This window comes from Amyelois transitella, chromosome 4 (genome assembly GCF_032362555.1).
Source record: "Amyelois transitella isolate CPQ chromosome 4, ilAmyTran1.1, whole genome shotgun sequence".
NCBI lineage: Eukaryota > Metazoa > Arthropoda > Insecta > Lepidoptera > Pyralidae > Amyelois > Amyelois transitella.
In genome coordinates this window covers 1,324,648-2,430,794 of record NC_083507.1, presented here as the reverse complement: position 1 = coordinate 2,430,794, position 1,106,147 = coordinate 1,324,648, and the positions used below count along the sequence as shown (strand labels likewise).

At 36.5% G+C, this 1,106,147-nt stretch overlaps 55 protein-coding genes, 2 long non-coding RNA genes and 4 other non-coding genes across 98 annotated transcripts; 26 read left to right on the top strand and 35 right to left on the bottom strand.

Moving 5' to 3' along the window:
• Positions 1-11,358: 11,358 nt before the first annotated feature.
• LOC106129350 (uncharacterized) lies at positions 11,359-101,569 on the bottom strand. The gene is made up of 4 exons (XM_013327883.2): positions 101,249-101,569; positions 34,775-34,814; positions 14,368-14,478; positions 11,359-14,106 (listed from the first exon to the last, which is right to left on the bottom strand). The coding sequence occupies exons 2-4, from the start codon at positions 34,786-34,788 to the stop codon at positions 13,029-13,031; spliced, it is 1,203 nt and encodes a 400-aa protein (XP_013183337.1). The 5' UTR covers positions 34,789-34,814; positions 101,249-101,569; the 3' UTR covers positions 11,359-13,028.
• Positions 101,570-104,349: 2,780 nt separating this feature from the next.
• Positions 104,350-106,880, bottom strand: LOC106129402 (zinc finger protein 595). Its single transcript, XM_013327955.2, has one exon. The coding sequence runs from the start codon at positions 106,713-106,715 to the stop codon at positions 105,288-105,290; it is 1,428 nt and encodes a 475-aa protein (XP_013183409.2). The 5' UTR covers positions 106,716-106,880; the 3' UTR covers positions 104,350-105,287.
• Positions 106,881-107,880: 1,000 nt separating this feature from the next.
• On the bottom strand, positions 107,881-165,238 carry LOC106129400 (uncharacterized). Its single transcript, XM_013327954.2, has 7 exons — positions 164,922-165,238; positions 149,844-150,025; positions 113,606-113,764; positions 112,263-112,446; positions 111,728-111,964; positions 111,170-111,307; positions 107,881-110,236 (listed from the first exon to the last, which is right to left on the bottom strand). Exons 1-7 carry the CDS (start codon positions 164,974-164,976, stop codon positions 110,001-110,003), a joined length of 1,191 nt encoding a protein of 396 aa, XP_013183408.2. The 5' UTR covers positions 164,977-165,238; the 3' UTR covers positions 107,881-110,000.
• Positions 165,239-168,338: 3,100 nt separating this feature from the next.
• Positions 168,339-171,244, top strand: LOC106129434 (UDP-xylose and UDP-N-acetylglucosamine transporter). Its single transcript, XM_013327994.2, has 4 exons — positions 168,339-168,658; positions 168,857-168,978; positions 169,324-169,588; positions 170,036-171,244. The coding sequence occupies exons 1-4, from the start codon at positions 168,491-168,493 to the stop codon at positions 170,393-170,395; spliced, it is 915 nt and encodes a 304-aa protein (XP_013183448.2). The 5' UTR covers positions 168,339-168,490; the 3' UTR covers positions 170,396-171,244.
• A 253-nt stretch (positions 171,245-171,497) lies between these two features.
• On the bottom strand, positions 171,498-175,091 carry LOC106129433 (RNA-binding protein 1). 3 transcript variants are annotated; one of them, XM_013327993.2, is made up of 5 exons: positions 174,902-175,089; positions 174,565-174,773; positions 173,599-173,661; positions 172,212-172,358; positions 171,498-171,768 (listed from the first exon to the last, which is right to left on the bottom strand). In XM_013327993.2, the coding sequence occupies exons 2-5, from the start codon at positions 174,771-174,773 to the stop codon at positions 171,762-171,764; spliced, it is 426 nt and encodes a 141-aa protein (XP_013183447.1). In that variant the 5' UTR covers positions 174,902-175,089; the 3' UTR covers positions 171,498-171,761. The 3 variants fall into 3 exon arrangements, 2 of the variants coding, with proteins under 2 accessions (XP_013183447.1, XP_013183446.1); XR_001228467.2 differs by lacking the exon at positions 171,498-171,768 and adding an exon at positions 172,618-173,077 and having other exon boundaries at positions 172,219-172,358; positions 174,902-175,091; XM_013327992.2 differs by lacking the exon at positions 171,498-171,768 and having other exon boundaries at positions 172,219-173,077; positions 174,902-175,091.
• LOC132904406 (small nucleolar RNA SNORA53) lies at positions 174,091-174,225 on the bottom strand. Its single transcript, XR_009657574.1, has one exon. It is a non-coding gene; the product is annotated as a small nucleolar RNA SNORA53 (small nucleolar RNA).
• Positions 175,092-176,412: 1,321 nt separating the features above from the next.
• On the top strand, positions 176,413-222,954 carry LOC106129386 (neuropathy target esterase sws). 8 transcript variants are annotated; one of them, XM_060954653.1, is made up of 29 exons: positions 176,413-176,629; positions 180,505-180,586; positions 182,624-182,835; positions 183,361-183,547; positions 183,950-184,095; positions 184,473-184,601; positions 184,988-185,068; positions 185,398-185,526; positions 186,474-186,575; positions 187,505-187,597; positions 188,262-188,393; positions 189,601-189,697; positions 190,330-190,538; positions 191,015-191,170; positions 199,167-199,323; positions 200,702-200,857; positions 201,623-201,741; positions 202,511-202,624; positions 203,289-203,471; positions 203,773-203,928; positions 204,688-204,807; positions 205,467-205,653; positions 210,316-210,432; positions 211,829-211,949; positions 212,378-212,468; positions 213,055-213,263; positions 213,633-213,777; positions 214,978-215,028; positions 221,167-222,954. In XM_060954653.1, exons 1-29 carry the CDS (start codon positions 176,528-176,530, stop codon positions 221,272-221,274), a joined length of 3,891 nt encoding a protein of 1,296 aa, XP_060810636.1. In that variant the 5' UTR covers positions 176,413-176,527; the 3' UTR covers positions 221,275-222,954. The 8 variants fall into 8 exon arrangements, with proteins under 8 accessions (XP_060810636.1, XP_060810635.1, XP_060810634.1 ...); XM_060954652.1 differs by lacking the exon at positions 210,316-210,432 and adding an exon at positions 211,317-211,433 and having other exon boundaries at positions 187,502-187,597; XM_060954651.1 differs by having other exon boundaries at positions 187,502-187,597.
• LOC132904357 (uncharacterized) lies at positions 192,245-198,080 on the bottom strand. The gene has a single exon (XM_060954439.1). It carries the CDS (start codon positions 197,669-197,671, stop codon positions 192,347-192,349), a length of 5,325 nt encoding a protein of 1,774 aa, XP_060810422.1. The 5' UTR covers positions 197,672-198,080; the 3' UTR covers positions 192,245-192,346.
• A 197-nt stretch (positions 222,955-223,151) lies between the features above and the next one.
• Positions 223,152-224,958, bottom strand: LOC106129308 (uncharacterized). The gene is made up of 3 exons (XM_013327833.2): positions 224,844-224,958; positions 224,286-224,461; positions 223,152-224,183 (listed from the first exon to the last, which is right to left on the bottom strand). The coding sequence occupies exons 1-3, from the start codon at positions 224,956-224,958 to the stop codon at positions 223,152-223,154; spliced, it is 1,323 nt and encodes a 440-aa protein (XP_013183287.2).
• A 485-nt stretch (positions 224,959-225,443) lies between these two features.
• LOC106129307 (protamine) lies at positions 225,444-225,998 on the top strand. Its single transcript, XM_013327832.2, has one exon. The coding sequence runs from the start codon at positions 225,480-225,482 to the stop codon at positions 225,996-225,998; it is 519 nt and encodes a 172-aa protein (XP_013183286.2). The 5' UTR covers positions 225,444-225,479.
• Positions 225,999-226,919: 921 nt separating this feature from the next.
• LOC106129306 (CAP-Gly domain-containing linker protein 1) lies at positions 226,920-231,884 on the bottom strand. The gene is made up of 12 exons (XM_013327831.2): positions 231,779-231,884; positions 231,120-231,319; positions 230,577-230,756; positions 230,231-230,319; positions 230,055-230,151; positions 229,404-229,584; positions 228,959-229,072; positions 228,506-228,683; positions 228,184-228,328; positions 227,890-228,051; positions 227,317-227,440; positions 226,920-227,032 (listed from the first exon to the last, which is right to left on the bottom strand). The coding sequence occupies exons 1-12, from the start codon at positions 231,882-231,884 to the stop codon at positions 226,920-226,922; spliced, it is 1,689 nt and encodes a 562-aa protein (XP_013183285.2).
• A 1,632-nt stretch (positions 231,885-233,516) lies between these two features.
• On the top strand, positions 233,517-360,345 carry LOC106130950 (neurogenic locus Notch protein). The gene is made up of 33 exons (XM_060954060.1): positions 233,517-233,840; positions 272,945-273,023; positions 308,611-308,888; positions 312,649-312,993; positions 321,645-321,807; positions 331,647-331,840; positions 332,169-332,324; positions 333,463-333,645; positions 339,081-339,195; positions 339,745-339,866; positions 340,886-341,053; positions 341,415-341,553; positions 342,177-342,329; positions 342,817-342,923; positions 343,201-343,314; positions 343,684-343,840; positions 344,214-344,446; positions 344,866-345,011; positions 345,358-345,506; positions 345,895-346,044; positions 346,363-346,502; positions 346,789-349,064; positions 349,279-349,487; positions 349,763-349,963; positions 350,348-350,516; positions 350,906-351,110; positions 351,721-351,871; positions 352,339-352,450; positions 354,427-354,543; positions 355,425-355,545; positions 356,460-356,582; positions 356,708-356,803; positions 356,958-360,345. Exons 1-33 carry the CDS (start codon positions 233,729-233,731, stop codon positions 357,149-357,151), a joined length of 7,377 nt encoding a protein of 2,458 aa, XP_060810043.1. The 5' UTR covers positions 233,517-233,728; the 3' UTR covers positions 357,152-360,345.
• Positions 360,346-362,084: 1,739 nt separating this feature from the next.
• On the top strand, positions 362,085-368,903 carry LOC106130934 (5-hydroxytryptamine receptor 2B-like). The gene is made up of 7 exons (XM_060954691.1): positions 362,085-362,262; positions 362,976-363,243; positions 363,702-363,831; positions 364,809-364,888; positions 366,630-366,725; positions 367,528-367,631; positions 368,716-368,903. The coding sequence occupies exons 1-7, from the start codon at positions 362,085-362,087 to the stop codon at positions 368,901-368,903; spliced, it is 1,044 nt and encodes a 347-aa protein (XP_060810674.1).
• A 316-nt stretch (positions 368,904-369,219) lies between these two features.
• LOC106130940 (tenascin) lies at positions 369,220-406,296 on the bottom strand. Of its 2 annotated transcripts, none has more exons than XM_060954562.1 (8): positions 406,145-406,296; positions 385,952-386,066; positions 375,678-375,812; positions 375,196-375,333; positions 374,301-374,436; positions 372,925-373,061; positions 371,063-371,259; positions 369,220-370,220 (listed from the first exon to the last, which is right to left on the bottom strand). In XM_060954562.1, exons 2-8 carry the CDS (start codon positions 386,016-386,018, stop codon positions 370,056-370,058), a joined length of 975 nt encoding a protein of 324 aa, XP_060810545.1. In that variant the 5' UTR covers positions 386,019-386,066; positions 406,145-406,296; the 3' UTR covers positions 369,220-370,055. The 2 variants fall into 2 exon arrangements, with proteins under 2 accessions (XP_060810545.1, XP_060810544.1); XM_060954561.1 differs by lacking the exon at positions 406,145-406,296 and adding an exon at positions 399,502-399,615.
• Trnar-ucu (transfer RNA arginine (anticodon UCU)) lies at positions 404,339-404,411 on the bottom strand. The gene has a single exon. It is a non-coding gene; the product is annotated as a tRNA-Arg (tRNA).
• Positions 406,297-428,992: 22,696 nt separating the features above from the next.
• Trnaa-cgc (transfer RNA alanine (anticodon CGC)) lies at positions 428,993-429,064 on the bottom strand. Its single transcript has one exon. It is a non-coding gene; the product is annotated as a tRNA-Ala (tRNA).
• A 21,027-nt stretch (positions 429,065-450,091) lies between these two features.
• LOC106130949 (uncharacterized) lies at positions 450,092-509,347 on the top strand. The gene is made up of 32 exons (XM_060954347.1): positions 450,092-450,328; positions 464,562-466,924; positions 467,012-467,076; positions 467,214-467,401; positions 482,980-483,188; positions 483,551-483,737; positions 484,181-484,366; positions 484,583-484,838; positions 487,878-488,054; positions 488,974-489,132; positions 489,985-490,203; positions 491,127-491,240; positions 491,773-491,983; positions 492,456-492,609; positions 492,817-492,922; positions 495,297-495,455; positions 495,936-496,094; positions 496,201-497,385; positions 497,467-497,537; positions 497,680-497,783; positions 498,110-498,248; positions 499,199-499,358; positions 499,604-499,722; positions 499,849-499,948; positions 500,513-500,585; positions 501,894-502,019; positions 503,037-503,165; positions 504,031-504,170; positions 504,395-504,548; positions 506,103-506,202; positions 507,988-508,093; positions 509,270-509,347. The coding sequence occupies exons 2-32, from the start codon at positions 464,569-464,571 to the stop codon at positions 509,345-509,347; spliced, it is 7,689 nt and encodes a 2,562-aa protein (XP_060810330.1). The 5' UTR covers positions 450,092-450,328; positions 464,562-464,568.
• A 1,626-nt stretch (positions 509,348-510,973) lies between these two features.
• On the bottom strand, positions 510,974-592,540 carry LOC106130957 (uncharacterized). Of its 3 annotated transcripts, XM_013329916.2 has the most exons (20): positions 592,352-592,540; positions 566,583-566,649; positions 555,359-555,428; positions 533,024-533,162; positions 530,810-530,893; positions 529,061-529,198; positions 528,538-528,680; positions 527,936-528,138; positions 527,503-527,670; positions 526,528-526,687; positions 525,881-526,013; positions 525,138-525,248; positions 524,343-524,452; positions 523,528-523,802; positions 522,438-522,670; positions 521,481-521,705; positions 516,745-516,893; positions 515,855-515,986; positions 513,136-513,266; positions 510,974-512,664 (listed from the first exon to the last, which is right to left on the bottom strand). In XM_013329916.2, exons 4-20 carry the CDS (start codon positions 533,153-533,155, stop codon positions 512,591-512,593), a joined length of 2,601 nt encoding a protein of 866 aa, XP_013185370.2. In that variant the 5' UTR covers positions 533,156-533,162; positions 555,359-555,428; positions 566,583-566,649; positions 592,352-592,540; the 3' UTR covers positions 510,974-512,590. The 3 variants fall into 3 exon arrangements, with proteins under 3 accessions (XP_013185370.2, XP_060810332.1, XP_060810331.1); XM_060954349.1 differs by lacking the exon at positions 525,138-525,248; XM_060954348.1 differs by lacking the exon at positions 566,583-566,649.
• On the bottom strand, positions 519,328-520,992 carry LOC132904344 (uncharacterized). Of its 2 annotated transcripts, XM_060954350.1 has the most exons (5): positions 520,758-520,992; positions 520,502-520,572; positions 520,224-520,362; positions 519,704-519,886; positions 519,328-519,491 (listed from the first exon to the last, which is right to left on the bottom strand). In XM_060954350.1, the coding sequence occupies exons 2-5, from the start codon at positions 520,561-520,563 to the stop codon at positions 519,387-519,389; spliced, it is 489 nt and encodes a 162-aa protein (XP_060810333.1). In that variant the 5' UTR covers positions 520,564-520,572; positions 520,758-520,992; the 3' UTR covers positions 519,328-519,386. The 2 variants fall into 2 exon arrangements, with proteins under 2 accessions (XP_060810333.1, XP_060810334.1); XM_060954351.1 differs by lacking the exon at positions 520,758-520,992 and having other exon boundaries at positions 520,502-520,615.
• On the bottom strand, positions 573,117-578,227 carry LOC106130958 (cysteine-rich with EGF-like domain protein 2). Of its 4 annotated transcripts, none has more exons than XM_060954543.1 (4): positions 578,140-578,227; positions 576,882-577,860; positions 576,323-576,380; positions 573,117-575,830 (listed from the first exon to the last, which is right to left on the bottom strand). In XM_060954543.1, the coding sequence occupies exons 2-3, from the start codon at positions 577,847-577,849 to the stop codon at positions 576,365-576,367; spliced, it is 984 nt and encodes a 327-aa protein (XP_060810526.1). In that variant the 5' UTR covers positions 577,850-577,860; positions 578,140-578,227; the 3' UTR covers positions 573,117-575,830; positions 576,323-576,364. The 4 variants fall into 4 exon arrangements, with proteins under 4 accessions (XP_060810526.1, XP_013185372.2, XP_013185371.2 ...); XM_013329918.2 differs by having other exon boundaries at positions 578,102-578,185; XM_013329917.2 differs by having other exon boundaries at positions 577,994-578,180.
• A 2,298-nt stretch (positions 592,541-594,838) lies between the features above and the next one.
• On the top strand, positions 594,839-608,855 carry LOC106130944 (xaa-Pro aminopeptidase 3). 2 transcript variants are annotated; one of them, XM_013329894.2, is made up of 11 exons: positions 594,839-595,006; positions 595,084-595,349; positions 595,990-596,139; positions 596,484-596,620; positions 597,169-597,274; positions 597,933-598,068; positions 598,548-598,718; positions 600,253-600,359; positions 600,949-601,086; positions 602,448-602,568; positions 607,617-608,855. In XM_013329894.2, exons 1-11 carry the CDS (start codon positions 594,973-594,975, stop codon positions 607,784-607,786), a joined length of 1,536 nt encoding a protein of 511 aa, XP_013185348.2. In that variant the 5' UTR covers positions 594,839-594,972; the 3' UTR covers positions 607,787-608,855. The 2 variants fall into 2 exon arrangements, 1 of the variants encoding a protein (XP_013185348.2); XR_009657563.1 differs by lacking the exons at positions 594,839-595,006; positions 595,084-595,349; positions 595,990-596,139; ... (5 more) ...; positions 600,949-601,086; positions 602,448-602,568 and adding an exon at positions 603,426-607,165 and having other exon boundaries at positions 607,617-607,751.
• Positions 608,856-609,512: 657 nt separating this feature from the next.
• Positions 609,513-636,459, bottom strand: LOC106130961 (amidophosphoribosyltransferase). 5 transcript variants are annotated; one of them, XM_060954260.1, is made up of 14 exons: positions 636,323-636,459; positions 629,097-629,260; positions 627,003-627,111; positions 625,955-626,101; positions 624,059-624,182; positions 623,265-623,395; positions 622,539-622,657; positions 621,427-621,462; positions 620,283-620,372; positions 619,042-619,200; positions 618,271-618,398; positions 615,607-615,828; positions 614,484-614,604; positions 609,513-613,993 (listed from the first exon to the last, which is right to left on the bottom strand). In XM_060954260.1, the coding sequence occupies exons 2-14, from the start codon at positions 629,251-629,253 to the stop codon at positions 613,839-613,841; spliced, it is 1,698 nt and encodes a 565-aa protein (XP_060810243.1). In that variant the 5' UTR covers positions 629,254-629,260; positions 636,323-636,459; the 3' UTR covers positions 609,513-613,838. The 5 variants fall into 5 exon arrangements, with proteins under 5 accessions (XP_060810243.1, XP_060810244.1, XP_060810245.1 ...); XM_060954261.1 differs by lacking the exon at positions 636,323-636,459 and adding an exon at positions 635,992-636,129; XM_060954262.1 differs by lacking the exon at positions 636,323-636,459 and adding an exon at positions 635,831-635,955.
• Positions 636,460-637,121: 662 nt separating this feature from the next.
• Positions 637,122-647,267, top strand: LOC106130953 (bifunctional phosphoribosylaminoimidazole carboxylase/phosphoribosylaminoimidazole succinocarboxamide synthetase). Of its 2 annotated transcripts, XM_060954546.1 has the most exons (9): positions 637,122-637,305; positions 639,900-640,103; positions 641,823-642,080; positions 642,488-642,613; positions 643,080-643,165; positions 644,205-644,373; positions 645,103-645,194; positions 645,438-645,563; positions 646,465-647,267. In XM_060954546.1, exons 1-9 carry the CDS (start codon positions 637,287-637,289, stop codon positions 646,660-646,662), a joined length of 1,278 nt encoding a protein of 425 aa, XP_060810529.1. In that variant the 5' UTR covers positions 637,122-637,286; the 3' UTR covers positions 646,663-647,267. The 2 variants fall into 2 exon arrangements, with proteins under 2 accessions (XP_060810529.1, XP_060810530.1); XM_060954547.1 differs by lacking the exons at positions 637,122-637,305; positions 639,900-640,103 and adding an exon at positions 641,141-641,278.
• A 315-nt stretch (positions 647,268-647,582) lies between these two features.
• On the top strand, positions 647,583-658,571 carry LOC106130954 (uridine-cytidine kinase). Of its 2 annotated transcripts, XM_060954575.1 has the most exons (7): positions 647,583-647,807; positions 648,401-648,660; positions 649,804-649,946; positions 650,671-650,768; positions 651,129-651,177; positions 656,342-656,488; positions 656,944-658,571. In XM_060954575.1, exons 1-6 carry the CDS (start codon positions 647,619-647,621, stop codon positions 656,482-656,484), a joined length of 882 nt encoding a protein of 293 aa, XP_060810558.1. In that variant the 5' UTR covers positions 647,583-647,618; the 3' UTR covers positions 656,485-656,488; positions 656,944-658,571. The 2 variants fall into 2 exon arrangements, with proteins under 2 accessions (XP_060810558.1, XP_060810557.1); XM_060954574.1 differs by lacking the exons at positions 656,342-656,488; positions 656,944-658,571 and adding an exon at positions 651,556-652,674.
• A 3,705-nt stretch (positions 658,572-662,276) lies between these two features.
• Positions 662,277-701,946, bottom strand: LOC106130966 (GTPase-activating protein and VPS9 domain-containing protein 1). The gene is made up of 34 exons (XM_060954265.1): positions 701,641-701,946; positions 699,273-699,496; positions 696,104-696,271; positions 695,078-695,290; positions 694,031-694,214; positions 693,341-693,448; positions 692,221-692,313; positions 691,546-691,652; positions 690,544-690,693; positions 689,620-689,837; positions 688,890-688,992; positions 688,134-688,275; positions 687,608-687,714; positions 686,409-686,514; positions 685,509-685,632; positions 684,452-684,552; positions 683,806-683,904; positions 682,803-682,870; positions 681,631-681,757; positions 680,468-680,565; positions 678,840-679,076; positions 677,203-677,553; positions 676,006-676,139; positions 674,921-675,095; positions 673,666-673,777; positions 673,216-673,358; positions 670,240-670,344; positions 669,499-669,641; positions 668,074-668,163; positions 667,397-667,511; positions 666,290-666,437; positions 665,189-665,302; positions 664,142-664,324; positions 662,277-663,073 (listed from the first exon to the last, which is right to left on the bottom strand). The coding sequence occupies exons 1-33, from the start codon at positions 701,932-701,934 to the stop codon at positions 664,166-664,168; spliced, it is 4,860 nt and encodes a 1,619-aa protein (XP_060810248.1). The 5' UTR covers positions 701,935-701,946; the 3' UTR covers positions 662,277-663,073; positions 664,142-664,165.
• A 978-nt stretch (positions 701,947-702,924) lies between these two features.
• LOC106130960 (dual specificity mitogen-activated protein kinase kinase 7) lies at positions 702,925-726,903 on the top strand. 3 transcript variants are annotated; one of them, XM_060954257.1, is made up of 16 exons: positions 702,925-703,217; positions 704,616-704,713; positions 705,087-705,230; positions 706,030-706,257; positions 707,316-707,495; positions 708,820-708,966; positions 711,514-711,590; positions 712,245-712,565; positions 712,971-713,069; positions 713,661-713,715; positions 714,638-714,738; positions 715,194-715,273; positions 715,863-715,944; positions 718,681-718,796; positions 722,451-722,481; positions 724,158-726,903. In XM_060954257.1, the coding sequence occupies exons 1-16, from the start codon at positions 703,085-703,087 to the stop codon at positions 724,237-724,239; spliced, it is 1,974 nt and encodes a 657-aa protein (XP_060810240.1). In that variant the 5' UTR covers positions 702,925-703,084; the 3' UTR covers positions 724,240-726,903. The 3 variants fall into 3 exon arrangements, with proteins under 3 accessions (XP_060810240.1, XP_060810233.1, XP_060810236.1); XM_060954250.1 differs by having other exon boundaries at positions 722,379-722,481; XM_060954253.1 differs by lacking the exon at positions 722,451-722,481.
• A 1,133-nt stretch (positions 726,904-728,036) lies between these two features.
• On the bottom strand, positions 728,037-730,586 carry LOC106130939 (small ribosomal subunit protein uS12). The gene is made up of 5 exons (XM_013329889.2): positions 730,438-730,586; positions 729,936-730,095; positions 729,017-729,215; positions 728,445-728,530; positions 728,037-728,119 (listed from the first exon to the last, which is right to left on the bottom strand). The coding sequence occupies exons 1-4, from the start codon at positions 730,439-730,441 to the stop codon at positions 728,462-728,464; spliced, it is 432 nt and encodes a 143-aa protein (XP_013185343.1). The 5' UTR covers positions 730,442-730,586; the 3' UTR covers positions 728,037-728,119; positions 728,445-728,461.
• Positions 730,587-731,893: 1,307 nt separating this feature from the next.
• Positions 731,894-732,499, top strand: LOC106130947 (DNA-directed RNA polymerase II subunit RPB9). Its single transcript, XM_013329899.2, has one exon. It carries the CDS (start codon positions 732,063-732,065, stop codon positions 732,441-732,443), a length of 381 nt encoding a protein of 126 aa, XP_013185353.1. The 5' UTR covers positions 731,894-732,062; the 3' UTR covers positions 732,444-732,499.
• A 932-nt stretch (positions 732,500-733,431) lies between these two features.
• Positions 733,432-758,143, bottom strand: LOC106130948 (ectin). Its single transcript, XM_013329900.2, has 8 exons — positions 757,540-758,143; positions 756,845-757,043; positions 756,230-756,373; positions 754,339-754,408; positions 739,675-739,824; positions 738,423-738,552; positions 737,844-737,933; positions 733,432-737,266 (listed from the first exon to the last, which is right to left on the bottom strand). Exons 2-8 carry the CDS (start codon positions 757,000-757,002, stop codon positions 737,076-737,078), a joined length of 933 nt encoding a protein of 310 aa, XP_013185354.1. The 5' UTR covers positions 757,003-757,043; positions 757,540-758,143; the 3' UTR covers positions 733,432-737,075.
• A 242-nt stretch (positions 758,144-758,385) lies between these two features.
• On the bottom strand, positions 758,386-761,162 carry LOC106130941 (TD and POZ domain-containing protein 5). Its single transcript, XM_013329892.2, has 3 exons — positions 760,947-761,162; positions 760,175-760,720; positions 758,386-759,751 (listed from the first exon to the last, which is right to left on the bottom strand). Exons 1-3 carry the CDS (start codon positions 760,989-760,991, stop codon positions 759,317-759,319), a joined length of 1,026 nt encoding a protein of 341 aa, XP_013185346.1. The 5' UTR covers positions 760,992-761,162; the 3' UTR covers positions 758,386-759,316.
• A 341-nt stretch (positions 761,163-761,503) lies between these two features.
• On the top strand, positions 761,504-785,102 carry LOC106130936 (nonsense-mediated mRNA decay factor SMG7). Its single transcript, XM_060954266.1, has 20 exons — positions 761,504-761,678; positions 761,867-761,966; positions 762,504-762,629; positions 763,118-763,236; positions 763,599-763,760; positions 764,478-764,666; positions 765,601-765,738; positions 766,325-766,418; positions 767,141-767,324; positions 769,127-769,261; positions 772,911-773,058; positions 774,098-774,223; positions 774,593-774,753; positions 775,826-775,917; positions 777,195-777,308; positions 778,220-778,616; positions 779,347-779,841; positions 780,309-780,574; positions 781,722-781,817; positions 783,112-785,102. The coding sequence occupies exons 1-20, from the start codon at positions 761,647-761,649 to the stop codon at positions 783,193-783,195; spliced, it is 3,258 nt and encodes a 1,085-aa protein (XP_060810249.1). The 5' UTR covers positions 761,504-761,646; the 3' UTR covers positions 783,196-785,102.
• A 144-nt stretch (positions 785,103-785,246) lies between these two features.
• Positions 785,247-804,046, bottom strand: LOC106130937 (uncharacterized). 2 transcript variants are annotated; one of them, XM_060954448.1, is made up of 7 exons: positions 803,790-804,046; positions 795,591-795,729; positions 794,415-794,528; positions 792,636-792,843; positions 791,522-791,644; positions 789,972-790,302; positions 785,247-789,325 (listed from the first exon to the last, which is right to left on the bottom strand). In XM_060954448.1, the coding sequence occupies exons 2-7, from the start codon at positions 795,685-795,687 to the stop codon at positions 789,239-789,241; spliced, it is 960 nt and encodes a 319-aa protein (XP_060810431.1). In that variant the 5' UTR covers positions 795,688-795,729; positions 803,790-804,046; the 3' UTR covers positions 785,247-789,238. The 2 variants fall into 2 exon arrangements, with proteins under 2 accessions (XP_060810431.1, XP_060810432.1); XM_060954449.1 differs by lacking the exon at positions 803,790-804,046 and adding an exon at positions 803,399-803,711.
• Positions 804,047-804,372: 326 nt separating this feature from the next.
• On the bottom strand, positions 804,373-809,526 carry LOC106130942 (uncharacterized). Its single transcript, XM_013329893.2, has 8 exons — positions 809,288-809,526; positions 808,084-808,377; positions 807,268-807,426; positions 807,029-807,117; positions 806,566-806,685; positions 806,244-806,345; positions 805,362-805,431; positions 804,373-805,056 (listed from the first exon to the last, which is right to left on the bottom strand). Exons 1-8 carry the CDS (start codon positions 809,408-809,410, stop codon positions 804,880-804,882), a joined length of 1,134 nt encoding a protein of 377 aa, XP_013185347.2. The 5' UTR covers positions 809,411-809,526; the 3' UTR covers positions 804,373-804,879.
• A 317-nt stretch (positions 809,527-809,843) lies between these two features.
• LOC106130968 (iron-sulfur protein NUBPL) lies at positions 809,844-814,094 on the top strand. The gene is made up of 5 exons (XM_013329930.2): positions 809,844-810,090; positions 810,628-810,796; positions 811,496-811,661; positions 812,668-812,852; positions 813,660-814,094. Exons 1-5 carry the CDS (start codon positions 810,028-810,030, stop codon positions 814,028-814,030), a joined length of 954 nt encoding a protein of 317 aa, XP_013185384.1. The 5' UTR covers positions 809,844-810,027; the 3' UTR covers positions 814,031-814,094.
• Positions 814,095-815,879: 1,785 nt separating this feature from the next.
• Positions 815,880-831,220, bottom strand: LOC106130969 (surfeit locus protein 4 homolog). The gene is made up of 6 exons (XM_013329931.2): positions 831,063-831,220; positions 822,925-823,086; positions 821,051-821,152; positions 820,133-820,366; positions 819,364-819,543; positions 815,880-816,426 (listed from the first exon to the last, which is right to left on the bottom strand). Exons 1-6 carry the CDS (start codon positions 831,111-831,113, stop codon positions 816,340-816,342), a joined length of 816 nt encoding a protein of 271 aa, XP_013185385.1. The 5' UTR covers positions 831,114-831,220; the 3' UTR covers positions 815,880-816,339.
• A 390-nt stretch (positions 831,221-831,610) lies between these two features.
• LOC106130946 (ubiquitin-like protein 5) lies at positions 831,611-832,880 on the top strand. Its single transcript, XM_013329898.2, has 3 exons — positions 831,611-831,672; positions 831,752-831,932; positions 832,792-832,880. The coding sequence occupies exons 2-3, from the start codon at positions 831,755-831,757 to the stop codon at positions 832,833-832,835; spliced, it is 222 nt and encodes a 73-aa protein (XP_013185352.1). The 5' UTR covers positions 831,611-831,672; positions 831,752-831,754; the 3' UTR covers positions 832,836-832,880.
• Positions 832,881-837,431: 4,551 nt separating this feature from the next.
• LOC106130945 (pre-mRNA-splicing factor 38B) lies at positions 837,432-841,649 on the top strand. Its single transcript, XM_013329896.2, has 7 exons — positions 837,432-837,624; positions 837,696-837,824; positions 837,952-838,076; positions 838,429-838,564; positions 838,962-839,175; positions 839,806-839,976; positions 841,441-841,649. The coding sequence occupies exons 1-7, from the start codon at positions 837,609-837,611 to the stop codon at positions 841,613-841,615; spliced, it is 966 nt and encodes a 321-aa protein (XP_013185350.1). The 5' UTR covers positions 837,432-837,608; the 3' UTR covers positions 841,616-841,649.
• A 1,242-nt stretch (positions 841,650-842,891) lies between these two features.
• Positions 842,892-845,386, bottom strand: LOC106130955 (glycine--tRNA ligase). Its single transcript, XM_013329911.2, has one exon. It carries the CDS (start codon positions 845,255-845,257, stop codon positions 843,047-843,049), a length of 2,211 nt encoding a protein of 736 aa, XP_013185365.2. The 5' UTR covers positions 845,258-845,386; the 3' UTR covers positions 842,892-843,046.
• Positions 845,387-845,671: 285 nt separating this feature from the next.
• LOC106130956 (homeobox protein extradenticle) lies at positions 845,672-854,995 on the top strand. Of its 4 annotated transcripts, none has more exons than XM_060954083.1 (9): positions 845,672-846,211; positions 846,336-846,488; positions 847,970-848,130; positions 848,470-848,570; positions 849,130-849,280; positions 850,163-850,259; positions 851,159-851,227; positions 852,327-852,522; positions 853,162-854,995. In XM_060954083.1, the coding sequence occupies exons 1-8, from the start codon at positions 845,953-845,955 to the stop codon at positions 852,500-852,502; spliced, it is 1,167 nt and encodes a 388-aa protein (XP_060810066.1). In that variant the 5' UTR covers positions 845,672-845,952; the 3' UTR covers positions 852,503-852,522; positions 853,162-854,995. The 4 variants fall into 4 exon arrangements, with proteins under 4 accessions (XP_060810066.1, XP_013185366.1, XP_013185368.1 ...); XM_013329912.2 differs by having other exon boundaries at positions 852,321-852,522; XM_013329914.2 differs by lacking the exon at positions 851,159-851,227 and having other exon boundaries at positions 845,675-846,211.
• A 4,726-nt stretch (positions 854,996-859,721) lies between these two features.
• Positions 859,722-865,233, top strand: LOC106130962 (sulfiredoxin-1). The gene is made up of 3 exons (XM_013329927.2): positions 859,722-859,881; positions 860,632-860,768; positions 864,879-865,233. Exons 1-3 carry the CDS (start codon positions 859,824-859,826, stop codon positions 865,086-865,088), a joined length of 405 nt encoding a protein of 134 aa, XP_013185381.2. The 5' UTR covers positions 859,722-859,823; the 3' UTR covers positions 865,089-865,233.
• Positions 862,799-864,453, bottom strand: LOC106130965 (uncharacterized). The gene is made up of 3 exons (XR_001228508.2): positions 864,241-864,453; positions 863,654-863,774; positions 862,799-862,939 (listed from the first exon to the last, which is right to left on the bottom strand). It is a non-coding gene; the product is annotated as an uncharacterized LOC106130965 (long non-coding RNA).
• A 3,273-nt stretch (positions 865,234-868,506) lies between the features above and the next one.
• LOC106130951 (protein vav) lies at positions 868,507-900,268 on the bottom strand. Its single transcript, XM_060953730.1, has 16 exons — positions 899,896-900,268; positions 897,955-898,130; positions 896,977-897,036; positions 896,372-896,543; positions 882,323-882,493; positions 881,776-881,991; positions 881,547-881,666; positions 880,917-881,033; positions 880,327-880,503; positions 879,792-879,991; positions 877,617-877,734; positions 876,166-876,317; positions 874,856-874,990; positions 874,354-874,503; positions 873,414-873,582; positions 868,507-872,510 (listed from the first exon to the last, which is right to left on the bottom strand). The coding sequence occupies exons 1-16, from the start codon at positions 900,121-900,123 to the stop codon at positions 872,436-872,438; spliced, it is 2,436 nt and encodes an 811-aa protein (XP_060809713.1). The 5' UTR covers positions 900,124-900,268; the 3' UTR covers positions 868,507-872,435.
• On the top strand, positions 896,368-898,248 carry LOC132903967 (uncharacterized). The gene is made up of 2 exons (XR_009657542.1): positions 896,368-896,509; positions 897,968-898,248. It is a non-coding gene; the product is annotated as an uncharacterized LOC132903967 (long non-coding RNA).
• A 745-nt stretch (positions 900,269-901,013) lies between the features above and the next one.
• Positions 901,014-953,969, top strand: LOC106130938 (spectrin alpha chain). Its single transcript, XM_060954585.1, has 46 exons — positions 901,014-901,152; positions 904,213-904,312; positions 904,822-904,995; positions 907,071-907,337; positions 907,726-907,914; positions 908,243-908,431; positions 908,791-908,961; positions 909,825-909,992; positions 910,512-910,751; positions 911,241-911,429; positions 911,703-911,811; positions 912,792-912,971; positions 913,543-913,727; positions 915,112-915,264; positions 915,591-915,750; positions 916,774-916,979; positions 919,417-919,644; positions 920,218-920,352; positions 924,658-924,792; positions 925,374-925,499; positions 926,280-926,471; positions 927,031-927,220; positions 927,630-927,840; positions 928,428-928,545; positions 930,988-931,136; positions 931,739-931,952; positions 932,414-932,559; positions 933,278-933,380; positions 934,027-934,176; positions 934,548-934,685; positions 937,644-937,761; positions 938,771-938,966; positions 939,592-939,799; positions 941,637-941,746; positions 942,321-942,525; positions 942,984-943,188; positions 943,553-943,779; positions 944,643-944,756; positions 945,643-945,790; positions 946,860-946,974; positions 948,442-948,465; positions 949,873-949,985; positions 950,462-950,611; positions 951,811-951,981; positions 952,454-952,623; positions 953,218-953,969. The coding sequence occupies exons 2-46, from the start codon at positions 904,238-904,240 to the stop codon at positions 953,344-953,346; spliced, it is 7,293 nt and encodes a 2,430-aa protein (XP_060810568.1). The 5' UTR covers positions 901,014-901,152; positions 904,213-904,237; the 3' UTR covers positions 953,347-953,969.
• Positions 953,970-957,607: 3,638 nt separating this feature from the next.
• On the bottom strand, positions 957,608-968,589 carry LOC106139890 (dual specificity protein kinase TTK). The gene is made up of 7 exons (XM_060954493.1): positions 967,531-968,589; positions 965,973-966,118; positions 965,422-965,582; positions 960,508-960,629; positions 959,680-959,775; positions 959,106-959,253; positions 957,608-957,831 (listed from the first exon to the last, which is right to left on the bottom strand). The coding sequence occupies exons 1-7, from the start codon at positions 968,497-968,499 to the stop codon at positions 957,635-957,637; spliced, it is 1,839 nt and encodes a 612-aa protein (XP_060810476.1). The 5' UTR covers positions 968,500-968,589; the 3' UTR covers positions 957,608-957,634.
• A 378-nt stretch (positions 968,590-968,967) lies between these two features.
• On the bottom strand, positions 968,968-986,519 carry LOC106141956 (histone-lysine N-methyltransferase EHMT2). The gene is made up of 19 exons (XM_060954690.1): positions 985,558-986,519; positions 984,797-985,042; positions 984,326-984,400; positions 983,990-984,064; positions 983,453-983,571; positions 982,805-983,013; positions 982,443-982,648; positions 981,784-981,995; positions 980,833-981,000; positions 980,280-980,740; positions 976,846-977,015; positions 976,341-976,502; positions 975,025-975,088; positions 974,340-974,473; positions 973,888-974,032; positions 973,191-973,346; positions 972,556-972,789; positions 969,606-969,790; positions 968,968-969,172 (listed from the first exon to the last, which is right to left on the bottom strand). The coding sequence occupies exons 1-19, from the start codon at positions 986,310-986,312 to the stop codon at positions 969,064-969,066; spliced, it is 3,885 nt and encodes a 1,294-aa protein (XP_060810673.1). The 5' UTR covers positions 986,313-986,519; the 3' UTR covers positions 968,968-969,063.
• A 2,307-nt stretch (positions 986,520-988,826) lies between these two features.
• On the top strand, positions 988,827-994,562 carry LOC106140056 (delta-aminolevulinic acid dehydratase). Its single transcript, XM_060954601.1, has 9 exons — positions 988,827-989,001; positions 989,183-989,334; positions 989,786-989,933; positions 990,562-990,781; positions 991,555-991,643; positions 992,478-992,621; positions 993,066-993,182; positions 994,018-994,111; positions 994,370-994,562. Exons 2-9 carry the CDS (start codon positions 989,210-989,212, stop codon positions 994,441-994,443), a joined length of 1,011 nt encoding a protein of 336 aa, XP_060810584.1. The 5' UTR covers positions 988,827-989,001; positions 989,183-989,209; the 3' UTR covers positions 994,444-994,562.
• A 1,612-nt stretch (positions 994,563-996,174) lies between these two features.
• LOC106141736 (endoplasmic reticulum chaperone BiP) lies at positions 996,175-1,000,070 on the top strand. Its single transcript, XM_060954596.1, has 3 exons — positions 996,175-996,330; positions 996,939-997,087; positions 997,690-1,000,070. Exons 2-3 carry the CDS (start codon positions 996,957-996,959, stop codon positions 999,536-999,538), a joined length of 1,980 nt encoding a protein of 659 aa, XP_060810579.1. The 5' UTR covers positions 996,175-996,330; positions 996,939-996,956; the 3' UTR covers positions 999,539-1,000,070.
• A 12-nt stretch (positions 1,000,071-1,000,082) lies between these two features.
• Positions 1,000,083-1,007,854, bottom strand: LOC106140053 (adenylate kinase 8). Of its 4 annotated transcripts, none has more exons than XM_060954597.1 (11): positions 1,007,575-1,007,854; positions 1,005,944-1,006,079; positions 1,005,345-1,005,430; positions 1,004,683-1,004,788; positions 1,004,070-1,004,254; positions 1,003,489-1,003,702; positions 1,002,317-1,002,441; positions 1,002,001-1,002,092; positions 1,001,546-1,001,696; positions 1,000,592-1,000,679; positions 1,000,083-1,000,238 (listed from the first exon to the last, which is right to left on the bottom strand). In XM_060954597.1, exons 1-11 carry the CDS (start codon positions 1,007,665-1,007,667, stop codon positions 1,000,144-1,000,146), a joined length of 1,371 nt encoding a protein of 456 aa, XP_060810580.1. In that variant the 5' UTR covers positions 1,007,668-1,007,854; the 3' UTR covers positions 1,000,083-1,000,143. The 4 variants fall into 4 exon arrangements, with proteins under 4 accessions (XP_060810580.1, XP_060810582.1, XP_060810581.1 ...); XM_060954599.1 differs by lacking the exon at positions 1,007,575-1,007,854 and adding an exon at positions 1,006,967-1,007,079; XM_060954598.1 differs by lacking the exon at positions 1,007,575-1,007,854 and adding an exon at positions 1,006,602-1,007,071.
• A 788-nt stretch (positions 1,007,855-1,008,642) lies between these two features.
• LOC106140724 (folylpolyglutamate synthase, mitochondrial-like) lies at positions 1,008,643-1,016,371 on the top strand. Of its 2 annotated transcripts, none has more exons than XM_013342354.2 (8): positions 1,008,643-1,009,015; positions 1,009,406-1,009,480; positions 1,009,828-1,009,938; positions 1,010,305-1,010,484; positions 1,012,993-1,013,129; positions 1,013,616-1,013,796; positions 1,014,410-1,014,873; positions 1,015,248-1,016,371. In XM_013342354.2, the coding sequence occupies exons 1-8, from the start codon at positions 1,008,941-1,008,943 to the stop codon at positions 1,015,618-1,015,620; spliced, it is 1,596 nt and encodes a 531-aa protein (XP_013197808.2). In that variant the 5' UTR covers positions 1,008,643-1,008,940; the 3' UTR covers positions 1,015,621-1,016,371. The 2 variants fall into 2 exon arrangements, with proteins under 2 accessions (XP_013197808.2, XP_013197809.2); XM_013342355.2 differs by lacking the exon at positions 1,008,643-1,009,015 and adding an exon at positions 1,009,178-1,009,257.
• Positions 1,016,372-1,016,410: 39 nt separating this feature from the next.
• Positions 1,016,411-1,026,672, bottom strand: LOC106140552 (casein kinase II subunit beta). Of its 2 annotated transcripts, none has more exons than XM_060954177.1 (8): positions 1,026,601-1,026,672; positions 1,026,279-1,026,354; positions 1,026,101-1,026,203; positions 1,025,513-1,025,612; positions 1,025,039-1,025,130; positions 1,021,749-1,021,938; positions 1,021,106-1,021,203; positions 1,016,411-1,016,612 (listed from the first exon to the last, which is right to left on the bottom strand). In XM_060954177.1, exons 2-8 carry the CDS (start codon positions 1,026,348-1,026,350, stop codon positions 1,016,581-1,016,583), a joined length of 687 nt encoding a protein of 228 aa, XP_060810160.1. In that variant the 5' UTR covers positions 1,026,351-1,026,354; positions 1,026,601-1,026,672; the 3' UTR covers positions 1,016,411-1,016,580. The 2 variants fall into 2 exon arrangements, with proteins under 2 accessions (XP_060810160.1, XP_060810164.1); XM_060954181.1 differs by having other exon boundaries at positions 1,026,499-1,026,631.
• Positions 1,026,673-1,028,474: 1,802 nt separating this feature from the next.
• LOC132904245 (uncharacterized) lies at positions 1,028,475-1,030,404 on the bottom strand. The gene is made up of 3 exons (XM_060954171.1): positions 1,030,265-1,030,404; positions 1,029,738-1,029,773; positions 1,028,475-1,029,660 (listed from the first exon to the last, which is right to left on the bottom strand). The coding sequence occupies exons 2-3, from the start codon at positions 1,029,753-1,029,755 to the stop codon at positions 1,028,734-1,028,736; spliced, it is 945 nt and encodes a 314-aa protein (XP_060810154.1). The 5' UTR covers positions 1,029,756-1,029,773; positions 1,030,265-1,030,404; the 3' UTR covers positions 1,028,475-1,028,733.
• On the bottom strand, positions 1,030,266-1,037,836 carry LOC132904226 (putative RNA polymerase II subunit B1 CTD phosphatase RPAP2). 3 transcript variants are annotated; one of them, XM_060954150.1, is made up of 3 exons: positions 1,035,844-1,037,836; positions 1,035,482-1,035,586; positions 1,030,284-1,030,405 (listed from the first exon to the last, which is right to left on the bottom strand). In XM_060954150.1, the coding sequence occupies exon 1, from the start codon at positions 1,037,685-1,037,687 to the stop codon at positions 1,036,254-1,036,256; it is 1,434 nt and encodes a 477-aa protein (XP_060810133.1). In that variant the 5' UTR covers positions 1,037,688-1,037,836; the 3' UTR covers positions 1,030,284-1,030,405; positions 1,035,482-1,035,586; positions 1,035,844-1,036,253. The 3 variants fall into 3 exon arrangements, with proteins under 3 accessions (XP_060810130.1, XP_060810133.1, XP_060810127.1); XM_060954147.1 differs by lacking the exon at positions 1,035,482-1,035,586 and having other exon boundaries at positions 1,030,266-1,030,405; XM_060954144.1 differs by having other exon boundaries at positions 1,035,482-1,037,836.
• Positions 1,030,784-1,032,893, bottom strand: LOC106140726 (putative RNA polymerase II subunit B1 CTD phosphatase RPAP2). The gene has a single exon (XM_013342357.2). It carries the CDS (start codon positions 1,032,742-1,032,744, stop codon positions 1,031,002-1,031,004), a length of 1,743 nt encoding a protein of 580 aa, XP_013197811.2. The 5' UTR covers positions 1,032,745-1,032,893; the 3' UTR covers positions 1,030,784-1,031,001.
• A 2,120-nt stretch (positions 1,037,837-1,039,956) lies between the features above and the next one.
• LOC132904391 (putative RNA polymerase II subunit B1 CTD phosphatase RPAP2) lies at positions 1,039,957-1,048,808 on the bottom strand. The gene is made up of 2 exons (XM_060954689.1): positions 1,047,958-1,048,808; positions 1,039,957-1,041,992 (listed from the first exon to the last, which is right to left on the bottom strand). The coding sequence occupies exons 1-2, from the start codon at positions 1,048,650-1,048,652 to the stop codon at positions 1,041,197-1,041,199; spliced, it is 1,491 nt and encodes a 496-aa protein (XP_060810672.1). The 5' UTR covers positions 1,048,653-1,048,808; the 3' UTR covers positions 1,039,957-1,041,196.
• Positions 1,040,083-1,048,293, top strand: LOC106135933 (uncharacterized). The gene is made up of 2 exons (XM_060954125.1): positions 1,040,083-1,040,137; positions 1,042,122-1,048,293. The coding sequence occupies exon 2, from the start codon at positions 1,042,636-1,042,638 to the stop codon at positions 1,045,741-1,045,743; it is 3,108 nt and encodes a 1,035-aa protein (XP_060810108.1). The 5' UTR covers positions 1,040,083-1,040,137; positions 1,042,122-1,042,635; the 3' UTR covers positions 1,045,744-1,048,293.
• Positions 1,048,809-1,049,465: 657 nt separating the features above from the next.
• Positions 1,049,466-1,058,778, top strand: LOC106140553 (uncharacterized). 2 transcript variants are annotated; one of them, XM_060954164.1, is made up of 7 exons: positions 1,049,466-1,049,848; positions 1,052,016-1,052,168; positions 1,052,694-1,052,779; positions 1,054,351-1,054,434; positions 1,055,327-1,055,454; positions 1,055,820-1,055,915; positions 1,057,059-1,058,778. In XM_060954164.1, the coding sequence occupies exons 2-7, from the start codon at positions 1,052,031-1,052,033 to the stop codon at positions 1,057,520-1,057,522; spliced, it is 996 nt and encodes a 331-aa protein (XP_060810147.1). In that variant the 5' UTR covers positions 1,049,466-1,049,848; positions 1,052,016-1,052,030; the 3' UTR covers positions 1,057,523-1,058,778. The 2 variants fall into 2 exon arrangements, with proteins under 2 accessions (XP_060810147.1, XP_013197611.2); XM_013342157.2 differs by having other exon boundaries at positions 1,057,056-1,058,778.
• Positions 1,058,779-1,058,994: 216 nt separating this feature from the next.
• LOC106141676 (nucleolar complex protein 4 homolog B) lies at positions 1,058,995-1,079,641 on the bottom strand. The gene is made up of 10 exons (XM_060953693.1): positions 1,079,494-1,079,641; positions 1,079,292-1,079,400; positions 1,075,832-1,076,034; positions 1,074,876-1,075,006; positions 1,074,319-1,074,458; positions 1,072,385-1,072,582; positions 1,071,183-1,071,354; positions 1,070,049-1,070,215; positions 1,068,612-1,068,802; positions 1,058,995-1,067,278 (listed from the first exon to the last, which is right to left on the bottom strand). The coding sequence occupies exons 1-10, from the start codon at positions 1,079,614-1,079,616 to the stop codon at positions 1,067,165-1,067,167; spliced, it is 1,548 nt and encodes a 515-aa protein (XP_060809676.1). The 5' UTR covers positions 1,079,617-1,079,641; the 3' UTR covers positions 1,058,995-1,067,164.
• Trnah-gug (transfer RNA histidin (anticodon GUG)) lies at positions 1,071,545-1,071,616 on the bottom strand. The gene has a single exon. It is a non-coding gene; the product is annotated as a tRNA-His (tRNA).
• Positions 1,079,642-1,079,922: 281 nt separating the features above from the next.
• LOC106132936 (116 kDa U5 small nuclear ribonucleoprotein component) lies at positions 1,079,923-1,101,756 on the top strand. The gene is made up of 16 exons (XM_060954510.1): positions 1,079,923-1,080,225; positions 1,080,398-1,080,627; positions 1,080,911-1,081,162; positions 1,081,774-1,082,031; positions 1,083,121-1,083,362; positions 1,084,884-1,085,017; positions 1,086,000-1,086,186; positions 1,089,660-1,089,800; positions 1,090,957-1,091,169; positions 1,092,163-1,092,298; positions 1,093,591-1,093,789; positions 1,094,618-1,094,760; positions 1,095,441-1,095,577; positions 1,097,880-1,098,000; positions 1,099,333-1,099,525; positions 1,101,574-1,101,756. The coding sequence occupies exons 1-16, from the start codon at positions 1,080,035-1,080,037 to the stop codon at positions 1,101,725-1,101,727; spliced, it is 2,931 nt and encodes a 976-aa protein (XP_060810493.1). The 5' UTR covers positions 1,079,923-1,080,034; the 3' UTR covers positions 1,101,728-1,101,756.
• A 443-nt stretch (positions 1,101,757-1,102,199) lies between these two features.
• Positions 1,102,200-1,105,919, top strand: LOC106132938 (probable ribosome production factor 1). Its single transcript, XM_060954429.1, has 6 exons — positions 1,102,200-1,102,377; positions 1,102,449-1,102,572; positions 1,103,078-1,103,241; positions 1,103,763-1,103,967; positions 1,104,460-1,104,605; positions 1,105,717-1,105,919. Exons 1-6 carry the CDS (start codon positions 1,102,352-1,102,354, stop codon positions 1,105,892-1,105,894), a joined length of 843 nt encoding a protein of 280 aa, XP_060810412.1. The 5' UTR covers positions 1,102,200-1,102,351; the 3' UTR covers positions 1,105,895-1,105,919.
• The last annotated feature ends 228 nt before the right edge of the window (positions 1,105,920-1,106,147 follow it).

Genomic DNA, 1,106,147 nt, shown 5'->3' with positions numbered 1-1,106,147 from the left:
ACACCAGACATCCTGTGACCACGGTCGGCGCAACCCGCTCGAAACTTCAGGAAGAAACAGGATGTTTTCATGTTAATTCCCGTTTGCATACATTCAAATTCAAAATTTTTATTCATTATTATAGGATACTTACTTCATATCGCGTAATAATTGTCAAAACGTATGGTTTAACAACATTGGTTGACGTCAAATAAATTTCTTAAAACTAAGTTTACTGCCGCTTCCAAGGCGTCAGTGCAGAAGAAGCGGTAACAAACTGCACTGCATCATTTTCTTCAACAACGTCAACTTCACAATATCAATTAAACTTAGAATAGAATGTGGTGAATGGAATATCCTTACATCATACATACATATCATCACGTCTATATCCCTTACCGGGGTAGACAGAGCCAACGGTCTTGAAAAGACTGAAAGGCCACGTTCAGCTGTTTGGCTTTTTGATAGAATTGAGATTCAAATAGTGACAGGTTGCTCTCCTATCGCCTAAAAGAAGTATCCCAAGTTTATAAGACTATCACTTATGACAAAAATGCCGGTTGCTGAAAAAAATAAAAAAAAACCTTAATTGAAATAAAAAAAAACCTTCATTGCCTACAAGTTTGCCAACTACTTTTGCCTGATAACTAATCGAAATGAGACCATAATTTCAATTCCGATTACTCCAGACCCACAATTTAAACGATTTATTGTAGACTGAATGTGGCGTCGGTCACAGTCAAAGGTCGTATTGAATTTTACGGTTTGCCAACCGGAAATTTACGATAACTACCGGACCGTAAATTGCGGTTCTCGTATTCAGTACCGGTATCGGATATTATATAATTTATTCAAGCTTGCCTACCACCGTGCCGCGTGGTTCCCGGCACCAATATAAAAAGGACTCACTACATCTCGTTCCCATGGGTGTCGTAAAAGGCGACTAAGGTATAGGCTTATAAACTTGGGATTCTTCTCTTAGGCGATAGGCTAGCAACCCGTCACTATTTGAATCTCAATTCTATCATTAAGCCAAACAGCTGAACGTGGCCTTTCAGTCTTTTCAAGACTGTTAGCTCTGTCTACCCCGTAAGGGATAAAGACGTGATCATCTGACACTGACGAAAGTGATTAACTTAATTATGGTATTAAATATAAGATCTGACGGACAAAACTTTTATTGACAAAATTTTTAAAATATTATTTTTGTTGTTTTTAATTTATGTGTATAAATTAAATTTCATTATTCAAATTTTTAATATGATTTAATATGGTTAACTTAATATGATATACCTGTGTTTCAAATTGTAAAGTGTGATAATTGTAATAGGTGTAAACCGTTTTTGTCACAATAAATAAATAAATGAAATAAAATAAAAAATAAAATAAAATCATATGTACGTATGTATTGCTTACCACCACACCGACATGGGGATTTTGATTCAGTTGTGCTTTGTACTAAGATGACTTTTAGCGTTCCATTAAAACCGTTGTCGCTTTCCACCGTTTTTCACAAAACCTCGAATGATTCGGAAACAAAAACCTGCCCAGTGGTACACTGGAACGCCACAATCATCATCTGAATCCCAAACACAATTTGTGTAATTTGTTCCGTATATATTCACTAGCTGTTGCCCGCGACTTCGTCCGCGTAAATTTCGAGTTGAATGTTGATCATACAGTCAGATACAGTCATACAGACTAGAAATGTACAAAAAAATTTCTCTATCCATTTCAGTCAAAAATACTAAATGTACAGACAAAATATTTTTACTGTTTTATTATATGTATAGATTGCCAAATGCATCCTCACCTCTCCGGAGCCCGGGGTATGTCTGTGATCACACCTAATAACTTCAAATTGCTTAATAATTCAACATCGATTGTTTAAAAACTAATAGTAATTTATTATTAAATAGCTAAAGCTATACGGCGACGAAAACCATCGCGATAACCTGCACATTCAGCCAACTAGATGTTTAAACATATGTGCCTGGTTTTTGGAAAAAAAATAATTTATTTATCGATCCAAGACGGGTTAGGTTTCCCTGCAAAGGTGCGGAGGTCAGACGGGAGTCGCTTCGTGCAAAATTTGAGTCACCTAATCCAGGGTCCATGGTCAAAGGCATACCCCGGGCTCCTTTCCAGAGTGGTGAGTGATGCAACAGAGACTTAAGCCAGTGAGAAGAAGCTTGAGCCTCTCTTTATTTTTCCCAAAAAATTCACTCTCCACGTAATACAGTCGCGGGGATTCCTAATTTTCCACAGTTATCTCGACTTTATCTGTCGCTAACTTTTATTTCACATAATCCAAGAACGATGCTTTGAATAAAATCTGATTGCACACACGACTTACCAAGGTCTATTAGAAAAATACTTTTCTCATTCTATTAGAAAAAGGGCAAAAGCAAATTGTATTTACTCAGAAATATCTACGTTATGACAAGTTGTAGCATTCTCAAGGGCCTGACTTGAACTCAAGTAGAGAAAAGAAAACAAGACGCCGTGTCACGAAAAATAATTTATACTTCTACATTATAATTTGATTGATATCCCGCTTTATACCATCATTTTTAAAAGACCCCTTGACTAATAATTACCAAAATGTATGACAACTAAATATGTATAAGAAAGAAAATGTTTATGTGACCTGTATAGCTATAGTTCATATTCGTCCAAGTTGATATCCACTCATTCACTGTCTAGTCTTTTGTCATGATTTATGATCGTTACCGGTCGTCTTATTTTAGGGCGTGTGTAATTTGGCCCAGATTGCAAGTCTATAAACATAAATAAAGCTTAGTAATTTCTTTTATACTTATATGAATTCAACAAACCTCCTGAAATATTGCGATAGTTTGAGTACCAAATTTCTTAACACGCGCGATCGTTCTTATTGCTTAAAACCGTCAGTGATTCCTATATTTAAATACGAGTTTAATTATGAACCAAAAACTTATCAGGTTTTTAATTGTATTAAAATACCTACATGTAAAGTACACTTTTCGGCGCTCAGTCTTAACTTTTTGGAAGATCTTAATTCTTCAAACAATGGCTGATGACAGATTGTCTCGGAGGCTTGCAGAAAATTATTCCATCCAAGAACGGAAACTGGCGGAAATGGAAATAGTTTTATCTCAAAGGCAAGGCAAACGGTATTAAAAGTTTAATAAAATTATGGTCTCTCTAAGATCATAAGGTAGAAGAGACCCGTTGTAATTTGTTCGTATATAAAATGAATACGTAGCATAAGAGTTATTCATCAATTTTATACGTGTATGTTGATCGAAAGATGATGATTCTTTAAAAAAACGTGTGCGTTCATATCCTGTCTCTAAATGTATGATCTAGTATGAATAATCATTATCTCTAGTATCAATACTCTGACACTAGTATCAATACTCAATTAATAAGCTCTTTGAAGATAACAACAGTTATCAATGCAAACGTAGACAGACAGGCTATGCTAAACGTTAAATAAAACAAAAATTAAAATTCAAACATTTCACATAGGTAATCTTACAATTAAACTAAGAATAGAAACACGTTGTAAAGAAGAACGGGTTCATCTCCAAGATGCTAATCGGATAGTCCACTTCAGGGAAATAGACAAACGACTTCTTGGTCTCACAGTTGCAGCCTAAGTCTAGATTCTTCAGGCACGAGCACATAGGAGACTGCGGTTGGCAGGTGCCGCAGACCTGGGCTGTGTCTTTGAAGCAGGTGCAAGGGGGGGCTCCGCAGCTGCATAGAGTGCTGGTTCCAGTGCATGAGCAAAGGTTTGGACAGGAGTTGGGGCATGTGACTGAGCCGCTGATGACGTCAGAGAAGCCGCAGGTGGGGATGTAGACGCTGGGCTCGCGGTAAGGGGCGAGGCAGGCCGCGTTCAGCATCTAGAATTTGTTTTTCCAATATTTATTTCTACTTTCACAAGTAAGTACCTAATGTGTTACGTTGTCGGGATAAATTAATCGGTGTTTCATGTAAAATATGTTTATATATTTTTTTATAAATAGATAATAAACATTCAGTTGAATCGGAAGAAGTAGTAGTGGTGAAAATATAAGTTTAAAAAAACTATGAGTCTCACCAATTTGATATAAAACAAGTAAACATTTAGCCAAAAATTATGTTGGTGTGAAATTTTTCTCATACATACATACATACATAAAATCACGCCTCTTTCCCGGAGGGGTAGGCAGAGACTACCTCTTTCCACTAAACAATTATTAACTTTAAAACATTAATAATCGCGCAAAATGTATCAAGTGTTGACGGTTAAAATGAACCTACTGCGATGATATTTACGAGTCATATCAGTTGATTAAAAATGAAATCGCCCATAAATAATGATCAAAGATTATAAAGATTTTATATCGGCATTAACTCTCAATATCGACACTGTCCGCCGGTTGTCGCGATATTTATTAGGGCCATTAAATTGCTACTTTTCTGGAACAGAACCCTCTAATCGAAATAAATCATGACTTTTTTGTGCAAATTTTCTCAACTGGCAATATTTTTTGACTGAAGTTTTATAACTTTATAAAAGACTTGTTTTTAATTGGTTAGGTATATATTTGATCAGGTGTCTGCCTTAACCAACCGGCCCTTTTGAAGGTTTTCATGCCTAACATGTCTTGTTCTTTAGTCGCCTACTACAGCATCCACCTAAAGAAATGGGCTAAATAATAAAAAATATCATATCCAAACTAAGTATATTGAGTTTACTACTAATATTATGAGTATGAAAGTCTGGCTGTTACGCTTTCATGAAGTCGCTAGATCAATTTTGATATTATATTGTATGAAGACTATTAGGCGAATATAGACCACTTTTTGGACATTCCCAACGGACCAAAGCCCCGAAATAAGCGAGTATAACACAGTTGTTCGTTGCCATACTAAAAAAAGAAAATAATAAAAATATATCTCACCTCAAACAGACACAGAGCGAGAACAATCAAACTTAATTTGTACATCGTAAAAATATTCACTTTACAAAATGTCAGAAATGTAACAATATTCTTTCACAAATAATACTCAAAATGTTATTCCTTGTTAATTTATAGTTGAAAAGATATAAAAATCAATGAAAGTTACGAAAGAAAGTTTTGAAATTTTCTAATTCGGTCAAACGATAGCTTATGTTTGAAGAAGGCACGTTTGTTTAATGACTCATTCATTTTTGTTTTACGATTTTTATCACCCAATTGCACCATACAAATAAGTTGTATGGTGCAATTTACAAACGTGTTTGTTAAACATTAATTTATAGTAAGTAACCTACTATCGTCTGTCATACTATGTCTGGCGGTTCTAACCGTGTAGAAATTGCATGATTAAATAAATTAAAGTCTTCTTCCTCCTGGCTTTAGTCCCGGTTACATCCTCACCACTCTGGAGAGAAGCCCCGGGTAAGCCCTTGACCGTGGATCCTGGATTGGATGAGTCAGGTTTTTACCCGACACGACTCCCGTCTGACCTCCGCAAACTTTGCAGGGGAATCTTAACCGTATTGGTTACACATCCAGTTTCCACACGATGTTTTCCCTCACCGTAAGAGCATCAGTTAGTACTTCCAACTAATGTACATAGGTAACTTCGAAAATGGTCGTTGTAACATGGCAACTGGTGTGATTCGAAACGCTGTCTTTATGCGTTAAATTTAATAAATTTTAATAAATAAAAGTATTAATAAATAAATAGGGCCAAATGAATCATCGAGCTTGCTAATATAACATACGAAAATTTAACCAATCTGGAGAAAACTTAGACGGGAAAATTTGTCTTAATTTCTTTCAGTACATAAGTACAGAATATAAAAATATTGCTAGTGTTGCCGCTTGATAACCTACTACTACCTTTCGATAGTATAGCTCCTCTTTAATTAAAAGTATCGATTATAAAACTCTAAAGTTCGGCAACACTAAGTGACATGTATGGACATAAACGTAAATAATTGTCTCTGCATAATTATGTTGTTGACTGCAATATTGCACTAACTTTTTATAAATGGCTCTTCTCTCTCACCATTTTTATGTGATAGAAAAAGAGGGAAGATGTGTTCGACGACGTATGCCTTATCAACGTTAACTGAATTTTGAACCCGAATTTAATTTCCATCACAAAGAAAATATGGTTATTATAACGGCTTTCACCAACAACAATGGCGCTTGTTTATTTAATCGCTGGCTATAAGATTTTTTTAAATTGCCTCATGTTTTAGAGAGGATCTGGCCATGACCATAGATTTTAAGCATTTTTCATAAATGTTTGTAATATTTCAAGCAACTCTTCAAGTAGGTACCAAATATTCAAAAAACGCCTTAAACGTTTATAATAATTATATATTTGATGATGATGATAGAATTGAGATTCAAATAGTGACAGGTTGCTAGCCTATCGCCTAAAAGAAGAATCCCAAGCATATTCCTTATTCGCCTTTTACGACCACCACTTTTACACCATCCACGGGGAAAGAGATGGAGTGGTCCTATTCTTTTTTCTATTAGTGCCAAACGACACTTTCTTCTTTTATGCGATAGGTTATCTGAATCTCGGTTCCATCACTCGCCGATCCTGTTTTGCAGGCTTTGGAGACTTAGCACTGCCTACCCCGGTAGACATTAATCCTACTAATATTAAAAATGCGAAAATTTGTGAGTATGTCAGGATGTCAGTATGGATGAAAAATATAGATGGTCAGGATGGAAATTTGGTATGTGGGTAGCTAAAGACCCAGAATAACACATAGGCTACTTTTAATCCCAGAGTTCCCGCGTGATTGATAGGGTTTCCATGCGGACGAGGTCGCGGGCGGGCTCTAGTTAAGTATATGTTTGGACAAGCGTCGAAATAAATATTTTTCATTTAAAGTCTAGAACACGGAGACTTTCAAAGTATTTTAAACTGAGTTACTTAGTTCCTTTTCGCGAAGAAAAAAATAAATAATAGTTTTAAAAGAAACTAAAAAACTACGCTTTTATTGCTTATCGAACTAAAAAAATAGAAAATAAAAATTCATGACAAAGGAATTATAAAACAGTAGTAGCAAGTCGAACAATCAGTTATAGTCAATTACCTCCGATTAAAATTATAACAAAATTAAATTTATAAACAAAACAATTTAAATCGGAGTAAAAAGCGTGGGGTGCATTTTACTTCATTTTCATAACTCTCTTGTCATAAATATATGCTAATAGAATGATTTTAATATTTACTACATCAAGCACCCCACGCTTTTTACTCCGATTTAAATTGTTTTGTTTATAAATTTAATTTTGTTATAATTTTAATCGGAGGTAATTGACTATAACTGATTGTTCGACTTGCTACTACTGTTTTATAATTCCTTTGTCATGAATTTTTATTTTCTATTTTTTTAGTTCGATAAGCAATAAAAGCGTAGTTTTTTAGTTTTTTTTAAAACTATTATTTATTTTCTATTTTTTAGTTCGATTAGCAATAAAAGAGTAGTTTTTTAGTTTTTTTATACGATTATTTTTTGGAAGTTAACACTTCTAGTATAACTATCTTACTAGAAAAGACTTTCGCAACCATCTAAGATAAAGAGATAACAACATAATATACTGACATAATTAACATGCAACAGACTTTTTCCAATATAGGTCATTGTATGAAGGTCGAGCCTTGTTTTTCTGAATGAAAATTATTTTCGTTTTAGTCAGTGATTTATGGTTCGATATATTTGTATAATATTTAATTCCTTCTTTATCGACTGTAAGTCCAAAGCTAGGCCAGGACTGACCTTGACACAAAATCAATCAGAATAGATATAACGGGCAGAGAGAAAAGAAACCGAGGGATATATTAACACAATCAAAACGAGATGCAAAGTTCCAGTTTGGTTTTTTATATTCATTTTTGTTAATTATAATCTACTCGATAATTGATGATTAAAATTATTTTGATGACGATAAATTCCCTCTTTACTTCCGAAAGTTTTGTTTCGTAAAATAATTTCAAAATTTATGTTCTGATTAATTTATTGTAATTATAATCTATGAAAAGCGTTAATAAATCGAGGTTGTGATCAAACATCTTATATAAATGTCAAATAGAGTAAATCTACGTGTATGAGGCTTATTAGTATTCACGCAAGTTCGAAAGAGTAAGTCGTAAACTCCAGAAATCGCTATGAGTAACTAGGAGAGTAAGAGAGACAGAGCTATCTAAAAATGAATTTATTAATCCTGGCAGTTTTAATAAGTATAATGAGAAACTCTTATCAAAATATTGCATTGTCATCGGTCTTTGATACGTGTGCAAAGTTCCAAGTTGATCAGACGTTTAGAAACCAGTGAAAATTAAGCTCAAAGATTCCGTTACATACATAGATACAACCCAAGCTAATAAAAGCGTAGTAAAAAAGACGAAGTTCTTTGTTACCTAATGGTGGATTGTGTTCAACAATTGGATTACGTTTGAGCACTTGTTACTTTGTGCTGAATTACTTTCTTATACTTTCTTTCGTTTTAAATAGTGTGTGTTTTGTCTATAAGTCAGTTGGATTTGCAAATAAATACATACTTAAGTACATAGACACAAAGTACAAGGCGGAACGAACTACACTGTATCATTTTAGTAGTCTATTAATTTTAGTAATTCTTAATATCTATGCCCAGTAATTTCGGTCGTACGTTGTCAGTCAGTCACTCATTAGCGTAAGAATTTTATATAAGTAGGTATACTTACATTGAATATAGATTCATACACGTGTGAACAATTCGTTCATTAGTTAGTTTCGGCTTTGCGATGATGATGTCTCAGTATTTTCCTTTGAAAATGTATATTTTTGTTAAACATTATTTGTTTTTTGTCACGGCTGATGAAAACGTCTTGGCTATGTCGGATTTATCGTGTCAAGTGATGGAGATGTAAATTTGACATGAGCCGATTTATCACCCAAAAAAAAGTAATAGTCCAAGATCCCAGAGCCGTAAGACACAACTTATTTTCTAAAGAATGGATCTTTCGATTCTCAGTAGTCTTTCATGTACTTTTAATACCTGCATGTTTGTGAGACTTGCCCGGTGACACCTGCGCAGGTACCAGGCGAGAAAGGTAACTAAAAATCACAGTTACTTAACTTAAATTTTTATGACTGATTTTTATATATATTTTATAGAATATTACTCTGAAGTCATATCAGAGAAGTCAGACGCTTTCCATGCGCCAAAACTTTTGTCAGACGCTTTAAAACTCTATCAAAAAAAAATTAACTTAATTTATTTTTAAATGTCTGACTTTTATATATGTTATTCAGATAACTATTACAAAGTTGTATTAAATCAGTCAGACAGTTTGTAATGACCAAACACCCCTTAAACACAAGAATTACTCGGCCTCGAGTATGAGCGCGATAGCACAATGCGCATGCGCGTCAGAGTAAAATATCTAATATTTGAAAAGTACTTACTGTTTTCAATTTCATATTTTTGCATATCTATTCAAATACGATGAAATTTATAATTAAAATAATAATTAATCATTTTTAAAATAATATAATATATTGCATATAAATAGGGGAAAATGAATTTTTTTGTAGCAATAGCCTTTCAAAAAGAATGATTTTTATTTTATTTAAAAAAATATATCTATTATAATAATTTCAATAAAAAAATAATTAATTATGATTAATCAATTGAATAATTATTTTATTGTCTCTTTATCATCTTCATCATCAAAATAATCATTTGAATTTTCATCATTTATTAAATCTCTATACTGTCCACTCAAGTCATCGTCCTCATCATCAGTTAGATTGTCGTTGCTGGCAGAATTTTCCGTAAAAATAAAATCATAAACAATTAAAAAATAGTATAGTAATAGTAAACCTATAACATATAAATATAAGTGAAAGGCGACTAAGGGATAGGCTTACAAACTTGGGATTCTTTTTTAGGTGATGGGCGAGCAACCTATCACTATTTGAATCTCAATTCTATCATTAAGCCAAATAGCTGAACGTGGCCATTTAGTCTTTTCAAGACTGTTGGCTCTGTCTACCCCGCAAAGGATATATACGTGACCATATGTATGTAGTCTACTTTAATTTCGATACCACCCCAACGGCTTCGATGGTCCAGTGGTTAGCGCGTGAGACTGTGAAGTTGGCGGTCCGAGTTCGAGTCCCAACAATAACAAGATATATATTAATTTTTATTAAAAATGTTTTTTTTTGTGTTGTTTGAGTATTTATTAAAAAAACTGAAAATCAAAATACTACATATAATCATACGGTAAAAATATTTTGTCTGTACATTTAATATTTTGACTGAAACAAATAGCGAATTTTTTTTTACATTTTTTGTCTGTCTGTCTGTATCAGACTGTATGATTAAGATTCAACTCGATCTTTACGCGGACGACGTCGCGGGCAACAGCTAGTATGCAATATATTATATTATTTTAAAAATGATTAATTATTATTTTAATTATAAATTTCATCGTATTTGAATAGATATGCAAAAATATGAAATTGAAAACAGTAAGTACTTTTCAAATATTAGATATTTTACTCTGACGCGCATGCGCATTGTGCTATCGCGCTCATACTCGAGGCCGAGTAATTCTTGTGTTTAAGGGGTGTTTGGTCATTACAAACTGTCTGACTGATTTAATACAACTTTGTAATAGTTATCTGAATAACATATATAAAAGTCAGACATTTAAAAATAAATTAAGTTAATTTTTTTTGATAGAGCTTTAAAGCGTCTGACAAAAGTTTTGGCGCATGGAAAGCGTCTGACTTCTCTGATATGACTTCAGAGTAATATTCTATAAAATATATATAAAAATCAGTCATAAAAATTTAAGTTAAGTAACTGTGATTTTTAGTTACCTTTCTCGCCTGGTACCTGCGCAGGTGTCACCGGGCAAGTCTCACAAACATGCAGGTATTAAAAGTACATGAAAGACTACTGAGAATCGAAAGATCCATTCTTTAGAAAATAAGTTGTGTCTTACGGCTCTGGGATCTTGCTCTATAAGTTCATGTTAGAAAAAAAATTAAGTACAATTTTATTGTCTTTACCTATATGCATAGGTACATAAAATCAATTCTCTCTCTCAGAGGGGTAGGCAGAGAATACATTTTCCTATTAGCCACAATCATATTCATTATTATATAATAGAAAAAAAGTTTCCACTCTTTTATATTATCTGTGATCATTTAAATTAACTTGCACCAGCAGCAATTCTAAATTTCGTAATACATTTAAATTACACTCTTTTGAGAATAAAATTTTTTTTTACCATACAATGTAAAAAAGTTAACTAAGCGAATTCGAAGGATAATGAATAAATATACTTTCATTTCATCATGTAATTGTTTATTTTCAATGTGATATCGGCATTGACTATGATAAGGAATGAACAAACAGCATATACAATTTTAGATACTTATTAAAATATAGTTCTCGAAGCCTTTTTTCATATACAGCTGGAAATGATATGTCAAACATATAATACAGGAGGCAGGTAGCATTTAATTGTTTATATCTAAGATTATATGTTATTTTATTGCCATAAAATAAATAAAAATATATAAGTGTAGTTATTTATGTGTGAATATATTCGAATCATCAAACAAACCGATAATTATGCATGCAATAAAGAATTGCTTAGTTTTATTTTTGTTGCCTTTTTAATTATGCTAATAATCCAAAATTCTAAAATATGTAATATACATAAAACATAAACAACAGACATAAAATTATAAAAAAGTGTAAAGATACTTTTGACTGAAAAATATGGAAATTAATATTAATTTAAGCAATCACAACACAATAATACCATCTACCATCCTGTATAATTTGAAAGGATACTATTTACTTATTACTTAAATATATTAATTGAAAGAATATTACTTTAATAATTGGCACCGAGACAAGAATACAATATTTCTGTAACAGTTATCTATTCCCAAACAAATATTGGTCATTATAATAACGTCTTATAGAAAAGATGTTGTATTCTTTACAATTTTTTTTTTATTAATTTTAAACATCCACACACAAAAGCTGTAAACGTAGCGAAGGCTTTGCATTAATATATATGTTTTTATGGAACAATACACACCGCGATACAAATCACTGCAATTATAGACCTGAGTACACCAAAAGCAAGTCAAAAGTAATGCGATTCGAAAGCGAGTCCGCACTAACTTGTAATACAAAGAACTCTACAAACACGTCAAACTGCGGCGCAGCGGCCGAGTTACACAAGCGAGTGAGCTTTTAATGCCTTCGCTACTCCTCTGTCGTCCGTGTGTTCTGAACTTTAAAAGTTTATCGGGAGCTTTCAAGCCATCACAAGGAAAGTTTCAATTCCAAGAATGCTGTCCTAACATTCGTTAAAAGTTTTGCAAATTAAATATTGTAATCAGTCGTGCAACAAAAATAGTTTTCGAAGCTTCTTTATAGTTTTCTGTTGAAATATTTATCCTTATCGCTGATATTTCTGTTCCGTTTTCAGACTATCATATTCCTAAATGTTTATCAAAAAATAGATGTGATTTGTGGGTAATTGAAGTGTTAGGCCGTTTCCATTTGTTGGTTTTCTTAGTCATTTTAATGTCCAACAAAAAACTGTAAAGTCGTAAATTTGCTCATTATAGATTAACTTTAATACACATTAAAACTTAAGTCATTAACATACGAATGTACTTTTTAGAAATATATTTACAATAGTTAGTATCAAGAATAGTGTATCAATATAATTTGCCTTATTCAGTAAAGCTGATAGGTACCACCCTATAAGTAAAAGGTACGTCGATTTTGCATTCATCTAATCAACTCAGTTTCATGAAAATTCATACAAACATTACTCCCTTGTCAAACTTCCATGAAATTGGAGTCTCGCATTATATTAATTAGAACTCTAATAACGTGTGAAGTAACGTCGCGATGCTTTAATGTTTGCCAAGCTATCGTTACATAAACAAGCTCTGAAGATCGCAAACTTTCGTCTGTCGAGAATTCCACACGAATATTGAACTTAATTAGAGGAACTTCGAAAGTCATTCAAGCATAACTCTGAGCGTGCTCCAGTGGTATGTTTGACAATTTATTCCCTTTATCTACCCAGTTCTTTAACCTGCCCCTTAATTCTTCTAAACTTTTTGATTTCGCCTTATTTATCCTTTTGTATTTCACGTCTTTGGGCTTTGTGACGTTTCTATGATTGGACATCACTCGATTGTATGTCACTACTTGTGTTGACTTCGCCTCTTGATCCCCTTCTTCGCTCTCCGCGTTTGAAGTAGCTTCTTCCTCAGAATCATTAGCAGGAGTCATCCTCTTTGGCACAAAACTGTACGACCAAATGTCCTTCGCGGTTTTAGATTTGAGATCTTTATCATTGTCTATACTTTTCACCTCAGCAGTTAGCACAACGCTTCTCATTCGGAAATTGTCTCGTCGTTGAGCTAAGAGACTGGTTTCTTTATATTTCTCCTCGTCAGTTTTGTTGGCATCTTTTAATTCCTTCTCAGTACTGTTCTGAGCACTCAGACCTTTAGTGGAATCGCCGTCAGCTTCCTCTTCAACGCTGTATACTGTTTCCAGGATCTCTGGTCTACGCAGGAAACCGTTCGACCGTCTGACAATACTGTACTTTAGGTTTGGGTCAATCGCATCTGATATTGACCTGACTATAGTGACACTGTCAGGATTGGCCGATCTAAACCGTGGTATATGAGTCAAATTGCTGCAATCCGAGTCAACGTCTTCCATAATAACGGCGGAATCAGAATCATTCAGGGAATCAAAGTCGCCTGATATGTGAGTATCTTGTAGCATATCGCGGAAATCAGGAACGGTTTGTGATGTATCGACGCCATGTTCAAGTAGTTTAGCTTGAAGAGACTCGATGACTTTCTGTTGTTTCAATATGATGGTTTCTCGAAAGGCCAGCATGTTGGTTATTTCTTTTTGTTTGCGAACAAGACGAGATTCGAAGAGTAGGAGTTGACTGGAGAGAGACTTGAGTTGCTCGGCTTTTTCTCGTTGCAGACGACCGACCATTTCTTCCTGGCTGCGGTGTGCTCGACGCCATGTTAGTAGTTGATGCGCTTGCGCACGATACTTCATGCGAAGATCCCTGTAAAGAATCATTGGCTTTATTTAGAAACCGAGATATATTTATAAATAATTAAATTTTTATACATAAATAAATTGGCCCGCGTAAGAACTGAACTACTCGTAATCCTAAATAAACACGCCTTACTAAGGAAATGAAGGTATTGAAGGGTTCAACATTTCTCTTTCAATCATCTTCATCTAAACTTCATTAAATTATGCATACTGTATAGATTTCTATGACCAAAACTAAATACGATTTTAAGAAAATATACATAAATACCTTATAGTCCTCCTAGCCTCTTCAAGAGTGTGGGCCTCCAGTGGGTCAGTGAGGGAGGCTGCGAGTGACACGTCGGGCTCCGTAGGGCTGTTCAGAGCCGACTCGCTTCGGCTGGAACAAAAACACAAAAACTTGGTAAATAAGTTATTCGGTCGTATCCCTACCCAACGCGACTTGTGATTCGCCATTTTTTATTATGGAACTGTGGATTTAGAATACCCTCCCCGCCACTCTGTTTCCCGATACAATCTTTGGGACCATCAAGGCAAGAGTGGAAAATAAGCTTGCGTCAACCACCACTCTTTTTAAATGAAAAATTTGAGTGCAATTGACGTCAATGTGCCTGATGGTAAGCAAGATGAGATCTAATTTAAATAGTTATATTATATATATCTAATTTAAATTATTATATATATTTTTTAAGAAATTATAGAAATAGTTAGATCTACTTGTATATTTATTTGAAAGGTAAATATGTTGTTATGTACATATAAACCGACTTAGACAAAAATTCTTAATTTTTAAGCTTCTTATTAATTAAATCAAACCTAAATTATTTAACGAAAATACATCACAAGAACTCTAAGTAGAATTTACTTCAGCAACATGTGCCGCATCTTCTAAAGTTTTCATTACGTTAACAGGTCATTGACTCCCACCGACTCTTAAACTTTTAGCTCTTAGGAGTTCATACTCTTGACTTTATGTGCTTGACATGACAAGTATTTCTAGAAAAGTAATTTGATTCTCCTGTACGTAAGTAAACTGTAAGTTGATTCAGAGTTAAAGACAGGTGGCTATTCCATCATCTAACTAAAAGAAATCCCAAAAAGTATAAAAAACTTAGCTTGTAAAAATATTCATAATAATTTTTAAACTCTCTTATTCTATACAGTTTCATTTTAAAACAATTTTCAATACCTTCACCACTTTTTTTTTTACAGGGAAAATAACGATTTTATATTTCCTAAGACTACTAGCGATCCGCTCCGGCTTCGCACGGGTAACATTTATAGATAGATATAAATCTTCTTTAGAAAATCCTCTTTCTAACATTTCAAACAGGAACGAAATCCGTCCACAACTTTCCGAGATTAGCGCATACATACAAACTGAGAAAATAAGGGGACTTTACAATATGTAGTGGTAGAAAGACAGCAAGAATATCGTACAGTTTCTCTTTCCGCTACACGTAATCATTGACCACAAAACTTAGTTCTCCCGCTGATAGCCTAGCAACAAGTTCCTGTAAGTATCGACGTGTAGGGAGATAAAAAAGCACCCGTCGACTTAGAATTACGGACAAAATCGTGGCCGTAAACGCCACGGTACAGCGGTTAAGTATACACGTGGTATTCGGAGTAAGTTATAAGTGGCAGCGGGTGGATTTTGTTAAAAGCATTCATGAGTCAAAAGTCTATAGACTCATAGGCAAGCCTGACTTACAATAAAGTAATCACGCATGGAATCTACATAAAGGTCCTGCTATTTGTTTTATTTCATTGATTAATCAACACCATGCTGGTATAATTTAACACGCCATTCATTTTCTGCTAACAATGCCGCTGGCTCAAATGCGTTGACACAATTAACATTTGCTTATCAAAAATACCACTGAAAACTTATATTAAATTGACATTATTTTTATGGTCACAAAATAAACCGATTTTCATCACCAAGAAATAAATGTATTGATCATTAAACAATTTTTATTCCACCATGGCTTAGTCAATCAAAAACCGCTGTCGCTTATGCCTTCTCCCGTAGCTCATAAGCTCGTATGTAACGCACCCGTTATTCAATGCCCAAAGGCTGTAATTTCGCAACTAGGTTCCTGGTTCAGAGCGGGGTTATCGTGTGATTACAGCTGTAATCTCTTGTCAGTCGTAGGACCAGATAAACGGATATTCGAATATAATTGTGGGTTAGGTTATGTGGTGAGAAATATATATGGCCTTTACTGATGTAACAATTCGTCTCTGTGACTAATCCACCGACGCTATGTTGCCAACGAGGTTTAGTCGTCAAATTCAGTACATTGCAATGCTAAAAGTGAAATTATTAGGGCATTTTTAAAACATACTAGAGGCCGCCCGCGACTTCGTCCGCGTGGAATCAATCCCGCGGGAACTCCGGGATAAAAAGTAGCCTATATGTTATTCTGGGTCTTCAGCTACCTACATACCAAATTTAATTGCAATCGGTTCAGTAGTTTTTGCGTGAAAGAGTAACAAACATCCATACTGACATCCTGACACACATCCCACAAACTTTCGCGTTTATAATATTAGTAGGATTTCTACTTAAACTGTCTCATTTTTATTAGTCGTCATTTGAAGTGGTAATACTTGAGTGTGTGTATGTAATGCTTATAAAATCACTGGTAAACCAAATTAAAGAAAGAGTTAAAATAATCATGGTAAGTAAAGATCTGAGGTTAGACAAATACTTATGGCTTTCGCAAGTTCATCCTGCTAGAATCATAAGTTTGTAAGTTCACCTCGAAGTAATATATCATTCCCATGATCCGTTTTAAAGACAAAAGCAGAAAAGTCCACTCACCATACAAAATCGGCCATTATTTATTCAATCTCTATGGTCGCCACTATGAACACTACTTTTGAATTAATTTTACATGAAACAGGTTCCTATTCATTTTGTTTCAACCATTTTTTTACCAAATCCGTTAAAAGCCATAATATTTATCTATGTATTTTACAATATATTTCCTTTATTTCGAGGTTTATTTTACATAATTTCAACAACTGATTGTCAAGTTAAAAATCACGTTTTTACACCATTTCACAACTTAGTTATCGACCGTTGCAGTCTGGGAGCGGACTAAGGAAGTGTGGTTGGACACGGGCGCTCCTTAGGGCTCCCCCAACCGGCGCTCCGGTCCAATGCGCACGGGCCGGCCTTTCGTTGGACGTCGGAGCAGCTGGCCAGCGGTTCCTATGGCATTTGGTTGAAAGGTGAAAGTACGTGAAATAATATAAACAAATGTCTATTTTCTTAGTAATGTATATGAGTTTTATTGATTATTGTAGCACTTGCGGAGAGCTGGTTGCTCTGATATCTTCAGGTGAAGTCTCTAATCTTGACGAAGAGCCTTTGGCTCGCCCGTGGTTACGATTCTAGTTAAAGTAACTCAGTCGCGAATTGACTCCTATCTGGCCTCCGCAGCCTTTATAGTTAAACTTAACCCAGCTTGGATCATTTTGTTTTCACTCATCAAACGGCCATCGGTTATCATCAAAACTAATGTAAGCAACGTAGCATAGATTCATTGGTACATGGCCGCGGTAGAATTTGAACCAGTGTGACCCTATGTGACACATTTTATTCAGGCACCTTAAACTACGAACGCTCAGTTACGTATGACAATTATGGTTACTACAGTAAATGAAGCCACAAGCTAACGCTTGTCAAAGCGACACATATGAATATTTAAGATGCGGTTTTGAAAGGGCCGTGAAGGTAACCTCTTCTTTGGCATGGGAATATGAGGACAGTATATGAACGTTAATAAGGTAGGAATTATGTATAAAAGGGCTGCACAGAATTCGACCGCCAGAGAATGAGTCTTTTTTCGTGACGTAAATTTAGAAAGATATTTGTCTTTGAAGATGCGAAAAATCTAGCTTTCAATAAAATAAGTACACCACTATAAGAAGATACAGAAATATTAGCAATTTTTTAAAATCTTGGTTTAGTAGTGTTCGAAAATACACAATTTGTCATACAACCTCTTTTAACTTATTGTTATATATGGATACACACCAAGTTGTTATACATATATGGAGCTTTTGTTGTAGTTTATTGTAGTCACTAGCGAACCGCACGGCTCAGATTTATACATATAAACCTTCCTTTTGAATCACTGTATTTATTAAAAATTGCATCAAAACAAACAAACGGTTGTTTGAAATATCTTTATTGCATAGAAATATACACAGTAACAAAAAATAGTACATAGTTATAAAAGAAACAAATCACTTGCAATCGCGGACTTATCCCATGAAGGGATCTCTTCCAGTCAACCGGCAAACAATAAAGGAACTAGATAATTCAGTAAAAAGCGGCAAGTCACTGTATTTTAGCAACAATATAATAATATACCTACTAACACAAATACAGATAATAGACATATACCTATCCACTAAATATACATTCAGTCAGAAAAGTATCGGGAATGGATTATTTATTTATGGTTCCAAATTCAAATTTTTGTTTTTTTTGTTGTTGTTAGATTGGCACAACTGTTTTCCATTTTGGCGCGGAGTTTGAGTTGCATCTGTTGTTTACATTAAATACAGTGCTATTTTTAGTTATATCATATCTAGTGTGTATTGCTAATTTCATAATGGATAAAAACATCGAACAAAGAGTTTGTCTTAAATTTTGCATTGCCAATGGAATATCGTGTTCGGAGTCACTGAAAATGTTACAGAAGGCTTACGGTGAATCGACTTTAATAAAAACTCGTGCTTATGAGTGGTACAAAGCGTTCAAAAGCGGTCGAGATGTGATGGAAGATTTGCCTCGCTCTGGTAGGCCATCAACGTCTGCAACTGAAGTTAACATCGCAAAAGTGAAGGAAATAGTGACTGAAAATCCTCATTCAACTTTGAGAGAGATAGCCACCGAACTTTCTGTATCTCACGAGTCGATCCGTACCATTTTAACTAATAATTTGGGTATGAAACATGTTGCCGCTCGGCTAGTCCCAAAAGACCTGAATTTTTTTCAAAAACTCAATCGCATGATAGTCGCTGAGGACATGCTAGAACGAGTCAATTCCGACCCAACATTCATGAAACGCATTGTTACTGGTGACGAGACGTGGGTTTACGAGTTTGACATGCAAACTAGTCAACAAGCTTCGGAGTGGCGCCTTCCAACTGAACCGAAACCGAAAAAACCACGCCAAAGTCGTTCAAAAGTCAAAGTCATGTTGACTGTTTTCTTTGACTATCGCGGTGTTGTGCACTCGGAATTCTTGCCGGAAGGTCAAACGGTAAATAGGGAATATTATTTGAGTGTTATGCGGCGTTTAAGAGAGCAAATCCGACGAAAAAGGCCAGATTTGTGGAAAGAAAATTCTTGGATTTTGCACCATGATAATGCACCTTCGCACAAGGCCATCATTGTGAACGAATTTTTAACCAAACACTCAACAAATACCATCGAGCAACCACCATATTCACCAGATATGGCTCCAGCCGACTTTTTTCTTTTTCCTAAACTCAAACTACCACTTCGTGGCACCCGTTTTCAATCGGTAGAAGACATAAAAGAGAATTCGCGGCGAGAACTGACCTCAATTCCGGAAACAGCGTTTAAAAAATGTTTTGATGATTGGATTATTCGTTGGCGTAAGTGTATCGTTTCTAAAGGAGCATATTTTGAAGGTGATAAAATAAATTTGGATGAATAACAAACAGTTTGTGTATTATTGATCTTTTCCTGCTACTTTCTTGACACAGTAGTATATGTATAAACTATTAACCGTTGTGTAGTTTTAAAGATCTAGCCATACATAAAGACTTGGGACAGACGCGGGAAGCGACGTTGTTTTATACTACTAAGTGACTACAAATTGAATGAATGAATAATTCTTTATTGCACTTAAAAAAAGAACAATGTTGCGGATAAAGCAAATACCCAGATGTAGTGTAATGGGCGGTCTTATCGCTTATAGCATTTTTGTCTAGACAGCCAGTACCTAAATAGAGAGGAAAAAAACACAATATACAGACAGCGATACAACTTAATGCGGTGAGGGCCCGCTTTTAAAATGCCTTCTGACCTGTGAATGGTGTGCTCGGGCCTCAGATGACATATTCCTGAAGTGTTTTTTATCTTCATCAAGGAATCTGTATCAGATAATCCCGGTTTACAATAGGCTATTTTACACCATGTAAAAAAAAATATAAAAATGCACGTATCTTATAGATTTTGTAAAAAATAAAAGAAAAACATCGATCATTATTCATAAAAGTGCAATATGGATTTTATAATTCAATTTAAAAAATCCTCTTTTTTAATCTGTTCTTCAAAAGTCGAAAACGCTATCCGCCATGTTGGGTACTGACGTGACGTCATACTTTTAGTAAACAAATATCGAATCGAAAACATATTGATGATGTCAGGCTCTGTTTATTTTGAAATTTTAAAATTTCTATCACGTTTTTGGGTTTTTACTCTTTAATAATTTAATAGAATCATGGAAGACGGTTTTGTGAAAGCAGACAATATAAATCTACCGAGGATTAATACGTTGATGGTGGCGAAATTTTTTGCGTCCAATCCCAAATCTAGATGGTATGCAGTTTGGTTTCATCCGAATTTGTTTAACAGAACCCATTATCTTATATTCTGTATAATTCTTCATATCGTTTTCGAGCTAAAACATGAAATAAGTATATAATATGAAATCAACTCGCATCATAGGTTCATAACATAACCTAAAAGTACTCAAAGGTTGTTGGTGTTATATTAACATGACTTGTGGTTACTTTACTATTTACAATGAATGCTAACTTACATCAAAGTGGTCTTCACAGAAATACAATCTTGATTTTGTAGACAATGCCTTTGGATCTCTTCTTGCTAATTTCAACCAAGTGTTTCTCATCAACAAAATGTTTCGTTTTTCACAAAGAAAATATAATACCTATGATAAATGCACATAAATTTTCAAGCAAACATTGCAGCCTGGAAAATCTGCGTAAACTTTTGTCGCTGCATCTTTGAATATGTCATGAGGCGGATAAAATGAGATTTATGTTTGTTTATTTCTTTGTTCATTTCACTCGTAGTTTTGTCCGTGCACAGGCATGATCTGTGAAATATGATACACGTATATTGGGTTTAAAAATATTCTAGTATTCTTTTAACTTTTATAAAATGTTGCTTATATTTCATATTTTGTACGCCGATGTTGATAAAACATGTGTGACAAATGCATTTGAATGTATGATATGTTACATACATACATATAACGATGTATATTTTCTTTGGGGGATAAACGGATCCAATAATATTGATAGGACTGAAAGGCCACTTTCAGCTGTATGGCTAAATGATTAACGCAGCGGTAATACGCTTGTCTGTGACACCGGAGGTCCCGGGTTCGAATACCGATCATGGCATGATGAGAAACGAACTTTCTCTGATTGGTCTGGGTCTTGGATGTTTTTCCATATGCTAACTCGATCTGTGTAATTTGTCCCGTATATATATTTATTTATTAATAGAATTGAAGTTCAAATGATGATAAGTTGCCTATTATTGCTTTCAAGGAAAATCCCAATTCATTCCTTTGTTGCCTTTTAAATTTTATAAACCTTAACCCCTACAGTTTAAAGAGCGAGTTAGGTTTATCTGGCCTCGACTGTACACAAGGTTATAATTAAAACAAATGAGCATTTGTTAATTCAAGCGCAGCTCAGGTTCATTGTAATGCATATAAAATGTACTTAGTTTAATGCACTCCGTTAGTTATCACGAACAACGTTAATTATTTTTGCATTTTTTATGCAACTATATTCATACTATATAAAATAACACCTTTTCCTAGAGGGGTAGGCAGAGACTACATCTTTCCACTCGCCACGATCCCTGCATACTTCATGCAAGCTCGTCGGTTTCGGGTACTCTAAGTAACTTTAATTAACAGGAGGAAATTAGTTTCATTTCATAATGGTTGAAACATGGCAAGTGAAAACTAGTCCCTGCCTACCCCTCTGGGAAAGGGCAGTGATTGTAGTGATTATTCGGACTCGCGGCACGAAGGGATGTCGGGAATACTAACTAGACTAAGCAGGCCTATCAAATGCAGCATGGCGGCCGCACATTATCGCTGTCCCGTTGCACGTCATAAGAAAAAGCGAAACAGGGATAGTTTTTCGCGCGATAAAAAAAGAATAACGCGTGCCATGGGTCGGGAGCTGGAATTCTGTTTATACCTAAGTACTAGCGGCCCGCCCCGGCTTCGCACGGGTGGACATATTTTTGTGTTTTATATTTTGAAATAAATTTATTTCAAAACAAATTTATGCCTATGTCAATTTTGAAGGTCTATTCTATATCTGTGCCAAATTTTATCAAAATCGGACCAGTAGTTTTTGAGTTTATTCCACACAAACATACAAAAATACAAATCTTTCCTCTTTATTATTAGTGTGGATATAGTTCCGTGTGGTACCCGGCATTAATACAAAAAAGAATAGGACCACTCCATCTCTTTCCAATGGATGTCGTAAAAGGCCACTAATGGATATGCTTATAAATTTGGTATTCTTTTTTCAGGCGATGCGCTAGCAACCCGTCACTATTTGAATTTCAATTCTATCATTAAACCAAATAGCTCAATGTGGCCTTTTAGTCTTTCTAAGTTTGTTGACTCTGTCTACCCCGCAAGGGATATAGACGTGACTATATGTATGTATGTAAGTATATAGTCCAATCCGTAGGTAAATTCAGTTTTTTACCGTGGTACCAATTCGCACACTGACTTCTTTACTCCCAAGACTGACCTTGGTCATACAAAATGTCCACGTCCCATAACTAACCCGGCAGTAGGTACTACGATAGGATTTATAAGAAAATCCACTTTCACTTGCTCTTCACCCGAGCAAAATTAAAGTTCACTTTCCCTTAAGAAATATTAATAAAAGTGAAAACTGCATCTAATTTGTTACAATTATCGCGCCACATTCTTTGCATATGCAAAACTGTATTCGAATTAATTATCTAGAACTTTGTTCAACTTGTCAGGTTTTTATCCAACTTTGCGGAAGTGAAGGTTATGTTTTTTTTAGCTATGATAGATTTCATTATTTGATTACAGTTTAGATTCAATGTTTAATTTCAAAATGTTATTTTCAAAGTTAATAGTGAAAAAAAAATCAGGTCACATTACACACATATACGTCTTCTATACGGTGTAGACAGAGCCAAAATACACAATTTTCAAAGTCTTTCAGCTTGATGGCTTAGTGATAGTTGTGAAGTGTTCTTGAAATGAATGAAAGAAAATTCAAAAAGTACATTTAACCCTTAACCACCTACCATACGTCCTGTTGATATTATTATTGTGAATATTTTTGCGCCGGAGTGTTGTATCGACTCGTACATTCCTGTACCTTTTCCCTGCGCCCCTGAGTACCGCATAACGGCTCGTCAAGTTTAGAAGTGTGCGCGTTTGTCTCAGGTGAGTAGTTAAATACCAGAGTAGGTCTGACAGACCCCTGTTAGGAGGTTACGTGATTTTTTTTTGTTATGTATATTTGTTTTTAGTTTTAGTTATAGTTTCTGTAATTGAGCGGTAGTTGGAAAATTATTTATCAGACGATGAAAAAATACCAAATGACGAATGCAGCGATGTAGAGCCGGTCGAAATTAGTCACGTCCCAGAAGAAAGTTGTGCATCTGATTCCGAGTGTCATATGTGCCAAAACAAAATAAGGCAGTCATCACTGTTTCAAGCATGCACCATTCTCCAGGTGTCAACGAAGTGACGAAGAAACCGGAGATCATATTATTTTATAACCAAACCAAAATGGGAGTGTATCTACTAGACCAAAGGTGCTCGAATTTGTCGTCGCTTTCGCAGGTGGCCATTGGCAATATTGTACAGATTACTTGACATTTCTTGCCTCAAATTGCTATGTTTGGGACCTGTCTGTGCAGACACTAGGACAAAAGATTGAAAGCAGGTTCAAGTTTTTGAAGAAACTTGCTGAACAGCTAATAAGACCGCATATGGCACGTGAAATTGCAACGAGATATACGTGTTAGCATACAATGCATACTCCAGATCAGCGTGACCCCTCCAGCAGCTGTTCCATGCATCAGCACTGCTGAAGAGAGATTATCAGGTCGTTAGAATTGTTCTACTTGTGAATGCAAAAAGAAACGCAAAACACAATACATGTGTTTCGAATGCAAAACGTCCATTTGCCTTGAATGCTCAAATAAAATTTGTTCTAATTGTCGCGAAAAGCTCTTAGGCGTCTGCAATTTTGTTAAATTAATTATTTTATTGAGAGTTTTTTTTTTTAATTCCTTGTTAATTGAATTATGAAAAAAAATTTAAGAATAATTGCCTATTACTTAAAATATTTTTTGTGGATGTAATTTTCTAGAACAGTTAGAAAGTTAACCGTAAATAAGAGATAATGCCAATTATTGAAGTTAAAAAAAAAATATATTGTTGATTTTCATGTTCTTATTTTTTTAATGAAGAGAATAATAATGCACCAAACATAATTATTATTCAAGTTTATATATTTACTTAATATTTAACAAAAAAAAAAATTTTTTGTTCTGGGGTCCCTCAGACTTATGGTAGGTGGTCGTGTGACAAAAATATATGCTAGGTAGTTAAGGGTTAAGATGAGCTTTGTAGGAAAGGCTATTACAGTACGGAGGATTACATTAATGATAAACATGTGTGGCCCGAGCTTGACATAATGGCCTCTTAAATGCTTGTGCATTATTGACATGGTGTGGTCATAATTTGTACAGGGTGTACATATTTTATTTTTATTTTTTGACGAAATATTCCTATCCTTTCTAAGACTGTTGGCTCTGTCCACCCCGCAAGCGATATAGACGTGATTTTATGCATGTTAATGTGATAAGTACAATGCGGCATTTCAATTAAATAGGTTAAATTACTTCCAGTTAAATTATAAAACTTATTTTTAAAAATATATTATTTTTCACTAGCTGTGCCCGCGACTTCGTCCGCGTGGAATAGTTATTTTGAGCATTATTGAAGCCCTCAAGGATGTATAATCTTCCCCTTTTTTTCACATTTTCCATTATTTCTTTGCTCCGTATAGTTGCAGCGTGATGTTATATAGCCTAAAGCCTTTCTCGATAAATGGTCAACACAAAAAGAATTTTTTAATATAAGCCAGTAGTTCCTGAGATTAGCATGTTCAAACAAGTAATGTTTATGTAAGAGTTATGAATGTGGATGAAGCAAGGGAAATATGCAGAGATCGTGGCAAGTGGAAAGAGGTAGTCTCTGCCTACCCCTCCGGGGAAGAGGCGTGATTTTATGTATGTATGTATTTAAGTGTACCGACCTCAGCTTATTCTGTTGGAAGAAGTAGATTCATCGTGTAGTTCAAAAGAAGTAAGTTACTGCACACGCCGCCGTATTACATATGCATTAATAATGATAACATCTACATATAGCCTACACGTAGTTCTTGTATTCGGTACACTTTCATCGATAGCAAATGAACTAGTGCACAGAAATGGTGCTGTAACGACAAGTTAACCGCGTATAGGTACATATGTACTCAAAATATTTCGCACCCATTCTAGCCATTTAGAAGACCACGAATTTTTAAACTTGAAGATTCAATGGCGAATACCAAATATAATTATTATTAACAAAGACAATACGTTTCCTGTGTGGTTCCCGGCACTAATGGAAAAAAGAATAGGATCACTTTATCTATTTCTCATGAATGTCGTAAAAGGCGACTGAGGGATAGGCTTGTAAACTTGAGATTCTTCTTTTAGGCGATGGGCTAGCAACCTGTCGCTATTTGAATCTCAATTCTATCATTAAGCCAAACAAAAACTGACCGTGGCCTATCATTTTTTAAAGACTACTGGCTCTGTCTACCCCTGTATAGGGGATATGACGTAATTATATGTATGTATGTAGGTATGTATATTCTTCATCTTTAATAGTTCCTTATTCCTATTCAATTTTATGTCCACGGCTTGATGTAAGGCGGCTAACAAATAATTTGAAACTGACACATTATGATTAAAGCAATAAATTAATTTATTTTATTTTAAATATGAGACAACTTATTAAAAAAAAATGTTCAATTGTCAGATGCTGGATGATTTCCTACAATGGAAAATGTCATACACATTTTGAACAACGATTTCGGAAAATATTTATCCATAGAACTTCTAACCAAATTCCTAGAAAAACACGTAAAAATTTTCACTAAATTCTATCTTCCTACACGATTAAGTTACTAATTTAGACAAGTGAAACAGTTTAGAGCGTCACATCTGTAATTTATTTAATTTTAAATGTCGTGCGAATTATGTATGCCGGGAAGGTAGCAAGTAGCGTCGGCAACGTACTCACCACACTTACATGAAAAGCCCATCTGTCAGCTTGTAAAGTGTTACTTGGTGACTTACATTCTTTGCTGATTTACTGAATTTTCTCCTTCTCGGAGGTCAGACAGGAGTCGCTTAATGTAAAGTGATTTACCCACTCCAGGAACTTAGCCAAAGGTATCTCAGCAAAATATAATAATTAACTTTGTACTTTTATTTCACGAAACTATTATTAGTGCCGTGTGGTTCCCGGCACCAGTAGAAAAAAGAATAGGACCACTCCATCTCTTTCCCATGGATGTCGTAAAAGGCGACTAAGGGATAGGCTTACAAACTTGGGATTCTTTTTTAGGCGATGGGCCAGCAACCTGTCACTAGTTGAATCTCAATTCTGTCATTAAGCCAAATAGCTGAACGTGGCCATTTAGTCTTTCAAGACTGTTGGCTATGTCTACCCCGCAAGGGATATAAACGTGGCCATATGTATGTATGTATGTAAATGTAAGGTTACGAGGTAATAAATTTTGACGGCCTCTGTGCCGCAGCGGTAGTACGCTTGTCTGTGACACCAGATGTCCCGGGTTCTAATCCCGGCTAGGGCATGATGAGAAAAGAACTTTTGCTGATTGGCCTGGGTCTTGGATGTTTATCTATATAAGTATTTATTATAAAATATAGTATCGTTGAGTTAGTATCTCGTAACACAAGTCTCGAACTTACTTCGAGGCTAACTCAATCAGTGTAATTTGTCCCGTATATATTTATATTTATAATGAGCGATAGTCGATAATGGTTAAAGTATCCAGACTCAAATAAAAGGGGGGGTTTGTCGCGAATGTCACATTAAGATTCACCGTTGATTGCTGGCAAGTAAAAAAACCCATTGCATCACACGGGGATACTCCAGGCCGGAATTGGACTGTGAGGGTCAGGAATAAGGTCCCATCTTCCACAGCCCTGGATGAGGTCTCGGGGAAAGAGGAGTATCGGTAATCTCTTTCTCCTTCTCGAAGGTCAGACAGGAGTCGCTTAATGTAAAGTGATTTACCCACTCCAGGATCTTGGCTAAAGGTATCTCAGCAAAATATAATAATTAACTTTGTATTTTATTTTTTACCAAATAATTATTTATTTAATTTGTACACAAAATTATATACAGGAGCTTTTAATACAGTAGTACAAAGGTGTTACTTATTTCAATAGAAATAACCTCTTCCAGTAGAGGAGAGATGAATATTGGAGCGCTATGGTATGTAAAACTTTATTGCAAAATTATATATGTTGAAAAATAACATTATTTTCAGGTATTTTCGGGACGGGGAGAAGTAAATACATTTGGTATAAGTCCATGAATAAAAACGTAATTCTTACGCAAAAATAGATTTAGAAACTACTCGTACATATTTATTTGAAATACAAGCTGAGATATTCAATTTGTCAACAAGACATGAATATAAAAGGAAATATGTTATTTTATCTTCCTTGAAATAACAATAATACTACTTAACCGCAATAATATCTTTTTTCTCGTGGAAATTTTTTATTTTGATTATTTTGGTCTTCCCTACTCTTCCTGAAGAACATATCATACCTGATTTAATTTATCTGACAGTCAGTCAACTCATATAGTAATTGTATACAATTACGTCTTTATTCCTTACAAGTAAATTTCAGGGGTAGACAGAGCCTACAGTTTATAAAGACTTAAAAGCCACGTCAAATGTGTCCTTAAAATAAACTGTAGGCTATATGGCTTCATGCCAGACTCACTAAGATAAAACTTTTACTTTCATAATATTTTTTACTCTATACGGGCCACGACTAGCAAAAAGAGATTTATATCATCTTACTAAAGAAACACGCTAGAAAAATAATATTTGAGGCTGGACAAGTCACTTCTATAAGCGGGAAACTTCGCAACATTGATTAATGATCTCTTTGACATTATTTCTGTGGTCAGTAGTTTTGTTACTAGAATTGGACTTAGATTAATTTAAAAAAAGACTGGAAATAAAATAATATTATGAAAAAGGAAGAGGCACATTTAAGCTTATTTAATTCCAAATAACTTGCAGCGAAAATACATTTATTGTATGTACTTATGTGTGCGTTTGTTACACCATAACTCTGGAACCGTTGGTTCAAATTCATCAAAATCAAATTTGATGAATTTGAAAATGGTATGTTGAATCTGTAAGTTCGCGAGGCAAAAAAATCGGTTATGTCGTTTTTGACATATTCACAATTTCTTTTTTTAATTAAAAGTCTATGTTCGCTAATAATAAATCTGAACCTCTATACCGACACAACTATACACGCATACCAGTGGCCATATTAGACTGTAACGTATTTGTATCGGGTATTGTGTGAGATGCGTCATACATAAAGTGACCATGCGTCCCGTTTTCGGTGGGATTGTCCCGCTTTCAGGCTGTCTGTCCCGCTGTCCCCAGCGAGAGCAAAAATGTCCCGCTTTTGCAAACAAACCAAATTTTTATTCTTATTTTATATCAACATTGCACTCAAATCTCACAGTCAGTCAGAAATACTAAATGTACAGACAAAATATTTTTACTGTTTAATTATATGTATAGATAATTATTTATAATTGACTTATATATTAAGTATATAATATATTTTTTTATTTACGTATATACAAAATTCCGTAAGCGTCCCGCTCTGACGCAAAAAAAAATGGTCACGTTAGTCATACATCATCACTGCACGGTGACATCGCTTTCCTCGATAAGGATAAGGCGATGTCGTGATATATATGTTACTGCACTTTAAATACAAAACAATAAGATTCATTCATTCATTCAAATAATCACGTCTATATCCCTTGTGGGGTAGACAGAGCCATCAGTCTTGAAAAGACTGATAGGCCAATTGGCTTAATGATAGAATTAAGATTCAAATTGTGACAGGTTGCTAGCCCATCGCCTAAAAGTTTATAAGCATAGTCACACACCCTTAGTCGCCTGTTACGACATCCATGGGAATGAGACGGAGTGGTCCTATTCTTTTTTTTATGGTGCCACACGGACAGACTATTGTAATAGCGAGCAGTCTAGTTAGACTCTCGGAGTCTCAATATAGCTTGCTGAATAACGAATAGTGTAATAGGGGTCTTAAGTTAACAAGTAAATGCTATTAGAAGTCCAAACTTCTAACAAAGGGTTATCCTTTGTTACAACTTTTGTTTTGGCGGTTTATACCACAAGACCGCAAACCGCATAAGTTTTGTTACAATTTATAAACAATTTCAGAAATAATTCTACCTTGACCCCAATTTAATGATAGTTTAGAGTTTAAAATATGCTGATGAATGGCCCAAGTTACACAAAGGATTATAGTTCCCTGAGTTAAATGAAAGGAATGGACATTAAAGTTCAAAACATAAAGCGTAAGACAAAAATACTAGTTGTTTAAAAATACGTACATACATACATGCATATGGTCACGTCTATATCCCCACAATAGTCTTGAAAAGACTGAATGGCCACGTTCAGCTATTTGGCTTAATGATACAATTGAGATTCAAATAGTGACAGGTTGCTAGCCCATCGCCTAAAAATACGTTCCCTTACATAATGATGGATATTAAAACATTTGGGAGTCCATAATTCTGTAATAAAAAACAAATATTTTATCTTTTCAGCGTAATTTAATGAGTTTTAATGCCTACCTTGGCATGTAAAAATATAAGTGGACATACCTTACAAAGAACTATCACACCGTCAGAAGGAAAGTCAAACACACTTCAAAGTGTACTCGATTCGACATACACTTCTTCCTCCTGGATTTAGTCCCGGTTGCATCCTCACCACTCTGGAGAGGAGCCTGAGGTATGCCTTTGACCATTGATCCTAGATTGGGAGTTTTACACGAAGCGACTCCCATCTGACCTACGCAACCTTTGCCTAACCAAACCCGTATTGGATCGATCATCAAGTTGCCTGAATGTCCTGCACATTCAGGCAACTTGATGATCGAATGATGAACGAATTCCTAAGGTTTATACCATCTAAAAAAAAAGCACCGAAATTGGCACCACCTGAAAAGCGACGAATTTGGCGCCACTTACAAAAGATTACAAGTTTTTTTGCAAATCCCACCGGAACTACAGTTTTTACCGGTATGAAAGGTACCCAATGCCCATCTTCAGACTCTTAATTATACATTACATGAAGAGGTAACAAACAAACAAAAAATTAAACTTACTTTCGCATTTATTAGTTGAGATTCAACTACACGTTGCCTGCCTGCAGCAGTTGTCCTAATTCTTCTATCGAAAACTCGAAATCTTCCGGATAATGCCGTCTCCATGCCTTTATAACTCTATGCATAACCAGTGATTAATAGCATATACGACGCCGTGAGGTTACTGACAATGGCTTATCTGAAGCAAATTAATTTAGGGCCCGTTCAAATGGGTGATTATAACGTCAAGCGATCGGCTTTAACACTAAAGAAAGGAAAGATGATAGCTAGAGGAAATATCTTGTTGTGAAAGTTCTTATTGGTGTTTCGATAAATGAATTTTGAATTTAGCTAGCCAAATTTACGTCATCTAACCAATATAATTAAACGTATTATTTTTTCAGTGTAGATACAGTCAGCTGCATATTAACCTATCCAAACTCACTGCCTCTTTAACGGCGTCATATTCCATGCTGGGTAACTTTGATATGCGTCTGTCTGTTTTAGCATCGTCAATGTTGAGTTTATAGATAAGTACTCTTTTCCATACAATCGTTTGATGGCTGGCTGAGTTAATTGCATGAGCGTTGGTGGTCGAATAGAAAGGCACTACTTTTGAAGTTACGAACATTAGTTTGAATACTAACTGATGCTCTTACGGTGAGGGAAAACATAGTGAGAAAATCTGCATAATCATCGAATACGATTTAGGTTCTCCTGCAAAGGTTGTGGAGGTCAGACGGGAGTAGCTTCGTGTAAAAAACCTGACTCACCCAACCCAGGATCCATGGTCAAAAGGCATACCCCGGGGTCCTCACCAGAGTGGTGAGGATGCAACCGGGACTAAAGCCAGGAGGAAGAAAGAGTCTGCTGACTTCTGCTCTCACGGTGAAGGAAAACACCGTGAGGAAACCTTCAAATTCGGGAAACTGAAACATACATATGACGTCACAGAATCACGTCTTCATCCCTTACAGGGTAGACAGACCCAACAATCTCGCAATTCTCATCCAACAATCTCGCAATTCTCATTTAGTTAACCGTGTCCTTACAACTACTGGCTCTGTATACCTCGTTGCGTGATTTGATGTTGATTTTTATAGTCCGCGAATTGTTTAAGGCATTGCGTAACATCTAAGCACTACAATGTCACAGAATGTACGTACAGGAATCTCTGTATTCTGTGCATACGAGTATTATGTATTCAAAACGAATATCATCTGTAGATTGTTCGTCTGGTTTTACTTTATTTATGTGCTTTCAACCAGGAAGCTTTTAGATTGCGAAGCGCATAAATATACCGTAACATTTCGATTGACCTACATTACGTGAAATATCTCATTTGTGAAGGCTTTATATTGTAGCCAATGTACTCGCAAAATCTTTGTTGTTTATCAATTCACATGAGTTCTTTTTGTGTTTGGTATTTTAAATTTTTCTGAATAAGTTTACCACTCCATCTTTTTGCCTTGAATGTGGTAAAAGGCGACTAAGGTAGCGATGAAAAAACATAGTGTGTGCATGAATGTCGCCTTTTACAACATCCATGGGGAATTTTTTTTTTTCATTATTATAGGATACATATCGCTTTATAATAGTCAAATCTTTTGGTTTCACAACATTGGTTGACGTCAAATAAATTACTTAAAACTAATTTTACTGCCGCTTCCAAGGCGTCAGTGCAGAAGAAGCGATAACAAATAGCGGTCCTATTCTTAAGTGCCAGTGACAACAGATTATTAAAAACAAATTAAAAAAAAAATCAGAAAATACTGTAGAAGCACTGTTTTATTAAACGACACGCCACAATACCAAATAGTTTAACTAACACGTTGCAGCCTAACATCAATTCTTATCAAATCAACCTTGGAATAGGTAAATTTATTTATAATGTGGATTCCCTTAGGTCGACCCGGCCGGGTACAAATGTGGACCCTCGGAAAAACGGCAAGAAGCGCCTATACAAATATTTGATGAATACTGATGTGAGGCTATTTGGCGTTTAAATGTAGCATATGTTTATTTTAAGTGAAATAAATGTATTAGATTTTCATCATAGTGTATTTTGTCTAAAGGTGTTCATAAAAATCAACCAATTCAACCCTTCCTAGGGGCCAAAATTTAAATAATAATGTTTTTAGTTTGTAAATTTTGAAAAGTTTTTTTTTGTTATTAAATAATAAATATTAGTTTATATTATTAAATTATGTATATTTATTATTAGTACAGTTCAGAAATTGTAATAGTCACATTTTATTTAAATAAATTATCTAATTCAGCCTCAGTTAAATAAATTTCTAAACCATCTAAAAGAGTTTTGATTTGACATTTTTGTATCATAATTTTTTCCCCTATTATCTCTGTCTGTATGTATGCGCTAATATCGGAAAATAGTGGACGGATTTTGTTCCTGTTTGAAATGTTGGAAAGAGGATTTTTTGAGGAAGGTTTCTCTACCTATCAATGCTACCCGTGCGAAGCCGAAGCGTGTCGCTAGTATGTGATTAATTACATTGAAATTTTTGATTCACTGTTAGTTTTACTTAATATGGAAAACACAATCTTCGAATGAGAAATTGACTGAATTTAAGAAGAAAGAGGTAACAAAATCATTTGATATTTACTTCCTTGAAAATTTAATTTGTGATATAACTTATACACGAAGTTTCGTACACACAATTTTAACGCCACTAACAAACGCAAAAGGAGTTGCGGCGTTAATGAATCTCAATTTTTATTATAAACATATAATAAAAATTGGGATTCATATAAAAAAATATACGCCATACCGCTCTAAAATTCATCTTTCCTCTCATGGGTCTACTGGAAGAGATTTCTTTTGAAATAAGTGGCACCTTTGTACTAGAATTATTGTAATAAATGCTCCTGTATATAATTTTGTGTACATAAATAAATAAATTAAATCAGAACAGTAAAGCAAAGGTTACACTTGCACGATTTGCGCAAACTAAATGTTTGGCGACGCTGATTGCCTCCAGTCCAAATCTAATTTCCTCTATCTATACGGAATATTCACGACGTACGGAGCAGAAATCTTATGATTTATGAGATTTACTTATATACAGTCACGCTTACATCTCTTGCGGGGTAGACAGAGGCAGCAGTCTTGAAAAGACTGAAAGGCCACGTTCAGCTGTATGGCTTTGGTAATGATGGAATTGAGATTCAAATAGTGACACATTGTTAGCCTATCGCAAGCCCCTACAAGAGGAATTCCAAGTTTATAAGCTAATCCCTTAGTCGCCTTTTACGGCATCCATGAGTAAGATATGGAATGGTTATTTTCTAGAATGCCGGAAACCACACGGCACGCTCACATTTTGAAATTTATTTAAATATTAGTTATTGCCCGCGACTTTGTTTAAGATGTCTATAAAACCTTATTATGTTGTTCCAATGACACGATATTAGGTACATATGTAAAACGGTACCTCGGAAAATTGTAATGTTGTAATAGCAGTCTCAATTTGCTCTTTTTTCATTTAGTATTGGATTAGGCGACTAAGGGATAGGCTAATAAACTTGGGATTCTTCTTTCAGGCGATAGGCTAGCAACCTGTCACTTGAATTGAATCTCAATTCTATCATTAAGCCAAACAGCTGAACATGGGCTATCAGTCATTTTAAGACTGTTGGCTCTGTCTAACCCGCAAGGGATAAAGACGTGATTATATGTATGTACATATGTTGGATTAGGCATTTGTCTTCCATCTCTCCTGATGGTAAGTGACGATGAAGTCAAAGATTTTACATGCCTATCCAAGAGATACCCATTTATTCTGATTTTGAATGATCGTGTTAACAGTTTGACGGCCTCTGTGGCGCAGCGGTAGTACGCTTGTCTGAGACATTGGAGGTCCCGGGTTCAAATCCCGGTCAGGGCATGATGAGAAAAGAACTTTTTCTGATTGGTCTGAGTCTTGGATGTTTATCTATATAAGTATTTATTATATAATATAGTATCGTTGGGTTAGTATCTCGCAACACAAGTCTCGAACTTACTTCGAGGCTAACTCAATCAGTAATTTGTACCGTATATATTTATTTTATTTATTAGTAATTTACTTACCTCTCAGAGTCCATGGCGGCCAACCCAGCTTGAAAACCAACTGAAACAAAGACAAAAAATATATTTTTAATGTGTTGTTTATGTATTGAAATTGTGCTGTGTGGTTCCCGGCACCAAAAGAAAAAAAGTATAGAACCACTCCAACTCGTTTCCCATGGATGTCGTAAAAGGCGACTAAGGGATTGGCTTATCAAATTGGGATTCTTCTTGTACGCGGTGGGCTGGCAACCTGTTACTGATTCTCAATCCATCATAATGCCAAACAGCTAAACGGGGCGTATCAGACTCTTCAAGACTGTTGGCTCTGTATACCCCGCAAGCGATGTAGATGTATGCATGTATTTAAAATATGTACATCATGAAGACATGGTTAAATATTTCCTAAATTAATTTCCGTTAAGCATATGGTAACGTCATAAAATCTCCAATTAACTCCGGTAATAGGTCTGAGACTCAAACAACCGCCCTCGGTGACCAAAGAATAACACATACATACATAAAATCACGCCTTTTTCCCGGAGTGGTAGGCAGAGACTACATCTTTCCACTTGCCACGATCTCTGCATACTTCATATGCTTCTACTTCATAACTCTCTTCATGCAAGCTCGGCGGTTTCGGGTACTCTTGACCTGACCCTTAATTAAGGACATCCCAAAGAATAAACACGCGAAATTCCAGCTTCACAGCCCAATAGTTTTGGCCAAACGTTGTTCTTCAGTCAGTTAGTCAATCAACAACGCAAGAGTTTAATAATGAAATTTGAAACTTGTCAAACTTAGAAGTTTCTAAACTCAATGTTCTTAATTAAGCTCATCACATCAAAAAAAATGTCAAAAGTACCAAGTGGACTTAGAGCTGGGTTAGGACTACATGAAATAATACTGGACTTCTAAACTTGGTAACACTTCCTCAAAATTGCGGAAAGTTTAACGCTTAGTTTTAAGAGTATTAACAAGTAAGTACTTGTAATAGCTATGTAAATTTTCTGAACTGTAACAGACGATAAAGTCGGTAGAACTGAGTATTTCCGATTAGAGTCAAGTCCGATACTACTAGATTGTATGTGTTGTGTATACGTATGTTGCTATGTAACGATAGAATTTTCTAAACAATGCACGCTACTACTAACAAAGCCTTGCGAAGAACCGATTTTGCGCTCGATTGAAACAGTTTGACTTACTGGTCTGAGTCACAGAATATAGCGGAAACGTAATTTATGTAAACTAAATTAGTTGTAAGTGGCTTATCAATCTTTTCAAGACTATTGGCTCTGTCTACCCCGTAATGGGATATAGACGTGACTATATGTATGTAAATTAGCTAGATACCACAAATGATAATCAAGAATGGTAATATCTTATTAAAAATAAATTAAAGAAACGTCAGCCGACACCATAGGCCAAGTTGTTTATTATTTTATACATTTGTTGCTTGAAAACCGTATGAACATCGGTTAGCAATCAAACTAACGTACGGTTTTGGTTTGTATAAAAAGTGGGTCATGATTCTCTATAGACGTTCTGTAACTAACTCAGAAATTATAATTAGTGCTTGACCATGATTTTATCAAAACACTAGCTGTGCCCGCGACTTCGTTCGCGTGGAATAGTTATTTTGTAGTTCTTGAGACTAGCGCGTTCAAAAAAAAAAAACTCTTCAGCTTTATAATATTAGTATAGATTTGCCTTTCGAAGCATTGTGCTTTTTTTATTCGTGCATCATAACTGCTTTGCAGATTAAGAATTTGGTCAAAAATTCGACATAAGTGAGTACTTATGTTCACGCGGTAGTGCACGCTCGTAACTTGGGCCATCTCTAACCGCGGAAAACAGATAAAACAAAGTGGCATGAAAGAAACGAGTTAGGAATAGTGGAACAAGTTGGCAATAAGAGTCTTTCTATGTTCCTTGAATAGGGATGGTTTGGACGATTTTATTTTTGCTGCAAATTGAATGGTATTTTACTGGTTTTACGAACTTTTTAAATTGAAATAAATATTTTGCTAATAAAATTTATATTTATAACAAAATAAAATTTGTTTATATCCACTCCCAAAGGCTTAGATGATAAAGGTAGGTATAGATAGGACGGTACTATGATATGTATTGAAATCAATGCGTTGCAATTAAAAGGCGAGACGCTAAAAAATTACTTTAAACCAACAAAAATATCACAACGTAACCTTATCAGTCAAATGATGTATTTAAATTGATTTCGAACTTTTCTTCTTCTTGAAGGAGAATGAAATTCACAACTAAGAAAATCATTTCACTTACACTTGTTTTTAGCGTAGAAACGAATTTTCTAAAAAGGTTGTAATGCGAACTGCTAGATTAGAATACTCACACCCTCCTTCTGTCAAAGCATAAATCACACTATATAATTAAAACATCAAAACGTTTTCCCACAATCGTAAAAACCGATCGCAATTGAAACCCGTTCCCATGACAGCTATTGTGAAATTGATTAACTACTGAACTATTTAGGTTAACTAGAATAGAGGTTTCATCTAAAATGAATGGAAATAGAAGTTAGAATTATTGCTTTACACTTCAATTGAAACAATAATATTACAGGCCAAATATTTGTGACTAGCTTTTGCCCACAACTCCGCCCGGATTAATTTATAATTAAAAACCGAAGCAGAATCTGCAAATCTGTAAAACCCGGCGAAATTAGCACCACCTATTTTTTTTATTTTACGCAAATCTTACGAAAACTATAGTTTTTATCGCGATGAAACGTACCATTTATCTGTCTCCAGATTCTTAATTATATATATACGCTAAAGAAGGACGTCAAGAATATTAATTCAGTAGATAACCCGTGAATTGGTTGCAAACAAACAAATAAAACTTAACATTTATAATATTAATTGGGACAAGCGAGCGCCCGTGGCTACGCCCGCAGAAAACAAATAAATCCGCTACTTATAGTTCCTGTTTGAATTTCGTGAAATCCTCTCTGAGTGCACCACATTTTAAGATTCTAGACCCAGCGGTTTGGGCTGTGCATTGTATGGAAAGTAAGCCCAAATGAAGCCCAAATTCACCTCCTGATCCTCTTTAGAAAAAAACCTAAACAAACAAATTTTCATCTTCAAAATATTACTTCGACTAAACCATGAGATTTAATATGAATAAAATAATATTAGAAATAGGTACCAAAGACTTTAATAAAACGGAACGCTACAAGAATTTACATAATATTTGCCCGGTTCCATTAAAATTCTGATTGAAACCATTTTTCTCGAACAACGGTTGGCCTTTATAGAACTTTTGCAGGCGTCTTCAAACCTAAATTGAATTAATTTTGAAAGTGCTCGATAAATTGCATCTATTCAATGTTACGACAAATGGAATGTCTTGCCGTTTGAGAAATGTATTCTTTATCGAAATATCTGAAGATGATGGATATGTTTTGATGAGCGTGAGAGTAGGGAAAGAGGAAATTATATTTGACCCATTAAGTTTTTATAACCCATGTTGAACTGTTGATGCAGTCATCATTTGGTGGACTAACATACATACATATGGATATCCCTTGCGGGGTAGACAGAGCCAATAGTCTTGAAAAGACTGAATGTCCACGTTCAGCTATTTGGCGATTGGAGATTCAAATAGTGACAGGTTGCTAGCCCATCGCCTAAAAAAGAATCCCAAGTTTGTAAGCCTATCCCTTAGTCGCCTTTTATGACATCCATGGGAAAGAGATGGAGTGGTCCTATTCTTTTTGTATTGGTGCCGGGAACCACACGCCACCATGGTGGACTTACATTGGAAAGCAACAAGTAAATATGCAACTATAGTTGATTCATGAATACTAGTTTTGTTAAAATTTTACTTAGCTTGAGCAAAGAAGAATACGAGTTAGCACCAAAGGCGTTATGAAGACCTGATAGTGTGTTACTAATCCTTCTGTGAGTTTAGCTATGTCGATTAAAACTTTATTATGTTGAAATTACATTTTGGGATTTAAATAATAACCATAAAGATTCCCGAAGAAAACCATTTCAATATTTATTCGACTGAGAGAAGGTCCAACGGGAAATCTAATACAGATTAAATAGGAAAATTCAGTCTGATAATCCTAGCTTTGCTAAAGCATAGTCGCGCGTTATTCTAAAGAAATTTTTATTTCTTAAGTCATAAGGTTCATATTGTAAGGTATAATCTAATCACACTGATATAAATATCAGATTCCTGATAGGTATTGACCTTTCGCCTTTATTTACTGTTAGTATTGTGCACGTTGTGGCAACTATGGTGCTCTCTGTCGTTTGCCGTGTGGTCAAAGTTAAAAACGAAAACGTGTTCCGTATTCATTATTGTCAGAGCCAAGAGACTCGAGACTCTAAGACCACATTCAGTTATATTTCACTATTAAAGTAAGATCTAGAGATGTGCTAAATCATCGACTAAATAAATTCCATAAGTATATAAGTCATACGCTGGCTGACCTGTTGACACGCACATATTACCTAGGTTTTTTCTCCGCTATTAGTTCAGAACGGAATCATTCGGTAGATTAATCCGACAATTCTTTAAGCCGCCTTCCACGAGAATGAAAGATAAGTGGTCTTATTCTACATGTAATCTTTCCTTAATATATTTTTACTTAAACCTTGTGAACCCGTTTGTAAGTTTATGCCTTGGACCACGCGACAACAGCAACATCTCTGGCAGAACCGCGGTCGCGTTGGGTTCCGGCGGCGTGTCTAACTCGGCTTATCTCATTATATCGCTTATGCCGCCTCTGTTTATTGTTAGAGTTATAGTTCTATGGATAAACATGACAGACTAGCTTGATCAAATAAAGGCTTGCTTTTACCAAGAAGTTTAGGTGCTATCCGCCGTATAGCCAATCCAAATTTATATTAAATTATATATGCCTTGAAACAAAATAATGGAAAATTATGTCTGAACAGGCTACAGGAAAATGCAGGAGAGCCACCTGCGCTGGTACGGCCATGTCTTGCAGACTACTTGGGGAACAGATGTCGGGCCAAGCCGCTACCGCCGGCCCAGGTGGAAGGGGCAGACCGGAAAGATCATGGCTGGACGTCGCAAAAGATGATATGCGAGCCAATGGACCGAAATCCGGGGACGCCGAAAACCGGACCAAGTGGAAAGAGAAATAAAATAAATAAATATATACGGGACAAATTACACAGATTGAGTTAGCCTCGAAGTAAGTTCGAAACTTGTGTTACGAGATACTTACTCAACGATACTATATTTTATAATAAATACTTATATAAATTAACATCCAAGACCCAGGCCAATCAGAGAAAGTTCGTTTCTTATCATGCCCTGACCAGGATTCGAACCCGGGACCTCCGGTGCACCGGCAAGTGTATTACCGCTGCGCCACAGAGGCCGGCAGAGAAATGTCGGAAGGCGGACCCCGGGCCCCAGAACATTTTTGTGGGAGGTGCAACCGGACGCAGAGAGATGCTATTGACACGTTGCTAGCACATCGCCTAAAAGAAGCATCCCATGTTTATAAGACTTTCCCTTGATTCCTTCAATCCTTTTACAACCTGCAGCTGTTTGGAAAGAGTAGCAGCTAGCACTAATTTGCAATAACCACATCCACAAAGAAGAAATGATATGAGACGCCATTCTAAAGTACCGGTAACCACACGGCATTAGTTTTCTATCAAACTTAATTGATAAACTGAACAGTGGAAGTAAAACCCGTGGGTGGGTTCACAATCACAATTAATTGTCCCGATTTTCCAACCCTTTATTCAGTGACGCGTGGGCACGTAAACTTTGTATACCAATATTGGTTCAATTTCAAATCATAATAGATTTTAATTAGTTTAATATTCTCTATGATCTAACGGCCATTGTGGTCACAATGACACGGAAAATATCGGAATACTGTGTCAATTGTGTTGAGGTTTGGACAATCATATTGGTTGATTGAGGATTCATAGAATCAGGGATATACGGTATATGGCAATTTACAGAAGTCAAAATGAGAAATATAATGGGTCGAATAACTATGAGATAGGATTATAAAGATCCTTCTTCTAAGCGATGGGCTAGAAACCTGTCATTATTTAAATCTCAATTCCATTATAAAGAAATTTTGCGTAGATATAATTGTTTAAAGTTGTATAGCGCACTGGAAAATCTGGACAAGGACAAAGATATCAATTCTATCATTACGCCATTTAGCTGAACGGAGACGTTCAGTTTTTTCTGTATCATTGGCTCTGTCTATCCAATTAAGTTATAAAAAAGTGTATATTAAAAAAATATAGTCGCGATGTAGTAGTCTTTTGTCAGTTTTACGAGGCGGCGTTCAAATGCTTAATGCAATATCGTAAGGTCTTAAGACTGACGTGGTTCTAGCATAGTAAAGGCATCGTTTGAGCTCGCGGTGGGTCACGATTCTTATTAAATAGGACCCAGGGCATCTGTGAAAGTCTAGGTTGTAAATCAGCTTGATCCTGTAATAACAGCTTCAAGCTAAGCGCGCTTTAGTCTAATTTAAAACTGGATTTCCGTCCGTCTATGGAATATATTACTTGTAGGTATAAGACTATTGTCTGCCTGTGAAAGGTTTTGAGAGGTAGCTTTTATGTTAGAGATATGGAATTAGTTGTATTCCTCTTTTATTTTTATTTCTTGTCTTTTTTCTTGTTTGTGAGTTAATAAAATATTATTTATAACTTGGGGAGTTGTAAAAATTTAAATTTTTTTTTTTAGTGTTAATAGGATGATTTCCAAAATTTTCATTTTATATTGAATTAGCTTTGACCGCATCCGCAGCAGTAAAAGGCCACTAAAGGATAGGCTTATAAACTCAGGATTCCTCTTGTAGGCCTTTGCCTAGCTCTGGCTAGCAACCTGTCACTATTTGAATCTCAATTCCGTCATAAAGCCATATAGTTGAACGTAGCCTTTTAGTCTTTTCAAGAGTGTTGGCCCTGTCTACTCCACAAGGCACATAGACGTGACTATTTGGCATGTCGAAATTTTGTGTATTTATAAAAAAATATGTAAGTGCACACGTAATTTTTGATATGCAACACAAAGAAAAAATATTTTTGAAAAGAATATACGAGACAAAATCTTAATCTCATTCGAAAACAATACATAATCATAATCAAATTTCACCGCATCTTATCAAACTATTTCATCAAAATTGCGTTGCATTATATTCAAATAAGAATATGAGTTTCAACATCGGTTCGGTAAAACATTTTAAGATGAATATAGATTCAGACAGTGCCGTGTGGTTCCCGGCACCAATAGAAAAAAGTATAGGACCACTCCATGTCGACAAAAGTATAGGCGTATACTTGGGATTCCTCTTTTAGGCAATGGGCTAGCAACCTGTCACTATTTAAATCTCAATTCTATCATTTAGATTCAGTCTTTTCATGACTGTTGGTGATATGATATATGTTCAACGGCACAGATACCTTACCACATTGTATATTGGTTTGTATGATGTTATGGCGACAGCTCTAACGTCACTCGCCATCAACCAATCACAGCACAGAATACTACATCAGCAAATAGAAGCGAAGAGTCTGAATCACGCTAACAAAAAAATTTCATTCTAGGATTTGGATTGGAGCTTGAATACAACCTCCAACTCATATCGTCTGAGCCGCGGTTCCTAGGCATAAAATCTAGCCTGGCGGAAGCCTTTGGCGGTCGTCGAGCCCGAAACATCGCTCCCGCTACAATGCCATATTTTTATGTTAATTAAATGTCTTCTTTTAATAGCTTTGTACGCATAATCTTTAATAGTAGTACTATAGTATAACTAATAGTACTTAATACTATAATTTACACGTGAACTGAGTTGGCGGTACCAAGTTTCAGATTGTTTTGAAATTACTGTGGCCCCGTATCTTTCTCTTGGGGCAGTAACATCCACGTGTCTCTGGATTGAACCCCGGGTGCAACTGTTCATGGATTGGGTAAGGATTATACACGAAGCGATTCCTGTCTGACTAAGTACCTATTGTGACACCCTGTGTTTGTAACATCTATACTAATATTATAAAGCTAAAGAGTTTGTTTGTTTGTTTGAACGTGCTAATCTCAGGAACTACTGTTTCGACTTGAAATTTTGTTTTTGTATTTTTTATTTTGTATTGAATAGACCATTTACCGAGGAAGGCTTTAGGCTATATAACATCACGCTGCAACTATTAGGAGCGAAGAAATAATGGAAAATGTAAAAAAACGGGGGAAATTATTCATCCTTGAGGTCTTCAATGATGCCCAAAATAACTATTCTACGCGGACGAAGTCGCGGGCACAGCTAGTTTCTGAAATAAAGTGACACCAAAAAAGTTATATATCGATCGAACCGCCACTGTTATATATCGATCACCAACAAATTCTTTACAAAAACAATTTGCATCAAAAATTCAAATAAAACGTTTTATTCGCTACGTAACATCCCACTCTACACCATATAGACCGGGAGCCCATTGCAATATTTATATGAATACTTTTTAACATTGTAAAAATAATTGACATTCCATATAAGATGATAACTACCAGATGTAAATGTTTATAAAGCTTTAAATAGACATCATTTCTTAAACGATCACTATGTGCAAACGATAGAAGTGTTCCCTCGAGTACAAGTTTCCAACAACAGATACTTATTTCCGTGTTGAATATGAGACCACACAAAAATAAACATAATTGTTCCATTGGTTTTGTCTAATATTCTAATATTCTAATAACAAATACACAAAAACTTTCAGTACCTATTTATTAAACCACTAATAGGTAATCATAATCTTTGTTACAAATGCCAATACCAAAAAAAATCAGAACGTCAAGTATCGTTGCTGAACTATCCATAATTTTAAAACTATCGATAGTTGACGTCGAAAATAAAATTTTGTATAATAAAGTTAAAAATAAAATGAAATTAATAAATAAATAAATAAAATCATCACAACACCGACATTGGACTATCGATCGGTAACTCTAACGTCAAAGTTTATTTACCGAGCCAACGTAACTAGCATCGAGATCTTAGTCTAGAATTTTACACACATGTTATGTCGTGAAAGGATAAGCAATTTTCGCTTGGGAATTGTACAAACAACGTGCTTCAGCATTCATGGCTTTTGAATGTTTAAAAGTAATGTGCAATTATCTGGCTGATGACTCGACGTTTACTTCTAAGGCCCGCATTGCATTATCTATCTATACATCCATATAATAACGTCTATATCTCTTGCGGGGTAGACAGAGCCAACAGTCGGCATGGCATTATGATGGAATTGAGATTTTAATAGTAATTTATACCCTAAACCTAAGAAGAATCCCAAGTTCAGTAGCGTTTCCCTTAGTCACTTTTAATGTCCTATATTAAAGTGCAGGAAACTACACGGCATGGCATTATCTATTTATAAGTTTTTGTGATTCTTTATTACGTACCTTCATACATAAATTCACGCCTCTGCGCAGGAGATGTAGGCGGAGACATCTTTCTACTTGCCAAGTATGAACAAACATACAAATTATTTAATCACACCGAATGTTTATTTAACCGCCCATAAAACTGAAGATGATGAAGTATAAACACTACAATAATATACCACCGGATTCGAACCAAAAGCCCCGAAACAGGTTGCGGTGAAGACAGGTGAACAAACATGTCGGAACTGCATTCAAACACAGTACAGTCATGAAGGAAAATGTATCGTGAAATGAAAAAAAATATATTTTTTTGTTTTCTCATGACGTAGAAGACATACACATATAACCGTCTTATCCCTCACGTGGTAGACAAAAACAATAGTCAAAAGACTTAATGGATGTAATTGGGATTCTGATATAATATAATAATTATTACAGAGCCTTCAGCGATATCCAATATACATACATACATAAAATTACGCCTTTTTCCCGGAGGGGTAGGCAGAGACTACCTCTTTCCACTTGCCACGATCTCTGCATACTTCCTTCGCTTCATCCACATTCATAACTCTCTTCACGCAAGCTCGACGGTTTCGTGTACTTTTGACCTGACCCTTTACCAGGACGTCCTTAATTTGATCAAGATACGTTCGTTTAGGTCTTCCCACTCCGACCTTTCCCTCCACACTCTATATCCAATATATTTTTATTTGTTAAGGATTAAGTAAAACTCACTAAAGAAAATACAAGCACAAAAATATTTCTAACGTGAAACAGTCCTAATCAAAACAAATTATACAAATTTATTCGCAATAAAAATTACCCTCAAGAGACGTTTACTGGGTGTCGCAGAATTTGTACACACAATAAGGTAAATTGGCGTAAATTTAAAAGCCCTTGGGATTTGTCCAGCGTTTTTTTTAAATATTTTAACGGCCCTGGATACAAAAACTTGAGCCCTGATTAAATATAATTTGCTTTAGGGTTTCATATCAAAAATGTAAAAACGGGACTCAATACTAACCGCGATGGCCAGAAAGTAAAAAAATTCACAAATTAGGTATACTTATGTATATGTAACGGAAGTTCCGTTGCCGGTTTATGAAATACAGTCTGGTTACAGACAGACAGTGGAGGCTTAGTAATAGGGTTCCGTTTTTAACTTTTACGTTAGGAACCCTAAAAATTAAAAATAAAATAAAATTTACTTTAATAGGCAACCAATAACAAATAACAAATAGCTACTTTTCACGTAGCCGAAACACGCACTTGACTGCTTTTTATTTTTAGCTATAATTACAAGTTAATATCATAATTAGTGTACATCAATGAGATAACGTTATAATTATGAATGAATTTGGTTTTATAGACTTGTGACCTCGACTGTACAAAAAACTAATCGCCCAGAAGACAGGTGGACGTGAATGAACCAAAGATTGCTTTGCGGAAGGTCAATGCCCTCATATCACTACAGCTGGACATGCAAAAGCAAAGATACAAATCTAGCTAGACCCAAAACGCGGGGCGAAACCGTGTCCAATGAACCTATTAACTCTTCCTCCAGGCTTCAGTTCCGGTTGCATTCTCACCTCTCTGGAGTGGAGCCCAGGGTATACCTTTGACCATAAATCCTAGATTTTTTTGTATCGAGCATCAGTTTCTATTTGAAACTTACAACTGGAAAAAAATTGAACTGCAAAAAAGAATGAGAAAAAAATATATAGCAAAAGAAGTTTGGGTACACGGCATGAAGTTCTTTTACTATCCAAGAAGAGCACGTTGAAAAGAAGAATTACGGGTGATTATACACGGAAAGGCAACACTATTTAAATTGAATCAAACCTTTTGACCTTCATAACTTATGACTATATGCTCTGTATACCCCATACTGCAACTGTGAACTTTGAATGTTTTGATAAAATTTCTATTTCGACATAGATTCTTGAAACTGTATTAATTAAATATGAATACCAACAGTAGTGAAAATTGTTAGTGACCTACATATTTATTATTAGTGAAGTGAATTTACTTACATATTTAATAAACAATGTTCCTTGTAATAGGATGTTTGTGCTTCGTTAGCTTCATAGATAATTAGCATTCGGTGTTTATTTTAAATTTTATTTGAAATAATAATTAATTTATTACATTCACACCACTTCATAACCACATTTTATCGTAAACTAGCTGTGCCCGTGATTTCGTCCGCGTGGAATAGTTATTTTGGGCATCAATGAAGCCCTCAAGGATGAATAAATATATTGTCCCAGTTTCTTTTACATTTTCCATTATTTCTTTGCTTTTTATAGTTGCAGCGTGATGTTATATAGCCTAGCCTTCCTCGATAAATGGTCTACTCAACGCAAAAATAAGTTTTCTATTCGAACCAGTAGTTCCTGAGATTAGCGTGTTCAAACAAACAAACTCTTCAGCTTTATAATATTAGTATAGATTACTGTCTGCTTAAATAGTAGGCATAGGACCCAGGGTCCAAGGTGCACTCGGTAATACCGCCACGAAGATGATGAATCTTATTAAAAGAAAATAGTACTATAACCTACAAAAAAGAACAACACTCAGAGATTACATAATTATATGTAGTTTTAAACACACATCGTCTAAATATATACAAATATTTTTTTAAATTAAATTGTACCAATTTAATTCAGATTAAAAAAATTAGAACATATATTATTTTTACTTTTTTATTTAACATACATATATTAATACTTTTGCATTCACCGTAAGTGCCGTGTACATCAACCGCAATGTACAATTCTGTACAAAATGACCCCTGTCTCCAATCAAATTCAAAATAACGCCAACCACAGGTGCGTAATCGGAAATTGGTTTCATTAGAGCCATCGCCTCACCTCTGACTTGAAGTTTAATTTGAAAATTCTTCAAGAAACCATTACGATGGTACAGTCAACAAAATAACTTAATATACCAACATCACATAATATATTTAGACATAGGGTGTTATATGTACTAAACGACATAATGTAAAAATTTCGTAAAAACAATTCCGTGTTCCGAGACTTATAATTAAACTGCTACAACTGCTAAGAAGACAGACATACCAGAACAAAATAAAGAAAGATTTAATATATATAAGTTTAGAATATTAATCTATACTAATATTAAAAAACTTAAGAGTTTGTTTGTTTGTATGTTTGGACGCGCTTATCTCAGGAACTACTAGTTCGAATTGAATAATTATTTTTGTGTTAAATAGACCATTTATCGAAGAAGGCTTTAGGCTCTAAAACATTACGCTGCAACTTTTAGGAGCGAAGAAAAAATGGAAAATTTGAAAAAATTACGAGGAACATTATTCATCCTTGAGGGTTTCAATGATGCCCAAAATAACTATTGCACACGGACGAAGTCGCGGGCACAGCTTGTGTTACATATGTCTTGCAATCGCACCTATTTGATTTTATTCTATTATATCCTGTGTTACTCAAAAATCCAGGCAGATCTTTTCACACAAGTCTTATCTGTTCTTAAATTTCTGTGATTGTATTACTCATATGTATGCAATGTCGCATTTACCAGAGTAGCCGTCGTACTGAATGGAAGCCTTCATAAAGGTAGCCTGATAGAAATCTGATCCGGACTTATATGAACCCACTTTAGTAATGTAATACATTGCCTATTAGTTATTAACTCCAAAAATAATGCAACATTTTTTTTATTATTGTTATATTCAACAACATAATAGCCGACATAAATCTGCCCGCCGTTCCATATTATTTTAAAATTGTGATGCCTGTTGGGTTCATATTGTACCTATTTATAAGCAGTAACTGTAATTCAACTGATGTACTTTATGCAATAAAGATTTTGAATAAACTGTTTTTAAAGAGAGTAATATTATTATGTTGCGGGTATGTTTACATAACATACTAATAACCCTTTAGGTAGTTTGTCGATACCATACATAAATCGTTTTACATAATAATTGCATTGTTGGCACGTTATGCAATTATATATGGTGGAACATACATACAACTCACGTCTATATCCCTCGTGGGGGAGGCAGAGCCAACAGTCATGAATACACTGAAAGGCCACGTTCAGCTGTATGGCTTTATCATGGAATTGAGATTAAAATAGTGACAGTTTGCTAGCCCGCTGACTACAAGCTCCCAAGTTTATAAGCCTAGTCGCCTTTTGCGACATCCATGCGAAAGATATGAATTGTTTGTTTATATTCTAAAATGCCGGAAACCATAGAATAGAATAGAATAGATTTATTTTCAAAATTGAATACAAGGTATCACTTATTGACGTCGACTACTTATAACTACTACCGTTTCCAAAGCGCATGTGTAGAAGAAACGGCGGAACAAACTACACTGCAGCATTTTCATCGGACGTCAATTTACAAATGTAGAATGATGGAATATATAATAGTGCCCGCGACTTCGTCCGCGTGTAATAGTTATTTTGGACATCACTGAAGCACTCAAGGATGAATAATTTTCCCCGTTTTTTTACACTTTCCTTTATTTTTTTGCTCCTTATAGTTGCAGCGTGATGTTATATAGACTAAAGCCTTCCTTGATAAATGGTCTATTCAACGCAAAACAAATTTTTCAATTCGAACAAGTAGTTTCTGAGATAAGCGCGTTCAAACAAACAAACAAACTCTTTAGCTTTATAATATAAATATACTAATATATAGATTATTCTTTGACTATATTACGTATGCATATGTAATGTCACATTTACCAGAGTGCCCGTCTGTACTGAATGGAGACCTACATAAAAGCAGCCTCAATGCTGATGGAAATGCGTATTCAGGGCATTCTAAAGGGACTCAGGTGACTTTTGTTCGGAATATTTTCTACATACATATGTACATATGGTCACGTCTATATCCCTTGCGGGGTAGACAGAGCCAACAGTCTTGAAAAGACTGAATGGCCACATTCAGCTATTTGGCTCAATGATAGAATTGAGATTCAAGTGTGACAGATTGCTAGCCCATCGCCCTTATTTTTGATTCCTACCCAAGCGACACTTCATTTCCCTTGTAATTTGTCACTTATTTTTCTCCATTAGACCCTTGAATAGTTATTAACGTTAATTTTAAAATATAATTAACGTTGAGAAAATTGCACCACATTTTATAATTAAAAAATTCAGGCTTTATTATTGAAGTTCTTTCTAAAGGTCTAATATTTGATCTGTTAAACAATTTTATTGAAATAAGTCCAGTTATTCGTTGCAAACAAAATTTTAAGGTTTATCTTTATACCAACATAGCGATGAATTTCATCCTACAACAACTTCCTTGCAACGTTAAAGGTAAATGAAATTCTTTTAAAAAGAAAGCTTTAAAACGCGCCGTCGGGCTCTTTGTGATACGACTTTGTTACAATTTTCATAAAAAAAATCCCTTTAACCGTTCGGAAGGTAATTAAAACGTTTCTTTATATTAATACATTTTAGCTTTAAATGTGTTTTATGGAGTAATTATTAGCATTGTGAAGGGTTATTGGAGCGTCGATGATCGATAAGGTTCAAATCCCACCTCGGCCAAAGTTCCAATGACTTATTTTCTGAGTACAATTGTTTGAGTGTTAACCGATACTCTTACGATGAGAAAAAATATCATTAGAAAAGCTCCACATTCAGGCAACTTGATGTTTAATCACGATTCAATACGTGTTAGATTCCCTTGCAATGGTTGCAGAGGTCAGAGACGTTTCGTGTATAAACGTGATTCGTCCAATCCTGGTGAAAAAGACGCGCCCCGGGCTCCTCCCGAGAGGTCAGGTTATAACCGGGACTAACTCTAGTAGGAAGAAGACAATCATATGTCACCATCAACTAATTTCAGACGAAACATAAGCAAAATGGGCCGTGTGGTTCCCGGCACCAATACAAAAAAGAATAGAACCACTCCATCTCTTTCCCATGGATGTCGTAAAAGGCGACTAAGGGGTAGGCTTACAAACTTGGTATTCTTTTTTAAGGCGATGGGCTAGCAACCTGTCACTATTTGAATCTCAATTCTATCATTAAGCCAAATAGCTGAGCGTGGCCTATCAGTCTTTTCAAGACTGTTGGCTCTGTCTACCCCACAAGGGATATAGACGTGACCATATGTATATAGGTATGCCTAAGCAAAATATTGCGATAGTTACAACTACGCAGTACGACCTAAATGGCTCTAATGCAACAGCTCGGCTGCCATTTGCGGATTATGGAGATCAGCATCCATTCAGCTTTGTTTGTGTACGTGCCTGTTGCCTTTTGTTCCATAAATACTGCAGGTTTTTTCCTCGTTTCATTATCGATTAAGGGGAATAAGCTTTCTGTTTGCAAAAACTAATCTAAGCCGGGTTTAGGGCAGAAATGTTTGAATTATCTGAATTACGTATACTTACGTCACATTATCAAAGAAATATTTTTTATCATATGCTGAACTTACAGGCCAAGCTTGGTTTAGGTTCCAGGGGAGTCATTAGTGTTATTAGCTCATTTTTATTATTAATTTACCTATTCCTAACTCATCAGACTCAAAAGAGCGTGTTCGTTCCAAGGTGCACAGTTTTGAATTATCCTCTTGGGCATCCTGATTGCGTCGTCCCTAAGAAGAACACCAGGATCCGACTAAGACCAGGTACCGACTAAGACCAGGTACCGACTAAGACCAGGTTCCGACTAAGACCAGGTACCGACTAAGACCAGGTTCCGACTAAGACCAGGTACCGACTAAGACCAGGTTCCGACTAAGACCAGGTACCGACAAAGACCAGGTTCCGACTAAGACCAGGTTCTGACTAAGACCAGGTTTCGACTAAGACCAGGTTCCGACTAAGACCAAGTTCCGACTAAGACCACGTTTCTTCTAAGAAAATGCATCCATGTAGACCTATTTTGCAACGCGGCCAACAGACGTCCAGGCGAAACCGATAAGCTTGCATGAAGAGAGTGATGAATTTGGATGAAGTGAGAGAAGTGTGCAATAATTATGGCCAAGTGTAAGAAGTAGTCACTTTCTTAAAAATCTACTTAATTTTTATTAAAAACGGAAGAGGCTTCTAAGCCTGCGAGAATTTCAGGCGATCGATTATTATCTATACTCCACCAGACGTGACCTTCGACTCTGATTACTGACCCTGTCTACCCCGTAAGGGAAAAAACGACCTGTACATGAAACCTATTATGTCATACTGTCAGACAGACCGACCAACATTAATACTGACACGAAACATACGGTGTTGCTATGCGCCAATGTGGTCGAGTGACAAGTATTGACCGGTCGGAATGGGGCTGTCAGAAACACTTTATGTCAGGGTTGACACGTGAGCGAAAATAAATTAAAAAGTAAGTTGTCCCATCTACTTACATAATAATATAATGACGTCTATATCCCTTGCGGAGGTAAACAGAGCTGTTTGGCTTAATGACGTCGCCTAAAAGAAGAATCCTAAGTTTATAAGCCTATCCCTTAGTCGCCTTTTACGACATCCATGGGAAAGAGATCGAGTGGTCCTATTCTTTTTTCTATTGGTGCCGGAAACCAGACGGCGAAATTTACTTTATGGCTAACTCTAATGTTTTACGTATTTCCTACTTATTAAATCCCTTATATAATCCCTTATTAAACTGAATTGACAACCCTACATAACTGCAGTATATCGACAGTTGAACAGAATGGTTCTCAAGTAATACACTTTTGTCTTAAAAATCAGGAGATAATCAATTGAATGTTGAATATGTCGGTATATGTTATGTTTCAGAGTGTCGGTGGTAGAATCGGTAAGGTGCGGTCAAAACGCGATTGCGCATAAAGGCACCGGTTCGAATCCCACCGCGGCCATGTACCGATGACTGTTTTCGAAGATACATATATACATACATAAATTCACGCCTCTTTCCCGGAGGGGTAGGCAGAGACTACCTCTTTCCACTTGCCACGACCTCTGCATACTTCCTTCGCTTCATCCACATTCATAACTCTCTTCATGCAAGCTCGGCGGTTTCGGGTACTTTTGACCTGACCCTTTACCAGGACGTCCTTAATTTGATCAAGATACGATCGTTTTCGAAGATATGCAAATTAATTTAATAAGTAACCGTTGCTTTTACAGTGAGGGAAAACATCGTAAGGAAACTTGCACATTCAAGCAACTGGATGTGTAACCATATGATAGGTATGATACGAGTTAGTTTCCCCTGCCAAGTTTACGGAGGTCAGATGGGAGTAGCTTCGTGTAAAAACCTGACTCACCCAATAAGTGGATCAGAGGTCAAAGGTCTTACCCCAGGCTCCTCTCCAGGTTGGTGAGGATGCAACCGGGACAAATCCAAGAAGAAGAATCAATTGAATGTCTAATATGACAGTATATGTTACGTTTAATGGAATTTTTTCAACCTATTTGTATGGCAATAAGCAGTGTTTTTTATTTACTGAATCAAAATGCAAACGTCAACAACAATTAACTACAATTTGTATGAACTATGAAACTATGATAAAGTCAGTAATCCGGACATATATATATGTATATATAAAAGGTTTACAAGAGGCATCTGTCATTCAACCTGAATCCAAAGCTGATTAAATGGATTTTTCCTTAATCCATTATCCGCTATCAGAGATTTTAGAAATTTTAATTAAAGGCAGTAGGCAAAGTACAAACATAAAAATCACGTCTTTCCGAGAGAGGTAGGCAGACACTACATCTTTCCACTTGCCACGATCCCTGCATACTTCATTCGCATCATTCACTTTGACACTGAGCACAAATAAATTGCGATAAGTGCTAGCGATCGCTGGCTCTTACTACTTGTGCCGTTTTTCTTGGAAACAGAAAAGACATAAAATCGATAATTCGGATCGCCGATAAAAAACTTCACTAGTGTATTGTTTTGCTATCTTTATTTGCTCATTTTACCAATTTTTGACAACGGTTTTTTCTTCGTGGTTACAAGTTCTACAGGTATTAGGCACTAGCTGAAAGTAGGCTTCCAGAGTAATAAGCAGTCTGAACGTGGGCTGTCAGTCTTTCAAGACGGCTGGCACTGTCTACTCCGCAAGGGATGTGTAGACGTGAGTTTATGAATGAATGAATAAAGAAACACATCAACTATTTTCCAAGAACTATCTATCTATTATTATTCTGAAAATCTTTTCTCGAATTTTTTTCGTTCACGAAAGCTATCACTGAAACAAATTTACATAGAATAATAGTTTAAAAAAAACTAAAAAACTACGCTTTATTGCTAATCAAACTAAAAAATAGAAAATAAAATTAAAAGACAAAGGAATTATAAAACAGTAGTAGCAAGTCGAACAATCGGTTATAGTCAATTACCTCCGATTAAAATTATAACAAAATTAAATTTATAAACAAAACAATTTAAATCTGAGTAAAAAGCGTGGGGTGCCTGATGTAGTAAATATTAAAATCATTCTATTAGCATATATTTATGACAAGAGAGTTATGAAAATGAAGTAAAATGCACCCCACGCTTTTTACTCTGATTTAAATTGTTTTGTTTATAAATTTAATTTTGTTATAATTTTAATCGGAGGTAATTGACTATAACCGATTGTTCGACTTGCTACTACTGTTTTATAATTCCTTTGTCTTTTAATTTTATTTTCTATTTTTTAGTTTGATTAGCAATAAAGCGTAGTTTTTTAGTTTTTTTTAAACTATTATTTATTTTCTATTTTTTAGTTTGATTAGCAATAAAACGCCTAGTTTTTTAGTTTTTTTATACAATTATTTTTTGGTAGAAGTGTTAACTTCCTACTACTTCTACTACGCTGTATAACTATCTTACTAGAAATGACTTTCGCAACCATGCGCCCATCGCCAGAGGTTTTCACAACTAACTTTCTTAAAGTTATATGTGGCCTGATTGGATTAAATCTCATAATATTCTCATCATCATGATTCTTTTTTAGGCGATGGGCTAGCAACCTGTCACTATTTGAATCTCAATTCTATCTTAAAGCCCAATAGCTGAAGGTGGCCTATCAGTCTTTACAAGACTGTTGGCTCTGTCTACCCCGCAAGGGATATAGACGTGATTATATGTATGCATGTATGTATGATGATTGTTAAACCCAGTTGAAAAGAATTTTATAGTGATAAATCACTGTTAATAATATTTTTGACTATCCAGCAAACATAACAATTTTCGATTGTGGCCTTGCCAGGAATCAAACCACAAGATTAAGAGGCAGATTGATACAGGAACAAAAATATTTCAAACATACCTCCACTGCCTTTACAACCAGGAACGCAACAATGTTTATCTGAAGACATCGTGGCACTTTTGTAGTAAAATCTGTCTTTCACAAAAACAAACACAAACTTGGGACTCCTATCTCAAATAATCAGGTACTTTTTACAGGAGTCCTATCTCAAAATATCTGCACAACACAGTGAACACAGTCAGAGTCCAATCTCAGATGATAAAATCACACGAATATCCGGAAGAACAAAGCTCGACTCAACGGAAGATTCCAAACTCCAAATAACGACAAGTTATCAGCACAAAACAAAGTGCAAATAGGTAAATACACAGGCACCGGTAAAAAAACAGAAAGAAAGTTTACAGGTGTTAGAATCGAATTCAAAACTTACTGCAAAACTTATTTTACATAAATAAACAAACTGTCACTCATTTTCCAAGCGAGTATTACAGTGTTGCTATTATAAATATGCAAAAGTTACATAATGTTAATTCAAGAATCGCATTAATATGTTAAATACGTATTAAATATCGCAAAGTTCTGTAGGTAGTAACTTTATTCTTGTATTGTTGTAAATTTAGTTGTTCAATTTTCATTTATTACTTTTGTTTTTTTACTTATATATTTTTTATTGTTTTAAAATATTCTACTAATTCTACTATTGTTTCTAATGGTAATTCTAAATGGAGCGATGCGATGAAATAAAAAAGCCTCAGGTTAATAGTAACATTATATGGAAATATATTACATCTCTTTTTGGACTCCTTATACGTCAGAACTTCTTGGTTTCTTGTATGGAGATTACTGGCACTGGTGCTATCTCTGTCTCTCTTACTCTCATACGAAGGATCTAAAAATGAATTTATTAATCCTGGCAGTTTTAATAAGGATAATGAGAAACTCTTATCAAAATATTGCATTGTCATCGGTCCTTGATACGTGTGCAAAGTTTCAAGTTGATCAGACGTTTAGAAATCAGTGAAAATTAAGCTCAAAGATTCCGTTACATACATACATACATACATACATACATACATACATACAACCCAAGCTAATAAAAGCGTAGTAAAAAACAGTATCAACTTTATATCCAACAAAACAAATATTTTCACAAAGGCTCTCTCATAATACGAGCAACTGAATAGCATTCGTGTGTAGTTTATTTGTACCTAGATTTTTCTATTAGCTACGATTCCAGTACATTTTCTAGGAAAATTCTTGCGAAATATTTTATAAGAATTTATGGGTGAGCTTTCAAAAGAAACTTAATGTTGTTGAGTTATTAAGATGGGTGGAAACTACTAAGTTATTTCCTTATATATCTGTTACCCGTGACTTCTAACACAAATATATTATAATAATATTGGCCTGTAGCAAAGACAAAACATTGCCTGTCCTAACTGTCTGCAATCTCTCTCTCTCTCCGAAATCTTGTGCTGTAGTAGTGTAGGCTTAGTGAATTACCTGAAGCCAAATTTTGGTTATGTTTTGAAAATTCCCACGGATGCGAAGCCCCGGTCAAAAGCTAATAATTATACTACTCTGTCAAGAAAGAAGCAGGAAAAGATCAATAATACACAAACTGTTTGTTATTCATCCAAATTTATTTTATCACCTTCAAAATATGCTCCTTTAGAAACGATACACTTACGCCAACGAATAATCCAATCATCAAAACATTTTTTAAACGCTGTTTCCGGAATTGAGGTCAGTTCTCGCCGCGAATTCTCTTTTATGTCTTCTACCGATTGAAAACGGGTGCCACGAAGTGGTAATTTGAGTTTAGGAAAAAGAAAAAAGTCGGCTGGAGCCATATCTGGTGAATATGGTGGTTGCTCGATGGTATTTGTTGAGTGTTTGGTTAAAAATTCGTTCACAATGATGGCCTTGTGCGAAGGTGCATTATCATGGTGCAAAATCCAAGAATTTTCTTTCCACAAATCTGGCCTTTTTCGTCGGATTTGCTCTCTTAAACGCCGCATAACACTCAAATAATATTCCTTATTTACCGTTTGACCTTCCGGCAAGAATTCCGAGTGCACAACACCGCGATAGTCAAAGAAAACAGTCAACATGACTTTGACTTTTGAACGACTTTGGCGTGGTTTTTTCGGTTTCGGTTCAGTTGGAAGGCGCCACTCCGAAGCTTGTTGACTAGTTTGCATGTCAAACTCGTAAACCCACGTCTCGTCACCAGTAACAATGCGTTTCATGAATGTTGGGTCGGAATTGACTCGTTCTAGCATGTCCTCAGCGACTCTCATGCGATTGAGTTTTTGAAAAAAATTCAGGTCTTTTGGGACTAGCCGAGCGGCAACATGTTTCATACCCAAATTATTAGTTAAAATGGTACGGATCGACTCGTGAGATACAGAAAGTTCGGTGGCTATCTCTCTCAAAGTGTCTCTCAGAGCGAGGCAAATCTTCCATCACATCTCGACCGCTTTTGAACGCTTTGTACCACTCATAAGCACGAGTTTTTGATAAAGTCGATTAACCGTAAGCCTTCTGTAACATTTTCAGTGACTCCGAACACGATATTCCATTGGCAATGCAAAATTTAAGACAAACTCTTTGTTCGATGTTTTTATCCATTATGAAATTAGCAATACACACTAGATATGATATAACTAAAAATAGCACTGTATTTAATGTAAACAACAGATGCAACTCAAACTCCGCGCCAAAATGGAAAACAGTTGTGCCAATCTAACAACAACAAAAAAAACAAAAATTTGAATTTGGAACCATAAATAAATAATCCATTCCCGATACTTTCTTGACAGAGAGTATACATAATAAACAATGTGATCATTATCGTTTGATCTAAAAGATCAATAAAGTCCAATATTAAAACAATTTTCACAAATAATTTTAAAAGTCTCAAAAAGAACCGATTGTCAAGTTCTTTGTAATTTGAGAAAAAAAATGTTTTCCAACAATTTAGAATTTCCAGTTAATTATCAAAGGCTTTGAAGTTTCTCTACCTGAACAAAGTTAAAAGTTTTGATGTTTTATATTTAATTGGCTGTCACGAGCTAAGGGAGATGAAACGAAGGTAGAAACAGTGGAAATTGAAAATTATTTTTGCAATTTTTCTTTGCTGTAAATGAAAAAGTTTTTTGTTTTTATAAACTATAGGTAATTTTTATTCTCGTGGCGTCTATCCGTTTTCCCTAGGGATGATGTTCGGTTCGTATTCCCTAGGGATGATCGTCTTTTGCGTTTACCTTTGACCATCCGGTAGTCCTCTGTCATTCTTCAACTTTTTTTCTGTTTGAGTTTTTTTTATCTATATAAGTGTTAAATTTGTACAATAACCTATAAAGGATAAGTTTCACATAACACAAACCTAATTTTGGCTAGCTAAATCTACCTATGTTTTTTGTTCCAATAATATTTATTATTTTCTTAATTAAAAAATAAATATGCTTGAAGACTACTTGACACACAATTAACACGAACTCTTTTATTGTCTTTCGTGAAAGAATCTATCCAAATTCCAATTCACAGTTTCTAGGTATTAAATGAAATGAAACCCTCAAGACTGTTGGGTGCGAAGCCCAATCCACGATGAAACCCTAACGGCTATTGGGTGCGAGACCTTGTTTGCACACGTTTGATTTCATTACGATGTGCGTGTAGAAAAGGTATACAATCAAATAAATTGATTCACCGCGGTTTCTATTGCTCGGGAGATTACCTAATTTAATCTTGGTTCTTCGAACAATGTAAGCAAGAATATTTTTTTTTATATTTGTTTTTGTGTGCCCGTATGGCAAACATTACTAACACAGGTAATTTTGTTATGAATTGGGCGTTGGTATGTTTTATGTGAGAGACTACGCATGCGCGCACGTGCAGAGATAGGGCAAAAAATATGTATGTACAAAACATAGGTATATCTCAAAATAATAATAGTTTTACCTATTTTTATTCATTTAATCTATTCAATTCTACCATTAAGCCAAACAGCTAAACGGGGCATTCATTTTCATGAGATTATTTTTAGCTTTTGTTCTTAAAACTACACCTACGCAAAAGTTCTTCTTAGATCTAAACAATATCCTAAAACAACAGGTTGCGCTGCGGGACTGCAGGCAGAAGTGACACTTTTGCCGGGAGCAAGACTTAGCCGCTTTGCGGGCGGTCCTTTAGTTAGTTCTAATAGAGATACATATATTTAGTTTTGGCTGTGCATCCGTGCGAAGCCGGGGCGGGTCGCTAGTTTAAAATAAAATAAAATTTTCATTCTTTTTGAAAGGCTATTGCTACAAAAAAATTCATTTTCCCCTATTTATATGCAATACATTATATTATTTTAAAAATGATCAATTATTATTTTAATTATAAATTTCATCGTATTTGAATAGATTTGCAAAAATATGAAATTGAAAACAGTAAGTACTTTTCAAATATTAGATATTTTACTCTGACGCGCATGCGCATTGTGCTATCGCGCTCATACTCGAGGCTGAGTAATTCTTGTGTTTAAGGGGTGTTTGGTCATTACAAACTGTCTGACTGATTTAATACAACTTTGTAATAGTTATCTGAATAACATATATAGAAGTTTAAAAATAAATTAAGTTAATTTTTTTTTTGATAGAGCTTTAAAGCGTCTGACTAAAGTTCTGGCGCATGGAAAGCGTCTGACTTCTCTGATATGACTTCAGAGTAATATTCTATAAAATATATATAAAAATCAGTCATAAAAATGTAAGTTAAGTAACTGTGATTTTTAGTTACCTTTCTCGCCTGGTACCTGCGCAGGTGTCACCGGGCAAGTCTCACAAACATGCAGGTATTAAAAGTACATGAAAGACTACTGAGAATCGAAAGATCCATTCTTTAGAAAATAAGTTGTGTCTTACGGCTCTGGGATCTTGGACTAATATGTATATGTCCGTAAAGAGGTTAAAGGGTAATTATATTTACAGCTAAAATTGAGATTTATTTAGTGACAGGTTGCTAGCCCGTCACCTTAAAGAAGAATCCCAAGTTTTTATATATAATGGTGCCACACGGAAAATGATATTAACAGCACAAAAATAATTAAACACATTCACGCGTCTGAAATCCAACAAAGTAAGGAGACTTACTCATACAGCCTTCAAGACATTGAGAGCCACATGCGCCCCACTCAGATAAATTAGGGATAAGACAGGACAAAAGGGATACAATTTAAGAAAACAAGAACATGTGTGTATCATCCCGAATTCCCGACATGATATTGTGTTACTGAATTAGGTACGTTACGTCAATTGAATTACATACATACATACATATACATAAAATCACGCCTCTTTCCCGGAGAGGTAAGCAGAGACTACCTCTTTCCACTTGCCACGATCTCTGCATACTTCCTTCGCTTCATCCACATTCATAACTCTCTTCATGCAAGCTCGGGGGTTTCGGGTACTTTTGACCTGACCCTTAACCAGGACGTCCTTAATTTGATCAAGATACGTTCGTCTAGGTCTTCGCACTCCGACCTTTCCCTCCACACTCTCCATATTCTCAAATTGAATTACGAACGTTAAATTGATACTTGCTTATAAATTCTTTTTAACGTTAAATTACGTGCTTATAAATTCTTCTTGTTGTAGATGGGCTAGCAACCTGCCACTATTTGAATCTCAATTCTATCATTAAGCTAAACAGCTAAACGTGGCCTATTAGTCTTTTTAAGACTGTTGGCTCTATCTACCCCGCAAGGGATATGGACGTGATTATATGTATGTATCTACTAAACCAATCTTCTTGAAATTTTTTGTATGTATATTAAAAAGTCTGGAGAAGGACATAGGGTTTTTTTGTTCTGGTAAAAACAATACTGTGGTTTCCGATATTTTCAAATAGAACCACTCCATACCTTTCCCATGGATGTTGCAAGAGCCGACTAAGGGATATGCTTATAAACTTGGCGTTTCGCTTGCAGGCGATGGGCTAGCAACCTGTCACTATTTGAATCTCTAAAACCCTACAAGGGATATATCCCTTGTGGGATAGACAGAGTCGATTCGACCGGATTCTTCGATGAGGCGATGGGTTTGAAACTTGTCACTATCTCCGAATCTCATTTCATTATTAAGTCATCCAGCTAAACGCAATCGTCTAGTTTCATAACTATTGGCTCTGTCTACCCCGTTAAGATGTGATGTGTATGTGTCCATATAAATAAATAATAATTATAAGTACCTATTGGAAACGCAGTGACGTGCATAAACATTGTTCATTGGTCAGGCAAATTCACAACTGATAACTTAAACTTAATACTGCTTATAATCTATACTAATATTATAAAGCTGAATAGTTTGTTTGTTTGAACGCGCGAATCTCAGGAACAACTGGTTCGAATTGAAAAATTATTTTTGCGTTGAATTGACCATTCATCGAGGAAGACTTAAGGCTATATAACATCACGCTGTAACTATAAGGAGCAAAGAAATAATGGAATATGTGAAAAAAACGGGGAAAATTATTCATCCTCGCAGGCTTCAATGATGCCCAAAATAACTTTTCCACGCGGACGAAGTCGCAGGCGCAGCTAGTATGAACTAATGAGTGTCTGTCAGTTCGTGCTTTGTGCTCACCATCTTCTAACAAGATAACTTTTGTAAAAAGAGAATACCGCCTCCAATCTATTACTCCCTTTTTTTAAGTCAGTTACATTTCTAAAACCTTCCCCTAAGTGCATTAAACACTAACCTGAAAACTGCATCAAGATCGGTTTAGCGAAACTCAAGATAACCGCGAACAAACATATGTACAAGGCGCGACAATTCCAAGTTTTATATTATTTATATTGTTTTCGTGTGGTTCCTGACACCAATAAAAAAAAATCCCGGCGCGATATATAAATAAGAAAAGGACCACTCCATCTCTTTCCCATGGATGTCGTAAAAGGTGTCTAAGGGCTTATAAACTTGGTATTCTTCCTTTAGGCGATGGGCTAGCAACCTGTCACTATTTGAACCTCAATTAGGTATATCCTTAAGATGTGGTCTCTGCCTACTCTCCGGAAAAGAGGCGTGATTTATGTATGTCTGTATGAAAATACATAAAGGTAATACAAACTTCTGTGACCGGAGGGCTGGAAATTATCTGGTTCAGAGAATCAGCATTGCCATTCAAGTGGGCAATACTGCCAGCCTTCTGGGCACACTCCCGCATGTTAATGCTATGCAGGGACTGTACAATTTGTAAATTAAATTTTAGTTTGTAATCATTTTTTTTTTCTTTCTTTTTTATAAATAGTTATAGCTTTAGTTTTAATTTGAGTTCATTTTAATTATTATTTGTTAAGCCTATATAAAACTTTGCATTGCTTTTATCTGCCATCTACTTGCCACTAATATATAACATTTTTTAAGTCGAATGAAGTCGTAAGATAATACAAACTATATTCTGGGAGAGGAAGGCCTCCAATTGTACCGTTATCCAGCTTGGAGTGCTGTTACACCCACCTGCAACAAATAAAACACTATATTATACATATATGTAGAGATACATAAATTGTGAGGCTTGCAATCGAAGACGATTGAATCGATTTAATTGGAGCTATTAACATTAATCGATTTATTAATATATATTTTTTTTTATTAGCTTGGCTGGTTTGGGTCGGACCGTTAGCTTTGGCAATACTTTTTAATTATTTTTTTAATGCATTCCACAATAACTTTGAGTTAGGGAAGTGATTGAGATTTATAGATAGATTACCCATAGGTATGTTCTACAAGAAAGATATTAGATTAGTGTTTAGAATACTTAGGCCTGACCACACCAAACGCAGAGCTAAGAAACTCTTGTAGCTGTTACACTGGCGTGGGGGTAGGGCAATTCAATAAATAGGGCAAAAAAACTCGCATTTCCATTTGATGTGACGAGTTCGAAGAGTTCCTTAAATTACAAATTGATGCGGGCCCGCTATCAAACTGTGCTGTTTCAGAGCTGCTATCGATGTGCTCGACCCAATTAAACCAAAAGTCAAAAGTCAGATAAACATACTTTTAGGGTATTGTATCTCAAAAACTATAAAGTAACCGATATAATCCGAGAATAGTATTCAATATATATTGCGGAGTCAGTATGGAAATCTGGAAAAGCCGAAAGGTTCGCACGTCGAGAGAAATCCTGCGAAATACTCCACATAAATGTCAGACTTTTAAATCCGAACCGTCGCTATAAATAACTCGGAAACTTATCGAGACGCAATGTTTTATTATTTAAATGTAACCAGAAGTTACGAAGAAGATATTATAGCTTTTACCAAAACATCAGCCATTTTTTTATGATAAAGATCAACTTATCAAAAAATTTGAAACAACAAATAAAAATATTTCTTTTCATCCCATATAAAAATTAAACGATCAACTTATGATACTTTGAATGGGTAGTCGAAATGTGGGATCCAAATCTTGTTGATTTTGATCACCCTGGTGATGCCATCAGATGATCACTCAGGTCTCTCTGATAACAACAGCTCATAGTTGTTGTATTTTTCCGTCCATCTAGGGTATAAACCCCGTGTATCAGCTTTTTAATATAAAAAAAATACAACTACCCCATTTTAATCGCATTTGCATACTATCACTTTCCACCGGCAAATAAAAATTAATGTTTACCATTTCAATCCTATCTTAAAGGAAAATCTTTGTTCCCTTTTTGTACCTTATGTAATATGCAGGGCCTCGAAAGGATAGCCTCGAGTAGAAAGACAAATTTGACAAGGATCTCGCGTGACAGCATCAACCGTTATCAAGTTCGATATTCACAAAAATAATCTATTATTGATATAATTTTACAGAATTAATATTACATTTGCTTACGCTAAAAGCTATCGCAAGCATTTTCTCCAGTTTAGTTCGCGTTAATATTCACAATTTATTTATTTATAATATATACGGGACAAATTACACAGATTGAGTTAGCCTCGAAATAAGTTAGAAACTTGTATTACTAGTACTATTATTAGTACGGTAATAACTCAACGATACTATATTTTATAAAAAATACTTATATAGAAAAACATCTAAGACCCAGATCAATCAGAGAAAGTTCGTTTCCCATCATAAAATGAAGGTAATAACAATTTGCCTTTGTACCTCATAGCCTGTTTTTTTACCTAGCCTTAAAATGTGTAACCACGACCCATACAAGGTTAGCTTCCGCTTGTAATTCCCTAATTTTCTCACCCTTGTCGTTGGTCACAGGCGGCAGACGCATCCGGGAAAGACATTATAAATAAGATAAAAATAATAACGTATAATTAATGATAATACATACATACATAAAATCTAAGAAAACTAAAGAGACTACCTCTTTCCACTTGCCACGATCTTTGCATACTTCCTTCGCTTCATCCACATTCATATCTCTCTTCATGCAAGCTCGGCGGTTTCGGATACTCTAATTAATGATAAGCGCAGAACAATAAGCGGTATAACATCTCGTAAAGCTTCTTGCATTGTGAGATGCGACAGCTCAAAGTTCAGGAGTATATTATGAACATTAACTATCCTTTCATACAAGCTTGAAGCTTGCTCGGTATACCGTCGCGCTCGTGTGAACTTAACGGGCTTCGTAAAAAGGGCCGGCCCTACCATCACCCGAGCAGAGGTGCGGCGGCTTCAAGTTCCAAGTTTTAGCGGGCGCCGCCACATTCAAGCTTGGAATTTGCTTGGAATATCGTCGCGTTCGTGTGAACTTAACGGGCTTCGTAAAGGGGCCGGCCCTACCATCACCCGAAAAGCGGTGTGGACCAAACTTGGGCAGAACAAGCATAATCTTGACAACGACTTCAAATTTATCGACAGGGAAGAAAGCAGTTCCAAATTGAGGCAGTCACCATTCCTGACGCCTATGACGCTTCCAAAAAGATGTCCTGTCCTACTAGAGTTCAGAGGCGAAACGGATAAGTCAATCTTGCTAACGATGCTTTTTGACGAAGTTGGTATAGTGTGACTAAGAAGAATATGACTGTTCCGTGCACTTAAGGGGCACCATTTTTGGATGTATCTCCATTCTTAAACTTTCCTTGTGCCGGCACTGCTCATAAGCCCCCCAAGAATAATTTCATTTGAATGTATGTACAAAATGGTTGAATACAAACTTGAGAAGCACTTAGTAATAATAGTACCGAGGCACAAAGCATGTTATCATCTAGGTAAACTAAAGTGGAAAAAATTTAGAACTTTCAAATTTTGTTAACGTTTCGTTGATTACATACATACATTTAGTCACGTCTATATCGCTTACAGGGGTAGCCGGAGCCAGCAGTCTTGAAAATACTGATAGTCCACGTTCAGCTGATATCTTTAATGATAGAATTGCGATTCAAATAGTGACAGGTTGCTAGCCCGTCGCTTAAAAGAAGAATCCCAAGTTTATAAACCAATCCCTTAATCGCCTTTTACGACATCCATGGGAAAGAGATGGAATGGTTCTTCTCTTTTTTATATTGGTGTGGTGGAACCACACGAGTTAGTTCACCTAATTAATACTGTTACTATTAGATAGATTTAATACACCTCTTCTCAATACAAAAATTAGCAAGCAAAAAAAGTAAGTGTGGTTCCCGGCACCAATACAAAAAAGAATAGGACCACTCCATCTCTTTCCCATGTATGTCGTAAAAGGCGACTAAGGGATAGCATACAAACTTGGGATTCTTTTTTTAGGCGATGGGCTCGCAACCTGTCACTATTCGAATCTCAATTCTATCATTAAGCCAAATAGCTGAACGTGGCCTATCAGTATTTTCAAGACTGTTGGCTCTGTCTACCCCACAAGGGACAGACGTTGTTGACTGTTGTTCAAAACTGAACGTACTAAGTTCTTACATTTTATATACTCTCCGCGCACAGGCTTAAATATCGAATCCGACCCAGAAACTCACTCATTTGTTTTAAATCATTTGAAAACTGTGGAAAACCTCCTTCTTTTATAAAGTCGGTATCGAAACAACATTAAGATAAGTTAGTTCTTAGAGGTGAACACTACTAAGGTTTCGCAAGACAACGCGACGACAGCTAAGTAAAATTGATGATGGAACACTAACCGATCTTTGATTTCAAATTTCGAAAACAACGTGACACAACTGTTGATGTTACAATCGCAATTCGATTTGAATTTGAAATTGGAATTTCTATATCACCATCGCAGCCGCATGAATTTTATTATTGGGTACTAGCTGTTGCCCGTGATTTCGTTCGTCGTAAAATGAAATATGTGTGACTAATAAATATTTCACTGACAATCTCAATACAAAACAGAGGACATCCTGTATTGCCTGTATTGCTTTTAAGATGGGTGGCGGATTTTTTTTTTTAATACCTGTTTCTAAATTGAACCAACCCTAACACATCCGAGAAAACCGCATTCAACTCGGAACAATAATATTCACGTGATGAGGTTACAAACATACAGACAGACACAGACAGGCAGAGAACTACGACTATTTTATTATATCTATGGACATGGATGAATAAATTTCACGGTTGTACTAAGAACAAAAATTTTGGAAACTTAACATTTTATTAACAACCTGTTTATTGTATGTTTTTCCAACCATAATTACAATAAAGGCATGCTTAACACAGCGACTAAAGAGGAATAGAGAGAATTATCACACGTCTTAATCCCTGAGCGGGTAGACAAAGCCAATAATTGCATTACTAGTGGCTATAATAACTTAACTTAAATATGCCTCATAGTATGAATATAAGTTAAAGGTAACGACGAAGAAGAAGTATGAATATAAGTTACTCTTATTTCTGGGAATTGGCTAGAGTTTTTGTTGTATTTAAAACTAACTTTCCGTATTATATCACCCTGATATGTCACCTTTCAAGGACCAAATTCCAAATGTCGAGATGTTAGGAGTGCCCGTGGAAGAAGAGAGGTCTATAAGTATCGTAGCAAGTGGAAATCCATAGTCTTTACCTACCCCAATGTGAGATAGGCGTGATGTTATGTACGTATATATCACCTACGGATTCCCACGTGGAAACATTTCGTAATACGCAAAATACGTACAGAGAAGCGATGGACCAAAGTTAGCGGCAATTACTGAGGTCTAGTTGTGAAACGGAACGTACATACTTCGAGTAAAAACAAATAACCCGGTAATTTTCTCGTTACCACATCAAATGTCAGCAAACAGATAATGTGATACTGTGTTTCAAATTATGGGCCATCAAATAAAAGACATATACATATTTATGCATGATTGTAGAAGGCCTCTGTGGCGCAGCGGTAATATGCTTGTCTGTGACACCGGAGTTCCCAGGGCCGAATCCCAGTCAGCATCCCAGCATGATGAGAAACGAACTTTCTCTGAGAAAGTCATAGGATACCTTTCATGTCATCAGAAATTTCACGATCAAACAGTTTTATTAAAACTACTTATATATAAACTTCTAAGACTCAGTCTAATCAGAAAAAGATTCTCATCATACCTTCGCCGAACCCGGGACTTTTTGTAGCACATATAAGAAGCTAGACCACAGATGCCGTCATGCAAATTGTAATTTTATTCTTATTATTCCGAGAGACGCAGCTTCAACACAATATTTACCTACATTTTTACTCTAAGGACGAACATGTACTTACATATTTAATTGACAATGATAAAATACATCATTAAAACATAACCATACCAAAAATAAAGCCTTTCGAATAACATCAATGATTTATTATCTACATTCAATCGCCGATAAATCTTGATAGCAATATAATTGATCGCTTTGTCGCAACGCTATAATAATACTTTATAGAAAAGCAAGTCATTTATAGAGTGCCCATCACTATTTATCGATGATAGAACACAACTTTAAAATGTTAATACTGGAAGGCAAATAAAAAATTAAAATAAGAAACAAATAGAAAAGCCCTAGAAAGTGTACATTTTCTAGTTTTGCTCAGATCCTTTAGATAAAGATAAACGCGAAAAACATGGCGGAAGTCGATCAGCTGACCGTAGTGTCTAACTAAAATCAATGACATCTGTATTCCCGCCAAAAAAGCAATGCAGAACGCCTGCTTTATGGGCAATAAATTAAAGAATTCAGTATATTTTCCTGATTATTTCCAACAAAAGATGTTGCTGTCGTAAACCTGACAAAGTTGACTGACAGAGAAGCTGGAAAGCGATTGTGGATACAACCGGGAACACACAAAAATTAGAGACTATTACTACATGCCACATTGAAAATTACAGTTTAGCCAAATAAACTGTAATTATTTTAGATGAAAAAATCTATAACATCATAGTTTTAGTTCAACATCCAAATCTGTAGATTTCCGCATTTACATTTACAAGCTTTAAAATTTTTCTTCGCTTTTTTTTTAACTTGACACGGAACAGGCGTACATTTCTCGAAGTAGAATATTCAACCATCAGCAGCTACCATTCAAGCTGAGCTGTTACAACTAAGGTTATAAAAAAACAGGCATCCATTGATTGATAGCCATCGTAAACATTTTGACGGATGACAAATTAATTTTGAGTTATGCTTATTGGTTTATTATAAAAAAGATTCGTAATTAAGTACCTAATTATATTTTAATACTCTATAGATAATATTTAACGTGCGGTGTGATTCCCGATACCAATAGAAAAAAGAATGGGACTTTTCCATCTCTTTCCCATGGATGTTGTAAAAGGCGACTAAGGGTTAGGCTTATATGTAAACTTGGAATTCTTTATTTGAATCTCAATTCTACCATTAATCCAAACAGGTGAACGTGGCCAATCTGTCTTTTTTTAAGACTGTTGGCTCTGTCTACCCCGCAAAGGATATAGACGATATGTTTGTATGTATGTATGAAGCGGCCAAATGCTGCACAAATAAGTCAAGACACACATAATTTCGCTGACCCGCAAATACAAACCGTGCCATCCCTTTTGCCCCAATTTCGTAAATCACTACAAATTGGAGCTATTAAAAAGCAATTGAGTAACTTCGCCGATACGCACTCTTCATAATTGCTAGTTCGATGCTGTCTCACTGTTTTATAAACTATTAAGTTTATGATACTATATTGTGTTTAAGGTCCATATCGCAAGAATACTCCCGCGACTTCGTCTGCGTGAAACAAATAATCCCGAAAATTTTCGTTACTGCTGAAATTTTGAAAAATAGATCGAGTTAGCGTCGAAGTTACTCGTGTTACGAGGTACTAACTCAACGATACTATATTTTATAATAAATACTAATATATAGATAAACTTCCAATATACAGTCCGATCGGAGCAAGTTCGTTTCTCATCATGCTCTGGCCGGGATTAGAACCCGGGACCTCCGGTGTCACAGACAAGCGGTACTCTTATTTGTACCTCTTGACCCAACCTCTTAAACAAACCTACATACCAAATTCCAACTTTCCCAGTCCCAAAAATTTTTGCAAAGCGTGGTAAGTCCACCAATCTGTCAGACACTCTCCCAATCTATACTAATATTATAAATGCGAAAGTTTGTATGTCAGGATGTCAGTATGGATGTTTGTTACTCTTTCACGCAAAAACTACTGAACCGATTACGATGAAACTTGGTATGTAGGTAGCTGAAGACCCAGAATAACATATAGGCTTATACTTTTTATTCCGGAGTTCCCGCGAGATTGATTCCACGCGGACGAAGTAGCGGGCGGCCTCTAGTCGTTAGTTCTTTTAAGAATTTTCGTTACCCTCTCTGGTACACTGGTAAACCTAAGTTTATAGAGTTTACTCGTAAAAGTAAGTAAGTGTAATAAAAGTACTTAAAATGTATATAAAAATACAACTTTTCCCAACGACCTTGTCGCAATTTTATTTTATTTGCCTCCTAATTAATGCAATAATAATCCGGCATTTCTTAATTATAATTTATGTAAGGCCGCTTACGGTACTCTAAAACTGGTATTTAAGAAAGCCTTTTTGGTATATTATCTGGTAAATATTTTTATTTTATTTACTCTGTCGCCAACCTGATACAAACCGAATTGGTATTTCATAAATGGTCTATTTCTATCAATAAATAAATATCTATCATGCTGAAATTAAAGCGAAGAAAAACATAAGAGTTTGGGGAGCTTCGTTTTAGTCCAAGATCCCAGAGCCGTAAGACACAACTTATTTTCTAAAGAATGGATCTTTCGATTCTCAGTAGTCTTTCATGTACTTTTAATACCTGCATGTTTGTGAGACTTGCCCAGTGACACCTGCGCAGGTACCAGGCGAGAAAGGTAACTAAAAATCACAGTTACTTAACTTAAATTTTTATGACTGATTTTTATATATATTTTATAGACTATTACTCTGAAGTCATATCAGAGAAGTCAGACGCTTTCCATGCGCCAGAACTTTTGTCAGACGCTTTAAAGCTCTATCAAAAAAAAATTAACTTAATTTATTTTTAAATGTCTGACTTTTATATATGTTATTCAGATAACTATTACAAAGTTGTATTAAATCAGTCAGACAGTTTGTAATGACCAAACACCCCTTAAACACAAGAATTACTCAGCCTCGAGTATGAGCGCGATAGCACAATGCGCATGCGTGTCAGAGTAAAATATCTAATATTTGAAAAGTACTTACTGTTTTCAATTTCATATTTTTGCATATCTATTCAAATACGATGAAATTTATAATTAAAATAATAATTAATCATTTTTAAAATAATATAATATATTGCATACTGTATATAAAAATAAAAATGTAAAAAAAAATCTCTATTTGTTTCAGTCAAAATATTAAATGTACAGACAAAATATTTTTACCGTATGATTATATGTAGTATTTTGATTTTCAGTTTTTTTAATAAATACTCAAACAACACAAAAAAAAATATTTTTAATAAAAATTAATATATATCTTGTTATTGTTGGGACTCGAACTCAGACCGCCAACTTCACAGTCTCACGCGGTAACCACTGGACCATCGAAGCCGTTGCGGTGGTGTCGAAATTAAAGTAGACTACATACATATGGTCACGTCTATATCCCTTGCGGAGAAGACAGAGCCAACAGTCTTGAAAAGACTAAATGGCCACGTTCAGCTATTTGGCTTAATGATAGAATTGAGATTCAAATAGTGATAGGTTGCTCGCCCATCGCCTAAAAAAGAATCCCAAGTTTGTAAGCCTATCCCTTAGTCGCCTTTCACTTATATTTATATGTTATAGGTTTACTATTACTATACTATTTTTTAATTGTTTATGATTTTATTTTTACGGAATATTCTGCCAGCAACGACAATCTAACTGATGATGAGGACGATGACTTGAGTGGACAGTATTGAGATTTAATAAATGATGAAAATTCAAATGATTATTTTGATGATGAAGATGATAAAGAGACTATTGTCTGAAATAATTATTCAATTTATTAATCATAATTAATTATTTTTTTATTGAAATTATTATAATAGATATATTTTTTTAAATAAATTAAAAATCATTCTTTTTGAAAGGCTATTGCTACAAAAAAATTCATTTTCCCCTATTTATATGCAATATATTATATTATTTTAAAAATGATTAATTATTATTTAAATTATAAATTTCATCGTATTTGAATAGATATGCAAAAATATGAAATTGAAAACAGTAAGTACTTTTCAAATATTAGATATTTTACTCTGAAACGCATGCGCATTGTGCTATCGCGCTCATACTCGAGGCTGAGTAATTCTTGTGTTTAAGGGGTGTTTGGTCATTACAAACTGTCTGACTGATTTAATACAACTTTGTAATAGTTATCTGAATAACATATATAAAAGTCAGACATTTAAAAATAAATTAAGTTAATTTTTTTTTGATAGAGCTTTAAAGCGTCTGACAAAAGTTCTGGCGCATGGAAAGCGTCTGACTTCTCTGATATGACTTCAGAGTAATAGTCTATAAAATATATATAAAAATCAGTCATACAAATTTAAGTTAAGTAACTGTGATTTTTAGTTACCTTTCTCGCCTGGTACCTGCGCAGGTGTCACTGGGCAAGTCTCACAAACATGCAGGTATTAAAAGTACATGAAAGACTACTGAGAATCGAAAGATCCATTCTTTAGAAAATAAGTTGTGTCTTACGGCTCTGGGATCTTACTCTATTTCTCAAATATGATTAAAATTAATTAAAAAGAAGACTTAATTTGGGAATATTCTTTGATTCGGGTATCATTAGGCTAGTTTTTCTTATTCATAAATTTAATTTTTTTTTTTAACTTTATTGCACAAAATACAATTGTATAGCACAATAGACGGACTTAATGCTAGAAGCATTATACTACTCTGTCAAGAAAGTAGCAGGAAAAGATCAATAATACACAAACTGTTTGTTATTCATCCAAATTTATTTTATCACCTTCAAAATATGCTCCTTTAGAAACGATACACTTACGCCAACGAATAATCCAATCATCAAAACATTTTTTAAACGCTGTTTCCGGAATTGAGGTCAGTTCTCGCCGCGAATTCTCTTTTATGTCTTCTACCGATTGAAAACGGGTGCCACGAAGTGGTAATTTGAGTTTAGGAAAAAGAAAAAAGTCGGCTGGAGCCATATCTGGTGAATATGGTGGTTGCTCGATGGTATTTGTTGAGTGTTTGGTTAAAAATTCGTTCACAATGATGGCCTTGTGCGAAGGTGCATTATCATGGTGCAAAATCCAAGAATTTTCTTTCCACAAATCTGGCCTTTTTCGTCGGATTTGCTCTCTTAAACGCCGCATAACACTCAAATAATATTCCTTATTTACCGTTTGACCTTCCGGCAAGAATTCCGAGTGCACAACACCGCGATAGTCAAAGAAAACAGTCAACATGACTTTGACTTTTGAACGACTTTGGCGTGGTTTTTTCGGTTTCGGTTCAGTTGGAAGGCGCCACTCCGAAGCTTGTTGACTAGTTTGCATGTCAAACTCGTAAACCCACGTCTCGTCACCAGTAACAATGCGTTTCATGAATGTTGGGTCGGAATTGACTCGTTCTAGCATGTCCTCAGCGACTCTCATGCGATTGAGTTTTTTGGGACTAGCCGAGCGGCAACATGTTTCATACCCAAATTATTAGTTAAAATGGTACGGATCGACTCGTGAGATACAGAAAGTTCGGTGGCTATCTCTCTCAAAGTTGAATGAGGATTTTCAGTCACTATTTCCTTCACTTTTGCGATGTTAACTTCAGTTGCAGACGTTGATGGCCTACCAGAGCGAGGCAAATCTTCCATCACATCTCGACCGCTTTTGAACGCTTTGTACCACTCATAAGCACGAGTTTTTGATAAAGTCGATTCACCGTAAGCCTTCTGTAACATTTTCAGTGACTCCGAACACGATATTCCATTGGCAATGCAAAATTTAAGACAAACTCTTTGTTCGATGTTTTATCCATTATGAAATTAGCAATACACACTAGATATGATATAACTAAAAATAGCACTGTATTTAATGTAAACAACAGATGCAACTCAAACTCCGCGCCAAAATGGAAAACAGTTGTGCCAATCTAACAACAACAAAAAAAAACAAAAATTTGAATTTGGAACCATAAATAAATAATCCATTCCCGATACTTTTCTGACTGAATGTAAACCTATTATGTTGTTGATGTTAAGGTATTGTACTTAAGGTGGTACTTTATATTTAGTTAAATTACTAATTAAAACGTACAAACAGTTAAAGTGCGATATACCTTTATAATTTACACTTTTCTTTAAAAATACATTGTATTTTCACAATAAAGATGTAAGTTAATATCACTGGCACAACTATTATTTCGTATGAAATTAAAGAGTCGTTTAGATTACAACATAAACACAAACAAATTGAGAGCCAAAAGGTCAGTTTAGTACCGGTAATTAGCCATCAAATCACCGTTGTAATCGTGTAATTAAGTTATGTAATCTAGGTTACCGTGTTATCGGATGGGTACAATTGCATTAAATGCATGGGAAATGTCGGAAGCACATATTGTGATAGTTGCATACAATATGTAGGTATTGTTTGTCAGTCATGGAGGTTTCTAATATGTGTATCAGAGGCCAGTGGCAACCGGAACTTCGCAAATTTATAAAAAAAATTTTTTTGAGAATAATGCTACTACTAGGCAAATTCTTGCTTACCGTTAGGTAGGTTGAGTTAAAAAGCCCTCAAATTTTTAATTAAAAAAAACATAACGCCTTTTGACGGATATACCTAGGTGCAGATTTAATGTTTATCATATAATAATAATACTTATAACACATAATCTTTATCTTAATCACAAGTAAAATTGTCTAACAATTTTGTCCTAAACATATTTGGATATACAAGTAAAAATTCGTACTTGATAAAATTGTAACATATAAATACTAATTACCATTCATTTACATACCACGATCCCGTTCTTAATTTACATCATCAACATTCATCAATGTATAAAATAACAATAGGCTCTAAACTGTTCCCTATTCCATGTTTATTAACTACCCACTAATGAGTCTGTCCTTATATAAGGCCACATTATCCACTGTCGTCGAACCGGGGCCTTTTAATAAGCCGTAAAGCCCGGGGCTGTCAATCTGATGAATAATGCAAGCTCCAAATAGGGTTAAAACTAGGCCTATTTAGTTCAGTCTTTATACATACATTAGATGCCAGCTATTTATAGAATAATATATTTTGCGCAAGGTTTTCGCTTTAATTGCGATTTGACCAAGTGCATGACAAAAAAATCCATGGGATAAGACACCAATAACAAGCACAATTTCAATTCGAATCTTTAGTTCCTGAGATTAGCGCGTTTAAACAAAAAAACTCTTCAGCTTTATAATATTAGTATAAATTCTTTAGTCTATCGCGCCTCACGCGAATGAAAATTTTGTCTCCAAAACTAGCTATAAATCTTTTCCAATCGACTCATCGGATAACAACATGGCTCTGGGGGCATTTAAACTTCTCAATAAACCGAGAAGTCGATACGGGATTTAGTGCTACAAATTCACTCATACTTTTGTTCGCCATTTAAATTTTTAGGAGTATTAACTTCTTTAAGATACTTACCTCAATCATCATATTCGGAAGGACTCTGGTGAGGAATTCGGTTGCTGGCCCGTCGTGCTGTGTAGTTTGATACATACTAATAATGAAATCATGCGATGTCCAAGTCGATCTTTTTGTTTAACACGTAAAATATTTTTAATATTGGCATGATAATAACTTATGTAATAACTTAAGACAGAAGGTCATTTAAGTAGAGACTAAATACATTAACCGAATTGGTATTACATGGATCTCACAACTTTTTACGGTAGAAAGACTGAGCTGCGAGACTTGGGTTTTTTTACAGGATGTTTTTGATGGCATAATTTTTACGTTATTCCTTACGTGGTAGACTAAGCCAACAGTCCTAAAAAGACTGAAAGGCCGTTCAGCTGTATTGCATAATGATGAATTGAGATTCCAATAGTAACAGGTTGCTAGCCCACCGCCTTAATGAAATATACCTAGTTTTATATATAGTCTTTTAAAGCCTTTCCCTTAGTCTACACCTACCAGTTGTACTTTTTTAGTTTGAAATGATTGAAATATATTTTTCTGAGGTAGGTTTAAATTTATAAATGCGACCCGGTCGTCCCGGCTTCACACGGGTGGGGTGGGTAGCTTTGTAATTGTATTACCAATTTTTTTTTCTTTATTATTTCAAGTAGTAAGACACGAAAGAAGAACAATTAAAAAAACTACAAATTTATTTTCCCAATGAGACGCCATGTTCTTCTACAAATGTAAAGTTGTTATAAATTTTTAAACAGCTCTAACACAAGTTACGACCTTGGAGTCTCGCACCAATGCAGCCTTAGCAGTTAGCCTTTATTGTCTCTGGGACTCTGGGATGATATAAAAAGTTTTCCAGGCCAGGGTTACAGCAGATAACTAGAAAATGATATTAGTTAAGCGACTTTACCCTTGCCTCGGAGGCTGGGTCAATATTAAATGTAATGGAACGTACAGTTTTTACAGCACCTCTATTGTGTGCCTTTAATGATATTTAGGAATTAGGCTTTTGTCCATGTTTTGAGAAATTCGAGAATTTGAGGAGATATTTTGAGTGTTTTGCCTTGTAAACCAAGGCAAAAAACAATCACAGATTCGAACCTATGCACTTAGAACCCGCTCGCTACTTTAAGTCTGCTACCTAAACCGCTCTGCCATCGGCGCCCATAATTTCTAAATATTCCTATCAATCTACATTTCAATACACGCAAAAGCCACTAAAAAGCGTTTCCAAAACCATTCACCCAATTATCTTGTCACACTATTTTCTAAAATCATTTAAAGTGAAAGAGGAAATGACATATGAAGAAATAACTCCACTGATTTTCACGGTCATCCAACAGTCGGTCACTGAGCATGTTAGGATGGTGACACACATGCAGCGAAGCGATAAAACACTTTTCCAGGCTACACATTAGGTACCGTAGAAAAGAACATTGTGAAGGTAGGAAGAGATTGCAGCATTTGGAAGCATTTTGTCTATCGACAGCGCCATCTAATTAATTTCTCTGAACTTAGGAGTGTACATGCATCGTGGTATGTATTGACCGTGTTATAGTTCTACCGATTTGCGCTAAATGGCGTTGTTATAAAAACCCAACAAGATATGCCAAATTGCATGGCATTTGGCATTTCTTCATATTTTTAAGCAATTTTTTGGTAGATTTCAATGAACAGGTAGAAACATGTACGAGTATATTACAAATTTAAGTAATATTGTGTTGATCAATTTAAAAAATACTGCTCTTAAAAAGTTACTTAATATTATTTTCGCCGTCATTAACTGATAAATTGTATTCCACTTTAAAAATTAATATTTAACTATGCTACCGGTTGCTAACCAAAAGATATTTAGTACTCATACTTTGTCACAATCCTAACCAAACTAGATGAAAGTAAAAGCGAGTCGCGTGATACATGCAACATATAGGTACCACCATAAGTCGATAATACACCGGTTTCGATGAGGAAGGGGAATTATTAATTTACAATGATTAATGTATTTTTATAAACATACATACACACATATAAACATGTCTATATCCCTTGCGGGGTAGACAGACCTTACAGTCTTGAAAAGATGAAAGGCCACGTTCAGCTGTATGGCTTAATGATAGAATTGAGATTCAAATAGTGACAGATTGCTAGCCCATCGCCTAAAAGAAGAATCCCAAGTTTATAAGCCTATCTCTTAGTCGTATCATGCCGTATGGTTCCCGGCACCAATAAAAAAAAGAAAAAGATCACTCCATCTCGTTCCCACGGACGTCGTAAAGGGCGGCGACGGTATAGGCTTATAAACTTGGGATTCTTCTAAAAGGCGATAGGCTAGCTAAAGCCATAAAGCTATATATTTCTGTGTGTATAAAATAAGTAAAGGAAGGATGAACGAAGGAAGTATGCAGAGATCGTGGCAAGTGGAAAGAAGTCTCTGAATACCCCTCCAAGAAAAGGCGTGATTTTATGTTTGTATTTATTTATATTTATTTATAAAATAACATGAATGACTTGCTGACTAATCAGCTGATTTTACTCTAGTATACCATAATACCTAGATGTTATTTTTCACAGGAAACCGAGGGTGAAAACTAGTAATAAGACTAACTAAGACTAACCAGACTAGGTTCAGTAAATACCAACTATTGGGTAGGTAGTTAGTGTGGGCAGGCACTTAGTTATCTTAAACCGGTTTCTCGATTTGCGACAGTTAAATGCACTTTCTGCACTCTGTTCCGCATTTTTATGCAAAATTTCAGCTCGTTCGTGCTTTGAATACACGTGAATTGTTTTGTTGAAGACCACCCTTTAGATTTTAATGGAATCGACGAAGTGGAGGTTAAAATCTAGTCCGTCTTACCAATGGCAATAAATATATTCCTTGCGGGGTAGTCAGAATCCACAGTTCTAATGATGGCTTCGTCAGACTTTATGATGGAATTGAGATTCAAATAGTGACGTTGTTAGCCCATGACCTACAAGAGGAATCCCAAGTTTATGCGTCTACCTCTAAGTCGCTTTTTACGACATCCATGGGAAAGAAGTGGTTTTATCCTTAAGTGCCGGAAACCACACGGCAATAAATATGAGATCGGTCATATTAAAGATTGTGTATTTGTTTCATATTAAAGATTATGTTTGTACAATATAACCGAATAGGGTTTCCATAAAATTATATACATATACTAGCTATCCCAGCAAACGTTATTTTGCATTTTGTGCATATGAAAATAGATGTTGACTGATTCTGAGACCTAATCAATATGCTCACAAAATTCCATGAGAATCGGTGAAGCCGTTTCGGAAGAGTACGGGAACGAACATTGTAACACGAGAATTCTGTCCTCTACAAAAATCAGGCGATCTATCATTCTGTAAGGGAGAGTAAAAATATTTTTGATTTTTTTTCTATATAAATCTACTCAGTCTCCTCATCCAAACATTCTGTGATAATTTCCTCATCAAATGAAAAGTATTTAATTTTAACTAATATTTGCATCCGCTTATGACTGTTGTGAATATTTTAAACAATAATTTATATTTCCAATCAAATAGTTATCTAAATTATATGAATAGAACACTGACAGAAGTGACTGACTGAAATATATCTACTAAACTATTAAAGTTTGGTAGATATATATCAAAAGACACCAGAAACCGCTGCGTCCACTCAAGGCAAGGGTTTCATTTGGGGTCTCACAGTGGATTTCCCAAAATTCCCGCGGTTATTCGTTTTACACGGCAGATTCCCGGGAGTACTCTAGCAAAAATAAATTTTAAGTATCAGCAGGCAGCTTTTTATATAATAAATACTCAAAAATGTTAGATAATTTAACAAAGGTAAATAATTTAATAAACATATATATATATATATAACACGGTCTACAAGGCCAAAAGCACTTGTCATATCGCTCTGTTCGAAATATTTTTTCTTATCAACAATTACAACGCGAAAACAGTAGCACTGTTGACACTTTCTATGTTGAAATTTGCAATTTAGTCACGTATGTGCGGGTACACACGACACTACATCAACAGCATCGTTGGTAGAACGGTTATGGTGCAAGAATTAACGCACACCGTAGCACAGGTTCAAATCCTTACGCGGTCATGTGCCAATAACTCTATCTGCGTAACCCTAACATTAGTCTGATTACTCTTGCGGTGACAGTAGACATCGTGAGTCCTGCACATTTAGGCAGTTGCCTAGATTTGTGTGATACATCTTTTAAAAACCTGACTGACAAAAGATTTGACGGCCTCTGTGGCGCAGCGGTAATACGCTTGTCTGTGACATCGGAGGTCTCGGGTTCGAATCCCGGCCAGGGCATGATGAGAAAAGAACTTTTTCTGATTGGCCTGGGTCTTGGATGTTTATCTATACTAAGTATTTATTATAAAATATAGTATCGTTGAGTTAGTATCTCGTAACACAAGTCTCAAAGAACTTACTTCGAGGCTAACTCAATCAGTGTAATTTGTAAAAAAAAAATAGATAATTCATTTATTTAATTTTCTACGCACAATTTACACTTACATATGGAATACAAATTAATTAGGGTGTGAGTTGCAGCAATACAAAAAGGTCACAACTTAACGAATTTATTGCTATAGAGCAATACGAATACACTGATTTTCAGTTATGACCTAGGTGCTAGTGCAGGTCAATCTCTGAAGACTCAAGAGTCGTGTCGTGACTTATGTGAAATACAGGATCATGATCAAAGGCGCATCGCTGGTGATATGAAGTCAAGACTACTTAAAACCGACGAGCATGCATGAAGAACGTTATAAATGTACGAATGTGTGAACGATATAAATGGATGAAGCGATAGTTGGGGCGACATCAGTAACGTCACACGCCATTAGCCAATCACAGCAATAAACGATGCGCTCAGCCAATAGGGCGAAGAGTCTGTGGCGACATCTGAAAACGTCCCATGTCACCAGCCATTCACAGCGCGAAAGCTAAATAACGATATCAAAGATTTCACAGATTGGGAGTATAAATAAAAAATCGAAAAAAATTAATTCTAAATTGCATAAGGTATTGTGTTGTTGCCTGTACTTGTTTACGTTTTAAAGAGCAAGCACGTTTACGTATTTCGGCAGCTCATGTCTGTTAGTTTGTATTGTATTGTAAAATAATAGAAAACACTACGCAAGAACCTCTTACTTTTAAAGAACTTGTTAAATCTTTCCACAATAAGATAAACTCAATATTTAGTACGCAAATAGAATGAAAAACATGTTCAAACATAATAAATAAATACATACGACACTAACGATTCTATATTTTATAATAAATACTTATATAGATAAACTTCCACGAGCCAGGCCAATCAGAAAAAGTTCGTTTCTCATCATGCCCTGGCCGGGATTCGAACAAGGGACCTCCAATGTCACAGACAAGCGTACTACCGCTGCGCCACAGAGGCCGTCAGAGTAGTTACATTACATTTTAGTAAGTATTTATAAGAATAGCATTAATCTTTAATAATTATGTTACTAACAAAAAAGTTATAGAAAATTTCTATAACCCTTGGATCCCACAACCAAAAACCGTCAGCCGTAACAAAACTCATTGTTTCAGTTAGGAAGGAGAAAGTCTTCTTCGGAATGGGCTATTGTTCGTAGCAGATTCACTTTCTATTCGATCTAGACTTGTTTGAGCCTATATGATTTTTTATACAACTCATAGTGTACCATTTTAACCGACATCAAAAAAGGAGAAGGTTCTCAATTTCACCGTACATTACTTTCGTTAAAGTTTTATTAAATGTTATTATGTATTATTGGATAATTATTTGTTTTTTGTTTTCATATTATGTTCTATGTCGGTCATTCTTCTATGGAGAGGTACATTTTATTATTCACTAACAAACATTTTTATTTTTCTCCATTTAATCATTTGGTTTCTAAAAACGTTAGTGATGGAAAAAAATACTTATCATCGAAAGAAGATTCTTCAAAGCTTTCTGACAGAACTTATGTAGGTAGTACGTACATATATTATCCAAATGGTAAGTACCTACTCCTATTTCAGTCAGAGTTAATCATAAAAAAATATATAATTACAAAAAAAAATTCAGGTTCAATATTCTTACAACTCGCTAGGTTTTTATGAGATTATTAATTTTCAGCGGGATACCTGCAACAAAGAAAAAATATTGTATAAAATACAGTGTAGTTAACAAAAATAATTCGCGCAGGAATTCCAGGAAACCGTCTATAAGTGCACCTATAGAAAGCTGGTAATTTCTTACATTCTTCAAGTCTCTATAGGACCCAGTGGTATGGCCTGTAGGTTGTCTGTCAGTCAGTCACTCAATAACAGATAATTTTTATATAAATAAATCTAATTTTGCCATGGGGAACCACATAAAAATCATGAAAGAATTGTACCACTCCATCTCTTTCCCATGGATGTCGTAAAAGGCGACTACGGGATTGGGATTCTATTTTTAGGCGATGGGCTAGCAACCTGTCACTATTTGAATCACAATTCTATCATTAAGCCAAATAGCTGAACGTGGCCTATCAGTCTTTTCAAGACTGTTGGCTCTAACTACCCCACAAGGGATATAGATGTGACCATATGTATATATCTAATATTGATTGATTGATTAATAGCTATAACAAAAAGGTGAGCAACAGGTTTCAAGACATAACAATTGAAAGCACTTAAGCAATATGTAATCGGTAGTAATGTGCCACCCTTCGAATTGTCTTGCTTAATGGTGACATAATAATACTTGCTACTGTTATACAATGCAGGTTGAAATTCAATCCAGGTCGTGTCCATCCGGTTTTCGACTAGAATTCTTAATTTTAAGGTCACAATTAAAATTTGTTAATTTTGATTTATGAAGATTACGAGTAGATTTGTCCGTCGTATTTTTTTTTTAATTTTGATACTTCTTCCAGGCCAGCAATCTGTCACTATTTGAATCTCAATTCCATCATTAAGCAAATACAGCTGAACATGGTCTTTCATTCTTTTTTGTAACTGTCGGCTCTGTCTACCCCACAAGGGATATAGACGTGACTATATGTATTCACGATTGTCCGTAGTTAAGCTCGTGTACTTTGTAGTTCATCATTAATCCAATAGAAATAGTATTTTTTCTTTGTTTTTGAGTTTTTTATTAGCCTCTTCCTACTAATATCCTACTTCCTTATTAATCCTGTTATGCTATTTTATTCGCGTTGCATTATACTATTTATTTCAAAATCTGTTAAGTTTAACATCTGCCATTTATCCCAAAAATGCCTGAAAAGTAAGAAGCTTATCTGTTAATTGAAGGACAAAAAAACCACTTCATCTAACTTAAACTTCCGTTGAAGACTTATTCGTTTGTAAGTTCGTAATTCTCAAAATCAATTTTTACGGCACGGTGACCTTTTGAATTACCTTGGAAACCGTATATGCTTTGAGAAAATTCTATCTTTTCTATTGTAAAAGAAAAACTAGACTCGCCACAAGCCGATGAAGGAACAAAGAACAAGATTGTTTTCGCAGGAAATTAATTGTTGTGTACTCAGGTTGAAGAGACTCGCTTTTGTCTGTCGTTTCATCTCGTGATAGTTTAACCGACTGAAAACACCTCTGTTGCTCGGTACTATTGTCTGTATTGTTTTTTCATCAATAGAGTGATGAACGTTGATGAAGCGAAAGAAGTATGTAGGGATCGTGGCAATAGACGGAAGAAGTCTCTGCTTAACCTAGAGGAAAGAAGCGTGATTTTATGCTATGTAGTTTAAAAACGTGAGTTTGTGTGTAAGTTACCTTCCCTTTTCCAAACTCTTAATTATACCTACCTACAAACGCAAAATTTCAAGAAGATTGCTTCAGTAGATAACGCGTGAAGAGACAACAAACAAACGAACGAACAAATAAATATGCTTATTATAAGCTTTAGTAATGAACAAATTTTAAAGATATATAATATAATCTGTGCAATTTGTCCAAAAAAAAACTGCGTTTTTAATGGTAATAAAACAAGAAAACAGTCTTTATTCTAAGATAACCACATCTTAACGATTAAGATATGATGGTGACAAATCGATTTGTAGGTTAAGAAGGCCTAATAAAAAAGTGTTAATTAAGTACTCTTTATGTCTGGGTAGTACACTAACCACATTTTATCGATTATGATATAAATAACAGTGATAAATGGAGTCGTGGTTATACGGTTAAGTCACCCGAATTAAAAACGTGTGATACGTAAAAAGGTTCAAATAGCCGAATTTAAATTTTTCTTTTAAAGACTATTAGGCTTTGTCTTCCCAGCAGGGTATATAGACGTGATAATATGTATCACATCGCATCGCACATTAACACATCGCTTAGAATCGCAAATATATTCATCAGGCTTAAGAACATTCCTCTTTGACGCTATAACGTTACACGTTATGCAAATACTTTGCAGGTTTACACCGTCACTTACGTGGTTCTACTAATTTCATTATCGCTCCCTACTTTAATGAATAGAGTATTCAGTTACGTACTTGAGAGGCAAAATAGTGTCGTGTGAGGACGTGGGGTTCCTAGCACTTTAGAATAGGAATTGGAGCACTTCGGATTGTCATTTGCAGAGCTGAAGGACTACAGGCACATCGCGACAGGTGATATCCTGAAATTTATGGAACATATTCGGAAAATCCAATGCTAGTACATAAATAACGATTGGAATTACTATGGATCTTATAATTTATATTACTCCGTACACCAATAAGCATAAAGATATCAAAATAATTAGTTTAGAAGTCATAAGGGAACATTTATTAACATCCATACAACATACACATTGAATCTGAATCTGATGGTTTAAATTCATTGATTGCAAGTCACAAGTTTCGTGATGTTACAAAGGTAAAGATTAATTCAAGTGACGAACTCCAGCCCTGTAGCATACATGCCACGCGAGGCGCCGTATATATCTCGCAAAAAACTATTGTTGTCCCGTTTTACGTTATAATAAAAAGCGAAACAGCGATAGTTTTTCGCGTGATATTTACAGCGTCGCGCGTGTCATGCTCGGGGGGCTGCAAGGGTCCAGCAAACAATGGGGTAAAATTATACCCTCCTTTTTTCTTCACCGCACCATGTCTGCGGCACCAATGGTCCCGGGTTCAAATCCCGGCCAGGGCATGATAAGAAACGAACTTTCTCTGCCTTTCCTGAGTCTTGGATGTATATTTATATAAGTATTTATTATAAAATGTAGTATCGTTGAGTTAGTATCTCGTAAAATAAGTCTCGAACTTACTTCGAGGCTAACTCAATCTGTGTTATTTGTCCTGTATATATTTATTTATTTATTTTATGTGTTTGCCTACTTAAAAATAAAAACATCGAAAATCAAACTGAAAGAATTCAAATATCATCGTATTCAATCCTACATAGTACAGCAGCCATTAGTAACAATAAACCGCAGGCTTCCTTATTACAAAACCACAAGGTTCCAACTCAAAAGGCATTGATATCAATACATTGGAAGCCCAATAGCATCTGACATTGTAATTCAGACCTTAATACCCACACAACAATGCCTATCCATCCTTTGAGAGTGATAAATTGCTAGTGTTGCATTGACAAAACTATTTCTATTCAATTTTTAATTTCAACACAATTTTATTTCATTACTTATTGAAGTGAACATTCTCATTCATCGTCTTCCTTTTCAGCGTTATTCCCAATTGCATCACTATGAACTATCCTCGATTTGATGTCAAGTTTTTACTCGAAGCGTCTCTCGTCAGACCACTGCTACCTTGGCTTGTTTGCACGTTATGTACATACATTAGTTTGAATGCTAATCGATGCCTCTACGGTGAGTAAAAACATCAGGAAACCTACACATTCAGGCAACTGGATGTGTAACTATGATCTATAAAGGTTTAGGTTCCCTGCAACAATTGCGGAGGTCAGATCATGGCCAATACATGCGCCCTGAACTCTTCTTCAGAGAGGTGAGGATGTAACCGGAGAAGAAGATAGATAGATAAAACCTTTATTCACTATCACAATACGTTTGTGGTAACATACATAATTCACAGCAATAACAAAGGTGAATGTGCAATGCGTAAGTATGAACCGCGAACAAAGATGGACAGTGAAAAGATCCTGACTCAGCATGATGTCGCAGGTGTAGACACTATGACGCTGATGATTCTGAACCATAGGTGAGCTTAGCGAAGCCATGCGAAGTGGAGATAATAGTACTGGATACTCTTGAAGCTGTTGTCTTCTGACCATCGCACCTTTGCTGGAGTACCTAACCCATAGGATCATGATCACACATCCAGTTGCCTGAATGTGCAATTGTCCATGTTATTTACTATCACCGCAAGAGCATCGATTAGCACTCAAATTAATATTTATTCATTCATATAATCACGTCTTTATTCCTTGCAGGGTATACAGAGCCAGCAGTCTTGAAAGACAGATAAGCTACGTAAAGCAGTTACTGAGATTCAAATAGCCGCAGGTTGCTTGCCCATCGCCTAAAAGAAGAATCCCAATTTATACGAGTATGGCTATCCCTTAGTCTTGATGAGATGAAGTGGTCCTATTCTATTCTATTAATAAACATAACTCAAAAATAGCAATAAGAACATCGCTGCTGTAGAATTTGTCAAACATTTTTTTATTATTTGGGCATGATGAACGACCACCTTGCACAGATTTTGTTTATAAACTCTCACGCAATGGAAAGTACGACGTACAGTGTCAAACAAAACTTTCTTCCGAACTGTGCGGTAGTTGTTTAGTACCTTCAACTAATGTTAAATTCTCATATTTCACCAAATAGCTGACATTAGATTAAACCTACACTTTCACTGATGCTGGACCAAAAAACTATAATTACGCGGTATGCCATCATCATCTTTTGAACTTTACGTGTGGTCTAAAACACTAGATATTTATTTATATTTTTTTAAAACTATAGTGAAAAAAAAAGTGTACAAATGGCGGACCTAATGCCGTTTGCGGTAGCATTCTCTACCAGTATATTTTATATATGTGTCGTAATTAATGTAAAATTTAAAGTAACATCTTTCTTAAGTAAATACAAAAAAATATAATAAAATCGTTTTTTCTTTCAAACCGTCAATGCACGTAACGATCTTGATTCGTAATGACTTCTTAGTCCCCTTCATCACAGCTACAGATAATCGTTGAAAGGCGTTCGTGATGCTAAGTACATATTGTTTCCTCCATTTAGTCTTTAAGTTAATTTAATGAAATTGTAATGCTAAACAATAGTCAAACTTCTATAACTTGTACCACACATTCCGCCCATGAAAGGTCATTGCGTCACTCACGACGAACCTGTGAATTTGACATTAAACGCGAAATAACTGCAGGTAAGGTTAGCGACGATCTCCTGGGCCCAAGGCTGGTGTAGAACGAATTTCTAGGACGTAGGTAAGCGTTTGAACAGGTTTTGTACTTGCTGTATTGTTTTGTGAAGTAACAATCACGAAGGAAAAGATTTAAGCGCGTGTGATTCGATTCTTATGATTATTCAGTATTTACTCAAAAAGTGGGCAACGTCCCTTATTAGGTAGACAGAAGCAATATTCTTGAAAAGACCGGAAGAAGAAAGGAAACTGGTCTAAGCTACATACATACATATAATACTTTTTCCCGAGGGAGAATGCAGAGACCATATCTTTCCACTTGCCACGATCCCTGCACACCTTTTTTCGCTTCATCCACATTCATAACTCTCTTCATGCAAGTCTAACTGGTCTTAGCTGTTTCGTTTTTCGCCTTCTACACCACCATGGAAGCGAAAAGTTAACTTATCAAAATGATTAAATCAAGGTCTCTAGTTGTGTTGTGTTTTACCGACAAACATTCGGTACCTACGTGCTAATTTCTAGTCTATTTTAAACTAGTGAGGTCAGACCCCGACCGATTTGGATTTCAAGGCTCTTTATTCGAAGATCTGAATATTTGGGTCAATCTTGTTATTTATTTAAAATACATTAGGTAGGTCAGGTTTTACATAAAGCTACTCCCGTCTGACCTCTGCAGCCTTTGGAACAAATATTGGATCGTTGTTTAGGTTTCGATATTTACACTTCCCAGTAAGAACTTCGGTACAAACTAATGTACATAACTCGGAAGCGAATCATTAGTACACAAGACTCAGATGAAACCTGGGTTACCTCCCATACACCAATCAAGGCGAGAAGACACAGTTACCTCCAGAGCCCACCGTACTTGTTCGAATTTGGAACTGAGGTGTATCACACTATAATTCTGACCTAACCTTAATCTGTGATTTGTCCCTCCATTTTTATACTAACTTATTTATTAACTTCTGCGAGTTAATTAGTTCAAAACTCCCACGTACGCTAAAGTTATGGAATTAGCTGAGTAAACTTTTTCCACGTGACGTAATTAAAATTTACCCAGTTGGGGTTATAGTGTGTGTTGTTTTCAACCATGGGTTATTAAGTTTTGTTAAATAAGGTAAAGCATACAGGTATGTATATGTTTAGTATAGGTTTTTGGTATAAATATTGAATTAGCTGTGTCTGCGATTGCGACGAAACATTATTTATTATCACCCACACAAAGGTCCTCTACTTAACCCAATGGTAGACTGATCCGCCTATTGTATTTAACAAATTATAATTGTTATCTACAATAAAGAATAAATAAATAAATTTACTGGATAATCATATATATCACGTTTATTTCCCATACGGGGTAAACATAGCAACAGTCACGAATCGATTTAAAGGCCACGTTCAGATGAATGGCCTAATGATGAAATTTCAATTCTAAAGGTATTTTCTCCTTTACCAAATCAAAGAGGATCCAGTCGGATGCTCTACAGTCGCATTGTGGAGATTCCATTAATACCCGTTTACTAGAAAATCGCCAGTAAACGAATGGACCCTCTTTATGTTTGTCTTTACCTTAATGGTTCAATTAAGCATAAGAAAAATCATAAAAAGAAACTACTTATACAACAGATTTAAAAAAAAACCTCCATCTATTTTAGTAGCAAAAATTCAATAAGAAAAACTTTAAACTGTTCAATTTTTTTTTATTTATTTATATATTTATGTACATCAAGGAAAAAGTAATATTAGAACTTAAACTCAATAAACATTTAGTACAAGGGCTTATTATTATGACTTAAAAAAATATTTCGTTACATTATTTTTTAAACACACGTGTGTAAATTGAGCCTTGCTCCAACATCGCGTGATCAAAACCGCACAGCGGGCAGTTAATCACGGTTTAGGAGACAGTCACAATGATGAGCATGTTAGGGAAGGGTTAAATGAGTTATAAAAAGTTATGACTACGTAGTGTTATTAAAAATTGGGCGGTATGACGTAGGTTGATGACTAGACTTACTGGCAGATGGACAAAATTTACAAATTACATTTCTATATTAATATAATTTCTGCAGCTATTCTATTGCTTTTATTCTAATCCAAGAACTTTGAAAAGGTAATTATCGTGTCTAACATTCAGTCTTCTACTATAACTTCCTTAGACGTATAAAATGAAGAAATTGTAACAGCGCGCCCAAAACACCGCCCTGTCTTTAGTAACGGGTTAAACACTAAAACGTGAATGAAAAATGAAATTTTGCAATTTCTTAGACCAACTTATGTACCTGTTACTTTACTACGGAATTAAATATTTTGATTGGATTGTACTATACTGCTATTAAACTCGATGGGATCTCGCCAAGAAAATTTTCATGGAATATGTATATGAAGTTCAGTCTCATCATTCATCTAAGTTAGTTTTACAGAAATTTCGGGTACTCTTGACCTGACTCTTTACCAGGACGTCTTTAATTTGATCAAGATACGTTCGTCTAGGTCCCACTCCGATCTTTCCCTCCACACTCTACTTGTATATCTGCTTAGTCAAACTTTCTGCTTTCATTCATCCTCTCCACATGACCAAACCATCTTAACATACCCTTTTCTATTCCTGTAACTACATCTTCCTTCAAATCACAACATTCCCTTATCACGCTGTTCGTATTGTAAAAGGCTACTAAATAGGTCAAAAAACTTGAGATTCTTTTTTTAGATGGGCTAGTTTCTATTCCTGTAACTACATCTTCCTTCAAATCACAACATTCCCTTATCACGCTGTTCGTATTGTAAAAGGCTACTAAATAGGTCAAAAAACTTGAGATTCTTTTTTTAGATGGGCTAGTCACCTGTCACAGGTATGCCTGGCCTTACAGTGTTTGCGAGACTATTGGCTCTGTCAACGCCCTACGGATAAAGACGTGATTCTATGTGTATAAAAAAGAAAATTGCAATTTTCATAGGACAAGGAGAAAAATTAATACAACAATTTCAATAGTAGGCGCCTCACAATACTCGTACTTATCTTAAAGAGAGGCTACAGGGAGACCTGTTGCTACGACTGAACCTGGAAATGACTGCGATAAAAATAAATATAAGAAGTGCTGAAGTTACAATTTAAGCTTTCGACCTTATATCGTTGGGATAAAGTGGAATATCGAGGCGATAAAGGTGTTTAAACGTAGTACCTTTTTGATGTTACCTCTTGTTGTCAGATGGTGGGAAAGGAAATAGCGGTTTCCTCGTCCTTTCTTTTTACGAGTCGGGAATGAGAATTTTTGATAGGTACTTATTTTTTAAAACCTATACTAGGTGGATGTTCATTGTTCGTACGAATTTCATATAATATTATAGGTGTGAAATTGACACACTGACCACGCAGAGATGAGAAAAGGTAATGTAGGCAAGTTGTCTTGTGCTTGTGATGATTTTCTTTTCCGTAATATACTGTTAATGAAATAAATGAAAATTATTTATTTTCCACCAATCAATTTTGGGCCAATTTTTTTTTTATTTTTTGTACGTATGTCGCCATTCTTTGTAACGCAACAATTTTTAAAACGTTGTTGGTCTGATTTTAATGAAATATATATTTATATATATAATACTAGGTAGAACTTTTAATTTCGTGGGGCATTCTTTCATTCATTTTAAGATATTTACAATTAAGTATGTAAAAAATAACAACTGGTATTTTAAATTCCTGATTCCATAAACAATATTATTAATATATTCAATACATAGGTATGTATGCTATGTAGTAGTATGTAGGGTTTTAATTCACGTATGACCGAAAGAGGATTCAAAGACAGTGCCAATTGTTAAAAGACTAGGTCACTATTAGCTTAATGGCTTGCTGAATAAAAAAATGTTATTGTGTTTCTTATAGTGACAGGTTATTACTTTTGTGGCCACATAGTGAAACGAAGAACCTCAAACAATCATGATCAATACAAGTTAATCTTTCTTTTAGTATCTCATCGCATCCTAACTTCGTGATCATTTCTTGACGGCCCGGTGGGCAACGCGGACATTCGTCATTACCAGGTCATTGTCATTGCTAATTGTGCAATACTTGCCCGAGAACTGCTTCGCATCGGCCATTACTGAGGAACGTCAATACTAAACGGGTAAAAAAGTTACTATGTTACGGCCGGAACACGTTTTTCAACGGCCTTTTACAGACACGCTTCGATAATGAAGTTCTAGATTTAATTTTATTTTATTATGTATTATAGTGTTATGTTATAAAGAAAAAGCTTTAGTAAGATTTTCCAGAAAAAAAAAGCTTAATTATGCTAAGAGTATTTTTATAAAAAAGGTCATAATAACCGCAAAAACCTCTTTATTACGTTTGAATGGAGTTGGAAAAAAAATATCTTAAAAAAATTTGCACGCAATTCTCAGATTTTTTTCATGCGTCGCCCATACAGTATTGATACAATTTCCTCTAATTATTTATAATCGATTTGTAGTCCTTTGAAATCAATTATGAAAGATATTCAGTTGACATTTTCCCATTAAAACCCGAGGACACTCGATGTAGACGTATAATTATATTAATACAGCTCAGCCGGGTATTTCCCGCCATTTTTCTTTCCCGAGGGTGATTCATCGTTCCCGTCTTGGTGATATCGTCTTATTGCACAATTTATATGATGCTATGAGTGTTTGCTACTGAGGGAAGTGAAGATGGGATGAGATGGAATAGGATGGGAAAAGAGATGAGACAAGACTGACGTTATAAAAATATAAATTAAAAACTTAAAACCAAAATAATAAAAACAATCTTTCATATTGTTCATGAATTAGGGGAGACTTTCGATAAAATAAAAATTAACTTAATACACGAGCCCGACACGTACTTATTGTTATAAATAGTTTGTTTAAACAATCTTTTTAACTCGCCACTATATGAGCGTAACTGTTCGAAATTCTGTAGTATTTTTTTTTTATTTAACTATACCGTCAACAGCATAACAACGTGATTTTGCTTAAACCAAATTGCGTTACGGAGTTTTTGTTCGTTATCAAATTATCCGAGTCGAGCCCTTGAATCGATTCCGTTCGATTCATTACGATGACTTTTTACTTTTTTTTCATTGCGGTTCACTTCCGCCATTTTTTTTGTTTTTTTTTTAATGAGTTCGGACTAATCTCACACAATTTTGTACTTACATGAACTAATTACTGTATCCATGATGAAAAACGTGAAATCTTACACAAACATATCACGTAGCTAACTCAATAGACCTGAGCGTCATTTAGCCGGCTGGATTTGTGTTGAAATTGATTCAGAGATTATCTATAAGAAAAATAATAAGTTTATAAGCGGTAGGTATATTTATGTTCAAGTATCAGAGGCCGATGTCGATACATACCTAATCTGACATACTTATTAATACATCTATATATAACCGTGTGGTTTTCGACACTTTGGAATAGAACTAATTCATATCTTTCCATGGATGTCGTAAAAGGTGCGCAACTTGTTACTATTTGAATATCAATTCCATCATTAATATACACATTAACGTAGCTTTTGTCTTTTCAAGACTTTTGTTGGCCCGCAAGGGATACAGACGTAACTATATGTATGAATATATTGATACATATGTATGGATGGATGGTTTATACAAGAACCTGTAATGACCTTTTATAGAAGTTTTCGCCTCGTGACAAAAAAAATGGATAAGCAGAACAAAAACAATTCCATTGCGAATCCTCTTAAACTGATGTATGAACGATTTTATTAAACTCCACTCATTCATCATACGGTTGGCAAAATAAGTATGTAACAATATATATCGATACCTCAGTTTAGATCCAAAAATATGACTAGTAGAGAATGCCATATTATTATTCTATTCAGGTCCATTAAATTGTAGGTGAATTTACACACTTTACACTTTATAAGTGCAATAAAGTTTAAAACATAAATTTGAATTCGTCATAATGAGCGAATTCTCCTTTTGCTTCATCCACTTTCATCAATCGCGCAATCTCATTTCAGGGTACCTTGACTGACTGACTGAATGCCTGACTTGACCATCAGAACGTCTCCGTTTAAATCAAGAAACGTACGTCTTTGGCTACCAACATTCTGATTTATACTCACTCGCCTATTGTATATTTGCTTAGTTAATTATTGGTAAATAATTTTTAAAAATACATACTCTTTTGCTGCTAACCGTACTACTCCCAGAATATGAAACATTCAACTTTTTCAATATACCTTAATATAACCGTGATAAGAGTTTTCAACTCACACATTTAATATTTAAAGAAAAACTCCGTATGTTTATCTTCCTGAAAGTTTCCAAATATGATCGATTTTTGGTAAGGTCATGTCAGTAAACATGGCGTTTATAAGTAAACTAGCTGTTGCCAGCGAATTCTTCCGCGTTCAATCTCTTTAAATCATAAGTTATTCCAATGTCTTAGCTTCGTCGTTACCTTTTCCCACTTTTTACGTGGGGTCGGCACAGAATGTTAGTTTTTTCCAATTACTTCTGTCAATTGCGATCTCACTGGTTACTCCCTTTCTCCATCCATCCTTTTTCGGTCTTCCCCTATTTCTTAAACCTTTCACTTCCACATTTAAGGCTCTTTTAGTAACATGACCTTATTATTCCAATGTCTTAGCTAATTCACTGCAAAGTTAAATAAAAATCCTTACCCTAGTTTTTGCGTGAAAATGTGACAAACACACACACACAACCCTACAAACTTTCGCATTTTTAATATTTGTGGGAAGGAAAGGATTTTAAATTATATTTCACCCGCACCTTTATACAAATTACAAACTGTTAATAAATTTATAAGTTAGACCTCCAACTATAACTATATAGGTATACAAATTTACTTTAAGCGAACAATTTGCATAAACTAACACAGAGACGAAAAATAATTATAAATATAGTAGTTCATCAATCTATTGGTATTATAAATCCCTAACAGGTTTAACATCCAAAGAAAAACCTGGTTAGTAATCAGAAACAGGATGCATTTAAAACCAGCCATCCGTAATCTATATCACGTTATCATTTCCCATATAAGATATTTTAATATATGATGAGCTTAGATAGTCTCTCAATATTTATAACTAGTTCTTGTCCTAGACTGCCTGGGAATTTTAGCATTTAAAAAATATGTTAAGGAAGACGTAAAAATTTTAAAGAGGTTAAGGAGATATAACGTGACTTGTCTGCAATTCGCATTAAAATACATACATACATACATTTTATAATTTATGTTATCACGTCTATATCCTTTTCAGGCTATTCAGAGCCAATAGTTTTGATATATTAAAATTTAGAAAATCTCGTAAAGATTGTAGTAGTAAAAATTCGATAAACTCCTGTACATCAATTTTAATTAAATTTGACATTTTATTTAAAATTTAATTACTTTTATTGCAATAAAATCGAAACAATGTATTCTCTCGTCCACTTTTTTTATTCTAAGTTTAGATTATTGTAAAGTTGACGTCCATGAGCAAAATATTGCAGTGCAGTTTTTTCCCGCTTCTTCTGCTTTGGAAGCGGCACTAAGCTTAGCTTCAAGTAATTTATTCGACAACCAACGTTCTTAAAACAAATGATGTGACCAATATACACTGATGTTTAAAATGTTTATAAATGAATGAGAAATTGTTTTTTGAGAATGCTTCTGTTTATTGTTTAACTATGTACCTATATGCGAATGTATTCTTATCAAAAGCCGGTAAAACTCAGCTCAACGACCTTAAGGCACGACTCCGTGGGAACTGAACGCTCGTACCGTGAGAATAGCAACACTTAATGTTAGACATTTTTCGATAGAAAATAAATATTTCTTAATTTTTCATACATACATACATATGATCACTATATCCCTTGCGGGGTAGACTGAGCCAATTATACATAACACTAAAAGGCCACGTTGAACTGTATGGTTTATTGATGGAATTGAATCCCTCAAATATTGACAGGTCGCTAGCCCATCGCCTACAATAAAAATATCAAATTTATTAGAATTATTTATTATTGAATTTAAAAGGGAAAAGAAGATTGATTGGTTATTGATTAAAGAGCACGTTGTAGCAACGAGCGGCTCGTTTTTGTCAAGTTTGTCTACCACGTAAATTATAAAGACGTGACAATATTTATTTATTTAATCTTTATTATACAAAATACAAATGTAAAGCCCAATTGGCGAACTTAATGCTAGAAGCATTTATCTATCAGTCAACCATTTTTATAGACAGAGAACTTTATGTGGGGTCAAACTTAACAAATATACGATAATGTATTAATGTATCTTCATATACATATAATAGGTATGCATTTACTAATGAATTTCAATCCATTGATATCAATAACAATCCTAAATACCTTTTTCTTGCAATCGCCGTGGGCGCAATAAACCTACAGGGTGTTGCAATGATGCTAAAAACAGTTACCTTATTAATCCTCTTTGTGCAAAAGACGTTTCGTGGGAGTCGGCAGTTGCTTAAGAATTATATTATTATCTGGCCGAAGTACTTCCAAATGCTATGAGGTTTCATGTGGTACAAAGGGACTGAATTTATGAGTTCGCTTTGCAAATTTATTGCTTAGTGGGTCAAGTTAAGGAATTCAATTTGAAGACAAGCTACCATGTAAGGTCTGGGAGGGAAGAAAGGACACAGTGTGTGGCAGCTGCTTCTCAGCCCGCGCAGATCGTAAAAGTCATCAGGGGAAAAGGTTGTACATACTTGGACTTAGAATTCAGCATACAAGTTAATACTTAGTTCACGTACATACAAATAATAGTAACAACAACATCGTGTGGTTCTCGGCACCAATATAAATAAATATAGGACCATTCCATCTCATTCCAATGGATGTCGTAAAAGGCGACTAAGGGATAGGCTATTACCTTGAGATTCTTCTTTTAGGCGATGGGCTAGCAACCTGTCACTATTTGAATCTCAATTCTATCAATAAACTTGTCAGATGAACGTGACCTATCAATCTTTCAAGACTGCTGGCTCTGTCTACCCCGCAAGGAATATAGACGTGATTATATGAATGAATCAATGAAAACAACATCACATTGCATTACCGAACAACCCATAGCGTTCGATCGAGCTTAAACACACCAATTTGTTTGTTGTTACGGTTAAATCAATATAAACACCAAATTTATCTACGCCATTGTTGTTGTTAAACGTTTAAACAGATAGTTATTGGTCGTATGTTTTCCGGCAGAGCAGAATTTTCCCGAGACGATTTAGAAAGGCTACCAAAGGACACACTATCTTATTCTTTCTGTCGTTTGTCCCGCTAACTCCTCACCTCTCTGGAGAAGAGCCCAGGGCACAGGCGGGCCTGTGACTATGATCCCATAATACACCAAACGATACCAAAGAACACACCATATGGCACAGAATTTACCTTAAAGAAGCATGCACGCACAAGGACATGAAGTAAAATGTACACTTCGCAAAATAAGCACTCACCCAAAATTGCGCATTTTGCAGAATTTGACATAACTATTACTGATTTTGCGAAGTCCACATTCTGCATCAGACCCATTCGCAAATTAAACTTCTATGTTTATGGCGTTTTCATACACGTTATTAAACTAGTAAATAATCATTTTCGTCAATCGTACCTCAGCTTAAATAAAACCAACTTCATTGTTAAATTGAAAATGCCCACAAAAACTCAGACAATACGCTTCAAACAAATATTAAAGCGTGGCTCAAGGCAAAATCTGACATTGTGTAATTACCAGTTAACGAGTGACCGAGATGAGAACAAATCGAATGAATCGAGTTATCAGATTTCCATTTGGACAAGTTTATTCGAGTCGGGCGGCGGTTGTGCAATCGGTTATATCAAGATGATTAGATCTTATTGATTTCTGTACTCTTTTTGTTGTGGTTTGGATAAGATCATAATTGCTCTGGCGATATGGTTCCGACCGATGGAGCATACGCGCAAAAATATCACGGGACTGTTTTTACCGGAACCTAATTAATATATATATTTTTTTCATTTTAAACTAGCGATTCATTAATTCAGCTACCATTAAGGGGGAATGGTTCTGGAGCGTAAATTATTGATAACAGTATACTAAAAGGTGAAAAAAATTTCATATTATCAAGAGGCATAATGTTTGGACCTTCCAACTCCTGAATGGTCTTTGGTGAGTTCAGAGACCACCAGGAAAGGATTAGAGACTGCTGCATTTATAAATATTAAAATTACCATACGCAGTACAATTGATTGGATGTCTACCCAATTCGACTATCGATTTATTGGTAAATTACTGACAATAGTATCTACTTTGAGACACTAATTATGCATAATGCGGTAACGGTACTTACATGTGACGACGACATACAATAATATTAAGTAGGGTGACCATTAAATTTAAATGCTAGTACTCGTTTAGATCAAGTACTCGCCATATAATTTATCACTATGTATAAGTCTAGAAGTTGGGATTGCGTTTAAGGTGTCCAATGTGCAAGGTGTGGAATCTTTGTCAACGTTTCTCCGGATTGCTAAAACAAAATATTAATAAGTACCTTTAATATATCTTTATTGTACGAGTCATGCATTTTTTAATTGTACATAATTCCGAAGGCAATAAACTGCGTCCTAATAGATTATACATTTCATGAAACTACCTAAATGTGTGTGAAAAAATTGAATTCACAAAAGAATGAATTAATCCGGATCAACTGAGGATCGGCTGATGGAAAAAGAATTGCGGCCGATGGTTGTGGTAGTCACGTCTCAGACATCAGAAAACGACAACAAGATTTTTTCAGTTATTTTCGTAGATATTTCTCGTCAAGTCAAAGGTTGTCTGGAATAGATCGCATAATGCGATTAGGTCGCGTATGTGCATCATCTTATTTATATAATTTATTGTATTTCAAAATTTTATGCACATTATTTTTATTGTTTTTCCCCATATTTCTTCGTATCGCATGGCGAGCCTACACGTGACACACTTTTAATATGGCGGCTATAGATCAAGCAATATTAAGTGCACTTTTAAACATCTTAAAAGTGTCACATAAAATACAGAACTTGTAACCAAAATGGGTGTTACGACATAATTTATTGAACTTCATTGTTGTAACTTAAATAATAAGTTTAAAAGTTATTTTAACGACAAATAACAACTGTAAATCTTACGACAAATAACTTAACGGTACGGTGAGGGAAAACATCGTGAGGAAACCTGCACAATCAGGCAACTGGATCCAATACGGATTAGGTTAGGTTAGCATTCTTTGATAGAGTTACAAACACACTCGCAGTTCCTCACTCACTCTACCTACTCCGCAAGAGATGTAGAGGTGATATAAATGTAGGTATTATTGCTACAGTGAAAGAAAACATCATAAAGGATGAAGCATTAATCAATTTATCTAATTTACTACATTCATCGACTATTATCTTCAAACCCCAGAGACTAATGAACTAAGGCTCTGACAGGAAAGTTATGGCGACCATTTAAGGATAATTCTATTCACAGTATTAATCGGACAAGACTGTGCTATTGACAGGGAAGAATTGTTCTTTTCTTTGCTCGGCTTCCTTCACAACTGACAAAAACAAATAATCGAATTTAAAGGTAAAAACTCAGGCCGAGATAAATAGGTAAATACTTATTTATTATTACATCTTTATCCCTCTTGTGGTAGGCCTCGGTGGCAGACGGAGCCTACAGTTTTAAAAAAGACTGAAGAACCAAGAAGAGAAGAGGCCACGCTCATATAAATAATAATGGAACTAAGATTCACATAATGAGGTTGCTAGCCCATCGCCTAAAAGAAGAACATACATACATATAGTCACGTCTATATCCCTTACGGGGTAGACAGAGCCAATAGTCCCGAAAAGACTGAATGGCCACGTTCAGCTGCTCGGCTTAATGATGGAATTGAGATCCAAATAGTGACAGGTTGCTAGCCCATCGCCTAAAAAAAGAATCACAAGTATGTAAGCCTATCCCTTAGTCGCCTTTTATGACATCCATGGGAAAGAAATGGAGTGGTCCTATTCTTTTTTGTATTGGTGCCGGGAACCACACGGCACTGCAAATCGCTTCATCTGAGCCAAGTGTTTTCTTCTGTTTAAAGTGAAAATAAAACGGAACGCAACAGAATGCATCATCATACGTAATGGGTAATGCAATGCGCGCGCGCAGGTATCACGTAATAGTGCACGCTATTATTGGCATTGCAGTAGTGGACGCGATTGTCCGACTTCTTGTTCCTGCAATAATTTGTGAAGATAAAAAATCATTATATCTGTAGCGGGAGCGATAGTTCGTGTTCGACCGCCACAAAGGGCCACAAACCGCCACAATCTTCCGCCAGGCCAGATTTCATGTCTGGGGAACGGCGGCTCCGACGATGTTAAGTCGGAGGTTGTAGTTATATATACTAATATACTTTGCTTGCGCGATTTAGACTCTTCGTTGCTAATACTTCAGCGCACATTCTTTACTATGATTAACAGATGGCGGTGTGACGTTACTGATATCGCTATATACTATATTATCTGATTTGTAAAAAAAAATATAGAATACAAAAGTTTCCGAGACTACATAACGGAGTATCTGTCACATTAACCTTACTGGTTTTGGTCAAACCCGGTTGAGACCATGTTGTCCTTATTGGGCTGACGAGTGAGCTTGGATCTGAATTTATTCCTTACTGGTTTCCTAAACTGGCATTTTATGCACTAATGGAACGAACACTTGATTATTTTAGGAACGAAAATTACTTTAAATAAAATTATTAAAATGATTGAAAAGAAAATTTATACATTTGTGTTTATCAACAAGACCACACTAACAATAAAGAGAAAAGATTTTTTATTTTTGTAACCAATAAACTTAACAACACAGATATACAATTCGGGAGTGACATAGGCTAATTTTTCTGAAATTTCCTCCGGGAGCGAAACTAGGCGAGGCTCATAAATAATCATTATAATAATTATCACAATCATTTTAATATTTAATAATACAATTTCTAACTTCATTTTCATCGTTATTCGTAAACTGAACACTAATGTAACGATAACTGCAATCTAGTTTCTATGTCTGTTACGAGTATAACAAAATGTCTACAAGTCTACTAACAAGAACTAAGCCAACATTTCATATCATCTGAAGAGGAACAGGTAAACAAACACTCAACAAGTATCCAAGTTGTTTCAAGGAACTTATTGCTTCGGCAAGAAATATCGTGTTACGGTATTACGCTGTAAACTTCATTGAAATTTGAATAGTAATAGGTAGTTCTACTTTAGAAACTTTTGCGTCAGGTAACACCTAGTAGTTATAAAGAAAGTTTCAGGTGGAAAATTGTCTGAAAGTCAGATTTATTATAGTTCTGCCCCTGAGGTACGACGATGTCTACATATCTGAATCACCAGGTGTACAACGGATTTGGAATAAAAATAATAAAATAAACTTAGCTTTTGCAAGCTAATTAATGGTTAGGAGTAAGACAAGGAACCAGCTGATAAATAGAGAAGATTATTTGAATAACTAGTTAAATAAAGCCACTTCAAGACACAAATCTTACTACGCATCCACTGGTTTCATACAGGTTTTTGTTAGAACAATTCAGAACATTTTCAAACAATATACCATTAGGTATTTTTAGGTACTTTATTTTAAATATTTTCATGTAATCAACAAATAAAAGTCTAATAAAAAAACGGGCCGATATAAATGCCCTGCGGGACACCAAACTTATCAGATACGAAAGACGAACAATGACCTTTAATTGCAACAGCTTGACAACAATCACGAAGATGTGATGTGATCTAACGAATGAGGTCATTGTGTATCTATCTGACGCCTCAAAACGAGTAAAATGTATGTGGGATTTAATCAAACGCTTTATTATAATCGATATTAATTAAACAATATCCACCTGTCGAGATTTTTCGTGTCATTGTGGTATTTGTGATACTAAAACGATAAAAAAAATCGTCTTGGTATTCTTCAGGGAGACGATCCCAGTTTTCTATTAAAGGAACCAACCTTAACGAAGGCAAGGTAGTAAAATAATGTCTGTTCTTGATTGCCAACAGACGCCCTTTCGGTAAGAGCAAACCTGCATAATCCGACATCTGAATGCGTAGCTATTATTTCAATATGGTTTAGGTTCCTTCGCGAAGATTTCACAGCAGATGTTAGGCGAGGGTCGCTTCGAGTAAAATCCTGACTTACTACCAGGATTGCCGCCAAAGTTGAATCTCAAACTTCTCTCCAGAGAGATAAAAACGCAACCAGGACGGAGGTTGACCGTGATCATGTTTGTTCATCTGAATAACCTTCTGATATATGACAGCAAGCTATGTTTTTAGAATTATCGCCAAATAAAAATAGTGTCGTGTGGTTTCCGGCACTTTAGAATAGAAACACTCCAATCTTTCCCATGCATGTCGTAACAAGCGATTAAGGGATAGGCTTATAAACTCAGGATTTCTCTTGTAGGCGATGGGCTAGCAACATGTTACTACATATTTGAATCTCCATTCCATAAGGCCATACTGAACTTGGCCTTTCAGTATTTTCAAGACTGTTAGCTATGTCTACCCCGCAAGGGATATAGACGTAACTTTATGTACGTATGTAAAATAGTTGTTGATAAAAAGAGACGATGAATTTTATCGTTACTTTAATCTTCGAGGTGTTTACGGCAAATTAACATATTTCTTAATCAATTGCAGTGACCTTTTAACAAACAATATTTTATCTTTATGTAGATAACGTTTGGTAACTGTGGTTTCTTGTGACGACCTTTAGTGCAAAACGCATAATTTCTTAATTGTTTCATGGTTATTCTGATAAAATTGATTAGGTAACATACATACATATAATCACGTCTATATCCCTTGCGGGGTAGACAGAGCCAACAATCTTGAAAAGATTGATAGGCCACGTTCAGCTGTTTGGCTTAACGATAGAATTGAGATACAAATAGTGATAATAAGAATAATATAAATAAGGCTATACCTACTTTAGTCACCTTTTACAAAATTCATGGGAACGAGATAGAGGTCCTATTCTTTTTTTTATTGGTGCCAGGAACCACACTGCACCTAAGGTATCAATTAAATAAACATTTCAAGACAAATAACATTAATAAAGCTAGCCCCAACCCAAACTAAATTTCTTGATTAACGATGAACAAATGCCGAATTACTTTATTCACCATAACTTAAAAACTTCTATGACATTATGCCATTCTATGCAGATCCGACATGTATGGTTTGGTAAAGCTTTTCTCAATTTAAAAATCATTGTTAAAGTTTTACCCTTTACTGTTAAATTTGAATATGTAATCCATTCGTATAAATTACGTTATTCGATTAAAAATTATCACGGGTAGGCAATACTACTTACGTCGTAATATAATAGTAAATTCTTTACCTGATAAATTCTGAAGCTTCACAAACTTGGATGCAGAAAACCAGTCCAATAGTTCCAATTAGAATCCAAATCGATGCAAAATAAACGAAAACACAGTTCACAAATCGTTTCTATTAGCTGTAGCGGCGAAACTTTGTAATGTCAACACAACTTTTTTCTATGAAATTCCAAATTTGAACGACGTTGAGCACTTTTAATTTTTTTAAATCACTCTCTTGCCATTATTAGGTCTGGTTTAATATTCGATTTGGAAAGGATTAAGATTATTTTTCATCGCGATTAATACGGGTTTCGTCGCCATATTGACACGTCTGTCCGCCGTGGCGGCATAACTGGACTGGCGCAAACATGGCCGAATGCTAGGTGAGCGCTGCCGGGCGGGCAAAGATCATACAAGCAGATTGTTCAGGTGAGAAAGGTACCTACAGAACAGAATCTAAATTCTATAAAACTTTGTTCTTGTGTCCCTATTCAATTTTTATTCTCGGTCTTCTTTGCTTGTTTTCGATAGAATAATAATACAAGATAGATCATATGTCACGTTTTTATCCCTTACGGGACATACAGGGACAATAAGCCACGTTCAGCTAGATGGCTTAATTATGGATTTGAGATTCAGAAAGTGACGGATTGAAAGTTCATACCATAGTATAAAAGAATCCCAAATCCGTAAGCATTTCCCTTGATTGGCTTATACGATCTCCAGGAAAGATAAGCAGCTATATATCGACGCTTAACCATTCCTCCTTCGATTTGAGATCATTTACATACATACATACATATGTTCACGCCTATATCCCTTGCGGGGTAGACAGAGCCAACAGTCTTGAAAGGACTGAATGGCCACGTTCAGCTATTTGGCTTAATGATAGAATTGAGATTCAAATAGTGACAGGTTGCTAGCCCATCGCCTAAAAAAGAATGATCAGAAGATGAAAAAGATGAGAAGAAGAAAAATTGAGATCATTTCCGTGGGCGTTTCCTGGCGGAAAATCTTTCGCTTTCGTGGCGGTTGATCTTCAAACACCATTCCCGCTACAGTTTAAATATACCCATCAGCATACTGCAATATGCCTACTTAAGGATGGGTAAGATTATCTAACCCAGATATCTAACTTAGATATGTACCAAAATTAGGTAGAGTGGGCCCAGAAGATACCTGGGTCATCTCCCTTAGACATCTCAAGGCGAGATGGCACAGGTACCTATCTGCTGGTCCCACTGTACAATTAAGGTAATGGAAAACATCGACCTTTTCAGCGCCAAAGTCTGATATATCAGACGTTTAAGTTTCGTGCCCTCGCCGCCAAAGTCTGATATATCAGTCAAATAAATCTTACCAATTTAGCTGTATTTTTTCTTATCTTTATAGTACCTGACGACATATGCATAACATTTTTAGACAGTTCATACTTTAGTTAATCAAAAATAACAATTTCACGATTTATTATAATGTTATTTGAATAATAAATTATCAAAAACAAAACCATGTTTATCAGAGATTCTGACTTTTTTTTTATTTGAACCCTCAGCGCCAATGTCTTATATATCAGACATTAGTGATGTTACATTACAATGTTACTACTTAAACCAGAAATCTGGAACTCTCAAAAGAAACGTCTAAGAAATTAAAAATATTACAGGTTTTTGTTTTGGCCATAAAACTTTTTAGTGTGTCGTAATTTTACCAAGTTTTAGCACAGAAAATGCATTTATTTTCAAATGATGTTTTGCATCGAACTCAGTAAATTGCATGGTATGTCACAACACTATAGCGACACGATCATGCATCTGTCTCGTACGCCAACGACTGATATATAAGACGCGGAAGTGACGTCAGAGGCGTTAGATGTTTCTAGAACTATTTATTTCGTGCTGTACAATGAGGGTAGGAGGTATCGATAAATTATGGAAGTACCCTGTCATGTTATTTTCTGGGTTATCATCTCTGCGTTGCTGTGTAGATTTATTATAATTGCAAATTAATATTTATTGAAATATGACCACTGCAAAGGAGTTGATTAGGATTTACCTTTTAGCCATGGCAATTGTAAGTAAAACAAAATTGAGACGACGAAACGAAAAATTACACTTTCAGATGATTCAAGTTAGTCATGTAGGGTAGGTAAAATTTTTACAACATTCAATCGGTTTTTGTCTTTAAAATAAAAATAACCTGATTGAAGGATTTTTAAATAATAATAATACGATCATCAATATTAGTAAAATAATAATTGTCTCCATCATTTAATTAATTAAATCAATAAGTTAAATGTATATCTTTCGTAAGGTATCGAAGTTTATGACCGGAAGTTGACACATCACTAACACTCGTTAAAAATTCATATTAAGCGTACGCCACTGTCTGATTTATCAGACACGTAGTGATGCAATTAATTATCATGATTACTTGTGCGTTTTTTCGCTGTATTAATACGCCACTGAGATTTCAATACATTTTAAAATGTTTCAAGGAGTAACAATAATAAAATAAAACCCATGAACTTAAAATATAACTGTTTTATAATGATTTATTTAATACAAATTAATAATATCGATACTCAATATTGTCAACACTAGTAAATCAACCACGTTTATTGCCGTGGCGTGTGGTGAACGTTTTTGACGAAAACTCTTGGCGTGGAAAGGGTTAAGCAGCTTATTCATTTAAGCACCTGGTTGTTGAAAAAGAATCATGGGTTAAGTCCCCAAATGTAGCGGAGGTGAGAAGGGTGCCGCTTTGTGTTAAAACTTGACTTTCCCCATCCAGGATAGACGTCCTGGTCAGGTCCTCACCTCGTGAACTAAGGCCACGAATATAATGGTTGCACAATCTATTATTTAAGTGAAAGATCTCTTCCTTCAAACCGGGTTTTTAAAACAAGCATATAATCACGTCTTTATCGGGTAAACAGAGCCAATAGTCCCGAAAAGAATGAAAGGCCACGTTTAGGAATCGTGGTTCAAATAGTGACAGCTATTAAAACAAGTAATATTTATAAAAGGCGATACAAAATAACAACAAATAAATTAATATTGTTTATTTATATGATAAATATTATAATACAATAAAGAAGTTTCTTTAAAAATTAATACTCACAATATTGCACGATATTGCACAATTTTCAATGAAAATTTTACCTACACTTCCATGTACTACAGAATCTACTGTTCTCTTCTCATTGCGACTGTAAAGTCAATCAAGGAAAGGGTCTCTTCGTTCAGGCAATTGGCTAGCAACCTGTCATCTGCTGTGACTATTGGCTCTGTCTACCACACAAGGGGTAAATATGCGAGAAGCGTGTGTGTGTGATGAGGAAACATATATCAATTAAACATCAAATACATACATATATCACATCTTTATCTCATAAATTGGAAGACAGAGTCAATAAATCTTATAAATTACGATCAAAATAAATAGGTATATCTCGGAATGACAGCATCATTACGCATTATTTGAATGCTAACCGATGCTCTTACGGTGAGGCAAAATATCGTGAAGAAATCTGCACATTCAAGCAACTTTATCATGAAACAATACATGTTTCCCTGCAAAGGTTGCGGTGATCAGATGTGAGTCCCGTCGCATAAATATATCTCACTTTCATCTTTGGGGGATCCCGGTTGCACCCTCCACATGAGTGTTTCGGGGCCCGGGGTTCGCCTTCCGACTTTTCTCACTCCACTTGATTCGGTTTCAATTCGAGCCAATGGACTGAAATCCGAGGACGCTGAAAACCGAATTTCATCTTTTGCGACGTCCAGCCATGATCTTTTCGGTCTGCCCCTTTTACCTGGGCCCGGCGGTAGAGGCTTGACCCGACATCTGTTCCCCAAGTAGTCTGCCGTAGGTGGCTCTCCTGCATTTTGTCAGCTACGTCACAGACATAAAGGCTGCCGCGGATATATGAGTAACCTGACTCACCCAATCTGAGATCATAGTCCTTAAGGCATGTCATGGGCTCCTCTCCAGAAAGGTGAGGTTACATACCTGGACTAAAACCAGGTGGTTCAATGCTGCCAGGTAAACATATTTCTATTTCTCTTTAATTTTGGTTGAAGTCCCATCATCTTTATTCAATTCATTTTTGACTAAAACCGGTTTATGAGGTAACAGTTCTTTGTGTTTGATCTTCATGTGTTTAGAAAGAGAGTCCTTCTTGAAATATTTTTTATCACAAAATAGGCAATGAAATTTCTTCTCTGTTTCTGTATGCTTCAGGACATGCTGTGCTAATGGAAGAGTATTATCAAAAAACCTTCGGCATATACTGCAGTAAATATTTAAGCCCGAGTGTTTTACTTGGTGTTTGTTTACCACTCCGATGCTGTGAGATCGATAATCACATAATTTACATTTGTACCAATTTTGCTTTAAACTGTGTTTATGGCGTTTGTGGTTACACAATTCAGATAAAGTGAAGAAAGATATAGCACATTTCTCGCAGGTGTACGACTTTACTCCGGTGTGGCGAACCATATGCATTATTAAACTCTTCTTGGACCTAAACATCTTTTTGCAAATATCGCACTGACATTTTTGGGCAGTGTGCCTTTGCAAATGCTTATACACTCTGTTTCGTCCCCGCACTATTTTACCGCAATACTGACATGTTATTTCTACTTTGTAAATCCCATGAGCGTTTTCCATGTGGCCTTCCATGGAACTTAATTGAGTGTACTTCTTGTCACACAAACGACACTTAACTGGTCTCTCACCACTGTGTGTTAGGTAATGACAATTTACATCTTTGAATCTCCGTGAACTGTATGGGCATTCTTTGCATAAGAACAGTCTTGATTTACCTGTTCCTTGTACAGTTACATTTTTCGTCGCCAAGCATGATTTCAATTTAGCTTTGACATGACGATTTAATGCTTTGTAACTTTTGAATGTGCGTTTACAAATTTGACATATCAGTGCTTCATATAGATGGACTTTCTTCCAATGCACACGTAATTTACACTTCGTTCGAAAGGAACCGCCACAATCGTGGCATATTAATTTTAAATCTATTGATTTACTTGGCTTTGGTGGAATGTCGACTTCAATACAAGTATTATCAAAACTTTCGTCTAAATATTCTGTGTCTAAGCATTCTTCTTCGCATTCCCCATTCTTCAAATCTTCAGTTTTCAATTCTAATTTCACATCATCGGCGTCCAATTCTCCTTTCACATCATTATTTTCTTCATTAATATTATTTGTGTGTAACAAAAGTAAATTCGAAGTTTCACATTTTCGTTTAAAATTGATGACAGTATCCAGTTCCAGTAAACATTCCGGACAAATTTTCTCAGGTAAACCATCGTTTTGCTTGATACCTACGGTGGTTATTGTGTTTATGTGTTCTGAGATGAGAGAATCTCTGTATGTTTGGAAGAGAGACAAACCTTTTTGGTCTTCGAATAGATCAGTTCTCAAACAAACTCTACAAACATTTTTATGCCCTTGCTGAGCCATTGTGTTCACCGCATTATTAAGACACGCAAATTAGCTTAGAACATTCTTAGCCAGCTCGACCTTAAATAAGATTTTATGTAAAGTTTTTGAAGTTTTGTCATTGTTTTTAGTAAACAAAAATGAAACGATAGTGAAGTTAATGTACCTAATTTTTTTATCCCTTCCTACGACGGCATCAGTCAGCTTGCATTGACGTTGGCGTATAATGTTTGATTTGACATTGACATAGTTACCTTACTTTCTACTCATTGCTTTCTACTGACATCTGACAGCTTCCCGTGGGATTACCATATCGAGACCATTTTTCCCAATGTTATTTTAAATCGTGCTGGTGAAAATAGTCTTCCGATCATAAACAACATGAACTATTAAAATGGTTCGCCTCGAACGTAGACCTCACGAACACTTTTAACGTAATTGTGTAAAATCTCAAAGACTACTTTACTAATTTTGAAAAAACTTCGTTCGATTTCTAAAAGTTATATACCTACATACATATATCGTGTAACTAACATACATAAATGTATTTTCTACCCAAGTTGATTGGTAGGTATATATCTAGTCCATTTATTTAGGTACTTTTGTAGGTGGATAAACAATCTTGAAAGACTTTGTAGCGGGAGCGATGTTTTGGCTCGACTGTCACCAAAGGGAAGATCTTCCGCGAGGCTAAGTGTTATGTCTAGGAAACCGCGACTCCGACGATTTTGAGTCGGAGGTTGTATATACATCTCTTCATTTATATCAATCTTTAAAATCTTTGTAATCGCGATTTAGATTTTTTGCTGCTATTGGCTGAGCGCGTCAATTTCTTCGCGATGATTGACAGTTGTTGTCTGATTGGCTGTTGTGACATGTGGCGTATAGATGCCGCCACAACTTCATCAAAATATACATTTAGAAATAAAATATAGATAATCCCAAAAGTAATTCAATAAGACATCTGTAATTTAATTTTGTTTTCCCTTCTCGTCGTTATGAAATAATTCAGAAATGTATTTTTCAATAAAAACTTACCTACCTTGAGAAATAAAAATCGTACCTTGACGGTATATAAATTTGATAACTAAATCCTTTGCATAGGAGGAATTCCTAAGATGCAAATAATAAAGCAGCTTTTATGCGGGCTTAGCTACCGTTTACCTATTAAAATAAAACGCAGATATTAGAAATAAATACCTATTTAATTTTCAATATTTTCACTATAAATATCACTTTTATCATGTTACAATTAGGTATTAAATGGAATTATTTTATAGCAAGCTAGTGATATACTTAGCAGTAAAATTATTATAATTACAACAGATCCTAAGAGACTAGTCAATACTTATGAGTTGTTTTATTATTTACAATATATAATAATCGCAATCTTTATGGACATTTTCAAAACTAAATTGATTTTTGGAGAAACAATTTAATAAATAACAATCTCAAATTGATGAAAATATTGTCAAACTTTTTATCAGGTTTCCGTACATATACAGTGTAAAACATTAGACGAAGAAAATACACAAACGGGTTGCTATACAAGAAAATGAAAAAGTTATAACAATTCTTGTCGATAAGTGAATACTTATTTTTATATACAATATGTCAATAAAATTACAGTTATGATATGCACGTCATGATATAATTTTATGTTATGACTTAAAACAACACACTTATATCTCCAAATTTAAATTTCAGGAATTTGGGGCAGTGTCATATAAGAATAAAAATATATTTTAAAAGGACTCACTCGTGACATTAAGTAGGTTGTACACTATCGATGAGCAAGCATATTATCAAAATTCCACAGATAAAATCCGCATTTGCAAGGCACAATAACATCACATTACACAAAAAGTTCTACTTTGGTCCCCAAGATTTCATGAGATTTTTCTTCAAATACAAAGCAATACCATCACGCTCACACCCTTCAAAATTTGATGCTCAACTGAAACTTCTTAAGTTATTTCTCATTTAAAATTTGGTGCTATCATTCTTAGCAAGAGGTCATTCGTTATAAATACACACACCTTATATCGTTTTATACTTTTGGCTGTTATACTAGCCCCTCATCTTAAAATAGTATCCCCCGTGTTCATAAACCTTCCTTCACAAGTATGTTAATGTTACTTCATAAAAATTAAAAGCTTAAAAGCATTTGATATAGGATAGGTATTCTAATATTGTAAATAAAAAAGCTTGTAACTCTGTTTGTTTGTAAGGGGTAATGTTGGGAAATACTGAACCAATCACAAAAATTCTTTCACCGTTAAGAATGTACATCATTTACGGCTATGTACGTACCACGGGCAAAGCTGTGGTGGGCCGCTTGTATACTTAACATACAAGTAATGAGGTCAACTCCATATCATTTACAAGTACAATGATTGCCATACATTTTTTTTTTATATTGCCCGTACATTGCATACATACTTTATAACACTCTTACTTAAATACCGGTAAAGATTCCAGTAAAGGCACGATTATTCTTGAACCTCTCAAATTTCAAACGCTAATAAAATCTACCTACCTACAATCTGTAACTGTGTTTAATACAAATTGTACGATCAATAAAATCTCAATTTAGATCTCATTAAGTGTTTTTTTTTTTGCGAAAACCAGTTTTATTAACTATGTTTAATACCATCGCCTGTTTTTATTAATTCATTAATTAAATACTATATCTGTGAGAAGCGTAGTGGTAAGTCCGAATCAAAAACTACACAATCATTGACACAACATCGAAAAAAATAAGAACGCAATTTTATAGTTTAAAGCCATCTTTGTTATGATAAACTTAATGAAATTAGATACATACACTAAGGTACCTACTTGAATGAAAATATATGACTTTAAATATTTAAGACGTTATAATTTAACTGTATTTGACATAAGTTGCACCCATTCAACATTTTAAGGGCCGTAATGTATAAAGATATGATCTAGTCGCCTTACTATTTATGCCGTAATTGCAGGCGTAAACCATAGACGTTGAAGAAAATACTCCCAAATTTTTTGGAAGTTAAAATACATTAAATATGGCAACACAGTAATTTACAGGAGAAACCCTATTCCCACAGAATTCGGAATAAATCACATTGCTAACAGAAACAAAATGCGACAAAAAGATTTATTATAATTTTAATTCCCTAATGAATAATGGTTAGTCTGTACTTAAGTTTGGTCTATAAAATACTGTCCTACATAAAATTCATAATAGTCAATAATCACACAAAAAAATAACACTACACTTCTCAAAGACGAAAATTGAAATATACTACCTAACTAAACATTCACTCAGTCCGGCTCCTGGTGGGAGCAGTGTGGTACTGGCGTTGGTGATGATTTGAATGCTCGCGGGAACAGTGAGGAGTAGGAGGGGGGCGGTTCGTACTCTGGTGGGGATGGGGGGAGGGGGGACTGGAAGAGTTGCTGCGAGGCTGCTGTGACGGTCACTGTGGGGGAGAGGTCGATGCACGCTGGCGGTATGTTGAGCGGCGTGTCTGATGGCTTGGAGCGTTTACAGCAGCATTCTGTTGAGGAAAATATGTTGTGATAACGTAAGTAATATCTAGATAGTTATTTTTCCAGCCTTCCTAGATCAAAACCTGGTCTCCGGGACAGCCGCCTGAAGACCAGGGTTTTCATCTAGGAGACTGGTTCGTGCAAGTAATTCACTGAAAATCAGCGCATTGTGTAACCTCATCATACACATGCATATGCTGAGTGGAAACCCTTTTGGTCGCATCATGTATTCTTTTTTTTATTTCTATGTTTATGAATGAAAATGTAATGTTACATCTTGCGCCAAATAAACATTTTTCTTTCTTTCTTTCTTTCTTCTTTCTAATTACCTCTCTTGCAACAACTACAACAACCATTAAATTGTGGTCATCCGAATCCATACCTTCTCCGCAAGGAAGTAAGCGTGATAAACACCAGGATAAGGTTAGTAACCTCATGATCAATAAAATCAATTATGGACAGGTATTTAAGTAACTGGTAGTCCAGCTTTTAGCATTATCCAATATAGGCTAGGTTCCCCTGCATAGCTTGCAAAGGTTAGACGAGAGAGTCTTCACGTTAAAACCTGAGTCTCTAGAAAACTCTCCAGAGAGGTGAGGATGTAACCCAGTTTAGCGTGAGATCATACATACATACATACATATGGTCACGTCTATTCTATATCCCTTGCGGGGTAGACAGAGCCAACAGTCTTGAAAAGACCGAATGGCCCCGTTCAGCTATTTGGCTTAACGATAGAATTGAGATTCAACTAGTGACAGGTTGCTAGCCCATCGCCTAAAAAAGAATCCCAAGTTTGTAAGCCTTTCCCTTAGTCGCTTTTTACGACATCCATGAGAAAGAGATGGAGTGGTCCTATTCTTTTTTGTATTGGTGCCGGGAGCCAAACGGCACGTTTAGCGTGAGAAGTAAGACAATATAGTAAAAAATAGATATCTTACCCCAAGCTAAGCAGAACATAAGGATGGTGGCACAGACTAACATGCCAACAACCAGATAGCTCCAGGGTCCATATGGCTTCAGGGCCGCAGCGAACTCCATGAAAGCGTTGGACTTCTGCTCGCCTTCGGTGATTTTCACTGGAATTAAAAGAAGTTAAATTAATTTTCCTCCTCTTTTATTAAGACTAGAATTAGCCCTTAAAATGGACGGTTGACGACTATTTGCATCTCCAAAAATCCTTATCTAGTCAATGATAACTGACTGCTTACCAAAAAAAAGTTCTTTCGGGATATAGTAAACATTGCCATAAGTAGTTGGTGGCTGTGGTTGGCCCACTGCAAGGCATCTTTCGGACACACATTCTCAGTGATAAAGACCACCAGATAAAATTTAGAAAGTTTTTATCCTAATGAAGATAAATAATGAATGAATTTTCCTACGTCATATTCTCAAGAGTACGAATAAATAGAAACCTGTTTTAATGTAACCTGATTTTTAATGAATAAAAATCAGGTTACATTAAAACAGGTTACACTGTCAGTTATAATACCACTTACTTATCACAGAAGGCTTCGTCATCCCATCGGACTGGTCCAGTCCCAACAGCTCTTGGTTCCTCGCGGCGAACCTCCTCAGCAGCTCCAAGAGCGGGGGCTCCCGGCGGTGGGAACACGCGCTGGGTTCCTCATCTTCACCGCCAGGGCAGTGCCGGACGCCATCGCAGACCAGGTCCGAGGATATGCACAGGCCGGTGGCACCACATGTGTATTGGGAGTCGTTGTTGCAGATTGCTCCTGGAATGACAAATTTTGCATTAGTCAAAAATAACTTGGCATTTAAGAAAGTGAACCTTATGTTTTACGTTAGATACTAAATTTAAAATGATTGGTAGTTAATGAATCTCATTCTGTTCGGTCTTCATCTCAAACTATCGATTTACATACCATTTTGACATCAAACACTCTTTTTCTGCTTAATAGGAGATAGAAACGAAGATACCAAACAAATCTAATCTCATACAATCAATTAATGATTTAATGCTATTCTGAAATGGTTCTACACTTTTTTACTGATGTGCTTCTTCTTACTTACCGCTATTTACGGCTGTGACGACCAGTCTCAGTTTCTCCGTGTGCTGATAAGGAGAAGTGGGGGGGTTCCACACGATCCTGATCTTCTGCGGCAGCAGTTTCGGACCAGCCCGCGCTGCAATGGCGGCCGCGTTCCCGCCACACAGCTGTAGCCGCCATATTGGTGTCTTTGAGTCACCAATAAACTGGAATTACCATAAATTACAGACTTTATAACCTGACAGACAAGATAATATTCAATTAATTAAACAGGCTGTTGGGATTCGTTTATTAATGTAACTCGTTTTACTTCTGTGACTTCACTACAATAGATACATAATGTTATAATTTGAGTTAATCAGTTTGGATTATAGATAAATATAATGAATATGGGTAAGGCTCCCCTGTAAGTTCACGGAGATCAGCCGAGGGTCGCTTCTTACAAAACCTGACTTCCCCAAACCTGGATCTTGGTCATATGCGACCCCGGGCTCTTCTCTAAAGAGGCGAAGACTAACCCCAGAAGAATGAAGACTAACACCCGAAGGGTGATACAGTGAACGTCCTATAGAAATGTTTAAGAACATTGAGAAGGTATGTCTTAAGTTCTAATAAGAAACCTAATTCTCTCTATAAGATTAGACATAATTGTACCTTTCTTTTCTGAATTGGATTACATATCTGTAGCTGAAACTAATCATTATAATATCCGATGACCTTAATAAAGTGTTGCTGATACGAGTATACTTATGTTTATTGACCATTGTAGCCGAAGTTTTAAATAAGAAAAGCTGCGTAAATACACTGAGGCACGCTAAGGCTAAAATTCCCCTTGACCCAAATGTCGCAGAACTAATTGACCCGGACCAAAAACACCTGCTTGAGACTTGACTCATCTTACATGCTAAAGTTGGGAAACTTTTTGCGAAATATGAGCAGAGAATTGTTCGTATTACTAATGATATGAGGTAAACCATATATCTATTCTGTACACTAGATAATTATTTATTAACGCCCTACACACAATTAGGAACTAAGCTTGGAAACCAATAAGGCTAGACTATCAACACTCAAATCAACTAGATCTACTTATAATAGCCTAAATTTGGACAAAACTTCAGGACGTATAGGTAAACTGCTTTGCTTTCAAATACTAACTTAATGTGGGTTGCACCATATAATTATAACGATAACCAAACCATTACGAGCTTGCTTGGTGTTGCACCACTTAAGGATTCGATTATTTATAGCCAAACCAAGGCTATGATGCAATTCAAGCTCAGAGCTCGAAAATTAAACGAAACATCGTCTACCTCGATGACTTTGTCACTTACTAAAGCAAGTTTAGGAACTTCAAATACTTACAATCAACAGCTTGCAAGCGTCAGTACTATTAGCGACCGGGGCCGCCTGATCACTAGAAGTGTCCTGGGCGTGGGTTCCGCTCCTAGCGCTCCATTTCCGACCGGACCCTGGGAGAGGCGCCTCGAAGTCGTTGAACGTCCGCTCCCAGTCAAATGATTCCTGGAATTAAAGAAGAACGTTTTTAATTTATGTTGATAACTGCAATTGGTGCATTGGTTGAGGTGATATTTGAACCTGTGACTTTCTACACATCACGCATTTTAACCTTACCCATTCGACCACCGACGCTTATTTTATAGAAAAGCGTTCTTAGAACAATAATACCTACGACAGGCATTCTATATTTGGTTAAGTCATAACGCCTAATTAGTTTAGAATTTCTCTAATATTTCATAACAATAACCAAGTGTTTTGCCTGTAATTGACAACTCGTTAGCGGACATTTTAAGATCACCTTTTTAGTTAACAGACGTCAAGAGGTTTTTATTCTTTATTCGGTGTTAATGTTAGATAATCATGCAATGATGTTTCCTAGTTAAGAACTACGACTTCCGAAATCGTTAAAATTATATTATTATCTTAATGGAACCTGAAAAGATTATAATAGTTCCTAGTTTGTTAAAATCGATAGTTAAACGTTCAAATTATGTAGCTGCGGTCCGGTGCTACGCTTCCGAGGTTTGGGGATAAAAACTTTTATTCTTGTGCATTGAATCTCATCTAAATTCATCTAGATTTTGCGTGATGGAGTAACACACACACACAACCCTACAAACTTTATGATATTAGTAGGATAGGGGTTTTATAATAATGGTCTTTTCTTCTTCTTTGTGTAAAAACTGTCTTACCAAATCTAGGATTATGATCAAAGGCACACCTTGGCTCCTCATCAGAGAGCTGAAGATGTAACCAGGACTAACGCTAGGTGGAAAAAAGACTTGCGTCCCAAATCTCTTCAATGCCTACATCATAGTCATTGACATTTATAAACACTTTTTTTTTATACGAAACACAATAGAACACAGTGCCAAATGGAGAACGCGGACACGACGCCATATAAATAAAATCTTGAATTATTTATACGTACGTACAATTTACGTACTGCGTACGAAAGATGCATTTTTAACCAGTCTATTGTTCCAAGATTTTGTTATTTACAGATTTTCTGCACGCCCTGACTTCGTCCGCGTGGAATCATTCCCCAGGGGACTCCGGGAAGCCTATATGTTATTCTGGGTTTTCAGTTAACTTCATACCAATTCATCGTAATCGGTTGAGTAGTTTTTGCGTGAAAAAGTAACAAACATCTGATATTACTACTACTACGTACTGACAATATTTGCATTTATAATATTAGTAGGATTCAATCATTCAAGATTGAAATATGGCTTGGAAACTGTTCTTGGTACCTTGGTAGGAAGTAGTGTTCATATTTTAATATGTGCATTCGTCCACGATTTAGATTGAAGATATATATATATTTGTAAATTGCCGTCCGGTGAAAAAAAGGTGCGAACCTAGCTGACAGATAAAGTTGACTTATTCGAGAATTTTATAAATTTAAATAATTTGCTACCCTGAAGATGAAAATTTATTTTACAGATCACATTTCCCACAAATCAATACAAAATAAGCCATAAATATAAATCAGAAAAACTACGGCAACATACATACATAAAATCACGCCTCTTTCCCGGAGGGGTAGGCAGAGACTACTTCTTTCTACTTGCTACGATCTCTGCATACTTCCTTCGCTTCATCCACATTCATAACTCACTTCATGCAAGTTCGGCGGTTTCGGGTAAAACTACGGCAAATAAACGATAATTACTAGATATTACGTAAATTAGGTAGACGTACGAGTTACACATACAATGAGGTTTATTTTCGTATCATTTGTGTCAACACAATACCCATTTTTTGTATTCTTCACGATGACATTCTAAGGTCGAATAGATTTTTTTGGTAAATGAAAATTTTGAAAGGAAATTTCTGCCATGATTTCACCTTCATCGATATTAATCTTTGATTATTTTTTATTTAAATGTCATTAAACTTAGGTTGTAGATATATTTATAATTAAGTTAACGTCTACAAGATACCATGAATCCTATTTTATATATAAATCACTTTCTTATAAACTTGGTAGTTGAAAATCTATTCATCATTAAACCATTTAGCTGAACCTTACCACGTAGGTAAGGGATAAAGACGTGATAAGGTGTAAAAGGAAATGTGTTTGATAATTTTTAAATAAGTCGTAATAATCGACTCGAAGAACAAGATCACACAGTATTTTGATCACATTACAATACAAAGATTAATAAAAGCAATTTTTTCTTTAAAAAATATATCTTACTCTATTTTGGCAATCAGTTCTTAATACATAGTTTCAAGAAGAGTAGAATACTAAGGACGACTCCGCTTTTGCCTGCCATTTACTTAAATAGAGAAAAAAGTGACAAACACAAACATTGCATTTGAAAATTTTAGAGGTTTTCAAATATCGTTTGCTGAGCGCCTTGTGAAGCCCCCGTGCGCCCCTGTCCCACGAACCAAGTGTCTCGACACCAAAAGGTATTAAGTCATACTGGGTATCGAGTGAATGGCATATACAGACTTTCTTCTCTCTCCTCTTTTTAACAAGAAAAAGAAGTTTCCTTGTTATTCTCACCCATAGAAATTTAGATGGCAATGAACTAAAGAATAGTATGAATGCAACATTTCGCATACAACAGTGCATTGTTCCACACCTTAGGTAAGATATCGCATTGTTTTCATAACTCTATTGTTAGAATTTCCATTTTTTATCGGGTCTCACTTAATTAGCACGAGTTTTGTAAAGTTAACGAGAAAGGGCAAAATTTTCATACACACATACGTACGTAACCCCTTACAGAATAGACAGAGCCAACAGTCTAAAAAAGGTAGTAATGCCTTATTCAGCTATACATATATTGAGATTCAAATAGTTCAAGTTCAATGCGTATGAAAATTTTTGAAAATTTCACACACACGTCACTCTTACACCCTTACAAGACTCATATCATATTCATATAATCACGTCTATATCCCTTGCGGGGTAGATAGAGCAGTCTTGAAAGACTGACAGGCCACATTCAGCTGTATGGCATTATAATGGAATTGAGATTCGAGTGAGAGTGCCGGCAACCAAACGACACTTGAAATATTCTTCTATAAATTATCCTTTGACTTTTTCCTACATTTGTTATTGATCCTCCGAGGGATAGGCTTAATAGTAAACTAGGGATTCTGTAGGCGATGGGCTGGCGACCTGTCACTATTTGAATTTCAATTCTATCATTTAACCAAACAGCTGAACGTGGCCTATAAGTCTTTTCAATATTTATCGGCTCTGTTTACCCTGCAAGAGAATATGATAATTTATAGAAAGAATAATTTTTTTTACGCAATCCACATAATAATATTTAAAAATAATTTATATTATTACTCAGTCCACAGGATAATTAAAAAAAAATTTTTTTTGTTTTAATGCAGTCCATAAAGTTATATCGCAAAATGTCACATACATTTTTATCGTCATTCATCACAAGACATACAAACATACATAGAACATAAAACAAGCCCTTTACTGAACCAGGTGGCCTAAGACCTTGTTATCGCCTTGGACCTAGGTAATAGCACATATTGTGTGCACTTACCACAGATTACGTAGCTATGACTATGTTTATAGTCACACAAGGTTAGTGTTTGTTGAGATATGCGCTATGATAATGTAATATGATAGGATGGGTAAGACTGTAAATCAAGGTTCCCATTGATTCAATGCCGTTCCACCTATCCATCCATACATATAATAGAATTGTAACTGACAGATGTCTGTACTTAAAAATACATACATATGTAGGTACATACAAATATCACGCCTCTCTCCCAGAGTGGTAAGCGGAGCCTCTGTAATTTTTGAATAGGACCAGTTCGTCTATTTCCCATGGATGTCGTAAAATGCGATAAAGGGTATATTTCTACTAGTCACGATTTGAATCTTATTACATAATTAAGCCATTAAGCTGAACGTTGCTTTTAAGTCTTTGCGAGACTGTTGGGTCTGTCTACCCCGTGAGGTATAAAGAAATATGTATGCATCGAAAAAAGTATGCAGTGATTTTGGCAAGTGGAAAAATATAGTCTCCGTCTACCCGGGAAGAGGGCGTGATTATTTTTATATATGTTAATAAAAGTCATCTCGTATAATAAAAACATTAGTATATGTGACTCTTCTGGTATTTACTTATGTAACAGCGTCGTAACCAGCTCACTATCATATCATAACAGATTTAATTGATCCATATAACTTTATAATTATAAAATTTATTGTGTAATGTTTGTTTATTAATTAAATACCTGATGTAAAGCAATAATATATGTCACAAAGATTTTATGTTTGATCGTTCTCAGAAAAAATCACATATATTATATACATACTTATATGACATATATTATATATAATTATATATATTTGAATTACATGGTTGACTGGAAGAAATCCCTCATAGGGGTAAGTACCTACTACAAAATAATTGTTATGTACAATAAAGTAGGTATTTACAAACAAGTAGATATTCTCAAAATCCTAACAGCTGAACGTGGCCTGTCAAGTCTTTCAAGACTGCTGGTTCTGTCTTCCCCGCAAAGGATATAGACGTGATTATATTAATGAATGAATAAATAACACATAAACGTGAAGAACAAAGGTGCCACTTATTTCAATAGAATTTAAATTGATTTTTTATTTCTGATTTTTATGCCTTTCCAGTTATAATGTACAAGAATTAGCGCTGATCAGCAAAAACCAGCGTACGTGATCGGCAGAAGGTTGTCTGGTGGTTGTAACTTGTAAGATCATTCCGTATGTACTTGCATAATGGCCGATCATTCAGTTGCAAGGTCGTGAATGGTGACAGGATAATTTTTATGTCATAATTTTTCACTTCATAGCAAATATAAGAAGAAATCTATTTCAAATAAGTACTCTCCCCATTTTTTTTAAACGTTGGAAGAAATTTCATACGAATCAGCTTCGTGCATTCTTATTTCGAGTATTCCTCTAACTGTATGTATGTAAATACCTAAAATAAATATATACGAGACAAATTACACAGATTGAGTTAACTTCGAATCTCAAATTCGGGGCTTGTGTTACCCGTGTGTTATATTAACTCAACGATACTTTACTTTAAAATAAATACTTATATACAAAAACATCCAAGAACCAATATAAAAATGACATACATATAAGACAATAAAAATGTCCAACTTTTAGATTTTTCATCTTTTGATATTTTCATAAAGAATTGTCTGGGTTTAATGAGTCATTTCTCTACAATCTTGATCTTCACCATCTTGTTTTTTAAAAAATGCTGCACAATTTTAATGAAGACATCTTCGGGCTTCGGTGTGCGAGAACCGTTAACGTACGTGATGTCAAGAAGGTTGCATCGGGGCTGCATTTCTTTGTAAAATCTTTTAACATACAGTTAGTTATAAGAAACGGTAAAATATAACGTTTACATTTAAGGTAACGATGATTTCCTTATGTTCCAGAAACAGATCGGAGTTAAATTGAATCAAATAAACTAGTAGGTAATTTATCGAAGTGTTTAAGAAAATAAAGTTCTTTTACAAACGCATCATTTAAATACTACAGTAGTAGTAAGTAAACAATTATTAATGAGCAACAGTCACACAAAAAAAAACCCTAATTCGGTATAGTTGTTACCATCAGAATATTATACTACCCAGATAAAAAGCGGAGATTAATAAAACTAACGATACTTATAAAAAAACCCGGTAAACACAAATTACTGATATTTCACATTTTCAAACCGTAAACATGCGATCGATTTGTTAAAGGCGCAGTCGAACAGTGAAACTTCCTTTTTCGTCAAGCAGAGTGAGACCGGTCAGTCAGTTTTCTCTCTTATAAAATAACAGGTTGCTGCTAAAAATAGCATGCACGTCGTTCAATATTCCTGTCATGTCGAGGCGGCGGACATTTACCATATCGAACATATGCTAAGTCGATATTTGCTAAATTATTCTACGTCTTTATGCGCAAAGGAAACGTTTTATTTCATTTAAGCTATGCTTTTCTGTGTCTTTGTGTAATAGCTCTTATTACTGGTACATGTAGTGTAGAACTTTAAAAAGTCTTGGAACTAATAAAACGGAACTAATAAACAAACTATTGCTTTTTTTAAAAAAAATATTGCACACCTTTATTGAAATACACACATACAATATTTGAAAAGAAATATATATATATAAATATTTAAGCTTGACCGCCTTCTATGACTATAAAACGACACTCCTTTATTCACAGACAAAATAACCTACAAATAAAAAAAAAATAACTTCATATTTTTCCTCTCAAATGTGATTAAAAGCTGCCTCTTAAACCGGCGAAATCTTTCATAATCCCGCCAATATTCGAAAGGCTCGTTTTCAAAATGGCGGAGTACAAAAAAAAACTCTGTCGAAGCGTGCATAGTTGTCGTTGGAATGAGGAGAAAAAAAATGCCTGTACTGAGTATAATTGAAAATGTCTAAAATAGCGCGCAAGTACAGAATTTTTTACATTCAAACTTTCAGCTAACAATTTGCGATCTTGCACGTCAAAGGATTTGTTCAAGATGAGTTTTAATTTCAATAAGTTGATGGTAACATGATGATGTTATAAAGTTTCAAAGTTTAGTATGTTTATGGGCCGTGTGGTTCCCGTTTGTTTAGAATCCGACTACTAGATCTCTTTCCTACGTCGATGTCGTATGAGGCGATCAAGGCGCAAATCCGATAAAAGCTAGCTTCCAAGCTGGTCTGCTTGTAAAGAAAAACATATTTTATGCCAGCCGCTTCTCATCCCTTGAAAACTGTAAAAGTCAACAAAGGGAAAAGCTAATGAACTTGGGATTCTCTTTTTAGGCCATGGGCCAGCAACCTGTCACTTTTTGAATCTCAATTCCATCAATGAGCTATACAACTGAACGTGACCTTTCAGTTTTTGCAAGAACTTTCCTTCCTCCCATACCTTCTCCCGTAAGGAACCAAGAAGTAATCATATACTTTTACTTTTCCAGGAAATTTCAAAAAAGGAGGAAGCCTCATCTGTTGAGATTAAAATCCAGTCGAATTGAGTGGTTTTACATCAATCACCTATGAAGTTTAAAATATGTATGAATATTGAAATTATAAATGTTCTTCAAAAAATTTTCATGACAGATTGGCTAATTTTTCACATTCAGTCACACACATAATTTCATTACTTGTCTTTTAATTATTTTTGGTTGTTAAAATACTAAAAATTGTCTCGCAACAATTTTTTCACTATATGTATTTGCAAAGATGTATTGTGAATTACGACACAGAATTACACCAATTGTTTCAATATTTGCTTTTCGCTAATGTAATAGTGTAGACGCAAAGGTGTTGAATTAAATATTGTCCACTGATGGGGACCATTGTGCCTGGGCACATATTGAATGGGACTTATAAATATTTGTCTAACAGAGAACAAAAGAAATAATCGTAATGAGATTGTTTTAATAAAAGTAGTTTAAAAAATAGGTAAGTCGACTTAATCACCGTATCATATTTAATTTTACCGTAGCATTCTCGTCCAATCAACCTATAATAAAATAGCAAACAAATTATATAACAATTCTTATACATAAATAAGTAATTCTATTTCAATTATATCTTCATCTATTTTTGGTGTGTTTACAACAAAAACTTAGATCAAGATAATGACTTTAGCAGCTTTTTTTAGGAACCTACTGGCCCAAAGATCAACGTTGTTATACCTAAAAGAAATACATATCTAAATATTATATTGAAAATCAACGACACAACAATGATGATCATTGAACAAACAAAACAGATTTTACGGGGCCATAAAATCATATAGCAAAAATAAGAACCAAAGTTGTTATTCTACAACAAGAACCTTACGTAAATGATTCATTAGCAATTATTACTACGCACAATCTGTGGCACAATCGTGTTGACACACCCACCTATGCCCAGCCGCCTTGAAGACAAACTGACATAACTATACGGTCATGTGATACAAATGAACATACGACATAAACTATTAACATAGCTATTAACCAAGTATTTCCTGTTTAAAAAGTGACAGCAGAATTGATTTGTCTTGAGTTTGAACCTGAAGACAGTGTATAAAAGTAGATAATGATGTTATAGATGATATCATTACTTCAGTTGAAGAGGTCCATGATGTAAAAGAGGAAGGGCCAGCAAATAAATTTAATATATTTAACAAAACTCGTACAGTGTAACACAAGAACCATAGAATTATTGGTAATACTTCATACGCAAGTGTAAACGTTGGAATCACAAATTAAATATTAAGTTTAAGCTCCAAGTGGGTATTTTTACTTGCATATTCAATAGTTCTACGAGTAGGTTAGAAGCATTAGGAAAAACCCGGACATCAACGTGACCCGGACACAACTTAAAGGACCACTCCCTTAAGATAACTACCATGCCAGTACCCAATACTGAGATCTGAAAATTTTATGATAAAGCAAGTTTTTATGTTTATTATTTAAACAAAAAAGTATTAAACATTGAAATTAGATGAAGAAAAATGCCTTTGGTTAGATAATGAAAAGCACATTGTATTTGTTGATATCCTGCATCCACACCAAAAATGACAACTTGTAAGTAAAATTCTGTTCTTCTCCCCTAGCCTTTCTACATGTCTACTCCGAGTCGGCTCTCCTAATATGGCGTGGCTATATTCTGTCCTGAGCCGTCTAGGTGGTTACTGGGCGTCCTTTAATATATAATTATTATAAATTTATTACTAATTTTTTACATTGCATTAAAATAAATATAAATGAAATAAGAAAAAATAAGGCTATAAACTTAAGCCAATTAGAGTATAATTTGCCTGCGTATTAATCCTTTTGTACTGAGTCAACAAGAAACCAGTTTTATACGTAACACGCCAACGCCTAGCCAACGGTCAATACACGACAATACGGCAGATTTAAATCGACATCCCGATTAATACTTTTCCTACATCGATGATATTTTTCATCTTAGCAGGATTATGTGACTTATAAGGAATTTTATCACGCCACTGCTGGTCTGTTTGTTCGTTGATTTGCATAGATAATATGATATAAATCGTATATTTACATGAAACTACTTATACAGTCTCACAAAACAGAATGTTTATCGCTTCGGTAGAGAAACATTCTCATTTAGATATAAAAACAAAGTAATCGAAGGTCACAAATAGATCATTAACCCTTAGTACTATGTTATCGTTATTTTTGAAATTGTTCTTCGTTTTTCTAAAACAATAATTAAGCCTCAGGTACTGTATGCGTCTGTCTTATCTTTTGCCTTATACTAAGATGTCGTCTAGGTATATAAATCATACCCATTTTTAACTTTATGATTTTCTATTGTCTTATGACTTAATCATTCACAAACTACAATAGAGAAGACCGATGACATCAATTTACCGATATGACAAAAAGGGCGTCCGAACAAAGGCAGTGAAAGTAACAATTTCACTGCTCGAAGGCATGTTCTTCTGGTCTTTGTGTGGGTTGAAAACAAGTATGTTAAAATTAAGATAAGGAACATTAAACATAATTAGGAGATAATCATACCCATTAACTCAGGTAGCGAGAGTGTTACTAATATGAATAGTAATAGAAATGTACCAAACGGTGTTAACAAGGAAGAAGACATCGGTAAAAGTAATACACGCATTAAAGTGAATATATTTATTTGACCATCAAGTAAGTAAAGTTGGACCTTTATCGGAACGAAGCTTTAATCAAGGAACTTTGAAAACACACTAACAATATGAAATTAGACATACATTAAGTGGTGATGGTAATGAAATACCTAAGAGTCTTACATTAAATACACAATGCAATGACACATACCAATATATAAGTACCTTAACGTGACAAGTTGCGAGACTGCTGGCTCTGTCTACCCCGAAAGGATAAAGACGTAATAGGCTATTTTACACCATGTAAAAAAAAATATAAAAATGCACGTATCTTATAGATTTTGTAAAAAATAAAAGAAAAACATCGATCATTATTCATAAAAGTGCAATATGGATTTTATAATTCAATTTAAAAAATCCTCTTTTTTAATCTGTTCTTCAAAAGTCGAAAACGCTATCCGCCATGTTGGGTACTGACGTGACGTCATACTTTTAGTAAACAAATATCGAATCGAAAACATATTGATGATGTCAGGCTCTGTTTATTTTGAAATTTTAAAATTTCTATCACGTTTTTGGGTTTTTACTCTTTAATAATTTAATAGAATCATGGAAGACGGTTTTGTGAAAGCAGACAATATAAATCAACCGAGGATTAATACGTTGATGGTGGCGAAATTTTTTGCGTCCAATCCCGATTTCTGTTCTGCTGAGTTAAGAAATGTTAAAACAGCGATGTAAGTATTTATTGTATTAAACATTCTCTTACAATACACAATTATAATAGGTAAATTATTACACAATCAATCCAACATAACCTATTTTTTGTATTGTTTACTAAAAGTATGACGTCACGAGTCAAAACAGCATGGCGGATGGCGTTTTCGCGCGAAAATACAAAATCATAAATAATAAATCGTTTTTAGAGCACTTTTCGGCTTCAAAAAATTTTAATAAAAATTCTATAGGTATAACACAGTCTCAGGATTGATTTAAAAGAGTTTTCAAAAAAGAGTGTAATAGCCTATTACATGAATGTATCGTGACAAATGATAAGCAAAGCATACATAGTTCCAATAGACCACGCCGGTCTACGTGACGTGACATAAGTTAACGATCCTTTGCAAAATCCTATTCGTTTTAGTAATAACTTGATAATTTTTATGGAGCCATTTCCATCTATGTTCGACCATCATTTGTTTTACCATTAGCACGGTATTGTTCAAATATTTGCGACACGATTTTAAATAACATAAGCAGTAATATTTTTCGACGACATTATGAGGAAAAATATTTATGTAAAAATTATTGAATAAGTGTTCTCCTAGCATTATCAACACAGTATGCAATCAAATATATATAATTACCATTTCAGCGATTCTTTGAAGATTTCAGATGAAGTCTCTCAATGGAGGAACTCTGAATACAAAAAATTCCAACATTTTATATAAAAGGATTCAACATTTTCCCACGACCGTCATCCGAATATTTACTTTAATACTTCGGTTATATTGCAAGGAAAGATGGGAACAACATGGAAAGACTCATTATGACCGGAAAATTGGATGGGGAAAAGCTCGGTGGCGGAATCGGAGCCCAATAAGTTGGTCCGATCAGATCCGCACCACTCTAGATTTCAATATCCACAACGCCCTGCGCACCGCCATAGAGATAGATAGAGGAATATCATACATCTATTACATAATATATTACATTTATATCAACATCATACGAGAGACAGTGATGAAGAGGGTGGTCACGACCCTCAGCTCAGCATTGAGGTAAGCAACGTAAGGAGATGTTATTTGAAAGAGACGCGTTCAGAATAACCAACCATAGATTTTTGCGAAGCAAGACATTTACTATCAATAAATTTACATAGACTAGACTTGAACAAATATTGGTAATGCCAAGAATATCCTATGATCTTTTACAAGTTTACTTGCGTCGTATATCAAGTAAATATTTGCGAATGCAATAATCATCTATGACTTTGGACGAATCTGATAATCTTATCAAAATTTCAAGGTCCGAAAACCATAAATTGTGTCTTTTAATGTTTAATCAGTTTCAGGATTAAAAGCTTGGGTTAGATTGAAGCTTGTCTCTTTTGCGCCATTTTCTTTTGTTCTAATGCTAGTCGTATTTCAATTTGATTATATATATATGGATTTGGATAAAAGGTGGTCAGTTTATCACTACATATTCCATGTGCAAGTATATGCGTACAAAAGGAGTGATTCAAGGTTCATTCAATTTGCCGCATTGTGCAAAGAAGCCGGCGACTGCACAAACCCAATAAGTTGGATAAACACATCCACTCCATTCAGCGAAGTCGGTCAAGTTCATAAATCCAATGTTATTTATATGGACTGTTATTGTTGGTTCATTTGTAAAACAATTAAAAATTTGTTTGAAAACTTCACCATGTTAAAGTAACTTTACTATGTCGTGCGATCCGAACCCAGATTTTAATATGGTTGGTACTGTGCATCATTTGGGCAATAAAGTCCCTATTATTTTTATTTAGAGTGACTTCTTCTTATAAGTATCTTTTATTCGAACAGCATCGACTATTTTGCATTCAACACTACAACGTGATTTATGGGTAGATATGAATATAGCTATAACAGTCTGCCAAGCATCCGTACGACACCAGATTTCTCTGTGACCTCAAAAAGTAGGCGCCACTTCGGGCTCGCACCCACTTAACCTGTGAAAGACTAGTTTAGACAACCAGGGCACGAATTCGATAGTCGATCACGTCAAAATGTACTCGTACCATCGAAAAGTTACAGAAAGAAAAGTGTATTAATCCAACAAGTATCGACAGTATATGGCGACTGCTTGATTTGATTAATTTGAACTCGTGAACAGTGCATGTTCACGAGTTCAAATTAATCAAATCAACAATTTTTTTAAAATATATTTTAAGGCATGATTGGTGGGCATTTATCAAAGGAGTTAGTTTCATAAAAGTAAGTTATACACACTTAATTTTATTCTATGGGGAATATGTATACGAGGACATGCCAGGATGGTTATCTTTATGTTTATTACACAGAATTACAAATATATTTTTATCACTTATACTTGAGACGCCTTTTACGAGTGGGTGCGATACCGCAACTTTCTATTGATAATGATGTATGATCTACATATGTTTTGAATTATAATTATTTTCATATCTGAGTTTGTTTAGATTAGAAATTGTGGCACTAAGATTTTTAAGATCAAACATAAAAAAATGATATCATGAAAACCCAATTAATAAAAAGAGGTCTTCTCTTAGATGGCCTTAGTATCATGCACACTTGAATTCAGTTTTTTTGTTTTTTTTTTATCAACCACGTTCTTTTTAAGCCTAACTCTTATCAATTTTAAAACTACAAGTGTGTATTGTATATGGATCATGGCTTATCGCTGCTTACATTCTTATAACATTGGAACGTATTACGACGTGTTACGAGTCATTATTCTGTAAACAATATATTACGCCATGCTTGTGTTGTTTTATGTAATGGGGGCTTGAAATAGCATTGTTCCTTTTCTCGGTATGATATTTAAGTATTCATATTATGTGTAACATAAAATTTGGACCGCAAACCTTTGTAAGGATAAAATAAGTCAGAGGACCGTTAAATCTTTGAAAAATCAGTTAAAAGGTTCTAAAATTTCCATACTTTTTAGTTAAGTAGACCCCGGGTATAAACAAATAGCCGAAAATGAAAGTACAGTCACGTTTGCGGAATACCTAAGTTATTTGGGGAAGGAATACTGTCTCTAACTAGTCTAAGTAGGAGAACGTACAAATACCGGCCGACGTCAGAGATAATATGTGCGCTAATGGATTTAAAACCAAGACGGGACAAAGAAGAATAAATAAAAAGTAATCTATATTTTATGTTGTGTATTTTATAATAAATACTTATACAGAAAAACATCCACGACCCAAGCTTATCTTTTTTCTTTCATCATAATCTGACCGCGGATCCGACAACTAAGCCAAACAAGCCGTCGAGGACATAATTTCGGCATGAGGAAGACGTTCTTGGGATATTTAGGAACCTTACGCGAGACCAGCTCAACACCATTGGCGGTGCTTCCTGAGGGAACTGGGATGGTTCGACTGAAAGGAATCCAGGTCCTCTAGAAAGAAGTAGAAGGCTCTGTACTCCGAAGCTATGCGCCATGACATTAAATTAGAAAGAGTGGGGGATGCAAAGGGGTGGACAATTGATAGCATCGCAAGACTGGAACACCACCGCTCCATACAAGTTTAATGTAGGGCCAAGGGACTTGAAAGGTGCGTGACTGTACTCGCGTGTTGGTATCTACTCAAGCGTGGCTTGTCAGCCTTCCTTCAGTAGACACGCACCCAAATCTAGTCAAGTCATCTGAATCACCTTAAATCACCACTTTTAACTAACGAAGTTGTGAAGTTTTACGTTTTACGAATACGAAAAAAGTTTTACGAATCGTCCATTTATTAGAGACTTCGTTTCTCGTTTCGTTCTCGTTTTTTTTTTAATGCACAGCGAACGATGATTATAATATTTTTAATTCAAAAAGTACGGTTATATCTCCTTGTCAAATTTTAGGTACTTACATGATATTTAAGTTATCGTTCTGGCGCAGTGACAACGTCCTTGTCTGAAGTTTTGAGGGATCTCGGGGTTTAATCAAGTATAAATAGAAAATGATCTTTGCTGATTAACCTGGGTTTTATATATATAGGAACTAACAGCGAACATCTGATTAACTATTTTTTTTTTAATTTTGCTACCTAATTGTTTTCATTAAACCCTACTCAGTCATCGTCTAAACGGTCTAAACATGATTAGAAAGTTTTCTTAAGGAACAATTCACCCTGCATAATTTATGTTCGAATATAACTTACAAGGAAATTTACTTAGAATGTGGTTTATGTGTGATTTCTCGAATATATTAAATAATGTATCTCCGATATACGCTACGGTTAATGATTGATCTACAAGCTTTATAGTTTTATTTCAGTCGAATCAATCCAAGTCACGCTTGTTTTCCTGGTCCAATATGGTCTTGACATAATTACCATGTGGCCATTAAAAGCCCTCATTATGTAACGCGTGCGCACTGCGAATATCAAGCGAAACCTGCTCCGAATAAATTTCGTAATTGTATCGTAATTGTTCTTTGTTTATTGCTTGTTCGATTAGAAAAACATATAATCACACCTTTTTCCCCTAGGTGTAGGCAGAGCTTACCTAAATATTTTCACTTGATACCAAAAGTTAGCCTAAAAGTAGACACAAAACTTGTGTTATGGGATACTCAAGGACATGATTAAGAATAATAGCGACCTGCCCCGGCTGCGACTTTTCTTTAGGTAAACTATGTAATGATGTCCGGCCCCAAGTTCGTTTTGCATCATAACTGCCTGATATCGGGAATCGAATCCGGTGTACCAAACAGGCCGTCATTTATTCATTTAGTCACTAATGAGTGAAGCAAATCATGTAAGAAGGAAAGACGTAATCTCTGCCTACCTTCAATACAAAGAAGCTGGAGTTTACGTGAATAAGATTGATTCAAAAAGAATTCTGCACCAAAAGTGTCAAAGAAACTTCCAGTTACCAAGTATAAGTCTACATCTAACACTTTAAGTCTAGGGCCTTGAAAAGGCGGCGAACGGAGTGCATTCAAAAGTCTATCAAAGTGTCTGTCTATCATTGTATCTACCTTTTACTTGGTATACTTGTAATGTATATATCTATAATTCTGGACCAAAAGTGTCAAAGAAACTTCGAGTTACAAAGTATAAGTCTACATCTAACACTTTTAGTCTAGGGCCTTGAAAAGGCGGCGAACGGAGTGCATTCAAGAGTCTATCAAAGTGTCTGTCTATCATTGTATCTACCTATTACTTGGTATACTTGTAATGTTTATATCTATAATTCTGGACCAAAAGTGTCAAAGAAACTTCCAGTTACAAAGTATAAGTCTACATCTAACACTTTAAGTCTAGGGCCTTGAAAAGGCGGCGAACGGAGTGCATTCAAGAGTCTATCAAAGTGTCCGTCTATCATTGTATCTACCTATTAGTTGGTATAGTTGTGGGTTGAACTTGTAAATATATCTATAGATCTGATTCATAGAATTCTGAATAAAAAACCTTATTAGAACGTCGGTGGGCGAATCTGTAAGGTGCCCGTTTAAAATGCGTGATGCACATAAAGGCAGGTTCATTTTCCACCTTGGTTATATACCAATGACTATTTTCGAAGTAATGTACAATTAGACCTAGACGAACGTATTTTGATCAAATAAGGGACGTCCTGGTAAAGGGTCAGCTCAAAAGTACCCGAAACCGACGAGCTTGTATAAAGAGAGTTATGAATGTGGATGAAGCATGCAGAGATCGTGGCAAGTGGAAAGAGGTAGTCTCTGCCTACCCCTCCGGGAAAGAGGCGTGATTTTATGTATGTATGAACAATTAGTTGATACTAACCGATGCTGTGGTGAGGGAAAAACATCGTGAGGAAACCTGCATATTCAGGGAATTGGATGTGTAACCATGATCGATGAAATTCAAGACAGATATGGACTAGACCTAAAGAAAACACAGGTTAAAAGTTGTATCGCTTAAAAGAAGTGAGTGAGAATCTTTGGAAGCAATGTATTAACTATTATACCTACCAGTGATGAATTATTGGAGAAATCGAATACTGTTTCATTTACCTGCAACAATGAAATTAACGTTTCGTTTAAATCTTATATATCATATATCAACAATAAATCAGACAAACGGTTCGAAAGTTACCGCGTTACAAACATACCTACATACAAAAAAGTTGATTTGGCTAAAAGGCTTCTAAAGTAAAGTCAACAAACCGTGTACTAGGGTGCAAATACCACGTACAGTGAAAGGAGAAATGGGTATTTCTGCTCACCGTTAGCAGGCTATTTCTGGACTTGTACGAACTGGTTTGACCAGTGTCGGGTACTGAGAAGCCTTCTCGCGCCTATTTTAGACGTTGCCAAGCTGCGAATGCAGTTGCTAGGCGCTTTGCAGCGGAGCTTTTTACGATCGGATATGTTAATAGATATATAGATAAATACAATAACAAATCTTTAAATCATATTTAGATACCTCAGGTTTGAGTGCCACGTTGTTCCCGGCAACAATGGAAAAAAGATTAGGACCACTCCATCTCTTCCCCACGGATGTCGTAAAAGGCGACTAAGGGATAGGCTTATAATCAAACTTGGGATTCTTCTTTTAAGCGATGTGCTAGCAGCTTGTCACTATTTGAATCTCAATTCTATCTTAAAGCCAAATAGCTGAACGTGGCCTATAAGTGTTTACAAGACTGTTGGCTCTGTCTACCCCGCTAGAGATATAGACGTGATTATATGTATGTATGTATGTATACCTCAGGTTTTGTGAGATAGAGATAAAAATATGTCAATATATTTATACCCCAACTTTTACGCAAATTGAAAAATGTAGTAAGTCTCTATGGAACGCTGTAAAAGGCTTAATAATATACGTATTAACTAGGTATTTACCTATGAATTCCCATTTTCCAAATTTTTATTGCAAAATTGATTTGTTTCCTGCGTCGAATGGGTCAAAGTACATAAGTCTAATCATAATCATCACGTCACGATTCCAACTACAAAGTAACCTACGATTAATAGTACGTCATTCTTAAATTCACACACAGATCTCTGTATTATGTGTAAAAAACCACATTAAATTATTGGTTTCAAAGTCCATAACAGAAAAAGGTACCTAGATTTTTTTCCCATATAGATAGATTTGCTATTATATTAGGGTTGCGTTATTTTCGCAAATAAAATAAAATCACTATCAAACCCTTACAAATCCGAATAGCTGCATCCCTTCTTTGGTTCATCCCTTGGCTTCATCCACATTTATAACTCTTCCCATGCAAACTCACCGGTTCAGGATACTCTTGACTTTTCGTGACATTTCCCCATATTAAAAAACAAACGGCCTCTGTGACGCAGCGGTAGTACGCTTGTCTGTGACACCGGAGGTCCCGGGTTCGAATCCCGGTCAGGGCATGATGAGAAAAGAACTTTTTCTGATTGGCCTGGGTCTTGGATGTTTATCTATATAAGTATTTATTATAAAGTATAGTATCGTTGAGTTAGTATCTCGTAACACAAGTCTCGAACTTACTTCGAGGCTAACTCAATCTGTGTAATTTGCCCGTATATATTTATAAAAAAAAATGACAAATAACAATTTGTTTAGAAACCTTTTCCTTTATTGACTTTTACATTCTGCACGAGAAATGAAGCAGTTGGCATACGCTCTTTTTTCTTAGCTACCAGACCAACATGAAAGCTTGCAAAAGATGAATGCGCGCCTATCCCCTTACTCGCCTTTTACGACATCCATGGGAAAGAGATTGAATGGACCTATTCATATAGTGCCGGTAACAACAATGCATCTATTGCAAATATTGGGATTTATCATATGATATAATAATATAATAATAATGAAGAATTTTTACCGTTTTGCTATAATCATTAAACCATTCAGGTCTCAAACATTTCTGTAAGTAGAAAGTGTAGATAAACATTCATTCACTTTCTTTTATTTTAACAACAGACTGATTCATAATTTGGCAGCCGCATGACCCGTAAACGTAATGGACATTGAATTCTTATCTGCTACATTGCCGTTGGCAAACTCTGATATTTTTAAGCTAACGACAGCTCTGAATCACAATTTCTGTCATTAAGCTATTAGGTTAAACGGTGTTACTGCTCCCGCCATTTTTAATGAGAATGGCGCGAAAAATATCGCTGTTCCGTTTTACGTCATAATAAAAGGTTTACGCGCTAAAAAAACGGCGTCGCTCGTGTCATACTACGGAGGCTAAACTAAACCTTGTGACGACCTATTATATGTTCTCTCCCCGTACAGATTGTAAAGTCTATCAAAGGAAGAGAATAAGGAGCTGCAAGGGAAGAGACGTAGCTGGCGACTAAAATTACATCGGATTTTGATTTGAAAATCATTAAAATACAAACATACATATGGTCATGTCTATATTCCTTGTGGTGTGGACAGAGCCAACAGTCTTGAAGAGACTGATAGGCCACGCTCAGCTATTTGGCTTAATGATAGAATTGAGATTCAAATAATGACAGGTTACTAGCCCATGGCCTAAAAAAAGAATCCCAAGTTTGTAAGCCTACCCTTATCATTAAAATATATTAATCAATTTTATTGACTCGAGAGCCAAACAGACAAACACGTAACTGCACTCCCAACCCCGTAGCGTGGCACGTGCCTATCGTTGTCCCTTTTCGCGTCATAATAAAAAGCGAAACAGCGATAGTTTTTCGCGCGATAAAAACAGCGTCTAACGGCTGAAGGTTCCAACGCTTTTTCTTAAAGACTGAAAATATTAAAATTACTGTATTAACTTGAAAATTTCTCATGAATGAAATAGAAGCGGTTATTAGTCATCTCACTTCGAGGACAATTGGATGTTTCATTAATTACGAATTAGCTTACACCCGTTGTCACCACGTGACCGCACGCGTTTGCGCATAATGTGTTGCAGTTTAGATAATAATATTACGACTTTTTTACATCACATGATGTAGTTTTGATGATTAACAATATGGACAGAACCACAAATAGAACGCATCACGTGAGCAGTAATGATGATAATAATGAAAAGTTTAATACAATTAATTTTTCATTATTCTCTTAAGTTCCGATTACGTCTTTCTGGGAAGTAGCCTGATTGGTTCAAGCTGTTTAAATAAAATTATAAATTATATTATCGAAATAGTCAACCGCTTTTCTCTTTTGTTAAAAAAAAGACTAGTTGTAAAAAAGAAAAGAAAGTGTTAGCGCTCATTGAATTATTTGCTTACGACTAATTTATTTATAAGTACACTAGCGACCCGCTTTGGCTTCGTGCGGGTAGCATTTATAAATGTTAACCTTTCTCCGAAAATATAGATTTTCTTGCATTTTAAGTTCTAACACCGCCTTCAACCATGATCCTACTCCGGATCCTAAACCGAACAGAGATACTTTTGCGCGCTATGAAAACGACGTCGCGCGTGTTTTACTACTGGAGGGGGTAAGCCAGGTTTTAACACGAAGCTTCTCCTGTATTTGTATATTTTAATTTATTTTATTTATTGAGCATAAAGCTACAACTTTAGAAAATAGCAAACAGAAGGTGTCTATTTGAATCTCAACCCAACTAAACATAGCCTATAGTCCAAGATCCCAGAGCCGTAAGACACAACTTATTTTCTAAAGAATGGATCTTTCGATTCTCAGTAGTCTTTCATGTACTTTTAATACCTGCATGTTTGTGAGACTTGCCCGGTGACACCTGCGCAGGTACCAGGCGAGAAAGGTAACTAAAAATCACAGTTACTTAACTTAAATTTTTATGACTGATTTTAATATATATTTTATAGACTATTACTCTGAAGTCATATCAGAGAAGTCAGACGCTTTCCATGCGCCAAAACTTTTGTCAGACGCTTTAAAGCTCTATCAAAAAAAAATTAACTTAATTTATTTTTAAATGTCTGACTTTTATATATGTAATTCAGATAACTATTACAAAGTTGTATTAAATCAGTCAGACAGTTTGTAATGACCAAACACCCCTTAAACACAAGAATTACTCAGCCTCGAGTATGAGCGCAATAGCACAATGCGCATGCGCGTCAGAGTAAAATATCTAATATTTGAAAAGTACTTACTGTTTTCAATTTCATATTTTTGCATATCTATTCAAATACGATGAAATTTATAATTAAAATAATAATTAATCATTTTTAAAATAATATAATATATTGCATACTAGCTGTTGCCCACAACGTCGTCCGCGTAAAGTTCGAGTTGAATCTTAATCATACAGTCTGATACAGACAGACAGACAAAAAATGTAAAAAAAAATTCTCTATTTGTTTCAGTCAAAATATTAAATGTACAGACAAAATATTTTTACCGTATGATTATATGTAGTATTTTGATTTTCAGTTTTTTTAATAAATACTCAAACAACACAAAAAAAAACCTATTTTAATAAAAATTTATATATATACTTCACAGTCTCACGCGCTAACCACTGGACCATCGAAGCCGTTGCGGTGGTGTCGAAATTAAAGTAGACTACATACATATGGTCACGTCTATATCCCTTGCGGGGTAGACAGAGCCAACAGTCTTGAAAAGACTAAATGGCCACGTTCAGCTATTTGGCTTAATGATAGAATTGAGATTCAAATATTGATAGGTTGCTCGCCCATCGCCTAAAAAAGAATCCCAAGTTTGTAAGCCTTTAGTCGCCTTTCACTTATATTTATATGTTATAGGTTTACTATTACTATACTATTTTTTAATTGTTTATGATTTTATTTTTACGGAAAATTCTGCCAGCAACGACAATCTAACTGATGATGAGGACGATGACTTGAGTGGACAGTATAGAGATTTAATAAATGATGAAAATTGATGAATGAATTCAAATGATTATTTTGATGATGAAGATGATAAAGAGACAATAAAATAATTATTCAATTGATTAATCATAATTATTTATTTTTTTATTGAAATTATTATAATAGATATATTTTTTTAAATAAAATAAAAATCATTCTTTTTGAAAGGCTATTGCTACAAAAAAATTCATTTTCCCCTATTTATATGCAATATATTATATTATTTTAAAAATGATTAATTATTATTTTAATTATAAATTTTATCGTATTTGAATAGATATGCAAAAATATGAAATTGAAAACAGTAAGTACTTTTCAAATATTAGATATTTTACTCTGACGCGCATGCGCATTGTGCTATCGCGCTCATACTCGAGGCTGAGTAATTCTTGTGTTTAAGGGGTGTTTGGTCATTACAAACTGTCTGACTGATTTAATACAACTTTGTAATAGTTATCTGAATAACATATATAAAAGTCAGACATTTAAAAATAAATTAAGTTAATTTTTTTTTGATAGAGCTTTAAAGCGTCTGACAAAAGTTCTGGCGCATGGAAAGCGTCTGACTTCTCTGATATGACTTCAGAGTAATAGTCTATAAAATATATATTAAAATCAGTCATAAAAATTTAAGTTAAGTAACTGTGATTTTTAGTTACCTTTCTCGCCTGGTACCTGCGCAGGTGTCACCGGGCAAGTCTCACAAACATGCAGGTATTAAAAGTACATGAAAGACTACTGAGAATCGAAAGATCCATTCTTTAGAAAATAAGTTGTGTCTTACGGCTCTGGGATCTTGCTCTACTACCTAGTTTTGTGACTTTTGGCTTTGTCTTCTCTTTATGGGATAGAAATGTGATAAGAGTATGATGTAATATTTTTCAGTGTATTTTCACGCTCGTGGTCTTACAACGTGACTCGAATTGCATATTTGATTTATACAGGTTTTACTAATGAAATAATGGCTTTTACTTGACCGCAGTTATTTATTTTTAACGACACACTCAATAAATTTCTCTGATTTTGGTATGATCAATCAAATTTTACATTTCACGTCATTAGACTTATGCATACATCCATAAATCATACCTCTTTTGGAATTTTTTTACAACATTTCAGTGTCTATTTACAAAAAAATACTTGAAAAAAAAATACATTTTTATACCACCTTTAGCGCGTCAGAATTTTATTTTTCCTTATTTTACTTATTATAAGTACCCAATTCCAGCATAGGCCATAATGGCCTTTCAGTTTTTTTGAGTCTCTGTGTGGAGTACACAAGTAAAGGTTAAACACGTTATTATATGTATATACATATATAATTGACTAACTAACTAACCGGCCTGGGCAATTCCGTAGTTGACTGAACTACCAAAGACAACAATAGCGTGACTGTGTGACCCATAATCAAGTTAATGGTAATAGCGTCTATTGCAGTCTCAGCTCGAATAGTGTGGGGAATTGATTAGATTGTGTTATGATGAGATGAGGAAAACTACTGGCGACTAAATCAATTGAAATCGATTGTAGATTCGTATCTATCGTAGTTGAACTTAATTTGCTACATTGTTGTCAGTTGCTGTCTAGACAAAAGCTAGCTTCTGTGCTGGTCTGGTATGGAGGAAAAATATAGTGTGCGCAAGCTGCTTTTCCTCTCGCTAAAGAACATACAAACATATAGTTAGCCTATATCACTTGCGGGGAAGACGGAGCCAACAGTTTTGAAAAGACATCCATGAAAAAGAAAAGGAGTGGTCAATTCCATCTTTAAGCCATACAGCTGAATGTGGCCTTTCAGTCTTTAGAGACTGATGGCTCTGTCTACTCATGAGGAGGAGGCTAGGTTGATCACTTAGGTACTCTCATTAATTAAGAAGCCATTCATCAAAATTATCACTGTCCCATCAATTATATCTACTAACTTAATTTGTAATAGTGCACAAGTGAATGAATATTTACTGTCAAATGCATCACAAACTTATTATTCTTCTTCTTCTTAGTCGTGTCACTCTTGACAGAGTGGTCGTGGTCATCATGTAGTGTTGGAGGCGGGCGCCAATGTGCGCCTTACGATGTCCCGCCATTTCTCCCTGCTGGAAGTCATCCTGCTGCACTCGTTAAGTGAACCGCCAATCACAGACTTTATTTGGTCGGTCCATCGCATGGGTGACCTCCCGCGCGGTCGAGAGCCTTCCACTTTACCCTGGACAACAAGCCGTTCTATGGATCGGTTGCCTCTCCTTGTAACGTGTCCAAAGAATGACAAAATGCGAGATTGTACTAAGGGAAATAGTCGCTGCTTAATACCGAGTTCTTGGAGTATCGAGACGTTAGTGCGGAACTCTTTCCAAGACACACCAAGCATTCTCCTCCAGCACCACATCTCTAGGGCGTCTATCTTTTTTCTTTCCACTTCTCGCAATGTCCACGTTTCAGCAGCGTACAAAAATATGGGGAAAATAAGCGTGCGCACCAGTCTGGTCTTTGTGGTCTTAGTGATGCTACGATTCCTCCATACTTTTCTCATTCTGTCCATTGCCGATCTTGTGATTGCCATTCGTCGCTTTATCTCGTCGATACATCCACCGTTATTCGAAATCAGAGCGCCAAGGTAAGTGTACGATTGGACCACGTCACAGTTCGCGATTCTAGTTACTCCTGGCGAATTACTGTTAGCGCGATCCACAACCATCATCTTCGTCTTGCTGCGATTTATTTTCAGACCGAACTCGAGGCCAACACGTTCCATTTTCTGAAGTAGATCTTCCATGTGTTGGGTACTAGTTGCAAAGAGAGTGGTGTCATCAGCATAACGTAGATTGGCAATTTTGTATCCACCAATTTTCACACCGTCTGTCCAATCCTCTAGAGTGATGCGCATTATTAACTCAGTGTATACATTGAACAAGAGCGGTGATATTATGCATCCTGGCGTACTCCGGCACTAGGGCGAAAGTTTCCTGACAAGACGTCTTCTGTGCGCACAGAGGCTGTTCCATCCTCGTATAGCCGTCTTAAAAGGTGGACTAGATGTAAAGGCGTGCCCATTTGCAATAGTGTGTCCCATAACACAGGCCATTTCACCGAGTCAAATGCTTTTGAGAAGTCCACAAAGCAAATATACACCGATTTGTTGAATTCTCGCGCTTTTTCGATGATCTGGCGAACAATCAAAATCTGTTCCCGAGTGCCCTTCCCTTTCACAAAGCCGGCTTGTTCTGGAGCTATCTCCTTAGATAGGTATGTTTTGAGACGCTCGTTAAGGATATGTAACAAAATTTTGCTGGCGTGTGGTATCAAAGCAATAAGGCGGTAGTTGTTACATTTCTTTGTGGAACCTTTCTTGTGTAAGGGGGTAAATATGGTGTGAGTCCATTCATCGGGCCAATTTCCCGTCCGAAATACTTCATTACAGATGGCGTGAAAAATTTCTTCACCATACTCTCCTAGAGCTTTTATGGTTTCTATGGGAATGGCATCTCTTCCAGTGGCTTTCCCGTTTTTGAGATGTTTTATTGCAGCTCTAACCTCAGACAGGAGAATGTCCGGTTCCAGATCCTCAGTATTAGGGACAGTACTCGGGAAATCGCGGCAGTGCGGGTCCTGGAATAACGACTGACAGTAGCCTTTCCATGTTTCGGAGATTTCAACCAGTTCTGTTACCACACGATTATCGCTGTCTTCTATAGCCCAGGTTTTAGATGGTAAGGTTTTAGTGATAACCCGAATTTTGTGGTACATGTCTTTCGATTCGTGTCTTCCAGCATGAGACTCGATTTCGTGACAGATGGCATGAAGGTAGTTGTTGTGGTCTCGTCTACATGCTGCTTGGACTTCAGCAGACAGTTTGTTAATAGTCCTCATGTCTGCTCCCTGAGCTTTCTTCCGACGTCTCTCTTCAACAAGAGCAAGAGTACCTTCGGTCATCCAGTGTTGCCGCTTGTGCGCCTTTGATTGCGTTTTAGACTCTGTTGTTGCCTGCTGGATAAGCTGTTTGGCTTTTTCCCACATGACGTTTGGGTTTGGCGTACCGCGCTTTGTTTCTAGCCATTCCGTCCACTTATTCTCGATGGTGAAAGTGAATTTCTCTATATCTGTGACTTCAATCCTTTTTTGTTTACAAGGAGTTCTGGCAGATTTGAGTTTTAATCGCATTTTCATCATCAAAAGTTCATGATCCGAGCCGCAGCAGGCACCGGGCATTGTGTGCGCATTGAGGACGGATGTGCGCCAACGCGATTGGATAAGGATGTAGTCTGTGTGCGATGTCCAGTAGGCGATGTCCAAGTATACAATCTACGAGGATGGTGCTGGAATAGACTGTTGGCCACTACCAGGTTGTTTTCATCTGCGAACTGCATAAATCTCTCACCTCTCTCATTTCTCATACCAAGTCCAAAATTCCGTACTGAGTCACTGTGTTGTCGGGCGTTAGTACCAATTTTTGCATTAAAATCACCCAAAATAATAAGTAGCTCTCTGTTGGGTATTTTTTCAATGGTAATCTGCAACTGAGTATAGAACCTCTCAATATCTTGCTCTGTAGATCGGCTAGTAGGGGCATATATTTGCACGATGTTCAAGTTGACAGGTAGAGCTTTGAGTTTCATAGAGACTATGCGATCGCTTACCGGTTCGTAACCAAGTACGCAATTATTTAGATGTTTTGGAATAAGCAAAGCAACTCCATTTTGGCTCTCACTTTCATTTCCAGAGCAGTAGACGGTGTGGGTACCAGTAACGAAGTGACCGTTGTTCTTCCAGTGAGTTTCGCTCAATCCGCAAATGCTCAAGCCACACCGGGTCACCTCTCGTCTCACAATGTCCAATTTTCCTGGTTGTAGCAAGCCTCGAACGTTCCAGGTTCCTATCTTTTGGATTTTACGAAGCTTAACTGATGTTCCAGTAACAGATTTTCCATGAGAAGCCTGGTTTCCTACTTCTGCAAGGCCGGTAGTCCATTTCTCACCGCGCGCCCCGGACGCAGCACGGCGCCGGTTGCTAAGCGGGTTGCATGGCAAAAGCACCTCTTGTGTATTTACTTCCATGACAATTTTCTCGGGAAAATAGTTGCAGTGGTTTCCCCTTGCCTTCTGCACCAGTCTTTTGAGGTTATTTAATCCCGCAGGCTCCTGCAGCCTCTTCCAACCATTGGTTGGGTGTGTGGTTATACCGCCACTGCTCGGTCGCCATTGCCTCGTCCGTTGTCTAGCAGGGAGTACCGCGGTCTTCCGAGAAAAACCGCCGCGGATGAAAAGTATTTTTGTCCGCGCGAGCAGGTGAGGTTGACTGTTGGGGCCGGAAAGATGTTAATTCCGTTCTCCCCCTTACTCCTTATTATTAGGTAGATGTTTATTGCATTGAGAAAGTTGCAGCAAAAATAAATAATAAAAATGAAAAAGAGATTATGACACAGCGTCTTCACGATGAAAAGGTGAAAGACAAAAAGTAAATCCTGGAAGTAAGGTAAATCGAATACCAAGCGCATGATGATAGAAAGTCTCCAAAAATATAGTCTGATAATCATGTGATTTCTGGAGCTTGTATCCTTCTATTCAATTTTACTGAACATACATACATGAACTATTGTAACATCCGTGTCAAATGCAATTCATCTTACTTGTAGTCACATGCAATCAGCCACGGGATGGACCCATGTAAATTATGAGACATTGAGTGTTCTTGTGTTAGAACTTCAAATTTACATGTCCTGATAACACGACTGATATAGAACCAGTAAAAAAATTTCACGAATATTGTCCAAATTTCTACCAATGAAATGTTAATAGAACTGGGCTTTGTTACAGAATTTATTATTCCTCTAGATTCAACTGATGAAGAATTAATAATCAGATAAAAGAGCCATAACGATCCTATTAAAGTTATTATTCCGACAAAGAATGTTCAATTTGATCTCTTAATAATTCCAGAATAGTCTACAGCGAACTGCACATAATTGGTGTAGACTACAGACAGACACCGGTAAAGCCAGTCCTTGCTATTTTTTATAACGAAACTGGTTTTTCGTCTCTTTTTTTCCCCACTTTGAATGACGAGACAGAATTAGACGTTGGACATTTAATTAACTAGTCAACTACCTCACTTAAAGTATTCAGAGGTGGACAAAATATAAGTTTCTGCAAAAGACCATTAAATAATTGAATAGTCACAAAACTTTCAAAGTGACCCAGAATATTGCAAGGTAACCAAGGAAACCTCGCATATGTTAATTCCGTCCGGTGTTTTGAAGTAAAGATTAAATATATAGGTAAGGCGAAACACGTGAAGTTCTTCTTCAAAATTGAGACGAAATGTAGAGAAACTGGAACATTCGTGCATCCACCTTGAAAACTAATAAATAAAAAATTACGAACAAATCACACTGATCGACTTTGGCGCAAGTAAAGTTTCATTCCGAAAATGAAACCTTTCATAAATACAATTTTTAGATACATAAAGTAATACAAAAATATACCAACAAACCTACCTTTGCATATAGCTATTATATACTATATTATTGTTATGCAAGGTCGCTCAACAGTAACAAATCACATTAAACCGTAAGTACTTTAAGTACAATGTTTATAGCACCCGTCCAAATCGAATTACTTAGATCAACGTTAAAGTTACGTGATTACGTGACTCATTCAATTTTATGGCCATAATAATATTGTAGCCAAAGAAAAACAAATCTGGCGTAGAACTTTACGGTTTTGGCGTCGAAGGTCTAAAATTAACAATGGCTTCAGGGTCTCTCAGGGTCTCAAGGAATAATTCGCAAAATAAAGTCTTAATCGTGACATGGTGGAGTCGAGCTTAACAACAAAAAAGGTGTTACTAACATGAAGTATAATGTTAGAGATTAAATAATTTTCTTAAATAAGGATTCATAAAAAAATCATTTTAACTTTTGATACCGATATGATATTATTCTGAGTTGTAAACAAATCTTCAAACTGTAATTAAATTCCATTACCTACATCAGATTAATTTCCTCAAGTTGGTCTACAATACACGTGTTATTCAATTAATTCTATGTACGTTTTATTTAACAAATGTAATGACTTACAGCAAATAATTATATTTGCAAACAATCTCACAAAATCCGTTGCAAATGTTCCTCCTGACATCCTACAAGGTCAACTTCTTATCACCGATTAAAAAATTCATGAATTTAGTGAAACCCAACAAACCGATGAAAGCATTTCGAAATCTTTTAACGCTATGTATGTATGTCATGAAAAGTTTCAAGCACAGATATTTCAGTCTTTACTTAAACTTTGAAGCCAATAACTGACCCAGTATAATCCTGCGCAACTGTAAAGCAACTCAAGGGTCGTTCACCCACAACCTTCACACCGTTAAACTGATAGCTTCTTTTTTAGAGTCTTCCTATAGCTAATTATTTCCATCATTACCCCTAACCACTGTTATGTCAAAGACCTCACGGACAATGTTATACTTTTTGAGAATACTATGTGCGGTGCAACTTGTTGCAGGGCATGCAAATGATATCAACCTCGGCATTATACAACCAGTCTGCAGTCCGCATGGAACTTTTAGGAAGATATTCGATGCAATTTAATAGATTGGCAACAAATTGAAGGAACAAGCGATGTGATCAGTAAACAATTAAGGCAATCCTTTCTCTCTTTCTATCTGTTTGGTTCTGAAGGAGAGCTCTGATGATACAAATGCCGAAGTCCGCGAATGGTCCCACAGGGCGTTTTAACAAGACCAAATTAGCGATTGTCAGCTGATGCCAAGTGCCTTTCCATTGTTATGTACGGTCGCGTTCATAATTGCAGTCATAGTTCGCAAAACTTTATAGCTTGCAGTCACCGCTATCACTCACACATTCACACAAATAACACAATAAACAACAAGCGGTGAACCGTTGGGAATCGCGCCATCAAGAAGAGGGTAGTGTAAAAAGTCGACCGCGCAGCGACCGTCGTCCGCTTTAACAACACAGCGACACGCCACACAGCGGAGATCCATGGTGGAACAGTACGAAAATAATGGCTTCATACCGACCTGAACATTTGCGGAACAGTTGGCGCTGGATGAGTGCTGCTGGACCTAGGGAACATTAAATTTACCGCGATTGGCCCCCAGGTGTGGATAGCAGGACGCGCTACAGCTGCTCATTATGTGCAAGTGCTAGAAGAAACCATGTTACCAACTGTGCGGTGTATTTATCCGATTGATGATATGCCAACAATATCATTTGTGCAAGACAACTGCCCTGTGCATCGAGTCCATATAGTGCGTGAAAGGTTCTGCCAGTTTATATTAAAATTACTAATTACTTAGATAGTATTTTAAGGACAGCTTCAATATCTTTTCTTTATGAAAACGAATAATTAAGCTGTAACCTTAATAACAGGAGATAAGTAGATGATACAATTAGTGTAATATGCTGTATGTATAGCTTTATATAATCAACAATATGTAAACAAAACTATAGGTAAACTGTTTCAATAAAATTTACTAATTTTAATTATTGAATGTTTTATTTTGCTCCCTCTTGTTTAATATTTCTTGCTGATTTCCGTGTTTGAAGACCCGTTATTGTAATTCTTAGATATCAGTTAGTTAGTCAGTCAGTTACTTAGTTCAAATGGCACCTTGAAACATTAAAAATTGTAAGTAACAGTAAATTTTTTTTAATTGACAAAAAAATATTCCTTGAATAACTTCGGAATCCAAGTAACGCTTGTAACTAGAATAACCGAGTGAGCAAGCGAGATTATCTAATATATCTTAGATCTCACTTGCTCACACGAAGTAATAAAATTGCTACCCAATAACTTTCAAAGGAACCACTACCTATGTTAGGGTCGTGTGCAGACAAACTTTCAACCTTATTGAAATGACATAAGTCTGGCAGTCGCAGGCTTCCCTCTATAGGCAAATCTTTTGCAAATAATGAGAGACGACGATATCTCGATCGACAATTATCGGGCCCAGTTCGGCCATCGTTGATTACCGTCTCTTTCTGTTTTGTTATGTTATATGTCATAGAATAATAAACTGTTTTACTTAGTAATCATTGGTATTAAAGACCGTATTCATTTGATGGAATATTTATTCTTTTTAATTATGCATGTGTGTGTGTATCTTGTGGAACCACAGTGCACGCTATTTTAACCCGTAAGAATTTTAAAACTATGACTGCAGATATGAACGCGATCGTACATAAAAGTAACTAGTTGTACGGTATGTATGTTCGGAAGATTGCGTATCATAAACGAGTTATTGTTATTCCACATTGTTTACGGCTCGAATGCATTTATAATGACACTTCCTTATTGCATCAAATGGGTTGCAGTAATCTCGTGGTGCTTTGTCCTAAGGGGAACCCTAGATTATTTGTATGAACTTTGAAATAGAGCTAACATCAACACACAAATTTCTTTTGATATTTTGTAACGTAATTTCGACATGCATACACTTGTACTGATTTCCATTTTTTTTTTGTCAAATAAGTACATGCAAAGGTAATAATTAAATTTTGGCACTATGTAGCCGAAAATCACTTTTCTGAAGGTTGAACGACCTCAAATGCGTCTTGACTTAACTATTGAAAACTTTCAAAAAACTTAAAATTTCATTTTCATCATTTTATGGCCTGAAAATGATTTAATTTGAAAGAGGAAATATTTGAGTGCCGATACGGATAATCCGCTTAAAATCGCAATGAAAATACGAAACATGACTCACAATAACATCATGTGATAAGAGCTCAAACAAATTAAATGTATCCAATCGATTCGATTTGGTCTTGGGCTTTGTAACGTAATAATAACAGTCATAATTCAACACATTTTTCCGTCAGATGCACCAACAGATGCTTAAGATGTTGATTTAGTCAAGATTGCTTTATGGTCCGCAGAAAATATATTTATGAAAGTTGGGATATTCTCCAAAGACATGAGATCCGTGGAATCATAACCTCTCTTTAAGATTTTTAACCTAACTTAGGATTAGTTCTGATCTTCTGCAGACGACACACAACAGTAGCTCAATGATCATAGTGTGAACACAACTCATCACATTTTGTGGAGCAAAACTATATCAGACAAATGTGGAATAAATCTTCGTAATCGTGACTATGCCTTATGACTTTGAAGTCATGCATTCGGTAAGTTAGTAAGAAAATGTTTTTCTCAGAATCTTTCCTGTATTTTTGTATGCAAAAAATTAATTATCTAACTAATGCCGTTTAAAATATTGAACAAGGGACAGAATAAACATTACTTGATTTGAAAAAGACTTTACAATACATTGAAGAATCTATTTTCAAACAGTTTAAAGATTAGTAAAGTACCTAATTGATAACGCAGTGGATTTTCTCGTTCCTCCCAATACAAGAATATAAACTTTTAACTTCTTTTTATAAAAAATCTTAAAGCAAGCGCAGTCTCGACAACGTAAAAGTTTAGCCAATTCAGTTCAGAAAATGTATAATAATTAACATGTTGTCTTTTCTTAACTCCGACCTTGCGGCTAGCAACCAATTTAAAATTATGATACAAGTACTATGTGGATCAAAAGATATTTCTTTAAGATAAAGCAATCTAATTTTTCCCACGACTCATTACTTATTAGAGGAAAAACTGCAGCTATTCGTGATCATAATAACAACGAACGCATAAAGAGGTTAATGTCACCTTACCATATATCTATGTTTCAGTGTCTAAAATAGGCAGGCGCATCGTCTTCCTCTTGGGATAGACAGAGCCAAGAGTCTTAGAAGGCCACGATTAGTTTGGCTTAATGATAGAATTGAGATTTAAATGTTAACTGCTTGCTAAGCCTATCGCCTAAATCACAAGAAGCCTGGACAGAAATTGTGAAAACAAATCAATTAGGATCTGAAGTCTTTTCATTTTCTAACGATTATTTGAACAAAGTTAATAAGTTGCCGTGTGGTTCCCGGCACCAATACAAAAAAGAATAGGACCACTCCATCTTTTTCCCATGGATGTCGTAAAAGGCGACTAAGGGATTGGCTTGCAAACTTGAGATTATTTATTTTAGGCGATGGGCTAGCAACCTGTCACTATTTGAATCTCAATTCTATCATTTAGCCAAATAACTGAACGTGGCCTATCAGTCTTTTCAAGACTGTTGGCTCTGTCTAACCCGCAAGGGATATAGACGTGATAATATGTATGTATGTATGTATTAATCAATAAGCATGTTATCAAATTAAATGAAAAACACACGACCTTGCCGTCCTGTAAAATGCAACTGACGCAACGGAAATTTTGCAAATGTGACGAAAACGTGTTCCTTAACTAGTTTTACTCGGTGCGCCTAATGGATTTTATGCAATTTTGTTTGGTAAATTAATGACTGATAACGCTAATTTGATAGTCAATGCATCTCACATTTCTGTGAGTGTTGTAGAAGGCAAATAAATGACACGAATACTAACTAAGTAATTAATTTAACAAATGTGGTTGCCATTCGCAAGTTTTTTTTTAAATGCTGTCTTTGTGAATACGCGGACATTGAAGGTAAAACATGAATGCTAAAATAAATAATACCTACTTTTATGTGAGAGAAAAGAAACAGCAAATCAATAGTAATTTGTATTCACAGAAGTGTGAATAATTCAAATTACTGTTTATAATATTTATGTCAAGCACGATCTCAAACCACAGCGTCGATTGAGTGTTTTACCCTCAAACCACAAGAATGCTGATACTGAATGAAACGTTTACAATTAAAATATTTAAGTCATGTAGACACTCTTGCCATAACCGTTATTCTCGCGTCAATAAAACACTAAAATTGAGACAACAGAATCAAGAAAGGTAAAAACTCAAAAGTGAAAAATGCATTCAATAAAAACAATCTACCGATGGCCGGGTTCGATCTTCCAGACAATATTATATCACTGGCTGAACTAGCTGCTGTAGTGGCTCAGAAATTAGTACGCACACAATCCAGACACAAATACATAGTTTCAATTCAGACAGTACCTATCTAAATCTATCTATACTTATAATAAATCTGTAGAGAGGTCAATTCTGTACATGGAATATATTTTCAAAATAACTATCAGGGGGTGATTAGTGATCGATACTGATGCCAAAAATGCAATCAGTAAAATTTTTGTCTGTCTGTCTGTCTGTCTGTATGTTCTTTATAGAAACGAAAACTACTTGACGGATTTTAACAAAACTTAATACAGTTATTCTTCGTACTCCTGAGCAGGTTATAGTACATTTTTCATTACGATACAATCAGTAGGAGCAGAGCAGTGAAAGGAAATGTTGGGAAAACAGGAGAAGTTACTTGATTTTTTAAGCTTCCGTCGCGTGTGCAGCCTTAATGGTTAAAGCTACAGCGAAATCATATATTACGAAAATATTCTTCATAAAATTATTAAAAAAATATCCCAAGACAGCATAAGTCTATCTTTTATGGTTCACTCACAATAACTCCTAATAGCATAGCAGTTCGGAGATTTCTGATTATATTTCTTTACTCTGACGTTTATAATACCAATAACACAACCAACAACAACACTCATTCGTAATTCTTAAAAGTTAATAAGTATAAGTACCTATTCAATAAAAAAAGAATCATCGAAATCGGTATAGAAACACTAAACTTATACATGAAATTAAAAACGCTAGCAAGCCATCGCGTAAATGTCAATGCTGAATCATGCTATAAGGATTATTTTTGCGCAACGGTTGCCGCGCTCGACGCGGCTCGCGGCGGCAGGGTAGAAAAGAGGCGGGAGGCGAGCGCAAGCTTCACCCATGCGCTCGCTGTACGCCGTTAAGAGGCTGCAGCTCACACTGGATGCTCTCCCGGGCTGGCTCTCCAAATGGAGGCTCTCGGTAAACGTCGGAAAGACTCAAGCAATCGTGACGGGGACAAGACCCCAGCCGCCTCCACTGCGACTGCTCGGCGAATCGGTGCCGTGGCGGCCGCACGTCAAATACCTGGGAGTGACCATCGACCGGCGTCTCACTTTCAAGCAACATGTTGGAGACGTCTTGGCGTATTCCAAGGCAGCCAGGGGGAGACTTTACGCAGTTCTCTCCTCCAGCCTCCCCCTGAGGACGAAGCTCGGGATCTACCAAACGTACGTCAGAACCTGCCTCACGTGCGCGGCCCCGGCGTGGTACGCATACTGCTCTGAGACCAACAGGAGAAGACTCAGAGCCCAAGAAAACCAAAGTCTCAGAGCAGTCGTCGGAGCCCCGCGCTACGTGAGGAACTCGACGATCCTCAGGGACCTGAAGTGGGAGAGCCTAGACGACTTCGTGGCCCGGCTGGCCACGAAGATGTTTGAGAGGGCAAGGTCATCATACAGCCACGTACCGTACCCACCGCCGCCGATGGGAACTCCCAGTGAAGTCGTGAAGACCCAGGCCGCGCCGCCCCATCGACCTGCCTACAGTCGTAGGCAGCGATGATGCCATTGAAGAGCCCTGACCAATCTACTCCGACTCCCCTCAGGTATGGGAAGACCCGAAGATGATGCAAGCTTCATTTAATATTTGGCTGTTTCATGCGTTCAGTGTTCGACTTTATTGACAGATAATAATTGATATCATCACTACATAGTATAAAACAAAGTCGCCCATTTTGTCTGTAGTCCCTTCGTATGCATAAAACTTTAAAACTACGCAACGGATTTTGATGCGGTTTTCACTAATAGAAAGAGTATTTTCTCCGACAGGTTTTTATATATAATTGAAATACATTGAAACTATATTAGCTGAGTTATAGCGATTTATGTCCAAGAAGTCAGAAAAAAAATCTAATTGAAGATTGCATTTGTGCGTGCGCCGCTTATACCGTTGGATACAAGTAAGAACAATGTATAGCAAAAACATTGGTCTTTATTAGTTCTACAAAAAAGTCCGCGATGACATATATCCAGCTTTTTTATTTAAGTCACAAAAACTACTTTTCTGTATTAAAAAAACATTTAATTCGTTGGGTGATGTTTAACTGGTGATATAACCAATAATACATATATCCTTATCAAAATAAGTAAGTTCATCATCACGAGCATTTAATTTAGATTATTTTTGCAGTTTACAGTGTGTTATTTAGACATATAGTTTAGGAGATATCACGATATTAGTATTGCGGCGGGGGCAGCGTCCCTATAAAAACGGTACATAAAAAATAAATAATATTAAAAAGTAGGTACTACGACTTTGATCTATACATATAAGACAAAAAAAAATCTGTACATTACTTAAATATTTTTTCCAAAAACTGATAGGGGGGGCGATCAAAGAAGAGTCACAGAAACCAAAAAACATTTTAATATTTTAAACGCGGTTAAGGGAAAGAGAAGTTATTGTGAATTGAAAATTAGTATCCAATATGTGTTGGTGCGTTGACTGTATTTGTCGAAGTAGCGGGATACACGCAAACGAAGTTGCGCGGGTCAGCTAGTAATAAAATAATTGAGATCGTACTTATAACATACATACATATAACCACGTCTATATCCCTCATGGGGTAGCAGAGCCAAAAATCTCGAAAAGACTGAAAGGCTACGCTCAGCTGTATGGCTCCAATATGGAATTAAGATTCAAATAGTGAGAGTTTGCTAGCTAATGACCTACAAGATGAATCCCAAGTTTGCCTACCCAATGCAACTAAAACTATAGCAATGGATTTTTTCGAAGAATAGAATTGATACAACATACATACATACAATCACGTCTATATCCCTTGCGGGGTAGACAGAGCCTACAGTCTTGTAAAGACTGATAGGCCACGTTCAGCTATTTGGCTTTAAGATAGGATTGAGATTCAAATAGTGACAGGTTGCTAGCCCATCGCCTAAAAGCAGAATCCCAAGTTTATAAGCCTACTCCTTAGTCGGCTTTTACGACATCCATGGGAAAGAGATGGAGTGGTCCTATTCTTTTTTGTATTGGTGCCGGAAACCACACGGCACAATTGATACAATTAATTAATTACCTTGACGTCAATGAGTCTGACGGTGAAGGCGGTAGCGTCAGGAGCAGTCAGCACGAGCTGGCAGGGCTGCTGTGGGGCGGAGGGGGGCCTGACCAGCGCCAGCGCCAATGCTGTGTTGGAGCCGAAGCTGCCCCCCACTTCCACCTCTTTGGTGCGTCCGCATAGTAGACTAGAGCACAACCCTGGGGACAAGAATGGACACATTTTAGAAGTTCCGATTGGCGTTTTAAAACTCGATGAAGAAGGCAGTGTAGTAGTAGTAACTAACACGAAAATAATATTTGAAACATTTGTCCTAACGCGTCGAAATACAAAAGCTTTTTAGTAAACTCATTGAGCAGACGGCCTCTGTGGCGCAGCGGTAGTGCGCTTGTCTGTGACACCGGAGGTCCCGGGTTCGAATCCCGGCCAGGGCATGATGAGAAACGAACTTTCTCTGATTGGCCTGGGTCTTGGATGTTTATCTGTATAAGTATTTATTATAAAATATAGTACCGTTGAGTTAGTATCTCGTAACACAAGTCTCGAACTTACTTCGAGGCTAACTCAATCTGTGTAATTTGTCATGTATATATTTATTTTATTTATTTATATTTATTGAGATCGCATTGATCAGATTTATTTGGGTGATTATTAGTATTTTAACAAACATTTACGATGCCCGATACTAGACTAAAGTCATGTATTACAAAAAAATTAACAAAAATCCCTTCATTTGCAACATGCGTTTAAAAGTTAAAAATGGTTGGAGTAGGTATTGAATTTTGGGCACAATAAAACTTGGACAATTTAATGAAATTAAGTACACAAAAAATAGATTAGGTACTCCTACGTCACTCTAACAGGTAGAAAAGACTGTATCAAACCAAACAAAGGTCTTTTCTACGCATACGACCAGTATTTCAATCACAGTGGCTGTTAGTATATCAGCAAAAAATGCCGCTTATCGTTTCAGTCTATCGACCTTCAGGCGGATTCCGCTGCTTACCTATTCTATTGTTGTCCCAGCAACGTCATGTGACGGAGGGATAAAAACAGTAACCACCTTTTGCAGACAGGCAAAAACCGTGACATTTTTCGCGAAAAACAACCAAGTGGCATCATCATGACCAGAGTATGTTGTATCTGGTACAGCCGGTTGGTAACTTTTTGGAAATCGGGGCTCTTCACCAAAGCATTGAGTTCCTAATAAAAGGAGGTTTCGGGCTTTGAATTATATCAAACGATATCACTTACTGGTTTCGTTATAAAGTGATGTTCAGCTGTAGATTCAGCGGTTGGGGCTTTGCATTGTTCACTGTGTTGCCAGTGTCCTCTTATATAAAACTTCGAAGATATATTTGAATAGATAATTATAGTAAGACCAACTGATAAAATCTTTGTTTATAACCTAATTAGTGCCTGTTTTTTGTAGTTTTTCAATTTTATATCAACAAAGACGAAAATCATGCCTCGCGCAACTGACAACTCGTAATGACACTTTATGATGATTTAAGCGAGTAACGAGTGTCAATAGAAATGCCACACTTTCTCCAATATACAAATACACTTCACTTTCAATGACCATTAACTTTAATGACGCGCAATTAAATATAGCATCTCATTTCTATTTTTAACCACTTGAGATAAACTATGCAGTCTGGTAACGTCAATTACTTTTGTCTATCTCTATGTTTTCAATTAATTTTGTTCTTTTATCAGTTTCTTTTTCTTTTTTATTACGACTTGGTGCCTCAAATCAAATATTGGCAATCGCATTTCTTATTATTATGTTAACATTTACCCTAAGGGATTCGTGTTCTGGTCGTATATCAGGAAAAATGTCTCATTATATAGGTACATTGTTGATTAGCAAGTTGATGTAAACGAAATCCTTAAGTGTTAATATATGTAGGTTTAACAAGTCGTTAAGTTTTCGTCCTAATGAAGTTAAGCGTCCTATGAGTCGGGTTTTATTTTTGTACATAGCCGCTTTTGGCTATACAACTTAAGGTACAAACAAAAGTGTACATTAGATTGAGTTTAGTGTTTTGATAACTAATATGATTATTTTTTTTTTGATATGCATTTCGCAGCTATTATCTTTTTATTATTATACAAAATACTTATTGCGTTGTAGGAAGCACACTGCTCATATAAGTAGTTTTAATTTTCTTTTATACGTTTTCACATATATAGCGTTAGTTGTCTTATTCCTTTATTTTAATATCTTTTCAGTTCTTTTTTAATTTAAGAGCAAACCCTTCATTAATCTCTCTGTTATTTTTTTGTTAGTAGGTATGTTGTAACGTTTCAGGTATCACCTGAAAATATTTAATTCCAAAAGGTAGATGTCTCTGCATTCACGACTCATAAATGACTTGTAAGCCTCAGACAAAACCTAATTTTCTTAATGTTATAGTCATATACGATAGTACTTATCATACACATGACGTACTTAAAAATAATACAATAAAATAGACAGTAAAATAACCCTTCAAGTTAAGATAAATAGATAAAAATCTTTATTGCACCATAAGAGTAAAACATACAAAACAGTACAAAACAGACAGAGATGGTACAAAGGCGGACTTATCGCTAATGCAATCTCTTCCAGTCAACCTTTGGGTGGAAGGAAACCAAACAGGGGATTGGCGTTGGCGCAGAGCCTTAAGTAGAAGCACTAACGTCTATTTTTAGCGATTCTAATAGGAGCTAAGCTCCTTAACTAGAGTCCTTAAGTCTATTTTAAGCGATGTACTCGTAAGTAACTACAGCCTTGCGTAAGAATTGCTGATGGTAAACATAGTTCGAATGTACAATTACCAAGAAAATTCTAAGCATTGCACAGATTCAAGAACTTTGACTAAAATGGTGAATACTGAAAAGGGTTTATTGTTTAATTCAATTGTAGTTACTTCATACACAGACAAGCTTTTTAGTGTCATAATGAAAATAACTGGATATTTTTAAATTTATAGTCTATTTTTTAATGTAAGTTAGGTATTAATTTTAAAATAAAATGGAATTCCCCGTCTGAAACAAAATTAAAAACTGAAAATTCAAGGTTTGTTTAATTAGCTAATTATTAGTGCTAATTCTTTGCCTTATATAACATTTGCGATTTACATTGTGACAAAGTAATGGAAGCCTAGAAAATTTATCACCTTTTATTTTCAATAGTACTACATGACAAGAACATAAAATACGTTACATGTAACTGTAACATTTATATGATAAATCATCAGGTCATGTGAAGTCATTGCACCAGGGAGGTCATAAAGAACGTGTGTAAACATAAACTGAACAGTTTACTGTCTGTCTGTCTGTATCTCACTCATATTTGCTTATTTAGTACCTATTGTTTCGGTCATGGTTCTCATTAAGCATTTATTATTATTTAGTGTTTGTTTACAATCAATTTTAAATTGAATTAAATTGTGAATTGTACATCGTAATTTGAATTTAACGGTAACAATGATGTTGGTCACAGATTAAATAAAATTAATGAGGGAAGGTAGTACACAGATTTTTTTTCAACGGATATTTTGACAAATTTTACAGCTCGGTATTTTAATATAGTACAACCAACACTAACGTTACATTTAAACTTTTGAATTTATCTTGGAATCAGCAGATAAATTCTATATTACCCGTACTACCCACCAACCCTCTGACCTGTCAAATCTGTAAAATATAAATTTACCTACCAAAAATATATTGTTTGATTGTTTCTATAACGGAAGTGTAATTGACTCACACTGGGCAATCAAATCAGACTATCAGGCCTTTAATTGGTGATTTTTTTTATAATTGTATGCACAACTAGTGTTTTCTACCTTAGTTACCTCCCGAAAGTAAATGTTTCTTTACTCTTCCGGTAAGAAACTGCACTGCTATATAAATACGATAATAACGGATATAAAAACTAACCTTGCCGCTATCATTTGCTGTCATACTTTAATCAAACACAAAGAAAGGACATCATTAAAACAATCAGTTAGATATATTATTGACAGCTAAGCCGACCCGTAGCGATAAGTAATGGGTTTATTATTTGATGTTTAAAAATTCAGTAGCAAATTATCTTCTTTGTAAATATTATTCAACAGTAAATAAATCAAAACAATATAAAGAAAAGAACAAAGGGTTTCCGTGTTAAGAATCTGATATTTTCCAGGTTTGAGAAAAATAGCTACCTCATACCATATTCGTAGCAACGGTTATTCTATTTGTATTTTTAAACCTTACTCAGAAAACTCTCTTTCCAACATTCAAACAGGAATAAAATCTGTCCAAAACTTTCAGATACCGCCTGTCCAATGGTGTCCATATTAAAATATACGAAACCATGCATGTCACTTTTTAACACATTTCGCATACAAAATTACCATCAAATTACTGAGATCTACATTTGCATCTAGTTTTTGCTATTTATTTCCAAAACATCAAATAACAATGGCGCTATGATTGTTAAACCTAAATAATATTATTAAACAGTAAATAATTTGGCAAACGAAACTCGTTGAGAAATTTCTATTCATGTCGACTGCATAAAATATATTATCTACACAATCGCAAGTCTGCCAAGCGAATCTGCATGCAACAAGTGTGTCATCAAACGGTCCCGTTGAACTGTGGGACCTGGGAACTATCACATGGGAATGTACCGTCTAAGAGACCTACATGCCTGGATTGCACAGTCAAGACCCAGAATGCAGCACTAATTGCACAAGTGGAGAATTGGTATCTCCATGGAGCTCGTGAGATTCTTCTTTAGTTGCAGTTGATTTGACATGCCTTGTGGTTTCCGACAAAGAAATTTACACAGTTACAAGAAATAGTACAAAGATAGAAAAGTAATAAATCTGCACTTGCAATGGCGGAATATCGATTAACATTTATCATATATTAACTAAGCTATTACTAAACTTTGATACGGACATTGTATTATCTTTTTTAACTGAAATCAAGGCAAAAACTATGCCTTACTATGTCCCAGTGACCCCTTGTCTCAGAGTACTCCGGAGCACGTAATTACTTGAAACAATGAAACATTGTACCAGTTATTTCTTCAAACGCATGTATTTTATTGCCTATGACCTGCCACTTACCAAACTTACTTTGGAAACCATTCAAGAACTATGGAATTAATATTCTGTTCAGAAATGCACGTAGAATCGATTCGTAACGCAGTTCTGTTAAGTGTTTCAAAATAATTTATTCCTACGCCAAGTTATGAAATTTTAACGTTGGTCCTTTGAAATAACCTAGATAGAATGGAGAAAAATATTTGGCAAAGTTTTTACGGACGGCCGCCTGCGTGGCACCGACACGCTTATAATTTTTTTTTACTGATATAGAACTAGTTTCATTAAAGACAACTGTTGTTTTTGGAAGCAATAAAATGGGTCTATTCTAATAAGCTGGCTGCTCTCTGAATCGGTGACAAATCCTATCAAAATCAAGTAATTAATCAATGTTTGGCTAGTACCTCGCTGATTGCTCCTTAAAAATAGTCCAAATGATTGAATGCTGACCTCCAAATTAAGGAGTCAAGTAGACAGAGCGACAAAAATCGACACGTCGTAAACAGAGGTCGACTTATTTGATCCAATTGGCGTTGAAGGTTAAAAAATATTTTAATTACAACATTTTATTACGTAATTTATACTCGGAACTGATCTAAGAAGCATCTGGTAAATTCGATATTATATTTATATACGGGAAAACCCCGATCAAATATAAAAATAAAACGATAATTTTAAGTTCAGCTTATTGTGATATTACAAGAACCAAACTTGGACATTGTTTTTGAAAATTTTACTACTCTTATAGTAAAATAAAAAAAAACAGTTTAAAAAAACTAACAGGAAAACACAAACAAGTTATAAATAAACCGTTAAATTCTTTAAATATGACAACAACGTTCCAATAACAAAGTATTCAGAGCACATAAAACTGTTTACATTGCATTACTACATGGGTTTTAAATGTTTTCGGACCGCAAAAGATCCCTTTCAAATTGTTTCAAGATAACCAGTTCTAAATGTGACATTTTGGCGAAAAGCTCAAGGTTGATAGTACTCACAAGTCACAACCGGTTGTCCGACGCCCCAAATCTGTGTATTTCATACAATCGAATCATCTCGCACATGATAATTGGGAGACGGATGTTATCCTTATGTAAATTCTTTGAATTGTTAAACACTCACGTCTTTTTGTCACTGTGATAATAAATATTTGGGACAACACTTCTCGGAACATCCTTTCACTGGATAATTTCTTCTGATGTCAATCAAAAATATTTTCAATATCTAGGCCAAGTACAGAAGAAACACTGAAAATGTTTCAAGCAGATGTCTAGAGGACGATTAGTGTAAAGATGTTGATTTAAAATTCATTTAAAATAGTATATGTATAATGGCAAAAAGATAAAATAACTAAGTATCTAAAATTAGTACTTAGCAGTCACATCAACATGTTGTTATAGAAGTAATCTCGAGAAGAAACAAAATATTATGACTAAGACTGTTTCAGTATTTGAAATGTTAATGGTTCTGAATGCAGAAAAATCTATTTTAATGGCTGTTCCAAGCGTCTTGCCAAAATCTAATAATAAACACGGCATAAATAAAATTGACATAAGAACATTTACTATACCTGTGTCAATATTTAACAATATGAAAGAAATACAAAAAAAATGTAGGTGATTGAAAGCAAATTCGGATACGTTGCCAGACTGTCTGCGGAACACGTGGTCTTATCGTTAGGGAAAACTCACACGATCAACATTCAGAGATCAAGATTTTTATTTTAAAGTTACACGTTATATGAACTTAATTCTACAGTAAAAATACTAAGAACAAAATAAAATGTTAGATAGTACACAGGACATACTATCTGTATGTCTCCTTATGTCTATCTCACAGATTTTTTTTTATATTTCGCATAAGTACACCCACATACCATTGGAGCGAGAAAGTGGACCGCAAAATTCACTTTCACAATGCATTTATTAAATTGACTGCTATAAAAGATAAAAGTGACTATACACTAACGAATACTAATGTAGCTGTCTCAAAGTAGCATGAAAAAACTATAGATCATGCATGATTTAATAAAACAAACTTTATGACAATGTGGCATACACATTAAGACAAACAGATAAGTATGTTGGAAATAATAAAGTTTTTGTTATAAATAGTAACCATGTTACCATTACGTTAAATAAAAAGCAAAATACGTTACCTGATAAACTAAATGGGCAAAGTCTTTGTGCCCTTGCCGAAACTGTTTGTGCACTGAGTGTGTCCAAAGCATTCGTATTAAGATCTTTTTGAACCACTTGTTTGACTGTTCATAAAAGCAAGCAACGCCCCTCCATCTTACCTAAAATTTTTAATAACTAGCCGCGTCACGGAGTTATCTCCCATGGTAATTCCAGGTAAAAAGTACTCGTTATGTTAAGCCTGGTTATATCTGTCAGTGTATAATTTCATTAAAATCCGCCCACTATATTTTGCGTAAAAACGTTACAAACACACATCCACACACCGATAAAAATATTCACATTTACGAGTATAAGTTAACTAGAGGCCGCCCGCGAATTAGTCCGCGTGGAATCAATCCCGCGGGAACTCCGGGATAAAAAGTAGCCTACATGTTATTCTGGGTCTTCAACTACCTACATACCAAATTTCATCGTAAACGGTTAAGCTGTTTTTGCGTGAAAGAGTAACAAACATCCATCCTGACATACACACAAACTTTCGCATTTATAATATTAGTAGGATGAATTCGTGGTGCATGTGAGTACATCCCCAGCAATTTGGAACAGGAGCCACATCTCAACGCCCTATAAATAACATTTATGACGTACAGCCAAAACAACCAGTGTTTGGCTGCGTGACAGTTCGTCCACTGTGAACTCCACAAGGTCTTGGTCGTGGCCACTTTTCTCGAAGGTTAGGAAACGGATACTTGACAACTGGTAAATAAATCCTTATCACAACAAATCTGTTTAATCCTACTAATATTATAAATGCGAAAGTTTGTGAGTATGTCAGTATGGATGTTTGTTAATCTTTCACGCAAAAACAACTGAACCGATTACGATGAAATTTGGTATGTAAGTAGCTGAAGACCTAGAATAACATATAGGCTACTTTATCCCGGAGTTCCCGCGAGATTGGGTTTCCATGCGGATGAAGTCGCGGGCGGCGTCTAGTATTAACATATCTGTGAGCTGTGGAATCGGAATAACATAACTGACGAGTATGCTGAACATTTTCAAGCAACTAAATATGTAACCATGATCCATTCAACTTTTTTTTACATTTGTTATTTATAGGACATCATTCAAACATCACACAATTATTGTCATATCATATCTTTTTGTTTCACAACATTGGTTGACATCGAATATATTACTTAAACCTAAGTTTACTGCCACTGACAAAGCGTCAGTGCAGAAGAAGCGGTCACAAACATTGTGGATTAGGTTCCCTTTATAGGTTTGTGGATATAGCCCAAGAGCCCGTGAACGCCAGACATACCTTATTTTGTAAAAGCTGAAAGTTTCTGTAAATATGCCTCTAGTACAGGTAGGAACGATCCCCACCTATGGTACTCAGGCAGTGGTTGCTTTGGCAGGTAGCAGGTAATAAAGGTATACTTTTTTCAACCTGAAATTCGTTAATTTGTAAAGCTCAATTTTTTGATATTTTATCCGTAATAATACACAAACTCGCGTTACTCATTGCCAGACACGTACTATGGTTGCAACCCCTTGCCAGACACCCCTAAACTATAATATTTTGTAACTCTACTTACGTCATTTTGTAAAATCTGAATTTAATACATATTTTTTGGGGAATTATTCAAACAAAGTTTCTGAAGTAGCCAGACAGTTTTGAAGGTTCTATTATCCTGCCAGACGCATTGGAGTGAGCAAAAGATGCAAGAGTGCGGAGTATATGTAGTAACTGGAGCGAGTGGGACAGAGTTTAAGTCAAATTATCTTATTGTTTTTGATTAAAAAAGATTTGAAAATAAATGTTTTGTTTTCTACCTGATCTGATACATTGATGATAATAGTAATAAAAATAATTGTTAAAAGAATTTGATAAAAAGATCGTTAATTCTAACATTTGTCTTGTTTTTTATGAATTTGATTTATACTTACAGTGTAAAAAACATTTTGGAAAAAGATCGATTTTTTGAGGATTGATTCATCAGGTCACATCCCTAAAATAAACGACAGCTGATGCGCAATGAAACGTCGCAAGAAACCGAACACTCTGTCCCACTCGCTCCAGTTACTACATATACTCCGAACTCTTGCATAGTACGTGTCTGGCAATGAGTAACGCGAGTTTGTGTATTATTACGGATAAAATATCAAAAAATTGAGCTTTACAAATTAACGAATTTCAGGTTGAAAAAAGTATACCTTTATTACCTGCTACCTGCCAAAGCAACCACTGCCTGAGTACCATAGGTGGGGATCGTTCCTACCTGTACTAGAGGCAAATTTACAGAAACTTTCAGCTTTTACAAAATAAGGTATGTCTGGCGTTCACGGGCTCTTGCTCTAATAGATTTGTACCGTCGATAAAACAAAAATAAATCCTCATCTATGTTTATAGCTTGTTTTCCAGTTCGTAATAACATATTCATGAACGTAGCTTCCTAATGCAATGGCGCGATCGAAAGACGAGAGTATTTTCTTAACCGACTCAAAGTCCAAACTATATTTTCTATATTTACAACCGAGAATAGACGTTTCCTGTTCTTTCAACGATTATTTTCTGCACATTGTGTTACGATTAGGGGTTTATACCAAAGTAACTATAACTTCTGCTCTCTATATTATATATAGAGAGAGAGATACATATATTTGTTGTAAGAGTACCTATGTCGTGAATGTACCCCACACGTTGCTACACAATGACGCAAGAAGTTTGGCATTGATGACACGACACCTTTCCACCAATTTGTAATGAGTGTTATTAATAATATTTAAGTCAAAAACCTTGCCAAATCGTTGAGGAACGTAAAACAGAAAATGGCTTATAAACATGGGATTCTTCTTTTAGGCGATGGGCAAGCTACCTGTCACTATTTGAATCTCAATTCTATCATTAAGCCAAACAGCTGAACGTAGCCCTTCACTCTTTTGAAGACTGTGGCTCTATCTACCCCGCAAGAGATATAAACGTGATGATATGTATGTATGTTAAATAATCTATTAATAGAATATCCCCGATTGATCAAGGACCGTTCGTCCTAAGCCCTTCTTTTCCGAAAGTCTTGTTAATATTATGTGCAACAATATATGCAATTCCTCGTTTAGTTATTTAATAATATTAATCTGTATTGCAGTTCAACGCAATTAGTAATCGTGGGAATAAGCGATAAAAAATGGCACGTTGGTGACCGCATGACCATTGTTTTGACTGACTGACTGGCATGACCCGGTTAATGGCTTTGTTTATAAGGGAAATATTCTTGCAAGTGTAATATTTTATATCTTACTTATCCGAAATCGACGAGCTTGCTTACATGAAAAGACTTAAAAATGTAGATGAAGCGTAATAGTCCAAGATCCCAGAGCCGTAAGACACAACTTATTTTCTAAAGAATGGATCTTTCGATTCTCAGTAGTCTTTCATGTACTTTGAATACCTGCATGTTTGTGAGACTTGCCCGGTGACACCTGCGCAGGTACCAGGCGAGAAAGGTAACTAAAAATCACAGTTACTTAACTTAAATTTTTATGACTGATTTTTATATATATTTTATAGAATATTACTCTGAAGTCATATCAGAGAAGTCAGACGCTTTCCATGCGCCAGAATTTTTGTCAGACGCTTTAAAGTTCTATAAAAAAAAAATTAACTTAATTTATTTTTAAATGTCTGACTTTTATATATATTATTCAGATAACTATTACAAAGTTGTATTAAATCAGTCAGACAGTTTGTAATGACCAAACACCCCTTAAACACAAGAATTACTCAGCCTCGAGTATGAGCGCGATAGCACAATGCGCATACGCGTCAGAGTAAAATATCTAATATTTGAAAAGTACTTACTGTTTTCAATTTCATATTTTTGCATATCTATTCAAATACGATGAAATTTATAATTAATATAATAATTAATCATTTTTAAAATAATATAATATATTGCATACTGTATATATAAATAAAAATGTAAAAAAAATTCTCTATTTGTTTCAGTCAAAATATTAAATGTACAGACAAAATATTTTTACCGTATGATTATATGTAGTATTTTGATTTTCAGTTTTTTTAATAAATACTCAAACAACACAAAAAAAAATATTTTTAATAAAAATTAATATATGTATATCTTGTTATTGTTGGGACTCGAACTCGGACCCCCAACTTCACAGTCTCACGCGCTAACCACTGGACCATCGAAGCCGTTGCGGTGGTGTCGAAATTAAAGTAGACTACATACATATGGTCACGTCTATATCCCTTGCGGAGAAGACAGAGCCAACAGTCTTGTAAAGACTAAATGGCCACGTTCAGCTATTTGGCTTAATGATAGAATTGAGATTCAAATAGTGATAGGTTGCTCGCCCATCGCCTAAAAAAGAATCCCAAGTTTGTAAGCCTATCCCTTAGTCGCCTTTCACTTATATTTATATGTTATAGGTTTACTATTACAATACTATTTTTTAATTGTTTATGATTTTATTTTTACGGAATATTCTGCCAGCAACGACAATCTAACTGATGATGAGGACGATGACTTGAGTAGACAGTATTGAGATTTAATAAATGATGAAAATTCAAATGATTATTTTGATGATGAAGATGATAAAGAGACAATAAAATAATTATTCAATTGATTAATCATAGTTAATTATTTTTTTATTGAAATTATTATAATAGATATATTTTTTTTAAATAAATTAAAAATCATTCTTTTTGAAAGGCTATTGCTACAAAAAAATTCATTTTCCCCTATTTATATGCAATATATTATATTATTTTAAAAATGATTATTTTAATTATAAATTTCATCGTATTTGAATAGATATGCAAAAATATGAAATTGAAAACAGTAAGTACTTTTTAAATATTAGATATTTTACTCTGACACGCATGCGCATTGTGCTATCGCGCTCATACTCGAGGCTGAGTAATTCTTGTGTTTAAGGGGTGATTGGTCATTACAAACTGTCTGACTGATTTAATACAACTTTGTAATAGTTATCTGAATAACATATATAAAAGTCAGACATTTAAAAATAAATTAAGTTAATTTTTTTTTGATAGAACTTTAAAGCGTCTGACAAAAGTTCTGGCGCATGGAAAGCGTCTGACTTCTCTGATATGACTTCAGAGTAATAGTCTATAAAATATATATAAAAATCAGTCATCAAAATTTAAGTTAAGTAACTGTGATTTTTAGTTACCTTTCTCGCCTGGTACCTGCGCAGGTGTCACCGGGCAAGTCTCACAAACATGCAGGTATTAAAAGTACATGAAAGACTACTGAGAATCGAAAGATCCATTCTTTAGAAAATAAGTTGTGTCTTACGGCTCTGGGATCTTACTCTATAAGAAGTATGCAGGGATCGTGGCAAAATGTAGTCTTTGCCTATCCCTCGTAATAATGAACCCAGTACCCTAAGGCAACTAAATATATATATTTTTTGGAATGATTTTTTTTATTAGATTTTTGTGTGTTTGTTTATAGACCGTTTCACCTCAAACCTGCCTGATCACTCAGGCATAAAGGGAAATTCTATATATCTAAATGTCCATCTCGACGAGGCTAAAAAGTACTATGACTAATTTTATATCTGTGATGACTGCAGATTAAGTAATAATTATGTAATATTTGTGATTATCTAAGTATGAAGTTGTAAATTAAACAAATGACCAAAAATCATTTACGTTAAATACCGTTATTTATTTGGAAATTATGATAAAATTCCGGATTAATCTGACACATAACTATCAAGTCTTTATTAGTTTTTAATTATATCCACCTCGCTTTTGTATATCTACTTAACGAGTACTTAAACGTAATTGAAGTCTAAGTTGTGTTAATTAGTGTAATGTCGTTCCCAAATGATATCGAAGAGTCATGTTGAATTAATAAAAATCATATGATTAAGGAATTACACTGTCTTAAATGAATTGTGACCTGCATTTAAGAGACATAAAAGTTGATGAAATTAACTCGCTAAATCATGAGCCCTGTCTACCCTTTAAGGAATAAAGATGTAACTATGTGTATGTATGTACTAGCTCGCTAGATCTAACTACTAGTATCAATAAGGGAGAGACAAAAGTATTTAAAAAGAAGCCCTCTAGAAAATACTTAATGGAGAAGATTTCTTCTTCTTCCTGGCGTTGGTCCTGGTTTCATCCTCCCCTCTCTGGAGAAGAGCCCAGGGTGTGCCTTTTGATTATGATACAGGATTGGACAGTCAGATTTTTACACAAAGCGACTTCCTTGACTCGTGATTATTGTATTGTATCATGGAAACATTTCCAGCTGCCTGTAGATAAAGGTTTCCTCACGATGTTTTCCCTTATCGTAAGAGCATCGGTTAGTAATCGAATTATTGTAGGATAAGTCATTGGTAGGTACATAATTAAGGCCGCTGGATTGGAACTTTTGCAACTGTGCTATGGGATACATTTGAACCTGTGCCCCTTTGAGTGTGGCACATTAAACTGCTCAACCACCAACGCTTTTAAAATTTTCTCTCTATTACCGTTTTGTGGTGAACATTGAAATACCTAACGTAATATTGATATTATTTTATCATTCCCACTAATAACTAAGATTATTAGTTATCTATCAGCTGATGAGGTAAATCATCCTAAATACCACACGAATCCAGTAGTTCCGGAAATTTGTGGTTACGGTGATTTACAGAGCTTTACCATAGAGTTAGACACTTCCTGTAAATAGGTATGTGACTAAACCAACTCCTAGTTCTGTTTATAGGCGGAACCGGGATTCCTTCTTTGGGGTCTATTCGAACGTTGATAAGGTATGAAGGTATCAACCTACTATCAACCATTTATGCAATGAAAAAAATTCTGAAAGTGTTGAAGTGATTTAATGAAACTTTTTTGCCAAAAACTGTAATTTATTTGGATGTGAAAACAAAATTAAGTTGAAGGTTGGTAGGTAGCACCTAACTAGATATAAAATAATAATTTAACCCTGCAAACGACTGGCAAAAGTTAATCATCAGTATAATATTGAACCTACTTAAGTATATGCATATAGTTTATATAGGTAACTACGTTATAATCCAGTAGATGTAACTAGTTATTATATTTACCATTTATTAATTTTATATGTAAAAAAACTTTCTTTCTCCTTCGCACAAACTTTTTTAGGTAACTAACTAGGTACTTACTATAGGTACATAAGGGAAGTGTTATTGGTAGGTAGGTTGTGGCATTGTACCCATCGCTCCAAGCAAATAAGTTTAAGTTAATGTAAACAATTCAATTAACGAATCATATTTTTTTAAGAGATGTTAATAATATATCTGTGATCTCATACATACACGACTAAAAAATGCGTTTTACTATATAGGTAGGTATTCTTAACACGCAAAATACTAAGTAGGTACCTATCTACCCAAGTATGGATCAGAAAATGACATTTGAAAAATACTTACCTACTCAGATAGGTATAGGTACGTATAAACTTACTACTTACCTACCTAGGTAGGTTGCCCTGGGTAGGTTGTAGGTACTTATGAGAGCCAAAAATCTTGAAAAGAAAGGCTACCTACGTTCATCTGTATGGCTTCATGGAATTGAGAAACAAACAAATAGATTGCACTCGTCAGGGCTGCATGCAATGCGAATTAAAAAAATTCAAAAACAATAAACGGATTTTAATTATAATTTAGCATACAGAGATAGATTGACGTAGAAATTTGCCGAAAATGTATTTTAGCAGGTACCTATCATGGCAAAAGTTTATTCATTGATCCAAGCAAGACATGTATATTTCTACGTATATGTACAAAAAAATATTGCAATCAAATTAATTTAAAATTACCCACAAAAAACTTACCTGACGGGATGGCGTGAAAAACTAGAAGAGAAACCACAATAAATCCTGTTAACATTTTTTTAACAGTACCAATTCGCACACACTATAAGTTGAAATAAAATTCAAAATCGTTTGCATTGTGTAGTCGATTGTAAAGAAAAATCATATTTTTCGTAACAAAACACACCACAATGTTGTAACACTCACGTAACACACAATTTTTATTTATTGAATAAGTTTCACACAAACTCGTTGAAAAAACGTCGCGTATTCGGAATTCGGTACATTTTTAGAGTCGCGCGCACGTCCATACGCCTCTACGCGGCAAAGCGGTCTCACTCGAGTTTTGTTGGAATGAATGAGGCGAATATCGATTCAAAACTCGATTGCGGCTCGTGTCTTGACTGGGCTCGCTTCTGTTGCGACCCGGTAGTGGGTCCCTTATTCTATTCACCTTAAAACCAGTTTACGAAGAACTCGTATCAAATGAGTTTATATAACTTTCCCAGATCAACAGACTGAAGTTTAATTTAATACTCACGCGCCGTCTCGGTTAGGTACTATATTTTCCGGGTGAATTAGAATTTGTATTCAAAACATGAACCAAATTATATGATGTCTAGCCAATAATGTCACAAACAGTCAATATATTGCATAATCTTTGTATGTAAGTGTTATGTTAGTTAAAAAATTAATAGACGGAACGAGTTTCCTCAACTTTAGCTTATTTAACTTAATTTCATAGGTATATGTACTTCTTTGGGCCACAAAAATCATAATTGCGTCTGCACCTGTCTAAAAAGGAGCCCGGGGTTTATCTATGACCATAATCCATGGTTTGGTAAGTCCGATGGGTACACGAAGTGATTTCCGCCTGACCTCCGTGACCCTATTATGAGATAAATCTATCCCAGTTTGGATTATTGTTGTTGAACTTACCAGATGAGCTCATTCCTTTAGTCGCCTCTTGCAGCATTCACATTATATACGAACATTCATGTTATATACCGAATTTTTAAAAAAGTCGACCCGAATAATAAAAAGATCGATTTTTCATTAATAAGTGCCTATGTTTATTTATTTTACGTGTTTTGTAAAAATAAAATAAAAACATAAACATACATACATACATAAAATCACGCCTCTTTCCCGGAGGGGTAGGCAGAGACTACCTCTTTCCACTTGCCACGATCTCTGCATACTTCTTTCGCTTCGTCCACATTCATAACTCTCTTCATACAAGCTCGGCGGTTTCGGGTACTTTTGACCTGACCCTTTACCAGGACGTCCTTAATTTGATCAAGATACGTTCGTCTAGGTCTTCCCACTCCGACCTTTCCCTCCACACTCTCCTTGTATATCTGCTTAGTCAACCTGCTTTCATTCATCCTCTCCACATGACCGAACCATCTTAACATACCCTTTTCTATTCCTGTAACTACATCTTCTTTCACATCACAACATTCCCTTATCACGCTGTTCCTTATCCTGTCACTCAATTTCACACCCATCATACTCCTTAACGCTCTCATTTCCACTGCATTTATTCTGCTTTCATGCTTCTTTTGCCATACCCAACTTTCACTCCCATACATCACCCTTACAGTCGGGACCAACACGCCCCTGTGCACAGCCAGTCGAGCCTTTTTGGATAGTTTCTGACTGCTCATAAAGGCATGCAAAGCTCCATTCACCATGTTCCCCGCGTTCACTCTCCTTTCAATATCACTATCATACTTGCCATCTGATGTAAACTTTGATCCTAGATATACAAACTCTTTCACTTGCTCCACTTTTTCTCCTCCAATCAAAATATTACATGCTGTCATTTCTTTCTCCATTTCAAAAACCAGTGTTTTAGTTTTACTTACGTTCACTTTCATTCCTTTCTCTTTTAAAGCTTCATGCATACAGTTTACCATCTCCTGTAACTCCTCCGCTGATGACGCCAGTATAACCTGATCGTCGGCATAGAGCAGACATTTGACGAGTAACTCATTCATCCTTAATCCACTTTTAGACTCTTTCAAATCTGTCAAACAGCTATCCATAAATAGGTTGAACAGCCACGGTGACGCAACACATCCTTGCCTAACGCCTTTCTCAATCTTAAACCACTCAGTGTGCGCTCCGTTTATCCTGACACAAGCACTCGAATCCTCATATAAGGATTTCAGTGCTCGTATTAAGAGACTGCTCACCCCATGCATAGAAAGTGCTGACCACAATTCATTCCTCTCAACTCTGTCATAGGCCTTTTCCAGATCTACGAATGTGCAATAGACTTTTTGACTCTTGGCCAAAAACTTTTCGGCTATGCACCGCAAGGAAAAGACCTGATCAGTACATCCCATTCCCTTTCGAAATCCCGCTTGAGCATCCCATATTTTGTCATCAGTTTCATTCCTGACTCTATTAATCAATACCTTAGCATACAATTTGCCGACGACGCTAAGCAGGCTTATACCACGATAATTTTTGCAGTCCAGCTGTGACCCTTTTCCTTTGTAAAGTGGCACGATAAAAACATAAAATATAAATAAATACAGTAGGTAGGTACATAGATTGTTTTTGAATTATTCGTTTCTCTCATTCGTTATTTAATTTTAACATACCTTTCTAAATTTTGTACCCAGTAAATTTTGTTTGTAGTTTGTATTTGAATAGGGTTTTTCAGTGTAATACATTCTGCCGGTGGAAGGTCAAGGGAATGTGGCTGTGGATGACCTCGTGATTCATCAGAATATTTAATGTACTAGAGAGATGCGGGTGCAAGGAACGCGTTTTCGCCAGAAGTTGGGTTTGGATTTATTCGAAACCATATTTGGAGCTGAAATACCTCCTAAGTGGATATGAAATATCATCATCTGATTGCCTAGGCACGGCAAGATGAACGGCTAAATTTGAGTCAGTATCCTTAACAACGGTGTCATGTAGACCAAGGAACGGACCACAACCGGAACTTGTTTTGCTCCCTATAGTTAAAAGAAAACGAGGTCCCATTACAAAAAGATCAAAAAAAGATGCGTCTCCTGTGCCTGCGTTTTCTTCGTGGTTATTTATGCCGAATCAGCATTTTGAAGCATAATAAACCTTAAATTAATCCTAAGGGTGGACTCATATTTTGTACTTGGAATGCCAATGCCACAAACTTAAGTAAATAAAAAATAATAATTTGTATTGCCAACATTTCAACAGCCTTTCAACGTTTGTGAATAAGGGGCAGGTAACCGTCAATGGAAAAATAATTTTGTAATTTCGGTCTAGCAGATTACAAATCACAGGTACCAAAGCAATCTAAAAAAGGCACAAAAGTTTTCTTTGTCATAATTTTCTATTTTTTCCCAAAATTTATGTTGGTAAAATCAGGCAAAATAAACCGCTCCGTGGCAACTTTATGACAATGACACTTGCTTGTCAGATACATCTGATCTGACGTCAACAGAAAAAGTTTGTAATTTATTTCCGCAAGTGATAAACTATAATTATTTTTGATATTTATGTAATTTCGATTAAATAATAATTTGATAAAATTTAAGTCATCTCTAAACCACTTTATAAATAAAGTGCACATATTTTTTTACGGTGCCATGCGTTCCTTACAACTTATTTTACAAGTTTTTATTGGATGTTGTACGAGCGCTTTTCTTATGGAAATTTTAATGGCATGGGTTCCTCACAGTGCTAATTTGATTACATTTCTACAGTTTTTCTTTATCTCTTTACATGGTTTAATAGTAACTGTAAAATGGGGAACGGTAAGTCGAGTTACAACTTAATATAACAATTTGATTTTGCTGTATATTTGGCTTTTTCTAGTCAATAAAAGTAATAAGACCGCAAAAATTGATGACATGAGATAAAGACGAATCTCTTGTAAATTACTAATTATGTTAGAAATAAAAGTGAAAATATGCAGAGTAATGTGTTTCTAAATTCAAAATTTATTTTTACAGATAAAACCTCATATTCCTCTAAAGCAATATATAATATTAATTGCATTGTTTTTTGTTACAAGTGTTGCCAATAATTATGTTTATGCTTTGCATGTTCCGTCTACATTGCATATGATAATACGGTAAATATTGTTTATTAAATTTAATCCTTTAGTATATAGATGCTAATATACTAGTTTGGGTATGAAGTAAGAATTTAATCCCAACCAAGAGTATTGGGTTTTAAATCTTACTACATGGCCAAACTATATCTAATAGAGCCAATGTGAAGTTGTGGCTGACCTTACATATACATATGTGAACTTGCTTTATTGAAAGTGGGTATGGAAAGCAGAAATTAGGATATTATAATGTGTGTGTGCATGTATGAAAAAATTAATGTACAGAGGCAGTGACAGTTTTCAAAGATAGCAAGTGGAGCTGTATATTCTATGCCAAAATTATTTTTTCCTTTTAAATTGTTTCAGATCAGCTTCATCTCCAGCCAGCATGTTCGTTTATTGCTGTGTGAAAAAACAAAAGCCAAAACTTAATAATGCAATAGGATCTCTTTTGATAAGTATTGGTGTGGGGCTGGCCATGTATGGAGGTGCACCCACTGAAGAAAATAAAGGGAAGTTCCTGTACTGGTCTATTGGAGTCTTCATTCTGTTGATAACTTTGTTTACTGGTGCCTTTACTGGGTTGCAACAGGAGTTGCTTTATTCAAAGTATGGCAAACATCCAGATGAGGTAAGTATATGTTTAGGACTACATAATTATCATCCTGGTGTTAATTCAATTTGCGTCCGCATTTCTTAGTTGAAGAGCTGTGGTGCACATATGACCATGATCATGAATTGGGCTAGTCAGGTTAAGAGGAGCTTAAATTTTCTTCTTAACAAGTAAGATATTAATAGGATCGAAGGTATGTTATTAAACAGCGCAATGCAGCGTGCCACCGACCGACGGCTAGCGACTTTTACTCGCTAGTCGTGCACGGGCCCTAACTGCTGTTTGAGGCATGATGAAATGTAAATTTTTGAACCTTTTATTTATTCAGTTATTACTTGTAAACTGTAGTTGTTTTTGTTTTTAACTAAATACTGGATGCAAAACAAGTAAGTGAGCATCTTGTTAACCATTCATGTTGTAACCCTACCAATTCATAGAAATAATGATCTAAATTTGTATTTCCAGATGCTATTCTACACCCACTGTCTACCTCTTCCATTCTTCCTGACGATTACACCACAACTTCACAGCACCACAATAAGTCTGCCAAAAGAAATATGGTGCCTAATAGCTTTAAATATCATATCCCAATTTTACTGCACACATTCTGTACATGAATTGGCAACTAAGGAGACTTCTGTGACTGTCACCTTCATATTGACTGTTAGAAAATTTATCTCACTACTTATCTCATCTGTAGTTTTTAAAAATAATGTAACGGTACTTCATGTTTTTGGGTCCGCGTTTGTTGCTGTCGGTACATATGTTTATTTTGACTTCTTTAGACGTAGAAAGCAAAGGCCGGTTAGTTTGAAAGATCAATGACGTAGATGCAAAACTTTTGATTTTAAAAATAATAATCCAGCCCCTGTAGCGTGGCACGCGCGGATGCGAATCCGATTTTATCGTGCGAAAAACTATCGCTGTTTCGTTTTATTATGACGTAAAAATTATTTAATTTTTTTTACGTTTTATAAATAATACAGGTATTAAAGGCGCACGTAACGTACCTCTTTTACATATATTAGACGTTTCGAATCATGTTCCAATGATCCTTGGTCACCAACCGACTGAAGAGCGACATTGTAACATAATTTGAAACGTCCGCGAAAATTAAAAACCTCTACAGTTTGTTTATCACATGTGGGCCGTATGCTTGTTTGTCTACTTGGTATAAAATTAAACAGAATGTCAACTGTTTAGAATACCTCGTAAATTACGATGTTTATCTCTGAGATGGTACATTATGTATGCAGTTTTTTTTTTGTTATTTAAGGTAAGATCTGTAAGTTTTGTTGGCAAGTTAAGTCCGTCCATTATATAGCTACTGAAAAGTAACAATATAGATTTAAAATGATCTGAATGCACACAAAATAGCAAAGCAAGAGACACCTAATAAATAAAAAATGTATGTATCTTTATAGTATAATATCGACACATTGTATAATATTAAGAACATTTTATCAAATAAATATAAAATATAAAAAGTCTTCCTTTTGTAGTCGAATGAAAAAGAGATCCATTTAATTATAAAGATTTTATTTTCGACAACTTTACTGGTATTAACTTTAATTTATACTATTCATTTTTCACTTTTTATACACTTTATTGTATCAAATATTGTTATACCAACATCATTTGTTTTTTATTAATAACATAATAAAACGTATAATTGACGTTGAAATCATGGTTTCATTTCTGATGAAAAGCAATTGTTTTTAAACAATGTTATACAAATATATATGTACAATATTATTTTGAAATCATTGATATAAATGGCACAGATTCAAAAATAAATGAGAACTGAGTTAGAAATTAATTAACAGATGATAATTATTAGTATTCTTTTTTTAAAATTTAGTCACATTCCAAGTAAAAGTTTTTTTTTCTCTTGTTTAAGATTTAGATCAGAAAGAAAACAATTAAATTACATAAGTAGGCTTTATTTATTTACGTAGACCATTTATCTTAAAATAGGTACAACAATTTGACATTGGTGCATATTACTAGGCTGACTTTATACAATGCATAAATTAAAAAAAAATTACAACGTAATTTTAAAAGCATATATCTCGCTAGTTTTGTCCTGGCAATAAATCTATTCTTAATTAATACAAACACAACACATTCATACTTTATCACGCACTATATTACAGTTTGTCCGATTGTACATTGTTCTTCCACCAATGATTTAATATCTGAAAAGAAAATTAAATACATATTAGCTCAGTGTGTACCACGAGTTTTCTTTGCCGTGTGATTTCGTTAAAATTCCTGTGGACATTGGAGGCGACTAAAATGAGCACTAAAAATTTTAAGGATCTGACTTGTGTCTGACCAACCTTTCTTAGATATTTTGGTAATCAATCTCAAGATCAGTTCAGCATGAAAATTTGTTTTTGTACAGAGGCCCTCAAAAATAAAGAGAACGGTACCTATGATGAGAAAGGAAAAATTTTCTGTCTACATTGGATGAACACAAAACCTTTAACCTCCTCCAAATAAGTTCCTATCCAAGGCGAAATTTTGCAACTGACTGGAGTTAGTTTCAGTTACATTCTCACTTGTGAGCAACCTGGTATCCATCCATGATTACGATCCTGGAGTTAACGTCAGTCATCAAACAACAAATTAAAATTACCTGCTCTTGCTGTCAGATCGGCTGCGCCGGTCACGGGACCGCGAGCGTCTGATGGAAGGTGACCGGCGACGGATTGACGGCGAGCGACGCGGCGACACTGAGCGGCCGCGCGAGTACGAGCGGCGGCGCGGACTGCGGCTACGCGACCTGGACAAAAACAAACGTCAACCACGAACCAAAAACACAACCCAAAAAAAACTGAAACAATACAAAACTTTCTAACTTTTCACCTTTTCTTGAACAGACAGCTCGTTACTATCATTGCGGTCATTAACTTCATGGGAGTAATTAAAATACAATGTTCGTTACTCTACGGTACAAGTACCTAATTACACGTAATACGCCAACAGTCACTAATGCTATATAGGTAGGTTAGGTAGTGCTAAGTATAGGATTTAAAAAGTACCGAGACTTGGTGAGCCTGAAGAAGGTCGTTGTTCGATGTTGGGCTGCTGTGAGGCCGAAGGGATTTTTGTATTGAGGCTTTGTAATCTTCCGTGGAGCGGTGGCTAATCGGGAGGTCGCGAGTTATTGTTGGGAGAGTAGACCGCTGTTGTATGCTGGCTGTGCCTTGTTGACGGTGTGTGCAGTCGGTGAAGCATCAGGAGGTCATGTCGGGATGATAAGGGTCCTAAATGGCTCTTTAAGAACATACTTTCTCCGGGACAGGATGTTGGGACTAGGTAATGGCTGTCATGAGGATTTGTAGGCATGTTGAGGCTTCAGTTGCGCGTAGTAGTTTGGAGAGCCGGCCGCTGAGCGGGCTGTGGTGGCGAGCGGCGTTAGCGGATGTCATTATATACGAGCCGTAGTTGTGAAGAGATGTGGTGAGGTCGGTGTGTTGGTGGTTGGTTGATAAAATGGACCTGTAAACGTTCCAACACCCACCACTTTTAATATCTCCTTTCCAAGCTTACATTAACAATGGTTTGGTAAATAAATGACAATGCAAACATGCATTTCTCTCAGCAATTAATATAATATATACTACTACTGTATCACATTTGTGAACACATCTATAATAATTTTAGAAAAGAAAAGCAATAGAAATCTGTCATGAAAATAAAACATCATTGCAACCACATATAAAAAAGCACAGTAATCCTGGAATGCACACATTTTTTAGTTGGAAAGAAAATTCATTGATAGTTTGAAGTGGTTGAATTCTACATAAATAATAAATCAGACCAACAAGAGGGATTAATCTTTTTTGATATGACACATTGTCAACAAAAGTATAATAAAAAAATCTATGTTGTAAATAAACCATTTGCAAAACTCTGTGTGTATACACAGGAGTTGGAATTATATTTTGAAGACTAAGGATAAATAAAAAAAATGAATTTTTGTATAGTAGAGCAGAGCTAATATAATAAGCCAGACATACCTTCTGTCTCTTCTGGTGCGCCCATTAGACATTTCCACACGAATGCGGGTGCCGCAACATCGTCTGTCAAAATAAATTTTGCAAATTCATATCTGAGCAATAGATATAAATAGAGCAAGACAAGAATATGTTTTCTTCAATTAAATTGAGATCTGCCTACCTACTTAAGAATAGTTGATATTGTTTTTATTACTTTTGTAATACTACATTTTTATTGAGAATTTAATGACAGAAAAATTTATGTTTTTGCTTAAAATACTGCCACACACACTGCTTGCAGTGAGGGACCACTTTTTCCCGTGGTTGTCATAAAAGACGACCAAAGGAAAGGGCTGTAAACATGGGATTTTCCTTGTAGGCAATGGCTAGCAACCTATCACTATCTGAATCTTAATTCCATTATAAAGCCATACAGCTGATTGATGCCTGAAAGGATTCCTTCTCGAAATTGTGAAATAATTTCAAAGAATAATGTATCATGTGTAGAAAAAAATGTTCCCCTCTCTAAGACAAGTGATATCCAAAGAAAACACCACATATCAGTCTCAGAATGGAGGTGTCGTGCTCTGGCACACTTATGACTCAAGCGTTTCACATCAAAAATGAAACGGATCTAAGGAGTGTGCTGATTGGATGGTGTACATATTTTGCTGAATTTCGTTACATTTCATTTCGACTAAGTATAATTTTAATATTTACGTATGTGTTATGACACATATTATTATTAATGTATTTCATTCACCGGTTTGTATGAACAAGGGGCAAATCTCTACGCAGGCGACCGTACTAAAAAATCGGAGATCTAGAAAAAAATTGGTCTAATTGGGAACCTCTTTTTTTAAAGTCCGTTAAAAAATAGGTCAACAGTGGCATGGCAAGATGGCGGTCACGATATGGCGCCACCTAACATTCTTATCCGATCAATACTACGGTTGAAATAAATGAAACTGTAAAATCTAGACTTACGTTCCATCTAAACCACGAACAGAATCCTCAGCATCACGGGGGTCTTCAAACTCGACAAAAGCGAAGCCAGGCGGGTTTCTTGCCACCCACACATTTCGGATATTTCCGTACTTCGAGAACACTTTCTCTATTTCATATTTAGAAGCGTTTGTTCCAAGATTTCCAACATAGACTTTGCATGAGAGATCCCATTCCCGATAACGCGACATCTGTAAATACAAATACAAGTTGATAGTAGGTATTCTAGTAACGATCTAAAAGTAGCCATGTTGGCGTGCGGTGGATGGAGGGCATGTGGAATCGCATGGCATATAGACTGCAATTAGTTTTGACTTACCTTTGAAACACAATTCACTTAGTACTGTTCGAAATTCTCACACTACAATATAATTGGATAGGTATGCAAGTTATTGACAAATTTTACAAAACGTGGAATCAAAAAAATCCTCTGCTCGTTAGTTGATTTCTTTGCTTGCGCAGCACGACATACGATTCAACGAATGAATGAAGATGAACTGTGGATAGTCAGCTTTCCTTAGGGATGTGACATTGCGGATAAAAAATCGATTTTTATCTAATCGGTCTATTTCTTAAGCAGGAAAAATCGATTAATAAGTAATCGATTTTTTTAAAGAAAATAATCGATTTTATTATATTGATAAATTTTTCCTAATTTTTCAATTAATATCATAATAAACGTCATATACATTATATCAATAGATTTATTTATTTAAAATAAACAACAGAAACAGTAAGTTCTTATATAATCAACACAAATTAAGTTTCAGCAATGAATAATGAATTACATATCAACCGAATGTCGGTAAAATACAGTTCATTGTCTAACTCCATCTAGTGAATGTTTGATTAAATAAATCATCTAAACTGTTTTAAAAGCACAGAAAGAATGCACAGATGGTTTTAATGTAATATTATGGAGCTATGATAATATCTTTGGCAGTTCGCGTTCCTGGCTCCAAGCTAGAAGACCAAACGTAATGTCGGAGTGCATTTATTGCATGATTTTAAGAAATCTATTATTAATTAAAAAAAATCAGGTATTAAAATCAATTTATACTTTTAAAAAAATCGATTTTTAATCGATTATTTTTTCACATTCCTAGCTTTCCTCGGACCAAGTATCACAGTGGACGTAGTCTTGTGACGTAAACGTTAAAAGTTTTAATATTTTTTTAAATAATGGATATCGGACACATTCAAACGTTTGACCTCAAACTGCCTGGTGTACGCAAGCTCAGATAATTCCTTTTCACACTGTCTATATGATTAGATACTCGGTCTGACTGAGACTCAGACTCTGAGCATCTACCATTTAAATGAATGATATCACTATCTACTTCTTTCAACAAACTTCAAAAAGAATTACCTACTCTTGAACGACCTCGCGAAGGCTTAAAAAAATAATACATAATAATCATTAAATTATTTTTAAAATTAGCTAGCTTTAGCTTTTCTTAACTTCTTATCTGCTGAATTGCTTATTATTTTCTTTCTTGAAAATGTTGGTAAAATGAAAATCTTGTGTTAATAATAGTTTTTAACTTATTACATTTTTTTCTGAAAAATGTTGCTAAATTATTGGTAACATTCTTTTAATTTCTGATAATTTTAACTTGCTTTTTTATTTGATTGGATTTGGATTTAATTAAAGCAAAATATACCACCTTTTTCGTTTGATACACATTTGGTCGGTCGATATAATTGATTTGATTGGTTTAATTTTCACAGTCTATCGAATTAAATTGCCAAAGTGTTACAACTAATCTAATTTTGTTTTAAAATTAAATAATAGTAATATCTTATCGTATTAACGTCCACCTCTACTTGTCATTTGGCTGACATGTCAAGTCAAATCAACAGCTGATTAATAAACCGTGGAACGCGATGGAAATGCGGGTTTTCTCTCGAAAATTGTTTTGGTTTTAATGTTATATCATAAAAAATGGATGTGGTTGGACTTTTGAATAATATCAATGATAAGTCAGATATGTTTGCAGTGAAAACTTGGACTTCAGAATGGTCCGACAATTTTCAAGAGAATCAGGTATTGATTTTTGTTTGATATTTCTTTGTTTGCCGCAAAACTTAAAATAAATCCAGAGGTAATAATCAAAATACAATCTCTAGGTGTTATTTGCTTATAAGAACCAATATTTATTGTGTTGTTGTTATTTATTAGGTAATAAGCACTTCGTTAAATATAGCAAGAAATACCCTTGAATTCAATGTCCAAAAAAATAGATAAGACATACTGTAGGATATCTTTTAAATCTTCGTACCTGTGTCGCGTAAGTCTCCTCACAAGACTCAAAGCCCGTGTTTAGTCTGATAACTTATTCTTAAGCATCACTTGATATAACCCCAAGAATACTAATACTAAAGTGTAATATAATTAACCAGTTATAACAAATTATGGTGCTACCAAAATTCCCACGTAAGCAAATCCTTTAGGGTGCAGCTAGTATCACAGTAAGTAGCAGCAGTAGGTCTTGTTTTAAGCTTACAAGTCTGTGATTTGACACTCCTCTCTTCTATTAGGTAGCCAATTAAATTTTTATTGCCTTTCTACCCATGCAAATTGTAAAAGTTTTTTAAGGGATAAGCTAATAAAAGTGGGAATCTTTTGGGTGATGGGCTAACAACCTGTTACTATTTGAATGTCAATACTATCCTTAAAATATACAGCTGAATATGGTTTTTTAATCTTACTGTTGGCTCTGTCTACTTTGTAAGGGAGTAACCATATTAAGTATGTATGTTCATTTCTATGTCATTCTACGTAGGTATGCTGTCCTAGTTCTCTATTTTATTGTTTCTGTGGTTATAACTTATCCTTAGGTTCTTGCGGAAAACCAGTGCTAAACAAAACAAATTCTTTCTTGATGTCTGATAGGCCATGTTGAGTTGTTAGGCTTTTATGTTTTATTTATTTCTCTTTTCTTTTTGCCTAATCTGTGTTTATCATACTCAGTATTAATGTTTAAAAAAATATGCGCTCATAACAATGTACAGATATCATTCAGCTGATGTTCTGATAAGAAAAGTATGCCATGGTACATAGATAATATTTAAAAAATCATGATGAATATCTGTAACTTCTAAGAATTAAAGTAAATTAGCATGTATGTAAATGTATGATGGGTGTATAAAAATGTTCTGTAGTGGATTTGTAAAAAATACTAGGGGGAAGAGTTAGATGGGAACTGAGCTGCAAGCAAAATACATGTTACCTTTTTGTGTGTAGGAATATTTTTTCTTTGTTTACCATTTTTATACATTTAATACTCTTTGTGCACTATAGAGTTTAGAAACTATCTCTTAAAACACTAATTGATCATTTAATGTATGTATTTTGCTGATTAGGAACAACAATCTTTTTCAACAAGGTCATTGCCCCATGGCTTGTCAACAAAGAGCAATAACCCAACACACATACACACACCCTGCATGGGATATAGATGTGATAATATGTATGTATGTAATTTTTTGGGGTTTTCGCTTTATGCACCTAGGCAATATAACCTAAATATTTTGACTTAGCCACCTGGTATATTTTGTATCCAATAGCAAAAGAACCAGCAGGCTAGAGAACTAACATTTACACATCTGGTGTATGCCTGAATGTGCAGGTTTTCTCACAATGTTTTTCTTACTGTAAGAGCATCGGTTAGTATTATCAGACCAGAATTAAATCTGCAAATATTATACCTAAATGAAATACCATAGATGGTTATTTTTGCGACAACAGGTTCTAAAGTAGTCCAAATGTAAATAAGTTATTTAGGTAGTTATTCACGACTTTAGATCTAGACAAATCTTTTGTTTCAATTAAGTACATAGTTTATTTTTTGTGTTGAAAGTGGGCCAGGTTATAAATTACATACATACATACATACATATGGTCACGTCTATATCCCTTGCGGGGCAGACAGAGCCAACAGTCTCGAAAAGACTGAATGGCCACGTTCAGCTATTTGGCTTAATGATAGAACCAAGATCCAAACAGTGACAGGTTGCTAGCCCATCGCCTAAAAGAGGAATCCTAAGTTTATAAGCCTATCCCTTAGTCGCCTTTTACGACATCCATGGGAAAGAGATGGAGTGGTCCTATTCTTTTTTGTAATAGTGCCGGGAACCACACGGCACGGCAGTTATAAATTAATAATAATAAAATTGAAAATAAGTACTTCATTTCTTTTCATTTGGTATTTACATGCTGTTAATCAGGGCTATAAATAATGATAAATTATAATGGGGGTAAAATACACCTGTCTTATACATCTGCAACCCAACCTTCAATGTTTTGCAATATGTTTCCACATTCTGATGTGCCCAAAGTATTACATTATTTTTTTAATAATAATGCAACAAAAAATTTATGAAAGCATGTTTTGTGTCTACTTAACGTTATATTTTTAAGTCCTTCTTATTATAGAATTTGTGAAAAATAAACTATCCTGATGGTTTCTTACAGATTTCGGTTTAAAAAAACTATAATTTTGCGTAAAAATGTTATAGGTACTTAATCGTTCTTATGATTATAGTCCGCAGCTCCGTCCCCTTTTAACTTAAATTACCGTTTTTCTAGTCAATATTGCATTGCTATATGCCCGCATAGATGTGAATATATGTAACATGTTACAAAGGAATAGTCTCTAAATTAATTTTTATTAAGAATTAATTAATTGACTTAAGTGACTTGTGTATAATTTTATAATATTTGCATGCTATAATTCATGGCTGACCAGGAGGAAATATGTTTTGTTTTATACCTTTTGTAAACCCTAGTCAAAAGCAAATAAATATTCTATTCTATTCTATTCTTCTATTCTCGGTTGTTTTAGTTTGATGTAAATAAAATTGTACAATAAATACGAGACGATTTATTCAAATGTAGGATCTAAACAAGGCTTATTGATATAATTGATGTTATGTTTGAGAAAAACGTTTCAATTTTGCGCAATTTCTATGCGCTTGCGACAGTAAAACGAAAAGTGCTGGCAAGGACTTCGCGCGGATCAGTGCACCGTGACATTTAACTGTAAGCAGTTGTGTGTTGGTTCTGCGTGCCGGTGCCAGTATTATCGATGTTGTTTGTGGTATGTTTCGAACGTTCCATTCGATTAGTTTTAAAAATATAAGAACTTGGATGATTCTATGCAGTCTGATTCTTTTTATAAACATATATTTTTACAGACGCTCTTAGGTAAACAGAAGTTATGGTGAAATAAATTCTTATCATCACACAGTCCCTTAAATGATGACACTGCTTTTATACTAATAGTGTTGAGAATTTTTTTTTGCTATGTGCAATAATCATCCACGTCTGATCTTTTCTATATCTGGTAGATTGGACTATCAATACTATCTGTTATTCCTATTCGGGTCTTGTACAGCCATCAAATTCATATAATAACTAACCAATCTCTTCAACACAATAGCTCAATAGCGATTATCACGTGATTTGCACGATATGGGGACACAATAGTTTGGGACCTAGGTCGTGGAAATCATCGATTTTATTTTGAACTAAAGCTTTTATGCGCGGCTCCGCCCGCGTGAAAAGAATATCTTTCTCCGTTCTCCACACTTTATTTAGGTATGCGGATCGGTTAACTGCTTAGAACGTGAAGAGGTGACGACAAACATACAAACTCACTTGAAGATTCTTATAATATTAATATGGTTCATTTTTGAAGAGTGAAGATTCGTTTATTTATTTGATATACATATATTTATTCGAAGAAGAAAAATCTTAGTAAAACAAACCTTTTATGATTATTTCGACTTTATTAAAAAAAAATCTATCTCTGTCAATTTCTGATTTACTCTTCAAATTCACGGATTACTATTGAATTTCTTATAGATAATAGATATTAAATATTCGTTATTGTATTCGTAATATTGTTTTTTTTTCAGTTACTATATTCATTCTGCGGATGTCTCCTGGTGTCAGTTCTAGTCGTGTGTTTCTACTACTATAGAAGATGGCGTGCCAAAGGTGAGCGATTTCAATGTTATAAAATGATGTACAATATGTGTGTATATTATATGTTTATTGTATGAAATTTACCAAGTAGAAATAAATTTAGAATAGGCTCTTTAGAATTGAACCACTGCATATCTTTTCTATGGACGTCGTAAAAGGCGATTAAGGGATAGGCTTATAAACTTGGGATTACTTTTGTAGGCTAGAAACTCTCAATCTCAATTTAATCATGAAGTCTTTTCGAGAGTTTTGGCTCTGTCTGCGCGCAAGGAATATAGACGTGACTGTATGAATGTTGAAATAAATTGGCACTCAGTTCAACTTAACATTAAATTTGTCTTAGATGAGTGGAGGAGAGAGGGAAAGAGATAATTAAGATCACATTGAAATTCATATCATTTATTTTTATCATTGACATTGAATACAATGGCTAGAGTTGTTATTATCTCAATTAATCAAGTTGAAGGCCGTGACCGACATTAAGCCGCTTAAGAACGGATTGCCTAATTAAATGAATGACAATTGAATAAGATCACTTGTTCGGCACTGCAGGTGATTTTGGCATTAAAATCTAAAAAATCGTTAAACTGAAATAACAAAAAAAAAAACATTTATTAATCAATGTCAATATAATTTTATATATGTAATAAACAAATCATATAATAAACTTAAAAATTTGCATTTTAATTTAAAACCTGTTATGTACTTTTATTAAATAAGAAATAAATAAATATATATGGGACAAATTACATAGTAACACAGAATAAATAAATAAAAAGACTTTAATAATTAATTCAATTGAATTGGAATAGGTATATGATTATGATCAGTTTACAAAAAAAAAAAACATTAATCTGTCAGATAACATCAGATGGATTATAAAATCAGCGATAATTCACAAGCAGGAACTGCATCAAAGAAGTATTAGAAGGTCCTATAATCATCGATATTGGAAGATTCCTTATAAGTATCCTTATCAGTTATTCCGAGGTTTTGTAGACGAATAATCTCTCAAGAATACGGTTAAAAAAAGTATTTTTTGATTGTGTGATTTGGGCATAATTTATTTATTTATACGTTTAAAAATGTAAAGACAACATTATTACAGAAACAAATCTCGTGCATTTTTATGCCTTGGTCGAGTATTAGTAACAATACCATATAAGTATTTTACATGTTAGGTACTGTGACTAATTATCCTCAGACAGCATTGTGGTTCGGTGAGTCAAAGATAACAAAGAGAATTTAATAGGAATTAATTGGAATGCTGGCGGTTTAAAGTCCGTACATTGACCAAGGGTCATAAACTCTCGATAGTTTAAATCTTATCAGTTCTGCACATTAAAATCTGATCGACCAAAAACCAGTCCAGCCAGGAAAGAGTCATTGGCCAAATTAAAATACTGGTTTTAATAAAAGTTATATGTTAATAATTTTTTATTTTTTCTGGAAGAAAGGAAACAAGCGACATGATAATTCTATATTTCAGTCATATAAATCATTTGTGTAAGTTTGTATACGTGGTGGCACTTATAAATTCAAATCGATATATTATTCGTCTGATTATTGGGTTTTGAGTACCTATAAAAAGTTTCATCATTATGTATGACCGGAGAAGCCAACTTATTATTTATGTTCTTCATTTGACTTAGCATACAATTAAAGGTCACTTATGACTTACTTATTATCACGTACATTTTTTTAATGACAAATATTGTTTGTTTTTTCGTGATCGTCGTTATCAGTAACTATAGTTTATTGATAAGAAATACTGTTATAAGAAATATCAATATTACTACAAAGCAACAAATTATTTGTTAAGATAAATAATTACTTTGCATATATATACTATATGCAGATTTATTAAATTAAATAGAAAATTATTTTTTATTGACAGCATTGTTAATCATGTATTTATGAGATACTGTTCTCAAACTCTTCTGCATATCAACTTAGATTACTTGCGAAACATACATTGCAATAAATTTTCTTCTGCCTATTTTATTTTAGAAAAAATAATAATAACAAAACATTATCCATATTCCACAGAAATGCTACTAGGCGCTGGTGCAGTTGGCGGTGCGGGCGAACCAGCGAAACGTTTCAGAAAACGGGACAAGATGTTGTTCTACGGCAGGCGGATGCTACGCAAAGTCAAGTCTATATCCAATTCGGGCCAGGGTCGAAAACGAAGGGCCGTAATGCGGTTCGCAAGGAAATTGCTACAGTTGAAGAAGGAGGCGGCTCCTGAACAGCTTAAAGTATGAATGAATGATAACCCTTTATTACATACATACACAAAATCACTTCTATATCCCTTGCGGGGTAGACAGGGCCTCACCCTCTCGATATAAATGACCAAAAAAATAATTATCTATGTAAATTACACATAACAATAGATATTTCCGTATCTACACTCGCCACCGCTGTTGCTTATCGCCTGTTTTCATAATCGTATTACCCGATTATGACACTCGATAGCTTCTATTGTGATTGCGGTGTATATTGATGACGTTGTAATTGTGTGACGGTTTAATATTAGATTTTTCTGCGTATTGCAGTTGAATCAATTAAGTTGAACAACAAGCAGAAGAAAACAGAAAGTAAACTTTTATCTATTAATCATGTTATTAACTGATTTATATTGTTTTAAGATCTTGTCATATCCCTATTGTAAACATCTTCTTCATGGCTTTAGTCCCAGGTTAATCCTCAGCATTTGAGAGGACCCTGGGGTAATTAGTAATTGTATAACTCAATAAACATTGTTTTTTCATTTATTTTAGGTCTTAGAGCCACCGGCGGAGTACCTTGAGGAAGACCTGACGAGCGACGACAGGGTGCCTCCTGATGCTCTGTATATGTTACACAGCATACGAGTGTTCGGACATTTCGAGAAACCAGTGTTTCTCATGCTGTGTAAGCATACGGAGATTCTGAATCTACCGGCTGGCGCTTTTCTTTTCAAAGTTGGTGAGTAAGCTGTTTATTTTATTTGCTTTATACTACCTTTGGTGGTGGATTGCATGGCGACCCTTTCGTGTTGGTTTGATTATATTGATAAGGGTTTATCTTCTCTTTCTGAATAAATATGTATTATAATCTCTCTCTCTCTATGGATTTTTGGAATTATCCGCTTTAAATCATTTTACGCTGATTTTTTTAAGTAAACGTTGAGTGTAGATTTCCTCCCAGAACAGAAGCTCAAGGCTAAACCTTCCAAAACATAGAAATTTGCCAGCTGTTTTCCTTTTCCTAAACTGAAATTTTTGACTGTGACTCGGAAAGCTATAACTGACTTTTAATATCTGTTAGCTCTCAAAAACTAATTAGGACAAGATCTTTATTTAAATTTTTTTTTGTTTTTTTTTTCAGGTGACACTGACGAAAACGTTTACGTCGTACAGACTGGTCGCGTTAACGTATACATCACTAACCAGGACGGTAGTAGTCTGTCACTGAAGGTGGTGCGAGCGGGCGAGAGTGTGACGTCACTGCTCAGCTTCACTGACGTGCTAACGGTGTGTTATTCAAATCTTAAGTCAGCCAGCCAATGATAACGAAGTATGCTAAGCCGTCAGCCAATCACAGCGAAGTATGCTACGCCGTTAGCCAATCACAGACTAGTATCACTCCATATCTTTTCTAGGCTACTAAGGGATAGTTTATAAACTTGGGATTTCTCTTGTAGGCGATGGGCTAGTAACCTGTCACTATTTGAATCTCAGTTCCGTCATAAAGTCATACACAGCTGAACGTGGTCTACGTGATTATATATATGTATGCCATACAAATTACTTCAAGACACATTGTCAGGTGTCTCTATGAACAAAACAATCTGTTTCACATAAATATAAATGCATTAAATTTACGTCTTCAAGATTCTTTTTTTACGCAGGGTCACTCACAACCATACAAAACGGTCAATGCCAAAGCGTTGGAAGACTCCCAAGTGATCAAGCTACCAATGAGGGCGTTTCAAGAAGTTTTCAAGGAGTACCCCGACATATTCGTCAGGGTAATTCAGGTAAGTTGTTTCTTAATTTCGGGAAATCCACATTAAAAAACCTACCCGTCAAATTTCAAGTCTCTAGGCTTTGATATGTCAGTCATTCACTTCTTGTACCTACATATATATTTAGGTTCCTCGTAAATCCAGACAAGTACTGTCCGCGAACTTAAAAAGAAGAATAAATGGGTATCTCTTGGTTAGTCATGTAACATCTTCGACTTCATCGTCACTTACCATCAGGTGAGATGGAAGACAAATGCCTAATCCAATATCGAATAAAAAACTAATCTGTATTCACTATTGTAAGTAATCTTTTAGTCGCCCGCTTCGATAAGACGTTATTAAATATACTTGTTTAAACTTTGTTGTTTTTCTGTGAATGCAATTACTTTTTTTTTCAGATTATAATGGTGCGTTTACAACGGGTCACGTTCACAGCACTGCATCAGTACTTGGGACTTAGCGCCGAGTTGGTTAATCCAGTGAGTAATACCTTAAATATTTTATATAGTAGTAATGTTAAGATATTGCCTAGTGTTTTATTCAAAAAGATTCCATTTATGTCGTTTAATTACCTGTATGTTACTGATATGCTCATGAACTTGGGATTCTTCTTTTAGGCGATGGGCTAGCAACCTGTCACTATTAGCATCTAAAAACAAAAAGCTGAACGTGGCCCATCAGTCATTTCAAAACTGTTAGCTCTGTCCACTCCGTAAGAGATAAAGACGTGACTATGTGTATGTATGTATTAAAGTTGTAGATGAAATTAAATTAAAAATGGTGTTATATTTTATTCTATTTTATACAGGGACGTGAGAAACGTCGTCCGACCACAGTGGCGTCATCTCCCGGCAAAATGCCGAGAACTGCAACAGTCGACAGCAGCACCACGATGCATTCGCCTCACCACGCCGAGAGAACTGTGCCTGAACATGTGGTGAGTCATTATTATAATCATGCAGAACAATACTTACAGTTATATACTCGTAATAATTTCCTTGCCTTTTCGATACTATGTTTTAGTAAACAGAGAAAACTATTATTAGTATATTATTAACTAGCGACCCGCCCCGGCTTCGCACGGGTGCAAAATTATAAATGTTATTATACATAAAAACCTTCCTCTTGAATCACTCTACCTGTTACAAAAAACCGCATCAAAATCCGTTGCGTAATTTTAAAGATTTAAGCATACAGACAAACAGACTAAAATAGCGACTTTGTTTTATATTATGTAGTGATAGACAACTATGTAACTGTTTGTTTCCCTAATAAAGATAAATAAATACCAGGTCTCTAGTTACAGTATTCCCATTCATTATTTTATGGGACACTATGTCGTAATAATTGTCATATCCTTCGGTTTCACAACATTGGTTGACGTGGAATTATTTATTTTAAACTTGATTTCGTGCCGCTTCCAAATGCCGTTGCTATCGCGCGAAAATTATCGCTGTCCCGTTTCACGACATAATAAAAAGCGAGACAGCGATAGTTTTTCGTTCGATAAAAAAGCCGTCTCGCGTGCCATATTACGGGGCTGGTCTTTGTACCACAGAAATTATCATAAGACTATCATTTTCTTTTTATGAAATTGTAGCGTTTCAAGAGGTAATGTGCGGGCCTAGAATAACACAAAATGTTTGTGGCGACCCATAACCAAGGATGCATTAGAAATTTATTTGCCATAATTTTTTTCATTTATGAATTAGCTGCATGTTCAGTTATATTAATTAAATATTAAGCCATCTGAACTAATCAATAAATTTATTTACTAATATAAACACAAACGACCAATGACATGGTTGGCGGTATTGTACAATATATCGTTTGAGTGTACCATAATCTGAGTTTGCTCTAGAATAGTCGTGTGTTATGTAACAGCATGCGTCAGAGACTGGCCACCAAGTGTCATCGCCCATTAACATCCAGGGGAGGCGGCAGAGGCCCGATATGGTGCCGGACATAACGTCTAATACACCTCAGGTGAGTCGTCTGTACTTAGTAAAAAGTTACATACATACATACATATATATGGTCATGTCTATATCCCTTGCGGAGTAGACAGAGCCAACGTTCAGCTATTTGGCTTAATGATAGATTGAAATTCAAATAGTGACAGGTTGCTAGCCCATCGCCTAAAAAAGAATCCCAAGTTAGTTAGCCGATCCCTTAGTCGCCTTTTACGACATTCATGGGAAAGAGATGGAGTGGTCCTACTCTTTTTCTATTGGTGCCGGGAACCACTCGGCACAGTAAAAAGAAAAGAATTAATTCACAAAACACCATAACAAAAAGACAAAAAAGGTAAAACTAATATGTACAAAAATAGACATGTAGTAGTATGGTGCTCCCGAAAGGGCACTTCTTCTCCGTGGCTTTAGTCCCGGTTGCGTCCGTAACCAGAATCATCAGAACATATTACGTCATACAACGTCGTTGTTAGTGACGTTAGCCAGTCTTAAGAGGTCTTTATGTATGCGAAGTAACCCTGTACATATACTCGTTGATGACTTGTGTCGTGTAGTTCCCGGCACTGAAGAGTAGGACATGTTTTTCATATGGATGTCGTAAAAGGCTACTGAGGGATATTCTTATAAACTGGGGATTCCCCTTTTAGGCGATGAGCTAGCAACTTGTCATTATTTGAATCGCATTTCTACTACTAAGCCTAATTGCTGAACGTGGCCTATCAGTCTTTCTAGACTTCTGGCTCTGTCTACCCCGCAATATAAACGTGATTTTATGAATTTTGTAAAAATTGTGTGAAAGTAAAAATTAACAATTACATTTCTCTTATATCTCTAGCGACTCTTTGCATATTTTTATAAGCAGAAAGAAATCCAATGTCTTGTCTGGTTATCAAAGATTATCTACCTACGAACGTGGACTTAATAATAAATCAATTGCAGCAGCAGCCTGATGTTCAGCCAACGTCGTCTCTTCAAAGGTCTAAGGAAGGATCTTCGTTCAAGAAACGAGACGCCAATGAGAATCTTGACGAACAGGTATTGGTTAATTTATTTCTTCATATCGAGTTGAACCATTAATCTTTAGTTGAGTCCAATGGTTCCCTAAGTACTTATTTACGGGATCTAATAGAAAAATATTGAACCCGTCTTTCTTATATCATAAACAATTGTAGTTTAAAGCTTAGTCCGCTTAAGACAGTATGTTCTTTTAATTCTATGAAAAAAGGTGGCAATCTTTTTCGGCGGTCAGCTGCCTGCCTTTTGTTTTTTTTTTTTAAGTTTGTTTGTACAACTTTCACAAAAGAAATTTTCTTTTAAAAAACACATATATATTTTAATTATTTTAAATAGTGATGGCCAACAGGGTTCATATTTTACAATTTATGAGCAGTAACTGTAATTCAACTGAAATACTTGATGATGCGCAATAAAGATTTTGAATTGAAATGAATTAATGTTTTTTTTTATCATACTACTAGCGACCCGCCCCAGCTTCGCACGGGTGCATAATTATAAATGTTATTATACATAAAAACCTTCCTCTTGAATCACTCTACCTGTTACAAAAAACCGCATCAAAATCCGTTGCGTAATTTTAAAGATTTAAGCATACAGACAAACAGACTAAAATAGCGACTTTGTTTTATACTATGTAGTGATGTATTTGTGTAGTAAGACTAAACAATTTGAATATTCACAGGCTCTAATACAAATTGCAACGGAGGCGTTTGTCAAAGAATTGGGTCTGGAGAGTGACAATTTACTCTGTGGACACGTACAAGTGAGAGATTTGCCCGCTGGGACCTACATCATGAAGGAAGAGAGTCACAAGGTGAGAGACAAGACATTTTTCACGGAATACCCTCATATGTAGAAGAAACCTTCACATCCAGGCACATGGATGTATAAGCATGATCGATTCAATACTGGTTAGGTTTACCTGCAATGTTGCGGAGGTCAGATGGGAGTCGCTTCGTGCAAAAACCTGACTCACCCAATCCAGGATCCATGGTCAAGGGCTTACCCTGGGCTCCTCTCCCGAGTGGTGAGGATGCAACCGGGACTAAAGCCAGGTGGAAGAAGAAAACCCTCGTATGTTAAAAGTGTCGGTGTTCAACTTTAAACTGACTTTGATTGTCCCCATACAAGTGTTGACATCACATCTGATACGGGGTTTATTTTTAAAGTATTTTATTTTATACTCTATCTCATCAGATTAATTAATAGAGTTAATTTATTTTAATAATTTTTTTTTTAAATTAATTTCAATGACTTTATTTATTCCTTACATACGAGTACCATTCCCATTTAGATCAGTCACATACATTGCAACTTATTAATGCTATATATATTTTCCCAGCTATTTTATAGTATCGCTGGTGAACCGGAAATAAAGCAGGTACACACGGTGTCTGTTTGTTTGATTGTGTGTCTCATTCTTTAGTCATATTCAAGATTTTCATGAACACATTGAGTAGCGCCACCATTTTTATAGATTCATGACCATAATGCGAGACCATAATTGTAAACAATCACCATGTGTCTATCATGAGGATGCGTTCGTTTTATATTGCTATCACTTATTAATGCTATTCGGAAGAAAGGGATGACGGATTCATAATGCTGTTATCCTTTTTTTCAGGTTGTGAACCAGTCAGGCATTTTTACTTGTCCTTGTATGTAGTGAAATAATTTGCAGTGATTTTTGTTTTGGATTCAATTTTTCATTTTGTTTATATCAGCGATCGTGTAAAACATGTTTATACCGTCTTTCAAAAAAAAAAAAAAAACAACAAGTGATAGTCTAATAAGTTAAAGCATTCTAGGTATTGTATGCAGAAAAAAACTGAGATTTGTAACGTCGAATTAGGTTTTTTTAATACTAGCGGACCCGAAAGACTTCGAGCTGTCAAAAAGATTTGTAAAAAAAAAATTGACGTAAAACTTTAAAAAAAAAATTGCCGAATTTGTCCAGGCGTTGTCGAGTCCATTTTTATATTATTAATTTATATTATTTACTTCTTAAATGATACTTTCAGGACGTGGCATTGGTGTACCTTCTATCTGGAGCATTGTTGGTGTCGCAGAAAGTGGCCGAAGGTGACGGCGAGGTACACATGTTCACAGCCTATCCCGGTAAGGATATATTTCTAGACTAGTGTTTGTTTAAGGTGTTTTTTTTTATATTTCCCATGTTTTACGGGAGTATCTGATTTCCGATGCGCTTGAGTCATCATCATCAAATCAATAATTTTTTTTTACATAGGTTTCTATCAAATGTTGTTGTGATACAATTAGCATCGTCAGTGCCTTTATTGTTGGTCCCAATATTTCCACTCAATATGTGTGTATCAGTGTATGAAGACTGAATAAGAATTATAATACATACAAACATATAATCACGTCTATATCCCTTGCGGGGTAGACAGAGCCAACAGTCTTGAAAATACTAATAGGCCACGTTCAGCTGTTTGGCTAGAATTGAGATTCAAAAAGTGACAGGTTGCTAGCCCATCGCCTAAAAGAAGAATCTCAAGTTTATATGCCTATCCTTTAGTCGCCTTTTACGACAAACGAAACACGCGAAATTCTTGTATGAAAAATAATATTAACAAAAAAATTGTTTTTTTTTGTTTAATTCATATCGTATCGTTGCCGAGAAAAAAATAAAGCGCATATTTGACAGCTGTCAAAACTGAAGTTTTTTTATTTCTCAACGAAAAATGGCTTATAAAATTAATAAAAATAAAATATTATCAACATTGCAGGCGAAGTGGAAGGAGGTTTAGCTGTGATAACCGGCGAGCCAAGTTTCTTCTCAATACGCGCTAAACATTTCTCGCGCATCGGTCTCCTTTCAAAAACTACAGTGTACAGCATAATGAGAGACCGTCCCTCGGTGGTGCTGCACATCGCCAATACCGTGGTGAGGAGGTTGTCGCCGTTCGTGAGACAGGTCGACTTCGCTTTGGACTGGGTAAGTGTTAACGAAACAAGATATACTTTTTTTTTTTAATTCAAGTATCCACACTAGATTTTCATTATGAATACTTCCAAGTTCAAAATACTGTACGTAGGGTTTCTATTTTTATTGCATCGAACAAGTGCTAACTAGAGTCGAAAAGATATGTTTGTATTCAAATTTTTTAGGTATTCTTTAGGTTTTTGTGATAGATAGATCGTGCTAAAAATACTATTAGTAAGATTTCAAACATGTTTCTCATATTGAGTTTGTGTACAGAATAATGTGAGACCGGCCATCGGTACTTCTTGCGAGTAAAATGGCTATATTATTTTGAAAATATCATGAGAGTACCTACACATTTTCGAGCTGATTATGTTATAATTTAAGTGTTTAGTAAGTCTGATCAATTATTTATTGATTTAAATTATGATTATTATTTATTATTAACAATTGGTTATATGTCTATTAATTTATCTATATTTTCCAAGGTGTTCCTCGAATCCGGTCGAGCCGTTTACCGTCAGGACGAGGAGTCCGGATCCACATTTATAGTTCTGAGCGGCCGGCTGCGGTCGGTCATCACGCATCCCAACGGGAAGAAGGAGCTGGTCGGCGAGTACGGGAAAGGTGATCTTGTTGGAATCGTGAGTAACTACTTACATACGTACATATGGTCACGTCTATATCCCTTGCGGGGTAGACAGAGACAACAGTCTTGAAAAGACTGAATGGCCACGTTCAGCTATTTTGGCTTATTGATAGAATTGAGATTCAAATAGTGACAAGTTGCTAGCCCATCGCCTAAATAAGAATACCAAGTTTGTAAGCCTATCCCCTAGTCGCCTTTTACGACATCCATGGGAAAGAGATGGAGTGGTCCTATTCTTTTTAGTATTGGTGCCGGGAACCAGACGGTACACGGTACTTACTTGTTTATTTATACCAATGTCATAATAGGCGTTAATTTACCAAATAAAAAATAATTTTTCTTTTCGTTGTTATGGGACATTTTAAACGTCAAATAAATTACGTATAACTTAGTTTACTGCCGCTTCCAAAGCATCAGTGCAGAAGAAGCGGTAACAAACAGCACTGTAGCGTTTTGCTTCAGTATGGTCAACTTCACAACTAGAATAGAAATGTTGACAAGAGAATCTAATTATTAGACCAGATATAATCATCGTTAAGCACAAAGCTGCAAACTGAAATAAATATCTATAATATAAAAATGAATCGCTAAATGTGTTGGTAAGCGCATAACTCAAGAACGCCAAGACCAATTTGGCCAATTCTTTTTTTTTTAATATTTATCGAAGCTCAAGGATGGTTTTAACATACATACATATGATCACGTCTATATCCCTAGTGGGGTAGACAGAGCCACCAGTCTTGAAAAGACTGATAGGCCACGCTCAGCTGTTTGGCTTAGTGATAGAATTGAGATTCAAATAGTGACAGGTTGCTAGCCCATCGCCTAAAAGAGGAATCCCAAGTTTATAAGCCTGTTGGCGCTTGGGTCTTGAAATGAATGATTCCTTTGGTTCAAATGCCTGTGTAATTCCGTTTATTTCTTTTGATGACAATATTTTTGCGAAATGAGGTTATGGCGAGCACAAGATCTAGCGTGATTTTTTTTGAATTAAGGAAACGGATATAAATGCAATAGACAACCGCCGCGTTGTCGTTCAGAAACTAATCTTACAAAGTTAAACATTGTCTATGAAATGGTGTAAAAATATTAAATTAATATTCTTTATTTATGTATATATGCTCCAACATGCCCCCGGCCTTGGAAGCTCGTGCTTTCAATGTGTTCTCTGCTACTCGAGCAAAGGACATATCTTGCTGTACGATCGTTTGACAATGCCCGTCGAAGTCCGTATGTCTGCCACTCTTGCAACGCCATCCTTTCCTGGGAAGATGTCGATGATTCGTCCAAGATGCCACTTCAAAGGCGGCAAATTATCATCCTTGATAACGACGAGCATTCCGGGCTTCAACGGAGTATCATCCTTTGTTCTCTTGGTCCTTGCTTGTAGTTCAGAAACATATTCTTTAGCCCATCTGGACCAGAAATGCTGGCGAATCTGTTCCACACGTTGATAGCGAGTAAGACGATTCGTCGAAATTTCAGTCACGTCTTCACAAGCAGGCGCAGTAAGTGGACGGCCAAGCAAAAAGTGAGCTGGGCTCAAAGGAGTGAAGTCTTGCGGATCTGTGGACATAGGACTAAGGGGACGGGAATTCAAAACGGCTTCAATCTGAACCAAAACCGTGCTAAACTCCTCAAAGGTTAAGAGTGCATTTCCTACGACACGTCGTAAATGATACTTACAGGATTTCACTCCAGCCTCCCACAAACCACCAAAATTAGGAGAATATGGAGGAAGAAAAGTAAACTTGATATTTTGACTTATTGCGTAATCTATTATCTCCGATGAGCAATTATTTATAAACTTTTTAAATTCATTCATAAGCCCAACAAAATTTCTACCGTTGTCGGAGAATATTTCTAAAGGTTTGCCACGTCTGGATATAAATCTTTTTAATGCAAGTAAATACCCTTCAGTGGACAAGTCACTGACTAGCTCCAAGTGAATGGCACGAGTCACGAAACAAATAAAAATACAAATATAACATTTTGTAGTCCTCGAACCTTTACCCCTACGATTTAGCATGAGCATTGGCCCGGCGTAATCGACACCACAACGCATAAAAGGAAAAGTAGCGTCCAAACGTTCCATTGGTAAATTCCCCATTAAAGGAGTTGGAGTTTTTCCCCTTAACCGCTTGCAAACAATACAATTATGTACCACTTTCCTAGCAAGATTCCTACCACTAATAGGCCACCAGGTCTCTCGCAAATTGTATAAAAGCGCTTGTGGAGCTGCATGTAACAAACGGGTGTGCTCATACCGAAATAGCAAAGTAGCAAAAGGATGGCTACCAGATATGAGTATTGGATGTTTTTTATCCAACGAGAAAATTTGTGAATTGGAAATACGACCACCTACACGTATTAATTTATTGTGATCAATAAATAAACTTAGCTTTGCTAAATTGTGTTTATGTCCTAAACAATTATTTTTAGTAAGCGACATGTATTCAACTGGAAAAGATTCCAATTGAGACAGCCTAGCTAAAGTTATATCAGACTCTCTCAATTCATCGACACATAGGACGCCTGATCGCGGGTTATTAGTATTGCGTGAATTATAAATAAACCGATTTACGTATGCGACAGCGCGTCTCATGCGATTAAATTGAGAAAATCTATAGAAGGGAAACAAGGAAGACTCGGAAACTTTATCAGGCACAGCAGAAAGCGTCACGCCCGATTTTAACTCTGGTAACTCATCAGGCAAACCATTTATAAATGAAGGCACCAGATCGCATCTAAAATCGGGCTGGCGAAGATAGGCCGGGCCTTCCCACCATAACGTAGAAGTTGAGAGATCTTCTAGCGACATACCGCGGGACACTAAATCAGCTGGATTATTTTTTCCACTTACATGACGCCAAGGAAGTTCCCTCGTCAACTCATGTATTTCTGATGTCCTATTTTGTACAAAAGTTTTTTGTAAGTTAGGTGGCATGTGTAACCAGCCTAGTACAATTGTTGAGTCAGTCCAAAACATAATATTTTTAAATTGTAAATGAAGTGCCTTATTCACTTTGTCGTATAGCCTTGCACCTAATAAAGCTCCGCATAATTCTAGCCGCGGAATACTAACGGGCTTCAAAGGAGCAACCTTGCTTTTTGAGCACAACAGTCTCACCAATGAATTATTGTCACTGCTGACTGAGCGTACGTAAATACAAGCGCCGTACGCTACTTGCGATGCATCGGTAAAAATGTGTAACTCCGAATGTGTAGCAGTAGTGTTAATAACATGACGAGGCACACGAATGGTGTTAAGTTCCGATAGGGCGTTCGCAAACTTAGTCCATGTAAGTAGAACATCGCTTGGCACCACATCGTCCCAACCTAATTGCAATAACCAAAGTCGCTGTAATAATATTTTCACTATTATTATAATTGGACTAACTAAACCAAGGGGGTCAAAAATTTGAGATATGTGTGATAAAATACTACGTTTTGTTATCTTGTTAGTGTCACTCTTAAATTGCGTATTAAAATAAAATTCATCACTAGTGTTGTACCATCCTAAACCCAAAGTCTTGCACTGAACAGTATCACCTAATGTTAACTCCTTACCTGCGCTGAACGGACCTGATGACTGATCACATTGAAAGTTAAATGTCCATTTTCTCAATGGAAAACAACCGGACTGTAAACACTTTGAAGTCTTGTTACAAAATGATAATAATTCATGTTTATCATCCCAACCTGTGATCATATCATCAACGTAAAAGTCCTCAGATATGATTCTCTTTACATCAGGGTCAGTACACTCAAGTGCCAGCTGTTTGAGGCATCTAACAGCAAGATAGGGTGACGCTGCCATGCCGTAGGTCACGGTGTTGAGCTGGTACACACTTAAAGGCTCAGAAGGATTATCCCGCCAGACAATCAGTTGCATGTCGCGTTGTGACTCATGTAATAGGCACTGCCTGTACATTTTTTGTATGTCTGCACACGCAGTAAACCTATATCGTCTAAACCGCAATAAAATATCAAATAGTTCACTTTGTAGTGGCGGCCCGACAAGCTGAATGTCATTTAAGGATACTCCATTACTAGTAGCAGCACTTCCGTCAAAGACTACTCTCAATCGGGTTGAAGAGCTATGCTCCCGATATACACCATGGTGTGGTAAAAAATAATGTGGTGTTCCATATGAACTTACCTTTTTCATATGACCCAAATCAAGGTATTCATGTATGAAATCAGTGTATAATTTTTTATAAGTAATATTACGTTCGAGGCGTCTTTCTAAAACTAAAAAACGAATTTTAGCCTGAGTGTACGACTCGCCAAGGCTAGCTGGTGACTTCTGAAGCGGCAGATGTACGCAGAACCTTCCATCACTTGTGCGCGTTGTAGTGTTAATAAAATGTTCTTCGCAAGCACGCTCGTCGTCCGTGTGTGTGAGACTAGCCTTAGGCAGTTCCTCTAGTTCCCAAAACTGCCGTAATTGTGTTTCAATAGCGTGCGAAAAATTACATTGGAAAGACCTATCAATATTGTGCGTATTACTGTGTATAGGCCCTGAAATTATCCAACCTAATTTTGTGTTTTGTAAAACTGGGCCATTTGGTAACCTTATTTTACCTTCGCATAATAAATCCCAAAATATTTCTGCGCCAATCAAAATGTCAATATTGTGGGACTCGTAAAATAATGGATCGGCTAGCTGTATATGTTCAGGGATGAATAGTTCGTTTTGATCATATGCAACCGCCGGCAATGTACATGAAATGTAAGGCAACACAAAACATTTTAAACTCGTAGAATAGGCACCGGTGCGCGATCTTATTTTAACATCACAGATCTGTGTTGAGTTTGTAACCGAGTTACCTATTCCTCGTATTTCACAAGTGGACTGTATTAAAGTAACATTAAGTTTTGTACATAAATCCTTAGACAAAAAACAAAGTTGACTTCCTGAATCGAGAAGACAGCGTGCAATATGATAATTATTGTGATTATCCGCTATTTCAATCATAGCAGTCGATAATAAAACAGAATTTATACTTTTAACTGATTGATTATTGAACGTATAGCGAGTGTTATCTATGTGCGGCTTGTTTACCTGTGCCGTGCTAGACCGATGCATGGGGACGTCGACCGCGGGGACCGCGGGGGTCGCGGGCGCGGTCGGTACATCTCTCGGCTCACGATTATTGCAATTTGAATGAAGCGTCATTACTTGAGCGTCATTAGACGTGTCACTATGAATTAGCGTATTATGTTTTCTATTACATTTTCGACACGGACCAAACTTACATGTTTCTAACGTATGTCCAGAGCGTAAACAGTTCTCACACAACTTGTTGGTAGCTATAAAGTGTAGTTTAGTGTCTATATTAGCATCCAAAAACTTTGGACAGGAATACAGTGCATGATCATTGTAACACATTAAACATGGCTTCTTATAGGTAGTGCGACTTTGTTGTGACTTGGTGGAGACATTGCATTGAGCCTTATGTGTAGTTTGTTTTTTGGAATCAAGATTAATCTTACTATGAGAGGCTTGCAATGTTTCCAACATCTCAGCACGGTCCCTGAGAAAGGTGAGTAGATCATCTACCTTTAGTGATGATTTAGTTTCATTGTGTTTACGAATAGTACACTTATATTGCTCCCACTCGCGTTCAGTAGTTTCATCTAATTTAGAAGTGACTATGAATATGACCAGTGTATCCCAGTGCTCAGTGGGTTCACCAAGCATTTTTAAAGCTCTTAAATTCTTAAGTATTGTATCAATTAGGCGCCTGAGCATGTGGTACGACTCCTTAGTTAATTTCTGAATGGTAAATAAGGCCTTAACATGGTTGTGTATTAACATACTGCTATTATTGTATCTATTGAGAAGTAATTCCCATGCTATAGTATAATTGCTGGCTGAGAACTCCACAGAATCTATAACCAACTCCGCACTGCCCTTTAATGAGGATTTTAGGTAATGAAATTTTTGAATATCGCTAATTTCATTAGAATTATGAACTAAAGACATAAATGTATCTCGAAACTCGAGCCAATGCTCATATGAACCATCGAATGTAGGCATAGATATGACAGGTAATTTAATTGATTTTATTTTACTATGACACACACTGGAGCCATCAGAGACTTCGGCTCGGTTAAGTAAGTATTCAGCTCGTGACAAGGCACTATAATAGCTATCCTCAAATAAATCTCGTTGATTTAATTGGCAATCTAAATCAGAGTCTATCACTATCTTCTCAATCATTGTTTGAATATTATTAAATTCAGTAAGTAAGCTGGCTGCGCCTTGCATACGCAGTTTTAAATCAATGCATTTTTGACTATTTAATTGATCTCGAGTTATGCTATTAATAAAGGTTGTTAGTCTTGTGAGGCGACCTTTGATTATGCCTCTGCCTTTTACTAAATCAGTCAACTTCTCACTATCTTTGTCACAGAAGGCGGTAGGGGGCCTACTGTACGGAGACCTATCGCGAGATTTAGGCTTAGCTTCATCATTAACTAGGCTCATTTTGGTTGTTTGTGAAAGGACTTACGGTTTGTGAATATTCCTGTTCGTACTGTGGCGTCAGCCGATGCTAGCAACGGCAGAAAGCTGACTATAGCGATGCACAAGAACTGAAATATGAACAAAGCACGGTATTAGCACAGATTGAACTCACAGGGACGAGGTTAGGAAGGATGGCTGGCCGTACCGAATGTATGCAGCAGTTCCTCCGACGTCTTAACCTCGCTGGTTCTATGTCTTCATGCGGCGACGAAGGTCCACAACGTATGTTGGCGCTTGGGTCTTGAAATGAATGATTCCTTTGGTTCAAATGCCTGTGTAATTCCGTTTATTTCTTTTGATGACAATATTTTTGCGAAATGAGGTTATGGCGAGCACAAGATCTAGCGTGATTTTTTTTGAATTAAGGAAACGGATATAAATGCAATAGACAACCGCCGCGTTGTCGTTCAGAAACTAATTTTACAAAGTTAAACATTGTCTATGAAATGGTGTAAAAATATTAAATTAATATTCTTTATTTATGTATATATGCTCCAACAAAGCCTATCCCTTAGTCGCCTTTTACGACATCCGTGGGAAAGAGATGGAGTGGTCCTATTCTTTTTTGTAATGGTGCCGGGAACCACACGGCACGGCATGGTTTTAACGGCGAAAAAATACCAAATAATTGCCTGAAAAACCTTAAAAACAGTCCTTTTCTTTATCCCATACAAACGTTTTCTAACCAATACGTACAATCAATTTGAGCTTTATTGCTAATATATAAAGTTCACTGTTGTCTAACCAATGTAGGTCTAATAGATAGGAACAAAAAACTGTCATATTACAAATCTTTTTGACAGAACGAAGTCTATCGGGTCCGCTAGTAAATATAAATAAATAAATATATGTAAAAATCAACTTCATTCCCGTATAGTTAGGCTAAGATTAGGTAAATATTTTCACTTACTCATCTAGTTTTCTCTAGAAAGTGCGCCTATTCCATGAAAATCCTCTTCCTCCTGGCTTTACTACCGGTTGCTTCCTCACCACTCTGGAGAGGAGCCCAGGGTATGCTTTTGACCATGGATCCTGGATTTGGTTTTTCAGGGTTTTTACACGAAGCTACTCCCATCTGACCTCCGCATCCATCTAACCCATATTGGATCGATCATGGTTACACATCCTGAATGTGCAAGTTTCCTCACAATGATTTCCCTCACCGTAAGAGCATCGGTTAGCAATAAAACTAATGTACATAACTCGGAAACGAATCGTTTGTACACGCATTATTTGCGCATTTTTGGCCGGCTTATCTTAAACGTACGGCCACCGTCTCTCATATTAGGATGTTTAAGTTGAAAAAAAAATAATAATACATACATACATACATATCACGTCTATATCCCTTGCGGGGTAGACAGAGCCAACAGTCTAAAATAGACTGAATGGCCACCAAAAAAAAAAAATCATTGCAATCTATGAAATAAATAAATAAGTTAATATTTCTCCCTAGGTCGAGATGGTGACCCAGACTCGTCGCAGCACAACAGTAATGGCGGTCAGAGATTCAGAGCTGGCGAAGCTTCCAGAAGGGTTGTTCAACGCGATCAAACTGCGGTTCCCCGTCGTCGTCACGAGGCTTATCAACTTGCTGGGACATAGGATTTTAGGTAATTTTATGTTTTGTCTATGGCAGCGTTGAGACGATGGATAATTGTCAATCTGTTACTCGTATTTCTTAGACGATTTATTTGTGGCTTTTGATTTAACGGTAGTTATAGCTTTCTGTGCTTAAAATATATAGACGACTAGCTGTGGCCGCAACTTCGCCTGCGTGGAATAGTTATTTTGGGCATTATTGAAGCCCTCGAGGATAAATAATTTTCCCCGTTTTTTTTCACATTTTCCATTATTTCTTTGCTACTTATAGTTGCAGCGTGATGTTATATAGCCTAAAGCCTTCCTTGATAAATGGTCTATTCAACGCAAAAATAATTTTTAAATTCGAACCAGTACTTCCTGAGATTAGCGCGTTCAAACAAACAAACTGTTCAGCTTTATAATATTAGTATAGTAGCCTAAAGCCTTCCTTGATAAATGGTCTATTCAACGCAAAAATAATTTTTAAATTCGAACCAGTACTTCCTGAGATTAGCGCGTTCAAACAAACAAACTGTTCAGCTTTATAATATTAGTATAGATAATGAGAGAAGAAGGTTTTTATGTTTATATAACAGATTCATAAATACAGTCTTTTGAGTCACAAGTCCGCTATAAATAGCTAATAATAATATTGTAAATGACAACATAAAAGCTGTGAAAAGATTAATTTAGCATTGGTTTGAGCCAAACCCGTAACAGGACAACTGTAATGGCGGCTAAAGATTCAGAACTGTCGAAGCTTCCAGAAGGATTCTTCAACGCGAACAAAACTACGGTTCCCTCTTGTCGTCACGAGGCTTATCAACTTGCTGTTTGTCGTTGGGATTTTGGGTATTATCCATTTCCAATATAGTGCACAATTTAATGACAGGTGCATGGTAAATGACTAATTACATGCTGAGTGGGTATAGATTTAACAGTGATTTTACCGTCGGCGGCATGATGTGAAACGAACCTTCTCTGATTGGTCTGGGTCTTGGATGATTATCTATTTATGTATTTATTATAAAATATAGTATCGCTGAGTTAGTATCTCGTAACACAATTCTCGAACTTACTTCGAGGCTAACTCAATCTGTGTAATTTGTCCCGTACTTATATATTTATTTACATTACATACATATATACATATGGTTCCATTGCAGGGTAGACAGAGTCTGGAAAAGACTGAATGGCCACGTTCAGCTATTTAGCTTAATGATAGAATTGAGATTCGAATAGTGACAGGTTGCTAGCCTATCGCCTAAAAAAGCATCCCAAGTTTGTGAGCCTATCCCTTAGTCGCCTTTTACGACATCCATGGAAAAGAAATGGAGTGGTTCTATTCTTTTTTGTATTGGTGCCGGGAGCCACACGGCACTTATTTACATTTATTTATTTATTTAGGTTCCTGGCAAAAGCCCACAGCTGGGCTAGGCGCGGCGACCATAGAGTCTAGACCTTCGCAGCACAACTTCTCCACGGTGGCCGTGGTGCCTGTGAGCGACGATGTTCCCTTGACCGCCTTTACGTATGAGCTGTACCATTCGCTGTGTGCCATCGGTAAGTTTTTTTTTTTACTTAGTTAATTAATTATCGTCATTATTTCAGTGTTTTCCCTTTGTCATTAGTACTTGATGAGATTATAAAAGTTTTTTTATTTATAACTTCCGACTATTATTACAGAAAATTTACTCATACACTGTGTCCAAAAGCAAAACTACTCCCTTTGTAATTAGTATTTAATGAGCTTATAAAACTAAAAAATAAAAAATAAATTAAAGGGTGTATAAATGTATCTAACACTTTGACAACGTGACGTCATACATTTGCTCCGAGTTTATTCACGAACGTTGATGAGACGTATTTTGTTCCCTCTCTTTCTAGCTCTTAAAATTGTTAGCAGACAAAAAAGAGAGGTAAGTTAAGACACGACTTGTCAAAGTTTGCAAATAACCTCTCTGATCCAGATGATATAAGCGCGAGTTCTATAATAAATAAGTAAGTAAGTAAATGCTTTATTGTTCACTAAAGGAGTACATTACAAATAAAAACAGTACAGTACAAAGGCGGGCTTATCCCTAAGTGGGATCTCTTCCTGCCAACCTGACAATAAGAGGATCATATACAAAACTGGGGCAAGGGTGAACAACAGTTCTTTTACGAGTATTATCATTAAGACACAACAATTATATACGTACAATATAATAAATTCTACAATAAAAGGTTCTTAATTCTACAATAAAACGTCCATATAGTCAAATTATTATTAACGGTCAAACTATGTTGTGAGTGACGTCACCAATATCTTTATTTTTTTATTCGCAGGTCCGACAGTGCGTCTTACTTCGGACGTGATTCGGAAGTTACTCGGTTTGACTATAATGGACCCGAACAACGAATATAGGCTCAGTTCGTGGCTTGCACAACAAGAGGATAAGCACAAGGTACATCTATACTTACTAATATTATAAAGCTAAAAAGTTTGTTTGTTTGATTGAACGCGGTAATCTCAGGAACGACTGGTTCGAATTGAAAAATTCTTTTTGTGTTCAATAGATCACTTCTCGGGGAAGGCTTTAGGCTATATAACATCACGCTGTAACTATAAGGAGCAAAGAAATAATGGAGAATGTGAATAAAACGGGGGTAAATTATTCATCCTTGAGGGCTTCAATGATTCCCAAAATAACCATTCCACGCGGACGAAGTCGCGGGCACAGCTAGTACATACATATATAGTCACGTCTATATACCTTGCGGGGTAGACAGAGCCAAGAGGGGTAGGTAAGGTGTACAGGTTAAAATGCGTGTGGCGCTAATAATAAAATTGGTATTTAAATAGTGCAGGTTGCTGGCCCATCGCCTAAAAGAAGAATCCCAAGTTTGTTAGCCTTTTGCTTAATCTCCTTTTACGATATCCATTGGGATGCTATAATAAACCCACCCCTTGGGCTTATTATAAACTGCCGAAAACCACATGGCTAAAATGTATCGCAAAACCCGCAATATTGACGGTTACTTCTTTTAACCGCTGCAGTGTAGTTCGTTTCGCCGCTTTTTCTACACATGCGCTTTGGAAGCGGTTATAGTAGTTATAATTAGATTTAAGTGATGTGATGTCAATAAGTGAGGTATCCCTTGTATACAATTTTGAAAATAAATCTATTCAATTCTATTTAATAAAAATTGTTTTTGTAACCTATTTATTACCAGGTGGCTCTCTACCAGTGCGACCCGAGTTTGACTCAGTGGACTCAGCGTTGTATTCGGCAAGCTGACTGCATATTGATAGTCGCTTTGGGCGACAAGCAGCCCAGCATTGGCAAAGTGAGTACCTGAACATACATACAACATACATATGGTCACGTCTATATCCTTAGCGGGGTAGACAGAGCGAACAGTCTTGAAAATACGGAATGGTCACGTTCAGCTATTTGGCTTAATGATAGAATTGAGATTCAAATAGTGACAGGTTGCTAGCCCGTCGCCTAAAAAAGAATTTACTACATCCATGGGAAAGAGATGGAGTGTTCCTATTCTTTGATTCTCGCTGAATAAATCACATACAAATTCGCGTCCACTTGCTCCGACTCGTTTGGTCAAGTAGAACGCGTCATAGCGACGGTGGTCGAACGGTTGAGGTGCCCGGATAAAATGCCCAAGTAATACGTGTCGGTACACATGTTCAAGTTCTACCCCGGCCATGACTCTTTTTTTAATTATTTACATTAGTTTGAGTGCTAACCAACATTAGTTTAATTGTTAACCTAACGGATGCTCTTACGGTGTGTGAAACCTGCACATTCAAGCATTTGAATGTGTAACCATGAAAGCAATGGGTTCATTCCGAGAAATTTATCGGATATCGGAATACTGTAACTTTTATTGCACGTTATCTGACGCACCTTTGATCAATAATCTTGATCACTTAAAATTGTCTTGTATATAAAGTAAGTAAATTTTTTTTTAAATTCTCATACCTTATTTTCAGATAGAGAAAGAAATCGAACGACTAGCCATTCGTACCCAGAAGGAACTGGTGTTACTCCATCGGGAAGGCGGCCCGAACCCCTCGGGAACTGTCCACTGGCTGAACATGAGGAGCTGGGTCAGCCAGCACCATCACGTGAGGTGTCCACATCGGATGTTTACGAGGAAGAGTCAGTACAGGATTGTGAGTAAATTTTGCCTCCTTCTACTACCTCCTGGCCTCAGTCTTGGTTGTATCCTCACCACTCTGGAGAGGAACCCGGGGGATTCTTCTGACCATGGATCTTAGATTGGGTGAAACAGGTTTTTACACGAAGCGACTCTCATTTGCATGGGAACCCGTATTGGATCGATCATGGTAACAGATCCAGTTGCCTGAATGTGCAGGTTTCCTCACTATGGTTTCGCCTCTCTGTAAGAGCATCGGTTTGTATTCAAACAAATGTACGTAACTTGTGAAAATGATCAAATTTTTCAAATTCCAGAGCGAACTATACAGCAAAGTGTTGATGTCGGAAGCGAACGTCCATTCAGACTTCTCTCGCCTCGCTCGCTGGCTCACCGGCACCTCCGTGGGGCTCGTGCTCGGCGGCGGGGGAGCACGCGGCGCCGCGCACGTGGGAATGATACGCGCCATACAGGTACTACGCGGCGGCCACTCTACTTGGCGCGGTGACCAGTGTCGCGGTCACAGCGGCTACGCATGTAAGAATGTTACGCGCTATACAGTTACTATGCGGCGGCCACTCTACTTGGCGCGGTGACCAGTGTCGCGGTCACAGCGGCCGCGCACGTGGGAATGATACGCGCCATACAGGTACTACGCGGCGGCCACTCTACTTGGCGCGGTGACCAGTGTCGCGGTCACAGCGGCCGCGCACGTGGGAATGATACGCGCCATACAGGTACTACGCGGCGGCCACTCTACTTGGCGCGGTGACCAGTGTCGCGGTCACAGCGGCCGCGCACGTGGGAATGATACGCGCCATACAGGTACTACGCGGCGGCCACTCTACTTGGCGCGGTGACCAGTGTCGCGGTCACAGCGGCCGCGCACGTGGGAATGATACGCGCCATACAGGTACTACGCGGCGGCCACTCTACTTGGCGCGGTGACTAAAACTCCGCGAACCAAACAGCCTTCCATTCCAATAATCGCAAGTATGCCGAAACTGCAGCTTCAAGACCGAAGTGCACAAAAAAAATTGTCCTCATTATGAGCTGCCGTGACTGGCATGAAACTCTTCGAATTTACTTCCATAAAAAATGTGGTCGAATTGAGTATCTCCTTACTAAGTACATTGGATGTTGGTTTGTTTCTTGTGATGTTTGTTCTCTCGTGTACCTACTTCCGATTACAAATCAATATCTCGAATATATATTTTTTAACTTTCTTTCAGGAGGCAGGCATACCAATAGACATGGTGGGTGGTGTTAGCATTGGAGCATTCATGGGGGCGCTGTGGTGTATGGAGAGGAACATCACTACGGTCACGCAGAAAGCTAGGGAATGGTCGCAGGTTTGTTTATTTTTGATACAAAATTAAGTAGCGAAGTGCCGCCCGCTACCTTGTTTTTTTTAGTAGAATACAATTAAAATTAAGGTAAAATATTGCATTGATATAATTTTGACATAGGAATCATCAATTCTTAGCATTTGTCTCAATTGCGGATTACGATACTAAAATGAAAATTGTAACTACACGAAAGGATTCTCGTCTTATCATAAATACATACATACATACATATGGACACGTCTCTACCCCTCGCGGCGTAGACAGAGCCGACAATCTTGAAAAGACTGACTTGAGGCCACGTTCGACTGTATCGCTTAGTGATAAAATTGAGATTCAAATAGTGACAGCCCATCGCCTAAAGAAGAATCCCAAGTTAAAAAGCCTATTCCCTAGACGTTTTTTACTACATCGTAAAAAATGAAGTGGTTCTATTCTTTTATTTATTTATATATTCATGTACATCAAGGAAAAAAATAAGAATATAACTTAAACTAAACATAAATTCAGTACTACTTATTTCTAGAGAAACAATTACTATTTTTTTCTTTTTTAATAGGGAAACCCTATTCGAGAATTAGATCATGGTCATTGAATGTGTTTCTAACGATATTTTCCCTCATCATAATGACATTTAAACATAAATGAGCAACACATGTTTCCAGAAAATGACACAATGGGGCAAACAACTTCTAGACCTGACATACCCGGCGACGTCAATGTTCTCCGGCCGCCATTTCAATGCGACCATTCACTCTACATTCGGCGACGTACACATTGAAGATCTATGGCTGCCATACTTTACGGTCACCACTGATATCAGTTCCAGTTGTATGAGAATACACCGACACGGTAAGTGAGATTCGTGTGAAGCTACGTCGATATAGTGATATATCAGAGGTGGTATGTTATTGTGGGATCCGTTTTTCGTGAGAAAGTGTACGATATTATCTCTTTTTAAGGCGGTAGGCACATTTAAATAACTTTATTTTTGACACAAAAGTTTTTGATTTTTTTTTTATAAATTATATAGAGTTTCCTTACGAATGATACAATATTTTCGCGGAAGAAACGCTACAGCCTTAAAAAGTATTTTAATAAATCATTCGTGTTAAATAACATAATGAAAGAACACATTTTTGTGGTTGTGGGTTAAATAATGGACTTAAGATTTATCGAGTTGCTATCACTTGATGTGGGACACCTGATAGCAAATTTGTACAGTAAGGTTAGTTTTAACAGAGCCCTAACTCCGAAATGATATCATATTTATTGTTGACTCTATTGCATCGTCGCGTCGTCTAAGTAATTTTACGATTGAATATTTTAGTTCAACATTACCATGTTCAGCCTTAAATTTTAATTGGTAAAATGTCGTAGTTTCAGAGTTAGAGTTCTGAAGTCACGTGTATCCATCGGCAGTAGAAGAAGCCAATCAAATTATCGTTTTAAGTATTTCAAATTACATTTTTAAAACGACGATGGTGTGAGCCAACACTCTCGTCTGTAAAATAAAATTGACTTTTTCTAAATATGATGTGTATTAAGGTTATTGGATATTTATCCCCGCAAATTGCTTCCATAAAAAGTTAATTGACTATGACATCATAAAATTTGTGCATTGTGGTTTAAATAGATTTGGCAACACACGCCGTACTTTTCGTTATATGTCCCTTGTGTGAAATAGCACATTAATTTTTTATTTAGAAGCCACGTTGCGCCATCTATGTGACAGTAGTTGTGATGTGGCGACATCTGTGTACAACGCCACAAAACTACTTAAACGCTGTCAAAAGCAACAAGTTTCTCACTAGATAATTGGTCAGACAGATGTCGCTGTTCAAGCTTTAGCAATTTGCGGGTATCACAAAATATTTCACGTTAACACAACACATTCATGGACAGGATTTTAAATGTGTTTATTATGTTAACCGCTTACTTTGCACTTTTACTAACCCAAAAGAGTTAATTAAAATAATTCCGTGTTGTGTTATATCCATGCTGTGGTCGGAAAATTTTAATGGAAGTATAGAAAAATGCATGGTAAATAGAATTATGTGGTGTTTAAGGCAGTGCAATATATTTAACTGGGTGATTCTAACACAAAATATCCAGTTATAATATGACATTCTCATCATTCTCCTTTTTTTCACAAAAAAAAAAATAAAACTTTCCGAGTTTCTTATATTTAAAATTATCCATTTAGTTGTTACCTTAGTTAGTCAAATGTGTCCAAAGGACCCATGGATCAAGTTTATTCCTGAAACTGTTCTAATTTCACATCGCCAAACATTTTGTAGACAAGGCGAAATTAAACATAAATATTTAAGAATCTCCTATTTAAATATGCACTTTGCCATTTTAACACCCAAAATATGACTTAAAATAAGTACATATTACAATATTTAATCTGTAGTTTTCCACCTCAGTCTGCCGACCAGATGTAAAGAGGTTTTTATACGATTTATTGTTACTTATCATGGCTTCACACGACATCGTTGAAGCTAGTTTTTTTTAAATTTATTTTATCTGCGGATTCGTCGATGCCATCATATGATTCAAATTTCTATGGTGACGGAGACTTTGTTAGGTTGGTACAATGCGTCTGGTATTTCTGTCGGAAATCTGTTGAATAGATACAGTAATTCTTGTCCTTTTGTGCGTTTGCACGTTTCAAATATTTTGATAATAAGGCGTGACCACGCCATATTATAAAAAATATTTAAAAAAACAGTATAATTCTGTTTCAGCATCTTAAAACAGTATAGAGGTTCAAGTAATCAATGGTCAATTTCTCTTTTCTATAAAAAAAATATATTCATGTCACTGGGTTGTGATATTTGCATCTTATTTTGTGTTACTAATAGCCTACGTAATCAAATTCACCGCTAAAATTCATAACAATAAATAAAAATCATAAGTTATGAGTTTATGATTATTTCTTCCGACGTGAGTGCCTTCGTCATTGTACCATGGTTAGGTTGAGACGTGATGTTAAGTTTTCAACAACACAATCTCATATCTCAGTTTTTTTTTAATTTAATTTTGTCCGCTACAGTGTTTTGTTTTTGACAACCACACTCACTTGCATTTATGTGTTTGATGTCCAAATTCCAATTGTATGTCCTGTTGATAAAATATATGTTTAATTTAGATATATGTTTTGGTGTCCTCACAGTATTGCTATAATGAAAAAAATAAAAGTATTATTTTTTAACTGTACGAATCCGACATTTGCTTCTGGGGTTGCCATTACGAAAAAAAATAATAATGAGAACGCTTGTGATTGGTTTACCGAATAACGCTATTTCTTTTGAGAATATATTCTTTAACGGTGCGTTTCACAATGTCGGGTTGGATGTGTTTTTTTTTTAATGAAATGGTTGTATGTATTGTGTATCATCAATAATATCATTTTCATGTATATGCATGAGTGTGGTTTTTAGTTCATCTCATTATATTCCTCTTTGTCATCCCGTCATTGTAGTTTGCCGTTTTTAGTTGAGAATGCTTCACTGATGTTGGTCGTATAGTTTTAAATTATATTTACGTGGTTATTAAAAAACATAAAAAATGCGTCACACACATATTATATTACGTGATTTCGTTTTATAAAAAAAATGATTGTAGCTATTTTGTTCACTAGCGCGAATTTGCTACAGTGGGTGTAGGTAATATAAATAATTTATTGAAATTAATTTCACATTTGAGGTATTGCTTAGAAAATTGAGAAGCAACACAGTTTGCGATTTTGATCAAACCTTTTCTGAGGAGGTAGATACATTTTTATATGATTACTACAATGTTATGATTTGTTTGACATAATAAGCACACGGATTCTCGCCGGAGTTAAAATTAAATTTCCGTTTTTCTCGACCTTCTTACGACGTAGGATTCACAAAAAATAAGTTTTTTCCAAGGATAAATTATAGTTGTGTGACTGCGAAGTGGTAACAAACATTTTGACGCATTTAAATTATAGGTGGGATTGGAATAATCCTAAAATCTGGGGTTCGGTCTTTAGGGTAATTACATTTAATTATTAGTTATAGGGAATTAATAATTAAAAATTATTACATTTAGATGGCTTGGTCATGTGGAGACGATGAATGAAAGCTTGCATGAATGTGGATGAAGCGAAGGAAATATGCAGAGATCGTGGCAAGTGGAAAGATGTAGACTCTGCCTATCCCTCCGGGAAAAAGGCGTGATTTTATGTATGTATGTATTTAATTATTAGTTATAGGATTCTGACAAATAGCACCGATAACGTGTTTCTCGTCGAATTGTCACTCTCTAGTCTCATAACTATCTCACAAGTACAACACATTTATGTAAGTTAGTAAGTAAATGCTTTATTGTTCACTAAAGGAGAACATTACAAATATAAAAACAGCAGTACAGTACAAAGGCACATGACAGATGACTTATGTGTAAGTAATAATGAATATTCGTTTGCTCTTCACAAAAATGTCCTTACTAACTAGTTAACAGTAATGTGTTTAATCTATAAATGACATGGAAGTCCTGCGAAGAGCCTAGTTCCTGAAAAAGGTCCAGGTGGACCTGTGTTACAGGTAACTAGACGCCTCCCTTGGCATTTTTGGTGTTAGGTATTACACATTAAGTTATATTTAGTTTAACAACCTATATTTTTCTACTAACACAATCGTAGATTCTATCCTATTACCATGTTGATATATTATATTATATGGGCTGTCAGGCTGATGTCCAGGGCGTATGTGATGTATGTGTGTTGGTGAGTGTACTAAGTATGGTGGTAGGTATAATTACGGTCGGAAATAGCATTTGTGTGGCGGGTAGCATTAGAAACTAAGTCTTTGTTTTGATCGGAATGGAAGACAAATATATAAATTAAAATTTGAAACACTATCTGTTAATCAATTTATCTACGTATTGATAAAAACACCACTTAAAATGCATCTGTGAAGCATTTCTTACAGAATCATTATTTCATCGGTAAATAATTACACATTTCATGTTTTAAACATTTAGTTTGTATCATCTTCGCTCTCAATACGGACGTTGAATCTCCCTTCTGTCCACTAGCATGCGATGCATGTCCAAAACTGTAGCAAGGACTGTTTATCACTGTATTCCACTCTCACTTGTTTTTATTATGGTATGGTGTCAATGATTCACAGGTAAAAAATGAACTGTGGCAAATTTTGGGTTGGTAAAATTTATTTTCATATCGCAGTGTTGAAATTACATGTTTAGAAATGTCTCGCTTTTCAATGTTCATACTTTCCTCTCCATGGAGTGTGTTTTCTTGTTTCGCATACACAAAATGTCATAAGACTTTCAGCAACCATTCATAAATAAAAAAAAAAATGAATATGTTGTATACATAATTTTTGTCTAATTTCGGCTCGAATCAATGGAAAATAACTGGCCGATAAGTATGTCTCGCGTATAAGACATTTAAAAAAAGTTAAAGACATTTAAAGTTTTGAATTAAGAACGTTAGTTAACGCATTACGCGCACCGCAGGTTCTCTATGGCGCTACATACGCGCTTCCATGTCCCTGAGCGGGTATATGCCGCCGCTGTGCGACCCCCTAGACGGCCACCTCCTATTGGACGGCGGTTACGTCAACAACCTGCCAGGTAAACCAATCACAATGCACTATTCTATGTGTGCGTCACGCGTACGCCGTAAACAACCAATCAGCAGTTGAGGGTAGATTTGAGTGTAAATGTTTTGATAATAGACTCGCACACTAATAAACACGCAAATATATCTTCCTACATTCTCTTCTTTGCTGCTTCTTTACACAAATCTAATAAAAAGGAGTAATTAGGGTTTATATTGTATTAAATATCACAAACTAATGAATCTGTTTGCATGTCCATAATATCAGTAGATGAACCTAAATTAGTAGATATTAGAGGATTATTTTTTTAAACGAGCATTTTTATTATGTTTTTTTGACAACTTTCAAAACATTTGTTCTATGCAGCCAAAAAGACTAAAAATTAGTTTTAGAAAATGACAAAAAAAGTCCAACTGTTTTTATTTCTGTTAATATTGACTAAGGGTTGAACCAAGTCGAAAAAACATTTGAGTCGAATAAGTTGTAACGAGTAATGAGATTAAAAAATAGCGGGTTGCACTCCGACAGTGCCGACAGAAATAAAAACTTGAATATTAAATAAAACAAATTATTTTGTGTATGCTGACATCGGAAGAAAATCTTACGAATTTTAGATCAGGTCACGTTTCCTGGCGCGAGTTAAACATTTTTAACCATCACAAATAGCGCACAACGCCGCTAAAGAAAATTCGATTTCAGTAAATTGTAGTGTTTTGTACATTAACTAGAAGTATCCCCAAAAGCATTAGCAGCATCAATCAAATAATTCTTCTCCTTCTATCGTGACCAAGAACTGAATCACAATCATTCAAAACATTTACACTCACAACGGTAAGTGATGGCAACCTGCGGAGCTCGAACCCTAGACCTCGGTTCTACGCTATCGCACCCCATCAGGTCGCCTGTGGCGCTACTGCAGGGCGTCAATGAGCATCGCCGGCATTTTCCCGCCAATTTGCGACCCGCAAGATGGCCACCTGCTGTTGGACGGGTGTTATGTTAATAATGTGCCAGGTATGTTATAACTCGCTGTAAAATATAGCTTGATTACTGTGGCAGTAGGATAGAACGATAACTTTAATGTAATTATTAAAAAAAAAATTGACATCTGTCACAGAGGTCAAGATTTATCTTACAGGTTTCAGTTCTATGATTACTGGATTACTTAGTTCTTGTCGGTATAAATGAAATAAAAATGTCATTTCCTAGGTTTTCGAGAAATTGAGACCATTTTTAAAAAGAAATTAGAGGACGTTACCTTTTTCCAGAAGCATTGCAACATTTTCAAAAATAGATTATAATTTGCTTCAAGTAATTTACTGCTAATCAGCCATTTTGAATTAAGAAATAAATATTAAAATTCACTCATAACTTTTTCTATTGCTACAATGACATTTCACACATTTCAGCTGATGTGATGAGATCGTTAGGCGCTAAACATATCCTGGCGATCGACGTTGGCTCCCAAGACGATGTGGACTTGACCAATTATGGTGACGACCTGTCCGGCTGGTGGCTCCTATGGAAAAGGTAAATCTGTTTCTGCCTAATCTTTCTATTGGTAAGCCCCTCCGTTATAGACATACGCATACATACATATAGTCACGTCTATATCCTTCGCGGGGTATACAGAGCCGACCAGGCCAGGTTCGGCAATTGGCTTAATGATAGGATTGAGATTAAAATAGTGACAGGTTGCTAGCCCATCGCCTAAAATAAGAATCACAAGTTTAAAAGCCTATCGCTTAGTCGCCTTCTACGACATCCATGGGAACGAGATGGAGTGGTCCTATTCTTTTTTTTCCGGGAACCACACGGCACGTCAGAGATAATAAGGCTTATTACCTTTTTCCCTATCCGTTCTTTTCATCTCTTAGAAAAAGATAGGAGATATCAACGTTCCATTACCATCGGAGCTACGATAATAATAATCGGTTACATAACGTTGTTTGTTTCAGATGGAACCCCTTCACGACTCCTGTCAAAGTACCCAATTTGCCTGATATACAGAGTCGACTGGCCTACGTGTCCTGTAATAGGCAGTTAGAGGTACGAACTTGACTATTTTTCTTATTTTCTCCTTTTTGTACTAGATACTTGTAGTCTAAGAGCGTCGATGGTCGAATCGGTAACGTGCCCGTTTGTATACTAACTGATGCTCTTACGGCGAGGGCAAACATCGTGAGGAAACCTCCACATTCAGGCAGCGGAATGTGTAATCATGATCGATCCAATACGGGTTAGGTTCCCCTGCAAAGGTGGCGGAGGACAGACGTGTTTCGTTTTGTTTAAAAACCTGAATCACCCAATCCAGGGTCCATGGTCAAAGGCATACCCCGGGGTTCTCTCCAGAGTGGTGAGGATGCAACGGGAACTTAAGCCAGGAGGAAGAAGACATGTAGTCAAATGTATAACAAGACTTCGCCCTCCTGCTGGGAATTTTGGAAAGGAGCTCGGAGTTTGCTTTATGACCACGATGTTGTAATGGGTAACTAAGGTAAATACGAAGTGACTTCCATGACCTGCAACCGTCATAATCTAACCTTTATGAAGTCCCTTTGAAAGTAACCTCGCTCGAATTATGGTAGTGCCTTTATTTTTTTTTTAATTGAAGTCTAATATAAATTATTCGCAGGAAGTGAAAAACTCGGACTATTGCGAGTACATCCGCCCGCCAATCGACGCGTACAAGACTTTACAATTCGGCTCGTTCGACGAGATACGTGAAGTTGGCTACAGACACGGCGCTGCCTACTTCGAGGGGCAACGTCGCGGCGGCGGCGGGGGCGTCAGTGGCGCCGCTACTGAGGGAAGGAAACCTGACGCTCAGCCGTCATTGACTGAGTGAGTAGACTGACTTTGTTGAACCTTACTGAAGTTAGGTACGGGTCATTCGAGAAGATACCTAAAGTACAGTTACGGCGTCGGATATTTCTAGGAACAACGTCGGGACAGTTGGCGGGAGGTCAGTGACCGAGTGAGTGAACGAAAGTTAAACCAATCTGATTTGGTACCATTCAAAGCATATCATGCTTAAGAGTTAGTAAAATGCGAGAAATGTGTGTTTCTCAGAGCTTAGTGCAAATACTGCGTGATAAAAATCTGAGAGCACGATCATCTGATTCCACCGAGAAATCTTGTTCAAGCTATGTTTCTCACTTATGTGGCGAGTCTTATATTAATTTTTATGAATTTAATGTAATGCCTTCACAGTTACACATTCACGGACCTAGCTCAGATGGTCTGTTCGGTCCGCACCGGTCACGATATGGACGATTCTCCTTCATCTTCCGACTATGAGGAGGACCAGAGACACTTCGAGGGGTACGCCTCGGAGCCCAGTGCTGGGATACTAGAGGTTAGTTAATGAGTCAATGAAATAATAAAAAAAAAATAACTTTTTCCTTAGGATGGAGAGCTGGTAGTTAGAAAGACAGGCTTATTTTTTACCTTATAAATTATAAGAAATGCTACTGACTGACTGACTGAGCAGCCAAAGTACGAGTAGTTACTAAGGGAGCTAAAATTATCACTATCTTCTTCCTCCTGGCTTTCAGTCCCGGTTGCATCCTCACCACTCAGGAGCCCGGGGTACGCCTTCTACCATGGACCCTAGATTGGGTGAGTCAGGTTTTTACACGAAGCGACTCCCATCTGACCTCCGCAACCTTTGCAGGGGATACTTACCCGTATTGGATTTGGCTTCCAGTTACCTGAAGGTGCAGTTTTCCTCACGATGTTTTCTCTTACCGTAAGATGAACTAGTGATGATCTTACGGTAAAGAAAACATAGTTGACCAGAGTTTAAATTCTCCCCGGAATGGAGATATACGTTTTTGTTTTGTTTCACGCGATCGTGTCGCGACTATTTTGCAAACTGGACTTTTCTGACTTCAGTAATCCTTAATTTTTATCTACACTTTTAATGGCCATTTTCTGTTGTCTATGCGAAGTAGTTTCGCTCGTGCTTTGTCAGTTTGTCACAAATAGCATGTAACATTCGCGAGTCTTTTTACCTTGTATATATATTATCGTGATGATTTCATTGAGTGATATTTGGCTTTGACCTATGTATATATAGTTTGTAGTTTATTATGGTAGTACTGCAGTGAGGTTTTGGTAGATTAAAGATGTACGCTATTCCGCTTTTTTAAGGGTATTAGTAGGTTTTAAGGGTAATATATCATAATAATTTACATCTATGATCTCAAGAAAATTTTATATAAAAAAAAAGAAGCAAAAATTTCTATGCTTTTGGAAAACTTCATCAAATCATTCAAAAATGGAACTGAAATTACGTTTGTATTAATACAAACAATAATTCTTGATTTCTTGAAAACCATAAAAGAAAGCGTATCTTGTGAACTATCCTTTAAAGAAAAGTAAAACTTTACAAGCAGATTGTGTTTACATACATATAATCACGTCTATATCCCTTGCGGTTTAGCCAGAGCCCCAACCGTCTTAAAAAAGACTGATAGGCCACTTTCAACCGTTTGGCATATAACAGAATACAAGTAGATAGTATTGGTGATTTTTAGCATGTGTTGGTTTATAGATGTCTTCCAGCGTTGAGGACGGCGCGGCGTGGATCAGCGACACAGAACTGGTGCGGAACACGTACTGAGTGCACGAGTAGTTTGGGTTTCTCACGGTTTTTTTTTTCTAATTTTTTTTTTTTTTGGTTGTGCCGTCTTTGGGTGGAGGGTTTTTATTAACTGATCTGTGAGTTTAGAATGATTTTCTATTAGGTATGCATCTCAGTTTTGGATACGTTAGTGTGAGAGTGGTTAATTAAGGTGTTAAACATATGAATTAATTAATCAGTTTTATTATTATGCGAGTTGCGAGATGACTGACGCGTAAACACGCATTGGCACCTTATTTAACTGTTACGAATATTCAAATGAGTTCGGTTTTACTATTAGATAAGGTCGTATGGCCTTTGTGTTTATCTACTAAATTATATAAATTAATAAGTTGACATAAAAAGCAACCAACCATGTTCAATCCATATTGAGTCACGAAATGATCTCATCGAAAATTCGCAATACAGGAATGAGAAAATGGTTCATGGCATCATATTTACATTTTGAAAATGAATAAGAAAACACCATTTTTATTTAATTTTGTAATATATCTAAATCTAATGGTTTCTTAAAATTTTTTAGATACCAATTTTGTTTTTTACATAGCCCACAGATCAGTTAATAAATATAAAAATTAAACAAAATTTTAAGGGCGAACTGCATGCTCCGTGGTTTCCACAATACTTTAACATTATTCACAAAATTATCGTTTCTAACACCAGATGTCGTTGTCTATAGGCTTAACATTAAACTATTTATTTAATTTCTTGCCTCACTTTTAAGAGCTTGGGTGGTTTAAATATTCGACACTTCTTTCCACAAAAAAAAAAACCAACTGTTATTTTGTTTAATTCTTTCTTGCTTCATTTTAAAAGGCTTTGGTGGTTTAAATGTTCGACACTTCTTTCCACAAAAAAAAAACAAACTGTTATACGACTTAGCAATGTACAATCAACATTTAACAACATAAATAAATATAACCTATTATCTTGTCTTAATGTTCTACCGGCTAAACAGATTTTTATGGTGATTAAGATAGTTGAACTCATAACTAACATAAGAGGAAGAATTCGTGAGTAACAGCTGGTTATTATCTTTACTTTAATTTCAGTTGTTATTTAGTCTTAAGTTTGATGTGTGTCAGAATGGCGGGTGTACCTCACGGATTTTAATATCTGTTTTGGATTAAAAACGTGCCTGATGTGTACTTCAGTGTACCTATCCTAAAAATCTGTGTACCTCCTTTTATGTAAAGATTTTTAATAAAATAGGTACACCCGCGGTCCTGACGTCAGGACCGCGGGTGTACTTCTAGTTAGCATATGTAGGTAAGTTAACTGTATTTGTAGATTTGGTACCTCTTGTGTACCTGCAGAAACAAATATTAAATAAATAAAAAATATTAAGGGTGCTGAGAAAATGTAAAAAAACATTTTTTTTTCATGTTAAAATTTTTATTCTTAGGAATCATATCATTGATCTGAAAATATTAAAGTAATTAGGAGTAATTGACTGATAAGACAATTTAAAACATTGTCAAGTAATGTATACCTTTGTGTGATTATTAATCTGTGTGTTATGTAAGACATATAATCTTTATATAATAATAATCTAACTGCCGTGTGGTTCCCGGCACCATTACAAAAGAATAGGACCACTCCATCTCTTTCCCACGGATGTCGTAAGAGCCGACTAAGGGATAGACTTGGGATTCCTCTTTAATGTAAATCCCTGCCAATCTAAGGTCTGCCGCGCCGATGGATGCATGGCTAGGGGCGAGCCTAGTCTCGAGCGTGCCACTTCCGCCATGGGGTTGGGCGACCCCCAGGTAATGGCTAGCCTTACCCTGGCATGCGGGGCTCTGCTGGGGCGGACAAAATTTTTCCCTAGCGTCTCGTGGGAATCGCATGGATGCAAATTTTTTGAAAGAGCACCTAGATGGCGGCGATGGTGTCCGCACCCCATCACGTCTCGTTCCCGGCGGGAGCGGTATGCGGTCTGCTGAAAGCCGCTTTGCGACGATGAATGTAAGAGGAGGAATGAAGGATAAGATTGAGGAAGTATGCCAGATGATGGATGAAAGACGTTTGGATGTGTTGTGCGTGAATGAAACGAAGCGGAAAGGATGCGACGCGACGCAGCACGGCCCTTACACGGCGTATTGGTCTGGAATTTCCAGTACCAGCCGAGGCTGTCAAGGGGTCGGTCTAATTCTTTCTGCACGAATGGCTGAGTGCGTGAATGAGTATGAGTGTGTCAGCCCTCGTCTTCTATGGATTAGGCTGAAAGTTGGAATCACTCGGATCTTCGTTCTAGGTGTTTATGCACCTTGGGATGTGGGTTCGAGGGGTACAACATCAGCAAAAAGCGAAAACGAGGAGTTCTGGAATAGTGTAAGAGAAGTATTGAAAGTTACCAAGCCAAATGAGAAGATTATTATGTTAGGTGATTTTAATGGATGGGTGGGTGTAAAGCGTGATGGATATGAAAAGGTGCTTGGTGCGTTTGGTGACGAAAAGGTGAATGATAATGGAAGAAGTGTATTAGAAATTTGTCTAGAGTGGGATCTTTTTGTGTCGAACTCAATGTTTCAACATAAAGAGATCCACACCTACACAAGAGTGGAAGGTATTTTAAAAAGTATGATAGACTTTGTGATTGTAGATGAAAGATTGAAGAACAAAGTGCTGGATACCCGTGCATATCGCGGTGCTGGCATTGACTCGGACCATTTACTGGTGATATCCCGGATAAGGGGTATCTTCAATCGCTGGCGGCACAGGGTAAGGGAGCAAACCAGCGCTTTGGAAAGAGTAAAAGTAGAAAATTTGCAAGATATGGATGTAGGTAAGAAGTATATTAATAGACTGAAGGATGAATTTGGAGATTTAGAGGAAATGAGCGATATTGAAGATGGATGGAAGGAATTTAAAGAAAGAATTGTGAGAGTAGCTGTTGAAGTGTGTGGTGTAAGTAGAAGAAGGAAAGGAAAAAATCACAAAAATGCGTGGATGAGTAAAGATGTGCAAGAACTTGTGCGATTAAAGAAGAAAGCATGGCTGGATTTGTTAGCAGCAAAAGCTAACTTAAGAATGCAAGAGGTTATAGATGAAGATGTGAATGAAGCACGTAAGGAATATAAGAAAATGAAAGATTTGGTTAAGAAAGCTGTGATTAGAAAGAAAGAAGAGTATAAAGAGGATTTTGATAAAAGGCTATCAGAAGACTTTCAGTCAAATCTGAAAGTATTCTGGAAATCCGTAAGGTCAGCCCGAGGAAATACTATAACCAGAGAGCTGACTAGGATCAGATGCCAGGATGGTAGCGTTGTGAAAGGAGAAGAATGTGTACTAAAGATATGGAAGGACTATTTTGAAAGTTTATTTGAAAAAAAGGAAGGAAATAAGAAAGATTTCTGCTATAGCGAAGAAAAAGAGAATGAGATGGAAGGCGAAATTGAAATGTTCGAAATTGTGGAAGCACTTAAGAGTATGAAAGCGGGAAAGGCTGCTGGGTGTGATAGAGTGTCGGTCGAGATGCTTAAAGCAGGAAAAGGCGTAGTAGCTAGTCAGTTGTACTGCCTTTTCAATTTGTGTTGGAGAAGCGGCCGAGTACCAAAAGATTGGTGTAAGGCTGTTATCGTGCCACTTTACAAAGGAAAAGGGTCACAGCTGGACTGCAAAAATTATCGTGGTATAAGCCTGCTTAGCGTCGTCGGCAAATTGTATGCTAAGGTATTGATTAATAGAGTCAGGAATGAAACTGATGACAAAATATGGGATGCTCAAGCGGGATTTCGAAAGGGAATGGGATGTACTGATCAGGTCTTTTCCTTGCGGTGCATAGCCGAAAAGTTTTTGGCCAAGAGTCAAAAAGTCTATTGCACATTCGTAGATCTGGAAAAGGCCTATGACAGAGTTGAGAGGAATGAATTGTGGTCAGCACTTTCTATGCATGGGGTGAGCAGTCTCTTAATACGAGCACTGAAATCCTTATATGAGGATTCGAGTGCTTGTGTCAGGATAAACGGAGCGCACACTGAGTGGTTTAAGATTGAGAAAGGCGTTAGGCAAGGATGTGTTGCGTCACCGTGGCTGTTCAACCTATTTATGGATAGCTGTTTGACAGATTTGAAAGAGTCTAAAAGTGGATTAAGGATGAATGAGTTACTCGTCAAATGTCTGCTCTATGCCGACGATCAGGTTATACTGGCGTCATCAGCGGAGGAGTTACAGGAGATGGTAAACTGTATGCATGAAGCTTTAAAAGAGAAAGGAATGAAAGTGAACGTAAGTAAAACTAAAACACTGGTTTTTGAAATGGAGAAAGAAATGACAGCATGTAATATTTTGATTGGAGGAGAAAAAGTGGAGCAAGTGAAAGAGTTTGTATATCTAGGATCAAAGTTTACATCAGATGGCAAGTATGATAGTGATATTGAAAGGAGAGTGAACGCGGGGAACATGGTGAATGGAGCTTTGCATGCCTTTATGAGCAGTCAGAAACTATCCAAAAAGGCTCGACTGGCTGTGCACAGGGGCGTGTTGGTCCCGACATTAATGTATGGGAGTGAAAGTTGGGTATGGCAAAAGAAGCATGAAAGCAGAATAAATGCAGTGGAAATGAGAGCGTTAAGGAGTATGATGGGTGTGAAATTGAGTGACAGGATAAGGAACAGCGTGATAAGGGAATGTTGTGATGTGAAAGAAGATGTAGTTACAGGAATAGAAAAGGGTATGTTAAGATGGTTCGGTCATGTGGAGAGGATGAATGAATGCAGGTTGACTAAGCAGATATACAAGGAGAGTGTGGAGGGAAAGGTCGGAGTGGGAAGACCTAGACGAACGTATCTTGATCAAATTAAGGACGTCCTGGTAAAGGGTCAGGTCAAAAGTACCCGAAACCGCCGAGCTTGTATGAAGAGAGTTATGAATGTGGACGAAGCGAAAGAAGTATGCAGAGATCGTGGCAAGTGGAAAGAGGTAGTCTCTGCCTACCCCTCCGGGAAAGAGGCGTGATTTTATGTATGTATGTATGTATGTATGTTAAAATTTTATTTTTCTTTTTTTTGTAACTGGTCAGTTATGACACATTCTGAACAAAACAGAAAAGAAGTTGCACAATACAAATTATAATTAACATATATCAACAACAAAATGTTTATGTATAAATGATCTAGTTCTAGTTCATTACTACAGTATATAGTTTTATGTAGGTATCCTTCCGAGGCAAGCGATGGGAGTGTTATGACGATCTTCGTAATAATGTAAGAAAAAGCTAAATGTATGATTTCAGAATGTGACCTTTATAGATTGAAATATTTTTACATAGAAGGAGGTACACAGATTTTTAGGATAGGTACACTGAAGTACACATCAGGTACGTTTTTAATCCAAAACAGATATTAAAATCCGTGAGGTACACCCGCCATTCTGACACACATTAAGTTTGGTCTAAAGGTTTGACTGGTAGAGAATGCCTTATGGCATAAAGTTTTAAAACAATAAAAAAAGTATTAATTTTATTTTAATTTTTTATATTTCATATCGCACTGAACAGCACAATAGGTCGACTTAATTCTGAAAGCGTTACTTTCAAACAAATTTGGTCAGTTTTTCACGGCAGTTCTTTTTTTTTAAAAAATCCATTTGTTAGCTGTAGCTGTGCTTTACACGCCGAACAATTTATCAATTTATTTCTTCACAAAAAAAATTGTATCTCTTAGACTTAAAGTTCTAGTCGCAGGTCACTTCGCATATTCTTAATTTTTACCTCTCAGATTATGTATTCTTATGCAAAGGTTATTTTAATTAATCGTTATAAAACACCGATAGCGGCTTAAAATGTTTCATGATGTTCTATATAATTTTTATGACGCAAGCGGCCCATGATAGTCAAATACAAATTATTATTTATCTCCTGGATAAAAAATTTCCTGTATTCTAAATTATCCTGGCTCATTTGGTTTATGTTACTATAAATATTTTACAATGTGGTATGTGAAAGTCCATCGAGTGACGAGGCCTCTGATTGGCTTTGACTTGCCTACGTAATTTTTATTACAATATGATAAAAAAAATGTGTAGATCTGTCAAAAACGGTGTTAATTCTAATGTGATGCAACGTATTAACAAAATAAATTAAAATTTCAATTACAGGAAGGCCTGCGCACACGCCGCGTAGGTGGCTCCCTCTCGTTGTCCGAAGACGAAATCGACTCTGAAGCGGAGCTTTACGACCCGTTAAACAAGAGGGGCGGCAGGTGAGACCCAACTTTGCACGACCTGTGCAAAGCCCTGTACGAGTACGTACTTACTGAGAGTTGCAGCGATTAATGTATATATATATATAGTTTAAAAGAGAATGTTGATAGTCATTTGGTGGAAAAAAACGCAACTTCGCCAAATTATCTAGGTTAGGTAGTAAGATCATGAGCTCTGACTAACTGCAAACGGGAACACATTAGGATGATGAATATTTGTAATCTGGAGCACAAAAATATGAACAGGATAAAAGGTAACAAGGTCATAGGGGTGTCAGGTTTATCTGTTAACTTTTTACAAGTAAAAGAAAGACAATGTTAAAATGTACTGCCAAAGATTACCCGGTGGTGTTAGAACAATCTTTTTACAATTGAAAAATAGGCTTCGAGTCAAAAGTACTAGGAAAGAGTAAATGTTAGTGCAATTCCAACTTTGGCATAATATGTGTATTTGGCATAGTGGTACATTGGTATTTTGTACCTTTTGAATCTCAAACAAACAGTTCAACATGTTGATTGAACTAATTTTTAAATAGCAAAAAATATTGGAATAACCCTTATCTTAATAGGATTCTAACAAATTATGACAAAGGCGGTCAGTTTTTGTAAATTTTATAGTCAGTATATAATTAATTATACGTAGTAATTAAAGTAAAGGAGACTAATATTTCCATTATTATTTCATGCCAACTATTATTTATATTTTATTTCATCTAGATAGCGAACACAATGCAAAATAATTTTAATAATGTCATTCACAAATATTATTCGTTAGTTTTTTTATTGTATTTTCTATGTGTGTGTGTAGTGTATATTCAATATGCTGTGATTAAAGTGAAATTAATATTGTACAAGTATAATTATAACTGAAAACAATTCATACATTCAAGTTAATATTTTGAGCGTGGAAAGTTGCGGGAATGAACAGCACAGAAAACTATAACAATTCAGGCAAAAATCGAGATTATTTTTATTACAGTTGGTGCTTTTCCCTCCTTTGTTTATTTCTACCAACATGCGATAATATTGAAAGTCATTTCTGATAGAAATCAAACTACAATGGCACATTGAACGGGATACCGTAAAGGTATGGGATTATTTACATAAAAAAATATGTGTGTGTAAAATTTACAGTGAATTCAAATAAGTAATTAAGCTTTGTTTAGATTCAGTCGAAAATAGGTGATATTAGCCAATAAATATATATAATTCTACATTATATTACACATTATATTCGTCATTGTGTGTACTTACTATAGGTAATTAGATTTAGAAAACATCAATGCAACTATTTTAATAATATTATTTTTAAGAGTTATTTAAATGCCTTATTTGTATGTATGGAATGTTCTAGTACGTCAGACATTATGTATAGCCAGCCTTATTTAATTCATACTTTTAAGAAGGGATGTGAATAAAAATGTTAATTTTAATGAATGAAACAAGATGTTACAGTTAGAGAAAATTACTGAGTCGAGTTTTTCATATTTTTGACCTCTATGTTGAAATGATCGTTTTTTTTTGTGTTGGCAAAGAAAACATATGTACTTTTTATATGAGAATGTGTATGCACGACTGATTATATAGCTTTAATCTAAGGCTGCCAATAAGGCACAAAATGTAAACCAAACGTTAGCTCAATTAGTATAATGTATTTTGATTAATTTCAACCAATAAAATATATGCTTACATAAATAATTTTCATTATAAAACCCCTCAATCACCTCTTGTTTCCAACCACTTAAAAAGTTATAAATAATAGATTTTGGCAACACCAATAATTACTTTCGATCGAAGACCCTTATAGTGTTTTTTTTATCGTGCTATCTCTGATATTGCAGTCAGTGCACAAGCGAGATAGAAATAGTTTTGATAAATTCTTTAATGTCTATAGGACTTTTTATGGATCGCAAATATCAGACGCGCCTTCAGCTCATGCAGCCTCTTCAAGTAACTGTGCACGTTTACTGCCAATGCATTATCACCGAAGTCGCTCTTAATAGTTTCCACCTGCTCAATGCTCATGGTCCTGTAATTATGTCCAGTTTCAAGCCCATAACTGCTCGTCTCAGTTGTACCGTCCCAGTCTTCATGATCCCTGATTTTTATCGCCTTTACATTCTTGTCCATGTTCATCTTGATATGATTGCGGATGTCTGGCATGTCGCACAGATTCATGAGGACTTGCATAGCTCCGAGCTGTAGAACGGGCTTGTTCGGAGTGTGACATAAATCCACCAACCTCTTTGGCAGTCTCATGCATTCCTTAGCACGCCATTTTGACCGTGTCGTCAATGTGGTATAAGCCATCAGGTTTATCGCGCTGATGATGACTTCCACACTAGTACTCATGAGGTACGGTCGTAAAAAAAACGTAATATCGTATTCGTCTGCAAGGATCTTTCCTATATCGTCCTTACATAATTGAGTCATACAGTCCATAGCGGCACTGATGATTTTTGTATCTCTATCCGTGAATAGAGTCAGCATGATTTGGAAGGCGTTAGCTTTGAGCAACCTCGCAGGATCCCATTCACCGAAGCAAGTCAACGTTTGAAGATGTATCAGTACGATGCCAGAGTGCTCGTTTTTGACCACTTTCAGTAGGTCTTCTACGATCTTCTCATGTTTCATGATAATTTCGCAGGAGCACCTGTCTCGCGCTAAAGTTTTGAGGGTTGTTGCCGCTACGAACCTTATCTCTTTCCTGTCTCTTAAGATCAGCCACAGAAGGTTGTCAATAATGATAGCCCGTGACATGATTTGCTTCCGCCCTTGGTAGTAGGTGGCTAAGTGCGTCAGGATCAGGCAAATTTTCTCTCTGATTATAGGATTCCGATGTTCCATCAGATCTATAATGCGATACACGACGTGGAGATCTATTAAAAATAATGCGCTTTCAGATATTTGTACCTGCCGGAAGAACAGAATTTTGATGAATACAGGTTCTTGTGTTTAATTATTCATGTAACACCGCTGTTATACCAACTTTTTATACCAGAGGCACTAAAATACCTGATCGAGGACAGTATGTATGGCCTGTAATTGCACCAAGTCGTCCTCGGAATGCAGTTCCCTGTTGATGATCCTGAGACCAACGCGACCAAACCCCATTCTAGCTCGGGTTATGTCTACGTGGGGCGCATATAATGATGGTTGCATAGACGTCGGCCGCTGGGCGGCTGGTTGGTCTGTAATTAGAAACATAATATAAGTCAAGTCACTCGTATGTATGCGCTTATATCTAAAAATTGTGGACGGATTTTGTTCTTGTTTGAAATTTTGGATTTAGGGTTGTCTAAGTCAGGTTTATATCTAACCGTGCGAAGCCGGGGCCGGTCGCTAGTTTAGTGTAGTTGCGTGGTGGTGATGAGAGTGTTGGGAATGATGATGATGAAAAGGTTAAAAGTTTAACTAAACGAATATATCTCAAGGAGAGTGTGAATAGAAAGGCGAAGGTCTAGACGAACATCATCAAAAGAACGCGTGTGCCAAATGTTCTGGTCTTCGTTGGTACCGTGTGTACACCAATCTTGAAGTTTAACGCTATTTTGTCGTAGAGATTAAACTAACCACAATGAGGGTCGAATTCTGATTTCTCCATAGCCTGATCAACAGCCTTGTTGATCACTCGCGGGTTCATGGCGCATACTAGCTGGAGGTAAGAGTTCTTGTGCGGGCAAAACATGATTTCTGATTTATCGTAACTACAATATCATAATACTAATATCCAAAACTATAGTAAAATTTAATTACAAACATTCATAAAACTAATTTGCTTTGACAATATTTGACAAAACTATTTTTTTTTAAACTTTTCAGCTTTAAGTTTTTCAATTTTCAGGTTTAAGGGAATTTTAAACCTTTTTTGACTAAAAGAAAGGGATATGTTTAAAGAATTTTCTCATCTTTACTTCCATATCATGAGCAGTCGGTGCAAGGAATTTATAAACTAAGATAAAGAGAAAGATTATAGAGGGGCTGAACAATGTGATCAAATTTTGTTTAACTATTTTCATAGAGTGAAATTTAGACGTAGAAAATAGAAACAACTGGCTTTCACTAATAAAAGTAAAACTATCATCTATCACAGTTGACGTTCTGTTTCTGAAACAGAAAATTTTAAGGCGACATGTCGCGTATGGCTGTGTGAATTTGTTAATAAACCCAAAATTTTGCGTTTTCGCTGACGGCGATGTACGAGAGCTGATGGCGTCCAGCGGCGGCATGGACGACGAGGAGAAGAAGAAGAAAAAGCTGAATGATGACGTCGTCGTGTTTCTCAGGAAGCGTAGTGAGACAGAGACGTCGCCGCGGTACACGGCGAGGTTGAAGGGGTACGTGAACGTGCAGCAGAAGAGGCGGCGAGCGGCCGAGGCGCGCCGGCACGCGACGCGGTCCGAACAGGCCGTGCAGGGCACGAAGAAGCCAGAGTCGAAGGATAAGATCGCGAACAACGAGAATGGAGAGAACCGAATGCGAAGTCGGTCGTTCTCGCGATCCGCCGAGCCTGTGGATAGGTGCAGGCGACGGAGACGCTGTGGCCGCCGCCGTAGAAGCCGTCGACGCCGTCGCCGCCGCCGTCGACGCCGCAGCTGCCGCCGTCGCCGTCGCCGACGCCGCAGCTGCCGTCGCCGCCGTCGTCGAAGCTGCAGCCGCCGCCGTCGCCGGCGCAGCCGCCGCCGAAGACGCCGCCGTAGTCGCCGTCGCAGACGTCGCTGTCGTTGAATTATAAGTTTTGTAAGAGTTTTCTAAATTTGAGTGTTACCGTCTTTTTTATATGGGTTTACAATATAAATTTTATTTCTTAAATACAATCTATTTTTACTGTTTAACATATTAACTCTGCACGATACCTGAATGCCGAAATAACAGCCCGTTTACGACTTTGCCGTACCAAGCGTCGGGTCTGGTCAACGGGTGGTATAATCAAAAGTAGACAGATCCATGGAGCAAGCTAAGTAGGTAATAGCTGTGCCTTACGGTAAAACGCCCGCGGTTTTCACTCAGTTGATCACTACAGCGATATGCTAGGGTAGGGAAATTATTTTTCTTTTATTACAAAAGGATCGAGCAGGATCGTAATTTGACAACATTTTAAACCAGTCAGACGTCTTGGTTTACGCTCGACCACAACACAAAATTAATAACTGCTGATCCGAGTACTTTGACGACGATGACAAAATCTGGTTAGGGGTAAGTCATTCTTAGATGAACTAATCAGAGGAGTCATTTTAGTCGCTCCTAAAGTTATTAGCTTAACAACGACAACATAGATAACTTGGGGACGTATAAACAATCAAACCAAATTTCCCCCTTGTCGTGTCAAAAACAATCATATCGTCTATGTCTGCAGATTTTTGGTGCTACCTCCAATTGAGATGTGTAAGGTGTTATTATATCAACGATATCACTATGATTTGTGGTTATGACGTGACATAAACTATCATTTGTTTTATTAAACTTATCTATTCAATAATTTTGTTGAGGGCTGTTGAAGCGGCGAATAAAAAACTAAATTGAAAAATTACGTCTATTTATTAAACAACAATATTGGGTTAATATTGCTCCTTGTAGTTTCTTCTCTCTCAGTCCACCTTAAAATTTCATCTGTGGGTGGACTAAATGAACTTTTTCACATATATTCAGTTACTTCCTGGGAAAGGCCCTGAATCCCTTTCTTCTGCATTTGGTGTCAATGATGAGTTGAGCCTGCCGTTTTAAGTAGCATCTTGAGGGTATATCTTCTTCTTCGTCAGAGGCTGTGGGACAAAGTAAAGAAGGTACAGAATAAATCAGAGACGGAACGTTATAAAACTAAACTCCTTGCTGTGTTATTGTTGAGAAATTCGCATACAGTTGTATTATTAACAGTTTTTAATTATTTTATTAATGGAAAAGAAGTTTCCCCCGAATTAAAACCCCTTATCTTTCGTTTCCTGTCGGAATTCCGGGTAGCCATGAGTAGCACGGTCAGTCACCGCTTACTACCAGGATAGCCATAAGCCTATATTAAAGTTCAAATAAAAAATGCAGTAATTCTTACGTGGGGCTTTGACCGGTTCCTTAGTGACTAGTTCTTTATAAGTTGGCACGATCTTCTCAGTCTCTTTGGGCGTGCTTTGGCTGGTACTCAACCCGGCTACCGAGGATTGCGGACGGCTTGTTGGCTGAAATATTAAAAAGTCTGCACAATCTGGTTCAATCAAATCTGGTTGTCCAATAAGAGTATAGAGGCGTACCATAAAAGACGCGTGAGGTGATATAGCCAAGGCATTTCTTTGGCACAAATAATTGAGGGGCCTTTGTACCAAGAATTCTGTTTTATAAGGTTATTACTTATAATGAAATGCAACCGATCGCCACGACGCATCTTGCATTCAGTGGTGACTAAAAACTTCCTTGGTTCAAAACTGGTCGTTATGTCAATTTCAAAATATTTGGGTTTAAATATAATAGGAAATCGTATTGTATCTTACGGAATCCTGATGACGGATTTATCCCACTTTCGTATGTTCAAAATTTCTGTTAATCAATAGTATGTCATTGATCAAGACTCCGATGTAGTGGCATGCAAACCGCACATAGATTTGCACCTATAATATTTTAATGTTCTCACGTTCGAAGGTATGACGATGGTGGTAGACTCCCCCCCCTGTTTGTCTCGGATCTCGCCTGCCCTGGTGACCGCTTTCTCATAACGCACGGTTAGTACCACTATCAACTCTTGCACATCCCTGGCTTCTGCTGTCCACTCTGGTATTGGAGGATCTGGTATCACCTGGAAGTTTAGAAGCCGGTCTCTAGTTTAAATTTCATTGTAAAGTTTCAAATTTGTTTAGATGATATTGGCTAATGACAATATTCTCGTGAAAACAAGGCATTTGCAACTAAATAGAGAGAGAAAACTTACATCTAAAAGTTTGCAGAGATCATACAACAGACGTTTGATCTCCAGTAGTAATGTTTCTAGTTCATCCAGCTGCTTCTGCAGCTCTTCGTGAATCTCGTTCTCTTGTTTTATCTCTTCCTTCAAATCGTTTATTTGCTCTTGTCCTCTGAAATGAAAGCAACAATATATCGGTCTTTAATACAAAATTTTCCATGCTGGCCTCTGAAAGATAAATTACGTAGATTGGCAAGTCATGAAAAAAAAATGGCATTTCTCTTACGTAAATCTTAAAATTTGAATTTGAATGAAGAAATCTTAAAAATTCTAAATTATGATCCCGTACTCATCCTTATCTTTGACTGAAGCGAATTTGAACGCCTCTAGTTCCGATAGGAGTGTGGTCTGCGTTTCTTCTAATTGTAACTTTTCTTCCTCGATGGTCTGCTGGAGGTAGTTCAGCCTTTTGCTCGTTTCGCGTTGACCTTGAAACCTTTCGAATACTTCTTCAGCTTCGTTTGCTCCTAAAATATGTTGTTTCATCAGTTGGAGTCTTGTTGTCGGTTATAATAACATAATAACACACGTTCATTCTTTGGGAGATAAAATTAATAAAGTCATAGGTGGTTATTGTTTTGGCATTTGAATAATCTAATAATTGCATTACTTCCTATACAAAATTAAATACTATTTAAAGCACTATTTTATTTACTTATGTACAAAAGGAAAAGGCATGTTTATCTTGTGGCACAAATTAAGCTTTTTTACGGGTGAAATATTGAAATTATTTATAACTAACCTGTTAGTTTCATGAGTCTTTGGAAAATTTGTTCCATTTGAACAGCAGCTGTTTCTTCTTCAGTTACAATTTCACCTTCATCAGACTTTATAGATTCTTGTCGAACCACACGAGCTGTAAAAATTATTATAAGCCTTAACATTTTTTTTGAATATTTTTTTTTTTTTTTGGGAACCGGTTTAGGCAAGTGGGTTCTTAAGTCAGTTCCTAAAAAAATATCTCAGTATATGTTTATAGGTTTACTCATTTATCAGTAAAATTAAGTCTAGAAAAATCTTATAAAATTCTTCGTCTTTGAAGCAATGGGCTGGCAATTTATTACCATATCTGAATCTCATTTCTAACATTAAGCCATTCAGCTGAACATGGCAAATTGACTCTTGTGAAAAATTTATTGTACCCCAAAAATTGTTGAAAAATGTTTGTGTTTTAGTGTCGTTATCACCTTGTGGAGGAAATATCCTCTTCTCCAGTTTCTCGAGTTCCCGTTTCCTCTCTGCGAACCTCTGCGCGAAGTACGCCTTCTCCTGAGTCCTGTTATGCTCTGCATCATGAGCGCGCTCAGCTTCTACTGACGTGGCAGCTGTAGCGCGCACGCGCATCTCCGCTGCTTCTTCTCGGATTTTCTTAATTAAATATTAATATTTATTGCTTCAACCATATAATATTTCGTATTCATCTCCTACGGCGGAACAAGGCCGAAAGACCACGTTCAGTAGGATTGCAATTCATCCGTCGTGGGATACTTTTACACTTTTAATGCACACTCTTATCTGATCTTTAGAAACTAGATAGGAACATTTTTTTTTTCATTTTTTTTTGTCGATTTTCCATATTTCAAAACCAGTTACGAAAAAAATATACGCGGAAATAAAATCATGCAAACTTGCATTTGATAATGTGCTTATTCGTTTAATCGCCATTTACGACATCTATGAATAAAAGATAAAGTTGTCCTACTATCCTAAAGTTCCGGAAACCAAATGGAACCTACTTAAATTATTGTAAGGAATGTTTGATGAAAGTCTATCAGCTGACAATTGTAGTACCTATTTACCTTTCTATTGCAGTTTTATGATGTTGATGTAAAACTTACCTCAAGTTTACCTATCTCCTCCTTCTGTTTTTTCAATGCGTCTTCTATAAGCGTGAGTGAGCTTTCAAACTTGACCGAATCGTCTATGAGAGCTTGTCTGTAAGAAGTCACAATTTCGATATTATAATTTTCAAGCCAAGTAATCAAGTTAGTGTCCACAAAAAATCATAACTTACCTGATGGAGAAATATTTTTTCTTCACGAGTTCAGCTTCAGTCCATTGAATGAGAACTTTGTGAATTTCATTTTCCAAGTGGGAAGTTTTCTAAAAAAGATTTTTGTGATTACTTATAATGTACCAACTATTTGTAAATTCTGTCTGGCAAAAATTTATGAATTATGAATCTTAACTTCGAGGGCTTTAAGGAATCCAATATATTTTTTTTTAAATATTGTCATGAACAAATTATAATTACGATTTTCGCTGTTATCCCATGTGAATTTTCGATGGAATACAAGTCGTGCTTTAAGCTATCTAATATATCTATGCTATCATATATACTTATATATATATATATATACCTTTCTGGCTCTGGTGCTAGATTTCGACTTCACGAGTTCACCTTTCGTATTTTCTACGAGTAAATGTTCGTATTCTTTCTCCAAATTATGCAATTTATTCTTCTTGCTACGTTTCTCGTACTTGAGTAGGTCCAACAGCTTCCTCTGTTCTATTACTTTTAGATCCAGATTATGTATTATCTATAAAAATAATGACGTTAAAGAATCTTTTATCAGGTAAACTTGTACAGTAAATGACAGAGAAAATTTAACACCTGTTAATGGAAACCTAAACAGTAGTGGCCTCTTACAGTTGACTGTACTTCACAGAAGCAGTAATATGTAAACCCTTTGTAATGATGTCAACGAATGCGTTTTCATACATGGAGTAGGCGGTAATCTAACGTTCATGTTTAATCAGGACGGTTTTGCTTCTTCAGTGTTCCAGTCGCCTCCTATGACATCCACTATAATAGTTAGTATTTTCTCTGTTAGAAATCAGATGGTTTTTTACGTAACTAAATTAAACATATCAGCAACATGCTTATTAAATGGTAGCATTACCTGATCACTAGTCTTATTTCCTACAGGACATACATCATTTAAGTACTTTTTCACTTGTATCTCTTCTTCTCCAATCACAACTTTGGCTTTTGTTAACTCATCAAGCCTCAGTTTAATTTCCTTCTTAAGGGTTTCTATGAGGTCATTGTTTTGCTGCTTTTCTTGCTCGTTCTCTTCATAACACGACTTCCTTTGACCCTCTGAAAGTTATTATGTGTTTTCATATGGATAGTTATTATTGCTCTCTCTCAAATCTTCTTTACATCTCGTACGAGTAATTAGGTTGGAAAGAATGCCGTGTGGTTCCCGGCACCAATACAATATTCTATTAATAATATATAGGCACTCCATCTCTTTCCTATCCCTAATCGCCTTTTATGACACCTGGGTTATCGTAAAAGACGACTAAGGGATATGCTTATAAACCCCTGCATAAGGTTGTGGAGGTCAGACAAGAGTATTTTCGTGTAAATAAAATATCTAATATACCCAATTCTGGATTGTGGTTACCTCTATGTAGTGGCTTCGGACTAATCCCAGGAGTAGGAGGATGATGAGGCACATCATAAATTCTCAAGAGAAAGTCACTAGTCACCCAGGGCCAAAGTATTAAAATTATTAAAGCAATGAAAATATTTTGAGTCCACCATTTTACTCACCTGACAATTGTATTTTCTTTTTGATTTCAAATATTTTCGTGTTTATAGTTGTGAGACGATCTTCGTGCTCGATCTCAAATGGATGTTTTTGGTAACAAGTGGCCATTGTTTTAATGTTACTGGGACTGTTTATAATAATTTTAAGGCGTCTTCCGAGGCGTCTTGAGTCGCCAGGGAGTTATTGATCCAACATATTTTTGTTGGCAACATTTTCGTGTGTTTTTCGCATGAGAAATGAAAATTCGGGCCAGCACACACGCTGTATGGGACACAATCGCTAGCAAACTTAATTGTAAATATTCGGTACTTATCTTATGATGAATGAACATGACATGACAAGAAAATTAATTTGTTTCCCGGCTATTATAACACATTGTACCTAAGTTACCTTAATAAGACTAAAATAAATCTAAAATAAATTAATTATTAAAAACTAAAAGATAAAACTACAAATAAGCCTAAATAAAAAACTTACACTTATTAACAAAAATGCAAGTCCCAGCAGATCGGAGTCTTGAGGTAAAGTGCCCAGAAGGCTGGCAGCATTGCCACGTTGAATGGCAATGCTTATCTTTTGAGCATACCTCTATAAATTGTATGTTTATTTCTCTGCTACATACACACAATCGCTCGTCCGATTTCGAGGTGTTGTTTTTTTTGAATTATATATAGTTTAATATCCGAGGTTACAGGTTAGGAAAGGCAGGAATTTTAAAAAAAATGTACTTTGTAATTACTTTAGTACATAAAGTTTACTAATTTAATTAGATATCTTTTGGATCGGGCTTTCAAATAATTAAATGTTATATTTTTTTTATCTGTTCTGTTATCTGTTTTCTACATTCCTGGCGTGCATAAGTCACTGAATAGGTAACAAAATCTGAATATAGCATGACATTGGAGTCTTGCGACTATTTGCTCCGTCTACCTCGTAAGGGTTGAGACGTGATATGTGTGTTTACTTTTCACACCACTTATGAAAATTATAGGCCAGTGTATTTTAATTTTTTACTTCACCTATCAGCTAAATCTTAAAGCCACATCGTACCTATTTAGTTCATCTGTTGTACATTTTACGTGCAGATATTTTCATAAGTAATCGGAAATAGTCTTGTTTTATTGCCTTTTTATTGACATTTGTAACTATTAAATAATTAATCGACACACTAATATTTTAACTTATCTACAGTCATCTAGCAAATATACAAATCATTAGAGTACTTATTGTGTTTAAGTTTACCTATTAAGAGTTTAAACACTAAACATTATTACATAAATAACGATAACTTGATGCAAAATAATCGTCACTACCGTTGCAATGATAATTACCGATGTCTAGGAAACGAAAACATTAATTCACCCCTCCGTAAAGTAGGTAATAATAATCGTAGCGCCATCTGTCTGGCGCACGAGAAACGATAAAGTTCAAAAGCTCGCCATTGGCTGCAGGCGCAGTTGAATCGCTTGATTTCTCCATTGAATCAACATTCCTTCGCGTATATTTCAATGTGTGAGTGATTGTGTTCTCACGGTGTTTAAGACAAAATTCTGTATAGTAATGACATAAATATTAACTAAACATAGGTAAAATACAAAAATCTATTACTATAAACAATGAAAAAGCTTTAGATCGCAAATATTGTCGAGTAACAAGCTGCGCGCACGCACACAGGCGCGCCCGCCGCCATTTTGATTTACCGTACGCTGTGTATTTACGAACAAAGCCGTCAGATGCGAGCAAGCCGCGGCTGCGCATGTTCCTACCGGGCTTTACGTTATTTTCGAACAATGTTTTACCGCTAAAATGACAAATTCCGCAATGTTTTCGACGTAACAACAGTTCAAAAACAAAATGAAGTGTCAGTTCTTACATTTAGTTCCGTGAGTGTTGATTTATTGAGTGGTTTAACGACAGCAGAAGTAAAACAAATGTGTGTGATCCATGTGTGAATGTTGTGCTACAAAATGTGGTCGAGAAACTTTATACCGGATTATGGGATTAGACTGCTGGCCACAGCTGTGCTGCTGTCGACGGTAGCAGCCAGGATCCAAGGAGTCGAAGGTGAGTGATAGTTAAGACTAGTGGCAGCGCCAAGCTTATGAAAGCGCGGCTGGGCAGGTAACGCTGACGCGGGAAAAAGCACCTTGTGTCAGCGAGCTTGCGTGTATCGGTGTCATATCGCAACCGGTCGGTTTATACCAAGTTCTACCTTGGTTCTCACAGTACGAACTTGTGAAACGAGTCGTTTTAAAAACTGGAGTGAAGTCAACGCATCGCATTTTTAATGTTTTTTAATTGTACCGCGTTTGTTGACGTTGGACTCGAATGTGCAACCTGAGACCGTTGTTTTACGGCTATGACATCGACTCACCTTTCCCCCAAGTAGATTAGCGTATAATCGTTATGCGTTTCTAGGAATTGGAGCATTTGCATGTATATAACTACTGTTACTATGTTAGGTTTTGATAATTAGTGTATCATTTCACCTGGCTATTCTTCATCGCTTTAGCATTAAAACATTCTCAATGGGTATTAAACTTCAAACAATTTTCATAGTTTTATCATTTAAAACATTGTAACTTATGAATGTAGATTTGATTTGCAGACTATTCACATTGAAAGAAAACACAACATTGCGTTAACCATGATTTGTAACGCTTTAAAACTGTCATCTGCTTGCTTTAGATTAATACCAATAACTGCTTAAATAGATATTGCTAATCCTCTTCAAATTGCTAACAATACTACCACATAATTAATAAATTCCATATCAATTAGCTTATAAAGACAAAAGAAACGTAGATTGCATTAGAATAGAATATATTTATTTTCAAAATTTGATACAAGGTATCACTTATTGACGTCACATCACTTCAACTGTAAGTAATTATATTTACTACCTACTACATTGTCTCCACGGGTTATTTTTGCAAGGAAACTGAACATCATCAGCAAATCAAGAAATTTCGCTTATAAAAAAATTGTTTGTTATCTGAAAATACCGGACTTTGTAGATAAAACCTCTCAAATTCTATCCGAAACATCCACGAAGCCAGTCGGCGTGAAGCTTGTTGAATACCAATTGTCCATAGAAGAATTAGTATTCGAAGCTTATCCACACGATTTCTGTGCTGGAACCTTTGAATTTTAATCATAGACGGTTATATCTGCGTTAAGATATTCCATCCTAAAGCCAAGTGATTGAGAGAAAGTTATGCGTTATTGTTGGAAATTCAGAAATTTGTATGCTTTTTGACTTAGATACCCTTTTCTATATAAAATAGTTTATATGTGTCCAGTACCAGGTCTAAATCTAAAGTTTATCTTACCAAAAAGCAATACGACGCGATAATCTCAGTTCAACGATGAATTTATTTTAACTGATGTTTGATTTAAGTAGTTTTTGTTTTGTGCTTTTTCCTGTAACTACACCAAGATTTAACAATGGCCGAATAAAATTTAAGCCCTTGATAATAGTAAAGTGAAACTTAATGCGCACAGATAAAAAATTGTTTGGCTTCGTAAGTAATTTTTTTTTAAGAAAAGGGTTTTGCTTTGTTTTTTGTTCGTTTCTACAAAATTTCAATGTAATGTATAAAAAAGATTATTTTTTTTTACCATTGGATATAAATCTAATTTTGTGGATAAAAATCTTTTGGTACAGCATGTCAATAGTTATTTTAAGACCTTGTTACTTTAACATCCGTTTTAACGCCTGAGTTTATTAATTACCTTCTTTTTAAAAATCTTAAAATAACAATCTATGAGACTGACTTCAAAATCACTTAAGCGATCCGTGACAATCACACAACGATTTCATTAAGCTATCGAATTGCTTATTTCTCGATGTTTGAACAACATCGTCGTCCCAATTTTATGAACAGGCCCAATTAATGGTCAATTGCCTCAGCAATTGTCCAGCATGAGGTCACTATACTTGTCATGAATAAATCTCAACTAAAACTCGGCAATTTCTCACTTGATTCTGTGGTCATGTGCTTACCGTATCATAAATTGTGTTTTCTCCTCTTATGGTCCTTATTTGGAAGGTAAAAGTGGCAATATTTGCATGAGCTGGCTCCTGATATGCCTTGTTTTCAACCAATCGAGTTGCAACTGGGAATTGTTCTCGGTAACGCCATAATAGTGTTTGAGAATCGTTGAATGTTTTTATGGTTTCGTAATGAATTTGTTTTTAACATGTTGACAGGGGGATATTTTTGTTATTTACATTATTATATACATAAGGCATGGTTAACGTAAAGGGAGTCGTGATATGTGTATGTTCTTTTAAGTAAAGACATAAAATTATAAAAGAACTGTTCATATAACTACCATATTTTAATACTGCTTCTAACAAAATAACAAATTTAAAAGGGTTTTTGCAATCATTAATACATACATAAATATAGTCACGTCTATATCCCTTGCGGGGCAGACACAGTCTTGAAAAACTGAAAGGCCACGTTCAGCTGTTTGGTTTAATGATAGAATTGAGATTAAATATCATTAATGTCTAGTTATAGATACATTACCATTTTTGGCTAAAGTATCCGGACCACACGCAACCGAGTTTGTCTATGGCTATCGGTCTAAAGCGTTCTCTACAATTTGCCGGCCATATAGCCTTTTTTGGCAGTAAGACGTCCATGAAACACTTTTGAACAGACTATTTCCAATAGTGATTTACTAGAAGCAATAACATTCCTCAAAATGTTATATTGTACCTCCGTTACTATAAGAGTTTTCTTAAATAAATGGTTTACTACTTACTCGATAGTTTGAGGAACATAAAAGACAAAGTTTAATTACAGACTTTTCACAAAATAATTTTTTAACTGTTCTCGGGCAATAAAATAATTTGAAAACAAAGGTAGGTAAGAAGCGAAAAATTATCATAATTGGATTAGTCGTAAAGCCTTACCACAATCGCTCTTCATACCGATTAAATCGTATAAATGCAATTACCATTGCTTCCTTTCAAATCTGCGATTAAATTGTAAACTTTTACAGGTTTCATAAAAATCTTATGTTCTTAACTATGCCGGCTTAACAAAGCAAAGGATGCTTTCTGTTTTTTTTTTAATTTTCAACACAGCAAAACCATTTAAAAACATGCGCTTCGCATGTAAGTAATTGATTGCAACTGTGACGTATTATATAACCTAAGCTTAATCTTAACAAATTAATTTCTACTAACCTCCTAATTATTCTTAGTGTAACAAAAGCAAAGGGCATTTCCACTAATGATACAATAAATATAATAATGTTCATAGCGAAAGATTGACTTGACAAACACTACGGCATGTTACAATCATTGCGCGCGGCTGTTACGCGAAGCAAATGTTTGTAGAATTGTCATGTGCCATGCATGTTTACTGTCTATCCTTACTTCGAAACGAAGACCATTTAAAATGACAGCGCTTACAATGTCATTGCCTTTCTTAACTTCAGTTGCATAAAGCACAGGTTCGGTAGTTGCAACAACAACACACATATGATCACGTCTTTATCCCTTACGGGGTAGACAGAGCCAACAGTGTTGAAAAGACTGATAGGCCACGTTCAGCTGTTTGGCATAATGATAGAATTGAGATTCAAATAGTGACGGGTTGCTAGCCCATTGCCTAAAAGAAGAATCCCAAGTTTATAAGCCTATCCCTTAGTCGCCTTTTACGACATCCATGGGAACGAGATGGAGTGGTCCTATTCTTTTTTTGTATTGGTGCCGGGAACCACACAGCACTGCCGGGAACCACACGGCACTAGTAGTTGCAACAACCGTTATAAATTTTTCTAGGCTCCTAACCGCAGTTTCGTATTGCAAGTAAAACCAAAATAAGATCTTCGTTTAGACGATGCCGCGGCTCAGCTCGGGGACAAAAATAATAGAGTTGTCGCCACTAAGCATGCGGGTGTATTATGTAAAATAATTGTTTTTGAGGCTTTTTACATCACCGCGGGCTGAGACAAACGCGCACTTTTTATTACGCATTCGCTACAGTATTGTATGGGAAATGTTAGTTTCTCATGCGAAAGTTGTCTATTGTTTTGTTTTCGTACACGAATGCGCATTAACAAGTGTGCCTAATGAAGATTTACTGCGAATTTTGTTTGCTTAATACGTTATTAGTAATTTTACATGGCCATCTTTGTAACGTATATTTAACGAAATCAGTTGTCAAATTGTGTGGAGGGAGAAAGGGGAGGCCTTTGCCTATCTGTGGGACACATGGGATGTCGTGTCTCCCCTGTGCCCCTCTTCACGGCCCGGGAGCCCTATAAAAGTACCCGCGCGCGCCCCAGGCCTTTGGTTTTTGGCCTTTGGACTACTACAGCGCTCACTAAGTAGCTTGCTTTCCTCTGGTGGCTACTCGTGTCTAGCTAAACCCACGCCCTCTTAATATTGTTAAACTAGTCCACTAATAAAGGTTGAAGGTATTTCATGGATCTGTAAATTATTTCTCATCTGTCTTACCTGCCGTTTGACCTTAACGCCACACACAAAATAGGCTAAATAAAAATGTCAATTTATTTGAAAGAGGAGATAACCTTTTATCAAATCAATTCACAACTATAAATGTAACGAGCCAATCAGTGAAAAGAGTGTAGTTAAAAGTTTTTTCATAGAATCTCAATACCTAATATATCATAACTTATCTTTCTAAAACAACCCTTCTAGCTCTTGTGAAAACTTTCTGCCAATAAATAACTCCGATTACACCCGTTCCATATTCAGCTTATCTAAAACTTGAAGTTGAGACTCGTAAATCTAACGTGTAACCAGTCTCTCATCCGTGGGGTCCGTGTTTGAACAAGGGCAGGCCTGTACAAACAACGGAATAACCAAGGATCTCCTGGCTGAATATTTGACACTACATAAGATGGCTGGGGTGCTGCATTGTCGAGGTTTATATCTCCTGAACGTATGATATTTGCATTGAGAATGCTTGTCTTAATGTTGTTTTCATCTAACTGTTGATGTTTCTAGAACTGTATGCATATTTGCAATCTAAGTTCCATCTATAGAGTGGTAAATGGAAGATTAACATGATTACCTACATCCATACGTGTAATAATACCTTTTTCGGGATCAAGATATGGACAAATGTATTTACAGTTGCCACGATTCCTATTTACTTCTTTTGCTTTATCGACATGTTTTAAATGTTTCTATGCAAGTTTATCGATTTCTTGGAGAAAAAGAAACTAAATTAATTCTTACTTCTCTTCAAACTTCGAATGTTCAAAACGACACATTTCATCGATTCACACAACTGTTGCTAGATGCACTTTCAAAGTTAAAATTTTGAACCGAAACCGGTCACATTTTTGGCCCCAATGCGTTTTAAGCCCTATTGCTTCGTATTAGGGATTTGTGTTTAGTTATGACTGTACACGAACTTGAGAGTAATGTTTACACAGTATCGTATGAATATGCGCAAGTGGTTATCGGTCCGTCCGTTCATTCGTTTGCTTTAATAATAAGCCAGTCACCGCGCCGGTGTCACGAACACCAAACAGAGCCTCAGGCAAGCGTGTTGGGGATACAAAAATGAAGAATGGATAAATACACGGCATCTGGATTGCATCCGAAGCTATTTCGAGTGCAAAATGGTTTTGAAGATACCAATTTATTTTATGATGATTGCATTGAATACGGTATGGTAATCTTTCAAAGATGTTAGTTGCGTCGGTGACTGCATCAAAATACAGCGAAAATTGTAGATTTAAGATATTTATTTGATAATTGATTTATAAATAATACAGATATTAAACGCGCACGCATGTTCCCTTTATTTTATCTCGTACGTTTCGAATCATGTTACAATGATCCGTGGTCACTTGTAATATTCATAAACAGTTTAAATGCAACGCTAAAAATTAAAATCAAAGAGTGATTACTATAACTTACTGTATGTAGATCTTGGATAAAATCACTGAATAATAACATATTACTAATTCCCACGGCAACAAAAGCCGCTAGTTAAATTATAATATCACTAGCCACACTTAAATAACTACAAGAAAAATAATATTTACTGAGGTTTGAGAAGTAAAACCAATACCATATTGAAATTTGATGATACTTATTTGAATAGAAATAGGTCAGTACTATGGTCTATCTTTTAAGCTGAACAGTTTGTGGGTAACATATCAAATGTCTGGAAAGTCTCCCACACCATAATGATTTCATCTCCATATCTTATATTAAACCTTATAGCTAGCACTTAAAGTCCATATTGCTCTTTTTGACTTAGTAAAATTTTAATAAGTATTCTGTCTACAAAATTTTCATCACAGTACTTACCTCTGCTATCTATTGTGAATCTTAACTTGATATCAAAACGATGGTCTATTATTCCTTTAATTAGCCATACGTGTGATGAATGCGCATTGGAATTATTTATTATTCTCATATGACCTTCTTTCGGCGCGCCTTTGTTTTCTACGAGCTTTTTAATTGAAGTTTTAAAACGGGTGTAAGTCATTAATTTATCTATTGACTATCTTTAAAGAATTTTACAAATCCCATTTGAACATTTCTGAAATAGAATTAATTACGAACACGACGCTTTTTTTAGCGTGACCGAAGCGCTTACCTTTCTATTACATTTACTTTACCTACTATTATTATTATTATTTAAATGGCAATGGCATGTTATTACATTTACATAACTTTACCTTAATAAAATAAACGATTTTAATAATTGTAATTGTGATAGATCTCTTCAAATGACAGACTTAAGTAACGATTCGGCAAGATGCTGTAAATAGTACTTAAAACAAAACCTGTGTAGCTAATAAATTATAGCTGTGCCGTGTGGTTCCCGGCACCAATACAAAAAAGAATTGGACCACACCATGGATGTCGTAAAAGGCGACTAAGGGATAGGCTTACAAACTTGGGATTATTTTTTAAGGCGATGGGCTAGCAACCTGTCACTATTTAAATCTCAATTCTATCATTAAGCCAAATAGCTGAACGTGGCCTATCAGTCTTTTCAAGACTATTCTCTCTCTGTCTAGCCCACAAGGGATATAGACGTGACCATATGTATGTATGTATGTAACAAACCTGTCCAGTGAACACCGATCCCCCCTTATTGCAAAAGCGGAAGGACTACGGCCTTCCCAAACCGTGAAAGCCACTTAGCTCTTTGTCGATTTATGACGATCAGCGTCTATGATCTGTCTAGTCTGGAAAGTGGTCGGCTATTCATCGCACTTCATGTCATATCCAACTTTAAATTCCCATATCAAATTTAAACTTTACAACTACTGCATTAAGATCCGCTTTACCATTTTCTACTTCTTCATTGTCTGCCTGATTAATATCTAGATTTTAGTTCACTTCATTATCGCCGGTCTCATGTTAGAATTAAATATTAAATTCAGTTAATCAATAGGTAAGTTACAGTTCTGACCTTTGGTCTGGTTTCTATTTGAGTTTTGATATCTATCTTAGAAAAAAGGTCGAGTACTGCACGTTTCTTGAGCTCAAAATGTCGGAATATTTTGCGTAGATGACATTTTTAACTCTTTTAAACTAACCCCTAATCAAGTAAATGTGTATCAATAATGGAAAATTTAGAATAATTAAATAAGGTGTGGGTGTTACCATTACTTTCTCAACATTTTCATTAACATTATCCAAATCATCCACATATTTCTTTTACACATTAGCCTCTAAAAGCTTAAGTTGATAAAAGTCTAAACAAAGCAATCCTCTCCGAATGTCGATTTCATGCTAATTGACACAAAATTGGTTTTAACACACGTGTGCAGGCGATATCCGTGGAAAGTGCTCGGATGACCTTAGATAAACCAGTCTATGGGTGTTATGGGTTGGGCCCGAAGCGTCGGTACCAGTGACCGCCTATCGGAAAACTATAGTTGTGTAGTTTAATACTAGTTTCTCTTATAATGATCTAGCTAACTGTATTGCCCGTTTTATCGTGAGACCTAGACTAAATGAGATCAAATTATAAATCAGAGGGTTCTGTCTCTCATGTACGATTTAATTTCTTTATTGGCATCCATCTCAATCTCTCAAAATACCTCAAAGTTCGAAGCTTATTGAGCTGAATTTGTGATTTCACAATTACAAACGCCTTGCATATTTAACGAAAATATATTATATAGGTTCTTATATTTATTCAAATCCTGCAAAAATGATATTCGCTACATTCTTTCCCTTTTTGCGATATTTGATACATTATGCGCGTGGGCAATTACATGTTCATAACAGGTTTTAGATATCTAGTGTCAGTATTTATAACATACAATACTTTTCATTATGTAAGTACCTTAATAATAAGAGTTGCAAAATTAATGCGGAACGCGAAAGGCATCAAAAGAAATTAAGATTTGATCGTTGATAATTCTTTTGTTCGGAATCATTGGCATTTGAAGATGAAGATGATAATTCAACAAAAATCAATAATAATTGGCAGGATACTTCAGATATCCAAACAATTACAGATCTTCAGGATATAAAGGTATTTTTCGACGATGTGGTATTTTATCCTCGGTTGACTTCCGATTTGGAATGTACGATCTTATCAATTATAAGGAAAATATTAATTACAACACAAGAAACAACACTTTCTTCTCGTTGGATAGCCATTGATGAACTGATAGATGATGTCTGTCCTTAATTAATCAATTCTATTAAATTTAATCTACAGTAAAGCTCAGTGTGTTTGCGATAGAATTACAAGAAGATAATGATCAGTTATCTATTGTGCATGATGGATTATTATACGATGCTCATTGTTCTATGCTGGCCGTCGAAAACTGGAGATATAGTATAACGGTTCTCAAAGCCAGAAGCGAATGTAATCAAGAATAGATTATGAAACTAGCCTCCGGGTCAAATTTTAAAGGAATTACTTGATGATCTACCTACATTTTCGGAGATGTAAAAGTATTTAAAGGCAAGTAAGTATTAGTAGACAAGTCTCAGAAAGAAAAAGATGAAGAATATGCGAATAGTAAGTGTATTTCAAATGTCCATTTAAACTTCGAAGGGCCTTAGGCAAGAAACCGTAAGCTGTATCCTGACCAATAAATACTTCAAAGTAACCTTTGTTAATTGGGAATAACTATTCATGAGAATAGAGCAGAGCAATCAAGCTGTCCGTCTGTTGGTGCATAAATAATTTGCATGTCATAAGTGCAATGAGACTGTCCAGACACCTATAATTGGATTATTAAAAGTTTACTAGTGCGTAATGTTTGATACCTAGATTTTCGACAGACAGAAATGCTAATTTAGATATTAAAAATGTGATTGACTTTTTGAATAAGAAATACTTATGTAGCTTTGGTTTCTCTTATAAATCATTTATCTAAAGCATTGATCAAAGATTTATCGAAAAAAAAGACAAGGACAAACCTGTTATTAATTGCCGTTATTTTTTACTGACTAGTAATCTAAACAATATCGAAAATAGGTACTTAAGAGAAATATAGCTGTGTTCAAACGTAAGTGTCGTGTGAGTTTTAAAGCGACAATTCTAATCCGTTTTCGTAACTGGCTTACGTTTCCACAATAATGGGAGTTATGCGCGAGCGCAGCGACAGACTTCCACAAGTATGGCGCGATGTGAGAACTAAACCTATTGTCTTTATTGCGGTAATCTGATAAATAGGTAATGAGATTAAATTTGTGGTCCTAAACAACTTCTGCTTTATTACAGTCGAAGACATTATGAATAAATAGTTATAGGGTAAATTGTCTTATAGGGTAGACAGATCTTAGGGCCATAAACTGAAAAGGCCACTTTTAACAGATGGAATTGGGATGCCGAGATTGCTAACCTATCACCAAAAAGAAGAATCCCAAGCGTGGAACAAGACGCAGCGGGTAAATACTTTGTTTTCGTAAATACTTTGTGTTCGATAACGTTGGCAAAGAATTGGAATAAAATGCCTAAAACCGAACTTGTTTATAATAAAAGAAAGCCAAAAACTAGGCTCCATTATCAAACTGTTGAAGAACAATCACACGAGTTTGCGGTGTCCGGCGGAAGTGGGTGCCGATAGCGGGTGTTCAGGTCTCGACAAGTTGACGGAACTGGCGGAAACCCGGGCTATCGGACCGTGTGAATGTTGGTTATCACTACATGTGACCTCGGCCTAAGGTCTGATTACAAGTTTGTACTATAATATAATGCGAGCGTGAGTCATGTTCGATTCTGCAACGAGATCTTGTTTATCCGAATGTTTATCTTATATTCGATTATTTTTATCATTAGCTGGTTTTTATTCTACATCAGTGATGGTCTTTGATGTCAGATGGTCATGGTTTAAATTAAAAGAAATGTCCGCAAGGAGTTTAGCTGATTTTACGTTGTATATTATCAGGTTTATGATATGATTTGTGTTTTCCTCGTTTAATTGATATGTTAGTTAAAGTTCTTGTAGTAATAAAAACAAAAGTTAATCAAAAAAATGTAATTACTGTCTTGTCTACATAATTTTTCCTGTCCAGGAATGTGCAGGTGAACAAAGCCAGTGAAAATAAACACTCTAGAAGAGGATCTTTTCACCTGTCACTCACTCAATTTTATTTTGACCTCAGTCTCTGTTCTTTCTTCATCCCGCAAATGAATATTACTCTTGGACAGTACAATGAGTGTTATTATTAACAGCCTTTGATGTTCCCGATCAGTCCCATTGAGTAACAAACATAAATAAGTCAACATCAGTGTACTGAAGACATGTCAGAATTTGGGATTGATTAACATGCGTGGTGGAGGAAGACAAAAGTACGTTTTTTATTTATGATTGTTTTTGATGAATTCCTTTTTTTTAATTAAAAAGAAGCATAAAAATCAATTTATGTATTTATTGTATTAAAGAAGTGAGCATCAATATGTATAATTTCTTCTCATTAAGTCAAAAGGCGACTAAGGAATAGGATTATAAACTTGGGATTCTTCTTTTAAGCGATGGGCTAACAACCTGTCGCTATTTGAATCTCAATTCTATCATTAAGCCAAACAGCTGAACGTGGCCTATCAGTCTTTCCAAGACTATTGGCTCTGTCTACCCCATAAGGGATAAAGACGTGATCATATGTATGTATGTATGTAAATCGACATTAACATACAGTATTTCTCAGTTTATACCGAAATAAAATCTAGAAATTTGTATGATATAAAACTCGACATGAGTTGAAATAAACAAGTCACATCTGACAGTACTTCAAACCGAACTGCTGTTTCCCATACCAACCAAACCACACACGTTTTTGGTAATCAATGGAAATAGTACAACTGCTGGACCCTTCAATTGATTGTTACTCTTAATTTACGATGGTTATAAAGCGGTTTGTCAACCACACTTGGAAACAAAGCGATGAAGTGCGGAAGACTCTTGAATCCGGCAAAATGTTGCACGTCAAGCGGCCGTTTCCGACGATTCATTCACGACGCCTGTAAACAATGCGGCGGTGTCATAAAACACTGCACTTGTTCCCACTTGTCACTTTTCGCTTACTTTGACGACATTGTCTGCGTACCTCTTCTTTAAACAGCAATTAGACATTTTTTTTTGTTAATTCTTAAAAGACATGAATGACGCTTCGACAACCGTTAAAATTGAACTAAGAAGTTTGCAAGATAACATTTATGAAATTGTATACTTCATTTTAGATACATCTTCGCAAATGCAGTTTAATTTTAAACAGTAACTAGATGACGAGGTGCAATCTTGTCATGTTAATGACTACAATGAAACTACAAGGCCTGTAGAGCGCAGACCATCTGGTTTGCGGGCAAACTTCGCTTGTAATTGCTTAAGTATTATTTATAAAGCTACTGAATCCAGAAGTTCAGCTTAATTGCTCGGTTAAATACCTTAGCGTTAATCGTGAGAGCAGTCAAAAGGATGTTATTTTGAATGATTTGTAAAAGGCAATTTCATGATTTCCATTATCTTTAGTAGAAATGTAAGAGATAAATGAGCTGTTTAGCTTTAAATTTAAGAAATGTCCAACTTAAAAATTGTAGTATATCACAATCTATTATCTTTAATTTGTCACTTCTAAATTACTCTGCTTCGATATCATCTGTATATAATAAACTTTCTTCATCATTGACGCAAATTTGAAACTAAAATATATCATTTCTATGACAAGTTAATGAATAAAATAGCTGCCAACTATTATTCTGAGGCTGGAGTAATGGTTAATTACATAATACACGAGTACAACCGAGACTGGACTGTAATTAATACCTCGAATGTATTCGGCGCTTATTTTTTGTATCTCTTAGTTGCGGTTTGAACCAAAGCCCGAGATGCAATTGATGGTACCGCTTATGAACGTGCCCGACACATGGATGTTGCGCAAGAGGTGAGACCCGAATTGCTTTTCTTACTACACACAGCAATTACTAACTCAAAATCGACATTAACATACAGTATTTCTCCAGTTGCAAACTAATCTAACAGATTATTTTTAAAACCAGTTTCGTTTGGATTGGAAACAGTCTGTCGCCCGCAGGGATGGCTTGGGGACCGTTTACCTGCTCGATCCCTTCGCCCTGGAGCACCCTCCGAGATTTGCGCCGGGTGCGCGAGCGCAGGTGTTCGGCGCACGACCACTAACCGTCTATTCGACAAAAACAACAAAATCGTACTCGGCAACCATGGTAACCGTGTCATGTTTAACTTAGCCGGTTTATAACATAAAAAGAACGGAGAATTTGTCGTTTCCGTTTTCTCAGAACTGTGATTCACCTCGCGTGTGAGTGGAATTATGGCTCTATGATTTATACAAAGATTATTGTTTGCGGTCGAATATTAATGTTTTAGCCGGAATAAATTTAGGTGGAGCATTATTTTTAATATTCTTCTTTTATGAATCTATAGTTTAAGTTGCGGCGGCACCTAAAGACCTCTTATGAGCGTTATTTGAAGGAGCTTTTGGAGCTTTCACTGAGATAAGTCACGCAATGTCTGGACTATTTATTACACCAGTTGAAATTAAAACATGCGCCGTGACGTTAACTGCTGCATTTTAAGATAAATTAAAATTTTATACGTTAAATTAAGAAGGTTTATGTTGAGTTAGTTAAATCATACAATGTTTTATTTTAACATTAACTGTGGTGGTATTACGAAATACAAATGGAAAATTACAAACGTTGCGGTCAATATTACCCAATTAAATGGCCACATAAATATCGCACATAACATATGTCACATAAAAATGATATTGCACTTTTGGCCTTAATAAATTGATTTAAATAAGATGTCAACTTAAACTCCTCAAACTGTCGAATAACCAAATTTCTCAAAATTAGAAAATATTCTGCGATGTTCACATTGTGATTAAACACTGGTTGAAGAAAATATATTGACTTCCAAAGCTTGTTAGATGTAAGAACACCAAGATAATGTTACCTCTAGTGATCCCTGTAAAACGCCCAGGGTGTTTTCCAACGGTTAAGAAATGGAGTTCAATAGTACCGTTGGTTACTCGTTCAGGGGTCTAAATTACGTGCATTAACTGAGCAGATCTGGCTTATTGTGAGCTAGACTTATATGGGATATTAACAGGGCCGGATTATGCATAAGGGCCATACAGGGCCTTCGCTAGAGATACTGAGGAATAAAGTACTACTTACCTTTTTAATAAAGTTTATTTTCAAACTAAAGTAGGCTAGGGCTTCTTTGGGCTACCAACTCTGTCACTATTGAAATCTCAATTTTATCATAGACACAAAACTGTTGGCCCTTTCTACCCCGCAAGGGTTATAGACATATGTTTGTATGTCTGTCATACAGATGAACATGACCTTCCAGTCTTTAAGATTGTTTGCTCCTATAGTAAGGGATAAAGACTATATGTATGTATGTCTTCAAGTATCAAGGCTTAACGACAAATATAACTAATATGAAAATTTTTATGACTGCGCTAGAGTAAATCAATTAGTTACTTACTTTTAATTATCATCTTAATTTATGGCATCATTGTTTGTATATTTCATTAAATTCCCATTAAGGTTTCAACCCTCAAATGTCGCCTGCATTTTTGTATGTCAAAAATGTCAAAAAAAATTGACATTCGTACATATTACCTACCTAAGTCCGGTCCAGAATATAAAGTCGGTTCTCCTGGGATGTTAACCTGCAGGTCGACCATACCGCAAAATTGCACGTGACTATTGAATCTAATTAGATGATGCTTTTGTTCCTCCCATAGAAGATCTGGCAGACGTATATGGATTAATAGCTGCGAAAGTGATTGAATTACCCAGTCGGTATACCATTTAGAAAGTTATTGATAGATTCATGACCTGTCTTCACCTGATGGAACTTATTTTATGACAGGTATTTAAAATTGTCAGTAATTGAATTATTTCTACCATTTTGTTTGGAACATAAAGTCACGTCTATATCTCTTGCTGGGTAGACAGAGTCAACGGTCTTGAAAAGATTAAAAGGAGATGTTCAGCTGAATGGGTTTACTTTGTATGGCTATCAGTATAAAAACGTAATTATAAAATTCAGAAAATAAAAAATCTTTGAACTTTCATCAATTTTTGATGATTCATGATGGTTTTTCATTAATTATACCATAATAATGAAAATTTTTGCAAAAATGGATAGATCTTACAAAAAAGTTATTATCGAAAAAAAAACAAAAGAAATGGTCAACAATTTACTATATTTTTTGTTGACTTGATCAGAATATTCCTTTTTAACCATTCAGTACTTCAAAAATAATAAGGCAATTATCCCCTAACTATTTTCGAGTCCACATCGGCTCAGAGTTAGTGAAATGACGCAACACATTGCATGGTCAAAAATGGTTTATTATTGAGCAATGTTATTGAAGCAAAGTTCAGAGTTTAACTTCACCCTGATGGATGGTAACTAGTAGTCAGTCATTTGTCAGCTGAACAGCGTCTGTCGTTAGCTCTGAACGATGATCACATATCAGTCAAGCGTCTCTTATTGAGCTGGATAGACGGATTGTATGTAATTTTTAGTATTGGAATCATATGCCGTGTGGTTCCCGGCACCAATAGAAAAAAAAGAATAGGACCACTATATCTCATTTCCAATGGATGTCGTAAAAGGCGACTAAGGGATAGGCTTATAAACTTGGTATTCTTATTTTAGGCGATCGGCCAGCAAGTTTTAACTATTTGAATCTCAATTCTGTCATTAAGCCAAACAGCTGAACGTGGCCTATCAGTATTTTTAAGACTGTTGGCTCTGTTACCCTGCAAGGGATAAAGACGTGATTATATGTATGTATAATTTCTAGATTAAGAACCTTCAGCCACTCAAACTTACTTTATGCTATCTCTTTGTCAATCAATTTCCAAAATACTTTCTTAGTTCGTAATAGGTTCCTTCTTATCAACATGGTGTTCTGTTTTCTTTATTATTTTTCCAATATTTGACTAATTTACTTATATGTATGCTAAATTGAACTTCTGTTTTAATAATTACTTATTTTAGATGACATACATACATAAAATCTCGCCTTTTTTCCGGAGAGGTAGGCAGAGACTACATGTTTCCAATACATAGATGATATTTTAGCTTATTGGGTTTAACTCCAAAACTTATGACGAAAAACTTGTTGATATTGTTATTATAAAAATGTAAATGACACAATTTTGTAACATTTGAATGTTAATACAGTCTCATTATAAGTATAAGTGAGTGGGTTGGCCATATTTCATTTGTCGGCTCAAATTTGAAGTGCCGAAGGCTTTATAAAGATTATTTTAATGTCCATTAATGCATTTTCATTCCGATAATGCTTTGGAAACAGACCAGTTTCAAAGCTGGTAGCTAATTAGGAGTGTTGGAACAGATAACAATTGTTGATTACCTATTTTATTTTACATTAAGGTGTTTGCTTTTGAAAGTAATGGGAAAGATGCATTATTTCTTTTTATTTATTTGAGTGACGTGTGGTTCCCGGCCCCAATATAAATAAGAATAGGACCATTCCATCTCATTTCCCATGGATGTCGTAAGAGGCGACTAAGGGGTAGGATTATAAACTTGAGATTCTTATTTTAGGCGATGGGCTAGCTAGCTGTCACTATTTGAATCTCGATTCTATCATTAAGCCAAACAGCTGAACGTGGCCTTTCAGTCTCTTCAAGACTGTTGGCTTTGTCTACCCAGAAATGGATATAGACGTGACGATATGTGTGTATGTTATTTGAACTAAAACGAAGTATAACTTGGCCACTTATTGTCTGTCCCCTTAGCATGACAATACTATAAAAGCTAAACAGCTTTTTATTATGACGTGAAATGTGTAAAAGGTTTATCTAAATTTGAATCCCATTTTTTTCAGTTTTTTAGATAAACATTTATATCCTACAAGATATGTATTTCGGGGCGCTGAGTTCGCGATTCAAAATAATCTTTACACACTGTCCAGTCCTCCATATTGATTTAACAAGTTATCCTTTCCAAATATTGCAATTACTTTTTCACATATTTCTTCTTATCAAAATTTATTAAATTTTAAGTTAACGTTATTTAAAAAATCTTGAAAAATAACATCACCATTAAAGTGGCGGTGCCACAATAGCTTTAGATGTTAGACAAATTATGGTCGTAAAATACAGTTTAGAATCCGCCGGTACCCAGCATCACTGGGCCTATTAATCCGATTTGCCCAGCATTTGGGTTCATGATTAATTAGACTGCCTATAAATATTACATTAGACAAGTTAGAGAGGCGAGTTTAGTGGCATGAATACAACAAACACTTTTTTTTCTAAAATTTTACGTTACTTTATAAATGGACAGTGTTTTCATATAATACATACTATTATATAAAAAAAATTATTAAGTGTGCCGTGTGGTTCCCGGCACCAATACAAAAAAGAATTGGACCACTCCATGGATGTCGTAAAAGGGGACTAAGGGATAGGCTTTCAAACTTGGGATTCTTCTTTTAGGCGATGGGCTAGCAACCTGTCACTATTTGAACCTAAATTCTATCATTAACCCAAATAGCTGAACGTGGCCTATCAGTCTTTTCAAGACTCTTGGCTGTGTCTACCCCGCAAGGGATATAGACGTGATTATATGTGAAATATTAAGTCTTAAACAAACAAGTGATAATATTATCTTTGTAACAAACCCTTCAAATATCTATTTTCTTTAGCAAGCTAAAGAGTTGGAAAGGCATTTCCAGGCCGTTTTTTATTGTATCTTTTTTTAGTAATTGTCGATTCAAAATGATGTTCCTTCCAATTTCTCTCAAATTATTTTTATTATTGATGAAATTGGTTCTTTATTCTTTATATAAATATCCAGCATGCCTCACATCTATTCGCCCAATGTGAAACATATGTATATGTAACTCTGACATAGCATTATACGCCCGAAATTTATTGAATCCACCTGCTGACTATTTTTATATGCACAAAAGAGTTATTGATTTGATGAAAAATGTTAAGTTATTGATATTATTTATTTGAAAATTATTTTATGTAAATGATAAATTGATAAAGAAACTCGTTAAGTGGAAACAATTTTATACACTTGTAAGTTCGAAATTAATTTTAGGATTAGTGACTACATGCAATTTAATAACATGATTGATGTTAAAATTGTAGAAGTTAATTTTCTTTCATCCAAAAATTGTTGAGCACTGAATTTCAATCCCTAGGTATTATTTGTGAAGTTCACTGGCATAGCATTTATCTAGTACATACAATACAAAATACAAAAATAACTAAATCTAATTAACAGAATCTTATATTACTAGGTTGAACTCATAGTAGGTACCCATCCGAAATATTATTACTTTTTATATTTTATCATTAGAATATTCATAATTTATAACTAAAGTAAAGTACGATAGGTCACGGTAAGATATTGATAACGAACAGGATAAAATATCACGATAATTGTTCTTGCTTATCTAGCAACATCGTTGCAAGTGTTGCCAGTAGGGATTCCCATTTTATCAATGATACGGAGAAAGCAAGTATTGTGCTAATTAGACCTTGTGTTTTGCATTATCTGATTAGTACGTGCTTTCTGGAGAAAACATGGCTGTAATTGTTTTGAGATTAGAACTGGAAGCCGTTATTTTGGTCTGTTTTTCTATTCATAATAGTATGAATGTATAATCTTTATCCATACATATATAGTGCCGTGTGGTTCCTGGCACCAATACAAAAAATAATAGGACCACGCCATCTCTTTCCCATGGATGTCGTAAAAGGCTTCTTTTTTAGGCAACTCATTGTACTTACACTTTAGGCAGTATTTGACAAATATGATACCTCATTGATCTAATCTAAAATTACATTAAAATTTCAATACAAATTAATAATTTCTTCTATTTTTTCATGCATTTATTTACTAGATCAACAACATTACAATCATTGTTATTAGTGCCCAAAATTGACGTGACTGCAAGAACGTTTTCTTGTGTGTATTTGATTTTTTTTTATATTTTGTCCAGGAATTGTAATCGTCCGTTCAAATTATTCGTGGTATTTTCTGTCATTGGATCTCAATATCATCGTTAAGCCATCTGTTACGACCAATAATTAATAATAATCTAGATTTCCGTAATCAATGTTTTACGTCAGTCGTTTTGCCATACCTAAATCTCATTCAAATTCTCCTCATGATATTCTCAGAACTTTTAAAACCACGTGCACGTAGAAACATGACCCAAGTCTAGTTATAATGCTATTCTTTCCACTACGCCTCAGCGCATCCGACTATGCTGAGCCCTTGTGACGTCACCGGCAGCTGCATGGCACGCCTCCCTTTCTCTCATTAGCGTGACTATCCTCTATCTCTCTCTTGCAACGCATATCTGTCATCCGGTCAACTTGTTGATGTTCGTTGGTGCTATCGATTTTTGTTTTGTATGAAGCGACCCTTTTTTTTTGTAAGTACTTCGGTTTTGAAATTATACGTTTTTATAATGGATATAAGATTGTCATTGTTATTGTTGAGTCGTTCTTTCAGAATCAATGAAGTAGTGTACTTTTTTGATGAAGTACAAACATTTACATTTACAAAAAATGTCCAGTCGGATTTAGTTATATTTTTATTTTTATTACCTATTTAATTGATAACAAATGGTTACCTCTACCGTTGTTAAAATCAATTATTTTCTCGTACAAGTACTTGTGCGAGTAAATAAAGTAGTATAGGTATAGAATAAGTAAAATAATTGATTTTTTCATAGTACTATGAAAGAAAAATATGTCTAGGTAATTAAAATTAATTCTTTAAAAAATACCGGTACATACCAAACCCGGAATAAAAGATGAACCAAAAAACCGCGTCTACGCAGCTGCTATAGGTAGTCCCTAGTCCCAGACAAGTTAGTCAGCATCAGTAAAGAAATTCAGTAAATTCTTTTTTTTTATGGAACCCTAACCATAAAGTTTGTACCTGAGTGAGTCAAACTTTAGTCCGTTAGTTGATCTATCTATTAAACCCTTAAACCATGGAGGTAAGAAGATTCAATGCGCAAATCAGTAAGTTGTATCATAAATATCGTCTTTAATTTACTGTTGAATGCAAATTATTTATGAGTATATTGCTAACCTTATTACAAGTTCATAAATTCAATGGGAGGAACGTGAGTAATTCACATTGGTCAAGCAAGCGCTATTAAAGAAAATTATCCCAATGGATTAATGGCGAAAAAAACATGGCGTCATACAGTTATGACGGGGTCCAGAAAGTGAAAAAAAATACAATGGTACAAAGCAGTCTTTTCCAGTAAACTTTAGGGTGGAAGGAAACCAAACAGAATTCTTCACTTACCATCGTCAATGCATTGTAAAGAAACCGTTGGACTAACAAACAACAAAACTTTTCTGCATTTAGAGATTAGTGTGGTTCTTAATGAAGGGTTGTGATTTCAATTGGTGCCTTTAAAGCTCAATTATTACCTGTGATTAGCCTTCTAAGTATTCTTAAGTATGTCCGGTTATTTCAGCGCGAGTTTTGAATATTGTATATACGTAATATTTATAGGTATACAAGTAGATCGACTCGCCCGTCGACTCGCAACTTAACTGGACTGAATCTGAACTAAATTTAACGGAAGCTGAAACCTATAACGCGTTTTTAATGTGCAAGTGAGACAGAAATATTGTGCAAGGCGATGAAAGATGATAGATGTATTAAGACTGGTTAACGGTATAAATAAACATAATAATAATTTGATGATGAAAGATTTATCTTTAAAGACATTGATATGAGGCAAGCATAGAATGCTGCGTCTATGGCATGGTGGTAAAGTGCTTGCTCTGGGTCACAAGGTCTCGGTTTTGATCTCTGGCCAAGATGAAAAAATATATTTTATTATTTATACAAGTTTTGGATATTAACTGAGTTCCGGTTCAATAAAAAAGAAAAAGCATACCAATAAATGTTTCATAGCAAATGTTTGTAAATGTTAAATTGTGAAACAACATATTTATTATAGAGTAACTTTGCTTAATACAAAAATAAAGATTTTAATTTTGTATTTAGAAATGTCACTTACCATCAATAAGAAGGATACTTATTAAGACAAAACATATAATGAAACAGCATGTCATCATAATCCTGACGTAAGTCCTGGTACTGTTCTCACTGGAGAAGACGCATTTGAGGAAATAAAACAGCTCGAATTAAATCAATTAAAAAAATCGGTTAACTCTACGTCGTGTACTTAGCGGGGTACTTTTCCTTAGAACATATCACAGAATACAGTTAGTATAGAAATAACGCTAAAAGTTGTTCCATTAATAATTTAAGTTTTTGTTTACAGCCTGATTGTGAACTTTTATATTAACGACGGAGAAAACATTTTTGTAGCTTTTTCGCGGAACTTTTCTCTCGAACTTCAAATTTTTTGACATTTTTATATAACCTAGAAATACTAAAGGACGCAGTTTCACAGCTGTCACTATCATAAGAAAGTACTTACCTTTAGATCTGTTCCTTCCATGTTCTATGTCCATATGATGAGCAACGAAGTAATAAGGCATTAACCACTTATATTAATACAAACTTTTAATTCCTCGCATGTTAATTAGTTATTTTTAATGTCTCCGTGAGAATTTACGTCTCGGACGGCCAATAACAATTACAGATTTTGGATTTTTATGTCCGATTATTAATGTAAATTGTTATTAATTTATTATTTTAAGAATTTATGTGTGATTTACGATTGTTGTTAGCAACAGCCCTCCTGCTGGTTGGATTTTGTAGTAAGTTTCTTTCTGGCTCTAGAGTTGGATCAATGTCATCAAATTAACTGAAGGAGGCTTTGGGTGTTAGCAGGGTCATGCCAGGTAAGATAGCCGACTGTAAAATCTTTAACATTATGAGATTTGTAAGTCTTTGAAGTCAGCTAAATGCAAATTCAGTGCAGTTTATTGAAACAGAAATTTATCTATATTTGTAAATTGACGTCCGGTGCAAAATGCTGCAGTGTACGAGTACTTTGTTCGGCCGCTTCTTCTACACATGCGCTTTGAAAGCGATAGTAGTTATAATTAGATATACGTGATGTAACTTCAATAAGTGATACGTTGCATCCAATTTTGAAAATAAATCTATTCTATTCTATTATAATGTACTGTGACAATATCTGGCCAGAGAAATGATACTCGTATATACCGATGACCAATGCGAGCGAAAGAATATTCAAAATGTTTCAAAATCCCATTGCGTGTCCAGTACAACAATAGACATTGTTAAATGTTTTATTCATGACTCGTATGACATGAGCCAAGTTTTTTATCTCCATTCAATAACTCACACAGTCCTTTAGGCTAGAATTACGACCTCGGAACTCAAAAGACAATACAAATAATACCTATGATTATTAATATCATAAAAAAGCCTTAATTGTTGCTGCCATTACTAAGCAAAATCATTCGGGTTTGATCGTATTTTTTTTAACTTCGTGACATCATTTAGATCTTATTCAACGATTTGTGTTAGGTATAAGAAATAAGAGCTAAGAAAAAAACGCGTGCACGCTGTATGATTAAGGTGTAAAATTGATTGTAGAATAAAGTAACTAACCAGACGAACATACAACAATAAAATAAATCTAATTTTTATCGATGACATAGATCAAGAAATACAAAGAACCTATATAAAACTTGACATTCCTCCTAAATACAACAAAATAAAATTGCTACTACTACTTATATCGTTAACGTCTATAAATGTACAACCAAATAAATTGCGTCTCCCAAAATAAACTACTACAAATCAAAATTGAATTCATTGAGGAGCCACACATTTGCGTATCACTCTCACCCTCTTCCCTGCGCCGGCGCATGTGTTGTCGCCAGATGCGCGCCACTTGAGCACGCCGCGGTGGGAACTGGGAACGCGGGTTCAATCCGGTCAATGCCACTAATTGCCCGAACCTGTTGTTATTTTAACTCGCATGTTACTTATTTTTTAATGTTCGTACGAATTGCCGACTTTGCTTTTCGTAAATCATCTTTAAGTTCATTATTCTTTTATTCTATTCTATGATCGGTTTGAAGTCTTCGCATGCAGGAGCATTGTCAATAAATGATTAGGAAACTTCTATTTTTTACTGTCTATAAATGTATATTGAGTTATTCGGGAAGCAGACCCATATAAAACAGGATTCATTTTTATTTCGTGATTAAAATTAAAATGACGTATACATTTAGTCGATGAATATAATTTTTGTAACAGCATCAACTTATTGTTTACGATTCGGTCACAAAAGTTCACTGATTAGAATTGGAAGCAAAATGAGAAGTGTCATAAAAATTTACTAAAATGCGATGAGTTTTAATCCAAACAAGATGATTTAGTTCATAAACATTGTGACAAACATCCCATTCGGAAACTTACACAAATTGGAAAGTATATTCAATTATTTGAATAGTTTCTCATAAGCGGCTTGATGGACCGTAAACTGAATTTTATACGTCGTAAAATATGTCCAGCGGTTAAGGCCGTCGCTTTTGGAGGAGGGTTAAGCTATAGGGAATTTGAGATTTCATAATAATGCTTTTATGTTGATATTTGGAAATTATCTTGTCGTAATAACATTCTCATACATACCTTAGTTCATATGTCCACATTTTGCTAAGAACTTTAAAGCAATGCACATACATTTTTAATTATTTTTTTTGAAAACTTTTTGAAATTTCATTAACAAAGCTTTATATTTCAATCTCTAGGTAATTATTACTGTTATTTATTTACATCATTTATAACAGTTTTCATGCATGTATTTGATACACACTATTGTGACAAATTAAAAATATGTATATTTAGTTGTCTGAGTGTACAAATACTGTTGTCACAAATTTCAACAATTATTTTAAAGCTTTGCTGCAGTCTTACCTCATTAGCCTCATTCATATGCAATATTATTCAATAAACTTTTTTTTATTGCATTCGACCACACCCACGGTTGCGTTTCATTTGAGACGTAAGCAGCTATATTTAGATATAGGCGGTGCAAGCACAATTTCTGATACCTAAATGTAACTTGTTTGTTGTAAGGAACATCAATATACCTTAATTCAAATTATATAATAGTTTTAAATTGACGAAACTTAAAAGAAAGTAACTAAACGATGATTTGCAGCAACATAAAAGTTAGACAACAATTATCTCCAAAGAATTTAAAAAGTGACTGACATTTACAGAAGCACATTATGCATTGAAAACTTATGACTGCGGCGTCGCAGGCTCCCGAATTGTATACACGATACCTTCTCACACTCATAATGAATATTAAAAATTATAAACAAACACACTGTACGGCTCCCGTAGCATTTTTTCACTAGATAAACACGATTTTTAATTTCATGCTTTGGAAACTGTTAGTTGTTTTAGTTACGGCTTGGACGTTCAATATTTTAATGATGTATGTTTAATCATGAAATTTATATACATTATAACCTAATGAGTTGAATAAACTTAAACGTATTTTGGATAGTTAGGTACACGATCATGGACCATATTATGCAATTTTGATGCTGTAGTCGTAAACCAAATGTAGCTCATTTAATTCTTCAGATCAATCTTTTATCTCAAACTTTAAGCTGCCTGAGCCCCGAAGCATAGCGATATAGTGTGCAACCTAACACACAAATTTGAGATAGCTCAAAATAACAATAAATATCAGCACATGCAATTTTATTTTTGTGTAAAACAGCGTGATCACATGAACATTTTAAAGCATCGTTGTCCCGGAATCACTCAGCCTTGTGGACAGACCGATTATTATCTACTGGGTAATAACAATGTGGAGCTTGGTCACTGTGGCCTTCAGTTGATCACTAATAGTGCTACAGTTTCTGTCTGTCCCACAGTAGGTACTGGTTTAATAGGACAATAATTTGCTTATGATAGATGGTTGTGCTATTAATCTCGGAAAGGCAAGGTTAAGCGCTTGACACTGATGACGATATTGGGAAATATGTACACGTGTAATTAAAAAAGTAAAAATATAACACAATAATAAATATTGTTGATTTAGAGACACACTTATTATAGGTGGTTTTGAAACAATAGCTGAAGTAACTCTTTTGTTTGTTAGTTTTTATTTATCGAATTCGTAGCTTTTTCTTCGAATACTTTTCCGTTTTCAATTTGTACAATCCAGTCTGAAGAATTCTGTGGCGATAACGTTTCTTAATAGCGCAAATCGAATCTTTATAACCACTCCGTTTTGTATGGAATGGTGGAATCATTTGCGGCTCTTTTGAAGGCTTCTGAATATGCTTAATTGCGATTGAGAAGTTTGATTGCTTCTACCTCTAGTAGAGCATTTAATTTGCTGTTGTAATTACAAGTACTGCCAGAAAGCGTTTTTGATCCACTTGATTGTTATGTATCGAGGCTTTTAAAATTACGCCCTGGTACTCTTACCAATCTTTACGTCATGTTAAACGTTCACATGATTTTGAGGCAATTAAATTAGCGGTGTGCATCTGAATGGGATTAAATATCTATATAATTGTCTGGGATATGATGAAATCTATATTTGTTTGATATATTGACAAACGTTGTATAAAATATTGGCAATTTTTCAAATTTCGCTGTGTATCTTGATTGGGTTAAAGTTCAAAATTTATTCTACTATCATGAAGTTTCCTACTTATTAACTGAATCAAACTCAAGAGCGCGTCATCAACATTGCTTGGGCAGATTAATCGGTCTATTCTGTTAGATCGATTTATGCATCGATTTAATGGGCCCCATTAGAGGTTGTTATGGCAATAACGCGTGTTGGCCGCGACTCCAGACAGTCCGTTGCATTCATACGTCCGCCGCCCAATTGCTTTGATTTTAGCCGGTCCCTTGTTAATTGAACACGGAAGCATTATGTTTATCAAATATAATTAGCTATTCATCCTAATTCTGTAAGCTAATGACGATAGCGATTCAAATATTGACTTGAATTTCTGTGTAAAATCGTCTTTTAGACTTTTTAACTTGCACATAAATTAAAACATGTTTGTTGAAGAATCAAAATTATCTAATGTATGGTAAATATAATTTTCTAATTCAATTTTATTATCTTAGTTAGTTTATATACATACTTCTTATCAATATGTTAAATTAAACTGTTTCTGTTCACCATTACTTATAGAATCTAGCCCAAGGTAAATCAGGCCTAGGATTAGTCTGCTTCATGTTCTAGATAGCTTTACGTTAGCTACGGGCTCGCTGTTTTCTAGATGCAGGAAGCGGTTTATCACAAGTGCGTTATTTGCATTTTGCATTGACCGCGTATCAGCCCTTTATCCGAGATTCCATAACTGGCCTCTTGTTACATTGAAATATGATAATGTCTCCATATTTTGTTAAAGATGAGGACGATTTTTTACGGATTTATAAACATATCTTATGTAAAATTATCATTTTGTGCAAACCACGAATTTTGACATTCATAAGCAATATTTAGACGAAGTTTTACAGAAGCAATCGAAATTTGGAACCGAGAAGAAAATTTTATTGGGTTTTGATCAAATACATTTCAACATACACATAAATCACATTTGACATCCAACTCAGTCCTCCGGATGCGTTGTTGTTTAGAAAATGATATATTATAAGGTGAAGCATTTTAAGTTTATACGTTATCCCGCGTGTGTTGGGCTACAAGGGTCCATTACAAGCCCCGGCCGGCCCACCAGGCCCCATGTAGCTGTAATCGCGTTGTCGTGTTTCGCCCCAGGAGCTATCTCCCAATACTTTACGTCGGGCAGCCTGACCGCCATAACGATTTGTCACAGGTATCAAGCTATCCGATAAATTGACTGTAGGATCTCCGTAAGTACGGTTAGTATTAGCATTTTCTTCAATGTTTTTTGGATTCATATCAGTTTAGAATCCTTATTAATTGAATAGTGGATCTGTATCTGGTCTGTTGAAAATTCATTATTTTAACATAACGCATTCTTTTATAGACATATCTAAGTGATGCTATTTTATCTTGATTTTTTTTTGTTCAATGAATCGTTATATTATTCCAATTTTATGGATTAAATCTTAAGTTTTTAATGAGATCATTTCATCTGATTCACTTTGATACATGTAACTGTACAAACTGTATTTGCTTAGTTTAAAATCTTTTTACCGAAACTTCTCCTACATAATCGATTCAGTTTGTAAGCACATCATACCTACCTTAGCACCTACCATAAACAATATATCTACCCTAACACCTTTCTTATCTGCAAACAAATCCCACATTCCTGGATAACTCCCATCCAGTTCAAGAGCGTTTGTAAGTGTCACCAGTTCATTAGACCAATATTAGTCACCAAGGTGTGTAAATTGTATGAACCATTTGAAGAAACCCACGCGTAGTTGGCGATCCCTAACGCAAATTATGTAATTAGGCGAAAATAATGTCCTCTCACGTATCCTGATTGGTTGGTCAGCTGATAGCTGTATAAGTTACGATGTGAATGGATTGAAGTTTTATATATAAGGAAGAAAATTGCTTTCGTAAAGTTAATTTTAATTATTAACTTGATAATGTAACAGTGTTTCGGTGCCAGGTGGTCCCCGGTACCAATAACAATAAGTACCACTCCTTCTCTCTCCCAAGGATGTCGTAAAAGGCGACTAAGGAATAGGGTTATAAGCTAAGGATTCTTCTTTTAAGCGATGGGCTAGCAACCCGTCGCTATTTGTATCTCACTTCTATCACCAGGTAAAAAAGCTGAACTGGCCTATCAGTCTTTTCAAGACTGTTTGTTGGCTCTGTCTACCCCGCAGAGGATATAGGCGGGACTATGTGTATATTTAATTCCATATATTTCTTAATCTACAATTCTAGGTTCACTAATTCAACAAATCGTTGGTTTCAAATGAATCAAAACTGGTTATTACTTAGTACATACAAAATAATATCCCCTATTCCTGAACTAGCACATTGCCATATTTATTTAAATTAAATATATAAATATCACAAAGATATGGTTGGGAATGTTATTAGCCCAACGTCAAAACGTAAACGCTTTTAGATACACTTAATGTAGGCAAACGGTATAATAATTGTAAGTATATAGATACTAACTTTCTTGATAACAGCCATTTTGAGATTAAACTGGTTTTAGTTATAAGGTGTCCGAGGAAAAAGTTGCGTGTACTCTTGATTGGGGCAATTTATATAATTGACTCGCTTTAGTTGCTCTAGGAAGATGTACAGGGTGTGAACAAAACGTATAACGATACACGTTATTAAGACCTGAAAATTAAAAAAATATTTTTTAAATGCCGATGAATCTTGTGTTGCTTTGTATTTTTATTATACACTAGCTTTGCCCGCGACTTCGTCCGCGTGGAATAGTTATTTTGGTCATCATTGAAGCTCTCAAGGATTTCCCCGATTTTTTTCACATTCTCCATTATTTCTTCGCTCCTTATAGTTACAGCGTGATGTTATATAGCCCAAAACCTTCCTCGATAAATGGTCTTTGATTAGCACGTTCAAACAAACAAACAAACTCTTCAGCTTTATGATATTAGTATAGAAAACGATCATATCCGTTATTACGTTACTTTTTTATTTTTTGCCGTTTATTAAGTTGCATTATAAAGATGACTTTTTATTTAGAACGTTTCAGCTACCTTTATGAATTAACCTTTAGAACTAATAGAATAGAAGGTATTTTAATTCACTCAAGCAAACCAGTTGGTCAAGAGACTTATGGACGGGCAGGATTCTTCTTATCTGTGCGTAATCGTTGTTCTTTGGTTTATCTCGTATTTTCTTGCGAAGAAAAAGTTTACCGTTACTTGAAAGCTTGTTTACTTTGTATTGTGCCAGGATCTTACGGTACTTCTTATTTAGTAGTTTTATATTGCAGATTGATTAATTTACAAAAAATAAAGGTGAGAAGGAAACGTACTAAAAGTTTTATAAGTTATCAGTGGTCCAATTGTATTTTTTTTATGTAACAGCAAGAACACTTAATTCATTTGGATAAATCTACATCATTTTATGAATTCAATTGTTTTTGTGTCATGTTTCAAATCATAAAATAGAATTTATAGCATATATAAAAGGATTTCAATTAATTGGAATACAAAATAATCAAATACATTTTCAGATAAAAGATAGTAATTACGAGTTTATACCTCGCCGATTTCTCATCAGGGCTAACTTTCTTTTACATGGCGCCGTATTCGGACACTTATTACGTGGTTTTCGCTCAGCAATTAAAAATAAAATTAATACAGCTGGTTTTGGAGACTGGTCACAAGACATTTAATGTGTGGAAAGTGGTCAAAATGCTTGCACAGATATGGAATTCAATTGTTTATTGCGTTGCGTAGCGTTCCTCATCATTCCACTAAGCGTATTAGTATGATGTGATGTAAAAATAAAAACATTAGCTTTATCACCATATTATTATAAAACTAAATTCATGCACACTCATTTTATACTTAATCTGACCAAGATTAGTACTATGCTCTGCCTTTTTTCAACTTTTGGATTTAATAATTTGTGCCTTTATTTTTATCATTGTACCCAATAACTGTATTTCTTGTAATTGAAACCCGTATTTGGTGATTTTAGTGGGCCGCTTTTATCTGGATGACTTCTTACTTGCTTGTGAAGTTTTACCGGTTTCGCCTGTGGTAAAAAAAATGCGGTGAAACGTTTTAATTGAATTTGCATAAGAATTAAATGTGATAATTAAATGGTTGGTGTAATTACTATTGCAAAAGGAGTTGTGTGAAAGTTTAACCTTGTTTTAGCAGATCGATCGTATGTCCAATCTTCCAATCTCATAATGAGTGATGTCGACATAACTAGAGAAAGAAATCAAATTATTAATGACGCAGGCAACAAACTCTTTGAAGTTTCGACATCCATTGTGTGTTCTTTCGCTATTAATGATACGTTCGGCTCCTCAGACAATAGAGAGCAGACTGTCACACGTGAACTTAGCCATAATTAAGTTAACAAAGTGCCAAGATTGATGGACTAGAACGGTTTGAAGCTATGGGAAGAATTTGACAAAGAAGACATGAAGAACGTTCGGTCATTTAGCTGTCTGGCGAAACATATTCTAGGTTTCTTTATGATGTTTGTTCTTTTCTCGCACAATGCGTTAGATTTTTCTACAGTTATGTGTAAGCAGTAATTTACCATAGTAATGGATGCTTAAATTCCTAATTTAACCGAGATGCTAGGAAGATGATTATAAACATTATCATGCGCTATCGAGGATTTCTGAAACGAAATTTCACATGTCATATTTTCGGAGTCTATGTAACTAAGTACTTAAAAGAAGTTTAAGTTCGAAATTTCAAACTGAAATAGCTATTTTCTTTGCATACTTCCAAACACATTATTAAATTCTGAACAAATCTTGATAATATTAGGACAGAAACATGTGATAATAATGCTTGTTAATGTGAGGTTCTTAAATTAATGGGCTTATGTTCGCAACAACTATTAAATTATGACTGAATATTCTACGACTATGAAGCTAGGCACATGATTCATGCGTGGTTCTGCTAAGGAATAACGGGGCTTCATTGCAGTAGATTGGCCACGTGCACTTAAAATCCAAGAGGAGTTTTTTTTAATAACTATCGAGTAGTAATAATTAATGTAATTTTTTATTAATCTATTTGAAATAATACCTGGAATAAGTAAAGTCCGGTCTTAAATTGATATTTTTTTCAATTTGAATATTAATTTTTATAAGCAAATAATTAACATAAATGTTTTATATATATAGAAGAAACAATGGAACATAGTTTGAACAATGACCTGTCTGTTCTAGAGGTAATAACCATCTAGCATATCAAGTAGACATACCAAAAGAAAGTACGACCTAAGGCGTTTCCCGAGATCAAAGCAATCACCGCTGCTTTCCTTAATGAGGCTTTTTGTAGAATCTGCTATTCTCTTTTAAATATCTTCGTCAGTTGATGACAGAATGTGTAATAAGGTGTCTGAAGATGAACCCTGTAAAAATAAAAGGTCTTTTTCCCTTTATAATAAGACTCAAAATGCAGATAGCGAATTTCGGGTCGAGATGTGGCCTAAGATCAAATTAATCATGGACAATGAAGACATTATGGCGTTCATATTGGCAGGTAATTAGGAAATTTGATGAGCTGATGGTTTTGATGCAGTTTGCGGTATTGGAAGTTGATGTGTTTTTTGTATTTATTTATGCAAAGTTATATTTTTACCTTTATGCAGCCACATGTTTGGAAAAAGTAATTTTCGATGAGAAGTTTAAAAAGAGTATTAATGTGTTACCAGTTAAAGGAATGAATAATTTCACAAAATAATTGAATCACAATATACAGATGGATCTTATCATATAATCTTATACATTATTGAATAAAGGGCAACTTGTAAGATAAAATAAACTTTAGAAGTACGACTCGATTGCGTTGATACATTTTTAAAACATTAGAATAGTCAAAACTACAAAACTAAGTCCCAGTCTAGCTGCAGACCCTAAAACTCTTTCAGAAGATGACAACAATAACAATCGGTCAGGATCGAGTGAAATCAATGAATCGAGATCAAAGCCACACAGTACAGCGGATGTGACAATAGAGGAGCGAGCGTATCCGCAATTACGTTGATTTGAGGCCCCAGTTACCCAACAAGGTACGGCCTGTTATTTAATCGTGTGGAGAGGTATAGATAAAAGGTTACTAAGTCATGGAAATACGGAGATGGATATATTTAGTGCTGATACTAAAACAAAAGTGCAAACGTATTCAAATGTTTTAAATAAACATCATTAATGATGAATGACACTGTCATCTGGAATACAAACATTATTTTTATCTAATCAACAAAGCTTATATCCGAATGGACTAATATCAACAAATACGAGTGATTTTAGCAGTTATAATACGCTACTTCAAAAACTCAAATAAATAGTAAAAAAATACAATGAAAATCGATAGAACGATACAAAAATGTTAACAGTTGTTCTTTTATGATAGCTTGAAAAGTTAATACAATCGCGAAAGTTCCATGCGCGTGCGACGGTCAAGTCACGGGGGGTGATCACCCCACACTATCAACGGAATAATAATAATCGATAATAGTATTTTTTTCTTCAAATGACTCTGCCATTCGCTCACCTAGTAGACCTCATGTTGAAAACATTCTGTGGTGTTCAAATATTTTTATTAAAATCAATCGCATTATTTCTTTCACTATTATCTATTTTGTATACTTTTGCTATTTTTGTAACGTATAATACACACCTGCAGTTTAGTTAAAGCAAAGGTGTGTAAAATAATCTTCAATTTTTTTTACCTAGTGGCTGCCTGTTGAATGATAACAGCCACCTATTTCTAATTACTCGTAATAATGTAGATATTCATTCTTATGAAACTTCTTCTTCGTCTTCTACAGTCAGGGTTCGTCACTACTCTCATAGTCCGGGGTGTAACATTGCCTTAAAACATTTCTTATGAAACATCATGGCAACAATAATACAAATAAATTTTTGAAAGTAGTAAGTACTATCGGAAGTGAATAAATAAAACAATTGATGTCTGACCTAGAATCGTCAGTACTGCAGTTATCAAAGTAAACAACAAAGTTATGAATGAAATGTGTGCACTCTTATCGAACGTTGATAACAGAAACAGTAACTGAGTTGTGAATGAACTTATTTATGTTAAACAATAAGATAATGATAGTGACATAACCAATAGTGCTTACATTTACCATAATGGAGAGAGTTATAAATAAGTAAAATCAAAAAAATAATATTAAATTCATGTATTTGAATTAACAGTTTTACTAGCCTTTGAGACTTTCAAGAGTTGAACTTATGGGATAGGTTTATTGTTCACTTATAATCATAAGTTACTGAAATGAATGCATGTTTCTCTAGAAATTTAGGGGAGCAAGCAATTTCCACCACCAAATTTTTATTTTGCCCTTATACAACGAGTTATTATAATGTAACGTTATCTTGAAGCTTCAAAAGGTTATAAAACTGACACGTATACCCTTATAAAAGAAAAGATATTGACACACAAGCTATTCTGAAACTGCATAATTTCTTTATGACCTCTTCTCGCTCGCGATGAGATATTAAAATCCAAACAGCTTTATTTATTGCTATGAGTTTAACTACTGTTACTGCTGTGGGCGTTCGAGAATTTGACCCAAAGACCATCGCATTCGTGTAATATTTTCTAAACTGTTTAAACTTAATTTTCTCAAAAACATTAACCTAATTGGTTTATTTGTATTTCGTCATTATGCTACACATACATATGTATCACGTTTGTCTCCTTAAGGGGTAAACAGAGACTAACAATTATGAGATTCGAATGACACATGTAGTAAAAATTCTAAGTTTGTTTTTGTGTTTATCCTTTTAAACTTAGTTCCAGCACAAATTGTAAAATGAAGGTTTAGTTTGAGGATGTATCTTACAAGGACTTTTATAAGAACTGATGCGCTTGTAAGAATTTTATTTCTAAAACCGTTTGAACATGTTGATCAAATTTTACAATCGATTTCGAGAGTATTTTTACCGGTATTAGTTTTGTTCGCATCGATTCCGATTATAATCGCGTGACCATCGATAATTGGAATCTATATTTGGGCGATTAAATGTAATAATTAGCGTTTATCGATTTCACAGTGGTTCTGTGCGATTTGACAGAAGAGTGTAAGTGGTTATTACTTTGGTATTTCGATAGATTGATGAAGACACAATTTTTCCCTTTCATAGATATTTCTTTTAGAAATTCTGAGCTATTGTTCCATTATACAGATAAAATATATCTTACTTAACTCACTATATTTTTGACAAATTTCATGTGGTAGGTTGAGCTTTCGGCATGTTTGTTACTCTTTAGAGCAAATTCTACCGGACATAATTTGAAAACTCGTCTGCTCAATTTACACACAAGCAAAGCCGCAGACGAAAGCTACTTGCCTAATAAAGTTCAAGGGTTTCCAAATCTTCGGGTCAGTTCAGTAGGTGTTGACTGGTTATCAGTTCGTTCCCACGGACCTGATAACCTTATCATATCCGGAATGACTGGTGATTTGCATAAATACTATTTGCGTTGTATTAAGTGATTGATTGATTCATATTTTTTTTCAATTTGACAGATTTATTTGGAGCAGTGGTAAAGTTTTTGCCTTTGATTTTGGTATACCGAGTTTGATATAAGAATATAAAATTGGGCCATCATGATGGTTTCATTATGTTGAATGTCATTATTCCTTAGTCGCTTTTGATACCCATGATAAACTGCGACTTCGTTTTTACACTTATCTCGATTCCTACCTTCTTTTGCTTCATCAACATTTATCACTCTCTTCATGCAAGCTCGTTACCCTAAACTGTTAGGGTAAGTTATTCCTGACCTAAAGTTTTGCCAAGTCATGAACTTCTTTCTAACGTTATCAATGTAAGATATTATAGGTATAATACAGCTAGTATAGTTATTTTATTATATCTTGTTAAGTTACTTGACTGCACCTACACAATTCTTATCAATGAAACCGAATCAAGTTACATACAAACAGACACAGTCGATTCATTGTATAATAACAAAAATTCGCTTACGACCAATTTCTGAGTATCGCGTGAGAGTAAATCATATCTTTATTTGCATACCAACGTAAAATGATACCGGATAGGATAGGATACATATAACATAACTAGCTGTGCCCGCGACTTCGTCTGCGAGGAAAAGTTATTTTGGGCATTATTGAAGGCCCTCAAGGATGAATAATTTTCCATTATTTCTTTGCTCCTTATATAGCCTAAAGCCTTCCTCACTAAATGGTCTATTCAACGCAAAAATAATTTTTCAATTCGAACCAGTAGTTCCTGAGATTAGCGCGTTCAAACAAACAAACAAACAAATATTAGTAAAAATCAATTTGAATAAAGAAATATATCAATACGAAAACTAAGAAGCGAAGGAAGTATGCAGAGATCGTGGCAAGTGGAAAGAGGTAGTCTCTGCCTACCCCTCCGGGAAAGAGGCATGATTTTATGTATGTATGTATGTATGAAAACTAAGATTTGAAGATTACAAGAAATCAGAAATATTTTCGACAGAAAAACAGACGTACGATCGCGTTCATATCTGCAGTCATAGTTTTAAAATTCTTACGGGTTAAAATAGCGTGCACTGAGGTTCCACTAGATACACACACACATGCATATTTAAAAAGAATAAATATTCCATCAAATGAATACGGTCTTTAATACCAATGATTACTAAGTAAAACAGTTTATTATTCTATGACATATAACATAACAAAACAGAAAGAGACGGTAATCAACGATGGCCGAACTGGGCCCGATTATTGTCGATCGAGATATCGTCGTGTCTCATTATTTGCATAAGATTTGCCTATAGAGGGAAGCCTGCGACTGCCAGATTTATGTCATTTCAATAAAGTTGAAAGTTTGTCTGCACACGACCCTAACATAGGTAGTGGTTCCTTTGAAAGTTATTGGGTAGCAATTTTATTACTTCGTGTGTGCAAGTGAGATCTAAGATATATTAGATAATCTCGCTTGCTCACACTCGTTTGTTCTAGTTACTAGCGTTACTTGGATTCCGAAGTTATTCAAGGAATTTTTGTCTATTTAAAAAAAAAATATTGTTACTGACAATTTTTAATGTTTCAAGGTGCCATTTGAACTAAATAACTGACTGACTAACTAACTAACTGATATCTAAGAATTACAATACCCGTGTCTTCAAACACGGAAATCAGCAAGAAATATTAAACAAGAGGGAGCAAAATAAAACATTCAATAATTAAAATTAGTAAATTTTATTGAAACAGTTTACCTATAGTTTTGTTTACATATTGATGATTATATAAAGGTATACATAAAGCATATTACAATAATTTACTTCTCATTTACTTATCTCCTGTTATTAAGGTTACAGCTTAATTATTCGTTTTCATAAAGAAAAGATATTGAAGCTGTCCTTAAAATACTATCTAAGTAGTAGTTTTAATATAAACTGGCAGAACCTTTCACGCACTATATGGACTCGATGCACAGGGTAGTTGTCTTGCACAAATGATATTGTTGGCATATCATCAATCGGATAAATACACCGCACAGTTGGTAACATGGTTTCTTCCAGCACTTGCACATAATGAGCAGCTGTAGGGCGTCCTGCTATCCACATCTGTTCTCCAGGTCCAGCAGCACTCATCCAGCCCCACATATTTACAGATATGCGTCCAGACTCCATATTTGGCACAATATTTTTTTCTTCATACCGAGTTGCATTTCTTCGCCATAAATGAAGCCTACCGTGTTGCTATGACGTAAACGAACTTTTCGTCTGTAAATATCGCTTTGTTCCAGTAAAAATCCAAATACTGCCGAGCAAAATGTTTTTGCTTATTTATTTCGGATAAATACGGCTTTCTTGCTGGCTGTCTGTGGAATAGTCCCTCACGGTGCAAACTCGACGAACAGTAACCACTGATGTGTCGAACTGTTCCGCAAATATTCTGGTCGGTATGAAGCCATTATTTTCGTACTGTTCCACCATGGATCTCCGCTGTGTGGCGTGTCGCTGTGTTGATAAGCGGACGACGGCCGCTGCGCGGTCGACTTTTTACACTACCCTCTTCTTGATGGCGCGTTACCCAACGTTTCAACGCTTGTTGTTTATTGTGTTATTTGTGTGAATGTGTGAGTGACAGCGGTGACTGCAAGCTATAAAGTTTTGCGAACTATGACTGCAATTATGAACGCGACCGTACAAACGTTCAGATTAAAACCATATTTACGACAAAAAGTCACAATTAATTGATAAGAGAGTTATTTAACACACAAGGTGTGAGTTAACGTATGGAATAGCTAAATTATCTATAGCGATATATTCCGTGGGATAGCTATGTGCCATCTGCTCAAATTATGACTGGTCAGTCAACTTTACCGGTTTTCGGCGTCTTTTGAGTGAGTTGTTTTGCTAAAATTTGATCTATCAAATGTCGTGTCTCACCATCATTGTTTAGTGTCAAAGGACGATCGGAATTTGGAAAAATGTATTTCATGAAAATACGTCTTTGCTCTATCTGTAGTTGTTTTCTATCTAATATTAAATTTTATTTAATTTGATTGATTTAATTAGAGTAATTTTTCATGTACTTCAAATCCAGAAGCGTAATGATGTATGATTAATAACAATTTTGACATAACCTATCCGTTTCAAAAACGGGCCACATTAAGTATTTTTTTATCAAGACTGTACAATTTTAATTGTCGACTTAATTCGTCACCCCGGGAGCTGGTCCCACAATCTGCAGCGTCAGAAAAACAATGGCTGACCTTAAAAGGTGGCAGTCGTCCGGCCGGTTTTTGCTGGCGGTACCCCAAATTGGGGAGTTGCGGAAAAACAAATGAGAAATGCGCCTTTTGTTTTCTGGAGTTCATAAAATTCTGGTAAATAAGGTGGAAGTCACTGGGCAAGAATAAGTTAAAGAACAGGCAAGGTTCGCTTCAGAACAACAAGTTCGGATTCAGATAGCTGTAGTACGGTGTTTAATAATGTAAGGTACTGTTAAAATCTGTACCTCATAGCTTATTTTTTGGGAAAACCAATTATATCAAGGAATGTATCAAATTATTTATTATTTAATATCGGGATTGTATCGTAATAGTACTGTAATAGCTCGGACTATCACCACTAAAAACTAAACGACAACTTTTCGATATCAAGAATTAAACAGAAAATTTTGGTCTTTAGATAATGGAGCTCACATAGTTTCGATTTGATAAAATCAGTTACGTTTTGAATAAAATTAATATTGTTTACACAAAATGGTTCTTAAAGTAACAATCTTACGAATGGAGTGGTCCGGTCACTAGTGAAAATTTAAAGCGGCGTTGAATTTGACAAAACAAGATATACTATCGTGTAAATAAACAGTTGTGCGCGTGGGAAAGCTATATTTTGACGAATGTAAACACAGATAAGGAATGAGACGTTATTCTTATTTATTTGGTTTGTAGATTTAGACTTTTCGGCATTAAAAAATAAATATTTGAGAACCTTTAAATTTATGATGCAATATTTATTTGGAAGAAAAGGCCTCTAAAAATCAAGTTTACAGCAAATGCTGTAAACTTTTATTTAGGCTAAATAGTCTAAATGAGTTCGCAACTATGCCAAAAATAACAATTTTTGAGGTGTTCAACATCTGATGCAGATAAAATTATTGCGAGATGGCATGTTAGTAGCCTGAATAGCAGAATAGAATGGATATGAATTTAAAAGAGATGAAAGAATTGACAGAATATTCCTTGCTAAGTTGTTTTTCTTCTAATGTTTGTTTCAATAATTTTACTTTCAAACCAAGGTATTAATTTTTGGATGAAATCTTTGTTGTATCCCTACTTACATGTTTTATTTTATGTTTTTCTTCTTACATCTTCCTTTTCGCCATTTTATAAATATAATTTTACTATTTGTAGTTTTATTGCATGTTATTATACAAAAAAATGTTACAACTGAGCCATTGATAAACGCCTAATCAGTAACTACTCGTACAAATCAAACTTTCAAATTGTTTACCTTTCACAAGTGTTAAGCAAACTTGTCCGAAATACGTTAAATTTTCCCATTTATATTTACTTTTTTATGTAAATTCAGTAATCTGCGTAATAACATTCGCTGATCATTTTTTTCATTATTCGATTCAAATCGGACAATCAGCATTTCCTCCCAACATTTGGGTGGTCTGGATGTCGAGTGATCGATACATCCAGATCTCATCTCACGTCTTCATGAGATATCGATTAAATTTATGTTTTTATTCCTTATTCAGTTGTTTTAATAGATTCAGCACTATTTCCTTTCAACGTTCTATGTGTTGGTCCTATCTGATCATCAAAAATATGCTGTAATTTTAAAAACTTTTTAATCAGATTCGAATTACCTTTATCTAGAATCGTTTTTCATTAGTGAATTAAAAACATGAAATGGGTAAATAGATGTTAATGAATAAAGAAAAAAAGAAAAACGTTCTAGTATTGTTTCGACCTCTTATTACAACCTGCATGGTTGCTATAGTTCTGGTGCTTCAAGGCCGACCACAAATCAATTTTATATTTTCAACATATAATGCGATATCAATGTTAAAATTGCTGATCAGTTAAACGTATTAACATTTACGTTATGCTATTTGTAAAAGTATATGTAATAGTTTATAATTTACAAAACTATAATTTATTTGTATGAAAAAAATTGTACCACTTTGTTCTTATGTTGTGGTTTTAAGATATTTTTCATTTCTCCATATTTATTTGAACTTTTTATTACTTTTTGAATTATCATTGTTTCCAATGCTATACTAGTTTCTCAATCTGTGTGGCAATGCATATCAGATGAATCTATGCTAATTCATATAAAGTTATTGCTGATAAAGATCTCGCAATACCAAAAGACGGGATGCATCAGATTGTTATCAATTCAGATTTCGCGCCAACAATCGATCAGTATTTTATTTTGTTTTTGGTACGATGTCGACACTGCCTGCATTTGCATTATATTTTTCTTCGGCATCTTAAAATTCTACATTTTTAACAGCAATGTTTTTATTATTGCAACCATATTTACAATGTTCTTGAAATATGTTTCCTTTTTTTCAGGTTTCGTTTCCTGCTCGCCCTCTCCTTGTAAGAATGGCGGGACCTGTCTCTCGTCGCCCCGGGGAGAATACTTCTGCAAGTGAGTCTCTTTTTTTTATATCCAAAAATTTCAGCGATGATCATGTTTTTTAATTAAAATTGTCAATCGATAATTTCGACAATTTTTTTAAGTAAGAATAATAAACAATATCACTTACATGTATCATGGCTAAAAGTTATTTCGTGTGCTTTATTTAGAATTCTTTATCATTTCATTTCATAGAATTCTGCTTGGCGGTTATTTTCATCGTTTTAATATATGTCCAAAAATTTATGCTTGATTCATTTCATCTTGAGTTCTATATCGTAACTCGTATGATACATATTTCCCTGGCAGGTTTCTGTAACGTCCGCTGATGTAGTATCAATTGAGGGTTCCGATGTGCCCCCATAAGACCCGGTGTGTCGAATGTTGGACAGATGTGCAAGCCCTTCTGTTGAAATGGGCCCTAATTGCAATAAAAAAACGGTTGAAAGCTTATGGTTCTTGAAACATTAATCGATATTTTTGGCGGCTTTCGGGTTAAACTTTAATGGACTTATTACTTTATACATAAATTTGATACAACCGTTTAGTGATAAGTTTTTAATGATAACTTTACAGAATAATGCGAAATATCGTTGTAATGGTTTCTGGTATTTTTAGAATGTTTGAGATTTATTTAAGCTTAATTTTTTATTTGTCAATATCAATCAATTACAATTCACTGTCAAGATTATCAAAACTGTCATCTCGCTCAAAGGCGCTACTCTCAATCGTTGTGTTAATGCACTTGCCGCTTTTGATACGGTCTCAATTTACATCGAATGGATTTATATTAAATGTATTTGTATCAAGTTATATGAGTGGTTCGTGATCTTGCAGTTTCACAATGCGAATACTTAACGTTATCATGTTAGGACGATGGCCGTTCAGAAATGTCAGCCAAATGACCTTCTTTAGGCTTAAAGTTGGCGGATGCAAGTTGTGTGCTGCGTTCATTTTGTACATTTGTATTTACAAAACTAGCTTTTGTTATTAAAAAAGAAATTTTGTTGAATTCGTTCCCAGCCAATTTCTTCCAGCAAATTTTTACAATCACTCCAAAATTTGCAACAAATATGGATAAATCCTGTTAAAATTTTATTTCCTAGATTGCTTCGAATACAAAATTTGTTTCACATATAATATCTTCTGTATTGTATATGTCAGATATATGATTGATAATTTCTATATGTCTTATGAACCATAACCACTGTGAAGCTTCAACAATAAAAATAATATGAATAATATCACCAACAAATGCAGCTTCCCCATCATCAATCGTGCTGAACGAAACACAACGCCCACAGCTAGTTGCATACAATAATGCATTTCCAGACATCCAGCCAGGCCCTATCTGATAGCCTTAGCGGAACAATTCACACATACACTATCCTTTAGTGGAATTATATATCATGTTGAATATAGAACTACTCTTAATTCTCAAAATGTATTAAATTCAACAGTTACTATCACTGCTTTAAAAGAAAGAAATACACCAGTTTTTTTTGTTTATTGAAAAATTCGACCAATGTTTCCTTTTTTTAAAATATGCACTATTTCTTCATAATACGTTCATTTTACGAAAGTTTTTATACAAATAAGTGTGAGGTACGATAAAGTACATCTCTTTATTTTATAGTTGACGGCCTATGTGGTGTAGCGCTTGTCTGTGACCTCAGAGGTCCCGGGTTCGAGTCGCGGCTAGGGCATGATGAGAAACGAACTTTTTCTGATTGGCCTGGGTCTTGGATGTTTTTCTATATAATTATTTATTATAAAATATAGTATTTTTGAGTTAGTATCTCGTTACACAAGTCCCGTATTTATTTATTTATTTATATTTTCCATCATTGGACGATTATTTCAAATTTATAGTCAAATTATCAAAGAGCCATGGAGAGTGAACAGATTCTCACCCATTCGCCACTTTGACCTCACCTCCTCTTTACACCTGGACTCGTTCCAGTTCGGCGCCCTTTGTTCCCTCATTGGAGATGCTCATTAAAACGATACCCTCATATGGTTGTACATAACCTTTTAAGGATATTGTACGCTACACATATTTACTTTGACTCGGAATGGAGCGCATCCGTTTGTGAGTTTGATCAGTATTGTTTGGCCGATAATGGATCGTTATTTGGTTTATTTAGTCTTTTCGCATGGTCGTAAATTTATATTTACTGATAGTATAGTGCAAATGGTTGATAAGTTTTACGAAAGGAAAAGTTTTATGAAAGGTTCAAAAATATTCAAAAGATGAAAGAACACATACATACATATAATCACGTCTATACCCCTTGTCTAGAGAGAGCCTTCACAGTCTTGAAAAGACTGAAAGGCCACGTTCAGCTATATAGCTTAATGATGGAATTGAGCTTCAAATAGTGACAGTTTGCTAGCCTCTACAAGAAGAATCCCAAGTTAATTAGCCTTCCCCTAAGTCACCTTTTACGACATCCATGGGAAAGACGTGGAGTGGCCTTATTCTAAAGTGCCGAAAACCACACGGCACGTGAAAGAACACTTAGAAAAGATTCGGGTTAGAAATAAATTTTTGAATCAGATGCATTGATAAAAGATAACGGCCTCTGTGGCTCAGCGGTAGTACGCTTGTCTGTGACACCGGAGGTCCCGGGTTCGAATCCCGGTCAAGGCATGATGAGAAAAGAACTTTTTCTGATTGTCCTGGGTCTTGGATGTTTATCTATATAAGTATTTATTATAAAATATAGTATCGTTGAGTTAGTATCTCGTAACACAAGTTTCGAACTTACTTCGAGGCTAACTCAATCAGTGTAATTTGTCCCGTATATATTTATATTATTTATTTATAACAATTGTCCGGTGTCTAGCCGTGTCGGTGAACTGTTGTGGGCGGCGGCCCCATTCCGGTTGATGTCATGCTGCCCAGAGATGTGATAGAGAATATATAACAGCATTCCTAGATATGCCGTGTAGTTCCGGGCACCAATACAAAAAAGAATAGGACCACTCCATCTCTTTCCCATGGATGTCGTAAAAGGCGACTTAGGAATAGGCTTACAAACTTGGGATTCTTTTTTAGGCGATGTCACTATTTGAATCTCAATTCTATCATCAAGCCAAATAGCTGAACGTGGCCATTCAGTCTTTTCAAGACTGTTGGCTCTGTCTACCCCGCAAGGGATATAGACGTGACCATATGTATCTATGTATGTATGTATTCCTAGATCCACTTGCAATTCTGGCTAAGTTCCAAGATTATGTCAGTCATAAGTTTGGTTTTGTTGCTTAAAATTTTGAAGGTTTTTCTTTTCTACTCTTATCACTCAACTCATCATCAGGTGCTAGTCTCGTTTGCATCCTCACGAGATGTGCGAGGTGTGAGCATGATGCTGGATTATGTAAGTGAGGATTTTACAAGAAGCGACTCCAGACTGACCTCTTTAACTTTTGAAGTGAGCATAACATGATGTTAGTCATCTTATTTTTGACATGATATTGCAAAATTGTGACGAGGGTTCAAAAGTTTCACTTTTAGCATTTATTGATGGCAGCCTGCAAAACGAAACACAATCAATCCTTAATCTTTGACATTCCGAAGTAAATTTATAACTGAAATAATACTAAGGTAAATTTCCACATAAATTTCCCCAAATAGATTAAATTCGATATTATCAATAATTCACACGTTTGATGTTCTCACAAATCTATCCATCCGTTAAATAATAAAAGGGATGGAGGATTTGTGATTGGATCGAATAGAAATAACAATTAGATACCCTTCTCCACCGCACGTGACCAAAACATTATATCATGTTCAAAATTTGTTGTCCGTAACATTTCTAAATTATAGGCGGATAATGCATAACGTTTATAGAATATTGCTTCTAATTCAAAGATAATATTTGGTAAATGATCGGAGGATTCGTGTGCATCAAAATCATTTCTGCTCTCATACAAAACAATAGAACGGGCTTTTATTGAAATCAATTTGGATGGCAGGCTTCTAAAGAGGTATCCGCCCACTTGGGATAAAATGTTGAAAAAGAAAAAATGATCACGATAAAAGGCCATTGCTCAATTCTTGTAGTTAGTTTAATCTTATTTTTCTTCTTAAAGTTAAATAATGCTGTTAGAGCATAAATTTGAATAATATTAATAATGTTTTAAGTTTTTTCTTATTCTGCAACTTATTATGAGGTAATTGTGCCAAAAACACTTACAATATTATTATGTTTGGTTTTAGTAACTGTTTTACGTGTGCTCTATTTATTTGCTTACATTGTTGCTAAATGTTTAAAATTCACACGGTACCATAGACCACTACTTTTTCATATAAATTTAGCTAACCATAAAATCGTGTAACATAATGTTACATATACACAATGTACCGTTTCTAATAAAACAAGCAATTTCACATAAACACCGATACTTGTACCAAAACTGCTTCAATTTCCAAGAATAGTGCGCGGGAAGTGAACCTGTGACCCTTGGACAGCGCACACGTCGAGTCACTCACGAAATTGTTATTTGTTTGTTGATTGTTATGCTCAAACGACGTAATCTCTCCATCTTACCTCACATTACTGATGTTTTCAACCATATAATTATCAGAAGTAATATTAATGCGAACCATGAGTAAGATAATTAAGGAATCAAGTGAAGAAGTTTTACTTGTATCTGTTTATTGGCTTGGTTTTACTTACTTTCTCCTCTTGTAAGTATATTCCTATCTTTATTTTATATGCATTGCTAACATCAAAGTACAAAGTAACTAAAAAAAAATGGTTTACTTCAAATGTGCCTCTTATTTTATAAATAGTACCATCAGCTATACGACCAGTTACATATCGAACTTACCATGACTTCACTAGTTGTATTTTTTTACTTAAGTCACCTTCTGTGACCTAAATGGAGTGGTCCTTATTCTGTCTTACCGGAAACCACACGGCCACCAGAGACTTCAAATGTATGAAGTCAGAACTACGACACTTGATCAAATTTCATTTGACGGTAAAAATTTCAACGACCGGTACCAATTGTCTAATGAGACGTATAATGATTGATATAATCGTGATAAAGTTAATACCAGATAGAGTTTCGTAGTAAAATGTAAATCAGGGCCCAAATTGCCGTACTAAAGTTTTACGGGGCTCGATTACAAAACGTTATAATAGATGGTGACTGTGGTTTTATGCGAGAAACATTACCAATAAAACAAACGCAAAGGACATTAGACGCTAAACCGACTTCACACGGAACGTTACGTAATTGAGCCGAAAACCCGAAACTTACCAAGGACAGTTGTGCAATAGTGAATTCTAATCTAAATAGAATAGGCTGTATAGTTGTTAAATCTATTTCATTTCTAGGTATATATATCGCTAGTCTACTTGTTTATTATGTACTTGTATTATTAAGTATCACACTAATTGTTGTCTTGGGTCTGTATCTAATGTTCCTTCCACAAAACTTTCCTTTCCTTTATCAACAAAAATAAATAGGTTCTTACGTATGTATTTCTTTAATTTCTCTTCAAACGACACAAGGAGTTTTGTTTGTAACCTCAATTTATGTTAATTAACAAACAATAGGCTGCTTGTTACACTTAAATTTCACAAATGAATACTGCCTTTATGTCCTCTTCATATACAGCATATACAGGGCATTAGACTAATAATTTGATTATCATAGATACCTTTAATTTCATTCAAATTCTCTTGATTTTTTCTCTTTTTTCTTTCAACACCTTCGAAATGATCTAAGCCGTGTTGCGCAACCTTTTAGAGGCAAATGCATTTATAATAAAGGAGATGGTTCGTAAGAAGTGCATTAAGTGTAATCGTAGGCTGGCTACCTCGTTACACCCAGAGTGCAACGGAAAGGTCCACTTTTTCTTTGTTTGATTTACTTTAGAACATAATAGTAGCACTTCCTCAAGTTTCGAAATTGTCGAGACCGTGGGAATTTAAATTATAGTTTTGGGAACTGTTATGTCATGAATCAAGAAAAAAATGTGACAATATATTTTATTTTCCGGAAACGTTTATTTCTACTGTTGTCATGTGTGATAATTATGACACAGTATTTTTTTTGGTAAAGTATTACTTACGACATTTAATTTTAATAGACGTATAATTAGTTCAACTCAGTCGATTACCTATATATTGTGTTTGCTAGTAACTAAAGTCATTGCTTTTAAATCTTGAACGTTTCAATTAACAACTAAGTACAACTTTCTTAGCCATATTTTTCCCCAACCGGTCAGCCTGTCCGTTCATCTCGAGAATATTTACAACGATCTTAAAATAAACAGGGACATTAAGCTACTGGTTTTGCAAATCAGCGCTTCGGCAGGCAATAAAAAGGCCACGTAACGCGTATGCGCAAGTCTTTGAGAAGGAGAAACCTCATACTGTTTGTTATTTTTTTTTATAAATGAAGCAATATTAACCTCAATATTAGATCGAAATTTGATTGTGGGATGTTATTAAGTATATCAATTATACATATATTAAGACGAACAACCAAACTTCACATTGCTCATCTTGAACTGACTTTATAATCCTGATTACCTAGAAAAGATGAAGTTACTAGCCTGTAAGATCTAATATTAAATTTATGGATGATCTTATGCCAGCCTTTAGGCCTAAGCTGGGCATTGACCTTTACGTTTTTGCACATCGACGATGGTAAGATTACATTGACTATATTTAAACTTACATAAGAGTCGTCGTATATAGCATAACTATTTTATCTGATTTCGTTACTGCTACTGGCATAGCTATTAAAATCGTAAGAAGTGAGAGCAGGTAGAATATTAACCGGTTTATTTATCTGCAACTGCATTTTCATACAAATTATTTATTTTTTATAGATTAGGTGTGTCTAATACTAGAAATAGTTAAAGAGACAGTGGACTAGGAAGAAAAAGAGGAACACTATGATAACAGTGAGCTACATGAGAGATCGTGCGTAAAAGATAGTTAGAACGCCGAATCACAACACAAGATCTTAATCCACATCAACTGATATGAACAAAGAGAGATTTGTAATGATACATATAATGTGGAATTGAACATAAAACGCTTTCAATTTAAATGAAAGAGGACAACAACTAATGGTTAATCGGAATTAACGAAGCAATGTACCAATAAAACATTACTGAAAAGCAATAAAAGGTCCTTTTTGCGTTGAATTAATGCCATTAAGCCATGATCGATAACTTTTCTCATTCCTTTAATCGCACTATGTGGTTACTTAAAAAACAGCCAAGGATACAAGACTCAGCCCAATGTAATGGTAATTGCGTACGTGTATTAACTCTGTATCGACTATGATTGAAATGTAATACACACAATTATAGCATCAATTGCTCGGTAATACGGCATAATACGGCTTAAAGTCGGAAAAGACAGTTCACGATTTACGTGCCGGTAGTATCTGTTAAGATATTAACGTTTTTTGTCCCTTTTTAGGGTGATGTACCTGACAGAGAAGAAGAAATCCCTATAAGATCAGGATTGCTTATTCATCTATTTATTTTCACGTTGAAGGTTTTATTCGTAGGCACATAATTATGGATAGTAGAATTGCTTGGTGGCATCAAGTTTAAAGTTATTGTCAGTCGGTTTATTGCAACAATACAAGAGAGGCTGGAGTCGGCTGACTCATCCTCAATCGCGACCAATTAAGAGAAATATATATGGAAAGATTTATTGGCCAAATAGCTGAACGTGGCCATTCAGTCCTTTCAAGACTGTTGGCTCTGTCTACCCCGCAAGGGATATAGACGTGAACATATGTATCTAAATCTTAACTGGGCTATCAAAACCTTAACTTCTGATATATTTACTTTTAATTTCGTCGTTAATAGTATCACGGAACCGACGAGTCCGTCTTGCAATAGCTGATTTTCGGCCTCTTATTACTTTTGGTAATACATTTTGCTCAAAATTGCGAGGCCTGCGTTTAAATCAGTGTCCGTTTTGGCCGGCGAAACATTTTTGGACCCACCAACAGCGTTGCTTACTTTGTTAATTTGCTTAAATTGCGAATACCTAAGTTCCTTACATAGTTTTTAAAATGACTGTTAATTACAAAATTGACCATTCTTGGTTCCAAGTATTTACACAATTAGAGTAAAGACTTTAGTTATGATTTGTCCTTTTTGTGTATTTTATTCATGTTTAGCAGTCTTAGATTTAAAAACAGTTGGCCTACATGTAATTTTAATAATAAATAAATAAAACTTATTGACCATATAATTTGTGACAGAGTGAAGGGTTATATTTGGTGGTTTATAAGCACATTAGTACAATTATTAATTTTGTTAATGTGCTTTTGTCTAAGTATAGATAAAAAAGAATACGCTATATATATCAAATCCTTTAAATAAGTGTGATTTTTTTGCGCATTCAATCTGCGTTTGCAATGCATATATACGATTTTACGTCCACTGTATGTATGTATATGCGTCAATGAATCAGAGTTGTCCAAAACTGTGATTCAGATAAAGCTTCGATGGCAAAGTTTCCGACGAATTCTATCAAAATTCATCGGACCATAAATAAGGCGACGTCTATACTTTTTCTAAGGATGGCCATTCTTGGAACAAAATAAGAATAAGATATGGAATTTCTCCTCGAGACGGCATGCGTGGACGATCATTTTCATGCCATTATCTGCGGAACCGGTTTGTTTGCGAATTTGAAACAATGGCTGAACCATGCGCTTGCCCATTCGGTCCGCCGCCGAAGTGATATTCCGAAAATCGTGGTGATCATTAAATAGAAAGATATGATTTACATATTGTATTCGTACGGTTCTGATTATATTCTCGTAATGCAAACAAGTTTTAAAAGACATAGACTTAAACATTTAAGTTTTAACAATGGTTTTGAATGTCAAAACAACTTTACTAAAACCTATAGCTATAAAAACTAACCCAATTGAGAGCAGATCGATCAACTCAAAAGACATAATTTTATATTGTAATACAAGAGAAGCTGAAGCCGGCTGACTCATCCTCAATCGCGACCAATTAAGAGAAATATATGGAAAGATTTATTGGCCAACTAATTACATATCTCGGTACAAACATACATTGCAATGAATAACAATCAGCCTGGAGGTATCCAAGCGTTGCTGTGCAAAACGTGATACTATTTGTTCTTATATTCTGTAAAGGGTCGTAGGTAATCATATAAATACAAAATCTTATGGCAAAGACAGAATATCTATATTTACTTCAAAGTTTTGAGATTCCACAACTTGTTTAAACTAAGCATTTATTGAATACACACTATTAGTATAATCTTATTAGCTTGCTTTCTAATTTCGTTTAAATAAGGTATAAACTGTCGTAAACAGTAAGGTTTCTCAGCGATATTGTCTTTTCCCGAGATTCAAATGAGTACATGTAACCAAATATGCAACAATATACAATCAACCCGGACCGTTCCCATTCTAGGCTTCTGCTGAAAATATTTGCGGCACAGAAGAGTCATTCTTATTTTTTTTTTTTAGTATTTCGTACCCTTTTATCACTTATTTATGTACATATACAGTGCCTATAATTGGCTTGACTATGTTTCTTGTAATTTATTTTATTACGGTTTTTCATAAATTATTATATTAATGATATTTTAATTGTTTTGTAAGATATTACTGGCAAGGGTTATAGTACCTTTCATCTATTATCACTATTCTAGAAATTTACAGTACAACAATGATTTTCGTGTTCTTAATATTCCCTGTGATTTCATTAATTTATGATTTTGTACAATCTTAGCTGTCTCTAGCTTCAATTGCTCGTCTAGCCTCTAAATCGCCTGGATTTATAAGACCATATATAAATCTATCTAGATTAAGTGCATCTGGTACTGCAGTTTCGCAAGGATGAATACATTTGATTACAATCTTTAAACATTATCTCGATTTCAAAATTTATCTCTATGAATAATTTAAATAATACTTGTCAGACTTATTCATAATTTTAATCTATTGTTTTGTAACTGCGAGTTGTGTACGAATTTTTTTTTAAAGGGTTATATAGAGGTAAAGTCTATACTTAATGTGGATTTAACAAACGTTTTGTTTGTCACATACAATGGATGAAAATATATGTTAGTGAGGTTGGGTTAAAAAAGTAAAGTTTAATTTTGTTTATAATGATTTTCTATCAACATTAAAATTTCCAAAATATCTGATCACAGTTTTTGTCAAACTTTAAATCTATGGATCAGCAGATGCATTCCGATGGTCGTTTATCTCGCACAAGCTGAGGATTTTGTAGTTTTTGCAACGTCGTCCTTTTGGCCTGGGGCTCTTTGTATCGAGAGGTTTTGGCAGCTGAGATCATTCTAAAGGTGACTTTTTTTAAAGTATAACTAGGTAAGCAGTATAAACTATAAATACCGGTTTAGCGCGTTCTTGCTCGTAAGGTCCCTACGTGATAATATACTGAGTTGAGACCTATTTATTGAAATTGAAATGATTTACACAAATTTTAGTTATATTCTTTTACAATCTATATCTGTTTTGTTTTTTTAAAAAAAATTACACTTACTTGAACATTATTATTACAAAGAATTTTTTATCTTTGAAGAAGGACGTTGATGGAATATAGAAATACTTATAACCTAAGTTTTTATAAGTAAAGGTTTTGTCGTATATGTAATGAATGTCGTTAAATTTTTATCATGTCTTGAGACTATAAACCCGACGTTTATTGGGTTATTTTGATGAAATGAGTCCATTCTTTTACAGCAGACAAACGAGTTTAATTTAACATCGTTTATGTCAAAAATAACCGGAATCTCACTTCCAATCCAAGTTATTGACTTAAAGGGTCTAAATTATTCGAGCGTTTTATGGACATGTAACAATCAAGTTTATTTCACTCCAAAACTGCGATGACGTTTTCTTTGTATTCTTATTAAATATCAAGTTAATCAAGTTAATTTTTAGACTCTTTGTATTGTAGATTGTTCACATGTTATTTGTAAAAAAGGGCATGTGCATGAAACTGTTAGAGTGGGATGGCATAGACGAACGTACTTTGATCAAATCGGAGACGTTCTGGCAAAATATCAGGTTAAGAGTACCCGAAACCGAAGTAAGTTATGAATGTACATGAAGCGAAAGAAGTATGCAGGGATCGTGGCAAGTGGAAAGATTTAGTCTCTGTCTGTCCCTCCGGGAAAGAGAGGTGATTTAAGTATGTATGTATGCACAGGATGTATGTTCACATGTTCATATTTTACAAACAGTACACACTTTACCTACATTTGCCAATTTTTTTAACATATTGATTTATCGAATATTTTATGTGTTAGTTTAATACTTTTGCATCATGCATTGCACACGTTGGAATTTCTACAAAACAGTATCTTTACTAATATTAGTATGGATTTATTCATCACCTGGATCAGGTCCGAAGTCACAGTGTAACAAAAGTTTGCCAAAATCCTATTAATTCACTATCACTATTAGAACGGCCAGCCGTTCTCTTGTCCTTTAGCTCATAAACTAGAACACACTTGTTCATTTATTCAATTAACTTCCTTAATGAATCCGATGGTATATTGCGCAAACAGAACATCCCAGTCTGCCATTACATGGTTTTACTAGTGTATGATTTAAAACTATGTTATTTACGATTGTAAAACTTATTTTAAAATTAACTTTATCTCTGAAAAGTGAACATTTTTAGTTCCCAGCTGTACGAGCCAACTCTTGTTAGAAAAGTTTTTTCACATTTTTTATTTACCTCAGACATGTATTTCTAAGAATTTTGTCTTCTTACTAGACTTTAGTTATAATCTTTCCCATGGTACCTTAAAGTCGTTAGTCGATTTGCAAAATATTACTGTTTGCATAAACTTACACAAACTACCTATAAAACAATCAATGCAAAAAGGTAAACAAACATTTTGAATGATATCAAAACTTCATAATGATAAAATACTTGAGCTTCCGACAAAGCCAATACAATGTCACAACATGAGTAGCCGCTTATAAGGGCAATATTTATATTTGCAACGAAATTTCCACTCATCAAGTCAGCAGCATCGCATCAGGGCCTTTTCAACCGCTGCACCTAATGAACTCTGGCTGCGCCCTATAAGGAGTTCGTTTGTATTGTGTGCTTGCAATCGCTCCAGATATCTGTATCATGGCATTGTCGCTAACGATGCGATTTAGTTCGGCTTGTTACACTTTAATACCCTTGGTCATTGCAGCGTCTGTCGGCTTAGCTTCAGATTGTAATTTATCATAACTTTCTTCAGTCATGTTCGTTCACATCGGGTATTATACTTACAGTTCTGTAAGTGTAGTTAAATTGTGTTCTTCAATGGTTTTTTCACTAATTTTAACTAACCATTCTATTTCGTCTTAATTTTAACATTTAACATTAAAAAAATCTCAACAAAACAACTCAACGTAACCTTTACCCTTTCTTCGTAAAACTCAAAGAAGAATTTCCGTGTAAACGAGTCGTAAAGCTTTGACCGTGAACTTTTACGATTACCTTTGTCTCTGAGTATCACATTCCCAAATCTTGATGACAATGCCGGCTATAAAGAACTCAAACTTCGCTCGGAAACATATGAAGAAACTGAACGTTTTTAGAGATGGAGGAAAATAAACTTTGGGTCGTTGATGTTAAGAACTTTGATCATGACATGTGTTTTGAAGCAGTTATATGTGAAAATACACCTGAGCTAGGGCCTATCACGATACCGTGAAGCACGTCTCTCTCAGTTTCGACCGTCATATCTGTTGTCGCTAGTCTTAATGGCTCCACTAACTGTAAGACCGCATGAATGCACGAAGGATTAACTAGAACACGTATGAAGCCTTTTATTTGGTCTCGTTTGTGACCGCTCCAACCGTTTTCTCGTGGTGAGCTGTTTATTTTTAACAAGAAAATTGCCGATATTTATAAAGATTTTCTAATGCAAAATATTTAGTCGTGTCTGATGAGATTAAATTTCAAGTTCATTATATCCAATTCATTGAATGAATTTACATCTCAGTAACATTTATAAATTCCGTTAATGTTTCACCTGAATACCATAACAAAGCACAATAGTTTCGAAATGATAAATCGATATATATAATCACTTATTCATAAAAAAAGCGTTGGTAAATCAAGACTCGATTCTAAAGTTTGGAACTTGTCTGCCACCCACTAAACGCATGTAGACACCTATTCTAAAAGTCTGACGCGTAACACGAGCTATTAATCTGAATGGTTGCAACATAAATGTTAACTATCAATTATTCGTCTAATGAAATAATAGCAGAAGAAACTCACGACTGGGCCTCATACGAATGGCTTTTGCTTGCTTAACGCACATCTTTTGTTGTCAATCAGGATCTTGTTGCTTGTCTTGTTTATATGGTTATATATGTAGGGCATAATGCATCACTTATATAATTCGATGTTTTGTTTTTCTGTTTAACAACGGGGTGTGATATCGCCAAATGATCGACAACGTTCTGATTTTTGTAACTAACTTTTTAATACCTAAGAAATAAGGAAACTGATTATCTTTTAATACAAGCAAATCTATTGTAGGTGACAGTACGTCATGTAACATTTACTTGTGACTAACCATTTCATTTCACATTTCATCAGAAAAGCAATTTGGATATCTGTTGATACAAATGTATTCGTTAACATTTATTAAGAAAAGCTTTCTTATTATATCGTATTGCCGATTTTTTTTATTTAAGTAAACTGTTTAAGTTTTTGTGGTTTCATGCCTGACATTATGAATAACTGGATCTATGAACAACGTCTCTGCAAAAATCTAATAAAAATATCTGCATATCATTAATTTGAATAGCGTTGATAGACTAAAGTTGCTTAGACTCTGACACTTCATCAATTCACGACACGTTTTGTGGTCGGTCGATACATGGTGCAGTATTGTTCGGGTTTGGTCCTATTATGTTTCTTAATGACTTGCCTTGTTTACCTACTTTCTCTGCAAATCACGCAAGAGAACATTGCGATGAAATTATCTTGGCGCCTATTGTGCTTTCCTGTGAAATCCTTTGATTAAATAATTTTTATCTAAGCTATGTTGTGTGTTTTAAAAAGACAACATTAATTCAAATATATAAAATCAAACTTCCTTTAAGAAATGGTAGATAAAGATGACAGCTTTTCACTTGGCAATATCCCTGATGACTTCTTTTGCTTCATCCACTTTCACCAATTTCTTCGTGAAAGGTTTAAAGCTTTTGAGTAATCTTGAACAATAGTAACAAAAACATAGTTTTGTAAAGTATTTAGCTTTAAGGAACCACGTTTTTTTGACGAAAATATTAGTAACTACATAAAAAAATTTTTTTTACATTTTAACACGTCAAATTGTCAGGCGCGTCGATAGCTTTACAATGGACTCGAGGATTCGAACTCTGGCCTTCGATAGAAACTTCAGTACCTTCTTGTTTCGTCATTTGTCAGACCATGTCAGCTCTCAGGCCGATAGCTTAAATTTACATAAATATCGTGACATTGGTTCAGAGGTTACTCACCTCATGTTCAGTATTATGTATCAAATTTATTATGTAATATTATCAATTTATTCATAGATGTTTTGCACAGCATTACCTAGAGGAATAGAACATAACAGTTTCACATAATATTAATGTATTTTCAAGCTATTCTTCAGTTTAGACCATATTGTCGTTAGTCTCCTTTAAAAAAAGAGGGCAAGTTTTTGTTGAATCAGTACGGCGTATACAAAATATGTCGTCAATTTTACAATTTAGCACTGCATAGCCAAGAACAAAATCTATCTTGCCAGTCATATAAATGGTTACTCATCTTAATAGACTATCTATCCAGTATGAGAAACTGTCGAGTTTTTTATACCTTTAATAGAGCCGAGACGTGACCAGTCCAGGCCCGAGTTGGCTTCCCGGAGCGGCGCGCGACAAAAAACAAACTAATTTAGGATTTAGATTACAAATGGTCGACCGTAGCCAACCGCCTTATCCACTGTTTACTTTGCTCCAGCATTTATTTACGCACGATCTCGGAAGAATCTGTGGATATTGTCACTGGAGTTAAAGCATTATTTCCTTTTTTTGATACCTGAAATTTAAGAAGAGATGTGTCCAAATGAAGATTTACCATATTAGACGTGACATTGACGATAGCATGTCAGTATAAAAGCTTGAATTGAAACTTTACAAGCACGCATTACATATACATTTTCAACGTATGCCAGCAATTAATCAGACTGATTTAACACAACGATCCGGCGTAATAATTTACAATAGCAATCACTTGAAACGAACCACTATAATTTCCAATTAGTTGGTAGACGCAGTCCATAGCGCTGTACGTTGTTGACGGACAATGGCAAAAGGACCCGCGACACAAAAAGGAAGGATTTAATGCGATATAAACAACATTGTTGTCAAAACCCGCGACTCTTTATGGCCCTTAGAAGGACCGTGGGTGTATTGGAAATATTTGCATTGCGACTATAAAGTTGCATTTTAATGGGAAACGCATATCTTCTCCGTCCGAGCCGCGTTTGACATTGATTGTGTCTGAGTGTTGAGTGTTACTCAAATTAGATTGAACATAAAAAGTTATATCTCTCGCCAAAGGGCATTCTTGTGAATGTATGCATGGCGCAATGAGTTTGTTTTACAAATTTGATTAACAAACTTAAAGGCTGCGTAATGAGAGATGGTTGAGAGTGTATTATCGTGAGTGTGATAAGTGATGCCAATTAACGCTTTGGGGAAATAAACAACTCTGTCACGTTAAAGAAAACGTTGTAGGAGATGAAGGGTCTAACGAATATATGGCGTGACATTTAGTGGTACTTAGCTTTAGTGGCGTTAAATAGACGCATCAAAATGCGGCCGCTGTTAAATGCACCAAATTAGAGTTATGTCCTGTTGAACGTTGTAATTTTACTTAATAAGTTGTTTGGGAATTTTGAACTCTGCTGTAAATTTTGTGTACACGTCCAGATATAGTGTAGGTTCTGTTTTGTCTTTTCCGAATATTTACGACCCAAGTTACTGTCAATAATGACAGGGATTTCGCCCAAAGAAGTTACCAGGACTTGTTTGTCAGCAATAAAGTGAGCAATTGTAAAGGCATTCATAAACAGAGTAACATATTATTGGAAGGTTCAGCGTTTACAACCTGTTATTAGTAGCAATGCTTTAAGATAAGTTGAGTTGCAACGCCCTTCGCTGATCGATGGTCACGGGTCAGGTCAATGTGCTAAAGTTTCAAATCTTTCATATCCTCATATATTTCCTTGGTATACAAGTATTGTTTAGGTGCGATTCTTTTGAACAAGTCTATTATAGCCTGTCAATGATTTTAAACCCATCATTCAACATGTTGCTCTTTTCTAACAATATTTTAAATAATAAAGAAGGTATTTCTTAGTAGGTAGTATTAGTCAAACATATTCGTTTAAAAGTATATTATCAATTGTTTTTTTAGTTCATACGTCATTAATTTAATCATATTTATCTGTGAAAGTAGATTAGCCAACAGAATTTAGAACATTATTAAGTACTCGAAGAGGATTACAATAGTCGGTAGTTTTAAATTTTATCACGACCCGAGAAGTTGTTGGTACTTTCGACGACGTTGAACTGTTTTTTTCGTGTGGTGCTCCAAAAACTGTTCTCAGTCGCCCGGTGTCATCAACAGCGGATGCCATTTCGTTAATAACGATTAAAATTTGAAGTAAACTCAATCTTATTAGCTTAACCACATCATTCAATTTACATAAACTTATCATCGAAGATTATGGAATAGATAAATATTTTTGATATTATGCTTTAAGCTGTCGGTGTAAAGTTTGTTTTCGTTCGGCTGTATCGCATTCCATTCAAATCGATTATACACAACGGAGTGTTACTAAGTAAACACTTGGAGATGAGGATTCGAACCGATTCCAGCGGTGTTTATTTTTTAAAGAATTCTCTATGGTTTTTAGCTAGGTTCATTCGAGTCCATTGATCGGGTCGTCTCTCGATGATCTTGACAATGACATCGAGCCTTCCGCCGAGTGCTTGAGTATTTCATGCATTTTGACCAACATAAATATTGATGTTTTTATAAGAAGAGTCACATGTAATTGCGTGAGTTGAGACTTTGAAAAAGAAATCAAACTACAGAAGTATGAATTTTCGCCATGGTCGTAAAGAAAAAAATGCAACTAAAAATAGTAATGTGTAATTTTGGGAATCTATCCAATGGATGTCGTAAAAGGCGACTAAGAGAGAGACTGATCAACTTGGTATTTTCCTTGTAGGCGATGGGTTAGGTTAGCAACCTGTCACAATTTAAATCTCAATTTCACCAAGCCAGACAGTTGAACGTTGCTTTTCAGTTCATTCAAGATTGTTGGCTCTGTCTACCCTACAAGAGATGTTGATATGATTATATGTATATATGTATATTTACAGAAAGTAGTCTTTTATATTGCTTATCAGGTTATATTGTTAGAATATGTTTCTAGTGCAATTAATCGTGTTTTAAATGATATATTTGTTGACATAACACGCTTAAACGTTCCAATCTTTAATTTATTGATAGCTACTTAATTTTAATCATTTCCGACGTGTTTTCTGACAGAAACTAGATACTTAGTCGATTTTTTAAAAAGGCCATCTAATTTGATTGAAGAATAATCGTTAATAAAAAAAAATAAGTACTTCTATTAAATATTAATAAATTTTAATATGGTTATACAAAACTAACATTATTACTTACTGTTAAAGTAAATTTAAAAACTTTTTTAAAATCATGTATATGGAACTTGCTTCAAAAATAATAATAAAAATTTGTTTGAATTTTTCGAAAGTGCCAAATTTTTCGAAACTAATGTTTCTGAACGAAACTCCTTTCGAACTTAGTACTAACTTATTAACTTCCCAGTTTTACTAATGGTACTTATGGAATACACTTTTTTCTTGACTTGACTTGACTTGACCAATAAAGCAATATAAAGCGGTAATTCGGTACCATTGACCGATTACCTGCTTCATTTGAATAAACCCGTGCATTTGTGTGAGAGGAAAAAAAAGGCATTATGTATTATCATTATATCACAATACGACAGAACAACTTTTGAACTTTATTTGTCTATAAGAGGTGCTAACAATTTTAAACTCAGATTATAATTTTTTTTATGTCATATTTAAGTACAAAATAGTTAAATAATAATAAATGGTACAGAATATAAATGTGGTTCCCGGCACCAACAGGAAAAAGAATAGGACCACTCTATCTCTTTCCCATGGATGTCGTAAAAGGCGACTTAGGGATAGGCTTATAAACTTGGGATTCTTCTTATAGCTTTAGGAATATAGACGTGATTATATGTATGTAGGTATATACCTAGTACCTACCTAGTAGGTATATACATATATATGTATAATGAGAATTCTTCTTTTAGGCGATAGGCTAGCAACCTGTCACTATTTGAATCTCAATTCTATCATTAAGCTAAGCAGCTGAACGTGGCCAATTGGTCTTTTTAAGACTGTCGGCTCTGTCTACCCCGCAAGGGATATAGACGTGATTATATGTATGTATGAATATAAATATAGAATTATTTTCAATCAGTTACCAACTTTCTTTATTTCAGTTAACAAAAATATGGTTAAGATACTAACCTTAAAACTGATACTTTCTAAATAAATAACTTATGGGAGAAGAACGATGAAGACCATTCATCAGAGTGGTATTTCTTGTCATTTGAGTACATTTTCAATAGATACTATAAAATATTATGAAGTCATTAAAACTATTTCGTCTGATCACAATAATTTAAAGACGGGGTGCTGTAAAGAAATTTGAATATGGTCTCTTTTTGTTAGCCGCTTTATTGATGTTGATCCATTAACAGATTTTATTGCTGATGAAAAACTTGTTTTTTGAACAAATTGAACCGCGCGAGATATATGAAGCGATTTTTGTTATGGAGCGATCTTCAAGATAGGCCGGTTCCATAAATCCTCATTTGAATGTATGGAAATCTAAAAATTGAAACTAGTATTACAATGAGATGATGAGTAGGGATGGTGAAGATTAAACAACAAATAAATAAAATCTTCTGATTAATTTACTTAAAGACTTATTATGATGTACCAACGCCTGAAAATACATATATATGGTCACGTCTATATCCCTTGCGGGGTAGACAGAGCCAACAGTCTTGAATGGACTGAATGGTCACGTTCAGCTGTTTGGCTTAATGATTGAATTGAGATTCAAATAGTGACAGGTTGCTAGTCCATCGCCTAAAAAAGAATCCCAAGTTTGTAAGCCTATCACTTAGTCGCCTTTTACTAGATACATGGGAAAGAGATGGAGTGGTCCTATTCATTTTTGTATTGGTGCCGGGAACCACACGGCCTGAAAATATCTTAAACAATTATTTGCTTTCGTATTCGAAATGCCAAAGCCGTATCGACATTGACCTTATCGAGTACGTTACGAATCGATTCGTCCAATAGGGGCACGTCGTCGCGACGGATGCTGCGCATGCGCAAACACGCCGGACGTTGACCCTCTTCTTGCTCAGACAATTTGCATACCTAGTTGTTGCATCACCAGTAGACCAGTGTATCGTGATATGAGTTTGATTAATATAACCACAGATAGAATATCTGTATTGTTTCTGTAACAGTCTCAATCTATTTGCAGTTTATGTAAAAACTTGTTGATATCACTGATGAGTCAATCAATATTTATAATCATAAGAAAATCCTGGCTAATAGAGTCCAAAGTTGAGTGAATCATAAGGCGTTTACATTTTATTAAGAGATCGGGAGATCAAAGCAGGTGTGCCCGACAAGCTGCCTCTGTCATTATAATGAGCGGTCAGGATCTTTATGTATCTAATTAGAGTGTAGGTGAGAGATTCAATTAAAATATAGTTGTAAAAATTGGTAGTTTACGTTGTAAAAATGTTAACTACTTATTTCAAGAGATGACGCCTAATGTTTGGGAAATATTACAAGCGTCGTGAGTAGAAGTTGTAGAAGTAGTGGTAGTAGCTGGTAATGCTGATAAAAGTTATTAAATAGAATTCATAAAGTCAAAAGATCACATTGTATTTACTTAGACTCTTATTGTCTTTAACACATTTCAAATACTTGGTATGAAGAATTGCACTTTTAAACATGTAAATCAATTGATACTCCATATTACTCAGCATCATCTATACTTTAGTGCATCCCATCGTGAACCAACAAGCACGCGCACCTAATGCCGAGGTTACGGCTACGTGTAGATGATATCAGAGATAATGGCATAATATGACGCGCGAGCACCTTTTAGGCATCAGACAGAGTTATCAATTTAGATGTCTAAGATATATTCGATGATTAAGAACATTTTGTAGATCCTGTCCAAATTGAAGTTCAAAATGGCGTTACTAATTATCATGTCTAAATTCTTGAGAGATTGAAGATTGAAGCACAAGAAATGATAATAAGTTTTATTATACTTCTACGTTATACATTTTTTTGTTTTTGATTGACCGATTGTCTGACAATATTATTAAGCTTATCAAAATTATAATTTCATTCATCATAAAAATCAGTTTGTTAAGAAAAAAAATAGGTTTGGCCTTTTGTAGTATTTATCTCTTCAATAGGATATATTTAACTAACCTAAGTTACTTTATATGCTTCATTTTTATTTGTATTTTGTGCGATTTCTCTTTTAAAGAATATAAGTTAGAAGATAAGTTTGTTTTAAAGAAGAAAAAATGTTTCATGTATTTTACTTCAACGTCTCAATTCGCAATCGATAAGAGATACAAAGCTCAAAATCTCGTTCACGATTCATATTATGTGAGTCTATGCATTATGTATGTTTCATTGCTATTCCTATAGTTCTGAAATAGCATATTTTAATACGTAATGAATGGTCACATTCAGCGAGTCCTATTCATCTGGACCAGACATGCTTGTCAGCAATTTTGTTATGGCTTTATTTAAATCCTGTTTCATCCTCATACACAATTTAAATATTGATGATTTCCACTTTACTTAACTATTTTAAGGTTTTGTTTTTGTTTTTAAGTTTAACTAAATAGGTAATGATTCCGTATATCATATTTGTCATTATAACTATGTTCACATTATTCAATTTGAAAATTGTTGCAAAATTGACATTTTAAGGTTGCATAGCTAATTTAGCTTCTGAGAGAAGTTATCCTATTATTAGAGGCCAGAGGCAGACAAACGTAACTAGCCGTTAGTTTACTGTTGTGTCTACGTTAAGTGAAAAGTGGCTCAGCACGCCCATGCAATTGTTCGTTTTAGTTCCACGGAGCCCCTACCAGAAGTGGAAAGAAATTATTAGAACATCAATTAAAATTGAGTGATTGCGTTTTTTAAGATGTCATGCTGTAATTTATGAATCTGAACCAAAACTTGCAACAAGAATTGATAAATTGGTCTTTTTTAAGCCAAAAAAAGAAAAATCAGTTCAGATGATTATTAGATACAATTATTATTTATATCAATCACATTAAAGTATTTTATAACTTGACAATAATGTATGCAGTATTAAAAAAGATGACAAAGACAAATACATTTGTAAACCTAATTTATTTCTAGAATACTTCGAGTTGAATTGAACCGGTGGTTATGGTCAGGTCGGAATAGTAGCCCGGGGCGATCGGCGCGGACACGAGGCCACAGAGGGAATGCCAGCCCGAGGGGCTCCCATGCGGGACCCGACTCTTTCCCACAAACTCGATGTAACTGCTGCGTAGTTTCGTTCCATTTCGATACCGTTCAAATCCTATTAAATTAATACGCGGCTCTATTGTTTGCTGTTGCAAAATGACCAGTTGAACGCTCCGCGATTTTGTCTTTGCTTCTTCAACATTTTTACATTGTGTGATAGTGATTAGTGTGATTATCATCCTGGCATTAGTTTTTTGTAGCTAAGTCAGGGTGACTTAGCTACAAAAAACTACTCTAACTCTGGAATCATTAGTGACCAGTATGTATTATTAATATTTCCATGAAAACAAAGTTGCGGATATTTCAAGCAAATCTTTCGGTGTCTCTCACATACATAAACAGATTGCTCAATGGTTCTGAATCAGGACAAATTCATGCAGCATTTAATTTCACCAGTTTAACGTCTCCGACACGCTCATCGCTACAACGGGTGACATGTGTTGCTCAATTGTTATTTATTAAAACAACATTTTGATGCGCCTCAAGTCACGGACTCACTTCTTTCTTGAGATTTTCCTTTTCATACTTCTTTAAGAGTTTAGTACTGTCAACTATTACCTTGCCAATTTCGTTTGCATTTTGAAAGATGGTGATTACATCTCAAACAAATTTGGTCACGAACACGACACTGGTCAATAGCCAAACCGCGCTATCGCTTGCGTCCACAACTTGCAGCTTTAGAGAATGGTCTTAGTATTTGCATATAATGCTTGAGCGGCGCGGCCACGACTTTAGATCTGGAGCAAAGATCGGAGCCGGCGTGCGACCGCGGTCCCCATGTATCATAAGAACTAGTACGATTTAATTCTAGCCTTTTACTCTTGAAGCTACAATCTTTTTTTTTTGGTAATTAAAGTTTCTACAATTGTCCCTGCACAATTAAATGACATTAGGTAGGTATTTCAAGTTTATATTTTTCGGTCAAATTTACACCAGTATTCATAATATTAATTATAATTTATATAGATAAAATTATATTGATATCCTTTATATAGATAAAACTTGTTGAGTTGACATTTAAAGCCTATAATGATCAAATCGCAACTATGTTCATCAGACAACAGAAAACACTGATTTGAAAATAGATCGTTTTTTTTTTGTACTAACTATGAAGACAAATGGCAATGGCATATTTGTTCTAGATAACTACATATGCCTCTATATTTACATCTGTTAAAGAGTTACGGGCATTTACATCAAGTTTTATCAAAACGAGTTCTGCTATCAACTGCAACGTACTTCAGACATGAAGATGTTACAAAAAACATAGCGGAGGTTTATTGACTTTAACCTCATTAAAACAAAGTTTGCATGAGTCACGGCATGGCCAATAAAGTCAGCCTTATAGGATCATCAAGTCAGCGGAATACGGTCCAGAGTCGGATGAAACTGGTTATGACTGAGTTACTTACGTGTGTTCTTTCGTCGTATGGGTAAAAGCCCAGTAACATCCGAGTTGTGGCGCCGTTTAGCAAGATGACCCGACCTCGGTCGTGGTTATTCCAACTGTATTGATCGACTTTATAACAATGTTGGATTAAGCGGCGTCCGTGAATGTTTCCATTTTGATTCGCATTGTGATAGCTGAACTCGCACCCGGATGTCATGTCCGCTTGTGTTTTGTTCGTCTGTTGAGTTCTGCAGTCGTGCTCTCGCTCTCAGGTGACTTCATGATTGACGGTGCGTTTGATGTGAATCCGATTGTTTTCGTCCGTGACTCTTCGGAACGTGAACATTGTGGTTTATAAGGTATTTTATCAACATCGCCAAGATGTAATAACAATGTTAGATTCTCAGGCTGGGATAACCCGAAACGTATTTGGCATTATTTGATGATATGTCAATTGCGTGTTGCCGGCTCATCAGTATTCTACGCAGCAAGTCGCTTACAATCCGAGTGCCACGTCTCGATTCCAAAGCAACAATTATTTAAGTGTTTTGTGTTCGCATAAGGACGTCCTGGTAGAGGGTCAGGTCAAAAGTACCCGAAACCGCCGAGCTTGCATGAAGAGAGTCATGAATGTGGATGAAGCGAAGGAAATATGCAGAGATCGTGGCAAGTGGAAAGAGGTAGTCTCTGCCTACCCCTCCGGGAAAGAGGCGTGATTTTATGTATGTATGTGTTCGCATAACTCGTGTATCCGTTATTTGGTTAAGCCACGACCTTGTGCTGATACGTTGAACCTTCAAACTAAAGCATTAACCACGATAGCGCCCAACAAGTAAAAAAGTTTGAAAGTGAAGTCGCGGAGCAGTCGCGCTCGTTACTAAGCGTGCATTCGTTTTGTTGGCGAGTGCCCCGGGCCAATCATGTCTCGCTATAATAAAGGGCTGTACGTCCTTTGGGTTGCCTCTCAGATTTATGGGCTAAGAGCCGCCGCAGTCGACGCGTACGTTTGCCGCACAATTATCAGGATTAGTTCTATACTTACATTAGTTGAACTTTTAAAATTTCTATCATCTAATGACGCCGTGTGGTTCCCGGCACCAATACAAAAAAGAATAGGACCACTCCATCTCTTTCCCATGGATGTCGTAAAAGGCGACTAAAGAATAGGCTTACAAACTTGGGTTTCTTCTTTTAGGCGATGGGCTAGCAACCTGTCACTATTTGAATCTCAATTCTATCATTAAGCGAAATAGCTGAACGTGGCCATTCAGTCTTTTCAAGACTGTTGGCTCTGTCTACCCCGCAAGGGATATAGACGTGACCATATGTATATATGTATGTATCTAATGACGCCGATATCGACACTTTGATTGAAAGTTAGAGATTGCCCTGTTAAGAAGAGCGGCATAGTTGGTAGTTCGCTATAATTTAAATTGTAGTTTTTACGCTATGTAATAAAAAAAAAACTCTTGATCAGTTTCTTTTTTGTGAAAGTAATATATATAAATATTTTTTTTTTTAATATTTAATAATATTAGATGTTATTATTAAATATAAAAAATATTTAATAATAACATCTAATTTTTACGTCGCAATTTCAACACTGATGACTCGGCGCCAACAGTATAATTAAAAAACTAAAGAAAAAATGTTAGTTACCTATTCATCGTTTTAAGTGCAACATGACAGGATCACGCCCATCGTAATATTTATGGAGATGATGGCCCGCGATATCGTTGTGGGATGAAACCAGTTCCCTTATTGTGATGCGTTACATATTATTGGTATCAGATTTCGATTAAAGACGATAGCAATCGATATTTATTAATTCATTTGTAAATTATTATACGAACTAGTGTTTGGATAATTTAAAAATTGTTAAAATTGTTGATGGAAAAATTTTAGAGATTCCAGTAAAATAATAAATACATACATATAGTCACGTATATATCCCTTGCCGGGTAGACAGAGCCAATAGTCTTGAAAAGACTGAATGGCCACGTTCAGCTATTTGGCTTAATGATAGAATTGCGATTCAAATAGTGACAGGTTGCTGACCCATCGCCTAAAAAAAGAATCCCAAGTTTGTAAGCCTATCCCTTAGTCGCCTTTTACGTTACATCCATGGGAAAGAGATAGAGTGGTCCTATCCTTTTTAGCATTGGTGCCGGGAACCACACGGCACTCAGTAAAATAAAACTGTAAAAAAAAGAGGTAAAATGCAGCCACATTACACGGTCAAGCTCAATTAGCAATTCATTTAAGAGGACGCATAATAAATTAGCCCTGTTCTACACTTAGCCATCGCAAGTGTAAAGCATTATGTTATCTCTCCATCGGACCCTGCGGGCTGTTACAGGCATCAACGCTGATTCTGTGAGTCGTTAAAGTGATCTTATTAATCTTCACGTTTCGTTTGGGCAGAACAGTTTGCATTCAGTACATTCTGTGAAATTGAGTTCTAATTGCAAAGTCATTCTTTCTGTTTTCTATATTTATGTATAATCTACTAGTGACTCGACTTGGGTTCTTGCTGTTCTTCGAGTCGTTTTTTGGGTGTTAATCTTCGGAAATAAATTATTTAAATATCATAAAACTTAGAACTAGACTCAGGCAGAGGGCAACTTTGGGACTATCTATGTACCGATGTTATGTTAATGATACTCATTTGCATGGGAGATGCTTTTGAATTCAGTAAATCCATCTTGTACCACAATAAAGTAACAAAAATTGATAAAATACACAAAATTCGTTTTCAAAATACAATTTCAAAATGGCTGCGCAGACACAGGGATGCGCGGGCGTTTGCACGTGTGCAGTAACCCGATCCGGGGCGTAGATAATGTCATATTGTCGGGAAACGAACCCCTGGCACAATACCGAGGGCCCAATGAATAGCTCGAAGATAATCGCCCTTTGATACGCCATTACAACACGTTCGTACTCACCTTTGATGAAGAAAGTGAGGTTGAACCTCATAAAAATACTGGCAATAAAATTTTTGATTATTGACATTTCAAACTTGTAACACTTAAAAATTATGTAACTCATAGCTCATAATTATAAGGTAAAGAATCACTTGTGCGCAAAAACACTTAAGATGAACAGATATAGTTTATTATCAAAAATTAAACTTCATGTTACTATCCCACGACATAGAGAGTTAAAGAACAATGAACCCTTGGACTATGAGAATGACCAATAAAACGTACCTTATCACTCATTATGTTCTACCAGCCACGTTGGGCTGTTACACGGCCATAAAGGCCCGACATTATGTCCTGACAAGTTTTTGGAAGGATTGGATACATTTATTGGACAACTGTTCCCACCATTATGGGTTAAATCAAAGCCGACGCTTGATTCAATAGTAGTTCTAAGCAAATCTTCAGTATCAATCAAATCTTTTTGTAATTCTGTATCTTTAGAAGAAATAATGCTTTTGTGTAAAATAGCAAAAACATGAGCATGCAAACTTCAGTAAATTTATATGAGCACATTTGGAGAGAGAAGAATTGTTTAACATATAATAACATCTGATCGATGTCGATCTAACAGAAAGTCATCGAACAACTTTAGGAACATTAAAATTGACAATATCTCAACTTTCTGTGACCCCGTCTATTGTGAGGCGTCGAATACATCAATTTGTGCAGCAATTTGGAGTTCATAATGTACAATGTCCCGCCGTTTCACCTTGACAGTCCGATTTGGATCGACTAATACGAGTATGTATATACTTATATTACTGTGATCTGCCGCGATAAAATATTATATATCTGACTCCAAAATATTGTACAAGTGTCACTCTAGAATAGGCATTGATTTATATAAGAAGTATCATTTAAAACTGTGAAACTATACAATTTTCAACTAATTAGATCTGAAACCTACTTATTAACAAAAAGTAGAATAAATAAGTAATCCACACTAATAATAATAATGTATAAACTGCTATTGACACTTGACTTAATTATAAATTTTGGAAGAATTTACACATGGGGCAGGTCCAGGTGATATATCGAGGCCTCCAATACTGACAAAGTGTTCAATAGACGGCGGATGTTGATGTGCGGGCCATAGATTAGTGTGAGAGGACAGAGGTATCGCTCATACGCAAATTAGGCTTCATTGATCGTAGATTTTGAAATCATCATGATTAATGAATGATGGAACACCAAGTATTTGATGTTAGGTTAAATTTATTTGACGTAGAAACGATTCAACGCATGACAACTGAAAATGGAATACATGTAAAATAAAATACTAATGAAGGTTGAATCGATGATAGACACAACAAGTTTATACTCGATAAAAAGTAAACAGTGCTTACACAAGACATTACTCTGTGCGCAAGCGACGACGCGCAAGCTGCTCGCGTCACTACACGGACACCGCGCGTGTGTGCGTGCGCCGTGGGAACGGCGCGGCGACGCGTGCGCTCTTGTGACATGCGCGTATTGTGCATTATTTAACAAATCAGTATTTTTACCTTTCTTTAGTTCTCCGTACTGACCTGATCTTTGATCTGTCGATAGATATAGATACAAAGCACGATCACGATCGCTTTTGTTATTATCTAATGTTCAAAATTTGTTTGCTGTCTGCTCTGTTACAATTCCATCTGATGAAAACTCAGATGGAGTTGTAACGATCTCGCATCATCAACTTTTTATTATAATTTGGACTGGCGTTAACATTTTTAACAATTAATGTAACCTTTCTGATAGAGCGGGCAGGTGTTGGAGACCACCCTATAAGCTACGGCACACTAATGTGATTTGATTTTAAATTTTATAACAAGTCGTGTTTTTTGTGCCGTCCTTGAGAGACTTTTATCTAAAAACACAATACTAATTAGCCTATTAGTTTATTATTAACGCTGTCTTCGTCTTCTAATAATGACTATTTTAGTAGTTCCTTCCTTTTATTAATACAAAAGACTATCAATAGTCCAGCAATAAAGTCTTCGAATACCAAATCTTCAATATTAGAATTCAAAGTTAAATACAGATATCAGCGGATCTCATCAGGATCTGATCAGGCCAGATAAACTGGTCAATAGGTTAAAGTAATGTCGGTTATATTTAACTACAGTTAGCTATCATTGTGCGGTGGGCGATCATGTGTCTGCCCCCTCCCGCTACCGTCCTGCGCCTGAGTCCCGCCCATTGGCAAATTGCGATCGCGGCCGGTCACAGAGCTCCTCTCACTCGCCCAATAGTAGACCATCATAGCAAAATTTTGCAGTTTAAATCTGATCTAGATTTTGATATGAACTCAGTGACTCAGATTAAAGATTTGTAGGTTAAACGTAAAGATTTACTCAGTGATTCAAGCATGAAATATAATACCTATTGACAATACATAACTTAAATTTTTTGCAATACAAATACTTTACGTATTTTCATACTAAAGTTTTTTATTTCCTATGTAACTTAACTATTATAGTAATTTTCTTGTAATGTTTATTATTTATTCAGATTGCGTGTCAAGAAATTCAACAAAATTTCCAAAATAGGTAGGCGTACGGTATGGCGCTAAACATTTTCTTAAATATATATACTGTAGCTATCTTGAAATAAGTATCATTTAATTTCACCATTAGTGGTTAATAAAGAATTTCCTGATAAAATTGATCAAATGCTATTTTCTACTATACTGCTATAATGTTCCGCCAGCCTCCCACTCGGGTCTTTATCATTTTTATTATCTACTTTATGCCCCAGGACATTTTCTAAGCTACAGTAATTCCCTTGGTTGTCTTATTACTTACGTCAATTACTTGGGTCGTGTGGTTTCTTATCGGCTGGTGTCGGGCTCTATCTAAAAGATTTACAGGTAGTGAGAAGTCCAGCTCGAAGGACCAAGATAGTATCTGAACTCTTTGTTCACCTCTAATTGTTTGTCCTTTAATTACAGTATTGTTAGAAAATGTATTGTTCAAGTTCGTGGGATTAGATTTCGATATAAATTGACTTCTATTACTTAAGATTAGTAAAGTAAAAGTAGTCATGTGTCTATGCTACGAGTAAATAGATATTACACATGGTCTAGGAAATTCGGAGGTTGAAAAGCTTAAAAAAAGAACGATATAGACTTATTGCAAGCTATAAGTAAATTGTATCCCCTATTTTGTTTATTTAACAACAAAAATATATGCAATGCCCAAAAATCCTTGCATCATTATCATTGTAAAAATATTTTCAAAAGGAATACTACATTAACGCATATTCAAAAGCAAAGGTCTAATAAATAAGACGTCCAGAAAATTTGCATACAAAGCCGAGAGTAAAACAGGAGCAAAATGAGGAGAGGTATTTATTGAACAGGCAGAATGGACGCACCCGCGCCTCGATGAGCTATGGGCTATGTCCACTACCTCGCTACCGGAGTCGTGTTTTATGTCCAGCCTTTTATTTCTCTCTCGCTTTGCGGTCTGCGGCTGACTTTTCCTTCAATTAAGACTGTCCTTTATTTCAGTGGCTTCATTGATATTATGTTTCGTGTCTAGGTCTAATTTTGTGATAGGTATGTTTTATTTTGTTGTCAGGAAAAAAATATTTTGTAATGAATAAATGACTAACTGTTTTTCATGATATTTTATCTTAATTGAGCAACGTCGTGTGCATCAAGTTAGTAATTTTAAAATTTCCCGTTGATCAGGATGATACCAGAAACCTCTAGTTTCTTAGAACCCTTAGTAAATGTTTAATTGATTACGTTTTTCTCTTCTATAATACGGGTTTGTCTAACGGTGGTATGAGCAAAGCTGTCGCTAATGATGTCAGGAACTAGTCAACTTAATGTAACGTCTAGATTTTAAAATTACTAAAAGAACGTGTTACGGTAAGATATTTTTTTTTTTTTGCTAACGGCAGTGTTGTTCATTTTCTGAATTCCTCCCGAGGGTGAACAGTGAACACCGGTATCATTTATTTTTTACATCAAATGTCTAGTTTCAAGTTAACCATTAGCTTCTGCGACATTACCATAAATGTAAACAATAGATTCCGCTCCGCTAATTAGTTCAGTCCAATGTATCTTGTGGATAATTGGATTTCCTCTGTTATTTATCCAGCCATATTGTTGCTTTACAACGAATATAAATTATAGGACCAGTTCCTATCCTCTTTGTCCGAGCTTGTAAAGCTACAAGTTCCTATCCTTATGCCGATTATTCTTTGTTTAGTATAAGCACAGAGGACCTAACTTGTTGTAGTCATTTCTTTAAAGTTGCTTAATAATAAAGATAAATATTTGAGTTCTTATGTATATTAAATTAGTGTCAACAAAATTATTGGTTTTAAATGTTAATATGAAAATTGTAATTCGCCAATGCATCTTCTTGATTTATACGTTTCATTGCCATTCACAACTTCGAAGAAGCGACAAAGTGATGTGGCGTGAAGATACCTCGCTTGGCGCATGCGCGACACACGCAGCCGTCAGCTAGTCGCATCAGATAGTCGGCGACACGCCGCGCCCGCACTTCTACGAATATAATGTGTATCCACGTCAACAACCTAGTACTTAGCTAGTAATGAAAATCTTTATGTATGGAGTTCTTTGGCAAGCTTATGCTGCAAAATTTTAAGTATTATTAAAGTTATCGATGTTATACCAAAGCAGTTTCAGGCAGGCGGCCCAAGAAAACTTTAGAAAATTTTGGATATAAGGAACTAAGGTGCGTTGGGGTAAATTCGGACTGTTTTTCGTTGTGTTTGACAGGTCATGTTTATGTTTTTTTTTTTCTAGACTTATATTTTAATTAAAACATTAAGTTTAATTGGGAATTGTTTATGAAATGTCAAAGTATCAAATCTAAATGCGGATATCTCGCTAAACTAAATGATTGCCGCATAAACAGAGTTTAAAGTACACAAATATTTTTTTAAATCCATGGGTAAGATCGGATGTAGTGGGGGTAAGTTCGGAAATGACATAAAATCGATTTTATGGCTCAGAACATACAGCCCATAATAGCAAAATATCCGACCTTTAACTTGCCTTCTTGTGACATTTAACCCAGATCAATCAAATTTTACTGACACACAAACGACGCGGCTCAGTGACGGACGCGGACTGCGGGAAGGTGCACAACAAAATGGCATCTAGCGCTATGTTGTCAGTTTAGAAAAATTACTAATGATTTCGTAAATATTCAAAGAAAACGGTCTTCCCCCATTCACGATGTTACCCCAACGCACCTTATATGTTTTCTGAATTAAATCTGATATTATTAAAAAAATACAATTGACAACACTCATGGTGGACAGACTTTAGTAGTAAGCGTATTATATTTAGTACTACTGACTATAATAAATAAAATTAACAAAGAGTCAATTTCACCTTTAACGTTAATTCTATGGAAACAATTGGCTTGAGTTCGCAAAAGTATCGCGTTACCAACACGGCTTAGAACAGTTGCTACGTCGCATGCCAACTTATTTATTGCTCGCTCTTGCGCTCGCGACACGACAATCTTCTGTCGGCACATATAATTTATTGGCAGAAACCAAATGCTTGTAACGAGGATCCAAAGGAATAAGTAGCAAAGTTGGAAGTACTCGTAATCTAGATGGACCCAATTAGAATCCGTCCGAGGCCATTCTGTGCCGAGAAATTTCTAAGATGCTGAAGATGTTCTAAAACTATTTCGTAGTTTTAATTTGTTACTGATGTTTACGAAACATTTTTTTGAAAATTTTGTAAGCTTGCTCTTAATAGCAAAAAAATTTCATCATTAAGTCTATTATTTTTCATTTTTCTATTAGCAATTGGATCAGATAGAGTCTCAATATAAATTTATTGCGCTCTTATAATGAAGATATATGTATGTAGCTTATAGAAAAGTGTAGTTAATCGTGGAACAAAGCCGCTGTTATGCCATGCCGTATAATTTTGCTGATAATCTGAGCCCAGGTAGCCATGGTTGTCTTTTTTTACGTTGTTTTGCTTTAAATTAACAGCTTAGGGTGAGACATGACGAGAATTTTCTCATTTGTATTATTATTATATATTTATATAACTTTTATTTTGTAGACTTAATTTTTTTAAATTATCATGTTTAATTTTTTCATCATTGAAAAAACAGTGTTTGTTCTCATTTGCTTCTATTTCCGTGCAATGAATAAGTCAATCAAGGAAAGGCTTCAAAACTGATAATTTTAATTTTATTATTAACTGCACATGGCCTTCGAGATTTTTTGAGTCTTCATATATAAAATTTAATTAATTGAAGAAGATGTCTACAATCGTATTTTAATCTTAGAATAGTCTGTTTAAACCTACGAGTATCATGACATGCCCATACTGATAATTTACAAATATGTATTTATTACATTGAACATAACATGGCTATTATAGGATGATATTAATTGACTTGATAATTATAAATACGTATGACGTATACCAAGACAAAGCCTGCAAATAATTATTTGCAGGCTTTGTCTTGGTACTTAGATTATAATCTAAATACCGTGGTGTTATCTTCCGTTAAGTTGCCTACATTTTCAATTAAACGTAATAAATAAATAGTTAAATTCAACATGTAATAACAAAATAATAAAAAAAAAATTATCATGTAAACAATATTATATAAGCATAAGTTACTTTTTTCAAAAAAAAATCTAAGTTATTACTATGTTTACTTCAAATATTATCAAACTACCAAATAGTCTGTTGAACACTTTAACTTATCCGACAATTCTAAAGTTAATAAGTTTAAGCGATGTCAGTGTTCTTGGTTCTTAACTCTATTGAGTTTATTTTGTATTCAACATGTCATCCATATAAACACGGAGCAACTACCCCTGACTGCAGCCGAGGTCATCGCGTAGGTGTGAGGAACAGGCTGCCCAAGGCACCCACGCCTCTGAATATGCAGGTTGGCTCCAAGTTGAATGTCAAATGCATATGCAGCTGCAATGTTAAGGCAGAGTCGGAACCATTGCTATTTGATGGAATGCAATTTATTGATCGAAAGTAGCAAATATTATGGAACTTACACATTTTATTTGATTTTTATGTAACTTTAATTGAATGTTTTTTTTTTCTTAAGACTGAATTGCATTAAATGTACGATTGGTGGATTTGGATATCCGTATAGCATTCTCTCCAGCTGATCAAATAGAGATTGATTTTGAAATAAAACTTAAATCTATCAAAGTAACAGATACCTGACATTCACATTATTGGCATTAGGAAATGTTACTAACACAGAAAGTCCCTAAGAGTTAATATCAACAAGAAGCGTATCCAAGTGACGACGATTTTATGCTAAACTACGTTTACATAAGAACTTATTGACTCAGGTTACATTTGAGGGTAAATCAATACCATTTTTAATTCGATAATTCTAATACACCATGAATAAACATTTGCGTTATTTTCCCACCGAGCATAAAGTGTTTACCATCAAGTTGGATAAATGAGATTGGATTCATTAAAGTGACAAAATTAACATAAATGTGGGTGGTATTACGAGTCAGGAGTGAGCGATCTATTATTTGGTGTCTTATGTTATCCTACGTAGAATACTAATGATTTAACTAGATTTTTCCCACTGGAAACTGCTAAATTGATCAGAGATACTGTGACTAAGAGTGGTTAATAATTACATAGATTATTCATCGGTCAGCCTCGATCTAACTGCTGGTTCTTGATGTCAGCATGTGGTCTATAATTGGATCTCTCGGTTGTATTTTACATTACCACGATTTAAAATTCATTCGATTTTTGTTTGTAATGTTAATATTGTTAGGTTATTTACATTTTAAGTGTGTTTAATGAATTCATGACAATTTGGACAGTTATATTAACACGCCACGAAACAATTTCTATTTTTATGAATTATTTGTTGAATAATTGTTTTGTAACATTTCTATTGAATTTGAATAAAGAAAAACATATTATTAAAATTTTAGTTTATACAAACGTATGCTGTTGTGTCGTTAAGACATTATTTGCGTCAGTGCGGTTTTTTTTTTATTTATTTATTGAGAAAGCCTTAAAAGAGGTATTTTATTTTTAATTATATAGTCTTACATCCAAAAAAAAAAAGAAAACAGAAGACTCCCATATTATTATTAACCATCCTATAGTTGACCTTTACAAGCCGCACGATAGGAGAAGGAGCTGGCACATGGTAATTCTAGATTAAATAAATGTTTATTCTTAAATTCGTCTCTTACGACATCTACGAGAAAGAGTAGAGATCCAAAGTTCGGGGAACCCTTGCACATAACTTTATATTTTAAACATTATTTTCGTGCCGAGATTTCATCTTAGAAACTTATTTGAAAAATCCGAGCTGAACCTATACAAAGGCGATAGAGGCGCAGGCGCATGTCACATGGTCGTGTCGGCGACGTATCTGCGTTATTTATTGTCAACGGGGACCCAGGGCGCACGATTGTGTTCACCTACGTTAGTTCTTATTAGGCACCAGTTAAGTTCAATGCTGGCTACATGAATTGTATTACAAGGCTGTACAGTTCAATTTTCCGCAGGCATTTATTTAAATTAGGTCTCATTTCAAACAAAAGTAATGCAATTTTTAAATTTATTGCTTTTTAATTTTGAACGTTAGGCAGAGTTATTTAATTTTGAATATTTGTCTATTCTGCTGAGTTTTAGAAACTATTCTTTTTAAAAACCAAACTTCAACAAAAAATATAATGTATGTAAATCTCGCCGTAATACCACTTAATCAGTTATATCATTATCAACATAATATATTTAACTGACGCCACAATGCTCTGTTCAATATTATTCCAATAATAAGATTATACTTTAGCTTAAGACACCAATACCGTTTTGAATACTATCGCTTCGAAGCTGACCATTTATGTTCCTCACCTATACGTTAGAGAGTTTGCATTGTTTGTTGAATTATATGCAGAGTCACTCGGGAGCTATTGTGAGTCGACCGCCAACGGCGCTTTGGCTAGCCAAGGATGAAATAATTTTAATAAAGTTAAACCTGAATAGACGGTTTATACCATCTCATTCGCTATAATCCTCGACCACACCTGCGTCTTAATGCCAGATTCACGTTGCAAGAACTACATGATTGTCGTCATTATTTTAAATGCAATTGAAGGCAACAATGCATTACGAATTTTATGTTGTATCACAGTTATCCTAAACTCGATATATTTCAAACACAATAAGCCTACATCAGAATACTTCTATGTTAGTAACTATGTTTCTTGAGAGTAAAAGATTGCTGCTGAATTTATTAATGCTAGATTATTAAGGTCATCTACAGAGGCAAAGTTTGGTAATTTTTATCTTTTTCAGTCTGCTTTTCAGTTCTTCAGTCTCAAATAAGTTGGAGCAAAATATCATTAATTTCACCACCGTATTGTATATTGGCACCATTGCTCTCTAAAGACTAGTTTAGACCAAGTAAGTTCCCAACACTAACCAGATCTTCTTTTGTTCCAGCTGCACCTCCCGATACGCCGGCGAGTTCTGCCAGCACCTCAACCCTTGCCACAGCGAGTCCAGTCCCCGATGTCAGAACGGCGGTACTTGCCGGGTCAGGCCCGGTGCTGGTGGAGGCCCTCCCTCCTTCGCCTGCGACTGTCCTCTCGGCTTCAGCGCTTCTCTCTGCGAAATCAGGGTGCCTGCTGCGTGCGATTCAGCGCCGTGTTTGAATGGAGCCACGTGTCGGTTGACATCGCTGGATACGTTTGAGTGTGACTGCCCTCCTGGGTATACAGGTTAGTTGTGGTTCTGTTTTATGTGTAGCTTTGATTATATCAATTGAATGTTAAAGTGGTGATGTAGATTTTGTTATAAGTATTCAAATTAAAATATCTCTACCTTATATTGCAATGGTTATAATACATAAATAGCGTAGCTCAACAATACCGGTTTTGCTAATATGCTGTCTGAGAAATATTACCGTATCACCGCTGTTTGAGACTTAACAAGGAATCATAGATTAATTAATACTGTATCGGTCAACTGTGACTTATATGCAGAGGAAGGAAATACCAATGAGTAACATGTAACAGGTGTATTAGATAAACATTTAAAAATAACTTTATCGTAATAATAATTAACTTTAGTTACATTTTAATCAAATCTACTTAAGATTTAATATTTCGCTGAGCTTAAATAAACGATACGAAAGTAGACAGTAAGTTAAGAAAACAAATTTAAAATAAATCAGAGTTTTAAAAGAAAAATACTAGTCAAACAATTCAATAAAAATGTAAAATCAATAAAATATGACTTGATATATAAACAAACCAGAAACACTGTCAATGATTTTTGGAAAGTGGTCCACAAGTTAGGCATTTCCTTTGTCGTTTCCGCTATAACCGCATTCAAATTCAGACTGTATTTAATTGTGAACAGAGTTGTTAATTCTATAAAGATCGTTCGTGTATCGCCAAAAATACCAAAATTTGCTGACAGGTTTTGTTTGTGGGCTGTTCAATTAATAAACTTTCAATTTTTTGTGTTCCGCGGCTAAATTAGCAATCGTAATTGGTCTTAAATTGCTGTCGAATAGAAAGGAAATGTCCGTGTGTAACTATTTCGATGTGTAAAAGTGCTACTTTTATAGTATTTCTCCCACGAGACGATCTTGTACGTAATTGCTTATTAAGAACATATTTCCCGTAGTAATAGTTTGATAGGCTTAATTTTATATTTGTTGCATTGTTATTACATAAAAGATGTCATCATAATACCTTTAACTTTGTAGAATCTTACTCGTATTACTTAAAAGAGAGTAGTGTAGAAAAGTAAACATTTTCCATTCTTTAACCATTTCTTCTTCTTCTTTCATTTCTTTTTCCATTTTCTTAACAGACAATATTATCCAACTTTTTATTAGGTATATTGTCAATTTTGCAGCTGATGTCAAGGCATGATTCTGTATTTTTACTAAAACATGATTCGTTAGATCAGTTAGCTTCATCATCATGCGATTTCATTCATTATTTATTTAGTCCATCATTTCTTCCATTTTCTCCAGCAAATTCTTTTGCCGTATCACCGTACACGGACGTTAACAAAAAGTGCGTTCGCGCCGCTTGTAATGCAACATGGTTGTCAATTACGCCCTTTTAAGGCTATCCGATTTATGATACCTCTTCAGCCTCTCGAAATGGCCAGGTCTAATTACGGAAGTCAGGTTTGGAAATAATCGAACGTGACTTGTCAAGTTGCTGTGCGAATTCATTAATACTTAATTTCTAGATGATTAATGTATTTCTTTGTAAGAGGCATTCGTTGCTATACAGAGGCTAGTTTAATGAGATTTCGAATGCCTTTTCACTGCTTGTCAAATCCTGGACAAATAGAAAATACATAGTTTTTTTTAAGAATAAAAATTATCTAGAAATATGGTCAAGTTTTTAATTAGGAAGTAATTATTTATTCTAATTTAAATTAATTATTTTGATCTCATTACCAATTTTAAGAAAATTGTCTTTATTATTGAGATTTACACCGCGGTTTCCACAGTTATCAATTTCACTGCTAATTTCAGATTGTGTAAGGAAAATGAGAACCACATTTAAGGTTATGTAAGAGACATTAAAATGATGCCGCGTCGACTCAAAGCACAGCATCATTAGCATCAGACTGTTTTTATAATATCTTTAAATTCTCAAATTGCATATTGTCATAATCAAGGGATGATAGATTTAGTTAAAAGAAAAACCAGACGTGAAATTTGTAAGATTTCATCTTTTACAACTTAAATTACTCTTTTAACTGTATTTTTAGTTTAATGATTATTATTTTAATCGATGAATTAGAACACAGTAATAATCATGGTTTAAGAAACAGAAACGGGTTAAGAGAAAGTTGTATTTTTAGTCCCTGAATTCATCAATTTGTTGTAACAGTTTAAGTAATTTGACATTCGTGTGTTCCATGATTTCGTACATATTATTTTGATTGTGTGTAATAATAGTTGTGGCGATTGTTCAAATTGCATTCCAAAGTAAAATGAAAATATTATACTTACTTGTAAAAGTTATACTACGTGTTAAATGTTTTATTATTTAGTGAAATCAGATATAAAACTTTCGTTATATAATTAAATTAGTTAATGTGAAATTCGGGTGTACAATTTTATCTTGTTAATTAACGATTTTATGGCCAAATCATTTAATTAAGTATTATTTTGATTTAAACTTTATTTCTTTTTTATGCGTCTAGATTATATCTGTCTTATATTAATGTGTAGTAAATTTGCTTACAACTTCTCTCGAAATTACGAATTTTTTTAGAAAAATTTTTTTTCGAAAAATTTGAATGTACATAACTTCGAAAATGGTCATTGGTACATGGCCGAGGTGGGATTCGAACCTGTGCCTTTTTGCGCTACACACATTTACTAAACTTATGTACTTATTGCTTAATGGAAATTATATTAGCTCGTTATAATTAGAGATATGCTTATTATTGTTAGTTCTTATATACTACTAGCTGTGCCCGCGACTTTGTACGCGTGGAATATTTATTTTTGGCATCATTAAACCTGAATTAAAATCAAGGAGAAATAATTTTCCCCGATTTTGTCACATTTTCCATTATTTCATCGCTCGTAATAGTTGCAGCGTGATGATAAATAGCCTAAAACCGATGAATGGTCTATTAAACACAATAAAAGCGTAGTAAAAAGAATTTTTCAATTCGAACCTAGTTTCTGAGATTAGCGCGTTCAAACAAACTCTTCAGCTTTATAATATTAGTATAGATAACTACTACTGCTCCACTAAATTTTTCAGCTCTAATATTGACATCGTCTAAAAAGTTTATAACTCATTCAATAAAAAAAAAATAGTCTGAATGATGGAAGGATAAAATAAGTTCTTTATTTCTTAATTATTTTAAAGTCCTGCGTAAATTTTATTTTATGGTATACATCTCAATTTATTTAATGACGTAATAAAATGTTATTGTTACACTCGAGATTTCTTTTTACGTATCAACTCGACACGAAATACACATTAGAGGAATTTTTAACCTTTTGATTTTTGCCAAGTGACCATGTGATTTATTTTGCTGTAACTTGTTCTGCCTACTATTATATTAATTAATAAAAAAAAAATGTTTTTATGCTCAAGTTAATAGCTTTCTTTATATTCACTATCAACTAGTTTATGTTAATTTATATCTGAAGAACGAAAAAATGCACGCATGCGTCCTTGATAGAAATTAATAGTTTGGCACTATTATGGAGTACGTTAATCTTGTTTTTGTTTTATATGTCATATTGAAATTAAAGGTGATTTAATTTAAAACAGGCAATTGCTTTGACCAAAAATGATACTTCTTTATTCTTATACATATTTGTATACTAGGTATACCTAAATACCAAATATCGATTCTGTAGAATCTGTTTTTTACAGTGTATGTATCTACATTAAAAGTAATCAAAGTATTAGTTTAAATATAACAATTTCAGTAACTGTGTAATTCTTCAATAAACAAATCATCTTTTTACACCAACAGGCGCCGAATGCTCCCACGAAGACCACTGCGCCTCCCAACCTTGCAGAAACGGGGGTCGATGCGTAGCCGATAACACCACCGCAGCCGGCTACTCCTGCGCATGCCCGCCCGGCTTCACCGGCAACAGGTGCACTGAAGACGTGGTGGAATGTTCCACTGGCGCCGGCCCTTGTCACCACGGAAGATGCTTTAATACCCATGGTTCTTATACGTGCGTCTGCGAACCTGGATATACCGGGAGAGACTGTGATGCGGAGTATGTCCCGTGCGAGCCGTCGCCGTGCCTCCACGATGGGAAGTGTACTCCGCTGGATCAGCTCAGATATAAATGCGATTGTCCTACTGGTGAGTCCGTGTTCATATTCTTATTATAAGTGGATTCATGTGTGTCAAAGTTGCAGGGCCAATGAAATGATGGGTTATACTTATACAAGACTTTGAATGTGGCCTCTGTGGCTCAGAGGTAGTACGCTTGTCTGTGACACCGGAGGTCCCGGGTTCGAATCCCGGTCAGGGCATGATGAGAAAAGAACTTTTTCTGATTGGCCTGGGTCTTGGATGTTTATCTATATAAGTATTTATTATAAAATATAGTATCGTTGAGTTAGTATCTACGAGATACTAACTCAACGATAAGTTTCGAACTTACTTCGAGGCCAACTCAATCAGTGTAATTTGTCCCGTTTAAAAAAAAAAATATTGATTGGGTGATACGATAAATTAGGATGTTTTTAGAAGGCAAATTATGAGGGACTGGTATTTGTCCGTGGCTGCAGTTTCATGGGAATGTCCAAATCTTCTGGATACTAATAGTGAAAATCAATAGGTCTAATTAATTTCAAAGTCTATGTGAATACCTATATGGCCTGTGTGTTATTAGGTATCTTACCTTAGCCATGTTTGTATGCAAGTACGAGTATGTTAATCACTTTTTGTACATAAGCAAAAAAACTGCCAATAATTAAAGTATTAAAATAACATTGAGTAGCATACAATTTATGGATATTATTTTTTATCGGCTCTAAATGACAAAGGAGATATAAAAAAAAAACAAAACAATAAAGGCATAACGGAAATCAATGAATAATGCCGACTACCGTTTTGGATTTAATATATCATTTCAATCATATGACTTTGATATAGCTATGATCATGCCATTAATATACCTTCGGACAAGTTTCCTTTTAAACAAGGATTTCTTAATCGGGTTGGGTTGTTGCATAAACAGTCATACGGATCATTAAACCATACTTTATTGAAATACTAGCTGTGCCCGCAACTTCGTCCGCGTGGAATAGTTATTTTGGGCATCATTGAAGCCCTCAAGGAGGAATAATATTCCCCGTTTTCATCACATTTTCCATTACTTCTTCGTACCTAATAGTTGCAGTGTGATGTAATATAGCCTAAAGCCTTCCTCGATAAATGGTCTATTCAACGCAAAGAGAATTTTCAATTCGATCCATTAGTTCCTGAAATTAGCGCATTCAAACAAACAAACAAACTCTTCAGCTTTATAATATTAGTATAGATTGCATTCATGGCAGTGTATGTTACGCGGAACATACGATGTGGTATCGTTTTGATTTTAAATTGTCAGACAATCAGTATTGAGAGAAGTAAGTTTCGTAGTAGGGACTATCATATTCGTCCAAAAAGTTAAAATTATAAATAATATTTCTGAATTGAATTTGTGAGTGCAAATGCCATTTGACAACTTTAAACATGCATACATACATATAATCACGTCTATATCCTTTGCGGGGTGGACAGAGACAACGGTCTTGACAAGCCTGATAGGCCACCTTCTTCTATTTGAATATATGATAGAATCGAGATTCAGACAATGACAAGTTGCGAGCCCATCGCCCAAAAAAAGAATCCCAAGTTTAAAAGCCTATCCCTTAGTACGATTTTCTTCTTTGTATATTCTTTTTTGTATTGGTGCCGGGAACCACTCTTAGGCTCTTCTTATTGCTTCAAATTAGGTGAAACAACAAATACAACTAAATTATGTTACCACAACTAGTCTGCCGCACTGTTTGCCTTTATCCGTTTCACAAGACCGGTCAATTTATTTAGAAAATGAACATTTAATACTTATATATAATTGAACTCCAATACGAGTATAGCTGCCTTTATTTATCGGGCTGTCTCAGTGCTCGATTATTTCTAAATCTGTCGTCAAATGCTTGTTGACCCGCGGGCTATGTTTCCCTTTGCCATTTAATATCTAGGTTAGATCATATTTTCCAAAGAGTACAACTAAGATTTTTGTATAATAACATTTTATAAATTATGTTTATTGTTAAATTAAATGTACGCGAAAATTAGATTTTGCATCATTATGGTTATTTTTGTCTTATTGGTATTTTAAATAAAAGATAAAATTTAATACATACATACATATAATCACGTCTATATCCCTTGCGGGGTATACAGAGTCAACAGTCTTGAAAAGACTGATAGGCCACATTGAGCTGTTTGGCATTGTGTTGATACATACATACATACATAAAATCACGCCTCTTTCCCGGAGGGGTAGGCAGAGACTACCTCTTTCCACTTGGCACGATCTCTGCATATTTCCTTCGCTTCATCCACATTCATAACTCTCTTCATGCAAGCTCGGCGGTTTCGGGTACTCTTGACCTGACCCTTTACCAGGACGTCCTTAATTTGATCAAGATACGTTCGTCTAGGTCTTCCCACTCCGACCTTTCCCTCCACACTCTCCTTGTATATCTGCTTAGTCAACCTGTTTTCATTCATCCTCTCCACATGACCGACCTTTGCCCTGACCCTTTACCAGGACGTTGTGTTGATAAATATAAATAATACAATAGAATGTATATTGGTAACGGAAATTATGATCTGGTATAGTCAAAAAATTTAATCAATTGTTACGTTCGTCATATACACATTATTGTCATAAGTGATGGATAATCTAAAGTTTATCAGATAGTTAATAAAATACAGAGTACCTACGGCTAGGTATATTCAAAGTGAGATACAAGAACAAAGCGCCTTCGGCAACCATTATCTTAAGAACATTTACACTCTTAAGTATAGCTTGTTGGTTGGTCAAGATTATCTAAGTTTGGTCGTAGAATAATGGTTATATGCTTACCTACCTAGAGATAACAATTTGCCCATGGAAATATAATATGAATTTAAAGTTTTCCACTGATACAGATGTGGTTCTAAGACATATCATTGAGTTGTATCGTGGAGAGAGTGATGAAGTGGAATGATGTAGTCTCTGCCTTCCGGGAAAAAGGCGTGATTTTATGAATTCTTTTTTAAATTCTGCATATGTTTTGTTTTGAATTATGTTTTAATTTAACAACATTTGTGTTAGTGTTAGTGCCGTGTGGTTTCCGGCACCAATAGAAAAAAAAGAATAGGATCACTCCATATTTTCGATAAAAGGTACGATGTCGTAAAAGGCGACTAAGGGATAGGCTTATAAACTTGGGATCCTTCTTTTAGGCGATGAGCTAGCAACAAAATATTTGAATCTCAATTCTTTCTTAAAGCCAAATAGCTGAACGTGGCCTGTCAGTCTTTTCAAGGCTGTTGGCTCAGTCTACCCCACAAGGGATATAGACATGGTTATATGTATGTGTGGATGCACATTTGTGTTACATAGTTTATTGTACATCGCTATTCGTGACATAGCGCCTCAGGGTCACACTGTTGAGTCATTACCAACATGGTTCTTGGATGGTAATGAATTCTTTTGCATGTTGCGTGCGCGCATGATTTACTGGCACACTGGAACTGAAAGTCGACCGTGCCCAGAGGCGACCACGACTTGGCAGAAAGTTGCTCTTATAAATATTGTTTGCTGTATCGCAAGCTATAGTTTATTACTTGCATTACTTGTATTTCAAGTTGAACATTGTTGTTGGTGTATTAAACAGCCTGGTTTTTTATAGTATTGAGCGTTAAGAATTTGCAAAAAATGTGTGAAAGTGGAATCTTTGTTAATTGTTATCGATTACAATGAAAAGAAATAATGCTTAACTATAAAGGCAATGTTTAATGTAAGATACAATTTTAGAATATATAAATGAAAATGTCGACCATTTTTAATATTATATAAAAAGTTTACCAGTGAACAAATAAATTTCCAACACGATGTTGTGTTTTTCTGATAACATGTAATATTCGTCTAAAGTTTTAATCGTAAGATGAAAAATTCATAGTACTTATGTACTGAGTGTTGTTTATACACAATAAATAAATGGCGTGAGGGGGTCACAAACAAATAAACATCCAAAGTTTATTACATATAATTGTAATAATGTGGCAATGAACTGTGAGAACAGTAAGACAACCGTATAATTCAACAGCTACGGGAAGTGGCGAAAGAGTTACATCAGTTTTTATGTAGCATCTCTCTTCATTAGCCCCGTTACGTTGCAAAATGTTGCGAGAACAGTAGGTGCGTCAGCCGCTGGAAATTTCGTTTTGACGACTTGATTCACAGTTTGTGGAAAAGTTATGGTTTCCAAATCGTAATGAGTGTTACGTCGCGATTTACAGATGTTTGTTTAGAACTGGGATACGTCTGGTGGTGGTGGATTTTTTATAAATAATCTTGATTTAGGAATATCTGCATTATCTGAATGACGAAATGAGTCCTTTCAATCTTTTCGAAAATGTTGGCTCTGTTTAACCCTTATGGTTATTATAACATTAATGTATGAAGCAGTATTTGATTTCTAAATTGTCTTAATAGTGATAACCATATTAGTTTTAATGTTTCCAAAAAACTCCCCTTATATGGCTTTGTCAGAGGCGGCATTAAATGTCTTCAGGGCAGGGCATACTAACAGTTCCTCCACAGGGAGAATTTTATTATATTCTCAAAGTCGTCACTTAATATCCACTCTTAAATTAATCATCAAAGAACCAGAAGTTGCTCATGGGAATTTCGACTAGAGCACATGAGTCACAATCCGAATTATTTTTAAAACTATTACTCTCAAGATAAATCACCATAGGTTCCCAGTCATAGGGGACATTGAATCAGTCAAAAATGTGCTCCCACTTAAAACAACCGATGCCACACAAGCGTACGAGTGTGGGAATGGTAATGAAGTACTCATTTAATTAACACTTCATGTCGATTTGTTTATTGATCCTGTTTAAAGTCAAACACTTAATGAATGCGAAGTAACGGAGAAGCTATTTCGGCATCTTTCAAAATACATTGGCTACATTCTTTAATTATTTGTGTTTATGAAAAATATATTAGAATGCTCATTAGGGCTAAATTTGACACACACTCATTAAGGTTTTCAGTATCTACATAAAACATATAACTTCATGATTTGTTTCACAAATGTGTTGTTGTGTTTATGATAAATCTATTTGAAACTTAGAATATAAGAGCTAAATTTGGCTCTCACTCATTAAGGTTTTCAGTATCTACATAAAACATATAACTTAATGATTTGTTTCACAATGTGTTATACCTAAATCTCAAAAGAAGAGCATTTAGTAGAAAATTTCAATATGAGATATAGTTTGGAAATACTATAAATATAATAGGCCTTATCACCTATACTATTTTATGAGCAATATTTGTACACACATACACACACATATCACGCGTTTTTCCCTCACTGGGTAGCAGACACAGACAGTAATCACAAGACTTCACGATTAATTCGCATAGTTTCAACCTAGTTCATAAGTTTTTAGAAATAGGTACTACAATAAAGTTACGATATTAAAAATTCATGATCCCGGTCTATTAGTCAGATATATTTTAGATTAATTAATGGACCACATGTTAAGATTATAAATAGTATAGCTACGTCTGTATTAGTGTCATCTGAAAATAATGTTAATAGTTTCCGTCTTTTTACGGTTTGACAGAACTTATGGGAAAGTCAGGAAGCGACTATCACACAACGTGTTGTCTCTTTTAGATTACGTTATAATCACTACATAGTATAAAACAAAGTCGTTATATTAGTCTGTTTGTCTGTATGCTTAAATCTTTAAAATTACGCAATGGATTTTGATGCGGTTTTTTGTAACAGGTAGAGTGATTCAAGAGGAAGGTTTTTATGTATAATAACATTTATAATTTTGCACCCGTGCGAAGCCGGGGCGGGTCGCTAGTTATTAATAATCAGTTGAAATTTTTGAGGTTCTGTAATATTATATCTCTGGTTAGATTCAATAAACATTTTGACGTAATTTTTTTAATCTGCCCTGGTATTTATGAAATTTATAAAGATATCTGTATATCAGAGTGCCGTGTGGTTCTCGGCACCAATAAAAAAGAATAGGTGATCCTATCCTTTTTTTTATTTATCCATCTCGTCCTCCTCCATCTCGTTCCCATGGATGTCTTTTTTGAAGGCTACTAAGGGATAAGTTTATAAACTTGGGATTCTTCTTTTAGGCGATCGGCAAACAACCTGACACTATTTGAATCTCAATTCTTTCATTAAGCCAAACAGCTGAACATGGCCTATCAGTCTTTTCAAGACTGCGGGCTCTGTCTACCCCGCAAGGGATTTTCTCTATTAACCAGTTTTATCAAAGCGTATAATGTTTTGATTTCATTATGTTTCTATCACATCAATGGCAGTTTTTCTTTCTTGAGTTCAGCCATAACCTTTGAAAACGTATATTTTAGCTACCCCATAACCGTAACTATGATACTACTCAATGCAAATATAAAATATTCCACTGATTCATCTGAATTGGTTCACAAAATCCCTAACACATGTCCGTTACCTAAATATTTACAGCCGCGCAAAAAAGGCGTTGAAACATTAACGGCGCCTGTAACGTCTACATATCATAAACACATTCACTCCGACACATGTGCCCGTGGGAACTGGGGGACTGATGACGCCAAAGTTGCTAATCGAAGATGTAAGACCTCTTGTGTTGTAACATAGAAGTATTGACTGTCTTGTTTTGAAAGTGTGCCTTTATAAGGGAGAGCCAAAAACTTCTCTGAAAAAGTAGGGACCTTGATAACTTAAATGATATTTTTATCGTTTAAATTAATTGTACCGTGTGGTTGCTAGGTTAGGTTGCTAGCCCATCGCCTGCAAGAAGAATCCCAATTTAATAAGCATATCCCTTAATCGCCTTTTACGACATCCATGGGAAATAGATGTAGTGATTATATTATTTTCCTATTGGTATTGGGAACCACACGGTACCTACATACATACATATGGTCACGTCTATATCCCTTGCGGGGTAGACAGAGCCAACAGTATTGAAAAGACTGAATGGTCACGTTCAGCTATTTGGCTTAATAATAGAATTGAGATTCAAATAGTGACAGGTTGCTAGCCCACCGCCGCACCGCCTAAAATAGAATCCCAAGTTTGTAAGCCTATCCCTTGGTCGGCTTTTACGACATCCATGGGAAAGAGATGAAGTGGTCCTATTTCTTTTTGTATTGGTGCCGGGAACCACACGGCACTTGATAATTACTTTAAATGAATTGCGTACTCTTAAGTGTACGATGGGAAATATTTGTTGTAACCAAACTTAAGTGTGAAGGCTTTTTGTAATTAGTACTACTTTGAAAACTGGATCTAGTTAGTGTTTGGCCATGAGTCCAATAATGAGATCTATTTATTCTTTCGATCATTGAAAATAGTTCTCCTACATTCATTAGGTTATTTAAGCTAAACTATTTTCACTTCAGTTATATAAATAATATAGCACATATGTATATCTAATATTTAATAGGGAGTTTTTATCTTCCAGACATTCCTGTCCATTGTCTTTTTTTTTCTTTATCGAATGCCTTCGAATCGCAAAATAATTAGAATACAAATATGAAAATATTGTTTATCATTAAATATCAGGATAATATTGCAACAAGAAACTGTATTTCTATTAATTATTTCATTCAAAATTTAATTCATACCCTTTTTAACTTAATTAAGTTCAGATTGGGGAATTAATTTATCTTAATCAGCTATATGAGTGATCTTCTCAGAAACTTTAAAAGATTAGCAGATGTTTAATGATACGTTTTGATGTATGGCTCCATAAAGTTTTTATATCCGTAAGCTATAAACAAATATAACGGTTTCAATAAAATAAATGTGTTGCAGATAGATTTTTATTAATTTTCAAAGGACCGCCAATTTATAGAATAATTTTAGTATATACTTACATACATATTATCACGTCTATATCCCTCGTGGGGTAGATAAAGCCAAGGTATTAAAAAAACTGAAAGGCCACATTTAGCTGTATGGCTTAATTTTATATAATTAATAATACATACATACATACATATGATCACGTCTATATCCCTTGCGGGGTAGACAGAGCCAACAGTCTTGAAAAGACTGAATGGCCACGTTCAGCTATTTGGCTTAATGATAGAACCGAGATTCAAATAGTGATAGGTTGCTAGCCCATCGCCTAAAAGAGGAATCCTTAGTTTATAAGCCTATCCCTTAGTCGCCTTTTACGACATCCATGGGAAAGAGATGGAGTGGTCCTATTCTTTTTTGTAATAGTGCCGGGAACCACACGGCACATAATTAATAATATTTGAAATTAATAAGGTACGTTAATAAAAACATGAACAATTGAAGAAAAGGTTTATAAATATATTTGAAAAAGAGACCTGCTTTTTAAGAAGTCATAATTTGTTATTCCTTTTTCCTCTCTGACTCAACCTAGCTAAATTCCAACGTTCTAGCAAGCAAGTTCAAGAAGCCATCTTTTGACTAAGCTAAAGTTCCACTCCCTTGTTCTCACATACAAGAACTATTGTGTGCTGATACTAGAAGGGAGTTTATAATCTATATATAATGTCACTGAATAGGAAGAAGAATGGGGAGATGTTAATACTACCAACAAACTTCAAGAGAAGTAAAGAGGTAGTCTCTGCCTACCCCTACGGGAAAGAGGCGTGATTTTATGTATGTATGTATGTAAACTTCAAGAGCTGTGTTTAAGCCGTGTCCACCTCTTGTCCCCAGGGTATCGAGGTCAGAACTGCGAGATCGACATCGATGACTGTCCAGGGCATCTCTGTCAGAACGGAGCCACCTGCATTGATGGTCTCAACACGTACACTTGCGAGTGTCCACCAACTTTCACCGGGACTCTGTGCGAGACTGACGTCGACGAGTGTGCTTTGAGGTAAGAGCTTGGAAGATGCAATTGAAACTTATTCTTTATTTATTTATTTAAACTTGCACGTAAAATGTAGGTACAACAGGTGGACTTAATGCCGCAAGGCATTCTCTGCCAGTCGAACCTTCCTAACTGAGATGGTGCGATAACTGTAAAAGAAATAATTATATAAATATGAATAATAGACACACACACACACACAATCACGTCTATATCCCTTGCGGGGTAGACAGAGCCAAGAGTCTTGTAAAGACTGATAGGCCACGTTCAGCTATTTGGCTTTAAGATAGAATTGAGATTCAAATAGTGACAGGTTGCTAACCCATCGCCTAAAATAGGAATCCCAAGTTTATAAGCCTATCCCTTAGTCGCCTTTTACGACATCCGTAGGAAAGAGATGGAGTGGTCCTATTCTTTTTTGTAATGGTGCCGGGAACCACACGGTAATACATACATACATAAAATCACGCCTATTTCCCGGAAGGGTAGGCAGAGACTACCTCTTTCCACTTGCCACGATCTCTGCATACTTCTTTCACTTCATCCACATTATTATTACTTAATACACTTACATATAATAGTTTACATACATAAGTATGACTATAGATATATACTGCATATTAAATAAACATACATATTATACCATACTAGATAAGTATAATGAACTATAAAGTATACTACGTTATAGTTCGGTAGGACAATTAATTTTTCGACATTCAAATTGATAGTTCATTTGAAGCCTTAAAAAACAGCAATAAACTTTGAAAATCAAATAATAATGATTTTGTTGAAAATACAGAACAAAGGTTTTCTATTTATTAAATCATTAAACTCCTCCATTAAAGATGAAGTGTCATAGATTGTACTATAATAAAATAATTTGGCAAGTAGAGATCGGTAATGAGAGAGAGTCGCATGGTAATGACGCAAATTGCCGTCTAATCATCATCGGAGAATGATATCTGAATTTGTATCGAGACTTTTTGTATCATCATCACTGGTAGGGCGTTAATTACAAGTAGCAGAAGTCAATGGCTTCGGGTCCATGTGTCTGGATGTAGCGGAAAATAAGAAATCTGTAGTTGCATAGCCTACACATATTTTTAAACATTCCGCTTAAAGTTTCTATATTCTTTCAGAATATAATAGAATTGATTTATTTTCAAAATTGGATACTAGGTATCACTTATTGACGTCACATCACTTTAATCTTATTATGACTACTACCGCTTCCAAAGCGCATGTGTAGAAGAAGCGGCGGGACAAACTACACTGCAGCATTTTCATCGGACGTCAATATACAAATATAGATCTCTTAAATCTAAATCATGGACGAATGCACATTGTCTACATTAAAAAACATGAATGAATGTAGAACTAGTTATTTCAATACGAATATTTCGTCAAATAAATAAAGATAAAGATAAAATAAAATATGTACACACTGTACAAATTATGTCAGCACCATGTCAAAAATGCACAAGCATTTAAGAGGCCATTATGTCAAGCTCGAGCTCGCTTTCTGAAGGTGTTATAAATTATACAAAATTTTGACACAATCGTTTCAGAGCTGAATATAAAAAGACCGAGTTTATTATTAAGTACGCTACCGTGGCACCGTCCGTGTATAACAAAGAACCACGTTAATTTTCTCTTCCGCGGTAATTGCTAAATCCTCTCTTACTGCACTCCCTGACCACAAAAGACCAAATTTCTACACCTAGCAGTTTGGGCAGTCAGTCGTTTAGTTTCTTCTCTCATCTTCTTACTCTTGGCGTTAGTCCCGGTTACATCTTCACCTCTCTGGAGACCTGCCTTCTTCTTCTTTCTGACTTTAGTCTCGGTTGCATCCTCTCCTCTCAGGAGAGGAGCCCGGGGTATGCCTTTGACTATAGATCCTGGATTGGGTGAGTCAGGTTTTTTAAACTCCCGACTCCCGTCTGACCTCCGTAACCTTTAGAGGTAAACCTAACCCGTATTGGATGGATTGCTACACATCCAGTTGCCTGAATGTGCAGGTTTCGTCACAATGCTTTTCCCTTATCGAAAAAGCAGTCTGTAGATCAGCCTTGTACATGTTAATTTCAGTTAGTTAGTTTTCTCTTTATAAAGATGAATCGCTATCAGCTTGTACCTTACAACTAGTGCAATGTCCTCCGCTCCCTGTGCGATGCGCCGGCGTTCCTACATTAATTGTTAGCTAATGATCGGGTGAAAAAACCACACGGCAGCGCGGCGGTCGCACGGTGCCCAAGTACTGGCGCTTTAAAACTACTTTTTCTATTGTTTTTTTTGTGCGTAAGTTACTATATTAGCTATATTGTTTAATGTGTTATATACGAGTACATATGTAAATAACGTCGTTATGACCAATGAGGAAGACAAAGACAATAGTCTTGAAAATATTTTAAGACCTTTAGAAATGTGTCTTGCGGAATAGACAGCCTACTGTCTCGAAAGGCAACGTTCAGCTAGTTTATTAGCCTATCCCTTGACGTCTTTAACGACATTCACGAAAAAGGTACGGTGTGTTCTATTCTAAAGTGCCCGAATCCACACGGAACTTACGTTACGAACCACGTTAAGATATTTGTTTTTAATTGAAAACATTTTCGTTAAAGTTTTAAAATTTACGTCCAGAAATTCCACCTGAAACCGCTAAACAAATTTCAACGAAATTTGACATTACAAATTTATCTCAAGAAACAAACCACAGCTTTAAGTTTGTTAAGAAATAGTTTTTAAGTTTTTAGTAATTGCTAAAATTAACCACGTAAAATCGTTAATAATTGATTCCAAAGGAGGAAAAAAGGCGGAAGCTTTCAAGTCGAGCCATGTATCTCAGAAGCCATGCAAATGAGGCAAAAACGGTGTAAAGACGCATGCATCCCGCCGGATTTTAGGGATTTTGTAACATCGCATGGATGACGTAAGAGGCGACTAAGGGATAGGATTATAAACTTGGGATTTCTCTTGTGGGAATAAAGGCTAGTAACCTGGAACAAGGGATATAGACGGGACTATATGTATGTATCTGTTATGTTGAAGTTGAAAAAACGTGTAAGTATTATGGGGATTACACCACTTTTTTAATAAGTGAAGCTGAATTCGTAATAATATTTAAAATAAACTTTTATTTTTTTAAATTAAATTTACATGAATGCATTCAAATTCCCGTTACAAAAAAATTAACAAGATTCTCTCTTTCTGTTAAACAAAAGTATTTATAGGTTTATAATCAAAAAAATAACTTATATGCAGGTATGTATTACGGTCAATCACGGCAGGATACCAAAAATCCTTTATGCCTAATAAAATTAATTGTACTAAGTATATCAACTATTAATATTTCGACCAATAAGGATAAGACCGCCCGCTGCATAGGGCTCTTACAAAACTGATCGAATCAACAAATTTATCATTACCGTTCTCATACAAACGCGACACCATAATTTTGTAAGTTTAAGGTTGACAATGCCTTAATATTTTATTTCGAATGCTGAAGATAATGTAGCATTACGTACACATTAAACCGCTTTGCGTTGTTCTTTGCCTCTTGTTTTACATGCAACAATCTTCTCAACGTTTCAAGCTAATATGGATTCTATTCACGTGTTGTTGAGTATATTTTTGAACGTGTTGGTCTCTGATGGGACAGTGTCATATAATACAAGTCGTTGGCTCATGAAACGGAACAGATAAATGCGTGCCCGATATTAAGTTACGTCTCAGGAACCTTTTTTTCATACGGGATGAGCGACTGAGTAGGCAGTCGTTTGGTTTTGTTTTTTCATAAGTTGAATACCGGATAGTGATAAATTTAAATTTAATTTAACGCTAGCTAATCTTTTAACTTCGCTGAAATATATCATATGTAGTACTTTCATAAAATTCCTCTTTCACTGATTTCGAAACTAAATTTTAATAGTTAACCGTTCCCCATTACCGTTTCTAGTAAGCATCTCGAATATTTAGTTAAACGTTCACTTAGTTATTCAAGTATTTCTGCCTCGGCATTATATTGGTATGTAATTAAGAGAGACATTTTCACTTAATTAGTTTTTACATACATTCTTGGAAGGGAATCGTCAGGCAGGATATTTGTTTGCTAATATAACTAAAATAATTAATTTATAAGATCTATTTCCCTTCATAGTGTATATCATAAAGTAGTATCAGTCATGAGAACGATATGGAAAAAAATGGATTAACGAAAAAAATACATCCAGTTTTCTTATGGATTACAAATTTTGACATCTCAAGAATGTAATTTTTCTAGTCCTGAAGCTGGTATTATTTCAGGAATAGAAATTTACAACATTTGTAAACTTTCCATTCGTTAATTCACGTGATGTCAAAGACGAAGTGTCTAATGACAAATATATTTTTCTTATGAAATTTAAAACCGAAAAACATAATAGATCAAAAGGCAAGGCGTCGACCACCGACGCAGACACACGATAAGCGCTCAAAAACATCGAAGCGAAACGAATAGCCACGTTACATTTCTCCACAATATCGCTTACCTCTTTCATCAAATTAAACATCGATTACGAAATGATTAATAGTTATTCGATAATCTCCAAATTGAATACGGTATCAAGTAGCTTGTCAGTTACAAATGATGCCGCTGAGCTAGCTGTAATGAAGACTTCGGCCTTTTTTCTATTGCTATCGTATCGGTAACATCACGAATGCAAATCAGTGTTTGTTATGTGCAAACGGTTATAAAGATTCTTATCCGAACTGTGGGAAATGTAGAAAGTTTGGCGATATTTACAAGATGGTGGATTTAATAAAGACAGGTGCTTGCCGGCGAGACGATAAAAATAATCACAGAAATGATATATAATGATATAATCTATATTTAAGATAGAATAAGGATCAGAAAAAGAATTGCTTTTGATAGAAAATATTCTATACTAAACAGTCCAAAATCCATGATCATATAGTGTTAATTAAGTATTATATATATGGTTTTGGTGGAATAGTAGGACCGAGGTTCTTTCTTAATTGAATAAATGCGACAAAAATGCACTACAGTATAAGCGGTTTGTGTTAGAAATTTAGTCAACTTATGGATTCTTAGATGATATAATATTGATCAGAATAATTGTATGGATCTTAAACGTAGACGAAACAATATTGCTAAGTCGGGGACTGAAATAAAAAAATAAATATCCTCACTGACTAACATATTAATATCAAACTATAGATATAAGAAATTTGTTAAGTATGTGGTTCAGGCAGGAGAATACTAAATGAAGATTTGCCGAAATTCCCCTGTAAAAGAAATTAGCGATATTCATTCCACGCGGGCGAAGCCTCAGGTCAACTAGTGCATTATAAAGTAATTTGTTAGTTCCTTTTACCTTTATTTTCAATCAATGGTCAGGCATAATCTATGGTCGATGAAGTCCAGTGGCAATGACCTCACAGACGGAAGACCCATCATTTCCGTGGACGAAGATTGCCTTCAACGAACATCATTAATCACATTTACCAATGCGATTTGTACTGGGTCCAGTTAAGTTACACATATATGTATACGTTTCTCTAGGAGGAGTTTCCTCTTTCTCGTGGATGGCGTAAAGGGCGACTAAGGGAATAGGCACTTTATCTATTGCAGCTTGATCAGCATGATCCAATATGGGTTGGGTTCTCCCACAAATGCTGCGGATTTTTTGCGATAAATAAAGTATGCAAGCGAAGCAGAGAAATAAAATTTTATTACTAAGTTTTAGTTTCTTTGGAGATGAAGCGCACGTAAGGAAAATTTCTAGAGTTATGACATAGTTTTGTGGATTAAGTCAAACTATAATAAAATTATCATCAAACCATCCTTCCGATAGATGTCGCAAAACGCGACTAAGGGAAAAGCTAATAAACTTGGGATTCTTCTATTATTAAGGCAAGCAGCTGAACGTGGCCTTCCAGTTTTTTTTTCAATTGTTGGCTCTGTCTACCTCGAAAAGAATACAGATGTGATTATATGTAGGTATGTAAGGTAGATTATTATTATAGCTTAAACAAAAGCTCTTTCGCATTACAAAGCTGTTTCGCAAATTATAATTTGCAGAATAACGTTAGAAACTTGAACGTTAACTTAAACGTTATGAAACCGACATAGCGCAACGAATTCAGTTGAAATCAGTTTTACTGTGAACTGCTGCAGACTGAAGTAAATCCGAGATTATCTTGATATTTACAGTGTGTCATTCATCATCAACTGTTGATATTTACATAACATTTTCATAATTTTAGTCTAAATATCCCTTGTTCAATTCCCGTTGCAATTTTTTATAATAGTTTCTAAATAAAGAAAATAAAAATGATGTGCAATGATTATTTATATTCTCCAAAAAAAAATATTTTTATATTATTTAAGTTTTTAGGATAAATAAAATAAATATTTACGGGACAAATTACACTGATTGAGTTAGCCTCGAAGTAAGTTGGCGACTTGTGTTACGAGATACTAACTCAACGATACTATATTTTATAATAAATAATTATATAGATAAACATCCAAGACCCAGGCCAATCAGAAAAAGTTTGTTTCTCATCATGCCCTGGCCGGTATTCGAACCCGGGATTTCCGGTGTCACTGACAAGCGTATTACCGCTGCGCCACAGAGGCCGTCAAAAGACTTAATACTTAACTAACTAACTTAAATAACTTATCAAATAGGTACATATGTATATTGAGATTAATTCATTGAGTAACTGATTTATAAAAAAAAATATGTCCCTTAAATAAATCATTTATTTTTCGATATCCTAACTGCTGATATGCTTCTTAATATTATAAATGCGAAAGTTTGTATGTCAGTATGGATGTTTGTTACACTTTCATGCAAAAACTACTTAACCGATTACGATAAAAGCTAGGTAGCGGGCGGGCGGCCTCTAGTATTATATATCGACTTCGGTTCAAGTTTTCACTGTTAATTTCTAGATGTTGAATGTTCATAGTTTGATGGTTCTTCACACGGGTGTGTGAATGTGGCTTAAAACTCGATTTATGACTGCTCAATCGAAATTTACGTATTGTGGGCTTATTGGGAATATTAAATTGCGGTTCACTTTATAACTTATTAGTTAGGAGATAGGCGGAGAGCGATACTCGTATTATTTAAAATACTTTCTAGCTTTCGAGCGGCGTTACTGTTACGAACTCCTTAGAGTGTTCCGAACTGCTTTGAAGAGGACAAACAATTTGTAATTTAAATGACAGTCTGTTTTGAGCGTGCATCATCTTTTCTTTACCAGCGCAAATTTTTTTATTATTTTCAGCTTATTTCCTATAGTTACCGTAGGAATTTAAAATAAAATACAGTTTTACTATAAGTAATTACTATAAAAAAATTATGACAATTTCGTTATTACAATTTCTATGATCGATATAGATATAAAAGGAAACTATAAACCAGTCTTTAATAAAGATTCGCTAATACCATGATATTGATTTAAACAAAAGTGCCGTGTGGTTCCCGGCCCCAATAGAAAAAAGAATGGGACCACTCCATCTCTTTCCTATGGATGTCGTAAAAGGCGACTAAGGGATAGGGTTACAATCATGGCATTCTTCTTTAAGGCGATGGGCTAGAAACCTGTCACTATTTGAATCTCGATTCTAACTTTAAGCCGAAGAGCTGAACGTGGCCTATCAGTTTTTTTAAGACTGTTGGTTATGTCTACCCCTTAAAGAATATAGACGTGATCTTATGTACATATTTATATGATTTAAACAAAATCGCTTACATTTAAATCTAATGAAATTACTGTATCAGGGACATACATATTTTTTCACAAAGTATTTATCTCTCTGAAAGAAATTATTAGGCATAGTTAGTTTTTACGTGTTTGGCCCAAAATCAAACCACGGTACAAGTTGGCAGCGCTGAGCATCTAACTTGGACCAATCTTAGTTCTGTTCTTGAACTGAAAGACCGTATATGATTTACAACTCTTTTGAAAATGTAACTTTATTACTGATGTTATGTCTCGACCATGACAAAGTTCGTAGTGAAGCAAGAACGACATTTGTTAAATTATTGTATACATATATTTTATGGGGGCATCCCCCCGTGGGAATATCGTGATAAAAAGTTTTGTTATTTCAGGTTATATTCTAATTGTGTTGATTCCATCAAAATCTGTTCAGTAGATTATGTCTGAAAGAGTAACAAACGTACTTACCTCCACACATCATTATAGTGGATTATTGACATATTTCTTTTAGTTCAGTGCAATATGAACTTAATTGGTTTGCAAATTTTTTTTTATAACCCTCGTCTAAAAAAAACCTGGCTAGTAAAAAAGGTGATTAATAATAGTTATTTATTTAAAAACCAAAATTTTTCATAAATTTAGTTTTCTCGCTCTGTGTAAATTTTCGATTTGAAGTGTTGTGTTTGAAATGTTTCGAGTGATATAAAAAGTATAACTATTCATTCTATGTTAAATAGTTATTTGTTATTGTTTGCCAAAAAAATCTAAAAATAAATATGTAAGTAAGTTTTGCAGCTACAATGAGCGATAGGTTAAAATATAAAAAAAACAATGAGTGTTTTAAGATGTAAAAATAAATCAAGTATGGATAACAAGGTTTTAATACTTTTCAATTATATACTTTCACAACTGTTTAAATATTTTAATAATGTATCATTATAAAGGCTTGAATGGTATTCTTTTGCAAGGTGCCGCTTGGCCGCAAGTTTTGGTAAAATTATATATATGGCACTGTATTGTACAAGATTGCTTGAAAACGTTTAAGTATGTCTTGTTTATGTAAAAAATGAGTTTTTTTTTAGTTTTTTTCTTAACATAAATAAGTGACCTGATTCCTGACCAGGAAGAAGATTGAAAATGTGTGTGTATTTGTAATTCTTTCACGCAAAATCTACTGGATGAATTTTGGTGAAATTTGGTACACGGGTAAATATAACGCGTAATAACATAAATTCTTATCCCGAAGACCCGGGACGCTTGTATTGAAATCCTCTATGATTTTTAACAGACAAAAGGAGGTTCTTAAATCCCCGCGATACCATGAAACTCTTTTATGATCAGCATTATTCCTGGTATCATAAAATACCTCAAATAAATTTTGTACTTGTCAATGCAATTATTAAACTTTTATACATATAACTTTAGTCACGTTGTAAGCATAATAAGAATTTCAATTTTCTTAGAGGATTCTTACTAGCTGTCATAAAAAGCATTTCTTTAGAATTAACGTAGTATTTTAAGAAAATATATGTTATGTTTTGCCCTCTTATACGTTAGTAACAGTTAAAGTATATCTTTTCAGTTACAACAATGATTAAGGCTAATAAATATTTTATTACTCACAATAAATCCTTTATTATTTTACTGCCTACATTATGTGCATAATAATAACTGAAGCTTTATTTGCGTTTCTTTGTCTATAAATCTAATAGTAATTATTTCTCGAACCTCTAAGATAGTGGATTTATTTAAAAATATATATATTTTTGAGGAGTAAAGTAATGTAAGTTTCATATTGTTGTCGGTAATAAATTAATGCCTCAATAAATTCAGTGCCACATAAACTTTGCAAGTATAAAGTTTGTAGTTATTGGAAATTGAAGTAGTCACAAACAACGTCTTTTCTGTATACTGCCATTTAAGTATTTGTCATTTGCATTTGGCGGTCATTATTAATCAATAATTGTTCGCACTTCATTTAAAAACTATTCTGAGCACGTCATCAATTTGAGCCTCTTAAAATCATTGATGACCAACATCCACTTTTAATTAAAATTTTTAGTCCATCAAATATGTAATTTGTTTAACTGATATATTATTTTCTTCCACAGGCCTTTAGTTTGTCAAAATGGCGCCACCTGTACGAATACAGTTGGCGGTTTCTCCTGCATCTGTGTCAACGGCTGGACCGGCCCCGAGTGCTCGGTGAACATCGACGACTGCGCCGGCGCAGCTTGCTTCAACGGCGCCACCTGCATCGATAGAGTTGGTGCTTTCTACTGCAAGTGTACTCCTGGAAAAACTGGTAGGTTTATTCAAAACTAAATTATGTATATATAAATTAATTATTTAATTAATTTAATGCGTGGTAAGGCTAGCAGGTAGCTTTTAAATCTTTAAGTACTATAAAACTATTTGGTAAAGCTCTTTTTGTTGAATGCTCACTTATTTGACAGTGACTTTCTTGAGTGAGTTAGTTAAATCTCGTATTAAATTAAATAAGCGTATAAATATGAGAGAAAAGAACGTTTAAAAAACATTGTAATTGACGTTTCAACTTTTGAAATAAGAACCAGTGATTTTTATATATTCTAATCTCTTTGTCAAAGTGTTAACCAAAATTTTATTTCTAGGTCTACTATGCCATCTAGATGACGCCTGCACATCAAACCCTTGCCATGCAGACGCTATCTGCGACACCAGTCCTATCAATGGATCTTACACTTGCTCTTGCGCATCAGGCTACAAGGGCTTGGACTGTTCCGAAGACATAGATGAGTGTGAACAAGGTAAGAATCACAATCTTAGACACATGTAGACGAATGCTGATCAATGTTTATCGCCTTCGAAAAATTTCCTTTAGATGGTCTGCATCCGATATCTTCCTTCGGCGTTGATAAGTTCACATGCCTTATCAAATAATAGTGTTTATATGGGCCTAATTGGTAAATATTCTACCGGTAAGAGAAGTAATAATATTCCGTAGATAATAAAGAACGAAATTGCCAAGATAACTTTACTGAACAAAGTCAAAATCAGTAAATAATTTGGCAGAAACGTTTAAAAAAAATAATGTAGAAAAGTTAACTGACAGGTACAATACTGCGGATACCTGGGATCGTTTAAGATTAACTTTTTTTTTAAATAGTTTAAGTATAAAAAGACCAAGAAAAGTAACAGCCAATTAGAAAAGAGTTTCAAAGCATTTCCAGGATTCGATTCGACTTTTGTGTCCCGGTAATTAAGTTTATGACTATAAATCTTGTGTACGACCATGTCGAGTATGAAATACTTGTTGTTCTGTTCTATCTAAAATTGTAAGCGTATCCTCAGCTGTAAAGGACGATTCCAGAGATAAGTATTACAATACTCGTAAAATGCCAAACGTAGACGCTTTATGGTCATCAAAATTTATAGGTGGATTGGATAACTAGACTCAAAGGAACCATATGGAAACACTAAAGATGTTCTGTAATAAAGGAATGGTTCTTAATTCTTAGTATTTTAGATATATACATATAATATTACATTTCTTTACTTCTTACGCATAGAGCTTAATATGACAAGTGATAGTGGCATATATGCTGCTGTGGATGGCCTGATAGTTGAATAAGAAGTTTTAAGTCCTCTGCTTTAATTAACTTTTACAATTAAAACAGAAGTTTTGATAATTTGCGGGGAAATTTCTTCTATACATTTTGCTAACATCTAGAACATTATGCGCTGTGAGTAAATTTATTATATTTATACACTGGGTCATCTTTTCAATCACGATATTCACTTATTTGCATCTGATGACATTTGAGTAATGTACGATTTTGAAATCATTAATTTTCCCACTTTTAAATAAGAAGATCCAATATCGGAGAACGTACGTGTGGTTTAACAAAAAGATCGTCCAGTAACATCACTTCTGCCTTCCCCCAGGATCCCCTTGTGAGCACGACGGTATTTGCGTCAACACCCCCGGCTCCTTCGCCTGCAACTGTTCCGTGGGCTTCACAGGCCCCCGTTGCGAGACCAATGTCAACGAGTGTGAGAGCCACCCCTGCAGGAACGATGGCTCTTGCTTGGACGATCCTGGGACCTTTCGATGTGTCTGCATGCCTGGTAAGTTAATTGTCAGAAATACTATCTGTATGGAAAACAGTCTGAGCTAAATGATAAAAGCTTCTGTCAACTGCTGTGTTCAGCGACTAACTTTTATTTGTGTTGCCACTCATATTTATTAAATAATATTAGACTTATGTATTATTATAATAGAGTGTATATTCAATCTCGGAATGTGAATATTCTTTTATTTCGTCTTTGTGTATTGTCTTTCTTATAATGATTTTTTTATCCACTTTGAAATCGAGAACATTTTGAAAATAGGTTTTCATTGTAATAAGTTTTGCAAGTCTATTTTCGTTTGACATATTCGTATTTAAATTTATTAGTTCTTTATATGCTTTATTTAAGATTTTAATATGGAAAAATAATACAGAAATTAAAGGTAAAGTTTTGCTTGTTATCAGTAATTTTTTTTTTAAATCAAAATGCTGAACACACATTTACAACTTTTTTCAAATTTGATAGAACGCAGAAACATCTGTATTTACCTCCTAAGTAATACTAAGTACAATAATATCTATTCTAATCTAACTGTGATGCGCCATTAAGGTCTCACGTAGGCCGTGGTGGTACAACTTGTGAAAGCACTCCACACAACGGTAAATTCTCCTGACGATACAATTTGCTCCCTGGTTGACGTCGCGGTGACTGATGATTGTCATTATCATTGGAGGGAGACAGGCGATGTGAGGGAAATGGGATTTAGGGTTGGTGATTTAATTTCATCTGAAGAAGACGATGTGAAAGACGATATAGTGACAGGAATAGGAATGGGAGTGCATAGATGGGTTGACAATGTGGAAAGCATAAATGAAAATAGATTGAATGAGGAGATTGTATTGGGAAGGCTAAGACGAACGCACCCTGATCGAATCGGAGACGTCCTGGTGAAAGGTCAGGTCAAGAGTACAATAAACCTACGAGCTTTCGAGAGAGAAGAAGATATGAATGTAAGTGAAGGGAAAGAAGTATGCAGACATCTAGGCAAGTGGAAAAATATAGTCTCTGCTTACCCCTCCGGAGATAAGGCATGATTTTATGTATTTATGTATGAAAACTCATAAGAATAAAACATCAATAAGAAAGATAGATTAATCTCTATTAAATTATTTTCTATCGTTAAACCATTATCATACTTCTTGTGAATAACTGCACAACCACTTACAAGCACATAATTTTCCCCTAATCACGCGACGTCATCAACATAGTAACGTCAATACTTCACAACATAATTAAGTCATAAACTTTTTTGCCAACCCTACAGCAGACCCGATTCCCATAGTCATGGGAGCTCCTGCGCATTGTCTTCTACGCGGAAACGTCGAAACTAGACACACAATAGTCTTTATTAGAGGGTAATAAGGTTTGTTGTAAGATCTAGGAACTTTTCAATTTGATAAGTACCCTAAGCTTTTTATAGTAGGTTTACGTAAATTGTGTTTAGATGTTAATTAGGTATTTTTGTAACTTACTTTTTATGTGAGTTGTGTCAGACGTTTATAAGCCTTCATGGTGCTTCGTTCTCTTAGATTCTTCCGAAAATTCTCAAGCATAAGGATGCTTGGTAGAGTTCCACGTCGCCCCTTTTTTGTAAAATTTCTGTATTTCTATCTTAAAGCCAATTAGCTGAATGTGGCCTGTCAGTCTTTTCAAGACTGTTGGCTCTGTCTACCCCGCATAGAATATAGACGTTATTATATGTATGTATGTATGTTTAAGTATTTCATTAGGTTATTACCACATTTAGGTTTAAATATAAACATTGTTTATTTTATTTTTTATTCTGTCATTCTTATTACATTGGTCAGGTCCTAATATCAAATATTAGTAAGTACTTACTTCAAATTTTTTTTGCATTGAATTCTCGTTTGTTAACTTTACATTGATAAGGAGATTTTAAGGGTGCCTTCCACACTTATAGAAAAGTTTTCTAGGTCCCTGATTACATACATAATATCCTGTTTTCTTAAGTCATGTTATTATAATCTGATATTGTGTAAAGGCTGCTTATTTTGATCGCAAAGCGGATTGTCTTGCGCCTGCGCCGCCATTTACAATCGAATGGTATCGATCGATTCAATTAATTAAATATCATTCGCTTGGTTATTTCGATTGTTTCAAGTTGAACTTTGTAATACTACTTATTAACATTTAAATACTTATTTTAAAATAATTTTAAGATTTGTTGAGATTTGTTTATGATATAAGGAAATAAGAATATTTATAGAGATATGCAAATGCATACCTTAAAAAAAGAAAATAAACATTCGAGAAAATATCATCAATTTTTGTACATTTCTGTAAATAATTTCTTATCCAGAATAGTTATTAAACAAAAAAAGTTTGTTGTTTGCTCTGGGAATCGAATCATCGATTCGGCCAGTTTGAACGAGTGCGTTATCGATACACGACATGCGACATTTCTCGATATCCCGGCCATCCCTAATCGCACGCTTGAGCGCCTGAAGACTCGTCCATCTGGTACAAATAAGGCTATGTGTACACCATGACGACATTATATTTTTTACGGCGAGTCCTTAGGGCTTTGCCCTCAGTGGTTTTTATGGCCGTTGAAGGCATGCACGGACATTGACGTATTATGAGATACTAGTTTAGAATATTACGGATAATATCATATTCCGATACAGGTTTCTAAAGAATTTCTTCTGAATGGTTATATGAAAGAAAAACTGAAAAGCAAAATTATCGACTACTTAATAAGTAACTAAATAAAATTTTGAGGCAGATAAACATCCCTGGACATAAATGCGAGAGTTTGGATGGTATCCAAATTTGTCTCCACTCTCGCATGGTAACTAGGTATATAACAAAACAATTATTTTAACGCAATATTCTAAAACTATTTCACAAGCAATTCCCAGGACTACGTGCTATATGTTGTGTCATTAAATAGCTGTCTCATCAATTTCACACACGTCCCGGCATGCTTTTCACTCGTAAAATAAACCAAATATGTATCTTCACTTCGTTGTTTTCCAAACTGTCTTAAGTAGCCGCGTTTAGAGCGGTTAAATTGGTTAGTTATTTAATTACTTGATTAAAGGATTAAGAAAAGGGTTGCGTAGATGGTTCGGCCATGTTGAGAAACTCTCTTCTGTTAAAATTCCCTCGGGTCTTGATTAAAAGTATTCTATATGCGACTTTACACAACTCAATTTAGAAAATTGTGGATAATTCCTTTCTCTGAAACTATATACGTTACATATACACAAAATGTGAAATTGCCTTTATTTGTTTGTCTCTTTTCACGTTTAGGAACAAAGTAAGGAATACCATAGACATGATACGTACCATTCTTTCTGAAAAAAAAAATGTTGTTCAGGTGTTATAAACGACAATGTTTGCGAGCGGGGAGGCACGAGTACCAAAGCTTGTATGCTAATAATATTTATGTACTGTCTTTTAGTATCTCAAAGTTTGAGAAACAATGGCTTAGATAAACAATTTAAACTGGTCGTAGTCATACGTATCTAAAGCGTGCATTATACATTAAAATATGCGCATAAACCGACATTAGCATGCGTTGGACATTCCTATTGTGGTATGTGATCCGAAATCGTGACAATTGGGCTCGTGGCGTAAGGTTTAAGGGATAGCGTTCAAGGCAGCATCTTTCGAGTTCTCTCACATTTTAGTTAAAAAATGAAAAGTATTGCAGTAGAGAGTGCAAGCGAGAACACGCAAACAAAAGAGAGATTACATTTTATTTAACACTGTTGGCTATTTCTTTTTGCCCGTCTGATTCTATCGCGAAAATAATCCATACTTCCAGTAGATGAAAATTTCAAGGAATCTGCTCATAATGCTTCCTTTCAAACAAGAAGTTTCTTGTTTTAACTTCCAGTAGTCAACATCTTCTTTCATCAGTCAACGATTTAGTAGGTATTTTTTTTATTTATTATTTAGCTAATAGATTTAAGTCCCTTTTATGCTGTCTTTATAATAGTTTAATCTTTACCATGAATGTTTTTATCAAGTAGTAGTAATATTACCATCATTTGAATAAGTTATTGTTTTAACCGCTTCAGCTTGGAGATTGGGCTACACAAGTACATGCGCTCGCGCACAGGGCGGTGCCATCCCTCCTACATTTCGGTCGATACCTCCAATAGTCCATGCTTAAAATAACGTCGCATGCAAATATATGTTTCTTAGAACTTATTTATAACAATAGCCATCGATATCAGTTCACACGTTTTTCGATGATATGATTAAAAAAATGTTTAGAAAAGGTCTGTCAAAATTTTTCACGCAGGTATGTAAAGGTTTTTCCGATTCTAAAAGTAAATTACTTCTGGAATGTGTATTTTATGTGGTGCATCATCGGTGTAAGGAGTATCTATTTCTTAACACAGAAGATGAAGAAGAAAAATCATAATTTGTTTATTATTTTTAAGAATTTGAATGGGTATATAATTTAACTTAATCAGTACCTAGTCAAAACTTTATGAGCCTGAATTCACTTAGAAAATTTAAGTTATTCGGAGCGGATAATTTTTTCCATGCATTTGTAAGACAATTTTGACTCGAAAATTGCAACAATCCCGCCTTTTCAGTTTGTAAGAAACTCCGCGAGTGAACATACCGAATTTGGATGAATAGTGATGAGGAATCTCATTTACATCGAAAAATGAACTCTAGACCTTTGCAGTAAGGGTCATATAAGTTGCAAAAACATATCTGCCCGTATATAGACTGGACACTCACTTTAGCTAGAATGTCCTTCCAGGCATAAGAATATGTTAAGACATTTTTAAACCTATGTGTATTACTTTAAAGTTTACTTCACGGTATCACATAAAACCTTTGGACCATAAAATTAAGTCAGACGATACTCATATTTTATCAAAAGACAATAAAGCATAATTTTGTTTGCTGGACACTTAGAGTAATTAAGTCCGCTTTGGACCGAAGACTGGCGATTAGCATTCCAAAGAGAGTTTATTTTTAATGGTTCGCTTGCTTACATTCATAGTGGATAGAAGAATATGTTTACATTTATGACTTTTACACATAGCAAAAGAATATAATAGGTACTCCAATAACTATTGAAAGGAAATACAATAAGTACCTATTTTCCTAATGATCGTTCATGTGAATGGTTCTTTGGTTACCAAATTTTGAAGATCTGCAATAGTAAAAACACAGCATATCTAATTTTCTTATTCCTACATGAACAGACGTTATTATAGATAGCTCGATCTTGATATGTAAGCTAATTAGAAAGTTTGCAATTAGGTTACAATCTAATCTTAGCTCTATAAATATTTGGTTACTTACCTATACTCACAAACAGTCGTTAATTTTCTGAAATTACTTAAAATTCCGAATCACTAACATCTACCAATTTCAGAATTATTATATTATTATGTATAGAATCTTGTTTAAATTTGTATTGATATTTGTTTCAGGTTTTACTGGTATACAATGCGAGGTGGAAATTGACGAGTGCGCCAACAACCCCTGTCTCAACGGAGGCGTGTGTCATGACATGATCAACGCTTTTAGATGCACCTGCGTCATTGGGTAAGTCAAAACTTTCAAAATCATCGTCAATAATATCAGACTTTAAAATGATATCATCCCTTTTTAGGTTGGCGTGATTATTATGCACTTTGATAATATCGCTGTCAGAATTGCTTTTAGAAATAAGTGCCTTTTCGGCTTTGAAAGAGATAAAGAGCCACATAATTCTGCTAACATAGATACATACATACATACATACATATAATCACGTCTATATCCCTTGCGGGGTAGACAGAGCCTACAGTCTTGTAAAGACTGATAGGCCACGTTCAGCTATTTGGCTTAAGATAGGATTGAGATTCAAATAGTGACAGGTTGCTAGCCCATCGCCTAAAAGAAGAATCTCAAGTTTATAAGCCTACCCCTTAGTCGGCTTTTACGACATCCATGGGAAAGAGATGCGACGATCCATGAGAGAGAGCTAACATAGATATTGGAACTATTATCAATAGATATCATATTTTCCGATTCCTGTCCCGTATATACCTTTATAAGTCTGATCAAACATCCAATACAGAAATCTAATATGATCAATCTTCCAACCCCCAGGTTCACGGGCGCGCGGTGTCAAGTAAACATCGACGACTGCGCATCAAGCCCTTGTCGGAACGGTGGCACGTGCCACGACTCCATTGCTGGTTACACTTGCGAATGCCCTCCCGGATACACTGGTGAGTATAGTCTGTATTACATACATATGGTCACGTCTAGCGTTGAAAATTCCGAAAGAAACAAATTGTTTTTTTCGGTGAAAGAAACGTGTTTTCGTTTTTTACCGTTTTATTAAGGTTTTGTTACATTGAAATATATCAGAATAAAACCTTGGGGAAAAAACGGTTTTATTGAGATTTTCGTCGTTTGTTTCGAAAACTAAGAAAAAAACGATTGGAAAACTATATATATATTCTATGTATAATTACCAATTTTTAAAACAATGATGCCATATTGTAAGGTAATCAATACTTTTCCTATCGTATTTTTCCGTTTCTTTCATATTTTTCCGTTTTATTAATAAAAAACATGAAATATTTCATTCTTATCTTTCTTGAAACTTTCGTAAAAAACTTGTATAAAAACGAGGGAATTTTAAAAAAACCGGAAAATTTCCCGCTTTTTTCAACCCTAGTCACGTCTATATCCCTTGCGGGGTAGACAGAGCCAACAGTCTTGAAAAGACTGAATGGCCACGTTCAGCTATTTGGCTTAATGATAGAATTGAGATTCAAATAGTGACAGGTTGCTGGCCCATCGCCTAAAAAAGAATCACAAGTTTGTAAGCCTATCCGTTAGTCGCCTTTTGCGACATCCATGGGAAAGAGATGGAGTGTGGTCCTATTCTTTTTTGTATTGGTGCCGCGAATTCTTGAAATGAAGTATGCGAATGAAAATTGTAATAACAATCATTTGCCTCTTTTTTTTATAACTTTTAGGTCTAACATTATATAAAAAAAATTAGACAAGTATGTATGTTTCAAACAACGAGTACGACATTTTAACTTTAAAACTGTGAACAGCGGCTTGTAATTTCTCTTATTTTCCGACCACTTTATAAGTTAGTCGACTTTAATCTTAATTTTGTAAAGATTAAATGATCGTTATTATGTTATCGTTAAATCAATCATATTTCTACTAACTACCAAGAATTTATCTACACATTAAATCATTATTTGTATGTGTCCTTCCTCCACAGGCTTGTCGTGCGAGACCAATATCAACGATTGTCTCTCCGCGCCTTGCCATCGCGGCGAGTGTATCGACGGCGACAACAGCTTCACCTGCAATTGCCACCCCGGCTACACGGGCAGAGTGTGCCAGACTCAGATAAACGAGTGCGAATCCAACCCCTGCCAGTTTGGAGGTAATTGTTGCTGCTATGAAATGATAGGCAACTTAGTTAGTTCTTATTTCAATGGTATTATGTGTCACATCTTTACGAACAATTTTTACTGGGTAATAATTGGTTATGATTTTTTGGGAAGATCTTTATCGATGTACCCACTTAATATTTCATAATAAATATTACAATTATATCGTCTATATACCGTACATCGTACTATACTATATCGTACAAAATGTGTCTGGAAGTTTTTAAGCGCAAGGATAAAGTCAAATGTGCCTCCTTGAATATTTTGATACAAAGTTATGAGCTATCGTTTACATTAATTGTTTCTATTTTATTTTTGAACACAGGACTTCATTTTAACAATAAATTTTTGTAGGACATTGCGAAGATCTCATCGACGGCTACCAATGTCGTTGTAAACCGGGCACTTCGGGCCGCAACTGCGAGATAAATGTCAACGAATGCTACTCCAATCCCTGCAGGAATGGCGCCACTTGCATCGACGGCATTAATAGGTAAACTCACATGGCCATTTATTTCTTATCTGTGCTCTATCAAATGCTTATAAACTGCACTTACAACTTAAGAATCCCCTTTATGACTACTATCTTTATTATATTTATTTCTGTTAAGTATATATGTAGGTATGACCATTAACATCAATATTCCTATATCTATATATTTTAAAGATACCTATTATCTATTTTCTTGTATATATTTTAAAGAAATTCGAAATTTTATTTCTATTATTGTGTATTCTAATTACTTATACGTATGAGCTTATAATTATACTTGTTGAATGTTTAAATGTTCTCTTTATATTATTCTAATGGTATTTTATTTCTTCCATGCAGCAATTATTTCCAGTAAGTCCCATTTTTTCGATGCACGCTTGTTTTCATTATTGCATGATGCATTTGAGTAAACGTGGTTTGAAATTATATTTACTCTGATCAAGTTTTTTTGTAATGTCCATAGTCTTATTTATTAGGTCCATAGCATTTGTTAAACCTACTTGTTCATCAGACATCTGGCATGCTATAAAATTTAACTTTATAAGCATGCCTATAAACTATCTTTTGGAGTTCCACAAGGGCGTTTCTTTAGCCCAACACTCTTCACTTTTCATTTTCAACAGGTACACGTGTGAATGTATCCCTGGCTTCACGGGCCAACACTGCGAGACAAACATCAATGAATGCATTCCGAATCCTTGTGCCAATGGTGGAATCTGTATCGACAGAATCAACGGCTTTAGATGTGAATGCCCTAGAGGGTACTATGATGCTAGGTAAGAGTTGAGCAAAAAATAATTACAAATTAATAATTCAGTTACCTTTGGACTACTACAGCGTTCATCAAGTTAAGAAGCTCGCTATCCTCTGGCGGATACTTGCTGAATTTTGTGTCTATAGTGTCTATATACATATATACATAGCAACCTGTCACTATTTGAATCTCGGTTCTATCATTAAGCCAAATAGCTGAACGTGGCCATTCAGTCTTTTCAAGACTGTTGGCTCTGTCTACCCCGCAAGGGATATAGACGTGATCATATGTATGTATGTATGTATACATACGCCATCTTACAAATTGTAAAACTAGTCCAAATAAAGATTGTCTTTATTCTTTAAATTTTTAAATAATCTCTCATATCTTTTACCTGCGGTTTACTAAATTATTTGGTGTCTTAAATTAGATCACGTTGGATTTAAAGAAAAATCTTCAACATTTTTCTTCTTTTTTTTTTGAGGTTTGTCATTTTTTTTATTTTACAGATGCTTGTCAGATGTTAACGAATGCGCTTCGAACCCTTGTGTCAACGGTGGTAGCTGCGAGGATGGAGTGAACCAGTTCATCTGTCATTGCTTACCTGGTTATGGAGGTAAGGTTTATCTATTATTTAACCATCAATAATTTTATTTATAAAATTGTTTGTGTCGTTAGTCATTTATTTTAGTCCTCATACTTATGTACCTTTTAAATTTGGATAAACTATGCCTAGTTATGCATAACAACTTAATTAGTATTAGCTTCACTGTTTACGTTAGCGTCATATTTTTAATCCACAGTTCTTATTATTGTTTCTATATTTATGATTTTCGGTCTTTTTAACTCAACATTAATTTTCAAAATCCTTATTGATTATAATTTGATGTTAGGTCAACGTTGTGAACGCGACATCGACGAATGCAGTTCGAACCCTTGCCAGCATGGCGGTACCTGTCATGATAGACTCAATGCTTATAAGTGCGACTGCGTTCTTGGATTCAATGGTAAGTGTTATATCTTAGTTTTTATTCTGCATTTCAATTTCGACTTCAGTAATATTTACTTCACTTTTTCATTTATTGTTTGCATTCATGTCCTACTTGTTTTTCATATTGGTTGCTTTTGTAAAAGAAGTTTATTTAGAATCAATCATATTCTCTTTAATCGTAAGACCTTTAATTTGATCGCTGATTAGGTCATTGATCTAGATCTTCTTTGTTGATCTTATAAATTTGTTTGCAAAAATTAGAACCCATGTTCTTCTAATTTGGAGTCATTTCAATCTGTTTCAGTAGGTACTCAAGGTGTATTAAAGTAGAGTTTGCCTCAGACTTTATTCATTCCCCATATATTTATCATATTGTTTATTGCAGGAGTGAACTGCGAGACGAACATCGACGACTGCGCGGGGCGGCCGTGCCTCCACGGCGGCTCCTGTATCGACCAAGTGAACGGTTACAGATGCGTCTGCACTCCGCCGCATTCTGGACGCAACTGCGAGAATACCCTCGATCCCTGCATGCCTAATCAGTGAGTATTGAAAAATGGAAAATATTAGAAGCTGTTAACAATTTTAGAGGTGTAACTGTAGGAAGTTTAATTCAAATGTTATTTGGTGCGCAACTTGCAGAAGTTGAAATTTGGGGAAGCTATGTACCTAATGAGTTCTTTAACTTTCATTATCTTTATCATTAATTATTACTCTTTGCCTATTTTTTTAAAGCACTTCACTATCATCATGTCAGCTCATCTTTTCTTCTCTAACATCTGTATCTGTTTCAATTTCAATCAAATTAATGTTGTTTTGTCAAATGATTAGATATTGTCAGTTGTCAAATGATAAGGTACCTACTTTTAAACTCACTTCTAATTAAAATCTAAAACTATCTTAACTTCTTAACAGATGTCGCCACGGCGGTCGTTGCAAAGCCGAAGCTTCATACGCGGAATTTACCTGCCAATGCCCTGTTGGCTGGACCGGTGCTTTGTGCGAGAGGGACGTCGACGAATGCTTCGTCACTACGCCGTGTCATAACGAGGCCACGTGCATAAACACCGATGGATCGTACGCTTGCATTTGTGCGAAAGGATACGAGGGGAAAGACTGTGCAATTAACACGGATGATTGTGCTTCGTGTAAGTAAATTATATGACATCTTATATATAAAATTCTCGTGTCACAATGTTTGTTCCCGTACCTCTCCGAAACGGCTTGACCTATTCACATGAAATTATGTGAGCATATTGAGTAGGTCTGAGAATCGGCCGGCATCTCTTTTTCATACCCCTTAGTGATAAGGGTCAGCTAGTCTTTTGGTATAAAATGTTTGTTGTACAAAGCGGCTACGATGAAGGTATAAGTAATTTATTTGACGTCAACCAATGTTGTTAAACCATACGACAATTTTGAATTTGTATGCTTCTTGACGATTCTTCGTGAATTATCATCACAAAATTTTTTCTTTCTGTGGTTTAAAAATACCTTGTTGTCAAAATCTCTGGCCAAAGAAAACAGATGTGAAATTTCTAGAATCTTATTAAATTTTTCATTTCAGTCCCCTGCCAAAACGGCGCGACCTGCTTGGACAGTATCGGCGACTACAACTGCTTATGCGCAAGCGGTTTCGCTGGGAAGCATTGTGAGATTGATATCGACGAGTGCGAGTCTCAACCTTGTATGAACGGCGCCACTTGTAACCAGGTAAAGAAATCAAATAAATTATAGTTACTTTGTGTATACTTTTATACCTTAAAACAATATCGTCATCAGCTATGAAAGTGATTTTTATATCTGTGCGGTGCGATTTAGAAAAACATCTATATTTTGCTCGACCTTAGACCTATCAAAGTACAGTTTTATCATCACTCCATTGGCAAGTAATAGGACTTTCTGAGGAACCAAACGAAGTTGTTTAACATTTTCTTAAGACCACCTACACTTCACCTAGGTTTCCTTCATAGCGATTGACGCCAAGACTTTGACGTTTCTTCATTATTTTCTTCACAATCTGTCCATCTCTTCATAAAACTTGAATTACTTTTTTCAGTACGTGGCCTCTTACACGTGTACCTGCCCCCTGGGTTTCTCCGGCATCAACTGTCAGACCAACGATGAAGACTGCACTGACTCTAGTTGCATGAACGGAGGCACCTGTATCGATGGCATCAACTCTTACAACTGCTCCTGTCCACCTGGGTGAGTTACTAATAAATGAGTTGTTATTTACAATGGTACCTGTGGTATTTTGTATTTTAATGACGCAGTAGGTACTCTTTGTATTTCTTATTTCGCATTATCTTCATAGTCTGTAGCTTTTATCCGATTGCGTCTTCCTGGTGAGCTCATTGTGACTTTACATTCTCGAGTTGGCAAGTCAGGTATATTATGTTAAGCAGCCTCTAACCTACTTCAGCCACCTTAAACTCAAACTGACCAGACTTGCTTAGATCATGTCTTTTATGCTTCACCCTTAAGCTAAATCCTCGTAGCTTGGAGTAGTAGTACACAATAAAAATATCGAAAAAATTCTTTTAGTTTTAGTCATAGCAAGAAAGAATCTTAAATGACTGCTTCACCCACACAGATACACCGGCTCGAACTGTCAGTTCCGCATCAACATGTGCGACAGTTCCCCGTGCGACAACGGCGCCACCTGTCACGACCACGTCACACACTACACCTGTCATTGTCCATACGGGTACACAGGAAAACATTGCGACGCTTTTGTTGACTGGTAAGTTATTTAAAAAGGGTTCTTTTTTATTTTTATTTTTTATTATAACGGTGTCACTTGTCCATCAAACTGTCAAAAAGTTTACAAAAATTGCTTATGTGCTTAATTATTATCTCTCCTAATAATACATACACATAAAATGTCGTCTTGCGGGGTAGACAGACGGGAAAGAAAGGCCACGTTCAGCTGTTTGGCTTCATGATAGAATTGAGATTCAATTGTGACAAAATTGTCATAACTGTCGATAAACCTTTAAATCGACTCATTTTCTTGCGTGGCCCTTGTGGTAATATTTCTAATTGACTAATTGCTCTACAGGTGTGAAGGAAATCCTTGCGAGAATGGAGCCACGTGTTCACAGAAAGGGCCGCAGTACACTTGCACCTGCGCCCCGGGCTGGTCCGGGAAACTCTGTGATGTCGAGATGGTGTCGTGTAAGGACGCCTCTATCAGGAAAGGTAAGGAATTAGATAAAAGGATAGAAGTACGATAAGATAGTGAAAAAGAAGAAAATTTAAACGTTGATGAAATGAACCAAACGATAGTAGATTATAAGATTGATACATCTTGCTTATATTAAAATAAATGTTAAGAAATCTTCACTAAAATTGACGCTTTTCTTATGTTTTGTTCATCATACTTTCAATCATCATTTTAATTTCCAAAATTAAATGAGCCAGTAGACAACATTTATATCTAGATGAGGCAGAAACAATAAAATTAATGGTTGTGTTTCATTCTTAGGTGTAAAACTAAAACAACTGTGCAACAATGGTACGTGTGAAGACATTGGTAACTCCCACCGCTGCCACTGTCTCGATGGCTACACCGGCTCCTACTGTCAAAAGGAAATCAACGAATGCGACTCTGCTCCTTGCCAAAACGGAGCCATCTGCAAAGACCTAGTGGGCACTTACCAGTGTCAATGTGCTAAAGGATTCCAGGGACAGAACTGCGAACTAAACGTCAATGATTGCCTGCCAAACCCCTGCCAAAATGGAGGCACTTGTCATGATCTCATCAATAACTTCTCCTGCTCATGTCCTTTCGGTACTTTAGGGAAAATATGCGAAATCAACGTCAATGATTGCAAGCAAGACGCCTGTCATAACAATGGAACTTGCATCGATAAAGTTGGAGGCTTTGAATGCAAATGTCCACCAGGATTTGTTGGGCCCAGATGTGAAGGTGATATCAACGAATGCTTGTCTAACCCTTGCTCGACACCCGGTACTCAAGATTGCGTTCAGTTAGTCAACGATTATCACTGCAATTGTAAACCTGGTTATATGGGAAGACACTGTGATGCTAAAGTCAATTTCTGTGCCAACTCGCCATGTCAGAACGGCGGTATGTGCACTGCTATACAAGGTGGACACGAATGTCTTTGCAATGAAGGCTTTTATGGCAAGAACTGTGAGTATTCTGGTTACGCTTGCGACTCCAACCCTTGTCAAAACGGTGGCTATTGCCGTACCTCCGAGATCGGAGATTACGTCTGCGACTGTCCTATAGGTTTGTCTGGTGTCAACTGCGAGAGAGATTCTCTAAACGAATGTTTGAGCAATCCATGTAAACATCCAGAAGCACGTTGTTTTGATAAACCAGGTGATTATTTGTGCTACTGCCCAAGGCAATGGACCGGAAAGAATTGTGATATTCACGACCCTCACGCTCGAGGTGGGTATGGAGGTCAATTACCGAATGTTTATAATAAGAGCCCCACAATAAGCATTGAAGAACTTGATTTGGCTTATCAAAAAGAACAATGTGTGAAACTTGGTTGCAAAGAAAAACAAGGTGATTATCGATGTGATGAAGAATGTAATACTTACGCTTGTGGATTTGATGGTAACGACTGTTCTTTGGGCATTAACCCTTGGGCGAACTGTACAGCACCAATCAAATGTTGGGAAGTGTTTATGAACGGAGAATGTAATGAGGTTTGTAACACACAAGCATGCTTATTCGATGGAAGAGATTGCCAGAAGTCCTTACAGAGATGCAATCCGATATACGACGCGTATTGTCAAAAGCATTACGCTAATGGGCACTGTGATTACGGATGTAACAACGCTGAGTGTAACTGGGACGGACTGGACTGCGAAAATGAGCCTCCCGAACTAGCAGAAGGTGTAATGTCAGTGATTCTGTTGATGGATATGCAAACTTTCAAGGAGAACTCCATTGCATTCTTAAGAGATTTGGGTCATCAGCTGAGAACAACAGTATTGATAAAGAAAGATCATCTTGGTAATGATATGGTTTATCCTTGGAAAGGTAATGCGGATGTCGGTCTTCAAGATACAGAAGTTGGAAAGAAACATCATATAATTATGACTGAAAAAGTGCAACCTGGAGTTCACGTATATTTAGAGATTGACAATAGAAAATGTTCAACAGAACCTGGTTCAGAATGTTTCTTCTCCGCCCGAGAAGCTGCCGAATTTTTGGCTGCCACGGCTTCCAAGCATTCTATCATGTCCGATTTCCCTATCTTCCAAGTGAAAGGTGTTACAACACCTACTGGCACAGACGACATACAAACCAATTCCAAATACGTTTTCATCGGAGTGATTCTTGTCCTGCTAGCTGGCTTGCTAATTGGAGTATTGGTGACTGCGCAAAGGAAACGCGCTGCTGGCATTACATGGTTCCCCGAAGGTTTTATAAGAAACAATTCCTCGACCAGACGAAGATCACGGCGTCGTGGGCCTGATGGGCAAGAGATGAGGAATTTGAACAAAGGTTCTATGGGTTGTATTGATGTTGATATAAATGGGGGTCATATGGGACCTCCTCATTGGTCGGACGAGGATGACGATGGTTCTGCTCCACCGAGGGCCAAAAGAGCGCGAGGTCCAGGAGATTCTAATGGTGCTCCCGGAGGATACGCGTCGGATCATACTGCGATCACGGATTATGAAGAAGCAGGTCATGAGCCTAGAGTGTGGACGCAGCAACATCTGGACGCGGCTGATATCAGGGTACCGCCTAGCATGATGACGCCGCCTGCTATAGTAAGTACATTTATTTTTGTAATCTACAATGATAACTCTTGTCTAGTCGAATTCAATTGCGAATCCTCGATTTTTTTTAACCTTCCGTAAATACTAATACACTTGAAAATATCTCACTTCTACTGAATTATAATTTGTGATTAGCCTAGCCTAATCATAAATTTTATTAAGTACATACTTATTTCATGAGCTTAACACAATAAAATGTTTACAGCATGATGGTCATGTCGACGTGGACGCTCGAGGCCCTCTCGGTATGACTCCACTGATGGTCGCAGCCGTAAGGGGAGGAGGTCTGGACACAGGTTCTGACGCTGAAGACGAACAGACCGCTCACATCATATCAGAACTCGTCGCTCAAGGCGCGCAACTCAATGCGGCTATGGATAAGACTGGAGAAACTAGTTTGCATCTTGCTGCAAGGTTCGTAGAAATTGTTAAGCACATAAGCGAGAGATGAAATTACTGCTTATATTTCATTAGAGCTGATAATTCAAGATGATCAGATCGAATGCAGCTATGGATAAAAATAGAGAAACTGAAGCAAGGCTAGTAAAATAATTGCACCGTACCTTGAAAATGACCAGTTTAAAAGTCTTTCTTTATGACTTTTTAGATATATTTTAGATATATAATAACCTTGTAAATATAAAAAAAATTGTCTACAAAGATATGTTAAAATATAATTTATCTTACAGATATGCCAGAGCTGACGCAGCTAAACGTCTTCTCGACGCCGGGGCCGACGCGAACTCTCAAGACAATACCGGCCGGACGCCATTACACGCGGCAGTCGCCGCAGACGCCATGGGCGTTTTCCAGATCCTACTGAGGAATAGAGCCACAAATCTGAATGCCAGGATGCATGATGGCACAACACCACTTATTTTAGCTGCTAGGTAAGCAATTTTAATCCAGAAAAAATTCACGTAACTTTAGTGCCTTGACGCTGAAATTGTAGTGAAAGTTTAGTGCCTAACTACTTAGGGACATAAATGGAGTGTGAAATATTAAACCACTTTTTCGTGCAAATAGAAAATAATCATGACTACTGTCTTACCTGATACAAACACCTTTCCTTACAATTTAAATTATCTAAATTCTAAATTATATTCTACTTCTTTCGCCCACAAAAAGTCAAATTATCTCATGAACGCTGACATGAACATTAAGTACATCTTTCGTTTAATGAGTTAAAATACCATTTATCTTTCCACATACCTACCTTCCGGGAGTGCCTTATCATAACAAATTTATTAAATCAATTTAATTCCATCCACCAGGCTAGCCATAGAAGGCATGGTAGAAGATCTCATAAACGCGGACGCTGACATAAACGCGGCTGACAACAGCGGCAAAACGGCGCTCCACTGGGCCGCCGCTGTCAACAATGTGGACGCAGTCAACGTGCTGCTCATGCACGGCGCTAATAGAGACGCGCAAGACGATAAGGTCAGTATCTTGATCATCTTCCTATCTCTCAACATCGGGTTGATGATTCTCTCTCGTCAGAGCTGCTTTCTGATGAAAAAATAAAGCACAGCTGATGGTTTCACAATTCCAATGATTCTACATGCTATGAAAACGTTCAGAAGTTTGCCTGCTTGAAACTGTTTAGTCGTGGGAATTTTAGATGTATTTGTTTTTGGAGCTTTTGTCCATATAATTAAATACATAATACAATTATACGTTAATTCCTCACCTTGAGACATTAAGAGTTCTTCATAAACAGACAAAATAAACACTTGAGTCGTTTTGAACATTCCTAGCCATCACTACAAAATATTTTACGTAAACCGACCGTAACCTTCAAATTTAACGTTTTCCATCAATTCCACCAGGACGAAACTCCGCTATTCCTCGGCGCTCGCGAAGGCTCCTATGGGGCTTGTCGAGCACTTCTCGATGCAATGGCGAATAGAGAAATAACTGACCACATGGACAGACTGCCTCGTGATGTGGCGCAGGAGAGGATGCATGACGATATAGTCAGGCTACTGGACGAACATTGTCCAAGGCCGCCTCCGCAGCATCATCATCTCATGGGTAAGTCTTCAGAATTGTAAGTCTCTATAGAGAAGTAATCGACTTCATGGACAGACTGCTTGAAGACGTGGCTGAAGTGACGATGCACTTTGATGAATAATAAAATAAATATAACTACGGGACAGATTACATAGATTGAGTTGGCCTCGAAGTAAGTTCGAGACTTGTGTTGCGAGATACTAACTCAACGATACAATGTTTTGTAATAAATACTTATATAGATAAACATCCATGACCCAGGCCAATAAGAAAAAGTTGATATAGAGAGGCTATTGGACGAGAATTGTCCAAATGCTACACAGCATTATGTGGGTAAACCTTTTAGCATCGACTACCTGAATCAAGTTAGTTTAAACTCGGAAGTTTTTGGCCATGTGTCTTATACTAAGCCGTAGTTGACTACAAACTTGCTATTAAACCCTTAGTTACCTTACCATTTGACTTCTTTAGTATAGGTATACTAGTTGTGGTGTGATACTAGTGTTGGTTAGGTAACCCCACCACTAAATGTTCTTCGACAACATTTTAACAACCCAGACTCTTCCACACCAAAAAAACACAACAGTATCTCTAAGCTATGATAAATAATATTGACATTTCCCCCCCACAGCGTCCCCAAACCCCCACCCGCAGCTGATCAGCCAGCCCACGGTCATCAGCTCCTCGAAGGGAAAGCCCAAGAAGCCACGTGCCAAGGCTGGTCCCGACAGCCCACAAGACCACTTCGACAACAACAATATGCAGCACACGCAGATAAGACGGTATGTTTTCAATTTATATACATACATACGTATAGTCACGTCCATATCCCTTGCGGGGTAAACAGAGAGAACAGTCTTGAAAAGACTGATAGGCCACGTTCAGCTTTTTGGCTTGATGATAGAATTGAGATTCAAATTGTGACAGGTTGCTAGTCATTGCCTAAAAAAAGAATCACAAGTTTATAAGCCTGCCCCTAACTCGCCTTTTACGACATCCACGGGAAAGAGATGGAGTGGTCTTATTCTTTTTTGTATAAGTGCTGGGAATCACACGGCACTGTTTTCAAATTATTTTAAACTTTAATAGATTTTTAACTTTCTCGTTGAATTTTAATATTTACAAACAATATAGGTATTAAACGCGTTCCGCTTTTAGCCGGACTCAATAGAAGACGAGTCATTTAATAACATGAACACAATTTTATTTTGATTAACTTAAATTTTATGAAATACTTTTATGTTTACAGAAAGCCAAGCGTAAAAAAGAACAACAAAAAAGTGGCGCAAGAGGTGCCACAGAGCGTTGAGAGTTTGGGTCCCAGTCTGAGCCCGGTGGAATCACCGCTCCAAAATTTACAGGTAATTTGTTTGACATTACGTTATTGTTTATTTGACGTCAACCAATGTTGTCAAACCATACGTTTTGACAATAGGCTATTACACTCTTTTTTGAAAACTGTTTTAAATCAATCCTGAGACTGTGTTATACCTATAGAATTTTTATTAAAATTTTTTGAAGCCGAAAAGTGCTCTAAAAACGATTTATTATTTATGATTTTGTATTTTCGCGCGAAAACGCCATCCGCCATGCTGTTTTGACTCGTGACGTCATACTTTTAGTAAACAATACAGCTCTACGTAAGACTAAAGTAAAAAGATTTTTGTAATAATGAATTACAATACATATTGTTGGTGTCTTGTTCCTGAATGCAAGAATACAAGTATAAAAACACCAGAAAAATTGTGGATTCCACTGCCAAGTGATATTAAAATGAGAAACACTTGGTTGAAATTAGCAAGAAGAGATCCAAAGGCATTGTCTACAAAATCAAGATTGTATTTCTGTGAAGACCACTTTGATGTAAGTTAGCATTCATTGTAAATAGTAAAGTAACCACAAGTCATGTTAATATAACACCAACAACCTTTGAGAACAGAAATCGGGATTGGACGCAAAAAATTTCGCCACCATCAACGTATTAATCCTCGGTAGATTTATATTGTCTGCTTTCACAAAACCGTCTTCCATGATTCTATTAAATTATTAAAGAGTAAAAACCCAAAAACGTGATAGAAATTTTAAAATTTCAAAATAAACAGAGCCTGACATCATCAATATGTTTTCGATTCGATATTTGTTTACTAAAAGTATGACGTCACGTCAGTACCCAACATGGCGGATAGCGTTTTCGACTTTTGAAGAACAGATTAAAAAAGAGGATTTTTTAAATTGAATTATAAAATCCATATTGCACTTTTATGAATAATGATCGATGTTTTTCTTTTATTTTTTACAAAATCTATAAGATACGTGCATTTTTATATTTTTTTTTACATGGTGTAAAATAGCCTATTATTTAAGTGATATGAAGTATCCTATAATAAAGAATAAAAATTTTGAATTTTAAATTTTTGAATTTTGAATTGTTCGAATGATTTTTTTCGAAAATTTGTTCGTCGGTGGATAGTAATTACAGTAGTTTGTAGTTTTTTGAAAAATACTTATATATTAGATATGCATATGTAACTTAAATTTAATTTTTTTGTAATGTGAAATAACGTGAAGAAGTTCCTGCGAAGGTCTAATTTCTGAATGAAATATTGATTTCATCGACCTCTAAAGGTCTTAATTTCTGATATTGATTTTATTCATTTGATCAATTAGTAAAGCTACACTGATGTGTAATCTCGAACCACTGATGCTAGTAATATTTAGATACATATTATCACGTCAATATCCCTTGCGGGGTAGACAGAGCAAACAATCTTGAAAAGACTGATAGGCCACATATAGCTGTTTGGCTTAATGACAGAATTGTGATTCAAATAGTGAAAAGTTGCTAGCCCATCGCCTAAAAAAAGAATCCCAAGTTCATAAGCCTATATTTTAGTCGCCTTTTACGACATCCACGGGTACGAGATGGAGTGGTCCCATATTTTTTTTTATCGGTGCCGGGAACCACACGGCACTCCACGTAATTGTAATAAGTATATACATACATAAAATCACGCCTCATTCCCGGAGGGGTAGGCAGAGACTGCCTCTTTCCACTTGCCACGATCTCTGCATATTTCGCTTCATCCACATTCATAACTCTCTTCATGCAAGCTCGGCGGTTTCGGGTACTTTTGACCTGACCCTTTACCAGGACGTCCTTAATTTGATCAAGATACGTTCGTCTAGGTCTTCCCACTCCGACCTCTCCCTCCACACTCACCTTGTACATCTGCTTAGTCAACCTGCTTTCATTCATCATGTACTTAATATATATTGTATATAATTTGTTGTAATTGTATATAATTTTTGTATGTTAATCAAAATGAATTGTACCCAGGACATGCCGTCGCCTTACGACACGACGTCGCTGTACTCGAACGCGATGGCGCAGTTCGCGGGCATCGAGCAGCTCATGCCGCACAAGCAGCCGCCCAGCTATGAGGACTGCGTCAAGGTACGTGGCCGTAGATGATGATGTTCACAATCCAATCGCAATTTATAAACTTGTGTAGGTCTGAGAATCGGCCAACGTCTATTTTTCATACTCACAAAATGGAAAACAATGTTTGCCGTGACAGCTAGTATAATATAATATATATGTATATATATTAGAGATGCCACGAATATTCAGCAATTATTCGTTATTCGGCCTATTCGGCCACTTTTTTTGCTATTCGGTATTCGGCCGAATAGTATCTATTATTCGGCCGAATACCAAATCATGTAAAAAAGACACGTATATTACTCAAAATTATGTATCTATTTCCAAATTACAACACTTTAGTAAATAAAATAGACCAGTGGTAAGTTATGATGAATAAAAACAAGCTTTTCAGCATTTTTTGGTAGCAAACGATTACGCTTTTCATCGTAAATAATACCAGCCTCAGAAAATAACCTTTCACTATACACGCTACTTCCAGGAGAAGAAAGATAAACTTTAGCAAATTTCGAAAGGTTCGGTAATTGTTTTTCATTTGCGAACCACCACTTGTAAGGGTCGGCCTTTCGATCTAAGCGAACTGTTTTCAAATGAAAATCAACTCTGTTGCCACAGCACTCTTCTCCACGCCCACCTCATCATTAGCATTTCGCATAATATCTGTTGCGACTTCCTCGAACCATTTCAATAGTCCTATCATTTTCATTTGTTTCTTTTTTTTAACGGATGTATTGATGTTTTTGATGTAATTCGAAAGATTTTAGGGATGTATTTCGTGGCGAATATTCGGCGCTTCGGCCGACCGCGTTGTCGAATATTCGGTATTCGGCCAATTCACTATTCGTGGCAACCCTAATATATATGTAATGATTAAAAATTCTCGTTTATTCCAGACGGGTCAGACGATGCAGCAATCGTTCGGCGGCGGCGCGCTGGGCGCGTCGTTGTCGCCGCCCTACTCCAACCACTCGCCCACACACAGCAACCACACCACGTCGCCGCACGCCTATATTGGTAAGTGAAGTATTCCTAATTTAAAAAATATATATGTCACGGACACTGTACGTATGGGAACACGTCGCTAACACACTTTTGAGAACTCCAACCGCTCGTCCACACACAGCAACCACACCACATCGCCCCACGCCTATATTGGTAAGTGAAGTATTCCTAATTTAAAAATATATATGTCACGGACACTGTACGTATGGGAACACGTCGCTAACACACTTTTGAGAACTCCAACCGCTCGTCTACACACAGCAACCACACCACGTCGCCGCACGCCTATATTGGTGAGTGAAGTATTCCTAATTTAAAAAATATATATGTAACGGACACTGTACGTATGGGAACACGTCGCTAACACACTTTTGAGAACTCCAACCGCTCGTCTACACACAGCAACCACACCACGTCGCCGCACGCCTATATTGGTGAGTGAAGTATTCCTAATTTAAAAAATATATATGTAACGGACACTATATGTAGGTATGTATGGGAACACGTCCGTTCAAAGATATCAGTGTCTCCCCATACCATACGGATGGCAGCTGTCATTGCTTCCCGTCGTACCAGGTATATAAAAAAGTAACGAAGGAATTTTGAAACCCCTTGGGTATGTAAGAAACTCTGCAGTGTAGTTTGTTCCGCCGCTTCTTCTACACATGCGCTTTGGAAGCGGTAGTAGTTATAATTAGATTTAAGTTATGTGACGTCAATAAGTGATACCTTGTATCCAATTTTGAAAATAAATCTATTCTATTCTATTCTATTCTATTCTACTCAAATATAAGTAAAAAAACAAGGGGTTTCAAAATTTCTTCGTTACTTTTTTATATTTATATTAAATAGCGACGAAGGAATTTTGAAATCCCTTGCAATATTTAACTTATATTTGGGTATCTAACCGTATTATCTCATTACAGGCTCCCCCTCTCCGGGTAAATCGCGACCATCTTTACCGACGTCTCCTGCGCACATGGCGGCGTTGCGGCATTCACATCAACATCAACTAGACGCGGCGGCTTACTCTGCGCTTGCGCACCTCAGTAAGTTTCATAATTATCTTTTCTTGCTGCTTTTCTTGTCAGCCAAAGTTTTTTTTTGTTCTTTTATAACATTTTTTTTGTAGGTATTGGCAATACATTTTTTTACGTATTTCTTTACTTTGCAGACGCCAACGGTCAGCATAACGCTCAGTTGCAAGCGATGATGCACGCAGCAGCTCTCGGACAGGTCCAGGGGCAGCATCCGGCGCTCAATAGTATAAGTAAGTCTGTTTTTATCTCTACAGGTATACAAATTCCATGAAAGGTACGAAAAACGTAAAGGAACTGACTTTAGAACAATACGCTGATTTGCAACGTTTTTAAAACATTAATTAGGTATGTCATATTAATTAATGTACATTGTATTTGTTCCAGGTCTCTACGGAGGTTGGGGTATAGGCGATACGTTCCCGACGCCATCTCCCGAATCCCCAGACCATTGGTCGACCCCCTCCCCCCAGACACCGCTCACGCAATCGCCCCACTCTGATTGGTCGGACCGCGCGGCTCTATCGCCAAACGACATCCAACAAACCAATAAGGGAGCGACCGAAGCCATCTATATTTAATTCGAAAAATCGAACGAAATGTCAACGGTCAAAATTAGAACGTCATGGCGAAAACTATTGTAAAAAGCGCCCTGTAAATGTTCGGTAGGTCATGTTAAGGCGACTTGACTCGCAATTAATTTTGCAAGGTTTTTTATTAATAAGTTACTGTAAAATGTATTATTAACGAATGTTAAATTGTAAAATAGCAATGATTAACTGAAATTAAAATTGTAAACTAGTTTTGAACTAGATTAATATTTTTGGAATTAAAAAACTGACAATAAAATGTAATCTAACAGAGTGATGATAAAACTCGAATGCCTGGAAATCTCAAGGTGCTGAAGTGCCGTAGATATTATAGACTGATATGTACAGCCATGACTAGAGTAGCGTAGACTAACGCACTAAGCACTAATCCACAATCACGACATGATAAAAGACTTTTTCGGTGTATTCTTTTTTAAAAATTGATTCTCAAACTGGCAGTCAATAATTTAAATACTAGCATGATTTGTTTATCGTTTTAGAATTCGATTTTTAAATAAATGTGAATTAATAACGTAATCATTCCATTAAATACACCGATTTTAATGCCTAATGACATAATGATACAATATGATTGTTGTTTGTTAAATGTTTTTTTTATTTACTTGTTTTTAACTCAGTGTTTGAATCATTAATTTTAAATGGATATGTTTCGCATAGAGATTGTTTTGCGTAATCGTGAAGGGAAATTATTTATGTGTGATTCTTTATGCCTAGATTTTTAATTGTATACTATAGATTACGTTACTTTTATCTGTATCTATAACACAAATGTAGAATTTTAATTATTATATTTAAAATTCTCACTTACTTTATAAAATAGAAAGTAAAATAAATTTGCTGAACTTTTTTTTAAATTTCTTTGTGTTTGATAAATAATAAATAATTAATTTAAACATCCTGAATTTCAGTATATACCATTTTTGTCATAGATACAAATTTTAGACTAAGGCAAATCTAAGATTGATGTCTGTTGTTAAGTAGTCAGCCTCCATTGTTCCTTTTAGGCGATAAAAAAAAATATCGTTTGTCCAATAGGCACCAATCTCAGATTTTATTTAAGACAGAAGTTTTCCTTGTTTCATATCATTCCATTATCGCTTCCAATATTAGGCAAAATGTTGGCTTTTTCAAAACTCTATGGTCTTCATAGAATAAGTTTAAATCGTATTGTAGCAAAATTTGTCTTGATATAATTTTTTTTTCAAAGTACGCATCGTACGTAAGATCTCATCATTCCATGTCGCTTTAAATAAGAGTTAATTCTTAGTTTACACGAGCTTATTTGCTTAAAAAAAATAAGCAGTAAAAAGATGTTTCAATTTGGTAGAAAATAAACGGTATTAAAATTTTCTCCATTGACATCGGGAAGATATTTCGTTTGCATTGCTTAGAGACCGATATAGTGTTATTGTTATTAAGTCTAAAAGTATTTTTTCGGCAAATTGGTTACCTTTTAAAAAAAAATATCTTGCTGGACGACAAAAATAAAATAAAAAAGTAACTTACTCAGTCTGAGCTTGTGTAAACTAAACATTACCAATCGTCTTTGGGACCACTTATGCTCAATTGTTTGAACTCCACAACTTGTATCATATATTTTTAGTGCGCTAAGTTTTTAAAACTTCTGCCGTTTACATGTAAATATTATTAATTACTATTATTTAATACGAGAATTGATCTTCTTAGTTTAGTTTTTAGTTTATTTTTTGGTGTCATCGTCAAGTGCCAAGGAGCAGTTCAAAATGTACCCTTTCGTCGGATATTGAGAATTATTAATGTAATGCTAGTGGTAGTCTAAGTAGGGTACAATAAGAAACTCGTGCTTCCTTCAAATGCATTCTATAAATAATTTAAGTGAATGTTCTGAGTTGAGAGTCGGACGAAGTACATACAATGTTGGTGTAAATATAATTGTTTGCCTCAGAATATGCGCATATTAAAAGACCTTGTAAATTTAAAAATGGAATAAATTTTGACTCAAAGAGAGAATGTTAAGTGTTCATTAATATTTGGAAAATTATTGTTTTGAAATTGATTAAGTTACTTGGAAAAAGAGTACAAATAATGTAAAGAATTTGAAAAAAAGTTAATATTATTTCTTTTTATTTTTCTTTTTAAAGTAAAAAGTCACATTTTATTCTTGGCACAAGAAGCACGTCAATCTTGAGGCAACAATATTCGTAGTTCTGTGAAAAATTGCATATAAAATGGGCACAAATTAAATGGACCACATGACTTGAACAATAGGCTATTACACTCTTTTTTGAAAACTGTTTTAAATCAATCCTGAGACTGTGTTATACCTATAGAATTTTTATTAAAATTTTTTGAAGCCGAAAAGTGCTCTAAAAACGATTTATTACTTATGATTTTGTATTTTCGCGCGAAAACGCCATCCGCCATGCTGTTTTGACTCGTGACGTCATACTTTTAGTAAACAATACGGCTCTACGTAAGACTAAAGTAAAAAGATTTTTGTAATAATGAATTACAATACATATTGTTGGTGTCTTGTTCCTGAATGCAAGAATACAAGTATAAAAACACCAGAAAAATTGTGGATTCCACTGCCAAGTGATATTAAAATGAGAAACCATCAACGTATTAATCCTCGGTAGATTTATATTGTCTGCTTTCACAAAACCGTCTTCCATGATTCTATTAAATTATTAAAGAGTAAAAACCCAAAAACGTGATAGAAATTTTAAAATTTCAAAATAAACAGAGCCTGACATCATCAATATGTTTTCGATTCGATATTTGTTTACCTACTAAAAGTATGACGTCACGTCAGTACCCAACATGGCGGATAGCGTTTTCGACTTTTGAAGAACAGATTAAAAAAGAGGATTTTTTAAATTGAATTATAAAATCCATATTGCACTTTTATGAATAATGATCGATGTTTTTCTTTTATTTTTTACAAAATCTATAAGATACGTGCATTTTTATATTTTTTTTTACATGGTGTAAAATAGCCTATTCTGTGTGCCTTTTAAATAGAACTAAGGTATTAGAGACATTTGTAATTCAATAATAGTTTTACGACTGTAAATACATTTTATCATTATTTTTATCAAATGCATTTCTTTGTAAGATTCTAAAATTGTGAGGAGAATAAAATTTTTAAATATTTTCCCGTAACAATAAAGGAGTAAAAAATATTGCATCGTTTTATTCGGAATTCCTACTATTAACACTGTAATTTGAACAACAGGCCTCTGAATTTGTAGCCACAATTTTTTTTCCTATAGATTTTTTTTTAAATTACAATTAATATAAACCATAAAAAATATGAAAAAGATTATCATCCATTTCAACGTAAAATAATACAAAAATAAATAAATAAGTACAAAGTTAAAATTAATTCATGAATCTACTATCATTTTAATAATAATACGAAAAATTTAGTAGGGCGTGTCTCAGTCTTTCCAAGACTGTTGGCTCTATGTACCCCGCAAAGCATATAGACGGCCTCTGTGGCGAAGCGGTAGTATGCTTGTCTGTGACACCGAAGGTCCCGGGTTCGAATCCCGGCCAGGTTATGATGAGAAAAGAACTTTTTCTGATTGGCTTGTGTTTTGGATGTTTATCTATATAAGTATTTAATATAAAACTAGCGACCCGCCCCGCCTTCGCACGGGTGCAAAATTCGGAAAAATTATACATAAAAACCTTCCTCTTGAATCACTCTACCTGATACAAAGAACCGCATCAAAATCCGTTGCGTAATTTTAAAGATTTAAGCATACAGACAAACATACTAAAATAGCGACTTTGTTTTATACTATGTAGTGATATAGTATCGTTGAGTTAGTATCTCGTAACACAAGTCTCGAACTTACTTCGAGGCTAACTCAATCTGTGTAATTTGTCCCGGATATATTTATTTATTATATTATTTATAGACGTGATTTTATCTTTATATGTGGAAGGGTTATTATATTACAGTAGGTGGGTACTTTCATAAAATATAGAATATTGTTGTATAATCTCGATGTACCGTTATTATATCTATGACACTTGTGTGTAAATAAACTTCTTTGCTCTTTCATGCCCTCAATTTTCCTAAATTCTTCAAATTAAGTATTGGTGCAACGACAAAATAATGTGTTTTGATAAATGCAAAAAATAATTGGATATAATAGTGATTGTTGCATTTTACAAGTGAGTATAATTTTCACATGTTTTTTTTTATTTTGTAACCGTGCTGCAACTCGCGAGATCTCTGATGGAAGCAGTTGGTTGACAAAATCATTAGTCACGATACACAGCAAGGAATGACCGATTCAGAGAGAATATATGAACTATAGCATCAACATAAAATTGAACTTATTTAGATAATATATAATACCTTATCATAATTGAAACTGTTTCTATGTATATACGTAGAAAATGGGAAAAGGTAACGACAAAGAAGAAGAATAGAAACTGTTTCTATGAGACATATAATAAGCATTAATGTCTTACTTATTTTAAAACAACATTGCATTAAAAGAAAGCAGAAGTCCCAAGGTCCTATTTACAATTTTGAAGATTGGCCAGAGGTTCTTGCTCTGTTGCTTTGCTTCTTGTTATGTCTAAAATTAAGTGTCCACATTTTGAATTAAAAAAAAAAATGCCTAGAGCAAACATACAACGCCATCAGTGATATGTTGTTTTGAAAAACGAACACATTGTGTTTAGATATTTTTGGATTTCGAACAAGTTCAAATATAAAAATTAAACTCTACGCCCGCCGAGTTTCTTCCATTAATTTGAACATGTTCGTTATTCGAATACAGCAATACTGATTCGCCAAAATTCGGAATATAAGCAAACATAACCAATCATCATCAGTGCAGTGAACATCCTACACCCGCGAGGCGAGGTCACGGCGACATGGTGCGCCGCGGCGGCCGCCATGGCCCTCGTAACAATAACCACTATAACTGGGAACACCGCTGTGGTGGCAGCTCTGAGGAGATTGAGGAGGACGCCAGCTCATTATCCGCTGGCCAGTCTGGCTGCAGCTGATCTGCTGGTCGGGACCTTCGTGCTGCCTATAGCCGCTGCTCGGGAGCTGTTTGTGTTTCAGTTGAGTAAGTATCAATAGCGTAAGATTATTTTTTTATTTCCATGGATAGTTTTATAAACAACTGTCAAATTTCATCTAATAGGACAGTAAAGTAGAACTTATCCGACTACATTTGAGGCGTAATGGTGGTAATAAAGTAACGTCTCAAATCTGAAAACCATGGTATAATGTACAAAATTAGTTTGGTAAGTACGCAACGCAATCAAACCATGTATTAACAATAAAGATATAACAAACAATTTGCAGAAATTTATTTTAGTTTGAATTGGATCTTTTTTTAAAGTACCTATATGAACGATACAAACTTAACGACAGTTCAGTGGTATGGGACACTTACAAAGCACTATTTCTATTTTTATATACACGAAGACGTAGATAAAAGGCGGACGTAGTGTGGCTTGAAAAAAAGTGAAGCATCGTAATGGCGGCATTGTACGCATGTGTGAGTGATGGACGATGAAATAATCTATAACGCATCTATGACGTAATGGCGGCCGACTGTCACACTATTGGTGAGAGTGTGTGTGTGAAGCACACTATATAATGCTTCTTTTTGCCGTATAATAAAACTGTCCGCCTTTTTTTCTTCGTCTATATTTACACTTTAATCGAAGAATAAAGCACAAATTATTCAGCTTCATCTCCTCCGAATTCAAACAACAAAAAGTTTGTCACTTTCCCTAACTTCTCCTAACCTCTCACTAGCTTCTCTTCTAGACTGGGCAATCTGTTCCTGCTGGAGTACCCTAGACGTCCTTTGCTGTACTGCCTCCATTCTCTCCCTCTGTGCCCTTGGTTGGGAACGCTGGTGCTGCATCACAAATCCTCTAGCACGAGCTAGAAGGATCAAGAGAGCAAAGTTCTACGCGGTCCTGGTATGGCCTGTGTCGACCGTGGTAGCCTTGCCTACAGCCTTCATTCCGTCTCCGAGGCATTACCACGCGGGGGAGATGGCTAAGGCTTGCACTGTTAATACTAATGTTGGGTAAGTTGTGCTGCAGAAGTTTAAGTGATGCTCATACCACATAGATTTCTGGTCTCAACTTGTGTTAACATTTTATGGTGATAAGCAAATAATTTTGTTCTTACATATATATATAATCACGTTTTTATCCCTTACGGGGTAGACATAGGTAACAATCTCGCTATGACTGAAAGATCACGGTCTAATAGTGATGGCTAAGATAAGCCATCGCCTAAAAATGTCCTGTCCTTCTGAAAGAAATTCACTGTTAATTCAATAAATTCGTGTTACAATAACATTCCTGAATTTATTGAATCTCGATAAATCTTCTCGGATGTCTTAAAGTAGGTATATAAGGTAAACTAAATTTCCAATCTTCAATTGGAAATTGATGTTTAACTCGTTATTTTCTTCCAATTTTATCTTTAGAAACCTACCCACCGGAACCGATTTGAATTTATTTTTTTTACTTTTTTCAGTTACGTGTTCTTCAGCACATCATTCTCGTTTTTCTTGCCTGCCAGTGTGATGGTCACGTTCTACGCTCGGATACTACGTCTACTGGCAATACCACCGACCATAAGGGCACATCGTGGACGAGTTTCGCAGGTGTCTTACTAACATTTGTCATATACATACATACATACATATTGTCACGTCTATATCCCTTGCGGGGTAGACAGAGCCAACAGTCTTGAAAAGACTGAATGGCCACGTTCAGCTATTTGGCTTTATGATAGAATTGAGATTCAAATAGTGACAGGCTGCTAGCCCATCGCCTAAAAAAAAGAATCCCAATTTTGTAAGCCTAATAGGCTTACATTTGTCATATCTTCCTAACAATTTGTTTCGATTGCATCTTGGAGACTCTGACTTTTGCAAATCCGGATCATACATACATATAGTCACGTCTATATCCCTTGCGGGGTAGACAGAGCCAACAGTCTTGAAAAGACTGAATGGCTACGTTCAGCTGTTTGGCTTAATGAAATAATTGAGACTCAAATAGTGACAGGTTGCTAGCCTTTTGCCTAAAAAAAGAATCCCAATTTTATAAGCCTATCCCATAGTCGCCTTTTACGACATCCACGGGGAAGAAATGGAGTGGACCTATTCTTTTTTGTATTAGTGCCTGAAACCACACGGCACTGGATCATTATTGTCATTTATTCCAGAACTGGTAGTCTGGCGCTTACGAAAAGCAACTATTGGTACTTTTACTTTTACTGTTGGTACTCTCACTGACTGTCTTCATGACCATAAAATTGTTAAGACATATGTATGTTTGAAAAACTATGTCATGTAGTACCTAAGAATTAAAAAACTCAGCTGTAAAAGTTCATTGACAATATTTCATCCCCTCTTTTGACCACTTCTTCCTATTTTTTCGCAATAAAAAGTAGCCTATGTTCTTCCTCAAGGTCAGCTCTGTCTCTGTACCTAAATTTCATCAAAATCGGTTCAGTGATTTAGGCGTGAAAGTGTAACAGAGAGATAGACAGTAACTTTCGCATTTATGTTATTAGTATGGATTAGATGCAGATACAGGCATATAGATTGATCATTTTCACAAATTATTTTTTCAGAATCAAATAAACAGCAGTAGTAACTCAAAAATAGCCAAGTCTTTGGGGTGTGGAGCAGAAAATCCAACAAGTACAGTAGGGTAAGTTCACTTCATCTTTTACTGAAAAACTCGCAGGAGAATAGCGGCAAAAGAAAATAAAATTAACCTATCTACTTCTAACCGTGTGGTTCCCGGCACCAATAGAAAAAAAGAATGGGACCACTCCATCTCTTTCGCATGTATGTCGTAAACGGCGACTTAGGGATGAGCTTATAAACTTGAGATTACTCTTGTAGACGATGGGCTAGCAACCTGTCACTTTATATAAATCTCAATTCTATCAGTAAGCCTAACAGCTGAACGTGGCCTATCAGTATTTTCAAGAGTGTTGGCTCTGTCTACCCCGTAAGCGATATAGACGTGATTATATGTACGTTCTAACATTTTAGGAACATCACATAAAGTAAGAGGTGCAATTCATAGAATAGTGTGTGTCAGGCATTGACAAAATAATCTATACAAATAATAAAACAGTAAAAATATTTTGTCTGTACATTTAGTATTTTTGACTGAAATGGATAGAGGGACACTTAAAATGAATAATAGAAAGCAAAAATATTTTATTTCAATTTCTTGTCTGTCTGTCTGTATGTGATCACGATTATCTCCGAAAGTACTGCACCGATTTACTTAAAACTTTCACCAATTGCTTTGTTTTAACTCAGAAGAACATTTAAAGTTTGTTTCATCAAAATCGGTTCACTAAAAAAAAGTTATCGACATTTGAATGAACTCAAGGCATGAGTTTGCCTGCAAATAAGTTAAGAAAAAAATTCAAAGTCATTTATCATTAAACGACAGCATTATACCTATAACATATAAATATAAGTGAAAGGCGACTAAGGCTAGGCTAAGGATAGGCTTACAAACTTGGGATTCTTTTTAAAGCGAGCTACCTATCACAATTTGAATCTCAATTCTATCATTAAACCAAATAGCTGAACGTGGCCATTCAGTCTCTTCAAGCCTGCTGGCTCTGTCTACCCCGCAAGGGGACGTGATCATATGTATGTACTAGTACTTTAATTTTAGACATCACCGCAACGGCCTCGATGGTCCAGTGGTTAGCGCGTGAGACTGTGAAGTTGGCGGTTCAAGTTCGAGACCCAACAAAAACGAGTTATTTTATTTTTGTGTTGTTTGAGTATTTTATTTAAAAAACTGAAAATCAAACCTAGTACATAATATAATAAGACGGTAAAAATATTTTGTCTGTACATTTAATATTTTGACTGAAACGGATAGAGAAATATTTTTTTACATTTTTTGTCTGTCTGTCTGTATCTGACTGAATGATTAAGATTTAACTCGAAATTTACGCGGACGAAGTCGCGGGCAACAGCTAGTCTTATATATAAAATTCTCGTGTCACAATGTTCGTTCCCGCACTCCTCCGAAACGGCTTGACCTATTCTCATGAAATTTTTTGAGCATTTGAGTAGGTGTGAGAATCGGCCAGCATTTATTTTTAAACCCCTTAGTGATAAGGGTTGTCCACCGTTAACATTTATTTTTTAACTAGAAATTACTTAAAAGTTATTTATATGGCAAAACAACGTTTGCCGGGACAACTAGTTATTTATAATTAAGTAGGTAGGTACTCTAAGGTGTCAGGTCTCATCAATGTGAATACACAATGCATGCAATACAATACATATTAAAATCTTATATGATGAATTGATGACGGAAAAGTGATAAGACAATTTTCATTAGCATAGCATATTGTTTCCGAAATTCAAGTTAACAAAAAAAAAATCAAATTATTTTTGCCAATTTTCAGATTAACGACACCTAAAGGCAACCATCTTAATGTACCTGTCGTTCCTTCAAATGTAAAAAATAACGCAACATCTCCAGTGAAAGCCCCAAATTCTCCGTAAGTATATTGTACGATAAAATTTCGCTTACAGCTAATTACTTGTTATGATGAGAATAGAAATTAGTCGAAAGATTTACCTATAGATGTAACTAAAGGGGGGGGGGCATAGCTAGTGATGTTTTTTTTAGCTATATTAGCTATCCTACGCCTAGATGTTACATAACTATCCTTAATTGATTTTATCCTATTGATAGTGCCGTGTGGTTACCGCCACAAATAAAAAAAGAATAGGATTACTACGTCTCGTTCCCATTGATGTCATAAAAGGCGACTAAGGGATAGGCTTTAAAAGCTGAGATTCTGTTTTTAGGCGATGGTATAGCAAATTGTCACTATTTGAATCTCAATTAAGCCAGCTGAACGTGGCCTATCAGACTGCATGCTCTGTCTACCCCGCAAGGGATATAGACGTATCATATAAAGGAATGAATGACGCCAGGAACATGAAGCGATGTTTTTTTTAATGTAACAAAGACGAACATGATAGATGAATGAAGCAATATTTTTTTTGCCGTGTCGTGTGCAGTGCCGTGTGGTTCCCGGCACCAATACAAAAAAGAATAGGACCACTCCATCTCTTTCCCATGGATGTCGTAAAAGGCGACTAAGGGATAGAGGGCTTATAAAATTGCGATTCTTTTTTTAGGCGATGGGCTAGCAACCTGTCACTATTTGGATCTCAATTCCATCATTGAGGCGTGCAGCTGAACGTGGCCATTCAGTCTTTCCGGGACCATTGGCTCTGTCTACCCCGTAAGGGGTTATACGTATGTATGTATGTAATATTTTTTTTCCTCAGAGGTGGCTTAGTCCCTCGTCAACGTCGCGCAACTCGCACTATCATAATGCTGATGTCGCTGTTCCTCGCTTGCTGGTCGCCATTCTTCATCATGTTACCGGTTGGTGAGTCACAAAGTTTGACACTTTATCAAATGTAGCTAGTATAATTGGCCTGGGTCTTGGATGTTTATCTATATAAGTATTTATTATGAGATAAAGTATCATTGAGTTGGTATTTCGTAACACAAGTCTCGCACTTGCTTCGAGGCTAACTCAATCTGTGTAATTTGTCCCGTATATATTTATTTATTTATGTTTACATTCGTTATTTATATTTTATTTTTGAACAACTCTTCATTTTAACAATAAATTGATTACAGATTAAAGTGATTACAATGTTTGAACACTTACTATGAGTTACATTCATTATGTATTTATTTATGGTGTGTGTATGTATGTATGCGCTTTTCGTGTGTGCGCGAGAGTGTTTGTGCGTGTAAGTCATTAATTGAGCTTATTATCCTACTAAAATTATAAATGCGAAAGTTTGTGAGTATGGCAGGATGTCAGTATGGATGTTTGTTACTTTTTCACGCAAAAACAACTGACTCGATAACGATGAAATTTGGTATGTGGGTAGCTGAAGGCTCAGAATAACACATAGGCTTTGGTTCCCAGAGTTCCCGCGGGATCGATAGGGTTTCCAAGCAGACGAAGTCGCGGGCGGCCTCTTGTTTTAAGTAATATTTGGTCTCTTTATTATTCTTACTTATCAGCCACATGAGAAGAACCTTTTTGAAGGAAGGGAAGGAAAACAAAAAAGTTAGTTATAGAAGATTTTGTATTATGTATTCATCTCAGGGGACTATAACAAGATCTTGGAATGGGTAAGTCAGATTTTACACGAAGCGACTCTCTCCCCGCCTGATTCCGCCACCTTTGCACGGGCACCTGTCCCATATCGGATCACTAGTTGCCAGGATATTTGTATTGTCCTTTTGTTATTGCGTTAGCCTCGAAGTATGTTCGAAACTAGTGTTACGAGATACTAACTCAACGGTACTATATTTTATATTAAATACTTATATATAGATAAAAATCCAAGACCCAGGCCAATCAGAAAAAGTTCATTTCTCATCATGCCCTTACCGGGATTCGAACCCGGGACCTACGATGTCACAGACATTTATTTCATTTTTTTTTAAAGATTCCCTCTGCGAATGCGTCTGGGACGCCACCTGGCAGTGGTGCACATGGCTCGGCTATGTCAACTCTGCGATCAACCCGCTGGTCTACGCGGCCGCCTCGCCCAGTGTGAGGAGGGCCTTACACGCCTCTCTCACTATTTCCAGTTCGAGGAGTACCGCATTGTCTGCCAGTGTGAGAAGGCCTTAGATGTGAGTACGTTGAAAGGGTGTAGTATACTACTCTTGAGAGTTATTGGTGCAATTTTAGAAAATTGTTATTTAAAAAGAGATATTTGTTACTTGACCACAAGGTTCAAATTTAAATGTACCGCAACAGTATTACGTAGCTGTGACAATGACAAACAATGTTACTTAAAGTTTTCAATGTAGGCAAAAATGCTGAAAAAGGGGCTAATTCACGAATACATTACGATTCAAAGGAATATTGAATATTATTTCAAACATATATGTTTGCTTGGTATAAGGAAGACATAGACCGGGTTCAAAGCAAATAAAAAACAAAATTAGTCGTTCAAAATAAATATAATTTATTTACACAATTCAACAAGTTTGTGTTCACGTCTTTGGTATATGATCTACCCATTCATTTATAGCTGTCATAACAAACAGATAAAAAATTGCACTCGAAAAATACTGCATCTAAAATTCTGGAGATGTTTATACTAACTCTTATTTAAAATTTACAGTAACAACAACATATTTACAACTTATCAGAGATTGAATAGACTACTAAATCGTTAACAACCTATAAAATATACCTATTTGTGCAATAGAATCTATGTGGACTTAACTAATGGTAAATTTCTTTTGATAAAATCTCTGCGGACTGAAAAATTTGATCACGACAAGTATTACCATGTCCCTGGTCGTCTTTGGGTTTTTTTTTCACGGAGAACATGGACTCAACATATAATATAGTTGTGCATGTTACTGACATCAAATAATTATGTTCTATGTCTGTGAGTACCCTTAGATTTTGTAGTGTGCAACCTACCTTTCATGTTATTGTGAACCTTTTTTTTGGTAAAACCAAAAATGTAGAAAATTCATATCATTCTCCGTGAATTGCCGGTATGTTTCATAGTAGTATTTAAAAATTCTTCAACAATTTAAAGTTTTATCAAAAATAAAAATCCGCAGAAATATCCATGCAGAGATATTTTAAAAACATAACTTAATCGTATATTTATTATGACTAATTGAACCGTTAGATCTCAGAAACTGGTTTTCGTTCGATAATACTCCAACAACCACTCGGATACAATCGTTCGTCCACAAATACTAAAACAATTTCTATGCAGGGAATGGTTGTTACAAAATGGCGGACAAGATGGCGGTCTCAGAGCCTCAAGATGGCGGCGATGGACAAAATGGCGGCTATGTAAACTGGCGGACGAGATAAGGTGCTTGCTCCGCCGAAATCCCTGGCGTCTGGGGAACAAGTTTTGCAGGTACAACGCCCTGATAGGCAGTAACCGGGCTCATTTTCTTCTGAAACGCATTCCTGAAACAAATTTTAGTGTGTTAGAACTTTTATTAATTTGACTGTAATTGTTATATTGACTTTTTTAGTTAAGTGTTTATTTTGAAATTAAATTTTGTTAATAAGGTAATGTAATTGTGTACATATAATTTTAAAATAAGAAATAGATACGTAATAAACTGGATATTTTATAACATCTCGTATTGCTTTTGTATCTACCCTCAGGAAAATAAAACGTGATGGTTTGAAGTGGAGCGGTGTGCATAGTGGACGCTGCTTCACCATTTTGCCATAGTCATAAACGTCACCAATTTAATACTACGGATTGTGCATCTAGTGAGCTTTTGCCATGATCCAATTTGGGTTACCTCTGTAAAGGTTGCGGAAGTCAGACAGAAGCCACTTCGTGTTAAAAACTTGACTGACTGACCTGACCTGACTTGACCGAGGACGCTCATGGTCAAAAGGCACACCACGAATTCCTTACTAGAAAGGTGAGCATGTAATAACGCCAGGAAAAAACAATAAATCCCCTATAATTCGATAGTATTGTCGATACGATAAATAAATATAAACGGGACATATTATGAAGTAAGTTCGAAACTCGTGTGACGAGATACTAACTCAACGATACTATATTTTATAATAAATACTAAAATATACAGACATCGAAGGCCCAGGACAATTAGAAAAAGTACGTTTCTCATCATGCCCTGGCCGGGATTTGAACCCTGTCACTATTTGAATCTCAATTCTATCATTAAGCCAAATAGCTGAACGTGGCGATTCAGTCTTTTCAATACTCTGTCTACCCCGCAAGGGATATAGACGTCACCATATGTATGTATGTATGTCTACCTCACCTCATCTAAACGACACTCCTGCCCCGGTCTACGCCTATGCCAGCATCGTTCCGGAGTCCCGGCAGCCCGGGCGCTGTAGGAACAGGAACAAACTCCACCCAGACACAGGGCGGCTCCAGGAGACGGGGCTTCGGCGGTACCGGCGAGAGCGTCGCATTGGACGTCGTACACGCAAGCTTCGTTGAGCGCCCTCACGGCTGCGGGAGAAGGGAAGCGGCAATGGATTAGTTAAATACAGGGTGACATTTAAAACAACTGCATCCTTTTAAACATAGACCCTAACCATGCTTCTGAGCCGTTTGAGCCTATTTTTATTTAAATTAAACATCATCATTTTCACATTTAAAAAACCCTCAAAAACTACGTCACACGCTTTATTAAATACCGATACTACAAAATAAAATTAAAACTAAACATGTAAATAAATGTCTGAAAAATAAATTATTTTTCTAGCATCAAGATCAAGTAAAGTACAGAGTTGTGCTAGAGCGCTCAGCTCAATGAATTGTGTCGTTGACCAATCTTAAGCGTCGCTTTTCCGCCGGCCGGGGTGATATTACGTATTCATCGTGGATTTTGATACTTTTATTTTTTTCGTACTTCCTGAAATATAAACCGATATTTTTCTTTTAACGTTTTTAAATATCCTTTAGATGAGTACACTTAACAGTTAAATTTACGCAGTTGAATTAAATGTCACCCTGTATAGATTGTGACATGTTATTCTGAATCGTATTGGACGTTATAATAAATACGAAAGGGTCGTTGAGGGTTCTCGCGGCTGTAGAAGAATTTTTTGAGCAGATAACTTGCAGGTAGCTTTATGCCAAATTTCAGCTCGAACGGTCTAGTAGTTTGTGCTGTGCGTTGTAAGTCAGTCAGTCAATCATTTATCTTTGTGTTTTATATTAATAGACAGACTTCTTTTGAGACAAGCTCAAGTCACGTTGTGGGCGACCCAGACAGCCCAGCACCAGCATATACTTGACACTACAGTAGTTATAATTAGATTTAAGTGATGTGACGTCAATAAGTGATACCTTGTATCTAATTTTGAAAATAAATCTATTCTATTCTATTCTATTCTTTCTCGTACAGTCACAACAGACTACTTAATTTTACTGCAAAGCTTCTATTACCTTACGTCTATATCCCATGCGGAGTAAACAGAGCCAACACTCTTGGAAATACTGATAGGCCACGTTCAGCTGTTTGGCTTACTGATAGACTTGTGATTCATATAAAGTGACAGGTTGCTAGCCCGTCTACCCCGCAAAGGATATAGACGTGACCATATGTATGTATGTATGTAACTTACTCTTAAGACATGCCCTGGTCTCGTTGTGGGCGACCCAGTCAGCCCAGCAACGACATATCCCCTGGCACTCCATGCCTGGCCCAGTGCACTGCAAGGAATCCTCGCATTCTTCATACAGCATAGCATCGCGGACTCATCTGATCGACTTAATAAACTTACTCTTGAGACAAGCCCTGGTCTCGTTGTGGGCGACCCAGTCAGCCCAGCAACGACATATCCCCTGGCACTCCATGCCTGGCCCAGTGCACTGCAAGGAATCCTCGCATTCTTCATACAGCATAGTTCTAGCTGAACGTGGCCATTCAGTCTTTTAAAGTCTGTTGGCCCTGTCTACCCCGCAAAGGATATAGACGAGACCATATGTATGTATGTTACTTACTCTTAAGACACGCCCTGGTCTCGTTGTGGGCGACCCAGTCAGCCCAGCAGCGGCATATCCCCTGGCACTCCATGCCTGGCCCAGTGCACTGCAAGGAATCCTCGCATTCTTCATACAGCATAGCATCGCACACTCATCTCATAGACTTAAAGATAATAAACTTACTCTTGAGACATGCCCTGGTCTCGTTGTGGGCGACCCAGTCAGCCCAGCAGCGGCATATCCCCTGGCACTCCATGCCTGGCCCAGTGCACTGCAAGGAATCCTCGCATTCTTCATACAGCATAGCATCGCGGACGCATCTGAAATGTGATAAATATTCATCAGGATTGTTTGTTTGTTTGTAAACTCTTTATTGCACATTATATATGTACATATTGTGCCGTGTGGTTCCCTGTACCAGAACAAAAAATTAAAGGACCACTCCATCTGTTTTCCCATGGATGTCGTAAAAGGCGACTAAGGGATAGGCTTACAAACTTGGGATTCTTTTTTAGGCGATGGGCTAGCAACTTCTCACTATTTGAATCTCAATTCTATAAGCTAAGTAGTTGAGTGTGGCCATTCAGTCTTTTCTAGACTGTTGGCTCTGTCTACCCCGCAATGGATATAGACGTGACCATAATTATGTATGTATGTATGTTTATTGCACATAAAAAAAAATGTAACAAAAATAGAAAAGTCATCGGATATAGAAGAATATGTACAATGGCGGACTTATCCTAATCGGAATTTCTTCCAGTCAACCAAAATATAAACGAAAATCCATAATCAAAAAGGCAGCGCACATTAAAAGCATTGAGGATGCGTTAACAGGTAAACAGGTCTTATAGCTTATGGCGGTTTTTCTTCCTTCTAACCGACTTCTATCATTAAGCCAAACAACTGAACGTCTTGTTGGCTCTGTCTACCCCGCAAGGAATATGGACGTGATTATATGTATGTATGTATGAATCAAAAGAAGTACGCAGGGATCGTGGCAAGATTTAGTTTCTGCCTGCCCCTACGCCTAGTAAAGAGGCGTAATTTTATGTATAGAATAGATTTATTTTCAAAATTGCATACAAGGCATCACTAATTCACGTCACATCACCTAAATATAATTATAACTACTATCTACCTCTTCCAAAAAGCGAGCGGCGGACCAAACTACACTGCAGCATTTTCATCGGACGTCAATTTACAAATATATGTAGATCTCTGTGCCGTGTGGTTCCCGGCACCAATACAAAAAAGAATGGGACCACTCCATCAGTTTTCCCATGTATGTCGTAAAAGGCGACTGGTGGGTAGGCTTATAAACTTGGATTCTTCTTTTAGGCGATGGGCTACCAACCTATCACTATTTGAATCCTATCTTAAAGCCAAATAGCTGAACGTGGCCTATCAGTCTTTAAAAGACTGTAGGCTCTGTCTACCCCTCAAGGGATATAGACGTGATTATATGTATGTATGTAGATCTCTTAAATCTAAATCGCGGTGGACTAATGCACAATGTCTACATTAAAAAAACATGAATTAATGCATGTACTCGTAATTACCTAGTGCCGTTATCCCTCGGGCTGTACTGAAGCTGGCAGGTGCAGTACCCCCTGACACAGAAGGCCTGGCGCTCCGGGCCTGTCTCGCTGGCGCCCAAGAAGCAGTTCTGGTCAACAACGCACCGGTCTCCGACCCCTGAAAGACAAAAAACCAGATCGTTCATCTATTGCTGGAAGATTATATGGTCTTAAAACTGAAGACGCTGTTAACCGGAAAAAGTGGAAAGAAGTTGTCTGAAAGTGGACCCCAGGTCCTAAGGAATAGACAAGATGAGAGAGTATTTACTCCCTAATGAAATAGACAATTTAGACATAGTTAAGATGTTATTTTTTAAGATGTGACTTCCGAGGAATTAAGTAATCTTATCGAACAATCAGACGGATTGAAACTGGAAATACCAATGCCATCTAATTTTATAAGTAAATTTACAAAGTTTAGTCAAATCGAGGACGTTCTGGTTAGAATTGAGGTGTAAACGTAAACCGACAAATACAGACGAAGCAAAGGGAATATGATAGTAGGAGATAAGCACCAATAACCTAGCTACCCTTCAGGAGAAAGTGTGGTCATAATAATCCGTAGGCATAAGATTGGAGATCTTTGAAATCGTCAGCGCTTGGATTCCTATAGACAAATTTGTAATAACAATGTCGATCAATTACTGACCAGGTGGTCAAATATCCAAAAGGATCTCAAGCAAGCCCAGTTGCAAGAATCGACAACCCAAGACTGAATGTCTTGGCGCAGAAAAGTGAGGAGACCCGACCACACATAACGAGACCAGGAACGGAAGAAGAATGTCGATCAATTACTACGCTTACGGCAACAAAATACCCTAGTTTAGCTTGAAAACCACCTAAGTACTTAACAATACAACAATTTCTAAACACTTACGGGATGTTTCATAACACCTGTCATCTTCTAGATGAGCGTTCGCCGCGCAGCTGCATTTTCCTTCTGCGCACTCTGAATGCACGCCAAGGGTAGAATGACATTGGATATGTTGCACACATTCTTCTCCATATTTCCCCTCTGGAAAATAAATTATGATCTATGATACCACCGCCGAGCTTGCATGAAGAGAGTTATGAATGTGGATGAAGCGAAGGGAGTATGCAAAGATCGTGGCAAGTGGAATGGTGTAGTCTCTGCCTACCCCTCCGGGAAAAAGGCGTGATTTTATGTATCTATGAGAGCTCGGTTCTCGTTCTCTAGCTCGGCACCGAATTCTTTCGTTCCGTTGAATTCAAATACTTACTCGAAGTGGTACTTTGCTAGTGAATTTTTGAGTTATTATTAAACGATTTTTAAGTTCAGAATCAATAAGTTCAATTAAAAAAAACAACATTAAATCTTAAAACAGGTTCTCAGCTTACCTTTCAAGCATCCCTTGTGGGTGCCGTTGATGGCCGCATAAACGAATCCGTCTTTGCAGACACAGTAGCTCCCCTGTCTACAAAAAGCGTTATCTGGGCAGTCCATATCCACACTGCACACATTGCCGGTTCTTCCTGAAATAGAAGGAAAAATATCAATTAGTAGGAATTCATACATTTTCTGGAAGGGTCTTTATGTCTATGGACTATGTTAGAAGTAATTTACACAGACTTCAGTGGACGTTTTGGAGGTAACTGCTAAAAATCCAATCACGCTTTTGAAATGACATAATATATTTCTTGTATAGACTGCCTGTGTTTTGTTACAAGTCGATGATATAACTACTGTGAAATTTAAAAAGAAAAATTCCAATTAATAGGAATTTATATATTTTCTGGAGTAAGTAATTTACACAGACTTCTTTGGAATCAACGTTTTGGAGGTAACAGCAAAAAATCCAATCACGCTTTTGAAATGACATAATATATTCCTTGCATAGAATGCCTGCGTTTAGTTACAAGCTGATAATATAACTGCTGTGAAATTTAAAAAGAAAAATACCAATTAGTACGAATTTATAAATTTTCTGAAGAGGTCTTTAAGTCTATGGACAATGTAAGAAGTAATTTACACAGACTTCAGTAGAATCTACGTTTTGGAGATAACAGCTTAAAAATGACCTGACGCGCTGAATGACGTTTAGAAATGACCGAATATATTTCTTGCATAGAATGCCTGCCTATTGTTACAAGCCGATGATATAACTACTGTGAAATTTAGATTCTTCAAGATGATGTAATCATTTAACAAATGAAAATTACGCATCGCAAATTTCTTTATGCAACGAGTTCTAACTGCTCTAAGTGCAACGTTATTAAATTAAATGTTTATTCGTTATATCGTTATATGAATTCGATTATTTGCCGTGTGGTTCCCGGCACCAATAGAAAAAAAAAGAATAGGACCACTCCATCTCTGTCCCAAGGATGTCGCAAAAGGCGACTAAGGGATAAGCTTATAAACTTGGGATTATTCATTTAGGCGACGACGGGCTACCAACTTTTTGTCACACTATATGAGTCTCAATTCTATCGATAAGCCAAACAGCTGAATGTGGCCAATCAGTATTTTCAAGACTGTTGGCTCTATCTACCCCGCAAGGGATACAGACGTGATTATATATGTATATGTATGTCTTTTTTTTAAAGTAGGTTTTTATTTAAAAATAAGTATTTTTTTTTTAATTAGGTACGATTATTTTTCATTAAACGTAGGTACTTTTTTATTTTCCTATTATGCAGTTTATTCGATCCCTCTTATTTTAAGACTAGAGTGCGTCCGCGGCTGAAGCCGAAAACAACGAAATTTTTCGTTAAGATTATTTTTTTTTAATTAGATTAAGGTCACACCAGTGCTAACAATAACGTAATAACTCATTAATATCATATGTTTACCATGTAAACGATTTCACGCTAATCTCTGCATATACACTCGATAAATGTTTAGCCATTGTGCTATGAAATTTCGTTAGTACCCAAGGTTGTTTAATGGCTTAAGGAAAATAAACATAAGATTACCTTTTCACTATATATTTCAAGTAGCTGTGCCCGCGACTTCGTCTGCGTGGAATAGCTATTTTGGGCATCATTGAAGCCCTCAAGGATGAATAATTTTCCCCGATTTTTACCTTCTGAGAATTCCCCCCACCTTTCGAGATTTCCTTGGGGAAATATTTAATCACGTCTTTATCCCTTACGGGGTAAACAGAGCTTATAATCCCAAGACTGGAAGGCCACGTTCCGTGTGACAAAATTAGAAAAAAAACTAAAATCACCCACCTTGAATTTATAGTTAGATAATTTTCTGAAAGTGCTGATTTCACATGTCACACATAAGGTTTTTCAATATATATATATATAACCATAAACTGACAGATAACGCACAGCCCAAATCGCTGGGTCTAGAAATTATTTCTATTCTATTCTATTCTATTCATCGTTTAGGTTCCTTATATGGTCTAGACATGCACTAAGAGAAGGTTTCTTGAAATTCCTGCTAGAACGGTAATTAACCGGATTTTTTACACCCTGTAGCCGCGTTCGCTCTCTTGTCTTATAATAAAAATAAATAAATATATACGGGACAAATAACACAAATTGAGTTAGCCTCGAAGTAAGTTCGAGACTTGTGTTACGAGATACTAACTGAACGATACTATATTTTATTATAAATACTTATATAGATAAACATCCAACACCCAGGCCAATCAGAAAAAGTTCTTTTCTCATCATGCCCTGCTCGGGACCTCCGGTGTCACAGACAAACGTACTACCGCTGCGCCACAGAGGCCGTTAAAAAGATTAAATAAACTGCATAATAAGAAATATAATTCCCCAGAAGCAATTGCATGGCTCCAATTCATAGCGGCAGACTATCGAGCGAGTCAAATCGATGCGATTAAACTCGATGTTTCCTATCGCAAATCGATTCGCATTGTCGCAGTAACGGTATAGAGAAAATTGTTGCATTTGGCGATGTGGTTTTGTTCAATCGACGATTACCTTAATACACTTTCATCAAAAGCTGTTACACTTAAATTAGTTAGGGTTGTACAGTCTCACCAAGTTCAATATCACCTAACTGTCAGGCAGATTGAGGTCAAGCGCATTTAAATTCTTAATTCAAAATGTAATAGGTATAATTTAATTTTAATTGTTGGCTAGTGAACTTGGAATTATTTTAGGTATTGAGCTGTCACTATTTGTACCATTATTCCACTATGAAGGCATTCAGCTGATGCCTTCACTGTTGGGGATTGTCTACCCCGTAAGGGATAGCGACGTGATTTGATTTTGAGATTCAAATAGTCACAGGTTGCTAGATAGCCTAAAAGAAAGATCCAAAGTTAATAAGCTTATTCCTTAGCCGCCTTTTACGAAATTCATGGGAAAGATGTGGAGTGGCATCATTTGAAGTCTCAATCCAAAAAAGAAGTAGAATTTACCACAGAACACTCTTACAGACAAACTTTCTTCAGACAAACGGCCCTTATTTCTTGCTCTGTGTTTTGTTACCATCACAATATTACGCAATTGACACATCTTTTCAATGCAATCAGAAATTTTATAATCAATCAATTGTTAGACAAATTTGAACAACGCCGAAGTGCCCGATGGATAAGGGTCTGACCACATCGACAGAGAAAATATATTAATATTGTAAAAACATAAAATATACCTCATACATGTAAATTGTCGTGAGTAAGTCAATGATATATGTAAAAGCAAAAAAATCTATTCCTGCGCAGATTATAAAAGTCTTGGGGACAATTTAGGCTTACAACTTGTCACTATTTGAATCTAAATTCCATAATTCATATGTCCAACAAAACATCGCCTTGTATTTACGAAATAATTTCACTGAAAATTCCGTGAAGGGTAAAGACATGATAAATATAAATTAAACATAATATGACTTATAACATAATCTGTTGGAAGTCGGGACAAAAGCTTGTACGTATTGCGCCTACAATATGAACGAGTCCTTAACAGTCGTGAGTAAGCAATGCATTGAACAATAGAATCAAATTGGAGTACTTCTCGATCAAATTGATGGGAAAGTACCTATTATTTGGAATTTATGAATAATTTATATAAAATTACAATATTTATGATTTCGTTCCTTTTGTGTCTTTAGTTTGAATGGATAGGTAATAACAAAGAAAAGATCTTTCGAAATCTTCGAGTTTCTTTTTTACACGACTACGGCGAAAGGTGGGTTATGATTTTGACCTATATATTAAAGTTATAGTCTGGTTTACGTTTCCTGCCTGGACCCAATTAACCTTTATTAATTGTCAATAGAAAAAAGATTCTGTAATGAATTCCATCCATCCCGCCATTTGTTAAGACAATTAGGTAATTAAAAATATAGGCTCGACCGAGCGAGCGAAGTTAGTGAGGTTGTAGCGGGAGCGATGATTAGGCTCGACCGCCACCAAAGGGAAGATCTTCCGCCAGGCTAGGTGTTATGCCTGGGATTGTTGTGTCGGAGGTTGTATATATGCTCCAATCCGTGAAACTGATAGTGTCGCGTGATTTTATTGTTGTGATGTGAGGCGTAGAGGTGCCGCCACAAGGTCTACTAATCAACTTGGGGTTGAAATACATGTATTGTAATGTTTGTATATGAGTTTGTAACATTCGAACCGTTGGTTTGATTATGATGACATTTAAAATTTTAGTACTCGTGGGGCAACAAAATCGGTTAAGTAATTTTTGACATAGGTATTCACAATTTTATAAAAATTTAAAGTGTTTGCGAGGTCTAATTAAGAAATTAATTTTTCATTTTTCAATTAAACGAGTTCAAAAAAATTAAAGTACTTGTATAGTAACATAATTTCCTAATTTTCACGAAATCTTGTAAAAATCATAGCGTGTAATACGCTTATAAATTCCCATGCTACCCACGTGATAATGGTACAAATCGAGTGGATGGCCCCAATTACTGACTTTAATAAGATTGTTTCCACACATACCTAGGGCTGTCACAACTTCAACTGCCTAATAACGCGAACGAATTAAAAAAAAAGGTAAATTTAAAGACGATTCTCTATCATTAAGCCGAACAGCTGAACGTGGCCTTTTAGTCTTTTGATGACTGTTGGCTCTGTCTTCCCCGCAAGGGATATAGACGTGATTAAAATTATATATGTATATAAATATAATGAAACTGAAGGGAGACTGAAGAGATTTTGTTTGCGATAGAAAGGGTGCGCTGAAAATATGTGAGCGTATCTATTATCCGTATAACTGGAATTTTAGTAGAGCCGTGAATGGTGGGACAATAAATAAATAAATAAATATAAATATATAGTGCCGTGTGGTTCCCGGCACCAATAAAAAAAAGAATAGAACCACTCCATCGCGTTCCCATGGACGTCGTAAAAGACGACTTAAGGATAGGGTTATAAACTTGGGATTCTTCTTTTAGGTGAACGTGGCCTATCAGTCTTTTCAAGACTATTGGCTCTGTCTACCCCGTAATGGATAAAGACGTGACCATATGTATGTATGTATAAATATATACGGGACAAATTACACAGATTGAGTTAGCCTCGAAGTAAGTTCGACACTTGTGTTACAATGTATTGTTATATCTATGTATGTACATTTGGCAGCCCTAATTCAGCCCAGAGCGGGTCCAGAATATTGTTCTCAATCAAAAAGTCGACCGCCACAGTCGGTTGCTTTGAAGAATTGGATAATGATCGCACTAGTTGCGACCCCGGGCTATGCGTGGGTTTATCTCGTCGTACATTTCGTTCACGTCCTAATGTCAACGAACTGACATTGGATGGCAACAATTTGAGAAATTTCGTAATTACAAAACTACATTATAATAGATAGATAGATAGACTCTTTATTGCACCATAAGAAAAAATAAAACAGAAAAAGAAAAAACATAGTTAATGTGGTACAAAGGCGGACTTATCGCTAAAGCAATCTCTTCCAGTCAACCTTAGGGTGGGAGGAAATTAAAAATAATAAGGCGATTTGATTATAATCGTAGTTTCATGAAGTTTGGAACAATTTGTCATACATTATACAGATTTAAACTTAATTTATATATAAGATTCTTGTGTCACAATGTTCGTTCCCGTACTCCTCCAAAACAGCTTGACCGATTCTCATGAAATTTTGTGAGCATATTGAGCAGGTCTGAGAATCGGCCAACATCTATTTTTCATACCCACAAAATGCAAAACAACGTTTGCCGGGACAGCTAGTTTATTAATATAATTTTATGTGCAATAAAGGGTCTATCTGCCTTACCATAAAAAATATCTTGTTTTAATAAATTTATGAATGAAGCTTACAATTTTTTAGGCGATGGGCTAGCAACCTGTCACTATTTGAATCTCAATTCTATCATTAAGCCAAATAGCTGAATGTGGCCATTCAGTCTTTTCAAGACTGTTGGCTCTGTCTACCCCGCAAGGGATATAGACGTGACCATATGTATGTATGTATGTATGTTTGAATGAAGCATAAGTGTGTTGGGGTATAGCTATTATTAGTTCCAGATGTCTTATAATTCAATTAGCTTTTAATCGCCTGAATTCAGCGCCACTTACAAAATATAGGTTTTTCACAAATCCCCGGGGAAATTTAGTTTTAAACGGGATAAAAGGTACCCTATATCTTTTTCCTCACTCTTAATTATGTATACGCATAAATCGCATAAATAAGTTAATAACACCTAAACGTTACAAACAAACTTACTTATTAAGCATTTAATATATTAGTTAGGATTTAAAAATTAAAAAATAAAGTACAGACAACAATGTCTGTTATATTCCTCCACAGTATGTGCTTTATCAGTGACACGGGTGTAATAAAATCATTGTTTTGCAAATACATAGGTAGTCAACATAGCTAATAATTTATACAAATAATTATACAATGACGAAACTCTGTTATTAGCTTCTGTCTTGAACGGCAAGATCAAAATAAGTCTAGATTTTAATGGAATTTTTATGGCGCCTGCATTCACTATCGTCGTCGAGTTTGCCTAAAGAATCCCAAGTTTGTAGCCTATCCGTTAGTCGCCTTTTACGATATCCATGGGAAAGAGACGGAGTGGTCCTTTTCTTTTTTCTATTGGTGCCGGGAACCACACGGCACAACTTTAATGGCACCTGAATTCACTATCGTCGTAGAATTTGCCTAGACTGCGTCCTATTCTCAATTTCTTTATAGAAATTGAAATATCATTCGCCTTAATATAAGAATTTACAAATGGCAACAAGTCAACAAGAGACACATTTTGCATTTTGCAACTTAATTCTCAGTACTCATAATCCATTGTTATGCAAATGAATTTATAATTGTGTGCTATTCTAAACGTCGATTCTTATAGTTTCTAAGTACTGTATGGCATTTCTATTATGTCCATTATTCCGAATTCTATAAGAGGTAAGGACGGACCCAAGATTTATATTAACAATGTACATACTTATAGTCACGTCTATATCCTTTGTTGTGTAGACAGAGTCAACACTCTTGAAAAGACTTGATAGGCCACGTTCAGCTGTTTGGTTTAATGATAGAATTGAGATTCAAATAGTGACAGGTCATAAGCCCAGGTTGCTAGTCCATCGCCTAAAAGAAGAATCCCAACTTTGTAAGCCTATAATTTAGTCACCTTTTACGATATACTGCTTGAATCGGATATAATCGGAATAAAAGATCGGTCCTATATTTTTTCCTATTGGTGCTGGGAACCACACGGCACTTTCTATTGTTCCGAATTGTATAAGAGGTAATGACGGATGTATAGGTACCCCAGATTTCTATTAACCTTAAGTTAGTTATAATCATAATTGTAGACCTACCTATTCCTGTTTTAAACGGAAACTTTTTCATATAAAAACTAGACGTTATGAGAAAGGGATATTTCCGCATCGTTCGAATACTCGTTCCTCGGTCAGCTGTTTCCGATGCGCGTGGTAATCGCGATTTTCGCAATTGCGCGACGAGTCGAGTCTGTATCGAGTCGGAGCGAATCGATTGCAGGGTTGACGATGCCGAAATTTCAAACTGTTTTGTTTATACTTTAATTTAATCGCTTCTGAGTTTCCATGTTTTTCGGTGAAAGAGCTGATAAAATAGACGAATAATGATTTCTGGTAAAAGTTACCGCAAGAGAAAGGTCTACCCCGCAAGGGATATCCCTTGCGGGGTAGACAAAGCCAACAGTCTTCAAAAGACTGAAAGACCACATTCAGTATGGTTTGAGATTCAAATAGTTACCTACAGTCCGCCAGTCCATCGCCTATAAGGGGAATCCCAAGTTTATAATCCCTTGATCGTCTTTTACGACATCCATGGGAAAGATATGAAGTGGTTCTATTCTAAAGTGGCGGAAAGCACACGTAACCAAAAAAAAAAATAATAAAAAAATTGGAATGACGTCATCAAAAAAGTTGGGGATCCAAGCAAGAGAAGCCTCTTTCTGAGGATTTTGTCGATATCGATCAAGTGAAATAGTGAAATATATTTAATTTTTTAGGCGATTATTAAACCCAACCCTTCCAGCCACATTTAAAAATTAATCCGGACACAAATGTCAAATGAGATTAGCTGGATCAATGAAATTGCATACAATGTATATAATTTTTAAATTCAGTCACTTGCGAATTCATCAATTTTAAAGATAGAAAATAGCAACTATTTAAAATATTTTTTTTGTTTTTTTGTTCTTAGATTTTATAGGATGTGTTTTAAATTAATTTAATGGTGACCCTGTTAATAAGCAGGTGAGACGTAACGGTCATCGATTTCGATTTAAACAGTTTGATTCCGACAGGTCGCAGTCGCAAACGCATAAATTAGTGCTATCTCAGATTTCCAATATAATTCATACTATAGTATTCATATATTCATACTATAGTGCCGTGTGGTTCCCGGCACCAATACAAAAAAAGGACCACTCCACCTCTTTCCCATGGATGTCGTAAAAGGCGACTGTCACTATTTGAATCTCAATTCTATCATTAAGCCAAATAGCCGAACGTAGCCATTCAGCCTTTTCAAGACTGTTGGCTCTGTCAACCCCGCAAGGGATATAGACGTGACCATGTGTATGTATGTATATTCTCTCTGTCTACCCCCTTAGGGATGTAGTTATTACATATTATGTGTAAGAAAGGGTGTCTAGATAATTTACCTTACGCAACCATGTCAAGATGTCCTCATTCTTAAATTTACGACACCATAATCAGTCATATTGTCGTGTTGCTAATCCCGTCATCTCTTATCAGAGAACCTTTTATGGGCTAAATTAATTTAGTTGAGCAAATGTTTCATAGTAAGTCACCAAGGTTAGCTTAGTAACATATAACTATAATATTAAAAATATATATTGGCTTTTCTTAAGCTGTCTTTTGAAGGTTTGTTTGTTTGTTTGTAATATCTTTATTGTACGTAGGAAAGAACACAAAATATAGTAAATTGGTAAGACGAAATGTACAAAAACGGACTTATCCCATTTAGAGATCTCTTTCAGTCAGCCATTGAATAACTGAGAGAGATACTTGTTTGATTCAGAAATAAAAAAGAATTTTACCAAAAAAAAAAATTTATATGGCTAATCGAATCAAATTGAAATTTTTAATTTAATTATAGAAAGTACATTTTGAACATCACTTTATAATTGTCACATATTCCGGTTTTACAAAATGTTGAGGTGAAATAAATTATCTACTAAAAGTAAGTTCAGTAGTACCTTTTTAATTCTTACTGTACAGAAATGTATGTAAATCCTATCGTATCTTTAACACATATGGGCAAGAAAGAGACAAAAATAGAACATACATATTATCTCGTCTTTATCCCTTACGGGGCAAATAGAGCCATTAGATTTGAAAGTGTTTATATAAAATTTTCTTAATGATGAAATTGAGATTAAGATTGAGATTGAGTCAAAAGCAAATAAATATTCTATATTCTATATAGAGCTAGCCCATCACATAAAATAAATTTATAAGTCTTTTCATAAAACAACATGGAAAAAAGTATGCAGCATTGGATAGTAAAATGTTCTCGGCATGTAATTATCATATCTTAGAAACAAAAATAAAAAAAAAAACGATTTGGCGGACAGACACAGTGTGGGAGAGTGTTTAATATAGCGGAAATAAAAATGTTACTGTGAAAAATAGAATAATTGAGATTGACTATTTTTTATTCGTCAGCGTTACAGCAATTAAAATGAAGATTGATAGTAGAGATAGTACACAGTGATAACAATTCGTTGATTTATATTACTCAAAAATACTCAGAGAAAAATGAAAGCGGATTCACCATTTTAATTTTTTTTTATACTTTTATGGTAACGTTAATCAAAAAAGTGTTTTTAAAATTTTTGCTATAATTACTTATATTAAATTATATTATCGTCTTAGGTGATTAAATAGAAAAAAAATAGTTATTCACATCACATACATAATTAATATGTAAGTAACTAGTTATTATTTACTAATTTTATATTTTTTTTAGTAAACACATTCTTATTTTTTTCAAAGTCTAAACAATTCAGTTACAACTTCTTTCTTTTTTTAAATTAAGATAAATAATAAAAGAAACAAGTTATTAAACAATCTATTCTAATTAAAAATTATTAGATATTAAATGGAATTAATGAAATGCGTAAACGGTGCAATGTGGTTGCGACCTATTCGAAAAAGAGGGTGCTAAAAATGACTTACGTTTCTCCGGACCTTGGGCGACTGTCAACCCCAGGACAGCGAACAGACACCAACCCCACGTTCCCATTTTGGCACCACAATTTCTGGATCACACCAAGAACACCACACGTCAGGCCTGCGAAGAAAAAAATGTCTATAGAATAGGAGCGTGTGCAGTGTGTTTAATGATAAGATAAAATAGATAAATTTATCTAGCCTTCTTGATTAATTGACTAGGAAAAATACTTAAGTCACGCGCTAAAGGGACGTAGTGAAATGTAAATGATCTCAGAGATTTCTATTGGCCGGATGACTTTTCACTCTGTCACGAATTGATAAAACTGTTCTATTGTTCAATGTTTTCGCAAACAAAATATAATTTGAGTTTGTACTTTTGTGATTAACAGTACTTTAGAGTAACTTATGTAAATAATTTTTGATTTACCATACAGATTCTCTATGATTTTTTTGATGACAGACTTACTAAGGGAATAAGCTGATGCGATTTGTATGGGGAAAAATTATATTCTTATATTTATTTGCCAACATATGTATTTCTATTTGAATCTCAATTCCATCATAAAACAGCTGACCGTGGCCATTCAGTCTTTGCAATACTGCCGGCTCTGTCTACCCATAGATGGAAGGCATATATATGTGACTGTATGTAGGTATACATACAATTATATGTACGTCCATATCCCTCGCGGGGTAGACAGAGCCAACAGTCTTGAAAAGACTGATAATCCACGTTAAGCTGTTTGGCCATTTAGCCAAACAGCTGAACCTGAACATTGAATTGAGATATACATACATATTTATATTTATGTATGTATAATTTCTATTACAAGTTTTTGAGACTGCCTGTCTGTATTATACTGATTGAGTCACTTAAAATCTATATTCGAAATAAACTATTATCTCAAATTACCAAAAAAAAAGACAAAGGAAAGTAAATAAATAACTCTCATTGTTTCGGTCTACTGACTGACTGACTATTAAGCGTGTTTCACACGGAGTGCAGTGTAGCGAGCAATAAATGTACAATGTACAGTGAACATTACAGAGAATAGGTACACATTCACAAAATAAAATAATGTATCAATAGTTTTATTATTAGTGTCGAGTGGTTCCCGGCACGGCACAAATAGAAAAAAGAATAGGACCACTCCATCTCTTTCCCGTGGATGTCGTAAAAGGCGACTAAGGGATAATTGGCTGTCAACGAATTGAATCTCAATTCTTTCATTAAGCCATCGCCTAAAAGAGGAATCCCTAGTTTTTAGGTTGTCCCTTAGTCGCCTTTTACGACATCCATGGGAAAGACATGGAGATATTAAATATACCAGATTTTTATGCGGACTGTACACAAGATTATTATTAATTTCGAGCCGTACTATCATTGCAGGTTTACATAGAGAATTAGTGTAGTTAGATGAAATTTGAATAGGCAACTAGGCGTGATAAATGTTTCGTTTTTTATTAATGGCGTTGAGTGTGTGATGGTCGAATCGGTAAGATGCCCGGTTGAAATGCGTGACGCGCAGAAAGGCACAGGTTCAATTCCCACCTCGGCCGTGTAACATATATTTTCGAATGTTATATATATTAGTTTGAATACTAACCGATGTTAACTAATCTCTTTACCCACGGATGTCGTATAAGGCGACTAAGTGATAGGTTTACAAACTTGAGATTCTTTTTTAGGCGATGGACTAGCAACCTGTCACTATTTGAATCTCAATTCTATCATTAAGCCAAATAGTTGACCGTGGGCCTATCTACCCCACAAGGGATATAAATGTGACCATATGTATGTATGTATGTATTAGTTTGAATACTAACCGATGCTTTTACGGTGACGGAAAACATCGTGAGGAAACCTGCAGATTCAAGCATTTGGATGTGTTATCATAATCGATCAAATACGGGTAAGATTTACCTGCAAAGGTAAAGCAACGCATCGGATGGGAGTCGCTTCGTGTAAAAACCTGATTCACCCATACCAGGATCTAGGGTCAAAGGCATACCCCGGGCTCCTCTCCAGAGTGGTGAGGATGCAACCGGGACTAAAGCCAGGAGGAAGAACGGTTTATTACAAAACTAGCTGTTTTTTTTTTCACATTGTCCATTATTTCTTCGCTTCTTATAGTTGCAGCGCGATGTTATATAACCTAAAGCCTTCCTCGAGAAATGGTCTATACAACACAAAAATAATTTTTCAATTCGAATTAATAGTTCTTGAGATTAGCGCGTTCAAACAAACAAACTTTTCAGTTTTATAATATTAGTACCTATAGATTTAAAAATTATTTAAGTTTTTACTGATTGGAGTATAAATACATCCTCCAGCACAACATCTTCAGGTAGCCGTGTGGTTTCCGGCTCTCTAGAATAGAACCACTTCATATATTTCATATGGATATCATAAAAGGCGACTATGGGATAGGCTTATAAACTTGGGATTTCTCATGTAGGCGATGGGACAACAACCTGTCACTATACGAATCTCAATTTTATCATGAAGCCATACAGCTGAACGTGGCTTTTCAGTCTTTTCGAGACTGATGGCTCTGTCTACCCCGCAAAGTATACTAGACTAGTATATATATACTGTACTTTTATTGAATATCACTTATCACAAACAAGTCAATGCTGGACGATCAGAAATAGACATTAGAAAATCAATACTTGTATTAGATTATAGTACTTACATTACATAGCTGTCCCGGTAAACGTTGTTTTGCCATATAAATGATTTTAAGTAATTTCGAGTTTTAATGTTAGTAGAGAGTAGAGTAGAGTAAGTTTCGATGTTAAGGGTGGACAACCCTTATCACTAAGGGGTATGAAAAATAGTTATTGGCCGATTCTCAGACCTACTCAATATGCTAATAATATTTCATGAAAATCGGCCAAGCCTTTTCGAAGGAACGAACATTGTGACACGAACATTTAAAAGTATATCAGATAATAATATGAATAATAATATTATGTCAACTGTCACAAAAATCTAGACAGATTTTTGTGTCAACTAGCTACCGCACATAATGTAAATAACACGCGTGAGGTTACCGGCACCAATACTAAAAATAATAGGACCACCCCATCTCGTTACTTGTCGTAAAAAGCAACTAAGGGATAGGCTTACAAACTTGGGATTCTTCTTTTAGGCGATGGGCTAGCAACCTGTCACTATTTGAATCTCAATTCTATCATCATTAAGCCAAATAGCTGAACGTGGCCATTCAGTCTTTTCAAAGACTGTTGGCTTTGTCTATCCCGCAAGGGATATAGACGTGACCATATGTATGTATGTATGTATTATTCCTTCACCCTTGGTTGGGTGTTTTATAATTATATCATAATCGTAGTGGTTCTCAGTTTGTCCTGTATGTTTATATGTATGCACTAGAGGCCGCCCGCGACTTCGTCCGCATGGAAACCCTATCAATCCCGCGGGAACTCTGGGATAAAAAGTAGCCTATGTGTTATTCTGGGTCTTCAGCTACCTACATACCAAATTTCATGGTAATCGGTTCAGTAGTTTTTGCGTGAAAGAGTAACAAACATCCATACAAACTTTCGCCTTTATAATAGTAGTAGGATTGCATGTATGAATGTTTGCCCGCGATTTTCGCACATTTCGCTGAACGGATTTCGATAATTTGGTAAACTTTCTTCTTTTTATTCGTCGACCTACAACTGATATCCGTGTCATCACCTCGTGTTATGGTATCATGACTTCAAATATGGAACAGTACAAAAACTTTCATGCCACAATGTTACGAAATGCCTACTTAAGGGATAATTCCGTTGATGCGCGTGAAATAGTCTACGAGTGTGATTTCAGAATTATGTATAATTATACTTATTTTATTGTATAAAATAAAACTTTAACATTTCTACATTAACAACAGGTCATATAAATTAAAAAATATTTTTCGTTAATAAAAAACATTTCGTTGAGAAAAAATATGACGGTAAAAACAACTTCCTATTTAGACCAACCAAAATTATAGTTTAGAGAGGATACCTACTAGTTAGTTAAGTCAGTTAATAAATTACAATATCGACGAATGAGAAGTGCTCCTATAGTTTGTTTAAAAAATACTTTATTTATATTATAATATTTCTTACATTACCAAGAAATATTTTTACCTACTTTAATTACCGTCATAAAATATCCTGTTAAAAATAAATTGTCTCCTATTTAAATTAATGTGTGACAGAGCAGTCGCATAGCATACCATGTCGCATCTGTGGAACTGCATCTTAAAGACCTTTTTGCTTTTAAAAGATATCTTTAGATATCTGTAGCATCGTGACTGAACTTCTCAGCCGTCTGTGACCCGGAGGGCACGTCGGCACGTAGGATGAAAAGATAAAGATAAAAAACGATAAATAAAAGATAGCGATAAGTTAGTGATGAAAGCGGTGAGGATTGATTTGCTCAGCGTAACTTAGGCAAAAAGGTCGGTGTGAGCGTTAAATTAATTTAGTTACGTGCGAAAAAATGTTAAGCAGTCGTTTACTGAGAAAATAATAGGAACTATAAAAATTAATTCATACTTATTCTGAATGTACATTTAAATTTTGAAGTTAGGAATTAGGCTTACTTGAAGTTCTTTGACGAGACTTTAAATTAATAATAAGTAAATAGGTACCTACTTTGAATAAAAATTATGCATTATAGATATACATACAGTCTATAATTCTAAAAAGTATAATTTGCACATTCATCACTCTGTTTTTAAAAAGATACGAAGCCCAATATGACACTAAGTCACACACACACAGCTTGCCTGTCCATCGCCTGAATGACAATGACAAGTTCTTCCATTTTTAAAATGTTATTTATTTACTTAAATTTAATTGTACAAAATGCAAATGTATAGCACAATTGGCACAGATCAAGTATTTTAAGTATTCAAGCAAGTATACTTAACTAGCGACTCGCCCCGGCTTCGCACGGGTAGCATTTATAAATATAAAACTTCTTCTATAATTAAAAAGAACACTATTTAAAAAAAATCTGCATGAAAATCCATCGTGTAGTTTTAAAAATCTAAGCGTACATACATTCATAGAGAGGGAGAGACGCCGAAAGCGATTTTGCTTTAATGATGACACTTACGTAGTGACAGACAGATTTACAAGTTGTAACACTAATCATTAAGTGCGATCAGCCACCCATATTACGTACTAGCTTCCGCCCGCGACTCCGTCCGCGCGGATGTCGGTCTTCGCGTGGATGGTTTATTTCTTCATTTTGAGTAAATCTGACTATGACATCTTATTACGGCGCTGAATCCACTGCGGGTAACGTAACGTGTGTTCGCGGTTATACAGAACAAGTTCTATGGATAAAACTAAAAATTTTTTTTTCTTCGTATTTTTCCAGAATAAAAAGTATCCCATTTTATGCCCAGGATAATAAGGTATAATTATACCAAGTTTCATCGAAATCGAACTGTTAGTTTTCACGTGATGCCTAAACATACAGACAGACAGACAAAAAAAATTTTTATCACATCTTTGGGTTTGGTATCGGTATCCACACCCCCTGTTTATTTTTTTTTTCAATATTTTCAATGTACAGAATTGACCCTTCTACAGATTTATTATATGTATAGATTTGCAAGCCAATGTTAGAATAAAGTGTTGAAATTACTGAAAATTGTACCAATAAGGTTTATCTCGGAGATTAAATTATGATGAAACAGGCTTTGAAACTATTTCAGGGCTCATGGATTAACCACATCTGACGGAGACCATAACAGAGGAGTTAACTTATGACATCACAACCTGATTCTTTGAGACTTAAGCCCCGGTTAAAACTAACTTTTCAATATCAAACGTCATGTTTTACCTGAATGAAAGCAGAAGAAAATGTCATGTAGTAATATAATATTAACTAATAAAAATCATTGTTTTCAAGTGAGAGAGAGAGAGAGTGACTGACTGCACTCTGAGCATAGTTTTTTTAACTTTGCGGATGACTTACAGTTCTGAAAGGTGTTAATTTTGTAAGAGCCAATAGTTACAAAGTCTTAAATCTGAAGATGCTGTAGCCGGGACAAATCAATTATTCTCTGTCTACCCCGTAGGGGATATAGACTTGATTATATGTATGAATGTATGTTTTTAATTGTCCAAACGTTTGCAAATGTTTCAGTGACAGGGGATTATACTGAGAAATGGTGTCAGCTAGATGTCACTGAACTGCAAACAGAGCATACCACAATGTTAATATTTGTATATGTCCTTTACAGTGTCAGTAGGCTGTGAGTGCTTGTATCAATAATAAATAAACAAATATAAATAACAAGGCTTTTTGCCGACTTTCCTCTTGCCACAAACATAATTCCTGCAGGAACGGAAATTAAATAAATAAATAAATGTATACGGGCCAAATTACACTGATTGAGTTAGCCTCGAAGTAAGTTCGAAACTTGTGTTACGAGACACTAACTCAACGATACTCTATTTTATAATAAATACTGATATAGATAAACATCGCAGACCCAGGCCAATCAGAAAAAGTTCTTTTCTCATCATGACCTGGCCGGGATTCGAAACCGGGACCTCCGGTGTCACAGACAAGCGCACCGCTGAGCCACAGAGGCCGTCGAAATTAGAGGAACAACACATTGTAAAAGTCAGTTAAAGGAAACTGTTTAAATGTAAAATTAAAAATTTTGCCTCTGACAATACTATGTGAATCAAAACTGAGCTGTCAGACTTGGGTTTTTTTAGAGGATGTTTTTGATGGCATCTTAATTTCATTAAAACAGACTCTTTAAACTTGCATATTAGCTCTGTCTACGCCGCATTGGAATTTATATTTACTTTATGTACTTGTCACGAAGGTATTAATCTAAAAAAAAAAAAACAAATGTGTACCGACTTAAAAAAAAAAAGAAAATCCCAATTTACAATCTGTGGACTAGTCACGAACTCGGTGGTCGTGTTTTTGCTGCCATTACAACTGGCGGTGTGACGATTGTTCCCTTTTTGCTGACTGTACAGTACACTGACCGCCAAATAAGTTTAAAATAGCGACAAAAAATTACAATGATACTTAGCGGTTTTTGTCTCAAATCTAATCTTGGAGTACTTTTTTTATTTTTATTTTGTTATTTTATACAGCGGATAATTCTTTAAACGTATGCCATAATTAATTGAAAAATATAGTGATTCTTTGAGATCTGTAATTTTATATTACGTGAGTACTTTTTGAAAATAATGAAAGTCAGTTTACATATTCTTTCGTTCTTATCTGTTAGTTCTAGTTATTCCAGTAAGTACAAAAACATACTGTTATAAACTATATTTTAACTCTACTACGTTACGTCATAAAGAAAATTGAATCAACGTTTTGTCGTTCACTGTACCTGAAGTTATTTTTATAGCAACTACAAGGGATAACAGGATTTTATTCTTTAAAGTGACGTCACAAGGTAAGAAATGCAATGCCAAGAGATTTCTTTGTTAATATAATTCATTTCAAGGTCTTCTCAAGGGCATACATGGCGTAAGTGATACTCAAGTGAGAATAAAAGTACCTATTTTTTGGAATAAACGGCGTATATTTGATCAAGTGCCGTGTGGTTTCCGGCACAAATAAAAAAAATAATAGGACCACTCCATCTCGTTCCAATGGATGTCGTAAAAGGCGAATAAGGGATATGCTTATAAACTTGGGACTCTTCTTTTATAAGAATGACATACAAACGTTATAATCACGTCTTGCGGGGAAGTAAGAGCCAACAGACTTGAAAAGACTGGTAGGCCACGTTCAGCTTTTCGGCATAATGATACAAATTGACATTCAAATAGTGACAGGTTGCTAGCCCATTGCCTAAAAGAAGAATCCCAAGTTAAAAGCCTATCCCTTAGTCGCCAGGCCACGTTCAGCTGTTTCAGAATTGTTTCAAAGAAATTTGGAAGTTTTTATTTTTTAGATAAAATTTTAATTTATCCACGAATTTTAAGACTAAAAGTGAATAGTTAGGTTAGTATATAATGTTGTTACTTCTTTGGTATCCGGATATGGTTACCACTTCCCGTCAGGTGGATAGGATGTGAGATACACCTCTTTGATTTCAAGCTGATGCTATCGATCGCAATACATACATACAATCACGTATTTACCTATTACGGGGTAGACAGAGCTAATAATCTTAAAAAGACTGAAAGGCCACGTTCAGCTGTTTGGCTTAACTATCGAGTTGAGAATAAAAAAGTGACAGATTGCTAGCCCATCACCTAAAAAAACAATCCCAAGTTTATAAGCCTATCTCTTAAACGCCTTTTACGACATCCATGGGAAAGAGATGGAGTGTTCCTATTCTATTTAGTAAACGTAAAAGTAAAAAAGTATTTATTTCGTCTCCGTAGGCACAGAAAAATTACAAAAAATGTACAAAATATTGGTGGAGACTGGCGTCTGTTAAAGACTCAAGCCTGTGTAACAGTACGCCATGCTCTCACAGCGGTTGAAGGAGAAGTACATACAATTCATAAGTAGAACAATTTTTCAGAAGGTTTACCATTTTAAAGGGTGGTTAGTACGAACTTACGAGCTAAATTATATAGTGACGTGTAACATGTTTTGGAGTGAGGGATAAAAGTTAGTTTAAATTGCATAGATCTACAATGATATTTAATATAAAATAAGTCATGTGAATATAAGATACGTACCAACAAAAATAAATAACGAATCAGATAAGAGGATGTAGGAGATTTTCAGTTTCGTCGTAATTAAGGGAAAACAAATAGTTGTGGATAGATTTTTTACAAGAGAACGTAGAAAGTGTTACCAAAGCCAATTTTGAGTGAGCCTTTTTGTATAAAAAGGGTCCGGTAAAACAAGTGAATCTATGTGCGAATTTCGTAGAGAAGAGAGAAGAGGTAGCTACAAGACGGTTGAGTCGGTTCGGGTTATGACGAGTATTGCCGTTCTGTTGAGTAATAACCCGCAAGATGTATAGCTGTCGGACAGTTAATACTTCACAATATTGGTATAGTTGGATATGAAAATGGTTTGGGGGTACAGACCTTGAGAAGAGCTCGTTGAGCTCTTTCAAGTTTAATTTAGTATTGGTGCTACACGGCACATTAATATGTATGTTTGTAAGAATTTATCCATGGAACAGATATATTATAGTAATTAGATCTGCGGTCCTTATATTGTAGATTTTTAACTGCCTCCATTAAAAAAGTTCTAACATACAAACGAAATTATAAATAGGTACAGTTAATTACTAACCTAGGCAACCGTTCCACCTCGTTGTTATTCACAATGGTATTGTTCAAATCCAGTCTCGGACCGCTGTGGGCAACCACTGGTCACGGGGTACGGCCATTTTGGTTTTGTTTTCCGTACTTGGTTGAATAAAAAAAAAAATAGTTGCCAATTTAAGAATTAAAGGCAACCAGTATCTTTTTAAGAGTTTTTTTTTACCACTGGTTTCTTAATTATAATGTGTATTTAAGTGTCTTAGCAAAGGGTCAGATCAAGTGTACCCGAAAACTTGCATGAGGAGAGTTACGAATGTGGATGTAGTGATAGAAATTGAAAAGATGTAGTCTCTGCTTACCCCTCCGGGCAAAAGGCGTGATTTTATACATTTATATTCACGTCTATATCCCTTACGGGGTTGACATACCCAACAGTCTTGACTGATAGGCCACGTTCAGCTTTTTGGATTGATGATAGAATTGAGATTCAAATAGTGACAGGTTGCTAGTCCAACTACAGAATTCGGAATAATCAACATCACTACCATCATCATTACATATTTTGACACATGTTCCCCCGAGCGACTGTCTTTCTGTTCGCTATGAACTCGAAAATTACTGGACGAATTGTCATACAGTTTTCATCAATAGGTAGAGTTATACTTGAGGAAGGTTTTTGTGTGCAGGTTCTTTATGTGGGCTAGAAGTACACTAAGAAAGGATTTCCTGATAGTTCAGTCAGTCAGTCACATTTGCGTTTTATGTATAGATTTCTATGACTCTACCGATGTGTTTACGTGTTCCAGTTTTTTAACCATAGATACAAGTCCTTCAGGTATCTTACAATCTTTCAGTATCTGAAAATCTTTGTAAGTCACGCTTATGATTCACCATTTTAAGTTTCATTATCGGACAATGTGGTGATTGAATGTGGATGGCCTCTGTGGCGCAGCGGTAGTACCTACGCTTGTCTGTGACACCGGAGGTCCCGGGTTTGAATCCCGGCCAGGGCATGATGAGAAACGTACTTTTTCTAAGTGTCCTGGGCCTTGGATGTCTGTATATATAAGTATTTATTATAAAATATAGTATCGTTGAGTAAGTATCTCGTAACACAAGTTTAGAACTTACTTCGAGGCTAACTGAATCTGTGTAATTTGTCACGTATATATATTTATTTATATTCTAGCATGAAAATATTCGTGGAAACAAATATACAAATATGTCTACTACAGTAAATGTAATCAACACTTATTGTTAGTGTTACCTTTCTGACATTTTACAGCGACAATTGTTATCATTGGATAAAACTCATGTACTCAAATCGACTACCACAGGTAGAGTTAGTTTACGTTAAAATGTCTCGTCCCTCATATTTGACGTGAAAGTACAAAAAGAAATAAGAACGTTGTATCTTCATCAAGCGGTCATTATGACCATTGTTTACCATTACTTGTAACTTAGTACCTTTAAAGTTTTATTTTCAAAAAGAATACATTATATTTGCTTATAGAGAAACATGTTATACAAACTATTTTTTGACGAGCGTACCTGATATCTTATACCCTCATCATCACCTCATGTAGAGTGTCTCTTATAAATCCTACTGTTATAATACTTTTATCTGGGGTAAAAAGTACAACTAAGCATATAACCAAGCACATTTTAAAATAGCATTAACATTAAATTCCCGGAAGAATGGTGTAGTGAATAAAGCATAGGTTATTTTTTCTTTCCAAAATTTCTACAACGAATCCCGAAATAAAAGCATAAAGCATTGATTCTCCTTAAATTTATCTCGCTTTCGCATATTGAGATTCAAACTAACAGTAATTTAAAGGAAATTAAATTCAAAATTCATTTTATTAAATTGAATCCTAGCAAAACAAATGTATTTATGTTAAACAAAAAATAAATAAAAGGGCGCGTCATTTTAACATAAACAAGATCTACTTAGGTATAAACAGGATGATTCATTGCTCATTTGATAGACTCATAATTCCTATAGAAATGTCGCCACAAATAAATTGAATGTACTATTGAAATGTTTATTATTGTTTGTAATCCTTTCAATGGAAGATATCTTAATACTCTCTACGTATGTCCGTATTGTTGCTACTCCTAAATCCCTTGTTAACAATATACAATATACCAATTAGTGTCATATACAAACATAAGAAGGTATAATAAGACGTTCACATGCATTACGGGGTTGAAAAATACTATTGCTCCAAGATATAATCTAAAAATTAAATAATACTTACTTACTACTCCAGCAAAGTGAATAGTATCACAATGTAAATTCTTATCAGCTCTTCCGCGATTACCTTCATTTCAAGATCAGAGATATTATTTTCAATTGTCTTCTCCAAACATTAAAACTACATCTTCAATTGATTACGCGCAGACAATTTCAAATCTATCAGTTACAAGCTAAGTTAGATGCGAAATTGTAAGAACATTGAAAAAGCGAGGAGAATTTTGAATTTTAGAAAGTTAGTTTTTTTTTTTATTGTAGCATGCAATTTTAGAATGGGTAATTTTAAATTTACTTTACTTAAATTTGATGCTTAGTTTAATCTTTCATCGCACAGCCGGAACCAATGTATTTTAACCGACTTAAAAAAGGTGGTTCTTAGTTTTATCTTTATGTGTATGTTTGTTTCATTATATATTCGTTATTTTGTATTTATATATTCGTTTAATCAGAATTTAACACTTTAGATTTTCTTTTATTTATGGATATTCTTATGTGAATCCACGCTAATAATAAAGAAAAAAGATTTCTATTATTCTATGTCTGAAACGAATAACTAATGAACCTATTTTGATGAAATATGGTACACTGATAGTATAAACCCTTGGAAATAATAAAGGCTACGCCACGGGAGCTAAGTCCCGCGCAAAAGCGCAAATGATCTTCATTTCCCACTAGCAATAAAAATAATTTGTACTGTGAACATGCTAACATGCTAATTAAATGAAACCTTATAACACAGAAACCTGAACAGTGTGCCCAGTAAAGTGAAGGAGTTAATTGTAATCCCCTATCATTGATACCTTTTGCAACCATATATAGACGTCTATGTGTCCAAAAACATCGTGAGGAAACCTGTTCAAGAAGGTAATTGGATATTGATAAGCAACCATACTCTGATATGGGTAAGTTTACCCTGTAAAGTTTGCAAAGGTCAGATGTGAGTCGCTTCGTGTAAAACCTGACTTGCTGATCCAGGATCGAGGTCATAGGCTTTTTGAGAACAAACAAGGTCAAAGCCAAGAGGATGATGGATATTATTTGAATGTCACTACTTGAATCTCAATTCCGTCAATTCTGTCATTGAGCCAAACAGCTGAACGTGGCCTACCAGTCTTTTCAAGAATGTTGGCTCTATCTTCCCCGCAAGGGATATAGACGTAATTATATGAATGAAAACGGGAAACCGGCGACTGAACAGTGATTGTGTACTCAGAAGAAGAAGTTGTTCACAGCATGACAATAACAGTAAGTTTTATTTATGGTAGGCCACGTTCAGCTGTTTGGCTCAATGACAGAATTGAGATTCAAATAGCGTCAGGTTGCTAGCCCATCGCCTAAAAAACGAATCCCAAGTTTATTATGCCTTAGTCGCATTTCACGACATCCATGGTAACGAGATGGAGTGATCCTATTCTTTTTTTATTGGTGCCGAGAACCACACGGCACTGCCGAGAACCAGACGGCACGTTTTCTGTTACGCTTACATCATTTTATGACAAAGTATAATATGTCTGTGACCTTATACGTGATGAAAATTAATGGAAAATACCAAATGGAGGAAAATTATGACAAAATACACATTTGCAGCAGTAGGTAGAGATAATTTGGTTACTCGATAACTCTAAAAAGGTCGTAACTAAATAAGCTAAGTAGGTATGTTCCTATTGACTGAATGAAGCCTTCCAGTGTTTTCGATATTTTTACCTCTGTCAACCCCGTAAGGGATAAAGACGTGATGATATGTATGTAAGAAGGAAGGGTCTTTCTGTGACCACTGTCTAAGGCAAATCTTATTCACATAAACGAACCCCGTCTGATCAGGAAAATCTAATCCAGTTTGGATTGAACAAAAGAAATATCAAAGGCAATTCTTTATCGAAGGTTTGTAGTATGTTCACTATATACCAAATTTCATCAAAGTCGGTTCAACTTTAAGCCGTGTAAGCATAAGAATACAACCTACAATGTCTTAGGTATGTTACTAACTTATTAACATCAGTAAACCTAATTTTAAAACTAAATAAAATCAATAAAATTATTCCATGTCAACAAAATGACAACTCACACTGTTATCTGTTATCACAACACAATCACGATTGTTATCACAAAATCACTTGCACATCGCCCGTCCACCACGGCGGTCATCATTATACTGACTGACTCATTCACAATGTCAATATAATAGGTGCACTGAGTAAATACTACGTAGAAAGCTAGGCTTCATTGACAAGTTAATCTTTACCTGTCGTAGATAGTAAAAATATATATATTTATAAATAATAAGTGCCGTGTGGTTCCCGGCACCAATACAAAAAAGAATAGAACCACTCCATTTCTTTCCCATGGATGTCGTAAAAGGCGACTATGGGATAGGCTCACAAACTTGGGATTCTTTTTTAGGCGATAGGCTAGCAACCTGTCACTATTCGAATCTCAATTCTATCATTGAGTCAAGCGGCTGAACCTGGCCTTTCAGTTTTTTGACGACTGTTGGCTCTGTCTACCCTGCAGGGGTATATACCCGCATAGACGTGATTATATGTTTATGTTTATACGAGTACAATATCCGTCCCTGCGGTAATTTCGGGGATATTTTATTTTATTATGTACTTGCACTTTTACTAGGGGCGTACCTAGTATGGGTAATAAGTATTTGAATTATTTAATAGTTTGGTCACGAAAATGTGAAATTCCTTGTGGTAAAATCCGATTGTCAATTTAGTTTGACTATGAGGAAGAAATGGCGCGGGCGACTGGACTCTCTTACTCTAGTATAAGATAAAGGTTATCTTATGAGTCAGATATGTCATTTTCTGACCTCTCTTTAGAGCAAAGTCATTTGACTACTTTGTGCATAAGTAACTCTTTTATTCTTATAAGGAAAAAAGAGTTTTACAAAATAGCCGAGTTAGCGAGAAATAGCTGGCACGAACAGCCTTTTTATGCACTACGAAAGCAGCATGGAAATCATAAACACATTACCCCTTTTTTGCGTCGTGCAGTCGGCTAAAAAAGGTGTCGATCTGATGTTGTTAGATTTGTTTGAAAATATGCTACAGACATGAATACACGAGTATATAACATAACAGTGCCTTGAAGCAGTCGGCTAAATCCTGTCTTGCTAATCAATCGAGCAGACGTACTTTCTTGACCTACTTCGATAAAAGCGAAGTATGATTTCCAACTTTCTGTCTCACCTTATCACTAACTCTCACTTCTAATTTCCGCTGTCAAAGTCTGTCTGAAATATAATATATCTAAACTATAATCCGCCCGCAGGACCGCATGCGTAGAATGGAAATTTAGTTTCTTATGCCGCGGGAATATCGGAAAATCCTTTTTAAACTAAATATGGAAGCTATGCCAAATTGCGTGTGAACAGAATAGGACCACTCCATCTCTTTCCCATGGATGGCGTAAAAGGCGACTAAGGGATAAGCTTACAAACTTGGGATTCTTTTTTAGGCGATGGGCAGCAACCTGTCACTTTTTGAATATCAATTCTATCATTAAGCCAAATAGCACAAGGGATATAGACGTGACCATACGTATGTATGTAAGTATGAATGCCAAATAATTCTTTTTTTATTATTTTTCACATTTTTATCTAAAATAATCATATTACCCGTTCCAGCGAGAAATTTTCTTAAAGTATGTTTTCCTTCAATAAAATTAACTAGTTTCGTTGTCCTCACAGTAAGAGCATTGAATGTCAGTCAAAATACAACTCAGAACGAGTCACTGACAGGCTTCGTTACCACAGATTTTAATCTGTCAACTGTGGCCATGCACCATGTCTTGACAAACAAAAAGAAGACATAGATTCTTTAATATTGGGGCACCGTAATCGTTCGACCACGAACGCTCTCCTTCTTCCTCCTGGCTTCCTCGGTTGCATCTTCACCACTGCGGAGATGAGCCTGGGGTAAACCTTTGACCATATGGATCCAGGATTGACCATCGACGCTTTATAGGAAAATAACAGTGCCCAAATATCTCATACAAATCAATAGCACTCATACATAAAATGTTTACCACCACTTTCACTCACGGATTTCCTGACTAAAACCATTAAAAAGTGGAATATAATAAAAACGAATCGGCAATTTCAATCAGTCGGCATCCGATCTCTTTTTAATTACAGTTATACATACATACAGACACACAATCCCATACAATGACAAAATTATGCGGATGCTATCAAATAACAGACCTTCAATTGTTCGAAAATCCAGTTCGAACATAGAAGTAATATATAACGGTATAGAATAGGCAAAAGTCTTTTTGACCGCAGTGCGATGGTCACCGTCTAATGACCCATGATGTTATTACATCAGGATCACCAAATTTCGAAAACCATGCCTTCCACAACTACCTAGGTAGACACTTGACTAATATGTAAATCATTTGATTCTTATCATGAGCAGTTTATCGTGTGTTTGAAGAACTAAAATTATAAAAAATAGTTCTAAAATCAAACTTTTGAAGGACTTTCAACTTATTACACCTAGGGGTTTGTTCAGATTATTATTTATATAAACGCATATATCTCTCGCTATATTTTTAATTAAAGCAGGCAGTGGTGACCGAAAATTCGCTCTACCCATAAAAATTTATACTATAAATAATTTTACAAACATCATTGTTACCTCTATGCGGTGTTAACTCTATGTTAACATGAACCAATTGTATTAACCTCAGTTCACATGCGCATGCGCTTTCACTTTTGGCGTAACGATTGGGTAATGTGGTGTTTATTTATTACTCGTACTTATTATTAAGTCTTATGATTTTATTACCCCAAATACGATAATAAGGTATTGTACTTCATTACTTACTAGAGGCCGCCCGCGACTTCGCCCGCGTGGAATCATTACCGCGGGGACTCAGGGATAAAACAAATAACAATGATTAAGTTAGCTTCGAAGTAAGTTCGAGACTTGTGTTACAAGATACTAACTCAACGATACCTACTATGTTTTATAATAAATACTTATATAAGATAGACATCCAAGACCCAGGCCAATCAGAAAAAGTTCTTTTCTCATCATGCCCTGGCCAGGATTCGAACCCGGGACCTCCGATGTCACAGACAAGCGCTACCACTGCGCCACAGAGGCCGTCAAGTATTAGTAAAGTACAAACATACAAAAATGCAAATACAAATCTTTCCTCTTCATTATGAGGGTGGATTGGAATACCATATTAAGCTAAAATTAGAGATTTAAGGCGGACGAAGACGAGTGCAACTGCTAGTAAGTAATACCTAACAAGAACAACATTGGTGACATAAATCATATAGCTACTTTCTCCAATGAGTGAAAGAGACAAACTGTTTGAACAGGATGAGTTCGCGATGCGGAAACGTCGTTGACCTTGGAGCGATGGCTAGGTTATTTTCTAGTCTAACTTGGAGTCTAGGTTATTTTTCTAGACTAGCATATTTTGAGCTAGAGACAATCTTTGTAATGATATCTTTATAATGGGTTGTATTTAAATTTAATTTTATTTCACACACACCATAGAATCCACATTTCCATCTCATATGGTTAAGTATCTGAGATTTAAAGAATTTTACAGAGCGCTAGCCCATACCCTAAAAGAAGGCATATGATCACGCCTATATCCCTTGCGGGGTAAATAGAGCCAACAATTTTGAAAATACTGAAAGACTGACTGACTGCATTGTTATGAGCCTTTTCTCAGAATTATGAAGTTAGAATTGAAAAAGAAAAATTTATGATTAATTGATTTAATTGAAATTTAAGTAACAAATATAATTTTTAAATGGAATGTCAAATTTAAATAAATTGATGTACAGTGTGTACCTACTGATCTCTACATAGAAATAAACGGCTACCTACGCAAGCTAAAGTCAGTACAAAATGAAGATTGAATAAGAAAATTGTCTTAGCAAAGGGGACCGAATATATCAATTGAAACCTTTTATTCTGGTCTCGTAGCGAGGTTAAATCAATATGACCTTAGGCCTTAGAAAATATTCCCAAGATGCAGTCTTTGAACAATATATACACGTGTGGAGGTCTCATGGCGCAATTGTTGTGGCAAATGGCGAATGTTTGTTTTAATTAATTACTAGCATTTGCTCGAGAAATCGTACTTGCAAGCCATGTTATTGTTATTTAGGAAATTTTAAAAAATAACACCATTTCTTTCGTGACAATTATTTTAAATAGGTATTAAAGATAACGTACCTAGCACAAACAAGTAAAACGAGCAATAAAAAAATATAAGCGACTTAAAAAAAAAATTAAAAATAAAGCGTCTATGTCTATGTACTTGCAAGTCAGTTTTGTTATTTAGGAAATTTTAAAAAATATCACCATTTCTATCGTGACAATTAATTTAAACAGGTATTAAAGATAACGTACCTAGCACAAACAAGTAAAGCGAGCAATAAAAAAATATAAACGACTTAAAAAAAAAATTAAAAATAAATCGTCTATGCTATGCAGGTTATCAATACCATCGTGAGATGAACTGACCGACTGACCGAGCGAAATCAATTGACGGATATAAACAAGACTCCAGTGCGGTGATGCTATGAAACCTGCTGCGGTAAAAAAAAAAATAATGTCAAGAATTTGCCGCGCGAAAGTTGCTGGCTGGCTGGAATTATATTGATACATTTTTTTTAATCACTTACTTTTGATTTTTAACATTTAAAATATTAAAAATGGACTCTGAATGATAACATAAGTCTTTTAAATTAACATAAAAAGCTAAATTCTATTTTTCTACATTTCTTCGTTAGACGATGTTTTCATTGTATTTTGACTCTTACTTATTAAGAACTTGAATTTTTTTGGCATTTCCATAAAAAAGTACATTTAATGTTACTCCGATCAAAATTGTATTAACAAAAATAAATGCTGAGTATGCATCCCTGGTGGGGATCGAACCCACGACCTTTGGATTAGAAGTCCAACGCGCTATCCTCTGCGCCACAGGGACTGTGAGCGGAGTGGTGAAATTTCGTAACACAAGTTGTAGGCACGGCTTCGGATTTACAATCATTGTTCGTGTTCATGAAAAATTGTTTTTGTCTCAAAAACATAACAATTTCAATTGTTTTTTTATGCGTGTTCGTTATAACAGCTAAGAAAACAAAACAATTTCGATTGTTTTAATCGATTTATTACCTATTTGTTTAAAAAAAAATACTTTACCTGGTAGGTGCCTAGGTACCTACATATCAGCTAACAACACAAATTTTTTTCTTAATTTTCCTATTCTTTTTTTAATGTAAGTTATTCATAAAATATATTTTTATTCTCAAACGGCGTATTAATAAGCTAGCGATTGTGGCCATGCAAACTTTTAATTAATTAAACCTGATTATTGTGATTAAAATCACATTTAAGTATGTTAGAAATTAGAAATTTTAATATAATCAGGAATGTAGTAGTAATAAACTCTAAAACGGTACTACCACAACTGAATACATAAACATGACCTACTGTTTTATTTGCTGTTCGATTCTAATCGCTGTTATCGATTCTAAATGAGTAATAATATCCGTGTAGTTTTTTTTTTGTGGCGTTTAAGGACCGTGCTTAATATATCAACATTGGTATTACATAGATTTTTTACTTGACTTCAGTAATAAAATATATTAAAAATTGACACCTAAACTTGAAAAAAAAATACATAAAATATTATTTGAGTACTTACTTACTCGTGAAATTAAGCACTTTTTATGACCACAAACAGTTACGTAAGTACCTACTTTAATGTTCATTAGTTTTCACATATAATTTAATGGTCGAAAATAATGAGAAATCTTGTGGTTTTCGCAATTTTGACCAAATATAAAGGGAAATCTACATTTAAGTACTTTCTGCCATAGCTACACAAAAATTGATGTGGCTAAATTTAATAGAAATGTTCGTTAATTCATTTATGTTTTGCCACTTTTAACGGGGCTCTACTATAAAAAAACATATTGTCTATGAAGGAACATATTATGTAGGTTCTTTTTATTTTCTTATACTTACTTATTTTTATTATTTTCGGTGGTCTATCAGTCTATTAAAGACCGTTGGCTCTGTCTACCCCGCAAGGGATATAGACGTGATTATATTATCTGTATGCAACATCGTTAGGAAACCTGCAAATTCAGGCAACTGGATGTATAACCATGATCGATCCAATACGGGTCTGGTTCTCCTGCAAAGGTTGCGGAGGTCAGATCGGAGTCGCTTCGTCTAAAAACCTGACTCACCCAATCTAGGATCCTTGGTCAAAGGCATACTTACCCCAAGCTCCGCACTAGAGTGGTGAGGATGCAACTGGGACTAAAGCCAGGAGGAAGATGATAGTAACAACATCACGATGACAAAACAAGCTAAAAAAAGAGCCGTGAGGTCTAAGTAGGCAAATAATATATTTTTTTTTAAGAAGTAACTGTAACTATCAATTCCTAATTGTCAAGGTAACTCTTCCTTACCTACCGACAAGGTAAGCACTTAAATTCTTTGATACTACCTACTTACTTACTCTTATTGCATTTGTAATTATTGTCAAAATAGTCGTTTTACATGTAACGCTATTTTTAGAATCTTACATAATAGGTACATGCGCTACAAGTTAATACAATTAGGTTACAAGGTAACGCGGTAAAACGTAGTTTCTTAAAAAAAAAAACAACTATAAATAAACAAAACAGCGCACTTTAGAATACATACCATTCTTTTTGAGTAAATCAAAGAAAAAAAAGTCACTGCCACTGACACAAAATGATATAATCCATAAATCTTAATTATTTCACTTTATTTTACCGCGTTTTTCTTATTGGAAGTTTATTTGATTCACGTTACCATAGCAACACCAAGATGGCGGTTGACGCATGCGCACAGCGGTACGAACTCGCGTAGACTGCCGGTTTTGGCGCCAACGCTTTGGTATCACAATAAAACGAATGTGCGCATTGGTTTGGTTAACTTCTTCCGAGGTTGCACCGGAACATATTTTTGTTTCTAGAAGGTTTAAGATGTGGCTATTATAAGGTGAAACCTTTTTCAAATACAAATACTTACGCTACTTAGGTCATATTAGCCTTCAGGATAGTAAAATAATACCTAAGTATTAAAAATTTTTTGAATTTAATTAATGCTCTTATTGTATATAAGATTTCTTTTACTTATTTTTTTTCCTTAGTTTCTGAATGGGTCCAGTAGGTACTATTTAGTCACTAAAAACTTTACTAGTCATAAATAACAAGCTTAAATAAAAGTTACCACACTCTTCTACATAATTAAGAATGTTAAATACCTACTTAATAAAAAAAGTTTCGGTTAATATTATTTCACACTAACAAACTTTAGTACCTAGCTAATTTATTAAAAAAATATTTTAAATTAAGTAGTTGATAGAGTAGATATACCTACCTGCTTAATAATTATACTAACTACCCTTTTGTTCCATAACTAATTACATACATACTTAAGAGGAAAAAAAAACGTTTTTGAAAGCTATTAAAAAGTATCATGAAAAAAGATGTAGATAAAGGATGCATAAGAAATGAATGTACTTAGGTACCTACATACTCAGTGTCATTTGTAGTAGGAATCGTCGGGTAGCAATGATGAGTAGGTGTTCAATACAATAGGTGCCATTTTAAGCCGCCAGATGAAGTGTTACTTATTAGAAACAAGCTTTTCTCCAGGTAAATTTCAGAATGTTATCAGTGTTTGACGTCGAATTGTTAATATCTACTATTTACTACAGTCAATTATATAAGTAAGTACGTTAAGTATGGAATTTAAAATATTAGCTATCGATCAACCTCGATAACTTGATACTACAGAAATAATAATATGTCTTATAAAAATAATTGAAGGATCTCGCTTTGTAATCTTATAACGCAAACAAATTAAGTTTCTCCTTCGTCTAAGTTCTTGCTGTAGGTACCTACTTATTTTCCTTGATAGTACCTATATAAATATTAAAATTTATAAAAATAACCTTCGCAGTAACAAGACGTCGAGTAAGTCAAAGTAGGTGAGTACTTTTAAATTTTCTTATTTCTGTCAGTACGAATCACAATGCACAACAAGAAAGCAATAAGAAGAATTTGAAGCATCCTTACAATACAAAACATTACAAATGACATATTTAGATTGCAGGTAATCGGTCAAAGGCTTGGAGCATATCTACATAAACAAAAATCAAGCGAGAATCATCAAAAATAAACAAATGACTATAACTAATAAAACAGTAAATTCGTACAAAAATATGTAAGTATCTTATTGGTTGGGATTTCTAATGGCATAACTATACAGAAAGTACAAGAGTCGAGACGCTACAAAATTCTATTCTCGGCCGTAACTCCGAGAAATTCCCTGTTTATTAAATTCCAACAAAAAGCAGGACTCGGTAATTTAACTCCCAATGAAATAGCATTTGGGAGGTCGTAATTTACAAACGACCAAAATAGATTTCAAGCGGCCACATTTGGAACTAAGCGAGTTCATACTGTTCACAAAGACACTAGCGCTACAGTTAAGTGAATACGTAAATTTGTCGTATCATAGAATTTATTAGGTGATCTTCACTCAGCCGCCTACGCATTTTTTTGTCTGTTTGTGTGTGTCCCCATTCATCGGGATGTATTTTGACACTAACTTCATTCATATAGAGTTATTCCGGAACAAATCCTATGTTAATTTATGTTCCCGTTTCTCTTAACTTGAAAACAACCGTGAAGTTATGGTCTAAAGCTAAATTTATTGTTTTTAGTACAAATTACTTTGAAGCGGCGGTGGTCAGGCCGTTATGGTGATAAAACCTAAGGAGCCAAATCCTACCTCGACCATGTTCCCAATGGCTTTTTTCTAAATTACGTACATTAGTTTGGATGATAACCGATGCTCTTGCGGTGAGGAAATATAGAGAAGAAATGTTCCTTCTCTATATTTCCTTCGCTACGCTTCTTGTACATAACTATTGAAGACTAACTTAAAAATAATACAGGAGTATCGTTAAAACTATTTATTAAACTGAATCATATATAGTACAGTCACAGTACCCAAAACAAAAGTAATCATGGCCGCGCTTTTTCCTTAATATTCTGTCTAGGTGTTATTTGCTGTCATGTTACATTATATACAATTTAAAAGTATTTATTTTAATGTGGATGAAGCGAAAGAAGTATGCAGAGATCGTGGCAAGTGGAAAGATGTTGTCTCTGTCTACACCTCCGGGGAAAAGGCGTGATTTTATGTAGGTATGTATGGTTGTATGGCTGCATGTATTTGATTAAAATCTTAAAATGTAAAAAAATTTGAGATAAATCTCAATTTATTTAAAGGAGGTTTGAAGTACTTACCTTAATTTTAATAACAGAACATAACTAATATTATCATAATCATACGTAAGTACCTCGTGGGAACCTCAAGGTACTCTCAAATACATATCATGTTATTTCACTTCAACATCATTAATTACGTATTAGGCCATCTCGCTCATTCAAAATTCGTGACTTTAAGATTCAGTCTGGGAAAGGTATAATTTGAAATTTGTTTTTGACTGATGGTTTAATGAAGATATTGGAAGTTACTCGGTTTCTATAGATAAGGTTATGTTATAACTAGCTGTTGACCGCGACGTCGTTACCCTTAAAACGAAATCCATGTGACTTATGAAAAATTAAGTTGACGTTATTGAAGAAAATGCTGCAGTGCAGTTTCATATCGCTTCTTCTGCACTGACGCTTTGGTAGCGGCATTAAACTCAGTTTTAAGTAATTTATTTGACGTCAACCAAAGTTGTGAAAACCAAAAAATGTGTCAATTATTAAGTGAAATTAAAATATCCCATAATGCACAAAAAATCAATCATAAAATCTAACATAAAATCGATGATATAAAAATTGAGGACGACGAAAAATCATTTCATACCATACAAACAATTGTAAACGTTAAAAAAAGCACTGTGTCACGGTATAGACTTATGAGTGCGGCTCGAAATAATCTCAAGTGCAGACAAAATAATTAATGGTCGGCTTAGTAATGAATTGTTAAGAATGTGAGACACCGAATAAATAGGTTTGGAGATGACTTTGTAACAAATACACAAACAAGAAGATGGTATGAACATATATCTATGATATAAGATGAAGATGATATAAGATGGTCTAACAAAAAACAAGCGACAAGGTCTAGTGATTTGAAATTCGGCGTGTGGGCTTCTTATGCGGTGGGAATGCAAGAAAGGATTGCTTGGAATTCCCGCGGGAACCCTGATGTTGATGAAAATTTGTTACAATTATTGTAGTTTAGACTACGGAAATTGGTAATCCGATTGAAATTGAAAAGACTTAATGGCCACGTTCAGCTATTTGGTTTAATGATAGAATTGAGATTCAAATAGTCACAGGTTGCTAGCCCATCGCCTTAAAAAGAATCCTAATTTTGTAAGCCTATCCCTAAGTCACCTTTTACAACATTCATGGGAAAGAGATGAAGTGGTCCTATTCTTTTTTGTATTGGTGCCGGGAACCACATAGCAAATGAATCAATATAAATTATGTCCTTCCTACTGCAAATGATTTGTACATAATGCGATGAACAATGAAAACAAACCTTGAGAGTTATATAACCAACATAACCAATTGAATGTGGCGTTACGATATGTAAACCAGTTTAGGTATACAATAACTAACGTCTAGAAGTACAACGCATAATAAAATGCCCATTTATTTTTATTATACCTACACAAAATTGTTTCTGCGTTTGTATTCTGCTTATAAGTAAATATTTTTTTTTGCTTTATTCCATAGTATCTTAGAACAAAAAAAAAAAATTATTGAAAGAATGTCAACATTCTTATTGTTAATTAGAGAGTGTGTGAGTAATTTTTTCACATTTGATTTGCGTTAAAATAACTTTTTTTTGCAATACTTTGGTGGCAGGCAGAGACCACATCATTCTACTTTAACACGATCCATGTAAACTTCTTTCGCCTCATCTAAATTCATAACTCTCATGCACGCTCTATCACATTTTATTCTGTTTTATTTTTATTTTGAAATCGCCGATGAAAACAAAAACAAAACCGAGCCAAGGGTATGGAACCGAAGGCAAAAAAAAAAAATATAACTTTTTCAACTTATAAATGTAGTAACGAAAGCTCAAATTATTCAGCGCCGGACCGCTCGGCCGAATGTGATGATTATTTTAATGTGAGAAATTATAATTAATTTTTTCAAATTAATTTATGATAAAGAGTGTACTATTAAGCACTGTCACTAGAACCACAATATGCTACATAACTGTTCCATTTTATATTTATTTTATTGCGTTCCCAAACAAATCAGAATTTTTCACAGATTATTATCTTCGTTATTACCTTTGAAACGTAAAAAATCTCCCGTGTGGCAACAGTTTGACCAGAGAGAATTCTATTTGTTACGCTTTTAATTTAATAACCACAAAAACATAAAATGATTGCTTGCCTCCTCAGTTAAGTATATTTTTATAAGTTAGAATTTAAGCTTCCTCTTACCCACACTACTTTCTTTAATCTTTTCATAGAAAACACTGGAAATCCACGTTCAGCTTGACCTTGAGATATTGACAGGTTCGTCACCAATTCGCTCACAAATTTATAAAATAACTAGCTGTGACCGCGACTCCGTCTGCGTGGAATAGTTATTTTAGGCATCATTGAAGCCCTCAAGGATGAATAATTTACCCCGTGTTTTTCACATTTTCCATTATTTCTTCGCTCCTAATAGCTGCAGCGTGATGTTATATACCCTAAAGTCTTCCTCGATAAATGGTCTATACAACGCAAAAAGAATTTTTCAATACAACCCAGTACTTGCTGTGATTAGCGCGTTCAAACAAACTCTTCAGTTTTATAATATTAATATAGATTTAAGGATTTTACATTAGGTATGTGTTTATTATGAAAACATTCTGCAGGAATTTAATCTTTGACGCATTGTGTGATTTCCAAATGCAACATCATCTTAATGCATCTGCGCGTCCTATGATCCGAACGGCCATTAGAGAGATTGGCCTAGATTGAAGCAATTTCTTTTGTTTCCTCACACAAATGGAGCATGGTAATATCAAATTTTAAGCAATAACGAAGCTTATAACTTCTGGTATTCGCCTTTCCATTTGTTCTGTAATCTCTTTTCATATCTTGGTAGGCTAATGGATATGTTTCGGTTAAGGAGAACATCGTGAGGAAACCCGCACGTTTAGGCAACTGGATGTCATATTTGGATGCGTAAGAGCATGATCAATTTGGATTAGTTTCAATCTTTGTGTGCCGTGTGGTTCCCGGCACCAGTAAAAAAAGAATACATAGGAACACTTCATCTCGTGCGATGTCCTAAAAGGCGACTAAGAAACAGGCTAATAAACTTGAGATTCTTCTTTTGGGCTATGGACTGGCAACCTGTCACTATTTGAATCTCAATTTTATCATCGAGGCAAAAAGCTGAACGTGGCTCAGTGTTTTCAAGACTGTTGGCTCTGTCTAGCCCGCAAGGGATATAGACGTGACTATATACCTATATGTACCACTGTCACATCACATACGTAGTGCTAATAAGATGTACCAACTTTCTCATCCGTGCGCATGCGCATTGCGTTGTCGGTTCCCACGACCGCCCGCGTCTTTATTGCGTTGAAGCGATTATCCGTCTTCGCTACACAATTTTACATTGACGTATTAAAAATACAGATTTTGAAGGTTTTTTTTTATTCCACTTTTTTATCCCTCACGGGACAGTAAGAGAGCCACGTTCCGCTGGAAGGCATAACCTTTAAAGAATTGGAATTGGTAGAGACAGGTGAAAGTATGCAGGGTTCGTGGCAAGTGAAAAAATATTGTCTCTGCCTACCCCTCTAGGAAAAACGCGTGATTTTATATAATATATGTAGAGATAGGTGAGAGTTTAAAATTTGCGCGAAAAGACAAACAGATAGGCACCACACTAAGTGAATGATCTATCAATTAAAACTCATCTTGTCAACATCATCAACAAACGAATTTAATCATTGGTTACAAAACAACATTTTCAGCTCATTTCGGCTCGTCCCGCAGCTCAATAGCGGCAATTGTGTCAATGACAGTGACAGTGACATAAGACCACAGATATCTACACTAAGTACCTATGTATTATCTGCGCAACCTCTTGAAAATAACTTTTGGAAGGCTTTTTATTTTTGTTCACAAAAATTATAGCGCAAATATTATTTTTACCATAATCGTCTCCGAAGCAACTAGACTAGCAACCTGTCACTATAACAATCCCAATTCCTTAATTAAGTCATACAGTTTACCTTTCAGTCTTTTCAAGACTGTTGGCTCTGTCTATCCGGCAAGAGATTTAGACGTGACTATATGTATGTATGTTACACGTTCAGCTTTTTGGCTTGATGATAGAATTGAGATTCAAATAGTGACAGGTTGCTAGCACGTCGCCTAAAAGAAGAATCCCAAATTTATAAGCATATCCCTTAGTCGCCTTTTACAACCATGGGAAAGAAAAGGAGTGGTCCCTCTCTTTTTTTAATGGTGCCGGGAACCACACGGCGCACTATATGTAAGTAGGTATAATATGTATGTATGTCTCCGAGGAACACTTCTTTCATTTTCATCATGTTTTTTTACCACATCCATATATTTTTGAATGAATGTCCCATCAACATTTCCATTCATCTTGGAAGCTGAATAAGCACAATTTGTTATGTCTAATTACCCTCTTAATTAGCTATTATAACCTGTGTGATGACTGTAATAAGTATTATAACTGCGGCTTCTTTTAGGGTTTAATTATTTAATGATGCGAAAAATTATTAATGTAATAAAGAAAGGCGTTTCGTTTTTGTTTATTCTGCGGGTTGGCTTTCCAATAAAAGAGGCCAAAATTTACTTACTGAACATTATAAAAAAAAAAAAATTAAAACCAATGTAAATTGACTAACTATTCTGAAATCTAAATTTTTGGTAAAGTACTACACAATTACTATATTTGAAATTAGATTTTGTTTTAATTATTTTAACAAGTAACAAACAATGCAAGAGCGCCATCTTCTCAATTTGACGAACAACGCTTAAAATATTTTAATTTACATTTGATTTTATCATGTCAAGCGACATCTACAATTCTATTAACACACTATGTAGCCACACAAACTAGCGGCAGTTGAAGCGTCGTCATTGTAATTGCATAAATATTTTGTACGTTTTAGTTTAAAACATGACCAACAGATGTCGCTATACGTCAATACAACAAAGCATTATTAATTAAAAATTCAACAGGACTCAGTTTTTCGAACCACTACAGTTGTGGGCACAATACTTACTAGACGTAATTAATAAAGCCGCCTGTTTTGCATCACCTCATTTGTAGTTTTAATGCATTTAAGTCATTATCCAGTACCTACGTAACTATGTGCTTAAAGAAACTCGTTCAATTCTTCGTAGTTGGTTAAAACTACTAAGTAGCTATCAATTGGCGGCTTAGTATTAAAAACACCATTCAAATCACAGCAGCAGCAGGTTTTGGTCGTAAACTTTTTAAAACGCCGACTCACCGAAGGGTTGAAGGATTATCCAGGGGCTAAAAAGGCCATTGTGGCCCACAGCCAATATGTATACAAACGGGTTGTTATGCTAAATATTTTGTAAAGTCACAGCGGGATATGGTTTTTTTATAATCATTATCGTACACGCGTTTGTCCCGACTTGTTCATGTTTTAAGCCTGGGAACCGCATAAGTCGGAGTTGGAAGTCAAGATTTTCAATACACTGACAACCTAAGTACCTACCTACTGATCTCCAAATTAATCAATCACTGAATTATTGAATGACATGTAAACTCAATGCCAAGCCGCTGCGTCTTGAGTTTTATATATATATATATATGGATATAACTCAAAAAAAAAAAATTAATTGTCAAACTTAATCGCTTATTTATTACAAAACCATTAAAATTTCGTGATCCTCAGACAATAAATATAATAAAAACTTAAACCCTCAATAACCTACAATAACAAATATTTGCAGTTAGTTTTAGTTTAAATCCTTACATATCAATATACCCTCGTTTTTTTAACAAAAAGTCTAACATTCTAATCATTGTTTATTGCTAATAGTTTAGCATTATAAAGAGATAATGACCCGCTTAGCGTACGATAGATAGGTTTATTCTTTTTTTAAAACGTGACTATGCAAAGGGCATTGGCGATTATTCGGATCATGACAATAGCATCTCCCCGGCTAGTGAAAAGGATGTTTTGTTTAAAATTCGACATTATGATTGATATATTTCGAAGTTTCGAGAGTGAAGCGATGACCGATCTGTCAGAATAATCCCATTTTTCATGCGTCGATGATTTTGCAGAATATTAAATAGATTTGAATTTTGATTCAAAAGCACTGCAATGTGGAAGTGTTGAATAACATTATTATTTTGAAGTACTTATACGTTGATATTAAGAGCAATAGTCTAAAATAATTATGTAGGCAACCTTCTTTATGTACGCCATAGCAACGGTTGCCATGGCTTGTTTAGTTAGTTAAAAAAAATGAAAAATATAATTTTTATTGTCAATATTATGTTCAATAATATAGTAATTTTAAACAGATTATTTCTCTCCTCTTTTCTCCTTCTGTCTTCTGTAGGAATAACTAACTTTGTAACTATACTTCCTACAACTTATAATACATATTTGTACCGACCGACTTAATTATGATATTTGTTGTTTAAAAAATATATATAATTTTTGCCGTGTAGTTCTCGGCACTAATAGAAACAAAAATAGGACCACTCCGTCTCTTGCCTATTGATGTCGTAAAAGGCGATTAAGGGATAGACTTACGAACTTGGAATTCTTTTTAGGCGATGGGCTAGCAAACTGTCACTATTTAAATCACAATTCTATCATGAAGCCGAACAGCTGAACATGGCTAATCAGTCTTTTCAAGACAGGCCCTGTCTTCACGATATTCACGTGATGTACGTATGAACATTTATATTGCATTTGCAAGAGATTCGTTCAGTCACTCTTTTCAATTCCAAATCGAATACATTTTAAGGACTTAACACACCATAACCATAGACTATTGTAATGTCATAAAGTTAATTTATAGTATCAAATGGACAGAGTGTGGCCACCCCTTTACTTAAGATGCAACCACTATGAAGTGTACCATGCTTGGCTGCCTAAGAAATCGTTTAAGGTAGGTTACTCGTATTTTATGGGTCATTATGGGCAGTGATGGGTTTCATTATTTTTTAATTTACTTGCGCTAGCTGAAGGTTTGTGTTTTTTTTTGTATATACAGAAACTAGCTGTGCCCGCAAAACCGTCTGCGTGAAATAGTTGTTTTGGGCATCATTGAAGCCATCAAGATGAATAATTTACACAGTTTTATTTTAGATTTTCCATGATTTCTTCGCTCCTTAAAGTTGCAGCGTGATGTTATATAGCTAAAGCGTTCCTCGATAAATGGTCTATTCAACCCAAATTTTTCAATTCGAACCAGTAGTTGCTGTGATCAGCGCGTTCAAACAAACAAACAAACTCTTCAGCTTTACAATATTAGTATAGATTAGAGAGATATATATATACAAGAAGAATTCCTAATTTATTAGTTTTTCCCTTAGTCACCTTTACGACATCGCAAAGATATGGAGTGGTCACTTAAGAATAAGTGCCAGAAACCACACGGCATATTATGAAAAGTGGGTATATTAAAATATTCTTAGTAACAAGAGATTAAGGAGATGCAACAAGACAGCCGCAAAGGGTATTAAGACATCTTCCATTAAAAGGATTGTGTATGACGGTATGAATTATGAATGAAGATGAAGCGAAAGAAGTATGCAGGGATCGTGGCAAGTGGAAAGGTGTGAACTCTGCCTACCCCTCCGGGAAAGAGGCGTGATTTATGTGTGTATTTGTGTATCTATTCCACACGACACATGACGATGGTTTAAAAGTAATAAAAAAAAACATGGCCGACAACTCTATCCGGCCATCTACATTGATTAATTACAAAACATGTGTTTGATTGACATGGACACACATAAAGACGAACATAAAATTTACTAGAAGTTCCTCATGTGGTTCGTGTGGTTCCCGGCACCAATAGAAAAAAGAATAGGCCCACTCCATCTCTTTCCCCGTGGATGCCGCAAAAGGCGACTAAGACTTTTTTCGACTTTTTTCTAAGATTATTACCAGATTCTATACATACATACATATGGTCACGTCTATATCCCTTGCGGGGTAGACAGAGCCAACAGTCTTGAAAAGACTGAATGGCCACTATAATCTCGTAGGCGTGCAAACCGTGGACGTAACTGGCGAGTCGGCCGCATGGACTTTTTGCTATTCGTCATATGGGCTTGAGCTTAAAAATCTATTCAATCTTTTGAACTCTTTCCGTGCGGCCGTGCCGAGTTTATAGTGGCAAAACTCTGCTACGCGCTACGAACTACGCAGTACGAGCTATGGCTGTAGTATTTCCCCGTAACTTGAGTGTAAAATTAGGGCTTATCGATTTAGGGCTGGGCATGTGGGGTTAGAAATTTGGCTCTACACGAGATCTGATTACTTTTTGACAGTGCGAGCTATATGGTCTCGTATTGGCAACATTTAACATGAAATGTTTTTGTGGGATTCTTGTTTTAGTGGATGGGCTAGCAACCTGTCACTATTTGAATCTCAATTCTGTCGTTAAGCCAAACAGCTGAACGTGGCCTTTCAGTCTGTTGGCTTTGTCTACCCAGCGAGGGATATGGACATGAATATATGTATGTATGTATGTTATAAAAAAGGTAAGAACAAAAACTTGCTACATTACAAATATTTTTGACAGAACGAAGTCTGTCGGGTCCGCTAGTAAATAAATAATAATGATAATATCATTTCTAGTAACAGTAACTTGTCTGTGTTTCTAAAGACGTCGCCTTAATTTCAATTATTGTATGCAACCACTGTGAAATGGCCCTAATACAACCCTCATGGCTATCACTCACCCTTAAGCTATTTCTTGATAATATCTTAGAGCAATATGCCGCGGAGGCATAGATCATGGATAACAATTATTATGAAATTATTATCCACATACCTATGTAGAATCAATCCCGCGGGAACTCCGGGACAAAAAGTAGTTTATATGTTATTTCGGGGTCTTCAGCTACCTACATACCAAATACATCGTAATCGATTCAGTAGTTTTTTCGTGAAAGAGTAACAAACATCCATACTGACATCCTGACATACTCACAAGCGAAAGTTTGTAAAAAAGTAAAAAAGCTCAAGATTCTTAAGCTGCAATATTATAATTTAACTTATTTAACCGACAATACAATAACTCTCTATTGCACCGCAATATATTACAGCAAATTCACAATCATGTATATGAAATTGGCGTTTGGTATAGGAGTAACAAAAAGTCGAATATTTTTTTAATGTAGGTATACTAATATTATAAAGCTGAAGAGTTTGATGTATGAGTAATGAGTATGTTAAGACGGTTTGGTCATGTGGTGAGGATGATGAAAGAGGTTGGCTAAGCAAATAAACAAGGAGAGCGTGGATGGAAAGGTAGGAGTGGGAAGGCCTAGATGAACGTATCTTGATCAAATTAAGGCCGTCCCGGCATAAGGTCAGGTCAAGAGTACCCGAAACTGCCGAGCTTGCATGAAGAGTTATGAATGTGGATGAAGCGAATGAAGTGTGCGGGGACCACGGCGGGTTGAGGGATGTAGTCTACCTACTAGCCTACCCCTCCGGGAAAAAAGCATGAATTTATGTACCTATGTGAAATAGAATGGAATAGATTTATTTTCAATATTGGATACCAGGTATCACTTATTGACGTCACGTCACTTAAATCTAATTATAACTACTACCGCTTCCAAAGCGCATGTGTAGAAGTAGCGGCGGAACAAACTACACTGCAGCATAATCATCGGACGTTAATTTACAAATATAGATCTCTTAAATCTAAATCTTATATAATCTTATGTTTATATCTTGTAAGTACAGACTACGGTAAGTATATGAAGGCGCAAAACGCGCTCACAAAAAAACAAAAGACGATGCATCCTCTATATCGTCAAAGCTAACTGCTTATTTTACGTAAAGCCAGCACAATACTTTGTTTATCCTCATACTATAAAATGTGTTTACCTTTTACAAGTATTGATGAGGGCACATTGAACTGTTTGCAGTCCAGATGCGCTCGTGGGTGTCAGCATTGAAGCGTGAGGTAGGGTCTGGTGAGGGGTACATGAGCTGTACAATTTAAAATGAATGTAGGTATGATTGCATGATATTTGAAGGTAAATATAATTATTAAAGGTTTATTAAAGGTAATCTTAAGCTTTGAAAGTTTAACTTTCATACAAGTAAGTATTTCATTTAAAAAATCTTACAGTCACAAATCATAGACACACAGTAACAAAATAAAAAAAAGCATTAAATTAGTATCATTTTTAATTGCAATATGAAATAACCTAAACTAACCTAAAACCACAATAAATACTGCCATATTTTCAGACCTTTTTGATTATTAATGTATTTGTATTTTGGCAAAATTACATAGTCCTTGGTCCTTAAAGAATGTAGGGAATTAATGGGAATTTTCCTTAATGCTCAAGAGAATGGAAAATACGTTTATAAATAATATATCTAGAAATTCTTTGAGTTTACTTTACCTCATAGAATTGCTTTATTGGTCAAAAATAATTTACTCTGTAAGGTCACATATTTAAGTTAATATTACATATTATTAACTAGTATATTGATTTATTTCACATTATTGTAGATTCAACTCGAAAGTTACGCGGACGAAGTCGCGGGCAACAACTAGTAAATAATACAGGTATTAAACGCGCATAATATAACGTACCTTTATTTTATCTAATAGCTTGGTACTACCTGTATTATTAAAAAATAGTTTAATGCAACGCGAAAGTTTAGAATCAGTTATTTGCGGTTTACGCGGGAAATGCCGCGGTAAAAGCTTGTTAATCTATACTAATATTATAAAGCTGAAGAGTTTGTTTGTTTGAACGCGTTAATCTCAGGAACTAAGGGTTCAAATTGAAAAATTCTTGTTGTGTTGAATAGACCATTTATCGAGGAAGGCTTTAGGCCAGAGGTTCCCAAAGTTGTTTTTACTAAGACTCATCTTATATAAGTTTCCAAATTCGGGACCCACTTCTAGGAAATTAAACCGTTACCAATATAAATGAAGGACTTTTCAAATAACAAAGTTAAAATTTACATTTTTTTATTACTTAATTAAATAACTACATTAAAAAAGTTATTTCAATGGGAAGAATGAAATTGTTTTCTATTCTTCGCCATTACCTACAGTTTTTACATCAACTTCAACTCGAGTTACTTCGGTTATTACTTCGGAGCGGTTGGATCGGTAGGGTGGTGTGTCATTCTACAGGCAGGGCCGCTCGCGACCCACCACTGGGTCGCGACTCATACTTTGGGATACACTGCTTTAGGCTATATAACATCACGCTGCAACTATTAGGAGCGAAGAAATAATGGAAAATGTGAAAAAAACGAGGAAAATTATGAATGGCAAGTGGAAAGAGGTAGTCTCTGCCTACCCCTCCGGGAAAGAGGCGTGATCTTATGTATGTATGTATGTATAATTATAAATCCGTGAGGGCTCAAATGATGCCCAAAACAACTATTCCACGCGGACGAAGTCGCGTAAATAAATAAATATACGTGCATTAGCGAGGGCGATACGGCACGAAGTCAACATTCGATTTGACACCCCTTATGCAAACCAGTCTTTATTGCATTCGAATGAGTAGGTACACGTATGCCACTGCATCTGTTAACGTAAGTACTATCGAGTACAAAGTGTTTGACAGCTTAGTAAGACATTCAAGATTTTTTAGGTGTCAACCTATAAGTAAATAATTTCTATAGTACTTAATATTAGATAAATAGATAGATAGACTTTTTATTGCACCATAAGAAAAAGAAAATTTATATATTATACTTCGACAACATAATTAAAACTACATTTTGTATTTATTTTGTCATTTTAATAAGGATATAAATGAATTTGTTCTAGTCTACCTTTCCATTTTACAATTCGAAATCATGTAACTTAAGAGTATAAAAAAGAGGCGCTGATTAGTAATGTAGTAATACGGTGGCATATGATGCTTCATCAATATACTTGTTGTGTGACACAATGTACTTGTCTGTAGTCAATCTTTGGAAAAAAAGAATCTGTACGTAAGTAGATAGAGCTACCTTTAAAGAAAATTATATTTTTCGTGGTCCAGTTGGCTTAGACAACAGTACTATGGTTGTCACATTATATGTGGCTATGCTGTTTGTAAAACATAGATGCTTTATTAATAACTAGTTGTTGAGCGGGATTTCGCTACCCCATGATATTAAAAAATAACATTGTGACCTCTGTTAATGTGGGTTTGTTCAATATCTGTACCAAATTTCGTGGAAATTAGTTCAACACTTTATGAGTTTATGAGTCTCAAAAATAAAAAAACTCTTTATATTTAATTTTACTACAAGCTTTTCTCATCAACAGTACATAACCCTGCCGACGCCGCGCGAGGGTACTTCGATCCCACTTAAGATATTTGACATTTGCGTACTAAATTATGGTAAATTCGATGTATACCTACCTACGCTGTTTACACTACGTCATGCACTGCGGTTTACGCACGAGACTAAATGGTCGATTAATTTCATTAAACGACCGATTTTAAACGTTTTCGGATTATTTATTGATACTTTATTCGTCTATCATGGAACCATTAACAATTTTCGTAGAAAATTGTGTAAAATATAATGCTGAAGTGCAAATGGATTTAATCCAAAATATCTATATAATAAAGTGACACATTCACCTTAATTCTTCTTGTAATTTTACTATCTAATAATGGAAACAACCATTAGTATTATTTTATTCTTAAAAACAGCTTGAAACTGGGATCATGTGCTTTTATGAGCGTAGACAGCTACAATACAATACCTACTTACGCATTGTCAAATGATTATTCATTTATTGAAAGAAAACAGCTGCAGGACACACCAGCTCACGCCCTCAGTAATCCATTCCATGATATCCATGCGACATTATTGTAATCTAATAGCAAAACAAATCGCCATTCAATTGAGGACTTCCAAAATTTGGAATTTTCGACAAATCTACGCTTCGGGGCAGCTTTTGATTCGACCCTTTTGACCAAATATACTTCGAACAACCCTTTTCTAGAAACGAGCAATAACGACCACAATTACGGTACAAAAATTCACGACCACGCACACTATTGTTGCACTAACCATATATCATTAACTTAACGAAATAATTAGGTTGCATTTAATGCAAAAATGGTCAAGCGTTCCAAAGGGCTTTTGTTAACACAAATATAATTTAAATGGTTAACAATAGGCGCGTGCTCGTTATTTTTTCGTGATTGGGACAGAAATGCCCGCGGTTGAGGGTTAACACATCTGCTTCTTGTTGATGGAAACTGTGTGTTAATGTATTCAAACATGTTTAGTTAATGTTCGCGATTGAAACGTAAAAACTATAAATAATAACATAACTGGCCAGCACTCTGCGTAAGACGTTAGTGTATTAAATAAATAGTTAGTTCTATTTTTTTAAAATTTAAATGACTTCAAAGTTTTTATTACCTGTGTAATTAAAAAATCTATAGTTTTTTTTTTTAATACAACATTCTATAATCTCATCTCACGATTTGACCGGCAAATATAGGACCACACAACAAATCGATTCATGACTGGCCAACTAATCGTGTAACAATTATGCAGTAAAAACATACTCCCTCCTTTTTTGAGGTCAGTTATAAAATAGCTGCCTAATAAGTGACCTATAAAATATCAAAGTCTTTCCAAATAACACGTTAGTGATAGTAAAAATAATAGTTCTATTTTTAAACGTATGTTCGGTTACGGTCGATGTCGCCCAGGGTTGCCACTTATTCCCTGTCGAATAAATACATTTTATATTTAATATTTTTTATATAAATTTTATACCCGTAATATAGCGAGGCATTCTATATTTGAAGCCAAGCTCTAATTGTTATTATTGTACTTAGTATGCGCGTTAAGACGCGGGATACGTGTGAAGTTTCAAGAATACTTTTATTAATAGATCAATGGCGGAAAATGAAGAATAAATTAATGTTAGGGATAAGTGAAATGTTAATTTAATATAATTAATATCGCATACCAAGAATTCTTATCAAAATCAAATTATTGTCAAAATATAAAAGGGAATGATTGGCAGTACAATCCTGACCATTGTCATTTGCATTGACGGCCTCTGTGGCGCAGCGGTAGTACGCTTGTCTGTGACACCAGAGGTCTTGGGTTCGAATTATGGCATTGAGAAAAGACCAACGAAAAAAGAACTTTTTCTGATTGTTCTGGGTCTTGGATGTTTATCTATATAATTATTAATTATATAATAAAGTATCGTTGAGTTAGTATCTCGTTACATAAGTTTCTAACTTACTTCGAGGCTAACTCAATCTGTGTTATTTTTCTCGTATGTACATACATAGTCACGTCTATATACCTTGCGGGGTTGACAGTGCAAACAGTCTTGAAAAGACTGATAGGCCACGTTCAGCTTTTTGGCTTGATGAAAGAATTGAGATATATTTAGCCCATCATGTCGTATGTATTTATATTTATTTATTTATTGTCTTTTGTAACAACTGAATATCAAGTTACAATAGTGACAGCCCTACGTAAATTCTTAAGGTGCGCCCGAGTCACTTTTACTCCGTCCTTGCGACAACTTGACCGCGGTCAATTAAAGTCGTACGTTGGTATTCCCACGGTTTTGTCTTTATTTTCGGCACTTTTGACGACAATAATTAGATGATTCGTTAAAAATTGTATCCGGCACGGGATATCAAAAAAAATTGTTAAAGATAGAAATGTTTACATACATACATCCAATATAATCACGTCTATATCCCTTGCAGGGTAGACAGAGCCAACAGTCTTGGCAAATCTGATAGGCCACGTTCAGCTCTTTGGCTTACTGATAGAATTGAGATTCAAATAGTGACAGGTTGCTAGCCTGTCGCCTAAAAGAAGAATCCAAATTTTAAAAGCCTATCCCTTAGTCGCCTTTTACGACATCCACGGGGTTTCTTCTTTTAGGTGATAGGCTAGCGATCTGTCACTATTTGAATTTCAAGCCAATCAACTTAACACGGGTTTTTAGTCTAATCAAGAATATTGGCTCTGTATGCGCCGTAAGAAATCTGACCACACAACAAATATACAAATTAACTCACACTTTTAATATTACTTTGTTCATTGAACAAAAGACGTGCAACAGCTGTTGTGTGTACAAAATTCAACCATCTAAGTTGATCGCATCATTATTACAATAAATTCTTTACCCCAGTCAACTAAACTTACACCAAACAATATATTTATAATGCATTATTGAGCGTGTCGAGTGTTCATTACAATTTTATTGAGTGTTCACGTTGTTTATATTGAAGTGATGCGGGCGACAGATGTAGGATTACGTGATGTTTTTCGCTTTAAAATAAGTATATTTCGCTGTTCGTGTGTTGCCGTGTGGTTCCCGGCACTGATAGAAAATGAGAATAGGACCACTCCACCTCTTTTCCATGGATGTCGTAAAATGCGACTAAGGCATTGGATTAAATACTTGGGATTCTTCTTTTAGGTGATGGGCTAGCGACCTGTCACTTTTTGTCTCAATCATAAAGGCTAATAATTTTGGTTTCTAAAATACTGTTGGCTCTGTCTTCTCCGCAAGGGGCATAAACGTGATAAAACCTATGTTAATTAAGTCAGTCAGTTTTCATCAGTTTTCTCAGTCTTGAGCATTCACAGTAAATTGTACTTAAATGATAAGATAGAAAATATTCAAATTTGTTATGTACAAAGTTTACAAAATCAAAATAAAAATTAACTGATCCATACCAAAAAAAAAACAAACCATTCTTATACTATTTTGATGTATTGAACTTATAACACCCCTCCTCCCCGTCACAGCCGAAGTCACGTGCCATACCATCTGCTGACATAAATGTAGCCAATGAAACAATTACGGTACACATGTACTCGATTAAAAGTCCATCAGAGCCGCGTCTCTCATTATCTATACGAATATTATAAAGCTGAAGGGTTTGTTTGTTTGTTTGTTTGAACGCGATAATCTCAGGAAATACTGGTTCGAATTGAAGAATTATTTTTGTGTTGAATAGACTATTTATCGAGGAAGGCTTTAGGCTATAAAACATCACGCTGCAACTATAAAGAGCGAAGAAATAATGGAAAATGTGAAAAAAAAACGTGGAAAATTATTCATCATTGAGGGCTTCAAACACGCCCAAAATAACTATTCCACGCGGACGAAGTCGCGGGCACAGCTAGTCTAGAATAAAATTATTTGTTATGTCCACATGTCGTGCGGTACCGGGTAAACTTGATTCGGTCAAATTGGACTTCAATTGTAGTTGTAACATACACATAATTTTGCCGTCAGCCCTTGCGGGATAACAGAGCCAACAATGTAGAAATAACTGAAAGGCCACGTTCAGCTGTATGGCTTCATGACAGTATTGAGATTCAAACAGTGACAGGTACCAACCTGAAAACAGCCCATATTAAAAACATCACTCGGTTACTGGCCAGCTTTAAAGCAGACAAATCCACGAGCAAAGTTTACACCAAATTATCCACAGGCAAATGAACCATAGACAAAAATATAACAAAAGCTCTTTTATGTCAAAATTCAAAAATTGACCGTGACTATTATAAAAAAGTGCGCTAACGCAAGTGTAAAACGATTCCGCAGATGTAATTTCAAATTCATCTATTGTCATATTCAATTGACAAAAAGTCCCGTTATTTTTGACAGTTTTAATTTGACCCACTTTAAGAGACATTTAAAATATGAGTAGATCCGATCATATTTACCAATGTAAGTGAATGTGGGGTCGTAACTAATATTATTCGGATTTCTGTAGGTCCTCCCTAGTTATAAATACAAATGGTCACGTCTATATCCTTTGTGAGGTAGACAGAGCCAACATTCTTTAAAAAAAAAGACTGATAGGCCACGTTCAGCTATTTGGCTTAATGATAGAATTGAGATTCAAATAGTGACAGGTTGCTAGCGCATCGCCTAAAAAAAGAATCCCAAGTTAGTAAACCCTATCCCTTAGTCGCCTTTTACGACATCTAACTATAAATACCAATAAAAATAAAGGATATCAAGCGAGATCGAACAACATAAGTAAAAAAAAATAACATCTTTAGAGCGTCGGTGGTTGAATTGTAAGGTTTTTATTAAACTTGTCAGTGAACTATGTTGTTTTACAGCGGACAAAGTCGCGGGCAACATGTAGTAATGGATTGTCTGAATCAAGACTTTATAACATCATTGATATAGTGAAATAACAATTTTATTTTGTGATTATATGTACTATGTATGATAAAAACTATTGATTAACATATTAAACAATATAAAGTAAGTTACGATCATATCACGCGTAGGTATTATTATGAACAATTGAATTTATTTTTGTGAATGCGGTTACCATGGCTATTATAAGGGGAAACAGGGGAAAACAGGGGGAAATGACCACAATTGCGGAATAATTTCGCAACGCGTGCTAGATGGCGGATAAGGCGACAATTACAAACCTCGGAAATATTAATGGTAATACCCACTGAGATTGAATGCACACCGTGTTTCGTATAGAACAGACATGTTCAAATGACGCACAGTTTGGGATGGAATAAGTATAATAAGTAACTCTGTACATAGTTAAAAATAAGACAATAGATCTTAATAATTGTAAGAAATTATTAAAATAATCCAGAAAGCCTTCTTAAGATAATGTCTAATTTTATTTTTTCGTAGATAAAACTATAAATACTTCTTTTTCCTCCTGGCTTTAGTCAGAGTTGCATCCTCATTTTTACACGAAGCGACTTCCACCTCCACTTCTGACCTCCGCCACCTTTGCAGGGAAATCTGAGTAAGATTTTCCTGTATTGGATAATAAAAATATATAAGCTGTTTACTTAGTTAAGTTTTATAAAGTTAAATTCGCACTATTTATCTAGCTTGGGAATACATTTTACCTTTATTTCTGTGACAACAAAATGGATCGATAACCACAAAGTTAGTACGAATGGTAGACATAAAATAACTGTGTACACTACTTAAATGAATTTAAATTTATAGAATAATGAATTATGAATTCAAACGTCTAGATATATTTTGTACATACTTTTATGCAGTAACCTTGTGATGCCCCTTAAGCACATTATCTGTTCTTGTACATTTCCTCAATGTTCATATCTGAATTTAGAATCGCAACGACAAAAGATGATAAATGTTCAGTTTTTAGTAGAAAAGCCGTGATTTGACTTGTGTGATAACGATATTGCCACTCTCTGTCGATTGGGCAGATAATGGCAACACATTGTGGGGTAATTTTTTATTAAACCTTAGCTTCGCACAAGTTGTAGATGTTGTAAATAGATAGAGTGATCCAAGTAATTTGATAATAATTACTTGGATTTGTGTGTAATTTATACTCACAAACATTACTCTTGGATCACTCTATACATACATATAGTTACGTCTACAGCCTTTGCGAGGTAGACAGAGCTAACAGTGTTGAAAAGATTGAAAGGCCACGTTCAGCTGTCTCATCAATCAAAATCAATCGATCTTTTAAAAAAAACTGCATAAAAAATAGTTTTACGTATAGTTTTGAAGGTCTAAGCATACATACAGACGTGGGAAGCGACTTTGCTATATATGTACTTGTAGTGATGATGCGAATGTCTAAAGGATTATTGGATGTATATGTCTATTACTCTTTTACTCATACTCACTTTTTCAACCCGATATTCCCACGGCAGTGAAACCCTGTGGCGCAGCTAGTTTTCCTTAACATATATACATAAAATCACGCCTCTTTCCCGGAGGGGTAGGCAGAGACTACCTCTTTCCACTTGCCACGATCTCTGCATACTTCCTTTGCAAGTCAAGCAGAAAGGCAAGAGAAAGTAGTTAAAAACGGAGAAATCAATAAATTCATTGAATGAAAGCCTTCAAACCGCAACTAACACGAAGTCTTATTAATTGTTAACATGTTATTGTTATAATTCCATTCTGGAATCCTGAGTGTGAACAAATGACCCGTGTCGGGAATCGAACCGGAAACAGGTGGCGTAGTCAACAAGTGTTATCTAAGGAAGTCCACTAGCTGCTATGTAATATGTTAGACACCTTTTTTTAACCGATGTGGAAAGTGGCGTGTTATAAAATGATGTTTTCATAACAGAGGCAGTACACTAGCCGATGAAATTTTGCCAACCGTACCAACCTAATATTTCAGATTATTTTTTATTAAAAATAAAAATATAATAATCCTTGAATTATATAATTGTATTAGTGCTCTGTGGTTCCCGGCGTCAATAAAAAAAAAGGATAGGACCACTCCATTTCGTTCCCATGGATTTCGTAAAAGGCGACTAAGGGATAGGCTAGAGAAGAATCCCTTAATAGACAAGAGTTTCCTCTCTTTTATTTTTTCAACGATTTGACATTATCCATCATTTGACTGAACGTTGCGAGACTACTTCGAGGCTATACCTACCCCGTAAAGGATTAAGACGTGATTATAATATGTATATGTATGCATATGGCGATGTATGTAGTGGTAATATAAGTTATTATCTGTTTGTATAGCATTAAAAGTGCTCAGAACCACACGTCACATTTCCATATTATACTAAAAACCAAATCAATTTTAATACCTAGACAGATTACAGGAAATTTTTAAGGAATATTTAGCCTTATTCTGCAAAAAAAATCTAATGTTTCCTCACGCAGCATGGTACATATTGTATAATAAATTATCTATTAATTTTTATGTGGAAGGTTTAACCCTTTCTGATTTCGATCGTTCGTTGCAGTTGGTGAAAGTGATTAATTTCTTAGTGCCAGCCTTCTGGGCACTTTAAATTTTATCAACTTACGACATTCATGATAAATAATTGGAGACAAAAAGTAAAAGTAAGTGTGCCGTGTGGTTCCCGGCACCATTAGAAAAAAGAATAGGACCACTCCATCTCTTTCCCATGGATGTCGTAAACGGCGACTAAGGGATTAGTTAATAAACTTGGGATTCTTCTTTTAGTCGACAGGCTAGCAACCTGTTGAGTCTCAATTCTATCATTAGGTCAAACAGCTGAACGTGGCCTATCAGCCTTAAGACTGTTGGCTCTGTCTACCCTGCAAGGGATATAAACGTGATTATATGTATGTACAAAAAGTAAAAATTGCCAATAACCATACGGAATTCCATCCTTTTGTGTATGTTCTAAGATTCCGAAAGGTATAGGGAGGGACACACAAAACAATTTTTATGTTATCTCTTGTAAAATTATAACAAAAATGAAAACAAAATGGCATTAAAAAAATATTATTTATTGTGGAGGTGCTGGGATTTGAACCCAGGACTTTCAGCATGCGAAGCAGACACTCTACCACTGAGTTACACCCCCAGTTGAAGATATTGGTGAAATTTAGTGTTACGTTCTCTTTGAAATTTATATATATATAGGTAGGTATTCTTAGAAATATACATTCGTGATACGTGATTTTATGTATGTATGTATACATTCTTAAAAATAATAGGCTATTACACTCTTTTTTGAAAACTGTTTTAAAACAATCCTGAGACTGTGTTATACCTATAGAATTTTTATTAAAATTTTTTGAAGCCGAAAAGTGCTCTAAAAACGATTTATTATTTATGATTTTGTATTTTCGCGCGAAAACGCCATCCGCCATGCTGTTTTGACTCGTGACGTCATACTTTTAGTAAACAATACGGCTCTACGTAAGACTAAAGTAAAAAGATTTTTGTAATAATGAATTACAATACATATTGTTATAAATAAATAAATACTTAAATCGCTGTTTTAACATTTCTTAACTCAGCAGAACAGAAATCGGGATTGGACGCAAAAAATTTCGCCACCATCAACGTATTAATCCTCGGTAGATTTATATTGTCTGCTTTCACAAAACCGTCTTCCATGATTCTATTAAATTATTAAAGAGTAAAAACCCAAAAACGTGATAGAAATTTTAAAATTTCAAAATAAACAGAGCCTGACATCATCAATATGTTTTCGATTCGATATTTGTTTACTAAAAGTATGACGTCACGTCAGTACCCAACATGGCGGATAGCGTTTTCGACTTTTGAAGAACAGATTAAAAAAGAGGATTTTTTAAATTGAATTATAAAATCCATATTGCACTTTTATGAATAATGATCGATGTTTTTCTTTTATTTTTTACAAAATCTATAAGATACGTGCATTTTTATATTTTTTTTTACATGGTGTAAAATAGCCTATTGGCTTTTGCCCGAGTTACATTCACGTGTAAATTGTAGCTTTTGCTGTATTACAAAACATACATACATATAGGTACGTCTTTACCCTGCAAATCCCTTGCAGGGTAGACAGAGCCTGTCAGGGTCAGGGTAGAAACAGTCCTGAAAAGACTGATAGGCCACGTTCACCTGTTCGGCTTAATGATAGAATTGAGATTCAAATAGTGACAGGTTGCTAGCCCATCGCCTAAAATAAGAATCCCACGTTTATAAGCCCATCCCTAAGTCACCTTTTACGACATCCATGGGAAAGAGTTGAAGTGAAATCCCTTCAAATCCCTTATCCAGTTTTGATTATTTTCTTATTTGAAAGGATTATTCATCACGTCAAGATCTGATGATGGTAACTTGGAGAAATCATAGGAACTTATCAAATTTTATAAGGATAGGTACTTACTTAATGATAATTGGAGGTTTCCTGGAAGGTATACCCTAAGGCGATAAAGCCGCCTTATGTAAGTACATCACCTTAGCATATGTTTAGGATAAGTTATTTTTGTTATAATTTATGTCCAAAAAATCGAAAAATCTTAAACTTTAACAGGAAGTAAAAACTAAACTGAAAAAAAAACACGTTTTTATATCGGTAGTTTTTTTTTTAACCTACGGGGTGGACACAGGCGTTAACATAAACTTACCACAAAGTACCCTCATGATGAAATTACGAGTATTATATTTGTTGATATATGAGAAATAGAGATAGGGGCGGCAGATGCAAAAACCTAACTATTGGCGTGCGGTCAGTTTCGGTAATTATTGTAAAGAAAGAAGCACCAATTAGAAAAAAGAATAGGACCACTCCATTTCGTTTCCATGGATGTCGTAAAAGACGACTTAGGGAGATATAACTTGGGGTTCTTCTTTTAGGCGATGGGCTAGCAACCTGTCACTATTTTAATCTCAATTCTACCGGTAAGCAAGAGATATAGACGTGACTAGATATATGTATGTAGTAGTACAAAGTAATTTTATATATTGCGAGCAACAGCAATTCTCTAGATATGGTAGTTTAACGATTTTTTTAAATTAAGTGCTTTTTTTTTCTTTTGATCAGGCGGAGTGACGGGTTCTATAAATATACTGACGGCCTCTGTGGCGCAGCGGTAGTACGCACTGTCTGTGACACCGGAGGCCCCGGGTTCAAATCCCAGCCAGGGCATGAGGAGAAAAGAACTTTCTCTGATTGGCCTGGGTCTTGGATGTTTATCTATTTAAGTATTTATTATAAAATATAGTATCGTTGAGTTAGTATCTCGTAACACAAGTCTCGAACTTACTTCGAGGCTAACTCAATCTGTGTAATTTGTCCCGTATATATGTATGTATATGTATACTATATTAACTTTAAAGATTAACACAGCTGAATAAATTTTAAGGGTCTTGACATGTGATAGATAAAGTCGTGATTTATCCATTAACTAACGTTCGCCCGTGGCGCCACACGCGTAAAAGGAGAAATCTCGATAATGTCCGTTCCCGCGGGAATTTCGGGAAATCCTCTCTTACTGCATCCCCAGACTACATAGTGAACCTTCAAACCAAAGTTCTAAACCAGCGGTTTGGACTATGCGTGGGCTGTCAGTCAGTCACTCTTACGGTGAGGGAAAAGATTGAGGAAACTGGATGTGTAACCATGATCGATCCAATACGGGTTAGGGTTAGTTGCAAAGCTTGCGGAGGTCAGATGGGAGTTGCTTTGCGTAAAAACCTGACTCACCCAATTCAGGGTCCATGGTCAAAGGCATACCCCGGACTCCTCTCCAGAGTGGTGAGGATGCAACCGGGACTAAAAGCCAGGAGAAAGAAGACTTTTACTAGGTAAAAGTGCTTATTCTTTGGCGAAAGATGAACACACATGCCTTGAGTTTACTCGAAAATTTTGTTAAATTCTATAAAAGGAATTAGTCAACAGCAATTCTTGTTTGATTTACAATTTCAAAAGTAATAGAAGGAATTGTACGGCTATTGTAGGTTTGCGTAAGAAGGGAAAAAAGTGATTTATAAGTGTGACAGGACGGCGGGACCTTTTCTACATCGTGATTTATATGCGAGAATTTAGTAAGTTTATTTTTCCACCATAAAGTTTTCTTTTTTTAAACAAAGAATAAACTTTCGTGTTCGAATATGGGATAGGTTCCCGTGAATAGGTTGCGGTGCGGTGGTCAGATGGGAGTCGCTTCGTATAAACTCGTCCTCTAAAGAGTGCATCCCAGGCGCCATCCAAAGAGGTGAGAATGTAATCGGACTAACGCCAGAAATAAGAAGTTATCCATACCTTTGTTTAAAAAACAGAATAGAATAGATTTATTTTCGAAATTGGGTACAAAGTATCACTTATTGACGTCACATCACTTAAATCTAATAATAACTACTATCGCTTCCAAAGCGCATGTGTAGAAGAAGCGGCGGAACAAACTAGACTGCAGTAATATATATGCTTAGAGCCACTTGGTAAGTGTGAGTAGATATGATAAAATTATATTTTTCTTATATTATATAAATAACTAAAAAAACATCCAAAAACCATAGCCAACGATATAAGTACAAAGAATTAAAGAATGTCTACCGCACGTGCCGCACCTGGACAATAGAGTTGTGACATGACTACTTTTATCGATAAAATTAAGATATGATAAAAATTAGAAACGCTGTTTGATATTGCAATCAATTGAACTACCAATAAGTCAATATTGACTGAATTTACTTCACGATAATTTTCAACAATATGTAGCATAAATAATGTCATGCAATTTTGTATACATGTGCATACATAAATCACGTCTTTTTCCCGGAAGATAGGCTGATTCTACATCTTTCTATTTTATTAATATTAACTAAATATAATTAAGTGCTAACAAAGTTTTATAAAATATATTTAATATTTAACATTAAATTGTTTAAATAAAGGCCGTCAAGTATCAAAAAAACATGAAAGGTCGACGGGATATAGAATAAACAATAAACTTATGTATGCATTATATTTTTATCCATAACTGGAGAACGTCTGCGACTCCGCCCGCGTAAAATGTAAAACGTAAATAAACAACTATCGATTTACACACAACACTATTTCTAACAACCATTCAACCGCATTTCTTCTTGCGAATTCCTTCAAAAGACTCCCAAGATATATTTTATTCCGGCTCAAACAATGGAAGGCGGCAGCTGATTCTTTTCAATAAAAATCCTAAGACCATATCGAAGTAACCTTTTCATCGATAATGGACTTTATGCGTAAGATATAGAGTGCAGCTCTATTTATATTTAATTTAAAACAGGCGACTGATTTCTTTTATACCAATTAGTGCTCAAATTACTTGACTTATTTTCAAGAGCATTTAGATCGCATTACAAGGGTTAAGTTTCATTATTTGCGGAACCTTATTGTGGAATTAAAAATAGTGTAAATGTCTACGAGTAAAAAATTGAGGAGAGTGGGTGGTGTTTTTTTAAAATTTGACAGCTAATTCCGTTATTTAATTAGCGGTGTCAATGCGAGGTCAAATGTGAAGGGTAAAGTTTAATTGGTGATTTCAAGAAGTGTGTATTTGTTTGCGCCTTATGAATTAGCTAAGATTAAAAAAAATGTTCTAACACAGACTTTACAGTAAGATATAAAAAAAGCAGCAGAGTTTGAAATTATGTAGAAAAATACATGAAATATGTACTTTATTCTGACTTAAAGGCGCACATATTATTTTTTCTATGTTATTCATCTTATGGTTTTTTAAGATAATAAAAAGTTATTCGGGTTAAAAACATTGATTTTTCAATGCAACTTTTAATTTTTAAATTTACAATACATGTATCAATATCAATTCGCTGAAGTTAATATGATATTTGAATATTAATATATCTTTGTAATAACTTTTTAATTTAATTGTCCGTCCCACATTTTGACTAAAAAACTTTTCTACACATTAAAATTCACACGGCATTAGCAAACACAAATGTTGACTTTTCGTAGACACCCATTGAGATGCAATGCATGTCAATTTGACATGATGACAACGCATCGCCAATGACAACTGACAACAGTTGACGATATGTCACCGCCCTAACCGTGTAATTTTTACGCAAATTTAGTTTTTACGCATCGCAGAATAGTACTGGCTGGTTTTTTTTTATTGGATTGATTTTCTAAAGGATTCTTAATTTTAATGTTAATTTATTCTGTTTACTTTCTTCCTAAGAATCGATGAGTTAAATCTGTATTTAAAATAATTGATGAACCGAAATGATTTTATAGAATAATAATGTAAATTTTTGATTGATTAGGGTTGGGAAAAAAAAGGTAAAAACATGATGGTAACTATCCTATTTTATTAACAGTAGAGTATGCTAAATGTGTGTCTCAAATGTTTGCTAGTAATTGGTTGTTCATCAAATAAAATAAAACCTTATTTTCTGTACTTTTGTTAATTAAACACATACAAACAAGCGTAGCCATTCGGTATTTGGATGACTGTTGGCTATGTCTGCGCCGTAGGGAATGTGGACCTGATTATATGTTATGTTAAGATTTTGAGTTTAGTCATTACACACCACTAAGTATAAGTACATAACACAAATCATGTATCTTTATAATATTAATATGGATAAAGTAATGTCCATATTGTATTAATTTACAAAGGTCAGAAACCTCGACTGAGAAATCCTAAAGCAACTTGATATTTGGCAATCATTATAAAATATTTATATTTGAACAAGCCTAGTGTCAGTTTCTGTATTTACCTGCGATATTTCGTACAGACACCATAATTATTCTCCGTCATTATTGTAATCAGATGACGGTAAGCTATTTTTGTCTTGGGTAAACAAAGAAATGTGCCGTGTGGTTCCCGGCACCAAAAGAAAAGAGAATAGAACCACTCAACCTCTTTCCTATGGATGTCGTCTTAATCAAATTTAAAAAAAGTCTCAGTTCTGGCAAAAAGTCATGTCTGATTGATTATTATACCTGTAGTTTGAGAGCATGTATGTAAAGTACATAAATATGCATTTGATGTCATTTCTATCTTCCTCTTCCTTCTATCTTCCTCTTCCTTCTATCTTCCTTTTTTAAATCAGCTTCCCGAACTGATAAAAGAATCTCTTTTCAATTACTTGATGGTTGACTGCAGGAGATCTTTTGGTGAAATAAAGATTTTTTTATTACATGAGTAATGAGAAATAAAACACAAGATATTCAATACAGAAATATACAAAGGTGAACTTTTCCCAATTCTAAATGGGAAATGGTATTATAATTAATAAAGGTATTACAAACAAACAAACAAAGAAGTCTGTATGTATATATTTCGTTTTCTTGAAAAACCATTGTATTTCTTACACTGCGCAAATTGTCAATATATATACAGATACGAAGCTTAACATCTGTATCTATCGCTTAGTGACTTACGAGTTTTTGTAAGAAAAATATGGCCGCTAACCATTAAAAGAAGAATTAGAAAACAGGAAAGAAGGAAAGACGCAACACGTCCATCGCTCTCCTCCGCCGCAATATTCGTCTTCCTCAATTATATAACATAGGAATTGAGGATTCGTCGGTCGATTGCGGTCGACTGGTTGCGGCTGGTCGGCCTTCCTCTCCCATCCCTGAGCGTGTCACTCCCTATACAATCTGTGCCCCCTGGTGTATCCAGCTAGACTGGGTCAGGCTTTGCTTGGCTGTTCAACCAATGTTCACTTTCATGTTCAAAAAAATGGCCGCTAGAACATACTGTATCTTAATTATCTTTTGCGACAGTTAGTATAACGGTATTGAACCCATATAATGATAAGCAGGTGTGAAGCAAAGCAATGATTGACACACATTAGCATTTCGACCCCATGACGCGAGCTGAGGAAATGGGAATCAGAAACATTGCGTGACCACTTTATGATGGAAAATGTGGTTTGCGCACGAAAACTTTCGATTTAGGAATAAATTCGTAGTTTTATTTTGTAGTTTAATTATATTGTATAATAGAAAGATTTGTAAAATTAAATTTAAAAAAACTGGACTAAGTATTAAGCACAGAGATGCTCGATATTATTTATTTTTTCTAGTTATTATTGTTAACAAATAAAACCTTTAATAACTCACAGGTTAACATAATCACAGTTTTTTTTTATACTGAAATGCCTAGACTTTAAGTTATGAAAAAGGTTTTCTTTATGCCACAGGAGCAAAGACCCACTGAACAAGTCTTTACAAATTATATATATTTTTTGGTAACGTTCAGCAGTTTATAAACAGAATAAAACGTTTTACATTATAACATGCTTTTACTAGAACATAATCGTTTAAAAATTGGCCTAAGTTCCAACTTTCCGCTACCATTTCTATCGTGCGATATTGAATTAAACATGAGTATGAGTAGTGTCACCTGCCTGTCACCCGGTTTAGTCCAGGAAATAACAATTGTCGAATATTCGAAGATATCCCGGTCTTGTACCAAGCTATGAGGAACTTACATCAGCCCGGGTTTCGCACCTGTCCTGTCAATTTTTAGAAAAAAGTAGCTTTATTTTGCTAAAATTTATATCTACATTTATTTTATTTTATTTAATAATTAATTTACTATAGTAAGATACAAACACGCACGATACCGTGGAAACCTCGCAGGATTTATCTATGGACAGTGACTCGCTGTAATATTAGAACTGAAATATTATCCTTAGATACTTTAATTTTGTTTTTTCTGAACTCCTGAACTTCTTAATGAAGTTTAGGAACTTCTTAACACAATTATTAAACAATTCCTTACAATTGGGACAATTCCCATACAGGTTATTAAATTTGTAAAGATTTGATTTATTAATTCTTATTCTTTTTCTAGTAATTTAGAATGCAGTCTTTGGAAGTTGGAACAGTTTTTTAACTTCCAAACACGATCGAAGTCTCCGGTCACGACGATTGTAACTAAATAACGACTTATGTATACATGCATCTACCCTTCACAGTCATGATATTAAAAAAAAAAAAACTTGTCCCAAAACCGGAACACCTATACCCCAAAGCAGTCTATATTCACAAATAAATCAACGTTATTTTGACCTCTGACTCCCTGGTTTTGGGGATTGGTCCCGTGGGTTTAACGACTCAACGATGACACTTTAATTTTCGATTTTTGTGTAATGGCAACACTCGTTGTGTTCCTTGGACTTTTATAGGCCATAAATGTAATTTATTGTTGTAATATGACGTTGCGTTTGATTAATTTATGCAAGATTTATTTGTTGAAGACTTTGTTAATCATTGAAATACTAGTTATGTCAATTTCCTATAATTTGTAGTGATAAAGACAAAATTACTTTATAATCATAATCTCTTTCCCATGGCTGTCGTAAAGGGTGCCTAAGGAATAGGTTTACAAACTTTTGGAGATATATCTTTTAGGCGTAGGCTAGCAACCTGCCACTATTTGGATCTCAATTCTATCATTAAGCGAAACAGCTGAACGTGGCTTTTCAGTCTTTTCAAGACTTTTGGCTCTGTCTTCACTGCAAGGGTTATAGACGTGGTATGTATGTATGAGTACTAATAATCATAACAAAAGCAAAAATTAACTAATTTAAATGCTAGCACAATATAAAATCTACCAAAACCACGGCTTTATTTTGTGCCAAAGTTCCCAAAGAATTGCTAATTTTGGCCACGCCTCAAAATTATAATCAACTCTAGAATTATAATGAGACACACTACAAGCTGGTCTATATAATTTACATCAATCATTTATTTAAATTTAACACCGCATTAATTTGGCATTAGATACTTAATAATTGTATTTAACTATAAGAATTGTTTTAGAATTAGGTAGGTAAAACTTATTTTTCTCTAAAATTTAAAAGTTAACTCTTATAGGTGGCGTTAAATAAAGCATCCTCCAATAATTTCCATTATCTGTTTTTTTGTTGGTTATGGGCATTGGGTATGTTGTAACGTTTATTTTATTACATATTTTTAAATAAAGAAAGAGATTCCATTTCATACATATAATTATAGTCGTTTATGAAAAATTGGTTTGCAACCTACCCAGTTTTTCAAGCAAGTGTACCGTCTTATGAAATAATGAAACCTTTCAACATAAATTGAAACTAAATACTTCAATTCTCACACTTAAAACTAGTTTAAACTAAAGCACTTTCTCCGACCCTTGAACTGTGAAGCAAAATATTTTTGAACATAGCAAATAACACGTAATAAATTCAGGTTCTTCATTTCCCACTTCATTTGACGTTATTGTTACTAAAACTAACAGGCAAGCAGGCAGGCAAGATCGCCCTGGCCGTAAATTCCCATACCAAGGGTATTGTTGACGCGAATAAATCAACATTTACATGAAAAAAAAAAACTAGTTTATCCGAGGGCGAAGGAAGCTATTGTAAACGTCTTTGCATGGATTTCGCACGCGGAAGTTCCTGTTTGAATTAAGAATTTCGGGTAACAATAGTTTGACAATGGCAACACTGACAATAGGGTGGTAGAAACGGGAGCACTTATTGTCCTGGGGCAGCTGATCGGCTCAAGATTGCGTATTCATCTTGATGCAACGCGACCGTGTAATAATTTACCGTAATACTGTCTTTTCGACCCATTTTTAGATGAGTTATTTATTCTATTTAATGTGGAAAATGGACTGGCCATCTGTCGTTGGTCAGCTATGTAGTTTATTTAAAAATAATAAGAATTTCGAACGTTGACCTTTTCTCTATGATTTTCTCCGATATAACTAAGAATATTCTGTAATTTAATTACTTACATAGATTGGTTTGTTAATAGTGAATTTTGAAATTGAGAAATAAATACACGAAAAGATGTGTTAAGCTTAATTTGTTTTTATGTTTTTTTTTTAATATTTGTTAGCTTTAAATTGTTCACTTAATAATTCATTTCAGGCATGTAAACAAAGTTAGGTTTACATACAAATTTATAGGAATACATTTCACTTACATACATACACAACACATACATACATAAAATCACGCCTCTTTGCCGGAGGGGTAGGCTGAGACTTCCTTCGCTTCATCAACGTTCATAACTCTCATCATGCAAGCTCGGCGGTTTCGGGAACACCTACCTAAGTCGATTATAAAGTCATACTACCTACATGAACTACTTATCATTGTAATTCCTTAGGTAAACTATATTTCATTAAAGAAATTACTAGCGAATGGGCAATTTTTTGCCTAGGATGCTATAAATGGTATAATTTCTTAGCCGTTGGCAGATGCTTGTGGCACGTGCCAACTTCTAAATGCCATTTTAACGGACCAGCTTGTTGCAAGCTGGTCAAGACATGCAGGTTCTTAATAGTCGTCAAAGGTCAAGATCGAGTTATCGACTTTGAACTCCGAATCACCTGATTATATGAAAATAGCCGTGTGGTTTCTGGCACTTTAATAGAATAGGACCACTCCATCTCTTTCGTAAAGCGTATAAGGAAATAAGACGGCCTCTGTGGCGCAGCGGCAGTACGCTTGTCTGCGACACCGGAGGTCCCGGGTTCGAATCCCGGCCCGGCCAGGGCATGATGAGAAAAGAATGTTGTGTTTGTATTGGATGTTTATCTTTACAATTATTTATTAAAAAATGAGTTAGCATCTCGTAGCACAAGTCTCGAACTTACTTCGAGGCTAACTTAATTTGTCCCGTATATATTTATTATTTATTTATTTAGGTTATTCTAGGTAGAGAACGCCTTATGGCATTAGGTACACCTGTTTGTTGTACACTAGCTTTTCCGTTGGCCTTCGCTCCTGTGGAAATTTCCAGATAAAATTCATGTTCCGATTACAGAACAGAAATTTTATTCCTGCAGGTCTATTCTATCTGTGTACAATTTTCATTTAAAATCGGTTCAGTAGTTTTTGAGTTTATTCGCTACAAACATACAAAAATACAAATCCATTTCTCTTCGTTATTAGTGCACTAAAGTATTTTATTTATTTAGATTATTTTAGGTGCAATAAAGTAAAAATAAATTAAAATCTTTTCTATGAAGGCCACGTTTCGTCTTTCACCACGATTCAGGACTGAGAAAATAACAGGCATATATTTTATTAAGTGTAGCTAAAAATGTCACTACAAGCCATTAACGGTTACTTCTTAACACCAACTAGATACCGTCACAATGAGAAATTATGCAAAATGATCACCCAAAAATTATGCAAACGTTACAAATTATCGTATCAATAAAAATGCGTCAAATAGGTTTATTTTTGACAACGTTACCAAGGTATACGAATGATTTTATAACCATCTTTATTTATAAAAGAATAGAGCTTTAACCCTTTGAATTTTATTTTTAACGGCTGCATTAATAAGTCTGTAATAGTAACGAGGTACCTTAAAGTTTATTGAAGGGGCGTTCTCAAAGATTTCTCCAACAATAGATAAAAGAATATCGCTCCATATAGATAAAATATCAGTTTAATTCATGCCTCAAAAAACTTAAGACTATCACCCCTCTATAACCGTAGTATAATGCCATTTTTTATTTAAAAAAAAACGTGGGTAAGGAATAAAAAAGGCAGGGGAAGAAAATAAAAAAAAGGAACACTTTTTTCAAATGATTTATTTTTAGTTACTGGTTTAAGACAATTTATGTTTAAGTACTGGCACCATACAGCAATAAAAATTATAAAAAAGAAAATACAATTTTACCATCTATGAATCGTTCAAATCAGAATCAGAGAAATAAAATTAGTAAAAAAGAAATAATATTTTTTACCATTTCTGGTTTATTCAAGATTGTATATAAATAGAAATTTAGAAAATATCTTTAACAAAATATTCTAAATGTGTAATTGTATGAGTGTATGTTATGTGCAGCTCTTTCAACCTGTCACTATTTGAAACTCAATTTTATCATTAAATCTATAGAAAAGAAAAAAAAGAAATCAAACAGCTGAACGTGCCGTTTCAGTCTTTTCAATACTTGCCTCTGTCTACCCCGCGAGGGATAACGACTTGATTATATATATACTCTATCAAAACGAGCCATTAAACTACAGTTATCCACGTGCTAATAAAGGTCATCTCACATCAACCTACGATAACTATAAGATGATATAAAGGTGCTTTCATAATTACCGTTGCAACCGCGCGTGTGTCCGCAAAGGTCACAACCAGACGTTACATTCCTACTATAACCTTTGTTTTTTATAGCAATATGGTGAATAGTTATTACTGCTTTCAATTACCTATGTACAAGGTGAATTAAAAATGTACGAAACTGGTGCACGTTGTGGGACAATATTTTTTACGTGATCCTACGTACATACATATGGTCACGTCTATATCCCTTGCGGGGTAGACAGAGCCAACAGTCTTGAAAAGACTGAATGGCCACGTTCAGCTATTTGGCTTAATGATAGAATTGAGATTCAAATAGTGACAGTTTGCTAGCCCATCGCTTAAAAGAGAATCCCAAGTTTATCCCTTAGCCGCCTTTTACGACATCCATGGGAAAGAGATGGAGTGGTCCTTTATTTGTACTGTTGCCGGGAACCACACGTTTTCATACATCTTTCTTTTTTGTTCTCTTTAAAATCTTCATTTCTTTGTAATATAACTAATATAGCGTTATATAAATTTGGGTCTAACTCAATCTGTGTAATATTTAATTCAATCAAAATAAATTTTTATTGCATTCACCTCTCCTATAACTACAATTAATTAAATTTCAAATCCAAACGTGTCAAATTAATGAAGTACAAAATAGTTCATTGAACTGGGTCCATCATTAATTCATTCATTCAATTGTACGAAATAATTACAAGAGTCATGAATGAGGTCCGGCGGCGTAATAAACACATCTATTCAGTTCTACATAATCCCTATTGAAGTATGGCCACCCTAGTGGGCTATGAGGGTGTGATAGTAGGATGGCCATAAGGTAGAATTATTGAGATTTTTTTAAGGAAATCTGTACTAATATTAAAATGCGACAATTTGTTTGTTACTTCTTCACACGGGTTATCTACTAATAAATCTTGAAATATGTATACTATTCTAATATTATAAAACTGAAGAGTTTGTTTGTTTGAACGCGCTAATCTCAGGAACTACTAGTTCGGATTGAAAAAATATTTTTGTGTTGAATAGACCATTTATTGAGGATGGCTTTAGGATAAATAACAACACGCTGCAACTATTAGGAGCAAAGAAATAATGGAATATGTGAAAAAAACGGGGAAAATTATTCATCCTTGAGGGCTTCAATGATGCCCAAAATAACAATTCTACGCGGACTAAGTCGCAGGCACAGCTAGTCACGTGTATATAATTAAGAGTCTGGAGAAGGACATAGAAATTTCGTCGCTTTTTTTGTAGATGGCGCTAAATTCCCGCGGGCGAATGCTAGTAAGTAAATAGTTTAGAGACATAAGAAAAATTAAGGCGGTTTAGTGTACCTACCTACCCTTGACTAGAGCCTTTACCAGAGTCCGGTTTGACCATGGTCTCCCATCCAGGTCTTCCTCTTTCAACGTTTTATTAACATTCGCATTGTAGATGCTTCTGCTGAGAATGCTTAGATACGTATTATACATACATACATAAAATCACGCGTCTTTCCCGGAGGGGTAGGCAGAGACTACCTCCTTCCACTTGCCACGATCCCTGCATACTTCCTTCGCTTCATCCACATTCATAACTTATGCTTAGAATGCTTAGATTTTGGTTAACAACATCTAAGCATTCTCATAACATCACACCACACGTTTTCTTCAATTCTAAAAATTATTTTATGTTACTGTACTGTTTGTACTTTAATCATTGTGAGTTATTAAAAATAATTAAAGTGCAGTTTGTTACCGCTTCCTCTGCGCTGACGCATTGGAAGCGGCAGTAAACTTAGTTTTAAGTAATCTATTCGACGTCAACCAATGTTGTGAAACCAAAAGTTATGAAGTTATAAGCGATGTCTAAAATTGTCCCTAATGAATAAAAGTTTTAAATTTTAATTTATGAAAGTGCTGGGTTAAAAATACGTTGTCCGGTTTGCCTTTAACCTGCCTTGTAACCAAGACAAACGACTGAAAAATCCCAAATGAGGTTACAGAAGAATTCTTATCCAAACAATTCTGATTTCTTACCATCACCTCCTATATTATACTAGGCATAAGCACGTCCTTCAAAAATTAAGTACAAATTCAAAATATCCACCTGGCAACCCTACAACCTACTACTGTGCACAGCGTGTGGGCGATATTGTCCCACAACCGGACAAAAGGGTTAAATGAATCGACACGTAATGAACACAATGTGATTTTTTTTTCTTAATTTCTGTCGCGTGCCCTATGGACGTATGTTGTTTTGCCCGAAGCGAAAATGCGCTGCAGGACATAGATTTTGAGTATGATATCCATGTTTTGGTAAAATAAATTGTTATAGAAGTGCATGAAGGCCCCTGTGGTGTCGTTAAAATTTGATCTCCGGCGAGGTCATAATGGATGATCGTTTTTAATTGACATCTGCGTCTTGAATATATATACGATAAATACCTTTTCCCTTTTAACGCCTTTTTTTAGCTCTATTGTGTCGTAGGCTAAGGCCGTATTATTGTTTGTTGTTATTAGTTATTTAAAAAATACATTAGTGTAGTGTGATTACTGGCCTTAACTGGCCTACCAATGGAAAAAAGAATAGGAACACTCCACTTCATCAATGTTGAAAAGGCGACTTAGTGACAGGCTTATACAGATTATATACTTGGGATTCCCCTTTTAGGTGATGGGCTAGCAACGTGTCACAATTAGAAACCCAATTCTATCATTAACCAAAAAAGTTGAACGTGGTCTTTCAGTCTTATGTTGACTATTGGCTCAATCTACCTCGCAAGGGATAAAGACGTGATTATATGTTTTGTTAAAAAATGCATTATGTCGCTTGGAGTTAAACTTGAGATTCTTCTCGTAGGCGATGGACTGGCAACCTGTCACTATTTCAAAAGTCCCAATTCCATCACTAAACTATACAGTTTAACAATGGTAATTCCGTTTTTTCAAATTCTTCAATTCTTTTTAAAATTTCACATCTCTTCAGAAGTGCGGACGCGGCAACCAACTGAGAAAACAAACTAAGATTATTGAAGATCTCAGATCACAATGTAAATCCTGACCTTTAATCATATTATCTGTCCGCTTGTTACAAATATACCCGTTCCCGGGATTTATAACATTTAAACAACTGTTACAACATCTGTCCCTTAATCTAATTTGTACAAATAGCCCGCGAGCTCATAAAAATAAATATTATTTTCTGATAAACTGTGCGGAAGTGAGAAAAAAATGTACGAACTGCATGCATGCAGCAGTTGGTTAGGAAACAAAAAATGATAAACGCCCATCCTTTGATACATATGGCCACGTCTATATCCCTTGCGGGGTAGACAGAGCCAACAGTCTTGAAAAGACTGAATGGCCACGTTCAGCTATTTGGCTTAATGATAGAATTGAAATTCAAACAGTGAAAGGTTGCTAGCCCATCGCCTAAAAGAAGAAACCTAAGTTTTTAAGCCTATCCTTTCATGTTACATCTAAAATTTATAATAACTTTTGATTACTTTATTATTTAATTAAGTTACCATTTCCTTAAATGTCGCTATCTTGAAATTGGATTCCACTTTATGTGACATACATACATACATACATATCGTCACGTCTATACGAGTGATTAGAAAAACAGAATTGACGCCGCTAGAACCGCGGAAAAGGGCTACTCATTTTATTTACATATTACTTAAGAAAGATTCGATGTTTGTCACAAAATCCCTTAAAAATACGTAAAAACATATGTATGTCAATTATCTCAAAAACACAAATTCACGTTCCCAACATCAATATCTATCGAGAATCGATGACAAGAAATCATTGACGCTTAAATTTTATACAAAAATATAATTTTCGGCTTCTGCAGATGCATCGATTAAAACTACACTGATTTCTATAAAAACAAATCTGAAATTGATAAAGTTGAAAACCACTCTTATATTTTAAGCACTAAAGTTCATAATAATGAAACGAAAATCATGCTGCATAATGATTGAATGTGGGCATTCATGATAGCTTGCAGTTCTGATTTTGATACATTTGAATCGTTTGGTGTCGTATAATAACCACTCTATTATAGTTCTACATCCATTAAATAGTGTACATACATACATACATATGGTCACGTCTATATCCCTTGCGGGGTAGACCGAGCCAACAGTCTTGAAAAGACTGAATGGCCACGTTCAGCTGTTTGGCCTAATGATAGAATTGAGATTCAAATAGTGACAGGTTGCTAGCCCATCGCCTAAAAAAGAATCTCAAGTTAGTAAGCCCATCCCTTAGTCGCCTTTTACGACATCCATGGGAAAGAGATGGAGTGGTCCTATTCTTTTTTGTATTCGTGCCGGGAACCACACAGCACGGCGGTTATATTATACTATTAATAATTATGTATGTGCCGTCAACAAAAAGTATGTAAGTAGGTACATTCAGGCGTGTAAACAAAATCAATTTCAAAATTTTTATTACTTCATATCATTTAATAATTGTCATATCTTTTGGCTTCACAACATTGGTTGACGTCAAATAAATAACTTTATAATATATCGGGGCTAAGATATAGTCGCGGGAAAAATTAAGTTAAATAATTATTTAATCAAACCAAGGATACGTATCAAAACGGATTTCAAATCAGGCGCAGACTAACAGGTGTGCGCAGTATGTAAATCAGATCTTATCTCCTAAATTAAATAACGTTGGTGTGTCAACACGCAAGGTCTGGTAACGCTTTGGCCAATTACATCTTGTCTCTCTCTCTCTCTATATATATGTATATATATATAACGCATTCTTGATTGTATTCTCAATTTATTTTTCTCTGTGATAGGTTAAAAAGATTTCTGTTAAGAAAAAAATGTGATAAATTTAAAATAAAATAATCTTACGTAAGTAAATAAACTTATATACGTTATAGTTTGTACATACATACATATAATAATGTCCATGTCCCTTGTGGGGCAGACAGAGCCAACAGTGCCATAAAGATTGATAGGCTACGTTCAGCTGTTTGGCTTAGTGATAGAGATTCAAATAGTGACAGGGTGCTTAGCTTGTCCCTGCTCACTTTGCCTATAAACTTCCTCATTTTGTAAAACAATTCAATCTGGACAGTTGAAAATTGACGAAATTCTAGTAAAATTAAAAAAAAATTATCACATTACTAACACAATAAACTCGTCAATCGTTCCGGTGCGCGCGCGCAGGTGGTTTTAATTAGACGTGAGAAAACACCCAATTTACGCGATATACCGAAATAATTCATGTGAGGTGTAATGTAAAGCACACTGTGCGGGGTGGCCGATGGCTAACGGTTATATCATCATTGACATAGCTTTTGCCGGCGAATTCGCTCACGTCCTTTGGTTGAATGGAAGAAATCCCGATTGGTATAAGTCTTCTCTAATTGTACATAATCTTCTTAATCCAATGACTGTTTTGTAATTTGTTACATTTCTTTTCTATATGCAATAAAGAGTTTAAAAAAAAATATTTAATGAATATACGAATTAAAATAAGAGTACTCAGTTTAAAATAAAACTTAACTTAAATAAATAAATAAATATTTATTTATTTATTTAAGTGTTAAAATTTTGATACGTTATACAAGGAAGCCGCGAGATTTTTGGCGCCTGTAGAGTCAATGAGGCTTTTAGTGAACTCACGCGCAAGAGCATAAGCATCGGGATACCACGGACGTGCCACGACGCCAAATATTACACGTACAATATGGTCTGACTAGCTGCACCCGCGACTCGTGGAATAGTTATTTTGGGCATCATTGAATCCCTCGAGAGTAAATAATTTTCCCCGTTTTTTTCACATTCTCCATTATTTCTTTGCTCCTTATAGTTGCAGCGTGATGTTATATAGCCTAAAGCCTTCCTCGATAAAGCCTTATTCAATTCGAACCAGTAGTTCCTGAGATTAGCGCGTTCAAACAAAGAAAGCTTTATAATATTAGTATAGATTGTACACAATTCGTAAAATGACCAACGTTAAACTTAATTCTTTGTATATTCTCAAAACTTTCTAGTTTCGCTATGCTAAGTATAATATCGAAATATTTTGTTAGATCATTTATTCCATAAAAAAAGCAATTGTATTTAGATCTTTGGAACCACGACTTGAGTATTTTTCAAACTCAACCAAGTTTCGAAGAGAATTTGCCATGCCAGAGGCGTTCAAAATATGTTGTTTTGGGCTCTGTTTCGGTGGAAGTCGGAACCAATAAAATATATTAACAACGCGATATACATTAGTCGTTCCACCTGTCTGATGGCTGTAATTAGGAATTCGTAAAAACATTTTGAACAAAAGGTGGGACCAGTGGTGCTCAAACTGTTTCAGGAATGAACTTAACATATACACATACAGAAATAGGATATATTATCACGTCTTTATCTTTTAAGGGGAAAACAAAGCAATCAGTCTTGCAAAAGACTGAAAGGCCACGTTCAGCTGTATGGCTTAATGATGGATTGTGACTGACAAGTGACAGGTTGCTAGCCCATCGCCTATAAAAATAATTCCAATTTAATGCTTTCGCTGATTGACTTTTACGATATCAACTTATACAAAAAGTGATGTTAAAATAAAAAATATCCTATATTAAGAATTTGACAATGTTGTTAAGATATTGATAATTTGTTTTTTCATCGCTACCAGTCGAGCATGGTAGAAAAAAAGATTGAGAACCATGATATTATTAAGAGCAGGTGCGTAACGTGCGCACGAGTCGCCACATATCAGAATCTCCCGATGTGTTCCAATTTGTATGTCTTACAATGTGATAATTGTATAGCCGAATATTCAAATTCAAAATTTTTATTCATAATTATTGTTCCATCATTTTAACATCACTTAATAATTGTTATAACAATAGATAGATATAAATATCTTTTGTTTTTACAACATGAGTTAACGTCAAATAGATTACTAAAAACTAAGTTTACTGCCGCTTCTAAAGCGTCGATATTAAAACGGTGTTTATTACTTTGAATTTAGAAAAGATGTCGTCTAAGGCGATAGTTATGTTGTTGTGTTAGAGAAAGGCAGATCTTCAGATTTATCAGAAACGAATTAAGATAGGGAAAGCTTACGTTAGACCAAGTTGTGAACATTATTGTGAAAGGTTACAATAATTTTAATACAAGCCATTCGAATGTCAGTACCCTCCAACTTTTAAAGTCGAGTAAATACATTTTAAAATAGAAGATTCTCACACAACACTGGAAAATCGGTTAAATAAAGATTTATGTGCATTTTTTTCGCAAATACCATATTTTCTGAACAAAATCGCGTCATGGCTAATCAAATACACGTTGGATTAGTTCAGGCACTATATTTTTCTTTTAATAGAAGAACTTTTAAAAGATTTTTTTTTATTTTTTATTCTGCTATAAAATATCTTATAACATACTTTCATTCGATTATTATTTTTGTTTGAATGGAGTAAATAAAAAAATAACGATTTCGATTAAATTTTGCACAGAACTTTTTTCGCAAGTAACCTACATTGTTCTTTAATATAAATTCTCATTCTATATACATCTGAAGTAAAAAAAGAAAAAAAATATATTAAAAAAATATAGTTAGAAAAATATAAATTCAAAATCTCTACAGTTCTACACCTCAGACTTCAAATTCCGGTAATATGACCTTAATTTGAAACTATATCAAAGTCACCATGACTTAGCGGTGATTCGGCTAATCGAGAATCGAATCGATGACCGTGTTACTAGGTAACTGAACCGCTATGCACCGCACGGTTAAAGGCCCCGTACACACTACTTACTTCTTACATATTTTGATGAAATTCTGATGAAACACGGGCTGACAATAACCTGGATTTCAATAGAAGCGAAGGTTCCCGGAGTTCCCGCAGGATTGATAGGGTTTCCATGCGGACGAAGTCGCCGGCGGCTTCTAGTTAAAAATATATTTATATACATACATATAAAAATAAAATGAGATGTCTGAACTACTTTTTACTACTAACCATAACATATTTTTGTAATTCGTGATGGAAAGGCTAATAAATTTGGGATTCTTCTTGTAAATATATAAATAATTAAATATATAAGGCAAGGAACCTATTTATATTATTATTATTTATTTTAATCTCATTTCCATCTTAAGCTGAATGTGGCCTTTCGGTCTTTGTAAGACTAGACAAGATATTACGATTATATCCTTATAAATCCTTATAAATGCGAAAGTTTGTGAGTATGTCAGTATGGATGTTTGTTACTCTTACACGCAAAAACTACTGAACCGATTACGATGAAATTTGGTATGTAGGTAGCTGAAGGTCCAGAATAACATATAGGCTACTTTTTATCCCGGAGTTCCCGCGGGATTGATAGGGTTTTCATGCGGACGAAGTCGCGGGCGGCCTCTAGTATGTATATAAGTATTTAATACCCGCTTAGTGTAAGCAGAGCCTAAGTGAAATTCATTATTTGCATGAATTTTGTATGACTTCGCACATTGTCTTATTAACAAACAATTATTCTCTTATAAATGTGAAAAACTGCGCCATGCTGACCATAATTTATGGACTTTCCAGTTTATTTAACCTAAACTTAAAAGTACCAAAAAATTTCGTCGTTTCATTTGAGAAAGTAATTTTTTTTGTTACAAATTTTTATACAAGTTTTTTTATTTAAGGATATATGCTTCTTTCCTTCTACTTATACTAATAAATTTGTTGATCTTAATTTAAATTAAAAACAAAATAATTTGTATATCGCAGTTAAACCTACTAATAAAAAATATATATTTCAATGTTCACATAAAACCTAGCCCGCATTACGACTCCATTCATTAATGACATAGTTGCATTTATCAATGGTCTTATCATTTACGTGACCGCAACAGATAAGGCGCCAAAACAAGACACCGGTAGAAGAAAAAAAGTTGCCCCAAAAGTAACATCTTTGCGACCGTTCCGCCTTCACAATAAAGTGTTCCCTCTCGTTCACACATACCGGCGTAGCGAAGGTGGGAGAGCGACAAAAATCAACAGTAGCGAACACTCCCCAGGTAAGTTCCAAAGTTGAACTTATTCGAACGCGAGCTTTGCGCGGGAAAGCACGTGGTTCGATGCGCTCGGTTTTTCCAAATTTCCAGTGGATTCGACATTCGAAATTGTGGAACTGTGAATTTGGAATTTCAATTTGGAACGTTGTGTTTTTAATTCGTAATCTGGATTACGTGATTGGATGACAATTTGCAATGTGCGTGTGCGACTATCTGAATTTCTGTGTTGCCAGGAGCATCTTATTGTGCAATAGGGATTTGTAAGGAGCCACAGACGGTAAGTTGGATTCTTTTGACATCGTTTTGTTGCATTGATACATGTGTGTATAGTCATGGGGTAATTGAGGACCAACTGTAGATTTCTTTCTTATCTCTCCTCAGGAATAACGGCTATATAGAATCTTTTGTCGTAACTTTTATATTTTTAAGAATTTTCCCTAAAATTCTTGGTGATTTATATTATATATTTTTAGCATTCAGTATAAAAAAATCTTAAAAAATAATATGCGATCAAATATTTTATGTCGCGCATGCGTGATGTTTGTGCAACTGAAAACCAGCTGACAAGTTGGTCCTTCTTATCCTGTGTTGATCACGTTGTGTAAATCACATTTTTAAATAAATAGAATATCCTGTGGTGCCATGTGGTTCCCGGCACCAATACAAAAAAGAATAGGACCACTCCATCTCTTTCCCATGGATAACGTAAAAGGTGACTAAAGGATAGGCTTACAAACTTCGTATTCTTTTTTAAGGCGATGGGCTAGCAACCTGCCACTGTTTGAATCTCAATTCAATCATTAAGCCAAATAGCTGAACGTGGCCATTCAGTCTTTTTAAGACTGTTAGCTCTGTCTTCCCCGCAATGGATATAGACATGACCATATGTATGTATGTGGAATATCCTATTATATTAGCAAAATTTTTAACAGAGTAGGTACCGATACTTATATGCATTTTTTAAAAGCTCGCGAGTTTTGAACCCAGTACCAGGACCCATGAACTGAGAATGTTCAGAAAGAAATACGTTGGGTTTAAATAATAATAATGGGAGAAATATATTTTCTTCTTCTCATAAAGCATGATCATCATTATTTCTTTAGTAAAAAAAATTGTCGATTGTTTATTTCCAATCAATAGTATTTAGTTTAAAGAAAAGCACTGTCAAAAAAATTTTAGGACTAGAACCGAATTTACATGATCATTAAAGGCTTAAGCGATTTCCATTAAAAGCCAAGCAAAACAAGCTGTATGAGTCTCAGACATTACGAGTATCAGCTTACTCGTAATGTTCCCATGAAAATTCTTTAATTACATACATATCGTATGCATAATTACTAATTACCTAAGTTCATACTGCATACGCATTCTCATTTGCATAAAAACTCCATATCAAAGTTGCTAGGTTGCTACTTACTATAATTTACCATATCATTTACCAAATAAGTGATATTTTTAACGCGGCCCGAATTAAGTATACTTCCTTTTTTCTCAGTACTGGATTTAACATTCACAACCTGTCACAAGAACGCAAATATGCAAGCTCGCATTTTGTCATAATTATAATTTTGCAGTTTGTAACAGTTAACCATTTTTATATATTAAAACTTGATTTATCTTTTTATCGTAACACTAACAAGTCCGAAAACTTTAGAAAGGATACTATTCAAGATTTGCATTCACAGCATTTTGCCCCATTCCTGACAAAACTAATAAATAAATATGTACTTATATATAATTAGAAATACCTCATTATTGAAATCAAAGAACATTTTCGGGCCATGAAAATAATTTCCAATACATGCTTTAATTAATTTGGGACAAAATTCTCTAGACCATATTCCGGAATGGGACAGGTTTACTTGAAAAATACCATACAAGTAACATTAATATTGATGCTTTATTTTTATGTAAACTATATGTGCATAACGATCATAAATTAACTGATCAATAGTAATTCGTCGTGGTTACACAGTACAGGCACATTGACTATTAATAAGTTGTTTTTTATGAGTCATTTCTTGGGTATACTTAGAGGAATATTATAGTCAAAATTTCTAATTTGTTTGACTTGAGTTTGACTTCGAACTTTTGTTACATGATTTTAAGTATGTGATTCTTTTAATTCAATTAAGAAGAATTAAAAGAAAGGATATATATTTATTTATCCTTATCGTTATTATATGTATATATAGTAACGATGCATACATAATAAAATATTTCAGCCCTCCCCAACCATTTTGCAATCGCTACCACCAGCAAACTTCAACAACTTTGCAAAAGTCAATTGAATTTGAAAAAAAAAGTCTCTAAGGGTTTAACACTGAAGAGGCCACAATTAAACAATGGATCATAACAACCACTCTTCACACACTTAAATATATCCAGCTTTTAAGGGTCAAGGCATGCCCTTAATTAATGCTAGAAAGAGACAGATTATATTCTCCATATTAAGTTAGAAAGAGAACGATAGTATTAATAAAGCACCCGTTCGATTCAGCGGAGCGTAGTTACGCGAATTTTTTGCGCGATTTTTAAACCTTTTTTAACCTGTGAGAACTTCGCTTAACAGTCTAGTGCATTCGCTTTTAATTTTTTTTGCATCACTACCACTAGTTTGCTATGGCTAGTTATCACGCTAGTTCACTCCGTACATACATATAGTCTCGTCTATATCCCTAGCGGGGTAGACAGAGCTAGCAGTCTTGAAAGACTGATAGGCCACGTTCAGCTTTTTGGCTTGATGATAGATTTGAGATTAAAATAGTGATAGGTTGCTAGCCCATCGCCTAAAAGAAGAACCCCAAGATTATAAACCTATCCTTTAGTCGCCTTTTACGACATCCATGGGAACGAGATGCAGTGGTCCTATTCTTTTTTTTATTGGTGCCGGGAACCACACAGCTTCACTCCAAGGGGTTCTCTTTACTTGATAACTGTCCTTGTAATCTTTTGCCTCTCATTTTTGCGTATTTCACCGGATGCACCCTCAATTGTAATGCTTCGAGTGGTCGATGTCTGCTTTCCAACTTTCCTCTTTCCTCTCTGTCCGGTCTTCGGCGCTATTCTTCTGTCAATTGGCTCACAAACCTTTTAATGGCGTCAAGTATAGTCATTGCCTTGGGGTTTCCGGTTCCAATATAAAAAAGAAAAGGACCACTTCATTTCTTTCCTAAAGATGTCGTAAAAGGCTATTTAGGGATAGGCTTATAAACTTGGGATTCTTCTTATTGGCGATAAGTTAGCAACCTATCCATATTTGAATCTCAATTCTATCATTAGGCCTAGCGGCTGAACGTGGCCTGTCAGTCTTTCAAGACTGCTGACTCTGTCTATCCCGTAAGGGATACAAACGTGAGTATATGTATGTATGTAGTATAGTCATGCAGATAACTGCAAAACATGTTATGACACTCTTCTAGGACCACGATTCAGAAGTGGGTCAGGTGATAAATAAACGCGAAGTCATTCCTGATGAAATGAAATGAAATATTCTTTATTTACTTGAAACATGGTACAAATGGGTGTTAGAAAAATATGCGATCCTACATGTTCCGCCAGAAGTATGGCATGTAAATATTGTTTTGTAATAAATTAAATTCAAAATTAATAATTTCAAAAATTTGGAATTATACAATTTAAAATGTAAAATTAAAATAATCATCAATGGAATAAAAACAATGAAAAATTAAAAATTCATGCAGTCTATTCTTAAATTTATTAATTGGCAAAGACTTGTATGAGTCCGGTAGTTTATTATATATTTTAATGCAAGAAGGTTATTGTCAAGTCGCGTCTCAACTTGGTGTAAAACTGTGAACTGATCCTAAGAGACCTTCAGGTATTAACCTACTGCGTCGTTTTTCGCCCTAAATACATTCAAAAAGAAAGGACCGATAAGTAGAAATTATGGCAAAAATATGTAGGTAATCCTTATATAATAGGTACTTACTTTATTCACAAGACTTAAGCCTTCTTGATCATCAATAGATCAAAAAATGAACCTTAAGTCTTTGCAATAAGGTTCTCAATTATTTATTTTATTTAATTTGTAGACGCATTGAAAAAATCTACTTAATATTCAACTCAACCCTTTTCCATATCATAGACAATAGTTTGTCAAGTAAAAAAACAACAAATCGTTAGATCGTCAAAACAAAAGACTAGTTTTTGCACCCGCTGTCACTCGCTTCCTTGAAGTTAACCAAACCGTAAAGTTAGTTATTGCCATTGAAATTTATTTTATTTGAGGAACGCGCATTTAATTAAAACTATTCCTTAGGGGTCGTGTCGTAAGAAATTATTGTTTGTTTGTCTGTGTTTGTTCGTTCATTGCCTTGCCATTAACTATGAAGAAATTTCTTGTTTATCTGCAGGTAAAAAAAAAAACAATACAATAAATAAAATATTCGTTCGTGCGAAATAATTTGAAGCATACATTGAAAAAATTCTTGTGTTAAACATATTTGAGAAGAAAAAAATCAAAAAAGCCCTAAAAAAATATACTTAGACATTAACGTAATAAAAATGGTTGCAATTTTTAGTTTAAGCCTTTTCTTGTAGTAAATTTTACAAATTAAGCGGGAAAAGAACCAGCAGCATTAATGTTGTTTATAGAGAGATAATAAAATCGCTTCGTGTAAAAACCTAACTCACCCAATCAAGAATCCATGATCAAAGGATGTACGGATGTATCCGGGACAAAACCCAAGAGGTAGAATAAAATCATAATGGACGTGCTAAAATACTTTTAATAATACGAATGATATCAAAACGAACCTTAGAGCTTTCGTATTAAAAATAATTACAAGGAATATAATACGCGTGTAAAATAAATTTAAAAAAATACTTGATCTTTGTAGATTATTTATAAACAGTAAAAAAATTAGAGTAACATGTTTTTATATACTGAAATTAATGTTTGCCGGCGGTTCTCGCGTGACCCTCGATTTAATGTCAGTGTAAGTGTACGAAAAAAAAACGTAGCAATTGAAAGAACTGACAGAAAGAAAGGGGTTCCACGGAAAGGAAACTAAATTAACATCTGAAATTAATCTTCTGGAATACTAATCTTTTTTAATAATTATAAAAATAATAATAATAGGTGATACATATATACTTTAAAAAAATTCAGTCGATCAAAAACTTAATAAAAACTTATAAACTGTTGCGATTTTTAAAATTTCTCTCTAAAATTATTAAATGTACCTACCTAACTGATATCTATGCGTATTTTTAAACTTCTTTTTTTTTAAATATCAAGTTAATGACATGACATGAGCAATGAGCTTACAAAATATTTTTCTTATTCCCATACGATCAAAATTCCTATACAAACTCAAAATACACATACCTATTTTAAAAATAAAAACTTACTTAAATAAAAACTTCAAAGCTCATACAAAATCAATTGTAAAGACATGATATTGTCATTCTATACTTATCATTTCTCCAATATTATTTTGTAGGTTTGTCATTTTCCCTCTTCACGCCAAGCCCAGGTGTCTAGGACTGTCGAAATAAATCACCCTGCTTGGCCTTCTGACCTCAAGGATTAGGGGATTTTATGTTCCCAGGCCATTACTTGGGCCGTACTGCATGTAAGGATGGATTAAATTGTGAAATGTCTGTTAAGCCATAAGAATCGTTTGTGGTTTTGCGTATTAAGAACTAATATAGGCAGTTTTAAATAAATTTAGCGTATTATTTAGTCGTAACTTTTACTATTTATTGTCACCCACGTTAATGTTATCTGCTTAATCCAACGGCAGTTTTTATTGTATTCAGAGAGTCTATTTAAAATTTCCAATTAATTCAAAGCTTGAAATCCAAACGGATTCTCATTCAGAACGACATAATGCTATATAAACACAAAAATCAGTAAAATAACAATTTAATTAAAAATATATTTTGTTATAAATGATTATTTTATTGAATTTGGAATTAATGAAAAATCTATTTTAAAAATTGTTATTTTACTGATTGTTATTTATATTAAGATGTATTTTTACATGATTTTTCCGTTGTCTATTTGTTTGTAGGTACCTATTGGATTAACATTACTGTTTTACCACTTGTTCAAAAGACTTTAAAATATTATTATAAGTATAACATACATACATACATCAGACTTATACCTGACAGGTAATACTTGAAATAAAACCAGTCAAAACCCTTTCTCAGAAAAAAAAAATAAAGTCACGCCGATTTCTAATGCGTTCCTTTTTCAAAAACCTTTCGCGCACTTTCATGTGAACAATAGACCCGATCTATTTTTTTTTCGCAAATAATACAGCACAGGAACAACGGCACACAGCCATTTGTTAACGTTGAAATATCGGTTTTTGAAGGGGACTCGTCTTAAGTTGTAATAACTTGAAAAAACTAGCCCATACTCAACAATGGTGCTATATATTGCATCGTAAAGATTTTATATCGAATAGAGAGGTTATAAAATTTAACTACTCTTTTATAAACTCCAGATAATGACATCAATATTGTTCATCTACTTTATCATGTTAAGGCAATGTTTTACGTGTTTTATTTTATTGTTATGTTGGTAATAAAATTATTTTATTGTTTACACCAGAGATGCAGAGATGAGTGTTTGATGATATTTTTCATGCGACAGGTTACAGTATACAGTAGTTAAATTTGTGTAATAGTTATGGAACATCAAATAAAGTTTTTTTTTTCAATTATTAATTTTTGTACTTCGGTTGATATAGAGAATTTGCATAACTAATATCATTATATAAATGGGAGTTGGGACTGATAGCAAACAAAACTCATGGGTCTACTGGAAGAGATTTCTTTTGAAATAAGTAGGACCTTTGTACTAGAATTACTGTAATAAATGCTCCTATATATAATTTTGTGTACATAAATAAATAAAACTAAAATTTATTAAAATACCAAAATAATTATATTTTTATTTCAAAACTTTTATATCTTAGATGAAAAGTTTATTTTTATCAATAAAATTATATCTTTAAGATCAATTGAATAACTGAATTATATTTATTAAGTAATCTCAATACTTAACAGCCATTGAGCAAACTTGCCTACCCCTAAATCGGCTCGTAAATTTCCCACAACCGAAGCGAACAACGGCCAATTGTTGTCAAAAATAAATCATACCATTTACATCGACCGTTAAAAAAAAAACTAGATCGGAACTCCTTGGCCGAACTTGAAATTTAAAAAACGAAATGTCATCCTTACCTCTACGGGATAAGGCGGGTCGTTTTTAGTCTGTGACCTTTCACATAAAGGCGCATCTCCATTGTCAAAGAATTTTGCACACTTCCTTAAACTATAACAAAAGTTTTATCTCACAATAGAACGGCAGAGCCAGCATCATATCTGCTCCAGATTGTATGACAATCGTATTATTATTACTCCAGATTCGAAAGGTAACCCAGAAGTAAGGCAATTGTTATCGCCAACAATACTTCCAATTTGGTAAGCTAAGGGTTTGCCTTTGACACGACATCTGCCCAGGATTGCATTTCGATGTCTTGTTAAGTATTTAGAAAATAAAAATAATAATTAAAAAACCGTTTCTTGGATTGTTTGTAGATATTTTTGTACAAAAATATGATTATGATAATACAAGTAGCATGCTCTGAATCGGTGAAAAAGATTGAAACCTGAACGGCAAAAGTGACTTACTTAGTAAGTAGTTTTCCAAGATTTTTTTTTCCTTGGACCTAGCTCTATCTGTGTAGTTTATTAAGTAGATTGAGCTACGTATATTTATACGTACCTATTATGATACACCTATAATTTGGCTTACAAATGGATTTCTAGAAACTCCTAGAGAAACGAAGCCTTGCCTATTTTTCTTGTACCTTGACTTTTAAAAGGAATTTCTAGAAATGCATACATGCCTTTAAGCAAAAATTTTAATATTATTATAGTAGTATATAAGTATAAATAAATATCGTTAAGCAGAAGTCGCACAAGAATCAGGAAAAATCAGAGACATATTTTCCTGACAAAAAATAATTAAAAGGTCTCGTCTTCTCACGCCAATTACCGAATTCCAGGCTTCCCAATTATTTTATTAATTAAATACTTTCGCTGAAATGTTACGCCGGGCGGTTTTATTCCTCTTGTTAGGGTGGGTTAATTGCTGTTTTATTTATAGTTTTAAAAAAGATAGCGCTGGTCTGGTTGTCGATTGATAAAGTTACCGCTTCGAAATCATACCCAAGTTTTAATCCGACTGCCAGTGCCGTCAATGTCATAACAAAACTTTTAAAAGTTATAGTACCTATAAATTTCTTTGCTAGTATTTTTTTTTTTCAACTATTGAAGCGTCTTCTGATCCCCGCAAACTTTGCTAACTTAATTCATAATATTAGATCAAGGCCAAACATCTATTCGCCTAAATGTGCAGGTTTTCCCACGATATTTTTTTTATGTTACATGTTTTCTAACCTCATCTTCTTAGAAGTATCGGTTAACAGCCAAACTAATGTACATTACTCAGAATAGATTTTGTGAGTAAATGAACGCGGTATGATTTGATCCAGTCGATCACCATCGATCTAAGTTACATTTATTTACTACCAAATATTACTCCAAAAAGTATTAATCCTTAATACACTTTTTAAGTCCGTCCACCCTCTATCATAATGCGAGTGCCTAACACCGATGCTACCCACCATATGGCTTAGATAAATTTAATAGATAAAATACTAGGAACATATTGTTATGGCGTTAAATTAACGTAAAGGTTCTTGACCTCCGACGAACTTTGACAAGCACATTCGACAACTGGATGTTATGATTTAAAGGTTTTATTTTTTCATTTTTTTTTTTGGTCCACAAACATTATCTACTAAAACTACTGATGACCCGTCTACATTGAAAAATAAAGTTAAAATTAAATAATTAGATACCTACTTAAATGTGAAATTCACATTATGGAAAATCTTTTGAATCTATTATGAATAATTAAATAAAAAAATCATGACACTGTAAATAAAAAAGTGAGTATCTAATTGGTAGTAAGATAGGTACTTACAACGACGTATATTCTTGATCTCACGTCTTCTAGGAGCTGTAGGTAGGGTAGAGCTTACATCAATCCACTGGCCATGATTTAACTTAATCCATTTTCATAAATTTTCTTGTCGTCTGGTCAGTTAAGAAAAAAAGACACCTTAAACTGTATTTAAAAAAAATACATTAATATAAAAAGGCTTTTAATAACAAAAAATATTTTAGGAGCTTCAATCCCTGAGACTCCTAAAACAATTAACACTATAAAATAGAATAGAATAGATTTATTTTCAAAATTAAATACAAGGTATAACTTATCCTATTCTTTTTTCTATTTATAGAGTTCTTTTTCAATTTGCGTATGTAAAGTTTTCAATTTAAACAGCTTACTCAATATTTTAAGCTCAATGGCGAAATGCTTTTGCAATCTCGAGCTTTTCTAGTTGAGTTTTATTTATTTAAAAGTATTTTTGCTAAATTTTTTATGCAAGTGAAATTTCTTTCGTGTGTAAGTTCAATGAAAATACATAGTGTTTTCATCTATAAATAATGGTGATATGGCTTTATGGTGTAATTAAGATGCAAATAGTTGCAGGTTGCTAGCCCATCGCCTACAAGAGAAATTCCTAGTTTATAAGCATATCCTTTACTCGCTTTTTACGACATCCACGTGAAAGTTATGTTCTATTCTAAAGTGCCTGAAACCACACGGCAATGATGGAATCTTTCAATTTAAAACAAATATCTACCTAACTAAATATAATATATATATATAATAATATATTTATTTCTTCACTTCGCGCGCAGATTGTTAAAATTTGTGACAGTTAATAAACTTGGTAATTATTTGCCCCAATTACTAGTATTTGTCTTCATAAGACGATGGGCTTGCAATTTGTAACTACATGAATCTCAGCTTCATCATTAAATCATTCAGCGAAACTTACGTCTACCACGTAAGTGATAAGGGCGTGTGTGTGATATTGTTTTATAGTTTAAAAAAAAAAATCGTGGGTGGTACAGCCCCTTTCGTCCATAGCCAGGTCAAACACAAATTTAAATAAAAGCGGCTATAATTGACTATAATTACGTGTACTTACGAGGCGCCGTGCGAGGCAGCTGCGCCGGCGCACTCCACACGTGCGAGCCAATTTTCACTTGTAGATTACGTCATTGTTTTAATGTCATTGAGTGGGCTATTTACTTTTCTCTAAAGCTTAAATTAAACTATCATATATGCGTTGTGCTGTGGGTGAAAATGAGTAAGACCATTTTAGAAGGTTATTTTGTAAGGTCATTTTCGGATTTCGGATTCATAGAATAGAAGTAATAAGAAATAGTAAGAATATAAGTAAATTTATTGCCGTGTGGTTCCCGGCACCAATACAAAAAAGAATAGGACCACTCCATCTCTTTCCCATGGATGTCGTAAAAGGCGACTAAGGGATAGGCTTATAAAATTGTGATCCTTTTTTTTAGGCGATGGGCTAGCAACCTTTATCTATTTGGATCTCAATTCCATCATTAAGCCGAGCAGCTGAACGCGGCCATTCAGCCTTTTTGGGACTATTGGCTCTGTCTACCCCGTAAGGGATATAGACGTGACTATATGTATGTATGTATGTAGAACTTAAACGGATAAGTCTGCCATTCTACATATTATTCTAAATCCAATGACTGTTTTGTAATTAGGTGCAATAAGAAAGTTTACAAACAAAAAAACTAATAAATTACCAATAATAAAAACAAAAAGCTAATCATAAATAATTCATATAAACACTAAAATGTCCCCAAATACCATATTCCTATACCCTATACTGTAACGGTGCGAACATGAAGTGAACCTAGTACCTACTGAATAATTCATGGCACTACGCCACCTGCCGTCCAACCGCCGAACTAACATTTGGTGCCATAAATTACAATATTCCAATAGGAAAGGGTGATTTTCGAAACATACCGCAGTTTGAAAATCGATTTTATCTGTGAATAGAAATATCGTTCAAAAACTGTAAAAAAATAATAGTCGTTCACTAAAATTTCGTAAGAGACAAATGTTAGTTCTATTAAAAATAAATTTCTCATATGCAGAGATAATAAAATTTGACAGCCAAGTTGATGATGAATCATAAGAAGTATAAGAATTGATTTTAAAAAATTGACAGCTGATACCTATTATTATTTGTACTATAAGCCAAAACCGTTATCAGAATTTAAATAAGTTAGTCACCAAGACACAGTCTATAAGTAGCCCGATACTAATAGATCCTTTTAAGATTATTGGAATAATAAATCAAGAAAGGTGTTAAGATTGAGATCTTTCGCAGGAGTCACACATGGATGAGTCTTTTTATGCAATCGAAAATATCACACGTAACAATTTTAAATGAATAACTCTTACTTGTACTTTTATATCCGAAGCTGTAGTATCACTTACAAACTCAATTGCAAATGAGTTCGACAACTTTCTGAATACCCTTTTTATCTTAGATCTATCTCGTATAGTTCCATTCGTGAAACCTTTATTGCTTATGAATAGAGTTCAAAATAATACATTCTTCTGACACACGGAAAACAATATTCGTTTATTTTGATACAACATTCAAAGGCGTTCCACAAATTCAAAATCGAAATCCGCTAAAACGTGTTCTTCGCTATTCAAAAAAATGTCGTTGACGTCCACAGAGCACTAAGGCTCTCCAAAAAGGTCTTGAACACGAACCTAGACCTTATTACGACGAGAATTCGTAATTCGAAGTCAATCGAACTGCAAAACACGCAGTGCCGTGGAATAAGAAACTTTTTGTTCGTGACCCCAGTTTCGCGAGACGTGCATTCGATATTTAAAAATGCTCCAGAAGAAATCTTAAATTCAATAGTAATTTGGCGTTGAATGCCAAGGGAGAGGATAATGGATAAAGTCGTACGCCCTGTTATTGCGGTGTTGTATTAGTATGAGGAATTCTAGGGTCGTTTTATGTACACACTGGTTTCTGAACGCAGCATGTGTCTGCCAGGACTTGGCTGGTTTGAATGCTCTCCATCTCTGTAATTACACAGTCAATTTGGTAGGCAAAGAAGAAATATGAGTTATTACCTCCAGCATAACCGAGATTAAATCGGCCATATTGGCTGCCGGCAAAGCATTCTTTATTGATAAAAATTTTGGGCACGATTTAACATAATAATGGAATGTTTGTGATTTGCACGTAGGTTAGATTTCGTGATTGGTGTATTATGATGTAATTATGCCATTTGTTATACTAATAAGCTTTCTTCGGTTATGTTACAAACAAAAGCGCTTATACGTAGTTCGTTAACCCTATAATTTATTTTAATAATTACAGCTTTATAGCATTTGGATGTTTATAATAATCTAATTAACTACGAATGAAAATCAATGGTGTTCCTTCTAGTAAAACAGCATTGTTAATAAAATATTCCATTAACTATTTCACAAATAATATTTTGTTACTACTACAGTTTATACTACAGTTTTGTAGTTGTTATACTAGGAGTATTTAGGTTACTCAAAATATTATTTGTTCCGCTATCTACCTAATCAAAAGTTGGCTGGAAGAGATCCCACTTACGGGAAAAGCCGCCTTCGTACTATGTTTTATTGTTTTATAAAGATTTGTGTTCCTATTTTTTCTGAACAATAAAATTTTTTACTTAATTTTTTCAGCCAGTAATTTTACTAAATACTGGCCTTAGACAGCTAGAAAACTGACCACAAGGAAAATAATACAAATAACGATAAAACAAGTAAAATTGTGGAACCCAGTACCCCAAATAGCTGATTCTGCATGGCACTACAGCTCGACTCGGCCACTTATAACGGTTAATGCTTAGCAGACAAGAGAAAATATAACTGAAAATATATGATTTTATTTAACATCATACAGATCCATTAAATATGACTTAGTTTAATCGCGAGTATTTTTAAGCTACCCTAATACTACCTATACCCTGAATATTACCCTAAACTACCCTATAAATTTTGTAGTTATTTCACATTTTGTACTATAAAAATTTTATTTTTACACCCTTGTCACGTAGTTGAAGTTGACGTTATTGAAGAAAATGTTGCAATGAGTTTGTTACCGCTTCTTCTGCACTGGCGCTTTGGAAGCGGCAGTAAACTTAGTTTTAAGTTAATTATTTGATGTCAAGCAATGTTGTGAAACCAAAAGATATGACAATTATTAAGTGACTTTTAAAATGTTTCATAATAATAAATGTATATTTTTTAATTTAAACAATTCAGTTAACTAGGTAGGTAGCTAGGTAGTAAGTTCTTTACTACAAGTACTACTACTACTAATAAAAAAAGTTAAGTCATGAATTCATGATCACTTGTCTATTAAGTACCTTATTTTATTATAATAAGTAATTAAATTGAACACAAAATGTCAAAAACTATTCCACAAGACTTTATCGACTCCATATCGACACACTATTCACACGTTTAGTTTTTTTCAGACATGACTTAGATGAATTAATTATGAATGAAATTCAATTGTACAACTCATCATGAAATTCACAAAAATTGCAGTCTGTAAAACGACCATCGGGTACATATAACTACAATGTAGTAACGGTGTCTTAACATCCATGTTATGAGATTACAATTTCCGTGGAATCGAATCAGTGCGCGTGCGATCATTTAACGTCTCGCATTCATGTTACAACTGTGCTTTTAACACTTTCAAAGATTTGCCATTTCAAATTCTATGTACATTACATACATACTTATAATCACGTCTTTATCCCTTGCGGGGTAGAAAGATCCAACAGATTAGAGACATCTTGAGAAGACTGAGAGTTCACGTTTAGTTGGTTGACTCAATGATAGAATTGAGATTCATAGAGTGACAGGTTGCTAGCCCATCGACTAAAAAAATAAAGCCTTTCCTCTAGTCGCCTTTTACGACACCCCTGGTCAAAAGCTGGAGTGGTTCTATTCCTTTTTCTGTTCGTGTCGGGAACCACACGACACCTAGCCTTATCTAGCCAGTAAAACAGATTTTAGGTTACTTCAGTAATAATTCATAAGCTTGAGGCTATAATTAAAACGGATCATTTAATCCAAGCCAGACTAGTAGTAGGTGAAGGTGTAACATTTATATCAAGTTGACCTTAAATCTCAAGATAAACGGGTAAAAAAGTATAGCTAGCAACTTATAAGGTTGATTGCTAAATTTAGATTTTTTTATAACTTTGAATAGTTCTAACAATCCATAGCAATGAGACGTAGACTATCATTTTTTTGTGAAAAATACGAATCTTCACTTCCAACACCCAGTTTGTTTTAATAAATAGTGGTTACTATCGCGTCTACGTGGACGAGGTTTAAAATCCAACCAACTTAACGTGGCCTCTCAAGACTGTTGACTCTGTCTACCCCGCAAGGGATATAGACGTGATTATAAGTATGTATGTTAACGTGTAAGATGTGATTACTTTTTCTAATGATCATCCTTTTTTTATTACAGATCCAAAATGTTAAAGTGGGCAGTGTATAAGAAAAATCAAGAGGTTAAGACAACGAATGGAAATGAGAGCGAAGAGCGGGAAATTTATACTAATGGGCCTTACAACAACAATGTTCGAAGATCATTGGACGCTCAAGCGGTGAAGAAGAGTAAAAAACCTAGCAGATACCAGCGAAGGTCCTTAGGTTCCAATGCAAGAAAAAATAATATCAAAACTGTAGATAAAGAGAATATTAACTATATAGGGAATACACCTAATTATTATAGAGAAGGTTTTGTCAAAAAAACGGAAGGGCTCGCTTTAAAAGATGTGAGCAACATCACGCCCAATTCAGCAACTCCTGTTAAGAACTTGGATAGGAGAAAATATTGTTTAAATGGATCCAAAGACAACATTCCACCAGATTTAAATGCGACGCCACCAACTTACAGCAGAAGAGTTAGAGAAGCTAAGAAACGTAAATTAGAAATGACCAGTCCCAATAATGATATATTTAGAAGAGACAGCTGTTTTTATAAATCTGAAAGAAGAATTAAACCTTTAGATAAAAGTAATCTCAGCCCCCCGAAATTGAGCCATAGTACTTCAGAACCATCCTTAACAGATCTTTCAGAAAGATTAAGTGCAAGTACAAGTAGCAGCAGAAGATCTTTTGCTTTGGGAAAGCAAATGAACTCAATAAGTACTACTAAAACTACTTGTGAAGGTTTAGTTGAAATAGAATATGATAAAGATTTAGTCATAAACTGTATAGAAAAACCTATTTGTGTCGATAATAATGCAAAAGAAAAAATTATCAAGACAACATTACCAATATTTGGGCATCATATGTTTACAGACAACCCTTTATATTTTAATAAGAATGAAGCTGGTATTAGTAACAGAAGACCTTTGAAAAGAACAAGAAAGAAATCTAATGAATTCGAAAGTTCTTTCAAATCGCCCTCTGTAGATAAAAAAGATACTCATTCTTTAGTGAGAGATGCCTGTTCACCTGTTTCAATCACACCTCTATCTGTTAAATTAGCAGCACTCAGATTTAGTACAATGAGCACTCATACCGAATCACAAAGAAAAATATTTCCCAAAGATATTACCGAATTTTTCCCTAAAGTAGAACATCCTTTTGCAATTCCTATCAAAGATGAAGAGAGTTCACTAGAAATGGAGAATAAATGTATTTTAGGGAAAGATTCAATAACAAATGAAACAGAGTCGACTGTTTCTACAACTCAAATGGGTGACGTGACTCTAGAGAGGATGATAGAAGATATCATAAAAAGTACCAAAATTGTCAAATCTAGAAGAAGAATAATTAATAAAGTTCCTGATGATATTGCATTGGATGAAGAAATTCCGCCGCTAGATGCCGTTAAAGATCTTTTCGTTAATCCTCGAACAGATAGTAAGGCTAATTTGATTAAAGAAGCGAGATACATTAATCTTTCCAGAGAAAATTCTGTTTCACCTAAGAACTCTCCTACCAAAAAGAATAAGCCAGTTCACAGAGTTAATGAAAAATTACTGAAGAACCTGCCTATTGGTTGTTTTATTTTGGATGATGGTGATGGGTACAATGAAAGAGAAGTGTGTACACCCGATATCCTAGAATCAAAATCAAAAGTATCTGAACGGGAACGAACACTACTTAGTAGATCCCATTCCATGAATGCGGCATCATTAGAAAAAAGTAACTTGGAACACAGCCTTTCAGGATCTATACCAGACTTGAATGCTATTTCTCAAGACTTGAGGTGGCAAAGGCAAAGATGTATACGCAGAAAAAAATCGACGGCAAGTAACGAAAGCCAATGGAAACAGAAACATCTGAATGTTTCCCCACCTTTTCATGCACTAGAAATTGGTATTCCTAGTCCTGCTGGTGAACTGCAAAATGTATCCCTTTGCGAACCACTACGTACTGATTTCGACAATTTGAACAACATATCGATAAAATCAAATGTATCATCTAGCAGCTTAATGTTGCATGAACCTACGATGCAAAATAAGAGGTCACGTGAACTATTTGGATTGACTTTAGAAAATGGCATACCAAGTCCAATCACACCAGTACCAAATCTTAAAAGATCTAGTAATGTTCTCAGCGAAGAGCGAGCACATAAGTCGAGTAAATTGAATGAAGATTTGTTACCGTCAGATGTGTTTACGCCGGTCATAGAGCATAAATCTTCTAGAAGATGTCTGACTTATTCACCGGAGGAGAGTAGTATAAACAGCAGTGAAGAGAAAAGAAGAAGTGTTGCAAGCAATCGTTTGGAACGAAGCACTGAAAGATTTCAGTCACTAAAAGGCACAATTGATCTAGAAATTGTAACGCGAAACGATATTATAGATGTCCACGGTGAGTGGTGACTATCGAAATTTATATTTTTACTTATTAATGTTTAATTTAAGAAAGGATGCTTTAATTTTTTTATTGTTATTACAGTTATCCGATGTCGCGATCTTCAAAGGTCTTCTGGAAGAACCGATGATATCAATGCGTATGCCAAGGTTAGTTTCTCTATTAGGTATATTTGTTAAAAATATTTTATATTCTTCCGAGACATTGTGAACAACACTTTACATTAAAATGCTTATATCTGAAACGAAAATTCGTCATATTATAAATAATACCTCTCCTTTTTTAGGTTGTTATAAGTGGTATCACCGAAACACAGCCTCTATCGTCCCAAAGGTCAATCTTCCAGAGGACATCAGTTCTTTACGGGAAGAGGGAACCGGAGTTTCAACGACACCTGAAACTGCCTCTCCCGACTGCAGTCTACGACCATCAACTTCTACATATCTCTGTTTGGCATAGAGACAAGAAGTATAGGTGAGTTTTTTTTTTATCTAACGATTAAATGTCTGTGGTGAAATTATTTCGATATTCGATTGAAAGGATTAATGAGGTTAAAGATCTTTATTCTCATTATAAGAATTACAAAATTCAACATTATCAAAAGTTATGGATTATATAATACTATACGTATTCGGTTGAATATTATAATGAATAGTTTATGTTGATTATTGTCAGTGGAGCATTTGCGATGCTTGATTGAAGGCTTTAGTCAATAAATAAGTAGAGATTGTACCTGTGCGTTTCTACATTCACAACGAACGCTACTTTTTTTATATGGCAACTTATGTGTTACAGTAAAAAAATCAAGGGGTAAAATTTGTTTAGGACCAGCCTTACGTAAACATGGTTAATAAAATCCTGTTCCTTTCGTTTTGGCCTATTCAATGTTAAAATTACCAAAATACAAACAAAAAATCTAACCAACCAACGGAAGTGCGTGTGAATGTGGTATTAAAAATACCTACACGTTTTAAGTAACCAATGAGATTTTGAAATATAGGTTAAAAAAAAATGAAAAAGAAAATTTTATTCGCTTTATAAAATTATTGATAGCTTTGGGCGTGAATTAAAAAACAACACCAATCATTCTATCTTCAAAGATAAACATCGCCAGGCCCATAAAAAAAACATTGGCCACAAACAACGTAAAAAAAAAAGAAAAAGTGACAAAAATGTCGTGCGCCGACCTCCATGGTAAGTGAGACACTAGACTTGCTCTTCCTAGGCCATTGCTCATACATAAGATATAGGATGACGCGGGAGCCCACCGCGCATGCGCACACCCATCGATTCGCCGACGAAACCCGGGACCAGCAGTCGCTTTTCAGACTTCCACAACCTTACGTCCGAACGCATCTCAATAAGTACGCATTGAAAGGTTTTATGTGATGTGAAAAGTGTAGTGCATTTTTTTTTATTGAAACCTATGGACATTTTTCAATAAACGGTAAGGTTCTTTTTTTAAATCAGCACTTGTGTATGTTTTTTTTTTATTAACACTACGAAAAAGTTGGATTAATATTTAATGCACTAAGCTTTTTTAATGTATTACGATTTTGTGATAACGTTTTTTTATTATTATGTACATTTATGGTCTTATTATATAACCGATTTAATTTTTAAGCTTCATACTAGCACCTGATATAGAAATAATATTATTTTTTCTCTTTTTCACCAATGAGATTTACAGAGCCTCAGTCTTTTAGGCTAATGAGTACATTTCTTATAGGCTTAAAAATTATGAAAAAAGTGAGATATTCCATTCCGTTTTTTAAGGAAACATCACGACAAATTGAAATTCCTAGCCCAGTGCCTTGACCAACTTATAAGGCTTGGTCAAGGCTTCATACCCGTGAAATTGCCTAAATCCGTGTCCAAAAAAATACTATCTTATGGCTACTTACCTTATTTGGCGCAATTCTTTATTTGATTCGTTAAAATAAAATGAACATTTTATTCATATCACGAAAAACTACTGAACCGATTACGATGAAATTCGGTATGTAGATAGCTGAAGACCCAGAATAACATATAGGCTACTTTTTATCCCGGAGTTCCCGCGGGATTGATAGGGTTTCCATGCGGACGAAGTCGCGGGCGGCCTCTAGATCTTATATAGCCTTTACCTCGATTGACTTTCACAATACACAAGAAGATATGACACACATTACCTATATTTTCTTTTCGCCATGAAACCAGAATGAAAAAAGATTGAAACTGAAATCTATCATACATACATACATAAAATCACGCCTCTTTCCCGGAGGGGTAGGCAGATACTACCTCTTTCCACTTGCCACGATCTCTGCATACTTCCTTCGCTTCGTCCACATTCATAACTCTCTTCATGCAAGCTCGGCGGTTTCGGGTACTTTTGACCTGACCCTTTACCAGGACATCCTCAATTTGATCAAGATACGTTCGTCTAGATCTTCCCACTCCGACCTTTCCTTCCACACTCTCCTTGTATATCTGCTTAATCAACCTGCTTTCATTCATCCTCTCCACATGACCGATCCATCTCAACATACCCTTTTCTATTCCTGTTAGAGAACATCTTCTTTCACATCACAACATTCCCTTATCACGCTGTTCATTATCCGGTCACTCAATTTCACACCCATCATACTCCTTAACGCTCTCATTTCCACTGCATTTATTCTGCTTTCGTGCTTCTTTTGCCATACCCAACTTTCACTCCCATACATTAATGTCGGGACCAACAACCAACCCAAATCTATCAATTCAATCTAATTAATATAACATGAGAGAGAAAATAATCTCTGTGTTTGTAATAAGTATAGTTTTTCGGTAAATACTTAAATATTTAGTATAGGTTTATAGTATTTATATATGGCATAGTAATAATGTCTATTATACTATTGTTCTTTACAAATTGGTATTGTTACCATAAAGAATACACAAATAAATGAAAAAGAACTTAAAATAAAGATATAAAAATGTAGATAAACCCTCACCTAAAGCTTCCAGATTTATATATCGTCGACTTTTTGTGAAATAAAACTACTAGTGGTATTTCCCTCAGGACGTCCCTCTTAGCACTCCACTTAAGGGGTCGCAGTGGTAAATAAATTCCCTTTACCGCCATCTTTTGACCTCAGTTGACCTCGCTTTGATGTCATAACTCAACCTTTACAGGTTATACTAGATTTGTTTAACACTACATTAGTATAAATAAAGCAATGTCGCATCTCGCGTCTGTCCTTTTGTCTGTATGTATGTATGCATAGATCTTTAAAACTAAACAACGAATTTTGATGCAGTTTTTAACAGATAGAGTGATTCAAGATGAATTTGAAGATTCTCCTTTTTGTTCGTGGCTCTTATTATAGGGAAATCACAGCAAAACAGTTTGGAAAATTAGGAAAATAGGTTGTCGACTTTTTATTTTAAATCCACTTTAATTACTTAAAAAATAACGAGGTGAAGCAATACCCACATCGTTATGGCTCCCGGCTCCCCTGGCAACTGGCCAGGAGGTTGAACACCGGTGTCTGGCGCAGTGTCAGACACTATCACCTACAGCCCGAATAATTAAGAATCTGCATTGAATTGGGAACGGAATTGGTTAGAATCTTTTAAAATTAAAGGTCATATAAGTCTTGTAATAATAAGATTTCGTAAAAACTGTACGAAATAGGCATAGAGGGAGGCCTAGATGAACGTCTCTATGAAAGATGAAGTTAAGAGACGGAAGAGCCTGTCCGAAAAGATTGATAAAAGTGAATGAAAGAAAAAGAAGTTTCTGCCAACCTAAAGTAAGTTCATTTCTTGGATTTGTATGAAACAGTTAATGTGGTGACTGAATAAGGAACATCATGTGTGGTATGAACGTACATAATATACGTTTATATAGACACGTTATTATCCCTGGCAGGGTAGAAAGAGCCAAGTCTTGAAAAGACTGAAAGGCCACGTTCAGCTGTATAGCTTTATGATAGAAGAATTGAGATTGAAATAGTGACAGTTGGATAGCCCATCGCCAACAAGAGGAATCTCAAGTTTACAAGCCTATCCCTTAATCGCCTTTTACAACATCCATGAAAAAGAGGAGGAGTGGTCCTAATCATTTCTTTATTGTAACTTTCGAAGTGTTACCAAGGTTACATCACAAAGTTTTAATGTTTTCTGGCGTTCTTCCAGCTCTCATAACATAATGATCTGTCTAGAGTATTGTTGAGTCTATATTTCTACCTAAAGAAAATTTGTTCATGCATTAACCTAGTTCCATTCTGGAGAAAAAAATAGGATAGTTGAAATTTCCATTCACACAAATATTATAAGCGCTATTGTCTGTCTGTTCTTTCAACTTTGCTTCTTGATCTACCAATCAACTTAGGGCAAAAACCTCATCTTTTGGTTGTATGTTTGTTTGTAGCGAGATAACTTGCGAATCGTTTAAGTCAATAGAATTTTTAAGTTCGTAGGGTATCTATGTCGGTAAAGTAGTTTTCTGTAAAGAAATATGTGTTCACGAGGTCTAAGTTCGCGCTCTTAAAAAATAATCAGATAATAGTTCTAAACATGGCGTTGGGCTAGCTATCAATTTCAGTTATAATAGCCATATATAAGAACGTGGCCTTTCAGTATTTTCGAAAGTAGTTCCTCCAAAAATATCCGAAAATTATAAATCCAAAAGTAAGTTCATTTGTATGTTTTTCTACGCGTTATCTCTTAATTATAATTGTTGTTTATTTTAAGAGTCTGAAGAAGGACATAGGGTACTTTTGATTCCGGTAAAAACTTTAATTCCAGTGGGATTTGTAAAAAAACCTGTATAGTATTTTGTTTTTGTGTGAGCCGTGTGGTTCCCGGCACCAATACTAAAAAGAATAGGACCACTCCACCTCTTTCCCATGGATGTCGTAAAAGGCGACTAAGGGATAGGCTTACAAACATGGGATTCTTTTCTAGGCGATGGGCTAGCAACCTGTCACTATTTGAATCTCAATTCTATCATTAAGCCAAATAGCTGAACGTGGCCATTCAGTCTTTTCAAGACTGTTGGCTATGTCTACCCCGCAAGGGATATAGACGTGACCATATGTATGCATGTAGTATTTTGTAGATAGCGCTAAGTGCGCGTGTGTAGGTGGTGGTAAAACTAGTATTTTTTGTAACTCATATTTTTACACGAATCAGTATGTTTGCTATCGATCGTCTCATGAAGTAAACACCTGCCTTATAGTATTTATAGCATAGAAATACACCCTCGGTGTATATAGTTCATGAATTTTTATTAACCAATATGGCTGCCTTATTTATAAGTTAGGTGGTAATAACCTTTTTCGTCGACTAACTATAGTTTGTTTGTTTGGTGAGTTATTTCAGAGAATAATAAATATTATAAACACACTTCATGCTTTTTATCATTTACGGGTAGACTGAGCTATAAAACACAACGCGAATGCTTAGTTAGATAGGACTTCACCCGAAGGCCATAGTCTAAATAACATAATGATGTATTTTTATTTATTTGTGTAAACCAAAAAATCTGAAGACGTGAAAAAAACTGACGGATAAATTCAATTCAAAATCTTAAATATATAAAGTACATCAATTGAATTACAGGTTATTTATACTTTTTATTTGAAATGAAGACTGTCAAGATTTTATTTTGTTATATAAGAAGAATTCCTTAACAAATACATTAAGAGGTGTACTACTACCGTTGTATTATTGGCGTAAATAAATAAATAAACCCTGTTCAGTATCTCAATTTTAAAATTATATGGAACGGCGGGCAGGTTTTTATCCCAGGTTTATCTCTGAAGACGCAATGGGGAATGGAGACTATCGCCATGGGGTAATGTTGTTAAATAATTAAAGTGTCACTATCAATCTTACTTTAGGTCTTAACATCCTCAGCCTGTTTCTGGAGCAGAAAAACCAATTATTTTTAATTAACACATACTCAATTCTATCATTAAGCCAAATAGCTGAACGTGGCCATTCAGTCTTTTCAAGACTGTTGGCTCTGTCTACCCCGGATATAGACGTGACCATATGTATGCATGTAACTCATACTTTTGTTATATTTGTTTTAAATCCGTGCCGTTTGGTTCACGACTCACGACACATGAGAATAGAACCTCTCCATATCTTTAAAATGGATCACGTAAAAAGCGACTAAAGGTAAGGCTAATAAACTTGGGATTCTACTCGGTTGGAATCTAGATTCAGATAGTGACAGGTGGCTAGCCCATTGCCTTCAAGAAGAATCTTAACTCAGAGGCCTTTCGCCTAATAAGCTTTTACAATCTGCATGTGAAGGGCTGGCATACACTTTGTTTTTTATCAGAACCGCGTGGAAATGTTTTCATTTTAAAAACAAATTCTGCGACTCAATATACCAGCCTATTAAGTATTTAGTCAGTTAGCGACAGCAACGGTGTTAACCTTTTTAGTTGAGCGCCATAGATTTTGCGTTTTGTTAATGTACAAAAAAATAATGGACAGGGCCTAAAGAACATAATTGACGATTTATAAATAGATAAATAAATAAACTCTTTATTGCACCAAAAGAAAAACAGAAAAAAAACACAGATAATGAGGTACAAAGGCGGACTTATTGCTAAAGTAATCTCTTCCAGTCAACCTTAGGGTTAAATAAACCATGCGCGTTAAATAATCCAGGTATTTAACGCATGTAACGTAGTACCTTTAGCTTCGTTTAAGTCCGAGATAAAAAATAAAAATACGTTACGTGCACGTTTAATACCTGTTTTGTACAAACATAACGCAACGCGAAAGTTAGTTGTAATTACGATCAGTTATAATTGACGATCGGTATTAAGTATTAACCCATTATTCCCTCGCCGGCACACTGAAAAGCTCACAAATGTCGCCATATTGATATTTGTTCCCAGACATTAACTTCTGTAGCGCGCACCCACGTTGTTTCAGCGTTTATGTGTTAGTTCAGGGGTGGTTTCGGAAGTTTTATAGGCGTCCTACGCTGGATCGCTCGTAAAGTTAAGACATTACTAGTGTTGATTTGCCATTGAAGTGGTTTTTATAGTTACTATATAAAACCACTTCAATACCGTGTGGTTCCGGGCACCAATAGAAAAAAAGAATAGGACTACTCCATCGGATGTCGTAAAAGGCGACTAAGGGATTGGTTTATAAACTTGGAATTCTTCTTTTAGGCGATGGGCTAGCAACCCAAAGCCAAACAGCTGAGCGTGGCCTTTCGGTCTTTTCAAGACTGTTGGCTCTGTCTACCCCGTAAGGGATATAGACGTGAGGATATGTATGTATGTAACTATATAAACGACTACAGTTTTGAACTACATTTTTTCCTCTGTCTAAAAGGAGCCTAAATTTCTTTCAGAGTTCAAGATTAAGCATAATATCTGTATCAAATTTTGTCATAATATAACGGAATTAAGAATATAACGGATATTCTATCATTAAGCCAAATAGCTGAACGTGGCCCGTCAGTCTTTTTAAAACTGTTTGCTCTATCTGCCACGAAAGTGATATATGCATGATTATATGTATGTATGTGAACTATATAGCTGACTTAATCGCGGCTGAATAAGCACAAACGTTATCGCAAGGGCGGTCACGCTCGCTTTAACTAAACGTCAAAGGTTAGCCGTTAACTCTCAGGTATCTTTAATAAGCCGTCGAGCGAATTAAGTGCTCTTTGACACTAATAGTGACTACATACGTACATATTGTCACGTCTATATCCCTTGAGGGGTAGACTGAGCCAACAGTCTTGAAAAGACTGATCGGCCACGTTCAGCTATTTGGCTTAATGATAGAATAATTAGTAGTAGTGAAATAGTGACTACGTAGAAAATAATTCAAGAGTGTCGTCGGTTGAACCGATAAGGCACCCGAATTGCTGCAGTGTAGTTTGTTCCGCCGCGTGTTCTACACGTGCGCTTTGGAAGCGGTAGTTGTTTTAATTAGATTTAAGTGATGTGACGTCAATAAGTGATACCTTGTATCAAATTTTAAAAATAAATCTATTCTATTCTAATTAAAAATCGCTTGATACGAATATGGTAACACAGGTTGAAATCCCACTTCGCCCAAGTACCAATGACTCTCTTTCTGAGTTATGTACATTAGTTTGAGTGCTAACCTATGTTCTTACGGTGAGAGAAAACACCGTGATCAAGTATTGCGGAGTTTCGTGTAAAAATCTGTTTCATCCAATCCGCGGTCATGGTCTTCATGAGACTGTTGACTCTGCCTACCCCGTAAGGGAGAAAGACGTGATTATAATATGTATTAAAAATCAACCCATAGATATTAAAACTATTATTACAAAATGCAGTCTTTATTACCCAAACAACAGGCGGACTTAATGCTAAAATCTTGTCAAACAATCTTCAGCACTTTCAGACTTATTTTGTGTTAGTCCCGGTAGCGTACACGCTTATTCACTTACTTCTTTATAATTCGTTCTATAATAATCTTGTGAACATAAATCTATACTAATATTATAAAGCTGATAAGTTTGTTTGTTTGTTTGTTCGAACGCGCTAATCTCAGGAACTACTGGTTCGAATTGAAAAATTCTTTTTGCGTTGAATAGACCATTTATCAAGGCTTTAGGCTATACTACTCTGTCAAGAAAGTAGCGGGAAAAGATCAATAATACACAAACTGTTTGTTATTCATCCAAATTTATTTTATCACCTTCAAAATATGCTCCTTTAGAAACGATACACTTACGCCAACGAATAATCCAATCATCAAAACATTTTTTAAACGCTGTTTCCGGAATTGAGGTCAGTTCTCGCCGCGAATTCTCTTTTATGTCTTCTACCGATTGAAAACGGGTGCCACGAAGTGGTAATTTGAGTTTAGGAAAAAGAAAAAAGTCGGCTGGAGCCATATCTGGTGAATATGGTGGTTGCTCGATGGTATTTGTTGAGTGTTTGGTTAAAAATTCGTTCACAATGATGGCCTTGTGCGAAGGTGCATTATCATGGTGCAAAATCCAAGAATTTTCTTTCCACAAATCTGGCCTTTTTCGTCGGATTTGCTCTCTTAAACGCCGCATAACACTCAAATAATATTCCTTATTTACCGTTTGACCTTCCGGCAAGAATTCCGAGTGCACAACACCGCGATAGTCAAAGAAAACAGTCAACATGACTTTGACTTTTGAACGACTTTGGCGTGGTTTTTTCGGTTTCGGTTCAGTTGGAAGGCGCCACTCCGAAGCTTGTTGACTAGTTTGCATGTCAAACTCGTAAACCCACGTCTCGTCACCAGTAACAATGCGTTTCATGAATGTTGGGTCGGAATTGACTCGTTCTAGCATGTCCTCAGCGACTCTCATGCGATTGAGTTTTTGAAAAAAATTCAGGTCTTTTGGGACTAGCCGAGCGGCAACATGTTTCATACCCAAATTATTAGTTAAAATGGTACGGATCGACTCGTGAGATACAGAAAGTTCGGTGGCTATCTCTCTCAAAGTTGAATGAGGATTTTCAGTCACTATTTCCTTCACTTTTGCGATGTTAACTTCAGTTGCAGACGTTGATGGCCTACCAGAGCGAGGCAAATCTTCCATCACATCTCGACCGCTTTTGAACGCTTTGTACCACTCATAAGCACGAGTTTTTGATAAAGTCGATTCACCGTAAGCCTTCTGTAACATTTTCAGTGACTCCGAACACGATATTCCATTGGCAATGCAAAATTTAAGACAAACTCTTTGTTCGATGTTTTTATCCATTATGAAATTAGCAATACACACTAGATATGATATAACTAAAAATAGCACTGTATTTAATGTAAACAACAGATGCAACTCAAACTCCGCGCCAAAATGGAAAACAGTTGTGCCAATCTAACAACAACAAAAAAAACAAAAATTTGAATTTGGAACCATAAATAAATAATCCATTCCCGATACTTTTCTGACTGAATGTATAACATCACGCTGCAACTTTTAGAAGCGAAGAAATAATGGAAAATGTGAAGAAAAAAAAAACGGGGAAAATTATTCATCCTTGAGGGCTTCAATGATGCCCAAAATGACTATTCCGCGTGGAAAAAGTCGCGGGCACAGCTAGTTGTTAAATAAATAGAAACAGTTATAAGAATTAAACTCACACTGAAACAAGGGCACATTACTTACTGAAACTTCAATTATTCTTTCACTTTCTCCGACAATGACACATACAGCGGGTCTGAATTTCAAACTTGCTTTTGTCTACCATTAAGTTGATATTCCCTTGAACAAAAAGCATACAGATTATAATGACACGTAGGTGGAAGTGGCAGGATGTTTACAGCAAAAGGACCCTAGTTGGCGCCCTGCCAGATCTTTTCGGTTCATTGACCTACTTTAGAAAGTATATTACTGTTTCGTTAAAACAAAACGTAAACCCGCGAGATCGGGAGATAACGGGAGTTTACGTTTTACGCGGGTGAAGTCGCGGGCGCTCTCTAATCAGTTTTTATAAACATTCTTATGTCATATAGTCACGTCTATATCCCTTGAGGATAGACAGAGCCAGCAGTCTTGAAAGACTGACAGGCCACCTTCAGCTGTTAGGCTTAATGATTGAAGTGAGATTCACTTAGTGACAGGTTGCTAGCCCACCGCCTAAAAGCAGAATCCTAAGTTTACAAGCCTGTCCCTTAGTCGCCTTTTACGACATCCATAGAAAAGAAATGGAGTGGCCCTATTCTTTTTTATATCGGTGTCGGGTACCACACGGCGCATAATTTTATAAACATCACAAAAAAAAACAGCACAATCAAGCTATATTCACAAAAAAAAGTTGATCTTATTATAGTTTAGTGGAAAAGCGCAAAAGAGCAAGAGTGATGACTCAATGAACGATGACTTCGAAGCATTAAAATTCGACAAAATCATCGTTTGAACTAAAGTTACAAGGGTCTGGTCCACTCGGGGCTTGAAAACTGAAAGTGTCAAAATAAATAGCTGTAAAGCACGCCATCGACATAATTAATAGGCGGTTTGAATAAACGACTTCGTGATATTTTTGTTTTTTTTTTTACTTATGGCGGTTTACACTGACATGCCCGCATTACTAGCCTGCGATTTCCGGCAAAATGGAATAAGTTCATTTTGTTGATTAAGTATTTTTCTATTTTTTTGAAGGTCTCTGTGGCGCAGCGGTAGTACGCTTGTCTGTAACACAGGAGGTCCCGGGTTCGAATCCCGGCCAGGGCATGATGAGAAAAGAACTTTTTCTGATTGGCCTGGGTCCTGTATGTTTATCTATATAAGTATTTATTATAAAATATAGTATCGTTGAGTTAGTATCTCGTAACACAAGTCTCGGACTTACTTCGAGGCTAACTCAATCTGTGTAATTTGTCCCATATATATTTATTTATTTATTTACTTCTTGAAGAAAAGATGGATGTCTCTGTTGGTGAGGTCGGGAGTAGGTACCCTTAACCAACAAGCTTGCATGAATTAATCGAAGTAGAAGCATAAGCGTGCCGTGTGGTTCCCGGCACCAATGGAAAAAAAGAATAGGACTTCCATTTCCCACGCATGTCGTAAAAGGCGACTGAGGGATTGGCTTATAAACTTGGGATTTTTCTTTTAAACGACGGGCTAGCTTTATAATATTAGTACAGATAAACTCACGTGACTGTAGCGTGACTGAAAAGGAAATGCTTCTTATAATACTTTCCACTCTATTTTCACTTTCATTTTAATGACTACCTTTGTGTTTTGTTCGGAAGTTTTTATCGTGTTTCTTTTGTTTTGTAAAGTTTCATTCATAAAGTTAAAAAACTAAAAGTCAATAGCTATATACCGACCGCGTGCTTTAAGCATGTATGCAGAATCGTGAAATTTTAAAATGGATAGGTATTTTCTAGATAAAATATTATTATATTGAACCATTACCTACTACCTATTATAAAAAGTTAACCATTATATCTCACTTTGTTATCGATTAATAACTAAATAATAAGACATATCCTAATTTCTATGCTAGCAACCCAACACTCACTAATAAATTTCAAAGCCAAATCCTAAACACCATTACTTTTCCAGTAGGTACCAAAAGAGAATTGTTACTTGGCGAAGATGTCGTTCGTCTCCCAAACTGTCGCTGGACTGAGCCAAACCCGCCGGGAAGATCCCCCTCCCCGCCAACACTGCTCCCACCGGCACACCCATCGGCAAATCCAACTCAGCCGAAAGAACAGCCTACCAGAATGGGACCCACCAGAGATAAGAGTTCGAAAGAACAGTCTACCCGCTGATATTCACGATAAAACAAAGGAGACAACACACAGCCCCCCCATTTTCGAAGAAGAGTGACAGTCACCACCGTAAGTGCTCTCGGTGTCCCCAGTCACGCTAGTAAGCATGGACGCACTCTATAGGACGAAGAGGCTTCCTGGAACAGGCCCCCTTGCATGCTTAGAAGCTTCTGTGAGACCCTAGGGGAGGACCTTGCACGAATACCCTATAGATGTCTGTAAATATTGTGATATATATCAATGTTTTTAATGAGATTTTTGTATATTGTCTGATGATTTTGTACAGCATTTGGAGATGATCACCGTGATAATAAATTATATTTAAATAAAAAAGCAAAACAATATCTTTCGTATATATCGATGACATTATTATGGCAAGACAAACTGTGACGAATCCACATCAAAGTGGGAGGCATCCACAAAATGGGATGATAATGACAACTATGATAATTCAGGTCAACTGTAAGCGCTACAAGTAGTTGAAGAATCTACAACAGTTTCTGGGGACAACCAAGAGATACAAAGCCAAAAGAACCATTAACTATGCCAGTCGTTGGAATAATGTTGTTATTTTTATCAGTGTCAGTACAATAAAACCTTTAGCTGCAAATTTTGGTGCTTTATATTGAGAACATTCTACGAAACTAAAAATTGACGTGTTTAGAGACTCAGAGTTCAGTATCTTACATTTGATACAGATAATATACAATGCAAAAACAAAAAAGATTTATATAAAAACCAAAGATAAAATTATACCTGTTTAAATACTTTTCTAGGGTCTTCGACCGATCTTAATTTTCCGATATTAATTTTAATCTCTTGGTAAAATGTAATATATCAAAATGGTTAATGCCAACAAGCTGGGCGCATGGATATAAGGACTACAGATCAAGTCACAGCATACTAATTTGCGTAGAAATCAAGCATCTGTCTGGATAAGTGCAAATGTACCAAAATCTATAGATCTCATTCCAAAAGAATTTTAATGACATAATTTAAAGAAAGCATTTTTGACGAATTTTGGAATAACCAGTACTGCATGACTTTTCATAAGTAAAACATTGAGAAGAACGATATGGACCTAGCGCTTAGAACATATTTGGACATCAGACTAAATCATGCGTAACAGCCGTCTGTGAATAAATAGAAGTCTAGACATATATGAAGGGCCCTAACTCAATTAAGGAGAGGTTACTAAATGACGCAATCAACACATTCCTCTCTACAAGGAAATCAGACATCAAGCTTCAATTAGATTTTAATGAAGTCACTTATTCTACTTTCCTACTCTGGGTGTTTAGATAAATCTTATTCGTAAATCATAAAAACTAAACCTTTGGACTTTTTCAATGTAACAAATGTTAAGAATTATGACTAACTGTTAACTCACGCGACAAGTTTGACATCATCTATAGGTACTTTATTCTGAAGAAATTTAAAAATTCATTCGCCCCGAACTAGATAAACATCGTTTGGTATTTATACTTCAACTCATGAATAAATGGAACTAATAATTCCAACTGAAAGAGAAATAGTATGTCTTGTTTTCACAATCGATATGTAACACACCATTAGCCGATACAAAAATGGTATTGGAACGATTACTCTACAAACAGCTTTATACGGCTTTCGTAATGAAAATAACTCCTCAATTTGACACATGAAAATATTCTGCTATATAATTGGCATTTTAAAATAACTTGATCTTTATTTAATGTATAGCTAGTTCTAACTATATTTTAATACATACATACATACATATGATCATGTCTATATCCCTTGCGGGGTAGACAGACCCGACAGTCTAGGAAAAATAGGCCACGTTCAGCTATTTGGCTTTAAGATAGAATTGAAATTCAACTAGTTTATAAGCCTTGGTCGCCTTTTTCGACATCCGTGGGAGAGAGATGGAGTGGTCCTATGGTCAAAAAGGCGTTTATTGGCAAACAAAAGAGAAAAATGGTCGAGAGATGATGGACAGGAATGGAAATTATTTCTTAGTGACTGGGAAGAAATTTTCGTTGATTGTATTATTTACTGGTATCACAATGATATTGAACATTATACTTGTTCATGTTTGTTTCTCATTTAACTTTTTCAAACACAAAGAATGTAACACATTTTGCTAGTAATTTCCTAAAGACTTTTTAACAAAAACCACTGTAGCAGAGTAATCGTCTTTAAATGAAACCATCCCTAATATAACCCAGCATTTTATCTTTGTCACATCAAAGCCTACAAAGCGATTACGTCACCAAGATTGCCAGTATCTTCAGGACCCTTATCTGCTCGACAGGCCGTTGTTACATAATTAACTATATTGATTGATTTATCTAAAGGCCACAAGGAAAAGTATAATGATAAAATTGAAACTGAAGAAGAGATATTACTTGAAGAGGGAAATATTAAGATCTATAATGTAGTATCAAATGGTGTTATCTTTTGGATAGAGTTCATGAATGCTTTATATCAAGCATACATACATATATTAAGTTCACATCACCGGCGGGGAAGACAGAGCCAACAGTCTCGAAAAGACTGATACATCACGTTCACGGGTTTGGCAAGCAACAGCTACTCGTATCAAGCATATATGGAGAAATATTATCGATTTCGAGCCCTTTAGAAGGAGTAACAGGGTATCGCACATCATAAATTACAATTCCTTTTCTCGTATTTACTGTTACAGTTATCGCTGAGATGGAATTACATCACCATAATTTTTATAGTCCATTAGTGTAAAGTTTTGAGAAACAACAGTTCTTGATAAGTTTATAGCAGGAACCAGGTATATAAAGTGTAAATCTCTATTTTAATCACTCGGTAGCTTTTGAAGTTGATTGAAAGTAAAAGCTCCATCCACATGTTCCTTAGCATTGACCTGTTAAGTAATCCGTTCGTGCAAATTAAAATAACTTCGCGTGTAAAACGTTAACAGGGAAAGTTCCGACCTTGTTTATCGCAGGGTAATTTGTGGTGCTCAAGCCTTTTTGAATTTATACATTAAAATGTTATATACGATGTTTGTTTCATTCACACACATGATGATGTTTACTTTGGAGATGTGACAAAAACTGAATGTAATAAAGTCGTGAAATTGTTTCTTCTGATTGAAGAATTGTACAGCAACAAGTCTTAGTAAATAAATTATATGGCATAAGATTTTTTATGGAATACTAAATTATGCAACACGCTGGATAAACAAAAAGTAAATATTTCATCATTACCTGAGCAGGACTTGTGATAAACACTAACATGTATGATTCAGACCAAACTAAAAATTAATTGTCATAACTGCCTGGCTGGATCGAACCCGTGACCCAGAGGCAAGCACGCTCCCACTGCGCCACAGACTACTAGGTCAGATTCCTATATTACCCACTACTATACCCGTATTACATTAGTTACTGATGTGGGTCACGTAAGTTCGAGTCACGATACATTAGGGTCTCGATGACTCGCCAAATACGCATGTTAATGAAAAATGTTTGCAACAAAGTAGTTTTCCGTGGGTTTTGCCCAACGCTTTTTAACTTCAAGATGTTATGTACTTACTCTGTAAAGTATTTTAGGTACGCACATATTTATATCTACGAAGTAATTATGAAATAGTCCTTGTGAAACAAGCGATCGTCGAACATTAAGAGTATTCATATAATCTATGTCACCACCTATTTCATCTACAAGGTGGAAGCTGATCTTTCTTTTAATATAACAAGAGCAGTAATTTTTATTGGAACACCCATTACATGAAAAACATCAAAATGTTTCCCGACTCACTCAAACTTCTATTGTTTCAGGCGGAGCGAGTTTCTAGGATGCGTCTCGTTCCCTCTAAAAGATGCCATCAATAGCGACATCACGGGCACCTACTTCCTGCAGCAAGGCGGTCGTCAAGGTGCGCCACAGAACGCCAATGACAGAAGAAGTGTGAATGAAGACAGGAAAATGGCGACAGACAATATTGAAACAAGCACCAATGATGGGAAGGAAAATCATAACGACAAAGGTAATTCTTTAATTTCTTTTTATAGTTTTGTTCCATATAAAAATTATTTATTATCGTTCTTGGTTACATTACCCGGTAGAGCTAATTATTTTCACACATAGAAATTACCTCAAAATTACAACTAAAGCATCAAAATTCTCAAAAGGTAAAAAATTCTAAAAAATCAGTTTTTCAAATCTATTCATAGCAAGTTTGTTTACAACTGAGTCACGAAAAATTGTAATAATACTAGTATAGTATTGTGAACATGGAATTTAAGGTTTTGTACACTGTAGTTATGCCTTGCATTAATTTAAGAATTCAGTTGTTACCAGTTCATAAATTTATAAACCACTTCTTAACATCCTCATTATTATCTCCAGGAGTTGCTGCAAACGGGCCATCAACCGCCACATCAGCTAACCAGGCGCAGTCGGTAGCTGCTGCTCTTCAGAGGGAGGCAGACGAGCATCTGTTCCTTCGATATCTGGAGCTGGATCCTCCCGAAGACCCGGCAGTGCCGAGGAAGACCCAAAGAAATGGAAGGACGCCTTTCACTACAACTAGGAAGTAAGTTATATGATGATAACTTTAAGAAATACCGCATTAGTAAGACTTACGATATCATTTGTTTGGGATTTATTAATTTAATTCGAACGCACTTCCTATTTGCAAACGTTCTTGTTGAAACTGCACGAATGTGTAAAAAAACTACTTAATCAATTTTGGTGCCCCACAAACTTAAAAATTCTATTGACAGATTCTGCTTTAATTGCAGATTACCTTTAAAATTACATCAAGATCAGACCAGCGGTTCGAAAGTTATCGCGTTACAAACATACATGCAAACAAAAAACTTATTTTCGCCCCAAGTACACCACACTTACTTCGCTTGCTCGGTCATTAAACGATATATAAAATTTTATGACGAAACTTCAATAATGATTCATGTCTTGTATGGCACATGTATTTTGTCATACTCAGATTCTTAATAGAGTCCTTTTCTCTTACAGGTTAGTTAGAGGCACTGGTGGTGGCTTTGGTTTCACTGTCGTATGGACCCGACCACCCAGGGTAGAGCGGGTGGCGGCCGGGGGGTCGGCAGAACGGGCTGGTCTCAGAGCGGGAGATTATATCGTGTTCGTTGGCAACAAAAATGTGGTCACAGCTTCGGAGGAAGATGTCAGGAGTCTTGTCAAGTAAGTAATTTTTAATCACTTGAAATCAAAACTTTACACATAGATCGCATATCTGTTAATTTTAAACCTAGTTGAATTTAGAAAATCCATTTACATTGAATACCATAAAACTATTTTTAAATTAACAAAAGAAATAAAAAAAATGCAACCAATAGCAGAACAGACAAGTAAATTTCTACATGGACGATTTTTAAAACCACATCTCTATTGTTACAGATCAGCAGGCCAAATGTTAAACATTGAGACATTCCGAAGAGTGCCTCCGAACGGGTCGGGAGTTCGGCCGCGAGTGACGCAAATGTCTATCCCCCCTCCGACAGAGTCAACCCCACCCCCACCACCGCGGTCTCCACGCACTGCTGCATTAGCTTCTCCAGCTACTGCTGCTAGACCACCAACAGCATGTTCTTCTACCAGCCAGTCGCTTGATAGACGTAAATTACATCTACCACAAGTGACATTCTCAAAAGAGGTTGGTAATGGAATTATAGTCTAAGTTTTGGGGAATGAGATTTTGGAATAATTCTGTTAACGATTTGGTTTTTGATCTTGTAACTGAAAATTGCAAATACTAACATGATTTTTAAATCATACTAAATTATTTATTGTACTAATATAACGACACGCTCTTGTGTTGGATGTTTTAAGTATGTTACAAAATCAACAAATCGAAAACTATTAAGCAAATCTCGTTTCCTTAAAATCTGTAGATCTAGCTTCAAAATTATGAAATACATACTAGTCATCTGTAGGAAAATGTATTTGAAAGAAAAAGGAAAGTTTAAGGATTGGTGCTAGTATTGGCCGAATTTTGTCATTGGCGACACTTCTTTAGGAAATTTTTGATTGTGTATAAATGTAGATAAATAATTTCCAACTGTTATTATTTATTGTGTACAGATATATCTTAGAATAGAAACTTCACACATTCCACTATTAGCAGATATATTTATTTTAAGTTTAATTTCATTCGATCGCGATTGTAATACACTTCTTTTAGTTTAGTTTTTAAGCCATTTATCATTTAAAGGGGAATCGTTACGTTTAAGCCTACTGTTTTTGTTAGTATTTATTTTGTTCATGTTTTCTATTTATTTTCTTTGTCCTAGACTTTTGTGTGTTTAATTTTTATTTGTAGATTCACTTCATTCATTCAATGTAAAATTATTATAATTTCACTTTTGTATTTTGGTTTTCTTCTAATTTATGTTCTCTAGTAACTCAATGAATATTGGTTCCTGTTATTTTTATTTCGTTTTTAATTTATGTTTGATGTCATTAAGTGCAAATACATTTATTGCTTTTATGTTACTTTTTTTTATTTTTTATGCTTCATACCCTTTTTACCTGATCCTTTTTTTCCTATTTATTCATTTTTCAGTTTAATCACTTAAACAAAATCTAATTTATCTATTTTAAATGAAAGAAAACAAAGAAGCAAACCTTTATTTTCTTTTTCAACACTTACTCTTTACGACGACCAAAAGAGAAACGTTTTTCACCCCCAATTATCACGGAAAACTTAGTCTAAGTGGCCAAACATAAACATGTAAATTCAAGATCATAATATTAGGAAGACCTGATGATGACCAGGATCCCAACTATTGGAAACCGTTCACAAGAAATATCCTAATAGCGTAGGATACTCGAAATCCCAAATAACTTTTATTAAGTCAAGAGGCAATTATTTGAGTAAACAAAATAATACCTATAACGAAATAGAATGATAATGTAGACGGCGAAGAATAATTATACTAAATACATTCAGTCAGAAAAGTATCGGGAATGGATTATTTATTTATGGTTCCAAATTCAAATTTTTGTTTTTTTTGTTGTTGTTAGATTGGCACAACTGTTTTCCATTTTGGCGCGGAGTTTGAGTTGCATCTGTTGTTTACATTAAATACAGTGCTATTTTTAGTTATATCATATCTAGTGTGTATTGCTAATTTCATAATGGATAAAAACATCGAACAAAGAGTTTGTCTTAAATTTTGCATTGCCAATGGAATATCGTGTTCGGAGTCACTGAAAATTTTACAGAAGGCTTACGGTGAATCGACTTTATCAAAAACTCGTGCTTATGAGTGGTACAAAGCGTTCAAAAGCGGTCGAGATGTGATGGAAGATTTGCCTCGCTCTGGTAGGCCATCAACGTCTGCAACTGAAGTTAACATCGCAAAAGTGAAGGAAATAGTGACTGAAAATCCTCATTCAACTTTGAGAGAGATAGCCACCGAACTTTCTGTATCTCACGAGTCGATCCGTACCATTTTAACTAATAATTTGGGTATGAAACATGTTGCCGCTCGGCTAGTCCCAAAAGACCTGAATTTTTTTCATAAACTCAATCGCATGAGAGTCGCTGAGGACATGCTAGAACGAGTCAATTCCGACCCAACATTCATGAAACGCATTGTTACTGGTGACGAGACGTGGGTTTACGAGTTTGACATGCAAACTAGTCAACAAGCTTCGGAGTGGCGCCTTCCAACTGAACCGAAACCGAAAAAACCACGCCAAAGTCGTTCAAAAGTCAAAACCATGTTGACTGTTTTCTTTGACTATCGCGGTGTTGTGCACTCGGAATTCTTGCCGGAAGGTCAAACGGTAAATAAGGAATATTATTTGAGTGTTATGCGGCGTTTAAGAGAGCAAATCCGACGAAAAAGGCCAGATTTGTGGAAAGAAAATTCTTGGATTTTGCACCATGATAATGCACCTTCGCACAAGGCCATCATTGTGAACGAATTTTTAACCAAACACTCAACAAATACCATCGAGCAACCACCATATTCACCAGATATGGCTCCAGCCGACTTTTTTCTTTTTCCTAAACTCAAATTACCACTTCGTGGCACCCGTTTTCAATCGGTAGAAGACATAAAAGAGAATTCGCGGCGAGAACTGACCTCAATTCCGGAAACAGCGTTTGAAAAATGTTTTGATGATTGGATTATTCGTTGGCGTAAGTGTATCGTTTCTAAAGGAGCATATTTTGAAGGTGATAAAATAAATTTGGATGAATAACAAACAGTTTGTGTATTATTGATCTTTTCCTGCTACTTTCTTGACAGAGTAGTATATAATCATATATTTATGACTATATTAAATATACAATTAATTTAATCAAATATCTTTAGGCTTAACTTGATTGCTAATCTAACCAACTCACTTCTCCAATGTAAAGAATATAGCAGAATAATATACTTAAAACCGCATATTTAACTTGACCAAATTAAGAGATCCGAAAAGATTGATTTAAATTCAGACAAATCAAATTACGTAGTCCAGTTATTTGTCTGGATTATAATAAATTCAGACAATTATTTCAGAAATTATGTAGTTATTTGTCTAGAATATACATATGTTTCATCAATGTTACGAGAGAATGTGAGATAACTCCTATAGAAACTAAACCATTGACAGAATCCCAACAGCAAAATTCAAACCATTTCATTCGGCTAACATCTAATCTAATATTGACGTCACCAAGGACTTCCACCAACAGACGCCCGGCCTCTCCACGGATGGTCGCAAAAGGGCCCTCCTGGCCGTGGTATCCAGGGAGCAGCATTACTGCACTTGCCTGCAGTTTGGCCTCGTCAGATTTGTGTCCCCACTGGCCGAGAGAGCGGACCTGATATTGCCAAGTGACCATCAGTTGCTGTTCCAAAATATTGAAGAGGTAAGTCTGGAACATGTGATTTAGAATGGCAAACTTTATACCCACATACAACCATGCCTATATCTTAGTAGTCTTATTTTAAATACAGTGGCGTCATTATCATTCTGTAGTCTTGGTTGTGTCTCTGTCCCGCTGAAGTTAAGCCATTTGTCTAAAGGATGTGATTTAGAATGTCAAACTTTATACCCACATACAACCATGCCTATATCTCAGAGTGGTATTCAGAGTCTTATTTTAAATAAAGTGGGGTCATTATCATCCTGTAGTCTTGGTTGTGTCTCTGCATCGCGGAAGTTAACCCCATTGTCTAAAGTTAATACATAGGTTAAAATAAATAGTTTGGATGAAAAAATAAACCGGGATATCAACAAAGTAACCTTTTTGATGGAAACTTCTTGGACTCGTAGAACCAGCACTTAGCTTCTTACTGTACTAAAAGTAGAAATGTTAAAACAAAACAAATGGGTAGGTAATAAGATTTTATGAAACGTTAGAAACTGAAAGTCAAGATTATTAATAATCTATCTATCCAGTACTGGATTATTAACGCTATTTTTTAGAATAATTTGAATGCGTTTGACCTCAAACTGCCAAAGTAAGATAAGGTCTAAAGTGGTGCATGCAAGCTCAAATAATGCCTACTCACTCTTGCCTTGAAAATCCCCAAGCTGAATCTATCGGGGAAGAGAGATACGGGACATTCCAAATCCAAATCACAGCAGTTCGTATGACAAAAGAGTTTGCGAATCGCAATCCCGGTGTAATCTCTGCCCATTACCTAATTTAATTTTGCAATTTCTTCTTCTACACATGCGCTTTGGAAGCGGTAGTAGTTATAATTAGATTTAAGTTATGTGACGTCAATAAGTGATACCTTGTATCCAATTTTGAAAATAAATCTATTCTATTCTAATTGTAGATCTTCAGACTGTCGGAAGACATCTTGGATCAAGTAGTACAAGAAGATAGCGAGATCCAAACATCGACTGTGGTAGCCGTATACCTTCAGAAGACCCCTGTGTTCCTTAGTCTCTATAAGAAATATTGCCTAGGCTTGAAAAGAGCCGACTGTGTATTGGTAAGCATTAACTATGAACTTGTTTCGTTATTATGACCAAGAATACTTACGATTGAACCAAAATGTAACTATAGATGTTAATATAAGAAAATTTTGTAAGTAAGTAAGTAAATACTCTATTGTTCACTAAAGGAGTACAACACTACATAGTATAAAACAAAGTCGCTATTTCAGTCTGTTTGTCTGTATGCTTAAATCTTTAAAATTACGCAACGGATTTTGATGCGGTTTTTTGTAGCAGGTAGAGTGATTCAAGAGGAAGGTTTTTATGTATAATTTTCCGAATTTTGCCCCCGTGCCAAGCCGGGGCGGGTCGCTAGTGACAAATATAAAACAGTACAGTACAAAGGCGGGCTTATCCCTAAGTGAGATCTCTTCCAGCCAACCTAACAATAAGAGGATCGCATACAAAATTGGGATAAGGGCAAAGCGAAGCTGTTACCATTTCAATTCGGCATCACAATTAACTGCAGATTTATACGCACTAAGCACATGACATTATTACATAGGAGCTTAGCCTAAGTAGCCTGATAATTACGAGACTTATGGGATACTAACTCAAAACTCTCTTACGGGGTAGACAGAGCCAACAGTCTTGAAAAGACTTATAGGCCACGTTCAGCTGTTTGGCTAATGATAGAATTGAGATTCAAATAGTGACGGGTTGCTAGCCCATCGCCTATAAGAAGAATCCCAAATTTTTAAGCCTATCCCTTAGTCGCCTTTTACGACATCCATGGGAACGAGATGGAGTGGTCCTATTCCTTTTTTTATTGGTGCCGGGAATCACACGGTACAAACAAAATAGACACTAAAATGACACTTAAATTACCTCTATAAATCTATAAACAGGTAAAGAAATCAAAAGACCCAAGCGGAGCCTTCTCCCGCTTCTGCACCAGCCCGCCGATTCCCAGAAGAAGGCCGGACATAACGTCTTTGGTCCACAAACCCCTGGAGCAGTTCAGAGAGCTGCTGCGGTTGATGAGGGCAGCCGCGGCCGCTAATGGAGCAGGTCCTTACGATCAGCTGGAGAAGAAGCAGCTTCAAATAATTGTTGAGCAGTTGCAGGTAACTAGTTTATCTATAGGTACTTATATTGTAAAGCTGAAGAGTTTGTTTGTTTGTTTGAACGCGCTAATCTCAGGAATATCTGGTTCGAATTAAAAAAATCTTTTTGTGTTTATCGAGGAAGGCTTTGGGCTTTATAAAAAATATTAGGAGCGAAGAAGTTATGGAAAATGTGAAAAAAAATCGGGGAAAATTATTCATCCTTGAGGGCGTCCGTTGCGTGCGCTGCGAAAACAGTTCAAGATACCAAAAATAAATGTATGAAAGAATATGATGATGATGAAATGATCTTAAAATAATCTAAAAAAATATCTACGACAGTATTTGTCTATCTTTTAAGATTAACTCACTAGAACCGTTTTTATGGTAATCAAAATTTAAAAAGCCGAGAAGGCTGTTCGCAAAAATAAATGATGACCAAAAAAACTATTCCACGCGGACGAAGTCGCGGCTACAGCTAGTAATAGATAAATTTAAAAGCTACAAATTGGCAGATTTGTTTATTCAATATATTGGATTAGGCATTTGTCTTTCATCACACCTGATGGTAAGTGGCGATAAAGACGACTGCACCAACACTTATACAAAGGAAAATATTCTTAACGAATTTAATTACGTCTGTCTAAATTATTAAAGCATCGTCTAGAGTAAAAGTTTAGAACCATTTCGAACATTTATCAAATAAGTATATAGTTTGCAATTAATTTTATAGTCCTAGATAAAGGAATGTTTTAATACCATCGAAACATTTGCATTGATAATAGTAGCAGCTATTTTCTTTACTACAGTTACCGTTAAAGCGAATAAACCAAAGCAGTCTTCTGTCCTAATAATAATTAATGATAATGAAAGCAACTTACTACGTCATTGTAGGCCAATTTCCAGTATCATGTGGCGTCAACGAATTTCATTGTTTGTTTCAGAGCGGCTACCAAGATGTAACAGCCGGATCAGGATTAATGGGGTTGGCCGGTGATGGGAAACCATTGCTATCAGTAGCAGACTTGGAGAGTAGACTCGTGTTCACTAGGTGTAAGGTAAATGTAGTAGTGGTTTTCGTAACTTGGAGACTTTGGTAGATCATATCTTATGTGAGGACCAGTATGTTGCCTCGCGTAAAACATTTTTGTCAGTGGCTTCGTACAGATCTTTCAGTGTATTGATGTTTTCTTTTTTAGTTTTCTTCTTGAAAATTTGCAGTATATATTGTTAAGAGTCTGAAGAAGGACATAGGGTACTTTTTATTCCGGTAAAAACTTTGGTTTCCGTGGGATTTGCGAAAAACCTGTATCATTTTGTTGGTGGCGCTAGAGCTGCGGGTAAAAACTAGTCAATTGTTAATTTTTAAAAAAAGCAGCCTCATTAAATTCCTTTGTAAAATTCTTATCTTTATTCTTCAAAATGTTGGCTTTAAAACTATTTCTAAATAGTCACGCGGTTACATGGCGAAGTCATTAGGAACTTGCAATGCTCTCAACCCCAACCAAAGGAACACTTCTACCTTCTGAAGCATTTCCCTTTAAACCTTAATAAACCCATTCATAATATTGTTTTCTGTGTGTTTTGCAGCCATTCGTACTAAGCACGGCGGGCCGCCAATGGATATTTGGAGGCGAACTGTCCAGGGTAGAAGGCAGAGCTGTCAGGCCGTACTGGGCACTGCTGTTCAGTGACCTATTACTCTTCGCGACAGTATCAAGAGACAGAGTGTTGTTCGTGACTGAAGAGCCGGTGGCGCTTGGGACGGTCTCCGAAGCACAGTTCAATGTTAGGAAAAAAGGTTTGTAGTTATATGATAACATAATAAATTCATAGGGATTGTTTGGCATAAACTTTAATTCTAAAATTATTTTAACCATAAAAATGTGCTTAAAGTGTACTGATTTAAACTTTTTGACTAATTGGACCATAAAAATTAGGCGAGATATTTAAAAGAAATTGCCGTAAAAGGCGACTAAGGGAAATGCTAATAAACTTGTGATTTTTCTTAAAGACGATAGGCTAGCAACCTGTCACTATTCGAATCTCAATCTCATCTTACCAAACAGCTGAACGTGGCTTTTCAGTCGTTTCAAGACTGTTGGCTCTGTCTACCCCTTTATATAATCTTAGCTCATCTATTACGACCTGTTTGCCGCAGTAATGTTTCTGCCTGTATAATTTATCTCCTACATATTTGTTTTAAGTTATTTTCCATACCATATCATAATTTATCCACAATCTAACTGTGAAAAATTTCTTAATAATTTCAGCGACAGAATTCCGATTGATACTAGGCCGAGCTGGTGGAGAAAGTCCGTTAGTGAGTTGCGCGCCTCGAACGCCTGGAAGGACCAGAACTGTTGTGTTACGAGCACCGTCGATAGACTTGAAAGCTGTATGGCAAAGTCTGCTTCAAAGACAAATGTGAGTGACCCAATATCACGTCTAGAATTAGATCTCCCTGTAAAGGATGCGAAGGTCAGAAACCAGAAATCAGAAACAGAACCTGTTTTTTTTGTGAACCTACAGTTTAGTTAATTGATAGATTATTAAAATACTTAGTGTTTTAAAACCAAAAACCACTTTGTATAAAATTAAATATTTTAAAACCTGAACATAAATTCATTTCAGATACCGAGCTCATACGACAATGGGAACTCCTGTTGGTTCTCCGCTGGACTCCCCCGATCCACAACTGACGTTTTCTCTGGCGACCCTGGACTCTCAGCAACGACAGGTATCAGCGTGCAGTATCCAACGGCACTCAAGTTTAGCTCTTTTACCGGCTAGCTCCTATCGCTCTCATCTTAATATGCTTGTCGAGGAACGCGTCGAAAAGGAAGTCAGAGTTAGCTTTGATGTCAGAACTATGTCTGACTCACCAACTCCTAGACCTGTTAGAGGCCCCCTTAGCTCAGTTTGGAGAACAGCTCCTACGCCAGAAACCCCGTCAGCCAATTTATCACCCGCTGACTCACAAACGTTTTCTTCTCATTTTGTATCGTCATCTAGTATAGAAAAGAATGAGGAACGACCAACGTCACCAAGTGCTCAATTAACACCCGATGGAGGTGACAATTATTCTGAATCCTCTCCTTGCTGTCGATGGGAGTCGTTTGAAGCAGATTTAGCATTAGCTGATTTAGATGTGGATCCGTCTTATAAGCATGCTGTTGAAGAGCGCATTTTTTTGCCTGACGATCCCTTACTCCCCAGAGTCGCATTACCAGAACGGCCTACTCCTCCTGCCTATTTAGAACTTTGATCCGCGGAGTCTGATCCGGAGTTAGCAGATTCTTGTTATCCCCGGACATGTGGAAATAAGTGGAGATAAGGTCTCTAATAGTGACCATGCCAAAAGTCCCATCAATGGTGTGTTCTCAAGTAGCCCTGTGGATTTTATAGCTGATGTTTAGGAAAGTGAACCAGCCGCACTGTATAGCAAAGCAGTGGGCAACAAGCATAGCTTTTGACGTGTAGACTGGCCGGAGACGGCGCGAGCATTTGTTGGATTGTTAAATTTGCTTATAGTTGAGATTAAGGTTGTGGTAAAAATTTTGAGAGACATATTTTCGAACATTAGCAGTATTGAAGTAAAATCTCTGTATTTTGACTATTATAATAGAAGTGTTAATGTTATAAGTCTGATACCCACTTATGATCTAGCTGAGTGTTAGTATTGAATAATATAGTTACAAAAGCAATTCAACAGAGTAAACTTTCTATAGTAAAATTTTACAGAACTGAACTTAATCCACAGAAGGGGTAATTAGTGGTACAACTCGCTTAAGGGTCATAACATTAATGTATAATGCTAATATTACTATTTTACCATGAAATATATCAGTGTCAAAAGTGTAACCATAGGGTACCAAGCCATATAAAATAGTTTGACAAGCCTACATAATTTTCAGAGATACTTTTGCTTCTTAAGTCTTCCGTCCTTTTCCTGAGATATGTATTAATTCGCTTTTTTCCTAAAAGAGCTGTTTGATTCACTATTTTACTTTAGTATTAACGTTATCTTCCTTTCTACTGAGACTAATCAAACGTTTCAAAACTTTGTACTGGAGCAATTAGCTTATATTATCCTTGGAGATGCCAATTTTGTTAAGCATGATAGAGACTCTTGTAAATCTGTACATAAGCAATCGTTTGTACAGGTCATGTGGATATTTGGCGATCAGCTTCAACACTATATACAATGTTATTTTATTTTTGTAGAATACACAAAAGCATTGTTTTCGCATTTTTGTTAACGCACTTATCGCCACTAGAATAATTACAATGAAAAATGGTAGTGAAATGTAAATCTATAATTTTATAACGGTGTTATGTTGTTGCTTTTTGTATTGTTAGTTATAAATAATCATTATAGACTTGTAATTCTTGTAAATGCAATATATATATTTAGATGAAACGTTACTCGCTAGCATCGCAAAATGTTCACATAACCTCCTCTTGGATTTTGTATGTGTATATGACCTCCATTTTTTTACGGAACGAATTCGTAGTTAGGATCAATAATTTTTTGATGTCTTTGGCTGTGTGTAAATTTTAAATATAGTCTTGATAGTTTATCGGAAATTTTATAATTTTGAGAGGAAATTTTTACTTGTTTTCAGTTTTATGACAGAAAAATATATTGGACTTGAAAATATGAATTTGGATGTTATGTTTAGATCGAAACGGTATATTTCTAATTATCCATTAATAAAGTGATTTCATCAATGGAATTATTATTTTTTATTTCAATATTAAAAAAAGCCCGTTATTTTGCGACGCTAACGAGCTTTAATTAATTCATGTTACAACCTACCATTTTTCAGAGTAAGTTAAAATAGTATAATTATGTATGTTCTTATTCTTTTATTTCTTAAAGTAATTAAATCAATCAGTTCATCAATCGTCGAAATATCTGAAAAAGAGACTAGGGTAAGTATTGAATTTTCGCGAATATTGCCTTACTTATTTTTATTATAATACATTACATTATAAATAAAATTTGATATTGCAAAATATCCACAGAACCTAAAAAATTTGCAGAAACATTTTTTGCAAACCTGCAATCTTTAACTACAGTGTGTTCTCTTTCATTCACCACATTTCAGACAAGACGGAGCTCAGCCGAAACACAAACAGGAGGAGCTGGTAGTACAAATGAAGGTGCTAGAAGTGTAAGAAGTAAAGGTTCCACACTCCATCTGCAAAGATGGATGACGCAATTACCCGAAGCTGAGGAAATGGATCCACCAGAGCCAGATATGGAAGTATGCATATACATAATCATTATTATAATTACTACAAACGAAAAGATTAGAAAATGTTCATCGAAAATAATTTTCATTAAATGTTAATCCCAACACATTTGTTTTAAATTTTGATAAATAAAAACGTAAAGGAATATTTCATTCATTAATATAATCACGTTTATATCGCTTGCGGGTTAGACAGAGACACCGGTCTTGAAAGACTGATAGGCCACGCTCAACTGTTAGGCTTAATTATAGAATTGAGATTTAAATAGTGATAGGTTGCCCATCGCCTAAAAGAAGAATTCCAAGTTCATAAACCTATCCTTTAGTCGCCTTTTACGGCGTACATGGGAAAGAGATGGTCCTTTTTAAAAATCGGTCTGGAAACCTCACGGCACTACAAGAAAAAACACACAAAAACTCTACTAAGACCATAAAGAAATATTTATTTCGTTAATTTAGGAAAGCTCCTTGATACAGTGAAATTTTTTATAGATGTGGAGTGTGGAGGAATTAAGGAAGAGATCAAAAGAACTGAATCTTTTAGAAGTAGCAGACCTAGTCACTAATCATAATGAAAGTAAAGGATCGTCTTCAACCAAAAAGAAAGTAAATGACCAAAGCCCATCAAAGAGCAGTAACTCAGGGAGCCAGGTAACTAACTTATCCAAGTGAAGCTTTGAACCACATTGGTTATGTTTTTCTAAAATTTTATACTTTGATTTAACGATATCACAAAGGTATATTTTTTATATTCCAGATAACGGTTCGAACGAGCCCCGTAGTAGTAGATACTTTACCAGTTTGCAGACAATGTCATAAAAAGTGTTTATCTAAACCTAATAGTCCATTAGTGTCCCAGAAAGAACCACCTGCGCCACCCAAAATCAAAGCCATGCTGTCCCCTCAAAACTCTAATTCTATTAAGAGTTCTAACAGTTCGTGTAGTGCAAACTGTGGTAATCGTAAACCGAAAAATTTTAGTCAATGTCATTTAGAGCGTAAAGGTGCTATGAAGATACGTCCTGAAGATGCCCCGATGGCGGCCTTAAAAGTTCTCGACTCTATTGAACAAAGCCAGAAGATGCTCAAATCAACGTCGTACGAATTGAAAACAGAGTCCCCAATTTTGAGTAGAAGTGATAACAGACACCAGACTAAGAGCCAGTTGGAATTGAGAAGGGAATTTTTAAGATCACCGAGTCCGTCTTCTAGTAGTAGAAATAATAGCCCCCTTTCCACAAGCCATACAACGTGTAGCTCCATGGTTTTTAATTCTAGTTCTAATGATTTAAGAATGTCAAATTCAAACATCAGTAATCAAGTTCAATGTGTTGTAGCAAGAGAAAGGTATTTTAGCGAAGTCCAACATGTTCAAAATGTTATAATTAATCCAAAAAATAAAACTGGTTCAAATTATCCATCGCCAGCTTCGGCGAGGAAAGAACAAATAACAAGACAAAAAGCTGAGAATGTTTTAAATAAAGTTTTAGGTGTAAATATTATAACTAAGCGAGATAATGTAGGTACGTGCCTGAAAACTTCGTCAGTTTTTTTAGAAGATGATTCAATACACGACGACGATCATGACTTTAAACCTGAAAGAGGCATACGAAGATCCCCAAGAATGGGTATATCTGCCGTTAGTAAAATGAACGGTGATATAAACAAGAAGACTGATCGAGAAGACGTGAATGCTAATACAAGTATGAATGATGTGGGTTCAGATGAAGACTTAGAGTTAGGGCCGCTGATGTTAATGGGCTTATCGGCAATTAATCCAGCAGCACATTTAATGCGAGTAGAACCTTTTAATCGATCCTCGGCGACGAATTTAAATAACATATCTAGACCTGGAAGTCTAGGTTCAGCAAAATCAGAGTCCCCTGTTCCTAACATTGCAGTTGTCCCACCCACGCCTGAATATAATGCAAATAATAAGACTGTAAGTATTTTACAAAAACATAAGATACGAAGTAACCGATTCTAGTTTTATATTGTACTATAAAATGTATTTTCTTTACAGGAAACATTAATAGATGACTCACCAGATTCCCCGGATGTCCCAGAGGATTTACCGTATGTTTCTTTAAAAAGGTAATTTTTTAAAACTATAAATTTATTCTTTACTAGATCCACACTTAGTATAACCTTTTTGAGAATAATACATCTGTTCTTAATAAAAGGTCTTTAAATAATATTAATGGAAACATTTAGCATCGTTTTATCTTTTATTTAGATACGGTACAATGTCAAGTCTCGAAAGAATGCCATCAGATGAGACTGATGATGGCAATACAAGATTGACTGCTGAAGCAGATACCACAAAATCTCATAATACAGGTAACAGAAATACTTAAAATAAAATACTAGTATTGATTACCCTGATTGAGTATTGAAAATGTAAAAAGTTGAAACTCTTCTTAGTACACTTAATTTTTTGGGCAATCATAATGAGAGATCTATTAAAATCTTGGGAGCTTAAATCGACACAGCTAAGAATTCAATTGACGACACACAAACGATATAATGTTTTGTGCTTTATCTCAACAAAGTTACAAGAAGTATAAATAAAGTAACCATAAATTAAGCGACATAATGATAAATTTTAAAATATAATTGATTAATTCAGAAGTGGGTATTAAATAGGATTATTATAAACTTCACAGTGACTGGTTCATCCGGAGGCATAATGGGATGGACAGCACGCGCTGGATCGTTTGTCGTTGAAAAGATGAACATTTTCAGTTACACAGAGAGCGTCCCCAACTCCTCAGTAGTTCATAAACAACCATCCTTCTTGGAAAGGTAAGCGAATTTATACATAAATATATACATAAATCACGCCTCTTCCCCGGAGGGGTAGGCAGAGACTACATCTTTCCAGTTGCTATGATCTCTGTATACCTACTTCCTTCGCTTCATCCACATTCATAACTCTCTTCATGCAAGAAAATTTATATTATTGTTTACCTCTTTTACTATCGTTTAACCAACGGTATGGAACACATTTCTTAATTATTTAGGACAAAAATTGTCTATATTACCACCTTTAGTTGTAAGGTTGTAATATAGACAAAAGTATTTTATTTGTTCGTTAACGCTTTTTCTTTCAATAATTAGGTGGAAATCTTCGCTTCTGGAATCGAAAAAGCGATAAGTATGGTGTGTGCCAATCGATAATAATGTTTAGTTGACATTTATTTAGGTGCTCAGTCAAAGGATTGAAATATTTAGCATGAAATTTCAATTCAATATTACATAATATAGCCCAATGTTGTGAAAGGTTTTTAAAATGTATAACATTGTTTTTGCTATCGTTAGACTTTCTAAAATTTATTCTGTAGTAAATAAAAAAGATGATTATTGTAATAATTTTTTTAAATATAAAATAAACCTTGCCTACTTAGTTTAGATTCTCTTCTCTATAAATTGTGTAGCTTATAGCTAATTAGTTTCAGTAGCTTTTATGATAAAAAAATTGTTTATTAGTCAAATGTTTCCTAGGCTAGAACAGAAAACAAAAACTAGTTTAATTCACTAGAGTTAAATCTTTCATGAAAGTTTATAGCTAAATTGTTGCAAGTGAAAAATTTTTGAGGATTATTATTAGAAATATGGGTATTGATGTAGTTCATAAATTGTATTCTAGTCCATAATATTGTCAATTATTATAGGTTGATAACTTAATACTTTCTTATTACTTACTATCGATGTTTTGTACATTTAATTCTATCTATGCTAATGTATTGTGACAGGTGTTTAGGTGTCAGTGACTGGAAATCTACTCTTGGTGCTGAAGAAGCAACAGCAGAAACTGGTGAAGGTAGTGGAGCGAGTGGTGAAGAAGCATGGGGTACTCCGTCGTCTGGGGATTTATCAGACAATCTACCAGACTCAGAGCATGGCACCCTATCGGTGAGTGTATGAAGCCAAGTAAATTTTTAACAATTCACTAGGAAGTCTCCGAGTAAATCAAAATGCGTTTTTATCAACTTTCTTTAGTTTCAATTTACACTTCACTTTGTATAATACATACAAATGATATAAAATAACCAAACTCTTATACTCTTGTTTCATGGATTATTCACGCTGTTCCCTATCCTGTCACAAAATTTTTAAAATATTTTATGCTTTGAGAACAGAAAACCATATCTTTACAGTCACCAACAAAGTCATCGTCATCGTATGCAGGCGATGATGACACCGAGCTTATGATGGACGAACTTCTAATGGCTCCCACTATAACGGGACCCACCACTCTTAGACCTTTATTACCGAGGTAACTATCACTTATAAATGTTTATGGCTTATTCAATCTGAATAAAAAAGAATATACTTACAATTGGCTTTTAGAATGAGATATAATTTTATAAAAGATCCAAACTAACGCTAACATGTAACGTAGGGATGTTTTCAGAAGAAGGCTAGAGCCACTTTTAGAAGAAGAATGTTCTGACAGTGGCAGTGATGATAACAAACCTACACCCACTAACTCGGATAACCAGGTGAATATCTAATTTAACTTTAATAATTATGTTAATAACATTGGAATTTCTAACTATTTTCATAAAATGTTTTATAATATAATATTAATTGTGTTTAGAGTTACAGTAATTTAATCCTAGTAACCATAAATATCTGTCGTCGCTGATTGTACGTTTATTTACCAGTTGATATTAAACGATAGCTGTATAATTTATCAATGTAATACCATAGCATGCCAATAACCGTATTAAACAGATTTAAATGTTCAAAGCATGCATGTTGCATGAACTTGATAATATATGTTTAACGTTTTTAAATTTAGATTCAGTTCGGATATCATCGTTTACAAGTACACACACATAATAGAAATTATATAATTGGGGTACCCTTATGAAACGTATTATTTTAATATCACAGTTTTCTGTAGTCAATTATTTCTGTCGAACTATCCAAAGTCCTTAGCAAAATTGAAGGTGTTAGACCTAGAATTGGGTTATTGGCATATCCCCATGCGGTGTCGCGTAGACAGTAGCTAGGTTAAATCTCACATTGTGACTGGTCCGCTGGTGCGGCGCTTGGCGCAGGGCAGCACGCGTGGCGACGATGCTGACGACTGTTGCGACGCGCCGCACCGGCCGCCCTCTGCTTTCGAAACAGGTGAGTGCATATATAGATGACATATTAGATACGTCCACATTCTTACTGCCCTACTAAAACAATAATACTCTTACCTAAAAACTTTTTAAAGAAAACAATTACATCTGAAATCTTACATGTTGATCACAAGCATTACAATTCACCCTTACATTACAGAGGAATGTTGAAAAATTATTTTAACAAGACCCAAATTGGCTCTCTGCCTGAATATATTTGTCAACAAATGTCGAATCTGAGAGTTTAAAACCGCCCTTAGATATAATTATACAACACCAATTGATTATATTGAAATGGAAAACAAAACATTGTATACTAATAAAGGTACATGTTAACAGCAAAATGGACAGCTTGACAAAAATTCAAAGGTGAGATTAAGGGAACCACAATCACATCTCAAATTCGACACAGGAATTTAACATACGTACCAAAATTAATGTTCGCACGATGCATGAATTACTACATACAAATGACACAAATTATTAGAAATTCAGTATACCCCGAAATCCTAGCACTTAAATTAATTGTTGGATGTGCACCCCACATTATTTTGTTATTGTTTCTCATAATGTTATATTATTTTAAAAGTTTATTGATACAAATCTTTGGAACCAGATAAACATTAAATCCATGTACTTACTCAACACAAAAAATATATCTATTAATTTACTTCATACAGACAATGCATTTATCAGTAAAAAATAAGGACCAATAATTTGCGACATTTTTTGCCAGATATTCTATTATTAGAAATGAATCCTAAGACTATGAAGAAACTGAATTAACTTACTTCTAATTTACCCTCACCTGCTAAAGATGCCGCAAATATATTTTGTCTAGAGAACACGATGTTTCAATCCACAGACATTGATCTAGCTAAACTCCGTATGAAAGCCAAGCGTGTCGAGATTCATCTGTTTAATAATTCCAACCGAGCGTTTTCCTTTAATAGATTATCAATAGTTCCATCATGGAACTGTGTATGGAACAAGTCTACATTGACACATCCATTCTATCGAAATCCATTATAAATGGAACTAAGTAGTGATGAAAATTACTATCGGCAGTTCTATCATGAAACTGTACCCTAGTGTCAACTAACGTATATTTTCTGATACAGCTGAAAAAAGTAGAATCATAATATAAAACAAATTCTTATAACAACATTATCAGAACAGATACCGAATGAAATTCCCAAAAATTATTCATTTCACTTTTACCTTTAAAAGCACGCAATGAGTTTTACCCCACGGTGTCTAACTGGATCAATGTCTGTGATTAAATCCTTACTCAAAGGGCATGTTTTCGCAGAAGCAGGGGACGGGGGTGCGGGCGCCGCTCAGAATGCTGGAGAGGAGCCCGATGGTGGCGCCGCGTGCGAGCTGAGCCCAGACCGGACGCCCACCAACGAAGCACCTTCGATGCCCTTACAATCTGGTAATCTTCAACTATCCCTTCTCATAATCCTCCTGGGCTAATCATGGTTGCCTCCTTGTAAAGAAGCCAAGTTTTACACGTAGCGACTCTCGGCTGCAGTCAACTTTCGCAGGGCAACTGGGTTACTCATTACTGAGTATCGTGACTCCTGACTCTGTCAACCAACAGTTTCCACTGGCTGCGATCCATTGCTTGGTGTAGCGCGGCGCAATACAATATTTCTAAGATTCACCAGATTATAACATTTCTAAAATAAATGTTGATAAGGCAAAAGAAATGCATAGATCGTATCTATTTATATAATAAATATAGATTACGTGCCGTGTGGTTTACGGCCAGGTCAGTCAAGGGAAATGTTAAAAATTGGTATTACCTTTTGAGCGATGGGCTAGTAAGCTGTTTCAATCTCATGCTATTATTAAGAAAATTTGGCCTTTCAGTCGTTTCGAGACTTTTGGCTCTATCTACCCCAAAATTTAAAAAGACATAATTACAGTGGACCTCCGGTAATCCGGAGAACATTATGCAGGGCATTGTCGGACTATCGAATTTCTCGGATTATAGAGCACTGCCTAAGACCGGATTATTTTACAAAAGACTACCATGTAATCTGACAAATTAAATATCCAATGATAAGATTCTAGGTTGAAACTAAGTAAAACAATACTCACGCGCCGAGCACAATAGCGGTGCCGCGTACAAGTTGTAACTTGTTCAAACCGTATCTCTATTTAGTGTATGTTGAAACATGATCTACATTAGCGAAGATTGTCAAATATGGTATATATTATGTATTATGTAAACCTCTTTTGCCACGGGCGGGTAACCCTGGAGGCCTGGAATACAGGTCTAACCTAGTTTAGGCTCCAGTCCACTATACAAATTTAATTTGTATATAGGTATGATGTGGAAAAATAAATATTTTCAAATCTTTCATTTAAAGACATGTTGGACTACAGGGGCCGGATTATCGAGGGTCCACTGTGTTCTATGTACCCATGTATCATTTAATTACAGTTTCAAAAGAGTTTGCGGAGGCTCCTGCCGGTGCTGGAGGTCGTCGGGACTCAGCCAGCTCGGCCAGCACACCCTCAACACTCGAGCACACCACCATACGCAACCCCACGAGCAATCCACTTTCACCGGGTAAATTTAGTTATTTACTCATAATAAATAGATTATATATAAAACTAGCTGTCCCGGCAAACGTTTTTTTGCCGTATAAATAATTTTTAAGTAGGTAATTTGTAGTTAAAAAAAATTAAGTGTGGACAACCCTTAATATTCTCAGATTCTCAGACCTACTGAATATGCATGCAAAATTTGGTTAAAATCGGTAAAGCCGTTTCGGAGGAGTACGGAGACAAACATTGTGACACGAGAATTTTATATATAAGATAATCTATATACTGCTATTATTAAGCTAAAGAGTTTGTTTGTTTGTTTGAACGCGCTAATCTCAGGAACTACTGGTTCGAATTGAAAAATTGTGTTGAATAGACCATTTATCGAGGAAGGCTTTAGGCTATATAACATAACGTTGCAACTATTAGGAGCAAAGAAATAATGGAGAATGTAAAAAAAATCGGGGTAAAATTATTCATCCTCTATCATAATTCATCACGAAGTCGCGGGCACAGCTTGTGTTATAATATAAGCATAACACCCTGTCTTAAACTCTAATTGTGATACATGAAGTCGAAGTACGAAATGTAAAAGTTTCCGGCTTTAATCTCAATAACTGTCTTCTCCTTTGGTCATCAAAATTTTTAAAGCGATTGAGATACGATATTGTGCCAATAGAAAAAAGAATAGGACCATTCCATCTCTCTCCCATGGATGTCGTAAAAGGCCAGAAGTCAAACCAGTAGTTCCTAAGATTAGCGCGTTCAAACAAACAAACAAACTATTCAGCTTTATAATATTAGTAATATAGATTTTTACCAAAGCACCATGGACACCTTTGAAGTACAGAACTTATTCACTTACTTAGCTTTATTAAACTTTACAGCGTTGGAACCACCCCCAGCAGTCGAGGAATCTTCTCAACCAGAAGAGAAGCAGCCGGAAGAGAGGCTCTCTCCTCGAGCGGAGATGAGACTAGCCTTGGACCAGGGGAAGGACATGCTAGCAGATCAGGAGGTGTCTTGGGTAATACTGAAGTCATCGATAGCACTAATATATATCTTGATTAACTAACCACTTACAATAGGCAGGACAATCTTGATGATGGTATAATTCTCTCTTTAGACACTTTAGCTTTTGTGCTTGTAAGTTACATAGTACATATAATCACGTCTCGAGACTGTTGGCTCTGTCTACCCCGCAAGGGATATAGACGTGGTTATGTGTGTGTAAAACATAAATTCATTCAGGGTGGCGGGTCAGACCCCTGGTCGTTTCGCGCGGCGTGTCAGAGGTCGCTGCTGCGCCGCGTCGCGAGCGCAGACGCGGTGACGCTGTGCCGCGCGCATCCGCGCCGCACCGTCCCGCATACTACTTCGCGCAATTCTGTATATGCCTGGAAACGTGAGTAGTCTTCCGAAGATGCTATTCTATACAGGGTGACATTTAAAACAACAGAATCCTTTTAAACATAGACTATACCCATGCTTCTGAGCCGTTTGAGCCTATTTTTATTTAAATTAAACATCATCATTTTCACATTTAAAAAACCCTCAAAAACTACGTCACACGCTTTATTAAAGATCAATACTACAAAAAGAAATAAAACTAAACATGTAAATAAATGTCTGAAAAATAAATTATTTTTCTAGTATCAAGATCAAGTAAAGTACAGAGTTGTCGAGATCGCTCCGCTGAATGAGTTGTGTCGTTGACCTCTGAATCTTACGCGTCGCTTTTCCGCCGGCCGGGGTGATATGACGTATTTAGGATCGTGGATTTTGATACTTTTATTTTTTTCGTACTTTCTGAAATATAAACCGATATTTTTCTTTTAACGTTTTTAAATATCCTTTAGATGAGTACACTTAACAGTTAAATTTATGAAGTTGAATTAAAAGTCACCCTGTATAGACTGAAAGACATCTGGATGTCTCTCAGATTCAATATGAGTAAGGTTCCCATGCAAAGGTTCTGAAGGTCAGACGGGTCGTGTATGTAAAACCTGACTTAACTTCCAGGATCGGAGTAATAGACGAACACAGGTTCCTAACATAACATAAAATCACGCCGCTTTCCCGGAGGGGTAGGCAGAGACTACCGCTTTCCACTTGCCACGATCTCTGCATACTTCCTTCGCTTCAGACACATTCATAACTCTCTTCATGCAAGCTCGGCGGTTTCGGGTACTGGTTATATATATACTTACCCTTATATTATACCCAGGTTCCTCTTCAGAGAAATGAGGACTTTACTAGGATTAATGCCAGGAGGATGTTAATTTTCTATACCAATGACGACATACTAGGGGGCGGTCGGGCAATGCGGTTTATCAATAAAAAAAAATTGTACATTTCGCGAATTTAACCAGTCATGGCATACAAAAATATCTACAGAAAATTTAAATTAAATGAAAATTCAAATTGAAATGAAAATTAAAATAATGTCATATATTAAATATGAACACATGTTCAAATATTTAAAAAGACCGAAGAGCGTAGTATGTTACAATGTTAAAATGTATAATATAATTTAGTTCACTTTTTATAATTGGATACATGGATGTTAGATAATACCTAATGTATGAACCAAATATAAGTTCAGTGTGTTATTTCAGATAGTGCAATTTTAATTTCTTTCAAAACAAATTCCGACAAAGATCTCAAAATAGTTCTGTACATACATACATATGGTCACGTCTGTATCCCTAGCGGGGTAGACAGAGCCACGTTCAGCTATATGGCTTAATAATAGAATTGAGATTCAAATAATGACAGGTTGCTAGCCCATCGTCTAATAATGAACGCCAAGTTTGTAAGCCTATCCCTTAGTCGCCTTTTACGACATCCATGGGAAAGAGATGGAGTAGTCCTATTCTTTTTTGTATTGGTGCCGGTAACCACAGGGCATAAAGTAGGTAATAAATAAAGAAATAGTTCTGTATTTAAACAATCTCAGTTCCAGAAAACGAGAAACTTATGGAGATGGAGCAACTTGCCCGAGCGGAAGTTCAGACGATGCGTTCACGGACGCGCTCTCTGTGCCAGAACGGGAAGATGTAAGAGGCGCCAGTTTCATTGCTTAACATACATGGTCACGTCTATATCCCTTGCGGGGTAGACAGAGCGAACACTCTTGAAAAGACTGGATGGCCACATTCAGCTATTTGGCTTAATGATTAAGAATTGAGATTCAAGTAGTGACAGGTTGTTAGCCCATCGCCTTAAAAAAGAATCCCAAGTTTGTAGTCCTATCCCTTAGTCGCCTTTTACGACATCCATGGGAACGAGATGGAGTGGTCCTATTCTTTTTTTTTATTGGTGCCGGGAACCACACAGCCATATAATCTGCCATAGAATAGAATAGATTTATTTTCAAAATTGGATACAAGGTATCACTTATTGACGTCACATAACTTAAATCCTATTATAACTACTACCGCTTCCAAAGCGCATGTGTAGAAGAAGCGGCGGAACCGACTACACTGCAGCATTTTTATCGGACGTCAATTTACAAATATAGATCTCTTGATTAACATACATACATACACATGGTCACGTCTATATCCCTTGCGGGGTAGACAGAGCGAAAAGTCTTGAAAAGACTGATATGCCACGTTCGGCTATTTGACTTAACGATAGAATTGAGATTCAAATAGTGACAGGTCGCTAGCCCGTCGCCTAAAAAAATAATTACAAGTTTGTAAGTCTATCCCTTAGTCGCCTTTTATGACATCCATGGAGAAGAGATGGAGTGGTCCTATTCTTTTTTGAGTTCTGGTGCCGGGAACCACACGCACTCATTGCTTAATTAAGGGTTAATAGTTAAAATTAATATATATTCTTTATAGCATCATCTATGTTTAATTATAAATATGCTGTGGTTATGTATGCTATGAAGCAAACTTAAGTTTGAAAAAACTATCCTACCAATATTATAAATGCGAAAGTTTGTGAGTATGTCAGGATGTCAATATGGATATTTGTTACTCTTTCACGCAAAAACTACAGAACCGATTACGATGAAATTTGGTATGTAGGTAGCTGAAGACCCAGAATAACATATAGGCTACTTTTTTTCCCGGATAGGGTTTCCGTGCGAAGTCGCGGGCGGCCTCTAGTAGTTAATAAAAAAAAATATATTAAAAAATAAAGTAATTGTGTAATGAATAAACATGACAACTTCGTAAACATTCAGATAGATAGTCAGTCATTAATGAAACAGTTCAAAGTAACTATAGCAATAACATTACGTCAAAGTCATTATCAAAATTACCAACAACTTAAACTCTACTTAATAATCTTGAGCTAAAACTTGGATCGGTATATTTCTTGGAGTATATTTAAACTAGTTATTTATTAGACGTATTGTTGAATCAAGTTAAATTAATATCTTACTCACTTCTTTTTCTTTCTGAACATTTTCCTATTAATTGAGACTGATCATTTTAGTTTGGACTTTCTGATTTACAGTGTTTATTCCTAGCGACATAGTCGACCATTAGATTGTCATGGTAAGTAGTTAAGTAAGCTGCCGTGTGGTTCCCGGCACCAATACAAAAAAGAATAGGACCACTCCATCACTTTTCCATGGATGTCGTAAAACGCAACTAAGGGATAGGCTTTCAAACTTGGGATTCTTTTTTAGGCGATGGGCTAGCAACCTGTCACTATTTGAATCTGAATTCTATCATTAAGCCAGATAGCTGAACGTGGCCATCCAGTATTTTCAAGACTGTTGGCACTGTATACCCCGCAAGGGATATAGACGTGACCATATGTATGTGAGAAAATTAATTTAAATGAGTAGTATGAAATGATGCTAATTCTCAATTTGTTTCCAGAATGGGTTTCCTTCGTCGACGCGCATCGTCCGATAGCCCGCGCCGCGAGCCACTGCTCCTGGGTCCCGCGACCGGCGCGCGGCCTTTCTCACCACGACGCACTAGCGTGAGCAACAACGGCTATTACAAGATTTGCTTTGTCAATGGCTACGTGTGAACGCACCCTAAGCACATACACTAGCTTATCTGTGCCAACCAGCTGGATTTAAACGTTAGCCGGATGTTTTTTCTTACCTAGTCTATGTAACTTTTTAATAACATCGTCTAGGTATGTTGAATTATGAATTTGCAGTGGTTATGTATGGTGTGAAATAAAGTAAACGACTAATGATGTGAATTAAAAAAAAGTTGATACTAAAAAATAAAGCTTAATTGAATTTGAATTGATGAACAAATCAAAGATTTAAAATTTATGATATACTCATAAATAATTGTACGTAATTGAAATTCTGATAAGATTTGTTGGCGAATAGAAATTTTGGTGATTTTATTAAAAAATTCTCAAATATACCTATGATACAATTTCTTTTAGAAATTTTTGAAATATTTATAACATACCTAGTCCATTACTTTAAGGATTCAGTATTGAGTGAAACTAATAAATTAGTAGTTTATTAAGGTGAGTAGTGAGTGATTTGTGTGGAATAATGATAGTAAACAATATATTGGCCAATCAAATTGCCTTTTTAACATTCTGATATTTTAGAATTTTAAAATAATTGTTGATTAATAAATCTTATAAAATTTTTAGTAAAATATTTCATGTTTTTGATGAAATAATCTGTGCTTGTGTCCTTGCTATTGGTAAAATTGTTATTCGACTTGTAATTTGACACAAAAGCATTGTCAGTCAATTGTTCATATACTTAACTTGCTTAATTAAAATTAAGATCAATGTTTAAATCCAGCTTTCGAAGTAACGCTAAATCCTTGTTTTTGTTGATTGTTGAACTAATCTGTCCATTTTGATTGGAACAAGTGTTCTTGGAAATATATTTTTATCGAAAAAATCATTATGCTTTTCATTCTTCATCCTGCCGCTAAGCGCCCTTCCCGTTTTATAAATTATTTTTGTTGGTTTGCTATGAAGCTATTTATAATTTATTTAGTTTCACCTTCACAAAACTAAATGTTCACGACATTAATAATTTTGCAACTTGAGACTGCTTAGCTGCAATTATGTTAAGCAAACACTAACTGTTAATAGGGCTGGCAAAAGTGGTGTTCAATAAATAATTACAAGGTCCTTTATTGTTGATGTTGATTGATGATGTTCTTACAGGAGAAACAATTCGAGAAAAGGTTTTGGAAACAGGTTACCAGAAGACGGCAATCTTTGGGCTCCATGAGTCAAATCTAAGTGACTTTTGGATCAAACAAAACATTACAGTGTTCATGCCTATTTCGATTTAGTGTAAACAAATTTTAAAGAAATTCAGACTATAACTCATAATGAAGGTGACGTGAATTAGCTGAATTTGATTCTGATTTTGAAATAAATGTGATTAGATGTCTTGTAGATAAAATATCATCTGTAAATAATAAAATCTGAGGTACAAATATCAGTACTGCTTATTCCGAGGTAATAATAACTATAGCCAGGGTTGCCAAATGATGCCAGAGGTGTAATAAAATGCCAAATATACTGACAAAAGGGACCTGTCAACCTTACTTCATATCGTAGTTAGTGCCATTGACATTGACAGATGGTGAATCTAATCATAGATTATAGATGAAAATTAATTTTAGTGTGTATATAGTTAATCAAAGTGCGGTTTAAAGTTTCTCTATTTAGATGTACAGTATATTATAACTATACGTACTAGATGAATAGCTGGGTGTATAATTATATTTATTATAAAGCTTCGTGATAATATTGTTTGGCTAATTAAATCGTTGTTTAGAGTAAATTTTTTTTTCAATCGTAGGTAAATGTCATGTAAAAACTATTCTCATCAGAATATTTTACATTAGAATTTGAAAAATATAAGTTTTATATCAATAAACTGAATTCGATTCATTATCTCGTTAAATTTTTTGTTAAAGATAATTTGCCTTATGCAGAGATCGTGGCAAGTGGAAAGAGGAAGTCTCTGCCTACCCCTCCGGGAAAGAGGCATGATTTTATGTATGTATATGTATGCATTATGTCCAAATCAAGTTATGTATGTAACCTACTGAAATTATTTCAAAAAATCTTAATACTGCGTTTTAAAGCGAAAATAATAGAAGATTGACACATATTGTCATACATAAAGCGTCATTAAGTAGATGGAGCAATGTGACTTAAAACTCTTCAATCAATACTGTACAGTTTATAGAAACAGATGATTTTAACCATTTGTTTTGATAAAATAAAGAGAATCCAATGGATATTATAAAAATTAAGTATAATAGTTACGCCTTCATTATTACTTTTGTGACAGTAAATTTTTTTATTTTTATTTTTTTATTTCATAGGAAAGTTGTTGTCGCTTTTATAAAGATATTTTCATGTTTACAACTTTGATGAATCTATGACATCTAAAATGGTTTATGTGATTATTACTAGCGATTGTGAGAACGCTTTATAATGTTGTTAGATAAATTTCAAATTATATAGGGACCGCTAAAATTAAGTACACATTTGTGAATCGTTGGATCTGTGCAAAAATTACATAATTTGCTAATGAACAAAGTGAATCAATAAATACTTTTGTCTGCGCATAGAAACGGGCATTTAAAAAAATCTCCATATCTCCAAAATAGATCTATAATGCACAGTACTTTAAGCGGTCCTTATAATTCGCATGTAAATTGTTGAGTAGGTAAGTGCATTACTGAAATGTAAAAAGTCACGATTGAGGTAAATCGAATTTATTAATTTAATCTTCAGATTTTAACCACCTTTTGTTTATTACCTTCATGATTTCAATTATTAAAATTAACTTCTTAAATTTTGTGGGTTTTCATTTTACTCAGTTTTAAAAATAAATAAAACACAGAATAAAGATGTTAAGGTACATTTATTGACTGAATATCATCAATAGTAAATACAAATCTACATTTAGTAAAAAAAAAACTGGAATCGTCAGCTTATATTATTTCATGTAGCACCACAATATCGAATATTATCTTATTTTCTTCTTAAAACGTTTTCTGATTCAAGACAACAAAATTACAATTATCAAAATAAAACACCCAAAAAATACAGCTCACTCACACTAAATCACTTCTAAATATACCATTATAAGCATCTAAATATTAAAATAACTGTTATTTGTTTGTTTAATTAGTGTGTTATCTTTGCGAATCAATTAATATATTATTAATAAATTCGTAACATTTCTAATATCTCAAAAAAGTTTATTGATAAATATTATTGTCTCGAAAAAGAAAAATGACATTTAACTTACGTTAGTTGAGCATACTTGCACCTTGCCCTCGCCCTTATACCCTTCTGACATAGCAATTAAGGCAAAAATATATTGAAAAATGTTTAATAAGTTGTTTTGCCTCAGCTGCTAGGTACACATTCATTTTAAAAATTATTATTAGTATTTACAAATTGTTAAATTTATTTTTACTAAGTCTATATTATTCTTTATGTTATTATTAAAAAAAAAGAAACTAAAAAATATTGAGATATCAAAACAATGTCTAGCTTATTTTACAGTATTCTTATATTTAACTCAAAGCATTTATAATGACTGAAAAATTAGTTATATTAATAGTTGGAACACTTTTAAATAAGTTGTCCTTTTAAAATTATAAAAATGGAATATTCAAATTTTTTTCACACAAATTCATTGTTCCAACATAAGTTTAATATTTGCCGTGAAAAAAATGGTTATATCATTAAAAATAAACTTAATCGTAGTATTTATATAATCATTGTTATTTTTTATACTATTATAATAATCTATTACTTAGTTAGTCAAGCTTTCATTTTATTTTGGCACAATGTTAGTTCATCTTATTTTCTTGTCTTAATTATATTTATATTACTTTATTTAGGGGTAAACATATTATTAATAATTGCATTAAATCTGAAATTAATAAGAAGGACTTAGTGCTTGGTTGTGGAAGGAATAGAATAATATCAATTTATAATTTATGACAATTTGCATTGAATAGGCGATTTGTACTAGAAATTAATATCTGAAAATATCTACTTTTTGAAAAATTTATAACCAACATTCATTCATTCATAAAGAACATATTATTATGTCATATTTTAAAGGCAGTGAAATTATCACATAATCTTATTTTGAGCTATATTTGACATGTATTAAAAAAATATATCCCAATTGCATTAACAAGCGTTTTAAAATCAATGTCTCGGAATAATATATTTAATCCGATTATTTTTATCCGTCTTATTATTGCGATTTTTTTATTATGTCTTCATCACGGTATTTTATGATCGTAAAAGCAAGATATAAATCTGTAGATCGCTTTTAAATCAAGAAATATTTATTGTCATTTTGTAACCTCACATTTATGTTTCTATGTGACATTTATATTATTTATATTATTTGATCACGGTCATTTTATGATCACACACAGATTCAGACAGAAATTCTGAACACTGCTTGTTATTATATATTGTTTATAAACGATCTTATTCGCGCCACTCCTTCGTCGCTTGGAAAGTTCTTACTTCGGACGAAGTGAATGTCGTCAAGCCTTGAGGACCTGAAACAAATTATTTAATTACTTCGGAAAAAAATAATTTTATGGGAAAATGTACTTAGACAATGGCAACACTTAAATTTTTTGCAATATTATCAGTGAAATGAAGGTTACTTCTGGTAGGAGTGGCAACATAATCTTGTTCTATTCACTGTATCGCCACATCAGTCGCAGAACGAGCCAGTGAAACCTTACTTGGGAAACGAATATCAATTTTTCAAGGATAAAATGTGGTATAGAACCAAAAAGAAGTAACAGCCAAAGAGTGTCTACTAGAAGACCATAAGAACTCTGCCAAAAGTTAACCCACTGACCAAAAAGTAGTTAAAGGTTACCTCTGACTCGCCATACTTCCAGACAACTTTAGCGTAGAAGGCAACCAAAGAGAAGTAACAGCCAAAGAGTTTCTACTAGAAGACCATGAGAACTCTGCCAAAAGTTAACCCACTGACCAAAAAGTAGTTAAAGGGTTACCTCTGACTCGTCGGCCTGGTGTTGGAGTGACGTCACCATCAGGAGCTGTCCACTGTTCCACCACTTCGGTGGCAGAACGAGCCAGCGAAGGCTGACTGACAGAACGATGCAGCGAGTGACGGGACCAGGGTCTATAAAACATAATTTAGATCAGTATACACTAGCATTTAAAGGCTGTCCAAAAACTGATTTGGTGGGTACATACATACATATGGTCACATCTTTATCCCTTGACAGAACCAACGGTTTTGAAAAGACTGATAGGCCACGTTCAGCTGTTTGGCTTAATGATAGAATTGAGATTCAAATAGTGACAGGTTGCTAGCCCATCGCCTAAAAAAAAGAATCCCAAGTTTGTAAGCCTATCCCTCAGTCGCCTTTTAAGACATCCATGGGAAAGAGATGGAGTGGTCTTATTCTTTTTTGTACTAGCGCCGGGTACCTTAGATAAAAAATCAATTGCGAACTAAAATGCCTTTGCCCGGCAGTAACACAGTATAGAAAAAAACTTGATCGTCAGTTTAGCATTGGATCAAACCATTTCTTTCCCGGAAGTCATACTCAGCTTTACAAACCATAAAAGCCTATTGCTGGACTAAGGCCTGCTGCCCACCTCCCGCATCATCCCTCGATCCCTTACAATACCCACGGGAAGATATGGGGTGGTGCTATTCTACTCTGCCGGCACCACACGGCCGAATGTCATAAGCGCCTCATCTATACTTATTACCAATATTATAAAGCTGAAGAGTTTGTTTGTTTGAACGCTAATCTCAGGAACTACTGGTTCGAATTAAAAAAATCATTTCGTGTTGAATAGACCATTTATCGAGGCTTTAGGCTATATAATGTCACGCTGCAACTATTAAGAGCGAGGAAAAAATGGAAAATGTGAAAAAAACGGACATCCTTGAGGGCTTCGATGATGCCCAAAACAACTATTCCACGCGGGCGAAGTCGCGGGCACAGCTAGTATGACATACTACTCTGTCAAGAAAGTAGCAGGAAAAGATCAATAATACACAAACTGTTTGTTATTCATCCAAATTTATTTTATCACCTTCAAAATATGCTCCTTTAGAAACGATACACTTACGCCAACGAATAATCCAATCATCAAAACATTTTTTAAACGCTGTTTCCGGAATTGAGGTCAGTTCTCGCCGCGAATTCTCTTTTATGTCTTCTACCGATTGAAAACGGGTGCCACGAAGTGGTAATTTGAGTTTAGGAAAAAGAAAAAAGTCGGCTGGAGCCATATCTGGTGAATATGGTGGTTGCTCGATGGTATTTGTTGAGTGTTTGGTTAAAAATTCGTTCACAATGATGGCCTTGTGCGAAGGTGCATTATCATGGTGCAAAATCCAAGAATTTTCTTTCCACAAATCTGGCCTTTTTAGTCGGATTTGCTCTCTTAAACGCCGCATAACACTCAAATAATATTCCTTATTTACCGTTTGACCTTCCGGCAAGAATTCCGAGTGCACAACACCGCGATAGTCAAAGAAAACAGTCAACATGACTTTGACTTTTGAACGACTTTGGCGTGGTTTTTTCGGTTTCGGTTCAGTTGGAAGGCGCCACTCCGAAGCTTGTTGACTAGTTTGCATGTCAAACTCGTAAACCCACGTCTCGTCACCAGTAACAATGCGTTTCATGAATGTTGGGTCGGAATTGACTCGTTCTAGCATGTCCTCAGCGACTCTCATGCGATTGAGTTTTTGAAAAAAATTCAGGTCTTTTGGGACTAGCCGAGCGGCAACATGTTTCATACCCAAATTATTAGTTAAAATGGTACGGATCGACTCGTGAGATACAGAAAGTTCGGTGGCTATCTCTCTCAAAGTTGAATGAGGATTTTCAGTCACTATTTCCTTCACTTTTGCGATGTTAACTTCAGTTGCAGACGTTGATGGCCTACCAGAGCGAGGCAAATCTTCCATCACATCTCGACCGCTTTTGAACGCTTTGTACCACTCATAAGCACGAGTTTTTGATAAAGTCGATTCACCGTAAGCCTTCTGTAACATTTTCAGTGACTCCGAACACGATATTCCATTGGCAATGCAAAATTTAAGACAAACTCTTTGTTCGATGTTTTTATCCATTATGAAATTAGCAATACACACTAGATATGATATAACTAAAAATAGCACTGTATTTAATGTAAACAACAGATGCAACTCAAACTCCGCGCCAAAATGGAAAACAGTTGTGCCAATCTAACAACAACAAAAAAAACAAAAATTTGAATTTGGAACCATAAATAAATAATCCATTCCCGATACTTTTCTGACTGAATGTATACGGTTCATGAACCAGTGTGATTACTTAGCCTATCCAAAATGTTTATTTTCTTTCTCATAATTTATTTTAGAACCGGAGACAGCAAGGAGCAGCTCAATAGAGTTAATACTTTTATTTTGCCGTGTAAGTTAAAATCACACCGCTAGATGCCCAAATCTGCCGTGGTATAACTAAAATGCCGTTATCTGACATCAGGGCGATTTTATACTTTCTATCAGTAGAATAAGAAAAAATAATCTCTTTCAATCTGCATATACGACTTTTTGGTACCTTTAAGTCATAAATAGGCGTTCTCATTGATGAATGGCATCGGTTTAAATTTTTACCGCATTTTTAACGTTGTACTTAAAACAAGGATTTGGCAGATAACGGCATTTTAGTTATACCAGGGCAGAAATGTAGTAATACTTACTGGTGCTGATGGAACGGATGTTCGGAGTCGCTGTCATCGTCGTAATATCGTCCGAGTTGAGTTCCGGCTGACACCTCGGAGTGCGTGTCCGCTTGTTCGCGAGCGTAGTCCACCATCATCTCTGACATCGATCTGTAATCATGTTAGTGTATATAGATGATCTTATAGTGAGGGGTAACATCATGAGAAAACCTTCATATTCATACATACATACATATGGTCACGTCTACATCCCTTGCGGGGTAGACAGAGCCAACAGTCTTGAAAAGACCGAATGGCCACGTTCAGCTATTTGGCTTAATGATAGAATTGAGATTCAAATAGTGACAGGTTGCTAGCCTATCGCCTAAAAGAGTACTCCCAAGTTTATAAGCCTATCCCTTAGTCGCCTTTTACGACATCCATGGGAAAGAGATGGAGTGGTTCTATTCTTTTTGTAATGGTGCCGGGAACCACACGGCACATCTGTAATCATGTTAGTGTATATAGATGATCTTACAGTGAGGGGTAAAATCATGAGAAAACCTTCATATTCAGACGATCCAATATTAAGTTTCAAAGTATGTAGGGATGGGCTTATATATTTTGAATTCTCCTTGTAGACAATGGGCTAGCAACCTGTCACAATTTGAATCTTAGTTTCATTATACAGGCATACAGCTAAACGTTGCCTTTCAGTCTTTTCGAGACTGTTGGCTCTGTCTTCCTCGCAAGGGATATAGACGTGCCTATAAGTATGACTATAATAATGATCAATCGTCCTTTCTGCGCATTTTAAATGGCAGTTTTGTTACTTTTACTATTATACTTTTCATCGGAATCTTTTTGTTATTACATTTTTAAATTAGTTTAAGAAACATTTTTAAGCAACATAAGTTTCCATTTCTCACCTCATATCGACATGGTCGCTCCGGTATGAAGACCTGCGCGAACGTTGAGGATCCCTCAGTGATGTGGCATCGCTGTCGTATTCGTAAAGTGTGGGCAAGGAACTGCGGCGAGAACGCGAATCCCATTCGCTCTTCTTTCTGTAGCGGTTCTGAAATTGGAAATATTTAAATTTTATTGACATCTTTATTCTGTGAAAAAGGAATGGCTTCGAAATTGTTAATTGAAATTTCTACCATGACTGCGGTTATATTGAAGATCTTATTTGATTTCGTTATGATGGGAGAGCCTGGGGGCTTAGACAAAGTAACATTTTGAAAACGATGACGAAGTTCGGCAATAAAAAAATGTATGGGATGACATAAGCCTTCGCTAAATCACGTGATCGATCGAGATCGATAACAAAATTGGTAGACAATGTTTACATTCATGTCGAAAACGAAACGAAATCGTCAATTAGCGAATTGTTTATTCGCCTATTTCAATACAAATGCGTAGCCAAGCGGCACTTTTGACGTTCGCTTTCTCTTCGGGAGCGATCGTTCGATTCGACATGTGTTCGCCATAATAACGAAAGCTTGGGGGCTGTCGATATCGCTACAAAATGGCCGAAAATTACAGTCAGCTGTGATTTGTGTACAAGGGCTACGTTGCGTTAATACAGTTTTATTTATATAAAAATGCATTCTTTACGTTTATTGTGGGCTGCACATAATGAGAATACCTGGGTGAGGCGTCAAAGGCGATTTTCATCAAGAAGACATATGGAAACGATTGAAGATATGCCGGAATTGTTGTTTATACAACATTTCAGGCTTGATAAAAAAACTTTTCGACGATTACGCGACGAACTAAAAAGATATACTGGATTGAAAGGATCCAATGAAATTTCCCTGGAAGTGAAGGTAAGAACTTTCATAAGGATTAACCTCATAGGGAAATAAGTATACTTATCTCTAAACTTAGAATACTTATAGAAATTTCTATAGTCTAATCCTATAAAGAAAACCACACGAGTATGCAGAGACATTACTGTTTTTCAGGTGCTGTGTACTCTAAGCTTTTTAGCCACAGGGTCATACCAGACAATTGTAGGTGTGGGACAATATTTGACCTAGGCCTACAGCCAGTATTTGTTATAATTATAATTGTTAACATTTCCAGATTCCATATAAGACATAATTTGCCTGGAATTATTGGGTGCATTAATTGTACCCATATAGCTATAGTAAGACCAGAGGAGGATGAATATTCATTTTTTAATAGAAAAGGATATCATTCATTAAATGTTCAAGTGGTAAGAAACTAGACTTAATTTTTATTATCAAAACACCTAAATATACTACTCTTTATATGTTTTGCAATAAAGTGTTAATTCAATTCAAATGGCCTGAATATACCTGTCAAAGGTATCACATGTAAATAAATATATAGGGACAAATCACACAGATTGAGTATTATATAACTTTTTATCAATTGTTATATCCCCAAAACAAATTGTTTTGTATATTTTTTCCCCAGATATGCGATTTCGATTTAAAAATAGTTAATGTCAATTCAAAATTTGGTGGTGCTACACATGACTCCCACATATGGTCCGCTAGTCATGTAGAGACTTTCATGCGAGGGCTTCATGAAAGTGGTGAACATGTTTGGTTATTAGGTATGTAAGACATTTTTTCTTATATTTCATTGCAAACCATAATAGATAAAAAACTTATATGGAATAAACATATGTAAAGTATTTCATTTAAATAATACATCTACTTCTAAAAACTATTGGAAATCAACTAAATTAAATTAGTATTCATTGTTTGCCACCCAAGTATACATTATAGTTCTTCAATTTATTTTGAACTAGAGGCCGCCCGCGACTTCGTCCGCATGGAAACCCTATCAATCCCGCGGGAATTCTGGGATAAAAAGTAGCCTATGTGTTATTCTGGGTCTTCAGCTACCTACATACCAAATTTCATGGTAATCGGTTAAGTAGTTTTTGCGTGAAAGAGTAACAAACATCCATACAAACTTTCGCCTTTATAATAGTAGTAGGATAAAATATTTATTGAGTATGTAATTTCAGGGGATTCTGGATATCCACAGCGACCTTGGTTGATGACGCTTATACTAGATGCTGAACAAGGGTCCCAAGAAGAAATATATACCAGACGTCATGTGCAAGCCAGATCTCGCATAGAACGATGTTTTGGATTACTGAAGGCTCGTTGGAGGTGTATGCTTTGACACCGTGTTCTTCACTATCAGCCTTACGTGGCTAGCAGAATTATTAACGCATGTTGTGTATTGCATAATATTGCAATACATGCTAAACTACCTGCTCCAACAGATATGCCAGCTGAGGCTCTTGATGGTAGTGAAGATCAAAGTATACAGCATAACACCTCTACAACCAACACTAATCAAAACGAGTTAATTCGAGGAAGGGCTATGTGAAATTATCTAGTCAGTAGAATGCAGCATTCTACTGAATAGATAATTCTGTCTGTATATAATTTATAGTTTCATTTTATTTAAGCTTAAGTATATTTTTTTAAGTTATTATCAAATGAAAAAGAAAATAATAATATAACAATTTTAATAAGTATCCAGTCTTTTAACTTATCAATATACTTATCTACTTATTTTAATATTTAACCACACCACCACCATAGTCCACATATACTGGATCATCTTCTTGGGCAACAACTGCAGATGATTGAGAGGGTGCAGGTGCAGAAGATTGAGGTCTCTGAAAAAGTTATTATGGTGATATTTATTGAATATGTAGATACTTAATTAAATAGTATACTGTTTTATCTAATTATATATGTGTAATGGCTAAAATTTTTAATTTCTAATATTCAAGTACAATATTTATTCAACAAGATTTACCTAGTTAGTATTGATTTTTAGCTAATAATTTTGTTACATGAGGTACTGGAAAATAATGTTAATACATACACTAAATCCAAGCTCTTGTATAGAGTCTTGTCCTTCCACTGCTGTTGGGCCGATAATAGCCAGAACCCTTTCCTCCAAATGCGACAAGGATTTCTGGCTAGCCGGTCCACCTCCAGTCCCTCTGGCATGTTGCCGCAAGGTCAGACCTTTTTTCTTAGTCTTGGATTTTAAATCGGCCCATACCTTTTTGGAATTATCAGTCATAAGTATGCATACAACCACATAAGTTGAAAATTGGTAACTCCACTGGACCAAAAAATTCCTAACATCCCTGTTACCTCTTCTTGCACATATGTGATAATAATATATGATATTCTAGGTGCTTGATTTGCACATCAAAGCAGATTGTAACTTGTGACTTTATCTATACCAGATCCACATCCAAATTGCTTGGCATGTAATATGTAGAAAAGATTATTAAATATAACTAAATATCTGAGTAATTTCCATAGAAAGAACTTATAATCACAAAGACTCTTCAAATACGGCTATTGGAATAGAATTGCTAGTCATTACTTACTTTTTTCCACTTGTCTGTTGTTTTGTTGACACCACCACCAACGGAATTTAATACGAGTATATTAGTAAGATCAGACCATAATTGGTCTGACCGTACTCGACCTTGTGCCCCTGCAACAGGCCTAGCCAGGTCCCCATGACTGTAACATAAGCAACGGTTCAATACACAAATGCTTCATTGTTATTATCGCGTCATTGTTTACATTAGCGATTGAAGTGGTACCAAAGTTTTGTACGATTGAATTTAAAAGAAATGGAAAATAACTTGGATTTACCTACCTTTCCATATACTCCAGTAGAGTTGAGAGTTGTTCGGGACTTGCCCTTACCCTAGAATCCATTCTTTAACACTAAAAATAAAAAAAATAACTATATTTATTTTGAACAGTTACAATCACAATGATTCCATTTAATTTTGAAGATATCTACGTAAAAACTATGTAAAAACACTCTAATAATTTAACACTATCAAAGTTTTGCTTTAAGATTATTAAAAAGCGTCAAGAATTAATAATATCAATTAAAAACGACTCACCACACTCACAGTAAACACTCACTTAAACTTTAGAATAATCCCGCTTTGTTTGTTCCAATTTGAAACTGACAGCTAAATTTTCGTTACCATAGCCAATATTCGTTTGTTTATCGAACGATCCGTTCGACACAACGATCGCGACAATTGCGTTACATTGGCTAGGAAATGTTTATCGTTATCTCTAAGACGAAAAAGAACTTCGACATCGTTTCGTTAAGAAGCGATACTACATTGTCTAAGCCTCCTGAAGCCTACATCTGGTCTCAGACGTAACTATTCTTTCAATTCAGATATTTTCATTTCGTTATGATGAGAGAGCCTGGAGCCTTAATCTGGTCGTAGATGTAACTGTTCTTTTGTTATTTTAATTCCGACAGCTTTTCAATAAAGTGACTATAGTCGTAAAGATTTTTTACCATCTCGATTGTGGTCTGATCTTAGACAATAAAAAATAGGTCTAATCTCAAGGCTATACCTGCTGCATTTATTTACTAAATTATCTAGTTCTTTTATTGTTTGCCAGTTGACTGGAAGAGATCCCTTCATGGGATATGTCCGCTATTGCCAGTGATTTATTTCTATTATAACTATGTATTATTTCTTGTAACTGTGTAAATTTCTGTGCAATAAAGATATTACAAACAAACAAAGAAACAAACCATACCTATCAATTTAATTTTACTTTACAAGTCATGAGATTAGTTCAAAAGACTTTTAAATCACCTTGGGCCTATCCGGCGGCGGTGCCAATATTCTTATGATAACCTCCCACTTGTGAGGTGCGTACAGCGGCGCGAATCGTTGGTCGTGGGCGACGCGAGTGAACTCGTCCCTAGTGCTCGACCGGGCGAGTTCCCGGCGGAGGGTGCTCTCGTGGGTAATGAGTTCTCGCCAGCGGAGACGCTCCTCGCGAGTCAAACGCATGGAACGTTCCGTTTCTAGAAGCACCTGGGTAATTCCAAATTTTAAATAAAACTCTGGAAGACAGCACACACGATATTGACTCCTAAGTCGCAGTAAGTATATTTGCAAAACGTCATTATAGTAAATCATTTGACATGCTTTACATACATACATACACACATATGTCACGTCTATATCCCTTGCGGAGAAGACAGAGGCAACAGTCTTGAAAAAGCTGAATGGCCACGTTCAGCTATTTTACTTAATGATAGAATTGAGATTCAAATAGTGACAGAATATCGCCTAAAAAAGAATCCTAAGTTTGTAAGCCTATCCCTTAGTCGCCCTTTACGACATTTTATCCAGTCGCCCATTACGATTTGACGGTACTGGCAGAGCTTAGGTGAGTTCAAGCACATCTTTATCACCTTTCGAGAGAAGAGAAGTTTTCAAGTAAAAGCAACCTAAAAAACCTCATCTTAAGCTTCGGTCTTAAAAACCCTGGACTGAACGAAAAAAGCCGTGGACAGGGGCAAAAATGGCGTCTGATGATACCAATGGAACCATTGTAGACATAATTTCTTTATTACATTAAAAGTGCTTACGAAATCCACCTCATCGTATGCTTCGGTCTTCAAAAAGCTGGTTAAAGCACTACATTTTGACCATACTATCAGAGTCGACATGGGTTCGTACATACATATCTTCATCACCCTTACTATAAAGTACCTTACTTTCATGTATTAAATTTCATACAATTGGACTAAATTGTATTACCTCATCTTGAGCTTCAGTCTTCAGAACCCTAGTTAAAACGCTCCAATTCGGCGGCACTGGTGGAGCCGGTGTGGGTTCTGGGACATCTTCATCGTCTTCTTCCCTGTACAGTGGGTTGCGGGCCGGAGGCAGCTCGGGGAGTAATGGCAGGTCCGCGGGGGAAGTCGGGGGATGGTACACGTGACCAGTTTGTTTGATCAGCTCGGGAGAGAAAAGGTCGGGTCCGCCTTTACCTGAAATTATATACATACATATGGTCACGTCTATACCCCTTACGGGGTAGACAGAGCCAACAGTCTTGAAAAGACTGAATGGCCACGTTCAGCTATTTGGCTTAATGATAGAATTGAGATTCAAATAGCGACAGGTTGCTAACCCAACGCCTAAAAAAGAATACCAAGTTTGTAAGCCTATCCCTTAGTCGCCATTTACGACATCCATGGGAAAGAGATGGAGTGGTCCTATTCTTTTTTGTATTGGTGCCGGGAACCCCATGGCACAAATTATATTTCTGGTGTTACGTTTTCATATTTACAAGAATTCATAAAACTCTTACATGACATTCTCATCATAGAAATGCTTCACGTCCACGTCATGTGAATATTGAAAGAAAAATTAAAAACTCGAGCTTAGTTTGTCACTGCGCTTCTGGGAGCATATGGTTCCTTAGACTTACTTCTGACACGGCAACGACAACGGGACTCTTTCCATTTTCGTTGTCACTATTATTTCCAAAGCACTGCTGATATCCGAGAAGTCCCCCCCTGCGCTTCTAGGAGCGTATGATTCCCAAACTACTTCCATACATACATAGATACATATAATCACGTCTATATATATATCCCTTGCGGGGTAGACAGAGCCAACAGTCTTGTTAAGACTAATAGGCCACGTTCAGCTGTTCGGCTTTAAGATAGAATTGAGATTCAAATAGTGACAGGTTGCTAGCCCATCGCCTAAAATAGGAATCCCAAGTTTATAAGCCTACCCCTTAGTCGCCTTTTACGACATCCATGGGAAAGAGATGGAGTGGTCCTATTCTTTTTTCCATTGGTGCCGGGAACCACACGGCAAACTGCTTCCAACTCACCAATATACTTCTGAGGCGGCAGCGACAACGGGACTCTCTCCATCTTCGGAGTCAGCGTCATTCCCGAAGCACTGCTGATGTCCGAGAAATTCTCCCACTGCGCTTCGGGAAGCGTGTGGTTGCGAATCGTGACGTCGAACTGTGGTGGTGGGGGCGGGACTTGCTTGTACTCGGTGACTAGACGCTTGTGCCTCTCGATGTCTTCTATCGTCTTCTTCTCGGTGATCGTCCGGAGGAACACGTCGTCGACCACGTGGGAGGTTATTTCTGGTTTCCTGTTAGTGGATAGATATTGTTTCATTATTAGAACGTGGCCATTCAGTCTTTTCAAGACTTTTGGCTCTACCCCGCAAGGGATATAGACGTGGCCATATGTATGTATGTATTGTTTCATTAGGACTGTTGCTTTTGCATACTAACTAGGGCAGGTGAAAGGTGAAGAAAATTGAAATTGAAGGTGGTTGGTGATTTACTGTTATTTCATAAATGATTCATATTTGCATTCAATTAAGTTCATTACGGTAATTTGTTAAACTATTCTTTTTTTAATATTATGGGCAAGTCCAGTAAAAATCAAATTAGGCAGATTCCTAGATAACATTTGGGACCACAACTCAAAAACTTCCGTGCTTTTGATCAATTTAATTTTAATAAATAATATTATGGGTGATGATTACCTATCATTACTACCAAGAATATTTATTTTTACAACTACTTGTACTAGCAGTAAAAACATTCTCCTTTTTATATTATTCTTCTATTCTTATTAAAGACGGGGAACAATTAACAATAGGTGTTATTAAAATTAAAATTACCTGGCAGGCATAATAGGCGTCTCTGGTATAGGCTCCAAGCTTTCCATCAGCATTTCTTGTTCCTCCATTTCCATACGCTCGCGCATCACGGGAGGGGGAGGAGGAGGTTTCTAAATTCATAAAAAGATTTTTTAAATTTATGAAAACTTCATTAAATGAAATTTTTTTTTTTTTTACTTCACCGCAAAAAGGACTAATCACAATTCAGATGTGAGTCTTCTGAATCCTAGACATAGACTTATCACGCATACTCTCTGAAATTGGCTGCATTGGAAGTATACAACAGGGCGACGATAGAGTTGTTAAGAAGACTTGTCAATATTTAACCATTTAGATATTTTGATTCATAGTTACCATCCCTATCTGAATTTCAATTCTATCTATAAGCCAAACAGCTCAACGTGGCCTTTCAGTCTTTACACCGTTGGCATTGTCTACCCCGCAAGGGTGGTGGCTATAATGTATGTATGTGTTATCATCTGTTGTTAACTAAATAACAAAATTCATGTGATAAGAAGTGAATTTTACGTAAGAATGTGCTGTATGTAGGTTTATGGATCACTCGTGCTGTTACGAACAATTTAATCACGATGATGCTATTCAGTTTGGCATGAAATTCAATGAACTGTTATGTAATAAAACCAAGAAATGAAAAAGAAAATGTTTTAAATAAGAGGTTCTAGAAACGAAAACAAAAGCAAAAAAAAACAGACTTTAAAAAAATTTCGAATGTAAATTTCTATATTGGAATTTCGCACCGCACTAAAGAGCTGTTAAACCTCAATGGAATCTTACCTTAATATGGAACATTCTGGCATGCGATCCGTCAGTGACTTCCGTTACCGAGTGCGTGTCAGTCATTTCCGTGTTCAGGGAGACGATGGACCGCGGCCGACGGGACCACTCCTGGTTAGTGACGTTAATTGTGGTAATGACGTTAGGACATACAAAGTGAAATGTGATAATAACAATGTGAGTGAAGTATCTTGAAAAAAGTTAAATAAGTAGGTAGTGATACGTGAAACAAGTATAATAGTACTTATAAGTTTTTGTTTTGCAAATGAAGACACAAAAAATTAAAATGGAAACAACTTCATGAAACATTAGTTGTGCATAAAACAATGAAAACTTTTGAAATTGTTCATACAATTAGTTGTGCGAGAATTCGAACATGTTTAAGTATTTCATTAGGTAGATTAAAATACAATGATACAGATCACCAAATGTGTAAATTCTAAAAAGAACCAGATGTCGAAAAGTGCTTTCGAGTTTTTGAGAACTTGTGCTGTAGTTATACTCGTATTAATAGTTCACTTATGAAGTCAAAACATTTAATGAAATTTGGAAAAAAGGGTTAAAAATTACTGAGAATTTGAATTCAATAATTAGTATGTCATCCATAGACAGACAAATACTATATTGTGGCCATAACTTTCATGATTATTTTTCAATATTCCTATCAATTCTTTCAAAAACAATATTCCAATCAATTCTGATTCAATGATTTTATCAAATATCATTCCAATTAAGCAACCTACCTGTTTGACTGGCGGTCTCGGAGGTCTCTCGGGCGGCTGAAGTTGGGCCGCTCGTACTGGCAATGGCAACGCCATTGGAGACACAGTACGAACTGATTCTTGACGCTCGTGTTCTTCTGTTATCATCGTTTGTCTGAGAATTTGAATAAGTTCTGGTTTAAGAAGTATCTTTTTATTGGAGTAACCTAAATCAGCAATGGTTCAAAAATAAAAGACCTTAAATTTTTCCTATACGGAATATGTTTCTATGGAAAACTTAATCACTTTATATATTTTTTTAATTTTAACAATTATATATTAGGTATATATATTAAATATTTATCAATTAACAAGGTGCAATGATTTGTTATGCCACAGGTGTTATGTAACTACTGATTGAATATAATATTATAGCTTAGCCCCACGTTGGGCGCCAAACTGTCAAAATCATTGCAATAAACAGGAAGCAACTTTTTATAGATATATGTATATTGATTGGTCATATTATTTTGAAGATCTAATCGTTAATGGTATCAATATTAATAAAGTATTAAAAAGCTACCTAGTATTCTTTGCCTTTGAGTAGTATGATTCAAAATCACTACGCCAAAAAATAAACAGTATCTAGTAAAAAAGTACAACTATGGATGTGATCTGTATCAACTCACCTCATGCTTCCCGCATCAGTCTCCGTGGCGGTAATAGAAGATGGCGGTGAAGGTGGCACTGGAGGTCTTTGTACCCGGACCCTGACGTCGAAGGCTGGCGGCGGCATCCCTGCGACCATTCGGCCATTAGACGCGCTCGTTTCGTGCGCTTCGCCGTAACCTGTTAGTCGTTATTGGTTAGAAGGTTAAGAGATGTTACAGCTATTATCATCCTTGCGTTTTCTCTCTTTTAGATCAGATTTCAAGGCGGCTCCAAGAGCTACCTCTTTTCTACGATCATGATCAGTAGGTAGATCAAGTAATTTCAGTTCAGTTACTTCTTTCGCACTTACATCATTGTCAAAAAGGGAATGTTATAAAATTAGATCAAAGGTAGTTTGGTTGCTTGAATGTGTAAGTTTCATCATGATGTTTTTCTTACCAAGGCAGAGAGGTAAAAGCACAGGTATAAAGCTTAGTACTAATAGTTATTACGTCAGCTGACATTACAGCATTGTTGTAATTGTTAGTGTAATGAATTGAAAATTATTTTTAACCCTCAGCTAAATTACGCCTGTATTTCTTTTTAATTAGTTGTTACTTTTATTTGGTTATGTTGTAATTACCGTGTTAAATTAGCTTTACTTGAATAATACTTAAGTTTACCCCGAAAAGAATAAAAGCAAAAAAAACTATCTAATACTGTAAGATAAACTGGATAAACTCGTAGATTCCTACAATAAAATAGGATGTCGTCCATATAAGCTATCACATCACCCCAAACCATCCCTATGACTATCTTCTAACATTTAAGCATTGTTAGCATAGGCTAAATTTTCGGCTTCGCTCGAAGTCTCCAATTGGTAATCTGATAGAATTGTACGCAACACTGACATTTTCACCACTACGGGGTATATTAAATTAACCTTGAGATATATCCACCATTGCAAGAATATGACATCTATATAACTTACCACTAAGATCATCAAAACATACCTTCACTATGATAAGACTCCTCCATCATAAACGCCTGGTTAGCATGAGCCACATGTTCGGCTTCGCTTGGAGTCTCCGATGGGTAATCTGATGGGATGGTGTCAGATGCGACACTGGCGCTCTCTGCTGCTAAGGGATACACTGGGTGGGCTCGTGGTATTTTCACCTCTGAAATTTATTTCGGTGTTCAAATGGAAGGTGCTTAATTTTGTGGTTTAAGATAGTTAAGTTTAAGAGTTAATGAACATAGTAGGCAATAATTTTAATAACTAAGTTGCAGAAGCTGATCTTTCAATCGGCCATTTTTAAAGCTAATTTCTTATTAATCGTATCACTAAGACATAAATGGAGCACAAAGAATCCGTTGGCCCATAAAAATCGAAAAAGAAAATTGGAATCGACGAGTCACTATTGTTTGAAACAAATTAATTACCTTGAATGCTTTCTCTGCTAATGATAGACGCAGAAGAATCATCAATCAGTCTTCTTGGTGGCGGCAGAGCTCGTCTCCTTAGACACAGGTACGACACTCCAAGACCCAGAAGCAGTAGTGTTAGGAACAATATCGCACAGATGATCAACAGTATGTGAGTCCCAGCCAGCGGCGACGGAATAGGTAATGGGCTTTCAGGTTTTCTGGAAAGAATATTGTGGTAAATTTAGAAACTTACTTACTTATAGTTTGTAGTTTGTATTATTGCACTGAATTTTATACTAATGAACATACAGTTTTGTCTTTCTAGATGATTTTTGTTCAATAAAAAACATTTGAGAGTGATAAATTTAATATACTCATTTTAAATTTTTACTTAAACACTTCATGTCTATCTAACTATCGTCTTCCGGATTGTTCTTATAAGCGGCCCCATAAGGTCTAGTTGGTCCTTATTGGGAGGTCTCCCAATAAGGACCCAACTAGAACAGTGACATACAGGGACGCAATCAGAATGATGAAAAAAATCGTTGCCATAATACTTGCTTAGTTAGAAACGGGGCCTAAAGTATGAATGAAATCTTATTTTAATGGACACTCACTGGGCTATAAACGGGTTGAATACAGGCTGGGGCACGATCGGTGGCGGATACCGACATACTATAGTGATGACTTCATCTCCATCCATCTCTAATCCAGGGTGGAATCTCACCACTATGTTGTTGGTAAACACACGGAGAGGATCCTGCAGGGAAGGCAAAATTATCAAAACTTATAAAAGAGGACTGATTGACTGACGACGCACAGCCCTAATGGCAAATTAAAAATTTGGTATGTAGGTAAGAAGAGGTTCGCAAAGTTACGGCTTAATTCTGGTAGACTGAAAATTAACAGAAATATCGGTAACGCGAGCGTCGTACTTTAAACTATGTGTAAATAGAAACACTTTGAAGTTCAACAATGACGCAATCTTATATTTGTTCGCTGAAGTCAACTCCTACTCAACTCTTTTATTAAATTCTGCTTTATAACCAAGTCTTTAATATCGCTTCTTTAATAGAACCCTTTGACATGTTCCAACTAAACAAACTGCGTCATTAGTTTAATCTTCATCCAATACTTCACCTGTTTCGTTCCGCATCCCTTCAGAGGCAGCTCCAGTTTGTACGACGTGGCGCCTTTCCCCACCACTTGGCACGCGGAGTGCCTGTCGAAATCTGCGTACGCGATCCCGTAGAATTTCTCGTTGAATTTCATTTCCACCTGAAAATTTAATTAATCAATCATTATTCTTTTCAAATAGATAAAAATTTCTAATGAGATGGAAATTTCTAGAAATAAATCTATGTTACTAATTACAAGGTTAGTCTTAATGTCAAATTTATCATTTAAGCCACTCAGCTTAAGAGAGGCTTTCAGTCTGACTGAAATATGGGTGAGGGGAGGTGTGATGTATGCTTCTGTGTATGTTCTTGATTGCAATGATTTTTTATGTCATATTATTATTTTTACACTTATACATATGTATAAGTTAGCTTTAAAAGTGAGCTCTGAAATCACTGCTGCTGCAGAATATTTTAGTAAGTGAATACTAAGAATTCTTTAAGAGAAATAAATTTCTAAAGCAACACAATCCTGGTACAACTTACAAAATAAGACATTTCGCACACGAATAAAACTGAACATAGCACGTTCACTACACATTTACGACGCTTACTATTCATCTTAAGACATTCAAATAACTTCACGAATTCATGTGAATTGCCTATCATGCCTTTCCCAGAATGTATAATAATGTACGCGTCTTCGATGACAATGTCTCTATAAAGCATGGTAGTTTGTGGCTTACAAGCTTAGGAATCTAAGCAGTGTGGCATTTTGTCTATGCTGGGTGCATATTTAACTATAACTTAGTCGTTAGTTTTATGCGTAACAATTCTAAGTTAACAGAATTTAGTGGTATTATGTCCATACATACATATGGTCACATCTATATCACTTGTGGGGTAGACAGAGCCAACAGTCTTGTAAAAACTGATAGATACTTATTACGTGCGCGTGCGCGTATACATAATTATACTTTATTATTTACGTAGTCAATACTCAGAACAATTGTATGCACTTATCGTGGCAAGTAGAGAGATGTAGTTTCTGCCTACCGGAAAAAAGCGTGTTGTATCTATGTTTTGTTAGAATTGTCTTTGTATTTGTTATGCAAAGGTTGGGAGGCAAAACAGTTTTTTATAATGTCAATATTTTGTGAAACGAGTTCGTTTTGTATACATAAATATATTTCTTCTAATCTTCCTGTTGTATCTACTATAATTTCTTGAACACAAAGCGAAATGCCACAACCGTTATCCGACTCGCACTGACATAGAAACGTGATCACTTGCATCATTTGTTTCCTTTCAATTTCATCTTTACTTATAATTAACAGTTATAAAGATAAGAATTACTTATCTATGCTTCATCGACTTTTCTCAATTTTTTTCAAAGTTCTCGCTAACAATAAACCGCTGTAAAACTTTTGTTGATTTTTTTTATAATTATGAACATCGAGAAAACAGAACAATAACTTAGACTAAAAGAATACTTTGAACGCACTCTTATTTTTTTATTATTCTATCGGGAGGCTAACGACAGGAAAATGCATAGAATTACCATACAATTTTTAATATTAAGTAAACCTAAAAACCGAAATGATTTTAATTAGAATAAGAACTTTCTCGCAATTAAATAAATAAGGTGCTTTGTTTATTTTATGTACTTACTATTTTCTTGTTACTGTGTTTTCTATGCGATAAAGATATTACAAACAAACAAACAAACAAATTTTATAAGATGTTAAATTACTTTAATTTTAATTCGTACCTGCATAGAACCAGCAGCGCAGTTGAGCGCCGCCTTCGTTCGGTTGAGAAATATCACCGGACTCAGGTCATCCAGTTTTGTGACCTGAAACAAGATAAATAAGGTTTAATGCACACACGCATAAGCTAAATTTACTTAAAATATCAAAACTAATAATTTAATATCAGAAAAAAATATCTTAATCTTTAATATCAGAAATACAATAAATAAATGGTGCTCTTGGGCCATAGTTCCAAAAACTCCGACTGCCCATTATGGCTTAGACCTTATCAAAGCTCGAAGTTCGTGTAATAGACGACATGAGGTGGTAAGTCAGGTAATTATTCGAAAATTTCATCTGCACTCCGTGACCGTGAATTGGCTGTCGCACTAGTTAGTGCCCTTTCCCTTAGTCGCTATTGACGACGTCCACGGTAAGCGATAGACTGATCTTATTCTAAAGTGACGGAAGAGTAGAACAAGTAGATGAGTAGGTACATAACAAAATCTGCTTTTATAAAAGTTTATGAAAAAAAAATACATATTCACAGTTAACACCTTATCGATCGATGTATCGATCACGATCAAAATAACAATTGTCTACGGGTAGATACGAGTGAACTGTAATTTGTTTTCGATTGCATAGCAATTCCCCATAAATCCACATCACTAATTATTTGCTCCGGGCGATGACTATCCCTGGCAATAAATGTATTTCCATTTTAGAACTGACAACTTGTCTTTGCATAGCACTTTGAGTGGTATAAATTTACAAAACAACAACTAACAATTTTAATGAAAAAACTTGACACAATAAAGATTTTTCTTAGATTATGTAAAGGTAATAGTAGATGTTAAAACAATAGTACTTTGAAACGATTAGCGCCAAAACTCCAAAAGTTATTTTTATTTTTTAAAAGTTAAGGTATTTTTTTTTATTTATTACAAGGAATTGCATTAGCTGTAGGAGCGCACGTTGCAAACTACGAAAAAAAAACGGCCAGTTTAGTTCTTCGACGAGACAAAATTGAAAATAATCAGTAGATACATATATTTTTTTCTTACCGGCCAGTGCGCGCATAAAATAAAATAGAAACTTTACAACTTGCAAAATGTGAACGTTTTCATTCATTCCTTTTTTTTTAATCTGTGAACAATGGAGCCATGGCCGGTCTACAGGCTATCTATCGTAATGGCTGTATCAATCATGCTATGGCTTGCTTGGCCGTTGTCTGACTCCATAACAATATTTTGTCTCGCTGTGTACTCCATAATCTGTACAATGTAGGCTTGTGACAGTTTTATGGAACCAGCATAATTAAGTTGCCTTTGGGATTTTGCGAAATCATGGCTATAAATATTTTTTGAGTTACAGACGGTTTCGATGATATCAGCTTGAAATGGCCACCGCATATCAAAAATAATACAGAATACATGTATGTGTATATAGTCTCATCTATATCCCTTGCGGGGTAGGGAGAGCCAATAGTTTTGAAAAGTCTGATGGGCTACGTTCAGCTGTATGCTATGAGCCAACAGTCTTAAAGACTGATAGGCCACGTTCAGCTTAATGTTAGAATTAAGATTCAAATAGTGACAGGTTGCTAGCCCATCGCCTGCAAGAGGAATCCCAAGTTTATAAGCCTATCCCTTAGTCGCCTTTTACGATACCTACGGATCCAATAATACAGAATAACGTGAATAAATAATGTATTTGCTTATAAAGTTTAAAGATAGCGTTTTACTTTTACTACTAAACGGGGCTTTGCGGTTAACCCACTTCTTGACGGGCACGTTCGCTAAACTTATTCGATTCAAGAACAACAATTGAGTTTACGAAAAAAAAAGTCAAAGCCCTATCATCTTACTTAGTACACCATCAATCAATCAATCACTTTCCTCTCAAATATCCATTCACATAGACCGTGCCGATGCACGTGTGATGTGCCGTGTGGTTCCCGGCACCAATTAAAAAAAAAAGAATAGGACCACTCCTTATCTTTCCCATGGATGTCGTAAAAGGCGACTAAAGGATAGGCTTATAAACTTGAAATTTTTCTTATAGGCAATAGGCTAGCAACCTGTCACTATTTGAATCTCAATTCGTTTGTAAAGCCATACAGCTGAACGTAGCCTATCAGTCTTTACAAGAATGTTGGCTCTGTCTACCCCGCAAGGGATACAGACGTGACTATATGTATCCAGTAATAAGAAGAAGAATGAAATTTAACTTACTTTTCCATCCAGGACGGTCTGCTCCGGGAGACCTTCCCCTTGGTACTCGATGTTGTTCGCCTGTGAGCCATAGTTGGACTGCGCTCGCGCAGCTGTCAACGCGCATGCCAATATGTACCACAGTAGCGCCATCTTTGTTCTGAAAATAATAGATAATTGTTACAGTAAGTGCAAGTAGCAATAATTGAAAATTCAATAAACGTTTAATTTTTAACCATTTAAAAAAAGGAGGTTTCGACACTACGTACTCCTATTTCCATAATTATAGTAAATCTATTGTTTTATGCATCAAAATTCTAAGGAAGTAGAGTAAAATCATGACAAAAAAAAAGATGGTGACTGTACATGAACTCTAGTTGATACAAACTAAAACAGATTTATAGTTTAAATAAATCTTAAAGTGTCAACTTAATTTTAAATAATTAAGAAATAAACAGCTGACAATGCAATCAGGTTGACACTATTATGACACTTAGAGAAAGGTGCAGTCGAGAATATATGAAATTTCTCCAAGCGATAAAACTCGAGTGAATACAGGAGAAATTGAACGCAAAAACTTTGAGATTTTTCTAAAGAAAAGCTGATTTCACTGAGACTTTCTGCACTTGTCTGAGTTTGTTGTTTCCAAGAGTAATTAATAACGTTAATTTTTTTGATAAAAAATAGACGGTCATACATCTATACTAATATTATAAAGCTGAAGAGTTTGTTTTGTTTGTTTGTTTGTTTGTTTGTTTAAACGCGCTAATCTCAGAAACTACTGAACCGATTTGAATAATTCTTTCACTGTTAGATAGTCTATATATCGAGAAAGGCTATAGGCTACATTTTATCCCGGATTTCCTACGGGAAACGTCAACAATGCAGGTGAAAGTTGAATGAGTCGGCCATCTGCGAGCTTTCCACGCGAACGCTGCGCAAACCAACAAAGATATAGTAAAACAATGTACTAAAGATGTGAAGTACTCATTTTTTGCCACAAAAAAGTCCGCGAGAGCATATATCTATCTCTTAAGGTTTACTTACAATAACCACTTTTATGTTCATTTTTTAAGATTATTTTTTCATTATAAACATAAGTTATTTTGAAACCAATTTTCTTTAATTCAGTATTAATCCTTATCCAAATAAATATGTTTATTACTTTCGGCTTTTCATGTAGACTAAAATTGCCATTTACAGTATATAAATCAGATGAATAGGTTTTGAGATATAGTCGTTATAAGCAATTTGCAGCGAAACATTTAATACGGCGAACCAGCGTTCTTTCTAATACGCGTGACCGCCTGACCGCCGAGGAGGATGTTTGCAAAAATAAATATGATGCCCAAAATAACTATTCCACGCGGACGAAGTCGCGGGCACAGCTAGTACATACATAAAATCACGCCTCTTCCCCGGAGGGGTAGGCAGAGACTACCTCTTTCCACTTGCCACGATCTCTGTATACATGCAAGCTCGGCGGTTTCGGGTACTTTTGACCTGACCCTTTACCAGGACGTCCTTAATTTCATCAAGATACTTTCGGTTAGGTCGAAAAGGTTCGAATTATGCTAGAAATCGCAACGAAAATTTACATACATTCATATAATCACATCCATATCCCTTGCGGGGTAGACAGAGCCAACAGTCTTAAAAATACTGATAGGCCACGTTTTGCTGTTTGGCTTAATGATAGAATTGAGATTCAAATATTGACAGGTTGCTAGTCTGTCGCCTAAAAGAAGAATCCCAAGTTTAGAAGCCTACGCCCTTAGTCGGCATCCATTGGAAAGAGATGGAGTGGTCCCAGTCTTTCTTTTCTTATGGTGCCGGAAACCGCACGGCACACGAAAATTTAAGTAGAATGAAAGCTAGTTAAATACTGTGGCGACTTCACTAACGTCACACGCCATCAGCCAATCATAGTGAGCAAACGACGCGCTCAACCAATAGCAACGAAGAATCCATGGCGACATATCAAAGTCACATGCTACTGAGCCAATCACAGCTAAAGTACCTATAATTGTGATGTATAAGTATAAAATTAGGAAAAAGGGATAAAGACGTGATAATATGTATGTATGTACATCCCATATATGTTTTGGGAGTCTTGTTTGGACATCGGACGAACGCGGTCGTGTCCAGCACAATAGACTGCCACATCTGTTGGCCACTTGCAGTGCCGGTTGCAATTAGGCTACTTTGGCGGGAAATTACAAACCTTATAATATTATATAAAGGTTTGCATAAACTGTATTGAGAAGTGTTGTGTTGTGTTGTGATGTGTGAGATTAGCTGATTATACGTGCGTTCGTGTGGCTGAAAACCCGGTGAGATCTTTCCTTTTTCCATTGGCTTTTGTCGTACAAAGCAGTCGAATACCACTTGATATCGCTTAAGTAATTCTATTCAAGGACGTATAAGAAATATTTTTTCTATACGTAAGTATATGCTTCTATTTTCTATCTTGAAGACAATTAACGGGTATACTTATTACTAAGACTAATTAGGTTGTTTAAAAACAATTCTGTATGTCCAATCCCCTGATACCGTTACCACGTTCATAAACCTAAAATCTCCATATTAAAAATCATAACTAAATCCAAACAATACTAAAATACAAGGGCGCTTGGGCAATTGGTCAAAAAGAAAGTTTCTCCTATCCCATTCCAGCTACCTGCTCCACAATGCCAAGGGACGAAAAATTCACATCTGGCAAAAACAATAGAAGCTGGGATCATTACAAAAAATCGGCTCTTAGACCGTTCACTACATTGCGTTTTGTTTTTCAGATTGCACAAGATTAATTATACTAATGCATTTATATTTCCAGACAACTTTCTTTCCACAGATCTTACCAACCCTTAAAGAACACATTATATAAAATAAAACCAACGACGCACACACAACATCATCATCGATTGTAAAATAATAAAATTAATCTGGACCATCTGCTGAACCTTTATACATATAAATTCAAAACCAACGTTCGCCCCGTAGCGGATGGAAACATGACATACCATACATAGTATATAATATTGAATATGATGATAAAACAAATGAAATAGAGAACAAATATTAAGAAAAACAAAAAAAGATAAAGGCGTATCAAAATGGTTAGGTATAATCCTAGCAAAACGCGACAGAAAACACAAAAAGGCAGATCGCGTCAATCTCACTGATAACCTCAGATTATAATAATACAAACACAATGCAATAGAAAAGAACCACGTCACAAAAATACGGCCTCTGTTGCCGACCTGGAGCTAGAAGACATAACTAACTCTCATAATATTGTATATTAGTATTGGAAGCCATGCCGCAAGCTCACGCAGCAAGCAAATGTAGGGCGAGCTGAAGAAAATCAACACATCAAAATCAATGCTGGAATCTGGAGGAAATACGACATGAATCAAAATTGAGAGCTGAAAAAAAAAAAAAATTTTAGGAATAATGGAGTATTGAAATCAGTGCTAAGAACCGGAGAAGTCAGATTGGAATCAACGCTATGATCTATGATCTGGAGGAAATACTGAAAACCGATGTATTTGAACGAATGCTGCGAACTTCAGGAAACAAGACTTATTAATTCAATGCCGCGAATTTAAGAAAACACGACGTATTGGAATCAAGGCTGTGAATTCGAGAAATCATCATGTATTGTTATTAATGCTACGAACTGATAGAGGTGTTGGAGTCAATGCTACGAACCTGAGGGTACACAACGTATTGATATCAAGACTACGAATTCGAGAAAAATGATGTATTGGAACTAATGCTGTAAACTGGTAGAGGTCATATTGGAATCAATGCTGCGAACCTGAGGACATACAACGTATTGGTATCAAGACTACGAATTCGAGAAAAATGATGTACTGGAACGTATGCTGTAAACTGATAGAGGTCATATTGGAATCAATGCTGCAAACGTGAGGAAACATGATGTATTAGAATTAATGCTGCGAACCGATAGAGGTCATATTGGAATCAATGCTGCGAACGTGAGGAAACATGATGTATTAGAATTAATGCTGCGAACTGATGGAGGTCATATTGTAATCAATGCTGCGAACCTGAGGACACATGACTTATTGGAATTAATGCTGCGATCTGATAGAGGTCATATTGGAATCAATGTTGCGAACCTGAGAAAACGCAACGTAGGTATGGGAATCAAAAGATTGAATCCGAGGAAACACGATATATTGGAATCAATGCAGCGAACTGATGGAAATTATATTGGAAGTAATGCTGCAAATCTGAGGAATCATCACGTATTGGAATCAAGACTGCGAATTCGAGAAAACATTATGCATTGGAATTAATGCTGCGAACTAATAGAGGTCATTTTGTAATTAATGCTGCAAACCTGAGGACACACAACAAATTGGAATCAAGAGCATGAATTCGAGAAAACATGATGTACTAGAGTTAATACTGCGAACTGATGGATATCATATTGGAACCTGAGGAAACACGGGCATTGGAGGCGAAAACGAGATCTGGAAAAATACGGTAAGAGAATATACGGACGGCATTGAGACTAGGGCGGTGAACTAGAGGAAATAACATCGGAATCAATGCTACTAATTGGAGAAACACGACGCATAGGGTCCAATGCTGCAACTGGAAGTGCACATACAAGAGACACGACACATTAGAAACAACACTACAAGCCGAATCAACACCTCAAACTGAAAGAACTCATATTGGACACAACGCGGCCAACTTGAGAGAAAGCTACAGGCAAATTTGGATGACAAGAATAAAGGCTTGAAGATGGCGCAAAAAAATGACTTGGCGAGTGCAGATCTGAAACAGCCGACCGAACCGGACCACAAAAACTATCAATGCGGGGATAATATTCCTACATAATTTATTAAGAAGGCCTCATGAAATCCTACACTACATATTCTTCAGAATGGGCAGAGATCGCGACAAATAACAAAATTCATCACAGCAGCATGAGATTCCTACGAAATAAATGAAACTGACAACGAACCATTAAACGAAGAATTAGAAAATAAGAAAGAAGGAAAGACGCAGCACATCAACGCTCTCCTCCGTCGCAATACCCGTCTTCCTCAATTCCTATATTGGCTATAGGCTGTATAGTCGGTCGATTGTGGTCGACTGGTTGCGGCTGGTCGGCCTTCCTCTCCCATCCCTGAGCGTGTCACTCCCTATAAAATCTGTGCCCCCTGGTGTATCCAGCTAGACTGGGTCAGGCTTTGCTTGGCTGGGGTGGTACCAATGTTCATGTTCATGTACATCCCATATATGTTTTACTATTGGTACACTCATTTCTTTATTACAAAAAAGATATGACCAAAAAAGAACAAGAATCAGCAAGGATATCAACTGATCAAGTATGCAAGTAACCTTTCACTCTCCAAGGTTCCTCGGACCGATTGTACGAAACCGAACTATATGTAGATCGAATCTGATAAATTTGTCGGTAATTTTGTAACTAGTTTTAATACAATGTGCCGTGTGGTTCACGGCACCAATATAAAAAAAATAATACCACTCCATCTCTTTCCAATGGATGTCGTAAAATGCGACTAAGGGGCTTATAAACTTGGGATTGTTCTTACGGGCGATGGGCTAGCAAACTGTCACTATTTGAATCTCATTTCTATCATTAGTCCATACAGCTGAACGTGGCATGTCAGTCTTTAAAGACTGCTGGCTCTATCTACCCCGCAAGGGTTACAGACGTGTTTATATGAATGGAAAGAGTTTGAATATAGATTATCAAGTAGTTCTATGTAGCTGCAGTTGTAATAAGTTACATATAGTACAGTCTGATACATGATGTCCATACAATGTGCCGTGTGGTTCCCGGCACTAAAAATAGGACCACTCCATATCTCTCCCGAGGATGTCGTAAAAGGTAATTTAAGGATAGGCTTACAAACTTGGGATTAAACTTTGGGTTCTTCTTTAAAACGATAGGCTATCAACCTGTCACTATTTGAATCTCAATTCTAGCTCTAAGCCAAACAGCTAGATGTGGCCTATCAATATTTTCAAGGCTCTGCCTACCCCGCAAGGGAACTGGACGTGGCCTATCAATCTTTCCAAGACAGTTGGCTCTGCCTACCCCGCAAGGGATATACCTAGATGTGATTATAATATGTATGAATGTATGGGACCATAATAATCAGTCATATTTCTGTGCTTGAAATTAACAAAAAAAAAAACAAACAAAAAAAAAGCAAAAAAGATCCACAAGCTGTTATAAAAAAAAAAAATATCAAATCAAAATAATTAACCGCACTGACATCATTCTAATCAAGAGTTTGTCATGGTCGCAAGTCCGAACGAAAAAAAAAATATCAAGTCATACGTCAAAACTTATTTAAAGTTTTTTATAAGACATCAATTTTATGTGTATTGTGTTGTTTATTTCGATATCACAGATATGTTTTTGTATATATCATTTCGCTACTCTACCATTTGGCCTTGCGCGTCAATTCACAATGGTATTAAATGATACTGATCAAATATTACTAAACTAGCTTTGAAACGTGGTTTTACTTTTGACAACGACATAACATCTATACTAATATTATAAAGCTGCAGAGTTTGTTTGTTTGTTTGAACGCGCTAATGACCGGAACTACTGGTTCGAATTGAAAAATTGATTTTTTGTTGAATAAACCATTTATCGAGGTAGGTTTAAGGCTACTACTTATTAGGAGCGAATAAATAATGGAAAATGTGAAAAAAATGGGGGAAATTATTCTTCCTTAAGGGCTACTTCAATGATGCCCAAAATAACTATTCCACGCGGACGAAGTCGCGGGCACGACTATAGTTGCAGCGTGATGTTATTTAGCCTAAAGCCTTCCTCGATAAATGGTCTATTCAACGCAAAAATAATTTTTCAATTCGAACCAGTAGTTCCAGAGATTAGCGCGTTCAACAAACAAACTCTTCCGCTTTATAATATTAGTATAAATATACCTTAGTCGCTTTTTACGACGTGAAAGAATAGCATATTTCCAAAAAATAAAATTAAGGCGTTCTTATCTGTTTTTGTCTAATGCAGCGTACACACTGTAGCTAGCGGACGAAATACAATCGTAGGCCATCGTTTTCCCTGTGTGTACGCAGCTTAAGATCAAATATACCATGTTGTTAATATCCTTGATGTGTTATTATAAAATCCTCATATAAAAATACTCAAATCCACCAAGTTCGCCTAAACGATTTACGATTCCGAGAACTCGATTCATTCGGACAGAAAAACATGTGTAATAAACGAAATACGATTATAAGGAAAGGGCGCCTCGCCGTATCATTACTTTCATTAAATATAACTCAGCGCATTTAAATTGTACCCTTTTCTTAAAAAAAAAATTAGTATTTTTTCATAATTTCTCAGATACGGAGCAGGCTCCCATAACTTTGTTTATTTTTAGGGTTTCCGTATGGAGACGAAGAATTTATATTTTTTTTAATATAAAAGCCTGTTGCTTAAATCCATATGTATATCTCAATCACGTCTTTATCCCTTGCGGGCTAGGTAGAGACAATTGTCTTGAAAAGACTATGTGGCCTTTTCAAGACTGCTTTAAGTTCAGCTTTATTGCAATAAAAATAAAAAAAATATAATCTAATCTGACTTTTTTTAACTGTTTAGTGGACATGTTTTGCTTACAAAACAATATTATTAAGACACTAGCTGTGCCCGCGACTACGTCCGCGTGGAATAGTTATTTTAGGCATTATTGAAGCCTCAAGGATTTTACCCGATTTTTTTCACATTCTCCATTATTTCTTCGCTCCTAACAGTTTCAGAGTGACGATATATAGCCTAAAGCCTTCCTCGATAAATGGTCTATTCAACACAAAAATAATTTTCAATTCGAACCGGTAGTTCCTGAGATTAGCGCGTTCAAACAAACAAACTCTTCAACTTTATAATATTAGTATAGATGTTAATTTAAACTCAATCGAAAACCACACCTCGAGTGTGGGCGTAACACTTGTCCAGTTATTATGACTTAATCGAGAAATCATTATGATATAATCGACATACGATGTTACTTCGTAAGGCACGACCTACAAATCGTATCTCGCTATTTAGATTATAATGTTGGGTTTCAAATTTGTTTGACACGATGCCGATAGAAGGAAAAATTTTTACGTAATTTAATCTCCATCAGTGCATGGATATCGTAAGAGTAGACATAAGCACAAAGTCTACACGGTAAATTAAAGACGTCCTGGTAAAGGGTCAGGTCAAGAGTACCCGAAACCGCCGAGCTTGCGTGAAGAGAGTTATGAATGAAGGAAGTATGCAGAGATCGTGGCAAGTGGAAAGATGTAGTCTCTGCCTACCCCTCCGGGAAAGAGGCGTGACTTTATGTATGTATGTATCTACACGGTACACACAATCATAAAGTTCAAAATTCATGAAAATACAGCTTTTTGACGACTCGCTTGGCGTTGTCACAAAGTCTTGAGTTCAATCCCAGATCGGGGCAATACTACATATTACATATGGTCACGTCTATATCCCTTGTGGGCTAGACAGAGCCAACAGTCTTGAAAAGACTGAATGGACACATTCAGCTATTTGGCTTAATGATAGAATTGAGATAGTGATAGGTTTCTAGCCCATCGCCTAAAAAAGAATCCCAAGTTTGTAAGCCTATCCCTTAGTCGCCTTTTACGACATCCATGGAAAAGAGATGGAGTGGTCCTATTCTTTTTTGTATTGGTGCCGGGAACCACACGGCACTACTACACGGCAATACTACTATACTGCCATATTCATGTACAAGGTTATTCACATCTACGCGATAATGTAAGATTCAATGACATGTTCATCACACGACACGCGAGCATTCAAACACGACTCAACTCGGGACTCGATCCCACGACCCACGACATTCACACGAACAGACAAAAATCTTATCGGCCCTAGACTAGATTAATTATATATGTATTTAATTTCACCAGATGTAGTAAGTACATGTATGTACCTATGTGTCGTGTGGTTCCCGGCATCAATAGAAGAAAAAAGAATAGGACCACGCCATCTCTTTCTCATGGATGTCGTAAAAGACGACTAAGGGATAAGCTTATAACCATGGGATTCTTCTTTCAGGCTATGCCCTGTCACTATTTAAATCTCAATTCCATCTTTCAGCCATACACCTGAATGTGGCCTTTCAGTCTTTAGGAGACTGTCTACCCTGTAAGGGAAGAAGACGTGATTATATGTATGTTTGTATGTTAAACTGTTTACTCAGGAGGGATTTCAAAATGCCTGCGAGATCAAGAGAAAATATCAAGAAATCTATACATGAGAAGTTCCTCTCTTAAAACACAAAAAAGGCATTAATTTCCAATATTCATAAATTAAAAATGTAGCGTTGTAGGCAAGGCAATAAGTAATTTAGGAATCCTGTTTTTGAATACCAAAATTAATTTTGGAAATGATCTAAGGTGAATTCTAAAACGGTTCTAACCCATTCAATAAGGATAAATACCAGAATAATGTGTTTGGCTTTATTTTTTAGGGTCCATCTGATTTATAGAAGTAATATAGGAAAGAAATAAGAATAGATCTTTCTGTAATCAAGAAGAAGAAGAACTAAGAAGAGCTAGGATATTTATATAGTTTTATAAGAAAATCAGCCTTTACAAGACTGTAGGCTCTGACTACCTCGCAAGGGATATAGACGGGATTATATGGTGTATGTATGTATATATATATATATATATATACACATATATATATATATATATATATATATATATATATATATATATATATATATATATATATATATATATATATATATATATACGTATATATATATACGTATTATATATATATAATTCTACGGTAGTAGCTACTTTAAAAAACATCATTTTAGCGCCAATTTCCCCAAGGCCCACTTCACTTAGACATATTGAGTTAAAAAATATCTTCTTAAAATTGCTTTAGTCAAGGCTAAATTGCAGATCCACCCAAAATACCCATAAAAGGCATTCTTATCTCCTTCAATCTGGCCACGAACGAATGTCATTTACCTGCAAAGCCCGAAATACATTCGGTATCGAATTTATGGACTAAAGAAATTAATCGAGACCATATCGAGTGCAATAACCTTAAATTCCGAATCATTTTAGTGCGATCATCACCAGAAAAAGATGTTTTAGGAGTTATTTTAAACATACATACCTACATACATAAAATGGATCCCCAAAATCTGATACCTTAGTGGATCAGTTTTACTTACATACATACATATAATCACGTCTTTATCCCTTGCGGGGTAGACGGAGCCAACTGTTTTCATTATTTTCTATTAAAAGACTGATAGGCCACGTTCAGCTGTTTAGGTTAATGATAGAATTGAGATTCAAATAGTGATAGGTTGCTTGCCTGTCGCCTAAAATAAGAATCCCAAGTTTATAAGCCTAACATCACTAAATCGCCTTTTACGACATCCACGGAGAAAGAGATGGAGTGGTCCTATTCTTTGTTCTATTGGTGCCGGGAACCACACCGCACTATTTTTTTTTTTTAATTATTTTCTATTCCATTATGTTCCCCGTTCAGTGGGAACGTGGGATCAAAACGGGATAGAATATATTTCAGAATGGATCAGATCGGACAAGATACTAATAGTGTGAAGAAGAGTGGATCCGTTTGGAGGATCAGACCCGAAAAACGCTAAAACAAAGTGTTGTGACGACATTATCTACTAAATGTCACGCGACAACTGTCAATCATAGCGATAAAAATGACGCGCTCAGCCAATAGCAGCGTAGAATCTAAATCGCGATTACAAAGATTTCACGGATTGGAGCATAAATACAAACTCCGACTCGTCATTCGGAGTCGCGGTTCCCCAGGCATCACACCTAGCCTGGCGGAAGATCTTCCCTCTGATGACGGTCGAGCAGAGTCATCGTTCCCGCTACAGTATTATAGGACATTTTATGTACTTACTATAACGTTTTTACAAACGCCTTGTTTGTTTGTAATATCTTTATTGCATAGAAATTTACACAGTAACAAGAAAATAGTACATAGTTATAAAAGTAACAAATCACTTGCAATGGCGGACTTATCCCGGCAAACAATAAACGAACTAGATAATTCAGCACAAAGTAGCTATCCACTAAATATATATGTATAAACTTATTAATAAATAAACATACATAAACTGAGATAAATTGCCTGACGTTCGATCTAGGTGCTCAACTGGACAGGAACTTAAATAAATTATTTTTAAATATGTTGAGGGTCTGTGCTTTGCATGTCCTTGATTTGACATCCGTTATGACAGATTGAACGGACAAAATTCTCGTAGGATTTGCATTAAATGACTTACTCTTCGTGTGTGAAGTCGCGGACAAAAGCTATGTCGTCTATAAACGGTTCATTAGCATACAGTTGCAATATGTATGATCGGAATGGCGGGGGTACCTACTATTATGAATATGCAAGGCTGGTAAGGCATCTGTGTAGGAGCTTTAAGTTGTAGCAATGCCAACGCCTACCTCAAGCTTTTGATGTATAAAGTTATTTATGCGATGAACGGAAAATTTGTGCATACATTATTACACATAATCACCTCTTGCGGGCTAGACAGAGCCAACATACTTGAAAAAACTGATACGTTTAGCTGTTGGACTTAATATTAAAAAAAAAAGCTAAAAGACACGACTAGATAAAAGTAGAATCCGAAGTTTATTGGCCTTTCCCTTCATTAAGCTTAACCTGGCTATACAGTCTTTTCAAAATTGCTGGCTCTGTCTACCCCGTAAGGATAAAGACGTGATTGTATCTATATGTATTTCTACAATGAACCGCGTACAAACCTATTACAATCTCAACAAACCAGTACCCCAATAAAGGTCTTGAAGGTCATTGAAAAAGGATTAGAGACATTAACGGTAAATGGAATGGGAGGCTATGGGCTGAGAACCGGATTGAAACTTACTATAATTTGTCTATGGGTCTCTATGGTGTCGTTGGAAAGAATTCTTTAAGTTATGGTTGTATACATACATATGGTCACGTCTATATCCCTTGTTGACAGAGCCAACAGTCTTGAAAAGACCGATAGGCCACGCTCAGCTATTTGGCTTAATGATATTATTTATTTATTTTATAATAAAATATACTAATTTCGTTTCAAGACCCTTAAAAACAGAATAGAATAGAATAGATTTATTTTCAAAATTTGATACAAGGTATCACTTATTGACGTCACATCACCTAAATCTAATTATAACTACTCTCGCTTCCAAAGCGCATGTGTAGAAGAAGCGGCGGAACAAACTACACTGCAGCATTTTCACCGGACGTCAAATTACAAATATAGATCTCTTAAATCTAAATCTTGGACGAATACACATTGTCTAAATTAAAAAAACATGAATGAATGTAGAACTTATTATGTCAAAATGAACAATATAATACTTCTCTAAACACATATAATACCTACTTCTGTTTTTTGGATAGTAGGTTGACAATGAGAATTAAAACCTGTATCTTTACAAAACATAGTTCACAGCCCGAATATGTCAATCATTGCCCGATTGGCAAAGAGCATTGCAAAAACCAATGCACCTGACCGATTTAAGGATATTCTGACCGTTCTAAAATAAACTCTATCACTTCGCAATAAGGTGGTCACGATGTGTAATTATTCTGAGGTACGTATATGATGTAATAGCAAGCATCTTTTGGTAAAACAACTTTCACTTTTTGCGAGAATGTACTGATATATTGACACTCGTTTCTTTGTTTATCATCGCTTGGGAACAAAAGAATCTCAACTGATATTGTTAAATGAGAAAGTAAGTTTATTTGTTTGTTTGTTACCCTTTACAGGTTATCTATTAAATTTATATTATTGATATATCACGTATATATAATTGAAAGTCTGGAGAAGGATATAGGGTACCTTGAATCCCAGTAAAAACTTGTATTTTTTTAATTCTTTTGTAGATTCCGCTAAATTCGTCGCTTTTTGAAGGTGACGCTTAATTCTTTGTTTTTTTAGATGGCGCTAACTTCGTCACAGTTTTGTAGATGGCGTTTAATTCATTCTCACATCTCTATAGAGGAGAGCGCCTTCGACCAAGACCCCGGATTGAATAAAAAAGGGTAAACTCCTCCCGTCTAACCTCTGCAACCTTTACAGGGGAACCTTGCCCATTTTGTATGTAACTGTAAACATACATGCGCCGTGTGGTTCCCGGCACCAATAGAAAAAAGAATAGGACCGCTCTATCTCTATTGCCCATTGATGTCGTAAAAGGCGACTAAGGGATAGGCTTATAATCTTGGGATTCTTCTTTCAGGGGTTGGGCTAGCAACCTGCCTCCATATGAATCAAAATTCTATCATTCAGCCAAACGGCTGAACGTGGCCTATCAGTTTTTTCAAGACTGTTGGCTCTGTCTACCCCGCAAAGGATATAGACGTGATTATATGTATGTATATAATATACATACATTAATAAAGGCATATAAAACAGTCACCAGGTATGACATTTTACACAATAATCTCACCTGACGGCCTTCAATCCACGCATTCAATATGAAATGCATAGTTACAATGTCAATTGTAGTTTTGTCAAGAACTGGTACACTGCCAAGTACTTACTCGTACATTTAATATATACTAATACTATAAAGCTGAAGAGTTCGTTTGTTTGTTTTAACGCGCTAATCTCAGAAACTACTGGTTCGAATTGACAAAATTCTTTTTGCGTTGAATAGACCATTTATCGATGAAGGCTTTAGGCTATATAACATCACATTACAACTATAAGGAGCAAAGAAATAATGAAAAATGTGAAAAAAAAAACGGGGAAATTTATCCATCCTTGAGGGCTTCAATGATGCCCAAAATAACTATTCCATGCGGACTAAGTCGCGGGCACACCTAGTCAAAAAATATAAATAAACTAAAATGTTTGCGAAATTATAAGTGGAATAAGAAAATGATAGAAGTCTAAAATAATAATCGAGTATGTACGGAGTCTTGAAAGACCATGTTTAGCTTCATGACTTAATGATGAAATTGAAATTCAAATTGTGACCGCTAGCCCATCGCTTACAAGACGAATCCCAAGTTTATAAGCTACCTATTCCCTTAGTCATCTATCGCGACATTCTTAATAGTTAAAATAAAGTAATACTTGCATTTCAACATAAGGATATTACGTAATCTCGGTCAACCGCTAACTTATAAGTACATTCTTAAGCGGATATCCGTTGAACTGATAGAAAACATCAAACGATTTACGATAAAAGTACTTATACTGACTTTATGTTTTGCAATACAAATTTTCAAACTTTATACTTAATTTTCCTACAATACTGCGCGGTTCCCGAAATTTTTGAATAGAACATTTCTTATTTTTCTACCTGTCAATGTCTCAAAAAGAAACTGTGATGGTAATCAAATTTATATTGTGTGGTTCCCGGCACCAATGAAAAAAGAAAAGGACTACTCCATCTCTTTCCCATTGATGTTGTAAAAGGCGACTAAGGGATAGGCTTATGAACTTGGGATTCTTCTTTTAGGCGACGGGCTAGCAACCTGCCTTTCAAAAAATCACTTTATAGGAATTTCAATTCTATCAGTATGCCAAACAGGTCATTGTGGCCTATCAGTATTTTCAAGACTCTTGTGTCTCTCTACCCCGCAAGTGATATAGACGTTACGTTATGAATAATGTTATAATAATAGCATTTTGATTTAGACAAACTTAGATAAGTACTTATATAAGTATATATATATAAACAAGGGTTACTTTAAAACTTGTAAATTCGCAGGTAACTGGATGTGTGAAAGCAAAGCATACCACTCCTCTACAGAGAGGTTAATCCAGTTATTGTACCAGGATTAAAGCCAGAAGGACAAAGAAGAAGACTTTTATCCCTGGAAACTCCCACGGCGATGTCTATCACGAGGTAAGTATTTTACAACAGTCACTGGAATTTACCTACTATATACTATACAGGGTGACTTTTAATTCAACTGCATAAATTTAACTGTTAAGTTTACTCATATAAAGGATATTAAAAAACGTTAAAAGAAAATTATCGGTTCAAATTTCAGAAAGTACGAAACAAAATTAAGTATCAAAATCCACGATCCTAAATACGTCATATCACCCCGGCCGGCGGTAAAGCGACGCGTAAGATTCAGAGGTCAACGACACAATTCATTCAGCTGAGCGATCTCGACAACTCTGTACTTTACTTGATCTTGATACTAGAAAAATAATTTATTTTTCAGACATATATTTACATGTTTAGTTTTAATTTCTTTTTGTAGTATTGGTCTGTATTAAAGCGTGTGACGTAGTTTTTGAGGGTTTATTAAATGTGAAAATGATGACATTTAATTTAAATAAAAATAGGCTCAAACAGCTCAGAAGCATGGGTATAGTCTATGTTTAAAAGGATGCACTTGTTTTAAATGTCACCCTGTATACCTATAGTCATACATTTATTCCATATTCGTCTTGTGAAAATGTCACATTACTCAGAACACCTTGCCTAACCAATGAATCACGAGTGTCGCAATCACTTAATGCCTGCCGCATGTATATACATATATGAGGCTGTGTCTGTCTGTCCGGCCATCTGTGCAAACTGTCCCTGCTCTGTTTTTAATGTACTCGTCAGATTCTTTTATCGATAAGAATCCAATCGGTTACCATGTTCGGTAAAACAAGGCAATGTTGAAAGCAGCTACCGTCCGTAAACAAATTAGACTTGTTTCGGCGAAATGAGTTTACATACGGACACATGTTTGTTACAATTCTGTGAAGGAAACGGTGTTCGTTCCGCAGTTTCTGAGTGGTGTAAAATGTTTATGATTTGACGCCTCTGTAACTATCTTTAAATTTTGTAGGTTCGGTGAATAGGCATTATTTATTAGGCTCAATTTAAGTTAATCTTACGAATATTTTTAAGGAAGTCCTGGTCTTTACCAGGACTTCCTTAAAAATATCAGTCAGGTCAAAAGTACCCGAAACCGCCGAGCTTGCATGAAGAGAGTTATGAATGTGGATGAAGCGAAGGAAGTATGCAGAGATCGTGGCAAGTGGAAAGAGGTAGTCTCTGCCTACCCCTCCGGGAAAGAGGCGTGATTTTATGTATGTATGTATATTTTTACGAGAAAGTCTTATTAACTTAGGATTCTTCTTCGAAAAGATGAGTTAGTAAATACTTTCGCTGGATCTTAATCCATCTATTTACTATATATCTTTAACACAATCATAATATGTATGTATATGGCATAAATATACTATCACGTGTATTGTGAATGTAAGTAGGTACTACTTACTTTGTATTACCGTATATCCTAATGCCGTGTGGTTCCCGGGGCACCAAAATAAAAATAATAGGACCACTCCATCTCTTTCCCATAGATTTCGTTAAATGCGACTAAGAGATAGGTATATGAACTTCAGATTCTTCCTTTAGTTGATGTGCTAGCAAGATGCTCATGCCATACAGCTGAAAGTGGCCTTTCAGTCTTTCAAAACAGTTGGCTCAGTCTACCCCACAAGGGATATAGACGTGATTTATAATGTATCCTCTTTCTTGTTTGCTCAACATACCTAATGCAGAACTATCGTTATATGAATATTTTAAAGGCATAAGGACAAATTATAATATGCGTTTTGCGACTACACGCCCGCAAACTGGTTCTAAAGAACTAGTTTATTGACTGTTTATCTGCATGTAACACGTTCTTGCTAAATAACGTTATGTTGTTCTAAGTTATGGTAATAACGTTCATCTATGCAGCATTTGTTAATGCGTTCAATTTATATTAATTTTGGGTATAATTATCATTCTTATAGCTTTTATACTGGTCTGATACTACACCCAAAAAGAAGCAAGGAAAAAGCATAATGTTCCAGCTGCTTTTTTTTCCCCGTGCCGATTGTAAAAGCCAATCAAGGAATTGGCTAATTAACTTGGGGTTCTTCTTTTAGGCGATGGGCTAGAAATTTGTCACTATTTGAATCTCAATTCTATCATTAAGCCACACAGCTGAACGTAGCCTGTCAATCTTTTTAAGTCTGTTGGATCTGTCTACCCCGCAAGGAATATGGATGTGAATTTATATATGTATGTCAACCCCGTGACGGATAAAAACGTGATTGAATGTAAAAACTACCTTTTTTAAGAGCCCTCAAGGATTTAAGTAGATATCGCATGGAATGAATGAATTTGTGTGATGAAATTTCGAGAAGAATCACTTAAACTTGAAAAGGAGACTAACAAATAAATAAATAATAAAATTATCTATTTCACAAAAAGAGCTTAAGGATGTAGTCGTAAAATATATTTATGTTCCAATTCAAAGAAATTTCACGCAATCATGAATTTTTCTGATAAGTGGCTTATTTAGACGATACTACCTACTACTACATTTAAGTTATTTAAATTTTTATGTTTTAAAAAAAATTAAATTTATCACATTCAATTCTCAGACAGGATAAAATTTACGCAAAACGCGAGAACACCGCTTGAAAAATTTAAATTATGGTGATCGTAAATTGTTATTATCAATTTTGGTTACGAATTTTTAATTCTTTGTAAAGGTCTTTATACAAAAGCATTATTTAAACTAAATATCTAATTTTAACTAAAAACAATTAATTTGTAAATACAAACTTTTCTGTATTGGTGGGCCTCGTAAGCAACTTGTGACTTCATAACAAATAAGAAAATTTATTGGAAAAGATAAAACTGATTATATAAAAAGTTTTAAGAATAAATAAATAAATAATTTAAATAAATGATAAATTATAAGTCATCTTCTTTGTCAGTGCAGTAGTTAGATTTTTAATATCTTCAATATTATTTTTAAATCTATTTTAAAATTAGTAAATTTTTTTAACTGCCCGCTTTATTATTTTTGTCACCTTTTTGTTTCATATACAATTTAAATTATTTAAATTCAATCATGTCTTCCTTAGCACATAGGCAACTATTAACTCGACTTTCGGCTAAAGCCTTTCACCTTTTTTATAACTATACTCCCCCGTCAGTCTCCTATTTCTAGTAATAATATAATTAATCAAATGAATTAAATGAACTGTTTAAAAAATCCTCCAAAGTCATCGTACAGTCAAAAAACCAGATGTAACGTCTCCAAATATAGCCTTTGCATAAACCTCATTATTTATGGCTCAGAACCAGTTAAATCAATTAGGCGTACCTTGCAACACTCTTGAAATTTAGTTATCTACATGTTGTTAACTTTTTTTGGGAAAAAAATTGCCATTATTTTAAAGAATACTAAAATTTTATTGGGTTGAATTTTTAATTTATAACTAGCTTTACCAGCAGCTCCGCACGTGTTCTTAATTTGACCAAAATTAAGCTTACATACATATGTCATTTACTTATGTGCACATTTGTTTAAAGTTTTATCAAAATCGTTTCACTTGGGACATTTATTTCACTACAAAATTATAAATTGCATTATTTTATTGAATTTTGTTAATATTAATCATGAGAGACATTTATAAAGTTGTGATTCTTGTAGGCTATGGGTTAGAGACCGATTACTATGTGAATCTCAAGACCATTTTATAATCCATCCAGCTGAACGTGGTCCTCAAGTCTATTCTAGACTATTGGTTCTGTCTGTCCCGTAAGGGATAAGAACGCTATTTTTAATGTATTTGTCAAACAAAGACACTTAAATCTAATTATAACTACCACCCTTTCCAAATGACATGTGTAAAAGAAGCGGCGGAACAAACTACACTGCATCATTTTCACCGGACGTCAATTTAGTTATATAGATCTCTTAAATCTAAATTTATAAGTATTTTTTTGATATTCCTATGATATAAATATTCACATTGTACAGATGAAGTGTCTATAAATTAAAGTTATCATATAGTTACGTGAATTATTTCTGAAACAAAACCCATCATGATACGATCATTCATACCATAGACGTCTAATGTAATAGACACCACAAAGGCCAAGAACGTTATAAGCTGTTATATTACAGAGAAATTTCTTGTCTTTTCATTATCCATCTTGCCTGGTATTATATTTTAAAATTATATTCGAATGAAAAAGAACTTGTAACCAAATCGGGAATGGCCTATTAAAAATCAGGTCAAGACCACCCTTAACCGATAAATTCGCATGATGAATGTGAATGAAGCGAAAGAAGTAAGCCTATGTAGGAATCAAAATGAATTTAAAAAAAAATTGTGCTCTCCGGAATAATGTCGTGATTTTAAATGTGTCTGTTTTCCTAGTACTTTCTATATAAATTCAAATAATTTACTGAATAGAACAGAATAGGTTCATTTGCTTTTGTGTGGTATTAGATAAAAATGGTATTCGTTCTAAATCATTTAACAACTTAAAATCAAAACAAATACCAATGATATAAGTTGTCGGTATAGTAACTATTACATAAAATATTGGTAATAACAATTATCGAACTCATGCCTTAACTACCGACTTTTATACAATTATGCCCTCTCTATTCACTAAACAGGTCTATAATTCTCACTCACCTATAAACTACACGGGTGTAAGTTTTTTTTTTGTCGCCATAAATCGAGGGGCAGGGACATAAATCGTAGCCAACTTGTAGACAAGGCCTACAGTGTTCTTTTACCTCGATAATTGGCACAAAATATTCAAGTGTCCATTTCTGCGGTTATCTCTATCAGACAATACGTAGGGCGTGTTCACATGCATGAAAAAATCGATGTTACACTTGTTACTTTGGTTTTCATAGATTTTCGTCTATGGTTTTGGGTACAATGTATTAGAACAGGATACAAAGTTATGTTGGTATTATGTATTAGTTTTGTACAGCCTTTTAGAACGATCAAATTAAAATGAAGTAATAAATATACGAGACAGATCTTTTTGAAGTCTTTAAAAAAAATGGAGGTTAGATGTTTATTTAAATAAATGTGTATATATATTTTTTTATATTTGGCAAATTATACATAATTGAAATTGGGCGTTAAAACACAAACTATTATGCCCAATTTTTTTTTTCCCCAAGATAATTTGAAGATTTAGACAATTATATTATACAATTACCTACAGTTATTTTATTAACTATCGTTGGCTTAGTTCACCGTAACAAAAGGAATGTAACAAGAATGTATAGGTAAGTACTTAGTTCTTTGTTGCAAATTGTACACCAAAAGAAATATAAGTTTCAATAAGAGGGGTTTTTTTGGGAAAGTATTAGATTTATTACAATTTTGTTTATAATTTATATTATTTATTTATAATTATATCTCATATTATTTGATTATAAAAAAAACTCTTCATATATTCATTTTGTTTCATTTTAGTCGCCAAAGAGCTTTTACAATTTTCATCTTTCCCAATATTAAGAATTAAATAGGGCAGGGTAACCAAGTGTTCAAGTTTAATTACGAGTATAATGACAACATGATAAAAACATTCAATGCCATGTATCACAAAAAAGTGAACTAGGCTTTACAATGGTCACAAAATATTCCGTAGGTACTGTTCATTTTTCTGGTTATCTTTATCAAGATGCAATAAAGAGAATGCATGCATATGCAATGCGTGGGCTGATGCCGCTGTGTCGCCCGCCGTATCTTTTTTATTGCAGTTCTATATATATATATATTTTTTAACCTTTTCCCGCGATTTTGACCACGTAAGCAAAAATATTACGCCAGAAAATTAGATTACTGGTATAATATTTATAAACTATATTCCACAAAAAATCTAAACCTACCGTGACGTAAAAAAAGAATAGAACCACTCCATCATCATCGTTCCCATGGATGTCGTCAATGGTGACTAAGCTATAGGCTTATGAACATGGCATTCTTCTTTTTAGGCCATGGGCTAGCAACCTGTCTCTATTTAAATCTGAATTCTATCATTAAGCCAAACAGCTGAACGTGACCTATTGGTCTTTTTAAAACTGTTGGCCCTGTCTACCCCGCAGGTGATATAGACGTGATTATATGTATTTCTGGACGATAATTTCCGTTCCGGGAGAATTTTAGAGAATCCCCTCTTAGTGCACCCTAAGACTTTATATCGAAATAACATAACTTACAAATCTCCAGAATGAGTCTAGGTTTGGATGTGTGCTGATAAGTCAGTCAGTCAATTAGTTTTACTTTACATATAATAGAAAATAAACATACAAATTATATAATAATAAATTACGTATGTGCTCTTTGCAAAAACGACATATGATAATTTAACACAAAAATAAAACATCACTTTTTTACATGATTCAACAAAAATACAGCGTTTCTTTTAATATTCATCGTCTGTATTTGGTACTAGAACGTTTTAAGTATGATCGTAGAAGCACTTCAGTGCAAAGTTATGATGTAGGCAAATTAATTAAACGTAGTTATCCGGTAATTGTACACATAATTACGGAGATCTAACGATAAAAACACATTGAAAATTACCAAGGCGTTCGTTACTTTATACTTTAGTTTTGCAATTTATACGTTAATAAACAAAATTTTTATTTTGGTTAGTGACGAATAATTGATATATTTCGGGACTGATTGTGATAAAATTTTGCTGCATATTTCAAAATACATATATTTATTTATTTAAACTTCATTGCACAAGATACAAATGTATAGCACAACTGGCGGACTTAATGCTAGAAGCATTATCTACCAGTCAACCATTGGGTCTTACAGAGAACTTCATGTGGGGTTAAACTAAATAAATATATTTATACCTACACACATATAAGTATTAGTACTTACTTACACACATAATACTTAAATAAGAAGCATTGGTATCCCGTGTACATGTTTAAAAAGCCATTCAGTCTAATGAAATGAAATTGTTTGGCAATAACTTAAAAGTCTTCCGTCAAACCTTCTTGAAAAATTTGATGTTCCACGCGACAGGTTTTCCCTGGAACTTTACTACTCTAAGAATTCCCAGAATAAATACAGCTCCAGCTAATAAAATTTTCCTCGAACAAAAATAACTACATCCACACCAAACTTAACCGTCCAGCAATCTCGTCCAAAACTCGGCTCTGTAGTTCAGCCGTGAGAGCGTAATAAGCAGACAAACATTCGCATTTTAAATATTAGTATGGATCAGAAACATACGCTATTAACTGAGCATCTCAGCATCCTATGAGGCTAGCATCTGCTTGTGGTTACACAAACAACTTTAAGGATAATTTAAAACGATTGAGTTAAAAATAGAACTAAGTCTATCGACGTTTAAATCCAATTACTTAATACCCATTAATTAACCCCCACAACGCTGGAACATTTAATTGACAACTGGCAACACTGGTCCACTCACCTCGGTTGTCTATGATCGGTCAAGATGGCGGACAATCGGCGTGTCAGCCTGTCACATTGTCGTCTAGTTACTGTAACAAGGGGAAATGTTATGTAAATTCCATGATAATGGCGCCGTTGGCTGATATTGAGTGATATATATTTGATGTGGAATATAAAATGTAGTTTTTATGGTCTTAAGGTGTGAAATGTACAGTACCATTTAACTAAGGATTTGTAGTTTTTTTAGTTTACCATCTATACTAATATTATAAAGCTGTAGAGTTAGTTTGTTTGAACGCACTAATCTTAGGAACTACTGGTTCGAATTGAAAAAATATTTTTGTATTGAATAGATATAGATAGCATTTATCGAGGAAGACTACATAGGGATATAACATCACGCTGCATCTATTAAGAGCGAAGAAATAATGGAAAATGTGAAAAAAACGGGGAAAATTATTAATCCTTGGGGCTTCAATGATGCCCAAAACAACTATTCCACGCGGACGAAGTCGAAAGTGTAAGTCATAAATTCTGCACTTTACTCTCTTCAGACCAAGGACTAAAATTTAAAAATACATATATTTTTTTGTTGTTTATGTATCTAACTAAATACCTACTCATGTAATATACATGACATTCTTCTTATTGGCGATAGGCTAACAACCTGTCAATATTTGAATCTTAATTCCATCAGCTGATCATGGTCTTTCAGTCTTTTTAAAACTACCCCGCAAGTGATAAATAGACGTGATTACGTGTATGTCTCCTACTTCTCGCCTTCCTTAAGATTGTAATTATATTTCATTTCCAAACCAAATATCAGCTTAGTCGTATCGTTTATAGTTTTATTTGCATGTCAATAACTTTTTATTTATTGGTAGCTGTGCCCGCGACTTCGTCCGCGTGGAATAGTTATTTTGGGCATCATTGAAGCCCTCAAGGAGGAATAATTTTTTTCACATTTTCCATGTTTTCTTCGCTCCTAATAGTTGCAGCGTGATGATAAATAACCTCTTAAACACAAAAAAAAATTTCAATTCGAACCAATAGTTCCCGAGATTAGCGCGTTCAAACAAACAAACCCTTCAGCTTTATAATATTAGTATAGATTACGATGTCCTGCATCCATATATCTATAACAAAATCATTCAAAGATACTGTAGTATGACTAATATTACTCTAAATCGGTCACGCATCAATCAACCAAATAAAGAATTCTGACAAAAAGTACACCTCCGAAAAAAAATCAACTTCCTTTAATATGAAACCAGTAGGCGTCAATGGGGGTATATTAAGCCCATGTCATCACATCTGCATACAAAGTGTTAACGGGGATCATTATAAGTGTGCATTGTAGGGTTAACGGTTAGCTTTTTATAGTGCATTCGATCGGCGGAGACAATCGAAGAAACTGTTACAATTTTTCAATACATTCCATTTCATGTCAATATTTTTTTGCTGCTAGCTTAAGACTCATTAAGGTACATATACCCGTAATAAATTTGAATTTGTGCCGTGTGGTATCCGGCACTATAGAGAAGAAGAAGAAGCATATATTTTCCATGGATAACGTAAAAGGCGACTAGGTGATAGACTTATAAACTTAACATTCCTCTTATGGGCGATGGGCTAGCACCCTGTCACAATTTGAATCTTAACGTGGCCTTTCAGTCTTTTCAAGACTGTTTGCGAACGAATTCAGACAGTGACAGGTTGCTATCCCATCGCCTACAAGAAGAATTCCAAAATGTATTTAAGATTTAAGAAGAATTCAAGAAATAAAGTTATTGTGAAGAAATAAACAAATTTAAATTACTTTGGCGTTTACAAGAGAACTACACAATATTGTCATAGGTGTGTCACGATCATTAGTCATCGTGTTTGTACTTTGATCGCGTGTCAGAATCTCGGAAATGAGCTCATCAATAGTTTATTTTTAAATAACACTGACAAAGACATTGTTCTGTTCAAGTCAAGAGTACCTTAAACCGACGAGCTTGCATAAAAACCCACAGTCTCTGTATACCACTATGGTAAAAGACGTGAATATTGTGCCACCGTGTGGTTCCCGGCACTTCGGAATAGTACCACTCCATCTCTTTCCCATGGATCTTGTAAAAGGCGACTAAGGAATAGGATAATAAGCTTGGATTTCTTCTTTTCTGCAATGGGCTAACAATCTGCACTTCAGTCTTTGTGAGACTTTTGGCTCTGTCTACCTCACAAGGGATTGAGACGTGACGTGACGTATGTACCTATGTATGTATTTCCTTAAAAAGACCTCAGTCATTATTATCTTTAGCAAACTGTTTGAATCGACGTGAAACACCACGTTCAACAGAATTTGTCATAAAATCCATTACTGTACGTGTATGGACAGTTACTTGGCAATGTGATGTAATGTTAGATTTTATCTAAAATGCTGACAGACAGACAAACTTACCGGTTTTGAGATTAAAATTTTTCACTCTACACTTTTTTGTTTTTATGGTGCATACATAAAATCGCGCCTTTTTCCAGGAGGGGTAGGCAGAGACTACATCTTTCAACTTGCCACGATCTCTGCATACTTCCTTACCTACTTCTACCTACTTCCCTTCGGCGGTTTCGGGTACTCTTGACCTGACCCTTTGCCAGGACGTCCTTAATTTGATCAAGATACAATGGTAATTTCATATAATAAAGCTACTATCCTTTTTAATAAATGCGAAAGTTTGTAAGGATTTGTGGATACGTGTGGATGTTTATTACTCTGTTAGTTTACAGTTAGTAATACTAGCTTAGAATTATGAATAACATAATTAGTTAAATTTTATAGAGATTTAAGGCAGACAAAGTCGCAGGTAACAGTGAGTAGAATATAATTATCAGTCTTTCAAGACTGTTGGCTCTGTCTTCCCCGCAAAGGAAATAGAGTTGATTACATTTATATGTATATATTTATTTAATTCATAAACAGTCGTCTTTCCATTAATTATTTACCACAACATTAATCTACAAATAATAACAGCTTATCACAATTTATACATTCCGCCATTGTCCATTTTATTTTTTAAGTTATGTGGTATGTTTGTCTTGAAATGCATGCAGAGGTTTTAGTCTCATAAATATTTACACACTCCCGACAAAAGCCAGTTCAAATATTTATAACAAAAGAGTCCTTGAACCCCAAACAGGGAGACCATAAAAAAAAACGAAATTTTCCTAACTTCTCAGACTAAGGAAATATAAATAAAGACTGAGCGACTCAAAAAATTATGAGATACGAAAAAGTTGATAGATACATATATAGATAGAATATCCTTTATTGCGCAACAAATTTATCCTAGATTTTTATTTATCCTAGAAATTGCTATTCCTAGGAAAAACGGGGGCCATAGATGCGAGATCTACAAAAAGCGAAGTATTTAACGCCACCTTACCTATTTTAGATTTATCGCAAATCTCGCAGGACCTGTAGTTTTATATGTCATATTTCAAAAAGAGTAATTCAGTGTATAGCCCGTGAAGAGGTAACAAACTAAAATAAACAAATATACTTACCTTCACATTTATAATAAAAGTTGGGATAGTATTCTTTAGAGAACGGCGTCTTACCTTTTTATTCAGTTGTACAAACATAAAGCATTTACAATGAGAACGAAAGCCAAACGAAGCGGCACTCCTCGACTTCGTGAATTTCAATTGACATGCACTTTGTGTACGACTCCTGGTTATACGGGTGAACGGACAAACATTTAAGTGGGCGTTTTATGTGTGAACATTACGATATACATACATATACCTAGTCACGTCTTTATCTTTAACATGGTAGACAGAGCCCGATACTAAAAGGCCATGTTAAGCTGTATGGTTTAAAGATGGAATTGAGATTCAGATGACAGTGACAGGTTGCTGGTCCATTTTTTTTTAATTATTTATATTATCTTGCAGGGACGTGAGGATGTAAACGAGGCAAAGGTGTTTTAACATTGAAATCAATAAATTTTTGAGGAAATATAAATTTACCCACAGCTTCGTCCGCGCGAATTTAGCGCCACTTACAAAAGAACACAGGTCTTTAGCAAATCCGACGGAAACTTTGGTTTTTTTCCGGGGTAAAAGGAACCTCCCTATGACATTCTCAAGCATCTTAATTAAATAAGGAGATTTCAAGAGATAGTAGGATTAAGTGGAGAGAGATAAGTCGGAAGGAGGACCCCGGGCCCCGAAACACTTCTGTGGAGGGTGCAACCGGGAACACGCAGAGATGAGAGAGAGAGATTCAGTAGATAACGTGTCAAAAAGTGACAAACGAACCAACTTTTTTTTTGTTGGGATTTAGACAGACATACTGTTTTACTGTTTTATTTTTGATCTATATATATAAAAACACACACTTAGGAATCACGAAATCTCGAAATCTACTGAGCCAATAAAGATGAAATTTGGCAGGAAGGTAGATTTTAATTAGGAGGGATCCACTAAGAAAGGATTTTTGGAAATTCTATTCCTAAGAGGGTGAAATAGGGGTTGCAAGTTTGTATGAAACTTCGTCATTTTTAGTGTGGGTTACGCGGACGAAGTCGCGGGCAACAGCTAGTATTTATATAAATGTGTTATCGATTACTCAGCACGTAAATAGACATTTATTTTCTCGTAACGCATTCACGCACGCGGCGCGCATGACAAGTGCGCGTAACAAAGGAATACCTCAATTTACGTGCGCGCGAATACCGATTGCGCCTGCGCATAAGTTCCCTGGATTTTAGAGTTCGAACATGAAAAATCAAAAATCTTGCTAAGCAAAATTTCAATTTACCGTCTTACACCACGACTTTTAACCAAATCATCATTACCTAAGATTCCTTACATACTTATTGTTGTTATACCTGGGTCATTGATGTTTGATGGCCTCTGTGGCGCAGCGGTAGTACGCTTGCCTGTGAGACCGGTGGACCCGGGTTCTAATCCCGGCCAGGGCATGATGAGAAAATAACTTTTTCTGATTGACCTGGGTCTTGGATGTTTATTTATATAAGTACTTATTTATTTATTAAATATAGTATCGTTGAGTTTGTATCTCGTAACACAAGTCCCGAATTTACTTCGAGGCTAACTTAATCTGTGTAATTTGTCCCGTATATATTTATTTATTTACAACAGCTTTTTATGCAATCCAAAATAGGAATATCTAAAAAAAACTGTTCTTAAAAATAAATTCTAACGTTAAAAACTATAAAAAGCCAATACCGATCCCATTTTAATGCAATCATAAAACTCATACTACCCTTGTATCGGCTTTTAAAAGCCATTAAATTAATCGGGACTAATTTAATAGTTTAATTAAACGATGCTACAGAACCTTATTTATGCATTTCACTGGGAAATTAAATCCTAAAGTTTAGTAAATTAAGATACGATTCGCGTAAAGTCTTGAGCAGAGTTAAGTCCTTTGTAATCCGAGCTATGTATAATTATGTTCCATGCTATAAATTGTGAGAGAGTATAAACAAAATTCGTATTAGCGAACAGTTAAATGTGGTTCCAAAAAGAGACTGTTTTGTACTAAGAGAGATGGTGAAACCTTAATGAACATACCTTTAATTTATTACATTAAAAAAGGGATGTTCTAATGAAGTGCCGTGTGGTTCCCGGCACCAATAAAAAATAGAATATGACCACTCCTTCTCTTTCCCTTGCAGGGTAGACAGAGCCAACACCCTTTAAAAGACTTACCTATAGGCCACGTTCAATGATTTGGTTAAATGATAGAGAATCGAGATTCAAATAGTGACAGGTTGCTAGCCCATCGCCTAAAAAGAGAATCCCAAGTTTATAAGCCTATCCCTTAGACGCCTTTTACGACATCCACGGTTCTATTCTAATCCTTTTTTCTATTGGTGCCGGAAACCACATGCCACCACAGGGGTCAAAATTTTAATAAAGTTATTTTTACTTTTACATGTTTGATCAGTTTTTTTTCTTCTTTTTTGTACACTTTTTCTTAAACTCATACACATTGTATTTTATTCGCTGTCACATACTCAATACAATTTATTACATTTTGGAAATTATTATGTATGTTATTATGTAAGGATATTACGACTATCTTCCTAAAATCATCTTTTCGCATATCAAAGGCTTACTATATGAAAGGTAACAATTTAATGTTAAAAGCATATTAATAGTCACCCTTACTTCCAACAGGGGTGTGAGTAGCCGTCATAACTAGTTCACCAGATGCCGATGACCGTATAAATTAGACTCCATTAAGATTCTGGATTAAAGAGTTCCAATCGCCGTGGTAATGTGCCCAGACTCTAATTACATTTACCGCCTCTAAACTTTAAGGTAGTTCTGCATACATACATACATACGATCACGTCTATATCCCTTGTGGGGTAGACAGAGCCAACAGTCTTGAAAAGACTGATAGGCCACGCTCAGCTATTTGGCTTAATGATAGAATTGAGATTCAAATTGTGACAGGTTGCTAGCACTTCGCCTAGAAAAAGAATCCCAAGTTTGTAAGCCTATCACTTAGTCGCCTTTTACGACATCCATGGGAAAGAGATGGAGTGATACGGCCGCGTCTCTTCGCGCGTGAATATATTTCTGCTGAAATTTTGGAAAATCCTATCTTAGTGCAACCCTGGACCACTTAACGATACGCTTTCCAGGATTGGGTGAGATTATACACGAAGCGATACCCATTTGACTTCCATGACCATGACCTTTTCTGGGAAACTTTACCCGTGTTGAATCATGGTTACACATTCACGGAACGTGCAGGTTTTCTTACGATCTCGTCCCGCGCCATAAGACCATCGGTTAGCAGGCAAACTAATGTACGTAACTCAGAAAAGAGTCACATAAAATTAGTTGGCTGACATAACCTAAAAATATCATTTTGCGACATAGGTAACCTAAAAATCTCCTTGTAGTTAAGCAGAAAACTTAAAGTGAGTTAAAAAATTAACTGACTCATTTTGTAAAAAAAAAAAAAACAAAACGATGACCGCGAAGGCTGCTCAAAATCCAAGACGGACACATCCGCAGGAAATGGACACGCGATGACGTCACATTTAGTGCCAACATTATAAAAACTTGTCTTATTGTTTCCAAGAACGATGCGTTAGGGATAAAAAAAGGTGTTGTTAAACCTATGGTTTCTTAACTTATTAGCAACATATAAGTTTGTCTATGGCTAACACAAATATCATTTTGTGTGGTGTTTGTTGGAAACACTGATTAGAACGTTTCTCAGAAAAAAAAATCAGATTTTTTTTTATAAGTTATGAACCATTTATAGCCCGTTTATAGCACTATTTGAATCTTAATTCTATCATTAAGCCTAACAATTGTACATTGCCTGTCAGACTTTCAAGATCGCTGGCTCTGTCTATCCCGCAAGAGATGTACAAATGCTGCCCGTGCGAAGCCGGGGCGGGTCGCTAGTGTATTTATAAATATAGATATAGAATAAGGGTTCAATATAATCAATACCATGAATCGTGCCGTGTGGTTCCCGGCAGCAATAGAAAAATAATAGAACCACTCCATCACTTTCCCATGGATGTCGTAATAGGCGACTAAGAAATAGGCTTATAAATTTGGGATTCTTCTTTTAAGCGATGGGCTAGCAACCTGTCACTATTTGAATCTCAATTCTATCGTTAAGCCAAACAGCTGAACGTGGCCCATCAATCTTTTCAAGACTGTTGTACACAAGGGATACAGACGTTAATATATGTATGTATACATACATACATATGGTCACGTCTATATCCCTTGCGGGGCAGACAGAGCCAACAGTCTTGAAAAGACTGAATGGCCACGTTCAGCTATTTGGCTTAACGATAGAATTGAGATTCAAATAGTGACAGGTTGCTAGCCCATCGCCTAAAAAAGAATCCCAAGTTTGTAAGCCTATCCCTTAGTCGCCTTTGAGGAAAGATGGAGTGGTCCTATTCTTTTTTGTATCGGTGCCGGGAACCACACGGCCTATATGTATGTATGTAAATATGTATGTATGTATGTATACACATATCTTTCACATTCTTAAAACGACATACAATTGTAGTGGGCGGAGATGCGTCCTTGCTTTGTGACTCGACCTTAAGGTCAGGTGTCTTTAATAAGTCGGTACAATGTGGTGTAATGAGTGTGGTTATCATTGTAATATTAATATTGAGGTTTTGAATGCATTTGCATTATTTAATTTGATACTGTGATGCGCTGGATCGTTTAATTATAATTTAAATCATTAATATTTTACTCATTCACATTTTTTTATGTAGACGATATACATTCGTCCTCTGTTTAGATTTAAGAGATCTATATTTGTAAATTGACGTCCGGTGAAAATGCTGCAATGTAGTTTGTCGCGCCGCTTCTTCTAAACATGCGTTTTTTAAGTAAGTACTCTGGGCAGAACACACAAGTTATCTTATTAAGCGCGTTGATGTCTTATGTAGGGAGGGATACGGACAGACTGGCATTTCATACATACATATAATCACGAGGTAGACAGAGCCAACAGTCGTAAAAATACTGATAGGCCACGTTCAGCTGTTTGGCTTACTGATAGTATTGAGATAAGTATAAAGTGACAGGTTGCTAGCCCGTCGCCTTAAAGAAGAATCCTAAGTTTATAAGCCCTTAGTCTCATTTTACGACATCCTTGGAAAAAAGATAGAGATGTCCTATTCTTTTTTTCTATCGGTGCCGGGAACCACACGGCATTTTATTTTTTAACATTTCTTACGAAGTGATATATGATTATCACATCTATATAAGAGATCGTTAAACCCACAGGTTAAACCTATCGTTGGGAACAAACACACACACATACTAAGTTAAAGCAAACAGTTTGGCGATAGTCGAGCAAAGTTTATTGGCCTAATGCCCATATCGGTATTTTACGACTATCTGTACGTCTATCTCTTTCAAGCGTTCTCTCTCTATCTGTCATAACATCGTCTTGATCTGTCATGTAATGTATTTAATAATTGTATTCTATTTATTAATTTTATTTACTAATTTATATACTTACACAGAAAACATCGAAACTGATAAACACAAGAAACAAAATTACAAAGGTTCTGCTTATTTCGAAAGAAATGTCTTCTAGCATGTTATAAACTAATTTATATTGATTCAAGATCTGGTCATCATACCTATTCTCTAATATTTGAATTCAAAGCTTGCTAATTTAGGATTTGAACATGCTAAGTGTAATTAAATACATAAGTACATACATACACATAGTCAAGTGTGTAGTCATATCCCTTGCAGGGTAGACAGAGTCAAGTCTTGAAAAGACTGAAAGGCCACATTCTCAGCTGTATGGCTAAATGGTGAAATTGATATTCAAATAATGACAGGTTGCTAGCCTACAAAAAATAGCCCAAATTAATAAGCCTATCCCCTGAGTTCTTTTACGACATCCATGGGAAATAGAATGATCCTATTCTACGGTGCCAGGAAACACACGACACGATAAAATAAAAGCCTCAATCATTTACGGTTGGAAAATAAATTAAAAAAATACTGAACAAGTAACAGTTCAAAATGTTTTCGCTCACAGTAAGATCATCGGTTGACAATCAAACTAGTGTATGTAATTTTTAATTTATTAATCTGATCTACCATTGTATGCTACATCTTATACAATCTGATATTTTTACTTAAGTGCCAAATATGAAAAACTTAGAAAACTTACAAAAGAAAAACTCATCGGACTAAAATAAAATAAATGAATATAAATAAATAAATGATTGAGGTTATAATTCGATCTCTTGGACCTTAGTGCGTTCACAATTTTTTTTACAATACCTCGTTGTAATTTTTTAACAATTACAAGAAAATTGTTCGCCCGAAGGATGCAATCAAACTAACCGATCACTGTCAAAAGTCCACAGACCGCAGCATTATTGCCATTGTAATTACACGAATTACCGTTGTAATACGCGAGAATTACCGCTGTAATTCGGCGCCCGCGCAGTGTTGCCACGACACGTTGTTATGTCAAATTATCGGATATTTATATTGTTTTTTTTTATTGGATAATTGCTTTCAGTGTACCATGGGGGGCTTTACGCATTTCCACAAAATGAGAAGTGTTATGTTTTGTGGAAAAAACTGAGATGATGTTCACATTCCATGTTCAAAGTTAGCGATCAATAAAATCAATAAATACCCAACCGGCAGAGCCAGAGACAATATAGACAATACAGACTTGTTGCTTGTCTATGGCAAAAGATTTATAGCGCGACCACAGCCGGTTATCTTGTATTTTTCGATCGCACGTCACTGCTAAAAGGTATGCAGTAAAAAACTAAATATGCATCGATATTAATGACTTTTGCCTGCGAACTCCGTAGTATTGGAATAATTTTTGCCAGTTTTCTAAGTTGGATGTAAATAAATTATACCATTTATGTAATTTGCAAAACATGATGAGCAAGATAATGATAATTTATAGAACAGATTTTGAATACCTTTAAAACATTATACATGTCAAATTTCAGCATTCAGTCAGTCATGGCCAATCATAATTGTCATATATTAAAGTAAAAGCTTTACTTTACATTATAAATAGTTTTATTGGTTGTTTTGCTCTGAGAGAGAACTAAAGGTCTTTTTTCAAATGTAGAATCTCACTCACTTTTTTTTTAAATTAACATGAAAAACAACTTAACCAGCCAGCAGCCCAGTAGAAACAAAGACATAAAGCCTCATTTAAATGACATCTAAAAATACCCGCAGAATGCGAAATTCCAGCGGGCCGGCATTCTGTGCAGATTACTAGACCAATTTAAACCAGGCTTTATTATGAATACAAATGTTTTGTTTACCGCAATAAGTGTTGAGCAAATTTAGCGTCTTGCGTGTATTATTTTTACTATGTATCTAAGTATGTTAAATTAAATATATATTATTTTTTGTAGCTTTATTGCTGGTAGGGTGGTGAATATAAATAAATATGTGTGCCATCTATTTTTCTTTCCGAGCAGATTGTAAAAGTCAATTAAGGGATTTATGGCTAAATGAAGGAATTGAGATTCAATAATGACAGGTTGCTAATCCATCGCCCAAAAAGAATCCTAAATTTGTAAGCCCTTAGTCGCCTTTTACGACATCCATGGGAAAGATATGGAGTGGTCTTATTCTTTTTTTGTATTGGTGCCGGGAACCACACGGCACAATATGACCTTCCTATTTCATGCTTTTTATGTATTTGGTCAAGTCATTACCTCGTTTAATATTCGTTCCCCGTATGCGCCTTCGTTGTAGGCGGCATTGGTAAAGTGCGATCGAAATCTGAAACAAAAAAAAAACTATTTAAAAAAAATATATTCTGTCATTCTAGCAACCGCTCGCGGCTCCAAACTATTAAAGGTGAAGAGAATTCATGAAAATTGTCTCTGTGAAAATGCACCCCCAGGCCACATATAGAACCATATATTATAATTACATCCCAAATTTCAATATTATTCAGAAAAAAGCTGCCCGCTTACATAAAATATACTTATTATTTTATTTCACGCTATATTCTACTCTACTGAATTCGTCTGATAGATCTTGCATGAACCAGTAACAAACACACATAAATCCACACACATCCTTACAAATTTTCGCATTTATAATATTATTGATGTTTTTAATGTAGACAATGTGCATTCGTCCACGATTTAGATTTAAGAGATCTATATTTGAAAATTGACGTCCGATGAAAATGCTGCAGTGTAGTTTGTTTCGCCGCTTCTACACATGCGCTTTGGAAGCGGTAGTAGATAGTTATAATTAGATTTAAGTTATGTGACGTCAATAAGTGATACCTTGTATCCAATTTTGAAAATAAATCTATTCTATTCTATTGGGAATCTCTAATTCAGCACATAATTTTAGGGCTTCTAAAGTGCATAAATTTTGAAACGGGTTAAGGGCTAACAAGGGCCCTTGAAAGTGACTCCTTTGACATTGGCCGGCCGGTTCCCAAATCTTTAAATAAAAACAATTAATAAAAATCGACCTTATTCTCTGGGCTGTACGGGTCAATGGGTTTTTCTGCGATCGAAAGTGCCCTTGAATTTTTGAGATAACGTCTGGAGTTGGAAACTTAATTGATTGTGGAAAGAGCTGTGTGTTAGTCACCCTTTATTAAACTTATATACACTTCTTTATTCTTTACCGGATAGACAGAGCCAACAGCCTCGAAATGACCGAAAGGCCACGTTCAGCTACATGGTTTAATGATAAAATTGAGATTGAAATAGTGATAGGTTACCAGCCAATAACCTTAAAGAAACCTAAGTTTATCAGCCTTTTCCTTCGTCGACTTTTACAATCTTTACGAGACGAGACACATCTGGCACGCATTATGTTGTTCTGCGTTACCAGACCGAATGAAAATTAAAACTGACGACACTACGGAAATGTCAAATTTGACGGCCTCTGTGGCGCAGCGGTATATTACGCTTGTCTGGAGTTTGTACCGGAGGTACCGGGTTCGAATCCCGGCCAGGGCATGATGAGAAAAGATCTCTCTCCGATTGGCCTGGGTCTTGGATGTTTATCTATATAAGTATTTATTATAAAATATAGTATCGTTGAGATTGTATCTCGTAACGCAAGTCTCGAACTTACTTCGAGGCTAACTCAATCTGTGTAATTTGTCCCGTATATATTTATTTATTTTACGTCAATATGAATACCTATAAACGCCTTACGTCATAAGTTTATTGGCTAATATAAAGCACCAAGAAACATACAGTCCGGATTCGAGCCAAGCCAACCCACGCTTGACCAACAATGGTCAAACAAGTACTATATTTGGTCAACCTAATTAAACATATTTCTTTATGGTGAAACAACTAAGCTAAGCTATCTTAAGAAAGATGGTGTGGAAACGATGTAAAAAGTTTACTGTTTTTTGCAATGATTTCTCAATTGATGTGATTTTAATGGATTTGGTGTTCCTACCTACCTATCAGTGTCGTGTGGTTACCGGCACTTTGAAAGTGGACCAATCCCCATCTCTTTTCCATGTATGTCTAAGAAGGGCGACTAAGGGAGATAGCCTATGTCTACAATCTTACATTGTGTAAATCAGGGTTTTAGTTTTTATACAAACGCCTGATTATAAGAATTTTAGGTATTATTTGATTTTTTATAAACTGATACTGGTAATCACTGGACTTGTTTTGCGTACTGTAGGTAATTTTTAATAACTATATTCAATGTGCCGTGTGGTTCCCGGCACCAATAGAAAAAAGAATAGGACCACTCCATCTTGACCCATGGATGTCGTAAAAGGCGACTAAGGGATAGACTTATAAACTTGGGATTCTTCTTTTAGGCGGCTGGCTAGCAACCTGTCACTATATGAATCAGTATTTTCAAGACTGTCGGCTATGTCTTCCCCGCAAGGTTTATAGACGTGATTATGTATCTGTATAGTAGGTACCTACAGTATCTAGTATCAAAATTCAATATTTGATTTCAAATTAAACTAAAAGAATTTTTTTTATAGCATAATTTAATGACGCCTTATAATCGTGTCGTAATCGTATTGTGTAAATGTCGTAATAACAGTACCGGAGAGCGCCTCCCGAACGGTAAACCACCGCCTTACCTGTGACATGACGATTACCATCAACTCTTAGAAATGTGGAGCAACCCGAATAACAATTCTGATCTATACATACATAAAATCACGCCTCTTTCCCGGGGAGGTAGGCAGAGACTACCTCTTTCCACTTGCCACGATCTCTGCATACTTCCTTCGCTTCATCCACATTCATAACTCTCTTCATGCAAGCTCGGCGGTTTCGGGTACTTTTGACCTGACCCTTTACCAGGACGTCCTTATTTTAATCAAGATACGTTCTGATCTATATTGCTAGAAATAGCCAAATTCTCATGATCAGAATTTCAAAAGCTATATAAACATGCATACACAAAATCACGTCGTTATCCTTTGTGGAGTAGACGGAGCCAACAGTCTTAAAAAGACTTGAAGACCTCGTTCAAATGAATAGTTTGTGTGTTGCTAGCCCATCGCCTAAAAAAATATTAATTCTACTAATTTGACTTTTACGAACTGGCAACACACCATGTTGTTTCTTCGCAAGCAGTTCAGTTTAGAAACGAATTCTCGTGATATCCCGCGAGTAGCGTTGCCAAGCGTCCGGATAAAGCCGGACATAGTTAGGCTTTTTGATCGCATGTCCGGCCAAAATAAACGGTGTCCGCCTTGTCCGGCTTTTGTTAGGCTTTTAACATTTCGCAAATAAGCAAGAGCAGCCGCTGCGCCGCCGAGCGCAGGCGACGAGAGTCGACCACAGATAATAAAGGGTGTCTGGCTTTTTTGGCCAAATGATTTACGAAATATTCGTATTGAAATAACTAGTTCTACATTCATTCATGTTTTTTAATGTAGACAATGTGCATTCGTCCATGAATTAGATTTAACAGATCTTTATTTGTATATTGACGTCCGATGAAAATTCTGCAGTGTAGTTTGTTCCGCCGCTTCTTCTACACATGCGCTTTGGAAGCGGTAGTAGTTATAATTAGATTTAAATGATGTGACGTCAATAAGTGATACCTTGTATCCAATTTTTAAAATCTATTCTATTCTATTCTATTCTATTCTAAATGTCCGGCCAAACTGGTTGGTCTATCCGGCTATTAGGTTGGCGACCTGGCAACCCTACCCGCGAGTGCAAAGCCAGGGGCTAAAGCCAGTAAGCTTACACTATATAATCTGTTGCCGCACTAGTATGAGTAATCGCGTTTATCTCTCAACATCTAGTCATCAAGTAATGTGATATTGGAGTGGTCAGACGGGTTATATTCTCTTCCGTGTGCAACGCATCCTAAGACTGACGCAAACACGACTACACTGAACTAATCTGCACATTACAGATATCACAGGAATATTTTCCAGTTAATAAAATATGTTAAACTTTATATATGGATACGTCACGTGTTTATCCCTTACGGGAGAGACAGAGGTGAGTCTAGAAATAAGTTGAAGCTACGTTGAGCTGGATGGAAAGATAATTAATTATGAAATTGAAATTCGTATACTGGCAGGTTGCTAGCACATCGCCTAAAAAAATAATCCCAAGTTTATAAGCCTCTTCCTGTATTTAGGATAGGTACTATATAAAATAAATAGCCGCCCGCGACTTCGTACGCGTGGAATCAATCCCGCGGGAACTCCGGGATAAAAAGTAGCCTATATGTTATTCTGGATCTTCAGCAACAGACATACCAAATTTCATCGTAATCGGTTCAGTAGTTTTTCATGAAAGAGTAACAAACATCCATACTGAAATACGCACAAACTTTCGCATTTATAATATTAGTAGGATAAATATATAAATAGACAAACATTCAAGACACACCTAGGTACTTAGTTGCGTAAGTGTCACACAATTTTTTTTTACAAGTGTGTTTACACAAATGTAAAAAAAAGGCGATTGTATTTTATCGCAGATCTTTTGTTACGCGTCTCATTTGTACTATATTTAATTTGTAGCTTAACTAGATTTCACAGCCTTTCTTGTTAAACGCTTTAGTAAGAAGGCATCCGATGTTAGGTTACGATCAATTCACATTTAACCACGGCTGTATAGCGAATTTGTCTAGTTATAAATCTTCCTGGTTTATTTTTGGAATGTAATTTGTTTATTTTCTTTAATTTCTCAGCTTGCAACGGTTTTCCGGCACGTACAATTTAGGGACTTTAAAAATATACCTAGTCAGTAAGTATAATTTCAGCTTGCGTGAGCCATCTTAAACCTTTCAGCTTCAAGTCAAACGCACACATTTTTCAGTAAAATAAGGTAGTCTATTAATGTAATAAAAAATAAATATAATTATTATAAAGCTGAAGAGTTTGTTTGTTTGAACGTGCTAATCTCAGGAACTACTGGTTCGAATTGAAAATTATTTTTGCGTTTTATAGACCATTTATCGAGGAAGGCTTTAGGCTATATAACATCATGCTGCAACTATAAGGAGCAAAGAAATAATGGAATATGTGAAAAAAAACAGGGAAAATTCATCCTTGAGGGCTTCAGTGATACCCAAAATAACTATTCCACGCGGACGAAGTCGCGAGCACAGCTAGTATACATATATCCCTTGCGGAGAAGGCAGAGGCAACAGTTTTAAAAGACTTGGAATTTTTCTGTTAAGCGATGGGCTAGCAACGTGGCGCTATTTCATCTCAATCGTATCAACCTGAACGTGGCCTTTCAAAGTATTTCCAAGACTGTTGGCTCTGTCTACCCCACAAGGGATATAGACGTGACTATATGTATGTATGAAAGTCGAGGAGAGATCTATGAACCGGCCAATTAGTGAAAAGATGAAGACAATGCATTTAAGAAAGTAATGCAGCCATTGTTCATATTGTTGCATGAGAATTATGATTCACTTGCAATTATTTCCTTTTCTTTATGATACGTAACAGGGCCGAGTGATGACTCTGTTAGTAGGCGAGTCAAATTTACGACGTCAAAACGTGAGGTTAAAAATGTACTCTTTGAGAATAATAGAAAAATATTTGGTAAGTACTTATATCTGTATTTTTTTTCATCTCTTATTTTGAATTTTGATTTAAGTATAAAGGTTATTTTGTACACTTCTAAGTAAAATTTATTCCGATCCGATCTAGTCCTATAAAACGTTTTGAATTTGAACAAGATTTGAAAAAATAATAGAAGATACATAAATTTACATCGGCATTCCTTGTCTGCAATTAATTTCCCGCGGGAGGAAGTGAGACCAGTCGTGCCACTGATCGTTTGACAAATCGGTCTGAGCACGCAATGTTGCTGACTTGCATAGAATAATGTAGGTAGGTATCGAGTTGTTCTTATTAGGAACTAGGGCTGCCCGCGACTTCGTCCGCGTGGAAACCCTATCATAACTTAACAATCAATCCCGCGGGAACTCCGAGTAATTATTATTACGGCAATAATCTAATATCGTAAATTACAGATAACGTATAACTGTCTAGTATACTCGTAATATTAAGAATAGTAATTATATTACAATAATAAACTTGACGTTTCTATGACCAGACGGGAGTCGCGCCACGATCTCCTTTCGAGAGAAGTGATATATTATCTGTATTTGTCAAACTAGGTACCTAGTTATTTGCCTAGTTACATACATTGCGATAATAAACCAGACGTGTCTATGGTTTATTTTGAGGTGTTTGTTCCTTTGGAAATTTAATATAAAAATTTCTGGGCTCACGCAAAACAATCAGTAAAAATCGGAATAAAAAGATAAACAAAATTTATTTACATAATTTATTTATTTTTATCACACCTATTACATGTATATAATTATGTAGCAGGTATACCTTCTTAGTATAAAAGTGAAAACAACAAAATGAAACTCCGGACGCAGCCAAATTTTCGTTACAGAAATATATTGCACAAAATTGGAATAAGCAACCCAAAAACAGGACTACACAAAGGGAATTAATTTTTGAGCATATTTTGTTCACATCAAAGTCTGAATAATAATATTATTAATCAGATAAATTTACTTATACGTGTACTTGTAATAATTCTGTGTCTATTCTGTGACAGAACTCAGTCTAATAAAGAAAAAAAACTGACAGGGTTTTTTTTTTAATTAAAATCGGCCGGCATTTCAAGTTTAAATGACGAAATCACATACAATCTAAGCATAACATTTAATCATCACTGGCCATCTAGAATAAAAAGAAATATACAAATAACTTCCACGTATCAATCACACCAAATTTTAGCCTTATTTCATTATTTAACTATAGATACATGTTTTTTTTTTTCAGTGCTCTGTGTCAACCCACGCAGTGTGAACCAGCCTTTTTAATAATAACACACAAGTCATAGAACCAATATGTTAAAACGCCCGCAGGAAATACGTAACATCATGTAGGCACACTGATAGACAGGCGGTGGTATAAATTAAAAGCGACTGAATAAAGGTAGCTTGGAAAATAAATTAAAATAACGGTCAAGTTAGGTATCATTTGAAAAAAAAAATATTAAATTTTTTTTTTACTATATTAATTCTCATTAAAATTTGATTATTGATAACTGTTGTTAAATCCACACACCCTCATGGGGTTGGGAAGTGTTACAAGAACTGATGTTGTTAGAGAATATTGATAATCCTAAGAAGTTCCGAGACAATAATTGTTGGTTTGACAATAACGAGAAGTGAATGACCATAATAATTGATAATTTCACGAAGGAGGCCGATCCATACAAAACATTTATTCATAACTTCGTAAATTTAAGAAAGTTTGGGAGGCAGTAAGCAACCGTAAACCATAAATAAAGTCTTATAACTCAGACCACATGGCCACACGGCTCGAACACCTAAGCGTGTCACGGTCGCCATAATCGCGAACGACAGGCGGCCACCGTCGCCCGCGCATTTCATTTGAAACAACATATTACTATTCAATCTTCAAGCGTCAAGACTAGGTACGAAAATAAAACAAACGCTTGTCGGTAATCGCCCATCAAAATAAAACAACTTTACACATATTGCGAGCAACAACTTCGCATTTTTTTTATATTTGTAAAGAAATACATATTATTAAAAATACAGATAAAAAAGGGAATATCTACAAGCATGCAGCGCCAATAGTCATAACGTATAATTTCAAACCTGGAACAGACAACGTTCTTTGCTCTGTTCAAAAAAAAAAACGAACGTCTCTAAGCCATTGGCACTAAATTAATAATTTACAAGAAATGCTTAATTTGCAATAGGAAGCACAGTTCCGACTTAGCGTGTACAAATATGTAAAAAAAATATTGTTAATTTCTTTCACGGAAGGAAATCGGCATACTTCGTAATATTTGAAGTGCATGATATATGTACAGCCGGGTGCAGAGAGACCTGACAGTGAAACAAGACTACATACCATTATTTGCAGCCATATAGACTATATACCATTTTGTACACTGAATGATAAAAAAACATATTTGGTAACTCAAATAGCATTATCAATTTTTATTGAAATATCTTAATATATACTAAAAAAAATGCACTTTTTATACTATTTACGTCCATGTATATTATTTGTGATAATAAATATGTTAATGCAATCGTTTTTACTTCATTATTAAATTCACTCCTACTCTTTTCGTAATTGAATATTTGACTTAATTAATTACATTAATACACTGTATACCACTTATATTATCTTAGGAATTCATGAAATGCTTAAAACTTCATAATGAAATAAAAAAAAGAAAAACAAAAATGCATTTAATTATAATATAATTATGTAAGTAGGTAGTATTATGATTTTATTATGAAGTTTAAAGTATATTTTAAGTTTATTAAAGAAGAAGATAAAATTACTTTTTACAATTTAGGCGCACATTACATTGTAAGCCGTAGTTTTGATTTATGTCGTGAAATAAAAATATCTTTTTAACTTTCATTATTTGCATGTTATAAAAAATAAATTAATTTGTATATCCTTCAATTCATTGTAATAAAGATACCTATATCCTAAAAACACCCAAATTTTTTTTTTTTTAAGTGCAATTGTTACTGTTATTGTACGTTTTACCAGGGTCTGGAATACTGATTATTCTTCGATCTGAAATTGGTACTCACAGGATTTAATTCACAGAAATCGATCAGTTAAATTGATTCACATAGGACGTAATTCCAAAGACAATTTGATACAAAATGTTTCGACGAGTCACATTCCTCAATTATTAGTACTGGGTTCAGTTTAAAGGTACGATACAAATTGGTGTTAATCAGAACTTGTACAAAAGATTCGATAGGCATAAACTAATCAAGAAAATGTAATCTTAGTGCCGGTATTAAAACCTCGCCGATTCTGTTCAAAATGTTATTCATTTTTTGTCCACAGTTATCTTTTAGAACCCCACCATTAGTATTAATTTAAACTGATTAATTCCCATTTTGATGGTGCAAACTGCAATCATTACAATGATAAAACTGCTTAACTGATACAATAAATTAAAATTATAATGATAATTTTACATACTTATTTTATGTAGGGGTTTAATAGGGATCCCCAGCAATGTTTGTGGAGGTCAGACGGAAATCCGGGATCTTAGTCACAGGCGACCCCCGGAGTCCTTTCTAAAGAGGACCCAGAACCCAGACTAACGCCAGAAGATATAAGACTGATTTTACGTCCGAAACAACAGAAATAGATCTTAATCTTTCAAGTTCACCAGTCTACTTCTAAAAAAATGAGAATCTAGACCAACACCAGTAGATATAAAACTGATTTTACGTATGGAACAACTGAAATAGATCGTAATCTTTCAAGTTCACCAATCCACTGTGGCCGTTTATCATGCAGTAGTACTCAGCACCAACTATGTATGACAGCACCATGGCACCAACTAGGCTTCCGAGGGAGGTAGACTTGGGGAGTAGTATCCCAGTTGCTATTAGGAGACCCACGTATGTCATGTACCTAGAATTTAATATGGGTGTTAGGTTACCGTATAAATATATTGAGAAATGCTGTTGAAGCTATTGGTTAGAAGAATTTTGATGATTTTAAATTTAATGATGCCCCAATGGTTTTGATAATTAAATAAATAAATATATACTGAACAGATTACACAGATTGAGTTAGTCGCGAAGAATGTTCAATACTTGGGTTATGTTATACTAACTCAACAATACCATATTTTCATACCATATTACATCCAAGACCCAGGACATTTGGAAAAATTGTTTTTACTTATAATAAAATTTACTTAAATATGTTGATAAAGTACTGTTGAAATAATGTTACTGAAATAATAATTCCCAAGAGAGAACAATTACAAGAAAATACAATTAACTCTTACTTAAAAATAATAAAATACAACTGAAATGAGGAAACTGTAATAAAATAAATGGAAAAAAATAACAGTAAATACAGAAAAAAACCCATCACCTTTAAAAAAATAATAATTACCAAATTTCCTAAACTATTAATTTCTTTGAAACTTCCATAGGTTTATAATTCTTCGCCCCTGTAAGAAATGACAATTTAATGACAGATTAAATCAAACCTACAGTGGAATATTCTGTCAGAGGAAGATGTAAATTAGCAGACTCAATGCAAAGTCTTGTGGGTCAATCCACCATGATATTTACTTGGAGAGTCTAAGTGGTGGAATTATTTAAGGTATGAAACAGAAAAATTGATGTTGGTTATTGGATTATGGGCTAAATTCCCTTTTTATAATGAGAACTATAGATAAGAGTTAATTCATGTTATTATCTGATTAACATACTTCTTCTTAAATTTAAGAGCTAACTCTTGTCGGTGGAGTTAATTGGAGTGTTCTCTATTCATAAGCCAAATAGCTGAACGTGGCCATTCAGTCTTTTCAAGACTGTTGGCTCTGTCTACCCTGCAAGGGATATAGACGTGACCATATGTATGTATGTATGTTCTCTATTCATGTCTCTTCACTTTTTACATTTAACTGACTAATCACTTTTGAATGAATAATCATAATTAAAATTACCTCGTAGTAGTGAACTGATCTGATTGGTCCTCATCCTCCCTATCTGCTATACAGAACTCCCCCTTCTTCGAGAAGCCCTTCGCACACTTCCTGCACATATCTGGTCCATCCCCATGACAACCGGTGCAAGACTTATCACAGTTCATACAAGCATAAGACCCAATGGAGTTCAGACAAAATTGGTCTTTCGTACATCTATTGATATCGTTACACTCATTGACGTCCAAACAGCCTTCGTCTGAATCAAACACGAAGCCAGGTCTGCAAGCGACGCAGTCTTTTTGTGATCCTTCACGGCATCCTCCCATGCACGACCTGTGACACGGAGAACACAACATCTTGCTACTGTCTTTATATGAGAGGTAATAGCCAGCTGAACATTGGTCGCAATCGACCCCCATATAGCCCGGATCGCATAAACAGGTGCCGTTTCCTTTCCTAGTCCCGTCTCCTCTACATTTCCCATTACCATTGCATATATTATTGTGATCTCCGGGACATGGAGTGCAATCTTTACCATAATGGTGCTTTGGACAGCACATTTTCATTTTATCAATGCAAATATAAGTGTACAGATCAGCAGATTCATCTGGATCTTGCGCCCACCACTCTTCTATGTATTCTTCTGCTTTCTCAGCTATTGAGTGGCATTGCACAGAGTTCTTTGTGTCCTCTTTACATATTCCTTCTTGAATATCAACTAGACGCATCTCACTGCGCTTGTATGACTTTTTTAACTTTTCTTCCTCCCATGCCGCGTCGCCTCCTTCATATTTACCCCGAGACGTCCTTTCTAGACCTTTCTTGAAAGAATCCGCGAATAATTTACAAGCCTGACACTCTCCAAGCAGTTTACTGGGAGTCAGAATACCAGGATTGATAGCGGGCGGCTGAATATTGCACAAAACAAGTGGTAAAACTGCCACAAAAATTGTAGTGAAAAGAAGCGATTTCTGATTGTTAAACATATTGCAAAGACCTGAAAAGTGATTGATCTTGTTAATAGTGAGTTAAAACTAAGACTTTCATTCATAGTCATTATAAAATTAAACGAAATCACAATAGAACATTCGCGTAAACATAACAATTTAAAATAAGTACTAAAAAATCACCAGTATCGATCCGCATAATCCCAAATGCAAAGCACGAATACAGATAATAAAACAGAAATCTTCGCAGCTATTAAAACTTTTTAGTTATGATGTACTTTTTAAACTCACACTGTATTATGAATTGTTAAAATAAGCAAAATACTGACGTGTTTTTCTCCCACTTGCCGAGTTATTTTGACATAACCTCTCACAGCTGTTGGTTTGACGTTTATCGATCGACCACGATCCGTTCCGTTTAACGTAAATACCAAAATTAAAGTTAACATGGGTTTAGAATATAATATATTATTAACCTTAATCTTGGTTCTTAGTTTTAGTAACTTCACTTCACTTACAAAAAATATCAAGCTACCTTGATCGTCTAAAATCAAAAGGTAATAAGAAAAGATGTAACTACGACATCGCAATGAATGTTTCTTACTTAATGTAAAAATCGTAACAAAATAACATGATAACGATGGTTGAAAGCTTGTGACAACGTTGCTTAAGTCTATTTATTACCTCTGCAAGATATATCGAGGTACCGTATTTAAAACAAAACTGAAAAGACTGAAAGGCTACTTTCTGCTGTTTGGCTTAAGATGAAATTAAAATTTGAATAATTTTAAAAATAAAGAACAAACACAAATACGAACTAGAAATGTTCCAGTTTGCTTCGAACCCAGAGGGTAAAGTTATGAGTTATGCACAAATGACGTATTAATAATAGCCAGCTATTCTTGTCCATAACATGTTATTATGCAAAAGAATAGTAATTGCCTTAAGTAGATAAACAGAGCTAGGGGCTAGGAGCTGCCATAGCCTATTATAGAACAAAACTTTTATAAGATTTACATTTAACCATCTTATTGTAAAACTGGTTTTAAAGTACAACCCGCAAAGCGCGCGCGAACATAAGGCGCGGCGGACTTCAGTGCTTTGTGCTTCAGCCAATGATGTTGTCTTTTTTAAATGAAGTCTATAAGCGTCCATTGTCCATTGATTGTCTTTAAATATAAATAGGTTATGGTTGGGTTATGGGCATGTTATGGAATGCAAAGAAAACAATAACTCTTACCTTGCCTATAAGTATATGTAGGACAATTATCGTTTAGTTTTTTTACAAACTGGTTACCTAGTAGGTACCTATTTCATTTTCTTTAATATGTACAGTTAAGAATACTAGGCAATGTAAGGTTTTAATATCTTAGGTTCGATACTTTTAGTGGTATTTTATTGTTATTACACATTTTTGTGAGTTGCACTATAATATTATGAAACTTTCCTTTTTACTTAATAATACTTAGATACCTACTTAATTATCATCGGCTTTCAAGGACAGAGTCGCGAACATAATTTGAATTTATAATAAAATAAGACAAATCAAATATTTACTAAAACATTTTACCTTGCCATTGGCCTACAAAAAAGGTAGATTTTGAAGGCACAACAAATGAAGTCATACTCCATTATGGTATCTATTCAAAATCCTGTCCTACCTTAAGAAAAGCCCACAAACGGCTAATCAAGACGTATTAAACTATGATGAATGATCTAGCGAAGAGTATAGTTCACAACCAGTGCCGGCCAACGCAAATTGTAGTATGGGGCGAAATCTTTTTTTGGCGCTCAATAACGTATAAACCTTGAAACGTGTTGTTTTACTCATACGTACATTTTACATGTGTTTTTTAATATAATAATGAAATAATACTCTTTTGTATACCTATGGTATGTAATTCTGTAGCATGAATTCTAAGTACTAACTTATTAGCAACATATACCAGTAAGGATTCAGTCCATTATTTCACAATTATTTATTCATTTGTGCATCCGTTACCTATGCATGTACATGTCAACATAAAATTTGATTGATCTTAACAACATCCTAAAAAAGGTAAGTAATTACAACAATAAAACTTAGGTGTTACTGTGCCCTGCCCATGTAATGTACAATATTTTCATCTTATTATACCTAAGTACTAAATTTTAAAATCATTACAATCAAACTAGTCTTAATTCAATGTTTATTTGTCAATTGAACTTGTTTTCGAGACTGCTCGCTCTGTCTACCTAGTAAGTAATGATGTGAATTGATGTCCATTTTCAACTTTATGTTATTGCGCCCGGCGCAGCAGCTTCCATTCGCATGGTAGGGCCGGCCTTATTCACCTGTACAGGTTCAGACTATCATTTGTCTTCCATTCGAGTTGGCGTTCATAATCACGGCTCTCAGGGACCTGTAATTATGTGTTTTCAATGCTTTGTCGACCAAAGTGTAAGGAAAAAGGTACAATAATTAATCGATTCATGCTGAGTTTATTAGTATTGTATGAACAAGGAGTTTTGTTGAAGCTATTCTCAAATTTTCCTTAGCTGGTTTTTGTTTACCTATCTATTTATTCTTTTACTGGTACTTACTTGAATTTTCGCAAACACTTCCCAAATAAGTAGACAGATAGACTACACTATTCATTAACTTTTACTTCATCAACTTGACTTGGCCTTTCACGGGTACATCCCCGATTTACCGTCTAGATCTTTCCTTTATCCTAATTGTAATACTAATCCGACGTCCACTCAGCATAAGTCGAGACATTTTACACCCCTACGCTCGTCTTCAGGAGACACTGGTCAATCTTGAAGTATCTTATCTACCACGACACTACCCGACGTACTGCGACGACACTCCGAACTATTAAATACTACTTAGGTATAATAAAAATACTAAACTATTTAAAAATTATTTTATATTTGTTTATTTAATTGACTTAATAAAATAACGCATGAAATATCATTTTCATTTATTATAAAAAAGTTATTTGTAAGAATGTTACGTTACGTCTGACCTATCTATTCGTATACACGTATTACAGATCAAAGCTAGCATACAATAAATCCACAACAAAAGTCACTAGGAACCTACAGTATGGTTTGTATACGCCTCAGCCGTTGAGTATACCAACGTAATTACACCGGCTATGATACTGCGCTTGCATAATCGTTTCCTGCTTTCACCATAACAAAAGACGTTTCTTGAACGCTAATATACAAAACAAAGTTAAAATTGCGTGTGGCGAGCTCTAGGAACTAATGAATACGGTTAGAAAATTAACGCGCTGCGTAGACGACGGCGCCCCCACGAACGCAACTAGTAACAATGGTAAGCATTTTGACGTGCGTGGAATATCTTTCTATACGTTCAACAATGGGTAGTTAATTTTTACATGCTTACGTTAAACAGAAATATATGGTAATTGTTACAACTAAAATATTTTAGCCGCTTACTAAATAGCACAATATGCTTATGACACTAAAGCTGTTAGTTAAGTATCAAGATTACATAAGTATACATACGTTTTTACGCCTAACGGGGTAAACATTTGGAACAGTCACAGAACTAGTAAGCCACATTCCAACATTCATATATACATTTATATCCCGGACCCTTATATCCAAGCAAACATATTCCTACATAAATAACGAGCCCAAAGCATCAAGAGCCCATGCAAATTTCTCAAATGCATTTAATATAAAGAGGAAAATTCAAGATGATATCGGAATTTCTTAACAAGTGCAATCCGATGCAACCACAACTCGCAACATGCCGCAAACTCTTTTTAATCCTAGCATAGCGTTTAAATGAAGCGAATAAACTGTGATAAGGTCGAATGGTACCATTGAGAGGAATCTAGAAAATTGCTTTGTGTTTAAATTGATGTTCTTTTTATTTGTTTTAAAAAAAATTATTGACGACTAAGTTCGAAAAAAAAGGTAGGGACTTTGGCGGGAATAAAAGATTAGACCAAACGTCATGTTGCTTCATGTGTAATTTTAGGTTATTTTTGGAATAAAAACTTTTTAATGTTGATTAATTGGTCGAGGCTTGTCCTCGACCAATTAATCAAATAATAAATAACTTGTATAAAGTATTACCTTACTAATGATACTAAGTAGGTATTGGTTTGGTACTACATACTTATGAAGATGTAATCAATTAAACATACAAATACGCACGAAGTACTAATTAAATTTTATCAATCTAAAGGGGAATTATTAAGTTATAATCCTGTACTACATCCGTCGATTCGTTAAATAAAGCTAAACCAAGGTAGGTACAATTTATTCTGCACGATGCTAATAGAAAAAAAATAGAACTACAGCGATTTTTTATCGGTGTCTACGAAATGTCGCGGCAAGGCTTCGTGGCTACCACAGATTATTAATCGAGATTCACGATATCTAGCTGGCAAGAATGGGCTTCGTAATTTAAAAAGAAGATGCAGCGTCATCTGTACTATTGAAATATCACTTATCAGATGCTGCGTTGTAATTATAATTAAAATTTGATTTAAAGATATGGTTCGGTAAATACAGTTTACAATTATGTACTGCAATTAAACGAAAAAAAAATATGCTAGCTGAGTTCAGCTCAGCTCAGCTCGAAAGATCATAAATCTTTAGGAACTATTATTGGATAGGGAATCGCGTGGTTTTTTTTAAACAATCAACTGCCGCCCGCATAATAGTTAATATTTGGTAGATACAATAGTAGGTACCTATCTATTATTTCATATCTATTTGTTGCGCTTACGCAAATAATGGCTTAATCGATTTTATGAAACTTAGAATCTGTACGTACCTACTTACATACTTAAAGGAACCGGAAGGCAAACAAAGGCTCCATTTTTAGCAAACATAGTAATTTAACATCAAATCAAATATATTTTGTGACTTGTAAAATAACAGGCCAGAGAATTCTTGAGTCACCAAATGACGTCATTGTTGCAAATGCCGACCGGCCGTACAAGGCCTCGCGACAACGACTCCATACAGGTAACTATATACAGAAACAAGATAATTAAATAATAGACTTCTCCCGTCCCGTGCCGTGTGTTTCCCGGTACCAATATAAAAAAAAATAGGACCATTCCATCTCTTTTCCATGGATGTCGCAAAAAGGCGACTAAGTGATAAACTTGGGATACTTCTGCTGGGCTGGCAACCTGTCACTATTTGTTCACTAACTACTGGTTAAAATTGAAAAATTATTTTTGCATTGAATAGATCATTTATCGAGGAAGGCTTTAGGCTATACCTATAACATCACGCTGCAACAATAAGGAGCAAAAAAATAATGGGAAATGTGAAAAAGACGGGGAAAATGATTCTTACATACATACATACCTACATATGGTCACGTCTATATCCCTTGCGGGATAGACAGAGCCAACAGTCTTGAAAAGACTGAATGGCCACGTTCAGCTATTTGACTTAATGATAGAACTGAGATTCAAATAGTGACAGGTTGCTAGCCCATCGCCTAAAAGAGGAATCCAAGTTTATAAGCCTATCCCTTAGTCGCCTTTTACGACATCCATGGGAAAGAGATGGAGTGGTCCTATTCTTTTTTGTAATGGTGCCGGGAACCACACGGAAAATTATTCTTCCTTGAGGGCTTCAATGATGCCCAAAATAACTGTTCCACGCGGACGAAGTCACGGGCACAGCAAATCTGTAATATCCATGTTTCGTCCTTGTTACCTACTCTATGATATGAATTGGCGGCTTTTGGAGGTTAAACTAAAATTTTAAGTGGGTTCGCCCACATGAAACCTTGCGTAAGACAGTTTCCTACAGTTGTTTAAAATTCTGTTCAACTTGTGAAACGATCAATTCCTTTGTATTATATTATGTATAATAGAGGCCGCCCGCGATTTCGTCCACATGGAAACCCTATCAATCCCGCGGGAACTCCGGAATAAAAAGTAGCCTATATGTTACTCTGGGTCTTCAGCTACCTACATACCAAATTTCATCGTAATCGGTTCAGTAGTTTTTGCGTGAAAGAGTAACAAACATCCATACTGACATACAAACTTTCGCATTTATAATATAAGTAGGATTTATATGTATAAAAAGCCTTGTTTTGGCTGTAATATATTCATATAATCACGCTCTTACCCGGCGGGATAGGCAGAGACAACATCTCTACATTTAATGAAGGAAAAGGTATTTCAAAAATTGATTACACCATTAGCCTTCAAGAAGTCATTCAAACACGGTTATGTAATCATGATTCAATATGGTTTAGATTACCTTGCAGAAGTTGCGGAGCCCAAATGGACCAGAGAGACAGGAGTCGCTTCGTGAATGAAACTTAGATCATAGTCATAAAGTGCATTTTTGGGCTCTTCTTCAGAATAATATGTACGAAACCGGGACTAACGGCAGAAGGTAATCGTAGTCAAAGACTCATAATAAAATTTGATTACCTACAGTTAAAAATTATAAACCTGTTCTTAGAAATTGTGTTTACTGCCTTCAATCTCATCTAACAGTTTCATATCCGTATCAAATCGCAAGGGAGATCTAATAAATTAAATAAGTCACGTACCTACCGGCGTCCTGCGACCATAAAAACTATAATCGTCGGTCATCGCTCCTCAGTGCTTTCTTAAATATAATATACAAGCTTTTACCCGCTGCTTTGACTTCACTACAAAACGTAATTAACAGCACCTACAAAAAACAACGAATAAATCACCACCTAGTTATAAAAGATATGTAAGTATCACGCGTAATCTTCGAAAGAATATCTACAAGTTTATCTCAAATCCCACGGGAATTATAGTTTTTATCGGGATGAAAGGTTATCTGTGTTTCTCCAGACTCATATATATGTATATACGTGATATTTCAAGAAGATTAATTCAGAAGATAATCCATGAGGGGGTTTCAAACGAACAAACAAACTTGCTTTCGCGTTGTTTATAATATTTGTTGAGATTTTGCTATGGCCGATTGCTAGAAAGACAAGTTTGTGCAGTTATTCTCAACGCTGTCTAATCCTTAATACTGTTTTATAGGATCGAGTTTGCGTGTGCGCCGTCAAGATCAAATGTGCCGTGTGGTTCCCAGCACCAATTGAAAAAAGAATAGGACCACTCCATCTCTTTCCCATGGATGTCTATAACGCGACTAAGGGATATACTTGGGATTCCTCTTTTAGGCGATGGGCCAGCAACCTGTCACTATTTGAATCTCTATTCTATCATTAAGCCGTTCAGTATTTTGATGACTGTTGGCTCTGTCTACCCCGCAAGACAATGATTGAATTTCGAACAATGTTTGTGATGTCATTTTAATTTATATTATTATTTGTACCTGCCAATACAAAATTTCGCTTATGGAAAATGAGGATCTTAGCAAATTGTTTTTTTTTTATTAGGTGCGTGCGCAGATTGACCTGCACTAGCACCTAGGTCATAACTGAAAATCAGCGTATTGCTCTATAGCAATAAATTCGTTGAGTTGTGACCTTTTTGTATTGCTGCAACTCACACCCTAATTAATTTGTATTTCATATGAAATCGTTAATTATGTGTAGAAAATCAAATAAATGAATGATCTATCTATCAAATTCCCGCGGAACTGTAATTTATAGTTTTGTCGCGTTCAGAGCCGCGGGCAAAAGCTTGTAAAGTATAAGAGCCATGTTTGGTATACACTACCATATACATATTTTCTTAGCCATATCGGTCACATTCGCTTACACAAGTGTTGAATATTGCCTAATTCAGCGGAACAAAGAAACTTGAAGAATGCTATAAAGGTAGTAGTTACTGAAATGACATATGTTTTGAGAAAAGATATTATCTTTGCGTCGTGAAAATATAGCAAAGTGAAAACTCAATATGTGTAATTTTTCCCGTATATATTTATTTATTAATCCATAAAGCCGAACATAGCCTTTCAGTATTTTCAAGACGCATCAGTAATTTAGAAAGCAAATAGGTACGTGTTCATACAAATTGTAAATTGTAACGGAACACACCATTTTCATTGTAGTCGGGTAAGAGGTGGCAGAGCTAACGATGCCGAATTCACGGTCACACTCCACCGCACACCCTGGTTTTGGGCGTTTGTGTGACTATAATGTGAACATCTGTACTTTACCCGCGCAGGGAATCGAACTATGAACCGCCGGGCCGATATTTCCGGCTGTCTGGTAATTGTCACAGCTAGTATATATGTATATATATAGTTTTAAAGTGGCAAAATTAACCACACCGATTTTTTGGTCACACTCCGCTGCACAATCTGTTTGAGTGTTTTTGTGACTGTGATTAAACTGTCTGAAATACGTACATTACTTTTTATGCTAACCGATACTCTTACATTGACAGCGCCGTGTGGTTCCCGGCACCAATACAAAAAAGAATAGGACCACTCCATCGCTTTCCCATGGATGTGGTAAAAGGCAACTAAGGTATAGGCTTACAAACTTGGGATTCTTTTTTTAGACGATTGTCTAGCAACCTGTCACTATTTGAATCTCAATATGTACTATCATTAGGCCAAATAGCTGAATGTGGCCGATCAGTCTTTTCAAGACTGTTGACTCTGTCTACCCTACAAGAGATGTAGACGTGACCATATGTGTGTATGTATGTTACAGTGAAAGTTAACACCGTGTGGACGAGAAAGGACCCTCTGTAGTGGGTACGGTGGTCAGACAAGAGTCGCATAGTGTAAAAAGCTAAATAACCCAACCCTGGACCCTGGTTACAGAGGAACCCGAGCTCCAGTCCAGAGAAATTAGGACGCAACAGGACCCCATGGATATGGAGTAGGATGATGAAAGAAAAATTAAAAAAAAATAGTCTATGGCCAACCTATCAGTCCCTTAGTCGCCATTTACGAAATCAATGGGACCGAGATATATTGGTCCTTTATTTTTATTGGTGCCTGGAACCACACGGCACACACTTAGGCAAATAGCATTACGATACTGTATAATAACAAAGCATTAACCGGTATCTGTGATGTGTTGTGGTTATTCAGAGATTAGGCCTCGCCTATCCAGCCCGCGGGAACAATCTCCTGGCCGCAAATCTTAGTTCTATCCTACAGGCATTACATTATCTGTTACGGCACCACTTAGGCAAATAGCACGATGCTATAAAAATGGCTATAAAATGTACCTACGAAGAAATGTACGTAAACATATGTACATACATATAATAAAACAGTAAAAATATATTTTGTCTGTACATTTAGTATTTTTGACTGAAATGAATAGGGGGACACTTAAAATGAATAAAATGAATGAAAGCAATTTTTTTTTGTCTGTCTGTATTTATGATCACGCTTATCTCCGAAAGTACTGAACCGATTTACTTAAATCTTTCTTAAACTTTCACCAGTTGCTTTGTTTTAGCTCAGGAAAACATTTAAAGTTTGTTTCATCAAAATCGGTTCACTAAAAAAAAAGTTATCGACAGTTGAATGAACTCAAGGCATGAGTTTGCCAGCAAATAAGTTTACGCGGAAAAATTCGAAATTTACGCGGACGAATTCGCTAGGAACAGATAGTTAAATATAAATACTTCAAAGTAAAAATTATTCTCACAGAATGTTTATCCTACTACTATTATAAAGGCGAAAGTTTGTATGGATGTTTGTTACTCTTTCACGCAAAAACTACTGAACCGATTACCATGAAATTTGGTATGTAGGTAGCTGAAGACCCAGAATAACACACAGGCTACTTTTTATCCCAGAGTTCCCGCGGGATTGATAGGGTTTCCATGCGGACGAAGTCGCGGGCGGCCTCTAGTACTACATACTTTTATTTGAAGCGGTCATACCCGTTGACCCGTTGTAAACTTAGAATTCAAATAAGAAGTCACACACACAAGCATGTCACGTATAATGTAAGGCAGATTGAGGTCAAACCTACTCAATATATTATTTAAAAAAAAGGGTTTCTTAAAACGCCTTTTAAGGTCAAAATTTAAATCTGACTCCAATAAAGATTTCTATCTGTCACTGCGACTATTTCAATCTCAGTCTTCCAGACTTTTTGATTCTGTAGGCTCTATCTTCTCCGTAAGGGATAAAAACGTAGTTTTGTATTAAAAAATCACTCGTGCGCAAGTCCGTCATGCTTGCCCATTGTTTTTCTCTTTTTGTAATATTGAACCATATGTTTGTGACGGCGTCAACATCTTATTTGAATAAAAACAACATATGATTTTGAGACGATTTAATGCCTTTTAAACCTAACAATGTATAATAAAATAAGATGCAATTTTGTTAAATATTAAAAAGCAATGGCCTTAATGTATTTTTACATAACAAATATAGCCTTAGCGGGGATAAGAATTGTTTGTCCGTGATTTTATGTAAAGAGAAAGCTTATGAAGAATAAGAAGTTAATATGTGTAACAATAGTGTACTATTGTTACAGTCGGGTGCACATTAATCTAACCTAGGGTAAGAAAGATATATAAACTCTTTATTAAATAAATAAATATATACGGGACAAATTACACATATTGAGTTAGCCTCGAAGTAAGCTCGAGACTTGGGTGACGAGATACTAACTAAACAATAGGTACTACTCGTATATTTTATAAAAAATACTTAAATAGATAAACATCCAAGACCCAGGCCAATCAGAAAAAGTTCTTTTCTCATCATGCCCTGACCAGGATTCAAACCCGGGACCTCCCGTGTCACAGAGAAGCGTACTACCGCTGCGCCACAGAGGCCCTCAAATCTACAGTGCCGAAAACCACACGGCAATTTAACCAAAAAGTTTATGGAATTAAGAGACTATCCCATATTTTGCCATATTGACTTCACAGTAAGGCGAAAATCTCAACCCACTTGACTTCATCAGTCATATGTTCGTGGTCTTATGCAACCACGCCTGACCTTTAGTTTATAAATTAACATACTTAAAATGATGACTTCACAAAAACGAGACCTCCAAACATACGTATAGACTACATACATACTTGACCTGACCCAACTGTCTGAATGCTTCACGGGGTAGACAGAGCTAACGGAATCGAAAAAAATTGAAAGGCCCCGAAAGTTCAGAATTTTTTTAAGATGTTTACAACGACGCTGTCATTAAAGAATTTATCAATTTATTATCGCGAAACAATCTTAAAAAAATATATATATAATGAAACTATTCTAAACAATCAAAACCATAATATCATACTACTTATATATAAAAAAATGAAAAAGTTACAGAAAGACTTGTGTTCTCTCGTCACCATTTTTATTAACCCAATGTAGAGTCACGATAGAGACATCCGACGAACAAAAAACATCAACGCGTGCGCAGCCCGCCTGATAGAGTTACATTGATCTATAAAAAATATAGAACTACTGGTTACAAGTTGAAATTTACTACCGAAATATTTTGTTAGGCATGTGATTATTCAGATTTTTGCTTTTGTGATTTTTATTTATATTTGAAATTGATGCTTTATTTTAGCCATTTTTTAAAATTTGTTGGCAGATAATGCTCTTTGACTCACCTTTTTAACTAAACGGCTATTCTAATGTAATAATTTATTTATTATACTATTATAGTTATCATAATTTAATATAACACGAAGAAGGACACAAGATACTTTTCACGCAAACGAAAAGTTACTAACATAATTAAATATAAATATTTCAATGTGAAAATGACTTTAGTTAACAAACTAACTAAGATAATGCGGTCAAAGTGCTTTCTCTCTTTCTCCTAATGAGAAAGGATTGAATCTTACTACGGTGTTAACAGCTCGCCGTTCCCGGAACGCTACGTTAACGGGAATAGGCTCGAGTTTGTGGACTTTGACCTTTGTGGCCTTAAGTTGGAGACTCACGCGATTAGGATTGTTTTAAACTACACCTAAAGAAAAGCTGGAAGTTACGCTCCAAGGTTATGTCGTGAGTGCTATGGCTATTCAAACAATATTTAGTGGGATAAATGGAGGTTTATATCATTTTGCTTCAATGGTTACCTAACTGGCAGATAATACTGAGGCTTTTGGCTTTAAATACACCAACTGTGCTATACAATTAATATTCCGAATTATTGCAATTAATATTTTGCTAAAGTTGATAGTCATTCCTACAAAAACAAAATATATAAAATCATTTGGCATTCCATGTCAATGTCATCATGTCCTTGCCAATGTTTTTTTTTTAATTTCTCCCGCGCTTTCTTCTACTCTACGCCATAGATTCTCGCCATTCTCGTCGGCACATCCAAGAGGCGGAACACAAGTAATGACCACATTCCTCGTCTGTGAACGCCTGAGGTTCCAAATAATGATACTACAGAGTTTTTGTTTTAGTTTCATTGTCATCTGAGTCTGTGTGATATAACCATATCTCTAAAATGTTGTTTCAGAATCCATGGGGGCGAAAGGTCAGGTCAAGACTGAGTACCCGAAACCGAGTAAAAAGATGTAGTCTCTGCCTATCTCACTGAGAAAGAGGCGTGATTTTAAGATATATGTTGGTAACCCACCAGTTATCGGATGGATAAGGTGCCCAGTTAAAATGCGCAAATAATGCATGTGGTACAGGTTCAAGTCCTACTTCACCATGTACCAATAACTCTTTTCTGAATTATGTACGTTAGTTTGAGTGCTAACCGATACTTTGACAGTTAGGGAAAAGATAGTGGGGAAACCTGCACATTCAGGCAACTGAATGTGTAACTATGATCACCGTCGCGTCCATAATCCAGGGTTTATTCAACGTCAATTCGTATTTCAAATAATTTAAAAATAAATATTTCTACGAGTTACCATTCTGTACTCTTTATATTTTGGGCCTGAAGTACTGAATGGATGGAATAGGAAACCATTAAGAGACTAACGATATTTTGTTTATCATTACTGTTATTGGAAAATACAATTAAGGTATTTCAATAAATACTCAAATCGTGCAAAGTAAAAATATAAATAAATAAAGTGTGAGAGTAAACAATTTTTTTAGTCGTCCTTCTTTCCTTTATCCCAGTAGTCCAGAGACAAAATGAGGGTCCAACTATGGTCAGTGAAATGCACACTACACACATTTACTCCCGTCTGGACTTCGAGACTGATAACAGGAGAACCTCACCCAGATCGGATCATCGTAACACATCCGGTTACCTTAATATCCTAGATTTCTCGGAAATTTTTCTCCTTTGTCAACCCTCTCCGCAATTAAAGCTTGTTATCCCTGAGTCGCCTCTGACGACATCTACGGGAGGATAAAGAAAGTATAGTCCGATAAAATGTGCAACAAACAATAGGTACCTACCTACACAGTCTAAATTTTTTCAACACCAACTAAGTACCCCGAAAAAAAATAGGTTCGTTTTGAGATGCATTTCGATTTTTAATTTTTGTAGTTTTTAGATTTATTTCTAAAAAGAGATAGTACCTTTTTAGAATTCCAGGGTTTACAGCATTCTGTTTAATATGTCGGTCTAGCTAATTATATCTTAGGTCTTGGACTATAATTTTCTTTTGCGGATAAATGCCTAGAACCACACTATTAGAGATGCTATTTGCGACGAGGGCTTAACAAAAAGGTAAGAATTTTAATATACGCAACGTGTGTTCACGGAATGACTTTATAAAACTTTTTACGGCAAAAACGGACCTGAACGATGTTTTAAACATATTCTATTGTGGGTTGTAGTTATTTAAAAATATCCTTCAAGTTGGCGCTAAATCTTGTAGTTGTAAGCAATGAAAAATTGCTTATGCATAATTTAGAATTAATGAAAATGTTGAGTCATTCTCTGCAAATATAGACTGAGGAGCCATTAATGCCAAATAAGTGTTAATTTAACGAATGTTGGGGTTATTTTTTAAATTGTTAAGTGATTAAACATTTTTTTATTCGCGTCTTTAATTCAAGGATGATCTTGTCATGTAAGTAACTTTTTGAAATGTTGTGTTTTACGTTAAAATAATATTATACTTCTTCGTTGATTTGAGATTTTTTGTAAGAACCTAAACAAAAAATTAATAATTCTCCACGGTCTAGCGACAGACTTGTTCCCCCATCTTGAATGACATCATATTTTTATTCAAATATGTAAATTACATTAGTGGCTTCAAATATGTCCTTGTAAAAAATATGATTTACACATTTTCAGATTTTACATAGGTACAATATATCACTGTGTCTGTTCCTCACGGGAAAGACAGGAGCCATTAATCTCGAAAAGATTCAGTGACGTGGTAACAATTAAACACCCTCACTATTACAAACTGCATGAATAAGAATCAGTTTATTTTAACTCTATCTATCTATTTATTAGCCCTATCATTGCCAAAATTTGATAAACTTATTGGATAAAATGGATTTTAAATAACTTTAAGTACATCATTGATTCAGGTAACTTACACAAACATCTTTTGTACAATACGAGGTCACATATTAAGTAATCCTTGCAACCAACCGTAACAGCTAATGAATGGCTTACAAAACGATGCAAATGAACCCCAATGCGACCATTTATCGATGTAAACTATTGACTAGGGCACAACACTATAAGTATCTATAAGTAAACAGTACCTCTCTGCAGAGTCGTTGGTTGCACGGCGCGTCCAAATGAGTTTAAATTAAGAAGTAAACAAGCACAGAACGGTTATGAAACACTATAGTAACGGCACGATAGTCACAGCTTTACGCGACGGTGTCTGTTCGGAGTGAGGACGCGACGTGCGCCCGCGTCGACTGAACCGCGCAAACTGCCCATGAGGCGGTGAACGGAACATGACCTTCCTGAGTGCCCACGGTGCCTAGATAGAGCCTCTCTTCCATATAAAGTCTTGCCCCGAAATACTGACCTCCGTAGAACTTGCAGTTTTCCAAATATTCACCAGATTATCCGGCCCGAAGGACCAATTAGTAAAACGGATTGAAGAAGCGCCATTTTTTGCGGATTTTTTTTGTCGCGCCAATAAAGAATGATTGATGGTCGTAAAAACTCAACGATAACCAATTTATTTTTGAACCTGTTCTAGGAAATTTCTGATTTTTAGCGTTGCGTTGACTAAGTAACGGATAAGTTACTTCACGGTGTATCAAATCAATCCTACTTACATGGTATTCGCATTTTTAACAAAATATATATAGCTTCTACATGATTATTTCAATTCAATATCTTTGGACCTGTTTTCCCTGTAATATAAGTATATTTGTACACTTACAAAAATGAAAAAATCTGATATACGAATTTTTCGAAATATCGTTAAGCTTATAGATAGGTAAAGCAAACTAAATACTTAAAAAAGCTATTAAAAATTATATAAGCCTTTAATATATATAGTCTCAAAATTTCCAGGGAAAAAACTTATATTCCACGTATGCAGCCACGTTAAACATTCAATTATGAATTCAAAGAAAAAATAATAGTCGAATAGGTTCATTTAATGGATATTTAAAAAAAATGTATCGAATAATCCAAGTTTCTTTTAAAGGATCTTACGACAACTGCTTCTAGACCGACCGGAACTGAGTAAACTGCACTTCAATACCTAAGTAAAACAAAAAGAAACACACTTGTTTGTTATTATGGCATTACCGTAGAACCCCTACCATTAGTTCCTTAAGTCTAGTAAAGTCGCAGCAAGTTTCGTTCGTGATACGTTATAAAATATTTTATTTTTTTGGTTAAAAACCTGATTGCGTTTGACATCTACTTATTTAACCATTAAGATGCAATGTCAAAGCGAAATTATGCAAACATACAAATACATAATAAAAAGCCTGTATTCATACGGGCATAGCCTAATGAGAAATCAATGGTAAATTAATAAAATGTTTTTTTAATTTTTGATCAATAAACTTTTTCTTATTTTATCATTGACTTGAAAATTATTATCTGTGTTCAAATTCGTAGTAGGGTCTCTCGATAGGGCGAAGTCTTTCGAATAAAAAGTCCGCATCCGTTAGCAGTATTTATCGTGAGATTGAACATCTGTACATTATCTCATTACTAGATAATTGTCTTTAGACGGATCTCCACAATCAAACCTATAGTTACGAACAGATTAGAACTTGCAAAAAATAAAATAAGGGTAATCAAGAACCTGTGCCTCTGTCTACCTAATTAAGGCAAAAGATGTGCCAATATGCGTTCATTGACACGTGTTTTGAACTTGTTTCTTTAGAATAGGATCACTGTGCCTCTTTCCCGTGAATGTCGTAACAGACGAATAAGGTAATTATTATTTTGACCTAGTTCAACGATGAGTCCTGCAGAATATCAGGGTACCAGAATGTTATGCGTACCGGTGTCGTAAAACTGAATACGCTGCAGACTGGACAAAGTGGAAATGGAAATAAAAATGACGAAATACCACAACTTCGGCACACTTGAGAGTTGAGACCCTGGAATGCACATCCAGGGGTCATCCTACTTTTTTCTACGCCTATCACAAACAGGTTTAGGAAACTTTGCTAGGTACTTTGAAGACTTTTTGAGTGCCAAAAAATAAATTAATAACCTGTTTTGCAAAGGGCGCATTTCGTTTTAAGTAAAAAATTTCAATTTTCGATAAGTATTACATTTGAGATGACAGTTTTTTTGTGATTGATTACCAGACAGGAGACATTATTTGTATGTGATAAGCGTAGCCGATGCGAAAAAAATGGCTAAATGCGTGTCGAGCTACGCCAGTAGCTTCTTCTTGAATTACTTGTAAATTATAATATACAGGCTGAAATGAAAAAGTTTATGGTAGTTATATACAGATCTATACGATAAAAATAGATACAAACGACAAAAACGATAAATAAGAGTAGATATATTATTTTATTTATTACTACTAGCTCACAGATATCAAATTTGTAAATCGGTCGCTAGCAGTGAGAAAACATCTGTAAAAAATTACAAATAATATTTTTTTATCGGTGGTAAAAATAACAATTTCATTAAGTTAGGCACATACAATACATAACGAACACTACTCTGCAGTAATAAACGCCTTCTATAGTCTGTCTGTGCTACCAAGTCATAAAAAAACATAATGTCAATCAATGTCACATCACATTTCATTTCACATCAAACAAAATAAAATTTCAATCAATCAAAATTGCAATGTTTGATTTGCAATGATTTAAATTGTAACATTTGAAAACTATTTGTAAGTCCAGTATTTTCTCTCCGCTTCATAAACAAAAACTCAAAAATGCAAAGTTTCCGCAAGCTGGCATTGAACGTCGGTAAGTTGCGCGTAGGTTATGTAAATATTTTTTTACTGACCTGGATAACATGCTCAATATTATACTCTTCTTTCCAGCCAGCAAAGGTCGAAGGCGGGTGTTCAACCAGCCTCCTAATAGATTGAAAAGTATGTCCACGAAAGAGGTACCGCCGGGAATAAAGGACGTGCGTTTTACTATTCCAAAAGGGATCTTTGGACAACCAACTTGTCACACTCATCCACATCTTATAAGACCTGAACAACTGACCTGTGGAGTCACACAAATGGAGTACCGGGAGCGGAGAGAAATGCTGGTCAATAAACTGGTGGCCGAAGTTGGAAATGAACACAAAACTCACGTTGTTGGTATTCTTTTAGTTCTATTTCTTTAAATATTTACTTTTAGTTGTGCTTCTCTCCAATGAGAATGCCAGAAATTGTTTCTCCCAGTGTGTCAAAATTCATGGCAAAAAGTGCAGTAGTTTTTGTATTTGCTTATTACAAACAAAATAGACTTTATACTAACCTGGCAAGAAGCCCAGGGTTTATCTGAGACCATATTCTGATTTTTAAATAAAGTGACTCCCATTTGATTTCTGCAACCTTGCATAGAAACTCATATTGGAATATGATAACAAAAGTGCCGTGTGATTCCCGGCACCAATACAAATAAGAATAGCGCACCACTCCATCTCTTTCCCATGGATGTTGTAATAGGCAACTAAGAAATAGGCTTACAAACTTGGGATTCTTTTTTAGATGATGTGTAACTATTAAATTTTCAATTCTATCATTAAGCCAAAGAGCTGAATGTGGCCATTAAGTCTGCAAGACTGTTGGCTCTCTCTACCCCGCAAGGGATATAGACATGACCATATGTATGTATGTATAACAAATCCAGTTGCCTTATTGTGCAATTTCCCAATGGAGTAGTTCTGCCTGTGTACATAATTAATCTCTAATAATCATTTAAGTAAACACTGTTATTGATGGTTATTTCAGATAATAATACCCGCAGCGCGCAAACAGTACATGTCAGATAAAATACCATATGTATTTCGGCAAAACTCAGACTTTTTCTACTTGACGGGGTGCTTAGAGCCTTCAGCTGTCCTTGTCATGGTGAAACCTTCACAGACTGAAGATTTTAAGGTATGTCTATTGTAGATTTTTGTAGTTGGCCAACCAACTGCAGCCAATATTATTCTATGATAGTTTTACATACATACATAAAATCACGCCTCTTTCCCGGAGGGCTAGGCCGAGACTACCTCTTTCCACTTGCCACGATCTCTGCATACTTCCTTCGCTTCATCCACATTCATAACTCTCTTCATACAAGCTCGGCGGTTTCGGGTACTTTTGACCTGACCCTTTACCAGGACGTCCTTAATTTGATCAAGATACATTCGCCTAGGTCTTCCCACTCCAGGATAGTTTTATTGAATTCAAAGTGGTATAAATTCATTAATTGAAAACAATTTCGTAATTTTCAGAGTATATTATTTGTTCACGACAAAGACAGTCACGCCGAGCTGTGGGAGGGGCCGCGGACAGGCTGCTCAGCGGCTGTCAAACTGTTTGCAGTGGAAGAGGCGCGACCTGTTGAGAGTTTGGGAAACTTCCTTTTTAGGTCAGATATTTATTTACTATTATTACAAATACAAAATACACTTCGAGACAGGATCTGTAACACCATCATTGGCGAGATCATCAAAGAAGTGGACATCATTGCTTTCCTAAACTTAAGTAGCACACTACTTAAGTTTAGGAAAACAATGCTGTCAGCAACTGGCTGGCCATTTGTGTAGTTTATTTCAGTATGTATACTTAATACTGATAGCTTGTACAATCATTTGACAGGACAGGTGACATTAATAATAATTCATGTTAGAATTTTGATAAATAAATATAAATATATAGGGGACAAATTACACAGATTGAGAAGTAAGTTTGAGACTTGTGTTACGAGATACTAACTCTACTATATTTTATAATGAACACTTAGTTATATACATAGATAAACATCCAAGATCCAGGCCAATCAGGAAAAGTTCTTTTCTCATCATGCCCTGGCCGGGATTCGAACTCGGGACCTCCGGGGTGTCACAGACAAGCGTACTACCGCTGCGCCACAGAAGCCGTCAATGTCAATAAATTAAATCTTTAACTTACACACAGGACTGTAACGTCATCGAAACCTGCACTGGTGTGGTACCACCACGAGAACCCGGCCAACCCCGACATCCACCCCACCATCCGGGACCTGATGAAGGAAACTGATCAGGTAATCTCAACTAATCGAACGAATTCTTGTACAAGTGATCAATTGTGTACAAGATTTATATATATATATATAATATAATATATATATAATCACGTCTATATCCTTTGCGGGGTAGACACAGCCAACAGTATTGAAAAGACTGTTAGGCCACGTTCAGCTGTTTGGCTTAATGATAGAATTGTGATTGAAATAGAGACAGGTGGCTAGCCCATCGCCTAAAAGAAGAATCCTAAGTATCCCTTACTCGCCTTCGTCCATGCGAGAGGGATAGAGTATTCTTTTTTCTATTGGTTCCAGGAACCACACGGCAACAAACAAAGACCTTTATCCGCCATTTTGTAGATACATATAAACCTTTCAAAAATGGATCTTAATACACAAAGCGTATTATTTATTATATGTATAAATTTTTATACTTTGAGATTTGAAAATTGTGTGGTTTGTTAAGATTTATTTTTTTTTTGTTTAAGATACATTTTCCAACGAATGTCAAGATGTTTTCATAGCAAAATTTTTGGCAAACAAAAATATACATACATACCTACATACTTATGTACATATATGTTTTGCTTTTAACAACTATCGGGTATAACGTCGTAACTATACGGTGCCTTTAATGTCGCTATAACAGGTTTTGACTGTATATGCATTCTTCTAGGCTTTCGTGGGCGATCCACAACGTGCCCTTCACTTCCTGAGGGTAATAAAGTCGCCCGCCGAAATTGAGCTGATGAAGGAGACCTGCTACATTGGATCCCAAAGCGTCAACATGGCGATGGCTTGCACTAAACCTGGTAATTAAATTTTATCATTCACTAGCCAGCTGTGCCCGCGACTTCGTCCGCGTGGAATAGTTATTTTGGGCATTATTGAAGCCCTGAACGATGAATAATTTCCCCCGTTTTTTTTTCTTCACATTTTCCATTATTTCTTTGCTCCGAATAGTTACAGCGTGATGTTATATAGCCTTAAGCCTTCCTCGATAAATGGTCTATGCAACGCAAAAAGAATTTTTCAATTCGTACCAGTAGTTCTTGAGATTAGCACGTTCAAACAAACAAACAAGCTCTTCAGCTTTATAATATTAGTATAGATTAATTTCAATCTATTTGAATCTCAATTCTATCATTAAGCCAAATAGCTGAACGTGGCCATTCAGTCTTTTCAAGACTATTGGCTCTGTTTACCCCGCAAGGGATATAGACGTGACCATATGTATGTATGTATGTATTAATTTCAACTGTACGTAATCACCTTCGTAACGACCTTCCAGGTGTCTCCGAGCACATGATAAACGCGATCGTGGAATATTCCAGCAAGCAAGCGGGCGCGGAACATTTGGCGTTCCCGCCCGTGGCGGCGGGCGGCGCGCGCGCAACTCACATACACTACGTCAGCAACAACCAGCTGCTGGACGCTAACGATTTGATATTGCTCGACACTGGTAATTGTTTACATTAAATTGCATATGGTCACGTCTATATCCCTTGCGGGGTAGACAGAGCCAACCGTCTTGATGAGACTGAATGGCCACGTTCAGCTATTTGGCTTACGGCCTTATGATAGAATTGAGATTCAAATAGTGACAGGTTGCTAGCCCATCGCCTAAAAGAGGAATCCCAAGTTTGTAAGCCTATCCCTTAGTCGCCTTTTACGACGTCCATGGTAAAGAGATGGAGTGGTCCTATTCTTTTTTGTTGGTAATTATTTGACGGACTCTGTGGCGCAGCGGTAGTACGCTTATCTGTGACACCGGAGGTCCCGGGTTGGAATCCCGGCCAGGGCATGATGAGAAAAGAACTTTTTCTGATTGGCCCCAGGATGTTTATCTATATAAGTATTTATTATAAAATATAGTATCGTTGAGTTAGTATCTCGTAACACAAGTCTCGAACTTACTTCGAGGCTAACTCAATCTGTGTAATTTGTCCCGTATATATTTATTTATTTATATTTATTTGTTAATGGTTACATTTCTAACGTCACACACCATGAGCCAATCACGGCGTAGAACGCTATGCCGACAACCAATAGCAGCGAAGAGTCCTCTCTCAACGTCACATGCCACCAAAACCAATCACAACGCGTATGCTAAATCGCGCAGGCAATATTTCCAGGAATTGGAATTGCATAAATGCAACCTCGGTCTTAAAATTGTCTGTCGCGCAGTTTCCCGTACATAACACCTAGCCTTGCGGAAGATCTTCGCTTGGGTGGATGGCATGGATATCGTAAAAGGCGACTAAGGGATAGGCTTGTAAACTTGGGATTCCACTTATATATATATATATATGAAGTGACGTCTATATCCCTTGCGGAGTAGACAAAGTCATCAGTGTTAAAAAGACTGAAATGCCACGTTCAGCTGTAAGACTTTATGATGGAATTTATATGTTTATACGAATAAAATCTCAAAAATTATTATGTTTATCTTCTCATATATTTGCCGGCAGGTAGCCAACGTTAGTTGTACAACTCTATATCTACGTATATATATATGATATATATATATGATATATTTATTGATATTTTAAATAATTATGCAATAAAACCAAAGGATAGCTTGGACACGAATGCCATGTATTTTTAAGATGCGCGGAGGCTGCCAACGATGGTTGTACAACTCTATATCTACGTATATATATATATATACCTATACTTATAGTTTGTTTGTTTGTTAGGTTAAGGATATCAGATGTAAATCTCAAAAATTATATGTTTATACATACATACATAAAATCACGCCTCTTTCCCGGAGGGGTAGGCAGAGACTACCTCTTTCCACTTGCCACGATCTCTGCATACTTCCTTCGCTTCATCCACATTCATAACTCTCTTCATGCAAGCTCGGCGGTTTCGGGTACTTTTGACCTGACCCTTTACCAGGACGTCCTTAATTTGATCAAGATATGTTCGTCTAGGTCTTCCCACTCCGACCTTTTCCTTTCATGTTTATCTTTTCATATATTTGCCGGCAGGGAGCCAACGATGGTTGTACAACTCTGACATATCGCGCACTTGGCCTGTTTCCGGAAAGTTCTCGAAACACCACAGGATATTGTATGAGCTGGTGCTCACTGTTCAGGTAATTAATATTATACTTAGAATAGGACCACTCCATCTCTTTCCCGTTGAATGTCGTAAGATGCGACTTAGGGATAGGCTTATATTATTGGGATTCCTCTTTTAGGCGATGGGCTAGCGACCTGTCACTATTTGAATCTCAATTCTAGCATTAAGCCAAATAGCTGAACGTGGCCATTCAGTCTTTTCAAGACTGTTGGCTCTGTCTACCCCGCAAGGGATATAGACGTGACCATATGTATGCGATTAAGGCTTATAAACTTGGGATTCCTCTTTTGAGCGATGGGCTAGCAACCTGTCACTATTTGAGTCACAATTCTATTATCGAGCCGAGTAGCTGAGCGTGGGTTTCAGTCTTTTGATGACTGTTGGCTCTGTCCACCCATAAGGGATATAGACGTGATAATAGAATATATTATTTTCAAAATTGGATTGACGTCAATAAGTGATACCTTGTGTATCACTTATTGAATCAAATTTTTTATTTTTTACACGCACATATTAAGTACAGAAAAACCATTTAAATCTATTTATTTGCTTTTGCTTTTAATATATACTAATATGTACATGTTATGTAATTTATTTTCTAGAAACGTCTCATTGAGATATTGGGCGAACAGCGTCCAGCTTTGGATCAATTGTTCGATAGCATGTGCCGTTTGCTCGGCAAACATTTGCAACAAGAGGGTATTATATCGAAAAATGTCGACGGCAGCGAATTACTTGGCGTGAGTGTTCATTAACTTTTATCTATCTATATATACCTACATATAATAAAACTGTGAAAATATTATGTCTGTACATTTAGTATTTTTGACTGAAATGGATAGAGGGACAATTAGAATGAATAATAGTGTAGGCAGCCTTTTTGGTATACGCCATAGCAACGGTTGCCATGATTTTGTTTGTGAGAGATGTCAAAAAAATGACATGTTTTGAAAAAATGTCAAATTTTCTTAATTTATACGTTGAATAATATAGACATTTTAAACTGATTATTTTCTCCTGTTATCTCCTTCTATCTTCTGTAGGAATGAATAACTTAATAACTATACTTCCTACAATAGAAAACAAACTAAAACATTTTTAAATTTTTTGTTTGCCCTATCTCCGAAAGTAGGTACTGAACCGATTTACTTAAAACTTTCACCAATTGCTTCGTTTTAACTCAGAAAAACATTTAAAAATGTTATTTCATCAAAATCGGCTCACTTAAAATAAAGTTATCCCCATTTCAATGAACTCAAGGCCTGATTTTGAGTCTTAGTTTGCCTGCAGCAAATAAGTTTACGTTGAAAAATTCGAAATTTATGCGGACTAAGTCGCGGTCAACAGCTAGTCTTCTTTAACTCTTTACGTACATATATACATACACGATTCTACCATACGGTCACTTTTCAGGTTCAATGGTGTATTTTTCAACCCTAACATTGAACAAAAATCATCGTTTTGTTGAACGATGGAGCCGTTACATTAAAAAAGTGATGTGAACTCTTTCATTTGTCTTGGTTTTAGATCAATTTCTAAAAATGCACCAAGTCTATGTGATATTGTTCTGATTACCGTGTGGTTTTCGCCTCTTTAGAATAGGAGGACCATTCTGTATATCATCCCCATGGATGTCGTAATAGGCGACTAAGGGAAACGGTTAAATCTGTATTTTTTTGGTAGGTTGCGCTAAATTCGTCACTTTTTGTAGGTTGCGTTAAATTCGTCGCTTTTTGCGGGTGGCGCTAAATTCGGCGCTTTTTGTAAGTTGCGTTAAATTATTAGTTTTTGGTAGATACCTCTAAATTCGTCACTTTTTGCGGGTGGCGCTAGATTCATCGCTTCTTGCGGGTGGCGCTAAATTCGTGCGGCAAGTTGTACTTATAAGAAACTAGCGACCCGCCCCGGCATCGCACGGGTGCAAAATTCGGAAAAAAATTATACATAAAAACCTTCCTCTTGAATCACTCGTACCTACCTGTTACAAAAAACCGCATCAAAATCCGTTGCGTAATTTTAAAGATTTAAGCATAGATACAGACAAACAGACTAAAATGGCGACTTTGTTTTATACAATGTAGCGATGTGGTTTTGTTATCAGAAAGCGTACCGGCTGTGTCCGCACCACGTGTCGCACTATCTCGGCCTCGACGTGCACGACACGCCGCTCGTGCGACGCAACGTGCCCGTTAAGGCCAACATGATAGTCACCGTGGAGCCGGGTATGTGTATAATAATGTTAGGTAACCTACTAATATGAAATTGGCGTTTTCTTTTAAGATTAAGTTGTAAAATGACACTCTGCCCTGGTATAATTAAAATGCCGTTATCTGCCAAATCCTTGTTTGTGGTAAAACGTCAAAAACTGCGGTAAAAATTTAAACTGATGCCATTCATCAATGAGAACGCCTATTTATGACTTAAAGGTACCAAAAAGTCGTATAATTATACAGATCGAAAGAGATTTTTTTTTCTTTTTTTACTGGTAAAAAAGGTGTAAATCCTGATGTCAGATTACGGCATTTTAGTTATACCACGGCAGCACTGTTAGCGTTACATTCGAGGCATCGTAATTATACATACATACATACATATGGTCACGCCTACATATGAAATTGGCGTTTTCTTGTACTACATACATATAATCACGTCTATATCCTTTGCGGGGTTTTACAGAGCCAACAGTCTTGAAATGACTGATAGGCTACGTGTTCAGCTGTTTGGCTTAATGATAGAATTGAGATTAAAATAATTATATAGGTAGTATAATATATTTATGTATATATATATAGTATAATGCCGTGTGGCTCCCGGCACTAGTAGGAAAAGAATAGGACCACTCCATCTCTTTTCCATGGATGTCGTAAAAACCGACTAAGGGATAGGCTTATAAACTTGGGATACCTACTTATTTTAGGCGACGGGCTTGCGACCTGTCACTATTTAAATTTCAATTCTACCATTGAGTTAAACAACTGACCGTGGCCAATTGGTCTTTTCGAGACTGTTGGCTCTGTCTACCCCGCAAGGGATATAGACGTGATTATATATATGTGGGAATAATTATGATTTATTTTTGTTATTTTTTGTAGTAATTCTTAAGTAGTTTGTATAGCAACACTAAAGTTAATTGTCAATGTCGGATATGATTATGTCTATTGACATCTGACTAGATGTCAATGTCAAAAGAGGATCTAAAAAGAAAGATTTGTCGTTGTTGGTTTGTCAAGAAGAAAAAATAAAGATTGTGAGTTTTTGAAAAGTGTTTGCATCAAGTTGAGCCCCATTCCCACATCTTTTTTGGGGGCTCGTCCGGGATGGTGTAAAATTTGATGCTAGCCGAAGACGCAAGACGAGATTAAAAAATTGCAAGCCACGCCGTGGACGCGGACTGTTTTACCGACAATTTTGCCGGTCCGGACTGAACATAGGTACGAATCACACCTCTACTGTTTTACCGACCCTACGAACTGTTCAGACTTCACTTCAAACAAAATGTTGCAAGCTACAAAATAATTATACTAAAATGGTAGTTTTTTTTGGAATTTGGATTAAAGATTTATTTAAGACGAAAGACTAAATGAGTCCAAATAAGCCATCATTTTGCACGACTACCAAGAGAAGACGCAATTTAAAGAGCAATTCAAGTTTGAAGAGTTCTAGCTTGATAGCAACAATGCCGCCGAAGAAAGATGATAAGTACGAAAGTGAAGATGAAGAACAGGAGTATGAAGTTAAGATTTCATTTAAGGACTTGGAGAAATCTATGACTATTTTTACCGGAGATGACACCTACCCGATTGAGACATTTATTGATGAGTTTGAGGATACTGCACAGATTATGAAGTGGACTAAAGTTGAAAAGTTAATCTATGCGAAGCGGCTTTTAGATGGAACAGCGAAGTTGTTTTTACGCTCTTTGGGACGAGTTAAAGATTATCCAGGTTTAAAGAAGGCACTCAAAGAAGAATTTGGCCCAAAGATTAATAGCGCAGTGGTGCATAAAAAACTTGCTTCGCGGAAAATGAAAAATGAGGAGACATATCAGCAGTACTTTCTGTCTATGAAAGAATTGGCGCTTCATGGCAAGGTTGAAGATGCCGCATTGATCGAATATGTGATTGATGGTATTCGTGACTTGGATACTAATAAAGCTATTTTGTATGGAGCCTCGGACATAAAAGAATTTCGCAAGAAGTTGGAAATTTACAGTGACTTTAAAAAAAAGAGTTCTAATAAGCCAGTAAATTCAACTAATACTGTCCAATCATCTGGAAATACTTCATTTCGAAAGAAGACTCGCGTTCATAGATGCTATAACTGTGGTGATTTAGATCATGTGTCATCCAATTGCTCGAAAGGAGTAAAATGTTTTAAATGTAATGACTTTGGCCACAAATCTACTGAATGCCCTAAACAGACAAAGACTCTTAATATTCAAAATAAAAAAGAAGATAAAGTTCCGTACAAAAATATAAAGATCAATGGCAAAGACGTTATAGCCCTTATTGATACCGGAAGTGACATAAACCTAATTAAAGAATCAGAATTTGAGAAAATTAAAGAAGATGTTAAAGACTATAAGATTGAATCTACGTGCATAACTGGAATAGCAAAAAACGAAGTTTATACCGAAGGAATGTTTGTAGCTAATATACAGATTGATCAATACTTTACAGACATCAAGTTTCACGTGGTCAAGGATAATGATATACCAGTAAACATAATAATTGGAAACCCTATTTTACATGATTTTGAAGTCTGCTTTACCCCAGAAGGAATTTTCATGGAAAAGATAACCCACCTTACGCTTTTAACAGAAGAAAAACATACTGACCGGATTTACGACATAGAAGATTCTAAATATAAAGAAAAAGTTCATAAGATGTGCGAAGAATATAGACTAAATGAAATGAAGAAAGAAAGTAAAGTTGAATTAAAAATAATATTAACAAATGAAGATCCAGTATATCAAAATCCTCGACGACTATCACCTTTGGAGATGACTGCTGTTAACGCGCAAGTGAAAGAATGGCTAGATGGTGGCATAATCAAACTTAGCCAATCTGATTTTGCCAGTCCCGTGGTTTTGGGTGATAAGAAAGATGGTTCTCGACGAATGTGTACTGATTACCGAAGATTAAAAGTGATTAAAGAACGATTTCCACTACCAACAACAGAAGATCAGATTGATAAGTTAAAGGAAGCAAAGGTTTTCACTTCCCTCGACCTCAAAAACGGCTTCCTACACGCAAAGGACTTACCTCCGAGAGTTGATCGCTGGGCGCTTCTCTTAGAAGAATATGACTACAAGATTGAACACCGACCAGGAACAAGGATGAAACATGCAGCAGCCTTAAGCAGAAATCCTGTTTGCCTTATACTCACTGAAACTACAGCCCGTATTAGAAAAGCTCAGAATGAAGATGCCCATATAAGACTAATAAAAAATATCTTAGAGACACAGAATTACGAAGACTATATTTTACAAAACGAAATTTTATATAAGATTAAAGATGGAAACAGACTGATTGTTGTGCCAAAGAAAATGCAATATGAAATAATAAGGAAGAATCATGAAAGAGGACACTTTGGAACTGTAAAAACAGAAGAATTGATTAAAAGAGAATATTTTATAGATAACTTAACAGAAAAGGTTAAAAAGACAATAAATAATTGCGTTGAATGCATTATTCTATCACACAAAGCTGGTAAAAAGGAAGGGTATTTACATCCGATCGACAAAGGAGACGTCCCATTGTCGACGTATCACGTAGATCATTTGGGGCCAATGACATCCACTTCCAAAAATTATAAATACATCTTAACTGTCGTAGATGCGTATACGAAGTTCACATGGATTTATCCTGTCAAGACGCTGACTACTGAAGAGACTCTAGAGAAACTAAGGCTGCAACAACAAACGTTTGGTGCACCTGAAAGAATTATTACGGATCGAAACGCTGCTTTTACATCAAAAGATTTCCAAGAATATTGCAAAAGGGAGAATATTGCACTTTATACGATTACTACTGGACAACCCAGAGGAAACGGTCAAGTTGAGCGCATACACCAGATCATAATAGCGGTATTAAGCAAACTAAGTGTTGATGATCCTAATAAATGGTATCGCCATGTCTCCAATGTTCAAAGATGTCTAAATGGAACATATCAAAGAGCTATTAAAATGACGCCGTTCGAATTACTTTTTGGTACAAAAATGAAGGATAAAGATATAGAACTGCAAAAATTAATAGATGAAGAAGATATAGAAATATTTAATGAGAAAAGACAAGAGCTCAGACAGAAGGCAAAAGAATCCATTGGAAAAACGCAGGAAGAAAATGTGAAATCATTTAATAAGAAGCGAAAGAAAGCCAATACCTATAAACCAGGCGATTTGGTCGCGATTAAGAGGACCCAATTCGCACAAGGAAGTAAACTATATCCAAAATACTTAGGACCGTATGAGATTGTTAAAAGCAATCAAAACGATCGCTATTCTGTGAGGAAGATTGGCAACAGTGAAGGTCCGTTTAATACAACTTCCTCAGCAGATTACATGAAGCCCTGGATCTCACTGGAAGATGATTCATCTGAGTCAGATGAATAACAGGATGACCGTGTGGGAATAATTATGATTTATTTTTGTTATTTTTTGTAGTAATTCTTAAGTAGTTTGTATAGCAACACTAAAGTTAATTGTCAATGTCGGATATGATTATGTCTATTGACATCTGACTAGATGTCAATGTCAAAAGAGGATCTAAAAAGAAAGATTTGTCGTTGTTGGTTTGTCAAGAAGAAAAAATAAAGATTGTGAGTTTTTGAAAAGTGTTTGCATCAAGTTGAGCCCCATTCCCACATATATATATTATAGTCGTTCGCCGCGAACTTAAACTTCGCGAACACTTATACGTTCAATGGTACATAGGAGAGAACTATGTGTACAACAATAAGATTTCTCGAAATTCGTAAGAACAGTACACCATTTTTCTCGAACAAAGTTGCTTTGTATATACGGGACAAATTACGCAGATTGAGTAAGCCTCGAAGTGAGTTCAAGACTTGTGTAACTAGATACTATATAATATAATTAATACTTATATAGATAAACATTCAAAAGCCATCCAAGCCAATCAGAGGAAGTTCGTTTCTCATCATGCCCTGGCCGGGATTCGAACCTACGGTGTCACAGACAAGCGCACTACCGCTGCGCCACAGAGGCCATCAATATATATTATTTTTGTATGGGTATTTTTTTCTCCAGGAATCTACATCAGGCCGGACGACGAGAGCGTACCCCCCGAGTTCCGGGGGGTCGGCATCCGGGTGGAAGACGACGTGCTCATCACCGACTCCGAGCCTGCGGTGCTGACAGAGTCCTGCGTCAAGGAGGTCCACGATATTGAGGCGATAGTCGGCAAGCATTCGCTGTGATTACAATACGTCATAGTTCTATTTATGATATCCTTTAGTAGAATTTTGGTTCAACTTACGTGCCGGGCACAGTAGGTGGTCTGAAACCCTCGCAGATTATTAAGGCCAAAAGAATTGCTCATTTTCAGTACGGTATTTCCAAACCAAATAGAACCTAAGTTACAAATGTTAACTCTTTCTTATATTATTACATACATATGGTCACATCTATGTCCCTTGCGGCGTAGACAGAGCCAACAATCTTAAAAAGATAAAAGGTCACGTTCAGCTGTATGAAAGAATTGAGATTCAATTAATAACCTGTTATTATTTGAATCTCAATTCTACAAGAGGAATTCCAAGTTTATAAGCCTATACCTTAGTCGCCTTTTACGACATCCAGTAACCTGAATGTTCAGGTTTCCTCACGATGTTTACCGTACCGTACCGTAAGAGCAATTGTTAGTACTCAAAATAGTGTACATGACTCATGCATTTCCAAGTTGTGTTACCATGATCGATCCAATCACATCGGTCACAGCAAAGGTCACAGAGGTCAGATGGAAGTCGCTTCGTGTACAAACCTGACTCACCCAATCCAGGATCCATGGAACAAAGACATACCCCGATCTCTTCACAATGGTGGTGAGGATGCAACCGGGACTAAAAACAGGAGGAAGAGGACATAACCAAATTTTACTCAATTTCCTCTAAAAAGTATTATGAATCATTTACCATGCATTAGAAAATTCGTGATTATTTTTTTTATTAGTAATAGTTAGATCAATATTAGAGACTGTTGAACGCACAAAATTTTCTACATAACTGTCTAGAAACGGGCAACTCTTTTATTATAGTGGCAACACTTAAAATCATTACCTATTAAAATTTAGAAAAGGTGTATCTATTGTGTGAAATATTTATTAGCGTTTCGATAGTGAAAATTTATGATATGGACACGCGCCCTTATTTTGTGATAACGAATTTGATATATATTTGTTTTATATCTTTTAGTTGTACAGACGAATTAAATTAATTGAATTCAATTTGTAAATATGATATGGAACCTAAATAAAGAAGTTGAAACATGTGTATGTGTATTATTTATATACTTTCTCGCCTCTTATTTCCGTATCCTGTTAATATCTACACAGGTCGTATAAACTTATGTCAATAGGTACCTAATGATTTATGTCTACAATTTATTACCATAGAAATGTAGCATACTGGCATGGTGTTTATGTTTTTTTTACATTCATTCATCAATAACACTCGCGTTAACGTCATATTCAGATATATGATTCCATCGATACTAACCCTTTAACCGCCAAGAACGGATTAATCCGCCAAAAAATTGCGTGCTCGCCAAAGACGGATATTTACGGTCAAATACCACTACTCATTTAATCTGCCTTTTTGTTTGATAGATTCTGTATTATATAAAAATAGATGTCATTATTTGATAAATAGATGATGAAGTAATTAATTAGGTACTATTGATTACACTTAAGTTTCATAATTAGAAGACTTAAAATTAATGTCTAAAGTTAAAGAAATTACTGATAGTATTTATGGAAAAGTGTATTGATGTCCAACGTCAAGGCCGGAATATTCCGTTAGTAGGGATAGGTACGGGGCATAAACGATACTTGACTGACACAAAAATCCACATAAATTAAACAACTACCGTTTATATTTACTTATTTATTATAAAACAAATAGCGCAATTGTTACTGTAGAAATAAATGAGTTTATACGTAATTCTTTTCAAAACAATATTTTTTTTATATGCTTTTGTTTCATTGTGTTAACAAGGTACCTACCAATATTGGAAATAAAATTACAAAGTAACGCTATCTATCTATCTGTTACGATATTTACCTAAAATAGTAAGTGTTCGAAAGAGACGCATGTCCCTTTCGAATGAAATATCGATACCTATAGGTAGGTACTACTGAACATCTCTAGTCGTTGTAGGTATTTATTTGTCGTTTTAATGTGCCTGGCGCTGGGGGCACGACAAATAATATTAAGTGTGACGGTTAAAAGGCTAATATTATAAAACTAAAAAGTAAGACACAGATTTATAAATTAACAATTTTATTACGAAGTAATTGGCATATGCCGAGTACAAAAATATAGTTCAGCTCAATGCAACAATTATTATTAAAATCGAAGTCATGGATCCACAGATCATAATATATCTTAATTAAACAGATCGATATTTGAAGCACATCCACAATCATTCGAGTGATATTATTACAATTAGTGTAAGTGTTCTACAATATACGTAGATGGCAAAATATTCGAGAAAATTTTGGTTTTCGAGAAAACGCATTTTTTTATTGTAAATTATAACAACTAGGGTAAACCAGAGAGTGATTGCCCACAGGCAGTGATTGCCCGTTTTTAGAAAAAAAATCTGAATCAAAGGTTGTGTTCTCACTTGTTTCGTATATAATTTACTAGGTTACTCTATGGTCAATTTATAGTAGATTTTAAAATTGATAAGTGTTAACACTGAAGAAAAAAAAACATTAATGGTATATTTTGTCAAGACGGGTGAACGTGTTACTCAAACAGGTAAGCTTTTTAGCAATTTTTTTAAGGAATTACTTGCTTAGAGGTTAATTTTTTTTTGCATTTTATTTGATATTTCATTATTGGTGTATGGTTATGACAAAAGCATAAGTGTTATGTTATGTTTTTAATGAAAATATTTGCAATCAGATTAGATTGAACGGTTTTTTAATGGTGGGCAATCGCTGTACGTATTTCGGCATATTTTTAGTTATTGCCCACCATAATTTTAGTGATTGCCATGGTTTATATGTATAGTTATTGCCCAGGGCAATCATTATCGACAACTTTTTGATTAAGTCAGTAATGTTGCCGTCACATTTATTAGCTTAATGGCTTGCGCACGCGCAATAATATTGTGACAATAATATTTTCATAATTTTTTTTGCACTATGTTAATATTGTCTATACAGGGTGACTTTTAATTCAACTGTATAAATTTAACTGTTAAGTATTTAAAAACGTTAAAAGAAAAATATCGGTTCATATTTCAGAAAGTACGAAAAAAATCCTCGATCCTAAATACGTCATATCATCCCGGCCGGCGGAAAAGCGACGCGTAAGATTCAGAGGTCAACAACACAATTCATTCAGCTGAGCGATCTCGACAACTCTGTACTTTACTTGATCTTGATACTAGAAAAATAATTTATTTTTCAGACATTTATTTACTTATTATTGTTTAGTTTTAATTTCTTTTTGTAGTGTTGGTCTTTAATAAAACGTGTGACGTAGTTTTTGAGGGTTTTTTAAATGTGAAAATGATGACATTTAATTTAAATAAAAAAAGGCTCAAACGGCTCAGAAGCATGGGTATAGTCTATGTTTAAAAGGATGCAGTTGTTTTAAATGTCACGCTGTATTTTTGCCACACACACGCAATAATATTGACAATGTAGCAAATATTGTTCACATAATCGCGGGTATCCAATCGCTATGCACAACATCTTATTGGCTGTTATTATTTTATTCACACTATGCCAAAGACACCACAAGTGCAATATAGCAAAGAATATTTACAGAAAGCTATCGAGGCTGTTCAAGATACTTCTAACAATTTTTCTACAAGGCAAATTGCTGAAAAATACTGTGTTCAGTCTCCGCTTCTATATTAAAAATCCGGGACATAAAACCAGTTTAGGACCATCTATACTATAATATAATAAAGCTGAAGAGTTTGTTTGTTTGTTTGAACGCGCTAATCTTAGGAACTACTGGTTTGAATTGAAAAATTCTTTTTGCGCTGAATAGACCATTTATCGAGGAACGTTTTAGGCTATATAACATCACGCTGAAACTATAAGAAGCAAAGAAATAAAAGAAAATGTGAAAAAAATCGGGGATATTATCCATCCTTGAGGGCTTCAATAATGCCCAAAATAATTATTCCACGCGGACGAAGTTGCGGGCACAGCTAGTCACCTATATTAACTGTATCTGAAGAAAGTAGTTTGGAGGATTGGATAATAATATCGGCTAGAAAAGGATTTCCTCAAAATAAAGAAGACATTTTAGACTCCGTGCAAAAGTTTTTGGAAGAAAACCCGCGCCCAAATTCGTTTTTTTAAAATAGGCTAGGTGATGGTTGGTGGAAGGCATTTTTGAAGAACATCAGAAGGAGTAACAAAAGTTCAAAGTCTAATTTATCAATTAAGGGTACTGGGCAATTACTGTGCTGTGATGTGGGCAATTAGTGTAAGCAATGGGCAATAACTGTACATTTTTGGATAATTTTAAATTTGTTTAATTATTTTCTAAGCCATGTAAGTTTTGACTAAAAATCGTTAACACTTTGATGGAGATCTTATTTAGACATAAGAAAAAAATTATAAATGGTTGAAACTTGTAATACTTTTTTTATTATTTGAAGCCAAAGTGTTCGAAGTCCTTAAGTGGGCAATAGCTATACGGTTTACCCTATAATGTTGAAACACTTGTACAATTAAAAGGAATGATAAAATTAATTAAAAATGAGTTAAATCTTAGCCCAATTTACAACAATATAATATGCTTACTCTTAAAAAAAATCTTAACACTAAAATTGAATCACCGTAGGTAGGTTAAGTGCAAAGGTCCATCAATACATAATTTTTGGTAATGTTTAAATATGTATAGACTTTTGTACTCCATATACGGAAGTCGAAACCAGCACGACTCTTCTACTTCATTGTTTCTCAATCCTTTGAAGGGCATTCGCAATAGGTATTAAATGAAAAAAAAACGAACATTTAATTTCCACCACTTTTTAAGATAAGGCTTTAGCTCGTGCACATTATAAAAAAAGTTTTTATTGTGACTATAAATATAAAATTAGGATTGAGAAACAAGGACGTAGGAAATTTTAAAATATAAAAAGGCACTTGGGTATTTTACTTACATTACAAAAATATATAGTTTAAAAACACATTTTACAAATTGAGGAATGTTTTAAGGAAGACATATGTTGATTGTATAAAAAAAATTAAAGGTACATATCTTTTTTTCAATAGTTTTTTTCTAATCTAAGATATAATATTAAAATAATTTTTATTATTATTGTAAGAGAAAATTTTTCACTTAAAGATCACTGCTACTTATTTTGTCCTTTAATAAAAGTATTAGGACATAATTAGAAATGCATCAATATAGGTACAATCTCAAAGTAAAATTTTAAACAAACGAAAAGTTTTCTTTTTATTCACGTTACCGCCCGCAGTGATTAACTTCTAAACTTAAATGAATTTTAAAATGCCAATTACCAAACAGCACGAACAATGAATAAAATATAATAACTAAAGTGTTGTACTTAGATTGTCTGTGTGTACTTTATTTATTCAGTCTATGTGTTGATTAATTTGTAAATATAAAAAATGAAACATTATAAAATAAATATTATAGCTCAATAAATTCATTTCCTTGGGTCCGGGGTGATTTTTTTTACAAAAATGTTATTATATAATCTATAACATTCAGCCTCAAGATGGTCTTAGGTGTAATGTATAAACATTTGACATAGCAAAACCAATGTTATATACATACATGTACACGTCCTATTAACATAGGAGAGTTCAGACCCGTACAAACATTAAATATTTTGGAAAATGATAAAATAAAAGCTTAAGCTACAAACTATTTTCAGAAGATAACATCGATTAATGTCCATTATTCGATCACCAGCCTATGTGGTCTTAAATACAGCTGAGTCTGAACATGTTTCTTTTTCCGTACCGTAACCTCTGTTTCGTGTAAGCGTCGCAAAACTCTGACTCGTTTTAAAAAAAAACCCATTATCTTCATAACAGACTCGTGATTAATAAGAGCGTACCTATCTCCATTATAAAGTAACTTTCTTTGATCGCGCAAATACGATACGGAGTTACATACACATATAATCACGTCTATACCCCTAGCAGTGTAGACAGAGCCGACAGTTTTGATACGAATCACAGGCCCGCTCAGCGTACAGAGGTACGGTACGGACAAAGAACTCGACCCCGGCTACATATGATGTGAATCACCAGTCGATATCCTCGGGGACTCCCCCCGGGTATTCCCCGGTGAGGCAGGCGGTGCAGTGCCCCCCGAGCCCCTCGCTCGGCGTTATCTTCATGTTGTAGTGGATGGCGCTCACCAGACCTTCCACGCTGAGGTATTCGAGGCTGTCAGCGCCTGGAATATAAACAAATGGTTTTCTAAATAAGGTAAAATGTACGAAGAAAATTAAATACAAAAGAGCATTTGAGCGTCTATCTTTTGATTTTCATGCCTAATTCAAAATGCTTAAAGTAGGTCATGTTGAAATCTCCCCTGGATTTAAAAATTTATATTATATTTCGTAATTATTTAATTAAAATATATTACGTAAAAATTATAAAATTTAACTTAAGACCTAATACAAAATCTCCTTTATTTACAAAATATAAGAGATTCATAAAACATTTCACAATTTTTTATTAATTAATTTACTTTCAAATAAAAAAAAAAAGATATTGGTATATTTGTCTTCTTATACTTCTTCTTCCTTTTCAGCTCATCCAGAATTTTAATTACATTTTTTTTAATACAAATTCATATAAATAGCCAGTATTATTAATGGAATCTAACGCCAACACTGTCATTTCTGAACTTAATCTAGCCAAACAATTAATGGTCCACTCACCAACATGCTCGGCGAGCTTGAACGAGTCCATCTTGTTGGCGATGAGTTCTTCCCGCGTGGGAATGTTGATGCCCATATAGCACGGATATTTGAGCGGCGGAGACGCTATTCTGATGTGGACCTGCGTTAAAGAACCGAATAGGTTAACACGTTTGCATGGCGAATGGAGATTCAGTTAATTAAAAATTTTATATAAAATATATAAAATAACGTTAATTCTCACGTTGAATAGAATAAATAAATAAAATATGTACAGAACAAATTAAAGAAAAAGACCCAATTATTACCATTTACCTAGACGAACGTATCTTGATCAAATTAAGGACGTCCTTGGAAAGAGTGAGTATAGCGTGATAAGGGAATGTTGTAATGTGAAAGAAGATGTAGTTACAGGAATAGAAAAGAGTATGTTGAGATGGTTCTGTCATGTGGAGAGGATGAATGAAAACAGGTTGACTAAGCAGATATACATGGAGAGTGTGGAGGGAAAGGTCGGAGTGGGAAGACCTAGACGAACATATCTTGATCAAATTAAGGACGTCCTTGTAAAGGGTCAGGTCAAAAGTACCCGAAACCGCCGAGCTTGCATGAAGAGAGTTATGAATGTGGATGAAGCGAAGGAAGTATGCAGAGATCGTGGCAAGTGGAATGAGGCAGTCTCTGCCTACCCCTCCGGGAAAGAGGCGTGATTTTATTTATGAATTACCATTTCGTCATCTTGGATGTTCAACCATGTTGTTTTTAGAATGACATCAACAATCTTTTCGTGTAGTGTGCGTACGTGTGCCCGGCACTGAATAGGATCACTGCATATCTTACCCATGGATGTTGTAAAAGGTGACTCAGGGTTAGGCCAGTAAACTTGGGATCCTTATGGGCTATGGACTGGCGACCTGTCACTATTTGATTATCAACTCGATCATCAAGCCATACAGCTGAACGTGGCCTTACGAGACTGTCGGCCCTGTCTACTCCGTAAGAGATAAATACATGATTATATGTATGTACGTCAACAAAATTGAGTTCCAAGTAAACACTCAAACATACAAACATAGTTAGTTACTTTTCCAGTTTAAAAACTTGTAAAATACATTTGACATTTCCAAATTCAAAACAGTCTCACCTCATTGGCGCCGGCGTCCCTCAGCAGCTTTATGATTGGTCCGATCGTGTTCCCCCTCACGATGCTGTCGTCAATGAGAACTATCCTCTTCCCCCGGACGTTTTCGGACAAAGCGCCGAATTTCTTCGCGACACCCAGCTGTCGGAGTCTAGTTGAAGGCTGGATGAATGTGCGGCCGACGTAGCGATTCTTACATAGAACCTCCATGAATGGGATGCCGGACTGTGGAGAAATAGCTATGATTATTTTTTTAATTTACGGCCTCTGTGGTGCAGCGGTGGTGCGCTTGTCTGTGTCACCGGAGGTCCCGGGCTCGAATCCCGGCCAGGGCATGATGAGAAATGAACTTTCTCTGATTGGCCTGGGTCTTGGATGTTTATCTATATAAGTATTTGTTATAAAATATAGTATCGTTGAGTTAGTATCTCGTTACACAAGTTTTCAACTTACTTCGAGGCTATATATATTTATATTTATTTTAATTTACTCGACATTTTTTACACATGCGCTTTGGAAGCGGTAGTAGTTATAATTAGATTGACTTGATGTGACGTCAATCTATACTAATAGTATAAAGCTGAAGAGTTTGTTTTGTTTGTTTGTTTGTTTAAACGCGCTAATCTCAGAAACTACTGAACCGATTTGAATAATTCTTTCACTGTTAGATAGTCTATTTATCGAGGAAGGCTATAGGCTACATTTTATCCCGGATTTCCTACGGGAAACGTCAACAATGCAGGTGAAAGTTGAATGAGTCGGCCATCTGCGAGCTTTCCACGCGAACGCTGCGCAAACCAACAAAGATATAGTAAAACAATGTACTAAAGATGTGAAGTACTAATTTTTTGCCACAAAAAAGTCCGCGAGAGCATATATCTATCTCTTAAGGTTTACTTACAATAACCACTTTTATGTTCATTTTTTAAGATTTTTTTTCATTATAAACATAAGTTATTTTGAAACCAATTTTCTTTAATTCAGTATTAAACCTTATCCAAATAAATATGTTTATTACTTTCGGCTTTTCATGTAGACGCAATCTTTCGATCGCTCTGCTCTATCCTACTTCCTACATATAGATAGGTATCATTCTACTTATAATACTTCCTTTGTATGTTTGTCTGTTTTTACCTCTTACCTACTTTTAAGCTGATTATGTCTCTATCTTTTAAGATTGTTGTTGCTTATGAGTATTTAATTGTAAACACAACTGTCTTTGATATCACTTAATTTCAATGAACATCTTAGAAGATATTGGTTTGCACAAACAAACACACAAACGCACAACCTCTCACCCTAAATGCATATATACGGTCTCCGTTCGGTCGCGGGTAATGATGTGGGCCAAGTCGTCGCCAACTCGCATAACAATTAGCAGCTATAATTGATAAAGCCGAGGAGGATGTTTGCAAAAATAAATATGATGCCCAAAATAACTATTCCACGCGGACGAAGTCGCGGGCACAGCTAGTAAGTGATACCCGGTATCCAATTTTGAAAATAAATCTATTCTATTCTACTCGACGCAGCTCAACATTTGATATTAAGAGCCGCGAGCAGCCATTTGTCCTGGGCGAATCATATCACTGACAATGTTTACAAGATTAGCCCGCGTGAATTTGGCGCTATCTACAAAAAGCAACGAATTTAAATTATTATTATACCGCCATCTAACATAAGAAAGAAGAAGATATCATCAAAAACAACGATTTAAACGCCACCTTAGTTACAAAAAGCTACGAATTTAGTACTTCCTACAAAACAATAGTTTTTTTATAAATAGATACGATGGGAACTTTAGTTTTTACCGATATATTAGGTACCTTATAACCCGTTAAAGGAGAAGGCTCCAGACTCTAAGTTATATATACGTGATATTTTAAGAAGATTGATTCCAAACAAATAAACTCACTTTCGCATACCAACTAGAATCATATAGTTTGATGTAAGTAGCGTTTCATTCGTTACTTTCTTGTTGACGATATTAATTTATCAGTTACAAGGCAGTTAAATTTAAATTCGCCGCTTTGTCGATGGCGCCGAATCCACACGAGCGAAGCTGCGGGCAAAAGGTAGTTAACAATATACTAGCTGTGCCCGCGACTCAGTCCGCGTGGAATAATTATTTTGGGCATCATTGAAGCCCTCAAGGGTGAATAATTGTCCCCGTTTTTTTTTTCACATTTTCCATTATTTTTTCGCTCCTCATAGTTGCAGCGTGATGCAATATAGCCTAAAGCCTTCTTTGATAAATGGTCTATTTAACGCAAAAATAATTTTTCAATTCGAACCAGTAGTACCTGAGATAAGCGCGTTTAAACAAACAAACAAACTCTTCAGCTTTATAATATTAGTATAGCTGTGCCCGCGACTTACTACGGAATAGTCACTGAAGCCCTCAAGGACGAAAAATTTCCACCGTTTTTTTCACATTTCCATTATTTCTTAACAAACAAACTGTTCAGCTTTATAATACTAGTATAGACTAGTATAGACTAGCATAGACTAGCATAGACTAGCATAGACTAGCATAGACCAGTATAGACTAGCATAGACTAGCATAGACTAGCATAGACTAGCATAGACCAGTATAGACTAGTATAGACTAGTACTGACTAGTATAGACTAGTACTGACTAGTATAGACAAGTTGTCGAGCACGCACCTGCCTGGCGTAGCCGTGCGCGGCGGCGGTGCCCGACTCGGGCACGGACGACACGATGTCGGCGTCCACGGGCGACTCGCGCGCCAGCATGCGGCCGCACTGCATGCGCGCGGAGTACACCATTTGACCTGACATAAACGTACGTACATACATACTGTTAGTACATAGAGATAGTTTTTTTTTTGTAAAATCAAATTTCATAGTTGTATGTTGAGTAATAATCTTAATAATTGTAATTATATTGAGAGGGGGTGTTGAGATACAATATAATTACATAGTTGGCAGTACTGTTTTTATTTGTCAATGTTGTCGCTCTTAACTCTACTTGTCTTGTGAGTTTTTAAAAGTTAAGAAAATAAAGCATTTGTACGTTCATCAAACAGAAATATTTTATTTAATCATAACACATACTGTCACGTCTATGTGTCTTGCGGGGTAGACGGAGGCCAACAGTATTGAAAAGACTGACAGGCCACGTTCAGCTGGTATGGCTTTGTGATGGGATTGAGATTCGTGTTGTGACAGGTTGATAGCCCATCGCTTACAGGTGAGATCCCAAGTTTATGAGACTTTGCCAATATAGCGGGGCGAGATTGAGAAGTAAAAGCCAACTACGGGATAACAACTCTACTTCGGTAACTTATAAAAAGAAATACAAAACTCGCTCGCTATAAGAATTATTTTTCGGGCCAAAGTACCTACAGGCCAGCAAAGTCACGAGTGGACTATTTAAAAAAAAAAAAGCATAACATTTCATAGACACACACTGACCTTCAAACATGCTATCCGCTCTGGCGAAGTAGACATACTCGAATATGCAGAAGGCCTGCTGTTTGTCCGCGGGTCTGTCCACCACAGTGATTGTTCTGATTCCGTGGCGGGACATCTCCACTATTTCCCCGGGCAAAACTTCGCGGACGTAGCGGGCGCCTGGATGAACAATTGATTTTATACATACATACATACATACATGTGGGTTGTGAACGTTTTTTATTTAAGTTGTTTCGTTATTTTTAGTTAGCACTGGCAGCTTTTATTTTAGAAGAGTAAATTGATGTAAAATGTCAAAGAGAAAAAAGATTAGACATTGAAGTTTGAAAGATGAAATCGAAAGAAAATATTTGTTTTACTACATCCAACTGAGTAATCCCACATACATATAGTCACGTCAATATCCCTTGCGGGGTGGACAGAGCCAACAGTCTCTGAAAAGACTGAAAGGCCACGTTCAGCTGTATAGGGTCAATGATGGAATTAAGATTCAAATAGTGACAGGTTGCGAGCCCGTCGCCTAATAGAAGAATCGCAAGTTAACTAGCCTTTCCCTTAGTCGCGTTTTACGACACCCATTGGAAAGATATGAAGTGGTCCTATTTTTTTTTTTTTTTTTTTTTTTTTTTTTTTTTTTTTTTATTCATTATTATAGGATATTATTATATCGCTTAATAATTGTCGTATGGTTTAACAACTTGGTTGACGTCAAATATATTACTTAAAAACTAAGTTTACTGCCGCTTCCAAGGCGTCAGTGCAGAAGAAGCGGTAACAAACTGCATTCTTTAATGTTACCAAGAATATTTAACATTAATGGACACCTGGACAAGCAATAGATTTTTAGTTTTGTAAAAAAGATTTGTAAACCATCCTAATTGCAATAGCATAATAATATATATACTTAAAATGTGATTTGTTTGATTTGAAATTTGTTGCCAATACTATTGCAGGATGTAAGAAAACTTAATTAAAATGAACTCAAATTAAAACTAAAGCTAATTCTATTTATAAAAAAAAAAAAAAAAAGATTACAAACTAAAATTTAATTTACAATATAATTTAAAATAAATTCAAAATTTTCATTCATTATTATAGGATACTTCACATCGCTTTATAATTGTCAAATCTTCTGATTTCACAACTATGGTTGACGTCAAATAAATTACTTAAAACTAAGTTTGCTCCCGCTACCAAGGCGTCAGTGCAGAAGAAGCGGTAACAAAAATAAAATAACTCACCGATAGACAAGAATCCACATGACTCTGAAGACACGACCCACCCTTCGGCTTTCTCTTCAATGCCGTTCTTCGCGCAGCCGTTCATCAAAACTGCAGCATAAACACGCAATGTAATTCGAAATTATGATATATGTAAGTAATCGGGAAACATCACAATTGATTACGAAAAAAAAATACATTCCCATACAAATTTGGTTATCGATATCAGTATGGAAAAGTAAATTTATTTTACGCTTTGTGCTATATATTTTATTATAAGAAACCCATTCAGTTTCATTCTCCAAGCATGCTGTAAAAAGTTTCGCAAGGTATCTAGCCGTGATGATATGAATGAACGAATGAATGAATGAGATAATTAATATGTTGTATATTTTTAATGCTTTAGTGTTTTATTTTTGATGGTGTTCTCGAATAAATACGTTTGACTTTACTAGACATCATCTAAAAAAATCGTAAATTATTAGTGGAAATTATCATGAAGGAGCTGCGAGTGTACTCTTGTTAAATATGTGAATTGAGATAATTTTTAGTTTATTTATTAGTTCGCGATTTTTTTATTGGAAATGATACTCCGATGTAACATTAGGCCCATATTACCCAGTCCTTCAAACACAAACAAAAACAATTGAAAAAATGCTGCAGTGCAGTTTGTTACGGCTTCTTCAGCACTTTAGAAGCGGCAGTAAACTTGATTCGAAAGTAATTTATTTGATGTAAACCAATGTTGTGAAACCAAATGATATGACAGTTATTAAATGATGTTGAAATGATATGTAATAATGAATAAAAATTTTGAATCGTAATTTGAAAATTAGGATTAGAATTTGGATGTGAGATCCATTTTGAAGTCAGAAATTACTTGTATGGATTGACGTATGTTTATGAATTCTATGAAAGAATCCGATTTTGTAATGATAGTAGTATATATATATATTTCGTGATAAATGGTAAAAAAATTACACATCAAATGCGTTCGGTGTTAAAATCATTAGATCATACAGCATCTACTACTTTATTACTAATCAATATCAATGTGCAAAACGGTGTGTGAAAAAAATCTGTTTATAAAAAGCAAAAAAAATATTATGTTAAATTTAATGTAATTTAAATGTTAAATGTTAGTAAAATGAAATTCATGCGTTACCCGCTGCATGCTGTGCCGAATGTTGTTTGTAGACATCTGAAAAAAGTGCAGTCGTGAGATGGGAGTCACATGAGAATAAATAAATCAATATAAATAATATATACAATACAATAATCAATATAAATAATGGAAAATGTGAAATAAAACGGGGAAAACTTTTCATCCTTGAGGGCTTCAATGATGCTCATAATAACTAATCCACGCGGACGAAGTCGCGGGCACAGGTAGTATATGATATAAGACATTGACTGACGGACAAGACACAGTCCATACCGCTAAGTGAAGAGACTTGAAATTTGGCGTGTAGTTTCTTTATATGGTCTAGGGGTACACTTACAGAGGATTTCCTGATAATCTCGCGGGAAATGGAATTACCATAATTCGACTTAGTTACTTAATTAGACTTAGACTATTCGTTCGTACTCTAATTTATATATATTTTCTTTATTTCTCACCTGACCTTGTTAAGACCTTAGGAAAAAGCAAAATTATTATTTTCTTTTAATGAACAAGTGTCCCTTAACATGCGTGAGTAGGTGATGTTAGATCATGATGAGATAGAAAAATCGTCGTTATTACTAAGACATTTTATATCAAAATGCAATAAGTAATAAAAACCCTTACCTATCCGAAAGTAAAAAAAAAAAAATATATAAAATATATAGATGATTGTCATTAGTCAGAAATAAAAATAATGTCCCCTCTATATTTTTATATTTCTATATGTTAAGAATGTTCCCTATAATTAGCGCACCTGTATATTTAAAATTACCAAAATGTCAACATGTGCATTTTTTTTTTGTTTTTATTAAAGAATAATATTAACACCGTGCCGTGTGGTTCCCGGCAGCAATAGAAAAAAGAATAGAACTACTCCATCTCTTTCCCATAGATGTCGTAAAAGTAGACTAAGAGATTGGCTTATTAACTAATAGAGATTAACTTGGGATTCTTCTTTTAGGCGATGGGCCAGCAACCTGTCACTATTTGAATCTCAATTCTATCATTGAGCCGAATAGCTCAATGTGGCCTGTCAGTCTCAAGACTGTTGGCTCTGTCTCGTCTCTTGTTGTTGTCATGGTATGTATGTATGTAATATTAAGCCGACTTACAGGAAGATCCTAGTGGCAGAATTTTGCCGAGGCAGAGCGGCCGGTTGCCATAGGGATCCCGTACCGCGTAGATTTTGTCCTTCAACATTATCACCAACGAATAACTCAGGGGGGCCAGCCTGGTGGAAAATAGACAAACCAATTTTAACCCATGACTTCCCACCTGGTTCCTTCATAGTATTTAACATCCAATTTTTCATGTCAGTTCAGTACTTACAAACAATGAAAGTTACAAGCTTTACCTGTTTTTAATATTGTACACGTACAATTGACTTGTGGTTCTCGGCACCAGTAGAAAGAAGAATAGGATCACTCTATGTCTTTCCCATGGATGTAGTAGAGGGCGAGTAAGAGATGATAGGCTTAACAACTTGGGATTTCTCTTGTAGGAGATGGGCTAGCAACTTGTCACTATTTGAATCTCAATTCCATCATTAAGCCATACAGCTGAATGTGGCGTTTCAGTCTTTTCAAGACTGTTGGCTCTGTCTACTCCGCAAAGGATACAGACATGACTGTAATGTATGTCTTATATATAAAATTCTCATGTCACAATGTTCGTTCCCATACTCCTCCGAAACGGCTTGACCTATTCTCATGAAATTTTGTGAGCATATTGAGTAGGTTTGCGAATCGGCCAACATCTATTTTTCATACCCACACAATGCAAGACAACGTTTGCCGGGACAGCTAGTGTATGTATGATATGAATCAATTTATTCTCACCTCATAAGATTGTTGATCCTAGCAGGCCAATCAGGGCCGTTAGTTTCGCTCTCCGGCGGATTCAGACACAGCGCCTGAGTGATCAGCTCTGAATCTGAATGCGTGGACAAACCCACACCGCGACCTAACACCTGCAATCAAGATCAATTAATCAATCATTGAGGGTTAATGATGGCCTTTAATCATGTTGACATGTCGACTTCCATATTTGAATTTGTTTCTTATGCGTTATTTCTCACCAACCATAGGTGACTGATTCAAAGTAAAGCTTTATAATACATACATACATATAATCACGTCTATATCCCTTGCGGGGTAGACAGAGCCAACAGTCCTGAGCGGACTGATAGGCCACGTTCAGCTATTTGGCTTTAAGATAGAATTGAGATTCGAATAGTGACAAGTAGCTTTATAATTTGTGTGTTTATTGATATATTGCTTTTTGTCGTGTGTTTCTCGCGATTTTTCTCCGTCTGCTGCAGTTGACAAACTCGCCGTTGTGCGCCATTAGGTCTGAATTAGTTTCCTATCACTTGTTTCTCACCAACCACATGTGACTGATGCAAAATTATAGCTAAATTATGTACGTGTTAATTAATATATTGTTATTGGTCGTGTGTTTCTCGCCATTTTTCTCAGGCTGCTGCAGTTGACGAGCTCACCGTTGTGCGCCATTAGGTCTGAATTTGTTTCTTATCCGCTGTTTCTCACCAACCACACGTGACTGATGCAAAATTATAGCTAAATTATGTACGTGTTAATTAATAAATTGCTATTTGTCGTGTGTTTCTCACCATTTTTCTCAGGCTGCTGCAGTTGACGAGCTCGCCGTTGTGCGCCACGGCGAGCGCGCCGTGCGCCGTGTGCACCACGAACGGCTGACAGTTCACTTCCTCCGACGCCGCCGATGTTGAATACCTGTTTTAAAGATAATTAAAAATAGTATCTCAATTAAATCAATATAAAAAATAAAACAGTGAACAATATAAGGGAAAAGTAGCGAAAAAGTATTTAGGCGTCCATATAATAATAAATAAATGGCTGAATGGCTGAATCAAGGGTCATGCAGAAGGCAGTACTTCTAGACACGGCACACGTCGTCAGAAAGTTTCTTTTCTCTGCAGGAGTAACTCAATTATTTTCTATAATGTTTTCATTTTTTATATTATATATGAATATTACAACATTGTTATATAAGAAATTTTAATAAATAAGTTTATTGTAATAAATAAAAACCTTATGGTTCATATAAGGAATCTAAAAATTGGAAATTGTAAGTAAACGAAACTTGTAATACACAGATACTATATGAAACATATTTCTTTAGATGTATTAATATCCGGAACTTTTTGACGGAGTTTTTTTTTTTGTATAATTTTTTTATTTGGCCAACATATAGGGTGAAATCTTTAGAATACTACCACCCTTTAACATGGATGTGTAAAAGGCGGCTAAGGGAATATAATGAGCTGTGATGATCCAATAGGGTTAAGGTTCACCAGCAAAGGCTTCGGAAGTCAGACGTTTCGTGTCAAAACCTAACTTAACCAATACAGGATTAGAGCCAAAGGTATCTTGACCATTAGCTCAAAAGGCGTACCCCGGGCTCCTCTCCAGAAGGTGAGGATGTAACTTAGAACGTAAGGCGTAAGAATTACTTATAGTAAGAATAGTTTAAAATAACCACAAAAAAAAAACACATGCCTCCCTATTACATAACACACGTTATTCGCGCCAATGTTTTCCAAGACAGATAACACTGATAACAACTTTAGCGGGAGTGACCTAAGATCATGTTGCGTCAGTCACGCGACTTCGAATCCTGCGTTTCGCGTTATCGGGACCAAGGACAGATAACAGATATGAACAACTAGTATTTCTCAGCAATTTTGTATGTTAATTACATGAGTAATTCTGTGATTTAGTGGGAGCGATGATTCGGGCTCGACCGGAAACAAAGGGAAGTTCTTCCGTAAGGCTGTCAAGTTTAGAGGTTTTATTATGCTCCAATCCATGAAATCTACAATAACGTGATTTAGCATACGCGCTGTGATTGGCTTGGTGGCGTGTGAACTTTGTTACTTAACATTAAAATTTAAAAGTGCCGTGTGGTTCCCGGAAGTATTAGAAAAAAAAGAATAGCACTACTCCATCACTTTCTTGGATGGATGTCGTAAAAGGCGACTAAGGGACAGGCTTATAGACTTGGGATTTCCCTTTTAGGCGATGGGCTAGCAACCTGTCACTATTTGAATCTCAATTCTACGAGTAGCATCAAACCAAAAAGCTGAACGTGGCCTTAAAGTCTTTGAAACTATTTGATGTGTCAAAGTATAGAAGTTTTTATAATGTATGTATGTAAAATTAATTAAATTGTATAATTTCTTCAATGTATAAGAGAGTTATGAATGTGGACGAAGCGAAAGAAGTATGCAGAGATCGTGGCAAGTGGAAAGAGGTAGTCTCTGCCTACCCCTCCGGAAAAGAGGCGTGATTTTATGTATGTATGTATGTATGTATAAGGAGGGGAGGTATGTTTGTGAGTGTATGTGTATACTATTCTTCTATCTCCTAAATATAAAAGAAGGGGCAATGACTGACTTAGATATTAATGCACAGCCCAAACAGCTGCGTCTTGAGATTTGAATATTTAGTTTTACGATCTTGGTTAGTTTCTTTCAATAACTAACCTGGTGTGTCCAATGCCTAGGTTTCCTTTGAGTTTCTTCATGGCTTCATCGTTGAATATATTGTTTATGAGGCCCATTCCCTTGTGAGTGTTGAAGGTGCGCGCGCTTTTGCCCTCTGATGTCACTATACCCGCTGACTCCTGTCCCCTGTGAAATAGTTAATTAAATTAAAAATATTTAAAATCTCTTACACAAAACCATGGCGGCCATTTTGGATTTATCATCAAACCCTTTTAACCTATATTTATATTTTAAGTAACAGTAATATTTACTCTGTGTATATATTGAAACGTTCAGTTTCAAAAACTGCTTTTACAATATCCATCTAACCGGGTCCCATATCTTGGAAAAATCTTAATTTTCCATATTGTCAAACAAAATGACTATCCCCGCATTATTAGGGTGGTCCGCTCGGTCGCCCAGGTACTTTTAAAAGTGGAATAATTACGTAACCCGACATTTTATGCCAGCAGACATCTAAGATCGATTTCCATCAAATAAAAATTGTTAAAAAACACTCCCTATTTATTACATTTGGTTGGTGTTTAAAAATAAACTACGAGTATTATATATCCCCAAACTTTCTTTAATCTATCGAAACGCTATCGATAGAATAACTAACACTTTGACGCTAACTTACACAAACAAATACACAATTTACTGGTTACCTGGAAGAGATCGCTTTTAATGATAAGGTCGCCTTTTGCTGCTATGTTATTAATACATGATTGTGGATTTGCTGTAATTTATTGCGGCCACGACAAACGTATCTTGATCAAATTAAGGACGTCCTGGTAAAGGGTCAGGTCAAGAAAACCCAAAACGGCCGAGCTTGCATGAAGAGAGTTATAAAAGTGGATGAAGCGAAGGAAGTATGTAGAGATTGTGGCTAGTGAAAAGATGTAGTCTCTGCTTTCCCCTCAGGGAAAGAGGCATGATTTTATGTATGTATGTATTGCGGTGCAATGAAGAGTTATTGTATTGTAGGTATAGTTTCCCAATCGTGCGCTAACACTAAACGAGACCGACCAAGGTTATTATACCATACCTGTGCTGTAGCGCCACCAACCCCAGACATATGACTTGGGCAACATCCACCTGAGTAGGCCAGTCTCCCGTGGCTATAGCTCCGAATACTCCGCATTCGTGTGTTAAACCTGTAAATAAATGAATAATATACATACATATACTCACGTTTATAGACAGGGCCAACAGTCCTAGAGACTGACAGGCCACGTTCAGCTGTTTGGCTTTATGATGGAATTGAGATTCAAATAGTGACAAGTTGCTAGCCCATCGCCAAAAGAAGCTATATAAGCTTATCAGCTTAGTCGCCTTTGACGGCATCCATGGGAAAGAGATGAAGTGGTCCTAGTCTTTTTTAAATTACTGCCGGGAACCACACGGCACGCCAAAATAATAATAGAAGGAGCTAATATTAGGGTGAGTTGGATTTATTATCTCTTTCTGTCTACCCCGCCGAGAAAGAGGCACAAAAATATTTGTATGTATTATAGAATCTTTATGTTGAAAAACACACGTGTTTTTAATTAATGTGTGTTGACAAAAATATCTTAAGTAATAAAATATTGATGTTAGTAACAAGAGTTAAATATGATAAGTATTACGTTTACTAGCAAAGATTAAAGGCCGTTTCGCGTGACCTACATATATTGGCGCACAATAAATATTTGAGCGAAAAAAATGGCTAAGCGCGTGTCGGTCTCGCGCTAAATGGTTCCGCACAGCAAATGTTGCCGCTCGACAACCAAAAACATAAAGAAAGCGTTTCTATAGACTTATTAATAGTTTTAGAAAAAAACGAAAGTGTTTATTATATTTATAGGTACTTTGTCGTCATCGTAATTCGATAGTATCGATAGGCCAATCAAGAGTTTAAATTAAAAAAGGCCATACTATTGATAGGCATATATTTATTATGATAATTATACATGTGATGTATTTTTTTTTATAACTTTGCACTATTTCCTGTAACAGTGTAAATTTCTGTGCAAATAAATACATTACTATCGAACTTCGACGAGTTTATCAACACTAACAGCAACTTTTTTAATAGAACATATTCTCTGCTTTTATTCTAATAAACATGTATGTACATGTCTTCACAGTATCGCTTTCAGAAATGATAGACTTAACATTACATAAAGTAGGTAGTTGAGTTACGTTACGTTGTCTTGTTACCAAAAATTAATTTATTTGTTCCAGAGAGCTGCGATGTTGCAAAATGGAACTGTTTGCTCTTGAAGTTTCACTCAAAAGTTTACTACGAGGCTGGCATAATCACATCAAGTGATTAGTTAAAGCCAAGTTCATAAGTTAAAAAAAAGTGGGATTTTTTTTATCCCATAATAAAGTATCGAACTTATCTTGAGGCTACTTTTATCTGTATGTCCCAAGACACAGAACCCTAATAAAACATTGTGATATCACAATATTGGGAGCCATCAGCGATATGGTCATGACATTTTAAATGAACCTTGCATATTATAAGAAATATAAACTGTCACTTTAAAAATAGAACAGTGCCGGAATGATGATAATGACTACTACCATTACTATATATCAACAGCTTTAACCTAAAGAGAGGATTTTACAGAAAAAAATAATTCTTAGTTAACCTCTGGCACCTAATCAACTATATGCATTCGTAATTTCATCAAAATTTGTGCGCTGTGTAACCTTGAAGTCTTTCCCATTTCTAATATAATACAAGATAAATAGACTATTGGACCATAAGTGTAAAACATGCAAAACAAAAAACGTAAAAGGTTCTTTTTTAGGCGATGGGCTAGCTAAATAAATAAGCCAAATAGGTGAACGTGGCCATTTAGTCTTTTCAAGACTTTTGGCTTTGTCTACCCCGCAAGGGACGTGACCATATGTATGTATGTAGGTTGGTAAAGATAGATTGTATAGAAGAATTCTAAGTACATAATCCTAAATAATTTCTCAATTCTATAATTAAGCCCAACAGCTGAAGGTGGCCTAACAGTCTGTTCAAGACTGTTTGTTGGCTCTGTCTACCCGGCAAGGTGACGTGACGTGAGACGTGAGTATGTATATACATACATACATATACATACTCACGTCTCTACATACGTATAGAAGAATGAACAAATACCTGATTCCACCGCGCCCCTGCCGAATCTTTTGCTTTTGATCTTCACTTCATGAGTCCTCTCCTGGTCGCATCTGCAGCTGTCCAAGTTCTCACATTTGAGCCTCTCCGTTGTGTCGTTGTTCTGTGACGTACTGACTGGTCCAGGTGAGCCGTCCATATTTGATCTGGAGAAATAAAAAATTTTAATTTTAAAGACATACCGCAAGGGTATATCATGGCTATCTCTACTGCCGTGTGAAAAAATAATAGGACCACTCCATCTCTTTCCCATAGATGTCTTAATATGCGACTAAGGTATAGGCTTATATACTTGGGGATTCCTCTTTTAGGCGATGGACTTGCAACCTGTTAAACAATAATACAATAATATTTTAACTAAACGTTACCTACGTTTCAATATTTAAGAGCTACTTACTCAAAATCGTGAGGAGGTGCAAATTGAAAAAGAAGCATCTTAAGTAATTAGTATAAATTTGAGAACGTTACTGTGTTTGATGAGTTGAAGTATTTAAGATAAAGTGTGTTATGTTATAATGGACCTAAAAATGCCAATGTTGGATTTTCTTTCCCTAAAAAGTGGACAAACCCACTGCGTTGGAAACATTCCGGGAAGTAAGTCAGTGTTGTCGTTTTCTTTGAATTTCCTTAATATCGTGGAAATTAAATTTCAGAATAAAATCTTAACTTAATATATGTCAGTACATATTTGTTTCTTATTTTTTATCTTGCCACACAGGTGATTGTAGGGTACACTTACGCATAAGAGATCGAATATGTTTTTTGCTAACACATAGTGTTTTATTTAATATTGCCTTTATGAAACCTATGCCAATTTAGGGCAGCAAAATCAGATTTTGAATTCACTTCACCTGAGTTATAAGAGGTTTCCTTGTGTTTTATGCACACAAATAAAGTAAAAATTAAATAACTTAACTAAGTGATATAGTACTTCGATAACAAAACAAACAGCATTATATATTAAACACACAATATCACTAATGGAAAAATTTCTTCCATGTTTACAAACAAATGCAACTAAATCTTTAAACGTCAATGAACTCTTTTCCTTTTCCTATCATATTATAATAAATACTTATATAGATAAACATCCAAGACCCAGACCAATCAGAGAAAGTGCGTTTCTCATCATGCCCTGGCCGGGATTCGAACCCGGGACCTCCGGTGTCACAGACAAGCGCACTTACCGCTGCGCCACAGAGGCCGTCATAATATTGTACAGGATAAGACAGATTGATCTAAATCTAAAGCAAGTTTAAGACGTGTGTTTGTAAAACCAACCAAGTGTTAATATGGTGTTCCTCCTGGCGTCAAAACCAAAATCAATATTTTATTCAGAAAATAGGCCTTCGCAGGCACGTTTCTCACCATTTTTAAATTTAATAAATTGAATTTAAGTTGTAACTTATATATTAGTATTTTCCAAAAGCTAAAAACTACTTAAGATACTAATTAGTACCTAAACACTTAACCCCATTGGCGCCTAGTGTCATATAAAAAGTAAGTAGACACAACCCACAAACTTATATTTTGAGAACGATAAATGCGATTGAAAATTTAATTTGTACCTACCTGTACACTGTACTGTCCGTCAATATACCCAAATTCCTTAGGATAGAATCAAAATTCACTTAAAAACTTTTATCACCGACAGATACTAAATTAATGAATTAATTTTTACTTAAAACATTATATTAATAAATATAAAATTTAAGTATCCACTTTAAATAAGTCTACACTATTTCCGGATACCAGACTAGCATATCCTTCGCTCACCCTGCTAGTCACGAAAGTAAACTAACCGAATCTTCCATCGAGATATCATTATAAACTAAAGCAATTATTTAATTACCCAGCTGACTGATAAAGGAATAAAACAAAACAAACCCTGTAAGTAATTTGTTATATGTAAAGAGTAGATACTTCACTAACTAATATAGAGCGCGCGAACTAAGTTTTTAAGAAGCCTTGTTTAAAGGTACTCTTAAGACGCAAATGATATAAGCATAAAAAAATCGCATATGTACTTTATTTATTTATTTATTATTACACTAGCAGCTTAAAGCTGATGCGTGTAAGTATATTTTACTTTGTATATTAACGGTTTCAGAAATACACGTATAAACCTTTATTCGTCAGAAACTTTCGCGTAACATTATTCTTTGCACTTTCTTAGTATTCAAAGTATTCTTAATTTTCCAATAACTACTGTGGCCCTAGCTTAGAATACGATAACACTGCAGGCAAGCCTTTATTTTATTATATTTGAAGATAAAGAAATTCTCAATAGCAGTATTGTTTCACATATTTCTCGAATATTTACACTATTTTTTGTCTCACATCTTATATTCTGAACAAGTACGCGCTCTACAGTAAATACTCTCTATTTACAGTACACCAATAAACATTGTTGTTTCTGCACAATAAGATCTATGTTTTATCCGCAGCTTCGCCTATTTCCTGCTTTGCAAAATGGGCGCCTTCTACACGAGCGAATTTATTACCACAAAAAGAATCTTCTTCGTTAACGTTCGTTCTTCGATAACGCTTGAAGAAAAACAAACAAACAAACTTACTTTCTCATCTATAATGTCAGATGGGCCTCGGGATGATAATATTGCTATTATTCCAATTGTTTTTAAATTACTAATGACGTACTAGGAGTATGAGAAAAATAATATTGGTACATATTAATAACAACAAACAAGACGTCATAGACCGGGCCGACCGTCTATAACCAGATGCGGTCATTCATATTAGAAACGAATGCAGTTTGACCTCCTTGATGACTTCGTAAGACTGAAATGCCAACAAAGTATTCGATCTTTTTTGTGAATATAGTATCCAAAGGGAAAACCGTACTTAGACAGACATCGGAGAAATTTGTGTGGCGTTAATCCCGTGTACATTCTTGCCTCGCTGAAGAAGAGCTTAAGCAGGCTTTTGACATGACCCTGGATTATGTACCACACGGTGCTTACATGTAAATATTATTATTTCTGTGGAGACAATTGAAATTCGTTGGTGGCATGTCGTCATCCGAGCCGAGGGGGGTCAGATAACAGCTGACATTTGAGTACATTTCCACCGTCAATAACCAGATGCGGTCATTCATATTAGAAACGAATGCAGTTTGACCTCCTTGATGACTTCGTAAGACTGAAATGCCAACAAAGTATTCGATCTTTTTTGTGAATATAGTATCCAAAGGGAAAACCGTACTTAGACAGACATCGGAGAAATTTGTGTGGCGTTAATCCCGTGTACATTCTTGCCTCGCTGAAGAAGAGCTTAAGCAGGCTTTTGACATGACCCTGGATTATGTACCACACGGTGCTTACATGTAAATATTATTATTTCTGTGGAGACAATTGAAATTCGTTGGTGGCATGTCGTCATCCGAGCCGAGGGGGGTCAGATAACAGCTGACATTTGAGTACATTTCCACCGTCAACGCGCTCCAAACACAAATATTGATAAGTCTGTATTATTAGTTATTATCGGTTGCTTATTCAAGCTGTAATAATCGAAGCAGATTGCCTGATACAGTTATTATTAGATATTTATTATGTTGAACTATTATTCTCAATTGAGTTTTAGAATCGATATTCAAGTCTCAGTTAACATAATAATAAATTCAAAAGTTATTTTTGTGTCATCGCGCACTTTATAAACGGTTCTAAGGATAGTTGCATCTTTTCGTGTTCTTTAAGTTCTCTAAACCACACGACTAAACTGATTCCCCTGGGACAAACGGCTGAAAACCATTAAGCGATAATAACAAAATAAAGAAAGCGTCTTGGTTTTTTTAAAAGAAAAATATTTCATACAAACATTTTCTTCCCTTAAGTTTTCATCATTAGCTTTGGTCCTGACAGATTTTGATTAGAAAATAAATTTGAGTTACCCCGCAAAGGATGCTGAGTCTGACCTCTGGTCTTCGCATAAAATCCTGACTTACATAAACCAGGATCAATCGAAGGCACACCCGGTATCCTCTACAGAGAGCTGAAGATGTAACCGGTTCGCGATTAGGAAAGCTGATGGAAAATAAACAACAATGACAACTTTGTGGCCACATCTCTACGGCACACGTCACAACTGCCAATCACACAACAACTGTCACTTATCTAAATCAATCAATCAATATACAAAAATATGGACTAGAGGCCGCCCGCGACTTCGTCCGCATGGAAACCCATCAATCCCGCGGGAACTCCGGGATAAGCCTATATGTTATTCTGGGTCTTCAGCTAGCTACATACCAAATTTCATCGTAATCGGTTCAGTAGTTTTTGCTTAAAAGAGTAACAAACATCCATATAGTATGATTGCATATACATACACAATTGTGGAACTAATATACAAAACTGAATACAGTTCCTTTAAAATACCCTTGGAAATGTTTTTGCTCTTTCAGAGAATACTTTTGATTAATTTATTTACTAGCTTTTACCCTACGCTTCGCCCGCGCGAATTAGCGCCATGTACTAAAGAATACATTCCATTATACATTGCAGATCATGTCTGGATGCAAAAAGAGCAACTACAAGATGAGATCAAAAGCTGAACTGATTTCCAAGAGCTCAGCCCATTCTAAGATGTTTGTGCATCTAATTGGAGTCGCTGTGGATTATATGTATGCTGCAAATATACTCGTACATATATGCAAATAATCTGAGTACTAAATCATGTAATCTTGGAGTGGTAAATACCTATGTGCTACATTTTTTAAAGATTTGTTCGAGGAGAATACTATGTAAATAGGACCTGTTCACCTTTTTCTATAGACATTGTAAAAGGCGACTAAGAGAATCACCACATTTATCTACTGCAGCTTTTACCATGATCCAATACGGGTTGTTCCTTTGTAAAGGTTGCAGAGGTCTGATAGAAGTTGCTCTTAGCTATAAAATAATTACCCGAGTTGCTTATAGATATAGATTATTAATATTTTGAGTTATTGAATGCATAAATCCGACTTGTCTTATCCAGGATCATAGTCATAAGGAACACCCCAAGCTGTTCTCCAGAAAGATGTGGATGTAACTGGGATTAACACTGAAGATTTGCCATCAAGCAAGTTTTAAATGTAATAGGCTATTTGACAAAGTTCTAAAAACTATCTTAGGCTATTTATTTGTTTATAAGGAGCCCTACATAAATACTTTTCTGCCTTTATTACAGCTATTTTATTAAAAAATCGAAAAAGAAAATGCAATATTCAAATATGCCGCCAAAACGCGACTTTTAGCAATATGGCGGCCATACGTAACTTTCGTGTAAATATCATACAAAGCTTGTTGGTGTTTCGAAAAGTTTTGATTTTCTCTTGTTTTATTTAACTCGTGCCACGTCATATGTGTGAAAATTATTAAAATGAGTTCCTATAAATGTTGTGCAGTCCCTAAATACACAAATACAACAATAAAATCTCCTACGAAATCGTTTTTTTCTATGCCGATGGATTTGAATATTCGCAAGAAGTGGTTTCAGATCATGATCTAAGATCAGTGGTTACCAAGATATACTTGCATTGATGTTTTCACATTCCTTAGTTCGGCAGCATAGAAATCTGGATTGTCTTTAAAGAAGACGCCAACCATTATTGGGTCCACTTTTGCCAAAAGTGGACCTACCAAAAGTCTTTTGGTAGGTTTCGACTGTCAGCTTTCGTGAAATTGGTTTCCATGATTAAATACCTATGTTATCTGAGTAATCCTGAGCGATCAAACACTTATAAAATCATGAAAAATAATAGCTAACACTAAGGAACAGTACGATCCACAGTCTGTTTATGGATAATTGACGTCATAATAGAAATAGCCAATCACGTTCGTTTTTAGTCACGTGACAGCTGCATAAAAAAGCCTGATTTTCTGAGACGGATTTTGTTAAAATAATGCAATATTTTTATCTCGCGTTATTACAAATCGCTCCAAAACAATAATATTAAGACCAATGACATAAAAGAAATGTATATTTTTATAACAGTCAAATAGCCTATTGTATTTTTTTTTTTATTTTTGTTGACAGTGACATTGGTGAGACTTATTTATTTTATATATTTATGTACATCAAGGAAAATAAGAAAAAAACTTAAAGTAAAGAGAAATTCAGTACTTATTTCTAGAGAAATTTCTTCCAGCAGACCCATGATGGGCGAGTGGAATAAAAGACTTTTGTGTATCTTAAACTTGGATATGAAACCGAAACCAGTAATTAAGTTTTAAAAGTCTATTTTAAACCCATTAAATTAACTTATGAACTTGCTTCTCTTTTAAATTTATTTTCACTTTCTTTTTTTCAACCTGTGTACAACTAGGTATAACTAGTTGAGGAATGCCTCTAAAGACGAATCTATCATCCTATTCCCTTTTCTATTTGTCTCTAACTTCTTTCACATGACAACTTTTGATCATGCCATTTCTTGTCATTCACTTTGCATTGAACATACTCCTTATTAAAACGAATTGACCCTCTTTCCACCTTGAATTGGATTGGATTGAAGTCAGTGCAAAAGTGAATTGGGTCTCATTTCCAACGCATCTTTTTTTTTTTTGCTTTCTGTCACTCTACAGCAAAGTTTCACTTCAATAGGTATAATATTAAACCACCTATAAATGAAAACAGGTGAACAAAACAGAAAGACAAAAAATCGTACAAAAACAGAGTTAATTCATCATAATAGAATAATGTAATATTAGAATACGTACCTAATAAAATTCACAAAGAGATTGTTTGTTTAATTTGTCGGTTCTTCGGCAGGCTAGCAAGCAAGCAAGGGAGAAAGTCGCGCACAAAGCGTATGTTGGTCGCGCATTATTTCCTAGGTTATTATTATTTAATTTAGTTGTGACTATTATAAGGTACCTACCTAGAATTAGTAGCTTTTCACTCGCGACAATGTTGACACGAAAACTATTCCAAATCAAAATAAAAATATTATAAACATTGGAAGTTAAAACTTCGCTTCGCGTAAGTCAAAAGTCAAAACCATGTGGGTAGGTGAAATGTCATCTGTTAACCTACCAAATAGAAGCAATCGCCTTAAATTATGACAAAATATTAAAACTGCAACAATTTCATTTTGGAGCATAATAAATTATGGCGTCAGCTGACAAAAAACAGAATGAATTTAATAGTATAAAGTAGCTATAGATATCCATTATTCACGAACACAAACGCAGATATATCAATAAACTTACCAGAATTATTAACTGGAGGAACGATAGATAAAATAGGTATTAAACTTTATGCCGCACGCAACTGCTATGAAGTAACTAGTATCAAGAAATAATTACAGATTGAATTAATTGAACGTTTGTTACATACAAACTTCATAGATATTTACATTTATTTTGTATGAAGTTAATGTGCGAATGAAATAGCTATATATTACAACGCCTACATTATTTTGATACTTGAATGTGTTTCCCTATTTCCAACATTCATTGATTTCTTCAGGGCAGCCAACCAAACTGAGCAGACTTCACGGTCGTTGACAAGCAAGGCGTATATTTTATCTTTTTTCTATGTTTTTAGGTAACTTCAGAGTTAAAGAAAAATAGAGGATAAGACTATTGACAATCAATTGTCTTAAAATTAAAGTGCTAACTGATTTTCTTTTAACATCCGTGACATGTGTAGGTTTTTATGTATAACTAAACTAAAATTATTTAAGAAATACCGGGATTGAAAAGTTTGGTGAAAAGAAACGTGTTTTTTATAAATCACAAATGTTTGTTTTTAAATAGTCTCTTATAATTTTAAAATACATTAAAATGTATCTTTATCCTGTAGTGCAAACTTATATGAAATTAAACGTTTTATAAAAGTTCGGACTTGCACTACAGGACAAAATAAATAAAATACCCCTTAATAGCCAATAGTTTGGTGGTATGGCATATTAAATAAAATTAAATATTAAACCTAAACTAAATTTATAAATGAAAAATATTTACTAGTCTCAAAATTGTTTGATTGCGGTAGTTAGACTGATAACAACGCGCCGGTCGCGTCAAGTTGTACATTAGCACGTGGTTGATTGGACTTCACTGATGTTAGGTATCGAAACTTTATAAAAGGCCATAAACTGTGAATCCGACGCGCGATCCCCACTGTTCTGCTCTCCAGTCTAGCTGCCGGTCAATCAATCAAATAACAAGTAAAATGTCTCAACCCAAACAAGGTAGGCAACCTCATTGTTGTTATTATAAACCGACTAAATTAAAAAAGCTCAATTGACGTAGTGTTCTTGTACCTGAAGATACTAAGTTAAACTTAGCTGCGTTTTGTTATTTGTGTGTTTGTCTGATAGAGGAATTCATTCATACCTCAATCTACTGCCTACTTCTGAACAGATTGACCTTGAATAATAACATTGGTGACCAACACGTGACCAAGCAGGGATCTTATTTGGCACACAATAAATATTTGATCAATGGAATGTTTATTTTTGATAGAATAGTTTTTTTTTTCTACAATCTATTTTTTTTGTAATTGTTTTTGTATGTAATAAAACTAGGTATTACACATTTATTATCTAGTCCTCTCTACGATTCAATTTCCATTACCAACCTATTTTTTACATAGGTAGGTACTAGTCTTGGAGGTTTATTCCACTAATGACCATAGGTATCATTGGGCTCTGTCTACCCAGTAAGAGATAGAACATGGTATATGTAATGTATTTTCATAGACCGCCTGTTAGCCGTAGTGGTTGTATTCTCCGGGTTCGAATCCCGGCGAGTGCAAAAACGAACTTTTTTATAATGTTTTGTATGTTTTTTGCATATATAGGTATGTATTTATTAAAAGAATATAATATCTCTTGAGTTAGTTTCCCATGACACAAGTTTCGATTTTTACTTTGGGGCTACCTCAATCTTTGGTGATTTCATCATAAAAACTTCCGTGGATGAATGGCATCTGAATCGTAACTGACAACCTGGTTCGAATCCCATTACTACGCATGATTCTTTTTATTATTTTTGAACTTAAATAAGTCCGGCAATTGTGCTATACATTTGCATTTTGTACAATAAACTTTAAATAAATATATTATGTTATTAAGCGATATGATAATTAACTAAATTTTACAGAATTCGCTTAGTTTTGAAATATGCAAGAAAAAAAACAAACTCATTAAGGTTTATCTCTCATATACATAGGTGACATGATAACTTATTATTTATTTTTATTGCACATAGTTGTTTGATCCCTAGAATAGAATTATAAATAGGATAATTATACTGTTACCACGTAATGTTGCCGTGTGGTTCCTGGCACCAATAGAAAAAAGAATAGGACCACTCCATCTCTTTCCCCGTGGATGTCGTAAAAGGCGACTAAAAGAGAGGCTTTTAAAGTTGGGATTTTTCTTTTAGGCGACAGGCTAGCAACCTGTCACTACTGAATCTCAATTTTATCATTAAGCCAAACAGCTGAACATGGCCTATCAGTCTTGAAGACTGTTGGATTTGTCAACCCCGCAAGGATTATAGACGTGTTCAGATGTATGTATTTATGTTACCACGTGCATTGTGTAGGAAATATTTGAATCCATGTTAACACCACTTTATCCATATCACACTATTGTCAAAAATGTTTCAGTAAAAAATGGGAATTTCCACGGTAACGTATCTCTTGGGAAAAGCCACGTCTTCTTCTTTTGGGAAAAACTTGACCTGCGAAAGTCATGTTGGCAAGCATCTATACTAATATTATAAAGCTGAAGAGTTTGTTTTGTTTGTTTGTTTGTTTAAACGCGCTAATCTCAGAAACTACTGAACCGATTTGAATAATTCTTTCACTGTTAGATAGTCTATTTATCTAGGAAGGTTATAGGCTACATTTTATCCCGGATTTCCTACGGGAAACGTCAACAATGCAGGTGAAAGTTGAATGAGTCGGCCATCTGCGAGCTTTCCACGCGAACGCTGCGCAAACCAACAAAGATATAGTAAAACAATGTACTAAAGATGTGAAGTACTCATTTTTTGCCACAAAAAAGTCCGCGAGAGCATATATCTATCTCTTAAGGTTTACTTACAATAACCACTTTTATGTTCATTTTTTAAGATTATTTTTCATTATAAACATAAGTTATTTTGAAACCAATTTTCTTTAATTCAGTATTAATCCTTATCCAAATAAATATGTTTATTACTTTCAGCTTTTCATGTAGACTAAAATTGCCATTTACAGTATATAAATCAGACGAATAGGTTTTGAGATATAGTCGTTATAAGCAATTTACAGCGAAACATTTAATACGGCGAACCAGCGTTCTTTCTTATACGCGTGACAAAATAACTATTCCACGCGGACGAAGTCGCGGGCGGGCACAGCTAGTTTGTTATAAAGCTGGTTTCTCGCAAGTTTCTCGCCAGAGGATAAGAAATTACTTACAAGTCCTTTTTGGGTAGGACATTGTTTTAGTGTGACTTGTGGTTTGCGGCACTTTAGAATAGAACCACTTAACAATGGCTATCGTAAAAGGTGACTAAGGGATAAGCTCCTAAACTTGGGTTTCCTCTTGAAGGCGATCGGCTAACAATCTGTCACTTTTCGAATCGGAATTCCATCATAAAGACTACGTGGCCTTGAAAAGACTATTAGCTCTGTCTAATTTTAGTATATACATATATGGTTATCTGGAGCGAAGTCCAGAGCTACCTACGAGTTAAAGAAAATTACATTAATTTCATTTAAATGCTAAAAGAAACTACAAAAGATATACTAAATCTGGTCTTTAAAATGTCTTTAAAATAATGTTTGCAGTTGGTGACTACAGGCTTGGTAAACTCCTCATTGAGGGTAAAACCAAGCAGGTGTTTGACCTCCCTGACCACCCCGGACACTGCTTGCTGCTGAACAAGGACCGGATCACCGCTGGGGATGGCGTTAAGGCCCACGATCTTAAAGGGAAAGCTGAAATCTCCAATCAGACGAACGCCAAAGTTTTCGAGATTCTGAATCAAACGGGTTTGTTTACGTTTCGCATTTGTTTTAGTGTACCGGTGCCGTGTGGTTCCCGGCACCAGTACAAAAAAGAATAGAACCACTCCATCTCTTTCCCATGGATGTCGCAAAAAGCGACTAAGGGATAACTTAGAAACTTGGGATAATTTTTTTAGGCGATGGGCTAGCAACCTGTCACTATTTGAATCTCAATTCTATCATTAAGCCAAATAGCTGAGCGTGGCCTATCAGTCTTTTCAAGACTGTACGCTCTGTCTACCCCACAAGGGATGTAGACGTGACCATATGTATGTATGTACCGGTAAACGTAATGAAAGAGCGTCGATGGTCGAATCGGTAAGGTGCCCGCTTAAAAAGCGTGATTCGCATGAAAGGCACAGGTTCAGATTCCACCTCGACCATGTACCAATGAATGTTTTCGAGGTTATGTAGGTACATTAGTTTCAATACTTAATCGATGCTCTTACGGTGAGGGAAAACGTAAGTAAACTGCGCATTCAGGCAATTGGATATGTAACCATGATTGATCCAATACCGGTAAGATTCCCCTGCGAAGGTCACATGGGAGTCGCTTCGTGTAAAGACTCACATGGCCGGGAGTATGCCTTTGACCATAGATGCTGGATGGGGAAATCCAGTATCCATGGTCAAAGGCATAGTCCCGGCTACTTCCAGAGAGATGAGGATGTAACCTGGATCAGGAGAAAGAAATAAAAGATGGTTTGGAAGAACAGTACAAAAACAGTAGGTACTAAGTTTTAAATTCCCGGCCACTACAGGTGGGTCAAGGGACTTGTTTTTTTTTTAAATATGGATAACTGGTTACTATTTACATTATTAGCCTCCGTCATTAAAAACCTGTGGCTCTATAGATAACAGCAAAAAATTGCGTAATTTTGTAACGAGGTCTTAAAATAGAAATCTGAAAACAACAAACTGATAAATTCTCTTTCATGTTATAGTTCAGATCAGTAAAAATAATAAAAAAAAAACATCTATTTTTTTACTTTCACACGGCTATTTATTGCCTTGATAAGATAATGAATGTTCATTGCACGGAAAACTATTATTGTCACTTGCAAATAAGCCTAAGTTTCGTTTATTAATACAAGTTATTACTTAGACACGTTTAAAATTTCACTATCAAAGTTATTGTATAATATGAAGGCCGTAAAAGGGTAAGATCAGGCCTTATCGATATCGTTGTTGAAAATAAGATCACGATGATGCAAATAAATAACAAAATTAATAGCATGTTTGTTCGTTTTGAAATGTAATATTGTTGTGTTTTCTTAAGTAATACTGGCCTGTGACCCCGGCGATAATTTTATATCGATTACATAGTTTGTCTTGCAAGGTCACACCATATTGCGTGAATTTTGAAATTGGAATCTTATGTTGCGTGAAAATGAGAAAATAAATCTACTGTGATACTACATCCACTTAATGATGACATAGTGACTTGTGAATTATAATTTTAATTCCGCTTTAATTTCACACCTATTTTTTTCTTAATGTTAATATTTAAATTGAAAAAAAGCATTTTACCTTTAGGCCTAAGGGATTTGTCTACTTTGCAAGTAAAAAAAATAACATTTCCCCATGCCGCCTTTAATAAAAAAGAATTTGACTACATATTTTTTGTTCTATTTTCAGTTTTATCTATTTTTCTTTTTTTTCCTACTTTGTATTTTTAATTTTCTGTTCTAATTTAATTTTCAGGCTTGAGAACCGCTTATGTCAAAATGGCATCACCTTCAGCTTTCGTATCGAAGAAGTGCGAAATGATTCCCATTGAATGGGTGACACGGCGCCTGGCTACCGGGTCCTTCCTCAAGAGGAACCCCGGGGTTCCAGAAGGGTTCCGGTTCACCCCGCCCAAACAGGAGACGTTCTTCAAGGACGACGCCAACCACGATCCCCAATGGTCTGAGGAACAGATAGTCTGCGCTAACTTCAAATTTAACGGACTTACAATAGGTTTGTTTTTTTTATATTTCGTTGTCTTTCTCATAGCGTTTTTACCTGTTTCTCAGTAGTAGCTTTTCAGTCTCTTCAGGCCTGTCGGTTCTGTCTACCCCGTAAGGGAAAAAGACGTGATTATATGTAATGTCTGGATAAATATTATTTCGTGCCATTATGATCGATACGATTGTAAAGTCATAAATTGGCAAACTAACTTGGACCATTCATATGTCCTTGGTCAACTATCGTTCTTATCTTTTCCGTACGGGAAACTTAAAACGGATGTCTACCCTCAATTAAAAAACTTGTGGTAATTTTAAAGGGCAATATTTCAAAAACACACCACTATAACTAGGTAATGTAAACTTTTGTTAGCCACGTGTGTACACAGCTTTACAATTTGTGAATTATATTTTTTTCAGGCCGTGACGAAGTAGACTACATGCGTAAAGCCACCATCTTGGTTTTCGAGATTTTGGAGAAGGCATGGGCGCTTCGTGACTGTGCTCTCATTGACATGAAGATTGAATTCGGAGTCGATACTGAAGGTATTTATAGACTTCCAAATAATATAGAAATGACTTAACTCTCATGCTATTTCCTATTGAAAGGATATGGAACCTATTCAATATAGATACGACATCTTCTTGCATAATCGATTTTTTATGTCATATGTGTACAAGAATCGACAAATAAATGAAAATCTATTACCGCTGAACAAATAATCAGTTCTGAAGTCCACAGATGTTTTTTTTTTATTTTTCACAAAATTTCAACTCTATCTATAAAAAAGATACCATAAAATCTCTGGATGAAATTAAATATGTAGCTTACATATAGTATAGTAATGTCGGAATAATCTCCTGTTTCGATATGCACTAAAATATTATTCCTCAAAATTCCTGCGAGAACAGAACTTACAGGATTTCTCCTTTATGCGGGCGGTATCGCGAACTCTGCTAATCTAGTTTATCAATAAAAAGTACCATTCCTAATTTGAAAATGTTTTTTCAGGAAACATCGTTTTGGCTGATGTGATTGATTCCGATTCCTGGCGGCTATGGCCCTCTGGCGACAAACGTCTGATGGTGGACAAGCAGGTGAGAAATGAAAAAAATATTTATTCTTTAACTTACAATATGGTAAATAACAAAAGTGTTTGAAGTCTCCTGTTAAGTATGTAATACCTGTGTTAGGAGACTCCGCTCCTCCAAGGGTACAGATTGTAAGTTACTTATACCAAAACATTACTTAATTACAATCTAAAGAAATAATCTTATCCAGATGATAGCAGAGTGTGAAAGTAAATATATTATGAAGATACATAGTATAATAAGGTTACATAGGTTTGAAAATGTACATTTATACTATAAATTCGAATAATGATTCTATATTATGATAGTTCTGGGTTTTTAACCACGTTATTACAGTTTTTTGCAGTCAAACTTAATACAGACATACTGTTGACACCTATACTTCGACCTGGCCCCGTAGCATAGCACGCGCTACGCCGTTACTATCGCGCGAATAACACATCCCCACTTCTCTGGAGAGGAGCCTTAAGAGCGCTTTTTGATTATGATTGACTAAGTCAGATCTTTACATGAAGCGACTCCCGTCTGACCTCTGAAAAGTATGTTCGAGAACTTTCAAAAGTAGAATAAAAGGGTATTATCTCTTGGATAGGCTGTTACTCTTCGTTTTCATCGTCACTTACCATCGAGTGAGGTGGAAGACAAATGCCTTATCCAATATTGAATAAAATAAGAACCTTTGCAGGGAACTCAATTATTATTAAATTATGAAGAAAGTGCAGTCTGTTACCGCTTCTTCTGGCTTGGAAGCGGCAGTAAACTTAGTTTTAAGTAATTTATTTGACATCAACCAATGTTGTGAAACCAAAAGATTTGACAATTATTAAGCGATATGAAGTATCCTATAATAATGTATAAAAAGTTTGAATTTGAATTTGAACATGGTAAACGCTGCACGAGGTAAATGTGTCTCCCTTAGTCAACTCTTTAAAAAGAGATGGAATTAGTTGGATAACGTCAATTCTTGTTGTGCCATGAAAATTCGATACTCTTGTTAGTATTAGTCTCTCCCTAGACTTAACCAATTCGCACGAATGTCTTGCAGGTTTACAGAAACCTGTCGACGGTGACTGACGCCGACCTGGACAATGTGAAACGTAACTTCGCCTGGGTTAAAGACCAGCTGGACCACCTGAGACCGACCGTCCACCACAAGGTGGTCGTGATGATGGGCTCGACGGCCGATCAGGAACACTGTCAGAAGATTGCTAAAGGTAAAAATAACTAGTTTTATGGGGAAATCTGAATATGTAATATAATTGCAACAGAAAAAAATAATTAATAAAAGATAAAAGGTGTCGGTGTGGTTCCCGGCACCAATACAAAAAATATCTATCTCTTTCCCATGGATGTCGTAAAAGGCGACTAAGGGATAGGCTTACAAACTTGGGATTCTTTTTTAGGCGATGGGCTAGCAACCTGTCACTATTTGAATCTCAACTCTATCTTCAAGTCCTTTCAAGACTGTTGGCTCTGTCTACCCCGCAAGGGATATAGACGTGACCATATGTATGTATGTAAAAGATAAAAGCTATTTATTTATTATTTTATTTATGTACATCAAGGAAAAATATAGAACTTTGACTAAGAAGTTTTATACAATCAGCCCACGATAGGAAAATGTAAAGAAAGGTATGTGTGTGTAAATAATTAATCTTACTAATTAATCTAATTAATATAATAAATACTAATTAATCTTATAAATGCGAAATTTTGTGAGTATGTCAGGATGTCAGTATGGATGTTTGTTACTCTTTCACGCAAATACTACTGAACCGATTACGATGAAATTTGGTATGTAGGTAGCTGAAGACCCAGAATAACATATGGACTACTTTCTATCCCGGAAATCCAGCGGGATTGATAGGGATTCCATGCGGACTAAGTCGCGGGTGGCATCTAGTAAGATAATAACTTAGTTAAAATGTATTATTTTCTCACAGCCGGTCGCGAACTGGGCCTGTCTGTGGACTTGCGCGTGACGTCCGCCCACAAGGCGACGGACGAGACTCTGCGCATCCTGCAGGAGTACGAGGTTTTGAATAATTTATTACCTATCTGACTGACAATGACGTAAAAAGAAAAAAAAAATTAGAAATGCATGAACATTTTTTTGTTTTTTTTTTTAATTGATATGAGGCAATGTAATTTTTATTATTAATAGTTTAAAATATTAATTTTGTATGCCCAATGGCGGGACGTAGTGTACATTTTCACAATAAAATGTCAACCTGTGATAACCTATGTTCACAAAATAAACGATTTGATTTGATACGAGGACACGCACGGCGCCCTCGTGTTCGTCGCCGTGGCGGGGCGCTCCAACGGGCTCGGCCCGGTTCTGTCCGGGAACACGTCCTACCCGGTCATCAATTGCCCGCCGCCATCTGATAAACTGGTGCAGGTAATTCTAACTAATATTAGTACCTGGTTGACCGAGCATTGCTCGGTTTTTTGTTTTTGGTAGAACGTGTTTTAATATCAAGTCAAGTTTTGCAAACATCTTTGAACGGATTCATTTCTAGCATCAGAATGCTCCATCTAGTATCGAGTAGAAAGAGTTTTTTTTACTTTTATACCCAGTGTGGCCCTCGTCGGTCATGGCGTTATAGATGGCGCTGATATAGTTTCTTAAAACGCAGTTTTTAAAATGTTTATATATCTTGGGAACCGAGCTTTTCTCGAACCTAGGACTTTGATAAATCGATTCCTTGAGCCGAAAAGCCCCTAATCTGTAACTTTCATGAAAATCGTTGGAGCCGTTTCCGAGATCCTGATTATATATATACAAGAATTGCTCGTTTAACTATATTAGATAAATGCGAATGTGAGTTTGTTTGTTTGTTACCTCTTTTTGAATTTATCTTCTTAATATATCACGTATATACAATTAAGAGTCTTGAGAAGGACAGAGTGTACCTTTACCTTTCATAACGGTAAAAACTATAGTTCCAGTGGGATTGATGGAAAAAATCCTGTATTTTTTTGTAGGTGGCGTTTAATTCGATAATTTTTGTAGGCGGTGCTAATTTTGTCGCTTTTTTATTAGATAGCGCTAAATTCGCGCCGGCAAAGAAGATCTCGAAGACCAAGTTAATCAGATCGGAGTATAATTATACAAGTTCGATTCCATTGAATTGAGATTTAGATACTGCAGGTTGCTAGCCCATCGAGTTTAATTCGAAAGAAGAATACAATACCTACTAATTTTAAGGGCAATTTATAAATCCTAGCTTTAGTTGCCAAAAGTGCTACTATCCATTACTCTATACTATACCTCAATTTGTAAACCAAATATATTTCAGGATATCTGGTCCTCGCTCTCCGTACCGTCGGGCCTTGGGTGCGTTACAGTCATTTACCCAGACAGCGCCGCGTTGATGGCCGCCCAAATAATTGGACTGCAAGACTACCTCATCTGGGCTCGCCTCAGGGTCAAACAACTGGAAACGGCGGCTTCATTGCGAAAGGCTGACAAGAAACTTAAAAATCTCACTCTTTAAAAATTTAAATATAAGCACATTTTTCCATGTTTATAAAAATATAGAAATCTGATGTTTTCCGATTTCTACACGATATAAAATCATCGTCATGCTGATACTCCAAGTAGAATCCTTATTTTTAAATGCCCGCGAAAATGTCGCCAATCATATTGAGAAAAGAAAAAAAAGACGTTTTTTTATTGTTTTTTAAATCTCGTTCGAGATTATTTTTTAGCTCAGAACATTAATTAGGTATATATTTTCAAGGTCGTCGTGAATAGAATTTTAAAGGCCAAGATAAAATCTATTTTTTAGGTAAATATGTAATTGTTACATATTACATACGTTAGATTTTTATCATAAATGTTAACAGGATATTGCTAAGAGTATACATATCAGAAGTTATGCAATCGTGTTTCTCCAAAATTAGTTTAAGTCCTATATTATTACGTTGTTTTGATATTATTATTGTTAAAACCAGTATTTTTAACATTATAAAACTCATTTAAAAAGACATTCCTGACTACAACAAGCCATTATTATATCTTGTATGTAGGTGAATATGTGCCTTATTACATGATAAGATCTGTTATATTCTAATTAATAATAAAAGTTATATATTTTTACACTCGTGTTTTTTTAGTTACGGAACATCTCAACTGTAAATTAATAATCTTTTTTTATGCAAATCCTAATGTATGTACACTTAAAAACTACTGAACAGATATGAATGAACTTAGTTATACAGGTTACTAGCTTGTTTGTTACTAGCTACCCGTGACTTGGTCAGAGTTACCAATTTCTTACTAAGAACTAAAATTGCTCACAGCTCTAGAGTTGACCTTTGATTATGTTGCGTGACGTGACGAACGGAAACGGAACGTTTCAGTACCATCGGTACCTTTGGGTTTGTCAATGTCACTTTCATTAATACTGACAACGTCAAAACAAACCACAACACAATTTGTCAAAAACAAATGTTCGCAATTTTGCAGTCAAGTCGTGGTATTTCTGCGTGCACCAAGCTTTTATACAAATCAGTGCATTGCAGAAATATAATAACACAGAGAATGGCTGAAAAAACGGTGGATTATACGAAGACAAACACATTTGAAAGCAAAACTCCGTTTCTCATAGGTGTAGCAGGCGGTACGGCGAGTGGCAAGGTAACCTCTCTTTTGACCCTTGAATTATTGATTTTCTGTATTGAAATTGTTATTACGTAACTCTTTTGGTCATGACATCTGAATTCCACGATTACTATCCCGACAATGATTGTAATGATTCTTGTTTACAAATTACGATCAAAACATAACCTCGACCGCAAATGTTGTTTTTCAAATAACCACTTTATATCTCTGGTCCGTAGCTACTTATGCGCGAACTTGTCATACATTTTCTTACTCTTTCTCCTAGTCTTTTTATCTCCGTTTTAGGGGTATCTTACAGTTCTATATCAGGTGTTTTGATGTCTAAAAACAAAAAAAGCCAATCACATGGAAAATCTCTTCAGCTATCATTTCTTTGTATGAACTCCTCTGAATTTGCACATTCAGATGACTGTATGTTTTGCCATGATCCAAGCTGCATTAGGTTACTCTACAGTTTTGCAGAGATCAGACTGAAATCCCTTTGTTAAATTACATGACTAGAAACATGGTAAGAGCAGACCCTGAGTATGTAACTAGGATATACACCAGGTTATGACCACAATCTTTATTCCAATTTCAAATTTTTTCAACAATATTTGTTGGTTCAGTCAACAGTATGTCAACGCATCATGGAAAAGCTGGGACAACAGCACAAAGAGCAGACTGAACGGCGAGTTGTGTGCGTCAGTCAGGACTCCTTCTACCGGACCCTCACTCCCTCAGAAAGGCTCCGAGCTGAACGTGGACAGTTCAACTTTGACCATCCAGATGCATTCGATGACCGTAAGCTGTTAGCGGTATTGAAGGATATCCTTGCTGGAAAGAAGGTTGAAGTCCCGGAGTATGACTACATCACAAATTCTATAAAGTAAGTGTTTATTGATGTCTAAACATCTGATGAAAAAAAAAATTTGTGCAGATTTTTATATCACAAGTTGACTTGGTCAATTTTCATATCTGATTTAAAAAAACATCACTGGCCAATTAAAAGCCTTTGAGAACCCACTAACCACTTTTGGACATTGTTCTTTTTACTCAAACATTCACTATACTAGGTAAAAATCATATGTTACAAATATATAATATGTGTGCCGTGCTGTGTGGTTCCTGGCACCATTAGAAAAGGAATAGGACTACTAGATCTCTTTCTCATTGATGTCGTAAAAGGCGACTAAGGGATAGGCTAATAAACTTGGGATTCTTCTTTTAGGCAACAGGCTAGCAACCTGTCATTATTTGATTCTCAATTCTATCATTAAGCCAAACAGCTGAACTGAACGTTGCATATCCGTCTTTTTAAGACTGTTAGCTCTGTCTACCTGCAAGGGATATAGGCATATATATGTATGTATGTATATAATACGTCTTCATCCCTTATAGGATAGACAGAGCCAACAGTCTCATAAATAATGAAAGGCAACATTCAGCTGTGGATGGCCTAAAGATGGATTTTATAAAACTCATTTCAAGTCATTTAACTCATTAAAAATACATTCCTGATTATTTAGACAATTATTAAGATTCAAATAGCGACAGGTTGTTAGCCCATCGCCTAAAAGAAAATCCCAAGTTTTCTAGCTCAACCTAGGCCTTAGTCTCTTTTTATGACCTCTGTGGGAAAGAGATGGAGTGGCTCTAAAGTGGAGCAACACGGCACAGCTATGCATAGTAGATATAAAAAATACCTAACTGTGAAACATTTTTATGGTACATGTTAAAGCTCTTCTTACCAGAGCCAAGTCATAACCTGGAGTGGAGCCCTGGGTGCGTCTTTTGATCATAATCTTGGAGTGTGTCAGAAAACTCTCCTGTGCCTTCCCCAACCTTTGCAGTGGAACTAAACCAAAATTGGATTATGGAAAAAGCTGCTTTAGATGAATGCTGGGACATGACAGAATAGTATCACTTTCCCATGAATGATGTCATCCATGGGAAAGTGATACTATTGTGAAGTGCTAAGAACCCCATAGCAGCTATATAAAATATGTATGACATTTTATTTCGTCCTCAGTCCACACCGGTCCCACACAATCTACCCGGCCGATGTGGTCCTCATCGAGGGTATCCTGGTGTTCTACTTCCCGGAGGTCCGCGAGCTGTTCCACATGAAGCTGTTTGTTGACACCGACTCGGACACCCGCCTGGCCAGGAGAGGTGACCTTGCTGAAATTCCCTCAGCTGCACGGCTTAATAATGGAATTATGGTTAAAATAGTGACAGGTTGCTAGAATATCACCTACAAGGAGAAACCAGAGTTTATTAGGTATTCCTTAGTCGCATTTTTCGCAACGGCCTCTGTGGCGCAGCGGTAGAACGCTTGTCTGTGGCACCGGAGGTCCCGGGTTCGAATCCCGGCCAGGGCATGATGAAAAAAGAACTTTTTCTGATTGGCCAGGGTCTTGGATGTTTATCTATATAAGTATTTATTATAGAATATAGTATCGTTGAGTTAGTATCTCGTAACACAAGTCTCGAACGTACTTCGAGGCTAACTCAATCTGTGTAATTTGTCCCGTATATATTTATTTATATTTTACAAAATTCATGGGAAAGATATGCTAATGGTCCTATTCTAAAATGTTGGAAATCACATAACACAAGTTTAATTTGTTTTCACATCCGACACTAGAACACAGCGCCGGCGGTGACACGAATTCTTTCGCGTCCATTTGTCAGCGCCTAAAGGGCAAAGCAATAGTATTAACATACATACATACATATAATCTATATCCCTTGCGGGGTAGACAGAGCCAACAGTCTTGAAAAGACTGATAGGCCACGTTCAGCTGTTTGGCTTTATGCTGGAATTGAGATTCAAATAGTGACAGGTTGCTAGCCCATCGCCAATAGTATTAAATAATAGTTGTTTTTCTTACAGTACCACGAGACATAATGGAGCGAGGTCGTGACCTGGAGCAAGTGCTGAATCAGTACATGAACTTCGTAAAGCCAGCATTCGAAGAGTTCTGCCTGCCGGTAAGCATCTATTTAGATACCTATATTCATATGATGACGTCTATATCCCTTGCGGGGTAGACAGAGCCAGCGGTCTTAAAAGACTGATAGGTCATGTTCGGCTGTTGACGCTTGAATGATGGAATTGAGATTCAAATAGTGACAGGTTGCTAGCCCATCGCCTACAATAGGAAGCTATAAATTCTTAACTGAATTTATAGTATTGGTACAATGTGTTAGTTTGTATAGGATTGTGCTTGAAAACTATAAGCTGTTTGTATACCAAATCAATTTAGTTGAAATGCCTTATCACTTAGACTGATGGCATTTCGACTTGCCTAGGATATGAGTAGTAAAGTTAATATGAAACATTTTTTTCAGACCAAAAAGTTTGCTGACGTCATCATCCCGAGAGGAGCTGACAACTTAGGTAAGTTTTTCCATATTTTTTTTGTATTCCCAAATTTTTCTATGGTTTAGGGTGTCTTAATAATTTAATTAAAATTTAAGCAAAGATTTTCTTTGCGCTATTCAACAATACCTCTTTTCGGCATTCAAAATACAAAAGAAAAACAATTTGAATTTAGAACTTTGACGTTCACAAATTTTTATTTACCGAGAACATTTTCGCGCGGTATATTTAATCGGTTTGAATTGAGAAGGTTAATCGCCCAGGGTCATAGCCACTGCAACAAGGTCACTTCAATTTTGTCGGCTATTCGCGCCAAAACTTCTTGCAGCGGCTATGCTCTATGTAGCTGCAATGTGTATCAAAAAACAAAATTAAATTGACTCTCCGTTGTTGCAGTGGCTATAGACCTAATCGTGCATCATATTTGGGATATAATGTATAAGAAGAGGGCGACTCCTGAGAAGAAGCTGACGAATGGCACGTGCAATGGTACTCACGAAGAGGAACCAACGAATGGACGACGGATGTCTGGGAGTTCTGAAGACACGCTGAGTCGATAGTGTTCGGTGTTAAGTTTCTGGTGTTAATCTCAATTACTGCTATAAAGAATACAATATATAGTTGTATCAGTCACTGACCTTAATTATGTATTCTGGACTATATATTATCGATGACAAAATGACCCCGTTATATTTTTGCATTTGTAGTGCTAACATTGGTAAGTGTTTATGGATCTAATAGCGTAAAATTCGGAAGGTGACGTGCCGGCAATTTGCATCAAATGCCATTGAACTCTCGGGAAGCGCTACAATCTTTTTGTATAGAATATTTGGTCCAGCGTACTTATATTATACACGTCAGTGAATGTATCCTCGTAATCCTTTTGCATTTACAATAAGTGCGCATTGGCAGATTTTTATCCGCTTTATTTAAAGATGTATTTAGTAATGAGATTAACACCTTGTCTATTCCCCAGTTGTATTTGTCCAAAAGAACAAGCTGCAGTTATTTATATACTATGTTATGTATAGCTTAGATCTCCGTATACGCATTGTGTATTATATTTGTAGAATCGACCAATAGTTACGTACTTTGATTTGTCAGAAAAATCTGGTTTGGTTTTTTTCATAAATTGAATATATTATTACTCACATCAAATCTATGGTAATTTATACATTCAAATGACGTAACTATTCGATAAGTATTATTTTAGTGGTTGTAAATAAACTATGGGATAGTTTATTTTAGTGTTAGAAATATCGATGTAGGATCGGTCCTCAGTGTTGAAACTAGATGTAGGAGGAAGCTGTCAATTTTGAGCTAAATGACGGCGGTTGAGTTTGGTCTCAAACTGTCTGGATGCTAGTGCCAGACCTTTTTTCCTATCATATATATAGGCTTATAATCAAAACTTGGATTCCTTTGAGAGATATCTAATTATTTCGACCAATATTTCCTTTTCGAAATTTGCGAATCTGAGTGTGTCGTTCAGTTAGAAGTATTTATTTCCATGCGCTGGCCCATATTTTATTTCTACTGACACTTGTTAATCTTTAGAACACCGGACACTGTAACATTTAATTTTTTCATTCAGCCGTTTAAAATAGCGATAATAGATACAGACAATAAAAAATATTTTTACAGTCATAAATATGAAATGTCTAATTGTTTTTATAAAATGCACAACACCACACGTACCTAGATATGGCAATACATGCGCGTTTCTTATGCAAATAAAAAAAGATATGAAGCACATATTCTCGAATTTAATTTAGATTTTTTTTTAATAATGTCATAAAGTTTGACTGGTTGAGTAAGAATTTTTAACGTGTACCATTATGTATTTGACTGACATGAGCGCATATGCCTACTCATGTGTTCATGTTTTTTGTTAACATCAAAAATACACAATTTTGTCAAATTTATATAAATATATATAAACAATTTGTATAATAATTTAAGTGGAGCGACAGAAAATTATATTCCTTTTTTTTTGTTTTTAAAGTAAGTACTTATTCTTTTGTTTTAAGGTTAACATTCAGTTTAGAATTAAGGATTTTCGTTTGACCATAATATGTAGTGCACACAAGGTTATTGGGATTATATTACTATATAGATATTTTTTTATTAAGCTCAGTGATGGAATGTTCTGTTGTTCGTTACATTTTCTTAAAATGTAGTTTTATTATTACAAGGCTGATGTTCCCTAACTCGTAACGTAATATTTTGTGTTCATATAACAGAATTAAAAGAAATACAACTTAACCATAAAATACAGAAGGGTAACTAATACATTCATGTGAAATTATATAAAGAAAGTGCAAGCATGATGCCAAACATTATGCAAAGTTTATGCAAACCCTGTTATAAATGACAAGTGAGAAATATTGCATTTGGTGCAATTTACTGTAGGTATCTTTTTCTTGTTTATGGACCGAGATTAAAAAAAAACTACTTATGATAGGTATGTTAGTAATTTAACATTTTGTAAACGTGTGATAATTTATTATACTTTTAACCTTATTACCTATGGGAAAGGTAGCTTTTTACATACCATGTTTACTATCAATTTTTTTAATAGTTGTGCCACTGCTTTTTATAGGCTGAAAATTCTATAATCAACTTAATAAGATTCGTAGCTATTAAACCCTTCTCCAGCCCCAGTGATGTGGCACGCGCAACGCCTTTTTTATCTCGCGATGAACTATCTTTGTTTCGCTTTTGATTATGACGTGTCTTAATTCTCCCAATAAATATAACTTTAAACTATATTCACAAAACAGCTGAAGAATACACATTTTTTATGTGAAGGTTTCGACCAATAGTCCAATTTTGATGGAATTTGTTAATGCACAACGGAATCATGAATACGATTTTCAAGCTGATGTCTAACGTTTTCACCATTGTTCCCATTGTAACTTAATTTAACTTACGCAGAGCTAATAACTTTTAATTCCGAATTGTGCTACGTTTGGTTCTAATACACTGAACCTAATTCAAAATTTTATTCATTTTTATCGGACATTTCATACATCACTTAATAATTGTTATATATTTTGGTTTTTTGGTTGTCGTCAAATAAATTACTTAAAACCAAGTTCAGTGCCGCTTCCAAAGCATCAGTGCAGAAGGAAAACAAAATGAGATAAAAAATAAGGGACCAGCCGCGCTCAATATTTTATCTTATTGATTATGTGACAAACAGTGACTTTTCATATTTTTTGGAGGAGATTAATGATATTTTTGTTTATATTTAATCATTTATGATGTAATTTATAAAATATTTCGATATGCTATAAATGATTCTATTTTTATTAAGTCGCTGTCACACCTATGCTGCATAGACACAAAAGTTACCATTATACAATTTTCTTTTCAAATTTTTAGTCCTTTAATGAAATGTCAGCAGTTTTTGTGTTTTCTACGGGATTTTTTTTAATGTGTACCCTTAATATACTTCCAATGATGCTTTGCCTTTTATACAAAATGCACAATGTATGTATGTCAATTTGAGTTCGCAATTAATAATAATACCTACTTACTTGAAATAATTATTAAACGTAACCTCTAGATATGACATAGTTGTCCATGTATTTTTGCATTTATGCTTTACAACTTCAGTCTTCGAATTTATTACCATTAATGAACATGATTCTTTAGTAGGTTTTATAATATTTATGCGTCAATATATTTAATATATATATATATATATATTATGCTGTTATAAATTAATATAATATTTATATTATGTATAAAATTTGGATGAATTTTAAATAAATATTTGGTGCGGCTCCAAACGGCCATAAATATATTGCCATTTACTTAACCAAACGAACAGGGATTTTTTCTGAAAAAAAATTGTATTAACCCTTTTTTATACAAACTGCGAAAAGAGTTATGTAATACGGTAGCAATTAATTGTTTTATTCACAGTTTATCGTGAGCATAATGTCATTGCAGTAGCTCTATGTATGCTTTTGATGTTAACATTATATTAAAATTAAATTCACAAAAATGTAAGAATTTCAAACAAATGCTAGTTAGTAATGTTGCACAAAAGTAGTCCCCTTTTTTTCCAGTGTATATTTTGCTGCATTTTGTCCCAGATTCGTTCTTATTCCATTTTTATGAAACAGACTGAGTTTTGTAACAGAAGACTTAAATTGTCATAAAATATAATTCATATCAGTAGAATCATAGTCTAGCCATTTTCATTATATAGGAATAAAGAAATTACCACGTTATCATATTTCTGATAAAACCTAATTCATCAGCAATTAGTTAAATGTTGTTTTAAATATATATTATATATATATTATATTAGCCATGGTATTCAAATGTAATTGTATACGTTTTTTATTTAAATACTGATAATTTATTTAAAACAAGTAAATGCCCCAATAATTTTGACATATTCGAAACATCTATGACTATAGTACATCAAACAAAATATAATAATTGTTTGTATTTTATCATGTACGATTGCTATGTAATAATGTGATACCTACCTAAACTATATGAATTCTTAGGATATTGTACAATTTTGGATTGGAGAAATCATACAAAGCAATTAAAATGAATTGAATTAATTTAACGCGTATTAAAATATTGAGCTAAATACTAAGTCGTTTTGTGCAGCACAATGTAATAGTTACGGTCTTTGTTTATCTTTATTTTTATAAGTACTCTCCAAACTTAATTGTATATTAAGAGAATAAAGTATTTTCACCCATTAATCGAGTTTTATTGACAAAAATAATTTACTATCTTTACACCTATACGAGAATAAATCGAATATATTAATGGAATCCATGTATTCTCAATAATATTGACTAATAAGTACATATTTACCTTTGTAAAGAAAAAAAAGGTAAATTTTGACTGCGAAATGTAACAAGGCCGATATAAGGACGGGCGTATGACGCAAAAGGTTTAGCCGCAATTCTTCCTGGCGTTAGTCCAGGTGAAACTCTGGTTTTTCCACGAAGCCACACCCTTGAGGTTGAGGGAGTGAATACATTAACAGTTGCCTGAATGTGCCGTTATCCTGGTAAAAAATTTCCTCACCGTTATACCGTTATATATATTGATTAGCAACAGAACTTAAATATGGTCGCGGTAGGATTTATAAACCACCTTGGAACACTCCTGACATCTATATGAGCACCATTTTCTTCCTCAGTGGCCATCGATCTGATCGTGCAACACATCTCCGAATACTTGAAGCGGAGCCCTATGGACAAGACCGGAGCCCTGGAGTACGCGGCGCTCTCCACGTCCGTGCCGGGGAGCCCGCAGCGGGGCAAAAGTGGAAGGCCACATTAAATTGGTAAATCTTGTTAAAGTAGTCGTTCACTTCTCGATTATTTTCAGCGCCATCTATTAACAAATTACTGCATACCATACTTTTAACTAATAATTTGAATCTTGCTGAACCTGAAATCATCATCGGCTCAAGTGTATGTGTCACAAACATACTGCCTGTAAGTTAATAAAAATAATATGAAATTTATATACTTAGCTATTATTAATTCGAGTAATAAAGAGTTTCATCCTCGCGACTCTGAGAGGAGCCCGAGTTATGTCTTTGACCATGGATCTTGGATTGAGTGAGTCAGGTTATTATACGAAGCGACACCCATCTGACCTCCGCAACCTTTGCAGGGGAACTTAAGACACAGAGTTGCCTGAATGTGCAGATTGCCTCACCGTAAGAGCATCAGAGTTATGTCAAAAAGTTAAAAACTTGTTCAACAATTTGTAACCGTGTACATTTTATTTCAGATTGTTGGTCAGTGCACCATCGGAGGACGACACGTGCTTTGACAACACGTAGATAGCTCAAAATTTTTAACTTATTCAACCCACGTAAATCTAATTATTAGAAAAATACAATATACCTAGAATATTCTACCTACCTTATACTATAGCGGGCTTAGAGCTACGTTAGAATAGTAAAGATATCCCCCTATTCTCGTGACATATCTCATTTAGAATTTTAATTTCTGGTTAATTTTTTGAAATTAATATTTTATCAAAAATTGAATTTCATGTCAATTGAGTAAAGTTCAAAATGGCGTGTTGTGAACACGAAATTTGCTTGCTTTTTAATGCTTAAATGAATTCAACATGAAAAGTACTGTCTGCCAATGTCAAAAATATGTTCGGCATTTGTGGGACGTATCATCTGAGAACAATTCGTCAACAAAAATATATCTCCCGATGACGAAAAGACGTCGTAGAACCGTTTTAGGCCGTAGAAACGATTAAGTATTTATAATTTTGCAGTCACTCTTGCGCTTGAACGGTTTAGGAATCAGGTTTTAGTTTTAACTAGTCAATTGGAATACTTATGCTCAATGGCATTAGTACTTATTTAAAAAAATATATATTCAAACGATTCACTCGTTACCTACCTACTGTTACTTCATAGCTGCAAATATTGTAGATTTTACGAAAAAAGTTCTTATAACAATTAAAACGTAATACTTAGGAAGATAATAAGTTGTTGACATATAGATTTCACATGGTCCAAATATCTAACCATTTAAAGGTTCTGTAAAATAATTCTCTTCAGATAGGTATTATTCAGAGTGATTTCCACATAGGTACTTAGGTACTATATATTTCTATAGTTAAAACCTTAGGATGCTGATTTTAATAATTAACTTTCGGCCTTAAGCTTCGTGTTTTTACTAAAGGAAGTTATTTGTTAGTCTGTTTTGAAGATAAGTTGTTTACTATTAGCAGCACAAAGATTTATTGCATAAACAAAAAGCTGTAACATATATTAGTAGATACCTGTTTTATATCTTCCTTACTTAGTTCTGCTATACTAAAACCTATTTAACCACTTAATTAACACAGTTTTGCAATAGTTACTTCTATAAAAAAATATTAAAAATTAATGTATTTTTTTTTTGGTAAATAGTTGCATTGCCTTTTTTAACAAGTGGTTGCGAAAATGAATCATTAAAAGCAGCTGGACGGCCTATTTGTAGATAAATTAGAACGTTGGGAAATGATGAATTAAATACACGGTAAAAGTAATGACTTAGTGTTTTATAGTAATCTAATGGCGTTTTGTTCATACACACTTCACAATGTTTTTATTCAACTCGTTAAAAATATATATATTGTTATTTTAAATTAATTGAATTTAAAATTCCAGAGTGAACCTAATATAATTGCTAAGCTGAGACTTATTTGCTTTCAAACACAGTCATTTGAGAGCGATGAGAGCGATGCTAACAGAACTAGTCAAAATGAAATTTGGTACCTTAAAAATTAAAGTAAATTTGATACAAAACTAATGCATGGTTTGTGATTGTTAAATTATTGTTTATTATTTATTTTATATGTTGTGTTTTGCTATTTAGATTAAGTAAGCGTGTAAAATTTTATCTTGGACTTGTACGTCATATGAAATGAAATAATACTTATACAAAAACGTATCCATTTGAAATTTCAACCGCACATATTGGTCAAATGTAAGAGTTCCTTTTATTATTTATGGTTTATTATATTAATATTTTTTTTATTTATGATTCAAACGCAGGTTGCATAATGTAGACTTTTTACACAATTTTTTTTGTCAAAAGCACTTCGTGGCAAATTACCTACTCTATATAAATGTAATTTGTCTATTGTTATGAAAAATGCTGATTGTTATATTGTTATAGGTTTTGTCAACCCCGTTTAATATGTATTTTATAGCGGTCCTAAGTTTTCGATAAAGCCAAAGAATAATTATGATTGATTACTTGTACATTAAAAGAATTAAGTATACATTTAGGTATTTAAAAGGTTAACAAGAAAAACTATACGTGTCTCCGTTTCCTTTGGGGTCATGCTTATTTTTTGTAGTTACCTTTTGTCCTAATTTCTCTTGATTACGTCAAGTAAGTACGGAAATGTGTAGCAGGAATAGAGCACCAGAAGTTGCACATGCTTTACAGAGTCAGTTCAGGTGGGCTGTGCCAAGTCTAGAATTCTGAAAAAGTGGCCAGGCATATCCCTGCCTGGAACCCTGTATGGAACCCATACAATGGGGCCGTGTGCTCCAAAAACAGATATTTGAATGTGATAACGGAATTGCGAGGCTAATGTTAGTAAGTTAATATTTATTTTAACATTAAGTTATTTATTTTGCAAATTATATAGCACTACCTACATAAGCTTACTTCATCTATCCACACAAATATTGTACAAAGAATGTTATTTTTTTAAATAAAGCTATTTTCATTTTAGCCTGACTATTATTTATCCCCTTTTGTACTAAATACACAATTCAATAATTCCTACATAATTTTTGTAGATTTATGTACAGTGATAAACACATAAAACGATTACTTCGCCATAAAATAAAACAACAAAAATTAAACATGATTATTTTATTGCTAAATATAATTTCATTGCTCTGATTATATTAGAATTACTCTAAGTTGTAGCAACTAACAGCCGTTACAATTACGAAGTAGCATTATAATATATAGTTATGAACAGTTTTACGTACAAGAAAATAAATAAAGCATTTTATCTACTAAACAACAGTAATAAGTCTGGCTTTCTCGTTCAGAATCATATGTGTTTGTGGCAAAAAGAAGATCCGTCCGAGATTAACTACAACACCCTCACGTCGATTGTATACACAAAAAAACATTTTCTTTCTAAGGGCCAGAATCTTCCATAAGATTGATTTCATTGGCTAAGTTTCGCCGTTAGTATTTTTTATAATTCTGTTGTTGCGCGGTAATACTTTAGCTTAGTAGATACAAAAGTTATTAACCTTTATTAATAAATCATCAATACTATTATTTTTCACTGCAGTCCATCATATTGCTGACATGATCTGGCGAATAATTGTCTCTTTAATTACATTTCTGTGTATATGTACCTAACTGAATGATTAAAAAGCCTGATTATGACCGACTTGTAACGGAAATTAAACAATTTTTACTTAAATACATAACAAATAGGTAGTAAAACAATTTGTAAGACTTCTGGCGGATAATACTGCATACTATTATGTACAATTAATTAAACCAAGTTTCTGCCAGATATTTTCTGTCAAACACACACTATCGTTGTCCTTATCTTACTGATGAGACAATAAGAGAGAGCGATATAAAATGGCGGATTGACAGGTGCTTATTAAAACGAAATTTATATAGGTACATATGATCATCGTATATTACGATTAATCGCTTATTAAATTCGTGGAAAATGTATTCAAGAAAAATCTTTTCTATTATTAAAATTTTCTGCAATTTCGTATTTATTACGGCAAAGTACAAGGTGTATTTTTGATTTTGTAACCTTTGGTTTACACGATTATTTCAAGTGAATGATGAACTTAAATTATAATATAGCATTGTTAGTTCGATAGCAATGTCTTTTATAGATGTGCAAAATAAACTGGTGCTAATGAATGTACACTTATTCTAGGTACCTAATAAATACAATTAATGCGTATAATCGCGTGGAATTAAGCGCTTTTCTGGCGTTATTTATTAATTATACCGTTTTTTAAGTGGGCCACATCAAACTATACCATCTCAGTAATTAATCATTTCTAAATTAGTATTTGTTTGACACTAAAAAAGAAGTCGTAAACTCTCAAATGACATTTCTTTACTCATTCTTCGTTTCGCATTATATCACATTACTTTCCAACATTTTTTGTACAAAAATATTTAAAATAATATATATTCGAGTAATTTCATAGACAAACTTGTTGGACTTTTATTTATACATCCCATTTATGTAACTAATTTTTTTTAAATACACAAAAATATTACCAACGAACGTGTTTTTTTTTAATTTTAACTAAAGAGTTGCCCTGTAAAAATCCTAAATAAAAACATTTCTTTATCTTTGTACTAGTTCCGAAATTCGCACTTTTGTTTAGACAAATCCAAACCCTCACAGATACAAAAAAATAAATTGAATAAATTACATATACGAAGTTAGCCTCGAAGTAAGTTCGAGACTTGTGATACGTGAATATAGATATGACATTGTAGCGGCAACAGAAATACATATATCATATCTGAAAATTTCAATTATCTAGCTATCACGGTTCATGCCCGGTGATAGACAGACAGCAAAGTCTCAGTAATAGGGTCCCGTTTTTACCCTTTGGGTGCGGAACCCTAAAACCGCCATTAAAAGAGGCGTTTAACATAAGACACATATTACACAACACGCTCTGATAATATCAAACATTCTAAAAGCATCAAAAATACTTTTTCTTTAAGAGTATTATTTTATATACATCACAGTAAAAGACGAATGCCGATTTAATTGAATTTATTAATGGAATTAAGCGGCCTCGGATTTTGAACCTGAAGCTCTGTCTACCCCGTAAGGGATAAATTTCTTAACTTCACACTTTTTGAGGTTAAATATTGTGTAGTGCGTACTTTTTTTTTGTACACGGTGGAATTCATGATTGAAGGAAAAAGTTGATTATTTTTTACCGTATCATGATTTAAAAATATATAGGCCATCTGAGACTTAGCTCAAACTACATATATAGGCAATTATCAAGTATAAGTAATACATCGGTAATTCTTGATTATACGTGTAACTTTCAGATTTTAGATTCAGGCCAATTAGGCCAATACTATAATAATAAACTACATCTACAATAACTTATCTTTCTCGACGAGTGCACAGAAAAGACGGTAGTTATTGCGACAATAATTTAAATATCCCGCTATTTATACAACGCACACGTTATAAAAGGAAAACACGTTCTAAATTTGAACGCGACCGCCATCTTCCGAAACCGACCAATCACGATCGCGTTTGAAACGTGTCAAAATGACGGACTGTCACTTTGGCTAGCGTTACTTTTGGTCAGTGTGAATGATTTCCATCGTTAATTTGACTTCAGATGAATTACGGTCCAGTCTTGGTAAGGCCTTAATGTACGGGAAGACCTTCAAATATTTAAATATAAAAATTTATAGATTGAACTAGAATGTTATGGTGTACTGTGACTATTTAAATATTAATCCCATTATTAAGCCATACAGCTGAACGTGGCCTTTATCTTTTCGAGATTGTCGGCTCTATCTAACCCGTAAGGGATGCAGACGTGATTTTATGTTAAACTAGCTCCAAACTAAGTATCACATAACAAACATTAAACATAAAAATTCAAGATTTTTTTGACCTGACCAGCGATTGAACTTAGAATTTATCCAAATTCAGTGGCAAACATAACTAAATAACTCATTCGCACTGACCAAAGAATAACCCTGTATAGAATTCCGACTATTATCCAATAATTTTATGTACACTTACAACAAAAATCGAACCTGCGTTCCTAAAACAAGCTTACATTTTACATAATTCTTACATACTTACATAAATATTTCGATTATACGCTAAGTTTACAAGCATTTAAGTGAGATTTTTTTTTTCATGCGACATCTACGATTTTCTATGCAATATTTTTATTCAATATTCTAAGAACATGTACAATTATATATACACGATAAACTATTTGAGAATTTCTAGGAAAATTTTCACCACCTCTAATTACAATTTTAGATCTTGTCACGCCGCTCCGCTGAGAAAAGAGGCATAGGGCCAATTTCAAGCTTTTGAAAACAAAGTAGTTAACATCGTCGGGCGGTACCGTTGCCATATATAAATGTTTTATCATTATCCAGAAGCATTTTTCTACATTTCCCACCGGAGAGTATCCAAATGAGTAAAGATTTTACTATACACCCCACAAAATACTAGATAAATTAATTGTTTAAATGTTTATCTAACAATGATGATGTTATTATATAATGAGATGTATAATAATGATGGAATTTAGAATTTAGATAGTGTGGCACCGTACGCGACCCGTCAGGCAGCGAGGCGATCTCAAGAACTGTACACGCGCTGATATCTGCCGGAGAGAAAATAATTTCAAATTATTACAATAAGGCGGCCTCTGTAACACCGGAGGTCCCGGGTTCAAATAGGCCCGGCCAGGTCATGATGAGAAAAAGCTTTTTCTGATTGGTCCGGGTCTTGGATGTTTATCTATATAAGTATTTATTATAAAATATAGTATCGTTGAGTTAGTATCTCGTAACACAAGTCTCGAACTTACTTCGAGGCTAACTCAATCTGTGTAATTTGTCCCGTATATATATATTTATTTATTTATGGCACACCAAAAGCAGATCAGAGAGGTTAGTGCGTGTTTTACTCGGTCAAACGCGTCGAGCACTTCAATTTGTTTGTTTGTAATATCTTTATTGCATATAAATTTACACATAAAAAAAACAAATCACTTGCAATGGCGGACTTATCCCATGAAGGGATCTCTTCCAGTCAACCGGCAAACAATAAAGGAACTAGATAATTCAGTAAAAAGCGTAATATTCATTTCTCATCCATGAAGGGATCTCTTCCAGTCAACTGGCAAACAATAAAGGAACTAGACAATTCAGTAAAAAGCGTAATATTCATTTCTCATCCATGAAGGGATCTCTTCCAGTCAACTGGCAAACAATAAAGGAACTAGACAATTCAGTAAAAAGCGTAATATTCATTTCTCATCCATGAAGGGATCTCTTCCAGTCAACCGGCAAACAATAAAGGAACTAGACAATTCAGTAAAAAGCGTAATATTCATTTCTCATCCATGAAGGGATCTCTTCCAGTCAACCGACAAACAATAAAGGAACTATACAATTCAGTAAAAAGCGTAATATTCATTTCTCATCCATGAAGAGATCTCTTCCAGTCAACCGACAAACAATAAAGGAACTATACAATTCAGTAAAAAGCGTAATATTCATTTCTCATCCATGAAGAGATCTCTTCCAGTCAACCGGCAAACAATAAAGGTACTATACAATTCAGTAAAAAGCGTAATATTCATTTCTCATCCATGAAGGGATCTCTTCCAGTCAACTGGCAAACAATAAAGGAACTAGATAATTCAGTAAAAAGCGTATTTTTTTACCGTATTCAGGCGTGTGTCTCGTGGCTAGGTGTCAGCGTTCTCTTGTGGCGGGTAATCCATGGTCTTGATGTACGCGACGGCGGCGCAGAACTGCGTCCACCAGTATAGGGCTTCGCCTTGTAGGAACGGGCCTCCCAGGGCGTTCACCAGCTCGATGGTAGACAGCAGCGAGGGAGGGTTGACCTGATGGAAGTTAACATATATATATTATATATATAGCGTAAAGTACCCAATGTCCGACAGACCACCAATGATCGACACATAAAAAGTAAAATAAAAAAAGGATATACTAATGTTGTGTATTTGAACGTAAACGAAGCATAGGTTAAAGACAAGGTTCATCCCGCTTTCATTGCAAGTGTCACTTTCTACATTCGGTTATTTTGATAAAAATAGTGGAGCTTTAAATATCGACCGGCAGAAGTTTTTAGGGGAAAGCCAGTTTTATTAGCGAAATCACTAAGGAAGTGAGTAAGGTTTATTGCTCATAACTTTTTTCGGTTTAAAGTTACCTTTCTCAATTTTTAGGCTGGGTGCACGATTAATGGACCGTTAAATATTGGGTGTCCATAAATAGAACATGTCGATTACTAGATCTCGATTATTGGAACATGTCGAAAACCGGTTGTCGGTAAATGGATTTCTGCAGTTGAATATTAGGCCAAAAATACCATAAATATATCTTGTAAATTTTTATATCACATTCATTTCTACTTTAATATATCATTGAAAAAATCCCTAAAACTTTACTCAAAACTTCAAAATATGGTAAAATAATAAGAATAATACAAATATTGTAAAAATACTAGAGTTCGTGCGTTAAAGTGTCGATGATTGGGGGTTTTACCGTATATAAGATATAACTGAAAGTGGCTGCTAAGTCTTTTTAAGACTGTTAGCTCTGTTTCAGCGGAAGTATTTTTTTTTTATAAATACCTGACTCACCAAATCCAGGATCCATGGTCAAAGGCATACCCCGGGTTCCTCTTCAAAGTCGTGAGGATGCAACCGGGCCTAAAGCCAGGAAGATATGGCCCTACAGCTCACCTTGAGTATGACGTAGACCAAAACGGGGGTGAGGTCGTCTGCGGCGGGGGGAGCGCCGTTACTCAGGGCCAGCACTGACATGATGCACGTCACGCAACGCATTATACACGACAGCTGTTGTAAAAGAAAATATGTTAATAAAAAAATGCCGTGTGGTTCCCGGCGCCGGTAAACATAAAAAAAAATACGAATAGGACCAACTCGCATCTCGTTCCCATGTATGTCGTAAAAGGCGACTAAGGGCTTGCTTACTTGGTATTCTTCTTTTAGACGATGGGCTAGCAACCTGTCACACTATTTGAATCTCAATTCTATGATTAAGCTGATAGACAGCCGAACGTGGCCTATTTGTCTTTTCAAGATTGTTGGCTCTGTATTGTTGGTTAGTTAGTAATACCCGTTCCGTTATTTTCCTTTCGGGCAGGGAACTGTTACGGAGCGGGTCAGAATTTGGTTTAAAAAAAACAACTAATTTAATTAAACTAGAAAAGAAAGTACATATATTGAAACATGAAGAAAATAATGATCGCCCGGCGGAAGTCCAATCCAAACTGAGAGTAATACAATTAAAATATCAGCGCTTCGGTTTCCTATTGCATTGACGTCAATGGAATAGGAAACTCAGCAGTTTTATTTTATATTTTAAAGCATGTGCTATTTGCCGTGTGGTTCCCGGCACCAATACAAAAAAGAATAGGACCACTCCATCTCTTACCCCAGGGATGTCGTAAAAGGCGACTGAGGGATTGGCTTATAAACTTGGGATTCTTTTTTAGGCGATGAACTAGCAACCTGTCACTATTTGAATCTCAATTCTATCATTAAGCCAAATAGCTGAACGTGGCCTATCACTCTTTTCAAGACTGTTGTCTCTGTCTGCCCCGCAAGGGATATAGACGTGACCATATGTATGTATGTTAAAATAAAGAGAAATTCTAGTAATTCTAATTTGTTTGTGTTCAAACCTGCATGATATACATTAGCGAACATTGTCAAATATGTATGTTGTACATATTCAAAGACATGTCTGACTACGGGGCAGGATTATCGGGGGTTCACTGTATTATTAACTGTTACAGCGACAACAGGAATGTGGCATACCTTGTCCCGGGGCGCCCTGTAGACGGCGAGGTGCCGCAGGCAGGCCTGCGCCAGCGGGTAGGGCGCCGCCCACGCGTGCCGCGCCGCCACGCCCGCGCGCGCCGCCGACGTACACGCGGACAGGCGGCGGATGTGCTCGCTCAGAACCCTGATATAATAGTACACATTGTTTGTACAAAAAACCTGATATAATAATATACATTGTTTTTTTCTACAAGGTATCACTTATTGCCGTCACATTATTTGAATACAATTATAACTGCTGCCGCTTTCGAAGCGCATGTGTAGAAGCAAGCGGCTGAACACTAGTGTGTTCAGCCGCTTCTTCTAGTTAGTACTACACTGCAGCATTTTGAACGGACGTCAATTTACAGATACAGATCTGTTGAATCTAAATCGTGGATCAATGCACATTGTTTTGTATTAAGAAATCGTAAAGGTGTATAAGATACAATATCCGCAATATTAATTCCCCATCTTTTGTTTATTATCAATTCACATTTTTTCTTATTATATATTATAATTGTGGTTAGTTTTAGGTCATTAAAAATATATAATATTCTCATAAATCTTTTAATTTATTACCACAGCCCAAATAATCGAAATTAAGTAATAGAATAATTCAATTATATACAGTTTTGAGTAAATCACTCAATAACACGAAGGCCGATAGTAGATATGTCCAAAAGTCGAGTTTAAATGCCACCTTTACAATGATCAGTGTGATCTTAAAAGAGACTTCTTGTTATATTGTCTACGCTTCTACTGGACCGTTTATTTTGGAATTTAAATAAAAGAAGTAAAGTAGTAATAAAAGAAGGAAAGTAAGAGTAATAGTAGAGATCCCACTTAGGGATAAGCCCGCCTTTGTACTGTACTGTTTTATATTTGTAATGTACTCCTTTAATGAGCAATAAAGCATTTACTCACTTACTAATTTGTCTGATTTGTAGCTTAAAAAAAACGTTGATCGTTTAAAATCAAACATTACTTTGAAATTTTTTTCAAGGCCTTATCTTAACAATTTTTTTTTTTTTAATTTCCAATAGCCAGTGATTCTAGTAAGGACATTTTTAAAATAAAAAAAAGAGTTTAAGAACTACTTACTGGTCTCGTGCGATGTCTCCATCTCCGTTCGGGAACAACACGTGTAGGTAGAGCCTCGCGAACGCCGCGCGCTCCACTGTCAGCTCCGCAGCCTCCAGGGACGTGGGCGACGCGCCTGTCAACCAATCATACGTTCAGCGAAAAATATCCCTAATTTCTGTTCATACATGAATAAATCACGCCTCTTTCTACACGGAGGGGTAGGCAGAGACTACATCATTCCACTTGCCACGATCCCTGCATACTTACATCCGTTTCCCCTGAGTATTTTGGGAAATCTTTCCTTTTATTTACATTTCATCACACAAGTAATCTACATGCCAAATATTAAATTTCTAGTTCCAGAAGATCTTCTCTGTAAATGCTCCCCTACACTATTCAATGAATTTTTAAAATTATTTTCAATTTCTGCTATTCACGTCACGTAGGTTCTGCTTGATGGTTTCTGGCAGTCACTCAGTAAATAAAAAATATTTGTAACAAAATTCAAATTCAAAACTTTAATTCATTATTATGGGACATTTCAATATGACTTTTTGAATATATATAATATATATATATATACATACATATAAATACAATACATACATACAATAAATACATACAATACAATACATATACATACAATACAATACATATAAAATGTACTTAAACACTGACAGGAAAACGAATCTCACCTTCCCACGAGGGATCAGCCTTCACTTCAGCCGTGATGGCCTTTATGCCAGCCGTCAGTCTTGAAGCCTTCTCGTCCATCAACTCTCCACCTGGTGATGAAAGTCTTATTTAAGTCGCAACTAGCAGAATGTGGAGGAAGCCCAGCAGTGAAAGAAAAGGGCCATGGTTCAGCCATATTCCAAATTAAAAAAAACTAAAAACCTATGCTTTTATTGCTAATCAAACTAAAAAATAGATAATAAAAATTAATGACAAAGGAATTCAGTAGTAGCAAGTCGAACAATCAGTTATAGTCAGTTGTAGTAGTAATTACCTCGGATTAAAATTATAACAAAATTAAATTTATTAACAAAACAATTTAAATCTGAGTAAAATGCGTGGGGTGCCTGATGTAGTAAATATTAAAATCATTCTATTAGCATATATTTATGACAAGAGAGTTATGAAAATGAAGTAAAATGCACCCCAAGCTAATAAAAGCGTAGTAAAAATAGGGAACTGAGCATAAAAACGGCTCAGTCGTCTGAGCGTCGCCTTCTACATACATACATATGGTCACGTCCCTTGCGAGGTAGACAGAGCCAGCGGTCTTGAAAGACTGAAACGCCACATTCAACTGTCAGGCCTAATGATAGAATTAAGATTTTAATAGTGATAGATTGCTAACCCATAGCCTGAAAGAAGAATCCAAAGTTTATAAGCCATTAGTCGCCTCTTATAAAAGCCATAGGAAAGAGACAGAATGGTCCTATTCTTTTTTTAAATTGGTGCCGGGTACCACACGGCATTGGTGACCCAGCTGGCGTGGTGATAGCTAGCTAATCTCTTCAGCGCGTTCTCTCTTTCTCATTGTTCTAGAACACGCGAAGAAGCTGACGCACTTAAACATCACACGCAAAGATTTCGTACGATAAAGCCAGTGTACTGCTCTTGTAATTTACCTCTGAACGTGCTTTAAAATGGTACTTATTTTTGTCAGATATTTGTTATAGTAAACGATTGTACCTATATGTGTCTGTAAGTTAATCAGACGGGAACATATACCAAGGGGCCAATCACAGAGCCGACAGTCTGAATGCGACATGTTATCGTTCTACCTATCATCTACGACAGTGAGTCCCAAACTTATTTTGTCTACTGCCCACTTTGAGAATAAATAAACATATTTTTAGCGCCCCCATTTTTTCACCTATTTAAAAACCACTATAACTTCAAATTAGTTTAATTAATATTGTGACCTATATATGTATATAATGCCTCTACACAACGCCCCCATTTTCTTTCTGGGTCTCTTACCGCCCCCCTTGAGACCTGCAGCGCCCATAAGGGGGCGTTATCGCCCACTTTGGGAAAGACTGATCTACGAGGTGGTGACGACTTACCGGTTCTTTCCACCTATCATCTACGAGGTGGTGACGACTCACCGGTGGTGTAGTGGTGGTCGTTGGCGTGGTGATGCCTGGCCAGCCTCTTCAGCGCGTTCCCCCTCTCCAGCTGCTCCAGGACACGGGAAGAGGCGGCCGCGCGCAGACACCACACGCACTCGGCGCGGACTTGGTTGATTTGACTGGAACAAAATTATATTACATACATACATACATATGTATATACATATATACATACATATAGTCACGTGTATATCGGGGTAGACAGAGCAAACAGTCTTGAAAGACTGATAGGCCACGTTCAGCTATTTGGCTTGATGATAGAATTGAGATTCGAATAGTGACAGGGTGGTAGCCCATTGCCTATAAGAAGGATCCCAAGTTAATAAGCCTATCCCTTCTTCTATCTTTATTGTTTTATTATATCTTTATTGGTCCTTTTCTTTTTTGTAATGGTGCCGGGAACCACACGGCACCAATGTTCATAACTTCTAAAATAGCCATTGGTACATGGCCGCCATTTATCTGTATCTTATATATAAAATTCTAGTGTCACAATGTTCGCTCCGGTACTCCTCCGAAAAACTTGACAGATTATCATGAAATTTGGTGAGCATATTGAGTCGATATGAGAATCGGCCAAAATCTATTTTTCAGACCCATTAGTGATAAGGGTAGTCCACCCTTGACCTTTCTCTTTTAACTAGGAATTACTTAAAAAATATTTATACGGCAAAACAAAGTCGGCACAGCTAGTTTTATAACAATATATCAACTCACGTCCGCAAATTATGGTGCGTGTGCGTCAACGCAGCTCGACACGACGCCAAATAAGTCGCGTACGGCTTCCGCGCCGCTAAATCTGCGCGCAACGCCGCCGCCAACCTATACAAAAAGCAGATTTGTATTTAGCAAATGAATGGAAATGATATCCTACATACATACAGGTCTAACTGAGAACGACATATGTTTCAAGGGACATTATTTTTTTAGCGGTAACCTGTCACTAGCAGCCCCGGCAGCCCCCGTACCTGCTGAGCCCGGCGCCGGAGTCGCCCCGGGCGGCGGCCAGCACGCGGGCGAGCTCGGCGGCGTGCGCCAGTGGTAACCTGTCACTAGCAGCCCCGGCAGCCCCCGTACCTGCTGAGCCCGGCGCCGGAGTCGCCCCGGGCGGCGGCCAGCACGCGGGCGAGCTCGGCGGCGTGCGCCAGTGGTAACCTGTCACTAGCAGCCCCGGCAGCCCCCGTACCTGCTGAGCCCGGCGCCGGAGTCGCCCCGGGCGGCGGCCAGCACGCGGGCGAGCTCGGCGGCGTGCGCCAGTGGTAACCTGTCACTAGCAGCCCCGGCAGCCCCCGTACCTGCTGAGCCCGGCGCCGGAGTCGCCCCGGGCGGCGGCCAGCACGCGGGCGAGCTCGGCGGCGTGCGCCAGTGGTAACCTGTCACTAGCAGCCCCGGCAGCCCCCGTACCTGCTGAGCCCGGCGCCGGAGTCGCCTCGGGCGGCGGCCAGCACGCGGGCGAGCTCGGCGGCGTGCGCCAGTGGTAACCTGTCACTAGCAGCCCCGGCAGCCCCCGTACCTGCTGAGCCCGGCGCCGGAGTCGCCCCGGGCGGCGGCCAGCACGCGGGCGAGCTCGGCGGCGTGCGCCAGTGGTAACCTGTCACTAGCAGCCCCGGCAGCCCCCGTACCTGCTGAGCCCGGCGCCGGAGTCGCCCCGGGCGGCGGCCAGCACGCGGGCGAGCTCGGCGGCGTGCGCCAGTGGTAACCTGTCACTAGCAGCCCCGGCAGCCCCCGTACCTGCTGAGCCCGGCGCCGGAGTCGCCCCGGGCGGCGGCCAGCACGCGGGCGAGCTCGGCGGCGTGCGCCAGTGGTAACCTGTCACTAGCAGCCCCGGCAGCCCCCGTACCTGCTGAGCCCGGCGCCGGAGTCGCCCCGGGCGGCGGCCAGCACGCGGGCGAGCTCGGCGGCGTGCGCCAGTGGTAACCTGTCACTAGCAGCCCCGGCAGCCCCCGTACCTGCTGAGCCCGGCGCCGGAGTCGCCCCGGGCGGCGGCCAGCACGCGGGCGAGCTCGGCGGCGTGCGCCAGTGGTAACCTGTCACTAGCAGCCCCGGCAGCCCCCGTACCTGCTGAGCCCGGCGCCGGAGTCGCCCCGGGCGGCGGCCAGCACGCGGGCGAGCTCGGCGGCGTGCGCCAGTGGTAACCTGTCACTAGCAGCCCCGGCAGCCCCCGTACCTGCTGAGCCCGGCGCCGGAGTCGCCCCGGGCGGCGGCCAGCACGCGGGCGAGCTCGGCGGCGTGCGCCAGTGGTAACCTGTCACTAGCAGCCCCGGCAGCCCCCGTACCTGCTGAGCCCGGCGCCGGAGTCGCCCCGGGCGGCGGCCAGCACGCGGGCGAGCTCGGCGGCGTGCGCCAGTGGTAACCTGTCACTAGCAGCCCCGGCAGCCCCCGTACCTGCTGAGCCCGGCGCCGGAGTCGCCCCGGGCGGCGGCCAGCACGCGGGCGAGCTCGGCGGCGTGCGCCAGTGGTAACCTGTCACTAGCAGCCCCGGCAGCCCCCGTACCTGCTGAGCCCGGCGCCGGAGTCGCCCCGGGCGGCGGCCAGCACGCGGGCGAGCTCGGCGGCGTGCGCCAGTGGTAACCTGTCACTAGCAGCCCCGGCAGCCCCCGTACCTGCTGAGCCCGGCGCCGGAGTCGCCCCGGGCGGCGGCCAGCACGCGGGCGAGCTCGGCGGCGTGCGCCAGTGGTAACCTGTCACTAGCAGCCCCGGCAGCCCCCGTACCTGCTGAGCCCGGCGCCGGAGTCGCCCCGGGCGGCGGCCAGCACGCGGGCGAGCTCGGCGGCGTGCGCCAGTGGTAACCTGTCACTAGCAGCCCCGGCAGCCCCCGTACCTGCTGAGCCCGGCGCCGGAGTCGCCCCGGGCGGCGGCCAGCACGCGGGCGAGCTCGGCGGCGTGCGCCAGTGGTAACCTGTCACTAGCAGCCCCGGCAGCCCCCGTACCTGCTGAGCCCGGCGCCGGAGTCGCCCCGGGCGGCGGCCAGCACGCGGGCGAGCTCGGCGGCGTGCGCCAGTGGTAACCTGTCACTAGCAGCCCCGGCAGCCCCCGTACCTGCTGAGCCCGGCGCCGGAGTCGCCCCGGGCGGCGGCCAGCACGCGGGCGAGCTCGGCGGCGTGCGCCAGTGGTAACCTGTCACTAGCAGCCCCGGCAGCCCCCGTACCTGCTGAGCCCGGCGCCGGAGTCGCCCCGGGCGGCGGCCAGCACGCGGGCGAGCTCGGCGGCGTGCGCCAGTGGTAACCTGTCACTAGCAGCCCCGGCAGCCCCCGTACCTGCTGAGCCCGGCGCCGGAGTCGCCCCGGGCGGCGGCCAGCACGCGGGCGAGCTCGGCGGCGTGCGCCAGTGGTAACCTGTCACTAGCAGCCCCGGCAGCCCCCGTACCTGCTGAGCCCGGCGCCGGAGTCGCCCCGGGCGGCGGCCAGCACGCGGGCGAGCTCGGCGGCGTGCGCCAGTGGTAACCTGTCACTAGCAGCCCCGGCAGCCCCCGTACCTGCTGAGCCCGGCGCCGGAGTCGCCCCGGGCGGCGGCCAGCACGCGGGCGAGCTCGGCGGCGTGCGCCAGTGGTAACCTGTCACTAGCAGCCCCGGCAGCCCCCGTACCTGCTGAGCCCGGCGCCGGAGTCGCCCCGGGCGGCGGCCAGCACGCGGGCGAGCTCGGCGGCGTGCGCCAGTGGTAACCTGTCACTAGCAGCCCCGGCAGCCCCCGTACCTGCTGAGCCCGGCGCCGGAGTCGCCCCGGGCGGCGGCCAGCACGCGGGCGAGCTCGGCGGCGTGCGCCCGGCCGCTGTCGGCGTCCCCGGCGCGCCCCGACAGACTCCGCACCCACTCCACTAGCGATGTGCTGGTGCAACGCTGTATGTGGAAGACATTTCTTTTTTTATACATAGCCATAGAACATTTCAATTCAAATTTGAAAACTAGTGATTGAAGAAAAAATATGGCCGCAAATTGTCCGCTCCGCTCATATAATAAAAATAATAAAATTGCGCATCTTAGAAACAAGAAGAACCCTGGCCAGGGCCCAAGAAGCCAAAATACAAGAAATTAAGGTACGTGTTGTGCGTTTACATTCCCGCTTCCCGCTTCTTCCTTTCACAATATTCACTCTTTATCAAAATTCCAGCGACCTAAATAATTGTTTTTCCGCTATCCCACTTACATTAGGCACGTACTCCACACAGTGCAAATCCGAATTGGATAGCACCATTCTCAGCTTACGTTTCATGCTGTTAAACACTTCGGGGTCGTTCAAATCCAAAACGCCTTCACATCTGTAAAAAAAAAAAGTAATTACAACTTGATCTTAAAAATGGAATACATTTACAGTGAAACCTAGTTAATTGGGATCTCAAGGGACCAAGACATACATATGTACCAATTATTGAGGGTTTCCAATAATCCAGTTTTGCCATTTAAACAGGTTTAAAATTATAGTTGTCTCATTTACAGAGGCCCCTTTACAGAGGTCCCTTTTAGAAGTTTTGTACACTTTTATTTCCTTGTTTTCAGATCAAAACCTGAGATAGTACTGATAAACAAAGCATGCGCATAAGACGACGCGAAATGTATGTAAACAAACATGTCAAAACTTGTTAAGACCTGATTAATTTGTCTCACTTAGACAGATAATTGAGCTTATGTAGCTGTGTGTATCTCAATTATAGAGGTAAACATCGAAAAAGTCTTAGAATCCAAATCTCATTTAACCAGTTTCAAAAAGTCCCATTAACAGAGGTAATTTAATGAAAAAGAACCGGGATCTCATTGCAACACTTAATAATAGAGGTTTCTCACCTATCCAGGTCCCACTTAACCAGGTTTCACTGTATATGCGAGTGTAAGAGTGAAAAAAAAAATTAAAAAATATATTTATTCAGTAACTTTTGTTACAATTGATATTATTGTACTGGTTTCCATTTTACGTATCATTGTGTCGTGGGAGTCAGGCTCCTCGAAGTGATTGCAATGTTTGAACACTGACTACAAGTTTATATGTTTGTTGTCTCTTAGCGCATAATCTACAGAACCAATCTTGTTGAAATTTTGCGTATACACAATTAAGAGTCTGGAGAAGGACATAGGGTACTTTACATCGCGGTAAGAAATCTAGTTCCTATATGAATTTCAGACAGAATCTATAGCAGTTTCTCAACGGCCTCTGTGGCGCAGCGGTAGTACGCTTGTTTGCGACACCCGAGGTCCCGGGTTCGAATCCGGGCTAGGTCATGATGAGAAACAAAATTTCTCCGATTGGCTTGGGTCTTGAATGCTTATCTATACAAGTATTTATTATAAAATATAGTATCGTTGAGTTAGTATCTCGTAAAACAAGTCTCGAACTTACTTCGAGGCTAACGCAATCTGTGTAATTTTTCCCATATAATATATTATATTATAATTTTATTTATTCTCACCTCTCCATTTCAGCATCGGGTACATCGGAAGGCCGTCTTTGGTTCCTCCGTTGCTTGTTAGAATCAGTGGAAGACTTGCGTCTGTACTTCGCCAAGATGTCTTCTGAACTCTCGCCGTTCCCTTCCACTCGGCAACCGTCGTCGCTTCGAGACTCCTCTTCTGGTAGTTTTATATCTGTGTATACATGTAGACATATGTAGGATATTGAGAGCCAACAGTCTTGAAAGACTGATAGGCCACGTTCAGCTGTATGGCCTAATGAAAGAATTGAGATTCAAATAATGACTTAGTGCCAGCCCATCGCCTAACAGAAGAATCCCAAGTTTATATGCCTATATCACACGATGAAGTCTATAGAAATATTGTATTATAGTATATAATGTCGCAGTAGGCGATAGGACTACCATGATATAAATAACATTTGTCAAATTTTAAAATATTCAAATATCGATAAATCGAGCTGTATTCTATAATTCGATAATTCACTAACACATGTACTAAAAAAAGAAAAGATTTGTTATTTTGTTTGTCACAAATAAATTCAAAAACTCCTAGACTGATTGAAATTTTGATGAAATTCGACACAGGTATAGAACAGAATACAAATATACATTTCTTCGTGAGTAACATAGCCATAAAATTGTACAAGAAAATCATCACAACTTTTAAACCATGGAAAACTATAAACTCTTCGACCAATGACGACACTCGATTGCACCTTTTACATAAGTGCTGCCATCTGTCATGAATCATAATAATAATAAAAAACCCCTGATTATTATTTCTAATCATTTACCTTGATGTAATGTATGATTGTGCCGTGTGGCTCCCGGCACCAATGCAAAAAAGAATAGGACCACTCTATCTCTTTCCCATGGATGTCGTAAAAGGCGACTAAGGGATAGGCATACAAACTTGGGATTCTTTTTTAGGCGATGGGCTAGCAACCTGTCACTAGTTGAATCTCAATTCTATCGTTAAGCCAAATAGCTGAATGTGGCCATTCTGTCTTTTCAAGACTGTTGGCTCTGTCTACCCCGCAAGGGATATAGACGTGACCATATGTATGTATGTATGTATTTACCTTGATGATGATGCGACCTTCCTTTCTGACGGAACATCTTGATCTTGTGGAACAAGTTCCCACCGGACCGCTTCACGTTGTTCTTCAGCTCGTCTAGATTGCCCACCAGACTATCCTCGCCGATGATACGGCGTCTGAAAACAATTTTAATGTCATTTCAACAGCAACAATACCCCTACTGAACATCCTCCAAAATCTTTATTGGTTAATGCCTTGTTATTATTTAATGGCGTTCTGATCTTGAAGATAAATTATTTTGTATTTAAACTTGACCATACATGGGGTAATTTATAAGAGCGATATTCTATCGCTTTCTTGATACATTCTATATACATATTTCACCAAAGGTCTACGTTTTAATTTTTAGGAAGTCAAGAAATGAGTACGCTGTTACAGAGAGCAAGCTCCTTCCCATAATGCGGCGACGAAGAATATATTATATTTTACCGGCAGATTAGCAGCCGATTAGAGCGGTGAGTGGTGTTGGGATAGTGTTATTCTATATATTAATCAACTAGCTGTGCTCGCAACTTCATCCGCGTGGAATAGTTATTTTGGGCATAATTGAAGCTCTCAAGGATAAATAATTTTTCCCGTTATTTTTTTCACATTTTCCATTATTTCTTTGCCCCTTATAGTTGCAGCATGATGTTATATAGCCTAAACCCTTCCTCGATAAATGGTCCATTCAACACAAAAAGAATTTTTCAATTCGAACCAGTAGATCCTGAGATTAGCGCGTTCAAACAAACAACAAACAAACTTTTCAGCTTTATGATATTAGTATAGAAGTATATATTTAATATTATACGCCGTCGTTCCATATTATTCTAAAGCTGCGATGCCCAACAGGGTTTACGTTGTACCTACTTACAAGCAGTAGCTGTTATTTAACTGATGTACTTTATGATATGCAATAAAGATTTTGAGACATGCGGTTCCCGGCACCGATATAAAAAGAATAGGACCACTCCATCTCTTTCCCATGGATGTCATAAAAGGCGCACGCATACACGCTTACAAACTTGAGATTCTTCTTTAAGGCGACGGGCTTCCAACCTGTCACTTTATATGAATCTCAATTCTATCAGCGAGCCGAACAGCTGATCGTGGATTATCAGTAGTATCAAGACTGTTGGCTCTGTCTACCCCGCAAGGGATATACACGTGATTATATATATTTTGATTTGAACTCACCGCTGCGCCTTCTCAGCCGTAGCATCGAAGCTGATACTCTTCGGAATAGCGCCGGTCGACACACTCTTAGCGGGCGGTGGACTCACTCTCCTCTCGGTCACATTCTCCGAATTCACATCCTGACTGGAACTCTTATCTGACACCGATGTCTCTGCACTGTTCACTGATAACGTGCTGAGTGATATGTTGCTGGTGCCGTCTCGTTTCTTCTCTATGCGCGAGGACGAGATGGAGACTATGCTCGTGCGGATTTCCGATTTCACTATGCGAGCGGTCAGGTTGTTGACGAGGTTGGCTGATGTTGATATGGTCGCTGAGCTCATGCGGGTCATCAGGTCCGTTATTGTTGACCTGGAAACAAATATGTTGTTAAAATAACTAATTAATAATTACTAACTAAGACTAAGCAGATATACAAGGAGAGTGTGGAGGGAAAGGTCGGAGTGGGAAGACCTAGACGAACGTATCTTGATCAAATTAAGGACGTCCTGGTAAAGGGTCAGGTCAAAAGTACCCGAAACCGCCGAGCTTGTATGAAGAGAGTTATGAATGTGGACGAAGCGAAAGAAGTATGCAGAGATCGTGGCAAGTGGAAAGAGGTAGTCTCTGCCTACCCCTCCGGGAAAGAGGCGTGATTGTATGTATGTATGTAATAATTACTAATTAATAAATAAATAAATCGGTTATTAAATTCGGTTTTATTTGTAAAGAGATTTTCGGCCAATACGTAAAAACAATGTTACACAGAATACAATAAATAGCACAAGTATAGAAATCTCAAATTGTAATTCAAAACTATTATTCATTATTGTGAGACATTTCAAACATCACTTGATAATTGTAACATCTTTTAGTTTAACAACATTGGTTGACGTCGAATAAATTACTTTAAACTAAATTTACTACTGCTAATCTGTCAAACAAATAGTTACCTCTTGTAATTGGTCATTTGACTTTTATTCTTATAATTCTGCCACATCTTCTGTGCAACGAAACATTCACCAGATTTATAAAGATTTGAAGGTACATTTAACTTTACATTTTTTTTGGTAAACGACATTTCGGAGTTTTGTATTAAGTTACAAACAAACAACAATTGATTACCGCTAGATGTCGTATCTTGACCGTGTGTCAAACACTTTTTCACTTTACATATCTAGAGATTTAATACTAGCCAGGTCGTACTTAGCCACATAAAGTTTGACGGAAGTGGCACATTTAGCACGTACCTTTTATAGGAGCTAGAATTAAACCAGGGTTTCTCAAAGTGGGGTACGCGAGCCCCTAGGGGTTCGCCATTCGACGGCAGGAGATTCGCGACAAAATTTACGTAATGGTGGTCTGATAGCTAGCAGGCACACATGGCGGTGCGCACGCGACTGACTGAATTCACCTTACGCTCTCGCATTTGCGACAAGAAACAAGCACACCCATCAAATTAACATTACAAAGATTTTGATACTGTATGTGTTACCTTTTATTCAAATAAAAACCTTATTGTCTTCAACAGTCAAATTAATCATTTTTTTACAAATTTTTTAGTTATTAAGGGATTCGCGGTCACTTGTAAATTTAAAGAGTAGATTCGTAAAGCCGAAAGTTTGAGAAACCCTGACACATATAAACAAACAGTTCACCTGGCTTCGGGCTGTTCCTCATTATCGTATCTGCCATACTGCGACACCGACAGCGCATTGAACGAGCTCTCGCTGGAATTGAGCGATCTGTCCATGAGATCGTGGTCGTCGTAGGGTTTCGCTGGCAGCGAGTACTTGGAGGGGGAGTGGTGGGGGGGGAAGCTGTCGTCCACCCACTGGCTGGTCGCGTCCGATTGGCTGTTCGCCTCCAATGTTGACTCAGTTTGGGCGCTGCCGCTGAAAAAAATTAAAGGTCCAAATTTTTTTGTTTTTAAACCCTTTTTCTTTTCTTTTCTTCGTTGTGACAAAAAAACTCTTGACGGCCTCTGTGGCGCAGCGGTAGTGCGCTTGTCTGTGCAACCGAGGGTCCCAGGTTCGAATCCCGGCCAGGGCATGATGAGAAACGAACTTTCTCCGATTAGCCTGGGCCTTGGATGTTTATCTATATATAAGTATTTATTATATAAATATAGTATCGTTGAGTTAGTATCTCGTAATACAAGTCTCGAACTTACTTCGAGGCTAACTCAATCTGTGTAATATTTATTTATTTATTATTTATTTAAACTGATTCACGAGCTTATTTGCGCCCGGGTCGAGTTTCAGTCGGTCCTCGTTAAAGACCGCCGAAGAATGTTCATCTTAAATTGGTCGCATAAAAACTGTGACTGTGGATGATGGATGCTTCATTCAAGAGAATATATTTTACGCTTCGTTTATTGAACCAAGCGTACGTTACGCAATTTAATGATACCAAAATACATTTGTATATTAACAATCACTTGCGTTACTGCTTAAACCACAGACAACAACGCACTATCCAGAATTCTGAGCGTAGGAAGCTCAAATTTGGCATATAATTATTTTATATTCCCCGTGCAGTATAGATACATACATACATACATATCATCACGTCCATATCCCTTGCGGGGTAGACAGAGCCGACAGTCTTGAAGGGTCTGATAGGCCACGTTCAGTTGTTTGGTTTTTTAAATAGAATTGATATGCAAATAGGGACAGGTTGCTAGCCCATCGCCTAGAATAGGACTCCCAAGTTGATAAGCCTATCCCTTAGTCGCCTTTTGCGACTTCATATGAATGAATGAATTAAATTATTATAGAATCCAACGTGATATCATGACAGCAAAAAAAAAAAAAACAAGAGATAGTCACTACATAGTATAAAACAAAGTCGTTATTTTAGTCTGTTTGTCTGTATGGTTAAATCTTCAAAATTACGCAACGGATTTTGATGCGGTTTTTTGTAACAGGTAGAGTGATTCAAGAGGAAGGTTTTTATGTATAATAACATCTATTAAATAATGGAGAAATACTGTTATTTTCAGGGTTTCTAATGTGGTGTCGTAAATTCTTACATTTCTTGCCGCTTACATTGCGTACGCAGGCTTAACCTTACAGGATTTATAAAAATAAATATCTATATATGAAAAGAAGGCATACATATACATATAGGTATATGAGGCAGGTAAATACTATGTAAATATTGACTATCAAAAAGTGATGTGGTGCTATTTTGATAATATAAAAATAATTGATTTTTTCCGAATTTTGCACCCGTGCGAAGCCGGGGCGGGTCGCTAGTATAATATATTTGAAAATATAATTACCTGCCCTGCGGCACGTAGTCAAAGACGTCGGCCGGCAGCTGCGCGGGAGTGGCGGCGCCCGGGCTCTCCGGCGCCGACGCCGCGTAGCACGTCATCACCTGCGCGCGCAGCGGGGCGTTAGTACGCGGCTGTAGCGCTTGCGGGGAGGACAGAGGCAAGTCTTGAAAGGACTGCAAGGTCGCGTTCAGCTTTTTGGCTTAATAATGGAATTGAGATGGATATAAAGATAGATAGCATTATTGCACCATAAGGCAAAGAAAAAATAAAAAGAAACACAGGTAATGAGGTACAAAGGCGGACATATCGATAGATTCGAAAGAGGGTTTATAAATTCGAAAGTAAGTTTATTTGTTTCTTGTTAACTCTTCACGGGTTATCAACTCATGCTGTTGCTAGTAGCTCATGCTAGTTATAATGTGTATATATGTATTATATAAGGTATATCTTGTATTATATTTAAAATATTATTTATCTTGCTCTGCGCCAACGCCAATCTCCTGTTACTTTTCCTTCCACCCAAAGGTTGACTGCAAGGGATTACATTAGCCGCCTTTGTACCATCTCTGTCTGTTTGATGCTGTTATGTATATTTTACTCTTATGGTGCAATAAAGAGTTTTATCTATCTATCTATTTATGAACAATAGATTCATACGTCGTCGAAACGTCGTACGTATATCGTCAAAGGCGACTAAGGGAGGATAACAAACTTAAGATCCTTTTTTTTAGGCGATAGGCTAGCAACCTGTCACTATTTGAATCTCAATTCTATCATTATACCATACAGCTAAACGTGGCCGATCAGTCATTTCAAGACAATTGGCTCTGTCTACCCCACAAGGGATATAGACGTGACCATGTGTGTGTGTGTGTAGATTTATACAAATATGAATCGGGATGCCAACATTGTGATGAACCCCATATCCCCATCCTACTACTATTATAAAGGCGAATTATAAAGGCGAAAGTTTGTATGGATGTTTGTTACTCTTTCACGCAAAAACTACTGAACCGATTACCATGAAATTTGGTATGTAGGTAGCTGAAGACCCAGAATAACACATAGGCTACTTTTTATCCCGGAGTTCCCGCGGGATTGATAGGGTTTCCATGCGGACGAAGTCGCGGGCGGCCTCTAGTATCCCCATATATATGACCACTGACCGGGTACCCGTTGACCAGTATGCTCTTCCTGTTCTCCATGAAGTGCTGCTGGTGGGCGGGCGCGGCCGGCAGCCCCACTTCTCCGCCGCGCGATATCGCCGCTGTGGCGCTGAGGTAGCCTCCGCCCCTGAAATTAAAATATTAAACGAGGTTTCATGAGGAGTGAGAAAGAAAAAATACTGTAAGTACAATTAATTACTATCGAATTTAAAAAAGGTAGGACAAATGACGCAGATTCGAATACAAAATTTTTTATTTTTCATTATTATGGAATATTTAATATTATTTAATAATTGTCATATAATTTGGTTTTACATGGTGCCGTGTGGTTCCCGGCACCAATACAAAAAAGAATAGGACCACTCCATCTCTTTCCCATGGATGTCGTAAAAGGCGACTAAGGGATAGGCTTACAAACTTGGGATTCTTTTTTAGGCGATGGGCTAGCCACCTGTCACTATTTGAATCACAATTCTATCATTAAGCCAAATAGCTAAACGTGGCCATTCGGTCCTTTCAAGACTTGGCTCTGTCTCTGTCTACCCCGCAAGGGATATAGACGTGAACATATGTATGTAATTTGGTTTTACAACATTGGTTGACGTCAAATAAATTACTTTAAGTTTATTGCCGCTTCCAAAACGAAAGCGAAGCTAGCAAAAGAAGCGGTAACAGATTGAAAATAATTTCGAAACTTCGAATTTTTTTTTTAAGCACTGACCTATATAAATTCAGGCCGATCAGTCAAAAAGTTCGCTTCGTGACGTGACCTCGGGAATCCAACCCGGGACCTTTTTTGGGTCAGATGCAAGATTCCGACAACTTCGCAAAACAGGCTTTAAATTATATCGTTAAACCGTTCGTTAAAAATTACCATTAGAAAACAGTTGTAGCGGGAGCGAGCAAAGGGAAGATCTTCCGCTAAGCTAGGTGTAATGCCTGGGGAACCGCGCTAATGACGATGTTGAGTTGAAAGTGTTGTATTTATGCTCCAATCCGCGACAACTTTGTTTGCGCGATTTAGATTCTTCGCTGCTATTGGTTGAGCGCGTCATTTTGATTGACAGTTGTTGTGTGATTGGCTGTTGTGACGTGTGGCGTAGAGATGTCGCCACACAGTTTCAGACTTTATTTTTAAGGTTTCAAGGTTCAAATCGTGATTATTCCTTTACCTGTTAGTCAAACTCGGCTTGACCGTGTGTCTCGGGCTGCCAACATCGGGACGTTTGAAACTCCCGTTCTGCGAAAAATAATAACAATTAAAATCATCGTTTTAGCTATATATCGTCTTGTCTTGTCGTCAATAATAGCGGCAAGTGGAAAGATGTGATCTCTGCCTACCCCTCCGGGAAAGAGGCGTGATTTATGTATGTATGTATGTCTAGTCGTAGTCTTGTCAGTCATATCGGTAGTCCTTTTTTTATTAACATAGGGTAGGCAGAGACTACCTCTTTCCACTTGCCACGATCTCTGCATACTTTTACTCTTTTTTATTAATCTGTCAGTTTCGTTCGACTAAATGTCAAATCAGAAAGTATGTCTGTCCACGGAGGCTTGAGAGGCCGCAACATTCCCCCCTCTTTTTAATAATATAAAATATTTAAAGCTAAAGTTAGTGTCGTGTGGTATCCGGCACCGATAAAAAAATATAATAGGACCACTCCATCTCGTTCCCATGGATGTCGTAGAAGGCGACTAAAGGGTAGGCTTATAAACTTGGGATTCTTCTTTTAGGAGATGGCCTAGCAACGTATCACTACTTTGAATCTCAATTCCACATCATAAAGCCAAACAGCTGAACGTGGCCGTATCAGTTTCTTCAAGACAGTTGGCTCTCTGTACCCCGCAAGGGATATAGACCTGACTATATAGTATATATGTATAATTTATTTACTACTAGCTGTCCCGGCAAACTTTGTTTTGCCATATAAATAAATCTTAAGTAATTTCTAGTAAAAAAATAATTATAACGGTCGACAACCCTTATCACTAAGGGGTATGAAAAATAGATGTTGGCCGATACTCAGACCTACTCAATACCCACAAAATTTCATGACAATCTGTCAAGCCGTCACGAAGAGTACAGTAACTAACGAACATTGTGACACGAGAATTATATATATATATATATATATATATATATATATATATATAAGATAAACGTGTAACAGTTACCTGAACTCTGGCCGGCAAGTTGTCCTCGTGGTGTGACGGGCGACGTGGCCACGACGTGTCGGAGCGTGCCGCCACCGACACGCAGTCGTCTGTGTCCACCTGTGTTAAAACAAATTAATATTATACAGATTTTTTTTGTGCCGTGTGGTTCCCGGCACCAATACAAAAAAGAATAGCACCACTCCATCTTTTTCCCATGGATGTCGTAAAAGGCGACTAAGGGCTAGACTAGGCTTACAAACTTTCTTTTTTAGCCGTGTGGTTTCCAGCACGAAAGAATAGGAACACTCCATATCTCTCCCATGGGTGTAGTAATAGCAGACTAAGGGGTAGGCTAATAATCTTGGGGTTCTTCTTGTAGGCGATGGGCTAGCAACCAGTCACTATTTGAATCTCAATTCTATGATTTTTTCATATGTACGTATGTATGTGTACATCACGATAGTTAACCCTCCCTGTGCAGTCGGGGGTTAAAAAATATACCTCAGTACCATAAATTCCATAGACATAACTATCGTGTAGTTAACCCTGCGTATGCAGTCGGGGTTAAAAAATATACCTCAGTTCCATAAATTCCATAGACATTACTATCACGATACTTAACCCTCCCTGTGCATTCTAGGGGTTAAAAAAAAAATATACCTACCTCAGTGTTCCTGTCGCTGTCCGATGCGAGTACGTCCATGGACCAGGCGGACTCGCTGGCAGTTTCAGACACGTCCGGAGCTATCACATTAGCGTTGGTCGCTGCGATGTAAACAAAATTGTGTTAAACTTGAGCACAAACCGAAGTAAGAATGTGTACCTTAACTTGCACTTACAAGCTAGAATCATAATTTACGCGTCTTACAAGCTAGAACCTTAATTTACGCGTCTTGCAAGCTAGAATCTTAATTTACCCGGACTGAGTATAAACCGAAGGCGAACGAGTCCGCGAATCGTCGTCTCTGATAATATACTTGCATTCTCATCCATACCTTTGTCAAATTATACCAATATTTTTAAGTATATTTATTGTGCCGTGTGGTTCCCGGCACTATTACAAAAAAGAATAGGACCACTCCATCTCTTTCCCATGGATGTCGTAAAAGGCGACTAAGGGATCGGCTTATAAACTTAGGATTCCTCTTTTAGGCGATGGGCTAGCAACCTGTCACTATTTGAATCTCGGTTCTATCACTAAGCCAAATAGCTGAACGTGGCCATTCAGTCTTTTCAAGACTGTTGGCTCTGTCTACCCCGCAAGGGATATAGACGTGATCATATGAATGTATGTATGTATATTTATTAGGAGATACAGCGACCAGATCTACATACATTCCACTCGAGCAATTTACAAATTAATACATTATTGCCGCGCTAGATGGCGCTAATTTAGATTTTATCATTAGATACACCTAATTTCTACAAATTTACTATGTAAACCGTTAGATTGCGTTGTACATACATAGTTTATATAATTTTCAGATAAACAAAACCTGGTAGGCGTGAAACTGCGTGTGGTCACAGTAGTCGCCTATGGTCTTGGAGTCGGAGGCAAGTTCATATTAGCATTGTAATTGATTATTGCCTAAAGATGGAGCTGTTCCAAATTTAATTTTAATTCCTACCAATAGATGGCGCTACCTCTAATTTAGTTATGTTTTCATTCCTGCCAATAGATGGCGCTATTCCTAATTGAAACAATTCCCAAACAAACGCACCCTGGTTGGCGTGCAGCTGCGCGTGGTCGCACGAGTCGCCGATGGTCTCCGAGTCGGAGGCGAGCACGTCGGTGCTCCACGTGTCCGACATTATGCTGATCGTCTCGTCGCCTTCCAGCATTTTCTGGTAACACAATTAATTTACATAATTATGTATACATATTTATGTTGAATTTGATGGATTTCGTTCAAGATAATATGCGTTTTAAGATAATATCACTTTCCCATGGATGTCGTAAAAGGCGACTAAGGGATATGCTTACAAACTTTGGATTCTTTTTTAGGCGATGGATTAGCAACCTGTCACTATATGAATCCCAATTCTATCATTAAGCCAAACAGCTGAACGTGGCCATTCAGTTTCAAGTTCAAGACTGTTGGCTCTGTCTACCCCGCAAGGGATATAGACGTGACCATATGTATGTATGTATAATATGCATTCCAATGGTCTGAAAAGACGCCGCAGATCAGAGAAAGTGTAAACACAAAATAGAGGAATGCGGACCCCAGGCCCCGAAGCACTGTGCGAGGGTTGCAATTGGTAATGCACAAAGATGAGAGAGATTTATATTTAATTTGGTATGCATAATCAACTGTTTATCGTGTCGTGTGAATGGGACTGTTGGAGTGGGAAGGCCCATACAAACGTATTCGTTCTGGGAAAAGCTCAGGTCAAGTACTCTAAACCGACGAGCCTGTATGAAGAGAGTTATGAAAGTAAGATGAATGTGGATGAATGTGGTCGAAGCGAAAGAAGTATGCAAGGATCGTGGCAAGTGGACAAGATGTGGTCTCTGACTACGCCTCCGGGAAAGAGGCGTTATTTCATGTATGTATGTATCTATGTATGTATGAATATATATGTATGTATATATGTATGTTTGTATATGTCGCACATACCTTGATCTCAAACTTGCAGAACTTGTCGTCGATGTCATTCCTCGTCTGCTTCATCAACTTAGCTTGAGCGCTCCCCGCCTGGCTCACCGGCACGTTTTGTGGAAGCCTATGAAATTGTATCAATCGATCAAATCTTTACTAATTTATAGAGCTGAAGAGTTTGTTTGTTTGTTTCTTTGAACGTGCTAATCTCAGGAACTACTGGTTCGAATTGAAAAATTCTTTTTTTGTTGAATAGACCATTCATCGAGGAACGCTTCAGGCTATATAACATCACGCTGCAACTATGAGGAGCGAAGAAATAATGGACTACTCATCCTTGAGGGCTTCAATGATGCCCAAAATAACTATTTCACGCAGAAGAAGTCGCGGGCACAACTAGTACAATATATAATCCGTATTTATACAAATTCGGAACGTCAAACATTTCAATTAATTAATTAATTAGGACATAGCAACAAAACTAAGATTTAGTATGAATATTTCTAAAGGTAGTTTCTGATTAGCAAATAGCGTAAACAGGTTTTCTGTTCGGTCAGCTGGTAGACTGATAGAGAATGCCAAACGGCATTAAGTCCGCCCTTTGTACATTTTTATTTTTTGTTCAATAATGTTTAAAAATAAATAAAACAGAATGTGAACTTCTTTAAAAGTACAAATTGTGTTTCAAACTATAAGATTAGCTATTTTATAATCATCATCGATTATCGCACATAAATCGAGAGTTCGTATAAAATAGTTCGTTTTAATTTGAATATATTTAAATGTTCCACAACCACATATCGTAGGTTATTTGCGAGGACAAGATGTCTCTAACAACAAAAGAAGTTAAAAATAAATTGGTTTGTTTTTCATTAACAACCAAAATTTCTAAACCTTTCACGCTTATTGAATTGTTTTACATGCTGGTTCAATATATGTTGGTCGATAATGAATACGTATTACGGTAATACGGTATGGTACTTCATAAATATTTGACCTTGAAGGGCCATCTGCTGCAGCGCGCCCTTCGTAATTTTGCGAGGACAGTGTTGGTCCAGACATATTAGAGCTCTCATCGTTAGTAATAATAATACAAGCCAGGTTCAAATTCAACTGGTCGTCTTTTTTTTAATAACCAGATTTGCTGGACCTCTCACGGTTTCAAAATTGTTTTACACCCTGGTTCAATTTATACTAGTAATTTTTTTATCACTTACCGTCTAGGAGGGCCGTCTACCGCGGCGTCGCCTTCAGTTACTTGCGAGGACGGTGTCTCTCGACCAGAAATGTTGGGACTCCCGCGACCGCTAACATTCGCTGACACCTGGTTCAATATACTTTGGTTATTTAAGCAAAACCTAATCAAGATTCTCCATCTAATAAGTTAAGCTGCGTACACACTTAAACAACCGTTATACCTTTACCGTTTGGTTTTCGACACTTTAGAATAGTACCACTGCATATTATTCCCATGGATGTAGAAAAGGCGACTAAGGAATAGGTCTTATAAACCTGGCGATAGGCTAGCAACCTGTCACTACTTGAAACTCAATTATCTCATTAAGCCAAACAGCTGAACATGGTTTTTCAGTATTTCCAAGACTGTTGGCTCTCCCGCAAGGGTTAAAGATGTGATTATATATATATATATATATATATATGTATAAAAAACTGCTAGGACTGGTCCCAATTAAGTTTGGGAATTCCCACAGAAGAGATGCTACGGGCACTCGTTAGTGTTACCATATCAGAGAGGTTGTCATTCTGGTCCTCTGTCTCCAACTCGAGACTGGAGGTGACGCTGTGGTTGGAGGCTGCCTCCGACACCGCCTCGAGGTTGTCTGAGGTGTTCCCCAGGGACACCTCGTCGTGGGACACCGAAAACCTAAATAGAGGAAACAGGTATGATAAACTCAATTCTATCATTAAGCCAAAAAGCTGAACGTGGCCTATATGTTTTTTCAAGACTGTTGGCTTTATCTACCCAGCAAGGGATATAGACATGACTGTATATATGCATGTTATGAAATGTAGAACTATTACAAAACGAAATTTACGCAAAAACTTTCTTTTTTTTTCTTAGTGAAGAATCAAATACACTATGGTTTCTGGTACTTTGAGCAGCCAAGAAGTGAGGCATTTTGTGGTAATCCCAGCTTCATATTATCATGTTTTTCAAACTTTGTATTTTGTTCTAAGTAAATAATGCTAAGTTCCGTTCCATATAATAATACGTTCCATTGTTTGTCACTGCGTTTCTACTTTAAATAAGTACTTAAGTGTCAGATGTAATGTGTGATGCTAATAAACTTTTATCCATTCATTCATATAATCACTTTGTTGAATTAATAACACGAAGACCTGTCGAGTACAATCACTTGCCTGTACCTCGAAACAACTAAGGTCGACTCGATCAAAGTTATAGAAAGCCGATCTCAGACACAACATTCAGTAAGACAAAGAACTAAGATCATCAAGTCATCAATGTAAGTTATATACCTGGTTCGTTTCTGAACGGGCGCGCCACTTCCAGGAGTATGTAGCGGCACGTCTTCATCGCACGCCGCGTAGCACTCCAGAACCTTCGACTCCGGCATCAGACCTGATGGATACACCAACCAATTAGATTGATTATGATTCATATTTGAAGAAGTACATACATAGATAAATCACGCCTCTTTCCCGGAGGGGTTTTGAGGGCTTTTCACTTGCCACAATCTCTGTATACTTCTTTCATTCTGCTTGCTTCTGCTTCAACCACATTCATAACTCTCTTCATACAAGCTCGTCAGTTTCGGGTACTCTTGACCAGACCTTTTGCTAGAACGTCTGTAGATTTTAATGCTAGTCGGATCCAGACGTAGTCATTGTTACGACCACTACATAGGACTGCTGAAAACCGTACAAAGTGGATAAAAAATGTCGAAAATCAAAGCTTTAAGAGTTAAACTGTGAAGAGAAACAGAGTCATTTACATCATGTTCCTCAACATAGGCCAGCTTGATATCAACATTTGTGGCGCCGTCAGCGCTGCTATTGGTCGGCCGCTCGTCCAATCAGAATATCGCTTTCCTATCGCATACTTTTGAACATCGTGTTCCTCAACGTTGGCCAACTTGATGATCCACACTTCTAAGTTATCTGTGGCGCTGTCCACGCTGCAATTGGTCGGGCGCTCGTCCAATCAGGTCGTCGCGTTTCAATCGTATACTATTAAAACATAACTTACCGACTACATCGTGTTCCTCAACGTTGGCCAACTTTATGATCCACACTTCTAAGTTATCTGTGGCGCTGTCCACGCTGCCATTGGCCGGCCGCTCGTCCAATCCGGATGTAGCGCTGCCACTGCGCGGTAGGCGTGGCTTCGCCATCTTGGATAAAATGCCACGTTTGCTGTGGCCGTTCTCGATGACCAAGTCTTTGGACTCGGTTGGGGATGATTGTCTGAAAGTTACATTTTCATTAACAGCCGAACGTGACCTATCAAACTTTTCAAGATTATTGGCTCTGTCTACCCCGCGAGGGATAAAGACGCACCTATATGTATGTTAAATATTCATTACAATAAATATTTCTTCGTTTTCTTAGTGGTTAGTCTAGTTTGAGTTATGAAATAACACAAATGACGTCATGAAACTTTTTCCAGTGGATAAATGGTTTTTAGATTAATAAAGTATGCTTGGACCTCTTCTTTTAAAGCCACAAAGGTTTTAAATGCAACTGTTTTTTACCACTCATTTAATCGTCCAAATTTTCTTCACCAATAAAATTCATCCTGAATATGTTCTGCCGTGTGGTTCCTGGCACAAATAGAAAAAAGAATAGGACTACTCCATCTCTTTCTCATGGATGTCGTAAAAGGCGGCTGATTCTTCTTTTAGGCGATGGGCTAGCAGGTTGCTAGCCGGTCACTATTTGAATCTCAATTCGATCATTAAGCCAAACAGCTGAACGTGGCCTTTCAGTTTTTTCAAGACTGTTGGCTCTGTCTACCCCGCCAGGGATATAGACGTGACCATATGTATGTATGTATGTATTATTAGGTACCACTCATTGTCAATCGTCCAAATAATTTTCTCCACCAATAAAAATCACCCTGAATATGATGTCTGACCCTGAAAAATAGAAAAAAAAAACTTTGAAGACCCACTTGTAATCCGCGAGATCCGGCATTTTCCTCAGCAAGTCGTGGAGTCGGTCCCTCGCATTGTGCTCGACCGTTTGCAGTAAGGTTGCCAGTTGCGCAGCGTGCCCATCGGAGAATGAGGACATTGAGCCGCTCGACGACAGCGAACCGGCGCTCGAGTTGGACGGTAGCCGGTTCTCGTTGCCTGCATCGCTGTGGGAGAGAATACTAGAATTTATACACACAGGCATAGAATCGCGCGACTTTCTCGGAAGGGTAGGCAGTGACAACATATTTCGTCTTATAAAGGTCACTTGATAGGTCCTTGCATACTTCTTCAGCTTGGTCTCGTCGTTTTGGTAAAAAATAAATATAATTGCCGTGTGGTTCCCGCCAACAAAAGAAAATAGAATAGGACTACTCCATCTCCATCCCATGGATGTCATAAAAGGCGACAAAGGGATAGGCTTATAAACTTGGGAATCTATTTTTAGGCGAATGGCTAGCAACCTGTCACTATATGAATCTATAGGACCACTCCATCCCCTTCCCATGGATGTCGTAAAAGGCGACAAAGGGATAGGCTTATAAACTTGGGATTCTTCATTTAGACGACGGGCTATCAACCTGTCACTATATGAATCTCAATTCTCACATTAAGCCTAACAGATGAACGTGGCCTGTCAGTCTTTTTAAGACTGTTGGCTTCATCTACCCCGACAGGAAAGTGGCGTGATGGCCGATATGGACACGATTATATAAACAATTTAATCTACTCGCAAATTTGATACGTAATGTGCGTGCAAAATTTCATGTACAGCTAAGTATGCATGCACCTAAAAAAACCAAAAATGTATTAATTAATTTTCTATTACATTCTTTGCAGAACAGGAGAAAGACTAACTTTTGTTAACAAGACTTGGCCTTTTGAGCTCGCCTGTAATGTGCACGGTCACCCCCTCCACCCTAAAAGTGACCCGACCTGACCCGGCCTGACCTTTATAAAATTTCTTGATATATACTAACTTAAAGCCGCCGGCTTCGGCGACGGCTCCATTGCTTGCGTGCTCCTCGGCCGTCAAACATGGAGTATTGTTGTTCAACTTCGATGAGATACGCTTCAGGAATGTTATCTGAAATATAAAAAAGAAATATAATATTGATATTGAAATCTTGTTCATATAGGACAGCCTCTGTGGCGCAGCGGTAATACGCTTGTCTATGTCACCGGAGGTCCCGGGTTCGATTCCCGGCCAGGGCATGATGAGAAACGAACTTTCTCTGATTGGTCTGGGTCTTGGATGTTTATCTATATAAGTATTTATTATAAAATATAGTATCGTTGAGTTAGTATCTCGTAACACAAGTCTCGAACTTCGAGGCTAACTCAATCTGTGTAATTTGTTCTGTATATATTTATTTATTTTATTTATTTATATGACATTTCCAAATTCAAATTCAAAACTTTTATTCATTATTATGGGACACCTTAAGCACGATGTAGTTGGTGAGTTAGTATACGATTGAAACGTGTCGTCCTGATTGGACGAGCGGCCGACCAATGACAGCGTGGATAGAGCCACAGATATATTTATCAAAGATCTCATCTCCACCAATGAAAGCATCACATCAAATCTAATTAGAAAAATAAATCGTCATACATTAGTAACAAGTAATGATTAAAATGTAAGGTTGGCATACCAACAAATGTACGTCGTGAGCCGTGAACAGCGCCACGCTGGTGAGCGGCGTCACGTCGGTGCGCAGCGGTGTGGCCGGCGACGTTGAATCAGGCTAAAACAAAATAAAGTTTCAGTTATCAATAAATAAATGAAGAGATGAATTAAGAATGAAGAGAGTTATGAATGTGGATGAAGCGAAGGAAGTACGCAGAGATCGTGGCAAGTGGAAAGAGGTAGTCTCTGCGTACCCCTCCGATAAAGAGGCGTGATTTTATGTATGTATGTATAAATAAATATACGTATGTATATATATAGACAGAGTCAACAGTGTTGAAGAGACTGATAGGCCACGTTCATCTGTTTGACTATATGATAGGTATAATTGAGATTCAAACAGTGACAAGTTGCCAGACCATCGCTTAAAAGAAGAATCCTATGTTTACAAGCTTAGTCGCCTCTTACGACATCCATGGGAAATGAGATGGAGTGGTCCTATTCTTTTTTAATATTGGTGCCGGTAACCACACGGCATAAATAATAAATGAATATATCCGGGACAAATAACACAGATAAATAAATACATATAATCACGTCCACATCCCTTGCGGGGTAGACAAAGCCAACAGTCTTGGAAAGACTGACAGGCCACGCTCAGCTGTCTGGCTCAATGATGTAATTGAGATTCAAACAGTAACAGGTTGCCAGCCCATCGCTTAAAAGAAGAATCCCATGTTTAAAATCTTACGTCGCCTTTTACGACATCCATGGGAACGAGATATTGCGATCCTATTCTTATTTTTATTGGTACCGGGAACCACAAACTTTCGCATTTATAATATTAGTAGGATATTTTATGTAAGTTTATTATTTGGTATTTACATTTTTATTTTATTATATTTTATTTATGAATTTGTTTATGTATGTCTATAATTAGTTGTGTGAGTGGAGTACACGCCTGTCACCCTTTCCATCATGTGTCCTATCTCGTGTCTGCTGGAAGAGATTTCTTTTGAAATAAGCAGATTTTGTGTAGTTTAGACATTTGTAATTTTGTTTAGACATTTGTAATTTTGTTTATTTTTCTCAATGTTTTCTGTGTACATAAATTATTAAATAAATAAATAAACAAACAAACATACCTGTGGCATCGTGCAAGGCGCAAGCGCTTCTCCGCACACAGCGTCGACTAGCGACGACACGCAGCTTCGCTCGAATTTGGAATACAAATCGCGGGTTTTCGCTTCCGGCTGTAACATTTTTGTCATGTTATTATCATAATTTGAACAGTATGTACATATTTATCTATAGATATATACATAATATTCGTATTGAAATCATAAAGTTTTATACTAATTTACATTTTCTAATGCAGACAATGTGCATTCGTCCACGATTTAAATTTAAGAGATCTACATTTGAAAATCGACGTCCGGTGAAAATGCTGCAGTGTAGTTTGTTCCGCCGCGTCTTCCACACATGCGCTTTGGAACCGGCAGTAGATACAATTAGATTTAAGTTATACGACGTTAATAAGCATCCAATTTTGAAAATAAATCTTTTCTATTCTAACAATATAGACAATTCAAAAATTTTATCCACTATTACAGTATACTTCGTATCGCTTAATAATCGTCAAAACGTATGGTTTAACAACATTGGTTGACGTCAAATAAATTACTTAGAAACCAAGTTCACTGCCGCTTCCAAAGCGTCAGTGCAGTGGAAGCGGTAACAAACTGCACCGCAGCATTTTCTTCAACAACGTCAACTTCACAATATCAATTAAACTTAGAATGTGGACGAGAGAGTACACAGTAGATCGCTCTCACCTCGTGGTAACGGGCTAGACAGAGCCTGCGCACGATGATCTCTATCTGCATGAGGTTGAACCTCGCTATGTAGGAGACGGGCACGTCTACCACCCCGTGCTGCTCCGGGCGCACTATGGCCGGACAGATCAGCTGTTCCAGCACCATCTCCGTGCAGATGGCGTGGAGGTCGGCTGCTGATATTCTGTGGAAGAATTAACAGCTTTTTAATTTTTAAATACCTACCTAATAGTATATGTGCCGTGTGGTTCCCGGGACCAATACAAAAAAGAATAGGACAACTAGTGTGGAAAGAGGTAGTCTCTGCCTACCCCTCCGGGATAGAGGCGTGATTTTATGTATGTGTATGTATGTAGTAGGACAACTCCATCTCTTTCCCATGGGTGTCGTAAAAGGCGACTAAGGGATAGGCTTACAAACTTGGGATTCTTTTTAAGGCGATGGGCTAGCAACCTGTCACTATTTGAATCTCAATTCTATCATTAAGCTAAATAGCTGAACGTGTCCATTCAGTCTTTTCAAGACTATTGGCTCTGTCTACCCCGCAAGGGATATAAACGTGACCATATGTATGTATGTATGTACCTAATAGTAATAATTAAACGCATAGTTTCTCGTTCAGTGCCGTGTGCCGAGTGGTTCCCGGCACCAAGGAAAAAAAACACTTCATCTTTTTTCCATGGATGTCGTAATAGACGACTAAGGAATAGGCATATAAACTTGGGATTCATCTTTTAGGCGACAATCTAGCAACCTGTCACTATTTAAATCTCTATTCTATCGTTAAACCTAACAGCTGAACAGGGGCTATCAGTCTTTTCAAGACTGTTAGCTCTGTCTGCAAGGATTAAACCTAACAGCTGAATGTGGCCTTTCTCATCTTTCAAGACTACCGGCTCTGTCTACCCCGTAAGGTATATAGACGTGACCATATGTATGCATGTAAAACACTATTAATGTACCGATAGCTGTACCTGGAATGGTCTTTCAAGACCACCGGCTCTGTCTACCCCGCAAGGGGGTATAGACGTGATCATGTATCTGTACCTGGAATGTTGTTTCAGCAGATGCACCACCTGTTGTACACACCACGCGATACTGGCGGGGAAATTGGACCAGTGTTCCCTCATTGAAGCTATAAATTTGCTCGTCAAATTGTACAACGATTGCACTATCCATTTACGGTAGCGGGCAACTTTGGCGGCGTATTCTGCGCTGTTGGGCTGTCCGAATTTCTTGAGACGATCCGCCGGTGAGAACCTGCGAGTGTCCCGTAATTAGTACATTAACTTTTGTATACACATACACATGAATAGATCTGTATCCATATGTTTAAAAAAAACTCGCATAATTAGTACATTAACTTTTGTATACACATATGTATGTATATGTATAGATAAATATATATAAAGACGGCCTCTGTGGCGCAGCGGTAGTACGCTTGTCTGTGACACCAGAGTGTCCTGGGTTCGAATCCCGGCCAGGGCATGATGAGAAAAGAACTTTTTCTGATTGACCTGGGTCTTGGGTATCTATTTAAGTAGATTTTCTATTTATTATAAAATATAGTATCATTGAGTTAGTATCTCGTAACACGAGTCTCGAACTTACTTCGAGGCTAACTCAATCAGGGTAATTTGTCCCGTATATATTTATATTTATTTATTTATTTATAGATCTGTATATTTAGCGCCATTTACACGCGCGAATTTAGTTAATTTATAAGCGCCACCTTCATGATTTTCTTTTTATAATTTAGTAGATACTCTAACACCTATACGCGCGAAATTATGCCACCTTCAAAAGAATAAAGATTTTGGAAATCCCACGCGATCTTTAGTTTTTACAGGAATGAAAAGTATCCTATCTTACTAACAAAAAAAAATCACAAAGTTATACACATGAAGGTATTTTGATCTTAAGCTTTTAAGTATTTTATGCTTCTTAATTTCTGGCAGCTCGTTTGCCAACCGTTGTTATTTATAACCAACTTCAAAAAAGGATGATACAACAACGATGTCGGTATAATGTGTACCAATATAAATATACCAATATTTCTATGCATGTACACACCTCTCCATAGCTTTATCCGGGTCTATATCCAAGAAGAACTCGTCCTCCTGCATCACGGCCATGACAGGGCCTTGCAGAGTCGCAACAAGGAACTGTTTGGCTGGAGTGTGACCGTCGCGAAACACCGCGAACAGTTGGGACAAAGCGCATTTGCCGGAACGGAATAACCTGAAAAAAAAACACAATTGTTTAAAAAACAATATTTCATGATAATGGATATACCTAATTAAAAAACTCTTCCTTTACTTAGATGATTGATATAATTAGTATTAGTTCATACAGGCGCAACATAGAAAAAAATTTACGTTTGGACCAAAAATCTTAGCATAGCAAAAGAACTAACAGGGTTGCGAAAATTCACTATTGTTGCGAATAAACCCCATAGCTAAACAAATAAAAATAGGAGAAAAAAATTAGGTAAAACAAACCAATGCCCTTCTTTACACTTTCCTGTCGTGGGGCTGCTGGAGGAAATTTCTCTTGAAATAAGTAGTGCCCTTGAACTAAGTTTCTCTTTAGTTTAATTTGTATTGTATTTTTTTCCCCTTGATGTACATAAATCCTACTAATATTATAAATGCGAAAGTTTGTGAGTATGTCAGGATGTCAGTATGGATGTTTGTTACTCTTTCACACAAAAACTACTGAAGCGATTATGATGAAATTTGAAATGTGGGTAGCTGATGACCCAGAATAACTCGTAAGCCAATTTTTATCCCGAGATCCCGCGGGATTGATAGGGTTTCCATGCAGACGAAGTCGCGGGCGGCCTCTAGTATATAAATAATAATCGTCCGTAAATTTTTAACAGCTCCAACATGATAATTTAGGCTCAATTTAATTAAAATTGTTTAAGCACTTAGTTATAAACCCGTGCTTTCACAAAACCTACCAGCCTTAGCCTGAGCACTTAAGAGTGTATAAAAACATCTTATATAAAAAATTCTCGTGTCACAATGGCTTAACCGATTCTCATGAAATTCTGTGAGCATATTGAGAGTAGGTCTGAGAATCGGCCAACATCTATTTTTCATATCCCTTAGTGATAAGAGTTGTTCAATATAAACATTACTTCTTAACTAAAAATTACTTAAAAATTATTTATATGGCAAAACAACATTTGCTGGGACAGCTAGTAATAAATAAAAAAGTCTTTGCACAGCATAAACTTTACATTCTATGAGTTTCTAGTAAAACCTCAGTGATACTTTGGGAGTGGATTTATCTACCGGATTCCGAGTTTGCTACCCCACAGTGTCTTACGGGTGGTACCATAACATCGTAATCCGGAGTATAATTCTTAAAACCGAATTGAAATACCAAGTAAAACATGCCTTAAACCCTGGTATCCCATTTCTAATTTTAAATTCAATTCAATATGCTCTAAATCTCACTGCGTAAGAGCTAAATTGTCGACATAGCGCGCGACTTTTTCATTTAAATAAAGAATGACACATTTGATTTATCTATCAATAAATAATAACATCGATATGTCTGTGTGTACACTACATACATACATACATACATATCATCACGTCTATATCCCTTACGGGGTAGACAGAGCCAACAGTCTTGAAAAGACTGAAAGGCCACGTTCAGCTATTTGGCTTAATGATAGAATTGAGATTCAAATAGTGACAGGTTGCTAGCCTGTCGCTTAAAAAAGAATCCCAAGTTTGTAAGCCTATCCCTTAGTCGCCTTTTACGACATCCATGGGAAAGAGATGGAGTGGTCCTATTCTTTTTTCTATTGGTGCCGGGAACCAAACGGCAATGCCGGGAACCAAACGGCAACACACACGGTGTGTACACTCATTATACGATATGCAAACAATGTAGCATGAATGGATGATGTCACATACAACGTCCTTGGAATTTTTCTTTTATCAGACCATTTGGTACAACATGAAGTGGAGGTTAAATTGTGAATGCAAATAAGAAATGTGTGATGAGTAGATCTTACAAGTATACATATAAAAAAAGAAATTATTTTCATACATATAATTACGTCTACATCCCCTGCGTGGTAGACAGAGCCAATAGTCCTGAAAAGTCTTTACGGCCACGTTGAACTGTATGGCTAATGATAGAATTGAGATACAAATAGTGACAGGTTGCTAGTCCATCGCCTTTAACAACAATCCCAAGTTTATTAGCCTATCCCTTAGTCGCTTTTTACTACATCCACGGGAAAGTGATAGAATGGTCTTTTCTTTTCTATTAGTGCCGGGAACCGCACGGTAAGGAAATAAATATACGGATATTTTTTTATGAGGGCAGTGAGCGTGGGCTACGCTAAGCAATTAATAATCCCTCAAGATCAGGGCCAATGAGAGAGATGGGTTCATGTGGATGGAATGACTTGCTTAACAAGATCAAGTTGGTGCCATATGATGTTTGATCATGATCATACACCCTGTGACAGCCAACAGGCTGGTCCAGTCCAGGATGGTGAGCGGCAGCTGCCGTACAGCCCAGAGACCAAGGCCGATGGCAGCTTTGCTAAGATTTTTCTTTCAAATTCAAAATTTTCATTCATTATTATAGGATACTTCATATCGCTTAATAATTGTCATATCTTTTGGTTTCACAACATTGGTTGACGTCAAACAAATTACTTAAAACTAAGTGCCGCTTCCAAGGCGTCAATGCAGAAGAAGCGGTAACAAACTGCACTGCACCATTTCCTTCAACAACATCAACTTCACAAATATCCAAACTTAGAATATAATGTGGACGAGAGAATACATTGTTCAGATTGATATATTTCTACGAGATTTTAATAATAAATAAATAAATATATATATTTATTATTAATATATGTATATATATATATACATACATACATACATACATATGGTCACGTCTATATCCCTTGCGGGGTAGACAGAGCCAACAGTCTTGAAAAGACTGAATGGCCACGTTCAGCTATTTGGCTTAATGATAGAACCGAGATTCAAATAGTGACAGGTTGCTAGCCCATCGCCTAAAAGAGGAATCCTAAGTTTATAAGCCTATCCCTTAGTCGCCTTTTACGACATCCATGGGAAAGAGATGGAGTGGTCCTATTCTTTTTTGTAATAGTGCCGGGAACCACACGGCACTATTACATATTTGCATATATATATATTATGTGATATATTATTGTGAGGAAGAACAAGTAACTTACTTTGCAGGATCGTTCGACGGTGCCATGTGATGTTTGATCAAAGACCGTATGACAGCCAACAGCCGGGTCCGGTCGGGCGGGGACCGACAGCTGCCGTACAGCCCAGAGACCAGGGCCGAAGGCAGGGACGGAGGCATATGCTCCTCGCCAAGGAGGAGACACAGCGCCATCAGATGTGGCGACTCGCGCAGCCATCCCAGGAGTTCGCCGAGAGCTGATGCCTCCTATGTTGAACAAAAAGATGTAATGATTATTATACTTCCTATTAAATAATTAGAGTTATGAATGTGGATGAAGCGAAGGAAGTATGCAGAGATCGATCGTGGCAAGTGGAAAGAGGGAGACTCTGCCTACCCCTCCGGGCAAGAGGCGTGATTTTATGTATGTATGTATGTACTTCCTTAGTTTTTTATTTGTAAAACAAAACTTACTTATATTACCATACTACCAATGATTGCTGAATTGAGAGAAAGTATGTTATTCACATTATAACATTTAACGTTTTTGTCAACTTATATACTGGCTATAGTTCTATCCCTTCTGCCTTCTGGAGTCCTGGTGACATCCTCACCCTTATAAAGTTCTGGATAAGGTTGCCTTACCTTATCCTGAATTGTCATAAGGTTGTAATAGCCCTTAGGTTTTTAAACAAATCCCCTGGGCGGTAAGGGCGGCCAGCAACTTACTGGTCGTCCATAAAGGTAAAAATACCCGGTAAAGTCGCGCCAGAGCATCATAGTCGATCCCATGGTGCCTTCAAAATGGCAGGGCGGCAGCTCCGCAAGGGTTTAAGTGCGGTAGGCTGGCGTACTTGGTGCCAAAAGTCCCACACTCCCCCGGGGAAAAAGGAGGTCATCGGAAAAAGGATGTTCCCCCTATTATAAAAAAGGTTTTTAAACCAAGCAACTCCCCTCTGACCAATGCAACCTGTGCCGGGGCGTCCATTGGATAGAGATAGTAGGTATGGTCCTATTCCAAAGTGCCGGTATGGCACAAGTTCATTAACTTAACAGCTAGTATTTAATGTAGATAGGTTTTTTAAACACAAAAAATAAAATTCTACTCCTAATTTAGTTCATAAATCTGATCAATTTTGCAATGCAGATTTTTGTAGTGAAAGGTTAGATAGATAGATGAAATGGTTATTCGTCTGTGCTATAGACACAAAATAAATATAACAATATAAAATCTTTAATACTGAAACAGGTAGCAAGTCAAAATGGTCATAACTCAGCGATATTTTTGCACTGAAAGAGTACAAAATCCCCGACTTTCAGTTATCACCATTTGAAGTAAATGTGGATATCTACTAAAAAACAAAAAGTAAATATAAAATTAATATGTGGGTATTGTAACGCCGCCGTGTAGGCACAGAATAATGTGTATGGATATAAAGTAAATAATTAAGTGATTACTTAGTGTATAATGCAATTGCAGTGATGCAAAACAGGAACAGACCAAAGAGCATGACAACTACTCTCACAAAAAGAAGTCCAGCTGGTAACATTTCAGAATGCCGATATTCTAGGCAGGAAGAAGACTAAGAAAAAGTTATACTACCCCCGTGGCATGGCATGCACGCATTGAAGAAGCAGCGGAAGCAAACAACACTGCAGCATTTTCACTGGAGAATAAATGTACAAATTTCTCTTAAATCCAAATCATGGATGAATGCACACCATGTACATGAAAAAAGTAGTTATAATATGATATGTAAATCCATAGTCTCTCCCTACCCCAAATGAGAGACAGGTGTGTTGGTATGTATGTATGTATATATTTACAACCTACAAACCAATGTACGTATAACAACACAAAGAATGCATAGCTCTATCTGGACTAATAGAAATAAAAATATTTTAAGTCATAGTAGGTATATGGACATGATTAAGATATTCTTTACAAAAGCAAATATTAATAGCATTTTAAGAAAAATCAAGAACTGAAACTTATATTTGTTTATTCCTACAGAAAATATTTAATAACACTAATATCCATATTACTTAAGTATTAGCAATACACAACAAATAATTAATAAACATTTCTATTACAACAACTAGCATTTTAATAATACAAATATCATTAGAGATAGTAGACAAACAGTTATCTAGAAAAAGTGGGTGGATGCTGGTACGGAATGTTACACAGTTATCTCAACTGATTATTTCTTGAGAATGATTACACATTACACCAATTTTATGTGTCGGAAAATTTATGCATATGCTGATATACAAAATGTTGTTGACTGGCTGGCTTTATTACAAAACAGGCACGTTTTTAAACTACTACTGCTTAAAAATCATAATTGGTCTGATTATATTCATAATTATTCTGTTATCTTAGTTAGAACTAAAAAATAGAAACTCACCTTGTATTTCAAAACCTTGTAGACATCAATAAAAGTTGTTCTCTCAAGCAGACTAGCTTTTTGGCAGGCTGCTATGGACTCACTTTCACATTTGGCTGTTATTAAGTTGGTGAGGTTTTGACGCTGCTGGGAACATATCCACGACGCCTGCAGCAATTCCAGGGCCTTTCTCTCCACCTCCTCATTCAGACTTTGCAACAGCTGCCGCTCGGAATTAATGAAAATTTTCTCCCTGCGCAGCTGGTTCGCTAATTCCGCAATATTCATACAACCCTCGGACGTAGACTGCATCATTCTTGATCTTACTAATTTATAACACAAACATCAGTTCATGTAGGTTTTCCAAAATAATTGTGTTTTCACGTCACAACAATACTTTTATTTTATAACATTTTGACACTGCACTTGTGTATAACTCGCGTATCTTTGATCTCAATCGCGGAATTTGTGATTTATCTTAACATAATAAATGTCTGTATGTATTTAGAAATGATCGATACGAATTTATTTACTGCCAAAGCGAGAAAATACAAGAGAAAAATTGAAAATGAACGCGAAACGCGAAAAAAGAGGTACCTATGTAGATACCTTTACGAACCTACGCTCGCTGTCTCATGTCCACTGTTTATGAATTAAAATAAACCGACCAATCGTAATTTGTTAACGACAACAGCAAATAACTATCTGACCAATCAAATAAATTAGAGATCCCTTTCTTTTAGCTGCATTCTTAGGCTGCATTCATGATTGGCTGCATCGTCGTTTTATCTTTCATTTATAAATGTCATCCTAATTGTCAAATTCTGGCAATGAAGTTGAAAACTTAAGGTAAAATGATGAATGAAAGTTGATCTAGGGATGCTCCGACCATTAGATTCTCTTAAAACCATGACATTGGCAGAATCACCGAAAGTCCGGTGGAAGCCATAATATAGAAAAGAAAGAAAAGACCATTGTTTGTCCGAGCCAAGGTACGAAGAACATAACGAACATAGTCTTGGAATAGTCGGTCACCCTGTGCGGTCACCAAATAACACTGCAATGCGCTATTGCCTCACTTTATATATTCTATCGTTCACTAATAGAAAAATGGTATGGCGGTGTAAACAAATATATATTAAGTACAGACAAATATAAGAAGTGAACGTGGTAATGTCGCAAGACCGTCAATTCATCGTCAAGCCTTCCACTATGATACCGAGATATCAGCTAAACGTATGTGTGACGGGCTTGATGAGTGAATGGTTGAATTGAAACCGAAAAGAAAGATTGTAATGAAATGAGTGAATGAAAATGGTTTATGGCTGGTTGGTTTGGTTGACGATGGAAGGAAATCCTTGGATCGGACTGCTGTTCTTTTAATTACCTTTATTTTTGTTTAAATAATCTTTAATTGTTTGTTTTCCAAAAAGTACTTAAATGCAAATATTGTGTATTGTTAATAATGTCCAAAAGTACTATCGAGGGAAAACTAAGAGGGTTAGAACAACGCTTCCAAAATGAAATGCGTATTAGTGGCTTCTCCAGCCCTGGAGGAATTGGGGCTTCCAGAAACGGGAACACCCGGAGACCTAGACGTAAGTTACTTTGTTATTTTCTACTTTGATTTAATATCGAGCTCTAACAACAAAAAAAATGTCAATGTTATCATGACCCTGCCCTTTATCGCTACATACAATAAAAGCTTTTATTGATAATGTATAAGGTATTGATGAGATGGGAATTCTTTTAAATATTCATAAAATTGTTAATATTTCACTAGAACAATAATCATCATAATTACAAAGAAAATTTAGACATGTCTCAATTAAAATAAAAGGCATTCCAAAGGTTACTTTCTATATGATTGATGTAATAATGTATTGTTTATTTCTACAGTGAGGTTTTTTCAATAATCGCTGGCAGCTTCTCACAACTCTGGAGTGCACATTGTGAAAATATTTGCATAATATGGCATTGAACACACTGTGGGTGGTGTTGGTGCCTGCCAACATTGTTTTTATGCTGATGATTACATGCCATTGTATTCTGTGGATTTATGTTAATTAACTAGCTGGTTGACAAACTGTCCACATTATAAAATAGAAAGTATCCATCTGACTTGCCTTAGTATCATAAATTTTTGTATTCACAGATTGCTTAAAATGTTAGCGGGAATTATGAATAACCATTTAAATCATTGTCTCCCATAGGCATTATATTATTTAGCTTGTAACCAACTTGAATAGTACTATAATTGAATTAAAGTAAATCAGGGCAGTACCAATTGACAAAAACATCATGATGCCACAAAGGCAAAGAAATTTAAAAAAATATGTTGTTTAAATATTTTTTGAAATGATAGAATTGAGATTCAAATAGTGACACGATGCTAGCCTATCCCAAATTTATAAGCCTATCCCTTATAAAAAATAACTTGATATAAAAATGTGAGATAAGCATTGTTGGCATCCTGCCAGCCTGCTTTGTTGTTTGTGTATGTTTAATGAGCTATTCTGTAGAATTCTGTCTGGGAGGTACCAAACTGTCTGGCTTTTATTTTTATTCTATTCGGGGTGGTTAATATTGGGAGCATATAATATACCTATACATATAGGGTTGCCAGGCAACACACACAGGCTTTTTGGTTGCTTTTATAAGACTTTACATAATGCATAAAGTTAAGACTGAGGGGTTAGCCCCTCAGCTTATAGTCACAAACAATGAAAGGCCAGTCGGCCCATATAACTAGGTACACCTTCAACATCTCCAAAAAACTAAATCATTCTCAACAATACAGGGTGCACTTTTGATAGAGGTCTCTTTTTTCAAATTTATTTATTTGCTTTAAATGTCTACATAAATATATACTGTATATGTAACATAGGTTGATTTGAGCACCGAATCCTGGGTTACTCAGTCAGCTATCTAGAAGGACATCCACATTGGACCCGGTATACCAACATTTCATATAAGAAAGCGCTTAATTGTTACAGCCACAATGTTTGCGTCGAACAGGGAAATGTTGGCGTTTCCACCTCGTACTACGCCACAAGCCACAGAAACAGAGTATAGGATGCGTGAGGTGTACAAGGTGAATTTATTGAACACTTTAAATAAATTAACAATAAAAGAATTTGAATAACATACATATGTACATGTCGTCATGTGCATGTCTATATCACTTGCGGGTAGACAGAGCCAACCGTCAATAAAAGACTGAAAGACCGTGTTCAATTGTATGGTTTATGATGGAATTAAAATTCAAATACTGACAGGAATCCCAAGTTTTCACGCCTATCCCTTAGTCGTCTTTCACGACATCCATGTGAAAGGTATGGAGTGGTTCTATTAAAGTGCCGGAAACCACACGGCACACAATTGAATACATAATGAGATCTATTTTCGAAAATTATTCATCGATAATTACTATCATCAAAGTTAAAAAAAATGTATGTATGTTTCAGGTGAGCGGCAAACTAAATGTTGACGGCACAGAATACAGTTCCAATGTGGATGACTTGGAACTTTTAGGCGAGCTTGGCAGCGGGACCTGTGGACATGTTGTTAAGATGCTACACAGGCCGTCGGGTGCCGTCATTGCCGTTAAGGTACAATATATATACAAAAATACATATATTTAGTCACGTCTATATCCCTTGCGGGGTAGACAGGGCCAACAAACAGTCTTGAAAAACTAATAGGCCACGTTCAGCTTTTTGGCTTGATGATAGTGATTGAATTGAGTAATGTTTCGAATAGTGACAGGTTGCTAAAGAGGAAATATATACAAAATAAATATGTATATTGGGACTTGAAGCTATATTAACCCTTGAAGATCATACATACTTAAAAATATCACATCATCAAAATTACGCCGCTTTTCCGGAGGTGTCCCTCCGGAAAAGAGGTGAATTAAATACGAGTACTTAGGAATTTTAACAACACAAAACCTTGCCAATTATTATTGGTGCTCTGTTTTAACAGTATTTGCGTTAAATCATGTCAAAAATTAATTAAAATATGAATGAAAGTCGTTTCACCTAAACGTCACAGTGGCGCCCAACGTGGGGCTGGGGAAATAAAACGCCGAGCCTGCAGAGCGCGTTCTCGCAGCTGGCGTCGCGTTAACTATCAGAGCCCGTGCAACTACTGTTAGCGCGAACAGTTTGTAGCTTACTACTTTCTTGCGAAATCCTACTAATTTGTGGGTATGTCAGTATGGATGTTTGTTACTCTTTCACGCAAAAACTACTGAACCGATCACGATGAAACTTGGTATGTAGGTAGCTGAAGATCCAGAATAACATATAGGCTAATTTTTATCCCGGAGTTCCGAGCTAGGTTTTCCATGCGGACGAAGTCGCGGGCGGCCTCTAATTTTAAATAATCGGCGTTATTTTCTTACAGCAAATGCGGCGATCTGGCAACTCGGAGGAGACCAAACGTATTCTGATGGATCTGGACGTGGTAGTCCGTTCGCACGGGTGTCCGTATATCGTACGATGTCTCGGCTGCTTCGTGACGGACGCGGACGTGTGGATCTGCATGGAACTGATGGAGACATGTTTCGACAAGCTGCTGAAGAGGCTCGGCGCTCCTATACCAGAGCCGATACTAGGGAAAGTCACTGTAGCGGTGAGTCTAGTATATCATTTACATTAGGTGATGTCTCGGCTGCGTCGTGATGGACGCGGACGTGTGGATCTGCATGGAACTGATGGAGACATGTTTCGACAAGCTGCTGAAGAGGCTCGGCGCTCCCATACCAGAGCCGATACTAGGGAAAGTCACTGTAGCGGTGAGTCTAGTATATCATTTACATTAGGTGATCTCTAGGCTGCTTCGTGACGGATGCAGACGTGTGGATCTGCATGGAACTGATGGAGACTTGCTTCGACAAGCTGCTGAAGAGGCTCGGCGCTCCTATACCAGAGCCGATACTAGGGAAAGTCACTGTAGCGGTGAGTTCTAGTATATCATTTACATAAGGTGATGTCTAGGCTGCTTCGTGACGGATGCGGATGTGTGGATCTGCAAGGAACTGATGGAGACATGTTTCGACAAGTTACTGAAGTTGGCGCGCCTACGATGGAAAGTCAACTGAATTAATCTTTTCGAAAGGTGCAGTGTAGTTTGTTCCGCCGCTCCTTCTACACATGCGCTTTGTAAGCGGAAGTAGTTATAATTAGATTTAAGTGATGTGACGTCAATAAGTGATGCCTTGTATCTAATTTTGGAAATAAATCTATTTTATTCTAGTCTAAGCCGAGTTGATGTAGTAAATGACGCTAATTGGAATTTTTTTGACGTGACAACGTGTTATAATTCGATTGAGCCGGCTGCAGGCACGAAAAAGCATGACTCATGCGGCGTTACCTCGCTCTGAAGCGTTCCATGTAAGACTCGAAGTGCAAGCGAGAGCGCGGAACGAGCGACAAAGAGGCACAATCGGCCTTCGCGTTCGGCAACGTATACCTCCTTCTCTATATATGTACATACATACAAATCTATTAAACAGATGAAATTAAAATTTTCTTTTCAAAAATGCTACCATATTCCATCAGTATTTTCTTGAGACGTTGTCTGACGTTCAACTTTCATCAGTAAACCGACTTTACAGAGAAGCGATTTTTTTTTTTATTTTTTTTTTTTTTGCTACAGGCTGTATTTTTTTTTTTTTGTTTATGTCGCAGACTGTCAACGCGCTGTCGTACCTGAAGGACACTCACGGCGTCATCCACCGCGACGTGAAGCCCAGCAACATACTGCTTGACGCGCGGGGCAACGTCAAACTGTGCGACTTCGGCATCAGCGGCCGGCTGGTCGACTCCAAGGCGAAGACCAGGAGCGCCGGCTGCGCGGCTTACATGGCGGTAGGTGGAGTAATGTGTTGTTATTCAATTTAAAAAGAAAAAAAATTTTTTTTTTGGTTGGTTGTTTGCGCCGCGTGGTTCCCGGCACCGATACGAAAAAGAATAGGACCACTCCGTCTGTTTCCCATGGATGTCGTAAAAGGCGACTAAGGGATAGGCATACAAGCTTGGGATTCTTTTTTTGGGCGATGGGCTAGCAACCTGTCACTATTTGAATCTCAATTCTATCATTATGCCAAATAGCTTAACGTGGCCGTTCAGTCTTTTCAAGACTGTTTGCTCTGTCTACCCCCGCAAGGGATATAGACGTGAACATATGTATGTATGTATTTATTGGGTATCTAAAGTTTACAATAGTTGTGCTTGTGCCAGTTGTATACTCCTGGCGCTATATATAAGTATGTATATATCTATATCTTATATATAAAATTCTTGTGTCACAATGTTCGTTCCCGTACTCCTCCGAAACGGCTTCACCGATTCTCATTAAATTTTGTGAGCATAATATTGAGTAGGTCTGAGAAACGCGAAAATCCTGTATTCTTTTGTAGGTGGCGTTTAATTCGCGCTGGTGAAGATGCCAGTAAAAGCTGGTTTGATAATAATTAAATAAATATATACGGGACAAATTACACAGATTGAGTTAGCCTCGAAGTAAGTTCGACACTTGTGTTACGAGATACCACATACCAACTCAACGATACTATATTTTTATAATAAACACTTAGATAGATAAACATCCAACACCCAGACCAATCAGAGGAAGTTCGTTTCTCATCTTGCCCATTATGTTTATAATATACAATAGGGATGATGACAAGGTCTTAAAATAATATTAATTAGTTAATTACATAATACAATACAGGTAATCAAATACGTTATGCAAATTTTTAGTTTTAATTTTGACGCCCTATGTGTTTTATATTCATTCAAAGTACGATGGGATCGTCCATTTACAAAATTCAAAAACATTTAAAAGTAACTATGTCAGGAGTGAATAAATAAAATTTGGAATAACTTTTATTAAGACATCATATTTATTAACGCAATAATTAAGGGAGCTGCCATACAAATGAAGTTCATTTCGCGAACAAGTAACTCTAGTGTGACGTCACACTTTAGTAGCGTTTAGGACTAGTCCAAATAATGTGTATCTCAGTAGTATCGTATCGTATCGTAGTAGTATCTTCGTATATCTCAGGTAGATTATTGTTAATTGATGCCATTATTTGACCAATGTTTTAGTTGTTCCGAAACTAAATTAACTACAAAACAAAAAAAAATCGTCATCATGCCAATTGAACGATTATTGACCTTTTTACAGCCTGAACGTATAGACCCGCCGGACCCCACACGGCCGGATTACGACATCCGAGCGGACGTGTGGTCCCTCGGGATCTCCCTCGTGGAGCTCGCCACGGGCGTGTTCCCCTACAGGGACTGCCACAACGACTTCGAGGTGCTCACCAGGGTGAGGGCCGGCCAGCATTCGCTCTATATACGTATGATGATCACGTCTATATCCCTTGCGGGGTGGTTAGGGCCAGCGGTTTTAGGAAGACTGATGGGTCGGGTTCCAGCTGAACGTGGCAATTCAGTCTTTTGATGATTGAGCTGGTGGTCTTTTTTTTTTATTGGTGCCGGGAACCACACGGCGCAATATTATTATTTGTAATAAATATATATGCCGTGTGGTTACCGGCACCAATGAAAAAAAGAATATAACCACTCCATCTCTTTCCCATGGATGTCGTAAAAGGCGACTAAGGGATTGGCTTATAAATTTGGGATTCTTCTTTTAGGCGACAGGCTAGCAACATGTCACTTTATATATATCTCAATTCTATCAGTAAGCCAAACAGCTGAACGTGCCGGATCAGTATTTTCAAGACTTGGCTCTGTCTATCCCGCATGGGATATAGACGTGATAATATATGTGTATATATTGTAAATACATATATAGATTAAATTCTAGATCCAAGTTTATCAGAAATAAATTATACCCAGTAATTTGTACCTAAAACAATACCGTTGAGCTGCACAAAAATTCAGTTTTTTTAAGGAAACTTATTTTCATTATTCAAATATGCCATATATGTATAATTAGGGTTCCGCACGTCTGAATACAAAAACGGAACCCTTATAGGATCACTCGTGTGTCTGTCCGTCCGTCGCTTACAGTCAATTATCTCCGAATCTATTAGACCGATTAAGTTGAAATTTGGTACACATATCAATAGGGTACCGGACAGTAATCGAAAAAAAATATAAGTTGTGTTTTAAAATAAAGTTTGTTATACAAGAACATCACTTAATAAAGATTTTTAATAAATAACAATGATTTATAATTTTAAATCAATAAATAAAATTGCAAAAATCCAATATTTTTTATCTGTGCAGCGTAAGAACCCAAACACCAATCACAGTGGGTGACGTCATACGTAATGAGTGATAAGTAAACAACACTGCTTTGTATGTTATTTCGAGTTATTCTACGATTTATTTGCATGTTTCAAAAAATATTTAATTGTAATTAGTTACGAATTGAAGGACTTTACTCATAACAGAAGTTGTCGCAAGTGCCTGAAGCCGCTTATCAAGCTTTTATCATGGAACAAGGTTACAAGCCGACAATAGAAATCTCCCAAAAGATTGATATTTTCATGGTCGGCAGTTTCTTTGCCACTAATACCGACTTTTATTTTGCTGAATTTAGCAATGTGAAAACATTTGTGTAAGTATTTCAACCTCTTTTTGTTTATCTTAACAACAGAAATGATTGAAGAAATAACAAACGAAAACATAACCTAAAACTAGTTTCATTGTTTACAAAGTTATTTTCACATATGTTTTTTTTCTATGATTTTAAAGGTTAGATATTTATGGGTTTTGCATGTTTCTAGATCTGCGAGAAAATACTTAAATTATCCAAGCACTGATCACTTGTAATAGGGCTTGTAGTTTGTTTTCCAAACATATGACGTCACGCGATTTGAATTGACGTAAAGTGCTGTTTTCGCAATTTTAAATAAATTACGTTTTTGACGTTTTTAAATACTCCGAAAGATTTATTTATTTAAAATAATATTTTTTATGGATATATAAATAAATAAATATTATTTTTAAACACAATCTGAAAAGTTGTCCGGTACCCTATTCCTGTGACCTAAACACAGAGGTGTGACGTGAGCAGATGAAATTTGTATATGGGGGTAATTTTTGGGGGGGAAGGGAAAATTAAAAAAAAAATTCTGAAAACTGCAAAATATACAAAAAAAATTGAAAAAAAAAACGAATATTATATATTGAATAAATATAATATATTGAAAAAATACAGAAATTAGTTTTCTCCTTATAGATTATAGGAAAACCTATAAGAAGTCCATGATATTAAAATAACATGGTAAATCACTCAATATTGGGTCAGATTAAAAAAAAAACATGATAGGTATCGACATCGTACGGAACCCTCTTCACGCGGGTTCAACTCGCACTCGCACTGTCCCCTTTTTTTTACACATAATATATTCTTTGTTTATTTGACAGGTAATAAATATAAATAGGTAATAAATAATATATACTATATAAAGTATATATTAAAAGTATATATTATACTAATATTGCCGTGCCGTGTTTTGTAATAGTGCCGTGTGGTTCCCGGCACTATTACAAAAAAGAATAGGACCACTCCATCTCTTTCCCATGGATGTCGTAAAAGGCGACTAAGGGATAGGCTTATAAACTTAGGATTCCTCTTTTAGGCGATGGGCTAGCAACCTGTCACTATTTGAATCTCGGTTCTATCATTAAGCCAAATAGCTGAACTTGGCCATTCAGTCTTTTCAAGACTGTTGGCTCTGTCTACCCCGCAGGGGATATAGACGTGATCATATGTATGTATGTATGTATACTAATATTATTTATAGTAATATAATATAAATATGCCACGTGTATAATTGTTTCTATAGCTATATTATATTTTCTTTGCTATATTTTATTTTGTTTGTATATTTGACAGGTAATAGCGGACGATCCGCCTCAGCTGCCCGACGACAGCGATTTCTCACAAGAGTTCAAATCGTTCGTTTCACAATGGTAAGTGGATTATTTGGAACAACCAAATCATTTGATAATTAGCCTCTTTGTATTTTTGGTCTAGTGATTTGACAGTTATCATTTTTTAATAATTGCGACTTTTAAATTAATAAAAAAAATATTTAGTCTTTTTTTTTTGTTATGTTAAAGCACTATCTAAGCCATGAAAATGGCGGCGTAAATACTAAATCGCGCAAGCAAAGTTTCTACGAATTTTCATTCCCTTCTCGTATTTAGGACCTATGCGAAAAAAGGTACGCAGGGATCGTGGCAAGTGGAAATATGTAGTCTCTGCCTACTCCCCCGGGAAAGGAGCGTGATTTATTTATGTATATATTTAAAACCTAGCTCTTATCGCTCAAGAGAGTTCTCGATTCACAACTTTCACGGATCGGACCATGATATTTATATCTCATATCACATATACACATATCATCACGTCTATATCAACTAGTGACACATTCAAATAGTGACAGGTTGTTAGTTCATCGCCTAAAAGAAGAATCCTGAGTTTGTAATCCAATCCCTTAGTCGCCTTTTACGACATCCATGGTAAAGATGGAGTAGTCCTATTCCTTTTTTTTTATTAGTGTCAGGAACCACATGGCACATTATATTATAACTACATATCTGATAATTCAATTTCCATTCCAGCCTAACCAAAAACTACCGTCAGCGTCCCAAGTACGCGAAGCTTCTAGAACACCCGTTCGTAGTGAAATCCGCACACAGTTCCGTGTCCGTCGAGTCGTGGTACGCGTCGCTGCCGATCAACGGGGCGGTCAGAGCCGACGGCGACCGGGACGCGGCGGTCACGAGCGCCGCGTACGCGGTCAGACCTCCCGGCCAGGGCCTCGGCCGGGGCTGCGGCGACGGCGGCGGGGCGGAGTCGCCGCGGACGCCGCAGCCCGCGAGGAACTTTGTCACCAGCTCGCAGCACTGGATACCTGAGCAAGTCACGCCGACGCCAACTAGGTGACTGTCATCATGTAATCATACATATAATCACGTCTATATCCCTTGCGGGGTAGACAGAGCCAACAGTCTTGAAAAGACTGACAGGCCACGTTCAGCCGTTTGGCTTTAAGATAGAATTGAGATTCAAATAGTGACAGGTTGCTAGCTCATCGCCTAAAAGATGAATCCCAAGTTTAAATGCGTACCCCTTAGTCGCCATTTAAGACATCCGTGGGACAGAGATGGAGTGGAGTGGCAAATAAATAATGGAATATGTGAAAAAAAAAACAGGGAAAATTATTCATCCTTAAGGGCTTCAATGATGCCCAAAAACAACTATCCACGCGGACGAAGTCGCGGGCACAGCTAGTATATACATATATATACGTATATAAAAAAAATAACAAATTTATCACTGAACAGAGCATGGTGGGCTACACAGAGCAACGCAGGCGGCAGCAGCTCTCAACCAGCTAGTCTCGAAGGAGATTATCCCAATCACTCGCCTTATGCGAGGCGGAGGTATGTACGAGTATTTTGTGTAGAAAACGATTTATATGTATAAATATATATATAATATATATAAATCGTTACATTCTAGTTATATATATAGATATAGTGTTATATATATTCCCGGCACCAATGAAAAAAAAAAAGAATAGGACCACTCCCTCTCATTCCCATGGGTGTCGTAAAAGGCGACTAAGGGATAGACGTATAAACTTGAGATTCTTCTTTTAGGCGATGGGCTGTCACTATTTAAATCTCAACAGCTGAACGAGGCCATTCAGTTTTTATATGTACGTATGTATGTATGTAAACGATTTATATATTTATTATAACTCGTAAATTTTTAATGTCTTGTAGGACGGGCGTGAACATGTGTCCTTCTATATTATTATTATATTCATATACGGTCACATGTACATATATCCTTTGTGGAGTAGACAGAGCCAACAGTCTCGAAAAGACACGTTTAGCTATTTGACTTAATTATAGAATTAATATGATATAGATAAAGATGAGCTCTGTAGGAAAGCCTATTACAGCACAGAGGATTATATTAATGATAAAGTTAAAATAATATGTGTGATATATATTTATATGTTTCAGATTGGAAGGCCCGTGTGGTTCCCCGCCGGCGCCACGCTGGCGGCCCTCTCCCGCGGTCAGTGCCATTTTATTTTTATATATTACTATTACTCTAGTGCCGTGTGGTTCCCGGCACCAACAGGAAAATGAATAGGACCACTCCGTCTCTTTCCCATGGATGTTGTTAAAGGCGACTAAGGGATACATACATACATACATGAAATCACGCCTCTTTCCCGGAGGGGTAGGCGATACTACTTCATTCCACTTGCCACGATCTCTGCATACTTCCTTCGCTTCATCATACTAAAGGATAGGCTTATAAATTTGGGATTCTTCTTTTAGGCAACAGGCGAGCAACCTATTTGTATCTCAATTCTATTATTTAACCAAACGTGTCCTATCAATCTTTTTAAGGCTATTGGCTCTGTCTGCCCCGCAAGGGATATAGACGTGATTATGTGTATGTTTATTACTCTGTACCGACCGACTGACTGACTGAAGAAGAAAGCACAGCCTCAAACCGTGAAGCGGCACCATTGGAATAAGACTCACATCGGAGGTTACATATCAATCAGCCCTGTATATTTATTTACGCCTCTTTGCAAAGGGGTAGACCGAGACTATATTATGTCACTTTATACGTACATACATACATACAGTCACGTCTATATACCTTGTGGGTTAGACAGAGCCAACAGTCTTGAAAAGACTGATCGGCCACGTTCAGCTATTTGGCTTAATGATAGAATTGAGATCCAAATAGTGACAGGTTGCTAGCCCATCGCCCAAAAAAAAGAATCCCAAGTTTGTAAGCCTATCCCTTGGTCGCCTTTTACGACATCCATGGGAAATAAATGGAGTGGTCCTATTCTTTTTACTACGCTTTTATTGTTTTAGTGCCGGGAACCACACGGCACACTTACACACTTTATTCGCTTTATCAGAATTCATAAATATTCAATCTCTTTTATACAATTTTTCGTGTTACCTTGCAGAGTTCTGGCAATACCAGCCCCAGAGTTCTGCAGAGGTTCTATCACCAAAGCCAGCAGAGGAGGTCGCGAGTGGACCTGCATTCTACACCCAGGCATAGAAGGTATTCTTCTTTACATAATCCAAAGTTAAAAATAGAAGTGTGGACGAAAGAAAAGATACATACATACATTATAATCACGCCTCTTTCCCGGAGGGGTAGGCAGAGACTACCTCTTTCCACTTGCCACGATCTCTGCATACTTCCTTCGCTTCATCCACATTCATAACTCCGTTAAAAGAAAGAAAAGATACATTATATCTTTTCTATTTTTTTTTTGTAAAAGATTTGAGTGCGCTCGACATCAACCTGCCTGGTTGTAAACAAGATAATATTTAGAATGTATTCAATATTCGAATCAAAATTAAAAAAATAATCAAATTTAAAAAAAAATGGTTTGACAAGATTTGTTGAAGTAGAATAGGTATATTATTTAAAACTTAAGTTTACTGCCGCTAGGTGAATAGTGCCTATTCACCCTTGTCTTGGAAATTCTTCTTTTTTTTTTTTATGTGCAGCCTGAGCAGAGAACACAGCACGGGCCGGTCGCCGGAGCCGCCGCCGAGGACGAGCCGCGCGCACATGTTGGGACATGATGGTAATTATATATATATATATATATGTTTTTTTATAATTATGTTTACTTTTTTTCATAAAATTATATTTTTTTTTTTATAGAAATAGAAATTTAAAAGAATAGGAGCACTCCTTCCTATCTGTTTCTCATGGATGTCGTGAAAGGCGACTAAGGAATAGGCTTATGAATTTGGGATTATTTTTTTTTTTGGCGACGGGCTAGCAACAAATTCAAATTCAAAATTTTTATTCATTATTATAGGATACTATAATATCGCTTAATAATTGTCAAAACGTATGGTTTAACAACATTGGTTGACGTCAAATAAATTACTTAAAAACTAAGTTTACTGCCGCTTCCAAGGCGTCAGTGCAGAAGAAGCGGTAACAAACTGCACTGCAGCATTTTCTTCAACAACGTCAACTTTACAAATTAATTAAACTTAGAATAGAATGTGGACGAGAGACAACCTGTCTATATTTGAATTCTATCACTAAGCCAAACAGTTGAGCGTAGCCCACCAGTCTTTTCAAGACTGGTGGCTCTGTCTACCCCGCTAGGCATATAGACGTGATCATATGTATGTATGTAACTTGACTTTTTTTTTCAGCCAATGGCAGTGACTGTGAACCCCCACCGCTGCACGAGCGTCTACATCCGCATCCGCCGTCGCCTCTATTGCTTAATGACAGGTATGATCGAAGAAACCATTTTACAAAATATGTTAACGTTAATTTTCTTATTGGTGTCCTAAAATTTCTAAAAGATACACCGTTTACTTAGAAACGTAAGAACGTGCCTTAACTCGTTACACATATGCACTTTAAGGTTATAAATATAAAACATAATTCCAATATCCTTTTTCAAAGACCATTTTAATTGATTAAGGATCAAATTAAGGACGTCCTGGTAAAGGGTCAGGTAAAAAGTACCCGAAACCTTGCATAAAAAGAGTTATGAATGTGGATGAAGCGAAGGAAGTATGCAGAGATCGTGGCAAGTGGAAAGAGGTAGTCTCTGCCTACCCCTCCGGGAAAGAGGCGTGATTTTATGTATGTATGTATTTCAATTAATATTTTACCATGGGGTATCCAAAATAACATGATACCTCAACATTTTCTCATTTCAAAGGCATGACCAATATGTATTTACATGCTCAACTTTGTATTGCTATATAGTCTAGTTAAACATAGCGACAACAGCTTTTTATAGCCTACTAACAAGTGCTTTTAAATAATCTCACTCTTGTTTTAATTTCAGATGTACATTTGTCACATATAGATGCATTAGGTAAAATAGTTTGGCCGTGTGAAAAAATATGTTTTGACACAAGATAAGTTAGACTTTGTCACTCAATAGTCGTTAGGAGGTTGGTTCCATGGTCAGTTTTTACGAACGTTGATAAAGCGTATGTCTCATCTATAGATATAAGACTGTAAGAATGATGTGTAATGAATAACTATTTTCAAAGTTATTTACATACATTAGTTTGAATACTAACCGATGGTTTTACGGTGAGGGAGAAAATGTTGAGGAAACCTGCACATTCTTGCTGTGTAAACCTGACTCACCCAATAGGTTAAAGGCATACCCCGGGCTCCTCTCCTGAGTGGTGATGATGAGACCGGTACTAAAGCCAAGAGGAAAAAAATGGAATGATGTGTCTTATTTGCATCGCATGCGCCATTTCGCACGCGCCATACATTATTATTGAATTATTTTGTCTGCGTCTGCGCCGCACCGTATGGAGGCAGTTATATACCATACATATCTGTACTAATATTATAAAGCTGAAGAGTTTGTTTGTTTGAACGTAATAATCTCAGGAACTACTAGTTCGATAGACCATTTATCGAGGATGGCTTTAGGCTATATAACATGTAGAAACAACACAATGGAATATGTGAAAAAAAAACGGGGAAAATTACTCATCCTTGAGATCCATGATGCAATGATGCCCAAAATAACTATTCCACGCGGACGAAGTCGCGGGCACAGCTAGTACCAAGATATAGCATATAGGTTTTTATTTGGTATTTTTTACATAATGTTTCTAGGTATTTATTTCGTATTTTTCACATAATGTTTCAGAATGTTTTATAGACTTTGTAAATGAGCGAAAATGTTTATAAAGCCCTTTAATTCAGAATCAGCCTCGTAGCGACAGAAAACAAAAGTCTAGCTATCTTTATATGACATGTTACCGCGTTTTTCGGAATGGTGTGACAGTGTTTCATACACATTATTTTATTACATAGATTTGAATGAAACTGTAGGTTATTTTACATTGTGTGATTTTATTTTGAAGTTTATTGTGTGAAGCTTTTATCGTCGGTGAATTTCCATCTTTAAAAAGCAAAATATGAAAATATTCCCCAAAACTTTGTTTCACGGACTTTTGTGCCGTGTGGTTTCCGGCACCAATACCGTAGGATAGGACCACTCGATCTTTTCTCCATGGCTGTCGTAAAAAGCGACTAAGGGATAGGCTTATAAACTTGGGTTTTTTAGGCGATGGGCTAGCAACCTGTCGCTATTTGATATCTCAACTCTATCAAGCCAAACTGCTGAACGCGGCCTATCATTGTTTTCAAGGCTGTTGGCTCTGTCTACCCCGCACGTGACGTAGAAGTGACTATATGTATGTATGTTCTTTGTTTCCTTAGGACTTTAGAAATACTTTATTATTAAATACCTACATTGTAACGGTCAGTAATTTCAGTTCATTGGCAACCCTCTGTCTTATATTCAGAAGGTAGACATTATGTTTTCAATAGCTTTCGTGAATGCAATGAATGCGAGTGACGTGTGTTTCAAAGCTTGTAGAAGTGTGAAGGCTTATTTTCTCATCATTATTTTAGATGATCTCAAAATATGAATGAAATTTTACATTTCATATAAAAACAATTCAGTTGTTTGCTGTTCTAGAATCAGACAAGGACAGATGTATTTTGAAATGTCCTTCTTAATTTTGTTATTTTTATTTTTAGATTTAATTAATGTTTATGTATATCGACATAGGTCACTATAATTAAGTTAGCTCGACACGGAGGAGTCTGAAAAAACACAAATTTTGTGGAAAAATATTACGTCGGTAGTAGTGAAGTTGCGACCGAGACTAACGTTAAGAGAATTATGGTAGACTAATGTGATTATGATAAAATAATGCCGTGTGGTTCCAGTCACTTCAGAATAGGACCACTCCATCTCTTTCCCATGGATGTCGTTAAAGGCTACTAAGGGATAGGCTTAAAAACTTGGGTTTCTTCTTTTAGACGATGGGCTAGCAACCTGTCACTATTTGAATCTCAATGCCATCATTAAACCATACAGCTGAACGTGGTCTTTCAGTCTTCTCAAGTCTATAGTCTCTGTTTACCCCGGAAAAGATATACACAATTATATGTATGTAATGTGATTGACGTCAGATTGTCCGAGGGTCGCAGTCAGAGCCTGACGCGCGCGGAACTGCGCAACGGCCACCGGCCGCCCGCGGAGCTGCCCCACGTCACGCCGCACGAGAAACATCACCACGACGACCATGGTAAATATATATATATATATTGTTGTTACGTCTACTCTTTTTAAGGGTTCCGTACCTGAAAAGTATGTTATTATTATTCTTTGTCGTTCTAAATTTCTCTTTATACACCCTACCCTCATATTCTCTTGATTTTTCTTCTTCTCTTTCCCGTCTATTTATTCTCTCCCTTTCTCTTTATCATCTATCTCCATCCCTTTCTCTCCCTCCTCCCTTCCTCCTTATCCACTCTTTTCTTTTCTCTGTCTCCCCCTTCTCATCTTTCCCTCTCTTACGCCCATCTCCTTTTCTGTTGCTCGTCATTTTCTATCTACCGCATTTCCTTATTTTTTTCCCCCTCTCTTTGTGTTCTCTTTCTCCCCTCTCTTGCTCCCTTATTTATTGTGTTTCTAGTTTCAGACTTATACCATAATTTTTGTCAATGCTACTTATAATAAATTTGTATTTTCAAAATTATACTAAACTCTTAGAAAAATAATGGAAATTATTTAAATACAATTAACATGTTCGGATAGATTTCCTTTTAAAAGGGCGATGTGAGGTCAGATAGTCATTTGGTGTACCTGACTTACCTTTTCCTGGTTAATGATCATGGGCGGACCCCGGGCTCCATCATCCAGGGAAGACGCTACCCGAACTGACTCCGGATAGTGATGATTGTTAGCTAGAAAATTTTCGATAATCCATTTTTTTTAAGATTACGTTCTAAACATCTTTAAAGGCACGAAATCGATGTTATAACTAACAATTTTTATTACACATCTTAATTAATAAACGTTAAAAACATGGATTAATTTTAATAAATTTTCTATTGTAAATGACAAAATCACTTTCAAATTCAATGTCAATATTAGATATATAGTTGTAATAGCAATGAGATGTGTTAAAAGCAGAGAGCAGGCAGTCTATGACACTATTGGAAGCTGCCACTCAATATACCCTCATAGTGGGGATTCACCGCCGTCTGTATGTGAAACGATTGTGTGTTCCAAACTTTATGTTATTGTTATATAAAATAGAATACAAGGTAACACTAAATGACGTCAACAAAACTTATTAAATCTACTACGGCTTTCAAATGATAAGGGTAGAAGAAGCAACGCGGTGGAACAAATTACACTGCAGCACTTGTATCTTATTTATTAATGAAATTGGTAAGCCATGAAACTACAACTGATATAATTTATGTTTAAAATATTTAGAAAAAAATATATATTTTAGTCTTTTTGAAATAATTTATGCTGAAACATGCTCTGCCAGTAAGATTTTTGCAAAGTTGCTAGGAAGTGGCACGACCTTTTGTGTTTATATGAAGACGTAAAATTCTGTACGGGGCATGTGTCATTGCTTGAAACATTATTTTTTAATTTGACTTTAAAGCATATAACTTTATATACAGCGAACATTATTGTGTTTGGATCGCAATCGTTTCACAATCTCATCAAAGTTTCATATCCATGTTGTCTCACAATCCTTCTCATTGTGTTAATATTGAAATCGTCCGGAAACGGGAACAATGTGCTTGTAACATCCTGTGTGCTTCGCGCCACGCTTCAAACCGGTTAATGGCCATTATGAAATTTGGCCAAAATTATGTTATAATTATAATATTATGTAAGCTCTTACTCTAACGCTTACTAAGTTTTGATGACTTTTCTCAAAAGTTATTTGCCAACAGTTATACACTATCTTTTTTGTACATTTGTTGTATATTAATGTTGTAATTAGATCAAGGCGTTTATAAACAATTTTTTTTAAAGTACATGTGAAAAAAAATACCCTTGATCAAATTCTTATAGTTCTCTGTAATATTGGCGATGTTTGGCCAATGTTCGCTTATTATATTGGCCAAATGTTTGCCAAACTCGTATCCCTGTGCTTTTGCCGCTATCCTCACGCCCCCCACATTGCCTGTTCATCTGTCGCTGTCACACGCCTCGCTACACTAAATCCGTCGTTATGCTATGGTTAATAAAGGCTATTTTTGATTAGTTGCGGTATTTGGGGCTATAAAAGCGTATTATTGGTGACCAAATCTATTGCAATTAGTAGTAATTAAAAGTGTCTCAGCAGCTTGTTGCGATTTCCTACAAGCTGTTGTGTGAATGTTCATAATGACTATTTCTTTGCAATGCTTTTTGTAAATTGTGATTAGGTATTCATCACGTACTGATTAAACAACGATATTTGTTTATGTAGATAACTCAGTAAATGTAACAGCAGAATCGACTACTTTTTTATTATTTATAGTTAGTTATTCAGTATTAGAATCTCAATTTCTTCATTAAGGCCATACAGTCTGCGAAACTGTTGGTCTACTGGTTAATATTTTCCGCATATATATATTTTTAATATAATTATGAACATTGACACCAGCAACTAGTTTGGTTATTGTATAAATTTGCCGGGTTATGTATATAATGCCATGTAAACCAAGAAGTTGAACGGGACCTTCGAGGCTTTTGGCTCTGTTTACCTCGTGGGGGAATGAAGACGTTATACAGGGTCACCGAAAATTAACTAAAGACCTCTCAGGTACAGATAACTGACAACATAAGTAACAACTTACTTACATTTTAACTTACTTGTGCGTTTCACGAGAAGTGTAAGCATTGGATAATCCTTTTTTTTAATTTACTTTTTTTTAATATATATTTTTATTTCAACTTCGTTGCACAAAATACAAATGTATTTGTATATATAGCACAATTGGCGGACTTAATGCTATCTATCAGTCAACCATTGGGTCTGACAGAGAACTTATATATTTTCACATATAAATATTTTTTGTATAAACCCGTATTCATAAATGAACATAATAAAATCATATACATAAAAATATCACGAAAGGATGATACAAATTAATAAAACTCTATTAGTTAATGTTTTGAGTTTTATCAAAGTCTCCGAACAAAAGTTGTTGCTTGTAATGTAAGTAATCTAACTTTGCGAGGTTTCTAGTCAATCAAAAGTAACCCTGTATATGTATGTGAAACGAGTAGTTGTACTATTGTGTGGCGGGGTCTGTGAGATCATAATCACTTTCATCTTTGCTGTTCATACTTGTGTACATCAATATATAGACGAGGAACTCTTTGGTTGCATGTCTTGTGAATGAGCACTTGATCATTTGATCATTTGAAAAGTTGAACCAAAATTCTGCTCTGTTGAAAGTGCGCAAAAGTTTTTTTTATGAGAAATTGTCAAATTCTAAGATCAACTTATATATCGGGTGCTGTAGCATATTTTACCGAGACATAGTGATGTTTTAAATAATGTCTCATTAAATTAAAGTAACTGAAAGCTTCTTGAAATCGAGCATGTAAATTGGTTCAGTATTTGATAAGAAAACGAAAATGAGTTTGTGTCTTGATAAAGAAAATTAAGCAGAGTCCACCTTCCCGCAGATTAGCTGAATTAAAGGCAACCCTGGTTGAAGGAAGGACGAAAGTTTTTGATTTTTCTGAGTTAGAATGTTTAACACGTTGCAACCAAAGAGTCCCATCGTGTTCACGGCACTGGCGGGTACGTGTGAGTGTGTGGGGGGAGGGGGAGGCAGGCAGTCAGGGCTCCAATGTGTCGCAGGCTGGCTGCACTCGCTCGCGGGGCTGCTCAAGCGGCGGCTCAGCGGGTACGTCAACTGGTCTCATGTTGCAGCCCGCGGCGCCCAGCGGCACAGGCACCCCACGTGAGTACAGCTTGTATTGATATCACGGCTCTGTTTATACTGGTCTTAGTCACACTCTTCTAGTGGAACTTGCAAGGTCCACTTTAATGAGAGGTCAACGGTCTGTTTATACTGGTCTTGTAGAATGGTGACCAGCACCAAAGGCACTCTACGTTAGTACAGCTTGTATAGATATCACAGGTTTGTAGATACTGGTCTGTGGGTCGGAAAGTCGGAAGTCTACTAGTTCATTAATTATAAGTAACTTGATCTCTTTGACATCGGAACGGAGCGTAAACTTAGACGTAGGTACGAAAAAGATTAAACCCTCTGTGACAGATGTCAAATGTATGTATTTGACATCTGTCACAGAGATCAAGCCCTTTACAATATATAAACTGGTTTTACGATAAGAGACAGCCAGCGGCACATGCACCCCACGTAAGTATAGCTTGTATATATATCGCGGGTCTGTAGATACTGGTTTGACAGTGAGAAGTCTTATTTAAACTGGTTTTCTGTTATGATGCTAATCCGGTCTTAGGGCGAGAAGTCTACTTAACCAGTGAAATCAAACCAATCAGCTCCAGCTGGTCATGAGAAGACTCAACGGGTCTCAAATGCCACAAAGTTAATTGATTCTCGGAACCTGAACGGTAGCGAAGACATAGAGAAAAAATAAGTTCTTTATAATCGTGAACCTTATTGGGAGTTAATTCTGCAAAAAATAACTATAAATTGTGTTCTTGCATGTCTTGTGGTATTCTACTCTGTAGCAATAGTAAAAAAATTGTTTTTATTTTTTTGCAGAATTAACTGATTTTCTGAGCTTTCTGCAAGCAAACCAGCTTTTTCTCTTGGTTTCACTTCATTGGGTATTTTAATTCTCTAGCTTCCTTTGACATTATATAACTCTATACCAAATTTCAGAACAAACCAATAATGTGTTCGTCAGGCGAATATATGTATATAACCAGCCTGCGTATAACTCCGCCATTTTGGTTTGTATACCTAATGCTAACACATTTCATCATTTTTATACAGGGTGTCTTTTAAATCGCGTTACATATTTAAAGATATAGTAAATCATGACGAGCTTAACTTAAAATTTCAAAAGAAATAAATAATCATAATAGAGCACAAATTTACCAACAACTTTAGCATTACATATTCGTTTATTAGCGCCCCGCTTGCGTCATTTTCCACACTTCTTGATTTGTGGTGAGGCAAAATTTAACCCCATATTTTTTTTATTATTTGGAACAAAAATCAGTTACTGAGTGACTCCTTTGACTATGTAACGCGATTAAGCAGACATCCTGTATATCTCAAAGATATCTCTCATGCCCATTTTCATATAGCAGTATTTGCTTCTGGTGGAGGAAAGCATCCTAATAATTATATTTGTTTAACAATTTTTTACATCAATTTAGACCGCTGAAGAAACCTTTAAGCTCCAAGCTTTAGACAGAATAGCAATTTTTTCATATGTTATGTAACCAATATTCACCATTTTTAATTACGTTAGCGTGTTGTTCGTCGGTTTTTTTTTAGTTGTAATAAAACATTGCAAGGCATGATATGTAAAAAAATATAAATAAAATTACGTCACTATAAATCCAATATGGCGTCAAAAGCATGACATTTTCGAACTATTAATTTCCTCATGATTGATAAAGTGTAATTTTTATATACAGATGGGGGAACGGAAACAGCGAGAGTTGGAGCATGCCCGCGTCCCCCCTCCCCCCGCGCGCGCCTCCCCCGCGCCCCCACTAGCGCGCACGCGCACTCACCGCGCAGAAGCTGTCTGCTTGTTTATGAACTTTAACGTTAGAACAACTGGGTTGTGTCACAATCTATGGTATAATTTATGTACTGGATCTACGCGCTTATAGCGGAAACTGCCTGAATATTGATTAACTAGTAAAGTCACGAGAATATGAAATAAGATGTTTATACTTTGTAGGACTTGTTATTACACACGTGGGCAACCTGGATCCGCTCGCTTACAGCAGTAGACACTACCTATACCATACATACATACATACATAAAATCACGCCTCTTTTTCACACTACCTATTTATGAATTTTAACGCTAAAATAATTGCGTTAGTTCACCGAAGTCTTAAAGATACGCGTGACAGTCCTAAACACTTATAATGCATGCATATTTTTAAAGTATTCGGTGAAGTCATCTTAAGTAAAGGGCTGGGCACTTCGCTGTCTTCAGATAGTAAAGGTTTATATCGTTAACGTGGACAAGTGTTTAAGCGATATAAGATTTCAAGTAATTTATTAACTTTAGCGCTGTGCAAATTTTATATACGATGCGGATCCAGGATCCTACATCGAGATAACTAGGATCTTGAAAGCTGAAACAATTGGGATTTTAAACCACGCGTGAGTAACTTTTTGTATGCGCTTACAGGGACGAATACTGCCTATTTCTTAATGAACTTTAAAGACGACTGCACACCGACATTTTCAAATAGCATAATCTTAATGGCATTGTACAGCCAACCGCGTATCAAGTAACGTGCATAGAACTGTATGGGGTGGTAATAGAGGCGAATTCGCAGTGAATTTGGGTATATTGATGTGCTGTTGTCTGTATAAAACGAGCTTACCCGCCTACTACAATATAAAGTCATACTACTTAGAGATAAAACTGAATAGATAGAGTTCAAAATTTGACCATTATATATATCTCTGTAGATGGACAGTTCTATATATAATTAAAGAGTGTTCAGGCGTACTTTTTATGTATTCCATTTGAGGTACACCGCAAAATGTTCACAAGTTTGCACCAGTTTAATTTTTTTCAGTTTAAATTTGAACCACACACTATTTTACTTAATTAATGTAGTTACAAGAGTGCGGCCACCGTTTATATCGCGCGAAAAATTATCGCTGTCCCGTTTCACATCATAATAAAAAGCGAAACAGCGTTAGTTTTTCTGGAAGGCATTTTTATTTTCGTCTTGTTTCGCCGGTAACACGAGCAGTGCGTCTACAGAAATATATGTTCAGAGCTTCTACACAATTAATGTAAACACTGTGTACAAACAAAGTTACAACTTAGTAGTGAAACGGTAATGCATACATACATAATATTACGCCTCTTTCCCGGAGGGGTAGACAGAGACCACATCTTTCCACTTGCCACGATCCCCGCACACTTCTTTCACTTCATAACATTCATAACTCTCTTCATGCAAACTTGTCGGTTTCGGGTACTCTTGACCAGACCTTTTGCTAGAACGTTAGCGATTTGATCAAGGAGTACGTTCGTCTAGGCCTTCCCACTCCAACAGTCCCATTCACACATCCTTTGTATATTTGCTTAGTCAACCTGTTTTCATTCATCCTCTCGACGTGACTAAACCATCTAAGCATTCGCTTATCACGCTGTTTCTTATCCGGTCACTCAATTTCACACCGATCATACTCCTTAAGTAACGCTCTCATTTCCTCGGAATTTATTCTGCTTTCGTGCTTCTTTTGCCACACCCAACTTTCACTCTCATACATTAGTGTTGGAACCAACACGCATTATGCACCGCCAAGCGAGCCATTTTGGACAACTTCTGACTGCTCATAAAGGCATGCAATGCTCCATTCACCATGTTCCCTGCATTCACTCTTCTTTCAATATCACTATCACACTTTCCATCTGCTGTAAACTTTGAACCTAGGTATACAAACTCTTTCACTTGTTCCCAAACAAATAAAATAATAAAAAATTAAAAATATGAAGATTAAAAATTATTTTTTAATCCTGGTTTTGTTGATTAGTTACCTATATTTCCGTAAATGCTTTTATCAATCAATAGTCTTATTGATAACATTGACACACTATTGGATGGAACAGTGGACCACATTGAACGTATACCGTCTGTTTGTATACTTTCCTACGTGGTACACAAAACATTTATATATTACAGACAGTCCGGATTACGACACCGACGTCTGCTGATTAGTGAGGGTTCAAAAATTTAATGTATCCGCACTCTGCTCTGCCATACTAATTTGGGAACAAGTATTAAGGAAAAAGGCATGCCGCGGGCGAAAGTTGGTTCTGAATATACCTCCAAAATATTATTTAACAATAGGTACCTTATTAACGGCACTATATCAAGCTAACGAGTACATGTAGTAGAAAAGGGAATTATGCGTAGGTCGCTAGAACAAGACAATTTTTTACTTTAATAAAGTAGGTATAGTGCTCGGCGCGTAAGTTGAACAAAATTCTACTCAAGACAACGCGCAGATTTTTTTCGAAACACTGGAAATGTGACATTCTAGGGTCTACTTATTTACCGGGTGCTGTACAAAATGATTTTGTGATTGCAAAGTGGTTTTGCAAGTTTTAAATAAACGAATGTAAATTTTCCCAAAACGATGTATTATTTTAGTGTGCAATAAAGAGTTATTCATTTACTCAAAATGTTTTGTTTGATGCTTCGCAAATGGAATGGCGTCTCCCCAATAAACTTGTGTTGTGAACTTTTTTTGTGAATAGAGATAGAGACAATCTGTCAGTTTTCTCTTTAGTCCTGGCGTTCGTCCAGCGGGTCCTGAAATCTAGGTCTCCTGACTGAGGAGGACAATGTTCGTGAAGGCGGACGCCTCGGCGCCCCTGCATGCTCCCCCGCCCGCCCTGGCGAGCCTACGTGCAACAGCCCACGCCGAGAAATGCTATCACCGCACGTGTGAATTACGCCTCGTTTGAAAAAATTGTGCCGCGTGGTTCCCGGCACAAATAAAAAAATGAATAGGATCACTCCATCTCTTTCCCATGGATATCGTAAAAGGAGACTAAGGGTTAGGCTTAAAAACTTGGGATTCTTCATTTAGGGGAGCAACCTGTCACTATTTGAATCTCAATCCTATCCTTCAGCCAAACAGCTGAACGTAGGCGACCTTCAGTCTCAGTTTTTTAAAGATTGTTGGTACCTATGTATGTTTTATCTGGGGAAATGCACGCCCTCGGCGCACCCCCGCCTCAGGGGGATTGCGCCCCTGCATGCGTGCCTACCCGACCGGCGATACTGCTATCACTATCTACTACGAATGCTATCACCTAACATGCTGCTGATCCGGGTACCACGTAAAGAGCGGTGCTGGCACAAAGCTGTAGCCGCCTCGGACACAACCCCGGCGGCACTCCCAAAGCACCTCGCCGATCGGCAGAGATAACAATGGCTTCCCTAACTTTCGCACACAAGACAAAAATATGTAACGAGCTATGATTAATCTCCCTGGAGATGCTCCCGAATTGGGTAACTAGGTTTGCCAAGGGAACTAAACTCAAGATTCGTTTATGGTAAATGCTGCACTTGATTCATTTGCTAAATCCCTTATTCGTCTTACGGCATCCGTGAGAAAGAGATGCGACCTGCCATAAGTGCAAGGGATATAGTAACTCCTCCCCACATCTTCAGTGGAATGTGGCCTTTCACCTCATACTTAGTACTCTCAAATGTTGACGTCACTGGGCTAGCTAGCTTTATACTCGAATTTTATAAATGTAAATTTAGAAAGGGCTGGGGTAAAGGGAATCAAACCAAATATTTGTCGCACATAAATTTATTATGCACTGGATTTTACATTTTTTAAAACTGCACTTAGAAAATATTAATTCTTCAGCACGTCACTGTAACAAAGAAAATAAATAATTAGAAAATATCTAACTTAGTATAACATGCTTCTAAAATTTTAATTTAAATCAGCAATTTTTTAACGTCACGGCAGTCAGCAGTAGCAAATAAATTGTAAATAACATCATTTTAACTGACCACATGTTCAACTATAACTACTCCAGGGAGGTAAGAATTGAATCGGTCTAGCCAGGAGGAATAAAAGTAACTAAGTTTTTTAGTTTTTCATAATCATTTATACCATAAATAGGTTAGCTTATGCATTGACAATACACTATAGTTAACCTAGATTAAATAAATCCAAATTCAAATGCACCATACCTTATCACAGTGATTGTCTATGACCGTGGCCTCTCCTTCTTCTCTTTGTACAGCGCTAGAAGTGACACATTGGCTACCTTCACCACCTGCGATAAGAGAAAAACCCAGTTATACTTTATGGCATGTAGAAATTCCAAAATACATGATCTTGGAGTCAGTGATATGATTTCATCATGGCACTCAGAGTAGCAAATACTCCGGTCAATAAATGCAAATCATCATTCGGATATTGTTTGTAAATTTAAACTAGAACCAGTACTTGCTATAGGAAATAAACCATTATTTCCCATTTTGAAGAGACAATTGTCCCTTAGTGCCCTCCTACACTCTAAAGCAACAGCTTGCATGTTACTTCAGATGTGCATCTTTCCATCACCCAGTTTCGTAGATATTAGTGTACAGCTCGAAATGCATAAAGCCAGTTCAACAATAATGCAACTACATTTTTCTAACATGTGTTCTAGTATGGCAAACATGTGCTCTTTTGCTCAGTAAAAAGTACTCAAATAAAATTTAACATCCACCACACTATTTTTGAAATCAAAAAACATTTTTGGATGCGTCAAACTAACCTTAAACCTGACTCCGGGAATATCACCGACGGCGTGTCCTTTACGACCGAATCCGGCCACCAACACCTCGTCGTTCTCTTCAATGTGGTTGAGACAACCATCCCGGGGGACGAAAGCTGTCACCTTCTTTCCGTTCTTGATCAACTGAACTCGGACGCACTTTCTGATAGCGGAGTTAGGCTGCTTGGCTTCAACACCACTGTATACACACAAAATAAAATACATTTCAGACATATAAAACGATGAGAACATAATACATAAAAGAGTTGCAATGTCATTTCTTAAATTAGGTATCTAACAGGGCACAATTAACTTCAATACTCAGATACAATGAGTATTTGTTTCCAAAACTTCTGTTCAAAATACATGCAGGACTCCAAACTCAATTTTAGTAAAATTATAAATACCAATTGCAAATATTGACAGTAAAACCTTAAATTACATCAATACTTCTTGAGTATTTAAAGTTTAATTAAACAAATTTAGAAACCACTATTTACATTTTACTGTTCAAACTGCATCCCAAAAAGCTACGTAGTAAGTAGGTAATGTACACATTTACACAAGTTTACTAACCCCAATCAAGAGTTCATTAACCTCAGAAAGAATATTACTATTTATCTCTTCATTGATGCTTTTACTTGCCGGCGTGGTCGCTGGGAACGCCTTCACTCGCAGTATTATCCTGTGATTGTAGTAGGAACACATTCACAGGTATAATAGTGCGCGCAAAGACATCCAACACTCCTAGAAACATCGCGAATGCGCCAAACACGCACTGCGCAATTAACATCACAAAAACAATACTTCATTAGCATTTAACTGTACTTTCTTGAAATGCCAACCACAAATATGCACGAAGCGTACGGTACAACACACTTTTTCATTCATAGTTAGGGACTAAGAGCAATGTACTTACACTTTTTCCAGGACGATGCCTTTGGCGTGAGATGCACCACCGAAGGGATTAGCCTTCCATCTCGTTCCCATGTGTGCTTTCTTGTAATCTTTGTCGGCCCATCGCTGCTCTCTGCGATGGTTCACGTGCTTACGCGCCGTGCGAATACCACGGGGCTTACCTGAAATTTCATGTCGCCGGTTATCACACAATGTTTACATTTAACACTGAAATCTTTTCGGATTTTTTTCGAGGCCTATGTGTTTAGAAAAATGCTTAAATCGTGCCGCACAATTAACGTACCGACTGTACGATGCAATGAGATTTAATTTACACCACGAGAAAAACATGTCTGCGCCATGGCCGACACCTAAGCGTGGAATCATATTTTCACATTTTTCGTAAACAATTCCTGCACAATTTCACTTTTATTAGAGCATGCCTGATTATGCACTTATAAACATCGCAAAAAAACTAAATTGAGAAATAAACAACAGCAAAAAGACACAAAACTACTCCTTACCCATTTGGATAGCACGACACCAGTCGGCTACGGATAGGAAAAGAATTTGTCAGCCAACCAAACCAAGTGAACGAGCCCCTGCTGCGCTCAATTTGACAGTTTGACCAACATTAAGAATCAAATATTTGGGTTGCCAAAATTTAATCCAATCCAAAGACAATCTCGATCAATAAAATAGCTTCGGAGTCTATTCACGAAACATGAAAACTTTTTAGGTTTTTTTATTTTGACTTGCCAGACCATGTGGTTCCCACAGACATAAATATTTTAAATCTGTGGTGGTTCCCATTCTTTAGAATAGACCACTCCACCAATGTTTTTACCAAGCTTTCCCATGGAATTCAAAGGAAAATAAACTGTCAAAAAAATAGGACGTCGAAGAAAAAGATTTATTTTCATTATTTAGGAACCGATTGCAAAAAATTTCAAACTTGCATTTTATACAATATTTTTTATGTATTTATATAGTCCAGTTATTATATTTTTATTTGTTATAAGAAAAATAATTGTGACAGGATAAGGAACTGCGTGATAAGGGAATGTTGTGATGTGAAAGAAGATGTAGTTACAGGAATAGAAAAGGGTATGTTAAGATGGTACGGTCATGTGGAGAGGATGAATGAAAGCAGGTTGACTAAGCAGATATACAAGGAGAGTGTGGAGGGAAAGGTCGGAGTGGGAAGACCTAGACGAACGTATCTTGATCAAATTAAGGACGTCCTGGTAAAGGGTCAGGTCAAAAGTACCCGAAACCGCCGAGCTTGTATGAAGAGAGTTATGAATGTGGACGAAGCGAAAGAAGTATGCAGAGATCGTGGCAAGTGGAAAGAGGTAGTCTCTGCCTACCCCTCCGGGAAAGAGGCGTGATTTTATGTATGTATGTATAAGAAAAACAGCAAAATATTACTTAGTTTTGGCAAAAAATATATAAATAGCGGATGATGTCCGAAAGTGACGCTTTTAAAAATGAATAAAAAATTATGTTCTTGAATTTGTAATTTTTTAATTTTTTATATCATATTATATTGCAATTATAGTATTTAAATTCGTTTTATATTAAAAGGTATCATTACCCCAAATAAATTTAAGCATAATAAACATAAGAAAACATATTTACAGAAAAAGAAATAAAATTATTTCTTAATACTTTGCATAAAATATTAAATAATTGTACGTATTGTTAGTATTTGGGGACAGTGACAAAACTGAGGGTCACATCATTCTTAGGGCGAGTTCATAAATAACCAAAAATTTTTCATAAGGTTGTGACTATTATCCCTTTTATAAATGGTTTCACTTTTAAATATTTGATTAAAATAAATTAAGTTATAAATAATAAAAATCTTTTCGTTTCGAGACACACTACCCATACATACATACGCTTCGTCTGCTTCTCGTAAGAAAAAATTACATTTGTTGTTTATGGACACCTGGCAATAAAAACGTCAATGTCAATTCTGTGATGGAGGTTTCAGCGCTGATTGCAAGCTGTTTGTTTTGTCGAGCGAGTTGGGCGCAGAGGTTGGGCGGTATAGGAGAAACGTATCAGCAAAATCATTGTTCTAGTAATTTTTTATCGTACCTATTTTATATCAGTTTTATATTTATACCGTTCGAGCGTCGGAATGACCCTCAACCTAGGTAGAAAGGACGGCGGTCCGGGCTATGTTGGCATCCAATTTTGCCTAGAATGCAACAACATGTTATACCCGCGCGAAGATAAAAACAACAAAGTTTTATTATACGCTTGCCGAAACTGTGACTACAAGCAGCTGGCTGATTCAAATTGTGTTTATGTGAACAAAATTATGCACGAAGTAGATGAACTGACACATATAAACCCAGACGTCGTGAGTGATCCCACATTGCCGCGCACCAAGGATCACATGTGTCCCAAATGCAGCCACAGAGAAGCAGTGTTCTTCCAGGGCCAAACAAGACGTGCCGAAGAAGAGATGAGACTATATTATGTGTGTACCAGTTGTAAGCATAGATGGACTGAGTAAGAGTTTGCATTAATATTATTATAATAATTCTTAAGAACAATAAATTTTATAATTAATTCTTGAAGTTTTTATAAGCAGTTCCAAGCTTAACCCTATTTTCAACCTACAGTATTTCTCATAATTGAAAATGAAATGCCTAATGATGCCCAATCTATTGTTTGTTTGAATGCGCTTATCTCAGGAACTACTGGTCCGAATTGAAAAATTCTTTTTGTGTCGAATAGACCATTTATCGAGGAAGGCTAGGCTATTGATCATCACACTGCAACTATTAGAAGCCAAGAAACAATATTATTCCTCCTTGAGGGCTTCAAGCTTTAATGATGCCCATAATAACTATTCCACGCGGACAAAGTTGCGGGTCCAGCTAGTGCTATTATATGTAGCATAACATAAACCTGAAACTATATTGTTTGCTTCTTACACTATCTTGTATAAAAACTAGTGTCATAAATTCTCTTATTGTGGTTTGCCAATGGTCTTGGGGCAAAAATACATTTTTTGTATATATATTTGTAATGTGATAACTTTTGAAGAGCAAGTCTGAATTTTATAAAACTAAAAAGGTATGCAGAATCTTTCAATAGAATTTTTAATTTCATGTGACAAGAAAATCAGTTATGTTGTTTTAGATGACACATGCACAAGTTTGTAAAAATTATAAAAGTGTTTCTGATGTCTTAGTTAAGGTGGAAGGTAGTATTCGTTCTGCCAAGTATACGCTGTAAGTGTGTCCTCAGGAACATCACCTTTCACTTACTATTGTTACAAAAATACTAAAATGGTCTACGTTAATGGTGAACGTCAAATAATATAACATTTTATTTTACTCAATCATTTATTTCACTAAAAATATTGCCAAGCCGTTTCTGTACTAATAATAACAGTTAACAATTCACAGCCATTGATCAATTAAATCAATAATGTTGGACTCATTACACTACATCCAAAATCAGGACGACACTAGCCATCTAATATTTTAACATGGTTCAACGCATATACTTAACTATTGCTAAAATATCTATGTGGAGTTTAGGCTCATTCTAATTTCTTTTGGCACACAAAATATCATTAAGGCCAGGGTTTCATTATCAGCTGTTCATTTTTATTATATTCACCATTTGAAACTCTTGATTACATTACCACATAAAAACTTTTTTGATTATATTATCCTGAGTTTACATATTAAGCAATATATTCAACAGCAATAAATCCTAATATACTTTGTACGTAATTGATTAATTGATGTAATGTGCGGTGTTGACGTGTATTAACAATTCTTCCCAACATACTACAAGCATAGCCAAACAATGGTATGTCATATACAAAATTAAATTGATAATTAAAATAGTATTTTCTGTTCTTTACATATTTTGAAAAAAAAAAAGGAAGGGCGTGTTATTATTACAATATTAACATACAACAAGTACAAATAAGGTTACATTTTGAAAGATTTATGATTTAAAGGCTTTGTCTATACCTCCTTTTCATATCAATAAAAGGAGCCCAAGGAAAAAAAAAAAATTAAAAATCTAATATAGAGTCCCAATTTTTCACAATTAAATTTGTTTACATTTTCAAGGTATATTTTATCATAATTAATAGCATTTTTCTCTCATGTTTATCCAATTACATGCTTATTTACTATATTATTATAACTGCCAAAGATTTATTTATAAAATTATTTTATAACAATTTATTGGAAAACGCTTGTGATATACAATATGAATACAAATTTTCAATATCAGGAAAAACTTAACAAATGTACATATAATATAATATCATCAACCTCATAGGAAGACGGGTTTATTACAAAAATTATGAACGGGATTAAGTAACTTAAGAGTATAATTATGTACTACTTATAAGGTATTTTATTACGAATTTTAAGTATACAATGTTCGGAATCTGAATTTCTTAAACAAATTCTAATAAAATTATGTATAACATTTTTGTTGTTCAATGCTGTAATTTTTGTTTATGACGAGTTGTTAAATTTTATGAATTAAATAAATACCTTATCAGAAACTAACTGCTACAATTACATATTATGTGGTACAACACGTCTTAGTGACTGGTACTATTTAAAGCACGAAAGCTTTCAATGGGAAATTTATAAAACTATGGCAGGAAGCATGAATCTATTCTATAACAAGGAGCTTAAAACTAAGTCTGCTACGATAGATATATAGGAACAAGCAAACAAACTCAAAATTTTGTTGCAGTTCGGGACATTTATTTATTTAAACTTTATTGCACCTAAAATAGTGTACAATTCTATTCCAGTTGAACCTTTAGACAAAACTGAGAGTGTAATCTGGAACATATCATAGGTTCTTTGTCCAATAAAAATAATATAACGAAAATGTCAATCGATATGGAGAAAATAAAAAATAACAAAAAGTGTATTCTGTTATAAGCTCCTTGACTTATATCGATGTGCGTCAAATTGTGTTAACATCTAAAAATTGTTATAAAAATCACAAGCTCAGGCAAAAACAACCGATGTTCTTATATAAACTAATTGACTATGCTAGAAGCCAAATTGGACTGTGGCTTGGACATGGTACTTTGGTGTTTCTGTCTTAAAATTAGGCGTTACGAACATTATCTTTAAGAATTCTCATTAGAGCGCGTCGTGTTCATGGCACTGACGGAGCACAGGTTTGGCTATTCATATTACACAGTAGCCACCCGTGAATTTATACATATAAACCTTCCTCCTGAATCACTCTACATATTTATAAAAAAAAACCGCATCAAAATCCGTTGTGTAGTTTTAGAGATATAAGCATACATACAGACGCGGGAAGCGACTTTGCTTTATACTATGTAGTGATATGATTCTTGACTCATTCGGGCCTGCTCGTCCATCACGGTTTTAGTTAGAAACACTAGATGTAATATAGGTATCATGCAGATACCTAAATTACTCAGTAGTCTAAATACCGTCCGCCTCCGGCCTCCACTCGCACTAATGAGAATCATCTTTATGACTTTTATTGCAATAACTATAATTGACGTTCGGTGAAAAAGCTGCAGTGTAGTTTGTTCCGCGGCTTCTTCCACACATGCGCTTTGGAAGCGGTAGTAGTGATAATTAGATTTAGATGATGTGACGTCAATAAGTGATAACTTGTATCCAATTATGAAAAAAAAAACTATTCTTCTTTCATTTTTCTTATAGACAGGATTGCAGTTATTGTTATAATTGTAATTGAGAATCGATAGGTTTATTGATTATTTCAAACCACCGATAGTCAATATATTTATAGTTCGGCTAACAATCAAGTAATGTTACCATTTTTCCGAGAACTTTGAGTTAATCGCAATATATGATCTAAGAGCTGGACTGTCTAGGGGTTCTTAATAGTTTTTATCATAAAAAGCCTTCCTCATTTGACTGGATATTCAAACGTTCTAGCTAGATTCAGTAACTTATTCAGACAATTTAATAGCATTAAGGTAATTACTAAATGCCATTTCACATATCTGAATTAGGACGTCTGAATTAAGTCAAATGGAATAAGTGCATACTAGAAGCACATACCTATAAGTGACACCCTTGTAATCTAAATAAAAAAAAATATTGATACCTAAGCATTACGTATGTGAAAGACGAGTAGGTATATTTATATTCTACGGTGTAAAGCGTAACATTGAAACAAAATAAATACCTATAAATCACAATAAAAACTCTGATCACTAATTAATTTTAGTGTAAACGGTTATTTTTTTAGAAACTTGTGCATATTTTCGTTGTATTGAAATTTCTTAAGTTTATTTGCTCCAAAAATGGGGTAGTTATCAATTTGCATATTAGGTATTTAGTTTAAAGTGAACGCAATATTGGTGCTGCGCGCGCGACGGTCTAGTCGCCATATTCCAATTTATAAAGTTTCAAAGAAACCAAGTCTGCGTTCAATTTAAAAGTCCAGTCACTTAAAATGTGACCTTTCACAACCATTATATATAATCAATTTACCATCGTGGTAAATGTGGGCGGCAAGGGTAATTATGATATAGGCTTCTATGCTAAATTCTAGCCAATATTCGCGGCGGACTTACTCTCACGACGAAAGTTAATTCAAGAACGTCGATTAAGGCATACTTATTAACTTTTCTCTCCATCTCTATGGTTCCAGCGACGGTTAGAGAGAGAGAGTACTGTGCCTTATCAAGTTCGTGAATAGCCCTACTGGCATTTTTATATCAACTGATCCAGAGGCGTGTCTACAAAAGTTTTTCTTTCTGATGTAAAGCATTTAATTTTAAAATTCAATATTTGACGCCTTTCAGAAAAGAACTTTAATTTATCGCAACGTATCGAAAACAACTGAACTAATTACTCGTGTTGACATTCTTCTTGACACGCCTGCTAATTAAACCATTTTACAAATCTAAATAAAAATTTTCAAAGCACTTGTATTACTGCGCTTCAGGATCATTGTATATCATAAAGGCGCACCCCGAGCTCCTCTCCAGAAAGGTGAGGACGTAATCTGGATAAACGCCGGGGGGAAGAAGGAGAACCGACCAAAATCTGAATTTATCCAGACTTTCGGTCAATCTTTTAGCCTACTTCTGATACGTGGCGTCGATTTTGATCCTCCTGCCACGGATGGACACTCGTCAGTGCTGTGGCGGGGGCGGCAGGTCGGGGAAGGTCTCGGGAAGCGGCGGCAGGACGTTGGTCTCGAACTGACCCGACAGGTTCCCGGGTGGAGAGTAGTTGGCGACGACGATGACCTTGCCGGCGCGGGAGCGGGCCTTCCCCACGCCGAAGAACCGGGTAGCCACCCATACCATTTGGGTGAAGTGGCCTGGCGGTGGAAAAGTTTGGGAGGCCGTGATATATGCGGGAGTTTGTTTAAATTTACGACTAGTTTTATAGAATTTACTAGCTGTGCCCGCAACTTCGTCCGCGTTTGAAGCCCTCAAGGATGAATAATTTTCCCCGGTTTTTTTTTACATTTTCCATTATAACTTCACTCCTTATAGTTGCAGCGTGATGTTATATAGCCTAACGCCTTCCTCGATAAATGGTCTATTCAACACAAAAAAAAAATTAAATTCGAACCAGTAGTTTCTGAGATTAGCGCGTTCAAACAAACAAACAAACTCTTCAGCTTTATAATATTAGTATAGATTAAGAAAAATTTAGTAGATATAGGCAAATTTGGATTGAAAATAAAATAGAACATTCGTTATAGGAGTGAAATCAATGCAAATAATAATTGTATCCTTTGACTTTCTCATACATAATCAAAGTGTACGTCTACAGACAAAAAGTAGGTACCTACGTAATGAAAATCTCCCTTTGCCAACAGCAAATTTTGTTAAGGTTTCCTAATAGCTAGTTAAACATCAAGGAACATGAATATCTAGACCAGCATTTACCTGCATTGACATTGGCGTGTAGCACATCTGACTCCTTGAAAAAGTTGTACTGTCGAACGGCCGCGTACCAGTAAGAGGACACTTCTTGCCCTAAAAAGTACAAAAATATATTAGTAGTTAGTATAAAAATAAGGAATAATCATAATACATACTTAATTTTATTTTTTTTCCTGCTTAACAGGGTCCTCGTACGAAAGTAAGTCGATTATACAAGGTGCACATAGCACATCGTAGACGCTACGAATATTCTGCGTCTTTGTTTACTTTCATATTTTTTTAATTGATGCACTAAGCAATGATCAATTATAAAACTAGATATTTACAGATAAATGTATGTGATCTCTTTGTCGCTGGAAAATTTAGTTTTCTTGCTCTTATTGTCTTTTTTTTTATCACTACATAAGGCCCCTCTATTTTCTCAGTCTGTATGTATGCGCTTATCTCGGAAAGTTTTAGGCGGATTTTGTCCCTCTTTGAAATGTTAGAAAGAGGATATTATGAGCTAGATTTATATCTATCAAAGCTACATATGCTAATTATTAATGAGTTACTTATTAAGGCGGTAATGGGGATTCCTACCAGTGACGTCAGGCTGTAGCGCGCTCACAGGGCGCTGGTAGAGGTTCTGGCCGACATCACGATCATTCCTGTAGTGAAACTTGTTGGTGTGGGCGAGGTGGTTCGCCCAGGCTTGCGCGTAGTCACACAGCTGAAATGGAATTGATGAACACTGGTATGATGAACATAAGGTGAACTACTAACTAATTTAGAATTAGAGATCTATTTAGAATCTATCGGGATTTAGAGAGTACTCTCCCTAAATATCTAGATCCCTTATTTTAAATCAGAACCACATTTCGCGATAGTTTTTAATTTTTTTTATATAATTTCACATTTATGACCCAACCGGAGCTTTTAATAATTAACCGGCGTTCACTGGAAGATTTTTTTATAATATATCCAAGCCTTAACCCCAACCTATTTGATGTACTGAATGAGATGCTCTTACAGTGAGGGAAAACATCGTGGGGAAAACTTCACATTCAGATAACTAATCATGTTCCAATATCGACTAGGTTACGGAGGTCAGACGGCAGTCGCCTTTTGTTTATACCTACTTGATTGACGATCCAGGTATGAGCAATACCTGGATCGTGGTCATACCAGGAAAGAAGCCCCAGAGAGGACATAAGCAGGACAAACAGACGACCAATAATATACGTTAAATTTTGTGAAGTTGGTACATGCATACATAAAATCACGCCTTTTTCCCTTAGGGACTAAAGATAGATCTAGAGACTAGGTACATCATTCCACCTGCCACGATCTCTGCATACTTCCTTCGCCTCCACATTCATAACTCTTCATGCACGCTTCGGTATCGGGTACTCTTTAAAGTTGGTACAAGCAAAAAATATAACCACCCACAAATCACCCACACAAAGGTTCTCCGCTTAACCCAATGGTAGACTGTTAGATAATGTTATTAGCATTAAGTCCGCCAATTGTACTTTACAAATTGTAATTGTTACAATAAAGAATGCCGTGTGGTTCCCGGCACCAGTACAAAAAAGAATAGGACCACTCCATCTCTTTCCTATGGATGTCGTAAAAGGCGACTAAGGGATAGGCTTACAAACTTGGGATTCTTTTTTTAGGCGATGGGCTAGCAACCTGTCACTATTTGAATCTCAATTCTATCATTAAGCCAAATAGCTGAACGTGGCCTATCAGTCTTTTCAAGACTGTTGGCTCTGTCTACCCCACAAGGGATATAGACTAGACCTTATGTATGTATGTATGTACAATAAAGAATAAATAAATAAATAACCTCCGGCGCCATATAAAGCTGCGGGGAGCCGTGCCGCTGCCGGTACACGTTGTGCCAGCAGAGGCACTCCGTGATGAAGTCGCTGTCCTGCCAGGCGGTGCGGACTTCGCTCCACTGCACCACCATGCTCACCGGCCTCGTTTGCAGTACCTGGTGCACAGAATGATCAATAGATGATGATGATGATATACATATGTCGTGTGGTGAGTCTATTTGAGGTTTACTGAAGTTAGAACGAGAGTGAAGGTCTCTACGTCGCGAACTTTAAGCTTCGAAAACCAAAGGTTGACTGGAAGAGATTGCCTTAGCGATAAGTCCGCCTTTGTACCATCTTTATCTGTTTTGTATGTTTTACTCTCATCGTGCAATAAATCTATCTATTACTTAACCGATTTTGATTCCCTACGATCTTAAAAACTCTACAAACTTCACTCAATAAATATTTACTTATATATTTAACAAAAAAATATATTTTCACCCAAATTTGGTTGGGAAAACTGACTCGCCTCGCTTGCTCGATCAAAAACATTAGTACCTTGTCAACGTTCGTAATATGATCCATTGTTTCACAGTGAAATTTTGAAAATTGTGAAATTGTTTCACGGTGAAGGAACCGGGTCTAACCTCCAAGAAAATGCGGGTGAAACTTTCACTCACCTTTTTTTGGAGGTAATAAACCTAAACCTGTAAGTAAACCTGACTTATACCACGGCACTGATCGTGGTCATAGGCACACGGCTACATAGAATTACTATCTAAGACTTATAAAAATGCTGTAGGTGCAAAACAAATTCAGAAAAAATAAGTCTCCGAAATTCTCCGTTACTAGAAAGTGAGATATTATTTCTTGTATATCATTGAAATATCACTGTCAGACAGATCATGATAGCAAATACGATTTTTTGAATAAGATCGTTTGCGATGTAAATTGTAGTCATAAAGATACCTAAACGGCGTTCATTCGACAAGATTACAGTAATTTTCGCTTTCATAACATATAAATATACCTAATGAGGTAATAGCAATATCTTTCTTCCTTCATACTAATATCATAAATGCGAAAGTTTATCAGGATGTGTGTTACTTGTCACGCAATATCTACTGACTTCTAAACGGATTTTCGGGAAACTTTGCTGTAATAAAGATTTATTGACATTCGAAAAAGATTTAAGGCGGACTTAGTCGCGGGCAAGGTTAGTAGATATATTTATTAATTTATGTACACAAAATTATATACAGGACCATTTAATACAGTAATTCTAGTAAAGTGCTACTTATTTCAATAGAAATCTCTTTCAGTAGACCCATGAGAGGAGAGATGAATATTGGAGCGGTTTAGTGTAGTTTAGCCAAAATTAATAGTAATGTATACTTTTTGAATAAGTATAAGAGACTAGCTCTCATCCGCGGTTTCGATCACATGTAGGTACCTAAATTTTAATTATTTTTTTCAGTTATCTTTATTTATGGTAGTATAAAATAAAAAGGTAGTAAAAAATGCAATGTAGTCTTTTTGTTATAAACGGAAAAGAAAATTCCTTTGTCGAGACAAAAGGCTTACAATAAAAAAGTTACTAAAACGAAATTTATATCGTTAAGTTCCAAAGTAACGGAATCGCTCAACTTTTGACAAGTATTAATTGAGTTTTTCCGACGGTTCACACTTGGAATTTTTGACCCAGTTCAGCAAGGTGCCAGGCGTCTTGATTAATTACTACATACCTGGTAAGTTGGTAAACATAAATTGGTATACCTCGTTCTAATAAATAACCTCAAACGTATAATATACCATAATAAACATCACGCCCTTATTCCTTACGGGCTGGGCAAGACAAACTCAACACTCGAAGGCTATGTTCGGTTTAATCAGCAATAAATTTAAATAGGTAGGAAAGTTACTTTAAAATTTTCTTATATGGCGTTTAACAAAGTGGTACTATATTACATACATGCATATGATCACGTCTTTATCCCTTACGGGGTAGACAGAGCCAACAGTCTTGAAAAGACTGATAGGCCACGTTCAGCTGTTTGGCTTAATGATAGAATTGAGATTCAAATAGTGACGGGTTGCTAGCCCATCGCCTAAAAGAAGAATCCCAAGTTTACAAGCCTATCCCTTAGTCACCTTTTACGACATCCATGGGAACGAGATGGAGTGGTCCTATTCTTTTTATTGGTGCCGGGAACCACACGGCATATATAGGCATGGTACTATATTCAAATCAAAATCAAATTCTTCCATCCTTGATCAAATCAGTATATAGTTGTAAAGATTCCGAAATCAATGGCAGGCAGACTAGGTAAGTATTTGCACTATACTCTCGTTTCGCTAGCGTACAAATAAACTACATAGATTCAACTTATCGAGGCAATATTTGTTGGCGTGGGTATCGGGGATCAGAATTACCATTTCTATATTTAGAACTGAGATGGGATAAAACGTGATTCTCTTTCAAGGAATACCTTTACTACCCCTTATCAAATAAATATTGAGCTATTTTCGTTCGAAGCGAATTAATCTTACAATTAGAGAACAAATTTTAAAAATTTCTTGTTTATTTGAATTTCTGATATTTTCTGTTTGTGTTATCTATGTTCCAGGAATTTTAATACGTTTTATGATTCTGTTAACTGAAATTTCAAGTAAAATTTTTAAATTATCTTAAATGATTGTTTTCAGTTTAAATAAAAGGAAATCAGTTCCAAAGGTTCAGGTTGAATATGCGAGTCAGAAATTGTCCCCTTTTTTAATTTAAGAAGATAAGTACGTGTATATTTTGTACCCTAAAAGGTATCTCCCGTACAAAATTGCCTGCAAAAGGTACTACCTACTCATTAAAATGCAAAGTCGATACGCGTTCCAACTGGCCGCGAGCCAAATGTCTTGATCCGCTCTGCCAAGCACCGGGATTACGTAAAACGTGTTGTAAATGCCGAGCTGGGAAATTTGAATCGTTTAGAAGGTTTGAGTTTGGTTGGTATTAAAATTGCGAGTTCTTCGTATTGTTAGAGTTTTCATTGAAAAACGATGAATACTCAGTAAAATTTGGTTTCATAGCAGGAAGAACCAAAGACCGTTTCGACGAAAAAAAAGTTTTTTGTTAGCTGAAAGTAGAATTAAGAGGAAATACGTCCAAGAAATAAATAATAACGGTCGCATCGTATCGTAAATGAGCTGTCGTGTTCAAGAAATAGGTATTATGTTGCATTAGGTCTATAGATCTTCAGGCCGGGTCATTTCCTATATTTTAGCTAGCCTATATTGATAAGGATAAAACTATATTTCTTTCCACTTGTGCCGCATGGTTTCCGTGACTTAAGAATTATCACTGTTCCCTGGATGTCGTAAAATGCAATAAAGGGATCTTTGTAGTAATGCAATGTCGACACGGGTCGCTAATGGTAGGTTTTAAATAAACTCGTTCATAACCTGTTGTTAAGTGCAAATTTGCATAAAACAAAGTGACGTTGCTTGAAAAAATATAACATGCTAGGAACAGGAATGCTGTTTAGTTGGTAAATGTTGGAATTAATCATTTCTTTTTTAGCCTTGTGGTTTCCGCACAAAATAAAAGTATTTCGTAGAGATTGACTGACCGAAGAAAGCAGAACGATAACTCTTCACAATGACATACATACATTCATATCATCTCGTCTATATCCCTTGCGGGGTAGACAGAGCCAACAGTCTTGAAAAGACCGAAAGGCCACGTTCAGCTGTTTGGCCTAATGATAGAGTTGAGATGCAAAAAGTGACAGCCCATCGCCCAAAAGAAGAATCCCAAGTTTATAAGCCAATCCCTTAGTCGCCTTTTACGACATCCGTGGGTAAGAGATGGAGTAGTCCTATTCTTTTTTCTATCGGTGCCGGGGACCACACGGATGTAGGTATTATTTGATAGACTTTTTTGTTCGTAAATAGATCTGCTGGTCACGCTTTCTCAGTGCCTGTTCATTTCCCACAAGGTGGGGGCCCAGGGCAGTGGCGTAACTACAGGGTGGCAAGTCGGCAAAATGCCACGGGCCCCCAGCCGGAAGGGGCCCCCGGTCAGAGGAGAATCCCAACTCCCGACATTTTTTATTTATCATACATGTTTAGTAAAAAAAAAGTTTTAGTCTTTGATTTATTTTTGTTACCTACTCAGTTTCCTACACAAGTAAAAAAAAATATTAAAAATTCAAAGCTTTTGTAAAAAAAAGGGTTGTTACCCAGTTTTAGAACGTACCTATCCGATGAATTTGCCACGGGCCACGATTGGTATAGTTACGCCACTGGCCCAGGGTCTAAGATTTTACTTGCCCCTCCCCCCGGATGGCCGGCTGAATGGAAAGGCCGGGTAGGCAGGTTTCATTGTATGCTTTTTTTCATGATCATCATCAATCATATCTCCAACAAACAACTCTATCGACAGGTACCTTAATAAGTTTGCTTTAGATTAAGGAGCGATGAATACCTACCTAGCTACTATAAAAATTACGTGTTTACTTTCTATTACATATATAAATATTTATATACCTTTTTTTAACTTAATGGTTGTATTTTTTTTTATTTTATTATTGGCATGATTTTCGCAAATTCCACGGGTACTAGAATAGAATAGATTTATTTTCAAAATTGGATACAAGGTACCACTTATTGACGTCACATCACTTAAATATAATTATAACTACTACCGCTTCCAAAGCTCATGTGTAGAAGAAGCGGCGGAACAAACTACACTGCAGCATTTTTATCAGACGTCAATTTACAAATATAGATCTCTTAAATCTAAATCGTACTTTAGTTTTTATCGAGATGAAAAGTATTAGTCCTTCTCCAGACACTTAATTATATTTACTTACACAAAATTTCAGGAAGAATTCAGGGGTTCAGGAGATAACGCGTGAATGAATATGAACTATATTATAAATGCTATGCTGGGATATGGTTATAAACTTGGGATTCTTTTAGGCGATGGGCTAGCAACCTGTCACTATTTTATCTCAAATTCTGCCATTGAGCCTAACAGCTGAACGTGCAAAAACTGACATCTTTCAAGATTGCCTGCTCTGTCTACCCCGTAAGGGATATAAACGTGAAAACAATTAGAATATAAAGTAATTTATTTGACGTCAACCAATGTTGTGAAACCAAACGTTTTGACAATTAATAAGCGATATGAAGTATCCTATAATAATGAATTAAAAATTTTGAATTTGAATAAAAACGCTGAAGTAAGTTTGTTTGTTATCTTTGAGATAGTAAAACCTTCGTTCACTCCATATAATGTCACGCCTCACCTTGCATAAGTGTTCATGTCATTACCACAAGGGCTCTTCACAGGCGGCTCGTTAGTCTAGATTTGGAGTCGTAGACGTGACGGAACAAAGTTCCAATTTCGCAAAAATGTAGAATAATATATAGTACTAGATTTTACCCGCAGCTTTTCTCGCGTGAATTTAGCGCCATCTATAAAAGAATACAGGTTTTTTTGCTAAAACCACAGGAAATTTAGTTTTTACCGGGACGAAAGGTACGCTATGATCTTCTCTAGACTCTTAATTATATACACGTGAAACTTCAAGACAATTAATCTATACTAATATTATAAAGCTGAAGAGTTTGTTTCTTTGAACGCGCTAATCTCAGGAACTACTGGTGTGAATTGAAAAATTATTTTTGCGTTGAATAGACCATTTATCGAGGAAGGCTTTAGGTTATATAAAATCACGCTGCAACTATAAGGAGCAAAGAAATAATGGAATATGTGAAAAAAAATGGGGGAAATTATTCATCCTTGAGGGCTTCAATGATGCCCAAAATTCTATTCCACGCGGACGAAGTCGCGGGCACAGCTAGTTCAATATATAACCTTTGAAGAGGTATATAACAAAAAAACAAACAAATAAATAAACTCACTTTAGCATTTATAATAAGTTCGTAAATAAATTTGCAATAATTAATTTCCAAAAAGTCTAACTTGTATAGTACCTCTTTAATTAGCAGTTAGTCTAACTGTTAATAGACTCTCTCTTTTAAAATGTACACAAGTTTATTTCAGTATGAATTTGAATGAAAACTGTTTGGTTTGAGTTGAAAGGGAAAAAGGGAATTTAAGGTTTTGCTTTCGTTGATTTTTAAGTGCTTTTGAACACGAAAACCTGAGTAACTGAAGTACTTATTTTGCATTATGGCAGTATGCAGGTTGAAATTGAATTTTATTAGCATAATTTATATAAGTACTAACTGTGCTCCGGGGTTTCGCTCAAGTGGGAATTTCGGAATAAAAAGCTCTTCGTGTAATTCCAGGTTATATTCTTCGCGTGTGCTAAATTATGCCACGGATGTCGTTAAAGGCGACTAAATGATAGGCTTATAAACTTGGAATATGTATTGTAGACGATGACCTGTCACAATTTGAATCTCAATTCCATCATAAAGCCGAACAGCTACACGTGGCCTTTCAGTCTTCGAGACTGCTGGCTCTGTCTACACCGCAAGAAACATAGATGTGACTGTATGTATGTATGTGCTAAATTAAAAAGCAACCAAGCCTGCGTTCATCTCTTTTTCGACGAATTTGTATGAAAAAAGTGATGAATATGGACGAAGTTAAAACCTTACAAAGCTGTAAAGAAACCTTTGACAAAAACAAGGATCGCTCTTGACCAGTTTTTCCCCGGCACGTGGAACTGCGTAGCCATTTATCTCAACTCGGTAGGACGGGCGCCGTGTGGAACTAACAACTATTTACTATTTTTAGACCGAGTCTCGCAAACTTGTTTTTTCCCGGGACTAATAGGTACTCGCACTTCTGAAAAGAGACTGGAATAAATTAAAATGAGCAGTGCGATTAGGGGTAAAACGAATACTTTATTTAATGAAGAAAATAGGTTTAAAATTTTAAGGAATCCTTTTTTAACCTTTCTTCTTATAATACCTATCAACTTAATCACATTTCTATGCAAATTCATCCAACATTAATACAAAAAATTCGTAAGTCTGTCTGTCGTAATTTAATTTCATGTTATCTCCTAGTCATTGGCTTTTTTCTGGAAATTCCCACAGGATCGCACCCGGGCAAATACTACAAAAAGCTAAGCCTCCTATATCATAACAAAACATATAATTACGTCTATATCCCCTGCGAGGTAGACAGAGCCAACAGTCATCAAAAGGCTAAGTTCATCTGCTTGGCTTAATGATAGAATTGAAATTCGAATATTGACAGGTCGCTAGTTCATCGCCTAAAAGAAGAATCCCAAGTATATAAGCCTATCCCTTAGTCACCTTTTACGACATCCATGGGAAAGAGATGGAGATCCTGGAACCACACGGCACAACTCCAACATCACTGTGGCATATAAGGCCAGTCGTTTTAAGTATATTTGGTTACAAAAAACATAAATTGAGATTCAAATAGTGACAGGTTGCAAGCCCATCTACAAGAGGAATGCCAAGTGTATGAACCTATCCCTTAGTCGACATCCATGGGAAAAATGTGGAGTGGTTTCTATTCTAAAATGCCAGAAACCAGACGGCACTCCATACACACGGCACACGCCATTCTATCATGGAGCCATGCAGTCTAGGCTGTTGGCTCTGTCGACCCCGCAAGGTATATAGACGTGCCTATACGTATGTTTCTTTTCTCATTATCATTAGTGTGGCTTAGTATGGATATATAATTTTAGCGCAAGTAAGTCGATCGCTTCCAATCTTTCCCGTTCAACAGAACAAAGATGAACGGTCTCTGCTGCTGTAATTCAGTGCTCTGTGCCCTGTCCCCAACCGATTAATGACTACGGCCGGACAGGAAATGTATGATGCTTAAAATAACGGGCGATCATGATGGAACGCCTCACGAGAATAGGGGGTAATAAATTGTGTTGCCTGGGTCTATTCCTGTGGGAATTTTTGGGAATAACGAGGAAGGTTAAAATGTAATTACTTACTTTAAAAAAAAATTGTTTTCCTTGTTCGATTGTTTGTTTATACAGAAAAAAATGTGTTTAAAATTTCTAATTTGTCTCCTTCTACTGAAATCTCTTATTTTCAAGTAATTTGCAATTTTGGTCCGTAAAAATTAAACGAGGCCCCACCCCTGGCCGCAGTTTTTCTTTTTTTGTAAGTAAGTTCTTATTTTTGTATAATTATTTTAAATGTGAAAAGAACATTGATCACCTTTTTACAGTACTTATCCCAAACCGACGAGCTTGCAATTAAGACAATGATGTATATGGATGAAGAAACAGAAATACACAGGGATCGTGGGACTACAAACAAAGCTTCCGATAACACGATGTGATTCTAATATGTACTTATTGATTTATGTTAAAAATTATAATTAAAATTAACTCAAATTAAAACTAAGCAAAATTTTTTATAAAGTTTATAAAATTTCACATACAAATCTATATATATAAAACTCTTCCGTTACTGACTGACTGACTGACAGACAACGCACAGTTGAAACTACTGGTCGTAGACAGCTGAAATTTGGAATGTAGGTTCCTTGGGATATGTAGGGGAGCACTAAGAAAGGATTTTTGGAAATTCAACCCCCAAGGCGGGGAAAAGGGGTAAAAACGTTTCTATGAAAAATCTTATTCCTTGGGTTTATAAACTTGAAACTTGGCATGAACACATACATAGGCAAGTCAATATGTTTGACATTATAAGTTTTTTCAAACTACCCTCCAATCGTGATTTAGGGGGTGCGATTGGGTGACTGATTTATTAACGCACAGCCGAAACCGCTCGGTATAGGAGTCTGAGATTTTGAACAGAGGTTCCTTTAGTAACATAAGTGAGCACTAAGAAGGGATTTTTGAAATGTCAACCCCCAAGGGGAAACGGGATAAACTGAGCCGGGGCTGCGGGAAAGTTCTAACGAGATACCGGGCCCCGGAACGCAAAGTGCAACTGAAGGAATGAGGTGGGTTTTAGTCAGTAAAAGTCTGACACTCCCTTCCGTTCCACCCAGAGCGGGAGAGGTCATTTGATGATTTCCCATCCTTAAAAAAAAAGACTTTGTATGACAACTTTCAGTCGTCTCTTTAACATACATAATAACATACATAATTATGTACATACATGCATAACATTAATAACATCACGCCTTTAAATCCCTATTTTGTGTTAACACTACCCATACAAACAGCTACGAAATTTGTCCGCATCCATTTTCACCTAAATTCTTAACGTTAATGAGATTTACTTTTTATTATCAGGTCAACCTAATAGCCTCACATGTACGTATAACTTCGTAAGAATTTTCTTTCAACTCCTAACCGTTGAGGAGTGTACCTTCCATCATCAGCTCATTCACATGGGATGATGACTATCAGACGCAAATACTTAAACAGATCTATGAAATTGTCAAAAACGTAATTGCCTGTAAATTTGAGGTTTGCCCTTGATTTCCCTGGAATACCATCATCAGATCCTGACTAGGTAACAACGGGACCAACTTGAAAGTATACTCTACCGAACAAAAAAAGAATCACGTAAATCGGTCCATAAATCTCGGCGTAATCGGTATGCATAAATAAAACACCCGAATTTTGTCTCGATGCTCGATAGATGGCGTTGGCATCGAGATAGATCGCGCTATGGTTTCGTTACCGTCATTTAGCTAGGTAGCGTAAAATATTTTAATTTATCGTGTAATTTTAGCAGCGCCCCTAGCGGACATACGCGAAACTACATATTACACACTACAAATATTTTGATTTGAAATTGAAAATATTATTCGTTTGATTCATTAACTTTTAACTTGACTTATTTAACTTATTTTACTCTCTATTTCAGTTAATTTTTGATTTGTTGATTAGATTTGATATTTTTGATAGTATATTTAGTTAGTGTTGGATAAGTTTTATAGTGTGAGTTGATTTTTTAATATATTCTTCATTTTTTATTCATTTCTTTGTTACTTTATTAGTCTTAGTTAAAAAAATATTGTTTACAAGGAAATCCTGTAAGGCCTCTTCGTCCTATAAATCCTGTTTTTTTCTTCTTTTGAGACGATGATTTTGTCTCGCTTTACTTTTTCTATATAGATTTGTATGTATACTAATATTATAAAGAGGAACAATCTATTTTTTTATATGTTTGTTTGTTTACACATGTAATCGATAAACTCCGAAACTACTGAATCGATTTCAAAAATTCACCATTAGAAAGCTACATCATCCCTGAGTAACACAGGCTATATTTAATTCCAGTTGTAACAAGATTTCAGCCTGTGGAAGAAAAAGCCCTGTCGAGATCATTAAAAAACGCTATATATAACCGAATTACACGTGGGCGAAGCCGCGGGCGGAAAGCTAGTTGCTTATAAAACGGAGACCACAAAAAAGTAAACAACTTTCCAGCCGGGACAGATTAAAGTCAGCGAATCAAAGTTATTGCCGCGAATACGTGACCACGCATAATATTTTGTTTCAACAACATTACCCTTGTGTGCCAGCGACATTACTGAAAATAATTTGTCGCGCTCTAAATTCAAAATATTATGTAGTATAAAAAGTTTTTTTTCATAATACTGGCAGGCATTATAAAACCTTTAACCATTACAGCTATACATTTTAGTGAAGCCGGCAGATGGAAGGTTATGGGAAAAGAAGTAGTTTTAAGACTTCTTGTTAATTTTTTAATAACTACAAGTGTAAACTTCTAGTGTGGATTTGTCTACCTAGTAAGGCATATTAAGACATGATTATATATGTATGTACAACTATGAATTTAGTTTAAGTTAAATATTTAACTTTTGATTAACCTGTATCAATGGGTGTCAAAAGAAAAAAAAATCCGGTGCAATCATGGTGCAAAATTAATTTTGACAACTTGTCTTTAAGGTTTGGTTGTCATTATATTAATATGAACAAAGTACAACCCACGCTTGTTGTAGTACATATAATTTTGTTCTTAAAAAGTGTACACACTTTAGAAATTTTGAAACTTTCCGCTCTCAATCACATATTGTCATTATGTACTTTTAACATCTGCACACTGTCATGACGGTAAAACGTGTTGAAACACTATTTTAATTTTGACATCTTACATACATTTATATGTTACTAGCCGCGACTTCGTCCGCGTGGAATAAGTACTTATTTTGGGCATCATTGAAGCCCTCAAGGAAAAATAATTGACACCGTTTTTTTTTACATTTTCCATTATTTCTTCGCTCCTAACAGTTGCAGCGTGATGATAAATAGCCTAAAGCCTTCCTCGATAAATGGCTTACTAAACACAAAAATAATCTTTCGATTCAAACCCCAAGTTCCTGAGATTAGCGCGTTCATAGTATAGAATTATAGATGTTCACATGTTTTGGCAAATAATTTTTTCTTATCTTATCAAATCACGCCCTGAAATGAAATCCGCGGACTGGTAATAGAGTCATATAAAACCCCCTCATTGTTTATTCACAATACGACCAACCTGTTTACACTTCCCAGGACTGAGGTCACGTCCACGTTTCCGCGCGGGTCAAGGCCTCATCGGCCTACTTGATTCTACGTGATCCCTTCAGCCTTTAACCTTAAAGTTAAAAGTTAAGACGCCGCGCGCTCAAATAATTTTTAAGGGATGCGGTTGATGAAAAAAACGAAGTTTTGGTCGTTTAAAAGTAAATATGATATATAACTAGCTGCGCCCGCGACTTCGTCCGCGTGGAATAGTTATTTTGGTCATCATAGTGGCCCTCAAGGATGAATAATTTTCCCCGTTTTTTTTTTCACATTTCCATTATTTCTTTATAGCCTAAAGCCTTTACGATAAATGGTGTATTCAACACAAAAATAATTTTTCAATGAACCAGTAGTTCCTGAGATTAGCGCGTTCAAATAAATAAACAAATTCGTCAGCTTTATAATATTAGTACAGATTATATAAAATTTAAAAAATAGAAAAAAACGCGATATTGTTGATTTGAAAGTGGAAAATATATTGCTTCTAAATCAAGTACATGTAAATTTCGTATGGCAGATATAATTTACTAAAAGTAAAACGGGCTTACGTTTATAATAAGCCAAACAGCTGAACGAAAGGCCACCTTTCTGTCCTTTCAAGACTGTTCTCTCAGTACGCCGCCAGGGATATCAACGAGACTGTATGTATGTACGGCCTTCTTTATTTATTTATTTAGCGAAAAAAAAAAGAAAAAATAAGAAAGATGAATGTATTTCAAGAATTATGACATACGTTTTAGTGCACTGCGTCTTAATTTTTACAGCGCGGTTAGAGTTACCAAGGCGTTTTACAATTACACGCTCTTGGCGTTCGCGGTTCGACAATCGTTGTGTGCAAAGCTGGGTGCTGTAAAGTTGTATGGTTCTCATAAAGCTTGTTTCATTTTAAACTTCTAAAGCGCTGGAAACCACACGATACACCACAGTATGTAAAACATATTTTTTTCATGAAATTATTGTGTAATTAGTGCCGTGTGGTTCCCGGCACCAATAGAAAAAAGAATAGGACCACTCCATCTCTTTCCCATGGATGCCGTTAAAGGCGTCTAAGGGATTGGCTTATAAACTTGGGATTCTTCTTATAGGCGATGGGCCAGCAACCTGTCACTATTTGAATCTCAATTCTATCATTAAGCCAAACAGCTGAACGTGGCCTTTCGGTCTTTTCAAGACTTTTGGCTCTGTCTACCCCGCAAGGGATATAGACGTGATGTTATGTATGTATGAAATTATTTATTAATTAATTTATTTAAAACTTTATTACACAAAACAATGGACAAAAGGTGGAATTAATGCAGTTTGGTTTCTCTACCAGTCAACCGGCTGACCAAACAGAAAAACTATAAGTTGGTGGTGCGATGAAGTGCACATGCATAGTTATTATTGAGTTTAATATAAGTGCACTCAGTCTCAACTTTTTCAGCGCGGTCAGAGTTTCCAAGGCGATAAAACGATACTGGCGTTTGCGGTGACATACATACGTTATGTGCAAGGCTGAGGGCTGTAAAGTTTTATGGTTCTCGTTAAGCTTGTTAGGCGACTAAGGGATAAGCTAATACACTTAAGATAGTACTTTTAGGCGATGGGCTACCAACCTGTGACTGAACGTGGCCTTTCACTGTTTTCAAGGCTGTTAGCTCTGTCTACCCTGCAAGGGATGTAGACGGGATATCTTTGGGCCACGTTCAGCTCTTATAGCCCAAAAGTTAGTTTGAAATTTGTGTTATGGCATACTAACTTAACGATGCTATATTTTATAATGAATATTTAAAAAGTTAAACATTTATGACCCAGGTCAATCAGAAAAAAATATTATTCCATTATAACCTGATCGAGGAGGAGAGATGGTATAATGAATATTTAAATAGTTAAACATTTATGACCCAGGTCAATCAGAAAAAAATATTATTCCATTATAACCTGATCGAGGAGGAGAGATGGTTTGTTTGTTTGAACGCGCTAATCTTATGAACTACTGGTTCGAATTAAAAAAATCTTTTTGTGTTGAATAGAACATTTATCGAAGAAGGCTTAAGGCTATTTATCATCACGCTGCAACTATAAGAAAAGAAGAAATAATGCACAATGTGAAAAAAATCGGAGAAAATTATTCAACCCTAAAAACTTCTATGATGTCCAAAGTAACTGTTCCACGCGGACGAAGTCGCGGGCACAGCTAATACTTTATATAACAAGAGGCCCTTCGTCGTCGTATTAACGTTATCGCTCCGATCAGCTGAGTCAGCGTTTAGGACTCGCTGCCCTTAATCCAGGCCATTATCAGCCTGAAGAGACTCATTTCCTGGCGATATCGCCGTTTTATACCGCATTAACGCGCTGATAGTCAGGAAGACCTGCCATATATAAATACTAGCTGTTGCCCGCGACTTCGTCCGCGTAAATTGGCCTCCTTCAGCTATTCGGCTTGATGATAGAATTGAGATTCAAATAGTGACAGTTTGTTAGCCCATCGCCTAAAAGAAGAATCCCAAGTTTATAAGTCTATCCCTTAGTCGCCTTTTATGACATTCATAGGAAAGAGATGGCGTAGTCCATTGTAGCAGATTCCGTAGACCAATTACATTGTAGCAGCATTCGTAGACCATCTACATTGTAGCAGCGTTCGTGGACCATCTACATTGTAGCAGTTTTCGTAGACCATCTACATTGTAGCAGCTTTCGTAGACCATCTACAGTGTAGCAGTTTTCGTAGACCATCTACATTGTAGCAGCGTTCGTAGACCATCTACGTTGTAGCAGCTTTCGTAGACCATCTACATTGTAGCAGCTTTCGTAGACTATCTACAACTTTTCGTAGACCATCTACAGAATAGCAGAACTAGACGAGACAGTAAAGAGTGGATATACCACATTAATTTTGGCTAAATGATGGAAATGAGATTCAAATAGTGACAGTTTGGTAGCCCATCGCTAAAAGGAGAATCCCAAGTATATACCTAAGCTTATCAATTAGTCGCCTTTTACGACATTCGAGGGAAAGATACGGACAGGTCCCCAAACTCTATCCCTTAGTCGCCTTTTACGACATTCACGGGAAAGATATGGACAGGACCCTAAACCCTATCCCTTAGTCGCCCTTGGTCCCGATAGTGCCGGTAACCGCACGGCACATTTTTTTAATAAAGATTTACATACACAGGTACCAAGTATTCGTACTACGAGTATTTGACGGTGACATACCTTCTTCAGCAACTTGGGTCGGTTGTCGAGCGTCTCCTCCGCCTTCGCCTCGTTATTGTCTTTGCTGTTCCTGGAACAATTCGACATTGTCTTGAGTTCGTTGCCAGTGGAATTCAGTGCCGTGTGGTTCCCGGCAAAAAAAGAATTGGACCACTCCATCTCCTTCCCATGGATATCGTAAAAGGCGGCTAAGGGATGGGCTTACAAACTTGGAATTGCCATCGCCTGAAAAAGAATCCCAAGTTTGTAAGCACACCACCACACGGCACCTTTTTTTACTTTTTTCCTTGATGTAACTACATTAATATATACTAATATACTAATATTATAAAGCTGAAGAGTTTGTTTGTTTGTTTTAACGCGCTAATCTCAGGAACTACTGGTTCGAATTGAAATTTTTTTTTTGCGTTGAATAGACCATTTATCGAGGAAGGCTTTAGGCTATATAACATCACGCTGCAACTATTAGGAGCGAAGAAAAAATGGAAAATGTGAAAAAAGCGGGGAAATTTATTCATCCTTGAGGGCTTCAATACATACATACATACATACATACATATCGTCACGTCTATATCCCATGCGGGGTAGACAGAGCCAACAGTCTTGAAGACCAAATGGCCACGTTCAGCTATTTGGCTTAATGATAGAATTGAGATTCAAATAGTGATAGGTTGCTAGCCCATCGCCTAAAAGAAGAATCCCAAGTTTATAGGGCTTCAATGATGTCCAAAATAACTATTCCACGCGGACGAAATCGCGGGCACAGCTAGTGAATAAATAAAATAATTACGCCATACACATTCCACTTTCACACACAAAATGGTACTAAGAATTCTTCACAGCGTGACATTTAGCTCACAAAAATCCAATTGACTGTCCCGATCAGTCGCATTCTCATCACGTATCTCCTGATCTCAAATTGAATTCCTTTCAAAGGGCAACCGAACATGTCTATAAATAGCTTTACAATGATATCGGTGTCATCTGCTACCGAAGATGACGTCACTATATACTATACTATAATATTATAAAGCTGAAGAGTTTGTTTGAAAGCGCTAATCTCAGAAACTAGTGGTTCGAATTGAAAAATTCTTTTTGCGTTGAATAGACCATTTATCGATGAAGACTCTAATATATATGTAACATAACAACTATAACGAATGAAGAAATAATGGATAATGTGTTAAAAAAACGGTGAAAATTATTCATCCTTGAGGGCTTCAATGATGCCCAAAATAACTATTCCACGCGGACGAAGTCGCAAGCACAGCTAGTTTTAAATATATACAATGTACATGTTTTAATTCTTAACTATAAATACTCTTTCAATTATATCAGTGCCATCCGGTATCAACTCAAAGCTCGAACCTTGAACCTTATTAGCGCGAGACACGCAATTCACTTGAAAGGGTGGAATTTGCAAAGAGCTGACTCTGTTTTAATTATTTAGTTACAAGCTGTTACCTACAGCTACTTCCGCGATTAATAACTGATACATACATAAAATCGTACCGTATCGGTGCCGTGTGGTTCGTGGCACCAATAAAAAAAATAGGACCACTCTTTTCCATAGATGTCGTAAAATGCGACTAAGGGAAAGGCTTATGAACTTAGGATTCTTCTTTTAGGCGACGGTCTAGCAACCTGCCACTATTTTAATCTCAATTCTATCATCGTGGGGTAGACAGAGCCAACAGCCTTGAAAAGACTGATAGGCCACGTTCAGTTTTTGGCTTGACGATAGAATTGAGATTCGAATAGTGACAGGTTGCTAACCATCGCCTAAAAAAAAAGAATCTCAAGTTTTTAAGCCTATCCCTTAGTTAGAAAAAAAAGAAAGAAAAAAGACCTCCCTACTTACTTATAAACTAAATAAATTGTGCAATTTTACCTATCTGGCTGGAGCAGTGCTGGAGACACCTTCTTCCTCAAATTGGCCAAGGCTGCAAGCTCTTCTCGCCTGCGGGACGGGGGCGGAGCACCACATAGTGTCACCAGGGGCGTGGGGGCAGGCTGGGCGGCGCGGGAGAGGAGCCTGGAGACATACCGGTTTTGAGTACAGGTGTAAAGTTACATAAACAAGGAAATGCTGGGTATTGCCTGTAAACTGTGGTGGTTAATTGTAATTTGTAAAGTTATCCTTGGGGAGAACTAGGACTCCTATTGACAGAGATAATATAAAAGAATAATGTACTAGGAGAATATTAATTTTACAAAATATATTTAGTATTCATAGATATACGAAGAATAGGTGTAAGTTATAGAATAAATAAGACTTAAACTTCGAAATATCAAGCTGGACAAAATAGTTGAAACTTTTCTAGTTTTTGAAATGTTACTAAAGTTATTAATTCACGTCAAAAACCCCCTATTTTAATAATTGTAAGAATTATAAGGCTAACTGAAACGTATCATCTGATGCAACAATACACAAAAAAAAAATTTAAAAAAAAAAACAAAACATTCCAATTTCAAACATCAAACATAATCGGGACAAAAGAAATACCTCTTCGACGCCGGCGTCCTCTTCGATAGCAGCGTATAATCGTGCGAGCTCGACGGCGTATTGTTATTGGGCGGGTAATACGTGTCATCATCCCTGTTGTTGTTCACCAAAGCCGACTTCAGCGGCAGGAGCTCGACGTGGTCGGCGCGTGACGTCATCGCGCACCCATCGTGTGCGCCCGACGGCTGCTTGCAGCCCACTGAGAGATCTAACCTTGAAAATGCTGCAGTATAGGGCGGTGCGGTGTTCCAAGTTTGAGATTGGATTTATTGTGAGTTTTAATTTTTAGAATAAGAACGAGGCAATGGAATTTTTGGAAAAGTCGAGGTAGTAAAGTTAGGGAAAGAAGACTTACTAGGTAATCTATATTCTGAAAGTTTTAAAAAGGTTTATTTTTGTACAATTAATACCAAAGTGTATTAAGGATAGGATAAATACAAACAATATTTTATGGATGAATAAATGTATGTAGGAATCGTGGCAAGTAAACATATGTAGTCTCTGCCTACCCTTCCGAGAAAGAAGAGTGATACTTTTTTGATATTGTTTTACGTATTATGTAGGTATGTGAAACATACTCCATTCCAGGCTTTAGGTAATGTCCAAGTATGATCCACAATGCCATATATGCTGCGCCCTTAAATATTCGGGGTATAAATAAATACACCTCATTTTTCAGAGTGGGTTAAACTCACCCCATCCCTACCCGCAGCTGGCGAGCCGCGCTCCGGAGCGGAGGCCGCGCATGCGCACCGCATTGCGCAAATGACGCTTGCAGTTACCTGTCCTGTACCTTATCTCTTATCAATCCGTAATAATCCGCATAGCAGTAACCATTTAACTTAGAAATGTGAACAATTATCGTATACTTACTATTATTATAAATGAGCGACCCGCTCCGGCTTCGCACGAGTAACATTTATAGATATAAACCTTCCTCAGAATATCCTCTTTCCAACATTTCAAACAGGAACAAAATCTGTCCTCAACTTTCCGAGATTAGTGTACCTACTTTTCGTAAGCCGTCCACAAAATGTACCATTTTTTGTAGACCATCGTAAGAAGTGTGCCACTTTTCGTAGACCATCTACAATACATACATACATAAAATCATGCTTTTTTCCCGGAGGGGTAGGCAGAGACTAAAACTTTCCACTTGCCACGATCTCTGCATACTTCCTTCGCTTCATTCATCCATAAAATATTGTTTCTATTCATGCTAGAAATACACTTTGGAATTAGTTTTTCAAAAATAAACCTTTTTAAAACTTTCTATCTACGAAGTGTAGCATATCGTAGACCATCTACAAAATGTACAATTTTTCGTACACCGTCTACAAAGTGTAGCATATCGTAGACCATCTACAAAATGTACAATTTTTCGTACACCGTCTACAAAGTGTAGCATTTTCGTAGACCATCTACAAAATGTACAATTCTTCGTACACCACCGTCTACAAAGTGTAGCTTTTTTCGTAGATCATCTCAAAAGACACCACTAAATCATCTGTCATTTTTAGAACTAAATAAAATTCGTTGCATAGTACAAAATAAACTCGTTTTAATTAATCGTTTGTTATGAATACATTCAACTTTTTTTTAGAAAACCTTAGCAACTATATAAAGTTTTGTAAAGAAATAAGTAACATTTTTATTTTCTAGTAACAAAAGTAAGATCAAAATGTGTTATCAAATAGAATTATCCTTAAAATGAAAGCATATTTTAAATCACAGACATAAATGTATATAGACCAGACCATAGACATATAAATATTCCTTTGCATTATATTGAGCATCTGTGGATTAGTGGTTGATACCCAACAAAAATATTTATCTGGGTTTTAAACCCGTCACATACATTATTTTAATATTTACTCACACTCTCAAATTATTAATAAGTTAGGTTTAAGGTCAACTTGATTAATAAAACCCTATAATAAAATAACAATCAATCCCGCGGGAACTCTGGGATAAAAACTCCGGGGTAGCCTGTGTGTTATTTTGGGTCATCAGCTACCTACATGCCAAATTTCATCGTAATCGGTATAGTATTATTTGCTTGAAAGAGAAACAGACATACACAAACTTTCGCATTAATAATATTAGTAGGATATCCCCTTATAGGCAGAGATTCTATCGTTACAGACATCTAAAGTTAGTTGCAGTCCTACACATGACCTTGACCAATGCCAAGGAGGCCATAAACAATACTAAAGTATGCCCTCGGTTAAATCTAAAATCCCATTAACTTCCGTTCCCGCGGGAAATTTGGAAAATCCTCGTTTAATGCCTACTGTTGGGCGTAAGAAGCTGAAATATAGCATGATACTACATGCTGAAATATAGAATGATACTACATGCTATATTTCAGCTTCCTACGCCCAATAGTTTCGACTGCACGTGGTCTGTCAGTCACTTAGTAATGGAAGATTTATATAAATATAGATTCATATATAAACAGATTTCTATCATTTACAAAGCTAGGTATTCGCACAGTTCCCGCGCTAATTCCACACTTTTTAATTCCTTAAACATGCTCGACTTAATAATATCTTTATTGTTTCTGATCATTTTCAACGTAGCTTTTTTAAGAAATCCGGCATTGTAAAAGTCAGCATACTGTAATGTTTCTAACGCATTATCCGTACTCAGATGCTGAGTGAGGACATATTGGCACAAGTCATGTAGCCCTCCGAGATTGAACTGGTCCGCGAGTTGAAGGATGTTGAAAATGTTGCAATTCTCAACCTCAGCGATAGTGCCCGTGTAGATAAACTCTAGGACGCACTGGAGGTCTTCTTTGGAGACATCAGATAGTTTGAGATAACGTCTCTGACTTTCCGCCGTCTCATCCTTGAACATGGCTTTGAAAACCTCGCTACTTTCAGCCAAAAGGGCCTGGTGAACCTAAAACATTGTATTTATTACGTTTTGGGTTGCCAATCTGAAGAACTCTAGGTAGTATACCTATGAAAATCACATGTGCCTGTTAGAATCAAATCTATGGTGGTAAATACCACATACATACATACATAAAATCACACCTCTTTCCCGGAGGGGTAGGCAGAGACTACATCTTTCCACTTGCCAGAATCTCTGCATACTTCCTTCGCTTCATCCACATTTATAACTCTCTTCATGCAACTTCGGTGGTTTCGGGTACTCTTGACCTGACCCTTTGCCAGGACATAAATTCCACAGATAAAATATATAAATTTTGACAGCATCTGTGGTAGGGGCAGCAGAGTGCTGGCCGGTTACACTAAATGTCACGTCAGGCATGTTGAAAAACAAACATTGACTAAATGATTTGGAATGATTCAAGCTTACCTGAAACTTGTACCCATCTGAAGCTTCTATAGTGAAATCTGAACAAAGAGGTTCCTTTAACAAGTATCCAAAATCATGTTTAGATTTCACACGTTCCACTAACTCATCATCTAATTCATTGACGATGAAAGTGATTGGTATATAAAATTGTTTGCCTTTCAAAAGTTCCACATCGATTTCTTTAAAACTGAATGTTGCTAAGTAATTTTGCTTCAATTCTTTTACTTTGGGGAACTTGAATTCTTTCAATGAACTTTGTAGGAAAACGCATGAACTTTTTTTCTCAAACTCCATGACGTTGGTAGTAGTGATGGCGACGGAGAAAGGGCCGTCATTTCTATTCAAAACAAAGATATGTAGGAGAAACACACCCGAGATTAGGTCTGTTTTATATTGGAACCAGTAATCAGCTACATCCTCTATATAAGTCCCTCCAAGGTCATAAATGTATGGCCGGTAAAACTTTTGATATATGTCCTCTAGGTATAACCATCTAGCGTTATTTGTTTGAGTGGTTTTGTATGAGTAGACAACACTTGGGTGCTCCTGTAATAACGTCAATTAACTCTCAATGAATCACTGATTATAGAAGGTTTTGGTAATTCATGCTTTCCAGAAATATATTGATATCTAGTGTAGTGAATTAAATATTTACAGCTTCGAAAAGCTGTAAATATTTAATTCACACAAGGTTTTTGTAATTATATGTGTTATCAATAAATGAGTAGATAATGAGTCATTTCCTTAATTTAGATTATTTATCATACTGTACCGGTGTGATCACGCTTGGTGAACTAATAGAAGTTTCTTCTGACATTTTTTAATAAAATAAATTGAGGACGAAATTATAATTCTAACTTGCAAATAAATTTAATAATTTGCAAGATAGTACACTATTTAACATACAAAAACAAACAGATTCTACCCTTTTTTCTTTTTGTTGCTCTCATAGGCCTTTTTTTTCCTGTCAGGAACAATTTGACTGGTTTTGACAATATTGATATTGACATATCAACTTATTTTTCTTTTCCTTGGCACAAACGTGGCTGTTGCACTGCTGTTGTCTTGTCTTTGTCATACTATAAATAAATTGGTGCTCGAAGACTCATAATAAACATTAAGAACATATTAAGAATGTATAAGTAAATCTATGTTATCTTCTCTCTTTCTTCAGTTCTCTTCTATTAGAGAAAGAAGAGAATAAAACATTGGTCATATAAAACTTAATGCCTCGCAAATGTTCGCAATATCAGAGAAAAAAGAAGACGTCACATGGTTGTGACAGCTTTTTGACAGACTCATGTAGACTTGTTTTCAATGACAGTTTGACTGACATTTCTGCATGGATCTCGATTGTTTTTAGTTTATTTCATTTCAATTTCTTTACAACTATTCCAGCACCATTACCTAATTACTATTTGATTTATTTACTAATGCTATGACAAATATTGAGGCTTTAAGCCTCTATCAATATGGTTTTAAACGCGGCTGTGCAGATGCTGAGGTTTGTAAACTTATTATAAACATAACCTGTCATCAAAAGTTACTGTTTCATTTTACCAAGGGTCACTTGCTTAATTATAATTTACTCATTTCTTAGTCGTAATCTTTGTTTTGAAAAGTAATTTTTCATATCACCTATATTTTCACGTGGAAGCCTTCCAACCATCTATATTAAAAATGTATTTTCAGGGAGGCAGATGAGTTAAAGGAAAAGATATTGAAATTCAAAAGTGGAACATCAATGCTACAAGAACGCAGTCTTTGGGCTTCACAACAGCAACTACAAAAAGTATGTAAATATTAATTAATAAATTTCTGGAAAAGTGAATAATTATGCTTATAGTTTATTTCCTGACATCTGGTGAAGGGTCAGGTCAAAAGTGCCCGAAACCGCCGAGCTTGCATGAAGAGAGTTATGAATGTGAATGAAGCAAAGGAAGTATGCAGGGATCGTGGCAAGTGGAAAGAGGTAGTCTCTGCCTACCCCTCCGGGAAAGAGGCGTGAGTTTATGTATGTATGTATGTATGTATGTATGTATAGTTTATTTCTAACCAGCTGTTCTAGATGAAATCATCATGGTGGTACATCAGGTGTTCTTATTATTGTTACTATAATGAAAAACCTTTTTTTTTGTCTATGCACAATAGCTATTTTACAAAAAAGATAATTATTGAAAAAATATGTCTGGAGAAAAGCACATTTCGTTCAATTTATTCATTGTATTGATAAAAGACATTGGATAACACCAGAATCAGACTAAAAGTACACCTTCACAATGTCAGACCTAATACTCTCTCAGACAATAACTCTTCATTTTTATCGCAGGTGTATCAAAAGGTGTTAGTGCTAGATTTGGACTATGCCCTGGACAAAAAAGTGGAGCAAGACCTGTGGAACATTGGCTTCAAGCAGCAGATTGAAGCACTGCAAGCCATTATTAAAGACCGAAAGGTAACTCATAACCTTTTAATCTTTTTTTAGTATTGACAGCATTTTCACTTGAAGGCCGCTTACTTTGTAAAAAGGATATGTAGAATAAAAGAATGCACTGATTGACTGATATCAATGCACAGCCTTGCTTTTCCATTTCACATTATAATAAAATGCAAAAGTGCAATAGTTTTCGAATAAAAAGCGAAAGAGCGATAGTTTTTTTTTGCACAAGAAAAACAGAGAAGCGCATGCCCTGCTACGGGCCCTGGAAGTGTTTTTCGTAATTCCAACACAACTGGCAATGAATAGAATTTTAGCAACAGAAGCATACTCTAGTTAAAAATAACAGTAATGTATAAAGTGAGTACTCCTCCTTAAACCAGACTAATTATAAAATCAACTTTCTAACAACCACCCATAATTTCGTCTATTATAAGAACACTAAATATGGACTGGTTTCATTAATATAATGTTATTACAAAATTGTTGTGTTTTTTATTTTACAGAACCCACTCCGAAGCGAGGGTCAAGCGATGCTGACATGGGTCCTACAGGCAGCGGCTGGATTTTACCTGTGCTTACTTCACCAAATATGTACCACGTTTAAGCTAGACTTGCCTTTTAGGTAAATAAGTTTTGAATAAGTATGTACCTACTAATGAGTGTGTGTTGCAGTAAATTATGTGGTTTGAAATTTACCGCAACAAAAATTTTTGTCCGCGATTATCTCGCGTTTCATTAAATTGATTTTGATGCGGTTTTCAGTTAAGTGTTTGTTACGCTTATAAGGTATTATAAATTTAACCGACTGTAAATTTTTTTATTAATTGGAAATATTTTTGTTTTTTTTTTAAGTAAGAGTTCCCTTCTTACAAAAGTTATTTATGATAAGAAACCACGTCCCTTTACTCTGGTATTCCCTAATTGTTCTAACCACTCCGAGTGAAATTAAAAAATTCAAGCAAAATGTTATTTTTCTACCACTAGACGTCGCGCGTCCTTGCTGGGGCTGGTGGAGGGGTGGGGGGCGGAGCCCGGCGCCGCGCCCCCGCCCGCGGCCGCGCAGTACATCTGCCAGCACTGCCTCGTGCACCTCGGCGACCTGGCGCGCTACAGGCAGCAGCTGCGCCAGGCTCACACCTTCTACAGGTATTGTGTTATATATAAAATTCTCGTGTCACAATGTTCGTTCCTGTACTCCTTCGAAACGGCTTGACCGATTCTCAATGAAATTTTGTGAGCATATTGAGTACCTACCCAGAACCCAGATCGATCAGAGAAAGTTTGTATGTCATCATACTCTGGCCGGGATTTGAACCCAGGACCTCCGGTGTCACAGGCAAGCTCACTCCGCTGCACCACAGAGGTAATCGTAGTCGTCGTAAGGGATATAAGATATAATTTAAATCCATAGGATAATTTCAATTTTTGTTAGGTTAGGACTAGTTTTACAATGTTTAAGAGGGCGTGGGTTTAGCTATCGTGTAGTCAATGAGGTAGGTACTCAACTTTAGTGAGCGCTGAAGTAGACCAAAGGCGAAGGTCCAGGACACGTGCATGCTTTCGTAAAGGGCCCCGGGCGGTGATGATGGGCGCTGGGGAGACCGCAGCGGTATGACGTCACAATTTCTTAGTAAAAAATTTAAGTGTGTAGTCGCTGTGTGGTTCCCAGCACTAAATAATAAAACCTCTCCACATCTTTCCCATGGATTTCGTATTAGATGACTAAGGGACAGGCTAATTCATTTGGTTTTCTATTAATATGAATAAATAAAATAGATTGTCTCTCTTTATATAGTTATTTTTAATGAATAAAGACAAGCAGACAGTTGACAGTGACAGTGACAGTTGTACCGTTGTGCGCAGACACGCGCTGATGGTGTCGGCGCACTCGGGCCAGCCGTACAACCAGCTGGCGCTGGTGTGGTGGCGGCTGGGCGCGCGGCTGCGCGCGCTGTACTGGCACGTGCGCAGCGTGCTCGTGCGCGCGCCCTTCCCGCCCGCGCGCGCCAACCTCGCGCGCACGCTGCGCGCCGCCGCCGCCGCCGCCGCCGGGTCCGTACACGTACACGATACATACAGACATACATATATACTTACATACATTCATACATATATAGTTTCTCTATCTATTAGCATAAAATTTTGTGTCATCATTTTACATGGCATACTTTTGTTTAGCCTAATAATTGTTACGCATAATATTATTTGGCATAACTTTTTAGGCATATTTCTTTAAGCATATCTACTATTAGCATAACCTTACCTAACCTAAGAAGTATTCACCTTATAACGCATTACACTACATCTGCTCCGCGCAAAAAATAAATTAGTCTGAACTATATTTATACCTATTGAAATAGTATGCCAAAACCAATTATGCCAAAAAACTATTATGACAAAAAATAGTATGCGTAACTCGTTATGCCAAACAAAAATAGGACAAAAAAAATTAGTCGAATGAAATCACACATCTTAATTATATTGTGTACTTACTAACTATACTAAGCCCGGATTTCACACGGGTTACATTATTGATTTTCATTTAAACTTTCATCCTCAAATCTATTCTATTCTACATTTTGTCCCCTATAATAACAGACACAGAAGAAAATCTATATCTATACTTATATTATAAAGCTGAAGAGTTTGTTTGTTTGAACGCGCTAATCTCAGCAACTACTGGTTCGAATTGAAAAATTATTTTTGCGTTGAACAGACCATTTATCGAGGAAGGCTTTAGGCTATATAACATTTAACATCACGCTGCAACTCTAAAGATCAAAGAAATAATGAAAAATGTGAAAAAAAAAACAGGGAAAATTATTCATCCTTGAGGGCTTCAATGATGCCCATAATAACTATTCCACGCGGACGAAGTCGCGGGCACAGCTAGTGATATACATATATATTGTGTTGTTATTACAGTCTCTGCCTACCCCCTCCGGGAAAGAGGCGTGATTTTATGTATGTATTTATGTTATTACAGCCAAACCAAAGACCTGCCCGTATTACCCGGTTTAACATCCCGGGAGGCGCAATCGGCTGCGACTCCTCAGCGGCTGGACGCGGAGAGTTACGTCGCTGAGATGATCCGCGCCGTTCACCTGATACACACGGTCGAGGAGTGAGTACACCCCGTTACTGCTAGTGATGTGCCCGTTTACGGATCCGATGGACCTGATGCCGTGTGGTTCCCGGCACCGAATAGTAAAAAGAATCGGACCATTCATCGCTCTCCCATGGATTTTGTAAAACGTGACTTAGGGGTAGGCGTTAGGGTAGGTAGGTCCTACAATAATGAAAAAAAAATTATAATTGTCATATCTTTCGGTTTCACAACATTGGTTGACGTTAACTTAAATTACTTAAAACTAAGTTTACTGTCGGTTCAAAAGCGTCAGTGCAGTAGAAGCGGTAACGAATTGCACTGCAGCATTTTCTTCAACAACGTCAACTTCACAACTATTTGGATAGTTGTGAAGTTAGAAATGTGTACGGGAGAACACATTGTTCAAATTAATTGTTTTATATGAGATTTTAATAATAAAATAATAAATACAATAAAAATCCAATATAACTTGACTTATATATATATCAACAATGGCAAGTGGAAAGAGGTAGTCTCTTCCTACCGCTCCGGGAAAGAGGCGTGATTTTATGTATGTATGTATAACTTGAGACCTCTAACCTTAAAATTGCCCTTGTTTCAGTTTAGACACGGCGACCGCTATAGTGAACAATCTAAACTCGTTCCTAACACCGCTAGTGGGCACTCAGAGCTTCGAACCTGACACACTGATACAGGTGAGGATGTTTCCTTTTTGAAGTAAAGAGCGAGACGCGTATGTACAGTCGCCTGCAGATAAACTCGTGTTGAAGTGAACTTAATATTCATGTGTATGAATATATTTTAATTTAAATTTTCTGTATTTTTGCATGCCATGACTGGTTGAATATCTGTGTAATTTGTCCCGTATATATTTATTTATTTAAATGCGCGAAATGTATATGCTTTGTAACACCTATATTTGTACCGCATTTATAGCAAATAAAGTATTTGTATTTGAAAAAAGTGGGAGAGACGGAAGGTTCATGTTTTTCTTACAAGTGACTGTACATTGATCAATACCATTTTTTGACAACTTATGGTAAGTTATCTTATCATCTTGCGATGCAAAGTACAGACATATCACGTCACGTATCACGTCTTTATCCCATGCCGGGTAGACAGAGTCAACAGTCAGAGCAAAATGACTGAAAGGCCACGATCAGCTGTATTACTTAACAATAGAATTGAGATTCAAATTGGTGGAATTGGGTACTTTGGGTACTAGCCCATCGCAGCCATTCCCTTAGTCGTCTTTTACGACATCCATGGGTATGATGTGTGGAGTGGTATTATTGTAAAGTGCTGGGAACTACACGGCACGTTTCAAAGTAATATATTTATTATTTACCTTTTACCACCATCAATAATTAGGATTATCCCTATTTATCCCAAAAACTAAATGAAATTTTCTCTCAAGATGGCGTGCGTATTAATCTGGTTAGTACACTCGTGCACGGAGGATTTGAAGCTGGATACTGCGGAATTGAGCGCGGACGAGGCGCGCGGCGCTGCGCTGGCGCAGAGCCTGTGCGCCAATAGCGTGCTCGCGTTGGCGCTGTCCGCGTACAGCACGCCGTCTAAGAAGACCTACTTGGCTGCCTGTGAGTATTACAAGACATCAAAATCAATATTTTATTTTAAAAATAGGCCTTTTTGCAGTCACTTTTTTGTTAATTGAGGTTATCCTACTAATATTATAAACTAGCTGTGCCCGCGACTTCGTCCGCGTGGAATAGTTATTTTGGGCATCATATTTATTTTTGCAAACATCCTCCTCGGCTTTATCAATTATAGCTGCTAATTGTTATGCGACTTGGCGACGACTTGGCCCACATTGGCCCGCGACCGAAGGGTGACCGTATATATGCGTTTAGGGTGAGAGGTTGTGCGTTTGTGTTTGTTTGTGCAAACCAATGTTAGCATATATCTCCAAAACTACTGGTCCGATTTTAATGCGGTTTTCACTACTGGATTTAGATTTTATTGGTGCATGTTCTTAGATAGGTGTTACGGTTACAAATCACCAGGATGCGCTGCAGTTTACAATTGTTTACATAAATGAATGTTAGCATGTATCTCCAAAACCACGGGTTCAATTTGAATGCAGTTTTCACTGCTACATACAAAGGAAGTATTATAAGTAGCATGATACCTATCTATATGTAGGAAGTAGGATAGAGCAGGGCGATCGAAAGGGCGGTCAGGCGGTCACGCGTATTAGAAAGAACGCTGGTTCGCCGTATTAAATGTTTCGCTGCAAATTGCTTATAACGACTATATCTCAAAACCTATTCGTTTGATTTATATACTGTAAATGGAAATTTTAGTCTACATGAAAAGCCGAAAGAAATAACTATATAAATAACTTATGTTTATAATGAAAAAATAATCTTAAAAAATGAACATAAAAGTGGTTATTGTAAGTAAACCTTAAGAGATAGATATATGCTCACGCGGACTTTTTTGTGGCAAAAAATGTACTTCACATCTTTAGTACATCCTACTACTATTATAAAGGTGAAAGTTTGTATGGATGTATGGATGTTTGTTACTCTTCCACGCAAAAACTACTGAACCAATTACCATGAAATTTGGTATGTAGGTAGCTGAAGACCCAGAATAACACATAGGCTACTTTTTATCCCAGAGTTCCCGCGGGATTGATAGGGTTTCCATGCGGACGAAGTCGCGGGCGGCCTCTAGTTGTTTTACTATATCATTGTTGGTTTGCGCAGCGTTCGCGTGGAAAGCTTGCAGATGGCCGACTCATTCAACTTGCACCTGCATTGTTGACGTTTCCCGTAGGAAATCCGGGATAAAATGTAGCCTATAGCCTTCCTCGATAAATAGACTATCTAACAGTGAAAGAATTATTCAAATCGGTTCAGTAGTTTCTGAGATTAGCGCGTTTAAACAAACAAACAAACAAACAAAACAAACTCTTCAGCTTTATAATATTAGTATAGATGCGAAAGTTTGTATGTCAGGATGTCAGTATCGATGTTTGTTACTCTTTCACGCAAAAACTACTGAACCGATTACGATGAAATTTTGTATGTAGGTAGCTGAAGAATGACATATAGGTAACTTTTACTTTTTATCCCGGAGTTCCCGCGGGATTGATAGGGTTTCCATGCGGACGAAGTCGCGGGCGGCCTCTAGTATCTTATATATTAGTATTTGTAAAACTGTTACAAGCTACAAGCTACCTAAGTACTAGTCTTGAAAAGTGCTTAGGTAGCTGGTATAGAGATAGAACAAGATATCTTTTCTCTTTATCAATAGAGTGGCTTAGTGTAGATATAGAATCGCTTCCATTCATTCCCGTCTAATATAACATCGATGGCTGGTTGCTGCTGTAATTCAGTGCTGTGACGACATTATATGTATATACGTTCCCCAGTGAAGGTGTGGGCGTCGTGGCTGACAGCTGCGCCCGCGGCGCTGCGCTGGCGGGCGTGGCGCGCGCCCGCGCTGTGGCCGGCGCTGGCGCGCGCCGCCTCCGCTGCGCGGGCGCACGCTCTGCGCGCCGACACGTGTGAGTATGGGTGGCAGGCGCCGGACACTGCGCGTTTTCACATTTCATACAAACGACTATACAATACAGGGTGTCTTGGACAGCTACACATTTCATACAAACGACTATACAGGGTGTCTTGGACAGCTACACATTTCATACACACAACTAACTATACAGGGTGTCTTTGTCAACTACACATTTCATACACCCAACTATACAGGGTGTCTTGGACAGCTACACATTTCATACACACAACTAACTATACAGGGTGTCTTTGACAACTACACATTTCATACAAACGACTGTACAGGGTGTCTTGGACAGCTACACATTTCATACACACAACTAACTATACAGGGTGTCTTTGACAACTACACATTTCATATAAACGACTATACAGGGTGTCTTGGACAGCTACACATTTCATACAAACGACTATACAGGGTGTCTTGGACAGCTACACATTTCATACAAACGACTATACAGGGTGTCTTGGACAGCTACACATTTCATACAAACGACTGTACAGGGTGTCTTGGACAGCTACACATTTCATACAAACGACTATACAGGGTGTGTTGGACAGCTACACATTTCATACAAACGACTATACAGGGTGTCTTGGACAGCTACACATTTCATACAAACGACTGTACAGGGTGTCTTGGACAGCTACACATTTCATACAAACGACTATACAGGGTGTCTTGGACAGCTACACATTTCATACAAACGACTGTACAGGGTGTCTTGGACAGCTACACATTTCATACAAACGACTGTACAGGGTGTCTTGGACAGCTACACATTTCATACAAACGACTGTACAGGGTGTGTTGGACAGCTACACATTTCATACAAACGACTATACAGGGTGTCTTGGACAGCTACACATTTCATACAAACGACTATACAGGGTGTCTTGAACAGCTACACCTTTCATACACACAACTATACAGGGTGTCTTGTTAAGTTGACTGGAAGAGATTGCATTTGCGATAAGTCCCGCCTATGTAACATCTCTGTTTTTTTTCTACCGTTTTTTAGACAATAGACTCAACCCGCTAAGTAAGTGATTGAAATAAACATACCTACGACTGTCTGTTTGAAAATGAATCTTAATGTAAACATATCAAGATTCATTTTTGAATGGCATTCCGCACGCATATATACGTTAGGTAGGACCACTCCATCTCGTTCCCATGGATGTTGTTAAAGGCGACTAAGGGATATGATTATAAACTTGGGATTCTTCTTTTAGGCGACGGGCTAGCAACCTGTCACTATTTAAATCTCAATTCTATCATTAAGGCAAATAGCTCAATGTGGCCTATCAGTCTTTTCAAGACTGTTGGCTCTGTCTACCCCGCAAGAGATATAGACGTAATTATATGTATGTATGTATGTATACAAGTAATATCTTCTTCCCCCTGGCGTTAATCATGATCACATCCTAAACTCTCTGGAGAGAAGCACGGATGCGCATGATTCTGAATTGGGTAAATCTCCCGTCAGACCTTAGCAACCTTTGTGGATTATTTTTTCTTGAAAAGCCATTAAGGAACACCGCTGAGCTTCTATGAAGAGAATTATGAATGTGAAAGAAGCGGAGGAAGTATGCAGAGATCGTGGCAAGTGGAAAGAGGTAGTCTCAGCCTACCCCTCCGGGAAAGAGGCGTGATTTTATGTACGATCGCGTTCATATCTGCAGTCATAGTTTTAAAATTCTTACGGGTTAAAATAGCGTGCACTGTGGTTCCACTAGACACACACACACATGCATATTTAAAAAGAAAAAATATTCCATCAAATGAATACGGTCTTTAATACCAATGATTACTAAGTAAAACAGTTTATTATTCTATGACATATTATAACATAACAAAACAGAAAGAGACGGTAATCAACGATGGCCGAACTGGGCCCGATAATTGTCGATCGAGATATCGTTGTCTCTCATTATTTGCATAAGATTTGCCTATAGAGGGAAGCCTGCGACTGCCAGACTTATGACATTTCAATAAGGTTGAAAGTTTATCTGCACACGACCCTAACATAGGTAGTGGTTCCTTTGAAAGTTATTGGGTAGCAATTTTATTACTTGTGTGAGCAAGTGAGATCTAAGATATATTAGATAATCTCGCTTGCACACACTCGCTTGTTCTAGTTACTAGCGTTACTTGGATTCCGAAGTTACTCAAGGATTTTTTTTGCCTATTAAAAAAAAATTAGTGTTACTGACAATTTTTAATGTTTCAAGGTGCCATTTGAACTAAGTAACTGACTGACTAACTAACTGATATCTAAGAATTACAAACACGGAAAGTTGTCTTCAAACACGGAAATCAGCAAGAAATATTAAACAAGAGGGAGAAAATAAAACATTCAATAATTAAAATTAGTAAATTTTATACATACATACATATAGTCACGTCTATATCCCTTGCGGGGTAGACAGAGCCAATAGTCCCGAAAAGACTGAATGGCCACATTCAGCTGCTCTGCTTAATGATGGAATTGAGATCCAAATAGTGACAGGTTGCAAGCCCATCGCCTAAAAAAAGGATCGCAATTTTATAAGCCTATCCCTTAGTCGCCTTTTACGACATCCATGGGAAAGAGATGGAGTGGTCCTATTCTTTTTCGTATTGGTGCCGGGAACCACACGGCACAGTAAATTTTATTGAAACAGTTTACCTATAGTTTTGTTTACATATTGATGATTATATAAAGCTATACATACAGCATATTACACTAATTGTATCATCTACTTATCTCCTGTTATTACGGTTACAGCTTAATTATTCGTTTTCATAAAGAAAAGATATTGAAGCTGTCCTTAAATACTATCTAAGTAATTAGTAGTTTTAATATAAACTGGCAGAAGCTTTCACGCACTATATGGACTCGATGCACAGGGCACAAATGATATTGTTGGCATATCATCAATCGGATAAATATACCGCACAGTTGGTAACATGGTTTCTTCCAGCACTTGCACATAATGAGCAGCTGTAGCGCGTCCTGCTATCCAGACCTGTTCCCCAGGTCCAGCAGCACTCATCCAGCCCCACATATTTACAGATATGTGTTCAGACTCCATATTTGGCACAATATTTTTTTCTTCATACCGAGTTGCATTTCTTCGCCATAAATGAAGCCTACCGTGTTGTGATGACATAAACGAAATTTTCGTCCGTAAATATCGCTTCTTTCCAGGCAAAATCCAAATACTGCCGAGCAAATTCTAAACGTCTTTGCTTATTTATTTCGGATAAATACGGCTTTCTTGCTGGCTGTCTGTGGTGTAGTCCCTCACGATGCAAACTCGACGAACAGTAACCACTGATGTGTCGAACTGTTCCGCAAATATTCTGGTCGGTATGAAGCCATTATTTTCGTACTGTTCCACCATGGATCTCCGCTGTGTGGCTGTCGCTGTGTTGATTATTAGCGGACGACGGTCGCTGCGGGGTCGACTTTTTACACTACCCTCTTCTTGATGGCGCGTTACCCAACGTTTCACCGCTTGTTGTTTATTGTGTTATTTGTGTGAATGTGTGAGTGATAGCAGCGGTGCAAGCTATAAAGTTTTGCGAACTATGACTGCAATTATGAACGCGACCGTACATATGTATGTAAAAGCCATTAATGATTATTTCTCCAGATGACACGGTGCCATTGCCTGAAGATGAGGAGCTAAACGGGTTCCTGCCACTGGAGGCGTCTTTCGAAGGTCTGCGGTTCGCCAACTACGCCTGCTGGGACACATATGGTGGCAAACTACCCGATTTGGACTCGCAGATTGAGGACAAGTAAGACTCTAAAGGTTACCCACGAAACAGGCTTAGCCTAGTGTGGGAATCTTTGTTAATACTGTGTAGCATGTTTTATTTCTGTCCCAGTTTAGATATTAAGTACTAGAGGCCGCCCGCGACTTCGTCCGCGTGGAATCAATCCCGCGGGAACTCCGGGATAAAAAGTAGCCTATATGTTATTCTGGGTCTTCAGCTACCTACATACCAAATTTCATCGTAATCGGTTCAGTAGTTTTTGCGTGAAAGAGTAACAAACATCCATACTGACATACAAACTTTCGCATTTATAATATTAAGTAGGATGTACTTTTATTTACTTCCTCTTGTATGGAATGTATGTAACATATTTTCTTTTAGGCCAATAAAGATTTTTATTTTTTTATTTATCTAAAGTAGACCAGACCTCACATTTAAGCACCCGTGCCGTGTGGTTCCCGACACCAGTACAAAAAAGAATAGGACCACTCTTCTCCATGAATGTCGTAAAAGGCGAGTAAGGGATAGGCTTACAAACTTGGGATTCTTTTTTTTAGGCGATGGGCTAGCAACCTGTCACTATTTGAATCTCAATTCTATCATTAAGCCAAATAGCTGCGCGTGGCCTATCAGTCTTTTCAAGACTGTTGGCTCTGTCTACCCCACAAGGGATATAGACGTGACCATGTGTATGTATGTATGTTTAAGCACCCACAAGTGATGACAGATTTTTCTGGGCCGCCTTAATGAGGCATTTGTATTTACGACAGCCATCTAGTGGGTGTCGTGTGATTCCCGACTGAAGAAACAGATATCTTTCCCGTGGATGTCGTAAAAGACGACTGAGGGTAAACTTGTTTGAGACATTTGGGATTCTTCTTGTAGGCGACCGACGAACCTGTCAATATTTGAATCTCACGGGAACGTGTAGGAAACTACACGGACATATATATTTTATGATGATGGTCATGTAATTTTATTGAATGAAATGAACATAATGTACAAGTAGAATACATAATAATAGCCAGTGCCTTCAATGCTGTTGTTTGGTGACACACAGGCCGCCGGAAGTGTCGTCATTATCGCTGAGCAGCGAGCCGGAGTTGGAACACCGCCTGCGCGCGCGCAGACTCGTGGCTCTCGCGAAGGAACTCGCGAGACTTCAGCCCGATTGCCTCTCCTACACGTGAGTCTGTGAATACTTCTTCAACGGTTTACAGAAGTCTTACCTACACCGATTTTAAACGCAGAATATTTTTTTTTATAGCGCAATAATTTGAACTTATCCGCCTATCAAAGCGAACCGCGCTTTTTGAATTACGCTTATTACGAGCGAGACAGCTGGAGATATTTTGTTTTTGGATTTTAAGTTTAATTCACTTGTGATAAGGTCGTTATTTCATTGACTTGTAGGTATATTATTTCATTGAAATGCGACTTACAAAATAGATAGTATTTTATGTATTATGTACATATTTTAATTAATTTATTTGTTTAAAACTTTATTGATCCTCAGAAGAATTTATTTAACAGAGTATAGTATTCTATTTGACAGAGAAGAAAACGGCGAGCTTACATTTACGGCTGCCACCGTGGGCGGGGAGCAACTGTCCGAATCGTTAGCCGAGTTGTCTGTGGGCGAGCCCGGGGCGCGGGACAGCGACGAGGAGCCGCCGCCGCCCATAGTGATCTCCGAGGCGGACTTCCGCGAGAAAGGTCGGGGCTCTAGTGGTACATGTCTCTCTGACGTCAGCTAGTGTCTGTGGGCGAGCCCGGGGCGCGGGACAGCGACGAGGAGCCGCCGCCGCCCATAGTGATCTCCGAGGCGGACTTCCGGGAGAAAGGTCGGGGCTCTAGTGGTACATGTCTCTCTGACGTCAGCTAGTGTCTGTGGGCGAGCCCGGGGCGCGGGACAGCGACGAGGAGCCGCCGCCGCCCATAGTGATCTCCGAGGCGGACTTCCGCGAGAAAGGTCGGGGCTCTAGTGGTACATGTCTCTCTGACGTCAGCTAGTGTCTGTGGGCGAGCCCGGGGCGCGGGACAGCGACGAGGAGCCGCCGCCGCCCATAGTGATCTCCGAGGCGGACTTCCGGGAGAAAGGTCGGGGCTCTAGTGGTACATGTCTCTCTGACGTCAGCTAGTGTCTGTGGGCGAGCCCGGGGCGCGGGACAGCGACGAGGAGCCGCCGCCGCCCATAGTGATCTCCGAGGCGGACTTCCGGGAGAAAGGTCGGGGCTCTAGTGGTACATGTCTCTCTGACGTCAGCTAGTGTCTGTGGGCGAGCCCGGGGCGCGGGACAGCGACGAGGAGCCGCCAATAATGGCAAAAATTTTAGAAAATTATAGGATTTTTTCTCGATTTAGAGCAATTATCGTTTTGACCCTCTCATCTTTGCGTGTTCCCAGTTGCACCCTGTTTCAAGTCTTGGGATCTGACATTTTAAATTTTTTTACGGACTTCTGTCTTCAGCTTTGTATAAATAAATGGCATAAATAATAAATATGTACGGGACAAATTACACAGATTGAGTTAGCCTCGAAGTAAGTTCGAGACTTGTGTTACGAGATACTAACTCAACGATACTATATTTTATCATATAAACATCCAAGACCCAGACCAATTACAAAAAGTTATTTTCTCATCACACCCTGGCCGGGATTCGAACCCGGGACCTCCGGTGTCACAGGCAAGCGTACTACCGCTGCGCCACAAAGGCCGTATAAATAATTTAAAATTAAATTTATTATTTTCTTAGTTCCAAATTAAATTAATAATTATTTTTCTTCAGTTCGCGAGAAACGCGTTGGTATACTGAAACCACAGGGGTCGTTGGAACGAGCGAGGGAAGAACGGGCATTGGCTTCTACACAAGATGACCAGGTGAATAATCTATACTAATATTATAAAGCTGAAGAGTTTGTTTGTTTGAACGCGCTAATCTCAGGAACTACTGGTTCGAATTGAAAAAAATATTTTTGCGTCGAATAGACCATTTATCGAGGAAGGCTTTAGGCTATTTAACATCACGCTATAACTATAAGGAGCAAAGAAGTAATGGAATATGTGAAAAAAAACGGGGGAAATTATTCATCCTTGGGGGCTTCAATGATGCCCAAAATAACTATTCCACGCGGACGAAGTCGCGGGCACAGCTAGTCTTTTTATATTTATAGTCTTTTTGTTTTGTAGTTTTTATGTATGTTTATTATATTTAGTAAAATATAAATATATTAATTTTGTTTGACCCCACATAAAGTTCTCCCGTCTCTGGTTGACAGGTAGATAATGCTTCTAGCACTAAGTCCGCCAATTGTGCTATATATATTTGTACATGAATACATACATATAGTCACGTCGATATTCCTTGCAAGGTAGACCTAGTCAACATTCTTGAAAAGACTGAAAGACACATTCAGCTGTATGACTTTATAATCGGAATAAATATATACGGGACATATTACACAGATTTAGTACGCCTCGAAGTAAGTTCGAAGCGTGTTACGTGATACATACTCAATGACATAGGGTTTTAAATTCGCGTTAACTTAGTCGACGCGTTTGATCGATTAAAACTCGCACTAACCCCTCTGTATTATTTAAGACTAGAGGCCGCCCGCGACTTCGTCCGCATGGAAACCCTATCAATCCCGCGGGAACTCTGGGATAAAAAAGCGTAGCCTATGTGTTATTCTGGGTCTTCAGCTACCCACATACCAAATTTCATCGTAATCGGTTCAGTAGTTTTTGCGTGAAAGAGTAACAAACATCCATATTGTCATCCTGACATACAAACTTTCGCATTTATAATATTAGTAGGATAATAGCGTTGAGTTGAGTTTAGTTATTGTTGTTTATTCAGTTAAGATATGTATTTCTGTTAGTATATTATTATATTGTTGCTAATATCTGTGACTTGCCGCTTTTTACTGAATTATCTATTTCCTTTATTGTTTGCCGGTTGACTGGAAGAGATCCCTTCATGGGATAAGTCCGCCATTGCAAGTGATTTGTTTCTTTTATAACTATGTACTTACTATTTTCTTGTTACTGTTTAAATTTCTATACAATAAAGATATTACAAACAAATAAAGCGTTCGCGCCAAGGATAATATCGTCTAAATAGTAATCCAAGTCATCTTAACCTGATGATATCGCAGGAGCCGGAGGCTGGTGAAGAATGCAACAAGAGTGAGGATAAGAAGGAGAAGAAGCCTCGCGTCAACATCGCAATGGCGGCCATCATGAGGAAGCAGGAGGAGTCTAACAAACAGGTGACGTTGCTCTCATACACACGGTGTCGTGTGGTTCCCGGCACCTTTAAAATGGGACCATTCCATATCTTTTCCACGGATGTCGTAAAAGGGAAAGGCTTGTGGCGATGGTGAATTAAAATCACAAAGAACATGTGGAATTCTATCATTATATCGTTCTATCATTAAGCCAAATAGCTGAACGTGGCCATTCAGTCTTTTCAAGACTGTTGGCTCTGTCTACCCCGCAAGGGATTTAGACGTGACTATATGTATATATATGTAAGACCGTGTGGTTCCCGGCACCGGTTCAATATGAAAAAGAATAGGACCACTAATAAAGGATATGCTTATAAATGCTCGGGATTCTTCTTTAAGACGATGGGCTTGCAACCTGTCACTGTTTGAATCTCAATTCTGTCAGTGGTCCAAGCCAAAGCCGATCCCACAGGCTCCTCTCCGAGATGAGGTTGTAGCCAGTCTAAAGACCATCTTTAATCGTTCTTTTTTTTACAATTTTTTTTTGCTGTGTGAATCCCGACAGTGCCTTTAGGTATCCGGCACCAATAGAAAAAGAATAGGACCACTCCATCTCTATCACTTGGATGTCGTAAAAGGCGACTAAGGGATAGGCAGTTGTCACAGGGATCAAGTTATTTAGTATTGGGACAATAATGTTTTCATTATTAGTTATATTGTACCTATTTGACAGGTGAATATTGACCTAGACCAACGTATCTAGATCAAATTAAGGATGTCCTGGTAAAAGGTCAGGTCAAAAGTACCCGAAACCGCCGAGCTTGTATGAAGAGAGTTATGAATGTGGATGAAGCGAAGGAAGTATGCAGAGATCGTGGCAAATGGAAAGAGGTAGTCTCAGCCTACCCCTCCGGCAAAGAGGCGTGATTTTATGTTTGTATGTATGTTGACAGGTGAAATTCGTGACGCCGCCGCCCACACCGGACTCGGCCGAAACCGAGACCAAAGATGAGAAACCCAAAATAATACAACCAAAACCAATAAAGTCCCTAGCTAACCTCCCTATAGGCAGAAAAACCGGGGGAATTCTCTCGCTGAAGGACAAGTCCGCCGGGTATCCCCACCTTGTCAACACGGACCCGGAACCCAAGAAGGAGAAGGAGGAGAAGAGGGAACAAAAAACTACCAATCCTACCAATCCTCAGCAAAACTACCAACACCCGCCTCAGCAGGGTAATTGGGCGCCGAATATGGCAACACAGACTTATAACGAGCCGAGAATGAACTTCCAGAAGAATTATGGAATACAAAATGCGGGGATCAGTTATAATCCTAATTATCAGCCGCCAGGTAAGTTTTATTTATTGTAAACTAGCAACCCGCCCCGGCTTTGCACGTGTATATAAAAACTATAATTATTGATATAAACTAACTAATATTAATAACTATATTGTAGATATAAACCTTAGTCTGTGAACAGTCTTTCCAACGTTTCAAACGGGAATAAAATCCTTCCATAACTTTCCGAGATTAGCACATACACTTACAGACAAAGAAAATAGGAAGACTATAATAATATAGTGATCGTAATACGTCATGACTTTAGATTCTTTCTTATAAAAAATAATAAGGCTGTATGTTTAAAAAAGTGTTTAAGAATTACTAAAACATTTCTGTAATTTTGACAATGTATCAAAAGGTCTGGGTTCGATTCCCGCTTTAAATTACCTGAGTTTTCCCAAAAAAAAAAAAGTTTGTTTTCATCAACTTTATATTATGTGCCGTGTGTTCCCGGCACACGCACAAAAAAGGATAGGACTCACTCCATCTCTTTCCCATGGATGTCGTAAAAGGCGATTAAGGGATAGGCTTACGAACTTGGGATTCTTTTTTTAAGGGCGATGGGCTAGCAACCTGTCACTATTTGAATCTCAATTCTATCATTAAGCCAAATAGCTGAACGTGGCCGATCAGTCTTTTCAAGACTGTTGTTATGTTTACCCCACAGCGGATATAGACGTGACCGTATGTATGTAACTTCATATCTCAGAAAGGAATCATTAAAATTTATTTATTTCAGGCGTCGGCAGCAACATCAGACTGCCCGTTGTCAACCCGAAGGAGATCGACGTGCGAACGGCCGCATTACAAAAGCAGAGTTCCCGTCACGACATGTTCCACGATGTCCAGAAGTTCGGTCACAATTATCAAATGTCCGGCGACAAAAAGAATTTCCTCAACGACCTGCCGCCGAGATTCGCGAACCAATACAAGTACTGGCAGAACGCGCAAGAGAACGAGAATATATTCCGCGATGACAGTTTCAAGAATCAATCGCTGTTCAACACCCAGCAACCGAATTGGTTGAACAACCAGCGGGAGTGCCAACCTACGTGGTGGAAACCCGACCAATCGTTCAATAATGCGTACACAACGCCATCTATGAATTTGCAGTCGAACTTTTATACGCCTCCGCCGACGAATATCGGCTATCAGATGCCGAGTTTCAATCAGAATCAGGGTTTGGCGCAGAATAAAGATATGATTGGACCTAATTATATGCAGTCGACGATAGGTATGTATGATGGAGAGCGTAGGCGAGTCGAATCAGTGAAGTGGTTAGAATGCGTGATGCGCAGAAATGCACAGGTTGGAATCCCACTTCGGCCATGTACCGGCCGTGTGCAGGTTGTTAGCACATCGCCTAAAAGAAGTTTCGAGTTTATTAGAATCCGTGCCCTTAGTCGCCTTTTACGACATCCATGGGAAAGAGAGGGAGTGGTCCTATTCTAAGATGTCGGGAACCACACGGAATGGTAGCCGTTAACAGTTAAAAATATACAGTCGAATTTGAGAACGTTCTCCTTTTTTGAAGTCAGTTAATAATGTGCACTATCTCAGTTAAATCAGCAGATTTTTACATACATATGTAGGTATATACGCTCACGTCTTTGTACCTTATGGGGTAGACGGAGCCCACAGTCTCTAAAATAAGTACTAAGAGGCCGAGCACTGTGGCTAAAAGATGATTTTTTTTTCAAGGTCAACCCCAACTCCAGACTCTACAGAACATGGTGACGTCACCTTCCTTCAGCTCATCCCTGAACAATTTCAACTACCCCGCGGTGGGGTACGACGCCTCGATGTACCCACAGTTCAACAAGATGAGCTACCAGCCGCTGCCGGTCCCAAAAACCGGGTATCCGGCAAACGAACCGGATAGTCGGTTCGGCAATATGGATATGCAGAGGAATATCAACTTCAATGACACTGCGAATGAGCCGTTGAAGAGTATGGACCAAATCGGGGTGAGTTTGTTTTAAACTCTATACGGGACAGATTACACATATCGACAAATTACTCAATCTGTGTAACCTGTCCCGTATATATCCACATCCACACTAATAATAAAGAGGAAAGATTTGTATTTTTGTATGTTTGTGTGGAATAAACTCAAAAACTACTGGTCCGATTTTGATAAAATTTAGCACAGATATAGAATAGACCTTCAACAGTGACATAGGCATAAATTTGTTTTGAAATAAATTTATTTCAAAACATAAAACACAAAAATATGTCCACCCGTGCGAAGCCGGGGCGGGCCGCTATTAAGTATATATTTATTTATTATTATTTATCGAGTTAGCCTCGAAGTTAGTTCGAGACTTGTGTTACGAGATACTAACTCAACGGTACTATATTTTTTTATAATAAATACATATATAGATAAACATCCAAGACCCAGGACAGTCAGAGAAAGTTCGTTTCTCACCATGCCCTGGCCGGGATTCGAACCTGAGACCACCGGTGTCACAGACAAGCGTACTACCGCTGCGCCACAGAGGCCGTCCCTAGTTTACTAAGGTTCGATTCCGGGAGCCTCGATACGGGTACACTAGATAGTTTGACTCATCTAAAGACGCTTTCTCATTAATACTACATACGTACATACAAAAAATCACGCCTCTTTTCCGGAGGGGTAGGACTAGGTACATATTTCCACTTGCCACGATCTCTGCATACTTCTTTCGCTTCATCCACATTCATAACTCTCTTCATGCAAGCTCGGCGGTTTCGGGTACTCTTGACCTGACCCTTCACCAGGACGTCCTTAATAAATTAATAGAATACATACATAGAATTACGTCTATATCCTTTGCGAGATAGACAGAGCCCTAAAATGACTGATAGGCCACGTTCAGCTATTCGGCTTAATGATAGAATTGAGCTTCAAATAGTGACAGGTTGCTCATCAGCCAATCGCCTAAAAGAAGAATCCCAAGTTTACAAGCCTATCCCTTAGTCGCCTTTTACGACATCCATGGGAAAGAGATGGAGTGGTCTTATAATTTTTTTCTAATGGTGCCGGGAACCGCACGGCACTCAATATTCTTATTAATACTACACTATATAATGATATGTTTACTTATTTATTTATTTATTATATGTGTTCAGGCTCGTCGCGACATGACAGCGAGCAGTACCTACTCTTTGTTCAGCGGAGCGCCCGACACCGGCGCCTGGGGGAACGCGCACGCGCATCCTCAACAGGTAAATGCTTTACCTGACTTTTACTTTTTTTTCTGCCGATACATAAAAAATATTTGATTCGATCTATACTTTTTCGAAATTCGACGTTTGTGGACATATCGCTGACAAACGATTTGATTAGACTTAAGTCAATTTTGTTTTGATAATTGTGAAGTTGATTATTTGTATTGAAGAAAATGCCGCAGTGCAGTTTGTTGCCGTTTCTTCTGCACTGATGGTTTGGAAGCGGCAGTGAACGTAGTTTTTAGTAATTTATTTGACGTGAACCAATGTTGGGAAACCAAAAGATATGACAATTGTTGATGTTTGAAATAATAAAATGAATAGCAAAAATTTTAATATTTACATATGATGATCTCATCTAAAGTCATCATAACTTCGTATTTTACACAGTAACATTACTATTTTCTTGTTACTGTTTAAATTTATATGCAATAAAGATATTACGAACAAACAAACTTCGACTTTCGTGGACAAATCAGTAATTGATAGAACCTCATCTAAATTGACCATCCTCTGGGCTTTCCTTATGCGTTCCTCTTTAAAAGGAGCCTGAGGTACACTAGAACCACGAACCAAAGGGTGGGTAAGTTTGTTACTTATACGAAGAGACTCCAGTCATACGAAAAGTAAGAAAGCGGACCTCAGGTCCGAAGCATAGTGGCGGAGGGTGCAACTGGGAACACGCCAAGATGAGAGCCTGAGAGACCTAAACTACCTGGACTTGATTGTAGATAGATACATAGGCTCTTTATTGCACCATAAGAAAAAGAAAAACAGAAAATAAAAACAAAGGTAATGAGGTACAAAGGCGGCCTCATCGCTAAAGCAATCTCTTCCAGTCAACCTTAGGGTGGGAGGAAATTAAAATAGAAAGGTGATTGGCGCTGTACATATAAAATAAAATGCAAATGCATATAAAATTAATTGAACTGGGCGCCCTAATTTAGTTTGCTGAAATATTCAGTTGCCTGAATTCTTACTATATTTGTCCTTATCCTAACTACAAATTATTATTCCAAACAAAAGAATTTGAGAAAGCAGTAAAACGTCATGTAATAATATATTAACGTCATGTATTGAAAAAGTATCAACATACATACATACATAAAATCACGCCTCTTTCCCGGAGGGGTAGGCAGAGACTACCTCTTTCCACTTGCCACGATCTCTGGAAAAGTATCAAATATCACGTTATCACTTGCTGGGTAGACAGAACTAATAGCAACCAATCCAACCAATCCATGTCACGTTCAACCGGATTGCTCAATGCCACGTTTCAATATAATTTCAGTCTCTATGGTCAGGCCCGGGGCCCTCTCCGCTAGAACGACTCCTCGAACAACAGAAGCAGGTAAAGCCGCCGCCGCCGCAATGATGACGACCCATCCTGACCCGGACCACTGTACTGTAGCTTAACTGTGATCAAATTGATAGTTATTGTATAATACATAGAGAGGATTGTTATAATGGTTTAAGCATCTGCAATTTTTTTATGTTTCTGCAAGAAATGAGGCGTTTTTAAAATATTCCCCGCCAAGCGAAGCGCAAGGGACCGTTTCTCGAATCTTTTCGACCTTTTTTTTTAACTTTATTTATTTTTTCTTCTGGACACTTCTTGTCTTGTCCAACGTTACAAAAATTAAGTCCCTCGAGCTCTTGGCTAGTACGAACCATTTTGTATTTGTCATAGTTTTAACGAAATTATTTGGACAAATATGTTCACAGTAATAACATTATGTTCTGACCGGGGATCGAACCAGGGACCTTGTGCGCACATTGAGCGCCACAGAACGCAACTTAACAAATAAAATTATTAAGACCGTGAAACTATTAAGCTAAATTGTATTGTTGGTGTCTAATTTTGTGAATAGTTAGACATTACTATTAGAAGGTGTACATATAATCAACAGCATATTAAATAGTGTAATGGATTGTTACGGGGGAATTATAGCTAGAGATGGAACGGATAGTAGTTGGGCTGGATACCAGATATTTGGCCAACCACTTGGCCGGATAGTCGGATATCCGGCCGCCGAATATCCGGTGGAACTTAGTCCTTTGATGCGGCGCACGAACGATTAGGTGGCCTCGGCTAGCTTCAGGTATTTTTCTTGATGAACGAAGTTAGCAATTCTATCATTCAATATCTTATTGTTGCCTGCTACCTCTCAATACAGATAAATTGGTTTTTATTCATCATAATTTGCTTTTAATAAAGTATGAGTACTAATTAATTCATTTTCTACTTTAAATTAAAATACTAATATTTCTTAAGACTAAGTATATAAAATAAATAATTCATTATAAATATTTTTTTTCCAAATACTTTTTCGCCGATTCGGCCGGATGCCTATTCGTTCGAATATATCCGGTATTCGGCCGGATAGTATTAAGGCCGCCGGATAGGCCACATGACGGATATCCGTTTCATTTCTAATTATTGCATAATTGATATTATGAGTTAGATAAATTTTCTTCTTCTTATGTAACTATAATTTAATATATTTTTTTAATGAATCTGAAGTCATACGCAGCCGGGAAAAAGAAGATATTTATATAGACAAACAACAATTTCATTCGTAAATTTCCAGAAATAATGCTGCATATAATCAATTTATTAAAGCGCTTTTGTTCTCTATTACCAAAAAAAAATACATTGCATCTCCAGCTACTCTCATATGTTTTATTAATTATCTATTTAAAAATAACTTTGACCTCGGGAACTGCTACTGCATACAAAGGTTTCACGGTTTGCTTGGCAAAGTATTTTTATAAAGATATTTCGTCATATTAAATCTACCTAGTTCATGTGCTGTTTGTTATATGTACAATTTGTCATATATATATATGTCATATATTGTATAAATTTGTAAGTAAATATACTTAATAAGTCAAGTTTGTAAAGTTATCTACGTAAACAAAAGATTGTTTAATAATGCTTGTGAGAATTATGTTATTGTATCTTATTTATACGAGTATATATCTTCTTGACGCTTCTTAAATTACCGTGTTATTATTTTAAATTTTAAAAGATTTCCTCAAAAATGAAATGCCAATAATATGAAACTTTTTATGAATTTTAAAGAACAACGTCACACTATGACCTACTGTACGTAGTGAAAGACTTTTTTTATTGAAATTAAATAGAACTTACTATTGAGTGCAGTTGATATCTTGTGTTGCAGGATTTATTTGAAATATTAAAAAATGATTGTTTTAAGTTTTTTTCTTTCTTTTTTTCTTTCTCATTTGTGCTATAACGTAAGTAGTGAACTTAAATTGACGCAATTATTGTGAAACAATATTTTGTAATACAAATATTTTTGGTAACACTGGTGTTTATTTTTAAAATTTTATTTATTTAAAACCTGAAATAACACGATCTCTTCGAAACTACGGTCGTAAGCTTCAAAATGAAACCACAAATTAATCAGTCAATAATTTATTATTCATTTCATAATGACTAAACAAAAGTTCAGTGAAATATCATCTCATCTCTACTTAAAAAAAGCATTCTAACATTCTTATTGCATTATAAATTTATATTTACAATATTATATTATGAGAAAGATTTACATATAAATCTGCGCCGGAAATCAACAATCATTTCTTTCAACACGTCCACTCGTTCCCCCGTCTCAAGCACAAATTACGTCTAAAAACATCTCGGAATCTATTCTTCCGAAAAAAAATTAAAATAATATAATCTATAAGATTCATACAAATAAGTACAAATATTACAGGGTTGAGTCACTCTCCCTGCCCCCGGCGTATGGCACGCGCGAAGCTGTTTTTTATCGCGCGAATAACTATCGCTGTCACGTTTCACGTCAAAATAAGAAACGAGACAGCAATAGTTTTTCGCGCGGTAAAATAATATAAAAATGGCGTAGCGCGTGCCATGTTGCGAGGACTGAATCGTGGTTATAGTTATTCATTGTAGAATACTTATCAATTTGAATAATTAAAAAAAAGACTTTTATTTATACATTGGCAAATTTTCACTAGAAAGCTATTTAATATGCATGACAAAAACCCACCGTTAAATATTTGTACTTCTCCAATTGAATTATATTATCTAAATACTAAGATGCGGTGCTTAAATCTTAGTATAAACTAAATAAATTATTTGAACTTACAAGTGGCATCGTCAAAATAAAACTACATTATTTGTGTGTAAGCTACCGCATCTCTTTGCAACGAACCAACCAACACTAATTAAACTAGATATGTGCAGAAATTGACAAAAGTTGAGATACACGAATTTAACTCTATCGCAAACTGCTTGCGGTAAAATTAAAACAATGCGATCTAATATTTTTAAGATAAAAGATTTAAAGGAGTTACACAAAATAACTTATTGGTATCTTGTACATAATATACCATAACACAAGATACAAAACAAACCGCTTCAATTACTGTGTAACTTGTGCTATATAGGTATGTAAAAGATAATACGTGCATGCATTTATTATTTATACTACATTTTAGTATACTCGGTTTGAGCTATTTGAATCGATGTAAAGTCGCAAAATATTATTATTTAACTCGCTGACTAGTGGACTTGGCTGGCACACTACCGGGTAACCACGACGTAATTCCGCAATTAAGGTCCATATCTATTAATTTTAATGACATAATTTGAGGTTTTTTTCGTAAAAAAACTAACACATAGACTGCCATGTCAGACACCGGTGACTGACAGGTATATAATCTTTGTATTAGCAATTCTACTATGGCAGGCTACGTGTTAAGCAGTCTACAAACAGATTATGCCATTAAAAAGTATTGAACTTAATATGGACGTGCATTCTATTTGGCACAATATAGAACACAGGATTGGGATGGTATAATTCGTTTAGTTATTTAATATGCACAGAATAAACAAATTTGACTAATACGAAACTATTATCTGTCACTATAGTTGAAATGTTTTTATTTATTGTCTCTTTCTGACATTGCTTGGTGAGAAAGAGACAAAATCAATTAGAACCTTGTTAAAACATTATTAAAATACATGTAACAATGTTATTTAATTACATAAAAAAAATCGACAAGACCGAACGCCAAATCATATTTCATCAGCTTGTTTCCTACTAATGGTAGAATGGATCGCTCAATAAAATTCACAACACTTACAATGGTCCTACGAGTTGTTCCAATAATAGTACTATATGGATTTAGGGAGAGTAACTTCTAAATGTGTAGCTCGATCTGTGTAATTTATTACGTAATATATTTACATCTCGGCTACTTTTAAAGGGTTTATTCAACGACTACAAATGAAACAATTAACATTGAAAATGGAACAGTAACCTTTCGTTTTGCTGTTCTATGGTTAAATAAAAAAAAAAACTCGAAAAGATTGTATTTAAGATTTACCGTACTAAAAAAAATTCGCATTCAAACCAAACGGTCGAATGTTCGCTATCTCTCTCTAGAATAGCGCGGGCTGTATGTCAACGAACTATTAAATGTTCGTGTTACAGCTACCAACCTCATTATTTCCACTAACGTAGTAATTCGAACATCAGTCTAACGCCTGCAAGACGCAAAGGCCTCCTTTTCAAACATATTCGTAAGAAATCGTCCCATTCAAAATCTGTTTTTTTTAAGCCCGCCTTAATAAAAACTCGTACAGGTCATTATGCGCGCACGCACCGTCTTAAATGTCGGTCAGACTTATTTCGCGTTTTATTTCTTACTTTTCTCAACGATTTTTTTGGATTATAATTTTAATGGATAAGATCCGCCACCCTGACGAAATAAGAGAAAACTTGATTTGATGAATTATAGTCGCAAATGAGAATTTGTTTGGTATTGACTAAAAAATTTTCTCACGTTTTCACAAATAAATGATTTGAACTGGGACAACTCATTACGAATCTCACCACACACCAATGTGCCGAGTGCTAACAGAGTATTTCATTATAAATTTAAAAACCTTGAATGATTTGCAAAGTAAATCAATGAACATAAAATATAATATCAACCTTATACCTATAATAGGTATAATAATTTTTTATTGTATTTACAGTAAAATCATATTGTTTTTACATATTTATGTCAAATTATTTTTAAATAACGTAATTAAAATTATGCACAATAATGTCAAAAGTAGTGTTCTTTATGCTTGTATTATTTGTCTATCAACACTCGGTTCTAATTAAAGGATATGTATAAACATTATTACTACATTAATAATGTAATTAGTTTACAATTCATCAAACACTACATAATTTAATACAATTTCACATAAACGAATAAAATTATATTTTCTAATAAATAAATACATTCACGTACAAAAAATCCCTAATACGTATATATTATGCCATGTTTTGGCACAAATTCAGGAAAATTATTTATTTCGTTTATAAAATAAGGGTGTATAGGTAATTTAACTTATAATTTGTCGCAAAGATTGATAAAAGCGGAATATTATGTAAATGTATGATACACTATACAACATCTATAAAAGTTGGTATAATTTAGTCTCAATACATACACAACCAGTAATAATTGATAAATACTGAAAAAGTTGAAAAAAAAAGCATTTCTAATTTCATATATGTACATATTTTTCCTAAATTGTATAGCAAGATTGTGAATTTATTAATGATTTATTGCTTTTACCTGTAATATTTCAAATTTAAACCACTAAAATTACTGCCATGCCTAATGTTAAAGGTGACATGCAAAACAAAATAATTCCTATGTCCTTTTGCATAAGATTCATTATCACATGTTGATGGCTCGTTTCGTATGGCGACTTAATATCCTTTTGTTCTAAATACATCCTAAACTCTATATGTTTGACAATCTCAACGAATCGCGAAGCAGGTTCACATTGAGATATGATCGGTTGATAAGCTTTGAAATATTAAAAAAATTCTCCATACGTGACATTTTAAACTATATAAACTATAAATATATATATGGAATTAAACACAGCTGAGTTGGCGTAGAAATTGCTGCACTGTACAATTTTTATTAATCATGATTTTGTCTGTAACATAGCATATAAAAGGTTTCTATAAATAATATAATTTACCAATCAATCTGTCGGCCATTTTAAATTGCCGTCCATTTCAATAGCATCAATAAAATAATCAGCAAATATCATAATCGTTTGTGTTTAAAATATTAACAGTCCGACGACTGATACAACTCAGAGAATTTTAATTCTGAATATCGTCATTATCAACCTTATGCCTAAAGTTATAGAGTGTATTTCACACCTCACGTCGGCTGCTCGTCCATACTATATATGTATGTAACCTTTACTAAACTCATCATTGAAACAAAGATAGTAATCTCATAGTCGAATGCAACGAATATATTTACAGTGTGTATACCGCCATTGTAAGAAACTGCATTATCAACCTTACGGCGGTAATTATAAAGTGTATATTCCCGTCTCACGTCTGCCGCTCGACCGCAAAATTGTACGAGTAATCTCGGTCGAGTTCGAAGCGGGATCGGCGTTTGATCACAGGCAGTTGTGTCTGAAAAGATAACCACATGATAAAAGTTGGCTGGATTTAAAAAAAAAAGGACATGGTAATAAAAAAATCGAGTGACGCTGTCTCTTTTCATCTCTTTCATATTGGGCCAAATCGAATGAGACAAAACAATACAATTCCCTATAAAATTCCAATTAGAAAAAGACTGAGGCGCACTAATAAAATCAAGGTCATCTCTTCCGTCTGAAGCTGATTAAGAAGAAGTGGAATTTTCATGAGAGAATATGATATTTCCATAACTGCTGTATATCGATATACGTTTAAGTCAGACTTTGACATCTTTTATATTATTATAGAGAGTTATGTTATGACCACATAATGAAGCCAAAAAATGCACTAGTCTCAAACTTACTTTGTGTCTCTTAATGTGGTCAGAATCATTTTTTTGTTATCACACTAATATTATAAACGCGAAAGTGAGTATGTATGTATTCACTTTTGCGTATGTATGTATGTTAGTTACTTTTTCACGCAAATACCACTGAACCGATTGTGATAAAATTTGCTATGTCGGTAGCTGAAAACCCTAAAAAGTATAACATCAATAGGCTACTTTTTGTCGCAAAATTCCCGCTGTATTCCACGCGGACGACTAGTTAGTTAATAATTATTGATCTCATCCACTCACCAGCGTATCATCAGGCAGCCCCCTCAGCTTTGGATTCAGCACGAACGGCACTCCCTCCAACCCGTTCATCATTCCCAAGGTCTTATAATTATTTCCGGTCGGCAACGGCGCCGGGCCCTTCCTCCGGGGCGGCGACCGGACCGGCGACCGGCCCGGCGGCACGGGCGCCGGCCGGCAGGGCTTCACGTTGTAGGATGGAGTCAGAGCTTCGTAATCGTGGTCCGTGCTGAAGTCCTCCACCGTCGGGTAGACGCCAGATTTCAGGTTCAGAGCGTTGAGTTCGGTTACTAATGGCGACAATTTCGGAGGCCTCTCGGGCACCGGACGCAGTCTGGAATGGATGCGTTTATAATTATTGAATGTGGATGAAGCGAAGGAAGTGTGCAGAGATCGTGGCAAGTGGAAAGAGGTAGTCTATGCCTAACCCTCCGGGAAAGAGGCGTGATTTTATGTATGTATGTATGTATAATTATTGTTAGTTAAGTGTATTGAGAAACTTTTGTAGAATAACAGATTAGCACTTTTGGTAACAAACTGTAGGATGCTGATTAGTTTATGTTAATTCTCTTTTTTATTATTATATAATTTCTGATTAATTTATGTTAACTTTCGTTAACTCAGTCTTTATTGTTTTAATATAATCAAAATAAGTAGCTTTTGAATTAATCAAAACACATCACCATCATCATATAACTATTTATCCCTTGAAGGGTAGACAGAGTCAGCAGTCTTAAAAAACTGACAGGCAACGTTCAGCTATTGGGCTTAATGATAGAATTGGGATTCAAATAGTGACAGGCTAGCCCATCCATCGCCCATAAGAAGAATCCCAATTTTATACGCCTATCCCTTAGTCGCCTTTTACAACATTCATGGTAACGTGATGGAGTGGTCCTATTCTTTTTTAACATTGGTACCAGGTGACAAGTCTCTTGTAAAAATTTTTTTGGAGCTACATTTTAAAATTCAAGACAAAATGGACAAGAGAAGACTAGAAAATAGAAAAAAAAATCGGTTGTCTGTAAAGTCGGATTACTAAAGATAGTTGAACGTGACAACGTCTCAAGAAAATACTGATAGAATGGTAGCATTTTTCAAAAGAAAATTCTAATTTCATTTGTTTAATAGATTTGTATGTACATATTATATAGAGAAGGAGGTATACGCTGCCGAACGCGAAGACCAAATATGCCTCTTTGTCGCTCGTTGCGCGCTCTCGCTTGCACTTCAAGCCTTACATGGAACGCCTCAGAGCGAGGTAACGCCGCATGAGTCATGTTTTTTCGTGCGTTCAGCCGGCTCAATCGAATTATAAGACGTTGTCACGTCAAAAAAAAAGGAGAAACATCCCCACCACATATCTTGATCAAATTAAGGACGTCCTGGTAAAGGGTCAGGTCAAAAGTACCCAACGCCGAGCTTACATGAAGAGAGTTATGAATGTGGATGCAGCAAAGGAAATATGCAGAGATCGTGGCAAATGGAAAGAGGTAGTCTCTGCCTACCCCTCCGGGAAAGAGGCGTGATTTTATGTATGTATGTATCCCCACCTCCTGTTAGCTTCAGGCGTGACGTTCGTTACGATGTTCTCATACTCGTTCGGCTTGTGCGTCGGCGACACTTCGGCGCTACCGCCGCTCACCTTATAGCATACAGTCTTGCCGTTCACCTCGCTATAACAATAAAAACAATACATATGTATATACGTATAGTCACGTCTGTATCCCTTGCGGGTTGGACAGAGCCAACAGTATTGAAAAGACTGATAGGCCGCGTTCGGCTGTTTGGCTTTATGATAGAATTTTGATTCAAGTAGTGACAGGTTGCTAGCCCATATCGCCTAAAAGGAGAATCCCGAAGTTTATAAGCTTATTTATCCCTTAGTCGCCTTTTACGACATCCCGTCACTTCCCTTCCGTGGTTTCCGGCATTTTAGAATAGGATCACACTTAACAATATGTCTCCCATAGATGTCGTAAAAGGCGACCAAAGGAAAGGCTAAAGTTTTTTTTTTTTTTTTTGACTATGAGAACATAGTTTGCCTGAAGGGCATTCACTATTACAGCGGGACGTTTTTAGGCGAGGGCTTGACGCTCCTCCTAACAGCCTTTTCGGCAAAAGCGCGCAAGGGGCTCCCAGTTGGGACGAACCTCGGCCTTAAAGAACTTGGGAATCTTCTTGTAGGCGTCTATTCAACACGAAAATAATTTTTCAATTCGAACCAGTAGTTCCTGAGATAAGCGCGTTCAAACAAACAAACACTTCACCTTTATAATATCAATAAAGATTACAGGATACTTCATATCGCTTTACAATAATAATTACATATCAAATCTTTTGGCAACACAACTGTTTAGATAATTAGCCGGGATGTAAAATAAAAAACTGTGTGTTGGTAAAAAATAAAGAAAACGATATTAAAAAAAAACTTAAAACATAAAAATAATCCTAACACCAATTCGTCTTAAATCATCATTGTGAAAATTAACAAAAGAACACCGTCATTTTTAATTTTTTTAAAATTTACTTTTTTTCTTAGCGGCCAGTGCGTTATAGGTACCTACAAGTTTAAACATCAACATCGAACAACAACGTCGGCCTCTGTGGCGCAGCGGAAGAACGCTTGCGTGTGAGAAAAAAAAAAAAAAAAAAAAAAACACTCACCCGGCCAGTATGAAGCCCCGGGGCGCCGCCCTCATCTTGGAGCAGACGATGACGTCGGTGACGGGCGGGCACGCGGCGGCGGGCTGCGGCCGCGACACGCGCGTGCACAGCCGCCGCTTGCCCGCGCGCCCCGCCACGCTGTACCCGGCCGGGGCGGCCTCCCTCTCCCCCACTATGAGCACGCCGTCCATGACGTAACCCGGCACACCTGGGTATGATGGTGACTTGATAATGGAAGCTATTGATGCTGTTATAATAACAAACAGTACCTGGTTGACCGAGCTTTGCTCGGTATTTTGTTTTTGGTAGAACGTGTTTTTTGAAATTTATATTCAGTAGGTTTTTTTTAAATGATTCATCGTTACATCCGCGTTATAGATGGCGCTGATATAGTTTCTTAAAACGCGGTTTTTAAAATGTTTATATGTCTTGGGAACCGAGCTTTTCTCGAACCTAGGATCGATTTATCAAGGAAATCGATTCCTTGAGCCGAAAAGCCCCTTATCTGTAACTTTCATGAAAATCGTTGGAGCCGTTTCCGAGATCCTGATTACATATATACAAGAATTGCTCGTTTAAATATATAACAAACATACATATTACTGACTATTAGCATGCCGTCCGTGACGTAACCCGGCACTCCTGGGTAAGATGACGACTTGATAAAATAGTAGCTATTGTTGCGGTCCTACTTGATAAAGTGAAAGCTATCGATGCGGGTATAATAACATACCCGGCACTCCTGGGATAATGAAGATAATGACTTGATAAATTGCCGTGTGGTACCCGACACGAATAGAAAAAAGAATAGGACCACTCCATCTCTTTCCCATTGATGTCGTAAAAGGCGACTAAGGGGTAGGCTTATAAACTTGGGAATCTTCTTTTAGGCGATGGGCTAGCAACCTGTCACTATTTGAATCTCAATTCCATCTTAAAGCCAAACAGCTGAACGTGGCCTATTAGTCTTTACAAGACTGTTGGCTCTGTCTACCCCGCAAGGGATATAGACGTGATTATATGCACACGGCACCGGTAAGATGATGCACGGCACGGGTAAGATGATGACTTGATAAAATAGTAGCTATTGATGCTGTTATAATAACATACACCGGTACAAACGGGAACACGCAAAGATGACAAATGAAATTAAAAAAATCTAAGGTTGTAAACTTGGTTTTACTAAGAAATATAATATCTAACTGCATAAATATATCTATTCAATTAAACCAGTTGATGTTAAAAACAATTTGAAACAAAAAAAAACGCGTATTTACCGGTCGCTATAAATATAGATCACGGTCAAATGGCTAAGATCTAGTTAAAAAAAAAATCATAACGTTCACTCTCATTGTACGATGAAGGTCAAATCTGTTTCTGACCCGTTGACCAATGATGACAATCATCGTTCGATACCGAACCTAATTGGATGATATAACAACAACATTCACTATTTTACTACAATATTCCCTCTTATTTCCATGGGTGTCGTAAAAGGCGACTTAGGGATAGGCTTATAAACTTCGGATTCTTCATTTAGGCAATGGGCTTGCAACCTGTCGCTATTTGAATCTCAATTCCATCATTAAGCCATATAGCTAAACGTGGCCTTCAGTCTTTTGAAGATTATAGGTTATGCCTACCCCATAAGGGATAAAGACGTGATTATATGTATGTATCAGGAAATTTCAAACCAAATTAAATCGCAAACGGTTTCGGATATATGTATATCAGTCAATCACTCAGCATCATTTATACAAAGGATAATGTTTATCTCACCTTCAGTCTTAGACAAGCATATGTAATGACTAGGTTTCTTGGTGAAGAGTCCGTTCTGCCGCATGAGTCCAGCGTCCGCGTCTTCATCGTAGGTGCGGCTGACCGGCCAGTACCCTGCAACACACCACGGTGAGGTGAGTGGCGATATCTTAAAACACGCCATACGAAAACCACCGACAAAGTAAAAACATAACTTTTGTAAAACAAGGGATCCGCCTCCAATCGATATCCTCATTTTTTGAAGTCGGTTTATTTCTAAATTTTTTTTCTAAGTGTAATAAACACGTTTCTGAAAACCGCATCAAAATCGGTTCAGCGAAACGCGAGGTAATCGCGAACAAACATAAATACACACAAACTGAGAACCTCCGTTTTTGAAGGCGGTAATAGATGCCGTCCCTGGCGATATATTAAATGGCAGAAATGAATTACGTTAGCAAAATTTCTTCTCAATTTACAATCTTTCGAAGTAATCTTAAGAGTCTTTACTTTTAAGAGTGGTTATTTTGGTGGTTATATCTATCTGTCAGCTTCAGAAACACGACACTAACCTGTGGGACACTTGGCCACGCTCTCCACTATCAGTAGCGAGAGGAGCGGCCGCTCAACATTTTGAACTTGGAGCTATCATTACCTATACCTGTCTAGCTGTCAGCTTCAGGCACACGACACTAACCTGTGGGATACTTGGCCACGCTCTCCACTATCAGTAGCGAGAGGAGCGGCAGCTCAACATTTTGAACTTGGAGCTATCATTACCTATACCTGTCTAGCTGTCAGCTTCAGGAACACGACACTATCCTGTGGGACACTTGGCCACGCTCTCCACTATCAGTAGCGAGAGGAGCGGCCGCTCCACATTTTGAACTTGGAGCTATCATTACCTATACCTGTCTAGCTGTCAGCTTCAGGCACACGACACTAACCTGTGGGACACTTGGCCACGCTCTCCACTATCAGTAGCAAGAGGAGCGGCCGCTCAACATTTTGAACTTGGAGCTATCATTACCTACACCTGTCTAGCTGTCAGCTTCAGGCACACGACACTAACCTGTGGGACACTTGGCCACGCTCTCCACTATCAGTAGCAAGAGGAGCGGCCGCTCAACATTTTGAACTTGGAGCTATCATTACCTACACCTGTCTAGCTGTCAGCTTCAGGCACACGACACTAACCTGTGGGACACTTGGCCACGCTCTCCACTATCAGTAGCGAGAGGAGCGGCCGCTCGTCGGGCAGCGCGCCGTCCAGCGCGCTTAGCATTTTAGACATGGTGCTATGTCATGCTGTTTGTGCTACTGCCGATTGGATGCCCTGGAACAAGATAAATACATACTTAATATCCTTTGTTTCCAAAGCAATATATCTTAACTAGCTGTGCCCGCGACTTCGTCCGCGTGGAATAGTTATTTTGGGCAACATTGAAGCCCACATGAATTTTCCCCGTTTTTTTTTCACATTTTCCATTATTTCTTCGCTCCTAAAAGTTGCAGCGTAATGTTATATAGCCTAAAGCCTTCCTCGATAAATGATCTATTTAACGCAAAATAATTTTTCAATTCGAACCAGTAGTTCCTGAGATTAGCGCGTTCAAACAAACAAACTCTTCAGCTTTATAATATAAATATAGAAATATAGATATAGATTGCATTCTAAGTGAGTGAAGTAATTGCAACTATAAAAATCTATAGTAATAATAATAATCGAAATAAAGTTTTCTAACTCTGTCCAGCCCCAAGGGTGAAGACGTGATTAAATGTATTTAAAAATGTTATTTTCAGACCGTCTGTCTGATCAAAAGGGCTGTCTTATCTTACGACAACCCTCTTTTGGAATATTCAACGTGATTTAATCTTTATATTTTTAGGTCAGACTTCATGAACACAAGTCTTTTCAATATGTCGCAATTCAAACAAACTATTCATTAACAAGAATCTTCTCAGAACCTTTATGTTATTTTCCTGTTAGTGTCATTGTTTATGATGCGATTTCTCACAATCATTGATTTCCCATGTATTGACTGACGTTGATGACAAGAACTAGCCAGTAGCAGAGACACTCACATAGAGATAGGTACATATATCTATATATACATATATATATATATATATATATATATATATATATATATATATATATATATATATATATATATATATATATATATATATATATATATATATATATATATATATATATATATATATGTACCATCTCTATGTGAGTGTCATGTTTGCATGACTATTGAGATAGCTCAATAGTCATGCAAACTGCTTCAAAAAAATTAAAAATACACTATTTTAACTTCGTTCTTTAAACAGTTAATCCTATGGTTAGTATTTTACAGTAATTAAAATTATTATTTATATAACAAGTATAAATATACTGCTTTAGCCCGGGAATTCGCACTCGTAAAAAATCTCGAACAAAGAATATATCAGACCTCGAATAAAACAAAACATATTTAATCGAAATAAATCCAGCGTTTAACCGAAATACAAACAGACAGATTACATACATACATACACATACATATAATCACGTCTATATTCCTTGCGGGGTAGACAGAGCCAACAGTCTGGAAAAGACTGCCACGTTCAGCTGTTTGGCTTGATGATATAATTGAGATTCAAATAGTGACAGGTTGCTAGCCCGTCGCCTAAAAGAAGAATCCCAAGTTTATAAGCCTATCCCTTAGTCGCCCTTTACGACATCCATGGGAAAGAGATGGAGTGGTCCTATTTTTTTTTTTTTCATTGGTGCCGGGAACGGCACTTTAACTTTCGCATTTATAATGTTAGTATGACTACTTATATACATATTTATATCATTTAAAATCCTGGTTTATCTAATATTTATAATAGTTCATTCATTTGCATCGCCATGACCTGCTTCTTCAGAGACCTAAAGCGTAAATTACTACAGTGTTTTGGGCACGCGCTATTCAACACTTAGCAGCCGAAGTTCCGTTTACAAACAGGTATCTACATTGTTTCTATGAATGAAATAAACGTTCTAACATAGTGTTGTGCAAGTTATTCAACTCGTGAATATTGATCATTTTAAATTTAATGAATTGCAGTTGATTAAAAACAATTTTCGCTGATTGTCCATTTCAATAACATAAGTAATTCGCATGGTTGAAGTGAAAAAAAACTTTGAAAGACAGAAAATGGCTCAGGGTACAAAAGTCAAAGTCTTAAATTAACATAATTTACCTGTCAGGGATCAGCCCAAGCAATATAAGTCTCAAAAAAAAATCAACTTGTCCCAACACTAGCCGGCAAACGTTTGACGAATCATTGTGTTTACAAATACAATGTTTTGTGAAGTGCACGCGCAAGAGCCAGTTGTGTCCGTTGCTTCATCATGAAAAACAAAAGATTTGAGCCTAAATGTCAATCAACTTGCCCCAACACTAGCCGACATTTGTTTGACGAATCATTGCGTTTACAAATACATTGTTTTGTGAAGTGCACGCACAAGCGCCAGTTGTGTCCATTGCTTCATCATGAAAAACAAAAGACTTGAGCCTCAAAGTCAATCAACTTGTCCCAACACTAGCCGGCAATCGTTTAACGAATCATTGCGTTTACAAATACATTGTTTTGTGAAGTGCACGCACAAGCGCCAGTTGTGTCCGTTGCTTCATCATGAAAAACAAAAGATTTGAGCCTAAATGTCAATCAACTTGCCCCAACACTAGCCGACAATCGTTTGACGAATCATTGCGTTTACAAATACAATGTTTTGTGAAGTGCACGCGCAAGAGCCAGTTGTGTCCGTTGCTACATCATGAAAAACAAAAGACTTGAGCGTCAAAGTCAATCAACTTGCCCCAACACTAGCCGACAATCGTTTAACGAATCATTGCGTTTACAAATACATTGTTCCTATGAATGAAGTGCACGCGCAATGCGCTAGTCATCCGGTTTATTGTAAACTAGCTGTGCCCGCGACTTCATCCGCGTGGAATAGTTTTTTTGGGCATCATTGAAGCCCTCAAGGATGAATAATTTTACCCGTTTTTTTCACTATTTCCCTTATTATTGCTCCTTATAGTTGCAGCGTGATGATAAATAGCCTAAAGCCTTCCACTATAAATGGTCTTTTCAACGCAAAAAGAATTTTTCAATTCAAACCAGTAGTTCCTGAGATAAGCGCGTTCAAACAAGCAAACAAACTACAGCTTTATAATATTAGATTTAATAGTAATTCATGGCAATTTCACGGTTGGGTAAATAACAGGCAATACTTTGGGGGGTGAGCGTAAAGCCTTGTTTATAATTACCTTTCCATACCTCACATCACCGAATGAGGAGTAGGTATTCGGTATTTCTCAGATCACCATGACAATTCCAAGTCAATCAAGGTTAATAAACTTGGGATTCCTCGTTAAGACGACCTGTCAACTATTTGAATCACAATTCCATCAGCAAACACAGCATTATGAGAGTTGGAAGATAGGGTGCGCCTTGTCAATGTTCATGAATCGACCCCTAGGGTCAACGCCCTCCCACGTTTTAATTTAAAACAATGCGGTGACACAGACGTGGTCGTACATTCAATTAATTGAAGTTTCTTAGAAAAAACCTCACAGGGAAGCGGGGTACATATTGGGTTCCGTTAAAGTTGAATTAGAAGTAATAACTCTGTCTACCCCAAAGACGTAAGGATAAGGCGTGATAAAGGTATCTAAGTATTAACACGCCTTAAATTTAGGCTTAGAAGATAAGCTAGCAAACCGTCACTATTCGAATCTCAATTCTATCACTAAGCCAAATAGATGAACGTGCCGCCTTTTCAAGACTGTTAGCTACCCCTACCCTACCTACCCCTTCTGTCTACCCCGCAACGAATATAGACGTGATTATATGTATGTATGAATTATTCACGAATAAAATTCCTGTAAGTAGGTATATATTTCTTCTAATAAATAGCGGATTTCCACTTTGGAAGCAGTAGGAGTAGATCGTGGCAAATGGAAACATGTAGTCTCTACCTACCCCACTGGAAAAGGAGGAGTGTATATGTATATGACTGTTTCACGTATAAATTATTACTATTTGAAGAGTAACGATAAACATTCCAATTTGATTTTCACGCACGCATCTTAATAATCTACATACATACATACATATGGTCACGTCTATATCCCTTGCGGGGTAGACAGAGCCAACAGTCTTGAAAAGACTGAATGGCCACGTTTAGCTATTTGGCTTAACGCTAGAATTGAGATTCAACTAGTGACAGGTTGCTAGCCCATCGCCTAAAAAAGAATCCCAAGTTTGTAAGCCTATCCCTTAGTCGCCTTTTACGACATCCATGGGAAAGAGATGGAGTGGTCCTATTCTTTTTTGTATTGGTGCCGGGAGCCACACGGCACTAATAATACATAACACAATAATCTAAATATATAAAATTATAGTAACAACAAATCTATACTTGAGTCATCTAGTATCAAAGTCCGCTAAAATGCTGTTTCAAAAATTTAAGGAATATATAAAAAACGTTTTTTTTATATTAAATTTACCACTAAGACAAAAAATACTAGCAGGTTTTGTGGATTCTACTCTGGTAATACCGGAACTAACCTAATTATTTGGAAATGCATGTTATAATTTTAAATATAACGTAAAATATTTTCATTATGGCGTATTTTGCTACGAACAATCAATTTAAAGGGAGTTTGAAACAAACGTCACGAGTTTTAGAGGGATTTGTTGCAAACAGGGACTAGCAATAAAAAGCGTTATGCAATACGGACAAGACAGTAAGTGAATAAATTTTGGTTTTAAAAATAAAACAAAATAATTAATAAAATATTAGCAGTTTTAATACTATCATTGGAAAAAGCAGGTAAAAGCATTAATGTGAATGGATTATGTCAGGTAGTACATACCACGCATTATTCGATTTTATTCCATTGTTTATTATCAGATTAATTTTCAAGAAGCGTGGACCGTCATACGCATCATTATATCATTTATTTTTTTGCTAAACAGTATTCAATACTAAGTACGAAGTCGGTAGTTAATTTAACAATCCTTAAACGTTAAATATCAGGTTGATATTAAAATTAAATGTGAATATTAAAACTAAATATAATGAAGGTACTTTGTAAGTACGTGTTGACTGAAAAATTAATGTACCTACAATATATAACTATACTAATTACTCATTTTGCATAACACCATCAAAACACTTTGAAAGTAGTTTTACAGTAACTTTTTACCTACAGTTTTCGAGTTTCCTTAGTGCGTTTCCATGAAGGAATGTCGCGTAGTTTCTTCCGCGCTTCCTTAGGATCACATTTTTGCACAAATTGAACTAAATTCTCTATGTTTTCTTATTAAAAACAATAAAAAACCGGAGCAACCTTTCACCTGAGATAAAAAAACTGCCATACTGTTTTGAATGACACGTGATCACAATACCGCGCTGTCATTGGCTAATTTCTTTTTAGCGGATTTTGAAGTAAACAACACGTATTTTAGCGGGATTTGCAATGAATGTAAAGTTTTGAGTGCAAATTTCTATAGGTTTTGCCAGTTTTTGATGAGAGATGATAATGACATCATAAAAAGAATACGTCCTGGCGCCATTTTTATCTATTACCTCAATTTTTATGAAAAAGTCTTTTAGCGGACTTTGAAACTAGACGCCTCACTTCTAAAGTTCATTGTTCAGTCTAGACGAGAAACGAGAACGGACCCCTAAGTCGAGACGGAGTCATAAAGGTCAAAGTCTAGACTCTAAGCAGACTAGACGTTTCTTTACCTATGTCTATAATTGCGAAATCTCAACATGAGGCGTTGAGCTGTTTTATGTGTCCATACATGCATACATACATATAATCACGTATATATCACTTGCGGAGTAGACAGAGCCAACAGTCTTGAAACGGCAGAAAGTCCACGTACGGCTTGAATGATCGAATAGTCAATTATTGATACCTTGTATCCAATATTAAAAATAAATCTATTCTATTCTAGATTCGAAAAGTTAGCTAGGCCATCGTCTACAAGAAGAATCCTAAGTTTATTAGCCTTCCCCCTAGTCGCCTTTAACGTCTCTCTCCAGATCTCGTAATAAGACATTTAATCTTAATAAAGCAGCAATAAACTTTACATACTTAATACATTTATCGTTTAAATCGTGATCAACTCGTTATGAGATTTGTGTATGTATTCGAGATGACGTTATCACTACGTCAAGCCCCGTAAGAGATAAGACTTGAAAATATGTATGTATTTATATGCTAATTAAAGTTTGTGATTAGCTTAACGTGCCGTGTGGCTCCCGGCACCAATACAGAAACGAATAGGACCACTCCATCTCTATCCCATGGATGTCGTAAAAGGCGACTAAGGGATAGGCTTACAAACTTGGGATTCTTTTTTAGGCGATGGGCTAGCAACCTGTCACTAGTTGAATCTCGATTCTATTGTTAAGCCAAATAGCTGAATGTGGCCATTCTGTCTTTCAAGACTGTTTGGCTGTGTCTACCCCGCAAGGGATATAGACGTGACCATATGTATGTATGTATGAATAGCTTAACCACAGATAGAAACATCGGAATGGATTTCTTGAATCTTGAAATAACTACAATGTGATAACAATGATAAGTAAATGAGATGTAAATAGGACAAGTAAATCTTTCATTTGCCCCATAACATAAACAATGGTAATAGTCACCATATCTTATCAGTGAGAACAACCAACATCAAAAGATAGGACGCATATGTTAACAAATTACTTACATGTGTTTTGTAACAAGAATTTTTTTCTCATTATTCACTAGCTATTGCCCCTGACTTCGTTTGCCGTAAAAATTCGCTGTAGAAGCTGGCCACCTGTATTTTCTCTTAAAAAGGTGGGGGGAATTTATATATAATACCAATTTATAAGTAGAGAAAACCGCATTCAAATCAGCGTGAAAGTTTTCACAATCATACAGAAAATTTTAAAAATCACACTTTTGGCATCAGCATGTCTGAACTATTCACCCATATCAATGTTTAACAATGTCTTTTTAAAGACATTTGTCAGTTCATACATACATACATATAATCATGTCTATAGCCCTTGAGGGGTAAACAGAGCCGACAGTCTTGAAATGTCTTTATGATGGAATTGAGATTCATATAGTGAAAGATTGCAAGTCCACTGCCTAAAAGAAGAATCCTAATTTTATAGGCCTCTCCCTTTTTGATGTTTTAATCTATATGGAAAAAAAGAGCAGGTATCATTAACTATGTTCTATTTTATTGTTCCATACCAGCATGAAAAATTAGTTTACTATGATTATAATTTTACACATATAAATATTTTAAAGTATACTTTAATGTGAACAAATTTTTTTATAAAACAAACAGCTAAACATGGCCCTTCCGTCTTTTGAAGGCCCGGCTCTGTCTAGTTTGTTATATGTAGTTATGTTGTTTACAAAAAAAAATGAGAGCACTCCTAATATACAACAATCAACAGCCTGTATGTGAGTCATAACAACCATTGTGAATTTCTAATGCTAATTGAAAGTGAAAATGAATACACTGTTATTCTTTGTTAATACAACCTACTTTCAAACAGGCCCAGCAGTCAAGAAGCCTTCCATGAACATTCATTTTTTATCATTAGTTGAAGCCAAATGAACTAGGTTTTAAAAATTATTTCATCATCAAATTTTCTTTGGTAAGTGGTTGTTTTTCTCTTTTAGTCTTGAGATCAGCCCTATCAGCTTAAGGTGGCACATTACCCAAATTATTTGTGAAAGCTGTTTTGAAAAAACAAGTGGAGTTACAAAGGATAAAATTGCATAAGCCTACCACCTTAACCTAGACTTAAGAAGAACAATCTATTAGGGTGAGTGGTCACTCCAGACCTTTTGCATAAATAACACAAGAGCCATCTTCTAACAGATAACAGTCTATCTAACAGTCTTAAACCAACTTTATAGTAAATTTGAACAAGGAATACCAACCTTTTTCAAGGAAAATGAATGTTCTGTAATCAATGGACAACCACTCCTCTATTATGCACTTTATTCACTCAATTTATGCACCCACACACAGAGACATCACAGATGACAGAATCTTCAAAAACACACAACTGTTATCACATAGATTTTACTATCAAAGAATCTATTTAAAGCACAACAAGATTTGCAATGTTATGCGACCGCCGACCGAGTTGGCACTGGTCCATGTAACAATTTCAACAAACCAACACAATGTTACGTACACGGAGACTGCACCAGCCCGAGATGAGTAATTAATTCCAATTGGTTAGAAGATAGCGCGAACGATGACCTCACACGCGATTAAACGTCTTATTAATTTACCGTTATCTCAAAAAGAACAAACTTAACTCACCGTAGTCATGACATCAGACGAACAATGCAACAATTCTTTTCTTGCCTAGACCTCCTTTCCTTTGGGATATCTGACCGTGAACCGATGCACCAAACAAATGTCCTTTCAGCACAATTGACATAAAATTGCAACAGTTTTTTTTAATTATAACTCCTAACAGATTTTATTTTAAAAAATTAAACTAAATTGATACGTGATACTCGATCAGACTTTTATTTTTGTAAAAATATTTGACAACAAACTTCTGTCGATGAAAATGGCAGTCACATACTGAGTTGCCAGTATGACAAATCATTTCTACTTTTTGGCTACATCAATAACTACTATTTTGGAGAAATATTTTCATTGCAGAAAGCATTGAAAAGGAGCGGCTTAGCAAGTATTTAATTATGTATAATTACTGTGAATTTTTCATGATTATATACGATCCTTTTCGGGATTTCAACAGATATAAAAATGCCAGTAGGATTGGGAGGGTTGAACAATAAGACAAGATCAAACATCATGCGCATAAAACAGACAACGATCCAAGAAATGGTAACTACAATAAAATAAGGATTTCAAATAGAATAAAACAAATAACTGTTCTCATAATTCTTTATTGTATCGAAATACATAACTTTAGTAAATAACTAACGCAAGGCATTTACAACAACTAACAAATATTGCTTGAAGCACTTCACGAATTGTATTATGAAGTTTAACAAAATAAAATCTAAAACAATGATGAAAGCTGTGACATGATAACTAAAAATAGAGTAATCCATTGAGTTAGTCATATAATAATACTCACAAATCACAAACAATATTACATATCAAAATGTATTTCATCGATATCATTTTTGGTGTAATCCTACTTCCATTATTTCCCTAATTTGTTCATACCTACTCTCCAGCGCTAGTTATTCGCGCTTTTTGTGATGTTGCCAATATGAATTTAAAAAGCTACCATTCTTATGACAACATTGTAAAAATGTCTATCTTAATTCGCCCAACTGATTGTAAAACAGCATTTGTAGGTATCATTTAATTAATAATGCTATGATTTGACATCAAGTGTTAGTAGCACAAGCCTGCGCATGCCGTGAAGTTACTCCAGGACTTTGAAAGGCAGGGCTGTGGCGTCCGTGGTGCCTGCGGACGAGCTGAAGTAGGGTGACACATCAGAGAGGTAATTGCGCGGTAAAAGTCCGATAAGCAAGGCTATTTTCGCCGCGATTGGCGCCTTTTCTGCGTCATCGATGATCGTGTCTTGGTCGGGCATCACCTGTAAAATTAATTAAATTTTATTGGAATACACTGAGGATGTTTTCAGATTCGATTGCTCATTGAGGCAAACAATTCTAGAATTTTTACCTCAATGGACAATCTGATCTACGACTTATGCTAGACACGGACCCTTCACGTGGTACTGTTTATTCCTTAAATTTAGCTATAAATTAAATCTTCCTCTATGATTTTAGTCCAAGAAGGAACAGCCAAGTTATTATTTGAAATTACTCCAAGTATTTGGGCTTTTTAGACATGTTTTAATTTTTTCAAATAAAAACGTAGGTAATAATTAGAACTTACTTTGTCAGCAATGTGCTTCTGTATGAGACCATCGCCGCCCACGTAGAACGTTGAGAAACCATCGTACCACCTGGAAAATAATCAAATTATAATTATTTTAAGGGACACAGACTAAGGGAAAGGCTTACAAACTTGGGATTTTTTTTTAGGCGATGGGTTAGCAACCTGTCACTATTTGAATCTCAATTCGATAGAATTGAGATTAATGATAATTAAGTCTATGAAATAGGAAGTGAACATGTTACTAGGAAGACGTTACTGATTCATATGCATTTACGAGGAAACTGACATATCCAAATTGAATTTAAATCAACATTTTTTGGTCTAAAAATTTGAAATGCCGCCTGTTTCCATCACTTTAGAATAGCACCACTCCATATCTTTCCCATGGCTGACGGCTAAAGAGATAGGCTCATAAACTTGAGACTCATCTGTAAGGCGATTGACGAGCAACCTATCACTATTTGAATCTCAATTCTACCATCTATACTAATATTATAAAGCTGAAGAGTTTGTTTGTTTGAACGCGCTAATGAAAAATTGAAAAATTTTGTATTGGCTGGAATTGAAAAATTTTGTATTGAATAGACCATTTCTCGAGGAAGGCTTTAGGCTATATAACATCACATTACAACTATAAGGAGCAAAGAAATAATGGAAAATGTGAAAAAAACGGGGAAAATTGAATCCTTGAGGGCTTCAATGATATAAAAATAACTATACCAAATACAAAAATAATTATACCACGCGGACGAAGTCGCGGGCACAGCTAGTTAAGGTAACGTGACCTTACAGTAATTTCGCGCGTCTCTCTGGTTCATCGCGCGTACCATGCTACAGGGCTGGACACATCTGGTAAAAACGAATGCGTGTTTGACTCACAGTTCCTGTTCCTGGAAAGTCTGCTTGATGTTCCACAGCTTGTACTTCCAGAACATGAAGAACACCTTCAGACCGGATATACCTCGGACTCGCCATCTCATTCTGAAACATTAACATTATTTAGCTATAGCCGTGTGGTTCCTGGCACCAATAGAAAATCAAACCAATAGGACCACTCCATCTCTTTCGTGACAGACGTGCTTATATGTAAGATTGTAATGTAATCATACGGAGCTGCCAACTTTGCCACCTTTACTTTATCAGAAAGTGTGGAAAATAATCCAAATCACTTAGTTATCATGTTTGTCCACAAACTACTTACTTTATAGATGAGTCTTCGGGATGGGCCGTTATTTTTATAACTTCAAAGTTCACATACGCGAATTTGAAATGGCCTACAGTACGAAGCAACGCTACTTGTTTCACATACTGGAATAAACCTCTGAAAACAAATTTGGGTTTGTTTAATTATTATATTGTTTTACCATGTAGATTGATGGACAAATAATATATATCAACTGGGCACATATAAATATTGTTTAGTCTGTATATGTTTACTATTATATAATATTATTATACAACTAGGGTTTGGCTGCAGAAGAAAAAAACCAATTATGCGTTCAAATAAGTAACTACATGCTAAATTTCATATTTCTAGACAAAGCGGTTTGGGCTGTGCGTTATCAATGTCAGACCGTCAGTCATTCAGTAACCGTCAGTCATTCAGTAACCGGAATAGTTTAATAGTTTCAATATATACTCGTAAATAAATAGTAACAACTTACACAGTTGTAACACCCCTAATATTATTGACAAACACCAAATTTGGATGGTATATGCTATAGTCCAATGGCTTCACAAAAAGATGAGGCATCTGAAAAATATAATAATTTAATTAAACAATTAATAAAGTAAATTAGATTAATTTTCAAAATAACTAATAACTAATGCATTATATTCCCAAAGTGACAGAGAGTTAATTCATTCTTTCATTCATAAAAAAAATCTTCATTAAAATACTCACAGTTTCAGAGAGAACGTGGTACACTCTCATCAGTTGTTCCTCGCTAGGCTTTCCTTCATTTGGCTCTGAGGTTTTGTTGGCGGGAGACGGGGATGATGCCTCACTACAGAATGCCACCGCGTTTCTTTCAAAGTCTGAGAGGCAGGTAGGTGTTAGGTCCTGAAAGATTAATAAATATTTCTTTGTGGTTTAGGGTTTAAGTTTATTTTGATGCACTCAAGCAGAAAGAAGTTATTATACTAGGCCTACATACTCACCTTGATCAATCATAATAATCACTTATTCCTTGAAAATAGTTACTAACTAGGTCGTAACTAGGTACAGTTTGTGTACATACATATTCTACCTCAGGTGGTGATGTGGAATCAGGAATTTTTGAATCAAGAACATTCTGGCCAAAGGTAACATCAAGGATATCCAAAATCGCCAAGCTTGTAAGAGAGTTATGATTGGGGTAGACAAAGCTTACAATTTTGAAAAGATTGGTAGGCCTATTAAAATGAATGATTGGTGCCATGTGGTTCCCGTCACAAATACAAAAAAGAATAGGACCACTCCACCTCTTTCCCATGGATGTCGTAAAAGGCGACTAAGGGATAGGCTTACAAACTTAGGATTCTTTTTTAGGCGATGGGCTAGCAACCTGTAACTGGTTGACTCTCAATTCTATCATTAACCCAATTAGCTGAATGTCGCCATTCAGTCTTTTCAAGACTGTTGGTTCCATTTACCCGGCAAGGGATATAGACGTGACCATATGTATTACAATGAATTTTGTTTTGTTGACATAAATGAAATAAAAAGACAAGCACTTACCTCATTATATTTTGCGAGGTCTATTAAATTACTGAAAGAAATATCATTAAAATTGTGGTCCGGAACTCTCCTCTCAATATAGTCATCAGAAGTCAGCCGTAGAGCCTTCATTTCTATTTCACCCGGCAATCTGTTGTCATCGGAGTCATAATGGTTAACATTGTGGAACTTTGGTTGGTACTCGTGAGCTTGAGGGGAGTTCAATATCTCGTGCAAGTAGATGTCATCTATGTTGGTGTCCACGGATGTTTTCGGCAGCAATTGACAGCTGGATATGCGACGTTGGCTCAGAAACTAAAAAAAAAAAAACAGATTTCGTGAAATTATGTATGCATGTTTTTCACAAAAGGAAATTTAGTTCAACTACTACAATAAAACCTTAATCTTAGTAGAAACCACTAACAGATTTGACAGAAATATTGCATATACATAGTTAAAGTGATAAGGAACGGTTTATAACATTGATTAGCTTATAGTTGAAGTTATTTAAGAAAATGCTGCAGTGCAGTTTGTTAACGCGTCTTCTGCACTGATGCTTTGGAAGCAATAGTCAACTTAACTTTGTTTTTAAGTAATTTATTTGATATTGAAATGTCCCATAAAAAATATTTTTAAGATTTTTATAAATCAGTATATATGGTATATGGGTGTGTCATAGCATATTATATATTTAACAGCATTCTGAAATTATCTTCAGAATCAGAATCTACAGTGCTTTCAAGGTTTTTTCTTTCTCAGGCCATTTTTGGTGTAAGTTTGGGTTAAGGATTCTGATTTATTTTTTGCCTCACTATAGTTGACATTCAGTTTGTAGAAGTCGCTAGTTATAAAATATAACCGTGTTAAGATAACCGGCAAAAATGACGTAGGTAGTAACAGATAAGATTTTAAAATGGGTTGATAGTTCAAAATGCAAAAGTCAATCAATAGGTAAACCAAGTATCAAATGTAGCAAGAAAGCAAAGTGTTTGATATAACCCCAAAAATATAATAAACATCCTCGATCACGTAATACGACAGGCTGCCAAGCACCATCTAATTGATTCAATGTCAAGGAAAACTTCACTGATAAATGGCGTATGCTAGGTATTATGGCTACATTATGTAAAACACTATGCATGAATTCAATGTAAGTAAACACATAACAATAGCTTAAAAACAGCTAGAACTCACTAACCAGAGAAGATCTTTGGTTATTACTTACATCTTCTAGAAACTGTGTTCGTAAGGGAATTTTTCGAGCCAAGCGGCTGGAATGGCTTTTAGTGGAAACTATTCCATTTATGGGTAGAATTTTATGAGAAAATGTACGTAAAACTATAGCCATTGTTACATCGATCTTTAGTTAAAATCCGCCGCAAAGAATTCGGAAGATTTTTCGAAAATATGTCGCAGAAAATACCGACATGTCGCACCGCACATGACAAATGAAATGACATTATCTTTTTTAAACATCCTTGCATGATCAATCAACGCCAAAGATCCTGTCAGCCAGGGCTGTTACCATCCCAAAATATTAGAACTGACTTGGTCCAATCGGTAATTCAGATTTGTTATTTTCTTTACATTACACAAGTAAGACACACAGGCAGAAGTGCGCAGCTGCTTATGAGCTGCGTAACAATATGGCACCGACAGGACCCAGAGATAAATTGCAACGTGAATAGAAGCCTTTTAAAAAAAATATAAGTGATAGCAATACTGGCATTTTGGCTATGAAAAAAATTAATGACACGTATGACATTGAGTTCTCGACGTACCTACCTAGTACATATTTGACATTGATTCAAATTTGACTTCCATTGTAAAAATATTTGCCGATTTAATTTATAAAATATATTAAAAAAGAGCAAGTATACATTGTACATTGATTTTGATAATAAGGATTTGCAGTTTAAGCTTATATTGCAGGTAATCTCAAGTGTAATAGTGCAATCGAACAAGATGTTGATTCACAGCATCGCACAAAGATTTAATAAGCAAATTGTAGTCTCATTGAACAACTGCGTAAGTAAAACATAATATTGTTTTTTTTTTTCTACTAGCGACATGCCCTGTTTTCGCAAGGGTAGCATGTTTAGATACAAACCAAACCTTCCTCAGAAATCCCAATTTCCAACATTTCAAATAGGAACAAAATCCGTCTACAACTTTCAGAGATACATACATATAATCACGTCTATATCCCTTGCGGGGTAGACAGAGCCTACGGTCTTGTAAAGACTGATAGGCCACGTTCAGCTATTTGGCTTTAAGATAGGATTGAGATTCAAATAGTGACAGGTTGCTAGCCCATCGCCTAAAAGTAGAATCCCAAGTTTATAAGCCTACCCCTTAGTCGCCTTTTACGACATCCATGGGAAAGAGATGGTGAGCTTTTTTGTATTGGTACCGGGAACCACATGGCACACTTTCAGAGATTACCGCATACATACATACAGAGAAAATAGATTATATATTTTTAATAAGTAGTGATGTAATTTATCATATTCCTTTCGTCGACCTAAAGTGAGTACTAAATATTTAGAATTTTTTATTTTTCAGTTTTCCCCTTTATTATCAATTAGACACAAAAACACTAAAACTGATGTCAATGAGCACAGAGCCAAGGTCATGGGGCGCGGGTTACCTGAGAAGAAACCACTGCAAGGTGTCAAGAACATTATATTAGTTGCATCTGGCAAAGGAGGAGTAGGAAAAACTACCACTGCAGGTAATATTTTCTTTTGAATGAAGTAATAAGGTCACAGAAATTGACAAAGAAGATTCTCACTCTTCTTCCCACCAAGCTGAGTCTGTCTCTTGGCTTTTGAAATAGGATTGTAGGAAAAAATACTTGTAATAAAAACTTTCATGTTTCATTATACTACTTATAAATAATACAGGTAGTACACATGCCTAACATACCTTTATTTATTATAAATGTCCAAAAAAAAAATAAAGGTATGTTACATGCACATTTAATACCTGTACTATTTATAATTTTTTATAATAATTCATCCTCAATCCATTGGTAATGAAGGTCCAATTCAGTAATTAAATTTTTAATTTGGCTTCAGTCAATAATGTGTCATGACATTAACAAACATTACATTACATATAATAGTCAAAGCAGGAAGCAGGTTGACTAAGCAAATATACGAGAAGAGAGTGTGGAGGGAAAGGTCAGAGTTTGAAAGCCTAGACGAACATATCTTGATCAAATTAAGAACGTCCTGGCAAAGGGTCAGGTCAAGAGTACCGGAAACCACTAAACCTGCATGAGAGTTATGAATGTGGATTAAGCAAAGGAAGTATGCAGAAATTGTTGCAAGTGAAAAGATGCAGAGTCTACCCCTTCGGGAAAAAGGCGTGATTTTATTTTTATGTATGTATAAAAGTCTAATGCTGACCGCTGTATGTGTAATTACAGTTAACCTAGCATGTGCAATGAAGGTCATAGAACCAGATAAAGAAATAGGGCTGCTCGATGCAGACGTATTTGGGCCGTCTGTACCTCTCATGATGAACATCACCGGAGAGCCCATGTTGAATGATGACCATCTCATTGAACCTATACTAAATTATGGTGTCAAATGGTATGTCCATCTTAATGTAATTCAATGTTATAGAATCTATAACAGTATAAAGTGTTATCTAAATTATTAAAACTGCTGAGAATCAAGTTATTCCAGTTATGTCCGCTATGGGGTCTACCTATGATAGTTTATTAAAATATCCAAAAGTGTGAAAACCAGACAAATACATATTACAGTTTCCAACTGATGTCTGTTTTGATATAGGTTGCTTCCTCAGTTTGTATCTGTGTTGCAATGAGCAAGTACTTATTCATCATGCCGACGGCCACTGTGGCGCAGCGGTAGTACGCTTGTCTGTGACAACGGAGGTCCCGGGTTCGAATCCCGGCCAGGGCATGATGAGGAAAGAACTTTTTCTGATTGGCTTGGGTCTGGGATGTTTATCTATATAAGTATTTATTATATAATATAGTATCGTTGAGTTAGTATCTCGTAACACAAGTCTCGAACTTACTTCGAGGCTAACTCAATCTGTGTAATTTGTCCCATATATGTAAAAATACAAATAAAAAACAAATAATAAAAATGTATACGCAAAAATAATTAAACAGTAATAGGCTGCCTTTCTTTTGCTCAACAGTTTTATTTTGCCTATTATTATCTAGACCAAAGTTGACTCCTTAATCCGGGCTTCTCTCCAGAGATTTGAGGATGTAACTGGGACTAATGCTAGGATAAAGAAGATTATCTTTAATATGAGAAGTTTGGATTAACAACTAATTTATGTTCCGTGTGGTTTCCAGCACCAATACAAAAAAGAATAGGACCGCTCCATCTCTTTTCCATGGATGTCGTAAAAGGCGACTAAGGGATAGGCTTATAAACTTGGTATTCTTTTTTAAGGAGATGGGCTAGCAACCTAGACTATTAGAATCTCAATTCTATCATTAAGCCAAATAGCTGAACGTGGCCATTCAGTCTATTCGAGACTGTTGGCTGTGCCTACCCCGCAAGGGATATAGACGTGACCATATGTATGTAATAATTTATTTTTGAATTTTTTTAGCATGTCCATGGGGTTACTAGTATCGGGCGAGAATGCAGTAGTGTGGCGTGGCCTGATGGTGATGCAAGCATTAGAACGGCTGACAAGGCATGTAGCGTGGGGCCCGCTGGACTGCCTGGTGGTGGACACGCCTCCTGGCACGGGAGACACGCATTTGTCACTGGCGCAGAACCTGCCCATTGATGGTGGGATATTGCATAGTTAGATTATTATTAAGATAACTAAGCAGATATACATGGAGGGTGTGGAGGGAAAGGTCGGAGTGGGAAGACCTAGACGAACGTATCTTGATCAAATTAAGGACGTCCTGGTAAAGGGTCAGGTCAAAAGCACCCGAAACCGCCGAGCTTGCATGAAGAGAGTTATGAATGTGGATGAAGCGAAGGAAATATGCAGAGATCGTGGCAAGTGGAAAGAGGTAGTCTCTGCCTACCCCTCCGGGAAAGAGGCGTGATTTTATGTATGTATGTAGATTATTATTATATTATTAAAATGTTGACCTGACCTGACTGACCAGACAAGAGCGTCGGCTGTCGAATGGGTAAGGTGCCTGGTTAAAACGCGGTTGCACAGAAAGACAGGTTCGAATCCCACTCCGGCTATGTAGGTACCAATGACTATTCGAATTATGTACATTCGTTTGATAAATAACCGTTACTCTTACGGTGACGGAAAACATCGTGAGGAAACCTGCACATTCAAGTAACTGGATGTGTGAAAAAAATCCTTAAATAATAAGGATTTTTTTTTATTATATAATTTTTGTAGTTATATGTTATATTTGTCACTAGTGTTTTTGGAATTTTCTTTAGCCTTCTGGTTTGTTTGCTATTTGATGCAACTCAAACCAGTTGACTAGTGTTTTTGACATAAAGACAAAGGTTTAGTCCAATATCGTTAATCGTAACATAAGCTAATCGTTTTCGACAGCTGTGACCGCAATAGAGAATAGCTATGACAGAGTCACTATTTAAACAATATCAATATTGCAGGTGCTCTAGTAGTCACTACTCCCCAATCGGCCGCCTTACAAGTCACCAAACGAGGCGTGAACATGTTCGAGAAACTAAAGGTTCCTATCATCGGCATGGTCGAGAACATGTCCCACTCAATATGCACGCAATGCGGCACCATCAACCATATATTCGGCAAAGAGACTAAGGAAACCGCTAGACAAATGGGCTTAGAAGTCATTGAAAGCTTCGAGGTGGACCAAAACATGTCGGATTGCATCAATAGTGGGAAACCAGCAATATATGCTCTACCAGATAGCATACACGCTGAGAAATACAGGCAGCTGGCGAACAAAGTTTTTAGGTATATAGACGATAAGGAAAAGGAGCGGGTGAAGATAACTGAATAGTAGTAGTGCAAGGTTAGTTTTTTTTTTTTTTACAAATGTTTACCAATAAACTAATGTTACAGAAGCATTTGTTTCATTTGGGGTTGACTAGCAAATAGATATTACGTAAATAAAAAAGTGTGTATTCAAATGTAAAATATATTCGGAACAAATGGTTTTATATTAAAGAAAAAGAAAACCAACATCTCTATGGCCAAATTAATAATAAATAAAAATATACTATAAAAATATTTTTGTCTTGAAAATACTTCATTATGTAGGAATTTATTCGTAAAATTAATGATATAACACGTTAAGATTACTGAGTTGTGTTAAGACGAAACTAGACGATCTTTCGACGGCAGTGTTGCCATTCTAATACATTAAAATCTTCTAATTTCGCCTTATTTGTGATGAGCCCTACTTACGGCTACTGGAATCATCATTTCTGCATACATTTTCATCACAATCACATATTATATTTAATGTTCGCACATTGCTGTTGGTTGTCAGTCAATAAGTACAAAATATATATTTACATTGACGTCACAACAGTTAGAAAATTCGGAATGAAACATTTATACATTCTGGCAAGTCTTCAGACGCGAACACAGAATAAAGTTGCCCAATTTTATTTGCGGCACGCATATTGTTATTTAGGGTAATTTAAGCTTGTCACACTAAAACTGGACCATAGCTCGCTATCTGCTTGTCCTTCCCTCCATTCTGAGGATATCTTGCTGCTGTTTCTACACAAATTTTGAGTCTAACAATAACCGCTTATGGCCCTTTTCTGGGATACATACATTAACATGCAACAATATCGTTCCATTAAGAAAATATCACTTCTACAGGTAGGGGAAGCGAAAGTACGTCAATCTGTTAGTATGTCAACTTCAGAGCAAAGATCGGCGATTCAGTGCTCAGCGCACTTTCAATCACAACAGTTATACTATATTACAGGGTCTGTCACAGGAACGTCAGAATTTGCAATAAATTGTAATTAAATAGCTACATGAACATGTCCTTTGATCTTGTTTGCATACAAAACTTGTGATTGCAAATATGGCCACTTTACAAGCGGAACTCCATACTAGTGTCTTCCATTTGGTTTGCTACACATCAATTGATAACTAATGATGATTTTGTATTTGTGCCCAGACCAATAGGCAGAGTTCCAGCCTTTAAGTAAAGTTTTATTCTATTGATACATTTTTTTCCTGAAAGTATGTAATAAATTTAAAGAGCAATGATAACTAACACAGGACTTAATTTTAATAGAATTTAATAATATTTTTAAAAGATCAACTTCTTTGTTCCACTGCCAATAAGTGCTCATTCATTTTACCATATATTTTTTAAACCAGTCTAATAAGGCAACTTCCAAATTGAACGCAGTTATACTACGCAACAAAACACTATGCAAAGCTATTTAAAGCTTTAAATAGAACAAGTAAGGTTCAATTTAGCTTTCTTATGTAACACCCTGAGTGAATTTATAATATAATAAAGAGGGGAAGAAAAAAGCTTTCAGAGTATAATATTAAAAAAAATTGTATGGCATGTTAAAAGCGACCATAGCGCAAGTCGTAATATCCATGAACCAATCATATATACTATATAAACAAAGATAAATCCTATCCTAATTAAACTATGGTCGTTTTTAACATCTGTATAAGTATAAAAAACTTCAAAAGTAGACCTAGAATAGTGTGGAAAAGGGAAGTTCTTTGTGTATAATAATTTTGTCAGACTAGCATTCTATAAAAATTTGCAAGCACTTCCCATTTCAATAAAATTTTATTAAAATCAGTTCCATATTTTTTTCTAATGACATAAAAAAAAAATATTTAACTGACATTTTATATTGTTATCTTTAAAGACAAAATAAAGTCAATTTTATAAAAAAAAAATAATTGTGGGTAAATCATTTTTAAATTAATATAAAATTGAGCATATTGGACAGAGAGAGATTATCATGAAGTGATGGACATAATCATCCTATATACATAGATCTTCACATCAACTGGTGTATATTATTGGAATTTCCATAAATTTCTTTAGACATTTTGAATGTCTTCAAGTGGAACACAAATAAAAGATTTTATAACATATTTGTTTTGAATTGTGCTTCTTTTTAAATTCCATCTAAGAAGTATCAATTTCGCTTGAAAAAGAGAGTTGTTAACTTGCCCAATTCACATCACTATGCAAAACAAACCACTGATATCACTATGGATACACAACAATTGCAATTCTGTCCGTTCCCGCACTGTCACCGTGTCGCACCACAATCTCACAGTCTATAGTCAAGGGGCCCGAGGCCAGTATTACCACTTTTTCTTTTGCTCGTCCATACTGACCCCGCCCGGGCCAAGGGACACTATCATGAGTAACCCGCCGATGACTGATAATGTCTGTAATGTGAAGACAACACAAATTATTATCTCGTAACACAAGCCTCGAACTTACTACGACACTAACTCAATCTGAGTAATTTATCCCGGTTCATATTTATTTTTACTACGCTTTTATTAGCTTGGGTTGTATGTATGTATGTATGTATGTATGTAACGGAATCTTTGAGCTTAATTTTCACTGATTTCTAAACGTCTGATCAACTTGGAACTTTGCACACGTATCAAGGACCGATGACAATGCAATATTTTGATAAGAGTTTCTCATTATCCTTATTAAAACTGCCAGGATTAATAAATTCATTTTTAGATCCTTCGTATGAGAGTAAGAGAGACAGAGATAGCACCAGTGCCAGTAATCTCCATACAAGAAACCAAGAAGTTCTGACGTATAATGAGTCAAAAAGAGATGTAATATATTTCCATATAATGTTACTATTAACCTGAGGCTTCTTTATTTCATCGCATTGCTCCATTTAGAATTACCATTAGAAACCATAGTAGAATTAGTAGAATATTTTAAAACAATAAAAAATATATAAGTAATAAAACAAAAGTAATAAATGAAAATTGAACAACTAAATTTACAAAAGTAAATTTAGTTGTTCAATTAAGGAGTATGATGGGTGTGAAATTGAGTGACAGGATAAGGAACAGCGTGATAAGGGAATGTTGTGATGTGAAAGAAGATGTAGTTACAGGAATAGAAAAGGGTATGTTAAGGTGGTTCGGTCATGTGGAGAGGATGAATGAAAGCAGGTTGACTAAGCAGATATACAAGGAGAGTGTGGAGGGAAAGGTCGGAGTGGGAAGACCTAGACGAACGTATCTTGATCAAATTAAGGACGTCCTGGTAAAGGGTCAGGTCAAAAGTACCCGAAACCGCCGAGCTTGTATGAAGAGAGTTATGAATGTGGACGAAGCGAAAGAAGTATGCAGAGATCGTGGCAAGTGGAAAGAGGTAGTCTCTGCCTACCCCTCCGGGAAAGAGGCGTGATTTTATGTATGTATGTATGTATGTATGTAAATTTACAAAAATACAAGAATAAAGTTACTACCTACAGAACTTTGCGATATTTAATACGTATTTAACATATTAATGCAATTCTTGAATTAACATTAGGTATCTTTTGCCTATTTATAATAGCAACACTGTAATACTCGTTTGGAACATGAGTGACAGTTTTTTATGTCAAATAAGTTTTGCAGTAAGTTTTGATTGAATTCGATTCGAACACCTGTAAACTTTCTTTCTGTTGTTTTTTACCGGTGCCTGTGTATTTACCTATTTGCACTTTGTTTTGTGCTGATAACTTGTCGTTATTTGGAGTTTGGAATCTTCCGTTGAGTCGAGCTTTGTTCTTCCGGATATTCGTGTGATTTTATCATCTGAGATTGGACTCTGACTGTGTTTACTGTGTTGTGCAGATATTTTGAGATAGGACTTCTGTAAAAAGTACCTTATTATTTGAGCTAGGAGTCCCAAGTTTGTGTTTGTTTATGTGAAAGACAGTTTTACAACGAAAGTGCCACGATGTCTTGAGATAAACATTGTTGCGTTCCTGGTTGTAAAGGGAGTGGAGGTATGTATGAAATATTTTTGTTCCTGTATCAATCTGCCTCTTAATCTTGTGGTTTGATTCCTGGCAAGGCCACAATCGAAAATTATTATGTTTGCTGGATAGTCAAAAATATTATTAACAGTGATTTATCACTATAAAATTCTTTTCAACTGGGTTTAACAATCATCATACATACATATAATCACGTCTATATCCCTTGCGGGGTAGACAGAGCCAACAGTCTTATAAAGACTGATAGGCCACGTTCAGCTACTTGGCTTTAAGATAGAATTGAGATTCAAATAGTGACAGGTTGCAAGCCCATCGCCTTAAAAAGAATCATGATGATGAGAATATTATGAGATTTAATCCAATCAGGCCACATATAACTTTAAGAAAGTTAGTTGTGAAAACCTCCAGCGATGGGCGCATGGTTGCGAAAGTCTTTTCTAGTAAGATAGTTATACCAGAAGTGTTAACTTCCAAAAAATAATTGTATAAAAAAACTAAAAAACTACCCGTTTTATTGCAAATCGAACTAAAAAATAGAAAATAAATAATAGTTTAAAAAAAACTAAAAAACTACGCTTTTATTGCTAATCAAACTAAAAAATAGAAAATAAAAATTAATGACAAAGGAATTCAGTAGTAGCAAGTCGAACAATCAGTTATAGTCAGTTGTAGTAGTAATTACCTCGGATTAAAATTATAACAAAATTAAATTTATAAACAAAACAATTTAAATCAGAGTAAAAAGCGTGGGGTGCATTTTACTTCATTTTCATAACTCTCTTGTCATAAATATATGCTAATAGAATGATTTTAATATTTACTACATCAGGCACCCCACGCTTTTTACTCTGATTTAAATTGTTTTGTTTATAAATTTAATTTTGTTATAATTTTAATCCGAGGTAATTACTACTACAACTGACTATTACTGATTGTTCGACTTGCTACTACTGAATTCCTTTGTCATTAATTTTTATTTTCTATTTTTTAGTTTGATTAGCAATAAAAGCGTAGTTTTTTAGTTTTTTTTAAACTATTATTTATAAATAACAATCCTATTGACTACAGGAAGAACTTCAAAATATAAAAGTGCCCTTGCTATTTCTGTTTCAAAATTTCTTCAAAATCGATCTTACTGAACTGAACTTTATCGCACCACCAACTTAAAGTTTTTCTGTTTGGTCAGTTGGCTGACTGGTAGAGAATGCCAAACGGCATTAAGTCCGCCTTTGTTACATTTTTTTAATGCAATAAAGTAAATTTAAATAAATAAATAAACATGGTCTTTTAGTCTTTGAGATTATTGGCGCTGTCTGCCCCGTAAGGAACGTCATTACCTATATGTATATATGTATGCACATACCTGGAAGAAGTCATACTTGAGAAAGTCCCTCAACGGCTTGTAAGACGGTACGGCCCACCACGCATTGTGGTACAGGTTCAAAACTGTCAGCACTAGCACGAGCATCAGAGCGGACAGCTTGGTGCGGTACCCCACTGTCACCAGGATCATGAGAGCACTGCCGAGGAGGTCTTGAATTATCTGGAAATAAAGAAGAAAAATATTAGGTGAGAGTAGTCACAATTAAATAAATCTCTAAATTTAAATGTTACAAACATGACGTCACACATCAAAATACACGAAGGGTCTAGTAATTGCTCAATGAATACGTCCCCCCGTTCTACGGTGTGGGCGCGATTATTATGAGGGTGGATTATTGTAATGATGTGTAATTGTCACAGATTGTATAGATATTATTACGGCATTGTGCGAAGGTCAACATAATATATCATATAATAAGGCATAATAATTCATTCATTATCATTCATTCAAGACCATTTTAATGGCCAAAAAAGAATATTAACTAATAATTTAACAATAGCTAATTGAAGGTTGACGATCTCTGTGGGAGCAGCGGTAGTGCACTTGCCTGTGATACAGGTGGTCCCGGATTCGAATCCCAACCAGGGCACGATGAGAAATGACATACTTTTTCAGATTGACCTGCATCTTGGATTTTTATCTATTTAAGTATTTCAGACTTTTCGAGACTGTTGGCTCTGTCTACGCCGTTAGGGACAAAAACATGATTTTATGTAAAAGAAAAAGAGGTAAAATAGTTAAAACTGACCTGCAAGAAGGACAATTCGAATCTCAGCAACGTTATAAACATGAAAGCCAGTAATATCCTCCCGGCCAACTGTAAGTACGTCTTCGGCTTGTTCTCTCCCAAACTGGGGACTCCCGCGAAGAGGCTGCGCCCCTGCTCGCCGCGGGCCTCCGCCAGCACCAGCAGTAGGGCTCCGATGAGCGCCAAGTTGCGCAACAGGAATTGTATGTCCCATAGTATGCTGTATGCGAATGTCTGAAAGGGATATTACAAAAAATGATAGGAAAATATTACCTACTGCAATTCAATTCTTACTCTTTCAGGAGTGGACCTATTGGAATATGTGTACAAAACTTATTTGTTATTAAATGGAGCCGTGTGATTCGCGGCACCAATTTAAAAAAAAAGAATAATACCATTCCATCTCTTTCCCGTGGATGTCGTAAAAGGCGACTGAGGGATAGACTTATAAACTTTGGATTCAAAAAATTGCAACCTGTCAATAATTGAATCTCAATTCTATCATTAACAGCTGAACGTGGCCTATCAGTCTTTCAAATCTCCTAGCTCTGTCTACCCCGCAAGGGATATAGACGTGATTATATAAATGAACGAATGAATATTTTATTAAATTTTTACTTATTATGTTATTCCAATGTCGAAGCTATATTTCTGTAAAGTTTCATGAAAATCCGTTAAGTATTTAATGCCTGAAAGAGTAACAAACATACGCATTTATAATATTGGTAGGATTATTGAGCCTTTATTACATTTGGCTGAGAGCTTGTTTGAAAACATAAGGATTGCCTCAATTGTAATGTACCTACATTAAACCACATATCAAGTCACCCTTTGCACACACTACGACATAGTAACAGATGCACATTTAAAGCGAAATTTGGGTAGATTGATATGCTGTTCACTGTACCAAGTGCTCACCTGTAAAACTACGATAAAGAACAGTACACCACACGCGATGTCCACCTTCAGCCTGCCGAGCACCATCACGCAGCCACCCAGCTGCCCCACCAAGTTTACTATCTGGAATTCAATGTATTTAATTCATCAGTTTCGTAATTTACTTGGATGTTGTATTGTAGGTACATACTGTAAGATACAGAAAAAAAAAACAGACGGACATGACAGTTACTAAAATGAGTTTGTATACCTAGGATTAAAGTTTACAGAAGATAGAAAGTGTGATAGCGATATTAAAAGGAGAGTGGACGCGGGGAATATGTTGAATGAAACTTAAGTAGTCCAAAAAGGCTTTTATTTTCAATTGAACTCTGCTTTCACGTATAAAAATAATTTTAAACACCCTTTATTCTAAGGAAAAGGATAATGAAAACCAATTTAGAATTCGGGTTACGATAGGAACTAGGCCTGAACAATACATCGGGTTAGGTTAGGAATAGGGTTATTTATTTAAAACTTTATTGCACAAAAAAATGTGCAAGAGGCGGACTTAATGCCGTTTGGCCTAAAAAGATTTTTTCATTCCTAACTTAATCCACGACCGGGTTTCTAACCTGGTTTGGGTTTAGCTAGTAAAAATTTTCGTCTAGTGCTGCACAAAGACTTATTGGTCCTAACAATAATGTCAAAACAAGAGCCAAGGAAACCAAAAACATGCTCAGTTTTACACGACATACAGTGATCAGTGAGAAAAGATTAATATCAAATGTAAAATATGCTGCAGTTGGTCTGTTTGTTATTTTTCGGTGGCTGCAACTCTCAAGGATGGAATATTAGGTACGGTGAATAGGTGAAGTGAGTTAAAAATGATTCACATTGGTCAAGAGTTGTGACAAGTCGAGCTTAGAATGCTGACAGAAACCTGTTTTAGTCAGCAAAACTCGACCCTATAGTCAAGTCATGTGCGTTATTATTTTTTACTGATGGTAACACCATCAACTGCCGATGTAAACAAGGATCTTTTTACTCTTTTTATCTTTGTATAGTACATACTTAACTTATCTTCTTTATATAAAACTCTGCCGTTAGTAATTGACGGGCGCTCTTTAGTATGGATAGAATCATGGTTACTAATCTGATAGCCTAGTGATTATTCGTTTCTAGCCTCTTTATCAATCGCCTTTGACCAATGTGAACTGAATGAGGCAATGACCATAATAAAGCTACAAAAGTTAACGTGCATATAAAACGTGCCAGTGCATATAAACATTGAGTCAAACCACTTACTAATACTGCAAATAAAATTAATTAAAATTTCAGTAAAGCAATAGTAATAAATCTCTACAAATTGCACTTAATATGAACATTACATACAAATTTAATGAGAAATTTACTTTTTTTATAGACTAAAACTACGACATGAATGAAACAAAATGAATGTTTTAGAATAATATCTTTATTCTACTACGAATGATCCAAATGTTACGCAAATGTTTTCATTCTACTATGCATACTATATACAATCTACGTGCCATTGATATAAATTAGATATAGTACATTTTTAAGGTACCTACTGAAATAAAGGCAAGAAACAATCTTGATAAGTCTTTTTGGAGAAAAATACATTTCTTAAATAAGGTAAGGGTAAAGACGAAAGAGATTTATTTTTACTATATAGAGATAGTTTTTTTTTTCACTTTTTTTATTTTTTATTCTTCTCATAAAAGTATTCTATATATTCTATAAATTAAATTTAAAATTAATTTGTCGACACAAAGACATATCAAGATTGTGTCCCATTTTTTACATACATACATACTCACACTCACGTCTATATGCCTTAATCTTTCCGTAAAAGAAATACTTTTAATGATAAAAATCCCGTATATACTCACCACGAACATAGTCGCTAGGAATGTCCCGCACGACCACGACATGTTCATGTAATCCCGCTGCTCAGACCACTGGAACCACATCCGGAGGCCGTCCTCCAGGAAGGTGGATATGAGACATAGCCGCGCCACCGTTGGCAGCACATGCTTGCCTTTGCGTATCACCTGCGAAAAAAAAAAGAAATATTCGAAATTTCAATGTTATGTGTGTGGCCTGTCAGTCTCTCAAGACTGCAGGCTCAGTCTACCCCCAAGCGATATAGACTATATGATTAAATGAACCTATGAATGACTCATAATCAACAAAATCGGCATCCACAAAATTAGCGATTTAATTGTCCAACAAATAACACTGCATCATCAATTCTAAACAGGTGCACATGTAATGTCTCCCAGGCACGACACGTGTCAACAGAAACACAGTAGGTACACCAATTTAGTGACTGCGGAAATTCGACCATCCTCTTGGTCACAAAGGTCGCACATTGTACTATCAATGCACAAATGAATTTGACATGTTGCCAAATTCAAGAGCAAATGACGATGTATTCATAATCATTTTTGCGTTTCTGCAAAATCCCCCGGTGATTGCTGATGTGCATTGATATATACATACTTAGATAATAATATCTTCATCCTTTATGAGATAGACAAAGGCCGTGTGGTTCCCGTTATCAATAGAAAAAAGAATAGGACCACTCCATTTCTTTCCCATATATTTCGAAAAAGGAAACTGACAAAGTTGCATTAAGAGACTTATGAATGTGGATGAAGCGAAATAATTATGCAGGGATTTTAGCAAATGGAAAGATATAGTCTAGCCACCCCTTCGGGGAAAAGGCGTGATTTTATGTACGTACTAGCTGTGCCCGCGACTTCGTCCGCGTGGAATAGTTATTTTGGGCATCATATTTAGTTTTGCAAACATCCTCCTCGGCTTTATCAATTATAGCTGCTAATTATTATGCGACTTGGCGACGACTTGGCCCACATCATTACCCGTGACCGAACGGAGACCGTATATATGCGTTTAGGGTGAGAGGTTGTGCGTTTGTTTGTGCAAACCAATGTTAGCATATATCTCCAAAACTACTGGTCCGATTTTAATAAATAAAAGGTCAGGCGGTCACGCGTATTAGAAAGAACGCTGGTTCGCCGTATTAAATGTTTCGCTGCAAATTGCTTATAACGACTATATCTCAAAACCTATTCGTCTGATTTATATACTGTAAATGGCAATTTTAGTCTACATGAAAAGCCGAAAGTAATAAACATATTTATTTGGATAAGGATTAATACTGAATTAAAGAAAATTGGTTTCAAAATAACTCATGTTTATAATGAAAAAATAATCTTAAAAAATGAACATAAAAGTGGTTATTGTAAGTAAACCTTAAGAGATAGACATATGCTCTCGCGGACTTTTTTGTGGCAAAAAATGAGTACTTCACATCTTTAGTACATTGTTTTACTATATCTTTGTTGGTTTGCGCAGCGTTCGCGTGGAAAGCTCGCAGATGGCCGACTCATTCAACTTTCACCTGCATTGTTGACGTTTCCCGTAGGAAATCCGGGATGTAGCCTATAGCCTTCCTCGATAAATAGACTATCTAACAGTGAAAGAATTATTCAAATCGGTTCAGTAGTTTCTGAGATTAGCGCGTTTAAACAAACAAACAAACAAACAAATAAACAAACAAAACAAACTCTTCAGCTTTATAATATTAGTATAGATATGGGTACATTTTTGACGACTGGGCGAGATAGCCGAATTTATTAAATTAAATAACATTATATGTAGAGACAGGTTGCTAATCCATCACCTAAAAGAAGAACTCATGTTTATTACCTTATGATGTTTTATTACAATCTACACGGGACGAGAAATGAATGGACATTGAAAAGTTGGATGAAATGGCCATAGACACAGCAGTTCCCTCGTCAGATGTATAGTCTGTGTTGGGAGGCACGAGCTTCGAAGCATTAGTGGATGATGGTGCAACTCCGATACCACGTTTTGAGCGAGAAACTATAGTAGGAAAAAAAGTCGAATTGTCTATGGAAAATAGACTTACTTGCTGTACCGACTCCATATAGAGAAATGTCTTTATTTATTCACAAACAACGCACAGCATAACAGATGAACAACAATGCACAATTAAATAAGACAACATCAATATAGATTTGGAAGCGTATTCGTATTTATGCGAAATAAATAATGTGACACGATTTATCTCTGAGGGAACCTTTAAAAGAATGCTTGTTATCCTTTGTTTAAAATATAATAAAGATTGTACGAGCTGTATAATAAAATTTATAATGAAAACATGACTGAACTTTAAACTAACCATCGGTGTTATCCGTCAAGGAGTCGCGTGGTTTAAAATGAGATACGCTCCGTTATACATAACTTTATTGATAACGTTAATAACCAATTCTCTTACGGTGAGGGCAATCATTGAGGAAACCCGTACCCATGATCCCTGCTGGCGCAAGGTTGCAGAAATCAGACGGGAGTATATTCGTGCAATAACCTGACTTACTTACTTCAGAATCGTGATTCTGGACTGCGCCTCTCTCCAGTTAGTGCGCAAATGTATCTAACACCGGCACTTAATAGTTAAAGCTTGACCAATAAGAGTGAAAACTAAAAGACCTATTATATGATTTGTTATTTTAATAGAGACTTTTGTGTCAAAACGGTTCTCGCCTTCGTTTGATGTACCTTAGACATAAGGGAAAATATGCGAAGATGTTCGGGTGGTATTTCAAAGCGGGCCCTGGGCCCTGGTTCGTATCGGCTGAGAGTGCAACTGGGAACACGCAAAGATAGATAGCAAATACCCTTTAATGCACATAAATTAGTACAAATATAACTAACCCTTATCATGTGCTAAGGTGATGTACAAAAGGTGGCATCATCGATTATGTAATATTTTCCAGGCAACCAAGATGATTAAACAGAAATAACCTAAATAAATACGGGACAAATTACACGGATTGAGAGTGAGTTAGCCTTGAAGTAAGCTCGAGACTTGTTACGAGATACTAACTCAACGATACTATATTATATAATAAATACTTATATAGATAAACATCCAAGACCCAGGCAAATCAGAACAAGTTCGTTTCTCATCATGCCCTGGCCGGGATTCGCACCCGGGACCACCGGCGTCACAGACAAGCGTACTACCGCTGCGCCACAGAGGCCGTCGGAGAAGGCCGGAGAAATGACAGGATGAGAACCAAACGAGACTTTTTTTTTGTTGATAAAGAACTCGATCTTATCAAAAGCCTTTGTCTGGTATTTGGTATACATATCAAATACGCAAGTTCATTGCAATTCAGATGCCATCGCTACGTCATAGAGGTTCATCTAGGATAAGATAATACGCTGTTGACTTGCCTCGAGAAGATATTGGAAACCTCTTGACACCGCGAGTAATGTAAGTCACCTTTCGTAAAGATTAAATGTCTCGATTCGCTAAGTAAACTTTTTGTAACATATCGACGAGCAACTTTTATCTTACAAAGTTGCATGGCAAAAAAAAAAAACAATATTTATGGGACACAGGTGGAATGGTCCTTTTTTAAAGTGCCGAGAAACGCACAGCACAAATATTTGAAATTCTCTTCAAAGAGCACTATATTGTACTGCAAAGAGCCTTGCGTTTGTCTTCTAAATAACGCTCTGCGCCCATGCGTTCTTTAGAAATTTTTTACAGTAATATTAAAAAACAAAAAGAGGTGCTACGGTGATGAAGACCGTACCGTTCATAATTTAAAAAAAAACCATAGATGACAAAATAATTATATTCTTACTGTTCAAAGATACTGGGTGAAGAAAATTTCAATAAAATATTTAGGCCAAAAAGTTGACTTAGTTAATTACGCATCACTGCCGATAAAAACCGCATTACCTACGGCCGATGCCACCTCATTAAAGATTAAATATTGGGTTCAATATGCATTACTACGGATAAAAATGACGCATTTATTTGTTTATACAATGTCATCTGTAGTACATTCGATCCATTCACCTTTAAAGATAATTTTATATATAGGAATTGAACTTTATGCAGAATAACCTTTGGTCAACGCAACCTGTCCATATTTGAATCTCAATTCTATCATTAAGCCAAACAGCTGAGGGGTTAGTGCGAGTTTTACTCGATCAAACGTGTCGAGCAAGTAATTTGTATGTGATTTGATCAGCGCCACCTCGTGCTAACGCGATGGCACTAATGCAATTCCATAAAAAATCGTGATTACTTGCTCGACGAGTTTGATCGAATAAAACTCACAATAACCCCTCTGAACGTGGCCTATTGGTCTTTTCGAGGCTTGTTGGCTGTCTACCCTGCCTGCAAGGGATAAAGACGTGATTATATCATAGAAATTTATAATGAGCAGGCGATTATCAAAATTGATAAAATTCTAACATTAAAAAAAAATATATACCTAAGGATTGGTGTAGTTAATATGCTGAAAGTATGATTAAAATACATAAATACATATAATCACGTCTTAATCCCTTACGGGGTAGAACGAGGTATTTCAGTCATTTTGAAGACTGATTTAAATAAATATGACTCTTAATATCAATAATTTTCCAAAACTAAATGTAATGAATATCATATATAATTAGTAATCTGCGCCCGTTACATCTATGTATATTACCTTAAAGCTATTACAAAAACTGTTTATCTATCTAATATACATAGATAAAACAATAAAAATATGAAACATAATCGTTACTAATATAACACGGCATTACATACAATTATTGTGTAATTCATGATATCATGATATTATTATTGATAAGCGTTATTGGTACGAAAATTCAATTATTTATTGGCCATTTAGCCAACGTTGATAGTTTAAAAGCGTCGTAATGTGAGACTTTTCAAATTGAAGCATTCTTTTTTTGTAAGAAAAAGATTGTGCCGCGTGGTTCCCGGCACCAATACAAAAAGTTACTGTTGGCTCTGTCTACCCCGCAAGGGATATAGACGTGACGATATTTGTATGTATGTATGCACAAAGATAAAATAAAGACATGTCTAACTGTCAGCCAAGCCGATTAATCTTGATCAATTAAATAAATAAATATGTATATGTCCGTGTGGTTCTTGTCACTTTAGAATAGAAATCAATCAATATATTTTCCATTGGATGTCGTAAATGGCGACTAAGCTTGGGATTGTTCTTGTAGCCGATGGCAATTGAAATATAGCAAACTGTCACTATTTGAACCTCAATACCATGAGCTGAACGGCTGCTATGCCTTTCAGTGGAATCCCAAGTTTATTTGCTAATGAATAATAATTAATAAAACCAATTATATAATTTTGCGTCTTATATTGAGTAGATCACAATGAGACATCAATTCATATCACCCTTTGACCTTTGTTTCACAATAAAGATATCAATCGTTACATATGACAAAACAGAAGGAAACACGTGTCAGTACAAGTAATTCCACGTAAGTACGAAATACAGTCAGCACCTGCCCAAATTCACTGCATGTTCGTTTCTATTACTGCGTCATAAAGTTCTATGGTAACTTAAGGTGGGGGTGACTGTACAAAGAATATTAACAAAATAATTAAGTAATAGTAGAAATCTTCAAATATTTAAAAATATCTCTTCTTGTGCACACTAATCTTCCAGAACAACTGGGTGGATTTTTTGTTTATATTAGGTATATTATGCATGGGCAACGTAGGTATAGGATACAATTCATTTGGGTAACTGGAAAACATACTAATTTCAAAAATATTTTTTTTTAGAAATTTGTATTCCAGATTTAAAAGATCTATATTTGTAACATGCGCTTTGGAAGCGGTAGTAGTTATAATTAGATTTAAGTGATGTGGCGTCAATAAGTGATATACCTTGTATCCAATTTTGAAAATAAATCTTTTGTATTCTTTTGTATTCTGTCGTATAAAAAACAATAAAAATAAGTAAACTTTGTTTCACACAAATGTATGTAAGTACGTCAGGGCAAGATGAATGCAAGCACACCAAAGTTTAAGTGAAAGTTGTTTTTGAAAGTGAAACTAGTGCTTCAAGCCTTTATGGCACAGAATACATATATTTTTTACTTTAAACGACACCTCTTTTCCATTGGGGTAGGCAGAGACTACATTCCAGTTCCAGTGCCAGTGCCAGTGCTTTGCTCATCTTGAGCAAAGAAATCCGCTAAGCTTATGACCTTTTTGAATTTCTGCAGCGCTCAACTGCTTAGAGTTTAGGTATTTTATGTGATGTATTTAAGAAGCTTTTTTTTTTGAGATATTTCAAATAAATCTTTCATTTATTCATTCACCTATCTTTTCATTCAAGCCATTTGGTTTACTCTTGATCTGGCCTTTCACCAGGACTTCCCCAATTTGATCATGGAATGTTTGTCTGGGGATTTTCCCCACCTGTTTTCATAAACCACCGCTTTGTGTCTCGCACAATTAAGTTCTACTCTAGGTAAGAGTCGATGGTCAATTGGTTAAAGTATCCAAATAATACTGAAGCACTCAGGGCTCTTTTCCAGAAAGGTGAAGACCCTTTTGGGACTAATACCTGTTATGGATTATGATGTCTTGTGGTTGTAGGATAAATTTTAAAAGCAGTACCGTCATATATAAGAGAAGTGTGATATTACTATGTTATCATAGCAAACAACATAACTTCTTGTCTTTGCATTATCAAGACTTGGTTCATTGCCAAATTAATTATATATCGTTAAGATTGTAATGGACTTCTTGCTACAAGATGTTATAAAGAAGGTAAAAATCTCTTCAAGGTCATTCGCCGTCGTCAATTCTAGTTTTTGTAAAGAACAATCTTATTCTTCATCCTGAATTTAGACCCAGTTACATTGTTATCTAACCCCACAGTAAGAGCAGCAGTTAGCACTCAAACTAATGTACATAACTCAGAAAAAGAGTCATTGATGCATGGTCGAGGTGGGATTTGAACGCACCTTTCTTTAGAATTATTAAATCAGGCACCTTACATTCTTTATTAAGAACAATATGATAACTTTATCACAACAAAGAAAAAATATTATGAGAATGCATTTTACAAACAGCATAAGTGATATCACCAACTATCTATTTTTATTTTTGGATGTTTATTTATATTAAACTTATCACTCCCAAATTTAAATCAATCAGGTCATGATAGTAAATCACAAACAGGAAAGTGATACTGGTGATAAACAAACAGGTTTTAATCCAGATATGTACCTTTTCATCTCAATTCCATTATTAAGCTGTCCATCTGAACATGGTCTTCAGTGTTTTTGAGACTGTTGGTTCTGTCTACCCCATAAGGGATGGAGACGTAACTATATGTATCTTAGTTTATTTTTTCCCCCTATATAATAGGATTGTACAATTATTGTTCTTCTTTATGAATGCACACGGGAATTAACAGGAACATACCATTCTTTCCTGATGTTAAGATCGGGTTGCACTGACCATGGTATGAAAGTATTAATTCAATTTAAAACCAGTGGCCAATAAATCAGTAGAGCTGACATCTTGAATTTGAATTTACTAATTGAGTCACTTATCCTACTTTTTTGAAGTTTCTTCCTGTTACAGATTGACTGGAATGGAGCTTAAAGTTCTGGGAAAAAAATTATGAAAGGACAAATTTCTACAATTACCTAGTAATTAAATGGAATAGTAAGTAAAAAACTTATAATTTTATGAAGGTAGAGAGAGGGTTCATGAAACATTGCCAAAAATTTATGTTATAAACTGCAATTTCAGTAAAAATTGGTAATAATAATGATCATGATGATATCTTCGGCTGAACCTCTAAAAATACAATTAATCATGATTTAACATTATAATTTTATCTATGAGATGATAAGTAGGTTAAGGTGCAGCGTTATTCCTTAATAATTGATTAAATGTATGCTGATGTATCCTAGTAGATACAGATGATGATACCTACGGCCATGGCAGAGATGTTGAGTTCCTTAATATTTTTTTTAATATCACAAATAAAGTTCTTAGAGACATTTTAACAATGAGCGCCAGAAATTATTCGGTGACGTGACATATCAAAGTACGTTTACGTACTACGAAACCCATATTTATTAATGAGCATAAATGGTAAATGCTTACCTGATCTGCAAAATCTTCCGCCGTAGAAACATATTCGTTGGGAATTTGCATTTCTAAAGTAAATTCACTACACCACGGTCAACTTAAGGGAATTTCTCAATTTTACTGGCGATCTTACTCGGCACGTCAGAACTTACTTGTCAAATGACGTGTGGATAGAGTTGGATTCACTTCCTTTCCCAATAAATTTTATAAATGAGTGTAAATTATAGAAAGAATCGTTTGAAATATTGTGAACCAAAAAAAAATCATTAATAATTTATTTCTAAATCTTGATTTTGGTTAAAAATGTATTAATTATTTTTAATTATAAAGACATTTATTGAACGGATGTTTATATATATTTTTGAGTTGACATCTGCAGCTGTCGCCTTTGATCATGACAGCCACGTTTTGTTTTTAGTAGATGTATAAATAAACAAAACGCAAGTCGTAAAAAAAATATTTACGATTCCTAATGTCAACTGTCAATTTCATTGTTATAAACGCAAATGACAAATTTCATTGTTTTCAAGTTTTCATTTAATTAATCCTGAATTAATCTCTCATGTAAATCTGCATAAAATAATATTTTAAAAGTATTTTAGAACCAGTTACAACACAGATATTGGTAAATCTTAAAACACAGGTATAATTGATTTTGACATTGTAGGTACATGTTTTTATAACCTTATAATTTTGTATTCCAGAAAATGTTAGAAGTAACATGCAACGATCGTCTTGGCAAGAAAGTGAGAGTTAAATGCAATCCTGACGACACCGTTGGAGATCTGAAGAAGCTGATAGCCGCACAGACTGGAACCCGACACGATAAAATTGTCTTGAAGAAATGGTACACAGTATTCAAAGATCACATCAAATTATCTGATTGTATCCTTTTTAAAAACATTAGAAAGTGTATTTTGATAAATATCAAACCATCGAATGATGGCACGACGATCAACTAAAGGGAAGACGTTGACACTCTAATGCTGCTTTATTTGTCAATGCTTTTATTTACATAGCAATGTTTATCTCAGTTTGAGCCATGATCCAATACGGTTTAGGTTTACCTGCAAAGGATGTGAAGGCTTAACTCTTAAAACGGGCCACCGCCAGAGAGGTTGGGGAGGGGGTGGGGAGGCTTCCGGCAAGGGGGGGTCCCGGGAGGGGGGGGAGTTACCCCATCCCCCCTCCCCACCCCTCTCCGGCGGTGGCCCGTTTCAAGAGTTTAACCGATGTGAAGGTCAGATGAGAGGTGCTTGATGTAAAATCCTGACTTACCCAACCCAGGATCCATGGTCAAAAGGCATACTCAGGTCTCCTTTTTAGAGTGGTGAGGATGCAACCAATGCTATGGTCAGAAGGAAGAAGTTGATCTCAATTTCATAATTATTAAGCTATGTAACTGAATGTGGCCTATTAGACTTTTTAAGACTATTATCTGTGCCTATACCATAAGGAATATAGATGTGATTATTTATGTATGTTTACTTCTTGAGCAAGTATGGACATTATGCCAAAAGGGAAACTGACACACAAAAAATAGAATAAAAACAGTTTGCAGCATAGAATAAGACCACTGACCAAGACTTTTCTTACTGTGAATGTTATATAAAACTTAACTTTCCAGAAGGAGGTTCAACAACATTCTATGCTTTTTCTTACTCCATCCATTCCCCATGGAAATGTTCTCATTTACCCAAAATATTTATATGCAGTTTATAATATCCTTAATGATAATGTACAGATGAAATCCATGACGGCATGAATCTGGAATTATATTATCAATAAGAAGAATACATTTATTTTTAATTTAAGTAAAGAATTTATTTAAAAGCCTTTGTTTCTATGTTCAAATCCTAGTAATCTTCAGTAAGTGAGGCAGAGTTAAACGGGCATGTAATCCATTGGATCAAGACTAAAACAAAAAAAAGGCAAAGTGACCAAGGGAAAGTCACTTGTAGCTATTTGAATCTCAATTCAATTACTAGACCATACAGCTGATTCTTGGCTTTCAGCCTTTGCGAGATTGTTGGCTCTGCCTGTCCTGCTAGGGATTAATACAAAATTTCAGGCCATCAAGGTTAGATCATAACTTTCATTCTTAAATTGTGTTACGAGAGTCAGTTCTGTGAAATGAATGAAAAATAGGTACAGGAAGATTGTATGAAGGTAATTGAAATTTCTAAAATGATTTGAATTATTATATTAGGATGTTTCCGGTTCAAGATTGCCATTAAAAAAAATTACAAGAGAGTATAAAAAAATCAAAAAAAAAAAAATAATACATACATACTATTCTGAAAAATAAACTTCAAGTTATGTACTATATATTTCCAAATTAAAAGTTCATTGGGATATATTTCTATTGGTTAAATCCTACTGTCTCAGATTTAGAGTGGTCCATCTATCGACATTTTGACTGTCGATACTTCTAAAAATGATAGTGACACTATGCTACTTTCATAGTTCCTCTTATATTACTCATTACGTATTTTATTCATTCTTGTCACTCCATACATCCTTCTTAACATTCGCATCTCATTTGCATGCAGTTTCCATTCATACGTCCCTTTCGTTGTCCAACATTCTGCTTCATGCAGAATGTATATTTTCCACTTGAATTTAGGAGGCATACGAGAATCGAATGTCACTCCTGTTATCTGTCAGAGACTTTGATAATAACAATATTTTTATAACCATATCAAAGTCAGATCAGGTGTGAAAGAAGACATTTATTTTCAAAATTTATTTATTACATACATACATACATACATAAAATCACGCCTCTTTCCCGGAGGGGTAGGCAGAGACTACCTCTTTCCACTTGCCACGATCTCTGCATACTTCTTTCGCTTCGTCCACATTCATAACTCTCTTCATACAAGCTCTGCGGTTTCGGGTACTTTTGACCTGACCCTATACCAGGACGTCCTTAATTTGATCAAGATACGTTCGTCTAGGTCTTCCCACTCCGACCTTTCCCTCCACACTCTCCTTGTATATCTGCTTAGTCAACCTGCTTTCATTCATCCTCTCCACATGACCGAACCATCTTAACATACCCTTTTCTATTCCTGTAACTACATCTTCTTTCACATCACAACATTCCCTTATCACGCTGTTCCTTATCCTGTCACTCAATTTCACACCCATCATACTCCTTAACGCTCTCATTTCCACTGCATTTATTCTGCTTTCATGCTTCTTTTGCCATACCCAACTTTCACTCCCATACATTAATGTCGGGACCAACACGCCCCTGTGCACAGCCAGTCGAGCCTTTTTGGATAGTTTCTGACTGCTCATAAAGGCATGCAAAGCTCCATTCACCATGTTCCCCGCGTTCACTCTCCTTTCAATATCACTATCATACTTGCCATCTGATGTAAACTTTGATCCTAGATATACAAACTCTTTCACTTGCTCCACTTTTTCTCCTCCAATCAAAATATTACATGCTGTCATTTCTTTCTCCATTTCAAAAACCAGTGTTTTAGTTTTACTTACGTTCACTTTCATTCCTTTCTCTTTTAAAGCTTCATGCATACAGTTTACCATCTCCTGTAACTCCTCCGCTGATGACGCCAGTATAACCTGATCGTCGGCATAGAGCAGACATTTGACGAGTAACTCATTCATCCTTAATCCACTTTTAGACTCTTTCAAATCTGTCAAGCAGCTATCCATAAATAGGTTGAACAGCCACGGTGACGCAACACATCCTTGCCTAACGCCTTTCTCAATCTTAAACCACTCAGTGTGCGCTCCGTTTATCCTGACACAAGCACTCGAATCCTCATATAAGGATTTCAGTGCTCGTATTAAGAGACTGCTCACCCCATGCATAGAAAGTGCTGACCACAATTCATTCCTCTCAACTCTGTCATAGGCCTTTTCCAGATCTACGAATGTGCAATAGACTTTTTGACTCTTGGCCAAAAACTTTTCGGCTATGCACCGCAAGGAAAAGACCTGATCAGTACATCCCATTCCCTTTCGAAATCCCGCTTGAGCATCCCATATTTTGTCATCAGTTTCATTCCTGACTCTATTAATCAATACCTTAGCATACAATTTGCCGACGACGCTAAGCAGGCTTATACCACGATAATTTTTGCAGTCCAGCTGTGACCCTTTTCCTTTGTAAAGTGGCACGATAACAGCCTTACACCAATCTTTTGGTACTCGGCCGCTTCTCCAACACAAATTGAAAAGGCAGTACAACTGACTAGCTACTACGCCTTTTCCTGCTTTAAGCATCTCGACCGACACTCTATCACGCCCAGCAGCCTTTCCCGCTTTCATACTCTTAAGTGCTTCCACAATTTCGAACATTTCAATTTCGCCTTCCATCTCATTCTCTTTTTCTTCGCTATAGCAGAAATCTTTCTTATTTCCTTCCTTTTTTTCAAATAAACTTTCAAAATAGTCCTTCCATATCTTTAGTACACATTCTTCTCCTTTCACAACGCTACCATCCTGGCATCTGATCCTAGTCAGCTCTCTGGTTATAGTATTTCCTCGGGCTGACCTTACGGATTTCCAGAATACTTTCAGATTTGACTGAAAGTCTTCTGATAGCCTTTTATCAAAATCCTCTTTATACTCTTCTTTCTTTCTAATCACAGCTTTCTTAACCAAATCTTTCATTTTCTTATATTCCTTACGTGCTTCATTCACATCTTCATCTATAACCTCTTGCATTCTTAAGTTAGCTTTTGCTGCTAACAAATCCAGCCATGCTTTCTTCTTTAATCGCACAAGTTCTTGCACATCTTTACTCATCCACGCATTTTTGTGATTTTTTCCTTTCCTTCTTCTACTTACACCACACACTTCAACAGCTACTTTCACAATTCTTTCTTTAAATTCCTTCCATCCATCTTCAATATCGCTCATTTCCTCTAAATCTTCAAATTCATCCTTCAGTCTATTAATATACTTCTTACCTACATCCATATCTTGCAAATTTTCTACTTTTACTCTTTCCAAAGCGCTGGTTTGCTCCCTTACCCTGTGCCGCCAGCGATTGAAGATACCCCTTATCCGGGATATCACCAGTAAATGGTCCGAGTCAATGCCAGCACCGCGATATGCACGGGTATCCAGCACTTTGTTCTTCAATCTTTCATCTACAATCACAAAGTCTATCATACTTTTTAAAATACCTTCCACTCTTGTGTAGGTGTGGATCTCTTTATGTTGAAACATTGAGTTCGACACAAAAAGATCCCACTCTAGACAAATTTCTAATACACTTCTTCCATTATCATTCACCTTTTCGTCACCAAACGCACCAAGCACCTTCTCATATCCATCACGCTTTACACCCACCCATCCATTAAAATCACCTAACATAATAATCTTCTCATTTGGCTTGGTAACTTTCAATACTTCTCTTACACTATTCCAGAACTCCTCGTTTTCGCTTTTTGCTGATGTTGTACCCCTCGAACCCACATCCCAAGGTGCATAAACACCTAGAACGAAGATCCGAGTGATTCCAACTTTCAGCCTAATCCATAGAAGACGAGGGCTGACACACTCATACTCATTCACGCACTCAGCCATTCGTGCAGAAAGAATTAGACCGACCCCTTGACAGCCTCGGCTGGTACTGGAAATTCCAGACCAATACGCCGTGTAAGGGCCGTGCTGCGTCGCGTCGCATCCTTTCCGCTTCGTTTCATTCACGCACAACACATCCAAACGTCTTTCATCCATCATCTGGCATACTTCCTCAATCTTATCCTTCATTCCTCCTCTTACATTCATCGTCGCAAAGCGGCTTTCAGCAGACCGCATACCGCTCCCGCCGGGAACGAGACGTGATGGGGTGCGGACACCATCGCCGCCATTTAGGTGCTCTTTTAAAAAATTTGCATCCATGCGATTCCCACGAGACGCAAGGGAACAATTTTGTCCGCCCCAGCAGAGCCCCGCATGCCAGGGTAAGGCTAGCCATTACCTGGGGGTCGCCCAACCCCATGGCGGAAGTGGCACGCTCGAGACTAGGCTCGCCCCTAGCCATGCATCCATCGGCGCGGCAGACCTTAGATTGGCAGGGATTTACATTAAAGAGGAATCCCAAGTCTATCCCTTAGTCGGCTCTTACGACATCCGTGGGAAAGAGATGGAGTGGTCCTATTCTTTTGTCATGGTGCCGGGAACCACACGGCAATTTATTACATCATAAGGTTAAAGCTCCCAATGTTTCATATCTAAACTTTTAAAAAATTCAATTATCAAGGGTGAAATATCAATTCCCTGGATCGATTCATCACTGCATATCGATTTAAAAGCGATTTTTGAGCTTGAAAGATCAATATTGCGATTAATCGATGTCGACGACAACGAGTGTTGGTTGTTGATTCCATCGAGCGTATGAATGACGTATTTCCGAGTCGCCGCCATTGTGTTTTACAATTTTGTTGTCATGTTGTGCTTGCTCCTGTCATTATTTTATTACTACTAAAATTAAATATAAAAATTGAATATCAGTGACTAGAATATAGAAAGAAAAAACAATACAGTTTTGCTACGTGTTAAGTATTTTTTGAAATGACTGACGCAGAAGGTTGGTATCGTGAGAAATCTTCCCTCCACAAGGTGTTTTCGAATCTTGTTAAAAACAGTTGCCTTTTTCAGATTTCAATCAACAGAAGCCTGGAAAGACAAGTAAACAGCACAATGTATTACCGATTTGGGGTAATGAACAAACTATGAATCTGAACCCTTTAATATTAGCCAATATTCAAGGTTCGAGCTACTTCAAAGGTAGGTAAGCAAACATACCAAAGCACAGGAGTTTGGATTATCACACTTCTTGTTTCTTTCGTGTTGTTTTTGATTAGTGAAATCGTGGTGTTTTCGATTGTTTAAAAACGTATTTGTGTGTCCACAGTTCATCTGTTCAAGTTGAAGACGTACCATGAAGTGGTTGATGAGATCTACTATCAGGTGAAACATTTGGAGCCCTGGGAGCGAGGAAGCCGCAAGACAGCAGGGCAGACGGGCATGTGTGGCGGCGTGAGTATGTTTATCCAAAATTATCAATATCGTGGTATATTAGTGAACTTGCAATTAGATTTATTGCTATTTTTTGTTTATGGATAATCAATCAACATTTTACTTAAAATTTAGCATATATTGACATGAGTTGTTGACTACCAGCTCCTGTAGTATGGCACTTATGACACTGTTTTAATTGCGTAAATAGCTATTGCTGTTCTGTTTCACATCATTATAAAAAGTAATAGTTTTTCGCGCCATAAAAACAGTGTCGCGTGTGCAATGCTTCAGGGCAGAACAGACCATGTTGTGCCCTGAACCATCACTCTTTTGTTGAAAAGAAAATTCTAAATAAACATGTTTGTCGTAGGTGCGGGGTGTGGGTGCTGGTGGCATTGTTTCCACAGCATTCTGCTTGTTATACAAGCTGTACACTTTGCGACTCACCCGAAAGCAAGTCAACGGTTTGCTACAGCACACAGACTCCCCGTACATACGGGCACTGGGTAGGTATGATGCATGTTTGTTTTATTTTTTATCCTTAGATAACTAACAATCTCCCATGCAGATTTTAAAAGTCAAGAAAAGGCAAATAAACTTAGAATACTCCTTTAAGGCAATGGGTTAGAGACCTGTTAATATTTGATCTTAATTTTATCACTAAGCTGAATGTGGTCTTTCGGACAAAGATGTGATTGTATATATGTGAAAAAAAATAATATGTTTTTTTTTAATATACAACAAACAACCTCTTTGCACCTTAGAACTTCACATAAAAAAGGACAGTAAAATTCATTTCTTTTTGTGCTATAATTTTGACTGATTCCAGACTTTGAAATCTACACTTGAATTCAAAACGCGCAATAGGAAGATTTAAAAAAAAATTTCATAAACATTTTCCAGGCTTCATGTACATACGCTACACACAACCGCCGGCAGACCTGTTCGACTGGTACGCAGACTACCTCGATGATGAAGAGGAGGTGGACCCCCGAGCCGGGGGCGGGGGCCCCACAACCATCGGAGCCCTGGTGCGGCAGATGCTGATCAAACTAGATTGGTTCAGCACGCTGTTTCCGAGGATCCCAGTGCCGATACAAAAGCAGATTGAGCAGAAGTAGGTATTGTAGTGTGTGTGTTTATTTTTTTTTTTACTCTAAAACTGTGATGCCACTGGCGTGGTTCATAGGCTTTATTGTAAATCCCTTAAGCATAGGAATAAAATAACTCTATTACGCGAATAACTTCTAATTACCTATGATGTTTATAAAGTAAGTCTCTGCCTACCCATCCGGGAAAAAGGCGTGATTTTATGTATGTTAAGAAGCTCACCTTCCAATTACCATGTTTGAAATAATATTTGTTTACAATGTGCAAGTAGAATTCACAATGAATTTCGCTCAAGCATATGAATGCGGCAAGTACAGAATGAATACTTATCAATATAATTCAACAGGCAACCTAGACAATTTGGAAGTCAAACCCTGTCCAGGTATTTTTAATAATCTTAAATAGATTTTCATTGATTACAATAATATTAAAAAAAATTTAAACATTTAGTTTCATCTCTGATATATTAAAACAATGATTCAACTTAAAATCTGCTTACACATTTAGAAACCCTAGTCTTTGGACCAACGCGTCACTGCCAAAATATAGTGCAATTTGAGTTCATTTTTGTATTTTTGAATGCCATGAATAATATGGAAAAAATTATCTCTTTTAGTAACATGACTCCATAATACAGGTTAGCGGAGCACAGCAGACAGACAGCAGCCTCCAAGCCAGCTCCGGCCAACTACCAGGCGGGCCGAGGGGGTGCCGGGCAGAACTACAACCCGGGCAGGACGGATCCAGACAGGAGAGAACACGATGACCGCGACAGGAGGGACTATGGCGATGGAGATAGGGGTGACAGGTATAGTGATTCTCCTATCATTGAATACAACAATATCCATAGAATTCGGAATATAAAAAATAGAAATGCCACGTTTAAAATTCAGGTCAAAATGTGGATGAAGCGAAAAAGTGGCAAATGGAAAGATGAAGTATGTACATACATACACGAAAAGATATAGTTTCTAACTTAAAGTTTACACATGCCAAAAAATTCCATCTTTTCTAGTGAGCTTGCTGGTATGTTTTTTCTAAAGACCTGTTTGAAACTTCAGACAATAACTTAATATGTACAACTTGGAAGATCAGCGCTGGCTGTGTAGCATATCGTTTACAGCCAGCATTATGCTGAGGGAGACCGTGATACCCTTCCGGGAGCACCATACTACATGTTTATTTTTGTACATACTATTGTTTCCTTTTCCGTCTTTCTGTTATGGTGTTGTAGCGGGAGCGATGATTCGGCTCGACCGCCACCAAAGGGAAGATCTTCCGCCAGGCTAGGTGTTATGCCTGGGGAACCGCGGCTCCGACGATGTTGTGTCGGAGGTTGTATATATAGCTCCAATCCGTGAAATCTCTGAAATCGCGTTCTAGATACTTCGCTGCTATTGGTTGAGCGCGTCATTTTCTTCGCGATGATTGACAGTAGTTGTTTGATTTGATGTTTGTGGCGAGTGGCGTAGAGATGGCGCCACAGTACTCCCCCCCAAGACCGGAGGTCTGAAGTCTTGAGATCTTGCTGTGCAATCTGTGCTTCAGTTGTAGCTTGCAAGTGCCAGTTGTCTTCCAGTGAGTCGGAAGTTGCTCGAAGTCCTAGTGAGTCAGGAGTGAGCCGTTGCGTTGCTCGTAGTCTGCGGTGAGTCGAGACAGTAGAGAGCGAAGTCGACTTGTTGGCGCCGGGAGAAATCGTGCAGAGCTGCCACGCTGGAGAGAAGAGCGGCCGTCGAAGAGATCCAGGCGTGGGCTGCGGTAGATGCGTCGGTCGCTGAAGTCGATGAGAGTGAGTGCAGGTGGAGACAGGACCAGGAAGCTCGTTGAATTGGCTGCGATGGACCTGCTGCGATACCCAGTTGCTGGCTTGCTGTGAGACTGCTTGCAGAGTGAGGAGTGATGCTGAGGATAGGAGTGGATGATGATGGAGAAGGTTGCTTCCAATCACGTCGGGGTCACCAATGTAGCGGGAGCGATGATTCGGCTCGACCGCCACCAAAGGGAAGATCTTCCGCCAGGCTAGGTGTTATGCCTGGGGAACCGCGGCTCCGACGATGTTGTGTCGGAGGTTGTATATATAGCTCCAATCCGTGAAATCTCTGAAATCGCGTTCTAGATACTTCGCTGCTATTGGTTGAGCGCGTCATTTTCTTCGCGATGATTGACAGTAGTTGTTTGATTTGATGTTTGTGGCGAGTGGCGTAGAGATGGCGCCACAGTGTTCTATGAATAAATTCTTTTTATTTTACTAACTCATTTTATGTCTCTTCAGATACCCAAAAGACAAGAAGCGAGACGAGCGGGACAGAGACGCGAGGGAGCGAGTGCGCGACAGAGACCGCGATAGAGACCGCGACCGACGCAACCGTGACCGCCACCGGCACCGCGACCGCTCCCGCTCGAAGGACCGCCGCCGCTCACGCTCCAGAGACCGCCGCTACAGATGATCGGCTTTGATGCGAATATAATGATTAATGTTAATGTGTGTTTTATTGCTCCTTCATACATTAAAAAAAAATCAAATTCACGCCTCTTTCCCGGAGGGGTAGGCAGAGACTACTTCTTTTCACTTGCCACGATGTCTGCATACTTCCTTCGCTTCAGTCACATTCACAACTCTCTTCATGGAAGCTCGGCAGTTTCGGGTACTTTTGACCTGACCCTTTAACCTTTGTTCCTTCATAATTACATTCATACCGCGGGAGCGGGCCTTCCCCACGCAGAAGAACCGGGTAGCCACCATTTGGATGAAGTGGCCTGACGGTGAAAAAGTTGAGACAGTGATTCGGTTGCTTGTTTTTATCGTGATATTATGGGTTACATGAGAAAAGATTTGGACGTTTTACGACAACATACAATTATCATGTCTTAATCCCTTGCGGGGTAGACTGAACCAACAGTCTTGAAGACTGTTGGCGTTCAGCTATTTGGCTTATTGATAGAATTGACACTCAAATAGTGAAGGGTTGCTAGCCAATCGTCTAAAGAAAAGAATCCCAAGTTTATAAGCCTACCCTTTAGTCGCCTATTACTACCTCCATTGGTAGGGGATGGATCCTTTTTTTTATTATAATCCTTTTATAATTAGCATAATATTTAGTGATTTATACATATATATATATTTATTCTGGGGAATAGGCTTCTTCTCTTCAGGCATTCAAGTCAGTAGTAAGAAAAGACATGAGAGAGCGACTAAGGAACGCCACCGCTCCCACATCGGAGATCGCCGCTATTTATGATCGGCTTTAACGACACAAACACATCATGCAACTTTGCAGATGAATGTGTTTATTCCCGTAGGTCACATTTTCGGGATTACGACATCCATAGGAAGAGGATGGAGTGGTATTTCTAGAGTGGCATGAACCACTCAGCACGTAAAAGATGTTTTGTCTTCTGTGTGCGGTTTATGTCTTATTGTTACTTTACCGACATAGATAAGCACCTCTTCGGGGAACGGGGTAGACGGAGCCAACAGTCTCGCAAAGACTGAAAGGCCTCGCTCAGCTATATGGCATAGTGGCAGGTTGCTTGTCCATCGCCTAAAATAATCCCAAGTTTCTATCTACTATCCCTTAGTCGCCTTTTATGGGATATTTTACCATGTTAAGCAAAATCGGTTTAGCCTGTCACACGCTGATTTGCACTTGCACCACATAGGATTGCACAATTAATGACACTAGATTTGCACACATCGTGTAGGTAAATAAAATTAAATACGAATCTTTATCAGCAATTTATTTTCGAAGCCTGCTAAAAACAAATTTAACTGGAATAATGCATTTTGATGATGAAGCTAACAATAAATAAACATTGATGTTCAAGACAATAAACTTAATTTATAAACTACAGCTGTACAAATTAAATCCTTGCGTCATTTATGCTGCAGCACCTTTTGTCTCTTGTTGTTCGAATTTAGGATACTTTTCTTCGACATTGGCCCAGGAAATCTTGCTATTGGAAAGGTCTCTCACCACAACAGGAACATCAACCAATGGTAATCTCACTTGACCCATACTATCTCTTTCTCTGAGAGTCACTGTATGGGGCTCCTTAGTGGTGTCAAAATCGACAGTAATAGCATACGGGACGCCCAATTCATCTGTTCGTGCGTATCTGCGCCCAATGGAGCCCGAGGAATCGTCCACTTTGTGAGACACATCAACATCGGTCAACAGCTTGTTCAATTCCCTTACAAATGGCTGGAACTCTGTGTTGCCGCTCAGTGGTAACACGGCACACTTCATTGGGGCTACTGTAGCTGGCAAAGAGAAGTAGGTCCTCTGTTCATCACCTTCTCTCATTCTAAAGTTGTGCTCCAAAACACAGTACAAGATTCTGCCAATACCGAATGACGGCTCAATTACACTAGGTATAATTTCTTCTACATGTACCGTTTTCTGACTTCGCTTGACACTGATGAGACTGGGATTAAGCTTGAACTCCCCATTAGGTGTGGCAAGAAGATATTCTCCAGTAGAGTCCAACTGGCTCTGCATATTCTCGAGGGCTGCATTGTCCATAGCTAATAATGCATCATTTATGACCTTAGCATGCTTCTTGAACTCCTTACCAATAGCAGCTTTGTTTGCCACAGCTTCTACAACTTCTATTTGCTTAGGTGCTGGCAATTTTTTCTCAGCAGCCAACCTGATGCCTGTTGCTTTTGTATGTTGGGTCAAATCATATGCAGATCTGTCAGCACAGCCCACACACTCTACCCAGCCATAGCTGGAGAGACATTCAGCATCCCAGCAGTCACAGGCGTAGTGAGCCATCTCATTACCCATATGCTGTCTGAATCTCAACTTCTTGGCATCAATACCTACAGCCAGTAAATACAGGTGTATTCTTGCCATGAAGTATCCAAGAGTCTCGTTGTTTACAATGCCTTTAGCGACTGCTTCACCTATGGTCACTATTTCAGCCGGCCGCCCTTGCTCCTGGTTGTCAGCAGAGTACAGCAGCATCGGTGTGTCCTTCACCAACTCAAACTTCGGATGATCTTTAGAATCGCAGAAGTGCTCAATTTCACACATTGTGAACTCTCTTACTCGCAGCAGACCAGATCGAGGGGAAATTTCATTCCTGAAAGAGTTGCCGATTTGTGCAGCGGCAAATGGAAGGCGGCCTTGATTGAATTCTAGGAGTCGTTTGAAATTCACAAAGATACCTTGAGCTGTCTCTGGCCTTAGAAAGCCCTTTACTAAACCAGATGGTCCAATCTGTGTGTTGAACATGAGATTGAACTCAATTGGAGGGGTCAGGTCATTACCACTGATAGGGGACTTCATATTGAACCTTTGCATGATGCCTGACATGTCATCAGCTGTCATGCCATCCAATTTGACAATAATATCCTCAATTTCTGCCTTGAGCTCTGCTGATGTGTTCTTCTCACTTTTAATTTTCTCCAAGTGAGCTTTAATTAAGTGATCCAATCTAAAGCACTCTCCAGTTTTCGCATCTTTTGTCATGAGATCAGCAAATCTCTCCACATGGCCAGAAGCTTTTAGGACAGGTTCAGGGGTCAATATTGAGCAGTCCACCTCCAACATTTGCTCTTGAAGGATGAAGTATTTTCTCCACAACTGGATCATGTTGCTTTTGAGTGCACAGCCCATGGGGCCGAAATCAAACTGGCCAGTAATGCCTCCATAGATTGCAAATGACTGGTCATAGAAGAACCGCCGTTTGATGAGATCTTCCATCTTCGCACGATCGAAAAGTTCTTCTGCTGGTGCTAAACTGAGTTCCTTATCCTCCAACACTTTCTTTCTCGCCTTTAATTCCGCTACAGCCTTTTTAATATCTATTTCTGGAGCTTTTTCATCTTTCAACTTTCTCACCAAATCGCCTTGTTCTTTCACGTGCGCTCTTAGAGGCGCTAAGATTGCTTCGACTTTAGGATCAGCCATGATTATTTCTCTTTGAGGATTTGGTATTTTGATCTTTCTATGGAGCTTGTTACTTCCCCACTGTTCAAGTCTCAGCTTATGGGTAAGTCTGATATGAAAGTGACTGCACACAACTGGACGATATTTACTAAACACACTACACTTATAAACTAAAGACAAAACGTGTCTCATTTATGTTAAGTCAGCTTGTTGTATTGCAGTAATCCAATCCATATGTTCGCCGGTGAATAATAATTAACTATTGAAAAATTCGTTCGCGTGGTGCTGACGAAATCGCCAAGGTGAGTTTGACATAGCGAATTTATTTGACAGTGACGAATACTTAATAAGTTTGCAAGGATCACGAATACCAAGGAGAGCACTAATTAATTAAATAGGAATATGTAAGTATATCAGAGATTTTTAGGAGCAATGAAAGTGATAACACGCACGATTATCAAATTGTTATTTTTATTCATCACAACAGCTTTAAATAATGGCACTATATAAATTCAAATTTCAAATTCAATGTTGCCAAAATATGGAATGTTTTGAACGCTCCTCTTCTCGGTTCAGTCCGACGCTTTCTTGACTTTTCTCATTATTTCTATCACCTTTTCGCATACCGTTCATCACGACATAAGGAACGGGACGGCGAATTTTACTTGATTATTTATTTGTTTTCTTTTTCATAATTTTCAATTTTGACAGCACAAAGGAAGTCGGCCATTTTATTACTGCCTGGAAAAGCTGTGGCTTTCGTCCAGTCGCGTTTTGTTGTATTTTTATTCATATAATTTGCAAGTTGGTTGTTTAAAACTTCGTACAAATCTGTATACGTATTTAGTGTAAGTTTAAGTGTATTTATGAATTGACTCTGAGAAGATATGGACGATCCGAATCGGATGATGGCGCATAGCGGTGGACTGATGGGGCCACAGGGCTATGGGTTACCAGGCGCCGAAGGGGCCCCAACTACCGGTGAGGGCGAAGCTCGCAAACAGGACATCGGGGAAATCTTGCAGCAGATCATGAACATTACTGACCAGAGTTTAGACGAAGCTCAAGCTAGAAAACATACGCTGAACTGTCATAGAATGAAGCCTGCCCTATTTTCCGTGCTCTGTGAAATCAAAGAGAAAACAGGTAAGTACCTACCTACATAATCCCGAGTTCGTTCAAATTTTTTACTATTGATCCATACATCATTATTTTATGTGTGTTCTTAATAGATTCTTAATTGTAATCTTTTATTATTCTTCAAATTTAGTTCTATCTCTTCGTAACACCCAAGAGGAGGAGCCCCCAGACCCGCAGCTCATGCGGCTGGATAACATGCTCATAGCAGAGGGGGTGGCGGGCCCCGAGAAGGGTGGAGGCGCAGGTGCTGCTGCCTCCGCTTCTGCCGCAGCTGGAGAGTGGGGTAATTATACATTGATTTGTTGTATTGATGGTTTTGGACCCAATCAGTATGTATGTGTATTTGAACTTGTAAACATATTGTGATATGATTATGATTCTAAAAAAGAACCACCCTAATAGCCCTGAGCTCTTGTGAATTTGATCTCTGATTGAAAAATATGTAATTATCAGCAGCCTTAATATTATTGTCTAAAGAAGGATGTGGGGTAACAGTGTCTATAATGAAAGGTGTTAAATTAATAATTAATAATTATATGGGAACAAATTACACAGATTGAGCTAGCCTCAAATTGTGTAAATTTATTGTATCACTGCCTTTCATTAAGTCACTAAATTGTAAGAAAACATATTTTAAAGACCTATGAAGAATAATTTCAATTTGTTCTGAAATCTATTACAACTGAAGCCTTGAAATTAATTCAATGGAATATTAACTTGCTAACAATTATGCTAATGGTGCCTGTCACACATTATTATTCATACAACATGTATTCTATGTCAAGTTAGAAATTATTTAAAAGCCTGTAATGGATCAAAAACAACATTTTTACATAGCATGTTGAACTTTATGTGGGTGAATGTTGAGTACAAGCATCATTATAACCAAAAAAATTCTACTTGATTTCTTTTTCTCTTACTCATTTGTCATTTCTTCAGTTTCATAACAGGAAAACAAATTGTGTCTATATTTGCTTTGTTAGTCTACAGTGTAAACTACCAATGCTAAAATTGAGCTATAAAATCTTTTGTGGAATAGTTATATTTATAGATTTCTATCTAGCATCTTTTATTATTTGATCAAAAGTTCACAACTCCAAACTAAATCAGGTGTTTCGTTCAAATTTGTAGATTTTTTCCTGTTCAAATCTTAGTTAGATATAAAATGTCCTGGATATTTTTTGCATGTTGCATGGCTTGCTAATAAAATTAATTGATACAGTACAATTTGGTAAAGTTTTAGAAGGCAATTGCTTCCCTCACACCCATTAACTTATATGTGATGAATTGACATCCATGTCAAACACATCATGTAATAGATTTTTTGACTGCATGCTAGTTTACAATTATAATGCATGAGCTCAATAGAGTATTTGGTCACCCTTATGTTAAAATAATGAAAACGCTTTGATTATAATTGACCTCAAAATACCCCAAATTTTTTGGAGTCCTTCAGTTTCTCCATAGAACACACTTTGGACAGACCAATTAAATAAGAATTTTAATAATTCAGGTAGTTATAATTTTATAAATTGGTCGACTGTAAGGACATCTAGCTCAAACACATTTAACTAAATTTCCAATGATACATAACAGCATGCTTGATTATGATTTCAATGGCATCCACATAGATGGCTCTGTGCTACATCCAACCACGCTTTCATTGAACATCAGATTAACAATAAGCCGTAGCCTAACAATGTAACTGGTGGTGGCTGCATGTATTCTTTCTGTGCTGCTACTAAGGCACTGTGGCTCAAGCAGATAACGCGATCGAGCACTCGGACTACCGCGCGAAGCTGGCGCAGATCCGCCAGATCTACCACCAGGAGCTGGACAAGTACGAGAATGCCTGCAATGAATTCACCACCCACGTGATGAATCTGCTCAGGGAGCAAAGCCGCACGAGGCCTATCACGCCCAAGGTGAGAGACAACTTCTTGCTTTAATAATTTTTTATTTCACTATTCATGTCACCTTTTACTTATCACGAACTTTAATATGTCTTATTGTCTATCTCACATTCAGGCAAATGAATGTATAACCATGATCCTATTTGAGTAAGGTTCCCCTGCATAAGGTTGCGGAGGTCAGATGGGCCAGGCTATTTTCATAACTAATTAAAGTTAGTCTTAATAGATTAAAAACATTTAATTTATACTATGTGTCAATCATAATTTTTATTGCCACAATACGATTTTTCGTAATTCTATATTTTAATTACAATATTTAGTGGTGTGATAATAATTTTTGGAAATTTGCAGGAAATCGAGCGCATGGTGCAGATCATACACAAGAAGTTCAGCTCCATCCAGATGCAGCTGAAGCAGTCCACCTGCGAGGCAGTTATGATATTGCGCTCACGGTATGGAATGCATACTTAATTATTTTAAACTAGCGACCCGCCCCGGCTTATAGATATGAATCTTCCTCAGAATACCCTCGATAACTTTCCGAGATTAGTGCAAACATAGGAAGGACTTTGCTTTATAATATGTAGTGAAGTGACTACAGCCGTGCCGAGGCTAATCTCCCTGTAAATTCTTAAAATTTTGAGGACGGCTTACTAGCAGTCCACCGTGGCTGTGTGCTATAACATCCGGGATAATGTACCGTTTTAACGGTTCAAACTAGTCAAATTTTAATCATCTAAAGTCATATACAAATTATAATGTAAAATGATTGTTATTTGATTCAAAACATCACCGCGTATTTGTACGTTTAGGGATATCTTAGTCACAGTTTACTTTGCATTATTTTATAATTAAATAAATGTACATAAATATTTTTTACTTTTTAAATGTGAACATTTTCAAACCACCATCAAAAATATAATTGAAATAAAACTCTTGACGCACATTTACGCGGGAACCTTGCAACAGCTCAACTTTGGCCTCATCTAAAATTTAAAAAAAAAATTACAGTTTCCTAGACGCCCGCCGAAAGCGCCGCAACTTCAGCAAGCAGGCCTCCGAAATTCTCAACGAATACTTCTATTCTCACCTCTCCAACCCGTACCCCAGTGAAGAGGCCAAGGAGGAGTTGGCTCGCAAGTGCGGAATCACGGTCTCGCAGGTATAAAAAAAATGTATCTTAGTCTATGGCAAAAAAAAAAAAAACTATTTACAGTTTCCTCGACGCGAGAAGGAAAAGGCGGAATTTCACGAAGCAAGCGCTGGAACTGTTGAATGAGTACTTTTATTCCCATCTTGCTAATCCGTACCCGAGTGAGGAAATTAAGGAGGAGCTGGCGAGGAAGTGTGGCATTACAGTGTCGCAGGTACTCTCTGCATAAGATGACTCTTGGGTGCAGTACTAGAGCCTAACTTTAAGTCCATTGCGTTACATCACATTTGAGAAAGATTAGTTTTTGAAGATATTTCGATATTGTTTCTTATTTCAATTTCAAGGGAAAATATTGCAAACTCATCCTTACATCTTACCACGTTCCTGGTTTGGGTAATTCAGGGTTGATTAATGAAGATACTAGCCCATCTGATCTTCGTAACCTTTGCAGGAGAACCTAATTCATATTGAAATTCGATCTGATAAAAGTTGAAATATTTTTTATCGTTTTGGTAATCTAAATTAAATAAATACATATATATTCGGGACAGATTACATAGACAGACACAAGTCTTGACTTGTGTTACGAGATAATAATTATTTAACGATACTTTATTTTATAATAAATATTTTTGTAGATAAACATCCAAGACGTAGGCCAATCAGAAAAAGTTCTTTTATCATCATTCCGGGATTCCAACCTGGGACCTGGCCCTGACACAGACATACGCACGTCACTGCGCCATAGAGGCCGACAAAATCACTATTTGAAGTCAAATCACTAAGCCAAACAGCTGAGCCTATCAGTCTTTTCTAGTCTGGTGGCTCTGTCTACCCCGCTAGGGTACACAGACAGTGCTGATTCTGATAGTGTCTCATCCTCTTTGACAGGTGTCAAACTGGTTCGGCAACAAGAGGATCCGTTACAAGAAGAACATCGGCAAGGCGCAGGAGGAGGCCAACCTCTACGCTGCCAAGAAGGCTGCCGGTAAGATCTGTTCACTGCGGTACTGACATACACATTTATATTGGTTAAATTACAAATATATAATTAATTTGATACGCCGAAAAGTGTTGGCTGTTCGTTGGCTTCTGTTATGCCTCACACAAAGATAAAAATTTTTTTTTTTTAAATTGATCATAATGCCCGTACTGACAGATTTTAACATAAGGATATCTACAATGAGTAGTTTTAAGAAATGTATTTGTTTTGGAATTATTTGGAGGTTTTTGTCGTAAAAAGATTGGATAAGAACCGGCCAAGTGTAAGTTGTAGTAGAGGTCCTATACGTAGAACATCGTGTGTATGTGTCGTGGGCCTACTGGAAGGAATTTCTCTAGAATTAAATAGTGCCCTTGTACTGAATTTCCCTTTTGTTTAAGTTCTATTCTTACTTTTTCCTTGATATGCGTAAATATGTAAAAAACTTCATTTCTTTATTATTGTATTTGAATTTTGCTGCTCTGCGTAGAAAAACATTGTGTACCGACAGAGGTCGCGAGGGAGCTATAATGGCGAATGACGCAAGACAAAAATGGAATGTCATATTATATTGTTAAAAAAGGAATAGTGAAAATTGTGTAAAAGAGTTATTTGATGATGTATTAAACTTTAAATGTCGTTTCTCTTTTCAGAGCAACAACGTATTGTTTAATTTCAAATCCCAAGAAAATTGTCTTAGAAATATATAAAGATAAATAAAACATTCAAGATGAATTTATATTCAAATTTGCTCTATACATATATAGAATAGAATAGATTTATTTTCAAAATTGGATACAAGGTATCACTTATTGACGTCACATCACTTAAATCTAATTATAAGTACTACCGCTTCCAAAGTAAAATACAAGTCCCTCGTACTATAGTGTCGTTTTCGCACACAGACCTGTCCTGGGTTGGCGCGTCCAGGCGCGACGCTCACTCCCCTCCGGGCAGGGCCTCTTCATATCACAGTAAACCAATATTATATTAAGAAATTCACTATAACTACCCGACTGCATACATACACTGTTTTGCTAATAAATTTTGTAGAAAGAGAACCGCCTCCATTCGATATCCTCCTTTTTTGAGGTCGGTTATTTTTTTAAAAACGTTCTCTTTAATGTAACAAACACTTTCTTGAAAACCGTATCAATATCGGTGCAGCGAAACGCGATATAATCGCGGATAAAAATATATATGCCACCGGAAAATAAAAAGAACCTCAAGTTTATTAACTTCCTAGGAAATTTATAAACTTTCATAGGATTCTATACAACAGATGATTGTATTATCTTACGTCCACATTTTCGCAAATATGTATATCAATTTTGCGACCTCTCGTAACATACCACATCATTGACTTTTCAATCGATTCCTTATTATAATAATTTTTTTGGGAAACATTTTTTTCGAAATTGTCGATCGCATTTCTTTATTATAGCCATTTATCTCTTTTATCTTGGTAATTTATTAGATCGGATTGTTGAAAAATAAAAAGCATGATGAAACACCTATTACCTTAATCCGTTCTTATTTCTTTTCTATTTAAAAAAGAACAATACCCATCCTCTGCAGTCGGGTAAAATCACCATACATTTTGCTCTTCCGTTGCATTAGGAGCGAATGTCCTGTACGCGTCATTGCTTGGACAGTCATTATTTAGAGTTGAAATAAATTTATCAAACCTACAGGTTAATTAACGTAGTCCTGAAAATATGTTTAAAAATGTACATTACACTCTGTATATTCGATCTTAATTCGCTCACGAAATTAACCTGGTCGAAATTACACTTGTCATTTTTGTAGGTAATCTTAATATACGGCTGTAATATACTCGTTGTAACAGACTTGTACCGAAGAAATAGATATAAAAAATAAGTGCTACAATGCTGCTCAAAACAAGTGTAAAGTCGGCCTTACGAAAGCCTTGTGATAAAATGGCGAACTAACTAGTGAGAAATTTTATAAAAAAGAAATAAAAAAAGCTTATCAAAACAAGTTTAATGTCGGCCTCACGAAAGCATTGTAACAAAATGGCGAACTAACTAGTCGTGTTGACGACAGCGGCAGGCGCGTCGCCATACTCGATGGGCGCGGCGTCGGGCACGGCCACGCCCATGATGTCGCCGGCGCCCACGCAGGACTCCATGGGCTACAGCCTGCCGCAGCCCGGCTACGACCAGCCGCAGCCCGGCTACGACGGCTCCATGGGCTACGACCACATGCACCAGGACCTTAGCCCCTAGTCGCCTCTACGGCGCTCACGGTATGTGTCACGTTATCGTACGCAGGACTCTGTGATGGGAGCGATTGATTGATGATTGGGGCTTAATCGTCATAAAGGGAAGATCTTCTGCCAAACTAGGTGTTTGGACCCATGGACAATGTAAATAATACATACATATAGTCACGTCTATGTCCCGTACGGGCTAGACAGAGCCAATTGTCTTAAAAAGACTAATTGACCACGCTCAACTTTTTGGCTTGATGATAGAATTGAGATTCAAATAGTGACATGTTGCTAGCCCATCTCCTAAAAGAAGAATCCCAAGTTTATAAGCCTACCCCTCAGTCGCCTTTTACGACATCCATGGGAAAGAGAAGGATTTAATTTTCCTCTCCTCCTTTCTTTACATGTTGAAAGTTAAGCATTCGCAATCTCCAAAAAATCCCTTTTTTCCGTTGCCGTAGATATTTAGTTAAGTTCTGTGAGAGAAAATATTTAACAAAAGAATTCTCTCTGGAATATTCTTTTTTTAAACATTAAAAATATATGGTGCAGAATTTAAAGACTACTCTTTCTTTTATATATCATCTTTGTAGTTCCTTTCCGTTTGTATGTACATAAATTGGTAAATAAATCAATCAATAAACGAAATGTATATCTGACCGTGTGTTGTTGCAGATCGCGGGCGACCTCCGTGATGGTCGGCTTCCACTGATTGCCATTACTATATTTACTATAATATATTTCGTCAAAGCAGCGCCGACCTACGGCCCCATATTGCCTTAGGATTAAGACATTGTATACTATAAAACATACACATATTATTAGCGTATTTTTGGAAGGAAATGTAACGAGACATAATTAATTTGTATTATTGATCAATTTATCCAGTATTTATTTTGAATTTTTTATACTAAAAAATCAATGTGGTATATGATACGGAAATCAAAATGGATCACTTCCATGTATTTACTGTTGCTATCATAGATTCGTTATATGCTAGGTTGATCTATATTAACTGGTCTGCCTGTATTTTTTTATATGGAAAAGAATAAAGCGTTAATAAAATGTGACAGTATTTACTATAACTTGCGAAATATTTGGCCAATTTGCAATACTCCAATGGATTTATATGTAAGTACTTATGGTACCATTTGGTGTTAGATATATTAAAAATACTTCCTCATAAAATCACGTTTTGTCACAATATCGCTAGCATATAATATATCTAAGATTGTTTAAGTATTATTTTTGTTCCAATGAATTTTATTGTATTTGGGAAAGTAATTATTTGGGCAGTATTATATTTTAAAGGCACCACATCGATTGGCGGGATCTCGCGCGTTTACTTACGTCTACGGTGGATATAAATAAATATACGATAGTTTTAAGGTGATTAGTGTAATTTTAATTGTAAGCATTCAGATATTTTGTGCTGAATTTGTGTCCCATGCGTTTGTCGCGCACGCTGATGTTTTGGCGGTGTTTATTTTGCGTTGAAATATTAATTAAAGCAAAAGCTCTGTTGAGAACTAAATAATAAATATTTACATCTTTCAAATTAGGTCCGTACAAATTAATAACAAATATTTAACGGAGTGGAAGATTTCTCACGTTTCCATGATAATTCAGTCGGATTCTGTTTTCCTGTTGTGAATGATTCATTTTAAAAAAAGCAAGATTTACAAATACAAAGTAAAAAAAAAAATATCTAACCCACTCTTATAATATATGTTCTTAATAAGTTTAACGTTTCCGATATAGTTCCAAACTCAAAATCTTATATGAGCACTAATTGATGACTAGCGAAGTGAAATCGCCAAAGCACGGTGTGTGGTGGCTGACGGTACTGCGTGCAATTTTAATAAGATAGTATTTGTTGTATTGTGTCACTATCAACGGCCTAATTATGTTTGCGGCAGCTGAAACCCCACTTTTATATATATACATTTACAATGTTCAGGAGTTGTGAATATCAGAACAAATATATATTTTTTGCGGTGCTATATTGTTTTTAGCACAAATTTATTATTTTATTTATATCATTTAGAATATAAGTTGATTTATTGATTTGCGTAATAACCATAAAAAAGGATGTCACACGAACTCTTTTAAATGATTGTTTTTAAATAGAAGCGCTTGAATTAAACACTGAAGTTGAACTTTTCACATTTGCTTGTCCGTAGACAGAATGACTGTTAATTTCAATTAGTGATAGTTTTAATATGAAAATTGTACTAGCGTTAAGTTATGTGTTCCAAGACAAAATATCTGATACAGTATACGAGAAAACAAGAAATATTAAATGTTTTAAATTGCTATGTAACATTGAAACTGTACCGCGCCGCTGTCGTGGCTTTTATCTCATTAATTATACAGTTCTTCAGAATATTTATAGTGAGGATTTTAATATAGTTATCCGATGTGGCAGCGGCGAGGCCCTATGTATACGAAGACGAGTTCAATGTTATTGCGACCACCAAGATTGACTAAATAAATTTTTGTGTAGTTATACTTTGTTTTATTGGAGGCGTAAATTCATTTTTTATCAAGTCTTACGAATGAGAAACGACAATTTATTAGTGCTTACCCCTTTTTATCGTTGCGCGACTAACTTGAAAAATATAGCCTAGAATTTCACATCCTAATTATACGGTATCATTGTCCTGAACGATAATACCGCCAAGAAAATCTTGTTTTCGTAAAATAATCTATACTTTACAAAAACATACATTCTTGCAAATATTATTGGGCAAAGGTATCAATGACCTTGTTTATCACTTACCATATCGATTATCGCAAAGTGAACAATAAACAATGTTAATCTATATATACTTACTCAAATGTAATCTTTGAAAAACAAAAAATTCCGATGCAATCAAAAGAATAAATCAAAATATTTGCCAGATATAACAAAAAACATGTTAAATATGTTATGCTTTTTTTAGACACTGTAACACCAGAAATTGCAGATTTTTGATTTTACAACAGCACCGTTGGTTTAAATTCGATTTTTTCTTATTTTTTATTCCTCCTTTTAACATAACATGCACGCTTGCAAAGGTCACGGATAAAGTAGCCAATGTAATACTTTGACACTGTCATCTACGCATACCTACGCTTAACACAACTGTTGTAAAAATACAGATATGTGCGTGCAGGCTTGTCCTATAATGCATAGACAGTGCTCAAAGATTTACAATAAAATCGATTGTAGGTTAATGGTCTACCTATCTAGCGTGAGTATTACTTTTAGTTAGTACATACTCGTAAATCCAAATTTTCATGCAATTGAGATTTTTTATTCTGGTGTTTTGTTTGTTACGGATTTATTAAACTCATAAACTGCAAGTCTTTTTTTTTTATAAATTTGTGACAGTGATGCACATATTAAAGTTAAAAAAAATTACTAATATTCAGAAATATAAAGACTTTTTTTTATGAAAAGTGTCACAGTAGAGAAGTTCACGGAAAAGTCTTCATCCTGGCTAATTCTCATCACTCTACAGAGAGACCTTTCCACACGATGTTTTCCTTCACCGTAAAAGTCAAAGTTAACAATTTTAAATTAAAAAACACACTCGCTGGATAAATTGTTTAACTCTTCAGTATTTATTATTTTAAATTATTATCAAGAAGGAATTCAATAATCCATTATGATATAATTGTAGTAATCATTAAATGCTTCATAATCATATTATCGCCGGCCCGCCGATGTCAACATGGTGTATGTAATCCGCACGCTGTTGTTATCCATTTTTACAAGCGCCGTTGTGCGCTAATTTAGCGCCGCTGCCCCTCAGCCTGTAAATAAAAAATATTAACATACCTACATGTATTGAATACCAATAAAAAAAGAACAGGACCACTCCTCTTTCCCATGGATTTCGTAAAAGGCGACATAGGGATAGGCTTAGAAATTTGGAATTATTTTAGACGCTGGGCTAGCAACCTGTCACTACTTGAATCTCAATCCCATCATCAAGCCAAAAAGCTGAACGACTGTTGGCTCTATCTACCCCGCAATCAAGCCCTCAGGCCAAGTGTCGATTAAAATTAGAGGCGTAGGAGGCTTTCTCAGAGGCGTGGGCAAAAACTACGTCTTTTCACTTGCCATACATACTTATATTTCTTATCGATATTTTTAACGTTTTGTCATGTTTCTTAGACATTATTTTACTGTAATCATGATTGTTTGTTGTTTTCACTGTTTTCATCAGGTGGATAAGCTCTCGAAATTTTTAATAGATACCTAATATAAAAAAATTTAAGAAATTTAGTAGTAGTTGTCTTCTACTACATGCACAATAAAAATAGTATTTAACTCTTCCGGCACTAAAAACTCGGGGTCTTCCGGGAACCTTTTAAAATATAAAAAGCTTTTAAAATCAAAATCAAATTTAACGTTATGTACAGACGCCAGTAGTTATAGTACCTGCACATGTTGCTGTATGTCTGTCCGTTTGTAGCGCAAACGGGTGTGTAGTCAGCCGTGCAGATGAGCTGCGCCTGCGCAGTGCCACCGAGCAGTAGGCATCCCACCACCATCAGAAGGCATGTAAGGGCTGAAAATAAATTCTTCAATAGAACGGAATTTTCGGGGCCTCTGTTTCTTTTACCCGTTCATTACTCACTAGCTGTACCCGCAACTTCGTCCGCGTGGAATAGTTATTTTGGGCAACATTGAAGCCCTCAAGGATGAATAATTTTCCCCGTTTTATTTTCACATTTTCCATTATTTCTTTGCTCCTAAAGCCTTCCTCAATAAATGGTCCATTCGACGCAAGAAGAATTTTTCATCCAGTAGTTTCTGAGATTAGCGCGTTCAAACAAACAATTTCTTCAGCTTTATAATATTAGTATTGTTGTAGTTGTAACATTTGATATTAGATCATGATATATATGAATTATTTTATGTTTAAAAAAAAACACTTCTTAATTAATAATAATAAAAAGGGTTTACTTTCAATACTATAAAATATTTTTTTTTCTAGGCACGAGCGTGCGATATTTATGATTTTAGTGTTAATTGGTGTACTCGGACTTCGGGTCCTCAAATCAGGCAACATTCTATAGCAAATCGTGACTATGGCCAGGATGATGTTAAATTAAATAAATAAACTTACCATGTAAAATCTTCATTTTCCAACAAGAAGCTTTTGCCGGTTTCAAAATGCTACTAATATGCAAAATATACCGGCGTCTATTTTATACCAAGATTCACAAAACAGGAAAATCTTGTGTTTACATACCGTCTGGTATTTCCTTTAGTTTTTGTTGAGGGACATACATTATTATCACTAGGGCTACATGTACGTACAGTCGAGGGCAGATGAAACTCATCACTTCTCTAGATCTTTATAAATAAAAAGCGAAATACACTTATTCATCCACTTACTGATTATGAAATGTCAAAAAAAGAGTCATTTAATATTAAGGCAGGAAGATATATTGTAATTAGGAGACGTCAGTTAAGAAAGGTTATTTAAAAATTTCCACGGGAACGGGAAGAGATAAACGCATGCGCACTCTTTTTATTTAAAAGAAGAAGTAGAGGTGGTTAGTTTTATCTGCTGCCGACCGTACGCTGAGAACTCATGTCAAACGGTGGTCGCTTCCCAAACCTGCTTTTTTGTGTCTTGTGGCGCATTCACACATGCCGCGGGGATTATTGCCAGGCATGTGTGGATACGCCTTTAGATATCACGCAATAAAAGCAAAGCGAAGATATTGGGATAACCTTACACTGACATATTAAAACCAGGAAAGCTTTTAGTCGTTTACTAAAACATTAAAAGATCATGGTTTACCAACCGTGTCAGGAGTAGGTATACTTAGAACAAATTGTATAATACATACTTAAGTAGATACTAATTTATTTAACCATTTAAAGTAAATCATGAAACTTTTACAAAACTACTATATACCTAGGCGTATCCTATATATCTCGGTGTTGAAAATTATAATATAACGAGTTAATTTATATTTTAACATAAAAACTATCTATGGTCCCATTTTGAGAAACTGTGGTTATTCTTATAGTCTTTAAATTATTATAAAAACTAGCATAAAAAGAGTAGAGTTACGTATGATCACAACAGAGATAATATCGAAATATTATTATTATCTTTGGGCATTCTTTGGGGGACTGTTTTTGACAAGGCTCTCATCTCTCTTGGTTCAAAACATGTCGTGAGCATCAAATTTATAAAAATGTTATATTTAAAAAAATAAATTATGCTTAGAAATAATCACCTAAATTAACATTTTGGGTTTTTACATACATTACATACATATAATCTATGTAAAAACTATGGGAGAGGGATCCTATTCACATCGTTCTTTTGTGTGTCAATTTTACTCCTCTTACCTCACCTACCCGGCAACATGTATGAGGTAATTGTTTCTGTCGTGTTATTGTTTTTACATCTTGGGAAAAGTCACAAGTGAAAAGTTTAATTCTCATTCTGTAAATTTTGCTTACATTCAAGAATTCTATTCTCTTCATACAAGAAACGAAAACTTACCGAACTAGACCGAACTAAAACATACCTTAAAGTATAAATGGGAATGGAATGGCGTGATAGGAACCCTTCGTAGGAGTCAAAATTTTAATAATACCTAATTTAGTCTTTAATTTAGAATATTAGAGATAGGTAATTATATTAAATGTGTAACTACATAATATTCAGACTAGGACGTACTTAGTTTATCCTAAGAGTGTGTATTTCTATCAGGATAAATTAGTTAGCCTAGGCTAAACTGATTTATCCCATCAGGCTTAGGACGAAGTATAGGCGATATACATAGATACCGGTTTATCTACGAAACTACTAGTTTGGCCTATGCAAAACTAGTTGATCCTGAAATCGGGTTTGGCCGTTAATATATGTATGAAACTTGGGTACCTGTAATCTTTAATTGACAATCAAAAGGCAACCAGACCAGGAAATAAAGGTTTTTAAACTTTCTCTCCGAAGGCCAAAGTTAAGTGTAGCGTCGCTCAAAATTCTATTTAGGAATTAGGAATAGATAATATTCTCTGTCTACGGCGTTAGAAAAAGAGACGTGACCCTCGTGTTTATTTCGTACAAAGATTAAACACCTTTCCCATTAGCATAAACTGATAATGATAACATCGATAAAAGTGTGCTCAGTCAGCTACGTGCTACAGATTATCGTAACAATTTGTTTATTTTTTTTATCAATGACGTGGGTGGCCTTGACTAGGTTAGGTACCTACTATAGGTATGAATCAGCTCAAATCAGCTGGTTAACGCTTACCGTGTCAGTGTCACAACAATTTTATACAGAAACGGTTGTGTTCTCGCGTTTGTGTTATGATAAAGTCAATAATTAGAAATTTAAGAATAAATAATTCTGTGGCACACAAAAACTGTAAGTATATGATATTTATTTATAATTTAATTGTTTATTTATATCTACTTTAGGATATGACGTAAGCCTTAAATTGCACAATCCGTGCCTTAATGATATAAGAATGGAAAGCACCAAGTTACAACTATCAACTTGGATGATCTAAAATAAATATCAAGACTTAATTTACAATATTATTAATAAAAAAATAGCTATATTTATATCAAATCCCATCTAAAAACGAATAGCCTTTTATCGAAGAACAAAGTGATCTTCGCATTGCAGGATGGACCAATTTTGATGAGGCTTTTAAAACTTATTATCCGCTGAATGAAAAAACAGTAACGCTAAACCAACGTTAATGAATTTGGTACCTATAGATAGTTTGAAGTAGAATATTGCAATTTGAAGTCAAATGTTGTAATTCTGTGTCAAACGAAGTCACGGGTAACGCATTTATACCTAATAATATTAAGAACTGTACAAGCTCTTGGGCTTATCTTGAGATAATGAGGTTGCTTGTGATAAATTAAAATAATTTGGTCCATTTGCACTACTTTTATTGTATTTGCAATACTATTTGATGATTTGTTATAACTATTTCCCTAACTTTAATTAAAGAAAAAAAAACGGTTCTTTTTTTAGTTTGATACAGACCTGTACCTACTTATTTAATAACTAACCAAGTACAACTTAATAATCATCAATTTTAAACGCAATTCTTCGGAATGACAACGTCCCTATTTGAAATTTTATTTTTAATTTTGGCAGTATCACCGGCCAGGATGACAAGCATACACAGCGCGTACAAGGAGGAGGTTCACGACGTGCCTATGTCGGTTATCATGAGGCCTTTCAAGCCCGAGCTCGACGAGAAGAAGGTCAGATCCCTTATGGAGACGATAGAGGTTGGTAGATGTAATGTTTTTAACATCACCTCGGCTGTATGAAATCCACTGCTGCACATAGGTAGTCTTTATCTAACAGTGTAGGCCGTGCATTTCTCATCATTTTTAGTGTAATTTAGTATTTTTTAATGTATTTAATTTTGTTTGAATAATACTTAATTAGTTGCTCTAAGGCATAAGCAATATGTGATATAAAGGCCAGATACTTTTTTTTATAAATCTCACGTGAGGGAAGTTTTGACCTACGGAAAAGGAACAAAGGAACATAGGAAATGACTGTATGTAAGGCGACAACGTTTAGCTTAATGAAAAGTCTGTTTATGTTGTATATATTCTAAGTATAATAAAACAATCACGTTAAATAATTCGTTATTCTTCTATTATTAATATGAAGGAATTCGACTGTAATCCATTTCGATATAATTGTCGTCATCATTAAAAGCTTCATCATGTCATGTTGTCTTATCGCCGGCTTAGCAATCTAAAATCTATGCGTTGTTGTAAAACGTGTTTAACCCATTATAAGCTCTAATGCATGGTTAACCCCAGAAGATAAAGAGTTTAACCCGTTTAACAAGCTCCCTTGTGTGCTAATTTAGCTCTAGCTCGCCGCAGGCTGTAAATTGTAATACAAAAATCTATTAGCATACCTGCTTAATACTAATTAGTATAAACTACACTACTATTATTTTAATACCTATAAACACTTACTTAATTTTTTTCTTAACGATTTCATCTATTTTTTTACTGAAAATTCGTAATCGAAAACTCTAAAATGTTCAATAAAAACTTAAATAATGAACCCCTCCTTAAAAAAAATTACTTTTTCAGTAACCTATTTAAAGTAAATGCGTACAAAAACAAAAACAATGAATAGACGCAAGTGGATATATATTACCTGCACATGTTGCCGTAAGTTTGTCCGTTGGTAGCGCAAACCGGGGTGTAATCATACGGGCAGAAGCCCTGCGCGTGCGCAACCCCGCTCAGCAGAACTAATCCTACCACCATAAGGCAAGTAAGGGCTGAAAATAAACTCAGCAATATTAATTTGATCGGCGTCATAAGTTAACAGTATTTCGTGTCTTTTAGTACAAATCTGAGTTTCAATAATCTCTACGTCACAAGTCTACCATTGTTTTTTTAAGTAAGTTAAACCATGAATGAACGCTCCTGAATTACTGACCTTATCATTCCGCACATGGATTCTCGATGTGCCTTCATAGACAGGTCTCCGAGTGCTCCTTAGAAATTAAGCTGAGATAAAAACGCCAGGATTTTAATTAATAAAATTAACAGAATCACTTACCATGTAAAATCTTCATTTTCCAACAAGAAGCCTTTCCCGGTGTTAAAATGCTACTAATATGCAAAATAAACCGGCGTCTATTTTATATGGCAAGATTCACAAAACAGGAAAATCTTGCGCTCACATGCTGTCTGGTATTTCCTTTACTTTAGATACACTATTATAATGCCATTGAGAAGTGGTTACCAAACTATTATTATATGTCTTGGATGTTACATAGGTATATTTTAACCATGAAAGTGCTATTTTTATTTATAAGGGTAACCCCACTCTTATATACTTATCAACTCCAGAAAAGCATTATAAGGCAGTTTTTAGGCAATCTATATCATATAAATCAGTGAATTGTGTAGCGTATACAATTCAACTTCTAGTCTATCTACTTGCTAAAATTTTATAAGTAAGTAGTTTAATTTAATTATGATAAATCGCGTTAGAGTATCCAATATACACAAGAATAAACAATACCTATACGTATGTATTTGGAATAACTACATCACAGTTTGTGAATTCGTCATATACCTCATTTATCAAACATTACTCAACATAATAAATATTAAGAACACAGTATGAACGTAATTTTATGATTTCAGATACGTTTGTATGTTATAAAAGGCTTTCCGATTCAAGGGCTTTCTTCTCTTTATTTTTTCTTACTCAGGATTCTTGGCTCCAAAGTGTTGTGAGGGTTATAATTTATAAAAACAATATATCTTTAAAATAATTATTTATTTACAAAATAAAAAAATATTAAACAATATGAATAAATTAAGCAGTTCCTTAAAATTACCAGTCCGTTTTACGCTTCTAAATTGTGCCACATCGTCCTTTGTGTTTCAATTTTGCCCCTGTGCCCCTCATCCTGTAATTAGGTAGATATAGGTACCTATAATATCTGGTAATTATTAAAAAAAAACAACCTCCCATGCTTGTATTTGGGATTAAGAAAAAAAATTAATGACTGAACCAACTTGACTTGTAAACTGCAAATTCTGTCTTAAAACGACGCTTAGACTACAAACACACGTTTAGTTAATTAATCCTATCCTTCCTACTTTTAATATAAATGCTAAAATTTGTAACGATGTGTGTGTCTATACCTGCTGTACGTAAAAATTTTGGAACGGATTTTCACGAAACTTTATAAAATATAGCTAAGACGTTGGAATAACATAGATAATAATATGTGCAAATTTATAGAGATACTCGTAACAGCTATCTAATGATGACATAAAGCTGAGTGGAACCTTTTTGGTAGCGTTACAATAAAAATTTTAAGTTTTGTTAACTTCTATTTTAAGCTTCAATAAAGATTCTCTCTTTCTGTTAATTCTATACTAGCTGTTCCTGCGTCTTCGTCCGCGTGGAATAGTTATTTTGGGCATCATTGAAGCCCTCAACGATGAATAATTAACCCGTTTTTTTCACATTCTCCATTATTTCTTCGCTCTTAATAAATGGTCTATTCAACACAAAAATAATTTTTCAATTCGAACCAGTAGTTCCTGAGATTAGCGCGTTAAAACACACAAACAAACTCTTCAGCTTTATAATATTAGTATAGATTTGTGCTTACATGCAAAGGTTTGGGAATGTGCGGCCGTTGGTGGCGCAGACTGGGCTGTAGTTAGTGATGCATAAAGTCTTGGCCGAGGCTTTGTGGATCACGGAAACCAGCAAAAACAGCAGCATCAATGCTAAAATGAAAATAATATGTTACTTATGTAAACTGATAATAATAAAAAAATAATAATAATGTGCGTATTCTATGCCAAAAAAAAAAAGAGTCAATTTAATCTCAATTCCAGCATTTAGCCATACAGCTAATTGGTCTTTCAGTCTTGAAAAGATTATCGGTTCTGTCTAAACCAATATGGGATAAAGACGTAATTATGTTTTTATTTTGTAAATGTATCCAGCCTGACTTTTATTTTATAAAGAACCTTTACTTAGCCTAACTGTTTTTACTTTTAGTGCATATTGTAAGTAAATATGTATTGTGAAAATAAAAGTCAATTATGTAATTCTGAAGATTTTTGTTTAAAAAAATAATCATAAATCGAAAATCATAAATAAGTAATTGAAAAAGAATAAAATACTGACCGAATAAGAACTTCATTATGCTTCATAAAATAAGTAATTTAAAAAGAATAAAATACTGACCGTATAAGAACTTCATGATGCCTTGAAGCAAGTTGAACTTGCGTGGATTCAAAGAAAACTGAACAAGGAGTCAGTCACCGTTAGCTTTATAACCAGGCAACAGGAAAACATGATGACCAGACTTGGTCTCTGGTATTTTCCCATGTGATGATGACCTAACAAAGTGAATGTAAATATAATCTGTTGTGGTGGTTCTCGGATTTTTAGAATAGGACTACTTACTCAATATTTTTTCTATGAATCTCGTAAAAGGCAACTAAGGAAAATGCTAATAAACTTGGGATTCTTTTTATAGGCGATGGGCTAGCAACCTGTCACTATTTGAATATCAATTCCATCATTAAGCCATACAGCTGAACGTGGCTTTCCAGTATTTTCGATAAGGCAGAAAGTCTTGAAAAGGCCAAGAAGAGGCCACGTTCAGCTGTTTGGCTTAACGATGGAATTGAGATTCAAATAGTGACAGGTTGCTAGCCCATCGTATGAAAGAAGAATCCCAAGTTTATAAGCCTATCCCTTAGTCGCCTTTTACGACATCCATTGGAACGAGATGGAGTGGTCCTATTCTTTTTTTTATAGGTTCTGGAAGCCAAACGGCATATCATTATTTTTTATCTTTTCAACTTCCTTTCTTTCAGAAAGAAGAGAAATCGGGAGATGTGCCTCCCATCGACGTACTATGGATCGTGGGATCTGAAGGCGGGAACTACTTCTACAGCTTCGGCGGCTGCCACCGGTTCACAGCGTACCAGAGACTAAAGCGGGACACCATCCCCGCCAAACTGATAAGGTCTACCGTCACCGACCTCAGGACTTATTTGGGGAGCAGCACGCCGGATTTGAAATGATAGTTTGTTTATGGACATGGATAATGTAAATTGATGTATCTAATACCTATATCCGTATTATGCCGTGTGGCTCCCGGCACAAATACAAAAAAGAATAGGACCACTCCATATCTTTCCCATGGATGTCGTAAAAGGCGACTAAGGGATAGGCTTACAAACGTGGGATTCTTTTTTAGGCGATAGGCAGCAACTAGCAACCTGTCACTAGTTGAATTTCAATTCTTTCGTTAAGCCAAATAGCTGAACGTGGCCATTCAGTCTTTTCAAGATTCTTGGCTCTGTCTACCCCGCAAGGGATATAGACGTGACCATATGTATGTATCCGTATTATAAAATTAGACGAAAAGCACGTTGGACAAAAATATATTTGAAATGTGGTCACTGTCTCATCTTATTAACTAGCATTATAACGGTGTTTTTGAGAAATACATACATACATACATATAGTCACGTCTATATCCCTTGCGGGGTAGACAGATTCAACAGTATTTAAAAGACTAAAAGGCCGCGTTCAGGTGTGTGGCGTAATAAGAGTCAATATAATACGATTCAAATAATGACAGGTTGCTAGCTCATCGCCTAAAAAAAAAGAGTCGCTTTTTAAGGATTCGATAATAGACATTGTAGAGCTGGTTTCCAAGGTCGACTATCGTTAGTTCGGCAACGTTAGACATAGCTTAGTCTAAGTGCGTAGTTGCAGTAAGAGTAACGATCAGAAATCTATTGAGTAGAAAAATTCATGTTTTAAACGAATTTACAGATTTTGTTTTATAAATTTTATAAGTATTAATTTTCTAGAAATCATGTAAGTACTTAAATTTTATTGTATTTTTATACATATAAGTCAAAAATAATTTAATAAAATTAAAAGATCTCATTTATAGTTTTATTTTACTCTTTTTGTACAATGAAAAGACCTCGGGAATACTGTTCATATAAATAGACCTCCAGCTTCTCTATCCTGCAGCTTCACGCGAAAAACTATATATAGCTGATTCGCTTTTTATTATGACGTGAAAAGGGACAGCTATAGTTTTTCGCGCGATAAAAAAGGCTTTGCGCATTCCACGCAACGGGGGTAGTAGTAACAAATATAGCTACTTTCTAGAGGTTCACACGCGCAATCCAGGGAAAATATCTTTACATAAATACATACATATAATCACGTCTATATCCCTTGCGGGGTAGACAGAGCCAACAGTCTTGAAAAGACTGATAGGCCACGTTCAGGTGTTTGGCCCAATGATAGAATTGAGATTCAAATAGTGACAGGTTGCTAGCCCATCGCCTTAAAAAGAATCCAAGTTTGTAAGCCTATTGTAGCCTTAGTCGCCTTTTACGACATCCATGGGAACGACATGGAGTGGTCCTATTCTTTTTTTTTATTGCACTGCTCTTAAAATAACTGAAAATATCTTTACTTATATTAATAATTAAATAAACCACCAAAATTACTTGTATACTTCCAACATTTATTGGTAGTTTGATGTCACCTAACTACTGAACAATGAGATATGCCTTTCTTTATAATATATTTACAAACGTGAACATAAATAATATCAAAATACATTTATACCGATCTCGTCGGGCGCTTACGACTCACTCCAAAGTAATGAACACAAAATGTTTAAGTTAATAGTGTGACAGCACCTTTATTTAGCGTTATGTGTGATTATAGTATACATAGGTATTGAACCAGATTTGGATTTAAGTCAATATAATTATCACTGACGATTGATTTCTTACATGAAAATATACTTTAAAATTTACATATTCACATTGATTTAAGGTTTGTGGTGCATTGAGGTAATAAAATAATAAAAATATATAATTTCTTATTCAAAAACTAAAAGTTACATACTGTAAAGTAGGTATATCAAATTAGTATCTGTTTAAATTTATATAAAAAAAAATTAGCCCTAAAAGAAATTGTTTACATTCAAGAAAAATCATTTGCTCTTTATAGGCCGTAAACAAAGATATTTTCTATAAGTAATAAAAAAAAATATTTTAAAACAAAAATTGTTTAGCGAAAAAACAACTTTTGAAAATTTTTTTTTATTACTTTTTTTATTACATTTCATTGGATTTATTTTGATTTAAAATTACTGCTGTACCATCTTTATACTTATTTCATAAAATCCTGATTTCAGACCTTTTGAGCTTCCGACAAGAATGTAAAAATCAGTTTATAAATAAGTAAAGTTAGTTGTTATTTTATTGACTCAATCGATGTGTTAATAATGAACGTGACAACTTAGTGCGAAAATCGTGAAATCGTAAACATATCTAGTGTACCAATAAATATCTACGTATCACGGAATGAACTAAAATGTCAGGCTCAAAGTGAGATCCCACATAAGCGGAGCTATATCCCTTCTGGAGCTGGTCCCGGCTGCGGTGGTGGACAGACCTGGTTTATGACCCATTTATGACCCAGGATGGGATCGCCACTTGTCAGAACTCCTTGATCTTGTAATAAACAGGGTGCCTGTTAATCTCACCCATCATGGATCATGGTTATTGCACCATTATCAGCAGTCCTTTCTTCCAATTCTACAACAAATTAATGAAATGCTGACTAATCGCTTGTGTGATTGGTCGGTTTAAGCACGTTGAGACAACGCTTATGAGAGACCTCACATTTTGTTACATTGAAACGCAGGAAGTGGGAGCGAGACAGTCGATTAATTCACGAAGCATATTTCTTATCTATTCCTCTTACTTTAAGATTACCCAAAAAGATTTTAGAAACAGACCGGTATGACGGCCAGCCCGCACCCACTCTGCGTGCGTTTTAAATACTTAATCGGTGTAAAATTTGTGCGTTACATAAAGAAAAAATATAAGGTACTTTGTAGACGACGCCAAAGCGCAATAGGAGGATCGTCGCCTGCTACAGAACCTATAGTTTGGCACCAAATTTAATAATCAATAAAATTACAACCCGTTGCATTCCCTCATACTGTCGTGACATCGCCATCGGCTACCCAACTTAAATAGAAAAAATATATATTTATCATTATGTCACAACAACCAAGTTTCATATATTGTATGATAATATTAATATACATTTTTTCGTATATATTACACGATAACAACATCGCGGCATTGCACCGCACATTTATCTACTGTGTTTGTTTCACATAATATAATATATCTTTTTATAATTGCATTTAATATTTTTTTCACAACTTTATAATTAAAGAGGTGGGTTCACCGTATCTTATTATAATATTGAAGCATATTCATTTAAAGTGGCACTATAATTGTTTATTTTATATAATTTATACATGCATTTCATTTATTATGACTAATTTATAAGTGGTCACGTAAGGACATTGAATATGTCAGTTCTACAATAACATGATTTTCTTAAATTTGCCCGTATGTTTTAGTGTGCTATTTTTTTAAATAATATATGTACCACTAACCTATGAGGAAAATAATTTTCCTTCGTTAACATAACGAAACCGTTCAAAAAATTACTCATTACGAACGAAAATTATTGACCTCACCGATTTCATAAAAAAATAGCATCGCTAAGTTTTATGTAACTTATAAATTTTAAGGACAGAAATATAAATACAATTCAATGTACAGTTAAGTACCTGTCCATTTTTATATGGTTTTATGCACTTATGTGTACTACACGATCCACCTACAGTGACCACCTTTAGACATTTAAATACACGTAATATTTAATAACATTTCATATACTCTCGCACATCGTGGAAGGATCACTTTCATTGCGCTCTTTTTCACTTATATGTATTACACTTCATATACGTACTATAAATAACTAGACACAAATTACCGTGGAAAAGTATACTAAATGTAAATGCGTGCGCCCGTTGGAAAATAGATTTTAATACATTACAATAAAGCACACAATCCTAAAATATTAAACTCTGCTCATTCACAGAGATACGAGACAGAGACAAATTGCAATAAAAATATATAAATCTATTTTGCAACGGAATGACGACTTTGTTTGTATTTAGTACATTTCTCCATGAAATGACGCAGAAAATTGAGGATGTTTTTTGTTATATTTTGCTCTGATTTTTGTATCTAGTACCATATAGTTGATCGAAGTTGTGTGCCATATAGGTACTTTGTTTACCTTCATCAGCGATTGTAATGAATGATTTTTTTACTGCATAATATTTACAAAACTAGCAATTGGATATAATTGAAGAGTCATGGAAGAAGATGTTTCGTAGGTACAAAGTATTTTGTGACAATTTTAAAATTGTTTATGATATGATTATTATAATGTTGGAATTTTAAAAAAATACATTGTTTTGGAGAATTCTATATTTACTCCGGTAACAGGGCGATAAAAATTGAAATATATGATAAAAAATAATTATTTAAAGAATGATAAAATTCCGCACATCAGATGTGCCGTTGGATTTCAAAAATCAGCAATTAACTTGGCACTTCATCTCACTATGTAGAATCTTTAAATTAATTGAAAAAAGATTAAAGTATTAAAAAAAGTGGGATAATAAATGCGTCATGTGTCGATTTACTTTGAGCAAAATGGTAATTTCCAAAACATAATTTTATTCTAGTTCATACAGGCCTCAACTTCCAATAGTCCAACATATAACACCGCAGTGAATGTACTTACATACAAATATACAGTTATAATTATTATTTCGCTCATACACCTTCACACAAGTTGGCGGCTTTTCCACGCTTATACACATTTTCTGTACCATGCTAATAATATCATTAATCTAAATTAAAGCATTTTTTTCGCACCATCAAAACATACCGTGCCACGTGCCCGAGAGAGCATAGACAATTACGAAGAGGAATCATAGAGTGAGACAGCAACAGGTGCCTTAAACATATACACAAGTATTGGCCCGGTGTTATGACGTCATAAAGTTAAACTCTTGGGTCCATTTCGGGTCCCATAATATTAAAAATGACCGAGGGTGCAAGTGTTCCCAGTTGCACCCACAGTCATTTCGTCTTGAGCATTGGTAAGAGAGGGGAAGGGCTACGTACACAGATTGTTCTGATACCGTCCACCGAGCCAGTAAATGCTACACTATACTTACACAATATACTTTTACATTTACACATTGACTACTAATTCGTATCGAGCTAGATGATCCAATAAACACATTAAATGCCCGTCGAATGTAAGATTACTACAAAAATTCTCTATTGCACCAACAAGCGAAATGTGCAATGAAGAATTTCATTTATGTCAGTGTTACATCCGACGGGCGAACTTAATAACTAAGTTTGAGATTGCAATACCGTGTTTTTTGTACAGAACAGTTGCTTTTTGTCATCTACTGTGGTCATGGTATAAAAATATATGTTTATGACGCTTGTTACACCGCACATAAAGCGGTAAGCATATTATTATAACTCTCTTTGTTTTTGTGTGTCAATTCACAAAGTATTAATCTGTCATAAAATACCTACGTAACAATTAGCATAGAATTTATCAAACATTTGCCGAAAATTCGTGATTTTTTTCATCTATTGATATGAATGAGTAATTTTTTTTTTTTAATTTTTATTAACATCTTTAAAAGTGGACAATATGAACAGTAGCTCAACTACATTTGAACAGTATAGTACTTGTCTAAATATTTATTGCACTGAACGACGTAAATTCTATCTACTATATATTTATAACGTCGAGAGCGCTCAATGACTAATAAATATTAAATAAGAGAAAACTTGCTCATACAGCCATTTTGCTAGACTTCGTAAACTACTTATTATTATTATAACCCATTGAAGATTTGCATTGATTCCGCGTGGCAGCTCATTTCGCTGCTAGGTACCTATATTAAAATTTCATATTTATATCTCAAGTCAACGATAAACTTTAGGAGTAGAAATATATAATTATTATTAATATTGAGTAAAAGTAGAATCTTTCATATTGTCTCCCAGACGAATAATTAGAAAGTGAATTTATCACTAGACCGATTCTGAGCGGACAGCAATGCAAAACAGTTCTATTTTTGTAGTTGTCTTGCCAAGGCCGTCCGCACTGAATCAAAATATAAAGTTGAGTCGGCCATATCTATTTGCACCAGTAGGTATAGGCCGCGTCAATTAGGGAACATCACTCAACGGTCCACAGGAAACTGTGATAGACTAATGCTGGTCAAAAAATAAAATTAAATGTCATTTTTTAAGTAAATACTCTAAATTTCAATTAAGGTGTTGTGAGTTCCCTCATATCCCTATAATATAAAGCAACATAAGGCCGTTGCATGTCATATTTGCTATGTATTTATTTGTATTTAGTAGGCCTCAACCCAAAATATATCGTTTGATGATAGGACTGAATCTCTTAAGGCTTCTGAGTCCTGAAAGTTTGGTGCTAGCATAATCTCATTTAAAAGCCTTAAAAGACACAATCTTCTCAACTTTCCTATCAATATTTCCTCGGCCTGGCTGGATTTTATTTATTTACTAATTTCATTACACTTAGACACCACTCTTAAGCTTAAACATAAATAAATGTCACTTTAATTACAACTTCATATTTCAAACCCGCTTTATCCACATACTAGCCCTCATTTGTGTCAAACATTATTTTAAAACTTCTTCGTGAACATTTTTCTTTATACCCTTTTCAGTGTTTCATAAATGTTCTTTTAAATATTACCAACCGTGTTAAAAAGACCTAAGAACTGAGCACTAAGTTTATATGATGGTCTTTCATATATTGGTTACTGCCAAGGAGAAACAATGATTTATATTGGATGTCAATATCATTCATATAATATCGTCTTTAACAGGTAATTTAGTATCTCGGCTAGATCATAACATATTGGTTATATGATCTGATGCCATAATATGTTAAGGTCTAATAAACCAAGATCCTTGCTTACAAAATAGACTTCTTCTAAGTTGAATCTTATAAAAACAGTTAATGGAATGATAAAAAAGATTGAGGCGATCGCGTGATAGATACATCGGTATCTATTCGAATGGCTATGAAACCTAGATCTTGTTAAGTTGGTGTTCACATATGTCCTTTTAAACTTGACCCTAGCTATCATATCAATCAGTCTCAATCATAGATCTTATTAAACTGGTATCCACAACACATCTATTCAAACGTGTAGTCTTATTATGCTGGCAACACAGGAGTACATTTCAACTTGATCCGCGCTATCCAACAATTCATTTACAACGACGAGTCTATTAACTCTGGTGTCCAATTCAAGTTGACCCGCGTTATCTAACTAACCAATCACAACGGCGGGTCTAACGACGCTGGCGCATTCAAACCAGGTCCCCGGGCTCAGGGTCCCGAAAGTGCAGCTCTCGCTCGGCGAGGCAAAGCTGACATCAGTCAAGCGCCCCGATACATTCGGGCTCCTCCCGCACGCATTCCTTAGGGAAATAGCCAGATCGGTTGTCACCCTAAAAAAAAAAAAAACTTATAACTATATCAATGTAAATACTAAAATTCCATCTTAAAGCCAAATAGCTGAACGTAGCCTATCTGTCTTAACAAGACTGTTGGCTCTGTCTACCCCGCAATGGATATAGACGTGATTATATGTATGTATGTAAATACTAAAACCGTTTTTATACGATACGACTTTTGTGGGTTACCTTAAGGTGGTAACTTGAGTCCGCTGCTGATTTTTTGTAATTTTGTGACAGAATTCAAGAGCCTTATGCCTATTAATTTATCTTTATCCAGTACTAAAATTTCGTCGCATTTTCAAGGAGCTTTTAGCGGCCTAGATCAAATGTGGCCTTTAATTTATCTTATCCAAAGTAGCAAGACTCACCATTTTCGACTGTCGATTACCAGTAGTTTAGCATCAGATTTCAGTCCTTATGAAGAAGCCCCCCAGGGTAATATCCTTGGCCCTTTACTATTTTTATCACTACATTGTCATATTATAAATCCCACTATTTTCTGTCTGTACGTATGCGCTAATCTCAAAAAGTTGTAAACGGATTTTGTTTCTATTCGAAATGTTGGAAAGAGGGTTTTCTGAGGAAGGTTATATAAGGGACTAGCTGTGCCCGCGACTTCGTCCGCGTGTTATATTTATTTTGGGCATCATTGAAGCCCTCAAGTTGTTTCTTTCACGTTTACCATTATTTCTTTGCTCCTATAGCCTAAAGCCTTCCTCGATAAATGGTCTATTCCACGCAAAAATAATTTTTCAATTCGAACCAGTCGTTACTGTGATTAGTGCGTTCAAACAAACAAACGCTTCCGCTTTATAATATTAGTATAGATATGTATAAATGCTACACGAGCGAAGACGGGACAGATCGCTAGATTTACAATGACCTTTAATTTACCTTATCCAAAGTCCTGCCCTTCCACCAGCCTCGACTGTCGCCTTCTTTGCTGAGCACCAGCACTTTAGCCCCAGGTCTCAGTGCCAGTTGGGAAGCCTCCAGCGGCCTGAAGTCGTGGATCACGGTGGCTACCACCCGGCGGAACGGCCATCGGAGGTTTGAGTTGAGCCTGCGCAGAAACACAAAGGGTCAATTAAAATTCCAATTATGACAGGAATCTGTACAAATAACCAGATAATTCCAATTATGACACGAATCAGTATGAATAACAAGATAATTCCAATTATGACACGAATCTGTATTAATAACCAGATAATTCCAATTATGACACGAATCTGTATAAATAACCAGATAATTCCAATTATGACACGAATCTGTATAAATAACCGGATAATTCCAATTATGACACGAATCTGTATAAATAACCAGATAATTCCAATTATGACACGAATCTGTATAAATAACCAGATAATTCCAATTATGACACGAATCAGTATAAATAACCAGATAATTCCAATTATGACACGAATCTGTATAAATAACCAGCTGTGCTCGCGTCTTCGTCCGCGTGGATTAGTTATTTTGGGCATCATTGAAGCCCTCAAGGATGAATAATTTCCCCCGTTTTATTCACATTTTCCATTATTTCTTCGCTCCTTATAGTTGCAGCGTGATGTTATATGTATAGTCTTAAGCCTTCCTCAATAAATGGTCTATTCAACACAAAATATTATTTTTAATTCGAACCAGAAGTTCCTGAGATAAGCGCGTTCAAACAAACAAACAAACTCACGTACATGAACATCCAAGACTCAGATCCCGGACCATTATAGGGGAGAGTGGGACAGCAAAGATGCAATTGAGATCCAAGACCCAGGCTAATCAGAAATTTTTTTTTCATCATGACCTGACATTTTGTGTCACAGACAGACATACATACCCGATGAAGTTCTCCGACAGGCTGGTCTTCTCGTAGTAGGAGACGAGCTCGACGATGCTGCGGAAGAACCTCGACTCGGAGAGGTAGTAGTGGCGCACCTGGTCTATCAGTTTGCAGCAGACGCGCATATGTTTCACAGTGTTGTCCGTTCTGTGGACAAGAGAAGAATATACATACATACATATACTCACGTCTATATCCCTTGCGGGATAGACAGAGCCAACAAACACGTCTTGAAAAGACCGTTAGGCTACCTTTAGCTGTTTGGCTTAATGATGTAATTGAGATTCAAGTAGTGACAGGTTGCCAGCCCATCGCCTAAAAAAGAATCCCAAGTTTATAAGCCTATCCCTTAGTCGTCTTTTACGTCACCCACTCCATCTCTTCCCATGGATGTCGTAAAAGGCGACTATGATACGTGATAATGTATGTACGAATGGTAACCGTTGTTATATAGAAAAAAAAAAGGCCAATTGCCATCACAGAAAGTGTAAATAGCTACTTGAGCGAGAGCGCGTAGTGTGTGTCGGTGTCGGAGTGATGGTGGTGTCCCGCTCGCACGCGCAGCAGGAACGTGCCGTCCAGGCGCCGCTCGAGGCGCGCCGTTGCCGTCTCTCTGCCCATCTCGCCCACGTACCTGGCGACAGTGAATAGACACATACATATGGTCACGTCTATATCCCTTGCGGGGGAGACAGAGCCAACAGTCTCGCAAAAAGACCGAATGGCCACGTTCAGCTATTTGGCTTAATGATAGAACCGCAACTTGTCACTATTTAAATCTCAAATTTAAATAGTGACAGGTTGCGAGCCCATCGCCTAAAAAAGAATCCCAAGTTTGTAAGCCTATCCCTTTACGACATCCAAGGGAAAGAGATGGAGTGGTCCTATACTTTTTTGTATTGGTGCCGGGTACCACGCGGCACACAGTGAAAGATAAATATTATAATTTAGATTAGAAGACGCCCGTGTAAAACTTAATATTTCAGACCCTCACCGAAGGAATTGTCATAATGAAATGATAACTTTCCACTCTTACTAGTTTTGGCTGTGCGTTTCCGTCAGTTTTATATAGATATATTAAAGACTAGCTGTGCCCGCGACTTCGTCCGCGTGGATTAGTAATTTTGGGCATCATTGAAACCGTCAAGGATGAATAATTTTACCCGTTTTTTGACATATTCCATTATTTCTTTGCTCCTTGTAGTTGCAGCGTGATGTTATATAGCCTGGACTTTCTCGATAAATGGTCTTTTCGATGCAAAAAGAATTTTTCAATTCGAACCAGTCGTTCATGAAATTAGCGCTTTAAAACAAACAAACAAAAAAAACTCTTCAGTTTTTTAGTATTGGTATAGATAAGGGACGCAATGGCGTTTTATATAATATCAGTCATCTTATTTATATTTGGGAGACCAAAAACCGCTTAGAAAAAAATAGCGCCACGTATGTGAAACAAATGGTCAAAACATCTTAACCGAATATAACCAAAAATTCATTCATCATTTTTTACAGTCGGAATTAAAATAAATGGTTGGACAAGGTATAGTTAAGTTGCGACACTGCGACACCCGGTCAGCTCTAGGTTATCTCTGGAACAATGCTCTCTGATAAGTCTTTTTAATTTGCATTATGATTGATCATTTGTTTCTGAATTTAAACTGTGGTTCCGGACACTTTAAGAGTAGGACCACTCCGTATCATTCATCATTTTTTGCAGTCAGAATTAAAATAAATCGTTGGACAAGTCATCGTTAAGTTGTGTTGACGTCATTATGTGCTACGTTAGTGTAACAGCGTGACGTGACGTACCACATGTAGTAGTGCAGCACGGTGTCGGCGGAGGCGGGGTGCGGCGGCGGCGGCGGCGCGTGCGCGGCGGCGCCCAGCGCGCCGGCGCAGCGCCCCGACAGCGCGATGCACTCCTTGTGTGCGCACGCGCCGCACACCGAGCACAGGTAGCCCTGGGCATACACGCACACTCATCACCAGAGATCGGAATAGGTAGATTGAATTAGATTTGGATTGGATTGGATTGAATATGGACATGCCTCCGGGATTGCGGATTTGTAAATTATTAAGATTTTTTCCGAAATATTTTACAAGTGGGAAGAAGAATATATTAGTGGTAGCTGTTTTCCCCCGATTTGCTTTCTATAAATTTCATGTGCTGTAGTTTGAAAATCCATAAATTTATAATATTTAATTCAATCCCGTAAGTACTGAAATGGAATCCCGGAAAAGAGGCTTATCCATATTATGCTGTCTATGGTAGTTCACGATGCAAGTACATAAAATCAATCTACCTATTCCGATCTCTGCTCATCACATACGAGTATATCTCGCGCACGTAACCCAAGGTAGGTTATTTTGTCTCGGACGTAAGGAATCGTGTTAGAATGATCTGTGGTCACCGAGCGAGCGTGGTACGTTACGTGCGCGTTTAATACTCGTACCTAACCTATTTTATTTATAAACAGTATAATGCAATGCGAAATTTTTTAATCAGTGAAATAAGACTTTTTATTTCAAAATAAACGACTAGTCGCCTAGTAGTAGTTCAGCGCGGACGTTTAATTTTTTTTACAAAACTGTATATTTCTTAAAAACCACTTGACCGATATTGTTTCTACGCGAACTTAAAAATTCCATTGATATATTCTATATTCCTTTTTAATTTCATCAAAATCAGACCAACGGTTCAAAAGTATGTAAGATTATATAGGATAAGAATTTGTAAGTACTTCTGCCTTATATAAGTTACTCTCCTCTTAGTTATCTAAAGGTTTACTGGAAGAGAATACCTAAATGGGATAAGTCCGCCTTTGTATAATTTATCTTACCAATTCACTGTCTTTTTATGTTCTTTCAATGTACAATAAAAATGCAACCTTTTTTAATCTGTTATTTCCACCTTATTTGTTCAAATTGTGGGAGAAAAAAAAAAGAATAAATAAATAAATATATACGGGACAAATTACACAGATTGAGTTAGCCTCGAAGTAAGTTCGAGACTTGTGTTACGAGATACTAACTCTACGATACTATATTTCATAATAAATACTTATATAGATAAACATCCAAGACCCAGGCCAATCAGAAAAATTTCTTTTCTCATCATGCCCTGGCCGGGATTCGAACCCGGGACCTTCGGTGTCACAGACAAGCGTATTACCGCTGCGCTACAGAGGCCGTCAATAAATAAAAAAAGATATTACAAACAAACAAACAAACAAGAGCTCTTAAACTGTAAAAATACTCACTTGGAATATCCTGCCCTTGAGGAACTTGGAACAATGGTGGCAAGTGGCGGGTTTCTCGAACGTGTGCAGAACAAATTTGTGGTCCGTGCTGCGACACCCGGCCGGCTCTAGGTTGTCTCTGGAACAATGCTCTCTTGATAAGTCTTTTTAATCTGTGTTTATGATTGATCATTTGTTTCTTAATTTAAACTGTGGTTACCGACACTGTATCATTCACATGGATGTCGTAAAAGACGATTAAGGGAATGAATTTTTGTAGGCAATGGGCCAGCTACTGCCATTATTTCAATCTCCCTTTCATTATTAGAGACGGCCTCTGTGGCGCAGCGGTAGTACGCTTGTCTGTGACACCAGAGGTCCCGGGTTCGAATCCCGGCCAGGGCATGATGAGAAAATAACTTTTTCTGATTGGCCTGGGTCTTGGATGTTTTTCTATATAAGTATTTATTATAAAATATAGTATCGTTGAGTTAGTATCTCGTAACACAAGTCTCGAACTTACTGCGAGGCTAACTCAATCAGTGTAATTTGTCCCGTATATATTTATTTAGTAATTTATTAAGTCGTGCAGCTGATTATTAGAATCTGGTTCAGCGTCTGTTCCCAGACGACACCTAGCTGCCGGCAACACTCACATGGCGTCGCGGATGGCCTTGAGCCACTTCCGCTTGGCGTCGTCGGTCCTGGCGTAGAGGGTGTAGGTGGCGTCCTTGGTCCTCCTCACGAGGTAGAAGCGTCTGTTCCCAGACGACACCTATCTGCCGGGAACACTCACATGGCGTCGCGGATGGCCTTGAGCCACTTCCGCTTGGCGTCGTCGGTCCTGGCGTAGAGGGTGTAGGTGGCGTCCTTGGTCCTCCTCACGAGGTAGAAGCGTCTGTTCCCAGACGACACCTATCTGCCGGGAACACTCACATGGCGTCGCGGATGGCCTTGAGCCACTTCCGCTTGGCGTCGTCGGTCCTGGCGTAGAGGGTGTAGGTGGCGTCCTTGGTCCTCCTCACGAGGTAGAAGCGTCTGTTCCCAGACGACACCTATCTGCCGGGAACACTCACATGGCGTCGCGGATGGCCTTGAGCCACTTCCGCTTGGCGTCGTCGGTCCTGGCGTAGAGGGTGTAGGTGGCGTCCTTGGTCCTCCTCACGAGGTAGAAGCGTCTGTTCCCAGACGACACCTATCTGCCGGGAACACTCACATGGCGTCGCGGATGGCCTTGAGCCACTTCCGCTTGGCGTCGTCGGTCCTGGCGTAGAGGGTGTAGGTGGCGTCCTTGGTCCTCCTCACGAGGTAGAAGCGTCTGTTCCCAGACGACACCTATCTGCCGGGAACACTCACATGGCGTCGCGGATGGCCTTGAGCCACTTCCGCTTGGCGTCGTCGGTCCTGGCGTAGAGGGTGTAGGTGGCGTCCTTGGTCCTCCTCACGAGGTAGAAGCGTCTGTTCCCAGACGACACCTATCTGCCGGGAACACTCACATGGCGTCGCGGATGGCCTTGAGCCACTTCCGCTTGGCGTCGTCGGTCCTGGCGTACAGAGTGTAGGTGGCGTCCTTGGTCCTCCTCACGAGGTAGAAGCGTCTGTTCCCAGACGACACCTATCTGCCGGGAACACTCACATGGCGTCGCGGATGGCCTTGAGCCACTTCCGCTTGGCGTCGTCGGTCCTGGCGTACAGAGTGTAGGTGGCGTCCTTGGTCCTCCTCACGAGGTAGAAGCGTCTGTTCCCAGACGACACCTATCTGCCGGGAACACTCACATGGCGTCGCGGATGGCCTTGAGCCACTTCCGCTTGGCGTCGTCGGTCCTGGCGTAGAGGGTGTAGGTGGCGTCCTTGGTCCTCCTCACGAGGTAGAAGCGTCTGTTCCCAGACGACACCTATCTGCCGGGAACACTCACATGGCGTCGCGGATGGCCTTGAGCCACTTCCGCTTGGCGTCGTCGGTCCTGGCGTACAGAGTGTAGGTGGCGTCCTTGGTCCTCCTCACGAGGTAGAAGCGTCTGTTCCCAGACGACACCTATCTGCCGGGAACACTCACATGGCGTCGCGGATGGCCTTGAGCCACTTCCGCTTGGCGTCGTCGGTCCTGGCGTACAGAGTGTAGGTGGCGTCCTTGGTCCTCCTCACGAGGTAGAAGCGTCTGTTCCCAGACGACACCTATCTGCCGGGAACACTCACATGGCGTCGCGGATGGCCTTGAGCCACTTCCGCTTGGCGTCGTCGGTCCTGGCGTAGAGGGTGTAGGTGGCGTCCTTGGTCCTCCTCACGAGGTAGAAGTGCGCGGCCCAGCGAGCGTCTCCCCGAGACCTCCTCTCGCCCCCCTCCTCCACGCGGTACTCGGCGAGGCGGACCCCCACTCGGTAGGAGTATTGGTTCTCCTGTTCACATTGACAGAATGACATGTTACGATGTTGACCAATTGAGTAATGTTCCTGGAGTGAGCGGAATGTTTGGTCAGCCAATCATGTGACGCTCGGGATAATGGAATTCTGATATTGCTTGCACAGATAGAAAAAATACAACCCAAGCTAATAAAAGCGTAGTAAAAAACACTAGAAGTAATCTGAGTTGTCTTTTAATTGGATTTCTATGGTTAAAGGAAAGGCCTTCAAAAGTCTATGCATCTTAATACTTTCAGAAATATTATATTTTCAGGTAGTTAACCAATAATTAATTAAAAATAAAACCTAACATCAACACTTCAAAAACTTACCTTAACAGGTTTACAGAGCAGCATCAGCTTATCAAAGACGAACACGTATCTGGACCTCAGTTTCTGGTCCTCATGCGCTTTGACCTTGAGCTCGCCGTCCAGAAGCAGGCGCCCGTACGCCGCGAGCCCCGCCCCCCCCGCGCCCAGGGCTCCGCCCTCCCAGTCGATTATGCTCTCCTGGTGACATTGGTAAGGTCGTGGTTTATAATTTCAATCATAGCAAATCTTGCGAATACTAAGTTAAAATTATTTAGAAAATACGAGAACTTCCTGGAGGGGTAAACAGAGATCTTTACATTTGCTACGATCATTGCATACTTCTTTTCTCTTCGCTTCATCCACATTCGTAAGTCTCTTGATGCAAGCTCGTCGGTTTCGGGTACAATTGACCTTAGTAACTAAGTACCTTAACCTTGGTCGAAAGGTTAACTATAATGCATACACACTTAGTAAAATAATACCTGGACTCAATACCTGTATCAAATAGCAGGTACCCATCGCCGTTACTTTTTCTACACTACAATCTAGAAAACCTAATCTTGTAAAATATTGCCAACTCAACACTTAAGTAAAAAAAAATAAAAAAATACCTGGACTTTAGCGAGCAGGGCTAGCACTTCGCTGTCCCTCTTCACCTCGTTGATGTACTGCGCCACGTCCACCATGGCTTCTTTGGCCCGCTCCAGGCTGCGGAACTCCTCATGATTCTATAGTTAATAAAATATTAAAGATAAAATGGTTCCGTGTTAGACGCTCTGAAGATGAAGGAAAACATCGTGGGGAAACCTGCACGTTCAAGTGACTGACTGAATGATCCGATTTAATCTCCAGGGATATTGGTACCAACATAGAAAGATGATGAATACACTACTATCGTGTTCAAGGAATCAGTTCTCTTAATGACTCTACTGAAGTCATGGTTTAGAATCACGCGCATATAATTACAAATTACGCCATCTAGAATCGCTTTTAAGAAACTTCATGACAGATTAATGAATTTAAGAGTTACATATTACACCATCTGGTATCGCTCTTTAATAACTTTATGATAGATTGATATAACTATATGATGATAGATTTAAGAGACGCTGTAGCTGCCTGCCATCAAAAACAGATTTTCATAGTCTGATTAACATTAACTTCATTCTAAAATTATCATTCATTCATTTTCATTTAACATCATCATTCTATATTCTATTCTATTGGCCGAGTGAACTCACGGGTTGCGTTTCGTGGACCAGTTTGTCCAGTAACAGATGGTATTTGAGAACCCTCTGCATCGGCACTGATAAGATGTCTCGCAGCTGAATTCGGCCGTCGCTGTGTTCTTTTTGACATTTCTGAAAGATAAAAAAGGAAATTAGAAAATTACTAGGTAGTCTAACCATATACTGCGTGGTTCGACGAGACTCATTTAATGTAAACACTATACAAGTTGATCATGCTCACCGCTAGTTGTTTGCTGAATGTGGCGTCTCTCGCGTCTAGTGCTTTGAGCGTGTCCTGCGCATGCGTGAGATTAGAGCAGTAATCCCCATATAGTAGCAACCTCTCTCGCCACGCTAGGAACACATCAGCCAATCGCGGCGCGCCGCTCCCCGGTACACACGCTTCTGTGGCTAACTTCAGCTGACGTAGTAATCCGCCGTGGATTTCGTGGAGTTCCTGGAAAATAAATTATTTTAGTAGAGTGCTAGGTGTTATAAAACAAGATGAAAGAAACACAGGCTTTGATGGCTCTCAATGGATAGAAATTTTATCGATTTACTCCCGTATTGATGTACTTTTGATGGTTTTTATTCCTTCGATAAAATATCCATCAAACTGATTTGAAAGCATATTTAAACAAAAGTTTCTCATCTGGCTAGTTCTTCAATAATATCTTAAACATAGCACTGTATACAAATTTGCCCTTGGCGATTCATCAAAGCATTTCAGAATTTTGCAACAATTAAAACTACTTCGTTCAATTCAAAACAAACAAAGCGCAACTTACCTTGATTCCGAAAAATATTGTTTGTAAATCTTTCGGCTTCAAGTACGGCGTGAGCGGCCTCAGAAAGTGTTTCACAATTTTGCTCAAGACGTCCACATAATTACATTCAGTGTCTACTAACTCCCGTATAACATAATCTCTTTTCTCTAGACTGTGCGACGAGGTCGCTAGCTGAAAACACAAATAAAAAAAAATATAAAACCTTTACAAAAAAAAGAACAGAGCAATATTTGAAAAAAAAAGCAAAATGCATTCTAAAAACAAAACAATTACTAAAAACATGTAAATGCTAAAAAGACTACCGGCTAACTACATACAGCCACGAATTATTTGTAATGACGGCTGTGGGGAGCCGCAGAGTATGAATTATGCAGACAATTTGCGGCACGCTTAGCCGGACTTTTACTTGGCCACTCGAGTACGACGCGTCGCTTTGTTTCATCCGAATGTTTTTGTATTTTCCGCTTTACGAGCATCGCCACCCGTCACATAGTAAATGTAAATAAGAACTTCGTTTTATTAATTGTGTTTTTTTATCCAGTAACAGATGTTACTCAAGACTCTTCAAAGTCGACACGCATTAAATGTCATTAAGCTGTAATATAGCAGCAATGATCGTATACAACAGAACACGGAGTAAAAATTTTAATTCTGACATTAATTGCTTACAGCAGTTTGGGTCAAATTATGGAATAATAGAGATTTTCAATTCCATTGTAATTATCAATGGTTCGATGATATTTTCATGTCCTTGAGCGCGACATGAAGCGCTAAATATACAAAATGTCCACGGCATTTTACGCTATGTTAATTAAATTAGGTTACGACTAACTATGACTAATTAGAACAACAACGAACTGAAGATGCTGAATTCAGTGCAGAATATTTGAATATTTTTAAATTAGAGGATCAACCTTAATATGTATTACAGAGTTAATCTTCTACTAAGTATGTACTATGTTTCCAGCCGATACACTTTTTAAGAGATCATTTACATTCCCGAGTTGTATTGTTTTTTTTATATTTATTTACCATTAATACATATTGTTTCTTCTTAAAATACAAACAATAATGTTAGTCACGAGATGGTTTTCCTCAATATAAGAAAATGTATTTGAGACGTTTCTTATTACCAATGTTTTCCTTATAATATTTATCTTTTAGTAATCTGGTATTATTTGAACTGAAAAAATGTTTTATTGACTTAATCTTAAACTTAGTTTTTACTTCGTTCAAGTTCAACTCAGCCATCAGCTGTACTTACGACTTTATTGAATTCAATAAATAAGATTCAAACCAGTTTCCTTTTTCACATGCGGGCAATATTTGTTCACCTGTACAATCGGATCTCGTCCAGGGCCGAACTGGCCAATTTCCGCGCGATTCCCGGACCGGATATAGACATACGGACAGCTGGTCCGTATCCGCGCTGTTTACACGCGCCGAGAAAACAAACCAGAGAGTACGGGCCTGTCATAACGTTTTGGTTTCTCAATGTGTGGTATTTTGTAAGCACGTTGGGTGGTACAATAGTAGAATTTTTGTGTTGTGAACTGATTATGGAATAAAAAGTTGATTTTCATAGATATTACTCTAGCAATTAAGATCTCGATTTTAAGGAAAGTCTTGTCCCGTTTAATGTATATTTTGGACCAATTAATATAAATTAATATAAATCTAGGCGCTCATTAATTGCTTATTTTTTTAATTAACAAAAACATGTAAGATAAACCAAAGCGCCATACTCTATTAAAACGACACAGTCATCCATTCTACATGATGATCAAGTCAGTACAAAATCAATAGACCTTGCTCCTTTATTTCATAGGCCGAAGTCAACAAAAACACTGGCAGCTCCCCACTCAGCAAGCAAAAAAAAAAAACAAACTCAAAATAAGAAGCATACTGCGTTGTAAGCGGGTGCGTGCTGCACCGGTGGCAGCGGCGCGGACGGCGGCCGCTTCACCGCGCACAGGTCGTGGTAGATCTCCTCGTCGTGGATGCGCGCGCAGTAGCTAGCGTACTCGCCGACGTCCCCGGCGGGAGCGTGCGCGACGGAGCTGCGAGGCGGCAGTCGTCAGCATGCGAGGGGTGGGGAGGGCGACGGGGGAGGGGGTGTTTGTTTGGTCTTTTCGATTTTTTAATTCAATTCAGTTTTTCAGTTTAGTTCTTTTCTGATCTTAATATAATTTAAAAAACAAAATGGTAATTCAAATTTTTATTGTCCTGTCTTAACATTTGTAAGTCTATTTCAATCCTAAAAGCGGGTATACAATTTTGAACTCCAAGTCTATATCAATAAACATTCCCATAACATAAACAATGACAAACTCCGTTGACGCGACAATCTTTTTCTTGTAATTTCATTAGGTAGGTTTTACGAGCTTGTCCCGGTTCCCCAAACAGAATAAAGCGGCTTTGTTCTAATTTTAGTGGGTGTTTTGTTTGACACATCCCCCCGCCCCCTCCGCCCGACCTAAGTCCGCCCCTGTCACATATGTACACACACATTCACGGGAAAGTTTCTTGATTTTACGAGTATATAGGTCATGTTATTTCAGAATTCATATTTTTAATTTATCATTCAATTAAGTAAAAGAAAGATTTTGCATTAGAGTGTACTGTATTTTCACCGTTCATTAGATTCTTCGATATCAAGAAAATTTCCTCGTAAATGTAAATATGACATGGTTTTCGCTTCAAATAGCCTTTCAATAAAAAACGTTTCTAATTATAAAATGTTTTAGCTCAATTGGCCGCGTGGAAATTCCAGAACTCAAAATTATCAATTTCAATTATTCTATTTAAAAAAAAAAAGTTAATCCAAACCTTCGTAGACAAAAGTAAATAAAATATACAAAAAGAAAAGAAAATTGACAACAAACAATTTTTACTGTACATCCACAATGGAAATGTTCTACGAAAAATGAATTAAGAGATTGTATTCTCCGTCATGTTTACAATACATATACTGGGTACTCGTTTATTTATGAGGAAACCTTGTTTGCGTCGAAAGAAAAATATTTCGCCGTAACAACTCCTCCAGTGTAATGTAAATAATAAATATTTTTAGACAAATCGAGCCGGCCGTCTTTCTGAGGCTTGCTATTTTGTTGGGTCTTATTAACAGACTATGTATACTATTTTAGTTATAAGTAGTAAATATTGCCGTTAAAATCCGTATCTACTTATAATCAAATCTTCTTAATCGGCGAACGAGCATAGCATACGGTATAACGGTTACTTTTACTGAAAAAATATATTATTTCCTTGTAATTTCATATTGGAAACGTCCAAATAAATGACTAGACGAGGAAATTTCCGGCATCAAATTCGGCCTGACGAATTGATATAAAAACATCCGGAAAAATCTGATTTCTAAGAATTTCAATGGTACCTACTAAATAACTGTTTTCTGCGTAATGAAGCGGGAACCACGTGCCAATACGAAGCAAACGCCGAACGAAAACATTTTGAAAGAAAACACGCTTTAGCTGAATATAATATGGAATTACAGATTAAGTCAAGATGCGCAAAACAAATTTAAATAATAAAAAAATTCTTCACCCGATAACTAATAAATCAGGCTCTAAATTCAAGGTAAAGTGATTCTATATATTAGCACTTACTACAAAAAAGAAACGATTTTTGGACCTGTCTCTATGACGGCAAGTGGATTGCGCACGAGTTTAAGCTTTTGTAGCGAAACTGCATGTTTTCAGACAATGTCCGGGGTTGGCTACGCATATTGTAAAATCAAAATTATATTAAAAAAGAAAAAAACATATTTACAATAAAATAAATAATAAAACTGAAATGTACAATAATTCGTTGCAAACCAAATCTCTAATAACTTCTTGCATACAATATCATAATATCCAATGCCAGTATGGACACATTTCTTTTGACTGATTTAAACAGATTAATAGGAACTTATCAAGTTGTTGCATTTATTTGGTTTCAATGGTGATTATTTTAAATGCAATGAATGGCCTGCTGTCAAAAGTGATTTCTTGGAATAGTCGAACAAATTACTTTGGCTTATCATTTTTTTTACATAAACATCTGTAGAACTGACAAAAACCGATACCGAAACATGTCGGTTTCACACCAAACTCTTCATAACAAATAATTTTAACAGCTGAAAAAAAAATACTAGAAAAAAAAAACAAATCTAAGTGAGCATGTCCTCTAAAATAGTGCCGAAGCGAATCATAATCCATGCCCAAATATCTGAAGCAGTGTACAGCCAACTTGGCCCTTTTTAGAAGTCGCAAACGCGTTTCGTACTTAACTTGAAGGCTAGATTTTAAGAATCCCTGCTACAATAATTAAAAAAACATGTCTACGAACAAATTTAAAATTATTGTTGTGACAACTGTGTTTATTTCAAAATTTAACACTGCTAAAATGCGTTACTTGTTTACTATTATTTGTATTAGATTAAGGCTCATTGTAAGTGAATTTAATTCTTTATGAGTCAAATCTTTAAACCTAATATATTTTCAGATTATATGCTAAGAACCGTTATTCGAGACCTATAGAGTGAGATAGCAACACCTTCGTGCTCTTTCAACAGCCCCAAAGTGCCCCCTCCACCCACTTCCGGTCACCTATCTCGTTCTTTCGGAGTGGAGGGGGGGCCTCGCTTGCCAGTGCGCGCAGGAGCGCTGTTTCCTCACATTGGCATCGACTTTCGTCGAAGCAACACCCCATAAATAAAACAGCGTTGCTGTTCGAAAAAATAAATTAATAAATCAATAAGTTGTTATTGTGTATGTCTGCGGAAGACTTACAACACTGCCTACAAAAGGCATCGCCTGCGGAAGGCAATTCCCTAAAGTTTCCTACAGAAGGAATTTTTATGATGAATAAGTCACCAGATAAGGACGAACGGAATCGGCGGGAGCGGTCCACAAGTTCCAGCAGTACTAGTTCTTCGTCAAGCTCATCTAGTTCCGACCGGCTACGTTCCCGCCATAAGGCGCGAACACGCGGTCGTAAAAGAACACATAGCGGTGGGGATCGCAGGTTAGACATATTAACATCTCAAGTAAGTGATATATTGAATTATATTAGGCAGACCGATTCTACTTTTGCCAAAAAACAACGTAGGTCTATCAGTGATTCAGATTCTAACGATTCTAACATTTCATTTCATCCTACGGACAATTTAAAAAGTTCTCTTTTTGCCGACGAGCCCCTCGTCAACAAACCGCGACCAAGTAAAACTTTCGAATTTAACGTTAACACTAATCTCAAAGAACCTAACGTAGAAAATGCATTAGAGAACCGATTAAATCTTCTTAATAAACTGCATCACTTTAATACAAACGAGTGGGATCGCGTTCGATACGTAGAAACCGAGAAAAATTATTTGGCAAAACCTGGTTTTTACGAGATTGATGTTAACACTGAGGTTCGATACTTTGATCCTAATTCTAGCTGGCTAAAGTCATTAGATAGGTCATTGGGCGCCATGACTCATGCACTTATCCAGCAAAATGAGAACTTAAAAAATAATCTACAAGAGCTCATACAATGGTCATCATTACCCGGTTGTAACTTAGATGCAAATACGTTATTTGATAAAATAAATTCCCTTTTTTCTGACAAATCGGCCTATGTAAAAGTGTCCGAAGATATTTTACAATTAGTTTGTGGGAGGCGTGCTGACGTCATACAAAAGCGACGCGACAGTGTTCTTTCAAGCATTAAAGATCGTTTTATAAAAGAAGACATTAGAAAGATACCTCCCACAAACTCACAATTATTTAATCCAGATATGTTAAGCTCCTTTTTGCAGAAAGTTGGGGGTACTAATAAAATTTTTGTGTCAAACAAACGCTCTGCAGAAGAGCCAATAATGTCTATGCGGAATAGAACAGATTATTCTCAAAACAAACGATCGCAGAGATCGTTCAATAGACAGGAGAAAAATCTTGATAATGTACCCTCAACTTCGACTGGTTATCGCGGTTTATCGACAAAGACCGGTAAATATCAAAACAGCAAGGCGAATAAAAGTGGGACGAATTCGAAGCACAGTACCAACACTAAGAAATCAACTGAGAATTCAAACCGTCGGTACAGTAATTTTCGTAAATGACTATATACAAGACAACTTTTACGGTGGGCGTTTGAAAGATTTTATTCATGTTTGGCGTTATTTCAACGCTCCAGATTACATCATAAAAGTAATATCGAGTTATCGAATCCCCTTTTTAGTTCTACCCCCATTAATGGCACCAAACATGTTAAGAAAATTTCAGACACCCAACAGTGCTGCAATGACAAAACAGATTTCAGATTTAAAAAGACAAAAGGTTTTGGTACCAGCTCCAAATACACCCAGTTTTGTCTGTCCGATGTTTCTCGTAAAGAAGGCAGACTCGAGCGATCGGCCTATCTTCAACTTGAAAAAGCTAAACGATTACCTAGCACAATTCAAATTTCGCCTTATAAACGTTCAGAGGATTCCAGACTTCTTACAAGAAGGAGACTGGACCGTGAAGATCGATTTATCTCAGGCATACTTTCACCTGGCGGTCGCCGAAGCCGATCAACGGTATCTGAGAGTTCTATACGAAACGGATTCAGGAAACATCGAGCTCCTTCAGATGACCAGTCTCCCCTTCGGGCTGTCATCAGCACCCAAAGTATTCTCGACTGTATCCAACTGGGTAGCCCAGCTCTTGCGCGAAAGAGGCTTAAGGCTCATAGTCTATCTCGACGACTATCTGATAGTCCATCAAAACCGAGAAATTTTGATAGAGCATGCTGCAGAAGCTGTTCGATTACTGACCCTGCTCGGATGGACGATCAATTACAAGAAATCTGTGCTCGTCCCGACCAAATGTATAAACTACCTAGGTGTAACATGGAATCTCAGCCAGAATTCCAAGTACCTACCCAAGGACAAAGTGTCGAAAATCAAAAACAAAATACTTTATTTGTTAGACACCAATCAATGGAATTTCAAAGATTCCCAGAGGGTACTAGGCATGCTAAACTTTGCAGCGTTCGTCGTGCCCAGAGGTCGTCTTCACTGCCGCCCCATACAGAAGGCCAGCATACGACTTTCGAAAATTCAGCCACAAACAAAGTGGCCATTAGAAATTTCAGTTCAAGACGAACTGAAATGGTGGTTAACTGCAGTAGAATCAGGCACTCCTATTCACTGCCAGAGGGTTGCACATTTTTTGACAACCGATGCCTCCGGCTCAGGTTGGGGGGCTGTGCTAGATGGGAAAAATGTAAGTGGTGTCTGGCAGAACAGGCAGATAAGTTGGCACAGCAATCTGAAAGAAATGTCAGCTGTCATACAGACATTGAAGATGTTTCTATCGTACCTCCGAAACACCACGATTCTATTACAATCGGACAACAAAAGCGTGATCAGTTACATAAAAAACGAAGGAGGCCTACGATCCACAAACCTGTTCAAATTGACGCAACTGTTGTTCAACATAATGGACGAGAACAACATACAGATAATCCCACATCATATTCCCGGTCAATTCAACATAGAAGCGGACTTACTATCCAGAAAGAAGTCACGCGGCGAATGGACTCTCAACCCAGAAGCTTGCCACGAAGTGTTCAACCGCTACGGTCGACCACAAATCGATTTATTCGCTTCCGCAAACGCACACGTGCTTGCTTGTTACGCATCGCGCAATTACGAAGACTAAAAGAAGGCCGAGATCTGTCTCGAGGCTTGGTTGGTGAAGGGTGGAGCAATCAACTGACAGGTTGGTCTCATGACGAAATTCAATTGCTTAACACTAGCTTGAGAGCATCAACAAACAAAATGTACCAGTCTGTCTGGTCTAAATGGGAAGTTTGGTGTAGGGCTAATAATATTAACAGCCTACAACCCAACGGAGCCCAGCTAGCTAGATACTTAGCACATTTGCATATACGCTTGAATTTGTCATATAAAACCATTTTAGTTCATAAATCCTGTATTTCTACACTGTCTGTTCCTAGACAAGAACCACTTAGCGCAAATGTTATTGTGAAGCGTATTCTTAAGGCTATTTCAGTCGCTAATGCTGACAAAAAGCAAAGTAAACCAGCAATCTGGGATCCCAGAATTGTAATTGAATGGTTAATTAAACACTCCCCTGATCTAAATTCATTATTTGTATTATCTCAGCGCACAGCTTTGATACTTTTGCTAGCATCTAGTCGAAGAGTACATGATTTAACCCTGTTACATATTGATGAACAGCATTATGAAGATCATTCTGATGTTATTGTGTTTCACCCAGTATTCGGCTCTAAGACTGACAATTATGTGCACAGGCAGTCTTCATGGCGTCTCAAACAAACTGAGAATTACAATATCTGTCCTGTTTTTCATGTAAAAAGACTGATAGAAATTTCTCGAGCAAGGCGTACTGAAGAAATGACTGAACTGTTCATTTCATGTAATGGAAATATTAAGGCTGCCTCTCGGACTATGATTGGAGGCTGGGTCAAGAGGATTCTTCGCTCGGCGGGAGTTGAAGCTAGTCCAGGGAGTACGCGCAGTGCTTCAGCCTCGTTAAACTGGATGGACAATTGTAATATTGATGAGATAATGCAAAAGGGGAACTGGCGTGTTCCTAATACCTTTGCGTGTTATTATTCAAAAGAGATACGTGAACCCCAGAATGGGTTCAACTTGTCAAAGTATTTTGACGCTTTATAACCTGATTTTATGACTTTTATATTATCATATTACTAACTGGAAAATAACTTTAACTTTTATTTAATTTTTTGTTTTCAATTCTTGCTTATAAGAATTCTATACATTTAAAGAAAAATACATACATATATATATTTCATTCATTATTTGTCGCAGCAAATACCATTGATTAGGTATATTTTCTATAAGAAGAATAAATAAAACAAAACTGATTAGCAGATGTCTTCTTTTTATTGCCATTGCATATTTCAATGACTATTCCATACTGACCTTCATCACACATTGGCTTATTATTTTTCGCTTGCCACCAGGCGATAACAAACACATCTCACTCTATAGGTCTCGAATAACGGTTCTTAGCATATAATATACCTGTTTTACCTGAAATTAAAACAGTTATTATATGCGGTAACCTTATTCGAGACCTATAGTTTAAATTCTGCCTGCTGGCTTATTTTAACATACTTTAGTGAGATGCAATGTGAGGAGACAGCGCTCCTGCGCGCACTGGCAAGCGAGGCCCCCCCTCCACTCCGAAAGAACGAGATAGGTGACCGGAAGTGGGTGGAGGGGGCACTTTGGGGCTGTTGAAAGAGCACGAAGGTGTTGCTATCTCACTCTATAGGTCTCGAATAAGGTTACCGCATATAATAACTGTTTTAATTTCAGGTAAAACAGGTATATTTTGGTCCTAATACTAACTAGGTATAACTAACATTTTAATATAAACCACCTTAAAGCCTTGTGTGATGGTGCCAGACAGAAAAGGGAAATGAGTGCGTCTTCTTCCGAAACTTACAATCATTTTCTAATCAGATTAAAAAGAAATTTTCAGTAAAAAAAAAATTAATGCTACTTGCTATATTTAATCCCACGACCTTCGAGTCTACGGTGACAACAGGGTAAAACGTAGGTATATTATAAATTAACTCTGCTAAGTTTTAACGAACGTACGAAAGACGTTGCGACTTCAAGAGTATAGGCCTTGATACCGGCCGCGTGTCAAGAGCCGGTAAATGAGCTTCACCAGTACTGTTCTTCACTATACAACGCGATTTATATTCATTTGGCAACCATTATTAAAGGAATAGGTTTCAAATTCGACTAATTATATCTTTATTCGCAAGTTGTTTCTTTACTTTTAAAGTACATTAATATAACTAATATAACATGTATCTAAGACAATAATATGTCAAGTTTTAATTAGTATAAAGAGGAGTAATGGCGTTTAGTTAGTCAATAAATATAAAAAAAATATATGTTAAATATTTAAGTGCTGCAGCATAGTTTGTTCCGCCGCTTTTTCTACACATGCGCTTTGGAAGCGGTAGTAGTTTTAATTATATAGTGATACCTTGTATCCAATTTTGAAAATAAATCTATTTTATTCTAAGTGAATCTACCACGTCATGTTCTATTTAACTCCTTGACTGTCATAAAAAGATGAAAAAAGACCAAAGGATTTCGCGCCGCGTCGTAATGGTATATAACCTTATTGCATACGCCCACGCGCCAGTCAAATTGTAAAATCTTCCCGCGTATAACAACAAACAAGGGATGTGGCAAAATTTTTAAAATATAACAAGGAACGCCGCCTTTTTATCTTTAAATGTATATCTGTACAGGGAACGGTCTTCCGATAAGCATACTAAGAACAAAACGTCATTCATTATGCCAAAGCACGCCCTCCTTCCAACGGACGGAGTTCAAATCAAATGTTGTCTCAGTTCACTCTTATAAAATTTAATTAAAGCAGTTTCAATTTCTCAAATTTTTTATCGGTAATATTTTTTATTGTCAAACTAGTTAATTTTTTTTTCATCATGGTGCCCACAGTCGACCACCGTTGTAGTCTATATCACGACAAATGCCGAGGGAAGGCCGTTTTGGTACAAAAGTTGTAATAGGTTCAATATTTCTGTATGTACCAAATATTTTTTATTCTTTCTTTTACTTGAACACTTTTTTTTAAGTGTTTCATTATTTTAATTAGTAAATTGACAAAAGGCTCTGTAGGCATGAATAATTAAAACTTTTTTTCAAATCTAGCCGTTTCGTATTATTTCAAGGGTTGAATTAATTCACAAAGATTATATTAAGTATGTTTGAAAAATTTTTACTGTTGTTAGCACTAAGGTTCAACAAACTTTTCATAAATAAAGCTAATTTATTCGCGATTTTGTCAACGCGACCCGTATCTTCATTAACCTGAAAGTGTACCAACCAACCAACCCTAAACTCAACAATAATAAAATCATCCATGTATAAAACACGTTAATTGATTAACAATATCTGGGGTAGCCATCTTGAGAATGTTAACAGGAAGTCCGCATTGTAAAACTCGCGTTGCGAAGATAAGTGACTTTCCCTCGGAAATAACTTATCATTGCCAAAAACTACTTCGCTAAATGATGAGAACAAGTAAGATTAATTTTGAATAGCCGTTGTGTCAAGTACAATTGGCTTAATTAACGAAAAATCTTATCGCGGACAGAAACGATTATAACTAAAGAATTTTAATTACAGTGGAGGTTATTAGGTTGTTATATATAAGTATGTAGATAGCCGAATGCTAAATGTGAAGTCTTATGAGAAGAGTCTTCAAGTTAAAACATGAAGATAACAATATTATTATGATTAAATATGGGCAGGTACGCCTGACAAGGTTGAGGAGGTCAGACGGGTGTCGATTCGTGTAAAAACCTGACTTAATCCAGGATTATAATCAAGAGGAGCAGACTTCTTTCTCCTCTCCAGAGATGTGCGGATGTAACTGGTACTAAAGGCAGGTGGAAGAAGTGAGTTAAGAGCAGAAGAGTGATTTACGTCAGGTGAAAGACTTCACGGGAGCAGGATAGGACTTTTGAAATTTCCACACGAGACATACCTACTACATCTTGATTTTTTTTACGGGGTAGGCAGAGCCGATAAGTAGTCACAAGATTCAAAGGCTCACGGATGGAACGGGGAAGTGTGAATTTAAAATCCTGTAAACCAAGTTGTGAAAAAGGCAGAAAACATGATCAGCTGAAGTAATACCTGAGGGTAAAGGTTTAGTGGGAAAATATCTATCGCATATTACAAAGATCTATCTATCACTTAGAATGAAGTGAAGAAAGAAGAGAAGAAATGAGTGAGTGATATAGAGAAAGGGAGAGCGCGAGAAAGACAGAGAGGAGCTAATAAGAGTTCCAATAAAATGTCGTGTATTTGTTTCCATGCGCATTATCGTGTTTACGTTACGTTCGGCATAGATTTGCAGTAATCGTGCGTTTGCGCCGCTTATCTTTCCATCTCATACATTCCCAATAACCTTAACGAATGTTTATGTGTGCACATTTATGCCTGATGTGCTACCGATAAGTTTTCTATGACATGTCTACATGTGCCGTGTGGTTCACGGTAGTTCCGAATAGAAGTTCCATATTTATTTTGGATATTTTAAATGGCGAATATGCCCAGAGGACGATAATTAAATTTATTTATTTGTAGATAGATTAAATAGAAACATAGTTTAGTAAAAATTATAAGCATTGTGGGAGAACTGTTTGTTGGCAATAATAGATAGATAATTAAGTCTCTACCTATACCTATGTTATAATTGTTAATATTGTGTAAGAATTTAATGTATAAGGTGTTTTTTCTATCGCATTGGTTTTTATGACTGTAATGATAGGATAAGTTTTGATGAAATAAATAAATAAATAATCTATATATATAAAACTCTTCCGTTACTGAGTGACTGACTGACAGACAACGCACAGTCGAAACTACTGGTCGTAGACAGCTGAAATTTGGAATGTGGATTCCTTGGGATATGTAGGGGAGCACTAAGAAAGGATTTTTGGAAATTCAACCCCCAAGGGGGGGAAAAGGGGTAAAAACGTTTCTACGAAAAATCTTATTCCTTGGGTTTATAAACTTGAAACTTGGCATGAACAAGTACATAGGCAAGTAAATATGTTTGACATTATAAGTTTTTTCAAACTACCCTCCAATCGTGATTTAGGGGCTGCGATTGGGTGACTGATTTATTAACGCACAGCCGAAACCGCTCGGTATAGGAGTCTGAGATTTTGAACAGAGGTTCCTTTAGTAACATAAGTGAGCACTAAGAAGGGATTTTTGAAATGTCAACCCCCAAGGGGGGATACGGGATAAACTGAGCCGGGGCTGCGGGAAAGTTCTAACGAGATACCGTGGCCCCGGAACGCAAAGGGCAACTGAAGGAACGAGGTGGGTTTTAGTCAGTAAAAGTCTGACACTCCCTTCCGTTCCACCCAGAGCGGGAGAAGTCATTTGATGATTTCCCATCCTTAAAAAAAAAGACTGTATGATAACTTTCAGTCGTCTCTTTAACATACATAATAACATACATAATTATGTACATACATGCATAACATTAATAACATCACGCCTTTAAATCCCTATTTTGTGTTAACACTACCTATACAAACAGCTAAAAGGAAACAAGTGAAGAGACGAAATTTGTCCGCATCCATTTTCACCTAAATTGTTAACGTTAATGAGATTTACTTTTTATTATCAGGTCAACCTAATAGCCTCACATGTACGTATAACTTCGTAAGAATTTTCTTTCAACTCCTAACCGTTGAGGAGTTGTACCTTCCATCATCAGCTCATTCACATGGGATGATGACTATCAGACGCAAATACTTAAACAGATCTATGAAATTGTCAAAAACGTAATTGCCTGTAAATTTGAGGTTTGCCCTTGATTTCCCTGGAATACCATCATCAGATCCTGACTAGGTAACAACGGGACCAACTTGAAAGTATACTCTACCGAACAAAAAAAGAATCACGTAAATCGGTCCATAAATCTCGGCGTAATCGGTATGCATAAATAATATATAACCGAATTACACGTGGGCGAAGCCGCGGGCGGAAAGCTAGTATGTAATACTTTGATCCATATCTCCGATACTCATGAGAACGTTTAAGGGGAAACCACACGCGTACAATTGAAAGTGGTTCTTGCAAGTGTATGCAGTTACTTGTAGTATGTAGATTAGATTACGCTTGGCTAGAATTTCGTTGGAATTTAGATATGGTGACAATTTTATCGTTGCAAACATAAGTCCCTGAGATATTACATACAAATCCATGATGCTATTGTAGAAAATATCATTTTGGTTTTATTTCATGACAACGAAAATAATTAAAAGTATTATTTTTTATTTGTGCTTTTTTTTTCTCAATATGCCTGTCTATTTTATTATTTTTCAATAGAATTTAAAAAACTTTAATAATTCAAAAACCGAACGCAACCCATTACAATCTTCGAATCAGTGAAGAACAGTACTGGCTTCGCGCCCATCAAACAATTCAACCTCAGGCTCTGCCGACGTGAACTTGACATAGCAGAGGTCCTCGTAGATCTCCTCGACCCTGTCCTCGCAAGTGGCGCTGGGGATCGTGAACTGCACCCAGGGCACCTCCGTGGGCGCCTGCGTGGGGCTCGCACGCATGTAAGTGTCGGCCTCCATAGATACGCGCGTACTACTACAATGGATTGGCGGGTTACCACAACAAGTTAAATGTACTGGCCATCAAGAAAATAGCTATTGAAACTCATTGACAATTTTAAACGAGAAAAATCACTTACGTTCTCATTAAAATTTTCAAAAATAGCACTGGCCATCAAGAATGTAGTACTCATTTCAAATTAGCAAATAAATTCTATTTAGAAACCAAGCCATGCTACATGATAATATTGTTTTTTTTTTTTGTAACATCGGTATTGTAAATCCTACGATAATCACACACCATATTGTTTAATTTTCACATAATTAAGGCCTGTTTGGTTTGTACAAAATGTTTTGTCAAAACAAACACAAACTTGTTGTGGTAAACACTTTTCATTATAAACATTTATTTTAGTAATTTGTAATCAATACGTTTGTAGTGTAAATATAAATTAATTTTATATACTTACACAGATTGCAGATCTTTATAAATGTCCTCTTCGGACTGTGTCCTGTGTGCTGAAAATGGCCTGAAAAGAGTTGGTGTGTGTAAGAATTCAAATGCTGAGATATCTGTCTTATTTATATAGGCTGGGGATTCACTAGAACCTACAATTACATACATATAATCACGTCTTTATAGCTTACGAGGTGTAAAGAGCCAAGAGTGTCGGAGATAAAGGCCACATACAGCTGTATATGTTAATGTTAGATTGAGGTTCAAATTGTGACTAGTTGCTAGTCCATCGCCTAAATAAAATAGGAAACCCAAGTTTAAAGCCTTTTCCTTGACCGACTTTTACAATCTGCAAGGGAAGAGAACCTAATGGAAAAAGTCTCTGTAGTTTTTTTCACCTCAAAATTAGGTTCAGGGCCGAAACCTAGAGCTAGCCTTACAATACATTACAATGATGTGTAATTTTTAACATCTTAGTGAGAATGAACACCAGCACATTCAAATTGACGGTTCTATCTAATAACAAAACGTGACCTTGCTGAAATACTAGAAATTCAAAAAGATATACATATATCACGTCTCTTTTTCTTACGCCAGACAGAGCCAACAGTCATTGATGTTTTCTGAATCATTTTTGTGCGGTTAAATAAGTATATACCTAACAATACATACATGTCATCACTACATGTCTATATTCCTTGCTGCTATAAGCCAACAGACTTGAAAAAAGAGGCGCGTACTTATTAGGTCATACATTTGTGATTAAACAGATCTGCATGAATTAAAAAAATATATTATTTAATCGGTTAAATAAGTATATAATAATACCAATACATACATGTAATCACGCCTATATCCCTTGCTGGGGTAGACAAAGCCAACAGACTTGAAAAAAGAGGCGCGTACCTATCGGGTTATAAATAAAATTCATAATAAAAAATTTAATTAATTAAAAAATTATTCAACTAAGCACTACTCGATATTTACTTACTTAATATTTCTAGAGAGCGCTTTCGGACACTGGCTCAGTTTGGCCAGGGTGCAGAGGACGCGGTGGAAGTTGGAGAGGTCGAACAGCATGGACGGGTCGAACAGGTCTATCTCGCGGAGCTCGAACACCTCGTGGCACGTCCTGAGGAACACTTTGATGTTCCGCATGCACAGAAACTGCACATGAAAAAAAATATTGTGTTAATATTATATGTATGTATGTATTTAGTTATTTTCTTAAATTTTTATTTACATAAATATTTTTTGTATTTATTATTATATATCTATCTCTATATGTCTTTTTTTTCATGAGGTAACTAAATTCTGCTCCAGCAATATTAACTTCATTCAAGCAAACCATTTTTTCTTCTTAAACCTAAATTAATCGGTCACACTACTACACATTTCTATATGAACTTTATGCATTGCTCCAATTTTAAGTAGTACTTTATTTTTAAGTATACTGTTTTTATAATGGAAGAATTTTATACATATATTTAGATTATTGAAATGTGTGAAACATTTTAGTTTTGTACAAGCAAAAAGCAAATAATGGTACAGACTTATCAACAAAAAAAATGTGTCGCGCAATCTATGTCAGCCATCAGCTGCCATACAACACCAGTATTTATCTGCCACTCACATAGGAAAAGTGAAGCTAATTTATTAATAATGTAAAGCCTCCTTAAGCTAAATAAACAAAATCATTACTGCATATTATAAAGCCCTCCTTTTTTCTCTGTCTGTATGTATGCGCTAATCTCAGAAAGTTATAGACAGATTTTATTTCTGTTTGAAATGTGGGACAGAGGGTATTCTGAAGAAGGTATATCTATAATGTTACCCATGCAAAGCGGAGGCAGGTCTCTAGTTGGAAGATATATTTAAGGTATTTGTTTGTCTTAAATTTTGGTAAACATTACACTTTCTGGCATTTACTACCAAAAAGTGTAGAAAATATAGCAAACAGGCAAATTATCCAGTGTTAATAAGTTTACAAAATTTGCAAATTGCTCAATTTCTTTTTAAATCTATTATTAAATTCTATCATAATAGGCATCATAGAAGGTTTAGTGGTGTGAGTAATGAAAAGTGTTGATGAATAGATGAGCAAAGGGGCTTATAAACGAAGATTCCACAGCTCACCATTAAGGTTTGAGTGATTGAAAAATATGCCATAATATTTGGCAATAAATATTTATATTATGAGGAACAGACATTTAAAGAGACTAGACTATATCACATTAATTTCTGAACTGTTTTTGGTTAATAATTATAATAACATTGATTAACATTTACCCCACATACACATCATGTTTGATCCCTTACGGGGCAGACAGAGCCAACAGTCTCAAGAAAAAATGGAAGGCCTAGCTGGAAATTTATTAATTTACATGATTGTGGTATCAATTTTACAGTTAGAGATTGTTGATTCAATAATATAAAGTCAAGATTCAAATGGGTACAGTGCCACCTCCTTACAATCTAGCAAATTAGTATTCCATACACACAAGCATATCAGAACACACAGACACACATACAAAACCAATGTTCCTGTTCATTCACAGGTTTAAGATGCAGATAACACCGGATACCATTCAACCTCTCAATGCTGTAGTATCAATGAAGCTCACTTCATTCAGCTGTATGCATAATTTAAAACTTAACTACTGCTTATATGAATAATTGTAATGTAATTTATCTCATTCTAATACAACAACTCGATACGAACATTATTATTCAGTGCTAAGTAATTCTGAACGCTAACATGTAAATTACGGAAAACATTAAGATATTTTGTGGCTTCTGTAAACATCGCCATAGAATAGAAAAGACTTCCCATGAATTCATCTCGCGTAACATACGTGTGACAGATAATGATGGAAAATAATAGTTTTACGGTAATTAGAACGAAGGTCGTGGCGCACGGGGCCCCAGTTACCTGTGCCATCTGTGGCCGCTGGTTCACGTCCTTCATGTCGATGCAACCGGGCTGCAGCGTGTTCAGAAGATTGCACAGCAGCACGCCATCCCTCAACGTATAAGCCAGATCAGCGATCGTACTGGTTTCCCAATTCGCCTTATGGTCGGGACGCAGCAAGCCACATCTCGTCAACCAAGCAGCGCACTCGCGCCACAGCTCTTCGCCTCCCGTTGCCATGTTTAACATTCACTTCGTGATGCACATCGATAATATCAGAACTGGGCACAGCTTTTTAATAATCAACAAGCCATCATTAAACAAGGGTTAATTGTTAATTGACATACAAATTGATACAACAAACACAAGGACCGAGCGAGCAGCCAAGACAATATTTTTTTGACAACTAAACTTTAATGTTGCCCTTAAAAAAAATTATGGAATGTCTGTTTACGAAGTGAGTTTGTATTTTACAAAATCTCTGCGACATAAAACAGGGTGTGAGTTGTACTCCTCAGCAGGTACATTATTAATTATACTCCACCAAATATTTAGTAAATTTTAGTGTAATTAAAAATTGACTCTCTACCTACCCCTCCCCCTAAAGGAGTGACTTATGTGTGTATGTATTATTCTAAAAGTCGACAATTGGCAAAAATAAGAATCTGAAGAAAAATGTGAAATAAAATAACATTTTTAACCTCAAAGTAAGTTCGAGATTTGTGCTACGAGATACTTAACGACAGTATATTTTGTAATAAATATCTAAAACGATAAACACATAAAACTCAGGTTAATCAAAAACATTGTTCCTCATCATCCATTGGCATCTCATCATCCGGGATTCGAACCAGACCTTTGTAAACTTCTATGTTAATTTGGTATTTTTCATGTAAATTCTGAAGAAGAAATGTAGCGTATTAATGTCGGCGGCCCCCCAGCCGAGCCTGAGACTTAGAGTATCTACTAATTTTGAAATATTAAGTAAATACAATTAAGTCTTTCTTTCTTTCTTTTCTATATTATGGCTTCCACCGGACTTTCGGTGATTCTGCCAATGTCATGGTTTGAAGAGAAACAATTAAGTCAAATCAAGACGTTGTTTGATTTGACATTTCATTAAATTTTTTTATGAATGACATGACATATGATTTTTTAAGGATAGCAACACTAGTACTTAGAGTGACGCGGCTGCGTGTCGAACGAACGATTTTTCAATAAAAATTAATAAAGTGAGGTGAATTCGGTAATTTCAGTGATTATCTGCTGATTTTACAAGTAAGTTTCTTCTAAAACAATACTATAAATGCCTTAAACTGGCTGGCAACCACTCCAAATTCGTCTTATCTATGACACACCCAATCCAACTTTCAATAATCGGCAATCATATTTTAGAGTTATTTCTACCTTTCCATGCAATTATTTCTTATAAGTAAAGCTTATTAGAATCTAAGTTCAGCAGAATCACTTATAACCGCATATTTAACACCGGGCGTTCTTCCGGAAGTCTAAAATTGGCTGGAACCGTTATCCTTATTAGGTTTATTTTGGAGCATTACGTCATTATTCATAAGAGGGGAGTCGTAGAGGTGCAGTACAGTAGGTGTAAAGTGCCGGCTTCCCGACCGCTGTTTTTATTATATTAGTCTGGATCAACGGTCCGTGGCTGTGGAATCTAGGGCGGCAGTCAGTCGCGCCTACCGATTCTATACGCCGATACTTTCTACAGTATTCGACGTCTCGTGTGCAGTGACTTGAATGTTGATAGTGTATACTGCAGTGCCGTTTTCTTATTGATTGTTTAGAGGCTGTTTTTCAAGTAAGAAGTTTATTTTATATAACACTTATAAGCAAGTCAATAACTACTTAATCAACTGATTAAAAATCAATCAACAAAATTAATTACTCAATAAATAAATATAATTATAACAGGTTTTAATGAACCATAAGCTATGAACATATATATTTGCCCTTTTTTATACACAGGAAATTAACGAAGCCAAAGATATTAATTCTTCTAAAAAATTTGTAGTAATAATTGTTTGTTAGTAATTTATTTTGTATCTGTAAATTCGGTGCAACTTGAGTTATCTAATTAGTTCACATATCAACATCCTACATTACCGATAGCTAATATGATTGCCTGATAACCACACCCAACTTGAGTGCTTGTACAGTCAACAAAATAGGGATATCATTGACTTTACAAAATACCACAATACATATTATATCTACTTTTTGACTAAATAATGTATGAATGAGATTTGGAATTATTTTATTATAATAGTAGAGTTTATATTAATACATAATTGATGATCTTGCTATAATTATTTAATTTGTTAGATTATTAAAAACACACAGAGTTTAATATAAAAAAAAAATAAAGTGGCGTAAATAATAATTAAAAATAAATCTTTTCTTTTGGCTATATGTTTTCTTGTTGACTGTACTAGGATTATGTTACCTAGTATTGATTACAGATTATAGAAGGAGAAATCAGCTGACTGTGACACATTCTTCTAGTTCAAATCATATAGGTTTACATACATATAGTTACGTCTATATCCCTTGCGGGGTAGACAGGACCAACAGTCCTGAAGAGACTGACAGGACAGGCCGTTCAGCTGTTTGGCTTTATGATAGAATTGATATTCAAATAGTGACGGGTTAGCCTTTAAGGTGTAGTGGTTAGTGGTGTTAAGATTTGATGCGTCGCCTATGATTAGAGATCAATTCAGACTTTGGATGTTTTCTTTATTTACATATTAATTATAAATTTTGGATCTTACTAAAAAAAATAATTATATTTTCCTGCTGTTACTGACTAGTATTGTGTTACATGTATTAATTACAAGCATTGGTTGCTTGTAATATATATGTGTGATGTCAATAAGTGATACCTTGTATCCAATTTTGAAAATAAATCTATTCTATTCTATATATATGTAATCACGTCTATATTCCTTACAGGTTAGACAGAGCCAGCAGTTTTAAAAGACTGATAGGCCATGTTCAGCTGTTAGGCTTTATGATAGAATTGAGAGCTTGATGTTCTTATTGGAATAATCACTTTTATGTTGTTGATTTAAAAATAATGCTGTTTTATAGTGTATCCGGGTTATATTCAAACCATTTATTATTATTTTATTTTATTTTATTTTATAACACACTAGCAGCTTATTAAGCTGATGCGTGTGTATCCAAAACCATGTATTACCTATCTCTCGGGGAAAGAGGTGTGTTTTATGTCTGTATTAAATTTCATCAAAATAGATTCAGATGTTTTTGCGTGATAGAGTTACAAAAATAAATCCACCACCTTACAAACTTTCGCACTTATTAATATAAACTAGTATAAAGTATAAAAAAGTATAGGTACTTCGAATAATTTCGTAAATAAAATAGCGTAATTTTTACTTTGTTGCACATTGAGAACTTTATCAACAGATAATGTTGTCTGTATTGTGAGTCACGAAGGCCGTGTGATGTAAGCGGTGATGTCAAGTGTAGCGTGACCTTTATTAACAAGTGAATAGTGGCTTTAATAAGGATGAAAGAATTTTAGGATTGAATATTAGTTATTTCTGAACTAGTTTTCGTCTGGGACTTATGGATGTAAGAATGTTCACTCTGAAAATTTAATTATACAGAGATTCGATGTCCCTTCCAGTTGCGTCGGGCTTTACATCAATATATTATACCACTCGCTCGAAGTAGTGACCGCTCGACAAATTATTATATTTTTAAGTGAAGGTTACCACGCTGATATTGTTGTTAATTAGATATAATTTACTATTCTCATGTGAAGTGAATTTTGTAATTCTTAATGAGAATTAAGATCTTAAACAAAAAAAAGAATAGAATAGAATGGTTTATTTTCAAAATTGAATACAAGGTATACTTATTGACGTGTCACATCACTTAAATCTAATTATAACTACTACCGCTTCTAACCGATAACTGATTCTACCGATATTGAACAATTTGAATTAAACACCAATGACTGACTAATCAATTAGAGCTCAAACTGCTGGGACACTTGAAATTTAGTAAGAAGGTTCCTTATGTGGCTAAGGGTGCGCTTATAGCGAAATTCCCGCGGGAAGGAAAAATTTTACCTTGACTCTCCGCTCCGCTGCCTCGCTCTGCGTGAATAGACAGACAGCCTTATTGTCTAATGAAATGAATGAATGAAAAAAAGATTTATTTTTCCACAACATACCAATATACAAAATTAAATTTATATTGGGAGGTGGACTGAATCGGTGTGGCGAGTGTAAGACAAACTTGTACCTTAATTCTAGTACATTTCTTAACTTTGATTCTCATTTTCCACAGATAAAGTCGTCTTGACGCATCCATCATGGAGCAGATTCCACCGCCGAAGGAGGTGAAGATCCTCGAAACGGCCGAGGATATTCAGGAGCGCCGTGAACAGGTCAGTGTTGCCATTAATTGAATTGGATGGGTTATGATATTTACGAGTATTGTTCCGCTCTATTATGTTGTTGGCAAATTATTATTATTGGATAAAACTTTTACAAGATAATTGTATCGAAAAATCATGACCATGGGTATGGGTTGTGATATTAAAGTACAGTTTTCAGCTTCATCTCTTTGCCGTGGTAGCCGTAAAATGCGTCTAAGGGAATAGGCACATTTTTACCATGATCCAATACAAGTTAAGTTCCAAGGCAAAGGTTACGGAGGTCAGACGGAAGTCGCTTGGCGTGAAAACCTGGCACACCAATCCAGAGTCATGGTCAAAGTCACATCTCTCGAAATTTCAAAATAAAATTAATTTGGACCAATTAAAATTATATTATGTCTGATTTTTAGATTTCGAATTTAAGACCAAATGGGGAATCCCAGAGTTTAGCTATACATATTGTTGTATGAATAATGCCTAATAAGTTCAGTTTAAACAAACATCCTGTCTGCATTTAGGTGCTGAACCGCTATGAGGACTTCAAGCAAGAGGCGCGCGCCAAGCGTGAGCGCCTGGAGGACTCCCGCCGCTTCCAGTACTTCAAGCGGGACGCCGACGAGCTGGAGTCCTGGATCCAGGAGAAACTGCAGGCGGCCAGCGATGAGAGCTACAAAGATCCCACCAATTTGCAGGTCAGTTGGTTGTTAATGTGGACCTGTAGGTCAGGACTTGTGTCAGCGTCTGGAGAATTTCCCACTCCCGCTCCCATTTCTTCGGGTGGGAAGCTAGCGCGTACTTAAGCCTTCCCCTCGGAAACTCACTCAGTGTGGACGTTTATCTGGTTGCTTTAAAATTTTATTTGGAATTTAATAAATCTATTTAAACAAATACGAAAATTGTGAACAACTGTGGCGATCATCTACCAGGAGCGCATAAGTATACGGAGCCTGCCTACCGAAGAAAGAAAAAGACGACCTAGTGAAACGGAGATAAGTAACGCATGCACGCTACGCAGCGCCACGCGCATTAACCAATAACTTTAACCCCCTACCTGTGACACAGTACTTAGCCACGCCTCCGTCTCCCCGCTATTGCGCCTACCCAGGACACGCCCCTACAAACCTTATCTTTGCCGTCGGCTCATTTAGGCCTACTATCATTCATAATGTCCGTACAACGCTCGCCGCCCGCTTCGCCATCACTACAAATTCCAACAAAATCGAACGTCGAGCACTACAATTCCGACTCTGCATTGAATGTACCGAAATCTACTAATGCTGAGGATATTTACTTCAACATAACAAAGCGACACAAACGTAATTTTGAAGAATTTGCGGACGGTAAGGCGGCAACTTCTTCAGAGATAAGGGAGATGTTTGATTCTAAATTTGAAGCACTGAGTAACACTTTAATTACCATATTGAACCAAAACCAAGAAATACAAAATACAGTGGCCACTATGTCACTAAAACAGGAAACATTATTATCTAAAATAACTGTTCTGGAAAACGAAAACACTGTATTTAAAAACAAAATAACTACGCTTGAAAACAAAATTGAATCACTGGAAAAACACAAAATTAGCAGTACTATTGAAATTCGTAATGTACCTAAAATTAATGAAGAAAACAAAGAAACTCTAATAACCCTAGTTAAAAACATTTCTTCCTGCTTATCCATGGAAAGGCCAGTAGAAGAATCAGATATTAACAACATATACAGAAACAAGTCTGAGACCGTGGTGGTAACACTCACGTCCTCCCATCGCAAAGAGTTACTAGTATCAAATTATAAAACCTATAACAGGAACAAGAGACAGCAAAAGGAACCCGCACTCAACACAGATGTACTCCAGCTCCCCGGACCCCCCCGACCAATTTATATCTCAGAGTCCCTGACTTATAACACTAGAAGCCTATTCTATCAGGCACGAGAAGCTGTTAAAAACAAAAAAATAGCGGCGACCTGGACCTCATTTGGAACTGTCTACGCCAAAAAAGAAGAATCCAGCAGTCCAACTCTAATCAAAAACGTATCAGACCTCCTGGCTTTGCTGTGACTAGCCTTCGGCCCCCCAGTGGGCCTGTACACGCAAAATGGAAAAACTTCATTGTCACAAACAATAATCCTGCTACTGTCAGATTATTTAATCTTAGCATTTACTACTGCATCGCATGTTATTAGTTATTATAAGTCCATTATACAGTATTTTTTATTTTATATTATTATAACGCTAAATAAAGGCTGTCATACACAACATAAACATCACAATAAACACAAATTCGCACTAATCCTTACTAACTACTATAAACAGAATATACACAAACATACACATTTCAAATCAAGTGGAACGAAGGTAGTCCAAATCCAGGCCTACAGACATTTATTAACAATTTTTTCCTTAAGCTGTCATATGTGTTTCGTGACAGCTATAACACAAATATTATCAATTACCTAGTGTATCAAATAATGGAAAATATTCAAACAGTTGCCCTGGATTTGGACTCCCTACAAATAGCAAAGGTGGTAGAATGCAGCACGAATAGTATCAAAAATAATTTATTTAGCAATAACCAAACTTTAAATATCATATCACAAAATATACGTAGTCTTAATCACAACATAACTGGGTTTATTCCACTTTTACAACAGACTGAAACCCCATGGGACATAATTAAACTTATTTGAATGTTGCTGTATTATGGTAAATTTTATAATTAAACTGTATAAATAACATAATATAATATAATATGATTTTTTTCTGCAGGCCAAGATCCAAAAGCACCAAGCCTTCGAAGCGGAAGTGGCTGCCCACTCCAACGCCATCGTGACCCTGGATAATACTGGCACGGAGATGATCAACGCTGGCCACTTCGAGTCTGAGACCATTCGTAGGAGACTGGACGAGTTGCATCGCCTTTGGGAGCTGCTGTTGTCCCGTCTCGCTGAGAAGGGCATGAAGCTGCAGCAGGCTTTAGTTCTGGTGCAGTTCTTGAGGCACTGCGATGAGGTCATGTTCTGGATTAGGGACAAGGTCAGTAACCCAGTTTATTGAAGTAATACTCTTTTTATATGAACTATATAATTTTTTTTGTGCTGTGTGGTTCCCGGCACCAATACAAAAAAGAATGGGACCACTCCATCTCTTTCCCGTGGATGTCGTAAAAGCCGACTAAGGGATAGGCTTACATACTTGGGATTCTTTTTTTAGGCGATGGGCTAGCAACATGTCACTATTTGAATCTCAATTCTATCTTAAAGCCAAATAGCTGAACGTGGCCTATCAGTCTTTACAAGACTGTTGGCTCTGTCTACCCCGCAAGGGATATAGACGTGACTGTATGTATGTATGTATATATTTTTTTTTACTATGTAAAATAACTATATCTCAAGAAAGGACTAATAATTTTTCTAATAACCAGGAAACGTTCGTGTGCGCGGACGAGTTCGGCTCTGACCTGGAGCACGTGGAGGTGCTGCAGCGCAAGTTCGACGAGTTCCAGAAGGACATGGCTGCGCAGGAGTACCGCGTCACCGAGGTCAACAAGCTGGCCGAGCGGCTCGTGCTCGAGGGGCACCCTGACAGGGAGACCATTGTGAAGACCAAGGATGTAAGTCACTAAATCAAATTAAGGACCGGTAAAGGGTCAGCTCAAAAGTACCCGAAACCCCCGAGCTTGCATGAAGAGAGTCATGAATGTGGATGAGGCGAAGGAAGTATGCAGAGATCGTGGCAAGTGGAAAGAGGTAGTCTCTGCCTACCCCTCCGGGAAAGAGACATACCAAATTCATCGTAATGGGTTCAGAAGTTTTTGCGTGAAAGAGTAACAAACATCCACACTGACATACTCAAAAACTTTCGCATTTATAATATCATTAGGATTTGTTACATAATTTCAAGTTAACTTTTGATAAAATTTATAATTTTTCTCACATCAGGAGCTGAACGAGGCGTGGCAGCGACTCCGTCAGATGGCTCTGATGCGTCAGGAACGCTTGTTCGGCGCACACGAGATACAACGCTTCAACCGCGACGCAGACGAAACTATAGCTTGGATCTCTGAGAAGGACGTAGTGCTGGGATCCGATGACTTTGGACGGGACCTTGCAACTGTTCAGACTTTACAGGTGTGTTAATATAATGATAACTTTGATAGAAGGCCTTGTATGACATATTATCATCAAAGGATCTGTCAATTTCGATTCAAACAGTAGCTACAACCTTGAATGTAAAATCCATTCGATCCGCAGAAAATTCGATAGCGCGATTAAGTTTTTTTTTATTGTCCGGATCACATGTACATGGTAATAATTTTGAACTGATTTATTTTTCGTTTGAAATTAGAAATTCGAATAATTTAATTTGAATTTAAAATTAGAATAATTTTAAACTAATTTATTTTTCGTTTTGAAATTAGAAATTTGAATAATTTAATTTGAATTTGAAATTAGAATAATTTTGAACTGATTTATTTTTTCGTCTCCAGCGTAAACACGAGGGCGTTGAGCGCGACCTGGCAGCCCTGGAAGACAAGGTGTCGTGCCTGGACGGCGAGGCGGGCCGGCTGGCCGCCATCCACGCCGACCACGCGCCCGCCATACACGCCAAGCGGGACGAGATCACCGCCGCTTGGCAGAAGCTGGTGCAGAAGGCTAAGGTGACTTGTTGTTTAGGCAACCTTCTTGCTAGACGCCATAGCAACGGTTTTGTTAGTGACATATGTCAAAAATAATTTTTATTGTAAAAGCTTCTCAATTTTTATGTTCATAATATTATAATTATTTTAAACTGATTATTTTCTCCTCTTTTCTCCTTCTTTCTTCTGTAGGAATAAATAACTTTTATAACTATACTTCTTACAGTTGTTTAGGTGGTTCTGCTTAGTTCTTATTGTGTGCTGATAACTAGAAAGGAGTTTATAATCTATATATAATGTCACTGAATGTTGACGGCCCGTGTGGCGCAGCGGTAGTACCCTTGTCTGTGACACCGGAGGTCCCGGATTCGATTCCCGGCCAGGGCATGATGAGAAATGAACTTTATCTGATTGGCCTGCATGTTTATAATATCTAATAATAGGGAAGAAGTTAATACTGCCAATAAACTTCAGTTCTGCTGTCTCTTAGTGGTACCTTTCTCTATAAAATGACACCTAGCGGTTCTCAAATATTTGCATTTTTATATGAAGAAGTTGGTAATTTTGTTTTCATTGATAACAGATGTTGTATACACCTAATTTAGTCTTTTAAAATGCAATTCGAACAGCATTAAAAAAAAAACGAATATATTCATATTAGATGTTTTATACATATAATTTAGTCTATTAAAGAGCAATTCGGACAGCATTAAAAAAAAACGAATATAAGCGGCCATGCAACATTTATGATACTCAATCACTTTATAACGCACATTTTTGTCATTCAGACAACATTAAAAAATAAGCGAATATAAGCGGCCATGCACCATTTATGATACCCAAAAAAAATAACTTTTCAACCCACTTCTTTGTTATAATTCCAGGAGCGCCGGTCCGAGTTGGAGTCGTCGTACGCGCTGCACCGGTTCCTGGCGGACTACCGCGACCTGGTGTCCTGGATCGGGGACATCCGCGCGCTCATCGCCGCCGACGAGCTCGCCAAGGACGTGCCCGGCGCCGAGGCTCTGCTGGAGAGGCACCAGGAGCACAAGGTCTCTATATCTCAGTGGACTCGATCGGAACTTGGAACTATTATTGTTCAATTTCCGTTAGAAAGATTTTGTTAAGTAAAAAAGAAGTCGTAAGCACTGCACCGGTTCCTGGCGGACTATATGGGACTTCATTTCTTAGGAACTGTCTGAAAAAACTTATTGTTATTAATCCATCTCAATTCAATTGATTTTCCCATTGTTTATTATAATAAATTCTGAACCAAAATTTAAAAGCAAGTATGTACTTAGTCCATCTAGTAAATGACTGCTTCAGCGCCATCTATTGCGCGAGTAGTTATTATTATCAACGAATATAAAGCCCTCTTTTTTACATTTAATATCTCTCTGTTCGTATCGTTCATACTATTTCAAATCATTGCCAATGTAAATTTGCCAGTCCCATAGAATTGGGAATAAAACTTTGTTTTCCAGCCAGTACACTATTCCGTAAAAAAAAAAAATATCAATTCTATATAATCGCCTCTAAATGTATTCCAATTTCAATTTAAAATTGGGCAGGGCGAGATGGACGCGCGCTCCGACGTGATGGTGTCGTGCGCGGCGGCGGGCGAGGCGCTAGTGGCGCGCGGACACCGCGCCGCGCCGGACGTGGCGGCCGCGCTCGACACGCTGGAGCGCGAGCACGCCGCGCTGCAGCAGCTGTGGGAGCAGCGCCGCGTGCTCTACCTGCAGTGCCTGGACCTGCAGCTGTTCTACAGGGACACGGAGCAGGCCGACGCCTGGATGCATAAGCAGGAGGTCAGTAGCGAAGTTATTGTTTGTAATTATGATCTAATGTGGATTAGGTTCCTCTGAAATGGTTGCGGAGGTGAGATAGAAGTTGTGATTCACCCGATTCGGAGAACTCTGGATTCCTCCATAAGATGAAGGGACTAACGCCAGAAGGATGGTGGAAATAATAATTCCAACTAGACTAAGGATAAAATTTGCTTCTCTTTGACTGCTTATGCGTATGTTTTATCTAGAATTGCCTTCATATGAATAATTGAAAATTCTCAGTATAATGTTAATAAATAAAGCAAATGTAATGTACCATCTGTTTCACATACAAATTTTTGTATACTACTGTGGTCTTCTAAATACATACATACACAAAATCACGCCTCTTTCCCGGAGGGGTTGGCAGAGACAACCTCTTTCCACTTGCCACGATCTTTTAAAAAAGTAAGTCTTCTAAAAAATAAAATAAAAACTCCTAACATAATTTCTCTACACATTTTTACTCAGGCTTTCCTTGCCAATGAGGACGTAGGCGACTCCCTGGACTCGGTAGAAGCGCTGCTGAAGAAGCACGAAGACTTTGAGAAGTCACTAGCGGCTCAGGAGGAGAAGATCAAGGCATTGGACGAGTTCGCGTCAAAGCTGATACAGGGACAGCATTACGCGGCCGACGACGTCGCCCAGCGGAGGGAAATGGTTAGTTCTTTTTTTCTGAACCTGACTCCTCCAATCTAGGATTCATGGTCTAAGGCATACCTCGGACTCCTGTCCGGACTGTTAATGATGCAACCGGGACTTAAGCCAGGAGGAAGAAAAGTGAGGAGCAGCACCAAAAACTCAAGTTTTCTAATTTTTGACGTTAATTTGAACACTTTATCTTCTCATCAATAGGGATTCTCTTCCTCCTTCTAGAATTACATAGAAATATATCTCTCTTACCTGCGACGTAATGAATGATGTTGTGTGCAGTTGCTGGAACGCCGCGCGGCCCTGCAGGAGAAATCTAATCAGCGCCGAGCCCTGCTGGAGGACGCCTACAAATACCAGCAGTTCGAGAGGGACTGTGACGAGACCAAGGGTGTGTATAAATAAAATAAATATATACGGGACTAATTACACAGGTTGAGTTAGCCTCGAAGTAAGTTCGAGACTTGAGTTACGAGATACTAACTCAACGATACTATATTTTATTATAAATACTTACTATATAGATGAACATCCAAGACCCAGGCCAATCAGAAAAAGTTCTTTTTGCATCATGCTCTGACCTCCGGTGTCACAGACAAGCGTATTACCGCTGCGCCACAGAGGCCGTCAAAATTGTAGCGGCCGTTCAGCCGTTATGGACGAACAGACTCTTTGACTTTATATTTTAGATGACCAAAACTGACAGACTTATGAAAAAAGGACAATCAAAACTAAGACAAGACGATAATAAGACGACACCTTGGACAACCAAAATTCTGTTTTATTCGGACACGACCGACAGACCCTCGGCCCGTTCAGTATATTAAGATGAATGAATTAAGGACGTCCTGGCAAAGTGTCAGGTCAAGAGTACCCGAAACCGCCGAGCTTGCATGAAGCAAGTTATGTATGTGGATGAAGCGTAGGAAGTATGCAGAGATCGTGGCAAGTGGAATGAGGTAGTCTCTGCCTACCTACTCCGGGAAAGAGGCGTGATTTTATGTATGTATGTAAGATGAATGATTATTCAGTTAAGATCTTGTGGCCTAAACCAGTTGATTTGACATTAAAACGGTCTTTATTTTCTGCAACAGCTGAACTAATGGGATATTTCCACAAGTAATTTTTAGACATATAACTAAAACTTAATGATTTTTAAGCCGAGAATGAATAGGCATTATTCGAATTAACACTCAAATTCCCAAAAAAAAATTAACAATCTTTCCATTGCTACTACTTATTATCATTTTTTCGACGTTAAAGGCTTTGGAAAGCCTGTACGCAGGCTGCCATTCCAATATTTTCCATTTCATTTTTAAACAATTTCTACCCAAATCAATTGTGATGACCACATTTTTTGTTCACCATCAGGGTGGATCAACGAGAAACTCAAGTTCGCTACCGACGACTCGTACCTGGACCCCACCAACCTGAACGGCAAGGTGCAGAAGCACCAGAACTTCGAGCAGGAGCTGCAGGCCAACAAGCCGCGCGTGGACGAGGTCACCGCCGCCGGCCACCGGCTGCTGGAGCAGCAGCATTTTGCTCAGCGTTTGTGCATTTTGTTATAACTACATACCTACTAAGTTTTTATCCGCAGTGAATTTAGCCGCCATGAACATAAGAATTTAACCGTCCATCCATCCATATAATCATATCTAATATAATATATAATTATAATAATATATCCCTTGTGGAGTAGACAGAGCTAGCAATCTTACAAGGCTGACAGGCCACGTTCAGATGTTTGGCCTCATGATAGAATTGAGATTCAAATAGTGACAGATTGCTAGCCCATCGTCTAAAAGAAGAATCTCAAGGGATAGGCTTATAAACTTGAGATTCTTCTTTTAGGCGACAGGCTAGCAACCTGTCACTATTTGAATCTCAATCCTATCATTAAGCCAAATAGCTGAAAGTGGCCATTCAGTCTTTTCAAGACTGTTGGCTTTGTCTACCCCGCAAGGGATATAGACGTGACGATATGTATGTATGTGCCGGGAACCACACGGCACATTAAATTCTCCTTATCCAGGATCCATGATAATAGCGTTATGATACCAGCCATGAAGTAGAATATCTTGTACTAAATAAAGAAGAAATGAATGTTGTGACAATACAGCGGAGATAGAGTCGCTGGTGGGCGAGCTGGGCGCGCTGTGGGAGCGGCTGGCGCGCGCGTCGGAGCGCAAGGGCGGCAAGCTGCAGGAGGCGGCGCAGCAGCAGCAGTTCAACCGCGCCGTCGAGGACATCGAGCTGTGGCTGTCCGAGGTGGAGGGGCAGCTGCTCAGCGAGGACTACGGCAAGGTAGGGTGCCCTCAAACTGGCTGGTTTTAGTGGGTACGCTGGTATGGTGGCAAGGTGGGTGGCCGGGTACGCTGCTATGGTAGATGCCAAGAGTTTCATAGTCTCCCGGGTGAAGGTTGAAGAAAATGCTGCAGTGCAGTTTGTTACCGCTTCTTCTGCACTGACGCCTTGGAACTTAGTTTTTAAGTAATTTATTTGACGTCAACCAATGTTGTTAAACCATACGTTTTGACAATTATTAAGCGATATATATATATAGTATCCTTTAATAATGAATAAAAATTTTGAATTTTGAATTTTGGTGAAGAACCAAAAAATTTGGTGGGGTTTGCACGTATAAAGGATTTTTGCTTTGATACAAAGGCAAGGTCGGTAGCCTCTTTAGGTTTTGGTCTCTTTATGGGTGCGGCGAAGACTAAATATCTCAAGAATGCTGCGATTCCAAATTCGTTTATTCGAATGGCTGCCTTGTATTGGTGTAGAGAACTTGTTAAGAACAACCTGATTGGACCAATGTGATTCGAGGACATCGAGCTGTGGCTGTCCGAGGTGGAGGGGCAGCTGCTCAGCGAGGACTACGGCAAGGTGGGTGCCTCTGCGGGATGCCCACAAACTGGCTGGTTTTAGTGGGTACGCTGCTATGGTACAAACTGGCTGGTTTTAGCTGGTACGCTGGTATGGTAGATGCCAAGAGTTTCATAGTCTCCCGGGTGAAGGTTGAAGAAAATGCTGCAGTGCAGTTTGTTACCGCTTCTTCTGCACTGGCGCCTTGGAAGCGGCAGTAAACTTAGTTTCTAAGTAATTTATTTGACGTCAACCAATGTTGTTAAACCATACGTTTTGACAATTATTAAGCGATATATAGTATCCTATAATAATTTTGAATTTTGGTGAAGAACCAGGGGGTTGCACGTATAAAGGATTTTTGCTTTGATACAAAGGCAAGGTCGGTAGCCTCTTTAGGTTTTGGTCTCTTTATGGGTGCGGCGAAGACTAAATATCATAAGAATGCTGCGATTCCAAATTCGTTTATTCGAATGGCTGCCTTGTATTGGTGAAGAGAACTTGTTAAGAACAACCTGATTGGACCAAAGTGATAGTCATATCAGGTTAAGATTGTGACCAGTGGAAAGAGATAGTCTCTGCCTACCTCTCCGGGAAAGAGGCAGTCTCTACCTACCCCTCCGGGAAAGAGGCGTGATTTTATGTATGTATTATGACCATGGCGTGTTCAAAATCATCTATAGCAGCCTTCTATAGCAGCAAGACAAATGTTTCCTTCTAAGCAAATATTTGCTTGCAGTATCCAAGAGGCTGTCAAATAGACATCTTTTTGAATCAGTTTGATAAGCAATTTATTAATAAATATTCTTATTCCTCCCAGGACCTGACCAGCGTACAGAATTTGCAGAAAAAACATGCTTTACTGGAAGCTGATGTGAGCTCCCACGCTGAAAGAATCGAGGCTGTTCGAACTCAGGCCGAGGCCTTCATCGAGAGAGGCCACTTCGATGCTGACAACATCCGGGCCAAGAGGGTAGGTTGCTCAACATTGATTCTCTACATACCCTATTTCCAAAGCTCAGGGTATCATCACTAGAAAACAACTTTTCAGTAAATGAATGGAGATCATAGGCTGACCAAGATATTGTTTCCCAAACGGATCCAACCTTTAGGGAAAGCACGGAAAGAGATATATTTGTGATTTTGAAATTGAACAACATGAAAAAACCCTTTCTGTTTAAAAAATATTAAATATTTAAACTGGAAACTGATGTTGTAGTTATTGAATGTCACTTCTAATCAAAATGAAAATATCTTCATCAGCTCTGTTGTTAAAGTATAACAACTTGTTCCATACAGGATGCCTTGATGAACCGCTACGCAGCTCTAGACAAGCCCATGGCGATCCGCAAACGTCGCCTGCTGGACTCTCTCCAGGCCCAGCAGCTGTTCCGAGACCTGGACGACGAGGCCGCCTGGATCCGAGAGAAGGAGCCTATCATAGCGTCTACCAATAGAGGTGAGAAATATATTTGAAACTGAGGATTGTCATGTGATATGCTACATGGTAATAGTATATTATCTATAGTATACTATGACCATGTAGTCTGCTCATACTCATATAGTTTGTATAATTGTGAAGTTGATGTTGTTGAATAAAATGCTGCAGTGCAGTTTGTTACCGCTTCTTCTGCACTGACGACTTGGAAGCGGCAGTAAACTTAGTTTTAAGTAATTTATTTGACGTCAACCAATGTTGTGAAACCAAACGTTTTGACAATTATTAAGCGATATGAAGTATCCTATAATAATTAATAAAAATTTTGAATTTTATAAACAAGCTGATGGCTATCCGCAAGCGACGTCTTCTGAACTCTCTCTTTCAAGGTCCAGAAGTTGTTCCGGCCACCTGGAAAACCAGGCCGCCTGGATCCAAGGGAAGGAGCCTATCATAGCGTCAAACAACAACATAAGATTGTGATAGTGACATTTTAAATATCTCCAGAAAAGTGAAACTTGATACGTGAACGACGGTTTCTGGTGTCTCTCCAGACTCAGACCAGATAGTATATGCTACTCGTAAAATATAATTATTCTTTAAATATAGGACAGATTTTTGATACTCTAAGAAACTCTATTTATCTTTTATAAGCTAATGGCAAAGACGGTTTTTGAATTTCTTCAAGCCCATTAAGGCTTTAGGCATAATGATAATGGAGACATTACGCATAGGTCGCCTGGATCAGTCCTCATATTTTCGGGAGTTTGTTAGCTAGCTCCTGACTATCAAACCTGAAGCCCATCTAAAATCGGTGGCGGAGAATACGGAACACGGATAGCAGCTAGCTCCCCTCGCAAGTGTTTCGGCCGAGTTTAGTCGTGTCTTGGTATATTGCTTTGGCTCTCAATCTTCCTGGCAACTCTTTTGGCCTTCCAACGATCGTAGGCGAAATGCTCGTACAACTTATCGCGTGAAAGAAACACAACCACACGTTCAACTTCTGTTCTCGCATTAACGAAACATCAATATATTCGTCACCAGGTCGCGACTTAATCGGCGTCCAGAACCTGATGAAGAAGCACCAGGCCGTGATGGGGGAGATGGCGCAGCACGAGGCGCGCGTGGAGGCCGTGCGGGCCGCCGGCGCCGCGCTGCGGGACGCGGGGCACTTCGCGGCCGACGACATCGGCGCGCGGCTGCAGCAGCTGGCGCAGCAGTGGCAGCAGCTGCGGGAGAAGGCGCTGCAGGTGTGTACACAGCTAGAGATCCTCTCATATCACTTCGCGGCCGACGACATCGGCGCGCGGCTGCAGCAGCTGGCGCAGCAGTGGCAGCAGCTGCGGGAGAAGGCGCTGCAGGTGTGTACACAGCTAGAGATCCTCTCATATCACTTCGCGGCCGACGACATCGGCGCGCGGCTGCAGCAGCTGGCGCAGCAGTGGCAGCAGCTGCGGGAGAAGGCGCTGCAGGTGTGTACACAGCTAGAGATCCTCTCATATCACTTCGCGGCCGACGACATCGGCGCGCGGCTGCAGCAGCTGGCGCAGCAGTGGCAGCAGCTGCGGGAGAAGGCGCTGCAGGTGTGTACACAGCTAGAGATCCTCTCATATCACTTCGCGGCCGACGACATCGGCGCGCGGCTGCAGCAGCTGGCGCAGCAGTGGCAGCAGCTGCGGGAGAAGGCGCTGCAGGTGTGTACACAGCTAGAGATCCTCTCATATCACTTCGCGGCCGACGACATCGGCGCGCGGCTGCAGCAGCTGGCGCAGCAGTGGCAGCAGCTGCGGGAGAAGGCGCTGCAGGTGTGTACACAGCTAGAGATCCTCTCATATCACTTCGCGGCCGACGACATCGGCGCGCGGCTGCAGCAGCTGGCGCAGCAGTGGCAGCAGCTGCGGGAGAAGGCGCTGCAGGTGTGTACACAGCTAGAGATCCTCTCATATCACTTCGCGGCCGACGACATCGGCGCGCGGCTGCAGCAGCTGGCGCAGCAGTGGCAGCAGCTGCGGGAGAAGGCGCTGCAGGTGTGTACACAGCTAGAGATCCTCTCATATCACTTCGCGGCCGACGACATCGGCGCGCGGCTGCAGCAGCTGGCGCAGCAGTGGCAGCAGCTGCGGGAGAAGGCGCTGCAGGTGTGTACACAGCTAGAGATCCTCTCATATCACTTCGCGGCCGACGACATCGGCGCGCGGCTGCAGCAGCTGGCGCAGCAGTGGCAGCAGCTGCGGGAGAAGGCGCTGCAGGTGTGTACACAGCTAGAGATCCTCTCATATCACTTCGCGGCCGACGACATCGGCGCGCGGCTGCAGCAGCTGGCGCAGCAGTGGCAGCAGCTGCGGGAGAAGGCGCTGCAGGTGTGTACACAGCTAGAGATCCTCTCATATCACTTCGCGGCCGACGACATCGGCGCGCGGCTGCAGCAGCTGGCGCAGCAGTGGCAGCAGCTGCGGGAGAAGGCGCTGCAGGTGTGTACACAGCTAGAGATCCTCTCATATCACTTCGCGGCCGACGACATCGGCGCGCGGCTGCAGCAGCTGGCGCAGCAGTGGCAGCAGCTGCGGGAGAAGGCGCTGCAGGTGTGTACACAGCTAGAGATCCTCTCATATCACTTCGCGGCCGACGACATCGGCGCGCGGCTGCAGCAGCTGGCGCAGCAGTGGCAGCAGCTGCGGGAGAAGGCGCTGCAGGTGTGTACACAGCTAGAGATCCTCTCATATCACTTCGCGGCCGACGACATCGGCGCGCGGCTGCAGCAGCTGGCGCAGCAGTGGCAGCAGCTGCGGGAGAAGGCGCTGCAGGTGTGTACACAGCTAGAGATCCTCTCATATCACTTCGCGGCCGACGACATCGGCGCGCGGCTGCAGCAGCTGGCGCAGCAGTGGCAGCAGCTGCGGGAGAAGGCGCTGCAGGTGTGTACACAGCTAGAGATCCTCTCATATCACTTCGCGGCCGACGACATCGGCGCGCGGCTGCAGCAGCTGGCGCAGCAGTGGCAGCAGCTGCGGGAGAAGGCGCTGCAGGTGTGTACACAGCTAGAGATCCTCTCATATCACTTCGCGGCCGACGACATCGGCGCGCGGCTGCAGCAGCTGGCGCAGCAGTGGCAGCAGCTGCGGGAGAAGGCGCTGCAGGTGTGTACACAGCTAGAGATCCTCTCATATCACTTCGCGGCCGACGACATCGGCGCGCGGCTGCAGCAGCTGGCGCAGCAGTGGCAGCAGCTGCGGGAGAAGGCGCTGCAGGTGTGTACACAGCTAGAGATCTCGCCCTATTGACTTAAGAATTAGCGCAAAAAAAAAAAAGTCGTACAAATTGAAATCTTTTCTAGGTACATACATACATACATATGGCCACGTCCACATCCCTTGCGGGGTAGACAGAGCCAACAGTCTTGAAAAGACTGAATGGCCACGTTCAGCCACTTGGCTTAACGATGGAATTGAGATTCAAATAGTGACAGGTTGCTAGCCCATCGCCTAAATGAGGAATCCCAAGTTTATAAGCCTATCCCTTAGTCGCCTTTTACGACATCCATGGGAACGAGATGGAGTGGTCCTATTCTTTTTTGTAATGGTGCCGGGAACCACACGGCACTTTTCTAGGTCTTTAGCTAGATTATGATCTATGATAACAGAACTTACCGACATTACCTTTAAACTCAATTTTATTTGATCCTAACAGCGCAAACAAGATTTGGAAGACTCCCTCCAAGCCCAACAATACTTCGCGGACGCCAACGAAGCGGAGTCCTGGATCCGGGAGAAGGAACCCATGGCCAACACCCAGGACTACGGGAAGGACGAGGACTCCTCCGAAGCGCTGCTCAAGAAGCACGAAGCGCTTCTATCGGATTTGGAAGCGTTCGGGAACACTATCAAGTCTTTGAGGGAGCAAGCTGATGCGTGCAGGGTGAGTTGAATGAAAAGATTTTCTTATAATAATAAGGTTCATAGAATCGTTATTAATAGAAATTGTGTGGAGTCATCACTACAATAATATCATTTAATGTCCGGTATTCAAATATCTCAAACACCACTTAACCGATTATGATGCCAGACAGACAGATAAAAAAAACAAACCGTAATGGCTGCGAAGCTATGGAATTCTTTTTGGACACTTAAAAGGCACAGACCCTCAAAATATTCAAAAATAATGCCTATTTTTTGTCGTGTGGTTCCCGACACCAATCCAAAAAAGAATAGGACCACTCCATCTCTTTCCCATGGATGTCGTAAAAGGCGAGTAAGGCTAAAATAGGCTTACAAACTTGGGATTCTTTTTTAGGCAATGGGCTTGCAACCTGTCACTATTTGAACCTCAATTCTATTATTGAGCCAAATAGCTGAATGTGGCCATTCAGTCTTTTCAAGACTTTGTTGGCTCTGTGACCTGTGACCACACAAGGGATATAGACGTGACCGTGATATATGTATGTACGTATGTATAAAGTATTTTTAACTCATGTTATATTATTATCAACAGCAACAAGAATCCCCTGTTGTGGACGTATCGGGCAAAGAGTGCGTAGTGGCGTTGTACGACTACGCTGAGAAGTCACCGCGGGAGGTGTCCATGAAGAAGGGGGATGTGCTGACTCTACTCAACTCTAATAATAAGGTAACATACAGACATACAAAGAATAGAATAGATTTATTTTCAAAATTTGGAAACAAGGTATCATCGACATTAACGTTACATCACTTAAATCTAATTATAACTACTATCGCTTCCAAAGCGCATGTGTAGAAGAAGCGGCGGAACAAACTGCACTGCATCATTTTCATCGGACGTCAATGTACAAATATAGATCTCTTAAATCTAAATCATGGACGAATGCACATTGACTACATTAAAAAACATGAATGAATGTAGAACTAGACTTACAAAGAAACAAATGATTTATATAGGGAACAGTTATAATAAGTGAGTGTTGTGAGTACGTAAGTTTATTTCTCGTATATACATTCAAATTTCGAATGTCATGTTCAAATAGTGACAGGTTGTTAGCCTATCGCTTATAAAAGAATCGCAAGTTTATAAGCCTATCCCTTGTCCCTAAAGTCGCTTTTTACGACATCCATGGAGAGAGATGGAGTGGTCCTTTTCTTTATTCTATTGGTGCCGGGAACCACACGGCACAGCTGATACGAATATAACAAGGAACTTAGTTTCAGAGTATCTAATCGATATAAACTATTGAGCGTAGAAAGCTAGGATTTCGTTAGTTTAGATTTATGAAGAAATCCTTAAACAATGGATTTTTACGCGTACGTTGAAGACGCGTTAAAAGTTTTTTATAACACAAATGGCACAAAAAAATAACATATTAATGTTCTTATTTGTCGTTCTTAAAGCCTCATAATTGATAAACAGTTGGTTGTATTTAGTTTAATTCACTAAATAAACTTGTACAAATTAAAGATATTGTCGGAAGCAAGTATAAGGAGGTGATAAGCATGTGTTGATATGTAGATACGAAATGATAATGACGCTAATAAAACAACAGGGCACACGAGCCAAGCGGTAATTGATAAAACGTGCCACATTATTGATAAATGATGATTTGCGAAGACGAAAATAAAGGCTAGCTACATGACCATATAAATATATGTTGTTATAACTTTTATATGCCGTGTGGTACCCGGCACCAATGAAAAATAAGAATAGCACCACTGCGTCTCATTCCCATGGATGTCGTAAAAGGCGACTAAGGGATAGGCTTATAAATTTGAGATTCTTCATTTAGGCGATCGGCTAGCAACCTGTCACTGTTTGTATCTCAATTTCTATAATTAAGCCAGACAGCTGAACGAGGCCTGTCAGTCTTTACAAGACTGTTGGCTCTGTCTACCCCGCAAGGGATATAGACGTGATTATATTTATGTACGTATGTTACTTTTTATTTTATAGGTTTAAAATAAAACCAAATAGAAATCTCCACAAATTGATAAAAGATATAGCTTTTAAATCTTCAAGAAAATCGCGTCTTGGCTTGATTGATAGCTAAATTTCGTTAAGTTAGCAGCAAATTCGAGCAATTATTTTTTGCATGAGTATGTGTGTGTGCGCGTTTTAAACACAAAATATCTACATTTATTTTAATAACGACTTACTTAACAATTATAACTATGATTACAATATAAAAGTGGATGTTATGAATGTGGATGAAGCGAAAGAAGTGTGCAGGGATCGTGGCAAGTGGAAAGATGTAGTCCATGTCTACCCCACCGTAGAGAGGCGTGATTTATCTTTGTATGTATGGTAAAAAAAATCCCAAATCAGAAAAAAACAGCCTTGATTTTTTTTTGTTATTTCTGTCAGCAGAAGTATATTATCATAGAGGACAATGAGATGCTAAATATATTACGAAAGAAGTCTTTTCTCTTATACTGTTTTGTTTTACTTAATAGATGCACATATTATATCCCTAATTGAGTATGTAAAACTATTCCATTTATTTTAATTTTGTTTGTTATAACCTCTTTTTATGTTACGAAAACTTGACATAAAACTTTTGAATATACTTCCCATTTTGTTTTGGGTTTTTGCATACATACATATAGTCACGTCTATATCCCTTGTGGGGTAGACAATAGTCGCGAAAATACTGAATGGCCACGTTCAGCTGTTTGGCTTAATGATTGAATTGAGATTCAAATATTGACAGGTTGCTAGCCCATCGCTTAAAAAAAGAATCGCTAGTTTATAAGCCTATCCTATTTTAAGTGCAAAGTTTCTTTTTTTTATTCCATGAAAATTTTATCAAACATAAACAAGTAGTTTTGTGTTAAATATAAATCTGATTGCTTTGATATATTAAAGTCTCAATGTAGACACGGCTTAATGCTCGTCGAATCTCCGGGTTTAAATATCAGTCCACACGCGGTCTCCGACGCGAAAAGGCGTATCCATTCGAAAACATACGATCTAAAATGTGATTTAATTGTATTAGTTTTAAGTTCAAATCTCTGTGATAGTTCGTGATAGTAGATTAGAATGATAGTGTTAAGTTGGATAGCGATAGTTTTGGTGGGGAATGTTTATGTTTTTTGCAAGAAGAACAGCAGGAAGAATGTGAAACACGTGAGTTTGATGTTCATGGAATCCATTGGAGAAGGGATAACATACATTATTTATTTTTTAACTAGCTGTGCCCGCGACTTCGTCCGCGTGGAATAGTTGTTTTGGGCATCATTGAAGCCCTCAAGGAGGAATTATTTCCCCCGTTTTTTTACATTTTCCATTATTTCTTTGCATAGTTGCAGCGTGATGTTGGTTAAGGCAGTTTGAGGTAGTAAAACACATGCTATACTGAAGTTGGAAATTTGACGACAGTAATAAAAAATTCCGCGCGCTATAGAATTGAACCCACCCTCACCGGTTTTTTGCTGTTGCGCTGGATCATGTTAGTTTTGCATTGCGTTTCTGTTGGCGTAATTATTCAATTGAGTTAAACCTCTTTATCTATTTGTGAGTGTTTAATAAGTTTGCCGTGTGGTTCCCGGCACCAATAGAAAAAAGAATAGGACCACTCCGTCTCTTTTTATGGATGTCGTAAAAGACGACTAAGGGATAGGCTTATAAACTTGGGATTCTTTTTTTAGGAGATGTGCTAGCAACCTGACACTATTTGAATCTCAATTCTATTTTAAAGCCAAATAGCTGAACGTGGCCTATCAGTCTTATTAAGACTATTTGCTCTGTCTACCCCGCAAGGGGATATCGACGTGACTATATGTATGTATGTAATAAGTTTGTTTTGAATTTCAAATAACGTATGAATAATCATTGTCTTTGATAGTGTATTTCACAATTGTATGATGAGGTGACAATTATTTTTTATTGCGTTGTTATAAATTAAATATCATCATAACCATATCTTTTTAATTTATTTTAAGAATTTTTCTAATCTAATATTTGTCATTGATTCAAAGCCAGGAAATTAAAATATTTTATATGCAATGTTGTTTATTACCTAATCCAATATTTGTCATTCATTCAAAGCTAGGAAATTTAAGTAGTTTATATGAAATGTTGGCTGTATAATAACGCATTTTCTGTTTATATTGCATCTCGTCATCTCTAATATATCTAATATTTGTTTAAAGCTATTGTTTAGCAGACTATGTTTACATAACAAAACAATTCGTGTTCTAGCTATGTTGGTACACGGATCTTTGAGATTATTCTATAAGATTTAAATGATGAGATCATTAGATACATATCTTTTTACGCTATATCTATACTACAATATTAGTGTAATATCTTCAAGTTAAGTCGGGGTTTTAATACATTGCTTACCTACATGTTTTGTTTGTTTGTAATATCTTTATTGCATATAAATTTAGACGGTAACAGGAAATAGTAAGTACATAGTTATAAAAGAAACAAATCACTTGCAATGGCGGACTTATCCCACGAAGGGATCTCTTCCAGTCAACCGGCAAACAATATAGAAACTAGATAATTAAGTGTTTTTAGCAATAATATTATAATATACAAGTACATATAGCCACGTCTATATCCCTTGCGGGGTAGACAGAACCATCAGTCTTGAAAAGACTGCGAGGCCACGTTCAGCTTATATATAATAATATACATACATACATACATACATATGGTCACGCCTATATCCCTTGCGGGGTAGACAGAGCCAACAGTCTTGAAAAGACTGAATGGCCACATTCAGCTTTTTGGCTTAATAATAGAATTGAGATTCAAATAGTGACAGGTTGCTAGCCCATCGCCTAAAAAAGAATCCGAAGTTTGTAAGCCTATCCCTTAGTCGCCTTTTACGATATCCGTGGGAAAGAGATGGAGTGGTCCTATTCTTTTTTGTATTGGTGCCGGGAGCCACGCTAATATACATATAATAATATATTAACAGAAATACAAATAATAGACACAAACATGTTTCTTCAGGACTGGTGGAAGGTGGAGGTGAACGACCGCCAAGGCTTCGTACCAGCCGCTTACGTGAAGAAGATCGACGCCGGCCTGACCTCCTCGCAGCAGAACCTGGTGGACTCCAGCTCCATCGCGGCCAGGCAGAACCAGGTGAGTGGGGGGGATGTTACTTTCTGCAAGGTCATTCGTATAAGTTTACAGTTTTTTTTTTAACTGGTCAAGAAAATTTCAATAAAATTATGTCACAATATTCAATGAAAAATGTGATATAGCATTTCATTATTTGTCAGCATCTTGATTATTTTTGTTAAATTACAATGTTTTGTTGATTTTGACTTTTGCTAATTTCATCTTTTATCCTGAAGACCTCCGTGTATTAAACTGTCTTGTAATTACAATGTCGTGTGGTTCTCGGCACTTTAAAAATAGGACCACTCCGTATCTTCATCACGGATGTCGTAAAAGGTGACCAAGGAAAAGGCTTATATGCTTGGGATAGGCAAATATGCTTGGGATGATTATTCTTCTTGTACGCAATAGGCTAGCAACCTGTCACTATTTGAATCTCTGTTCCATCATTAAGCCGTACAGCTGTACTTGGCCCATCAGTGTACTCGAGACTGTTGGCTCTGTCCACCACGCGAGTGATATAGACGTGACTGATATGTAGGTAGGTTGTTATCAAAATTGGATTAATTGATTTGGATTTTTTGACCTGTGTTTCCCCGCAGATCGAGGCCCAGTATGACCACCTCCTGGGGCTGGCCCGCGAGCGGCAGAACAAGCTGAACGAGACGGTCAAGGCGTACGTGCTGGTCCGCGAGGCAGCCGAGCTGGCCACCTGGATCAAGGACAAGGTGTGTTACAGTTATATACATACATATATATATACATATAAAATCACGCCTCTTTCCCGGAGAGACAGATAGAGACTACCTCTTTCCACTTGCCACGATCTCTGCATACTTCCTTCGCTTCATCCACATTCATAACTCTCTACATGCAAGCTCGGCGGTTTTAGGGTACTCTTGACCTAAACCTTTACCAGGACGTCCTTAATTTGATCAAGTTACGTTCGTCTAGGTCTTCCCACTCTGACCTTTCCCTCCACACCCTCCTTGTATATCTGCTTAGTCAACCTGCTTTCATTCATCCTCTCCACATGACCAAACCATCGTTACAGTTATATTGATATTTATATTGATAGACCACCTATTGTGTGGCTTTTCAATTATCCTGAAGATTTTGTCTTGCTCTGTGCCAAATGTCATCAAAATCGGTCCAGTAGTTTTGTTACAAATGGTAAGAATGATGATATATCGCTAAAGTAAGCGCAGTGGTAGTAAGCTTGTCTGTGACACTGGATGTCCCGGGTTCGAATCCCGATCGGGGCATGATGAGAAAATAACTTTTTCTGATTGGCCTGGGTCTTGGATGTTTATCTATATAACATGTATTTATTACAAAATATAGTATCATTGAGTTAGCATCTCGTAACACAAGTCTCGAACTTACTTCGAGGCTAACTCAATCAGTGTAATTTGTCCCGTATATATTTATTTATATCCCCAGCATTAAAAGCAGTTCGATGAAAACGAGATTACATAACACATACATATATAACATTTGACCAACAGGAAATGCACGCGCAAGTCCAAGACGTCGGCGAGGACCTGGAGCAAGTGGAGGTGATGCAGAAGAAGTTCGACGACTTCCAGAACGACCTGCGAGCGAACGAGGTCCGCCTGGCCGAGATGAACGAGATCGCTGTGCAGCTGATGACGGTCGGGCAGACCGAGGCTGCGTTGAAGATCAAGACTCAGATGCAGGTGGGTTATGGAACATGGAAGCGGCGTGCTACAAGAGCATTTGCTTTCTTGACTTTCAACTGAATGTCGTTACTGTCCCTTTAGGTACACACATACGTCTATATCCATTACCGGGTAGACAGAGAAAGTGATAGCCTTGTGTAGATATGCCGTCGTGGAGTGTCGTCCAAATCTTTTATCCCGAACGCTTAAGGGTATTTCCTGTTTATCATGTCCAGGAGGATTAATGATAAAAGGAAATTTAACAGGAAGTTCCGAGGTGAACGATATCGAAAGACAAGAAATCCTGGTAATGTTTGTGTAAATAATATGCGAGCTATTGGATTTGGTGAAAACCACAATTGTGGACTGATGACGGAAATGAGCCACTGAGGAGGAGTAAAAGTTATAGGAACTATACACTACATGCAAAGATGACGGAGAGAGAGAAGGAGGAGAGGTCGTCCCAAAACCATCAGTCGTCATCAAGCTCATGTCACACTAATTCTTCTTTCGTGACATCTTATCCTACATCAAATGAAGGTAATCATTAATCAATTTGTGATTTATTTTCCCCCAGGAATTGAACACCAAATGGACCTCCCTGCAACAGCTGACCGCCGAGCGCGCGGCCCAGCTGGGTAGCGCCCATGAGGTGCAGCGTTTCCACCGCGACGTCGACGAGACCAAGGACTGGATCGCGGAGAAGGAGGCGGCCCTGGCCACCGATGACCTGGGCAAGGATTTGAGATCCGTGCAGACTTTGCAACGTAAGTTTTCTTCAACAAGTCTGCTCAAGTAGATCCTTTTAATATTATGACCATCTCTTCATATTTGGCCAGTCTTCTTATTTATTAAAATACATACATACATATGGTCACGTCTATATCCCTTGCGGGGTAGACAGAGCCAACAGTCTTGAAAAGACTGAATGGCCACGTTCAGCTATTTGGCTTAACGATAGAATTGATATTCAACTAGTGACAGGTTGCTAGCCCATCGCCTAAAAAAGAATCCCAAGTTTGTAAGCCTATCCTTTAGTCGCCTTTTACGACATCCATGGAAAAGAGATGGAGTGGTCCTATTCTTTTTTGTATTGGTGCCGGGAACCACACGGCACTTTTTTTTTAATTAAGGGATTTATTTATTAAAATTTATGGTATTTTGTGTTATACACAGGTAAACACGAGGGTCTCGAGCGCGACTTGGCTGCACTCGGGGACAAGATCCGTCAACTGGACGATACCGCCAACCGCCTGATGACCAGCCACGGAGACTCCGCCGACGCTACATACAGCAAGCAGCGAGAGATCAACGAAGCCTGGCAGCAACTGCAAGCCAGGGCCAACGCTCGCAAGGAGAAGCTTCTAGACTCGTACGACCTGCAGAGGTCAGTATGTGACCAGCTATAGAGACCCCGCCGACGCTACATACAGCAAGCAGCGAGAGATCAACGAAGCCTGGCAGCAACTGCAAGCCAGGGCGAACGCGCGCAAGGAGAAGCTTCTAGACTCGTACGACCTGCAGAGGTCAGTATGTGACCAGCTATAGAGACCCCGCCGACGCTACATACAGCTAGCAGCGAGAGATCAACGAAGCCTGGTGGCAACTGCAACCCAGGATCAACTGAGCTTTTTTAATGAATATTTTTTTATTTTGGCAATGATCATGAAGGTAGAAGAAGTAGAAGGTAGGATATCTCTTGGGCCAGAATTTATATTTCATTAGCGACTTTATCTGACATCAGAATCTGCACATTCAGGCAACTCATTGCAACACTATGATTCAATATGAGTTTGGTTCCCTTAAGGTAGTCACAAGCGCATTCCGGGCTCCTTTCCAGAGGGGTGAGGATTATGATGATGATGATCTGACATCAGAGATTGGGCGCTGGATCAAACTGTCACCAGTTTGACAGAGAAGTCAACAACAAAATTATTATCACTCATGTGTTGAAAATCAATTGTGACGTAACAGGTTCCTCTCCGACTACCGCGACCTGATGGCGTGGATCAACTCCATGATGGCGCTAGTGAGCTCGGACGAGCTCGCCAATGACGTCACCGGCGCCGAAGCCCTGCTTGAGAGGCACCAGGTAACATAAACATATTATTTATGTTTCTAGGTTACTTTTGAGTTAGATCTTGTTTGTAAAGTGGAGCGTCCATTTCTTTTAGTAATACATGTCATTGTAATATTATTCTTGTATTTAATGAGGGTTAATAAAAATATGACCAAACAGATGGATAGGTGAAGACATCATGGGTTTTCATCATGTCTGTTTGTCAGTCTCACATCATGAAAGTTCGACGTGTTTATGCTTGAATAGTCTTTGAAATATTATTAAAGATTCTTTTAAAGTTATAGACATGACATTTATAAATAAACCAGGTCATCTTCAAATTAATTCTCCCTCATGACTGATCAGGGGTTCGTCCCTTAAATTACTCTGAGCTTCAAAAGCAACCCGAACCCACCAAAAATATCTATTACGACCTCACCAGGGACACTATAAATCAGGTCGATTAAAAAAACCTTATAGATCAGCTTGACCTGACCAAGGGTCAAACTTACGAGTCGAATGACTCGCCCAACTAAGTCACTAAGTTGATAGTAACTAAGCGTGAATGTTCTAGAACCAACGCTTGGAGATAGACGCGCGGTACGGCATAATGCCGCAGGTCAGAGCCAGAATGTGTGCGCTAACCTTAACTGATACGTGCACTTATGTAACTATCTGTTAGGAAGCCGATCTCGTGAACAGGGGGTGTAGTAGAGAATATATATACATACATACAAAAATCACCCTGTTCTCCCGGAGGGGTAAGCAGAGACATCTTTCCACTTGCCACGATCCCTGCACACTTCTTTCGCGTCATCCACATTCGTAACTCTCTTCTGCTAGCTCGTGGGTTTCGGGTACTCTAAACCTGACCTTTTGCTAGAACGTCATAGATTTGATCAAGGTACGTTCATCTAGGACCACTCCAGCAGTCCCTTTGTATATTTGTTTAGTCTTAGACAACCATCTAAGCATTCCCTTTTCCATTCCTGTCACTATATCTTAGTAGAGAATATATCTAGCTATATTACAGTGCTACCACATTTGTAAGTCGCCTCGTCATTATTCCACGACGCAGAATCAAACCGAATGAAAACTCAATAAAGTAACGACCTTATTACAAGAACATTAAACTTAAAATCCAAAAACAAATTGTGTCCTGCTATCTCGTTAATAATAAAACTACAATTGGCCATCCGGTGGGGGTGCATAGTTATAGTCTGAAAGGGACTTATCTAATTATACACAATACTTATTGACTTCTAACCCCCCTAAATTCGCAATCAGCCTCCTAGTAATAGTTACCATAAGTGCAGTTATTTATTAATTTACACGGTTGTTGTTGTGTGTAACGTGCAGTAGGACACATGTAAAGGTATGCCACCTTGAAACATTGTGGTATACTTTGATGTGTGGGCCACTGTACTCTGTGGTACACTGTTTTGGTGTGCAAAATGGGCTCTGAACGTATTTGGACAGCGAAATCAGAAGTTTTTATAATAGCAGCATTTTTGTTTGACTAAGGCTTGTCTACGGCAGACTTGTGCATAGACACGTTTGATTCCTAACCAGTGAGGCTAGAAGAGCACGCGCGACGTTGTTTTTATCGCGCGATAAAAACGACGTCGCACGAGCCGTACTAGCCCGTACTACTACTGACAGTAAGCTCTCTCAGCAAAAGTCGCTTAAGGTGTAAGTTAATTTAATTATGAACTGATGGAGATTTCGCCTTTAGGCGTCTCTTGCGACACCTATGTAGTGTTGTCCCCACTTATCAGCTTCTATAGCCGGTTTTTGCTGTCCATTTACGTTAGTATTCCTGAACAGAGCTCTAAATTAGTTTTTTAGAACCTCTTAAACTCACAGTATTTTGATTTTAACAATCATTATGGATGGGTTTAGATTTGATTTAGCTAACTAAGGATTTTTCTTGACACAATATTTCTATTAACCATGAAAATAATAATTTATTAATCTAAAGTCTCTTCCTTCTTTTGTTTTTATTTTGAGTCGATATTACATATTTCTGTATTAAAATATAAATATTTTTGTTGTGTGTGCGATATTTTATCAGTTGTATTTTATGTCGACGTTCGTATTTTGATGTGCGTTTTTTGTGTATTCCTGTAATATATTTTAATTTACTTTTTAAATTTTTCGTTTCTTAATTATTTATTTTCTTTTAAACTGCTTAGGGGAGATAAATTTATGACAAAATAGAGAACAAAAATATGATGATCAGTCATTAATGTTTCCAATAAAAATATTAGGTTTTAATGTCGAATATGTACATTAGTTTGTCAGTCAATTTTCAATGTCAGTCGAAAAACAATATAGCGACCAAATTTATAAAATCTTTATACGTCCTAGACAAGGCAATATAATACTTTTTATATATGTAATCTTTAAAAAACGATGGAACACACGTTCTTGTTTCTGTCTTCGTTTTTGATAATCGATCGATTGACAATACAGGAGCACCGCACCGAGATGGACGCCCGAGCTGGTACCTTCCAAGCTCTGGAGCTGTTCGGTCAGCAGCTGCTGCAGGGCGGGCACTACGCCAGCGTCGACATCCAGGAGAAGCTCAACAGCATGGGCGACGCCAGGCAGGAGTTGGAGAAGTGAGTATACCATATTGGACTGAGATTTTTTAGTCAGGCATCTTTTGACCCTGGAGCTGTTCCTGCTGCAGGGCGGCGACTACGCAAGGAAATCCAGGAGAAGGTTAACAGCACGGGCGACGCCAGGCAGGAGTTGGAGAAGTGAGTATACCATATTGAACTGAGACTTATTAGTCAGGCACCTTTCGACTGTGGAGCTGTTCCTACTGCAGGGCGGTGACTACGCAAGGAAATCCAGGAGAAGCTCAACAGCATGGGTGACGCCAGGCAGGAGTTGGAGAAGTGAGTATACCATATTGAACTGAGATTTCATTAGTCAGGCACCTTCCGAACTTTGAGCTGTTCCTGCTGCATTGCGGCAACTACGCAAGGAAATACAGAAGAAGATTAACAGCATTCGCGACGCCAGGTAGGAACTGGAGAAGGTTGGCTGATGAATTATCAGACATTAAATAAGAAAGTTGTTGGTCAGCAGTTGCAACATGTTTAAAAGCAGCTGTGTATGAGCTTGGAGGAGCTTTGAGGACCTTCAACTCTTTGGTGAGCGACTTATACCATACCACTTACTGACGGATGATTCTAACAGTCTCCATCTTCCCCAGGGCGTGGGTGGCTCGTCGCGTCAAGCTGGACCAGAACCTGGAGCTGCAGCTGTTCTACCGCGACTGCGAGCAGGCGGAGGGCTGGATGCAGGCGCGGGAGGCGTTCCTGTCGCCGCCCGACAGCCAGGCGGACCAGGCGGACGCCGCCATGCCCGACAACGTGGAGCAGCTCATCAAGAAGCACGAGGACTTCGATAAAGCTATCAATGCTCATGTAAGTTACGGGGAATGAACCTGGGACCGTCCTTCTGTAAGCGACTGGTACTGAACCTTTGACCTTCTGTAAACTACTGGTACTTAACTTGGGACCTTCTGTAAGCGACTGGTTCTGAACCTGTAACCTTCTGTAAGCGACTGACACCGAATCCGGGACCTTCCAGTCGCTAGAGATATGTTTCCCAAAAATATGTTACTGTTCTCTCAAAAGTATTGTCTGCTGTATTCTACGAAGTTTTGAAGTTACATATATGGTATACCCGCGACTCTGATAAATTCCTCTGAGGGATTTTAACATTGTGAGTATATTTTGTCTTTAGCCACTCCTCGCACTACTTAAAAGATAAACTATTCCATGTGAAGCTATCCAGAACAGACCAACTTTTTTCTTTTGTCGCTCCGCATAGAAAACTTTAATTAATTTTACAAACCTCTAACATGTATATTTCTGTATTGTAGGAGGAGAAGATCGCCCAGCTTCAAACCCTGGCCGACCAGCTGATCGCTTCAGACCACTACGCCGCTGCCCCCATCGACGACAAGCGACGACAAGTGCTCGACAGATGGCGCCACCTCAAGGAGGCTCTTATCGAGAAACGATCCAGGTAACTGCAAGAAATTGTCTTGGACTATCTTTTTTTTAATCAAACATTGTCATTTGCGTAAAAAATATGATGGAAATTTTAATTTCTTGACATTTCTCAATGTGAATAGTGTTAGTTGAATTGTACATACTGTGATTTTATAATGTAAAATGGCGTCACGAATAATGCTTATGTCAAATTTCTTAGTCAGTCATTGGAATCCGATTATCGATGTGACTGAAAATTCACGCTATTTAACCATAGACAACGTGCAATTTGTCTGGAGACCGTTGAATAAAATTTCACCAATAACAGTCCACTATTTGTTTGACCAAAGACAACATTGACCAATGAACACGCCACATTAACATTCACCAATAATCGTTCGCTATCTCATTTAACCAATGACCGGAAATGACTCGTTTTCCTTATGGGTTATATGTAGCAGCTATTATAATGTCCATCTTCTTTGCCATGTGGTTCCCGGCACCAATGAAACAAAAAGAATAGGACCACTCCATCTCTTTCCAATGGATGTCGTAAAAGGCGACTAAGGGATAGGCTTATAAACTTGGGATTCTCCTTTTAGGGCTAGCAACCTGTCAATATTTGAATCTCAATTCTATCATCAAGCCAAACAGGTGAGCGTGGCAATCAGTCTTTTCCAGACTGTTGGCTCTGTCTACCCCGCAAAGGATATTGACGTGATTATATGTATGTATGTGTATCTTCTTTGCAGACTCGGTGACGAACAAACACTGCAACAGTTCTCTCGCGATGCCGACGAAATGGAGAACTGGATCGCTGAGAAACTGCAGTTGGCCACCGAAGAGAGCTACAAGGTTTGTTATGCATGTTATCTATACACGTTTTTTATTTATGTTTAGAGTATTTTCTTGAATTTAGATGTAAAAATAAAAAAGGAATAATACCCTGTAATCGTCGAAGATGTATGATGAGAAAATATGTATGTAAAGATTATAAAAAAGTTACAGTTATTGAGAATGCCAAACGGCACCCTTTGTATATATTTTTTTGCAATCAAGTTTTAATTAAATAAATAAGAGTGATGAGCATGGAGGAGGAACTTCAGGGAATCTGATATGATTGTGCAATTGGGAATCGCAAATGGGAATTCATATTCTCTATGTAGATGTTATTGTATTTAAAATTATTTACGTTGAGGGAGGTACATTTTATCTGAAAAACTAGCGAACTGAGAAAACTAGGTGTTGCCCGCGACAGGGCAATGACAGGGACACACTTACATATTGTTCTTGTGAAAACACCAATTACAGGTATACACATCGTTCACCATAGATTCAGTAACATTATGTTGGTAATAAATATAAAATTTGCAGTTATAATCCTAAAACTCCTAAATCTTATGTTCAATAATAAATACATTCAAACATATTTCAATTTACTTTTTATGTTTATCGTCACCCGTTTTAGCATGTAAATATTTTATTTGACCGTTTCGTCCAGGACCCTGCCAACATCCAGTCGAAACACCAGAAGCACCAAGCTTTCGAAGCGGAATTGGCCGCTAACGCCGAACGCATCCAGTCCGTTTTGGCAATGGGCGGTAACTTGGTCCAGCGGGGGCAGTGCAGCGGCAGCGAGGATGCTGTGCAGGTTAACATGACGATATAAATAAATAAATAAGTGCCGTGTGGTTCCCGGCATTAATAGATAAAAATAAAATAGGACAACTTCCATCTGTTTCCCATGAATGTCGTGAAAGGCGACTAAGGGTTGGGCTTATAAATTTGGGATTCTTCTTTAAGGCGATGGGCTAGAAAACTGTCACTATTTGAATCTCAATTCTATCATTGAGCCAAACAACTGCACGTAGTCTTTACAAGACTGTTGGCTCTGTCTACCCCGCAAGGGATATAGACGTGACCATATGTATGTATGTATGTCTGTCTATTCATTAGTAACTGAACTATTATAGATCTGTTTATGATTATAGTTGTTATAAAAATTTGTAAATTTAAATTCAGGCTCGGCTCGCGTCCATCGCCGACCAATGGGAGTTCCTCACTCAGAAGACGACCGAGAAGTCTCTCAAGCTGAAGGAGGCCAACAAGCAGCGCACTTACATCGCTGCTGTCAAGGACCTGGACTTCTGGCTGGGGGAGGTAACCGTTCAATTGACATTTAGATTATTCTTTATTTTATCTTATCGATTTTTATTATCGATTACATACTCGGAAACTAAGTTTCATGTTATATTCGTATCAGCTAGGCCGAGTGGTTCCCGTCACCAATACAAAAAATAATAGGATCACTCCATCTCTTTTCCATGGATGTCGTAAAAGGCGACTAAGGGATAGGCGTATAAACTTGGGATTCTTTTTTAGGCGATAGGCTAGCCACCTGTCACTATTTGAATCCCTATTTGGCGGCTATTTAGTCTTTTTGAGACTGTTGGCTCTGTCTACCGCAAGCGATATAGACGTGACTATGTATAAAAATGACGTATGTATGTATAAAAATAATAAATACGGGACAAATTACACAGAATGTTACAGTTGGCCTCGAAGTAAGTTCGTGACTGTGATACGTGCGTGATACTAACTCAACGATACTGTTATTTTTTTGTGATTAATACTTTTCTAGATAAACATTAATAGCCCAAGAGCCCGTGAACGCCAGACATACCTTATTTTGTAAAAGCTGAAAGTTTCTGTAAATATGCCTCTAGTACAGGTAGGAACGATCCCCACCTATGGTACTCAGGCAGTGGTTGCTTTGGCAGGTAGCAGGTAATAAAGGTATACTTTTTTCAACCTGAAGTTCGTTAATTTGTAAAGCTCAATTTTTTGATATTTTATCCGTAATAATACACAAACTCGCGTTACTCATTGCCAGACACGTACTATGGTTGCAACCCCTTGCCAGACATCCCTAAACTATAATATTTTGTAACTCTACTTACGTCATTTTGTAAAATCTGAATTTAATACATATTTTTTGGGGAATTATTCAAACAAAGTTTCTGAAGTAGCCAGACATTTTTGAAGGTTCTATTATCCTGCCAGACGCATTGGAGTGAGCAAAAGATGCAAGAGTGCGGAGTATATGTAGTAACTGGAGCGAGTGGGACAGTTTACTATGCGTATATAACCGTCCGTTGAACAATACAAAATAAACTAGGGATGGCGATCTAAGATCGATTAATCGAAAAATCGATTATTTGGAGCGAAAAAATCGATCTTTTTAATCGATCGTATACATTAAATCGATCTCGTGAATCGATCTCAGACATAAATCGAGATACGATTTTTTCTGTTTTGGTTTAAACCATACAATTAATTGAAGGGCCGTATTACAAGAGTGCTGCCGGTTGATTACTCAAAACCTCGCAAGATGGCTGTATGTGTAGTCTCCTTCGCCTCACTTCTCATCAATAAACTTGTTACGTTTATAAATTATAATCATATTCTTTAACCTATATGCGCCACCACCGTAATCTGCTGTGGCGCACATTTGGGCCGACCGTCCGAGACAACTTAAAACTCGATTTTAAGCTTAACATACATATCGTTATGGTTTAAAATTGTTTAATTTACATCCCAAACATACTTAGCAACCACAGACAACAGAAATTAATCTATTACTTTGAATAAAGGAATATGGGATTTCCACAAGTTGCTTGTCAAAAAGCAACTTTCTATGTATAATGCACTTGCACAGGAAACTTAGGGTTTAAATGACGAACTTAAACATTATTTATCACAGGCAGTCGTGGACCTGAAATATGATCCTATACATTACTGGCACGAGCTAAAAAACCATCAATAGCCATGACGTATATGACTATTGTGGCATCATCCGTTCCTTGTGAGCGCCTGTTTTCAGTTGCTGGAAACATAGCAAATGATGAGCGGAACCGCTTGGATCCCGGTAGATTGTTGTTTTTAAAAAGGTAAGGTATTAATCATTGGGAACTTTAAGTCAAATTATCTTATTGTTTTTGATTAAAAAAGATTTGAAAATAAATGTTTTGTTTTCTACCTGATTTGTTAAAAGAATTTGATAAAAAGATCGTTAATTCTAACATTTGTCTTGTTTTTTATGAATTTGATTTATACTTACAGTGAAAAAAACATTTTGGAAAAATATAGAATTTTTGAGGATTGATTCATCAGGTCACATCCCTAAAATAAACGACAGCTGATGCGCAATGAAACGTCGCAAGAAACCGAACACTCTGTCCCACTCGCTCCAGTTACTACATATACTGCGCACTCTTGCATCTTTTGCTCACTCCAATGCGTCTGGCAGGATAATAGAACCTTCAAAACTGTCTGGCTACTTCAGAAACTTTGTTTGAATAATTCCCCAAAAAATATGTATTAAATTCAGATTTTACAAAATGACGTAAGTAGAGTTACAAAATATTATAGTTTAGGGGTGTCTGGCAAGGGGTTGCAACCATAGTACGTGTCTGGCAATGAGTAACGCGAGTTTGTGTATTATTACGGATAAAATATCAAAAAATTGAGCTTTACAAATTAACGTATTTCAGGTTGAAAAAAGTACACCTTTATTACCTGCTACCTGCCAAAGCAACCACTGCCTGAGTACCATAGGTGGGGATCGTTCCTACCTGTACTAGAGGCATATTTACAGAAACTTTCAGCTTTTACAAAATAAGGTATGTCTGGCGTTCACGGGCTCTTGCTCTATAAAGGCTTAGGCCAATCAGAGAAAGTAAGCAAATAAAGATAAGAGATGAAAATAAAAATGTTATTCCATTAGTCTAGTAGAAAGCTATTTTTTTTGTGAAAATGATTGCATATTCAGTAACATAAATTAGATAGACAGATAAAAGCTTTATTCACTATACATAATAACAGTAATAAACAATGTGCAATGTGCATAAATAAGTATACAGAGCCGATAAATCCCACAAAAATGTACTCGGAAATTAATAATAACAGTATAATAATTTGAAAAAAAAAAACAGCTTTCGTTCATCATATCGTGTTCATCACATACACTTATATAATGAACGAAGAAATACACAATAAAAATTTTGCAACACACAATTTAAAACCAGCCAAATTAATTATTATCAATTTGTCCGCCAGGTGGAGACGCTGCTGACGTCGGAAGACTCCGGCAAAGACCTCGCGTCCGTTCAGAATCTCATGAAGAAGCATGACCTCGTGGAGGCTGATATTGCGGCGCACGAGGACAGAATCAACGGTAAGTCGTGGGAATATTGTTTTGGCGCCGCCAAACGGAGATCCGACTAAGAAGAGGGAGGGATGTTGGGATGAGGATGTCGGGGCCCGAAGTATGAAATTGTAGGATGGAATAGAAAGACAGATATGACAGAGGGAGAGCGAAAGATTTCCAAGGCGGAGATTGTTTTGAAGTGCACACATTAAAATGTGCTTGTGAAATCTCGTTAATACTTTGAAACATTTTTATATATACTAGATGTCCCGGCAAAAGTTGTTTTGCCATATAAATCATTTTTAGGTTATTTCTAGTAAAAAAAATGTTAAGGGCGGAGAACCCTTATCACTAAGGGGTATGAAAAATAGATGTAGGCCGGTTCTCGGACCTACTCAATATGCTCACAAAATTTCATGAGAATCGGTCAAGCTGTTTCAGAGGAGTATGAACATTGTGACACAAGAATTTTATATATATATACAGGGTGACTTTTAATTCAACTGCATAAATTTAACTTTTAAGTGTACTCATCTAAAGGATATTTAAAAACGTTGAAAGAAAATTATCGGTTCATATTTCAGAAAGTACGAAAAAAATAAATAAAAGTATCAAAATCCACGATCCTAAATACGTCATATCACCCCGGCCGGCGGAAAAGCGACGCGTAAGATTCAGAAGTCAACGACATAATTCATTCAGCTGAGCGATCTCGACAATTCCGTACTTTACTTAATCTTGATACTAGAAAAATAATTTATTTTTCAGACATTTATTTACATGTTTAGTTTTAATTTCTTTTTGTAGTATTGGTATGTAGGTATTAAAGCGTGTGACGTAGTTTTTGAGGGTATTTTAAATGTGAAAATGATGACGTTTAATTTAAATAAAAATTGGCTCAAACGGCTTAGAAGCATGGGTATAGTCTATGTTTAAAAGGATGCAGTTGTTTTCAATGTCACCTTGTATAATGATAAGACATGAAATGCCTCATTTGAGTAGCCATTATAATATTTTTTTATTATTGTTACTCTAGACATGAACGCCCAAGCGGACGCGCTGGTGGCGAGCGGGCAGTTCGACACGGCGGGCATCGGCGCGCGGCGCGCCGCCATCAACGAGCGCTTCGAGCGCGTGCGCAACCTGGCCAGCCACCGCCGCGCGCGCCTGCACGAGGCCAACACGCTGCACCAGTTCTTCCGGGACATCGCGGACGAGGAGTCCTGGATCAAGTCAGTGTTGTCATACCCGTGTCTCTGACGTTAACACAACAATAACAAGCTCGTCTCCATCAACGAGCGCTTCGAGCGCGTGCGCGTGCGCTGGCCAGCCCCCGCTGCGCCAGGCTACTCTTTAACCAAGGATTCTCAATTTTATTCTTAATGAAGGATCCTGGATTGGGTGAATCAGGTTATTTCACGAAGCGACTCCCGTCTGACTTCCGCCACCCTTTTCATGGGAACCTTACCCGTATAGGATCGATCATGGTTAAACAACCAGTTGCCTGAGTGTGCAGGTTTCTTCACGATGTTCTTCCTCACCGTAAGAGCACCGGTTAGTTTTCAAACTAATGTACATAACTTCGAAAATAGTCATGGATACATATCGAGGTCGAGGTGGGATTTGAACCTGTTCCTTTTATGAGCATCAGACATTTTAACCGGGCACCTTACCGATTCGACTACCGACGCTCTCACGATTTATTTGACGTCAACCAATGTTGAAACCAAAAGATGACAATTATTAAGTGATATAAACAGTTTTATAATAATGAATAAAAATTTCGAATTGTGAATTTCAATTTTGAATTTCAAGCGGTATATAAGTTTATTTAACGTATATATATTTTTTCAACAGGGAGAAGAAACTCCTCGTCGCCTCCGACGACTACGGTCGCGACCTGACCGGCGTCCAGAACCTTCTGAAGAAGCACAAGCGCTTGGAAGCCGAGCTGGCCAGCCACGAGCCCGCCATACAGGCCGTGCAGGAGGCTGGTGAAAAACTGATGGACGTGTCCAATCTTGGCGTGCCGGAGATCGAGCAGAGGCTGAAGGCACTCTCGCAGGTAAAGAGGGGTTTACACGGGTCGATTTTCGCCGTGAGGCTAGTCACTTTGCAAATTGTCTTAGAGGCGTTTTATAAGAGTTGATTTTCGCCTTGTGGTAAGTCACTTCGCGAATTGTCTTAGTCGCGTTTACACGGGTCAATTTTCGCCATAACGCTAGTGTCTTCGCAAATTGCCTTAGATGCGTTTATAAGGGTTGATTTTCGCCGTGTGGGAAGTATCTTTGCAAATTGCCTTAGAGGCGTTTACACGGGTCAATTTTCGCCATGACGCTAGTTTCTTCGCAAATTGTCTTAGAGGCGTTTACACGGGTCGATTTTCGCCATGTGGCTAGTGTCTTCGCAATTTGCCTTAGAGGCGTTAACACGGGTCGATTTTCGCCATGTGGCTAGTGTCTTCGCAATTTGCCTTAGAGGCGTTTACACGGGTCGATTTTCGCCATGTGGCTAGTGTCTTCGCAATTTGCCTTAGAGGCGTTAACACGGGTCGATTTTCGCCATGTGGCTAGTGTCTTCGCAATTTGCCTTAGAGGCGTTAACACGGGTCGATTTTCGCCATGTGGCTAGTGTCTTCGCAATTTGCCTTAGAGGCGTTTACACGGGTCGATTTTCGCCATGTGGCTAGTGTCTTCGCAATTTGCCTTAGAGGCGTTTACACGGGTCGATTTTCGCCATGTGGCTAGTGTCTTCGCAATTTGCCTTAGAGGCGTTAACACGGGTCGATTTTCGCCATGTGGCTAGTGTCTCCGCAATTTGCCTTAGAGGCGTTAACACGGGTCGATTTTCGCCATGTGGCTAGTGTCTTCGCAATTTGCCTTAGAGGCGTTAACACGGGTCGATTTTCGCCATGTGGCTAGTGTCTCCGCAAATTGTCTTAGAGGCGTTTACACGGGTCGATTTTCGCCATGTGGCTAGTGTCTCCGCAAATTGTCTTAGAGGCGTTTACACGGGTCGATTTTCGCCATGTGGCTAGTGTCTTCGCAATTTGCCTTAGAGGCGTTTACACGGGTCGATTTTCGCCATGTGGCTAGTGTCTTCGCAATTTGCCTTAGAGGCGTTAACACGGGTCGATTTTCGCCATGTGGCTAGTGTCTCCGCAAATTGTCTTAGAGGCGTTTACACGGGTCGATTTTCGCCATGTGGCTAGTGTCTCCGCAAATTGTCTTAGAGGCGTTTACACGGGTCGATTTTCGCCATGTGATTAGTCTCTTTGCAAATTGTCTTAGAGGCGTTTACGCGGATCGACTTTCGCCGTGTGATTAGTCTCTTTGCAAATTGTCTTAGAGGCGTTTACGCGGATCGACTTTCGCCGTGTGATTAGTCTCTTTGCAAATTGTCTTAGAGGCGTTTACACTGGTCGAATTTCGCTGTGTGGCTAATATCTTTGCAAATCGATAGACCATTAACACAGGTTACTAAGACCGCATGTGGCTCGGTAATTTCCGTCGAGGTGGCTCTGATTAAATCACATACAAATTCGCGTTAACATCATCGACGCGTTTGCTCGAGTAAAACTCGCACTAACGACCTGTGACCTTTCTTCATAAATCACCAATTTGAAAACTGCTTTTTACAATAGTTTAAATTGATAAAGGAAAAGAGAAAATAATGAAAACTTTTTAGTCCTTTCAGTTTTTTTAAACTGTTTAGCTGTCGACTTCGTTGGGGATACAGACGTGTATACGGAATTTGAAGTAAAAAGGAAAAAGAAAGAAAAATAACATGTAAAATTTTAGTTTGTTAGTTTTTTTTTATAAATTTTATTTTTAACTGTATTTACTCTGGACTTCACGTTATGTGTTTACTGTGAATATAACAATTTTTCCGTTGTTCTACAGGCGTGGTCCGAACTCCAAGCTCTAGCAGCAGAGAGGGGCGCCAAGCTGCAGCAGTCACTGGCGTACCAGCAGTTCCTAGCCAAACTGGACGAGGAGGAGGCCTGGATCAGGTTAGTTGGCAGATTGATGTGAAGTTCTTTTGAAAAAGAAGGTTTACTCGTACTATTACTGCCTGCAAAAGTCAAACGATCGCGGATACGCTCTGGAATGTTATGTTTGCATACTGCATCTTTTAAGCTTGTTTGGAAGGGAAGAAAAAAATATGGTGTCTTCCAGATGCTTCTCTATACATACATAAATACATATAATCACCTATCCTATATACCTAAGCCGCCTTTTACGATATCTATGGGGAAGAGATGGAGTGGTCCTATCTTTTTTCTATTGGTGCCGGGAACCACACAGCATGCTTCTCTTTCTGTGTAAATTGTAAAAGTCAATCAAGGTAAAAGTTAAGAAAACTTGGGATTTTTTAGGCGATGGGCAGGCAACCTGTTAGTATTTGAATCTCAATTCTATCATTAAACCATACAGCCGAACGTGGCCTTTCTTTTCGTGACTGTTGCCTCTATCTACACCGTAAGAGTTATGCATTTGCGTTAGTATCTCATTCCTAAATTATTCGTTTCCATTGAGCATTTGATCATGGTGTCTATTCTGCAATAACATCACCGTCCCCCACAGCGAGAAGCAGCAGCTGGTGGTGGTGAGCGAGTGCGGCGACAGCATGGCCGCGGTGCAGGGCCTGCTGAAGAAGCACGAGGCGCTGGAGGCCGAGCTGGGCGCGCGCGGGGAGCGCGTGCGGGACCTCGCGGCCGCCGCCGACCGGCTGCTGGCCGCCGGCAACCTGCACTCCGAGGCGCTGGCCCACCGCATGGGGGCGCTGCAGGTAGCCAGCACCAGATGTTGGTTGAATGCAGCTGTACAGCAGCAACGCTGTAGACTGTGGAGAGGAAAATGCAGAAGCGTGAACATTTCGACTGCCCTGATGGAAGTAAAGGGCATGGAGGAGGATATTAAATGACTTCCTCCTGGTCTTAGTTGCGATTGCTTTTTCACTTCTCTGGAGAATGTCAGTCGGGGATGCACTATGATCCTGGATTGGGTGAGTCAAGTTTTTACATGAAGCGACTCCCATCTGACATCCTTTACCAAATGGAACATACATACATACATAAATCACACACATACACCTCTTTCTCGGAGGGGTAAGCAGAGACCCCATCTTTACAATTGCCACGATCCCTGCATACTTCTTTTGGGTACTGTTAACCTGACCTTCTGAAAGAAAGTCTCCGAGTAACCTTATACCTTTTCTCACATTGACATTCTTCTTTCTGTTCCTAGTCAAAACTGGAGAAGCTGACCGGCCTGGCGGCCCGTCGCAAAGCCGCCCTCGTGGACAACTCGGCCTACCTGCAGCTGCTGTGGAAGGCGGACGTGGTGGAGTCCTGGATCGCGGACAAGGAGACCCACGTGAGGTCGGACGAGTTCGGCCGCGACCTCTCCACCGTGCAGACGCTGCTCACCAAGCAGGAGACGTTCGACGCAGGTGATGATCTTCCACCTGGCTTTTAGTCCCGGTTGCATCCTCACCACTCTGGAGAGGAGCCCGGGGTATGCCTTTGACCATGAACCCTGAATTGGGTGAGACAGAGACGAGAATCCTTTAACCATTGCTTTAGTTACCAAGTGTGGCTAATCTTCTTGAACTGTACATTATTTTTATGGCGCCGGTAAAAAAAACTGGGCTTCCATTAAACGTGTATTCTACACAAAAACCTGAATAAGCAAGAGAAAAGGCAATGTTGCCATTGTACAAAACATTTCTTATTTAAAATACTAAAATAAACGTTGCTAGTTACAACAGCCAAATTAGTAACCGAAACAAACATTAAATCGCGACTCCCAAACAGGTCTCGCCGCGTTCGAGCACGAGGGCATCCAGAACATCACGGCGCTGAAGGAGCAGCTGGTGGCGGCGCACCACGAGCAGGCGGCCGCCATCGCGCGGCGGCACGCCGACGTGATCGCGCGCTGGCAGCGGCTGCTGGCCGACTCCGACGCGCGCAAGAAGCGGCTGCTGCAGCTGCAGGACCAGTTCCGCCAGATCGAGGAGCTCTACCTCACATTCGCCAAGAAGGTCACTCTCATACAATCACTACATAGTATAAAACAAAGTCGTTATTTTAATCTGTTTGTCTGTATGCTTAAATCTTTAAAATTACGCAACGGATTTTGATGCGGTTTTTTGTAACAGGTAGAGTGATTCAAGAGGAAGGTTTATATGTATAATTTTTTTTTACACAGATTGAGTTAGCCTCGATGTAAGTTCGAGACTTGTGTTACGAGGTACTAACTCAACGATGCTACATTTTATAAATACTTAGATAGATAAGCATCCAAGATCCAGGACAATCAGTGAAAGTTCGTTTCTCATTATGCCCTGGCCAGGATTCGAACCCGGGACCTCCAATGTCACAGACAAGCGTATTACCGCTGTGCCATAGAGGCCGTCAAATTGCTGTTGTCTCGTGACTGATATCTTTTTCTCAATTATATTCAAAGCTTGTCATGTGGCTGTAACAATTAACTCCATTGTAACTCCATTAATTTTAATGATTATTATGTATGTATATGAAGCCACATGTGTCGAAATGCTAATCCAACATGCAGGTGTGACAAGGTCTGAAGTTTGACACCACACAGCAGGCGATTTCTACATGAGCTCTCGTCGTCTTTATTTATTTATTTTATTTTATTTTATATATTTGTATGACCAACAGCAAGTTTTACAATCATTAGCTTTTAAAATATACATTTCTCTGATAAAAAACAGTTTAAAAAATAAAATTTTCGAGAACGCCTATTACACTAGTTAAAAAAAACATTGAACCAAATGCTTAAGTGCATACATACTGTGAATAAATTATTGTAGATTTATCCGGAAGCCTATTCAAAAGCTGGTCACGTCAAATTTAATCCACCAATGTTTGCCCCCCACAGGCATCAGCATTCAACTCGTGGTTCGAGAACGCCGAGGAAGATCTGACGGATCCAGTGCGCTGCAACTCTATTGAGGAGATCAGAGCTCTGAGAGACGCTCACCAGCAGTTCCAGGTGGGTTGACAGAAGGAATTATATAAGTTTGGTTTTTGGAATTTACATACTTTTGTGGTAGAATAATAAAGGGAAAATGCGGTGTAAAAAATGGGCCCGCACCACGTTGTCATACAAGAATCTCTTATCTATACTAATATTATAAAGCTGAAGAGTTTGTTTGTATGTTAGTTTGAACTACTGGTTCGATTGCAAAATTATTTTTGTGTTGAATAGACTATTTATTACGGGGAAGTCTTTAGGCTATGTAACATCACGCTGCAACTACAACAACAATTAAGAGCGATTGATTGATTGATAGAGCGAAGAAATAATGAATAAAATGTGAAAAAAAACGAAGAAAATTATTCACCCTTGAGGAATGACGCCCAAAATAACTATTCCACTATTCAAATATAGTCGCGGGCACAGCTAGTAACTTATATGTAACATTGATGAAGGAACCAAGACTAGACTTTCTAGCCTCTCAACTCAGATATCCAATTCGTAGATAGTGAAATTCGTAGATACGTAAGTTCAAAACGTTTGAGTATTAAAAGTCTTTATTTCTCAAATTTTGTTTCCAGAAACGTGCTTAATTAAATACGTAGGCGTTCTAATGGTAAAATTTATTCAGACTCGTTTACTTACCGTATGGTGTAAACTGCATTAGAAAGGATGATTTGTTTTATAATTGTACTGTACTTTACTTACTGTACTGTATTGTACTATACTGTACTTCGATTCTCATGTCTCACATCTTAATGCTATAAGTTGACATTTATGAATGACTTTATGTTTTTAAAGGTTGTAATACCAATGCTATATTTGTATTAATCTCCCTTATAAATAAATAAATACTTTTGTAGTAGTTTTTGAATCTGAACATATTACCTTTCCCGCGCAGGCATCGCTGACATCGGCCCACAGCGACTTCGAAGCGTTGGCGGAGCTGGACGAGCAAATCAAGTCGTTCAACGTGGGCGCCAACCCGTACACCTGGTTCACCATGGAGGCGCTGGTGGAGACCTGGAGGAACCTGCGCAAGATCATCAGTGCGTATCACAATTATTATGTATTATGATGTGCCGTGTGGTTCCCGGCACCAATACAAAAAAGAATGGGACCACTCCATCTCTTTCCCATGGATGTCGTAAAAGGCGACTAAGGGATAGGCTTATAAAATTGCGATCCTTTTTTTTGGGCGATGGGCTAGCACCCTGTCACTATTTGGATCTCGATTCCATCATTAAGCCGAGCAGCTGAACGTGGCCATTCAGTCTTTTCGGGACTATTGGCTCTGTCTACCCCGTCAGGGATATAGACGTGACTATATGTATGTATTATGTGGATGAAGCGAAGGAAATATGCAGAGATCGTGGCAAGTGGAAAGAGGTAGTCTCTGCCTACCCCTCCGGGTAAGAGGCGTGATTTTATGTATGTAAACTCAAAAACTACGACACATACTTTGCAGACACTATATTCATATAATATGTGAAATTCAGAAATAATAATTTTTCTAAAACGAAAAATTCCGTCAGCTCCCGTTGCCGCGGTAATTTCCAGAAATCTTTACTTACTTTAGCGAAAGTTTTCTAGTGACAATCTACCCTTCTTCCAAATTTCACCATGTTCCTAATTTTAACTCAGTAGTTTTTAAGATTACATGATCAGTGTATTTCGCTTTTAAATATACGCATTCGAACATTTATATCATAAACTTACTTCTTTCATTTATATCATGAACACACGTACAACTAATATAAAACAGCTGTTGGTATCAACCAATTATTAATTTTTTTTAACAAAGAATAGAATAGGTTCATTTTCTAAATTGGATACAAGGTATCACTTATTGACGTCACATCACTAAAATCTAATTATAACTACTACCGCTTCCAAAGCACATGTGGATAAAAAGCGGCGAAACACACTACACTGCAGCATTTTCACCGGACGTCAATTTACAAATCTCTTAAATGTAAATCGTGGACGAATTCACATTGTCTACATTTAAAAACATGAATGAATGTAAAACTTATGATTTTCATACGAATATTTTCGTCAAATAAATAAAGACAAAATAAGATAATGTGACATAAACAATTAAATGTATTATTTTAGCTGATCGCGACATCGAGCTGACGAAGGAGGCCCAGCGTCAGGAGGAGAACGACAAGCTGCGCAAGGAGTTTGCCAAACACGCCAACGCGTTCCACCAATGGCTCACAGACACACGGTACGTGTCATAGACAAGCTGTGCCCGCGACTTCGTCCGCGCGGAATAGTTATTTTAGGCATCATTGCCGTGTGGTTCCCGGCACCATTACAAAAAAGAATAGGACCACTCCATCTCTTTCCCACGGATGTCGTAAAAGGCGAGTAAGGGATAGGCTTATAAACTTGGGATTCCTCTTTTAGGCGATGGGCTAGCAACCTGTCACTATTTGAATCTCAATTCTATCACTAAGCCAAACAGCTGAGCGTGGCCTATCAGTCTTTTCAAGACTGGTGGCTCTGTCTACCCCGCTAGGGATATAGACGTGATCATATGTATGTATGTATGTATCATTGAAGCCCTCAAGGATGAATAATTTTTCCCGATTTTTTTTTTTCATATTTTCCATTATTTCTTCGCTCCTAATAGTTGCAGTGTGATGTTATATAGCCTAAAGCCTTCCTCGATAAATGGTCTATTCAACACAATAAGAATTTTTCAATTCGACCCAGTAGTTCCTGAGATTAGCACGTTCAAACAAACAAACTCTTCAGCTTTATAATATTAGTATAGATTTGTGGCTTTTTATCTTCTCTAGTAAGTAAGAGAGGAAGTAAGTAAATGATTCATTGTTCACTAAAGAAGTAGATTACAAATGCGGGCTTATCCAATTATTACTCTAGTTTTTAACAGGCAATGAAAATCCTCTTGTCGTTCGCCCTGAATGTCTCTGCGGATGTCCACCTATGACCACGTTTCGGAAGTAGATAATTTTTGATCATAGCGGAGTGACTGGCCTACCCGACCCTATATTCAGAAAAACAAGAGCAGATTTTTTAAAGATGTTTCCTGTATCAGGCGATGCTAGAATTTATTTTTTATAAACATTTGTAAGTTAAGACATGGTTAATGATTGATTGATTGATCCCAGAACTTTTGACTCCCTTTCGTTCACCAATGCTCTGTAACCCATAAGTATTATACATTGTGGTGATAAATGTAGAACCGTGATAGGGTAAACGATTTTTTCAGCGTCGTATTCATCATGTTCAGCTTAGTATTCATTCGTAGAACCATCCAAAGACCGGACATAGAGACATGGAATCTTAAATTTAGAGTTGGGTAATTCGAGGCTCGTGACTAGGACGGAGAGTCAATTTTACAACTTACGTTGGACAAATTAGGTTATAATCAGAACTATGTATAAACCGTGTGGTTCCCGGCACCAATAAAAATAAAGAATAGGACCACTCCTTCTCTTTCCCATGGATGACGTAAAAGGCGATTAATGGATAGGCTTATAAACTTGGAATTCTTATAGGCGATAGGCTAGCAACTGTCACTATTTGAATCTCAATTTTAGCATCAAGCCAAAAAGCTAAACGTGGCCTATCAGTCTTAAAGACTGTTGGCTCTGTCTACCCCGCAAGGGATATAGACGGGAAAATATGTACGTATGTATGTATAAACTGTGAGCATTGTGCGCAGGTACCGGCTGCTAGGCTGGGACGGGTAATGTACCAAATGAGTGTAGTGTTATTTAACATTCAGCTTGAGCTTGGCAAAACAGAGATCCAAAACATAGATTTTTATTGACATAACTCAGATTACTGAATGATTTACAGATGTGCAGATATAATGGAAAGATAACTAAACTAAAGTAAATTGAACTAAATATTTCCAAAACGATTTATAATATAATGTCCTTAATAAAAGATCGAAACATTTTTTTATATATGTAAAGGAACTATGCCGGTTGAAGTATAAAGCTGTTTTGTAATTGGTGAATATACCATGTCAGACCTTTTTAGTTCTATTTTTATGTACCTGTTAGTACTGTTCTTAGCAAAAAAGTGTCATAAACATAATATCTTGTACTCAAACATCTTATGGAATTTCATAAAAGGTGTTCTCATATTTTGCCAAGCGATCGTTGTAGCACTTCGTTCTCGATGTAACTCTATCAGCTTTTAATATCATCGGCTTTTGTCAATTCTATCGAATGTTCGAGACAACTGTACATAGGTGTACTAGTACTACCGACATAACTTTATATAACTAGAGTGTTCTAAGATTTTGTATCAATATTTTATTCGTACTAATTTTCACTTAAACTAATATGACACCCTAGAATCTGTATTAAATGCAATAATTACGATTTCTCTTCCTCACACTAATAAACAATGAATGGAGTTACGTTTCCGTCAATATTAGGTAATGCTTTGCGATATTCATTCCTAATCAGTGAAAGGAAAATAAAGCAGCTCAAAAAGGGAGGATATGATTTTCCTACCTAAGTGTACCTTCCTATTGCTTATTCAGCAGTTTTTTTGGACTCTTAAGAATGCAGATAGAGATTTCATTACTGATATTGAATGTTAAAAATGCTCCAACGTAATGGAAGACATATATTTAATTGGGTTATGGAAAGGCAAGGCCACAATGTTTTACTCATTTTTTAAATACTTGATATACGAGAAGTGTATTTAAAGAATATTATGTGCAATTGTATAATGTGTTGTAATAATTTCTGCAATTGTATGATATGTTGTAACAATTTCTGCAATTGTATGATATGTTGTAACAATTTCTTGCAATTTTATGATATGTTGTAACAATTTCTTGCAATTTTATGATATGTTGTAACAATTTCTGCAATTGTATGATATGTTGTAACAATTTCTTGCAATTTTATGATATGTTGTAACAATTTCTTGCAATTTTATGATATGTTGTAACAATTTCTTGCAATTGTATGATATGTTGTAACAATTTCTTGCAATTTTATGATATGTTGTAACAATTTCTTGCAATTTTATGATATGTTGTAACAATTTCTGCAATTGTATGATATGTTGTAACAATTTCTGCAATTTTATAATGTATTGTAACAATTTCATATGTTCCATGTACCTACAGCACATCGATGATGGAAGGCACTGGGTCGCTGGAACAGCAACTGGCTACACTGCGTCAGCGCGCCGTAGAGGTCCGCAACAGGAGAGCCGACCTCCGCAGACTAGAGGAATTGGGTATGTTTCTCTTTCCCTTTTTTTCTCATAAATAAACAATTATGCCGCTATACTCGTGATGATTTAAAAAATCGTTGAGTTAGTATCTCGTAACACAGGTCAATTAAAAATTTATAATAAATACTTATATAGATGCCGTGTGGCTCCCGGCACCAATAAAAAAGGAATAGGACCTCTCCATCTCTTTCCCATGGATGTCGTAAAAGGCGACTAAGGGATAGGCTTACAAACATGGGATTCTTTTTTAGGCGACGGGCTAGCAACCTGTCACTAGTTGAATCTCAATTCTATCGTTAAGCCAAATAGCTGAACGTGGCCATTCAGTGTTTTCAAGACTGTTGGCTCTGTCTACCCCGCAAGGGATATAGACGTGACCATACGTATGTATGTACTTATATAGATAAACATCCAAGACCCATTTATATTTATTTAAATTATTTATATACAATGAATGTGGAATGTTATCCCCGTTCCAGGCGCGGCCCTGGAGGAGCACCTGATCCTGGACAACCGCTACACGGAGCACAGCACGGTGGGGCTGGCGCAGCAGTGGGACCAGCTGGACCAGCTGTCCATGCGGATGCAGCACAACCTCGAGCAGCAGATACAGGCCAGGAACCATTCTGGTAACGTTCAAATTCAAATCTCTTTGTAGCGATAGATTCAAAGCTTACTTAATAGAAGGTGAAGTGCAGTTAGAGTAAGAGAAGAGGGATAAAAGATGAAATGAAAGATTTAAATTAATATTCAAGCGTATAGCAACAAACGGGCCTAGAAATACAATAAGATTGACACTTGTCAAACTGACATTTTTTCATTTTACTTGTCCGCCGAATTTATGGCAGGACGAAAGAGTTCCGCGTATGAGTAGTGATATAGGTTGTCCGTTTGTTACTAAAATATAATATTATTTATTATTTTATGTATTTACAATTAAAACTATTAAAATTAATAAATTGTAAAAATCCCTACATCTTTATTGGGTAAACACAGGTAGAAAAGATGTTAAAAAATTATTATGTTACTATTATATTTTTACTATTATATTATTATATTTTTTTTATGTTACTATTTTTAGATGTTAGATGATACAAAACAGTTTGTGTCGCTGTGATCTGGCTTTACAAGACGTAGGTACAATAATTCAGTCAGATCATTTTTTTTCCATTTAAAATTTAAATCATTCAATAATAAATTAAATTCATTCTTCTTCCTCTTTTTCTTCTTCCGTGAACAGGTCCCTATTCGGGGTCTCGCCATGTAAAATGAAAATATTAAACCATATTCCGAATCTTATAGAGAATATTAAATAATAGACTTAGGGATAGGCTTATAAATTTGAGATTCTACTTTTAGGCGATGGGCTGGCAACCTGTCAGTATTTGAATCTCAATTTTATCGTCAAGTTAAAAAGCTGAACGTGGCCTATCAGTTTGTTCAAGACTGTTGGCTCTGTCTACCCCGCAAGGGATTTAAAAGTGACTTTATGTATGTTATATCAAAAATTATACATATTCACTAAGCATTTCAAGGGGTTTCTTTTAAACAAACTCTATTACAGTAACTGTCGATGCCGTGTGGTTCCCGGCACCAATAAAAAAAAGAATAGGACCACTCCATCTCTTTCCCATGGATGTCGTAAAAGGCGACGTCGGCGGTTACTAGAGCACCTCCTACACATATAATCCCGACTTAATTAGCCTTTCCCTTTGTCGCCTTTTACGACATCCACGGGAAAGATGTGGAGTGGTCTTTTTCTCAAATTCCGGAAACCACACACAACACACTCTCTTCTAGTTATATTAAATTTATTACTATTTTCCAGGTGTAAGCGAGGACGCCCTGAAGGAATTCTCCATGATGTTCAAGCACTTCGACAAGGACCGCTCCGGCAGACTGAACCACCACGAGTTCAAGTCCTGTCTCCGAGCCCTGGGCTACGACCTGCCCATGGTGGAGGAGGGGCAGCCGGACCCCGAGTTCGAGGAGATACTGAGTGAGTGCCGCTATCTGTTGGTCAGCAACAGGTACACAGGGATAGGCAGAGCGACCAGCACGAGCTTGAGTCATGTCAAAGTCGCTCGGTTCCCCAGGAATCACACCTAGCCTGGCGGAAGATCTTCCCTTAGATGGCGGTCGAGCTGAACCATACCATACCAACCAAGGTATCACTTATTGACGTCACATCAATTCAATCGCGGAAGATCTTCCCTTGGGTGGCTCGCTACAAGTCCCGCTATAGTTCACTGCGATCTTAGAATACACTAAAATAGAATAGATTTATTTTCAAAATTGGATACAAAGTATCACTTATTGACGTCACATCAATTAAATCTAATAATAACTACTGCCGCTTCCCAAGCTCATGTGTATTACGCGGCGGAACAAACTACACTGCAGCATTTTCACCGGACCTCAATTAACAAACATAGATATATCTCTTACAACCATACTCTTCTCCCAAACAGACGTGGTGGACCCGAACCGCGACGGCCAAGTGTCCCTGCAGGAGTACATGGCGTTCATGATCAGCAAGGAGACGGAGAACGTGCACTCGTCGGAGGAGATCGAGAACGCGTTCCGCGCCATCACCGCGCACCAGGACCGCGCCTACGTCACCAAGGACGAGCTATATGCGGTCAGTTATTTAGTATATTTCTTTTTTTTTTTATTTACACTGACGTATTACATACATAGGTACATAAAATCACGCCTCTTTCCCGGAGGTGTAGGCAGAGACTACCTCTTTCCACTTGCCACGATCTCTGCATACTTCCTTCATACTTACTCCGACACACTGTCGTATTATTTAGTATATTTATTTTTTTCTCAACCGAAGCTGGTGTTTTTTATAATAACTACGGGCTATTGCCAAGTATTAATAATAATGTACATACATATGGTCACGTTTATATCCCTTGCGGGATGGACAGAGCTAACAGTCTTGAAAAGACTGATAGGACACGTTCAACTGTTTGGCTTAATGATAGAACTGAGATTCAAATAGTGACAGGTTGCTAGCCTGTCGTTAAAAGAAGAATCCCAAAATTATTAGCCTATCCTTTAGTCATTCTCTCATTACTGAATGACACCCTATAAGGTGGGCAGGGGAAGCACAGGAATGTCAGAAGCAATACATATAATCACGTCTTTATCCCTTACGGAGTTAACAAAGCCAAAAGTTTAGGAAGACTGAACTCACTTTTACATTGTTACTAACATGTTTCAACAGAACCTGACCAAGGAGATGGCGGACTACTGCGTGGCGCGCATGAAGCCCTACGTGGACCCGAAGACCGAGCGCGGCGTGCCCAACGCGCTCGACTACATCGACTTCACGCGCACGCTCTTCCAGAACTAGGTCCGATGCGCACGCGCCTCTTATTATACGCAAACGTGTAACGTCGTCTTTCATTCCTGAATCAGATTTCCTTTGTATTTGATTTTGTGTCTTTTTTGTGGAGTTTTGGCCTTGAAGTGTTGATTTTATCTTGCTTTTTGTTTGACATTCGTTGATTAGTTAATTTCTGCCTAAATTAAAATTATTATTAACAGTACTGCTAACTGTTGAAGGTCATCAAAGCGTATGTTAACGTAACTTACGTTAACATGATTTGTTTGAAAAAATAATTTGGACTATTTGAGAAAGGAAAATACAATTAGATACTTTTATGGCAAAACATGTTTCATTACAATTCACAATAAAGACACAAAACTGAACATACTGATGTGATCGCTTATTTATTTTATCTGTGCAATTAAGGTCCGTTTCTGCATTAAAAAAATATAAAGTTATGTAGATTTGTCAGAGAAATTTTTCGCGCGGTTTTGGATATTGCGTCTGCTTTCGATGTGAACGCCAGCATTTTCAAAACACGCGGCCATTTACCGTTGGTAATATGTTGGGGTCGAATTCATTTTCTCTGGACCTAGCAGAGAAATACGAAGCTCCCAAAATTTTGAAATTCTATTACGATATATCTACAGTAGCGCTCAAAAGTATTTTGACAAGCTGAATTTATTGGATATTACAAAAAATAAAAACGAAATTGTTTTAAATCAAATACTATATTTCAAGTAAAGCATTTTCTTTTGCATATTGAGCTTACTCATGTATTAGAATGTGAAGATAAACTTAAAAAAAAAACATTATCCACAGTGTGACTGCTCAAAAGTATTGAGACAATTAAAGTTTTATTTTTTATTAAATTTGTGTTCATTATTTTCGAAACTTTTTATTAGTATTTTGTTGCATAGCCTTTTGCCTTCAGGACAGCTTCACAACGCGCCGGCATTGAGTCAACTAATTTTTGCAAACGATCAATAGGAATTTTGCTCCATTCGTTACTCAGTGCTGTGTATAGAGCATCCTTGTTTGAATAGTTTCGACATCTTACACGGCGATCCAGTTCTTCCCAAAGATGCTCTATCGGGTTTAGATCGGCACTTTGGCTGGGCCACTCCAGGAATTTGATTTTCGCGAGTTTCATGAAGTCACTCACATGCTTCGATTTGTGCTTGGGATCGTTATCTTGTTGAAATAACCAGCCAGGTGGCATATTTATTTGAGCATACGGCAGCATTTTTTTCTTCAATATCTCGGCGTAAACAAAACGATCCATAATACCATCTATTTTAACTAATGGCCCAACACCGTGACTAGAAAAGCATCCCCAAACCATAACATTGCCACCGCCATGTTTTACTGTGGGTATTTGGTAACGGACATCAAATCTTTTGTTTACAGGGCGTCGCACATACCGTATGCCATCAGATGACACTAAATTAAATTTGCTTTCATCACTCCACAGCACCTTGGACCATTCTGAACTCGTCCAGGATCTGTACTTTTTCGCGAACGCAAGGCGCAGCTTCCTATTCTTAGCAGAAATCAATGGTTTCTTTGTTGGGCGTCGTCCATGTAATCCAAACTCCTTTAACCGACGTTTGACAGTTGAAACATGAATAGCCAGGTCATAGTTTTCTTGTAACTCGTTTTTTATTTGTACAGCCGATTTTCGGACATCACTCGTCGATAACTTCTTTATCAAGCGGTCTTCCTTGGAAGTGGTTTTTCTCGGACGGCCACTTCGAGGCTTATTTTCTACAGATTTACGTTTATTATAAGCTTTGTTCCACGCACTTACAAGTTGTCGTGACAATTTAAAACTCCGAGCAACTTCTGCTTGCGACGTTCCACATTGTAGGGCGGCTATTACAGCATTTTTGATGTCATTTGAGTACTCTTTAGTTTTAGGCATAATAAATAGATGATAACTTATTGCTTATTAAAAAATCAGAACTGCAGTGCGAACGGTATCACTGGCAATTGGGAAATGACTTGCTGTCAAAATACTTATGAGCGCAAGTATGAACGTGTTTTCGTCTAGGCACATGAAGTAAACAAACAAGTTCAAACTTGTTTGTCACTGTACGGTTGCGGTACATCGGAAATTTTATCAAAGTAATAACCGCTTTTGTTTAGAACAACACAGAAAAAAAATAATAACAAAAGTAGCCTTGTCAAAATACTTTTGAGCGCTACTGTACATGAAGGCTTGTAACGAAGGACTTGGGGTATAAATGAAGGCATGCCAATGTAAATGCTCAGAATTTAATCTAATCTACTTTTTAGACTTTCACAGAGCCCGAGGGTTTCTTAACGACACTTCGCACTATTGAGATCTCTTGCTATATAAATATAGGAGTATATTGAATCCAGGCAACCTTTAGTCTAATTGAGGTAACTCTTCTCGTTATCTCTCTCTCTCGTTTCTGGCTAGTGCCTGTGGGCCTGAGTCAGTTTGTTACAGATTTTGAATACCAACATATGATATTGAAAATTAAAATGAAAAGGTGTCCTTAGTCCTTCGAAAGCCGTTATAATATGATGCCGCGTCATTCACTGAACTTGTTGCTTTAACACATTACATATATTCGATATTACAAAAAATTGCATATCTGTTGAATAAAATTCAGTATTTATTATAAGGATAAGTTATATTTTACGCGTTTGATTTAGTGTGCCTTTTATTTATTTTTGTATCCACTTTTAATATAATCTGCAATAAAATATTTATCACTAAAATCTTGTTTGTTTTTCAATAATAAAAAACATAATTCGTTATTCCATAATATTTATAATTATTGCAATAAATTATACATTTACACCAATCATAAAATACATTTTATATAAAAAAATTTTGCTTACAATGAGAGTGTTTCAAATATCCTAATGTTTGAGTAGATAATGGGCATACATCCATACAAAATCGGTCCATCGGTAAAGATTTGAAGCGTAACAGACAGACTTTAGCATTAATAATATAAGTACGGATTTGGATTGAATAACTAAACAGTCATAATTTAATCATGTCACAATATTTTCAACATAGATTCAGTCAAAACTACTGAACAGTATTTCTATTATAAACCTAGCTAAAGATGAAACATCTTTATACTTTCTTTTTACGGACATTCACACCACAGTTGTCTTTCAGTGAACTTATTTTTTTAAAATATATTTTTAATTTAATTCCCTATCTAATTTACTTTCAAATCTAATTTACTTATATTTACAGACTGTCAAACTTTGGCACAACAAAGAAATCTTCACCTAAATCAAGGTGAAAGCCATGAAAATAAAAAGCCCTATCGTACACCAATATTGCAAAATTAAATAAAATTTCTTAATTCTATACAATTAAAATTCATGTTATGTACAATAATTATGGGATATGCCCAACACACATCGTGCTGATATAATTACAAACTTAGAATATGTAATTGACATATTGTTTTGATGTATGGCTTTGTTGTGGTCACAACTGAAGAGTCGTAGCAACAACGAGACGCCACCAACCAAGATAATTAAAAATATAAAAGTATGTATGTAGTATGTATCCATGTAGGGTCAGGTCAAAAGTACCCGAAACCGCCGAGCTTGCATGAAGAGAGTTATGAATGTGGATGAAGCAAAGGAAATATGTAGAGATCGTGGCAAGTGGAAAGAGGTAGTCTCTGCCTACCCCTCCGGGAAAGAGGCGTGATTTTATGTATGTATGTATGTATAAAAGTATGTTACACACGGCCATTAGTTAATTCTAGTTTTAACAAAGCCATTTAGTAAAAACTAGTTCTAACTAGGGAAAACGCGTTCTAACTAAAAACTAGTTTTAACTGTAACATATGCAAAGTTAAAAGGTTGCTCCAACAAACACCAAGGTCCGCAGATGATCTGCATTATAACAGCGACTTTATACGCGTAGTTTCAAGACTGACAATCAAGTGTACTCGTAGCAGACGCGTCGCGAGTCGCTTGCGTGCAACAGAAGCAGTTTACCATACATAAAATCACGTATATATCCCTTGCGGGGTAGACAGAGCCAACGGTCTTGAAGAGACTGGAAGGCCACGTTCAGTTGTTCGGCTTAAGATGGAATTGAGATTCAAATAGTGACAGCCTGCTAGCCCATCGCCTACAAAAAGAATCCCAAGTTTATTCGCCTTTCCCTTAGTTATAATCCTGGATGGTTGGATCCCAAGCTGTGACACTCTTATAAAAACTATGAACTACAATTTAAAAATTCGACTCTCAAACAGCTGATGTAAGGTGGCGTTTCTTCAAAGCACTCGATACCTATGGTTCGCTAGACCTGCGCCCGTTGCAGTAACCGGAACTCCTGGTCGGAGACGAGCGGCTGCAGCTTGTCGAGCAGCGCCGGCGGGAGCGGCGCGCGCGCCGGCTGCAGGTACGGGGTGGACAGCAGCTCGCGCACGGAGGGCCGCGCGCGCGCATTGTATGTCAGGCACCACTTCAGCGCCGCGACCAGGGTCGGAGGGAGGTCTGTTATGACGGATATATCATGATATGGTGGATGCAACATACATACATACATATACATATAATCACGTCTATATCCCTTGCGGGGTAGACAGAGCCAACAGTCTTGTGAAGACTGATAGGCCACGTTCAGCTGTTTGGCTTTAAGATGGAATTGAGATTCAAATAGTGACAGGTTGCAAGCCCATCGCCTAAAAGAAGAATCCCAAGTTTATAAGCCTACCCCTCAGTCGCCTTTTACGACATCCATGGGAAAGAGATGGAGTGGTCCTATTCTTTTTTCTATTCGTGCCGGGAACCACACGGCAATGGATGGAACTATAAAAGTAATTTATTCAATTTCATTACAAAAAAAGAAACATGAATAAAAGTGCATAGCATGGTGTTCCCAAAACAGTATCCCTTCAGCATAATGTTGGCAACAACATGCTACACAGCCGGCGCTGATCTTTCGGGGGGTGTCCGTGTTGACATTACTGACACTCGTACAAAGAAAATATTTACAGAAATGTAAAAACTAATACTTAATAAATAAAAAAAAACAGACATAATTGAACCAGCAGGCGAGTGCACTACATAAAATAATTTACATTATTTGAGAAATATTTTCAGTTTTATCATAAAAATATGTTTGCCAATGAGATAGCTCAAATTAAATGTACAAGAAGCGAATTCAACACTTTGTTCCTGTGTTCTGTTAAAAATTTATTAATTTAATCTTTCATTTGTAAAAATTAAAGTATAAGTAAACACAATTGGCGGACTTAATGCGGGTAGCATTATACCTAGTAGTTAAATAAAATATAAATTAGTCGTGTGAGTGGAGTTCACGCCTGTCACCCTTTCCATAATGTCTCCTATTTCGGGTCTGCTGGAAGAGATTTCTTTTGAAATAAGCAGAACCTTTGTAATTTTGTATCTTGTATTTATTATCAGTTTCGATGTTTTCTGTGTACATAAATCTATACTAATAATATAAAGCTCAAGAGTTTGTTTGTTTGTTTGAACGCGCTAATCTCAGGAACCACTGGTTCGACAAATTATTTTTGTGTTGAATAGACCATTTATCGAGGAAGGCTTAAGGCTATATAACATCACGCTGCAACTTTAAGGAGCGAAGAAATAATGGAAAATTAAAAAAAAACGGAGAAAATTACTCATCCTTGAGGGCTTCAATGATGCCCAAAAACACTATTTCACGCGGACGAAGTCACAAGCACAGCTATTTAGTAAATAAATAAACAAATATGCGAACGCCAAAAAGTGGGGATACTCACGCTCGACGGGCGGGTATTCTATGCGGTGGTGGGGATCCAAGATGGCGGCCAGCTTAGCCAGATTGGGGATGTGGCCGAAGGGCGTCCGCCCGTACACCATGCTGTACAGTATGCAGCCCAACGACCACACGTCCGATCGGAACGAGATCTGGAAGTATACTGCGGTTGGAGTGTCTCATCTAACAGTAACACACACTGTAGGCAATCTTCTTGCTATGCGCCATAGCAACGGTTGCCATGATTTTGTTTATTAGTGTGATGTCAAAAATATTTTTTATTGTTAGATGTTCTTAATTTTATGTTGAATAATAAATAGTGATTTATAACTGATTATTTCTCTCCTCTTTTCTCCTTCAAAATAGCTGAACGTGGCCATTCAATCTTTTCAAGACTGTTGGCTCTGTCTACCCCGCAAGGGTTATAGACGTGACCATATGAATGTATGTAGTAAAATTAGAACCACTTGTTTTCAATACAAATCACTTTCAGTGCTAGAATAGATGTAGAATTCTGGAAAGGCAAAAGACGAGCAGTGGACTGATGATGATGAACAGTGAGTTGATGATGTAATTACCTTAATGGGAGCATTTCCGTCGCCAGCGCTGACCCCGTAGCCGCCGGCGCCGCCCATCAGCGCCTCGGGGCTGATGTAAGAGTATGTGCCGGTAGCCTAAAACAAAAATTATAGTAAGTCCAAGGTTGCTTATCCATCGCCTAAAAATTATAGTAAGTCCAAGGTTGCTTATCGATCGACTACAAGAAGAATAGCAAATTTATAACCCACTAGCAGTGCCCGCGACTTCGTCCGCGTGGAATAGTTATTTTGGGCATCATTGAAGCCCTCAAGTATGAATAATTTTCCACGTTTTTTTTTTCACATTTTCCATTATTTCTTGGCACCTTGTAGTTGCAGCGTGATGTTAAATCACCTAAAACCTTCCTCGAATAATGGCCTATTTAACGCAAAAATAATTTTTCAATTCGAACCAGTAGTTCCTGAGATTAGCGCGTTCAAACAAACAAACTCTTCAGCTTTATAATATTAGTATAAAAAGTATAAATTCCCTTAGTCGCGTTTTACGACAAACATGGGAAACATATTTAAGACGTCGAAACAAACATGAAGTCTTACAGTAGACAAACAATGAATCTCATTCCAGGAGACGAGCACCTAGAACCTCCTCTTTTCAATACCTTGGGATTATGTGTGTATGGGATTGTACTGCACTCGCCTGCAGGTTTAATTATTTATTAAGTATTAGTTTTTTTATTTCTGTAAATATTTTCTTTGTACGAGTGTCAGTAATGTCAACACGGACACCCCCCGAAAGATCAGCGCTGGCTGTGTAGCATGTTGTATGTTAATAAATGTATGACCTTGACAAACAACTCCTCAGCTCACCTGAGACCTGACGACGCTGGTGGCGTCGCTGCTGATCGCCGACGCGATGCCGAAGTCGATCAGCTTGAGGCGGCCGCACACCAGCAGGAAGTTAGCCGGCTTCAAATCCGCGTGGATCACGCCTGTAGACAAAGAATAATGGAAATTAAGTTCACGTACTGTACTTTCATGGTTAGCTCCGCAAGGGATATAGACGTGATTATATGTGTGTATGTTGATACATATAATCACGTCTATATCCAGAACAGGTAGACAGAGCCAACAGTCTTGAAAAGACTGATAGGCCACGTTCACCTGTATGGCTTGATGATAGAATTGAGATTCAAATAGTGACAGGTTGGTAGCCCATTGCCTAAGAGAAGAATACCAAGTGTATAAGCCTATCCCTTAGTCGCCTTTTACGACATCCATGAGAACATCATGGCTCATTTTTTTTTAAATGGAACTAGATATCGGTTTAATCGCTTTTTTACAGTTTTAAATTAATTTTACCATTTTAATATTACATCAGGTTATCTGGATTGTTGTGAGTTATAAATAAATATGAGCTTTTAATCGTCGTCAGCTCAGCGCGGAATATCCAGTGTTAGACATAAGACTCTCCTTATCCTAGGAGACGACTAAAGTACAAAAGAACAAGAAACGCTTCAAAAAAATTCCTTAGGAATGAATCAGGCAGAAGATTACTTTAAAAGCTAAGCCAGATCTCTTTACATTACATTATGTAAGGACGGATTCACTTACATACTTACAAGTTCAGTCTTTCAAAGAATGTTGGCTTTGTCTGCCCCGCAAGGGATATAGACGTGATTTTATGTATGCAAATTCGGAACCATTTGATGGATGCACTAAAATCTTACATAAAAAAGTTATTAAAAAATAAAAATTTGCTGGACTTAAAAGAAATAGAATTTAATGTGACAGAAAAACAAATAATCGTTTTCAACAATTAAATTGACATAACAAAAAAAAGCATATACATAAAAGTACATAAACATAAAACGAAAATAACTCTGCTCAAAATTGTAAACAATATAAATGCACCAAAAAAAAAATTGGTTAAAATTAAAATAATCACAAAATAGATATAGAATGAAACAAGGGGCAATGTTTTAAAATTAAATACGATAATAAAACAACATAACACAAATCCTTTCAAATAACATTTGACATCAACGCATGATCGAAACAAAACAATATAAAAAATATATATTTAATTACAAATATGATCTGTGCAAGAGCACAATTTGTAAACAGTTGGCACACCAACAAAAAAATTGTTCTTTAAATCGTTCCAGAGTATTTCATCCGTCGGTTGTATCAAATTCATTCTCATTCTTTTCGACGCACCACCTAATCCTTCCGTACTGGCTTTCCTTCTCAATCCTTGCCTTGAAGGTAATCTTGAAGAAATCACTTCAAACTCTTGATCATCGCTCGTATAATCTAAACTCTCTGATAATCTAGCTGTATTTAAATCATCAGCTTCTTCGCTTGTTAAATCGTTAGTCTTATCATTATGTTCTGTAGTTGATGAAGAAGGAGAAACGTCTGTATTCCTGTGATGTGTAGTGATCGTAGTGGAAACAGCTACATCTCTGTGATGTGTAGTGATCGGAGTGGAAACAGCTATATGTCTGTGATGTGTAGTTATCGGAGTGGAAACAGCTATATATCTGTGATGTGTAGTGATCGGAGTGGAAACAGCTATATCTCTGTGATGTGTAGTAATCGGAGTGGAAACAGCTATATCTCTGTGCTGTGTAGTGATCGGAGTGGAGACAACTATATCCCTGTGATGTGTAGTGATCGGAGTGGAGACAGCTATATCCCTGTGATATGTAGTGATCGGAGTGGAAACAGCTATATCTCTGTGATGTGTAGTGATCGGAGTGGAAACAGCTATATCTCTGTGATGTGTAGTGATCGGAGTGGAAACAGCTATATCTCTGTGATGTGTAGTCACTGGAGTGGAAACAGCTATATCTCTGTAATGTGTAGTGATCGGAGTGGAAACAGCTATATCTTTGTATTGTGTACTCATTGGAGTAGAAACATTTATGTCTCCAAGATGTGTACTCACTCCAGTGAAAACACTGATTTCTCTCTGATGTGTAGTGATCGGAATGGAAACAGAGACATCTCTATGATGTCTCGATGTAGCAATTGGAGTAGAAGCTGGGGCTACACTGTGATGTGTGGTTATGGGTGTGGAAGCCGCTATACCACAAACAACCTTTTCAGATTCAATTGAAACACTTGAATCTAAATCAATAATGTCAATGCTGTGTTCATCAGATTTCAATTCATCATCGATTTTATCATCAGACGCAACAGTGTCATGATAAACTTCAAACTCGGGATCTAAAGATCTGCTGCGCTGAACAGTAACATTGAAAGGACTGAACACGCTTTGGTTGGGATCAGACAAGCGGATGGAGCCCATGGAGTGACGGCGGATGTTGTAATGTCTCATTATTTCTAGAGTGTTGTCAGAGGCTCCTGTTGAAGAGTCCAGGTCAATGACTTGTGGGATGGAAGCTGAAATAAAAAAACATATGAGCAATATTGGAATTCGTAGTTTTATCTTGTCTAAGAAGCTGGAAGGCCATGTTTTGAAGGTTACATTTAAAAGCAAGCAATATTAAAAAAATTAAATATATAAGTCTTATAACGTCATTGTTAAAAGATTTCCTTGTGAAAGTATTCTTAATGAAAACACGTAATTTACCTCTGTTTTCTCCATTCTCATTCGAGTCATCTTTCTCAAAAGCCGATATTTCGATATTAATAAATTCACCCCTTTTAGTTATCTTTCTACTGCTGGGCGGTTGCCAGTCCTCACTTTGTAAATCATCATCTTCTTCTGCCTCATCCATAAGAGCAATTTCTTTCTCATGTTGGATAAAACTAATATCTTCTTCATAATCGTCTATATCTGAGTCTTCGCGATGAACCTGAGCCTCGCAAGTTATAATTTCAACGCCATTACCTCCTTGAGATGAAGAATCATTATCAATATTAGAATCTTCATGAACATCGACTGAATCTTGCCCCACTTTGGCAGAATCCTGATATACTCGAGCCGTATGTTGACGAACTTCGGAAGTATGATCTACTGAGGCTGTTACATGGACCATTTTATTTGATTCATTATTAGCAACGGATTCTCCCAAAATTACATTACCACGCTCATCCACATCCTCTTCAAAAACATGTTTAGAATCTTGGACTGCTTTAACAAAATTATCATCCATTATAACGTCTTGATCATCATCATCAGTATCGAACGCATAATACCGCGTCAATTCTTCAACCTCGTCCAGTGAACTCGCATCATCATTTAGAAACAGTTTTCTGTATAACTTCTTCATTTTCCTCTCCAACTCCACGTAAAACTCTTCTGTCTCATCGTGCTTGTTGACGGGTACAGCCTTCTCTATGATCAAATCTGGTAAAGGACTGTAAGGTCTGGTTGATATTTGGGAAGGGGAATCTTCTTCGGGGACAGGAGAGAGGGCTGGAAAGAAGCAGTTTATGGTTAGTTCGAACTAGTTGCGCCCTGGGGCTCGCTCCCGTGGAAATTTCGGTATTAAAAGTATCCTATATGTTCCACGTTATATTCTACCCGTATACTAAATTTCATCAAAAACCATCCAGTTGATTTTGCGCAAGAGTCATATTTACACGTCCACACATTCCTTCAAACAAACAGTGTTACATAATATATGTATGTATATCTGAATATTAATGTGGTTTAAGAAACAAGAAAAAAATTGATTTTCCAAATATGTAGAAATTTTTACTTACGTGGTAAACTTGGTAAAAGACTTCGGATTAAAAAAGCTTTTCTTATCTCCCATGGCTGCTGCTGCATTTTTGCAATTTGATGTAAATAATTACACATCCAATGACCCCCCGAAAAAGCGAGTGATAATAAATAAACGTTGTGAGGGTAGTTTGTGAAATATTTTTCAAATTACGTACTATAAATACCCACATTATCTCTTTAATGTATGCATTACTCTATGGTTGTAACTGTAAATTCATTTTGAAGAACTAAAATTTTTAAAATGTTTTCTTTCTCAAATTTGGTTATCATTTTCAATACTCACAAAAAAAGAGTCGTTAGAAAATTACGTCACACTAACAACCCCGGAAAAGTATACAATTTTTCATATAAAAAAAGTCTTCTGCGCAACGTCCACAGAGTAGAATTTAGTCTTATTATCGTGCCAGGCATTATACGAATGGACTCTCTTAAAAACTCGAGCGAGCGTTAGAGCGAGCGTAGCGGACGAGTGTAACGACTAGTGTTCGCCTCCTAAACACTATCACGGCGAGGTGGCACAGCTATATCCGGAGCGTAACGTACCGTGCGCTTGCGACCATAATACGAGCAAGCGAGCGTAGCAAGCGAGCGTATCAATATTTTACCTAACTGTAGGTTAGATTTTATTTGCATTAGAGCTAGCTCGAATGTATTTAAAACAAAAACGTTTCAACTAAAACTAACCCCCTTTGGCTTCTTCTTAAATTTAAAAGCTAACGTATGTCGGTGGAGTTAAGTGGAGCGTCCTCCATTCATCTCAGTTCTCTGTAAATTTTTTTTATTTGTTGGTATTTTGTTTAAGTGTAACAAAATACCAACAAATAAAAAACTTTTTGCTTATTTGATAAAAAAATTTTATTCTTGGTCTTCTTCCCATTTATTTGACCTTCCACTACAGTTTTAAAATATTCGTCATGTCAGATTTTGCCGGATGCTCATATTTGACACATCAGTTTAATACATACTTACCTACATAAATGCATGCCTAACATCACGCCTTTTTCCCGAAGAGGTGGGCAGAGACTACATCTTGCCACTTGCCACGATGTCTGCATACTTCTTACGCTCGCTTTAATACTCACCATGCTCGTGTATGTAATGCACGGCATGCAGCATCTCCTCCCAGTAGTGTAGCACGAGGGCGGGGGGCAGGCCGGCGCCGCGAGCCTTCAGGAACGACGACAGGTCCGTCTCCCCCACCTCCAGCACCATGCGCAGCAGCTGATTGGTTCTATCGTATTCGCTGGAATGGAGATTATTGTTAGAAATTATGAAAAAACTTGCATATTTAGGAGTTTATATAAAGGAGTGTTAAGTGTTTTTAGAATTGTGCGAGTAATGGACTGCGTTTTATGCAGTGATTATTTTACGGACGAAACTATATTTAATTGTTTCTCAGTTGCGATCCATGACCAGGAACTTGGGAGGGAGGAAGTCAAAAGTTAAGTGCCTATGTTAGTCAGGTCACTTAAGATTTATTACTTATAAGATTACTATTAACTAACATAAGACAAATCTTTGTGTGTTCCCAAAAGAACCTTCAGTTGCTAGCCCTGCTTAGATCATGGGTTGTAAATCCTTGTGTAAATCTTTGTATTCCTCTTTTTCTTCAATGAACATATTGAAAACTCACTAATCAAACAGCCGTATGACTCTGTCCGAGTTCTGCAGCTCTCGCAGCAGCCGCACCTCATTGATGTAGCCCTGCGCTAGCTCGTGATCCGTGGCGAGGTACACACATTTCACAGCGTACTCACTGGACGAGCCAACTTCTAATACCTGGATATTATAAAACAATTGTAAATTGTAAGTATGTAGCTCAAAACTATGAGATATACATAGAAAGAGTATCAAGGGCCAATAAGACGAGGCCATTTCATTAAGATAATCCAATCTAATAGAATCCGTAAAATTAGTTTCATTAATACATTTATACATACATACATAAGCCAATCGAGTAAGCCAGTTCAGTTTAATATAATACATACAAAGAGAATCATGCTTCATATATATGTACATACATATGATCACGTCTTACCCTTACGGGGTAGACAGAGCCAACAGTCTTGACAAGACTGATAGGCCACGTTCAGCTGTTTGGCTTAATGATAGAATTGAGATTCAAATAGTGACAGGTTGCTAGCCCATCACCTAAAAGAAGAATCCCAAGTTTATAAGCCTATCCCTTAGTCGCCTTTTACGACATCCATGGGAACGAGATGGAGTGGTCCTATTCTTTTTTTTTATTGGTGCCGGGAACCACACGGCACAAATAGCCAAAATTGTAAAAAACGAACCCAGTTTGCCAAATTGTTTTTGAATCATACCTTTACTTGGGGCAACAAAAACATCGGTGAAAGTAAACAATTAATATTGCAAAGATGTTAAACCTACTATAAATAGTAATCCAGAAATGAACAAATACATGAGAAAAAAAATTAAAAGTCTTCTCCTATAAAAATTTAAAAAAGAGTTGTTGTGACTTTGTTTCACCGAAGGTGCAGTATGTTGAAAACAAAATAATTATTGGAATGGCTTAATGGCTTGAATTAAGAAGGACACGCTTTCACTCAAAGTAAATCCACTATGTGAGTGTTTATCACAAATTTAGAGACAGCTTACTAGCTTTCAGTTGCAGCTTTGCCTGTGCAAATTTTAACGCCACCTCTAAAAGAAAACAGGTTTTTCGCAAATTTCAGCCTAACTAGTTTATACCAAGGTGAAATGTACCCTATGTCCTTCTCTGAGCTCTTAATTGTGTATATACACAAAATTCACGAAGATTGATTTAGTATATAATGTAATGCGTGAAGAGAAACAAATAACTTATTTTTGCATTTATAATATCAGTTAGGATTTGTTACAAGCAAAAATTAAAGCGTAATTTTCATAATTTTATAATAAAATAAAAAATTTATGATAATGTTTATGAGTTATTTTGTTTCTTAACTACTAAATGAAGTGAATAGCTGTTTGGATGAAAATGATCTCCAGCTCTGCAACAGAATAGCATCAATGAAGTATTTCTTATACTTAATGTTCTGACAATATATCCTCTTTCAATGCAAGCATTCTTAGATTTCTTTAGACCACATAGTCCAATTATTATCATTAACAATAGTAAATTTTAATTCAAGCACCCTACTAAAATGCTATTGTACATTAAAGACTCTTATTAACTAAGTTCTCACCTTGTAAACTTCACTAGAACCTCCTGTTCCCAACTTTTTTATAAATAAATACTTTTTGTCTTTTATACTTGTTGTCTTAAATAATATTTTTGAGTTATTATTGCCTGGTGCACCTTGAGGGTATGAGGGGGTGGCGGCATATGCTACTGGTAGGGCTTTTCTGTTTAAAGGCGTCTCGGGCACTGCCGCTACAGGTGTTGAGGCCACCGGGGCTGGCTCCGGCCGTGCTGGTGGACCCAGCTCATCTTTGACTGGTTTCTGAGTAAATAGTTCACATCTCACCCTATCCCTATTCTGTGCCAATAATTTTTGAGGAGTCTTCTTATTACTATGTTTCCCTGATCCAGGAGTAAACTTTCTTATACCTGTTTTAATTTTTGGTGTCACTGTTTTCGTTTTGAGCACATTAACTTGATGTTTCACTATTTCTGGAGTCTTTTTTTGGGTTGAACTAACAATGGTTTGTGGTAACTTTGCATTACTATTGTATGGAATTAAAACATTAGGCTTTTTAACTTCAGAATTGGGATAAACATTAGTTAAAACTTTTTTGTTTCCACTTTGAACAATATGACCATCTTTGTGGGGATAAGTCTGATTTGATATCCAATCTGTGTTCGAATTCTCTTTGTTGTGATCAGAGGTTACGACTTTCTTCTCGGAAGCAAAACTTTTGATGTCAACAGGTTTGGATACCTTGAGGTTAGGCGTTCGAAATTCTCTGTTTATGTTACGTTTTGGGGACCGCTTTTTCGCAACAGTTTCACTAAATGAGCTATCACTTTCATCACTAGATGCAAAACTTGAATCAGGACTGTCAGATTGTTTCTGCAGAGGCATCAAATTGGCCAACAATGCCGACATGGGCATCGGCGCAAATTTGCTGCTATTCGCAGTATTTTCGTTGTGTCCATTCATGATTTTATATACAAAAAATAATCGTATATAAGGACAAATCACTGAGAACATTTGCTCTTTCCTCCAGTGGTTTATTTTCGAGATAATACATGTAAAAATAAACAAAAATAAATCCAACACGAACAAAAAACAAATCCGTTGAAAAACTATTTTGAAATTTTGAATTGACATTGATTTGACAGCGGACGACAGACTTTGGCATTGACAGAATGAAAATGACATTTCTTTTTTTTTACTTTTTTGGAAACGATAAAAATACAGACAGCCGTGTACCATTATTCTATTTTACAGTAGGTACAATCACTGGTGTAAACCTCTTAATTGTATGGGTTCATTTGTATTCTACGTATGTTATTTAAACGATTTTGAAAATGTGAATGCTGCAGAATGTTTAGTATTCCCTCAATGTGAGCCAACCCTGTACTGCAAGATTCATTTTTATATTGATAACTTGGTATGTCACAAAAATTAAATAATACTGAAATTATGAAATATCTTTATTATAATTATATACTTGCCGATTGATTTATAATAAAAAGGATTACAATAAATTATACAAGATTAATACTATTTACAGGTAATATTTAGATAGTCCATAGCAACATTATATTAAAGCTAAGATTCATCTTCTTCCTTGACCTCGGGATATCTGCATTCCGGAGTCCCGCATTCACATTTCATCCACTTCGATTTCACTGACCAAAATTTATCGCCATAATCAAATCTGAAAATAAACAACACTATGTATAATACAACAGTTGAGTGTCGGTATCCGAACGCTTATAATCCTACTAATTACAAACGCGAAAGTTTGTAAAGTTGTGTGGACTCTTTAACGCAAAAACTACTGAAGGGTTATTCTTGACATTATTGGAATAAGATAATAAATTAAAATTTATTACACAAAGAGACTGAAGTCGCAGGTAACAGCTAGTGTAAATATAAGCATTCGAAGCAACTCCCGCTTCACGTAAAACTTCTGAATTGCCAATATCAGAATCGTAGTCATTGGCGTAACCCCCGGCTCTTCTCTAAAAAGGTGAGTACGCAACCAGGTCTATTTCCCTTATATACTCGGCCTGATAGACAGGACAGGACTCTGAAAATATTTATGAAACTATCACCTGTAGACTTTTTACAGGTAAACGCTAACTCACGTGAGCTCTTCTCCTGGCTGTATGTCAGTGCAGGCGAAGAGAGCCACAGTGGGCAGTCTCAGGTCTCTGGTGCTGGTGTAGACCCTCACCGGTGTGAGGTTGGGTTTACAGCTGTGGTTGATGAACCGAGCTGCACTTCCGTAGCGGGCTGCGTCAACGCAGAGGACCGTCTTCTCGGAGCATTGCTGGGAATATGACAGGTTAATTTTTAACTTGGCAAAAATTTTGCTAAATTAGTACTGAAAAGTATGAAAACAGTGATAAGTTTTTAGGTTTTGCTGTTTGTGTTCTATTTTCAAAAGTGTTAAAATTATTCTATTCAATGAATGAATCAATCATTCATTCATTCTATTAATATTACTCAATAGGGTACCGGACAGTTATCGAAAAAAAAACTAAGTTAGGTTTTAAAATAAAGTTGGTTATACAAGAACATCACTTAATAAAGATTTTTAAGAAATAACAATGATTTATAATTTTAAATCAATAAATAAAGTTGCATAAATCCAATATTTTTTATCTGTGCAGCGTAAGAACCCAAACACCAATCACAGTGGGTGTCGTCATACGTAATGAGTGATAAGTAACACTGCTTTGTATGTTATTTCAAGTTATTCTACGATTTATTTGCATTTTTCTAAAAACATTTAATTGTAATTAGTTAGAAGAGAGCTTGTATGAAGAGAGTTATGAATGTGGACGAAGCGAAAGAAGTATGCAGAGATCGTGGCAAGTGGAAAGAGGTAGTCTCTGCCTACCCCTCCGGGAAAGAGGCGTGATTTTATGTATGTATGTATGTATGTATGTAATTAGTTACGAATTGAAGGACTATAGTCATAACAGAAGTTGTCGCAAGTACTTGAAGCCGCCTATCAAGCTTTTTATCCTGGAACAAGGTTACAAGCCGACAATAGAAATCTCCCAAAAGTTGATATTTTCATGGTCGGCAGTTTCTTTGCCACTAATTCCGACTTTTGTTCTGCTGAATTTAGAAATGTGAAAACATTTGTGTAAGTATTTCAACCTCTTTTTGTTTATCTTAACAACAGAAATGATTGAAGAAATAACAAAAGAAAACATAACCTAAAACTAGTTTCATTGTTTACCAAGTTATTTTCACATATGTTTTTTTGTATGATTTTCAAGGTTAGATATTTATGGGTTTTGCATGTTTCTAGATCTGCGAGAAAATACTTAAATTATCCAAGCACTGATCAATTGTAATAGGGCTTGTAGTTTGTTTTCCAAACATATGACGTCACGCGATCCGAATTGACGTAAGTGCTGTTTTCGCGGCAAATTTAAATTAATTACGTTTTTGACGTTTTTAAATACTCCAAAAGATTTATTTAATTAACATATTATTTTTTCTGGATATATAAATTAATAAAGATTATTTTTAAACACAATCTGAAAAGTTGTCCGGTTCCCTATTGTATCATTAAGTCAAAACAGCTAACAGTGGCCTATCACTTTTTGCGTCTGTTGGTTCTATCTAATCCGTAAGGCATATAAACGTGATTAACATGTATGTTAAAATAATACATTCATTAAAAATAAAGTCATTCACATAGAAAATGCACGTGTCAGCGGGTCACAATATATACTACTCTGTCAAGAAAGTAGCAGGAAAAGATCAATAATACACAAACTGTTTATTATTCATCCAAATTTATTTTATCACCTTCAAAATATGCTCCTTTAGAAACGATACACTTACGCCAACGAATAATCCAATCATCAAAACATTTTTTAAACGCTGTTTCCGGAATTGAGGTCAGTTCTCGCCGCGAATTCTCTTTTATGTCTTCTACCGATTGAAAACGGGTGCCACGAAGTGGTAATTTGAGTTTAGGAAAAAGAAAAAAGTCGGCTGGAGCCATATCTGGTGAATATGGTGGTTACTCGATGGTATTTGTTGAGTGGTTGGTTAAAAATTCGTTCACAATGATGGCCTTGTGCGAAGGTGCATTATCATGGTGCAAAATCCAAGAATTTTCTTTCCACAAATCTGGCCTTTTTCGTCGGATTTGCTCTCTTAAACGCCGCATAACACTCAAATAATATTCCTTATTTACCGTTTGACCTTCCGGCAAGAATTCCGAGTGCACAACACCGCGATAGTCAAAGAAAACAGTCAACATGACTTTGACTTTTGAACGACTTTGGCGTGGTTTTTTCGGTTTCGGTTCAGTTGGAAGGCGCCACTCCGAAGCTTGTTGACTAGTTTGCATGTCAAACTCGTAAACCCACGTCTCGTCACCAGTAACAATGCGTTTCATGAATGTTGGGTCGGAATTGACTCGTTCTAGCATGTCCTCAGCGACTCTCATGCGATTGAGTTTTTGAAAAAAATTCAGGTCTTTTGGGACTAGCCGAGCGGCAACATGTTTCATACCCAAATTATTAGTTAAAATGGTACGGATCGACTCGTGAGATACAGAAAGTTCGGTGGCTATCTCTCTCAAAGTTGAATGAGGATTTTCAGTCACTATTTCCTTCACTTTTGCGATGTTAACTTCAGTTGCAGACGTTGATGGCCTACCAGAGCGAGGCAAATCTTCCATCACATCTCGACCGCTTTTGAACGCTTTGTACCACTCATAAGCACGAGTTTTTGATAAAGTCGATTCACCGTAAGCCTTCTGTAACATTTTCAGTGACTCCGAACACGATATTCCATTGGCAATGCAAAATTTAAGACAAACTCTTTGTTCGATGTTTTTATCCATTATGAAATTAGCAATACACACTAGATATGATATAACTAAAAATAGCACTGTATTTAATGTAAACAACAGATGCAACTCAAACTCCGCGCCAAAATGGAAAACAGTTGTGCCAATCTAACAACAACAAAAAAAACAAAAATTTGAATTTGGAACCATAAATAAATAATCCATTCCCGATACTTTTTTGACTGAATGTATATATTATATTCGAAGCCCACCTCCAACAAGTCCGGCTTGACATCTAGCGCGAACATGTAGTGGTCGTTGGCGCGCGTGTCGGCCGCCGCGGCCGCCAGCAGCTCCCCGCAGTACAGCGCCACCGGCGCGCCGCGCGCCACCCGCGTGCGCGCGCGCAGCCCCCAGCCCAGCGCCGCGCGCCGGAACACGGCCGCGCGGACGCCCAGCGAGCCCATGGCGGCCAGTCGGCTCACCACCGTGTTGGCGCATTCTTTCTGGTAACAACAGTTTATATCTTTATTTATGTAGAAATACATACATATGGTCACGTCTATATCCCTTGCGGGGTAGACAGAGCCAACCGTTTTGAATCTAGCTGAATGAAAACATTAGTGAAATAACAAACTTATATGTAGTAGACAATAGGATTTTAAATCCCAAAACAACAGGAGTCGTGTATCTCGCTCATTACAAGTTATACCAGATAAATACCGTGGCGTTCCTGCGAACTCCAAACATGGCGCGTACTCAATCAGCCAATAGCGAACGGTTTCGATCCGGAGCGTTCAAATGGCGCACTATGATTGGCGCAGATATTTTCGCGCCATGACAAACATTGATTTCTGCGCAGGTAGGCATCGGTGTAACATATTAAAGTGGTAGTACTTGTACTCACCACATTGCACTGACAGGTACAGTTGCACTCGAACAACATCGGCGGGTCGTGGTACAGGAAGTCGGGCAGTAACTTCCCGTGCCGGTACCACCTCCTCACGCCGAGAACGCAGCAACTGCACGAACTGTCCTCGCACGAGTCCTTGCATTTGCAACCCTGAATGAACAATACATTTTTTAAAAGACATAAAAGATTTCTGCCGTGTGATTCCCGGCACCAATAAAAAAAAAGAATAGGACCACTCCGTCTTGTTTCCATGGATGTCGTAAAAGACGAGGGATATGCTTATAAACTTGGGATTCTTCTTTAAAGCGATTGGCTAGCAACTTGTCACTGTTTGAATCTCAATTCTATCGTTAAGCCAAATAGCTGTAAGTGGCATATCAGTCTTTTCAACACTGTTGGCTCTGTCTACCCTGTAAGCATATAGACTTGATTGTATGTAACTAGTTTTAAGTAATTTATTTGACGTCAACCAATGTTGTGATGCCTAAAGATATGACAATTATGAAGTGATTTCATATCACTTAATAATTGTCATATGTGTCCCATAATAATGAATTTAAAAAAATAATTTGAATTTTTAATCTGCCCGGAATAACAGCTTTGGAGAGAGAGAGAGAGAGAAGATTTCAAGTCATAAATGAAATTAAAAAATATCATCATAAGAAATAAACATTTTTTTATAGAATCTCACCTGCAAAGTGGATATAGTGTTATCAACGACTATATTCTCGGACATGACGTTCGCCGTGACGTACGTGAAGTCGTCCGGCGCCGGGGCGTCGTCTATCTCGTTCACGCACGGCAAGGGGTAGTGCTCCCGCCCGCGGGATATGTCACTGGCAAGAAATAATAGGTTTTAAAAAAAAAAGGATCGAAATTCGCATTTAAAAAAAATTAAATAGATTTTATACGAAAGAAAAAAAAACAGTCGAATACAGAACATTCATTTTAAAAAAAAACAGAAAACTTGGGTTTTTTCCATTAGGCGATGGGCTAGCAACCTGTCACTATTTGCATCTCAATTCTATCATCAAACCTAACAGCTGAGCCCTATCAATCTTTCAAGACTGCTAGCTCTGTCTACACCGCAAGGGATATAGACGTGACCATATGTATGTATGTATGTGATGATATAAAACACACTTGCAAAGCAGCCTGTGTTTACTCGCGCCGGTAATGGCCGCCATCTGAATGTTGAGGGAGATCGCGCGCCGACACGAGTCGTGGTGGCCGCAAACGTCCAATGGCGTCTCGCCAACACAGTTCGTCACTTCGGTCTGAAATATTAATTATAAATAGCATATATTATAATAATATGTCATAATTCAACACTTCATTTCATTAGTACCTGGGCGACCGAGTGGGCTTCGGTGTGTTTTTGTTGACTGATTTTAAGTTAGAGTATATATAAAAATAATATATAAACTTATACAATAAAAACGTATCTAATTAAGGACGTCCTGGTAAAGGGTCAGGTCAAGAGTACCCGAAACCGCCGAGCTTGCATGAAGAGAGTTATGAATGTGGATGAAGCGAAGGAAGTATGCAGAGATCGTGGCAAGTGGAAAGAGGTAGTCTCTGCCTACCCCTCCGGGAACGAGGCGTGATTTTATGTATATATGTATGTATACAATAAAAATAAAATATCAATGGATTGTGTTTCGTAAAAAAATTTAAACAATATAAATTTAAACATTGAATAGCAGAAACGATTATGAAATAAATATGGCAAAAAGATGGAATTTAACGAGTAACACTGGCTTTTATTTTAATATTGTTAATAGCTTATAGTATAGTTTTTTAAAGTAATACAACATATCATACATACCCTTGCTCCTCTCGCCAGAAGTATAACAACGCACGAGTAGTGGCCATGTCGAGCCGCAATGTGCCTGGTGACAAACACGTTTATATAAAACAAAATAGTCGAAATATATTACCAAAACGAGAATAGAATAGAATAGATTTATTTTCAAAATTGGATACAAGGTATCACTTATTGACGTCACATAGCTTAAATCTAATTATAACTACTACCGCTTCCAAAGCGCATGTGTACAAGAAGCGGTGGAACAAACTACACTGCAGCATTTTGACGGCCTCTGTGGCGCAGCAGTAGTGCGCTTGTCTGTGTCACCGGAGGTACCGGGTTCGAATCCCGGTCAGGGCATGATGAGAAAAGAACTTTCTCTGATTGGCCTGGGTCTTGGATGTTTATCTATATAAGTATTTATTATAAAATAAAGTATCGTTGAGTTGTAACACAAGTCTCGAACTTACTTCGAGGCTAACTCAATCTGTGTAATTTGCCCCGTATATATTTATTTATTTATTTTCATCGGACGTCAATTTACAAATATAGATCTCTTTAATCTAAATCGTGGACGAATGCACATTGTCTACCTTCAAAAACATGAATGAATGTAGAACTAATTATGTCAATACGAATATTTCGTGGCCAGAGCAGAAATAAATACCAGACCGACCGACAGTCGCTCCGCGCTTACAATTGGCCCCGGGCCACTGTTTTTTCAACACGCGTAAAACTATCGCTATTTCGCTTTTTATTATGACGTGAACCGGGACAGAGATAGTTTTTCGCGCGTTTGAAATGGCGTCTCGAGAGCCATGTTACGGAGCTGCTTCTTCTAAATAACGATGCTGCCGGCACCACCACAATTATGGTATTATTAAGTGAAAAAGACGAATAAAAGCAGGTTGAACAAGAAAATTATGTACATTAGTTAGAACACTAACCGATGCTCTTACGTTGAGGAAAAAACGTCGTGAGTAAACTTGCACAATCAGGCAACTGGATGTGCAAACATGATCGATCCAATACGCGTTAGGTTCCCCTGCAGACGGGAGTCGCTTCGTGTAAAAACCTGACTCACCCAATCCAGGATCCACGATCAAAGGCATACCCCTTTAAAACGTGAATGAATGTAGAACTAATTATGTCAATACGAATATTTCGTCGCCAGAGCAGAAATAAATACCAGACCGATAATACAGTCGCTCCGCGCTTACAATTGGACGCCGGGCCACTGGTTTTTTTTAGTGTGTCTCCTCTCTCTCTCCAGAGTGGTGAGGATGCAACCGGGACTAAAGCCAGGAGGGAGAAAGATGAAGAAGGTGTCTCACAGGGGCGTGTCGCGATGCTGGTTGGCCTGCTCGACGACAGATGGCGCTGAGTCGGCGAGCTGCTGCAAGCACTGGCCGTGCCCGCCGAGACAACACCAGTGTACGACGCCGTTGCCTTCCTTGTCTGTGGCCGTCGCGTCGGCGCCATTTTGTAGAAGCAACCTGTGCATAAATCAACGGTAGGCTAGTTTTATTTCCTAGATTGCCTAGTGGTCCCCGGTACCAATAGAAAAAAATAAAAGTACTTATATGTTATAAATCTCGTTCCCATGGATGTCGTAAAAGGCAACTAAGGGATAGGCTTGTAAACTTGGGATTTTTCTTCTAGGCGATGGGCTTGTAACCTGTCACTATTTGAATCCTTAATTCAAAAATATACAAAGTAATATACGTTCTTGAGAGGCGAGCATTTTGTAATTTAATCTATAATATATACAATATCTCTCAATCGGTTCTAACGATATCCATGGGAGAGTTACGACTGGGGGATGCGTGTGCGCATTACCTGAGTATCCCGGCGTGGCCGTGCTCGGCGGCCCACACGAGCGGCGTCCAGCCCCCCCGGTCCCGCGCCCCCGCGCGCGCCCCCGCCGCCAGCAGCTCCCGCGCGACCGCCTCCGCGCGCCGCCCGCCCTGCGACGAGCACATGTGCAGAGCCGTCATACCTTCAGGGCCCTGGACACGGGGGTCACAAATCAGGAGATAAGTACTGGTTGGTTACCCGTCACTATTTGAATCTCAATTCTATCATTAAGCAAAATAGCTGAACGTGGCCATTCAGTCTTTTCAAGACTGTTGGCCAAGGGATATAGACGTGACCTTATGTATGTATGTAGTTCTGGTTGAAGACAATAGAGTTACTAATTTAAAAAATGGAACACCGAGATGTATGTACTGGTTGAAAACAATAGAGTTACAATTTAAATATGGAACACCTGTCACTATTTGAATCTCAATTCTATCATTAAGCCAAATAGCTGAACGTGGCCATTCAGTCTTTTCGAGACTGTTGGCTCTGTCTACCCCGCAAGGGATATAGACGTGACCATATGTATGTATGTATGTAGTACTACTGGTTGAAGACAATAGAGTTACTAAATTAAAAAATTGAACACCGAGATGTACGGTCGCGTTCATAATTGCAGTCATAGTTCGCAAATCTTTATAGCTTGCACCGCTGCTATCACTCACACATTCACACAAATAACACAATAAACAACAAGCGGTGAAACGTTGGGTAACGCGCCATCAAGAAGAGGGTAGTGTAAAAAGTCGACCGCACAGCGACCGTCGTCCGCTAATAATCAACACAGCGACCGTCGTCCGCTAATAATCAACACAGCGACAGCCACACAGCGGAGATCCATGGTGGAACAGTACGAAAATAATGGCTTCATACCGACCTGAACATTTGCGGAACAGTTCGACACATTAGTGGTTACTGTTCGTCGAGTTTGCATCGTGAGGGACTACACCACAGACAGCCAGCAAGAAAGCCGTATTTATCCGAAATAAATTAGCAAAGACGTTTAGAATTTGCTCGGCAGTATTTGGATTTTTGCCTGGAAAGAAGCGATATTTACGGACGAAAAGTTCGTTTATGTCATCACTACACGGTAGGCTTCATTTATGGCGAAGAAATGCAACTCGATATGAAGAAAAAAATATTGTGCCAAATATGGAGTCTGGACACATATCTGTAAATATGTGGGGCTGGATGAGTGCTGCTGGACCTGGGGAACAGGTGTGGATAGTAGGACGCGCTACAGCTGCTCATTATGTGCAAGTGCTGGAAGAAACCATGTTACCAACTGTGCGGTATATTTATCCGATTGATGATATGCCAACAATATCATTTGTGCAAGACAACTGCCCTGTGCATCGAGTTCATATAGTGCGTGAAAGGTTCTGCCAGTTTATATTAAAACTACTAATTACTTAGATAGTATTTAAGGACAGCTTCAATATCTTTTCTTTATGAAAACGAATAATTAAGCTGTAACCTTAATAACAGGAGATAAGTAGATGATACAATTAGGTAGTGTAATAATAGCTTTATATAATCATCAATATGTAAACAAAACTATAGGTAAACTGTTTCAATAAAATTTACTAATTTTAATTATTGAATGTTTTATTTTCTCCCTCTTGTTTAATATTTCTTGCTGATTTCCGTGTTTGAAGAAAGCTTTCCGTGTTTGTAATTCTTAGATATCAGTTAGTTAGTCAGTCAGTTACTTAGTTCAACTGGCACCTTGAAACATTAAAAATTGTCAGTAACACAATTTTTTTTTAATAGGCAAAAAAAATCCTTGAATAACTTCGAAATCCAAGTAACGCTAGTAACTAGAACAAGCGAGTGTGAGCAAGCGAGATTATCTAATATATCTTAGATCTCACTTGCTCACACAAGTAATAAAATTGCTACCCAATAACTTTCAAAGGAACCACTACCTATGTTAGGGTCGTGTGCAGATAAACTTTCAACCTTATTGAAATGTCATAAGTCTGGCAGTCGCAGGCTTCCCTCTATAGGCAAATCTTATGCAAATAATGAGAGACGACGATATCTCGATCGACAATTATCGGGCCCAGTTCGGCCATCGTTGATTACCGTCTCTTTCTGTTTTGTTATGTTATATGTCATAGAATAATAAACTGTTTTTCTTAGTAATCATTGGTATTAAAGACCGTATTCATTTGATGGAATATTTATTCTTTTTAAATATGCATGTGTGTGTGTATCTATTGGAACCACAGTGCACGCTATTTTAACCCGTAAGAATTTTAAAACTATGACTGCAGATATGAACGCGATCGTACGTACTGGTTGAAAACAATAGAGTTACAATTTAAATATGGAACACCATGTTCGAAATTGGAACTCTAATGGGATATACTGATCATTGTTTGATCAGTATATCCCATTAGAGTTCCAATTTACTACTAGCTACTGAGTCTACCATGGTCCAGTCAGTGTACTCGCAACGTCTGTAACCGGCAGAAATGGAAGCACATCACTGAGAGAACTATCCTTGAGTAAGAACACGACCCGCCGAACACCTCTCCGTGTACCTCGTCTGCGCAACCACGACCACTCTGACAAGAGTGTTCCATTAAGAAGAAGAATCTATACTAATATTATAAAGCTGAAGATTTTGTTTGTTTGAACGCGCTAATCTCAGGAACTACTGATTCGAATTGAAAAATTATTTTTGCGTCGAATAGACCATTTATCGAGGAAGGCTTTAGGCTATATAACATCACGCTGCAACTGTAAGGAGCAAAGAAATAATGGAAAATGTGCAAAAAAAATTTGGAAAATTATTCATCCTTGAGGGCTTCAATTATGCCCAAAATAACTATTCCACGCGGACGAAGTCGCGGGCACAGCTAGTGGGATATAATAACAGAGGGTGAGATTTCTTTTATATTGTGACAGTGAACTTGTACGACGAACGAAGTCATGAGAAACAGTAAGTAATAATCACTACATATTATAAAGTAAAGCCCTTCTATTGTCTGTCTGCATGTATGCACCAATCTCGAGAAATTGTAGACGGATTTTTTACATACATACATATATAAATCACGCTTCTTTCCCGGAGGGGTAGGCAGAGACCATATCTTTCAACTTGCCACGATCCCTGCACACCTCTTTCGCTTCATCAACATTCATAACTCTCTTCATGCAAGCTCGTGGGTTTCGGGTACTCTTGACCAAACCTTTTGCTAGAATGTCTCCGATTTGATCAAGGTACGTTCGTCTAGGCCTTCCCACTCCAACAGTCCCATTCACACTTCCTTTGTATATTTGCTTAGTTAGCTAGACGGATTTTGTTCCTGTTGGAAATAGGGATTTTCTGAGGAATGTTCATATTTTTAAATGATACCCGTATGAACCGAGTCGCTATATAAATTATATTCAACTTTACTTACAGGAAAATCTACGTCACATCTGACGGCAAGCAAAAAGCGAATCACTTTGAACAGCTCCTCTTCATCCACTCCACTATCTGTCTCATTCTCACCCGAACTCGACATATCTTTTATCTCTTCTTCTCTTATTTCTAAGATCTCTTCTTTTATATCTATCTCTTCTTGACTTGTGGCTTCTTCCTTAATATCGTCTTCATTTATCTCTTTTTTGTCACCTTCTAACTCTTTGTGTTCTTCCTTGCTTGTTTCCTTTACCACATCTTCTTGATCACTCAAATTATTTAATATTTCAGTTTCTTCTTTTATTTTCTCTTCTTCATTACTCGTGTCATTCAATATCTCATTCTCATCCTCCTTGCTCGTGTTCTCTCCTTTAATCTCTTGTCCGTCGACTTCCATATCCTCCATTGTCTCATTGTTGAGGAGTTTAGACTTCGTGGGGCCATCTTTAGCCAAAAGAGCTGCAAATAAGTTTGAGTAATGAAATAATGAAATAAAATAACACACTAAGGCATAATGGATTAAAGACAACCGTTGATGAATTAAAGGTTACCTTGAACAGCGACCATGAGCGGCGTCCTCCCGCCGCGGTCGCAGGCGTCGAGATCTGCGCCGGCGCAGCGCAGCGCGTACAGCGCGCACACGGCCCCGCGCCGCGCCGCCACGTGCGCGGCCGACGACTGCTGCTCGTCCACGGGCTGGTTTATATTGTGGATCACGGCTGGAACAATGTTTCATTGTGATTAAATTATTTAGGTTAAATAACTTGTGCATGTGTCATCGCTATCCTGAGTGATTTAATTGTATTTGGTCTCATTTCCAAATAATTTTATTTTTTTTTGATGTCCTGTTAAAGGGTCAGGTCAAAAGTATCCGAAACCAAAGTTATGAATGTGGATAAAGCGAAGGAAGTATGCAGAGATCGTGGCAAGTGGAAAGAGGTAGTCTCTGCCTACCCCTCCAGGAAAGAGGCGTGATTTTATGTATGTATGTATATTTTTTTTGTAAGGATATAAGGTGATGGCGGAATGTATTCCGGAAAATAACAAGAACCGCGAATTCATAAATTTCCTAGGAAGCTTATAAAACAAATCGGTTGCTCATGTGTTTTATAAAAAAATTATGTTGCTACTGTTCTAAAACTATACCTAAAAATTGTTTTTTTAATTAAAAAAAAATAAAGATGTAAAACATATAACGGGCGACTTAGAAACTGCCACTGCCAACATCGACCAATCAGAGAGCTGTGTGTTATTTGCCGTATTTAATCGAAGCGTTATATTAAAAGCTCGTCTGTTGGTTTGGTTGGTCAAAATGTTGTAAGTTGATAAATTTTCAAAAATGTAGATTTAAGAGATAATACAATTCATCTCTCGTTTAGAATAAATACTACGAAAGTTAATAAATTTAGTAAGAAGTTTATAAACTTGCGGTACTTGTTTTCTTTTTTTCGGAAAATCATTGTTTTTTAGAGTAATGAAAGAAAAATAAATAAATCCCTTACCGATTTTCTTGATAAGCTGTTCCGCAGACTCCCCGCTAACAATAGCGTCCTTCAAATCCCTGAGCAGCTCAGCATCATTTTGTCCTCCTTCTGCCTTCACCTCGAGCAGTCCAAGGTCCAATGGAGTCTCCGGAAGAAGGTCCTCAGGTATGATGGGGTCTAACGTCACTCGTTTTTCAGATAGTGATGAGAAGCAGAGGTATGCTGGTGTGCTGAAGAAAGAAATACACATAAATGTTACGTCGTGCCGCTTCGGTCTCCCCGAGCCCCTCTTCACAGCCCGGGAGCCCTATAAAAGCGTGCGCACGCGTTTCGGGTCTTCACCTTTGGACTATCAGCAATCACCAAGTTGCTCGCTATCCTCTGGTACCTGCTGGATCTTGTGTCTATAGTTAAACCCACGACCTCTTTTAACTTGTAAAACTAGTCCAAATAAAGATTGTATTTATTCTATTGATTTTTAAATTATCTCTCCTTTATCTCACTTAAAATTTTGTAATCTGTCTGTATGGGTATACCTTAATAAATTAATAAATACTTCACCGCACCTCGGACTCCGTAGAGAACGGGACTACCGCCAGGTGGAAAAGATAGAATAAGATCAATAATCTACTTAACTAATACATTACAAAAGAGACAAAGACAAGTAGAGCGCTCACCATTGCTGTCTCTGTTCTGGTAAATATATCCTTTTATTCGAACACTGCATATGAACACGGACGCTGACACACCGCTGGTTGGCAGGGGTCCATCGGTAGGAACGGACCCCACAGTGGGGGCAGCCCGGGGTGGACTTGTTCTCGTTGTATGGGAGACCACATTCTAAGTGGAACAGGTGATTCTCCGAGCATTGGTAGAAGACGCCCTGAAAAAAAATATTTTAGTATTATTTGTCTAACTGTGCATGTGTTTTGGTTCGAAGCACCAATAGGAAAAAGGACAGGACCACTCCATCTCTTTCCCATGGTTGTCTAAGGGATATGCTTATAAATTTGAGAAGGAGAATAAAAGTGAGAGTGACCTGCGTGCAGAAGACGCCGCACGCCGGACAGCACATGTGAGCTCGCAGCAGCTGCGCGTGCGCCGCGCACAGCAGCACGTAGGGCGCGCGCGGGCCGGCGCGCAGCAGCGCCGCGGGCGCGCCGGGCGCTCCGCCCTCGCGCCGGCACGCGTGCGAGCAGCCCACGCGGATGCCGTCCACGCTCTCGATCGCCTGGCAGAACACCGGCTCTGGACAATTTTTGTTAAATAAAAGTCAACAAAAGGTTTCGGTTTCATTAAAATCGGACAAAGACTGAAATCGGATTCATATTCTCCCAGGGACTGAAAGTATACCTGAGTAATTGTGTCTCACCTGCCAAACCCCTCGATAGAAACAGATTTATTTACAAAATAGGATACAGGATATCAACATACATACAAACAATCACGCCTCTTTCCCGGAGGGGTAGGCAGAGATGATATATACAGGATATCAAATATATAAATAATATAAATAATATATGTATAAATAACATACCAATGCCTTTCTTTATATTCTCCTGTTGTGGGCCTACTAGATGAAAATTCTCTACAAATAAATAATGCCCTTGTACTAAAATTCTCTTTAGTTTAAGTTACTTTTTCCTTGATGTACATAAATATATAATAATAAATAAATAAATAATACCAGTCAGTTCATCCGGGGCTGCGTACACGTTGCTCGTTGCCTCACAGAAACAGGTGGCCACTATAGCGCTGTCCTCTTCTGGACAAGCCGCTTCGGATTCCTCACCGCCCGCTGGATTACTGAAAATAATCATTATTCATTTGTACATAAGACAGAGTTTTGAAAAGAATGTGTCCATCCATACTTTCATAAATGTAGAGAAAAGAGAAAGGTTACTACTGTAACTTGCTTTGATAAAGTCCTGTAAATAACAATTATATGAGACCGACTTATAACCAGGTAGTGATATTGTGCTGCGTGGTTTCCGGTACCTTAGAATAGAACCACTCCATATTTTTCCCATGGATGTCGTAAAAGGCGGCTAAGGGATAGGCTTATAAACTTTGGGTTACTCTTGTAGGCGATGGGCTAGCAACCTGTCACTATTTGAATCTCAATTCCATCATGAAGCCGAACTGAACATGGCCTTTCAGTATTTTCAAGACTGTTGGCTCTGTTTACCCCGCAAGGGATATAAACGTGACTATATGTATGTACCTGTCTTCTTGAACAACCTCCGGCTGTGTTTCTTCGGCTCGTAATCGTGTTTTTTTACGACGTGGTACATGTTCACTGAAAACAATATAATTATTATAACTGGCATTTACAGACAGGGAGCTTTTTAACTTCTTCAAACTTCAAAACTTCAGACTACAAAAAAGGAGGTTCTTAATTCAGTGAGTATTTTCTTTCTGATTTAAATTTTACTCATATTTATGCCAATAATATAATTTATTGTATTTTAATTTATCATACAGTATTTCCTTACAAATTTTCTTTTTTTTTATTGGGCCAACATATGTAGAGGTTGTAGATGTAGGATTGTTAACTTACGGGTCATTCTCTGGGAGATTCTCCTCATCATAGTAGTGCCTGGTGGAGCGACGAGATGAACGACGGGGTTGTGTCCTAAACAAGACATAAACATATGTATCATTTTCATTCCTAGACACAAACATATGTATCATTTTCATTCCTAGACACAAACATATGTTTCATTTTCTAGAATAGAATAGAATAAATTTATTTTCAAAATTAATTATACAAGATACAAGGTATTACTTATTGACGTCACATCACTTAAATCTAATTATAACTACTACCACTTCCAAAGCGCATGTGTACAAGGAGCGTCGGAACAAACTAGACTGCAGCATTTTCATCAGATGTCAATTTACAAATATAGATCTCTTAAATCTAAATTATGGACAAATGCACATTGTCAACATTAAAAAACATGAATGAATGTAGAACTAGTCTAATCAGGGAAGCACTAGTAAAATGTTAAGTCAAAAGTCAACCTACTTGTCATCGTCTTGAACCATTGACGATTCTTCACTCTCATCATTGCCATAAGATGAAGTGAGCCGTGTAGACCTTCTGGTACGTGGCGCTTTCTCTGTCTGCGATGCTTCATCGGAACATGAGAAGTCTTCATCACTCCCTTCAGAAATAGTTTCGTCGTCAGCCTCCAACAGTTTGCTGATGACTTCAGAGTCATCATCAATTTCTTCATCCTCATCCAGAACTTCGCACTCATTTTCTGATTCTCTGTAATGTTTGATTAAAAATTTAAGTTCAGCATGTATTCAATTTTATAATGCTGTTTTTGTTGATATATCTTTTAAATATTCTTATGTCATCAATATTTGCACAAAGATAAAATGGTTCTAGAAGTTCATAACACATTATTTATCACATTGATGTATCTGCAATCATCATTACAGCCCACGTTACAACAACACACAAACATATTTAACATGTTCACCGCTTAAATACATTTTCCAAATAACTTTGCTTCGAGAAAATATAGGTACATGGTAGGAAGGTACAATGTCATCCCTTGCCAGGTAGACAGAGCCAAACCATATCCCTTAGTTGCCCTCTACGATATCCATGGGAAAGAGATGGAGTGGTCCCATTCTTATTTCATTGGTGTTGGGAATCACATGGAAAATATAGGAACAATTTGCACACAGAAAACATATTCATAGCCTACTCTAATAAGATTTTTGTTTACCTAATCCACTATTTCTCAAAACGGAAAGTCTAACACTGAAAAATACCTGTTTTCTCCATCACCCTCTTCTTCCACGGCCTCAGTGTCTTTGGCCTTCAGTCCCAGCTCACACAGATGCTTCAGCTTCATCTCACTATCATCGCAATCTCCTGAGATATCCACTTTCACAGTCTTTGTAGTTTTATCCTTTATGTCAAGACTCAAGAAAACCGGCCTAGCTGATCTCCTAGTACGCACTCCTTCCTCGGCAGTTATACCTAGCCTAGCATTGTTCTGACTCTCCAAACCTATTCTCAGCTCTTCATTTGCCAGTATTTTAGCAGTAGGCTTTATACGCCGAGACAACCTCTGCGTAGGCACAGTCTCATTGTATTTCTCTTTTCTGGCTATAGCATTGGCTAAAACATTATCCGCGGAGTCTTTACTTCGACGTCTCGATGACCTCTTTGGAATAGAACTGTCGGAAACTTCCTCGTTTTCTGAAACACAGAGGCTTTTGTCTTTTTTGGGTGAAACTGAAGATTCGGCGTCTTCTGTCCACTCCCACTTGCTGCGCGTCCTACTTGATCGACGTGGGGAAAACTCTTCGTGCTTGTCCTCGCTGGATACGATTTTCATATTGCTGTTCTTTGAACCAGACTTATCAGATCGAAAAGTAAGGACAATTCGTGGTTTGGGGTCCTCAGTGTCACTTTTATCGGACTTTTTTCCATCCACGGACACGGTCACGTTTTCGGCTGGCTGGTTTTTGTCGAGTTTCTTTTTGGACGGTGCGGGAACATCGCCTTCTTCGTCGAGCATTATTCCAAGGCCTCAAAAACAGGTATTCGCAAGTAAAGGATATTCATTCGGTGAATGCAATAAAATACTATAAATTCACCGCTGCAGTTCCCAAAGGGCAGTGCATAACTGACTTTAATTCATTATTCAAATTAGAAAAAGAAATAAAAACATCAAGAAAACCCAAGAAAAGAAGCGAGACGAGAAGCGATACCTAGTTGTAGTTGATCGATTCAATGATTCGACATTGACATTTGTCTTTATAATTAAAAGCTTTTTTTACTACGCTTTTTATATTAGCTTGGGTTGTATGTATGTATGTATGTATGTATGTATGTATGTATGTATGTATGTAACGGAATCTTTGAGCTTAATTTTCACTGATTTCTAAACGTCTGATCAACTTGAAACTTTGCACACGTATCAAGGACCGATGACAATGCAATATTTTGATAAGAGTTTCTCATTATCCTTATTAAAACTGCCAGGATTAATAAATTCATTTTTAGATCCTTCGTATGAGAGTAAGAGAGACAGAGATAGCACCAGTGCCAGTAATCTCCATACAAGAAACCAAGAAGTTCTGACGTATAAGGAGTCCAAAAAGAGATGTAATATATTTCCATATAATGTTACTATTAACCTGAGGCTTTTTTATTTCATCGCATCGCTCCATTTAGAATTACCATTAGAAACAATAGTAGAATTAGTAGAATATTTTAAAACAATAAAAAATATATAAGTAATAAAACAAAAGTAATAAATGAAAATTGAACAACTAAATTTACAACAATACAAGAATAAAGTTACTACCTACAGAACTTTGCGATATTTAATACGTATTTAACATATTAATGCGATTCTTGAATTAACATTATGTAACTTTTGCATATTTATAATAGCAACACTGTAATACTCGCTTGGAAAATGAGTGACAGTTTGTTTATTTATGTAAAATAAGTTTTGCAGTAAGTTTTGAATTCGATTCTAACACCTGTAAACTTTCTTTCTGTTTTTTTACCGGTGCCTGTGTATTTACCTATTTGCACTTTGTTTTGTGCTGATAACTTGTCGTTATTTGGAGTTTGGAATCTTCCGTTGAGTCGAGCTTTGTTCTTCCGGATATTCGTGTGATTTTATCATCTGAGATTGGACTCTGACTGTGTTCACTGTGTTGTGCAGATATTTTGAGATAGGACTCCTGTAAAAAGTACCTGATTATTTGAGATAGGAGTCCCAAGTTTGTGTTTGTTTTTGTGAAAGACAGATTTTACTACAAAAGTGCCACGATGTCTTCAGATAAACATTGTTGCGTTCCTGGTTGTAAAGGCAGTGGAGGTATGTTTGAAATATTTTTGTTCCTGTATCAATCTGCCTCTTAATCTTGTGGTTTGATTCCTGGCAAGGCCACAATCGAAAATTGTTATGTTTGCTGGATAGTCAAAAATATTATTAACAGTGATTTATCACTATAAAATTCTTTTCAACTGGGTTTAACAATCATCATACATACATGCATACATATAATCACGTCTATATCCCTTGCGGGGTAGACAGAGCCAACAGTCTTGTAAAGACTGATAGGCCACCTTCAGCTATTGGGCTTTAAGATAGAATTGAGATTCAAATAGTGACAGGTTGCTAGCCCATCGCCTAAAAAAGAATCATGATGATGAGAATATTATGAGATTTAATCCAATCAGGCCACATATAACTTTAAGAAAGTTAGTTGTGAAAACCTCCGGCGATGGGCGCATGGTTGCGAAAGTCATTTCTAGTAAGATAGTTATACAGCGTAGTAGAAGTAGTAGGAAGTTAACACTTCTACCAAAAAATAATTGTATAAAAAAACTAAAAAACTAGGCGTTTTATTGCTAATCAAACTAAAAAATAGAAAATAAATAATAGTTTAAAAAAAACTAAAAAACTACGCTTTATTGCTAATCAAACTAAAAAATAGAAAATAAAATTTAAAGACAAAGGAATTATAAAACAGTAGTAGCAAGTCGAACAATCGGTTATAGTCAATTACCTCCGATTAAAATTATAACAAAATTAAATTTATAAACAAAACAATTTAAATCAGAGTAAAAAGCGTGGGGTGCATTTTACTTCATTTTCATAACTCTCTTGTCATAAATATATGCTAATAGAATGATTTTAATATTTACTACATCAGGCACCCCACGCTTTTTACTCAGATTTCAATTGTTTTGTTTATAAATTTAATTTTGTTATAATTTTAATCGGAGGTAATTGACTATAACCGATTGTTCGACTTGCTACTACTGTTTTATAATTCCTTTGTCTTTAAATTTTATTTTCTATTTTTTAGTTTGATTAGCAATAAAGCGTAGTTTTTTAGTTTTTTTTAAACTATTATTTCTATCTGGGTTTGGTTTTTGGGGTTTCCTTGTTCACCATTGATATAGTTGTCTTAACCCTTAACTTGACCAAAAAAAAACAAGAACCGCGCGTCGTCTAACTCATTGTCTAACTCTCACCCCACAAGACGTGTCAATGTCAAATTGACAAATAAACGAACTGCCAAAAGTTCTAAGTCACGAAAAAAGTACAGATTTTCTAAAAAAAAAGAGAATAGATTTGGAGTATTACATATTCATGGGAAATCAAAAAATAATAATTTAAATAGAAAATAAGATATGTAATAAGTCTCCCGATAGGCCTATTATCTATTAAAATAATACAGGTTGGATATGCAAAGCATCATAAACATTTAATTAACAAAATCCATCCGGTAATTTTCCGGTGCAATTATCTGGTGGAACTGGAAGCTACAACCTTCTCAGATTACTTTAACCATCAATAGATTTGCTACTTTATAATCATATTGTCCTTCCTGTATTACTTTCAAATTTTCATGATTTCAGCTCATTATAGTTGAATCAGTCGGCACCATGAGTTTGTACCTGAAGCCTGAACATGTACTCCAAGGAGGCTACTGCAATGCCACTCTGCGTAAACTTCAAGAACCAAATACGAGTATACAAGCACACAATGTGATGTATCCAGTTTTCTTATTGTGAGTACCTATTGCTTATTAAATAATAAATATTACACAGATAGAGTTAGCCTCAAAGTAAGTGCGAGACTTGTGTTACGAGATACTAACGAAACAATACAATAAATTTATAATAAATACTTGTATAGATAAACATCCAACACCCAGGCCAAAATTAATTTCCAAAAGAAAGTATTGAATATGTTGTGGGTTTTATTTGAGGCTTTATTCCCAAATGTGGTTTTATTAGTTAAAATTTATTCCATGTTATCCATGTACCAAATTCCATTTTATCACAGAACAGAGATTGCATTCTGCGAGTAGTAATATAAGTTTCAAACTTAAAAATTTTGGATTGCCTGGGTTTGGGTTACAAAATATAGTACCTATCATTGAGACAGTATTTAGAAAATAAAAAAACACACAAATTTACATTTACATATATTTTTTTAAATGTGTCATTTTTTTCAAGAGAGAATGATGATGCTATCCAGCCAGTGTCAAGCATGCCCAATGTGTACAGATATGGCATCAATCAACTCATTCCAGCACTTACTGAGTTGGTGAAGAAAGGACTTGAGTCCATACTTGTTTTTGGGATTATTGAGACACTGCCAAAGGTACAAATAATATGTTGCTTCAACATTCATCCACTAGACATGTTCTAGTTGCATCTTTGTTTTTTTTTATTTGTTGTATAATTCACCACATTTTTTTTATGGAATATGTCGCTTGTGTTTGACCTTAATCCGCCTGATGGTGAACAAGATAAGGCCTAAAGTGGTGCACGCAAGCCTTTTCACTCTTGCCTTGAAATTCTTGCTTGCCTTACAATGCTGCCTTATATAACGCGCGACGCCATTTTAATCGCGCGATATACTATCGCTATCCCTTTTCACGTCTAAACAAAAAGCGAAATAGGAATAATTTATCTGATGTGAAACATGAAAACATCGCATGACAATCATTTAATAAATAAATAAATATGCGGGACAAATTACACACATTGAGTTTGCCTCCAAATTCGAGACTTGTATTAGAGATACCAACTCAACGATACTATATTTTAGAATAAAAACTTATATACACATAAACATCCAAGACCCAGGCCAATCAGAAAAAGTTCTTTTCTCATCATGCCCTGGCCAGGATTCGAACCCGGGACCTTCGGCGTCACAGACAAGCGTACAACCGCTGCGCCACAGAGGCCGTCAAAATTAAATGAAAAGTATGACTTGATTATTTCAGGATCCACTTGGTAGTCATGCGGATAGCGACAGCAATCCAGTCATGAAAGCCCTGCCGAAGCTGAAGGCGGCATTCCCCAACCTCGTGGTAGCCTGTGACGTGTGCCTGTGTCCGTACACGTCCCACGGACACTGCGGGGTGCTCCAGCCAAATGGGTCTATTGATCATGCAGCGTCCGTTAAAAGGATCGCCGAAGTGGCTCTATCTTACGCAATGGCAGGTAACTGACAGTGTTTTTTTTTATTTCAACATTTGGTTAAGCAAAAGCTTAAACCAAATTTGATGTACATACATACACCCATGAAATCACCTCTTTATTCATTACATGGTAGGCAGAGCTAACAGTCTCGAAAATACGCAGTCCGGCTTATTGATGAAATTGATATTCAAATAGTGACATAATATTTAGTGTTCATATATTTCGTTTGCAAAGATCTTGGCAAGTGGAAAGATGTAGTCTCTGCCTACCCTTTCCCTCCGGGAAAAAGGCGTGATTTCATGTATGTATATTTATTTAAATGTTAAATATTTTGCTGGTCATGCTGTATCTCTTGGAGATAACAAAATACAGATAACCTTGGATATCTTTGAAATATGTCTATGTATATTTTGTTTTTAACTAGTGAATGTATAAATTGTGCCGTGTGGTTCCCGGCACCAGTACAAAAAAGAATAGGACCACTCCATCTCTTTCCTATGGATGTCGTAAATGGCGACTAAGGGGTAGGATTATAAAACTATATTATAACTTGGGATTCATCTTTTAGGCGATGGGCTAGCAACCTGTCACTATTTGAATCTCAATTCTATCTTAAAGCCAAATAGCTGAACGTAGCCTATCAGTCTTTTTGAGACTGTTGGCTCTGTCTACCCCGCAAGGGATATAGACGTGATTATATGTATGTATGTATGTATACTTCCGGGAACCACACGGCACATTTATAGTGTTAGTAGTATACTATTCTTGTAAAAAATTAAGTCTCATGTTGTCAGGTGCCGACATCGTGGCACCGTCCGACATGATGGATAACAGAATAAAAGCGATCAAAGAAGCCCTTTTCTCCACCAATCTGGGAAACAAGGTAGATGTTTTTTCACATCTTTTTTTGTCGTGGGTGTTGGCAGAATCTTAATTAATAAAAACAGTAGACAGGCTGTCACCGTCACCAAAGAATACTAATAACCAAATAATACAAAATTATATAGTGCCGTCAGTCTTTTCAAGACTGTTGGCTCTGTCTAGCCCGCAAGGGATATAGACGTGACTATATGTATGTATGTATGTTATATAATGCTTTTTGTCATTTGAGTTAAAATATTTTATATTTATACTTTTCTACTAATATTATAAACGTGGCCTATAAGTCTTTTCAAGACTGTTGGCTCCGTCTACCCCGCAAGGGATATAGACGTGATTAAATGTATGTATGTATTATAAAGAAAAAATATTCGTATTCGTCGTTTGTATATTACAAATAAACTCAAAAACTACTGGACTACTACTGGATTTTGATGATATTTCGCATTTTTTTTTCTAGTCTAAATTAGTTTAAGATTTTCATTGTTATTATATGTATATTAGAGGCCGCCCGCGACTTCGTCCGCGTGGAATCAATCCCGCGGGAACTCCGGGATAAAAGGTAGCCTATATGTTATTATGGGCCTTCAGCTACCTACATACCAAGTGTTTTGGCGTGAAACAATAACAAACATCCATACTATATTTGTATGTCAGTACATACTCACAAACTTTCGCATTTATAATATTATAGTTGGGTTTGTATATTAAAAATAAACTCAAAAACTACTGGACCGATTTTGATGATATTTCGCATATATTTTTTTTTCTAGTCTAGATTAGTTTAACATTTTCATTGTTACACACAGATTTATTATATATTATTAACAATTTTCAGGTATCCGTCCTGTCGTACTCCTGCAAATTCGCATCGTCCATGTACGGCCCGTTCCGGGACACCATGAAGAGCTCCCCGATGGCGGGCGACAGGAAGTGTTACCAGCTGCCGCCAGGGGCTGCGGGGCTCGCCGCCAGGGCTGCTGTAAGACATTTTGTAGAATAGAATACATTTATTTGCAAAATTGAATACAAAGTATCACCTTTTGACGTCACATCACTTGAATATAATTTCTAACCAATAAAATAATGTAAAATATTTATTTTTTAATCTAACTTTGGAGTAGAACAACTCCATATCGTTCCCATGGATGTCGTAAAAGGCGACTAAGGGATAGACTTATAAATTTGGGATTCTATTTTAGTCTGATGGGCTAGCAACCTGTCACTATTTGAATGTCAATTCTATCACTAAGCCAAACATCTGAACGTGGCCTATCAGTATTTTCAAGACTACAAGGATATAGACGTAATTATATGTATGCATGTACCACCATATAATTTACAGTGGCTTAATATCCGGTTCGATATATCGCGTCTTTAATAACCCTATTATTATATGTGTAAAATTTCTGACTGTGTTTTGCAGGCTCGGGACGTGGCTGAAGGCGCTGACTTCCTCATGGTGAAGCCGGGCCTGCCTTACTTGGACATTGTGAGGCAGACCAAGGACAATCACCCGCACCATCCCCTATTCATCTATCAGGTAAGTGTCCTTAGTCGTCTTTCTTCTTCTTCGTCGTTACCTTTTCCCACTTTCTACGTGGGGTCGGCACAGTATGTTAGTTTTTTCCAATTACTTCTGTCAATTGCCATCTCACTGGTTACTCCCTTTCTCCTCATACTATCCTTTACGCCGTCCATCCATCTCTTTTTCGGTCTTCCCCTATTTCTTGAACCTTTCATTTCCATATTTAAGGCTCTTTTAGTAACATGACCTTCCTCTCTTCTCATGATGTGTCCGTACCAACCCAGTTTATTACCATTCATCTTTTCATTTATTGGCGCTACTTTGTGTATGTGTTCAATCTTTGTTAATTGAGGAAATAAACTATATTTTCTTTATATTTTTTTTATGATCTTATGTGAACATACATACATACATATAGTCACGACTATATCCCTCGCGGGATGACGGAGCTATCTTGAAAAGACTGATAGGCCGTGTTTGGCTGTTTCGGCTTAATGATAGAATTGGGACTTTAATAGTGTACAGGTTGCTAGCACATCGCCTAACAGAGGGATACCAAGTTTTAAAGCCTATCCCTTAGTCGTCTTAGTCTTGAAAAGACACATTCAGCTTTGATGCTGATGTGTCTTTTCAAGACTATTTTGAGCTTGAAGATATTAGCTATTTTGAGATTAAATAATCTCCATTCCATCATCAAGCCAAAAAGCCAACATTAATTGTTGCATCACTTTTGTTTACAACTCGAAAGGAGGCTAATTTCATCAGCAAATACTAGTAAACTTTGTCGTTGCTTTTTTTGTGGAGAAATTTTTACTGCAATGAAAATTTAAACGTTTTTTTTTTCACACAGGTGTCTGGCGAATACGCGATGATCTCCCGCAGTGGTGACGCAGGCGAGGTGGAGACCACGCTTATGGAGATGCTTCTCTGCATGCGGAGAGCTGGTAAATTACTGTTTTATCTTTTTTAAGATTTGTCTGTTAGTATTATCAAGGCTGTTGGCTCTGTCTACCCCGCAAGGTATATAGACGTATATAAAAAAAAAGAATAGGACCACTCCATCTCTTCCCCATGGATGTCGTAAAAGGCGACTAAGGGATAGGCTTACAAACTTGGGATTCTTATTTAGGCGATGGGCTAGCAACCTGTCACTATTTGAATCTCAATTTTATCATTAAAAACAAAATATGTTTTTTTTTCAGGCGCCGACTGCATCATAACATACTTCGCACCGCTAATCCTGGACATAATATCTAGAAGGGTCTCGTCGCAATAATGAATTCCTTAGTAAATTGTAGTCGTAAGTTTATTTGTAGTTATGGCTCAAAGGGTTGTTATAAGTACACCAACTGTTGTTTTATTATTGGAGGTTAATATTAAAAGATTTTATTAATATGTTTTTGTTTTTATTTACCTATCGTAAGTTCTTCTGCACTGACGCCTTGGAAGCGGCAGTAAACTAAGTTTTAAGTAATTTATTTGACGTCAACCAATGTTGTTAAACCATACGTTTTGACAATTATTAAGCGATATGAAGTATCCTATAATAATGAATAAAAAATTTGAATTAAGTATGTATTGTTTTGATTTGCAAATAACATACATACATACATAAAATCAAGCCTCTTTCCCGGAGGGGTAGACAGAGACTACCTCTTTTCACTTGCCGTGAGATTGCATCAGCTTTTACTGTACTTAGAATATCAATGATATTTTAGAAGAATACAATATTGAATATTGGATACTTCATATCACTTAATAATTGTCATATCTTTTGGTTTCATAACATTGGTTGACCAATGTAGGCATATTCACGACGTACCTACATTAAATAAATATGAAGAGTGCAATAAGAGTCGTTATCCCCTTGGTCTTATTTTATTTTTGTGTTGATAATGATTGCAGAACACCAAAGATAAGGAATTTCAAAACATATAACAGTTCTCTGCTCCGGTACAATAGATATAAGAAAAACTAGTTTTTTTTAATTTTTATCTTAATTCTATCATTATGCCATTCAGCTGAACGTGGCTTTACAGTCTTTGCGAGACTGTTGGCTCTGTCTACCCCGTAAGGGATAAAGATGTAATTATATGTGTGTGTGTTTTTTCTATGTACTGCAGTATTGTTTAATTTAATTATTGCATTCTGACGATCTTAGAATAAAAATAACTTCAAAAAAGGATCAATTGAAATTTAAATGAAATATGTACTTACATACATTAAATCTCGCCTTTTTCCCGGAGTATGCAGGGACTACATCTTTCCACTTGCCACGATCTCAGCACACTTTCTTCGCTTCATCCACATTCATAACTGTGCATGCAAGCTCTGCGGTTTAGGGTAAAAGATAGATGTATGCAGCATGACAAACCTTGTATGCAGCAGTTGTGGAACTTAAGTTTTACCCATGTTAAAACTACAGAGAAAGCGCTGCATGTGCAACCGAGCTTCAAGTAAGCTTTTAAATATAGGTAGTACCTACCTAGTTAGGTACCTCCGAACCTCCCACTTCTGTTGTAAAGTTTAAAGTAATTAAATTCAATGGTATATTATAATAATAACTGATCATATAAATCATTTAGTTATGTTTATTAATGTGTTTTCTGTGAATTATCCTTATCCCATTCACAATCCCGATGATCCTGACGTTGCATTTTTCTTTTCAATTTTTTTTGTTGAAACTGAAAGCATGAAATAATTAGGTCTATAATCTTATTGCATGAATGAAAAGGGAAATATAACGAGACAAAGCGACTACATATCTGAAAAGTTTATAATATTATGTAAGTCTTTCACGAAAATTCTTGAACTTTCACGTAGGTAGACATTTTTGAAACGACCGCTTTTTTTCATCATCCTTTTTGTGCCAGTTATGAACGTGGGCCAATAGAATCACGACAAATAGGCATATTTGGACCAATCAGATGAAGTTGTAATTTACGTCATCCAACTATAAGCCAATCACATTCGCCCACGATCAACACTAGCGCTAAATAATAGCCGCGGCGGCGTGCGATATTTCAGTTCTTCTTGGAAAATCGAATGTGAAAGATCAGCGTACTTTGTGAATTCGTGCAAGTGTTAAATTCGAAGTGCTGTTAACGTGGCTGTGAACTATTTCTTACTCAGTTCAATCTCCAGTTTTCGTCTTAATTTATCGGTAATTATTGCATTCATTTCTATAGAGAATTTTGTTCATCCAAAGGTTGTTCACCTGTCATTTTTGTCTGACTTATTTTATACAGTTAATAAAACTTCGCTGCCCTATTTCTCATTATTCAGCGAATATTTAATGTAAATTCAGAGTAATTTAATGTTTAAACGATTACTATTCATTTCCAAAACTCAAGAACAGAGGTGTAACGTCAGCGAAAATTCTCGATGGCGTGTGGGCCGGCGCGGTGTCCTACATCCTGCATAGCTGTTCCAGTCTGTACAGTTATCATTTTAGTAGTCTAAATACCGTTAGTTTCTGTTCTAACGACACCACTTTCACTTTTCCAGCCGGGTTTTACTTACTCCTGTGAGATGAATGACGTGTCTCATTGATTACGTGTCCGTATGTAAAATTCTTATTGGACTCTCCTTCGATATAGTACTGACGTGTATACTATAGGCGCTTAGCTTAACCAAACAAAATTTCGTTCGTGTCGTCGGTCCTAAACGTAGTAGAAAATTTCATAGATTGGATTAAAAATTTGAATAGCATAAGCGGTTCCATTGCCATTACGAGTACCATTTATTGAATGTAAACTCTATTTGTTTCAGGTTAGAAAAAGTTATTGTATGGTGAAAATGCGGTGGAGTCTGTTTGCATTGGCCTTGGTGGTCGCGGCGGTGTGCGCCGACGACAAGAAGGAGAAGGATAAGGACATCGGAACAGTTATTGGTATCGACTTGGGTACCACCTACTCATGGTAAGTACCTACCATGGTAACTCAGTTTTTAATTTCTGTTTTTGGGTAACACCTAGTACTAATACATTTTATTCTACTCCTTGTTAATAGCTGCTAGGTGTACAAAGTTATATGCCAAAAATCTTATGAATTTCATTCATTCATATGAATATGTCTATATCCCTCTTGTGGGGTAGACAGCACCAGCAGTCTTGTAGGACTGATATAACACATGGCACAATGAATAAATGATGTATAAAATAATAGGTTCTTTGCCATGTATATTATATTATTTTTCACCTGAAATAAATCTGAATTTGTATAACCAGAGCACTAAGAGCAAAACTTAAAGAATTTGCAAATTCTATTCATTTACTCTACTGTGTGACTCTTTGCATACTATAAAATGTACATGAAGAGCTCATAAGGCTTTGAATTACTAACAAATAAAAAACAATTGGGTTACTTAAGATGAGCATTTTATCAAAAGAAATCCAAGTCTGTAAATACTAGCTTCCTTAAATGCCAATGATTAAAAATTTACACATGCCTACCTACCAGTACTGGTTCACCATAAAAAAAAATTGGGCTGTATTGACAAAAATCTTCTTCTTTGTTCGCAGTGTTGGTGTGTACAAGAATGGACGTGTAGAAATTATTGCCAACGACCAAGGTAACCGCATCACTCCCTCATATGTAGCGTTCACCGCCGACGGCGAGCGCCTCATCGGTGACGCGGCCAAGAACCAGCTCACCACCAACCCAGAGAACACAGTCTTCGACGCCAAACGTCTCATTGGTCGTGAATGGAGCGACGCCACTGTCCAACATGACGTCAAGTTCTTCCCCTTCAAGGTGGTTGAAAAGAACAGCAAACCACATGTCTCCGTCAAAACCGCTCAAGGAGACAAGATCTTTGCTCCTGAAGAAATTTCTGCTATGGTCCTCACCAAGATGAAGGAAACCGCTGAGGCATATCTAGGCAAAAAGGTTACCCATGCTGTTGTTACTGTCCCAGCTTACTTCAACGACGCCCAGCGTCAAGCCACTAAAGATGCTGGTGTCATTGCTGGTCTCAATGTCATGAGAATCATCAATGAACCTACCGCCGCCGCTATCGCCTATGGTCTTGACAAGAAGGAGGGAGAGAAGAATGTGCTTGTCTTTGATTTGGGTGGTGGTACTTTTGATGTGTCACTACTCACTATTGACAATGGTGTCTTTGAAGTAGTTGCCACCAATGGTGACACTCACTTGGGAGGTGAAGATTTTGACCAGAGGGTGATGGAGCACTTCATCAAGCTGTACAAGAAGAAGAAGGGCAAGGACATCAGGAAAGACAACCGTGCTGTACAGAAACTGCGTCGTGAAGTTGAGAAGGCAAAGAGAGCTCTGTCATCCAGCCACCAGGTCAAGATCGAAATTGAATCCTTCTTTGAAGGTGATGATTTCTCCGAAACCCTCACCAGGGCTAAGTTTGAAGAGTTGAACATGGACCTATTCAGATCCACCCTGAAACCCGTGCAGAAAGTATTGGAAGATGCTGACATGAATAAGAAGGATGTTGATGAAATTGTATTGGTTGGAGGTTCAACTCGTATCCCCAAAGTTCAGCAACTGGTTAAAGAATTTTTCAATGGCAAGGAGCCTTCCCGAGGCATCAACCCTGACGAAGCCGTCGCCTATGGTGCTGCCGTCCAGGCTGGAGTACTTAGTGGTGAACAAGACACTGATGCTATTGTCCTTCTTGATGTCAACCCTCTAACCATGGGTATCGAAACTGTTGGAGGAGTGATGACCAAGCTGATCCCACGTAACACCGTTATCCCTACCAAGAAATCTCAGATCTTCTCTACTGCCAGCGACAACCAACACACTGTTACCATCCAAGTATATGAAGGTGAGAGGCCCATGACCAAGGATAACCACTTGCTTGGAAAGTTTGATCTCACAGGCATTCCACCAGCTCCCAGAGGTATCCCACAAATTGAAGTCACATTTGAAATTGATGCCAATGGTATTCTGCAAGTATCAGCTGAAGACAAAGGTACAGGAAACAGGGAGAAGATTGTCATCACTAATGACCAGAACAGACTCACTCCAGAAGACATCGAGAGGATGATAAAGGATGCAGAGAAATTCGCCGACGATGATAAGAAACTAAAGGAGCGTGTCGAATCTAGAAATGAATTGGAAAGTTATGCATACTCAATAAAGAACCAGCTCCAAGATAAGGAGAAACTCGGTGCTAAAGTCAGTGATGACGAGAAGGCCAAGATGGAGGAAGCTATCGACGCCGCGATCAAGTGGCTAGAAGACAACCAGGATGCTGACTCTGAAGATTACAAGAGACAGAAGAAGAGCGTAGAGGACGTTGTACAGCCGATCATTGCGAAACTGTACCAAGGACAAGGCGGCGTGCCCCCGCCCGGAGCGGGAGGCGACGATGAGGACTTCAAAGACGAGTTGTAACCAAACAGACTGTAAATTGAGTGATCCTAGCCAAATGTGATCTCCGTTAGGTCACTATAACATGTGCACAGGGAGAAATTGTTCCTCCATGTGCACAGGTTGTAACAAAGCACAGATCGTGATGTTTTTAGCTCGTGTTGTGTATATTTATTGTGTGGATGTGCGAATGGCGTGTGCTGATATGTTGCTAGTGATAGCGAGATGCCGTTGCGCGCGCGAGTGAATGAGAGGTGTGATAGTAACTGTGTTACTGTAAATTGATGCATTTTTAATTTTAATACAAGCAATAGTTGAGAAAAGCGAGGGCTTGTTTCCATGACTGTTTGGAAGTCGGTTCATTTGTCTTCCTTTTTATTAATGTATTCTGGATCAATGAATCGGCATAGTCTCAATTTGCTATGGAGATTACCTCAGTGTTAAATGTATGTATGTAATGAGACTGCAGAATTGTTAGTTTTTAATTAGCATGTATGTAGTATAATTAATTCAATTGAAGTACGGAGGAGTACATAATAAAAAGATTTTCTATCTATATCCTCTTTTATTTGTAACCAATAACATTCCAACGTAAAAGTAATAGTGAACTATGAAATATATAAAATAATCTAGTCAACTCTAACATTGCGCAAGCGCGCGCCAACAGAGATATCAAATGAAGGAGATGCAATCACTGCAGCTTGTATCTTGACCTGGATCTTATCTGTAGAAGAAATAATATGTTTAAGACTCTTTGATACGAGTAATTACCATAGGATAATTTATTGAAGAGAAGACTATTCAGAGTAATGTAGGTAGGTGTAGCATAAGAGGATCAATGTAAGAGACATTGTCATCTTCTTACATTTAAAGAGGGAAAAGAACGTGAGTCGAGAAAATCCAGACATGGGATGTGTGTCATAAAATGCAAGTTACGTCCTTTTGCTTCGTATAAAAACCCAACTTACCCAAACCAGGATTGTGCTCGTAGGCTCACCTCGGCTATCTGCCGAGAGGGGGTTGAGGACCTATGACTAACACCAGAAGAATGATGACCGTCTCCCATGTAAGACTAACCCATTGCATCCCTAGCATCAACCTCGACCGCTGTAATGCCGGCCGCTGCTCGCATCTCTGCCAGTGCCTCCGAGAAATAAGTGTCCAACTGGAAAACGTAATCATCAAGAACATAATCATCTTATTGTTCCTTCAGGAAAGCAAAGAAAACATAAGTCAGAAATGTCTCCGTCTCTATCCTAGTATGCATGCTACAGCTTCGATCTGAATAATGACGGGCCCAGTAGTCTGCCCTGAGGGACACCGAGGTGAAAACAAAAAACTAGCCTCAAAATAGGTTTTCACTTCAGTGTTTTACGTGACACCATTCTTTATGTTAGTAACAATGTGACGGAAAAGTAGCTGTAAAAAAATTTACCGTCCTAAAACACCGTCGTGACCGTGGAAGCGCGAATCAAAGGCCTAGTTGAAGTTCACTGACACACATTATGTGTCTGATTAGCATTATTATGTACGCACGTGGACGTGTGACGATGTCTTAAATAATGTAGACTAGTTAGTTTAGGTAGCACTTTCTTGAAAATTATGTGCTGCGGTGCTGGCCTAATTTTCTTTTTGGTTCTAGGTAGGTACTTGCTCTAAGTTGTATTCGTAAGTTGTTTTATGAAAATTGTTGGGTAAGTTAACATTTTTTTCTAAGAATATAGACTCTCATTTAGCAAGATGTTGGCGTCATAGAAAGTAGCCTATATTGGGAGCGCGATAATTAAGTATTTACAACAACAAAAAAAATTTGTTTTATCGGTATAGGTAACTATTTATATACCAAGATTTTCTTCGGATCGCCTTACAGAGACTTGATTGACAGAATGATTTGTGACCCAATGTTTCCTGATATTTCTTGATTAGGTACACCAAGAATTCTCTGTGCTTAGGTAATAAACATGTTTCGGACGGCAATCCAGTGGATTTAATTACCTCTAAGTTTTCTTTACGACCAGATAATGTGGGTACCTCATACTCAATGTTCTCCTCAAAATCCCTGGGATGATAATACACCCTGGGTCCGGAGCCCGGCACGGCAGGGCGCCCGGTGCACCAGTCGATGCCCTGGGACAGCAGGCGATTCTTACATGTGTCTATGTCGGCATTCAGGAAGATTACTCTGAATAAAAAACATCAATTTTTTTATTGCTGGTTCATCGTGCCAATTTTACCATGATATTGTACTTAGGTATGAGTCAGAAGGGAGCATTCAGATTAGCCGACAAAATGACAATGCTTTCGTAATTTCCAGTTCATAAGTTTTTATCGCAAAACAGGCCCTAAGGGGCCAGATTTCGACTGTTTAAAATCTTAAGATCTGCCTTCCTAATCATCTTTTTACCAAACAGGCGAATCAAACCCATTATCTTTACTAATATTCACTCGTTTGTTCTGAACATTACATTCATAGACATGGAACACACCGGTTAGGAGGCGTGGAGAGGTTGTCCAAGTTCTCGAAGTCAATACCATTGTTGGGGTACCCAGTCAATACCCAGCCGTGGTCGATGCAGTCCTGAAACATTAAAATAAATCGAAAACGAGATCTTATTTATTTAGATTTAGAGACGTAAGTATTACTTTGTAATGTTCCCAGCTCATGCCACACCCACTTACCGCCAAAATCATTAGGCAAACAGTTATCCGTAACAGCTAGATATGACGATATCCGAATGGTTGCTTTTAAGAAGGCAGAATTAAGTGCGTAATATATGTCACTATAATCTAATACAAACAAACCTTCTGCAACAGTCGCCGCTTGACGATCTCTATCTTGAGCTGAACAGTGGACCCGTAACTCCTCAACTTCTCGCCAATATCGTCCTGCTTTCCTAAAGCCTCGTTATAAAGGCTCTGAAATTGAACTGATAAGAAAAATATTATGACAGTATATTTGAAAATTAAAGGCACAGGTTCGAATTCCACCTCGGCCATGTACCAATGACTAATATCGAAAGTTATGTAGGTACATGAGTTTGAATAATAATCGATGCTCTTACGATAAGGGAATACATCGTGAGGAAACCTGCACATTCAGGAAATTGGATGTGTAAACATGATCGATCCAATACGGGTTAGGTTTACCTGAAAAGGCGAAGATCAGATGGGAGTCGCTTCGTGTAAAAACCTGACTCATCCAATTCAGGGTCCATGGTCAGAGGCATATCTAGGGCTCCTTTCCAGAGTGATTGGTGAGTATGCAACCGAGAATAAAAGCCAGAAGGAAGAAGAATATATTTGAAGATGTTTCATACCAATCGTATGATGAAGAAAGTACTAAGGCAAGAAATTTGTATGAAAAGGTGAAGAGCCGTGGAAAATCAACACCGACAGCAATCAATCAATTCTAAGACAGAAGTAGGTTCAAGATTGTGGTAAAATTTTAAAGCTATATAACCCACGACTTCGCACGCAAAAAATTAAGCCTTTGTTTGGCCTTGCGTAAATAAACGTATTTATTTTTTAATTTTTTGCGTTTAGGTTCCTTCATTTTCCCTAAAAAGCGTTACAGCCTTAAAGACTTTATTCTTTTGCATTTTATAATTTAGATGTATATATGCAGATCAATTCCGTTCAAGTCGAATATTTCATCACTCGCCCACCGACGACGATTTATCCACACTAATAATCCACATCCACACTAATAATAAAGAGGAAAGATTTGTATTTTTGTATGTTTGTGTGGAATAAACTCAAAAACTACTGGTCCGATTTTGATAAAATTTGGCACAGATATAGAATAGACCTTCAAAAGTGACATAGACATAAATTTATTTTAAAACATAAAACACAAAAATATGTCCACCCGTGCGAAGCCGGGGCGGGCCGCTATTGAGAAATATAAACGCTAACATGTTATTGATCATCAATCATCATCACCACCTCGCTTTCTATAAAAGTAGGTAACTAACGCTCGACTAATCCAAAATGCTTGGCAAGCATAGTCCCCTGTGTGCGGCACCCTGCGCCCCTCGGGCCGATGAGAAGTACTCGGTATACGCCGGGGGCGCCAACGACCGCGTGCCCCTGGCCCGGACCTTGCAGCCCCGCGACCGAGGCCGTCACCGCGTCGAAACATTTTCGCATGATCTTCTCTGGGTCGTCCGTGGATTCAATATACACTTCCTTTAAATAAACTAAGTTAGTCTTGTAAAATAAGTTATTATTAGTTAAGAGTATTAAGGCGGCCTCTGTGGCGCATCGTTAGTGCGCTTGTCTGTGTCACCGGAGGTCCCGCGTTCGAATACCGGCGAGGGCATGATGAGAAACAAACTTTCTCCGATTGGCCTGGGTCTTGGATGTTTATCTATATAAGTATCTATTTATTATAAATTATAATATCGTTGAGTTAGTATCTCGTTACACAAGTCTCAAACTTACTTCGAGGCTAACTCAATCTGTGTACCTAGGTAATTTGTCCCTTATACATTTATTTTATTTATTTATGAATATGATGAAAGATATCATGCAAAAAAGAACAGGCTGCAATAACCTTCAGTGTGGCTTTATAGGCGTACTTGAGCCCTTCGAAATCTTGGTCGAAGAACACTCTTGCTGGCGTATGCGGCTTGTCGGTCGCAGGCGCTTGCGCAGGCGGGGGCGACAGGAGGAGCGTCACGGACGGAAGTACGCCATCTTGCTGGAGACAGCGGGCCTCGCGGACAGTACAGGGATGGTCTGTTCGGTAAAGTTCAGTTTTAATGTGGAATTAATGGCATGGACAATATCATAAATTCGTCTTCTATCAAGACAATTTAAACACAAATAGGTACAGTTAAGTTGTGCCGTGGGGATCCCGGCACCAATAAAAAAAAAGAATAGGACCACTCCATCTCGTTTCCATGGATGTCGTATAAGGCGACTAAGGGATAGGCTTATAAACTTGGGACTCTTCTTATAAGCGATGGGCAAGCAACCTGTCACTATTTGAATCTCAATTCTATCATTAAGCCAAACAGCTGAACGTGGCCTATCAGTATTATCAAGATTGTTGGCTCTGTCTACCCCGCAACGGATATAGACGTGATCATATGTATGTATGTATGCAAAAGTTTATACTTACCTCGTTAGCGAATGAACGTGAATGTTCAACACTTGATACCTACCAAACATAAGCCACCCAGTCATGGGCACTGGATCCTTCAGGGTCAGCATCTTGGTCACCTCAGACATGAGGACGGGGGATATACAGCCGGGCTCGTAGTCATCGTGCTACAAAAGTGACATTTCATCAAGCGCCAGTCTTTCAATTGACAAAACTAGAGAATATTATATGTCTAGGAGATTAGAAAGATTACGCGAGCTAAGTCTACTTCTTTCTCATTATTGTCTTAATCAACAGCTGATATACGAGGGTAGTATAGTCGTATTAGGGTAGAGTAAAAATGAAATTTTAGAAAGACTAAATTGTGAAGGGAGCTAGCGTTCGAAGGGAAGAGGGTTTATTAAATCTCGAGTCGATACGTCTGTTATTACGTCTACGAACGTTGTTGGACACAATGTTAGAAATTTATGAGTATGTTGGATAGAGATACTCAAGTCTTTTTTTTTTGTTAGGCTCAGAGTTAAAAAGTGCGCTAAGCTATAAGGCTTATTGAAAACTTATTGCCTTATTGATAAGTGAATATTTCGTTCACGTTCATGCACTATTCAATTCCTGTAAGCATGGAAAAGTTGTTACTACAACAACTACTTCAGTGATAAGTTTATGATTATTTCAAATACCTACACCTACAACATGCAATCAATATAAACTTATTTCAAATACCTTTTCGTAACGATCCATCACACAGCGACGTGTGATAACGAACAATCCGATCGCCTTTATCAAGTCTTTGGCAAGCCTCTTCTTATCTGATGATGATTAGGTACAATTAAAATTATGCAAACGGAATAGATAAATTAAAATTTCCTGTCGTTTTGCAGACCGACTTAAAAAAGTCTTTAGATAGTTTAAAAAAGTCGGTCCCAAATGTCCTAAATTCGGGACCATTTGGGACGCATGGAGACGCTTTTTCTTCTAACATACGACCGAGGAGTTTTTCCTGTCCTTGGCGAAATGTGAACAAGGTGGCGGTAGGGGGTGTTAAGAAATTCTTGGCCTTTTGTGATTATATTTTGGGGGCTAGACTATTCTTTTAATTACCCTGGCTTACCCACTTCAGATTCATTTCCGAAGAGGTCATGACGCGACCGGGACTAACGCTAGGAAGAAAGAATAAGGGGACAATTCTTTTAGTAAAATTCGGAGACTGACTTTTCTTTTACCAAAATTCTAATGCCCGTTCAACAACAGTACCTCTAGTTTATGAAGAAAAAATGGCACAATCAGTATATTTCGTCCCTAGAAATACGATCATATCGTACCGACTCGAAGCCCAGGCGTGACCAGCAACATGATGCGATCAGGCTCCCTGTTCGCCAGCACGTGGCGATTCAGGTACACCTTCATGAACTTCAGGTGGTCCTTCGGCAGGTTCAGGATGAGTTCCCGCATTATATCCTAGTGTTTTATAACAGAGAGTTTGTAAATTATAATCTTCCCGGCTGCATGTAATCAACTGCTGGACATAAGCTTCCACTAAAGATATCGAGCAACTTTTAGACAGAGCTTGTTTACCAATTCCGTATACATACATACCTACACACATAAAATCACGCCTCTTTCCCGGAGGCTTCTTTTGTATTGATTATTTTGGATAATAATTCCGTATACGTTGCGCTTGTTGCAATGTTCGCTAGGGTTGTTAGTAATTAATAAACCTTATAGTTCATATTTTAAACGGAGTTAAGTAAACATTATAAAAGTGAATCTGTCTGCAACGCTTCGGCTAAACTGCTGAGACCGATTTTAGTGAATTTTTGGGAACACTTATCCTACCTTAACTATTACGTATATTTGTGCAACTTCAAATGTTTGTTAGAATGGAATGTAATATGATTTGTCTGTCTGTTAGTTAGGTACTCTTAAACGGATTGCAGAGAGAGGATGTACGTGTATACAGACGATAATAACCGCTCTTACTTGAAATAGTACGTAAAGTCTTTTTTTTTGTAAATATGGAATGAACTTTGTCGGCATCGTCAAAGGAACATTGGTAGCATCCGTTTCAGTCATTTTCACGTTTATTAATTAAAACCTCTTGTATCAAAGATCAAAAAACTATCAAAATACAACTTATTAAAAATGTTTCGTTTTAAATATTCATGTTTTTATACTTTTACAAAAATGACTTAGGTAATGACAGAATATGTCGATTGGAGGAGAAAAAGTGGAGCAAGTGAAAAAGTTTGTATCTAGGATTAAAGTTTACAGCAGATTAGGTACAAAAAGTGTGTAATTGAAAGGAGAATGAATGCGGTGAACATGGTGAAAACAGCTAAGTGCACAGACTCCTCTGGCGGTGCATAGACGCGTATTGGTCCCAACACTAATGTATGGGAGTTTAGGGATTGGTTTAAGTTGGCTGTGGCAAAAAGGAGCACGAAAGCAGAATATACGTGTAAAATTTAGTGACAGTTTACGTCACAGCTTGATAGGAATGATATTTGACGTGAAACAAGATACTTATATAAGCGACAAGAATAGAAAAGGGAATCCATCCAAACCATCTAAACATGGTTCGCCCATATTGTGAGGAATGACGAAAACAGGTTGAAAGCAGGGAATTGTGAATGGCGTCCCATTCACAATTCCCTGCTTTCAACCTAGACGAACGTACTTACCTAGTATCTTTGTGGCCACATCTATACGCCAACGCGAAATAACGCGAAGCTATCAGTCAAAAACAGCGAAAAGTCTAAATCGCGCATGCAAAGATTTCATGGATTGGATACACAACCTCCGATAGAACATCGTCGGAGCCGCGGCTCCCCAGGCATAACACCTAGCCTGACGGAAGATCTTCCTATATTGTACTCCTATATTCTAGACTTAAAACAACTAGGATTCGACATGGATTTGAAAACCTTAAAAGAAAAAGAAATATAAAGGGTACCTTAAATAACAAATAAAGTCTATATTTTTCCAAATAAGGCTCGAATTTTTCTGGCATCGATAAGGGGCGAATAGTAGCATCAGTTTCCGTCATTCTTATATAGTTACGTACGTTAAAACTTATTTAATTATGTTAATTAAATGTAGTCCGTAAAGTTAAAAATGTTGCGAATATTTTTGTCCAAAGATTTCCAATGTTTGTCAACAGATTTAAATAAGTAAAGGAACTTATATAAATACTGTAATGAGTGATCTTGAGTCTTGTCACAATTTGACTGAGCAATCTCACTTCAAATTGTTATAAAATTTAACTTTTTTCTTTAGAGTTATAGAAAAAATTTAAATTATTGTATTAATTTTATAGCGTTGGTATTTTAATTTTTCTAGAGTTATTTGTGTTTACTTATGTTTTGAGCCTTTGGCGAAAGAAGGACTTTGTTCATAAAAATATTTTATGGACAATTTATATTATTTATTATTTTATTTATATAAAAGTACTTATAAAAAAAAAGATGATTACAAATTATTATTATTTATATTAATGTATGGGAGTGAAAGTTGGGTATGGCAAAAGAAGCATGAAAGCAGAATAAATGCAGTGGAAATGAGAGCGTTAAGGAGTATGATGGGTGTGAAATTGAGTGACAGGATAAGGAACAGCGTGATAAGGGAATGTTGTGATGTGAAAGAAGATGTAGTTACAGGAATAGAAAAGGGTATGTTAAGATGGTTCGGTCATGTGGAGAGGATGAATGAAAGCAGGTTGACTAAGCAAATATACAAGGAGAGTGTGGAGGGAAGGGTCGGAGTGGGAAGACCTAGACGAACGTATCTTGATCAAATTAAGGACGTCCTGGTAAAGGGTCAGGTCAAAAGTACCCGAAACCGCCGAGCTTGTATGAAGAGAGTTATGAATGTGGACGAAGCGAAAGAAGTATGCAGAGATCGTGGCAAGTGGAAAGAGGTAGTCTCTGCCTACCCCTCCGGGAAAGAGGCGTGATTTTATGTATGTATGTATGTATGTATTATTTATATTGCTGTCATGGTGAATGACATCTGTCAATGCTGTCAAAACAACGTGATGAATTTGAGGTTATTTTCCAAGTTTTCAATGCAATGTTTTGTTTTTAAGAAAATCAATTTTATCAATAAACACAAATCTTCAATTACCGGTTTAGTCAAGTTATCTTTCAGTGTCTTATGACGGGGTCAGATGTCGTAATGTTGATAAATGATGAGTCGTTCGCGGTACATAATATGTGTTTCGATTGTTCTGCGTATTCGCGACGCGGTATTCAATTAGGATAGGAGTGTTGTTGGGTTTTTACTGCGTAGCTTTGATTTTAGTAGCCTCGAGATTGTTGCTGATGATTAGCATCAGCTCACGTTTTAGTTCAGTAGTGAATAAATTAATAAGGATGAGCTCCAACCAATCTTACGAAGTAAGTATCAATTAATTGCCATAAAATGTTAAATTTAGATTAGCCTTTCTGTAGTCATGGTAATGCCAAGACGTACTTTACTGGAAGAGGTACTGAGATAACTTACCATACTTATCATTATGGGAGGTTTATCATAATTTTATCAACCTAAAGTATGAGATTGGGGAATTTCCTAAATTAATGATTGTAGCTAATTCTGTGTTTTTGATTGCTACATAGAGCTGAAACTGGCAGGATATCTGGTAAACAAACAAATAGCCCTTTTAGGTACAGGGCCATGACAGGCCCTTATTTTACAGACATATTTCTACCTCTTGATCATAGTTAAAGAAAATAGATGTGCAGGAATCCAGCCTTATATTAAATTAATGTAAAAACATTTTTTTCCAGGCTGCCGTATGCAAGCTGAATTTGCTGCAGTCAAACAAATCAGTTATAGACCAGATAAGGATGAATATAGGACAAGTAAGATATTGTTAACCTTCTAGCTTTTATTGGCTTGCTTCTCGCACCAGTGTAGTTTATAAATATTACAGGTGTTAAATGCTTGCGTAACTTACCTTTATTCTATCTTGGATGTTTCAAATCATGTTGCAATGTTCAGTGGTCAATGAGTGAGTCAGTTGGGACCACATTATGTGCACATTATTTATATAAATGGTATATGCAATGTGAATGTTTAAAATCATTTATCAATATAGTTGCATGCTTGCTACATACATGTAACATGTATAGAAGCCAACAGCTAAGAACAGTTGTAAATGTACCTAAATACAATTCCAACAAAACATATAAATTTTCACATTTTCCAGGAAAAATGCAGAAATATAGAGGATATGCAAAATTATTTAGAACGGACCGGAGTGCCCCTGTCTAGACTTGATCAACTCTCTGTTATACATGTTGCTGGGACTAAAGGCAAGGTGTGTATTTATTACCATCCAGTTTTTCTCTTCAATTCTTCAGTTTAATCTTCTGACGCTTTATTCATTTTCACGTGCACCAATCTCCAGAAGGCTGTTGGAGCAGGCGCAAGACTGAACTGCCTGCAGTTCAACATAGATGTTGTAAAAGGTGACAAAGGGAAGCTTGAGGGATTCTTCTTTTAGACAATGGGCTAGCAACCTGTCAATATCTGAATGTGACTTTTCAGTCTTTATGAGACTATTAGCTCGGTAGGGATTATATTTATGTTTATATCACTGTCATTTCAAACTTTTTCCAAATCAAAGACAGTTTGAGAATTATCTTAGAGAGAGATAGATAATATAGTAATTACCATTACACAGGGTTCGACCAGCGCAATGTGCGAATCAATCCTCCGCCACCACGGCTACCGGACCGGCTTCTACTCTTCGCCGCACCTAGTGGCGGTCCGGGAGCGGATCCGGCTGGACGGGAAGGTGATCGGCGAAGACAAGTTCGCCGGCTACTTCCACAGGGTCTATGATATGCTGGAAGCTAGCAAGGTAATATATTGGACCGACAATATTATGTGCCGTGTGGTTCCCGGCAGTGCCGTGTGGTTCCCGGCAACAATAAAAAAAAACTACGCTTTTATTGCTAATCAAACTAAAAAATAGAAAATAAAAATTAATGACAAAGGAATTCAGTAGTAGCAAGTCGAACAATCAGTTATAGTCAGTTGTAGTAGTAATTACCTCGGATTAAAATTATAACAAAATTAAATTTATAAACAAAACAATTTAAATCAGAGTAAAAAGCGTGGGGTGCCTGATGTAGTAAATATTAAAATCATTCTATTAGAATATATTTATGACAAGAGAGTTATGAAAATGAAGTAAAATGCACCCCACGCTTTTTACTCTGATTTAAATTGTTTTGTTTATAAATTTAATTTTGTTATAATTTTAATCCGAGGTAATTACTACTACAACTGACTATAACTGATTGTTCGACTTGCTACTACTGAATTCCTTTGTCATTAATTTTTATTTTCTATTTTTTAGTTTGATTAGCAATAAAAGCGTAGTTTTTTAGTTTTTTTTAAACTATTATTTATTTTCTATTTTTTAGTTCGATTTGCAATAAAACGGGTAGTTTTTTAGTTTTTTTATACAATTATTTTTTGGAAGTTAACACTTCTGGTATAACTATCTTACTAGAAAAGACTTTCGCAACCATGCGCCCATCGCCGGAGGTTTTCACAACTAACTTTCTTAAAGTTATATGTGGCCTGATTGGATTAAATCTCATAATATTCTCATCATCATGATTCTTTTTAAGGCGATGGGCTTGCAACCTGTCACTATTTGAATCTCAATTCTATTTTAAAGCCAAATAGCTGAATGTGGCCTATCAGTCTTTACAAGACTGTTGGCTCTGTCTACCCCGCAAGGGATATAGACGTGATTATATGTATGTATGATGATTGTTAAACCCAGTTGAAAAGAATTTTATAGTGATAAATCACTGTTAATAATATTTTTGACTATCCAGCAAACGTAATAATTTTCGATTGTGGCCTTGCCAGGAATCAAACCACAAGAGTAAGAGGCAGATTGATACAGGAACAAAAATATTTCAAACATACCTCCACTGCCTTTACAACCAGGAACGCAACAAAGTTTATCTGAAGACATCGTGGCACTTTTGTTGTAAAATCTGTCTTTCACAAAAACAAACACAAACTTGGGACTCCTATCTCAAATAATAAGGTACTTTTTACAGGAGTCCTATCTCAAAATATCTGCACAACACAGTAAACACAGTCAGAGTCCAATCTCAGATGACAAAATCACACGAATATCCGGAAGAACAAAGCTCGACTCAACGGAAGATTCCAAACTCCAAATAACGACAAGTTAACAGCACAAAACAAAGTGCAAATAGGTAAATACACAGGCACCGGTAAAAAACAACAGAAAGAAAGTTTACAGGTGTTCGAATCGAATTCAATCAAAACTTACTGCAAAACTTATTTGACATAAAAAACTGTCACTCATTTTCCAAACGAGTGTTGCTATTATAAATAGGCAAAAGATACCTAATGTTAATTCAAGAATTGCATTAATATGTTAAATACGTATTAAATATCGCAAAGTTCTGTAGGCAGTAACTTTATTCTTGTATTTTTGTAAATTTTGTTGTTCAATTTTCATTTATTACTTTTGTTTTATTACTTATATATTTTTTATTGTTTTAAAATATTCTACTAATTCTACTATGGTTTCTAATGGTAATTCTAAATTGAGCAATGCGATGAAATAAAGAAGCCTCAGGTTAATAGTAACATTATATGGAAATATATTACATCTCTTTTTGACTCATTATACGTCAGAACTTCTTGGTTTCTTGTATGGAGATTACTGGCACTGGTGCTATCTCTGTCTCTCTTACTCTCATACGAAGGATCTAAAAATGAATTTATTAATCCTGGCAGTTTTAATAAGGATAATGAGAAACTCTTATCAAAATATTGCATTGTCATCGGTCCTTGATACGTGTGCAAAGTTCCAAGTTGATCAGACGTTTAGAAATCAGTGAAAATTAAGCTCAAAGATTCCGTTACATACATACCTACATACATACATACATACATACAACCCAAGCTAATAAAAGCGTAGTAAAAAAGAATAGGACCACTCCATCTCGTTCCCATGAATATCGTAAAAGGCGACTAAGTAAAACGACGTAAAACTTGGGATTCTTCTTTTAGGCGATGGGCTAGCAACCTGTCACTTTTTGAATCTCAATTCTATCTTAAAGCCAAATAGTTGAATGCCACATTCATCAGTCTTTTCAAGACTGTTTGCTCTGTCTACCCCGCAAGGGATATAGACGTGATTATATGTATGTAAGTATTTAGAAATGCCCCATAAAAATTAGACCGAATCGCGATTTACAAATTAGGGTACCTAAAATTATTAAACCAATATTCAAAGAAACGCCCCATACAAATTAGACCGAATCGTGATTTACAAATTATTGTAAAATTATTAAACCAATATTTCCAGGTGCACGACGGCGACATGCCGGGCTACTTCGCCTTCCTGACGGTCCTGGCTTTCAACACGTTCCTCGCTGAGAAGGTGGATGTGGCCATAATTGAAGTGGGCATCGGAGGCATTGTTGATTACACCAATGTATTGAGGTTAGTTTATACATCCTACTAATATTATAAACTAGCGACCCGCCCCGGCTTCGCACGGGTGCAAAATTATAAATTTTATTATACATAAAAACCTTCCTCTTGAATCATTCTACCTGTTACAAAAAACCGCAACAAAATCCGTTGCGTAATTTTAAAGATTTAAGCATACAGACATACAGACTAAAATAGCGACTTTGTTTTATACTATGTAGTGATAGTGATGCGAAAGTTTGTGAGTATGTCAGTATGGATGTTTGTTACTCTTTCACGCAAAAACTAGTGAACCGATGAACCGAAAAACTAATGAAATGAGCAACATCCTTTATTTATTAGCACACGAGATTAATTTCGGCGGGAAACCCTTCCTGGGGTTTGAACAACTATTAATTCGTATTATATAAATATTAAATAAATATAAATTTATACGGGACAAATTACACAGATTTAATATGTATTATGACTTGAAGGTATACGTTTATTGTTCAGGAAAGTGCCCGTAGTGGGCATAACGGCGTTAGGTCTGGACCACACCGCCATCTTGGGAGACACGCTGCCTCGGATCGCGGCCGCCAAGGCGGGCGTCATGAAGCGAGGCTGCCTCGCCTACACAGTGACTCAGCCGCACGACGCCATGGCGGTATTAAATACCGTCGCTGATCGACTTCAGGCATGATTTTAGTATAGTTTAAATAAGATTTTGCCGTGTGGTTCCCGGCACCATTACAAAAAAAAATAATAGGACCACTCCATCTCTTTCCCGTGGATGTCGTAAAAGGCGACTAAGGGATAGGCTTACAAACTTGGGATTCTTTTTTAGGGGTTGGATTAGCAACCCGTCACTATTTGTATCTCAATTATATCATTAAGCCAAATAGCTGAATGTGGCCATTCAGTCTTTTCTAGACGGTTAGCTCGTGTCTACCCCGCAAGGGATATAGACGTGACCATATGTATGTATGTAGATTTAAGGCTTGAACGAGACAGGACCCCAGGCCTTGAAGATTCGTGGTGGAGGGTGCAACTGGGAACATGCAAAGATGAGAAGTAGCTTAAACCTGGTGTTTTTGTAAATCTCACATGAGGCCCTGAAGGTGGGAATATTAGACTTTTTCACCAGTGACTTACAGAATATGTAGTGGTACTTAAGTAGCCATTTGATTACTAAAGAGACAACACTTCCTTATTATTTTGCTGTCAGGTCTAAGAAATAGAATTAATAGCTTTCCTTTAACATCTTAACCTTGTTGAGACTTATTTTTATTTATTTTTTTACATTTTAGTGCCCCCTCACTATTGCGCCAAAATACGACAGCTACAAATTCCCCAACGGCTGCAATATTTTGCAATGCAATGTAGATGCTTACAAGACGAACGAGTCACTCGCCATACAGCTTGCACACGCTTGGATGAGAAAAAACAATGCCTCAAACGGAGTATTAAAAAATAAAAATGGTTTTAAAAAAGGAACTGCGCGCGAAAATGCATCTGTCAAAGTAAATATAAATGGCAATCGTAATGAAAATGAGGTTATGTTACAAAAAGAAAACAGTATTTTGAATGGAAATGAGGTTTTGCTACAAGATACGCTAAATGTGCCTTTCGAGACGTGGGCAGGGTTAAAAGAGTGTCGTTGGCCAGGGAGGTACCATATAGTTGAGGCTTCTTATGCGAGGTTTTACTTGGACGGCGCTCATACGAAGGAGTCTACGGATATATGCGCGGAGTGGTTTCAACAGAATTCTACGTAAGTACATAAGTCATTGTAGTTATAATGTAAAGTTAGTTTAGGGGGGTACTGCCAGAGTGAAGTTCAACTAATAGTAGACTAGTAGTACCTAACTAGTGCTTCGAAAATTCCTGAAAAAGCCAATTTAAAATGAATTCTTATTCTTTATCCCATTAACAAATGGGAAAGTACTTTTTTCTTAAGGGAGTTTCTCGCTGGTTTAAATTTTATTCATTTATTTACAAATGTTATGTACACAGAAAATATCCAGAATGATAAATACAAGAAACAAAATTATAGGTTCTGCTTATTTCAAAAGAAATCTCTTCAAGCAGACCCGACTTTGGGATGATGGAAATTTATGATCAAAATGATTATTACTTTTATTTCAGGACTAACAACAAAATACTGATATTCGGCGCAACGGGCAACCGTAATGCCGACGTTCTTATGAGGCCGCTCACTCGTTTACCATTCAAACGCGTTCACTTCGTCGTCCCAGCCGCTTACAAAGCCGTCAACGTCAACAAAGACGACTACTCCCTTGTCGAACACAAAGAAATGGTTTCGAGATGTCAAATTCACGAGGAAATGTGGAGTAAGATGAACAAATGTCAAACGGCTGTGTCCGAATGCGTGGCAGACGCCTTGGTCAGTATAAAGAAAGGTGGAATTCAAAAGCCGGACGTTTTGGTGACCGGCTCGTTGCATTTGGTAGGCGCCGCGCTCAGCATACTGGACCCTAATTTGAGCACGTATAGTTGAAATGTTTTTATACTAACGTAGCCTGATTACGATAGACTTTTACCTTACTTAGGACATTTTGATTGAATGCCGTTATGAACAGATACCTACCATCGACCCTGAAGTGATGGCGAATTTATTCATATAGTGGGGAATGAAGGGAAGATTTAACTACACAGTGGTTGTGATTTTGTGATCCGCCAATCAGGGGAGAATTCGATTTTCAGTTATTATATTATTTATATTATATTATAGTGCTGGTTCATATGAATTTGGGGAGTTAGGTATATCTGCCACCGACTGTAGGTAGGTACTTTGTTTATACAGTTATGCGCGGTTCCCGCTTTAAACCTACTTAACCTCTTTAAACTTACTTAAATAATGTTTATGTTAAAAATCAAAGTTTAAGATTCAAAGTTTTGTTTAAGACGATTGTGAGATTTTATTAACCTATTATAATTGTGGATATTTCAAGTGCTCTTATAATGTTATTGTGCAATAATTTTAAGAAGTAACACTTAAAAATAAGCGGGTAATCCATCTTAGAAATAGGCGACAATTTTTTTCGCTGTGATATAATAATGCCTGTGTACTATCTTGTGACTGTGATTACAGTGTGAGGCGGATTATAAATATTGTTGTCTAATTGACGATTCCAATTTGTAAATAAAGAAAATTATTAACTTCCTCACATAATGTATCTACCAAGAACTGTTCCTATCCTGAATTATTGTTATCATGGTAAAATCTAATAAATTGTAAGAATTAAATATATCTTTTATTCTGAGGCGAACCAAAATAAAAAGCATAGTACAGAAAACGTGAAAATAAATTTTATTGCATTTAAAACATAACTGTTTAATTTAATAAGGTCATAGTATAATTTAATTAATTTAATAAATATTAGTTATATGTTAGGGCTCGGGTATATAGGTATCGAGCGGTGCTGCGCCGACGCCGCCTCGCGCCACGCACATTTAATCATTTCGGAATGTTACTGGACGTCTTCGTTTCTGTGGCAAACAAACATTTCTTTCAGTTAATTTTTTTTTTCAAATTAAGGGTTCCGTTCACACTGATAATTTACGCTCTGTTTGTGGTACTATACTATGTTATGAATTAAGCTGGAGAACTTTTTATTCCTTGCAATAGGGGTCGCGTCATCGCGTAAAACACGTTGCGTAATTACGTTCTCTAGCACCATCAGACAGTGGTATGCCAACATATATTATTACAGGGCGTACGTAACTACGCAACGATATCTTCACACGATGAAAGATCTTCTAGAGAAATACATTTTCTTAATCTGTCACTTATTTATGCTTGTCACTTCAACGCCTACATTGGTAGCTAACTCTTATGTCCTTCATATTATAGTGCGTAATTTTAACCATGACATATAATACTGATAACTTCCAGCCCATTTAATGTGAATTCTGCTAGCACGACTACTTAGCGAATGTCGTAACGCTAATTTTATCAACTTAGTGGCTACGTACGTATGTAAACATTAGATCTTCCTGCTCGTTTTACTAAGCACATAGTCACTAAGTTAATGCAAAGTACTGAGGCTAGCTACGCGTCACTTCTACCGTCTCATTGGGTGACTAGAAATGTGTTAATGCCACACGAAATCGTTGAGTCAGCGCAGACAGAGATAGATAATGAAACAAAAAGTATCAAATAAAATAGAACAATATAAAAGCTCTTTTGTTGTAGTGGTAATAGTACATTTAGTTAGCTTTAGGGATATATTATGTGCTTGTTATAATTGTCTAAAACCCATCGTCGATATCAAGCAGTCGCCTCCTTCCACAGCTTCGTCATGATTTTCACATTATGCAATGTATTTAATGTCTCTTCATTTGAACACAAAACACGGCCACGCCGGCGCATCGCTGCGACGATTGGCATGGTCGCCATTTTGTGAAAGAGGCGTCTGAATGATACGGCAATTGGTGCTTTACTCTTTATTATAACCTTAAGCGCATAATATATATCTAAAGTTAAAAGTATTACTACCTCTTAGATTAGCTGTCAAATATGTTTGAAATATTTCTCTGCCTGCGTAGACTTTTAGCCGTCATAAATTCATTAGCGAGAATCATGGTTACCATGCAGGTTAAGCAAGAAAAAAGGCCAATAGTTGTCATTACTTTTTTATTTATACTAAAACCGATACAGAAACGAAAGGTCTCGGGGGCTACGTAACGCCGTACATCGGATATAAAAATAAAAACCTTATAACATGATCCTAATCTTATGCGAACTATTTATACATCTAGCCAGCGAGTGTATACATAAAGCTACACAATGTTTAGTTTCACAAATACACCAATCTGTTACTGTAGTAAAATTATAACTATCAATTTAGCCATTACTAAATTACTAGGAAATATTTTTACGTGTTTTGTGTTGGTGTGCGCCGTTGTTGTTTCATTTTATATATAAAAAAATATTTTTGATGTAAATTGAGTAGACTCCCAAAGTTTCTAAAAACATCAAATTTTTATTGGTATTAACTTACCGAATATACTCTATGTACAAACAACTACCGATTTACCTACAAAAATAAATGACAAAACCTTTTTACTGTTATGTTATTTCATGATAAAATTCTAAAGGCGGAAATCTCTCTAAAAGAAAAAAAATATATATCACACCGCGATGTCAAACAAAATTGGCTCTTATTACAACTCTCTTTTACCATCATTTTGTTTAAGCAGTAAAGTTTAAGGGGGAGATTTAAGTGTGTTAGAAGTTTTAAAATATCCGAATAAGATTCTTACAACAAACATATCCCATACATAACACACGTTATCGAAGTTATTTTCTTGGCTACATCATAAGCGATTTGTCTTGTATGTACATATATTTACTAATAAATTGAAAACCTAGTTATTTAGAGTGAGAAAAGTGAAACAACAACGTCTATGTGGAACACAATGTGGATAGCGACACTCGTTCCCGCCCGTGACACCGCTTGTGTGTTTGTTTGTCATTGATACAGATCCTCCTTGCTGTCGGAGATATTTTCAAATTGCCATCTCACTTAAACTGTTTATCAACTTCGCCGTTATTAATGCAGTATAAATATGTATCTTATTTGCCGTTGATTTGGTACGACTTAAGATTACACGGAATAGATTTAATAAAATTCTAGTGTGTTACCGCTTCTTCTGCACTGACGCCTTGGAAGCGGCAGTAAACTTAGTTTTAAGTAATTTATTTGACGCCAACCAATCTTGTGAAACCAAACGTTTTGACAATTATTAAGCGATATGAAGTATCCTATAATAATGAGTAAAAAATTTGAATTTGAGTGATGAATTTATTTAAATCTTTCCCGTGTATTTCCGCAAGTGTTCAGTGAGACACCGATTTGAGAATAGGACCCCAGTCCGTCAATACGCATTCGGATTATACGCTGCATTGGCAGAGCGTACATAATCTGATGTCCGACCAAATTTTTTGGAAGTGTTTTATTTTAAAAAGAAATTTCGAAGTGTTTTATATTATTTTTTTTTAACTTTCACTTTGCATTGTATCTATGATTTATAAATAATACAGGTTTACGCGCACGTACAGTACCTCTAATTTATCTGGGACGTTTCGAATCATGTTACAACTTACAATGTTAAATGTCTGTTGCTCGGTGATTACGGAACCTTGTCACGTGAATCGAAACGTCCAAGATTAAATAAAGAAACGTCACGTGCGCTTTTAATACCCGTATAATTTATAAAAAGTTAAATGTAATTATAAAAATTAACCACTTTTAAATACTAATCTTAATAATTGTATAGTTAAAAAAACACCGTTTCTTCCGTGGAATACCGGTGGTGCATTTGATTTTCTAGAATTTGAACCCACACTAAATTCTCTTCATAAACTCAATCAACACGAATCTTAAGACACCTCAAGCGGAAATCCAACCATTAAGTTAGCGTGGCAAAAAATATAACATTCACGCGAATACTTAACTATCTTTTTTTGCAATCGGATAATTATAACGAACGCTTATACTCTCTTGGAAAAATCATGTTTGTTAATACAGACCATAGACATAAATAGAAATAGATAACGCCGTAGCGAAGGCTAGTGGTCGCTCACACAACGCGCAAACTATTGACGCGTTCAATAAACAAATTTAACTTTTACGAATGCATATCAATAAGGCACATTTAAACATTTTTTAAGGTAAGTTGGCGTCGTTTTGTGCCGATGTGACACTACAAAATTTCGAAGACCTTTCATTAATCTCACCAACTTTAACACACTAATACTAAAAATTAAAAGATATATGACAAAACAAAGTCGGTTAGATAAATTCATCTAACGATAAGGACGCGTTATCTATTTTAATTTATGTCAGTCAAACAGCCATCAGTGTTTTTACAAGGCAAATTTTTATAACACAAGCGTGAAAGTTAGCTTTGAACGGAAACTCTCTAAAACTTTGCTCATATTTTTAACATTTTTGACCTCATGCAAACTTACCGTAGTTCGCAGCCATTTTGGGCACTAAAAGTAACATTTACTCTAATGTATTAGCTTTTGAAATAGCTTTATATAAACAACCCGACCGGCCGTAACGATTCTTAGTTTTGTTTTATTTTCTCATCAAATTTACTTATTATTTTAGCCAAGTAACGTATGAATTTTGAAATGAGATACGAGGATCACTTTGAATAAATTTATTTCTTATTCATTATTAATATTTCAGGATGACTTAGCGTTTATCAAAATCGTCTTCAGGTTTCAAACTAGGTATATTCAGAGTTTAATCTATTTAATTTTTAAAAGCACGCGTTCTGGCAGTGAAAGTTTGTGCAAGAAGGAATTTGTGCATTGAAATTTTTTTTTAATGATTGATCTTTGATGCAGTTTTGATGTACACAGACTTAAACTGGTGCATAGTTTAATTATTAATCATTCCATTAGATTTTAAAGAAAAGGTTATATGAATCTGAAATTTATTTACATGGTGAGTTTGGTCGTTTGCGCGTGGAAGAGATAGAAATGCCTAAATAATTAAAATATATCTAAACAGTACTATACTATAATAGAAATAATGTATACCTTGTTACTAACACTAACCAAAAATAAAATAGATCGTAACTCCTTTAAATGTTCATTGTCAAACGACTATATGTACATATTATTTCAATGAAACTAACAACTTTGAAAATTTCTTTTTTATTTCCCGCCAGTACCTTAAGAGTTGGTTTTATACGGGACAAATGTCGAATAGGTGATTAGGTATATTTTTTTTTATCAAAAAATTCAAATTCCATACAGAACGCCAACTGTTGTTTTCAAAAAACTGACCTGCAACAATTAATTAATTCGAAAACATCGTGGCCCATAGACGGGACACAGACAATTCTGATTGTCTGTGTTTAAATTTCGAACACCATCGCGGGCCGTAGACAAGACTGGGCATAGAGTAAGTGTTGGAGTAATCTGTATCAACGCGTTGTGTCCGCCCGAGCCTAGCGTTTACCGTTGTTGTAGGAGAGCCCCCGCAGCGGCGCCTTGAAGTTGGCGGCCGCCTGCTGCTGGATCTGGTAGGCCAGCGGGTGGATCTTGAAGCCGTACAACCTGCAACACAATATATTAAAAATCTAAATACTTGTGTAAATTGTGGGAGTTTAATGAAAAATCTTATGAAGTAGCTCCCATTAGGGAGCGGCGGTGGTCAAATCGGTAACGTGCTCAGTTAAAATGCGTGAAACGTAGAAAGGCGCAGGGTCGAATCCCACCTCGGCCATGTACCATTGTCTATTTTCAAAGTTTTCATAACTTGATTAGTTTGAATCCTAACTGATGTTATTACAGTGAGGGAAAACATCGTGAAGAAACCAGTATAAGCAGGGATCCATGGGTTAGGTTCCCCTGCAAAGGTTGCAGAGGTCAGACGGGAGTCGCTTCATGTAAAAACCTGACTCATCCAATTCAGGATCCATGATCAAAGGCATACCCCGGGCTCCTCTCCAGAGTGGTGAGGATGCAACTAGCTGATGTACTTATCAATAGGATAAAAAGCCATCTTCGATGCTTCATCAAATAGTAATATGTAATATAATATAGTAATAGTAAATGTACATCAAATAGCCAGAACAGCTCTCCGGCCAGCATCACATTACCTTGGCACAAACTGCGAGGCGGGCCTCTTGGGGCGGTACTCGGGGTGCACCATGAACACCATGTGCGGGAAGCCGGTGCCGAAGTAGGCGCCGTCGGTGTGGTGGTGACGCGATGACTTCGGCGTGTACACCTCCATGCAGCGGGGGCAGTACAGCTTCACCATCGCCTCGCCGGGCACGTCCGACAGACCTGGGTAAAGTAAAGTAAAAATTTATTTATTTCTTCACAAAATACACATAGAAGTATCATTAGTACATAGCATCATTCTTAAGCTAGATATTTCATGAAGACTGGTGCTTGAAATAGGCTGAAACAGCCTGTCACACAAGACACCAGGCCTCACCTCCTGGATTTAGAAGCATACTTATTATTAGTAATAACAAGTGATAAATTTATGTAAACTACACATATACCTATACATATATATCCACATACATATACACATACATATAAACATACACAAATACATACATAAACCTACATACATATACATACTTGATATAATCTTCGGGTTAGGTTATAGTAACGCATTTTATGTAATTGGAGTCAATAGGTGTTTAATATCGCATTCATCTAGTTGCAAAAGATAGTTGAACATCTGTTGCTTAAACTGCATTCTCGTCAATCCAATAATATTAATTCTCTTTTGTATTAATGAGTAAATTCTAGGGGCTAAAAAGTTATATGTTCTTTGAGCAAAGCGGGTTTTACATAAGGGGGCATTAAAGCGATATCTTCGACCGATGAGGGGAATATGCTGCGCTGAGTTGCGATGAAACCTGCGCAAGATATGGGATATAAAGAGTTTCCGTACGCTTAACGTTTTAGTTCTGAAATGAAGGAGTGCTGTTGGATGGCGAATAGGCAAAAACATTAGTACTTTCAAGACTGCTCTTTGCGCTCTTTCCACTTGAACAAAATATTCCTCTGCCGCTCCTCCCCATGTGGAGATACAATAGCAAAGTATAGACTCGCATAAAGCTTTATAAATAGTAATAAGTAGAGGAAAATTTGCTACAGTTCTAAGGTTCCTGAAAGCAAACATCAGCCTGCGGACACGTTTTGCTAAAAGAGCTATGTGAGGTTTCCAATTCAAGTGTTCGTCAATCAAGACACCCAAGTACTTTATAGTGTTAGTTCGACAAAGAGATGAGCATTGACAGAAGAATGGAATTTCAGCTTTAAGATTACAGGGGTAGGTATGAATGGGTAATATAAAATTGTTATCTGGACGCCCTGCAGCTGTTATACAGAAGCAAATATATTTAGTTTTGGATGTATTAAGTGAGAGTAGATTATTCTCGAGCCAGGAGGTCACCCTCGATAGTCCAGATTCAGCTATTAACCGTGCTTGGTTCCAGGACGAACCATAAAAAACGATTGCAGTGTCATCTGCAAACATTAGCATCTCGCCATTGTGTAGTTGCATTCTACAGAGGTCATTGATATACACAAGGAAGAGAACTGGACCCAGGACACTGCCCTGTGGTACACCAAAGGAGCAGGAAGCAGAGCTGCTATTATGATTATCTACTTGCACTCTCTGACATCTGTTATAGAGGTAGTTCGAGAACCATTTGAGAGGAGTACCTCTGATTCCTAGATTTTCTAGTCTAGTCAATAAAATTGGAATTGAAACTGTATCAAAAGCCTTTTGTAGGTCTAAAAATACACCAATACATTTCTTTTTATCATCTATGGCGTTTGATATTTTTGATGTAAGGTTTAGTACAGCATCTTCTGTAGAGGTTTTCGTTCTGAAGCCAAACTGATTAGTGGGAAGTAGTTTATTTGATTCTAAGTAATTTGTTAATCTTTTAGCTGCAATTTTTTCTATTATTTTTGATAGTGAGGTAAGTAGTGATATTGGCCTATAATTAGAGGGATTGGTTGGATCGCCTGATTTAAAAATGGGTATAATATTTGCCTTTTTGCAACAATCTGGGAATATACCAGATGAGAAACTAATGTTGCAAAGATGTGCTAAGGGTTTACTAAGTATATCTTTGAGATTTTTATAAAACATATTACAAATCCCGTCATTCCCTGAGGCGCAACTAGATTTAAGACTGTTAATTATACTAGTGACCTCCATGTGGTCTGTCAAATATAACGATATGGAGTTTACAGGCCCATTATTATTACTAAAGTTAGCTGCTAAATCTGATTCTTTCGATTTTAATTTACTTAATGTTATTTGTGCTAAATCTTTTCCAATTGAAGTAAAATACTCATTGACATTGTCCAGGGACTCTGAAGGTGTATCCCTTATCGAGAGGAGGTCAGAAGCCGGTTGTTTTTTACTGTTAAGATTCCCCACTTCCTTAACAACTTTCCATGTCTCCTTCGCGTTATTTAAATTTTTTGCTAATTTTTTTTTGTAATATTCTTGTTTTAGTTTTTTTACAATCTTTGTGCACCAACTACGATATGTTATATAAAATGATTTAGTTTTATCGTTGCAAGATTTTTTTAATGATTTGTGGATTCGATCTCTTTTATCCAACGATTTTAATACACCTGTTGTTATCCATGGTTTTAGTGGATTTAGTCTTTTTGGTAATTTAATTAGTATAGAATTGGTATTTATTGTATATTGAAAACGCTCTGTCAAAAAATTTGCACACCAATTTACGTCAGTACTTTTATAAAACTCCTGTGGTGGATTCAATGTTAGTTGTTCACTTACAACATACATACATATGATCACGTCTATATCCCTAGCGTGGTAGACAGAGCCACCAGTCTTAAAAAGACTGATTGGCCACGCTCAGCTGTTTGGCTTAGTGATAGAATTGAAATTCAAATAGTGACAGGTTGCTAGCCCATCGCCTAAAAGAGGAATCTCAAGTTTATAATCCTATCCCTTAGTCGCCTTTTACGACATCCATGGGGAAGAGATGGAGTGGTCCTATTCTTTTTTGTAATGGTGCCAGATACCACACGGCACTATTCACTTACAATCGTCTTTATTCCTTACGGGGTAGACAGGGAAAGTATTGAAGAAGTAAGTACGATTCGATAAGGTGCCAGGTTAAAATGCGAAAAGAACAGGTTCGAATACCAATTCGGTCACGTATGAATGACTATATTCGAAAGATATAATAGATATACCTAAAGAAAGAAAAACCGATTCTCTTACGGTGAGGGAGAACATCGTGAGGAAACCTGAAACGTCGCGCGTGGCGTGGCTCTACGCGTGTATTATAAATAATATTACCTGCCTGAATACCTGCGTATTATTTTTTTTCCATCATTATTTTTCTGTAATCAATACTGTCAATCTTACCTAGCGGGAGCATCGGTTGACATTCACAGTAGACACGTGGACAGTGACCAAAGTCGCCATTTTGAAACTTTTCTAGCATCTGACCAATACCTCTGCAAAAAAAAATTATATTTCATCAGTATTGGTCAACAAAATAGCTTATGTAGAACTATAGAAAGCTTCAGTCAGCGTAAACAAGAAATTTCTTATCTTCCATTCTCAGCGGGATTTCCAAAAACACTTTCCAATTCAGTTAAGGTTTACATGCAAAGGTTTTCAGATAGGAATTGCTTCATGTAAAAACCTGACTCAACCAATCCAGGGCTTACGTCGGGCCCCACTCCAGTGGTAAGGATGTAACCGGGAGTAAAACCAGAAGGAAGGAAGGAAGTCATACACACAAATTTGGACATGGTTAGAGTGTTGCCGCATAACGGAAAAGTTTCTCATTGACTCCTAAAGGTGTCCAAAGTGGTCAAATGGATAATGTCTCACCGGTTGGTCAATATGTAGCGGGCATGGATCAAACCATACAAGATCTCGGAGGCCTGCTCCACCAGGTCCGATTGGTTCGGGTTGTCGTCTAGGTCATCATCTATAAATATTAAAAATAAAACAGTTGTAGTCTATGATTATTATTGTATTGTTTTATCTATACCTATTTATGGTTTTTGTGTGAAAATGTGACAGATATTACGAGTAACTTACATTTAACCATTATATCAGTGTGAGGATACCTGACACTATTTTAATCTCAATTCTATAATAAAGCCAAATAGCTGAATGTTGCCTATAAGACTTCAAGACTGCTGGCTCTGTCTACCCCACAAGGGATATAGATGTGATTATATGTATTGTTCAGTGTGAGTATTATAAAATCTCAAAATTCAAGATTGTGAACACAAATAGGTAGAACTTGTTGAAATATTATTCCTAAATAGAAATCAATCAGGATAAAATTTAATAGAAGTTCAAGATAGTTTGAAGCTCAAGCATGAGCTTTGAGCCAACTCTACAAAGGTACACGACGGAATCGAAAATAATTATTACACCAAGGAAGCTATGTTGGAGAGGCCCACTTACCAGGTTCAAGATCAAGGATCATGTCCAGTGCTTGTCTATAATGTGGTACTTGCTCATTGAGCCCTGTCAAGTTAAACTTGTCATTTATATAGTCCTCGTCCACCTGAAAGTTGATTAAATTAGTCAATATCACCACAGAGATGAGAAACAAGCGTACAGTAATTGATTGATCACTAACCTCGCAGAAATATTCGTTGCCGCGCAACCCGCAGAACCATGCGATCCATGATACTTCCTCGGAGCTGCTCATTTTCCTAAAATATACACATTACGTTGATACAAGACAAAATTGTTATGTTTTCAGACATAAAAAAACCAACGCTTTGTATTTTCACACAGTGTTGAAAATGTACTATTTTCTTAGCTACTTGAGGGTATTTAGTTTGTTTGATACATACTGTTACTGCGATTTGGATTCAGGTAAACGATTTCACAGGATAATTGTGGAATTAATGGTGATTTGATGTTCGATTTCGGTTTAAAATCACGACAAACCTCACCTTTTCGTGCCTTGATTAGCCACGCTTGACAGAAAAAATTCTTTGTCGGTGGTATGGTATGGTATGGTATGGTCTATGGATGTCGAGAAATGTTGCCAAGGAAAAAAAAAGATTTAAAGTTTTTTCTAAAAACTGCCCAAACTTTGCCATTGTATGTAGATTTTATTAGATCTACTAGATATATTATAGATTTGTTAGATATCTATGTTAAAATGCATTAATATATATATATATATAACGGACTAGTCACGAGATACGAGATACTAACTCAACGATACTATATTTTATAATAAATACTTATATACCTACTTAGATAAACATCCAAGACCCAGGCCAATCAGAAAAAGTTCTTGTCTCATGATGCCCTGTCTAATGCAGTCTAATGCTACTACTTAACTAAACTATGCATAATACATAGGTATCATACAGTCACGGCCCTTGCGGGGTAGACAAAGCCAACAGCCTTGAAAAGACTGAAAGGCCACGATTAGATATTGTATGGCTTTATAATATAATTAAGTTTTGAATAGTGGCTTACCCATCAGTGTAGTTTGTTCCGCCGCTTCTTCTACACATGCGCTTTGGAAGCGGTAGTAGTTATAATTAGATTTAAGTGAAGTGACGTCAATAAGTGATACCTTGTATCCAATTTCGAAAATATAAATACTCAAATTAAAGCCTTCATCTACTGGCAAAAAACGCTGATAAATAATGTGAGCATAAGAATTGAATTTATGTAGTTATTCGCTTGCCAGTAAATGGTATAAGTACTTAAGTTTTAATGAAATGAAGATTTAAATAGTAACAAGTTTACAATCATATCCCTAGAAACCCATCCTTAAATAATCCTTAGTTTATAAGCCAATTCCTTTATTGACTTTTACATAAAGTACTTACGGGAATAGAGGCTGCTGGCATATACAATACTAGCTGTGCCCGCGACTTCGTCCGCGTGGAATAGTTAACAAACAAACTCTTCAGCTTTATAATATTAGTACATCTAGATGTTTATTGTCTGCTACCCGGCCAGCATTTCTGGGCTCGTTTTGCATTAATGTGCTCCCATTCCCTTAGTTGCCTTTTACTACAACTACAGGACAGAGATAAGGGCTTCTAAAGCGCCGGAAACCACACGGCGCAGTAGTGATGAACAGAAAGACAGGTTCGAATCTCACCTCGGCCACATGGGGCACATTTTCGAAGTTATGTATTAGGTAGTTTGTATACTAACCGATACTCGTTAGGTGAGGGAATCTGCCCAGACAAATGGATTATGGAGTCGCTTCGTGTAAAAACCTGACTCCCCAATCCAGGATCCACGGTCTAAGCCATAACCTGAGCTCCTCTCGAGTGGTGAGGATGCAACAGAGACAAAAGCCAGGAGTAAAATGACTACAGGTATTAAACGCTCGTAACGTGCCTCTATTTAATAAAGGTACATTACATGCGCGTGGGTAGATCGCGCTGCTTAGTATAATGCAACGCGAACGTTAAAAAACAGTGTAATCCATTTTTGTAGCGCGAAAAACTATTTGTAGCTGTTTTTACCGGGACAGCGATAGTTTTTCGCGTAGCTCCGCTGGCATGGGCAACAAGGCACTCCTACTTATACATACATACTGAACCTACTACTTTACGATGGAATTGAGATTCAAATCTCAAGTTTATAAGCCTATCCCTTAGTCGCCTTTTACGACATCCATGGGAACGAGATGGAGTGGTCCTATTCTTTTTTTTTATTGGTGTTGGGAACCACACGGTACTACTTATACTGGGAGTAAAAATTAAAATCGAAGGTAGGCAAGCCGCAGCAAAGCCAATCCCTTCTGTTCTTATTCGTCCAATCAAATTAATATAGCAGGATATAAAAATGAAATAATTGTAACGAGAAATGCATACAGTGTTTATTAGTAACAAAATCTTGATTTTCATATAATACATTAAAGAAACCCCATCAGCCCTCTAATTATCTCCTCATAGTACTTTTTTTTATGTTTGTTTGTAGTATGTTGTATGTATTTGAGTATTACTTGCTTAAATATGTAAATTATATGTTACAAATAACAACAAAGACTTTGTAATGTCTTTGGTAATGAGTAACTAACACAATTTTAAACAAGGGTAATTAAAGTGTTATTCAATTAAAGAAGCACAGATCTGTTTAGTTAAATCCACATCGTTGAGACCTTTCCAACTCTCTGTGGCAAGCACTGATGGATTTTTCCGGATAAAACTGCACACTTTCATCCAAAGTTCATCTAAATTGTACTTCTTAGCTAAGATTGCAACATCAACTGCGTTATCAATGTTTATTTGATCACATATCAAGTGTTGGGCCAATAGGAACAATGTCGACAACTCAAATTTGCAAGCTATTACTTGTAACCTCATACAGTCAACATGTTGGAGTTCTTTTACAGTACCAGTGTATAGAAAATGTATTAGCAAGGTCATGTCTTCATCAGATAAATCAAGGAATGCCGAAGATTTAGCAGAGTTTTTGACTAGCTCTCGAAGCACAGAACTGTGAGCGCACAGCACCAATTTATGCACCGGATACGGTTTATGGCTTATGGATGTAAGTACGAAATCCGTATTTTTCTGTTTCAACAAACTTTCACCAACAGAATTTTGAGCCTTCATTTTTCTCATTAACTCCGGATTTACAAGTTTAGCAGGGTCCACTTCAATTGTGATAGGTATGTTTAACGCTTCTTTAGGTTTCATAATCAATTCATTGCTAACATAAAATGTTTTTATATGGTAATTTTCATTTGGTTTAGTTGATTTAAAAATATGCATACTGGTGTCACCTTTTATGGTAATAGTTATAGCTACGTCCCCTATCTTTCTGTGGCAGACAAACAAATTGACAAGATGGTTCTTCTCACAAAATGTTGAAGATGTAATGTAGAACCAGAGGTCTGACTCAGGGCCGGTATAGCTTCCACCAAGGTCGTAATGGTTATTGTGTATCACTTTGTACATGAAATCATATATGCAAAGATTTTTAGCATGTTTTGATTGACAGTTGTGGATAACTGATATGACACTTTCATTCTGAAAATTAAACATCAGGTTATGAAATAGAACTTATAATTACATAATAAATTTATTTACATAAGGCAACTGTTTACCGAATTATCTGGAGCCATCCTTGTAGTGAAAAAACCCTGAAAATATTGAGAACATTAGTGACAGGAATAACAATCTATTATCTTATCTATTTTTCTATTAATATATATACATACATACATACATACATATGGTCACGTCTTTATCCCTTGCGGGGTAGACAGAGCCAACAGTCTTGAAAAGACTGAATGGCCACGTTCAGCTATTTGGCTTAATGATAGAACCGAGATTCAAATAGTGACAGGTTGCTAGCCCATCGCCTAAAAGAGAATTCCTAAGTTTATAAGCCTATCCCTTAGTCGCCTTTTACGACATCCATGGGAAAGAGATGGAGTGGTCCTATTCTTTTTTGTAATAGTGCCGGGAACCACACGGCACGTAATAGTGCCGGGAACCACACGGCACCATATATATAGACGGATCTAATTAACACAAGGCTTGAAGGATACGTTTAGTTAGATGAATTTATATTCAGAGACAGTGGTAGGTTGCTAGCCCTAGCTCATCACCTAAAAGAAAAATATCTTACCCTTGATTAACTTTTATCTTCTTCTTCTTAAGTCTTCCCGGAAAGATTTAAATGTTTCTGCTCATAAAGTACCGACTGATTTGATAATGCTATATATTCGTGGGTAGGAAATGTGGGATCAGTAAAAATCAAATTCAGTACCTAGGTAAGTAAAAAAAAGGAATTAGAAAGTAAATACCTTTCGTAGATATATGCAAGTATCAATTTGATATAAAAAGGAATGACAAACTAAATCTAGTATATATTAAATAGAAAAAAATTGTGTGAATCATTTAAAGTAATTTGATGAAATCATCAAAATATCATCAGACAAACACCAACAAATCAGACACCGGATCGGATTTAAATTCAGTTTCACGTGACATTGACAGCTGTAAAACTTATTTTTTTTAATGTAAGACACTGTCAACCTCCGAACTAAAAACGCACGTAGGTACCGATTTCACAGTTGGTACAGTGGGCACAAGAGAAACCTGGGCTACTTCTCGCAACCTGCTAAACCAGGTGGCACAGGCCCCACTTAATCAGACGTACCATAGGTTTGTAAGTCTCCCATGGAGGATTTACCATGTATAGTATAACATTCAGACTTTTTTTTTCCAACTCTTTGAGGTGGATTAATAACAATGAGGTGAATGATGAAGATGAAGCATATAAAAATATCATTTGATTTAATAATTTAATATAACAATATTTACAAAATAAATCCTTCCCTCTCTCAGGGTTCACAATTAAACTCATTCCAAAGTTAATTGTATATCATTTGTATTAAGTAGCCTATCAATATCAGTCAGCCAGGAAATTAGTCTTTCTAAGTATCCTCCATCTTGTTTATAACTAAGAAGCAATAGCTGCAAATGTTGGTATGCCTTAGGTTGCTCCATCAAATGAGACAGATGTGCATTTCTCAGCGACAACAACTTTAGAATGATGATGGCTATTAAAGTCCATTGTATTGGCTTGAACATAATATTATTGGGTTTCAATTTGAATGTATTTACAATGAGTCGTATATCAGAACTTAGTGTGAGACTTAACAAGCCGAGAGATCTTAACAAGTCAGGCAGCACTTTATTCAAATGTTCACATACAATCCTTCTCCTCAATGCATTTTGAGCATTTTTATCAACAAGTGGCAAATGCCTAGGTCCACTTTCTTCTTCAGCAGGAGTCGTATCCTGTTCTTCTTGGCTCACATCAGGAATAGTCGTTTCCCCAGCAAAGTACGCTCTCACTTTCAACTGCATTTTCTTACTCTCCTCTTGCAACATGGAATAGTCCGGAAGTGGTTTCATTTCTCTTTGTAAAGTCTGAGCATCAAATTGTCTATCTTCTAATTCCAGCATGTTCAGCTTCCTGCATAGAGCTTGGTATTGGTCATAAGTGTTTGCATTGTATGCTATGCTGTTAGCGTAATTATTTAAATACTCTTTAATGCACTCTCCTTTGTCAATCACCATTTCTCTGACTCTCTTTTCTCCAAACAATAGAAGCATTGTGTCTAAAGTGAACCATTCGGCAAGGCACTTTTCTACTTCAATCGTTAACACGGTGACAGCCGGTTGACACTTTTTAATTACATTTTTTGGTTTGCTTTGGGCTTTAGGGATGTTATCTGGCTTTTGAGCCAATATTGGGTCAATTTTTTTCTCTGGCTTTTCTATAATGTCGCCAACTATATTTAGTGGGTTATGTTTGCGTTGAACTCTCTTTGTGAACTCTTTATTACTCTGATTGCTAACATTACTTTGAGTATCTTGTTGAGATTCAACAGAATTAATGTTTAAACTTTGATTATGCTTTACAGAACTAGAACTACTGTTATTATTTTCACAATCATTAACATTTTTCACAATTTCTTTAGCTTCAATATTAGTTAATTCATTGCCAGTATCAGTCATTTCATTGAGGCTGGCAGTAGCAAAATCATTGATTGAAGAAAATTGAGACTTATCAGATTTTACTTCAATTTTCTCTATAATTGATACATCCACTTCTAGGCCCAAGCTGCCCACTGTATCAGAAGGAAGCAGATGGAAGGCAGGTATCTCTTCATATTCCCTAAACCACAAGGGGCTTGTTAACATCTGTTTTTTCACAAATGTCGCCGCTCTGTAACAACTGTTGCTGCAAAAACTTTTCCGAGCTGTGATATCATAAACCTTGTTAGTTTTCATTGATATTCGGTACTTCTGTTTTGGGATGTCTTTTTCTGAAAGTGCAGTTTGACATAACGGGTAACCGCACAGGTGGATGATAGCCCTCTCTTCTATAACATCTTCGAAGTGGCTCTGATTGATGTCTGGCAAGCATTGTAAGAAATATGATTCAGATACGACCTTCTCTAACAGGCTTTCAACAATGGTTTGCGCTTTCGCGTTGCATACTCGTTTCTTGACAATCGCTTCACGTATTTGCTCTTTAGTCATTTCTTCAATTTTGCACGGCTTTTTCTTCATTCTAACATTTTTTGTATCCATTTCGGGTACTCTGTGCCGTTTTGCTATCCTTTTTTGTGTTATAATCTCCGACTTAAATAATATTATTTATTTTTTTAAGTCGAGTGAGACCTCAGAAGAACTTTAAGTAAAAATACCTGACTGATCACGTCACCTCAATCAAAGTGTCAATGAATGACATTGATTGATTGTATCATATTGCGATTTGTTCTAGGCAAAAGCTTCTATCAAGTATAAAACAAATATACTTGATCGAAGGGCACCTTTAGCCCTTCGATATATTTTAAAGTTACGCATTGTATAAAGTTACAAAATTAAGGTGTAGTCATAGAATTATAAAATAAATATAAATAATTGTGAAGGACGGGAACTTGATGAACATGCCAATGTTAAGACTCGAGTTACTGGAATATGTCCAGAGACCCAAGACTGAAGCCGTATGCTATATGATAGTCAGTGTCTTTACAGACAAGAAAAAAAACATTAATATGTCATTGTCACAAAAAGTTGTACCGTCCAAGTACCGTTCGGCCGTCAGTCAGTGTCAGCTGGTGGTCAGCTGTCTACTTTTGGTCTATATTCATAATTTTCTTTTTTCAACTAACTCAAAATATGTTTGCCTTTCACTAGCTGCTATACACGAACTTTTGGACTTATTAAGATAATTAAAATTATATTTAATTTGATTGCTTTCACAATTGTTGCATTTGAACATTCAAATTTATTAGTCCTTTTTAGAGCTCGAATTGTGTGGGGTAAACATACATACATAAAATCACGCCTCTTTCCCGGAGGGGTAGGCAGAGACTACCTCTTTCCACTTGCCACGATCTCTGCATACTTCTTTCGCTTCGTCCACATTCATAACTCTCTTCATACAAGCTCGGCGGTTTCGGGTACTTTTGACCTGACCCTTTACCAGGACGTCCTTAATTTGATCAAGATACGTTCGTCTAGGTCTTCCCACTCCGACCTTTCCCTCCACACTCTCCTTGTATATCTGCTTAGTCAACCTGCTTTCATTCATCCTCTCCACATGACCGAACCATCTTAACATACCCTTTTCTATTCCTGTAACTACATCTTCTTTCACATCACAACATTCCCTTATCACGCTGTTCCTTATCCTGTCACTCAATTTCACACCCATCATACTCCTTAACGCTCTCATTTCCACTGCATTTATTCTGCTTTCATGCTTCTTTTGCCATACCCAACTTTCACTCCCATACATTAATGTCGGGACCAACACGCCCCTGTGCACAGCCAGTCGAGCCTTTTTGGATAGTTTCTGACTGCTCATAAAGGCATGCAAAGCTCCATTCACCATGTTCCCCGCGTTCACTCTCCTTTCAATATCACTATCATACTTGCCATCTGATGTAAACTTTGATCCTAGATATACAAACTCTTTCACTTGCTCCACTTTTTCTCCTCCAATCAAAATATTACATGCTGTCATTTCTTTCTCCATTTCAAAAACCAGTGTTTTAGTTTTACTTACGTTCACTTTCATTCCTTTCTCTTTTAAAGCTTCATGCATACAGTTTACCATCTCCTGTAACTCCTCCGCTGATGACGCCAGTATAACCTGATCGTCGGCATAGAGCAGACATTTGACGAGTAACTCATTCATCCTTAATCCACTTTTAGACTCTTTCAAATCTGTCAAACAGCTATCCATAAATAGGTTGAACAGCCACGGTGACGCAACACATCCTTGCCTAACGCCTTTCTCAATCTTAAACCACTCAGTGTGCGCTCCGTTTATCCTGACACAAGCACTCGAATCCTCATATAAGGATTTCAGTGCTCGTATTAAGAGACTGCTCACCCCATGCATAGAAAGTGCTGACCACAATTCATTCCTCTCAACTCTGTCATAGGCCTTTTCCAGATCTACGAATGTGCAATAGACTTTTTGACTCTTGGCCAAAAACTTTTCGGCTATGCACCGCAAGGAAAAGACCTGATCAGTACATCCCATTCCCTTTCGAAATCCCGCTTGAGCATCCCATATTTTGTCATCAGTTTCATTCCTGACTCTATTAATCAATACCTTAGCATACAATTTGCCGACGACGCTAAGCAGGCTTATACCACGATAATTTTTGCAGTCCAGCTGTGACCCTTTTCCTTTGTAAAGTGGCACGATAACAGCCTTACACCAATCTTTTGGTACTCGGCCGCTTCTCCAACACAAATTGAAAAGGCAGTACAACTGACTAGCTACTACGCCTTTTCCTGCTTTAAGCATCTCGACCGACACTCTATCACACCCAGCAGCCTTTGTGGGGTAAAATTATAAATATTGTTATCAATTGGAGTCCTTGTGGCTCAAGAACATGTTGAGAATAAATGATAATTATTACGACGATTTTATAGATAAAATATGATAACGGTATAGACATGATATCTAAGCGTGGGTAAACAGTCGTAATTGTCCAAGAAAAGCTGCTAATTTCTAACAGGTTAGTTGTAAATTATTTCTGACTGTTGCAACCCAAAAACTAAATGCTAATCATCAACAGATCTCTGTCGTCACCATTGTCTAAACTTTTTAAACCAGAGTTCCCCTAACTTTTTTGTGTTTGGTTTTTCCATGTTGTGCTACTTACCTGATATTGATTTCCTGTATTCTGCAACTTACACAATTTTATAAACATATATAATACATATTTTACTTCATAGGTACTTTTCTAAATAATGTATGTGTTTTGATATTATAAGATTGTATGATGGAATAAGAAGGTACTACCAGTGTATGTGTTGAAATCCACTATCGTGGATCCTCATTTACATTTCATGGACCCCCAATTTATTTTTCACTGACGTGGTCCCATTGCAGGTTTTTCATAGACCCCTAGGGGTTTTTATATTAATATCAATTAATAAAGAATTTTCAGAAATTGTATTGAGAGCAAATAGATCTTTATTCTATACTTTCTAAGTCAACACCTTAGTAGTTTGTAAACAACACAATCATCAGGTCAGCCATAGTTTCCTTATTATTTTAAATACTTTCAACCTACAAACCATCCCTTTTTTTTTATATTTCAAACTAGAGTATGCCCACAGATCAGAATGCATAAAACATTTGTCCCATTACCACTGCTGTACCTCTAGAATTTCTGTTTCCACGAGCACTTCAGGTAATTCTTAGTGTACTTTAAGACCAAAAATAAAGAAAGGGACCAACTTGCCACACTTCAAATTTCTAATCTCAGTTGTTTGGGCTTTGCACTGACATGTTAGACAGTGATTTAATTGTTTTTTTTTTTTTAATTTTATTTTAATCTTTTCATTCTACCAATCAACTTGTGGAGAAATTTTTTTTTGTATGTATTGTACATAGTATGTTTGTAACAATATAACTTTAGAAGCGATTGTCTGATTTTAATAAAATGTATTTTCTACATGTTGGAGCTGTTAATTGAATTTTTAAGTTGTTTATAATTATGTATAACAAAACAATTGGCTAATTGAGTACCCATTTAGGCATTTAGTCATAATCAAATATTATCACAGACCTATTCAAAATAAGAAAGGGCGAAAAATAACAAATGTTCACATACAATCCTTCTCCTCAATGCATTTTGAGCATTTTTATCAACAAGTGGCAAATGCCTAGGTCGACTTTCTTCTTCAGCAGGAGTCGTATCCTGTTCTTCTTGGCTCACATCAGGAATAGTCATTTCCCCAGCAAAGTACGCTCTCACTTTCAACTGCATTTTCTTACTCTCCTCTTGCAACATGGAATAGTCTGGAAGTGGTTTTAATTCTCTTTGTAAAGTCTGAGCATCAAATTGTCTATCTTCTAATTCGAGCATGTTCAGCTTCCTGCATAGAGCTTGGTATTGGTCATAAGTGTTTGCATTGTACGCTATGCTGTTAGCGTAATTATTTAAATACTCTTTAATGCACTCTCCTTTATCAGCCACCATTTCTCTGACTTTCTCTTCTCCAAACAATAGAAGCAACGTGTCTAAAGTGAACCATTCGGCAAGGCGCTTTTCTACTTCAATCGTTAACACGGTGACAGCCGGTTGACACTTTTTAATTACATTTTTTGGTTTGCTTTGGGCTTTAGGGATGTTATCTGGCTTTTGAGCCAATATTGGGTCAATTTTTTTCTCTGGCTTTTCTATAATGTCGCCAACTATATTTAGTGGGTTATGTTTGCGTTGAACTCTCTTTGTGAACTCTTTATTACTCTGATTGCTAACATTACTTTGAGTATCTTGTTGAGATTCAACAGAATTAATGTTTAAACTTTGATTATGCTTTACAGAACTAGAACTACTGTTATTATTTTCACAATCATTAACATTTTTCACAATTTCTTTAGCTTCAATATTAGTTAATTCATTGCCAGTATCAGTCATTTCATTGAGGCTGGCAGTAGCAAAATCATTGATTGAAGAAAATTGAGACTTATCAGATTTTACTTCAATTTTCTCTATAATTGATACATCCACTTCTAGGCCCAAGCTGCCCACTGTATCAGAAGGAAGCAGATGGAAGGCAGGTATCTCTTCATATTCCCTAAACCACAAGGGGCTTGTTAACATCTGTTTTTTCACAAATGTCGCCGCTCTGTAACAACTGTTGCTGCAAAAACTTTTCCGAGCTGTGATATCATAAACCTTGTTAGTTTTCATTGATATTCGGTACTTCTGTTTTGGGATGTCTTTTTCTGAAAGTGCAGTTTGACATAACGGGTAACCGCACAGGTGGATGATAGCCCTCTCTTCTATAACATCTTCGAAGTGGCTCTGATTGATGTCTGGCAAGCATTGTAAGAAATATGATTCAGATACGACCTTCTCTAACAGGCTTTCAACAATGGTTTGCGCTTTCGCGTTGCATACTCGTTTCTTGACAATCGCTTCACGTATTTGCTCTTTAGTCATTTCTTCAATTTTGCACGGCTTTTTCTTCATTCTAACATTTTTTGTATCCATTTCGGGTACTCTGTGCCGTTTTGCTATCCTTTTTTGTGTTATAATCTCCGACTTAAATAATATTATTTATTTTTTTAAGTCGAGTGAGACCTCAGAAGAACTTTAAGTAAAAATACCTGACTGATCACGTCACCTCAATCAAAGTGTCAATGAATGACATTGATTGATTGTATCATATTGCGATTTGTTCTAGGCAAAAGCTTCTATCAAGTATAAAACAAATATACTTGATCGAAGGGCACCTTTAGCCCTTCGATATATTTTAAAGTTACGCATTGTATAAAGTTACAAAATTAAGGTGTAGTCATAGAATTATAAAATAAATATAAATAATTGTGAAGGACGGGAACTTGATGAACATGCCAATGTTAAGACTCGAGTTACTGGAATATGTCCAGAGACCCAAGACTGAAGCCGTATGCTATATGATAGTCAGTGTCTTTACAGACAAGAAAAAAAACATTAATATGTCATTGTCACAAAAAGTTGTACCGTCCAAGTACCGTTCGGCCGTCAGTCAGTGTCAGCTGGTGGTCAGCTGTCTACTTTTGGTCTATATTCATAATTTTCTTTTTTCAACTAACTCAAAATATGTTTGCCTTTCACTAGCTGCTATACACGAACTTTTGGACTTATTAAGATAATTAAAATTATATTTAATTTGATTGCTTTCACAATTGTTGCATTTGAACATTCAAATTTATTAGTCCTTTTTAGAGCTCGAATTGTGTGGGGTAAACATACATACATAAAATCACGCCTCTTTCCCGGAGGGGTAGGCAGAGACTACCTCTTTCCACTTGCCACGATCTCTGCATACTTCTTTCGCTTCGTCCACATTCATAACTCTCTTCATACAAGCTCGGCGGTTTCGGGTACTTTTGACCTGACCCTTTACCAGGACGTCCTTAATTTGATCAAGATACGTTCGTCTAGGTCTTCCCACTCCGACCTTTCCCTCCACACTCTCCTTGTATATCTGCTTAGTCAACCTGCTTTCATTCATCCTCTCCACATGACCGAACCATCTTAACATACCCTTTTCTATTCCTGTAACTACATCTTCTTTCACATCACAACATTCCCTTATCACGCTGTTCCTTATCCTGTCACTCAATTTCACACCCATCATACTCCTTAACGCTCTCATTTCCACTGCATTTATTCTGCTTTCATGCTTCTTTTGCCATACCCAACTTTCACTCCCATACATTAATGTCGGGACCAACACGCCCCTGTGCACAGCCAGTCGAGCCTTTTTGGATAGTTTCTGACTGCTCATAAAGGCATGCAAAGCTCCATTCACCATGTTCCCCGCGTTCACTCTCCTTTCAATATCACTATCATACTTGCCATCTGATGTAAACTTTGATCCTAGATATACAAACTCTTTCACTTGCTCCACTTTTTCTCCTCCAATCAAAATATTACATGCTGTCATTTCTTTCTCCATTTCAAAAACCAGTGTTTTAGTTTTACTTACGTTCACTTTCATTCCTTTCTCTTTTAAAGCTTCATGCATACAGTTTACCATCTCCTGTAACTCCTCCGCTGATGACGCCAGTATAACCTGATCGTCGGCATAGAGCAGACATTTGACGAGTAACTCATTCATCCTTAATCCACTTTTAGACTCTTTCAAATCTGTCAAACAGCTATCCATAAATAGGTTGAACAGCCACGGTGACGCAACACATCCTTGCCTAACGCCTTTCTCAATCTTAAACCACTCAGTGTGCGCTCCGTTTATCCTGACACAAGCACTCGAATCCTCATATAAGGATTTCAGTGCTCGTATTAAGAGACTGCTCACCCCATGCATAGAAAGTGCTGACCACAATTCATTCCTCTCAACTCTGTCATAGGCCTTTTCCAGATCTACGAATGTGCAATAGACTTTTTGACTCTTGGCCAAAAACTTTTCGGCTATGCACCGCAAGGAAAAGACCTGATCAGTACATCCCATTCCCTTTCGAAATCCCGCTTGAGCATCCCATATTTTGTCATCAGTTTCATTCCTGACTCTATTAATCAATACCTTAGCATACAATTTGCCGACGACGCTAAGCAGGCTTATACCACGATAATTTTTGCAGTCCAGCTGTGACCCTTTTCCTTTGTAAAGTGGCACGATAACAGCCTTACACCAATCTTTTGGTACTCGGCCGCTTCTCCAACACAAATTGAAAAGGCAGTACAACTGACTAGCTACTACGCCTTTTCCTGCTTTAAGCATCTCGACCGACACTCTATCACACCCAGCAGCCTTTGTGGGGTAAAATTATAAATATTGTTATCAATTGGAGTCCTTGTGGCTCAAGAACATGTTGAGAATAAATGATAATTATTACGACGATTTTATAGATAAAATATGATAACGGTATAGACATGATATCTAAGCGTGGGTAAACAGTCGTAATTGTCCAAGAAAAGCTGCTAATTTCTAACAGGTTAGTTGTAAATTATTTCTGACTGTTGCAACCCAAAAACTAAATGCTAATCATCAACAGATCTCTGTCGTCACCATTGTCTAAACTTTTTAAACCAGAGTTCCCCTAACTTTTTTGTGTTTGGTTTTTCCATGTTGTGCTACTTACCTGATATTGATTTCCTGTATTCTGCAACTTACACAATTTTATAAACATATATAATACATATTTTACTTCATAGGTACTTTTCTAAATAATGTATGTGTTTTGATATTATAAGATTGTATGATGGAATAAGAAGGTACTACCAGTGTATGTGTTGAAATCCACTATCGTGGATCCTCATTTACATTTCATGGACCCCCAATTTATTTTTCACTGACGTGGTCCCATTGCAGGTTTTTCATAGACCCCTAGGGGTTTTTATATTAATATCAATTAATAAAGAATTTTCAGAAATTGTATTGAGAGCAAATAGATCTTTATTCTATACTTTCTAAGTCAACACCTTAGTAGTTTGTAAACAACACAATCATCAGGTCAGCCATAGTTTCCTTATTATTTTAAATACTTTCAACCTACAAACCATCCCTTTTTTTTTATATTTCAAACTAGAGTATGCCCACAGATCAGAATGCATAAAACATTTGTCCCATTACCACTGCTGTACCTCTAGAATTTCTGTTTCCACGAGCACTTCAGGTAATTCTTAGTGTACTTTAAGACCAAAAATAAAGAAAGGGACCAACTTGCCACACTTCAAATTTCTAATCTCAGTTGTTTGGGCTTTGCACTGACATGTTAGACAGTGATTTAATTGTTTTTTTTTTTTTAATTTTATTTTAATCTTTTCATTCTACCAATCAACTTGTGGAGAAATTTTTTTTTGTATGTATTGTACATAGTATGTTTGTAACAATATAACTTTAGAAGCGATTGTCTGATTTTAATAAAATGTATTTTCTACATGTTGGAGCTGTTAATTGAATTTTTAAGTTGTTTATAATTATGTATAACAAAACAATTGGCTAATTGAGTACCCATTTAGGCATTTAGTCATAATCAAATATTATCACAGACCTATTCAAAATAAGAAAGGGCGAAAAATAACAAATGTTCACATACAATCCTTCTCCTCAATGCATTTTGAGCATTTTTATCAACAAGTGGCAAATGCCTAGGTCGACTTTCTTCTTCAGCAGGAGTCGTATCCTGTTCTTCTTGGCTCACATCAGGAATAGTCATTTCCCCAGCAAAGTACGCTCTCACTTTCAACTGCATTTTCTTACTCTCCTCTTGCAACATGGAATAGTCTGGAAGTGGTTTTAATTCTCTTTGTAAAGTCTGAGCATCAAATTGTCTATCTTCTAATTCGAGCATGTTCAGCTTCCTGCATAGAGCTTGGTATTGGTCATAAGTGTTTGCATTGTACGCTATGCTGTTAGCGTAATTATTTAAATACTCTTTAATGCACTCTCCTTTATCAGCCACCATTTCTCTGACTTTCTCTTCTCCAAACAATAGAAGCAACGTGTCTAAAGTGAACCATTCGGCAAGGCGCTTTTCTACTTCAATCGTTAACACGGTGACAGCCGGTTGACACTTTTTAATTACATTTTTTGGTTTGCTTTGGGCTTTAGGGATGTTATCTGGCTTTTGAGCCAATATTGGGTCAATTTTTTTCTCTGGCTTTTCTATAATGTCGCCAACTATATTTAGTGGGTTATGTTTGCGTTGAACTCTCTTTGTGAACTCTTTATTACTCTGATTGCTAACATTACTTTGAGTACCTTGTTGAGATTCAACAGAATTAATGTTTAAACTTTGATTATGCTTAACAGAACTTGTTACGAACTCCTTAGAGTATTCCGAACTCCTTTGTAAAGGACAAGAACTTTGTATTTTAAAATAAGAAAAATAAGAAAATAAATGACAGTCTGTTTTTTAAGCGTGCATCATCTTTTATTTACCAGCGCAAATATTATTATTTTATAATTATTTTCAGCAAATTTCCTATATTTTGGTCCTTTTCGAGCTAAAAACAATAAAGATGATTACACGAAGTCATAATAAAAAAATTGTTGAATGTGAACCAACTCAGTCTACATCAAAGGAAAAACAAGGTGAGAATAATTATTGATAATTCTTTATGTTCTCGACGGTCCTCGGCTTCCTCAAAAACAGTACGTAGGCTTGCTCTCCAGGCAGAGCACGCACGTCGCCTAGCAAATTTAGAGGCCGAACGGGAACGCATAGCCTTAGAACGAGAGCGCACTGTCTCTGAATTAGAACTTCAAGCCCAACTCGCCGAAATTGACGACGATACAAACAGTTGTAGAAGTTCCCGTCATAGTGATTCAGTGCGTAGTCATCCTTGTGAGACTGTACAGAGTTGGCTCGACCAATGTCATAACCCTACTTCAAAAAACAATTTACAGTGTTCGCAGGAGTTTCAGCCTAATGTGAGTGTAGCCTCCGGTCTCCCTACCGTTGTGAATACTGCGGCTCATGAAGCCTTCATGACGGCACCGGTGAGCTTGCCTCGGCCCACTGCTGCGCACGGCGTGTTCCAGGATATTACTCCGACTGCTGTCGATATCCCGGGCACTTTCCTCGTGCGCCACAATACTCCAAACAGTATTCAACACGATCATTGTAACAAAAATAAAACAGAAAGTAGGGCAAACAATGACTTTCAGGCACTTGCCCGGGCTATCTCGGAGCTTAACACAAAGAGGCCAAAGGTGAGTAATATTCCCTTACCAATTTTTGACGGTAAACCTTCCGACTGGCTTATATTTAGGAAAGTTTTTGATAGCACCAAGCCAGCCTACACCGACGCAGAAAATTTAGCGAGATTAAGTACGGCTTTGCGAGGAACGGCCCGAGAAGCTGTTTCCATCCGACTCGTCGCTGCATCGGATCCCGAGGAGGTTATATCTCAACTACATAAAACCTTTGGACAAACCGAGCTGATTATTTTAGGTGAGGTCAACAAAATTAAATTATTCCCTCAAATTATTACTTCAGAAAGCAAGGAAATTATCGACTTTGCATGTAGGGTCCGCAGTTGTGTAGACACTATTAAGTTACTAAATCAAGTCGAGTATTTATATTCGCCCGAATTATCCAATGCCATCATAAGTAAGCTACCTTCCGCATTACGAGATCACTGGGTTCACTTTGCCTTTGAAAGAGCCGCTACAGGTATAAGCAAATTGGAGTTACTTTCTCAATTTTTGGACTACGAAACAGAGGTTCGAAACAAGTTCGGTTACATTGAGAACTTTAATTTGTTAGGTGCTCCCAGTCAGAAAAATAAGGGCAAGGTGGTAACCACTGAATGTACTGTAACTTCTTCTGAATCCGAAGAATCATCTGCTGCTAGAAAACACATTCAGTTAAACTGTCGCTATTGCAATTTAACTAATCACGCTATAGAGACATGTAGAAAGTTTTTAGCTTTATCTGTAGACGATAGATGGCGTTGGGCGAAAGAACAAAAGGTTTGTCACCGTTGTCTTAAAAGAGGTAATCACAAGTATCGCTTTTGTAAATCAAAAGATGCGTGTGTTGAGGCGTTATGTGGTAAAAGACATCACAAATTGTTACATCGATCTTCGCATGAAGTTAATTTGGCGATTGATTCTGAAGATCAGTCAGCAAGTCAATCTGTTTCAAATTTGAGTCAACAAGTCATCACCCATACTGATATGAAACCGAACTTAAATATTTATCCTTTAAAACCCTTACTTAAAATAATTGCAGTTACAATTAAAGGCCCTACACGTTCTTATGACACTTACGCTTTATTGGATGATGGTTCAACCGGAACTTTTATTGATTTTAAAATATCCAAGCTTATAGGTGCGGCTATAGAATTAGTAAATTTTGATATTCGTGGTCGAAACTGTAATGACTTTTATCATATTAAAGCTAGGTCATTAGATAATCTTAATTTAGGTACCCGACAGACGGTTTGTAAAGAATTTGTGAATTCATATTCACATCTTTTAGATATTAGTGACGATGTGATTTATGAAAACGCAGAACCTACAATTCTTATCGGAGTCGATAACTGGCATTTAACTATATCAAGGGAAACTCGCAGTGGTACTAGATCTCAACCCGTAGCATGCCGAACAGCTTTAGGATGGGTTCTTTATGGCGTGGCTCAAAGCAAAACAAAACAAGTTGAATTCGTTAACCACTGCACCTTAGACGATTGCGACGAAATAAAGTCTATGATCAAAGATTATTTTAAATTGGATTCAATAGGCATTACGAAGAAAGAGCTTAGATCGTCGAGTGATGAAAGAGCAATAAGGATCTTAGATAACACTGCCCATCGTCTCCCGAATGGACAGTATGAAGTAGGGCTTTTGTGGCGAGATGACAACCTTTGCATTCCGGATGGTAGTTATAATCTAGCTTTAAGTAGGTACATGAGTTTAGAACGAAAATTTGCAAAAGATCCACAGTATGCAAATCAATATAGAGTTAATGTTCAAACCACTATTGACAAAGGTTATGTAGAATCTTGTGAGTTCCCACCAAACCCAAAAGCTACTTGGTATTTACCACATTTCGGAGTTACGAACCCCAACAAACCAGGAAAACTACGTGTAGTACACGACGCTGCCGCTAAATGTTACGGTGTTAGTTTAAATAATATGTTATTGTCTGGCCCTGACTTACTACAATCTCTTTTTGATATTCTTTTAAGGTTCCGTGAAGGTAAGGTTGCAATGTCAAGAGATATTCGAGAGATGTTTCCGCAGATAAAAATTCGTGTTCAAGATAGAGACGCGCAACGGTTTTTATGGCGTATAACTTCTGATTCTCCTATATCTGCTTTTAGAATGTCTTCTATGATTTTTGGCGCAGTTTCAAGTCCTTTTACTGCATTATATATTAAAAATAAGAACGCCTTAGAATATCAGTCAAGGTTTCCAAATGCCGTCGATGAAATCTTAAATAACCATTATATGGATGATTTTCTCGGAAGTTTCGATAATGTAGAAGAAGCGGCAGCAATAGCACGTGATGTATTTTTTATTCATAAACAGGCTGGTTTTGAAATGCGTTCTTGGGTTTCAAATTGCTCCGAAGCTTTAAAATTTATACCCCCAGAATTAAAAGTTCAGAACACTGAAATTGAATTAGGAAATAGTTCTGTTCCTGTTAGAACTTTGGGGTTAATTTGGTTTCCTTTAGATGATGCAATAGGTTTTAATATTCATTCATCTATTTCTGATTTTCCAGAAAACCCCACGAAACGTAGTGTTTTGTCGCACCTTATGAGCGTTTTCGATCCTTTGGGTTTACTATCTCCTTTAACAATCAGAGGCCGAATCCTTTTTCAGGAAGCTTGGCGAAACAAAATAGGTTGGGATGAAACATTACCAAACAATGAAATTATAAAATGGAAACAATGGTTTTTAGATATTTCTGATTCGGCAAAGTTGCGAATACCGCGGTGTTACATACATTCCTCAAACTTGAAAGTTCTAAAGAGAGAGTTACATTTATTTTGTGATGCAAGTAAAGTTGCATATGCTGCAGCTGCATACTGGCGTTTTACATTTGCTGATGGAACTGTAAAAACCACCTTAATTAGGTACTAGCAAAGCCCGTGTAGCTCCAATAAAAATAGTGTCTATTCCAAGATTGGAATTACAAGGTGCTCTAGTAGCAGCTCGACTGGCAGCTTCTGTTATCAATGCTTGTATCAATAAACCATCCGCGCGTTTCTTTTGGTGCGACTCTAAAAATGTTCTTTCTTGGATCCGAACTAAAACATATAACCTCAAACCATTTGTTGCACATAGAGTTTGTGAAATTTTGGAAATCTCGTCTGAAAGCGAATGGCATTGGGTTCCCACCGTTGAAAATGTTGCAGATGATGCCACTCGTTTCCGGACTGGTAGCATAAGCAAAAGGTGGTTTGAGGGACCTCAGTTTTTATTTTTGTCTCAAAGTGATTGGCCTACAGAGTCAACCACAAATATTTCATGTATGTTAGAGACAAATAAAGATATTAATTCTATAAATTTTGATACATAATGTAAGAATTTTTTAGTTGCAAACCCAGAACGTTTTAGTTCATGGTTGAAGTTTCAACGCGCAACAGTTTTAGCTCAAAATTACCTGAGATTGTCAAAGATTAGGTGTTTGCAAAAAAGCGGGGTAGATATTAAGTTGATTGTATGGCTTGATGGCCACATTACTCGTTTCGATCTGAAGGATACTGGTAACTGTACCAATCGGACACCATATAGCCCTGATCCGACCGCAGAAGATTTACTTCGAGTTCGCCTTCATACATTTCTCGCCTGTCAAAGATCTGCTTTCTCTGCTGAATATAAATGTTTGATCAATGGCACTCCCATACAGGCAAGCAGTAGATAAACTTAGTAAACTTGAAGTCTTTATAAGCGATGATGGTTTGATTCGATTAAAGGGACGTGCCCAGTTAGATTTAGACAACGAAACGAAGGACTTTGTCAGACATCCAATAATCCTAGATGGAAATTCTAATGCCATCAAACTTTTAATAATGTTTTACCATCGCAAGTTTGCCCATGCCAATAATGAGACAATCTTAAATGAAATGAGAAAGGATTTTTTTATATTTCGACTGAGAAGTATTATCAAGAAAGTCGCTTATCAGTGTCAATTCTGCAAAAATCGAAAAGCTACGGCATCAATTCCTCCTACTGGAGACTTGCCTCCAGCTCGGCTTGCGCATCATAAACGCCCGTTTACATTTATAGGGCTCGATTATTTTGGCCCTCTTAAAGTAAGCATTGGAAGACGATCAGAGAAGAGATGGGTGGCTATTTTTACCTGTTTGACAGTAAGAGCGATTCATATTGAGATAGTTAACAACCTTTCAGCCGATTCAGCTGTAATGGCATTACGTCGTTTCATTGCCAGACGTGGTACACCATCTGAGATTTGGAGCGATAACGGAACTTCTTTCGTCGGAGCGACCAAAGAACTGAAGGAGCTGTATGGTGCTCCTGTGACTACTTTTGCTGCTAATAATTATATAAAATGGCGGTTTATTCCTCCTGCAGCTCCATTTATGGGCGGATGTTGGGAAAGATTGGTTCGTTCAGTTAAAAATGCATTAAAAGTGACCCTTCCGCCCGGAAAATGTTATCCAGAAGAATTATTGACAACGTTACTAGCTGAAGTCGAAGCATTAATTAACGCTCGCCCTCTCACTTTTGTAGCAGTTGAATCTAATGATGAAGCTCTTACCCCCAACCATTTTATTTTTGGTTCAAACTGTGCAAGTACGATACCCCTTCAACTGACTGACCGGGATTTGATTAGCCGCCAAGGCTGGAAGAGAGCTATACGTCTATCCGACCATTTTTGGAAAAGGTGGATTCATGAGTATTTGCCATCGCTGATACCCAGGCAAATAAATTCGCCCAATCACCGGAATTTGGCTGTTGGAGATGTCGTTGTTATCATGGACGAAAACCTTCCTCGAGGCATGTGGCCCAAAGGGCGGATTGTGGCTGTGTACTTGGGAAAAGACAAAAAGGTTCGAATGGCAGACGTAACCACTGAAGGCGGAGTATTAAGAAGACCAGCAAGAAAATTGGTGCAGTTACCTGTATTTCAAAATTCTTAGTTTTAGTTTAAGTTTCAGTTTGTATTTGGGGGGGAGAGTGTTACGAACTCCTTAGAGTATTCCGAACTCCTTTGTAAAGGACAAGAACTTTGTATTTTAAAATAAGAAAAATAAGAAAATAAATGACAGTCTGTTTTTTAAGCGTGCATCATCTTTTATTTACCAGCGCAAATATTATTATTTTATAATTATTTTCAGCAAATTTCCTATAGAACTAGAACTACTGTTATTATTTTCACAATCATTAACATTTTTCACAATTACTTTAGCCTCAATATTAGTTAATTCATTGCCAGTATCAGTCATTTCATTGAGGCTGGCAGTAGCAAAATCATTGATTGAAGAAAATTGAGACTTATCAGATTTTACTTCAATTTTCTCTATTATTGATACATCCACTTCTAGGCCCAAGCTGCCGACTGTATCAGAAGGAAGCAGATGGAAGGCAGGTATCTCTTCATATTCCCTAAACCACAAGGGGCTTGTTAACATCTGTTTTTTCACAAATTTCGCCGCTCTGTAACAACTGTTGCTGCAAAAAGTTTTCCGAGCTGTGATATCATAAACCTTGTTGGTTTTCATAGATATTCGGTACTTCTGTTTTGGGATGTCTTTTTCTGAAAGTGCATTTTGACATAACGGGTAACCGCACAGGTGAATGATAGCCCTCTCTTCTATAACATCTTCGAAGTGGCTCTGATTGATGTCTGGCAAGCATTGTAAGAAATATGATTCAGTTACGACCTTCTCTAACAGGCTTTCCACAATGGTTTGCGCTTTCGCGTTGCATACTCGTTTCTTGACAATCGCTTCACGTATTTGCTCTTTAGTCATTTCTTCAATTTTGCACGGCTTTTTCTTCATTCTAACATTTTTTGTATCCATTTCGGGTACTCTGTGCCGTTTTGCTATCCTTTTTTGTGTTATAATCTCCGACTTAAATAATATTATTTATTTTTTTAAGTCGAGTGAGACCTCAGAAGAACTTTAAGTAAAAATACCTGACTGATCACGTCACCTCAATCAAAGTGTCAATGAATGACATTGATTGATTGTATCATATTGCGATTTGTTCTAGGCAAAAGCTTCTATCAAGTATAAAACAAATATACTTAATCGAAGGGCACCCCTAGCCCTTCGATATATTTTGAAGTTACGCATTGTATAAAGTTACAAGATTAAGGTGTAGTCATAGAATTATAAATATAAATAATTGTGAAGGACGGGAACTTGATCAACATGCCAATGTTAAGACTCGAGTTACTGGAATATGTCCAGAGACCCAAGACTGCAATGACTAGTAGTGGCAAAATGATAATACCAATGTTTACATGTAGAAAATTACTGATCAACAAAAAAATAAATAACAAAGTCAACGTTTGTAAGGTAATCCGGGAATAAAAGCGCCACCGAAACCTTTTTTAGAAGATCTATATAAATGTCCGCAACACAATGTTTATAATTGGTATGTTGTAGAACTATGTAATTTAATGTGTTGAGCTATAAGATTTTGAATGAACTAAATTGAAAAGCCTTATCCATTGCTAATTTATTCCGTGCTTTTAAGTATATAGATTAAAGAGCTGAAGCCGTATGCTATATGCCAGTCAGTGTCTTTACAGACAAGAAAAAAACATTAATGTCATTGTCACAAAAAGTTGTACCGTCCAAGTACCGTTCGGCCGTCAGTCAGTGTCAGCTGGTGGTCAGCTGTCTACTTTTGGTCTTATATTCATAATTTTCTTTTTTCAACTAACTCAAAATATGTTTGCCTTTCACTAGCTGCTATACACGAACTTTTGGACTTATTAATATAATAAAATTATATTTAATTTGATTGCTTTCACAATTGTTGCATTTGAACATTCAAATTTATTAGTCCTTTTTAGAGCTCGAATTGTGTGGGGTAAAATTATAAATATTGTTATCAATTGGAGTCCTTGTGGCTGAAGAACATGTTGAGAGTAAATGATAATTATTACCACGATTTTATAGATAAAATATGATAACGGTATAGACATGATATCTAAGCGTGGGTAAACAGTCGTAATTGTCCAAGAAAAGCTGCTAATTTCTAACAGGTTAGTTGTAAATTATTTCTGACTGTTGCAACCCAAAAACTAAATGCTAATCATCAACAGATCTCTGTCGTCACCATTGTCGAAACTTTTTAAACCAGAGTTCCCCTAACTTTTTTGTGTTTGGTTTTTCCATGTTGTGCTACTTACCTAATGTGACCATTTCTTTTTTGCGACAGAGCGGGATGCTTTCAGAATTTTGTACATAAGTAAATAAAAAAATATACTATATTCTTAATATATAAGTTAATTATGAATAATTATCTATACATATAATAAAACAGTAAAAATATTTTGTCTGTACATTTAGTATTTTTGACTGACTGTTCTCGTCAGCGAGATTTGAGTGCAATATTGATATAAAATAAGTATTAAAATTTAGTTTGCTTGCAAAAGCGGGACATTTTGGCTCTCGCTGGGGACAGCGGGACAGGCAGCCTGAAAGCGGGACAATCCCGCCGAAAGCGGGACGTATGGTCACTTTATACTTACCTGATATTGATTTCCTGTATTCTGCAACTTACACAATTTTATAAACATATATAATACATATTTTACTTCATAGGTACTTTTATAAATAACGTATGTGTTCTGATATTATAAGATTGTATGATGTAATAAGAAGGTACTACCAGTGTATGTGTTGAGATCCACTATCGTGGATCCTCATTTTCATGCTGAGGGGGATTTCATCCTGTTGCAGGTTGTCATAGACCCCTAGTGGTCAATATACATAGACCATTTTGGAAATCACTGATTTAAACTATATCTCATAAGGGTTATTAACATTCAGCTCAAACTACTCAGTTGGGCTTATAGTAGTCTATTGAAATGGATATCAATTAAGAAATAATTTTCAGAAATTGTATTGAGAGCAAACAGAACTTTAATCAAGTAAACACCTTAGTAGTTTGTAAACAACACAATCATTAGGTCAGCCATAATTTCCTTATTATTTTAAATAATTTCAACCTACAAAGCATCCCTTTTTTTTTAATTTCAAACTAGTACTCTAGTGCCCACAGATCAGTCTGCACAAAACATTAATACCATTGACACTGCTGTACTTCTACAATTTCTGTTTCCACAAGCATTTCAGGAAATCCTTAGTGTAGTTTAAGACCAAATAAAGAAAGGTACCAACTTGCCACACTTCAAATTTCTAATATCAGTAGTTTGGGCTTTGCGAGACAGTGATATAATTCTTGTTTTTTTTTTTTAAATTCAATTTTAATCTTTTCATTCTACCAATCAACTTGTGGTGTAAATATTTTTTTTTTATGTACGAGATGATGAGATGGCCTCATTTTAATAAAATGTATGTAGAAGCTGTTAATAGAGTTTTTAAGTTGTTTATAATTATGTATCTATACCAAAATAATGGCTAATTGAGTACCCATTTAGGCATTTAGTCATATCATAATCAAATATTATCACATACCTATTCAAAATAAGAAAGGGCGAAAAATAAATTTGGTCATGTTTTGGTAACAATAGTAATGTCCATTGTTCAGTTTCATTGTTTTTATCTCTAACTATAACAGCGGTGATGTACAATAGTCAATTAGAGTAGCATTTTTCACTGACAGTGTTGTTTTTACCATTGTGATGAAGACATTAGTTGTGACTTTAATATTTATCTAAAATTATTAAGCTGTTAAGGTACAGGTGAACTTATTGCTAACAACATTACGTACAAGTGGACTAACAGGAAATGGAAAACAGATAAGAAATTGGGTTAATTTGAGAATTCAAAAAACTGTTTAAAAATCTTAGTGTTTCCATTTAGGAAACTGAGATGAAGACAATGCCCTAGTAAGAAATCAAAGTTACAAATTCAATTTTATGTACTTGTAATGTATAATTTTGTATGACTTAATTTAAAGTCGAAAGTTGTAACTATTTTATCAAGAGCCTCCTATTCTATATTGTCACTTTATCTGTCATAATGTGATATCATTTTGATAGCACGAGATGTCAATGAACTTTAAACAAGCTCTGATAACAAAATTGAGTAAGTACATTTAATAACAAATAAAATAATAATAAGCTGTTGCTCGCGACAACATTTCCACAAAATCTCATCAAAATCGGTCTAGCGATATACTCGTGTATAAATGCGAAAATCTTTCAATCACTCAAAATTATATATAGCATGGATTCCTTGCAGGAGGCCTAATCAAGCATGATGCACATGTGGATGTGGTCAGGATACGACATAGGAGAGTTCCTGTTCTCGGGGCTGTGGGTCAACACGCAGTGGGCCTTCGCCCTCACGTGGCTGGCGCTGTTCTTCGTCGCTATGCTGTTTGAGGGCTCGAAGGTAATCCATTTTGTTGTAACCTACTTCCCTGGGTTGTGGGTCTTCGGTTCTCACGACGCTCGAAAGTAAAATAAAATTTTATTTAATTAATATTATATTATTTGATGTACTGTGTAATGTCAACCCAGTCTGCACATGTGTGACAGTGCTTCTCTGAAGTACCGTGTTCAATTCCAGTCGACTCGAGATCAAAAATTTACTGTCTTGGATTTAATGTACGTATCGTGTACATAATGTTTATAAATATTTAATTTGGCAAAAAAAAAACCTTTTACAAGTTTTTTATCTGCACCGAATTATGCTTAAAAGCTAACTTATTTATACCGTTGAGAGTTGTTTAAACTTTATTGTACAAAATACAAATGTATAGCACAATTGCTAGAAGCATTTATCTACCAGTCAACCATTGGGTATGACAGAGAACTTTAGATGTGATCAAACTAAATAAATATATTTAAAAATTTATACTTACACAAAATACAAAATAAATTAATTATAATAAACATACAAAATAAATTCTTCCAGGTGTTCCTGGCCGAGGTACAGCGTCAAGCTCAGAAGAAACTGTACCCCTACAGGTCAGACGAGAGAAGAAATTTACTATGTGAAAGGTATTTCTAATACATTTATTCTTCTTTTCTATTCTTATATAGGTATCTATCTAATTAGCGGGTGGATGGCTTGTGACTTCCGACCTTTTAGAACAGAACCACTACATATATTTCGCGTGGATGTCGTAAAAGGCGACCAGGGATAGGCTTATAAACATGGGATTCCTCTTGTAGGCGATGCAACCCGTCACTATTTGAATCACAATTCAAATCATATAGTCATATTAGGCTGAACGGCTTTCAGTCTTTTCATGACTGTTGGCCCTGTCTACCCCGCAAGGGTTATAGACGTGTAGGTATGTATTTAGCGCGGAGATAATGATTTTTTTGAGCTGAGACGCCATTTTGACATGACAAAGAATTGAGATGACAAAGATGTCAAACAAGGGTTATAATATTAGTTTATTTTCCGACAATTGTCGAAAAAGCTGATTGAGGTATCTCGTGACCGGAGTGCTGGAAATTATCTATCTGGCTCAGAGAATCAGCATTGCCATTCAAATTGGCAATGCTGCCAGCCTTCCGGGCACACTCCCGCATGTTGAAGCTATGCAGGGCCTGTACAATTTGTAAATTAAATTTTAGTTTGCAAGCTTAAGTTTTAATTTGAGTTCAGTTTAATTATTATTTTTTAAACAAGAGTTGTGCGGATAGCGATATATTGTTTAATGGAACTAGTAAATAATCATTGTTATCCATAGTTTGTATTTCAATAGATGATATACTATTAGTAATGATTGTAAACCGACCGTAATATGTTTAACAAAGATTGTTTCTCAATGTAAACCGTGCTGTGTGGTTCCCTGCACCAATACAAAAAAGAATAGGACCACTCCATCTCTTTCCAATGGATGTCGTAAAAGGCGACTAAGGGAAAGGCGAAAATTTCTCGCGCGTCACGTGATTTACCTAGTTTACATCGAACATAACATATAATCACGTCTATATCCCTTGCGGGGTAGACAGAGGCAACAGTCATCAAAAGACTGAAAGGCCACATTCAGCTGTTTGGCTTTATGATATACCTAATTCAGATTCAAATAGTGACAGGTAGCTAGCCCGTCGCCAAAAAGAGTAATCCCAAGTTTACAAGCCTATCCCTTAGTCGCCTTTTACGACATCCATGGGAAACACATGAAGTGGTCCTATTATTTATTTTCTATTGTTGCCGGGAACCACACGGCACGTTTGTCCCTTTTTATCGCGCGAAAAACTATCACTGTCCCATTTCAACGTCATAATAAAAAGCGAAATGTTATTTTGTTTTTCGAGATCGTGACAAGTGGAAAGAGGTAGTCTCTGCCTACCCCTCCGGGAATGAGGCGTGATTTTATGTATGTATGTATGTTATGTTACCTAGACGAACGTATCTTGATCAAATTAAGGACGTCCTGGTAAAGGGTCAGGTCAAAAGTACCCGAAACCGCCGAGCCTGCATGAAGAGAGTTATGAATGTGAATGAAGCGAAGGAAATATGCAGAGATCGTGGCAAGTGGAAAGAGGTAGTCTCTGCCTACCCCTCCGGGAAAGAGGCGTGATTTTATGTATGTATGTATGTTATTTTTTTACAGAGAACAAAGCAACCCAATGGAGCCGACTACGAGTCGCAACGCCAGCACCGGTCAGGTCAGCAGGTGGTCCTCCTTCAGGGTCAGGTAAATTGTATTATGCTGCCGTGCGGTTCCCGGCACCAACATTAAAAAAAGAATAGTACCACTCCATCTCGTTCCCCATGGATGTCGTAAAAGGCGACTAAGGGATAGGCTTATATACTTGGGATTCTTCTTTTAGGCGATGGGCCAGCAACCTGTAACTATTTGAATCTCAGTTCTATCATTGAGCCAAAAAGTTGAACGTGGCCTGTCAGTCTCTTCAAGACTGTTGGCTCTGTCTACCCCGCAAGGGATAAAGACGTGACTATATGTATGTATGTAAATTGTATTAAAATATCTTGGTCCTCCTGGCTTTTGTCCCGGTTGCATCCTCACCACTCTGGGGAGGAGCCCGGGGTACGCCTTTAACCATGGACTTATGTTCTCGGCGGCGGACGCGGTGCCGTGACAGCTTGAACAGGCGCACTGCGCATGCGCAAATGCATAGACAAAGGGTGAATGACGCCTATAAATACACTTGACTAAATTCAGACGGCTTTAACTATGTTATAAATAAATCAGACAAGTAAAAAAAATAATTAAACAATTTTCATTTAGCATCTTTATAAATGTTATAGGTATGCATAAGTAACTGTTGAAAAAGTGTAATGCGTCGTGCCACGTAGTTCGCGGTACTTTAGAATAGGACCATTCCATCTCTTTCCCATAGTACTCGTAAAAGGCGACTAAGGAAAAACGCACGTATATATTTAGTGCGGACCAAAATGGGTTTGGTTCCCCTGCAAACTTTGCGGAGATCAGATACTTCTTGTAAGACTTACCCAATCCAGTATCACTGTCGTAGGCGCACTCGCAAGTTCCTCATCAGAGGAACGAGAATGTAACTGGCACAAACATTAAAAGGATGATGCCGAAATCTTATGTTTCCGACCAGGGCCCTAGTGAACTTCTACCAGTCGGCAGTGTTCGTCACTCACAACGTGGTTGGCTACCTGCTGATGTTAGCTGTCATGATATACAACATACATCTCATACTCGCCGTGGTCTTCGGCATGATGGTAGGTAGGTATCTTTTTTATAAGCTAACTCTTACAATTGAACATTAAACTTTCTCATAGGAGAAGAATGCAAGTATTGCCCACGTGACATAGTTAAGACTCATGAGTCTAAATTTAGCATATTATGTGTTTATAGATTCCCCTGCAAATCTTACAGAGGTTAGACGGAAGTTGCTTTCTGTAAAAACTTGATTGAGTGCGCTTGATGTTTAGAAAGATGTAGTGGTAAACGCATAGTAAAAAAATATCTACTCACTCTTGGCAAGCGATTTGGCGAACACATAACAATGTTATGTGTTTATTGTTAAGGTTTAAGTTAAGTTAACTGTAATTTCTACCAACATTTAAAAAAACCTTATGAAATTCCAGGGTACTTCCTATTCGGCACATCGTTGACCAAACTGCAAATGAAATGCTTCAGCACCAAGCGAGTGGTCATCTGCACTCCGGAATGTGACGACACAGGTAAGCCTCCACAGACTTAGTAACAAGAATCCGAATTTCTGTTATTATTTACGCTATCTAGCTTTCAGTTATGTTTACTTTGTTTAGAAGCTAGAATCCTAGCATAATGTGACAATAACCCTCGTTATTTTCATTGCATTTTGTAACTATAGCTAGGATAGGAGGTTCATCTCATTTATCTACGTTGGATTTATGCGTTCTGATACGCCCTCTCATTTAATAAAGGAACCAATCTTAAAAAAACTTGGTTCCTTTATTAAAATCTTAGTGAAAGTTCAATTATACTATCTTATAATGTCTTGCGGGGTGGACAGAGTCAGCAGTCCTGAAAGACTGATAGGCCACGTTCAGCTGTTAGGCTTAATGATAGAATTGAGATTCAAATAGTGACAGGTTGCTAACACATCGTCTAAAACAAGAATCCCAAGTTTATAAGCCTAGCCCTTAGTCGCCTTTTACGACATCCATGAATGTTGTTGACGTGTTCTTCCGTCCACAAAGACCGATGCAACACGGAGAAGTGTACATGGGAGGTTTGCGAGGGGAAGCTGTGCAAAAAAATGGACGCCATTGAACTGCAACAGGCCGAGACGCAGCTCAGTCCGGAGGCCTACCGCCCGCCTAAATATTAGTGGTCAGATTTGTATAGCTTCGTAGGTTGATATTTTATTTTGTGTAATGTAGTGAATGTTGAAGGTTGCCATGTTGCGCGGCCATTTTGTTTCTGTGTAAGATTTTTCGTTTGTTTTTTTATTTTAAAAATATGTGGTCATTGAACTGCTGCAGGCTGAAACGCAGCTCAGTTCGGAGGACTACCGCACACCTAAATATTAGTGGTTACATTTTTAGTAGTTCATAGTTCTTCGAAATTAATTTGTGTCCCAATATTTGTTTCATGCTGATCCTTCTATAGATAAAGTTTGGATTAGGTTATTTTTTTTCCGACACAATGTAAATAGTTAATTTCGCTTTATTATTCATTCGTAGACAATAATTTTTTATCTATTATATATGAGTAGATAATAGCGTTAGTTCACCATTGTCAAATGAATAATTTCGATTGGTGTAGAAACTTCTCAGACAAAAGCGTAGAGCTTACTGTTATTTAATCAAATGTTATTTAATGTCAAAATTTTCCAGCAGGTACAACACCGCCTCTAATAGACTCTAGTTCCGAATCAGACTTTTTTATCTGTCGCACACGGACATGCATTCAGCCCTCGCACTACTTCCCCACCGCGTCGGGCTCCGGCGACCAGCCAACCTGCCATTATGGCGCCAAAAGCTGCCCCTCGAAGGTAGCTAAACGCGGGAAAACACAACCGAACATAACCATTCAAAATAACGATAATTCCCAAGAAAGTGAAAAAGAAGACAGTCCTAGCGTCGAAGATGTACAACTTCTGAGAACAGAAAGGCAGGGTTGCTGCAAGGAAAAAGTGGAGAAGTGTAAATCTAGTCAGGACACAAGTGTGATTGTGCACGAACAGTGCTGTAAGAAAGAGAGGGTCCGAGAGGAGTCACCGGACAGAGTGAGAGAGGTGACTCCACAGATTACGTGCTGTCACTCCACAGCGCCTTCGGAGAGTCAGGAACAGATTATGTAGCGAAAGATGAAGGGTATGTGTAGACAATATATTTTTTTAAATAAATAAACTGGCAAAGCCTTATTATAATTATATAGCTTAATTATATAAAGTCTATGGTTGAGATGAAAGGTTAGGACAATACTTTGGCGGGCAAGTAAAAAATATTGATAGTGAAATTGGGGTGCTATTTGCAAGCTAGTGAGTGACATAATAAAATGCGCCATAGCTGAATTTAATTCGATCCAAATAATTTCAATAGATGCATCGCTTTAAATTAATTTTCTTTTAGTAATTCACAAAGTTTTTAAATAGCATCACAGTTGGCGCAGGCTGTGGTCGTCGGCCGATATGCTCATTTTAGTGCATAAATGTCTTAGGGAAGCTATTATTTTCTGTAAATTGAAAAGTATTCAATATCGAGTAGAGATATGCTCATTGTAGGCAAAATATATTTTTAGCTGTACATATTATATAGGATAGTTTTTTACATATCAATAATTTTAGATAGTTTCGAATTTATTTTTAGTGACCAGTTTGGGATTTTTTCAATTGGACTTCCAACGATCAAATTTTGATATAATAATTAACGTAACTTTTATATTCATAAGTTGTTTTTGTTTTATATCTGATGAAAATAAAATATTGTTTATTTACTATAAAAATCAAATTTCATTATTTTATTGTGTGGTGTAGCGTAATCTAAAAAATAAAATAATTACTTGTAATTGTTCGTAGATGAGATACTCATTTGTATGGCCAAATTGTTACGAAAGGAATATTTTTTGACTAAGATTATTTTAATAAAAAAAAATTATAGAATATGTTTTGTTTATAATATGACGGACAAATGTTTGTTAATGTGTTCATAATTAACTATAATTTTCGCCATAGTAACCTCTAGAATGTTTAGTACCTGTTAGGGCGAGTGCCTTGTAATGTTTGCTAGTTAGTGCTAAATAAGTAAACTTAAAAAGTTAATTTTGACATTCTCGGCTTAAAATGGTTTTTGTGAAGAACCATTCGAAAAAATTATCAATAATTCGCTTGTTCAGTTCAATAATAGACCCCTGACTGCGTGTCTATTATAAAACCGACTTTATTGTTATAGTTATACAGTTTTAATTGCAACATCCACAGAGCATGGAATGCTATGACCATTCCTAGAGTTATTGGTGAGCCCTTGTGGTACATAGATTTGTCTTTATCGAATTGTTGCCTAAAATGTTTCCTGCCATTGTGATAATTAAATTGTTACAATAAACTATTATGATAGTTTTCGGTGTTTTATTTTTTAACCAGAATTTCGGTAACTTTTTGAATAATTAATCTACCCTCTTATCTCTGTAAACGCCAGCAAAGCCATTACCGTATCGTAAAATCTTTTATTACATCTGCAAAATTAATCTGCGTAAGAGTCACGAAAATATTGCAAATATTTATAAATATAAATATAGGGTGCAAAATAGGTAGTTAGAACAAAGAATACAAAATAGTGTATCAATATTTTTATTTATCAATATAATAGAACATTAAATGAATGATAAAATAATGCCTTAGACTACCTTACGCTATAAGTTTGTTACAAATCACAATAACCGGTGGGCGCGGCTTCAAAACACTGAGATTCGACGATCTCACCAGATCAATTCAAACTAAACGGTTTTATGAGAGTTGTAAAATGAAAAATATTAGCACAAATCTGGCGACAAAGAAAAAACAATTTGTCAGATTTTTTTAAAGTTCCGATACCAAAAGTTGCATGTTACAAATGTAACGTGTGTGTCGTTTTGTTACATAACGATATTCCCCCTCCCCTTTATTTAACGATAACCCTACGTGTTAATATTAAAGTTGATTTCAGGGGTTCTATGTCTATGGGTCTTTTGCATCTAATATTGGCTAATCATATAAAATCTCTACATTTACACCAAAAGTGAATATAGAAAAAAATTTAAAAATTTTGAAGGTAGTTTACAAAAAACCGCTTAATTAACAACTCTCACATAACATTCGATTACGTTATAGATTATACAAAACTGACTTTTATAAAGATTTAAACATGTCACCTTTCGGCTTTACCGCCATTACATTAAATTCGGGTACATTAACTATACAAACATTATGGACTTGACCTCTGTGACAGATGTCACATGCATACATTTTATTCAATCTTTTCTCTCCTATTTCAAAGTTATCGTTTCGTCTTGCTGTCACAGAGATCAAACTATATTCTAACGTAGTTCGTAGGGAAGCGAAGATCGACGACACTATTAATTTTTTCAAGCATAGAAAATGTTTACTTTTTTTGGAAGCGTTTTTATTTTTCCATTTTCTACTATAACCACAAATAGTATAGTAAATAATACAGTACAAAATAATATTATTATTGTGTCTCCATTTGGATATCTCAGGTCTAGACACCCCGGATTTTTGAGAGGCTTGCATTAGGATTTAAGTCCAACACGTAAAGGCCCTTTGGATGGCTTTGGAGAAGTTGATGTTATGTTGTTCTCCACAATTAAATCAAAAATTATACTGTTATAATTATAACGTATAAAAGTTAATACATTGTTTTCGTCTTGTTTGCGAATCTAGTAGATATATATATATAGATAGTATATATATATATATATATATATATATATATATATATATATATATATATATATATATATATATATATATATATATATATATATATATATATATATATATATATATTAATTACACATATATATATATATATATATATATGGGTGATTCTCCACTATCGGGAAAATCAATGTCCTGAGCAATTTTTAGAATTGTGTGTGGCTATGTTTTTCAAACGATCATTTAATAAGATAGTACAATAAAAGTTCTTTCTAAGCTACCAATTTGTAAATAAAAAGAGATTCCCGATTTTTACGAAATATCTTTTCAAAAACCCCAAAAACAGTCCCCTGACCTGTCCCCATTCCAGATTTACAGTTTCTACCAAGACTTTTTTCTAATTTTGTCCAAAATATGTAGTATTCACAAATACTGTTCTAATGTATGATAAATGAACATAATAAATATTCTGGAATATATTTAAATTTAAGTTAAATAATAGAAAAATTTTAACTCTAAAGTTTGTCCTAACAATTTGTGAACAGTACCCTGTCATGAATAAAACAAACGAAAAAAAATAATCTAATAGAAGTAACATATTGCGTTAGCGTGGAACGGAACGACATAGTTGTGAAGTTCGTCCGTATAACAAGTTTGTGTGACCAGCCGCCATCTTCCTGTAGTGCGAAGCAAGTGTTGAGGCGAACACGTGCCGCGGCCGGATCAAATAACAGTCCCTTGGGTATGTGTTTTATTTTATCATTTTGAAAGATAAGTTAATGAATTATTCGTAATTATTATGTCATAATCTCTTGTTGAATATGATATTTCGCAATTTTTAAGTAGTACAATGCTATTGCAAATAATCCGAATTTTAGGTTAAATAACCAGTCCCCTGGCGACAGTCCCCTGTATATTTGAGCGACAGGGGACTGTCTTATTACACAGGGGACTGACTTTAGTTATTTTTTTCTCAGGTAAACTTCACAATGCCGCCTCAAAAGAAGACTAGGGAAGAAGTATTAGAAAGGAAGAAAGAATTAGAACGTTTAAGATATCAGCGCCTTAAAAATGATCCCCAAAAGAGAGAAGAAATGAAAGAAAAAGAACGTCTTAAGTATCAAAAGAAAAAAGAAAAAGGCTTAAGAAAACTCGTACGAGACATGACTCCACGTGAACACAGAACTGCAAAAAAAAATTGGAAAAAACATTGTACTGATTATCGGGCTAGGAAAAAGACATTGAAGGAAACAACTAATGCTTTTGTGAGAGACAACACTCCAAGTTCAGAGACTGAGATTTCAGCACCTCCTACAACTGACAATTCTGCAAATAAAAAGAGAAAAAGACATGCGAAGCTATTAAGAGAAAAAGCGAATAGAGACAAAGACAATAAGATACTCGAATATAAAAGAAAAGTCGAAAAGTATAAAAAAAGACTGTCAAGACTCGAAAAAACTATAAACCAAAATAAAGATGAAACACCTAACACGAAAATTAACAGAATGATTGATGATTCTAACTCGAGAAAAGTAATTGTGAAAAAAGCATTGTTCGGCGAGGTGATGAATAAACAATTGAAAGAAAATTATTCACAATTAAAGACCCAAAAAGACAAACAAATATTTTCAAAAGTTGTTGCTGGGACATCAGTACATAAATACAAACTATGGACTACCAAAGACAGTGCTATTAACTATAAAATGACAAAAAAATGGAAACCATCTCCTTCTTTGGAAATGCCTAAACGAACACGAATTGACAAAATTTCGAAGAGATGTGCAAAAGTGATTAGAGAGTTTTATGAGGATGACAGCAATAGCAGACTAGGTGCTGGAAAAAAGGAATTTATTACAAGAAATTCAATCAAGCATCAAAAACGCTATCTACAAGATACAGTGCTGAGCTTGTACAAGAAATTTGTAGCTAGTAATTTCAAAATAAGCTATCAAATGTTCTGTCGTTTGCGTCCTTTCTGGGTTGTCAAGCCAAAAGCTCAAGACCGTGACACTTGTCTTTGTGTCACTCACGCCAACATTGACTTAAAGCTGTCTGGTTTACACGCGGCAAAAATATTGTCGTATAACAGCTATCAGAAGTTACTAGAAAATTTATGCTGTGATCGCTATAATGTGGAGTGTTTGTCAAGAAAATGCCTAGTGTGCAATAACAGAACCCCTGCCTACAATGAGTTTGATGACAACAAACCTATACAATACAAGAAATGGGTATCTGAAAAACAAGAATATTTGGATCCAAAATCTAAAAAGCCTAAGCTAGTGACTAAACACCTTAAAAAGACTTTGACGCTGCGTCCGCGAGAGTTGATACATGAATTGCATGCTGACCTAGACAAGTTCTTTTGCCACCAAAGAAACATTGTACATCAATTCAATGCAATCAAACATTTGAAGGAAAATCTTGGCGAAGAAGATATTTTGATACACATGGACTTCTCCGAAAATTATTGTACCAAATACGGAGAAGAGATTCAACCCTTCCACTTCGGAGGATCTCGAACTCAAATAAGTATTCACACAGTTGTTGTGTATCTCAAAAACTCAATACAATCCTACGCCACCATTTCCAAAAACTTGACGCATTCACCCTCAGCTATTTGGGCGCATTTGCAGCCAATTTTCCGAGCAATACAACCTGGAATTAAATATGTTCATTTCCTTAGTGACGGGCCGGTTACACAATATCGGAACAAAACTATGTTCTTTGTTTTGGCCTCGAGATTATCCAAAGATATTCCAAATCTACAAGGATTTTCGTGGAATTACTCGGAGGCCGGACATAGCAAGGGTGCACCAGATGGTGTTGGTGCTACTTGCAAGAGGACTGCGGATGCTGTTGTAGCTGCTGGAGGTGATGTCGATACCCTGGAACAATTTGTGGAAGTCATCCAAGCTAGATGTCCTGGGATTATTTTCCATACAATAAATGACGAAGATATTCAATCAATTACTGATGCCATTGAAAAGACTTCCAAACTAAAAAGTTTTAATGGAACATTAAAGGTGCACCAGATCACTGGAATATCTACTTCCCCAGCAGTTTTGACAATGAGAAGTTTAAGCTGTTTTTGCCCTAATACCTGTCAACATTATAAAATTGGAACAATTAATTACAACCAGAAAATGAAGCTTCGTGTTCAAGACATTTACACCGAATCTGAAACCTCTTCATCCGAGGATGATAATGCCCTTGATATGTTTGAAATCGAACCTTCATATGCGACCAAGCCACGAACTGATAGTCCTGTGGAAGAAATGGAAGCGGGACCTTCCCGAGATAACAACGACAAGTATAATTGTGGAGACTATGTATTAGTTAAGTTGCAGAGTAAACATACTGAATACCGTTATGTTGCGGTCATAAATAAAATTGATGAAGAAGATGGTGAATTCACTGTCACGTTTTTAAAACTCTGTGATAAAGAAGGACTGACTTTTAAAGTAGACGAAGAAGATGTTTCTGATATAGCCTTTGAGCAAATTATTAAAAAGTTGACTAATCCGGACTTGATCCTAAAAGGGAAAAGAATCTTTTATAAATTTAATACACCGGTTAATATTTTTGAACAGTAATGATGATACATGATAATTATAGGATTTTCAAGAGCTGATCTCTAAGATAACTCACTTAAATTGAGACTGATTTTACTACTTAGAAGGTGTAAAAATTAAAATAGGCATAAAAGCAACTGATGTCAAAGACCAGAAATTGAAATTTTAAGACTGATTTAACTACCTGATACTAGTGTATAAGAGAATAAGTCAATTAACAATGATAATTATATGTTGTTTTGTTTCATTGATCTCAATTTAAAATGCAAAATATTAGTTACTAATTGATAGATGTAAGAAGAAAATGTTGATTATAAACCTATGATTCGAAGAACGTTTAAAACGTTTGCCAAAAAATATTTAAAGCAAAGTGAAAGACTTAGTTAATTTCTTTGAAGTTTATGAGAAGTTTTTTTAGTTTATGTTTATTTGTTCTTAATTGGATGTTCAATTTCTAAAATAAAGTTTATTTGTAATGAAAACTATCTTGCTTTTGTGTAAAAATCATTCCCCTGTCATATGTGTCAGTCCCCTGTCATGATTTTTCATTAAATCGTGGATAATTCCTAAAATATAAAAAAAATGAAGTGGTTGTCAATTATATAGTTTAAAGCTTGAATAAATTTAGCTTTCTATGTAGGAAAAACTATCATTTAGCAAAAAAAAGTATCAGGACAGCTTTGTATGGGCCATTTTCCCATTAGTAGAGAAGTACCCATATATATATATATATATATATATATATATATATATATATATATATATATATATTAATTACATAATGTGTCATTAATGTTATATGTAATACAAAATATTATTAATGTGTCCCCATTTGGAACATTCAGTTCATGCTGTAAATGTAGTAGTATAGATCTAGTAGAGTATAGTAGTAGATATATCTACTACTATACTCTACTAGTAGATATATATATATATATATAATATATATGAAGTGTCGCTAAAATAGAATCTTCGCTTCACTCAACCTGCCATCGGAGAAATATTTCGTAAAAGCCGCACCCTTAACTGCGAGGTTGAACTATCAACAATTAAATAAATATGGCCGTTGCTGTCTCACACCCCGACACAGCGGGGATGCAAAATTATACTTAAATCATACCCAAAGAGCTTATAAATTATATGTAAATCGATAATTTCCTTTATTGAAGTTATTGTAATAATTTATATAGCTCTCAGTATACTTATGTCAACAATATGGGGGTTAAATAGCATAATAAATGGAATGAAACAAAAAAGTTACAATAAAAACGTTAGAAAAGGAAGACGAGACCCGTCGAGTGGAGGGGCCATTAAATAATCCATCGGCACGAACCTTAACATTCGATTTTTTTAAGGCGTTGTCCTAATATGAACCATATTATTTAACAAACATCGTAAATAAGTGGTTTACCCTTGAGGTAGGTTCATGATGTTAAATACATACACAATTATACATATATAGTTAATGTCCACGACTTCGTTCGTGTGGCTGAAAAATTATGCCAAGGTGTAATTTCTATATTTCCTAAAATTAGCTGACCATCACGAATCTCAATCTTCTTCTTGCTCCTGGCTTTAGTCCCGGTTGCATCCTCACTACTCTGGAGAGGGGCGGCCTGGGTTAAGCCCTAGACATTGGATACTGCATTTGAAGGTAAACATAATCCGTATTGGATCCATGGTTACACATACAGTTGCATGTGCAGTTTTCCACACCGTAAGAGCATCGGTTAGTATTCAAACTAATGTACATAACTTCGAAAATAGTCAGTGGTATGGTATATGGTCGAGATGGGATTCGAAACTGTGCCTTTCTGCGCATTACGCTATTTATCCGGGCATCTTAGCGATTCGACCACAAACGCTCTGTTATATGTACCCCAAAATCATTGTTCTTTTTTAAGGAGTACACGTCAAATCAAAAATTATTTATATTATATTGGCAATTTTATTAGGACAGCGCCTTAGGCTGGCAACACTCGCGACGCGCAACCAGCCTTTTGAGGACATACTATAGACAATTTTCTCCATACAAATTCTTTTTTTTAACAGAAATTTTAACTAAAAATTATTATATTTTTAATTACTATAAAACACATTTCTCTGCATATTTTGTATTCCCAAGTGTACCCCCCATAACTTAGCATTGGGGCTCGGAATATGCTTTTTAATTCCTCTCTTAAGCAGGAGTTAATTTGACGGAGAAAAAGTCCCTAAAACATCCTCGTATGATCACAGACTTTATACCTCAACCGTAAAAAAATAAAATAACCAAACTATAACATTAATTTAACTACATTTTAACATACATATATAATTAAATTACAGTGCAAAACTTTCATTTTTACTTTATATTTGTCAAAATCTCCACTCATTTTACACAAGACGTAGAAAGTAGATATTATAGCTAACATATAATGTGCATTACCGGACCTGTGACATACATTAATAACACCAAGATGTGCAAGATAGTTTGCCTGTTTGAATGAACCTTATTTTGTATGGTATTTCCGCTTTACGTTTTTCTAACAGCACATAGTATTATTTTGATTGAATGATATGAGTTATCTACAAAACAAATACATTAACAAAATGGCGACGGACATAGACGAAAAGTCGTCAAACATTTCTCGATAGAATCGCTTGATCGAAATAACGTGTCGATCAAGCAATTCTAGAATAAATGAAACTCCCTTGGTTTCCAAAGTCCAAACTCCGAAACTACTGAACCGATTTTAATAAAATTTCACATATGTATCTATAATTTGGTCTTATATGAGAAACACGGTTCAGTTTATAAGTATTCTATGCTTGGCATAAAAATTGCCGCACATGGAAAAGTCACCTCAATAATTCGTCATTGTAGTGTTTTAAACAGATACAAAAAGCGCCATCTTGCACAATAAATAAAAAATCTTTAGTTTCGACGTAATACCATTTAAATGGATGAAATGGCAAATGTTTATTTACCCTGTGTCAGTCATATGGTCGAAGTGATATCTTTACGTAACTCTACGTAAAAAAAAAAACAAGTAAAATGTATGATTTCAGGCCTTTGTGCATGATACAATTAAAGGTCCCAATATACGGTGGAAAGTCGTGTCTAAAAGCGAAAATAGTCATAAATATAGTTAGTTATACGAAATATATCGAAACATCAATTTAAAGATAAATAAATACTTCACTTATAATACTCAAACAAAGTTACAACATAATTTTTTTATATTATATATATCTATTTCAGAAGTTCCAAATCACACGTCAAACGACTCGAACATTCTAGAATCATCATCGTTTCTCTAAACAACAGGGTACCTATTTAGATAATTAAAATAAATATTTAAAAAAGGAACATGAATTTAACTGGCTGAATATACAAACGAAATATTCAAAAATAGAATGAGTAGTCAATACCAGTCCCCGCTATTTACAGAAACGCACCGTACTACCTCGTAGCAGTGTTGCCAACATTCCTGAATCGAATTCCCGATCGCGTTCAAGCCATCAGTTCCCAGTATGGCATCATCATCCCGTTCTCGCCCATCCCCTGAGGCCGGATGAAGTTCATTTCTATGGTCTTGAACCTCTTCTTAAGTTCTGCGTCGAATAACTGTTGAACGTAATTTTATTAGCATTAATTGATATACACATATACATATAATCGCGTCTATATCCCTTGCGGGGCAGACAGAGCCAGCCTTCAGGTATTTGGCTTAATTATAGAATTGGGTTTCAAATAGCGATAGGTTGCTAGCCCATCGACTAAAAGAATCCTAAGGTTATAAGCCTATCCCTTAGTCGCCTTTTACGACATCCATGGGAAAGAGATGGAGTGGTCCTATTCTTTTTTTGTGTTGGTGCCGGGAACCACACGGCACCAACACAAAAAAATAAGTGACACCTTGTATTCAATTTTGATAATAAACATACATAAAATCACGCCTCTTTCCCGGAGGGGTAGGCAGAGACTACCTCTTTCCACTTGCCACGATCTCTGCATACTTCCTTCGCTTCATCCACATTCATAACTCTCTTCATACAAGCTCGGCGGTTTCGGGTACTTTTGACCTGACCCTTTACTAGGACGTCCTTAATTTGATCAAGATACGTTCGTCTAGGTCTTCCCACTCCGACCTTTCTCTCCACTCTCCTTGTATATCTGCTTAGTCAACCTGCTTTCATTCATCCTCTCCACATGACCGAACCATCTTAATATACCCTTTTCTATTCCTGTAACTACATCTTCTTTCACATCATAACATTCCCTTATCACGCTGTTCCTTATCCTGTCACTCAATTTCACACCCAACATACTCCTTAACGCTCTCATTTCCACTGCATTTATTCTGCTTTCATGCTTCTTTTGCCATACCCAACTTTCACTCCCATACATTAATGTCGGGACCAACACGCCCCTGTGCACAGCCAGTCGAGCCTTTTATGGACAGTTTCTGACTGCTCATAAAGGCATGTAAAGCATTTTGATAATAAACCTATTCTATAATTAGATTTAAGTTATATGACGTCAATAAGTGACACACCTTGTATCCAATTTTGATAATAAACCTATTCTATAATTAGATTTAAGTTATATGACGTCAATAAGTGACACACCTTGTATCCAATTTTGATAATAAACCTATTCTATAATTAGATTTAAGTTATATGACGTCAATAATTGACACACCTTGTATCCAATATTGAAAATAAATCTATTCTATATTTAAATTATATGACGTCAATAAGTGACACACCTTGTATCCAATATTGAAAATAAATCTATTCTATATTTAAATTATATGACGTCAATAAGTGACACACCTTGTATCCAATATTGAAAATAAATCTATTCTATATTTAAATTATATGACGTCAATAAGTGGCACTTTGTATCCAAATATTGAAAATAAATCAATTCTATTCTATTCTATTGTATTCCACACCTTGTTGTCGTCCCCGGCGGCGAGGGTGGCGGGCTGCGCGCGCTCGCCGGCGGCGGTGAGCACGCGGCGCGCGGCGGCGCCCACGGCGGGCGCGTGGTGCGAGCGGAGCGCGCTCGCCTCCCACAGCGACGAGCCCAGCGCGCGCGCGTTCAGCGCGCTCGTCTCCTCCATCACGTACGGGTCCGTGGACACTGTGGGGGGGAACACACACACATTTAGTACCAATCACGATAGAAACCTATGTACTTTCTTTAAATAAATTACCTCTCGCTACCCCCCTTTTCACCGTATGTACAAGTTTTGCCTACAATTCTATCGCCGTTATGTCTGTTAGACTGTCATTCACTTTCCGAGTCGTTCTAGTTTCAAATCACGGATAGTCGTCGCGAAGGTACTTAATACCTATAAGCCTTTTCACTCATTTCGGTAATACATACATACATAAAACCACGCCTCTTTCCCGGAGGGGTAGGCAGAGACTACCTCTTTCCACTTGCCACGACCTCTGCATATTTCCTTCGCTTCATCCACATTCATAACTCTCTTCATGCAAGCTTTCGGTTTCGGGTACTTTTGACCTTTCATTTCGTTAATCGCTGCACATATTATGGTTAATTACATTACATTGTTTATTGATTGTAGTTTTTATGTATGTTTATTATAATTATTTTATTTTATATTTTGTGTAATTATAAATGTATTTACTTAGTTTGACCCCATATAATGTTCTTTGTCAGACCCAATGGTAGATAATGCTTCCAGCATTAAGTCCGCCAATTGTACTATACATTTGTATTTTGTACAATAAATTTGAAATAATGAAAGGTTTTTGTGAAAATGAATATTGTTTGCTTTGCATGATAGGACATTTTATTTCTAAAAAAAATATAAAAAGCAGCGTTGACGAGCAGGCTTAACAAGTGAGAGATGCCAAGGGTGATGAGGCCCACTCTCATATCAGCCCAATAAACATACAATTTCTTCTTCAACAGACATAGTCCCAGGACATCTTCACATTTCCTGGATTGAAGCATTAAGCCTGTGGCGTCCTCTGGCGGCGCCACCAGGGCAAGTCGGGATAGGCAGAGACCTTCAGACATCAATAGAAGGTGACTCACTGATAGCGGGCGTGTCCTCCAAGCAGATCATCCTCTTGAGGCCGGGGTGTCTCAGCAGCAAGTTGGCGACTAGTTGCAGCCAGCCAGTGGCGTCCTCTGGCGGCGCCACCAGGCAAGACGGGATAGGCAGAGACCTTCAGACATCAATAGAAGCTGATACTCACTGATAGCGGGCGTGTCCTCCAAGCAGATCATCCTCTTGAGGCCGGGGTGTCTCAGCAGCAAGTTGGAAACTAGTTGCAGCAAGCCAGTGGCGTCCTCTGGCGGCGCCACCAGGAGAGACAGAGACCTTCAGACGTCAATAGAAGGTGATACTCACTGATAGCGGGCGTGTCCTCCAAGCAGATCATCCTCTTGAGGCCGGGGTGTCTCAGCAGCAAGTTGGCGACTAGTTGCAGCAAGCCAGTGGCGTCCTCTGGCGGCGCCACCATGGCAAGACGGGATAGACGTTTAGCGAACGCGGCAACTAGTCCTTCGGGCAAGTGTCTGTGAATGGAGATCGTGATGAGTGATATGGTGAATGCATTATGGAGCAGTCGGAGGTCGAATCGGTAAGGTGCCCGGTTAAAGAAGGCACAGGTTCGAATCCCACTTCGGCGATGTACCAATGAGTATTTTCAAAGTTACGTACCTACATTAGTTTGAATAATAACCGATGCTCTTACGGTGAGGGAAAACATCGTGCTTATTCAGGTAACTGGATGTGTTACCTGCAAAGGTTGCGAAGCTCGCTTCTTGTGGTTTTAGGAATCGCTTCGTGTGAAAAAACCTGACTCACCCAATCTAGGACCCGACGAAAAAAACGGGGAAAGTTTTTCATCCTTGAGGGCTTCAATGATGCCAAAATAACTATTCCATGCGGACGCAGTCGCGGGCACAACTAGTAAAATATAAACGTGTGGTACCCGGCACCGATACAAAAAAGAATAGGACCACTCCATCTCTTTCCCATGGAAGTCTTAAAAGGCGACTACAAGGGACAGGCTTACAAAGTTGGGATTCTTTTTGTTTAGGCGACAGGCTAGTAACCTGTCACTATTTGAATCTCAACTCTATCATTAAGCCATACAGCTGAACGTGGCCTATCAGTCTTTTCGAGACCATTGGCTCTCTGTCTAACAAACACGGGGGATATAGACAGGACTATATGTATGTACTACCTGTGCCCGCGACTCCGTCCGCGTGGCATTGTTATTTTGGGCATCATTGAAGCCCTTAAGGATTAATAATTTTCCCCGTTTTTTTTTTTCAAATTTTCCATTATTCCTTCGCTCCTAAAAGCTGCAGCGTGATGTTGTATAGCCTAAATCCTTCCTCCATAAATGGTATATTCAACGCAAAAATATTTTTTCAATTCGAACCAGTAGTTCCTGAGATTAGCGCGTTCAAACAAACAAACTCTTCAGCTTTATAATATTATAGTATATAGTATAGATGTAACATATAAACTCACGTGGAGCTCAGGAATATATCGGCTAGATGCAGCAGCCGCCTCTTGTAGCGCGTGGCGAACATCTCCGGCTCGAACATGCCGTACAGCCGGTTGTAGAGGTCCGGGTACTCGATGTTGTGCCTCCGCACCAGCTCCAGGACGCCCTGGAGCGCCAGCATGCTTATTGGCCCGCCTGGGAACGGGAGAGATTGTCAGATATCTATCTATATACGGGACAAATTACACAGATTGAGTTAGCCTCGTAGTAAGTTCGAAACTTGTGTTACGAGATACTAACTCAACGATACTATATTTTATAATAAATACTTATATAGATAAACATCCAAGACCCAGGACGATCAGAGAAAGTTCGTTTCTTATCATGCCTTCGCCGGGATTCGAACCCGGGACCTCCAGTGTCACAGACAAGAGCACTACCGCTGCGCCACAGAGGCCGTCAGATGTATGGCAGTAGGATATCTATACTAATATTATAAAGCTGGAAGTATGCAGAGATCGTGGCGAGTGGAATGAGGTAGTCTCCGCCTACCCCTCCGGGAAAGAGGCGTGATTTTATGTATGTATTATAAAGCTGATGAGTTTGTTTGTTAGTTTGAACGCGCTAATCTCAGGAACTACTGGTTCGAATTGAAAAATTATTTTTGCACTGAATAGACCGTTTATCGAGGAAGGCTTTAGGCTGTATCACATCACGCTGCAACTACAAGGAGCAAAGAAATAATGGAAAATGTGAAAAAATAAACGGCGAAAACTATTCATCCTTGAGGACTTCAATGATGCCCAAAATGACGATTCCGAACGGACGAAGTCGCGGGCACAGCTAGTGTTAGAAAAAATCTCGATAGAAATCAATGACAATGGTACAAATATAAAATGCGTGATCCACATTACCAGCATTAGAATAGATAGATTAGGACTGCCTAAATTCATGTACCGCAAGATGTTTGATGAGGTCCTAATCTCTTCATACACTTACCAGCATCCAAGCTGTCGCACAGCATGTCCGTAGCCAGGTGAGGCTTGGCCAGCAGAGGCATCAGCCTCTCCACCAGCAGCAATAGGGCTCTCCTATGTGTCCGGGGCTCGGCCATGAGCGGCCACTGGCAAGCAAATAGCTGAACCAAGAACAACTGGAGCTCAAAGAACCCAGCAATTTTGCTTCTAAAATCTCCAATGAGGTCCTAATCTCTTCATTCACTTACCAGCATCCAAGCTGTCGCACAGCATGTCGGTAGCCAGGTGAGGTTTAGCCAGGAGAGGCATCAGCCTCTCTACCAGCAGCAGTAGGGCTCTCCTGTGTGTCCGGGGCTCGGTCATGAGCGGCCACTGGCAAGCGAAGCTCCAACAGCGGTTCGCGTAACGACGGCAAACACCCGCGTTGTATGGGAACGGCGGTTTATCTGTAAAGTGATAAATATATGACTTGGTGACACACTCCTTTCTTTCATATTAACGCAAATTTCCTAACTGAAAATAAGCGAAAAATTTAGTTCCCATTACTGTTATTTATTTACTTACTGTGCCCGCGACTACTACATTTACTTGTATCCAATAAAGAATTATTAGCAAATGTAGCAAATATACACACAAAAAGGTAGTAACATCAATTTATACATAATCAAAACTAAGTAGCGGCCGTTCTTCCTCCATGGACAAACACTCTTTGACTTGACAATTTAGATGACCAAAACTGACAGACTTATGAAAAAAAGGACAATCGACACTAAGACGAGACGACCATAAGACGACATCTTGAATGGGCAAATTTCTGTTTTAATACAGACACAGACAGACAGACAACAGACCCTCGACCCGTTCAACTACTAAGACTTAACTACTTCAAATTTCAGGACTGATACACACAGCTATAGAGATAATTGGGCCACCTCCCATACACCAATCAATGTCAGGAGGCACAGCTTTCTCCAGTCAGAGGCCACTGTATAGGGAGACTGGGGATACTTGATCCCCAGGGAGACTTGATCCCTTGTCAATAAATCGATAAGCACACGGTATTTTTATTTTAAAGACTGGCAATACTGTTGCTTTCACTCATTGTCTATGACTGAACGTAAATTTGACGGTTCACAATTGACAACTTCAGAGCAGTGGTGCCATTTTGTTTTCGCCAGGTGAAAATATTTTTCTATGAGTATTTAAATCATTATCTATAGTTATTATTAATTATAAATTAGTAACCACATTCTAAAGACTAGAAAAGTTGTTAATTGAAGTTTGTATTGATGGGGTTTTCATCTAATTACCGCTTTATTTCTTTAACAAAAATTTGTTTTTTGAACAAAATCAGTTCCGGGTACACTTGATCCCTGCGAGCGCGGGGAGAGTTGATCCCGGGATCAAGTGTCCCCTATATTTGGTTAGGTATAATTAGCTCAGTATTTTTACTTGTTTTATATGGAAGAAAAATATTAACGTATAAAGAGGGTGCTAAGAAAGGCATATCCATAGACAAAACAAAACTTGAATTAGCGGTTAAAGAGATTTTGAAAGGAAATACTATCAAAGGAACTGCAAAACTTTATGATGTGCCTTCGATGACACTAAGAAGATACGCCAGGAAACAACCAAACAACGACAGCCAGATGTTAAATTTCCCTATAATGATGTAAATCGTTGCGATAATAAAAATAAGACAAAAAGTTTTAGTAGGTACACATTTAGTAAGGATTGTGATTATTAAGACTCAAATTATCTTTAAGTAAACACATAGAGGTCTAAAATAATATAACCATTGTAAGTGTTGATTTTTGTTATGTTTATGTGATTAAATAAACAACTTTTATATTGTAAAATGCATTATTATTTTATAATGACGTAGGTACACTTGTTCCCCTATAATCAAATCTAACCTACACAGTGATCAAGTCTCCCAGCATAGGGGACACTTGATCCTTTTGTAATGTCATAGTAAATTTTTTAAAAAAGTACTTATTATTAATTAATTCCATAATCTGATAATGTACAAAGTAAGATGAATAGTTTTTCTAGGAAGTCACCAAAAATTTTCTGAAAGCCATTACTATAGACTAAGATATGAGCAATAAACTAAAATGGGGATCAAGTGTCCCCAGTCTCCCCTACTAAGTGCCTTTATCCAGTGGTAGAATTCACTTACTTTCAGTTCCACACAGGAGTTTCTCCTCCTTCTCCTCCTCTCGCTCCTTGACCTTGATCTTGGCTTCCAGCGGGATCTCCAAAGCCAACAGTTTGTCCAGTAGCTCTAGGTAGTTCTGCATGAATACGGAGTTTGGAGATCTGGGTTAAAAAAAAGAGACTTACAATACATATGTGACGTCTTCATGCCATACAGAGTAGGCAGGTCTGATAGAACTAAAAAAAACTCTGAACCACTTTTAGCTGCATGGCTTAGTGATGTTGAGATTCAGATAGTGAAAGTTGCTCAAAGAAGAATCCATATTTTATCCATACATACAAACATATATATAGTCACATCTTTATACCTCGCAGGCTAGACAGAGCCATCAATCTTGAAAAGACTGAAATGCCACGACGTTCAGGTTGCTAGCTCATCGCCTAAAAGAAGAATCTTAAGTTTATAAGCCTATCCCTTAGTCGCCTTTAAAGATATCCATGGGAATGAGAGGAAGTGGTTCTATTCTTTTTTATTGGACGTGACCATATGTATGTGTGTGTGTGTGTAAAACAACTTACTTGCGATAAGCGAGCGTGGAGAGTACTTTTAGACCGTACTGCTGTACATCCCTGTACTCTGTGAATTCCTGGAAGCGGGCTATGGGAGCTGACATTGACATGTCAGAGTCTAACAGCACAGTGAATATATTCTGAAACAATTTTAATATAATATATGTACAGACATATATCTGTGGTTCAGTGGAAAAGAGAAACAATGGCCCTGATCCATTTGCATCTTTTTTCGATTCATGTCGCAAAAGAGACTAAGGGAATAATAATACTTGACACTCTTTGTGTAAAATAAATATAGAATACTGAATAACTCTGTTTAAAATAAGATTTCGAATCTAGAAGAAGTCAAATCTGATTCTTATACTAGCTCAAACACGCGGAATGGCCGCAAAGCCATAAATATACTGTAATATGCAGCTGTCTAACTAGTTTTCTTTCAAGTTATGAGCAATACACTCTAGAGGCTTCACATGAATTTATTTTCTATGTCAAAACACCTTGTACTGGTGCACTTTTTACCATGATCCAAATGATGATGATATGAGCTGATTTCTCCTGGATAGGTTGTAGTAGTCAGCGGGCTTTGTGTGGAAACCTGACTCACCCAAACCAGGATCCCTGGTCAAAGGCATACCCTGGGCTCCTCTTCAGAGTGATGAGAATGCAACCGGGACTAAAGCCAGGAAAAGAAGACATTAGTCTCCATCAGCGTGGCCTTCTACACAAAGGCCAACTTCAGATCTCTCCAACTTTTTTCAGTCCATTCTATTACCCACAAGGAACCTGTGGTTTGTCTTATGATATCAGCAAAGGTAAGAGATTATTAAACCCTCAAACCTTCCTCAGGAATTCCTTCTACTTGTTTTTCAAACTGAATTAAATTTCATATTACTTTCCGAGATAATCGCAAACAGATGATAGATAGACGCAATGGGTGACTTTTTTTTATAATGTGACAATACCTTCAATCTGATAGACGGGAAGAAGTACCCTGCGGTACTCTCCAATGGGTTCTTCCCTTCCATCTGCAGCAGCTTGCTGGCCGTAACCAGAGCCTGGAGACGGGAGCTGGTACGCCCGCGTTTGATGCACTCCAGAGTGCGAGCAAGGGCTGTCTCGTAGCATTCCTGCAGCCATCTTGTGTATTCCGCTTCCGGACTGTGATCTGTTATGATTTTATTCAATATTTAATAAAACATTGTATCATTGTTAGTACCTAATAGTTAATGATAAAGATAATGTAATGTAATTATATTTCTTTCTTCTATAATTTCTATAAATATTGTGCTTATTCAACAAAGACTGTCCTTTTTGCATTAATGTGTCCAACAGTTAATACTTTTTTTAATTAACCGCTTAGCTGCCAAGCCTGCATTCCGATTTACACCCACATCTACCACAGGAAATCAATATTTTGAGTGAGAAAGGATTATTTCCAAACTTATAGTAATGCATTAATACTCAAAATAAAAAGCAAGCGCTGATCAGAGCTTAAGCAGTTGAGGCCAGTGCACTGATCAGTGCTAAGGCAGCTGAGAAGTAAAAAAATCTAGGATCCCATTGCAAGAAGAAGACAGAGCTTACTGATATTGATATTCACAGACTGCTAGCCGACAAAAAAATCCTTAGTTATGAGTCTTTCCCTTAGTCGCCTTTAACAACATCTATAGCAAGATATGGATTAGTCCTATCTCAAGTGCTGGGAACCAACCACCAAAATCAACAAATTAAGTCAATGGCGTGCTAAAAAAAGAGATTTGTCGATTGAATATTTAAAACTTTTTTTTTTTCCCTTTTCTGGTATCTATAATACAGATGATCCCAATACTGCTTTCAATCATTTCTTTGATAATTTTCAAATGATTTACAATCTCTGTTTTCCGCTTAAAATAAAAATATTTAAAAGTAAGAAGAAATTGAGATGGATTTCAAAAGGAATAAAAATTTGCAGTCGAAGAAAAAGAAGTTTATTATGGAAACATAGAACAGCGCCATCTAGGCAGACCAAAATTAATTTAAAAAATTACTCAAAAAAATTTAAAACCATAATCAATTTAACACAGAAGGCTCAAAATACATTTTACATCAACAACGCACAAAATAAATCTAAAGCAACTTGGCAAATAATAAATGATAAATATATAAAAAAAGACTACATATCAGAAGTTCAACACGATGATAACTCAATATCAGATCCTAAATCAATAGCAGAGGCTTTTAATGCGTACTTTATTGAAAAAATTGAAAACTCTTCGAATAAATTATATGATAAAGTTGATCTAATATTTCAGCCACAATCTATGTTTTTAATGCCAATTATGACTGAGGAAGTAATAAAAATTGTAAGAACACTAAAAAACACCAATAGTACAGGTTACGATGATATCTCCACAAAAGTGGTTAAGTCTGTTTGTGAATATATTGCCCCACATATATGTTTTCTCATCAATATGTGCATTTCTGCTGGTATTTATCCTGATAAACTTAAACCAACTATTATAAAACCACTACATAAAAAAGGGGATAAAAAAATTATGTCTAATTTTAGGCCAGTGGCACTTGGAACAATTTTTACAAAGATTTTTGAAAAATATTTATATGACTCCATTTACAATTACTTGACTAAATATAAAATTTTATGTGACGAACAAAAGGGATTTAGAAAGAATAAGACAATTAGTATGGCGATATATGATATGCTGGACATTGTAATGAAAAATGTGGATAAGAGGAACCCTGTATGCATAGTGTATACCGATATGACACAAGCATTTGACTTTGTTAATCGCAATAGACTATTGAACAAATTAAATAAGTACGGCATCAGAGGAAATGTATTAAATTTAATAAAATCTTACTTAGATAATAGAAGCCAATGCGTGGAAATAACCAGTATTTGTCCCAAAAAAAAGCAAGAAATCAATCATCTGTCAGGATATAGAATAAACAAGTTCGGCGTTCCTCAAGGAAGCGTCCTTGGGCCGCTTCTGTTTCTCATTTATATTAATGATTTACCTCAAAAAGTACAGCAAAAAATGGTACTATTTGCAGACGATAGCACTGCAATTATTAAATGTGACGACCCGAAGGAGTACGAATATGACATAAATAATACAATAAATGATATAATTCAATGGTTAGAAACTAATAATTTAAAAATTAATTTAATGAAAACTAAAGTTATGCAATTTTATAATAGAAAAATACCACCTAATCTTAACATACAATATAATAGTCAAAATATTGACGAAGTTCAAACGACAAAGTTCCTTGGCCTTACTGTTGACAGTCAATTATCATGGTCTTCTCATATCGAAGAAGTATGTAAAAAACTAAACAAATCGGCTTATGCGTTATTTAGGATATCTAAAAAAGTTAAATTAGAAGCTGCATTGGTGGCTTATTATGGTTTAGTCACCCCTCATTTAAACTATGGTGTAATATTTTGGGGTAATGCGGTAGAAGTTAACAAAGTCTTCAAGGCCCAAAAAAGATGTATCAGATCGATGTGTGGACTGAAATCTAGAGACAGCTGTGTGCCTATGTTTAAAGCACATAAAATGTTAACATTACCCAGTATTTATATATTAGAAGTTTGTCTTTTTGTAAAATCTAATCCCCACTTGTTTACAAAAATAGCGGACATAAGAATGAGGCCAGATCGTGTGAGACCTCAATACCAGCAAAAGTTGGTTATTGGAGGACATCAAAAATCTTTGATCAGTAATAATGTGATCGGGATGGCTCCTAAGATTTTTAATAAATTGCCAGATAGTTATAAGACCGAAGATTTAGTGACATTTAAAAAGACAATTAAACAGCTTTTAATAGAAAGATGTTATTACAGTGTTAAAGATTTTCTACAAGACAATTTGACATAATAATTCGATTTAATTTATATAATTCTTATTTTTGATGCGTGTACTGACATTTTCAATTTAATTTAAATTTTTATGTTGACTTTATTTTATATAAATGTATGTAATTAATTATTGTACGTCTGTAAAGACAGGACTCAGTGGTACTCTATATAATTATATTATCTTTTTACCTGTGCTCCACAATAAATAGATTTGATTTGATTTGACCATATGGCAGTATATATTTGATATGTAAAAACCAAAACAAGAAGCTCAGGTTACAAGCATTACACAAGCCAGTTTCAGCCCGCAGTCCTAGCAACAATTTACATCATAGATTTACATAAGTGCAAAAAAGTCACATGTCTCAAAATGTGACCAGTTTTGGAAATTTATTATTTATTAATTTGTAAATATTGCAAAAACATAGAACAAATATGTTTTCTCCAAGTTTTTTAGTCCCAAATCTACATAACATAAGTGCTTATTCGGGTAAATCAATAATTTTAACACTAAATGGCAGCAAAGTCATATTGTATACGGTTTCAATAGTAGTACTCACCCATTGGTTTTAGGGGTACTATTTCCTCAATCAAATCGCCCCTTTTTAATAGTTCAGTAAATATCACTTCAACTGTAAGCAGTAGCGGCGTATAATTGTCTGTTTCAGCCTGAAATATACAAAAATAGTACATACAAAACGTAACCTAAGAAAACATTTTTAGCACTTTGAATATAATTGTATATGATATATTTATGGTTACCTCAAACATCTGTAAAATGTCAGCAAGATTATTTGCATGTTTTCTTGAGTTTAAAAACTCCGTAGCTTTATTGCGTAGTTGTGCCGAAAGCATTTTTGTTAAATTTTGTTGCACGGCAGCCATTTTTGTGTTGAAAAGAATTTGTCAAGTTTTGTCATTCAAGAAGACAACATTGTGTAGTGTAGTGTATGGCTGCGTTCAATAATACGATAAATTTATATTGTACATTTGTCTATGTATTGAAGTAGAAAAATATTTTCAGAAAATTCTGCAACAAAACTCTTCTTATGAGCTTCGTAACAGGAGCCTAAGGAAATGAGAGGAAATTGCAAAACATTCATCTGTGTATCTTTTACTATAAAAGTTGGTTTGCCAAAAAAAAAGAAAAGAAAAAGAAAGTCAAGTTGTCAACAAAGAGTTTGTCAACATTGTGTAATCTGTGATTGTCAAGCGGCATTGGTGAGCGAGTGAGCCGCGTTTGTTTTGATTTGATTATATTTTCTATTCATTATTTTTAAATTCAGTACGATATTTAGGAAAGATGGACGGTGATTTATATGATGAATTTGGTAATTATATCGGACCTGATCTGGAGTCTGAGTCCGACGATGACCAAAGTGTTTACGGGCAAGATAACCGTGATGCCGACGAAGACGCTATGGACGAGGATGAGGATCCTGATGCGGAACCCGAGGTTGCGCCGATGTCGGTTGTGTTGCACGAAGATAAACGGTAATTATTTTAGATAATATTTACAACAAGTTCAAAACAACCTCACATTATTTTTATTAGTGCATAGTGACCACCCCTACAAAAAAAAAACTGTTCCCAAACTCTCAAGCTTTGCTTTAACTGCATTATAAGTTATATCTATAAATTATTTTAAAACACATTGTTTTTCTAGGTATTATCCACAAGCAGTGGAAGTGTACGGACCAGACGTAGAAACAGTAGTCCAAGAAGAGGACACTCAGGCCCTGGACAAGCCCTTAGTGGAGCCGGTCAAGCACAAGAAGTTCCAGGTGCAAGAGCAGCAGCTGCCGGAAACTAAATATGATATGGAATACTTGGCTGATATGCTGGATAATACTAATCTCATGAGGAACGTCACTTTGATGGGGCATTTACATAATGGTATTAACTGTCTTTTTAATTTTTTCAGTTCGTCCTAAAAAATTCATGATACTTATTGGAATAGAATTTATTAACATACTTTTAAAAACTGGGAAACAAAATTTACACAATAAAATTTGAGGGATTTTAAGAAGTCATGCATTAATCCTTAACATAATATTTTTATGGTATTCAAGTCCTGACACCACTTTATTGTTCTGGTCTCCAGGGAAGATGTGAACTGGTCAAAACCTGGGAAGTAATGGCAAATATAAAAAAAAAACATTTTTTCTTTTTTTTTTAGGCAAAACCTCATTTGTAGACTGCCTTATCCGTCAGACTCACCCGGGCACAATCAACAACGACACAACCATCCCTATGCGGTACACGGACACCTTATTTGTGGAGCAGGAGCGTGGGGTGTCAATCAAGTCCATGCCAGTCACCCTGCTGTTAAAGAATATCAAGGGGAAGTCTCACTTGCTCAATATCATGGACACTCCGGGACATGTCAACTTTAGTGACGAAGTAACAGCTGCTTTGAGGATTTCTGATGGTAAGGGCAAATTGTAATGCAAAGTTCTATGTAAGAATTTGCTTAAACTTCTGAATTATTTGCAGCCATTGTCAAGATCTTTTGACATACATATAGGCCTCATTAAGCCTTTGCAATGTTAATGGGTCACTGAAATAATGCCCTATGGTTCCCCACACTTTGGAATAGGACTACTCCATCTCTTGATCATCCAGGGATGTTGTAAATGGCGACTCATGGTAAGGCCAATAAACTTTGGATTATGTTTGTAGGTGATGGGCTAGCAACTATTTGAATCTCAATTCTATCATTTACGACTTACTTACAGTCATACAGCTGACTGTGGCCTTTCAGTCTATTTAAGAATGTTGGCTCTGTCTATCCTTGCAGGGGATGTTGATGTAACTGTATATATGAAATTACAGGTTGCTAGTCTGTCGCCTAAAAGAAGAATCCCAAGTTTATAAGCCAATGCCTTAGTCGCCTTTTAAAGAGATGGAGTGGTCCTATTTTTTTCTATTGGAGCCGGGAACCACACCGATAATATAATTCTTAAGATTTGGTATATCATATATCCTGAGTTAAAAGTAAAAAAAATCGTAGCAAATTTTCACTATCAAAATTTTCCACAGGCGCGGTCCTATTCGTAGACGCCGCTGAAGGTATAATGCTGAACACGGAACGCCTCCTACGGCACGCGGTCCAAGAGCGAGTGCCTCTAACACTCTGCATCAACAAGATTGACAGGTTGATCCTGGAACTGAAGTTGCCTCCAGCGGACGCTTATTACAAGCTGAGGCATATAATTGACGAGCTGAACACTATGCTGGAGACGCACCAGCCTCAAGACAACCCGGATGAACCTGCGATTGTCTTCTCACCACTTTTAGGTAATGTATTTGTTTTAGTTAGTAACTAGTTTAAAACCATTGTTTAATGTTCAGATATTTAAAAGTAACCTACATTACTCTGAGAAGTCTATAATAGGGCTAGTAAATATTGTAGTCCTGAAATTATTTAATTAGCCCCCTAGATCAGGTAATACTGAACTAAAAGATGCACTAAAAAGATTTCTTCTTAAAGATTAGGGTAATAATTTTAAGGTGTTTGTAATATACAAGGAGAGTATGGAGGGAAAGGTCAGAGTGTGAACACCTACACGAACATATCTTGATCAAATTAAGGACGTCCAGGGAAAGGGTCAGGTCAAGAGTACCTAAAACCGCCGAGCTTGCATGAAGAGAGTTATGGATGTGGGTGAAGCGAAAGAAGTATGCAGAGATCGTGGCAAGTGGAAAGATGTTGTCTCTGCCTACCCCTCTGGGGAAAAGGCGTTATTTTATGTATGTAATTATTTGTAAGAGAAAGTAAATGCGAGAGCACTGCACCACTCATATAATACAATACAATACAATGCAAATTGTCTTTATTGCCCATAAAAAATACATATGTAGTAGAAACATGCATTATGAACATGTTAAGCAAAGGCGGACTTATCGCTAAGCAATGCCCTCTAGCCTACATTTGGGCAGTGAAAGAAAAAGTCCTGAACCAGGTGGGCAACATACTTAACAGATTGATTTAATGAATGAATGAAAAAGATAATAATTTCGGCTTGTATCTGGTGATACAAGGAGGGTTGATACAGCAATGGATGGCAGTAGAAAAGGGTTCTCCATCTATTTGCATAAAATTTTGTGTCATAATTTTACATGGCATACCTTTGTTTAGCCTATTAATTGTTACGCATTATATTATTTGGCATAACTCTTTAGGCATATGAACCTAACCTAAACTATGTTTATGCCTATTGAAATAGTATGCCAAAACCAATTATGTCAAAATATTATTATGACAAAAAATAGTATGCATAACTCGTTATGTTAAACAAAAATAGGACAAAAAAATTAGTTGAACGAAAGGGATCCCGTGGAAAAGTCCTGATAAAATTTATATAATTCAAACTCCTTCTTCAACAGGCAATGTATGCTTCGCCTCATCTCTCTACGACGTGTGTTTCACCCTGGAGTCATTCGCGGCCATGTACGCCGCCTCGCAGCCATCGGCCGGGCTCAAAGCATCCGACATGGCCGCTTGGCTGTGGGGAGATGTGTACTTCAACGCCAAGTCCAGGCGGTTCACCAAGAAACAGCCACATTCGTCTGCGCAGAGGAGCTTCGTCGAGTTCATTTTGGAGCCATTGTACAAGATTTTTGCACAGGTAAGCAAGTTTGTTTTCTTAAAAGCAGTTCTTTTATGATTGAACTGAAAAGCTTTCCACTAGGGTTGAAAGCCTCTGACATGGCCGCTTAGTTGTGGGGAGACAGATTTATTTCAATGCTTAGTAAATACTGTTCATGAGGAAACAGCCCACATTCGTCTGCACAGCTTCGTTGAATTCATTAATGTGTGAACAATGTTAGACTACTCTGTGGCTTCTAGGTATGGTAAGGTGTTCAGCTGGAGGTCTTGGATTCGATCTCCAGCCAGGCTAAAATGTATGGTTTTAGATGCCATAAATGGATGATATATCTTTATAGGCTTATAGACCTGGGATTCATCTTTTAGGCGATGGGCTAGCAACTTGTCACTATTTGAATCTCAATTCTATCATTAAGCCAAACAGCTAAACATGGCCTATCAGTCTTCATAACTACGAAAACATTCTGGTCAGATCACGAAGCAGAGACAAAAGCCTCTGGCGACACACATTTATCTCAACGGTCTATAGTCATTGGTAGGGTTGTCAGGTCGCCAAACCTAAAAGCCGGACAGACCAGCTAGTTCTACCGGACATTTGGCTAAAAAAAGCCGGACACCCTATATTAAAGGGTCAGGTCAAAAGTACCCGAAACCGCCGAGCTTGCATGGAGAGATATGAATGTGGATGAAGCGAAGGAAGTATGCAGAGATCGTGGCAATTGGAAAGAGGTAGTCTCTGCCTACCCCGCCGGGAAAGAGGCGTGATTTTATGTATGTATGCACCCTATATTATCGGTAGTCGACTCTCTGCGCCTGCGCTCGCCCACGCTCGGCGGCGCGGCGGCGGCTCTGAAATGTAAAAAGCCTAACAAAAGCCGGACAAGACGGACACCGTTTATTTTGGCCGGACATGCGATCAAAAAGCCTATGTCCGGTTTTATTATCTGATTAATTGTATAAGATTTTATAATAAATTACCAAAAAGTGTTCTTGAAATGAATGATAGAAAATTCAAAAAGTATATTAAAGTTGAGCTTTGTAGGAAAGCCTATTACAGCACGGAGGATTATATTAATGATAAACATGTGTGGCCCGAGCTGGACATAATGGCCTCTTAAATGCTTGTGTATTTTTGACATGATCTTGACATAATTTGGACAGTCTGTACATATTTTTTTATTTTATCTTTATTTTATTTGACGAAATATTCGTATTGACATAATCAGTTCTACATTCATTCATGTTTTTTAATGTAGACAATGTGCATTCGTCCACGATTTAGATTTAAGAGATCTATATTTGTAAATTGACGTCCGATGAAAATGCTTCAGTGTAGTTTGTTCCGCCGCTTCTTCTACACATGCGCTTTGGAAGCGGTAGTAGTTATAATTAGATTTAAGTTATGTGACGTCAATAAGTGATACCTTGTATCCAATTTTGAAAATAAATCTATTCTATTCTATTCGGACCCCTGGCAACGCTAGTTATTCGGCGTCAATAGTTCCTTTCACACATATTAATTTTTGTCCTTATTCAACAGGTTGTGGGCGACGTAGACGACACATTACCGGCCGTGCTGGCCGAGTTGGGCATCAAATTGAGCAAGCAAGAATCAAAGTTAAACGTCAGGCCGCTGTTGAGACTCGTCTGCAGCCGGTTCTTTGGTGATTTCTGGTGAGTGTGCCAGTATTATTGAATGAATGAATGAATGAAATAAGCAAAATAGCTGAACGTGGCCTTTCAGTCTATTCAAGACTGTTGGCTCTGTCTACCCCGTAAGGGATATGTAAGACGTGATGATATGTATGAATGAATGAATTTATTTATTTAACATACATACATACATAAAATCACGCCTCTTTCCCGGAGGGGTAGGCAGAGACTACCTCTTTCCACTTGCCACGATCTCTGCATATTTCCTTCGCTTCATCCACATTCATAACTCTCTTCATGCAAGCTCGGCGGTTTCGGGTTATTATTAATGGTTATCTAAGTATATTAAAGGAATAGCTTAAAGATAAGATAAATGAAGCCAATGACGTCATCACAACCTGTATTAGCTTAGCTGTGTAAACGACACCCTTTTTTGTACGGCTTTTTTATATAGCCGTGCCGTGTGGTTCCCGGCACCGATAGAAAAAAGAATAGGAAACAGAGCTAACAGTCTTAAATTGACTGGTAAATGTTCAGCTGTTTGGCTTAATGATAGAATTGAGATTCAAATAGGTAATATAAAAAGCGATACGTTGCTAGCCCATCGCCTAAAAGAAGAATCCCAAGTTTATAAGCCTAATCCTTAGTCTCGATTTACTATATCCATGGGAAAGAAATATACATACATACATACATATCATCACATCTATATCCCTTACGGGGTAGACAGAGCCAACAGTCTTGAAAAAACTGAAAGGCCACGTTCAGCTATTTGGCTTAATGATAGAATTGAGATTCAAATAGTGACAGGTTGCTAGCCTGTCGCCTAAAAAAGAATCCCAAGTTTGTAAGCCTATCCCTTAGTCGCCTTTTACGACATCCATGGGAAAGAGATGGAGTGGTCCTATTCTTCTTTTTATTGGTGCCGGGAACCACACGGCACTGCCGGGAACACTTCTCATTCAGCTCTTCGGCGGTTCATTCATTGCATTCTCATTTCCAGCGGTTTCGTAGAAATGGTAGTGCGCCACGTGCCGTCGCCGCTAGATGGCGCTGTGCGTAAAGTGGGGCACGCTTACCGCGGCGGAGGCGGACCGCTGCACGCCGACATGGTGGGCTGCGACCAATCCGGCAGGCTGGTGGCGCACACCACCAAGATGTATCCAACTGACGACTGCACTTTCTTCTTGGTGAGGATTTTATATACATCACTACATATCTATAACTAGAGGCCGCCCGCGACTTCGTCCGCATGGAAACCATATCAATCCCGCGGGAACTCCAGGATAAAAAGTAGCCTATATGTTATTCTGGGTCTTCAGCTACCTACATACCAAATTTCATCGTAATCGGTTCAGTAGTTTTTGCGTGAAAGAGTAACAAACATCCATACATCCATACAAACTTTCGCCTTTATAATAGTAGTAGGAAGGATATAAAAATGAATCGCTAAATGTGTTGGTAAGCGCATAACTCAAGAACGCCTGAACCAATTTGGCCAATTCCTTTTTTTTAATACTAGAGGCCGCCCGCGACTTCGTCCGCATGGAAACCCTATCAATCCCGCGGGAACTCTGGGATAAAAAGTAGCCTATGTGTTATTCTGGGTCTTCAGCAACCTACATACCAAATTTCATGGTAATCGGTTCAGTAGTTTTTGCGTGAAAGAGTAACAAACATCCATACAAACTTTCGCCTTTATAATAGTAGTAGGATTCGTCGAAGCTCAAGGATGGTTTATACGGCGAAAAAATACCAAATAATTGCTTGAAAAACCTTAAAAACAGTCCTTTTCTTTATCCCATACAAACGTTTTCTAACTACTACGTACAGTCAATTTGAGCTTTATTGCTAATGTATAGAGTTCACTGTTGTCTAAGCAATATAGGTCTAATAGATAGGAACAAAAAACTGTCATATTACAAATCTTTTTGATAGAACGAAGTCTGTCGGGTCCGCTAGTGTAGTATAAAACAAAGTCGCTATTTTAGTCTGTTTGTCTGTATGCTTAAATCTTTAAAATTACGCAACGGATTTTGATGCGGTTTTTTGTAACAGGTAGAGTGATTCAAGAGGAAGGTTTTTATGTAGGTATAATAACATTTATAATTTTGCACCCGTGCGAAGCCGGGGCGGGTCGCTAGTAGGTACATATATAAAATCACGTCTTTTTCAGGCTGAGATTACATCTTGTAGTTTCTTGGTGCCGTGTGGTTCCCGGCACTATTACAAAAAATAATAGGACCACTCCATCTCTTTCCCACGGATGTCGTAAAAGGCGACTAAGGGATAGGCTTATAAACTTGGGATTTTCTTTTAGGCGATGGGCTAGCAACCTGTCACTATTTGAATCTCAATTCTATCACTAAGCCAAACAGCTGAGCGTGGCCTACCAGTCTTTTCAAGACTGGTGGCACTGTCTACCCCGCTAGGGATAGGTGATCATATGTATGTACATCTTTTCAATTGCCACGATCTCTGCACACTTCTTTCGCTTCATCCACATTCAAAACTCTTCATGCAAGCTCGGCGTTTCGTGTATTATTGACCTGACATTTTGCTTCATTCACCATGTTCCCCGCGTTCACTCTCCTTTCAATGTCACTATCACACTCTCCACCTGCTGTAAAATTTGACCCTAGAATACAAACTCTTTAACTTGCTCCACTTTTCCCGCTCTAATCAAAATATCACATGCTGTCATTTCTTTCTCCATTTCAAAAATCAACTTAACTTACATTCACACTCATTCCTTAATTGTTCAAAGCTTCATAAATACAGTTTATCATCTCCTCCTCCTCGGCTGACAACGCCGGTAGGGGGAAGTCCCGTAACGCCGGACGGCACCTAGCGCCGGACACTCGTACTATTCAAGCGAGTACAAATCAGTTCGTTTCAAAATACAAGTGAAAGGGGTGCTGGGGCATACAGGTACAAGATCACGCGCCGCGCCTCGCCAGCGACGCACACGGCCGCGGCAGGAGTAACCATTTGCTGTTTTAGGCTCGAAATCACGGCGTCACCTAAATATCAATGTAAGTAATTCTAGTATATTTATGCATTTACATTTGAGTGGTATTCAAAGATAAAATCAGTACTCGATTGTTATCCGTAAAATGGTAGAAAATTATTACATCTTTTAAACAATTTTAGTAGGTACCATCTAATGAACGAAAATGTGTGTCCCTTAGCACCGGACACTAAGTCGTCCCTTAGTGCCGGACAGTAAACATATTGATATTTCTTGTAAGAAATTACGTATTTTATTCTAATTATTTAATTTTGTTTTAGAGTATAGAAGAAAGAAGATAGTTAAAATGGAAGAGAAGAAAAAGAAGGGATCCTGGGATCCACAGAGCTTTCAAACTGCTATTGATAAGATTATGTCAAAAGAACTGAGTGTAAGACAAGCTGTAATGCGATACAATATTCCTAAAAGCACTATACATTAAATAAAGGCCCTAAATCGAGAAGAAGTAACAATGAAACCAAAGTTAGGTAGATTCACTAACACCTTCTCAGCAGAGTATGAAGAAGTCTTGGTGGACCACATTAAAGATTTATCGAATAGATGCATGCCGCTCATGAAAAAGAAGTTTCTTAAATTAGCATACGACTTAGCTGAAGCCATGAAGATTCCTCATCGATTTCATAAAGAAAAAGGCAGCGCTGATAAATAAAAAATAAAAGTCGCAATAAAAAATTACGACTTCATGAAAAGGCATTCTGACATTTCGTTGAGAACACCGGAATCGACAAGCATGATGCGCCCCGTAGGATTTAACAAACCACGAGTGGATCTCTTCTACGACAACCTTGAAAAGCTGATGAAACAGTACAACATTCACACCCTCAAGAATTTATAACTGTGATGAAACTGGTGTCAGTTGCGTGCACAAATATTCGTCCGGTACTAGGTGCCACTTTTTAAAATTATGTTTTTTGTTACTAAAGTTTGTTTGATAGTATTAATTATTTTTTAGCAGAGGTTGCATTTTTGTTAAATTAATTTGATTTCTAACTTTGTTATCTAATATAAGTCAAAATTTTATAAACATTCCTTAAATATTTTATGTTTTATTTTGAAATAACCTTAGGTGTCCGCCACTGGGGGACTTCCCCCTATAACCTGATCGGCATTGAGAAGACATTTGACGAGTAACTCATTCAACTTAATTCCACTTTCAGACTTTCAAATCTGTCAAACAACTAACTATAAATAGGTTGAACAGCCAAGGTGACGCCACAAATCCTTGTCTAACACCTTTTACCATAATATATATCACTTTCAATTTCACTTTATATTGTTTCAATATATATGTATCACGTTTTTAAAGATCGCTTTTAGTGATAAGGTCGCTTTTTGCTGCAATGTTTTTAATACGTGTGAGTTTTCTGTAATATATTGTAATACAATAAAGAGGAATTGGATTGTATCACGTATGATGCATAGATAGTTTCTTGATATATTTGCCAAGTTGTAAGCTTTATTCCTAGATTTAAGACCAATATACCTACACTTACTTGGCAAATAAATGAATATAAATTTTTACGCTTTGTTACGCTGTGGTCCACATTCATGAATCGACTCCCAGCTTCTGATACCTGGTGAATACAGAAAATGACCTAACATAGAAATCTTATTGTCACGGTATTATTTCAGGTGCTGGCCCGTATAATGTCGGGGACTTTGTACGCGGGTCAAACGGTCCGGGTGTTGGGAGAGAACTACAGCACTCAGGACGAAGAAGACTCCAGGGTTATGAATGTAGGCAGGTTGTGGATATACGAGGCCAGGTATAAGGTGAGCAAAAAAAAGACACATACATACATATAATCACGTCTATATCCCTTGCGGGTTGGACAGAGCCAACAGTCTTGTAAAGACAAATAGGCCACGTTCAGCTGTTTGGCTTTAAGATAAAATTTAGATTCAAATAGTGACAGGTTGCTAGCCCATCGCCTAAAAGAAGAATCCCAAGTTTATAAGCCTACCCCTTAGTCGCCTTTTACGAAATCTATGGGAAAGAGATGGAGTGGTCCTATTCTTTTTTCTATTGGTGCTGGGAACCACACGGCAAAAAAGATTTTTTTTTAATGTTATGTATCATACAAGCTAGATTTAACTATCTATTTTACTCAAGAATTTACTAACTGGAATTCATACTTACTTTTGAAAATACAGAAATGAAAAATTACTTAGAAATTTATAAATTCCCTTTTTCTTTGTATTATTTATTATCGCATCATTCGAAAAGGCAGTGTAAGAGACATGGAAGAAATTCATTCTAATCTACCTCAAACTCTCCATGAGACGAAAAAACATTTTCCACCTCCATAGGCTATAGTCTTGGTTGCATCCTCACCGCTCTGAGAGGAACTTTTGACCATGGATCCTGAATTGGATGAGTCAGTTAAAGCGAACTTTGCAGGTAAACCTAACGCGTATTTATCGATCATGGTAACACATCCATTTGCCTGAATGTGTAGGTTTCATTTGACGGCCTCTGTGGCGAAGCGGTAGTACGCTTGTCTGTGTCACCGGAGGTCTCGGGTTCGAATCCTGGCCAGGGCATGATGAGAAAAGAACTTTTATCTATATAAGTATTTATTATAAAATATAGTATCGTTGAGTTAGTATCTCGTAACACAAGTCTCGAACTTCGAGGCTAACTCAATCGGTGTAATTTGTCCCATATATGTATGTATATTTATTTATTTATTATTCATTCTGGAATTTTTATTTTGGTCTTTTCCAGATTGATTGAACTTCCGTGATTTAATATACCTTTCAATTATCTTCATAATTATTACATACATACATAAAATCACGTCTCTTTCCCGGAAGGGGTAGGCAGAGACTACCACTTTCCAATTGCCACGATCTCTGCATACTTCCTTCGCTTCATCCACATTCATAACTCTCTTCATGCATTATTTATCATTATTTACATTACAAGGTGGAGCTGAACAGAGTGCCAGCCGGCTGCTGGGCGCTGGTCGAAGGTGTGGACCAACCAATCGTGAAGACTTGCACCATGGTGGCAGCAGACGAGACCGAGGAACTCCACACGTTCAGACCTTTGAGGTTCAACACGCAGGCGGTCGTCAAGATCGCCGTGGAGCCTGTCAACCCATCGGAGCTGCCCAAGATGCTGGACGGGTTGAGGAAGGTAAGTTGTATGTAGGAAGTATTGTTATTAAAGTTATTTATTCCTACAGAAGAAAGAAGGAGAAAATAATCAGTTTAAAATGTCTATATTATTCAACGTATAACTTAAGAACATCTATCAATCCTATTACTATTATAAAGGCGAAAGTTTGTATGGATGTATGGATGTTTGTTACTCTTTCACGCAAAAACTACTGAACCGATTACCATGAAATTTGGTATGTAGGTAGCTGAAGACCCAGAATAACACATAGGCTACTTTTTATCCCAGAGTTCCCGCGGGATTGATAGGGTTTCCATGCGGACGAAGTCGCGGGCGGCCTCTAGTAAAAAATATTTTTGACATATCTCTAACAAACAACATCATGGCAACCGTTGCTATGGCGTATACCAAGAAGGTTGCCTACATTGTATATAGCTTAACACTGAAGTTGACGTTGTTGAAGAAAATGCTGCAGTGCAGTTTGTTACCGCTTCTTCTGCATTAACGCTTTGGAAGCGGCAGTAAACATAGTTTTCAATAATTTGTTTGACGTCAACCAATGTTATGAAACCAAAAGGTATGACAGTTATTAAGTGATATGAAGTATCCTATAATAATTAATAAAAATTTTGAATTTGAAATTTGAACTGGTATGGTCATGTCTTGTGGAAGCCTGCCTGGCTCAGGTAGAACTGTCAGAATCGAAGAAACCCTGACTGGATGTCGCAAATGACGATCAGTTTGTTAATAGTTATACGGAGCTGCATACAACCTCCGACACAACATTAGCCGCGGTTCCCCAGGCGTCACACCTAGCTTGGCGGAAGATCTTCCCTTTGGTGCAAGTTTATAAGCCTATCCCTTAGTCGCCTTTTACGACATCCACGGGAAAGAAATGGAGTGGTCCTATTCTTTTTTTTTTGTTTTGGTGCCGGGAACCACACGGCACGGCATTCAGTTCATAATATGTATAACATATGTATAACCTGTTTTTTTTTTTTTGTACGTCAGGTGAACAAGTCATACCCCCTGCTCTCCACCCGGGTGGAGGAGAGCGGCGAGCACGTGATCCTGGGCACCGGCGAGCTGTACCTGGACTGCGTGATGCACGACCTTCGGGACATGTACTCGGAGATCGATATCAAAGGTGGGTAGCATCAGTTGGTAAGGATGAAGGTTAAGAAACAAAATGGCGGTCACCTGTCTTTCATATGGTGTAAATATTACTCGGGGATTGATATCAAAGGTGGGTAGCATCAGTTGGTAAGGAAGAAGGTTAAGAAACAAAATGGCGGTCACCTGTCTGTCATATGGTGTAAATATTACTCGGGGATCGACATCAAAGGTGGGTAGCATCAGTTAGTAAGGAAGAAGGATGAGAAACAAAATGGCGGTCACCTGTCTGTCATATGGTGTAAATATTACTCGGGGATTGATATCAAAGGTGGGTAGCATCAGTTGGTAAGGAAGAAGGGTAAGAAACAAAATGGCGGTCACCTGTCATAGGGTATATTATGTAATATTTGGTAGCATTGGGCGATGGGCTAACAACCTGTCACTATTTGAATCTCAATTCTATCACTAAGCCATACAGCTGAACTACCCCGCAAGGCATATATATATACATACATACATATGATCACGTCTATATCCCTTGCGGGGTAGACAGAGCCAACAGTCTTGAAAAGACTGGATGGCCAAGTTCAACTATTTGGCTTGATGATAGAATTGAGATTCAAATAGTGACAGGTTGCTAGCCCATCGCCTAAAAAAGAATCCCATGTTTGTAAATCCCTTAGTCGCCTTTTACGACAACCATGGGAAAGAGATGGAGTATTTCTATTCTTTTTTGTATTGGTGCCGGAAACCACACGGCACAAGGTAAGTTAAGGAAGCAGGATACGAACCAAAATGGCGGTCACCTGTCATAAGGTATAAATATTACTCGGGTATTGATATCAAAGGTGGGTGATGCTGGGTAGGATCAGTTGGTAAGGAAGAAGGTTAAGAATCAAAATGGCGGTGTCCTGTCATAAGGTATGTATTATGTGATATTTGGTAGCATTGGGCGATGGGCTAACAACCTGTCACTATTTGAATCTCAATTCTATCACTAAGCCATACAGCTGAACGCGGCCTTTCAGTCTTTTACGAGACTGTAGGTTCTGTCTACCCCACTTGGGATATACATACATATAATCACGTCTATATCCCTTGCGGGGTAGACAGAGCCAACAGTCTTGTAAAGACTGATAGGCCATGTTCAGCTATACCACGTGGCTTTAATATAGAATTGAGATTCAAATAGTGACAGGTTGCTAGCCCATCGCCTAAAAAAGAATACCAAGTTTGTAAGCCTATTCCTTTTATATGTATGTATATTTTAAATAGGCATTGTTATTAAGAAGTATGCAAATAAATAATTACTTCTCGTTTCAGTCGCGGACCCGGTGGTGTCGTTCTGCGAGACTGTTGTGGAGACGTCATCGCTCAAATGCTTCGCCGAGACGCCGAACAAGCGCAACAAGCTGACGATGATAGCGGAGCCCCTGGAGCGGGGGCTCGCGGAGGACATCGAGGCGGGCGCCGTGTGCGTCACCTGGGACAGGAAGAAGCTCGGCGAGTTCTTCCAGACCAAGTTAGTAGATGTATAAATGATAGAAATAATGAATAGCGGAGCCCCTGGAGCGGGGGCTGGCGGAGGACATCGAGGCGGGCGCCGTGTGCGTCACCTGGGACAGGAAGAAGCTCGGCGAGTTCTTCCAGACCAAGTTAGTAGATGTATAAATGATAGAAATAATGAATAGCGGAGCCCCTGGAGCGGGGGCTGGCGGAGGACATCGAGGCGGGCGCCGTGTGCGTCACCTGGGACAGGAAGAGGCTCGGCGAGTTCTTCCAGACCAAGTTAGTAGATGTATAAATGATAGAAATAATGAATAGCGGAGCCCCTGGAGCGGGGGCTGGCGGAGGACATCGAGGCGGGCGCCGTGTGCGTCACCTGGGACAGGAAGAGGCTCGGCGAGTTCTTCCAGACCAAGTTAGTGTTGATGCATGACGTGTTTGGACGTCAATAAGTTATACCTTGTACCTTGACGGCCTCGGTGGCTCAGCGGTAGTACGCTTGTCTGCAACACCGGAGGTCCCGGGTTCGATGAGAAACGAGGGTGTGATGAGAAACGAACTTTCTCTGATTGGCCCCGGGTCTTGGATGTTTATCTATATAAGTATTTATTATAAAATATAGCATCGTTGAGTTAGTATCTCGTAACACAAGTCTCGAACTTACTTCGAGGCTAACTCAATCGATAAAATATATGGGGTAAATAATTAATTCTTGAGAGCTTCAACGATGCCCAGAATAACTATTCCACGCGTACTAAGCCGCGGGCACATCAGCTATAATAAATAAAAGTTTTGAATTTGAAAAAAAAAAAAAAAAAACTTATAAAATGCGTTTAACCCTCAGATACGACTGGGACTTGCTGGCCGCTCGTTCTATATGGGCATTCGGCCCGGACAGCACCGGCCCCAACATCCTGGTGGACGACACACTGCCGTCCGAGGTCGACAAACATCTGCTTGCGTCCGTCAAAGACAGCATTGTGCAGGGTAAGAATGAATAGGCATGATGACAATTTTTTTTTTGTTTTGGGCTTAACTTAGTTTCACAACAACTTAAACATTGGTTTACTGGTTTTTTCTTGATCAAATTAAGGACGTCCTGGTAAAGGGTCAGGTCAAAAGTACCCGAAACCGCCGAGCTTGTATGAAGAGAGTTATGAATGTGGATGAAGCGAAGGAAGTATGCAGAGATCGTGGCAAGTGGAAACAGGTAGTCTCTGCCTACCCCTCCGGGAAAGAGGCGTGATTTTATTTACGCATTTCTATTTTAAATCTGGATATTTGGAAAGTTGATGTTGGTGAAGAAAATGCTGCAGTGCAGTTTGTTACCGCTTCTTCTGCACTGACGTTTTGCAAGCGGCAGTTAACTAAGTTTTAAGTAATTTATTTGACGTCAACCAATGTTTTGAAACAAAAGATATGACAATAATTATTAAGTGTTGTTGATGTGTTTTGGATTTGATAGAATTTGAATTTTTGACATTTTAATGACTAATTACCAAAATTCAAATTAAAGCGATAATAATAACTAATACAATTTAATATTGGAGGATGGAAATATGCAAAGATCGTGGCAAGTGTAAAGATGTAGTCTCTGCCTACCCCACCGGGAAGGAGGCGTGATTTTATGTATGTATGTATGTACGTATGTATGTATCCCTTTACAGGCTTCCAGTGGGGCACACGGGAAGGGCCGCTCTGCGAGGAGCCCATAAGGAATGTCAAATTCAAAATATTGGACGCGGTGATAGCGCAGGAACCTCTGCACAGGGGCGGCGGTCAGATCATACCTACTGCTAGGAGGGTGAGTTAGTCACATCACATCGAAATGTTGCGATAAATTGGCATCTTTTTAAATATTCGCATCGACATTCGCATTCGCATCAATCGATGCGAATGTGAATGTGTGCAGGTCGCGACATGCGTCGGCGGCGAGTTGTACGGCGCATGCGCGGAGTGTACTATGATAAATTGACTTATCTGGCCCGGAAATATCTAAATGCTCCCCTGCTAGCGTTCAGAGTGAACAGTTATTCAGTGCAGCCGGGCTTATATATCAGCCACTGTGAAATCGCCTTACGGGAGAGAAGGCAGCAAAATTACAATACTTAAAATATAATATACTTACCTTTGTTAAAATTTGAATATTGATTAAACCGAAAAAAACAAAAAATATATAAGTAGATTTACCAGTAATATTTTAGTTTGTAGTTTAGTCGTTTTTGGTGTACCTACCGCTAAATTGTTAAATAATTTTAAAAAACTTACTATGACACTTCAATCTAACCTAAAAACTTACCTAACCTACCTAGCATTCGCATTCGCACATTCGCATCGCGAAACATTCGCATTCGCATCCGCGTTCGCGAATGTGACGAAAGTGACATTCGTGACATCCCTATAATCGACTATAGCTAGCGACATGTTGCCCGCGAGTCTGTCTGCATAAATAAATATTGGACTGTATTGACTGATTGTATCCACGAATTTTCACACCGTCTGTCCAATCCTCTAGAGTGATGCGCATTATTAACTCAGTGTATACATTGAACAAGAGCGGTGATATTATGCATCCCTGGCGTACTCCGGCACTAGGGCGAAAGTTTCCTGACAAGACGTCTTCTGTGCGCACAGAGGCTGTTCCATCCTCGTATAGACGTATAGACGTCTTAAAAGGTGGCCGTCTTAAAAGGTGGACTTAAAAGGTGGATGTGATAATAATCGACTAATAGCTAGCTACATGTTGCCCGCGAGTCTGTCTGCATAAATAGTATATAGTATATAATCGTTTATTTTTCTCTCAACTTATTAGTAGTAAGTATACATATGTGGCGACATCTCTACGCCACTCGTCAACAACATTAAATCTCACAACAACTGTCAATCATCGCGAAGAAATCGACGCGCTTAGCAAATAGCAGCGAAGAACCTAAATCGCGATTTCAGAGATTTCACGGATTGGAGCTATATATACAACCTCCGACACAACATCGTTGGAGCCGCGGTTCCCCAGGCATAACACCAAGCCTGGCGGAAGATCTTCCCTTTGGTGGCGGTCGAGCCGAATCATCGCTCCCGCTACACATAGTTCAGCTTATGGCAATATCTAAATTAAGTGGAGAGAACTGGTGCCTGAGGTAGGTGGGTATAACCCTCCTGTGTTACAGGTCACCAGGCTCAACTCCGCCCTTATGTTAAACAGTTTATATAGTCGCCGCTAAGGTTGTATGAGAAAAAGAAAGAACAAGGAATATAAAAAAATAGGGATAAGCGTAGTACGCTATCAATAAAAAGACTGATCCAAAAACTTAAGGACCGCAGATTTGATGTAGGTACTAAGTATGAAAGTATAATGTGTGGATTTTTAAGGTAAGAGAAATCATTTATAATATTATTTGTATAAGATTTTCAGTAGAGTTGTAATCAAGAGACAGTAGCCATTTTACGATAAATAAATATTGGACGCGGTGATAGCAGCGAGTTCATGTCGATGTGATCACCGCCACTTCTTCTACACATGCGCTTTCAAATTCAAATTCAAACTTTTATTTGCATAATATGAGTACAACAAGGTCTTAAATATAATGTATAACAGCTTTGGAAGCGGTAGTAGTTATAATTAGATTTAAGTTATGTGACGTCAATAAGTGATACTTTGTATCCAGTTTTGAAAATAAATCTATTTTATTCTATTATAATCGACACGCTAGCTACATGTTGCCCGCGAGTCGGTCTGCATAAATAAATCTCTATTAAATAAAAAAAATATTATTCCAATGTCAAAGCTAGATTACTGCAATTCATTTATTATTTTTGGTGCCGGGAACCACGCGGCACCAATAGAAACAAAAGAATAGGAACACTCCCTCTCGTTCCCATGGATGTCGATAAAGGCGAATGAGGGATAGGCTTATAAACTTGCGATTGTGATTTTAGGCGATTTGCTAGCAAACTCACTATTTGAATTTCAATTCTATCTTAAAGCAAAACAGCTGAACGTGGCCTATCAGTTCTTTCAAAACTGTTCGCTCTGTGTACCCCGCAAGGGATATAGACGTGATTATGTGTATGTATGTAAAATGGACAACATTGAACTTGTCCGCCAGGTGGCGTACTCGGCGTTTCTGATGGCGACCCCCCGGCTCATGGAGCCCTACCTGTTCGTGGAGGTACAGGCGCCCGCCGACTGCGTCTCCGCCGTCTACACCGTGCTCGCCAAGAGGAGAGGTATGATGCAAAATTTTTAATTTTGTTCGTTTCTTCGCGAATGTATGTATTTAGTAGCTATTATTGTCAGCGCCATCTGTTAACAAAAATTTGTACTATATAGTTTATTTTTTTACTTTTTTATTTAGTTTATTTACATGTTTTGTTCTGAACTGATTTGAAACTTAACAAATTCAACTTGTATTTTAGTGTTTGATTGTATGTAGTTATTTATCAAATTTCATCAAAATAAAATATTTGCCTGTAGCGCCACAAAACGCACAACTCACAAGCAATGTTGAAAAACATAACATAGAATCACGTAGCGGGGTAGACACAGCCATCATTCTCGAAAAGACCAATAGGTGACGTGCAACTGTTAGACTAAATGTTAGAATAGACATTCAAATAGTGACAGGTTGCTAGCCCATCGCCGAAAGGAAGAATCCCAAGTTTATAAACCTATCATTAGTCGGTTTTTACTACATCCATAGGAAAGATATAAAGTGGCCCTATTCTTTTTTCTACTGGTGCCTGGAACCACACGGCACATACAACAAAAACCCATTTATTAGTTATGACTTCGTCCGTGTGAACTAGTTATTTTGGGCATAATTGAAGCTCTCTGCTTTAGGTGTTAAAATTAATGCTAACCCTGGACGTTTAAAACAAATTATTTTATTTTTAATAATTTCCCCCGTTTTTTTTAAATGCAGCATCATGATATTATATAGCCTAAAGCTTTCCTCTATAAATGGTCTAATCAACACAAAAAAAAATCAATTTGAACCAGTAGTTCCTGAGATTAGCGCTGTAGGACCCGTAGGCTCTCTGAAGATATCTAGGGAGACACTGGCTCACTACTACACACGACCTGGAGCGCAGGCGCACGTCCTATCAGTAACGCGTTCGGTACAAGACTGACGTTTGACAGCTGCCCCCTCCAGTGTGGTACGTGAGACAATGTATAATATCTATTGTATAGATATACAAACACTACAAGCGCGTTCAAACAAACAAACAAACTCTTCAGATTTATAATATTAGTATAGATTTTTGTTCATTAATAATTATATACATATTTCAATGCAAAAAGAAGTACCCGAAACCGCCGAGCTTGCATGAAGAGAGTTATGAATGTGGATAAAGCAAAGGAAATATGCAGAGATCGTGTCAAGTGGAAAGAGGTAGTCTCTGCCTACCCCTCTGGGAAAGAGGCGTGATTTTATGTATGTATGTATGTATTGCAATGCAATCAATTCTATTGGCACTGCGCTAAACAATCACCATAAACCACAAGAGTATGTAGTCGCTTTACATTTTTTGACACATAATGACATTTAATTGCCACAGGCCACGTGACCCAAGACGCGCCCGTGGCCGGCTCCCCGCTGTACACGATCAAGGCGTTCGTGCCGTGCATCGACTCGTTCGGGTTCGAGACCGACCTGCGCACGCACACCCAGGGGCAGGCGTTCTGCCTCCAGGTGTTCCACCACTGGCAGATCGTGCCTGGCGACCCGTTGGACAAGAGCATCGTCATCAGGTGAGCGTGCGCAGCCAAATGATGTAGTTATAATTAGTGTTGGTCCCGACATTAATGTATGGGAGTGAAAGTTGGGTATGGCAAAAGAAGCACGAAAGCAGAATAAATGCAGTGGAAATGAGAGCGTTAAGGAGTATGTTGGGTGTGAAATTGAGTGACCGGATAAGGAACAGCGTGATAAGGGAATGTTGTGATGTGAAGGAAGATGTAGTTACAGGAATAGAAAAGGGTATGTTGAGATGGTTCGGTCATGTGGAGAGGATGAATGAAAACAGGTTGACTAAGCATCTCCTTGTATATCTATACAAGGAGAGTGTGGAGGGAAAGGTTGGAGTGGGAAGACCTAGACGAACGTATCTTAATCAAATTAAGGACGTCCTGGTAAAGGGTCAGGTCAAAAGTACCCGAAACCGAGCTTGCATGAAGAGAGTTATGAATGTGGATGAAGCGAAGGAAGTATGCAGAGATAGTGGCAAGCGGAAAGAGGTTGTCTCTGCCTACCGCTCCGGGAAAGAGGCGTGATTTTATGTATGTATGTATGTATGTTGTTTGAAGTGGTTTCAATTTACGGGAATTCCTGTCTAGAATTTTTTTTATTGTTTGTTGTGATGAAGGGAGATTTCTTTTGTTTCCATTATTATATTGGTATAAATCAGTATTAAAAAAGAAACGAATTATTAACACGTTGAACGCCAGACGGCACACCGGTGGGCCCACTGACATAATCCGTTCGGGCCGTAGTGAAATTGCGTTTTCCGTAATTTTTGGCCATTTCGTTTTATTGCACCAAACGATTACAAATACGTTATTTCGTAATGTAGGCTATTTATTTTCTTGAATTATTACCAAAAAAGTGGAAATATTGAACTAGGCACACCGGTGACCCCCGCGGCCCGAACGGCAGGAATTTCGTAAATCCTTCTCCGCTGGCCACGGGGTCACGCAGCGGCCCACCCCGCGCCCCGCTACCGCTACCTTTGCTGGGAAAAGATCTCCTTATAGGATATAATATTGAAAGGTTTTTTGTGTGTTTTGATAATTTTTTAGCATTTCTTGAACTAGTAATGTCCCATTGCTGGGTAAATATCTCTCATGTTTCGTATTTTCTCTACAAGATGTTATAATTGCATTTAAGTTAAAAATATCGTGTGTTTTGTATTAACGCCTGTTTAAGTTGGTTTTGATTTTGTTTTTATTAGGTACATTTTATTTTATAGTTAAAAGTGAAGCTACAAACTGAAAAGTACCATATTGTTGCTCAATTTATCATTAGGATACCTACAAGCAAAATTCCTGTTTTCAGTTTTTTTTTTTGCGTTTTTTTGGTATATTTCTAATAAAACATTTAACCTAATAATTGGTTTTTGCATTTTAATATTACCTTTCTAATGATAAGTATCTAAATTAATAATTATTTTACTTTAAATATACTTTGGATATGGCAGATCAGTACAGCCCTAATAATTTGACAAAAATTGGAAAAAAATCTAAGTGTTTACCCGTACAAAAGAACCAAGCCGAATCTTATATTCTACAGGGCCAAGCGGCCCACCTTAGTAACGTTATTGCATAGTATCTTTCCGTTTCGGCCAGTAAATTGCGTTTGAAGTGAAGCTCTCCGATGGCACACCGGTGACCACCAAAGCCTGAACGGAACAATACCCTTTGGCTCACCGGTAACCCCCGTGGCCTAAACGGAACAACATGCTTTTTCCTTCGGCGTTCAACGTGTTAATGGCGGCAAAATAGTGATCTGTCACTATTGCCGTCTTTTTTCATACACGGCGGTACTGCATGCAAAAAAAGTAGTATATTTTTTTATATTAAAAAAAACTAAAAAAACACTTTGCCCAACCTACGCACTGCAAGTACATGACGCCATTTTAGATTCGTTTTTTTTGTTGTAACGGATAGGTATTTCCAACCGCATATAACTTTCATATATTTTTTTAATTAATTGTGACTTTACAACTACGATTCTATGTAAAATTTTATACTTATAGCTAATAAACAAACAGCATTTAATACAGCTATTTCTTTTGTCTCAGGCCCCTGGAGCCCCAACCAGCGACGCACTTGGCCAGAGAGTTCATGATCAAGACGCGACGTCGCAAGGGCCTCAGTGAGGACGTCTCCATCAACAAGTTCTTCGACGACCCTATGTTGTTGGAGCTGGCGCGGCAAGATGTCCAGTTGAATTAGATTTAATTAAATATATGGTTCAAAAATTGTTTGCCGTGTTTGCTTTTAATTGTAATTTGAAGACTGAGCTGAAAAACGCAGTTGGTCCTCTGTGCCTTGGACATGCGCACTCGGATCAGATGTGTTTGTCTGTAGACACGCACAGACTTATAAATATAAATGTAGTTCAATAAATAAATAATATTTCAAGTATTTTTTAAATCTTTGGTAGAAAGAAGCAGTAAAAAACGAAAAAAAAATTTACGTGGCAAAAGCTATGCAGGTGTAGTCCGCCGTCTATCCTTTAGTATAGTACCTAGTGCCGTGGTAAGCCTCCGAAAGAATTGCTCGATGATAAAGATAATAAAATATAAAGGTCAGTGGCACTGCTGGATTTGGCTGTGTAGTATTCAACCTACGCGTATTTTTGAAAAAAAAAAGAAAATTTGCTGTCAATGTCAAAATATTCCACTTCACTCTCAGCTGTCACGTGGGAAAATAGAATAACATGAAAGTTTACAAGTTCACTGAGCACGAGTTTGTGTTTTAATGATATAAATTAAATTAATTTAATCATACATTGGTCAAATAGAACAAAGAAGTATTTACTAAGAATATAATTTTAATAATTACTTAAATTACAAAATGGCACGGGGTAAAGACAAAAAGAAGTAAGTAAGGTTATGTTTTGCGGTGTTGTTGTTTTATTTTGAGCAGTTTTAAGCACGTTATCTGGTTTTAGACGCAAGTTAGAGAAGAAACAAGAGGGCGATGATGTTCCCAAGAAGATTCCGCACACTTTGGAGTCGCTCCGGGAGAAAGATGAGACTATGCTCGCTAATGTGGAAGCAGAGGAGCAGGAAGAGGTGAGGACAGCTGATCACATTTTCATACGTTTTCTTAAACTGGTTTGAACCCTATTGGTTGTCACAAGATTTATATGGTCTCATCTGTATAAGATAAATTCAAGTTCAAATTTTTATTTGCATAATATGAGTACAACAAGGTCTTAAATGTATATGTATCTTCATGTACCCTTTCGGATGTTGCAAAACATTTATTATGTAGGTATAAATGATAATATTATATATGTGAACAGTGTTTGTTTGTCCATTTTTGACGTTGAAACCACTGAACTGATTTCCATGAAATTTTGTATATGGCAAGTACTTAAGCTTGATTTACTCGTTTGCTGTATTCATTGTCATGCAACACAGTTTCCAGCTTTCCCACAGAATTACTAAGAACTAACACATGACCACCTATACAGCCAAAGACCCTTTTTTGGTTTATTTCCAAGAGATTTTATAATGCTCATATTTATTATACTAAGATCACCAACCTAATAATTTCTTGAATATTATTTCGCAGGCACAAAAAGACATGGAGTTAGATGAACTGTCCTCGTATTACGAGAATTCTTACGAGCCCAAGGTGTTGATTACCTACTCGGACAACCCACATAACAAGACTAGGATATTTGGCAAGGAACTCACTAGGATCATACCTAACTCAATATCTAGATATAGACAAAGGTGAGTACACATTTGCATAATAATATAGACTAGTATCGCATCCCACTCCAATAAAGTTAATTTTTTATTTATTTATTTATTCAAGCATCACTTAATAAATGTCATATCTTTTGGTTTGACAGCATTGGTTGACATCGAATAAATTACTAATAAGTAAGTTTACTGTTGTGTCTAAAGCGTCCATGCAGAAGCAGCAATTAGGCACTTATAGAAAAAAGAAAAGAAGCACTCTATCTCTTTCCCATAGATGTCTTAAAACGCGATTAATGGATAGGCTTATAAACTTGGGATTCTTCTTTTAGGCAGTGGTAGCAACCTGTCACTATTTGAATCTCAATTCTATCATAAAGGCAAACAGCCAAACATGGCCATTTGAACAGTGGCCGTCTTTTCAAGACTGTTGGCTCTGTCTACCCCGCAAGGGATAAAGACGTGATTATATGTAAACACTATCGTCATAAGTACTTACTGAGCCCTGTCCTATATATGTTTACCCTTTATCCAACCGAATTGATTTTCAGATCATCAGTAAAAAGAATAGTCCAATCAGCCATCCGAGAGGACGTGACAGATGTGATCGTAATAAATGAAAATCAGAAACAACCAAACGGCTTTCTGCTGATACACCTGCCGAATGGACCCACAGCGCACTTCCGTCTATCCAGCTGTAAGATCACGCCGGAGTTGAGGAAGGATTGGAAGGAGATCACTACGCATAGGCCTGAGGTGAATATTTAAGTTCTTAACAGTAGGGGATTTTCAAAAGTGATTATACATACATACGTATAACAACGTCTTTGTCCCTTGCGGGGTAGACAGGGCCTACAGTCTGGATAAGACTGATAGGCCACATTTGGCTGTTTGGCTTGACGATAATCCGAATGGAAAGATTCGAATTTCGTCAATAGAAATTTAGAAATTGAAAGAACACAAATTGAGCAAATCTAGGGTTCTGAAGTCCCATCTAACCAGTGAAAGATCATCACAGCACTGGTAAAAATCAGTTAAATTCTACTTACACTTATACTTATTTATAAAACTTGCTAATTTCAACGTAAACAACATTAATTTCCATAAAAAAAAAAATTTACGAAACATGTTGTATCCACCATGTAAAAATTTAAATTAAAAAGCAAAAGAAGAAGGGTTTTTGGTCATGTTCTTTACTGTTTTTTAGTGTTTCCAAATTATTTATAAGTGCTTATGTATTCACTCTAGGTGATACTGAACAACTTCAGCACCCGCCTGGGGCTGACTGTGGGGCGCATGCTCGGAGCCCTGTTCCACTACGAGCCGCAGTTCCGAGGCCGTCGCGCTGTCACCTTCCACAATCAGCGGGACTATATATTTTTTAGGCATCATCGGTAGGTTCTTATTAGATAAAAATTTCTTGGTGCATTTATGTTAAATTTTATTGTCTTCGTAATGTCGGGATGGACATCTGACGGCCTCTGTGGCGAGTGTAGTGCGCTTGTCTGTTACACCGGAGGTCCCGGGTTCGAATCCCGGCCACGGCATGATGAGAAAAGAACTTTTTCTGTCTGGTCTGGGTCTTGTATGTTTATTTATATAAGTATTTATTATAAAATATAGTATCGTTGAATAAGCAGGTAAACTTACTAGGAGGCTAACTCAATCTGTGTAATTTGTCCCATATACTTATAAGTATTTATATTTATTTATTTATATATGTATTTATTACATAATACTGACAGATCGATTCACTGTCTCACATAACATCGAATATCTCTTAAATTAACGTGATTCTTCATATCACGTTAGCGGAGCCGCGTATTCTAGTATGGTTTTTGCGAGTACGAAGTCGCGGAAAATAAGTAGTTTTTCTTTTTATTTAAACAATATTATTTAATATATTATTTTACATGTCATAAATGTGTAGAAAGAGGGGCGAGGAAGATGTTAGTCCTGATGTTCTAACTAGTGTCTTAACTCTTGCCGATCTTTCTCCTGGCTTTAGTATTGTTGACATCCTCTCCTGACTTCGTATAGAACGAGATGCGCCTTTCACCACGATCCTGGGTTGATAGGTCAGGTTTTTATGCGAAGCGACCTCCATAACCTAACCCATAGTTACACATCTACTGAATCTGCAACTTTCTCCACGATGATTTTCCTAAAGAAATTTACCCTACCGAAAGTAGGTATCTACCTATATATAATAAATTAAACCTTATTTATAAATTTTGTGTGGTTCCCGGCACCAATACAAAAAAGAATAGAACCACTCCATTTCTTTCCCATGGATGTCGTAAAAGGCGATTAAGGGATAGGCTCACAAACTTGGGATTATTTTTTTTGGGCGATAGGCTTGCAACCTGTCACTATTCGAATCTCAATTCTATCATTAAGCCAAATAGCTGATGGTGGCCATTCAGTCTTTTCCAGACTGTTGGCTCTGTCTACCCCGCAAGGGATATAGACGTGACCATATGTATGTATGTATAAATTTTCCAGGTACGAATTCACAAAAGATGGCAAGCGTGCCAAACTCCTCGAACTGGGGCCTCGGTTCACCCTGAAGTTGGTCTCCTTGCAGCAAGGCACCTTCGACTCCAAGAAGGGAGACTACGAGTGGATCATCGCTGGTCGACGGCACCAACTCGAGACGTCGAGGAGGAAGTTCTTTTTGTAGGATATTAAAAGTATTTTGTATAGAATCTGTTGTTTTTTCTTTGGACCACAACATTCCGTGGATGACAAAGAGAATTAAGAACACAGTGAAGAAAATAGTGTGATAAATTGTAAAATGTAAATCAGAGGAACTGTCAACGTAGGATTCTCCTTTTAGGCGATCGGCTGCTAGTAATTTACCACTATGTAGTATTTCAATCACATTTCCATAATTAATACTTACTATTAATATTACAGCTAAAAATGGTTTTTGT

Coding starts and splice junctions, on each gene's coding strand:
- LOC106129350 (XM_013327883.2), bottom strand. Junction 14,107..14,367: donor GAGGCTAGGAGGACTATAAG/GTATTTATGTAT, acceptor GATTCTTTACAG/GGATCTTCGCATGAAGTATC.
- LOC106129402 (XM_013327955.2), bottom strand. CDS start 106,715: ATGGCTCAGCAAGGGCATAAAAATGTTTGTAGAGTTTGTTTGAGAACT.
- LOC106129400 (XM_013327954.2), bottom strand. CDS start 164,976: ATGTTAACAGGATTTATTGTGGTTTCTCTTCTAGTTTTTCACGCCATC. Junction 150,026..164,921: donor TTTTCACGCCATCCCGTCAG/GTAAGTTTTTTG, acceptor TCTTGTCCCCAG/GGTTGTGCTCTAGTCTACTA. Junction 111,308..111,727: donor GACGAAGCCTTCTGTGATAA/GTAAGTGGTATT, acceptor TTTTAATTCCAG/TGAAAATCACCGAAGGCGAG.
- LOC106129434 (XM_013327994.2), top strand. CDS start 168,491: ATGCGTTCCTTACAACTTATTTTACAAGTTTTTATTGGATGTTGTACG. Junction 168,659..168,856: donor TAACTGTAAAATGGGGAACG/GTAAGTCGAGTT, acceptor TTATTTTTACAG/ATAAAACCTCATATTCCTCT. Junction 168,979..169,323: donor ACATTGCATATGATAATACG/GTAAATATTGTT, acceptor AAATTGTTTCAG/ATCAGCTTCATCTCCAGCCA.
- LOC106129433 (XM_013327992.2), bottom strand. CDS start 174,773: ATGTCGCGTTATCGGGAATGGGATCTCTCATGCAAAGTCTATGTTGGA. Junction 173,662..174,564: donor GTTCGTGGTTTAGATGGAAC/GTAAGTCTAGAT, acceptor TTATTTTGACAG/ACGATGTTGCGGCACCCGCA. Junction 173,078..173,598: donor CGCACCAGAAGAGACAGAAG/GTATGTCTGGCT, acceptor GAACGTTTACAG/GTCCATTTTATCAACCAACC.
- LOC106129386 (XM_060954652.1), top strand. CDS start 176,528: ATGGATGTGGTTGGACTTTTGAATAATATCAATGATAAGTCAGATATG. Junction 183,548..183,949: donor CGCTTTTCTTTTCAAAGTTG/GTGAGTAAGCTG, acceptor TTTTTTTTTCAG/GTGACACTGACGAAAACGTT. Junction 185,069..185,397: donor GCGCCGAGTTGGTTAATCCA/GTGAGTAATACC, acceptor TATTTTATACAG/GGACGTGAGAAACGTCGTCC.
- LOC132904357 (XM_060954439.1), bottom strand. CDS start 197,671: ATGAGCCTAGTTAATGATGAAGCTAAGCCTAAATCTCGCGATAGGTCT.
- LOC106129308 (XM_013327833.2), bottom strand. CDS start 224,958: ATGTTTTGCCCGCACAAGAACTCTTACCTCCAGCTAGTATGCGCCATG. Junction 224,462..224,843: donor AGAATTCGACCCTCATTGTG/GTTAGTTTAATC, acceptor TTCTAATTACAG/ACCAACCAGCCGCCCAGCGG. Junction 224,184..224,285: donor TACATACTGTCCTCGATCAG/GTATTTTAGTGC, acceptor TTCTTCCGGCAG/GTACAAATATCTGAAAGCGC.
- LOC106129307 (XM_013327832.2), top strand. CDS start 225,480: ATGGCGTCCAGCGGCGGCATGGACGACGAGGAGAAGAAGAAGAAAAAG.
- LOC106129306 (XM_013327831.2), bottom strand. CDS start 231,884: ATGGCCACTTGTTACCAAAAACATCCATTTGAGATCGAGCACGAAGAT. Junction 229,585..230,054: donor AGGAGATAGGTAAACTTGAG/GTAAGTTTTACA, acceptor TATTTAATTAAG/AAAATCCGAGAAGAAGCAGC. Junction 227,033..227,316: donor GGAACCGGTCAAAGCCCCAC/GTAAGAATTACT, acceptor TTTGTCCCACAG/CCTCTGACGAAGAAGAAGAT.
- LOC106130950 (XM_060954060.1), top strand. CDS start 233,729: ATGTTGTGCTACAAAATGTGGTCGAGAAACTTTATACCGGATTATGGG. Junction 339,867..340,885: donor ATGCCCTCCCGGATACACTG/GTGAGTATAGTC, acceptor CTTCCTCCACAG/GCTTGTCGTGCGAGACCAAT. Junction 352,451..354,426: donor CACCGCTCCAAAATTTACAG/GTAATTTGTTTG, acceptor AATTGTACCCAG/GACATGCCGTCGCCTTACGA.
- LOC106130934 (XM_060954691.1), top strand. CDS start 362,085: ATGGCCCTCGTAACAATAACCACTATAACTGGGAACACCGCTGTGGTG. Junction 362,263..362,975: donor GCTGTTTGTGTTTCAGTTGA/GTAAGTATCAAT, acceptor CTTCTCTTCTAG/ACTGGGCAATCTGTTCCTGC. Junction 367,632..368,715: donor CTTCATCATGTTACCGGTTG/GTGAGTCACAAA, acceptor TTTTTTTTAAAG/ATTCCCTCTGCGAATGCGTC.
- LOC106130940 (XM_060954562.1), bottom strand. CDS start 386,018: ATGGGAACGTGGGGTTGGTGTCTGTTCGCTGTCCTGGGGTTGACAGTC. Junction 371,260..372,924: donor GACCAGGGCATGTCTCAAGA/GTAAGTTTATTA, acceptor CTTCTCCCGCAG/CCGTGAGGGCGCTCAACGAA. Junction 370,221..371,062: donor AGGAGTGTCGTTTAGATGAG/GTGAGGTAGACA, acceptor AATTTGTTTCAG/GAATGCGTTTCAGAAGAAAA.
- LOC106130949 (XM_060954347.1), top strand. CDS start 464,569: ATGTTAAAGTGGGCAGTGTATAAGAAAAATCAAGAGGTTAAGACAACG. Junction 467,077..467,213: donor ATATCAATGCGTATGCCAAG/GTTAGTTTCTCT, acceptor CTCCTTTTTTAG/GTTGTTATAAGTGGTATCAC. Junction 483,738..484,180: donor CCTTTCACTACAACTAGGAA/GTAAGTTATATG, acceptor TTTCTCTTACAG/GTTAGTTAGAGGCACTGGTG.
- LOC132904344 (XM_060954350.1), bottom strand. CDS start 520,563: ATGGATTCTAGGGTAAGGGCAAGTCCCGAACAACTCTCAACTCTACTG. Junction 520,363..520,501: donor CTACTGGAGTATATGGAAAG/GTAGGTAAATCC, acceptor CTTATGTTACAG/TCATGGGGACCTGGCTAGGC. Junction 519,492..519,703: donor TACAAGAGCTTGGATTTAGT/GTATGTATTAAC, acceptor TAACTTTTTCAG/AGACCTCAATCTTCTGCACC.
- LOC106130957 (XM_013329916.2), bottom strand. CDS start 533,155: ATGGCGCTACTGTGGTACATATTGGCATGCGCGTTGACAGCTGCGCGA. Junction 528,139..528,537: donor TTCAACCCGTTTATAGCCCA/GTGAGTGTCCAT, acceptor TATTCTTTCCAG/AAAACCTGAAAGCCCATTAC. Junction 521,706..522,437: donor AGACTGAAGCTCAAGATGAG/GTAATACAATTT, acceptor GGAATTACCCAG/GTGCTTCTAGAAACGGAACG.
- LOC106130958 (XM_013329919.2), bottom strand. Junction 575,831..576,881: donor GATCAGTTCACTACTACGAG/GTAATTTTAATT, acceptor ATTAAATTCTAG/GTACATGACATACGTGGGTC.
- LOC106130944 (XM_013329894.2), top strand. CDS start 594,973: ATGCAAAGTTTCCGCAAGCTGGCATTGAACGTCG. Junction 595,007..595,083: donor CAAGCTGGCATTGAACGTCG/GTAAGTTGCGCG, acceptor TCTTCTTTCCAG/CCAGCAAAGGTCGAAGGCGG. Junction 597,275..597,932: donor TGATGAAGGAAACTGATCAG/GTAATCTCAACT, acceptor GCATTCTTCTAG/GCTTTCGTGGGCGATCCACA.
- LOC106130961 (XM_060954260.1), bottom strand. CDS start 629,253: ATGGACGGCTCACCTGGACCAGTCAGTACGTCACAGAACAACGACACA. Junction 626,102..627,002: donor TTGGTGGCGCTACAGCACAG/GTATGGTATAAT, acceptor ACTATTTCACAG/GGGACAGGAGTCAGCGGGTA. Junction 614,605..615,606: donor GGGACGCCGGCGCCAATGAG/GTGAGACTGTTT, acceptor TCTTTAACGCAG/GTCCACATCAGAATAGCGTC.
- LOC106130953 (XM_060954546.1), top strand. Junction 643,166..644,204: donor GTCTGATGGTGGACAAGCAG/GTGAGAAATGAA, acceptor AATGTCTTGCAG/GTTTACAGAAACCTGTCGAC. Junction 645,564..646,464: donor CATCTGATAAACTGGTGCAG/GTAATTCTAACT, acceptor AATATATTTCAG/GATATCTGGTCCTCGCTCTC.
- LOC106130954 (XM_060954574.1), top strand. CDS start 647,619: ATGTTCGCAATTTTGCAGTCAAGTCGTGGTATTTCTGCGTGCACCAAG. Junction 649,947..650,670: donor CACCCGCCTGGCCAGGAGAG/GTGACCTTGCTG, acceptor TTTTTCTTACAG/TACCACGAGACATAATGGAG. Junction 650,769..651,128: donor TCGAAGAGTTCTGCCTGCCG/GTAAGCATCTAT, acceptor CATTTTTTTCAG/ACCAAAAAGTTTGCTGACGT.
- LOC106130966 (XM_060954265.1), bottom strand. CDS start 701,934: ATGATGCAGTCTACGTCCGAGGGTTGTATGAATATTGCGGAATTAGCG. Junction 676,140..677,202: donor ACGGCTGAGAAGGCGCAGCG/GTGAGTTCAAAT, acceptor AATTGTTTTCAG/ACGCCGTATCATCGGCGAGG. Junction 664,325..665,188: donor TGGTCTACGTCATACTCAAG/GTGAGCTGTAGG, acceptor AACTTCCATCAG/GTCAACCCTCCCTCGCTGCT.
- LOC106130960 (XM_060954250.1), top strand. CDS start 703,085: ATGTCCAAAAGTACTATCGAGGGAAAACTAAGAGGGTTAGAACAACGC. Junction 706,258..707,315: donor TAGGGAAAGTCACTGTAGCG/GTGAGTCTAGTA, acceptor TTTATGTCGCAG/ACTGTCAACGCGCTGTCGTA. Junction 707,496..708,819: donor GCTGCGCGGCTTACATGGCG/GTAGGTGGAGTA, acceptor ACCTTTTTACAG/CCTGAACGTATAGACCCGCC.
- LOC106130939 (XM_013329889.2), bottom strand. Junction 729,216..729,935: donor GGCATCGTCCTGGAAAAAGT/GTAAGTACATTG, acceptor GTGTGTATACAG/TGGTGTTGAAGCCAAGCAGC. Junction 728,531..729,016: donor TTCCCGGAGTCAGGTTTAAG/GTTAGTTTGACG, acceptor CTCTTATCGCAG/GTGGTGAAGGTAGCCAATGT.
- LOC106130947 (XM_013329899.2), top strand. CDS start 732,063: ATGACCCTCAACCTAGGTAGAAAGGACGGCGGTCCGGGCTATGTTGGC.
- LOC106130948 (XM_013329900.2), bottom strand. CDS start 757,002: ATGACGTCACGCGCCGACCACGTCGAGCTCCTGCCGCTGAAGTCGGCT. Junction 754,409..756,229: donor GCACTGCTCCAGCCAGATAG/GTAAAATTGCAC, acceptor GAATTGTTCCAG/GAACAGCAAAGACAATAACG. Junction 739,825..754,338: donor GACCCAAGTTGCTGAAGAAG/GTATGTCACCGT, acceptor TCTGTGCACCAG/GTACTGCAAACGAGGCCGGT.
- LOC106130941 (XM_013329892.2), bottom strand. CDS start 760,991: ATGTCAGAAGAAACTTCTATTAGTTCACCAAGCGTGATCACACCG. Junction 760,721..760,946: donor CACCAAGCGTGATCACACCG/GTACAGTATGAT, acceptor ACGTTATTACAG/GAGCACCCAAGTGTTGTCTA. Junction 759,752..760,174: donor CAGATGGGTACAAGTTTCAG/GTAAGCTTGAAT, acceptor ACAATGTTTTAG/GTTCACCAGGCCCTTTTGGC.
- LOC106130936 (XM_060954266.1), top strand. CDS start 761,647: ATGGTTTTAAACGCGGCTGTGCAGATGCTGAG. Junction 765,739..766,324: donor CTGATACACACGGTCGAGGA/GTGAGTACACCC, acceptor CCCTTGTTTCAG/TTTAGACACGGCGACCGCTA. Junction 769,262..772,910: donor CGCTCTGCGCGCCGACACGT/GTGAGTATGGGT, acceptor TTATTTCTCCAG/ATGACACGGTGCCATTGCCT.
- LOC106130937 (XM_060954448.1), bottom strand. CDS start 795,687: ATGTCTAAAATGCTAAGCGCGCTGGACGGCGCGCTGCCCGACGAGCGG. Junction 791,645..792,635: donor CGGGGCTTCATACTGGCCGG/GTGAGTGTTTTT, acceptor TTATTGTTATAG/CGAGGTGAACGGCAAGACTG. Junction 789,326..789,971: donor GGCTGCCTGATGATACGCTG/GTGAGTGGATGA, acceptor TTATCTTTTCAG/ACACAACTGCCTGTGATCAA.
- LOC106130942 (XM_013329893.2), bottom strand. CDS start 809,410: ATGGCTATAGTTTTACGTACATTTTCTCATAAAATTCTACCCATAAAT. Junction 805,432..806,243: donor ACTTTCCAGGAACAGGAACT/GTGAGTCAAACA, acceptor ATTATTTTCCAG/GTGGTACGATGGTTTCTCAA. Junction 805,057..805,361: donor AGAAGCACATTGCTGACAAA/GTAAGTTCTAAT, acceptor TTAATTTTACAG/GTGATGCCCGACCAAGACAC.
- LOC106130968 (XM_013329930.2), top strand. CDS start 810,028: ATGTTGATTCACAGCATCGCACAAAGATTTAATAAGCAAATTGTAGTC. Junction 811,662..812,667: donor CTAAATTATGGTGTCAAATG/GTATGTCCATCT, acceptor GAATTTTTTTAG/CATGTCCATGGGGTTACTAG. Junction 812,853..813,659: donor GCAGAACCTGCCCATTGATG/GTGGGATATTGC, acceptor TCAATATTGCAG/GTGCTCTAGTAGTCACTACT.
- LOC106130969 (XM_013329931.2), bottom strand. CDS start 831,113: ATGCAAATTCCCAACGAATATGTTTCTACGGCGGAAGATTTTGCAGAT. Junction 820,367..821,050: donor TCTTTATCGTAGTTTTACAG/GTGAGCACTTGG, acceptor TATCCCTTTCAG/ACATTCGCATACAGCATACT. Junction 819,544..820,132: donor TCGAATTGTCCTTCTTGCAG/GTCAGTTTTAAC, acceptor CTTTATTTCCAG/ATAATTCAAGACCTCCTCGG.
- LOC106130946 (XM_013329898.2), top strand. CDS start 831,755: ATGTTAGAAGTAACATGCAACGATCGTCTTGGCAAGAAAGTGAGAGTT. Junction 831,933..832,791: donor TCACATCAAATTATCTGATT/GTATCCTTTTTA, acceptor GATAATGTACAG/ATGAAATCCATGACGGCATG.
- LOC106130945 (XM_013329896.2), top strand. Junction 837,825..837,951: donor AGGTTCGAGCTACTTCAAAG/GTAGGTAAGCAA, acceptor GTGTGTCCACAG/TTCATCTGTTCAAGTTGAAG. Junction 838,565..838,961: donor CCCGTACATACGGGCACTGG/GTAGGTATGATG, acceptor AACATTTTCCAG/GCTTCATGTACATACGCTAC.
- LOC106130955 (XM_013329911.2), bottom strand. CDS start 845,257: ATGAGACACGTTTTGTCTTTAGTTTATAAGTGTAGTGTGTTTAGTAAA.
- LOC106130956 (XM_013329912.2), top strand. CDS start 845,953: ATGGACGATCCGAATCGGATGATGGCGCATAGCGGTGGACTGATGGGG. Junction 846,489..847,969: donor TGCCGCAGCTGGAGAGTGGG/GTAATTATACAT, acceptor TGGCTCAAGCAG/ATAACGCGATCGAGCACTCG. Junction 848,571..849,129: donor GTTATGATATTGCGCTCACG/GTATGGAATGCA, acceptor AAAAAATTACAG/TTTCCTAGACGCCCGCCGAA.
- LOC106130962 (XM_013329927.2), top strand. CDS start 859,824: ATGATAAAGTCAATAATTAGAAATTTAAGAATAAATAATTCTGTGGCA. Junction 859,882..860,631: donor TTCTGTGGCACACAAAAACT/GTAAGTATATGA, acceptor TAATTTTGGCAG/TATCACCGGCCAGGATGACA. Junction 860,769..864,878: donor CCCTTATGGAGACGATAGAG/GTTGGTAGATGT, acceptor CCTTTCTTTCAG/AAAGAAGAGAAATCGGGAGA.
- LOC106130951 (XM_060953730.1), bottom strand. CDS start 900,123: ATGTTAAACATGGCAACGGGAGGCGAAGAGCTGTGGCGCGAGTGCGCT. Junction 882,494..896,371: donor TCACGTCGGCAGAGCCTGAG/GTTGAATTGTTT, acceptor TTGTGTTTTCAG/CTAGCGACCTCGTCGCACAG. Junction 874,504..874,855: donor CACTACGCGCTCTCGCTCAA/GTAGCTATTTAC, acceptor TCTTGTCCACAG/AACGGACAACACTGTGAAAC.
- LOC106130938 (XM_060954585.1), top strand. CDS start 904,238: ATGGAGCAGATTCCACCGCCGAAGGAGGTGAAGATCCTCGAAACGGCC. Junction 933,381..934,026: donor CCACCGAAGAGAGCTACAAG/GTTTGTTATGCA, acceptor CGTTTCGTCCAG/GACCCTGCCAACATCCAGTC. Junction 951,982..952,453: donor CGAGTTCGAGGAGATACTGA/GTGAGTGCCGCT, acceptor TCTCCCAAACAG/ACGTGGTGGACCCGAACCGC.
- LOC106139890 (XM_060954493.1), bottom strand. CDS start 968,499: ATGTTCTCAGTGATTTGTCCTTATATACGATTATTTTTTGTATATAAA. Junction 959,776..960,507: donor CCAGCGTCGTCAGGTCTCAG/GTGAGCTGAGGA, acceptor TTTTTGTTTTAG/GCTACCGGCACATACTCTTA. Junction 959,254..959,679: donor ACGGAAATGCTCCCATTAAG/GTAATTACATCA, acceptor GTATACTTCCAG/ATCTCGTTCCGATCGGACGT.
- LOC106141956 (XM_060954690.1), bottom strand. CDS start 986,312: ATGCTCGACGAAGAAGGCGATGTTCCCGCACCGTCCAAAAAGAAACTC. Junction 985,043..985,557: donor GAGGGTGATGGAGAAAACAG/GTATTTTTCAGT, acceptor CAAACATTACAG/AGAATCAGAAAATGAGTGCG. Junction 973,347..973,887: donor ACACTATATCCACTTTGCAG/GTGAGATTCTAT, acceptor TTGTTCATTCAG/GGTTGCAAATGCAAGGACTC.
- LOC106140056 (XM_060954601.1), top strand. CDS start 989,210: ATGAGTTTGTACCTGAAGCCTGAACATGTACTCCAAGGAGGCTACTGC. Junction 989,934..990,561: donor TTATTGAGACACTGCCAAAG/GTACAAATAATA, acceptor TGATTATTTCAG/GATCCACTTGGTAGTCATGC. Junction 993,183..994,017: donor ATCCCCTATTCATCTATCAG/GTAAGTGTCCTT, acceptor TTTTTCACACAG/GTGTCTGGCGAATACGCGAT.
- LOC106141736 (XM_060954596.1), top strand. CDS start 996,957: ATGGTGAAAATGCGGTGGAGTCTGTTTGCATTGGCCTTGGTGGTCGCG. Junction 997,088..997,689: donor TTGGGTACCACCTACTCATG/GTAAGTACCTAC, acceptor CTTTGTTCGCAG/TGTTGGTGTGTACAAGAATG.
- LOC106140053 (XM_060954597.1), bottom strand. CDS start 1,007,667: ATGACGGAAACTGATGCTACTATTCGCCCCTTATCGATGCCAGAAAAA. Junction 1,004,255..1,004,682: donor GACTGGGTGGCTTATGTTTG/GTAGGTATCAAG, acceptor TTTACCGAACAG/ACCATCCCTGTACTGTCCGC. Junction 1,002,442..1,003,488: donor GCATTTTGGATTAGTCGAGC/GTTAGTTACCTA, acceptor TTTTCTTATCAG/TTCAATTTCAGAGCCTTTAT.
- LOC106140724 (XM_013342354.2), top strand. CDS start 1,008,941: ATGATTAGCATCAGCTCACGTTTTAGTTCAGTAGTGAATAAATTAATA. Junction 1,009,481..1,009,827: donor TAAGGATGAATATAGGACAA/GTAAGATATTGT, acceptor CACATTTTCCAG/GAAAAATGCAGAAATATAGA. Junction 1,013,797..1,014,409: donor CCGTCGCTGATCGACTTCAG/GCATGATTTTAG, acceptor TTTACATTTTAG/TGCCCCCTCACTATTGCGCC.
- LOC106140552 (XM_060954177.1), bottom strand. CDS start 1,026,350: ATGAGCAGCTCCGAGGAAGTATCATGGATCGCATGGTTCTGCGGGTTG. Junction 1,025,613..1,026,100: donor GATCCTTGATCTTGAACCTG/GTAAGTGGGCCT, acceptor TAATATTTATAG/ATGATGACCTAGACGACAAC. Junction 1,021,204..1,021,748: donor GCCTCGCAGTTTGTGCCAAG/GTAATGTGATGC, acceptor ATTGTGTTGCAG/GTTGTACGGCTTCAAGATCC.
- LOC106140726 (XM_013342357.2), bottom strand. CDS start 1,032,744: ATGGATACAAAAAATGTTAGAATGAAGAAAAAGCCGTGCAAAATTGAA.
- LOC132904226 (XM_060954147.1), bottom strand. CDS start 1,037,687: ATGGATACAAAAAATGTTAGAATGAAGAAAAAGCCGTGCAAAATTGAA.
- LOC106135933 (XM_060954125.1), top strand. CDS start 1,042,636: ATGACGGCACCGGTGAGCTTGCCTCGGCCCACTGCTGCGCACGGCGTG.
- LOC132904391 (XM_060954689.1), bottom strand. CDS start 1,048,652: ATGGATACAAAAAATGTTAGAATGAAGAAAAAGCCGTGCAAAATTGAA. Junction 1,041,993..1,047,957: donor ATAGGAAATTTGCTGAAAAT/AATTATAAAATA, acceptor TCCTTTACAAAG/GAGTTCGGAATACTCTAAGG.
- LOC106140553 (XM_013342157.2), top strand. CDS start 1,052,031: ATGATGCACATGTGGATGTGGTCAGGATACGACATAGGAGAGTTCCTG. Junction 1,052,169..1,052,693: donor TGCTGTTTGAGGGCTCGAAG/GTAATCCATTTT, acceptor AAATTCTTCCAG/GTGTTCCTGGCCGAGGTACA. Junction 1,055,916..1,057,055: donor TCCGGAATGTGACGACACAG/GTAAGCCTCCAC, acceptor AAAATTTTCCAG/CAGGTACAACACCGCCTCTA.
- LOC106141676 (XM_060953693.1), bottom strand. CDS start 1,079,616: ATGGCTGCCGTGCAACAAAATTTAACAAAAATGCTTTCGGCACAACTA. Junction 1,076,035..1,079,291: donor AGTACCCCTAAAACCAATGG/GTGAGTACTACT, acceptor AAATCATAACAG/ATCACAGTCCGGAAGCGGAA. Junction 1,067,279..1,068,611: donor CCGCCGGGGACGACAACAAG/GTGTGGAATACA, acceptor TACGTTCAACAG/TTATTCGACGCAGAACTTAA.
- LOC106132936 (XM_060954510.1), top strand. CDS start 1,080,035: ATGGACGGTGATTTATATGATGAATTTGGTAATTATATCGGACCTGAT. Junction 1,083,363..1,084,883: donor TGTACAAGATTTTTGCACAG/GTAAGCAAGTTT, acceptor CTTATTCAACAG/GTTGTGGGCGACGTAGACGA. Junction 1,086,187..1,089,659: donor ACGACTGCACTTTCTTCTTG/GTGAGGATTTTA, acceptor GTATTATTTCAG/GTGCTGGCCCGTATAATGTC.
- LOC106132938 (XM_060954429.1), top strand. CDS start 1,102,352: ATGGCACGGGGTAAAGACAAAAAGAA. Junction 1,102,378..1,102,448: donor CGGGGTAAAGACAAAAAGAA/GTAAGTAAGGTT, acceptor ATCTGGTTTTAG/ACGCAAGTTAGAGAAGAAAC. Junction 1,102,573..1,103,077: donor AAGCAGAGGAGCAGGAAGAG/GTGAGGACAGCT, acceptor ATTATTTCGCAG/GCACAAAAAGACATGGAGTT.